Source organism: Miniopterus natalensis, chromosome 5 (genome assembly GCF_054644295.1).
Source record: "Miniopterus natalensis isolate mMinNat1 chromosome 5, mMinNat1.hap1, whole genome shotgun sequence".
Classification (NCBI taxonomy): domain Eukaryota; kingdom Metazoa; phylum Chordata; class Mammalia; order Chiroptera; family Miniopteridae; genus Miniopterus; species Miniopterus natalensis.
In genome coordinates, this window is record NC_142085.1 from 30872921 (window position 1) to 32026353 (window position 1153433).

Sequence of the window (1153433 nt, forward strand, 5' to 3'; positions counted from 1 at the left end):
TAATATCTAGCATTTATTGTGCTAACCGTTTAATATGCTATATCATTTAATCCCCATAACAACCCTATGGGGTAGATAAAATTAGTTCCTGAATTTTAAAGATGAAGAGATTGAGGGTTAGTGAGGCACATTAACTTTATCACAGTAAAAATCAGTGGAGACCAGGGCAAAATTCAAATTCATGCTCTCAACATTTATTGTAGAGCAGATATATATTTAATTTTATAGCAAATACTCTTAAATATTTGCATCAAATACAATGAAACAAACATATGTCAATCTTTCTTAATATTGTTTGACTTACTGTCTATTTGTTAATCCCCAAATTTTATTTTCTCTATCATGGTCATATGTTTTAAAGTAGTGGGGAAAAAGCAGACATACTATTAAAAGAACATCTTGCATTTTTGGCAAGGTAGGTATGGAAACTATTTTAAAGAACAGAATTAAAAGTATTTGCTTGTACAGTTTTAAAGCTTTGGCTATATTCCATTTAATTTGAGGGAAGGTAAAAGGTAAGCTTTCATTGCTTAAAAATAGCTTAATTTTTTAAGAAATTCAATTTAGCTCCAGGCTTGTCTTCTCTCCAAACAAAAAGTTGATCTCTCTTCACCATTGTACTGGTGTAAATAAACTGCTAGATGTTTAGATCAGCTTAATTATGAATTTTTTATATAATTACATGTGTTTGCTGTTAATGAACATGCCTTTTTCTTTCCTCAGTTAAAAGAATTTTAAAATGCCCCCTAAATGAATGAAGCAAGTTGATCAAGATTTGAGTGCATAGCAAGGCATTTTTAAAGAGAGCCTGCTTTATCTATTGGTATATAGAACACAGTTTAGGCCTCATGATCTTTGAGAAAATTTATTTACAGAATTATGTCTCAGAAATGTGATCATCAGGAAATTTTTTATAGGGAAAAAGAATTATGAAGTTTCTGCAGCTCTGCATTTGGTGATCTTTTATACTTAAACATTTTATTTTAGACTATTACATGTTTTATGAATAGATGGCCTGCTAATTAATGCCAATTTTATATTGCTTTTATATACAGTAATTTGGTATCTGGATAATTATGGATATTATGAACCAAATAATTTTGCTGTAAGAAGTTCAACCAAAGGTCAGTTATGTCAGTGGGATGTACAAGCCAGTTGGGTGGAATTGTGTAGATATAAACTGCACTTTCAGAAGGATGACATTAAGCCCTTCCTCTCCTGGCTGTATGCAAGGTTCTGGGGATATAGCAGAATTCAGTACAAACATAGAGATTACACTCTCCTTTGGTGGTGGGGGGGGGTCACATAATAAATAAGTTTTAAAGTAAATTAATTTCAAATATGTTAGGACAGTGAATAAAAGACAGTAATGTGTATAGAGAATGACTTAGCAGGTTTGGGATGGTAGGACTTAGTGTAGTTGGGTTGAAAATGTGATGAGTACACAAGTTAAATGTTTAAAGATTAGAAAGATAGGAAGTTCTCTGTATCACATAACAAATTGCTATGAATTTAATATACTAAAAACATATACACTTCTTATGGTTTCTGTAAATTGGGAGCTCTCAAAAGACTTATCTGGTTCTCTGTGACTGCAATAATGATTTTGACTAAGACCAAGTTCTCATCTGAAAGCTCATTTAGACAAGAATCTACTAAGGAGCTCACTCAGGTTGTGGGCAGAATTCATTTTCTTGTAGCTGTAGGATTCGTCGCAACTTGCCTCTTCAAAGCCAAGGGTTTTTAAAAAATACAACTTTATAGCGATTCTGCTAGCACAGTGGAGCCTTATTTAGCATACCATATTCAAAGGTGTGATACCCCATCACTCCTGTGAGTCATATTCTATTGGTTAGAAGTAAGTCACCAATCTGCCAGCACTCAAGGACAGGAAATTATATAAGGTAGGGACATGTATAATTATATAATTATATGGAGATTATGGGGGCCACCTGATGTCTGTCTGCCACAGGGGGGATACAAAATGTGATAATTTTGAGGAAATGATTAGAGGATGGATAGACATGGCGAGCTATGTTACCAATAGTAAAATGTTTTCTCTGTATTTTAAGATTTTAAAGCTTTGGGGCAGGCTATTGACATGATCTGATTGACCTTTTAAAAGATAACTTTTGAATATATAAAACTAATTGTTGGACAGCTAACTATATATCTCTTTTCCCCTGTGTGTCGAGAGATAGGTATTTCTATTTCAATTATTGGAGCACTTATATAAGGACAAGTATGAAGGAATCTCATGAGTTAATGCTTAATATGAGTCAGGCCCTATGCATAATCTTTTTTTATTTCATCCCCACAATAGCATTATAAACTAAATACAATCATATCCTATTAAATGTAGGTATTGGAGAAGAAAAATATTGTTTTGACTGGTATCATAGGGATAGTAACTAGCCACACCTAAATCTGAATACAAATTCATATTTTCCCCTCTTAAGTCATGCTATTTGCAGGAAATCAAGTTTATTTTTAAATAAACATTGTATATTGTTAAGGCATGTAACATAATGATTATATATATATATACTTTTTATATATAATGAATTTATATATATATAGAAAAATGACTATGACACTCAAGCTAATCAACATATCTTCTCACAGTTACCATTTTGTGTGATGAAAGCACCTGAAATCTATTCTTTTAGAAAATTCCTGGTGTTCAGTACAGATTTATTAACTATAGTCATCGTGCTATATATTACATCTCTAGACTCATTCTTCCTACATAACTGCAACTTTGTACCCTTTGACCAACATCTCCCCATTTCTTCCACCTCTCTGCCTCTGGTAATAACCATTCTTCTCTCTGATTCTATGTATTTGACTTTTTAATTTCCAAAAATGACATAATGTAGTTGTTTTCTTTCTTTTTCAGGCTTATTTAATAAGTATAATTCTTCCAGATTCATCCATGTTGTTGCAAACAGGAGGATCTTTTCAAGGCTGAATAATATCTGTGTGTGTGTGTAACATTTTGTTTATCTACTAAACCACCCACAGACACTTAGATTGTTTCCATACTTGGCTATTGTAAATACTTCTGCAATAAACATAAGAGTGCAGATATCTCTTTGAAGTACTGATTTTATTTTCTTTGGGCATCTACCCAGAAGGGAGATTGCTGTAGTTCTAGTTTTAGTTTTTTGATGAACCTCCGTACTGTTTTTCATACTGGCTGCACCAATTTACATTCCCACCAACAGTGTACAACAGCAACAAATAATATGAGTACTTTGAAAAAGCAAGCTGCAATAAACTCTACATGTATAATAGAGTCAAGTTTTATTCTTAATTCAATGCTTCTACCTCCCCAAAAGCTGAAAAATAGAGAGAAAACCTTTTTAAAAAATACCAGGCTGCTCTGCCGGGCGTGGCTCAGAGGTCGAGCATCAACCTAGGATCCAGGAAATCAGGGTTTGATTCCCAGTCAGGGCCCATGACTGTGTTGCAGGCTCGATCCCCTGTGAGGGGCTTGTGGGGGGCAGCCGATCAATGACAACTCTCTCATCATTGATGTTTCTTTCTGTCTCTCCCTCTCCCTCTCCCTTCTTCTCTCTGGAATCAATGGAGATATATTTAAAAGAAAAAATGCCAGACAATCTTAAGTTCATAATTATACACTTATATCCAAAGCTTTCTTCAAAACATATTGGAATAAATAAAAAGTTGACCATTAGTAAACACCTATGATCCTATTTCAGTTACAACAACTTGCTAACTGAAGATATTCAATAAATATTGAATAATAGAAACTTATTGAAATTCTATTTTTAATAATTTTAGCAATATTCAAGTACTTATTAAGTCACCTATCATATTGCACTATTTTTTAACAAAAAAACATGGATGAAAATATTATTTTATCCTCATTTTGTAACAATTAACTTAATGTAAAAATCACATAATCGTGAAAAAGACAGACTATTTAGGATATTTTTATGACACTCTTTAGGGGTAATGCCATTATACTAAATAATAATTTTTTAAAACATGAGAAACCTATGCATAGTTAGGCTCATTTTTATTACCATTCTATATATCTATATAATTTTAGGAGAATTATCAGAACAATTATCTTCTACACACAAAAATTGTTGGTATACAATCAGAATAATGAGAATTATAATTACTAATATTTATTGAGGCTTTATCACGTCTCATGTATTCTATTATTAAATTTTCATAACCACCACAGGATAAAGTTACTCTCATTATTTTATCGTTTAAGTAAATTAGCCTAGGACATTTAGCTAGTAAGGGGTTGAGTTAAAACGTCATTGCTGGGTTTCATGTGCGCTATGTATGCAGCATCTACATAGTATTTGAGATGCATCAGTAACAGTATAAACAAATAACTGCTTCTATAACCTTTGTTTGACTTAAGACTCCATCTTATTTAATAAAAGTATACTGGTATTTCTGAGGAATCTACATAGAAAAGACCAAGGATAGTCTGCTAGTGTCCCTTTCCATAGCTGCCCAGGGTAGATACCACTGATCAGTCAAAACCTATTTACACTAAGCCAGGATGGGGTCTTAAACTTCTTTTGAATATAGTGATAAAGAGTTTCAATCACCACATTAAGCCAGTGTTAGCAAATGTAAGAGATTACATTAGTCATCTTTGGGCTGAACTGTAACTAAGCATACTTTTCCCCCCATTAGAACAAAGCAACTGAAATCAGAGGCATTGTTGAAATTTATAGCAAAATCCTAGAATCTCTGAGAATGATAGATCTCAGTGGGTATTATCTTCTCAAGTTTCTCACTCTAATTTTCTCTGATAGATGTGAAAATTATTGGATATAGAAAATGTAACTGAGAGAAGGCAATCAGATTTGTTTTCTGCTTTAGGAAAGTAGCAAAGTGACTTAAACACTTTTGTAAAAGAATTTAAAACAACCTATAGCAATGTAATACACATTTTTATCCTTGGAAAAAGTGACATTTTAAATGTTCAATTAATAATTAAGCTATTTCTAGCTCCTCCCTATGCTTATATTTTGTGAAACAAAATGTATAGGAATCTCTTTTGTATGTGTACATCTTTTCACTTTTTTCAGGATTTCAATATTTTTAATGTAAAATCTGCTAGCAGTCATTCAACATGTTTATAAAAATTTACAGTTTATAACTTGGATATCACCCTTTATTTTTATTTTTAAAGTGAATATCATATCTTAAAATTTAAAAATTTAAGTGCCAAATAATTTTAAGTTAATGTAATTTAATTGTTTTTGATTCAGCAAATATTTATTGAACTTTTACTGCACTCAAAATCTCTGACACTAGACAGCTTGAAATGATAGAAATCAAGTGAGTCATTAAACTATGTTAATTAATCCTTCTACCTTTTATGTGAACCCAATAACTGAATTCTGTTTGTTTTTATCATCAATTAAGCAGCATGTCAGGAAGGCATAGGGTTTCTGTCTACTACTAAGCTATAACAACCTGAAAATACACAAATATCTGTATATATGAGAGGTCTGAAAATGTTTTTCTTCTATCCAACACAGTGATGCTAAATACCAATAAATTTTAATCAACATAAAAGATTTTTTTCTTTGGACTGCAATTTTTTATCTGAAGAAGTAATCTTATTTCCAGTATTTAACCTTTCAGCTCACAAAATCTGTCTAGTCAAAGAACTTGCCACAAAAGATTGCCATTGCTTAGTGCCATGTGCCCTCATGTGCCTGGCTTATGAAATGCATGGCTTCAAGACCTCCAATCAAACACATGTCATGAGGTCACATTCTAATAGAAAACACTAAAAGCCATGATTCAATTACATTTGCTATCATACTTTCAGTGGCCCAGATAACTTAAAGTCCAGCCAAAAATGAAAAATAATATTTGAATAATTTTGAAAGTTTTTATAACTGAGCACCACCAGCTAGATGGAGGTAGGTCACACCCCATTGGTTTCTGTTTGTGTGGAGATGTGCAATTAATATACTAAGCACAATGCAGAAATGGCTTATGGAAAATTTAAGAACACTTTTGGCTTTACTGAGTCAATCTTTTTAAACATGACTTTTACCATTATAAAGAGTTTGATAATGAAGTATAAAAATTACTATAAAGTCACTATAATTTGATCAATAACTCTTTACAATAGTTTATTATGTGTTGGTGATTTTTAATATCTGCCTTATATTCAAATTATACTAAGAATATAATAACTATGTTACATTTGTGTTTTCCACTTTGCTATTTATTTAGAACTAGAAAAATCTCTGAGTCACTTTCTGCAATCAAGCCAGCTTAAAGTGAGAAGCCTCTTAATAATTAGCCTGCACTGGTATATCAAACATACATAATACCTATCTGCCTGAAAAGGTGACTTTACACAATTCTAAACAATAAAAATTACAGTGATAATGATGATGATGACGATAATGAAGAGAATAGTTACATTTGTTGAGGGTGTGCTATATTCCAGTCACGTTATAAATCATTTCCCATGTATTATCTCACTGAATCTTCACAACAATGATGAGATATATAATATTATTCCCATTTTACAGACAAAAACTAAGGTTCAGAGAGGTTAACTGACCTGAAATACAATCCTGCTGAGAGCAGTCTTCCAGCTCTAATTCTAGAAGTTTAAAATTACTCTAAGCTGGCTTTTCATCATTAGTTCTACCACGTCTTGTGGACCAGAAAACGGCCATTATCAGAGAGTGCTTCTTTATGGCAAATATCTTCTTGTAATGGAAATATCCACAAGCAATTTGCGTGACTGTGGGCTGGAGCTTGTGTATGAGGATGTTTTTTACTTTTTTTTTTTTTTAATCTGAACCTCATAAAGTAAAAATGTTAGTATGTTGTTTTTAAGACTGTGTACCTAGCTGGATGCAAATCTTGTTTTGTAACTTTTTTTTAAATTTATCTTTACTGTTGAAAGTATTACAGATGTCCCCCTCCCCTCCCTCATTGATCCCCTTCACCCGGCATCCTCCCTCTTCCCTCCAGGCTTTTGTCTGTGTCCATAGGCATGCATATATGCATATAAATTCTCTTTAACTGTGAGGTCTTAGATCAGTTACTTACTGTGATTCTCAATATCCTAATCTGTAAATTACAGCAATTCATAAAACGTAGTTTATAACATGTCTTAATTACTAAGTAGAAAGTGCTTAGCAGAGAACTAGACATATTGTAAGTGTTCAAATGTTAGTTATTGTTGTTGTTGCTCTTGCTGGTGTGCTGTTTTTAGTAATTTTCCCATCAGTAGGCCTCAGATGGACATTTATTCGTAGTCAGCTTCCTGTTTTTCCCCTTCTACATCCAAAGATTTTGCTGACACCAATCAATAGTAGAGGCTAGCTTTAGAATAATGAAATAAAGAAACAAATCAATATTACTTGGTATCAAACAGAAAAAAAGACCCAACTGCTTGCCATGACTGGCACACATGAGAGGACAATGATTTAAGAGGATGGCTGATATCTGAATCAGTTACGTTTTCTATTTCATAAATTCTTAATGGTGACATTTAATGATTTGAAGAAAAAGACTGAGAATAGTTATTTGCTACACCTACTGTTTAGAAAATGCAAGCAATCGACCATTTCTATTCCAAAACGTAATGAAAAGAGGGCAAACTCAATCAAAGACTAATCACACAAGTATTCTAAATTAAAACTAATTATACTACTTCCTCAGTCATCTATTCTTTCAGCAGCTAAACTGCTAAATTTTCAATAAAAATAGGAGCCTTAATTTATTTTAATGAACAAAACAGATCTTAGAAATCCTCTCCCCCAAATTTCAGTGACATTCTCAAATAGACTTATTACTTACATCTTAGAATGACAAAAAAATTCTATTTCCCTATGACAATAATGTCATGTTTTACTATAACCGACTTACATTTCTCTACAGTTCTCTCTTAACTTCTCCAGATATTCTGTATTTCTTCAGCTTTTTTATTTCTTTTTAAGTTTTTGATAAAAATACATATATTTAAAATGTACATGGTGACATGATATATATGTACATTGTGAAATGATTCCCATAACCAAGTTAACTGATATATCTATTATCTTACATAATTACTTTTTGTGTGTGAGAGAATACTTATGATCTACTCGCAAATTCAAATATATAGTTCAGTATTATTAACTACAGTCATCAGACTGTACATTATATCCTCAGAAATTATTCATCTTCTAACTGGAAGTTTTTACACTGTAACCAACCTCTCACAGTTTTCCCACCACCTAGCCCTCAGCAATCATAATTCTACTCTCTGTTTAGAAGAGTTCCACTTTTTTTAAAAAAAAGATTCCACATATAAGTAATACTATATGATTTTCATCTTTGTATGGCTGTTTCGTGCAGCATAAGGCCCTGAATGTTCACACACACTGTTGCAAAAGGCAGGATTCCCTTCATTTTTAAGATTGAATAATATTTCATTCTATATATCTACAATGTTTTCATTATCCGTTCATCTATCCATGGACACATAGATTGTTTCAATGCCTTGGCTATTTAAATAATGCTGCTGTGAACATGGCAATGCAGATCTTTTTGTTATAGTGAGTTTGCTTCCTTTGGATATATATCTAGAAGTGGGATTGCTGGGTCAAATGTAGTTCTATTTTTAAATTTTTGACATTTTAATATCATATGTTTGAGATATTTTTTTAAATTTTTCAATGAGTGTTGACTTACAATACTATAGTACTTTCAGGTGTACAACCTCACAATTAAACATTTACATAATTTAGGAAGTGATCACCCCCATAAATCTAGTACCCGTCTGTCACCATAGTTATTACAATATTATTGACTATATTCCTTATGCTGTACTTTACATCTTCATGACTATACTGTAACTACCAATTCCTACTTCTTAATTGCTTCATCTTTGCACCCATCCCCCAGCTCCCCTCTCATCTGACAACTGTCAAAATATTCTCTGAATCTATGAGTCTGTTTCTGTTCTGCTTGTGTGTTTATTTTGCTTTTAGATTCAACATGTAAGTGAAATAATCTGGCATTTGTTTTTCTCTATCTGACTTATTTCACTCAGCACAGTACCTTCTAGGTCCATCCATGTTGTTGCAGATGGTAAGATTTCATTCTTTATTATGGCTGAGTCATATTCCATTGTATATATATACACCACTTCCTCTTTATCAATTAATCTATTGATGGACAATTAGGTTGCTTCCATATCTCGGCAATTGTAAGTAATGTTGCAATGAACATATGCATGTCTATGTCTTTCTAATTTAGTGTTTTAGGGTTCTTTAAATTAATAGCCAGAAGTGGAATTCCTGGGTCCTTCTCTGTCTCTTCGTATATAGACTTTGTTTCAAAGTCTATTTTATCTGGTATAAGTGTTGCTACCATAGCTTTTTTTCCCCATTTCCATTTTCATAAAATATCTTTTTCCATCCTTTTATATTCAGTGTGCCTGTGTCTTTCGAACTGAAGTGAGTCTCTTGTGGACAGCATGTGTAAGGGCCTTGTTTTGTTATGCATTCAGCCACCATGTGTCTTTTGATTAAAGCATTTAATTCATTTTCATTTAAAGTAAGTGTTGATGGCCCGGCCAGGCATGGCTCAGTGGTTGAGCGTCGACCTAGGATCCAGGCAATCAGGGTTCGATTCCTTGTCAGGGCACATGCCCAGGTTGTGGGCTCGATCAATAACTCTCTCATCATTGATGTTTCTATCTCTCTCTCTCCCTCATATTTCCTCTCTCTGAAATCAATAAAGATATATTTAAAAAAAAAAAAGTAATTGTTGATGAATATACATTTATTGCTATTTTATTATTCATATTTTTTATCTTTTCTTCTTCTTAAAAAGACCCTTTAACAATTCTTATAATACTAGTATGGTGGTGATGAACTCATTTAGTTTTTTCTTCTCTGAGAAGCTCTTTATCTGTCCTTCAATTTTATTTTTATTTTTAAAATATTTTTATTGATTTATGGAGATGGAGAAAGAGAAATATCAATGTGAGAGCAAAACATCGATTAGCTGCTTCCTACACACCCCTACTGGGGATTGAGCCTGCAACACAGGTATGTGCTCACACCAGGAATGGAGCCTGCAAATTTTGGTGCATGGGATGATGCCCAGTCAGCTGAGCCACACGGACCAGGGTTATCTGTCATTCAATTTTAAATGATAGCTTTTCATCACTTTGAATATTTTGTGACAATTCTTTCTGGTCTGCAAATTTTTTGTTGAGAAATCAGCTAATAGTCCAGAGGGAGCTCCCTGTAGGTGTCTAACATCTTTAAGATTTTTTACATTGTCTTTAACCTTTGGTATTTTAACTATAATGTGTCTTGGTGTGTACCTTTTTGTGTTCATCTTGTTTGGAACTCGGGTTCCTGGACTTTTATGTCTATTTTCTTTACCAGGTTAGGGAAGTTTTCCATCATTATTTTTTTCAAATAGGCTTTCAATTTCTTGGTCTCTCTCACCTCCTTCTGTTACTCCCATTATGCAAATGTTGGTATGCTTGAAGTTTTCCCAGAGGCTCCTTATACTATCTTCATTTTTTTAAATTATTTTTTTCTTTTTTGAGGTTCTGAATCGGTGTTTCTGCTTCCTTATCTTACAAATCACTGGTAGGATTCTCTGCTTCATCTTCTCTACTGTTGATTCCCTGTAAGTATTCTTCATTTCAGTAAGTGTATTCTTCATTTATGACTGGTTCTTTTTTATGTTTTTATCTCAGTTTTTGTTTCCTATCTCTTTGATGAAGTTCTCACTGACATCATTGAGCATGTTTATGACCAGTCTTTTGAACTCTGCATCTGGTGAGTTGCTGTTCTCCATTTTATTTAGTTATTTTCTGGAGTTTTGTTTTGTCTTTCCTTTAGAGACATATTTGTCTCTTCATTTTTATTGCCTTTCTGTGTTTGTTTCTATGTATTAGGTAGAGCTTCTCTGTCTATGGGTTTTGGTAGAGTAACCCTAAAGGAGCCAGTTTCACAGCCTTCCTAATCACCTGAGATGGGCACTCCAATTGTGCCCCCCTATGTGGGCTGGGTGTACCCTCCTGTTGTAGTTGAGTATTGATTGCTGTTGGTACATAAATGGGAGAGACTTTCTCCCAGTCTGATTAGCTGCATGTACTGGCTGTGACTACCATGGAGGACCTGCTGTGCAGGCCCAATCCCACAGAGCAGGACTGATTTCCAAGGAGCTCTGTCATCCCTTGAGTTTGCCCCTTGATTGCATACCTTGTGGAGATAGTTGGGTGGTGTTTCCTCATTTTCTGAAGCTGTCCTCTGGGTGCGCTGGCTCTGGCGCCTCCTGGGAGGTGCAGCTCAAGGTCAGCTGCCACCTGTGTTCTGCCCATGGGCACCTACAGATGGCTGTTATTTGCTATGGGCTTGGAGGTGCCTGGGAAAGGCCGAGCCTTGAGCCAAGGCTTTCTGATGCTGGTGCCAGATTTGGGCCCACTTAGCAAAAGGTACAGGGCACACTGAGCCCAGATGTTGACTATTTGAGATATTTTAGGAAAGTCCACAGCATGAGATAAGACAGACTGTTTGTGTAGAAAAGCCATTGGAAACAGCTTGGGTGGGCTGGCAAGTTGGATGGCGTGGAGTCTCAAGGAATCACCAAGGCAAAGCTAACAGTCTTAGGTTGATGGAAACTCAGATATGGCACCCGCCTGCCTGCTCAGTGTGAAGAGGACTCAGAAAAGGAACAGTGACCTCTGCCAGCACTTCTGTCTTAGAAAAAGCTGCCCTTCCAGCACTCACTGGACAATCCATTGCCTCCCAGTAACTTTCTGGTGCCTTTCTAGCTGCTGCCCAAGTGCTGGAGTTAAGAGTGAGTGAGTCTGAGTGAATTCAAGCAGGCCCTTTAAGAGGAAAGCCTAGGACTCTAGAGGCCCACTGTCTCATTCAGACATAATCCTTGCTAGTTTTCACCACCAGAAGTTATGGGCATTTCTTTTTCCAGCACTAGAACCTTAGACTGAGTGGCCTGCTTCCACAGCAAGATATCCCTCCTGATATTTAATGACCACATGGAGGGGTGGGACCAACTGGTTCCACGTCTCTGACCCTCCTACCTGTATAGCTGTGGCCTCTTCTTTATATTTTATATAGTAGGGCCTCTGTTCAGCTAGACTTCAAGTGGTTCTTAATAATAGTCATTCTATAGTTTAGTTGCAATTTTGATGTGGTCGAGGGAGAGAGTGAGTATAGCATTTACCTACTCTGCCTTGACCGGAATACCATTTATAATTTTTTAAGGGAACTCTATACTGTTTTCCATAAAGGCTGTACCAATTTACATTACCATCAATAGTGTACATGACTTCTTTTTTCTCCACATCCTAACCAACACTAGTTATCTCTTGCCATTTTGACATCTTAACAGTTGTGAGATGATATTTCATGGTTTTGATTTCTATTTTCTTGATGATTAGTGATGTTGAACATTTTATATATCTGTTGGCCATTTGTAGCTCTTCTTTGATGACAAAAAAAGTCTATTCTATTCAGGTTATTAAACCATTTTTAAATCAGGTTATTTATTTATTATCTATTTATTTTTGCTATTGAGGTATATAAATAATTTATATATTTTGGACATTAACCCTTTATCAGATAAATGACTTGCAAAGCTTTCCTCCTATTCCATAGGTTGCCTTTTTATTTTGTTGCTTGTTTTCTTTGCTGTACAGAATCTTTTTAGTTTGCTGTAGACCCACTTGGTTTGTTTGTTTTTTGTGGGGATTTTTTTGCTTTTGTTTCTTTTGCTTTTGGTGTCAAATGAAAAAATTCATCACCAAGACCAATGCCAGAAAGTTACCCCTTATGTTTTACTTTAGGAGTTTTATGCTCTTGGGTCTTAATTTTAAGTCTTTAGTCCATTTTGAGTTGATTTTTTGTGTATTGTGTAAGATAGAGGTAGAAATTCAGTTCTTTGCATGTTGCTATCCAGTTTTACCAACATCATTAAAGAGACTATCTTTCCCCTTTGTATACTCTTGGTGCCTTTGTCAAAAATTAGTTGACCATATAGACATGTGTTTATTTCTGGCCTCTCTAATTCTGTGCTATTAATCAATGTGTCTGTTTTTATGCCAATACCATACTATTTTAATTTCTATAGCCTTGCAATATGGTTTGAAATCAGAAAGTGTGATACCTTCAGCTTTGTTTTCTGTCTCATAATGTTTGACTATTCAGGGTCTTTTTTATTCCACCCCAATTTAGGTTTGTTCAGTTTTGAGGAAAATGCCACTGGAATTTTGACTATTTCATTCAATCTGTAGATTCCTTTGGGTAGTATAAATACATTAATAGTAATAATTCTTTCAATCTATGATGATGGGTTATCTTTCCATTTATTTGTGCCTTCTTCATTTTTTAAGTCAATGTCTTATATTTTTAAGATACTTTTAAGTTCATAGATCTTTTACCCCTTTGGTTAAAGTATTTCTAATTATTTTATACATATAATTTTTTTATGATATTGTAAATGGGATTGTTTTCTTAATTTCTTTTTCAGATAGGTCATTGTTAGAATACAGGAATACAACTGGTTTTTTTCATTAATTTTTGTAACCTGCAATTTTACTGAATTTGTTTCTCAGTTCTAATCTTTAAACTCATGAAATCCTTAGTAAAAGAACTTGCTACAAAAGAATTGCCATTGTGTAGTGAGCTTCTTTGGCTATTGTCTCACCTAGATTACAATCTAAATTTAATCAAAGAACTTAAACCAAATGGCAAGGAAAACCTATGTTTGGGTTGACTATTTCATAAATTACTTTATTACTATACATTTTATAATTAATCTGCCAAATGAAACTGTTCCTAAATCAAGAATTTTCATTTAATTTTAATTAATTTAATTTATTTTTAGGTAATGTGGATGTGTAATATGATAACTTGCTTCCTTATTAATCATATTTGTCAATTAAATGAGATACACTTCTGTTATATAAATGCTATGTGTTTCATTTATTATACAAGTTGTATGTAGATGTTCGTCCTTCTTCTTGGCTTTTGATCTTGATTTCTAAAATTACGCTGAGTAAACTTAGCCTATCAGATGTGAATTCCCTTAACCTATTATCCCTAAATCAAGAAATTATTTTTGTGTACTCATAACTTCTTCAGTTCTCCAAGAAATTTGTTTTGTTTGGCTTTGGTTTTTGTCATTCTTTCACCTGTACTCTGAACTTCTTTTAATGTCCTGAGAATTTTCTGCATCTTTTATCTTTAGGCTTGTACTTATTGTAACCTCTTCTTTTTGTTGCCTCTTTAAGGTTCTCTTATCTTTATTAATCCCCTGTTTTATCTTTCTTTCGATAGGAATTTATTCAGGATCCTATCTGTCAGTTGACTTATTAATGCTGACTCACTTAATTTTCATAAAGACTATAGCTTCACCAATACTATGGTGTCTTCTGTTAGTTACAGTGTTGTCCTCCAAAATCATTCCATACTACAATATTCTTTTACATTAATAATATATTATTAAGCTTTCTACAAGTAATCCCTTATTGAATGCACCACATCACCTCTACTTACCTATATTTAATAAACTCTCTCTTTTCCTAAACTGTGTCCCTTCATTGCTCCTTATATTATGGTAACATCACTTACATAATTGTAAGAGAATCTTAGAAATAAAACTAAATTAATCTTCTCCTTGTTATATTTAAGGACTATAATTGGATAAAATTTCTCTGAAACCATCACCACAATGAAAACAATAACTACATTCATCACCCAAAAAGTTTTCTTATGGCACTTTAAAAACCATTCTCTGCTGCTCCTGGCAGTCTTAACCCCACCATTGTGTCCCCAGGTGTCCACTGATGTTTGCACAATATCTTCTATATTTATGTCTTCCACGCCTCTGCTTAACATGCTCAATTTTTCTTCTAACTTCATAAACATATGGAATGCAGTTATAATGGTTGCTTTAATGTTCTTGTCTACCAATTATGTAATTTCTGTTAAATTTCAATGTCTCGATTGATTTTTCTCCTCATACTCAGTGGTATTTTTGTCTATTTGTATGTCTAGCAATTGTTTACTTGATGTCAGACATTTTATGTTTAACATGCTAGGTGCAGCATAAATTGTGTTTCTATAAATATTCTTGAGCTTTGCCCTGGAAATCATTGTTACTTATAGAAAAAGTATTATGCTTTCAGGTTTGTTTTTTTCTTCTTTTTTCTCAATCTAAGACAAAATGTGTAGTATACCAATACCCTATAAATTAAGAGATTTTCTACCCTAACTGGTAGGATCGGGAACTGTTCTTGGTTCTCTACTCCTTTCAGGTAGTTCTTTCCTCAGCCTTGGGTAATTTCTCATTGCAAGGATGAGTAGTCTGCTAAAATTTCTGCAGCTTTTCAAAACACACACCCGCTCTCTCTCCCTCTTTGTCTCTCCCCGTCTCTCTCCCTCTGCAGTTCTCTTCTTCTCAAACGTTCTTCCCTAAAGACTCTCCCAGTTCCATTTCTGCAAATCAGAGAGATCACCAGTCTCTATTTAGGTCCCCTAGCTCCCTGTGCCACAGACTGGAAATTGTTTCCAACTTGTAAGTTAGGCAATTGTAGGACTCACCTTATTATTTTCCTGTCAGTCAGAAATCACTGTAATTTTTTCCTGATGTCCAGTGTCTTAAAATCTGTTTCATATATGTTGTCTATTTTCATTAGTTTCTTCAATTCTGGCCAAAGCCCAAGCACTCCTTGATATCTTACATACTCTTTTTCTTTTTAATCTATGTAGACTAATATATTTTACTCAGGATTTTACTCTCTATAACTGGAGTCCTTGACAACATTTTCATGCTACCAATCAATTCTCCACCTAGGACTAAAATATTTCTTGTAAAACAAAAATAGGTAATATGTCTCTCCTTTTCAGTTATATGCTCTTTATAAACCTTCAGGGAAGGGGTTAGTGACTAGGACAAGTCATGGGAAGGTGAGTCTTATGATATGATGGTAATTCTGTTTTGTGATCTTGATGCCTTTTACACAGTTATGTAAAGTCTGTGAAATTCAATTGTGAATGTTAATTAAACTCATTTTATGTGTATGTATATGTGTATTATACTTTAAAAAAACTGAAGTCAATCATCAAAAGGTATCTTATTTTCTGGTATTATGTGTTCAATTTATATTTCCATTTGTAAGAAGGTTGGTAAAGTCAATGATTGTCTTCATTCCACATCATGATTATTTTCCCATATGTAACACAAAGAAAAGCAAATAACTTAGCATCTGATATTTCAGGAAGCGACATTCAAGAATAAAGAAAATCCAATGCAGTGGTACATGCCATCAAAATATGGCAAAAACATATACTTGGTATGTAAAAATACTGAAGCTGTGTTCACAATTCGGAAATGTAAAGTCTATTTGGACAATATAATTTATTTAATAGACAGTTGATACTGTAATTGTCTGCTAGACAAAAGCATGACACCAGTTGCAAAATTACATTATAATTAGTACAGTCCATTTTTTTCTCTCAGCAAATTATGAGGTCTCAAAATGACAGAAACTTAGAGTTGACAATTGTAACTTCACTAAAAATACACACCCTGTATTCTTGCCTGGTTGGTGTGGTTCAGTGGTTGAGTATCGACCTATGATCCGGGAGATCACGGTTTGATTCCCTGTCAGGGCACATGCCTGGGTTGTGGGCTTGATCCCCAGTAGGGGGCGTGCAGGAGGCAACTGATCAATGACTCATCATTGGTGTTTCTCTCTCTCTCCCTCTCCTTTCCTTTCTCTGAAATCAATAATGACATATTTAAAAAAAAACAAACACACACACAACCCTGTATTCTTAAAACTTATTTACAAATATTGTTCGTAGAGGTGTAATAATTCTTATATTCCTAATAACGAGTTAATGGGGGGGGGGGAAATGTGCCAACACTATGTATTTGTCTAACATATAATAGTGAGTCCAAAAGTTTTATTTTCTGAGGCACACTGACAAGATCTTGTAAGACAATCACAGTCTCAACCAATCTCGTGGCAGCAGGAGAACGAAAGATATATTTCACTTAACATTCAGCACATTTACTATTGCACAGAAAGATAGAACACGTGAAGTTTAATTCTACTTCAACAAATGTTATCGAATGTTACATGAGCCAGCCACAGTTTGTTGTTTGTTTTTTCTTCCTATGGAGTTTAGGTTTTGTGTTTGTTTTTACAATGCTAAATAAGAAATGCACGGTCTGTGTTTCTGTGTGTGTGTGTGTGCCCGCACAAGTGCGTGTTATGAGAGGAAAGAGAAAGAGCAAATGGGGGAAAACTAAGGCAGAGGTTTCTATTTAATCATTCCAGACGCAAAAGGGAAGAGATTACAGCTTCTTTCTGAGTCTAATTACTTTCTTCTTTGAGCTCATCCTCCAAGGTTGCACATCTTTACCACCACCTTCAATTTCCCTTCATCTTTTTTTCTGGATTTATTCCCTTTTCTGTCTTAATCTATCTGTAATCGTTTTCCTGGAGACTTATCAGAGACTGTAATTCACGATAACCTGCTTTTCTCCTGCAATTTGTTTATTTCTTTTTCAGTTCATTTTGTTTACTCTGCTTATTTCCAGAGAATCCCTGAAATGAAACAGATAAATCCTTTTATTTGCTGCCACCATCTGTTCAGTCTGCTTCCTACGGAGCCCCTGATGCTTGATACCTGAGCACCGCCATCAGTCCTCTCACCTCCCTCCCCTGCCCTGGCTTGGGAAATGCTCACCCTCTCTGGGATGTGCCATGGTCTGCAGACCCCGCACTCTTCAGATCTATCGGTTCACTCTGTTTCCAGCTGACTGCATGACTGGCAGATATAGAGGGGTGTATTAATCCTCTATCTTTCAGGAAGCCCCATCATTTGGGAAAGGAAATGAATGAAGAGAACTGTCACCTAGAGTATAGTCCCACCTAGATATAAACTGCAAATCTCATCTCTTGTCACTCGTAGGTGAGAGGACGGCATCACCGCAGAGGCTACCCCATCACTAGTCACTTATATGAATTCTGCACACTTATTACATTGCATCCCTTAAACTTCATTTTTTGTTTTGGTCTATGTTCTTACAGAGCTTTCAGTCTGGTAAAGACAAATAGACATTGCCGTTATGGCGTATTCCCATAAGCTCCAACACATGGGAATAGGGGAGCTGTCAGAGCACAGAGAAGAGGCACTTGAAAAGACCAGAGAGGCCAGCAACTTGGATCACTGTCCAGGGACTATAGAGTGACAATGTGAATAAACTGGAAAGAAGTTTAAGAAATGGAGTCTATAGGACACAATAATTAAATAGGTAATTGTGCCCTAAGGAAAGAGGCAAGGATTAAAATAAAGTTTCTCCAGAACTGGGCAGATGTGGATTATGTTCATCAGGATTGGGATCATAGAAGGACATGTACTTTGGCAGTGATGTTGGTAATGGAATGATCTTGGTTTGGGGATGGGTGAATTCAGAGATGCCCTAAAATATTCTAACATTCCACATGCTCAGGATTTCCTACCGAATCGCTCATAGATACGCAGATGTGAAATCATGAATTTAAAAGGAGTTTCTATCTTTTTTGGTGTCTCTTGAAGAATTATAGACAAGATGATTTATTCATTATAGAAGTGACATTACTCATAATCACCTTCCCGTGCCCCTCCAGTTTCATTTATCTGATGGCGGTCCTGAAGGGAACACTCCCTATATCCAACCTGCAAAGTTTTTCTCACTTTTTCCTTTCACTGTGCTTGCCTTCTAATTCATTATCTAGATAAATTCCTCTCTTTGTTTTCTTTTGCAATTTTCTTACCTCTTTATATTTTACATGATTCTTCACAAAAAGAAGAATGTGAGATTGACATTACTCTCTAGAAACCTTTTCACCAGTTTTCATTTTTTGCCAAGAGTCATCTGTGGCTCTAAGGATGAGTCTAGAGCAGAAGCCAGAACAACAGACACCAAGATAAAATGACTTAGTTGAAGACTCTTTTATTGCTTTTATGTAAGTTTCCATTCACATGAAACTTTGTAAGAAAAAAATGAATCTAAGTGAGCCTCACAGGCTGGAAATTCTGGTGACTTCTGTGTAACATCCAAGTCAGGCTTGTAATGTAGCTCACTGCATTGTGCCAAATCAACTTCCTGGTTTTGAAAATTTACTATAGTTACATGTTATCATTAGGGAAATCAGGGAGATGGATACAGAGAACCTCTCTATACTATTTTTAACTGCTTGTTTGTTGATATAATTTCAAAATAGTAAGTTAGAGAAAAAGAAAGAAAATGCAACTTCATCTATTGTAACAGAACCATCTCAGTTTAGTGTTTTAAATACACACACACACACATATAAATATAAATATATATATTATATATATATAATATATATAATATTGATTACATTGATGGTTTTAAATATCTATGCATATGTCAAAATGCATCAAATTTTGTAATTTTAATATGTGCAGTTTATTGTATGTCGATTTTACTTCAATAAAACTTTTGAAATCAGTGATATGAAGTATGTGTATAGGGTGATTTAAAGCATGGCCCAAAAGAACTGAAAATAGTTCTGAAATAAAAAGCTGAGAGAGAGAGAGAGAGAGAATCTAAGGTGTAATCTGCAGCCTGCAAACTTCAGGGATAACTCATATGGAAAGGAGAAGCAAAAAAGAATGTCAAAAGAGCATGAACAGCAAACAGGCTAAGCAAAAGACTGAGGCAGAAAAAGAGTTTGTTTTTCTTGTTAAAACTTAAAGAAACTGAAAAATTATCTTTGTGGAGAGTACGGTGAACTCAGAGATAAAGCAGGAATCCTGAGACTGAAAAAAAGTAGGCAGTAGCAATATTTAGTACATTTGGATTTTGTTCCAAAAGGAAATTAAAATTTAAAAAGTAAAGTTCTCTCAATCTCTGACATATCTAGTATTCTTTTTTCTTTCAATGAAATAAGACATCATCAAGATAACATGTCAAATCTCTAAAATGCCTGTCATATTTGTTATATATCAAATTATGGGCAAATCTCTAAAGGAAAGGGTTATAATTCTTCTCTAATTCTCTCCTTTCCATCTCTCCCTAATGGTTTCTCAGCACTCTCACTGACTTCCTTTTGAAATTAATGTAATCAACAAAGCCATAGCTATCCAGGGCTGTTTCATTTTTGAATAGGTAGACTCTGAAAGAACATTTGCCAAGAGCTACACCAGCAGAAGCTGAGGAGAGACAGAAGGGAGAACCTGGATATACTGTTTCTGCAAATATGCAAATGTTTCACAAAATAAGGCAGGTTTCCGGTTCCCAGACTCATGTCATGAGTCCAAGCTGTTCTTTTTGAGCAAGCCAAGCAGGGGTTATCTCCAACTTGATATACTTTGTTGCTGTAGTGGACACCTCTTTACTGTCCATGACCCATTCCCTCTCCTTCCTGACAATAGCATCCTGAATTTCTTTTGAGGAACCACTCCCCTCCACTCATAAACATGTAGATTGGATAGGATTGGGGCTCCCTTCTCACCAGGAACAACTTTGTATGGTTTAAGACTGTCTACAACAAACTCTCCCTGGGCCACTATAACTGGTTCAGAAATAGGCTTGTCCCACAATTTGTGCCAAGGATACTCATGATAGATACTCTTACAGAAAACTCAGGGAATGGTCAGTGATGATCCAGAAGAGTCCTTCCTCTATCTCCATTGCTAGGCACATGTGTAGGATGTTTGGAGGTAGGTTTAGACCAGACTGGCAGGTCAGTGGTAGCAGAAAGATAGACTGCACATAAAACTTGCAGATAGGAAACTGAACTTATAATTTAGTGGTTGTTCAAGTCAAATGAGTTTTGTTTTTAAGAAGAATATGTTAGAACCCAAACCTTCCTGAAATTTCCCATTTCTGCCAATGGCAGAGAAAGATACCTTGATGTTCCGTGAAAATCAATGACAGAGAAATTTAAAATCTACTACATTACATATTTCAGTCCCTTTGTGTTCCACTCTGCGCTGCCATATGAAGCAGACTGTCTGGGATTACTAAGAATCCGTGTGCTTTATATATCTGCTCCATGGGCTAATTAAAAACGCCAAAACCAGAGCTAGGGAGCCACGTAATTTAAAGACAGGGTTGCAATCTCATAAGAGGAATAAAGTGTAGGGCAAATATAAACTAATCAGCAGGTAGAAGAAAGGAAAAAGCAAGGAAGATACCTCATGGTTAGCAATAGCATCCATGACCACAATAAATAAATATGAAAGCTTAGGAAATCTATACATGTACATACACAAACATATATGCATGCATACATGCATATACATTTTTTTCACAAAGTGAGAATAGATTTGAGCTAGAAAGGAAACCCACTGATAATGCTGAAGCTCAGACTAGCTTGAGCTCACACGGTTTAAGTGACTGATGTCATGCTGGCCTCATGAGTGGTCTAGGGTTCACCTGCCCTATTTCCCCAAGGTCCAGAGACTGGAGTATGAAGGAAGTGGCAGTAGGAGGTAATAAGGGATATATATTATTAATTAAGGTGATATATTTTGAGCTATTTCAAAAATATGTTAGTTAAATAAAACATTCATTATTTTATATGAAGACAGTTTAAATGCTATGGAGACAATCACACAGCATAAGAGATGGTCTGACTGTATGATGCTACTTAGATGATTTCATCAACAAAGTGTGTTTGAGAAGCTGATATTTGAACTGAGACTTGAGTAATTTCAAAAAAAAAAAAAAAAAAAAAAGATATTCCAGCCAAGAGAAAATATGGAGAAAGCATTTCAGGCAGAGAAGATAGTAAAAATAGTTTTTTAAATGAGTAATTAGCCTGGCTAGTTGAATTGCACAAAAAAGCTTGTATACGTGCAATATTCTGAACTTGAGTGAGAATAATATAAGTTTGGAGACATAGGCAATATCAGATCATGGATGTATTTTACATGGGGATGAAGAAGTTCAGAGTAGGGACTATAGTCAGGCTAAACCATTGAGTGTGTCACACCCATGCTTATTAGTCTACATGCACACTTATTACTGCTTTAGTCCCTCCCCCCCCCCCCCCCCCCCCAGGTAAAATTCACTCTAGCTGCTGTGTGAAAAAATCTGGGATGGAGGAGTGAATTAGCTCCTAGGAAGCTATTAACTTAGCTGGGACTAAAATGTTAGAGATAATTTAAGGTGAGCACTTTTTGAATCTATAACCAACAGGCTGTGCCAATGGACTTGATGTTATGCTCTGAATATGCTCACTTTGGGATCCTCAAGGAAAGGTTAGGTAGCAACTATTTAGCTGAATCTGAAGCTCAGAGGATACACTCTCAGTAAAGATGGGGCTTCATCTAAATATTGATGGTTAAAAGGAGAGGGCCAAAAAAATGGCCTTGCTATCTTCCAATACTTAGAGGTCAATCAAAGGAGGAGGGGCCAGCAAAGAAAACTAAGAATAACAACCACTGAGGATAGATGAAACAATAAAAAAAAAGTTCATTAAGAAAAAAAAGATATTTACAAAAGTGAAAATCGCTCCTGAGAAACATTGAGTATTATGAGAACAAATGATGTATTAGTGTCAGGCACGACAAGGCAATGGTATATGAACACTTGCATTTATTTAAAAATATTTGCACAGGATTTGGTGAAACTTCCATTCCTAGAGACTATATTTGGGAAGTTTCCCTGGTTGAACAGCCTAGTTGAAAAACTGCTTAGCAGCTTTGTGGAGAGATTTAAGTGGGTAAATACTATTTAATCTTATCTTTTGGCCCCTTAGAAATTACTCTAAGAAAATAATCTGAAATGTGACAATTCTCTACACAAGTGTGATCATTATAACATCAGTTATGAGTGAAAAGCTATAAGTTATTTCAGTGTCAGTCATTATGGGAATAGATAAGCAAACTGTCACACCTACTTAATAGAACTTGAAACATATTACTGAAGAATTCATAATGACATGAAAAAATACATATAGTTATAGTCAAATAAAAACACAATTATATAAATAATGCATAGGATTGATTTTTTTCAGAGAGAAAATACACCAAAATGTAAAGAGTTGTTTCTTTAGGTACTTTAGGTAGTAAAATTATAGCCAGTTTTACTTTTTTTACGTATTCTATATTTTTTCAAAAATTCTTAACAGAGTGAGCATTACTTTATAATAGAAAAATAAACTGAAATAAAAAATTGGATATATTTAAATACATTGTATCGTGCTAATTTTTAAAATCAATTCTATTTTATTTTCTATAATTTTCCTGAAAGTTCCCACTGTTTACTGTATCAAATGCAAAGCAGATTTCTGTAAGTTTGGTTATGGTAGAATTAAAATTTTTATGATTTCTGGATACAGAGAACAAACATGTTTGCCAGATGGAAGGATGGCTAGAGTGCTGGGTGAAAAAGTTGAAGGTATTGAGAAGTACAGATTGTTAGTTATAAGATAGTCATGGGGATGTAAAGTACAGAAGAAAGGCTATAGTCAATAATATTGTAAAAACTATGTATGGTACCTGGCAGGTAGTGGAAATATCAGGAGGAACATTTTTTGAAGTATATAATTGTTTAACCACTATGTCATACTGCTGACACTAATACAAAATAATATTGAATGTTGACCGCAGCCGGTTTGGCGCAGTGGATAGAGCTTCAGCCCTTGGACTGGAGGGCCCAGGGTTGGATCCCAGCCAAGGGCACATACCTCAGTTACAGGCTGGACCCCTGGCTCTGGTCCAGGCCAGTGTGGGAGGCAACCAATCAGCGTGTCTCTCTCACATTGATGTTTTGCTCTCTTTCCCTTCTACTCTCTCTGAAAATATCCTCAGGTGAGGATTAAAAAAATAAATAATATTGACTTTAAATTATAATTGGAAAAAAATTATAAAAAGAGAAAAAAAGGAAAAGATGAAGTGATTAATACATACAAATTGGCAATTTAAAAATGGTTATGGGATATGAGTTACAGTATAGGGAATATAGTCAATATTATAATCAATATGTATGGTGCGAGGTGGGTACTAGACTTATGGAGGGAATCACTTAATAAGTTATATCAATGTCTAACCACCATACTGTACACCTGAAACTAAATACTGACTTTCAACTGTAATTGAAAAATAAAAAAAATAACTTTTATGATTTCAAGGGAAAATGACTTTTGAATATCTGAATTAAAAATCAACTCAGGAAATTTAGATGAACCTATTCTTTTTATAAACTACACCTTTATTTCAAAAAATGAATCTGAAAGAAATAATTATGCAAGTATGTAAAGCCATCTATATAAAAATCACCTTTCAGCACTTTTTATAGTAGGCTATTTGGAAATAAACTCAATGTTCATCAAAACAGGATTAGCTGAATACAATGGAATGTGATCTACTTATTAAACAAAGGAGAAGCTATATATACAGACAGAGCAGCAGTCAGTAATACATAGTTGATCTGAATAATGGCAGATCACATGTACATTTTCTCATTGAATATTATGTGGTAAGCATTTCCCAAGTAATTAGTGACCTTTGACAATATTTTAATAAGTAAATATTTTCTATTTTATCAAAGCACAGCAACTTATTTAACCATTCTCCAGTTGTAGGTGTTAGAAGAAAATAAACATGCAAAAAAAGGTCTCTATAAATATAATGTCCATTGACTCTAGTGTAGAGTTGAATGGATTAAAAATGTGCTATGTTACTTTTTATTACCAAAAGAAACCCTTAGATTTTTTTGGTACAGAAAAAAACAAACAAACAAACAAACAAAAAACAAGCACCAAATTGTCACTGGGAATATAAAAGGTCTGCAACATTATGCTTTAATGTAAGATGGTTTCTTAATTATGCAGAAGGCCCTAAAAACTAAAATTGTTTCTTCAGACAATTGACTGTCTTGGATACCAACTGTTTATCATGTATTAGCAGAATATTATGATATTGCTCAAATAAAGGAAAGTAGAATTAAGGTTTTTACAAAGCCACTTTAAATATTAAAAGAAGCCACAGGCATGCGTCTACAGAAGCTGAGCAGGGCTGTTAAGGATAAACATTGTGAACACTGCTCATTCATAGGGTCACAAAGAGTTAGAGCTGACTCAATGGCACTTAACACACACACAAACTTCCAGTTATAAGTTTTGAGCATATAATGTTCAGCATTTTAAGTATAGAAAAACAAATTTTATGAATTAATGAATTATATATATTATTTATTCATTATTCACTAAATATAGCATTCAGAAAAGTGATGTTTGAGGTGTGTAAAAATTTTGGTAAATAAATAGTCATACACCAAGTGTGAAATAATTATACAGTAACTTGAATTTTATTTAATTAATTATTTTGACATTGAAGCAAATGTATGGTTACATATCAGAGACTTTAGAGGTTTTATTTATTAGCTTAAAGTATCATTTAAAAGTATATTTTGTCACTACAAAGGAGAAGACTGAATCTGAAAATTGATATTTTTTAGAATATCAATTCTAAAGAATACTATAAAACCTTTTTCTTTTCTAATTAAATTATAAATAATACAATGTTTTAATTGTCAAATGAAAATTTGTTACATCTAAAAAACATAGTTCACCTTATTTGTAAATATTGCTTAGGAATGGGACCTTAAAATGGAAATAAAATAAGAATGTAATTAATATTTTAAGAATAAAGATTAGATTTTTTAAATCACTTTTCCTGCCAATTTCTTAATCCATTATGGGCTTTAAGTATTAGTAAGATTCAAGATGTAAATGAATAAATTTAAATATTGAAGAAACATCTAACAGTCTCAAATGCATGAAAAAATTTATAAACATGAGATTAAAATCACTGATGCAAAATATTCTAAATCCTTTCAGTTTTAAAGATGCATCTAAACAAATGTTATTTGATTCTGTCTCATAGCTTGTACTTTATTACCCAATAAATGTTTAATTTATTTTCTAATAGGGTTTAGAAATGAAGTGGGGGGAAAGGCAGTAAATAAAGAATGAAAACTCAATTTGCATATTTTCTGCCTAAAATCAACTATGATTTATTTATTGGATTCCCTATATGTACCTCAGGAACTTCCATTTCCTAACTGTGGTACACAAAGAATGTTGTAGGCATAACAGTTTCTATAAATTATCTCAATGAAGAGCACCATTGGCCTCAAAGTAAGCTTTATATTTTGAAACCTGACATAGCCTAGCAATGCCTCAATATTCATACGTGTTCTCTTGCATGTAGCCACTCAAAGCTATTTCAGAAATTAAAGTACAGATGAGGTAGGCTCCAAAGTTATCACAGAGATTGAATATTCATGCTGGCCTTGCCCCTTGGTGATCTAGAACCTGCTGCTAAAACAGAAGTACTCATTAGCTACCTTCATTACAAAAATGACCCATAGTCCAGGGGTTTGCAGACGCCCAAGAACACTCTATGAAGTGTCTATAGAACAGAAAGCCATTTCTTAAGCCCATCACAGTCTCATCTCAAAATATACCCAAAAGTGTCATTCTAGAAAAAGAAGGAGGCAACTCAGAGCTCAGAAAATAAAGACAATTCCAAGCCACAAGGAGCTCCTATTCTATTTATCAATCAAATCATTTAAACCAAGTCACCGATATTCTTTTTTTAATTTGTTTTTTCCTCTACAAATGTGAATGTTTGATTTCAGTATAAGATGTAGAAATAAATGGATTTTGATAATGTGCTTTGAATATTATCACCATAAAGAAATATGTAATATACAATACCAAAAAAAAACCTATGAAAATTAAAATAGGTTAAAATTCAGAATCAATAAAATACAATTTCTGCTAAGAGGAAGTTGTCAAATTTATTTAAAGATATTTTCAGAGTTGGGGGAAATCACACGATGCTTATATATGTATATCCTGACTCTTAGATGTAGTAGGCATGTCACAGGTTTGAAGTGAGATCAGGAATACACTAATTTAGTAATATTTTCATAGTTGATTCTACTAGTGAGAATTTGAAGCCTTTTAAAAGTGTGTGTCTTACCTTAAAAAAGAATCTGAAGGCATTGCATTAATTGTTACTGACACTTTCAATTTTTCTTACCAGTCTCTGCTAAAGTGGGAGGCAGCTGGTAGTCTTTGGAATTCAAAATTGAATATGTTCATGTCATGTGATTTTGTGGAAATTAACCTCCCTGAACCTTGGTTTTCTGAACTGTAAAAAGAAAATAGCAGTACCTACTCTGTTTGATTATAAAGATTAACATAATAGGGTTTTACCATGGTTATAGCCAGGCGTTTATTTCTTTGAATAAAAAATCAAAGACATTCTTAAATTAAGCCTTTTAAGTTAAACGTAATGGTTTACATTCCATTCTACACTCCTCTCTCAAAAACATTTATAGGGTAATGCACTCTTCATCTATTAGGTGACTATCTTTCAATATTCTCCAGTGACCCTAGAGATTTAAATGGCTTTACAAAACTGAAGGTTGCCTTTTAAAAGATGTATTTTTATATAATAGCATTCACTATATTATAATATTTGTACTATATCTTCTTATTGGTAGAATAAATGTGGGCCATTTTAATTTCAATTTTTGCCATTATGAAATAAATTTCTCGTAGTTTGTGGTGTATAAAGGAGCCAAGAGCTGGCTAATACCTTAATGTTTACAATGATATTTGTATTCTACTAACTGCAGCTTGATCCTAAAGGTCAAAAACTAATGTTCTAAGCATAAATTAAGGGTATGAACAGGTACTAGGGAATATAATTTGCTTTGGCTTTACTCTATTTTTGTATCCTGGACCTTAAGAAACTCAATCCTGGTTGATGTTTCCAAGCCCATGAGGGTTTAAGAATGAACTCTAGAAAATGAATGTGTATCGAAGAGATTGGAGTGCAGGGAGAGGGATTTTCTCCTCTGACAGGGTCTTCAGTCCACCTGTGTGTTCAGATACCAGAAGGCAGACTAAGACCAGAAGAAATAGTTTCTGTCCTTGCCAGACACAGCAAATGATTGCTCAGCAGGGCTTTTCAGGTTGTAGAAAAGTCTAGTGCATCCAAACTGCCTCCTCCATAAAGCAGCTACATCGTTTCAGTGTTCTATGAAAACATGAGAGGCATGATCTTTCTTTTCCAAAACACCCTTTTCTAGCAGCAGCCCTTCATATCCAAGGGAAAGAAAGCTGTATTTTCAATCCCAGGGGAAATGACAGCACATGTTAGAAGCATCAAATAGACTCTAGCTCTCAAATTGATAGCATATACTTCACCCTCCAAGCTTTGTATATTTAATAATATACAGAGAAAAAATCATATAAAAAACATTTACAATCTCATTTATCCTCATAAAGTTTACAATAGGTATGCAGCCTCCTGGGAGGAGTTAAGCCTAGATATCAGGGAAAGATGAAACAATATATTTCAAAAATTCTGCTTTGATATAGTAACTATAATCTGTCATTGCTATGAGATACTGGGATTTATTGAATTATCTACAGTGAAACAAAAACTTACTGACAATTAATATGTGAGATTTTTTTTCAGGTCTTATATACAAATAAAAACCTTTTTGATCTTTATGAATTACTAGTTACATTCAAAATATTATAACAATTTATTATAACAGTTTATATTGTCCTAGCCATATTAGATTTATTTTCTTTGACTATTATGTGGATACTTCTCTATTTACCTCTAGGTCAGGTTTTGTTGAAAGAAGACCAGAGAAACCATAAACAATGCTCTTAGGACTTGTCTGCATTGAAAAATTATTTATAATATGTTATATGTCTCTAGGTTCAGGAGTAAAAAGACTGGACATGAGGACTACATCTTATATTTAGGCATATGAATTTAAACTCATAAGACTAAAAATTGTGTTGTGAATATATTTAGTTTCACAAAGTCCTCAAATGCCAGCGTGCTTAATTCTTATAAAACAAAAAATTCCATCATTCTTCCACTGATAAAATATAGGACAGCAGAAATTGCAGAAATATTTCATCATTATCAGGTGAAAGTCACCATTTGTTGCCAAACATAAAAAATATCCCTGGCCAGAGCTCCTTCAGAGGGATGAAACTTGCTTAGGAAGGTTGTTATCCTTCTCACAGAATATATGATAAGGAACTCTAGTGTCCAGTGCAACTTTGCTAGCTCCTGCCATATTTATCTCTACAATATTTTTAAAAAACAAGCATAAGGTTGGCCATGTGCACTGTAACTCATTTCTCAAATGTGAAGCTTCAAAGATCAAATGAGGGACAGAGGTATCAGCAGTGAGTAGTAGCCTCGAAATAAGCCCTGCAGCTTATGAGGTTTCCAACACAGTTCTCTGTAACACTCTGCTGGTGCTTGCTGAGAAAGAGGGGGTACCAAGCATATGCCATTCTGATGAGTGACATTGAACCTTTACATGCCAGTGTATGTGGTAGCATTCACTCCATTAAACAAGAGGCCCCTCCACAGATCTTTCATGGATAATCCCATCTCCAATTTTGGCTTCTCCTGGTACTACTGAGAGGATCTGAGTCACACACTTATTGTTTTTGGAGACTTTTGTGTGAAAACACACTTGAAACTTTGGATCTTTCTAAGGTATTAGCAAAAGTTTTCCCAGTCACATGTTTGTTTATTTTTTCCCTAGTGTTCACTTTCCCAATAATGAGTCTCTTAATTTTAGAATCATTTACAATCTGCTAAAATTTTCCCAAATCATCCACTCTGGTTTCTTTTTGTTTGACAATTCTTCCCCAACTTATATTTTTTATTTTGTATTTTTCTATAAGCATCAAAAAGAAACTAAGATACACCTTCAGGACTTTACTTGGAAATCTCCTCAGTTAATGTTCAGTTTCATCATTTATAAATTCTGTTTTTCACATGACTGCAGGGCACAGTCGTGCTAAGAGTCTGCCACTATATAATAAGCAGCTCCTTTCCACCTTCAACATTATTTACCAACAGTCATTAATGACAATTTAGATGGTCCCTAAGGCAATAAATATTTTCTCTCCCATACTTTACACTTCCTTCTGAGTCCTCCCTTGCAGAATTATTAACATCCATATTTCTACTATCAGTCTACTCAGGAACATCTGGGCATTTTCTATCCTCTTCCCCCAAATTGTTCTAGCTTCTGTCCATTGCCCAATTGTAAAGCTACTTCCTCATTTTTTGGTATTTATTACAGCACCACCCCAATTTCAGGCACCTAAATATGTATAGTTTCAAATTACTGTCATACCAAATTGCCACAAATTTATTAATTTGCTTACCACAAATCGATTATTTTACAATTCTGAAGGTTAGAACTCTAACATGGTTTCACTAGGCTAATGAAGTATTCACATTGCTGTACTCTTTTCCATGGCCTCTGAGTAGGGACAGTTGTTCCTTTTCAAGCATCCAATGGCCACCACTTTTTTTAGCTGGCTTCCGTCTTTGAAGCCAACATCAGGCCAAATTGTTCTCATGCTACAATCTCTTTGGTTCTTCCAATGCTCCTTTCCACTTTCAAGGACTCATAATTATATTGCGTCCAACTAGAAAATCCAGGATAATTTCCCTATAACAAGATAAAATGGTTAACAACTTTAATTTCAACTGCAACCTGAATTCCATTTTTCCATGTAATAATATGTTTCAGGTTCTTTGGATTAGGATGTAGACATCTGTGTGGGAGGCAATTACTCTGTGTACCACATCTGGTGCCATTAATTCAAAAATATTCAAAATACAAGGAATTTCAGAATCCACCAATGCTCTCCCAGGCATGCCAGAGATTTTGTCCCACCCAGGGCTCTATGGGAAATTGATGGGCACATAGCACTTCTGTTATGACCCTTCAATGAGCTTGAGCTTGAGCAGCTTGTTTGAAGGACAGCCAATCATTTCTCTGGCTGTTTGTTAGGTTGCGAGTATTTAGCACATTCTGACCAAGTTCCCACCATTGTAGAATACCAGAGCAAGATATCAATCAGATAATTCGGACATGGTTTATAACTCTTCTTATAAATGGCTCTAGATCTAAAAATATTCTTTGAAATAGGAGTTATCATAAGAAATAGTTTTCAGTAGTCTATTTGTCTGGTATTTGTGACTAAAAATAACACAGACCCTTCTTAATTGAGAGAGTTCCAATTTGCATTATCTGCCAAGGGACCAAATATGTAGACATTAGCGCCCTGGATACTTAGCAAAGCCCTACCTGGGAATATATCAGTAAATTCCATAAGTAATACCATAATCCACACAATCACTTATGATTAATTTATTTTATTTAAACGTACCCACTAAAACTAACACATTTTCTTCTCCCAGCACTTCTGGGAATATCAGAAAAACAAGGCAAATTAATCACTACCTAGTTATAGTAAGAAGTTTAATGACCAGGGAGTACATTTCCTTCCTATAATATTAGAAACATGGAGCATGACTATGCCAATAATCTCTGAAGGGTTTAGAATAAAAAGCCTTTCCTCCTCGCTTTTATGAAAAATTTGCAATAATATTGTGCCTACAGTACAGCTTTGGTTTCCCTCACTCACTCTCACACAACTCTACTGAACTCAAATTTATTTCCCCTTCAGAAGTTTCTTCTGCACTGCATGTTTCACATGCCATTCCCCAATATACAGTATGGAACGATTCAGGGAGCTGGGCTGAAAACTTTCCTGAGAGTTGTAGATGATGGGGACCTGTACTTACAGACACTGGCCTTGAAAGTATTATAGCCCTCACAGTACCTGTAGCCCAACTGATCCTTAATTCAGTAGATGGAGTAGTAAGAAGAGGAGGTCTGTTGATTATTTCATTTTCTGTTTTACTTTGTTGAACTAAACAGAATGATTAAAGTATATTTCACAGGTAACTTCTACAGATTTTCTCCCACCTCAAATGAAAGGAATACACTTAAATCCTACAAAGTAGGAAGCTGACAAGAACAGTAGCAACATGGCAGGAATCAAAATGTTGTTTCTATTGTGTTAATGTCAATTATAACTGTCCAATTGAACAGATTTAACTAAAGCTCTTAAACATAATTAGTAAATTAATAATAGCAGTTTTAGTTTCTTTAGACAATAGAATTCCTCAGCATACAGTAAATCAATTTAATCCCTTCTTATCAGTGGATATTAGTTTTATTCCTGGATAATCTGTAGGTCAAGGAAAAGTAAAAGAACATGCATATATAAATAGATGGCTTTATAAATGTGGTACATGGAATATATTCATAGATGATAGTGATGTTTATTTGGAGAGAAAATGAGGTTCATGCAACTACTAAGAAACCCATAGGAAGAGATGAAATTTAACAGTATATTGACCTCTGAATGTATAAATTTTGCTCTTATCTGCTGTTTTCTATTGTATTTATGATGGCTGAAAAGCTTTAAAACCAATATCAATTTCTGTTGAGAGAGAAACAAATTAATGTTGCAATATAAAATATTTTAACAAAAATAAATAAGTTGAGATCAGGATTTTAGATGTCTTCTTCAGTGCCAAGTTTAAAAATTGAAGTTCTTTTAGATCAGCATTATAAATGGTCCGAAAATTAGTTTAAAACTTTCAAGCATAAAGAGAATCAAAATGAGAAGCAGATGGGCCCATGCTTCTTTAGAGAAAAGCTGTCTGTGTCTCCTTATGATCAACAGAAATGCAAGAAAGAAGAAATGGAATAGAACACTTGAGATTTCACACACATTGCTACACACTGCCTTGTATTCATTAGATAGCCAGATATATTCAAATTAGAACATTCATTCTCATTCAATATGTTCATACCATCATTTTTGAGTGCTTAATTTTTTTAACTGATTAAAGCTAGATATCTTACACTTAAATTATTTAGGGTAGATATTAATCTAAATTTTGCTTTAGTCTAAGGTTTATGATAGTCTTATAGTATTTGGGGAGATTGGGAATCTTAAATTTAATCTTAATCTTCTTAACATTTAATTTAATCTTCTTACATTATTTCAACTGTGACATAAAACCTCTTGCAGTCTGTATTGTAATAAATATAAAGATTGTTCAAAGGCATACTCACCATATCTAAATGGTTTGTTTTTCTTTATTATGTTCCTTATAAAAAATGTGAAACACTGTATTTTTAGCAGTAATCATTAATCCCCCAAATTCTAAGGTCATTAGTGTGATAGAAACATCTAGTTGTCAAGGTTGATGAAAAACATTTGGTAATGGCACCCAGACAGAGAATTTGATATTAAGAAATAAGTAAATGATAAAAGAAATGGGGAAAATAACCAAGAATAAACTTTTAAGATTTATGAATTCATTGTCCTTCAAATAAATACTTCAAGCTTAAGACTATAATCCATAAAGGTACCAAAAGTAGAGCTAACCAATAAAAATTTGCTTCTTCGCTCTCTATCACACATGCTGCAGAAATACATCGCACTATCATCTTCTGGCTCCCAGTACATCTCAGCATGTTATTTCTCAGATCACATTTCTGCTGTAACTTCTTTGTTCAGGCCGACGGTTTACATGATTTTCTCAATCTCATCCTGGTGTATTACCCCAATGACAAAATACATCTGTTCCTGAGACATTTATAAAACACATTTATGTGCAAAATTGTACTTTCCTTACTGAATTCTATTACCATCAAATGTCCTTATAATAGAAATAATTTTATTTTAAACTAAAATATTTGCTTTGCATTTTCACTGTTTCATGTCAGGAGATTTTGATCACTACTTACAAGCATTTGTCTTTCTCCATTTCAAAATAAAGCATCTTTCACAAGGCTGTTATTATTTCATTTGGATGTGTAAGTATCCCCGTGTAAATATCCTCCATTCCCTTCTACAGTAATCTGGACTTTATTGCCTGTACATGAATAAGTCCTATTTCATTATCCTTAAATCCTCTTATTCTGTCTTTTAAATATCTCTCAAATTCATTCTTTTCTCTTTTTCTCCAGGAACATCGCTTTGCTCAGGAACTCATGATTCCCTTTTCAGACTAGTACAATAGCCTAATAATTGCTTTCAGGCCTCCAGTCTTGCCAAGTTTTCAACTTAATATGACTACTAAAATGGACTTTTGAAATACACAGAGCTCATTGATTTGATGCCATAGTCAAAGCTTTCTACATAGCGCATAACAGTGTCTTCCATATTGTGTTCCATAGAATATCAATTGAAATCCAAAATGGGATGGGGGAGGGGTGGGGAACAGAAGTTCCTTGGAAAAATAATTTGAGGAAATTGTGGATGTAACTGTTCTTATTACTGTAGACTTCAAAGATTATTTTGATGTTATTAGCATTTTTAATATCCAAGAAGATTGATTGGCCTTCAGCATTTCCCAAACCTATTTGCTCATAAAATCTGTGGCAGAGAGGGGAGAGGCATAAATGCTTATGAACACAATTTGTAAATGCTATTTTATGGAATAATTTCAAACCCTCAGGTGTGGCAATATACGAGTGCTTTTAATCCTGCCCCCTTCTGAAATCTGCTCATATCAACTCTTTTCTGTGATTCCTCTTACAATAAAACACTTATATCACCTCCATTAATGATCACACCTGCTACTATATTTGCTAATTGACTCTCTTCGGGGTAAAACCCTGCCTCACTTTCAAAACTCAGCACAAATATCCTTTTCTTTAACCTAGTATCTCCCCCTACCTATCTCTTCTTTAGAATTATTTAAGAAATCTATAGGATTCCTGATATCTAATTTTTTTTTTTTATCCCTGAGTTTGATTCTGAGAAAGTGTGAGTATTTTGAACCATTGCTTTGATTTGTCCAAATAGAGATCATTCTGGCATTGCACAAGCGATTTAGCTAATGCCCTATTACAGCACTCATCATACTGTCTCAGACTTATTTGCTTACATGTTTTGTATTTAAATCAGGGCTGCCCTGGCTGTGTGGCTTAGTTAGCTGGGCATTATCCAGTGCACCGAGAGGTTGCAGGCTCGCTTCCCGGTCAGGGCACACTCCCAGGTTGTAGGCTAGATCCCCAGTAGGGAGTGTGCAGGAGGCAGCCCATCATTAATGTTTCTCTCTCTCTCTCCCTCTCCCTCCTTCTCTCTCTCTAAAATCAATAAAACATATGAAAAATAAATAAATCAGGAGTATTATTATTGATTTTTGAGTATTACTACTCTGACACAAAGTAAGTATTCAATAAGTATGTATTAGTCATTATTTTTAAAAGTTAGTCTAACATGCATTTTAAGTTTCTGTAGTGATGTGTATTTTTATAAATGTTTATTATTTGGCCTTAACATAATAGAAAAGCAGGGGGGGGAAATCCCCTAGAACTGCTATCATCATAAACATAAGACTATCTAAATCAGTAAAATTAGAAAGAAAATGTCATTTTGAAAATTCTGTAAGTAGAAATTTATCTTCTTATGTTTGTAAAAACATCATAAAGTAAACAAACCTGGGAGGGCCAAATTAATAATCATAAGTATTGAAATATTATAAATCACTTGAGTTTTGGAAAGATAGATTACACAAAAACTCAACAAATTTTTTGTAGTAATAGTCTTTAGCATAATGAGATGAAAATCACTTTATGGAAGACTGCATGTGAAATAAATGATTTATTTTGCCAAGAGCACAGTATAAGTTTAGGGGAATAGCTATTAACAGAATAGGCCTGGAAAAATAATTGTCAAAGCAATAATGAAGAGAATCAACTCTAAGTGTAAACAGTGTGTCTGACTATTACCCATCAATACTAGGAGCAACACTTAGGCATCTAAGTAAAGATAGCAACAGCAGAAACCAATCAGAAACATTTAAGTAAAAATAAACTCTCAAGCATAAAAAAAAAAAAAAAAAAATGAAGCAAAATTAAGGAATTTATAAACAGATTATCAGATTTCTAAAAAATAGTTAGCTTATAACCCAATCCTACCGTGAAAGAAAGTTTATTGTCCATCCCATATTCATTTTTTTTTTTCTTTCAGTATCAAAACCCTGATTTTTTATAAGGGTTGCAATGTGTCCATCTATAAAATCCTATATTTCCAGCTTTTTTAACAGAAACAATGAGATGTGAATGAAAGTTTTGGGTGAAGCTTTGGAGAGGCGAATTTGGCTGGCAGGATTCTAAGGTCCCTCTACCTTTCTTGGAGACATGGCTAGAGCTGCAGGACTACCTATGACAATGAGATCGCCTTGAGGGTAGCAGTCACTTGCAAAGATTGTATGTTGGAGCAAGAAGATAGATAGCCTGTGATGTGTTGGCTTCGTGGAGTCACATCGACCCCAAACAATATCCTTTTGGACTTTTTTACTTTATTTTGCAAAGCTCATGTCTGTAGCTGGTAAACAAATACTATGCTAAATTAACAGATGATGCTATTTCTTGGGTGACTATCATTTAAAAGGTGCCATTTAGTGCTTCCCCAAGAGCACATCTCTAAATATCTGCTGTACACATGCGAAAGGAGAGGCTAGAGAGATGGAAATGATCAGTCTCGGGCTTTTCTGAAGGTTCTGTTTCCTGAATGATTAACATCCACGATGGCCATACTTTTGAGGAAGAACTCGGCCACTACCCATGAATAGTATATGAGGTATATACGAAATTTCTCCAGTACTGCAGTAAAAGTTACCCTGTGATAAGTTAATTAGGAATCCTCGGGATGTAGAATAAGTGTTATCGTCACCACAGTTGTCTAAATCATTTATCATTTGATTTGAGACATTTTGTATGCACCTGCAATCTGATCAAAGTGACCTAAAAATGCTCTTAGGGGGGCATGACTGGGTCTGACTGTAACTAAGGAAACGTTTATTAAAATAATTACATTTAACTACGTTCAAAGGGCTTGAGGAATATATGAAGAGAGGGGAGATAAACTTTAAAAAAAGGAAGGGACTAAACGGCAAAATGTGGTAATGTTTCTAGCATTAGTCAGAAGAGAATGTGCCTAATTTAAATAAATAAATTTGTATTCTCTGTGAGCTTCTTTAGCACGAATTCAATTCTGACAGTTAAGTGGTAATAAATTCACCAAAGTTGTGGCACCCTGTTGGGATGTATTTGATTGGCCAGCTGGCATTTCTGCGGTGATTTCTCTCCGAGTCACTAGTATGCGGTTTCCTGAAAAACACCATCCCTGCAGGAGTGTGGCTTTGGCCCACACCCTCCATTAAAACCATTTCCCACTATAACCTGGTTATTCTGAAACCCCTGCATACGATAATACTATAGAGAAGAAACAGGGTTTGGGCAGTCTTCTTCTTGACTTCTGTACAACCTCCCTCTGATCGCTCCTTTGCTTGTCTCTAACTGTACGTGTTCTATCACATAAAATGCAGCTATCCCCGTTTTCCTTAGGGTTAGTTTGCCCCTCCCACTTCAATTCCCCCTTTAGTGGATGATGTCCTTCTGCGTGCAAACCCCTCCTGCAGAAGTCTCCGCGCCCGAGAGGTCAGCCTCGCTTCCCTGCGGCTGTGCAGCGGCATGCCTCCAGAGTTGCTCGCCATGCCCACTTCTATTCCTCTCCCTTCCCTGCTTCATCCACTCCAATCCCACTGTACACGCATCTCTCCACAAAACTGCTAACTAAATGTCACCGGTACCCTTCGTGGTGCTCAGTCCGAAGTTTAGTGTTCTGTCTTCATTTGACGTGATCCATCAGCAGAACTCTGCACATATGATCACTCTCTCGTCTTTTGCTTTCCAGAACCCAATGTACTTTGTCACTTATAATTAACTGATGGTTCTTTTTAGGCTCTTCAGCTTTTTTCTCCCTTTTTCAGCTCTTCACATCGCTGTGCCCAGGGCTTGATCCCCTTTTGTTCTGTATTGACACACATTCCCTTGGTATCCTCAGGGTTTTCAATATTATCTCTATGACAAAAACTCCCAAATTTTGTATCTCCCACTTAGACCTCTTTCTGTCACATCTCAGATGGCCTACTTGACATCTCCACTTGAAATTGTATCTAATGCAAACATTATCTATAAAAATTGAATTAGTAATCTTTCCTCAGAAGCATGTGCCATTGGAATTTCCTCTCTCTCTCTCTCTCTCTCTCTCTCTCTCTCTCTCTCTCTCTCTCTCAGTTGGTGACAAATCAATTATCCCAGATGCTCAAGACCATAAATAATAAATAAATAAATAAATAAATAAATAAATAAATAAATAAATAATAAATAAATAAATATTTGGATCCATCACTGGCTCCAGTCTTGTTCTCAGGCCCCATAACAAATTGGCCAGGTAAATTTTACTTACAATTTCAAAATACATTAAGTTTACCGCTGATGATTACTTGTACCGTTCCCATCCCAGGAGACATCAGTATGATCTCTCACTAGAATTGTTGCAATAGCCTCCCCTCCTGATCTCTCTCTTAGATTCTACCCTACCTTGCTACACTTTTCTCAATGCACAAATAAATCATAGTGACCTTTTTAAAAATGTAAATTGTAAATTGATCCACCTCACAACCTTTTTATGGCTCCCCTTTGACTTAGAACAGAGTTTTGCCTGCTTTGCCCCCTTGTTTCCTCTCTAATCTTATCTCCAGTCACACTGGGCTTCTCCACACACTATTCCGACCACATTGGGCTTCTTGTTGTACCTGGAACATACCAGACAACTCTTCCTTCATAAGGAGCTTTACACCTGTGCGCCCCTCTCTTACTGCAAATATCTACATCTCTGTCTTAAAGTTTTTACTCAAATGTCAGCTGTTCAAATGAATCTACTCTAACGACTCCATGTAAATTACAAATACAATTCTTCCTCAAATCCTCCCAAATCCCAATACCTCCTTTTTCTATTCAACAAAGAACTTATCACTTTGTACAATATATAAATTTACCTACTTGTTACCTTTTTTAAGTCTATGAGTGTCTTCTTCCACTATCACATAGGCTCCATCAATAGAAATAAACTTTGTCATTTTGTTCACTGCAGTAGCCTAATGCCTAGAGCTGATCATGGTGTAAAAGAGCTGCCAAGTAGCCCAGGCCAGTGTGGCTCAGTTGGTTGGAGTAGCATCCCATACACCAAAAGGTGGCGGGTTTGATTCCTGCTCAGGGCACATACCCAGTTTACGGGTTTCATGCCCTCGTTGGGGTGGTATGGGACGCAACAGATCGATGTTCCTTTCTCTCTTTCTCTCCCTTCCTCTCTCTAAAAATCAATTTGGAAAAAAAAAGAGCTGCCAAGTAAATATTTGCTGAATAAATGAATGAATGATATTGCCCATGCCTCTGATTTATTTGTCATTTCTGTGATTATGACTTCTGAATATTGTCTGTTATTTGTGACTTCTAAGTCTAGTCTATCCAAGGGAATCATAATCTCTTTTAAAAAATAGCGTCCATGGGACATACTTTTTTTGAGCCTCATTGCAAGTATATATTCCTGGACAAAGAAGGCCTTTAGTATTTTATTTTTCTGCACACATTGTACATTCTCTGAAAATGTTTTTTTGTTGTTGTTGTTGTTCTAGCCAAGACACAAGAATAATTCAGCAACATATATTAAGAGCCAAAGGATTTTTCAAAAAGGAAGCAAGTAGAGATGGTTGTGAAAATTAAATGTTAATGTATGTAAAGTAAATTTAGCTTGGCACATAGCGTCTCTATATGCTGGTATGTTAGCTCTTCAGGTATGGGCTAAAGTTTTTGCATCCATTTATCTGAGATTTTCATTTTTGCTGCTTCCCTAAACAATCTCTGTGACATTGAATGACTCACCTAAGTGCTCTGAGCTTGGTTTTCTTACCCATAAAATGAAGAGATTGACCTAGAAAACTTCCCAGGCCCCTAACATCCTAAAGATTTATGCTTCTCTGTATGTTCAGGAGTGAGACAAACTTTTCCACACCAAATTCAGCCCTTGGCCATGGGTCATAATAGCTCTGGGATGATATTTATTTTCATATTGATGTTAATGGTTATGTTTAGAGAAAGGATGAGATGAGTAGTTATACATTGATTAGGAGATTGAAATGTAGCTGATGTTTTCTCATCCCCTGGCATTGCCCTTTATGTTTCATCCAGAACTTTCTGGATGGTAAGAATTCTTGAAAATAAGTAAGAGGACCATCAATGAGGACCAACCATGGCCAATGTTAGTGACATAAGCAGGGATGTTAATCAACATAATTAACAGAAACGGCGTGGGCACCGACAATGAGACTATCTGTCAGGTATGCAGGTGCATTCATTCGTATTGATTGACATCCTTGAGTGGAGAAATTTTGGGAAGGTCAAGAAAGGTCAAAAGAGACCAGATGAAGGAAGAAATAAGGAAAAATTAATATTATATCACACTGAGAATAATTAAAAGTTAAAAACTAAATAAGGCCTAGAAAGGAGAAATACTAAAGTCCCTGGCTTATTAACCCTTTAAAAGACTTTGTGGTTCACAAAACAGCCCATCTTACTCTGTTCAGGCTCTAAAACAAAATACCAGAGACTGAGTAGCTTGTAAACAAAACTTTTCTCGAAGTTCTGGAGGCTGCAGGTCCCAGGTCAGGGTGCCAACATGACTGGGTAAGGACTCTCTTCTCATCATAGGTTCCTCAGTGTCCTCACTGAGGGGCAAGGGCTCTCTCTGGAGCTTCTTTTACGAGACACTAATTCTGTTCATGATGGTTCCACCCTCATGACTTAAGCACCCCCCAAAGGCCCCACCTACTAAAACAACCACATCTGACACTAGAATTTCAACACATGAATTTTGAGAAGACACACATTCAGACTGTAGCACAATCCAGCACATAGTCTACCACTCTGAGCCACCAAAATGGAGAGCTAACTTTTTTAAAGATGACTGTGACTTGAGAATATCCTCTAATGGGAAACAGTGGAGATACTTAAGTGTAAGGGTTTGTTTTTATTACTCACTATTAAAAACAAACCAAAACAAGAAATCCTGTTTTGATTTCAGTAGAAATAAATTTACTCTGGCAGCTTCATTAAATTCTGTGCCTTTATTTTTGGTAATATAACTCTAGTGAAGGAGAGGCCTCTTAGATCTGCCTCCTGGCTCTCACTCCCATTCCCTTGCACTGTACAGTAGTAGCAGCTTGAGTGCTCTGAGCCCCTCAACAGCTGATGCTCCCACACTCTTTCTGCCACTTGGCTACTGGTTTCTGGCAGGCCGCACTGGTGAGAATGGTCCCCACTGTTTCTAGGCTCAGAGAAGCAAATGCACATAGCACAGTGGTTAAGAACTCAGGTCCTACTGCCAGATTGCTGGGATTTAAATCCTTTCTCTGACACTTACTAGGTTTATGACGTTAGGCAAGATACTTAAATCTTTGTGCCTCAGTTTTCTTTTCTGTATAATCAGGATAATAATAGTACCTAACTTACAATTGCTGTGAGGATCAAATGAATTAAAACATGTAGTGTGTTGAGATCAGTCTGTGGCACTTAGCAGGTAGGTGCTCAACAAATGCACACTGTGATTTATTAAGGTTCAATTAATTTATTAATGCTAAGAATATTTCATAGAAATCTGAGTTTGCTTTTGAAGTCATATTGTTTATTCTGGAAAGGAAACCTTTTTAAAAATCACTAATATCCTATGAATAAAGATGAGAGCAGCATTCAAAAAATACATATGGTATAATTTATTATTAGCAAGGTACCACTCTTTTAGCTAGCAGCCTCCACATTTTAACAATTCTTATGATTTTGCAATACATTGGTTGCAAACACACACAATTGAAACTTCATTCCCAGTATTTCACCTTTAAAATTGTAAAACTATTCAGAACATAATACTATATTTTTCTATGTGCATTTTACAAATAAACGTGCTTTCAGTGATTGGCATTAATAATTTTCAACTGCACCCGTTGTGCTAATGTTTAAGAAGTACTTAAAAATGGGTTTCAGGCATGCATCAGTTACCATGGAAGTCTGCCAAAGTGACTCCAACTGATTTTGGGTTAGACAGAGGCAATTTTTGACCCTGGGCTTGGGATGAAATGAAAAAGAAGGACGACTGACTATGCCACTCTCTGTGGCATTCATCATCATTTCAGTAAGGGGGGAAGGACAAGGTGGTCACCCTAGAACTCATTATCTTCTTCTTGCATTATGCCCATCATTCCAGTGGCTGCCAATCCAAAGCCAGTTTAAAAGCATATACTCCTGAAAGCTATATAATTTTACTAACCAATGTCACCCCAATATATCCAATTAAAAATAAAATAAGAACATAGACAATATTTCTTAAAGTCCTGTGTTTTATAAGCCCCTCTTAGGAATTTCGATAATAAAGTAAAGAAGTGAGACATTTTTATGGTCAGAATATCAGTATAGTGGTTTTTTTCACTTTGAAAATTGAAGTGAAGTTTAGAATCAGACCTTGCATATGTCTAGCCCAAAATGTATTATGAAATTAAGCTTTCTTTATTCTGGTCAGGAAAGCTAAGAAGCAAGAGAAATATTCTCATCTAATATTTTAGGTAGATAGAGTTCTCTAAATCAGTTGAAGGAATACATTTAAAGTAGTGAATCTGTTAATTAGCCCTCTCCACCATCAACATATCTTTGGCAGAGGCTTAGGAGGAAAGAGACCAATGAAATGTAAGCTCTGCTTTGATACAGTTGCCTTTGGAAGTAAAATAAATGGTAAAAGTTGATCCTACTCTGATTGGTAGGGGCTGGGGAAATATTTTTAAAAGTCTGAGCCCTGATCACAACCAAGGATGACTGACGTTAGGTTATGCCTGCAATACGCTGGATGAAGATTCAGTCTTAAGCTCCCCAGTCTCCCTGACTGTAGAGAGGTAGGGGCCTGGGTAGGTAAGGCATCTCCCTGAAGGAGTCATTATTCCCTCTTTCACCAGAGGGCTTGATCCTACTGAAACTGAGGAGGGCAGGACAAATTCCTCCCACCCTAGAACCAGTGACAAGAATGAAGGGGAAGGCGCTGTACCATTCACGCCACATACATCCTTTCCTTTTTGTTCATGAGCCCAATAAATGGCTTTTACCCTTTAAGTACATGTTAAAATGTGCTTAGTTTATTTGACTATGAACATGTCAGGAAGATTTGGAATTCAATATTATAAACTGAGATAGTCCAAAAGTCAATCCATAAAATAATTACTTGGTTCCAGTACATAGACCTTCTTCAGGTATGGACAACTGAAGTAATAGAGACAAAAAATATGTATCTATTTTTTTTTTTGTAAATTGTATTATGTTTATTAAAATAACTTCAAGATTTCCACAGCTAGGGTCATAGTAAAGGTCTCATTACTTCTCACTAGATTATTTCAATACTGTTACAATTGGCTTGTTTTCTTTGCTGTGTCTCCAGTATTTGCATGTGCATTGCAGTGACTTTCATTAGAGATCCTCTGTGTTACCTCTAGAATCTGACATAGTGACTGGAACAGAGGAAACACTCAGAAAACAGATACTAAAATAATGAATGAACCCCAGATCAGAGTTTTGAAAATGACAATTCTCTTCTCAAATATTTTAGTGGATTCTTATAACCCACAACATGTAATTTATACTTCCTAGCATATTTATATTTTCTACAACCTAGCCCTCAATTTTTATTCAAAATCATCTAATGCAATACCTGAAAAAGTATGCATTTCAGTTAGACTCTCAATCCAGTTAAAGTGGATAATCCTCGCAGCACACCTTGCCCTTGGATGTCTTCATACAATACTGTTACCCAGGCTAGGATCCCTTTTTCTTCCTTTTCTATCCATTCAAATTATATACATACTTCAAATACCAGTTCAGGTTTCACCTAATCCATGAGTGATTCTCCAAGTGAAAGAAATTATTCTGAGTTTACAAACTCTTCCATTATAAGTTTTTCAGAAACCATTTACTATTTGATTTATAAAATAGTTTTTGCAAACTTTTATGTACACAGGATTGAGCTAAGTGTTGAAGAGCTGAGTCAGTGAAACATGGTAAGTGCCCATGAGACATTTAAGCTGGTAGGAAATCCAGCCAAGGAATGAGATCGCTGTGCTAGACATTCTTTATCTGTTATAAGTACAGGGTTCCAGGCAACTATAAGGAAGGCATTCAACCCAGGATCTTGGGGTGTTCAAAAAGAATGTCTGGAAGAAGCAAAGTCTATTATACCTGGGAGGCAGTAAGTCATTGTTTAAAATAACAAATGAGCTAGAAATTAGAAATGTGATTATACCAATTCCTTCCTCAAAAACTTGTAAAGTCTCCTTATTGTCTACAAAATAGAGCTTATGCTGCTAGGCATTTATAGCATAAAAGTTAGTCTAGTCAGTGGAGGCCCAAGAGTGGGGAAGAAAAGTATGTACAGCATGTAACAAGTCCTGAAGGAGAGAGAACATGGTACACACTTTCTCACCTTCCCGGTCTCCACGTTTTGACTCAATCAATGAATGGCAAAACAAGCCTTATTGTCCTTTGTGTAAAAATACTGGATCAACTTTTTATTTAATCTTCGCTACCAGATGTTAAGTCTTTTATTTGAGAGATTGTGTGTGTACACACAATCTAGGACTCTAATCAACTAATTGTGTTGAATGCAATTAAATATGATAGTAATATTCAAAGGAGAAAGGATCAGTGTAGAGGGAAATGAGGTGTTTTTTTTTCTTTTTATACTGTCCATTGCTATTTATTATTAATTAATATTGAACTTGACTTCTGTCTTCTCTCTAGAAATTACTTTAACTTACTCTCTACTCTGATGCTTCCAGTTTATTCACAGTCAACCACAAATGTGTCTCCTTCTGTCTATCAGGGTTCTGCACTTAGGATGTCAGATTTGATGTAAAGTTTTGTGCTTTGAGCATCAGAAATCTTTCATCTTTGACTAAACTGAGCAAGAGGTTTATCTCTTTTTTTTCTTAGGGTTCTGTTTTTTAATCTGCCTGGATATCTTTTATAGTTGGAGCAAGCATGTGACTCCATATGTATTAACTTGTCCTACAATTTGCAACATGAACTAAAACTAAAAAATCTTGTGATGGTCACTTAGTAAATGTTGCCACTACCTTACCTCTTTTTCTCAGAATGACACTGATGTCTCTTCCATAATGCCACTCAAAAGATAATCTTTCTTATTAGTTCTGCTTTTTTAAAAGAATATTATAAATAACTTTTTTCCCCCTGAACCAGTCTAGAATCAGCTAAGGACTTGATGTTTGGTCACTGCCAAATTCCTTAGTGTGTAGTTCCTAAAAACAAGGATATTCTCATAATTAACCATAATATAAGGATCAAAATTTGGAAATTAACACTGATTTGTTAATACCATTTGTTATGGGCTGAATTCTGTTTCCCCATAATTCATAAGTTGAAGTTCAAAACCCTAATACCTTGGAACATAGCTGTCTTTGGAGATAGGGCCTTTAAAGAGGTGATTAAGTTAAAACTAGGCTTGTAGGGGAGATTTCAATCTAATTTGGATGGTGTCCTTATAAGAAGAGATACTGTGGACACATAAAGAGACACCAGGAGCAGGCCATACACTGAGGGATAACCATGTGAAGAGGTAGCAACAGGGCAGGATTCTTCAAGCCAAGAGAGAGGCCTAGGGAAAAAAACAAACCTGCCAGCACCTTTATCTTGGATTTTGAACCTACAGAACTTTGAGAAAATAAATCTCCATTGTTTAAGCCGCTCGGTCTGTGAATTTTGATATGGCAGCTGTAGCAAACTAATTCTCTGTCTCATCCACAAACACCGCCCACATGTTTACAATTGCCTAATAATAAAATGTGTAGTGAAATATCCAAAGACTGTCCATTGTATTTAGTTGTCATGTTTCTTTATTCTTCTTAATCTGGAAGAGTTTCTTATTATTTCATTGACTTTCATGACCTTGATGCTTGAGCAAACAGTTCTGCAGAGCTATTTTATATAAAGACATTCCAGTTGTTCTATATTTCCTCATGATTAGATTTAGACAATGCATGTTGTGCATTATTTCATTGAATCCTATTTTGAACTTTGTTCCAGTGCTGGTGATGTTAATTTGACCACCTGACTATGGTTATATCTGATGTGATTTTCTACTTAAAAGATAGGCTTTTTTTAATTTGGAAATTCATTGTTGTTGTTTTATTTTTCATGGGGAGATAGTTTGAGATTATGTAATTGTCCTGGTTCTCACCAAAATTGTATCTAATATTTTTTGCATCCACAGATGATTCTTGCCTGTATCAATTCCTCTGAATTTACAAATGATGAGTTTTTAATTCCTTCTATATTACATGGTTTTCTATTGTAAGGAAAGATTTGTCTCTCTCCATTTATGTATTCATTTATATAATTCATACATTTATTTATTTGGATGCTTAAATCATCTCTAATTTCAATGGTGGGAGCCTCTTCAAGCTCACTTCTATGTTCTTTTGACATGTCCCCAGCATTCTTTGAGGCCAGTCTTCACAAGATGTTCCAAACTCATGTTATATATTTACTGCCCAATTCCTAGAATCAGTTACTTCTTCGAAAAGCTGTGGTTCCTTTTACTGACAGTGGCATTTAGAAGGCTAGATCTAGGCACTAAATGAGCTTATAGCTATTAAGGTATCACTGCTCCCAGACTCTTTCAGTGGACAGAGTTGGATGCTCACACACACACACACACATTTATTATAGTTTTCTTTATTTCTATAATTATACCTCCATTATCTGACAGGGAGAAATCTTGATCCTCAGTATATAGAGTATCCCCAAAAATGTACACACACACTTTGAATAATTATAGTCAGTGTTTATTAAAATACATTTCATTTTCAAAATTGAGCTATCAGCTATTAAAGTGTGTATACATTTTGGGGGGAACACCCTGTATTTATCAGTGTAAATAGACTCAGTCCTCATTTATTTCACAAGTCTACTGCTGACAGCACCCCAGTGCAGACACCTTCCTCAGCTTTCTCACTCTGATGCTCCTTGCTTGGCCACTACTATCAGTCCCCCTTAGTTACGCCCTTCCCCAGCTCAGGGCAGCAGCCCCACCCACCAGGGCAGTACTAAATTGCTCTCAGTCCCAGCTGAATTTTTCAGGAAGGAATGAGGCAAGTGAACTTTTTTTTTTTTCCAAGTTAAAAGTTTAATCCAACTAAAGAATTAAAAACCTAGATGTCCCAGGTCTCACAAAAATGTGAATAAAAATGATTCCCAAATTACAATTAGCCCCTTTTCCTGCAGTTGTTCAATTAAACAATGTTATCTATTTCAGAGTCTTCAAATGAGATTACAAAGAGGTATGCTGTTGGGCAAACACTTTAGTTCTTTCACTGTTTTCTGAAAGCACTGGTGTCTACCTAATTGAACAAAGAATCACCTGGGAGCATTTAAAAACTACTGAATACACTAGTCCTACTCCAAAACAATCATAAACTCTGGTAAGGCCCAGTCACATTCTAAAATTCTCCACGTGTTTCTCCCTTCCATTAACTACTGATTGAAAGTGTTTTTCAAAGAATTCATGCGCATATATGCACAACCCAAGGACACCGACAATAGGGTGGAGAGGGACTGGGGACGGGGGTGGGAAGGGGTGGAATGGGTCATTGGGGAGATAAAGGGACACTTGTAATATTTTAAACAAAAATAAACACACACACACAAAATTAATAAAGAAAAAAAGAAAGTGTTTTTCTCCTCCTTACAGATTTACTTGTCATTAAGATAGCATGTGATCTAAACGTATTGTGAGAGGCTGATACTGGGATGGAATCTCTGATCTCTACCCGCTGATGAGTCAGCCCCTATACTCTCCTCCCCTTGAGTGTGGGTGCTTCCAGCCAACATAAGGTGGCAGAGAGGAAAGGTTTTTGAAGGTGTAAAATAGGTTCCAAAACTGTTGATTTTTTTAATTAATTGAAAAGAAAATCATCTGGGTTAGGCCTGACTTAATTAGTTAAAAATCCTTAAAAGAAGAACTAGACCCTCACTAATGAGAAGGATTCTTTTTCTGGCTTTATGAAAGTAAGCTGCCGCGTGTGAGAAGGCCAGTGGAGAGGGTAATGGAGCAAGGAACTGAGCAGCTCTGGGAGGAGAGGGTGGCTCTGGCTAATAGCCAAGAAGAAAACTGTGACCTCAGCCTCACAGCCACAGGAAAATGAAATTTTCCAACTGCAGGGGTCTTGGAAGATGATCTTTCAAGATGATCTTTCCCCAATTTATCACCTAGATGGGAATGAAATCTGACCAACACCTAGACAGCAGCCTGGTGAGATCCTGAGCAGAGGGTGCAGGTAAGCTGTGTCCAGATTCCAGACCCACAGAAATCTGAAATAGTCTGTTGTTTTAAGTTGCTATGTGTATGATAATTTATTATGCAGAAATACAAAACTAATGCAGTTACCAACCTCCTTTTGGCTGCCAGGCAACATTTCCATTCGTTAGAAGTTATGGATCTTATTTTGAACTGAGGATGAAAAAAGAAGAGCTTTGGACACAGGTAAGTGACAAGCAAATATTTTTTATTATAATACCAGGAAAAAAATATCCTATGTATGATGATCATGTCTGTTCTATTTTATGTACCCAAAGAATATTTGCACTTTCAGGGATCACTTTTGATGTCACTTGCCCTCTTTCTCTATATGCTGGAAGTAAAAGCCAGCCATTTGGCATCATTTTTGTAAAGCAGGAGTGGGGAACATTTTTCTGCCAAGGACCATTTAGATATTTATAGCATCATTCTCGGGCCATACAAAATTATCAACTTGAAAATTAGCTATAAAAAAAGCTCCTAGCCTGGCCGGGTGTGGGTTGGCAGTTGAGTGTCAACCTATGATCTAGGAGATCGCAGTTCGATTCTCTGTCAGCGCACATGCCGGGGTTCCGGGCTCAGTCCCCAGTCGGGGGTGTGCCGGGGGCAGCGGATCCATGACTCTCATCATTGATGTTTCTCTCTCTCTCTCTCTCACTCTCCTTTCCTCTCTCTGAAATCAATAAAAAGATATATTTTTTTAAAAAAAGAAAAAAGCTCCAAGGTTTATTGAATTTCGAGTCCCACCTGCAGTTGCCTTGGCAGGGCCAGACCAAATGATTTCACGGGCCATATACGGCCTGCAGGCAGGACATTCCCCATCCCTGCCCTAATGGGTCTTATTTCCCTACATTGAGACATTGGTGGGTAAATGCTAAAATAAATTAGTGGGGATAGAATATAACACTAAGATAGTTTTGAAATTGATTGTGATTATCTCTAATGAAAATAACATGGATTAAATTCAGCTTGACATTACCCCACCTGTTCATACTTACTGCAACCTTCAATATATATGTACCTTCCCATCTGAAAACCTATAAAAGCTCTTTTTTTCTTTCAACTGACTTAATTATTTCTCTCTTACAATGTCTATTAAAAAAACTCCTTTATAAATATATTTCTAGGATAAAACAATGACTTTTCTCTTGAATGAAATCTGGCCTGTTAGGGGGGAAATGAGATGTAGCAGGCCAGAGCTGGACATTTGAACAAGTCTTGAACAACCTTGGAAGCTTTCTGAAAGTACTAGAGTGAACTTTGATAGGGTCGCACCATGACAATGCAAGGGTCTGATTTGCTCTGAGGTTTGCCACTCCATCTGTCCTGGATAACCCCATACTTAGGCCAAACTTGTGTCCTCGTGTCTTATGTTCTCTGAGCCTGGTTTTCTCATTTGAAATGTCCTACTTGCCTTCACATGCATTTCTAACTATTATGCTATTAAAAAAATAAGGAGTTCTGCCTTCTCTGGGAGGAAGACTGGTGCTCCCTTGGACTTGATATAATACAGCTGAATAGCCTCTTGGTAAAAGGAAGGAGAGAAAAAGAACATGAGCAATGCAGTTTCTCAAGACAGCCTGCTATGGGGTTTTCTAAGTCAAGTTGTAAGGAAGGAATTTTCTAAACTCTATTTTTGGAAATATCCAAGTAGTGTTAATTATCCATTACATAAAGGGTTTGGATCAAATAATATAGAGAAATACTAAGTAAAAGAAAATTAAACAAAAACAATGTTTTTCTTAACTTTAGGGCTTCTTAGAACCTCTGACATATATCTACAAGAAATAGGATCCTATAAGCTGCAGGATTTTTATAACTTTTTCAATTATTGAACACCTTTTAACCAAGGAAGACAATTGGGTAAACTAGTATTCAATAACAGTGCTTCTTAAAGTATGTCTCCCAAGCCAGCAACTTCAGCATCAGCATCTGCTGGGTACTTGTTAGAAATGCAGATTTTTGGACCCCACCCCAGACCTACAGAACCAGAAACTCTAGGGTGGGGTTCAGGTGTCTGTGCTTTTTCACTCCAGTTGATTCTGAGGCACAATGAAGTTGAAGATCTGTTACTTTATTCCACATATAACTTGAGTAATCCCAACCCACTCCTCGTTTCAGAACAGATATTTACTGTAAGAGATGTTTTTAAAGAGTAGGAGGATTAACACTGGGAACTGTGCAACCGCTGACATTGGGAGCACAATTTCTCCCTGTGGAGTTTTTAAATGCTTAGTGAGAGTAATTGAAGAGACATGAGCAATGTTTAACAGCTCTGAAAGGCCTCTCTAAAGACATTGACTCTAAAATCAAAGGTGTTTAATTGATAGGAAAAATGTAGGTATTTTTCCTCACTTCAGTCTGTCAGTCTGATAATTTACAGCCTAAGAGATTTCTTTTCAAATGCATATCCAAGAGGTAAATGTGTTAAACACTAACATCTGTTCTGAAGTAATTTGTCAGCATTGCCATACACAGATGAGGTGAAACTTTCTTAAATGCCCATTTAAGCTACTTAAGGTTGCATATGTTAGTAATGAATGTTAGGTATTTAATGGCTAAAATCCCAGAAAATATGGTATATATCACAGCTTTATAATTATTAATAAAAATAATTATGTAATACCAAAAAGCAGTAAATGTGGAGGGGGCAGGGATTAGTTTCTATTTGTACTACATGGAAAGAAACCTTGACAAAGTTTGGGCTGATGGATTGTAGCTTATTTATATGGCCTAAAGAGCAGAGTGGCTATATGCTGTCACTAAAGTTCTATGTCAAGAAAATAGGCCCCACTGAATTTATCTACAGGACCTATCAAAGATTTAGGTCAGAGCTAAATAAACCAAGACCAGTTCTCCAGTTAACTGGGTTACCAAGTTATGAACTGATTCTGGTGTGCTTGCTCTTTCATCTATATTGAAATCCGAACTCATTCTCATCTGAAAGATCTGCTACAAGGCATACCAGTCTTATATTTCTAGTAGGCTTTTACCAAAATTGTTTCCCACATAATTCAGTCAGATTACAGCAGATAAAACAGTGGGCCTGTGGAGTCAAGTCGCATGTAATTTCAGGAACCTCTCTCACCTTACAAAAATAATTCTGTCAGTGTCAAACCATTGGCAATTCTCTTTTAATTACTCTTATTTTAATATGGAAGTATACAAAAAATGAGCTAAATCTTTACTAACCGTTCACATATGGGCTTTTAATTGCTATTATATTTTCTTTAACATTTTCTACTTTTCAACTTCAGGCTAGCCATGTACAGAAATAGTAAGTTAGGTTTTTTGTTAATTGTTTGCTCATCTCCATAATATCAGGGCTCAGACACACTTTTGGGTGACAGATGTGATAAAATATTTTTAAACTCTCAGAAATGCCCAGCATAACTCTTTTCACTGGAGGGACTGATGCTTGGTGCTTCTACCTCCCCTCACCCCGCGGTCCCTCTGGCGATCACCATGCTGTCGTCTGTGTCTATGAGGTTTTGTTTGCTTGTTTTGCTTAATGCTTTCGCCTATTTCACCCAGCTGCCCATAGCCCCCGCTCCAGACAGCTGTCAGTCTGTTCTCTGTATATATGAGTCTGTTTCAATTTTGTTTATTTTGTTCATTAGATTCCACATTATAAGTGAGATTATGAAGTATTTGTCTTTCTCTGACTGGCTTAATTCACTCAGCATAATGCCCTCTAGGTCCGCCCCTGCTGCCCTGAAAGGTAAGATTCCCTTCTGTACCTCAGGTTTTTATCCACTCGCCTACTGATGGGCGCTTGGGCTGCTTCCAAGTCTTGGCTATTATAAATAGAGCTACAGTGAACATAGGGGAACATATATTCTTTTGCGTCATGTTTCAGGTTTCTTCAGACATATTTCCAGAAGTGGAATCAGTGGGTCTTAGGCAGTGCCATTTTTAAAATTTTGTGGAAACTTCATACTGTTTTCCACACTGGCTGCACCAATCTGCATTCCCACCAGTCTGCATTCTTGCCAACATTTGTTGTTTGTTGATTTACTGATGGTAGCCATTCTGACAGGTGTGAGGTAAGATCTCATTGTGGTTTTGATTTGCATTTCTCTGATTAGTGACGTTGAGCATCTTTTCATATGTCTGTTGGCCATCTTTATGTCCTCTTTGGAGAAGAGCCTATTCTATATTTCAATTATAATTCCATTATGGTCTTGGGAGGAGTTGAATGTAACTTCCACCTATTCTGCTGCCATCTTAGGTCCTCCATTCTTAAACTCTTTTAGCCTAAATTTCCCTTCACAATAAAATGAAAATAATGCTGCATACCTGAACAAGGTCTTTTTGAATTAAAATCAACAATATATGAAGCATTTAAATTAGTCCTTGACACATAGTTAAAACTTAATAAATTATGATTGTATAATAGTAATTATTATTTAGCTCATAGATTAAGCAGAGACATAATTTATTTCAGCTATTATACCATATATATTCCAGAGTTATATTTTTTTATTGGTTTATTTATTTTGAAAGCATGTAGGGGGAAAAAAACAACAGATCAATTGTCATGGGGCAGAGAAAAGATGATTTAATGGTTTAATTTAGTGGTCCCCACGGTAAATGACTTTTTATATCCAAGGCAAAAGCAACTTGAGCTTCTTGCTCTTCCCTGCCTTCTCACTCTCCCTGAGAGATTTCATCTCCTCCATAGTTTCACCAACCACCTAAGGGACCTAAGTCTTTATTTCTAATCTAACTATTCCTAAGATCCAGGCTCATATATCTTGATACCTAGTAGATATCATTTTTGTTTACTTCAAAGATGCTTCAAATTGAACATAACCAAACCAAATCCCCTGCCTCAGTTAAAAATAAATAATACCTCTCTTTCAGTGTTAAATGCTTGAATGAATACTATCAATGACCCAAGGGACCAGGCTTAAACTTGAAAATCATTCTTCATTCCTCTATTCACCAAAACCTTTATGTCAAGCACATGAACAGACTTTATGCCCTTGGCTTCCTCCCTGCCACCCACAGTCCCAGATTCCACTGCTCTCACTGCATAAAAACATGCCTCTTTCTTTTTGCCTTTGTCTCAGAGACTTTCCAAGTTCTGCCTCCTGATTTGGCCAGATCATCTCTACTATTGCCAAAACTTAGATGATTCATTAGGGACTATGGTTTACTCACTGGCTTCTGCTTCAGAGGTGGCATTTTTGAAACTTCCTATATATAATAATATAATTTGTATTTTTTTTGCTCACCATGAAGGCATTTTACCCTCTACTGTCTCAGGAGATTTGTCTTAGTTCTCATGTTAGAGCTCTTCCCCCAGGGTATTTAGATCAGATGGACATAGTGGGTGATAGTTAAGGTTTCTTAAAATTGTGATGGGTTGCAAGCAGAATTTTCAGACATCTAGAAGTTAACTTCGCCAAGATTTGTGCTGTGCAAAAAAGGGCTTACATGAAGAGAGGAAGAAGTGAGTCACTCAAGGAAGGCTGAGATTCCTCAATGTGGTGATTTCAGACAGTCTGCATGCATGATGGAGACAAAACCGCCATCAGCAAGCAATGCCTTATATTTGAATTTGCTGTGAAAAATCAGTGGATACTGTGCCCTATACTTTCCAGACAATAGAACTGATTGAAAGATCACTGTGGGCAACTTTGTGGGTAGTGGAGTGTGACAGGTATTTGTGATAAGCGTTATTTGCCAAATATATTTGTTTCTCTTTTTGAATATATGGTGGGATTTTATTTTGCTGTCCTTTGGGATTGGGATGAGGCCTTATGACTTGCTTTGGTGAATGTGAAATATGAAAGGAAGTAGCATGTCCCTTTCTGGTGGAAACTGTAAGAGTCAGTGAGAGACTCATGATGCTTCTTTCTCTCTGCCATGACACCTGGAAACATTCTATTATCCTGAGTCCCAGAGTGTTCACAATGCAGAGCAGAAGCCTCCAGCTGTCCTGAAATGAACATGTAGCAAGAGCAAGAAAAAAGTGATAGTTTCTGGACTTTGTTACTACCACAGCATAACCTGACCAATAAAATATTCTTGAGTTTACTGTGAGCAATGTACTGAACATGAATACCATTGAAGACCAGCTCTTGTTGTCATACTGGGGAGTAAAAGAATCCAAGGAAATAACAGCATCACTATGCATTAAGGGCCTGGCCCTTCCCTGAGATTTTTAGTAACCTCTGTGACCCTTTGAGAGAGAGGGAACCCCAGTGATACCTGAAGTTGAAATTCTTGTATCAGAAGAGGCCTTGATGCAGTTTTAGTATGAAATATGTCTCAGGTTTGTGCACTATGACTGCCATCTGTTACATATGCTTTGTGTCTAGAAATCTCTGCAGCCCAGTGTACTAGGCCTGATCCATCAACTGTAACATTTAATCCTGACTTCTAAGACCAAAGCTTGAGCTAATGCTTCATGTCTTGCTCCCCAAGAAGGCTGTTAGCATTGATTTTGCAAGTAAATATAGCATTAGTGATAATAACATCACTAATTTGTTGAATACTTAAAATGTGCCAAGTAATACGTTAAGCAGTTTACATGGATTATCACATTTAGTGTTTTCAATAAATCTTTAAAGGTGTTATTACCTTCATTTACCATTTTAGGAACTTGGAAATTAGAAAGGTTAAAAACTATCCCTGAGTCACACAGCTGGTAGGTGGCAGAACCGGGATGATAGCACAGGTCTGCTTGGTGCCAATGTCATTGCTCTGTAGAGCCCTCATTAATCACTTCTCACCTGGATTATTGGAACCATTGTCTAACTTCTGTCTCTGCTTCTTGTCTGTTTTTCTTCTTTAACCCTCTCCAATTCTAGGTAGAATGATGAATATGTGCATAATGTAACTATAACCTCTGAAGTTCTTTTATTTAAATTGTACTGGCTCTCAATTGCTTCTTACATATAATCTAAACACCTCATGGGTCATACGAGCCTCTCAAGGACAAGGTCCCAGCCTACTTCCCAGCATAATCTTTCACCACCCCTGTCTTCCAACTTTATGATCTTCTAATGCTAGGCTGCTTTTAAGCTATTGATAGTAGTCATAGCAAAATGACTACATGCAGACTCTCCTATATACAAAGTCCAGGGAAAAACCCATGTATTCCTTCATCTAAATCCAACTATCACTTATTAAGACAATTTGGGTATATAAAGTCCTCCATAGAGCTTTTAGCAATATTTCTGGGGTAGATATCCTTATTCTCCTATAGTACTTTATGCAGCTCATTTTCACTATATAAATAATATACTTTAATCAGAAAGTTAGGAGTTTGAATATCAATGTTGCCACTCTCCAATTAAATATGCTGCAAGGTATTTAACCCCTTAAAAACTCATTTTCATGGTTGGTAAAAATGATATAAGCATAGAACCTCTATGGACAGATTTTTTTATTTTATTCTTTTATTCCTCACCTGAGGATATTTTTCCATTGCTTTTCAGGGAGAGTAGAAGGGAAAGGGAGAGGGTGAGGGACAGGGACAGGGGCACGGACAGGGACAGGGACAGGGATAGGGAGGGAGAAAAACATTGATGAGAGAGAGATACATTAATTGGTTGCCTCCCACATGCTCCTCAACTGGGGCTGGAGATTGAGACTATAATCGAGGTACGTGCCTTGACTAGAATTGAACCTGAGACCCTTCAGTCCACAGGCCGAAGCTCTAACCACTTAGCCAAACCAGCTAGGGCAGATTTTTCTTTTATCATACTTTGTTTCAGAATTATATTACATATTGAGTTTAACACAATGTCATACTATAGTCAGAGTTCAATATAATATTTATTGATATTCTTATTTTAATCAACACATTTTAGAATAATTATCTAAATATCAGCTTGTAAACTCCTTAATGTCAACACTCTTCTTTTCCTCTTTAAACACAATGCCAAATATAGTAGGCCCTGAGTAAATATTTGCTAATTGAATGAACGGATGATTTAAAAAATTAGGATGCCATTTAAAATGCTTAACATCAAATGGATTAGCATCCATTTAGGATTCTCAGAATACCGAAATACTGGCAATCAAAAATACAGTTCTGCATTTTGGAAAATTCCACCCCACTTCATTCTACTGTATAGAAGAATAAAGAAAAATGAGAAATGCTGAGATAACAAAGAGACCCCTTCCGAATTCTGCATAAATGTCCAGTGAAGTAAGAGATCTGCTCTAACTGAGATTAAGGAGGAAAAATTGGAAGCTTATATGCTAAAGAGATTTGGAACATTTCTGAGAACAATGAGCCAAGGAGTCAATGAGGGAGAAATATCGGCATGCTGAGAAGTGGTCAGGGCCAGGTTGCAGCAGGTTGGTATAAACACTAAGAAGCCAGGTCTACTTGGCTATCGTTCTTTCTCCAGCATGAATGCGAGCATACAGAAGGAGTCTCCTCCATGGTGGGTGGCATGGAGGAGATCATCAAGGGCAGCACAAAGATTAAATAGGCAGAGTGCAGAACTTTACTATAAGCCTTTGCAGTGAACCAGTCAGGTCCAAAAGAGTTAGCACATATTCTCAGAACAAGATTAATGGAAATAAATAAATAACTCTACAAATAATTTCTAACAGCCTTTCTCTGCTTGATAATTAAATTTAGAGGGTAGAGTATGGTTTATGATAAAATGAATCATCACTTGATTTTTTTTTATTTTTTAGATTCACAATAACCACAATGGAGATAATGAATTCAAGTCAATTTAGAGAATTAACCTATATAAACATAATCTACTTTGATATAATTAAAAATGACAGGCCCTACAGTAAATTAAAATAGATGTAATTTTCCCCTGACTTCCCTTTTACTTGTGTATGCTTATAATGACATAATGGGAGAGATAGACAGAAAGGAGAAGGTAATAGAAAGGGATCAAGGGAGGGAAGCAGTGTAAGCAAAACCTTGAATTTGGGGCCTTTATTTTTTAGAGATAAAAGGGAAAAGTGAGCTTTTTCTTTTAGACAACTTATTTTGACTCTTCCAAGTCCATTAGTGCCTTTAGTAACCATTCACCTTTAGTGGTACCATCGGGTGGTATGGTGGAAACAGATCATAGGAAGAGCAGCAGGGTGAATGGATGGCCAGGCTTGAACACTTAAAAGTATTTTAATTCCTATACTTGAACTTTCACACACAAGAAAAGTAAATTTAATTCCCATACGCCTCCAAAAACTTCAGGTGCATTAAAAAATATATTAGAGCTCATTGTTTTCAATAACAGGGCTGTAAATATAAATGAAATCACACAATATGTGTTTTTTTGTGCCCATGAAATATATCTCTTTTCATATTCTTGCTGCAAATTATACATAAGTGAGACCTGATTTTCTCTTATAAGAAAAGTTCCCAGGGGCAGAGCTGTTGGCTCCACCCTCCTTGTCAGCCTCTCTAATGGATCAAGAAGCAAGTTCAACCACTTTTCTAAGTACTATTATACTTGCTTACCCCAGAGGAGAAAAGCATGAACACCATTGGAGGTTTCAGCATTTTTTAACCAAAAAGTCATCTCGCCTCCCAGAGGAATCAAAAGTAAGAAATCAAATGATCCCATCGAAGTCATTTATTTGTGTCCATTAAGGGACAGGTGGATCAAGCTTCTCCTATTAGGTCTGGAAGGATATCTCATATAGACCTTCCCTGCCTCCACAGCTCCACTCTTCTCTGTTCTTGCCTAACCCCTCTCACCCTGCCCATATGGTGCACCTTCACCACCCAGGTGAGAAACCACGTTCCACCACCAAAGCAGAATGCATGTGATTCCTTGTGGTTTGCACTCAGGTACCTATGGACTTGGGCAGATGTTAATAGAGGTTCTTCTTCTCCCAGGAAAAGGATTAGGTTGGACTCTGGCATAAAACCTATTTTACATTTTTCTGAAGGCAAAGGAGTGGCATTCACAGTATACATGAAAGAGACACATCTATTTCTAGGTGTCAGAGATACTTTAGTGAAGATTTTTTTTTTTTTTTTAGCTGAGATGTTAGAATAATGCTACAGCAGAAAATGGAGACAAAGAGGTAATAAGAAGGGAGAAAGGGGATACATTAAATAGAGCTTTGCCTTCATGATAGTGTTTAAATATTAATCTCTTTAATTAAGATATACAGGGAACATTACTAATTGTATTTGCTGAAATTAATGTGTATTGACAGCAAAAATGGATATCCTTATTTTATATCATAATTATCTGTCAACAAATATTGCACATTTTTAAAATCTATACTAAAATTTGGCTTTGTCTTTCTTCAAAACAAATCTGATAATAATTTAGGAAAAAAACCAGATATTAAAGAAATATGAAATGTTCTAAAGTAAAATAACAAAATTTTTCCCTATATATAGAATAACTAAATTAATAATAAAATAATAATAAAGTGGCATTGAATTATAACATATTTCCCAAATGGCATGATTATATAGTAGATGTAATTATGTTTGTATTTGATAATATAATGTATGTTATATTTGTATTTGGCTGAGATGATAGGATATGTTCTAAAATTTATGTAACCTGTACAAAATGAGAGAGGACGGTGCCGATGGCGGTCCTTTTTGGCCAGCTGGATTGTGACACACAATCACATTTCTCTCTTTTCATATTAAATTGGAACTGTGTCCATATGCTAGAGTAGCAGGAAGTACCTAAAGGGGAAGATTCATAGCTCCTTCACCTTAAATATCACACACACACACACACACAGAATTATTTAATAATTCTATGGTATTTCTCATTGAAAAGGAACTATTTATACATTAAATGCATGATGAAAAGAAAACTAGAAAATCCAATCGATAACATGCCCCTGCTTTGGACTGCCATTGTTTTTGGTTTGGTGACAGACTATTGTTTTTTATATTAATCTCTTGTGTGCAGCTGCAAACTCTACCCATTTCTGTGAACATGTACTTGATCATCCATGTGGTAGCCAGGCTGCAGTGTCTGTTCACAAAAGGTCAATCTTATTTTTCTTTCTCCTACTATAGTCACTGAGCTCTGCATAATACAGTCTATAGGGAAGGCAAGGTGAATTCAAGCTGCCAAAACAAGGTGTTTCATTATATTATCTACTTTTATATATCACAGGGTGTGTTTATTATATTATCTACTTCAGGTAATCAGTAAATTATAAACAAATGGGAAAAACATGATTTGTGTAAAACACACATGGCCTTAAAATAAAAGCAAAGAAGTCAGGTGGAAATAGATAGAACTTCATATGGGGCATGCGTGCTTAGTTTATCTGGAACATTTTCTGTTTAGCTAATTTCCATGTCAAAATTTTCAAACTGTTGGGTCCCATTTTCCCCATGTTTTCCCCACCCCTATCAACTGAAAATATGTATCACCATTAAAAATTAGTGCTTTAAACTGTTTCTCAGTAATTTATAAAAAACATTATGAGCATCACATTGCCAATAATATCAGTAATTATGTCTGTTTGAAATCAAGATGGAGGTGCGTATCTCCTTCTCCGGTAATGCTTCATTCATTCTTAATACTTCTAATAATACTCATTATGTGGTCATTGTATCAGTCAATTTTCTAGATCCTGGGGAGAAAAATGGTCAATATGATACAGATCTCATCTTGAAAAACACTTCATCTGGTAGGGCAGACAAGTATGTTAACTACATAAATTTTTTAGGTGTCATAAAAAGACAATGGTAAATTATCAAAGGAGCACAGAGACCAAATCAACTAATTCATAAGGCCTACCTGATGGCCTTCCACCAGAAGATACCATTTTGTATGTATAGTAAATCATAACAGTAACGAAGTAGGAGAAAAATTATTCTGAGGATTGGCCTACACTAACAAGACCTTAGTCTAGAATATAGGAAACATATAGAAGGTACTTTTGTAGTGGAAATGGATATTGATTAACTACATGGGAGGAGTCTGAAGGACAAATAAGACTGAGTATTCTCAGGAATTCTACATTGGAAACGTTGATATGTAAAGAGTAATGTTTTTAACACATCATGTAATGTTCTCATTTTACTTTCTCTAGTAAATGATTTTTGATCTAGTCCATCTATATCTAAACTTGAATTTGTTGCTGAAGGGGTACAACATGAATTATTGTTCAGATTATACATTGTGGGCTATTTTAGTAGGAGACGTTCCAAATTTGTTCCTAGCTCTATGCAATCTGACCATTTGAATAGTTCATTTAGGGTAACATTCAGTGTCATTTTGATAAAAAAATTTTTTTGCTACTGGATTTCTATCATCTGGTTAGTGTAGGGCACAGGGTGGGCATTTAATAATTTTGTACAACTAAATAAAGAAAGATGTGCCATGAAAAGAAAATATCAAGTCAAAGCCTCTAATGTGGGGACCAACCTTGGTAAGACATTTTGGCTAACACAGAATGAGTTCCAGGGAAGCATATGAAGTTGAGGATAAAAAGGTCATCAGTGGTCAGATCTTGAAGGTTCTTGCAGGACATGATTAAAAAAATTGAAGTATATTTTACGACGGATAGAATACTTATGTAGGATTTTGCATTGAGTGGTATACGGGTGTGTCACATGACCTAATTATGCTTTTTTAAAAGATCATTCTGTCTTTTGGGCAGATATTATACCATAATGTAAAGAAGTGGAAATAAGGAGAAGAATTAGGCCTTTAATTATCCTGGTTTGTTTGAAGGTGGTTATGGTAGAGGTAATAAGCAGTGGTTGCATTTTATTTTTTTAAAATATGTTTTTCTTGATTTCAGAGAGAAGAGAGAGGGAGAGAGAGAAACATCAATGATGAGAGTGTGTCATTGATTGGCTGCCTCCTGTATGCCCCCTACTGGGGATCAAACCTGAAACCCTGGCAGGTGCCCTGACTGGGAATTGAACAGTAATCTCCTGGTTCACGGGTGGACACTCAACCCCTGAGCCACACTGGCTGGGCAGTGGTTACATTTTAAAGGTAAACCAAATAGGAATTGTGGATGAATAGGTTGTGGCATGTCAAGGACAAATCAAGATTGGCTCTTAGGAAATAAATTACCATAAACCTAGTGGCTGAAAACAACACACATTTATCATCTCACAGTTCCTGTGGATGAAGTGTCAGGGCACAGCTTTCTGGGGCCCTTGTATAGCGTCTCCCACGGTTGTGATCAAGGTGTCAGACTGTGTCCTCATCTGGAGGCTCTGCTGGAGAAGAACTTGCTGCCAATGTTACTCAAGTTGTAGGCAGAGATCATTTCCTTGCGTTTGTGGTACTGAGGATCCCAGATCTTCCTGCCTGTTGGCTAGAGTTGCCCCTCAGCTCCTAGAGACCACCCTCAGCTTCTTGCCATGGGCTTCGAACGTGGATGCTTACTTCTTCTAAGCTGGCAAGGTGAGTTCCAAAAATAAGTCCACTAGCAAGATTGTATACCATAATTAAAGAAGTGACATCTTGTCCCCTTTGCCATATTCTATCGGTAGAATTAAGTTAATGTCCTACCTAGACCCCGGAAAAGAGGATTGTACTGAAAGTCGTGGATCATGAGGGTTCCTGTTTGAGTTTGTCCACCACAGATGGAAAGTGGCCGAGTCTCTAATGACATTATTATGCAGCTGAACTCACCACGGAATCACTTCCTAGCTACTGTTTTTAAGTGATAGAATAAAAGTTCTTACTCTTTAAAGCCACTTTTGGTAAGAAGTTGTGCTGCTTCCAGAGAAAAAAAGGCTTGTCTGACATAGGGACAAGAAATATTTAAGAACTTTTCAGTTGATGGCCTCTATTTTCTCTTTGAATTAGAGGCAGATAATGTATTTATCATGAATGAAGGTTCCACATAGTAGCTGTAGTGAGGAGGAAAGGGAGCTGATTTAGGATCACATATGAGGAATTTCAGGTAGTGTTTAGGGCCCAAATGAGATTAGAAACAGGCCAGAGGGGATTAATCACATCAATGTGCAAACTGAATTTTTTCCCACTCTGCTCAGTAGCCTAGATATAAGTGGAGAAAGTAGATAGTTAATTGGCTAAATTAGAGCTGGTGAGGAAAGGAGGCTTGGGAGAGGAATCTATTGGCAAGAGGATGGATAAATTGACAAGTAACGTGATCTAGCTTGATGGAGTAAGAAGCAAAGAGAATTGTCCTGGTGAGCTGGAGAGAAGAAAGTAGTCAAGGATATGCTCTATAAATAAAGTTAGAAAACAGATGTAAAAGGAATAAAGGAGTGTACAACTTGAAGAAATAGGGAAGGGAGTGCAAAGTAAGACTCCAGAAGTAAAAAAATATTGTCACAAAAAGAACTACTCTAAGACTGTGAAAAATGTGGGAGTGAGCAGTATGGGATGGGAAAAAGAGTCTTAGAAATTAAAGGCAAAGAAATGGGAAGCCAGAATGCTCTCAGGCAGCAATTTTTTACCTTATCTACCTCATGGCACAAATAAACTAATTACTAAAATTCTGGGGCTCACCAAAAGTATATACTTTTGCCAATCTGACAAAAAATGTAGGTATAATTCTGATTGATTTACACATCAAAAAACATAGTAATTGCCTACCATTTTTGTTCTAAAGTGACATTTTAAAAAATCAGGCTCCTATACTTGTATATTAGAATTTCTGGTACCAAAAATTAACCAATCACATACAACCTTATTCTGTGACGTGAGTGACCAGTAAGATGCAACTCTATTATATGACCTATCTGTTTATGGTTCAAGTCAGGGCATTCACACCAGACGGCTATTGTGTTGGCTGTTGTCATTTTTCTCTCTCACATTGATGTTAGAGAGAAAAGAGGTTAGTCCCCCTGACTAAATAGTCAGGTATTGCCTGTTTTAAAAACTCTTGTAGCACACTGGTTGACAGTCACTGCTCTAATGATTGTCCATGTCAACCCCAAAATAATGGCATAGGGTAAACCTGTTAACCAGGGTCAGACACTTCAAGGAGGGTGGTTATGGGAGTGCGATATTGACAAGTGATGGGTAGGTGGCAGAGATGAGAAAAGGTTCAAGGTGATAAAGCCAGATAGCATAGGTATCAATGCAGATTATGTCTATTTACATAAGCTTTGTGTCATAATGGTTTAGAAACACAGGATGAAGCAAGAGGCTGTCTAAGTAGCTTCTACACCCTTTGTTACATGAGCTTTGGGAAACTAAGAAAACTCCCTTTAAGAAACTAAAGTAAGCCATCCTCTTAGGAAAGAACCAGGTGTTAGTAAAAGCAAACAGAGAGAGAACATTCTGTTGCATGGAAAGGGCTTTAAGTACATGCTATTGGGGCTCCCGGATGGTGTGCAAAGGTCTGAGTGGGGTTGGAGGATGGGTCTGTGTGGGAAAAGGCTGAGACATTTGGGCATGACATTATTAAAGAGAACAAATTATCCAACACTATGGAAATGATCAGATTTTTTTGCTTTTAGCAAAACAAGACTTCCAGCAGATGCCTAGACATTTGAAGTCCCACGTCACTCCTCTGTCTTGCTTCTGTGACAGTTTCATGATCTGTACTAGGGAAGCAGCTGCTGGCCTGAGTAAGCTGTCATCTACTTCCACAGCAATATCCATGATGATTTTCTTTCCTTTTGTCTGTGCCCAAATGTCCTCTCCTGTGATCCACTCACAGATCCATGGATCCCCATTCAGTAGCACACCTCCTTCACACCTGGGGTTCTCCTCCCCCACTTCTGTTTTATGTATTTTTATATCTGCCTCTAAGGCCATTACTATGTTTATTAAATAGGTTTTCAATTACTTTCTATGACATAGTAGAATTTACCTCTTATATCATTGTTTCCTTCACTTCTCTTTCTATATCTTTCCTTTTATTTTCTATAATATTCCACTTTTCAGATCCTTTTTAAAAAGTAAAAACTGTTCAAAAAAATGTTTTAGCCTCAGCCAAGGATATATTTTTATTGACTTTAGGGAGAGAGGAGAGGAGAGAGAAACATCAATCAGTTGCCTCCCATATATGCCCCTACTGGGGAACAAACCAGCCACCTAGGTTTGTGCCCTGACCAGGAATTGAACCTGCAACCTTTTTTTTTCTTCTTTTTTCTTTTTTTTCTTTTTGGTGTACTGGATGGTGCTCCAACTGAGCCACCTGGCCAGGGCCTGTTCAAATTTTTTAAGTGACCTTTGTACAGATGGTTTTATCCCCTAACAAATTTATTTGTCCTTATTCTCAGGAAATGACTTTTTTACCCTTCTAACAACACTTACTATTATTAAAAATGTTTTTATTCAAATTTTCTTTAGCCTATCCTGGACAAGAGTTTATACATAAGATTGAAAAATGTATTTGATCATGAGAACTCTAATAGTCACCAAGTGTCATGGGTCTTCGGTAGCCAACAAACTTTCTGGATACGGCGCCAAAATACCTGAACCTCCCCTTTGCACATGACTGAGCCAAACCATCATGGGCTAGATTCAAAGTGAGTGAATCAGGTTCACTCCTTGCCTGATCATAAACAGAGAGATACAGACTGGAATCTCAGCAGAGATGAGGCAACTTGATGAAAATGCTTTGGTTATAACACCTAGAAATTCCTTGTCCCTGGAGCTCTTCTGGCACCTGCCCTTGCAGAAGTTTTGCTACTCTGCTCTTTCATTGCTTTTTGAGTACCATGCAAACTTATAATAAATCTCCTTCGCACTTGAGTGGGCCAAGGTCCATTGCTTTCCATTGCATGTACCCAAAATAACCTTAACGGATACAATAAACTTGTTAGTGCTATGTAGAGGACTGCACTATGTACAAGGACAGCACATTTAAACTTAGCCAGACATTTAAAAAAATAATCTGTGCCATAAAGAAAAGTAGAATGTGGGCCAAAAAATGTAAGTGAATCAGGAAGTTCATTATTTCTTCCTCCAAAAAAAAAAGCAAAGAACATGTACAGAGCATTCTAAAGGTAGATTACACACAAAAGCGTGCTTCAGGTGTGTTATATGTATGAGTTTTGATTATAAAGATTTATGCCTCACTTTTAAAATGTATTGTAGAAGTGATTTCAATGCTAGTTATATCATGTTTATCATTTATGAACAAAAATTTTATATGCTGCATTTCTATGACAATTCCTTTTTTGTGCAATTTACCAAGAAAAAAATTGAAGGAATGTAAGATTAATCCATCTCTTATATGTGCTCCGGTTCACTCTATGAAATAAAAGGAAGGTGGTTGAAGATGGCAATTATAAGATTCAGTTTTCTCTGTGAGAAGCTCAAAGTACTTATCGTCCTTATTCAATTGATTTTGTAGAATCCCCTTGAGAGTTGTGGGAAACAGCTATTTTATAACCAGAGAAATTAATGCAGAAAGTCCACAAGCTGTATTAACTATAAGAGCAGGATTAAGAATCACGACCTCTGAGTTTATGAAATGTTAGTCCATTAAATTATGCTGGGTCTCTCCCAGTGCTTATACAGTTCCCTCCTCCTGACTGAGCTAAATGGCTCAACATTTTATGAACCTTCTGGTTTAAGGTGAAAGAAATCATTTAGTAGTGTCAATTAACTTCATTCATGGATCAACCCCCGTCTTTATCATTCTCTACGAAAGCATGTGGATCACTGTTAAAATGTCACATGCATAATGATTAGGCAAACCACATTAGAAGTTGGTCACTTTTTTTTTTTTTTTAGTCTTCTATTAAGTGTTTTAGCCTGGTGTGTTATGTATATCTACCTTGTCTTTCAAAGTCGCCTGCCTTTGATTTTCTACATTTACCATTCACTTCAGCCAAATTGTTTTATTTTCCATGAGGTGAATAGACAACTATGAAATGGGAGAAAGTGTTTGCAAATTATATATATAATAAGAGTCTAGTATCCACAATATGTTAAGAACTCTTACCACTCACCAATATAAAGACAAATAACTCAATTTAAAAGTGGATAAAAAATTTCAATACACATTTTTCCAAAGAGATACAATTAGCAAATAAGCTAATGTAAATATTATCAATATCATTAATAATTAGGGAATGCAAATGAAAACCAAAATCAGATACCACTTTATACTCACTAGAATATAAACAAAAACTGGGAGGATCACACATGTTGTCGAGGACTTGAAGAAATTGAAGCCCTCATATATTGCTGATAGAATAATAAAATGACTTAAGCAGTTTTGGAAAATAGTTTGACAGTTCATCAAAAAATTTAAACGTAAAGTTACTACAAACAAGAAATCTACTCCTAGGTATACAAATAAGAGAAGTGAAAACCTATGTCCAGACAAAAACCTATGTACAAATATTTATAACGGCATTATTTATGATAGCCAGAAAGTGCAAATACCCTTCAACAGACAAGTGGGTAACACATATGGAAACTGATAAACCAAATGTGGTGCTTCCATACATTAGAATATTATTTGGCCATAAAAGGAATGAAATATTAATACATACTACATCATGGATGATTCTTTATTTTTAAATTTTTTTTTCCAGAACCATGGATTATTTTTTAAAACATTATTCAATCTAAGTAAAAGAAGCTAGGGGAAAAGACCATGTGTTGTATGCTTTCATTTATATGAAATGTCCAGAGTCGGCAATAGAGACAGAAAGTAGATTAATATTTGACAAGAGCTAAAGGATGTGGAAGAGTACATGCTAATGGGTGCAGGGCTTTGGGGCGGGGGGGGGCTGATGAAAATGTACCAGGATTAGATCATGGTGATGGTCACACAACCTTATGCAACATACTAAAATGAATATACTAAAAACCACTGAAGTGTACACTTTAAAATGGTGAATTTTATGGTGTGTGTATAATAGCTCAAATTTTTTATTGCAAAAAATAATAAAGAAAAGATGCTTTATGATCACAAATGAGAGTCACTGACCAGATTTCAGTGGCCTAGGAAAATTTCCAGAAGATTTATTAGCTAAGACCAGGAAGTACATTAGAACTAGCAGTAGGGGGGGGGTGTTTGTGTGTGTGGTGTGTGTGACAGAATTATGTAAGGGTTTTGTAAATCAAATTATTCTAGATTTTTCCAGTAGCCATTAAGTGGTATTAAGCCAATATTGATCTCATTAGATTTGGGAAAGAGTAAATCTAATGATAAGAATACTGAATCATTTAGAATGACAGTGCCCAAGTTCAGGTGGGAGGGCATAGACGTTTGTGCTAGGAAAACAGCACTGGCACTAGAGAAAAATATTTCAGAGAGTATTTAGAAGGCAGAATGTAAAGAATATTAATTACTAGAGAAAATTTCAATGTTTATGTCAGGCAGGAAAACTGTGTATTCTATTTCCAGACTTCAGATTTAATCATTATTCCCAAACATTCTTGTAATTGTCTCCAAATTCAATTATGAAAAATAATTTATACACATTTCTTCCTTGCTACCTCTTGCAAGTCTTTAAAATTCCTGAAATTCAGTTTTAAATGCTTTCAGTTTTCACTAATGAAAAAAGAATGTTATTTTTTTAAAACAAAATAAAGGAATTCACATACACACATGTATTTAAAAACATAGTGGTAAATGATATGGCAATTTTATTTTTAAAATAATGCAAACCAGCCCAATATACAAATAAGTAATTTAATCCTATTGATGATAAAATGTGAATGCCTTTTCCAGTGAAATTTTTTAAATATGTAAAAATGATTTCAGAAAGGAAATTTTAGTATCAAATGACCCTGAAATATTATTAATTAATTTTGAAGGTTGATCATATATGTGAATGACTGATTTTTGTCTCCCAAAATTTATATGTTGAAGTCTTAACTATTAGTACCTCAGAATGTGACTGTATTTAAAGATGGGAACAGTAAAGTGGTAATTAAATTAAAATGAGGTCATTCAGGTTGGCCCTATTCCAATATGACAGGTGTCTTTATAAGAAGAGGAAATTAGGACACAGACACACACATAGTGAAGATTACTTGAAGACACAGGGAGAAGTTGGCTAACTACAAGCCAGAGAGAAAGGTCACAGAGAAACCAACACTGCCAGCTGCTTGATCTCAGACTTCTAGCCTCTATAATTATAAGAAAATAAGTTTTTGCTTAAGCTACTTAGTCTATATTTTGTTATAGCAGTCCTAGAAAACTAATAAAATCGATTTTATGTTTTTGTATTTTTTGTTTTAAAATAATTTCACACATACAAAAGTTTGAGTAATACAAATAATTCCTATATGCCATTGGCTCAGATTCCCCAATTGTAAATATTTTAATACATTTGTTTTATCACTAATACCTCTACATATTTGTACATATTTTTATTATTTTCCTAAATCATTTGATAGTTAGTTGCAGACATGATGCCTTTAACCCTAGATACTTCATTGTTTATTTTCTAAGACAAGATACATTCTTTTACTCAAATACAGTACAATCATCAAAATCAATAAAGTTAATAAAAACTTTTAGCTGTTCTATAGATCTTAGTCATAGTTGCCTAAATAGTACAGTTTAAAGCAAAAAATCAAATATTTTTAAATTATATAAAACATACATGTTGTGGATTTGTTCCACTGTTGGTGATGTTAACTTTGCTCACTTAGTTAAGCTGACGTTAGCCAGACATTTTCATTGTAAAATTACTAGTTTTCCATTTTTAATAAGTATTTTTGAGAGGAGATACTTTAAGAATATCTAGGTATCCATTGGTGAGTCTTACCTAATCAAGTATTAATATATGTTTTTCAAATGGTAAGTATCTTAACTTCATCATTTTTTTCTTGACTGCCTTTTTGTTGTTGTTGTTGTTCAAAATATTACAGATGTCCCTTTTATCCCCATTGATTCTTTCCACCCCGCACCCATCCCCCTCCCCAATCCCTCACCACACCATTGTCTGTGTCCTTGGGTTGTGCATATATGCATATAAATTCTTTGGTTAATCTCTCCTCCCCACCCGCCCCACCTTCCCTCTGAGATCCCTCAGTCTGATCCATGCTTCCATGTCACTGAATCTATTCTACTCATCTGTTTATTAAGTCCTTTAGATTCCACATATAAGTGAGATCATGTGATGTTTGTCTTTCTCTGCCTGGCCTACTTCACTTAGCAGAATATTCTCCAGGTCCATCCAAACTGTCCATGACTGCCTTTTTATTTAGCATACTTGTTCAAGGTACATGTCCTTTGTAGCATGTATCATCAGCACTTTTTTTATTATTAAATTTATTGAGGTGACATTGGTTAATAAGATTATATAGGTTTCAAGTGCACAATTCTATGACACATAATCTGTATATTGCATTGTGTGCCCACCACCCAAGTCAAATCTTCTTCCCTCACCATATATTTCACCCCCTTTATTAATTCCCACCCCCTTTCCCTCTAGCAACTATTGTGCTGTTGCCTGTATCTATGAATCTTTTTGTTTGCTCATTTGTTGCTTTCAGTTTTATACCCCACATATGAGTGAAATCATTCTTTATCCAATGTTTGATAATTTTCCTTTAGAACTTACAGTCCTTTATTTACATGTATCACTACTAACTAGTAGATTCTTATTATTTAATAGGTCATAATCTGTTACTATCATTATATGTTTTAATGCTCAAATTTTCCTAGGTTAAACTAGTAGGGAACACTTTAAGCTGCTTATGTGTTTTATTTTGTTTTGTTTTTATGCACTCATTACTCTTTGAGTTTCTGATCCAATGAGATCTTAGGCTCACCTTTTACATTCCATTCCTAAACTGGAAATCTTATTTCTTATAATGGAGAAAAGGCAAAGACACAGCTGAAGGGAGATTGCGTGGCTCTAAAGCTACAGCAATGTGACACAAATTTCAGGTTTAAGAAGCACCCAAGGTTCTTGTCATTTACACCAGCAGTGCTAGGCTTAAGTCACAAGCTCCATCACTTATCAAAACCTGGTTAATATGTTGAAGGGAGTGGGTATGAAATTTTTAGTCACAGGTAAAATTTTAACTTGAAATGGAAGAAACCTGTTATGGGGAGTTGTACCTCTTTGAAAGTATAAGAAATCCTCCTTGGGTGAGGAAACCCCCAAACTTGTATTGTGAGTTTGATACTAAAGCCTTTAGTACATAAAATGAGAGTTTTTAATATTTAATATTGTTTTTAATGTAACTATCATTCACCACTCAAGAATATTTCACAAGAATTACCCTTTTTTTTTCCCCTTACAAGAACTATAAAGGGAGAAAAATTGTATAATTTTAACAAATGACACCTCAATTGTGATTCTGTAACTTTGGGAAATTAAGCTGTAGCTGGACTGTAAAAGATCTTGTGAGCCATGATAAAATGTTGACCAAGGATGATGATGACTTGAAAAATTTTTAAATTTTAGAAGTGTATAAAGGAATTCATAGATAGATAATAGATAGATGATAGATGATATAGATGATAGATGATTAGATAGATAGATGATAGATAGATGATAGATAGATGATAGATGATAGATAGATAGATAGATGATAGATAGATAGATAGATGATAGATAGATAGATAGATAGATAGATAGATAGATAGATAGATAGATGATAGATAGATGATAGATAGATAGATAGATAGATAGATAGATAGATAGATAGATAGATAGATGGATAGATAATAGATGATAGATAGATGATAGATAGATAGATGATAGATAGATAGATAGATGATAGATAGATAGATAGATAGATAGATAGATAGATAGATAGATAGATAGATAGATAGATGATAGATAGATAGATGATAGATAGATGATAGATAGATGATAGATAGATAGATAGATAGATAGATAGATAGATAGATAGATAGATAGATAGATAGATAGATAGATAGATAGATGATAGATAGATAGATGATAGATGATAGATAGATGATAGATAGATAGATGATAGATAGATGATAGATAGATAGATAGATAGATAGATAGATAGATAGATAGATAGATAGATGATAGATAGATAGATAGATAGATATAGATGATAGATAGATAGATAGATGATAGATGATAGATATAGATGATAGATAGATAGATAGATAGATAGATAGATAGATAGATAGATAGATGATAGATAGATAGATAGATGATAGATAGATGATAGATAGATAGATGATAGATATATAGATAGATGATAGATATAGATAGATAGATAGATAGATAGATAGATAGATAGATAGATAGATAGATAGATGATAGATAGATATAGATAGATAGATAGATAGATAGATAGATAGATAGATAGATGATAGATAGATTGATAGATGATAGATAGATTGATAGATGATAGATAGATGATAGATGATAGATAGATAGATAGATGATAGATAGATAGATAGATAGATAGATAGATAGATAGATAGATAGATGATAGATGATAGATAGATAGATAGATGATAGGTAGATAGATGATAGATAGATGATAGATAGATAGATAGATAGATAGATAGATAGATAGATAGATAGATGATAGATAGATAGATAGATAGATAGATAGATAGATAGATAGATAGATATAGAGATAGATGATAGATAGATATAAATAGATGATAGATTAGATAGATAGATAGATAGATAGATAGATAGATAGATAGATAGATAGATAGATAGATAGATGATAGATGATAGATAGATAGATAGATAGATAGATAGATAGATGATAGGTAGATAGATGATAGATAGATGATAGATAGATAGATAGATAGATAGATAGATAGATAGATGATAGATAGATAGATAGATAGATAGATAGATAGATAGATATAGAGATAGATGATAGATAGATATAAATAGATGATAGATTAGATAGATAGATAGATAGATAGATAGATAGATAGATAGATAGATAGATAGATAGATAGATAGATAGATGATAGATGATAGATAGATAGATAGATAGATAGATAGATAGATAGATAGATAGATAGATGATGATAGATAGATAGATAGATAGATAGATAGATAGATAGATAGATAGATAGATAGATGATAGATGATAGATAGATAGATAGATGATAGGTAGATAGATGATAGATAGATGATAGATAGATAGATAGATAGATAGATAGATAGATAGATAGATAGATAGATAGATAGATGATAGATAGATAGATAGATAGATAGATAGATAGATAGATAGATAGATAGATATAGAGATAGATGATAGATAGATATAAATAGATGATAGATTAGATAGATAGATAGATAGATAGATGATAGATGATAGGCAATCATATTGAAAGCATCAAGACAATAAACTTAGAAAGTTATCCCAATGTGATATATACTTTAAATACAAATTAGATTTATACTGAGCCAATGTTCCCATCTCCTCATCTACATGCACGTTGAGATCACGTGCTCTGAATCATAGAAGACTAAGGAAAGTTATGAACAGCACAGCTTTGAACTCAGGTAGGCCATCGTAAGAGAAATGATGATTCCTCTCTGAGACTGTGAACGATAAATGGTAATGCCTTACCCAGTCATCATCTGCTGCATTCTAGATGCTGTTTGGTGGCAGCCAAGGCTGATTGAGAGTAAAATAAAATAACTACCATGATCAAAACTTCAAATAACAAAATGTGCCAGGGAGATATGATGTTACAGTGGATCAAGTAAGCCAGATGCAGCCGATATGACATGGGCAGTGGGTTACGGCCTGAAGCCCTGGCACCAATAAAAGTAAAAGCTGCTAAGTCATTTATATTAGTCAGAATTCCAAAAAGAAACAGGTGACACATTTATATTAGGGTAATTTGAGGACAGTCTGAAAGCGAAAATGTGTGAAAGTGGGGACAGAGGTTTAGGAATCCATAAAGCACAGTGCAGCACTTACAGCTGGGAACAGAGAACTGTAAGGGAAGAAAATAGCTCCCCAAATCTGGAGGCAGAGTCTTGTGGAGAAGGTCACCTTTGGAGAAGTTAGGACTAACCTCAAGAAATGCAGCCTAACTGATTAACTATGCAAGATGGTATCTAGGAAGATACATAATCTGACTTGAACTCCTTTATTCCTGGAATCTCCTGAGGCTCCCCACTAGTGAAAGCCAAATGGAAGCCCAAGGTAATGGAAGCCTGTTAAGAGTCTATACAGAGCTACCAGCCCAGGCAGAGCAGGGTGCAGAAGGGTGAAGAGCAAATCTGAAAGGGAAAATGGGTAACTAAGAGAGCAGGTTTCACTACCCATCAACTACATTAAATAACCAGGGAAGCATCTACCGGTGTGCCAATGGAGTCCCCTCAAGTCTAGGCTCCAAACTATTGATTCAGTGAATCAATATTTTATCAATATAGTCATGGTACTTTTTCAGATATTAAAACTAAAAAAGAGCTTGTCTGTATTTTTTCTGTTCTTCTCATAACCAAAACATATTCCAAAAAGAATGTGATTCCCATTGCCTTCTTTATAAATAATTATAGATATCTTCTATGGTTTTATCTGTCATTTCAGCAAGACTATTTCATAACATAAAGGGCAAAGATATATGTTCACATAGTCATCTATATGTATATTAAAGTTGATTGCTCTTGCTATATGAATGTTAGCTATTTTTGTGCTTAGCAAATAAGACAATGAGGATTAATGAATATGTGTGCTTTGAGATTCATTAATATTCATAAGGATATACATTTATGTAATAATTCAATGTCTAAGTGCCTAAAACAATTATGTTTCTTTTTTTATATGCCTGAAATTGCTCTTAATGATACATTTCTGTGGATGGAAGCAAAACTATGTGTACATATCTTTAATAACTCAAGCTAGAGTTTCTGCTGAGAAGATGCCCAAGCTATTGGGGTTAACTTTAGCTTATTTATTAAGAATGTATATGCCATATACAGGAGTTGGCAAAAGTAGGTTTACAGTTGTGATGTCATTCTTTTGTGTTAATAAAACTATTATAGTAATTATAACCTGTATGTCTTTTTCCACAGAAACAACTGTAAACCTACTTTACCCACCTTTGTATTTCAAACAGAATGGAAGGGAACTTACAGTAAGAATAAACTTAATGCAAAATATGGCCATTTGGGATATACAACAAAATAAAAATTATGTAAATTGAGCAGAGAATGTAGATACTCTCAGGCACCTGAGCTGTTCTTATTGCACTCTAAATTTAATTCTAAACTTATGAAATAGATATTTAAAAATTTAATATATTTGATAAGTACACATTTATATTGCAAAACACATACACACGCACACACACACACATACACTGCCTAATGAGAGAAAAAAAGTTTTTCATAGAATTTTTACTAAAGCAGAAAATTTATCATATAGAGTAGCCCCACTTATTCATGGTTTTGATTTCTGTGGTTTGTTACCCTTGGTCAACTGCAGTCTGAAATTATTAAATGGAAAATTCCAGAAATAAACAATTCATAAGATTTAAATTTTGCACCATTCTGAATAGTGTGATGAGATCTTGCATCTTTCTGCTCTATCCAGCCTGGGATGTGAATCATACCCTTGTCCAGTGTGTCCACTCTATATAAGCTACCCACCCATTAATCACTTAGTAGTCCTCTCAGTTATCAGACTAACTGTCACAGTATCATGAAGTGCTTGTGTTTTAGTAACCCTTATCTCACTTAATAACAACCCAAATGTGCAAGAGTAATTTAAACTTTATCATAGGTATGTATGTATAGGAAAAAAAGTATGCATAGTTTCAGGCATCTTCATGGAGTCTTGGAACATAACCCCCATGGGTAAAGGGGGACTACTGTATGTCTTATTTGTGTTGTAATGATGAAGATTACAGGCAATATCTTTGGCATTATTTTCTCACAGATGCAAATATGTTATTCAAATAAGTAGTTATACAAAGGAGATTTGTGAGATTAATTTCATGCATGCAAAGATCTGTGATTTGTGCAAAGAACATGTTGAATATTCTTTAACAGTTAGTATATAATTATCATTATGAAAACTGACAAAATAACATTAATACCTTAATTGAAACATTGCTTTAGTGACTTGAGAAAATATATCTAATTACTTGATTTCTGGTGATCTATCTTAGTACTGGAATGGGACCTACAGACATAAGAGGAACAGATAGTTAATACATCTGTTGAATTTTCTTTCTGTTTGAAATTTCACAAGTCTTGAGCCAAACCTTGGAAGTTTTTAGATTTTAGTCAATTAGTACTGAAATTTTTAAAGATGAATACTAATGTAAAAATTCTCTGTTGTTAGTTAACTGAGACCCATATGCTTTAAATGCTAAATGTGAGAAGGGGAAAGTTATATCTGTTTGGAAATTATGAGTTGTCTTGAGTATTACTCATACAGCATGCTAATATATTTCAGTACAGTAATGATAATAGGGCTACCTGAAGACATAGTTCATATTATCGTAGAAAATGTTTGATTTTAATTTAATCAGATTATCACTTTTGTTATACCATTATATATGGACTAACTGGCTCCCAACCAAGTAGAATATCAAAATTTCCAAGTTAAGAATGACTTGATAAGAACATATCATTGAATAAAATGACTTGTGAAATAATCATTGGGAGTTTGAACATTTATAAACTTCATGCAAAGTGTGCAAACTCACCTATCCTCAGAAGCCTGGCCTGTTGGGAGTGCCTATCAAGAGATTCCTTGTCCTTTGACTTTCAGTTGTATTTAGCCAATAGGAACACTAGAAAATGCCTAAGGAAGGTAAGTGAATTTAGGGTATTAATTTTTCTTCTTCCTCCTCCATGGTTTGGAGTGGCTGGCTGCCTTTCTTAATTGAAGATCAACTCTACTGTCAAGCTAACCTCTGCACATAACTTTTTCTCACTGCAGGTTTGAATATTGCTCTTTTTCCTCATGTAGTCTCATCGCACTTGCTCAAATGACCATTCTACATAGCATGGGTTGGAATGCAAATAGAGGAGGATATTAGAAGATCTGTTAGATTTTGCATTTAGTCATTATGGCAACAAAAGTGACTGTAAGGTAATGGAAATAGCTCATTTGCTCCATAATCCTAGATAGCTTAGATAAGGAAAAGAAGTTGAAAGCTGTATGTAGCCAAATTAGAGTGTGAATGAACAATCAGACAGCCTTGATAGCAGCTATAAAAGTCTCCATCTCCTCTGCTTTCAGTGCAGAGATCTATGCCTAGCAGACAAAAAATTTACATAGTTGCAGTGCCAAATAAATATTAAAACTAATTGACCTCCAGCTGATTCAAGGGCCCTGGAGCACAGTATTAAAATACAAAAATGTGGATGGGACATTTAGAAGAAAGGCCACAAATCTGACAAATCTGAATTCAAATGTTCTTCAATTTCCCTTGCTGCAAGAGGTAAACCCCCTTTTTTCTTCATTTCTCCAAACACTAAAAGCTTTCCTCTAAAATAGCAATAAAAGATTTCACTTGGGAAAGCTGCTTTATAAGCAGTTTGTTGATGCTCCCCTCACCCTACACACATACACACCTTTATTGCCCCGTGGTTCTTAATGAGAATTAGAGCCCAACTTTCTCTCTCTTCTCCTTCTGGAACCCCTATGATGAGAATGTTGGTATGTTGATGTCCCATAGGTCTCTTAAACTATCCTCATTTTTAAATTCTTTTTTCTTTTCTACTCTGATTGAGTGTTTTCTGTTACCATGATGCAGTCCTCTTCTTCATCTAATATGTTATTTATTCCCTCTGATTTTTTTCATTTATGTTATTCTTTATTTCTGACTCATTCATTTTTATAATTTCCATCTCCTCTTTTACATTTTCTACTTCTTTGTTGAAGTTTTCACTAAGTTCATCTATTCTTCCCCTAAGTTCATTGAGCATCCTTACAACCAGTGTTTTGAACTCTGTATCTAGCAGATTGTTCATCTCCATTTCATTTACTTTGTATTTTGTTTTGTGCTGTTTTTTCATTTGGGACAAGTTCCTTTGTCTTCTCATTTTGGATAACTCCCGGTTTTTGTTACTATTTTTATTATCTAGATCTTCTATATCTCCTGAGCTTGTCAGAGTAGCCTTATGTAGAAGGTGTTCTGCGGGGCCCAGTGGTGCAGTCTCCCTGTTCACCTGAGCAGGATGCTCACTGGGTGTTCCCTGTGTGGGTTGTGTGTGTCTTCCTATTGTAGTTGAGCTTTAGTTGCTTGGCACATCAGTGGGTAAGGTTGATCCTCAGGCTGACTGGTTGTGAGGTTTGGCCGTGACAATAGTAGATGAGTTGTGTGGAGGCTGACCCCACATGGCAGGAGTAACTTTAGCAATGCTCTGGTGCCAGCTGAGTCTGCCCTTCAGGTATGTCATTTGTGAAGCTGGTTGGATGTTGCTCTGGTGTGGCCTGAAGCCAACAACTGGTGTGTTGGTTCTGAAGCCTCTTGGGCAGTGCTCTTGGAGGTGCCTCATAGAAGCTATACTGAAAATTGATGCCAGCTGCCACTTGTGCCAGGTCTGGGTGGTGGGTAGCACAATGTAAACTCAGGCCAGCTGCTACTTGTGCCAAGCTTATGTCAGCTTAGCTGAAGTTACATTCCTGGCCTAGACTAGTCACTGCTTATGCCAGGCTTGGAGTCACCTGACAGAAATTACAATACAAGTTGAGACAGTTTGCCCCTTATGCTGGGCTTGGGGCTGCTGCACAAGAGATACAAGGCATGCCAAAGTTGGCTGCTGCTTCTTTGCAGATTGTGGATTTTTGAGAGATCTGGGGAAAGTCAACAGCAAGAGCCAATATAGGCCACTTGTGTGGTGGAGTTCCTAAAAGAGGCATGGGCAGGTGGGCATGTTGGGTGAGTTGGAGTCTCAGGGAATCACTGAGGTGGAACAAATGGTGTTAGCCAGGTTAATGGAGGCACAGACTTGGCTTCTGCCTGCACAGTGCCATCTGGGTGGGAGGGGAGCTACACAAAGAAACAATGGCACCTGCCGTCAATTCTGTCCCTGGAGAGAGATGCTCCAGCCCCTGCCCCTCCAGTCCTTGCACTGAAATTAGTCAATTTAGTTTCTTCCTATATGCCCCTGGCACTTTTTGCACTGCTTCCCCTGAGCTGGAGCTTAGAGAATATCAGGTGGTTAGTGAGTGAATCTGTGCGTGGACCCCTAAGAGGCTTGCCTCATTCTCCAGCAGGACACAATTCCAACAGGTTTTCACAGCTAGATGTTGTGGGGACTCCTCTTTCTGGTACTGGTGCCCCAGGTTGGAGAGCCTGGTATGGGGCCAGGGCCTTTTGCTCCTCTGGGGAGACCTCCACAGCTGAGATAACCTTCTCAATTTTTAATTGCCATACCATGGATGTGTGATCTGCCTGATCAGCATTTCCACTCCTCCTTTCAGTCTCTATGTGGCTTTTTGTTTATATCCTTAGTTATAGGAATTCTGTTCAGCTGGATCTCAATGATGGTTGTTCTATAATTTAGTTATAATTTTGATGTGGTCATGGGAGGAGGCCAGTACAGAATTGGGCCAGCACTATTTGACCAGAAGTTCTCCACACACACTTATTTTTCACAGTCTGAAAAGGTGCTAATTCTTCCCAAGGTAAAGAAGAGGAACTGTATGTTTTAGAATTATTTAAACTGCTCAAATTTTCTATTATTTTAACCTATGACCTATAATTTCAGGACTAAAAAGTTAATATGCTTAAGAACAAAACTTCCTTCAGGACAGTTAAGTAAGTAGGTCACGTTGTACCTACTATAGAATGTATTTTATGATCAATATTTTAACAACATTATAATATCTTTGTCAAGGGATTTAACTGTAGTACCTAGGCTCCAAGACAGGAAGAAAATTAATTTCCACCAGTATTGCATTCAATCCAGGTAAATTTGTATGGGAAAGAATAGAAAGTAGTTCAAGGAAATTTAGAAGTTGGAGGCATTAGAAACTAATTTAACTGTTTGTGTCATACTTTTTAAAAGTACTTGATTATCTCTTCAGTATGAGGTTATCAATATATTATAAAGAAAGGAAGGGAAAGACTAATATATTTATTTTTAAAAGTAGAGGATCAAAGAAACATTAAAATTCTTATAGCAAATTAATTATAGACAAGAATTATTACCTCATAAATTTTTCCTAATTATATTTTATATTTGTGATTTGTGTGAGAGCTTCATTTCTTAAAATATAAATTTCTAAAATGCAATAATGTTAGTTTCCTTTGTTCTATTTAGGAGAAAATATTTTAACAGAAAATGGCACTACATTTAAAGAAGTATTTATATTAATGGAGGTACCATTTTAATTATTTATCATTTATTTCAGTCACTGCCCCTGCAACTTTCAGTGCCCCAAATTGTGTAGTTTTAGTATCTCATTAGGCAAGCATATATTAAGGATCAACAAATGCCATGCACTGTATTTGCAAAGTAATAAAACCTTTCTGATTGGTTATATTTGCCTTGCAATATTATCTGCCTATTTAGGCACACTCAAATGTTGCTGCCTTGGGAGTAACAATGTGATAAATATTCAGAGAACCTGTAAAAACTGACTGTTTTCTTAACTGACATATTAGAAATTAGGTGTTGTTTAAATAGACTAGCTTATGCAGAAAAGCTATATAGTATAAACGTGAATGAGTGCAAGAGACCTGGAATGTGGCTGCCTCAAAGTGAATAACACATAATAAGTTAGACTTCTTGTAAATAGATATTCCCCAAAGGTAGCTGGGCTGTTAGTGATCTGACTTTAACATTGTAGTAGGTAAAAACTGAGGGCAATAAAAGATGTTACCACAGTGGCAAGGAGCTATGGAGTCATGTGCCTGGTTTTCTAAAGCAGTATTAAAACACTTTCTATTTATTGTTTTTGTTGGAGAATTTCAACTATTATCCAAAAGTTTTGTTAATTTGCTATTGATAGATCCATTTAGTATTGAACTATCTGGTAAAATAATTTTTTTCACAAGTAAGTATATATAAATATATTTTTGTTTTACAAACTGGGAGGCTCTATTTTAGCTTTAGAATCAGTTTTAAAAATGAAATATTAGCCCTGTCTGGGATGGCTAAGTGGTTAGAGTGTTGGCCTGTGGACCAAAGGGCCCCAGGTTTGATTCTGGTCAAGGGCATGTACCTGAGTTTCGGGTTTGTTTCCACGGCCCCAGTCAGGGCACGTGTAGGAGGCAACCAATTAATGTGTCCTCACATCAATGTTTCTCTCTCTCCCCCTCCCTCTGCCCCTTCCACTCTCTCTGAAAAAAAAAAAAAGGAAAAGAAAAAGAAATATTAAACCACAAATTTAAATGTATACTTGTTTGTGAAAAAGTGAAATAATGAGGTATAATGTCAAGGAGAATTATGTTTAACTTATTTATATTCAAAATGGCTGTTAAAATATCTAATGGTTTATATAGTATATCTACAAATGATGTTATATATTAAAGAAAGCTATACCATGTTAAATTTTCCTTATAAATATCAGTATTTAAAGGTATAATTGTTATATATATGTTTTTTTCTATTTTAGAGAAATAAACAGAAAGAATAAAAAAGCATCTGTATATTTAGTATGATTAAATAGGTACTTTATAAATTAAAGTTAAAACAGAGGAAACCAAGATAGCTTACCTCTTAGAAGTTATTTTAAGCCTTTCACCTCACGCATGAGAATCACACTGAAATCTCACCATGTAACAAAACGTTTATAGGTTGATTCTCAGTTGTTTAGAAAATTGTTAATTATATAAGGTTAGGGAACTAATTGTATGAAACAATTAGCTTTGCATAAAAAAATCAACATCAACAACAGAAAAGCCATTCTACCAACACAATTTGCACCATTAAATGCGGTCAACCATCCCCAGAAAGGAAGCCAATGGTCCCAATGGGATGGGTGCAACATGTTTTCTCTCCTGGATGAACAATTAGATACACATTTCCAGCTGTTGGCAGTTCAGCAGTGGCATCTTAATTTAGGAAGACATCTTTGAAAGAGAGGTAGCTAAGGGGGAATTATGTGTGATGAAACAGCAGGCACAGAAGTCAGATCGAACATAACTCAGAAGTACAGGGTTATAACTGGACACCTCATAACTGCCCAAGATCTCATGCCCTGTGAAAGTTTTGTTGACACTCAGCAGCCTTTAGAATTTAGAAAGCATTGGATCAGGTGAGTCTTGCAGCTTATAGCAAAAAAACCCCAAACATAGCAGGAAGTGTCACTGTATTTATTTGTAATAGTTACACCAAAAGACTTAACAACAGGGTATTTCGCTGGTGTTCTAATTCCCCTCTGTGATTTTTTCATTTGTCCATCCAGATCTAGTCTCTGCCCTCGCTTTATACCTAAAAGACAGACCTTCCTAAGCACTGCATAATTCAGGCTCCTTTTCCAACTATCTTCCTATTGTGTATGGCAAATGGGTGACACGGAAGATCAGAAGGCAGAAAGAGAGCCAGGTCTTAGCATTTCTGTTCTTCCCTCTCTGCTGTGAACCACAAAATATGCATGAATAACATTGCTCCCTTTCTAGATAACTACTGCAAACATTTTTGCTGTGGTGTTCGGTGTAAATAACTAATGGTAGAGTATAGCTCTGGCTTTCTTGTTGAACTATCCATTCTTGGACTACACTACCCAGCGGCTCTGGTGCTGCTATTACAGTGTTAGTCATCTCATCTCTCTCCACCACCACTGCTTAAGTGAGGTTCAAGCCCATTGCTCTTCACCAGTTTAAGTACCACAGCAGTGCTTTCCTCGTTTAGAATAGTGATTTATATTGTTACAGGCAGACATGAGATGGCTGGTAAAAATCTCCACCCTGAAGTCTCCACTCCTCATGCAATCCTGGGTAGTATAAGGATATAGTTCCGTATAAGGAAGCAAGATTTGTCATTTGCACATAGGGACTACATACAGAGTGTTATAATAATCCAAAATATTAATCATCAAGTCAATTATGAAGCCATTCAAACCAGTATTTAGATTCTCCTTTATTTTTCCAGCATCCCCTCTTCTGTTCTCTTATCCCCACATAACCCCTGTATCTGGTATCTGTTCTGACCCTCAGTATTTCTCCCATGGTCCAAGATTTATATTGGTGCTACAATCAGTTCCTTCAGTTTCCATTTTCTTTCCATGAAAAGAATTACCAACTTCCTAATCCGATTGCTGAATAAGTTCCCTTAGAATCTTCAGAGAGAAAGATACCAAACCAAAAAAATCCCTTCTTTGTTAATTTCAACTGTCTCCTGTGTCATATAGCACTGTGGATTTATTATTCTAACAAAGCTTCTGTTTCTTTACTGAGTTCAACCAAAAAAAAAAAGGGGGGGGAGAAGTGAAATAGACATAAAGTGACATCCTGCCATATCTGTAAGCATGAAGTCAGACGAAATGCTTTAAAAAATGTGACATTAATCATTGCAATGCTTTATAAACCAAATTCTCATCATGTAAATTTTAAGATGATTTTCCCCTAATGTTTTCCATGTGCCAATTTGGAGGGCTAGTTATGAAACAACAGATGGTAAAATTAGATGAATCACTTAAGAGTTGATATGAGAATAAGTGCACTTAAGTGAACTATTAAAAATAGTCAACAAGCCAAAGGACTGACAAACAACACACTCTTACTCAGTAGTATTGTCAACCACATATTTGCTCTGCTCTCCATACAGACAAAGTAAGTAACAGAATTCAAAATAAGACCATACAGAATAAATTAAAATGTTACAAATAAGGTTATGTAATGTTTGTAGTATGTAAGTCATGAAGGAATTGTGGTCAAATAGTGAGGAGTCATGAGAAGCAGTTTATAGTCCAGTACAGGGAGGCATAGGAAGGACATACACAGAGTGAATGGAAAGAAGGTATAGAAACAGTAGCAATAAAAATAACAGTCAAATGCATTGTTGTGTTTGAAAAGGTGTTTGTGTTTATTTTAGTACTCATCTCTAAATATATGTAAAGGCATATGAACAATAATTTCCTAAAAATAACACGAAAATAGATCTGATATATTTTATAAGACATTTGCTTACAATAAAAACATTTATTATGAAACATTTTTTTAAAGATAAAATAACCCTGTGTATCATGAAGACATTGTTATGCGATTTGAAAATCTACCTAATAATTGCTAGGAAATTCCTGAATGTATTCCATTTTCTCTCAAGTAACAGTCTTTTATTCTTTTAAAATCTATTTTTCAAAATATATTGTTTAGAACTTTAAAAGGTTATGCAAATGCAGTTTGAAAAGTGCATGTGAAAGCTCAGGGAAAAACTTGTGGTTTTCTGTTTTAATTTGAGATTCCTAAAGAAATGTGGCTAAGTAAATTCCAAAAACATTTTTCCCCCTACTTTAATAAGGTTGTTGGAAGACATTCGGGCAGCAAGATAAAGGAGTATATACAAGACAGTTTTCCTATTCACACTAAAAAAATTATGCTATGACAACAGAGAATATAAGGAATTATAAATTATATTAAATTTTGTTAGCCAGCGTAATATTTTGGTTGGCCAAATCCTCCTTTTGAATTCCATTCTTACCTTCAAGGGGTATGATCATATGCAACAGTAGTCTAAAAATATCTGTATACATTTTCCAAAATACTATTGAGGGGGGAAAAAGTTAATCCCTTTTAAGATTAAGGGTATGAACACTGAAAGCAGCTCTTTTCAAAATCCAGTAAAACATAAAAATCAGGGAATGTTAGGACATCCACAAGGTCACAAAATGAGGCTGTATATGAGACCAACACATGAGGCAGCTTTTAGGCAGGCAGTAGAAGGGGTCAGCTATATTATTGTCATTTACACAATAGGAGTAAGAAGAGCCATTTTACAAGACACCAAAAAAACAAGCTCTAAGTCTGTGTCCAAAATAAAGTGCATATTCAGGTACCAGTCAGAGGCAGATTTTGCTTCACCTGATGGATTTCGGTGCACATTTCTGACTGGCCCTACCCAGGGCATCACTTGGATTCTGCCAGTGGTCAACAGAGGTAGTGACCATAAGTACAACATAATTTTCAGGATAGGACCTAAAATTTTCTCTAAGTACAGAGGAAAAAAAATAGCCACTTACTTAAAAAACATAAAAAATTAAGAACCTTATGATTTCACTCATTTCATTGAAAACAATAAATGTAAAAAGAACATGGCAAACAAACAAAAACTCATAGACACAGACAACAAGAGTATGGTGGTCACCAGAGGGGAAGGGAGGAAGTAGTAAACATATGGTGGTAGAAGGATATTTGACTTTGGGTGACAAACACAAAATGCAACTTATAGATAATGTATTATAGAATTGTATACTTGAAATCTATATGGTTTTATTAAGCAATGTTACTCCAATAAATTTATTAAAAATATATTTTTATTATATCTAGGTAATTCTGATCCTTCTTCAATTAGAAGTATTTTTTTAGTTTAAATACTTCTACAAAAATCATGACACCAAACTTAATCTCAAAAAGTATAGAAATAGCAGAAAAATGTCTTTCTTTGGAAAAATCCACAATGAGATCAATATATTGGAAGTTCAATATATGCCTATGCTTTTTTTGGTTTTACAGTGCTTCCATATGCTACACATTTCAACAACCATCAAAATATTTTTTTAAACTATTAAGGAAACCTCTTTACCAACTTTATAAAAATAACAATGCTTGTAAAGGAATACCATGAACAGATGTATAGCAATAAATTATATAACTTAGAAGCAATGAAAAAATTCCTAGCAAGACACAAATTATATCAAAACTAACTCATGTTGAAATGGAAAATCTAAATAGACCTATAACAAGTAAAGAAATTATATTAATTTTAAAAACCTCAATCAAGAAAATCTTAAGGTCAGATGCCTTCACTGGTGAGTTATACCAAAAACTTTTTAAAGAATTGATGCCAATTTTTCATAAACTCTTCCCCCCAAAAATAGAAGAGGAAAGAACACATTTTTACTCATTCTGTGAAGGCAGTATTATGATAATACTGAAACCAAACAAACATAACAAAAAAACTACAGACTGATATCTTCTTTGGCTATAGATACAAAAATTCTCAACAAAACACTAGCAGACTGAATCCAGCAACATATTGAAAGGATTACATACCAGGACCGAATGGAGTTTATCCCAGAAATGTAAGGTTGGCTTAACAAATGTTCATTAATGTATTAAGCCATATCAATGGAATAATAGCCAAAAACACACGATCACCTGAGTACAGACATAAAAATAAATTGGCAAAATCTCGAACACATTCATGATATAAGTACTAAACAAACTAGGAATAGAAAGAAGCATCACCCTGAAAAGGGCATCTATTAAAAACCTACAGCTAATATTATACTTATTGTACATAAGATTGAGCGCTTTCCCCCTACAATCAGAAAAAAAGAAAAAGACTCATGCTCTTATCACTTCTTTCAACATTTTGCTGAAGGCTCTCACCATAGTAATTAGACAAGAAAATCATCCAGATTAAAAGAAAGAAGTAAAGCCGTCTCTATTCAGACATGGCGGGAGTTTATACACAGAAAAGCCTAAGGAATCCACTAAAAACTCTTAGAACTAATAAGCTCATTTAGTAAGATTGTAGAGCACAATTTCAGTATGCAAAGTCAGTTATTTTCTACACACTACAAATGGAACTGAAAATAAAATTTAAAAAACAATTTCATTTATAATAGCATCCAAAGTAAAACATTTAGAAATAAATTTAGCAAACAAAATACAAAAATTATGCTCTGAAAACTATAAAATATTATTGAAATAAATTAAAGAAGAATTAAATAAATAAAAATATATCCCATGAATCAGAAGACTTAATATTGTTCATGACAGCAATACGCCTGAAGTTGATCAGCAGAATAAATAAAATTCCTATTTTTGCATAAATTAAAAATTAATGTTTTGTATAAATTGAAAAGCTGATACTAAAATTCTTATGGAAATGCAAGAAATTCATAAATGCCAAAACAATCTCATAAAGAAAAACAATATAGGGTCGGGCAAAAGTAGGTTTATGGTTGTGAGTACACGAAACAGTTTATTCCTGTATTTTAATGTATTAATTACTGTATTATTTTCCATACAAACAACTGTAAACCTATTTATGCTCCACCCTATACTTGGAGGACTTACACTTCCTGATATCAATATTTACTATAAAGCTGTAGTAATCAGGACAGTGTAATAAATATATAGATCGATGAAATAAAATTGAAGTTCCAGACATAAATCCTTACTTTATAGTCAATGAATTTTTAATAGTGCCAAATTATTAAATGGAAAGTGAATAGTCTTTTTAAAAAGTGGTGCCAGGACAATGGAATGTCCACATTCAAAAGAATGAAGTTCAACCCTTCCTCATACCATACACAATAGTTAAGTGAAAATGAATCATAGACCTAAATGCAACTGCTAAAGCTATGAAACCCTAGAAAGTAAGTGCCTTTTCATTGCCCATTGGATTAGCAAAGCTGTTATTGATATAACACCAAAAGCATGAGTAAAAAAAATAAATAAATAATTTAAACTTAATCAAAATTAAAACTAGTGTTTTAAAGGCATTTTGAAGGTATTTTCCAAATAAAAAGACAGCTCGTGTAATTGAGAAACTATTTGCAGATCATATATCTGTGAAGAGATTAGTATCTAAAACATATAAAAAGACTCCAAATAGAGAAATAACCCAAATTTGTGTCATGAGGAGTACCAGAATAAGTGAGAAAGTGGGAAAAAGTTAATATGCTTAAATTTGGATTTGAAGTCCTTATAGTCACCGATGGTGATAGGAAAGAAGAGACTAAGGAAAGGCTGTTAGAAAGGATGGTATTTTGATGGTTCCTCTAGGAGGGCCTAAACTAAGATAAAGGCAATAAGAATATAAAGAAACGGCCAAATATGAGACTTACTTTGAAAGAATCAATAAAACTCAGTGAATGATTGATTCTAGTTGGTGAAGGTGAATTCAAAGCTGACAGCAAACACATCTGTAATACTGACCAGAAACCTCTGATGGAAATAGAAGACTTGCTTGTGTGCATGTATTAGGGAGGCCTATGTGATGACAGTGAGGGAAGCAAATAATATATATATATATGTATATTTTTCTTTTAAATAAAATTTTCAAGAATTTCTATTGTAAGAAATGAAGAAAGATTATTCTTCATTATTTGTATTCATTTGTACTTCAAAAATATATAAAACAACCCTGCCCAGGTGGCTCACTTGGTTGGAGAGTGGTCCTGTTCACCAAAAGGCTGTAGGTTTGATCCCGGTCATAGTGCAAATAGGGGCAGCTGATCAGTGTTTCTCTGTCACATCAGTGTTCCTATCTCTCTCCCTTCCTCTCTCTCTCAAATCAATGGGAACATATCCTTGGTTGAGGATTGAATATATATTTAAATATATACAGGTAAAAGAAAGTATCAATAAATGAATAAATGTATGACAATATTTCTATTTCACTGAGAGACTTTACTATGATACATCAAGTGAATGTAATTCATAATTTGGGAAATGTCAGCTTAATGCAACAAAAATGTATTTGAACTAGAACTCACTCGTTCTCATGAGCAAGCTGCTACCTGCAAGCAAATTATTCACTTTCAACGTTGCATCAAACAATAATTTAAGACCATGGGAGTAATGTTTCTGATATTAACTATATTCTCACATTCTGTAAGAATTGATTTGGCCTTCAAAAGTATCTGACACCTTGAAAATGGTTTGCTTACTGTAAAAATCAGGTTCTGAGTGGATCTCTGTGCTTTTGGCATTCTGTGTAAGATTCCTAACTTATAGATATTCGCATTATCACTGTTTAGTAATCAGAGCTTTGTGAGGAAACTTTCCCTTTCCCTATTGAAACGCAGATATAGAAATTACTACATTTGGTCATTTCCTTTTGGGAAACCATATCTAAATGACCGCATACTGAGGCTCAAATAGAAGATTTTAACGTAATATATAAATCCTTTGTAATTATCTGTTTTTAGAATAATTTAACAAAAATAAATTTGTCGTATTAGTTGATAGTGTGTCCAATGAGCTGGAATCAGTGACTTGTGTCCAAGGAATAAAGTATAGACAGGGAAAAATAGGAACTATGCAGTGAGGAAACCTGGCAAACACCACTTTAGCCAAGATAAACACTATCAGAAGTAAGTTATGTTAATTTTTAATATAGTTTAAAAGTATTTTATATATCCCAATATAATTCAATGAGAAAGCACTTAACAGTGGCATTCTTTCTCAGAATCTATGATCCCAAATTGAAGCACCTTGTACAAAATACTTGACCAGTACTTTTTTTTCTTTTCTTTTTTAATCCTCACCTGAGGACGTGCTGAGAGGGGGAGGGGGAAGAAGAGGGAAAGGGGAAGGGAGAGGGAGAGGGAGAGGGAGAGGGAGAGGGAGAGGGAGAGGGGAAGGTTATATAATATGATAGCTTTGGGGATAAATGGATAATAGGCATATAGAGACTCTCCGTGCTATCTTTGCTTTCTTCTGTTAAGTTTAAAATTATTTAAAACTAAATTGTCTTTTTAAACATCAAAACAATTTAAATTTTATTTTTATATCCTAATTATGTCAGGTGAATGAATGAATGATTATATTCTGTGTATAGCCCCTTTCAACCCAATTTCTAAAATCTAAAATAAATAATTTATTTCAGGCAGAAGTTCATATAATTAATCCACACTAACTTTCTGATGTGTATCTCCAAACATACTATTGGACTATAAGCAATATCTTTACATTAAATGAACAATATGGCAATGTAATGTAATTATTCCTTATTTTACTGGATTAGTATTAGTTTGTCTCAGGGAAACAGGCATAAAGAGTCTGAGTATTTTAGCCTAATCAGTATATACAATATGCTTGATATGTGTGTGTGTGTGTGTGTATCACATCTTGTTTAACATCTCAAATATACCCCTGAATAAGAACAATATTGCCTGATTTTAATAGATTATTTTCTTAATGGAAGAAAATCAGTTTATATTTTTGTATTTTTATACTTCACCTATTAATTTCATGTATTGACTGTATTTTATACTAGAGTATTTTTATACTGCAGATTTCTTCTTTTTTCAGTCTTCCTTTGACTTCGTTGTTAATGTGTATACATAGAAAAGAGGTAAAAAATGGAATACATTCAGCAAGTTTCTACATGGGCATTTCTTTTCCAATTAAATCTCAAAGGGGAAATCTAAGGAAAATGTAAAATGTTCGTGTAAAATACAGTTTAGCTTTATCTTCTTCATCTTTAAATAATCACCTGGTTATACACAAATCATATGAAGGCTGGAAAGGAAGCTTCACTTAATGCATATTTTCAGTAACAGAATACAGACTTTCTCATTGCCCTTTGTCAGTAGAAAATTTTCATATGTTTAGAATTTTTAAATTCTGCACTTTTTCTGTTGATAAGAAAATTTATGTAGAGGATGTTAGCCTGTAATTGACATTTATTTTGAAAAAAATCTCTTTTAGTGTGATACAGTGTGCTAATTTATAAACTCCGACTAAATATCAGAACTAAAATATATGAATCTTTGGAGTAGTGTTAAAATACCTCCTGAGGTCATTTAGGTTCTCTAAAGCAAAAACTTCAAATTATTTTCATAATATGTCTTATATTGCTTTTATGGATTCTATAATAACCTGATGAACTATAATTATTAAAGTTTTCCTATTTTTAATATCATAATATCATAATTCAGTCAAATATAAATAGAAAAAGTTATATAGCAGCAATGTCTCATTATCTATTCAAGGTAGAAGAAAGAAAAAAACAACAGTAATCATAACAAAAATTATATACTACAGATTTCCAGGCAATTTAATTTGAAATTCTAACCGAATATGCTTCTGTGTTATATAGAAATATTGCAGAAATATTTGTCTTTAAAAATACATAACTCCAAACAGTAAAAGCACATAATAGTAGAGCTATAGAGGCTCATTTCAGACCCATCCCTGTGGGATTCTAGTTTAACAAGGGTGACCTGCATTGTAAAACAATCTGTCAACACACGTAATAAACCAGAAATTTGTGATAGAAGCAAGGTTACAAAGACTTGACTTTTAAAAGAATCTTTCTGAATGACCCTGCTCAACAAATTAAATATACTTTATTATATTTATATAAATTAGCAAATTATCAATATAAATATACTTTTATTATATAAGTATAATTATGAGTATGCTTTAGTTTTATACTTTCAGTAAATATAGGAAATATTGATTCCAAGAAATAATCAGACTGAAAATGATATAGGACTTTGATATAAAATGGATAAACAAGCACTGGCATTTACTGATTCTTCTTCCTACAATACCATTAAGAGCAAAAGATACTAGGCATAACTTCATAGCTATTCTAGAAAGCCCCACCCCTCCAAAAAGAAACACTATGAGTTTTAAAATTGTGAATAATTTCAGAAGCTATAAACTATGTGGGATCATAGTGAGGGCGAAATGAAATAGAGCTAAAGAATTCACAGCACTATTTATGAAAGAGAAGCTTCAAAATGTGAATATTCCTTTAAAAATTTTATAAACCTGAGGTTATAGGTATTAGTGGATGGAAAATGGAGGTCTAAGGCAGGTGGCCAGGTAATTAGAATATAATTTAAAGCTTTAGAGAAACTGGTATTTGCCTCCAGGATAAAACAACAAGTAAAGCTGTTAAGCCATAGTTAAATGAATGTTACACAACACCGAGCTGGATGCAGTGTAAACCGATAAACTCAGGCATTTCCCACCTACTTCTCTTTTTATCTCCCCATCAAATTATTTGAATCAGGGTACCTGGAATTAAAAGTGTCCCCACCAGAAGACACTTCAGCAGTGGCTTCAGGAAGGTAAAATTAACACCCTCAGGCCAGGCAAAATGAAAAACAAATCAGCATCCACCATTACCATATAGATAAATTTACATTGGGAGGAGAAACCCTGAAATAGAAGCTATTAATTCAAAGAAACTAAATTTACACTGGGATTTAAAAACAAACCACTACCAGCAATAACAACAAATTATTTGGAAACAGAGAGAATTACATTCCCCTCCATATCTCTGCTTAGGAAGAAATTGAGAGCTGTTGTATAGAGAGATATTTTCTGCCTTTGAAAATAAATACCCTTTTTGAACACTTGCACTTCTGTAGTAGACATTGCTGGTGCCCTGCCCATCCCTTTACCCGACTAATAAGCAGGTCTCCCAGCTGCTCCACAGGCTGCTAATAGTGTTATCGGAGAATCGCACGGATTGCCTTTCTCCATTGCTAGTGGGAATGGGGTACCGCTGGAATAAGAATTTCTGCAGGCCCCTGCAAGAGGATGAGATGTGGTGGAAAGCTTCAGTTATGTGGAATTATATCCCCCGGTTTGCAAAGTCCCATTTCCCCTAAACTGGTCCAGCAGAGCTAAAAGCACAGCCAGTGTCCAGAGTTTCCATTCCATGGTGGAGCTGAGTGCAGCAGAGCATCCAGCTAGTTCCAGTCCATCCGTCCATTTGGTGTGGGGTCCACATGGTTGTGGGTCCTGTGGGGGGTGCAGAGCCTAAGAGCCCCAAAGCCAGGCGTCAGGCACAAGCAACAAAAGAGAGAAGGGGAACTCCTTCATTCAGGAGCTTATGTGTGTCAGATTTCGCCCCCTTGCAGCGGCCAAGCCTATTCTGGCCATTGACTCGCTCCCAGGTGTGACTGACAAATCACCTTTCCTGTGTCATCCAGATTTTAATATTCCGCCTTCCCTTTGTTCCTTTCCAGTTAATTAATAACTGGGTTAATTACAATGATATCAGTAACTGGTAGCTCATCCTAGCCTCCACCTGCGTCCGTCACTTCCCTCCTCAGAACGTTTTCAATAAATAGCACAGACGCATATCTCTCACTTGAATTCTGTTTTTAGGAAACCCAACCTAAGAGAATGTCTATGTGTTTTTTTTACCCCCCTTCAACTGTATTCAGTCGAGGTTTTAAAGATCAGGTTTAGAGCAAACTAGGTTTACTTGGTATAAAATTATGTATTCGAAGGAAGGCAACATGACACGGTTTTATGACCAATGATTCCAATACTCAACCACAGATCCTAGGTGTTAGAATTTTAGACACTGAAAAGTAAAATGAGGGATTAGCTATGGTAAGAAATTATTTGCCTAATTTTATCCAGATACCTATGTAATACCCAGTTTTCACGAGATTAATTCATAGAGACCGACTTGAGAGTTTAGAATTTATTCAGCCGGCAGCTGCGAGGGGCTCATGCCCTAAACAGACTCGCAGCCCCGAGCAGCCTTTGCAGGGAGAATATAAAGGCAAAAACCACATTCTGTTTGGCTAAGGGGGCAGGTGGGGGGCTAGCAAGCGGCAGACAGAAGCTAAAATAAGTGTTAATTAACTTTCTTGGTTAACTAATCCCTGCAATTTACTCCCTGGAATTTTTACGGGCAGAAACCTTTTACAAAGTTTGCAAAGAGCCAGGAGAAGGGGAAGAGGTCATTGTTTCTACCAAATTTTGTTGCTCCTGCTTATCTTCAAAGTAGTGGTTGTCAAGGCTGAAATGGGAGTGCTATACTTCACCTAAGTCTTTCTTACTAACCCCTAAGTTCAAGCATAAGCAATGCCCATATTTGTGTAAGGTAATGTTTTTTGAAGTGAAAATGATAACTAAAATCTGTAGGACTCTGCAAGGAGTTCAAAATAGATAAGTTAGTGCCTGTTGTGACAGCATTACTTCCATTTGTTTTTATCCCAGTCCTAATAACATGCCCCATAGGAAACCAACTTTTCTATTAAAAATTTAGAATTATGCAAACTTATGTAGAAATAAAATCTCTATTATGGAAAGGTAAAAGGAGATGAGATATTTTTCATTTGCATTACTAAAGAAAATAATACTGCATTCCCTGTGCTTTAGCCTATGACTTGCTATTTTTAGACATCTCAGAAAAAATAGGACATGATTTTTGCTTGAATCTTCCTCTACATACATGGTACAGACATGCATCTCCCTGCTATAAGTCTTTGAAACCTTTATTTTTAAAAGTCTAAGTACATTAAAAAAATGGAAAGTGCTTAAGTTATTCAAATATATACAAAAAGAGGTTATAAAAAGAGGTTAAGTCAAAAGGTCTGATATTCTTGAGCTTTTTTTTAATGTTAAATCTTATAATGGGTGTGCAAAGGAGAAAAATTCATAAGCATTTTAAGTATAGAAAACTATTGAGTAAAATAAAAGGGAAAATAGGCATTCTGTGTATGAAGGAGCTGTTGCGAGGTATACATAAAAAGCTGAGCAAAGGACAATGACACAGCAAATAGCCATGTATTGAAGATAAATGAGCCACAGAGATGCCTAAGCATTCAGAAGTAGAAAATAATCTGCTATAGAATATTGGCAAGAGCCAAAGAAGAAAAGAAAATATCTTTTGGAGATCAAGGTAATAGTATTCTAAGTAATAGTAGACTGGGAAGAGAGTTAAAGTTCCTATTTTAAATTATTCTGTGGGTTTGTTACAATTTCCTACTTTAATATATAATCTATAATATTCTAGTACATTTTTTGTTCTTATGAAACACTGATTTGGAGTAATTATGTAAAATCAACCATTTTTTAAATGAATAATAGTTAAGCCTATTATTCTAAAGCTGTATAATCTCAAAATTACATATATATATTTATATGTTAATATTGCCCCTTGTTAATAATACTTGAAAATACGCTTCTTCTTCTCCTAAGCAGCAACACTAACTTTGTTAAAGAATAGGAGGGCTGTGTGTGTACTCATTTGTTTAGTAAACTTAGGAAATGGTTTAAAAAGTTTCTATTAGTTACGCTTTTTTAAAAATTCAGTGGTTATTTTTGAGAAGCAGAATTTTGCTAGAGAAATTACTGAAGATTTTAAAAGTCCATGAAATAAACAACCCTGAAAAAAGAGAAATATTATGACTAAATAGGGCATTTGAAGTGAGAATTTAAATAAATCAGGTTGGACAGGCAAGTTGTTTGTTATTAACATTAGGAAATAGAAAGATTAAGCTAGAAAGGTAGGAGAAATAACACTGGATTGAAGTACACAATACTATGCTCTTCCAACTTGAAAAAAAAATCTGAAATCAATTGCTTGTGGTGTCTAATCAGAGAAGGTTGGAGTAAGTGTCAATATAAACGGTCATTACACAATAGCTTTGCAGTGATGGGTGCTGTAAAGTGAAACCTGCAGCCAATTACCAGCGTGGCTCAAATAAGTGAAAACCAAAACCAAAACAAAGAACCTTTAAGACAATAATTTGAGATCAAATCAATGAATGTTGTTATGGTGGTGAACCTAGTGGAATATAAGTGAGGTCACAAAATTAGAGTGCATTTTAAGAACACTACAGGATTAAAATGATGGCAGATATCTGTACATTATCCTCACAATTGAGGTCAGCTAGAGTATTTCTGCTAATAATCCTTTTAAGATTAGAGAGAAGAGAGAAAGTGTATATTTCAGTTAAAAATATTAACTTCAATTATTCTCTGAGTGTAGAGTGTAAGAGTAATACCATTTGCTATGACTTTTCCAAACAATTGGCATTATTATAATATATAAATACGGAATTTGACATTTTGTGTGTATATATACTTCTAGGATAATTTTAGTCTAATGTCTTAAATGGAAGGATTAACAATTCTAAAATGCAAATGAAATGAAATAGAAATGTGCAAGTACTTTTCTTACACTTTTCAGAATGGAACTTCATTAAGTATTAAAAACCCATTGTTTTAACAGTTATTCTTTTCCTAATTTGAGGGTTCCAAAAAATGTAAAGACAGGCAGTCACTGCGCAGACCCTGGACATGGGACTGTAGCCACAGCAGTCATGTATGACATAAATTATAAGTAATTGATCATTAAAATTTGGATAACACAGTGGATCTAGAGGGGACAAGTTGAGATGATAATGTCACATGCTTTTGTACTTTTGTTCCCACCATTAAATTCTCCCACTGCATGCTCCTCTCCACCCTCTTGTCAGGTTCCCAAGAAAAGGAAAGAGACTACAATATATATAAAGATTTCTTTTTCATAAAGTTAATGGTAACCACACACACACAAAAATCAAAACTGAGACACATATCTTAAAAAAGAGGAAACAGAGGAAAGAAATATGGAACACCACCAAACAAAAACAGACAGGAGCACAAAGGAATAGAACCAGTGGAGGCACAGAGCTACCACAAAACAAAGGATAAAATGTCTACAGGAAATCCTCAGACATCAATTACCCTAAATGTAAATGGACTGAATTCACCAATAAAGAGGCACAGAGAAGCAGATCAGATCCAAAAACAAAAACCAACCATATGCTGCCTTCAGGAGACACATCTAAGCCGAAAAGACAAAGTTAGACTCAAAGTAAAAGGGTGGAAAATGACTCTCCAAGCAAATAACATACAAAGAAAAGCAGGTGTAGCCATACTTACATCTGACAAAACAGATTTTGAGATAACAAAAGTTAAAAAAGAGGCAAAGATGGAAATTCATTTTATAATAATAAATGGGACACTATGTCAAGAAGGCATAACAATCAGGGAGCACCAAAATATATAAAACAACTACTAACAGAACGAAAGGGAGAAACTGGCAAAATCACAACCACAAAATCATAGTTGGGGACTTTAATACTCCATTGACAGTGCTAGATATATCATTCAAATAGAAAATCAATAAAGAAATATCAGTCTTAAATGACACATTAGACCAGATGGACATAATTGACATTTGCAGAGCCTTTCATCCCAGGGCATCAGATTATACATTCTTCTCCAGTGCACGTGGAACAGTCTCAAGGATAGACCATATACATACGTTGGGTCACAAAACTAGCTTCAACAAATTCAAGAGGATTGAAATTATATCAAGCATATTTTCTCACCACAATGCTTTGAAATTAAAATTAACTGCAAAAAGGAAGGAAAGAAACCCACAAATATATGGAGATTAGACAGTATACCACCAAAAAAAATTATTGGATCAAAGAAAAGATAAAAGGTGAGATCAAAAGATACATAAAGACAAATGAGAATCACAATACAACATATAAAAATTGATGAATACAGATGCAAGTATCCTAAGCAAAATACTAGCAAATCAAATACAATAATGTATTAAAAAAATAACATGCTGACTGAGTAGGTTCATTCTAGGGACACAGGATAGTTCAACATACACACAATTGATCAATGTAATACACCAAGTTAACAAAACAAAGGATAAACATAATATGATCTTATCAATAGATGCAGAAAAAAGGATTTGATAAACTACAACATTAATTTATAATCAAAATGCTAAATAAAATGAGTATAGAAGGAAAATATCTCAACATAATAAAGGCCATATATGACAAATCCTCAGCCAATATTATATTAAATTGTGAAAAACTGTAATCTTTTCCTATAAAATCAGCAACAAAACAAGGATGCTCACTCTTACCCTCTTATTCAACACAGTTCTAGAAAGTATAAGCCAGAGCAATCAGGCGAGAAATAAAAGGAATCTAAATTAGGATGGAAGACATAAAAGTGTCATTTTTTGAAGATGGTATGATTCTGTATATAGAAAACCCTAAAGACTCCACCAAAAAACTATTAGAAACAACAAATACAGTAAATTTGCAAGATACAAAACCAAAGTACAAAAATCTGTTTTCTATATACTAACAATGAAAGTCCAGAAAAAGAAATGAAAAAAATGTTTTTGCAGTTGCAACAAAAGGAAAAAACACACCTAGGAACAAACTTTACACAAGATATGAAGGATCTATACACTGAAAACTGCAAAGCATTATTAGAAGAGATTGAAAAAGGCACAGTGAAATGAAAAGATATTCCATGTTCATGGCTTGGAAGAATCAACATAGTTAAAATGACCATATTACCCAAAGCAATGTACAGATTTAATGCAATCTCCATCAAAATCCCAATGTTATTTTTTAAAGTAATAGAACAAAAAATAATCAGATTTCTATGAAACTACAAAAGGCCCTGAATAGCCAAAGCAATCCTGAGAAAAAAGAACAAAGCCAGAGGTATCACACTACCTGACTACAAATTATATTATATAGCTACGATAATCAAAACAACATGGTATTGGCAGAAAAACAGACAGACCAATGAAACAGAACTGAGAGCCCAAATATAAAACTACATGTATATGGTCCAATAATTTTTGACAAAGGAGCCAAAAACACACAATGGAGAGAAAAAAAGCCTCTTCAATAAATGGTGCTGGGAAAATTGGAAAGCCACATGTGAAAGAATAAAACTAGATTACAGTTTTTCCCCTTTTACACATGTTAATTCCAAATGAATCAAAGACCTAAATGTAAGATCTGAAACAATAAATTACATAGAAGAAAACATAGTCACTAAACTCATGGAGCTCGGTCTTAGAGAAGATTTTATGACTTTGACCCCAAAGGCAAGGGAAGTAAAGGCAAAAATAAATGAATGTGACTATGTTAAACTAAAGAGCTTCTACACAGCAAAAGAAACTGCCAACAAAACAAAAAGGCAACCAATCAAATGGGATATTTGCAACCAACAGCTCTGACAAGGGGTTAATATCCAAATTATATAAAGAACTCAACACCAAACAAACAATCCAATTAAAAAATGGGCAGAGGACCTGAACAGACACCTCTCCCAAGAATACATACAAATGGTCAGTAGATATATGAGAGGGTATTCAACTTCGCTAGCTGTTAGGGAAATACAAATCAAAACTACAATGAGATACCATATCACAGCTATTAGAATGGCCATTATAAATAAGACAATAACAAGTGTCGGAGAGGTTGTGGAGAAAAAGGAGACCTCACTCACTGCTGGTAGGAATGTAAACTGGTACAGCCACTATAGAAAACTGTATAGCAGTTTTTCAAAAAATTAAGAACAGAGTTACTATATGACCCAGCAATTCTTCTTTTGGGTATCTAGCCCCAAAACTGGAAAACATTTATTCACAAAGATACATGCACCCCTATGTTCATTGCAGCATTATTCATGGTGGCCAAGATATGGAAACAACCAAAGTGTCCTTCTATAGGGGATTGGATAAAGAAGATGTGGTACATATACTATGGAATACTACTCAGCCATAAGAAAAGATGAAATACTGCCATTTACAATAGCATTGATGGACCTTGAGAATATTATGCTAAGTCAAATAAGTCAGTCAGATGAAGCTAAGAACCGCATGATTTCACTCTTATGTGGAGCATAGAACTGAAACTCATAGACACAGATAATAGTGTGGTGGTTACCAGAGGGAAGGGGTGAAGGGATAGTAAAGAGTAAAGGGGGCCAAATGCAATGGGAGATGATTTGACTTTGGGTTGTAGGTACACAATGCAAATAGAAATATACACTTGAAACCCATATAACCCTATTAATCAATGTCACCCCAATAAATTAAATTTAAAATAGTTTATTGCTTTTTATACATAATTCATTTAACAAAACATTTATTGACTACTTCATTGAGGCAGGCTTCCTTATAGGCATTGGGGTCCTATGGAGATAAAGACAAGATATCTACTGCTATAGAATCTAGTAGTCTAGCAAGAAACAGTAGGTTCTAACTAATAATTCACCCTATAATTTCAGAGAGTAATAACTAATGAAAACAAAACAAAATAAGAATAAGTTAATGGAGAAAAGTATATTAGAAGCCAATTTCAGGTGGCTGGTGGGCAGTCTTTTCTGAGGAGGTGACCCCTAAGACAAGGCCTAGAGAGAGTAGCCATATGCCAGAACATAGTACTCCAGGCAGAGAGTCAAGGCAAAGACCCAGATGCATGAATGACATAAGTGTGTTTTTGTAACAGATAGAAAAAGGCCAATATGTTTGCAGTGGGGTGATCTAATGGCGTATTGGTACCAATTAAAAAGAGAAAAGCCAGACTAGAACATGTTTTTCTGCTTCAAAATAATCTTTAAATGCCTAGTTGGTGTACTAGTAGATCTTATAAATGATTTATAATCTGTATCTCTGTGACTGTCAGCAGCTTAAACCTTGGACACAACTAAGTTATTTTACTTTAAAAAAAGAAAAAAATTAATATGTTTTTATTGATTTTAGAGAGGGGGGAAGCAGGGAAGAGAGAGAGAGAGACATAGACATCATGTGAGAAAGAAACATCAATTGGTTGACTCCGCACACATCTGGACCAGAGATAGAGCCCACAACCGGGACTGTGCCCTGACTGGTAATCGAAAGGCAACCTTTCAGTGCAGGGGACGACCCTCAACTGACTGACACACACTGTCCAGGGCCCACTAAGTCATTTTTAAAAATAACTTTCTTCCATTCTCTTTTCCATAAAACAATAATGTCATGTTCTGCCAAGGAACTTGCACCTCTCTAAAAGGCTCCACGTGGGCTAAGGATATGATATCACTGGTAAGGCAAGGTGAAGGAAAGCAGCACTGATGAAAGAGCACAGCACACGAATATAGAAATCATTAATGTAAATAATGTTTATAATCCTCACCACTTTTGAAAACAGTTTGTGTGAGTCTGTCTCATTTAGAATATGTATAATATTTGTTTTTTAATGTACTCATACTCTATCTAGATTCCATAGGCAAAAACAGACACATTGAATCATAGTGAATGTGCACATAAACTTTCCACTTGCATCATAATATGAATAACACTTTCAATGCACTGAGTGGATATATTAAGATCCATAAACTTCAGTCCAAACCTCTATCAGTCTATAAATTACATAAACTTGTGTGTGCCTTTGAATTTTTTAAATACTTCAAAGTAATTTAAATTATTGAAAATCCTGTATTTAATGTTTTTCATTGAATTGCATGACAATACAAGTAAAATACCTTCAATTAGAAAATACCATAGAGAGATAATTGATGGACAGTAAAGGCTATGTTTTTAAACATATGTATAGTACTTGATACTGTGTACTTTCTCATAGGTTTTTACTAAACTGTTAAGCTGAGAAAAAAATTAAGAAAAAGGAAAGTGAAACTGCAGTTTCCATAGGATATTGAAGCAAATACCTGGTGGCTTGCAAGGGGAACCTTAGTGTTTTATATTTTTCTGGAAGAAAAGAATAGGAACTAGTTTAAAATCATTGGAAATCCTGCTGGTGGCCTAGGAATTCACTAGAATTATTTTACTGAGCTAGATAAACCTAAAAAGGAATTCAGAATGGCAGGTCTAGGTTTAAGAACACCCAGCCTATAGAATCAAATCAGATTAGGTAAGCTACTCTGGCAAGAAAGCATCTTATGTGAACAACTCTCATTTTGAAAATGATATTTTTCACTTCTCATATGAATTGTTGATGGAATTTATATATTTATATATTTAATGTGAATAGACATATTAACCAGGAGTCAAAAAACTATTAATAAACAGCATTTTACAAGCAAGTTAGAGTAAATGCTGGTCATTAGATTATTTCTAATTTATAATGCACAGACATCTTCATTCTAATTCTTGAGGGACCATTAAAAATGCCACTTGGGGTGCATTAGTGTGAGATGCAAAAAATTAATCAAGTAAACAAAAAATTCCAAAAGGTATTTTAGAACATGCATTAATGTTGCACCTAATTTAATTGAGAATGAAAACTAGAGGGAACATGTGAACATAGGAAAGTCAGTCATTTGTGACACAAACATGTGAAGGCAAAGACTATAAATATAAGAAGTTTTTTTTAATGAAGTGATGTGTTTTCTGGAAAATGTATAAATCATGTTTTTCTTAATGGCTTTCACAGCAGTCCTGTCTTGTTTACAGTAAGCATATTTTTTTTTTTTTGTTTTGCAAAATAGTACATACCACTGCCCTTTAAAATGAACAGAAATAAAATTCTTTTTTTTTTTTTTTGCTGTATATAAATGGTTGAGATTGAACTCTACTTGAGAAAAAAAAAAAAATGGCTTGCTTGCATTTTTCTTTCTAGATATATAATTTCATAAGGCCATTCCACCTTTGAATGTAACTTATAACCTAACCTAACTTCTATATCAAATTGCCCAGGGTATTTTGATCCCAGCATCATTAAACTATGATAAATGGATATTATAATAAAAGAAGCAATCTAATTTTTTATTATAGTTCTGGTGGTATAATACTATTATGTTAAGATGAAAATTCTGTAGATCTTAGACCTTTATGCATAAGATCCAAGAATAAGGTAAGGTAATAAAACATAGTCTTTCAGCAATCCCTTTGCCATTAAGTTCAAAGTCCTGTGTGCTAAAAGCTTTAAAGTTATTTTATGTTTATTATAATAAAAGCCCACCCACAGGTAGCATTCTTATATACCTTAGATAAGAATTTAAAAAAAACAAGAAGTTTTAGCCAGACTTGAAATTGATTCTTTTTGAATAAAAATTAGTGCAAATATAGTTTCTTTTCCAACAAGTTTATTGTTTTGTAGATAATTAGTATATGAAAAGCATGTTCTTTTACCTTTAAAAAATTCCAGAGAATGGGTTGGGCATGGCCTTAGGTGACTTTTTTATTTCTAGAAACCCTAGTGGAATATTTTCCCTTCTCATTTATTACTGTAATTAATAACACTTCAAGTCTGTAAAGTATTTCTTCAGGGAAATTCAAATCCATGTTGATATTTTTCATAACTACTTTATAAAGCAGAAATATTTTCTTAATAGGTTAAGAAATTAATCATACACAACTTTGCCTTATTCAAGGTCACTAGGATAAATTGGTGTTAAAAACAAGGATTGTAATCAAGATGCGCTGTAAAGTGTCTATTCACTGTGCCCACAACTGCACCAGGTTTTCCTCTCCTTGAACCTTGCAAAGGAAAGGAAAGAATCCTTTGAATGCAAGAACTGGCACTATGATTTTCTGTCCTTGAAAGTATTATTATATCCTGTTGGAAAAGGAAAGTAAAATCAAACTCTTGTCATATATAGTAGGGTTATTATAAAGTATAGAAGTAAAATGAATTAAAAACCCTAAGTGTATTTATTGAAAATGTCAGTCAGGCTTTGAATAGAATGATAATGACCAGTCAGGCTTTGAATTGGAATCAATCTAGTAAAAGGGACTGGAAGCAGACATAAAGCACTACTTTCTTTCCATAAATTCCAGTTAAACCTGGCAATTCTGGTAAAACCAAAAAAATAAGAACAAGCAATACAGAGATTTTTCTCTGTTACCCTGTCACCTTTTTTACCGAAGATGAATTTGTGGGAAGACAAAGAGCATGTTGGTTCTTAAAAGTAATCATCCTGAGATAAAAGGCAGCTAGAGAACAGATCCTAAATTTTTAGGTTGATTAATCCAGGCTGAAAGAATGAACAATGGTTTGTGGATTACCAATCATGATCATCAGCAAAATTCACAAATGATATATTCAAGTTTTATATCTGGTTTTGGCCTTTAGCAATTTGGAATGCCTCATGTAACATTTTTCATTGAAACTTCTCAAGTTACTGGATCACACAATCTAGATTATTGTTAAAAATGGATTTTTTCAGACAAGCATTAATTTATTATAATGGTAACACCATCAAATAATTTAGAGCTAGAGAAAGAAATCTGAATTTGAAACAAGTTTAATTCAGAGGACTTTATATTAATTTTACATGTAAAAGTTACAATGTTTAAGTAACTTAATTAAATAAGCTAAAATACAGAGTTCATTTGCATCAAAGCAGTTGTTATCACAAATCTGGTAAAGGTATAGTTCTCAGAATTTTACAATTAAAACTCAAGGGGGTAATTATATTTTTATATTCAGCCCAATCTGCATGAGTTTAGACAAATAAGTGTAACAAGAGAATGGCTTCTGAAAAATAAAGTGCAGTGGAGCAGTGAAATAAATACATCACCCAAACAATTTAGACAACAATGAAACAAAGTAAATTTGAGTGTTCCTCTGGTGATCACAAAGTTTTCAAAGCACCATATTTTCAAAGTACTTTTGTCAGCTGAATAATATACGTCCCTTTTCATTGCTGAGTTAAACAATCCATGCTACCTCTTTGTCTCTTACCCCATTCTTATGTTTTCAGAGATCAGAATCTCCAGATGGTAACATTAGAATGGAATAAGCTTTTGTGTTTCTAAACTTCTACTCCCAGAGTTTACCCAGCTGATTACCATTTTACAAAGCATGCACTTTTTTTTTTTTTTAAGTTTTAAAATACTGATACATTCTTTTAGATTGAAACTGGAAATTTACAGACTGGCTTTTACTATCTATACCCATAACTGTTTCTTTTTTTAATTCTTTTTACTTTTTTCAGTTATAGCTTACATTCAATATTATTTTGTATTAGTTTCAGGTGCACAGCATAGTCGCTAGACAATCATATCCATTATAATGTGTTCTCTCCCCCATCCCCCATATTTCCAGTACCCATGTGGCTCCATACATAGTTATTACAATATTATTGGCTATATTTCTATGCTATATTTTACATCCCCATCACTGTTTTATAACTACCAATCTGTATTTCTCAATCCCTTCACCTTTTTCACCCAGCCCTCCAATCCCCTATATGCACCATTTTTTTCATCATAAATCTAATGCCAGACAAACATATGTATGAGGCTGCCTTGTCACTTAACCAAACACCCTTTTTATACAGAAAAGGTTACTGCATTGTTATGGCAGATGACCCACATGTACACTTTGGTTGATATTTAAGACTTGCCCAAACAGTGGCATTTACAATATTTGCTATGTACTTAAATCAACAAAAGAGGGAATGTTTAAAAGAAAGTTACCTAATATACTGAATGAATAAGCAAAAATATGTGGTGTGTGAAATTTTCTTTCAAAAAAATCTCAAAATAATTAATTGTCTGAGACCAATAAAATAAATATATAAATAAAAAATGAAGAGCAATAGCACTACTTAAATTCTTATAATACTTCAAAGCTTTTTTCACACGAAGCCACCTGTAAATACCACCTTCAATACAGTTTTAATGGAAGGTACGCACATTACCTTCAGTGTGTATATATCAAAAGGTGACAAAATTATATTTATTACTATTTTGTGTTTTAGTCTCTCTTTTCTACCTCCCAACTCCACTTTCCAGCAAGACACCTCAAGTTGGTCATTTGCCTATTTATATTTAATGTACATAGTAAACACTTATAAATTAAAACATACACATGCCCTCAGGGTTACAAGAAAGATGCTTAAAGTGCATCATTAAAAGAAAGAAGCAAATATATGTTATATTGAAGACAAATCTCAAGTTATTTTCCAATATAAATAATAATCTGTGTACTGAGATATTAAATCTATATATCTCAGAAGATTAAAGGCAATTAGATTGCATTATGACACATGATATTATAAGAAAATTAGTCTTGTCACTCTAATGAGGTTAGACAAAAATAATACTTAGTTTTTGTGTATTCCTAATAAAATTTGGAATGACAATTTTTTCCAGTGTTATTTCCACTGTTTTATCATAATGATGTAAAAAGCTAAGTATAATACACATTTTATAATTTAACTCTAATGGTATATAAATGGCAATAGACCAAAGGTTAATAGGCTTATAGAAATATAATTGCCACATAAAGAAAGAACCTCATGTTTACCCTTCTCATCTTATGATGCTATGAGAATGACTGGTACAAAATTTATTTGTGCGTCCATTGCATAGTAAATATTGTATATACATATATAGTTGAATATACATTATAATTCCAACAAATTAGGAGAATTGCATATTATTTGACAATGATCTATTTCCTCTGTATTTGTTACAAAAACTCTGTTCTTATATGCCTCTTCCTCAAATCAGGAATTAACTTGGGTGACTGACTTTCAAGTGTCTTCTATAAAAAGCCAAATGGAGGAGTCATAATAGCTTTGTGCTAATGGTTCCCTATAACACATTTTTCAAGTTTCACTTCAGGAAAAATTCTGCACTCAATATCCTCCTTGCAACCCAACGTTAATTAGTTAGGATTTGCTATTGTACAAGTTGGTGATTTACATCCCTTGTATTTTTAATGTTTGATTTAGATATTCAACCTTGGTGGCCCTTGTAGAGTCTTTAGTTTTGTATCTTCTATTTTATTTCATTTTTATTCTAACTGATTTCTTTTTGTCTTTTTTCTTGGTTTACTTTATTTTTAAGTACTCTTAGGCAGGAATATATGAAATACAGAATGTACTCATACTTTAATTGTGCATGCTGGGCAATTTTTCTTCCTTTTTAGAATTTCATAAGTCCTCCAAACAAGGCTGAAAGCCCCACACCTAAACAAAAGCTCTTGGTTTTCTGCCTAATTTTAAGTTAAAATGATTTACTTCAACTGCAATACCCCCATCTCTAAATATAGCTCAGGAGTGCTAAAGAAAAATAGCTATTTTTGTACATTCAGAACTACTATTTTAGTACTGAAAAACAGGGAATGACAATATCAATTTACACAATCATTTTATGCTACTAAATCTATCCAGTCACTTACAGCCCCCAGGACTTAAGTGCATAAGCATATCTACAGAAATCTAGGTAAATGCATATATTTCCTCTAACAAAGTATTCTTAAACTTGGTTTCCAATCACTAAAATGCTTAATGGATATGTGTGTGGACGCAAAAGCAAATTTAAAGTTACACATATAATAATTATGCTCTTTATATGGTATATTTACTATATAAAAAGGACCTGACTTGCTATTTTGATACTTATAAAACTATAGGTTTCTAATCTTTTAAGGAGAAAAATTCCTGAAATCTAGAATTTTCTCTTATTTATTGAGAATCTTAATGTATGGCAAGTTTCATATAAGTAAAAGGTGGAGAATGGTGAAATGCTCTGTGTAATTTAATATGGGCAGAATATTTTATTTTTAGTAGAAGAGTTAGATGTATTTTATTGTTTGCTTTTTTGGTTTGTGGAAGGCTTGGGCTGAAGTCATGTGTATCTACAACACATTTTTTAAATTTCCACATGAGAATTCTCTACTGTTTCATTTAAGAAATTTAGCTTTTAGCATCATATCTTCTATTGCAAATTTGATTGTTTACATCTTCAAGTTGTTAAAACATTTTGATTTATATGTTCTGCTTTCCTTGACCCACATTAAACTTTTTTATGTTGACTTCTACCATATTAATTTCATCTGATTTTTTTCTTAATTTAAAACAAATTTTAATGTTTATATTTTTATGTAAAATGCACAGCCAAATGCACCACTAATAAGGTCCCAACTGTATGAGTCTTAATACATAAACCAGTGTGATCAGCACCTCAACAAAGATATTAAACAATAACAACACTTCTGAAAGTTTTCTTTGGCAGTCAGCCCCACTCAGCGAAAGCAACCAACCACTGTTCTGAATTCTCTCTCTGTGCATTAATTTTGCTAACTTTAGAGCTTAATATAAATGGAATTATACAGTGTCTACTCTTTTGTTTCTCACCTATTTCTCTCAATATAGTGTGTTTAAGGCCTATCCATACTGGGGAGTGTATCTGTAGTTCATTCTTTTATAATTTGTGCAGAATTCCAGTGTACAAATATACGATAATTTGTTTATCCTTCTGTTCATCGATTTTGGGGTGTTTTTCAGTTTGGGCCATTTGTATGCCTTTTTTAGAGAAATGTTTGCTCAGGTCCGCTGCCCATTTTTTAAATTGGATTGCCTGTTGTTGAGTTGTATGAGTTCTTTATATATTTTGGATATTAACCCTTTTGTCAGAGCCATTGTTTGTAAATATCTTCCCCTGTTTGGTTGGTTGTTTTTTTTTGTTTTTTTGATGGTTTCTTTTATGTGCAGAAGCTTTTTAGTTTGATATAGTCCCATTCATTTATTTTTGCCTTTACTTCCCTTGCCTTTGGGGTCAAATTTAAAATATCTTCTCTAAGACAAGGGTCTATAAGTTTAGTACCTATGTTTTCTTCTATGTAACTTGTTTCAGGTCTTATATTTAGGTCTTTGATCCATTTTGAGTTAATTTTTATATATGGTGACAAGTTGCAGTCTAGTTTCATTCTTTTGCATGTGACTTTCCAATTTTCCAGCACCATTTATTGAAGAGGCTTTTTTTTCTCCATGATGTTTTTAACTCCTTTGCCAAAAATTATTTGCAACATACATGTGGGTTTTTTCTGGGCTCTCAGTTCTGTTCCATCGGTCTGTGTGTCTGTTTTTCTGCCAATATCATGCTATTTAGCTTGTTATCACTTTGTAGTCTAATTTGAAGTCAGGGAGTGTGATACCTCCAGCTTTGTTCTTTTTCTCAGGATTGATTTGGCTATTCGGGGTCTTTTGTGGTTCCATACAAATCTGATAATTTTTTTGGTTTTATTTCTTTAAAAAATGACATTGGGATTTTGAAGGAGATTGCATTAAATTTGTATATAGCTTTGGATAATATGGCCATTTTAACTATGCCATGTCTTCCCATCCATGAATATAGAACATCTTTCCATTTCATTATGTCTTCTTCAATTTCTATAATAATGTCTTGTAGTTTTCAGTGAAATAGGTCCTTCGCATCCTTCATTAAGTTTATTGCTAGGTGTTTTGTTCTTTTTGATGCAGTTGCAAAAGGGATTTTTTTTCATTTCTTTTTCTTAGATTTCATTGTTAGTATATAGGAATGCAGAGGATTTTTATACATTGATTTTTGTATTCTGCAATACTGTATTTGTTTATGATTTCTAATAGTTTTTCAGTGGAGTCGTTAGAATTTTCTACAGAAAGAATGACATCTGCAAAAGTGACAGTTTTACTTCCTTATTGCCAATTTGCCTTTTATTTCTTTCTCTTGCCTGATTGCTCTGGATACATAGGACTTCCAGTATTATGTTGAATAACTGGTAAGAGTGGGCATCCTTGTTTTGTTCCTGATCTTAGAGAAAAACACTTTTTCACCACTGATTATGATATTAGTTGAGGGTTTGTAATATATAGCCTTTATTGTGTTATTAAAGTTTTATAAATATTTGTGAAAAGTAATTTTGAGAATATTTCTTTTCTTGAGTTAATAACTAATCCAAACTTGGGTTAATAATACCTAAGAGTGGGATAGGTGTATGATTACCTTTATAAGAAACTGCCAAATTGTTCCAAAGGGGTTTATCCTCTTACCTTCTCACAGCATTGTGTGAAAGCCCCAAGTGATGCACATGTTCACCCATAGTTGGTACAGCCAGTCGTTTTAATTGCACTCAGTCTCATGAATCTATAGTTTTATGTCATCATGGTTTTAATTTGAATATCCTTTTTTAAAAAAATATATCTTTATTGATTTCAGAGAGAGGAAACGAGAGGAAGAGAGAGAGATAGAAACATCAATGATGAGAGAGTCATTGATCGGTTGCCTCCTGCACGCCCCCAACTGGGGATCAAGCCCGCAACCTGGGCATGTGCCCTGACCAGGAATCGAACCCTGATTGCCTGGATCCTAGGTTGACACTCAACCGCTGAGCCATGACCGGCTGGGCTTAATTTGAATATCCTTGATGACTAATGTTATCAAGCATCTTTTTATATGCTTATGGATCAGTTGAATATCTTCTCTTATAAAGTGTATACTTTTTTGACCATTATTTGTATCTTTAGGATAAAAAGTTGTTTGTCAAATATATATACTAGAAATGCATATATATATGTACATATATATAATATGCTGCTTTTTTTATTCTCATAACTATGTCTTTCAAAAATCAAAGAATATTCAGCATGAATAGATTGAATTTTATATCACTTTGCTTCTCTATTCTGTTATTGTGATAAGTTTATTTAGTTTGTCTTGAAATGTTACATAAACTGTGCATTCTTGGGATGAACTCCACTAAATTTGTACATAATTTGCAGTTGCTTTATCAATGTGTCTATTTGACTAGGCCCCATCTCTAATTTTTCAGTCAAACAATAACCTAGGAGTTGCTATGAATGTATTTTACAAATAAAATTAATTATCAGTTGATATTAAATGTAAGGAAGATTATGTTGGAAACAATGTTCTCTTGGTGGTCCTGACTGCCTCTATTAGAAGGCTTAAACTCAGAGCTGAGGTTTCCTCTGGTAAGAAAAGAAATTCTGAGCATGCAGCTTCAGCCTATGCCCATGGAGTTACATTCTGCTCATGATCTTCCCTTCCTGACTGCTGTATGAATTTCACACTTACTTAGCCAGCTACCACAAATCATGTAAGCCAATTATTTTAAATAGTATCTATCTATCATCCATCATTTATCATCTATCTATCATCTATCATCTATATCTGTCACCTATCTATCATCATCATCTATCATCTATCTATTATCTATCTATCTATCATCTATCTATCTATCTATCTATCTATCTATCTATCTATCTATCATCTATCTATCTATCTATCTATCATCTATCATCTACCTATCTACCTATCTATCTATCTATCTATCTATCTATCTATCTATCTATCTATCTATCTATCATCTATCTATCATCATCTATCTATCTATATCTATCATCCATCTATCTACCATCTATCATCTATCTAATCTGCTACTGGTTCTTTTTCTCTGGTTCAACTCTAATTGTTACAAATATATACTTTATATATTGCTAATTGAAAGTGCTAACATCTTGTACTGGATTTTTGCATCTATGTTCATGAGAGATTGATCCATAATTTGCTTTTTGTAGATTAACTTTGTCAAGATTTAGTATAAGGGTTATGCTGCCCTCATAATTTCTAAAGAGGTGTTATATAATTGGTCCTATTTATCCCTTAAACATTTCATAGTATTCACCAGTAAAATCATTTGATTTTGGAGTTTTCTTTATAGAAAATGGTTATGACAAATTTAAAGGCTTTATTAGATACAGACAAGGCTTTTCTAATTTTTTGTTTGTTTGTTCACCCTTGTATAACTTTTGATAAGTTGGTTGTTGCAGTGAATTTGTCTATCTTACCAAAATTGTTGCATGTATTGGCATAAAATTGTTCATATAACCTTATTATTGCTGTAATGTCTGTAGGATCTGTAGCAATGTGTGTCTTTTATTTCTGATTTAACTCAGTAATCAATTTGGCAATTTTTATAATTTTCAAAGAATCTCGTTTTAGCTTTAATAATTTTCTTTATTGTTTTTTTAATTGATTTCTTCTCTTATTTATATTATGTCATTTTTTAAATTTGTTCTTCTAATTTTTTTTGGTGTACTCTTGCATCACTTGACCTAGAACTTTTTTCTGATATAGTTAAAGCTACAGTGTTTTCTTAAGCACTGCTTTAGCCACCTTCACAAATTGTGATGTTTTTAGTTTAAAATATCTTATCATTTCCTATGATTTCTTCTTTAATCCACAAAATACATTTAAAAAAAAACAAAAAGGTATCCACAATTGCTAGATGGAGTAGTCTATAAATATTAATTAGGTAAAGTTTGAGAATATTGTCCAAATTTGTTCTATTATTACTGAGTTTTCTTCTTGTTGTTTTTTGAATTTCTCAGGGAGAAGTTTGAAACTTTGCCACTATAATTGTAGATTTCTTAATGTCTATTTCTATCAATATTTGTTTCATTAGGAAATTCTGTTACTAGCTTCATACAACCTTATAATTTTATAACTTTATGTATGATAAACTACCTTTTTTATTACCTTTATAGATGTCCCTCTTTATATCTGATAGTACTTCTTGCCTCAAAGGCTATTTTATTTGATATTAACATAGCTATCCAGCTATCTTATCCTTATTTATGTTTGCATAGTATACCTTGTTTATATTTTGGTTTTTTTGCTTTCAACCTATATTTGCCTTTATATTTAATGTGGATTTCTTGTGGATAGCATATAGTTTGGTCTTGCTTTTCTATCCTATCTGATAAAACACTTACTAATTAAAGTTTTTAGCCCATTTACTTTAATAATTTAACATGCTTGGCACAAATACAATAATTTATAATAATATATTTAATTTTCTCACTTTATGATTTAACTATATTTCTTTATATTCCCTTTTTTAGTTTGGTTGTTCAAACACAGGTCTCTCTATCCATTTTAATACTGGGCATTGAAGAATCTAATATTTTTGTTAAACATTAATTCTCATATCATTCAGAAAAATCAAATATTTTACAGAACATCTTTAATTACTATTTTTAATTACTATTTTTCTTCAACTAATTTATATTTGAAGATATAAGAACACAGGAGGCAAAGAAACAAAATATACACTCTAAAGACAAAGCAACAGGGAGTTTTATATGCAGCTCTCTATGGCTAATATCCAGGAGAAAACAAGAAATTCTGCTACTAACTTATAAATGATTAAACAAGAGTTAAATTAATCAAACTTCATGTTGGCCTTATTCAGAACAAAATAAGTATTCTACCATCTTTGTTCCAATTGGTTATTTTCATGTTGTTTCTACTGCTAAATCTGGATTCTTATGAAAAGAGTGAATATCTTTCTCCCCTGTGTCTCCCCTCAATAGGATACACAAAGCACCTTGTTGGTGCTCAACACATTATTTGTTGAATTAATAAAGTAGAAAATTCAGTTTTTTATGATCCACATCTCCAAGCTTAGGCAGGAAAATGAAAACAATTTTATTTTGCAGCTTTTCGCCCCTGAATAGTAAAGGATTTGTGGTTCCTCTTATCTTTTGTGCAAATAGTGACCCAGTTCACATAAATTCATTACCACCTTGCTATGGGGGCACCGATATCTCCAAAAACATTTTACATTTTATGAGGCTTTATGGTATAAAGCATTTTGCATATATTATTGTATTAAATATTCATAACATTGTAGAATCATTTCTGTTAAGAAGAAATGTTAAAAAGTTGAAAGCAAGATAGAAAGATTGCTAGATGTGCTTTCGATGTCACACTGGAGCATTGTTTAATAGTTTCACTCAAGAATTATTGAAATCTCTAGTATAATGAACCTTTTTTGATATGCTCTCTATTACTGATCAGACGCCAAACTCTCTGATGTTATATGTTACCTTGGAGATTTTGTCTGATAGAGATTCAAGTAATTTATGTCTCATTGAAATTATAACCAAAGATTATGGTTTTATTGCCCTTTAGGATGTTATCCAGGATTGTATATAATCTAGAAGTCCAACATTTTTTGTTCAGTGCATATCAATGCTCGGTTCCTCAAATGTCACTCTACTTTCCTAATTAAGTTCAATAAATCTATGACATATACTTATTATTCATTTGTATAATGCCCCTGTTTTCACTCTTCTTAAAAAGTTATTGTATATCACCATGCTTATTCTCTATTAACTTCTTTGAATTGATCACAAAGAATGTAATCCAGAACTATTATATACAAAAATAAAAAGGGATCATATAGTAGTCAGTTGAATCAGCCTGTCCTAATTGTTTCTTCTTGGAGGACAACTACTCACAGGTCACAGTGTCCTCTAAAAACTAAAAATGTGCCCGGCCGGGCGTGGCTCAGCAGTTGAGCCTTGACCTATTATCCAGGCGATGGGGGTTCGATTCCCGGTCAGGGCACATGCCCGGGTTGTGGGCTCGATCAATGACTCTCTTATCATTGATGTTTCTATCTATCTCTCTCCCTCTCCTTTTCTCTCTCTGAAATCAATAAAGATATATTTTTTAAAAATTTTAAAAAAACAAAAAACTAAAAATGTAACTCCCCAGCACTTTCCTATGGGAAATGCATAAACAGCACGAGATTCTAATAACCATAAGAGCAGTGGGGAGGGAAATGCACAATGCCAACCATACAGAGCCATCATTTTATCTTTCCTCTACAAATTTAAGATGGAACATAAATGATGCCTGCATTTGATGCCTCCATCTTTATCGTCAAGATAAAGATGAAGAAATGACTGTCTATTTATTAAATACAGACATGAATAATTTAATAATCATCAAATGAAAAACAATCCAACTATGGTGAGAACAAGGTGATCTCAAGTAGAAACTCGTTTGTGATTTCAGCTATTGTCTTTTTACATTGAGGTATAATTGACACATAACATTATATTAGGTTTGGATGTATAGCATAATGATTATATATTCATGTATATTTTAAAATGACCACTACAATAAGTCTAGTTAACACCCACTACCACACAGAGCTACAGAATATTTTTCTTGTGAAGAGAACTTTTAATTTTTGCTTCCTTAGCAAGTTTCAAATATGCAATACAGTATTATTTATAGTCACCATATAGTACATTACATCCCCATGACTTATTTATTTTGTAGCTAGAAGTTTGTACTGTTTGACCCCTTCCATCCATCTCACCTACCCCAAGCCCCTGCCTCTGGGCAACCACCAATCTGTTCTTTGTATCTATGAGCTTTTTTTTTTTAGACTACAAATATTACTATTATTACTTAGAGAAATCCACTGAAATCTGTGTCATTACTCTTCTGCAGGCAATGCATCATTGTTCTGGCGCTAGTTTCAAGAGTTACTCTTTACCTTTAGTTTTCAGCAAGCACTCTTTAATTTTAGTTTTACATTTTAGTTTTTCACTTTTTACTTATCCTTCTTTCAGTTTGTTCAGATTCCAGAAAATGTAAATTTATATATATTTTTTTACCAACTTTGGAAAAATTTTAACCATTATTTCTTCAAATAAATTTATCTTTCTCTTATACTTTTTGGATTCAAATTATATACATATTATACTATCTAATAGCATTCTACCCTTCGCAAAGGCTGTATTTATTTTTTTGTCAGTTTTTTAGGTTGGATAGCTTCAATTGACCTTCTTCCATTTTATTAACTCTTTTCTGTCATGTTCAATCCTAAATTAAGCCCTTGCCATTGGTTTTTTATTTTTTATTTTCCACTTAGTTCTACATTATAGTTTCTATTTCTTCACTGAAATACTCGTCCAATTAATAATTATGACCATGTTTCTCTTTAAATCCTTAAGCAAATGCATTATATATACCTGGTTAACTTCTCATCCTAACATTTGTCATCCCTTGATCTATTTCCTTAACTGTTTTCTGTTTGTTTTTGTTTTTAACAATGGATCACATTTTTCTGCTCCTTCATCTGTCTAGTAACTTTTTTTTTTTGATTGGCCCTTGGAAATTGTACATTATAGAGATCTGAGGCTCTGAAGTGTATTTTTTGTCTTTTAAGAGGGAGTTAAATTACTGTTTTTTCAACTTTAAAGTTTTCACATCATACTTTTTTTTAAGGTAGCCTGTAGAAAGCACAAAGTATTAATAAGTCTCTCTTACTCGGCAGGACTCAAACACCAAACTCTGTTTTCATTATAATAGGCAGCAGCAAAAAGCTCTCCTCAGTTTTTGAGCCTTCCAGGTACTATATTTTACAGGGTACCCTGTAGTCTCCTCTTTTCAGGTGAAGTTCCATAGTCCACCAAGATTAGAACATAGCTTATGTGCAGACATTGGGACTCTCCAAACTGCACATTTCCTTTTAAACTCCCTTCCCTTCTTAGTGTGTAGATACCTTACAGCCCTGTACTCTATCCTCTGATACCTTCATCCAACAGTAGTTTTCATTTCTATTTATGTTCTAGTATACCTCCACTTTTCCAGTAGACTTGAGAATATTCTCTAGGAAAAGACAATTAAGGTAATTCCTCACCTAGTGTGCAACCCTTCTTTCAAGAGTCGAATTGCTCAGTTTCTACCTGCTTTTGTTTATTCATCAGTGCCTTTGAACAATTAGAGGATTTTTACTTTCTCAAGTGTTTAAAGCTGTTTATTCTATGTTCTTGTTGTGTGAAGTACAACCTTTCTGTTTGGTTTGGTTCATTTTCATTTAATTCATGTAGTAATGGAAGAAAGTAGTAATGGAATGGGCTGAGTAGCAAAAAAGTTCTTATAGAGCAATAATAATTAATTCTTGGTTGTGGCATATAGGATGTGACCCTTTATTTTCAACCCCAATTTCCTTGGTATAGTCTATTATACTTCTAAGAATTCACACATGTGTAAATAAAGATTTTGAACTTTGTGCTTGGATCAATGCAATGCAGAGGCAAGTAAGCCCAGAAAGATGTTAGTTACCACCTCCACCCAAGTTTTTGCTGAAATCATTGAAAAGGATTTGGACTTGCATAAATGTTTGCAGTGAAGATTCAATGCAATTTTACATAATATTATAGGGCAGAAAGTGCAGGATGACATTTTAATTTTATATATTGCACAATACCCAGGTAGGCAGGCGGTCAGGTTACCCAGGTTAAATTTTTTTTACTATCATGACAACAGCCTGGGTGTCGAACTCTAATCTCTCAAATAAAAGCAAGACAAGCCCTCAGTATTATAGGAACTAACAAACTGCAACTTGTGTAATTGGGCTGCATGTGCCAATATTTATATTAATGATCACAAACCACCCGTCCAAAAGATTCATTTATTAGCTGCACGGCAGTATTATTTGCTACTAAAATATCCTAAAGAGACCTTGTGGATGTAACTCAGGTTTTCATAAATAAGACAATGCAAGCAATTGTGCAATGGTATTATGGACAAAACAATAAATTAACACTTGCTCTAAAAATTAGAGTCATAGAAGTCAACCTTTCCTTAATATTTGCTAGAGAATTACAGAAACTTCCCCAAGTGCTTTTGAATTGCTTCATAAGATGCAAAGCTTATATATGATGGAGATTATTAGCTCCACTTAAAGGTGTTTCTCCTGGAGTGAATTGTCTTTCTTCCTGAGTAGGAAAATAAGTTAGGCTTCTAAAAATGTAAAACAAACAACTTCTTGCTACTTCATGTCTAATAGCCTAAACATTTGCCTTTTTCTTACAGTACAATATGCAGAACAGAATAGCGATTAAGAGTATAGATTCAGGCCCAGCCAGGCATGGCTCAGAGGTTGAGCGTTGACTTAGGATCCAGGCGATCAGGGTTCGATTCCCGGTCAGGACACATGCCCAGGTTGCAGGCTCGCAGCCGATCAACGACTCTCTCATCATTGATGTTTCTCTCCCTCTCTCTACTCTCCTTTCCACTCTCTGAAATCAATAAAGATATATTTTAAAAAAAGAAAAAAGAGTATAGATTCAGGAGCTAGACTCCATGGGCTTAAACTGCTTCTTAGTAGTCTGAGTTTAGGCAAAACTTACTCTCTCTGTGCCTGAGTTTCCTATCTGTAAAATGGTAAATACATTAGTATCTATATCATAAGGTTGAAGTGAGGATTAAATGATTTAATAAATGCAAATTATTTGGAATGATCGCCAGCACATACAAAGTACTATGCAAGTAGAGGTCACCCTTGAACAACAGGGCTTTGAACTGTGTAGGTCCACTTACCCAGGCAGTACAAAGCCCTGCTGTGCAAGAGTCCACTGTATTTTCAACACACAGTTAGGAATCTGCAGATAAGGAGGGCCAACTGTAATTATACCCAGATTTTTTAATTTGCAAGAGTTGGTACACCTGCGCCATGTTGTTCAAATAGTAACTGATTTTACTTTACCGTCTTCTAAGGATTTAGAAAGTCATGAGACAACTGAAAGTGTCATGTCATTTTAAGTATTCATCCATCTAGAGTCTTTAAGCTCTATTTAATAGTAAATTAATAGTAAATATTTTCATGGTTTCTCAAAAGGTCATCTTTGCTGAGGAAATAGAGGTTTCATACATTTACTTTTTCAGTCAATATTTGTTGATTGCCTACTCTTAGGCAAAATGGACCCCAAATGTCTACCTCATAGAGTTGACAATCTAATAGGAATCCAGTAAATAAATACAAGTAACTTATACAGTGATGTGTACTAAGAAATGAAAAAAAGAGAGAGAGAGAAATGCTATAGGAAGTGTTAGGAATGAGAGTAATTGTCACTTTAAATAGCCAGGTTGATGAAGAAATATCTATTTTTCTAGTGATTTTATGTCATTTGTCCCCCATTCTGCTTTGTTATATGTGGATTAATGAGGTTACTTATTTTGTGGATAAGAGCACATTCCTTAAATTAAATCTGGGTGGTATTAGTTGCCAGGTCTACTAATTATTAAGTATATAACTTGTGTAATTACTTAATTTCTCTAGGTTTAGTTTCTTCATCCTTCAAAGCAGGACAAACCTACAATATACAGTTGTGACAATCAAATAAAATAGAGTTGGAAACATGTTTTGCAAATCCTAACTACACATATATCACTCCCTCTGGGAGAGCCCTAATCATTTTCCCTTGAGTAGGGCCTAGTTATTCATTTATTTTATTTAACAAGCCTTTATATTTCAATAACTCTGACAGGGATTATTCTAAGTACTTTAAAAATAATAACTCTCCTGGCCTGGTGTGGCTCAGTGATTGAACATCGATCTAGGATCCAGGAGATAGCTGTTCGATTCCCATTCAGGGGACATGCCCGGGTTGCAGGCTCGATCCCCAGTTGGGAGCATGCAGGAGGCAGCAGATCAGTGACGACTCTCTCATCATTGATGTTTCTATCTCTCTCTCCCCCTCTCCCTTCCTCTCTGAAATCAATAAAGATATATTTTAAAACCACACAAAACTCATTCAATTCTCATAACTACTATTCTAATTTTATTTTATTTTTTTTAATATGTTTTTATTGATTTTTAGAAAGAAGAAGGGAGAGGGAGAGAGAGATAGAAACATCAATGATGAGACAGAGTCATTAATCGGCTGCCTCCTACACACTCCCCACTGGGGATCAAGCCCGCAACCTGGGCATGTGACCTGACTGGGACTCTAACCATGACCTCCTGGTTCATAGGTCAACGCTCAACCACTGAGCCAAGCAGGCTGGGCTTATTTTCATTTTAGAAATGATGAAACTGAGGCACAAAACATTAGCTATCTAGTTTAAGGTAACAATACTTGTAAATGATAAGGAAGCTATTGTTAGTAAGTTTTCTTATCCAGTATGTTATTCTGCACAGTTAGGAAAAAAAGACCATCCCACTCCACCCCGTCGATCTTGGCAGGCCAATTAGGAAAAGTCTTACATAGCCCTGTGCCAGGGCACAGGATCTAATGAATGGAGCTTGAGCAGGATTTCAGTACCCAGTTAAGTTCCTCTTGCTTCGTATATTCCACTGATTTGTCTGCTTAAGAAACATCCAAACTTGGAGAGAATTTTTATAAGTTAATTTGAGCCAAACTGATGACATATGCTGGGGAGAAAGATCTCAAATGCTCCAGAGAATGGCAGTTTTTATGGCTTATTTTATACATTAGAGTCAAAGGAGGAGACTTAAGGGATTTGCATGAAATACATTGGTGGTAGATTAAGGAAGTGGGAGAAAGCAAAGTGGGCAAATCTCTAGAATTGAATAAAAGGCAAAATGGAGAAACACACTTTTTTTTACATTGGTGGATACAGGGTAGTTAATGATAAACATTTATAGTACATAATATGGTATTGGGGAGGGGAACACGATACTAATGAGGGGTTCTGTTGTCTCCTGCTCTGGTGGGCTTGTGATCTGCTTCCTGCGATTATGCCTTCAAGGAGTCTGAAAAAGAAAATTACTCTGACATTTTAAAGATATGTTGTCCTAAATGCACAAGAATAAAGGAAAGAGCTCACTTGAGGTAAAGATTGACCTTTGCTAAGGAAGCTATATGCCTATGACAGGACTACCTGCCATGGCCTGCCCAGTTAGGAATTTGTGATTAGGAAATTAGACTATCCCATGTGGTTATTTTTGTTCACTGAGCTTGTCAAGACTGCCATGGGGCCCACCTGTCAGGTTTATTGCATAGCCTGTTTTTTGTTCACAGATCCTTAGAAAAATTTTACATGGTCCTAAGTGACCCTCCCCAATCACCTGCCAGGTAGTGAACTTTTCCTTGTGAGAGACGTGAATAGTAATACACTTGATCCTAAACAAAGTATGCCAAATGTCAATGCATATTGCGATTTTTGTCATTCCCTATTTGGAGCAAGAGCTATATTTGCACTTGAGTGAGAATGAATAACAAATGGAAATTCTCTGCTTAAAGTGCCTTGTGTGTAAGCATTTTGCTGGTTTATCCTTTTGAATCTATATCGCCCCTATTTAGGAATAGGTTTGCTCTTGCATTTAAGGTCAAACAACATCAACAGGGTGAGAAGTAATACAGTATGTTTTTGCTTAAATAATATTTACTGGGAAAAAGCCTTGGGGAGCTTGAAGGAAGATTTGAACACCAGCTACTATCTCTGCCTTGTCTGCCAAGGAGAAAGTTGAAAAAAGGCTTCACTGCTCCTCATAAGCCGGCAGCTCTGAACTCTGCCTACACCCAGCATGACGAGGTGCTCTTCTGTGTGCCATGGCAAACACCATAGTGTTTAAGTAGAAATTCTGGGGATGGCGCCTGAGCATGAGTGTCTTTAAAAAGTTTCCCAGGTGGCCCCGGCTAAGTGGCTCAGTTGGTTGGAGAGTCGTCCCATACACCCAAAGGTTGCCGGTTCGATTCTCGGTCAGGGCACATACCTAGGTTGCAGGTTGGGCCCATAAAGAAAGTAACCAACCGATGATGTCTCTCTCTCCCTCTCAACTTCTCCCTTTCACTCTCTCTAAAATCAATATAAACATATCCTCAGGTGAGGATTAAAAAAAAAAAAAAGTTGCTGAGGTGATTCTTTAGTTAGATCAGACTGAGAATCACTGATTGACAATGAAAGGGCTGGAAATCTTGTCACCAATCCTGGACTGGGGCACTTGTTGAGTAAAGCCTCTCATCTTCAACCGCAGGACCATAAGAAGTGCAGGGACTATCAACATATTAGTTGAGAATTGCTTATTACAGAGTAAAATATTTGCTGAAACCCTTTGACCAGTCTATCCCCCTGGTGTTCTAAAGTTTTAATCTCTAGTCATTAAAATGGATCAAACAGCCATCTGGTCCAGTGAGAGGAGCCACCTCTGATTTCCTATAACAAAGCTCTTAGCACAATGCTTGGCACATTATATGCCTGCACTAAATGGTAGTAGTTAGTAGCAGTTTCACAGAAAATTTATCTCAAATTTGTATACTTTCTGCTATTAAGTAATTATGACTATGTACAGCATTTACAGCTCCTTTATGCTATATTTGCCAAGTAAATCAGAGGGAAATTTATGACAGCCAGTTACATCTATGTGCTTTGCTCATTGTAGGATGTTCTGTTCTTAGACATGATTTGCTTCCTTGTTCATATCATGATGGATTTTGAACTAAGATTATATAGCCTGGTATATGAATATATAAGTGGCACATTAAGTCATGTCATTAAATATTTATTGAAGTTAAAACCATGTAGGGCCAAAGGTTAGATAAGGATGACCTCTACAAAGTGGTTTCCTATGAGTGTATTTTTTTGGAGGGGGAGTTCTTCGCTACAGGAAGAGTTTTTGCCGTCTTTTCTACTTTTTTAAAACATATGTAAACAAAGGGTTTATTATCGATGTTATAACAGTTAATGATTATATCTGGTAGTCCGGAAAATAGCATTACTATAGATCATAAAGGCCAAAACAAATAAAAACATATCACATTTGACTTCCCATTTCATAATACAACCTAACACACACACACAAATGTTTTATGTATGTTACCATTATCATAATATCTTACAGAAATTAATATTGTATCTTCATTTTTATTGTTGACATTATTACAGATGTTCCTCATTCCCCCTCCTCCTCAATGCCCGCCTCCACCAGCCCCTGCCACCCCTTCCCGCTGGCCATCACCACACTGCTATCTGTGTCTATGGGTTATGTATATATGTTCTTTGGCTAATCCCTTCACCTTCTTTCATCCAGCCCCCACCTCTCCCCTCCCCTCTGACATGTCAGTTTGTTCCATGTATCCATGCCTCTGTTTCTATTTTGTTCTTCAGTTTATTTTGTTCATTAGATTCCACATATAATGAGGTCATATGGTATTTGCCTTTCTCTGACTGGCTTATTTTACTTGGCATAATCTCCTGGTCCATGTAAGCTGTCACAAGGGTCAGAGTTCCTTCTTTTTCACAGCTGCATAGTATTGCATTGTCCCACAGCTTCTTATCCACTCATTTACTGATGGGCAATTGGGCTGCTTCCAGATCTTGCCACCCTTTTCTGAATATTAATTTTATATCCTGCTACCTTGCCAAATTCATTTACTAGATCTAATGGGGTTTTTTTGTGGAGTCCTAATGTTTTTCTATGTATAGTATTATGTCATCTGTGAATAATGACAGTTTTACTTCCTCCTTTCCAATTTGGATGCTTTTTTTCTTAAGTTTTTTATTGTTGACACTATTGCAGATGTCCCTCATCACCCCTTCCCCCAGCCTTTGACAACTTATTTCTTCTTGTCTAATTGCTCTGGCTACTATGTTGAATAAGAGTAGTAAAAGTGGACATCCCTGTCTTGTTCCTGTTCTTAGGGGAAATGGTTTTAGTTTTTGCCCATTGAGTATGATGTTGGCTGTAGGTTTGTCATACATGGCCTTTATTATGCTGAAGTATGATCCCTCTATTCCCACTTTGTTGAGAGTTTTTTTTATCATAAATTGGTGATGGATTTTAACAAGTGCTTTTTCTACATCTATTGATATGATCATGAGATTTGTATCTTAAATTTTGTTTATGTGATGTATCATATTTATTGATTTGCAAGTATTTTACCAACTTTGCATCCCCTGGATAAATCCCACTTGATCATGGTGTATGATCTTTTTAATGTATCGCTGAATCTGTGTTACTAATCTTTTGTTGATTTTGACATCTATGTTTATTGGGGATATTGCCTGTAAATTTCTTTCTTTGTAATATATTTACCTGGTTTTGAAATTAGGATAATGCTTGGCCCTCATAAAAAGAGCTTGGAAGTCTTACCTCCTCTTGATTTTTTTTGAATATTTTGGGAAGGATAGGTATTATTTCTTCTTCGAATGTTTGGTAAAATTCACCTTTGAAGCCATCCAGAAGAGGACTTTTGTTTGCTGAGTGTGTTTTGATTGCTGCTTCAATTTCACTAGTTGTAATCGATCTATTCAGGTTTTTTGATTCTTCCTGATTCAGTTTGGGAACATTGTATGTTTCTAGGAATTTATCCATTTCACCCAGGTGGTCCAATTTGTTTGCATATAGTTGTTCATAGTATTTTCTTAAAATCCTTTATTTCTGTGGTGTCAGTTGTTACTTCTCCTCTTTCTTTTCTGATTTTATTTATTTGGGTGTGCTCTCTTTTTCACTTGATGAGTCTCATTAAAGGTTCATCAATATTGTTTATCTTTTCAAAGAACCAGCTCTTCTTAAATTAAAAATATAGACTATTCCCCCAAATCAGAGTAATAATGAAAATAAAACTCTGCATACTAAAAATAGTAAAATAAATTTAATTTATATTTGTATAAGTCAGGGTTCTTCAAAGAAAAAGAACCAAAAGAACATATATACATGTATAGATATAGTTATGGACATAGAGATATATGCACACACACACAAGTCCCAAGATTTCCAGGTGAAGGTGGCAGGTTAGAAACACAGAAGAGCCAATGGTATAAATTCCAGTTTAAAAGATGGCAAGCTGGTGACCCAGGAAGAGCCCATACTTAGGTCCCAAGGCAGGAAAAGGCCAGCATCTCAGATGGAAAGCAGTCAGGCGTAGGAATCCTCTCTTAAATGTGGGTTGATCAGACTTTTCTCTATTCAAACTTTCACCTGATTGGCTGAGGCATCAAATACTAGGGAAGGCAATCTTCTTTATTCAGTCTACCAATTTAAAGGTCAATCTTATCCAGAAACACCTTCAACAGTGTTTCAAATCTCTTGGCTTCTTGAAAAAACAGATATTAAATCTGTCACTAGTTTCAAAATCAAGTAGTCAGCCTTTGGCCCCATTCCAGTATATAATGGAACAAATTCTAGACCTCTCCCAGAGTAATTCTTATTTGTAGTCCACAGACATAAGGCTGCTATAGTTAGATGTCAATAAAATATCTTCATGCAGTGTAGCAAAGGACAGGAGGAGCAAGTCTTTGTGTGTAAGCCAAATGGGCCAGCTATCTGTTGTCTGGCAACTGTCACAAAGAAAAAGCAGAGAATAGAATTATAAAGCATGGTTACAGTTGCAGACTAAAGAAAATATCGTCATGTTTTTCAGAGGATTTTAAGAAAACCACAGAGTTATATTTATAAAGTACAAATGATGTAAAAATGAAAAAATTGAATTCAAAAATTTAGTGAAAACTCTTATCTCAATCCAATTAATCCAAAAATGTCCTTCTGTAATAAAATTGTAACTTTCATCATTTATCATTTACATTGAAAGAGGAGTCTGGTCTGATTAGCTCAACACGTAATTTAGAATTTAAGTCTCTAAATTGAATCCATATATTGTATGGTTACTCAGGCCAGGTGTATGTTGAAATGAGTGATAGCATGTAGAAAATAATAAGCATCATTACTTGAACTAATTTCTCCAGGGTATTTTATTCATGACTACATGGCTGACGTAATGTTTATGATTGGCTGTGGTCAATTAAATTAACTAAATTTAATTCTTTTCTAATTTGAACAATTTCATTCAGAATTAAAGTTTAAAACACTTTCACTATATTAACCTGTTGTATCAGGAAAATATGAATAAAATATCAACTTTCATTAACATAAAATAGAAATGCTAACCAGAAATCCCCAAATATATGTGCATTACCTTAGGGGATGTTTATTCATTCTATTCCCATAATCAGTTATACATAAATGCATTGTTCAAACTTATTTCTTCCAAAGCAGACTTCTGTTAAAATTTTAAAAGTGAGTATTATAAGAAAATTTCCTTACAGTCAACTCATGGTCACAAGACTGTGTCAATGCCACTCTCCATAGCTCTTGACTGTTTGTAGGTGACTAGAATTGGTATTGAGCCATTTCCAACAGTGTAGGTCATTGTGGAAGTAAATCAAACCTAGGAGCTCTATACCAAAATATTAAACCAAAATAGCAACAAAGAGAAATAAAACAAGTAATTGATTATGGAAAGCATAACAAATATGAAGGAATTTAGTGTCAAAAAGGCAAATAATATTTCATAAATGGAAAACACAAACATTTGTGCAAAAAGAAACAGAATAAGAATTAAATTTCTATTTAAGATCTAGAGTGCAATATATGTTGGTAAACATTAAACATAAACAATAAAGATATGTATAAGATAAGAATATTTCCTATAGGAGTGGCATCATGAAAAATGGCAGAGTAGGGCACTCAAAAAATTAGTCCTTCCACTGAAACCATTAAAATCTGGCAAAGACTTTCAGAATCCATTTTTTGGAGCCCAGAATCTAATACAAAACTCTCATCAACCAGAGGACTGCTGAAGAAAAGGACAGCTGATTTTTAGTAAGAGATTGTTGTGGCATTTTTACTTGCATGCCTACCATCTGCCATTCACCAACATCTGATGGTGGACATGGGGTGGTAGCTTGTGTTCTTGGTGCAGATTGCTGGTTCCAGAGGGCTAATAATGACCTTGTTCTTAAAACACTGTGGTTGTGCATTTTGATATGTTTGTGGTGCCTTCAGGAACCAGCACAGAGGCTGGCCTTTGTTTTGCCCTTTCCTCCTTACGTCCCTCAGACTGGAACAGTTCTCCAGGCAGCCATATCTGTTGAAAGATTCAGAGGTATATAGTTTGTGCTCACCTGGGGTAAGAACAGCAGACAAGGAAAGGAGCAGAAAGACACAAAAGCCTGATAGAGAGAAAATAGAAGAGGAATTCTCTTGAGGAAAAAAATAAGAACTCAAAAGCCTTCACATGCATTGTGCAAGAAGGAGTGAAATTCACATGCCTAGGTCCAAAAATATGCTCAGAAAAGACCAGAGAGAACCCTCAGGGTTGTACTTTTGGTGGATCTGTGGGCTTCATGCAAAGAGAAGGCGAAAAGAAAACTGCAAAGCCTTACAAAGAGGTAAAGAATAAGCCATAGGTGGCCTAACTTAGCATTGAAGGAGTGACTAGTTCACAGCCAAGCTAAAAAGACCCAGCTCATTTTTTAGGCTAAAAACATTGAAGGAAATCCCTATCAAGTTACTGTCTGACCCCTGAGATAATGAACAGAGGGGTCAGTGACCACACATGACAAGGAATACAAGCTTTGCAAAAACCTAAAAGAAACTTTGGACAAAGAACTAAAGGAAAATAATTTAGGAATAAAATGAGAATATCAGTATAAAGATATGAATTATGAAAAAGAACCAAATAGAAATTCTGGAGCTTAAAAGTACAGTAATGGAAGTAAAAAATTTACAAGAAAGTTTCAATAGATTTAAGCAGGTATAAAAAATAAATCATTGAACTTGAAGATCAGACCATTGAACATAAGAAGAAAAGGAAACATAAGCAAAGGACCTGTGGGAAACCATTAAGTGTACCAGCATATGTATTATGGCAGTCCCTAAAGGAGCTAGCAGTAGACAGAGATATTGTTCATTTTAAAATATTTAATTTAACGTTATGTGAATTTCACCTCAATAAAAATAAGAATATTTTTACAGCTTCTATTTTCCAGAATACTTGGCCAACGGAATCTAATTCTTAGAAAAATAAAGGCAAACCAGAACTGAGGAACTTTCTACAAAGTAATTGGCATATAATCTTTGAAAATGTGATGATTATGAAAGTCAAGGGAAAATAAAGCAAGTCATCCACATTGAAGGAGACTAAAGAGACATGACAAATAAATATAGTGTATCCTCTTGAACTGGAATCTATGCAATAAATAACATTATTGGAACAATAGGTTTTTTTTCTGAATGGAATCTGTGTATTTTAATTTTAGTGTGTCAATGTTAGTATCTTGATTATGATTGCGGTATTGGGGTCATGTATCTTTTCCGTTAAAGGCATACTAAAGTTTCCAAAGGTGATGGGACATAATGTCAGCAGTTGAGAGGGAGAGAGAGAGAGAATGTTTTAAAATGCTATCTACAATGAAGTCTAAATGAAGGAATAAAGGGTGTTTTTGTGTACTCTTTCCCTAGCCCTCACTGCATGTATTCCTGAATTCTAGCAATCTAAATCTACTGATCTCTATAAGCATGCTTGCCTTTGCAACTGTGTTCACTTTCTTGGTTTTAATTACTACCTTGATTTTAATGACTTACAAATCCATACACTCACTTTTAGGCATGTTCTTTAGCATCCCACATATCTAATTCTTTGAATTCAGAGTCACTTTGCATTTAACACTATTTATTCATTGATTGAACAAATATTTACTGAATATCTATAGGGCAGATGTAATGTCATATACAAGGGATAGATTACTGAACTAGATGGTGAGCTAAACTTTCACAAAGAGAACAGTCTTGTTATATTATTTTCAAGGCTGTATTTGCTAAAATCTACACCTTGTAATGTCATCGAGAAATATTGGTATCATCCTCTACAAGCATTTTATTACAAAGTTGTGTCAGTATTATTTCCTTAAGATTTCAGTATTTGCCTTGCCTTTCTTCCCACTGTTCTTTTCCTGTCCCTCTGATTTCTGCCATTAACTCTCCATCTGAACTTTCTCTGCAACCTATGATTGGCTTCTGTTACCTGGAATCTTACCTAACTTAAATCTCTTTTACATGCTACAGCCAAACTGATCCATTTTTACTAAAAGTTTAGTCATATTTATCTTCTAAAATGATGCCTTAGGTCCATTTTATATAAAATAATGTTTATAATATTAGTTTAAGCAGAGAATGTTTTAAGTTAACCTCTTTTATATTTTTCCATAAATATCAGCTTCATAATTATTCGGCTTCATAATTTCCTGACCACCCTTTCTAAATTTATGCACCCCACACACCTTCACTATCACCTCTATCACTTAATTACTCATCCTAGTTCTAATCACCTTATTAAATTCTTTATAATTTACTTATTTCCTTTTATTTGTGACAGTTTTTCTCTCCCTTTAGTATAAGCTCCATGAAGACAGAGATTTTTCTGTGTTTTGATCACTGTTGAATCCCCAGTGTTTAGAACAGTGCCTGGTAAATGACAAACAATAAATAGTTTTTAATTAAATGAATGAGTGAATTTCAAGAGAACTTTAAATATAAAGGACTTAAAGAAAGATTGTTTTGAAAAAGAGTGGGGGAAAAACAAGGCAGTGACTATTTTATCTCCAACCTGTAAACTCATCATAAATCTTTTCTCTAAGGAACCTTAAGAAAATAATATTTTAATAGCATTTATTTTCTAACTTAATTTCTAATTATGTAATTTATAAGTGTCCTTTTTATTGAATATAGACACAAGGAAAGCAGAGACTTTTGTCTGTTTTGTTCCCTGATATTTTCCAATAGTAAAGAATGCTGATGCCTGAAACATAGTAGACAATAAATAGTTTCTGATTGTATAATGATGGTAGTAGACATAGCAATGTAGCTAGAACTGAGTTAAAGTTTTATCCTTCTACCTATAATGCTACTTACATAAGAACTAGACTAAAGGGTAACCAGGAAAGGAATATTCCATATAAAAAGTGTTAGACCAAGGAAGAAACTTCAGGAAAGGTAAGAGGTCACCTAATAATCAGAAAAGCAAGAGCAGTCTTAGCTTTAACCTTGTAGCCTAGGCTTGAGAAATTGTGAAAATTATTTTGAGTAAAATGAACAAGCTTAAGGACACAGTTTACCCTATAATTTCTATGTTTATATGCATCTGAACATAAAACATTATATAAATGTGCATAATATAAATCATATAAAAATATCAGATATTATGTTAAATAAATTATGGATAAAATGAAAATATGTCAACCTAGAAAAGTTATCATTAAACATTAATTACCTATGAATATAGGTGCCAAAGGAACAACTATTATGAACAATCATATACCAACAAATAGGACAACCTAGAAGAAATGGATAAATTACTAAAAACATACAATCTACCAGGACTGAATATGAACAGACTGATTACTGGAAAGGAATAAGTACTAAAAAGCCTTCCCCAAAAATATATCTTAGCTGTTTAAATCACAATTACAGTTATTATATGTGGTCAAATGAAAATCCAAACTCAGAATTTGACAGATACACTGGTACTCAGGAGAGCTATCTAATAGACTATTTTAAGTAAAACTAAAATCAATTCATTTAATTCCACAAAAACCTTCTCTCTTAATTTGCTAAACTACAAGAAAACAAAGAAAGGCACCCAGCTTTAAAAGTTCTTAACATTTTTCATTGAGGAGTAAACAAAGGCTTATACAAGTCAGCCATTAATGATTCCCACAAAATATTTGCATGAATTTTCAACTTAACCATTACATTACATTAATATAATATAATGTCTTGCACAATGTTTCTACTAAACGATCTAAACAAGATATAATTTTTGTCAACCTACATAGGTTGTAACATAATTTGCTATATATTTACTATATAGTTTAATAAAATAACACAGATAAAACATTTTCAAGGTAACAATTCTATAGATTTTTATGAGTTCTCAATTATTGTAGATGTATTTCCTAGGAGTCCAGAATGCAGAACAGAGTCTACTATAAGATAATTACTCAAAATATGAAAAAATAGTAAATATGAATGTATATTTGTTGAATTGTTTCTCAGAAGAAAGCATTCACAGTTCCTCTTCACTCAATTATCTACCTACTATCCAAGAGAGAATATATACAAACTATTTTCATAGTTATAAAAGGACCCTACCAAAATCTGATTCTTTATATACAAAGAGCAATAAAATTGATAAGCCTCTGTCCATATTAGAACAAAGAGAAAATACAAATTATCATTCCAGGAATAGGAGAGGTGATATTACTACGTATTCTACTGATAATAAATGGGTGATAAGTAAAACTATGTCTATAAATTAAATTATATAATTAAATGAGTAGTTTTCCTGCAATATAAACATCAAAGATTACTCCAAAAAGCCTGTATTATGAAACTGTAAAATATTGCTGAAAAAATTAAAGATGACCATTGTAAATAAAGAGATATACCTTGATGGTGGATATGAAGACTCAGTATTGTTAAGATGTCATTTCTTCCCAATCAAACTGTTGATTCAATGCATTACCAACCAAAATACCAGTATACTTATTTATAGAATTTGACAAGCAGATTCCAAAGTCCATATGGAAATAAAAAGGACCTAGATTAGCCAAAACCAGCTTTGATAAAGAACAGCAAAGTTAGAGGGCTGACAGTTACCAAAACAGTGTTTGGTGTATTGTCATAAAGACTGACAATAAAGGAATGGAATATAAAAGATAATCCAGTAAAAGACCCTCATATTTATAGACAACTTATTTTTGACAATAATGCAAAGGCAATTCAGTGGAAAAGGACCATCTTTTCAACATAGCTTGCTGAAACAATTGGATATCCATGTTTAAAATGAATAAATAATTCACCATATACTAAAATTAACTCAAATTGAATCACAGACCTACTGTAAAACCTATAAAATTATCAAACTTCTAGAGGAAAACATGGAAGAAAATCTTTGCAAATTTTAGTTAGGCAAAGATTCCTTAGACATTACACCAAAAACACAACCACAAAAAAATGTATATAAATCTGACTTTACCAAAATTAAAAATTTCTCATCATAAGACACTATTAAGAGATTAAAATGACAACCCACAGACTGCAAGAGAATATCTTAAAATCATATATCTGATAAAGGACCTGTTTTCAGAATATAAAAAGAACTCTCCAACATAGTAAGAAATCAACCCAATTTTTAAAATGGTCAAAATATTTGAACAGACACTTCACCAAAGAAGATATATAAACAGCAAATAACCTCATGAAACGTAGATGCCCAACATCATTAGTCATTAGAGAGCTACAAATTAAAACAGCCTCGAGAAACTGTTACAGACTTATTGGAATGGCTAACATGAATATAACAGACTAGACCAGGCTTTGGCCAAAAGCTGGGGGAACTAGCACTCTCGTACACTTGAGGGAATGTAAAATATTACAACTAGGTTGGAATCTAGTTTCTTAAAATGTTAAACATACACCTGTTTCATAATCTCACCATTCATACTTGTAGGTATTTATTTAAGATAAATAAAAGTATATGTTCATACGAAGAGCCACGCATGAGTGTTCATAACAGCTTTCTGTGATATCCAAAAAACAAAATCTAACTGAAAAACAGGCAGCTCTTCTGCTATTCTCCTCTTATCTGTCTTCTATATACAATTCTTTGTCGCTTTTCTTTTTTAATCCTCACTCTAGGATACTTCTTCCATTGCTTTCAGAGAGAGTGGGAGAGACAGAAACATCGATGTGAGAGAGACGCAATTGGTTGCCTCCTGCAGGCACTCCGACCAGGGCAGGGGATCCAGGGCCTGGGATCCAGCCTGCAACCGAGGGACGTGCCCTTGGTGGACTCAAACCAGGACCCTTTAGCCCATGGGCTGACTCTCTAACCACTGAGCCAAACCATCTAGGGCTCCTTGTCGCTCTTGAAAGTAATACTAGAAGCCAGAGAATTTAGGATATGCCAGATTTTCCTTTTACATCTATGCTTTTACATGTTGATTACTCTACATTAATACAGCTTGAATTTTATGTTCTTTAATTTTTTTACAACTGGAAAAATATACTACTTTAGGAAATTGCCTTCAGTTTTACAAAATACAGTACAAATATATTTACACATAACTCTGTTTCCATTTTGCCGTTCTACTTAGTGCTCCTTTCCTCTCCTCCTCCAGTGTTTCCTGCATCCCAGGAGATACAGTTTGTGGAAAGTGAGTGAAATAGTTTTCTACTCTTTCTAGGTATTTTTTAACAAAAAGTAGCTTTTAAGCTTCTGTTCATATTTCTTTAGCAGTTGTTGAGTTTTCTGATCACTTTTTAGTATAGTGTAATTGCACACCATAATGTTAAAGGGCATTACTTATATTAAGGGTAAATGCTGAAATGCAATGTGTGACTGATAATATAACTTTGGAATAAGATCATGAATTTTACCATATAAGCAATTCCTGCACTCAACTTTCAAATGAATTGAAAGAAAAGAGAAATAGCAAAGATCTATTTTGATAGCTGTAGCTTCTCCCAATAATGTTGGTGTTTTTTATACAAAATCATATATCTAGCAAGTAAGATATCCATATTCATAGGTCCAAACAGTAATTTTTGGATTCATAACATGCCTTGTTCCGATTTCTGCTGATTATGAGCCTTCAGGGTGTTATAGAAAAGATAAAGGCAGCTGAGAAGTAGGGGTTGGGTAAAGAACTACATGTAACATTGTGTACCTCTGTACTGAATTTTTAAAAATTTTGTGCACGTGTGAATTTATTTTTAAGCAAAATTAATCACCATAAAATTACAGCTAGTGGGAAATTATTAAAATAAATTTACAGCTGATCCCAGACACTACTGATGAGTGCAGAAAAATAATTCTCCAAATTTTCCATTTCTCTTTGCTGTTTATTTCTATCACACACATAATAAAATTCCTGAACATATTTAGCAAATTTGTCTTTGATCACAAACTCAGATCACAAACTCTGAAAATCTATATCTGTTTTCTCTCTGAATTAAAACTAAATTTTGATTGATTCAAGCAAGCTGACCAAATGCTACCAAAATAATCTCTGTTATTCTGAATTCAATAATGGAATGGTACAAAATCACAACTTGGACATGATGCCAGAGTAATGGAGCTGCTATAAGAGTGCTGATTTAATGTGAATTTCAAAGCAGACTACCAAAGGGTGTCCTCATTCCAGTGTTTAATATTTTTATGGAAACTATCAAATAGAAAAACAGGCTTATTAGCCACCATATTTTGTATCCTGTTTTATGTGTTCTAGGCACTATATGGAACGAGGGCCACTATCATAAAATGCACTGATTTAACTTATGCATAATTTCTTCCAAAACCGTAATACTTGCAGTAGCCACTTTTTTCCCCCATTTCTCACAGGATGCATAAAATATAAACAAGTATATAGAAAATAAAATATCATTAATTTATTAATAGTGTGATATTATTGTCATTTACTGGTTATTGACTACAGCAGCATGCAGGGTAAATCACTTTTTCAGTTAAGAGAAATAAAAATAATAATCTAAAAATAAAGCAAATATTCCACTCATAGGTCCTATTCATTTTAAATAATTTGAAGAAAATTAGTTGTACTAATATCTGTTTCTTTCCAGTATGCAATATGTATATTTTCCCCCAATACCCTTGCCTGTGTATTTCAAAGACATATACTGAGTTCTTAGTATTCACCATATGCCATACTACGTATTTGGGAAAATTGAATATGTATTTTCTTTTGTTTTTTTGTTTTGTTTTATTTTATATATCTTTATTGATTTCAGAGAGAGGAAAGGAGAGGGAGAGAGAGAGATAGAAACATCAATGATGAGAGAGTCATTGACCGGCTGCAGCCTGCAACCCAGGCATGTGCCCTGACCAGGAATCGAACTCCGATCACCTGGATCTTAGGTCGATGCTCAACCACTGAGCCACGCCTGGCCAGGCCTGAATATGTATTTTCAACAATTTTTCTTTCAGTTGTGTTTTTACTTGAGCGAACTTCACTATGCATACATGTGTCAAAATTGCTTCACATGTATTATCAATGACAGGTCTCTAAAGATTTTGATAGTCCCTAAAGTGTACTGGCATATTAGTTAGGATTCTGGTGGCTAATATCAGAAATTCAAGAAGAATAATGTTGTCACAAAAGGGGAGAAGTAGCATAACTCACCCAGGTTAAAATATGGTCAAGTGGCTAAAGCTGAGGAAAGCTAAAATGCAATATGTAAATTCTCCTTAAACTATTTTCTTCTCTGTATATATTGTTCTCTGAGCTTTACATTCTCCAAATGCAAAGAGACTTTAGTCACCTAATGGGAAGAGGCCTGCCAATAATTCCAACTTTTTAATGTTAGACCTTCACCTACCACAGAAAGATTGAGATAAATTTGTTTGCCCGTAAGAATATTTCTGCAGAGAAATATACCTCTCAGTTCCTTCACTTTGGATGCTTTTATTGTAGGTAAGGATTTCTAGAATTAGTTAATTTGATGCCCAAAGTGAATTGTTTTCAGCTATTCTTATCCACTTTTACTCTGTTGGCTTGTCTACACAGTTTGATGTGGGCTTTTATCTGAAGATGTCTGCAGGTGTATTCACAAGGGTACACAGGTTTCAATTGATCCCAGTAGGTTCCATCTCATGCTTTTGAGTTTCAGCTTGTCCCTGATCTCCCCAATTTTATACCCATCTTTTTTTCTAGACTGCCTCTCCTGAGGATTTTAAGCTCTAACATCATATGCAAAGGCAAGGTCATATATATATACACACACACACACACACATATATATATGATTGCATACATATATATGTATATATATCCATCCTGTTCTGCTTTTCTAATTGAAACTTGCTGTGTATAGATAAATAGAAATATACACAATTGTAATTGTACTTGGAATATTTAATACCCTTCTACTCTTCTCAGTAATTTGTAGAATGAATAGAAAATCAGCTAAGAATAGAATATTTGAGCAGCACTATCAACCAACTTAACCAAACAATGATAGAATATATGGGGTTTTCAGCAGCACATGAACATTTATCAAGAAATAGACTGGGCCATAAAAGAAGTCTCAGTGCTATTTAAAATGAATGAAATCAGAGTGTCAAAAATCTCTCAATATTTGGAAACTAGTACCCATGCATAAAAGAAGTCACAAGAGAAATTATATATTTTTTGTAGATAATTCAAAGCTGATTCTAAGATTAACATGGAAATGCAAATAGCTTAAAATAGACAAAGAAAAATCTTGACAAAGAACAAATTTGATATACTCAAATGACAAAAATACACACAACCTAATGGCAAAAAAATAAAGGATGGGCAACACCAAATGTTGGTAAGGAACAAGACTCTCAACATTGTTGTTAGTCAAAAGAGTTGTTTCACAGCAACCACTATGAAAACAAACCTGCAGTTTGTTATAAAGCTATATATGAACCTACCCTATGGATCAGAAGTTTCAATTTTAGATAATTGCTCAATAGAGATAAAAAAAATATCTCCACAAAATGATATGTGCAATAATACTTATAATAGTCCAAACTGAATACAGGCCATGTGCCATTAGTAGACATGTGCCTGTGGTATATCCATACAATGTACTACTATTGTTCAGTAATGAAAAAGAATGAACTACTGATACATACAACATGGATAAATACCAAAGCATTATGCTGAGCAAATAAGTCTTATACATTAGTAATGTACGATTCCTCTCATTTAAATTGCTTAAGATAGTAGAATGAATCTGTGATGGGGAAAAAGGAGAAAAGCGGTTTCTTCTTGGTGGTAGGGACAGGGATTGACTGAAAAAGGGCATGAAAGAACTTTGTGTGTGATGGTAATATTCTAGATCTTGATAGAGATTTTGGTTACCAGACAAATTTGTCCAAGGCCACTAAATACTACACATAATATTTGTGCCTTTTACTTCATATAAATTTTACCTCAAAAGAAAAAGGAAAACTATAAATATTGAACTGAACTTGATGTACATGCTGAAATATTTAAGCTTAACATTTACTGATATTTGCAACTTACTTTGAAATTCATAAATGAATAAAGGGATGCTAGAGGGACAAGTAAGTGACAAATCAGTTGTAGTGAAAAGTTAGCAGTAGAGTCTAGTTAGTGGCTGTAAAGGAATTCACTGTAAAAATGTTTTCAACTTTTCTGCGTGTTTGAAAATTTTCATAACAGAATGTTGGAAAAATCATGTTTACAGACTTTCATTTTCTAATAATACTTGCAAAAGAATATTTATAGCAATTTTATTCTAATAGCCCCAAATCAGAAATGACACCACAGTCCACTAACGTGAATGGAGAAATAATCTGTGATGTTTTTTCAAAAAAAGCAAACTAATGCTAAAAGCAACATCATGGATGAATCTCAAAAAAGGGGAAACTGTGTAGAAGAAGCTGGACTTGATGTGTACCACATGATTCTAAAATTTGTGGAAAATTTTAGGACAGGCAAAACTAATTTGTAATGACATAAAGCAGATCAATTTTTTTTGCTAGGGGCTGGAGGTGAGGAGAGGTTAACTACAAAAGGACAGAGAGAACTTTTGGGGATAATGGAAATATTTTATTATTTTGATTGGTGTAGTGATGTGCATATCTGTCTAAACTCACTGAAATGCACATTTAAAATGGAAAGATTTATAATATGTAAATTTTACCTCGATAAAGTTTATTTGAAAGAAAAACCTATATACTTGAGCTGATGTTGTGTATAACTTTGCAGATAGTTTTGTAAGTTGTTTCAATCTTTTTACCCTTTGCTGGGGGCTACAATAACTCCCATGTGTTGATATTTTCTCTATTCAGTCTCCTAAAGCGAAGTATTTCTTGGAGTTCAAACCATGTGCTCAATATCCAATTTAACTAAATACTTTTCTCCTTTATAATAAGGACTGCTAACATTTCAGTCCAGCTAATAGGTATTCATTGCCTCCCCAAAACATGCATCACCCAGGTAGTTTCTCTCAGATGCAAGTGACAGATTAAACTCAAGTGAAAAGAGAAAGTGTTTTGATTCATGAGACAGTAAGAAGTTTAAATAATGAAGCCCTATGGGGGACGATATGTAACTGGCACTAGGGAATGCCTAGAACGAGGTAACATTTCCAGAACTCTTTCACCATCTCTCTCTTTCTCTTTTTTTACCCCCCTGAATTTGAACTTCATTCTTACACTGCAGACTGACTACCTTCACTTTTTAAGGCACATAGCTATTGAATTTGCCAAACTCTAAATCCTGCAGCTTCACTAACTGCTAAGAGTTAGTACTGATACTCTCTTTAGTCCTAATTGCAAAAGGCCCAAGGAAGGACCTCTTTGGCATAGCTTAGTTCAGATAACCACTTAGTTCAGATAATCCCCTTGACTATGGCCAGGAAACCAGGGGATGTGGGGTTGTGACATATATGACATCTCCAATGATAGCCTTGAGGATATCAGGGTGGAAAATTTGGCAAGTGAATGCTACAAAAGAAGTCAAAATCCTGAGAATACAATTTCATATAGGTTCATGGCAATAGGCATATTACCATATATTAAATATTTATCTAAGTACAGTATTAAGACACAAAGGTGAGCCCTTCATTCATTTTCCCCCCAAAATAATATGTAAAATATTTCTAACTCAATTCTGAAAAATTGACAAGCATAAAAATGGAATAATACTTAAATATATTTTACATATTCTACATAAAATTAATATTTTAAAATAAATTTTTGAAATGACATTCAGATTTTAATTATATTAGCAACAAAAAATAAGCAGGTTATAATAATATAAAACTAAATGTAAGTAAGTAGAAGTAATTGAAGGAAATATAGTATGAACATGAGGTTGGAAAAAATAAGAGAATTAGAATGCAATTTAGTTTAACAATTGATTATTGGTTCTTCCAAGCAATTAATCTCTAGCAATCAGTTTCATATTCTACAAATTAAAGAACTTGGAGTGGATGACCTTCTTTCTGGAATCTAAGAAGTTGCAGTAAATATATATTTAACTATATACAAGCCATATATTTTGGCATTTAGGGAAAAGCTACTTACTTTCTAATATATATGTAAGTTCAAAACATTTTCTGTTACTAATTTAAATTGAAGAACAGAAATCCCATAGTTTTAAATAAATGTCATATGGGACATTATTTCCACCATTCTTTTCAAACTTGATCTTTCGCAAGCTAAATTAAAGCTTTCAATAACATTATACAAACATATTAAAATGTAATGTTTCTAGGACTTTAAAATCTTGCATCAGTTTCAAGAATGGAATTCTGATTTTATATATCTAATTCTACATTAAATGTGAGTCAAGCAAGGAGATTATCAACTTTAAATTAATTAACTTACTCTCTTGTCACCAATAATTGTTTTTGTTTTTCATATCAATCTTTACCAAACATTTCAAACAGAATTCCTTGAGTTAAGCATTTTTACAAAATGAGTAACAGCAATTTTTTAAAAATAACAGGTATTGAAAATACTAGTGGTTGACCCTTAACAAATCACTATAATACATGTCAATTTTTCAGTGTTTCCTAAAAATTTACCTAGCATAACATAGTATTTTGAAAAATACTTCAGTAAAAAAAAACAATAAATTTATAGCTAAGCAAATTTGTCTATGAATAAGTCCCCATAAGAATTTATAATCAGGAAAACACAAAAGCCCTTAAATAAATGACTGAAAGCAGAATTTCTAACCTGTTTCAATACTGTTTGGGAAGCAGATTCCTCCAACTGCTATAAGTTAAGAAGTTTACTCTCAACTAATAACTCATTTCCTCACAGTTAGAAGGGAAACCCTTTGAATTGCAGAGCAAATTTCCTTGGCAGCATCTTTCAGCATTTATGGATGGTACTTTTAAATTTTAATTTTAAATACTCTGAATACTCAGAAATAACTACTACCTATAAAAGACAAAGTACATCAAAATTCATGTAAAGAATTAGCCACTTGGATCAATGTTCTACAAGCAAGGGTTTAGTGTATATCTCCCTAGAGATTAAGCATTAGTGTTGTAATCAGTGAAAATCCAGGACTCTTTGATCTTCCAGTAAGCAATAATTTGCATAAAAATTTACATAGCTAAATTATAAAAATGTTCCTTTGAGGTGGGTAACCAAATACCTGGACAAAATTATGTTTCTTTATTTATTATACTCAGTTGTAACAGTTAGAAATGATTGCATACAGTAAAAAAACCCAAAAAACAAAAAAGAATGAAAGTACAGTGATTTAAAAATAGTTTACTTCTCTCCTAGAAGAAGGCAGTCTAAGGAGGACTTTAGTAGGCCACCAGTGACTAAGGTTATCTTTCTCCTGTGTTGCCAAGAGCATGGTTTCCATTCTAAAGATCACCACATAACCCAAGGTGGATATTGAAGTTCCAGCCATCTAATGAAAAGTTTGTATGTCAGAGGAAAAAAGAAGGCACGAGAAGAGATCCTTCCAGTTGAGTTGGCTCCCTTAAGCACCTTTCCTGGAAATTTCCCTAATACTTCGTTAATCTCTGCTTTAAAATTGGCTGCTCGAGACTGCTTTTCTCTTGTGTAAGAAACAAAACTAGGTTGAAACCAGCAAAACATTGGCCATATGTCATCATGTAATGACCTACAACATCCCATCTGGAGATTTTTTCTTTGGACTGTTATAAAAATGACAACTTTTTAAGGTGTTAAATAGTTGAAACACAGCTTGACTCAGTACTTTCTAATGTTCTATATTTAGACTAAAATCTAAAGGCTTTTTCTTTTCTTTAAAGGTAGATTATGGTTATTTTGTGTGTGTTTTTCTGCCTGGTAATTTGTAAAATGGTGTTTTTCCCATTGTAAAACAAATTGTCATAATATAACGCATTCTTGGTTGGCATGGCATGAGTCATTTGATCTCTAAGACTTCCTTCAGTTCATAAAACTTGTCATATCTTTCATAAATTATAATATGTAGTTTATATTCTGTTTTGTGTGTTTATACTTGATCTTGGTAAACCAAAATTGTTGATTTTGAACTTTTCTTGTTCCAGTGAAGTTTATTTCAATTCCTGTAGCAGTGAGTACAGTTTAGCATACATTTCATATAAACCAAGAATGGATTTCTCTTTATTTATTATCCTAATATGTTTACTAGGATAATCTCATTATGTAAAAAAGCCAAACTACTTTATTTTTTTATTTTCTTATAGTATATGTGGCTCTACTTCTGGACTCTATACTAATCAATTAATCTATTTTTCTATTCTATACCAAAACCATACTTAAATTGACTATGATAGCTTTATAGTAAATCTTTACAAGTAGTATAAATACCTCATTATCTTTTATTTTTTCAAAATTGTTTTTGACTATTTTAGATTCTTTACTTTCTCATATAAATATTAGTTATCTTGTCATTTTTATCAAAAAATCTCATGGGTATTTTGATTGTGATAATTATATTAAGTATATAGATCCTTTTAGAGATAATTAGTATTGTAAAATATTGAACATTCCAATCTATAAGTGTGGAGTTTCTCTCCATTCATTTATGTCTTTAATTTCTCTTTGCAATATTTAATATATTTCGATGTAAGCATCTTGCATATCTGTAGTTTAATTTACCCCCATTTACATTGTATTCAATTGTAAAGATATGATATTATAATATTATTTTCCATTTGTTTATTCCTACCATAAGAATATAAATTTGATATTTACATTGAGTATGTATTTTTAAATGTGTTTAATTCATTTATTGATCATATTTTTAAATATATGGATCTTTATATAAATAAATCTTGTTTTCTATAAATAAAAATAGTTTTAAGATTTCTTTTTCAAAGTTTTAGCATTTTATTTAATTATATATAATGTTATTGCCTTTTTGCGCTGGCTAGTATCTGTAGGACAATATTGAGTAGAAAATGTGAAAGCATAGATCTTTGTCTTAGTCCTGATTGTGTGGAAAAGCAATCAATAGATTAACATTAAGTACATTGTTAGCTGTGGGATTTTAGTAACCTTTATCAGAATGCAAAAGTTGTCTTCTATAGCTTTCCTTTTAGAATTGTTTTCTGCCAATACTGGGTGTTAATTCTGCCAAATGGTTCCTTTTGTGTTTCTTTTGGTGGCCACATGATTTCCTTCTTTATTATTAGTATGGCAAATTATATCATTTGACTGTAGAATGTTGGACCAATCTCATACCTGGAATAAACCATACTTGGTTATGGGAATTTCTTTTATATATATATTGCTGAAATTAATTTGTTTATCTTATATTTTAAAATGTTTGTGTGTTTATTCTTGAGAGATATTTTTCTGCCATTTTCATTCTTTTGTAATCACCTTGTAATTTGAGGGTAGCAAGGACATACTGGCATCATAAAATAGACAGAAAATTTAATTTTACCCTCAACTTTTTAAAGTAAGATTGTTATTATATGGTTTTTATTTATTTTTTAAATGTTGGGCAGGGCTTACCAAGGAAGCAATCTAGTTCTGGAGTTTTCCTTATGGAGAGAGCTATTTAAAATTTTTTTGAAATAATTATAGATGTGTGGAAAATAGCAAAAATAGTAGAGAGGGTCCATGTCCCCTTTATCTAATTTTCCCTAATGGAGAGAGCTAGGTAACTATAGTACAACATAGAAACATGGAAACTGACATTGGTACAGTGTGGATGTATAGTTCTCTGCCATTTTATCACATCTGTATATTTATATAATGACTTTCACAGTCAAGATACAAAACTATTTCATTACCACAAAGATCTCCCTCATGTTACTCCTTTATTCTTACACTCACCCTATTGTGCCAACACCACCATTCCTAACCCCTAGAAACCCTAATCTTTCATCCACCTCTATCATTTTGTCATCTCAAGAAAGTTATATAAATAGAATCATATAGCATGTGAACTTTTGAGGTTGACTTTTTTGACTCAGTGTAATGTCCTCCAGATCCATCCAAGGTATTGCATGTTTCATTAATTTGCTCTTTTGTAGCTGAGTAGTATGCTATCAAAGAGAATCAAACAAGGTGAGCCCTGTGATTTCCCCACATACTTCCCAGAGTCAATTTTCAGGCTGCACCGAGAGATTAGGAAACCAAACAGATCTTGGAGTCTCACTAAATAGAGAACATAAATATTGGATTTCAGAGAGGCTGATGAGGCAAAATTTTGCAGCAGAGTACAAAATCTGCAGAGGAGTCATGTCTCCTCTTTGGACAAGTGATAAACTGTGCATGCATGGCTTAATATTCCCCATGCATGAAGAAATAAATAGACTAAAACATCCCCCAAACTCACCTACCTCTAAGAGTACTTTGTTACTATTAAACAGAATGAAGAAACATAATACAGAACATTGCATAAAGTTCTACAAAGAGCTACACATTGGTAATAAGGCTTCGTCAGAGCCTGAACCATAATTAATCTGGAATCAGATTAGCAAAAAGATCTAAACTCAAGTGTTAAAAAATTAAAATTGATTCTGAAATAATTTGCATGCCTGTCAAAATAAAATTCAAAACTCCTTAAAGGAATACAAAAATAATCCAGTTCTCAACCATACAAATATTAACAAGAGAAAGGACCCAAATAAGTAAAATCATAAATAAAAGAGATGTTACAACTGATACCACTACAATATAAAGGAGATAAGAGACTGCTGTTAGTACCAATAAATTTGAAAATGTGAAGAAATGGATTAATTCCTGGAAATAAAATCTACCAAGACTGAATCATGAAGAAACAGAAAATCTGTACTGGCTGGTTATTAGTATGGTGATTGAATCAGTAATCAAAAAATCTCCCAACAAACCAAAGTCCAAGACCAGACAGCTTCACTGATGAACTCTACCAAACATATAAAGAAGCATGAATACCAATTCTTCTCAAATAATTTCAAACTCATTTTGCAATGTTATCAATACCCTGATACAAAAAAGCAGACAGATGCCACAAGAAAATAAATACTGTCGAATATTATCAATGGTAAGGAGGAAGCTTTCATACTGATAAAATGGATATTTCATTAAGAAAATGTAATAATTATAAATGTGAGTGTATATAATAACAGAGTTTTAAGACATATACATAAAAATATAGAACTGAAAAGAGAAATCTAGAAATCCAGAATGATAGTTGGAGATTTTGACAATCATCTCTCAGGGATTGAGAGGACAACTTCACCAAAATAACCTGATTTTATTTAAAAACCTTATCAACCAACTTGACCTCAGCGATATTTATAAAAGAATATATATTCCTCTTTAATGCACATTTATAATTCACCAAGATAAACAGTTTTCTGAGTCATAAAGGATCACAATTATTTTAAAGAATTTAAATCATATGGAGTATTATACTATCTGATTGTAGTTAGTGGAATTAAACTAGAAATCAATACCAGATATATATATCATGTAATGCACAAATATTTGGAGTTTAAATAACACACCTCTAAATAACTTGCCTCAAAAAAAGAAATCATGGGAAAATTAGAAAATATTTTGAACTGAATTAATATAAAAATTGAACATAGCAAAATGGGTGTGAACAAATAAAGTCATGCTCAGAGGGAAATTTATAGCAGTCAATAGTTATATTAAAAAATAAGAAAGAGCTAGAAATCAATGATCTCTGCATCTACCTTTAGAAACTTGAAAAAGAAAAGCAAATTATGCAAAAAGTAAGCAGGTGGAAGGAAATAAAAGTGAACAGAAATTAGTAGAATAGAGAAAAATCAATAGAGAAAAAAATCAATGAACCCAGAAGCTATTTGTTTGAAAAGATTAGTAAAACTGATAAGCTCCTAGATAGCCTTTTCAAACATACAAAACAGTCTTCCCAGTTGTGTGACCTGAATGTAGTTTATTGAATGAAGGTCATATATGTTACTACTTGGTTTTACATAAATTGACATGGTGACTTAATAAGCCTGTTTTCATTCAGTACATCACATTTTGTGAGAGAAACGTAAGAACTGGTTTGAGTACATGTAAAATCATGCTATAACCAAATAGTTGCAGGGACTGGTGATTTTGAGCATTAAAAACCATAGGTGGTGGGTGGAAATGGTAATTCTCTTCAAATATATTCAAGCTGGTGGATTTGCAAAAGTATTAGGCTTGCTGCATGTCTCCTGTGAGAGTGAATACTAAAAATGCACAACAACTAAAAAGAACAAATATGGGCCCCCCAAAAATGGGGATTCATTGTTTTCTGAATTCTTATTGCACAGTATTTGATATTCATGTGGTGTTATTGCACTTAAGTTACAATAACTTGTGCACATACCATCACCCGAAGGGGAAAACAAATATATTACTTATATTTCCCACTGTAGCCACATCTGACACAGAACGTTGCATTATGGTTTCCTTCTTCTAGGTTGTGAGTAAAAGTGTATTGAATAATGGGTCATTATTGTTATCAGAGGGAAAGAAAGGAACCCAGGAAGAGAAGGGGGCAAAGGAGGGCAGGAGGGAAGGAGGGAGGCGGAAAAATGAGATAATGTGGTTGTTCCTCAGTTACCCTCAACAGAAAGTTTCAAGCAAAAGCGGAATGACATTTCCTTTTTTTCCCCATTTTTTAAATTCCATTTTTTAAATTAAATGTATTGGGGTGACATTGGTTAATATAATCATATAGGTTCCAAGTGTCCATTTCTATGATACCATACTGCTATCCATGTCTAAAGACTTACTGTTTGTTTTTCTTGTTTGTTCACATGTTCTTTTTAGTTTTATATCCCATATATGAGTGAAACGGTCAAGAGTTATCACTGACGTTTCCTTTGTCATTAAGGTCATAGAAGAAGTGAACGGTGTGTTACCAGAAGGCATATGCTGCATAATGTGTATTCTAGAAAGTGTTGCTGCTTAATATCTGATCTCTGCACTGTTGTTAGTCAAGACCTGTCTGTTTTTGGAACCTGATGAGAGGAAGTACAGAAAATGAGGGTAAACACGTAGGAATATTTATAACAATAAAATAGGTTAATTTTGTCTTTTGGATCTAATTATAAAAACTGGGACCTCATATTTAGTATGTGCTTATTTTATTTTTATGGTATCTTACAAAAATATCAGTTCATAGGAAAAAAGGTTTATTCCAATCCCTTTACTATAAATAGTTTGAAAGCACTGCTATAGCGCAAGAGTTGCCCCAAAATACTTTGTCCTGTAAGTGTTTCATTATAAAATGAGTTCAGGAAATGTTTGTGTTTCTCTTACAGATTATAGGGCACAAAGAAATGTCAAAACCTATGAAAATTAAAGCTGACTCTTTAGTTTTGTTAACCCATTATTTTTCAAGACTTTTAAAGTCAGAATTATTTTCATATACTACTATTAAGATCCTGGGGAAAGAGTGTTCAAAGGAACACAATATTTTTTATGTAATTTGAGAGTTATAAGTAATTATCCAAATTTGTGACATTTTAATAATTATGTCAAAATTTAAATTCTTTCAAATATCTAACCATATTGGAACGCTTTTTAGTTATGAGAACTCAGTTGATGTGTAATTAAAATGGTGATTTTATCAAATTTTCCATTGTCAGAAACAGATTGGTTCTCCTTTCAAATAATAAACAGGTATATTTTGTTAAGTGAAATACACTTTAATGACAAGTGTAAAGTGAAATAATACATTTAAATCATAAATAGCCACAAAATCTCAAGTAGAAAACAGTTTATTTTTAATGCATTGTAATCTGAATAATAAATTTAAAATATAAACTTTGTAACAATAAACTACGCATATATTTTTGTCATTTATATCTAATATAGTTTTAAATTGTCATCATTCAACTTTCATATGAAATCATTTTTTATAATTCTTTTGAACAAACCATTTTAATATCTTTGCCAGAAAAAATTATAATACCTCTCCCTGAGGACAGAACATAGTAATTGTTCTTTATTCAGTGTCCTTCATTCTGTATGATCAGGAGAGTATATCACTAAGAAATTATTTCAGTGTCTATTTTTCAAATATTGGTTAGGTATATAGTTAGAGAAAAAGTCAGTCATGGGTATAATACAATCTTCCATAATTTCAGAAATATTCAAAATGTAAACTATCAGAAACCTTGTTTGTCCTCACAGATTTATTTTCTTTTTGGACATAGTTAAACTTTAAAATAAGAACTACAAAGTCTTTTAGAAATTTGCAAAATACAATAATTAGCAATGGTAGATATTAGATAATTGGCTTTTTTGTTTTTTAAAAATATATCTTTATTGATTTCAGAGAGAGGAAGGGATGGGGAAGAGAGAGAGAGAGAAGCATCAATGATGACAGAGAATCATCAATCAGCTGCCTCCTGCACGCCCCCCATTGGGGATCGAGCCTGCAATCTGGGCATGTGCCCTGACCAGGAATCGAACCAGGATCTCCTGGATCATAGGTCGATGCTCAACCACTGAGCCATGCCAGCCAGGTTAGATAATTGTTTATAATCTGACTCACTAACCAAATAAAAATAGTCTCCACTCTTCTCATTTTTTTATATTAAATATAAAATATATAATTTCTGGAGTTATGTGATTTCCTTTAATAATTTCTTGTACTGGGAAAGGCTATGGAAATGTGAAACTCACTCTGCGCATAAAATGTGTTATGCTTATAAAATATTCTGTGGTCATTTGTGAATTTTAAGGTTCATTAAAATCATTTTGCCTATCTGTATAAAATACTTCAAATTTTAGAAATGCTGACCTATGTCTGAATAGGAATAACAATCCTGCACAAATTCTGGGACTTGCTCAAGGAAGGAAAATAGTTCACAAACTTGGAGTTCAAAATAACGTCAATGTTATTTATTTTTTACGAACACAAAAATAAGAATTATTCTTGTTACTTTCTGTGAACGACCTTTGAAGGGGATATTAACAAATAGGCAGCTATCTAATTAAAATCCAAGAGTTTAAGAACAAGAGAACAAGAGACATAATTGCAAATATTTGCAGGGGTCTTCTACACAGTTATACACAAGGAATCAATGACTATATACTACAGAGAGGGTGCTTAAATGTAAAATAAAGTCAAAACTAGCAGGAATTTAAATACTTCAGAAATTTTATATGGAGTAGTACATGGCTTAATTAGCATGCTAAAATAAAAAAGCTAGATGATACTCTATCCAGGACATTTTAGAAAAAATTCCTATGCTGAGAAGTTGAAGACTTCTGACATCTTTAAAAATTCTAAGATTCCATGATTGTATTAAATAACATCAAAACTATAGTAACTTTTTTAGTAGTATTTTAATACCTTTTCATGCCTTAAGAATAAATGAGAGCTCTAGGTAGATTGATTCCTACAGTTCTATCTCATAACAAATGACTCAGATGTACTTTTGGGGTGCCTAACATTAAAAGCAACATTTTCTTACCAGACTCAAAGTGAAAAAAATAAAACTTTTGTAACTATTACCACTTCCTATGGAGCTATTTATTTAAGTAATCATTCTTCTATTGGCCACCTGATTTGATGAGACATTCTACATAGTTATTCAGGGTATTGATTGAGTATGGTTTATACATTACTGTTTCATTGTTAAAGAAAAGGCATTCATTCTTTCCCTGGGACCCAAATACCAAAAGGAGCACATATTCATATATTTTTTTCTACCTCTGCAGTAGAAATATAGTTTTGCCCATGAATATGAATACATATTTTTTCTTTCTCAAGTCTCAGAAAATAAATTGCATTCTACATAATTATGCCATTCAACCGCAATTTGCATTAATGTGATATGTTTAGAAACTGTGTCATACTAGTTACATGTTGAGAATTTGAACCCAAGAATACTTAATCAAGTTCTAGTTATATGAGCTATTATTTGTGTAGCACGGCCAAAAGAATCACTCCAATTGTATTTAGGTTCTCATCATCTGAAAAATAGTCATTTTAATGGTGCATTTCTTAATGTGTGATGGCTGAACTGAAGGAGATTGTTCATGTAAAATGCTTAGAACAATTTAGATGGAATTATTTTTAAGGATGTGAGATGTATAGTTCTTAACTTTGCAGAAATATGAAAATCAATTTGTTTAGAAATAGTTTTTAAATTTTCTTCATATAAGACCATCAGTGGATATCATTCCTATGTAATATATTTTGATTATGTGTTTTCGTTCAATTATAAGTAATATTTAATGCCTATTTTAAGGCTATGAAGTCATAGTCTTAAACCTATACCCTTACTTCAATGTCTTATTTAAAAATCTTACAGGGTGGGGCAAAAGTAGGTTTACAGTTGTGAGTAGGCAAAACAGTTTATTCTTATAATATTATATTTTAATTGTATTATTTTCCATATGAATGACTGAAACCTACTTTGTCCCACCCTGTCTATTGATTTTTGCATAGAATTGTCAAAATTTAAGTTGTATTAGTCATTTTACACACTATAAACATGTTTTAAAATAAATATATTTTATAATTTAGTATAGCTCCTCTGAATCATTTAACAAATAATTAACTTAAAATTTTCTGAGTGCTCTCATAATAGCACTATTCTAGGATCTGGTTTTAAAATATCATAGCCTTTAACTTGATGGACAACCTACTAACATGAATTTAAGTAAATAAAAGGCATTTTCTCATTTATTTTGGAGGCAAAATATCTTCAAAGTTAAAGTGAAACAGTTTTTCATAGAAACCAAATCTGAAAAGCAGAAACATACAAGCTAAATACTGAGTCAAAGAAATTAGTTTCACTTTATGACCACATATCCCAAAAGCTAATTTTCCAGAGGAAGCAAAAGAGAAGTCTTAAATGAGAATACACAGTATTTGTTATTTTTTTCTGCCTTATTTCTCTTAGCATAATGTCCTCCAGTTTTAATGGAAGAGACAGGATTTCCTTATTTTTTAACACCATAATGTTTCATTTTATACATTTTCTTTATCCAGTCAGCTATCTGTGGGCACTTAGGTTGTTTCCCTATCTCGGTTGTTGTGAATAATGCTACAATAAACATGGTAGTGTAGATATCTTTTTGAGATAGTGATTTTATTTCCTATGTACTTATACTTAAAAGTTGATTGCTGGTTCATATGGGAGTTCTGTGTTTAATTTTTGACTAATCTTCCCATTGTTTTCCATAATAGTTCTACCAATTTTTACATTCCCACCAGCAGTGCACAAGAATTCCCTTTTATTCACATCTTCATTAGCATTTATCTCGTTTGTTTGTTTGTTTGTTTGTTTGTCTGTATAATAGCCATCCTGAGAGGGGCCGGAACTGAGTTCCAGAGCCATTTCAGGATCTGCTGTAAGACAGGACCAAGGTCAAAGGGCCTGTCCCAGGGCATGGGCAGACATGTCTCCAGACTGGCCTTGAGCTATCAGAACAAGGGATTAAGAGGGGCTGGATCTGGGTCATAGGCCACCTCAGGCCTCCATGGTCAAAAACCATGTCCATGGGCCTATGACTCCGGGCATGGGTGTGACTCTTGCTAGGTCCCTTGGTGAATGGTGCCAGTATCAGGACCAAGGCACATGGGGCTATAGCCTACTCCACAGGGTGACAGGGCTGTTTTAGGGTCTGTTGCTGGTCCAGAGTCAGTGAGTCTGCCACTTGGATGTGGGCCTGTCTTCTCACAATGGACCTCCTAAGTCTTGAGTTCTGCCAAGGTTTCACAGTCTCCTATGTGGATCCTAAAACTTCCACAAAGGTATTTTTTATTCCACATGGCTCCCAAATTATTGTTGCTAAGGTGGAAACACAAGCAAGAGCCTATTTCACCCTTTCTCTGATGTCACTCTCAAATGTTTACAAGTATTTGTTCTCAAGCTTATAAATAGAAACAGAGAAAAGTTACAGCATATTCCAAACCAATACATTATAAGTTCCAACATGTCTGCAGGTATAATTAATGAGGTTTTGAGTGAGTAAGGTCTTCGTGGAGAAAATGGGGCTTTTCTATCTGAATGAAATATTTAGTCTGTGTAATGAAATTCCTTTTCATTTTCATTTCTTCTCTTGTCTTCCTCCTCTGGTCTCTTTTGATAACTGAAAGTATCTGTCAGCAACAGTTATAAATTTTAGCCATAAAATTAGATTTTTTGCAAAAAGAAAAATAGACATTTCAACTGTGTGGCTTTTAGCAGCCACATGTATCATCAAAAAAATCTGTGTTCTCTAAACGTGAGTGAATAGATTCAAGCAAGCATGTGCTTTTCTGAATAGCCCTGCGAGGGAAGTCTGGTTGCCATTTAGAGCAGGTGGATCCTGCTATTGTTTTTATCCTACTTCTCTCCTTCCCCAACACCTTTCAGGAATAAGAAATATACTTTTCTTATTCAGGTGTCTCAATTCTTCTTTGAAGACCTTGACCAAGTAAGACAAGGCATCTCAAGTTATGATTATTTCTTAGAAGAAAGCTTCCTTCATCTGTGTATTCTTAAGGAACTGAAAATGTTTATTAAAATAACCAGCCACCACTGAAATAAAAACTAGAATAAAATGCTTCTTAGAGCACATCTTAAAAATCTATGTTTACTTTTAGAACAAATACTTGTTCTTTCTTTAAAGAGATGCAGGGGGTAGGTAACTGGGTAGATAATTTGGGGGGCTTTTTGTATAGTATTTGTCAGTGGCCCCTTTAATGGCCACTTTGGATTCATTCAGCCACATGGCTACAAACAACCACATTAACTTCAGGTATCCTATGCTATAATGAGGGTCAACCAGATAAAATTGTAAAATAGATAGTTTATCTTTAGCTCCCTTGCAGGGCCTCCCTCTTTTCCTCAGGGGCTCTTGATTCATTACTATATAGTGTTCCTCCGATAATTTTGGGCAACTGCCGAAACTAATTTCTGCTGAAGTGATTGCTGACAAAGCTTATGTTTCTATCCCGTTCAGAGTGTTCATTACTTTATAATATGTAAGTAAAATAATTTCTACGACTAAAGCCTTTTTCGTTCAAATTAATGTATAAAAGCACCATTTTCAATATCAAGTCCTGAGGTTGGAGGAAACAATTTGGGGCATCAGAACATTCTCAGTATGCACAAAATAAAGCCCCATGTTTCATCTGTTCTCATCAAGTGCTGTCTATAGATGATTCTCTAGATCTCCAAACAGGATGTTTACAGTTTTAGAAAAAACAAAGCTCCAAAATTCAAAGGATATAATATTCCTTAAATGGTAAGCTCATAGAAAATAGGTGTATTTTCGGACAACTTATTTTCCTGGCGAGGACCAGAGATTTATATTCAGTAAGAAAGATCTCACACAACTTGGGCTAAGAAGAGGAGATTAGGGAGACCGAGAGACTGAGATAACTAGGCACAGGAGCTAATGCTAGAAAAGACTGATGCCAGGAAAGTGGCAGATATTAGTGAAGTCTAAGAAGGCCTATTGTTTTGAGAGCATTCTGAAGTGGTTAGCAGAGACTCAGAGAACTGAAAAAATGTAACACAGGACCATTAGTAAATTCAAAAGCAGTGCTGCTATCTCTGAAATAGCTAGAGTGCCAATTAGGAACTGTGGCCTGAGGGAACATAAGTGGAAACCAGCTGAAAATGAAGGCAAGAAATAAGGTAAAAGCCAAAGAGTAAGAACTTCCTTCAGAATCGGTGTTCTGAATTTACACTCCTGGCCATGACGTAATAGTGAGGGACCAGATTTATAGTTCAGGCTTAAGCAATAATGAACTGGACAAACTATATGAAACAACAGCTTCCGCATATTAGACCAGAAGAACAGGAAAATGGTCCTTGAGAGAAGGGAAGCAAACATGGCTTATGGTTGCCCTGGCCTACTGCCCGGAGAGAATACACCAGCTGCAGTGCTGGATGTCTCGTGGTTCCCTGTTCATTTGTTTATGTCTGTTTTATATTTTTGTTTTTGGCAATAGTCTTTTACTATGTTTTTAAGTTCAGTAATCTCTTTTGTAGTGTACAGGCCGCTGTCAGTCCCAGTCAGTTAACTTTTTTTATCAAATAGAATGTATTGGCTGTCTCTAGAAGTTGGTTTTGAATCTTTCTTATATTTTTCATATCTATTTGTCATGCTTAAGATTCCCTCTACTTTCTTGATATAACGATGTTAATACATATTTTACATCCATGCATACTAATTCTACCATGTATGTGATTTCCAGGTCTTTTAATTTTTTTTCTCTGTATCGTGTGTCATATTTTCCTTCTTTCTTGAATGTCTGTAAATTTTTATTGTGTATCAAACTTATTGCAAATGTTATACTTTTAAGTGATGAAGTACTTAATTTTGAAAAAAAGTAAGTTGGAGGATTTTTATAATAACTAATTTCAAGATAATACAAAAGTATAATACTCTATTAAATAAAATGTTTGTATAAAAATAGACATAGGATCATGGAACAAAGTCCTGAGATAGGTCCACACACAGCTAGTACAACGATTTTCAACAAATAAATGATGTTCAAAAAAGACAATATTATAAGAAAGAAGAGGAAAATGGGACATCTAATGTAAAAATAGAACAACTCTTAGCTTACATATTATGTAATAATCTGTTATCTATCACAGAGTTAATATAAGTCCTAAAGCTATTAAGCTTCTACAAGAAAACATAAAAGAATTCTTAATAATCTTAGGCAAGGATTTCTATATTACAGTAACACATATATAAAGCACAAAAGGAGAATTTTATAAATCGGCTTTGATCAAAATTAATTTCTGCTCTTCAAATGACAGCTTTAAAAACATAAAAGTTAAGACAGTCTCTTCAATAAGTGGTGCTGCGAAAATTGGACAGTTACATACAAAAAAATGAAACTAGACCACCAACTTTCACCATACACAAAAATAAAACTCAAAATGGATAAAAGACTTAAACGTAAGTCATGAAACCATAAAAATCCTGGAAGAAAACATAGGCAGTAAAGTCACAGACATCCCACGTAGTGGACTTTTCACTGATACATCATCTAGGGCAATAGAAACAAAAGGAAAAATAAACATATGGGACTACATCAAACTAAAAAGCTTCTGCACAGCAAAAGAAAACAGCCTCAAAATACAAAGGAACCCCACGGACTGGGAAAACATTTGCCAACGATGTATCTGATAAGGGGCTAATTTCCAAAGTGTACAAGGAACTCATACTACTCAGCAAGAGGAAGACAAACAACCCAATTAAGAAATGGGCAAAGGACCTGAATAGACACTTCTCCAAAGAGGACATACGGATGGCCAAGACACACATGAGAAAATGCTCAACCTCGCTAATCATCAGAGAGACGCAAGTTAAAACCACAATGAGGTATCGCTTCACACCTGTCAGAATGGCTCCATCAACAAATCAACAAGCGACATGTGCTGGTGAGGGTGTGGAGAAAGTGGACCCTAGGACACTGCTGGTGGGAATGCAGACTGGTGCAGCCACTATGGAAAATGGTATGGAGGTTCCTCAAAAAATTAGAAATGGAGCTGCTGTTTGACCCAGTGATCCCACTCCTAGGAATGTATCCTAAGAATCCTGAAACACTAATTAGAAAGAATATATGCACCCCGATGTTCATAGCAGCACAGTTTACAATAGCTAAGATCTGGAAACAGCCCAAGTGCCCATCAGTAGATGAGTGGATAAAAAAGCTGAGGCACATTTACACCATGGAATACTACGCAGCTATAAAGAAGAAGGATCTCGTACCCTTTGGGACAGTATGGATGGACCTGGGGAAATTATGCTAAGAGAAATAAGCCAGGTAGGCAGAGAAAGACAAACATCACATGATCTCACTTATATGTGGAATCTAAAGAACTTAATAAACTGATGAACAGAATAGATTCAATGACATGGAAGCATAGATCAGACTGACAAATGTCAGAGGGATGGAGGAGGGCGGGTGGGTGGAGGGGGAGAGAGTAACCAAAGAATTTACATGCATATATGCACAACCCAAGGACATGGACAATGGTGGGGAGAGGGACTGGGGAGGGGAATGGGACGAGGTGGAACGGGTCATTGGGGAGAAAAAGGGACATTTGTAAAATTTTAAACAAAAATAAAATAAAATAAAAGTTAAGACACTGAATTGGAGAAGATATTCTAGAACATAAACATGATAGGGGCCATATCCAGGATATAATGAAAGCTTACAACTCAATTATAAGATGACAAACAATCTAATTTTAAAATGAACAAAAGATGTGAAAAACATGACTTCCCAGAGAAGATACACAGATGGCAAACAGGTACATGGGGAGAGGCTGGTCACCATTTGTCATTAGGAAAATATAAGTAAATGTCAATAGAGACCAAAATGAAAAACCACTGCATATGCACTAGAATGGCTAAAATTTTAAAGTTTGACTGTGCATAGTGTTGACAGGCAGTGGAGGACCTGTAACTGTCATAAAGAGTAAAGCTACAATCACTTTGCAAAAAGCGTAACAACGTCTTTAAAAGTTACATGAGGGAAAAAGTAACTTTACAGTGGGGGAACCTGACAAGAACTACCTCAGCCATGTGATCAAGCTTAACAGCATCAGTGAAAACCTGATAGCGTATATCCTTGATTTGACGTGATGACAGTGGCACTTCAGTGCAATGATCTTGCCCCCAAGAATACATAGCCCCTGTCTAATCATGAGTAAAACCCCAGACAAACCCAAGTTAAAAGACAGTCTGTAAAATACCTAACCAGTATGCCTCAAAACTGTCAAGATCATTTTAAAAGAAGGAAAAAAATGAGAAACTGTCAGAATGTAGAGGAGCCCAAGGGATAAAAAAGCTGACCAAATCATGACCAAAATGGAATGTGGTTTCCTGGATGGGATCCTGGAATACAATGGGGACCTTAGGCTAAAACAAAGTAAGAAAATTAGAATAAAGTATTTATGCTAGCAAACAATATATCAATATTCTTTCTTCTTTGTGACAAGTATGCTATAGTTATGCATTATATGAACAAAAGGGAACCAGAGTTCAGGGTACACAGGAGCCCACTCTATCATTTTAACATTTCCATAGAGAGATTTGACAGAGACAGAAGAGGCCGAGGCAAAGAGACCAGGGAGGCAGAAACTGAGGTTTGGAGGCCTCAAGCCAAGCACAAGAAACTGAAAGTAACAAGGAATGAAGTGCCCACTAGCCTCCCAAGGGCGAGCACCCCTGACCTTGGTTTAGGTTCCGAGACACTGATTTTGGACTTCTGGTCTCCGCAACTGTGAGAGAATATTTTTCTTATTTTTAAGCCGTCAAGTTTGTAATAATTTTGTGACAGCAGCCACAGGAAATTCATACGGTTACCTTACTCACTTCTAAGGATACAAATACTCTTTCTATTCGGAAATATTTTTGTTTGTTTCTTTTATTTTGGTTGTGGATTTTTAAAAGATAATCTTTCTACTCCTCTCTTCTGAACATAAACCGAAATTCAGCTGCCAAGGTGACATCTCCCCTTGGAAAATCTCTGCATTTTCAAAGTTGAACATCTACCCACAACCTGCTCCTCTCTCAGCTTTTCCATCTCAGTTGATACCGGATCCATCCCTCCAACCGCTTAATCCAGAATTCCTATTGGCATCCTAAACTCTTCTCTCACCACCAACACCCACTGTGTAGGGGAATCCTGTTAGCGCCACCTTCAAAGGATATCCAGAGTCGGGTCACATTTTACCGTAATTACCACCACTACTAATTTTGTTCCGAGACACCAGTCTCTCTGACTAGGGTTACTGAAATATCCTACAGCTCTCTTTTCTTCTATCTTTGCTCTTCTCTAGTCACCCAGAAAGAGTTAGCTCCCCTTTTAAAACCTGAGTGAGATCAAGTCACGCATCTGCTAAAAACGTGTCACTCTGAGTAAAAGCAATGTCTTTCCAACAGTTGACCCAGCAGGACCTACTTGATCTGGTTCTCCCATCACGTTTACAGTGTCCTCTCTGCTGTTCCGTCCCTCACTCACCACATCCGTCCTGCTGGCCTCCTGCTGACCTCAACTGCCCTGCCTCAGAACCTCTGCTCTGTTCCTTTTACCTGGAATGCTTTGCTTCTGGACACTTTTCCAAGGGTGTGCTCAAATTTTAAATTCTCAGTGCAGTCTACTTCGGACTGCTCTATTTAATAAAATAGAGCAAACACTCCTACAGTTGTTCTATCCAATTCTCCTACCCTATTCCAATTTTTCTTTTTCTATAACATGCAATATTTTTATAAATTTATAATTTTACTTATTATATTTATTATTAATTGTCTCACTATGCTGGAAGGTAAGTCCCTTAAACATAAGAATTTGTGTCTCTTTTGTACTCGTTTATCCTTAGTGTATGCTCAAATGCTGAGTGAATGATTAACAATAAATGAATTAATAATAAAGTTAAGTCCAGTTCCCTGAAATTAAGCTCACTTGAATTAAAGTAACATCACAAATACAGGATCTGGCAATATTTTCTTGGCTATGAAGGTGTAAGAAATTAATTTTTCTATTGTTCTGGTCAGTTTACATACAAAATAGACTATCTTATTACTTAACATGATGCCATTTGTATGGACATTACTTCAAATTGTGTAGAAAGGAGAAGAAAAAAATGCACCACTATTTTGTTCAATCAATTGAAATCCAATTCCCTTCAAAGTTTTCTAAAATATGTCAAATAAGCAAAGTGGTTAATTCTTTCAAGCCAAAGGACTGAAGCAGGAACTTGCTAAACAACAGTCCGAATACCTGAAATGACCAATAAACTCCAAAAGAGTTTTCACTAACTGAAAGAAGTAGCCTAAAATATTAGAAAAATCTGCTGACCTCTTAAACAATTATATGACTGCTTAGTCAATACAAATTCACTACTGAAATCTAAATTCCCTCAGTGAGAACTATTCAAATTAAATAATAAGTGTATTATTGTGACAGTGAGAAATTGAGCTCCATGTTCTGACAAGTATATTAGGCACAAAGAAAGAAAGACAGTACAATTCACTTTAAAATTCTATACTAATTCAATATGAAACTGTTAGATGTCTATACATATTGTTCTGCTTTTGAACTAAAATACATAATTAAAAGTTGTGAGATTGAATGGCATGCTGTTTTCCACTGGCTTTTCATATTGTAGGTTTTTATATGCAATTCTAAAAAAATGCTATGTAAGTCAAAGGACAATGGAGGCATGATAATCTTTTCATAATTCAAGTTACTTTCACTGGAGATTCTAGGATACAAAAGTTTCCTCAGTTTTGAACTGGAAATACAAAACGCATTTGTGCTTCTCTCTGAACTGTACAGTATCTGCATGGAGCTATACACATAGTTGATATTTAATAATGAATTAAATAATGTATTAAATAATGAATGAGTAATGGTAGCTACATTGACATACACCTGAATTTCTTAATAAGACCTTGCATAAATTCTTAAAAGTAATATATTTTTTAAATAGCTGCTTTTACGTGCTTATTTCTTTAAGGCAGTTCTACTTCAGTTACTAGTAAGACCAGTACACTGACTAATCCCATTAACACTTCATCTTTTTGCCCAAACTATATTTCTCTTTTATCAAATATACAAAGGCAGTTACATTAAATGGCTCTATCAATTTATATCAATGATTTTACACACTATGCATCCCATATTGAGTAAGGTACCATCTCAATATTAAATAATTTCAATAAATTTTAGGAAAAATAGACTTACTGTAACTTAAAGTAGAAGTTAAATCTCTTGATATTTAATCATATGGCCTTCAATTCGAGATCTCTTTCCTAAAAAGAGTTGGAAAATGCTGATAAACGTGGCTCAGTGCGCTGGGTTATCATGAGTAACACCCACCAAAACGTCATGTCCTTTTTGGAACCTCAGAAAAAGACCTTATTTGGAAACCATGTCATTGAATATGTAATTAATTCAGTCTGTGTGAATTTTGCTGTCCGCCTAAGAAGGAAAAAAGAAATGCAGAGACAGACAGACACGAAAGGAAGATGCCCACGTGAAGAGGAAGGCAGCTTGTGGAGCGATGGAGCTACAAGCCAAGCAAGAGGAAGAAGTGCCTGCAACCAGGAGAAACCAGGCCAAGGCAAGGCTCCACCCACCTCTAGAGCCTCAGAAAGAGCTCGGCCCTGCCATCACCTCCTTTTTGGATTTCCAGCCTCCCGAACCAAGAGAGCCTGCATTTCTGTTCTAAGCCACCCAGTTCATGGTACTTTGTTAGAGCAGCCACAGGAAACTAATGCACTTGGTTTTTGCTTAATGAATTTATGTGCAATATGAAAATATACAATTTATATGTCATCTCGCGCCTCTCCCAACCCCCACTTTACTAAGCTACTGAAGTAGAAACTGGATGTTTCTTTTTAAAGATTTTTTAAATTGATTTTTAGAGAGAGAGAAAGGGAGAGAGTGTGAGAGGGGAAAACATCAACGTGAGAGCAAAACTACCAGGGATCAAGCCCTGGAACCAGCATTCCCTGACCAGGAATCGAACCGGCAACCCTTCAGTGCACAGGATGATGCCCAGCCAGCTGAGCCACATTGCCCAGCGTAGAAACTGGATGTTTTTAATGCCTTTTATTTCAAGGAGGATAGCATACCTTTTGGATATGAATGGGACTACATTTCAAGATTATGTCTAGTCACTCCAAATCTGAGACAATGAGGAAATTCATTTTATTTCAAAGCAATATTTTTTTAAATGTTAAAAATAAGTGCTTTCATATATATTCACATTTATGTGAAAATAATTCAGATTCAATTTGAAAACCAAAGTACTTGAAAATGAATCCCTTTCGTTTGAGGATTTGTTACTGGCAGCCTTTGAGCCTCTCTGAAGTTGATCCACTGACAATGAAGTAGCTAAAAAAATAGAAAAACCCAAATTCTGGATCTAGGGTTTTAATGCAATATTTTGCACAACAGATTGGTTCTCAGATTAAGAAATAAACATATATCCGTACACTGTTTTTTATATTTTTCAAATATTAATTATTTCACCTCCCCCCAGATAATGCAGCCTCCCCACATGAGTCTCTTTCCATGCCCTCAAATACCACATTTTCAGCCTGGAAAACTAGCTTTAGAAAGGATGGGTAAAATATGTTGCCAGACATTATCTTGGCCATGAAAATGCCTTCTCTATCCAGTCACCCTATGAGAAATAGTAGAGGGAAAATGAACTCTACTCTAATAAGATATACCGGATATATGATTGTTGTTTTTGAGAAACATGGAACAAAAGAGTTTGTTCTGTGCTCTAAGCAGACCAGAATGATTGGATTTCTCATCACTCAGTCCAGAAGGGCACACAGCAGAACAATTTACATGCCATAGAAGGGAAACTGGATGATTACATCTATAACTACTATTTGCATTACTTTATTAACTGATAATTACAAATTTTCTACAGTTACCTCTAGTTATGCAGGAAATAGTGGGAGGTTTTTTGTTCTTTCTCATCTAACAACTAGATATTTTGAATTGTTCTTTGATTTGTATACTAAATGGCACTTGTGTGTACATGTATTTTCATCTTATCAAATTGCACAACTCTATTACTGCTCTGTAGTCTGAACAAAAGAAGTGCTGGAACCTAGCGAACAGTGGGCTGAGAAAGTGAACTGGCTGAGAGCCACTGGAGCTAAAACACCCAGTGGGCATAAGGAAGAAATACATCCAGGTTGTCATACTATAATCATTTTTCTTTGTTATTTTTCCACCAGTAGATAGCATTTATTGAATATTCCAAAATGGTTTTTAAAACTTTCAACACTATAACCCATTATTTATATGCACATCTTATATCCTTACTTTAATCAGCTCTTAAGCAATTTTACGACAGGTTGAATATCAAGGTGTATTTGGCCATGTCTTTGGCTGTCCATATTTGGCAGAATGACTGTAGACCATTAATGAAGAACTCATGGTCACATAATTCATGCTTGTCTGGTCTCCCTCTAATTGTTTATGGCTTTCTCTTTCCTGGTAGCTCTTTAAAAATAACCCTGAAATTAGACTAATGCTGGGTACAAGTCCTTCCCTCCGGATACTTTCTAAAGCCAGAACTAGAATGATTGCACTAAAGTAAGATTTTATTTCAGCTACAAATTTGAAAATAGGTATAAGTTAAGTAAAATAATATATGTGAAAGTGCTTCGTGTTTTATAAAGTGGTATTTAAAAAGCCAGTTGATTACAAGTATCTATAAAGTATATTAAACCAGGAAGTTATGAAAAAGAGAGCTTGAGACAGGTTGCTTAATCAGGGAATTTCAGTATTCTGATGTTTACAGCCATTAATTAATGAGTGGATTTGCATATGTTATTATTGTCAAGATAATAAAATACTGGTCAACTGAAATATGCATGGGCTTTTCTGAGCTTGATTTTAGTTGAGGCAAAGCATTTGATCGGATATACTCCCTTCGTAAAGCAAGCTAGAAGGTCTGAAGCAATTTTTTCTACAGAAATGTTTTCTTCTTTTGTTTGTTTCTAATTTTGAACAACTGTCTCTCTTGTGCAATAAAATGTTAGTCTTTAAGTATTAAGAAAGCTTAGAGAGGAAATTTGGAAAGTGTTGCATACAGTATTCTGTATTTTCAAACTCTTTTGTTATTTGTCACATACTTGCCTTAAATATGCTTTTCTTTTATGCTGGAGGCATAGAATAAATATCATAGATTGAAGTCTTTATCTAGTGAAAAATCACATTTCTCATAATACAGTTTTCTCTATATGGTGTATATATACATCAGTCTAGGACTTGTCAAAATCAGTGACTTCTTGTCAATAAATACACACATGGCAAATATATATCAAACCATTGCCAGCTGTCCACAACTTCAAAATATAAGAGGACAGTATATTATTAAAATATCCATCCATGTTGTATCTGGAGTCCCCAAGTACATTATTTACTTATCCATGTGATTTTTAAAATGTAAATATGCTTTAACTAGCTATGGTCAGTACTTGAGTATCCATGAGAAGTTTGAATCTTCTATTGTAAGTAAGGAATCACCAATGGATGTTACAGGAGATAAAGTCCATGTGTTAGAATTTTAGTCATTGAGGGAGATTTGATTCCTGTCCCTGGAAAGGATAACACATATAGCTTTGTAAAATGTGCAATAAAATTTCTTTCAATTAAGCAGTCCACTTTCTGCCTCAAACAGCCTTCTAGAACACTTGTCATGTTTATTTAGACAGGATCAAACTCAATAGTTTATTCTTTGACAATGACAAGCATATGGCAAGCAATTGTTATGAAGCGTAAACTTCCAGGATATAGCTTTACAATGTTGAGAGAATTATACTCATGTAAATTTCATTTCTGAAGAATGTACTTTAAGTGCATATTACATGTTTACTTCAATAACAGAATTTAGGGCTTAATTAGTACATGGTTACATTCACCTTGCATTGCAGACTTATTTGATGAAAACCTTCCTATTATAAAATTTATATTTTACACACTAAAAGAGATTTTACTATTTTGCAAGAAGTTGGGATTCTTCCAAGGGAAAAGTGGTACCTAGAACAAGCCCATTTTTATACATTAGGCCCCAGCCATTAATCTCCTACCAAGAGGACTTTAACAGTTCTCATTAGATTTCTTCTCTATCCCATGGACATGATGATTTGCAAAGGTTAAATTGAATCACAAGCCCTAACCCACAGAGTTTCATCAGATTCTGCTTTTTTACTGTCATAATATTGTTTTCCCCAACAAATTAGGTCTCTGCTATGCTTTCTATTTTTAATTTGTACATAATATCCAGCCTTGCCCTGGCAAGTTATATCTCTTTCCCATGATCAATACCTACTCTTCTCCTTATAGCTGGAGTTCTATTACCTCTACTGGCTGCCCCAGGCTCCTCCCTGGTTCTCTGACCTCCTAATGGCAATTCTATATCTAGTCATGGAGTTACTATATACATTTATACCTGATCTTACTACGTATTTTAAATATAAATGTTTACCTGTCAATCTGAACTTGCTTGCCATTGGGCCAGTGCCATTTCTACCCAATATCTATTTACCAGGGAATGTTCAACATAGGGCCACCATATGATCTTCAATATCCTAAATGAGAGGCTATTCCTAGGACTGACATATATAACTATAGCTTTAAATGTATTTGTTATTAAAGTGTTGATAATACACTAACTCTACACACTGTATCAGAAATGTTGCCAGGAGAACAACTTTTTAATAATATTGTGTTCTCAGAAATGCCTACTATAGGGATTACAAACACCCAAACCAAGAAACTATAGTGACTATTGTGTTGGCTGTCTGGGGAGTTGCCCTAGGGAGTGAAACTCCCATAGGTGGATAAGTGACTATTAAATTGCTAGGTTTATTTTTTTTTTATATCCTCACCTGAGGATATGTTTACTGATTTTTTTACAGGGAGAAAGAGAGAGAAGCATCAATATGAGAGAGAAAAGGTTGCCTCCCATACCTCCCCTGACAGGGGATCAAACCACAACCTAGATATGTGCCATGACAGGGAATCAAATGTCCAACTGTTTTTGTGTACAGGAACAATACTCCAAGCAACTGAGCCACCCAGCCATGACTAAATTGTTAAGCTTCTTAATCACACATTGACAGTAAGCAATAGGGAATTATGTACATTTTTAAACAGATGAATAACGTGGCAGAATTTATAATTTAAGAAGTTTCCATATACAAGGGAATGAAAATGGAGGAATGGAATGGGAAAAACTAATGAAAAGAGGCCTGGAAACACACAGGGAGACAGACAAAAATAAATGCCAAATTCCATGGACAAGATCAACAAAGGCAGTTCAACAGAGAATCTCAGGTAAATGGGTGACTGTGCCACCAGATCCCAGATTTGAGAGAGTAACTTGTTTTGAACTTCCTAAATATGTTCCTGAGGCTATTGATAGTTTCCTTTCCTTAATGAGAGTTAGTTTACAAAGAAGCCTATGTCAGAATCTGCAGGTGGGAGGAAAGAGTGGACCCATTTCTAAAAGAAGTGGACTGACTGGTAAGAGCAAAGAAACCAGGCAGAGGCTGACAATTTTATCATTACATACAGGAAGACATAAAAGGTGGAGCAGGCGCAAGAGTGAGGCATGAGAGCAGGTAATCATACAGATGTTTGGGGATTGTGTTGACTTTTAAATATTGTGTGGCTTTCAAGTAAAGGTCTAGGTGAAAATGGATACCTTGAATATGAAACCCTGGGGAAATTGTCGATTAGCAGCAAATAAAGAGGAGAATTTAAAGAAGAGAGAGGGAGCATTATCTCACGAGTTGGAAAGGTTAAATAAGATGAATGCTTAAAATATGTCACTGATTTGGCAATTAGAAGGTCATTGGTTATCTTAACAAATGCTGTTTCAATAATGTGATGGGGTAGATAGTAGACTGCATTGAGTAATGAGAAGTGAACTAAATGCAGTTAACGCATTCAGTAGTTTGGCACTGGACACATAGAAAACTGTTTTATATCTGGTTGCTAAAAGAAGGGGAGTTTACAGATTTTTTTTTTTTTTTTAACATTGTTTTAGACATGGGAAGCTCAAGAAATGTTCTATGCTAATTTTTCAAAAAATTAAAAGGCAATCCAGTTCTACATGTAAGGAGGTTGAAAGTTGCCACTCTATCCTAACAACAAATAAAAATCTGAACAGACTAAAATATCAACAATTCTTCTTACATCCATAAGACAAGGGAGAACACAGGGCAAACTGCCACCACCAAAGACTGGGGAGATAGCCAGCAAGCACAGGGAGTTGTGGCTTACCAGAGCAGGGACTCACCAGTGGAAAGTGGTGCTGGGGTGGGAAAACCTGAACTATAATTGACAAATTACTGGAGGCTCAGTGTGGACAACTCTAGGAGTTAAAAACTCCAGGGTGTCCCAGTCATAGGGGGCCCAACAATATTATAAGATTTACCTCCAGGAGCTCAACCAGGTTCTCTTAGTAATTATCAAAGAAAAATCTTCTTGTGCTTCTGGCAAAAGAATGGAAAAATAAATAAATTTTAAATATTCTATAGCACTATTCTTCTTAACAAAGCCTACTCTCAGGACAAACTAGTTATCAGAGCCTAATATGCAGGGATATTATCAGAAATTAAATAAACAGGGGAAGAGAAATACCAAAATTTCAACTAGCTCTATCTTCCTCAGATTTTCTTGTCTCAGAAAAATCTGAGAAGCACTTGTGAAATTTAAAGACCACAGACACAGGCTAACTTAAAGACTGAGACCATGTCATAGGACTAAAGAATGGTTTACCTCCCTCACATCTCACCACCACATTGGTAAAGCCTATTTGCAGCAAGTCTGGCTATCAAGAAATACTAAAGGGCAAAAAACAATCACCACAATTTGAAAAGACAGAGTGAGCATCCGAGTCAGACATGGCAGGGATGTTGGAATTATCCCAGGAATTTAAAAGGACTATGATTTTAATATATAAAGTAGACAGCATGTAAGCACAGATAGACAATGTAAGCAAAGAGATGGAAATCCAAAGAAAGAACCAAAAAGAAGTGCTAGAGATTAAAAGAAAACACTGTAACAAAAATTTTAAAAATGCTTTTGATGAACTTATTAGTAGACTATAGTAACTAGACATACCCGAGGAAAGAACCTCTGAGACAGGGGACATATCACTGGAATCCTTAAGAAGCAAAAAGCAAGGAGAACAAAGACTGCGCAAAAGAGAACAGAATATCCAAGGACTGTGGGACAACTATGATATGTGTAACATACACTTAATGGGAATACTAGAAGGATATGAAAGATAGGAAAAAAAGTCAAAAATAAATTTTACATTGCAACCAAGCATACACACATGTATTTATATATAATTGAAACCAAAGATTTTTGAAATATTTTTGTGAACTATATGCAGTGCTCACTGATATTTTGTCTTCTGTGCTATTTTATTTTATTTTTCAAAAATGAAGTTTTGGTCCCTCTAAATTTAGTCATTACCCACAAAAGGAGGTCTTTGCCCATGATTTGAAATCACTATGTGAGGTGTTCTTATCTACTACAATGATTTTAGTTTTGTCTATAAGCTGAATAAACACACGTTTGAATCCCTTGTAAAGATCTCTCTTCAAGTCCAAAATCATAAGTTCTTCTATTTTTAAGCTTCCATGTAAAAAGTTACTGACATTTCAAATTCAAAGTGACTGAAATTGAGCCTATGCTATTGCTTCCTCCCACCCCCCCCCCCAAAAAAAATCCTTATCTCTGCAAATGCAGTTTTATCAACATATTGTGCAAGCCATGATCTGAGATTCATTCTTATGATATTTTTCTCACTCTTATTTATGTTCAACCAATTTCTAGTTTCTATCTATATTATCTATTTTTTTATTTAAAAAATTTTAGTAGGCACATTAAACAGTAAAAAGAAACAGTTGAAATATATTTTAATGTGTTCAACCTAATATACCACAAATATTTCAATATGTGATCAGCATTAAAAATTATTGAGATATTTTCTATTTTCTCATATCAAGTCTTTGAAATCAATGTATAAGTTACATTTACAGTACATCTCAATTTGGACTAGCCACACTTAAAATGCCCAAATACCTACATTTGAGTGATGGCCATAATTTTGTATGGGACAGGTCTAGATCTAATATTTCTTGAACACATGTTCTCTTGATTGCCATTAATGGTATCTTTGAGCTCTCTAAAAGTTTTTCTGTATTACTGCTATAATTAACTTAGCTTCTAGACTAGACCAAAATAATATTTTTACCATATTGCAGCCAAATTGGATTTTTTGAAAAAGGAAGTATTTATAGTACTTTCTCATCTATAAAAGTCTTGAATAGTTCTGTGTTGCTAGCAGTAGAAGTTTTTAAAATGGGGATAATACCCTTCATGATCATATCCAGATTTGCCTCTCTTACCCCAAATATTGACACTTTCCCTTTGCTCTTAAATTATTGCTCAATCCATGCAGTATTTTTCATAGAATTTAATAACTCCCACTTGAAATGCTCTTCCTCCTCAATCATCAAATACTAATTCTTCAGGTTTAGGGTAAATGCCACTCCTTCAGGAAGACTTTCACATTCCCTATAGACTGGATGTTCCCCGTCTTGCACTGATTTCTAACCTAAAACTATTATATCAAGTTTTAATAGACTAGTTATTTAACCTCTTCTTCTTTTGTACATATGTTCCCAGAGGGAAGGGATATCTTCTTGTTTATCACTGGAACTTTCATATGGGGCAATGAATTATTGGGAGAGAGAAGAGAAAATGATCTTTAGAAGTAAGATGATAGAATGAGTTTTCAAAAATATGTGAAGTGAGGACATTCGAGTTCAAGATGCAGGTGGAATGTCACTACTTTTCCTTCAAACTTTCATTAAAATACTTATGAAGGATTAATGCTTATCAAAACCCCTAATTAAAATGCCTTTTCTATGCCCAATGACACAATCAAAGGATGAGAAAAACTGGGAAATATTCGGTAAAGAAAAAATACATACATTAGGTATGGGAATATATATATATGCATGTATACATATATATACACATGTATAATCAAGTTGACCAACTTATGTAAGATATATTACAAATGAAACCATTGCATTATATTTTTAAAATAGTACGAGTAAAGTAACTGGGGCCAACTCAAAAACATTACAAGAATATAAATAAAAACAGAATATACCATAACCCCAGAACATTACCCAATCTGAGAAGGCACATGTTGGGGGCAGGATCAAAGGTTCACATAAAATATATCATGTTTTTCCTTGTCTTAATTTCAGTTATTGTATTTTTCAGTTATGGAATTTCTATTTGGTTCTTATTATACTTTCCAATTATCTACTGGAAATCTCAATGTTACTCATATTTTATTGTGTGTATTAAACATGATTACTTTAATGTCTTTTTCTGACAACTCCATTATCTGGATCCCCTGTGGTTCTGTTTCAATTATCTATTGTTATGGTTTAGAATCACACTGTCTTGTTTCCTGATGTGTCTGGTTAGTTTTGATTGAGTGGTGGATATTGTGTATAAAAATTGTAGAAATAATTTCAGGCCCAGGCAATGTTGTTTTCCTCCACAGAGAGTTTACTTTGCATTTGCCAAATGCCTGGGGAGAATCATCTGAGAGAGTTAGAATCCAATTCAGGACTGATATGAAATAAAACTGAGCTAGAGTCTCTGTTAGATCATTTCTACTTCTGGTTCACTCTTATTCCTAGAGTGCAGTCTCTCTGTCTCAGTTCACAGAAAGCATGTTCATTAGCCTACACCACTTGGCAGGTCCTTGACTTCAACATCTGATCCTTAACAATATGGGATTGTCAAAATTGTTCACCAGCTTTTCAGATTATTGGTCCCCTTCACTATAGACAAGTACCTCCAGAGTAAAAGCAGACTCAAGTGCTGTGTTCATGTCCCTGAGCCACTAGCCTCTCCTAGATTTTGATTAAGTATTTCTTCACTATCTTGGTCATTCTCTATGCCTTCACGTAGATATCTACAACAATATCAGTCTAGGTCTGGGTCTAGATCTATATTTATCCCAATTTTTCATTGGTTCTTAGCTAGAGGATTAGTCTGGTTAGCACAGTTCACCACTACTGGAAGCAGATATCCCTAAGCTAGTCGTAAAAAAATTTTTTCTGTGGGAGTCCTATAAGAATTGAGTTGACTCTGATTTCTTTCAGAGCATCTTTACATTTGCTTTTATCAAGTGCTTCTTGACTTGGGATATATTTTCATCTTAAATTCTCAGCTTGTTGCTTTCTGGCCCCCACAGTATAAGCTTAAAATCCAAATATATTTGAGTTTTAGGTCCTTAGTTACAACTTAATAGGTAATATATTTCCTCTGACCTGGAGTCTACAGAGATATATGGAAAAGCCTTGCTCTACTGGAAGCCGTAGATTAATTCCTAGTGTTTCAGGTTTTGGTTTCTTCTTATTATGTCTATACATTCAAGCAAGGTCTTGTCTTGTCTCCATAGGATGCTGGTAAAAACCAAGCCCCTTGGTTCTCAAACTGGAAATACTCAAGAATGGCCTAAGAGTAAGTTCAGACTTTCAACCTCTGTGATTTTAGTTCCACCTTTACTTTTGACTCTCAGAGTTTTCCTTAGTTTCCCGAATGCTTAAGTAGTCCTTTAAAATATATTTTTGGTAAATGTTATTCAGAATTCATACATATTTTGTAATAGCAGATCTTTTCAGATTAATCTGTCCGATAAATTGCTGCTAGAATTACAGGTCTATTAAAATTTTTTATGTATGCTATTACTTTCAGAATAAAACAGCAATTAACTATTAATATGAACAGCCGTGAAGACTCACCAAAATCACAAAAATCATAACAGCCCTGAAATGCAAGAAGGCGTTATACCTTGAAGGAGGAATCATATTGAGAAATGATCACTGATCGATGAATGCTTTGGTTTATAAACTAGATTAACAGGGTCAAACACGAAGACTGTTAGAATTCGATTAAACCCAACTCTCTCAAGATTCACTATTACTGAATCTTAGAGTTTATCAATAAATAATATTCACTCTTTATTCTGTGGGAGCCTCTCTCTTAGAGCAGTCTACTCTTTGAAACACAAGGATTCTGCCACTGCTCACAACGTCCCAGTCATCATGGGTACCTTTATCCCTTCACCTACTTAGAGCTACGGCTCCCAGGGTTGGGCTAAAACAGTAACTAAGTAAGCCTAGAGGACAAGGAGAGCACCCTTTTCCTTCTGTTTCTGAGAATAAAAGTTAGTCTTAGAGGTGGAGTCTGAGAAGGTCCTGGATACAGTTTATTTTGTCAGTTGGGATTTTATGTATTCCTTTTGGCCTAAGTGGTAGTACAGATTGCATTTTATTATACAGGAATTCATTTGTTCTCCATGGAGATAACTGGTCAATGCAAGCAGGGAAACCTTTCTCCTTAGCCAATAAAGCTGTTTTCTACTAAGGCTGCAAGGCCATGGGAATTTGTTGAGGGTTTGTACACATCTAGAGGCTATAGTTTGAAACTGAGAAGAAGGATTCTGCCCATGCCCTGCTGGACATTGATGTTATAAAAAAAGAATTCGCATGTTCTCTGTTGGAAAACATCAATCCTACATATAGCTATCCTCATTTAAGATGAATAAATCCTTAGTTACAGCAGAGGAAAGGAGAAAACATTTTACAATCTAAGAGAAAGGAAGAATTTTCCTAAAGATTGACAAATTATACATTTTAAAAAGATTTTCCCCCCTAGGAAAATAAATGGAATAGTTGGAAAGCATCAACTTTGTACAACTATAAGACAAATACAAGCTGTGGTTATTGTGAAACATGAGGTTAAAGATGAGATTAAAAGACAGTGCACTGGGTGGCTCAGGGTACAGAAATGTAGTGGGACTCCAATAAAGATATGAAAAGAAGGACAAGTACCTGAAATGGAACATCAGAATTACGTTTTCCAGTAGGAAAGTCCAAAGAAAGGATTCTCGACAGTGCAGAGAAGTGAATGAGTGACAAAAAGGAAAAAGCTTCCAAGGAAAATGAAATACCAATGAAAGTAAAATAGATGATACATAAGGAGGGCAGAGAATGGAGACCCAGCTGATGAATTATAGGTACTACTGAGGAAGAAATGAGAACAAATGGGACAGATGTAATGTCCATAGGTATAATTGTCATTTTCTTTAAAAATGGTTCCTGTGGAAGAAAATCTGTCTGCAAATATTTCTGGTCATAATACTATGAGACAAATAAAATTAACCCATGCCTAGGTTTAAATTAAAAATAGATATGCTATTTTTAAAAAATAAACTTAAATACACCATTAGTAAATTTTAAATAGATGATAGAAAGATAAATAGAGACAGAAAGAAGGGAGAAAGGGTCTCCCTCTCACAGAAAAAATAAACAGTTTCTTAAGGAAAATTAAAAGGAAATGACAACATTAGTTAACATGTATATTCACTTATGTGCCTCACTATGTTCTAAGCACTTTATATATGATCTCAATTCTTATTAAAATTACATATACCATTAATTCTCACAAGAACTCTGTGATGTTGGTATTATTGATATTGTTGTATTTAACCCAGTTATTAATTAACTGGAAAGGAGCAAAGAGAAGAGACCGGTGAATATTATAGACATGCCCAGTAAAGCCTGGGGGACATGTAGGAAAGGCACTTGCCTGTCATTCACACTTGGGAGCAGCAGGTCATTGGCTAGGATGGGTATGGCCACTGCAAGGGTAAGAAATCTGAGATACATCAGCTGCTAAACGAAGGAGTTCCCTCCCTTGCTGCTCTTGCCTGACTCCTGCCTTGTGGGCCCTCAGGCTTTGCACACGCCCACGTGGCCCACAGCCCTGTGGACCCCACACACAATGGACTGATAGACTGGAACTAGTCTGATCTACACTGGACTCAACTCCACCATGGGATGGAAACTCTGGACACTAGCTTTGCTTTTAGCTCTGCTGAATCCCCAGCTGCACCTCTTCCAGGACTGGTTTAAGAGAAATGGGCCTTTTGAAACCCAGGGATGAAATTCTACCCACATGAAGCTTTCTACCACATCTTATCCCCCCATGGGGCCCTTCTGAAATGCTTATTCCAGTATCCCAGGAACCCCACTCCCACTAGCAAAGGAGAAGGGCAATGCACGCGATTCTCCGATAACGTTATCAATCCCCTACTGTACAGAAGTCGGTGAACAAGTTCCCCATCTTCACACAGCCAGAAAGTGGTGAAGCCAGAATTTGAAACCAAGCAAAATGTTTCGAGAAACTGTGCTCTTCACCACTGTGGCATATCATCTAAATTATTTTTAAATGTCTTGATAGATATTTAAAACAAATAAGGTGTGATGAAAAGATATTAAAAACAAATACATTTTGGTGAAAAAATAAACATAAAAATGGGTTTAACTTCCTAATTATAAAATGATTCTCAGATTGCGATAAAAATATATATAACTGTATATTGCTGTTTTCGTCAGGACTCCTGTCTTCTAGTAGCAGAAATCTAACTCGACATATGAAATGTATTGGCATGTGTCATTGCCATGTACAAGCGGTGTGACTGGTTTCAGCTGTGACAGGACCCGCTGGTTGAAAAGAAGCCTTGGGACTCTAGGGCTCTTCATCTTTCACCTAAGTTTTAGCACTGACTTCATCCACTGGAAAGCTCTCTTCATATGGTGACCAAGATATAAACAAACCACAGTTAGATTTAAAAATTCTTAATAGTGAAAGATTCACAGAGAAGAAATAACTCTGATTGGCCCAACTATGGCTACAAATCTTTTTCTAAATCATCACTGCAGCCAGGCGTGTGGGAATCACAGCGCCACTCCTCTGGCAGCCAAGGTGGGGGGTGAGACAGCCCCACGAGCAAAGGAGCAGGCTTTCACGAAAGGAAAAACCAGAAAACAAAAACAGTAATAGATGTCCACTGCAACAGCACCAAAATTATGGAAAAAATTTAAAGAAAAATGATGAGGAAAATTTATAACAAAAACATAAAATTGGAATACAAATATCAGAAAAGAATTTCTATAAAAAGCACAAATGTAACAAATATTTATTCCAATCAAGGTTAACTGCATGATATAAACATAACTGGTGTAAGCCTCTATTACTCGAATAATATAACAAGAAAATATAGATAGAAAATCTATTAAGAAAAACAATGACACATTGAGAGAAGCACAATTAGAATGTAAAATTTAAAATACAGTAATCATTCATTCTGTGTCAGATTAAGTAGAACTATGAAGACCAGGAAGTTCATACAACATAATCAGTAAGGAAAAATGATGTGTATTTTGACTTCTTAACGTAACATAGGAAATGTGACTTTAATTTTCTGTAAAATATTTTCAGGTATTGGTCATAAACTGAAACACACGAATAAAAACAATCTCCAAATTTCCAAAACATAAATTATACTAACTAGAAATAGATGTTCATAACAAATATTTACATGTTAATGGTTCCAAACACTCGAAAATTGAAAAATCCTTTTGAATTAATTATAGGGGCCAAATGAGATAAAAAGCTTATTTCTAATTCCAAGTTTTTAGGATTCAATGAATAGAAAATAATAACATGAATATATTGTCACTGAGCCCCATTATTTTTTATTTTATTTAATTAATTTATCTATTTTATTATTATTTTTTAAATATCTCTTTATTGATTTCAGAGAGCGGAAGGGAGAGGAAGAGAGAGAGATAGAAACATCAATGATGAGAGAGTCATTGATCGGTTGTCTCCTGCACACACACACACACACACACACACACACACACACTCCTACTGGGAATAGAACTGCTATCTCCTGGATCATAGGTCGATGCTCAACCACTGAGCCACGCCCGGCCAGGCACCCTCATTATTTTTAAATTAAGCAAAAGCATTGTTTATTCATATTTAAAATTAATGACTAATTCAATATTTAAAAATGTTAAACAATTGTTATGAACTTAAAATCTACTTTAACCAACTTAATTGTGTATTTCAAAGACCAACTATTTTTATTCCATACCTTGTCTTCCAATATGACCAAAAAAACAAAAAAAAAAACCTTCTTTCTTAATATTTAAACTCTTTCAAAAAATTGATTTTGATTAGAAAGTATCACGCATGTTGAAAAGAACAATAAAGCTTGATTAAAATGATGCATCTAATATGACTATTTTAATTGAATTTTATAGTAATGATTAACTAGCATGAAGATGATGGGAAAAAATTATTGAAAGTTATCTCCAACTTTGACACATGTAACTTAATCTTTATTCTTAGATACTGATGCTATTACTCTCTTAGATATCTCTAAATTCCTAAACAGAATTAATTTCCCAAATGAATTTGGCAAACCCTGTAACTACTAGAGGGCAGTAAAGTCTTGTTATATGCCCAGGAGATGGCCAGTACAATTAGCTCCTTGCAAACCACATGGAGTAATTGTATGATGCAACTTTAGCTTTATTTTCTGCCGAATAGTAAATAGCAGACAAGTGGATTTGGTTCTAATATTTGCACTTTAAAACAAAATCCAATCACTTGATCCATTCCAATCAATAAACAGTATATGCCAAGCAATTCATTGTAATTAGGTTACAAATCTATCAAAATGGTATATTCCTTTTTAAGTCTCAGATAGTAACACTCTTCCTGTAAAACTCTCTACTGAAACTGTTTTAGGACTTTCTTTAAAATGGTTGTTCAAAAGCTAAATAACTGCATCGTTCAAGATATCATGACACATATTTACTATAAAACCATGTATCTGGCAAACTTTTCAATATTATTCATGGTAAAGAAACACCCAAAGTAGAATTTTGGTTCTCTGAGGAATATATGTAAAAATGATTCTGTTGCCTAGCAACACCCCCCAAAAATAGAAAATGAGAAACTTTGTATACTCTTTAGCAATTTTTTTTAAATGTTATTCCTGTCGTGCAGCGTCGTAGATCAGCGTGCCTTGTGAACAGGATTTTAACAGTCAGGAGATGTGACTGTGTTTAAGATTCCTTTTCCCAGTCACTAGTTCATTGTCAGCGGCAGCTACAGAGCAGCTTTATGTGCATTCAGCGGCCGCCAGGAAATTAGTGCTGCATGGCTGAGTCGGCACTGAGGCGCAGGGAGGGCCCCTTCCTCGGGCAATTGTCCATTCCTTGTGCTGACAATGATATTAAATATTATAACGCCTGGGTGAAAAAACAGCCACGCCGTTATCATTCATGTCAAAATCAAGTCACCCCTAAAAGAGTGGCAACAATACAGACTTTCTCTGAGTTTCCCTGGAGTTTGCCGGGCTTTGCTTTTGGCTGATAGCTGTTTATGGCCTGGTGAGTGTCTTCCAACCTTCTAAACTCTGAGACGGTGAAGTAAAATGCCAGTGAATGAATACGGGGAAAATGAACACTGAAAAGTAGCAACAGCTAAAATGCAACCGGTCTTTAAAATTAAATCAAATGGGTTTGTTTCTATGGTTTTCAAGGAAAGAAAAAAAAGAGCATGGCATTAAGATTTTTCTATGGGAACTAATTAGTTAGGAGGCTACACCCAAAGCAAATCTGCGGCGTTCAGTGTGCTTCAGTACTGCCCCGCTCCTGTCCACGCGTGGCCCTCACGCGTCCATCCCCCAAATCACTCCTCATTTTTGTTCTTTCTGTAATAAGGCAATAAAGATATCCCTTTATCCAGTCCTATAGATTAGAGACTGTTTTCTAATTAAACTCTAGCTTGTTTATCTAAATATGCCTTTGCATATTAAGATTGAAATGAATTCTTTTCCCCGTTGCTACACACCATACAAGCAGATACAAGACTGCAAGTGATCTCTTAGTTTTATGGATACATTTCCTAATCATATATCAAAATGTGATATATATAATCCCAAAATATTACACATCCCCATGTGTTCACACACACACACACACACACACACACACACACACATACACATACACACATGCACATACCTTTCAGTTGGGAAAAATAATCCTTGCCTGAATCCAAAGCTATAACTCATTTAGATTTTAAGGCCTACGGGTTTTCTGGGGAAATGTGTAGGTATTTCAGGGCAGGATCCCTAATTTATGCTCCTCAGCATACACTCTGTAGTCCCGCTGTATCCACAGGGATACGTTCCAAGACCTCTGGTGGATGCCTGAAACCACGGGTAGTGCGAAACCCTATATATGCTGTTTTTTCCTATACATACATACACTTTATAGCTTCTCTATGGCGTATCCTAATTGCAGCATCACTATTCTTGCACTTTGGGCCACCATTAAATAAAATAATGGTTCCTTGAGCACAAGCACTGTACTATGGAGTCTGCCTGATAACCAGGACTGCCACTAAGTGACTAACAGCAGGGTAAGGTATGCAATGTGAATGTGCTGGACAGAGGGATGATTTATGTCCTGTGTGGACAGAGTGGGTGGCAAGAGATTTCATCACACTACTCAGAATAGTGCACAATTTAAAACTTGTGAATTGTTTCTTTCTGAAATTTCTGATTTAATCTTTTCAGTCCACACGTTAGTGCAGGCAACTGAAACTGTCCATGGAAAAACCACTGGTAAGGGGGCTACTGTATATATTTATATATTTATATTTGCATATTGCCTCTTTTTAGAATTTCAACAAAATTACTAGCTGTCACTTTTTAGACCTGGAAAGCTAGTAGGAAACCATAATCTCGAAAATGGCTAATAGATTTAATTTAAAAGGAATTTATGAAGCACTTACTCGGTGGCTCGAACTTGGCCCTGGTGAATGTAGACGTGTCTGGTACAGTTCTGACCTTGAACCTTGTCCTTGAACAACATGAAAGATACTATTTTCCCATCTGTCACAAATATATGAACATGTCAAACAAAATCAATTTGAAAAATTTTGTAATAGTGTGAAGAACAGAACAGAACTTCTGCATAACCATATTTTTCAAATTGATCAAATTCTCTTTTATGATGAAATGACAGGCCTCCTAACTCAGGAGAATCAAGAGGTGTAATGTATTGATTTTGCCGAGTCACAAATACCAGCAGAAATGGGGAATCTGGTCTACTGTGAACTGTTTGCACTGTTAGAAACGGAGTCATCTCAGAAGTAAATGTTAATTAATATAATTAGCCCAGGGAAGTCAGAAAATTTTTCCTCTGAAGTTCAGTTGTTTAATTTGAGCTTGATAAATGACAAAGTAGCATGAAGCTATGTGGTAGCGACCACAAGATAAGGTACAGCAAACACCAAACTGAGAGAGTGGGAGAGATGAATATGCAACAACTAAAGTCAGACAAGGAGATCAGGGTGCAATAAAAAAGTAAAATACAACTTGTGCTACTTTCTAAAAAAAGCTGAGTCCTAATTTTTGGCTCATGTCCTCAAAAGTCACTCCCCTGAATCTATCAGAAACAAGAAAAGTTAAATTTTGAAGAATTAAAGGGCATCACAGTTTTGCATAGTGAGAAATGTAAAACTTGTTCAAAAATACTAAAACTACTAGTCCACCAAAAAGGAATAATAATAATACTACAATTTGTTACAATACCTGATAAGTGAATTACCCTTGTGATGATAATGTTAGCCTGTGTAAAAAGAAATGACTGCCATCAATATCATTCTATGTTTTACCTAAAATATCTGCTTGTGAATATAAAGCTGGAATGTGAACATGGGGAGGGAGTATCATCAGCGATGTCTTCAAAGGGTATGCAGGTCATGTTTGGCACAAATGACACTTGTCTGAGGGGGTGATTGTGGGTTAAAATCTATCCTTCTCTGCTCTGAAATGTATAAGTCCTGGCATGGGGTTGTTTTGGCCTAAAAGAAAGAGGCACCTTTTAAAAATATATTTTGTTAAACTCTGATTAGTCAGTGGAGACACAAGCCTTTGCTCGCCCATGAAAAATTTTGTCTTTTCATTTGTGTTTTCTTGACTCTTCCTGCCTTTATGTAATAAAGAGATACCCACACTTTGTACTAAGATACATTTTTACGTCTTGCTGGCATTTATTTTAAGAAGAGGAGGCACTGATATGTAATTTTTATCTTTTTATAACTTGCTCAATTATTTTTCTTTTCATATTGAAATTATTTTTTTAATGTAAAACAAAATTTGTTTATTTAACCCAGCCCTAACAATAATTTATACATTTTTTAAAAAAGAATTGTATCTTTCTAACAATGAAGAACTGGTTCTGTTTTATATCCATTAATAGATACTAAAATAAACACTTTGATCTCTGCCTTATTTTAAAGTTAATATTTTTCCTAGTTAAAAAAAGTAACTAGTCAAATTTTAAGAAAGGAGATGTCCATATTAGCTACAATATAATGGTAGCTATTTCATATCACAATCCAGTGGATGCACTGAATTTGAGGCATTATGCTAAGAACTGTTGAAAATTTAAACTTTAAAATGTCTCTAAACTCATTAGAAGCTGAAAATATGTCATCATAAGTAATCTCTAAAGGACAACTATGTAACAAGACTTGCAAACATGTATTAACTTTCCAAAATCATAATCCTAATTATAAGATTTTAGAGCTCTGCTTTAGAGTGTAAAGATCCTAGGGATAAAATTGGAATTTTATTGAGAGAAAGGAGAAATAAATGGTGCAGGGGAGTCTGCAGTAGATGGAGGTAGATGATTAAGAGTTGGGATTCTTACAAAGAAAAGAGAAAAGTAAAAACAAAAATAGAGATGAGGCATCTTCAAGTACACACACACACATATACAAGTTCTCTTTCTCACTGGGCTGTCATTTTAACTTAATCGTGTTTCATACCTAGTGTTACCTCACACTCAACACCTGTTAGAGGAAGGCTGAGCAGGGAACACTGATTCACATTTCTGCTCTGATCCTATGCAGGGAGTTGCCTTTGCTTTGGTTGAATCTTTCACACAAACACTGCCCATCCTTATGAACTCCCTCTTGTCTCTCTAGGAGCAACAACTAACAGGACAATCTTCTGTTCACTGTTACTTTCTGATTCCTACATCGGTCATCCCAGCCTTCCAACGGCTTCCTTCAGAGGATGGGATCCAGAAGTCCCCAAAAGATTGTTCATGAAAGCAGTGAAAATTCACAGTGATCAAACTAGCCTGTGCTAAGACCTCCAGGAGACTGTTTGTTACAGCCTTGTGCTATGACCGAGAACCGTCCCTGTTGCCATTTGAGTTTATTACAATATCACACAATGCAGCATGCACAACATAGTAACATGATGTATATTTTGCAGCTTCATTTACAACAAGAAAAATACATAATACCTTGGGAAAACATATACTGTATAGCACATAGAAAATGAGCACAATGTTGAAATTATAAAATAAAATAAAAAGTGCCCCTTTGATACCTGCTAACTCAAAAAAAAAAAGGAAATAGGGAGTATATTGATTTTACTGTTTATTCATAAAAGGAATAACAAAATAGACAACAGTCATTTGAGGTATGTTGAACATGTATTTTGAATTTGGCGAAATAGGAATTAGTGGGTTCAGTGACAGAATTTAGGTATCTATAGGGTTATGCTTTAGGTAGATCAGCTCTGGAATGGAATGGGGTGTTTCATAGACAGATATTTACTTGCTTGATTTATATTTGTAAAGATCAATTGTTATTTCAAATTAGAGATTTTGTTTTATAGATCTATAACAGAAGTAGAAGCCAATAAAATGATATTAAAAATACAGGGAGACTTGAAATAGGCCTTCAAGTGCATAAGATTCTGAGAGGTTTTCGTAGTCATCTCCATCTTGACTGACCATAGAGTTTATTCACATTTTCTAGAACAACATAAGTTACCAGCTATTTTTTCCCCTCCTTTATGTTTCCAAATGCTCAAATCCAACCTTTTTCTTTCCCCTGCAGAACCTTGATTCTCTATCTGGGAAGTCCCCCGAGTTTTCATCCATTATCTGAATGAACCGTGGAAATAATTCCTTGTTTCGTCTTTGGTAAGTGCACTAATGGACATGGGATAGACTCATAACCCTTGGAGGTAATGTGATGCGGCTCTAAAACTGACCAGCAAAGCAGAGATCCCATTTCTGATTTCTTGATGGTTGCAAATCATACACTTTTTCTATTAGAGAGCAAAACAGTTCCCCAAAGACTTTTCCTTAGTCTTTACTCTAAACAAGATAAGAATTTTGAAATATTGTGTTTAAAAATAACCTTCTAACCAAATAAATACATTGCATGCAAAACTATTCAAATCTAAATGTCGGGGGATCATGAACAAATCAGAGTTTTTAGTCCAGTCATAAAACTTTCAGGTAATAATTATAATAACAATACCTTACCTTACAGGAAAAGAAAAATCTCACTAAGCACCATGCAATGTGCTTTATACGTATTTCCATATGCCCCAAACAAGTCAGTAGGGTTGGTGTCTCTATTGTATCTCTGTTTTAGATACATATAAAATTAGTATCTCACTAGGTATCTTGCTTCATACTGAGTCAGAATATATGCTCTATTCTGATGAAATATTTTTTGAATTGATTAATGACTTCATATCACATTTTTGCCTTCATTGTAGTTTTATTCCATGTGAAGCAAGTACTGTCATTAACATGGACTGATTCCTTATAAATAATAAGTTGCCATTTTAAATGACAATATTCTTCGACTTACGAGTATTCGAATCATTTTTTTCTTTGTGAGACGTTAGCTGAAGAGAACTTATAGAGCAAACTCCACAGTGTAGATTTTCTGCATATCCGGGGAAAATCTGATTTCTTTCTCACCCTAGCAATTATAATTTAATGTTTTATTCTCAAATTAGTGTATTCAAAACCTTCTATGTTTCTGCTCCTTTGCAAACAGTCACATTTTGTTTTTAATTATTTGTTTTCCAAGGGCTATGCAGGGAGTTATAATATCTGTAATCTAAGTACTATTTCACTCTCTCATGAGGTAGATTGAAGGAACACGTTGTATCCATCAAAAAGCTGCCAACTAGCAGACGAACACAATAGATAGTAATTCTTTATGAGCCAGAAAGATTCCAAGTGAGTGGAGATATTACAGTACATCTCTATTTCCACAGAGCCACCCTCATTTATCCTCATAACACTAACCTTTGCAGAGTTAAAAATATGAAGGCACTGAAAAACGATTGGAATAAATAATAAAAAGATGACCGGTTTTAAAAAAGCCCTTTGATGAAGCAAAATGTCGTGCTGTGACATAAGACACAGAAAGAAGAAAGAATGAATTAAAAATGGGAGAGGCAGTGACTATGTCTACAAAAAAAATGAGTGAAAGCGAAAAGATAAAGACTCTAGAGAGTGGAAAAATAATTAGGAGAATTCATAACACTTTCCCAACCCTATATCAAGATTTAAAAAAAAGGTAGAAAAAGTTATGAGAGGTTGTTTTGGTACCTAAGAAGCCTTTATGCGAAGCATATGTTTTACAGCTGTTAATTCCAGCTGTGTTAGAAGAGTAAGGACCTCAAATACTTGTATCAGAAGTACTCGGGGAGTGGATTATATAATAGCAAGGTGTTACTATGCACAATGTTACAATGGCATGTTTTTGAGTGAGACAATGTCTCTTAAATTACTTAAGCCTCTTCTTGTAAAGTGGAGGCAATAGCATTTCCCTTGTGAATGATGTTTGTCAATTAAATAAATAGAAAATGCAGAAATTATAGCCCAAAGGCTATCATTAAGAGCACCCCTCACCCTTGTTCCCTGTGGCACAGCCAATCCAGCCTTTTTTCATAGTTTTCTCTTTTGTTAACATCCCTGTAAGGTATCAACTCTGATTCAGTTTGGCCCCTTATGGTGATTTCATGGGCAGCCACTATCCATGGACCTGCAGAGAATAATTAAAAGTAGGCTGGGAAGAAACGTTCAAGCGAGTGAGCGAGTCTGTCGATAGGCTTGAGTCACGTACAGCTATTAAAATTCCAGGGACATTTACGAACCCGACTCGGCACACTACGTGGTGATGGTACAGGTGGGTGGGCGAGCAGGTGGCGATGCCAAGCGAGGGGTTTGAGAAAGTGCTCGGGGCATCTGGTGAAAAGCTGCGGAGGACAGTAGATTTGAAGGCAGGACGGGAAGAACGGCCGCAGATAGTCTGGGACTTTGGAAACCAAGTCAGGGATGCGTGTTTTAGTTTTATTGTTAAAATGTCCCAACGCGTATATTACAAAATCCTGTATAATACCACTCCCTCCAGAAACAGATCCTGTTTCCTGTGGAGACTTATTAGAAAAGAGCATTGCGGTGGCAAACATCCATCATCACTCCCAGGCCAAAAACGGAAGTGTGTGCGTGAATGACCTATTTCCACGCTGGAAACAAGGTCATCCATAGCTATAGTTAGCAGACACAGGAGAATAAAAAATGACAAGAAAAAGCAGATATGAAAAATGGATACAGGAGGGTTCATTTTAAATGATAATTTTATAAGGGCAAGAAAAAGTCAAAATATAGGAATACTTTAAATTCTTTAAATCACTTTATTTTTAAAAAGTTTTTATTGATTGATTTTCAAGCGTGAGAGAAACATTGATTTGTTGTTCCGCTTATTTATGTGCTCATTAGCTGTCCCTTATATCCTGACCACAGGGCCACACCTGCAGCCTTGCAGCCTTGGTTTATCAGGACAACGCTCTCGCCAGCTGAACTACCCAGCCTGGGCTAAATTGCTTTAACACTAAAGTGATCATTTGTGAGGCTGAGTGACCCATCATTTCTATAATATTTAATATAAAGGTTAATTTTCATTTCAGCAACACAACGTAGGGAACTCTTTATTAGGCTTTATTTAGCCTATGCAAAATTATAAAATAGACAAAGACTTTCCTCTCAAATTTTTAAACTTCACTTTCATCTGAGCAATCACTCCTTTTTTACGTCCTATTGGTCTTGTGATCAATAAATACGTTACTAAAAACCACCTAAGTTGTCACTCCTTAAGTAGCTTTGAATTACATAACAGGGAGCAGATCCCCGTTTAGGTCAAGTTTCTAGAAGAAGAGCCTGAGATTGAGATTCTTACACCCGTGATTTCTGAAGGGTGTGTTCTCAGAAGCCTGTGAGAGCGTGAATGGAGCTGCATTGGGAAAGGGGAGAAGGGAAGTAGGGATGGGGTTCAGGGGAAGTCTAGCATCAGCCTGAAGCCGGGTGGAACTCTAGAGCCGAAATTGCATTACAGAGTCCGTCTCCCACGAGGCAAGGGCCTTTGTTGCCCAGCACCAGTCAGTCATTTTCCGACCTAGTCAGTGACGCAGCTCCAACGGACAAAGGGAGTGCTACATGGAAGGGTACAGAAAGTGGAGCCCTTAGCAACGCATGCAGCTGCTGTTAAAAGGGATCCCAGAGATCTATGTGAAACACAGATAGTGTCAGCCTCAGCTATTGTCAAAATATTCTAAAAATTTATCAAAAGATGGTCTCATAAAAATCTCTAAAAATTTAGAGTGAAATAATTTTGGAACAGCTTGGAAAAGGGGAGGGCTTAGGGAAGGAAAAGGGAGCACCTTTCCAGTATCCAACCCTGATTTCTCAATAGCGTGACTTAGTGTTTGCTAACCAGTTAGTGTGGTCCAAAAAAGGGAAAGGGTCAAGTCTGTAGAACAGGTCTATGTGGCTCATTTTCATATGGAGTATTTTTCAGGTTTCTGCATGTAGATATAGATGTTGTATCTTATAATAATACAGGTATTATTCTTGAACCTTCTCATGATCTGGAGAAATAAGAGGGGCAAGTATTTATTATCATTTTCTAAATAGGCAAACCAAGACCTAGAAAGCCATACACTAATGCTATTCACGCAACTCTTAAATGGTACTTCCAAAACCTAGACCCAGATTCTTGACTTATAACTCAGTGTTCTTCCCATATTGCTACAACCTCCATTTAAAGAATGTTTCAACCTCCCAACCCATGCTTTTGTAAAAAAGAAAAAAAAAATCTGTTTTCTAAATGTGTCAAAACTTCATCCTTCCAAATAACACTTGGAGATAACTAGTGAAATAAATAGTCAAAGCACCTAGAATCAAATGAATGGTGTTCAAGATCTACATTTATCGCATATTATCTACATGGCCATAGACAGTTTGTGCTGAGCTTTAGTTTATTGCCATGCAGAAATTACAGGTAGAGCCCTGGCCAGTGTTGTTCAGTGGTCAGAGCATCGGCCCACACACCTAAGGGTTGCAGGTTTGATTCCCAGTCAAAAGCACATATCTGGGTTGCAGATTTGATCCCTGTTGAGGTGACTTCATGAGGCAACCTATTGATATGTGTCTCTCACATTGATGTTTCACCTCCCTCCCACCCTCCATCCCTTCCACTCTCTCTCAGAAAAGCAACAGAAAAAATATCCTCAGGTGAAGATTTAAAAAAAAGAAAGAAAAGAAAAATTATAGGTAGGAATAATACTTTTGCCTCAAAGTTGGTTGGGCTATAGCTATAAGAGATAACATATTTGCATATTGTAAAATACCTTAGCGTATTATTATTACCATCAACATCATATGGAAAAGACTAGATAATCTATTGTCAGCCACAATTATTTTCAGATGACTATTACACTAAACTTTTAGATCATCTGTTATTCAGGAGGTTTTAAGATTCAAAAATGATAGGACTCCAGGCCTAGGTTTATGATCAGACAATATCTTGTCTATGCTAATGACAATAAAACTGGACTCTTCTTTCATTGCCTGGGGCTTAATACCACTTTGATGCCAGGCATGTCACTGAGGCCCAAAGCATGCGCTCTACTTTCCTGATAAATTTTCTACTCTTTTTTTTTTTTTTTTTTTTTTTTTTAGATAAGTGCATCATTTGCTGCCTAAGTGGCATGGTTTGGTGATGTCGTTTAACTCTATTTTTCTGAAGAAAATCTTCACATTTTACTTTTTCACGTTTCCATGTGACCTCAATTAAAATTGCAATTCAAATTCATAACCATGGTTTTTGGTTATAAAACGGATTCCTATAAGAATTTTTTCAAAGGTAAAAAATAATAAATCCTGAAGTTTTAAAATGAATAGAACTGCCATCTTTATAATACATGCCTAGTATAAATTATTTTTCCCTCATGAGAGTGAGAGAGTTTAAAAACCAGATGAAATGGTGCAACATTTTCCTTCTTAATCCCTTCATCAGAAGCTCTGGAGATTGGTGAAAGTTTCCAGCATTCTATGCTGTGCTAATCATTACCAAAAACCATCATTGATTCTAAATTTTCTTGCATGTGCTAATGCATGTAAAATATGAAAATACATTTTGACAAACTATCGCATATAAGATATTTTAATTCAAACACAGTATTCTATTAAGAAGCAATCAAAAGCAACCATATCTCAAATTACTTTGTCAAAATAAAATGTATGTTTTGGCTTAAATAAAGTAAACAACAGTCAAGTATCTGAGTATAATGTAGTTGAAGAAATACAGTAGTAGAAGAAAATATTTCCTTTCACACATAGAGTGACTGGCACTTGAAATATACACAAGTTCCCCACAGTTTCCCCATTTGTCTGAATTGGACCCAGCAGTGAATGGCTGTGCTGATACTGCTAATGACTCAAGATATTCTTACTGCCTGCCGTCTTAAATTTTATGGTTGGTGATTCAAACTGCAGAACAACACATAACTCAGCTTTAATGAAAGAAAGAAAAATAAAGAAGGAAAGAAGAAGAAAGAAAGAAAGAAAGAAAGAAAGAAAGAAAGAAAGAAAGAAAGAAAGAAAGAAAGAAAGAAAGAAAGAAAGAAAGAAAAACTTTCAATGAGATCAAATAATCATTTTGACACCATATTTTAGCTGCTTGAATTCCCATAGGAATAATGCCAAATATTACAGCAAGGAGACTAATTCTGTGCAAGATGGTAATTCTACAATGACTTTAAAATATTTAAAGTTTGAAACTACTTGGTATTTTTTTAAAATAATTAGCTCTTCTAAATCAAGCATTTTGTTTTAACATGAAAATAGTCTTCAAAGTAAACAAACTCTTGTATCTAAGATGGGAAATACTGGTTTTACTAAGTCTAACTCTCAGAATTTAGCTTTTGTCTTCTCGTTTCATCCGTAGTTGAGAGGAAGAATTTAAAAGAAAAGTATATTCATTTGTTAAATCCTATGGACAACACAAAGCTATCCGGGTGATCTTAGAATCTCCTTTTCTGATAATGGCCTTTCAGTGAGCGGTGCCCCCGACCCCGTGCCCATCTTAGCTTGAGGGGTCAGCACTGCCGCACAGCCGAAACCAAGTCCTTTGGTTTAGTTTGAAATTAACAAGCATAATACAATAGGAATTTTATGTGAAATTGAGCTTATACTGGTGTAGTAGTATATTTTTGAAAGTTTTATGTCATACCACGAAATAGAAAAAAAGTACGTTAGGTCAAGTAGAAGATTTTCCTCTCTATCCAATTATTTTCAACACAAGCTCTTTTCTACCTCTGGTCACAGAATTGGATAATTATTCTTTTTGTTTTTCTAACATGTTACACCCACATAATTAAGTGTACTTTAGCTTTGCCAAAGTTCGAATTGACACTTAATAAGGACAGTATACTGGAACAACTATTTAATGATGCACTTTTTTCCATCACCAGGACACGCTTTAAACCTATAAAATTCCAAATGGACGTTGCTAATTGGTTTGCAGTTCTGAGGCGAATGTCATCATATATTTTGATTATTTCCATAAATTAGTAGGAAAAAATAGTTTCAAATGAGGTGACAACTATTAACTCCTCCAGTTGCCTGAAATGAAATAACAAAAATAGTAATCCTTCTAAACTAAAAGCTAAATGAATATAAGTAAAATAGCATCAAATATAGAGTACCTAGGCAGAAAGAGACAAGCTGATTGGTACTCTCGGATGAAAGCTCAATTATTTTTTATGTGTCCAAGATTATTACTAATAACATCCTCATCATGTTCTCTTTAAATCAGTGTTCATCTAATGAAGAATGCGAAATTGTCATACCTATCAGTGGACCATGTATGTTCATAGAGGTAGTCCCCCCTTTCTTAAATAATAATAATACCATTCATTCAAATGGACAATGAGAGTTAAAATATTTCACCTATAGGGTGCTCAACAAGGAGGGAACACTCCACATTCACCAGACTTCTTTCGGGGCAAATGCATTTTTATATCATTCACAAACCCATGCTTTATCTTCTAGTGAGAAACTAATTCAAATCCACACTCAGTAACTGTATCTCGATTGGCTTCTGGGCAGCATAAGATATACATTTTAGATATTTATGTCCTATATATGGGATTTTCAGTCACTTAAAAAAAACACAGATTATAAATATTTTGACAGATCGTGGCTTGGTTTACAATTCTACCAAGCAGAATCACTCTGAATCGCTCATATTTTTTAGTCCCTCACATTTAAGGCTGCTTTCTGTTTTATAACAGATATCACATAATTACCTATTCACAGTCATTTAATTTAAGGATTATGGTTAAGCCACATTTTATTATTGAAACATCTAAGGAGTCATTTATTATTTGGTCATTCTGGATTAATTATTAAGTTTCAATATGAACTACACAGTTAGTATGGGGGGCTTTGTTATTTTCCCATCTTATTTTATTTATATTCTTCTACCCTAGTCCCTTCATCATCCTCTCTGCATGAGCACCATTTATTCTTATGTCTGCACGTAGTTTTTCAAAATGTTTTTGTGTGCCTATATGTTTAATTTTTACAGAGGCTTATGTGTTACATAGCTAATTCTTCTTCTCAGCTTTTCCCCCAAGCACTATGTTTTTAAGATCTGCCTGTGTTGCCACGTGGACTTCAAGTCAGTTGCTTCTAACAGCAGTAGGACATGGCATATGCGTCAAGCACGTTTGACTTACTCAGTCCGTTAGCAGAAATGCAGGGTGCTTCCAGCTGCTCGCTTCCACGCATACCTGGCTGCAAGGAACACACACGCACAAAATCCCCCTGGGCTTGTAAAAAATTACTCTGGGACTGATATTAAGGGGGGTAATTGATGACTAAGGACTAGCACCCATTCTCCAGGAGAGCTGCACCACGCTTGGATCCCACCAGGGGGACCTGAGCGTTGCCAAATCCCACACAGCTACCGGTGCTTTCCACTTGGTCAGGCTAAGTGATGTAGCAAAATCACGGCGTTTTCATTTGCATTTATATGATTACAATAACTTTGAAATCTCTTCTTACGCGACTGAGATTGGGGTTTGCTTTTCTGATCATTGCTTTTTCATAATCATTTCTTCATTTTTCTGTTCTGGCTGATTTCTTCATTTTAGTCAGGAAATCACTTGCGTATTCAGGGTATAAAACAAAATGTTACTTATGACAATGTCTTCTCCCATTCTATCATCTGTGTTTTTTTTCTCTGCACAAAAATCCTCAATTTTTACATAATTCCAATGGTCAAATTTTTCCCTTATGATGTGTGCTTTTGAAGATTAATATTTTCCTATACATTGGTCATAAAAATATGGCTCATATGGGTCTTTAAAATGTTCATGGAGCCCTCCTGTCCATGAACATTTTTGTCTATAACATACAGTTGTCTCGATAGAGTAGATAGATATAAAAGCAAGAATGAAACATTAAGAAAGCAAGTTAAAAGAACTGACAAAAAAATGTATTTATGTTGGGACAAACTGGTCAGAGCATTATTTTTAACAATTTCACTGTAAGTTTATTTTCAGATTTTTATAGATGTATTCTAAAACTACACAGGATAAAAACACTTTACAAAGAACTACATACAAATTCAAACATATTTCAGTCAGTATGTGATGACAATATTATATAGAAAGCTGACTCTTCATTGCAGTAACATGTATATTTCTTCATATGAACAAGTAGCTAACTCTACGCTTTCCCCACTCAACTGTGCTACACCCCCACTCCTTTTAACTAATATATACATTTAGTGTGAATGAAAAACTATTAATACTATATGTAATTCTTCTATGAAAATTTGCTTTTAAAGAATTTCTCCTAATAATGAAAAAATTAGATTTTTAAATAATGTTAAGTATCATATCTAATTGACTATTTAAGCCTTGAAATAATGGGTGAATATAATTTTATTTTTGAAAAGTAAGAGATTACATATTCCATCAGATCAAACTTTCAATATTGATAGTTAACTGATAATGACAGAAAATTCTATAGCATCGATAAGACAAGGGTAAAGCCTTGAGTTGGCTCAGTATACAAAAATACTAAAGAAATACTGGTGATTATTAAAAACATCATCCCGATTATTAAATAGATCAATATAACTTTATTAAATATATTTGATTAAAAGCTAAATTTCTCGCCCTGGCCAGGTTGCTTAGTTGGTTGGAGCATCACCCTTTACACCAAAAGGTTGTGGGTTTGATTCCTGGTGAGGGCACATACTTAGGTCCTGGGTTCAAGGCCCAGTCAGGACGCATACGAGAAGGGACCAACTGATCGATTGATGTTTTAATGTTCTCTCTCACACTGATCCCTTTCTCTCTCTCCCCCCCTTCCTCTCTCTCTAAAATCACTAAAAACATTCTCAGGTAAAGAGTTAAAAAAAAAGAGCTAAACTAATATACCCAAATTTTCAGAGTTTAATTTAATTTTTTTCACATTTTTAAGGCATTGACTATATTTTTAAACTTTATTTTCATTATTGACCTATTTCAGGTGTCCCCACCACCCCTTTGACCAGCTCCCCCTTTCCCTCTGGCCGTCACCCCGCTGTCGTCTGTGTCTATGGGTTATGCGTACATGTCCTTTTATCCCTTCACCTTCTTTCATCCAGTCCCCACCTCCCCACTCCCCTCTGACAGCTGTCAGTCTGTTCCGTGCGTCCATGCTTCAGTCTAGTTTATTTTTATCTGTGCATGTAGGAAAGAAACATTGACAACAATTATGACTCTTCTAAGTTGCAAAACAGTATAAGTAATTTTAGAAGAAACTATTTCAAAGCTAAATTAAGTTTTAAAACAAACTGATCTTTATCACTGTTAAAAAGTATAAGGGCAAGTTATAATAACTGGGCATATAGTTTTCCATTATTATATTTATTTTCTATATAATTTAGGGGAAAATTAAGACAACTTAATAAACATAAGAAATATAAATAATCTACTTGAGGAATAAAGTATTTCTTTAGAATACTTGTGTCTGCGTTTTATTTTTTAAATTTCTAACTGCAAACTAAACATGTTAATTTAATAATTATTAATTTCCAATCACCAACTTATTCTTGTTTACCAGATATTTGGAAAAGGTTTTATGAATGTATGCTTCTTTCTCTATGTTGGAGAATTGCATTTTTATTAACCAGGGAAAATGCCAATTAAGTAAAATGATAATTTCTAGTTTTTGTGTTTGTGCTTTATAGTTTTCTGCAATCACAAGTATTCCATAGTTGTGTGTGGGGGGGGGGGGGTTGTTGGTTTGTATGTCTGTTTCTGTTACCTTTGAATGAAACTCCTGGTTGTCTATGGAATGAACAAAGAGGTATACTTCAAAGCAATCTCTGACTTTTTACAAACCAAAGACACAGCTAGCAGTATAGAAGAAAAGGCTCTTGCTGGAAGCTCCCTGTGACTAAGACAGGACTCCTACTAATTACCAGGCTTAGTTAGTTGACAACTTGTGAAAGGTTATCTCCTTCTGCCATCACAGCTGCACATGTTTTTCCTTTCCCTAAAACTAAGTATTTCATCAAAATAGTGGCCTTTAATTTAAAGGCAGACTTGCTTGCTGGTCAAGGGACTCACAGCAGCTGCAATTCCCTGATAGAATTTGCAAGCAAACTTAAGACAAGTTGCTTATGCCAGCAATCAGATAGTCAGCTGAACGGAATAGCTTGCTATATTAGTTGCCCATTGCTGCTTTAACAAGTTGCCATAAACTTGGTATAAGATACAAACACATTTATGGTCTTACAGTTCTGGAAGTCAGAAGTCTGACGCAGGTTTCACAGAGCTAAGATCAAGGCATAATCGCACCTGCCTCAGGGCTGCATTTCTTTATAGAGGCTCTCGGTCGATATGTTTCCTTACCTTTTCCAGTGTCTAGAGGATGCCTGCCTGCATTCCTTCATTGGTGGTTCCCCTTCCTCCATCCTCAAAGCTAGCAAAGGTGAACTGAGTCCTTCTCACACCACAACACTCTACCTTCTCTGCCTCCTTCCACTCTCAAGTAACCTTCTGATTCACTAGGCCTGAAACAGTTCAAACTCATCTTCCCGTTCAAAGGTCAGCTATGAGCACCCTTAATTTCATCTGCAGCCTTAATTCCATTCTGGTGTGTAACCTAACATATTCATGGGGCCTGGGGATTAGCACATGGACGTCTTTGGGGTGTCTTTATTCTGCCTCTCATACTTGCACCTGCTGAAAATATTATTGACCCTTATCCATATTCAATTATTTTATTTACTTATTCATTAATTCAGCAAATTTCATTTCAGACTATTAAGTGGTGAGTACTTGATATGCAATACAAAGCAAAATAAATACATTCTTTCCCCACCCTCTTGAGTCTATTGCCTACAACAATTCTCTGCCAAAACAAAATGAAACAAAACGAAAAGAAATTCTATAAAAGATTGATTGTTGACTGATTATTCTCTCTGGTATGTATCTTTGTATTTAATTTTAGAGAATTCCTGACATGAAGTTTATAATTGATAAATACTATTTAAATAGCAAAGCCTGTATCTCTCCATTTAACTAAGGACACAGAATACAAATAATAAAAGATTTTCTCTATCGCAACCAAAAAGATCAAAATCTACCTTACAGAATATAAATAGATAGTATATTTTCCTAGAAGAGCTACATCCTCTTGAGATTCCTAAAGTGTGCTTTGGATTCTTGAGATTTAGCACTTCTCTTAATAAACTGAAAACAAACTATAAAATGTAGTACTTGGAGACAAAATGTAATCTTGTTCCGAAGTTTAAGGGTAGATGGTGTCCATTTTTGTTCCACTAAGATTTTTCAGACACCTCTTTCCCCGTTACAATGCAAATAAATGAAAAACTCTTTCAGTGAAGGTTTTAAACTAAGAATTTGATTTAATAGGTGTAGGCCATTGGACTAGGTGGGGAGGAGAAGAAGAAATATTTAATAAAAATAATTTAAATTGCTTCAAAATGAAAGCATATATTATTAGCCAGCTATTGCTCTAGACACAAATACAAAATCTCAAAAGCATACAAATACAAGCATTTATTTCTCATAGATCTCAGGATCTATTTAAACTTTGATTCCAGAGGAGCCGGCTCCTCACTGCTTGTTCATCCCTGTTCTACTTAATATGTTTTTATTCAGAGGCCTGAGATGAAGGGACACCAACTACCCAGAGGGTGCTCTTTGCATGACAATGGTGGGAAAACAAGATGCAAGCCCTACTGTACCAGCACCTCTAAATTTTGCTTGCATCACCATTGCTATAATTCATTGGTCACAACAAGCCTCATGGCCAAACCCAAAGTGAAAAAGCAGATTCAGCCTACCTGGAGGCCAAAAGAACACATTGTCAAATCCAACATATATTGAGAAAAGAGGTACATTCCATGCAGAGAGGGAGAAGGAGGGGGGTAAATATTTTCTGAACAATAACCAAAACTATTACAAATACCTTTTAAAACAAGTACTCAAACACCTCATTCTTACATACTTTATTAGGCACAGAAAAATGAAAATACATACTTATCATTGGAAATATATAAGGTTTGTGACATGATTCTCTAACCTAAGGTAAGGAGCTTTTTAATTATGCAGAAGGTCCTTGTTTTAAATTGCCCAGGCTGTCATAATAAAGTATCAATAGACTGGGTGGCTTAAACAACAGAAATTCATTTTCTCACAGTTCTGGACGCTGGAAGTCTGAGAGTCTGAGATTACAACCCAACGTGGTCAGGTTCCAGTGAGTCTCTCTCCCTGTCTTTCAGGTAGCAGTTTTCTTGCTATGTCCTCACATAAGAGGAAAGCAAGCTTCAGTCTTTTTCTCTTCTTATAAAGACACCAATCCCATCACGAGGGTCCTGTAGTCATGACGTCATCTAAACCTAGTTACCTCTCAAAGGCCTTATCTCCAAATACCATTGCATTAGGAGTTACAGCTTCAACATAGGAGTTTCCGGGGCGGGGACACACACACACACAAACATTCAGCCCATAATGACCCCTAAGGAGAGGACTTTGGAAATATCAAACAAAACAAAACTACATGTGCATTGATCCTTTCGCCCAGCAATCCCACTTCTAAGAATTTATCCACGCAAATATACCTCCAACCATGTTTTAAAAAGTCCCAACACGAGATTATTTATTATGCCATTGTTTGTAATAGCAAAATATTGGAAACAATCTCACTGCCCACACATGGGTAACTTATTAAGTAAACGATGATATTCATGCAACTAGGTACTATGTAAATGCTTAAAAAAAAAAGAGGAAGAGCTTTATGAACTGGAGTCATGAGCTAACACTAAGACCATTGGGTGAATGATTGGAAATAGGATATTCACACAGTCTCGAAGATCTCATATTAATATATTATTAATTAAAAAGATAAAACTATACCTTAGCAAACAAAAAAATGTGTCAGACATCTTAATCGAGCCTTCGAAATTAAAAATTTCCAATAATGAAACACAGGGACACTGTGTGCCTCCTGCTGGAATACACTGAGAAGACATATTACCTGTTCAATATTATTTCCAAAGAATGTTTAATCCAAATATCATAATGAGTTACTAATCAGACAAATCCAATTTGAAGGGCATTCTATAAAACATCTGGTTTGAAAAAATTTTTAAATGCCAATATCATGAAAGGCAGAGAGGAAAGGAAATCGCTGTTCAATGTCAAAGGATACTTTGCGATTAAATTCAATGCTTTATATTTCATTGGATTCTGGATAGTTGGTGGGGTTTTTTTAATGCTCTCCCAAGGGTATGTTTTTATTGATTTTTTAGAGACAGAGGAGGAGATAGAGAGAGAGAAACATCCATATGAGAGAGAAACATCAATCAGTTGCCTCCCGTACGTGCCCAGACCAGGGCTCAAACCTGCAACCTGGGCATGTGCCCTGACCAGGATCCACCCCACCACCTTTTGGTGCACAGGATGATGCTCCAACCAACTGAACCGCCCAGCCAGGGCTGGAGAGTTTTTCTAAAACCTCAAAAGAACATTCTCTATTAGGAAAATAGAAATTTTTCAGTATCGATTGTGTGTTAGATTACTGTATCAATATTAAATATTTTCTTCTGCCAATGTAGTGGAGTTATGTGACCACATTTTCCATCATTACTAAGTATGTATATGAAATACAATGTTTGTGAATTATTAAAGTCTTGGTAGTGCCTGAATGTAATCAATAAACAAGCCTTTATTTAAGGCCTTTTATACCAAGTCAATAATTGCCACAAGGGGATTCAGAGGGATGCGACCACCTCTGTGCTTGGTAATGAAGAGGTTAACTAGTTTTTCAGGGAAACAGGTCATAATATAGATGATATACAAAAAAATGTCAAATTTTGTGGTATAAGCCTATGACCATTTTAAAAAAAATTATGCACCTATGAATCATCAAGGATCTTATTAAAAGGCAGGCTCTGATTAGGTGGGTCTAGAATGGGACCTAAAATTCTGCATTTGTAATAAATTCTGGCCCTTGGATCAGAAAAATACTTATAATAGCACTATTCATTTATTCACTCCTTACCTTGTATATCTTCTCAGCATCTAGCATATAAAAGAGACTGCAGTCCAAATACTGAAGGACAGTATTTGGATTCATTTTAGCATCTCTTATGGTGTCTTATATAAAGGAAGAGCTCAGTGAATATATTTATTAAACTCAACTTAATGTATGGCTAGGAAATAACCTAAAAACAGAATTGGAGAGTGAAATTATCATGGTGCTGATAAAATAAACAGTCCTGACTCAAGGGAAACATAGATGTGTTTGGGTAGATAGAGTGAAGTAGGATTATAGAACATCTTAAAAGACTAGCAGAGAAGTGTACTTTTGATACACAAAATTTCTGAATTGGGGAATGACATTCTGAAAATAATGTTTTAGAAAAATTAGTTTGAAACAAAAAGCAGTCTTGATTGGAGAGTGGCAAAGTGGAGGCCAGTTGGAAGCTGCTGCATAATCCAGAGCAATCATCTTTTCTTCTAATTCATCAATCTTCTCCTGGCTGCAATCATTTCCTTTGCCATTTTCTCTTGTGTCTGTATCAGAGGTTGGGGAAACTAAGTTATTCTAATTCCAGGACACTAGGTCATTGGTAAAGGTGAAACTCTGTTCATTTTTTCCTTTACTCATGTCAAAGTTCTTGTATTACAATGGATTTTTTTAACCTTTTACAAAGATTTCTTTTAAGTTGACTTTAAAGGAATTTAATGTCAAGGCTAAAGCACCATGTTAATCATTTAATCGGGTTCTTTCTTGAATCATTGATAAAGTTCAATTAGCTAGACAATTATTGATGTCATCTTGTTAAGTACAAACATTTATAAGCCTCTGTATGTTACCTTTAAAACTGTTAGTAAACATTCATATATATAGTAAATAAATTCTCCCTGTCCATGTTTGCATTTTTTAACACTACCTCTTGATAAACAAAATTTATTATTTTTATTTTTTAATTGAAGTTATTTGGGTGTCACTGCTTAATAAAATTATATAGGTTTCAGGTATACAGTTCTACAGTACATTAGCTGTATACTATGTATTATTGTCTGTTCACCACCCCAAGTCAAGTCTCCTCCCATCACTGTTTATTCCCCCTTTACCTTCTCCTGCCTCCCCCAACCCCTTTCAACTGGTAATTGCCAGTGTTGCCTGTGTCCATGAGCTTTTTTCCTTTGTTTAATCCCTTCACCCATTTCACTGAGCCCCCACCCACTCCCCCCTGACAGCTGTCAGTGTGCTCTCTGTATCCATGAATCTGTCTCCACTTTGTTAGTTTATTTAGTTCCTTAGATTCCACATGTAAGTGAAATCGTACAGTACTTTTCTTTCTCTGAAGGGCTTTATTCACTTAGCATAATAATTTTCAGTTCCACCCATGCTATTGCAAAAGGTAAAATGTCCTTCCTTTTTATGGCTGACTGGTATTTCATGGTATAAATATACCACAGAATTTTTTTGTCCACTCATCTACTCATGGACACTTGAGCTGCTTACAAATTTTGGCTATTATAAATAACACTGCACTGAACATAGGGCCGTATGTGTTCTTTCGAATTAGTGTTTTGAGTTTCTTAAGATAAATTCCCAGAAGTAAAATTTCTGGGTTGTAAGGCAGTTCCATTTTTAATATTTTGAGGAAACCCCATGCTATTTTCCACAGTGGCTACATGAATTTGCATTTCTAACAGTGTATAAGTGTTCTCTTTCTTCTACATCCTCGCCAACACTTGTTTGTTGATTTATTGATGGTAACCATTTTGACAGGTATGAGGTGATATCTCATTGTGGTTTTAATTTGCGTTTCTCTGATGATTAGTGACATTGAGCATCTTTTCATGTCTGTAGGCCATCTGTATGTTCTCTTTGGGAAAAGTGTCTATTCAAGTCCTCTGCCCATTTTTTAAATTGAATTTTTTTTATGTGTTGAGTTTTATAAGTTTTTTATAAATTTTGGATATTAACCCCTTATCAGGTATATCACTGGTAAATATGTTCTTGGATTTAGTGGGTTGTCTTTTCATTTTGCTGATGGCTTCCTTTGCTGTGCAAAAACTTTTTAGTTTCATGTTGTCCAATCTGTTTATTTTGTTTGTTTGTTTCTCTTGCCCAAGGAGATATATTAGAAAAAATATTGCTACAAAAAATGCCCGAGGTTTTTCTGCCTATGTTTTATCCTAGAATTTTTAAGGTTTTGAGTCTAACATTAAAGTCTCTAATCCATTTTGAGTTCATTCTTGTATATGGCATAAGAAGGTGATCTAGTTTCATTTTTTGCATGTATCTGTCCAATTTTCCCAACACGATTTATTGAATAGACTATCTTTACCCCATTGCATGTTCTTGTCTCCTTAGTCAAATATTAATTGACCATAAAGGCACGGGTTTATTTCTGTGCTCTCTATCCTGTTCCAGTTATCTCTGTATCTGTTTTTGTGGCAATATCATGCTGTTTTGATTACTATGGCTTTGCAGTATATTTTGGTATCAAGTAGCATGATTCCTCCAACTTTTTTCTTCTTTCTAAAGATTTATGTGGCTCTTTGGGGCCTTTTGTGGCTTCATATAAATTTTCAGAATATTTGTTCTAGTTCTGTGAAATATGGTATCAGTATCTTTATAGGAATTGCGTCGAATATATAGATGGTTTAGGGTAGTATGGACATTTTAATAATGTTATTTCTTCCTATCCATGAACATGATACATACTTCTACTTATTTTTATCTTCTTCAGATTCTTTCTTCAGTGTCTTATCATTTTCTGAATACACATCTTTTACATCCTTGGTTAAGTTTATTCCAAGGAATTTTTTTAATGTAATTCTAAATGGGATTGTTTTCTTAGTTTCTCTTTCTGATAGTTTATTATTGGTGTATAGAAACACAACTGATTTCAGATATTTACTTTGTATCCTGCTACTTTACTGAATTTATTTATCAATTCTAGTAGGTTTTTGGTGGAATCTTTAGGGTTCTCTATACACAGTACCATGTGATCCAGCAAATAATGACAGTTTTACTTCTTTCTTTTCAATTTAGGTGCCTTTTGTTTCTTCTCCTTTTCTGATTGCTGTGGCTAGGGCTCCTGTACTATGTTGAATAAGCATAGTGAAAGTGAGTATGCCTGTCTGGTAGAGAAAGCCACAAAGTGCGGATGACTTTGTAGCTCCAAACAGGTTGCCCAGGGCCAGTCACAGGCAGCATCTAAAACTAACCTGCAGCAGGGTCCTCCAAGGGGCCCTAGAACCAGCACCCCTAGAGGCCAGCTTCAGACAATATCAGAGCAGGATTCGATTTACTTCACAAGCGACATATCCAAAGAGAGAGATTGGCAGCCACCAGAACTGCAGAAGCAAATTCTGCTCTAAGTGGACAGCACCTGCACAGTAGCTCACTCGCTGTGGTTGGAGCTGATCCTCACAGTCAGCCAGCCTGAGGGTTGACTCCACACACAATGAGACTAATAGTAATCAAAACTCAACTACAACAGGAGGGTCCACATAACCCACACAAGGGACATTCCTGGAGCACCTAGCACAAGTGATCAAAGACAATATGCCACGGGGTCCCACAAGAAATCTACACCCTACCAAGACTGGGAATCGTAGCAGATCTATCTAACACATAGAAACAAACACAAAGAGGCAGTCAAAAGAAACATGCCCCAAATGAAAGAACAAGAGAGATCTCCAGGAAGAAAGCTAAATGAAATGGAGGCAAGCAATTTACCAGATATAGAGTTCAAAACAGTGGTTATGAGAATGCTCAAGGAACTTAGGGGAAGAAGAGATTAAATCAATGAGAACTTAACCAAAGAGATAGTAAACATAAAAAATTAAGGTACTGGAAAAAAACAGATTGACATATCTTATGCACTACATAACAGTGTTTCTGTCCATTAAGGAGCACATATACAATGGTGGTCCCATAAGATTATAATGGAGCTGAAATATTCCTATTGCCTAGTGACATCATAAATGTCATAAGGTCATGGTGCAACACAATACTTAGGGGTTTATAATAGTGCTGGTGTAAACAAACCTACTGCACTGCCAGTCATATGAAAGTATAGCACATACAATTATGCACAGTGCATAATACTTGATAGTGATAATAAATGAAAATGTTACTGGTTTATGTCTTTATTCTACATTTTTTTAAATTATTTCATTTATTTTTTTACCACCATTATTTTAGAGTGTATCCTTTCTACTTAAAAAATGTTTGCTCTGAAACACTATGCTATGTTACGCAGGCAGCAGACTCACATTTCCCATGTTTACCATGTCTCTTGATTGCATCGTTTTCTCTTGTGCTTATTTTAATCTTGTATTGTTTTGTGTATCATGGCCCCTAAGCATACAATGTCCACAGCTAGTGTTGCCAGTAAAAGGCCATGTCAAGTGATTGACCTGAAAATAAAATTAAAAGTGACTAAGGACTACAAAGGTGGAAAATAGCTGGTCAGGCATGTCCCATTCCCCTATAGCTATGATTTTGAAAAACAAGGACAAAGTGATGGAAGCTGTTAAAAGCATCTGCTTCCTTGAAGGCAATGGGTCTAATGAAATTTTGAAATGGGCCCATATCAGACATGGAGAAACTTCTAATGACCTAGAATGAAGACCAGACACAAAAACACATTCCCCAACACCATGACAACCACTGCCAAAGCAACAAGTTTGTTTGTGATGTTGAAAGAAAAGACTGACTCTAATGTTGAAAGACTGATGTTGACTTTACTGCTAGCTCTGGGCGGTTTCAATGATTCAAGAACCGTTATTTACTACATAATGTGAGAGAGAGTGGTGAGTGTGCAAGTGCTGATGTGAAGGCAGCTGAAGAATTTTTGAAAACTCTAGATGAGCTGATTGTGGAGAAAAATTACTTGGCAGAAAAAAATGTTCAATATGGATGAAACCTCCCAATTTTGGAAGCATATGCCTGCTCCCAAAAGGAGGCCAAGAAATCAAGACTTTTAGGAACAAGATAATAGTATTGCTTAGGGGCAATGTTGCAGGCTACAAATTGAAACTCTGATCTGGCACAGTGAAAATCTCAGGACCTTCAAGCATATCAATAAGCCACGCTGCTAATGTACTACAGGAGCAGTAAGATGTCATGGATGACCCACCTCCTCTTCCAAGATGCCCTCCTGAATTTCTATGCCAGTGAAATGGAGAAGCACTGTTTGGAGAATAAAGTACCTTTCAATAATTTACCTATTATTGATAATGCTCCTGGATATCATTCTATGGGTGAGCTTTATCTTACTATCAAAATGGTCTTTCTCCCTCTAAACATCACCTCCTTGATCCAACTGATCGAGTTAATCAGTTTTTAAGGTGTACTATCTGAGGAGAATCTTTGCCCAGGCTATTGCTGCAACTGAGAAAGACACTGATGCACTTCTAAAAAGATTACAAACATCTATGACTGCATTAAAAACCTTGTGTGGGCTTGGCATGATGTCACCAAAGAGAGTATGAAAGGTATCCTGGAAAAAGACACTCAGGAGGAGGTTTCCTCATGACTTCAAAGGATTTTCCAAGAATGAGAAGGTTGCAAAAATTAACAAAGCTGTGGTTGAGATGGCCAACAACTGTAACCTGGGTATGGATGAGGTTGACACTGAGAAGCTCCTAGAGGTGGTTCCAGAGGAACCTGATTGATGAGGAGATGATGGAACTAGGACAGGAAAGCATGGCTAAAGAAGAGGCAAGGGAAACAAAAATGACAGGAGAACAAAAAGAACCCCCCAAAAGTTTCACAGTGAAGGGTTTAACAGAAGCTATTGTAGACCTCAATAAGTTTCTTACAATGCTTGAAAGCATTGAGACCCCAACTCTGAAAGGTTTTCATTACTAAGAATGTTCATGGTGCATTGTCTGCTTATAAGCAAACTATGAAGAGAAAAACATAAACAAACCAAGCAAACCATCCTGAATATATGTCTGAAAAAACTGACATCTCCTCAAGAAGGTCCTTCAGGAGGTGTTCCAGAAGAAGACATCGTTATCTAGGAGATGACAGCTCTGTGCATCTTACTGCCCCTGAAGACCTCAGTGGGACAAGATATAGAGGTGGAAAATAGCAGTAGTGATGATCCTGACCCTGTGTAGGCCTAGGCTAATGTGTGTGTTTGTGCCTTAGTTTTTAACAAAAAAGTTTAAAAAGTAATAAAAATAGAAATAAATGTAAAAGTTTAAAAGCTTATAGAATAAGGACATAGAGAAAGAAAATATTTTTGTGCAGTTCTACAATGTGTTTGTGATTTAAGATGTTACTACAAAAGAGTCAAAAGGCTTAAAAAATTTTTATGTTTACAAAGTAAAAAGTTACAGTGAGATTAAATGATCCTGTTATTGAAGAAAGAACATATTTTTACATAAGTTTAGTGTAAACTAAACCTTCAGTGTTTATAAAGTCTACAGTAACGTCCTAGCCTTCAGACTTACTCACTCACTGACTCAATCAGAGCAGCTTTCAGTCCTGCAAGCTCTGTTCATGGAAAGTGACCTGTACAGGTGTAACATCTTTTATCTTTTATCCCTTATTGTTGCTGTATATTTTCTGTGTTTAGAAATATATAGATACACAAATACTTAGAATTGTGTCACAATTGCCTACAGTATTCAGTACAGCAACACGTTGTACAGGTTTGTAGCCTAGGAGCAATAGGCTAGATTATGTAGCCTAGGTGTGTAGTAGGCTAGACCATCTATGATGTTTGCACAGTGATAATATCCCCTAAAGGACACATTTCTGAGATTGTATTCTCATTGCTAAGTGACACATGACTGTAGGAAGATTTAACAAATGATGAATTTTTGCAATGAGTCCCAGATATTTTATAAACAAATAAAAAACACTCTTACCTCTATTCCTTCTTCTTTACTCCTTACCCACAGTTAACTCCTACCCTGACACTGTTATGTTTGCTTCCTGACTATACTGTTTACCCTTACTATTCTGTGTGAATATATAATATGATTTTGAAATTTTTAATTTAAATAAATGATTTCATATTGTAGTACCAGTGTTTCTATTTTATTGCCTTGAAATCTGAAAAATACAATATATCTTTTTACACAATTCACTTTATTGGGGTATTTCAAAATATATGTGTATGTATGTATATACATATATATTTTTTATTTTTCCTTTTTAGTGAATTGATTTGGTGATACTGGTTAACAAAATTATACAGGTTTCAGGTGCACAAATCTACAACACATCAGCTGTACACTGTATTGTGTGTTCTGTTTTTAAAAAATCTTGTTACCAATTATATACAGGATGACACAATTGTACATATGTACTTAAGTGTATTTTTGCACAGGCAATAATATGGATGATTATAAATACAAACTTTATCCTGTTTAGTTCTGAATATTTCTTCCTCAAATTGTTTGTATTTTTAATGTATATGTGTTTTTTATGACACTATATATATAAACTTGTATATGTGATTTTAAGAATCCAGAATCCCATCCATAAATAAGGGAATATATGCAAATTGAGGTACTTACTCGTCTATTAGTATTATGTAGGTGGGCATGGGGTTTATAACTTTTAATCTTTTACAAGAATGTGATTTATAAGCCAAAGTGATTTAAACATGTAAGAAATCTGCATCAACATATCTTAAGCCATAATTCATTTGGAGGGAAAAAAAACTGAGTATATTAGTCCACCAAAGAAATAGAGCTATAAATTGAAAGAAAACATTTGAATAAATACAAGTAATGTGCTAACCTAAAATGTAATTTATATTCAAGAAAAAATGACATTAAAAAACCTGACCTTTATGAATAAGGTAGTAAAATTCTTTGAAATTATCAGGCCATGCACAGAGACTGGAATAAGACAGTAAAATGTGTTTAATTATCATGTTGAAATAACATGATGAGTTCTATGATAAAAAACCAGACACCTATTATTAGTACAGTAAAACCTACCACAATGACCAGAGGAGCACTAAGGGCCAAACTTGTCCAGAGACAGCTGTTAGAGCAAAGGACACAGCAGTGTCCTGGAAGTACAGAATATTTTTGTTTGTTTGTTTATAACCTCAATATTTGCCCATGCAGTTCTCAGACTTTATCTTCCATTAACAACCCATCTCACCCGGCTTCCTTGTAGATCCAAGTAAACAGTAAGCACATGTCTATCTGATCCTTTGCACTGGGCCTTCCCACCATTTGAAACACCTTTGGCTGCAGGTATTTAACCGACTTACTTCTTTACTGCTTTTCAGTCTCTTCTCAAAGAGTACAGCGGCCTTCCCTGACCACCTGTGAAAACAGCTGACCCCGTTCCCCCTAACTTTTCACTCTCTGCTCTTCTATGGAGGTTTATTACTATTCACAGAACTTATCACCACATAACCCAAACATGTAGAAAGCAGGAAACATTTCTATTATGTTCGCTGCTGCATCTCCAGGACCTAGAATAATTCTGGGAATATACTGGGCACTCAACAAATGTTGCAAAAGGTAATGAATATATAAAGCACATTAAAGGAATGTGGAATCTTAAATTAGATTTCAGGCCTATTTGGATCCTATCCTTTTATCCCACACTAAAAATGGCTGTTTTCCAAAAATAATTATACTTTCTTATTAATGTACCTTATTTGGAATTTTTAATTATGTATTATAATTTATAGTATAATACAATGATTTAAAATATTTCCTTAATTTTGTGTCTACTATCCAGCTACTCTAAAACAATAAAAATTGCATTTTGCATTTTATATTTTTAACAGGATTTATAAATATAAAAAATCTGTCTAATGTTAAACTACAAATTTGTGACAATAAATGAACAGTAAGGTAGAGCCAATGTTGAAACACTTAGAATGTAGACAAGGATTATGAAAAGGGGCTGTAGTAACAGAAAAGGTTAAACAGCCTGGTTTACCTTCACAAAATACAAGTGCTCCTCTAATTCAGCCCAAGTGCCCATCAGTAGGTGAGTGGATAAAAAAGCTGTGGTACAGGAGGAGGGAAGATTGTGGCACTTTGACAATAAGCAGAGTGCCCTTGCTCCCAGCCATGGACTGGATTTACAGCTAAAGTACTGCATAGCCAGCTTGCGGGGGAAAAAGAGAAATATACTTGAGTGGACATATTCTGAGTAAGGAGCACTGAAGGAACATCATAGAGTCTGGTGGGGGGGGTATAGAAAGGGGAAGTCACCCCTGAAGCCAGTGCTTGGCTGAGGCCTAAGGGTTAGAGGCTGCAAAGCTCCCTCCCCTTGGGAGTGTGGACTGGCATCCAAAAACTGGGATCTCAAACCCAGAGCAGAGGAGAAGGGAAGGAGAGCCCCGTGCACGGTGGGCAGAGGGAGCCAGGGGTTCAGTGTGCCTGCGAGGCGGGGACCACGCCTTCCCAGTGAAACAGTGCACCTAATGGCAGCAGCTGGGGCAGGAGACTTTCACCCTGGATGCTGACTGCAGGAAAGTCTGTCCTACAGTGTGTGGCTTCTGAATAGAAAGGGGCCAGAGGGCTGTACTCAGCAGCAACCTACAAGGACCCTCTGCTTTTCTTTAAAGAACCCAGAAAGCATTTGAACTGTGTGCCATGGGAAAGGGGAAGAAAGCCCTCCCACCACCAGAGAGGAGCTGGAGCTGCCAGTGGAGTGGTTTGGAGATTTTTTACCTACTCTGAGGGGATCCGTGATAGCACACAAGGAGACGTCCCAGCTTTCCTGAGATCAGCTGTGCAGGAGACCTACATGGGGATGACTTTGTGACCCCCTCCTCCTTGGTTCCAAGGCATGGGGCACCAGGACCTCGCAGAGTGCGTTCTCTGCCTGTTTCTTGCTCTGTGAATTTTTTATTGTTGAATGGGCATCTGCCGACCTGGCTTGCATTGGGGAGACAGACCAGTGAAAGCTGGGATTTGTGCCTGCACTGTGGAAGGTTGAATTGAACACCCTGTGAGATCAGTCAACCAGAGCTGGGAAGGGAGGGGCAGAGCACGGCAACCTCTCCCGCAGGCTAAGAGCACTGCCCCCAACAGGAAAGGGGCTGGCCCTGCTCACTGAAGCCTCAGTTACCCCTGCAGGGCACAGTCCTGAGGGGGAGGGGAGAACAGTTCACAGGATGACCATGTAAGAGTAAGACTCTCAGGGACTATTTTTTGGGAACTGGAAGAAATGCTTAAAACCCTTTCTGGAGGCTGGGCAGACAAAGTGCTCACCAGAGTCTTCTTTAGTCAAACCCACTGAGCCCAGGTACTGAAACTGCCCACATAGAAAAAGCAACAGACTGAAGTCAATCTGAAGCTGCAGCAGACCATTGAATGGGGAACTAGAACTGGTGGATAGGGTAGGGACTAAGGAGTTGGCTTTGAAGCAGACTAACTTCCCCACAGTGAGTGCCTGACAGCAAAACCTATAAGTAAGGGGAACAATAGCCTAAGCTTCACTATCCGGCCTGCACCCTAAAGGCTCTACAAAAGACCGGAGAAAGACCAAGCAACCACAAGGAGGAGGCAAAATAGCTAACAGGTGGAGGTGGACCACAGGGAGCCTCAGACTAGCCAACTACCTAGGGACACCAGAGCCAAACCTAGACAGCTCCTGACAATGGCTGACACACAAGTACCTCCCAGGAGACCCCAAATCAGCATACAACACAGTGAGCCTCAGACAACATAAGCTGCCCAGAGGAAACTCACCTGGTTGTCTTTTCTTTTTTTGTCTTTTTTTTTTTTAGAGAAAAAAGGGAAAATAATTTTTTTTTAATTTTAAATTGGTTTTAATATTTTAATTAATTTGTTTAAGATTTGGTTTTTCTTGCTTTGTTTTTTGTCTTGTTTTGCCTTTCATTCTATTATCAAGATTTTCTTGATATTCTCTGTTTTATTGATGGGATATTATCATTATAACCAATACATTTATTACTTTTCTCTATTGTTTCCTCCATATATTTTATTGGCCTCCATTCCTGCCTTTGATTTACCTCTCTCTCTCTTCTTGTTCCATTGGCATAACTTTCTTTCTTTTTTTCTTTCTCTTTCTTTATCTTTTTCTTTCTTTTTCTCCCCTTTTATTCTTTGTCTTCCTGTCTTTTTGTTTGTTTGTTTGTGTTTGTGTTGGTCTTTTTATTTTTTTATTTTTATTTTTTATTTTTCAACTATTTTCCTATTCCTACTCTCTGCCCTTATTTTTTGGCTCACCTTTATTTTCTTTCAAAATCTTTTCTCTGCCAATTTTACCTCCCAATAGCTTTTCTTTTTTACTTTTTATTTTATTATAATCATAATAATTATTGTTTACTATTAGCAATAATATTCTTTTCTCTCTTTCTTATTTGCTTTAGCATTTGTATTCTCACTTCACTCTACTACTTCTACTTTCTTTTGAGTTGCTTTCATTGTGATTGTCAGGATATTTTGTAAGTTACTGTTTGTTTCCTGGCAGTCTGGTTGTGTTTTGGTTTGCCCTGTCAGCACCTGTACAACAGCTCACATGGCGTTTTTGTGGCCAAGTGTCACAGTTAGCCAGCCTGAGAGGAGAGCCCCCCCATGAACAAGCAACAATCTAGACCCAATCACAACAGGAGAGCCCATGACATGGGTGACATGCCTAGAGTGACATGCCTAGAGCAAATAGCTCAGAAGTATAAGGAAAATAGACCTCTGGGTCCCCTAGACATACACCACAAAATCCCACCCAACAAGACTGGGAGACAGCAAATATATCTAATATACAGATACAAACACTAAGTGTCACTAAAATAGGGAGACAAAGAAACAACCCCCAAAGTAAAGAAAAGGAAAAATCACCAGAAAAAGACCTTGATGAGGTGGAGTTAAGCACCTTGTCAGAAATAGAGTTCAGAGTAATGGTTATAAGATGCTCAAAGAAATTAATGAGAAACACAAGACATTTAATGGGAAGGTCCAGGAAGTTAGTGAAAACAGGAAAATATATATATATATATATATATATATATATATATATATATATATATATATATATATGTATGTATGTATATATATGAAAAATAAGAACCAGACAAAAATGAATACTATTTCTGATATCAAGAATATGCTGGAAGGAATTAAATGCAGGCTTAATAAAGCAGAGGATGGAATAAGTGAACTAGAAGATAAGGTGGAATAAAAACACTCAATCAGAGCAGCAAAAAAGAAAACACACTTGCCTGGCCCATGTGGCTCAGTGGTTGAGCATCAACCTATGATCCAGGCAATTGCAGTTCAATTCCTGGTGTGGGCACATGCCCAGGTTGTGGGCTCGATCCCAGGTGTGAGGCATGCAGGAGGTAGCCAATCAATGACTCGCTCATCATTGATGTTTCTATCTCTCTCTCCCTCTCCCATCGTCTCTCTGAAATCAATAAAGACATATTTCAAAAAAACACTTAAAAACCATGAGGACAGTTTAAGGGAACTTTGGGACAACATGAAATGAAACAACATTCACATCATAGGGGTACAAGAGGGGGAGGAATGTCAGCAAGGGATAGAGAACCTGGTGGAGGAAATAATGACAGAAGAATTTCCTAAGCTGGTGAAGGAGAAAGCCACACAGGTTCAGGAAGCACAGAGGGTTCCAAACAAGAGGAACCCGAAGAGACCCACTCCAAGACACATCATAATTAAACCAGCAAATGTTAAGGACAAATAGAGAATGTTAAGGGCTACAAGACAGAGACAAGTAGTGACCTACAAGGGAACCCCCATAAAGCTGACAGCAGATTTCTCAACAGAAAGACTTCAGGCCAGAAGGGAGTGGCATGAAGTTCTCAAAGTAATGAAAAGCAAGAACCAGCAACCAAGACTGCTTTATCCAGCAAGGCTATCATTTAAAATTGAAGGTGAAATAAAGAGCTTCCCATACAAAAGAAGGTTAAAGGAGTTCAGTGCCACCAAACTAGCATTGCAAGAAATGCTAAATGGACTGCTTTAAGGAGAAGAAATATTGAGAAAAAGGTACATCAGCATAAAGGGAAAAAGTGGCTTTAAATATGTATATATCACTAACCTTAAATGTAAATGGAATAAATGCTCTAATCAAAAGACATAGGGTAGCTGAATGGATAAGAAGACAGGACCCACATATATATATGCTGTCTACAAGAGACCCACCTAAGAACAAAAGATTCACACAGGCTGAAAGTGAAGGGATGGAAAAAAATATTCCATGCAAATGGAAACCAAAAAAAAGGTGGAGTAGCAATACTTATTTCTGACAAAATAGACTTCAAAATAAAGACCATAATACGAAACAAAGATGGTCACTACATAATACTAAAGGGATCAATCCAACAGGAGGAAATAACCCTTATAAATATATATGCACTCCATATAGGAGCAACTAAATATATAAAAAAATTTCTTGGTGGACTTAAAGGGGGAGATTGACAGCAACATAATCATAGTTGGGGACTATTATAGAACATTTCATAAAATGCAGCAGAATACACATTCTTCTCAAGTGCATATGGAACATTCTCAAAACTAGACCACATGTTAGGGCACAAAGCAAGTCTCTAGAAATTAAAGAAGACTGAAATCATATCAAGCATCTTCTTGGATCACAATGGCATGAAACTAGAAATCAACCACTATAAAAAAACAAAAATATTCAAACAGATGGAGGCTAAATGGCATGCTATTAAACAATGAATGGGTTACCAATGAGATCAAGGAAGAAATCAAACACTTCCTGGAAAGAAATGAAAATGAATGGACAACAACCTAAAATCAATGGGACGCAGCCAAAGCAGTCCTGAGAGGAAAGCTCATAGCATTACAGGTATACCTCAAGAAACAAGAAAAAGCACTACTAAATCATCTAACCAACAACTAAAAGAATTAGAAAAAGAACAGCAAGAAAAGCCCTGAGGAAGTAGAAGGAAGGAAATAATAAAGAGCAGAGCAGAAATGAATGACATAGAGACTGAAAAAACAATACAAGATATCAATGAAACCAGGAGCTGGCCCTTTGAAAAGATAAATAAGATTGATGAACCTTTAGCCAGACTCACCAAGAAGCAAAGAGACAGGGCCCAAATAAATAAAATCAGAAATGAAAGAGGTGCTATAACAACTGACTCAACAGAAATACAAAGGATTGTAAGAAAATACTATTAGCAACTAAATGCCAACAAATTGGACAACCTGGGTGAAATGGACAAATTCCTAGAAACATACAATCTTCCAAAATTGAATCAGGAAGAATAAAAAACCTGAACAGGCAGATAACATCTAATAAAATTGAAGCAGTAATCAAAAAATTTCCAGCAAAAGTCCGAGACGAGATGGACTTACAGGTGAGTTTTACCAAACATTCAAAGAAGAATTAACACCTATTCTCCTCAAACTATTCCAGAAAATTCAAGAGGAGGGAAAACTACCAAGCTCTTTTTATGAGGCCAGCATCATCCTAATCCCAAAACCAGATAAAGACACTACAAAGAAATAAAATTATAGGCCAATATCCCTGATGAACATAGATGTTAAAACTCTCAACAAAATACTAGCAAACCAGATCCAACAATATGTTAAAAAGATCATACACCACAACCAAGTGGGATTTATTCTGGGAATGCGAGGCTGTTATAATATTTGCAAATCAATAAATGTGCTACATCACATAAACAAAATGAAGGACAAAAATCATATAATTATATCAATAGATACAGAAAAAGCATTAGACAAAATCTAGCACCCATTTTTAATAAAAACTCTCAGCAAAGTGGGATTAGATGGAACATACCTCAACATAATAAAGGCCATATATGACAAACCTACAGCCAACATCATACTCAATGGTCAAAAACTAAAACCATTTCCTTTAAAAACAGGAACAAGACAGGGTTGTCCACTTTCACCACTCTTATTCAACATAGTACTGGAAGTCCTTGTCACAGCCATTAGGCAGGAAGAAAGCATAAAAGGTATCCAAATGGGAAAGGAGGAAGTAAAACTGTTATTATTTGCAGATGACATGATATTGTATGTAGAAAACCCTAAAGACTCCACCAAAGTACTACTAGATTTGATAAATGAATTCGGCAAAGTAGCTGGACATAAAATTAACATCCAAAAATCAATGATATTTTTATACATCATCAGTAAACTCTCAGAAAGAGAAACTAAATATATATATATATATATATACCATTTACCATTGCAACTAAAAAAATAAGATACCTAGGAATAAACTTAACCAAGGATGAAAAAGACCTATATTCAGAAAACTACAGGACACTGGATAAATAGAAGATATAAACAAGTGGAAGAATATAGCATGTTCATGTATTGGAAGAATTAATATCATTAAAATGTCCATACTACCCAAAGCAATCTATAGATTTAATGCAATTCCTATTAAAATACCAACAGCAGCCTGGCCAGGCATGGCTCAGTGGTTGAGCATCGAACTAGGATCTAGGAGATCATGGTTTGATTCTCAGTCAGGGCACGTGCCTGGGTTGAGGGCTCTATCCCTAGTCGAGGGCATGCGGGAGGCAGCCAATCAATGATGACTCTCTCATCACTGATGTTTCTATCTCTCTCTCTCCCTATTTCTTCCTCTCTCTGAAGTCAATAAAGATATATTTAAAATAACAACAACAATAATAATAATGATAATGAAATACCAACAGCATATTTCACAGATCTAGAACAAATGTTCCAAAAATTTATATGGAACCAAAAGACCCCAAATAGCCGCAGCAATCTTGGAAAAGAAGAACAGAATTGGAGGGATCACTTTACTGAATATCAAACTATACTAAAAATCCATTGTAATCAAAACAGCCTGGTATTGGTACAACAACAGGCATACAGATCAATGGAACAGAACAGAGACCCCAGAAATAGATCCACGCCATTATGGTCAGTTAATATTTGACAAAGGAGGCAAGAGCATACAATGGAGTAAAAGATAGTCTCTTCAATAAATGGTGTTGGGAAAATTGGACAAGTACATGCAAAAAAATGAAACTAAATCACCAACTTACTCCATACACAAGAATATATACAAAATGGATAAAAGATTTAAATGTAAGTTGCAAAACCATAAAAATCCTGGAAGAAAACATAGGCAGTAAAGTCACAGACATCTCATGTAGTGGAATTTTCACTGATACATCTCCTAAGGCAAGAGAAACAAAAGGAAAAATAAACAAATGGGACTACGTCAAACTAAAAGCTTCTGCACAGCAAAAGAAATCAGCCTCAAAATACAAAGGAACACCATGGTATGGGAGAACATATTTGCCAAGGATGCATCTGATAAGGGGCTAATTTCCAAGTATATAAAGAACTCATACAACTCAACAAGAGGAAGACAAACAATCCAATAAAAAATGGGCAAAGGACCCTAATAGACACTTCTCCAAAGAGGACATACAGATGGCTAAGAGACATATGAAAAATTGCTCAACGTCGCTTATCATCAGAGAGATGCAAATTAAAACCACAATGAGGTATCACTTCACAGTTGTCAGAATGGCTCCATCAACAAGTCAACAAGTGGCAAGGATGTGGAGAAAGGGGATGTGGTACCCTACTGGTGGGAATGCAGACTGGTGCAGCCACTATGGAAAACAGTATGGAGGTTCCTCGAAAAATTAAAAATGGAGCTGCCTTTTGACCCAGTGATCCCACTTTTAGGAATATATCCTAAGAATCCTGAAACACTAACCAGAAAGAATATATGCACCCCTATGTTCATAGCAGCACAATTTACAATAGCTAAGATCTGGAAAAAGTCCAAGTGCCCCTCAGTAGATGAGTGGATAAAAAAGCTATGGGACATTTACACCATGGAATACTATGCAGCTGTAAATAAGAAGGATCTTGTACCCTTTGGGACAGTATGGATGGACCTGGAGAATATTATGCTAAGTGAAATAAGCCAGGCAGAGAAAGACAAACATCACAGGATCTTGCTTATATGTGGAATCTAAAGAACATAGTAAACTGATGAACAAAATAGAATCAGTGACATGGAAGCACTGAACAGGCTGAGGAATCTCAGAGGGAAGGTGGGGGTGGGTTGGTGGGTGGGGAAAGAGGAACCAAAGGATTTATATGCATCACCCACGGACACAGACTTTAGGGTGGTGAAGGCCTGGGGCGGGGAGTGGGTGTGGGGTGGAAAGGGTCAATGGGGGAAAAAGGGGGCATTTGTAATATTTTGAACAATTAAAAAAAATAAAATTAAAATAAAGTATAAAATAAAAAGTTTTTTAAAGTGGTGGTATATTTACACAATGGAATGGTATGCGGCTGTAAAAAAGAAGGATCTCTTACCCTTTGAGACAGCATGGATAGACCTAAAGATCATTATGGTAAGTGAAGTAAGCCAGTCAGAGAGGGACAAGTATCATATTTCACTTACATGTGGAACAAAATAAATTGACAATCAAAATAGGTCCAGAGGCATGGAAGCATGGAACAGACTGACAGTTCTCAGAGGGGAAGGGGTTGGGGGGATACAAGAAGTGATTAACGGAAGAACTTACATGCATATGTGCATAGTCCATTGACACAGACAATAATGTGGTGAAGGCCTGAGGTGGAGTGGGTGCTGGGTGGAGGGGGGTGAAATGGGGGACATCTATAATACTGGAAACAATAAAAAATAAATTTAAAAAAAGACATTATCCCACATATTTGCAAATGTGGAATCAGGTCAAAAGACTTGTTTGGCAAGTGCAGCAATAATGAGTATTTCTCAAATTATAATGGAAGTATATCTAACAAACTTAGTATTTGAGGGATTAAGTAAATGTAAGTTGTCAGGAAAGGAAGGAAAGAAAATCCAACCCCCCTGAGATATGGCCAGTACTGTGCATCTCAGCTACGAAACATTGTAACCCAGGCATAGGTGGAACACTTGCTGGCTGATCAAGGTGCACTACAGTTTCCCAACAGTGTTGGACTCAGTGTACTGGTTCCCAGGCTATTTTCCCTTTAGTTCTAATCTGTGCTTCCTTACCTTTGAATACCTCGTTTTTGAGTTTTGACTTCCAAAAAGTTGCATACAACTATGACAAATGTTTCTTAACCTTGTACTGCTCTCTCCACAGGACCAATAAACTGGTTATGAAACTTGATGCCTGATGTCTCGGTTTTCCATCTCACATCCTTTCTATTCCTTGTAGATTTCAGATCATTAAGTAGTTTTACACTTAAGCAGCATCCATGGCCTATGCCATCATATCAAATAAAAATGTATTATAAGGCTTTCCACTGTTAAGACAGATGTTTCTTGCTAATATTCATATGATATAAAAAAGAAAATAACCCCGGACTAAGTGTTTTAGGTTTTGTGTGCTATACTTTTCTGGCATGACTACTTAACTCTGCCCTTAAAGCTTCACAGCAGCCATAAACAACATGTAAATAACTGGGCATGGCTGTGATCCAATACAATTTTACTTATACAAACAGGTGGCTGGCCAGATTTAGCCCACAGGCCATTGTTTGCCAAATCCTGATCTATAAAACAGAAATAATGATGCTAGTCCTAGCTCTTGCACAGGGTTGATGTAAGTGATCAAATACATGTGAATGGACTGCTTCATACACTATAAATTGCTGTACTCTTGCATGACGTTGATTATTATTAATGATTTTATAACCTTAAAACATTCCATGAGATACTTTTATACTGAAACATCATAATCTGATCCTTCAGTACCACAGCAAATAACTTTACTTCCATAAGCAGCCTGATTCTAAATTCTGTTTAGTGGTACTTGAAATACAAAATCCCGGATGCTTAAGTCTATCTTTAAGTATAAACTTTTGATGCTTCATCTATGAAGAGTGTATGTCATAAGCACACCACTGTATTTTGTTTGGTTAATAAACCAACAAAAGTGTAGGATTAAATTATAAAGGAAATAAGATTAAGGATGTATAATATGACACACTTTTTTTTTCCTAGTGTGCCTTTAAGAGAATGGTCTGAAATGGAATTCCATCAATACTAAGAGATGATGCTATCCATTTAAATAGATTTTAATTCATTCTAAATTATAATTGAAATACAAAGCACATGAGATGACCACATTAAAGAGTCATTGTTGAGCAAGATGGAGCTTGATGGCAGTTTTGCTGTCTGCTTGGGAATGCTGAGCAGAGACAATGGCACTTCTGCTAGGAAATCTGGGAGAGCACATTTTATAGACATCTCTGAGGAGCAATTAAACTAACTGAATTCAATTAAAAGTTGGCTTGAAATCAAGAGGATATGAACTTAGCCAGGAGAATAGAGCTATGTATTAAAAAAAAAAAAAAAATTAAACCCTAGACTTGGAGACGGGGGGGGGGGGGGGGGGGGTAGAGCATTGCACTGATTCTTTCAGATGCTATCTAGAATGAGATTGTGTTATTGCTATAATAGCAAATCATTTTAATAAGCAAGGACCTTTAGGAATTATTTCCAGGTCACTACCACAAAAGCTTTATTAAGGAACAGAGCATGAACCCAGCCAAAATATTTAGTTAGAAATCTCTTTTACACCACTTAAGTTATTCTCTGCTTTCTGATTACAATTTGTTTGATGAAGCGATATATGCCTTAATCTTCCTATGTAATACATTGAAAACCCCCTAGCCCTGGCCAGTGTGGCTCAGCTGCTTGGTTGTCCTCAGGGATAATGAAAGGTTGCTGGGTCAATTCCCAGTTAGGGTACATGCTCAGGTTAAGGGATCAATCCCCCATAGTGGGTGTGCAGGAAGCAGCTGATCCATGTTCCACTCTCCTATCCATGTTTCTTTCTCTCCCTCCTTTCTTCTGTCTCTAAAAATCAATAAAACCATTTTTTTAAAAAAGACCTTATACTTTTTAAAGCTAATCCTTTTGATTTAATTTAATAGCATGATATATGTATTCTATCTTCTAAATAGAAAAACACACACACATATATACATGTATATATGTATATATATTTTAGTAATATATGAAGACTATCCCAAGAAGATTGTCATTCTATTATAAACATTTGGATGAGTAGATAACAATGATCACAGATTATCTTTGTTTTCTTAATGTGAAACTTACTGCTAAGTAAGGGTTTGCACATCTAGAACCATGTAAGGGAGCGTGCATTTCTTCCTAGGCATTTTTATATTTATCTATGAAACACAAGCTGATGTTTTGGTTTGAATCTATGGACCCAGTAGAAAGGTTTGCATATAGGGTAGACAAAAGTAAAATATCTGATTTAATATTATACAGAAAATATTATTAAAATATAATTAAAATTATTATAATTACTGGATATATTCAATTGATAGTATGTATTGAAAAATGATGTTGACTTTCTACTAATAGTAGCAGCAAGAAATGTTTTGCTCACTACTGTGTGGCATTTGCTACTTTCTGTGCTAAGCATTTTTTTGCATTTGTTTCATTTATACTTCGCAATACCTTCATGAAGCAGGTACTATTACTATCTCTATTTTTTATGTGAGGAAACGTTAATGCACTAAGAATAGTGATCATTACTTAATACTCATTATTATTAATCCTACAACACCTCTATACGGTGAAAATTATTCTCCCCATTATACTGATGAAGAAACTGGGGTTGGGAAGAAGTTAAGAAACTCAAATAGGTGGTAATACTACCAATTAAACCCAGTACTCTGATTTCAATAGTCACTCTCTTGCCAATACAATATTTAAAATAAAATCATCAATATTAATATCAACATTGATATTGATTTAGCTATAGAATAAAATACTAACATTAATTATCTTTATAGATTGTACCAGAATATTGCTCAGGGAGGAAACATGTCTGTTTGGAAAAATACATTGTTGATCTGCTTGGAGATTAGACTTGAATACAGTGGTATGGGGACACAGAAGATACAATTTTGGTCATTGTGTCTGGAGAGGAAGGGAAGAAAGGCGAAAGGAAAGAATGTCTATGTAATTCAAGTAAAGGTAATTTTAGGAATATGAATGTCGAATGTATAATGTCAAATTGTGAATTGGGTAGTTTGTGGTATAACCACTCCACAGATGTGAAATTGGATTTTTAAAGCATTCTTATTAAGATTTCAGAAGACATGATAGGTCATCAGACTTATCTAGCTAGCTAGTTAGCTACCTATCCCATAGGGGCTGTGATAACAAAACTCCAGCTAACTTACTAACCAGATGACCTAAACCAGCTGGCTCATTCTCATTACTAAGGGATTCATTTAAATACTTCCTTCTCATGCATAGGTTTCAAATGTTCTTTTAATCTTATCTGTTAGCTACATCTCTCTTATAAATTTATAACTGCACAGGTTGAGAAAAGCTGGAAATGAAATACCTGTGTTAAAAAGTAAATTAAAATATCAAAAATGTCAAAAAAAGGATATAGGATTTTGATCAAATTTTAGGGTTGTTAAACCTAAAACCTGGCTTCATTCCATATTCTAAGAGACATGAGGAGAATATATAAAGAGAAATGAAATTTATTTTGATACATTATACTAGATCTGATATGCTATTCTGGTCTCACTATCAATTTTCTTTACCTAAAGGGGAGACTAACTGATTCTAAAATTCCTTTTGAATTTATATGTAAATCCAAATTTCGATGAACCCCATAGGCACTGATATGAGAATTTGATGTTTTGGTTACATAGTGATTATTTATGGGGACCTAGAATAGTAAGAATAATTTGTCTGCAGTTTGCATAATGTTCTCTTCAAAAGTTTCTGTGAGGTGTTTTTTTTTCTCTTTTGGCATTAAAGCAACTTATAAAATTTACAATTTTTAAAAGATGAAAACATTGGTTGGTGTATTAAATTAACTCTTACACCTTGTAATTGCTTGGGAAAAAATGTTTTGATTTATTAACATGTAATAATGACCAAAGAACACCATTTAACACCTTTTTAAAAATAGCAGCTAGAGTTTAATCTTAAACATTAATTCATATAAACTAAGTTTTCTATGATTATTACAATCTTTTTTTTCCTGTAAGCACATGACAGAAATTTAACTTTCTAATTACTTGGTTTTATTATGGAAGCACTCAATTATACTGCCAAAGTCATATTCTCTGAGTGTTTTTCAGAAGGTTATAAGTAGTTTGACATTAACTAAAAATGTTCATCTCAATAATACTTTGTGTTTAAAGCCTCTTCCAGAAAACTTTTTAATCACATGGGTTGAAAAATATGAAAATTGTTAGAGTTAACATGTCTGGAATCCATTCTTATGCAACCCTTGATCACTGTTAAATAATCAAAAACTAAAAGCTGGTTAAAGATTCCAGTATCATTTTCTTATATGTAGGAGAACTTTAACACAGTGGTGCCTCGGTTTTCGAATTTCTCCGTTGATGAACATTTTGGTTCACGAAGCCGTAAACCCGCAAGTAAATGCTCGGGGTTTCGAACCCGCCTCGGGGTGGAACATGCCCCACGGCTCCTGCTGAGGGCAAGACCCTGAGGCCTGGCTGTCGGCTGTGGATCCCTCAGTTTTTGAACATTTCAGAACTCGAAGGTCTTCGGAACAAATTACATTAGAAAACCGAGGTACCGCTGTAGGTATTTTGATAGTTTATCGTTTCTTCTATTTTCACAGAAATAAAAAATTATGCTTAAAATGACAACATTGTTCCTGAGTCATGGACTTATTATTCATTACCCAAGTCTGATTATATAAAATTATTCGAAATAATTAGAAATATATCTGAATGCTGGTTTTATATTTCACTAATAACTTAGTGCTATCTTCACGAGTGCGGGCAGATTTATATTTAGATATTTACTGCCTGAATAAAACATAATTCATATCCTATCATACAAGTAATTTTTTAAATCCTCGCCCAAGGATATGGTTATTGATTTGAGAGAGAGAAAGAAAGAGAGAGAGAAACATCAATGTGAGAAACATCAATCAGTTGCCTTCCTTACTCACTCCAACTGGGGATCAAACCCGCAATCTTTCAGCCATAGTGGCCAGGGTACAAGTAATGTTTTGTTTTTTTAGAATTTAAATGTGTTCAGAATTTATTGATAACCATTGAAACCCCAAAGTTTATTGAACTCTAGAAAAGGGTTTAATTCCAGTATTTTTCTTTATCTGAATTTTAGTTTTCTTTTCATAGAAAAATACATATTGCCCAATAAACTTAAATAATTATACTTAATAATTAAACCATAACACAGATTGGGTATGTATATTAGCTCTTTTTAACTTTTCTTTCCTGCATGCTTGGAATATTTGATGCAGCAAGTAGTCTCTGGTCTAAAGAACATATAAGTGGGTGATAGTTGCAATATTGGGTGTGGAGCCCCTTTTACTTCTCTGTGTTCAATGCTATTTCCAGTTTCCAAGCCAAATCTTTTCTTTGCCTGCAGACAGAAAACTTTTGTCTTCATCCATGAATTCCCAGTGCTTGACTCAAAGCCATATGATATGCTTGTAAACAGTGCTAATAGTTTACTGTATTAAGGGCCTTCTCATGTCCTTTACCCACGTTATCACTAATCTTCATGACAGTAATGTCAAGTGGTATTGTCTTAAGAAGGCCTGGGACGGGGGTGGATGTGGGGTATAAGGGGTCAATGGGGAACAAAAGAGGGCATCTGTAATTCTTTCAACAATAAAGATAAATTTTTTTAAAAAATTGAGACTCAGACATGCAGTGACTTGTCCATGCCTACAGTCATTAAGAGGCCAAGTCAAAATTCAAACTTTAGTGTGTCTTAAAGTCTGAACAGCAGCACTAATATGTTTTGGTTATATTTGTACTGTGGGCCAAAATAATGTCCTTTGGACTATTTCAAATATAGGCTATGTGTTTCTGGAACAAAAGCACAACAAACATTTGTCTTAAATGGGTGCATTAATAAAATTGTATTAGTTCTATGTATGGCCCTCTTTTATTTCTATGAATCTCATCCACAATTTTCATTACTTAATTTCAAAGTATACCCATGAAAGCTCTCAGAGGTTACAAGATGTTTAATCAGCTCTCTATCCAGGCCCAGATAAACAGGTCACCAGGATGGCTTCACATCATGTCACGATTTCTCACTCTCAGCAGCTATGATGCTGGTCACAGTGCAAAAAAGGTCAACGATGCCTATATCTTATCATGTAAGAGAAGATATGTAGTATATTTTTGTTCAAATAATCTAATGTGATGATAAAAACATCTACTCTGGAGAACTGGATGAATGATTATCTCTTTCAGGAATCAAGATTTTCAAATATCAAAAGAGAAGGGATTTCATAAACAGGAAAAAGTAACGGACCATAAAAACCTAGCATCTCAGCTCAGCTCTGCCATCACCTGGCTGGGTACCACTGGACTGGTCACTGTTGATGTTTGTGACTCAGTGTCCATATCTGTAAAGAGAGCTTGAACTACATAGAACTAGAGCATTATGTCCCAAACTTGTCTGATCATAAGGGTCACTAGGGGTCATAGTAAAAATACCAGTCTGGAAAGCATAGAGAATCTAAATGTTTGAGGATGGGTCCTGGAGGTCTGTATTTTAATGAACACCCCTGTTGACACTGATCCTGGGACAATTTTCAAAATAGAGCCATACGTGGAAGCAGGCAACAGACTGATGAATCTCGGGGTGTGGGGGGCAGGAAGAGATGTTAATCAAAGAACTTATATGCATATATGCATAACTCATGGGCAGGGACAATAGTGTGGTGAAACCTGGGGAGGGGGCGGGATCGGGGAGGAGGGGGTCAATGGGGGGAAAAAAGGTGACATCTGTAATACTTTTAACAATAAAGAAAAGTAAAAAAAAACAAAAACAAAACAGAGCCATAAGATGTTTCTAGTGTTGCTTAGTTACTCAATTATAATTCTATTTTATAACCCAATGACCAAGTTTTATGTAGAAAAATGGAGAGTGGCTAAACCAAATAATTTATCTTTGCCAATATTTATGCTTAATCTAGGTGTTTTCCCCCAGTTTATAAGTTACTTTCTTGAAGAAAATAAAATTTAGCCTCAGACTTTGATAACATGTTGTAAGGATATTAAAAAGAAAGAAATGTCCACATAAGGAAAGATAAAACAAACAAAAAAGTTCAAATGTGTAATAATAACAGTAAGTCTAAAGAAGATCTTCCTGCATTCATGGCACAGGATGTTTCACGATAATAGGAGACAGAGAGAAAGCAGCATTATTTGATTCCTACTTTGATTTCAACTTTTACTGAAAAGAGAATGATCTTTCACCTTGAAAGTACGGTCCAAAAATGTTGGAGTAAAATGATCCCTAAGAAATTAAGAAACTGTTAAAAGGACCCTTACGTACTTTATATTTATTCAAATGTCCTTGTCTAGAAAAATTACATCATTGTATATGTAAAGAAAGTATAAATGTTCTCATGAAACCATTTTCAATGATATTTGAAAAAGCCAGGAAAGGAAATGGGCACAGGAAAAAGTTAGTATTAGATAGTATATATTGACTCAATTTTATAAGGGAGAAAGAACTAATTTCTTGAATTCATAGTTTAATGAATTCAATATTGATCCCTGGAAAATCATGGAATAAATTATTGAATAGGTAGGTGGTTTGTGAATGTAAAGAAACCAAAATGGCGATAAATAGAAACTAGCTGAGATATATTAAGAAATAATATTGTTAACCTAATGGCTATTGCTAGGGATGTTACAAGAAAAGAATGTTGTGGGCATAAGGCATATGCTTCTGATTATAAGACATTTGGCATAATCTGGCATATTAAGAGAGGAAAGATAAGAGTGGATTGTTTGTTTAAACAGCCTTCTGTGACAACTGGAAGAATATCAAATTATTGGGCAAGCCAGTGAATATTTATCAGGTGCTGTCCTAAAGGCTAATATCATGGCTTAAGGCAGTATCCCTGCCCTCTAGAACTTTACATTCTAATAGAGAATGTGGTATGTTGCTGAACATTTTCTAACCTGACCTATTTAGCAGTGTCCACTGACTTGGATAAGTGCATTAGATATGCGGAAGTCATTGATTACGGAAAGTAAAGTTTTGAATGATATAATCCACCAAGAAGATGTCAATAAACAGGGTGTGCACCACTTATCACACATTCTTTAAATTTCCTGCCACTGAGAGACGCAATTACCCCAAGAACTAGAAACATTCCTCTTAATCACCTCCTCCTCTTCCATCGGCCCCTTAAATAGGAGCAAGCTTAGTGACCACTTTGACTAATAGAATAATGTGCCCAGCCGGTGTGGCTAAGTGGTTCAGTGTGAACCCATGAACCAAGAGGTTACTGGTTCAATCCTGGTCAGGGAACATGCCTGGGTTTCAGGCTTGATCCCCAGTAGGAGTGGGTGCAGGAGGCAGCTGATTGATGACTCTCATCATTGATGTTTCTCTATCTCTATCTCTCTCCCTTTCTCTCTCTGAAATCAATAAAAACATATTTAAAAAAAATAATGTCATATGTGATGCTGTGCCATTTCCAGACATAGGCCTTAAGAAGCTGGCAGATTTCTTCTTGTGTACATTGGAATACTGACTCATGGAAGACAGCTGCAGTGCTGTGTGGAAGACCAAGCAGCCTTATGGAGAGGATCATGTGAAGAGGTACTTACACCTTCTGCCAACAGCTTCTGCCAAGACCCTCCAGCCAGCAGCTAACACCAAATGCCAGTCATATGAGTAAACCATCTTGGAAGTAAGTTCTCCAGATGCAGTTGAACTGTATATACCAGCTGACATTCCAAGACTCAGAGACAGCCTTCCAATCAGCAAACACCTCTCAGATTGCTTATTCATGAGAAAACAAATACTTGTCATTATTTTAAGTCATGATGTTCATCTTCCACCCCACCCCCATGCTTAGGATCAAAAATTCAATTGAATCAATCAATCAAAATATTGTAATTTTATGTCACTTCAATGGGAACCAACAGTATGCAGATTCACTTAGATGCACTTATCTAAATCCAGTCATTCTTGCTCTATCTAACCACTGACAAATTTATTGATTATACCTCCAAATATCTTTTCAATACTTCTCTCCATCTCCACTAATGCCACCACTGTCACTTAAGTAATAGCCTCTTAACCTGTTTCCTCACATCCATTCCTACCTCTCTGAAATTGCTCCTTATACTTAAGTGAGACTGAACTGTTAAAAATGTAAATCTGAGTTAGTTATTTCCCTATTTTCAGTCCTTCAATCAATATTGCTATCTGGATAAAGACACACAGACTTGTATCCTAATCTTCATCAATTGCCACTGACACCTTTGTTCTTTGCACTCTTCTCACCTTTACTTTCTTTTTCTAGACTGTGTTCTTTTCCCTCCTGCCTCCATATCTTTGCACACTTTGTTCCTGGTGCCTGGAATGATTAGTAATCTCTTATTGTCCTTCAGCTCTCTGATCAAATGTTGCTTCTCTAGGTAAATGCTCTCTGATCTCTCACACCAATCTCATGCCGTCTCACCCACCACACATAATCCACACTTCTCATAATATCCTAGCTTTTGCCTCTGAGAAATTTACACATTTGCAATTTATGATTAAGCATTGGCTAGGTGTGTATTAGCTATCTCTACCAATAGGGACAATTACCACAAGGGAAGGGACTATACTTGTCACTTCTGGTTCCCAAACATCTTATAGCATGTCTTACATGGAGTATGTGCTTAATAATTGTGTTTCATATATCAATGCTAAGTTCAAAGCCTTGTTTTCCTCATATGGAAGACCCTGAGGTAGTCATCCTTGTAACTACAGAGTTTGGCTAAGTAGATGCCCAGTAAATGTTTATTCATTTGAATTAAACAAATAGATTTATTGTAGCTACACTGGAAAGTTAAAACCTAAAGTGTTTTTTTAAATTATAGCATCAAAGAACTGTGAAAAACTGAGATAATTTCAATGGAAAGTAGCCATAACGATGGAGACTCTGAAGACGATGTCACATGAGAAACAAATGAAGAAAGTAAAGTACTTGGTCCAAGGAAAAGAGAATTCTAGCTGAATTGTGGTACAAATATATGTTATATAGATTTAAAAGTAGATGTTATTTCAATGGGCATAATCAATTCCAACCTATGGAATTTATTATGTTGCAAATTTCAATGGGCCCATTCACTAAATATCTATTAAGCACTTACCATGTGCCTTGCACTATGTTAGACAAGAACATACAGGAAGGGGCAAAAGTAGGTTTACAGTTGTTCATATGGAAAATAATAAAATGATTAATAAATAACATGCAAGAATAAACTGTGTTTTGTGTACTCACAACTGTAAACCTACTTTTGCCCCACCCTGTATAATGATGGAGCTTATAGAGTAATGAGGAAAACAGATAAAGAACATTAAATAAGTAAAAATTAGCAAGTACTATAAAACAGACAAATGAGTACCTTGAACAAAAATATAAGGGGACACCATAGATTGGGTGGTTAAAAAGTAAAAAAGCTTCTCTGAAAAGAGGATTTTCAAGATGAAATCTGAGGGATGGGAAAAAGGCAGGTCGATAAGTTATCCTAACAGCAAGAGAAGGGAAGTTCACTCCTAATACAGGAAGGCTGTAAGGGAAAATTTTGGCTTCTTTGAGACACAGAAAGATTAATGTAGCTTAGGCATCATAAGTAAGCAGAAGTGTGGCTCAGGATGAAAGGGAAGCAGGAGTCAGATGATGTAGGGCACTGTGAGCCATGATTAAGGGTTTGGATTTATTAGATGTGCCATAAGAAGTAACTAGAGGTTTGTGTTTTGTTTTGTTTTTTAAGTTTTTTAGCATGTTTTCTTTTTTTTAAAGAACACATTTCAATTTTTTTTTTTTGTCTTGAGCATAATTGATTGGAGATAAATTAATGAAAAATATTTGACACCAGGTAAGAGTTTATTACAGTGGGCAAGGCAAAAACTACAAGATTTGGAAAAGAAAAATGGCAGTGAAAAGGAAAATAATGGCTTTGAATTAAAATAATTAGAAATATATACATTTGAGGTGTGTTATGGATTGAATTCTGTCCCCCACCCTGAATTCAGATGTTGAAGCTCTAACTGCCAACACCTCAAACTGTGACTGTCTTTGCAGATAAGGGTCTTTAAAGACGTATTTGAGTTAAAATGAGGTCACCAATCCAATCTGACTGCTGTCTTTATGAGAAAAATTAGGAAATATAGAAAGACATCAGAGGTATGTAGGCATGGAGGGACCACCAAGCAAAGAGACAGCAAGAACACTGATGTCTCAATACTGCTTTTGAAAGGTGGTCAGGAAACGTAAATGGAAATTAGTTTATACAATTGAGCTGGCAGTTTTGGAGTGAGAATATTTTACTTTTTTGAAGAGAAATATAAAACAACGCAGTGAAACCATTCTCCCAAACAGATATATGTTGTGTAACAATGGAAATACATGAGTATGTATTAAATATTTGTGTGTGTATGTATACACATATATGTGTATACAACTTGTGTATAAGAAAAATGTGTGTGCATATGGGTTTGTACATATACAGACATATAAAAAGATACACACAGGGACTTGTGAAGAGGCCAATGAAGGCTGACAATTATAATTTGAAATGGTGATTTTAAAATGTATTAAGGCATAAAACCATACCAAGCTCAATAGGGAGGAAAGGACACAGAGCCTACAGTGTGTAAATTACTGCTCTTTTTTGCTGTTGGGTCAATATGTCAGCAGTGCTTTCAGGTGGAACATACTGCAGATGTGAATCAGGGTGGTTCTTCCCTGTTTCGCCTTTGGATTGTGCTGTTGACAGGGTCCAGAGACCAGAATCTCCATATATGGCTCTTATTGTGATTCTTGATTATGACCCCCTGAGGAAGTCAGACCAGCCTGGGGTTACTGGAGACTATGTCCTGCTTGGCATATTTATCATCCACAAATCAGCAGCTATAAATATATCTCAGCAGGATCATCATCAGGCCGGCTCAGTAGTCTGCAATTTATGAAGGTTATGGGAAACAGTGTGAAGGGTGAAGCATTTTATTCAGGGTGGCTTTCTCCCTGACCCAGCCCTGCATTCTACTTGAATGTAAATAACCCTGGGAGTGAGTGTTCCTTTCCATTTAGGATTAAGGCTTTTTAAATTGTTCTTTTCGGCTATAATTCTTATGTCAGTGTCATGACTTTAAGATTTTCTAAGAAATCTCAGAATCACAGTGTTCACAGATAATGTGAGAAATCACTAGATGCAAAACAGAAGTATATCTAAACCTCACATGGTTTCCTCTCCTTTTTATGTACAGATCATGATGCAAAATATTTCTCTTTTCTCCATTTTTTACACCTTAATCTCTTTATTTTTGCTCTTGGCAAAATAACAGAAGTGACCAAAATGTCTTGCAAATATCATAATTACAATCTCCATGGGAATTGAAATAAATTAAATGTTTCTCTTTTGTATTGCTTAATGATGTTTGTTTTTAAAAGAAAATGTGTTTGCTTAAGACACGTTTTGGATGATGCCCGGACATAAATCTTATTTCCCTTTCACACTCTCTTAAATGAATAAAAAAATATTGTGATGAACTAAAAATGACACAAAACCAAAACGCCACCCAGGCTGCTCTCTTAGCAGTGAATTTTCCTGGAACAGGGTTAAAGTCTGCTAGATGGGGAATGATTAACTGTTTCCCTTACGGGGTGTTATTCTGAACACTTGTCCTAGAAGAGAAAGCCTTGAACGGGGTCACCCTATTAATATGTATTAAGAAGTAAAGGGCCAATTTTAATATTTCAGACCACTCCAGTGAATAAAAGATCATCGGCACCTTCCTGTTTTCGCTATAATCCTATCTTAAAATGATGTTCTTGGCTATCCAATCGCACCAGGAGAGGAAGAAAAATGCAGAGAAAGAGAGAAAAAGATGGAAAATTGTTTTATTCAACTTCACCTGCCACTCAAGCCACTCACCCTTAGGAAGACTCCAACACTTTATGTGAATTACCCATTATGGTCCTCCTACCACATCCCCGCACCATTTAGCACTTGTTTTACAAACCACCAACTGGGTTTACAAGTAGAGACATAATCAGGAGGCGAATGACCTTTTGCAGCATGTATCTGAAGCTAGCTCATCAAATACTTGCCAACCAACTAACTGTCCAGGAGGCAAATAAGAAATAAAGAAACAAATAAATAAATAAATAAAGGTGGGGAGCGGTGGGCATTTATCTTTTTTTTCCTCAGGCTAAATCGAGAATCTGGTAGCTTCTCCCCTCACCCCCTTGTTTCTTCCCACCGCCGTCCCCAAACCTGTTACTAGGGAAACTTAAAAAAAGAATTAGATACATTAAGAAAACAGAAGTTGAGACCCCACAACCGCGATCCCATTGCCATGCAGAAAGCGACGCAAGATGCCCAACCTCAGTCTCCGCACCGCGGTCCTGACAAAGCCTGTATCTAGCCAGAACAAATAAGATGTTAATTGCAGGCCCGCTGAGAAAACTAGCATTGTTCCACCCGGAGACGCGCGGCCGCTGGGGAGCTGAGAGGCGCCCCCTCCCCTGTGGACGATCCTGTCGTCTGGACGGCGGTGCTGAAGCGACAGCTCCTCGGCAGCGACAGGTCCCCGCTGAAAGAGAGAGAGAGACGATCAAGTCCCGTATTTACTTCCCAGCGCTCGGAGCCGCCTCCCGCCCCGCGCACCCCCTGGACTTGCCTCCCAGGGAGTTTCTCTGACAGTCGGTCGTCGCCAGCCCCAGCGGTGGGAACTGAGGCTGCAAAACCCTCCCAGACGCAGAAAACACCGCTTGCGGGACGTGCTGGGTTTTGAGCAGCCGTGACGTGCAAGCGCACCACGGCCCTGGCTGGAGCTCCGCGGAGACCTCCCTCCCGCCGGCGCCCCGTCCTCTCCCCCCTCCTCTCCCCCTCCCCTCCCCCCCGCCGCTCCGCTCGCTCGCTCGCTCGCTCGCTCACACACCCGCCCGCGCAGTCGCGAGGCACAACTCGCGAAGCCGCGGCCGCCGCTGGCCCGCCGCCGGGCGCACAGCCTCGGTGCCGGTGCGGGCGCGGGGCGCGCGCGCGCGCGCGCCGACGAGCGCGCGGGAGGCCGCCGCGCGCGCGTGCCCCGGGGACGCGCGCCCCCCTCCCCGGCGCGCGCCCCAGGGAGAGCAAGCGCCGCGCGCGGGTGCGCACACCCGAGACCGAGCTTTACTATCTCCCTCTCGCGCCTCCGTCCTCGCCGGGCATTCAAACAGCTTTCCGACATCACCAGCCAAGGATTTTTTTTCCACCCCCCTCTCCTCGGCCGCCGTCCGTCCATCAGTACCTGCGGGGCGGGGGGGAGGAGGAGGAGGGCGGAAAGCGGAAAGAGGAAAAGGCAAAAGCTAGAGCCTTCGGAGCCGACCGCGAACACTCCTGTAATAAACCCACCGCCCCCACGAACCTGCCTTAGCCGCCGCCGCCGCCGGCCACTTCTCGTCTCAGCGCTTTCTTTGCTTCTTGGCTTATCGATTTGTTGAGTGTGTCGGTTTGGTCAAACAAATCCTCGCTCTTAAGCCACTTGTATTTTTTTTTTATTGTTTGTTTTCTTAGAGTCTCTCTTCGGGGGGCCCCCCCGACCCCGGCCCTCGGTTGGATACGGCGTCAGGCTCCGGGGTCCTGGAGGGTTGTGTTTTTTTTTTGGTTTTTTTTTCTCCCACCCGTCCCCTGATTGATTTCCCCCCTGTCTTTTTGCTTTTCGTATGTGTGCATTGAAAGAAAAAAAAAATCCTAATTTTTAAAGCTGAGCCGGGGAAAATGGGCAACGGTGATTGGGACCGAAGGGGAGTCTCTCCGTCACTGTTGCTGGGACGCGTGCCTGTGCTGGTGTCTTAGAGCAAGAGCCTCCCTGAGCTTTCGGAGTGGAAGGTAAGGAGGGGTCCCGGGTCACCTTCCCTCTGCGGGGTCGCCGCCGAGGAGCTGGCGGCTGGGCGCTCGCGGAGGGAGGACGGGCGAGCGAAAGGCTGTTGCTGGCAGCTGGAGGGCTGTGGGCAAGCCCGACTGTCTGCGTTGACTTCAACGCCGCAGTTGAAAAGTTGGGGAAGTCTGTTTTTCAAGAGATGAGCTTGGTCTGAAGGCACAGGCAGGGAGACCTAGAAAACCGGACGGTTGTGTGTGATTGGGGTAATTTTACGAGGAGAAATTTTAGGTTAAAAAGGAAGTTAAGGGGAAGCAGTGGGTCTTCTTACTGGGGAAAAATTGAGTGGAGTGATGGCGCCGTCTATGTTCGAGTAAACTAAAGTGTCACCCAGAAAATCAGTTTTGAGAATAGCTAAACTAAACGCCGGTTTGCTTCTCAGCAGGAAATAAATAAATAAATAAATAAATAAATAAATAAATAAATAAATCCATCCTTGAGACCTCGGTGGCCAGCCCTTAGACACCCTCCACCCCTGTCTTTCATTTTTAGAAGAGGGAAATACAATTGTTTGAACATGCTCTGCAGTCCGGGGTTTTTTTTTTTGGGGGGGGGGTGGCAGTAGAGTACAGTGATTCATTTTTGATTATTTAGAATCAAACAAGACTTCTCAACCAAAGCTTAATCATGAAAATTATAATGGGAGGACTCTCTTGAGCAGGGTTGGAAGTGAAATCAGAGCTATTTCTTCGCTCTTTCTAATCCTTGATGAGCACACAGCAATGCAGACATGCACTGCCAGATAAATGGAAGAAAAAGTACTGGATTTCATTAGGGAAAAAAATACGACCTCATTTTGAGTTACCGATTATAAAATGAAGCCCCCTTTCATGGCTGGAATTCCTAATTTAGACACTTATTGTCAAATTGGCTCTCAACGCCTACACTCTATCCTGAAGAACACTGCGCAGACCTGCATTGCCTGCAAAGTGCTACAGCAAAAAAGCAGGAAATTATTTCCAGAATGTCCTACAACTTTCCCTATTTTTTTAACCTTTAAATGCTCATTAGCTTTATTTTCTCAAGAAGAAAATGCATTTTTCATTGAGCCGTATGCTTGAAACAGAGAACACTGTTTTGATAGTCCCAGCAGTTCTGATGTTATTTTCAAGGGCTGCTATATAGAGATTTAAAGTTGAGGCTGTTTTTGCTTATATCAAGACGTTGAATTTGAATTATGATCTGGACAATGCAGATCTACCTTCAGGGACTTTGGTCACTGGATTTTGTGTGCATGCGTTGGTGTGTGTTATGCAATGGGAAGGAAGAGGGTTTTATCCTTTGGTTCAGAGAGGACCCAGGCAAAGACGTGAAAACTCTTAACTATCTGTATGTCTGTATGTCTGTCTCTGTTTACAGAATAGTGGAAGAGACTGCAGCCTAAAGACTTTTAAAATTAACTTGGCATCACTTTTCTCAGCTCAAAGACTAAACAAAAAAAGCAGTGTCATTTATTCTAAGAAATATAACTTCTTAAAGGTTAAAGCTGAAAAAAATTCAAGTTATTTTTGGATAACAACTTACAGAGGTAAATATAACCAAGGATTACTTTATTATGCAAGGCCAAATTTTAAAAAATAAAGAAAAGAAGAGGAGGTTTGGAGCTGTTATTGGAAAGGGAGCAATTCTATAATTGAAATCTGCTAGGAAAGAAAATTCTAATGTCTTTTTATCTACCATGTGTAAATGTTAAATTATTGTAGATAACTCTAGATAAAATAGCCCTAATTGAAATAAATAAATAAATAAAAAATTGAAGCCAGCTTAGTTATTGTGGTTCTGGGATTTTTTTTCACTGACATCACCTTTTGATACAGATACTAATACAGTGATCCACTTTATGTATCCCAAGAGGGCATGTCACATTGAAATGACTGCCTTAAATTCTGGTTCTCAGTGGTGATGTTGAACAACAAGTCTTCCCCGTGTATGTACCCACCTATGCCCTTTCTCAGATGATGTTTTTAAAATTCTGTTAATCCACATGAATGCCGGTGTTTTTGCACAGGAATTTCTCATCATTTCCCACTGTGGCCCCTGCAAAGACAAGTAGGGACATTTAGGAGAATATGTTTCATCTGTAACAAATGATCATTTATGCTTTTAAAACAGTGGCTCTCAATTATGATAATTACTTTCACATGTAAGAGGGAAAAAATGTGATGACAGCTGTTCCCAGATTATCAGATTAGATTTTTGTGATGTTTACTGCAGGCAGAAGGCTGGGGGAGAGAAAAGGTTGTGTAGGTTGCTTAAAAATATTTCAAAAATTTACATTTAGGCTATAACATTTAAAAACTCATGTTTTTTTTCCTTTTTTAAATAGAATTATAATGCACTTGGAGTGAATCCTGGTAGATAAATTAGAGCATTCCTATTAATCTATTAAATATTTTTAAATTTAATGTAGAGAATTTGGCCATTGTGGATGACCACTTGAGGGCGCTGTTCACACAGCGACAGATAATTTCCTGACTATAAAATAAAAATTACCTGTCCTTCTTTTAAAAAGGGTTGTTTTTTTTTTCCCCCTTTCTTTCTTTTTTTAAAAACTGAAATCTTGAAAACAGCTGGCTGTAATATTGGAGGAGTTTCTTTTTTTCAATGCATGTAGACTCCTACTTGCATTTTACTTTCATTGCCATTTTTACAGGCCAAATGACATAGGATGAAGGCTGTTCGTAACCTGCTGATTTATATATTTTCCACCTATCTCCTGGTTATGTTTGGATTTAATGCTGCCCAAGACTTCTGGTGTTCAACTTTGGTGAAGGGAGTCATTTATGGATCGTATTCTGTAAGTGAAATGTTTCCCAAAAACTTTACAAACTGCACTTGGACACTGGAAAATCCAGATCCAACCAAATATAGCATTTACCTGAAATTTTCCAAAAAGGACCTTAGCTGCTCTAACTTTTCCCTCCTGGCTTACCAGTTTGATCATTTTTCTCATGAAAAAATAAAGGACCTTTTAAGAAAGAATCATTCTATAATGCAACTCTGCAATTCCAAGAATGCTTTTGTTTTTCTACAATATGATAAAAATTTTATTCAGATTCGTCGGGTATTTCCAACCGACTTCCCAGGATTACAGAAAAAAGGGGAAGAAGACCAGAAATCTTTTTTTGAGTTTTTGGTATTGAACAAGGTGAGCCCGAGCCAGTTTGGTTGCCATGTATTATGCACTTGGTTGGAGAGCTGCTTAAAATCAGAAAATGGGAGAACCGAAGCATGTGGGATCATGTATACAAAATGCACCTGCCCTCAGCATTTGGGAGAGTGGGGGATCGACGACCAGTCGCTGGTTTTGTTAAATAACGTGGTGTTACCCCTGAACGAGCAGACCGAGGGCTGCCTGACCCAGGAGCTGCAAACCACCCAGGTCTGCAACCTTACCAGGGAGGCCAAGCGACCGCCCAAAGAAGGTAAGTGTCCAGCAGAGAGGGGGAGATGGAAAGAAGGGGAGGGGTGTCTGGGGATGGAGTTAAAACCTGAGGCTTCAACTCGCGGGCCTAAGTGTTGCGCCTTTAAACTCTATCATCTTTGGATTCATTTGATTTGTGATCTTTAGTAATAAAGGTCTCTTAGGCTAGTCTTAGGTTTCCATTTTTTAGAGATGGGGCGGTGAGGATAGGATAGTTCTCAGCAACATGCCTCGGAAGTGCGGGTGGAATATTCATGAGAAAAGATGGAAAACCGTGGAGACGGCTGGCCCTGGAGGGTGGCGTGGAGAGCTAGGCTGCAGCCCCTCGGGGAAGGCTGCACACACGGGCTCGCGCCTGACACCTGTGACGTGGATTTGTAGCCATCCCCCCTATGCGCCAGCCCTGTAAAAAGTCCCCTTAACTTCCTCTCTCCTCTCTCTGTCCCGCTGCCTCATCCACGGCCCCTTTCCAGCCTCGGGGCTGCAGGACTAAAAGGTGACACCAAGTCAATACAGAGCAAGCCGGTTTGGACCAAATGCCTTCTTGGTCCACGTGACAAGGGTGCCCCTCTTCCCCCACGGGTCCGGGAGGTTGTGGTGCTTCGCACGCTGGATCCCGCACGCTCGCGCTCTCGGGGGTCAGGAGCACCCCCGGGAAGAGCGGGCTCTGCGGGCCCCAGGCTGGGAAGCCTCGGGCGGCCGGGGAGGGGCGGGACTGCACCCGCGCGGAGACCCGCGGCGCCCCCTGCGGGATCCGCGCCCCTCCCAGGCCCCGTCGGTCTGCAGGGGAGGGGGCGCGCGTCGGGGGCGAGCGAGACGACGCTCGGTGCAGCGGAAATGCGGGGGCAGGAGAAAGTACGCGAGTGATTTATAGCCTCGCCCGACCCCCAGCGGGGGGCGAGCGGGGATGTGCGGTTGTGGATTATGTTTAATAATGCCAGATAGCTGACACAGCTTGAGAAAATTAGTTTTCTGTTTGGGCGGTCCCCGTGCGTTCCGGGACGCGGCTGAGACGGATTCGTTCTTGCGCCCCAGCCCTGCAAAAAAAAGAGCGTGTTGATTTTTTATGCAGGAAATGTTTTCCGATCGCCACAAAGATCCCTGTCTGTGGACAGGGACAGCCAAGCTCCAGTCCTTCTTTCCTTACCCTCCCCCAACAGAAGTTGCCTTTGTGGCCAATATAAAATTGACACGTTGTTGAGAATTTTAAGGGTAGCCAAGGCTTTGTAAGGGGGGAGGGAAGGAGAGAAAGGCTTAACGAGCTAAAGGCGTTTTCTCTGCTGAAAGCCATTGGGGGGATGGGGAGCACGGGGGAGCGAGGGTACCAGGGGAGAAGATGGGTTAGAAGAGAGATGCAGACGAATGGCAACGAGAGGGGGTGGAAAACCTTTAAGATTTCTACAGGTCAGTGTTTCACTAACAGCTGTGACTGAAGAAAACAAAGTGGTTTTAAATTACAGGAGTTCTTTTCTCCAGTAAAAATCCCCGAGAAGCACTTGCAACTGCAGGGATGGTATTTAACACCATTTAAAACTAATTAGTGTCCCCTAGAATAAGAAGCTACAGTACACACAGAAAATGCGATGTTACAAGCTGGCTAATAAGACGATTAACGCCAGAAACTAGTTTTTATTTGTTTTATTATTGTTTGAGTAAAATTTAGCAAAATTTGTTTCTTCTGTGAGTTAAATTCTGTCATCAAACTGACAGCTGATGACAGTGGAAAGTAAATCCAGTTTCACAGCCCTTTTTGTGTGTGAATGGTAGCAGGTGACAAAAACAAAGTTTGTGCACATTAAGCATGATTTTCAAAGATTTTGCTGGTCATGATCATGAGATGTGGGTTAAGGGTGCTGGGATTTATAGAAGTTGGACTGGATAGTCATTTGTTTTGTAAATTACTAAGAATGAGTGATTTTAGACATTAGATGTATAAATCATGTGGGAGAATGTATATAACTTTTGGCTAAGTAGCTGGCAAAATGAGAAAGGATAGACAAATAGATGATTATATTAAAATTGTTAACGGATTAATGGAACTGAACTAGGAAAAGTTCATCTAATAGGGGAAGAATATATTTTGTATCAGTAAAATTGCACAGCCTATATTCTAAATTTGTGCTCTTTAATTGTTTAGTTATTCTGAGTCAGAAAGGTAAGGATAAGTAATTCCTGATGACATAATTGCAGCTGATGCATTTGTAAGTAATTCTTATAAAATATATAGAGCACTCCTTACCTCATTCAAAGAAGACCTTTTTGGCTATGCTGCACTGTAGGAAAGAAATGTGAAAATCTGCAGATTCTTAATTTAGTCAAATTTATGCAAAGTATATTAAATCTTAAATATTTGATATAAATAATATGTAAAATCTTATGAGGTAATTATTTATACCATTTCAAATAAACTACGATATATGATATTCACATGGCTTGAGGTGAAAATTTCATATAGTTGTGCTACTCACATCTAATATTATTCTAAAATGTCCTTTATATGCTAACATGTAAACCCATCTTTTAAAATTAGGTTTTAAAAATTCCATTATTATTTGATATTACTTTATGATTTCTATCTTCTATGGAAAACTAATCAAACTATCCTGTGTAATATCAAGGGAATAAATACAAGATTATTTTCCATAGTTTCCTATTCCCATTTTGTTCACCCGAATGAGTACTGACTCAGAAAACATTAAATAGTAATATTTTCCACATTTATTACATCATAGAAGTGGCACAAATTTGAAGGAAGTGTCTTACACTCAGTGGATCCAACTCCACATCGTTTTGTGTGATGCTGATGGCAAAGCTATACCAGAGGCTGAATATTTTCAATGTATCTATTGGAATTACAAAGTCATATTTAGTTAGTATTTGAGAAAACTGTGGGCTCCCAGAAATGAGATGTAAATTTTGAGATAGTATTTTTACTAAAATGTTAGTTAATATATTCATGTACTGAAGAACTTCATAGCCAGAAAACAAGAAGAAAACTATCACTTTATAGTGACAACACCAACAATTACAGATGTTATCTAGAATATGTTTTAAAAGTAAATTATGGAACTGATACTTTATTAAAGTGTTAAATTTTAGTACATTTAAATACCTTCTTATTTAAGATCACATTTGATACAGTTGAGGGTGGCATGTGATTAGAGAAACTTAGTTGTCATTCCCTAATTTTTATGTGAAATTTTGAAAATCAAGTACATCAGCAAAATGAAACCTTTTAAAATTAATAATGTCTTATTTCAGGCAGTTATTTAAAGAAACTTTATAAGGGTGTATAACTTTTTTATTTTTTTTAAAGGAAGCTCAATGCTGTGTATCTGGTTTTCAGATATAACCTTGGGGATAGATTGGCATTTATTCACAAGGTCTTTACTATGTTTCCTAGGACTCTTTTACCAAAGAGGATTTTGGAGTATCTAGCTAAAATATAAAAGGTGATATAAGATCTTATTTCTTATTACTTTCCTTTAAATAATTAAAACAGTTTTGGCAGAAAAATTCTACACCAGGGTATTTAAATCACATAATAAGCCTTAATGGAACCTTTGTTTCCTACTTACATCAATGGCGCTACTTATGTGAATGGAAATTGGGATCCCTGTATGGATTCCAGGAAATCTGAACACACTCACTCATTTGTTCTTCCACTCTGCTTCTGCTAATCTTTGACATTCTACCACCCATGGGATGTCTCACTATGTGCCTGTGTGAAACCTAGCCCATGTTTGTGTATGGGTTTGTAGTATTAGGCACATGTTTGTCATCTAGAGCAATTTGTATGTATATCCATTTAAGTGTGCCCATTTCTTTCTACTTTTGCTCTTTTTCCCTCATGACTATTTCAGCTAACCTTTCCATCTTCCTTTTACTCTCCTTTAATCTTAATTCCTTTATAAATGACTGCCGTGGTCCCACTCTCATCATCAGAATGTGGAACATTATACTCAGTCTATTGTTGCTTGAAGAAGCAGAGCCTGACAGTTTGCCCTGGCCCTTAGCTGGACCCCATAGCCCTTTGCACATTCTGTACTTTGGTTGTAGCATATAATATTGCAGTATATTTTTCATTTATATTTTCATCTCCTTCCACTAACTTGGGAGTTCTTCAAGTATGAAGACTGGGCCTTTGAATTGTTTAGGACAGCCTCAATAGAGCTCCAGTAAATATGGGTGAAATTAATATTAAATGAAGAAAACAAAGATCTTAATAGGAAAGATAACAATAAATTGATTATGATGAAAAGAATAAAAAGACATCATTTTGGGAAAGTAGCACCTTTTGCTTTTTTTAGAGGAAGATGGCTACCAATTTATCTCATTTCCAAATCCATTAATGTATTTATACCATCTCCTGATCACAAAGTATTATTTAATAACATTCAAAAAGAATGAAAAGAATGGAGCTACTGAGAAATAGTCTTAATTTCATATTTATTTTAAGATGTTAATGATAAATATAACTTTCTATACATGGCTGTCTACAAAAAACTTGGAAAGAAAATTTGCCAATATCCATTTAACTGTCTTCATTTCTCTCTACATTTCTCTCTTCTGGCTCTGGCATTACTTCCACAGTAATATGCCATTTCTCAAATCCTCTATTCCACAATTTGAAGTCGAACGTATACAAACTCTTTCCAAGAAAGAGGAAGGAATATTTGCATGTCATGTTCAGTACTTCTGTTACTCACTCATGGTTATGATCCATAAATATAGTAATAGTAGAATGTTACCAGAATTGTAGGCCTGGCCAAGGAATGCCATAATTTTTACTGTTTGCTATTTCAGAATTTTGTCAATTTAGGAAGCAGCTCATATATGTACTATTTAATGAAACAGAAGTCCTTTACATGGCAACATATTTTTTGTAGATGCTAAATTAAAATATTAACATGAAAATTGGTCTTTGTATGTATGTGTGGCGTGCATGCATACATGTGCCAAGATGTATGTTTCGGTAGGTTTTTATGATGGCCATACATAAGTGTGCTGCAGGTTAATTTCTTCCAAAATTGAGATGGGAATTTTACTTTACTTTGAATGTAGCTTCATGCATTTCTTTATTTAGTTCATTTCCTAATAGGAGAAATTCTATTCTTAATTGAATACTTTTATAAAACATAGTATTCTTTAGAATAAGTCTGGTATATATTACCTATAATAGTCATCTGGCCTTTGCATCTGAAATCAATGTTCATTCAAAACTGAACTTTTTTGATCAAAAAAGTAACTTTTCTTACTTTTAAAAAATGTCATGTGCTGGGCTTTAAGATCCTAACCAGAGAGAGCTGAGTTTGAATCTGCTCTTCTACATAACTGTGTTGTTCTGTATTACTGCTTTTCCCTACTCAGGCTAGGTTAGTAATGCTTATTCCTCAGGGTACAGGAGAGAACAGGAAATGACATCATGTATTTAAAAAAATGGTAAAATTAATGGCTTGGAATATCTTAGTTCTTTTCAGTCCTATGGAAGTGTTTTCCCAGTTCAGTTAACTAATAAAAATCAGAGAGGCATTTAGTTTTTCTAAGTGTATCACATCATTGAAATGAAAGGCTTGTTTTCCTGTAGGGTATATTTGGGTCCCCAAAGTGACTCAGCCACCTTGTAGTATCTTTGAGCTTGACTGAGCTTGACTCATCTTCATTCTTCAGTAATAGAGTGTTGTATAGTAAATGAGATTGCACATGAAGAATGCTTAGTCCTAGTTATATTAGGCCCTCAATTCAGTTTTTGAAACCTTTTTTTTAATCTTCTGATTATAAATGATAGAGAATTGATAATAAGTAATGAAGCAGATTGTCATTTAATTATTTGAACTTGTTTAGGGAAATTTAGGGGCAGTTAACAAAGGATCATTAAGCATTTGAATGTATGTCTATTTCGTATTAAAGAAAACATAGCATCTCAATACCTTTGTGTTGACGGAGGTATGACTAATACATCAAATAGATCAAGCTAGTGGTGTGTGAGTCATCCCAGGCTGGGGACACTGTCCTTTGAATATCATTGCTGAGAGCCTGCAAAGCCATTTAAATCATACAGTTTCCAAGTATTTTACTCTTTGCTGCATTATGCAAAATTAAGTCATGTTTTGATACCTGTTTTGAAAAGGCATTATCTTGAAATGCTAGTCTATATTAAAGCATTTGAAAAAACATAGGACTTTTGGGGATTTTTTTTTTTTTTTTTACTAACTTATGATCAGTTATTATAGACTAGTGAGCCCCAAGATTCCCCCAAAGCCTTACATAGTCAGATATTGAAAATAAAACAAACAATTTTTGTTAGTACTCATTTGAAGAGTCTTACACTTTTTAAAAAACAAAATTACAAAATGCCATTTTATAAGACTTCATAAAATGCCAAAAGGTATATGTGCAATTATTTTTCAGCACTCATTTAGGAATTTTCTTCACTTGCAAAGAATAACCTAGCTACATATCTGTTACAGTAATATATTTCTAGTTTGCACAGAAGGTGCAATAAGTAAATACATTAACATGGAGCTGTTTCAAAATTAATTGAGTGAATAGGAGTCTTTTTTGAAATCTGACATGTTTGCTGATGTTCATTTTCCCCATAACCAACCCCCATCACACATTCATATTGCTTGGAACATGCTGTTAAAAGTAAAATAATTACTCTTTGGTTTCTACCATGTTAAATGAAATAATTTACCTGCTAAGATAATTCTGGACATTATATTTTTAAATTATATCTTCTAAATAAAAAGCTTATTGGGGATTGGGAGTTATTTGGGAAAACAGAGCAAATATGTGTATGGAAAACTGATAGATCAAATTACAATATTTAGAATACAACTTAAATGCAGTTTGACATAACAAAAAGCATTAAAAGAGTTGTGGAGTCAACCAGGGAACACTACCTTGGTGAAATTACTTTTTAGAAATAAATATGGTAAGGTGGTAGAAATGTCACGAAATATTTGTTCTCAGAAATGAAATACCCAGTATGAATACTTACCTAATATGAATATAAACATAAGTATTCATACTGGGTGAGTATTATATAGTATTATTTCATGACATTTCTACTGGTTCTTCCCTTTTAAGAAAATTTTTAAAATTTGATAATTAAAAAACAATTTATACACTTGCATATCCACATAATAATAATTTATTCTCCAATAAACACATTTTTAAAGAGAAGCTCCATCTACTTATCACTACTAAGAAATAAAGTGAGGAGTTTTAATAAACATTTTATAAATTAAAAGAATACAATAAAACCTAACATTGAGGAAGTGCTTTCCAGTTTGCAAAGCTCTGTTGCACATATTGTTTTATTGGGCAATAACTGTGAGACTTGTAGTAGTTGCTCCATTGAAATATGCCAATTACATAGAATACCCTAAAGACCGTGGTTTTCCTTTCTCTAACAATTAGAATATGACTTAAATGCAGTTAGACATAGAAATTGGTTCAAATGAAAAACTGAAGAATTTCAGAATCATGGGTTTATGCTTTTTGTTTGTTTGTTTCTGGTGCACTCAAATCTGAATCACAAATTCTCAGATTTATAAGGGACGTTAGCATTATCTAGTCCAAAACTTACCTGATTGATGGAATCCCAATCTGCAAACATATGATAAGAACATTATTTCAGCTGAACATAAATCTTCTTGGAATTTATATTTAATACCATTGCTACAAAGTAAAAGAGATGCAGGCACTTAGATCTATTATTTGATAGATCTATATTTAAAAAAATTGTGGTATCCAGCCAGGACAATAATCAGAGTATACTATGCTATACTACTTAATAGGGACTAATCTCTACAAATTAAAACTTTCATTCACTAGATTTTTGTTCTGTTTGCTATATATTATTTAAACAAATGTGATGTACGTCTCTCAAAACTATTGATTTTTAGTCTAAGATCATTACATTTAAAGAGCAGTGCGTTTCAAGTTCACTGTCTAGATTTACTAAGATGGTTTAGCAAGATCTGTCTTGGATATTCATTTCATTATAAATTTCTAGTGAAACCTGTGTTTTGGAGAAATAACATGTCTTACATTTTTTAGTTTTCTTATGGTACATTGAGAAATACTGTTGAGGGTGGGAGAAGAGTGAGGGCAGGGTCCCCACTGTTGACAGTCACAGCTTCTGTCACTGGCAACTTGTAATAATTCTAATGTGGAAAAAGGGGCAACTTAGGAAGACAAAAATCTGTTTATATATAGTTTCCACATGAATCTGGCAAACTTCGAGCTCTGGCAGCCATTCTCTCCTTACTACTTTAGGCCTATGGGTAGTAATGGATCCCCAGTGTTTCTACCCCAAGTGCTGTACTTCCTCTCCTTGCTTTCTCTAAGGATATCTCTGCCTTACTCTCTTCTCAAATTACCTTAATTGAGGACATCATCTGTTTCTTACTGGGACCCTGACTAATACAGGGCTGTATAATTTTGGTGGTGGGATTACTTATGAGTAAGTCCAAAACCAACATTTTAAGTTTTCATCCTTTTATTATGCTAAAAGGTCTTATATAATAATTAACCCCTTTGCAGATTGGCATATAGCCTAGCCCAAGTAAGCAGATAAAGAAATAATAATAATAATTTAAAGAACTGAGTTAAGCAAAATTAAAATCAATTGGCATTATTTAAACTTAGCTGAAATGATATTTTTTTATACTTAATCCAAATTCATTATGTGTTCATCTTCATAACTTCATTGAATTTGAGGTTTCTAAGTGTTTTTCTATATTTACCTGTTGGTTTATTGATTGCTTAGCTTGTTTTTAAATTATGTACTATGTATACATTCATACATATCATATATATGTGTGTGTGTGTGTGTGTGTGTGTGTATATATATATATTTTTTTTTCCAATGTTGATATGGCCCCAGAACATTTTAACTGGCCTGGACAGTAGAAGAAAGTTTTAGGGGTTGATAATCAAAAACAAATAATGTTATGTTGTATGTTATATAAAACATAAAATAATTCTGACATACTAAGATTTAGTTCTAATTTTATATCATAATAATGGAAATATAAAATGAAAACTGAATTTCAGTTCCTAATCTGTTTCATTTTGCATATTGATTTCACTGTCTCTCTCAAAACAAACAGAAACAAAACACACACAAACCGTATTTTTCCTTCCTTTATTTAATTTCAAAAAGAAATTGAGGCAGCTAAGTTTGACCCTATAGTTTCATAAAGAAAATTACAATTTATTTTATTTTATTTTTTTTACTTTTTCTCTTAGTCTATTTCTCTTTCACATCAAGGAAGGATCCTAAGAGGAAAAAGAAATAACTTCCAAAAAAAAAAGTTAAATTTTCTCTTTTCTGAACTTCTATTATGATTTTTCGGAATACATAACAAATAACAAATATTTATTGTATACTGGATACCTTTGGAAATATTTCTTATATTGGCTACTCATAATAATTGTAATGTGGAAAAGAGGGCACCTAGGAAGACAAAAATCTGTTTATATAATTTTTCTACATAAATCTGGCAAACTGTCAAGGATCTGCTTCTCTACTGTAGACTGAGAAATTTTCGTTTATTTTGGCTTCCTAGAGAGGTCAGCTTCCTTTACAGATATGTCAGCCTGTGGTCAGCTCTCTTTGGCTGGCCTTGGTTTTATAATTTAGAGGGCAAACAGTGTCTATTTTTTAAGTGGTGCTTGAGAAATTCCCCAAGTACAATGGCCCTTTTATTCTTCAATGGTTTTACATTCAAATATGATGAAGTAAATGCTGTGGAGCCCCATTGTTCCATCTGCACCGCATAGAACATTTTAAAGCCATAGCTCAGCGCATAATATATGAAAAACCTGTTCTCTTTACAATGTATGGCTTCCTTCTGTTTAGTGGTTTCCCTGGAATTTACAGATGACCATGTTTTGGTGTTCAATTGATTACAAAGGGTATAAGTGAGTTTTACACGTAATAAATATTACATGTGCTTGCTTCTGGCCTCTGCATCCTGAGACCACAGAAACCACAGAAATAGAACAAGGAGAGTCTGGAAGCAGAATAGAAGTTAATCCACTAAGTGGTAAGAACTGATTACGGTGAAATAAATCAGTATGTGTAGGATGTGAATTAATACAACTGTTATGTCCCCTTAGCAGCAGAAGCTTTTTTCTAATAAAAGTCAATATATAAAAGAGATTTTAGAAAATGGAGCTGCTTTGGTTGTAGTGGGTGGTAGGCCTACAGCCCCACCTAATCAGTTCTCCTTTCTTCCTGTGTTCATCCCAGAGGCAACTCTGCGTGAAAAACCACTGCAGAACCATAAATCTTAGAACCTCCATGTGAAGCCACATGTGATTAATTAACGTTAGAAACTTTCTTCCGTTGAAAAATGAATATTTTCAGTGTTGAGAATGTGTAAGAACTGTCACATTGTTTTTACTGCATTTTACTTAGAACAAAATTCAGAATTTTGTTCTAGGATCCTCTAGTCCACATATATCTATGCTTAATTTTTCTCCATAACCTCTTCCTCCGTATCCAACACAGTAAATGCCAGCCCTGACACCCACCCTTTGTGCAAGCCCTCAGCCTCAGCTATCCTGCTTGTCAGGCATCTTTGATGCCTCTGGGCACTGTACTGTAAGCATTCTCTGTCACTTTTCTGTCATGTCTCATCCAGTCTGGTCGATATTTGCTATCTTCTTAGTGTAATGAAGCCATGCTGTGTTTAGACCAGAGATGGAACCCTACCCCTTCTCCTCTCTCTGTCACACTATGGAGTAAGAGACCTGATGATAACCCATCTCTAGCACCTGTCATGTAAAAGCTTCCTTCAGAGTCTTTCTGGAGTCAGGCAGCCCTGTGGCTCCATGTGACCTCCGGATGCTAATGTGCTTATTCCAGTCATACCTCTTGCTGACATACTAGTTTACCTAGAGAAATACGAATACAATTTTAGATTTTTAAAGGATTTTTAACTTTAATTGATGGATATTCAGAAGCTCTAAGTTTAAGTCTCTATAAATGTAATATATTTGGGTGATATTCATTCTGACTTTTTCCTTAATTGTTAATCTCCAAATTGTTCAATTGCAAACTGCCAAACTAATTGAAACAAACTAAAGTTATCAGAGCAATGAAAGTAATTTGAAGTCCTTTGATTGTTCACACATAATGAATATTTACTACTGAAGACAGTTTATTAAAACAACAACAAAAAGCTTATTAGCTTTGACATTCCATAGGTATGAGTGAATAATTGAAGCTTCACTAATGCTCTTCTCCAAATAGTTCAAGCCTTCTACCATTCTGGGCACATGTAGGAACTGTGTTCCTGGACCACTTGTAGTTGGGTGGGGTCATGTGACTGTCTCTATCCAAGGAGTTGTGAGCAAAAGAGACATTCCTCACTGCTGAGCTGGATCATTTCATTGCTTGAAATGAGACCATGAAGCGTTCTACCTTTGGCCTGGAGATCTGTACTTAGAGAGAAGGGGGGTTCTCTGTCAGCCTGAGTCCTTGAATGACTAAAATTAAGGGGACTCCCTGCCCCACACTCTTGCCAATCTGTGATGGTCCTGAAGCAGGAGCAAAGAACTTTTTCTGTGTTGAACCACTGGGCATTTTGGATTTGTTTTTGTCACTACCATGTAGCTTATTCTAAGTGACATAATGTCTAATTGGGGAGGACTGCGGAGTAGTTGTGTTGATTGATGGTGCCAAACGGTGCTAAAAGGCACATCTGTGATGTGTTCTGTCATTTGGCTCTAATGATGTGATAACCATTTCCATTTATGGTATTTTGGGGAGAGGAACTCACTTGCATATTCCACAATGTACTCTGGGGTGGCTGTATTTGAACTTATTACAAGCGATTCTCTGTAACTCCTTTTAGGTATTATGCATCAATATGTTATTGGTTTAGCCTAATTAAAAGTAGTTGATACTAAAATAACTACCACAATTGTATATTTATATTACAAGAGACCATTCTTTCAACTTTTATTCAAAAAAGTTGCCTAGGTTTTTCAATATTTTCGAAGTTACCGAGATTAGAAAGGGTTTTGTGGTCTTTCGTTGAGCCATACTTGTCACAGAACCAAGTAGAAAATTTGCATTTTAGCATGGAAGCTATTGCTGAAAGGTATGAACTTGTCCTACTCTGTCCTTTCTTGCTCTCTTTCATCTTTCCCTCCTTCCCTCTTTTGTTCCTTTTTTTCCAGGTATATAATCTCTGACTTATATGTGTTCATCTATAGATCGAGTGTTGCAATAATTTACATAGAGTATGCTATCAGTAGATGTGTAGGTGTGGGGGTTTTTTGTAAACAAATATTTCTATGATAGCTCGTGGGGAGCTTGTAACACTTAGTAAGCACTGCTTCATTAATCTTAACAACTTTCTTGTGAGGTTAATTATGTAGCAATAATTAACCTCCCCTTTGAGTAGGTGGGCTTTTGTCTCGTTGAGAAGTATTCTTACCTCCCATGAGAGGCGGGAGGAAAATGTAGCCTGCTTTGCACATTAAACAAGCCTCTGTGAGTTACTTAGCTGGAGTGAAGAGTCCTCCCAATGTTAGTGGTGCGCTGACAAGTTTTGTTCTGCTGGGCTGTGCCTGCCCATTATTCCCCTGGCTTTCCTTTTCTCAAGAAGTTTGGGTTCTGATAAGCTCATTAATTATAAGAGACACACTCCAGAATTCGAAAAGAAGTGCAGAGGCCATTGAGCAACTGAGAAATTAAAACAAAAGTGAAAACACTGAGTTTTGTGTTCTGAAGAAAACTCATAGATAGAATGAATTGTCAGTTCGCTGCCCACGTTTATATTTGATATGTAGGTCACACACGTATAATAAGTACTTATCCATGAACTTGTGGCATTAAATGCTTATAGGTATTATATGCATATTTAATTTGAAATGATTAACATTTTTAAATAGCTTGGGAATATATTCCCTGTTAAACTGCGTTTACTAAATATTTGCTAAATACAAGTTTAACTGGAGTTGCTTAAGAGAAGATCATAAGAATGATGGGTAAAAGTACTTTGTGCAATGGAAGTTCTAAACTTTAAGTTTCTTTGTGAAAATTTACGTGGAGTCTTTATGTGTGTGTGTGTGTTTATTGATTTTAGGGAGAGAGGCAGAGAGGGAGAAAGAGAATTACACTCATCAGTTGCCTCCTTATGCATCCTGATTGAACCGCACCCCAGCCTGGGTTCCAACAGCAACCTGGGTATGTGCCCTGACTGGGAATCGAACCTGTGACCTTTTGGTGCATGGGAGGATGCTTAACCAACTGAGCCACAACAGCCTGGCCGCTTGGAGTCTTTTTAATAAATATATTCGGAACAGTATTCTGTGGGTCATTTTAGATATCAGAAATTAAAGTTTTGTTTAGGATTAAAGAGTGAATCATTGCCAAACAGGTTTCAGAAAGTTGAAAACAAATGTAATTTTCAAATGTGAATAATTATATTTCTGAAAAAGACATGTATCATGTTATAACAAATTAATGGTCTTTTATAGTCTCCTTAATCATTGATTGTTTTCCTTGGAACTTTTCACTTATTAGATCCCACACTTCCCACAGCTATAAATTCAGGTTCAGATTTTAGTGGTTAAAAGTCAGGCTTCCTGAGTTTAAATCTAGTTTTTTCCATTTCTAATTCTGTGGCCCTGAGGACATGATATACCTTTCTAAACCTCAGTTTCTTTGTCCATGAAGAGGTGATTATTTTAGTGATGCAACACAGAGACTGAATGAGGTATTTAATGTAAAATAATTAACTTGAAACCCTGCACTGTGTAGTAGAGGCTCAATAAGTGTTATACCTTGCTGACCAGTCATGAGTGTACACGTGTTTCTGTGTCTGAACGTTGCTGACTGGCCAGGAGATAGCTCGTGTCTGTATTTACATTAATTTAAGTAATTTTAAACACCTGGTAACCAAAGTAGCCAGCCACACAGGTGAGTTCTGGCTTGAAATAGCTGATCAGCAAAGTGTTAACTTTCATTAACTGGGTGGATGATTCTGGAACCCTTTACTGTGTTAGATTTCTTTACTACAACAAATAGAATTTTGATTTATAATAAAAAGTCATCAGTTTATTTAATTGACCTTAGAGAAGTTAAAATGCCTGCTGGATCACGTAGTCTACACAAACACAGTATTTTTAATCCTTTATTCCCTCCAAATACTCCTGTTCCTGAGGAAAACAGTTGAGCTGCCGTATCTGTTTTCCTTTACTCCTCATTTGGAAAATGAACCACTCTGTTAACAACATCACCATTTGTTCTTTTAAAATGCACTAGTTGGTGATATTCACAGATCGTTTGACAAAGGGTAATTGCCCTAAATGATTTTCTCCTGAAAACTGGGTCCACTGTAATCAGAAAGCAGTGGCCTTTGCATTTTGTCCGCCAAAGCAACCTCGTCTTGGGTACTTTCCTGAAAATATTTATGTCCCTTTAGTCTAATCCTTTCTCCATAATATTATGGTTTAAACACATTCACATTTCATTGGTTAAGTCAAGTTAAAATCCGTATTCTGATTTCTTTGGAAGGATTGGTGGGCATATAAAAATAAAGCAAAACTAATTTACGTCTTTGCCTGTGCCTGAATCCCTTTTTCCTTCTGAGCAGAAACAGATCCCTTAGAAAAATATCCTACTTGCTGTCTGCTTTTTAACATTTGTTCTAAGGCTTAATGTAAGAAAATATCTATAAAATATAAATCCATATTTTTCAAAAGATTATACTTTTTTTAAACTTTTGATGTTATAAAACTTTTACTTCTGCCTTTACAAAAAAAGGAATTAGCAGTGTGACATTAAATTTTTCCCTCTATAGTCCTTTGTATTTGGAAGAGCCCTTAGAATAAGTAGAAGCCTGAACAACTGCTTTCTGGATGAGATTAGCCATTACTGTCTGAGTAACTTCAAGCAACACACATCATCTCTCAGAGAGAGCTTCAGTTTCCTCAGTTATAAAAATGGTCATCTGGAACTCACAGGATTGTATGGAAAGTAAAACTGTGCTGTATATGAACACCATTTAGAAAAAGGAAAGGGGCATCCAGAAATGCTATTGTTATTATTGCCAACATGATCATGTTAATTCAACTTAGTGTATTAAGTGTAGTAGTTCATTAGCTTGTGTGTATGTGGAATAATGGCCCTTTCCTATGACTATAATGTCACAAATTATTAGATGGATTTTAGGCTTGACAGTTTTAGGTAAGACTCTATCTTCTGTCCTTAGGAAAACACTATTCCCTTGGTTTCCCTTTTTATTTTCTATATCAGTGGAAGCAATAACAGTTTGGGCTTCACATCAAACATTTCAGATTGAATCCCAGTCCTGCCTTCCACTAGTTTCATGACCTTTGGCAGTTTGCTTGATATCTGTGAACCACATTTTCTATGTCTGTGAAAATAGAGATCATCGCTATGCCATTCCTTTTTTAAAAAATGTAATCTGTACAAAAAATTCTACAATTTTAAAATTAATCCACAAATAATGTGAAAGTTGTCAGCTCTCTTAATTTTTTAAGAAATGGAAAAACCTTAAGTTTTAGTCTGTCCACTGCAAATTAAAGTTTGACTTCAGTTTTATCCAGTTCTAGTTTCCCTCATCTATAGATGAATTTCAAAATACAGTGAGTCACTTCATCATCAGCTTCCATGCTTTATATTAGTCAGATAAACATCTTGAAAATAAACATATCTTTTCTTCCCTTTCGTTTCTTGAGAAAGTTAAGAGGTTAGCATTAGAGGAGAAGGGGTACAGATGAAGGTGAAGCTTGCTGAAAACTTGTCCCAAGTGCTATGGAAAAAACCCAAAACTATCCAGGAGTAATTATAATTTTACAGAACTATTTATTTTCTCTAGGAAACAAAGCTACATATAAATAAACAAGGGTCTCTGTGCATATCAGGTAATTAATCTTTAAGGAATACAAATTAGGTAAATTTTGTATCAGGGTAAATTTTGAAACACTAAAATGGGGACATATGGAATGAGCTTCATAATTTCAGAGTGCTTTTGTATCAGTCTTGAAAAGACTACAGATTGGAATCTGTCCTTTACAGGTTTTACATGAGAATATTGCAGAGGCCAGGTGTAACCTAGCAGCCAGCCAGGCCCTGTTCTGATGGGATTATTCATCAGGTTTAGTAGATAAAGAAAATGCCTGCTGGGTACTTTCTATTTAAAATAATCAACTTGTGTAGAGTTTTAGGCAAACTTAATACTTGGTAAACATTTCTTAAAAACACTCAGTTTTGTGCTTTTGAACAGTGTAGCAAAATTAATAGGTAGAACTATGTTCAGATTTTTAAAAACAAATCTTGCTTAATTCAGGTTTTATCAGCTGAAGTATTTATTTTGATTTATAGCTTGCTACAACTGGGAAGGCACGTTGTAACCCCTAAGGTCAGCACTTTTCTGTTAAGCTGACATCCGTGAGGCATGGCCACTTGAGAAATCCATCAGTAGAAATCTACCACATATTGTGGATATTCTGAAGAGAATCCAAATGGAACAAAATAGACCACTAAGCCTATACTTTTTATTATTTCTTTTTGGACTTATTTATTTGTGTATTTATTTTATAATCACAATACTTAGAAATACCTTACTTTGTGCTAGGTACAATTTTAGATAGTAACTCCTTTTAAAAAAATTGATTATTTTAGAGAGAGGGGAAGTGGGAGAGAGAGAGAGAGGGAAAGAGAGATCAGTGTGCAAGAGAAATATTGATTGATGTCCCCTGTCCATGCCCAAACTGAGGACCCACCCAAAACCTTTTGGTTCATGGGATGCCACTCCAGCCAACTGTGCCACACTGGCAAGGGCTAGACATTAACTTTCTTAATCTTCATAAGAATCCTATAAGATATCTATTACTATTACCTTTAATTTCCAGATGGGGACTCTGAGACACAGAGGGGCTAAAGTGACTCTCCCACTAACACGCTGAGAAAGGGGGGAGCTGAATTTGAGTCCTCTTAATCCTCACGATATGCTGCCACTGTGTAAAGATAAATGCAATCTAATATGTTTCCGTAATTCACAAGTTACTTAACTCATGCAATCTTTTGTAACTATGAGATGTTTAAAAATATGAAGTTTAAAGTATAAAGTTTTATTTTAAACCCTCCAAAGTACATTTCCTTGTCTATATGTAGTAGTCTCTGATCTATGAATGCTCCTTCCAACTCAGCCTTTTCCAAGCTGTAGCCTGAGTGTAGATCCTCACTAAGGAGCTTTCTTCTTTAACCAAGTTCATTATTCAAAGAACTCTTCAATCATCTCTCTCCCAGCTGACTTCCAAGTGATTAAAATGGCAGTATTGATTTTGACGTGGTATACGACATGCAATTCTTATGAAGTGCTTTTTACTCATAAATATACATTTAAAATTTTAAAAACAAATATTTGCTGTTAATTTAAATATTTATGTATAAGTATATTGTGTTTTTATTTTTTTCAATAAGAATATGATTTCTTAGGTTACAAGAGTCTAGATGGTAAAGACTACAGTTTAATTACCTTGAACTTCATTTAGCACCACATTAACACAATGGAGTGCTTAATTTTTTCTGTAATTATGATCATAGAAGATCAAAATAAAATTAGAATTACAGTGATCTTTTCTTGTATATCTTAATGATTTTAAGTTGGTAAGGTGTCATTTATGTTAGACGAAAATAGCTTATGGTTAGATTAAGCATCTGTGGTACTGGAAAATACAGGTTACTTATAAAAAGAAACAGGTAAAAAGTTCATCCTCCAGCTCAGGGAATATTTTACTTAATCTGTGTCTTTCATTTTAATAAGTTCTTTTTAAATTCTCAACTTTTATTTGCCTGGGCACTGAATATGAATTCTATCCTGTTGGGAAAAAGCATGAATTCTGACTAAAATCATTCATTGTGGAAATTTCTTAATTGTGATGACATTCAAATACTGAAAATCAAGCCTATGCCAACTTTTCTTTTTGAATGATAGTGATTCAATATTTTGGGAATAGGAATTTCTTGAGAGGATGTAATGAAACAAAATTAATTTTCTTCATAAAAAAGAACAGTTAATCTGTTTATTCTATAAAGGGGAATTTAGAAATTTAAGTAGGTCACTGTGAGTCATAAAACAAAAAGAAAAGAAAACTGAAGAATAGTCATCTGAATACATGTATCAGAACATTTAAGGTTATTTTCATTTATTTTATATTTTCTTAATTTTTTTTTTACATTTATGTGTGCTAGGGAAACATGTTCTGCAATAAATATGTTTTTAGTCTGTGTTTCTTATTGATTTTTTATACATATACACATTACAGTTTTATTAAAACACAAATATATCCCATTAGTCCCAATACTAATTATTTTTATACTTTATAATTTCCAGAGATATTGCATTTGAATTACTTACTCCAGGATTCTTATATCATGCTAATTTTGTAGCAGGACTTTAGGTAGATAATTAAAAATATTCTAGCATTTGCGTAATTTAATAGATTAAGAAGAAGAATTTAGAAAAACATTCCAGAGCAATATACTTGGTTTGAACATCTGGTTAACAGCTGGAGTAATAAAAGTTAACACAGCAGTAACCATCTTTTACACTGATTTCCCATGCACACACAAACACTAGGAAGGATTAACTGCTATTAATTCTTGCTTGCTTTGTTATAGGGATTTGCTTAAAAAGGGAAAAGAAGATTTGAAAATTCTTAACTAGAATGTCAGCTGAAATTTATATGCAAATGTGAATAACACATTAAAATCAGATTTCAACTTCACTAATCTAAATTTGGGGGGAGAAAGCTAACTCTTGACAGTTGAAACACATAGTCATGATAGAATTTCCTTGAAATTTATATAAACACATTTTAGGCAATAAATACTACTACAGTAAAAGCTAATGTCATAATATTTAGCAGAATCTTAATGTTGAATTGATTAGTAGATAAAGACTAAGCATACGCATTTTAAGATGTTTAATGTGTCTGCTAGATTATAATTTGTATGTAAAATATATAGGTATCTAAAGTATGTTTTAATACTTCAAGTTTTACCTCTTCAAATGAATCCATTTTTATGTATTCTTTTGTTTTTATTTACTATGTTGATTGATAACTTTGGGATGCTTTCAGTTAAAACTGGTAAATGAGCTTGCATGCTCAGATCCCAGTGAAAAAGAATGAGTTCTCTAATATAATTTTAAAAATAATCATTATCGTCCCAGTTATTAGAAAACACCAGAAGTTGGTGCAGTGAATTGTCCATTTAAGTTATTCAAAATTACTCAGATTGATACCCTTTACTTCAAAAATTTTGCTCCCACGTACAGTCCACCTTCTGAATTCATGGATATAACTTTATGTGGATCAAAAGTATTTGGAAAAAAGTTACATTGCTGCTGGCCTATACTGTGTAGTTTGCCTAAGATGGTTGTCTCCGTACAGACTTTATTTTTTATTGTCATTATTTCCTAAACAATATCGTATAACAATTATTGACAGTGTATTTACCTTTTATTAGTTATTATAAGTAATCTAAAGATGATTTAAGTATATGGGAGGACATGTGTAGGTTGCATGCAATTACTGTGCCGTTTTAGATAAGGGACTTGAGCATCCTCAGGTTCTGGTTTCTGTGGGAGTCCTGGATCCATCCCTTCATGGATACTGAGGGACAACTGTTGTATCTAAATTTCTAGGCATATGTAAGGCATACTTAATAGCATGAAAACAATTAAAGATAAAGTTAAAATTCTTATAAAGTAAACCGTAATGGACTTCTTTTAAAATGTCTCACTCCAACTAAATGCTTCAATAGCATAACAAGATATTTTGTTTTATACTTACTCATACAGTAATTCTTGTTTGTAAGCTCTTGTCAAGGAATAGGACTGAGTTTTGCCATGTGCTTCTGCTCTAGCAAGAAGTTAATTTAGTTCAGGTCATGTTACAGTGGCTGTAGATGGCTTATAGAGAACTTACGTAAGTTTGAATAATTGGCTATAAGAAAATCACGATTCTTTTTGTTTTAGTCTAAGATATTGCAAAAATAAAATTACAGATGAAGTTCATACATAATAGTTCACAGATATGTTATTAAGTGCATATACATAGCATCTCAGTGTGATAATAGTATACTGAGTTCTCTAATCTTATATACAAAATGTTTGTTTTAGAACTTTATTTTCTAAGAAGTATCTCTAGGTATGGTATTACATGAGCTAGTAGTGGCAAACAGGTATTTATTGCATATATTACATTCTTGGCTTTGAAATCAGAGCCATGTAATAGAAATAGGGAATATATTTAACATATACCCCAATGAGACGTTTATTTAATGTTGCCATTATTGGGGAGAAGCAAACACTGTAAGTGGTTAAACAGAAAAGCTCAGTGTGGCCCACAGCCATTAGGATTTAAATTGGACTTTCAAATATTGGAAAGAATATAATTTCGGTGAAGGAAACAGCTTTAGCAGATTATGTAAGGAAATGGTTTTGGACTCTTGAGTGGTGTAGAGATTGGTGTAGAGGCATGGGGGTATGGGTGCCCTGTAGACTGAAGTGGGATAAGTGAGAGAGTTCTTTTTTTAGACCAGGCACCTTGGATTTTAATCTGCAGAGAGTGAAGCATTTTAGATGGAATTTGATGGTGATCATGTTGGAAGGCAGGCAAGTGGTCATTATGAAAGTAGAACGAAGTTTAAGTTAACATAATTTGACTATCTGGGTAGGGATATAGGGTACCAGACACCTTGAGGGGTCCAGTGATGGGGCTTCTGCAGTAATCCACAGATAACTAAAACAGTAGTAATTGAACAGCAGTCATGAAAAGCAGTGTGATCAGTCTGAGATACTTAAAATGGCATAAGGGGATAAATGTTTGAAATGAAGTTCCAGAAAGAAAGGAAAGGCCTAGTTTTGATGATTATGGCATTGGCACAAGTGAGGAATTGGCATAGGGGAGCTGGTTCAAGTTGAGTCAAGCATGGTTCAGAAATTATGAGTTTGAGATTTTGGCAGATAATTAAATTGGCAGTGTCCTCTGAAAAAGCAAACAGACTTTCATATTGTAGATCTTTCACTTAATAACTTAATAGTTATGGGACTTGCCACATAAAGAATTAAATCTAAGGAGCTTAGAATAGTCCTTTTCATGTAAGGGTGCTTAATAATTTTGGAGGAACATAGTACATAATTGGAGAAAGTAATCTAAGTTAATTTTCAGAGGAATAAATTACTTTGTGTGATTAAAAATGACAGTAACCTAGGTTAGAGAACTGAGGTGGAGTTCCCAGGGTAGGGCAAGATCACTAGGAGTCGCTCAAGAGTAGTCATGGGGTAAGAGGAAAACACAAGATCCTCAGGCTTAATTAAAGAATTTTTGGTGAGGATTTAAAAGCTGTTGTCACAGGACATACATTTTCGAAGTTGTATTTTTTCAAAGCATGGTGAAATCTGATGTTTTAAAAAAATAGTGCTATGCAATGTAAAAGCAGCAAGAATAGTCAAAATACACAACTCTTTCTTCCTTCAGTATTTCTTAAATACTGCTTTTTGGGGTCATTGAGTTAAAGATCAGTGTTTTGTTCTAGTGTGTCTGTATACAGGAATGGCAAATGTGTGTTTTTAAAATGATGTTAGAATATGAGATCCACCCATTATAGAAAGTTTATCCTGTATAAAATATCATTTTTAGTCTTGTTAATCTATTATGCATACACATTAATATCATCATGATGGGTATGAAAATAGTGCTTGTCGCCTTTCTTTATTGACTTTATTTCACAAATTAACTGTAAAGTCGCTATTGTAGAACTACTCACTTATAGGGGAAAATGAAAAGAGGAAAAATATCAACACCCAAGATTTCAAGAATTGGTATTTATGTCATGAGAAAAAATTTCTCTATAAGTTTCTTTCCAGATATAATGTAAACTGTATATCCATCTCATCAACTTACATGAACTTATTCAAAACAATAAAAACTAAAATAGAAAAATTTAAACAACTTGTATTTTTTTTTAACTTACCTCAGTTATTCCAGTTCATTTTCCTCAAATTTCATAAACAGGAAAAAAACTATTCAGATTTTAAGAAAGAATTTAGATGGCATTTTATAAATAATACATTTTAGTTTGTGTCCATTATATTTCTATGTAGAACTGTAACTACCATTTCCCAAAGAGTTCTATTTTGAAAAGCTGTTGGAAGTAGTTCCTGATTTTGGAATCAACTCTTTTTTTTAGAATTTTAAAAATGTATAGTTTATACAAAACATTGCACAATAATTCATGCATAGACAAATTATATTTTAATATTTGAATAAATATATTTTATGAGTAATTTTAGAAATTTTCAACTTGAAATAATAGGATTAAAATTATCCATTCAAGTCCATGCTACCAGTTTCATGCCTTTTAAATCCCTGGGTTTGCTGAGATTGGCTGTTTGTATATGTTATGCCTATAGAGACGGTAGAAATTAAATTATTATGAAAGAAACATTTTGCCTTTAAAGAGGATAGGATTCAGAATTGCCTGCTTGAAATTTTTGCCTTTATTCTTTGGAAGTCATTAATAGCTTTGAATGGAAATAATTTTAAATAGAAATTCCACAACTGTCCAAGAGCAAATTGCCTTGTTCTGCATGTCAATTAAATAAGAAGAGCTGAACAGAGCATTTGGCCTTCCACTGCTTCATCTACATCTAGAAACTTCATTATTAAATATGTGAAAGCCAAAGGTGATTCCAGTATTTTAGTATATATATACTACAGATTGTGATCTCTAGAGTTTACATTATCTATAAATTACAAGTGGCGTAACCAAAACATCTGCAGTGTGGCAGTTTCTATGCAATTTAATTTTCACTAAAAGCATGAGAGTCATGAGGAAAATCACCCTGTCAGCAAAATTTGAACTTAGAAGTTTCATTCATGGGATAAAAGGATTATTTTTAAATGGAGCAAAACACAGTGAGTGATATTTGTCATTTTGTTAATGATCAGTGTTCTCATTTGTCCTAATTTATTTCATTTTTCATTGTATGTTCTACATTTGTAAAATAGAATAAATAATCATGTTTTTTTAATATCTTAAAATACCATCAATACATAAAGCAAATGGGTTGTCACCCTCAAACCTTTATTTTTAGAGTAATATGAAATGTTTGAAATGCGTTTGATATTTAGGATAAAATATCTGTCATCTAAAATACCTGCATTTTCATGCAGATCTGGCTCAAATGAGGAAGCTGAGGATAAGAGTTGTTAAGTGTTGCTCAAGGATTTACAGTCGCAGCAGACCCGTGACCTTCACCAAGGCAGTCTGTGTCCAGAGTGTGTGCCCTTAACCACCGCACTTTACTGCCTCCAGATACTTGCTGAAAAATTAGATTGGAGAAGGGAAAGTGAGGGAGTTTTGGGGGGTTGGGCAATGGACAGAGTATGGCTTCAGGTAAGTGTATCGGAGTAGCTTATAAAAATTTAGAATCTTACTAAACATTTTTCTTTTTTTCTTTTTTGTCATCGGTTGGGGCCTATTTCTCAGTTTTTTCTGTTTCCTGCCTAGTGTGTGGATCAGGTTAGATCTTTTTGGTCCCAGGTTCTCTTCCCCTTTCATCCTCACTGGGCACACCTTCAGCCCCCTCTACTGACTGGGATATTTTAGGGGGCTCTGTGCATCCTGCTGAGGAGTGAGGAGTGACGTATTTTTTATCAACTCTCCTAATTTCATGGTATTTGGTATTGATAGGTTCTCTGCTATTGGATTTTAGGAGGTTATGTGGTTTCATTTCTTTGCTAAAAATGGTCGGTTAGTCTTTCCCTTTATATTTGTTTTATTGTGCCTACTGGGTTTCAAAGATTGAGAAAAGCTTAGGAAAGATGCTGATTGTTAGATGGGCCAAGTACAGAAACCCAGGTACAGAAACTAGGGTACAGAAACTGACCAGGGCAGGAAGCCCTGGATGCCTAGCAAAGGGCGAAACTGGGGAAACAAGAACCTTGCCCCCGGGGTAACCTATCGTCCCCCAGCATATGGCTGGTGATGAGGTTTACACCCCCTGAGCATTTCCTCCCTAAAGATAACATCTAGGCCTCAGTTGTATTTCAGCTCCTGGCCCAGATAAGCAGTGAAACCAGACAAGTGGCACCATGGCTGCCTCAGAGCCAGCTACACTGACTAATGACCCCCTTCCCTGGCACCCACCAATCAGTGGAGACCACAACCCTGAAAGAGTGCACCTGGAAAGTTGATGAATACTCTGTTGAGACCCTCCCCTGAGATCTCCCCTAAGATTCCTGCCTGCAAGAAAGAGAGAAATACCCTCAGGACAAAGGACCCAGTTTCAAGCTTCCCATTAGGGGAGCATGCCAGTGCATTCTCCATCCCTCCAAGGGGACCCGACAAAACTTGCAAAAAGCCAAGCAACAGGCAACGGCAGCCCCTCCCTGAGCCTGTCTCCAAGGCCCCCTTCTCTCTCTCTGACTTCTGAATGAGCCAAAGCAGCCCAACCAAGTTCTCCTGTTGCTTCTGTGCTCTTTCTTGTTTCACTGCCCCAAGTATATTTTGCTGCTATCATGGACCCAATACCCTTTAGCTCAGTGCTGTGTAGCCGTTCCCTTTGGATAGCCCCACCCCCTTTTAATACATTTTTCTTTATTCGCCTGTCTGAGATGGCTATTTAGCCTGCCCACACACCACTGACTGTTAACCTTTCACTGATCTTCTGCAGTCTTTAACTAGTTCAAAATATCTTCTCAGAAAAAAATTATCTAAATTAAAATTATAAGATCTTAGTGTACCTTGTATACCCCTGGAGGAAAAAAACACATAAAAATATCTATTGCACAGAGCTATGTTGAGGTTTAATGAAACTGACAAACGTGCAAAGTGTTTAGCCAAGTACCGTGTACTCTAATAATCGCACAATAATGCTTAGCTGTCATCAGCATCACTTCATGTAGCTGGGCCTTTTATTTTTTGCTAATATTAAATGTATTTTTTGTTTGGATTTCATTTTAAATACTGAATTAATTCAGATTAATAACTCTATAAGTACTTAATTCTGAATGTTAATGTAAGAAATCATTCAAACCTGTGAAAAATTTTTGTGAGTTTATTTGAGCCAAACTGCTGACATTGCCAGGAAGCCAGAGCCTCAACAGACTGAGATAATGCTCGGTAGAATGGTAGTTTTGCACTTTGTTTGATACATTACAATCAAAAGAAGAGACATAAGTGGGTTGCATGAAATCGATTAGTAATCGATTAGGGAGGTGGGAGAAAGCAAAGCAGGGAAACCTCTGGGATTGGATACAAAGTAAAATGATAGACACACACTTCTTTTACTTCGGTGGGTGCAGGATAGTTAACAGTCAACAATTAATAACAATGAGGGGATTTGTGATCTCCGCAGAGCAGTGCCTGTACTTTGAGGGGGTCCGGAAAAAAGAAAATTACTTTGACATTCCAATGATATGTTATCGTAGATATAAAAAGACAATAGACAGGCTCAGTTTAGGTAAAGATTGACCTTTGTCAGGGTAAGATTCCAACCTAGGACATGACTACCTACCATAAACTGCTTTTTAGTTAAAAAGTTTAATTTCAGACCATCCTTTGTGGTTATTTTAGGTCTCAGTTTGCAAGGTCACCATGAAGGCCTCCCCTGAGCTAGTCAGGTTAGCATATGTGGCCCCTTTTTGTCCACATGAATCTAATAATTGGTGAAATAAAATAATTCCAATAATTTATATTCAGTCTTTGGAGTGGAATTTGGTATCAGTGTGTTCATACAGTGAGCTCTGACATTATTAATACCTGTAGCCATATTGATATAAATTTATATACACAAGCCTCAATATATTAGTGTCTGATGTCTATATTCTCGAATTTAGTAATGCAACATGGTCTCTTAAAAGTTTATCTAAAATCAAATGGTGAATGGATATATTCTGAGGTCTAATATAATGCTATTTCATTATTTATGTCCATCCCAGCTTGAATATATTCACGGGCTTTATTTACCCCTGGCCTCAGATGAGACATCTCCTATCTGTGAGTCTCATGTTCTTTTCATTATTAAAATATATTGTAGAGTAGTTCTGTAATCACAAACTAGCAACCCTGAATCTGCCTGGAGAAATATTTTGATATATCAGCCCACTGTTTAATTTTTTAATTTAAATGCCTTCAGTAAGGACACAGAATCACGAGTTCTCTTCAGACTCTACCTCTCAGTATTAGTTTATGTGTTGCCACTTCATACATTTATGTTAGGTGTGTGACCGTTGAAGGAATTTGATGTTTTTGACTCCTAGACCTATATCTCTGAGGTTGCTTTAAGGTTTTAGTGTATCTATGTGGCCATTCCTCTTTAGTAGACAGCAAACCAGTCTTTATTTACATGCCCCTGTCCCATCAATTACATTATTTATGGGTACCTGTAACTGTCCTATTCCTCTCTGGAGGAATGGCTATTTCCATTTGGATTACAGCTCCCAGAAAATGTCATATAATTTTTGTAAGTGCTCATTATTTTATAGTCTCTAACAATATTTCAAGAAAATAATGTATATTAATTAACTGTAAAAAAGTAGCAAATTCACATTCTTATCTTCTATCAGTTTGTCATTGCCTATTTTCATTTTGTCTTAGAATAATTTTTGAACACTTGCGAATATCAAAACTAGAACTTACTTTGAACTTCATAAGCATAATTGGATGACTAAAAATAATGATAAATGATTTTGATATAAAAGTAATGTAATTTTGGTGGCTAATGAGCAAGATAATGAAGTAATTTAAAGGAAAGTGGGTTTTATTCTTTGAGAAAGAGTATCATATCCAAATTAATGTGGCTAGTTTCAGTATTTTATAAATATGAAGTTGACCCACTGCTGTCAGTAGAACTGAAAATTAGAGTTGTCATTCTTATGGATCATCTTACAGCCAAACTGCTTTATAACCAATGATGGGCTTCTATATAGAATTGATGCATTTGCAGGGAGGGGGGTAATATGACTAAAATATGAGGATCAAACTTGGTCTCATTAGCTGGGATCAGTTTATAGTCATAAAAGGACTAAAAATATACTCATAACTAAAAAAGGGGGCTTTGATTAGGTTTCAGAGTGTTTGCTCATAGTGCAATAAAACTAAAAAGCATATTACAAATTTAAGCACAACATATCAGACTGCTTGGTGGTTTCACATTTCTACTAAAACTGGATTTGCTATTAAAATGCTAATTCAGAGTTCTTTCTCTGCTTAAAGTCAGCAGCTCTGTGTCCTCAGTTTAACACAAGATAACAGACTTGTAAAACAAACTTTAGGAACTCTGTCAATATGAATATATGTCTATAGAACCTGAGAGAGTCAGTCAAACAGTTCTTAGAATTAATACATGTTCTATGTAAATAACTTAAAGACAATATGATAAAGAGTTCATAATAGCAAAATTTCATAACTATAGCCACAGACAACCTTAATAAAAGTTTATTAAGGATATTTGAAAACAAATTAGTACAAAACTTTGGTAAAAAATTTAATTTTTAAAATGGAGAAATATGCTGTTTCCTTAGAGGAAAGTCTAAGAACTATAAAAATGTTAATTTTTCCAAAGTAAAATTATCATCCCAGTGGGCTTTTTTAATAGAAAAGTTTCAGAAGTTTATTCTAATAAATTTTTTCTGTAAGAGCCTTGAGGGATACTCAGTTATCAAATAATTATAAAGCTATAAGTAAAAAGTGTAAGTATTTAGTATTTACCCCAAAATTGACATATCAGTGAGACTTAATGTAAAGCCCTAGACCTAAATAAGGGAAGCATTGCAAACAAATACAGATTGAACCAATTAGTCAACCCACAGAAATCAGAGGACTGTTTGAAAAACTACAACTCATGTTTGAATTTTCCCCTCAAATCATATGCCAAAACGAAAATAAATCTGGTTGGGTTAAATGAGTCAATATGTTAAATGCAAATGTATAATTACAAAAATCGGAAGAAAATACTGATATTTAAATAATCTCAGTATATTTAACCTTAGGAAAAAGAGGGACAATAACACAGAATAATTTTTTGATAAAATTGATTAACAAACAATAAAAAGTGAAGTGAGTACATATCAGAAAATATTATAATCAAACATAAAAGCCAAATTTCCAAATGGGACAAATATTTACCAAAAAAATTCCAATAATAAACTGATGTTCTTGCTGAATAAAATGCTCTTATAAACCAAATCTCTGCCTTTCACTGTGCTTGGAAAGGAATGATATTTTAAATTAATGATTTAATCAGAAAAATACTATAATGAAAGAATAAAGGATTTGAATAGAAAACAGACCAAAAAATAAATTTAAAATGACCAGTAAATATATTAGGATACCAACAGTAGTAGTAATGAAAGATCACCCAAATAGCAATTATGATGCTATTTAGGATATCAGTTATTTAATGTATCAAAACAGAAATTTTAAAGAAGATAATAGTGATAAGAGTGACATCATAAGTGCCTTTTCTGATTCTATTGGTAAAAACAACAACAACATATAAAAAGGACTTTGGCAGTATGAGGTTTAGACCAGTAATTCTGCATCCTAATATAACTGAATTTTCAGATTTGAAATTCCTGAAAAATCTTGCATAATTTTCATATCTGTCAGTGTCTAGAAAGGGCACAGCAGCACATGCTGTCCTTTGATGTTCTGACTGGGGCTGGAGTTTCTAAGGTGGCTTTACATGCAATAGCTGGGACCTTGGCTCTCCTCCACATGTCCTCAGTCTCTGCTAGGTTAGATTGGATTTCTTCACAGCATGATGTCTCAGGGTTCCAAAAGAGCAATAGCAGAAATTGCAAGGTTTCTTCTGCCTAGGATTCCAAACTGCATTTGTTATTTTACCATGTTTTACTAATCAAAATAAATAACAAGACCAGCCCAGATACAAGAAGAAGGGAAATTTATGCTAGAAGGGAGGAGCTACAAAATATTGTTGCCATGTTTTTAATCAACTGTACTATATGATTTGCTTTGGCTAATGGGACTTTGAGAAATGCTTGCAATTAGAGCCAGCCTCCTAGAAAATGAGAGACCACTGGAGAGAGTGTAATTGGTGGAAGTGGAATTCTTGGGCTGCCTCCAGGAAATGAATTTCCTGAGGCCCCCACAGCAGCTTAGGGTTTCATTGAAAGTTTTATTGGTGTTGTATAATTAAGGGAGTTCCTATCCAAGGTCCCATTTCCCTCTGTCCAACCATAGAAAAAGTCCAATCGTGTCTTCAGCCGGGCCAGAATAAAGGCCACTGCCCATAGTTTCTGAGTGTGGAGTGAACCCAGCTGTGGGCCTTGGGGCTGCTAAGGCCACATGGCTCTGAAGACAGTGTATGAACACAGGGGCAAGTGCAGATCATGGAGCAAGAGAGGAGCAAGAGAGAGGGAACTCTGAGGAGTTTAACCAGGAGCTTCTTCGAACTAACCCATTAACTTTCCAAGATTTCACATACTTGCAGTGGCTCCACTCCCCTAGCCAATTATCTTTTTCCCGGGTTAGACTGACATGCAAGCACCTCCCCTATGCCATTTTCACCTTACTGCGAATATGTCTGCCTCCCGCTTTGTTCTTTCCTTTCCCCCAAACTCACAATCTGGTACTGGAGGAGGGAAGGAAAGGGTGTAACTGTCTGACTTCCCTTTGCTCTCTTCCCTTTATTAATATTAATAACTAGCTAATTACACCATTAACAAGAGGACTCAGTAATTCTAGCCATCCCAGATAAGCCCAGCAATTTTTGCCATCCCAGCCATACACCCAGATAGGTGACCATTTGACCATAGCTGAATTTCCTGAGGATCAGAGAAACCACCGAGACAATCCACATAATCTTGAGAAATTGTAAATGTTTGTGATTTTAAGTCACTGTGCAGCATAATCTAACTATGATCCTCTTTGCTACGAGTCAGAGAACAGGAAGTTACCAGGTCAAATGTTGGCTCAAAACCATGCAGCAACTGCTAGAGCCAAAAACTGAAGCCCCATTCAAAGTTTTACTATCTCTAATGGACCAGTGCCCTGAAAGACAAAATGCTTTAATTGGCATCCTTCTGGCAGAGAGCATCTCTCTTCCACACTTGTATAATGGTGTCTGATAAGCTGAAACTAAAGAGCCCTACTTACAGAAAAGTCTGAGAAATGTTGACTTTAGTTCTACAAAATCTGTAGTACAGGAACTCATATTAGGAAGGTGTGATATTGTGATTTATAATGAGAAATATATATTCGGTTTTCAACCCTGTTTCTGGCACAGAGCCCCTAAATCCCTTGGGATCTCCCGATATGAACCTTAAAAGTGGTTTTTTTTATGTTAATGAGTTTACTTTTAGAATGCCCTTAGGGAACCTAAAGAGGGGGCTGGTAGCCAGGTGAGCCAACTGTGTGTTTAGAGCTTTGGGACTTCAGTACCCATCGTGAGCTCATGTTAGGAGAGCTGGCTTGCTGAACAGCTGGAGTGCTGGGAGAGTAGTGCACCTGGCGAGGGCATGGAGCTCCTTGCCCTTTCCCCAGACCTACACTATGCATCTTCAGCCTGACTGTTCCTAAGTTATATCCTTTTATAATAAACCTGTAATCTAGTAAGTAAAATGTTCCTCTGAGTTTTGTGAGCCACTCTAGCAAATTAATGGAACCCAAGGAGGGGTCTTGGGAACCTCTGATTTATAGCCAGTTAGCACAGATAACAACCTGGGCTTGTATCTGGCATCGGAACTCGGGGGCAGGCAGTCTTGTAGAACTCAATCCTTAACCCCTGAAATCTAATGCTATCGCTCTGTAGGTAGTGTCAGAATTGAGTTGAATTGCAGGACACCCAGCTGCTTTCCCAAGAATTGCTTATTGGCATAGGGAACTCCTTCCCAACCACCACCACGTTGGAATTGGTAGTAGGACTTACTTAGAAGATATGGTGGATACTGCACTACAATTCACTGTATCTACTACAATCAGCATCAGTTCTTTTCTTTTGGTAATTGTTTTCACTTTTATGAATTTTGAGGCTATCGTGTCCTATAGAGTTTGATAAAGGAATGTATCAACACTCATATTAGTACTCTTTTGATATAGAAAGAATATAATCTGTCTTCAAATTGATAACTGATGAACTCATATACCAAGAAATAGAGTGCTTATTCTCTAGGACAGAAGTTACCCGTGATTTTCTTAGGTCTGGAATGGTGGGAAAGGCTCCTTTAAAAAAAAAATTATATATATATATATATCTTTATTGATTTCAGAGAGAGGAAGGGAGAGGGAGAGAGAGAGAAAGAAATATCAATGATGAGAGAGTCATTGACCGGCTGCCTCCTGCAAGCCCCCGGACTGGGGATGGAGCCTGCAACCCGGGCATGTGCCTTGACTAGGAATCGAACCTCGATCTCCTGGATCCTAGGTCGATGCTCAGCCACTGAGCCACGCCAGCCTCACAAGGTTCCTTTTTACTGTTTTTATTCCTATCTCCTTCCTATTTATAGTAAGTCCTTTATGTATCTCAGGGGCCACATGTAAGCTATTCCTTCTCCTAGGATCTCTGGTTTCCCTTCTCCCCACCTGCAAAGTATAATTAGCTTTTCATTGTGTAATTCATCCTTCACTTTCCAGCCTTCATAACACTTTCTGAGGGAGGCTTTCTCTGACTCCCTAGACTTTGTCAGGCTCTCGTGACATTGTATATTTCTTCCTTATGATCTGGTGAAAATGGGATGGGTGAATTAATTTTAGAAGAAAAATTATCTACCAGAGGGACTAGTACTAAGAAAATATTTACCCAAATGTAGCTAAATAAATGGATAAGGCCTGTCGGTATCCTGAGGAGTTTGAATCTTCCTGTCTTCCTCTGTCAGTGAAGGACACAAGCTGCCTGGTATACAAGAGGATTTCTGGGTTTAGTTTAGCTTGGAATGGGGTTACTGTTTGTCACATTGGAGAATGTGTTGATTAATACCATGAGTCAACTTGGCTAGGCTATGGTATCCAGTTTTTGGCCAAATCCCTGTCTAGGTGTTGTTGTTAAGATATTTTTAGATGTGATTAATATTTAAATTAGTAAATTTTTAGTTACGCAAATAGATTACTCTCCATAATGCAGGGGGTGGGTGGAGAGGGCTCATGCTCTCAGTTAAAGACCTTAAGAGAAGACTGAGGTCTCCTGAGGCTGGAGGAATTTTGCTTCCAGACTGCCTTCACAGCAGGGTGCCTACATCAATTCTTCCTGGGTTCTCCAGCCCACATGCATGTCCTGCAGATTTCAGACTTGCCAGTTCTGCAGTCACAGAACTAATTCCTTAAACTAAATCAATCAATCAATCAATCAATCTTTCTCTACACTTACGACACATACACACATCCTACCGGTTCTGTTTTTTGAAGAACCCTGATATTGAGTTAAAATGCAGACAAGTGAGGACATGAACTTTTGCTTGGATTTGTATTTAGCATTATCTCTTTTTATTCCCATAGAAACCCTGGATATAATCAGTATGTCCTGGGCCCCTGGGAAGTGAGTTTAATTGTTACTGCCATTTAATGAGAGAAACCCAGTCCCAAAGAAGGGAAGGTGTGCAGCAGTAGACAGCATGAAGCCACTCTGAGAACCCAGCTCTATCAGTCTTCAAATACCCTGCCCTTCTCAGACCTTGCTGCCTGCTCTCCCTGAGAGGAATTGGCTCTAGTCCCCTGATTAGGCAGACAGGGCAGTTTTCCGCAAATAAGGGAGGCTCTGGGGATAGTAGAGGGCAAAGGATAAACTTAAGTATTATTAGGAACCTAACAGGATTGTCACTCAGGTTGTACTAACAGTCTTTCTCCTGCCATTGCCCTGGCTCTCAGAGCTGACAAAACAATTCCCCGAGTTTTTTTTTTTAAAAGCAGTATTTTTCCAGACCTTTTTTTTTTTTTTTTTTTACCCTTTAGTGAACTTGGGAAGGTTTGTTTTTTCTCGTACTATCATATTTGTTGCCTAATTCCTCTGAAACAGTTTCCACATTCTGATGCTTCACTGAGGCTGGCACAGGACAAATCTTTACCCTCCAGACCTTGGGCAGCAGGAACTTTCTGCTGCTTATTCTGCTCCTAGTAGAAGCAATTGCTTCAAGAGTTGCTAAAAGTATAGCAGCCCGAGGAAAGGACGTTTAAAATCATCGCATGCTTTATGCTTTAAAATAACAGACACCCTTCAGAATCCAAAGCCACAGTTATTTATAAATATCTCCATTACTTAGAAGCTGCCTGGAAAGCATGTCACATCTATTTTTAGGACCATGGAGTATGACGACCTTAAGACACCATGCTAGAGGCAATTTCCCTGAGGATGTCTGAGGAGTTGGCATCTTATTTATGTAGAGAGAGGATTTCCTGGTATTAATAATGTGCTTTCTTTGATTAATTTTTATTTGGAATTCTGTCAGAATATTTTAGGTGCAAAATATGCATTAAGTGCAGCACAATGTGGTTATAAAAGTGAAAGAATTTTAGTAGATGTGACACATTATAAGACATAGGAGAAAGCAATGTTTTTTCACCACAAATAGCTATACCTAAGAATTAGATATGCATAAAAACAAATAGGTATAAATAAAAACTACTTTTATACAAATGTGTATAAAAACTACTTTTATACAAACTAATGGTGTCACGGGAAATTCAAATAAAAATCTTATTTTTCTAGTTTTGATAAGTTGACTATCTATTAGGGCTGACAAAGCAAATACAGAGGAAATGCTAAAAGAACTGTAATTTTAATGCACCTGGAGAGAGTAGTGATAATGAATGGTACAGCTCTTGGTTTATTATGCAGGGGAAAGATGATTTCAATTTTAGGTAATACATGAGCAGGACCTTGAGAACACCTGTGATTTCACCATGTGATAAGAGGGAACTCTTCTGGGCAGAGGCATAGCCTGCGCAAGAGAACAGAGGTACAAAGAACAGAAGAGAGAAGAGAACCACATTCAGTGGAGCCCAACGTGGAAATATTAGCTCAAGTGATAGCTTTCTTTTTCAGAGTGCCAGAACCAGTTAAGTAAAAGTGGCAACATCAAAAGCAAGGTGGTTTTAGTTTTTAATATTCTGTTTTTCCAAAACTGCATTGGAAGAGCAGAGGAATATGCTTAGGGTTCACAGGTGAGTTAGGTGTTGCCTGGGACACAGGGTGTAGATCAGAGTAAGAGATAGGATAGGTAAGTTCCTTTGAGGTTAAGGTTCGGGACTCCGTGTTAGAGGATGTCCTCACCTGCCTAATTTTGCAAATTTTTGAAATTTAATATGAACCAGTTCTAACTTTAATACAGTTTAGTTACAAACAATTTGTATGGTCAGGGTAAATTAATATTTTTTTCTGAACTCTAGTTAGAATTTGCAGGAGAAGCTGGGTTAAAATAACCTGTTGAGAAAGGGAGAATTCCCCCCTTCTACCTTTCTTTAGTTCTTACAGCTGGGCCAATAATAAAATAATAAAATTGACACAAGCCTAGAGTAAGAAGAGAAAAATAAAACAATTTAATACATGCACACAGAATAATCAAATATGATGCTCAGATCATAAAATGAGACCCAAGTTTGGGCTTGAGTAAGGCCTTGTAAAGTCTGTTTATGCCCTCCTTTTTGGCTCTGGATTTTATAACTCTTGTGATAAGGTTGTCTTTTTTGAGGGACAGAGGAGAGTCAGGGAGATCTTTGCTCCTGCTGTTTCTCAAGTGATTTTAGTTTGAAATAATATATATTGTGGAGTATCTTAAGGCAGCCTGTCCTGGGCCCTGACGCCTCCACCCTCCTGAAGCTGATAGATTGACATTCCCTCTCCTCTTGCTGGTTGTCATTTCAAAGAAGAAGAGAACATAAAGGAGGTAAATAATAAATTGATGAATTGTTGCTACAGATTTAAAGTTCAGGCTTAAAGTCATACTGCCCTTTGATGATTTTCTGTATTTTTTCCTGATTAGATATATCATCATTTTAAAGGTGTACAGAATTATGAAACGGTCCATTCTCTTTGCCAACTCACCATTTTTGTTTTCCACTCACCAAACAATGCTTTGTTGTCTTTGATCCATTTTAGCATTTGTATAAAAAATACATTATACATGTTTATTCAGAATGTTTTGACCTAAATAGTATCCTGTTTTAAAAGTGCCTTCCAGCATTTTGTTGTGTGTTTCCTAAATGCAAGTGTGCCATTTTATGAATGGTGTTATCTTTCTAGAATGCTAATGCAATAATGAAACTGTAATAAAGCTCACTCATAGCCAAAGAACTGCTGTTTAAGCACCCACCTATGTTGTGAATCTGTTTCAAGCTATATTATTATGCACTTGCTTTTGTTTTTTAATAATTCAATGGGTTTTCATTCTTAGCTACACTGTAAAATCCCCCAGGATGGTGACAGTATCGTACTACTTTTATGGCCTCCATAGATCTCGGTACAATATGCTTTTTAATGTACGCATGTTGAATTGATGATGCAATTATATGCATATTACTTGAGTCACGTGCCATCTCTAAGTTACCAAGGATTATGACTCTAGCAAACCTACACTTAAATGAGACTAGCTTCCTTAAGAGGATAAACTTATTCTAAATTCTGATAATCCCTAATTTAACCCCCCCCCCAAATATATAATGCAGTTACTCAGGAGCCAACTGTTTCAGAATACTGTTTATTCTAATCACATTTTGCTGTTTGTTTCCAGTAATCTTGAATAAATGCTTTTCTTTTTGGCAAAGCATACACATAAAGAGTAAGTACTTCCTACATTAATTTTTGGCAAGAGTACTTACTTTGTATTGGCAAGGTTCTGTTTCTTTTATTCAGATATTTGTACTACTGAAAAGCGTCAGAAAAATATGTGAATTAAGTAAAACTGAAAATTTATTTTTTTATGCTGCATATAGATTTTTTAAATAGTAAAATATTTGTTGTCCTTTCTAGTACCTTTCTACTAGTCCTGGTTGAGTACAAATCTTTGATAACTCTCAGTTTTTTAAGAATTATTTTCTTAAGTTATTTCCTTCTTTTCCTTCAGACTCTAGCTTAGACTCTTACTCATGGAATGTTACTACTTTGCCTTTTTACCTTTCTTTTCCCCACCTGACTGTTTCAAGGGAATATTTAGAATGTATTAGTGTAAATGGGCCCATAGGAATTTTTCAAGTAATTTCAAGTGATAATAAAGAGGACTACATAAAAAAAAAAATGCACCCAAATTTCTTTACTTTTTCTTTATCCACTTACATAAAAATAAAAAAAATGTGATGGCATGAGATATAATCCTGAAAAAAACTCCACCAAAATTGAGTATCTATCCATTAATAAAACCATCATAGAAAATGCCATCTTGTCTCTTTAAGTCATGCTGAATCAAAAGAGAGGCCAAAGAATCTTTGCTCCTGAATGACCTTTGCTTTTTATTTTCTTCACAAATTTGAAATGCATTCTCAGTTGCTTATATAGAGGTAGAAACTTTATTTTGGTTGCCTCTCAGTGTTTCAAAAGTTAATTTAATTTCATATGCAGTTTTGAATTTCTAATTTTTTTAAAAAAATTAGAAGATTCAAAAACACTAGACCAGCATTTCCACAGAACAATTTCCTGGAGCCTGGGGCATCTGCTCCCTTTACAGGGGGCACAGTCTCCTCTGTTTTATCACAGACCCACCATCCCTAGTGAATATAACCCGTAGATATGTACCACTCACTCCCTTGTTCCTGTGAGCTTTTGAATTTGTTATTTCTAATGTAGAACATATGAAAGACAGGTATATGGAATGAAAAACTGGTTTACAAAAGTTGAATTTATTCAGAATGTGAATGTGATCAGAGGAGGGTTGATCAGAGTAAAAGATCTGAATGTATCCAGGTTCAGGTCATTATTTTCAGGTTCCTGCCTGTTGGATCTAACAGCCAGTTTTGCATCTATTATTTTTATGAATTGCTTATACTCATTCATTTTATTATGCTTTTTAATATTCCAGACTATTTGTATTGTAAAAATTTTAACACTCCATTATTTTCAGGATTCAGTTAAAGGCTAGAATTTGCAAATTAAAATAATAATGCTAATAGCAACATCAAAGAAACAATAATAATAAACATTTTAAAAAGGATATTATTTCAATTTGTCCAGTGACTTACCTGGCAGATTTTTTGGGGTTATACACATGAACGCAGATGGCTTTTCTTAACTCCATTTCTTTCAAATTCTTATCTCAGTTTAATTGTTTAGATTTTTACATTTTCTATGATTTCTCTTTAAAATATGTCTAACTTTCAAATTGTATAGGAGGCACTTGCATAAAGTTAAATATTTGTTAGATTACTATGAAAATAGTCAAGTCTAAACAAAAAATCATTGGGATAGTGTATTAGTTTGGGTAATGTTTGCCTTTGTAACAGATTCTCAAGCTTGTGGCTGAACATAGTAGAATTTTATTTCTTCCTCATGCAACATTTCAATGAAAACATTTCTGGTTTGTAGGTGGTTTTCCTTCAGGAGGTGACACAAGAATTTAGATTCCTTCCTTGTGGCTCTGCACTCCTTAGGGATATGGAGCCTCTTACATCTAAGTAGGAAACAAAGCTGCTTATGAACTAGAAGTGTCACTTCCACTCACATTTTTATTGGCAAATATTAGCCAAGCCCATCTTCCAGATTAATGAACCTTTCCATTTGTAACCTCAATCTGTACTGATCACAGTGGCTCTGATAAACAGGAAAGTCAACATTATTTTCAGTAGAGAAATAAACAAACAAGAAACTTGAGAATATGTCGAAAAGAAATGTATCATCAAAATAAAAAAAACAACTGAATTCAGTTATTTTTTGAAAACAGGAAATGTAAACACTTAAAAAGTAATAAACCAATAATGGAAAAATATTCTTCATAGTTATATACTCTTGTCAGATAGTATAGGGGAAGGAAAAAAGGAGACAACAAACAGGAAAAATCTTTTCATATACCTGAAAAGATTTGTATGTCTTTTTTAAAGAAATGTATTTTCAAGTCCTTAGCCCATTTTAAAAATCAGATTGTTTTTCTTTCTAATGAGTAGTTGGATTTCCTTATATATTTTAGATACTCCTTATCAGATAAATAACTTGTAAATATTTTCTTCCATTCTGTAGTTTGCCTTTTTACTCTGTTGATTGTTTTCTTTGCTGTGCAGAAGCTTTTTAGTTTGATGCAGTCTCACTTGTTTATGTTTGCTTTTGTTGCCTGAGTTTTAGGTCATATGTAAAAACTCATTACCCAGACCAATTATAGGAATGATTTCCGGTACGTTTTCTTCTGTTAGTTATATGATTTCGGGTCTTACATGTAAGTCTTTAATCCATTTTGAGATGATTTCTGTATGTGGTGTGAGTTAAGTGTCCAGTTTCATTCTTCTTCATGTGGCTATCCACTCAACATTATTTATTGAAGAGACTATCCATTTCCTACTGTGTATTCTTGGCACCCACTCTTAAGATCAGTCCACAGTAGATGTATGCTATTGTTTCAGGGCTCTCCGTCTGCTCCATTGGTCTATGTGTCTTGTCTATATGCCAGTACGATACTGTTTTTATTACTGTAGCTTTACGATGTATTTTGAAATCAGGAAGTATTACGCTCCCATCTCTCTTCTTGTTCAATTGCTTTGGCTATTCTGGGTCTTTTGTGTTTCCGTATGAATTTAAAGGCTGTTTTTCCTGTTACTGTGAAGAATGCCATTGAGATTTTGATAGGGATTGCACTGAATCTGTAGAACGTATGGACATTTAAACAATATTAATTATTTCAACCAATGAACATGGGATATCTTTATATTTATGTGCCTTCTTTAATTTTCTTCACTAATGTTTTATAATTTTCATTGTACAAGTTTTTTGGCTCTTTGTTTAAATGTATTCCTAAGTATTTTATACTTTTTATTTGCTATTTTGAATGGAGTTGTTTTTGTAATTTTCTTTTTGGATAGTTTGTTGGTGAAGATGTAGAAAAAAGAGAGCCCTTGTTACTGTTGGTGGAAAGTAAATTGGTAGTCATAAGGAAAATAGTTTGGAGGTTCCTCAGAAAATTGAAAAAAAATCTACTCTGTGTTTCAGCAATCCCTCTTCAGGTAGATACGCAAAGGAAATAAAATAGAATCTCAAAGAGATATCTGCACTTTCATGTTCATTGCAACAACAAAAAAAGGAAATCTTCCCATTTGCAAAAACATGAACTGGAAGACATCATGCTGAAGGATATAAACTAGACACAGAAAGACAAATACTACATGTTCTCCCTTTAAATGTGGAATCGAGAAAAGTGGAACGCATAAAAGCAGAAACTAAAATTGTGGTAGCCAGGTTCTGGGCAGTGATGGAAATGGGGGAGATGTTAGTTAAAGGGAACAAAGTTTCAGTTACACAGTGAGACTAAGTTCTGGAGATCTAATGTACAGCACAGTAACTACAGTTAATAATTCTGTATTATATACTTGAAATTTGCTAAGAGAGTAATCAGAAAAAAATCATACCTATGTAAGGTGTGATGGGTATGTTAATTAGCTTGATTCTGGTAATTATTTCATAATATATACATATATCAAAACATCTATTGTATGCCTTAAATATATACAATTTTTATTTGTCAATTATACCTTAACAAAGCTGGAAAAAAGGAAAAATCAATAAACTAGAGAACAGATAAAATAAGGAATGGGGAAAGATGGAGGCAATTAAAATAGAGCCATACAAACGAAGCAGAGGAAGAATGAAAGAGACTAACTGTGGACAGAGTGTTTTGAAGTGTGTGCTGGAGGGCAGGCCCAGCTATACACTTTGGTAATGGGCTGCATAGCTTTCTGGACTCTCAGTGTATTTGAAATGTGGTACAACTGTTTAACCTTGGTAAGAGTTCTTCAGTTCCTTTAATCCCAAAGCCTTTGAGGCTCTACTCTAAATGGAATAACTAGAGCAACCCAACAGGGTAGAAATTAATTTCTAAGCCTAGGGATCAGGAACCGGAGGAACTAAATGAAATCAGTTGCAATTGGTCGCATAGTTCACCTCTCCTTTGAGGCATACATTCAGATACCTATTAGCAGGGGAGTCAGAACAACAACTGTGTGTGTGTGTGTGTGTGTGTAATTTGGAAATTCAAATATTGCTAAATTTATTTCCCATTTCAAAATTGTGGGACTATAGGGTTACCATCAGAGACTCAGATTTCATATCCCATAATTTAAGCAGAATATAAGAGATCCATTTATCAGTAATATGGGAAAATAGCATAGAGGCAAAGATTGATTTCAATAGGATGTTTTAAAGTCATCAAAAAAAAAATTCAAATGCACCTGCCTTCTTATTCATTACATTTGCAGTTCTTACTAACCTGTAATAGTTAAAATGAGTTATGTAGCCCTTGAAATCTCTAAATTAATATATGAAATAGTGCTGTTTCAGTCTTTATGACTTTCTTACTCTAGTATCTAATTAAACTTAAGTCTGCTTTATTTCTGTGACATTTATTTCTGTAACTTTATCTCAGTGATAAAGTTAAAAACATATTAGGACATTTTCAAAGCTATAGTTTTTGGTTTTTTGTATTGTTTTGTTTTTTGGGTTGTTTTTTTTCCAAGACAAAAATCTCTTCAGTGAATTGTGTCATTGTTCTAAAACATCAAACTTTTCCAAAATCTGTTGAAATGAAATGCATTTAAGATAATATGTTTCTTATAATGAGGTCAAATTTATAGCCATTCAACCACTTAACACCTTGATATTTGGATAAAGGGAAAAAGTTTGTGATCAGGGTGGAGCGGTAGTCCTAGTGGTTAGTCTTACAGACCCTCAGTTTATCAGAGGATGTTTTCAAGCTGGTTTTTTTTTTTGGTTGTTTGTTTAAAATATATCTTTATTGATTTCAGAGAGGGTATATTTTACTCCACAAAACTAAATTAATGATTCTTAAATAAAAATAGCCAGTGCTGGTGAGATTAAGGCTTAAGATACACACTGCTGGAATCATGTAAGTTTGATAGCCTATACATTTTTAAGTAATTTCGTTTATAACTCTTATTCCTGTAATCTGTTTTACTAAAGTAATCTAATATGTTAGTAAACATTTTTATAAAACTAAATACCTAAATACTTGGCCAATAATTATGATATATAATAAGGCAGTATGATACAGCCATAAAATAAAGATGATTTAAAAAAATTTTGATACTACGCAGCTGTAAAGAAGAATCTCGTACCCGTTGGGACAGTATGGATGGACCTGGAGAATATTATGCTAAGTGAAATAAGCCAGGCAGAGAAAGACAAACATCACATGATCTCGCTTATACGTGGAATCTAAAGAACTTAATAAACTGATGAACAGAATAGATTCAATGACATGGAAGCATAGATGAGACTAACGAATGTCAGAGGGATGGAGGAGGGTGGGTGGGTGGAGGGGGAGAGAGTAACTAAAGAATTTATATGCATATATGCACAACCCAAGGACACCGACAATGGTGGGGAGAGGGACTGGAGAGAGGGATAGGACGGGGGGGGTGGAACGGGTCATTGGAGAGAAAAAGGGACATCTGTAATATTTTAAATAAAAATTTAAAATTAAAAAAGTTTTTTGATATGGTAAATTTATTTGCATTATTGCTATTATTAAATTTTAAGAAGCAGATTAACAAGTAGGTGCCTGTATTAAAAACAACCAGCATAGATGGAGACTTTGCTCACAAAAGGCTTGGAGAGCCCTGGCGCTGGGTAGCTTGATTGGTTGTAGCATCATCCGGTGCAGGAAAAGGGTGTGGATTTGATTCCCAGTCAGGACAGGTGCCTGGTGATGCAACCAATTGATGTTCTCTCACGTTGAAGTTTCTGTCCCTCTCTTCCTTCCTCTCATTCTACAATCAATAAACATATCCTCCAGTGAGGATTAAAAACAAAAAAGACTTGGAGATGACGGGGAGTAGGATATGCTGTTGGATTTGTCTATTCCTTAACTAAAGTGCCTCTCTGTATATTCTTTTCTATTTATAGCAGGAGAAATTTAGTCTGCCTCGATTTTGTAACTGTATTTTGAAACTGGCTTTGTTTTGCAGTCAAAGGTATAGACAGGTGGATGGAAAATCATAAAGGTGCAAGCTTCTGTGTCATGTCCCTCTTTTCCTTTCTCATCATTGTCATTTTGAGATGCCATCCGGATAGTACTCAATGCCATTTCCAGTTTTGATTTCTTTCTCCAAAAGCTGCGTGTGGGTAATTTTATGTGCCATTGTTGAAAATTATCCACTTTTTAAAGATTGGGACTGGTGTAAGTAGTCTCTTTTCTCTCTTGGGTGTGTATTTTAAAGTTTTTTGTTTGTTTTTTAAATTCATGCCAAAAAGAGAAAGCATTATAATTTGTAAACTTAATTATATGCCTTGTATCTTATCAGCTTATTAGTTGGAATCACTTACTCTTTAGGCGCAAAACTATTGTTATAGTACCAAGAATAAAATGTTGTATGTGTTATGAGATTATACATTTTTAAACAGCAATATGCAGTAAAGAGTTGAATTCACTGGGTAACTTTAAAAAATAAATAAAAACAACCAACATAGTGATTATTTTAGACTGGGGATTGTGAAGGTTTTTTCATTTACATGTTTTATATTTTTAAATTTTTCTACTGGGAGTATGCGTTACTTTATATTTAGTAAATGTTTATATTAAGAATGTTGAGCAGGTCACTGGAACCAAGAATAATTTTGGGATCTGGCAGCTGGGGTTTTGTTGATATTTTGGTTTCTATCCCACCTGAGAAGTGGTTCCAATGGAAGGTTGTGAGCAGAGAAGTGATATCGTATCTGACTTACGTTTATAAATACCTTCTAACACTTTCCTGCATTTAACCTTTAAGGTGATGTTCTTCTGTCTGTGCAAATGCCTCACAGAAGGCATAGTAATGCAATGGCACATATGGACCAGGCAGGGACAAAATTGGGTAAAGAGTGCCAGGTGTAAGTGCATGGGGATGCCTACATTTTGAGTGGTGAGAACAACGATAAACTGGAGGGGACATGTGCTTCTAGCTATAGATGATTGCTGTCATTTGGAAATGGGGGCAAGTGTTGCCTTATCAATAAAAGCTGAAAATCTAGATTCTTATATGAATTTTAAATTTCACGACATGCAGCTACACAGCTGTGGAATAAATCTAGCTGTGGAATGTTAGTTTGCGGTCTTTGTTTTGTTATCATTCCTAGTGTCTTAGAATAATTTGTGATGTTCCAGGATAGTTTCTTGATAGCTCTCATGTCTGCCCTCCAGTTTTCTCTGTCACTCTGGATTTAATTTACTTCGTTTATCTACTTGTCTGTCTTATTTATTGATCTGCTGTGTTCCTGAGCCTACACAATGCATTTCCTGGTTCTTTACTTCTTAGTTTTAATTCCACTGGATGTTTTGTTACAGTTCCCACTTAGTTAAAAAAAAAAATAAAAGAAGCTCAATCAGCTTTTTGATAATAATCTTGTTAGTTTAGAGGCAAAAAAAAGTACACAAGATGTATTTTTCGGACACTCAACACTTAAATGCAGAATATAACCATTTCTTAAGATTTAATCTTAGGTTTTATAATGGGGTCAATGAAATCTGAATTGAGATGTCTGGCCTACTTTTAATTAGGCCCTCTCTTTTAATATAGCCTTTATTACCTCTCTTTTAATATAGCCCTTATTTAGAGGAACTTGATTTCCACTGGGAGAAAAATGAGTGCAATATGATATAAATTGCAATTATGAGAGATTCTAATAGGGGACATTTTTCAGAAAAAAATGTTAAGGATATGTTTACAATAGACTAGCTACACATGAACAGATTGATTTTTGGAGTGGGACAGATGCCATATACCATATAGCCATATAATTTAGTTTTAAGTTAATGCTACTTATTAAAATCACTATAAAATGCCCTGTTCTTATTTTTTATTTATTTATTATTTTATTTATTTATTTATTTTTAAATGTCTTTATTGATTTCAGAGAGAGGAAGGGAGAGGGAGAGAGAGATAGAAGCATCAATGATGAGAGAGTCATTGATCAGCTGCCTCCTGCACGCCCCCCAATGGGGATCGAGCCCAAAACCTGGGCATGTGCCCTGACCTGGAATCCAGCCGTGATCTCCTGGATCCTAGGTAGATGCTCAACTGCTGAGCCACCCTGGCTTGGCTAAAATGCCCTGTTTTTAATAACCAGTCTTTTAAAGTAGGTGCCTATACTTTTGTGTATTCTAAAAATATAGAAGTATGGAATCAAGGAGTGTTTGGACTTGGCTCCCACAGTCAAAGTAACGTGGAGTGACATGCTGGACAAAACAGAGGATGAAAATATGTGAAGAAAGGGACCATGCTTCACTCTCTTACTCCATTTGACCCCAAATATTGATACCACTTACAATCTTCAGGAAAAGACTAAACAGAAACTGCCAACTTAAGAAAAAAGACCTTAACATTCTTGAATGTCTAATATCTCAAATGGAAAAGATGGATTTGCATTTCTGTGAATCCGATTGATTAGAAACATAGTGCAGAGTCTCCAATCAACTTATTCACTCTAAACTTATTTACTCTAAATAAGTTAAGAAAAATCTCTAATGTTAAGAATCCCAATAAAAAGGGTGAAAAAGTAACTCAGGAAATGAAAGTTTTCAGAGAGTAAAATAACTTCTAAATAGCTATAAATTATGAGCCTGTGAGAAATAAAAGAATATACTGCATCTCTGAAAGAAAATAAAAAATTATTTTTAAAAATCAACAAACAAGAAAGAACTCTTAGAAATAAAATATGAGAAGCAAAATAAAAGTCTAATATATGAGGCTGAAATATAAGATTAAAGATAACAGAAAGTAGAAAAAGTACAAAGATAGAGAAGGAGAAAGGAAAAAGTTAAAAATGTATAGAACCATCTACAAGATGCAATGTCTCGTATAGGAGTTCCAATAATCAAAAATTATCATGGGCAGAAAAGAAATAAAGCAATTCATTATTAAATCTTTCAGATTAAGAGTTAAGGACATGAGTATACAGATTTTGACATAATTCCCCAGTACAGTAAATTGTAGGGCATGTGTATTAGGCGCATCATTACTAATTCCTAAATATTGGGAATAAAAGGAAGATCTTAAAAGTTTTCAGAAAAGCATATAGACAAAAGCAAAACATAAAAATAGCTAGGAAGTAAACAGTAAGGATAATAGGGAGTGAGGATGTCATTTCATGGCAACTTTGTAAGCTAAAACGTAAGACAAATCCTTCAAAATTTTTAGGTAGAATGATTTTCCAACAGAAAATTCTATACCCAACTGAATGTTGAATCCAACATGAAGGATGACTATAGACATCTTCAGACCAAAAAATGACCAAAATGTGCCTTCCAGTATTCTTTCTCAGGAAGCTTCTTGGTGGTCTACAGAAAATTAGTTGTAAGTCAAGAAAGAGGAAGATAGGGGATCCAGAAAATGAAATCCCAGGGGGAGGTGAAGGGATTTTTTGTACTAATGATAGAGGAAAGTTTTATATGGTAACCTGTACCACAAACCTAGCAATCAACCAGTCCGGAAGGAAACCTCTAGAAGGGATGATCCAAGAGAAAAAGAATGCCTCAGATGTTTGAACGTATCTAAAAATGCAGAGAAGCCCAACTCTAAATTTTAAGATCCAGCTCAAATGTGATTTCTCTCTGATTTTCTCTAATCCAGAATTAAATTCATAATCCTTCATTTCTTTTTCCATGTATTTACAGATTTATTATAGTTGCTTTTATAACATTGAATAGCTTTAAGGCTCATCTTTGTGTGCATACACTAGAGAATAGAGGCTGTATTTTATTCAGCCGTACATCTGCATTGCCTATGAGAGACATCCTGGCATGGTATTAAAATTTGGCTATGTGTTATGGAGCACGCATTTGGAAAGTCTTTGCCTGTTAGCTCAACTTCAGAAAATATTTTTCTCTAGATTATTTAAATAGAACTCATTTTATATTTATTAAATTAATTACAATATCAAACTCTTTAAGGCCAATATATATAGTATATGTGTATAAAACTTTCAAAAGAAAAATGATAAGTGATGTGAAGTTTAAATGCCTTTCTCCATAAAACTAATAATAGAATCTTGCTTTTCTATGACTGAAAGCTGATAGGAATATTTTCATATATTTAAACCATTATAAGTTTTGCCATTTGTATATGGATATTTTCCTGTTATACCATAAATGTTACTTTGTATATCCCAAAATACTAAAGGTTCTGTATGCACCTAATGTTTCAGAAAGCATATATATTTTTATATCACTTTTTGATTTATAGAGATAGCTTTTTAGATTATCAAGTTATATCTTCCCAAGAACTACAGCCTTTTTAATGAGAGGATATATTATCTATAGTTTTTCTGCAAGCTACAAATAATTCATGAAAATTGGAACTGAGTAAGTAAATGAAATTCCCGTGGCTTCCTAGAGTAGTAGACTCTGTAACTAACTGAAGATTGCATCAGGGACAGATGAAGATAAGCTTAAAGTTGTTATTCAGGTATGTGAGAATCCTTTCTGTGTCCCAAATTACCAACATAAATAATTTTAAAATTTTTTTGTGTGACATGGATTATTGTGAAATATTGTGGAATTTCTCTTTCCGCAAGTCTTTGAATATCACATACATTTTAAGCCATGTATGTTTGCTATAAATTGTGTCTAAACTGTGGAAGTGAGCTAGATGACTTCTCAAAGCAAAATTTGAGCAGCCATGCTTGTTTCTATATTGTTACTGGAATTCAGAAAGTTATTAGCTAGCATTCATGCATTGATTCATGAATAATCAATAAACACATACTGTGTATTTATTATATACCACTCACCATGAATCTTACCTTGCAGAAGAGAAAACTTTTGTAACTCACATGAATAAATATACAACTCGTAATTTTGATAAGTTCTGTGAGGGGGAAAAAGAGTGCTATTGAGGATGCTAATACACTGTAATATACTTAGTTTTTATGTGTTAAATATCTGAAGGCTTCCAAGCATATTTATCTTCTAAATACTAGCATTTCTGAAGTGACTTTTCTGAGGTACATTACTCACTAAGATACACTAAATTTTAGTTTAAGAATGATGTAATTTTCCAATGTAATTGTTGTAATTTTCCATTCCTGTTCAGATACATTCAGAAAGAGAAATATATTGTTATCTCTATTTGCTCTTAGGGAAATCCAGTTAAGGGGAGAGTGAGTAATTTGTCAAAGAAAATTAAGTCATGAAAGCTGAAGCTCTACATCCAGGAACTATTCATATGAGCAGGTTGTCAGGCTTGGCTTGTAGATAAAGAATGTAAAAAATCCAACACCAACCCCCCTCATTGTGCAGCTGATAACATTTAGGTCAAGGATGACCTTGCCCACTCTCACAAAAATACGAGCTTAACTAGTATGCATGCGACTTGATTCTAAGCCTTCTGTTCTCTTTACCCTCTGATTTTTTTCTCATGGTCGCTAATGTTAACTTTAGATTGTCTTATTTTTTCCATTATTATCAAAGACTATGATTTTCCCTCTATCCACCTATGCTTAATTGGGTTGAATATGTAGTATTTCCTCAAACATCAAAGGTCTAGAAAAGGTAAAATTTCTAAAATATCCAGTCTGAGGGATGATTTTATCTTTTTCCTTGCAATTTCTGGAAGGAGGGGGGGAGGGAGGAAGGAAGGGAGAGAGAGAGAGAAAGAGAAAAAGCATCAGCCTCTCTCCCTCCGGTTCATTCTTTCCAAAATGCCAAGATATTTCATACTCACTTAAGTTTATAGTTTACATTATCTATTACAATGATTTTTATGCATTTGCATGCTCCACTGTATGATTATAGAAATAAATCTTGTGTTACTGTCTTGATTTTCTTTGAAGGGCCTTTCTGTCCTAAGTTGAAGTCCCTTACAACTTTCAATTAAAAAGCAAACTGTATGGTGAGTGTTATATAGAAGGCATGCACTGAATATAAGTGTTCTATGTTTAACTTTTTAATTTTACTTTTCTCTCCCAGGTAGTATGGATTCATTCTTTAAATTTTTAAAAACAATCATTATTACTGATGAGCTTAATATTTCTTTATTAATGTACCATTGTTGGCTGTGGGTTATACACTAGTGCAAGGAAACACATACTTCTTAACAAAATTATATATCTTTTTAATAGTAGGGGTAATGTTAACGTAGTTGGTGATCTCTACTTGACTCTTAGCAGGAAAACACAGCAAGAAAAGCAAGGGTTCTGTGGGAAGAGATCCTTATTCAATTTTGAAGGCCATTTTAAAATGTGTTTTTCATTGCTTTCAGAGAGACAAAGGGAGAGGAAGAGAGGGGTAGAAACATAATGATGAGTCATTGACTGGCTGCCTCCTGCACGCCCCCTACTGGGGATCAAGCCCGCAACCCAGGCATGTGTCTTGCCTAGGAATTGAACTGTGATCTCCTGGTTCATAGGTTGATGCTCAACTACTGAATCACACCGGCCAGGCTTGAAGGCCATTTTAAAGAAAAAGAATAAAAAGTATAGGTATGAAAATGAATATTTATTTAAGACAAGGAAACAAATTCATAATGGGGGTGCATGAATGAAACAATCCTCATGAAATCCAGAATACTTTAGTAATTTTAGTAGTTAAAATGTGTGTTTTTTCCCCCTAAAATTTTAATTTCCTCTTTATAAGGCATCAATTATATATGTATTTTTTCTAAGGAACATAGAAAGTTAATTCAGTCTTTCCTGTAGCATGTATTTCATTATTGGTAGCTGAGATGAATAAAACGTGCAATTTTAGAGATGGACTTGCTGTGTGCATAACTACCATAAGTTTGTGCTCCAAAAACCCAAGTGTTCTAATAAATTCTGTTTCATGCAACCCCCATCCATAAGAGAGAGGAAAGAAATCATGGTATGTTTGCCATGTATATTGCTGGTAGCCGAGAACTTGTTTTGGCTAGGCATTGATGAGAGCCAAATTCTCCACTTAGAGTTTTGAGCTCCCAATCCTTGCATTTCAAAATTTCAAAATTCTTTTTTGGTCTCTGCTACCTGCATACTTCCACTGCTGGGCGTGGTAGGAGATATTCTTATTGTGATAAAACCTTCATGTCATGATGCCTAGAAAATGACCAGTAGGAATTAATATTCCAGGAATCCATAATACCTTGGAGAGAATTGCATAATAGATTATGTCCATATAGGGATGATTATAATTACGTTAGATCCCATAAAGTGTAAACTAAATGGATCTCTAACTCATCTTTACCGTAGGTGGATCTCAAATTGCTGATGGCCGGCCATTGTATAGGCAACGAATAAGAGGGGAAAATTTGGTAGAGAAAAAATTGTCTTAGAAGGAGACAGTGGTCTTAATTGATGTCAATTGAAATATCTTCTTATGAAAAGTCTACAAAAATATTATGAAAACAATGCTAGGTCCCCTTAGAAGGTCCCTGTGAGTGAGGGGCCTGAAGTTTAAGCTTCACTGACTTCACTACAAAAGAGCCTCTGGCCTCTGAAGGCTTACAATCAAATCTGCAACCCACCTTTATCAATAAACTAAAGTACCTGATTGGAATATATTTCTGAAGTCTAACCTTTTGTCTGGCATTAGTTAGTTCTTTTATTAATGATTTCCCATTGTCTTAATTGTTGCTTATTTTATATCACATAGTGTATATTTTTCCCCCAAAGAGGTTATTTTCGGGACCCATGGAAATACAAATGATATCCTCAAAGAGCTTTACCTGAGGGCAGTTTAAGGAAGAGCCTATTTACAGGGGTATGGTCAGAGTTCAGGTGAAGTACCCATGGACTAGCAACTGGGATGTTGTGAACTATCCCAAGCCTTTCAGGGCAAATGGAGGAAGTCATAGTTGGAGCCTGAGATAGTTTAGGTTCTTAAGACGGATGAAGGAGAGCAGCTGCAATTAGCATCAAGACCTTGAGGCCCCAAGGCTGGCTGAGGGCTGAGCAAGGCCCTCAACCCCACCTCCTCAAGTCTCCTGCTGGTACCTCCCAAGGGGCTGCTACAAGTAGTAAGCTGGAGGCTAAGGGATTCTCGATGTTGCTGTTCATCGGGTATAAAGCTGAACAGACAATGAACACAGTGGGTGAGCAAACCAAAATTAACCAGCACAGGCGCCAAATACCCTTAAAATAAGATCTGAAATAATGTTGATTATCTGGGTACATGTCTATGCCAGTTTCTAACGTTATGAGAAATCTTTTTACCACTAATTAAAACTCCATGAAGAAGAAAGCAAAGCTGCTGTAGGTTTTTGTTTGGTTGATTGATTTTGTGTTTGTTCTGTTTTTTTTGATGATGGTGGCTAAAAGAAACAAAACAACAGCAGCAAAAAATCCATAAGGCACTGTGAATTCATATAGTCATATAATAACACTTGGGGGTTCTTTGCTAAACAAGTTTGTGAAGAGTACATATTATTGAAGGCTGGTGAATTGTAGTTTAAGCTCAAAATATATTATTCTCCCAACAAAAGTTCAGAGCAATTTCCTCACCCCCAACATCTGCAAGCCCGCTGACCGCGTTTTGCCTGCCTCTTCTTGGCATATTTTGCCATTGCTGATTGTTATTCTTACAACTCCTGCATCAGTGACTTCCTCGAAACCCCCACCTCCTTAGACTTCTTGGCACAGTCCTTGTCCAGGGTGTGGTGACAGGTTTAAGAGGGAGTGACAGTGAAGCCCTTCTCAGCAAGCGCTGGGAGATCTTGACTTTCCTTCCCCATCTAAATTCATGGATCCTGTAATCCAGTATGAAGGGAGAGATTAATTTGGGTGCAAATCTTAGCCTTTATCAGCTATTGAGCTGCCAGGAGCAATTTGTGGGAGCAACTGCAACTCTGGTGTGTCTGTGGGAGGTCTGTCCCACAAAAGATTTGGAAATACAATGCTCCTTTGTTAGTTTGTGTTTCTGAGGCATGGAAGCACAGCTTCGTGTTTCCTTAGGGGAAACAAGTTTCCTCCTCTCAAAATTTAAGTCTTGAAAGGAATAACTCCTTTTCTGTGACATAATCATAGGCTTGCTGCTGTCAGAATGAATGTTTCTTGCCTACTGGTGTGCTCTCCATGAAAAGAATAGAATCTTTTATATTTGAAATATCTTGAAAAATCACTAAGGAGAAAAGTTTACATGTCTAATCCCTGAATAATTCTAACGTATCATTCCTTGTGGGGTTGTGGACAGAATACAGACTTTTGATTTAGAAAAGCTTGGGTTTGATTCACTCTCTAATTTTTGAAATTGAACTTAACCCTGAAGCCTAACTTTTCCCAATTCCTAATATGAGATTAGATAACAGCTACCTACTGTAAGGAATAAATGCAATCACAAGCTTAAATGAATTTGGAATCTAGCATATGGTTGGCTCCCCCAGACAGAGCAATTCTCTTCTTTCTTCTTTTCCCATGCTTTAGTATTTTATGTTTATTTTCCTGTTATTTCATAAAGTACCTGCTTAGCATTACACTTTTCTTGTGGAAAGAAAGAAATTATTCAAACAATTTTAAAAATACCAATAATTATTTCATAAAATAACTAGAATATTTTTTTCCAGATTACTAGGTATATTATCCAACAATGCCACCTGATTTTATACATTTTAGGAACTTGATAAATGTTTGCTAACAATACTTCTCGCTGGTTTGATTTCATTTGCTATTACTGTAGACTTTAGGACAAAGTAGATTAAAATACATATACGTTTAGGTATAATTGTGTATCTGTTTTAGTTCTGGGGATATCAACCCAGCATTTGAGTGGATCTTAACAAAACTGAATGTGTTTTCTAGAATATGTGTCTTTTTTTTCTTAATTAACTGCCTGAATTGTGGTAGACGTTGTGGTAGGTTTCTCATTGTTTTCTTTCTTCTCTCTGAAAATGTAAGGGTGCTAAGTCACAGCTGCATGAACATTTCAGAGCCTTGAAACAAGGACCTGGCATTTGGTCGATTGATAGATGAATGTGCTGGGCCTGAGCTTTATCCCTCTCAGGAAAATTTTAAAATTGATGTGGCTGTGGCTAGTAGCAACTTACACCTACTGTTTGAAGTTTTATTATTACCGAGTATCTCAGTTAGTAGACTCCCAGATTGAAGACAGTGTATTTAAATTTATAATTTATTATACCACCACCTACATGTAACTGATTTTAAATGCATTGTTTTAGGAATGATGGCAGTCATTGGAAAGACATTAATATAGTTTTATGCAATTTAATTCACACTTTTACATCATTAAAATGAATTTGTAAGTATACATATCAGATCACAGATTACTTTAGCACATAGCTAGCTACAATAGGTACTAATGTTGACAACTAATAATAATAATTAACAGTTATTAAAGTGCCAGTTTCTGCTTCTACTCTGTTTTGAAAGTACTAAGCCTTAATTAAAAGGACCATGACTTATAAATAGCTAAGTAGTTTAGCCTTTATTTAAAACATGCATATCTTGATTGCTTATAAATTTCAAATGCGTTATCTTTTTCTAATGATATTAAATGAATTCAGTGAAAGAACTTAGATCTTAATCCACATACTTATTGCTAGTATATAAAAGATTCACAAAACAATGGTCATATATACACAAATTATACAATTGTATACATGCATACCTATATATACAACATCTGTGATGGATGAATTGTAATATCTAGACCACATTATAATTATGAAAGGAGTATTTTCATATTGGTTCCTAAAAATAATTTCAAATATATTTCCTAGGAAACTTAAAATAGGATAAACATTTTCTAACTTTTGAAGTACCCATGCAAAATCCCTTGAAATCTATTTTTAAAGTCCATTAACTTTGATGTCACTTAAAAATGTTGTTTACATATGGAATAACTACTTTGATTATTCCCTGGGAAGTTAATTTGGAGTTTAAAGCAATGAAATCTGCTTTCTTTCACACTTAAAATTACAGAAGAAAGATAAAGAATAGCAGTAGAGCAAGCTTGGACACTGAACAAATAAATATAAGTCCTGCTGCTTAATATATATTTCACTCTATGTCTTTAAACTCCTGGTTTTCATATTTTCCTTTGTCATTTTAAGAAGTGAGATAATACATTTAAATATTTCATGTGTTACATCATTTCTGCATTTTGGTTAAGAGAAAACAAACAGTAAAATATACCAGGAGTTACTTAAACCTGTATTCTACCCAAAAGCCCGTGAAATACACATTCACCAGCAGTGGTCCTTAACTAATGCTAAAACCGAGCCAGCAAGGAAAGCCTTAGGGATATTTTGAAGTAGTTTGAGCTATTACTGTATTGTCTGCTGGAGGTGATTGAACACTTCATGGCTTTGTTGTGTTACCCGAATTTTGAAATTGTTAGAATTTTGAAACTCAATATTACTGTTTTAAAAGTTTGCCTTTTGACTCTCACTCCTACTCTGAGATGTGGGTAAATGACTTTTCCTACTGCAAAGGGAGTTGTAAAAAGAAATGATAGTGGTAACTACAAGTGTAGAGAGAGTTGCCTTCGTCAAAATGTCAGCAATAAAATAATGTTTCAAAAGGGCCCTTCACTTCACACACTTAAAAACAAATACAGTGATAAAAATAAGTTGTCTTTGGGGCTTCTAGGACTACTTGGCTCTCTAGAATCAATTGAAGGAAACTTAGAAACTGAAAACAGACGGCCTGTTCGGTTTTAAAGGTAACTGTGAGTTTAAGGAAGGAAATAATAAGAGAAAATGCTTGAAGTCAAATTTTTCCTAATAAAAATCACTACTCTTTGTGAGTTCAGTGGATGATATAGTTCATTGACCACATTTTTCTTCATATGTTACTATAATTCCAGCTATGGGTTTTAGGCTTATGAAAATTAAATGCACACAAAAGGGAGAATGAAATGAATTGTCAGGCTTATAGTCTAGAAATCTATTGAGACACACCCAAATGTATCATGAATCTAGTGAAGAGAACAGCGCATTGCTGTATATCTTAGGGATGATCTCCCACATTTAAGAATTTCAAATTACTGAAAATATATTGCTACAGCCTTTCATATTGTATAATATAAATCAATTAACCGGAACATGGCATATTACTTTCTCTGATTCCTTAGAAAATATTTTGAAGTTGCTGAAAACTAAGTAATGCATACTATCTTATACTCTTAGTGTTTCATTTTCAAGCATATTTATGCCTATGAATTACCAAATATTTCTTTCATTCTGCACTTATATCAGGACTGGATGTTCTGTACTAATTGACAAATTAGATGCATGTTAATCACCAGGAACACATGGCATTTACCCCCCCAATTTGGAAAGCACTCAGAAGTATCTTTTGCAAATTTGGAACTGTTGACAAAAAAGGGCAGATTTTCTTTGCACAAAGCAGTATGCAGGGGCATAGTGAATTGACATACTGAATTTTATTTATATGACTGTATAAAGGATATGAATATCATTTCCCAAGTTGGGTGGTAATAATACATATAGATCCATTTGGAATCACCATTTATTAGGGTGGCAGAAACGTAATCTCCATGAATCTCTGATATGACCCTTCTCCCTCAGTTCTCTGAGGTTTGTCCGAGTTCAAGGGTAACTAGTATAGAAGGCAGTGCCATGGAAATGGGGCTGGGGAAGATGTGTATGAGAGGGCTAATCCGTCTCATTTCAAGTCCTCTGACTACACACACAGATGTCTGCTGAGTTGTCCATTATCCCGGGTGGTCCTCTGTTAGTTTTCCTCTAGGTTATCTCAGAAATGTTCTGCGCCTGTCATACTGACCTCTTAAGGTCTGGTGCCCTCTTTCTTTTCATGGTTGGCAATCATTTGGTTGTTGCCAGGCTACACTGGGGCAAGGAAATGGGTACTTTGTACGTTTCAGAATCCCCAAAACTACCCACTCCCCCATTCTCTGCATTCTAGCCCCTAACCACTGTCTCCTTGCTCCCCAGGCCAGAGTTCCTATCTCTGGGGGAAGCTTTGGTCTCCTTAAACTCCATTCTCCTAAACATCATGGTTTTGTTTTTCACTCCTCTCTTTATCCCTATGGGTTTAGGCTTTTAGAAACCAAATTCAGGAATACTTGTTTTCTGGGTTGGGCTATTTTATACCTCCTGTTATGAGGCAGTGGACATAGTATAGTGTGTTGTCAGTGCTGTCCAATAAAACTTGCCTTGATGATGGAAATATTTTATGTCTCTGCTGATCGATATGGTAGCCATGAGTCATATGTAGCTGTGAGCACTTGAAATGTAGCTAGTGTGACTCAAAAACTGAGGTTTAATTTTACTCAGTTTAATTTAAATTCAAATTGCCACATGTGACTCATGGCTGCTGTATTAGACAGCGCAGGTAGCTGCTTGAATGTAGAGAAATGACACGGGAGAAATATGAAGCTTTTTAAAAAATGGCTATAATTGCAAAATACCATGCAGTCCTAAAATCATATCTGAGAAGCACTGTATGGTGCATCAAATTTGAAATTCACTCTCTGCAGCGCAGATTGCCTAAAAGAAAAAATTGTCCCTCTTGCTGAATGGAATTTCTTCTTGAGCCTCTTATCACTAATGGGCGGAGGTAAGCAGTGGGAGAGCAGAGGGGAACAAATCTGAACTCTCAGTGAAAAGTCTCTCCTGAGTAAATTCTCAGTCTGTTGTGAGAACTTTCTCTTCTTCTTGCCAAGATGGCATCAGATGTAAAGGAAGACCACGGATATGTCTTCCAGTGATGGGGAATGACCCTCCTCAGATTGCGTGGCATTCTCTGGGTCTCTCTTCTGGTCTCTTAAAGCCTGGGGACTGAAATTCTGTTATATTAAATTCCATGCGTTACATGTAAAATTTTGTATAGTTATTTTAATAGTGAGTAAATTGGTTGGTGTGTCAAATTTTAGTTTTCCGGTTTTACTGGAATGTGAATTCCCACATTTACAAATACTGAGGTAGTTTAAAGAACCTAAAATGAGACTTAAAGAATATTGAGCACTGTCTCATTACAGTTAGGTGTATCAAGATTATAGAAAAAATAAATGATAATGGAAGTTGGGGAAAAAAAGACTGGGACTAGACAAGAATGATGTCTGGGCAATGGCTTAACCCCTTCTGTTATAGTCCCTGGCCGGTAGGGAGGACCTTGATCTGTTCCTAATGGCTCTTGCTGTTGATGTCCACTCCCAGTCTGACCACAGTGTTCATGGGATCGAATTGCTGGTTGTATCAGATAGCACAGTTGAAGGTTTCTGAGAGTCCACATAGTTTCTGTCTAATTTCCCAGTGCTTTGGATCCTACAGAGGCAAAATAGCTGTCTGTGCCACATTAAATGTGGTGAGGAAGAGGAGTCACATGCTTAGATTCCCTTAATTCTCCATTTGTACATCTGGAATTTCTATTGTGGATTTTCTTAGCCCCTTACTGAATTTGGCTGAGGCCCAAAGTGGTATTCTCTTTTCAGGTTCTGTTTGTCTGAATCTCCCCTTCTTCCCCTCTGGAGTCTTTCCATTTCTCTTTTGCCTGGGTAGAACTTCTCTTAAATCCTGTTATCAGTGGTTTACAGTAAGCTTTTATGATCCAAAGTATCCAAGCTTGAATGTTAATATTTAAAGAGAACTTTAGAATTTTTCATTTTCTCTTGAAGCAAAGGCTGGCTTTCCTGATTATTGTGTCACTGTGGAGTCAGTTACCTATTTTTGAAATTAAAAAGTGAATATTGATTTTTTTTCTGCATTAAAAATACAAAGGACAGCCCAGCCGGGCATGGCTCAGCGGTTGAGCATCGCCCTAGGATCCAGGAGATCTCTGTTCGATTCCCAGTCAGGGCACATGCCTGGGTTGCGATCGATCCTCAGTCAGGGGTGTGCAGGAGGCAGCTTATCAGTCACTCATCATTGATGTTTCTATCTCTCTCTCTCCCTCTCCCTTCCTCTCTCTGAAATCAATAAAGACATATATTTTTAAAAAATACAAAGGAATATAAAGTAATGTTAACAATACCATGTATGAATTGGGGGTTTTAAATTTTTTATCCTTGGCTGTGTTTTTGAAAATTGACATTTGTTACATTTATATCCTAAAAAAATATCTAAAAGGGGAAATTATGCAATTCCATACAACCTCCTTTAAAAGTAAAATACAAAATCAAAACTAAATTAATGAAAGTGTTTGGATAAAGAAACTCCTGAATTTGATATATTATTGTTCTGACATAGAGGGAAAAAAAAAAAAATCACGTGCTTCTTTTAAAAATATTTAAATTTGAAATGAAATACTAATTTTAATTTTTTTGAATAGAACAGTTTTCAGTTGAATGCTGTTCATTTGATTGGTAGTGAACAAAAATGGGAAAGGTCAACAAAACATAGAAAAGCAAATCTTAGAGAAAGCTTAAATGAGAGTAATTTAAGAGTGTGAAAGGCTGGAACACAAAGAACAGGAACCAATGAGGAAAGTCCAAAAAATAAAGAGCTTAAATTATATCATGAATAGCTGAAATGAGTATTTCACAATAAATAGAAAACCTTGATTAATGGATGGATTGTCTATTAATTGATGTATTTTGTTAGTTTAATCATTTTAGATCATTTGTTTTCTTTATTTTCTTTATATTTTTTAACTTTATTTTTGTCTTAACTGATATCATGGAATGTCTTACCACATGATAGACATAAAGCATCATTCTTATCTTTTTGAGAGTTAGTGATGGGCATCGTGGCATTAAAAAACTGGTAATATAGAGAAAAATGGTTATTCCTAATGGGGTGAAAAGAGAGAGGATGCTAGGGAAGCAAACAGGTGAGGTATTTATTTCAACGTATGGATTCAGGGAAGGTCCACTGGGGAGATGATGTGATCTACCATTGTGACTTTCAGGTAAAACAAAACAAGGACACAGGTAACTGGCAAAGATAATAGCAGGATCAAAGACATTATCCTAAACTAGTTGAGTCAGAATCCAAACTAGGTAGATCTGGGCACATATATTACTTGTACAAAGCTTCCCAGCATCCCTAGGGTTCCTGCCCTGTGCCCAGCTGTAAGCAGTCTTTCCAGCTGTGGAGGCAGGGACATATAGGAGACATCTGTGTCCCCCTACCCAGGGGGCGGGGGGTTAGTGGTTCTAGTAGAGGACAACCTTCAACAGTTGTATGTGTATGCCAGATGCCTCCTGTTTTCAAAGGCATCTCCACTTTTATCCCTATAACTCAGATTGTTCCTTTGTCACTTAATAGTGAAGATGTCCCCTAGCCATTACTACTAAATCTGTAAAGCACAGAAATACAAACACAAACAAACCAGGGGCTAGAGGAGGTGAAGGGGTAAAGGAAAAGTAGATGAACAGGTATGATCTCTACCTTAATGCAGAGTCAGATATTAATACAAATAGTACAAAACTACATACCGGTGTGTAGGTCAGGGAGCAGGGAGAAAGCATGGTCCTGGGTGTGGACTTTACTGTGGTAACAGGCAAAAGCTCCAAATTTAAAATAGTTGTGTCCACGGCACATTTCCAAGTAGGCATTTCAAAAAATATATTACCAAGTATTTATACTCCTTAAAGACAAACAATACATTGTTGATTTTCTTCACGTAGATGTTTTATTTTCAAACAGTTTTTTTTTTTTTTTTACTTAATTGCAGTCAATATAAGAAAAGATTAAAGAGAAAAGTGAGTTGGATTCAATTTAGCATTTCCCAATCATAGAATATAAAAGAGAGCAGTTATAATTTTTTGTCTCTAATTCCCACCATTCAAACAAATACAAAATTATACTTAGTGTTAATTTATTTTTTTTAAATGTGGTCTTTTCTTGCTGTATCCAACATCTAAACAGTTTCAATATAAGAAAAACAAAACACCCTTTTACAAATCATTTTTAGTTATCATGGAATTGAGGTACGTTTGGATTTTTTCCTTTTTTGTAACGTAGCTAAATTCATTGTAACATTTTTGAGATTTAGTCCAGAAATAATACAGAACACGTGAAAGGCTCAGCAATCCTAATTGATATCTTGGATACTATACGGAAGTAGCATAAGAAGCACAGTGAAATGATTTCAGTAACCAGTGAAACTTGCCATATGGAACTGTCATTTGTTTTTGTCAGCAAGAATGTGGCCTGTGAATAAATCTTAGTGTTGAAAAGGGTATAATATTAAAACCAATAAATAGATTCTATTACCTGGATATTTTATAGCCAGTGACTATAAAGTAATTTAAGATTAATGCTTGGGCCAAGGCTGACAAACACGAATCTCTGCTAGTCCCCTCCATCCTTTCCAACATGAGCCATCAATCACCACTGAGGCATTCTTCCCCACCTGGCCCAAACGAGGACCCACATCACTCTCAGGAAAGGCTTCCAGGCTGTCTCTACCAATTGATTGAACAGAACTGGCACATACGATGAAACCTATACCTATTCACCTTCCCCATATTAGGATAAATACATATATATGCGTGTGTGTGTGTGTGTATATATATATATACATGTATATGTATGTATATATATGTATATATGTATATATGTATATATGTATATACATATATGTATACACATACATACACAGACACGCGCATATATATATAATATATAATAACAATCAGAGAAGGGAAAAGTTTTCTGTTTGCAAGGTGTTTTTGGCTGTGCTGTAGCTCTACCTCACCTCAAATTAACACAACATCTTGAAAAATTCTTTTATTTGGTAAGCTCATTTTTACCACATTTTGGGTCAGGGCTCTTGATGGACAGCTTATAAAACAACAGGTGCATTTTATTCCTCTGCTTTGAAAGCCGTTTAAATTGGATGTTCATTACTGTTATTCTGCCTCCAAAAAGGAGATCAGAAGTTTCCCTGATTAAATGCCACAGACACATGGCACCAGGAAAATCCTCTTTTTTCATATTTGCCCATTGTCACACTCAGTCTTTAAAGGTAGAAATGTGTTCATAAGCACAGAAGTGGTGTTATATCTATGTCAGTTGTTTTCCAAACTCGAGAGAGCAAGAGAGACTCTCGAGGGGCAATTGATTCTGATTTGGCAGGTTTGATAAATTGTCTTAGAGCCTGCAAAATTTAATTTTTAATGTAGTTTTTATTCAATTCATCATATTATTTTTAAACTTCTGATTACTTAAGTGCCAATGAGGCAGCCTGCAGGGGTCAGTCCTTTTGCCCCACAGGATAGAGCAGGACCAGCTAGGAAAGGATCAGTGGCCAAAAAAACCTCACCAATGAAACCCTTAATTCCAAATGTTAGGGCCTCTTAATATTTTAGTTCCATTAATAGGAAGGCAAATAAAGCTGAGCGAATCGATTATCAGCCACGACAAAAGACATAGCTCATGGTAATATTTTGGTCCTTTGGAACCATTCAGAATGGTTTCTCTTTTTCCAGTTGGACCCCGGCTGATGCATTTGACTGAAATATAAAATATATAGGATTTGCTTTTATTTTCTGGGTACTTTTATATGTCCTTAGAACTTACATATTATTAGCCTCACTTTTGGTCATTATTTCACAGAGCATTTATAAAGCTATGATTTTTAAAGATATTTTAAGCTTGGGAATTTAACAATATTATTGAAAATGTTATTTAGTAGCTAGCCATGAGGATTTTTTAAATAATTCAAATAATTGAATAAATGTAATTTACAGTTACATTTGTAATTCAGCTTTGTCAATTTATATTAGGTGCATCAAAAATCATATGGATTGCTGGTTGGTTTGAAAGATTAATAGTGGATAGATATTAATAAAATAAGTCTAGTAAAATGTTAATAGTAGAGCCAAGGTTGTGGATATACAGTTGCCTACCATAAGATTCTTTTAGTTTTGTTGTATGTTTGAAAATGTTCCAAGTAAAATTTTGGAAAAAAAATGAAATTTCATAGATTCCAAAACAATTTTTTTTTTCTTTCTTTTTTTCTGACACTCAGAATCAGTGATTTAGAGTTCTTAATCAATATTGTTGCTTCTCCTAATTGGATAAAACTTAATCACAAAATTAAGCTTAAATACAATTTAAACAATCTCTCCCATAAATTAACCACTATTTTCTGGGTCACCCAAGGACTATAACTTCAAAATTTTTGGAGCATTATCTTATAGTTGGAAAGGTCAGATTCAGACTTGAAATGTAAAATGTTATTATTCTTACTCACTTTGCAAATTTTCTAAAATAAATTATGACTATAATTGATGACCTTTCTTGTTTCAAAGATTTAATTAACAATTTTACAAAATGCCTAAAATATTCAATACAGGGAGCCACATTCATTGAAATTAGTATACTGCCCTTGATATACTCCATTTAAAGGAAGCCTTTGGATGAAACTCCTAAATGGAGTGTTGTCAATATATGTCCCTAACACCTGTTGATAACCTATTTAATTATTTATATTTTACCACTGAATAGCATTTCACCATTTTAAATGTAACTTTTTATGAAACACTGTCTGCATTTAATTTTTTTAATTGTGATATAATTGATGTATAACATTGTGAAAATTCAAGTTGTAAAACATTGCTTTGACACATTTATATTGCAGTATAATTGCCATCTTAGCATTAGCAAATACCTCCATGGTGTCACATAATTATCATTTCTTCTATTGGTGGGAACATAAGATATAGTCCCTTAGCATGTTTAATGTTTATAATACATTTTTGTTGTCTGTAATCACTGTATGAGATGTCTAGGACTTATTTATGTACTAATTGCAACTATGTACCCTTAAACATTCCTCCCATTCCGCTACACCCCAGCTCCTAGAAACCACCATTCCTTCAAGTTGAGGTTTTTTGGGAGGCTTTTTGTTTGTTTGTTTAGATCCCACATATAAGGGATATCACACAGTATTTGTCTTTGTCTGACTTTCCTCACTTAGCATAATGTCCTCAAGGTTTGTTCATGTTGTCACAAATGACAGGGTTTCTTTTTTTTTATGGCTGAATAGTATTCCTTTGTATGTACGTATCTGTAGATCACATCTTCTTTATCTATTCATCCATACATTCATAGAGGGACACCTCGGTCCTTTCCACGTCTTAGCTACTGTGAATAATGCTGCAGGAAACATGGGAGTGCAGATATCTCTTTGATAACCTATTTTCACTTCACCAAGAACTGTGATTGCTGGATTGGATGGTAGTTCTATTTTTAAGTTTTTTGAGTAACCTCCATACTGTTCTCCACATGTCTGTCTGCATTTAATTAAAAGGTATTCCAAGTTTGGCGTTGTTTGTTTGTTTGTTTTTTGCAAAATATAAGAAAGAGAGGCCCTGGAATACTGAGGTAAGCATGGGATTATTGGAACATCAAGGTTGTTAACCTCACATATTACCTATTTTTGTTGTTATAAAAGTTTTGCTCTGTTTTTAGACTTGGGGCATTTAGAGAATAATGCCAACCTGATTATCATTCTCAAGTGAGCTTTCAAGAGATCATTAAAAGTAAAGAAGAGAACAGCATGCTCCAGGAAGCAGCTATTTTTAACAACACCAAATTTGAATTCACCTACTTTAAAGCTCTCACTGTTTTTAGAAAGTATTTCTGTCAATAATTTTTAGACTACACGTCTTTTGAGGTTGCAGTTCATAGTCTCATAACACAATGATCTGACATTTTACCTTCTAACAGAATTCATGAGAACTAAATTATTTCACCCCAACAGCAGCCTGAATAGAGACACTGAGTGTACAGGTTTGCTCTAAACAAACAAACTGAAAACCAAAATGTTCAGTGTAATTGAGAGTCCACAAGTGCATATAAATATGCTCTAGTTTGATAAATGGCTGCTAAGTATTTGCCATATGAAAACGTTGCTTTATGGCAAAGGGCTGTTGTTAAAAGTGGAAGTCTAAATTTTCATTAAAAAATGAAATCCTATAACATAAGGTATAATTTTGTCTCACATTTAAGTGGAAAAAAACAACAAAACAGTCCTTGAAAGAGATAACATCTGCTTAATAATTTAGCAATATCATAAACTATATTTTTAATGTATTTACAACTAAAATTAGTAGAAATGTAGCATAATACTGGAAAAATATATTTTTATGATCACACATGCCTTTAATAACAGTCACCAGACAAAAGAATGCTACATTTTTACCATATCCCTTCTGAAACGGATCTCAGATCTTTTGTTTACTGTTGGCTTTATCTGGAACGTTCTTACTTTTCTTTTACTTGTCCAGCTTCTCTTCACTCTTTGGTACCAGCTTAGTTGTCACAACTGGCCCACCTGTGTAATTTTCCGCCTAAAATATAGCACCCAGTAGCACTTACTACAATGTTTACTTATGTATTTTCTCCACTAAAATCTCAAATTAGGTAATTAGGTTGGAATTGTTTTGTGTAATGCTTTTTCATTGCTGTTTGTAGCCCCCCCCTCCCCCCCTCGGGCACAGAATAAATGCTTAATGAATTGGCATAGAACCTAAGAACCTAAGGCCTTCCTCTCTCAGGGTCATTCTCATGTAAATCAGCGTGGCAGTGGTCCTGAAAGGGAGCAAACTAATTTCAAGGTCCCCCAGACCTGTATTTTTTTTCATAATATGCCTGTTTATGAAGAATCATGGCGCAGTCAGTCTAAGATAATTATTCTAGGTTTCTCTGTCAGTCAACAGCCCCTCCAGGAAGCAGATGGTCAGATGAAGGGTTCCACTGAAGAGAGTTTAATGAAAGGGCTACACGTCTTTTGAGGTTGTAGTTCACAGTCTCATAACACAATGATCTGACATTTTACCTCCTAACAGAATTCATGAGAACTAAATTATTTCACCCCAACAGCAGCCTGAATAGAGACAGTGTACAGGTTTGCTCTAAACAAACAAACCGAAAATCAAAATGTTCAGTTTAGAGGTGTGGGAAGCCTTAAGTTCAACAACCTGAGGTGGGAAGCATCCAAGGACTCTTGTTAAAGAAAAACAGAGCTGGACAGTAATTAAAGCAGCAAAAGCAGATTTTACTCAAGAACTATTGCAATAGAGGAGGAAGGAACTCAGTCTAGAACCAGGCCTAATTCTGACTACAGCATGGATAGGTTGGAATTGATAGCCAAGGAGCAGGGTGGACATCACTGGATAGAAAATTACTAAGGGAGGGAAGAAGGTACTTCTCTAAACTGACTCAACAGGATTCTTGAGGAAGGTAGGCTAGGGTGATCAGATACCACCTGGGGGATGGCAGGGTTGAGGAATTTGGTCAGATATCAAAGAGACCAAATAGAGGGTAGGAGATTTTCTGTAAACCGACTTAGCAGAAAGTTTGGGTAATGCAGAGTATGACACAGAAGTGCGGAGGTTGAGGCCCAGTTGAGAAAAGGGTGTAGAGAAGCCTGACTGGAGGAGCACTGGAGGAGCTGTGGCTTACAGAATGCAGCCGCTGCTAAGATTGTGACCCAACAAGGAGGGAGCCAGGCACTGGGGAATGAAGAGTAAATACCCTCATTAGCCAACCCAACAGGAGGCCAGCAAGCGAGGGAGCCCAAGTGAGGAGGTCAACCTTCTGGGCAAACTGCAAGGCCGAAGATAAAAGGAGACTGGCGGGGCCAATGGAGATTAATCAGCACACACTCTAGCTGGCAGGTACCTTTAGACGAATTATTTATTCCCTCTGAATTTATTTTCTCATCGATGAAATGTGAACAGTAAAACCTGTGTCAGTACAGGATTGAAAGAAAGAAAAGATGCAAGTCACTCAGCATATATTAGTCCCTATAATTTCCTTGTTCTTGGTGTTTTGAGCATAGACATAAAAATTCAAATCTCTCAGGTTCCTGAACTTTAAACTTCCTTCTGATTGGAGAGTGAATATTTAAGTTGAATGTATCAAGAATGGACTGAAGGAGTAAGAGATATGGCAGTGTAATTAAAGCAGAAAAATTTACTTTGGTGAATGTAAAATCTTGCTCTACCTAGCTGGCAAGGAAGAGAAGCTGGTTGTGAACAGTGGAGGAGACTGTGTGTGTGCAGCACTTTTGTGCGTCTGTGTGTGGGGGGGGCCGCGGTGTTTGAGCCTGTGCCCTGAGCTAGGCTGGCTACATTTTGAGCTATACTGGCTCTGACGCTTCCTAGCTTGTGACCTTGGGCGTTACTTATTATTACTGTGCGTTAATTTCCACATCTATATAATGGGGATGACAATGATATTTATTGTAGAATAATATGAGATATACAAGTTAAGTCCTGAGAACCATTCCTGGGACATAATAAACATGTATTAAATGTTAGTATTATTACAGGAATATGTAAGGATTTTAATGCATATATAATGTTATAGATCTACCCATAGTTATTCAATTGCAGTTAAGATTCTTTTGGCAAAAGGATTTGCTGACATTGACTATAACAGTGACAAAAAGTCATCTTTTTGTTTTTGTATAGCCTATTTGAATGGATCATCCAATGGATTATATTGAAATTGGCCTTGAAACAATGCTGAAACAGAGTTTAAATAATATCTTCTTGTCTTGATTGTGCTCTGTAAATATTCTTCCTAATACCACATCTGCATTATATATCTAAATACCTTAAGAAACACCTTCTGTTAAATATTTTCTGTTGGAGTGAGGCACAGTCATGTGCCACTTCACAATAGAGATACATCCTGAGTAATGCATCGTTAGGCAATTTTGTCCAACTTCATAGAGTATATTACCCAAACGTAAATGGTATAGCCTACTACACACCGACTCTGTGTGGTATAACCTATTGCTCCTAGGCCACAAGCCTATACAACATGTTACTGTACTGAATACTGTAGGTAATTGTAACACAGTGTTAAGTATTTGTGCATCTAAGCCTAGAAAAAGTACATAAAAATACAAAAATACGATATAAAAGATAAGAGGTGGTTCACCTCTATAGGGCACTTACCGTGAATGGAACTTGCAGGACTGGAAGTTGCTCTGGGTGAGTCAGTGAGTGAGTGGTGAGTGATCGTGAAGGCCTAGGACATTACTGTACACACTACAGATGTTATAAACACCATAAGCTTAGGCTACACTAAATTTATAAAGCAACACAAGATTAAATCAAGCACAAGAGAAAATTATACAATCAAGAGATTCAGTAAACGTAAGATGTGTGAGGCTGCTGCTGGCTTAGTATAGCATACTATTTTACAGCAAACTTTTTTTATAGGTAGAATAAAATAATGAAAAATATAGTATAGTAAATACATAAACCAGTAACATAGTTGTTTATTATCATTATCAAGTATTGGGCACTGCACATAATTGTGTGTGCTATATTTTAGTACAGCCAGCAGCACAGTGGTTTGTTTACACCAGCGTCAGTCACCACAGACACCTGAGTAAAGCATTGTGTTATGACGTTTCTATGACCACAACACTAGGCGATAGGAATTTTTCAGCTTCATTATAATCTTATGGGACCAAAAAGCTGTTTTGCAGAACATGACTGTAAAATCATTTGTGCATATCTGTGTTTATGTATATTTGTATGTACTTAGAAGAAAAACTATTTCAAATATGTACAATTTATTATTATAAAAATTATTCTTAGTGAGAAAAACAAATGAGTTTATTTTTACCAGGTATCAGTTGTTTCTAGTTTACATGTTCAGTCAACATCATCCAATCAAATGAGCTAGAGATTAAAGTAGAATTTCATGTGAGTATGAGATGAAGTGAATAATTACACTTGTAAATTATTGAGAAATAATCTTTGTTCGTACTCAAAGTCAATTCATCAAGTCATTATAATTACATTAACTATAAAATAGAAGAATAAAATTGGATGAATTATTTTCAGGAAGAACCCCAGCAGGGTAAGAAGTGTAGGATTTAGTGTTTCTGACTCATCTCCACGCCCACTGTGTTTAGAGACTGGGCTTGCTCAGGACCTCAAGAAAGATGGCCCAGGGTATGGAGCTGACACAGGGTGGGACAATCAGGTTAAGTCACTTAGCTTTGGAGGTCTGAACTGGGAGGTTAGAAAGCATCAGCAGCAAAGGTCCTGTGCAAGAGGAAAGCTGTGCAGAGATACAAGAAAGTGAAGTCGCAAAGAGAGGAATGGGTAGGAGCCCAGGCAGCCTTGGAGGCTAAGCAAGGGCCAAAGAGACAAAGAATGTCAGGAAATTCTCTGGTTACTCTGAGACCAAGTGGTACCTTTTATACTTAAGATCTATGAGATTTTCACATAACAAACTTTTTGTTCTTGAGCCAGGATCCAATTTATTACTTTCCTGGCCTAAGGCACTTTTGGCTTCCTGGTCTCCTTCCTTCTTTCATCAAAAAAAAAAAAAAAAAAAAAGGCGAGAGAAATACGACCTAGGCTAGATTATATTCAATTTTGTCCTTCTGATTTTATGAGAAATTAAAATATTTTCATAGGCCCCTAGGCCCTGTGCCCAGTGGCGAAGTCAGCCAGGACCTGAAGTTGTTTTGAGTGTGCTGTCCCTTGTCCTCATGTAATCCCTACCTAAGAAAATGACATTCTCCACTGAGATTTCTCAAGGGATCAGTTAATGGATACATACATTCTGTAAAATAAGCAGAACTTTGGATTATCTTCTATCATATTTTTTAAACAAAAACTAAAGATACTTTTAATTAAAGAGGTCTTTTAATTTAAAAGACCCTAACCACTGACATCTGTGCTCAACATTTAAAAAATATTTTGAATTATTTCATGAATAGCCAGCTAATTAACAAGATAAAGGCTTACTCTTGATACATATCAGATTTGAAGCTTCATTTGATTTCATGTTTTAAATAGTTTAATCTTACAGGATAATTAAGTGACTATTTCATAGTTGCAAATGGTATCTTAGGAACTTCTGAAAGTGAGCTTTTTTTTTAAAGAGCTTGATTAATGGAAGTGCCTATTATCAGTCTGCACCTAATGTCATTTTCCTATTTAATAACACCGAAATCAGAAAAAATCATTATACCTCACTTGTTGGCACGTACACTGGGGTTTTGATGAAAGGAAATGCATTTCGCATGCACTTCTTTAGTGAGGATTTGTTTAAAATGTAGGTTGTTCTACTTTAAAGCTCAATGTTCTGGACATTTTGAACCTCTTGCTTCATTAACTGCATTCATTCTAAAATACCTTTCAATTTAAAACAGGAGATAATTGTAATACCTTGAAGCAAATGAGATGTTATTGCAATAATTAAATCCAAAATGAGATGCAGAATGTACTTTAAACCTGCTGCAGTTTCAGCTAGTTAATAGGGAATCACATTTCCATTGGTCACACTTTCTTTCTCTCTTTTCTAGTTGAGATGGAGTACTGCATACTAATCGGATTCTAATGCATTTTACAAGAGGTAAAATGTGTATTAAGCTCTATCACACTATTTTAAATTAATTTAACTTTGCAAAAATTACAATAATTTTATGACATGATGCTTTCATCCCACACAAATATGCATCAGGTTTAAGAAAATAATTTTACATAACAATAAGATTGCTTGAATACTTAGTGGATGTTTTTCCACTAATGAATCTGTTGGTAGAATCAGGGGGCTTCTGATGAGCTCACAAGTTTCAGGAACTTTCCGTGTTTAAAGCGTGCCTCAACATTTACGCTGGAGGCGCGGAGCCTGTCAGCATGGTAGGATGTGTGGATGGCTGTGCTGAAAGGAGAAAGCAACTATTTTCTCTAAATACTTTGATTTTTTTTTAAGGGGGTAGATGGATATCATTTTTATCAAGGACACAGCTCCTATATTAAAGTATTAAACTGGGATACATTATTTGTGTCAGATTACATACGCAAAAGAAAGTTTCTGTTTATAGAAACGACCTAAATACACTATTTCTCTTGACGACCTACTTCAGGTCAGTGGGCTTCTGTTTCGGTGAAGATTATTATGCTCTTTAGTTTCTGAGAAGCTGAAAACCACTATGTTCTTCCTACCCCTCATTTTAGTTCTTACCCATGTTGTTCTTTACTGCTTTTCTCTTCGTTTTATCTTAAATTTTACTTTTAAATAATAATAGTATTAACAATAATAATAGCTGACTCATTGACATTTATTGAACACGCATTTGGGCATTGAACACTGTGCTTAATTCTTTGAAAGGCTATTGCACTTAATCCTTAACAATAAACATCTAAAATGGATGTTCTTATTATCTATATTTTATAAACAAAAAATCCAGAAACCCTGGTGGTGGAGGAACTCACCTGCTCCCTCCAGCTGCGTAGTGCACCTAGGTGGTCTGGCTCCAAAGCTCATGCTCTCAACTCTTCCCTCATCAGGAGGTGGCAGGGGCTGGCAGGTGGAAGCTGGGAGGAAAATATCGTCAAAGATGTAGGTAGTGTTTTTTAAAAGTGTTTTGAATATAACCTTTGACCTATACTCTTATCGGAAGAATTGGGCAAGCTTCATTCCTTGGAAACCCCTTTCTTCCCCTGATTCTCTTTGAATCTTATGAAATATGTCTGCTGCAAAGCTGGCGCTATGGGTTTCCATTTTCTCGCCCTCTGGCTCACCACGCTTCATCTGTTCTGTGGCAACTTTTATTCTGGGGTGTCTCAGTTTTTTGCTCCTGCCCTTACTAGTAACTAACTTTTGTATGGGCTATGATATTTCTCAATGACTAGTGCTATCTGTTATTTGAATGTATCCGGCCCCTCTCCTGGTTGCTGATGTGCTTGCTTTTGCTGAGTGTCTAAAGAAGAACCAACTTCCATTCCTACATCACTATTTTTATCATATTTTTGGTTTAAGGCAGAACCTTCTCTCTTCCTGCCACATGTAACTTGAGCAACGGTCTGGAAATAGTATCAGTGCACCTCCCTGGTCCCTGCAGGGTGCCTCTCTACTGCCCTTCTTGAAGGCCGTTCCTTTTCAGAAACCACTTATGATGAAGGGGTAATCCTGTCTCTGTCCTACCCTAGTTTCAGAGCTTTAAACTGAGGGATAACTATTAGTCCACCGTTTCCCATCATTTGCTTACCTTAGGCTAGGCTGTCTGGACTCCATGGAAATTGAACCCCTGGAAGTGTGCATGGATAGTTCTAACTCTTCCTAAGAGCTTGTCTTCCGCAACAGCTTTCTTTCAGGGGCCCATTTCCTTCCTCTTTCCCTTTCATTTCTTGAAATAAATAAAAGACGGGTGGGGGAAGTTTATAGTGGTTCCCATTAACTCCATTTTGCCCCTCAGACTGCCATGGATTTAACCCCAGCAAGTCTCCGTACGTGTGTGTACAGTCTTTTGTTTTTTTAACCCAGACCAGGTCTCTTCATCCTCATGGAATGAGGGCAGTTGATACTATCTTTATCCCTCCAGATCCCAGATCCACAACTCAAGACCTTATTTTGTTCCTCCTGCCAAAGGTGTGACCTGCTTATGTTCTCTCTCTCTCTCTCACCTGGTATGACATTTTCTATGTCTTTGACTCCTTTCCCTTCAGAACACTGGGAAAATGTTTGTAATTTCTAATCCCTTGTTTACAATGCAGTTCTCACAGACAGCATGTAAAATAATTTCTATTTTGAATGAGTTTTATGGTTAGGTCATAGGAAAATAAACAGAATTTAATAAAATTAGCAAATAATGAGAACTATGGAAAATACCAGTCCTCTGAAGGCTTAACTTAAAATGAGATGGGAGTTAAGTGTGCTTTCTAATATTCCCTGATACTGACCCTTTACTTTCTGCATGGGTATTCCCCTACCAGCCTCTGCATTTTTTGTTGTTTTCTTTTAATATATCTTTATTGATTTCAAAGAGAGAAAGGGAGAGGGAGAGAGAAACATCAATGAGGAGAGTCATTGATCGGCTGCCTCCTGCACACCCCCATGGGGGATCGAGCCTGCAACCTGGGCATGTGACCTGACCGGGAATTGAACCGTGATCTCCTGGATCATAGGCCAATGCTCAACCGCTGAGCCACGCTGGCTGGGCCAGCTGCTGGCTTTTATTTAGGGACTTAGTCCATCAAAGCAGATGAGACTTAAGTCTCCAGACATGTGGGGTTGACTTGACTGCTGGGTCACCTGTTAGCCGACCCCATTTAGAGGTCTAGAGACTGCTTGCTGGCCCATTTCTCTTTTCACTCTCTGTAGCCACTCTGATCAATTAATTCCCACTCATGGCTTCAATCACCATCAACATATATCTGCACAGTTACTTGTCACATGACCCAAACAAACAGGTTTCTCACCCCTTAGCAGGTTAAACCTAATTAGCATGAAATTTTTTGTGAACTAAGCACTGTGAAAATGCCTTACATATTAATGAAGTAGGTTTAGAAGGAGTGGCTTTTAGGGGAACATCTTTTGTTGGGAAGGCATAGTTTTAAATGTGACTGTATCTTAAAGATTCTGTCTGTTCTTGACTTGAAACATTATGCTATGGAAACAAAAGATAACTCCTGGTCAAATATTCTTTAAAAATAAGAATTAAAGCTCCAAAATTAATGACTGAGGCCAGAAATATTATTAATAAATTTACTGACTCCCAAAGTGTACTAAAATTTTTATGAAACCGAAGTTGAACAGAGGCTTAATTTATGTGTGGAACATCATTATTTTGCAACTTATATCTGACTTCAGCAGAGATAAAAACCCTTTAATAAATAAAGAGGCAGCAAGTTTTAGTGACTGTGAATAGAAAGGCAAAGGGCATAGCTATATTAGCAATTTTGGTCTTGATCTACACAGACATTTCAGTAGCTACCATTTCAAATTCGTTTTAAAGTCATTATTTTTCATTTTGATAGCTTTGCTTCTAACACTAGAATGCAAATATGAATTTTTGCCTCTAGCATATTTTAGTCCTACCCTGTCAAAATCACTGGGGATCCACATTCTTATAATAGTACCCTGCACTTTTCAGAAATCAGGAGAAAGAGAAAGAATATAGGAATAAAAGTGAGAGGGTATGAAAAAGAAGGGGTCTGTGAACATGAGGACGGAGACCTAGACAGAGATAAAAGTAAAGGAGGAAGGGCTAGGGAAGAAAGGACACACTGGAGAGAGATGGGAATAACAGAAGAGCTGGAGAGAGAAGTTAATTAAAGTATGACTTGGGATGTTTAAACCCTTTGAATGGATTGTGCTTCCTTCCATTTACTCATATAATAAACATTCTCTCGACTCCTGTCACTGTGACTTGAAACCCTCCGTTTGTAGCAGTTGAGAGCACTCCTTTCTTGGAAGTAGCTTGTCAGCTTTGATTTTCAGAGTTCAAAGTTTAGATGTTTTTAAAATAAATCTTATTGGATACTAATGGTTTAGCTAAAAGATGAAAGCTTTTTTTTTTTTTTTTTAAATATATCTTTATTGATTTCAGAGAGAGGAAAGGAGAGGGAGAGAGAGAGATAGAAACATCAATGACAAGAGTGTCGTTGATCGAGCCCGCAACCCGGGCATGTGGCCTGACCGGGAATCGAACCCCGATCGCCTGGATCCTAGGTGGACGCTCAACCGCTGAGCCACACCCGGCCTGGCGAAAGCTTTTTTTTTAATAAATTCATTTTGGAACTTCACAGATTTTGGTCATTTTAGTATAGGCACTTAAATTCCTCTGACATTCAAACTCTGGCAGAAAATCCTTTTTGTTTGTTTTTGTTTTTGGATTATTAAGTCTGCCTTGTACCAAAATAGCTGAAGGTTATACTTGGAATCAGCAGATATTTCCTACTTCTCAGCCTTTTCCTTCAGATCAAACTCAGGTTTATGGTCTAATTAGGGGTAACATATGGTGTGAACAACAATAACAAAATGACACCTCGATGGAAACAAAAGGCTCCGAGGTAAGTGCATCAGGCACTTTTCCATGTGTTTAATTTTTGTGAGCTAATCATTCAGAGAATGTAGATCTGAATCAAATAATCAGAGCCCTCACCATTTGCCTGCCTGCTCCCACTGCAAACACTCTGCCTGCCTCATGCCTGATAGATTCCAATTTCCTTTCTCATTGGTATCTTGAAATTTATGTTTTTAAAAAATTTTTAGGTGTCTTTTATATGATAATGTGTATGGACTCATTCCCAGATTGACTACTGGGGCCTTTTTGTCCAGTCGGCCTTGTCACTGCTCTGCCTCTGTCTTTCTGTGTATGTGTGTGTATGTGTGTGTGTCTCTGTCTGTCTGTCTGTCTCCCTTGCTCTGTGCCCCTTCTCTCTCTGTATATGTCTGTCTCTTTCTCTGTGTTCCTGTCCCTCTCACTCCCCGTCTCTCTCTGCCTATTGCGTTCTGAATCAAATGGAAATTGTTAAACTCTACCTTAACATTTTTATTTGCTTTGCCAACTTTACTTCAACTTTCATTTCCTATTGTGATTCTTCCATCCCCATTCTTCTTGTTAACAGATTGCCTTCTTTTTATCCCAGAGTTATAACCTCCCATCTAGTTTCTTTTCTATAGTCTGAACACTACAGGAGGAACAAAGGGCAACTCCTTTCCTTTCAGTTATTCATGTCTCTTTCCTTAAATCCAAGTTACAATTTTATTCTTATATCTACAGAGTTGAAGTTAATATCTCTTATCTCAGGATAGTTTATCTCTTTTATTTACATACATAGTTATTAATGTTAGTAATCATTATATAGATATTAATTTGTTATCAAACTTATATTATTAAAAGTTTTATATTATCAGTTATACTTTACATATGTTGTACATTTAAAATGTAAATAACATTTTATATGGAAGGAAATTTATGAATTAATTTCTATTAATTAGAAGAGCAGTAAATACTTGCTAACTGATGTTTTAAAACTCTTTTGGTTATATACAATCTAAACACTTTGTACATATGTTCTTACCTATAAAATATAAACAGTTGCTTGGCAATATCTATAAAATATTTTAGTGCATTGGTGATATTAAAACTACTAATTTCTATAAAACTCTAATTTCTGATACAGTCTTTTGACTTTTAGAAAATAAATTATTAATCATATATTATTTTCAAAATTTACTGAGCATTAGTGTAATCTGTTGAAAATTTAGGCAACAGTTTTAATTTCAAAAGACAACATGTAAGAGGAAACATACAAAACAATAAGTAGATTTTTAATTATGCTGAGATTTTTGTCAAAAGGTTTTGTACAAATGGTATTTTCCATTCTGCTCTAGTTATAAGGCACTATTGTCAGTGTTTGCAGAAGTTTTATCACCATGTGGTGGTAGTGGGATGGCTGGTGCACAGGCGTGCATTAACCATACCGAGGTTCATTTGTTTATTTTACCCAACAGGCAATCTGGAAAATAATAATGAAAAATACTGGCCAGTAGGAAAGTACAGTTTGATTGAATGCCCAGTGTACCACAATACAACTGACATGTTGAAAATTGTTTTGAAGGTATTGCAATTTAAAATGTACATGTAATGAGAATAAAGGGGAAAACACTCAAGAGTTTATAAAAATGAGAGACTTGTGGGAATACACATTTTATAGTTTGATATATAGCATGTCCAAGGAATAACAAAAACTTATTTCAAAAGATGGGAAAATATACAAACATTGGGCTTTGGGGTTTTTTTGTCTTAAAATGTCTTTTATTATAATGTAAGTATTTAAAAATATTTAGTCTTTGTAATTAGATCTGAATTCTGTTTTGGTTTTTCTTTCCTTGACACTTCCAGCTAAGTAATCCTGGGAAAGTAAGTTCTCAAAAATTGAGTATTCTTATCTGTAAAATAAGGTTAATGCGACCCATGTCATATGTGAAGTTGTAAGGAGAATCAAATGAGTTAATGCATACAAAGTGTATTAGCAAAGTGTACAACATGGTAGTAATCTTTATCATCATTACAATTTTGCATTAAATAATTGGTTTTTATTTATGACAAAATGTAAAGACCTTGAGGGTATTTCTTTCATGGCAGAGGGCCAGTGGTAGAGCATAACTATAGTCTGATAAGAAAATAATTAGAAAGTACTTTAATATTAATACCTATTACAGTTCTGTGCATAGAAATTGCACCGTAGGCTTGATTACCAGGGTCTATAATAGTTTCTATGAGCCTCTAGTTGGTAGTTCTGCAGATTCTTTAGCACACGTCTGCTTTATTTTATCCTGCTTCTAGGCCCCTTCTACGTAGGGGCTTGTGAAGAAAAGTAAGTTTATTGATGTTTATTACACACCAATTAACTGGAAGATCTTTTCATTTCATTTTTCTTGCTTAGTTCTGTCAATATATTCTAGTCTGTAATGTTAGATTCTTTTAAATAAATGAACAACTGAGGGATTGGAGAAGGTAGTGACTATCCCACAGTCATGGGGATACCATAGTCCATCTTCCCACTGATTTTCCATGCTATTTCAGAGATTACTATTTATTCATTCTTCCAAATTTCTGAAAAGAAGAGAGGAAACCTTTTGGTAAATGCGTGGACAGCTAGTGTTCTTTGTTTTAGACATTCCACTTGGTGCTTTACATATATCATATTAAATTTCACCAAGACTTTATATATTGGCCATTTTATTCCAGTTGGTATCTGATAGGATACTGTTGGCTACAATTAACAGAAAGAAAACAACTCAAATTGGTGTGATAACAAAGAAGCTATTCTACATCACAGTGTATCCAAAAGTAAGAAGAGGGCCTGGCCCAGTGGCTGAGCACCAACCCAGGAGCCAAGAGGTGACAGTTCGATTATTGGTCAGGGCTCATGCCCGGGTTGCAGGCTCGATCCCCCGTAGGGGGTGTACAGGAGGCAGCCAATGTCTCTCTCTCATTGATGTTTCTATCTCTCTATCCCTCTCCCTTCCTCTCTCTCTAAAAATCAATAAAAATGTATTTAAAAAAACAAAAGTAAGGAGGAATGACTAATGGGTAGACAATCTCCAAAGTTGGTAACTATTGTTTCATGGAATATGTGTGTTTATGCATATGTCTGAGAGGGATGTTGGCAGAGCTTGGGATGTAAACCTTTATGAGCTCCAACTAAGTGCCAAGCATTTTACTTATATAATCCCATCAGGATTCATATTATTTAGATTAAATAAAGACAGTGAGGTTCAGCTGGGCCAAATGAGTTGTTCAGGGCTACACAAATCATAACTGGTAATCTAGGCATTCAAATCCAAATTTTTGATTTTAAGATCAATTTTTTTCAGTGGCCACACCACCTACCTTCCATTAAGATGCCACGAGAATACTTGGAGTTGATCTATCCATCTGCTTCAATTATAGGGTCAATTTTCACTTGCTCATTTTGTGTGAATACCTATATGTTTATAGGGCCTATGTTTAAGTTCAATCTAGCTGAGTAGATTTGAAATAGTATTATCCTTCCTGGTTTGTTGCAACAGTATGTCCAAGCTCATTAAAGAAGCCTGAAGATACTAAAAATCTCAAATTGTGGGCCCGTGTTTTACGGGTCCTGTAATACAGACTGTATTTTCCATATTTATTTGTACATGCTAAAATCTGTATCGCAGCTTAGTTTTGATTTCTTTTTTAGAGGTTTTATGGAACCAGCTCATTCCAGCTCACAATCAGTGACATCACGTCCGTAGCTTGAACTCGCCCATGCTAAAGGCATTTATACCACAGAAATTGGAAAACACTGCAAGTTAGAGTTTCTTCCTTCCTCCCTTGCCTACCTCCCACCTTCTGCTGCTCCAGGAGAACCAGTTGTTAAATTTTTTCAAGCTCATCACTGCTTTTCACTTTTTCTTGCAAGGAAGTCTGCTGAAGTATTTGGCACGTTTGTGAAGAGTCTGCATCTAAGCAAAATAAATTACCCTCCTGTTCCCTAGAGATAAGCTCTGACTCTTGGAAATGATTTACTTTCTCAGAGCCTGTAAACTTAAGATTCGAATATTTTTTTTTATTGCAGGATTAATTTTCTCATGTTCTTTATTTCCAGGAAGAGACATTGTGATAGAGCCGGCTTTCTTCATTTCTCACTTAGGTGCTATTTTTCTACATAGGATATTCAGCAGTTTTCAAATTTTACCCAAGAATGTTTCCTTTGAAAGGTCTCTCTTTTTCAAAAAAGTGCCAGTATATTTTATAACATATTTATAAATAAATTGCTTCAATTTGCCTTGAACAACCTTTCAATAATGGACAATCTTTAAGGGAAATTTTTATTTCTGCCATATCAACAGTTTTAAACATTAAATATGCACAACTCTTTAAAAAGCCCTTATAGCAGTAGAGTTATATGAAATTCACAGCACTTGATAATAATTCCAAATTTAGAGCCCCAGGTATAGACGCTAATATATCCAATTCAAATTATACTCAATGGAAGTCTTGGCATTAAAAAATGATATATTTTATAAAGCTATATGGTAACAAGTTCTGATCTACAAATATGTCAGATATTCATAATGATGAAAATAAAAGTTATTTTATAAAAAGTCTTCCTGAGTGGATAAAATAAAAAAATGAATTTTATTGTGGATAAGAACAAGGTAGTGGTTTTAGGGAAAGCGATTCCATGTGTCAGTCACTTGGGCCTGAGAGAGCTTTTGTACAGGGGAAAGGCTGGAAACATTATTTTGTGTTTTTATTTGTAGAATTTGATGGTTTTCTATTGATTAGTGACTTCTTCATATAAATGGCCATATTTAATAAGGATATAAAAATTAACCTAAGTTTTCTTACGATTTTATGAATTAATGAAGCCTTCTGCCAATCTGCCATCTTACATAAACTTAATTGATATATCTCAAGAAAGAAATAGAAATTCCATTGGACAGATGATCTGATTAAGAGAGTGTGAGGCAAGGGATGTGAGAGTAATTATAAAGAATTTTATATTTTATTCCAGAAAACTGAGGCCTGGAAAAGGGAATAAGTATAAAAATTATTAATGTGATGAGCATGGGCTCATTCAGTGAACTGAAGTAAGTTAGAATGAGGGGAGATTTCTTTAAACCACTTTAAACAGTGAAGAGTCAACTTTTGGAAACTTTTACTTAAAGAGAAGATGAAGGCTGTAAACAAGCTCAATAATAATTCATATAATACTGCTCGACCTGTTTTAAATGTTAAATCTCTTCAGTCCGTCTTAAATGATTGAGGAAGTGTATTTACAAATGGTTTAGCCAGCCACGTATGCCAGTGGTTCTCAAAGGTTAATGTGCCTTGGAATCGCATCAATGCTTGTTCAAAATGGAGCTTTCTAAGCACCACCCCAAATCTACTAAATAGGAATTGTGGTGATTGGGGCCCGTGACTCTAAATTTTAACAAACACAGTACGATTCAGCTGAGCCATGGACCACTTAGAGAAATCCTGCTTTCTGTTTATGCTGGACAAAAAACATCTAGTATATTTTTAGAAAGCATGATTGTCTCCTACTAATAAACGTTCTGGTGCCTGTGTCAGCTGCAGTTATAATGACCTACCCACTGAACAAGTCCTATGCTGTTAAGCCTTTTGTCTTTTCTCTAGTTGTTGCCCCTTGCTGAAAATCCCTCCTCTTCGGATTTCCTTACTGAGGTCATACTCACTTTCAAGACCCATTTAGCATCTCCCCTCCTCTGGGATAATCTCCCTCAGTTCACTCAGTATTTCTCTCTCAACCCTGTGTTCCCATAAGACAGTGAACATATGATCGCATTTATCACACTGCGGATTGCATTGATATAGAGTTATTTACCTATTATGTAAGTGCTTATCTGTCTGCTAGAGCAGGGGTTGGCAAATTATGGTCTGTGGGCCAAACCTAGCCCACTGACTGTTTTATAAATAATGTCTTATGGGAACACAGCCACGTCCATTCGATCACACATTGTTTAAGACTGCAGTGTGCTGTAATGGTAGAGCTGAGTAGTGGCAACAGGGATGGATGGTCCTCTAAGCCTAAGATATTTACCATCTGGTTCTTTAAAGTTTGCCAAGCCCTGAACTAGAATGTGTGCTTTATCATATACTAATTAAGTATGAGCATTTAATAGAATGTTTTGTAGAGCTTTGTTACTCTGTAAGCTATATAAAATAATTGGTGAAAAAATGAAATGATAGTTGGGAAATATATGTTTATTGTGCCAATAAAGGAAGTAAAAACTCCCATTCTTGTCAGAGTTAGGCTTGGAGTCCCTGTCCTTGATGTTGCTGAGGGCTGCAGTGGAACTTTCTCTGATGATGGAAAGTGTTTATAGCTATGATGTTCAATACAGTAGCCACTAGGACCATGTGACTATTGAACACTTGACATGTGACTAGTGAGACTGAATAACTGAATTTTAACTTAGTTTTAATTAATATAAAATTAATTAAAATATTATAGCTAGTGGATACTATATTGGGCCATGTAAAAAGAGGAACAAATAGATTTATAGATAATTCTACCTAAAGACAAAACAGTGCAATGAGAGAGGGAGAGAAGAATTAATTTAATAAACTCTACAAGAGAGCTCTGATACCTCTGTTTTGTTAATAGTTATGCACTGGAAAGATATATGGCCCCTAACTGTATTTTGGCTATGTACTCTCTATAAGATTTGGATGTAAAAAATTAGAAACCTATTCCAAGAGATAGACTAATATTCTTACAGATAGACGCTCTTCTTTACATTTCGATTTTTTCTTATGGTCTTTCAGCATTTTCATTGATGAACTGGCATCTTTTCAAAGACTGAATGGTTACAAGATCAAAGTGAAAGAAGAAAGTTAGAAAGGTCTAAAGATTTACACATAAATTCTGTACCTGAGTTTGGGTGTGCTGAGGTTGGCGTGGAGTAACCATAATGGACAGAGAAAAGAAGGGGGGAGATACTGGCTGAGGGCTTTGGATGCATTATAATTGGTCATGAAGAAGTAGAAGGCTTTCCTGTTTTCCCAACTCATTTGTGTATTTATCATCACTTCACTTATTTTTACTGAACTTTAAACTTCCCTGTGCACATAAACATGTTTGATAAGAATCCTATGGCTGTGGAAGGGTACAAATTCAAGGAGTTGATTATAAAAATTGATATATTTAAACCTACACACATGCTTTAGGACAGAGAATGGAGAACAAGCTAACGTATGATGAGATATTGTTTCTGTTACCTCATAGAGTATGGAGAGCAATAAAACACTCATTGAATATTTTATTTCACCCAGTTCTTAAAATTGTCCTGTCAGCCAGTGCAGATAAAGCCCAGACTAGCAAGATGATAATGAATTTTTCTTTTGTAACCATCATTTTCATGTCTTAGTTATTTTAATATGGTGTTGAAGCTTTCTGAGAGTTTCCCACTCTTTAAAATGGGTGAGCCATCCACCTAAATTATCACCCAATTTTGAAATGATTTTCTTCATTCTTTTCAAATGCATTTTGTGCAGAGAAGTCTGTGTTGACATCATCACCAAGGCTATTTTTTTCTTTTAGTTATATAATACAGATTTACAGTATCACTTTCTATCACTAAATTATCTGAAATACAGTTCTTTTGAACCTATGTATGATTTTATTCCAAGCTACAAATATTTACATAGCATGAGGATTTAACACATGATATATATGTTCATAGGTGCCACAAAACATCATTTTTATTTAAAAGGTGAGGGTGTTCTGTCTTGAATAATGAGTGAATTTGCATTAAATTTTTTACTGTGTTTTTTTAACTGAATCTATTAGGTTACTTCTGTATCCCAAACTATCATGCTTGAGGTCATTTCAGGCTAATGTATTCCAAAAGCACTTTATTTTGAAAAATAAGTGATTAGAAATTGCCCTGTAATATGAGACAAAATATAAACACTCAAATATAAATCAACTCTTTTCTAAGGGATAATTTTAGGGAGTGATCCTATCTTTCTATATTTGATACCATTACATATGGTGATATTAATATACAAATGAGACCAAGAAAACAAATAGGTAAGGGGGAAAAATTAAGAAATTCCAGGGAGAAAATTGTGTGCAGTAAAAAATCCCAAGGCATGGTTATCTCTGGAGGGCTATCCTGTGGTCTTTCAAGGGCTTCATATGGTGGCATTTTTATGGTGAATCTTTACCTGTGGACAGGGCAGGGCTGTATTCAAAAAACAGTGTTTGCAGATATTAAACATTCTGACATATAACCAACTTATGTTCTGACTTTATGCTCCTCTAGCAAACTTCTGATAATTTGACTTCTCATGTAGTTTGCTTATGAAAAGATAATATGGAGATGTGACTTGGAAAAAGATAATCTGTTACATGGAAGCGGTTTTTAGATTTGCTAGACCCCATGTTTGCCTTCATGACTTTCTCTTTTGTCTGTTTTTCTGAGTGTGAGCAGCTCTGTTATAACCGGAGTCTTCCATCTTCATATGTGAATATTTTCAGTGAAGTTACAGACAGAGGCTATCAATCTGGGAGACATTTGACCCCTTTGAGATGACTTTTTTATAACTTCTGTCTTATCTTCTAGGTCAGTGATTTTCAACCTTTTTCATCTCATGGCACACATAAACTAATTACTAAAATTCCGTGGCACATCAAAAAATATATTTTCTGCGGATCTGACCAAAAAATAGGTATAATTTTGATTCACACTGGATGACTATTGTATTGGCTGTTGTCATTTTTTTAATTTGACAATCCAAGGGAAAAGAGGTCAGTGCCCCTGATTAAGTTAGTCAGGTATTGCATGTTTTAAAAATTCTTGCAGCACATGGGTTGAAAATCGCTGAGTTGGGTGATGGTTTGACAGTGTAACACCCAGAGGATAGTGTTATTTCCCACTTGTACTAGGAGTTTATTATCTCTGAAGAGGAATGATTATAAATTATGTCTCCCTCACATAAAAAATTGTACTATTTATCACATGAGAAAGTCCAATGCTGTTGATTTAGTAAGTTTTCCCGGTAGTGCGACGAGTTGATCATTTTCCATCAGTACTTATGGACTGGATATCCCTTGGGTCTAAAGCATGTAATGAAAAATTACTGAGAAAGAGTACAACATACAGTCTTAAATAACTAACACTATTTTTTTTTTAGGAAATATTTATTAAATACATACTATGTGCCAGATGAGGTACCATGTGATTACTATGTAAAGAAGTATAAGCTAAATAAATTACTTGCCATCTAAAGCAGTGGTTCTGAATTGGAGGTTATTTTGCCTTCCCTGGGGCACATTTGTCAATGTTTGGGGACATGTTTGAGTGTCACACCTGGGAGGAGATGTTGATGTCTGGTGTCATCTAATGCCCATTATTGATGTTGCTAAACATTCTACAGTGCACAGGGCAGCCCTTCACATCGAAGAAATATCCAGCCCAATAGCGCCATGGTTGAGAAACCTTGACCTGGATGTTAAAATGAATGTGAATAAATTTTCCATGACATTGTAGGGTCTCTTCCTATATGAAGCACTAAGGGAACAGCCTCAGTGAAAATGATCCTTTTATCCAGCTGATATTTATTTGATATGTTGCTAATCCTGTATTAGTCCAGGAAATGAAGTCTGGATAAATACTTTCAAGAATCATATAGATGCCATAAGGAAGTTCAGGTCCCATCATTAATTCCTTTTAGCCTTTGTTACACAGGTTCCAAATTCCTGACTACAAACAGATTTTAACTGCAACATGGGAAATATGAAATTAAATTAGAGGTTCAATGGACTTTCGGGAATGGTCAAAAAAGAGGTCAGCTGCAGGTCAGTTCTCTAAATCTCAGTACCTTATTGTCCTAGAAAGGAAGTATCTAATTTAATAAAGTCTAGCTTATGGCGAAACAAGCTTTTCTATTTCCTGGACACTCACATCTTTTAAACACACACACACACACACACACACACATTCCCACAAAACTTTATATTGGAAGTAAGCAAAAATAAATAACCATAAAATTATAATCTGAACTCTTATATGTCAAAATAAGAAAATCGATTACTAAATTTGTCCCTTTGTTTTCTAGATTTATGATCTGGGCAGATCCAGGCTAGTGCTTATAACAGGCACAAATAAACAAAGTGAATTGTTTGTAAAAACTGACATTTCTTGATGAATTCTTATGAAGAGCCTTTCCCATTCTCCACTATTTCTTTAACTTTTGTCGTGAAAATAAACATAAGAACCATTTGCTAATTTCATAAAGAAAATGCTTAAGAAGTTTGTTAGGCACTAGGAATATAAACATGTGGGAGACCTGGTCTGTGCCCTTGAGAGAAATATACTTAAAAACATTGTTACGAAGGAATGCACACAGCCACCATTTATAATGTCTTAATGTTTAATAATCTGACCTACACTTTCCATGAATGTATTTATATTTGTCAGACCTTAGGTCTGTGCTACTGGGAGCCATAGAACTGTGCTGTCAGTCATTATTGGGGTGTATTCTAAGCAGAATGGGTGTGACATTGAAGGGTATTATAATATAAACATGCATCACAAATTTCATAAAGAGTAAACCTGTGCCCCTCCACCAGTTTGTTGGAGGAACAGTGGGAGATGAAAATGGGGGTTCAATCTAGAATTTAAAGGATGTTATAGTATATATTGAGGATTTAAAAATGTATCCAATATGCAATTTAGATTCCTAAACTTTTAAGTCAGTGGGAATGAAAATGATCAGATTTTTGTTTTAGAACGGTAATTCAGTAGTTCAGTTGATGGATTAGATAGAAAGAAAACTAGAAGGGCAGAAATTATTAGAAGGCTATTTCAGGAGTCCACATGCCAAAAATATGAACCAAGCCATAGGATGCTATTACCCAGAAGGGGGTGTTTTTCAGCAATATTTTCACCACAGATGGAAAGGAATTGATGACCAATTAGATGTCAGAAGTAAGAAAAAACAACTGGAGAATGATGTGGTTTTAGCTTGGGTGACATGGAGAATGCAGACTAAAAAATTGTTCTGAGATTAAAGGTGGTTTTTATCTGCCTCTGCAGTGTTTAGGGAGCAGTTGAGAAGACTGATCTGATCTCAGGAGAGAGAATAAAGTGGGAGATTAGGATGGAAGAATCATTAGCCACTGCAGATGGGAGCCAGATTCTGAGCAGGGAGGAGAGTGCACCAGCACAGAGCACAGAGCGAAAAGCAGAGGGTTAAGGAAAAGGAGCCCAGAGTCTTAAGGTAAATTAAATTAATCAAGGAAATATAGATTCCAGGAGAGAGTTGTCATAGTAATCAAGATGGAAACAGAGGAAGGCAGGAAGATAAGCAGCAGTGTCAAATTCTGCAGAAAGTCTAACAAAAAGTCTTACGGATTTAGCAACTAGGAAGCTATTAATATTATTGAGTGTAATTTTTTAATAACATTTGTAGATAAAAGCCAGATTGTTGGGTTAGGGTAAGTGTTGGAGGGTTGCTGTTTATTTAGATTTATGTTAGTTCTGGTGAAGATTATTTATTAAACATATGCTGAAATATTTTCTTCCATGATTGTTGTTGTTTTCATCTGAGTTAATTTTTTTTTCCATTCAAATGTATATACACCCACATAGAAACGGAAGAGGGATACAGAAAAGGACTTTATAGATTATCTTATCTACCTTCTCAACATAGAAGGAGATTAGAATATAAAAGGTTAAGTGTCTTGCCCAATATGTACGCACAATCAGTCGCAAAACCAAATCTGGGATTGATCTTCCGATTCCTTGTCTGGTACATTATTCATTACTCCGTGAACAGAAAGATAGAGGTCATTTCTATGCAGAGCAAAACAAATGAGCTGTGTCATTGCAGAAATGTTCTGCATGGTTTGCTGCCATCTGTCTTAAAGCTCAATCTGGACTCTCAGGAATTGAGACTGTTGAGCTGCATTTAGATGGACCATGTGGACAGGGCAAGGATAATCTTTTATTAGGAGAGTTTGGTTATTTCCGTATATGGGTTATGGGAGATACAAAATATTTATGACAAAACCAAGAGCCTAGAGTTGTGGAATTTTTTAAATTTCTATTTTACATGTTGACACATATTACAGATGTCCCCATTTTGCCCTCATTTGCCCCCCTCTGCTCAGCCCCTGCCCCCCTTCCCTCTGGCCATCACCACACTCCTCTCTGTGTCTGTGGGTTATGCGTATATGTTCTTTGGCTAATCCCTTCACCATCCTTCATCCAGTCCTCCCCCCAGAAGTCAAGGAATTTTTGAGGACTAACTTTGATTTCTTGTTTTGTAAGGTTCTGGAGCTCTGTGTCTTCTTGGTAGACCTGCTATATTTTATATATACTAAAATGCAATTGGAGTAAAATAATACACATTGCCTTTAGAGGGAGAAAATGATAAAGCAGACAGAGCACTGGGGTGGAGGTCAGGTAACTTCACACTCTCTGGGCGTCAGTTTCCTTACTGGACTAGGTCATTGTTTGAAACTGGAGGTCTTTTGAAGTCCTTTGAAGACTTGTTTGAGCAAGCCCACCCAGCCTTTGGAATTGTAATGTCTCCAACTAGAAGTGTTTTCCCTGGGATACCTTAAGTCCTCTTGTCACACATGTTTCCACATCATGGCCCCGGAAGCATTTGGGCTTATGAGCCCTGATGTCCAGTTCCCTTTCAGTCTCGATAGCTAGTGATTCTGCGTTAGAAGGATTCAGAGTTAGTAGCTCTTTTAAAAGTATTTATTTACTGTGTTGAAACTGCAAAGCAAATGTGCTGAAACTATATCTATGCCACAAAAAACAAATATAAACCCAGAACTGTTTTCCAGGCTTATTATTTGTTGCCCATAATGACACGGTTGCAAAACTCCTGGAAAAATAATTTAAGATTAGATATCAAGAATTCTTTAGGTTCAATAAACATATATCATTGAATGTAATTAAGGTAATTTGAAGATTATCACAAGAATTGCACCAACGTGATCAATAGTTTGATCTTCCTCGGTCGATTGTTTTTAACAGACTTTCCAAATTACTTTCTTTTAAAAAAAATTTTTTTTTATTGATTTCAGAGAGAGGAAGTGAGAGGGAGAGAGAGATAGAAATATCAGTGATGAGAAAGTCATTGATTGGCTGCCTCCTGCACTCTCCCTGCTGGGGATTGAACCCAAAACCCAGGCATGTGCCCTGACCGGGAATCGAACCTCGATCTCCTGGTTCATAGGTCAGCACTCAACTGCGGAGCCACGCCGGCCAGTCTCCAAATTGCTTTCAATACTATTTTGTAGACTTAGGAGAAAAAGCAAAAGATATATACATAGAAGTCTGTGGTGGTATGTAATTTAACCCCCTTTGTCCTCAAAGTCATTTTTTACACTAAGACATGTTTGTCATTATAAAGATGTATTGCAATTCTATATTTTTGTTCATTGGGACTTTCTCAATTTAATGTTAAAGGGCTCATAAGATTTGTCTTACATATGGAACATTATTTTCTGTAGGAATTCCTTGGAAATCCAAATGTCACATGAAAAACTAGAAAATTGATGCTAGAAATTATTAGTGTGAATTCATTTAACTTGACAGCAAGCCTTTCTTGGTGTTAAAATGGTTGTCATCTCAATCAGACACCAAAAAACAATTCTTTCTAGTCCATTGGAACTCCTTCACCAAAGAGGACTCTTGAACTTTTAATAGTTTCCCAAAATGAAATAATCAGGCATTTATTTGTCAGAAGCTTAATATAAATTTCTTTTGTTTGATTTTATCTGGGCGTTTTTATTGAATTTTACTTGACTTGATTTTTCTGAGACTTCTATGAGGATGGCTTTTTGTTTGTAAATTTCACTCAAATTGACATTTTGATGGTTTAATACATTAATGAAATTCGTAGAAGATAGGCTCTGTTCTTTGAAAAATAAAATATTGACAGAGTACACTAAAGGGACATTTAAAAGTACATTTTTATTTCCTTTGCAGCTTGATAACATATTTGCTGCTGTTTGGTAGCTCCCTAGGACATACTTTCTACTACATGTCCAGATGATATTTGACAATATTGCAGCACATCTTTCTGAATCTAGATTTATGTATGCAAATTGAGTTCCTGGCAGTCTGTGAATACCACAAAACCCTCATCTCCCAGTCTGGCAATATGGGACTAAAAAAAAAAAAGTACTTTCTGAAACCATAAAGGAATCTTTTTCATAGCCACTGAATTTTCCAGACCCATGAAGAGTCTTATTTGCTTTTCATTTTATTTTATTTTACAAAAACAGAAATTCATAGATTTAAACACTTTGAATAACACTGTGTGCCAGGTACTCACCTGAATTATGTACATATTAATTTTATTTGTTTTAGATAGCATCCCTGTGACACGGGGGTTATTATTAGCCTGTTTTACAGGTGAGGAAATTGAGGAACAGGTCACACAGCCAGCATGAAGAGGCAGAGCTTGACCCCAGGGTCCCTAAACTTAGCTACTAAGCAGCCCTGTGCAGCTCTGACTGAAATGGTCAAACTACAATGTAGGAGTGTAATTCCCAGTCAGACAGTGTATTTATTAGAACTTCTTACTCAAGCCAGAATTCTGCAATGTACTGTTGTTGGGTTTTTTTACTAAGAGATATACATAAACCTTTTTTCCTTTCCATCTACCCAATAACAAGCTAAGCTAAGCCACTCTGATGTAGGCAAGGAATCTAGAGGCTGTAAGGATAGAATAATCCAAACATTAAACTAGTAAGTAAATTAAGGAAAGTTTTGCATTACGTGGGGGAGGTAGCATTAGCGAGGTCTATGCAAGGGAGCTCTTATCTGTCTGCCTGGTTGCCCTGCCCTGGGCCATGCCCTTTAATGGCTGAGCTGCCCTGAAAGCTCTCCTTAAGTTGGTGTTATTGATGCTAAATCTAGAGATCAATACCTGAGCATACTTGGATAAGTAACCAGGTAAATGTGAGGTCTCTTTGGAAAGAGTAATCTTGGAGTTAAAATCCTTTCTAAATGCTCAATTTGCCATAAAAATCAATATTTAGATATTGAAAAGCTTCTGTTATTTTTTGTAAGACTTTTTATCTTAATGCTTTTACTAACCTTGTTATACTAAGGAAATGATATGCCATCTGATATCTCATCCAACTAGACAAATTCAGAGCACTCTCTCTGGTGGTAGAGAGCACGGTGGATTCTGTGGATAAAAAACCAGAGCAGGAGGATTCCAAATAGCCAGAATGGAGCACAATTTGGAGGGATATGTCTGTGTCCTGTAGACCCATAGCCTGAATTTTGTATGGTGTTCTTGTGCTCCAGGGCAGGCAGTGAAGGGCACTGAGCCAGACAGGGGTCATATAAGAATCCCTGAGAATATCTTTCCCATGCTAACTACTTAGAGAACCAGAGCCAAAGTTTCAATTATTGTTATGTGGTTGTTGCAATTACTATTGCTATTACGGTGGCACTTTTCAGAACAGTTAACATCAGTGCTGTGCTGAGGGAAGTGTAGTCAGATAATGGCTTTTCTTCTTGCTTTATTGATTCTCCATTTACAAATACACATTTTTTTCTCTATATTCTTATAGTATGGATTCTATTTCCAGAAGACAGAAATCTATTATGCCAAGTATAGCGTGGTCAAGCGGTCTTCTCAGCTCTGGGAATACAATGACGAATAAGAAACTGCCTTTACCTTAGAGAAGTTTACAGCCTAGCAGCAAAATAAGGCAGCTGGTATTTGGAAATAAGGCTGCACTCTATTCCTGCTTGTCTGTTCCTATGATTAAATCGTGATATACTGGGAAATAGGGCCAGTGTCTTATTCATCTTTATATGTCCAGTGCCTGGCACAGTGCCTGGCACAGAAAAGACTTTCCAAAACAGAATTAGGTAAATATCGATTCTTATATTCAATTAAATTTGCAGTAAAATCATATTTAAAATTTTAGTAGATTTTTAGCCATAAATAATCATGTGACCTCTCGTAAGTCATTTCCTTTTTCCAAACTTTTGAACCAGCCATCAAAAGAGGTGAATGAAGCATCAAAGGAGAAAATGAAATTAAGAGGGGTAGCCTTTTATTCATGCGCAAATTTCTGCATTGCTATACAGAATCTGAACACCCTGGTGTGTCTTTCCTATAAAAATTTGCACTGTAAGATGGAATTATGACATGCATCCAGCACACATCAAATATAGATGACTCAGGCACCATGGAGCCAGGAGAGAACAGTAGAAAATATGGACACATAAATATTGAAACATGGAAGGAACACATACCTCCTTGACTCTTGGCTATTTAAGGATTGTGAATTATAGAGCCATCTTTCATGTTCCTGGGTTTACTCTTTGTTTTAGGTTATTATTGAGCTTACCCTTCTAGCGGGTGAGCAAGAGGGAAGGAGGTAAAACTTGAGAGCCAATCCCCAAATTCTCAACAACTCACTTATAAAGAGAAGTAGTTGTGGGAGATGCTAAAACTAATGGTTTAAACGAGGCTTAATTATAGGCAGCTTTCATTTATGCATGAGTTTCCTTATTTTCAATGAGTCATACGTCTGCATGTAGCTTTGATTTCATGTTAATCTGCAGATTGAGACAGTGCTTGCTCTCCAGAACTGTTGTTGCTTTGATAATGCTAAGAAAAGAAGAAAAAAAAAATCTTAATTATTCAGAATGGCAAGGAAAAACTTCTTTAGGGAGAAAAGAAAAAGGAATTAATGATTTTTCTGAACTACAGCCAAGCAATAAGTCAGTCAGATGTGTTGTTTGAACAAGTTTAAGAAATTACAGGAAAGAAATACAAAAGATATTTGCCCTTTTTTCCAGCTCTGCTGAAACTGAAAGAGACCTGAGAATACTAGTGGCAATAAGACAGATATATAAATGAATATTTGATCAATAATCACATATCAAATCTTCCTTTTCTCCCCAAAGTGTTTTCCAATAGATATCTTTTTTTTATTGATGGATTTAGAGAGAGAGAGAGAGAGAAGGAAACATTGATTTGTTCTACTTATTTATGCATTCATTTGTTGATTTTTTTTTTTTAATCCTCATGTGAGGATATGTTTTTATTGATTTGAGAGAAAAACATCAATGTGAGAAAGAACATTGATCGGTTGCCTCCCAGGGGTTTGACCAGGGATCGAACTAGCAAGCTAGTTTTATGCCCTCCCTGGGAATTAAACCCACAACCTTTTGGTGTATGCGACAGTGTTCCATACAACTGAGCACCCCAGCCATACCTCTGGTTGATTCTTGTATGTGCCTTGACCATAGATGGAACCCCAACCTTGGCCTATTGGGACGGTGCTCTAACCAACTGAGCTACCTGGCCAGGGCCTCCAATAGACATCTTAATCTTCATGTTATGTATTTACTATAGATCAGTTCTATATTGTAATTTCCCCCCCAAAAAACTTAATTCCACTTGGACTTGATTTAAATTATTCTATGATTCTTTTACAAGGAATATGCATTGAATTTTGATGCAATAATATATAATATGACATAGTCATACTTGAATGCCTAACTTAAGCTACATTTCAAGAAGTCTAGACAAGAACAGACCAAAAGAGCTACAAAAATAGCTTAAATTTTCCAATTATAACATTTAATCTACAATGCTGATACTTTTATTAAAAAGCCTCAAGTTTAGAACACACATGTTCTAAAAGATATCTTTCAAATATGTTTTATACTTTCTAATAATTATAATGTATCACTAATATTCAAACCCATAATTTTTATATGCCTTTTTTGGATTACTCAGTTTTAAGTCACAAGCATAGTTCATAACATATACTCACTTATGCTTAAACCAAATTATTTTTATTTATAGTAAAAGCAATGAGTCATATTGTTAATCACTTTTAAAATGTAAAATTATATTTAATTTTAACCATGAAATGGAAACAAGATATATTTGAATATTACTAATCTACAGACATATGGATCACATTATCACATATGTACAAAAATTGATCATGGTTTATAAAAGTATGGACTTGTGTAAATTAAATTACATTTTTAAACAACTTATATATACACACACAATGCTTTCAGGTTGTTTTTCTCAGACTTCATTGTTAATGGAGTGAAAATTATTCAGTGGTATCTTTGTGGGTATATTTATGTTTACCCTTAAATATAATGTATTTTATAAATCAATTTAATTTTGTTACTCCTTATAGTAGTGAAATAATTACTCATTAAATAATTGGTCATTTAGAAACAAAATTTGCTAGTCTTAAATTTTTGTTCAGTGTTATTATTGTAAAATATTTTAATATTGAACTCTTTTTTAAAGGAAGCTTGTTTCTAGTTATAAAAGCTGTAACAGTTTGAAACTCAGAAATGAAGAAGATAAAAACCCATGCTCTCATGTCATATGATGATAGCTAGAATTGTGGTGTGGTTCTGGAGAGGTGGTGAGGTTTGAAAGGAGGTCGAAGGAACTGGAAAGCATAAAGTTTAGGATTACCCTGCAGAGAATTGCCCTGCGGGAGCACAGGAATCAGGTTGAAGTGTTAGAGATCTCTCTGGGGGGTGAAGGAGATGGTGAGATGCCACTTTCACTGTGTATCAGAATCTTGGTGAAGCCTGGGCCTAACACCATATTTGGAATTACATGGTCTGTGGTGAGTCCTAGGCAAGGGTATTGTTTTAAAGCTCCCAAATTTTTGAATGTGGAGTCAGGATTAAGAGACATTATTCATAGTTTTCTAACTTTGGAGAGCATCAGAATCACCTGGAGGGCTTGTGAAAGCCCAGGCTTTTGGACCTTGATTCAGTTGGGCTAAGGCTGGACAAAATTTTGTATTTCTGATATCATCTCAGGTGATGATGATGCTGTTGGTCTGGGACCATACTCTGAGAACCACTACACACCATCCTTATGAGAATTTTGGGTTTAGGATGCAAGAGAGTGCTATTTGTTAATTAGGGTACTCTCTTAAATCCTTCATGGAAGTAGGTGGTATCATAAATAAATATATAATCACAGAAACTTGAAGATGCAGCAAGGTTCCTAGAAGTATTTTGTACTAGAAAATAGTTCAACAAAACCAGAGGACATGAAAACATTTCTCCTGGGGCTTGAGATGGAAGGAAGTATTGATGATGCCAGAAGAGGCATATGGAATACAGGGGAAGGAGCAAAGACATCTTTAGCTCTTCCCCCAGACAGGGTGATTTTGAACATTTCATTTTTGAACATTTCTGTACCATTTTTCCTTTCTGAGCACTGCAGACCTACAGATTATCTTTTGTCATGTCTGTACTACCTATTTATAGCTAGGCATTCACATTGAAACATCAGCATCCTTTCCTTTTTTCTTGACTGGAATTTACCCACATAGGGTATATCCTTTGGCAAAAGTCACACTTAATGGTATTTTCACTTATCAAGAAGGACAGTGAAGTTAAAGATAGGGAGTTCTTGCAGTTTTTGAAGACTCAGAGGCTCAAAATGTTGTGGTAAGTGATAGGAAGACCTGTCTTTTATCATAATGATGTGGTTTAAGTTTTGTGCGTGTGTAGCGTAAGAAAATACAAGAGAAAATACTGTATTCGATATCATGAAACTCTGAAAGGGCCATCCATGTGGATATTTAAAATATATCCAGGATGGTGCTCATGTAGAAGAAAAACATTGATTCTGTAAGAACATTGAGAAGTGTCTGAATACTGGAGGGTAGTAGTGTAAATGGGTAGAGGTGGATATAAACAGATCACAAGGACATTCAACGGGAAGGACCTGCTAGGCAGCCGAGGGCCTGGGCATCAACTGCAGATGACAGGGAAGAACGGTAAGAATACTGGACTTAATATTTCCAACAGTAAAGATGAATTAAAAATCAATCAATCAATAAATAAATAAATAAAACGATTCTTCTGTTGGCAACCCCCCCCCCAAAAAAAAAACAAAAAAACCAGTGTGGTAATAGCCAGAGGGAAAGGGGGGTGGGGGAGGGGGGAGGTAGGCAAAGCGGGGCTGGGGAAAGAGACTTTGCTTAGGCGATGGGCACACAACACAGTGTGTAGACAATGTTTTCTTGAGTTGTACACTTGAAACCTGTATGGTTTTGTAAACCAATGTCACTCCAATAAATTCAGTTAACAAAAGGAAAAAAACACACTTGGAAGAATGGTTAACTCTTCAACTTGAAAGATTTTGTAGGACTGAGGTGTGGAAAGAGAGAAAATCCAGATGTTGGTTCAGATTAGATTTTTTTAAGGAAATTCAGAGATCAGTTTATGAGGCCATCTGAATAGCTTCCTATGTTACTAATAGAGTCTAACCCGGGCTTCTGCTAGAAAGTTCAGTACTTGAATGAGTAAAGTCATAAAATAATATAGAGAGATCACACAGGTCAATACTACTTGTGAAGATGACTAACACTGATACAAAAATTCAAGAAAAATTTCAAACTCTGTGACAGGTTATGTCACTGGCCACATCATCCTAATTTAATATCCTTAGTTCACCGCTGCAAGTAAGAAGTAAAAATAAAAAGTAAATATATCTCCATCATCATCTCGTTCAGTTCCCAACCTCATTTGCTATTCTGTACTAAGCTATGCAGGACTCATTTCAGTTATTAAATGTTCACCTTGCTCTTCCCTGCGTCGTGGTCTTTGCTCTTCTACCTTCCTTGTATACCATCCACTTTGCTTCTCTCCAAGTCCTCTCTATCTAACTGGGGCCACTGGTTATGGGCTCCATTACCATCTCCTTTATACCACTCACCATACCCGTGGTTAGTCTTCAGTGCTTTTTTTTTTTCCTTTTAGCTTATTACCTCCAAGAAATAATCTAGTTTTTCTTATTCACTCCTATTCATGGCATGTTTAATATATACATAGCATGTGATTAAAAAATGTTAGTTGAAGGAATTAATAATCAAGTTCTAGAATCAAGGATATTAAATAAAATATAAGCTAGAGGTAGTTGAATCTAAGATATATCTGACATGAAAAATAGGTTTACTACATTTTCTGGATGCTTGTTCAGTGCTCAGAATATCTAACATATTTTTACTTTTCTACGAGGGAGAATAAAATGATGATTTGATAAAATGTGAGAAGAATTAAACTGCATTGCAATTATAGACTGTGTAAATGTATCAATAGAGAAGAAAATAGGAAAACAGTGTTAAAAATTAGAGATAGAAATACATTCATTACTGAGCAAATATTTGGAAAGTACTAAGGTTATAATGATTTAGCAATATGATTTTTTCAAGTAAAAATACCCCATTTAAAACTAAAGATTAATCTAATTAAATTGATTACAAATTTTGGAACTTTTAGGCATGCTCAGTTTTAAGGTCATAACTAAATAAGAAGGGATAGATCTTTAAATTTATTCTCCAGAAAGACTCTAACTGGGATACTAGGAGTAATCCGATCACCATGCCTTGTCTGAAATGGTTAGTTAATGGACACTTATAGCATTAGACTGAATTTATTTTATGGATAAAAAGAACTAGAGATTGCATAAGCTTATATTACGGACAAACTCTGGAAACCTATTTTTTCCTTTTGTCTTAAAAAAAGAGGAATGCTTCAATTTTGATGAAAGTTTTTGAGTGAAAAGAGTTTACAATCTCCACAATATAATCACCACTAAAGTCTCCTTTTCCCCTAAAAAATATTTTATTGCAATTATTTGCTTGAACTTTTGCATTATGGGTGGGGAATGATGCAACTTTAAATAGTTTATCAATGTTTTATGATGAAATGGATCTATTTAAATTTGAAACAATTATAATAATAATGATTACTAGAATCATTGTCCTTATGGAAGTAAACTTAATAGAACCCATATGATGTTTTCTGTTTCTACTGCTTTCTGCTAATCAATAAATAATTCTTTTCAGAACTAATCTCAGGGTATATTATAGTGAGTAGAAGTCTGTGCTACTAATAACCATACACTGTTTTTGGTATATGTTTCTCCAGGCTTTACAAAGGCTCTGGCTACATGAATCCATGAAATGATAAATTGAAAACAAATAGCAACAGAAAAACAAAAACATTTTTGTAGATAATTAAGACCCCTTAAAAAATCAGCTTGTATCATTAACCTCAGGTGGGAATATGACAGAAGGGTAGGTTTAGAATTAGATATGATCTTTTAAAAACATTCACATTGGCCAGGGAGAATGAATCAATATTTTATAGGAACCATAGCATTATATGAGCTACAATATCGGTGTTAATATTTACATGTGCTTTTATTTTTAAAATATTCATGCAATCATTGCAAAATCATACTCTTACAATATTATGTGTTAGTAAGACATAATGTTTACTTGTATCATATGCTTTGGAAAAATAGCTTCAATGTATTTTATAGAAGGCATCAGTAATTTTTGTAGAATTTAAATTAAGACACTGTTTCTTCTATTGTCACATTCTTCTATTGATGGACATATTTATTGTAAAAAGTGCTGCAGTGAACAACTCTGTAGAAAATTTCTTACAAAATACATCCCTGTAAATGGAATTCTCAATCACAGATTTGTATATTTACTTTTTTTTTCTATTTTTTAAAATGAGTCTTGCAAATTAACCTATAAAACTTGAGAATGTTCTTTCTGCTATAGCCTTGCTAACATTGGATAATATCAATTTAAATAATTTATCTAACAACAGTGTTTGCTAATGTATTTTTAATCTATCATGTTGTTTTAATTTAACTTTTTTGATTACTAGTGAGCAGAGAATCTTCTCCTGTGTTTATTAATGATTCGTATTTTTTCTAGATACCCCTTGTTCATGTCTTTAGCCAAGTTCTCTCTTTTTCTTGTAATTATTGCTTTGTTCTTGTTGATTTACAAGAACCCTTTCTGTAACTTTGCTTAGAATGGATGTCACTTTAGAAATGCTTATAATGTCAATATAATATAAATCGGAGTTTAATAGCACATATGAAAGTACATTATAGTCAGAGTCCTATTTTTCCTTCGGTCGTCATCGTGCTCATCCCATTGTGCCTTGTGGCACAAATGTCTTCTTATTGGCCTTCAGCACTTTTTCTTGGTTGTAAAACTGTTCTCTTTTTTCACTCCCCCTTTCTAGTAGAGCATTTTATTATTTATCCTTGGGCTTTCTCTCTTTTATATTATTTCTAATAGGGTTTTTTCCCCCCAGATTCTCCAAAAGAATTTATTTTATTTTTTATCAGTATTTTTTGACTAATTCTTTTAAACTAACATTTTAATTGTATTTAACACTCTTTGAAGATAACTTGATTTTTACATTCTCCAATATTTCACTCTATGTGCTTAATCCCATAGTCCATGTGTTTTCCCTTGCAGATTGTTGAATTTGGTCTTTTATTGGGTTGATGTGTCTTTTTGACAAAATATATTGGTCATAAAAGCAGCAGGCCCGGAGGCATCTTATAGTTTCCATAAGACTCTACCTTGTTGAGGCAGCATGTACTAGCTGTGGCTTACATAGGGTTCAGATGGGCATGACAAGAGGCAGTGAGCCCCTTGGGAAATAGGAAATGAAATTGCTTTCAGTGAATTAAATTATACATGACATGTAATGTGTGTGTTTATTTAAACATAAGTATATATTTATATACATGAACAAATTGTATGGATATGAAAATAGCCTATCTGAATGAAGAGTCTGGCTGTGTGACCAGAAAAATGGGCCCATGTGTATGTGACCATTTGTGTTACTTCTCAGGGAACAACGAATCATCCATACGTGCATGAGAGCAGGGAAAGCTGTGAAATCACTCAAAGGCAAACATTGATATAACATATTCATGGCAGAGTTGGTGGTAATGGACCAATTGATTAAGAGCCCTTTGTTGCAATCTTCAGTCAATGACATGCTCTTTAATTAATTATTTTTAATCTATTTGAACCTGTAGAATGCATTCTCAAGCAACGGAAGGAATCCCCTAGAATTAACTCAGAATGTACCGTTTCCATATACTTTAGCATAATTTATGTAAGTACTATAAATGGAACCATTGCAGCCAGGTGCATGTGCAAGTTTGGCACTAATCATGGAGCGGGGAAGAAGGTTGATAGGAAAGTGTGAACTGGAAGTGTCTTTGAATAATTTATGGAAGATTATGAAACCTAGAAATAGTCAGAATTGTCTAGTTGAGAATTTTTTTGGCAACAAAATTCCCATAGCCTTCATATTACCATTTGGCAAAAGTTGTCATTAGCAGTATCAGTATTACATTAGCAATATTGCATGTAAATTAGTTTCATATTGTAATGTTGAATAAAAGTGGTGTAAAATAAGTATATCATAATTAAGTTTTATATCAATGTGAATCCATCCAGTAACACTGGCTGTCAGGAAAAAGTGTTATTAAATTTTATGTCACCATATATAATCCCTATGATTATCTATTTTAACATTTTTGCCGCAATAATCGGGACACAGTTGCAGTATACCTGAGAGAAGACTGGCATTCTAATTCAAGGATAAGTCAGAATAACCAAGCCTAGAGGCAAGCCTTCTGTGCCTGGGTGATTAGGCAGTATTTCTACACAACTGCAAGGACATTGGTAGACATATATGACCCTACAGTAACACAATCTCCTGAAACACTGTCTGAATCAATGAAAAATTAAATTGTTTGTAATAATTGGGGAATTAACTATTAATTCTTGGATAATTGGTAACTCACATACAACAACTCTAGGCTAACCAGGCCGTTTCATTAATAATCATCCATTTTGTGACCATACTGGATAATTTAAAAAAGTAAAATTAAAATTTCAGCAGTTATATTATGCAACTGGACTTTTTGAAGTACAGCAGTTATCAGTGCTGCCATAAATATCAATATGCACATATCTTGGGGTAACAAAAATATTACTCTAAAGAGAAGTGGCAAGTTTTAGAATATTTTATATTTAAGTTGGTATTAAGTTAAAGGTCTGTCATTAAACATTGATTCTTCTTTTGACCTCTGAACTGTTATAAAAGCTTTTATGTTTAGGAACTATACAATATGGAGCACACGGTTTCATTCTGTGTGACCTGGGGGTAGGGTGAATTTGTGCAAGAGGGTCAATCAAAACAGGGCATATGCGTTATCTACTTCCACAAAAACAATGTTTTTGTATTCTCATTGTTTAGAGCCCTTGAGTAAATGAATTTATAAATTATAAATAGGTTAGGCCTTAATTTTTTCCATGTTAACTGTAGTTCTTCTATGTATTTGCACTGCATATTACAAAAATATTTTAATACAGAAATATTAATATAAAATAGTTGCACTGTTAATACAAAACTATGAACATGAAGCTTGTCAATTAATTTTTCCCTGTTTTTTTATTGTTCAAAATATTACCCATGTCCCTTTCCTCAATTAATTTTTAATTTTTTCTTTGCTTACAACTTTGTTCATAACATTTTTTTTTCTTTCTGGCACTTAAGACTATTTGTCCTGAAAGACGTCTGGTCACCTCTGCCTTATTTTTAACAACCTCTTTTGCTGTTTTTTTTTAAAACCTACCATGGACCAGCGCGGGGTGGGGGGGTGAGGGTAGAGGTGCAGGCTGAAGAGGGAGGTATGGGTTGGAAACAGATGTGTATATTTTTGGCCAGAAAACTACAGATCTTTAATGCACATAACTGAAATGTTGCAAAAGACTTCAGCCTTTAGTGCCCAAACAACTGTTGTCTAAGCCACATTATGCCTGGCTGCAGGGAGCGTGCCCTTTTCTAGGTTCCTTTTCCCCTCTATTTCTGGAAGCCCCAGTGACCTCTTACCATTCCCACCCTTCTGCCCTGGCTTCCTGAGACTGTTGTCTTCCTCAAGTACAGCTTCCCTTTTCCAGGATGGCTGTTTCTCTCCTGGACAGCTATTCCTTCAAGCCTGGCACTCAGGGCATAGCAAAGTCCAAGCTCTACTATCTCCCATCGCTTATTGAAAATGGCAGAGACAGGCTAGAATGACTACAACTCATTTCTAGATATAACTTTCAGGCTCCATCAGGGGACTTGTTCCCTCGCTGAACATTCATTGCTTTGTCTTCTGTGATGTTTAATAGGCCAGTTTATCTCTCCTCAATTAAACTATCCTTAACCAGGTCACTCCCAAACAGTTTATGCCTGTCCAGCTTCCTCCTCTGCCCCACTGCCCTAAGATTCCAAGGCTAAGCAGAGAAAAACAAGTTTTCCCCTTGGCCAGTCAGAGCCCAGCCTTCAGGTTAAATAAAAAAAACCCGCAGAGATACAAGTTCATGGAGAAAGGAAGAAACCTATTTAAAAATATGGTGTTATGCAAAATGGTTGTCTCCTCGGTATTATAACACATTTACATAACCAAAAAACTAATAAAAATTTCCCCCATATTAAGGAAGCATTTCACACTTAAGTAATTCAAAATCCAACCTGTAGAGAAATAAGAAAAGCTGATGGTTTAAAAAGAAAAGCACGAATATATTCTATCTGTATCTCCCCCGCAATCTGTTTGTAACCATTGTCAAAATTATTGTCTATTCACTGCTAGAAAATCCTGTTTTATATGTAGAAAGATCATAAATGTCTAGAAGACATAATGCAATTATTTTAATAATTAAGTATGTATGATTATTATTGAGTACAAACTTTGTTAAAACACTGTAAATCCTCAGTCTACATAATATAAAGTGCCCTGAGGATGTGATGTGGTGATATCAATAACTGGGTACTAATTTTATAGTTCCTGTAATTCTGTGTTCATTCAATTTAATTACAATTAGTTGACTGTTCATACCACATCAGTCTATGCCAGACACTGCAGAAAATACAAAGACATTTATAGCAAAGGTTCTAGCATTTTAGGAAACTGTGATTTAATTAGGTAAACATTTGTTCGTGAAAATTTGAGGTGATTTGTAAGTAATTTATAAACAAATAACAAGATAATGCATTGTAAGTATTATAAGAAATTAAAATTGAGATATGGAATTAATTAACTTGCTAAGTGATTATAGGAACTGGCTTAGCCCAAAAAAAGGTAATGGCTTTTCAGTTATGATAGAATATTCCTAAAATATAAAGGCATATATTAAAAAGTTTCAGAAATATGTAGATTAAATAAAGAGAAATATGTGAAACTAGAAGATGGATCCAGTTGATGGACACTCTTAAATGTCAAACTACGCTGTTGGTATTAACTTCAAAAGACAAAATTTAAGTTCATTCTCCAGAGAGTGCAGGCACACACATTATATGTTTAATTACTTTTAATTGATAAAAATCATATTTGATTGAGTAAATCTGGTATAAACTTGCAAAATATTTTAGTTATGGGACAAATTGGAAGTAAATTCACTTCAAAGAGTCAAGCAGGTCATAAGAGATTGGGGTTAGCTTTTGTCAACTGATGATTATTGGTGCCAATTCAAAGCCAACAGGAATCCCTAATTTGGGGTGTGGTGAAGAAGTAATATGCATTCAGTGCAGAACAGCCTCATTGTGATACCAGCCTCTTTGTGATAGCTGTGAACACAGCAGGGCTGTGAGGCAGCCCTGGGGCCAGGTGGCTCTGAGGCTGGGCAGACAGCTTGGCTCTGCTCCTTGGTCTGCTCTGGTCTGCTTTGCCCTGTGTTGCTCTGTTCTGCTCTCTTCTGTGCCAGCCTGCTCTGGTCTGCACTGGGCTGCCCCTCTCTGCTCTGGTGATACATCTTCTGTGTCAGCTCATCTGGGAAAACACAGCCTTCATTGGAAAGGGGAGGTGGGCTCTCTCAGTCACACAGGAGCTAGTTTATATAGACAGAAGTCCATGCTCCTGGCCCCTGATTGATCCATTCTCAGGCAAATAAGGGCTCCAAATCCATGGAGTTTGATTTCTCCAAAGGCACTGTCCTGATTGGTCAGAAGTTAGCTGCTCTGATTGGTTGGTGAAGCAGTTGATGGGGCTGTAGCCGTGCAGCTCTGATTGGACTGGGAAAGCAAGTCCTCCTATTGATTGAATTAGGATTCTAGGAACTCCTTTTTTAAATAAGGGCTGGCTCAAATGGCAGAAACTCAGTGCCTCATTACAGAGGAAGGTAGTTCAGTGCAGGCTTTTCCCTGAAGTCTGTACAGTTTGCATGAGAGGCTCCTGTATAGAAATGGCTGCTAGGCTCCATTTTTATATGTTTTTTAATTTGAGCCCATTTATCCACTAGGAACCCTAAGAAGTAGGTATCTTCTTTCTCAGGGTCTACACTTTGAAACTCATTAAAAAGTTTCTGATGGAATATGAGAGTTGTGTTCATATGGTGTTTGAGATAGGACACATGAAACAGGTACCTGTGGAAGATGTTAATGGCCTGAGCCTGAAGATATGACAACACATCATGAGCATTTTCATCAAAAGCAGGAAGAGTTTCTAAGGAAAAGCACCACCCTAGGTGACAAGGATAGAGCGTGATATAATACACTGTCTATGATTTACAGGGAGAACAGAATCCATACAGAACAATATCAATGACCATGTCAGACTACACCTGCCAAGTAATTGTCAAACTTGGGCACATGTTCAACATAGGAGATTGATTTGGAAACTTTTTTGGACACAAGTGGACTTGATATGGGTCTTTTAAGAAGAGTAGGAGAGGAAATGGAAAAAGGCAAGAGAGAATATTACCTGAATGTTCTTGGTTTCTGCAGGTAGATACCACAACAGGGCAGTGGTAGACATCAGATTGGCAAGGTAGGCCAAGTAATTTAGAACTTATCTTTTCAGCAAGGGATGCCTATGGGAAATTATTTTAAAACATCAGGGTCACTGAAAACAGTTGTTTTGGAGAGTTATAATTCAGGTTGCCTTATTTGATCTGAGGGTGGAAACTAAAGGCTACCAGAGCAGAAATATGACAGCCTTGGTGAATTCTTCAATAGAGAGGGGAGAAGATTGGGAACAGGACAGCTGAAGAGACATTATAAACATAATCTCAGTAACTGACTGGAAGAGGAGAGTGAAAGCGAAGAAAAGTGTTTTCTCTAACCTGATGGACTTTTAAGATGATGTGTCATGGACAGAAGGAAAGCAGCCTGCTGCTGGTTGGAGGGGCTAGCATATCCCTAAGACAACACTACAAATGTTGTTGGAGGCCTTGGAAGGGTACCAAGTGGCAAATTTTTGCTAGACTATTGGAGATACAAGTTTTAAAAGGCACAAAGTCATTTTAAAATGGAATTTAAAAATTAAATCACTCTATATAGAAGGATTTTTGGATCCATAGAGGCGATATTATTTGTCTGAGGCAACAGCTGATCACATGAAGTGAATATAAATCCAGAGAAAGTGCGAGGTCTGTAAGAGCACAGGTCCCTGGGGGAAGAGCTTGATGTCACATTGAGCTTGATGTCACATTGCCGTTTGGGTCACACATTTAGTTAGGAAATGCAATGAACTTTTCTCTACAAGTCAGAGATTAAAACTAAGGATAAAAAAATGTACAGACTGCTTCCAAGGGCAATGGGTATTTGATCCTCATGTTAATCATGAGTTAGGCAAGTTAGACAGTGTTCTGCCATGTTGGATTAGGAAAATTAGACTTTAGTTAGTCTCTGAACATTTGCCTTTCCTGCCAGCCCTTTGGTTAAAGGAGCAGAATCTTAAAGACTGAGAAGTCAGGGGGGCAGAGAGTTTGGATGGGGCAGTCATCAAGTGTAGCTGACCACCGGGGAGGCAGAAGGAGGGCTCCCCTCTCCTGTTCACTCTCAGGGCACGCTCCGCTCATATCGCTGTACCATGCACAGCTTTGCATCGATGCTGGGGGCTCTGAAAGCACACACTGCATGTTATTTGTATTCTCTTCTCAGGACTTAACGGAGCACCTGATAGGTAGTCAGCAAGTTTTTATTGAATGCTCACTGTCAGCAAAGTATTGTTCTAGGGGAACTGAGGAATAAAAAGTGTATAAAATAGGAAATATGGTTCCTGAGCTCAAATAACTCATAAACTACATCTAGATGAGACTCTCTTCATTTAATTAGTGCTTATATGTGAAATGTTACATGTTATGTAAGGCATAAGGAAACAGGGAAATTTGAAAAGCCACCATTTGAGAAACTGAAGATATGAACATGGACTCTCTCACTGAGGGCACAGAACAAGGGGACTGAGGACTGAGCCTTGAGGGTTATTCTTGAGTGGAAGTGGCATGGGGTCAGGAAGGGAGACATGGGTGGCATCACAAGCAAGAACAGCCAGTCAAAGAAGGTGTTGGAGGAAAACTAGAAAGTCAAATATAACAGTGTCAGACAGAAAAAGAATCTTGAGAACATGGGGGGTGTGCATGATGGTCTGTTTGAGTTTGTGCGCCTGTGTGTGACTCGTGCGCTTGTGGTTTTAGCGATTTAGAATCACGTTTGCATTTGACACAAAGGAATGGGAGCAGAAGCCAATTCAAAGGCACCAATGAGAGTGGAACTGAGAGTCCCAGAATGGTTACATGAATGAGCAGCAGTGTCAAGTACATTTTGGGGATTGGGGGATGACCTTTCCTCCAGGTTATTTGTTGATATGATTATATTTAAAGGTATAAAACAAGGAGCCAGACAAGTAAGACAGCAAATATGGTGTCATTGATGAGGAAAAATAAAAGACCACCTCAGGAGGAGAAGGTGTGGGGTCCAGTGTCTGGGCAGTTTTGACCAGACCAAGCTGAATGGGGTGTGTCTATTTTTTGACATTGGAGAGGAGCATAAGAGATAGTAGAGTTATTGATTGAAGTGGAGGGCAGCTCCAGGAGTGACCTCATCTTAGATTAGATGATCTGTCTGGATTTTTCTTGGAGAATTAGGAGGTAAGGCCACCTGCCAAGAATGAGGTTGATATAGACCCGAATGAAAGGTCAGTTAAGAATGTCCACTCTGTGGGAGGTGATCCATAAAAGATGAATAAAGATGATGGGAGTTTGAAGGGAGCACAGATCAACCCAGGGAAAACTGAACATTCAGTATTTGAAGGAAGGAGGTGAGAAACCACAAGGGGAGAAAGAGATTCAAAATATTTATGGAAGAAGAGAGAAGAGAGGAAGTGAATACCATGGTTGTCAGGACATGGAAAGGTCACCGACGCAGGACCTGAAGAATTTACTTAGGGCACTTGCTTTGTAACATTGCACCTAAGACTCCCAGTTTTCTGATAAATGGTGTTTTGTTATTTTGTGTCAACATTTTGATGTAGACATGGCCCATTTGTTTAACTCTACAACTAAAATACAATTCTTTTCAAAAATAAGCCCTTTATAGGAAGATAATTCTCAGAGTAAAAGCCCATCTGCTTTTTCCCAGGCCCTATTAGAAAGAGCTTTCATTAAATACTGATATATGTGTTCTCTAAATCCAGAGTTCTGATTAATGGGCATGTTGGCCTGTTTCCGTTTCCTTCACCTGCTGGCTAGCTCAGCTCTGGGCAATTTCTTCAGGTCAAATTAAAGGTAGAGGGCAGAGTACTAATGCCCCAGGAGACGGCTGTATATAACTTCCATTTAAATGCCACCAATGAAAAAATTGCCTTGGTATAATTTAAAGCATTTGGTTAAGGAGAGAGTTACTTTATAATTAAATAACACTGCTTCCTTCCTATCTAGCCCATGGGTATGAGAGTTAAGGACTCAAACAATTTAATAAGGTAATATTTCAAGTGCATACAGTACTTCCCTTTACATGCACAGTGTACTTTAAATCTGAAGGGAATAGTGTGTGCAGAGGCAATGTGGAAAGCCAGACTTGTGCAAGAAAGCTATTGCCTAAATACAAACACAGGGTAGCAAATAAAAGCACAGGCTCCTTGCTTCCAAAATGTGTTTGATAGAATGGCAATGGATCATTTTCCTGTAGTGCAGGTGCTCACTTTACTGCAGGCCAGATTCAATACCCAAAAAATCACTCAGGCTGTGCGCAGGCTCCCCATGCTACCCGGAGACCAGATGGGAGCTCGGGTTGTTTTGTTTCTCATATGGCCTCTGATGTTGGAAAAAGTTGCCGCAAGGAACAGAGACTGTTTAATTCCAGAACCCATGGTATTCTAATACTTGCGGATTTACTGCTTCTGCACAGAACACATTTTTACGTTCATGGAGTAATTGAAATGTTTTGGGTATTGTGTTTCTCGCAGTGTGATAATGGACATTTAATCACATAACATGTGCCTTCCACTTGTGAAATATCATGTAGCTTTCAGCTGAGTTCTAGTGTTACCAGCTCCATTTCTCATGTCTATGGCATGCTTTCCTTTCCCCAGAATGGCTGTTCCATATCTTCTGGCTCCTCTCACACCTTCACACTCTCTTCTCCACACACCTGGATTCCTACTTCTCTGCACAGTTAGAAACCTTTGGCTGAGAATTACTTCGGCTTCCCTTCAATTTGGTAATAAATTTTTGTATAGTCATCCCTCCCTTTCTTTCTGTTATTTATCAGAACCCCTTTCAGAGCATAATCTCTCTTGACCTGGACTCTGTCCTGAATTGAAGATCCTGTTTCTCTACTTGCCCCGATGTGGGGTCATCATCTCTCCAGATTTTTACATTGCTGTGTTTAATTCACCTCCCTCAGCCTTATATGGACCCCATCTGCGTGTACTTCTTAAAAAACACACATTGATCTCATTCTTGGAATGAATGAAATCTTGGAGGTTGCTTTTTGCTAAGCAGAACCTGAATTTTAGCACTTTAAAAAAATATATGTACCCCATTTGTCTAATTTTCAGTTAATTGATTTGAAAATAAAATACCTTTAGCTTCTAAATCTATGGCTTTGGCCAGTTTATCTACCAGTGCTTTTCCTCACACACAGTTTCGTTTCTCCAGTGCTATGTCCCTTCATTACCCCATATGCTCCTGAAATTTCTCTCTTACCATTTAATGCTTTAGGGCTCTGCAAGCCCTAAAGATGCTTGGGACTTTCCCACTGTAATAAACAAAACAGAAAAAAAAAATTAAAATAAGCTTTGAATTTTCTTTTCCTTCTTCTGTCTTTATCTCCCTAAAATCTCCTGGAGGCTTATCACCAACATTTCAGTACCTTACAGCCTGGCTTCTATGGTTACTACTGGAAACTGTTCTCCGTCATCATTGACCTCTAAAAGTACTGATTTTAGTATTTGTTTACAGTATTTATACTACTCGTTGCTTGCTTCCACTTGAAGCTTTGATCAGAAACTCTTTGTTGCATCCTCTTGTCTTTTTCAGTGCATGTCCCTTTCCTGTCACTAATGGGAACACCATGGTGAAAGTAAAATACATGCTTATGGAGCCTTACCTTTCCATTCTGCCCTCTGACACTCTGTGATCTTTGGAGAGCTATTTAATTCTTCTAAGCATCACTTATTTATCTGTAGAAGACAAGCTGTCCTTGAAGATTTGCTATTAAGATTAGAATGAATAGATATTAACTTTTATCAAGTTGTTGATACATATAGTAGTCACTGCTATAATGGTTGGTAATATCACTAACTTAAACATCACCATCCCACCATCATCACCACAACCATCACCATCGTTGATATAACCATCATCATCACCATCATTATTGTCATCATGTCATCTGCGTCCGTTAACAGTAACTTAGCAAGAACAAACATGGTACTGGAAAACAGTTTTGTTGGGTCTTTCTATAAAAACAGACTTTCAGTTGTAACCCATTTCCTCCTAATAGTCATTTATGTCATGTATGATTTTGTCCTGTCTTCTAATATATTCTTCTATTCATTTCATGTTTAAGCCACAGGATCTCACATACTTAAAACTTTCTGTACCTTAGTTTTTGTGTGTGTGTGTGTGTTTTAAACATACCTTAATTGATTTCAGAGAGAGGAAGGGAGAGGGAGAGAGAGAGATAGAAACATCAATGATGAGAGAGTCATTGATCGCCTGCAGCCCGCAACCCAGGCATGTGCCCTGACTGGGAATCAAACCCCGATCGCTTGGATCCTAGGTCGACGCTCAACCGCTGAGCCACGCCCGGCCGGGCTATACCTTAGTTTTTATTACCTAAAAAGTGAAAAGCGTTATTTACCTCTCCTTATCTACACATACAATCTAGCCAAATTTTTATCTCCTTCTCAAAGCAATTTTTACAGCCCCCAGTTGGAAATGAATGATTAAATATTCCTCCCATTATGCGTATTCAGAGCTTTTTACAGCTTTATAGCATATATGTTATTCTGCTTTGTTGTATAAGAAGTCAATTGTCTGTCTGACCACCCTTATCCCAACCCTGAAAGTAATAACTGCATTGTTTCATTTATTTTTGAATTACAGTCAGCTTTGTACCTCAAGTGCCTGATTTCTGAGACTGGCAATCTTACATATATATGTAAACACCAATAATTTCTATGGTATTTAAATATATCGGGTTCCCAGATATGAAATTCTGGACTGTGAACTCTTGTAGGCTTAAAAAACCTGAAAGATTATCCCATTGGATGAAGCTACTATTGATAAAATATCAGAAAACAAGTCTCCTGCCTTGCCAGTTTTCTTACCTGCTGAGGAAGTAATAGATACTGAATTATAGAAGATCTGGGTAACTTAAAGGTGTTGTTTGAATGGTTTGTGGCCTGTTTATTATTGTATAGATTGCATAGCTATTCACAGCCAATAAAAAAGCACCTATTTTCCATGTGTTTGAGGCAAAATGAAAAGAAAATGTAATCAATATATTCTAAAATATTCAAATTAACTTGCCATTCACTTAGGAGTAAAAAGACTTATATATTAGGTTTTTCTTATAGTTCTTTTATTCAATTATTGAAAGATAATTTACATATCCTTACCTAATGAAGTGTGTGCTTCTCATTAACTGTATAGCTTGGCAAATCCTTTATTTTTTTTTCAGCTGACTGTATTCCAATCCTTACTTCTTGGGTTTTCTTTGGGTGGGGGGTTGAGGGGGCTGTTGACTATAGGCATTATGTGTGAAGCATTGCTTTCCGTATTCTAGAACTACTCTTACATTCTGACATGGCCTAATTTTATATGGACGGCGCTCATGAATTCTTTTTATAAAATTGATTCTTTTGTGTCTGAGATATTTTCCAGAAGTATCTCCTTAATGTATGTATTCCTTAAACTCAAATAAAAATTAAATGTAGAATATTTCTTGGGTTAATGAAAATGCTCTTGATATGTAAAAAATAATTTTTGTTTCCAGAAAAGCCAAACTAGGTCAATTTAGAGGTGAAAAGTGAGGGCTATAGCCTTAGAAAATAGGTGTTAATAGCACAAATAATTTTATTATATTATCATCATATATCATAAAATTTAACCTAAGAAAATCTCATGAATTTTTGTTCACTAAATGAAGTATTATCTTAATTGTTTGAAATGATTTCTTTTACTTTAGTTTGGGTGCTGTAGTATACCTTTGGTTTCATTCTACTCAATGTAGCCCTAACTTGAAAAATTATATTTAATTACATAATTTGCTAGGTAGGTCCTTTATTTTCTACTAAATCTTGATTAAAAGCATAAGAGATAAGCAGAGGCAAGCAATTCAGTATGCCTGAGCAACATATGCATATACACACACACACACACACACACACACATATACATATACATATATATATATATATATATATTATGCTCAGCATTTCATAATAAAAGTCATTATTAGTTGCTCCTTATGCCTTCAAAGTTGAAGGGAAAACTTTGGTATTTGAGTTATTTCTGAGAATGGCAGTTATACATGCACACACACACACACACACACACACACACACACACACACACACATCCCTACCCCTCAAGGACATTTCTCCCCTACAGGAGGTTGTCATATGCTTCAGTAATGGAGATTAAATTCCTCGCAGTTTGTTGGATAGATCTTTTCCTAACAGAGAATCTAAAATTAATTAAAAACTAATTAGGAATGTATAGGAGGTTAATTTTTCATGTTAAGCCTTATTAAAATGAGATAAGTAATTCATAAAGTATCAAAGGGTTGCTTTGGACGGAACTAAATGAAATGACACTGCCAAGTATTGTTCCCTAAAAAGTAATAGAAGCCATGAAAGCAAACCAAGGCTCAAACTCAAATCCAACTCATCTTGCTTTTTGTCAGAAAGAAAACAACAAACATAATGTCCACACAACTCTATTAAATAGTGGCTGCTGGCAAAGAATCTGTGAAGTAGCAGCTGTCCATGCAGGTGGACCAAGTCCCTTTTAGTATTCTAGCTAGAAAAAAATCATGCATTTGCCAGGATTAATTTTCCCTCAGCAAAACGTAACTGGGTATGAATTCTAGCTACATGCAGTGTCCAATTACTGAGCCTACCATAGGACACCATAATAGCAGCATGTCCAGTCTTCTGAATAAATTTGTCAGCTGCATTCAATGTTCAATTTAGATATGTGGCATATAGTGGAAAGCAAGAGAAAATAGATCAAATGCTATAATTTTTCTTTTCCCCCAACTTATAATTTCTTACGTATATTTGCGTTCTTTTTAATCTTGCTTTCTAGCTAAATAGCTTGGGTTTTCCGTGCTGGAAAAATAAAGCTGATTTCGTTGACACCCCTTCCAGCTACCTCCTACAGTGGGTGTTCTTGCTCCTTTTTGGTGGTCCTAAGGGACAGGACAGCTGCTCACAGCAAAGAAAGCAGTACAATTTCTGCAGCCCCAATTTAGCTCAGGCACTCTGTTGAGGCAGTGAACTCCCCACCTCCCAGTCTCCAGGTGGGAGTCAGCAGGGAGGAAGGAGAAATAAGAGGCAGACAATGCCCTAAATGTTTCAAAACAAGCATGTTTGGACTTACATATTCATACAAATGCCCTAAACCTTCTCATTGGGTCCCCTCTTTTGCCTCTACCCAGGTTTTCTGCTAGTAACTCCTTGTGGGCAGTCTCTGCCACACCCGGTCAGTGGCTTCCTTGGGCCTAAGTCAGGCTTGTACATCCACTGGTATTTCTAAATATGTATGCCAGTGTCGCATGGGTTGTATTCTGGAATCCTTGGCAGCCTCCTTCAATGCCGGTGTGGTCCTTGCTTGGTTTCCTTCAATGAATAGACATGCATTATGCACTGTGATCCACATTTGGTAGGAGCCAGCCATTTATTTTCTGTTTTCTCATATAGACTGTAGTTGGTATTAAACTGACCTATTTTCTCATTACCCCTTTTTTTAAGTTCTGTGTGGGGTTTTTTGGCGGAGGAAGATGTACAAACTGCTTTTTCTTCAGATTAAGTTGTTTAAAGATGAAAATGCTAATATATCTTACCATCAGATTTTCTCATTCTGAGTCTTGCCTACACTCAATTCTTATACTGTCTTCCAAAATGATAATTAAACATGGAAACTGTTAATACGTAACCAATTAGATAATACTAATGCTATGTTAGGTGCCCATTTACCTGAAAGGTAGTGTATGTGAAAATTATATTGCTAAAGTTTTTTTATATGAGAATGAGAGATTTTCATTCTTACCATTCGTATAATGATTTAAACCGTGATACCGCATTTCAAAGTCTACATTAATGGAAAATGTCCACCTGGTAAATATATGAAATATTTAAATGTTGTAAAGATTTACCATGTTCCCAGATGGTCAGACTGAGGAGTGTGCATGTATCGCTGTGCTCCAGACGAGCTGAGTCGTGTACGGCAGCCTTCCCGGGGCTGCCCCTTCCCCTTCTCCTCGACCTTCTCATCTGTCACCTCCAGTCCCTTCTCTTCTCTCCGCCTTTTTCTTCTTGACCTTCTTTCCCCTTTTCCTCCTCCTCCTTTGCCTGTTCACTTTTTAAGAGCTTATAAAAGTAATACTGCCCAGTCAGCGTTGCTCAGCAGGTGGGCATCAACCTAGAATCCAGGAGATCCTGGTTCGATTCCCGGTCAGGGCACATGCCCAGGTTGCGGGCTCGATCCCCAGTCGGGGGGCGTGCAGGAGGCAGCCGATCAATGACTCTGTCATCACTGATGTTTCTCTCTCTCCCTCCCTCTCCCTTCCTCTCTCTGAATTTAATAAAGACATATTTAAAAGAATAAAATAACAGTAATACTGGAGTTTATATGTAAGAGCGAACAGGTGAGAAATAACATATGTTTTGTAAAAAAAAAAAAAAAGAAAAGTGAGTAATAATGAGCAGCTCAACCTGTAAGTGCTGTACTATGAACTAACAATAATTACTGCTGTACAGATAAAACATCAAAATAAGGCAAAATAAATCTACTCCCCTATAAGCTCAAGGTATGAATAAAAATATAGTGAGTGATAGATGTGGCCAAAGAAACTGATGAATCAAGGTTCAATAAACAGGACTGGTAAAATGATTACTTGAAAAGTAAAAGAAAGTGAAAAGAAAAGATTGCATTCTTACTTTCTATCTAAACATGAAAGCAATGAAATAAATCATAAACATATTTGCATAAATTTTAAATGCTATATTATACTTACAATTAAATAATATTATTATATGATAACTGATCATTGAAACCCAAGTAAAATTGTCAGAGATTTAGACTCATAGTTATAAATGAAATAAGAATTATAACAATAATTATAACAGAACCTGTTATTTACTAAAAACTTATGCTGTATCAGGGACTCTTCTAAGTGGCTTATTTAAAAGATCACATTTAATGCTCCATGAATCACACATTGTAATCTCTATAATCTTTAGGAAAGGGCCATAGGGTTTAGATTTCAAGTAACTCACTAAAATCTGAGTCACAATTTAAACCTTAGCCTGGATGCTTAAATTTATTTAGAACATTCTTGTATATATAGTCATTTAGATTGTTTTTCTTTATTAATATTATGGCATTGAGATGAGCTTTATCATACACACACAGGTTTATTTAAGAGAAAAATCTAATTTTAACTGTTCTGTTTCAGCCATTCAAAAGAATGGACTGCTCTCATTTTAGTCATTTAATGTCATATTGGTAGACATTTATATTACTTGTTTATTTTCCTTATTAGCAATAAATTAGCTTGAACATTTTCGTATACCTATCTTTATGCACATGTTGAAGGATTTCTTCCTTCTAGTAAAATTACCGTATAATGGGGGGGTGCACATTTTAAATGATAATATGTTATTGGAAGTGATAGCAGGTATCCTTGTTTTGCCTCTGACTAATGCATGTGCATACGAAGATTGACTATTAAGGATAATCTCACTTTAGATATTTTTTGGGGGAAGAGGAGTTACTTTTCCTTAGTTGAGTAAGTTGTTTGCTTCCTTTTTTAAAAAATAATATTTTTAGACATTAACAGTTATTGGGTTTTATAAAATGTTTTGTGCACAATTATTTTCTCATGAGTCTTACAATCCCTATTTAATGTTCTTGCAAAAGCTTTCTTGAAAAAAATATCATCTCTATTGAGTAGAGTCTGGAGCAAGTACAAGATAGAACATGTCAGAGTTAGGGAGAGAATCAAGATTTAGTTAGAAAAAAGAAATAAAGAATATGATGAATGAGCTGTAACATCACAGGGTGCCAAATAGACTATAACTATTATTCAAAATGAGGATGAGAAGAACGAAGAAGTATATATGGTAGCTCTATTTTTAATTTCTTGAGGAACCTCCATAATGTTTTCTATAGTGGCTGCACCAATTTACAGCCTCACCAACAGTGCACGAGGGTTCCCTTCTCTCCACATCCTCACTAACACTGTTGCTTGTTGACTTTTTGATAATAGTCATTCTGACAGGTGTGAGGTGATATTTCATTGTGGTTTTGATTTGCATTTCTCTGATGCTTAGTGATGATGAACATTTTTTTTATATCTGTTGGCCATCTGTATGTCTTCTTTAGAGAAATGTACATTCAGGTCCTTTGCCCATTTTTTAATCCAATTGTTTTTTTTAATGTGGAGTTGTATGAGTTTCTTATATACAGGGCGGGGCCAAAGTAGGTTTACAGTTGCTCATATGGAAAATAATACAATAATAAATAATAATACAAGAATAAACTCTGTTTCATGTACTCACAACTGTAAACCTGTCTTTTATCTCACCCTGTATTTTAGATCTTAACCCCTTCTAGAATCAGCAATTCCACTCACTTCTGGATATCTATCAAAAGAAAACGAAAATACTGATTTGAAAAGATATGAATCCCTGTGTTCACTGCGGCATTATTTACAATAGCAAAGATATGGAAGCAAACTATGTGTTCATCAAATAGATGAATGGGTAACACACACACACTCAGACATATACATATACACACACACATAAATATACATATAAATATATAATGGGATATTCCTCAGCCATAAAAAAGAATGAAATCTTTCTATTTGCAACAACATGTATGAACCTAGAGGGTATTGTGCTAAGTAAAATAACTCAGAGAGACAAATACTGTATGATTTTACTTACATGCAAAAATCTCAAAAAAATGAACAAAGAAAACAAAACAGAAACATACTTGTAGATACAGAGAGCAAATTGATGGTTGCCAGAGGGGAAAAAGGTCGAGAGGCTGGGTAACAAAGGTGAAGGTGGATAAGAGATACAAATTTCAGTTATAAAATAAATAAGCCATGGGGATGTAAAGTACAGCACAGGGAATGTAGTCAATAATATCATAACTTTGGTTACCAGACTTACTGTGATGATCATAAGATATATAAATTGTGAACACTCTGTTGTACACTTGAAACTAATATATATTGCATGCCTACTATACTTTAATGATAAAAAAGTATATATAACTGTTTTCAGGAATATAAAAGCAACTTGAAGGTCAAACTTCACCCAGCAAATGACTAATAAAAGACAGAAGAGAGTGACTTTTGACAGCTTCAGCTAGGGTCAGCAGGACATCAGACAGTTGAGGCTGAATCTGAAATGATTACAAAATTCTAGAAACAGAATCAGAAATAAAGATGAGGTTACCAAGAGAAGCCAAAACAGCAGCGCTAGAAAAAGTAAATGTAATCTTGCACACTTTTTCAATGAAGATGTAAGAGGCAAGATAATGGTGATGGAGTTCTTTTAAAAATGTCCTTTAAAATTAGGTTGCATTATTTGCTTTAATAACATTATCTTGTGTCATAAAAATATATAATGATATCCTGTATCATTATCCTATATCATAAAAAATATTCTCCAAATAATTCCTATAATTCAATTCTAATAAAGTCAATTAACATCTTTAAATATTTCAACATGTTGCATTGCCTTATTTATTCATGTATACTTTTATGTTCTTCAATAAAAATGTGTAATTTCATTTGCAAAATGTTTCACATTTTGGTAAACTTTATTCCATTATATTTTATACAATTTTATTCCTCAATATTTCTCTACTAAAATTTCTATTTGATTACTGCTGGTTTAATGGGATATTATTAAATTTACCATGTTGGCCTTATATCCAGCAACTTTTTGAACTCTTATTAATTCAAAGAGTTTGTCTATATCATAAATGTCTGTTTTCTGCAGAATGCTTTCATTTGACTCTGCTTTATGATTCTTACACCCTTTCTTTCCTTTTATTATCTTTTTGCCCTGGTTGTACCTCTAGTGTAATGTTGAATGTCAGAAGTAAAGCAGATATCCATGCATTGACTCGTGGAATGCTTGTAAAGTCATACCAATTAAAAATAATATTTACTTTGTTTTGGAAAAAGGGAAAACTATTTTCAATATATTAAAAAGTTATTTTCTACACCTGATTTTTCATAATTATTTTAGTCATGAATAGACATTGAAGTTTATGAAATATGTTTTCTTCATCTGTTAACATTGATCATATTTTCTGTCCTGTATATGGTGAAATTACTTTGGTAGATTTTCTAGGTCTGACTATCATATATATATATGTGTGTGTGTGTGTATATATACACACATATATACATATATATAAAACCTTGTCTGTGATATATAAATATTTTAAATATACAACTAGAGCAGAAGGTTGTGTTAATTATGCTGCATCATTCACAATGTCTTATTGTTGATTCCTGCAAGGTTCAGGTCTTATTTAATTCTTCTTTATTTATTTACTTGACAAGCTTATGATTTTCTTTCCATGATGCCTTATATAATTCTAAAATCAAGATTATACTAGTTTCATAAAATTGGATATCTTCTGATTTTTTCTATACTATGGAACAGTGTTTTTCTACACTATGTATAAGAATTATCTATTTGTTGAAATTATGGAAAAAATATCCTACAAAAACTCCTGGACTAGGCACTTACTTTTATTCTTTGGTAAATTTTCATAATTTGTATATTACTGTATATTCACAGATTTCGTCCATAATGTTTCATTTAAGTTTTAGTGATACTTTAATGATAACATATTTTAAATCAAGTTTAATCTGTAGTTATATTATGTGAGTTTTTATTTTACTTTTGTGTAGTCTTGACAGAATTTTTTGTTTCCAAAAAACAGCAAATCATTTTTATTGGTCATATTAATTGTGTTTTTGTTCATTTCTATTTCATTTATTTGCTTGCTTTTTTCCTTAATCTTTTCTTTCCCCTACATTTCTTGTATTTATTTTCTTTCTATTTTAACTTATGCCGCTGAATGCTCAGATTATTTGTTTTTAATTTTTCATGTTTCTGTTTGATGGTTTTTGGCTAAACATTTTCCTGGAGGTACTGTACTAGCTGTTTCCTATGTATTATAAACTTTTAAAAGGATCATACACATATTGACCATTGTGTTACAGAAGCTATGCCAACTTATACACACAACTGCTCGATCTATGACAGTGCATGGCTTTTGGTACCACACCATGTCCACGTCTGAAATTATAGATCTTATAAGCAATCTGCAATTTAATAAACAAAACCACTATATTATTTTTGCTTTAATGCAATTGTCAAGATAAGGCAATAAGAAGTATTTTGAATATACTTCTATATTTACTTGATTTATATTTTCTTGATTGTTTTAATAAAACTATTCCTTTATAGACTTTTGTTAAGTACATGAAATGATACAATCAGTAGTCATTTAAAAAAATTCTTTTTTGTCCCACCCCTTTTTAGATACATCACATCACAATCACTAGTCTCACTTGAATAATCTCCAAAAAAGATATGTCCATAGAAAATTTATATTTATAGAAAAATGTAGTTTATTCATGATGCAAATATATAGTATTTGTTAATCATAAATACACAAATCAACTACTGATGTAGAGATCAACTCAATGAAATCTAATTAAGGAATGGTAACCCATTTGTAATGTACTGGTTTATAATTCATGGTTCCCAAGATAAATTTATATCCACACACGCTTCTTTGAGTTTTTCATATACATTTGAGTGCACATGGTCAAATTTTCTAAAGCCAGGTAACGTAAATTCTCTATGCATTGTCTATATTTTCTATAACTCTAGACTTTCCTTGAAGTAAAAGATCTTTTTTAAAGACTATTGTAGCTCCTTAATTGTTTGTTTCAGAGGCATAAATTATTTGCTTTTGTATCTACGCGTCACTGATGTACAAATAATCAGAGTAGGTCAGCTTATTTTTTAAGTTTTATCAATTAGAATAAATAATACTAATTTAGCTACAGTTTAATCAGAAATCTGCAATCTTAGAGATTCCAGGGACAAAATTGTATGTAGTTTCTTTCTTTAAAATAATAGTGTAGTATAACTGTTGGGAAAAAAATCAAATTCTTTATATCAAATTTTTTAATCTTAAGTATTGATACTATCAACATATATAATAAATTATGGCTTTGATATTTTATGTCAATATATTCTGTGTGTTGACAATAAAGGAAATGACATTAGAAAGTATTAGTAAATATAGCAGTTTCATCATGAAGCACATAACATTGAGCAAAAGAATCTGTATTAAAATGTCTCACTCGTTATATTTTAGAATGTCTTATTCACGCTAAAGTTCTTTTTCTAGAGATACAGCTGAATTTAGTCTACAGCATTTCAAATTATTTTTAGTTACTTTGTGTAAATATTCTTTTATATAATCCTCACCAGAGGATATTTTTTTATTGATTTTTAGAGAGAGGAAGGGAGAAGGAAAGGGAGAGGGAGAGGGAGAGAGAGAGAAAGAGAGAACATCAATGTAAGAGAAAAACATCCATTGGATTGGTTGCCTCCCGTATACACCTGAACTGGAATCTAACCTGCAATCCGGTTGTGTGCCCTGATGAGGAATCGAGACTCTTCGGTGCATCGGATGAAGCTCCAACCAACAGAGCTACACCTGCTGGGGCTTTGTAAATATTCTTAAAATGGAGAAAGAGTGTAATTTCTTGTCAAAATATCAAAAGCATTTATCTAGTGTAACTAAAAAGGAGTATGCAAAGCACACATGCCATTTCCCCCCATTCTAACTGCAAGCCTTTGATGTAAAAATAAAAGTAAATTCATGTAATATAGGACAGAAATAAATTTATGGGAGATATTTCAGTCTATAGCAAGTACTGTAGAATAAAGTTTCATAATACATTTGATTTACCTTGATATGAATTTTTGATCCAGGCTAATCACAAAATTATTGTTCTTGAAAATTTTAAATATTCATGATGAAGTTTCTCTAAATTTTATGAAAACTAGTGAGGCATTTAACACTATTTTCCCTTGCTGTATTTAGGAAATGAAGTTCTGATAAAGTTCAAATTATTTTTCTTAAAAAAAGTCTTAAAAAATGTGTAACTATCAAGTAATGATCCTCTAACTCAAGATGGGGAAGCTGAGAATTCACCATTGAGAGAATGTCCCAAAGCTTTAATGACCTCCCACTGAAACAAACGCTCAGTCATTAAGAACATGGCATACTTTTATGCTTTTAATATTTTGAATTACTCTGGCTGTCTTCATTTTCAAATGACAGCCCCTGTTATTATCATCCTAATAGAATGAGAAAAAGAAATCTTCATACTTTGTTTTCTGCTGTTTTATACGCAAACCTCAGTAATTGGATTCTGAGACTCCATTCTCATTTTTGTCCCAGGGCTCTTATTGATTGTTTGGCCAGTGAGACAGGCATTCTGGAAGGAACACATTAAGGGAACAACACTGATAAGTGGTTGCCAAAACCACTGATGTCATAATTTTGGTATTGTACATTTCTGTCTTGAATTATAAGGTAGGGAATATGTAGACCCTCTTCTCATCACTTTATACATTATCTGTTGCCTTTTTTCTCTCTCATTAGCTCCTGCAATCAATGTGTGGGGTGAAAAAAAAGAAGTAAAACTTCTGATAGAACAGTTGGAAGATTTTTTTTTTTTTTTTACTGGATCCATAACTTCTAACACCATACCCACCAGCAATCTAAATAAAATAATTTTCTCTCTATAAAAGAACTTGTTACTCAAATGGGGTGGTGGATGTTCTGTTCTTCCTCTCATTCAGACATGCCCTCGTTGTGTTTCTAAAAGAATGGGTAAAGGTTTATGCTCACAGTGTTGAGAATATAACATAGCATTATTCTTTCTATCTCATTTTATTATGCCTAGAAGAGTGCTTACCAAATTTCACCAACCTGTTGATTTTTGGGGAGCCGAGGTTAGACATTGGCCCAGAGCTAGAACTCATATGTTGTGATCTCTGAGAATGGGTTTGGGACAGTGGCTTCTTGGGAAGACCTGAGTCTTTCCTGCAGTCCGATGCACCTGGCTTCATATCCTGATTCATTGCTTTGTGACACTGGGGAATTTATTCAGCAAATGTTTATTTATGTAAGAATTCTATATTAGGCACTAAAAGTTAACTACTCCTTTTGAGGTCCCTCTTAGCATTGCTATAAATTTAGGGAGGTTAATACGTGCAATGTGACTGGCATATACTGGGCAGTAAGGAAATGCAGTTTCTTTCTCTTAGACCATGTATGCTAAGTAAAGGTGTTTTCACATGGATCAAGTGAAGAGTGTGGGCATTAGTGGACCGTAGTGAATTATGTTAATATTTAATTTACACTTCTCCTATGTAAACTCTAACTATGGAAATATTTCAGTTTCCGCATGTCAGACTTTGGTGACTTCAAAAGCAAAATATTTGAATGTAGAAAGTGTGCGTTTTTTTCTCAAAGGTTTGAACAGTGAGCAGCAGTAATGTGTGCACATAATTCAATTTGAGTCACCATTTATTGAGCATCTATACTGTGCTAGAGACTATGCTGGGTGTTAAAGGGACTATAAACTAGATATGTGCCTACACTCACATGCAGATTAGCTTCTAACTGAAGTGATTTAAATGTATGTAAGCTGATTGTATTTTATAGCCTAATGTAGCAATATTCATTCATTCATTCATTCAATAAATATTATTTTAATACAGTGGTACGTTGGTTTTCGAATGTAATCCGTTCCAGACGATGGTGCGAGTTCTGAAACATTTAAAAACCGAGGGATCCGCAGCCGACAGCTGGGCCTCAGGATCTTGCACTTAGTGGAAGCTGTGTGTCATGTTCGACTTCTGAGACGTGTTCAAAAACTGAAGCATTGACTTCCAGGTTTACTGCATTAGTAAACCGAAATGGTCCTCAAACGAGATGTTTGGAACCGAGGTACCTCTGTACTTACTGTGAGCCTAGGTTCTGAGACTACAACAGTGAATGAAATAAAGTCCTTGTGCTCAGCGAACTTGCATTCTAATGAGACAGATAATTAGCAAGTAAACAAGCAAGTTATTAATACCATGTAGTTTCAAGTGCCACGAAGAAAAATATAGCCGTATAAGGAGATAGAGGATGGCATGCCCTGGGTGTGCTAGGCTAGATAGGTTGGGTAGGAAAGGAGTTCTCCTATTACCTTGGCATCTAACTGGCAAGAGGAGGGAGTGGTTGCAGCCTCAAAAAACAAGTAGAACGTTAGGACAAGCAGTGGTTTTCTAGGCACAGTCGATGAGACCACATGGGGTTTTGAGTGCTTGATAAAGGAGGGTGGCCTTCTGAGGGAGTGGGAAGCCATTAAAGAGCTCTGTTTATTGCTTGCTTCTATTTATAAGCAGAGGACTACTGTGAGGAGAGTTGTACTTAGGAACGGAAATTGTTCCACTGGCACTTTGTGGGAGGAATTGGAGTAGCAAAGAACCTGACTCAGGTAAATCAGGTAGGAAGTTTTAGCGACTCCCTAGCAAGTGAGGAGTAAGATTGTGATGGAGAAGACTAATGAGAAACATTGCAGAATCAGAATTAGAAAGGCTTGCCACTTAAAGTGGTACAGGGGGCGGTAGGTTGTAGGGATGAAGGACAGGAGGACCAGAGATGCATCTGAAGTGTTGAACGTGTGGAAATGAAGGGGTGGTGAAGCCATCAAGGGAGAGTATGGGAAACGGATAGAGAGGAGTATGTTTCTGGAGTTGAGACAGGTATTTACAGATTTGGACTTTGAGGTAATGATGGGGGACCTTTATTTTAGATTTCCAGCAGTCTCATGCAGGTGTGGGCTGGATTTTGAAAGAAAGTGTGACATTCAAGATGTAGATTTGGGCACAGCCGGGCGTGGCTCAGCGGTTGAGCATCGACCTAGGATCCAGGCGATCAGGGTTCAATTCCCTGTCAAGGCACATGCCCGGGTTGCGGGATGCAGCTGATCAATGACTGTCTCATCATTGATGTTTCTATCTCTCTCTCTCCCCCTCTCCTTTCCTCTCTCTGAAATGAATAAAGATATATTTTTTAAAAAGAAAAAGATGTAGATTTGGTGGTGAAGATGTTCAGCATAATGCCATATGCAGATCATGTATCTTAGAAATGAACCCTTGAAACATATATAATCTTATTAACCAATTTCACCTCAAGTAATTTAATAAAAAGTAAATTAAATAAAGAAAATTATAAAATATAAGAGAGTTCAAAATATAATAAAATAATGCCAATATTTTTCAATGTTAAAAAAAAAATTAAAGCATAACAAAAAAAAGGCATATCCAGAATATGTCATTAAAAAGAAAAAGAAAAAAACTGCTAGTAATAAAGTATCATACCTGATATCTCAGAGTGATCAACTCTGAGATGTCTGTTACCCTGTCAGTTAACCTAATGGGAAAAATAATTTGAAACAGAGTAACACTAACGCAGCTCAGTAGTGTTGGCAAAAAAAGCCCTATGCCAGTTAGTAATAGTGATTACAAACAGTGCTTAAGTAGCTCTTTATAGTTTGTTAAAAAAAGCTTTGCATTCATTGTCTCATTTGTTTCTCAGCAACAACCTGTAGGTTCATGTGACTCTTATTCTCATTTAACAGAGAAAGAAGCTGAGGTTTAAAGAAGCTAAGTAAATTTTCCAAAGTTGCTGAATCTCTATGAGGCAGAGTTAGGACTCAAGTCCAGATCTTCTTACAACTGTTTAACAGAAAGAATACAGATTTTGCTTAGCTGGCGTGGCTCAGCAGTTGAACATCGACCTATGATCCAGGAGATCAGGGTTCGATTCCCCGTCGGGCACATGCCTGGTTGTTGTCTTGATCCCCAGTAGGGGGCATGCAGGAGGCAGCCGATCAATGACTTTCTCATCATTGATGTTTCTATCGCTCTCTCTCCCCTCTACCTTTGTCTCTCTGAAATCAATAAAGACATAAAAAAAAAAAAAAAAAAAAAAAAGCTTGGGGGTCAGTGCTACCAAACTTAAAAAAACTAACAAACTTGCTTTTTTCTTCTACCCTGTGCTATGTTCACAGAGTTGATATCGTCCTAAACACTTTCTGGATGGAGACATTAGTGAAACTAATACCAATTTGTAGTGCTGCTCAGTTCAGGAACCTACAGTGCGCCCAGTATTAGTGCACATGAGGGTATTTATGTTCATTCCCTCAACAAACATTTATTGACCATCTATGAGTTGGGTACTGTACTAACTCTAGAGATTCCAAAATGAGTGATATAGAAATTAATCTTTTCCTCATTGCTTGTTGTTCAGTGAAAGGTTCAGACAAGTAATCAGGCAATTAAAAATGCCCTGTGAAAAGTTACATTATCAGAAATCTGTGATGCTGTGAGAACTCAGGAACCCATTGTCCAGATTTGGAGGGTCAGGGAAGACTCCCGATGGGAAGCGATGTCCAAGCTAAAACCAGCAGTGTGACTGGGATGAGAATGAGCTGGGTTCATTAAAAAGGCAGTGAGGCGTGAAGACCTAGGTGTGAGAGAGAGGAAGGAAGGCTGATAGAAAGGCCTGAAGAAGGGCACGGTGAAGGGTGGTGTCCACACATAAACTCCAGGTAAGATGGGGAAGATGGTGTAAGACCTTGCTGTCTAAATCACACATAAAATTGTAAGACTGCATCTAAAGGATTATCTGTAAAGAAAGTAGAGTGGTGTCTAATACATTTCAGGTTTCTATCAAACTTTTTTAAGTGTATAAAGTTTATTGTATAAATTTTTATTTTTCAGGGAAAATATCCTCTTGTAAACTAAAGTATTCCTGAATAAGGGAGGTATCCCTGTGATATTACAGTCTGTTAAGTCACTGGTCCTCAGAAATTAGCAGATGCAGCATAGGTAAGAATTGAATAGAATAATTCTAATCTCTTCTGTGCAGGTTAGTGTCTTTTTAGGCAGAATAATACTGGATCTTCCCTTTTGATCAAACTTTCTTAGTATTGGTCTCTCAGGATCACTTCTGGGAACATATGAATTTAGCTCTAACAACCGCAAAATGAAACTAGATTAATTTCTCCCCGATTTTACTTTTCTAGTTACACACATTTTTAGATACTTTCAATAACAGGAGAAATGAAGTGGCATGCGGCCCTTTTGTGTTTATTGCTGTTTATTTTTTGGTGATACTTCTGTTCAGAAAAAGGTAATGCCTTGGTGATCCATTTGTTTCTAAGAAGTATTTCTGAAGACATGAAATACAATGGGAGGCCTAGGAATCTCTCCCAGTCCGCCTCCAAAATATGTTATATAAAACATTGATTTTTTACCCAAATGGAAGTTAAAACAGTAACATTTTATCAACAAGTCTATTTATCACAGCAGTAAACACATTTCTAGCAAAAACATTCTCTTCAGGATTGAACAAATATATTCAGGCCACTAAGCATAATTTTGCTTTATGAATATGCCCTCACCTTTGAAGTTTTGGGAGGAGGAGTTCTGAAAGAGAACATTTAGTTTTGTTTTGTTTTTTAAGGCAAGAAGTGTTTCAGTTGTTTAATTGGGCGGGAGACATGGAGGTCTAGGAAATGGGGAGAGGCTCATGACTACAGATTCACCTATAAAGTGGGAGTGAGACCCTTCCTTCTTTCCTTTTGAGAATTAAATGAGATAAATTTCAGAACCCTAACTCTCATATGTCTCACAAAGTTATTGCTTAGAAAAAAAGAGAAAGAGTTAGTTTTCTTCCCCTATACGCTTCAACTCCAGTCTGCTTTCCCCAGTGGCTCCTGGCATGGGCTGGGGTGGAAGGTGGGGTGATCATCAGGAGTGAAAATGAATGAGGACCTAGGGGGGCAGTTAGTGCTTTCTTGCGTTTCTTTGCTGGGAGAACACTACCTGCTGGCCCAGGAGCAAAGCATGTGGCTGCCTCTGTGCGTCTGGTACCATGTATGGGCTCCAGGCCTCTGCAGTTCCCTGGAGATGGCCTGGGGTGTGAGAGTCAGTGCTGCTTTCAGAGCGAAGATGAGAAGAAGAAGGCAGGACCTTGGACTCCTTTGTGCCGATGGCCTCCAGGCAGCAGCCGGTCAGAAAACATTTGATGCCACACTCCTTAACAGTGTCCCATACTGTTACTTATCAGTCTCATACGTATCCTTGATGTTCAGAATTAAATGAGTTGATGTTTATAAAACACTCAGAACAGTGGCTGGCACAGAGTAGGAACTATGTAACTGTTTCAAATAAAAAGTAATCCAAGAATTCTCTGAGCGTTCAATAATAACAAAAACAGCTATACATTTTGTGCGTTACATCTCCTTTTTTTTCAAATTCTCACCTGAGGATATTTTTTCCATTGCTTTTCAGAGAGTGGAAGGGAGGGGGAGAGAGGGAGAGAGAGAAAGAGAGAGAAACAGCGATGTGAGAGAGAGACATAGGTTGGTTGCCTTCCAGCTGGGGCCAGGGATCAAGCTTGCAACCTAGGTGCGTGCCCTTGGCCAAAATTGAACCGGGGACCCTTCATTCTGCAGGCCGATGCTCTAGCCACCGAGCCAAACCGGCTAGGGCTACATCTCCATTTATATGCCTTCATCGCCAACTTCTCTACTTCAGCCACTGCCATTTATGACCTAACTGTGAGATGCTTTCTCTCTTCTTTTCCTCAATTCATTTGAAATTCAGGCTGCCTGGCTGAGAAAAGAATTTTTTTTTTTCTTTTTGTCCTTTCCTTGGAATGAAATACCTAGCTGATGTATTATAAAAAACATTGCATTCATGTATTTATTAAATGGTATTGCACTCTTGTTGTGTCTAGTGGTAGTAAGAATAAGGGGCCAGAGGTCAGTGTGGAATTGTGCTGTGTCACTGCACATGAATTGATGTGGCCAACTATTTTCCTTATGTGCTTAGTCACAGAGGGTGCATGCTCAGTTACGATCCAGAGGTCGGGATGAACACAGACTGTTACTGTGATAGCTGCTGCTTATCCTACTTCCCCCACTTATTGGCCTTTTCATTGCTTAATAGTACCTCGATTTTAATTGGATATAAAAAATAAAGAGGTAAAGTACCAAGTCTTTCCACTGTATTCCTGGCCAGAAACTCTAGTAAGGGCCTTTGTGCAAAAGAGGTAATGATATTTAAGAAATTGCTTGCAAAATTAGGTCAACGATGCTCTTTTTAATGCTCTACCATAGAGACAGCTGAGGGATTGCATGTAATGATCTTTAAAAGTAGTGTATTATTTCACCTGCCCAGAGTGGCTGACAAATAGACTAGGGCCTTGTGGACTGGGCATGGATGGAGACATTGACCTCTCTGGCTTCTTTTCAAGTCCCTTGATTCCATAATTTGAATGTATAATTTCACATGCATTTATTCAGAAATGTGTGCACCCAGACTACTTTTCTGCTAAATGCAGACTCCCACTCTTAAACGTTGGAGAGAGAAGCCTGTTAACTGACATTTGCGATTTAAGGATGGCACCGTGTGGGAGAGAGAACTGCCAATCATTTCTGCCAACATCACCCCCAAGGGGAGTCTTAACTAAGCTAGCTTAGTCCAATTAAAACAGGCAATTATGAGTAATGGAAAGTAAACAAATCTAAGAAAAATTATATTGCCGATTGTAGTGGGTACTCACAATGAATGGCTGTAGTCTTTGTTTCTAAAGCTATTAACCTACTTTCATTTTATTGAAGATTTTTATATGAAATAATAAAAAAGAAATTGTTAACCTTCATTTCATAACAGGAAAATTAACATGAGTGGAAAAAGGAAAAAGCTCTTTACAGAGCTTTAATTAGGTCAAATATCTACATAGCCTCTGGGTTAGGAAAAATATATAACATATTATACTGTGACCCATTTAGCTAGTTGGTTGTAGAAACATTGCAAAACAGCCTAGCAGACCTACGTTGTTGTTTTTTTGCTGAGGTTGAATATATAATATGTGAAATTTGCTTTTGTGCTATAATACAATCCCAATGTCACAAACTGCAAACTCTGATAAGCTCCATCTGTATGCTTTCCCCTATGTGCAGGAGAAATTAAACCACTCACTGTAATGGCACATAAGTGTGTGTTATTACCTCTGAAAGCATAGTGGCAGAGTATTTTTACCATGGCCAACAAACTTTGCCTTAAATTAATTGATCTTAGTTCACTTGCACAATGATGCAGTTAACAAATATATGTGGATGTCAACATTTCAGTTCTATTTCCTGAATTGGAAAATATGTCTGACCCAGAGTTCTGGGAGTAATGTTTAAACATTATTTTTTCCAAATCGTTTTTCTTCTCTGAATATCTCTATGCTTGGGTCATGCAAGATAAATGTATTTTAGAGAGCCAAAGTATAAACCCACATTACTTACCAGTGATAACCAGAATGATCAAGGATAAAAAGGCACTAGAGCAAGTGGAAAATGTTTTTGGGCACATGGAAAATGGTGGCAAATGGCTTAAAAGGAAACACAAGCTTTTTTAATACTGGAAAATTGATCATGGGACTGAGGGGAATAGGGAACAATTAATTGATCTCTCTGGGAAACACAAACAGTACTAAAGATGCCCATGATATGCTGGCATATCTATGAAAAGATTTTGAACCGTCTCTCAAAGGTGTTTATAGGTGGTTACAGTTACTGACGATTTCCAGCTGAGAGGAGTTGAAGGTTCAGGGTATCCATGCACAGAAATCCACACAGTTTCATTCAAAAATGCTCAATTGAAATCTGAAGCTAGATTTTGATTTAGCTGATGCCTGAAGCATGATGAAAAATGCTATCTTGGTAAGCAAGACAAAGTAAAACCATCCTAATCTAGTAAGCTAGCATATCCTTAAAGCAGTGAGCCAACAAAGCCTGTTGATTGCCAATGGCACAAGAAGTTTCAGTAGATAAAACGCTACAAATGTGAGTCTACCCATTCTTGTCTATGGAGGTGGCCCTTTAGCCTGCCACAGACATCCCATCAGGCATCCTGAAGTAGATGCTATTTCATTAGCATCACTTTCTGCCGGCAAATGACATGGTCTTGGAGGAGAGCCAAGCTACTGGCATGAGAGATGTGTTTGAGATTCTAGACTGGATTTCCCCAGAGAATGAATGGGTGAGAGCTATGTAGTCTAGGACTTGGGGAGGGCTGCTATGAGAGACAGGTGGAAAACTTCATACATACCATGATGTTGGGCAAAACTAGATTTTTAAAAAAATACCCATTATCACCACAGAAAGACAATTCCTTGCAGCCTGTTCATGCACCTGCACACATTCTAACTACAGCATTCTGCCAGCAATGTGTTGTGTGCCCACTTTCCAAATGAAAAAATTGAGGCCCTCTTTAGCTACGATGCAGAGGTATATTTAGAACACTAACCAAATGCGCATAGTGACATTAACCACAAACTTGAACACATTCTATGATGTGTAGGTTTATTTTCAATTCTTGCAGTGCCATGTAGCAGAAGCTTAAGTTAGTCATCAAAATATTTTTAATTCAGGCACTTCCAATTGTTTGCTTTTTTATTTTTGCAGAACACTCGTATGAGTTTGTACAGAACACCTACTGCATTTTTTACCAAACCAACCTGCATATTTGTCAGTTTTTTTATTGCAGAAAATACCAGAATTGCATACTTCCATATCCAAAATACTATCACCACCCCCCTATTTTTTTTTCTGTCCTGATGCAGGACTGCCACCTGGTGGAACAGAGGAGACATTTCTGGTTTGGACAACCAAAATTGTATGATCATGGTTTCTCAGGATTCCTAAGGATCAGTATAACAAATGGGAATGTGTTTCTGGTGTCCAATGGAGAAGAGCCTATAGTGTAGAAAGAAGACAGTGTTAATGATTCTAGCAGCTGGTAGTCAATGGGAGCTGCTGTGATTATGATAGGTGATAAGTTGGCAAGAAGAGATCACTCATTATTTTTAGTCAAGATTAAGCATTTACTCACAGACTATATATATGTACATAAATTATGCATATGTACATACATTATGTGTACGTGTATGTGTGTGTGTACTAGATAAACTAAATAAAATGATAATGGAATCAAAGTAGGATTTAAAGCAAGAGCAGATAGAGTAGAGCTAGCTTTTCCCCTTACCTCTCCAAACATGCCTCTGCCATGCCCACTCCGTAAAGTCCTTACCAGGGTCTCGCACATTGCTGCCTGGGCAAGGTGGGGTCCCTGAAGACATTCTTGCCACACCACAGCCTGTTACCCTCAGGGTTAATATCACTGCTGTAGAAGACTTAGACTGACATACCAGGAAGGGAGGGAATACTTGGTCTACCTGATCTTGAACTAAAATCAGTATCATCAGTGGAAAGAAGGTGGAGTCAATGCCCAAGGACTTTATGAATAATTATGTCTGCCTCTGGCTTCCTAGTTTTTAGGAAGAAAAGGGCTTCTTGTGTGCCATACACTGTGCCAAATTCATCTAAACTAATTGCAGACATTAATCTTAAGTTACTTTATTTTTTTGTATGCGACAGAGAGGCTAAGCACTTCCTCAAACAGCATTTATTTCTGCTACAGAGATGCACCCCAGGCAACCTTCTGCATATGTTGGAGGGAATGAGAGGGAGAATCTACTGACAAAGTAATATTCTGGAAGGAGATAAAGCCCCAGAACAGATACTTTCATATCCTATAGAGCAATTGCCCTAAGAGTATGTTTGTTTCTTTGAAAGTAATGTCTTTGCCGGGCTGGGAGCAGCTCAGCGGTTGAGCACCGACCTAGGATCCAGGAGACCATGGTTCCATTCCCAGTCAGGGCACCTGCCCAGGTTTCAGGCTCGATCCCCAGTTGGGGGCATGAAGGAGGCAGCTGATCAATGACATGACTGTTGTCCATCATTGATGTTTCAACTCTCTTCCTCTCTCTCCCTTCCTCTCTCTGAAATCAATAAAAATAAGTAATGTCTTTGAGGTTGAAGAATTACATTGTACCAAAGAAAGGTATGCCTGTCTGTTTTTCACCTGGAGGAAGGTCACAGTGGCTGTGCAAAATGATACAGCCTTAATCATTGTTACAGCGGGCGCTGAGGTGTCATCCAGAGTAACTGCAGGGGTGGGATCCATCCCGGATATGTCTACACGTCCATGTGCAAACATCTGCATAATTAAGAATGGAACTGTGCTATTTGTCCAAATGTTTTCTAGCCCTCAAACAAGCTGTACATGTAAACCAAGAGGTAAACACTATGGCGAAGTGATCAGAGCCTCGTGATTGACTGACAGATACATGATCTGTGTGTCATTTTGAAAAGTGAGCTGAGGAGGATTTGGTGATGAGTTGTCCTTGGACTTCATGGGGGATGACTAAACCTCAAGCACAGGAGTTTAAATCACCTGAAACCCATGGAGAAATGAGGGATGGATCAGAAAAGAAGATAGAACATCTCCCAACTGGTGAAAGATGTCAGGAGGGAAAAGTGGCAACACATCCTGTGCACAGTAGCTTGACAGTCCCTGTGTGTGGAGTGATTAAAATATAATCCGGTCAGAGAAAGACGAGTACCACATGATGTCACTCATATGTGGAATATAATAAACAAAATAAACTGATGAACAAAGTGGATCCAGAGACATAGAAGCATGGAACAGACTGAGGGATCTCAGAGGGAAGGTGGAGGTGGAGGAGTGAGTGGGAAGAGATTAATCAAAGAACTTACATGTTTATGGGCATAACCCATGGACACCGACATTGGTATGGGGAAGGCCTGGGGGTGGGGTGGATGTGGGGTGGAGGGGACCAATGGGGATAAAAGAGGGACATCTGTATTATTCTCAGCAATAAAGATAAAGATACAAACAAAATTTTAAAATACACAAATTATCTTAGTTCTGGAACAGAGTACGAGCTGTATTTCTAATTGCATGCAGGCAGTTCTTGTAAGGCTGTCAATTTTACAGTTCAATTTTAAAATTTTCTTTTCTGGTATATTATGCATCCACTTGACTACTAAGCAGTTTTTTAAATATGTCTTTATTGATTTCAGAGAGAGGAAGTGAGAGGGAGAGAGAGAGAGATAGAAACATCAATGATGAGAGAATCATTGATCGGCTGCCTCCTGCACACCCCCATTAAGGATCAAGCCTGCAACCTGGGCATGTGCCCTGACCAGGAATCGAACCACAATCTTCTGGATCCTAGGTTGACACTCAACTGCTGATCCACACTGACTGGGCTAAGCAGTAATTATTTATTTTTATTTTTTTGAAATAAAATATTTTATAACTTCACAAAAAGTTGTAAAAATACAGAGTTCCTAGCTTCCCCTAATTGTAACATCATACATAACCAGAGTATATTATCCAAACAAGGAAATTGATATTAGTACACTACTATTAACTACAGACCTTATTTGCATTTTACAATTAAGTAGTTTTTAAAAAAATACATTATTTAACCTGGCTTAATTATCGTCTTGATTAATTATTTTATTGTGTTTCAAGTAGTTGCTCTGCAATATGTCTTAATTTAGACCTCAGAAATGTACTTGAACGTGAGATTTCTTAGGCAAAGCCTGCTCTCTGCATTTATGTTTCCTTTTGTTTTGATTTGAGTTGCTTTCTAATAAGAGGGTAACCTAACCTGCCATTGCATGAATTCTTGTGGAGTTTAATGTGATTGCTCATCTGCAAAATCAAGACTTGGAGCAAAATCTAAGGTGGCTGTCTTCCAAGTGGTTACTTGTCTTTAGTAAGATCATAATTTTCACTGTTTCTATCAGTGTCTTCTGACTTATGAGCTCATAAAAATTCTGCAATGCCAAACTCGGTTATCTCTTAAACTTTGTTCTCTTTATTTAACCATGCACGTCACAGGCATGGTGTCGCTGGAAGCAGCAGCATGTAGAACGTTGCTGCTACAGATCACTGAAGCTGAGTTGTTCTTTTGCAATTGAAAATATTAAAAGCAAAATGTTACATTTGTGGAACAACTTTAGTTTCAGAATACTTTCATGTGCAGAATTTTCCTTGATCGCACACAACCACCCTGTGAAATCGGCCAAGCAAATATTTTTTCTCCAACTAAGCTTTGTGGGTCCCTAAGATTAAAGTTCTTTGGAAAAAAACTGGGTTCAGCCAGGAAGACATAGTTGTGCCAGATAAATCAATAGTGGAAATTTAATATGGAAAATATAATATAATGATTAGAGCTGGATAAAAGAACTAAAAGAACAACCGGAGGATGGTGACGCAACCCTCAGGTTAATAACCACCAGAAGCTGTCTCCATGCCCAGGGCTGGAGGGACAGAGAAAGAGCTGGGCTACTGGATCTCAGGAGCAGAGGTACCTTATTAGACCCGTGCCACCCTCTGGTCAAACCTTACCTGGAAGGCCAATCGCAAGGAAGCCAGGGAAACCAGTGTTTTAAGCAAAAGAAAGGACTTATGTGGACAATTGATCTCAATGTACGAAATAGTGTTGTGTAGGAATACCATTTTTAACAGAAATGCCACCCCACATGATGGCATGTTGCTGAGCATGAAGGATAGAGATGAAATGGACATTATCTCTACTGTGAAGAAATTTCCAGTTTTATATGCAGAAAACCACTATCATTGTTACTTCTTTTATATTTACTACCAGCTAACATTTATTGAGTATACTACTTATATGCCAGAAATAATAAAAAATTATTTAAATATATTTCCTCATTTAACCCTTTGAATTTAGTTTCTTATTATTCCCATTTTATAGATAATAAAGTTGAGGCTTTAGAGGCCAGGTATATTGCCAATGGTTGTGAAGCGGGATAGCCATGATTCTGATATAGACCATCTGACTTTAAAGCTCATGTTCCTAACCCTACCCAATATTGCCTTCCTAAGTGTATTAAAGCATGCAGAGTTCTGGGATTGTTTCTGTGTCCAGGATATAGTATAGCTACTGAAGAAGTGACCAATTTATCCCAAGGGTAGGGGTAGGGGAGACTTGAGAGGAGGCGGTGCGTTCGGGTTGACCTTGGAGCCGAAGCAAGGCTTTCTCCAGGTGAACTAAAGGGCAAGGACAGCCAGAGCAGAGAAGCAGCATCAGTATTGCATAACATTTTTTAAGGGCCTGGAAGACTGGGCTACTGGCAGGTAACACAGAACTGCTGGAGCACAGTGTGGGAGGAGGAATTTTGATGAGAAAAGCAACGGAGATGGGAGCCGTGTCATGCTCAGGAGATACTTCGTAAGAAATTGGGCAGCTATTGGTGATTGTGTGCTGTGGAGAGTCCTAGCCAGTTTTGCTTGGGAAATGCTGCTCTGCCTAAAGAGTTAGTCAGCTATTATGACCTGTTGGTATAGTACATGGCCATCGTTGTGATCTCCAGGTGAATGTCAGACAGTGCTTGAAAAAATGGACTTGAGTTTCAATGTTATGGGGGTAAATTAGTAGTGCCACCAGCTCCATCTGACCATTTACCATTCTTTCTCAACTTCTTCATTGAAAATAGAGGTCTTATAAGGGTGTGGTATATTTGAACTGTCTTTAACTATAAATGTTTAATTGGGCCCTTTGTTAATTTGGTTCAAAACTAAAACAATGATACCTAAATAAATGTAGCTATATAATTTTATACTTTATCATAAAACTTTCACATATCTTTTCACATATATTCCTCCAATAATCCTATGACTTTAGTAGTATAGCTGCATTTACTACAGTTTGAAAATGAGGAAAGTGAACAGCAGAAAGCTGAAACTTAAGCCATAGACCTACTAAATAGCAGAGTCAAGACCATCAACTGGCCTTTTTGTTCAATCCAGTGTTGTTAAAGTCACCTTGATCTGAATCAAATTATCTCTCATTATTCTATTATAACAATTCCATGTATTTATCTCCAGAAATTAAATTTCTAAATAATTCCCAAAACATTTCTATATACAGGGTGTCCCAAAAAATGTATACAGACTTTGAACAATTATTAATTCCAATGGGATAAATCTGAAAAGAAAGAAACATTGGAATTGATAATTATTCAGTGTGTATACATGTTTGGGGACACCTTATATTGTGTTTTCCTTTTGTATCTACATACACATTTATAACTTCTCAGTAATACACTTTTTGATGGATTCAATATTTTCCACTGGCAATAGTCTACATCTCAGAAATGTCACCTGTCAGGTATATCAATTTCTTCCGTAAATAGGAAGCTATCTAATTCTTTTATATGAGCTATAGACTTAACTTCACCTGGTTTCCATTATGTTGGAAGGTACTTTAGAGGTAGAAATGCATTTTTGGTCTGCTCAATAACAGGTGCAATATTATTTTTCTGCCTTCTTTACCTTCTTGGTGGCACTCATTTGTGTTATAAATCATCTGTGCTAAAATGGAGGTAGCTTTGTATCAACAAAGCAGAAAGAATTTTTAATGTTAAAATAGTCTATCTTCCTTTTCTTGTTTTATTTTCCTTCACAGAGATTAATTGTGTTCATTTTATTTATTTGAATGTCAAAATTCTCTAGATTACTGCCACATTTTGTGATTAAAGCAGTTTGGGTGAATGGAGAAGAGTAGAGAAGGGGCTGAATTTAATTATGGTTAATAACCACATAAGGAAGGGATGAAAGACTCTGATTCTCTTAGAGCTTCATCACCACTACTTACTTAGCAAAATAACTTAGTATTTTAAAAAATTTTTAAAGATTATTATTTTTTTTTGAGAGAGAGAGAGGAAGGTAGAGGGAGAGAGAGAGAAATACTGATGTGATAATTGATTGGCTGCCTCCCAGGATTGAACTTGCAACCCAGGCCCATGTGCCCTGACCAGGAATCGAACTGACCTTTCCATGCATGGAATGATACCCCACCAACTGAGCCACACTGGCCAGGGCAGAATCATTTAGTATTAATGAGCTTATAGCGGAATTGATTTGTCTATGCCTTATAAAAGAAAAAAGAAAATCTTAGGTCCTTAAATGACAACATCTATGCCTACTTTCTGAGTTTCTTTAGTAATATCTTCTAATTTGTCATTAGTCTTTACTCAGCATTGTGATTCTAAAGTGAATATTCATTTATGTCTTTCCATGTATTGCTCACATGTACATATATTCAGTCTGACATATAATCATGTGCAGGTGATGATTAGAAAGTGTTGTTTTAAAAAAGTTAAAAAATTGTGTGTGTTTTATGTGTGTCTGTGCACGCACACACGCATTCACTCATGAATTATAAGTACAGGATGGGGCAAAGGTAGGATTACAATTGTGAGTATGAGAAACAGAGTTTATTCTTGTATTATTTATTAATTATATTATTTTTTCATATGAACAACTGTAAACCTATTTTTGTCCCACCCTGTATATGCAATATAAATATGATGAGTATAGTGATTATTTACAATAAAAATATGAAGGAAATTAGTTGATTTTTATTCCGTTATTTTTACTCCTTTGTTTGCTGTTGTTTCTATAGAAATTGACTAGTTAGAAAAATTCAATTTCATACTGGGAAATTTGAATTCTGGGTAGTATATAGACATTGCAGATTCTCTGAGTTAGAAAACTTGAGCTTCACTTCTTGTTCTGTGATTAGCTAGCTGGCTGACTTTGAATGAGGAAACTGCGCCTCATTTTCCACATATGTAAGAGTGTGATCACATCTTTCCAATCTAAAATGGTTTTCTTGAAGATAAATTAAAATATAACCCTCAAGAGACTTTGATGAACAAGGTAAAGATATTATTCAAATTACATGTTGGAAATGATTTTTTTTATATTTAAATCAGGTCAATTAGAAGTCAGTTCAATGTGAAGATATAGATCCTCTTAGGCAAGCCAAGGATATTATAATATCTGTACACAAATCTAAGTTGTGGTTTGGAAAGCCCGGAAAGACAAGCTCTAGGAATGAAAGCAGAGTCCAAAATTTGAAAACTCAGTGCAGAGTTGGATGACTGGTCAACCAGAGCAGTGTTAGTATAACCCATAGCTTAGCCAGATAAATAATCTTTCTTAAGAAAGAATTTGGTAGAAAGATGAATATTGCTTTCTTCCTTTTGTACCCCTGGGCCCTAGAATCTTGGCTAGAAGAGTTATATTGGGTGTTCCTGAAACAAGTATCTCTAAAGATTATATAATACAAAATAATTTTAAGGTAAATGTATTTGTGAGAACCACTGACTTAGTTTCACACTCAGTAATGATGGCTGAGTACAATTACTTGGTCGTGAATCTGCCTGTGAGTCCTCTTTACTGAGGAGCTAAAATAGACACCAACCTACCAGGAGGAGAGTTGAGTTCTGGTTTACTCAAGGTCCATATGAGGCCAGTGTTGCTCCTGCCCTGATAGCTGGACTGACAAGTCTTGTTTCAGGGCCCTTATTGCTAAGTTACAGTAGGTGCTTAGTATCTTGTTTAGTTCTTTAAATTCTGAGTAAGGCCTTGCTTTTGTTTCTCTGTGATCTGCAAAGTGATGGTTGCCCTGTGGTTCTGAAGCCTTCTATCCCTCCCTCCCGAATTCTTTCACATTTGTACCTGTGCTGTCCTGGCAGCTTCAGTTGCTCTAAACAATTGACATTCCCTCTCGTTGTAGAGAGCCCTGACATTTTAAAACCCTTTTGGCAGAAAGTTTACTGTTTGGAGTCTGAGCTGTAAATATCTCTTGTTGTGCAGAAACAAGGATAGTCTGATGATGCTTATTTCCCATGAACCATAAACAATACTCCCATGCTCCCACCTGTAACCCTTGCGATAGCTCAGACGCATCACAGTTGAAGCATGTTTTATTTTCTGTTCTACTCTTATGCCTCTTGCCATTCAGGAAGACAGGTTGGATTGCCAAATGGTCTACAAAAAGCTCCAAAAACACTAGTAAGGGAGCAACACAAAGCTCCAAGAACATTAGTGAAGGAGGAGTGAAGCAAAAGTGAAAATATCTCACCATATAGTCCATTATAAGGGTCCCCATATGCTCTCACCTTGGTCTGTGCCTGCCATCCTGTTCCTGGTGTATGTCTTTCTCTTATTTTCTCCCTCCATTTAGGTCCATGGCTTCCAAAAAGGCCTGTTTCTGATTTTAAAATGCTCATACAAAAGTACTGTATAGAACACATTTTTACATTAATACATAGAATACTTAACACCCTACACAAAAATGTTTGCATTCAGATACCTGAACAAATGCCTGGACTTACCCCATGGTCAGTTGTAATACCTACATGTCCACACAGATCCAGCAAAGTAACCCTTCGCCAAGTACAGTTATTTTCTTCCAGGGAGTATATTTCTGTCCATTTTAGAGCACTGCTCCTTTCCATTTGTCTGTTTGTCTTCCCCATGATTTCTTGTTAACAAGCATTGGTAATTATTTTTGGTTATTTTTTCCACTTTCTTTAAAATATTTGGCGTTATGATTCAGCTGAGAATCATTAATAAATCTAAAACAAGACCTCATGGGCACATAACTGTAACTTAGTAGAAGGAAACAGTACAATTGCTTGCACAGTAGGTCTTCTAGGCTATTAGCATGTTTTGGAGTTATACTGCTATAGGCATTCCTTGTATGTTGATAACTGAATTTTGATCTTTAAAATTTGCTTCTGGCCCAGCTGGGCGCGGCTCAGTGGTTGAGCATTGACCTAGGATCCAGGCGATCGGGGTTCGATTCCCGGTCAGGGCACATGCCCGGGTTGCGGGCTGCAGCCCATCAGTGATTCTCTCATCATTGATGTTTCTATCTCTCTCTCTCCCTCTCCCTTCCTCTCTCTGAAATCAATAAAGATATGTTTTAAAAAAAAGAAACATCTTTCTAGATATTAAAAAAAGAATTTGCTTCTGATTATCATTCCAACAACCCATAGGTGTTATACATCTTGTCTACATAGTTCATGTATTACCAAGTAGAACATGTCTGTATTTTTTATATGTGCTTTGTGTGTGTGTCTATATTATATAGTCTACTACTTATATCTATATATTTTCCCTTTGTATACTTGCTCCAGTTGAATTACTTTCTCAGCTCTGTGCATGAATTTGTTCTTAGGGCATTCATCATTTTCTTCAATGTTATGCTCGTGTCTTTTAACATTTTAATTGGATAAAGTTATCACCCTATTTACAAATTCATTTATGTTAGTTACATAAACTACTGAAAAAAATCCTTCCTAAGTCTGGAATCTACATAGTACAGTTAGTGTGTTATTTACTGCCCTTATATCCAAGACAGAGTGAGCTTTTCCACTGCCGCTTTCTCAAGATGCATGTAAAATTGTCTCATTAGAACTCGAAGTGTTAAAAAGCACCTGTGCAGTTTGGGACTTGTGTGTGTGAAGCAGTATTTGAGCTCAAGTATCCTGGTTCTTACTTTCTGCAGTATAACCAAACCAACACTGGGCTTCTAGGTGGTAAAACTGCTTATATCTATTTGAAAATTTTATGTATCCTTTAAATTTGGAAACGACTCAAAGCTGTACCCAGAGCAAATATGTGAGTCAAAATATAATCCCTTAAGGGAGATCCATGTGATGGTAACCCACCTTAATGTTTTGATAGTGTGTATGTGTGTGCGTATACACTCATATATACCTATGTATATTTCATTTTCATACTAATGTATAAATATAGATCAATAAAATATAAGAATTGTTAGAGCTATGGAATCAGTTTGAAATGCAAGCCAGTTTATTTCACTGTTCTGCAAAATGAGATGCAACCTGGGAAGATATTTATGCTGTAGTAATAGCTGCAGCATATTGAGCTCATATCATGTACCACATTGTATGCTCATCTCTTTAATATTCACAACAACCGTATAAAGCAAGTACTATTATTATTCCCACTTTACATATAAGGTGAGGCCTAAAGAAATTAAGTAGTTTACCAAAGATGTGGCAATTAGCACATCTACAATCGGCAGTCTATTTTAGTGGCTTTATTTCCTTTTTAGTTGCAAAGGAAATGAGCGCTACAGTGATGAACCATATGCCTATTAGGAATATAGCTTCATAAGAGGCTGAATCAGGGATTGGAAGCTCTTATCCAACAGTTAATTCTCCTTGAGAGGTCTGTGTGCAGAAAGGATCACAGAGGTACTGGAGTTCCATTGCCTAAATCCAGCTTTATCTTATCTTGAATATGACTATTAGCTGCGCTCAGATAATTTAAAAGTTTTAATACCAGGCACTGTTGGAATCTTAAGATGTCAGAATATTATATTTCCTCTTCAATTCACATGAATCAATTAAAATGTTCTTGATTGATTTCCAAGGGACGTTCTATGAAAAATTGCATAAAGTTTATTATTCTTAACCATAATTATTTTTTGCCAGCTTTGAGGTTATGTAAAATATTGACTAAAGCTATAGGTGCACAATTGGAACCCAGTGATGGGGCTTTTAAATAACATTTCTGTGAACCTGAAACATTTAGAAATCCAGGCCTGGGTGTTCAGTGATATTAGCTGTTAGCTAGTCTTTCATGCATGTTTCATTAGAGACACATTGCTTTAACAATCACATATTTTAAGTCTTGTAATCAGTCAATGGCATTTCAAAAGAAGGCAGATAAAAATAGGAAGTTAAAGTTATATTTTCTAAACTACAGGTAAATGAATTTATCCTGGAGGAAAAAATACCTTAAAATATAAGTGTAGAAAGGCACAGAAGACAAGGCAAATTAGACATTTAAAAAAAGAAAAGATTGGCAAGGCATTTAAGAAGCTGCAAGTAGCCAGGAGAAACAGGAGCAGTTAGATATTTTTTCTTCAAATAATCAGATGCAAAGATACAGTGCTCTTAACTAGCTAGAGGTCAAATCAATGTTTTTCATCAAATCAAAACATTAGAATTTTTCCTCAGCCAAGTTTTAATTTTTAAAGGTTGAATATTTATAGGGAGTCAAAACGATGAAATTGTCAGAAGTCCTTGGAAAAAGGTTAAGCTAAATAATAAGTGAACACAAAACGTCCATGAGTGAGCAGGAAGGTGTCCATGAACACCTTGAATTATAATGCAGATCATTCTCTTGGAGAAAGTTTGTACCTTTCACCAGATTTCTAACAGAGTCCAAAAACTCTCAATAATTATTTCCTTCGAACAGTATTTTGCTTTCTTTTTTAACCTGTCCGTGAACCAGACTCTCTTGCAGACACCATACTTAATGTGTGTTAATGGCTTTATAGAAAGTCGTAGAATCATAGACTCATAGAAGCTCAGCTTTCATCCTTGTGAATCTTTCCTGTTTTCTCTGCCAAGTAAATAATAAGCCTGTGCTTAAGAATTACTGGTGTGAAAGGAGAAAAGAGAAGCTTTGGAGCCGGGTGGATTTGAGTTCAAAGCTTTCTCTGCTGTTGGGTTAGTTTTCATACGCTTTTTGAATCACATTATTTCTTACATGTAATAATGCTGATTATATATCATAGGATCATAGTGGATTAAATGAGAATGTATGTATATATATGAGAGTATATACATATATATGTGTAAATATATTAATACCACTTGGATCTACTAGGTAGAGCTTTGTATTAGTCCAAGGTATTTCATTCTGTGTTTTACTACTTTATAAGAATATTCTTTTATAGCGACTGAAATCTGCCTAGATGTAATTTTCCTCCAGTTATTTTGAATCCTTGTTTTTCATATATTACAGTCTAAACCCTCTTCAGCCTAACAACTCCTCCACTCTTTTCTAATATTCTAGGGTTACAAGTATTCTCATTGTCTTTGCCATTCTTTGAAGTGATCATATATTTTATGCCAGAGTGTCTATAGTCATTCTGTCACAAGTGTTTCCAAATGATTTCTGAGAATTTCTTATTTTTTTCCAAAAGCTTCAGTTAAGCATTCTCTGAGTGTGGATCTTCTGGGAATATATTTGCCCCCTCTTTGAGGTTCACTACATAGGTCTCTGTTGTCTTGGTGATGATCCTACTATTATGAACCAAATTCAGAAAACTGTGAAATGAAATATTTGCTTCTATAGCTTCTGATACAATCTGTCCAGGGAATACCTTTACTTATTCATAACAACTTGGGCACAGTTCTTTTTAGAAATAAAATAAATAGAATGGATTTGCCAGACTGTAGGGTGAAATTTTATAGGCACCTATTTATAGGTAGCCTTTGTGGAGGAAAAATGGTATAGGAGAAAAAAAACCCGTAAGACTGTATACTTGTATCTGTTCTATACGTAATCCTTTGTAAAATCAAGAGAAAAGAATCTCACAGGTGATGATAAAAGCTATTTGAAAAATATTTCCAGAGACATGAGGAGTATTTGTTTCCCTGTTCCTAGGATTTGGCAGGGGGCGGGCGCATTCTATGAATAGAATGTCCACTTTTCATCTCAAGGCCTGTCTAGCAACTGAAGTGAGCCATTGCTCTGAAATGAATAAGTCATGATAATAATTCCCTATATTTGTAATTTCTGTGTTTGTTTATTCCACACTCAAGCACTGAGTGTCCAGCATCAGTCAAACACCGTGGTAGAAGCTCCTGGTATACAGAGGGGACAAAGATGACTCCTATCCTCCAGCAGCTCACTGTCTAATGAGGGCAGATAGATGTATGAACAAATGAGTTATGGAAAACAAACCATGTACAGAATGTTCACTCCTTCCTGGGCTATAAGGGAAAGATTTCTGGGAACAATTTTTATTAGAGACTTAGCAGGAGAAGAACAGGGCCAGGATAAGGCTTTTCAGCAGAACAGCAGAGTTGAAGAGATGGGAAGATGCCTGTGAATACTGAAACCTATAAGCCATCTGGCCCCACTGGAGAGCAGGCACATGGTCCTCACCTCAACATCCTTAGGAGTCATTTCCCTCTGTTACAGAAGTGAGAGTGGACATTCAAGTATTTAGGGGTTTGGCCTTGGGAGCTCTTATTTAATAAGTTAAATCACTGACCTTGAACTGAAGTCCTTGAACTGACCTGGAGCTTCTGGTGTAGTGATCTAGCCACCTTGCCAAATACTTCTGCTTATTGCTTTATTAGTAAACCATTTCAGTGCATTTCAATTTCACTGGCCCTAACCAGTCGCCAGTGAATGTACCTACCTGCCTTTCCAATCCTTATCATGCTTTCCTTCCTCCCACTTGTACTTTCTTGTTGTGACATTTGCACTGTTCCAATTTCTGGTTTGAAGCAATTCTTTACAGGACGCATTTTAAAATTAGAGAACATCTTCCTGCTACCTCCTCCTCGGTGATAGACTTCTTTTGAAAGTCAAGGGATGAAAGGTTTAAATAAAAATTAAAATAAATTCATTAGAATGGATGGTGTATGGAACACTAACCTATACATGACATAAGCTTATGGAAGCATATGTCTTTTTAAATATATCTTTATTGATTTCAGAGAGAGGAAGGGAGAGGGAGGGAGAGAGATAGAAACATCAATGATTAGAGAGAGTCATTGATTGGCTGCCTCCTGCACGCCCCCTACCGGGGATTGAGCCCGCAACCCGGGCATGTGCCCTGACCAGGAATCGAACCTTGATCTTCTGGATCCTAGGTCGATGCTCAACCACTGAGCCACGTCCTGCTGGGCAATGGAAGCATATTTTTTAGTTTGGCAAATACGTATTCACAAGCCTTCTGTGCTTCAAGTCTGTTTGAGGTCTTCACATGTAGTATTAGAAGATAAATAAAACATTGTCCCCACCCTTAAAGGGTTCTCAGATTAGTAGGGGACACACACACGTAAGGTAATGAATTGGAACACTAAATACAGAGTACATCAGTAGAAGCACATTTAAAATACAGAGATGATACTGAAGAGAGAGTGACTCAGCCTGGAGAGTGAGGAAAAGTCTCCTGGAGAAAGAAACCTCTGCAAAAGAGTTTTCTAGGAGGAGCAAGTTAGTGGGCCCAGGATATTCACCATAGAAAGAATGTTCTGTGTAAAAATGTTGATGGGTGGAATGCCATGTGTTGCTCAGGATTGTGAAGTCCTGTGAAAGGACAATGAGTGGAGGGAAGGCCCTGGCAAGGCTGTGGGTGAGTCTTAGATACTGACCTGGTTGCTTAGACTTCACTAGCTGCACTGTGGGAAGCCAGTGGCCAGTTTAAGACTAGAAAGACAATTGAACAGACTTCCATAACAGAAAAAATTAAATACTTTTTCAGTGTAAAGAATATGTCGGTGTTAGAGGGAGGGGGAAGGAGTGCAAACGTAGATAAGGGAGACTAGTTAAGAAATTGTTACAAAATAAAAAAAAAATCCAGATAATAAAATATTAAGACACAGATACACATAAACCCACAGCATAGATACCATTACCTAAGACAGAGCCATAGAGAAGGGAGAAGAAAGTTATTTAGGAGGGAGAGTCACTAGAAGGTTGTGTTGGCTTTGAGTAGAGAAAGACAGAGCCAATATTACCTCCACATTTCATGCACTGTTGGAAGAATAAGAAATGATACCACCTACGAGACAGGGGAATATAGAAGAAAGAGATTTGGCAGAGGGGATAGCCATTCATTAACTAATATCAGCAAGTACTTACTATATGCCAACATTGCTCTAAATTTTCTATATACAAAAAAATAATACAGACACATTTCTGTTCTTAGGTAGTTTACATTCCACAGAGAAAACAGATAATGTACAAAAAGTTATATAATATAATTCTTGGTGGTGGTAAGGGCTATAGAGAAAAATAAAGCAGATAAAGAAATAGAGCAAGCAACCAACTTCAGAGCCAGAAGTGCCCTTGACTTAGCAGGCCTGCTTTTACTCCACAACTGTTTACCAAACAAACCTTATTCTGAAACAGAGGCGAAAAGGATTCTGAGATCATGACCAAATTTAATTTCAGTTTTCTCCAGTTCCATTGGCCTGTGTGTATAGGCTGAATTAATATGTATAACATTAATTCAATTACTAGCTTGCTGTCATGTGTATAATGGAGACATTTAGTCATCTTCTTGGCCCTGTATTATTTCTGGGAGTTTCCAGAACATGGGGTCATGAAATGTTCTAGTCTTGTCTTTTTTTTTTTTTTTTTTTTTAATATATCTTACTGCTTTTTAGAGAGAGAGGAAGGGAGAGGGAGAGAGAGATAGAAGCATCGATGTGAGAGAGAAACATCAATCTGCTTCCTCCTGCACTCCCCACCCTCAACCCAGGCATGAATCCTGACCAGGAATCAAACCAGTGACCTCTTGGTGCATAGGTCCATGCTCAGCCACTGAGCAACACCGGCCTGGCACATATTCTCTTCTTAACACAAATATTTCTCTTCCCTGTTAAGCTTTGTTCTTAGAGGCTGTATGCATCGCCCTCCTTCAGTTTGGACTTCAAACTCAGCAGAAAGAATGTCTCAATCTTGTCCTTTCCGTTTTTGATTCCCCCACCATGTATTAACCAAGAGCACAATGCTCACCCTATTCATGTTAAGCCAAAGAAAGAAAGTCATGTGAAATGCATAAACCGCTCTTCTTCAGCCTGTCCCAGTAGCTTGACAAATATGTCTGGACACATCTGAGCTACAGCAGTGGACACAGCCTGAACCCTTTGCCACATAGATTATGGGATTTACGAGAGACTAGAAGCACTCATAATAGAGCAGACAAAAAAGAAAAAAAGAGAATAGTGTCTTAGAGACTTAGGGCAGTAATCCAACTTTTTTATTTTTCACTTGAAGAAGTTGAAATTAAATAAATTTAACTGATACACTGAAGGACACAAAGCTTAATTTTGTAGAACTCAGACATGTACCCAAGTCTCCAAATCTCAGGCTATTTCCTTTCCCAATAAAGTAACACACACTCACACACACACCTCAGTAAGTGAATGTTGAATACAGTCTAACAGTCTAATTCCTTCTATTGAGTAGGTGGACTAATTTATCCTGCACTCTTGGAAATAAGAGAACAATTTAAGATGGGAAGCAAGCACAGTAATATGTGGATATGTCATATTATCGGTGCAGAAAAAAGATACAATGTTTAGCTAATTTCTCTTTGTATTTTAAACTTCAAATTGTGCTCACTTGTAATGTAGAAGTAATAGTTTTAACTGCATCTGCTCAGAGTAGTGGTTTTTACCCTTTCCATCTCCTGGCACACATAAACTAATTACTAAAATTCTGTGGCACACCAAAAAATGTGTTTTTTGCTGATATGACAAAACAGTAGGTATAATTTTGATTCATTCACACCAGACGGCTATTGATGTGTTGGCTGTTGTCATTTTTTAAAATTTGACAATCTAAAGGAAAAGGGGTCAGTGCCCCTGACTTCAGGTATTTCATGTTTTAAAAATTCTTTCAGCACACTGGTTGAAAATTGCTGGCTTAGAGGATGGGGAATTTAATAAATGTTGACAAGGAATGTAAAATCTCAATATTTAATTTCTGAATGTTCATGAGTCTAACAGAGAATACATAGTGCAGCAACATATTCATAGTGATGTGGATTTACTGAAACAACTGGCCAGATGAAATACGAATCTAATTGAAGTAAGTATTTGATTCATGGATCAACTTAATCAGTTAAACTGACGACCTGATAGAGTGAAGTGTGTTAGAGGTTTTAGAATTTATTTGTGTAAATGGCTGGGAATTAGATTTTCCAGGTAGGTGGTTAGATAAATACAGCCTTCATCAATCCGATCCATGTTTAAAAAGGTAACTGATACATTTTTATCAGTTACCTTTTTAAAACCCTCTGTTTAATTCAACCCCATTATTAAAAATAGTTTTCTCTATTTCCCACTGAAGGAATTTGAAACCCCTTTATAGGGCAATCAGGATCCTGTCCATTTAACCTTACTTTATCTTTCCAGTTGTGTTGCTGGCCCCTGTTCTCATTTTCTTTTCAGGCCACTCTCTTTTTTTACCCCTTCTTTTAAATATTCTACTATATGCCTTTTATTGAACAACTGCACTTCGCCCGCATATATTGCACACTTACTTACCTTGCCTTTTATATTATCTCTCTTATTTGAATGCCTTGCTTCCTTTTTTTACTGATTGAAAGTCGAGGATTTCTTCAGAGGTTCATATCAAATATCAACCTGTCTGAGAATCCAGTCACTGCTTATTGACTCTATTACAATTCATAATCCCTGTGTGCACAGGACCATCCAGGCTACTCAGGTCTCCCTTTTCCTAAACCAAGTTACATCCTTTCTTTTTCTTTTTTCAAACATATCTTTATTGATTTCAGAGAGAGGAAAGGAGGGGGAGAGAGAGAGAAAGAAACATCAATGATGAGAGAGTCATTGATCGGCTGCCTAGCCCGCAACCCGGGCATGTGCCCTGACTGGGAATCGAACCCCGATCGCCTGGATCCTAGATCGATGCTCAACTGCTGAGCGAAAAGCAGCCAGTTTAAATCTTATCACTTTTTTCAACTCTCCAATCCTACTACTGTTACTGCTCATTCTACCGACGCACCGAGAACCGAGCTTTATATCCATGCCCACCCTCCAGCTTTCGCCTCTGCCACGAAGCAGTGTCACCTTCCGAACCTTTCGCCTGTGCTCTCGGTTGCGTACCTTTCCCCTCTGGGGATTTTGCCATATCTCTCTCATACCTTTGATATCTTCTTTTCCATTATCTCCTTTCTATCAACCTCCAATATACTTGTTTTTGTTTGTTTTTGACATCAGTGTTTTCCAGTATCTCTGCTGTTTTCTCAAACAATTGCCATATTGCGTATTGCTTGTTCTTTATCTGATGAGTAAATGTGTGGAAAAGTTAGTTGTTACACATGACCTGTTTCTGTTTGTTTTTCAGTCCCATGCACTCAGGAGTTAACTTCCACTGCAGGGCTGAAGTGGCTCTGAGGTCCAAATCAGTGGTCTTTCCATCTTCATTCTCATTCTCTGCAGTTTTCTCTACATTCACTGCCATTGAACACCTCTTCTTTCATGAAGTACTGGTCACTTTTGACTTTAAGGTTATGGCTCTTCCAGTGTCCTTCCCAACTTTTCTGACTTTTGTCCTGCCTGTTAGGAGCTCAAGGTCTAGTTGGACAGATCTGATCATTCCTGTCCTTCATGAAATATTATCAGTGGCTCCCCATTACCTGCACAGGAAGCTTCGTGGCCTTTTACAGTCTTAATGCAATCTAACTTTTGCGCAGACTTTTTCACAGCAACGCCAGAAGGCCTCCAAAATAGCACACACATTCATACCTTCAGGCCTTGGATTACACTACTTCTCTGTCTAGATGCTGCTTCACACTTTTCAACTTGAGAAAGTTGTGCTTATCTTGCAAATCATCTCCCAAATGTCACTCCCACTGTGCCTCTTGCTTTTCCTGATTATTACATGGAGAATCAGTAACAGCCTCTGTGTGGCCTTAGCACTTTTTATGTAATAGCACATGTCATATATTGAAAGTATTTTTAAAGCTTTCTCTTTTACCTATTACATTATTTCCTCAATTAGGTTGGGCTCTGTATTAATCTTTACATTTATAGTGCTTAGCACAATTTAGTGACCACTAAATACTGATTTATTTTATGATAGTCTCTCTATCAAAGCTTTTCGGGGAGGGAAATTCTAAAATATCCCTGCATATCTCTATAAAAGAAATTAATAAGAAAATTTGAATTAAAAATAATTCTTTTGCAATTTAAATGGTGGATATGCAGTAATGGTGGGGAGTGTTTATTCTCATAATTACTACAGTAGAATTAAATTTTTTAAATCAGTATTTTAAAGTATAATTTTTAAATATTTATTTTACATGTCAGATCATTCAAAGTCAATAATACTAATTGCAGCTCTTATTTTTCTTTTTCATTTTCCATTTCTCACTTCTGATCTTTCTCTGATTTTTTATTTTCTATTAAAATATGTAGATCATGGAAAAATAAAAAATAATAAAAATTTTAAAAAAAGATAAAATGATTTTATCTATGGACAAAAATAAAATAAAATAGTCCCTTCACTTTATTCTTTATGAAAAAAAGTGTAGACCATGGTTCTTTAAAAATGCCATCTTAAAATTAGTCTATACTCGGAATGCACACTCTTCGAAATAGAATATGAACATTTTACCAATTTTTAATCTCAAAATATTAGTCATCTGATAGTCTATTTCTTTTCTCAGTCTAATCTTACTTCACTTACTGATTAAACTCCATCTTGTTCATGAATGCAACTGAATGGGTAAGAAAGCCTGATATGAGGCAAATTCCATCCTATTTTATCTTAACCCATGAAGGAAACTCCTATCTCTCAAGGGACATTCTGGAATTCTGCTCATCTACTTAAGGCCTTGAGACCAGATTACCTATAGCCATTGAACTGTGGATCCAGCCCTCACCAGCCAGATGAAGCCCTTCAGTGAGCAAGGGCTTCATGTGTTATGTTTCTGCATATGGCACTTATATGCTGGAGCCTAGTGCAGTAGCTGTATTTATAGATATTTGTAAGTGAATGAAGGATGGCCATGGTAATTATTTTATACACTTAATGCTCATTACATTAAAATTTCTGTATAGCTTTAGAATTATAAAAATATTTGCAAAATCAATGTTTATGATGATACAGTTAAAGTATTAAAGTTAAGAGGAATTATTTTTTAACTCCTGAAGATTTGCACTTTTTCCTTTAAAAAAATACAGACATCATGACATTGCCTAGAAGCATAATATAAATAAAATATCCATATGATTGCACTGGTAACTTTTAATCTGAACACTCTGGTTTATATAATCACAGCCATCATTCTTTTTTTATAGTCAATAAGGACCTTATCCATTTACCAGGTGTTTGGAAATAAATAAGCAGTGTGAACTCCAGGATAGGCTTTTCATATTTTAGAGTGACTTCCGATGTATACACCTGAGTTAAGATTTTTTTTGAACAACTTTTTGACAGTATTAACATTAAAAAAGAAAAGAGAAAAAGCGCTCATAATTCCAGAACTTAGTGAATCGCTGGTATTAATTTTCTATGTTCCATTCCTGATAACTTTTATAACACTAGCTAGAATCTTAGTAAATATACAACTTTGTGTTCTGTATATTCACATATGTAACATAATTATCCATGTTGATAAAATCTTTTAAATTATTATTTTAATGGTTGCATAATAGTTTTGAGATTTGTTATTCTAAAATTCACTTGATACTCTCATTATTATTTGTTTTTAAATATATCTTTATTGATTTCAGAAAGAAGAAGGGAGAGGGAGAGAGAGATAGAAACATCAATGATGAGAGAGTCATTGATCGGCTGCCTCCTGCACGCCCCCCACTGGGGATCGAGCCCGCAACCCGGGCATGTGCCCTGACCGGGAATCGAACCACGATCTCCTGGATCACAGGTCAATGCTCAACCTCTGAGCCACGCCAGCCAGGCATCTCATTATTTACTTACAAAATACCCAAGTTTATTGTGGAGATATAAATCAGTATACATCCTGAATTAAAAAGAAAAAGTACTTATAATTTCCTATCCAAGAGACAGATAATGATGGTTGATCATTGTTAATAGTGATTTTCCTTAAATTAAAAAAAAAAAGACATTTGGAGACACATTTTAATTATGACTTCTGAGAGTATAAGTGTATTTCTGTACTTATATAATTTATAGACTTTTTCATCTAAGAAAAAATTAGCATAAAAAACATAATAAAAGCAAGAGATGAATTCATAGTCCCAAAAGTCAAATGCTAATTTTGTATTCCCTACATTAAAAAAAATGACCAATATCAATGTCAAAACTATCGATTATTAATGAAAAAATATATTTACTATGGAACTCTCTTTGACATGTACATTTTAATTTGTGTTAAAAACATATTAATCTCTGCTTCTTTCCTTTTCACCGTTTGAAGTTGAATCACACTTAAAGATACTATGCAATTTAAGATAATTCTTTCCAAAGCCCTGAAAATTAAATGTCAAAAAATACATATTTTAGCATACATTACTTAGTGAAAAGTTCATTTTCATTTTTTCTGCAAAAGGTCTCTAAGCTTTGGTGTAAGGAAATATTGTGGGTCCCTAGTTATGCCATATATTTTAGAAGTTTTAATTTCCTCATGGGTATCCAAAGATGTTGATATCTGACTTTTTTCTGGTATTACACCAATTTCTTTTTCATTCTATTGTTGTTATTGTTATTATCTAATGTAAGAGCATAAATGGAAAATTACTTGAAGAATTAGTGAACGATGACCATCTTATTCCTGGTTAATAACTTAGGCTGATGTAGGAGACTGATTCCTGCAACAAGTGAGAGTCCCTAGGGTGGAATGGAATAACATAGTCTGTGATTTAAAATGTCCCTTAAATACTTCTGAAAATACTTACCATCACCATCAGCAACCCCAGCCCAGTGGGAATCATTGCTCTGGACACTACCAGCAATAATAAGACCTTTCTCATTACTTCCCATGCACATGGCTTGGCATGAGTAGGGTGCTTATCAAAAAATGACTGGCTGTTGACTTTTGAGACTGAGTGGGCACATGAGAGAGTAGAAATACCATTGCAGTGAAAGTCAAGAGACTGATTTGCAGTTAGCACTGTCACCAACTCTTCCATTGCTAGATGATGCACACATGTGATAAGAAAAATACAAAATGTGTGGTGCTGGGATAGGCAATGTTCAGATCACAGTCAGATAGAAAGTGAAGAAGAGTTTACAAAACATAATTAGAAAATGTGAAAAATCCAAACATAAAACATGTTTGGTTCAGAAAGAAAATAGGTAGAGTAAGTATAATGGGAAAAGGAACTTATGAAAGTATCTTTAAAAGTATAAGGAAATAGACACTTTGGTAGAGGGATCAGGTGAAAAAAAAAGAATAGCAATACTTTTCTCTAAGCTTGTATGTGAGTAGTTAGAAAGCAAATTAATAAAATATTTTAAAATGTGCTTTTCAACACATCTGCTTTAGGGATTTTTAACCATGCTTTTAAAATTGTTGGACAAAAATAACAAAGTAGAGTCATTTTGTAGTATTGTATTCTTTGATTTTTATGAAAGGCTATTTTAAATATAATCTTCCAAATTTGATTAAAAAGAAACAACTCCATTCAGCCCCACATGATCAATAGATTTTTAATGTCTGAATATACTACTAAACCCTCTCTTAATGTCAACTTAACACCCATTTCTACTTCAATTGATTTGAACTACACTCTTTTATTTATATAGTAGTAATTAGGGATAAGAACTTTTTAATTGCTAGGCATTTGCATTTTCCGTATGTTGGAAACCTGTTGAGTTTTGTACCTCTATATATAAACAAAGAGAAGTTCCTAAGTTTATATGTGGAATAAACCATATGGATCTGACTAGGATTTGTATTTCCTTTTTTGTTTTTGATTACTTACTGTTGTATATTTTTATCATGCCAGTCAATTAATTTAACAGTTGCTTATGGAACATCAGAATGAACAATGCCCTTTTCTAGATGCTATGGGAGAAATGGGATATGATGTAGATATAGAGATGATAGATGATAGATGATAGATGATAGATAGATAGATAGATAGATAGATAGATAGATAGATAGATGATAGATAGATAGATGATAGATAGATAGATAGATAGATAGATAGATAGATAGATAGATAGATAGATAGATGATAGATAGATAGATAGATAGATAGATAGATAGATGATAGATAGATAGATAGATAGATGATAATAGATAGATAGTCACATACACAAAACTGATATATCATTAAACATTTATTTTGTAGTGATTGAATTGATGAATACTTTAAGAATTTAGTGAGAAAGATCACTTTTTAGTTGTAGTAGGTAAAAATATTATAATGGTGAAACTTGAATTATTTAACCAGCACTTTTATGGATCATGGCGTTTGAACCAGTGCCAAGAGTTACAGAGGGAAAGGCATAAATAAAAGTATGAGTTTTAAATCTGTAGTGTTTTCAGTAGACATTGAATAGGTTAGTAGATTAGCATGGCTGTTACAGAGACCTCTTATGAGTAGTGATGTATGTGGGTTGGGGCCCAATTATAAAGAACCCTAAATGCCAAGCTAGTAGACTTTGAAATTTATCCTGTGGATGGCAGAAAGCTTATGGATAATAGAAATACTTACTTTTAAAAGTATCTCAATTTATCTTGTGTCTGATTTAAGTTTTGAAAAGAATATCTACTTTCTTTTCTTTTGAAAAGAATATGTGTATTTCCTAGAGCTTTAATACTTTTGTATATTAGATAATTCTATCAATTGCCAATGATAATAGAAGAATTTTAAGTACTTTACAGAGAATAGTAACATTGTCAAGGTTATTTATCTTTTGTGCCTTGCAGAATGTGACCAATTCCTTTGGGAACGACTGTACAAGTCAGTGGCCTGTATAACAATTAAGGCTTATTCTCGTCACAAAGACTCATTTATTAGGTACTTAACTGTGAATGTTGCTCCCACAAGGCAATGTAGGAAGATTTCTACTTAGGGGTTCTTTAAGAATTGTGTCCAGGTAATCTAAATGCTCTTAGCGTCCTTGATATGGCACACTACTTTTGTACCCACTGGGCTAAATTGTGCTTGGTAGTGTCAGCTAAATATGTTAAGTAGTCAGAGCTACAAACAGGCTTCCAAAAATAACAGATACTTAACCTAATATTATCTTGGAGCAGATATGTAGGCTCCCATTAACTCAGAGCATGCAGGAACCAAATGGAGAAAATAATTTTGCCAGGAATAATAGAATGCTTTGTTTCACACCTCTTAGCCAATCTTTCACTAACCTTTGCTCAGATGCTTTGAGGATTCCATGCAGAGTTTAAGTTAGAACTTAGTTCTTAGTCTCTGCCTTTATTTATGGTATTCACAAACTAAATACTGAATCTTAAAAAAAAGGGGGGGTGTCTTATTTAGTTTTGAATCTTCTAGAAGGTAATTATAGCATTGGTATAATTAGTCAACACGATAAATTTGTCAAAGTAAACTGAAATTGTCTAATATTTATGGAAGAAGTAAAACAGCTTTCTGTATAATTTTATTGAGTTAGGGGATCCTCCTTATCAACTTCCCAAAGGGAATATATATTTATTTTCTTAGTATTATTTTCCTTAATGCAGAAATGCTTTTAGTACTGAACATTCAACTTTCAAGATACCCAGGTATGACTGATTTTATTATCAAGAATACTTATACATGCATAAGTGTATGTGTATGTGTATGTGTGAATATATAATAGTTCCATGAAAATTCTTCCAAAATTGTGAAACTCAGCCAAAGGAAAACACAAATCACTGGCCTTAAATATATTTTGCATATAGAATTGCATAAATTATAAAATTATACATATGTAAAGATACACAGCCAAAAATATTCCACAAAATTTTAATATTTGCATTGCTTTACATATTTCCTAAAAGAATATAATAATTTGATTGATATATGTTATGCAATATTTTGACACTTTAAAAAGTCATAATAATGCATGTATTTATCCTACTCAAATTGATAGATTTATTCACCAGACTCTTAAAATCATTTTATATATTGTCTTTTAGAGCCATATTAAGCTTTTCAGCTGCAAATATTAAACTATGCTACCTGGTACTATCCTCCTCAGAATGAAGAACTTCCAAAATCTTTTGAAGTTTCTCAGAAATAATAATGGCCTAATACGTCACAATTTTATAGACTATAAAAATACTTTGGAACAAAGTATTTAAGAAAAAGAATATGATAACAGGACACAATTGCCTTTTGACATGACAGTTTATTTAATAAAGTGGAGACGTTTATGAAATAGGTTCTATTCATGGTATTTCAGCTTTCTTTCCTATTTGCTGGAGCACATGCCCTCTTAGTTTTAAACTGGTAGTGATAAAACTCTATCTCTTGAAAGAAAATCCTCAGTTGTGTAGGCAGGTATGGGGAAGGTATCTTCCAACATCTTTTCTTCTGTTTTCAGCTTTGAAAAGTCCCAAAGAAATCAAACAAGGATCCATCCCAGGAAGTAGAATGGAATCAAGTTAAAGATGAAATAAAATTAAATACTGTGCACAAAAGCGTCTATTTGAAAGTACACAAATGAGGTCATATTATATGAGAAGAAAATGATGTTATTTTATGGATTTAAATTAGCAAACTAAGTTAAATTGACTTTGACTAATTAATTTAAGAACTCTATAATATACCAAGATGTATTAAGTCTGAAATAAATGTAGAAATACTTAGTTTGGAACAAGTAGCCATGGCTTACTGGAATAAAAGTTATGATTATTTATTATCATGAAAATGATTGAGAATCTGCAGTGAGTTATGACACAGTTAAATGGAGAGTTGTTAGAAAACATAACAGAGAGTATTAATATCTAATTATATAAAATTGATTTCTAATTAGCTCTACAGGAGTGCAAAAGTAATTCCTGCAATATTAATGGCAACCAGATTAAGGAGGGAAGCTTTTTTCTCCTTGCTCTAATTAGTTTGGTTTACAAATTTTTATTTATGAAACAAATTATTATTTATTTTCCTGTAAATGCTTCTGGCTCCCAAGCTACCCCTTCTACTGCATTAAAGGTTCAGTTGTCTTCTCACTTTGCCCTAAAGTTGTTAATGTAATCACACAAAGATTACAACTAATGAGAAAAAGAAAAGAAAAACATTGGCTGAACCCTAAACAACTATGTGAATTTGTAAACATGTGCTCCTTTGATTCCCTTTCATGATGTATCACAACCCCCTTCTGATGTCAGAGCCTTCAGAGGCCCGGGCTCCGTCGGCACCATCTGGCTCCCCAGCTGCCCTCTCAGCCCAGGCTGGGCCTTTGCTTCCCTTGACTCCCGTTGCCCCATCAAAGCCGAACTCTGTCGGATATCATACCGTTAAGTCTCTAAATTTCCTGTTGTCAACTCATTAATCCAGTATGAATCTGCTAAATGCTCTCCTCCAAAATGTTATTTGGGAAATATGTAGAGAAAATTTTCTAATCCAAACAGACTCGTTAACCCCTGGCTTTAATCTTCACAACATCCAGTATCTTTTACAATATATAGTTGTATTCTATACCCTTCTTCCCCATTAGATTAAAATTTCTGAGTGTAGAACATGTTTCACTCACCTCTGTTTCCCTTGGAGGCTAACCCAGCAGCAGCAACACATGCTTGACCACTGTGGGCATTTCATAAATATTTGTTGAATAAATGAGTAAAAGAAAAAGTAGCTAGCATGATATAAATTCCAATAAGGACGGGTTTATTTAATCAATTTTGAGATAATTAATGGTGAAAAGTTACTTATTTTTTATTTTTCTTTGTATGTATAAAATCTGTGATTCAGTATTTCACTTTTGTTCCCTTTAAGGCACCATTTTTATTTCTCTAGCTAGTTTTCCTCTACATCTGTATACCTCTTTAATGTAGTATGGAACTAAAGTGCTTAAAAGAATACTTTTAAGTTAAAGTATTACAAGCACTATGTGTAGAAAATATATAGTGATACACCCAGCAGCACCCAGAATGGCTCTGTAAAATGGGTCTTCTACTGATTCTTAAGATGCTTGTAGGTTTTAGTAAAAATGTGAACTATCTGGGACAGTGCCTAGCATGTGTGGTAAGCCCTCAATAAATTGTAGCTATGATTGCATTTCATGCTCGTTTTCAAGTCCAGTGCATTTGGTGAGTAGCAGATAGACAATTTAAAAGACTGGTCATGAAACATAGGAAAGCTGTATCTTAGAACTTTGAGAAACAAATAATGACCTGATTTTCTCTAGTTTTATTGTCATCTACCTGCTCATTACTATAAAATAACTGTCATGCTTTTTAGGTTAAATGTTTAGGGTCAGGATTTGTATCTTTGGCTGGAGGAGAAAGGCAGAAAAGAAAATGTTGAACCAAGTTATTCTTTTGGGGGTTTTTTGTTTGTTTTTTAAGCAGCCAAAGCTTAGGGAATACAATAGTCCTTTGTTTTAGTAACTGCTGGGTCCAATTCCTTCTCCTTTGCTATGTTAACTGAGAAGGGAAAGAATGCAAATCACATGCATGGCTTTCTGTCCCTCAGCCTTCTCCATCTGCACACTGTCCTCGCAACAAGAGTGAAAACCAGCACAGAGCTACATATAGCTTATTCGTTCACACCTTTAATGTCACGGCACCTTCATGTAAAATTGGAAGCTTGGTTGCCACCTCCGTTACTGAGGGTTGAAGGAGCCAGGACTGATGGCATCCAGCAGCAGGCATGGCAAACAACCCTCCGTCCCAGCTGTCGTGGGGTGTGAAGACACTATCGGGGAAATGAAACGGCTCAGTTTGGTGGGGAATACTAACAAGGGGAAATTTTGATTTAGAGTAGGTGGCCTAACTAAGCATGAAACCTTTATTTAAAAAAAAGGAAGAAGTTCAGGTCTTGCTTAGTGGTCCCACTGGTTTGTGTAGTCTTCGTTGCTTGAAACTTTTATGGACCTCATTTCTCTCCCATAAAATGTAGGTTTATTTGTCACTTGCAGCTCTAATTATCTATTGATTCATAATGAGCTATCAAGTCTTCTTATCTTCAGGGAGATTAATCCAAAGAAATGTTATGATATTTTGCCAATACAAAAGTTGGAAATAGGGAAAATTCAAGGACAAGGACACTCACCATTCTGTGCTAAATCTTCTAGATGTTCTTTCTTTCAAATTCTTAAAGAAAACCAACTCTCTAAGAAAAAAAAGAAATTTCAAAAATATCTATAGCGTTTCCATAAAAGATTGATAAGTACGTGTTTCAGTGTATATAACATTTGACTTAAAAGGAACAATGCACATGGCAGATGCTTCTTTATCTTGAAATTTCACAGCTGTCATCTGTTAAAACAATGATGGTTGAGTGAGCGGAATATTGTTTATTCCACTAAGGAAATTATCCAACCTTCAGCATATAAAGACTTTTGTGTTTTTCTCACCTTAATTTTGAAGGCAATGGAACGAGACTATCTTCATTTGTAACTAGCTGCGTATTGCCAGTTAGATGTGCTTTCCATGACACTCACGTACCCCTCTAAAATCTGTCTTTCACATGTTTCACTCCGTTAAAACTGCTTATCCCCACTGCAATGACCATTTAACTGCCTGACCATGTTTCATATCTCTCCTCAATTTCTCTGCACTGTTTAGTGCTTCCTATGGCCGGCTGTTCCAGGCTTTCTTCAAATGCCACCTTCTTCAGGAATCCCTTTCCAGTCACTTGGCCAGGCAGTAGATTTTGTGCAATACAATAAAAATACAAACTTCATGAAGATTGTCTTCATGAAGAAAGGGATTTTTACATTTTTAAATTTAACTGATGTATACCAAGCACTTTAAAAACTGGCCATAGTGAATGCTCTAGAAATATTAATCAAATGAATGAATGATTGAAACTCCTGGTTCTTTGATTTTGCCTTGTCTATAACACATATTATTGTGCTTCATGCTATGTTTATTTGTATATTATTTTATCCTAACTTTGGTCTGTAAGCATCAAAAAATCAGGGACTAAATTCTACTTAATTTTTCTAAACTTGCAACAGTTAACCCAGTGTATAATACTTTAAAATATGTATTGAATTGAATAAGCAGTATTCATTCAATATTCCTATAACGCTATCTTAAATAATATATGTATTGCTTAGATACAAATATTAGTCACATACTGTTTCATGTATTGTCAATAGTCTCATTTTGCCAGTGGATATATTTTTCAATGGCATGACTTAATGGCCTCACCTGTTTATTATTTATTTCTACACAAATATTAGGTATTAAGTGAAATGGACTACAATGTAATCTGCCTCTTAGTTTTTAAATCTTTACAAAATTCAGCAGAGTGTCATAAAAATTGAAAGAACTTAGAACAGAATTGCTAATTTTAATAAACTCAATTGATAGCAGAGCTGCATTATTTTATTTAAACATTTGTTGCATTAATGAAGTTATTTATAAATTTTGACATGTATTTTATTAAGAAACAAAAGAATTTAGTTTCATGGTGCAATTGGATATTTGAAAAGCTACAGATAATACTGGTTAAGATGTGAATTGTATATAGTATGTATCTGACACTGTTTTTAAGACAGATATTAACCTATTTAGTATTTTACAACAGCCACAGGAAGTCGGCACTATTTGCATTCACATTTACCTATGGAGAACCTGAAGCATCTGGAGTTTATGTATATTGTCCAGCATCAGAGAGCTAGTGAATTCATTACATTTGAGTCCAGATTCTGTGCCCTTGAGAATGTTGCTCTTCTGGCTCTCCTAGATATGTATGTGCCTGTGAGATGAGATGGAATTTAGGAAATAAAGAGAAGAGAGACTAATTTCGAGTATCTTCCTGAATATATTAAGCACAATTTAATAGTCAGCTTTTTATGTAACCATTTCTGTCATCCCCAAAATGATGAATAAGAAAATTAAGGAGAGGCATAAAAAGAGGAAATTAGGGGGAAAATGAAATAATTATTTATAATTTTATACATAGAATTCTAGAATTCTTCATAACATAGTGATCAAAAGCAGCCTGGTGTGATCTTTTTGATGTTAGAGAATCTGGTTCTTTTTTTTACTGCTTCTTCCTTTTCTCATATTTTGTTCCATTTGAAATACCTATTTAACTTATTGGAGATGCATTGTCATAATAAGAGTATTTTAAAATCTTTCTTCAAATAGAGCTTGTGTGTCCTCTGAAAGCCAATATTCTTATTGTTTAGCAGTTTTTCTTATTAAAATCCCAAAGATGCCATTCAAGGTCCATCTGATGTCAATTTGAATGACCAGATCTCACACCAAAGAAATAGCTCATCATGCAGACACTTTTTTTTTTAAGTTTTCTGTATAAAGTTTTAATTTCAGAGCCTTGGACTATAACAAGAAACTGTGTAGTGATCTTGGGAAATGGGAATTGCCATTCAAGCATTTTGTGAGGCACTTCATTTTAGACTCTGGATTAAAAGACTCCTTGGTCATTCAAGTTAGCAATTTGAAGAGGTTGTGTTGCCACTAAGTTAAGAATCTTTGGAAGCATTGTTTCCTTTTACCTCCTACAAGAAAGCTGTATGGGTTTCCAAGCTAAAGAATATGTCATTCCACTTTTAGGAATCTAACTGGAAGAAAAAAACAAAAGTACCCAATGTTTTAGGCACAAAGATGATTGCTACTGTCAAATAACGAATGTAACCGCAGAGGTCCTCCACAGGGGCTGGGGAATGCAGGTTTTACTCATCCCCGCTGTGGAATATTATGTCCCCACTAAGGGGTGTTTGGTAATGGTGCTATTAATTTTAACTGAAGGGTTTAGAACACAAAATTCTAGAGTCAGTATGATCATGATTCTGAAAAATTGGGCACAGGAGGAAAAAACAGAACAAGTTAAGAATGGATACTTTTCATACTTTAGAAATTTTTACATTTTGAAGGAGAAAGTGTTGTTTTTATGATAGAAAAAATGAATTTACTCAAGAAAAAAATCATAGCAAGTTTTCCTATATTCTTTAGGAGGTTACAGATTAGATAAACAGAGGGAGAGAGAGGAAGAGAGAGAGGGAGAGAGACAGTAAATAGATACTAACATTCTATGATTTATTTAAACAGTGGAAATGTTTATTAAGGTAATGCAGAAGCAAATATATTTTCCTTTTTTATATTATTGTTTTTAGTTTTCTAAAATGTTCATGATAAATAATGGTGAACATTATTTTTCTGTTGTGGATATTATTTCCAGTTGTTCGTGGAAAGACTTTTCTTGGAAGTGCTCATATTTTGGTTAATAATCAAGTCAGTGACTAGCAATCTTGATGCAAAATCATTTATGCTTGATGTGCTCTGTTAGATGATTTGAGTAGAAGACTGAAAATATATTTGGAATAGGGGGGTCATGTTATAAAACAGGAAAGGGGAATTCAGTTGCTTTATTAAAATAATCATTATTTTTGTATAACAATCAGGTTAGAATTTCCTTAGGTGAGTTTCTGTTTGTGGTAAACTTTCTCAGGTTTTGTATAAAAATGTCATAGTAATCCTCTTATTCTTGTATGATAATTTAGTTAGGCATTCAATTCTATGTTATTTTCTCTAAAAACTGAAAATTGTATTACAGTATCTTCTGATTTCTGTTGTTTCTGTCTTGTCTAATAGCTATTCCTTTACAGTATTTTTTTCTTTGACAGCTCTTAATATTTTTCTCCTTGCCCTGGTGTGAGAAGTTTTACTGCTATGTGCTTAGCTGTAGAATTCTTTATATATGTTTAATTTGCTATAGGTTGTGCTTCCTACATCTGAGATTTTGTGTCTTTCATCAATTATGAGAAATTTTTATACGTTTTCACTTTGGATATGTTCCATCTTAAAATGTATCAGTTTTCTAATTTTGAAACTCATGTTAGAGCTAGGTGGGGATTTATCCTGTTCTTCATGTGCCCTAATCAGTCTTTTTTAATATTTCCATTTCTTTATAATTCTATGAAGGATTTTGAGCCATTTTTTGGCTTTATTTTCTAAGTCACTATTTTTCATATCATGATTAACCTACTGTTTACACCATTCCTTAGATCTTTATTTTTAATGACTATATGTCTCTTCTCTATAATTCCCTTTAAAATCACCTTCACTGAGGTATCATTTATATAAAATAAACTACTGATTTCAAGTGTACAATTCATTCATTATGTTTTGATATAAATACTCATGCAACCACCACCAGAGTCATCATAGAAAATATTTCTATCAGTTATTTTAGTTTTTTTCTAATATTTTTATTTTTTGATAGTCTTATTGTTTTCACATATTTTCATTCATTATTTGAGTCTTTAGTTATTTAAATGTGTTTATGATATACATTCAGTTCTATAATCTGAACTCCTTGTGTTCTATTTATGGTTTAATTTTTGGCTTGTTTTGTTTTTGATGAATTATGCTCATGGTAACAATACTCCTTGTGTGTTTTGTAAATATTCACTGTGAGAACCTATTTTTGCGCATTTCACCTGACATTTTTGAATGACCTTTATTGTGGGTCTGTTCTTCAAGGAGGAATTTTCATTCACTTTTTCTGGTGCTCCACAGGTATCCAAGACACTTAAACATTTTTATTATATAATACTTCATACATAAACAATTTCCATATGTATAAGGGAAAATATACATATATACATCTATATGTCATATGTTAATGAAATTATAGCTCTTTTCACTCCCCAAAGATTAGGAAACAACTTTACGTGATCACTTTTTACAGTAACCTCTCAGGACCTAACTGTCTGTACTTCTGGCAGAAGGTTTTTCTTATGAAGAAAACACTCATTTATTTATATAATTGGCAGATATTTACCAAATGCCCACTCTGCACCAGGTATAATTCTAAGTGCTAGCAACACTTAGAATCATATCCTCTGCCCTTAGAGAGTTTGCTTGCTAGTAGGGACAAGACAATGAGTAAACGGAGTAAGTAACACACACAGTATGCTATCTGCTATGGAGAAAAAAATAGGAAAAAGTACAGAGCTGGTTAGTGGGGGCAGGAATTACGCTTTGAAAAAGGGAGTCATGGAAGGCCTCACTCACAAGAAAGACCTGAAGAAGTGAGGAACTGAGCAGGGAAGTTATGTGGAAGAAAAACAGTCCATCCAGGTCGAAGGAAGAGTAAAAACAAAAGCCCCAAAGTGGTAGGATATGCACAAGAAAAAGCCAGGGAGCCAGCTTGACTGGAGCAGAGCGATTATGGAGGGATTCAGTAGCAGATTACTGAGAGCTGGAACAGGGGCCAGACTGTGCAGACATTGGAAGAAATTTGATTTCAACCCAAGTGGAACTGGGAGCTCTTGTAGGGTTTTGAAAAGAGAAATGATGTCATCTGATATGTTTTAAAGGGATCTACCTGACTGCCTGCATTTGTCAAAGGTATGGCAGGAGGCCTTTGAGCAACCCAGATGACAAATGGTGTGGTTTTGATGAGAGTGATAGTGGTGGAGGTAGTGAGAAATGGTCAGTCAGATCCTGGAGGAATTTTAAAGGTACAACTAAAGGATTTGCTGGTGGCTTGGCCGTGGAGTATAAAAGAGAAGAGCCAAGAGCGACTATATGTTTCTCAGTCTGAACAGGTGCAAGGATCAATTTACCACTAGCTGAGAGGGGGAAAGAAATAGGATGACCAGAATTTGGAGAGGAAGGTCATATTTAGATATGTTCACTTAGAGATGCCTAGTAGACGTCCTAGTGAAGATTTCAAATAGAACAATATTTTAGGAGAGAGATCAGGACTGCAGGTATGAATTGGGTTGTCACCAATATATGAATTTTATTTAAAGCCCCAACACTGAATGAGCTCCCCAAAGTAGTAAAGAAGTGAATTCTAGGGATTGAGTTTTGGGGACTCTATGTTGTGAGTTCTGGGAGATGAAGAAAAAGCAAAAAAGAGGATTGAGGTTCAGCAGGCCACTTAGTAGCAGGAAAATCATGGGAGTATAGTGGCCTAGAAGTGAGGACAGTGATGGGTGGTCAAGTGTGCCCAGTGGTTCTGACAGCATCAAGATGAGGGCTATGATTTAACAATAGCATTTGTAATGCGGAGGGCTGGCTTAGAATCAGAGGAAAGGAAGTGATTTTTTTTTTTTTTTAACTGTATGAGAAAACAGGATCATAGCTAGAGAGGAAAGTGGGGATAAAAGAGGGAATTTTTCAGATGGTGAAAATATTACATTTGTAGAGCACATCTAATGCAGCATAAGTGAATGAGTTGAACTTTGCTAAGGGCCCGGAGAGCTTTGCATTTAAAAAGATGTTTGTTTTAAGGTGTTTCATGGGTTGGGGTGTTTTTGCTTTCTGGTCTACAAGTTTGTCAGAAATGGCCATATGTTTTCACAAACGTAAGGCATCATCTTGGTTAGTGCAGCATAAAGCGCCCTGAATTCTCCAGCCCCTTTCTCTGTGGCCCAGCCACAGTGGTCTATCAGTTTCTAAAAGCCTCGTGCTCCGACTTGCCACACGCGCTGTTACACCCGACTCTGAGGGCACCCACCCTGTGATTTCATGCAGACCTTCACAGCACTCTCCAGGGATGTAGCGTTCCATTCACTTGCGTGCTTATTTGAATAATGTCAATCTTTACGATTTGACTTTAACTGCATGAGACCGGCACCACCTCTCTTTTGGATATTGCCATTTTCCTCCCACTTTGCCCCCATCCACCCAGCCCCTCCCCCAACCAGGCCTTCACCACACTGTTGTGTATGTCCATGGGCTATGGGTATGTGGTCTCCGTTGATCTCTTCCAGTCCCTCCTCCTCTCCCCTCTGTGATCTATCAGTCTATTGCATGTATCCATGCCTCCGGCCCTATTTTGTTTGTCAAGGACCTCTCAAAATGTGTGAAAAGCACATTATATGCTGAGTAGCGAACAATGATATTTACTGTTTATTTATGAATTGACTCGCATACTATGAATTAAATATTTTTAAGTTAAAATCTATTTAATTTATACTTATATGATCCGAAGGAAATAATGCAGGTGTTTCTTGTTTAGTTTGGCTGCCTAGGTGGCGTATAGATTAAGTAAATTATTGTCAGAACTACACTTAATTCTCTGTTTTCTGAGTAACATATTTTAGTGAGTAAAATGTAATCTCAATAAGACAGCAAGTAGTTTTACACTGGAAAGTGTTCTGGCACTTTGTTCAAAAGAACAAAATGGATTCATGCAAAAATGTTATTTAGACACTCAAAAGTAAGTTTACATTTAAGAGCCTTTAGGTGTACTTTTACAGCTTACAAACAGCACTACCTCAAATATGTGTATTATTTACCCAGTAAAATAAAACCTTCACTAGCCTCTAAAAGCACGTCTTTAGTGGAGCATGATGTTGAAGCGGAAGTTTTGGCAGGACTTGTGGGAGCAGAGGGTTGGAAACCAAAAATTAAACAAAATAACTTTGAACCAGTGGCTCCATGTAGACTTAAATGCATATACACACAACGGAACAGGGGTTAAAACAGTATGGCTGACTCATCCTTGATGCTCGAATATCAAGCGATGTTCAACACTAATTAAAACCTAGTATGTAAGCTATTGCATCAAACTAGAAATCACTTTAAATGGGTGTTTGGTCCTGATTCTTGCTGCTAGTGTGATTTTCAACAGGGTTTTAGATAATTCAGACCTGAATTCCGTAATTGAGGGAAGGAGGCCACAGTGTTCTCCAGGTGCCTGCTGTATGACTGAAGTTTTTGAGAGAGAAATGTAAATGAGACATCTAGATTTCCACAGAAGGAGATTGCCTACTATTACCTTAAAAACTATACATTCTGTGAGTAAGTGTTCTACCTCAAGGTTCATGTTAACTTTTTAGTTGATGTCCCAAGTATCCCATACCCCAGATAGAACAAAGTTTTATAAATGTGCCTTTCAAATAACTGTTACAGGGTCATTGTTTCAGTGTCAAAGCAAAACTCACTTCTAATAGTTTTTGGCATTAAATAAGTGGAGAATTGTATAACACAAAGTCAAGCAAATGAAGGAATTAAGGTGAGGTGAGATGTTTCATAAAACTACTTGGGTTTTTAATGTAATACTCTACATTATTTTAGCATTAATGGAGGGATGGAAGGAAGAGTTGGAGCAATGTAAAATTAATATTTGAGAAGAATTCATATTTTCTCAAAAATGTGTTAATTTGGGAGAGTAGAATGCTGTGGTGGACCAGGTGCCAGGTTGGATTCTTTGACCTGTCAACTCAATTGAAAGAATCAAAATTCCAAAATTATGGGGAGTAGTGACTCCTTGTTAGAAAAGAATAAGTTGTGAGGAAGAGAAAATATTAATTATTCAGCATGCTTTTAATAGAACTGCATTAGTATCCACTGCACTAATTTTTATTAAAACCAGAAACATTTTTATTGACAAATATATTTAGTAGCTTCAAGTACTTCTCTTACTTGGGATCTTGCTTTTCAAGTGAAGTGTAATCAAAAGAGCTCCCTTAAAAGTCAAATTATTCAGGTCAGTTGTTATTAATTTTCCTACATTCACATTTAAATGACTATCACATAACAAAAGTCCTATTTTGCACATTAACTAAAATAGAAAATAATGTTCTGAATGGAACTTACTATTAGAAATGAAGTAAAATAATCTGATATGAGATAGAACATAATGATATGGACAAATATTTGAAATAGCTACATCTCCTCTTCAGATATACTGAGTTTACAAAATTATCAGTGAGTAGACTTATACCTTGTCTAAGAAGAACAATAAATAGCTAAGATCTTACTGTCACAGCAGCCGTAGTGAGAGCTGTCTAAACTTTCACCTTTGAATAGAATAGTGGTATATGAGGCTCATTTTTTAAGTGTTGATTTTTTGTGAATCATAAGTATTTCCACAATCAGAGCCAGTTTACAGTTTCCATTAGCAAGTATTATTTTTGACATTGTCAGATCTATGATGATATCATAACTGGAAATACCTTGTCCTTTACTGTGAGATGGACAATAAAATCATAGCTAAAGGGGTAAAAAAATGAGAAAATTTCAAAGTAAGCAAACATGCATATTCAGAATTAGAATTTATAACATGAACTTTTTCAATAACCTAGATCTTTCCATTTCAACTACAAATTCGATGTCAAAAAGCAATATATAGAACTTGGAACTTCTGTCCTAGTTCTCTCATCTATATGCTATTTGTTTTAGGAGGCTTTACAATTATGTCTTTCAGTTTAAATTAAAACAACTGGTATATTATAATTTAGAAAAGTGAGTTCCTTTTCTGAATTGTTCTTAATTTTGTTGACAGTGTTTGTGCCTAGGTGGCCAGAAATTATTTAGTGAAAAATACTATAGAACAGAAGATGTCAGGAATTGACTACTCAACAGAAAAGGAAGACAAAGAAGAGGCATATTTGAGAAAGTTGTAGAGACACAATAGGGACATGGTGATGAGCTAGAGATGAATATAAATGAGAGCAAAAATGTCAAAGACGACCCCCAACACTTCTTTCTCATGTAGGCAATGGGCAAATAGTGAATGTTAAAGTAGAGAAGACAGGGAGACTTGTTTTAATGATTTGTACGTGTTGAATTTGAAGCATTCCAGATTTTATGGACTATTTATGTAGAAGGTTATTTCACAGTTGAGAAAGTGACTGTAGAATCCAAGAGAGAAGACTGGATTGTATTTATCGAGTTACTCAAAACTGATTTTTCTGCTTATGGGACATGCAGCTCTATCTTGTTAAGATTTCAGAGTCCTTGAATTTAGATAGTATTGAATAGGGTAGTTAATGAGATCTAGAGAGAACCTGTGGGCTGAGGAAAGAAGAAGGTCACGTGTGGAACGTTGGGAAAACCGTTGGCTGAAGATGTCATCATGGGTGGAAAGAGAATCAGGGAAGAAAGTAGACTTGGAAGTCAAGGGGAAAATAATTTTAAGAAGAAAATAGAAGGGATCATATTCTTCAGGAAGTCTGATGAAATGAGAAATAAGATGGAGAAAAGATTTATCCTAATTATATCCTACATTACAGCCCCTGCCTCAAATAGTATTTCCATCCATCCATCACTAGAGTGTCAAACTCTCTCTTAGGTCACTCAAAAGTTTTCACTTCTACCATTTGTAACTCTTTTGACTTACCTACAATGCTCTGAGCCCAAATGGATGGAAAGAGTAGGTGAAGACATTGCTAACAGGATCATGGACAATGACTAAGTGTGAACTTAGCAGCTACCTGTTTTTAAAGTTCCAATATTAAGGAGTCTAAATCAGAGAATTTCATTTCATTTATACACAATTTAAAGCATATATTCTGAATTGGACTTTGTATCCAAAGTATACTGAGCCTAATAGAATTGAACAAAATCAACATAAAAATCCTTAAGGTTGTTTGATTTAAATATGTTTGTAAAAAAAACAAACAAGAAACATTCATAAAGTATTTTAAAATAGTATTTGAAGTACTATTTTGACATAACTACTTCTGTTTCTATAAACGTGTGTAAAGTATAATGCTGATTGTGTTTCCATTTATTTAAAAGTGTATATCATTATAGTCTCAGTAAAGATACCTTTTTTTTTTTTTTTACCTCTTTGTATAATTACTAGCCATTTTACCTCTTCAACTAAACTTAATTTCCCTAGCAGGAGGTCTCATGTCTGGCTCATTGTTTTTCCTCCAGACCCAAAGTCCAAAATTAGAGAAATAGTGAAGTATTTTCTTAATATATCATATCAACAAAATGACACACCACATATCTGCTTTGATGAGATTAATTTTGCTGTCTCAATGATAACAGCTCATATTGTGCTATTTTATAATTTTTCAAATTATTTTGTTTAATTTTCTCATTACATGCTGACCAGTGATTAAATTGGTTAGAGTATTAATACGATCAACTAAGGGTTTGAATTCTGTGTAGGATTTTTACCTCAGAGTCACAAATTCACTCTTAACCTTGGCCACATTTGCAACTGTGCAATATTGGTTAAAAAGAAAGGGACGGTAGGTGAACAAAAGTGGAAAAATTGCTACAAATCCATTTAAATCCTAGGAAAATGAGCACAAAGAACATTTATCTAGTCTCTCTAGATCAGTAGCATGTTTGTTCTTAAGCAACAGCCCAACATTTTCTTTGCCCTGGGCCTGCCTTACAATCTGAATCTCCTGTATTTATGATCCTACAATATTGACCTGTTAGCATCTTCCCATTGTGTACCTTCCTGTGTGCTGTTACCAGTAGAGTGCTCAGAAATAGCCCATACTTAAGTAAGGAGTGTCAACCTGCCTCCAGAGGACTTTTAAAAAGATATGTTTATTTCTAAGGCTTATTATTTCATACCAAAACAGCCATTTCCATTCTGTAAAGGAAAGAGCATAGGGAGGCAATTTAAAATCTGATACCCTAATGTTTCTTGATTCAGTTTTATACAGGTAATTTTTTATGCTGAATTAGTTCAAAAATATATTTTATAAATAAAACAAATTACTAGTTAGAATGCAAAATTTTGTCATTCAAAATCATTTTAATGTAATGTATATAAACTAAAGCATTGACTGAGTATGGTAGAGCAGAGCTTAAAAATATTATAGTTATTTACTTTATAATTTTATTGGTGCTTTAAAGGCCTTAAAGTGTCAAAGGAATGTAATATATAAAGCCATTCAATTTGGGGCTTTGATCAAGTCTAAAAGTTAAAAAATCTAATATTCAAACTAAACTTTTATTACACTGTTCTTATTTTCAAGTAGTTAAAAGAAAAAATTTACCTTGTTTTAACTAGGTTAGTATTCTTACCGTAAAGGATGAAAAAGTACTTGAACTCATAATCTTCCTTACCTTCCTATATCAGTTAGCTAAATGTTATTTAACTTACTAAAACAATAGGAATTCATTAATATTGCCAATTTATTTAAAATAGAAAAAACTATTTTCTCAACAATCACTGTACTAGAAGTAATTCACAGCTTTCAAATGATTTAACTCTAGTATTACCATAAAAAATTTTGTAGTCATTGCTTCAAAAAAATTAAAGCAGCCTGGCCAGATGTGGCTCAGGGGTTGAGCATCGGCCTAGGATCCAAGAGACTGAGGTTCAAATCCCAGTCGGGGCACATGCCCGGGTTGTGGGCTCGATCCCCAGTCGGGGGCGTGCAGGAGGCAGCCGATCAGTGACACTCTCAGCATTGATGTTTCTCTCTCTCTCTCTCCCTCTCCCTTCCTCTCTCTGAAATCAATAAAGATATATTTAAAAAATAATAATAATTAAAGCAAATATATATGCATATATATTTTTTGTTTATTCTAAAGGTTAGATGGTTTATGGTAGTTTGATGGCTTCTTCTGTAACTAGCTGAGCTGAATTCAATCTCATAGAACAAAACAACTTAAAAAACAACAACTACTTCATGTGAAGAACCAGAAACCTAGAAGATTACAGCCAAGTTGCAATCCTTTGGGAGACTACTTCAACCCGATATTCCTTAGTCTTTTATATTTTGAGTTAGTTTTGCTGAATTTATTCATGGAAACTCCATCTGTTCAGAGCAGAGAGAGCCTGGAGGAAAAAAAAAAAAATCTATGTGTGGGTGACCTCTAACTGCAACCTGATGAGTCACTAAAGCAAAAAACTACTAAGACCATTCTCGATTTCAGAAGAGCAGGTGAAATACTGTTTATAAAATAACGTTCAGATTTTGTTTTGAAGAATCTGGGTCAGAAGCCAAGCCCTTAAGTTTTAGACAAACCAGGCATAAATATTTTTTTCTCAAACTAAAAATGACTACTTAGTCAAATTGAATGCATATATATATTGAGAAAACTAATATCTAGGTCACCTTAAAACTATTTAAGTTATTTACTTATATCATTTCAACCCTTAACATATTTGACACAGCCCTAATAAAGGAGAATTTTAGAAGAAAGTTAAAACATTTTTGTCAACATCACAACACTCTAAACTCTGACCTTATACCAATGGGACTTCAAGATAAGGTGTTTGATATTAGGCCTGCTAATATTCGGAGACATTATTTTAAACACTTTCTATGTATCCTGCTGCTTTCTGGCCGGGAGGTCATGCCAAGCTGCACAGAGAAGATAGGCAATTTGAGTGACCATCATGGACTGGCCTGATTTTCCTGATTCAGCTTGAATTTATATCACTGGAAGTTAGAAGTGGTTGACCTCCTGTGATTTGAAGTGCCTGATCTTTCTGTGGAATTTATATTTAGACAAAATACATGCAAATGGTGTGTGGTGCTTCCTTGCTCTTCTATTTTTATAAGAAGGAAGTATGTGATGTTTCTTTTTCCATGATGTTAGAAAAAATAAGTATCCTAAATGTAAATGAAAACAGTCTAGATGACTTATTAAGGAACCAAATTATATCTCAAACACATCTCTCATAAGCATGAAGTATGAGCCTATTATCTTTTCTTTTTCATTTTTACCCTGGCTCTTCCAGCTCAAATTTCATCTCTGTTGTTTTTTTTTTTTTTGTTCTTTTGGAGTACGTGTCTGCATTTTTAGACTTGTATTATTAAGAGGCCTGAACTTCTGCAATTTCTTATATTTCAAGGAGTCTGTGTAGTTTTTCTCTGCTTCACAGCATAATTTTTCTGCTGTAAATTCTTTCATCTGCCTTTGGTTTTTCATGCTCTTTTCTCTTTTTTTCCTCACAGAATTTTTGTTTTGATTTTGGTTTAAGTCAGTTTTCTTCCTGAATACTACTCATCTTTTAGGGGAGGTTTTTATTTTTTGTTTCTTTGTTTTTTGTTTTTCCCCCTGGCGCAGCCATTTTGTAACTGCAATGTAGGGAGATGAGCCGGTGGGGTATTAGCTGTTAGATGCTAAATGTAAAATGAATTTATTTTATAAAAATTAATTGTAGTACAAAAATATAATAGTTGTTAGTGACTTTCACATTTTTGTGTTCATCATCACAGTTTGAATTATTAGCATCTTTATTCTTATATTCTCACTTATTTGAGGGTGTAGGAAATATCACAAGGACCAGCCTTATGAATCAAGACTGTTAAGAAGTAAAACATTAAAATTTTATAATAAGAATTAAAGGGATCAAAGCATTGGGGACCTCAAGACACTGTCATGATGGTGCATGGCTTGGGAAATGATGTCAACTGGAAAATTGACCAGAGTTTTACAGAATAATATCAATGAATTTACCCGTTAGTTTCAATTTCTATATTATTTTCTTTGTATAGCCCTCCTGCAAGAAGACAGCCTCTGCTCTTGGCTAGCGGCTCTGCTGGGCTAACACTGAAACATTCGCGTCCCTAATCCTGGGCATTGCATTTTTCTCTAGTGCACCAGGAACACAGCTGCAGAGGTAATTTAGCTCCTCCGTGTGACAAACCAAGCTCGAGTTGTATTGGAGATGCCATGAATGTACCTTTTCTCACCTGGCTTGCTCTCCCTGCTGTCCTTTGATGAGCAGCTCAGGGATCTCATGCACACCCATCCTCACACCTTGGTCTTGTCTTTTCAGACAAGGGATGCTGGCTTGGCACTGAAGATTGTATGCTCAGAGCTGCAGTGGAATGGGCTTGCTCTTTACTTCTTCCCTGGACCAGGTCCAGTTTTCACTTCTTTGGGCAGCCCATCATTTTATTTCATGCTTCAGAATTGTGACCATTTTCTAGATTCACCCAAAATGTGTTTTTATTTCCTGTGTTTGTATTCTTGGTGGTCAGTTTCAGAAAGAAGAATCAGGTAGAGACAGCCTTACTGCGATATCTTTAACTAGAAGTCCCAGATTACAGGCAAGTATGGTCAGTGTCCTTTGAAATTCTGATGAGTTTCTTGCTGCAGGTTCTGATAGATGTTTTATCTGCTATGGAAAAAATGATTTTTCCCAATTTGTTGTAAAGAACAATAATGCATAAATCTCTTACCTCACCTCCAGGTCCCTTATTTTAAGAGTCAAATGTCTGCTAAAGAAGATGTGTGGAGTGAGGGTGAAAAGAAGGTTATACATTAAAATATGGTGCACAGACTTCAAAATTCATTTTATTTCATTGCAAATTCAGGTTATTAAAAGTCCATATGTCTTCAGAAAAATAACCTCCCTTTTGAGGATCATAATTTAGCAAAATTGAAAATCCATTTAGCTTTCCCCCTTGTGCAGCACTCCACTCACCAGCCCAACTGCTGACCCTCCCCACCAGCTCTTTCCTGCGCAAGCCCCTTGATAGAAAGAAATGCATTATTTCACAGCCTCACACACACCCAAACCCAGCAACTGGATGGAAAACAAAACAACTACAGAGCTCTTTTCTGTAGCTAAATAACTTACTGGTATTAGGCTTTCCTGGGGTATAAGAATTAACTAACAGTCTTGATTCATAAAGCCAGTCCTTTTGATTGTTGCTACACCATGAGATGAGTGAGAATATAAGATTCAATAAAGCTGCTAATAATTCAAACTATGATGATAAGCATAAAAATCTGTAAAAGACAGTAATAGTTTATATATTTTTACATTAAAATAATTTTTATAATATCAATATACTTTATATTTAGCATAACTATGAAATATGTGTTATTCGTCCAACTATTCAAGTAGTCGTATAAATAATGGGGTAAAATTAATCTGTAATGTGTATGGTAAAAGTAGATAAATGCAAGAATTTGTGTAAAGTGCAGATCCTTTAGAGAAGAAAAGGGTTATAAATAAAAAAGTTTTATTTGCTCTTTTTGAAGACTTGAAATAGGACAGAAATTGAGTGATATTATCCCAGGATAGTTTATGGCCCTAGCCTGAAAAAAATAGATACATACATAAAGGTAGCCTTTTTAAGATGCAATTATAGTCTTTCTCACTTGAAAAACTGATTTGGTGACCAAGGGTCTACTGTATGACTTAAGAGGACCAAATTTCCCTCTGAGTAGATTTATCTTTTAGAGCCTCCTCTGTACTTGGACTCCCACTCCTGCTCAAGGAGGACGCTGTTGTCTGAGGAGTTAACCATGTTTATCCGTGGTAGCGACTCTCAAACAGTATCTCTAGCTAAGTCGTAGGAGAGCCCATCAAATTTAACTTTCAAGCCTTTTCTGATATCCATTCCTGTGATTACAGATCTGGAATTTTCAATGCTTATGTTTCATTCTCATGTAGAAAAAAAATAATCAGAGGGAAAAAGCAATATTCAGAAAGAGAAATATGTACAAAGAAATACGAGCCTGGAAAACGATAGGTCAAGTGATGCCAGGAGTTCCTGGAGACTGGCACCAGGATGCCAGAATCTGACTTCAGAAATCAGTTGGCAGATGCTTGCAGCAAAAAGGGGCTTTACAGAACCTTCCTGCATTACCAGGGCTCATCTCCCAGGCTCCTCAAAACAGAGGAATTCACAATAGCTCTGACTGTGATTATCTTTTGTCAGAACAGATGACAGGGACACCCTAAACTGACTAGACCAGACGGCTCTAACCCGCGCCCCGCGCTCACGTGTTCACCGCGGCACTTGCAGAAATGCAGCTGCTGGGGCACTGGCAGCATTTGCCTCACTCTCTTCTCTCACGCTTTTTTTTTTTTTAAGACCTGCTTTTGGATTTTTAAAGAAACTGCATACATCATCAGAGACACACAATAACTTAAATACCATGCAGTTTCTGTATGTACAAACCTAGGCCGTCGAGATCCAGCTTCACTTGTATTCCGTTTACTGGCCTTCCCCCAGCCGCCTTCTCTCGCTCTTAACACGGCATTGGAGGGAACAGCAGAGGCAAACTTCTGTTCCCGAACGGAACTAATTTACTAACTTCCCCCTCTCTCTTCTCATCCACAATTACCTCCTTTTTCAGATACCACCAATTCAGATTACATGTAACAGTAAGTAATACTATATTCCTTTTATATCGTGAGCTGGATCCTTCGTAAAATTTAAATTATGAAAGGATGGCCAAATGGGATAATAGAAAGCCGTTGCTTTCGGTGGGCTTCAGGCTCCTAAGTTTGGAGCTCTGTACCTGTTACTTAGGCACTGATTTGGTGTCTCTAGGTGGCTTCACCTCTCCATGCCTTGATATGCTAATATGTACAGTGGACATGCTGTTTCAGCTCATTTGAATGGCTATTTTGGTGGTTATTTCATGTGTCTGCATGTGTTTGGTTTTTTCACCCTGCTTTGTTACAAAATCTGTTTGAAGTGGCTCACAAGGCATATAAAATATGAATAGATTAAACAAAATCGAGTCAAGGCAAAGACTAGACTAAAAGTGGGACTTAATTGGCTTCCAGTTCCTAGAAGTCAATACAAAAAGAACTGAAATGGATGCAGGATCTGAAAGTCTCTCTCTCTGCCCCTCAGTATGACTAATCTTGGACAGAGTGGTCCAAATTACAAATATGGTCTTCCTTTGCATGTTGCTACAGAAATGCAAGTACTCTGCCATTATTTTGATTTAGGAATTTCAGTACCATCTAGCTTCTCAGGAAAGTCAGGTTAAGTTACCCTACCGTCCTTCTGCTCCCGTGTTGTAGCACATTAAGGTGAAAGCTTATCTGAAACCTTGAACTTCAAAATGTATAGCTTCTTATATGACTTGATTATGTAGAATGTCAAAAGGCAGCACCATTCTAAAAGGTCAAGTTTACAATTTCTATGTGAACGGCACTTACTGTCCGAGGGAGTTTTTGTCTGTAGTTTTTCCAAGTATCCAGGAGTAAGTCTTTCTGATGAACTAACTTTAGATGGATGCTACCTTCTAAGGAGAAAGCTTCCATCTCGGTTGGTGGTGAGGATTTTCTCTATTAGTAGCTTTACAGTCCTGAACTCCACTAGCCACTGTTTAAAGCATATGAAATCAAAAAGTGTAACTGAAGTCTAAAATCCAAGTTCAAAAGGAGCTAGTTGAGGATTATATTTGCAAAAGAAAAGAAGAAAAAAATTGATGTTAATGAAGTAAAAATTTAAGAACTTGAATCAGAACTACGGAATTAAGTTCCCAAAGAAGATAGTAACAAAAAATTGTTTTTAAAAAAAATCTGAGACTTAAATGAGGAAGATCTAAAATTAATTAACCATATTATAAAATTAAATAGCAAGTCATTAAATAATAATGAAAAAAGTTGATAAATTAAAAAGGGTTGGAATATTTAAAACATAAAAAATGACAGAATGGTAATTATTTAAAAGAACATTTTTAAAAAGCAATAAAGAGAAGAATAAAGACATAAATCTTCCTCATTGGATATTCAGTCCAGGGCTTTCTTCACTTTATCTTGCACTTTGCTAAATACTATATAAATAAAAGGTATTTTATTATTGCCGTTAACAACAGTAACAGTAAAAACTTGCATCTGAAAAGCAGAGGGAAAAATGCTAAAATCTTCAGGGTAGGTTTACAGTTATTCTTAAGGAAAATAATACAATTATTAAAAAATAATAATATAAGAATAAACTCTGTTTCACATACTCACACCTGTAAACCCACTTTTTCTCCACCCTGTATATTGACTCATGGAGTAAAAAGTCAAATAAATAAAATAGTGGCTATTCTTTTGCATTGATGCAAAAAAACTAGCTGCCAGATATTCCATTTATATTTGTAAAGGGTCTTTTTTTTTCTCAGACTTATACAACATTTTTTAATCATGTTCTATATAATTCCACTAAAATATGTTTAGGTTTTTCTATGTGGTTTAATAAATCTCAATTTCAAAATCAACAGGAAAAATTCCAACTGAGGAATAAAATAACGTAAGCATGCTTTGTTTGTTTTGCCAAAATTGGTTTTGCCTACAAAGTTATTATTCTCTCAGTGATCAATCTGCTCAAAATTTAATAAAATGTAATACCATTTCATATATACTAACACTGAAAACATTTTCTGAGAAGGCATTAGCGTTCTGTGAATTGTCCAATGGTTTTTGAGCACTGACAGTTCAGAGACTAACCCAATTTTGATGTGTTTTCCCATTAAAGAAAAAGGCCATACCTTAAATTTGTTAGAATGAAACAGAAGATTGACCTCCAAGGTAGTTTAATTTTTTTAAAAAGGTTAATGCTCACTCAGATTTGTGTTGAGTGAAATGTTCGAGTTTTTTTTTTATCTGGAAGGCTTTGAAAAGGAATAATCTTTGCTTTGATCTTTAGGTGAGAAATGCTTCTTGAATCATGAAAAAGGGGCCATTGGAAAACATCAGTGTTCTTAAATTAAATCTTTCCCAGTGGAAATTCTTCATGGTGCAATTTTATTAATATCATTTTAAAATCTGTGCCTGGGGATTTTTCAGGAGAGCTGAAGTAAGGAATGAACAGAACTCCAAGACTGGCATCTAAATTACACATTTAGGTTAAACTCAAACTTACAATTTATAAAAAGATTCAATGAAAATTAAAATGATTTTTAAAATGTTCTCTCCTTTTAGGAGAGGAAATATCAAGGATGAATAACTAAGCTCTAAACACATAAGTGTTAAACACTCAAGTTAGCCAAATCAAACCTGTGAATAATCTTCAATTAGAATTTAGCTACTGAAAATTAGAATATTAAACCTTCTTACACATTAGCTTCCAGCTTTAAAAAAAAAAAAAAAAAAAGTTTTTCATTGTTTTTGGCAAAATTATATATGCTTAAAGAATATAAGCAATACTGAAACTTAAAGAAGAAAAATTAAATTCTACCAGTATAAAATTATCATTTTTAACATTAATTGAACATGATCTCCTACATCTTCTCAATGCACCAATTCCTTTCTCTCTGTGCAGAAATACAGCTAGAAATTTGATGCATAGGTGGATGGATAGATAACTACATGGAAATAATTTATAATATGGGAATCATTGTGTAGATGTGTTTTAAAATAAAAAAAATCAACTTTAGTTTTGTTTGAATTTCATAGAACAAAACTAAATGAAATGAAAATGAAGAAAAATGTTAACGTCAAGTAAATGATTCTTCACTAAAATATAGTACTTCTTAAAATACACCTTTTTAATTTTAATAAGGTATCTTAATACTTTTACATTGCTTGTTTATAACATTCATATTTTGCTCTCAGATCCCATGGTATTTTAATAATAGTTCTGTGTGTGCTGGAATCACTGCTTCACTAGTCTTTTTACCATGGATTTTCAGTGCCTCGATGGTTATCTCTTAATTGGACATATTAATGTTCTAACTTTTTGTTTGTTTCTTTCTTCCCCCCCTCAAGTTGGGATTCTGAGAATTGTTAGTTTATTCCTGTTTGAGAATACTTGCCAGTTGCCTTTATACATAAATATTTTGACTGGTTGTGGGATTCTTGGTGTACACTTTTGTTACCCTAGAATATTGTAGATATTGCTTTATTATGTCTTACATTGAATGTTGTAAATATCTGTTGCTCTCCTAATGTTTTTCTTCTTATTAAGTGATTTTTGAGGGAAGATAGGAGAGTCTGAAGAGTCCATAGGTTTACTAGGCCATGTCTTGGCATTAACTATCCTGTATTAAGTTTGTTTAAAATATAGTGTATTCTTTAATGTTTAGAATTCTTTATCTGGGGGAATTATCTTATATTACAGATTTAAAATGCATCTTCTCTTGCATTTGCTAGGCTCTCAACTTCATGGACATAAATTCTCTTTATGCTGGATTCCCTTTGTCTTGCTTCTGTATTTGTTTTCCTCTAATCATTTTAACCCCTTACATTTCAAAAAAAAAAATCAGCATTCACTATATAAACCTAAATGTCACCCATTTGTTTTTTTAGTTAAGTCAATTTTGTTCCTACTATTTCTAAGTTATGTATTATTATATAGTGGTGGCATTTTCATCCTCAATTTGTATTTTTAAGTTTGCAATGGCCATTTTAATCTCACGTAGTTTCATCTCACCTTTGAGTTCATTTTTGCAGAATTCACATTCTCAGTGATATTTTATATCATGAAATAATTTTGAGGAATTTGATTCTGTTCGATATTTTCCTTCCATGTTAGACACTTGGTCTTTCTCTCTTTCTTTGCTCATATTGGGAATTCTATAGTGATGTTAAATCTGCTCCTATAAAATATGGTTCACAAGTTTACTCTCTTACCACTATGTCTGAGGCCAGTTAGTTTTTTGTTCAAAGCTACAAATTGAAGGCATTTCATTTGCTTTTCTATCTACTTTTTTCTTTTTCCCCCTTAATTAGATTATTTTATTTTTATTGAATTTATTGGAGTTACAATGGTTAATAAAATGATATGGGTTTCAAGTGTAAAATCCTATAATACATCATCTGTATATTGTATTATGTGTTCACCACCCAAAGTCGTCTCCTTTTGTCACCATTTGTCCCCCCTTTGTCTTCTTCTACTTACCCCACGCCCCTGTCTCTCTGGTAATCACCATAGTGTTGTCTGTGTCTATGAGTTGCTTTTTTTAATTTTTCTTAATCCCTTCACCTATTTCACCCAGTCCTCTCCTCTGACGGCTCTCAGTCTATTCTCTGTATCTATGAGTCTGTTTCTGTTTTGTTTGTTTGTTTTCTGTAGCTTGAGGTAATGGCAGATGGAGTGGAAGGGGAAAGTCAGGCCGAGGTGGTAGACAGTCTCCGTTAGGTTGTTCTCTCCATCTGAAATGTTGTCAAATGTTCAATTCTTTATCTAATGTTGGGGCTGTGGGTAGGTATGATTTCCAAATGGCCAACCCTTTGACTTTGGATTAGTCTTCATTTCAATCTTCAGGACCTTCACTTCTATTCCATTTTTAAAATATGGATGCTCATTCAATTTACTTCCATAAAAATTAAGCTGAATTAGTGAGGATTACCAAGATTTGTGACTCAGTAGTATAGTTTGTAGAGGCAGAATTAGGTGCAAGTAAATGTTGTTCTCAGCAACTAACAACTTCTCCCTCTTTCCCTCCCTCCGTCTCTCTACCCCCTTCCTCTTATTTTCTCCTCCTGTTCATCTAAATCTAAGTCTTAAGCTAAGTCTTTGTCTACATTTTCTTGCTGGCTACTTTTGAATATTATTGTATTATATTAGCCTATTTCCTTGTCTGGATACTGTTGGTATTTTTTTTTTTTTGTACTACCATTTCTTACTCATTTTATTAGTTATCAGTGGAAAAATTCTAATATTATGAAGATATTTTAGCCATGTTAACCCAGAAGTCCCTATTTAATCTTTAAAATTCTGCCCATACATGGTCAAATGATTTCCCAACAATTACATGTAATTTTTAATTATCATTGTATTTCTGAAACAATTTTGCTACATGGACTGTAGCATTTTAAAAATATCATTTAAAAAAGATTCATTCAGTAATGACAAAAAGCTTATCATAATATATTAGGATGGTCCTTAAATGTAACCTTGAATTTTTTCCCCTCTGATTATTTTAATAAGTAAGAGTACCTTGGGAAAACTTTAGCATAGTAAATAGGAGTTTCATTAAACTTGATTTTTATGGAGTTTATCTTCTTTCTGATGTTGTTGACTGATTCATAAAAACATCAGCTATTTATTTGCACTGTGCAATGAGCCAAGTTGTCTTTTCTTATATGAACAAGACACAAGCACATGTTTAAAACCTATTTATGAATTATTCATTTCAACTTTGATTATTATAATGTTCTAGTAGGTTTTCAAGCCCTTTTACTTTAATCCAGTGGTTACTCTGCCACGTAAATTGGAAATTTATGTCTTCTTTTTTTACGAAAACAAGAGATTTAAAACTTATATATAAAATACCAAGTACTTACAAATATGTTCTAATCATGAGTGTCCAGGGTTATCTACTTATTTTGTTGTAGCCTTGAACTCCATTTTAGAAAATCATGTTTGTACTTCATGTTCTTTATTTTTAATTAGTAAGGGCTCTACATATAAAAGCATTTTGTAAAGAGGTTTAGGAGTCTTAAAGTAGCTAAATTAGTATACACTGAGTACATTAAGTTAACCTAACATAGAAAAATAAAGGAATATAGTAATGTATCTCTGATAAGAATGATCCAATTATTTTATATTGTATGAAAAACTGTATTAGTATATACCCAATAATCTGTGTATCTCTAAAGATTATAGATAAATATTTTAGTTGTCAAGAAGTTCATAAAGGCCATCTGAAATTGTTTTCTTTCAGAGATAAATTAATGCATCTTTATTTCATTAAATATTTTGATATAAAAAAGATACATATTTTTGGGTTTATACCAATGCCATCAGTGGGATCATTTTAATAGAGTCCTTCTGCAAAAAAAAATTGCTGCATAAGGGTAATCTGGTGTGTTTTTAAGTTCTAAACATTTTTTTTTCTTAAAATATAACCCCATAGTTTTCAATGCTGTACACTATAACAACGCAAGCTGTCAAAACTGGAGAACTAATTTAGCTGAAAATGAATTAATGCTTTCCTCAGCTCACATTAATTTTGTTAGAATTGTGTCTCAAGTAGAAAATGTTGGCTCTGAGTATGAAATAATGAGTTACTTCTTTGGGCTCAATGGAGTAAAATGCCAGGAATGGAAACCATGTCACCTTTGTGACTGGAATATTAAATGATGAGCTTCGTGCATCACTCAGTAGCAAAAATGTCCTCAGTGCAGATCTGATCAGTTTGGCCAAGTCAAGATTTTAAATTCATCCCTGAAAGAATGTATAGTTTGTATTGTGTACATTCTAGAGCCCAGAATTTTTTTTCTATTAAAATTCTTATTAATGTATATAATTTATTTTTACTCATGGGTAAACTTTTAATCTTTTATGCAATCATGACCAGTCAAAGCAGAACAAATTATGATATATCTTTGTACAATAATATCTGACAGAAATTGCTCAGAGCCAATATAAAGAAAATGCATTTGGGGGAAAAGCAATTAACTTATGTTATAATTGAGTGGAAGTTTCATAACCTGTATTGTTTTCAGAAGATTTTAAAGCCTTGTATTTCATAACCATAAGTTTAAAATAAACATGTGTTTTCACTCATTTTATTGGGAAAACATTTAATAATGTTTTTCATTCTGTAGTGATTCTTATTTTCTATGTAAAAATCCCAACAGAGTTCATTGGAGAAAATAGGAAATCTAAAGTGTTATTACACAGAGAAAAGACCTGTGGGCAACAGGGAAAACAACTAAAATCTTAAATTGCCCTTATAATTTTGAGTAAAAATGGAATATAAAGGACATGCTTTGTTAAGCGTAATCCTGTGAGGGGTGCAGCGCTCCGTCTTCTCAGCCTGGGAATCGGCTCAGTGTTTGTCAACTTGGGGCCTGTTTGTTTCAAATATCTTCATATGACACAGACTGAAGAGCTTCTGACCTGGACTTGCCAGATGTCTGGAGGCTGTGGGAATGACTGAAATCGTGCATGGAGTATACTGTTTGGAATGTAATAGAGAGCTCAGTGAGACAGGAAGAGAACAGGTCCCAAGTCCTGTGGCTGCGATGTCCGCCCCAGCCTCTGGGCCGCAGAGGTGCTGAAGTCGCGAACCAGGCGCGGGAGGGACTTTCCTTTGGCCGTCCCCTGCAGACGGTTTACCTCCTTAATTCTGCACCCCCTGCTCATTGCTCTCTGCGTCTGTTTTGCAGTGAGCTATGTAAGCATGGCTACCTCCTCCTACCAAGACATAGTCTAAAGGTTTTCTGCTTTTGCCTTGAGCAGAGGCTGTGTGCAGGGACCCCGTGAGCTGTCCCTCTGCGGCTCTTCTTGTTTCCTTCCCTTGGACAGTCTCTGCAGAGCCCTGCCAGTGGCTGCCAGTTTGCTGGAAATAGCTTTTCTGTATTTAGTTTGCATCCTTGCAAGCTGAAAGGCTCAGCTTTTGGAGCTGTGCGGGGTGGTGCCGAGGTGAGCCGCCTGTGCAGACCTGTGCTCATCCTGGCGGAGGGCTTGGCTCTGAAGACAAGAAACGCCCTGCCTGTGCCAGCGTCTCAGACTGGGAGCCTCAACTGCCTCCTCTTATTCATTGCATATGAAACGCCATTCTCTCCAGCTCTGAAGCTGGGACACACTCCTCTCTGTGCTTTTGTGGCTTCGCCTCTCTGCTTTGAACCTGACCCAGTTTCTGCCCTCCACGGCGCCCCGCTCCCCCACCCGAGCGCAGACCGCAGGGCGCCCCCCGGCTCTGTCTTCATCTGTCCGCCGGGGCGGTGGTGGTCCAGGTCCTGCTGGACCCTGCCCAGGACCCTGCTTCCCGTTCCCAGCTCTCACCTCACCTCTCCTGGTCTCTGCCTCGGGAGCTAGGACCCAGGCAGGACAACTTTGCTGAAGAAAGAATCTGCTTCCAAACTTATTTTGACATAAAAGAGCATTCCCAGTGCCCCAGATCTTTTGCTGTGTGTTGCATTATTAAATATTCCCTTTATAAAACTTCAAGTTTTCTGTTTAACTCTTTTGTTCCTGCCTCTTACTAGATATAAACTCTGTCTTCTAATCTCTACAACCAAGATGATTATGGACTAGGCTTTTTAAAAATAACTCTAATTTTAAATACTTGTAAATATCAAATAAAGCTTTAATTTATAATGCCTTCCAGTAGTTTCATGTCCACTGATAAAGCATGAGTTTTAGGACCCATAAAATTAATTTAAATACTCTAGGTAAACAAAAAAGCATTTCTAATTTCTAGTTAAAAGTCTTTATATTAGTGATCTCTTGAAATAAATGTGTCATGGCAAAGATGTATTTGTAATTCCTCAGACATTATAGATTACTTTTCTATTTAAGATGATTAAGACATTTTTATTTTCTAATATGCACCATTATTCAACAAAATCATTTGGTAACAGCGTGTTAGAGGATGACAGGATTTACCCTGCAAAGAACAATAGAAAAATGATAAAATGATAACCTATAATCTTCATTGTATTGCCTAACATTAAGAATGTACTGGAGCCCGGCAGACGCGGCTAAGCGCTTGAGCATCAACCTAGTACCCAGGAGATCACGGTTTGATTCCCTATCAGGGCACATGCCCACCCCTGTTGCGGGCTCCATCCCCAGTCGGGGGCCTGCAGGAGGCAGCCGATCAAGGATGACTCTCTCATCATTGACGTTTCTCTCTCTCTCTCCCTCTCCCTTCCTCTCTCTGAAATCTATAAAGATATATTTTTTAAAAAACAGAAGAATGTACTAGATTAATAACAATTCCACAATATTTATGCAATTGAAAAACACATTTAGAACCATTACCTTACATAGCAGCATGACTTTTTTTTTTTAATGTCTATTGATTTCAGAGAGTGGAAGGGAGAGGGAGAGAGAGAGAGAAATATCAATTGACCCGCTGCCTGCTGCACGCCCCCTGCTGGGGATCAAACCCGCAACCTGGGCATGTGTCCTGACCGGGAATTGAACCTCTGTCTCCTGGATCATAGGTTGATGCTCAACTGCTGAGCCACGCAAGCCAGGCAGAATGACTTTTTTTGTTTTGTTAGAATGTGAAATAAAATTTAAAATAATAAAAAAAACCCAAAGTAACTATAAATAACAAAGTTAAGGGAGAAGGTATTAATAGTTATTGAGTAGCTATTATGAGCCCATTATTCTCAAACATTTTGGACTCAGAACTACTTAACATTTAAAAATTATTGAGGGAAAAGCAGAATACTAAGATCCTGGGTGCTTATTGTACAGCAAGTGGTAAACCTTTTACAAACATAATCTCCTTTAACCTTCACAGTAGTTCTGTGAAGAAAGTATTATCCCATTTTACAGAGGTGAGTTAGGGGCACCAGGGCTCAAAGAGATTAACTAACTTGTTGCAAATCACAGAAAGTATCAAAATGTGATACTGTCTACCCAACCTACCCTAGCTAGGTTTGCCCAAAATTCATGTATTAAGTTTTTCTCTTTCTTTACTTTTTTTTTCTTCTAGTTTTAAAGATAAAGTATATATATAAAACATTGTTCATAAAATGACGATCTCTGTCTTCCTTTGCTTGCCAGTAAGCCCACCACTACTACTTCTTTAGGATGATTCATACAGCATTTACCTTTGTGTTTTTCTATCACATGTTTCTATTGCTTCCTCTTAATTTTCAGGTTTAGAAAAGATTTTTTAACTTTTCACTACAGAAGACCAGTATTTGTGCCTCTTTTCTTTCCCTGCGTCTATCACACACACCGACTCTTCAAAAATTAGTCAACAGAACGGGGTCATAATTTTGGTTTAGATAAGTATTTACATTATGATGAATATGTTAACGCTGTTCACATCTATGATTACTGTTCCTTTTATGCACTGTTTTTGTCTTCCTTGAAGTTGATAATTATTATATTTTTCATTTCATAATGACCTTCATATTGTAAATTTTGTGCATACTTACCACCATTTCAGTCCCAAAATGTTTTCCACATACCGACATTTTCCCAACAGACATTCTGCAAGGGATGCACAAATAAAAGAGTCATTTTATTTTCATTAATTATGACATAATATTTGCCACCTATTTGGATTTTCAGAGATTTTTAGCTACTCACAAATCCAACTTCATCAGTACAGATGAAAGAAATGGTCAGAAATATTCATTTTGAAATATACTAATGACATTTTTCATTCTAAGTTAATATTAAAAGTTACTTCTTATTAAAGTTACCTTATGTTAAAAAAGAATGTAGTCTGTAGTGTTTCTCATTGTATATTGACTACAACAAGTTAAAGGTAATTTAGAAGATGCTAGCGATGAAGACAAATTATAATGTCACTTCTGGGTAAAATGAGAACATATCTATTAAAATGATTATGAATCATAGTTACTGATATTCAATAAAATTTATAGTCCTCTTTAAGCAAAATCAATTTTGCAATCTCACACATTTTAAAAATCTATACTTCCAAGTACACAAAAATTGTTTATTGATGAACATACTTAAAAATATACAACAGACACATTAACATTAAACTCTCAGCTGTCTGGGTTAAATACAGAATGGATTTTTCTAGATAGCTGAGTATTCCAAATGCCTTATGAATATTGCTTACTGGCACAGAAATTAACTTAATTTAGCCACTGTAAAACTGCCTTACATTCAACCCTGTCTTCCTTAAAAGAGCACAGACTTTTAGAAAGCTCTTAATGAACTCTAATTATTATTCCAGTGATATTTGTAGTATAAAGTGATGAGTGAATGGTATATGTCTTATACTAAATATTTTTTTTTTATCTCTGCTGTTTGAGTTGTGTCTTTTTCTTAATTAGATTTCCTTTCAGGCTTCCAAAGCTCATAATTTAGTATGTCTTCCTTTATCATGACTTCTCTTTTCTTATAATTGGTTACTTCTCTTCAGCTGGGCTTTATACCATATAATTGAAATCATTTGACCAGAGTAAAAACTAATAGTGCAGATATGAAAGGCTCTTGGGTGAAGAAAGTTCACCAAGCTTAGTGCATGGATTTGTAATATTTATTTGGACTGCCCAGAATCTATTTATTACTTAATTCCTAGATACGGCTGTATTTATATATAGTTAAGTTTGCCACATAAGTGACGTGACAACTGCTAGTTGCTGGCTGTCCCTTAAATATATATTCTCTCCTTCTACAGTAATAGACCTTTGACTTTCAGCTGGGGCTATGGCAGCCAGGAAGGAGCAGCCATGTGACTAAACTCTGAGCCGTTCATTTGTTCTGGGAGCCCTTGGGTTCAGTTAAAACCTTGGTAGATTTTATTAAGCCCCACCTATTCAGGCTATGAGGCTTGAAGCTTTAGCCTTCTATAGACGGTTGTGTTTAGGTTATTAATTTGTAAGACAATAAATAATCAGGTAGTGCCTGAATGAGGTATTGATTAGAGCAGGACTATTTTTCTCAGTCTTCTTAGACTCTGACTTCAACTGAAAATATAAACAGTATACCCTAAATTCTCATTATTTTGGTCAACTGAAGGATTTGAAGGAATGATGAACTTGTCTGTGTTCTAAACTGGAGGCTCAATCTTGGTCTGCAAAGTTTTTTTGTACCTCTGGTTTTAACTACCTCTCCTCCAGATATATATTCAAAAAATAAAACGAAATAAAAATTCCAACACCAGCCTGGTATAACCTTAGTTTATTGAAGAGTTTCAACTCAATTAGCGGCTTACATATAAAATAGGTTGTTTTTCTTTAATCTTCCAATTGTCCTCAAACCGTTTCCTGACCTCTTAGGATATTTGGGTATGTTAGTAAACTTTCCTGTGAATTTGGTTATTAAAAGCCCTGTTTGGGTAAAAATTTTATCTCAAACCTGGTCAGAATTTTATTTTCTTTCCTTTTTCCAGCACAGATTTGACCATGGCTGAGGGAACTGAGTGGTAAGGAAAGGGAAGATAGGCCTTTTCATGCCTCATCTCCTCAGGGTCCACCTTCTCTATGAGGACCAAATGCTGATTCTCCTGTGAGATACATAGTGCGTGCTTCAGAGGGTCCTGCGGGACCTTCCTGATGCTCAGTTTCTTGGTGTGAGAGTAGAAGCTCACTTGAGAACATGACCCTGCAGCCCTCGTAACCCTGGCCATGATTGCAGGGATCCCTTCACATAGTGGGCAGCTCTCCTGGGTGGATTACTAGCACAAAGACTCAAGCCCCCACCCTCCTCAGTATCCCCATGGCTCATGGAAGCTCACATGGCTTCCCAGACCAAAGGCTGGGCATGTAGGTGGTCCAGTCCTGCCCCTCCATCTATCCTCTCTGCTGTCTCTTTATAATTCTCTTTTGCTCAAAGAGGCCTGGGTCAGGTGAGTAGATCTATTACCAAGGGTATATCCAGCCAGCCAACAACAGCATGGTAGTCTTCCCCCTCCTTTCCCCCTGGCATGGAGAGGGGATTGCCTCTTACCAGTAATGCAAAATGTTTTACAAGACAGTGACTCTCATTTTACTTCTATTCTTTTTGCTTTTATTTAGGAGGGGTTCTGTAATCTCTTGTTTCTTAGAGATTGGTGGGGTACAGTTGTGGCCCCAATTATAGGCAACTCTCTTTAGAAGGTGTGTTACTTATAAATTCCTTGTGTCCATGTATGGCATTAGTCCCACTCAACATGCTGTGACCTTTAGGAAGATGTTTGCAGTGGAGACCCCATATCATTTTGAACAGAATAATATAATTTTTAAACCAAAACACAAATGGGCTTAAGCATTATGCAGTAGTTTCACAACAAGCATTTAAAACAAACATAGTATTTATTTTCCCGTGCTCCCAAAATGACTATTTTTAAGAGAATAAAAATAATGCTGCTATTTTTAGGTTTTATTTTGGAAAATCTAGTTAAGGGAATTGTCATAACCTTGATAACTATTATCTTTCTGTGAGATGTTTAGAATAAATATTATGGTACACATTTGTGCAGTGTTTCTGTGTAGGCATATGCCAGATGTGTGATGGCATGGAGCCTTGTAATACAATAACACAAACTCCTGGAAGGGTAGTAACTGAGAGGTATTTTATATACCAAATATAACTCTGGAGACAAGCCTTGCAGATAGTGTGTGTGTGTGTGTGCGCGCGTGCACACGCACACGCACACACACACGTGTGTTTTAACTTCATGTAGCATCCCATCCGGCTGTAATAGTCTGTGCTTTGGTTTTGCTGATGCCCTCTCAAAGCAAAATGTGTCTTTTCCAGAAAATCCCAGTGAAACTAATGAGTTTAACCTCAAAGATTTTATCCTCAGCAGTCAACTGGAAGCTAAAGTACATCAGAGAGAAACTAATTACAAGATGCTTGCATTTCAGTTATTCTGCATTTAGTAGTGCAATTACTAATTCCATCTATCTCCTACTTGCTAAGTGCAGGAAAATGGAAAAACAAAGACCTCCCCCCAATTCATGAGCCCTTCTTTAGAAATATAAATAGTCTATAGGTAATATGCACAGTTTTTTATATATTTATAAATTTAATTATGACTAAAATCATAGTTAATATTATTTAGAGAGTTTTTTTGCAATAGAAAATTTAGGAAATATCTTGATTTGCTTTGAGTATGCCGAATGCATGGTTTGAATTTAGAATAGTCTAAATTCTATCTATAGAAGCTTATATTTTCAAGTGTGGAAAAGCTAGGAGAGAAATCATGCAAGAAAATCAAAGATCAGTTTGAGCATTTATGATGCAAAGAATAAAAACTGATAGTAAAACCTAGTAAACAATATCTCTATATGAAGCTAATTTGATCATTCAACTCATAACACAAAATCAAAAGTGATATCCCCAAGATAAAGAAAATAAGAACAACAATTCATGTTTTCAATTTAGTTAGAATTCTGAAGTCATTCTTACTATGGAAAAATCAGAGGTTTTTTTTAAATATACTACTTTATTTGAGGTGCACATACACATAGCTTTAAATAAGAGGCAACATTCTTGTGCTGTGGAAGACAAACTCATCTTTCTTAAACAGAGTTTAGCCCCATGATTTTCACTGTATGTCCTGTCTAAAACCATTGGCATCATTTCCTAATTTCCCATCAGAAATGGGAAAATGAAATATCCTGCCACTTGAGTATTATAGATGAGTTCTAAGGCATTGGCTCTGGAAGAAACCTTAGAACCTATGTAGTGGAGGACTCATCAACTGGTAACTCACAGGCAGCATTCAAAGACGGTGGACATTGGCCTATTTAGTATCTTAGACATTTGGAAATTTCACAAAGAAATCTCTACTCTTTCATCTTGTTTTGAAAAATCAAGATCAGCTTGAAAATACATTAGCCTTGCCAGGGCAGGTGTGGCTTAGTGGCTGAACATCGACCTAGGATCCAGGAGACCGTGGTTCCATTCTGGGTCAGGGCACATCCCCACCTGGGTTGCGAGCTCGATCCCCAGTCAGGGGCCTGCAGGAGGCAGCCGATCAGTGATTCTCTCATCATTGATGTTTCAACTCTCTCTCTCCCTCTCCCTTTCTCTCTCTGAAATCAATAAAGATATGTTTAAAAAAAAACAAAGAAAAGAAACTACCCTGGGCTTGCCTACCCATCAGTTGAAGTTGAGTTAACAACTGATCCCTTTAGGGTTTCAGTCAAACCCCTCCAGGTTTCCACAGCCCCCATCATCCCTATTGTCTTGCAAACAGTATGCTCCATAATTTGGTACTGCCAGTGGCATGTGACTTTTTTGACTCCTGATGTAGTACGCCTTTTACTGGTGAAAACATTGATGTATTATTGATCCTTGAGCTTCTAAACAATAAATTATAATGGTTAAGAGTATGGGATCTCCTGTTAGTGTGTGTGGGTTCAAATCCCAGCTCAGCAAATTTTCACCTCTGTGACCTAGAGCAAGTTATTGAACATATCTGGTGAGCCTTAGGTTCCTCGTCTCCAAAGTAAGAAGTAGCTCAGCTGGCGGAAACATGGGTTATTTTTCTATTCATATAGATTTCATACTCAATAAAGAATAATTCCATGTGCCCGGCCGGGTGTGGCTCAGCGGTTGAGTGTCGACCTAGGATCCAGGCGATCGGGGTTCGATTCCTGGTCAGGGCACACGCCCAGGTTGTGGACTCGATCAATGACTCTCTCATCATTGATGTTTCTCTCTCTCTCTCTCCTTCTCCTTTCCTCTCTCTGAAATCAATAAAGATACGTTAAAAAAAAAAAAGAAAAGAATTCCATGTGATTTTGAACAAGCATTATGTAGTTTATTAAATTAGATATGAATGAAAATATTTCAAATATAAAAGTTTTTAGATTTATTTCTAAAATAACTTTCACTAAGCTTATGCTTTAGCATTGAATAGACAATATCATCAAATTAATTTCAACTTTCAGCAAATAGACAGTAAGCCCTTGTAGTTTTGTTGGGTAAATTGGTACATAGTAAGAAGCTGGCTGCTTCTCATTTTTACCATTTGAATTTTTAAAAAATTAGAACTGCTTGTGTAATAAAATATTCTCAGAAAAATTTTCACATCCTCACACCAAAATTATTTACTCGAAATGAGATTTGCTTGTTTTTAATTTCAATGTGATTAAAATAGTATTAACATACTTTAAAACTTTGGAACCCAGAAAGCATGGACTCAAATCCCACCTTCTTATAGACTTTTTTTTTTTAGTAAGACATCCAGTTTCCTTAATCCTTAAAATGGCAATAATAATAGAGTATCCTAAGCATTTTTCTTGCTGAAAAGCTTCTTTGTGACAGTTTTATAATACATGTTCCCAAATGCCCTTTTCCATTTTATGTACTTGGGGTTGACTTGACTCCCTGGACACCGACCTGGAGGCTCTGTTCCTCTAAAACAATTCTTCCTCTTCTAAATAAAAGATAAAAGGATTTAAAAAGCCGTTCACTTGCATTAGTCTATTCTCTGACAAAAAAAAGGGCTTAAGAGAATTTCATGTAAAAAGAAAAATTTTGTATTCAACAGATATGTATTGAACAGGTGGGACTCTCATTACCCTCCGGTCAAATTAAATTTGTTTTATCGCCTTAACATCTACCTAGAAGCTAGACAGAAGTTTTTCCTGGACTGACTAATATTTTATTGGAGTTGTCTATTAATTCTTTTGACTAATCTCTTTCTTCATAAGATCATCTCTGATGTTTAAACTTGTGCTCAGGTTTTATATAACAAATTAAATTATTTTATTCTGATTAGAAATGATTTTTATGATTATTGATTAAATCTATAAATTAATTTTCTCTTACTGTAACTTTCATATAAGTAAAATGCATAAATATCCATATGTGCGAGGCTCTGACATTTGAATAGAGTCAGAAAGCTTACTATAATTCAGTTAAGGCACTATTTCCAGAATTTGGAGCAGCTGATGAATCTTGTCAGGCACAGGAAACAACGACTCTTTGAAGATGTCTGTGCCAGTTTGTAGCATTTGTTTACTTGTGAAAAACTGTGTAATGTCTTGGCCAACTGTTATTTATTTTACATAATGCAATAGCTGAGTTGTTACTGGTAGGAAAAAAGGAAAGGCAGGGGGAAAGCGAAAACAATGTCAGGAACATATGATTTAAACAGAACGAACAAGGAAGAAAATAATGTTGTAAAAGGAGATGTATGAGAAGATAAAGCAAGAAGTAGAAGAGCAAGCAGTTTGTTGGATTGAAAGTCTCATAACCATATTTTTAATTAAGCTTCATCTTTCTTTAATTCCCCTAAGTAATAGCATTATTATAGTCTCCAGATTAGGCTTTGCCAGTGTTTACTGTTTGGCACATACTATACACCACAAAGATTGGTCGAATGCCTTTGAAAATGAGTTCTTGATTAAACCTTCAATTTATTTTACCTAATCATTTGAATTAAAATTATGATTTTTAAAATAATATGCTCATGAAAACTGTAGTGCAAGCTAGGTTTTTGTTTATGTGCTTATATTTGCTCTTAAGTGTAACTCAAAATATGACTTTAAATGAACTTCCTAGTGCTTAGCGGCTCTGAACAGGAAAGACACAGTGGTTCTGTGTCCGTGGCCCATTTGGAGACATCTTGACAAATTCTAGGGCCTTATTTGGAATTTTAATGTATTTTGTTGTTGTTTGAGCAATCTCAAACATTCTAGTATCATTTTATTTCAAAAAGATAAGAAAAGAAAGAAGTAGAGAGAAATGTGTTGAACATTTGCTTGTTTACACTCATAAAATGTGCTTATTCAAGGGCTACAGGCACCCTTTTCCAGTTTCTACAAACCCAAAACATGTTCCTCTACGTAAGGGGTGGGGAGCCTCTTTTCTGCCAAGGGCCATTGGGATATTTGTAACATCATTTGCAGGCCATACAAAATTATTATCTTAAAAATTAGCTATAAGAAAAGCTCCTAGATTTATTGAATTTTGAGTCCCACCCACGGTTGCCTTGGCTACTGGAAGACATGCCGACTTTGGAAAACAGCATTGCTGAAAATCCAAAGAACTGAGCTAGCTGTTTATAAATTAAGAGTTTACAATCATCAAAATTGTGACAAATCTTTCAAGATGTCTTAAATATATGGTATTAATATGGTATTAATATGATAAATGCATTCACTTTGTATAATTCTTAGCTACTCTCAGCAAAGAAAGTGGGTGAAAATAATTTCTAAACAGGTGAACATATTCTAGTTTTAGGTTAGGCTACTTTCTGTAAAATTATAGTTTGGATTACAGCAATATTTTATGTGTGTGTTTGTTTTCTCTCTGAAATCTAATGAAAATCCCCTGGATAGAATGCCCATTAATCCCTGGAGAAAGAATAAGTGGGGCAGCATTTAGGATAACAGATGTGATTGCTGTGCCAGTGAAAAGATAGGCGGAGCACATTAGCAATAGGATTAAATAAAGACGGATGAGAAATGGCGAGGAAAGTTTCTGCTTGCTCGGAGGGAAATTACGTGACAAACATGCCTTCAATTGTTATTTTCAATAACGTGGAAAAGTACGTAAGATTCAACGGTAAATTATTGACTATGAATTCCAACAGTGAAAAGTATAAGATACAATACAAGATCTAAGGTTCTTCACCAAAGAAACAATATTAATAAAATATTCACTCTTGGGGGGAAATGAGAAGGAAAGTAAAATTATGATAATTTGGTTATACTAGGAATTTGTATTAAATATTCAAAATGCTTATATTACATTTCTCTGAAGGTAATTCAGTGTGTTTTGAAGGACATTTTCATTTTATAAAAATTTAGCATATATTCTCCCTTCATTCCAAATTAGTAGCATAACTCAGAAAATCCTAAATATGAAATGAAAACTCTAAAGTTATATTGGTTGTGGAATAGAATACTTATAATGACACAATACTGAAGAAGTCTGGATGCCTATATTCCATGCATCACCATGTGTACCGACTCTGAAATTTGACTTTCAGGAATGCTGGCTTTGTATATTTCTTATACCATGTGACATTGTTGGTCGTATTAAGATTTTCTAATGTGATGGGATAACAATCCTTATAATAAATCCTGCCATTTATAACTGTAATTTTGGTAACCATAAAAATGCATGATTTCATATAAATATTACTACTACTGTAGTTGTTTTCTTAAAGCATGATCTTCTGGGAAATAACATGTTATTCCCTCATGATTTATTATTGCATTGCCAGGTAACACCTCCAGTTTGTAGCTTAACTTTTATGATTATAAATTCTTTAAAACTATAAACTATGAAGTATAGATTATGAATTATGAACTGTAGAATCTTAAATATAGCTTTTAAAATGCCTACCTCAGGAGCACTTGGCCAGGATAACACCCTGGCCTTTTAGAACATCAATAATGAATAAAATCTTCTCTGTCTCCTGAATTAGCTAAGCTTCATATTTAGGCAAACTTGAAAATGTTATTTATATACCTTAAACTAAAATCATATAATTTTAGGAAGATTGAGAAGGCCAATACTAATATTTTAGTGACTCAAATGTATAGATAGCGCTAGATCCTAGTAGACTTCCATTTGTGAAATTCAAATAAATACATCATTAATTCATTATTAACATTGATGACTGTGTATTAAATATCTATTAGTGACTTTCATGAAATTTTCAACTAAATTCTTTAATTAATCAGTTCGTCTATGAATATGTCTTCATAACTTTGTGATCGTGATTCACATAGTACATTTTTCTGGTGTTTGCTCTTCAGAAATCAGAATTTAAAGAGTCATGAGCAATTATGATGATGATTGAACATTATACTACATAGAGCAAAAGTATAAGCTAAAAGCGAGCTTGGTCCCACAGTGCCTGATGTTGCAAGTGAAAACCTGTGTGTTAAGATAAATGTCCCTGATGCAGATAGCAGGATTTCTCATTCCTTCAGAGCCTTGATGACAACCTACAAGTATCCGTGTGGGTCGAAATGGTTTTCATACTTTCTTTTTTTCTCGAAAACAAAATGGTAAAAAGAACATTGAGTCATAGCTCTGATTCTTACCAATACTTGCCTAAGTCAGCTGATACATTTAGAGTAACTGGGATGCTTGAAAGTGAGCCACTGCACATAAAACAAGTGGTTTCCCCAAGCTAATGACATGATCCTAAGATCACATCTAGCAACAAAGGAGCATGTCCACTTAGCCCAGTAAGAAATAGCTCAATTCAATTACCAGATATGAAGTCTTCCTTTTCCTGGCCTACACCTATCATTTATTGCAATTTTATTTTGTTTCAATCCTTGTGTTGACACAACATTCCTATGAGAATACAGTATTATTATTGCCATTTAAGGATTAAGGAAACTACGAGTCTTACTGAAGCCTGTAGGAATGTAGGATTTGAGTCCATGCTTTCTGGGTCCCAAAGTATTAGAGTATTTTAAATATTAACTATGTTGATACTATTTTAATCACATTAAAAATAAAAACAAATAAACCACCTCATTTTATGTAAGTGGTTTTGGTGTTAAGATGTGGAAATGTTTTTTCTGAGAATATTTTACTAGACAGGCACTTTTAATTTTTTAAAAATTCAAATGGGAAGAATGAGACGAGGCAAGCCTCTTGCTTTGTACCAATTTACCTAACAAAATTACAGGTGCTGTTATTTTGCATGCACTGTATGTTGCAATTAATTTGATAATGTTTCCTATGCAACACTAAAGAATAAGCTAGATTGAAGCATGGTGGAAATTATTCTAGGTACAAATTTTTGAAATTTTTATATTTGAGGCATTTCTATTCATATTATATTAATGAACACTTACATACTCTTAATTTTAGAATATAAACAATTCATCTATTCGTTCAATCAGTAAATATGCATTGAATGTACCAGGCATTGAGCTTAGATGTTGAATGAACCAGATAGACAGTCTCTGCCTTCAAGGAGCTTCCTGTCTAGTGATTACTATACACATACACAAGAAGAATTCCAACTAAAAAGATACTAAACAGAAAGATGAACTGTTTTGGGAAGGAGCCCCTGCTTAAACAGTGTCTCGGTGGGCTCTGTGGAACCTTCCTTGTGAGTTCTGAAACTGAACGTCATCGATCTATCAAGAGATGATCAGGCTTTGATAAGTAGACTCATTTCAACTCAAGAAAAGAATATAAAAACTCAAAGTAATATTTTATTTATTTCTGAAAGGTGACAATAGGTAATGTTTTCATAGAAAGTACCTGGGACTTGAAATTTTTACTGAAAGATTTTGGTGAATATATAATCATAGCAAAAGGATTTAGATGGTGTTGATAGAGGGATAATTAGTTTTTCTCCTAGGGAATTAGCTCCAATCTCTTCCTAGAATATCTTTTCGTTGCCCAAAATATTTCTATTTTACAGATATTTTTAGTCTTTATGGACAGCGATAAACAGAGACTGAACAAATGCTTATGCATTCTTTTTTTCACTTTCATGTTTAATATAATATTTAATATAAGTTTATATAATTTATTTTTTCAAGCTCTATTGAAATATAATTGACATATTGTGTAAGGTTAAGAATATTGTATTTTACTGTGCATACTTCTTATGGGTCGCTAAAAGCACCATTACAAAAACATTACATTGGTTAACAGTACATTTAAGTATTGTCTTTCTCTGTCTTACTCTAATCATCTGAATTAGACCTGAACATTTGCCTTCTGCAAAATATTTGAAGACTGAGTGTGTTAAGTATCTTTGCATATGGCCACGTTTTCTCTTTATTTGTGGTTTTAACTAGTTTGCATGAATGACTTTTATAGACCATTTATCAAAATTAGAAATAATCAGTTGTACCTAGCTCATATAGCCCATAGGTCTCATGTAGCTATTTCTTAATATTAAATGTTCAATCAACAAATAAATATTTCAAACCTTTTAATTTCTAAAATGACCTATAAAACATCTTTTAAATTTGTACTGTTAGTATTAATATTAGTAATTTTTCCATGCACATTTAAGTCACTCCTGATTATATTTACTTTGTTTGCTAAGGTCATTGATAAAATATTCATTAATAATTTAATAGTTTACCACAATGTTTCTCTCCAGAAACATTCAGATAGATAAATGCATATGTCAATTTATATTTGGTTATAATGAGATGATTGGATGTTTGTAAATCTTTAGTTGCTGTACTTTTGTTTCTAGATGTTATTATTAGGTTCTACCCAACTTTAACCTTTAGGTGGCAGCATTTGAGAACAGTTATATATTGAAAGTTGCCACCATTTAGAAAAATATGATGAATAATACATATGTTCAAAAGAAAGGATTTAAGATTTATCATGCTTTTTACTGAGATTCAAGACAATCTCTTATCAAGCCACAGCATTCTCATACTTTGGAACTTTTAAAAGTACTTTCCTATGCACATCAGGCTAATTTATTCCCATAAAAAGCCTTTTTTACTTCATCGTTTTTTACTGCTTATGCTTTCATTGAAGGCAGGAGATCTTCCAAATGGATATTCCTTAAGGGGCCTTTGTCCCAGAATATCCCCAATTTTAATGAATCTTGGTTAATTAGGCATAACTGAAAATTCCTTCTGAAGTATTGAAGATAAAAAGACATTTTCCTCCTTGCAATTCATTGGTTCAAAAGTATTTTATATTGATGCATAGTAAGAAATGAAAGGGGAAAATACAGTTTAAAACTGATTTACGTTAAGGACTCTGGTTAATAGTCCATCTCAGTTGCTGACTAGAGAGTCATCACAAAGGTACATTTTGTTGGGTAATTGACACCTCAGTTCATCTGATCTCTCACTCCAGTCTTGTTTTCTTTTGCAAAAATTGGGGTCAAGTAATTTTATTTTACTATTCAAGTACCTAATGGAGCTCAGGCCATACATGAATAACTTTATTAAGAGATAAAGTAAGAAGTAGACTCTATGATATTTAATTCAATTTCAACATTTAATTTTTACATAGAAGCATGCCAGCTTTTCCACAGTGACTATAATTCTTGCTGCTGTATAAATTCTTATTATATAAAAATTCCAAATTTCTATTTTTCTCTATTTAGATTTTAATATATTCAAGAAAATCTTTTATGGTAACTCTTTTAATAATGCATTTCTCTTTGATGTTTGTTCTTTATTGGAAAATGTTCCAGTATTTTTTATTCTCATTTAAGTTCAAAAGATTTTATTAAGCACTTATTTCATTATTATAAGAGAGACCTAAAATTTCAAGTAATTAATTAAACCCAAGTTTATGTATAGTTAATCCAGAAGATTAAAGCACGGATACCTCTTTATTTTGCCTGTCTTAAAAATCAAATCAATTTGCTGAGGGTGAGTAAGTATGCTCAGACAGTAATGTAGGAAATCTGACTCTCCATCACTCTTCTCTGCTTTCCTTTCAGTTGGCTTCATTCTCAGTAAATCTGTTCCAAGGGGTGGCAGAGAAGGTTTTCACCACTCCTGACCAGCATCCCTGGCAGAAAAATGAATGACGTGCATCTGTCCAGTGGTCTCAGTGAAAGTTCTAGGCAGGTTCTCACTGTTTCAGCAGGAGTCACAGGCTCATCCCTAAGCTTGTCATGAGGATGTGGATTCTGATGGGGTGGGCCTGGGGTCCATCAAGAGGACAGAGTTAGCATTAGCCTGAGCCTCATCCAAACCACATGGATTAAAAGCAAGAGTAAATGTGGCTCTCCAGAGGACTTATGAGAATCTGCTAGAAAATGTGTACATATCTGCCACAGTACCTATAAAAGTTAAATAGACTATTTTATACCAAGAGAGAATGAAGACCAGAGAGAGAGGAGTGATGGAAATAGGAAGATAGGTGGATTAACCGTTCCTGAATCACATTATGATCACATAGTCAGTACATAAATCAAATATTGATGACTAACGCCACTTAAAGATGCAAGCAAATTAACTGAAACCAAACACGATTAGGATACAATGGACATCCTTAGATATAATACTATGTTAGTATAAATTCTAAAGTTATTCTGCTATCTTTAAAATAGTTTATGTTGAAACCTTTATAACAGTTGTCTATTCTGAATACTGGCATAAGAAAAGGTGCAGCTCAGATTATTAAAAGGTGTATCATAGAAGAATTCTATGTAAATATAATTGTAAAGGGGAATGATGGGAAAGGCAAGCAGCCTCTAAATCTGGGTGGTTTAGGGTAGAATATTCAAATTTGCCCTCAATCTTCTTTAATTATAATTAATATAAAGCTATAATGTTTGATACAAAACTCAGTTTTCTATTCAGCAAAATGGAGATAAAATAATACACTGCCTTTTATAAAGATTAAATGAAATGTCTCAGCACAGAAACTCACCCATTGAACCATTTCACTTAATGGTTGTGAAATAAATGATACTTTTGTCATAAGTATTACTGAAATTATAAATTAACTTATAAAAGTTTTAGTGACAGGAATACTAAATGTTTTATATATATATTTAAGAGCAAAGTAAAATTAGGATTCAGTATATTCTTTAAAATATAAACCTATCAGGACTTTTTTGGACACATCTAAATTAAACCCCTTAGTTTTCTTCTTGTAATTGACTTGTTTAGAATACAGTTAAGATTAAAGGGTAGCAGGGGATGGGGTGGAAGAGTGGGGAGAGAGGGAAAAAGAGTGAGGGATTAAGAGAGAAGGAGGGAGGGAGGGAAGAAAGGAAGGAAGGAGGGAAAGAGTGAGGGAGAAAACGAGCCTGTGAACACAGCCCAGTGGATGTTCCTCTTTCTCAATGACCTAGTTATTCCCTTACTTGCTTCCCTGTCATCAAGATATTTTTTTATTTCTGTGAATCTGCTGTTTCCAAATTTTAAAAGATCTTTGTATTAAAAAACCTTTAATATCCTGAAGTCCTTTATGTATATTGGTACTGAAAAATACATTAGCAGAATGAGAGAATTAAAAATTTCAGCGTGTATCTTTTCTGAGTTCACATTTTGATGAGGTCTTGACACCACATTTTAGCTCACGCACTGTCCAAGTCATTTAAGATTATCGGTTGATCTTGGCTCACTAAAATTCAGGTCAAATGAGCCAAAGCAGATATTGAGGCTTTCACTCTCTCTACTGACACTTTGACCCAGGTCATTGCATTTAAAGCACGTCTACAGGGCCGCCTAAGGAATTGTGAGTGCAAACCAATTTCAATAAGATGGGACTGTGCGTGTCCTAACACCTTTAAAATAGTAGCGATGTTTGATCAAACCTCTTGGAACTGTATAAAGCGGAGCAGTTTCTGAATCAGGGGCGTCCTAGTATTATCAGAAGGCTCGGTATGCCAGGTCCGGCAGCCACTGCCCCGGGGCGAGGGGTCTGCTGTGCCGCCGCGGGTGACAGCGCGGCGGCCAGTGTCCTGCGTGGGGAGGACGGGCTGCCCGGCTGGTGAACTCCGCAGCTGTAAGGTCAGAGACGGCCGGTGTCGCCTGTGACACATGAACTGCGTCCTGTTTCCTACAGGATCACATCATGTTCTCAGTTTCACAGAGGGCACATAAGTCAGTTTTTTTCCCTTAAATGGAAAAACCCTCCCAGTGGGAGCTTTCGTTGCATTCTGGTCATTGCCGCTGCCCCGCCCTCCCGAAGCATCCCCTCGCGTTTCCTCCCACAGCCCTCCAGGCTTGCCAAGTCTCCTGTGAATCCCGAGGCAGCCTGGAGCTTGCCTAATTCACAGGACAGGGGAAGTAAATACCAGTAAATACAAAGGGTTTGTACTGTCTAAGGAAGACGTTTCAAAAAGAGGCCAGAAGGGACTTTGCAATTCAAATGTAAGGCGGGGTATTTTTTCATAGAACCCTTATAAGAAAAAGAAAATTTAAAAAGCCATCATCCCCCCCGAAAAGAAATTACAGTGGCACCTCGGTTTTCTAACGTCTCTGTTGCTGAACATTTCGGTTTACGAAGCCATAAACCCCGAAGGAAATGCTTCGGTGTCCGAACCCGCCTCGGGAGTGGAACATGCCCGCGGCTCCTGCTCAGGGCAAGACCCTGAGGCCCGGCTGTCGCTGTGGGTCCCTCGGTTTGCCAGCGTTTCAGAGCTCGGACGGGCTTCCCGAGCAGATCACATTCGGAAACCCCGGAACAACTGCACTATAGTTCATGCATATATTTATTAGATAGATATTGCCTGTCTATGATATTCTAGGCACTGGTATTGATATTTTTATCATGAAAATACATTTATTAACTTTAAAAAAGACCAAGGAATATAAAGCTAATGGAAAGTTCAACACTATCAGTTTTGTGGGGCATTGAAAGGTTAGTGAGGGGGATAAAAAGGATACCTTTTGTATTTTTTAATTGGATTTTTATTGGTTGGAAAATATAAGCAGAAACAGTTTTTCCCTCTTCATCAGGGAAGTGCCATGCACCGGGAGGGCTAACAGGATGGCATTCCATTGCGTGGTGAATGGATCTGGGGCAAGTCGATTAACTGCTACAGCACCAGTTAAAAAACTACCATTCTTCCTAAAGTCATCTAAAAGCCATTTGAAAATACACTTCGATTTTTTTTTACATTTTTATTGTTAAATTCATAGTTTTGCGATTGATAAAACACAGATCTTTTCCTCCTTGGCATCTTCCCTCTATGTTGCAGGGTGATCTCTCTTAAAAGCCAATTTATTATGTCCCTCTTCTGCTTTTCAGTCTTAAATGCCTGCCCTTTGTTTGTAGGACAGGTTGATTAGTGTTTGCTACAAGCCTCTGTGATTTCATCCAGGCCCATACTTCCAGCCTCCTCTGAGATCTTTCTTCTCCATGATATCCTATTACTTTGCATTTCTTTTAGTTCCACCAGTACAGCGTGGTACTTTTTTTTTTTATTAAGCACCCCACCTTTACCTGCTTAATTCCTTCTCATTCATTAGGGCTGCTTTTACGGTAATGTCTTCCTTTAGAATGGCTTCCCTGACTGCCTAAGGGTGCGGCCCCAACATTGCATTGTAGCTCTGTCCATGGATCAGAGCACCTAGCCCTTCGTATTGGCAGTTGCTTTATCACTTGCTCTAAAGCATTTAGCTCCATGAGGGCAAGGATGGAGTTTGCTTTGTTTAGCTTAGCGCAAAGCTGGCACATAGTAGGTGCTTAGTATATGTTGAATGGGTGAACTATGTTCAATTCAGTATATTAATTTCCAGAGTGAGCACTGGTGTGCCAAGCACTATTCTATGCAACACAAAGATGACTAAAACACATTCCTTCTCTTCATGTAGCTTTCCATGTAGTGTGTGTAGGCAAGTGGGATGTCATGACACAAATGTTGTTTACAGGGGCCAAAGGAGTCAGCCATGAAGTGGTGGTTAATGGGGTTTTACTCTCAGATATCAGAGATCAGATAGATACATTGGAGTTCATTGTGGAACATTTTGATTAGTGCTTTGGAAGGTAGTTCTCGTTTAATAGCTAGATGGAATTAGTTTTTTTTTGGTAAATGAATAAAATTTGGTTTTGTTTCCTTAGGCTTCTGTTTCAATTTGAAATAGTAAAAATGATTAACATATCCATCTGTTCCATACTGGATTCAACAAAATATTTGATGTATATTTTAGTGTTATCATAATTGTAGTTTTCATTGTTAGGCAAATTCATCCAGATTTTGTGTACACAGTCTGTGATTATAATAATCCATTCTTAATTGCTTGTGTGAAGTCTGTGAATCCTTTTTGGTACATAATTGTATCCTTCTAGGTGTTGATAAACCAAATCTATTAGTGATCTTTAATGTTCTCTTAAAGGTTATTTGACTTTGACTTAGAAATGTTACATTCTCATTCATTTCATAAATATATCTCGAATGGTTTTCTAAACCTGAGACATAATATGGATCTTTTTTCCACAGAAAATTACGGATGTTATCAGTAATTGCTCTATTACTACAAGGAAGATATATGTATTTAGATTGTAGAGTCCTGAGGTATTTTAAAAAAATCTTTTGAAGTAATGATTCAATATTGGCAATGAATGCAGTTTGCATGCAAATAATAGTTATTATACTTTCATGTATAACATTTCAGCCACAGGATACTGAAGTCCTCATTTCCTTTTGGGAGTATTCCATGTAAATGCAGTACTATTCTTCTATCCAAAGAGTTACAGATTTCCATTTTATTGTGTTAAACATATAGTGGAATGGTAATGCTTTAGTGTGATTTTTAAAAAGTTATTATTTCAAAGGACTTGAAAGAATTTTAAGTTTCCTTCTCATTGCACCATCTCATTCTATCCTGTATAATTCTCTTTCTAAATTAAAGTTTACTCTGTGGATGGGCTCACCCTCTTTCTTTTCAGTGGCCCATAAACTCCTCCCTTATCCTGTGACATAGGAAACCTCAACTATGGTAGTTTGTACAGATTATTTCAGGTATTACCTGTGGTAATGTAGATTTCTTCCTCTTCCGTGCTTTTACTATAGACAAGTTTATAGAACACCTAAAACGGGTTTTGAAATACTGTGATGCTAAAGAAGCCCCTAATGTTTATTTTCCTGGGAGATGAATTCAGGAAGTGCCCAGCCCCATGAACTGACACTTCTATTACTGATTTTTTAAGTCAGATGTGAGGAACCAGCCTGCAGAGCAAGAAAATGTTCATGATGGCAATTAGTCTTTCCTGGGTGCGCTCTGAAACTGCTCATATATAAAAAGGCACATAAGAGGAATTAATTTTCTTAAGAACTTCATTATCCTTAATTCTTAATTGACCATGTTATAATTTTTATCTTTCTTTTAGGTAAATGATTAAAAGAAAGATCAAGCCTCTTCTTCAAGTACTAAAATTAAGAATAAATTAGAGATTTTATCACCTATTCTTCTGATATACTTACTAAGCTGCTTTTCTGAAGAAACATCATATTATACAGATGGAAATACTAGGACAAGGTTTTAAAACTGTAGACATCTCATTTACTTAATTAAAATTAGAATTAATGAGGCTTGAACTCAAACAAGAAGTTAAGCATACTGCCTAGATTGGTGTTCTGTCAATAGATATTTACTGAATGATATATTAAGAGTGGCAGAATTAAAACAGAATTTGACTGGAACTCAAAGTGCTTGGTTTTCAGTCCCTGCTTTGTCCCTCACTGAATGTGGGACCCAAGACCCTCCCCCTCCATCTCTAAAATGAGTTCACCACTTTGGTTCCTCAAATCTCCAAGTCCATCTAAGTCTAAAATAGATTTAACTTTTGGAATCAATATAGACTTTTCTATACTCTTTCACTTATTCAGCAGGTACTTTCTGAGCACTTCCTTCATGCCAGGCTCCTAGCTAGGCACAGGGATAGAGCAGTGGACCAAACACACACAATTCCTGTGCTGTGGGCCTCAGGTCTAAGAGGAGACAAACATTACAGAGTCACACAAATAAGTAGCCAAATAGAAATTGTGGTAAGTGCTTCAAAGGTGTCACAGAGGTGTCAGGGGAGACAAAGAATAGGGTAAATGAAGCTAAATTAGATTGAGATTTGGGACTTGCTCCCTGAGGGATAAGAGCTTCCGCTGAACCATGAAGCGTGAGGGAGCAGTAGCCCGGTGAAGAGGGCAGCAGGGCCAGGAGTCCAGGCGGGCAGAGCTCAGAGGAGAGCCCTGAGGTGTGAAATCGCCCCTGCGTCCAGGACGTCTGGATGTGGTCTGAGAAGAGGTTGGAGAAAGAAGGCAGAAAGTATATCTTCAGCACATCAGGGAAGCCTGAAGCCAGTTTAGGGCTTTTATTTTAAATACAATGAGTCTGAGTGACAGAGATTGAGAGAGGGAGGGAGGGATGGAGGGAGAGAGAGAAAAAGAGAGAGGGAGGTAGGTGGGTTTGAATGGGTGAGAAGTTTGGCTTTTATTCATTTCTCTTGTAAAGATTTACCTTTTAAAAAAAGGCTGGGTCTCAAGGAGACGATTCAGGCAAGACTACACATAGAATTTGAGCATCTGAAAATGTTTCTTAGAAGGCTTCCTGTACCTCCTTATGAGTACTCATGCCCCAGCTTGAAGATCACAGATATAAACACAGTGCTTAGTCTCAGAGAGTTTGTGATCTAACTAGATAGAAAAAGCATGAACATATGAAAAGTTAATCATAAAAGATTTAAATAACAGTTCAGAACAATAACAGAGGAACTGCAATAAGCAAGCCATGTATAATTGCTTAATCAATTGAGCAGGCAGTGCTTTATCAGAGGCCCCTAATGCTCAGGGAATTTTGTTGGCACCTTGAAAAATGGGAATTTGAATGGTCTGAAAAAAGAATTTATGACATTTCAGGACTAACACAGTAGTGGAAATTATAGAAGGAAACTTGGAAGGTGTTTTGGAGTGACTTTGATTTGATGAAATAATCAGAAGGCAGGTAATTTGATTGCCTGCCTTCAGAGTTTGTACTTCATTCTGCAGGTCATTGAGACCCACTGTAGGCTTTGGAGTGGGGAAATACTGCAATCAAACTGACATGTCAAAAGTATATAGTGAGAGCTTTAACAAAGGGATTCGAAAGAAGAAATGGTCATCATATCTAGACGCCAACAGTAAGAATCCCTGCCTGAGTCAGTCAAGGGATATAGTATGGATATGAAAATGGAAATGAAGGAGTATTTTTGAGATCAAATGGAAGAAAACAGAAAAGACAGGATAATTGTTTGAATAGGGAACTCAAGAAAAAGTGAGGAGTCCAAGAGAACAGAAATGTGTACCTATAAATTTGGGGAATGGATTCTGTGATTATTTAATCAATTGAAATTGATGAACTATAATTCAGTAAATTAATTGATGAACTATAATTTCAGTAAATATAGTTTGATGAATTGTGATTCAGTAAATTATAACAACAATATTTTCCAAAAAGATATAGCTTACGCATCAACTAGAAATGTCTCTACTTTAGCTTACATTTTCACTCACTTGTTCTGATAGTGGGTGCGAACACCAATATCCCCACTGTTGTCAAATACTGGTATTTTAGACTCGCTAGCATAGGGGGTTAGCAATGACCTGTTTCGACATTATTTTCTTATCTCTCGCTAATATTTTTCAGAAACCTGAAGTGCAATACTCGTTACCTAGTGGCTATACATCTTTAATATAACTCTCCATGAGGCTCTCTTCTAAAGGGTGTGACTGGGGCAGTGATTACCCTTTTTAATGCTAAAACTTTTCTATTCCCAGAAAGTAAAAGTGGAGCACTTGTCAGAAATGTGGACTGTTTCACATATACACCCTCTTTCTCTTTATTCAATAGTAGTTTTCCAAAGTCATAGTTAGACCTAACCACAGTTTATTTCCACACAATGAGTTATGCTTTAACAAACTGTCTACAACCAAAACATCTTGTTTATTGTTAGGCAATATTTCAAAGTGACTTTTTAAAATAAATATAGTAACAAAATTAACACAGATTAAACAAACCCCCAAAATTATAATTAAAATCAGTTATAATCCTATCATCCAGAGATGACCATTATTAATATGTTAGCATCAATTCCCCAGCTTATTTCCTTTGCATATACATAAAATATAAATTTTGTCCCAGAAATGTGATTATATTTTATGTACTAAAAATGTGATCTTTCTATATATACTGTTGTATGGCCTGTTTTTCTCAATTCGTAATTAGTTGTGAATATCTTTTCAATGAATTTTTGTAAACAGCATTATTCCTATAACCTCTATGAAATTTTACTTCAATAAACTTATAGTTCTGTATATTTAGATGGTTCTCTCAATATTTTCTACTACAAATACTGTTGTTATAAAAATACATGCATACTCACACATATAAATATATATAGATGTATTTTATTACAACACTGTTTTAATAATACATATGCACAAATACATCCATATATATGCATGTGGATTTGGATGTTCACACATTTGTCTAATATTTTTTAGAGTAAATTTCTAAAAACAGCATTATTGGGTCAGAGTTGTACAATTTTAAGTCTTGTCAAACATATTTTCAAACTGCCTTGTAGAAGTCAGTTTTTATCCCCAAGAGAATATGTAAATAGCCATTTCCTCACTTTTTTAACAATAAAACAATGAGCCGTCTGTTAGCTAGAAGAGGGGTTTAATTTTCATTTTGCAGGTTACTTGTAAGTGAACATTATATTGTTCTGTTTATTGGTCATTTACATTTTTCCTTTTTGAACTTCCTATGCATATTTTGTGCCCATTTTCCCCAAGTGTTTAAACCAATTTCATAAATATTTTTTATGATCATCAACCTACCTCAGTAGTTTTAAATGATTATTAAAATAATTAATTTGTTATATCTATTCTTATGTTAAGCCAAACAATCTTCTTTGTCATAGCACAAAATCCAGATACTAAACACCTGCTGTTCAACATTAATAGTGCAAATTTTACTATCTGTTTTAATTAAAATGAATAACTATGACATTTATCAACATTATATAATTTATTTTACTATTCTTTTATGGGAATAACCTTCATGAAAAATACCTAAAATATATCAAAAGAGATACTTCTTGTAAAAGCTGAAAAAGTTAAGTGGTAGCCCTACACTACCACTAAAGGGAGGCTTATTTTCACTAATGTCTGAACAGGCAGCATAATTTGGAAAAATTCAAAATTAGTTATCATGAATAATCGCAAAAATTGAAATATCCACTCACACACTTGTTGAGTGAAAGGAGTTGAGTTTCCATTCTTCTCATATTGGCACTACTTTCCAAGTGCTGTGCTTACTGCATGCCAAAGCAATGCCTTTCAGTTTCTGACACAAATATTAGTTACTGAAGGAGTAAGGAGATTGTTCTTCTCATAACTGGACATGTAGGTGGAAATGTGGGTACAGGGGAACACTTTGATATTGACAGTGAGAGATCACATTACGTTGGTGTTTGCTGACCAATTAACTGGGAACAGAGGAGACCAGAAAAGGTAAAAAGAAAATACTTGTGCAACATGTATAAACCCACTTCTCACGTTTTTACAGGAGATCAATTGCAAAAGTGGCTTGTTAACAGTTCAGTCATTTTTCGTGTATTAATAAGAGATATGACAATGGTCTGAAATGATTTATTCAGTAATTAACAGTTGAAGTTGAATTCACTCATGAACATACATTTTCTGTATGATTATGGAAGAGATAAATATCGAGTGTCCATGCAGTTGAGCATGCACACTTGAATTGTCCAATAGGATAAATTATTTTGGTCTCATTATTTACTCAACTGATGTTTACTTGTCAGATGTCAGATACACATTTGAGTGTCGAATACATGACAAGAACAAAGCTCCTGCCTTCCATTTGCACTGTAATTGGGAAACTGATGGGGCGGGGGGGGGAAGCAATAAGCAGTTATAAAATATGAGAAAGGATGATAAATGCTATGAAGAAAAATAAAGCATGATAAGGATATAGAGAGAAATGGATGCTCTAATTATTGTGATGATCACTGTTGGAAATGACATTTAAGTGGTGATCACTGTTGGAAATGACATTTAAGCATGGTCCTGGGAGAATGCTGCAGATATTAGGCTTGCTGAGCTTTAATGCTGAGGCAAGAGCAAATGGGGAGGCCCTGAAACAGGGATGTGCTTAGTTCTTAACAAGTTCAAGGATTATTCGGAATCTATGTTACTTCTTCATGTTCTTATTGAATTAATGTTTCACAGGTAACATCAAATTTATTAATTGGCCCAAATAGATAGAAAGTAGGAAACATAAAAAATATGTTCATTAAAGTATTTGCTTTCAGGCATACTGATTTTTTTTTAATGTTAGAAAGAACCTAAAGTTAAAGGCCAGTAGAGGTAGATGTCAGTTGAAAGATAGGGTCATTTAGGATAGGTGGGATAGTGGGATAAAAGTATTATTTGTTAGTGTATACATTTTAAAAATATTTTAGTGTTGTGACTAATGAATCATCTGTATAGTCTAAATAAATTAGCATTATTCTGTTTATCCAAACACTGAAATTGAGACTTCATTTCATCTCAGCTCTTCCAATGGCTGTATTCACATTTGGTTCCTGGATTTTTATTGATAGCTAATCATCCTGAGACTATGAGCATATGTGGTGGTACCATATGGAAGCCGTTGTATATGATATCCCTGCTTTAGACTATATGCTGTTTGCTGCTCCAGACTGATATCAAAGAACTGTTCTTAACATCTACATGAGTAGCAGTGACCTTGTCATGGGGCATGGAGTTTGTCATTAGAGTTTGCAGATTAACCCCAAATTATAAAGTACAATTTATATATTACCTTGTATCTACATATATGTTTTAGATATGTAATTATACATAAGTAGTATTAAATTGATATATAGATATAAATAGTAAGTATTGTGTAAAACTCTATACATAATCATCCACCAATTATGAATTTCAACATACTTCAAGCAATTTCTCCAAAGAATATGCAAATAATAAAACTTCAGTGATATTTTCTGTACATTTTATGATTTAAATGATGAAGGTATTTTCTTCTTGAAATGTCTTCTTCCAATAAAGTTCTAAGGAAACAATAAGGCACTTAAATATATCAGCCTGTTTTTCATTGTATGTGCCGTCCATCAAGAGAACCATGCTGTGTATCCAAGAGCAAATCATGACTTTTACATTCTCAGGCATTCATCTTGGGCTAAAGAATTTGAAAATTGAAATCTTAGCAGAGGTTGACTTATCGGTAAGTACAGTCACTTGAGAATTTCACATATGATGTTCAATTTATCCTTAGTAAATACTTTTGCCCTGACAAAACAGGAAATTTTATGCTTCTTTTCACAGGTAAGAACAGTCCATCCGAGTAACCCCAAGTGACTGAAGACTTCTGTTCTCACTTCCAAACTTTTTAAAAGGGAATTGTTATACTATCCTTGCTAACTTTTAAAAAGACATTAGCCTTAACTTTGATACCTAGATAAATCAAAGCGGTATTTTTCTTTATAGCTGCAATAAAATCTGTAATAAATTTGAGGGTATTTGTATGTTCTACTTAATTCAATTAAATAAATATGCTTTGGATATGAGTATGTATACACTATTCTTGTTTGTAGAGATTACAAGGTATAATACATTAATAAACTATAATATGGGATGAAAAATTATAAACTCAAGAAATAAAAGACATTAAAAAATTGTACCAGGAATTGGAGAAAATATCGTTTTGAATCTAAAGAATGACTTAAAAGAGCAAGTAACATTTATGATAGCTCTTGAGTAAAGGAGGTTAGATAATCATAAATTCCATAAAAATTCACCAAGTGGAAGTGAGATGTTTAGCAGCTGGAAAGGGAATAGCGTAAGCGGAGTCTGAGGATGAAATGCATGGGACAGATTCCCGGAACAGCGAACAAGCTACAAAAAAGAGTATAGGCTACAGTAAAACTGGAAATCCCACGTTATTTTTTATAGCCTGGGTAAACAGCATATACCTTGGAGCAACATGTATCTTTGAAGACCTTCCTTGGACCTTTAGTATGAGAAGATCAATCTACTAATGCTGATTTGGAATGAATTCATCTGGGAAATTATAACAATAACCTAGGTAAAAATCAATTAGGCAATATTGGAAGTTAGAGTAGGTAAGAGAGATTATGAAGGTAGATTATCCGTGATTAAGCAGCGATGGCGTGCCTGCCTGAGTGGGAAAGAGGGAGTGCAGGTAACTTCGAGCTGGCGGCTAAGAGACTCGCAGTGCTCCTAATAAAAAAGTAGGCGGGTCAGGGTAAGGAAGTGGTCATGAAGACACAGCGCATCTGTGGACCCCTGGACTTTAAGCTGCCATCGCAACAGCTCCAAGGAGTTGGCAACAGGCTGCTGGAAAGCTGTGTGTGGGGCAGAGCAAGAGAAAAGGGAAGGGGAAGGGCCGCTGGGAGGAGAGCTAAGAGCGTGAGGATGAGAGAGGAAGCCAGAGCCACGCACAGCCGGCCCGTCTGCGGGAAGGCCGCGGACCTGAAGGCCAGGGAGGCCTTGGATGTTGCGCCCAGCGCGCCCGGGAGCACATCCCTGCTCGGCGGAAAGCTGCTCTCTCCGCCGTCCCCTATGCAGGCCGGCAGCCACGTGGGAATTTGCGAAACGGAGTTTTAAATCTCATTTAATTTTAATTAGTAGTTTAAGTAGCCACATGTGGCTAGTGGCTACTGACTTGATAAGTAGCAGTATAGAGACTTTTCAAACACTCGTGGCTCACTGTAACCACTTTTTTATTCAGCTACCAAGGGACATTCCTAAAATACAGATCGCAACATGTCCTTCCCCTGATTGAAATTCTCCAGCGGCTCCTCAGTGCCTGGGAGTGAGGTCCGAACTACTGGATCCAAAGCTTCAGCCCGTCAGCCACGTGCCTTCAACAGGCAGGCCCTCTTCCAGGCCAGGGCCTCTGTTTCCTCCTATTCTTTACATGCTCACTTTTATTTATTTTTTTGTCTTTCGGGTCTCTGTGTACATGTCATTCCTCAGAGAGGCCTTCCTCAAGCCCCTTACCTAAGTCAGCCAGATTTCCCTGTTACTGTTCAACTCAACACTATTTTCTTTGTTGCTGATCATAATTTGCACCATTCATTTATGTCCCCCAGCCTCCCTTACTGAGCTATGAATCCCTGGAGGGCAGGATCATGTGCGTCTCTTATTTATCAGACCCGAGTACCTGGCATATGGTATGTGTGCAATAATTGTTGGTTGAGTGTTGCTCAAATACCAAAAACACTGCCTGCAGAAAGATGTAACTACTAAACAGAGGTTTTCATAAATAATTTTTGTTGTCGTTAAATGACTGCATTTCAGCAAATAAACACTCAAAGAAACTTATACAAACAGATTGGTATACTATATACCTTGAATAGTCCATTTAACCAGAAGAAATTAAAATAACATCAGTTGAAGGACAGTTTGGAGTACTCAAAGAGGAAGGAAGTTGCGTGACGTCTATACTTTGTAAAGCCTCGGGTCTAGAATTCTCAGCTTGTCCAGTTCCTCCCCATTTCTTCCTACACTAGAGGAAGATTTTGTTTCTTAGCTGTTCTTCTAAGACTGCCTCTGATTGTTTTCTTTGAAGTTCTAAGACCCTTGAAAGCACTGGAAAATTTTCGCTCAGGGTTTTTTCTTAGAATTGTCATTAATAATGGAGGGTAGACACTACTATTATCACCATGTAGAAAAAAAAGTAAAACCTGTGGTTGTCAGATTGTCAGCTTAATAGAGAACTGGAAAGGATTTGTTACTGCTTGGAGATGCATGGGAAATAAGAACAATTCATCACCCAGATAAATAGCTGTTTACTTTCATTGTAGGAGTGAAATAAAGCAGTGGCCTGTTCAACTGCTTCCATTACTTAAGTAACCAAAAAATGACATTTTTCATAAAATTTTATTTCTCTAGGAATGAAACTGATAGTGCAACATTAAAATTTTTAAAATAAAAGAACTTTGTCTAAGATACATCTTTAAAAATTAAACATAAAAAGAATTACATTTATGAAAATCAGTATTTTTCATTAGTATTTAAAATAAGGGTTTATATATACTGATAAAGAAAAAGAGAAAACCTGTCTCCAAGACAACCAGCTGTTTGGGTTTTCTTCCATTTCTTCTGTGTTATGCTTCCTGTTCCATTCCTCTCAGTGTTTTAAAAGTAAAAAAAGAAAGAAGGAAAGGGAAAGAAGGAGGAAAGAAAGGGAAAGGAAACACTATAACTGACTATGCTATATAGAGTGACTTTTATGTCCAAAGTATGAGTTTGATTAATGCTGTTTATTTTCAAATGTAAGTTAAAAATTAAATTCCATGTATTTAATTTTTTATGCCATTTCATAGTCTTTATAAATTCCAAGGGAAATTAAGTTGGATTTTGAAAACAGATTCTAATTCTAAATTTAACTTTATTCAAATACTTATATATCTTCTTCCTTCTTTCAAGAATTAGTCCCATATCTTAATGGTGACTACAAAAGTCAGTTTGAAAAGCTTAAAATTTCTTAAATGGGGATAGATAATATAAGTATAGATAAGTATGTGATTTATTTTTAATATTTTAATAATACAAAAATTAAGCTTTTAATAAAAAATTAGTACAGCTAAAATTGTCGCCAAATTATAGATAATCTTATGAATAATACTATAAAACAACTTTTTATTTGAAGTTTTTTTCTAATTCTTTCACCTTCCCATTGAATTAACCATATCACTTCATGACCCATTACTTAGTAGGCACTTCCTATTAAATTAGATAATCATAAAACCTCCCCACACAGGAATACTATATTTTCTGGCTAATGTCCCACATTAAAAATGAAAGCAAATGGGTCTTTTTTTTTAGCATTTCTGAATGATAACGTGGGACATAAAAAGGAGACATATTGTGTTTGAGCTGTGTAAGGGTTTCTGATATAATTGTTGAACTTCCGTAGAGTCTCTTCTGAGGAATGATTCCTGTACTATGTGAGTTACAAAGTTTATATTATTAATTTGTTGCTAGACTATGCCTACTTGGGAAGAGAATTTGAGAAAATAAAAGGCAGATGACTCTCAAGTGGTGAAAATTAAAGCATGAGTCTGCAAAAGACTGTTTCCTTTATCTGTCTCCCTTGCCAAAAGGGGCATGTTAGAAAGTAGATAATTACCTGGTGAACTCATGTCGTATACACAGATGGATTGGTTAGTATGAAAAAAATTACATTAATGGCCTGTGAAATGCAGATGAAGTAATTATTTAGATAGCTCCGTCAAAACACTAACTCATCCTGATCTCAAAAATTTAAATAAACCTAAGGAACATGTGGTACGCCTCAGTAATTTTGTCATAAACATTTCATTTTTTAGATATGAGTTCAGATACAAGTTTAAATTGTTACTTCAAATAACTATTAATCCACTTTCTATGTGAATTTACATTTTTATTTCAGTGTTCAATGTATATAATCAGACAAAATTCCATTTATCATTTGGTAATCTGCTTATTTTAGGTCATTGAAAGCATCATTTTGGGGGGAAAAACAATGTTGTCAGAATTAAATGGTGATGGAAGGAGACTTGACTTGGAGTGATGAACCCACAGTGCAATATGCAGATTATGTATTATAGAATTATATACCTGAAACCTATATAATTTTATTAACCAATGTCACCTCACTAAGATCAATAAAAAAATTAAGATCTCATAGGTAAAGGGAGTAAATGAAAGAAAAATAATTGCTGTGGTAGTATTAAACATATTTATTAAACACAGGAAAAAAATTTAGAAGGCATTTCCTTCTGAAACAAATCATATTCATTAGCGTAATAATTCTAGTCCAGACACTTGACTACTTGTTCCCTAGTTTGGAAAATATTCCATTGCCTTCACAAGCTCCCGAATCTGCTGACACAGATTTTTTTCTAAGTTCAACTTTGTGCAGACAACACTTCCTGTTGAAGATTTGAAGCAAGTCACACTACTTGAAATACAGTGTCTTTTGCACTTGCCTTTTCCTTTGTTTTATTTTTTCAAGTGTTGTGGAATACGTATTGAGTGGCCAGGATTTTGCATATTTTTGTGATGCTTAAGAGGATGGACATCTTTTGAGGTCTGGGGCTCTAGAATTCAGGAGGGTAGAATTGAGCAGATCTGTCTGTGAGCTACCCCATAGAGCTGTGTGGGTCCTGTCAGGTAGATCTGCATGGGTCCTAGAAGATGGGAAAAGTAGTTGTCATATGTTTCTTCTTAAGGGAATAAGCTGAACTCATGAATTAAAATATTTCATATCTTAAAACATGAGTATTGAATGTAAAGTCCTGCTCTCTTGATATTGGTAAAGGATTAATATGTTCCATAATATGCTTCCTAGTGTTTCCTGATGAGTAGTCACCAAGCAACTTGATTTTGTTACGTAAAAATACAAAATATCAAGACCCGCAGCAGATAAATGAAATCTATTGCCTAGAGTTGGGGTGCTGGGAATTTAAGTCATGTCATTTTTCTGCTGAATGTATATTTTCTTAAAGAAGCAGTATATGTTATTATCCAAATTGATCTGCACTAGCAGACAAAAAAACATAAAGAATCAAAGTAATAGTTTTTATAAATAAAACACATAGTTATTTGTTATTAAAATAAAGTGTGGAACTGAAGGCAAAAGGCAAAACAAATAGAAGTGGTATATCTTTGTGTGGGCAACAATTTCATATGGGGAACTTACAGTTCTGATGTAAGGACAAGAGCCAAAAACAATGTTAGCATGGCCTTTCTGTGGATGTAAAGATTATTGGAACTAGAAGCTTCTCTTGAAAGGAATATGTACACTTAATAATGAACAGGGAAGGATAGGGATTCAGGTACAAGCAATGATTGAAAGCTACACTTCTCTTAGAACTTGTTGACCTGGCAACCAATAATCAGATAGAGTTTAGAAAAAATATGTAAAAGAAGTTGAGAATTTAGAATAGTTTCTGAATGTCTTCTATGCTCCGGTAAATACTAAACAGAGGGAAGACCAGATAAAAAATCCAAATTACCTTGGGACTGTGGTCAGAAATTGTCATGAAGGGAATCAAAAGTTTCTCTTTTCCTTTCTCATCCTGATTTTTCTTAGCTATTGAAGAGGGGGAGAGGGATAATTAATTGGGGAAAAAAAATTATCAACAATATTAAAGTTATGGAGCAAACAAAAAAAATGCTGAGTATAATTTGGTTTAATCCAGAACAAGTTTTTTCTGTGTGTGTTTTTTTGTTTTGTTTTTTTTATTGACTGTAAGTTCTCCAAACTGTTACCTTCCTGTCTTAATTAATCATACTTGCAAAGGTAAAATTCCCAGGCGCGTAACTTTAACAGACACACAGCTGTTTCTTGCTTGGGAAACTCAAAGTGTGAAGGAAAGGACACAATCATGAGGAGTGAGGATGGAGATGGGGACTCAGCATCTGATGTTTCATTAAGAATCTTAAATAAAAGTAACATCCAGCATCAGCACCTGATCCAATCTTGTCATCAAAGATAAAAATGCCTGTCTGCTGGGCTAGGCACCTTAGTTCAGTTGTCACCTCTAACACTGATTTGTGGAATCAGAGCCTATAATATTAAAAAACAAATGAAAAGGAAAAGTCTGATTTTTGTATCTGAAAATTAGTATATCTCTTGACCCTCTGACCACACCCAACAGTCATTCAAGGTAGCTCTTCTGCTGCAAGAGCAACCTTAGTTTTAGTTTTCCTCAGCTTTATTAACGTATTAGACTTTCATCTCAGCCCTGCTTTACCCATGCTAAGATACTTAGCAATAAATCAGCCAATTGATGTGTGTGCAGCTGGTGGGAGAGTGGTTAGATACTGGAAAAATAATTGCGGAAAGGAGTGGGATGAAAATAATTTTATTGTGAAACAACACCTCAGATTTAATATGTCTACTATAAGAAATACGGAGAAACACATTAGAGCAGAATCCCAGAGTATTTGCTTTGAGAGAAAAGTTATTTCTGGTACTACTTAAAACAGTTTGGAGGTGGAGCATAATTCCTTACCCCTTAGATGTGGACTACACGTAGAGTATGGAAAGGGGGAAAATATCTTTACAGTGGAGAAACCAGTTAAACACTCCCGCAGACAAGTGATCACGAAGTCATGTTGATAGCATGTTCCCTTGATTTGAAGTGATGAGATGGAACTTTACTTCTGTGACTTTTCCAACCCCAATCACATAACCCCAGTCTAATCATAAGAAAAACATCAGGCAAACTTAACTCGAGTGACATTCTACAAAATGCCTGACCAGCACTCCTCAAAACTGTTAACATCATCAAAAACGAGAAAGACTATTACAACCAAGAGGAGCTTTAGGAGGCAGGACAACTAAATCTAATGTAGTGTCCTGGCTGGAATCTTGGAACAGAAAAGTGACATTAAGATGTAAGGAAATCTGAAAAATCTGAATTTTAGTTACTAATGATATAACTGTATTGGCTCATTAGTTGTGACACTGTACCACAGTAATGGAAGATTTTAACAATACAAGAAACTAGGTGTGGGATATTTGGGTCCTCTATGTACTATCTTCCCAAATTTTCTGTAACTCTAACACTAATCTAAAAGAATTTATTTTAACAAATTCTAACAACATAAATACCAAGCAGTAGGGAAACAAATTCATACTTATGTACACTACATAGTATAATAGAAAATTCTTATAAAATAATCTTAAACAGAAAAGCAGAAACAGAAATATCCAAATATGTGAGGACAAGCTTGGAAAGGAAGTCACAAAATGCAAAACAATGGTCTGAGTTAGATTGATTGATAGTATTATGTTGTTTTTTTCAAAAATATTTAATATTATTAAAAATATTTTTACAGCCCGGCCGGGCGTGGCTCAGCGGTTGAGCGTCGACCTAAGATCCAGGCGATCGGGGTTCGATTCCCGGTCAGGGCACATGCCCGGGTTGTGGGCTCGATCAATGACTCTCTCACTATTGATGTTTCTATCTCTCTCTCTCTCCCTCTCCTTTCCTCTCTCTGAAATCAATAAAGATATATTTTAAAAATAAAAATAAAAATATTTTTACATATTTAAAAATGAAAGAAATGGCACATCATTGATACTATTTAATGTTAATTTCTTTTTTAGTTAGAAGAAACATAGTCAATATGAATTCAGAGTTCATATATTATTATATAATTTATATATTATTATAATATATTGTTATACTAGGACATGACTAAAAGTATGGATGGATGGCTCCCTGCAAACCTTCATCACTCATGGCGCTGGGTTTTCAGTCACATCGTACTGGTGTCTTCTAGAATCCACAGTCTTGTACCATGTGTTTTCTTAATCTATATTCTGAAACCAGTCTACAAGTAATTAGACATTATTCATATTGCTACCTCTGTTTCAGAATTGCAGGTATAGCTATACATATTCAATTATTTTACTCACTGAAGATTGTGTCTATTATCGCACCAAAAATGTACTAACAGAAACAGGTTTTGTTACCTGCAACCTTTATAGGAAACTAAATCAAACTGTCTGTAGTAATGTTTTTGTTGTTGTTTTATGCTTAGGGAATGATTGTTAACAGATGGCAGTGTCAAACGATTTTCATTTTATCTTTCATTAAGCAAGAAACATCATGCCACGTCTTAAGTAGCCTGGAGGTTGCTTGCTTTTTTCATTATGAATCACTAAAGTGTATTCTCTACTGCCTTGCATTATACTGCCTTGCATTATATCGGAAAAATTCATAAATGTCCCTAAATTTATGTGTAGAATAAGGTGATTTAAATAAAGCTTAGATAAGGTACTATTAGTTCAGATTTCAAAACCAAAATTGTGATTAATATACTTAGCTGTCTGGTAGCCTTGAAAGAAGCCATGGAAACCCTACGGTCTTGTTCAGATAAGGCTTTGGAGGACTAACCAGATTATTTTCTATGAAAGTGGAAAAAATTGCATTTTACCAAATATAATCATATGAGACTTCTTCCATTTGGCTAATAAACTAAAAAATAGCTCTACCTATTGATCTTGGCATTAGCATTGTCAATTTAAACTCTGTGTGGTTTAATAGACTAAGGGGTTGGACGATGTGATCTCCAAGTTTCTCTGAGCTCACATTATATGCTTTTGACATATTTTTTTAATTGTTTAATAGGGAGTACCTCATTGTAAGATGTCTGGTTTCTGAGGGTCTCTGAATATGGAATATACTAACAAATGTTAATCCATGTGTTCTAATATATATTAGAACCCATATGCATTTATGAGTACAGAATATTTAAATTGGGACTCCTCTAGAAATCTAGGGCATATAATTTGGGACAAAAATTTAAAAATCGAATTGGCCCATAATTTCCACTTCTAATGAGCTCACTAGCAGGAGGCACAGTGATCTAGCCATGAAAGAAGTCTTTTGTGAAAAGAAGGTAAATTATCTGGGGAGGCAAGGAGCGACTTTTTAAGTAACAGTCGATAATAAATGATGATAGTACATAACAGATATGACAGCCCAAAGTTAAACAGTTTAAGATTTAAAAATAATAATAATGTTTAACATTAATGTATTTCTAAGTCTAATTACTTAAAATCAAGAAATCGCCCAAATGTCCTGTTTTTAATTAAAACCCACCATGAAAGTACTGAGCACATACTTAAAGAATGGAACAATATTACATATTTTATGACAATGTTTCAAAAACGTTATAGCCTTTCCAATACATTTATTTGCTTTAGTGTATATTTATTATTCTATAGATAAGACTTGACTTAAAAGAGTTAATAACCCAATATCTTATTAGAATTTTTTAAGATAGACAGCTCTACTTAATTAGGATGCCTGCAGCTGAATTATTTGAAACTCGAAAATATGAGAATACTGCCTCTAATAGGAGTAGCACTTGTAATACCTCTAACACCCTAAGCGCAGTAGCTAAAGGTCTCTTACTTATTCAGCCTGAAGAAATTATCGTAAACTTCAATGACCTTTTGCTGAATCAAACTAAATAATTAACTTAGAGAATTTAGCACATAGTGGCAGTCTAAATTCAGACATTAGATTTGAGTTATGAAATGGAATAACCCAGTGTTATATAGGTGTGGGAAATTCCAAAATCTAGAGATGCTAACAGGTAAAATAAACTAGTGAAACAGGTAAGAGAGGCATTTAGGAGCTGACGGACACCATGGATTGGAGAGTATACCTAGTCTAAAGAATTTGTTTTTTCATAGAAGACTGGCCTTAATTGATCTTCAGATATTTAAATAGAAGTCAGAAATTCAGATTTTATGTGAAATTTCATGATTGTTAAGACATGTCATAAGCCAGACCAAATACTTCCGTGGACAGTTGGTGAAGGATGATAAATGTTTTTGAGGAGGGGTGATTATTAGAAAGTAGAGCTCTGCTGTGGAATCACCTGTTGCTTGTCTAAAAATACATGCTTCTGGGTCTCTCTATCCTAAAATCTGATTCGGTAGGTCTGAATTAGACGCTGATACACATTTCTTAAAAGTACATCTGATTCTTAGGTACACTAATGTTTCCTAAACATGGTACATGCTATTTCTTCTAAACATTTGAAAATGAAAAGAGAGAGAGCAAAAGTTAAGTGGCATCCCTAATAAATTAGAGTATCACATTCTTCTCTGTAAACATCAGGATTTTAGTTTAGTAATTTCAACATCACACCTGGTCCCCAACAAAGCACATCTCAGCCATGACCTGTGGTCCATTCCTGTGACTAATGTTCTCATCTTCGGCACAACCATATATGACATTTTCAATCATTAATATTAAGAAAAATATGGTGTTTAGTCATGAAAGTATTTATTTGAAAATAGTATTTCGAAAAGACTTGTGTGAGAGCATCCCTGTAAGTACAAATATTATGTTAGAAACAAAATAATGCAAGTGATGGTGCCTGTAGGAGTAACACAGAACTCCGTGGGACCAGCATTTCATTGTATTTTACTGCAGATTTCCCTTAGTTGTGATTGAAAGAAATATCCACATGGTCCCCAAAGCCAGGGCCATGTTGTGGAGATGAACAGTGGATTTGTAAGATCCTCTGTCTTTAGTCCCAATGCCCTAATGCCCATCTTTTATAACATTAGCTCCCTGTATGTACCAGAAAGTCCAGAGCCACCTCCAGTTTACAATTGCCTGTAAGGTATAGTCTTCTATTACATTTATTTAGGCTTATAAGGATTAGGACTTTTCTGAGTTTTTATGTACTGATTTTTTTTGTAAATCATAGGCTTTTAAAACAACTGTTCAGTGATGATTTTTAAAATTTTATTACCCTAGCTAATACGTGCATACATGTTCATTATAAAACCCCCAAACAGTACAAGAGTATATAGACTACATGGTTTGCTATTTCCCCCATCCAATTTCACTACAAAGAGATAGCCAATGTTAACTAAAAATTTATGTGATTCTCCTGTGACATTTTTGTATACACACTTTCACACACATTTTAGTGAAGGTCTGAATAAATGGAATTGGGTGCATATCTGATACTTCTTTATTCACTTGGCAATGTACCTGGGAGGTTCGTCCAAATCAATACACATAAATCCGTTGCTTCATACTTTATTGCTTGCAAAATATTCTATATTTTGGCTGTATTCTAATTTATATAATTCTTGCCAGTGATAGACATTGAGTACTCCCCTGGACATGCCGCCAACCGTGGACATGTAGGAACCCTGTGTTTGGACTTTCTGCTTTCACTTCTCTCTTGTGATTCTGCGTCAAACACTGAACCTAATCGCCAACGCCATTCCTTCCCCAAATACCAAACCTAGTGAACTTCTATTGCGATAGCTATCACTTCAGTGGTGTTAGGACTATTAAGAATGTCGATCTTTCCTCTTAATTTAAAGTGAGGCATGTTTATACAATTGATGTTACATGGGAATTGAGTTTTACTCCGTTTACAAGATGGACATGGCCACTGTGTGTTTAGACTGACAACTTTGGCTCATACTGGATGACATGATCATGAAGAAAATGTAGGTTTAGGTTGTTGGGGCTGTCTCCTGTATCTTATATTATCTGGCCAATGTATAGCATCATTATGTAAGAATTATATATTTATTAATATTCCCAAATAGTCGGTCCAAAACCATGTTGTAGTTTGTTAGTGCTCTACTCCGCAAGACGAAATCCCATTTAGGATACCTGGATGAGGGTCTTCTAACTAGTCCTTGGGTTTGCTCTAATGTTATTCCTATCCTTTCTCCAGCTGCCATAAACTGCACAAGCCTCTCACTAAGACTGACATTAAGAATAATTAATAAAAAGTTAATTTGGTGCCTTACTATATCTCTTAATGTCCTGTTTATAAAGATTGAGCAAAACGCTTCCTTTATTGTGGACTACAACTATAAGGCATCTTGAAAATAAATGCATTTTGCAGCAAAATATGCTGTGATCTTTTTTAACAGCAGGGACAACTCTTTCAGGCTTCCCTTTCTGCTTGGCTGGCAAGCAGACAATGACAGGTGTCCCCTTCAAGGACTGCCTGCAGCAGGCGGGCCGTGACCGCCATCCTCAGCCTCAGTCTCCAGCGCCACGCGGGAATGTGACCCTCCCTGTGTCTCCTTGCTTCACAGCAGTTCGATTGTCTTCAAAATGTAGATGAGTTTTGAAAATTAGGTTAAAAAGTTTCCCAAATATTTAACCTCTAGTCTTGCCTCTAGCTGTTGTCCCAATTTTCTCCTTTTTGTCCCCACAGTTACAAAATGAATTAACTTGACCACTGTCTGTTTTTTTTGCCACTTACTCTCCTTAAATGCATGACTTTACTTAGAGAAACAAAATTTTTTAAAATATTCTCTTTTTTTGAAATAATATTATGCTCATTATGGATAATCTGCAAAAAATGAATATAAAGGCATAAGAATTGTTAACAATCTCACAGAGATCAACACTATGGGCTTTTTAAAAATGTGCTTATTATAAATGTAACAAGAAAGCTTTCCATTGCCATTAAAACTTTTTTCAAAATGGTTTTCAAATGCTGCATTAATTTTATTATTTACTTGTTGTTCCTTCGTTTGTAATTGTTGCTCTTACAGCTAGCTGATTCTGCAATAAACATTTGTTCATAAATGTTTGACCATATCGCTACTAGGTTTAATCAGATATGTTCATGAGAATAAAAATTGCCAAATTGCTAAAGACAGCATTCTTTGAGTACTCATTCTATGATGGTCTTGAAAGTGTCGTCTAACTTTTAACCTTTGCCAATCTAATAGATTAAAGTAGTTAATGTAATTTATCTTATTTGGGTTGGTAGTGGAATGAGCATGTTCATTAGTTATTATCACTATTTTGTCTGAATTATGTATTCAAGTAACATTGCAGCAAGTATCTTTCCTGGTTTGTTGTTAAACCTTAGATTATATTTATGATGCTTCTGATAAAGAAAACATTTTATTATGTACAGGAATCTTCCACAGTCAAATCTATGGCATCTGTAAGTATTTGTGTGTGTAATTACCACTTTCTCTTTACCTCAGTTTCTTTTCTCTTTTCCTTCACCCTTTCCCTCTTCCTCCTGCCACTTAACTGTGGGATATTTATCTTTCTGAACCTCAAAGGAGCATTATACATATGCAATAGGATAATTGTAAGGCGTAAATAAGATTTTATTGTGAAACACAGTGCCTGACATACTCTATAATTCTGATTAACATTTGTAGTTCTAGCTTTTGCAAATTTATTGTTAAATTTGTTGCTTGTTTTACACTTTGCTTTAGTTGTTTTAAGAAATTATTTATAATTTACTATTGTTAATATAGCAAAGTTATTAATATGAGTATTTTCATGACATATTCAGACATAATGGTCTCATTAATTCTACCAGTTTTAAAACTGGTTTTTCTAGGTAGATAATTCTGTGGTCTGCAAATAGAGATTTTTTTTTTCTTTTTCCATTGTTCGTTTTATAAATGCTCTGAGTCTCACTGCATTGGTTCTACTTCCTAATCAGTGTGAAATAATCATTGAGTGTCCTTGTTTTCACTTTTCACTTATGAGGATATCTCTAGAGTCTCATTACTATGTAGGATACGACTATTGATTTGAGACTTTTGCTACTGTTTTTTTCTAATCATATTAAGGTTTCCTAGTTTTAAAATAATTTTAATTCATAAAAGTTGATGAAATTCAGGCTTTTTCAGAAACATTTAAATTATATTTTTATCAAAGATTTCCCAATACTTATACTTATTTATTCTTGTGAATGGGCCCTACTTAGTTGTGAAGGATTTTTCCTCACATGCACTATTAATTTCATCCTAGTATTTTGTTTAGGATTTTTCACATACGTTATCTTGGTTTTCATTTTAATTATTTTTGTCATATTTTGCTATGCATGTTACCCTAATTTTATAAAACAAATTTGGTACCTTTTCATCTTTTTCAAGTTCTGTAACATTTTGTATGTATCAGAAAATAACTTTGTTGTAAAAGTTTAAAAATCAACCCCTCCTCAGTGTATATAAATCTGATCCTTACTAGCAACATCCAGTCATCTTTACCAACACTTTCTGTATCTTCTTTGTTTATTGGACAATTAAATATGCTCTGGCTTCTTGAATTATTATTGCTAATTTTTCTGAATGTTAGTGAGTTCAATGAAATATTAGTATTTTAAATATAGCAATATTCTCTTTAACATTAAAATCAATAAGTTATGTTTTCATATGTTGGCCTTTTAATTTTTACGTGTATTTTTCTGTCTTCATTGGTTTTGTTAGAATCTCCACACACTATTGGCTATATCAGTGATCGATTGTAAGGTTTTTCTGTTCCTGATCAACTTATTCCTTCTTTCATATTTTTGGAAATTTTTTTACTCTTGAGGGTCACCAATGATACCTATTTTCCAAATCCAGTAACCTTCTAAGATCCCAAGAGATTTCTTTTCATTAATTGAATGTGTCTGTTGTGACTTTTCTGCTGAAACACTCTTCTGAAATACTCTTAGTTTTTTTTTGTCTACTTTCTCTATTTCTTTTCATCTTACTTCAAAGTTCTGCTTCTCTCTTCCTTTTTAAAAGGCGCAGATGTGGGCCTTTCCCCAAAGCAGTCTATGGTCCTTATTTGCTTTGCAGACCTCACCCAACCTCCATCACAGTAAAAACCTGTATCCCCTTATTGACATTCTTTGTCCATCTGCTAGCATTACCATTGAGAAGCTTCACTCTCACCTTAAACTCAAAGTCATAAACTTCTCCTAAGTGAGTCCATGTTGTGATTTCCTGATCACTGATAGAATGAATCATTTCTATCCTAAATCTTTTTATTCTCAAATCCTTAAGATATCCAAATCCTCATCTCTTTCCCTCACCTGCAGAAATAATCCTCTCCTGTATTTGTAGCTGACATGGTCTGATGGAAGGAGTTCCCCCAGGTTCTTTTTTCTCTTCATCTGACAGCACCCAAGCTGGGAAACAAACCTAGTGATTTAAGTAAATGTCCAATTATGAAATGTTTCAGTCTCCTCTGAATTTATCAGTGATTCTCTGGAGACCTCTTCTTTTACTTCTTTTGGAAGAAAACCTATCAATACTCTTACCTTGGGATGACTTTTGATTGTAAAAGCTGCTCTTATGTCCTTAGGAGACAATGGAAATTTTAATTCAGTAAATTTGTTCTCAACAGTGAAATATTTTCATTATTAGGTAACCCCTCATACAAGTTCTCAAAAAAACCTCATGACATTTTATTATATATGCCTCCCCCAAAAAGAGAGTTCAGAACTTGGAAGCTAATGTTAGTAAGACTATTTTAGTACGGGAGTAGGGAAACACATATTTTTTCTGAAATCTTTATGTTCTGGAATGAGCTTGAATTACTTTTATATAGGGAAAGAGTACCCTGCCTTTGTGAGTTACTTTTAGTATTGTAGAACAAAGAATATGGGCCTTGAAAGCCGACATACCTAATTTTGAAGCTCTGCTCTTTAATTTATAGTGTAACTGGACAATATTATAGTATCCTTTACTTCCTCATCTCTACATTTGGTGAGGGAGCAAGAATTTTTATTTCATAGAAATATAAATAAAGTGGAAAATTCCATCTTTCTACCAAAGGGTTGTGACGTAGGTGCTAAAGAAATGTCAGTATCCTCACTTATGTGCAAAAAAAAAATTAAACAAAAATAAGACTGAGTTTAATTTCATATGTTTACTTCATGGTAACTTTGTTAATGTATCTGTTGATATTGCTCATTTTTTTGTATCAGGGTGGGACTTAAATGGTTTTAACCACCCTTTTCTACACAATCTGCTGCTTAAATCCTAGAGATTGCTTTTTATAAATCAGTGTGATCTTTGGAGGGCAAAACCTGAGGTCAGGACAGCAAACCAAGAACCTACTTTAAATGTCTAAGTCACTGAATTTAGTGAGACACTCTGGATTCCAGCATTAGATTCTCTCCATCTTTAGAGGAGGCTGCAAGAAGGAGAGTTAGCAATTAAAAAGAAAATGTTCTTTCAGTAGAGTTATCAAAACTGAGTCATTAGTGCTGTAAAAGTGATGTAAGGATTGATGGAGCAATTCTACTTAATCTGGGCATTTAACTTCACTAATTTTAGTGGTTTTCAAAAAAAAAAATGTTTATGGCTAGTACTTTTTTAACTGGTGATGTCTTTTCATTTGCAAATGTGTTTCTGGGAAAGTTTGAATGTTGGCTTTTTGGAAAATGACTTTATTTGCTCTACAAAGGTCATTCTTAAATGTCAAACATCATTTGGTAGTTGTTAAAGTTTCATTTTTTTAAATGTCTGGCAGGCTGTTTTTTCCAGACTTGTTTTTGAGGTCAATCTAGTGTTTTGAGGTAGTGGGAAATTCTGGTTCTCAGAAACCATTGGGTTTGAGAAGAACATAGAGAGCTGTTATATAGAAGAGTTAAGCTCTTGTGTGATTCAGTTATGACCTTTAGGAGTAATTAACAGATTGCTTGTCTGGTAAATGAGTTCAGTTCTTTCTCAGCCATTTACTAAGGAGAATTGAGCACTGTTGTGAGAGTTTTGTTCTTTTATTACAGTTGGAGTCAGGAGCATTTACTGTCTATAGAGGACACCAAAATCAATGCCTTTTCAGTCTCAGTCACTTAAGAATTTAATGTATAAATTTATCTGATTTTTTTAATGGGACTCTTCGAGAATGAATCAAATGTGGCCAGAGCTCACGCTTTTAAATGCTTCACTGAAAATATAAATGCATTTTTCAATTTATGCTCAATAAAGGGAATTTTGGTAGAAGGAATAATTTTAAAAGGCATCTGTTGCCAGGGGTGAAAACATTAGGGGAGAAGCAGTGTGATACCTTACTCACCATTAAAATATTTCCATTATCTCCAGCCTTGTGTAAATAACACTGTAAGACTACACTGTTTTGTAGGGCAACTTAATATCAATTCACATTGTGTGGCACTTAATTTAGCATATTTTCCATGCTATGTAGTATCAAAGAAAACCTACAGAACAGTTGGAAGCTACCTGCAGCTGAGATTATAAAAACTGAGCAAACATTAGACTGATTCTATATTCCACCATGATTAACATCATAGGACCATGTATTCCAATTTAGGGCAGTAAACCATGCAAAGTTCAGGAATATAATATCAGTTTTAAAGTTGAAAGGGCCCCTAGTGGTCCAGTTAACTATATGGCCTTATACTTGAGCGCATCGCTTGAGCATCAATTAGATGTGACTTTTTTGTCCCAGACCCAACATATCTTAGCTTATAATGATGGGCAAATCACATAACCTCCTGAAACCTCATTGTCTCCATATCTAAAGTGGGACTAGTAATAGATCCTAACTCATGAGGAGAATAGCACTTAAATATAGTGCCTCACTCTTTGAAAAGAATTCTGACACATGGCAGAATGAGCTGATGTGGATGGGCCTCGTACCTGCTATAGAAAGGCTGGATAAAATGTAAAGTCAGCAAAAATGAGCCAACCTGAAAAGAAAGAGAAATGTATAGGTGTCCGTAAAATACAACAGTAACATTAGAAAGACAAAATATTAAGGGTAAGCTGGTAGCTTTTAAATGTTTCGCATAGTTAAAAACACTAAATGGCTAAGAATTAGGATTTTAGTGCTGCTTTGTGGAGAGGAGAATGTCCACAGCCTATGTAGGTTGGGGAACTAAAATTAATCCAATTACATAAAACCCGGGGTATCAAAGAATTGCCCTTTCTGTCAAAGGGGGATCTAGAGAAATTTCATTCAATGGCCCTGGGAAACAGTGAGAAGGAATCTTGCCTTTCAGGAGCTTTGGTTGGAGAGGAAAAGGCACCCCTCACCAAAAAATAATAAATACTATCACATACCATGAGGAGGGTGTATGGTGTGAATTTATAATTTTGTGACGTAGCAACTTAAAGCCAAGAAATGTACTGCTGTGGAAGGACACTTTTATACTGAGAAATATAGGAGTTGCATAGGAGGAAAATACTATGTAAGATGAACCTTTAATAGAAATAAGGCAAAGATAAAATAAATTATGCGAGAAAACAAAGACCATGCAGGAGAATCAGCGAACATAACACAAGGAACACAGTGAGAACTAGAAAAAATTATCCTTAAATAAACCATAAAAAATAGACGTTTAAAGTGATTTTTTAAAGAAAGGAGTAGAAATAATAAAGAATAAATATAGAACAGTATGGAAGAAAAATAGGTTTGAAAAAAAATAGAACTACCAAAAAACATAGTCACTGGAATTAAAAATTCATTAAGTGGGTTAAGCACTAATTTGTATACTATCAAGAGATATTTTTGTGAATTGGAAGACAGATCTGAGGAAATCACCATGATGCAGTAAGATTAAGATCATGATATTATTCAATAATAATAATGACTTTTTCCTGTTCGTCTCTCTTTTTCCTCTCTCTCTGTTTCAAGATACTTTACAGTCATTTACGAGGCCCAAGATACAGTGACGGAAAAGATAGACAAGACTCTTATTCTTATGACACTCACAATTTAGTAGGTTGATAGATATAGTTATTAAACAAATAAAGAAACAAAACAGATACTGATAAGTTTTGCACAGAGAATTAAAATCAGGCCTAGAGAATGCCTGTGTAGGTACTTTGTATTTGGTGTTCAGGAAGAACCTCAACAGAGGTGAAATTTAACTTAAAATCACAAGAACGGATCAGCCATGCAAAGATCAGAAAAGCTTCCAGTTAAAGAAATCAGTTAGTGCAAAGGAGAAATGCACTATGTACATGTAAGGAACTAAAAGAAGGCCAGCATGGCTGGCACACAGTGAGTACTGGAGGGAAGGGTATGAGATGACCTTGGAGATGCAGGCTGGGGCAGATTATATAGGGCTCCTCACAAGAGCCAAGATAAGGAGTCTGGATCTTATTCTAAGAGTTGGAAGACCTAAAAGGACTTTAAGAAGGGTATTCACATCACCTCTTTTACCATTTGTATTATTTGGCTGTCTGCTATGTGGATAATAGATTATAAGCAGGAGAAATGGTGGCAGGGCGGGAGGGGGGGGAGTAATGTGGACAGTTAGGAAGCTATTGCAACGGTCCAAGTGCTGGAGGCTAGTGGGGTTTGCACTAGAATGGTAGTGGTAGAGATGAGAGACGTTGAGAGATTTGGGACATGTTTTGGATCGCGATATGCTAAGAGTAGGCAATTGATAGAAGGTGAGGTTTAGGGAAAGAGAAGAATCACCGATTCTAGGAATCAGAGATAAGTCCCTGTAGGAATTATTTCTTAAGTATTCATTGTTCACATAGCACTTCCAGTGATCAAAAGCTTGGCATTGCCTATGAGTACCCATTCCTTTTAATGTACCTCAAATTGTTAGAAAGTCCTTCCTATGGATTTGACCCCTTCCCCTTAATTCTTTCTTAATTAATAACATAGTTAATTTATTTATAATCCTTCTGCCACATAACAAGATTTCAGATAGTCATTTCTTCCTGGTGTTTTTCTTGTTCATTTGTTTGTTTGTTTGTTTTCCTAAGCTAAATATTCTCAATTTTTTATTCTAATAACAATCTATTTGTGTGACACTTATAGCACTTATAATTCAATACTGAATTTTGATGATTTAAATTTGCTTGAGCTTTCCTCCTAAAATTTATTCTCTAAAGTGCCTTATCCATTAAGCACTCAAAATTTTATCTCCAAAATAAGCCTGACACTAAACTAATTTTTGACACAATTCTCACTGCAGTTCTTGCTATTTTATCATCCTGAGCACTCTTCTGTCCATGTATCTTACTTTATGAATATTTCTCTTTAAAAAGAAAAAGATGACCACAACTAAATGCTAAGTAGTCCAAAAGTCCTGAATTCTATACTTTAAAAAACTCAAAGTTAACAATGAGTTTCGGTATAGCTAGTACACAGTGTGGACTCATCAAACTTTAGCCATTAAAAGACCCCAGTATATTCATTTTAAAATAACTTATTAAGGCAGGTGTACTTCATCTGGGAAGATACACTCTAAGACAAACTTCTGGCAAAAATATAATAATATATGGAATACACTGATTTGAAGAGAGGTTATAATTAATTGGAAAGTACCAGGTGAAACATTAAAAAAAATAAAAACTACAACACAAAAGAAGACATTTTCCCTTCAAAGAAACAAAATCTTAATTGCTTCTGCAACTTAAGTCTTGGTGAAAATTTTCACTATAATTGGGTAATCAGAGCTAGTGTCTCTGTAAAGGTTGGGGTGAGGGAGGAAGGAAAATCCTAAACTGAAATAGGGAAGGACTTAGCATGTAAGAGACGCCATCCTTAATCCCCCTTGCCCATTCTTCACCAAATGGTCATCAGCCCAGTAGACACCCAGTCCTATGGTGATGACTAAGTAACTCTGGACTCCATGCTATATAATGTTAGGACTCACACATGGTTAAGAAAGTACAAAATCAGGTAAATGACTGCGTCTAACCAACATTGCCAATTGTAAGCTACCCAGGTACTAGTATGAGAATGTCAGTTTGTAATCCTAGAGTTGTCACCAATGTGCTCCTGAGTTCTACAGCCTTCTGAGGGCTACCTTTCCTTTAGAATAATTTTTAAACAAACACTTGGCTTGAGCTGCCACATAATTTATAACTAGAAATTTAATGTCTCCCTGATATTCCTAAAGATTCTTTGAGAGAGGGGTTACACCTATTTTTTACATATTTTCCTGTCCACTCATATATATTTTAGCTCTATTATCAATCATTGCTTTGTATATTGCTTCTGGGGCTATTCTCTTTATTCTGACACTTGCCAATTTCAACATGAAATGAATGTTCCTTTACTTCTCTCACCTTCTTTTAATATCTCTAAAACAGGACAAATTGGCTTTTAATGAAAGTTGGCTCTAGTGGAGAAGAATTATATGTCACCCCAGCATAGTACATACATTTATACTTAAATATCACTGTTATTAAAATTGCTTCTGATACTCCTCCCACAAGAATTTCTTAGTTTTCTCATCTGCTCTCATCCTCCTGCCATTTTTATGGACACCTCTCTCTTTATTTCTTCCCCAAGATCTTTTAACCTCACCCCCTTTCTCTGTTTGTCCCCAGTAGCCTCAGTTTCTCTCCCTGGCAGCCTCAATAAGTTTCAAATTATGAGCCTGCGATTATGTTATTCGTTTTTCCAGATCAAGCTGTAAGGCCTATCTTTACATAACCAAACTGTACCGTCAAGATAATTTGGTAAGCCCGGCCCTTGTGGCTGAGCAATTAAGCATGGACCTAGGATCCAGGAGATCGAGGCTCGATCCCCCCAGGGCACATGCCCAGGTTGCAGGCTCGATCCCCAGTCGGGGGTGTGCAGGAGGCATCCTATCAATGACTCACTCATCATTGATGTTTCTCTCTCTCTCCCTCTCTCTTCCTCTCCCTCTGAAATCAATAAAAATACATTAAAAGAAAAAAAGATAATTTAGTAAACCTAAGACAGTTTTCTGCCTTATTCCTGGTGAACTTATATTTTTCTATTTATTTACTCACGTACTATTTATTTTGAGCACCATATATTTATTAAAAATAAATTTGAAATGCATAGCTAGGAGCACCTCTAATAAGGGAAATGATTAACTTGTTTTCAAAAATAAGTTTGCCATCAAAATATCCAGGTTGACTCCACAGGGTCTGTGTTTGGAAGGTATAGATCAGACTGTGGGAGTGAGAAACTGATAGCTCTTTGCATAAAAGCGACACAAGTCTGTAGGAATGGGTGAGATTTCTGAGGGAGAAAATGTTGGATCAGAACCTAAGGCAAAACTCACATTTAGAGGATGGGAAGTCTAAGGCAATGAAGGAGACAGAAGAGCAGTCTGGGGGAGGAGGGAAAGCTCATCAACAGCTTTGGAAGCCAAGGGAGGTGAGCATTTCAGCAAAAGCTGTGGGATGAGGGAGGGTGTGCGAGGGTGTCAAATGCTGAAGGACTCGAGATGAATGTGACAGTTTCTAAGAGGCAAATTACTTTCAAGAGAGCAGTTTCATTCAAGCAAGGAGGCTTGAAGTCAGGCTGCCCGATATTATTGGGTGAGTGGGAAGAGAGGAATTCGAGGATAGTCTTTTGAAAGGTTTCTATAAACAGGAAGGAGAATTGTCCAGAGACTGAAATGGAAAGTAATAGATTTAGCACTTACCCTTTAATAATCAGAAATCAAGAGTTCAGTTTTCCCAGAGATAGTTCTTAGTGATTATGTAGGAGGCTGAAATGAAAGCGGAGTACAGCTTGCAGTAACTCAGAACCCCCACAACAGACAAGACAAGGCAGTGTTGGCTCAGGGGAAAACTCATTCCGTGTGCTCAGCTGAGATTCTGGTCCCTGTACTGAAAAGTGGAAGGGAAAAGACCAATGCCCAGGCAACATGCTGGTAAAATTTCAGAACTCCGAGGATAAAAAGGAAAATCCTAAAAAAAGTTGCCAGATAGAAAGGCAGACTCTCTTACAAGAAAACATCATATAGGCAATACTAGATTCCAGGATTCAGTGTAAAAGTTATCTTCAAAGTTCAGTGAGGAAAAACAATGCTTGATCTTAAATCTCTAAGCCTACCCAAGCTAACATTCAAGTGTGAGGGCAAAATAAATTAATTGTAGACCCCTTCTCTATTAAAGCATATACTTGACCAAAAATTAAAACAATTCCAAGAAAAAGATCAACAAAGAATTTAATAGAATTATTAGTTAAGTCTAAATTATTGAAGCACAGTGTACTGAGCAGTTTGGAAGTAAATGACATATGAGTGTCAAGGCAAAGGACAAATGATAGCACACCCAAATCCTTATCTTGCTTTGGGAAAGAGTGCTGATTCTGATTCACTAAAAAGAATGACAGATTAAAGAATGCATTTAAGTATGTGTAATAAAATTAGTGTATAACACTTGAATAATTGAAGTAAGATATCTAGAAAATAAAAAGGTAACTGAAAATTCCTACCAATCCCAAAAAATTAGGAAAGGGGGAAAACAAAGAAACAAAGCAAGAAACCATGTTGAAGAGAAACCTTAATATAAGATGGAAGAAATATGTTTAATATTTTAATAAATACAATAAATGTCAATGGATTTAATTTCCAATCAACAGAAAGAAGATCAGATGAGATTTTTAAAATCCAGCTGTATATGTTGATATGTGAGGCATGCATAAAATAAAAGAACCCTGATGGGCTGAAAATAATATATGAAAAAGGTGTAGCCAACAAATGTGATAATTAAGCAAGAATAGCATTAATATCAGATAAAGTCAAATAGGAAAATATTGAATATGGGAATATGGAAAAACACTAATCAGGATAAAGAGGGATGTTGTATATTGATAAAAATTAAATAGACCAAAAAGATCAAACATTTTCTCTCCTTATACTACCTGTTGTGAAGTATATTAGAATAAACATTTCAGAGACAATATGACAATATCTATCAAAGTTTAAATTGTGCTCCCTCACAGCAAAACCATTTCTAGGGATCTCTTCTTTGGGAGGCAACATAAATATCTAGCTTCTTGGGGAGTTTTCAAAAATAAAAACATTTAAAAAGACATAGTATAACATAAGAGAATGGAATGAGAAATAAATATTCTAAGGTATATAGAGAATAGACCAGTATATAACAAAAGCAATTAAAATTTAAAAGAAAGAAAAATTTAAAAATAATACAAAAGAAACCAATGAGACCACAATATTTTGGGGCCATGGTGCTATGGCTTTTGTGTCGACAGTTTTAATTTAAATGGTTCTCTTTACCAGTTCTGCAGAATGATATGGGTGAGATATGAACTTAAATTAGATTTATCTGAACCAGTGTATGAATAAAAGAATAAAATTAAAAGTTATTAACCTCACTAATGTGTACATGACTGTTTACATTTAACCTTTATAAAGGGCTAGCTAGTAAATTTAATATTCATATAATATTATAAAAGCCTTGTATATCAGACCAGGAATAACTTTAAAATTTTCTCTTACAAAAACAAACATTTTCCTGCTTTGTTCACTGCTCTATCTCCGGTGGCTAGAATCTCGTCTGGAATGTAATAAAATGCTCATTTAATGTTTGTTGAATTGATATTTGTTCATTACCAAATGCCTATGAAAGCATATTGTCTTTTAAAAATATTCCTTTCCAGTGTGGATGTTAGCTATAGCGTAGATGCATAGGTTTAAATCAGTGTCAGGCCATCTGAGACCTCACATGCAAAGTAAACTATGATTTAGTGCTAGATATGAATCAAGATAACTGCTCAAAATTGATTGAGTTCAGAATCAATCAATACAACCCTTTGTCTTACATGGACTGTAGTGCATATGTGTCCGTGTACAGACCCATTAATCAAGCTTGGTCAGGTCCTCTAGGCCTTTTGGTTTGTTTACAGATAACCCATGTGTTCAGGGGCTGACTTCTGACCTGAGGAAACAATTTTAGAGCTTAAAAAGACCTTAGATCATATTCCCAGAATCTCCTTTGCAAAAAGCTCCAAAATATGAGCTGAAATATGAGCTGCATCTGTGGTTGCCTACCTTCCACATTCAGCTTTAGACTACATACTTAAAATGGTTTTAAATATCTTTAGGTACATAAAACACTGCTTTGAAAAGGTTTATCATTGTTAGTTCTCTCTATGGAATGTCACTTGGGCCCTAATACTAATAATGATAATGTATGGAAAGAAATGTGAATATATGCTATTTGATTATAAGGATATTTTATATCTTAGAAAAATGATGAAAATGTTTTCCATGAACAGTCCCTGAGAAATAAGCAAAAAATTTAAAGGAATGATTGAGATAGTATTATTTTTATTTTTACAAATCATTATAGGTATTATGTGTATGCCTTAGTAGAATCGTTTTCATTAAGGAAGTCATTTTAGCCACTTCCCTCAGTAAATATGTATACAACAACACTGCTTTGAGCTAAAAATTATGTAATAAACTGTAGAAATGTAGCAGTAGATAAATGAGAAAACATGACTAGGACTATTTACTTTGATATTTCTAGATTCTCTATACATTTATCTGTATGAACATAATAAGTGAGTTAAAATGTATAAAAGACAGAATAAATCTTCTCTTACCTACAGGTACAAAGGAAAACCTTGAGGCCGTGCTACTAAATTGAATATAATTTAAGCACAATAAAGATGTGTCAGAAAGATCCACATACCAGTATCTTATGGAAAAAAGCAGGCATTTCATGCATTACTCATTCTTTATATATTGACATATTTTGATCAAGCAACCATTTATCTAATTTTTAAACCTTCGATTGGAGTGTAGAATGTACTAATTATTTTTATATAATTTATAATTAAATTATTTTAGTAAATATGCATGCATTGATATTTCTTTAAGTTAAATTATTATTTACTGTTGTAATAAATGAAAATGAGTTTGGCAAGTTTAATAGTACCATATAGATATGAACCTTAATTTAAAAATCATAGAGGAATAATTTTTCTTAAAAATTCTAAATAAATACATTATATAATACAATATAAATAATATAGATGTACAAATGTAATATATATTAAAAATATCAGACCAAAAAGTGTCACTTTTTTAAAAGCATAGATTTATTTATAAAACTCTTTTGTTGTAAACTTTTGGGGCACTAAGTTGTTCTAGTTGCCAATAATTTGGACCCGGTGGTCCAAAGATGTACTCAACCTGTAAGCAGCCAAGCTTTATTCTTGTTAGGAAAATATAAAAATATTTCATTCAGGGACAATACAGTTCACTTTTTTATATTTAAGATTTCCTGTTTTTCGCCATTTTAGCAATATTATTCAAACCTCAGTGTTAAGAGTTTTTAGTCTTCTGCAAAAGTTCTTAGAGCTCACAGTAAAGCATCTTATTTGGCCATTTATGTGCTAATGTCCTAAATTCTGATAATAGGTCAACAAGAAAAGAGAGTCAGTTACTAGTTTACTATTAGAAGTAGAATTGCATTTTTCATTTATGTGTTTCTACATTTATTTTCTTCATCACTAACAAAGAAAATATTTTTTCAAACTACTGATAGTTTATTAATGGTCAATAATTATCTCAAAACAGATGAGATAATAAAATGCAAGTGGATATTATATAAGAAATATTAACAAATAATTCTCACATGATTACACACATTGATGGTTTTTTACATAGAGAAATGCATCCAATTTACTAACATTTCCCAGAAGGAAGACAGAAAATAAGCATAAAAATGATGATTTAAAGATTTATACCCCAAATTTCCTAGATTCATTCTAGATAGGATGTTTTATAATTTTCAAACACATGTATGAAGATATCTTTAAAAAAATCTATTAAGTGTAATTATTTCAAAGTTCCTATTTGGAATAAAGAGAAGTTAAAATACAGCATCATTGTTTAAGAGTATGTACACAAAATATATTTGATAATCATTTTTATAAACTATTTTGTATTTTATAATTTAACAACTCAATTGAAAACTCCTGAAGATTTTTAATTTTTCTATATACATACTAGCAGTATGCCTTTGACATTTCTATGTTTTGTTCATTTTGGGAAGTGGCATAAAATTACCCATCTACTTAACAGAATCATGGCCAACTATTTAATAAAATTATTTCTGTGGAGGAATTTTGAAAAGAAAGATTCTGTTTTGTTATGGTAAGAAATAGTAACATCTTGGTTCCTATAACCAGGTATCTAACTATGGCAGTACAACCAAAAAGTAATTTGAAGGAAAGGATATCAGTTAACCTCTTAAATTTTAATGATGGATTTCTCAGATCCTTAATAACACAATATGTATTTATTTTATTTTAAATATTTCTTAATATAATTTTTCATTTTTTTAATTTTATTTAAGTATTTCTTGATGTTCTTTGGGAAAATATAATCAGTAGGTTTATAATCAATAGCACAAAGGACTTTTTAACCAGTGTCCTTCAGAATTTCAACTAATGTCTATTTTAAAATTCCATGTTTCTAATAACAGTTCATGCCAGTTCTAGAAATGTCTTTGATAATACAGACTCTATTCTTTTCCCCTATAAGCTCTATCTTTTGATCCAGCACCTGGCTATTTTAGGCATTCAAAAAAATAGTTGTTGAGTGAGAGAATGCAATTTTTAAGTATTAGCACATTTCAAGAAATATTTTCCAAGTCTCAGAAAACAGAAGGATATCAGTAGTTGATAATCAGAGCTGCTCTTCACTCTCTAAAATCTCTCAGCTATTTGCATGCAAAATAATTATACCAGCTCCATTTCCAATAAGTGTAAAAATAAATGAATAAATCCAATAATACTCCTGACTAATTATGAATCTAGAATGCATTAAGTATAATAATCTTATTTCAGAAAATTTCTGGTTGCTTCTTAACAAAATTTGACTACACTACTGTAATCCAGCCAGATGTTAGGATATTTATTCTGTCAACAAGTTATGAATTTTATGTTATTACTTATTAGGCTATGACAAATGAAATGTCACTTCAAATGTCCATTTGCATGCCTAAAATATATATTTTCTCTTTGGAGACCTATTAGCAAGTCATTATTGTTAAGAGTAATATATTACCTAGGAAATTAATGTAAAAAATGGGCCTCAAGTATAGCTTAATATTTTGATTAAAATAAATAACTTTGCCTAATTCAGAAGATTAAGCCATGATTAGTGGATTTCCTTGAGCTATGAGATTTGGAATATCAGATTTGTTTTTTATATATCTTTATAACTTTAGCACCTCACACATTAAGTGATTAATAAATGTTTATTGACAAAATTAAGCTTTGTTTTAGGGCAGTGAAATTTAAGTTCTAAGTAAAGTAATATTGCATATATTTTAATAATAACCAGAATATATTTATGGATAACAAACCTTGTTGACAGAGGAAATATTGACCATCATCATCACACATAACTAACTTTCAAGTACTTTGCTAAGAATTTTTTACCCATCAAACTGTTCTCCAAGAGAGTTAAAGGCATGGTCTAAATAACTATAAAGTTGCATTTTGGAAAACAATTCTTAACATGAAATTTATTTATATAATAAATAAATACTGAACCCCAGCTATGTGCAAAGCAGGAGGTGATTTCAAAACCCATAAGCCATATTTTCTTCCCATAGAAGTTTATAATATAGAGGGAGGAATAAAACAATCTAATAGTCAAAATGAAAATCCATTGTTAGTATAAAACAAAATATAAGTTAAGGAAGACAGAGGCTGATTATGATTGGTTGATTGGGAAATAGTTAATGGAGATGATACCTTTGGAGTTGGACTTGCAGAGGAGCTTTATTGCAGGCCTGTCTAGAAGAGCTGGTGTTTCAAGTGAAGAAAACTGAGAGAAAGGGTGCAAGGTTTATTTCTATGACAAAATGTGGTGCAGTTTGACCATAGAATGTAACTAGGACATAACTTTGAAAGTTTGTTGAGAAGCAATAATGGCCTATGGTTATGAAAATAGGATGGTTTCTGCGGAAATGCAAAGGTTAGCTAACCATGTAAAGTTAGTGTTTACAGTGCAAGATAGATTGCAGTAATAACCAACATCAACTAATCTGATGTTCTGGTTGTCCATACATTAAAAAATAAACACATGGTAAAATAGCAGATGGATTTGTGTTTTAACTTTTTGATGGCTTCAATTTCATATTATTATAACTCTTGATTTCTGGACAAAGACTTCATAACTGACAGTTGACTATCAAGTGTAAGTTTTCAGGACTATTTGTTTCTTAATGATGTACTTAGATATTCTTGGATGGGGGAAGAAAAAACATAAAACTATACTTAAAGCAATAGATTTCAAAACCTTTCTTTCATATAACTTTATTTGTATTCTACTTCCAGAAACTAGTGCTTTTTATCAAGAAACACAGTGAATGAGTCTATGAGAAAATCTACCTAAATAAGGAAGTCAGCTCCAATCATTTGATTTTAAACATAAATGCAGTTATTTACCCACCACTTAATTGATACCATCAACATCAAGACATAGGAAATAACCCTGTACTTTCATAAGCCATGTACCATATGTACATATACAATATTATGCTATACATTACTTCATTTGATTTCATAACTTGCTTTTCTTTGCTTTCACTAAAGCAAATCATGTTTTTATTTGGCTGTGCTACTTTTCTCGTGTAACTAATGTAGTATATTATCTTTGCCAACTCAGAATCATTTGAGTATGAATCAACAACCCACGAAGAACATGCTAAAGGTTTACCTCAACCGCATTCACCACAAAAGAATGATAGCAAAAAAAACACCTTGTTTCTTTCTGTTTGGATGATCCAATTGGCTTTTCTTTTCATTAGAAGCAAAGAAGATAATAGCACTTGTAAGAGAACACAAATATTTTGAAAGTATCCCATTGGGAGATATAGATGGAAACGTAACATTTGTTGTTAAATCTTATCATTGATAACAACCCTAACACAAAGAAGTTATTTTTTTCAAACACATTTCACATAAACATTGGCAAAAGAAACTCACTTGATTAGATACTAGCTTATATCTTTTACTTACAAATTCAGATTGTTTTAGGTCTGAAACTATAGGTTTAGCACATTCAGAAAATACCACCATAGTGTTGTTTTTCCACCTGATAAAAAGAAATAAATTGTTAGCATGTTTTCTTTTATGGGGACTTTAGTTATATCAAAGCCTCATATTTGTTCTTACTTTTTTTTTTATTCCCTCCTGAGTATATGTTTGTATTGATTTTAGAGAGAGAGGAAGTACGGGGGAGAGAGAGAGAGGCATCCATGTGAGAGAGAAACATCGATCAGTTGCCTCCCATACTCACCCTGACCAGCGATGGAACCCACGACCTTGTGGTGTATGGGATGATGCTCCAACCAACTGAACCGCTTAACCAGGGCAGTTCTCAATTTTTAAAAGTAATTTTTCAGAAAAATTATATTGGCAGCAATAATCAAACATTTTACTTTAAACTTTTGGTTATGTTAAAAATATGTAATCAAGTCCATAGTTGAATGAAGAATTACTTAAGTACCGTGACCTCCTGATAAACTATTAGCACTAATGCTAACATAACATTGACTATTGATAGTTAAGTAGAAGTGACTAGAGTGAAGAATATTGAAATTAAATGGTGTTATACATATGTTTGAAAGATATAAATCACATTCCAGCTAATAATATGAAATCATTCACTTAAATACTAATGCCTGATTTAAAAAACAAGTACTTGTGTTTAAACTTCAGCAATAATTAAAAATGAAATATGCCACTTTTTAAATCATCTCAGCATTGTTCACCAACATACTCTGACCACTAAATTTTAGGATCATAGTCCCTGTACAAATAAACTATTTTTCCTTAGAAAATAGATTGTAAGCTATTATCAGGCTGCCACTGAGTTGAAGAATTTCCTACTAGAACAGGTAAGATTACTTACTAAATAGTTAAGAAGTTGTGGGCATGAATAATTTCTTTTGGTATCCTTGGCCTTCCCAATGCCATAACTACCTTAGTGTGAGCATCAGAGCCCCAATTTATTTATGTAAACATGCACTCTGACTCAAACACCCTAAGTGATAGACACATAAACAGACACACAATTTAAATGATAAATATGGAGGACAGAAAGTAAAGCATACTGTTAGTAAATATTACTACAAAACTTATTTTTTTATATCAGATCTAGAAAAAATTCAATTATATTTTAAAATATTGGACAGTGCATGAGAGTATAGATATGAACATTTTAAGTAGTCAGTTTTCAAAATCATTAAATGATATGTGATTAAATATGTCTTATGAGCATAATGAAACATGGTTTAGGCAGCACATACTGTACACACAAAAGAGTGGAATAAAAGGATGTTGGAAGTAATGGAAAATAGTGATGGATTTCACAAGATCTAAACAGCTGATATTTGATGAAAATTTCCATTTTCTGCTTTGGATTTTATCTAAACTGACAATAACAAGCACACATTTAGACTTCTCAAATTTCTCATATTATGTTCTCTTGGGTAGACTATCTGGAAAAACTATCTGACAAATCAGCCTGTCAGGTGCCATACTTTAATATTTATGTGGGGATTTGCCAGGATGGACAAAAACATGCGCTAATCTTTCTCCTTACATAAAAGAGAAGAGTTGGTAGAATGAATGCTTACAAAATTCACTGTTTAATTGCACAAAGTAAGTTTTGTGCCATATTTTAGCAGAAGATTATTTAAAGATTGATGGTAAAAGGCAAAATAATGAGCTGGTGAAATTATTCATTCCTCAATTTTGACACTATTAGTTCTGGCAGTATATCTGCACTATCATTAGAATCTGTTTTACCCAATCTTTTTTTTAATCCTCACGCAAGGATATGTTTATTGACTTTTAGAGAGAGGAAGGGGGAGAGAGAGACAGAGAGAGAGAGAAAAGGAGAGAAGCATCGCCTCCCATAGGAACCCCGACCCGGGGTGGAACCTGCAGCCTAGGTGTGTGCCCTGACTGGACTCGAACCTGCAACCTTTTGGTGCACAGAATGACACTCCAACCAACTGAGCCACCCAGCCAGGGCTACTCAGTCATTTTTGTTATGTATAAAATTCCTGGTCTTAAGGGCTTAAGGATCTTCGTGATGTGACAGAAAGCACCATGATTTCCTGCTGCTAAGAAATTCCCTTTCCCTACTTACACTCCTATGAGCCAGCACAGACAACTGTTCCATACATTAGGCTTTGATTTTATTAAAATTATTTTACAGTAACAGTGCAATAAACATGAAGTTCTTGCAGATTTGTAAGCATATGAATTTCTAAAAATATGTTGCATGGAACCTATTATTTTTTTCAACTTATTTTTTCTCTCCCCCATTTGTCTCTGAGTTAGGCCCAGATTTTTCACCTGTCCTAGGAGGTTAGACCACTAAAGGATTAAGTAGCAGAACCTGGAATCATTCCCTTTTTTAACCATAACTCTTACATGAGGTTAGAAAAGAAATGAGGAATTATTTAGAGGCAGGGCAAGAGAGAGTGAGAATTACTTCAGCCACCATTTTCTATGAGCTTTTGAGGACACCAAGGGCAGCCTCATCTTTGGAAAAACAATCCATCAGGTGAATGTTTACCTCAGAAACACAGGATTACTCATCCCTTAAAAAAAGGGCTGAAAAATTTGTGGGGGGCATTGCTATTCAGCTAAGCAGCAGCTGTTACGCAGTCAGGCTTCTGTCTCTGAAAAACAACAGTTAACACTGTGGTTGTATTTTTCGGATGTATTGCTTCAAGACGTTATCAGAAAAGAGTACACTATTTCCGTTAATTCAGCTGAGTTAAAACCTGGTGTTGTCATTTCATTGACTGTTTTTATTGCTTCTTGAAACCTTGTTCTTGTTTATAGATTTTTTGACTTGAGTTTAGAAATATTCCAAGCATTTCAGTCTAGCAAATTTAGAATTGTGAATTTAATCAGTAACTTCTAGGTATATGTAGGAACATATTGCATGAGACAGTGATGTAATTTGTAAGAAATGTCTACACACAAGCTTTCATATACCTTTATTCTGTCTTTAGAATTTGGAATGATGGGAGATCATACAATTAAAAGTCAGCGACCTCGATCTGTTCATGAAAAAAGGGTCCCTCAGGAGCAAGCTGATGCTGCTAAATTTATGGCACAAACTGGTAATACGTTAGTTACATTTTTCTATTTATTGTTGTTAATTTAATGGAACCACTGCATGTTTTCATAATCTTTTGCTGCACATTTGTCAGTTTTTGGAGCTGATATTTTTTTGAACCATTTTTTTTTTTTCTCACCAGTTAAAGTCCATAAATGAAGTAGCTGTGAATTGAAAGTACAAAAAATAATGTGTGAAGATTTATTTTGCTTTCAGTATGGGGCATTTAGGATTTACATATTATTGTTTACTTATGTTAATTAACTACTTAAAATATATCATTAAACTTTTAAAGAAAGTCAACAAAGTTATTTCATCAATAATTGATTATTATAGGACTTTCAGAATCAAAAATTTAAGTAGGACATTAGATGATAAAATTTAATTTAACAATATTTAATATGTTGAATATTTTTTCAAATGTTATATATCTCATAAATATTAATTGATTGTTAAATGTATAGAAATGTTAGAAATAGTATTTACTTAGAATTTAGTACTTTTGATTTGAAAACAGGTTTGTTATCTAAGCTAAATAATAAAAAGTTGACAGTCTTAATTTGTAAGCTGCAATATACTCCAAATAGTTAAATATCAACAAAAATGACTTTCCAGTTTATGAAATTTTAATTCTAAATTAATTAGATTACTTTTAAATACCTCCCTCCAAAGATACATATATGTATATATAAACAAATAAAAACATTTATGTTTTGGCTCGTCATAATAAATGGGCTATAATTTCATCTGGATACATTGCATGTGGTACATTCTTGGATGAAACATGTTTAAACTGTGTTACGAATATTTCTGGCTGTCAATTTTATTTTGGGAAATTGCAAAGTAACAGTTTTATCTATGTCTTTGTAAAGTTTTATGCATTTTGATCTAATGATCTGTTTACCATTAATGTAGAAGTTTCTAGCACCTGGCCAGCCTTTGACATGACATTCAGAATGATTTTGATGAAACTCCCTTGAATATTTCCTTTAGTTCATATGTTCTTAGGATAACATTTGTTCAGAACAATAGATTTGAATCTGCAACTTAAAGCTGTAAATTCTTAATGAATTGTGCTCTTGGTAATAGGTGAGTAGTAGATTTTAATACATTAGTTGCAAGTAGGTCAAAGAATTCTCAGAACAGGAAATTGTACAATGAGGACATATTTTAGCTTTTTTATCTATATGTTGCAGCCAAATCCAGAAATGAAGAAAACTTGCTTATCTGAATTGCTTTTGGTGTATCTTCTTATTTTTAAATAAAGGTGATTTATATTTTTACTGTTTGCTTGAACAAGTCCAAAAGTACATTACCAGGTTCAGGCAAATTTTAAATTTCTAAATGCATTTTTCTTCTTTAAGAAAGCAAAATGTCTCAGCCACTTAACAAAGATTAGAAGCCGTTTGACTCTAAGGAGAGGCATTAGGGCATGGGCTGGCTCTTCAGCCTCCTGTAGGTGCCATCTCACGGGGGCAAAGTTAAGGGCGGCCTAACTTTTTGCCAAAGACATGGCAGCCATTGGTTTACTGAAATAACTTAAAATTGGGGTCAGTTAAGAGTGATATGGTAAACCATGGTTTTAAATTTTCAATAATGCGCTAAAATTAGTTTATGCTTAACATTATGTAGTTTGGCCAGGAGCTTTACAAAAATTCAGTTTTGGAATTTGCCTGCAACAAATACCAAAAAAATTCAAGTTTTCAGCCAAAACCCTGTTTGCAAATTCAAATCATAAGGAACAATAAGTTTCCTTACTGAGAAATTACTAATGTATTTTCCAGGAATTGTTTTGTATCTAATATAGAGTATGCTATATAATATTACATCTTTTGGTAAAATAGTTGAAGCACTTATTGAATAGACCATATCCCCAAAATGTTAACAGTAATTCAGAAAAAGCGATGAATTTCAAAATTATGGCTTGAAAATAATTTTGGTGCTCTAATTGATAAATAATAAATATTTATTATTTCACTTTAATCCAAAAATAATATAGGAAAATATAAATACATGTATAATACTTGTTTTAAATTTAAATTACTATGATAATGATAATAGACTGAAAAACTGTATTATTTTAAATAGTTTTTTAAATATATAAAAACTTCTGACAGTAGAAAATTATAAAGATAAGAAGAGAGGGTTTTTTTTTTCCCCCTTAAGTGTTTTCTGACATACTTTCTTTAGGTGTTAAGGAGGGGGGATAATGGGGGGAAAACTGGGGACATCTGTAATACTTATAACAATAAAGATAAATTTAAAAAATAATTAAATTGATAAATTTTGTCCAATTGCAAAATCAAAAAAATAAGGTAGTTAGTGTGAATAAATACAGCTAAGTGTCATACAAAATTTTAAAAAATTAAGTTTTATTTATAAAACTTTTCTATTTGTTTTTCAAACCAAGAAATGGGTGTTATATATAAATAGTGATAATATTGCTAACATTAATTTGAGAACAAAGATTAATACAATAGTGGTAAAATCTAAGAAGAAAAGATAATGTAATTTTTTATATTAGTCATGAGGAAAAACAAAAGCTATCAAACTTTATAGTTTAAGAATTACTTATCAAAATGAGTAACCTGGCCTGTTTGATCAAATTGATACAGCTAGTTTGAACAAAAATGGACAGTGCTCCAATAACCGAGTACACTCTTTGTATTTATGGTCAAGGAAAATTAAATGAAGTGATAAGATATAGATATTTAATAAAGATATAAATTAAATGCCAGTAAGATGGCTTAAGAGTGACTTGTTTAGAAAAGTAATCTTTCATTCCAGTAGGGAAAAATCCTATTTTAGTAACATAGAGTATGTTATCTAAAACAGAAAAATAAAAATATGTTTCTAATTTCATGATTTTAACATACTAGCACCACTTAATATTAATATTTTGTTGATAATTTAAAATGTTTTGTCATACATTATCTCACCAAATCCTCACAAATACATTTTTAGGTAGATGTATTACTCATTTTATTGAGAGGTTCTGAGTAATAGAGTGGCTTTCTCAGTCACAGAGCTAACATTCAGTAGCTTTCATCGAACACAGGTCTTCTAACTTTAATGGCAGTGCTTTCCCAGTTCCCTTTCATGTTTTGTGCCAGGATAAAGAGCCTCAATAGTGTCTTAGATACAGGAGCCTTCTCCATGATGCTGAATGTGTCTTCTCAATTGCAAGTTGAGGAACCACAATAGTTTGTGCTGTGTCCAGAGACACATATATTAAAAATTGAATACTTCATATTATACTTTACTATTTTCATGTCAGTGAGTTTTTAAAAACATATATTTTTCTTATAAAATATATTAGCTATTTCTCACAATGACCCAAAATACTTGACTAGAATAATCTTCCCAGCTTTTGGAGTGAGGAAGGGGCAGCGTGAAAATCATAACTATTTAGTGGAAAGGTCACTTGAAACTATAGCATTCGAGACATAGCACAGGCATCTGGGTAGGTAAGTCGGTACTTGAGTGGCAATATAATTTGGAAGCCAATATATATTGTATTTATTTATTTTGATTTTGATCAACAAAATGAACCATTAGTTTGAAGAGAGTGAAGGAGGCCAATTCTAAGCACTAATTATCAAACTCTCATCTTCCAGGCATCATTGCTTAGCTTGTTCAACATCAATATCATACATTAAGAAGTAACCCAAATTTGTACATATTTGTACAGAAATACATTTAAAAGTAGATCTTGATTCTGATTCATTGCTCAGTATAATTAAAATATTCTTTCTACCATTATAACAATGCAAGGGTAAGAGAAGGACTGCTTGTATGGAAAAAATATAACCAATTTTATTTATAACCTTTATTATTTACTTACTATAGAATTCACATTTTTCAAGGTTTTCTGGTTTTAAATAACATACAATGATATTTCTACTTCATTTAATCTTATTACAAATACAGGTTGAAATATCAAATGAAAAATAATTGCATTATATTTTCCCTAACTTTAAGCTCAAATTTTCATTGCTAAAAAATATGTGTATATATATGTATTCGTGTGGGTATTTTTAACCATTGTCATATTATTTGGTTTATAGAATAATGATTTTTAATCTTCATAGAGTATCCTTTAATATAAAACAACAAATGATGAGGCATGGCTTTACATATTATTCAAATGGTCTTCCAATTACACTTCATGAATTAGTTATATATCAATCGGTGAAGGCAAAGATACTGAAATAATCGTGGGTGACCCATATAGCACTAGAACAAACATCACAATACTGAAAAGAAGCCCTATTTAATGTAATTTTGTCATCTCAATGACCCCTTTCTTTTTTCTGATGGTATATATTCAGTTATAAATGCACTGTAATCTGTGCCTCTGGGTAAATAATGCAGACCAATATAAAAGCAAATGCTTCCTAATGGCTACCCAAAGTGTAGTCTGCAGACCCATGCCTGTTTGTGAACTAATTGCTAAGAGCCTTCCAAGAGAAAAGGAGCTTACACCAGAATGTAGATTCAACTACTGTTTCAAGCACATGTTTTATTTCAGTTGACATTATTATTATTTTTGAAAAAGAAATCTCAGCGAAGAAATCAGCAAATTGAGTTGCATTCTGGTCTAGCTCCTTCTGTCTCGGAGTTCCAGTCTGTGGACTGGCTGCCTTGAGTAGCACTGCAAGTAATTTCTAAGTCATTTACCAACCTTTCAAAAAAGATGGACAAATGGGTGATCAAATTCTATTTATTCTTTGAATTCTATTCCAAAGGCAAATTCTAAACAGAGTATAAAATATAAATTGCTCTTTGATTTATATAGTCAGTATTATAAAGTTTCCAGAAACACTTCTCCTATAAACTTTTTCAACAACAAATGGTTAATTTAAGTAGCTCCTGCCAGCAAGTAAATGATCCAATTTTATAATTGGGGTAAAGCAACTACAAGTTTTCAAATCAGTGTTAAAAAATCTATCCTGAACACAATGCCAGGATAGAAACAGAAGCACACTGCTGTGGTCTGAGAAATTATTGACTCTAAGTCTTCTTGGGACATGACTTCTGATAATTATAGAAGTTAGACATAGTTTTCAGTGTGATGCTTACACCAAGAAAATTAATGAAGTCGGACATTCATTGACTTTTTAGGGCTCTATTTTTTGAGTAAAATTTAGTTCCATATTAAATGACTAGAAATCATAGCAGCATTTCCTATCATTTCAAGAAAAAAAATCACTACTTTAGATCAGAGGGAGAATTGTGGCAGAAGGTTTTCAATAAATTCTCACAAAATAAATAGCTGTCATAGGATGAAAAAGTAGGAATTGCACCAGAAATAAATAATAAATGTCAGTATTCAACACCATAAAAATTAGATAAGCCCAAATCCCAGGGCTCCACCTCATCCAGCATTAGAAAAGAGGTAAAGCAATAAAGGATTTAGGAAGAATACATCGATATATTTCCATTCAGCAAAGCCAGAGTGAGTTACCAACACATTTTCCTTCCTCTTCCACCAGAGCACGGAGCCCGAAGAGAATCACTTCAACATTAATTCTTGTTGAAAAATCCTGTCTGGCCCTTGTGATAGTGTCCATGGCACAGTGGAATTTGTGAAGAGTAGTTTTGCTAACAAGGGTATAGCAAACTTGGACCTTGCAATAGTTTATATGTATCTCCTTTTAAATTTCTTTTTCTCTTAAATGTTTTCTTGTACTTTTTGCTGTGCTGTCGTATCATTATGTTTAAATTATTCTTGCATGTCATAATGTCAATTTGATATAATGCTTTCCAGGTGAATATTCAAGACGGTATTTCATGTTTCTTTGTTGTCTTGCACGCAGGTGAATCTGGTGTGGAAGAGTGGTCCCAGTGGAGCTCATGCTCAGTTACTTGTGGTCAAGGGTCGCAGGTGCGAACCAGAACTTGTGTATCACCTTACGGGACACACTGCAGCGGCCCATTAAGAGAATCAAGGGTTTGCAATAACACTGCCCTCTGTCCAGGTAGTGTTAGCAGCAACTACAACTGTGGATGTTATTGAATTGTGTCATGCTACGCATTTGGAACGATTGATTTGTTATTTTGATATGAACTGGGTATAGACATTTTCATTAGAGTGGATAAGTGTAATTCTAATTCAACTGTGAAATTTTATTATGTATGTGATTATTTCTGCTTTCAGAGCAGTCAAGAAATTACATAAGTGACTCCCCTACCCACTGCAACTATAAGCCTGAAGTTTCTATATCTGCTTCTAATAATATTTAAGGTTCAATATATTTTCTTATTTTAGATGGTGAAAATGTCCAATTAAATGTTTGAAGAATAACGTAATTTGCCAGCATGCTGGAAATACGATCTCTACCCATTGTCTAAGGCAGTGGTTGATACAGTCATTCAGGCGGTAGCTATTTTCCTACCATTTATTTGACCCTATCAGGGAAAATAGCGTCCCTGACCAAAGGACTTTCTGTTAATGTATTTCACTCAAGTGACTGCCTTCATCAGAGCTTTCCACTGCTTTGTAAACTTAAAGTCATTATAAAATATATGTACCTTGTGTGTTAAATGGAGCACAGCACAATAGTTTGCTCACTTGGGGTCAGATTTTCCATGTTATATAAAAATTTTGTTCTCAGTTAATGCATTGCATAATATAGGTGTTTCTCTCAAACCACGGACTTTCATGTAAACATAAGTACTAAAAGGAATCTGGACTTTCTTTTAAGTCCAAAGCACATGATATAGTGAATCTTCAGACTTTTTTATTTTTCAACCATTTGGTGGATGGCTGTTGCAAACTTACTGACCACTGCACTTGCATTCGCAGCTTTTCCAGAGGCCTCCAAAAGGGGGTGGGCATAAAGAAAGGGACTGGCACTGCATCAGCATTTCATCTGCTAAATTGTGCTTTAAAGTCTTCTGCTGAGTTTGATTTCCAGAAACAGCTGGTTCTGCAGTTTCTAAAAGCAAGAATAGAGAGTGGGTGGCATGGGGGAAGCACAGCAATGATTCCAATTTCCCAGAAGAAAGGGTAAGGGCAACCCATCGAAAGAGTTTAGAGGAGTTGTTGTTTAATGGGTACAGAGTTTCTGGTTTGCAAGTTGAAAAAGTTCTGGAGATCTGTTATAAAACAATGTAAATATACTTAACACTACTAAATTGTACACTTAAAAATAGTTAAATGCTAAATTTTACATTGTGTTTTGTTTTTTTAATCCTCACCTGAGGATATTTTTCCATTGCCCTTCAGAGAGAGTAGAAAGGGGGGAGAGAGAGAGAGAGAGAAATAGAGAGAGGTAGGTTGCCTTTCCCAAGTGCCCTGAGGTACATGCCCTTGACTGGTAATCGAACCCAGGACCCTTCAGTCCAAGGGTTGACGCTCTAACCACTGAGCCAAACCGGCCAGGGCTACATTATGTGTTTTTTATCACAATAAAAGAAAAGATGATCTGAAAGAACTAAAAGTTAAAGGAAGTGGAGGAAGAATGATGCCATGAGGTGGGAGATGCCTTCCTAACAGAAATGGGAGATACAAAGCAGTAGGTGAAGGGAGAATTAAAAGCTAACAGGGCAGAAAGCTAGAAGGAAGGGAAGACAGAATAAAGAATTTCCATGGAAGACAAGAAAAATAAATCAGAGTCAGGAGGAATTAGACTACATGAGAAAAAAACATTAAGTGAAAAACAAAAAGATCCAGAAGGAAAACAATTCTTAAATTAGTCATGGAAAGAGGAAGGTGATGAAAAATGATGACAAAAACCAGGGGCCATAGAGCAAACAGATTCTAGGTATGTTAGTCAAGATGAGGGAAACAAGGAGCAGTAAGGAGATCGGGATTTTAGGAATTATAAAATTTCTAAATTTTATAGGTGAAACAACCTCATAAGTCCTTATGGATTTTCAGTTGGGTGTGGGTAGAGTATATTGTCTAGACTGGTACTTAAACTGGCCCCTATTTACAGTATTTATGTTAAGGGTTCCAGGATCAAGTTTCCTCCCCTTGACAATGAGAAAAGTGTCAATAGAAAATTAACTTGTACTTCATATATAAATTTATCTTGTCAGCATCCTTTTAAATACTCAGGATCCTTTGGACATACAAGGGTAAAGTCTAATGGCAGGCAAATGCCCAGATGAAAGTCTGGGTGGGTGCTGAAGTGTGCTCTGCAATTCTCTATTCAGAGATTGCTTTCCAGCCACTGTTCACACAGTTATGCACATTCATACTGTTGACAGATATTTGGAAGTCTCCATCCCTCTGCCAGACACCGTGGATTAGTCCCGTCACTGGGCACAGAGAGCATCTACAGTGGGACCAGAGAGTTCTCCTTTTCACACTGGGTCTGATGTCCAGAAAACCAATAATATTCTATGATTATAAAGTTTTTCCTCAAATTTTTAAACGTTCTACCATTGTATCTACTAAAGAAGTGTATACTAATTAATAGTTTCTCTCCACCATTATATACATGTAGGTTTGCCTTTCCAAATTTGGTTAAATAGTACTGGTTAAATAAATAAGAAATATGTATCTTTTAATCATTGTTATAGTTCAGATGTTGAATTAAAGAGAATGAAGAGAGATTGGTAATTTCTTTTTTATTTTTCAAACAAGAAGAATAATTTAGAAACTTCATTATTTTAAAAATGTAGAATAATTATTCCACTATAGGACATTCTGATATCTTTTAGATGGTTATTGTATTTGTTATGAAATATTTGTGTTCAATATTTTGTTCAGTTATTTGCCATACTGGTAAATATGTGTTTCTTTTCAATACAATATATCATGAAAGCAGTGACACAAAAAAGTGAATTTAAATGCTTTAAACAGTTTAAATGTTTTTTCTAAAATAATACTTAAAATTCCTAAAATTCCCAGGGAAGAAAATTAGCACAGAAATCAATTACCTACTTGTCACACTGTGGATACTCAAGTGTATTTGTCATCTAATTAATAAAAATGACACAAGGACAAACAGTATAAAAGTCACTTTCCACAAAATATGTGAGTGATAGAATTAGAGCTTATATTTATTTGCACTATTAAAGGCTAATCAATAGTGTTATAAATTAGTTTTACCTTTTACTCATTCAAATTTCAAAAGAAAGATTTTCTTAGTTAAATTGCATAATAATGTCTTACTTTCAATAAAGATGCTAAAATAACCATTCTGTTGCAAAATTGTTGCTTTGACATTATAGTGTCTTCAAAAACTCTAATTATTAGGGAAGAAAATGATAGGGGTTAACAGAAAGTAATTTAAGAAAAGTAGGGAGCTACATTAAATTGTTTATTTACTGTCCCAGTTTCTAAGTTATAGTTATAGTTATGGTCTGTTCCAGGTTTCCTCAACCTTGGTACTATTGACATTTTGACATAAATAAATCTTTGTTCTGGAGGGCTGGCCTGAGCATTTTGGGATATTTAGCAGCATCCCTGGCCTCACCCTTTAGATGCCAGCATCTCTCCTCCTTCCCCTGAACTGTAACAGCTAAAATCTCTCTGTATTTGCCAAATATCCCCTAGTGGGCAAATTTCCCCCTGGTTGAAGCCACTGGTCTACTCTATACGTTTTCTAAATTTTTGGACGTTTATTTAGGTTAAGGAATTGTTTTGAATTTTTTTTGGTAAATATCAGTTTTCAAACCCATTTATTCTTAAGGAAAAAACCCTTTTAGTTAAAGGAGTTATTTTATGTATTCCAATATAAATCATAAGATAATTTGTATGCTTATTTAAAAATCTAGTAGTAATATAATTTGTATATTGTATATTTCTCATTTCATCTCCAGGTAGCACAGAGATAAGATAATATAATTAATGTCTATGTGAAGATGAAGAAGAAAACCATAAAAACTGATTCATTTGACTTAAGTTTCATGGTTTTATTAGATAGATTTTGCAAACCGACTAGATCATTTACAGATTTTCATACGTTACTGAAAAATAAAAGAATTTATGTAATATTTGCCATTAAAATAAAATGTCTAATTTATGCTATATGTCTTATTATTCAAATAGCATCTATAAAACTTAAGCTATGTGCCCCAGTTTCCTACTAATTCAACAATCTCTAAAATAACAAATTATTAATAATTTTGTGTTCTTTTCAAATAAAAAGGTATTTTTGCTTTTTTAAAATGATATAGAAGAGTCACAAAATTTCACCTAGAACAATAATGACTATTAAGAAGTAGTTAAGTATTATTACTTTTCAGAGGATGACAGTTTTATAACTTAACTAGGCCATCAAGATTAATCAACATTTCTTTGAGATTAATAGAGAAAAATCTGCCAGTTTAGCAGGTTTTTTTCTGGGATTATTCAGTACATATTGAGCAGTGTAATATGATCAAGAGAAAATGAACAGAACCAGCAATATGAACCATATAGTCTATTAACACTTTATATAGAAAATAGGAAGAAAAAAGGTGGTTTTTTAAATGGAGAGATCTTGGTAATTAGAAATCAATACAAAAATTAATTCAAGGTATACACTTAACATAAAATATATTCATATAAATTACTTAAAAAAATCTTGCTATAATTTGTCATATATACCTATATGTAAATATATGTATATGTGTATTTTTTCCTTAGATTAAGTACTATGCATTCTTATTCCAAAGAATACAAATTTAAATGGGAAAACCATAAACATCATAATTTATCTCACTCTTTTATTCTTTTTGTATATATTTTTAAAATATATTTTCCAGCAAGTTTTATAGAATATTAAAGAATTTGTCATTGAATATTACTGAAATTTGGCTAATTTTTTCAATATTTCCACATATTTTAATAAGCAGTTGGAGCAACTCAATAGTGTAAACAGAAGAGAATGGGTGCCTCATAATTACTATATCATATATGTGTTTTTACAGTAACAACTTGCTTAGCATTTACATGCAGAAAGTTATAGATATGCTATACATACTCACATAACTCCTCTGACACTTTATATGGGCTTCTGCTTACCCCTACCAGTGCTGAGGAGAAATGAATATCTCTTTACGGTCATCTTCTGTTATATATTTCTACTTACCCAATTCATTTCAGTGGGTGTCATATCAAACATCTGCCCATGAACTTCAAAAAGATCATGATAAGACTAGAGGTAACCAGGAGCTTTTGAACCAAAGAGCACATTTTGCCCAGCTTTTTGAAATATTTGTATTTTCCATGGAGGGCTATTACTTATTGTCCCAAATATTAAGAATTGGGATGAGATTGATGATTTGAAAGCACAAGCAAAGGATCTAATCTTTGAACCCTAATGGACTTTTTGCAATAAATGTCAATAATTATTGATGGTAGTTATTATGGAGGAATTCAAATTGTGTTAGTATTTCTGATCAGGTTTGAATTTATTGCCGTGGCATACTTGAAGTATTGCTGTATCGATAAATTATGTTAGACATAATCTTAATTTGATCATTTGTTTTCTGTAGAAATTTTTATAATTAGAAGGATACCCAGTGCCATCTTCTGGTTTCATGGCTATTAGAAAGAGATCTTCATATTTGCCACTCCTTTTAAAACAGGGTAAAAGGAGGCTCTTATGTAAGTAGATACAGTTATTGAAATTTCCCTCTTATTCAAAAAACAGGTTAAACAACATTTTTAAATGGCAGAAATACATTCAGTTTTTAAAATTTGAGGTTAAAAAGCTGTTTAAAATATGTACCATCAATTTTCAGATTTGTTTTCCCCTGACACCATAAAAGTAATTAATCCTGAAATTTTGTTGGAAGAACTTTGCCCCTTATCTATTTAAATGCAAATTTAACTCCAGAGGATTTTCTCAATTATCAGAAATTTACTTTTCTAATACTACCTTAGCTGATACTACTTTTAGTTAAAAATAACTCACGACTATTTTACCATGGAGGAGAGAGGTACATTTCTGTTAAGAAAAGAAACCATTTAAACTTTATAACACGAATAACTTCAAATATAGAAAAAGTACATGCAACTTTCCTAATTACTAATTTTCTAATTACTTTTTACATTTTGTGGCAAATGATGTTAACTGAATTTTTTAAATATCTCCATACTTGTCTGTTTGATGAGGTTTTTTTCCTTAATTAAAAGGAGGAAAAAAAATCTTCGACTTTCCCTCTCTGCTCTTGTTGTTGAAGCTTCTTTGCTTTGTTACAGTACATGGAGTTTGGGAGGAGTGGTCACCGTGGAGTTTATGTTCCTTTACATGTGGTCGAGGCCAAAGAACAAGAACGAGGTCGTGCACACCCCCCCAGTATGGGGGGCGGCCGTGCGAGGGACCCGAGACGCATCATAAGCCTTGTAACATTGCTCTCTGCCCGGGTGAGTGCTTTCTGTATTTGCTAAACTTGGCATTTGCGTACTTTGTGTATGGTCCCCCGTATGTGTTAAGGAATATTAAGAACACGACCTTCATTTTGTCATATTGGGAAATGTGGTTTTTTGGGTTATTGTTTCTTGCTTAAAACCGGGTAGCCTTCTTGATTTTGTCATATGCAGTGGGGTATAATATGTCCTTGACTGGGTATCAATCGTTGCTCACTTTATTGAATTTCTATAAATATGTGTATTAATGCTTTCCACTAATATTTAGGAGTCCCAAAGACTTGAGGTTGACTCTTGCCTTCATAATACTACTAGACAGACTAGTGTAGAGGCAGTCCTTTCATGTTACTCTCTCACACACACAATCAATTAAGGAGTGGAGATATGCAAATGGCCATGCATGAAAATGATAGATACTTACTGGGAAATAAAATCTTCTAGATTCACTGCTAAATGCATCAAATGGTTAGGTCATAAATGACAATCATTGCAATTATGAAGGCTATATAATCTGGTTTTACAGTGTATTTATGTTCTCTTATGTTTTTCTTTCTATTTTACCAGTCTTTAATAACGACACCCACTATTACACAGATAAGTCTTTAAATGCTATTATTTAGGTTATTGAAACATTCAAACATAAAACAAAACTTACAAAATGAGAAAGACTGACCTCCAGTTTTAAGGGGCTTGCAATTTTGGGGAGAAAGTAAACACACAGAAATGATAGAATTTTCCAGAATAAGCAAAGGCACAACTTAGAGGAAGAGACAGACACGAGTGGCAAATGGCAAAGGCTGTTTTCACAAAGGCTATAGTCACATATTCTGCATGCAAACAACATAGCTGGGATGCCAGTAATGTGCTCACACATTATCCAGCTCACACTCAGTTTCATTTGCACTCTAAATTCTCCCAAGTTAATATCCTATATTATGAAATAGTAATTCAAAGTTCTTCTGGAAATTTTAAGTATCTAAAACATCTTAAGATTGTGAAAAACTATCCAAAATGTAGATCTGCAACATTCACCTAGCAAGTTTAATTGTTCCCTTTAAGTTCAGAGAAAGACTAGTAGGTTCCTATACTTAGGAACATACATTTAAGTATGTAAAAATTATATTTAGTAACATAGAATTTTATAAATTCTATGAATTATGAATAATACAACTCATACAATTCAATGTTCATGTACTTATGACTATTTGGAGAGTCAAAAGTCATGATTACTTATATCAAGTTATCCCAGAAATTTTATTTAGGAAATCAGTTATCATCTATCTTATTTCTGTCTCTCTCTATAAATGTACAGATAGGCAGACACACAGACACATAAATTATATTTATGTCCTGCCTTTTTTACCAAAGATTTCGGCAAGCTTATACAAATTTTAGAATCTTTTTTTAAGTGCTGAGCTGTGACATTTATAGAGTGTCAAATATAGTTCTCTCTTACTTGTTCATGGAGTGTGAAAAAGTAGATAACATGGGGAAATAAAAAATAATAACTAACTGTAGAATTTCTTTTAATATATTTGTATTACTTCTTTTACCTCAATTGATCCCCAGTACAAAGACAAAATGGCACTGATCAGTTAAAATATTATCAACCAGGTTTCTCATAGTCTGTTTCCCATGATCTTTTCTAGGAATAAAATGCTTGGATATCAGGTAGGGATGTTAAGTTGTTAAAGTTCACATAAGAAAACTCATTTTCCTAAGTTGATATGGCTGTTGCTTTATCATGCAAGTAGGAACCACATGTGTTTTCAAGCTACTTATGTTTCAACAGTATTATACCATCACTTGGAATCACTCTAAGACCATAAAAACTGGATGGCTTTTTTTGTGTAGGTCCTTAATTTTGGAAGGTATGTTTATATTATCTGTAAATCTGGCCTAGCTCATATTCTCTCATAAGTGATTATTATGGGGTCATCTTTAGTACGTAATGAATTTATCATATGTCATTTATGACTCCTATTATTTCCATTCTTGAATTTAGTTACATTACAAAAGATGTAAAATTCTTACCATGTTGTATCCCAATTTCCTTGCTGTGTGCCAAAAATGTTGGCATTGTGCTTTTGAAATATGTAAGATTTATTTAGTGTAAACATTTGGAATCCTCCTTAGAACTAATTGTCTTGTCACTAAACTCCGGCATCTTCACTAAATATAAAAAGCACCAGCAAGTATCGACAAGATGTAAGATACTACTGAGAAGAGTATATAGTCCCTGATCTCAAGAAGTTTACAATTTCTTTATAGGATTCAGACATAAGCGTGTGACAATCTGAATGTAGTTCTGAAAAATACATAAAAATAGTCTACTTGAATGAAACATGAAATGTAGTGATTTGAGAATTCAGTGGGTTCTACATTTCTTATAGCCACCTTACCTGAGATTCCTAAGGCATCATCTTAAGGAGTAAAACTGTGATAGGAAATTCATCAGTAATGAAAACACTGGGCCAAGGCCTACACTGGTTCTCCTTGGTTAGGCCAGTTGTGACTGAAGACTAGAAGATGACAGAAGAAACATTTGAAACAACTGTGGATTTGACCATGTGTGCTTCAGTAATGGGCAGTAATATTTTCATGGGGGATCATGTCAGAACAGCATTCGAGCATCCTGTTTAAGAAACACATATAACCACTATAATGAAGTGGATGCTATGTAGAGGTGATGTGTATTGTTTGCATCAAATAATGAAAAAGTTTCATATATGCAAATTTTGATATCAGCTTATAAATAAATGACATCCTATTTTGATCAGGTACTTTTCTTAGTCAATGTTCAACTTACTCCCACTTCTTTTGAGGTTAGGGTAAACCATTTACCTGGGATCTATATAGGGAGAAAAGATAGAAAAGTAAAGTGTAGATATAGTATTAACCTAGTTTGAGTTATTCCTAATTTGTGTACCATGTCTGAGAACAGAGACTAGTGTTGATTGGGGGAGGTGTTGAAGGTGGGCCAGAGATATAGAGCAACAGAGGAAGTCACTATGATTCATTCACTGACTCTTAAAAATAATGTAATCTCATTTGCCACCTTTTCTCATGTATACTAATAATTAAGTTTGATATTATGGGAGGGTGCATGTATGTGTGTATATGTTCGATGGTCTTTGTGCTCTGTTTTCTTTTATCTCACCAAACTTAGAACTTCTGGCAGTCCAATCTACTTTTCTGTTTCCTCTGAATTTTCATTGCAGTCATTAACTGAGCATCAAGTTTATAGTCGGATTAATTGATGTATTTGAGGTTGATGATATTCTCTTCCATTTCCTGTTTATCTCTCCATGCAATTTTGTAACTGATAGTATCCAATAAGTTACTATTGAATGGATTTTCTTGACATGTACATATCCAAATTTCTAGCACTCGCCCCCAAAATTTTGTAGGATATTTTTCTGAATATATTTAATAATACATTGATGTGGTGTCATGAAAGGAACTTGGACTTTTACATTTAGACCTCACCTTTCAATATCTGTGTTGCTTCTCTGATCCCTAGTTTCTCCACCTGTAACACAGGGACAGTAGTAATACCACTTCACAGGACTATGAGAGAACTGACTGTGTGAAATGATAAGGGAGAGAACTTGGTAAATAGCAAAAAATGTATAAGTATTATCATTATCATAGCAATGCACTCCATAGTCCATCAGGATGACATCTGTGGAACAAGTTGGGTTTGCTACTCTTGGCAGTGAGGGAATATCAACATAGGAATTCAGCAGGACCCAAATATCTCTGTTATCTAGAGTAAGTGGCTTCAGTCTCCTGTGGACCTAAAATTTTGATTCCTCAGCAGCTATGAGAGGGTGACCTGGCCAAGGTCCCTCTGCAGGTAGCCCTTCTGGTGAGGACACTGAGTGGGAAGATGCTAAACATTTGCCAGACCTTGGTTCACAGGTCCCTGGTTGTCTCTTCATGAAGATGTTACAATTTGAAACGCAAATGCTACCTCATTAACCTGTTCTTTAATTGATTTGCGTTTTATCTTTTTTAACTTCTAGTCTTTTGTATGGCAGTTGTAGCCATTCTGCCTCATTTTATATATTTAGTATTATTCCAGTGATCTTTGTATTTAGCTTATAGGAGTTTAAGAAATTGTGTCTATTATTCCTGGCTTTCTTTCTTTTATCATTTAATTTTTTCTCATTTAAACTTTGTCTTAAAGTACTAACTTTTAAAAAATCCTCCTTAGCCTTATCATAACTTGCTTCCATTTTTAATTCTAGTTTTTCAATGATATTTCATTTTTATTTTTTATTTTTGTAATTTATTTTAAAATGGCAAGTGGGAACATAGGTTTATACTCTTCAGCATATATCCAAAGCAAGAGAATGACAGTTTTACATTTCAATCTTGTATCCCCAAAGGGTCTTTATAGTTTCCTGGGTAACCTCCAACTCAATAAAAATCTGAACTCTTGAATTTTGCCATCACTGAATTAGATAGCCTCAAACCCGGACCATAATTCTTCTTCCCCCAACTCCTTCCTACAGGTAGCAATAATCAATCCTGAACAATTGCCGAAATGACAATTTTATTATCCAAACATCCATGACTTTGTGAATGAGTGCATAATCATACTTGTGGTTATTGTTTTTCATCCTATCCTATACTGTCCCCAGTTATTGATCAAGATATGAAAAGATTGAAGTGATATTTCATTAAAATGTATCACAGGATTTAATTTGGTCTCATACCTGAGAGACAGGTTTTTCTTCCAGCTGAACACAGTTGCAACACTGTGTGTGTGGCAAGAGGAAGTTCATAGAACAAAGATTTAGCCTTTGCAATTTTAATTCTTCTGGGTCCAGAAAATCTGGTAAAGTGTCACATTGCTGAAGCGAAACTTCAACTGTCCCCAGAGTGATGTTGTTGTATAAGGAAGCACATTAGCTGACGGTGAGGCAGGCTGATCTCTCCCCACTCTCCTGGCTTCAGAGCACAGCCTGATTGTGTTCTCTTCTTACTCCCCTTTGTAAGATGGTTCATAAAGTAATCATCATTGGGAGGTTTTACATTGAAAAGTAGGACTAAAAAAATCCAACTGCAAATGCTTATGACTGACATGAAGAGAAATGGAAAAACCCTAAGAAAGTGTTGATTCTTAACCTGATGTCGATTCTTAACCTTATGTAACTGATGTTTACCAAATGATGTTTCATGAAAAGAGAAAAAGAAAAAGAAAAGAGGGATGATTACATTTCAAATACGTTTGGAAGGCACATTTATGTAATTCAGGACTCCCTGCATTGTGTCTATAATGGCATTACAAATTCAGCGTGTTTAAAATGGACATTTTGATTTCAGGGCTGTATACCCTGGCCTGTTTGGATGCTAGTCTAACCATTGCAAATGTTCCAGCGTTTATCTGTTTCAGTAAGCCAAAACCCTAAAAGTCAATGTGGATTCTCTGTTTTTCCGTACCCCACCACCAACCTGTCAGCTCTACATCCATAAAATATCTCAAATTTATTTACCTTTTTCTGTCTCCAGTGATGTCACTATAATCTAAGCCACAATCACCTCTGCCGGCCACAATATAGTCTCTAAACATCTCCCAATACCAGTTCTCGCCCTTGTACAGTTCATTTTACACACAACTGCAAACATAAGTGTTAAAATTAAATCAAATCACTTCCCTACTTTAAAATCCTCTCGTTCTTCTCATCTTACTTTGTCACATGACCCACAGGGCCCTAAGGGATCTGGCTTCCACACCCCATTTGAACCGTCTCCTGCTCCTTCCCCTCTTCGCGATCCCCACAAGCCCTTTCTCGGCTCTGGAACACACAGAGCCTTCTTCAACTCAAGAATTTGTATTTGCAAAGAGATTTCTAAGGATCTTTCAATTTCTGGCTCCTTACGATGATTCAGGAGTCAACTCACAGTTGGTCTCTTCTGAGAAGCACGGCTAGGTAGTCCTTGTCACATTGCCCTCTTTTATCACACTGTCTCCATAACACTTCTAGCTGAAACTTTGCTCTTCACTCATTTGTTTACTTGTTTTTCATCGGCTTCCTCCGCAGCTCCCCAGACTATGTGTTCCCTGAGAGCAGAGCTTGGTTGGTCTTTAACATCAGAGTTTTCCCAGAATCTAGTAGAACGGTGGCAGTCATAGTCTAGAGCCTGTGAATCTTGACTCATGAGTGCATTAGGAGACTCCACAGGGAGTTGTGGAGTGTTTACATTTCCCCAAATTATCCCGGAACACTTTTCTGACAGAATGACAAGACATTAATCCACTTTCAATAGGAACATGGTTTTATAAAGAAAGTAGTGAGATCTTTCCAAATTTGTGGGTTTGTAATGACTCTGGGAGTTATCTCTTACAGTTGTCAGAAATCAGCTACACGCAGGGGCGTGGGCTGTGGGGAGAGGCCTGGATTGTCACTGTTGCCCTGATACTCAGTGCAGGTGAAACACAAGGTGGATTCGTCTCCACTTTGGATTCCCAGAAGAGCATCAGATAAAAAGAAAAAAAGCAGCCCTTTCACTTTTTATCAAATGATAAATATTTTCGTTTTTAAATATCTCAGCATTTATCCCTGAAATGTAATGCACATAATCTACTTGAAAATACTTAAATGTCCAAAACAGAACTCTTATTTTCCACCTCTCAAAAAACTCCTACGCCTCCATTCAGAAAAAAATGACAAGACATTTCCTGTAAGGTCTTGGAGCTGATGTCCCTAAAAAGAGTACAATTAATGATTTTTCTTAATTCTAGGATATCAAACTGAAAAAAAATACCTGAAATAAAACAATGTCCTGTACTTGGCACTAAAAAATTTTTTCATGTCTTTTATATAATGTCTTTTGTCTAATCTTTTAAATCAAATTCATTTGTTCCTCTTTTCTTAACTTCTCAGTTTTCCATTTTCCCAGTAACTTGGACTTATCACACTAAAGGAATATTGGGTTTTTCCTCTTTTTTTTTTTTTAATATCCAATCAGTTGCTTTCTCAGGTCAATTCTTTCATAATATTGCAGTTAATAGTCAATAAAAGGAACTTCTACTTCTCAGTGTAAAATAATACATAAAAAAAGTCCCCTTGATACATCTTCAGTTTCATTTATATTTCTTTTCTGTAACTGACTTTATAAACAAAACTGCCCCTATCTAAAACATGGTGCCCTGGCCAGGTTGGCTCAGTGGTTAGAGTGTCGGCCCTCGGACCGAAGGGTCCCGGGCTCGATTCCAGGCCAAGGGCATGTGCCTCGGTTGTGGGCTCGATCCCCAGCCCCGGTCAGTGCTCGAGTGGGAGGCAACTAACCGATGTGTCTCTCTCATGTCGATGTTTCTCTCTCTCTGTCTCTCTCCTTCCCCCTCTCTCTGAAAAGTAATGGAAAAAATATCCTTTGGCAAGGATTAAAAAAAAAAAAAATTAAAAATAAACATGTTTTGTTTTATTATTATGGTCGTGTTGAACCTCAAAAGTTCCCTCAAATGTCTTATATTAACTCCTTCCTGAACTTTAATCAAAACATAAAATGTATATATTAGCTGAAAGGACTGAACAACTAATATTGCAAATGCGTGAATTTAAAATTAAAAAATAAATTACTAATGGTGATGTAATGGCTTGTTACAGAAAGAGCCTACGGGACAAAATACCTCACAAACATTCTCATCCTTTCTGGTCTCTTTTCAGTGAGGCCTTTTCTCATGCCTCACCCATAACACAGCCCCTGGCCGAGCATCTTCTCTTTCCACTTTTGACGTGCTCATTCCTGACTCCACATCTCCTTAGCTGGAAAGACCTACCCTGTTTGCTTTGCCAATGAGCGTGTAACTATTACAATCATTAAAAAAATACTGAAAAATTTCCTAAAGCCAGAATTAGTAAGGGCATCACATACTCCTTTACCCTAGTCACGCAGCACTAAATAAGGTTGGTGTCACCTAATTCATCTTTGTTATGTGTTGCTTTCTGAATGTTCTCAATAATTTGAATACCCATGCATTCTTTTGCCAAATAGATGTCAAGGTGCAGGAATGAATCTTATTTTTTAACCCATCTCAGAAGGCTTAGGACAGTGAGGGCTCATCATGCAAGCTCCATAAATGTTATCTTTGAGAAGCAAGATTCTGAAGTGAAACTGCACTCATCTTTAAAGCCAAAATAGAAAGGAAATGGATAATTTATGAAGTCCTATTTATTCACTGACTTTTCCTTTTTTGCCTGCCAAATGGACTGCATAGCCAATAAGATTATATCAGGTACTTTTAATAAAGTGAGATGCTAAAATTACATGAATAGCATGATTAACTTGGCAATTTGTGATTTTTAATCTCACAAAGGATTTATTAAGTACAGCTAGATACTTATTAACCAACCATCTTTTTAATAGCTACCTACAAAGCCTGAAATTAGTTTGAAAATACTTGCTCATAATCTGCCAGGCTTTCTATTTGTTTGGATGTGTTTTCACAGCAATACTAACTTATATTGGAACTTTGGATTTATGGTGAATTCTCTTTCACTGTAAGGAAACTGACCAAGAACCAAGGAATGATATTGGAAAAAGTAGACAGTCATCTATTAGTACATTTATAACTCTTATATGCTAGTTAATGCCTTCTAAAGTAGGTAAATATTTTTGCCCAAATTCTTTGCTCACTTGTGTTTTGTGATTATGCCTTTGTGAATGCTGTTGCCTTTTTCTAAATTATTCAGATTTCACCATACTAGTCTAACATAATTATCCCCAAATAGATGTGAAATGTCCTCTGAAAGTCTTCATGTGCCATGTTAATACATTTTTGCTTTTACCTGTTATTTGCTTGTGTTCATAATATAATTCTACTAAGTAATAAGGTTTTTGAGGTTGGGATTTATATTTTATTTTTCTATCTCTCATAACACTATCATAATATCTGATAATTAATAAACTCTCAAAAATAACTTTAATGAATAAATAAATAAATCTCAATTTGAATCTCCCAAAGACAAGTTCAACAGTCGCCAGGCACCTGGGAGTCATCTTGACCCTCTCTCCACTTCAGTTCCCATGGCCAGTTCTTCAGGAGTCCCTCTTGGCATACTTTCCCAGCATCTCTGTAGTCTTTCTAGGGCACTCCATACAAGCTGTGTTATCATCCCAGCTCAGACCCTCCTTACCCTCTCCCATAATTCTTTCTCAACCCTGCATTAGATCAGATCATAGAGTCCTATTTAAATCCTTCACTGGCTTCTTAATAGTCTGAGAATAATAGTTCAAATCCTTAACATATTGAAAAATGCCTATAAAATCTGGCACTTGCCTTTTTGCCCACCTCCTCTGGTAGAAGGCTTCACCTGGCTCTCTTGAGTCCATTCACAATGACCTTCATTTAGGTCCTGGAAGTGCCCATGTTTCTTCTTCCAAGAACCTTTGTGTATCTTCATGGAACTTACCCTCACCTTAGGTATTTTCTCATTTCCTTCAGGGCTTGCCTGAAACCTCATGTCAAGGAAAATTCCCCAGACCCTCCCAACTCGTATAGTATCTTGAAAGTATCCTTTGCAGCAATGCAATATAATTAATCTATTTTACTATGTAGCACATTGTTTAACTCATTCTAGGAGCTTCTCTAAAATATGAGCTCTTTGAGTTATTGGTCAGTATTTATTTTGTTCACCGTTCCCTGTACCCATCAAGGTCTTGCATTTTTGAGAGATCTATAGATATTTTTGAGAAATAAATGAATCAAAAGAGATACTGGATACATAAAAGGAAATAGAAATAAAAAATAAGGTAACAGCAGCTTTACGTGTAGAAATAAAACCTAATGCCATTGTGACCTTCCATTATATGTATCTCTTTAGAGTCCCTTGACTGAGACTCATCTTTAAGGTTAGTTTTATCTTGTCCTTTCTGTACAGCCTCTCTACTAAAAGGCCTCCTTACGTTTCTCTCTCTCTCTGCATTGGCAGTCGATGGACAGTGGCAGGAGTGGAGTCCGTGGAGCCAGTGCTCGGTGACCTGCTCCAACGGGACCCAGCAGAGAAGCCGGCAGTGTTCTGCAGCCGCTCATGGGGGCTCTGAATGCAGAGGGCCCTGGGCAGAAAGCAGGGAGTGCCACAATCCCGAGTGCACAGGTAAGACCTCAGTACTGACTTAAGGGATGCCTGCCATTTAAAAACTGCGACAGAACCATGCCGGACAGTCGTGGTATAGTTAGATGATTATACATTTCTATTAAGTGAAGCCAGTTATACCCAAACTCATTCTAGTGTATGTCACATCAATAAGGCATCAGAATTCAGGAGAGTCTTAATTTAAATATTAAGTTTTTTGTTTGTTTTTTAACCCTCACCGGAGGATATTTTTACCATTGCTATTCAGAGAGAGTGGAAGGGGGAGAGAGAGAAACATCGATTGGTTGCCTCCCACACATGCCCTGACCGGGGCTGGGGACTGAGCCTACAGCCAAGGGACGTGCCCTTGGCCAGAATAGAACCCTGGACCCTTCAGTCCCCAGGCCAGTCTAGCCACTGAGCCTAAACGGCTAGGGCTGAACTTGTACTTCTTACGAGTATGGTTCAATGTCCACTTGAAGATCCTGACAAACATACCCATTTCTGTTCATCACAGTGCTCTTTAGTTGACCAGCAAGTCAAATACATGAACGACGTTTATGCACGGTGATAGATTCATACACATTTAACAGACTAAGTAATGGCCCTTCGATTTTAAAATGGCTAAAGCAGTGCGTATTAGACCACTGACACTGACCGCGACGCATTTCTTTCAGCCAATGGTCAGTGGAACCTGTGGGGTCATTGGAGCGGATGTTCCAAGTCATGCGACGGTGGCTGGGAACGGAGAATAAGGACCTGCCAGGGTGCGGCGGTGACGGGGCAGCAATGTGAAGGCACCGGCGAAGAAGTGAGAAGATGCAGTGAGCAGCGATGTCCTGGTGAGGCTCAACCGAGGTTTTCCCAGTGGCAACATTTTGTTACCTTAAAAAAAAGCATTAAAAATATTGTCGTTGGTTAAGAGCGGTACTTCCTCCATTGAAGGATTGCTAATGATAAGTGACAATTTACTTGTTTCCATAATGTAGAGTTTCCTCTGTGTATGTGCCGTAGACTAGTCTATAGGTTTTTAAATCATTTGCTACAAAATAACATTGAAAATGTGATAATGCAAAGGTAGCCATAATGAACAATAATATGGCTAGATATGATTTTAACTAGTTTGGATTATTGCATTTTCACAACTTTTAAAAAATTGATTTAAAAAGAGAGAGGAAGAGAAGCATAGAGAGAAACGTTAATGTGAGAGAGAAATATCGATTGATTGCTTCCTGTACATGCCCCAATTGGGGATCGAACCTGAAGCCTTTTGGTGTATGGGATAGTGCTCCAACCAACTGAGCTACCCAGCCAGGGCTTTCGCTGTTTTTACAAAATATTTGTTTACTGAGAACACAAAACAAATTGCATTAGATTATTTATAGTAGAAATATAAAGACATAAGTATTAGATAGCTAAGTGAGAAAATAAAGAGATGATGTTGAAATTCAGACGCTGGTAAATGCTGCTGTTAATTCATCCTGATACATGACCTTGGACATCCCTGTTTACTTGCCTTTGCCCCATTTTCCATTGTAAAAGGAAATTCCTATGAGGAACATATTTTAAAATGAAAGTATAAGGTCTTAATTCATAGTGAAATAATGGAAGTGTTGCTACATTAAAGGATTTGACATGTAAACATAAAAAAAAGAAAGGTCAGAAATTGCCCAAATTATACATCATGTGCAGGGTTGGGCAAAAGTAGGTTTACTGTTGCGAGTATGTGAAATATAGTTTATTTTAAAACACTATTGAGAACAAAGACTACTTCTTAATTGTGTGTACTTTTCATAAAATATTATTGACATACTGAGTGAGGTTTTAATAAGTGAAAATTAGGATTTTAGAATGATATCATAGGCAACATTGTTATAAACATGCTAGAAAAGATGATAGGATGGAACTTTAAAATATCACAGCTATGCAGGAAGGAAAGTGCTGAATTTAGAGAACTCTGAAGACCCAGCTGAAGTCCTATTGCTGCTAGTGACTGTAGGGAAGCTCGCTGATCTCACTGGCTCCCTGGTTCCTAGTGAGGATCGTGAGAGCAGCTGTTCTAGGTTCCTTTTTCAGTTCAGAAAATTATGAATTTATGTCTCTGTCTAATATGACTATTTCAATTTAGAAAAACCAAGGAATTCTTAGAGATATCTAGAGTTCAAAACTTGGTATTTCTCCCTACGTAGAATTTTAATGACCTCTAGTTCAACTCTAATACCGACAGAAACTGGCCTCTAAGAGCAACAATGTCAGTAGATGTTTTTAGAGCTTACCAAAGACCTAAAATTAGTTTTGTTAATTTTTAAGGCCATAGGAATTTGGAATGATAAGAAGTAGCCAGCATGCAGGGTTTGGTTGAGAAGGATACCTATGCAGATTAGCGCTGTGAAATTGCTCCTGTGCTGTGTAAGAATTAAGAAGCATTATACAAAACCATTTGTTTTGCTCAGGGAGAAATGCCGTTAGAACAGTAGGCATGGTTAAATAGGTCCCTTTTAATATTTGAAGTTACCTAAACTAGTCTGAGCATGCCAGGGTTCTTAACTGGGCTTGTAAAACTGTCTTTTACCTGCATAGTTAGAGGTAAGATGGTGCTGCTGAAATCAAATTTAAAAGATTGCCACCTGCTGTTTAGAGAACATTTTACATACCTATTTACAAAGAAGATACTATACCTTATTTGCTAGGTTTGTTTGCTGGCTTTTATGATTTAAGGAAGGTTGAAAAATTATCAAAAATGGTAAAAACTTTTTATAGTATATGTATTATGTTATATCACAGGGGTTGACAAAAGTAGGTTTACAGTTGTTCATATGGAAAAAGATATGCAGGTTATGATTATTACAATAGCTTTATTCACTCTTGTGTTTCATGCACTCACACCTGCAAACCTACTTTTGCAAACCCCTGCATATTTGATACTAACTCACATTTTTATTTTACTCTTTTCAATAATATGATTTGAAATCACATTATATATGGAGCAATATAATGGCTCCAAATTCACACATTGACAATATAAACTGAAAAAAACTCTTGAATTATTTTAACAGTTACTAAGACATTTTTCTCCTTTTATCAATGACAAAACTGCAACAAATGTTTCTTTTTAAATAATATATTTTTTAAGTACTATTTTTAGTGCTATGTATTCTTAATTTTTCTTCAGGTTGCTGAGAACAACTACTATTTATTTTATACTTCACTTAGTTTGGATGCAAAACAATCAAGTTTGCTAAGAAACCCTCAGTTGTCAGGAAAAAGAAATATACTCAAATCTTTGGATAATTAATGAAAATAATGATTAATCACCTGGATTTAATCAAAAGCTGTTATGGTGTCTACTAAAAAATGGAAAATAAATTTTCCATTAAGATTAGGATATTCCTTCACTGGTAAATAGATAAAATAAAAGTAACAAAAAGAGCAGTACAGCATAGGATATTTAAGTCAGTAATATTATACTATGTATGTGCCAGGTGGGTACTGGGCATATCAGGGGAACACTTTGTAAAGAATATGATTGTCTAAGCACTATGTTACACACCTGAAACTAATATAAAATAATATTGAATGTAAACTGTAATTGAAAAAAAAATTGAAACATTTTAAGTAAAGTAAAAAAAGAAGAGCATCGCTGACCAAAAATAAGTTATTGCTTTTGTTTTCATAGGAAAAGAGAATTAGCCCTAGCTGGTTTAGCTCAGTGGTTAGAGCATCGGCCCACGAAATGAAGGGTTGTGAGTTCGATTCTGATCAAGGGCACATAACTTTGTTTCAGGCTTGATCCCTGGGCCTGGTAGGAGTGCGTGTGGGAGGCAACCAATCCATGTGTCTCTCTCACAGCAATGTTTCTTTCTCTGTCTCTGCCCCCGCTTCAACTCTCTAAAAAAATCAATCGAAAAAAGATCCTCAGGTGAGGATTGCCCCTCCCAAAAAACAGAAAAGAAAATAAAATGATCTCAATCTCATGCTACACCCCAGATGAGGTTGAAATAGTAGAAAAGTAAAGAATAGCTCCTATGATTTTGTTACATTGCCACACTGTGAAACATACTAAGTTTAGTCCTCTGTCTGGTTCTTTGTTTTCCAACATTTCCCGGGTTAGTATCAGTGAGAAAGCAGATGCCCTGCTGGATTGGCTTTTGATAACTTTCAGGCTTGGGGAGCTCCTTGCTTTGTTCACGGGGAAGGGGCTTGCTATTCCTATAGTTCCGATTCCAAGATCCGTGACTCCTCAGTCATTATTGCTAAGTGGTTCGGAACCTACCTTTCACAGGGGTGTGTTAAACTTACTTTATACGTGAAATGTCCGTCTTGGCGTCGCAGTTGCTTTATTTGCAAATGGTGAGTGAACCTGCAGACTGAGTGTTCTGAGAAGTTGTGAAGTAAGATAGGCGTGTCGCACACAGGTATGTGACGTTGGGACGTGGTGTCAGGGGTGAGGAAGATGCCTTGGCTCATGTTGACTTACTTTCTCCTCAGCTTCCAGTTGGTGAATTAATCACTATTGATAGAGTATTTTGTCATTGTTAGAGACAAGTTTAACAAGTTAATAAGCCAAACTTCTAAATTGTGTGGACCACTGCATTTTTAAGGCTAAACATAATCATTATTAGAAAACCAGACATGTGGTGTAAAATTTACATTTCCTTTTTTAAATTATGTTTTAATTTTTTCAATTAGAGTTCACAGTCAACACTATTTTGTATTAGTTTCAGATGTGCAACATAATGATTAGGCAATCATATACTTGACAAAGTGTTTCTACGTTTCTAAAGAGAAAAACAAATACTACTCTACTATTTTATACTGAAATATTCACATACAAGTTGACACCTGCTTTATTTTTTTTTTCATTTAAACTACAAGGTTATCACTAATAGTAATTTTTAAAAGCTTCTAATCCATTAGAATTTCTATTATATTTTCTGCTATCAGATGTTATGTGTATACCCTATTAGGAATTATATTATTTCATGTTTCGTTTCAAAGGTTCAGGCAAGTGTTTGCACTGAATATTTTTGGGCAGAGCAAATAATCTCACACTGGAACGTACATAGCAATTGTTCACCTAAAGCCAACCACTGAGTTCAGTGTTGACAGTAGGTGACACTAGGTATTGACTTCTTTCATCTTAAATGTTCTATTTGTTCTTCCTGCGTAATCGCAGATGCATTCTGAAAAGTAGGGAAATAAATTAGAACTTGAAGATACCTCATAGGAGAGAGGCATCACCTAGCGCTTAATAAATGCCTAAGGAAGCAGCCTCTCCTTCTGGAAAGCATGGGTTATATTACCTACTCCAGTCTACAAGTTCTGCAACAAATCAGCTAAATTTCTCAGGTAGAACTAAGGACGAATCACTGAGGCCTAAAATAATGAATGAGTATCCCAGATAGTACTATATGTACGTTATTTAAACCTGTTGCTATGGAGATAATTATTACCATAATTTGTCTTATCAGATTGCTCATCAGATGAGACTGAGAAAACTCTCACAGCTTCTGCCACTGCAGAAACTTAAAAAGCAATTTCTTGTAATCTTATATTATCCTGCCTTGTCCAATTTAGAATATTTGACAACACGCTGATCATTCTCAAATTGAAATAGAAAACGTAAGCAGCACTTTCCACATTTTTTTCCTTTCATCCCACATTGTTTTTAGAGTAAAAATAAACATATTTTAGAAACCATTTAATTATTTTTAAAATAATGAAAATAATGCAATTAGTAAAACTCCTTTTTGGTGTGTGTGTTTTTTTGGGTTTTTTTAATACTCACCTGAGGATACGTTTTTATTGATTTGAGAAAGAGAGAGATTGATGGGTTGCCTCCAGTATGTTCTCTGACCAGAGATCGAACCCACAACCTAGGTATGTGCCCTGGCCAGGAATCAAACCTGCAACCTTTTGGTGTATGAGAAAACATTCCAATCAACTGAGCCACCAGGCTAGGGTGTAAAACTCCTTTTTGGATTCAATATTTAACAGTATAAGACCTTGACATTTCTCTTCCTGCTTATCCTGTGAATGACCCTAATATCTTGCCCCTGGTACTCTTTGGTCTCCCCCCCCCCATTAGCTATCACCTGTGTGAGAAGCACCCACAGATCTGCATCTTTATGCCTAATCTCTTCCAAATGCCTGGTAGACCTTTCCAGCTGGGGTATCAAATCCGACCCCGAGTCACCAGGAGAGCTTTTCTCTCTGATCACCAGTCGTCTGTCATCTGAAGTAATTTCTCCTTCTTACCAGTTCCTGGGCTGGCACGGGATTCCACCTCCATCAAGTCGCCCTCAGTGGCCCTGCTTTCTCTCCCCCATCCCACCTCCTACTGGGGGGGGGGGGGCAGTGCAGCAAAGAGCCCAGGGCATGGAGTCAAAGAAGGCTTGGCTTTGGGCCTCCACGTCCTCACATATAAAGCGGAGACAATAATATGTACCTGGGGGGATTGTTTCATGGATGAAGTGGTAAAATACTGTAACTAATTAGAACTTTTAAATGGCAGCCCAGGTCCTCTTTGTCCATTTACCCATATAATCCGAACAACCACCTTTTCTAATCTCTTCCACACACAGGGTCATCTGAGCATTCTTCCCATTCATGGCCTTAGTCATGTGACTCACTTGCTCAAAATAACCTCCAGAGCTTCTTATTAATTGCCCAAGTTAATGCATACTGGGACCCCTGGGACTCTAGAATTCCCACCTATCAGCTCATTAGCTTTCCAAGGTCATCATATATGTATGATTTCTCTCCTTACACTGTTGCGTGCACTCTGCTCACCTGGACTCACTCGACTCTCACACTCTACTCTCACCTTCGCCTGCTGGAGTGGGAGCAGGTGAAGCTCAGTCCGTTAAAAGACGTCCCCTGCCTTAACCATCCCTCTTTCTCCCACACTCACAGGAGTGCTCTGTCTCCTCCGAGCCCCTATAAACTTTGCTTTGTGCTTCTCTTTTGATATATCGTTGTTATATTGCATTATTATATGGATTATTATACCTCTTAGCTAGATTTCCGGCTCGTTGCAAATGACTTATGTGTACCACCCCCTAATCCGCTACCCTGCACTGAACCTAGCTGCATATTGTAGGCCATTAGATACCTGCACTTTGGAATGTTTTATTCTATTTCGTAAATGCTGTGACTGGACTAATGAAATCATTTGTACGAAGGCATATGACTTAAAGTTTCGAAATGACTGATAGTAACACCTTACTTTTTATAATCTTTTACGCTTTCAAAATGCTGTTAGTTTACTGAATTAGCATTTCAGTGACATTTTTAACACATATATTATTTTTATTTTGTTGTTACAATTAGAAATTAATCATTGAGATGTTGGAAGTAAGAAAAATACGTAAAGTTTTTGTGGAAAGTTTCTCCATTTCCTCAAATCTTAGCCCAGTTCATTCTTTTAGGCCAGAGCTCCTCAAAGCACTCTTGTAGCCACGTGTCGGGTGTGCCCAAATAGAGGCTCCTAAGTCTCAGGGCAGTTGGCAAGACCGGGCTGTGGCCAGTGCCCCCAGATAGGAGGAGCCTTGCCAGTTACTGTAGTATGCCTCCAAATGTCATTTTCTACATGTGCCATAACCTGGAGGAGGTATGAAGCACCACTATTCTATACAGTTCCTAAGATAACATAAAAAGGCAAGTTAACACAATTCTCCAGCAAAGACCTCACCAACGTAAAATTTGGCCTCACTGAAAGTGATGGTTAGAGTATTCTTCGCAGTTAAAGGTAGATGTCTATTTTTATTATTATTAACAGGTTAGAACTAGAGAACCTTGTGTGCTGAGTTGAAATACAGAATTTAAAAAATAATAGTTCAGAACTTTGGAGGGGGAATGTATATATATAAAACACTGCCTGGACCAAGTACTCAAACAGGCAACCTGCAGTGCACATTGTTTGCTAATGAATTTGAAGTTCATGCTGACTTCCAGACTAGAAACAAATGTCTCCAAAATATATAAATACCCTGTTTAATATACAGCAAATACTCAGAGACCATGTAACAGTCTCTGAGATTGGACTGAGAGAGGTGTTTGACATAGGCCCACGACCTACTCACTGAGTGATTTCTCTCTGCCTTGGTTTCCTCATATTCAAAATGAGGATAATAATTTCACCCACTTTATCAGGTTATTATGAGGAATTAGATGAATTAAAATATGTAATTACATACTTTTTATTTTTAGTTAGAAGAGCCCTTAAGTCATAGTGATAAGTAAATATTGCTGTTATAATTGTATGTCCTTTCAACTTGAGACTGATAAAAAGCATTTTCTCTATGAGGAAGGCTGTTATGAAATACACTCAATAAATACCCTTCTTTTTCCCTCAGACCTTAGCAGCAGCACCATGAATTCTTCACATGAGTAGGTTCAACCGCTGAAATCAGAGCTGTAGGCTGTGTGAGCACGGAGACTGGATCTATCTCGTTTACCTCTGCATCCCCCGGCTCAGGGAATTCCCAAAACATAAGATTTAATGAATGACCAGCAGGTGAAATTTGAAATGTGGGGTCATGCATAGTGCTTTTTAATTTTTTTGCATGCCAGCTCTACACTTTAGAATCAATTTCTCTTTAATGCTGAAATTCTAGCATCAGGGGTGAAAACTAATTTTCCACATCAAATTGATTTAGGCCCTGTATAATTTTTGCTATTTTTAAGAGACAGAAAATCAGTTTGAATAGACAGATTAACAGCAAATCACTAGGTAATTGCTACCTTGTTTTAAGGGAGCATACTAACTACATACTTGTGGCTTCAAGTACAGTTGTATCTTACAAATGGGTTTTTTATGTCTTTTGCACTCGTGGTAGCAAGCGCTGGGATCTTTCAGCTGATTACCAGAGTTGCTGTTCCATTTTCCTAAAGTGTAAAAAACAAGAGCCCTACATACTGCTGCACAATAATATGTTTTTATTTTGAGCCCAGAGAGTCGCCTGAGCTAATTATGTATTTTCTAATTTACAAAATACACATAGGTAGCATTAAACAGAAAAAAAAATAACCCAAATATCTACCTCTAGCTTATGTTTCCCTCCTGAGCTTTAGTTCCACACACAAGCTGACTTCTTGGTAATACCGAGATGTGTTCAAATATCTCAGACTCAAAAGTATTTTCAGAGTGTTCTTTCCCAAGTCAGAGCCTCATCGCGTGCTGTAACTCAGAGTGTAGCACTCCAGACATGCTCCCTGGGAGCCTTTCATCTTTTTTTCTCTCTCCTCACCTCCTACATGCAGTTATGGAGCAGAGCCGATACCACCCACTAACTAGATCTTGAATCCCAGCACTTTACATTGCCAGTTCCCATGACTGCACGCCCTTTCCCCAGTCACACCATTCAGATTGTCACAGGCCTCCCTGCCTTCTGTCTCACTTTGCTTCAATCCATTCTCCAAACTGCAAGGCTACCATTCAAAATATTATAATAAATTTCCCTTGCCCTTAAATTCGGACACCCAGTTTATCTCATCACTTATCACCCCTCTCTCTCCCACCTCTACGCATCCCCAACTCTGTGCTCCAGCCGTTCTGGAATGTTCCCAGTTTCTTGGATCTCCCGTGTGCTCCTTGCCCCCTGGGGCTTCCCACCTGTGATCCCCAAGGCACACTTTCCTCTTGCTTAACCGCTAACTGCTGCTTGTCCTTCACACCTCAGCCTGGACGTCTGCTGCCATGCTCTCCAAGGACATGCTGTCCCCTGAAGGACTCCTCCCGGCAGCCAGGGCGCCTCAGGTCACAGTGGGCATTCAGTATTGTGTTTTCTTCACTGTCTATCTCTCTTACCATCTTGGGAGTTGAGAGACTCCAACTCTTCTCGTTCATTCTTTTTATGTGTAGTATTTAACAAGGTGACTAGAACATTATGGGAGCTCAGTAAGTATCTGTAGAATGAATGAATTCCATAAGTGGCCCTAAGGAGAGACGCCGCTGGGGACGTCAGAAATGTAGGATGGGAGAAAATAATTTTTTATTTTGATATCTAAGCTGATTTGCTTTTGGTATGAGCATAAATAGACCTATTTTCCCAAGTAACTTTTAAAGATAATAGTCTTCAAAGTATGCCAAATCACCTTTGATGAAATATTTAAAGCAGCTATGGGATTTCACATGCCTACTAAAAAGCTGAAAATCCTGAACCAGCTTGCAAGTGTGAATCTATGATTCCCTGTCATCTTTTTTATCCTTTGTTTACTAAGTTTCTGTCAATAAGAGCCAAAATAAATCCAAGGCTTCCTGAATTTACAGTGAAGAAAAAAAGTTTGTTGACCTCCCTAGGTTTAAAAAATTATTGTGATTTTTTTTTTTTTTGGTGGGAGTGGTTTGTTTCAGGTAGACCGTACTGATTGTCACTAGGTAAGTGGGAATTGATAACTGAGTGTTGTGGTCAGAAAAAGAACTACTATTGGTTTTGTGAGTTCTGTGAGGTCCATGAACTATATTTAGTGCCGTGGTTGGAAAATGAACTATTTAATCAGCTTCCACCTTACTTAGGATGTATGCCGATCACATGAGGGGATTCTAAACAGGGTCCCACGGAGTTTTACCAAATCAGACACACCCAATAAGGTCAACTTTTGTCAACACCCAGTACCCTAGAAGCCTAGATGGACTAATTTTTAGGAAAACTGTAGTCACTAACCTCTGTCTCTTATGGCTCCTAAGTGGCCATCACTACCTACAGCAGGCCTATTAAACACACACACTGCACATACCGGCCTCATTACCGAGTTATCCTCATTCCCTGTCATCTTCCATAGTGGGGGTGATTAAAAAATAGATCTTTTGAAAGTATTTGGTAATTTTGGGCTAAAACTATTTGATAATTTTTGGTTTAAAAGTATATGTATATAATGAATGCTAGACTTGTAAGTGTTATATGCTCTAGAAGTGAAACAAAACAGAAGATCACTATCTTCTTGGTGCTCATATTCTAACAGGAGAAGGCAAGTTAATAATAATAATAAATATGCTAGAAAAATGTGTGGGAGTTATAAGGTGGCAAGTGTTTGGAAGAATAATAAAGCAGAGGAAGATGTGGGAGAGTTTGAGGGGCAATCAGAAAATCCCTAAGATGGTGCCCGGCCGGTCGTGGCTCAGCAGTTGAGCGTCGACCTAGGATCCAGGTGATCGGGGTTCAATTCCCGGTCAGGGCACATGCCCAGGTTGTGGGCTTGATCAGTGACTCTCTCATCATTGATGTTTCTATCTCTCTCTCTCCCTCTCCTTTCCTCTCTCTGAAATCAATAAAAATATGTTAAAAAAAAGAAAGAAAGAAAGAAAATCTCTAAGATGGTGAAATTAAATAAAATGTAAGGCAGTAAAGAAATGAGGCATGCACAGGTTCGAGGAGAAGGAGAGATCCTGGGTGGAAAGAACAGGCGCACAAGCTCTGAGGTGAGAGCCTAGTTAGAGAAGCACCAAGGGGCCAGTGCGGCTGAGGAGGGGGCAGCGAGAGTGGAGATGGTGGGAACTGAGGCAAGGGGCCAGAGTGAAGGGCCCTGTAACTGGGGCTAGTTTAATCACTAAACGTTGTACTTACATGAAAACATTTTATTTTTTCCCGAGTGGTATACCTTTAAAAAAATTCTAGCACTGACACGTATTTCTAAGACACAGTTAAGTCACTGCTAAAGCCCTCCTTGATTTTGAACCTTACAGCTTCAGCTGCAGACCTAGTCAACATTTCACCCTGTTGGCCCACCCGTGCCATCTAGTGGTGAAAGCTCGCAATTACCGGATTTTCTGACCACACAGTCCACCGTGGGGGCGGGGCGTTGCCAAGAGTAGTGTTTTCAGAACAACAATAGGTGCGGAAAGCTTTCTGAAACCACTACTGGGAAATAAGCCTGGGGTGCAGATTGCTTCTTCATTGGTTTATGTGAAGACTAAATCAGAAAAAAAAACAAAAACCTGAAAGCTATAGTAAGAAGTTTATGAAATGTATTTCATATTTTATCAACTGAACTAAGGAAAATTTGAGTTTAAACATTGAAAACTGAAAAAAAAAGTGAAACGATCCTGAAAAATTACAAATTAAGAGATAATTAAGAAGATATTGAACAGACGTTTGGATGTATATATGAAAAAAATAATTTAGTATTACAGTAATATTAGATTAATAATTGCTATAGATTTTAAAACAAGCTAGTTGTTTTATATAGAATTCAATTATGTAATAAATTGTGCATAATGTATTTTGTGAGTTTTAACATGTTTTCTAATTTTCCTTTTTTAAATATTTTATAGTAGTTTTGGTTGACTTTTACACAATTATCTATTACAGTGTTTTTCAACACTGTAGCTATTAAGATTTAAATTTATATTAGTTAAATGAAATTTAAAATTCAATTCTAAGTCTTACTAGCCACATCTCAAGTGCCCAATAGCCACATTTGGCTAGTGGCTACATTATTAGACAGTGAAAGTAGAGCATTCTCATCATTAAAGATGCAGAAAGTTCCAGTGCTGGTCTGTTGTGTTGTTTCCTCCTAGGTAAAAGTGATTTGCGCAGCAGTGTGTCTTGAACACCTAATATATGCTAGGTTCCATGGAAGTTCATTACAGCAGTTTAAAAAGAAATAAAGTAAAACATGATGTCTTCTAAAGGGCAAAATTTGGGATTTGGGGAGTTTCGCACACATAACCAGAGCACTTAACCAAATATTTTCAATCAATTGTGAAGAGACCTGTAATACTTGTATATTCAGTGACTAAGGCATTAAGGTAGGCTTCCCAGAGAATATTACCATTTAAGATGTGTTTTAAAGATAAATAAGAGAGAGTATTTTAAGGAGAGAATATAGCTTTTGCAAAATCAGGGAAGTATAAATTGTGGAATATTTGGAAGATGACAATTCTATGTGGCTGATGCATAGGAGAATAAATATGAACTGTAATTGGAAAGCTAGGTTAGGGCTGATGAGAGGGGCCTTTTTCATCACACTGAGCCTAGTTATCTTAATCCTGTCAGTACTAGGGAACCATGGAAAGGATTTAAGTAGCTAAAGCACTGCATTGACCTCCTCAGTGGCCTTTCCCTACCTACTGCTCTCCCATCTCTCTTACCTACGGAAGGAAAACTGATCTTAAAGTTAAAATCAACTCTTGTCAGTCGCTGTTTAGAACCATTCCTTCAGTGGCTACCTATGAGGTGCTCTGTGTGCTAATTTTGACCTGTTTCTCCAGCCCATTCATTATTCCACACTCTTTTCCCTCCAGATCCACTGCCCTGGGTGCCCCCAAGCTCCTTTTTGCTTCCAGGCCTTTGCATATACTATTCCCTCCTCCTGGAGAGCTTACTGCACCTCACACAGCCAGTCTGAATTAAGCATCATTTCCTCCAGGAAGCTTTCTTTGGTTCTTCAGCTTTGATATTGAAAAAGCACCCTGTTCTGTTTGCAGTGTTTATCATAACTGTACACAAGTAATGGTATGTTTGTTTGGCCTCTGCCTCCTCCCAGTAATAGTTCTGGGAGGCAGAGAGTGCTTCTTGAAGACACCATTGGTTCCCCTGGAACAGAGCACATGACAGGTAAATCCTGAATGAACCAGTGAGGTTGCTCCCCTAATTCAAATGGGATAGGGTGAATGCCTGGGGGGGCAGTGGAGGTAGAAGCTTGGTAGTTAAGAAGATGAGAAGGGTGAGATGAAGATCACCCCAGTGGTTCTAGCTATGGTACAGGGTTGGAGGTGTCACTAACAGCATTAGGGAATACAAGGAGAGGAAGCAAGCAGCATGACGGAGAAAAACGGTGGGAGTTAAATTGCATGTAGATTCACTGAGATTTCTTTGAGACAGCCAGTAAAAATTTCCACTCAGTTGTTGGATATGCCAGTCTCAAGCCCAAGGAAGACATCTGAACCAGAGAAACACATGTGTTACCACTACATAACGTGAATTGACTAGCATATTATCTGCAAAGGAAGACATTTCTCCTAGGAAGTCACACTCATGTATATATTAGGTACTTACTATTTTTCGGTCCTTATTTATTTATTGGATATATCTGTATAACCATATATTAATTTATTCATTTTTTCCATTTTGAGCAGCTTTTGTGTGCCAGACATGCTGTTAGGTGCAAGATACAGAGAGAAACAAACAAGATCTCAGGCTAGCAGTGGGAACAAACATGAACATATAAATGGCAGTGCTGTGTGAAAAGCACCACAGGTCTGTCTAGAGACGGGACTAATGTGTTCTTTTTTTTTCAATCCTCACTGGAGGATATTTTTTCCATTGCTTTTTAGAGAGAGTGGAAGGAAGAGAGAGAGAGAGAGAGAGAGAAGCATCGATGTGAGAGAAACGCATTGATTGGTTGCCTCCAATTGGTTGCCTCCCCCCATCACCTGGGCTGGGGATTGAGCCTGCAACTGAGGTGGGAGCCCTTTGAGACCCTTCAGCCTGAGGGCTGATGCTCTAACCACGTAGTAGCAACCGGGTAGGGCAGGACTCATGTGCTCTTTCATCTGGGAGAACGGTGTCAGGTTTAACACTATATAGATAGAGCTTGTTCTTTTATGAATTCTTTGGCTTTCCACTAAAATATTTCTGGTACACATCTGTTATTGATATTCCCTCTAACTTTCTTGCCTCGATAATTAACTTGAGCTTTTGAAAATAACAAGGCCAAAAAATTAAATCAGTTTATTTTTATATGATGTAGTATGATTGTCATTATTGCCCTCGTGTGATGAAGAATTAAAATGTTAATGTATTTTTGCCCTTTCGGTTTTACTCTGAATGCTTACAGTTTGTAATTATAATATGATTTTCAGTTTATTGGAAATTATTTTATTGTATAACATTCCAAAACATTGTGAATATCAGGAAGGCTTTTTTCATTTTTATGCTTGAATGTAATCTTCAATTTATAGACACATCCAAATGACTTTTTTTAAAAACCCATAGAGTAAACACTTTCCAAAGAAAGTACATTTCTGTGAAGATTTTGAAGATAATGAAATGAAAGCTGGTGGGGGGGGGGTGTTTTGTTTGTTTATGGAGACATTTCTAACATTTCAGTAAACAATATACTTTGCATAAAATTAAAAATCTTTACAGTTAGAGCGATACATTTGAGTGATGCCAATATTTTATTTAAAAAAAAAAAAAAAGCTGAATGGAAGTCCCTCTGTTTTAAATTGCAGCACCTTATGAAATATGCCCAGAGGACTATCTGATGTCCATGGTGTGGAGAAGGACTGCAGCGGGAGACCTGGCCTTCAATCAGTGCCCCCTGAATGCCACAGGTAAAGCAGGATGACCCACCCAAACCCCAATAATGATCACCAACCAAGGACAGCATGCTGTGTTTGCTTATGATGTCATGCTTTTGCCCTACATTTATAAATAAACCTGTCCAATGAGCAGTTAATGAGACAGTTTCAGTGAAGTGCTTCATAAATGGAGCCCACGAAGAGACCTAGAAAATGCTGCTGATGAGATGATTTCCTGGTGTGACCGGTACCCATTACAAAAATAATCCAAATCACAATTTCGTATGCATGCTTTTTTAAAGCCAGAAAATGTACAAACCCCGTTTTTTCGTCTGTCTCCCCATGATGCGATGCCTTCTAGCATCCCCGTTATAAAGCTTCTCTCTGTTCTTTGTGACGCGCAGGCACCACTAGCAGACGCTGCTCTCTCAGTCTTCATGGAGTGGCCTTCTGGGAACAGCCGAGCTTTGCAAGATGCATATCAAATGAGTACAGACACTTGCAGCATTCAGTAGGTGCAAAGCCAGCTTTAGTACTTGCTCTGTTTATTTTTGCTAATGATCACTGTGTGAGAATTTAACCTTCTGTTGTACAATCAAATCAGAAAAAGAAAAAAAGAAATTGAAAAAATGCCTAAAGGGAAAAGGGATGTGCTAGAAAGCTAATTTTTGTACGTCAGTGCTAAACTATTTGATTCCCAGGGTTTGGGTTTTTATGGATCCTGCTATTTAAATAAAAGAATTCCTTGTCTAATGGCTGAAAGGCCCAGGAAAAATCTGTTACTCAGTTTTATCTATAGGAGTAAAACTGTTTATCACAATTGGCCAATTATGTGTTAAATAGTATACAAAACATATTTCAAAATACTGTGCATTTTTAAAATTAAATTCTTTAGCATTTAGTAGTTAGGAATTGATAAAGCTGTGTCACTTAGGTATCAAATTTCTCACTGCATTTGATGTTAAGACATGAACAAAATCACAGTGTTACTGCACCAGAGAAAATTAATTCCTCACACAAGATTACGTGGGCCAGATTTTCTAAAAATAGCCCCTTTTCCCCCACAGAGTATAATGTATGAATATTTGGAGCCTGGTTAAACTTTGCTTGGTATTTTACAAGTGCAAGTCATTGTCTTTATCAGAGAATGTCGTCATTTTATCCTGTCAAGAGGCGCCCTGTACATGAATAAACATTGTGGGGTTTAGAATGAACTATGAGCATGAGACCACAGGAAAGTTGAACATAGACAGGAATGAGGTTTAGTTAAGAGCCTTTAAGTTTTGTTGTGCTTTTGTTTTGTTTTATTACTGTTGCTCACAAATACGTATAATTAAAAAAAAAAAAACCTAAGTAACATTCTTGCTTATGGATGCAGAATTGCCGTAAACAATAATAACCCTTATCAATGAAGTAAATGTATTTGATTATTGGAAAAAAAGAGAATTTTTAAAAATCTGAAAAACAAATGCTGGCTAATATATTTACTTACCAAATCAGCAGTTGAATTGATGATTATTTGGCTGCATCGAGCCTTGTTTCTGTTATTGTGTACATATCTCTTCATTTATATTTATATGTATATTTATATAGATGTATGCATATAAATAGTAAATACTGATATACACATCACTACTGATTACACATAAATTCAAATATGATAATATGTAGATTTAAGTGCATATCAGTAATCAGTGATATTTGGCTTCACTGAGTCTTATTTCTGTCAAAATCAGAATAATAGAAATAAGGTTGTATGTTCTCAATTCAATTACTGATTTGGTATGTAAACATATCAGACAGTATTTGGTTGTCAGATCTTTTTAAATGCACTTTTCTTGGGGGATACACACATTTAATGACAGAATATAATATATAGCTTCATTTCATAATATAAAATGTAGAATATGAAATGTGAAGGTTCTTTTATTAATAGATGTCTGAATATTGCTAGCTATTTTTGATTGTCAGACATTGTATAAAAAAATTGTCAGGTCTTCAGACAATATTTATGTCCATGAAAAAGCATTCCATTTCTTGTTTCCTTGGTTGTCCAAATACAGTGAGGAACTGATACTTCAATGCAGTCAGGAATTGGCCCAGGTCAAGGCTGTTTTGCAGTTTTAATAAGACTACATTTGCTTAATCCCCCTTTGTCCATCTTGTCTTTTGGATGGAGAGCCTATGTGCACCCATCCCACAGACCCTGAGAAACTCTAGAAGAATTCAGCTTTGCCCTTCAAAAGGTCCCAGCTCAGTGCCCCAGCTTTCTGCCCAGGGAAATTCAAATGCATCACAAATCTTGAGAAGAAGATATTTAAGCTGGTTGCTTAAAGCTGGACTCTTCTCACTAGGCATTTGAAAACAAATGCCTACTTAAAAGGATGGAGAAAATTACATTCTGCACTTTAGAAGTTTTCATCCTAACTCCTCAGCTTCCTACGCAGTTCAAAAACCCAACAAATATCTTAGGGAGAAAAGTCCCAGCAAGATTTTTAGGGACCCTTATATTTATCCAGCCCCCGCCAACCAAAAAACATTAGTTCCTCTCTGTTCCAGAGGCCCTCTGCCTGGGCCTCACCTTCTCCTCACTTCTCGCCCGGATTTAGCAAACATTCCCAGGGGGAAAAAAGAAACTGGTTGAAATTGTTGGCTTACCTCAGAAAGGATCTCCTCTTTCTAGACATTATTTTTCCTTATTCATCGCTTTCTGATTCTCTAAAGAGTATGATTTATTTTTTGTAATTTATATAAATTTTCTAATTGTATTGGCAAAAGCATTGGCCTCACATAAATTACTACATTCTACTAAAGCAATACATTTCAACTTCATTTTAAAAAAGAAAAAATCTTTAGATACATATAATAGTGTCTCCTAGGGAATTTTAAGGGTGTCTATTATATAGATGTATAATGAAATAGTTTTAACAGTTGTGTTTATTTTTCCTCTTTTTCAAAAAGAAACTCACAACACATTACTGATTATAATACAAGCCCAGGAGATTTTTAAGCTTCTCTGAGATGTGTATTTAGTGTGACTAAATAGAAGACTAGAAGACATGTTAGAGTTAGTTTTAGCCATTAAAATTCACTGACTTGGAACTTATTCATTGGATGATTTAATAGAATATTCTTGTACAGAGAATTATATTTTGGCAAATGCCAAAGGAAAAAAATATTATAAGGGAAAGTGTATAATATTCAATCCTTCATCCATCCATTCCTATACACATTAATCTATTATACAAATATTCACTGAGCTTTAACTCTGTGCAGCACAGGGCAGTAACCCAGGCGTGTAGCTCGAATGTGACACACACAACAAATACAAAACCAAGTAGACAAGAAAAGAGATAAAATAATTACAAATTGTGCTATTTTTGTTGAGGGAGATTTACAAGGTGCCAACATAAAGAATAATGTTTGGGGACTGCTTTAGATAAAAAAGTCAGTGAGGTCTCCATGAGGAAGTGACCTTTAAAATTGTGACCCAAAAGATGCATTTAGAGGTGCATTTAGATATGCAAGGAGTGGAGAGAATGAGTTTGTCAGGGATGAGAGTACATTCCATTTGGAGAGAATAGCATATGGAAAAACCTTGAGGTCTTTAAGAAGGTGAAAGATAATCCAATGACCAGAGTAGAGAGCAAAAAAGAGATTGTCATGAGATTAGTTTGGAAAATTAGGTAGGAGAAAACGTATTCTGTGCCTTAAAATCCTTTGCTAGGAGTTTAGATTGTATTCTTAGTGCAAAGGGAAACAATTGACAGTAGAGAGTTGACAGTATGTGGTTTGATCCAATTAAAGAGAGTCTTATGGCTGTTCTGTGGAGAATAGACCGTAGGGTAGCAGGACAGGAACCTGTGAAGCCTGCTACAGTGATCCAGATGTGAGGTGATGGTACCTTTCATAAGGTTGAATGAGCACCTTTGGCTGATGGTGACATCATTTTCTGAAATGAGGAATAGCTTGAGGTAGGTGGGGTTGGGGGTAGCCAAAGGTTATATTGTACTGAGGTTTGAAATAAAGAACTTAGAGTACATCTAGTCAGTTTAGTTGTGATTTTTCTCCAGCAAAGTTAAGCTACTTGGATACAGGAACAACAACAATAAAAAGGTGTTTGGTAGAGCCAGAATGTTTTCTGAAGACCAGAAGTGTCAGTAGCACCTGGGAGCTTGTTAGAAACATAGAAAGCCAAACCCTGTCTCAGACCTACCTAGTAGAATCTTCATTTCAAAATGTCCTGTTCCCTATGCTATTCAAATGCACATTAAAGTTTAAGAAGCATGTGGCAGATTTTATACATGGTTCAAGTTTCGGTGGATGAATGCAAAGAAGTAAAATGTAAAAAAAAAAAAAAAAGCAAAATTTTTAAAAAGTAAACTTTGGTGGATGCAAAGAAGTTAAATGAACACTAGTCAGCTCCATACCATCACAAGACATACTATTATTATTAGGCGATATTTCATTTTCCTCGCCTGGGCACATGGGTGGATTGTGTTTCTTCACCCCTTGAGGGCAGGTGTCCATATGTGACTGGTGTCCACATGTGCTCGTTGGCTGTGTATGGAAGTGAGCTTCGTGGTGTCAGGCCTGAGCCTGTCGTTGACGGTGCAAAATCTTTCATCCTTTATCGTCCTGAACCCCTGAATGACTGTGATGAGCAGAGCCTCCTCGATGACCTTGGCTGAGTATGTACTGTGAGTGAGAAATGAATCTTTGTTAGTTTTAGGTACTGAGATTTTGGAGTTGCTTGTTATCACAGCATAACCTGTCTGCTTCTGACTGATACACTATCCCTAGAACTAGAGTGATGGAAATAGAATTGAAAAAGTCTTAGAGAAATACTGGGTTACTTAATGTTCTGCCTCCTATTGAGAAGGTTCCTGAAAGTTTGGGTCCTGGTCCATGCCCACTCTGCTGCTTTGAGCTCCTGGAGGATGCTCCAACTCTATCCCCTGGCTCAGAATATCAATAACAACTTCCAGATTTCTTCGATGTTAGGAAAAGAAGCCCCACCTACTTATGTGCTTTGCTCAGGAATTGTACTCTTGACTAATTCTAGCCAAAAACTCTGAAATTAAAGCTTCTTCTAGATTTTACTGGGTAGATAAGTTTACTGTGCTCTCTCATTTGCAAATCTGGGAAATTTAGTTTGGAAATTTCTAGGTTTTCCAGGGACATAAGCACAGTATACCTGGCTCAGGGTTTTTTTTTTGTTTTTTTAAATCAGTTTTCTTTATGACTCAGTTTATTCTCATAGCAATAATTTGCAATCCTTACTTCAGGAATTCCTGGGACAAAAAACTAGGGTACCCAATACCCTATGGCCAAATGCTATTTATCCTGGGCTTTGTACAGTACACATATAATTTATGCAGGGGGATTATGGACTAAATCTGCCCTATAGTGTTGACTCTAGACAAAAATTGTCCATCAAATTTGAACTCCTAGCCCTAGGACAGCTCTAAGATACATAAGCTCTGTATGCCAATATAGGGAAAATTAAGAACCATTTATGTTTTAGAACAAAGAGTACACTTTCTTTTCCATAAAGAGTGATATCTTTCTTTTTCCTGGTGACACCAGATAGATCTGTAAATAATTTAATACCATCATTTAGTGAGTGAGTTTAGTCTTAGAAAATGACAGTTTTGAACTGAAGCAAAAGATTTATATTTAGATTATTGCTTTAAGAAAAGTTTCTTGTATAATTATCTTTTAATTGAAGCTATTAAGACCTATGAGAGCCTTTAATATACCTTGCAGATGGACTGTAGGAGTTTATGCTGAAAATAATACATGAATATATGATATTACTGTCATTTTCACAGAGTGACTACGATAAACTTTTTTTTAGGATTCGCACAATAGAGGTGACTGTAACTGGCAGTAGGAGGCATGAAGTGAAAAGAGTAAGGTTATTTCAGAAACACACCTACACTTTAACCAGGACCCTCACTATATCTTTCTATATAACAAGCAAGGATGCTTAATCCAGAACTATAAAAAGCCACTATTTTTAGACATCGGTTTTCTTCTTTCACTGGTGATCTTGTCAACATTATTAAATGTGAATGACACAGAAACTTTAAGACTTGTCCTTTGGAGCAAAAATGCTCACTGAGTACTGCAAGCTGAGCAGACATAATCACTGACAATTATAATTTTAAAGGAAATATTTAAATTATTAGACCTTTCTCAGCTATTCCAGTGACTAAATTAAGAGAATTACCAAATATAGCCCAAGGGAAATAGAATCCTGCATCAAGGGACCTATTCTGGAGGATTTTTCTGTCTACCTGAAGAAAACTAACTACAAAAATTTATATATAGATATTGGTAAATGGCTTTAGGAACATTTACACATTGTATTCCAAAGAAATGACCACTACTCAAATAATTGGCAGTCTCTCGACCACCTGGCAAGTGGTTTCAAGTCTCTTGCTTTTCATATTTTTTCTTCATGTGAGAAAGATTTAGTGTCTCCTTGAAACAAATGGGATTGAAAATTATTTTAAAATAGTTAAGCATCTTGACAGTTTCTCACAAAAGCACTGTATAAAACCTGAGCTAAGCAGGTGGTAGTTAAGAGCATGGATTCTGGAATCAAATCTCTTGAGCTCAAACCTTGGTGCAAGTTAGGGCTGTACAATTGTGGAGAGCGAGGCTCACCAAACTGTCTCTACTTCATCTGCAAAATATTGGTGATTATGACACCTCCAGTGGTGTTTAAAACTGAAACAATGTAACTCACGTAAAACAGTCCTGTGATTACCATATAATAGGTACTCTGTAAATACTATATCATCAGGGTGATTGTTATTATTTTTTAAAAATAATATATATAGCAATTATATAACTATAGATGCTTAAAATTTCTGAAATAATTTGAATAGGACATCTTTTAAAAGGCAGTTTTTTCAGGGAATGTAAAATCTCTTCAATTGTTACATATATCTTTGTTTTGAATAGACATGGACTGCTGTGCTTTAACTTGTCAACTTTTGAGGATGATAGATACAGAAGGAAAAAAAATCCTTCTGTAGTTTAAGGTTCATTTAGCAAGTATTTTGAGAAGACACCATTGTATGTCAGAAAATGTGCTAGAAATTACAGGGGAAACAAAGTTGAGTAAGAAACTACAGGCCCTTTAGGAGTTTAAGGTCTAGTAGAATGGGTAAGAAAAGAACACAAACACTATAATATAAGAGAAGCAAGATTTACTTCTGTGAGGTTTGAAGGTAGAGATCATGCCGTGCTTTTCAGTTATTTGAAAAGAATTCAGGAAGGAGAAAGGAAAAATAACTTACCAAAAGGTCTAGGGAGAACATTTAAAATTATAGAACAGTATGAGTCAGGGAGCAAAAGCAGGATCCTTGGGCTTTCTTTGGGAAATGGTGAGTAGTTCATTCGGGTTAGTATTGAGAACCTACAGCAATAGGGGAATAGTTGGCTGGATCAAGCTGACACTTCACAGACCATACTGACTTCCTCATAAACTATAGCAAGAATATATTTTCAAATATTGTATTATATCTGAGCTCAAAACAAAGACAGGGAAGTCCTTGGGTACCAAAAAATGAAGAGAAAAGAAACCAAAGCCAGAACTACAGGCAGAAGCTGTCTAACAGCCTGTGAATATTTCAGGCTATATGTGAGTCCTAGGTGGCGGAGGCTGAGATTCTAAAGCCTTCTTGGGGTGCTGACAAGACGCCCTCACACAAAATCAATGATGCTATACCAAGCCCTCTGCAATGGTCCAGCACTATCTTGGTTACTGTGCCATCATAGACTAGAAAAACCCTACAGGTCTAGGATGTATCTAAGAAATTTTCAGTTTATATATGATTTTTGGAGGAAGAGGGGGGGAAAAATTCTCTTTCAGAAATGGAAACTCTTAGACTGAGTCATAAAGAGAAGAAATTAACATGAAAATTAGCATAAAATGATCTAGTATCATTGAACCTGAGGGTCCCCACCCTCAGAGAAACACATTCAGAACTGGTCTCTAGCAACTCTTTCATGAACCAGCAACTTGTGACCTCCAAAAGATAAATACATCCCACTGAATATGAGTTCACAATAATCACAAATATCATGAGGGAGAATCATCAAATGCAGAAACCAGGAGAATTAGCAATGCAACAAGTAAAAATAATAGAAAGTATGAAATAAACTGTAACCTTTGTTTAAAATAATTTAAGAGGTAAGAGAAAATACAGTTAAGGAATGGGAGACAGTTAAGGAATACAGAAAATACAGTTAAGGAATCTGTGAAAAAGAATAAATAGAACTTTTATAAGTGGAAAATATTTTCATTGAAATTAATGAATAGAATAAATGTCTAATTAAACATAATTGAAGAAAGTATTAGTGATCTGGAAGTTAGGCCTGGAAAAAGATCACTCAGAAGCTAGAATAGATAGATACAGAAATGAAAAGTATGAAAGAGAACGGAGAAATGAAAAAAAGAATGAGAAAATTTAGTATACATTTAATTACAATGTATATAATTCAAGAAACAGACCACAAAGATGCATAACAATTTTCCAGTGTTGAAGACAGATAAGATATTCAGATTGAAAAATAATTTTAATAAATAAAAGCAAATCCTCATAAACTTAATCTATATTATACTAAAGACAAAAAGGAAAATCTATAAACAATGACAAAGAAAAGTCTAGTAAACTGCAAAGATCAGCTGTTTAACTGATAGGAGACTTCACACTTGGGACAAAAAGAGGCACTAAAATTATATTATGAAAATGCTAAAGGGTAAATATAAACATCCCTTTCTAAAGGATCAATTGAATGTGAGTATAACTTAAAAAGAAGTAAGTCAGAGATTTGAAAGAGTTACCATTTACAAAACTTTACTAAAATAATTGCTAAAAGATTACAAAGAAAGGATAATACACTGAAAGTAGAAGAAAATTCAAGAAAAAGTGGTTAAGAAGCAATAGTGGAATAAATAGGTTGATCAAAAAGTATTACTAGTTTAAAAACCATTAATAAAATATAGTAAAGAATAATTTGAGGAATTTAAGAGTAAGATGGATTAAATGACTAAGGAGCAACAAGGATGGAAGAGTGAGACTGAAATAATCACTAACTGGATAGAAATAGTGGGAGAACAGTAGCGAGATCAAGGATGGATTTATAGATTAGGATTTTATTTGGATGGTCTATACATCAAACAATGAAGAGATGTATTTGGTTTAATATGAAAATGGATGGATTTTTATTTATTTTTTAGCAGAGAAATGACATGTTCAGAGATATGAAATGTAGGACAGTTTAGCAGTAAAGACCATTTAGGAGATTGCTGTAATGAGTGTCATGAGAAGTGTTGCAGACCTGCATTAGGATCTATCTCTTGCCCATAGGTAGAAAGGATGGATATGAAAGCACTTCATACCTAGTATTCAGAAATGAGAACTTGGAAATAAGAAGAGAAGGAAAACCGTCGCTGAATGTTCCCTTTTAACCTCTATCTTTGCAGTAACCCATTATAACAGCCATGTGATGACATTTGTTTCTTTTTACAGACAACTCAAAGGATCCTAGGAAAGAGGCAAATGGTTTGCCCAGTGGTGCTGTGTTGTAAACAGTAGAACCACAACCTTAATCCAGATTTTAAAACCCCATTTGCTCTGTAAACATAACTATACTAGTAAGATGCCCAGAGAGAAGGCTTAGTAGATAATTTGCAAGCTTAATTTGCAACTTAACTAGTTGTGGGATTCAAATAAGATTTCATACTTCTGATTTTTATTTTGAAGAGAATCAGAAAGAAGACAATAGTTGAAAGGCTGTAGCAATATGAAAAGTTGGTATTGAAATAAGGTATACAATATCAGTCCATACTTTTGGGAGAGGGAAGGATTGTAGAAGAAAGATTGGATGGGGTTCAGATCATAGAGATAACCATGGAGTTAAATCATAGAGATAGAAACAAAGGAAGAGAGGTGGAAGGCAAATAAAGGACAATTTGAAATAGAGAAAAAATAAGTTGAACAAACTCAAACTGAACTCTACTTCTTCATGATCCAGAAAAGATAAAAAGAGACCTGCAGATAAACCTGAATTTGTCATTCTAGGAAAAAAGTATGCATATTGTAAGAAAAGAACATTTTACAGGACACTTATATTGTGTAAGGGAGATCAAGAAAGTAGAATTTTTAATTAACTAAGTATGTTCTGGATGGATAGCTGTCTCATCCGAACGCTCTTGATATACTTTATAGTTGCTACCAATAGTCTACACTAGTGGATAAAGCTATTTCAAGGTATTTGTTCTGGGTGATTTCCACCAACAATGCCAGGAAAGATGCTAATTAATGCCATTTGTGAGAGCTGGTGTTGTGATTTGTGCACCTGTTTGCAAAGAACTAGACTGAGAACAGCTCATTCCACATAAGCCTGCTAGGCAGCTGTCAGATGGCAATGACGTTAATTTACTACTGACGGAGGCCACATTTGATGTCGACCCAGAAGTGAAAGACTGGCTTTCCTATCTCTGATTAGCTGAGCCATCCAGTGCCTTTGCTACTATTTTTATTACAAACAGAAAACAGTCTAAATGTTTTATTCCTCAAGATTCAAGTTAGAATTGTGATGCTTTTGTTTGATCTGAGCAAATTAGGTCCCTCACGGGCATGTGTTGCCAAAATAGATACAGAGCTGATTTGAAGTAGTCAGAGGATGTTTACCTTGGCAGCCATTGCTATTCTCTTCCTAATGGTGAGCCATTTAAGTCCTCTGTGGCTTTGAGCATCACAGCTGGGATCTGCATTGCTAGCACGAAACTGAGGACTGAATTTGATGACTTTTTTTTTAGGTTAGACCCAATTAACTTCATTTCACTTTAAAACTTTCTTCACTGAACCAGACACTTTCAAGCCAAGAAGCTGCACTATCTCTTTGAGCCAGGTATTTCTCATGCTATTTGATATCAGTGTTTGCTATGGGCTATGTTGGTGAGCGAGTTAAGGCAGCTTTCAAGTACCTAACTTAATTCTGTGACCTGATGTGAGCATAGAAATTCATTCATTCAGTCTGTTCAATATATTGAGTATATCCTCTAGGTGCTGGGAATATAAGAGTAAACAATATAGACAATACATTTCTTCTCAAGACCTGTATTCTAGTGGTGGAGTGGGGAAGGGAGATGCAAAAATAAATAAATAAGCCAAGAAGTAGATAGCACAATGTAGGTTCAGCACAGTGACCAAGGGTAAGATGAATGACAATGATACCGTATTAGATAGGGAGGGAAGAACTCTCAAAGGAGGTGACAAAGAAGCACATGGGCCTCTGTAGGAAGACTATTCCAGGCAAAAGGAAAAGCAAGTGCAAAGGCCCTGAGACAGGCATGCGCTTAATGTTGTTAATGAAGATAAAACAAACAAACAAACAAAAACCCCTGAGAAACTAGAGCACAGTGAATGAGGGGAAAGGTGTTCTATGTGCCCAGGAACTGGATCACGTAGGGCACACAGACCATGGGTGAGGCAGGAAGGTTCCCTGTTATGCAGTAGCTTGTGCTAATTACCTTAGGCTTGTGATTTCATTTGAATTAAGAAAATGATGTTTTAAATGTTTTAACCAGATAAGCATATTTTTCAGATCTTAGAGGAGACATGCTGAGTCTCCTTTGGATTCAGTTATATAAATGATAAATTACAAAGTTTAAATAAAAACTTGGGCACTACTGCCTCCAAACACCATCCATTGTATTATATCATAAAGGTATAGTTAAGACATAAAAATTTAATGAACTCTCACAGATTTTACTGTGCTATATTCTAAGGCTGTGAGTAAGGCAGGGAACCTACCCTCAGGTTCAGAAGGACTACTGGGGCAGAAAGACATATGAGCAAACGATTATGTTTCAGTGTGGTACAGTGATATGTAAGAGAAGAGGTAGCACAGAGAAGGGAGTTGATTAACTGGCTTTCTACATATTTAGAAGAACCAGGACTAAATCTGAGGGGTGCATAAACATGCGATGATGTAAGGGAGGGGCTGGGATAGCCAGTGTGGACACATGAAGTTATCAAACCCATGACCTGAACAGAAAATTGCAAATATTTATCAGAAACTTAGAGAAGAGATAGGCAAAGGCTGATCACGGATGGCATACCAATCCTTTGGGCTTTAGTCAGTGGTTGATGGCTGTCGCTGAGGAGAGACAGGGACAGAAATGAAAGAAGAAAATGGGAAGAAATAAGCTACCTAAATAGGTTGTCTTTTAGCATAATAATGGAAATAGAGTATGTCTGAAGATTTTTACTTTACCAAAATATTTTTAAACAGAGTTTTAGAGACTAAAGAAAAGTAAAATATCTGAAGCCGCAAGATATTTTGAAAAATACATTTTCTTGAAAACTCCTAACTTTTGGGATTAGTTTAGATTTATTGCCATTCTTTACAGGATTTGTTGGCACAGTTCCTAATGGGAAATTGATCATTACAATCATTACCCGTTACCCTTTCTATTTCAGTATTTCTCTGGTGTGTTCTTGATTATTTCATGATCTTTTGATTTGTTAATTTTATCACAAACTTAGCAATGGGGTGACAAGGATTAGCCTTTAATAAACAAAGACCCTTGCTATCACTTTACCCTTCCTGACTTTACCATTCTTTCACACTATAAGATGCTTTACTTTCCTTGAACTGTAAGATAAACAAATATGAAAGTTGACAAACAAGCCTATTCCTCTGGCCATCAAACTAATTAAGCCTTGCATCTTAATAGTTTGTTCTGCTAAAGACCTAGCTGAGAGTTTTTTTGTGGGTTTGTTTTTTTGGGGGGAGTTGTCTTATTTTTGTTATTAGTTTATTTCTTTTTAAAATAAAGCTAAAGTAATCTAGCTTTCAGTCATGTCATAGTAGACCTCTAAAGTTAGAGATATTTTCTAAAGCTAAAATGTTCTGGTGACAACTTAATTTTTCTGTTATAGAAAGATGTGTTTAAGAGGTAAGGCAAAAATTAAGCTAGACTGCTTAATAAAAATGGAAATTTTGAAGTGTTTATAATCTCCCGTCTCTGACCACACCTTACTAAACAATCTCCCTGTTTACCACATGCAAAAGTATTTTTTATTTTTACTTCACTTAAAAACCTAAGTTAATACCCTTCTCCAATGTGTTGAATTGTGTGCTCTGAGAACGAGATAAAGGCAAGTCTGTCAAGCCTGCCCAAGTATAAAGTATATATACTCATTAGTTTCTGCATGCTGGATAGTCACCCGAGTGTGGAATACACACAATTTACAGTTTTAAAATCTTCCCAAGTGTTGCAAAGCTATGTTAAAGTTGACTCTCCAGTTTTAAATACATTTGTTTGATGAAGATCTGTAGAGAAATAGTAATGAAGATTCTGATGTTCATTCTGTTCTTTTGACCATCCAGATTAAAGAACACCTTGCTAAGGGACAGCGAATGCTGGCAGGTGACGGAATGTCCCAGGTGACCAAGACACTGTTGGATTTAACTCAGCGGAAAAATTTCTATGCAGGAGATCTTCTGATGTCTGTGGAAATCCTCAGAAATGTGACAGACACGTTTAAAAGGGCGAGTTACATCCCTGCCTCTGATGGTGTACAGGTAAGGGAGGCGATCCCATGAAGGAAAAGACTGGTGAAAAAGCAATCAGTTTTTGGCCCCAAGAAGCCAGTGCAGCCAGGAGGGAAAGAGCGCTCACTCCTGCTTGGGGAAACTTCCAGGTTGTGCTTAGTGTGAGCTCTGGAAATGACCTCGATTCCCTTAGTCTTTTTACACCCCAGTGTGCTCAACCATAAAATGCTCATAATACACTTCCAGGAGATCCTGAATGAGGATGTGTGGGAAGTGTTTTGAGCCATTAGATAAAAGGCGCTATAGAGAATTCAAGGTTGCATCATGGATATTCTATTTCCACATTTAATATCACCATCTTGCCATAAGAGACTAGTGAAAGCATATTAAGCCTGGCCAGTGTGGCTCAGTGGTTGGCTTCGACCTACGAACCCGGAGGTCACAGTTTGATTCCCGGTCAGGGCACATGCCCGGGTTGCGGGCTCGATTCCCAGTACGGGGCGTGCAGGAGGCAGCCGATCAATGACTCTCATCATTGATGTTTCTCTCTCTCCCTCTCCTTTCCTCTCTCTGAAATCAATAAAAATATTAAAAGAAAAAGTACATTAAGCATAATGAAAGCACATTAACTATAACACGCAAAGAAGACATACTTTAAGTTTGGTTTGGGGTGTTGCTATTAGAAGGGGGAAGGCCATAGTTAATTTTGTGGAACGATTACCTGAAAATATCAGGCAAATAGAGAATTGTTCTGGATAAGAAAATCAGAAATTCAGTAACTCCTCACAGCGTATTTTTCTTATCATGGAAGACTTCTAGAGCAGCCTAATTACCTCCACAGTAAAGTTTAAGTACTCACCCAATTTCAGGATTGCCTTTGTCATTAAAACAAAGCTTGTTGAATGGCAAACAAAGCATTTCATGCAATCCTAGTTTGCATTTCAGATTAACTCTTTTTGTGCTATAGGCTAAAATGTACTCCTGCCAAGAGAGCTGAGTTGATTTCAGCATTTCCAGCATAATGTCCTTTCTGTATCTCTGCATAAAGTTCATTAAAGTAAAAGTTTGGCAAAACTCCCAGGTCAGGCGGTTTTCTTCCAGCCGACTCTTCATTTGGGAGTTTTATCTGCATTTCACTTGGAGAATGCAGGTTTTGTTTTGTGTGTTTTATGCTATTGTTGTTTTGTTTTAATCAGCTATTGAGAGAAAGAAGAAATGAAAGCTTTTTGGAATTATGGAATCATTCATAAATAATATTGATACTCTGATTTGTATAGAGGCATATACATTAATTAAATATCTCCTGAAAGTAACTGCTATGAGAATTATTGGAGCTGCATTCTATGTCATATCACCAGTGTCCTGTAATACTTTTTTAAAATATATTTTTTATTGATTTTTAGAGAGAGAGGGAGAGGGAGCAAGAGAGAGAGAAATATATTCATGTGAGAGTGAAACATGGATTGGCTGCCTCCTGCATGCCCCTTACTGGGGATCGAGCCTGAAACCTGGGCAAGTGCCCTAACCAGGAATCGAACTGGCAACCTTTCAGTGAACTGGACGACATCCAACTCAACCACACTGGCCACGGCCTGGAATACATTTTTAATTGTAAAAATACATTGAGAGGTAGGGTGGGAAGATTACCATCATTTTAGTATTTTAAAGTTGCTTTTTTTCCTTCACAAAGAATGTTTCCTAATTTTCAAACTAAGTAAAGTAAGCCAAGTACAGCTTTTCCCTGTAGTTCTGAAATACTTCTATTCATTAGCATTTACATTAAAAAATGCCATTTGAAGCCCTTGCCACAAAAGTTGTAATTTCAAAACTCCTCAGACACGCATTCACGGCTGAAACATCACACCAAATGGTGCTCTAAATAACCTCTAGGACCTCTTCTAACTCTCGAGAGTGTAGGGCTTTAAGATTTTAGGTGCTAAAACTCAAGCAATTGAGATTACCAGGTTTTGGGGGGAAGATAGTTTGATTAAACTGCTCATTAGAGTGCATGGACTGGATGAGCAATTAGTTTGCCCAAAGGCTTGGCCATGGGCATTAGCTGGTCTGACTGAAGAACTTGGCCGGCTATTATGTTGTCATCTTGGCACCAGCAGAAAAGGCCCCTCCACTTTCATATTCTCTCGTCAGCCCTCCGCATACACCCGAAGTTCTGAGCACGTTGGTGTCCGGGTCACGCTCACAGCAGGAGCTGCATTTTTCTTCCCATTGTCTTTTACTGGTGCCTCTCAGGCACCTGCGATGTCTTCCTCTTCTAGGGTGTTTTTCTTCCATCTCCACCTATCAAAATCCCGGCCCAACTCTAGCAAGTCTTTCTGAATGCCGGGCCAGCAAGCCCTGAACTCCATCTGAAAATGATCTTTCTCTTTTCTGAAATTCCGGAGAACTTTTTGACTCCTTTATTCTACTTTTCACAAATATTTTATACAAGTGATATATATATATATATTTATTGTCTTTGCTTGAACTGCAGTGTACAGCCTTCCTTAATACCTCCTCTATCTTAACTTCAGTTTCCTATTTTCCAAGGGTTCTGGGCATTTCTGATTGGCTCAGTTAATATGGCATAAACTAAACTCATCTTGAATTCCAAATTTGCTTGCATTTGCTTCCCTTTATAGAATTAGCAGTCTTTAGGCTGGAAGGGTAATGCCGTCTGACATAGCCGGGGAGGTAAGGAAGGCAGTGCAGTGTGCTGATGAAGTGCTCTTGTCCTGTAGTCAGAATCCTGACCTTCAGGTCATGACTTTGACTCTTGTTAGAGAGGTGATGCTGGACAAGTTACTCGACATCGCTGTGACTCAATTTTCTCTTCCATTATATGGAATAAAATTACCTACTTTATAGTGCCAGTGTGAGGATTAAGTGATCTAAGTAAAAATTACACAGTGTGTTGTATAAAGTAAGTTCTCAAAAATTGTAGCTCTTAGTATCCAGAAGGCGAGCAGTTAGTTCTCTGATGGAACAAGAGCCCGAAGCAGCTCTAGATCGCAGGTGTCTGCGGCTGATGCAGGTGTGGATATTGGTAGCTCTCCTGCCAAGAAAGGAAGGTCAAATGCTTCTCATGTCATCAACTAAGAAAGTATGGCACTGCTGTTTCCCTTTTCACTTCTTACAGAGGAGAAGGGCGGGGGAGAGTATCCAGGAGAATGGGAGTCGGAAAAGAAGCATCAGTCCTTGAGGCCGACACTGCAGAGAGTTGGAGAGTTCGTGGCTGGGGAGAATGGCTTAAATCAATAACTGGATTCCTGGCTCAGTGGGAGCCAGGCTCTGAACAGAGCCACAACACCCAGCTGACAATGGCTCCAAGTCTTAAATGGCTGCTGTTTGCAGTGTTTAACAGCCTGAGAGGATCCCCTGTTGTTTCTCTGTGGTAGAGAGAGCCTTGTACAAACAACACCTCTTTCTTGGCAGTATTTAAACCTTGCCCTCACTATAAAGGTGAAAATGAGAAATTCAATGCCAAATAACATCCTTAAATGGGTGAGATATTAAGCAACAAATCTTGTTTCACAAATCAACATGAGTACCCTACCATGAACAGAATTTAGCAGATGTCTCCATGGGAGAGTACAAAGTATGCACAGCAGTCAGGTGGGAAGAGGGAGAATGGCAAAGATGTTTTAAAAATATATATAGTGCAGCCTATCAACTAGGAAATGCCATGGGATATGAAGAAATGGTTGTGGTTTTATTTTTCAAAAACACTATAAAATATCTGGTAGGTAGTTTTGTCCTTTTAGAAATCCCCATTATTTCCTTCAGAGTCAAGAAAGTATTGAGATTTGGATTAGCACAATGCACAGGTAGTTTAGTTTTCTCCTGTGATTCAATTTATTATCAAAGATTTCTCTTTTAAAAAAATTATTGGGGGAGACCTTGCCAGGTGGCTCAGTTGGCTAAAGCATTGTCTCATACACCAAAAGGTTGTGGATTAGATTCCCAGTCAAGACGCATATGGGAGACAATTTATTTCTCTCACATCAGTGTTTCTCTCTCAGTCTCTCTCTCTCCTTTACCCTCTCTCTAAAGTTAGTGCAAACATATCCTCAGGTGAAGATTAAAACAAAATTAATGTGGGATGTATTAGTTTGCTAGGGCTGCCATAACAAATAGCACAGACTAGGTGGCTTAAATAACAGAAGTTTACTTTCTCACAGTTCTAGAGCCTGGAAGTCCAAGATGGTTTCTCCTGGGCCTCTCTCCTTAGCCTTGCATGTGGCTGCCCTTCCCTTTTGTTCCCAGGTGGCCTTTTTTCTCTGTGAGCCTGCCCCTGGTAACTATGTGTCCTAATATCATCTTCTTATAAGGACACCCATCAGATTGGATCAGGGCCCACCCTTGCAGCATCGTTTTAACTTAATTGTCTCTTCAAAGGCCCTACCTCCAAATACAGACACGTTCTGAGGTCCCAGAGTTTAGGGCTTCAACTGAATGGATTTGGTGGCTCAGAATAGGGAATCTTGAAGGACTATAAGGATTTCCCTTTAGCAAAGAGGAAAGCACATGCTATGGCTTCTGCCCATAGTGTTGCCATGGGTAAAGTTGTAATGCACACATGCTTCTTGCATATGCTGACTCTTTGATGTATCAGCCAGGCCTGCCCAGACTTGGGTGATGGGTCACTACTTCATTCCTGACTTAAGAAGCATCCCCTGTCTGAATTTGAGGATGATTTTGCTACCCTGAGTTATGATGTTTGTATAACTTTGCCAGGCCCCTGGGGGGAAATCATTTAGCATATTTAATTATATTAATTTCACTAATTTTTTGGCTTTTTATTTTCAAATGAGGACCCCCCAGAGCAAGACCAAGTTCATGCCCCAAAGCATTGAACACTGGCTGCTGCTACTTTCCACGCAGCCTTCCATGTCCTCTGCACCTCAAAGCAGACCCCAGTCTGCTGCCCCTAGCTAAAGCCCTTGATCCTCAATTTAGCCTGGAGAGACTGGCAGCATTGTGTAAAAGTTGTCCATCCAAGCTATTCAGAAATCCCACAGATCAATGAGATTAGTGTGAAAGATTCCTGGATCAATTGATGTTCTCAGGTCGTTTTCAAAATGAGTCAGATTCTGTCAGATTTGTGACTGAGAGAAGAAGAATAGATGTCCTTAAAGACTGGCTTTTTGCCCCTAAACTAAGAAATGTTAGGGAATATTTACTTCCATAATTTGCTCTCACTTTCTTCTAGATCTGGCAGGCTGCAGTGGACAAGCTTGGACAGTTAGCCCTGCTGGCAGAGCTCTCTGATCAGTTCAGGTCATCAGCCTGCTGTGGATCCCACTGCTAACCTATCCAGCCTCCATACCCCAATCCTCTTGTCCCCTCGGGTTATCCTCTGCTTTTCCAGTGGCTCAGTTTCTTGTCTCTGAGTCATATTCTTTATATATCTTGGGCTCTGACACCTGTTAGGGGTGTCCTGGATTATAATCTCCTGTCTCCCTGAATCATTGATAGTTTCTAATTACCCATGTCCAATTGATATGCTGCTTGGGCAGGTATTCTGGATAAAAGATCTAAACCATAGTATAGTGACTCTTTGTCCTGGTTAATTGTGAGTTATTTTCTCTATTCACCTGTTACCAAAAAAATTTAAAGCATTCTTTAGGGATTGGTTAGCTTTATAAAAAAAAAAAAAAAAAAAAAAATTAGAGCAAACTCAGGATTATTTCTGTAATAATGTTACTCTTGCTCCATTTCATGTCTGTATGCTGTTATGAATAGGAGACTATGAGGCAGTCACCGCCAGATCACAGGGAATTGGTCATCTGTTAGCCATGCCTTAATCTGTAACCTGGATGTGTTTATGATTTCCTATGGTTCCCTGGCCTCAAAGAAACAAAACAGACTACTTTCTGATCTCCTTGTTTTTACTCTCCCTCTTCTGCACTTTGTTTTCCACTCAGCAGCCAAAGTTAGATTTTTATTTTTAATGAAACTCATGTCATATAACCATTATGGGATCAAGGCCCCACTTTATCTGACCCTTGCCTGTCTTTTCATCTTGTATTACTATTCTCCCTTCCCCCATCCTATCCAGCCCTCTATTCAAGACAACTCCAAATTGGTTTTCTTTCTCTTTCTTAAACTTGTCCAGACTATCGCCTTCTCCCAGGGAATTTGGACTCTCTCCTCCCATTTTTTTTGGATCTCTCTTCCTCAGGTCTTCCCATGGCTGCCTCCTTCCCATTTCTCTGTTCTCAGCTCAGATGCACTTCCTTAGAAATGTCTTTCCTGCTGGCCAAAACAGTTTCTCTCACACACACACACACACGCACACACACACATTTCCCTGACCACTCTCTATCCCCACAAATTATTTCATTTTTGTATCACCCTCTGAAATCATCTTATCGTTAGCACTTACTAACTTATGTATTGCCTTTCTTTACCCACTAGAGGGTAAGCTCCCTGAGGGAAGGGACTCTCGTGTGTCTCTCTCACAGTTGTATCCGAGCACTTAGAACAGGACAGATAGGTGCTGGATTTTCGGTAAACACTCCTCAAAGGAGTAGATCCATTCTTGCTTCCCACACTCACTGCTGTCCGTTAGGCCTTCAGAATCACTACATTGGGCTCTCAGTAAACTTTCCTAACCACGTTTCCTTCTCCAGTCTTCTTTTTTGCCAACACCTCCTTCCCTTCGGCAACCAGGGTTGTATTTCTAAAACTCGCCTTATGCCATTCTTTTGCTGAGCAAAGCAGCACTTATACTATCAAATGCATCCTTTCAGGGATGGGCTGCTAGTAGCGATGCACAGGGAAGGTTCACCGTGTTTGTCAAAGAATGAGCTGTGTTTATGAAAGAGAAGGCCCTTTCCTTGGTTGCTGCTGGGTCTAAACCTGAGGACCAGGGTCAGACATCCACAGCTGCTTTCTCTTCATTAATTAAAACCTACAACTTCTGAAAATTATGTATCTGTGCATCCTGAGCCATCAGAATTCTATTTTAAATAAGAAGTGTTTGATCCTGTATTTACTCAAGATAACTAATATTCTTAGCTGTAAAAATAAGTGTGATGGCTCCTTTCTTAGGCATCGTGAGAACCCTGGTGGCATTGGGAGGGTGTTGAGAGGAGGCAGCAAATGAGGTGGAGACTGGTAACCGGTGTTTTTCAGATCCCTTCAATGCCTAGCCCCTGGCCACATGGAGACGTGCAATCCAATTGAAATATTGTGTGTATGTTGTGCTGTTTTTTATGCTGTGCACTAGGGGCAAAATACAGGCAACCCCAACTAGATGATAGCCTGATGGAGGAAAAAAGCCCTCAACCGGTCATCATACTAACGCATCATAATTAAAAATTGTGATATACTTTAGAAGAACTCTACGCAGTGCGGCTGCAAGTCGGCACGTTCGTCCCGTCGCCCTGTAAGCGGGCGCTGCACAGTCGCTGGCTGCCTGCACCGCTCCCCCCCTTTCGCTTCCGAGGGAAGGGGCAGTTCATCGGTGGGTAGACGCGGTGGCTTTGCTGCGGCGCCTGGGCGCGGTGTCCAGGTGGAGTGGAGTCAGAGGCTGTCCCGCAACCCAGCCCGCCTCTGGGGAAGCCGCTGTCAGAACAGAGGACAAGGCCCCTTGTGCTGGACAGAACCCGTCTCTTCACGTCCTGTTTTCATGGCTCGTTACTTCTATGCTCTGGCTGTTGCCTTTTTCTGTGGGTTGTTTGCCAAGCCTGAATGACAAGGATACTGGGAAATGAAAAATTAAAATCTCCACTGATTAAAATCAGGAAAAAAGTATGCAGACCCAGGATACTTGGGGATAGCGGGGTGGCGATCTGATAAGGCCTTTTTGAGGAAATTGCATATAAATCTAGGCCTGAAAAACAGGAAGGGGTTATTTGAGTAAAAAATGGGAAGTAGAGCGGTCCGAGGAAGGGAACATCAGATAGGTCCCGAGGCTGGGCAGAAAGGGGTTTGGGGTGCAGATGGATCTGGAGCAGAGAGAGCAGGGCACGGGGTAGGGGATAGGGTAGTTCCTTAGGCTGGGAGAGGTAGGAAGGGGCTGGATCCTGCATGGCCATCAGCCATCACCCGCTCTGGAGAGGAATCAACGACCTATCTGCACCACTCATCCTTGGCCTAGTGGCTTGTCCCTGCTTCCTTGTTCAGTCTTTAAGCTTTTCTTGTCTTCCTCTCTATGTCTAGTCAGGGTTACCGCTATTTCTTATAACATTTAGTTCTACATTATTAAATCTATTCCTTAGGGCTTGCCTTTGTCTCTCAGTGCCCAAGGATTTTGCTGGTGGGCTAAGAGGAGGAGAGCACATCTGGGGGCCTCAGATATCTTCAATCACTAGCCTAATCTACAGCTCTGTTTCCACAAAGAGTTTGGAAAAAGCTAAACGCTATGACGTGCTTTGGTATATTTATAGAAAATTATATATAGTTCATGAGAAATTTGTCAAGTGGAAGCAATCAGACATTGTACAAAGAATTATTTACCGCTTCTCATGTAAGAGAGTGTCCTTTTAGTCTCATCATCCAATTCAGGAATTACACTTTGAATGTGACAGAAACACCCATACTTCTCTTTATAACATACATTTACTACACCGATTTTCATAATACTTCCTGCAAAGAAAAAGCAAAGAGTCATACCTCCTGACCTTTGTGCCCGATCATTGTTGGGCCCAGTACCTCTCACGTAGTAGGTATTTTATGATAACGACACTGAAAACCCCTTTCAGCAGAATACATTCTTAGGAGGGGCAGTTTTCTGCTGAACAAATTATAGGCCCTGAAGTTAAAGGTGAGTCATCTCTGTGCTTTACATATTGCCCAAAGAGGACTTGGCTATAAAAGAGGATTGGAGAGAGCCTCTGGCTGTGAAAGTCTATAGCAACCTTACAGGTGCATATTTGCCATAATGTGACTATAAAGACAAATCATGCAGCCAGTCATAAAAAAGGTAAGAGAGAGGGCATAAAATCATGAAGCTGCCATATATCGAGCACTTAGTATGTGTCAGATACTGTGCTAAGAATTAGCACCAAGCTTCACAACAGCTATTATCATCTCTTACAGGTTAGAGAAGTAAGACATAGGTGGGCAACATTAGCCCAGGACCACTCAGTTCATAAATGTTGGGGAAACTTTAAACCAGGGCTGCCTAGTTCAAGCTCTAAACTTAGACTCTGCCAAGGACACTCCATTTTTTAAATCAGTCTAGTCCATAGAGATCAGGCCTGACCAAAACAAAGCAAAACAAAAATCTGCCGTCACAGGCAACTCAAGAGCTGACAAAAGTGACCTGATGTATGAGTTATCAAAAGGAGACATCACCACAATTAGTGAAGCTCTTAAACAATTTTAGCAAGTAGTGGATCTGTTGCCATGGAAGCTGCTACATTCTTTCCTCAAAAATTCAGTCAAATGGCTGAGTCCCCTGTTCAAAATACTGCGTTTGACTCTGCTCTGTTTATCTACCAGTCTGACCTTTGAGCAAATGTCAAAGTGAATTGCTATTCACATATATAGTTTTTCCAATGTGCATGAGACAGATTAGGAGCAGGGTCAGCTCGAAGGAATGGTGCTTGAGTCTTGTCAGCGAACCTGAGGTGTACTGACCTTGTAACTTCATTATAATTATGTGTCACCTAAGGCTGGAGATACGTTCTGAAAAATGCGTTATTAGATGGTTTCACTGTTGTGTGAATGCTCAGGGGTCACGGTGAACAGAACAGCATGATATTAAATTAAGTAAAAAGAAAATGATGCAATCAAGAGACGTGAGATGTATGAGGCTGCTGTCGGCCCAACGTGGCACACTGTTTTACAGCAAACTTATTTTTTTATAAGTAGAAAGAGTACACTCTAAAATAACAGTAAAAAGTATAGTATAGTAAATATGTAAACCAATAACATAGTTTTTATTATCATTATCAAGTGTTATGTACTCTACATAATTGCATGTGCTACACTGTTATGTGACTGCAAGAGCAGTAGGCTTGTTTACACCAGTGTCAGCACAAACATGTGAATAATGTGTTGCCCTATGACTTTAGGATTGCTATGACGTCACTAGGCAACAGGAATTTTTCAGCTCCATTATAATCTTATGGAACGATGGTCATATATGTGGTCCGTTGTTGGCCAAAGTGTCGTTATGTGGCACATGACTGCATTTCTTTTAAGTTAGGACCTTATTAAACACCTGCTATGGACAAGGCATTGTATGTGCTGAGAATACAATGATGAAAAAGAAATACTGTCTCCCCTAAATGCCTCCCAACCCCCTCCTCCCAGCTCACAGTGCCCCTGCATCGCCCCACAACTGATCGTCCCCACATCTGACAAACAGGGAGGTAGAAGGAGAAGTGTATTCTGTACTATTTTCTCACGCTGACACGGTAGTCTAATTTATCGGCCTTAGAAAATGATACAAAAAAAATTTCTTACACTCTTTTGGTTAGTTGAATGTAATTTTAATCACTTGTGTGTGTTTTGTATGCCCTTTGTTGATTTAAAAATAATGAACTCTGAATTTCTCATTCTGATCAGAAATTGTATGTGAGCTCACTGGCCTCCATGCGCAGCGCAGTCGCTGACCCGCTGTCGGCAAACCGTTTTTTGTGAAGTGTTTTCCCAGAAACGGAGATGCATTGACACAAATAGCTCCCCACTCTCGTGCTGTCTCTTGTTAGCAGCAGCACATATTTTGTATGAAAGCTGGCAGGGGTTAGGACACGGCTCACGGTCGTGGACCTCAGCACAGCTGATGCATGTACAGGTACGAAATCTGCAACTTCTGCCTCATTAGCACCAGGTCCCCTCCTGAGTTAACCAGCCTTAGGCAGTTGGAGAACTCTGAAGGTTAATTCTTTCTGCCCATAGGTAAAGTTACAGCTCAATGGACTAAGCCCTTAAAATGTTATCACTCCAACCAGGAAATTTTAAGTGAGAAAAAAATGGCTAGTAGCACAAAAAGGTTAAATGAATTGAAAATGGGTCTAAAAGACTTGCAGTTTTTTTCAAGAGTTGTATAAAATATTCTGTAACTTTTATAGAGGTTATGACTCAAAACATGTTTCAACCATGTGGTTGCCAGAAACTATTAAAATAAATAGTACAAATAGGGCAATTAAACATAGATACTAACAGCTTCAAACCTCAAGAGAAGAGAAATGAAGCAGCTTTGTTTTTCCTCTAAAAACGCCCAGCTGAATTTACTTGGGATTAGAATAAAAGCCTGTTTTGAAAAGCTAGATAGAGAGGAAGACTGGAGAGGCTAAAAAATGGTAATTATTTCCCCCCTCGAGGGAGTCCTTTTCTGAGCTAATGTATCAGCATGAGGCAGTGCTCCTGCTCAATTACATATAGACCAGTAGGAAGAGCCTCTGAGGACCCAACCAAGGGGCTACTGTTTATGTAGTTTAAGACAAACGTCATGCATTCACTTAATACTTCCTAGGTCTCCTGTGACCCCAAGTCACTGCTCACCTTCCACAGGCACCCTGGTTTTCCTGTCCTGGCTCCTGTGCCCTGGAGACACTGTGAGTGTGAGAGGACAGAGGGGCCTCTCTGGTGGACACTCCCCATGTGTGAGCTCAGTCCTAACAGCTGAACTGAACTGAGCCCCACTCCCTGGCAGTGTGGACACTGGGAATGAAAAGCGAATGCCAAGCGTGCCTGTCTGCACATAAAGAGAAAAAAAAAACTCATCTGGGTGCTGCCAGACCAAGGTCAAGCCAGTGGGTCTTCAACAGTTAGTTAAGGACAAGGGTGATACGAGGATTTGGACTCCAGTACGAACATGTTACCGCATCTGTTCCTTCCTCCGCTGTGGCTTCCTGGCAGAAGCAGAGACTTAAAGAAGGCAATTTGAAAATAGCCAAGGTTTATCGAGCAGGTACCATGTGCTAAGTGCCAGGTACTTGGGAAATTACACGTAATCTTTGAAACAGGTAGTTGTAAACCTTAGGGAAGACTAACCAGGAAGGGCAGAGCCAGGATCCAACTGAGGAAACCTCCTTGCCTCAGCTATGCCCTTGGGTGTCGCCTTCACTATAATGCTCACTGAGGCAGCAATGCAAGTCGCAAGCACAGTTCACAATTAACCAGTTAACTTGTCATAACACAAACGCAAGACTTTTATTAGAGAAGCAATAAAACTTATTTCTAAGGAATAATTATACAATGGTATGGCAGGATGGAATAAAGCCTATAATAGACCACATTATTGTGTGTGAAAATAAGTGTTTTACCTACTCTGATGTCTTCAGGGTGTATATGTAAAGTTATGCAGAAATTCTAGAATTATGGTGCTGAGAAAGCGTCCTCAGAGATCTTCTAGAATAATGTGTTAGGGTCATACAACAATATTGCAAAGTGTTTATACCCTCATCAGAAAATCAGACCAGATGGATATTGTTGAAAGTATATTCTCTCATGTAACATTAAACCTTTATCTAATTTAATTTTCAGAACTTCTTTCAAATAGTTAGCAACCTCCTAGATGAAGAAAACAAAGAAAAATGGGAAGATGCACAGCAGGTAAGGTTGGAGTTATTTCACAGCTTAAAGTGAAGTTGGCTAAATAGAGTTTAAACATATGTGAAGAAATTAATGGCTTGCTATTCCAAGAACGTAAAAGTCATAGTAGATTATATTATACTAATTTTACAGAAAACAAGTGATTTATCATAACAATCAATGGAACGAATGATCTTTCTAAATGTGAGAAAACCAATCAGTTTTAAGTAATTTATAACTTTAAGGTATTAATACTTAATAACTATATGCCTTTTCAATCAGTTTCTTTCCTATCTACAGACTGGTAAAAATAACAAATGTAAAAGCACATATTACAAACAAATCGTGGTGCACTAACAAGTAACATCATTTGCATTTACTACAACACTACATATAATCTGCATCACATATACAGATGTGCATTTTGATTCAAAGCCAAGAGTTGTAAATATGAATTCTCATTTAAAACACTTAAATGAAAAATTTGGCTATTTTTTCTCTTTCTATGCATGGCCAGTGTAGCCAGTGGCCTTATTGGTTCAGCTATTCTTTTAAAATGCTTTGCACTGCCCCTTGTGCAATACTGACATATGGTTGGTTAATGACATTTTTTTTCTAGATTATAGGAAAAGTGGGTTAGAGGTTAAGACTGTTTTTTACAATCCTGTAAAAATTTCATTTACCTGAATGTTAACCTTTTTGTAAGTTTTCTATTTGACCCTTGTTAAAAATTCAAGGGAACAATGCATTTTTGAAAATAAGAATATTTTCTGAGATTCAGGTGAGCCGTCTCTCCCCTTCTGCCTTTATAATCACATTCTGGGCTCCAGGAGTAAAGCATGCCCTTTATTCCTATTATGATAGGAGCTCTAAAAATAGTCCAGTGTGGGTCCACCTCATTATCAGGTACCAATTCTATGCTTCTGGCCATAACAAGAAAAAAATCTCCCCTTAGTTTAAGACCCTGAATCCTTTCCTACTAGTTTGAATTATATATATGTCCTTGGCATTTTTAAAGAGGAGGGCCTCATCCACTCACTATAATAAAATGGTGTCTTTCCTCAGAATATTGCTGCAGAGGCTAAGCACATCTTTCGAGAATGCTGGAGACTATTAAGCATGGATATATTTAGAACAAGTGTATAATACCCTATTGAGAATAAGACTGCAGTTCATCAGATGACGGTATTTATTGTGAGGTCCCAACTTGAGCAAATGATGAATGGTGACAGAACTCAGCAATGGAAAATCCTGAATCCATAATCCTTCCATTTACTTATGATTTTAAGTTAGCTATAAAATATGTTTATTGATTTTAGAGAGAGAGGAAGGGGGGGAGAGAGAGAGAGAGAGAAACATAGGTGTGAGAGAGAAACATCAATTGGTTGCACCCTGATCAGGGATCGAACCCAAAACCTATGTATGTGCCCTGACCAGGAATCAAACCAGCGACCCTTCGGTGCATGGATCGACGCTCAACCAACTGAGCCACACTGACCAGGGCATATAGTTTTATCTTTTACTTATTTTCCATTTGTGATGATCCTTAATGCTTTTTTAAAATAACCATTTGAAATTAAAAAAACAACTATTTTTGTAGCTTTTACTAAAAGGTGTTTTCATAAATGCAGCCACATGGCAAATGAGTCTCCAGCTTTGCGGCACAAAGGGTGAACTCCTCGGAAACAAGCACTGTTTAAAATCCACCAAAGATAGTCCCTCTTCCCTTGTGGGTCCCCTTATCTTATGTTAGAGTAAAATAAAATATAAAACATAACTATACAGGCATTTGGAAACTAGCTGAGCAACAGTGAACATTGACAACAGAAGGTTTTTGCCAATAAGTATTACACTTTAGAACAACAAAAAAATTCAGAGTCATTTCAGGACTTGTTTGCTGCACATCAGCCACAGTTGTAGAGAATTAAAGTATATTTAGTTACAGCATTCTACTCAAAACACAGTATACTAAAGTGGAGAAACAGACTGCACTTTACATTGTCCTATTCTGTGCACTATCACTGTGATTGGCACAGACAAGTCCATGACAGTCAAGACAAGCCATTTTAATTTCAGTCGCGATACGATGTTCTGTATTTTTGTTACACTGAAAATCCACGTGTCTATAGCAGGAGCGGGCAAGCCTCGGCCAGTAAGCCTGGCAGATGTTTTGTAAATAAACTTTGGGAATATAGCCCCATTCATTCCTTTATGTAATGTCTATGGCTGCTTCGGTGAGACAGGGGCAAAGTTGAGTTGTTTCAGCAGGGACCCCCTGACCCGCAAAGCTTAAAATGTTCACTTGTCTGGCCCTTTACACAGAAAGGTTACCAACCTCTGCTCTGCGACATTGGACTGCTGCTGGGAAAGCATAACTAAAAACAAAATCTTATGCCAACCTAGGAAACCTCTCCACAGAGGCAGGAGAGGAAGGAAGCAGTTTTATTTTTTTATTGAATGAGCACTACACCAGACCTGCATGTGATGGGTCACAGGCAACCTGCTAAGGGAATGCAAAGACAGAAAGAAATCTCACCCTCTTATACAGCCCGGCAAACACAGCACGTTGCAGGCGTGTCCTCAAGGTGAACAGTAACTAGTCTTCGAGTAAGAGGACTTGATAGCACAATTTGTCACATACCTTTCATCCAAAATTCACGTGCTAATTGAGGTGACCACTTGTTAGTTAATTGGCTTTCTCCAAAGTAAAAAAAAAAAAAAATTAAAAGCCTCATATATCTTAATGACCGAAGGTAGTTTTGCAACTTAGAGCAAGGCGCCTGCTGCAGTTTGGCTCCTACCCTCCCACAGAAACTGAGAGGTGGAGGCTCTGTCTTCCTTTATAATTACTTTTCAAAGAGAGACATGCCTGGGCCTTGAAGCTGGTAAGAGGCTATTTCACTTCTTAAAAGATTGACCTATATTTCAAAGAGAGAAAGAACTTAACAATTACTAGTTTTCTAAAGGAAGCGCTCTAAGAAAAGGGAAGGGGGAGCGGGCTTGGGGAAGGGTGTCTCTTATTTTCAGCAAGGAAAATTAAGCCTCTTATTTTTAATTTGTATTTGCCCTTACACTAACATACTCGTATACACATACACCTACACAAACACGGAAGGAAAAATGCCGTAGTAGCAGGAGGCTTGGAGTGGATGGAAACTTTATGCACATGTTTGGAATGAGAATGATGAGATTTCAGAACTCATATTTCATGATTGGAAATGTAGGTAAGAAACAGAATTTCTCCCTAAATCTTTCTGAAATTATTTTAAAAAACAACAGTGTATGCCAGAGATTTGTAAGTGGAGTATTTATTGCTGACATCTTCAAGCCTGTGTGAGTAAATATATATCCTCAGTGTCTGAGTGTTAGATCAGTGCAGCCGCAGGCCCTGTAAAGTACGCTCGCCGGGCCTGCTACTCTCACTGCCCCACAAGTCCTCCTCCCTCCCCCCCTTTTGGTCTTCCTGTACCCTTTCCTGCCTATCAGCATCCCTCCCCCTCTGCACTAGCCTTCGCAAATACAAAGCCACTGAAACTCTTTAATCCACTTCATTTTATCATGGCTAGAAGCTGCCGTGGTGCTAAATGGATAAAAGAAATGAATTAACTTCCAAAGACGTTTTTGTTCTTATATGTTATATAATGCAGGCTGACATTAGAAGGGTTATGGGTTATACGTGCTAAAATTCGTGTTGCCTTTTAAATGGCTTTCACGTTCCACACACTGTGAGCTCTTGGCAGAATCAGGTCGCCTTTAAGAAAACACTCATCCGTTTGTAGTGTGTGAGGTGGCCTTGTTTGAGGTTTGTTCTGTATATGGATATGTGAAGCACCTACTCCAGAGCTATTATTGTGACTCTAAAATTATTCCTAAAGTTTTTCATACAGTGGCTATTATAGTTATTAGAAATAAATATCTCTTCCAAGATATTTAGTTATTATGCAGTAGACTTAATAGTTTGTAAATATCTTCATGATGGCAATAATAATTATCTTCCAGTGTCCATCATATAGATACTAATTGAAAAATGTAAAAAGCCCCCAAATTTCAGTGTTTGTTCTATGTTGTATTTAAGTGAGGGAAGGAGCCCATCAAAAATAAAGACACTCTCATTCTAAGTAGACCATCTGTTAGACATTTTGAGTTTCCATACATTTATAAAGGATTAATCACTGCATCATATCACTTCCAAAGTTCTTGCTGTGTGGCACCTGCTGTTGTTCTCAACTATCAGTTAAAAAATATGATTGTTGCCAGTTGCAGAAATGTCTTTAAATAAGTTAGAATTTGTTTGTGACTTTATTAGGTTGTATTTTCTGTGTTTTTAAAATCCAGTTATATATTCCATTACACAGACTTTTTATTTCATTCTAATCTTTTATTTTTGTAGATTTATCCGGGCTCAATAGAGTTAATGCAGGTGATTGAAGACTTTATACACATTGTTGGAATGGGCATGATGGACTTTCAGAATTCATACTTAATGACTGGAAATGTAGGTAAGAAATAGGATTTTTTCCAAAATCTTACTGAAATTAAAAAAAAAATTGCAAGTATCTGCGCCATCCATTTCTAAGTGTAATATCCACTGTTCCTATCTTTACGTATCTGAGAGTAATGTATTTTGGATACTTGGTGTCTGGTTTTTAAATCAGCCCAACCACATATACATCTCTCTCACACACACACACACACACACACATACACACACACACACGTACACACGCGCATGCATCTGCATTCATTTGTATGAATGCATATAGACCCACTTGTGATTATCTGCACATGTATATTTAAAGAAGAATATGTGCTTCTTTTTCCATTTGCCAAATGTTCATGTTGCTATCCAATCTAGTGTTGAAAATATATAATGTATACTTGAGTGTGATTTTGTTTTTTTTAGATGTCTTTATGATCCTCGATGCATTGTTCATGAGGGTGCTGAGTTCCTTTCTTGCTAGTTGTCCCAAGGAAGTGCTGGATCTGCATGGATTGTAGAATACTCCAGAATACCTTTAAGGGTCATGATCTTGGTGCTGTTTTTTCCTGAGTGGCTCCCAAGACACAGTGGATCTCTCAGATTCCTCTGTAATGGACTCTGTAATGTACATACATTGGAGACGTATTTCTTCCTTTAATTGCCTTTAACATTGCCTCTTATAGAGAGAAGTTACACAGCAAAACCTACACACACTTTGAGGCTGCCACAGTTATATTGAGCCAACAATAATTAGGTTAACCAAATGGCACATTTCTCTTTGTGGTTAAAAAAAATGACAGGAGCAAAAAAACAATAGTCTTATATATTGAATGCATTGAGTTGATATAGTTTATAGTTTTCTCATTTCTTAAAGCTTACTGTCATGATGTTACTGGAATTCAGTAAGATTTTCTTTCATCTGCATGCTACTGTAGTCTTCACATAAAGACCCCTGAACCACAGAGAGTGGTGTGTTTAAATAAATGTCTTACCTCACATTTATTCTTATTCACTGGATGTGTAAGGTTTAATTTCTGGGTCAGGAAGAGACCTACCTTAGTGGGGGAATTGACTAGGGAAGTTTAACTGGTACAGAACATACTTCTTTTTATAATTAAGGCTTTCGGTGGTTCATTTTATATTTGATTTCTTCTGAAGGTCCTTTAGTCCTGCAGAGACTCATTTGGTCCTGAGATATCTTTCACAGTGGTGACCTCAAATTGTAATGGGTAATAGCTAACTGCTGGCAATATTATTCAGTTGAGGAAAGCCTATGTAATGGAGTTTTCAAGGGTCTAGAGACATTTCCTTGCCCATATACCATCTTCATGCAGCATAAAGTTTTACCAGATAAATTTATATCTTACTCCACCTTCTGAATCAGTTTGAAGGCCCAGATTTTTCCCTTGAGAGGGTGTTCAGCAGCTTATGCTGGTTCAAGCTGTCTGTTGCTAGGGGCAATGAGGAGAAAAAGGGAACAAAGAATAGAATCTTTGTGGATGAGTCCATAAATCCAAGAATATCCTAATTATATGTCCATTCCCTAAGTGACTGGGCAAAGAAAAGAAAGGTAGTCTATAGGATAAGGGATAGCAGGTTCAGCTATGACTTGGGGGGCACATGGAAGGAACCTAGAAGATTCTAGGGATGCTGGTCATTCACACTGAGACTCTCCTAGGGCCTTAGTTATGATTTCTTTGGTGGGGAAAGACTATGAAGGCTGCTCTGCCACATTAGACGATTCCCTAAGTAATTTACAAGAAAAACTGAGGAGAAAAAACAAAAAGCTTTAGTTATTTTTTCTTTCTTTTTGTAAATATTAACATCTAACTCTAAAAGGCATTGCTCATTAAAAGTATTATCAGATCAGTGCATGGCGTTTGTTCAGAATGCATTTGGAAAAAATTCTAAAAAACAAAGCCAATCTCAGAGTCTAACTTAACCTCAGAGTAAACTTAAATTTGAACTTGAAGCAGGTGATTTGAATAAATCATATCAAATGCTTTTTAGTACTGGTGTTATTTGCTGGGAAAATTCCATAAATATCCGTAAATTACAAACACTTCTTTCTCTTTACCTTTCTTTGGACTTCCAAGAATTGTATATTTGAAAAATGTGTGTATTATTTTTTGCATTTTGATTAGGTTCTCTAGGTTTGCCTACTTTCTTTATCATCACTAAACTTTAAGAAATATACCGAACGGAAAGAGCAAATTCAGGCATCCTCTGCCCGTTTGTTCTCTCCAGGCCCTCAGTAGACTGGGTGATGCCCACTCACATTGGTGAGGGAGATCTTCTTTACTCAGCCTACTGACTCATGTGCTAATCTCTCCAAAAAAAAAAAAAAAATGTACAGACACAACTAGAAATAATGTTTACCAGCTCTCTGGGACCCCCCTTAGCTCAGTCAAATTGCACACAAAATTAATCAAAATCCACTTGTATCAAATTGGCTAATGTGAATAATAATTACTATTAATATTCTTTATGTTATCCATTTGATACTAATATATGATTATACAATTTGATATTTCCTATATATTTGGATCAGGACACACTTAGAGAATATTTTATAGTAGAAATCTTGAAATGTGAGTTGGCCCTCATTTGTCTTACATTCCAAGTCCAAATATTAATTATCTGGCATCAAGTTCATTATATAGAGCACACACACACAACACACATGCTTACATGCACACATACACACTGTATGTGTGATAAACAGAGACCAGGTAACTGAGAATGGTTAGTAATTCCTGATGGCCCATTTCTTCACAGTGTGTTGGATTAAGACTAAAGAACTCCAAATGACCATCATGTCTTTTCAAGAGATTACAATATTTTTTCTTTTTTTCACAAAGTCTGTAAGCATAAAGCCACCTCACTTTTCTGGAATATAGACAATATGTCCCTGATGAAAAAGACAGAGTTGAGCAGCCAAAAATAGATGTCATAAAGACCATACAATTCAATAAGAGAGTCTCAGAGCCACGCTGATACTCCAACTTTAAATATAGATTCGGCATTTCTGGTTTCTGGTTTAGAAAACATGAGCTGGAAGCAGAGACAGTGCTGTTAGAAGCATATACATAGCAAATGAAATAGATGAAATGCTCAAAGGGGAAGGACAATGAAGCACTAAAGGAAGGCAGCAGAGTCGAGTCCACACTGGGAGCAAACAGCTCCTCATGCCTCAGACTTGAGGGTAGTAGTTCTAAGACAAAGGACAATTATGTATTTATTTTATTTATTCTTTTAAATCCGCACCTGAGGATATGTTTTTATTGATTTGAGAGAGCGAGGAAGGCGGGGGGGCAGGGGCTGTTGGATATCAGTGTGAGAGAGAAACATCAATTGGTTGCCTCCCATATGCACACCAACTGGGGATCAAACCTGCAATCTTGGTGTATGGGACTACACTCCAACCAACGGAGCCACCCAACCAGGGCCAAAGGATAATGATTTCCTTAAATCATGGCCTTTATTCATCAAGGTAAAAGTTCTAAAATCTAATTAAGATGGCAGGAAAATGAGTGACGTATTTTGGGAAGATTTTCTTCTAAATGGTTCAAATGAAAAGTTTCGAAGTTTTTTAATCTTAAAAAATGTCTCACCCTGGCTGGTGTGGCTCAATTAGTTGAGCATTGTCTCATGCACCAAAAGGTCATCAATTTGATTCCCAGTCAGGGCACATACCCAGGTTTTGGGTTCATCCCTGGTCGGAGTAGGTACAGGAGGTAACTAATCAATGTTTCTCTCACATCAATGTTTCTCTCTCTCTCTCTCTCTCTCCTCTCCCTTCCTCTCTCTCTAAAAATCAATAAAAACATATATATATATATATATATATATATATATATATATACACATATATATATTTAAATGTCCCTACGTGTATCAGCTTTTCATAAATGAAATACTCTTATATGCTAACAGTCTTTGAACATTTTGGTATATGTGCATACCTGTTCATTTTTGGAGGGAGAAGGCCCATAGCTTTGATCAGTTTTTCCGAAGACTTATGATCTCAAAATGTTTAATATAAGGTTTGCAAGAAATACTTTTATGAACAAAGAGGTTAAACAAGCTAATATATTTAAGATAATTTATTTTAAATAGAATACTTATTTTTCATATTCACATATGAATATGACATTCGAAATAGATGTAATGATTATAATAAATGAAAGTTAATGAGCACTTATTAGAGACTAATCACTCTACTAATAGCTAATATAATTACCAATTAAGTGAATTAATGAATGAGTATGAAAAACTGATATGCTACAGAGAGATTTCAATTTTAAATGTGCCTCAGTTTATTATAAAATTGTATTCTAAATGTTCTAAATATTCTGTATAGGTAAGTGGTTTTTATTTCAGTAAAATAATGTGAATGTTTCAGTGTATTTTTTAAAATGTATTATGAATTCCACATGTAGGAGTAGCAAAGAGATGGTTATACCCTAGAACACTCTTTTAGCAAAAAGTAACAACAGTATAGAGATGTGAAAGTTGAGGTTGCATGTAGGGGAGAAGTGGGCTATTTTGATAAAAGCATATATGTATGGAAGTAAAGGAAGTCAAATAAACTTGAGGAGGCATCTACGAAAGGAAGTCAGGGAGGCGAGATGAAATTGAAGAGGCGCACTGAGACATGGTATAAGACGGCTCTGGAGACAGCAGGGAGCTACTGAAGCTCAGCTTGACAAGGCTTGTGCTGTGGTGAGAAATTTGTTATAGCAGAAAGAGAATTTATTGAAATTGAGACAGACTATAAACATGAATACTGGAAGGCTTTTTACAATAATCTGTGCAGGAGAAAATGAAGACCTGAATGGTAGGTAGTAAAAATAGTAACCAAAATGTGGTTATGAATTCGAGATTGTCTGAGGTAGAGATGGCAGGAGTCCATGACTGGCGGAGGTATAAGACAGAAGCGAGGAATCGAGATTATATTTATTTGACAAACACTTGAGCATGTCTTTTACATATTAATATTTAGGTACAAGTGTAACGCTCGAGTGAAAAAATAAAATGAGGTCTTGAGCTTTAGTGGAAAAGTGAAATTTATGATATAGACTTGGTAATTAACTGCGTAAATTGATAGTTGAAGCCACAAATGTGTTTTGTTTTGTTTTTTTTTCTTACTATTAGAACAATAACAAGTGAGAAAAGATGTAAGGTGTTGTCTATATTAAAAACGAAGTCATAGCAGGTGTCAGAGTAAGACTAATTAGAGATTATGTATAAAGAGTTTCAGAACAAGACAGCTTAAAACCATTGTCGTGTAATTAATAGGAGGGAGAGAACATTTCAGAATGATTATGCTACTTAACATTAATTGCTAATAAAGTTCAGAGTATTAGAATTAAGAAAAATCTTATGTGATTGCTGGTGATAGAACAAAACTCCAGGAAAAGTGCAGACACAGCTCTTTAGGTGGTTTCAATGGATCACATCGGTAACATTTTGATACAATTGTCTCCAAGCATTTACTTTGTACAGACGAATGCTGCAGATCCACTTACTGCTATCTTACAACTAACTGTTCCTTAGGAACTATTAAACTAACAATATCAGATTAAAAGGGAACGCTTTTAGGCTAATAATATCTCAAGTACGGAGTGTTATAATTGTTAGCTGTAGAGAATTTCAAAAGCGGTGCCTATATGTAAACCCTACAAGAGAAAAGATTCTGCAAAGCAGAGCTCCAGTTATTCCCCAGTAACCCAATAAGGCAGTGCCCTAAAAGCATTAAAGTTAAGACATTTTTCTTTGCCAAGCTAAATATCATTGCCTATTCTTGGTTTATAAATAGGAAATACTGGGCTTTTCAGAATGAACATTCATACTTGATTTTCTTTTCTGAAACTGAATCAAAATTTAATCTGAAGAATGGCATAATACAATTTAGCATCTCCTTTCTCTCTGCAACACTGTCTCATAAATATCAAATCTTTGTTATTTCTTATACTCACTGGTAAATTGAATAATTTCTTTGGTAGAATCTCTTGTTCTTCAATTGAGAAACAAAACTTCAATCTGATGATGTAATTATAAAAATAAAGTGGCTTCTCTTTCTTGGCTTATTTAACTTTCTGTCACTGCTGAGTTTTATCGCTCGTACATCTTCACTTCCTTAACTTCCTTTCTTTAACGATAAAACACTTACAGTCAGTTCACACTGAGCCTGAGAAATACGCAATTCAATATCTATTTTTGTTTGTTTTTTTCATCTGTAGCACTTGACTTTGGCTCAGTCAGCTAGACTTGAGTCTGGAAGTGTCTGATTCTACCCTCACCCTCTGGCTTTCTACCACTCTTTCTTGCTAGACACCTGAAGCAAGTGGTGTGTTTTACTGTGGATCAGAAAGAAAGAAAAAAAAAACTAAAACTACCTGGGTTTTCTGTTTGGTTGGTTGGTTGTGGTTTTGTTTGTTTTTTAATCATACTAACATACTGGCTCCCTTGAGAAAATAAAGAGCTCAAACATAGTTTTAAACTATGAGGTGGAACGATATGCCACACTATGAGTTCTTTATTGCTCATTTAATAGGAATTAGCTCACTGTATTTTCTGTGACCCACTTTTTCCAAATGGCTGGGGGTGGCAGCACTGGAGAGGTTGCTGTGAAAGGCCATCTCAGGCCCTTCTAGCGGCAAACAAGACATGCCACTCAGGGGGTGTGGACGGGCTCTCTTCCCCCCAACTGACGACCCCCGTTTTCATTGCTCCCTAGCATCCGTTTAATAGATCTGTAATGATTTATGGATCTAATTGGCTTTAGGAGGTATTAGACATTCACTCAATAACTATGTCAGGTTTTGTTCTAGGTTCTGAGAATTTTCAGTGGACAAACTAGATGACACTCTTGCTCTTACGAAACTTGTTCCATAGCAGAGACAGATGTCAAACAAGTGCTGTATATCGTGCCCAGTGGTTGTAAGCGACATGAAGAGAAATACCTTGTGAAGCAAACCCCCAGCGTGAGGGAACAGAGTGAAGAGAGGAGAGTCTTTTTAGGTTCATGTCAGGGAAGGCCGTCGTCAGAGAAGTGATATTTGAGTACATACTGAATGCCTGGAGAGCGTGAGACGTGGTGATGTGTGGGGACAGAGCGTTGGAAGCGGAAGGAACGGTAAATACAAGGGCCATGCCCTAGCTGGTTTGGCTCGGTGGTTAGAGCGTTGGCCCTAGCGCTCTAACTGAAGGGTCCCTGGTTCGATTCCAGCCATGGGCACGTACCTCGGTGGCAGGCTCAATCCTCGGCACTCGAGCAGGAAGCCCCCAATCCATGTGTCTCTCTCACATCGATGTTTCTCTCTCTCTCTCTCCTCTCTCTCTCTCTCCTTCCTCCCTTCCACTTTCTCTGAGAAGCAATGGAAAAAAAGATCCTCTGGTAAGGATTAAAAAAACACACACAAAAAATAAGAGTCATGATGCACCCATGTACTTGATATATTGGAGGCCCTAAAGAAGGCCGTGGGTTCGGGTGGCTGAGGGAGGGGCTGTGGAGGGGGTGAGGCCGGAAAGGGGGCGGGTGCCGGACTGTGGAAGGCATCCGACTAGGTCTGAGTGAGATGAGAAACTACTGAAGGGTTTGAGCAGAAAAATGACCTGACCTGATTTATATCCTACAGTGACCATTATGACTGTGAAGCGGAAACTGAGAAGCTCTCAGGGGTATGGCTGGGCATAGGGACACGGGTAGGGCATTAGTTGCCACACACCAGATGAGGAGCTCGGCGGTTTGGACCAGATGCCCGCGGAAACAGTGAGAAGTGGCCAGATGCTGGCGGTATTTTAATGGTTGTCCTGACAGGGCTTGCTAATGGTTAGAAGTGGGGTGTGAAAGAGAGAAAGTTCAAGGATTTCTCCAGGACATCACCCAGAACCCAAATACAAAAATAAGACAGATTTCTTTCCAAATCTGTGTACTATAAACAAGTGTCAAAAACCTACTTTGGCGATCATTTAGATGTCTCTAAAGTTTAGGATCCAAAGCAAGCTGTTTGGTTTATTTTTTCTTTTTAAAATTTTTTTATTTTGCTATGTAATTGACATGCAACATTGTATGAGTTTTAGGTGTGCAACGTAATGACTTGATATGTATATTTTTAAATGATCATCACCATAAGTTTAGTTAACATTCGTGACCAAATGTAGTTACAATTTGTTTTTCTTCTGAAAACTTTTAAGGTCTACTTTCTTGACAACTTTCAAATATGCAATTCAGTATTTTTGTTTGTTTAAAATATTACAAATGTCTCTTTTTCTCCCCAATGACTCACTCCACCCCGTCCCTCTCCCCACAATCGGTATCATTAACTATAGTCATCACACTGTTTTTTATATATTCCTGTTCCTGAGTCCAACACAAATCCCTGCATTTGCAGTTAAGCAGTTTTATCTTTTGAAGCCATCAGCATTCTGTCATCATTCCACCATCTGAATCCTCGGACAAAAGCTAGAATAAAAGTGTTCATTAAAATGACTATTTAAAGCTGTAACTAAGATTGAGCTGCCAGTTAACAAGTGAAATAAATCCTACTTTCCCTACCATTTTTGCATTTCTTCTTCTATCTGTAAAGCCACAGAACCTAAAGAATGGAAGAATGCTTAGGGGTCAACCAAGGTTAGCCATAAACTGGTCAGCTTCATTCTACTTAAACTGTTATGTATATATTTTTTTAAAAAAATTTAAAAAATAAATAAAAGTTTATTATCCAAGTTGGAAAGGTCTTTGCAAAGCACCTTTAAAAAAAAATGTGGTTTGTGGTAGTACTACTAGCATAGTTACAACCCTGGACCTTCAAGTAGGAAACACTCATGATGTTACAGTGCTTTCAAGTTATCAGTAGGCCTGTGCTCTTTCAGAAAGTAACTGGAGTGAAAATAGTTACGTAATATTTCCAGGTTTATCTAATATTTTTAAACAGCCATACTCAAGGACACAGTGTTTCATGGAGTCATTATTAAATAATACTTCTTGTCCCTAAGAAACTTGCACTGGTAAACGTCCTTAATAGCTGTTCTTTCTCGTTTTGAGTAACCCGGGGGGCGTAGGCTTTCCCTCTGTATCCCTGTACTACGCTCTTCGCGAGCTCTAATTCTGACTACTGCTCTGCTCTGCTCCCACGTCCCAGATCTTAACAGCTCTGCTCCTTTATCCTGGTTTAATTCAACATTAAGAAAGAATGGAGTCTGCACTCACTACTTTGGAATGCCTGCTCCCTTGCAGCACCTTCTGTATACATTATTTGAGTCTACATTGTAATGAAAATGCCCTCGTGTCAGAGGGTGGTTATTATTCTAAGGGGCTCTTTTCAGAAGTGAGTACAGTGTGTAGGAACACGTTTTCACTTGTCTTTTGTTCTTTCATCCCTTAGGCTTCCCAGGAAAAGGTTTGGTGAAGCGTCCCATATATTATATAGCATTTGCCAAATTAACGCTTTCATAAATAGTCATGATATGCCTACTCCTAACCACCTTGCTGCCGGAGTGTTAAGGGCACCCCCACAATTGGCCCTACATCAGTGCTTCCCATTCAGAGTGGATGCATTTTTATCCATTTCTCATCTTAATAATTGAAAATTAAAGGTGTTTTATTATCTTGCTCAGCCAACCACACTCTAACCTACTTCTGTTATATTTTAAAAAAACAACAACACACGCCTCACTGCCGTTTTTCATACGATCCTAAGAAATCTTATTAATATATTTTGTATTTTTACACCAAGGGAGAGTGACTTCTGACCTTTATTTTTATTTATTTATGTTTTTCATACATATCTACTTTATTACAAATTTTTAAATTGTTTTTCTGGATAATTACACATTTTTCAAGGGTGCTTGGATTAGTCCTTTAACACAGCTTTATAACATATCCAGCCACTGAAAATTCTGTGAACTTATGTTACTCAATTTGTCTCCACCCCTTTAGCCACTCACTGTCTCATGAATATCTAAAGGTCAAATCTTTGACTCTGAGGTGTGTTATTTCTTTTGGATTTTATATTTACTGGGAAAATAGTCATGGTCTAAAGAAACCAAATGAGGTCTCACAAAACTCATTCGGATGTGGGCAGCATCTACACTGCCCAGTGATGCCCGGCCGCGTCGGGACGTGAACGGAAATGTGGGTCTGCCACGGCTATGTACAAGGCGTGTCTTTGAGAAAAGCGCTGAAAGGCTAACGGGTGGACTGTTTATAACAGAGGTAGTGGTTCATCTTGGTATAAGGGGCATGGGCTGTGGAAGCTGTCTGGAGAAAGGAAAACCATAATTTCAAAACACAGACCAAGAATTCCTGGGTCTCTCTCACGCTGACACATAGGCCTAAGCAGCGCCATCTGGGGCCGGAGTTTCCTTTACTCTCCATAAGGAGCATGCGTCTCTGCAAAGAAGCTGCCCCTGACTTCTGCTCCCTAGGGGAGCTGTGAGGAGGGGCTTTGCCCGAAGGGACCCGCGCTCTGCCTCAGTTCAAGGCATCTGGAAGAGGCCTGCACCCCGGGAAAGGCTTTCAGAGGTGGAATTAGCGCAGGGGCCCTATGGGAATGCACGTGACCCCCCAGTTCCCTGGAGGCACTGCAGCTGAGAGATGTGGGAAGGATTGGTCTTCCCAGCATGATTCGATTCTTTTGTTTGAGATTAATTCCCTCAGAATCTGGTAGACTCACACTTGTGGAACAGAAAAGAGATATAAAATCTAAAGCCTACTAAAAAGGAAATTTGAATGTTGTCAAGGAATATCGCCGGTCTCTATTGGTTTATGCAATAAGGGTTTGAAATTACTGAAACAGGCATAGTGCATGCCTTCTTTTCTATTTTGCTGTTCAACTAAATTGGAAGGATATTGCCGTGAGCGTGTATAAATATGAAAAACAATTTTGTTTTAACTGCCTCTATGGCAATACTTGCTTATCTCTGTGACAGTAGTGGCCTGCCTCTGTCACAATAACCAGCAAAGAGAAAAAAAGGTATGGATTCCCTTTCAATATTTTTCCCCTTTTTTTTTTAATTTGGTAATAGCAAGAATTCTGTGCTAAATTATCCCTCTTCTCCATTGCTTCCTTCACTGAATTCCAAATACATAGATTCTCATCAGCATGTAACAACTGAAAAATATGACTCAGATTAAAGATTGGTGCCCTTTGTGTTGATGCAAGCAGGGATGCTGTTTTGTATCTAGGAAAACATGCTGGTTTTAGAGCTAGATTTAGCCTCAAACCTTGGCTGTACTGCAACTAACTGACCTACTGCAAGATATTTCATCTCTAAATCCCCCAGTTTGCTCCTTTCTAAAGTAGAGATAATAATATCTTCCCTGAGGAGTTATTGTAGAGATTAAAGATAATATATATTTAGCACCTGGCTTGTAATAGGGCCTCAGTAATTGGCAGTGGACAAATGTCGGGCCAAATATGGGTTCTGCTACTGGTTAGGCGTGTGACACTGGTCAGGTCACTCACTGCCCCACAGCCACAGTCTGCCCCTCTAAGGAACTTCTAAAGTTCCTATCTAAATTTAATATCCTAAGTTGTTTTTATTTGTCTCAAATCTCAATAGTATACTTGTGTCACAAAGCAGACCACAGACAGTGTAACTAAATCTAAAAAAAACATTTGCGATGTGTCCCTGTGTTTTAAAATGAGTTTGTTACACAGTTGTCTTCTGTAGTGCAATGACACTAAAATCCTACAAACGTTTCAAATTTATTTGCATTTTGCTATCTTAAGAAGCTACTCCATGTATTTGTCATTAATCAGACCCTAGATCCCTTGAATAATTCATACGAGGGAATCTTTTCTACTTTTATAACTTCTGCTCCTTAACATGTAATCTATCGGTTGTAGTCTGCAATATTGTAGCAATTATGTCTATAGATGCATCAAATAATTCTGTACCATTACTGTATCTCCTGAATTCATAAATGAATTACTTCTCTTTCGTCCTTAAATAATGTCTTTTGAGCAGGCAGAAATATTTTTCCGCTTTTATTGCCTACTAAAATTTTTCGTATGAAGAGTTTTAACTTAAGAAATACAAGTAATTACTTATGTGACTAATTTAATGTGTTTTCTTTCATTTGATCTGTTTCAGTCTGTGGCATATGAATATGAGGAAGCAGATGTGAGTGAGTGTGTTTGTGTGTGTATGTTCTAAATATTTATCAGTGTTCAAACCTGAAATGCAGTTATTTTAGATGGATGAAGTTGTTTTAAAATTCATGCTATGGCCTTAGGGGAAAATTAGTGGGGTGTTTCTTTTATGTTACATCAAAGAATAAAGATACTTTTTAATAAAAGTTAAACTATATTGAAAATCCAATAATAACAAGATTTAGAGGACTTATGATTTATATACTGAACAGTATTTTATTCAAGGTTTAGCTGATAACTACAAAATAGAATGTTATAGATATAGGGATTGAACAGTTCATGAGGGAATGATTCATATTGGATAATAGGTTATATATTCAATATACATATTCTGAAATCAAATAAAGCCTGATACATTGAAATTATTAGTAGGGTTCAAATGTAGTTGAGACTAAGATTCTGAAACATTTTCTTTACCACTGCAAAATTTCTTAATAATCAACTTCAGTGTTCATTTGGACTACTTTATTACTTTTTGAAATATAAACCTTTCTTCTTTTGAAGAATCTATTTATGTTATTTGAGAGCATTAATTCCCCTCTCCTTTTTTCCCTAAGTAGTCTCCTTTTTCTTTCCCTGAACTCATTGCCTGATTAACCCTCTTTTAGTTTTTTCTAACTCCTTCATTTTTTTTTCTTTACTTTCCCTAAAATGTATTAATAATCTCACTACAGAGTATAACTTCTATCATCTTTAAAATTTATTCTAAAAATTCATGCTATTTCAAAAATGTCATAGTGTGTTGGAAATATGGAATATTTATTTTTTAAATACCAATTCCTTATCAGAAAAATAAATATAGTATAATATAACTTAGACTATATAGATGACACAAAGTTGTAATGGTTGGTACACTCTTTTTAACTCCATATAAATTATTGCAGTGAAGTAAGACACTCAATTTAAGCTCAGAGTGTTTTTATGTGTTTGTGTGTACCTGTGTGGGGAGAGGAAGAGTAAAATATTGTTTGTTTGCAGATATTTGTTGGTTTATTTGGTTTGATGATCCAGATACTAAACTCTTCTAAACTTGATGATAAGGAAATGAAATTCACAAATATCTTTGTATCAATTAGTAATTGTTGTCAACACTCATTCTATATACTGTGTTTATATTCCAGCCATAGAGCCGTGAGTCTCTACTATAATGCCATTAGGATCTAAAGATTACGTTTGCAGCAGAGTGATCCCGCACTGGTCTGTGATGGATTAATTATACTTGCTTCCGAGTGTGTTGTGGAATTAAGTGAGGGAAGGCACCAATGCTGGCACCCGGGTGCTCAGGAAATAGTGTCCATATTACTACTATCTCCTCCTTTTTCCTCAAAAAATGACATTTGTTAGGCACAACTGTCTAACTTTAATTCTGTTTTGAAGAGGGCACAGGGCCCCTGATTCCTTTTTGATAAGATTAAGTGGCTAAAGTTCTACAACTTGAAATCACCTGCTGCTTCTTATGACATTATCTTAGAATCATGTTCTTAACCTTGCCCAGTCCCCCCTGTCAAGTTAAAATTAGTCTCTTCTTCAGTTCTTCCTTCCTTAAGTATATTAAATCAATATTTATCAAGTGTTTGCCAGGTACCAAAGTAGCCTTTGGTCACAAAGAGATGAGCCAGACTTGCCTGGCTTGGCTCCGCCCTCATGGAGGTTACACTCTGGTATAGGAAAGATACTAAGTCTTAAAAAATGAAACCTAAGTAAGTGAGTGAACATGGACTTTGTATTATATGAAATGTAAGAAAAGAGCACTTTAAAAACAAAAATACACATAGATAGATAAATAGATATATACCTATAATTTAAACTGTGGTAAATGATACGAAAAAGAGAGAAACCAGGATTCCTGACTTAGCTCTGGGGGCAGTGGTGGGCTCGATGCCGGAAAGTTCTCCTCGGCGTTTAAGCCGAGGTCTGATGGTCGAGTAAGAATTTGCCGAGGGAGCAGTTGGTATGAAATGAGAGAGAGAGAGTGTGACGAGGGCAGTTGTTAGTGGGAAAAGTCCTGAGCTCACATCTAAGAAGAGAAGTCAAGGAAAGGTCATGGAGACCCTGGGAAGGGTTTCGTATCTTACACAAATGTAACCGAATCACGGGGAGGGGCGCAGTTCAACTCCGCTTGAGCAGGAGCCCGCTGCCCGGCAGCCAGTGACTAGGAAAGGGCGAGGGGGAAGCAGCCAGCACAGCGAGTGGCTTTAATGCAGGCAAGGAGTGATGGGCTGTTGCGCGGCCGCCAGGGTGGAGGGAGGGGACACCCTCCGGCTGGTTCTGGGAGGGAGGCCACAAGCGCAGCGAGGCTGGATCCGGGCGAGCATGGGCGGAGGCCGCCTGCAGAGGGGAAGCTGCCTCAGGAAAGGACGTTTTGGTGAGGGCTGGGTGGAATCAGGAGTAGGCTTCGAACATGCTACCCTGGGACGCCCGAGGACACCCAATGGAACGGCTCCAGGAGGCAGTTTCGGAGTTGGGAGGAAACGCTCTCATACTCATTCTGCCCATACTTAAGGGATTTGTGTGAAACGGGCATCTCGCCTGGTTGTAATCTTTTTCTATGTAAGGACCTTTTTTAAAATTTTGGATCTTCCGCAGTATTTTACACCAGGCAGAGAACGGTCGAGGTGAAGAATGAAAGGAAACAGACATATATTGTGTCTGTCTTACTGTGTATAGGGAATGAACTAACTGCCTTTGGCTTAATCACCCTGAAAGGCTATTGATTTTTACAGATGGTCAAACTGAAGAGCAATTAAACGACCTGCCAAAGATCACAAACTAGTTGGAAAACTAATTCTGTCTCTGGGGCCCAAATATATCACGTTAAACCCCAATGCCTCCTACTAAGCCCTTGGTAAACTCCATTCATTTAAAAAAAACGGGGCGTTCTGTCCAACACTACTACATGTTAGGATTCTATCATACAACAGTAAATAGGGAAAATCCCTCTCCTTTTGGCGTTTATAGTCTAGTGTGGGAGCCAGTCCACATAAACTAGACAATTTTTAACTGTAAATAGGGCCATAAAGAAAATAAACAGTATGACATAATAGACAGGAATGGGTGGGAGTTGAATTTCTTTAGATGGGCCAGTGGAGACAGACTAAGCTCAGGAAAAAATAATTTAGCAGAAACTCTAGAATAAGAATAAAAAATAATGTTCTAGTTAGAGAGGAAAAGCTCTGTGGTGGAAAACAAAACAAAACAAAAAACTTGCTCCTCTTGACCAGGGTCTGCAAACAAGACAGTCATGTATAATGTGACTGCAGAAACAATACTGGTTACATAAGATAATATTTATTATGTGATTAAATACCGTATATTCATGCATGATCATTCCTTTATGAGTGCTTTCACATCCCACTAGCAGAGTCGAAGAGTTGCAACAGACCTGAGGGCCCACAAACATGAAAATATTTACCTTTTGATCTTTTATAGAAAAACTTTGCCAACAATTTTAGAATATGGCTTTCATATTTTTAGACCAATGGCCCTTCTCCGTAACTTATAAAGCCTTTGATTCCTTATAAAGCCAATCTGCCATTATTAAAATACCCCTCTGTTCCTGAGTTAGTTTACTATTGTAGTCTCTCTCTCTGTATGTATGTGTGTGTGTGTATATGTGTGTGTGTGTGTGTGTGTGTGTGTGTGTATATATATATATATATATATATATATATATATATATATATCCTCCTCCATTTATTTTTGGTGGCTTTCTCTGTTTATTTCTCTTTACCCTCTAAAAGTGAGCCTTTCCTATACTACATTTTGCAGCTTTCTTTCTGTCATCTCCTTGTTATCTGCAGAGCACACCATCTCACTTTGTTCAGGTGTCTGCACAAATGCCAGCTTACCAAAGAAGCTTTCCCTAAGCTTCCCAACTCCAATCGTCATTCTCTATCGTATCATTTATCATTACTGGCATCCTATCTGGTTGCACTTATTTATTCCTTGCCTGCCTCTCCCCAGAGTCCATGCCAGTCCCCTGAGGGCAGACACTTTCACTGTTTTGTGCACTGGTGTATCTATAGTGCCCGGAACTGTGCCCAGCATGGAATAGGTGCTTAATACTTGTTGAACGAATGAATCTGTCCACTGTATTCTCTTTTTAGGAGAACTATCCATGTCTACACATCCACTGTTACTTCTGATTAGAAGGCATCCAGTTTACACCTCCAAGTTCTAAATTCGATCATGCTCCAGCTCTCCAGACCCCTTAGCCTACACTACCGTTTTCAGTCCCCTCTCCTACTCTAACTGAGCCTTTTATCCTGCTAAGAATGTTACCACTTCTCTGGGACATGTTGTTTCCTCCCTTCATGCTTTGCTCATGTCATCCCTCCTCCCCGGAGACTACTATTCTGACACTTCTGGAGCCATGCTCCCCTTTCCCAGGCCCTAAGGCCACCAAGGCAGTTTCCTCTTCTCTTAGCTCATAGGCAGCCATCCAACCACAGCCCAGTTGTGCCTCTTCAGAAAGGCTTTCCTTATGCTCCCTCTCATAACTTATTTCTTTCATGCCACCTGTCACAATCTAGAACCATCTGAATTGTGTGCTCACTTAGCAGTTGTGTGTGTTCCCCCCTGGAGTATGAGCTCTTTCAGGGTGAAGAATTTGTGTCTCTTTTTCACTTGCTAAATCCTCAGTGAAGAACAGTGCTTGGAACACTCTTAGGGCTCAATAGAGGTTTGTAGGATGAATGAATTTCCAGAATGAATCTTCAGTCTGCAGTGATGTATTTTCTCCTTGCTGTTTTCACTTTCCATTGCTATTGCTCCTCTGGAAATGGATGATTCACTATCTTGGGAAGCCCTTGAATTGTTGACGTTAGTTGTTTCCTGCCTGATTGGTGTCTAACGCCTCATAATTTCCAGAATTATTTCTCTAGGAAGGTTTAAACGCCCGTAAATATCAAAACAATAACACACACACATACACACACACACACGGAGTCAATCATACTGCGTATACAAAAACTCTCATATATATTCTTTTATTTTGTTAAGTTTATTGAGGTGATATTGGTTAATGAAATCATATAGGTTTCAGGTTTATAACTTGGTTAATTATCATCTAGTGCTCCTTCCTCTGCAGCAACTCTGTTCTTGATTTCACTGGTTGGGAGAAGAGGAAGAGTTTATTTCCTAAAGCATTTTTTTATATTGATTTGTTTTTACTATTCAGGTATACATGCAAAAATGATTCTCACTTTACATTTTATTTTATATTTGTGCTAGGAGTAAAATCTTGAAGTATCAGGATAAAGAAGAATGTTTATCAGTGCCTGCTTTTAAAAGTTCACTAAACAGCCTTTGAGGATTGACCCATGATGCAGGGGATCACAGTTCAATTCCCAGTCAGGGCACATGCCTGGGTTGTGGGATCGATCCCCAGTAGTGGGCGTGCAGGAGGCAACTGATCAATGACACATCATTGATATTTCTCTGTCTCTCTCCTTCTCCCTTCCTCTTGCTGAAATCAATAAAGATATATTTTTTTAAAAGTCCACTAAACATACTCTTTAAAAACTGAAAGAAAATTGGTATAATCAGTTTAAATTTCCCTCACTATATTCTGTATAGCATAGAAAAGGAAAGGTAGTCAGGAAAAACATGCACTAGATAATAGAAAAAGTACACAAAGATGTTTTTTGAATGTAATTATCTTTAAAGGGAAAGTGTAATATTTCAAAATAGCTTCTCTAACATATTTCTAAAACAAAGGTAGGCCCACTTTTTCTGTAAAGGGCAAGTCAGTAACTACTTTAGGATTTGTGTGCCAGACAGTCTGTGCTGTAATTATCCAACTTGGCCACTGTTACATGAAAGCAGCCCTAGAGGACATATAAATGAATGGGTGTGTCTGTGTTCCAATAAAACTTTATTTGTAGACACTGGGGGTTGGATTTCATTAAATTTTTACATGCCAAGACATAATAATCTTAAAAAATATTTTTCCAACATTTAATAATATGAAAACCACTTTTAACTACAAACCAAACAAAATAGCTGATAGGACAGATTTGGCCTATGGGTTGTAGTTGGCCAGTCCCTAGATGAGACAGTTCAGCTTGAACGAAACCGTGTGTATGGAGTACATGTACCACCTGTGTCAGCATAACTGCTTGTCGGGAAGTGGGAGGACCCAAGAAAAAGTAGATGATGTCCCCCACAGAGAGCACTAAAGTCTGGCAAAAAGAGCATGAGCAGGAAAAAGAATCAGCTGTGCAGAGGCTCCCAGGCTTTGAAATGACGAAACAGAATCTAAACCTGATGAATCACAAACACTTTACAGATTTTTTTAAATTGTTTTTTTTAAATGTTTTTGTTGATTTCAGAGAGAGGAAGGGAGAGTGAGAGGTAGAAACATCAATGATGGGAGAGAATTAGCTGTCAGCCGCCTCCTGCACGCCCCCTACTGGGGATTGAGCCCGCAACCCAGGAGTGTGCCCGGACCAGGAATCGAACTGTGACCTCCAGGTTCATGGGTTGACGCTCAACCACTGAGGCACACCAGCCAGGCAATTTACAAGTATTTTTTAAAAAATTTGATGCTGGAAAGGAACATGCAAAATGGTAATTAATTTAAAGTTTTAATACTTATAACATGTCAGTGAAACCAAAATGTTGAAAAAACTATCTTTGATATGCCATGCAGTTACTTTATTACTGCCTATTTAATTTGTCTACTTTTAAAAATAAGATGATCCCACTTTCCCTCTTTGGAAAAAAAAACCTGTAAACTCCTAATGGGAAGAACATTTCTAAGTGTAAGCATTTACGTCACTGTGTGCCGCACCCAGGACGTGGGGCTCCTGCGCTGTGTCATGGTGACCGTGGAGATGGAACTGAGGACGCGCTGTCCGAGCGCCGGGTCCTTGCAGAGGCCCCTGCACAGTTGCTTTGTTTCCCCGGGAAGTGATGGCTACACGCTGCTCTCTTTCTCTGTGGCCTTCACATTTCTCATTCCAGCCTTTTGGGAAGGTAGACAGAGTAAATGGGGCAACCAGGGTGAAGAAGAGAGGAAATAAAAGTCTTCCTGTGTGAATGTCGAAATACTTACTATAAACCGCTGTTTTAGAATTCTAAAATGTGATTTTTTCATAGAGATGTGAGAAAATAAAGATTATGCTGAACATATTTTTTATACATATATGTGTATATATATATGTGTGTGTGTGTGTGTATATATATACATATATATATATATATATATCTATATATGATCTCAATATCCCCTTTCGATAACCACCGTTCAGTGGTATCTAGTTTTGATCTCCTCTTGGACTACTAAAATAGCTTTATTTCCTCTACTTGAATCATTATGTCTGTCTTTTATAGTCAGTGCAAAAAATATTACAGTGAGGCAAAGTAAATTTGCTGTTAATTTGTTAGGTAAAATCAAACTGCACCACAGAGTGCAAAATCATATTCAGGCAAATGAGATTTGAATATAATGTCACCATTTTACAGAGTCTGCTTCCTCATTTGTAAGGTGATGGTAGCGGTAACAATGAGGATACTGATAATAACAATATCTCCCAGGGTTGTCTTAAATAGTAATTAAAATACCATGTGTAAAGTGCTTGGCCAAATGTGTGGTGAGAGCAGTGCCTAGCACAGAGGAGGCATTTGATAAGTATTAATTGAATTATTGCACAATAAGTGTCAGCTGTTCTTCCCTCCCAAATGCCCTCAGTACTTTACAAGGCACTCAACGTTGTTGTATAAATATAAAAACCACAGCTTTTTAAGCTGCTAAGTGCCAGGGGGTTACACTACATGTAGACTCTGCTCAATCCCTATGTGCTTGTTATGTGTACATGAAAAAAACTAGTTTTTTTATCTTATTTTCATCCATCAACATCCTCATGCAGTAGGTAATATTATTGCCATGTTACAAAAGAGGAAATTGAGGCACAGAGAGGTTAGGCTAGTTGCCCAGTGTCACACACCACATAAGATGAACATGGAATTTATCTTCCAAAATGAGACACTTGAGAGTGATAGGGGATGCTATTCATAATTATACAAAACAGGGATAAACTGAGACTGCCCCCCCCAAAAAACTAGAACATTATAGTTACTCTAAAATACCAGGGATTTGAATCCAGGGCCCAGGTCCAGAGCCCACACTTAAGCCATTCTGGTAAACTGCCATTTCCCTGTCTTGGCCTTCCTTTGCCCATTTTGCGTCTTCCTGCAGCATCCATTCATGCACTTTGGCTCCACAGTGTTTTCCTTCCACACGCCTTCCATTTTTATCCATGATGCAACTGGTGTACAAATCAATTAACTCTAACTTGTTTGTGTATCATTTACATTATAAGGATGAATAAAACTTAATCCCTATCCTTCAGGATCTCGGTAAAAGCAAAGAGGTAAAACCTCATGATTTTCCTCAGGAACAAGGTTAGAAGCGCCACCCTGCATCGATGAAGCAAAGGAGGGCTCAGTGGTTGCCAAAAAGAAACAAAAAATGATAAAAACAGCTCATGTGCTTTTAGATCCATCTGTAAATATTCCCTATTCTTTCTGATGAGCAAAAATCTATACTGAACGTGAATCCTTTAAGAACTTGGCCCCTAACAGACACGATGCTCTCAAAGGAATTCTGTGCTGCATACCCAATTCAAAATAGAAGACAAAATAGATCCAGAGACATAGAAGCATGGAACAGACTGAGGGATCTCAGAGGGAAGGAGGGAGTGGGGGAGTGGCTGGGGAGAGATTAATCAAAGAACTTATATGCTTATAAGTATAACCTTTGGACACAGATATTGGTCTGGGGAAGGCCTGGGGGTGGGGTGGATGCGGGGTGGAGGGGATCAGTGGGGAAAAGGGGGACATCTGTAATACTTTCAACAATATAGATAAATTAAAAAAATAGAAAATAAAATAATTTAAAAATAAAAATAAAAGTATTAAAATTGCAAAATGAAAATGCAGCTGGTTTTGCACTGAAGTTTGTCAGTGATGAGCCACCTATTTTTATTGCATAAGAAATCAAATCTAGTGTTGTAATGGAAACACAATACAGTGAATTTAGAGTAATTCTTGGAGCATTCAAAAGATGTTCCTATTTGTTCAGGGACACTGTGTCCTTTGAGTTTTCTTCTAAGTACTTTAACTTCTATAAGAAAAGCATTTTCTCTGCTCAACTTCACTAACCATCAGAGAGATGCAAATTAAAACCACTATGCGATATCACCTCACACCTGTCAGAATGGCTCCATCAATAAATCAACAAACAAGTGCTGGCGAGGGTGTGGAGAAAGGGGACCCTAGTGCACTGCTGGTGGGAATGCAGACTGGCACAGCCACTATGGAAAACAGTATGGAGTTACCTCAAAAAATTAAAAATGGAGCTGCCTTTTGGCCCAGTGATCCCACTTCTGGGAATATATCCTAAGGAACCCGAAACACTAATCAGAAAGAATATATGTACCCTGATGTTCATAACAGCACAATTTACAATAGCTAAGATCTAGAAATGGCCCAAATGGCCATCAGTAGATGAGTGGATAAAAAAAGCTGTGTGACATTTACACTGTGGAGTACTATTGGACTGTTAAAAAAAGAAATTGTACCTTTTATGGCAACATGGATGGACCAGGAGATGATTATGCCAAGTGAAATAAGCCAGTAGGGGAAAGACAAATACCATGTGATCCTACTTATATGTGGCATCTAATGGACAAAATAAACTGATGAACAAAATAGAGCTAGAGGCATGGATACATGGAAGAAACTGACAGCTGTCATAGGGGAGGGAGGCGGGGAGGACAGGATGAAAGAAGGTGAAGGGATTAAGCAAAAACACAGGCACACACATATGTGTGTATATATATATATATAAAACACATAGACACAGACAACAGTGTGGTGATAGCCAGAGGGAAAGGGGGGTGGAGGGTAGGTGGAGGTGGGCAAAAGTGGGGGAAGGGGGCAGAGAAAGAGACTTGACTTCGGGCAATGGGCACACGATGCAGTGTGCAGATGATGTTTTATTGCGTTGTACACTTGAAATCTGTATGGTTTTGTGAACCAATATTAAACCAATAAATTTAATAAAGTTTTAAAATGGCATTTTCTCAACTTTTGAGGAAAGTTGCTCTATCATTGAAACACCCACAATGACTGGTTTTAATGCAGAAATTGTTACAGAGCCAAAGTATATAGATTTGTGCCTGTGCTTTGCATTTAGATCCCTTTGTCAGCCCAGGAGGCATATTTACACTTTACATAGTTTAAGATGTTCATTTTTAATTTTACCTCTTTAGTGTTCACTTAACATATGAGCTTCCGAGTTCTCTAAGGACTGTAAATGCATCTAAATTTTACGTAAGGGTTTTGGACAGTGAAGCTGGGTCAAGAAGGGAAAGAATTGATGTTTAGTTTGGTCCAAGTGTCTGGTACAGGGACTGAAAGAAGCAGGACATAAAAGTCATCTTTAAATTATTTTTGCTATGTGGAAATAGGTTTTCTGGTTAATCAGTGCAGGGTCCTGAACAACCACAAAATCTTCTTAAGTATCTTCCTAGGCATATTTAAGGTAAAGATGTATAATTTTAAATATTTCATATTTTAAGGAACATGTATGTTGATAATTTGAAGGCTACCATTTGAATCTATGAAGTAATATCCTTTTTATAACGTATTTATTGAAAATACCATCTTTAAAACATCATTCCTACTAAAATTAGTGAATAAATATTTGCTTTTATGTATTCTTTATGCTCAGGACTATTCAATTCAAAGGACTTTTGCACAAATTAGTGATCCTAATTTATTTTTATATTCCTTTAATCTAGACTGTGTTCAAAAGTACAGTCTAATCTATATAGTCATAATTGAAAAGCCAGTGTACCTCTAATTAAAGAATGAATGCATTTTATAAAGTGAGATAGTTACACTATAAATATAACACTTTTATATATTTAATAATATGGTATTAGACTAGTATTTATTTGGGATGAAGTGATATATAGTTGATAGAAAATATGTCTTCTCCATTTGCTATTTCTTCTTTCTGTTTGTTTATTTTTTTCTATTCAATATATATAGAAACAGGAATTATTAGACTTCAAGGCCCAACAATTTGTCTCTTATTTTCCTTTATCATAGGGACCAGTTGTGTGATAGTAAAAAAATCTTGATTTCTCTTCACCAGTTTTTAGAGCAGAGAGGTGAAATAAATCTCCTTTAACACCAAGACAACTAAAGTTAGAATGAAGGAATTTGAAGTGGATGAACTTAGCTTTGCATGTTGAATAGAGCTGACTTTACAGTAGGACCCTTAGACAGAATGTGCCACAATGTGCTGACCCGTCCACCTATATTCAGTGGAGGATTTGGACCGTAAGGACACTTGACCTAGGTTATTTATGGACAACAAAGACTATATGGTTTGAAAAATTAAAGAAATTAAAATAATTAGAGATGTTATCCCAAAACAGAATTTAATATCCGTAACTAATTTATGTACCCTTTTTCCTTCACCATTTAGTTAAAAAATCCCTTTTTAGGCTTATTATATTAAATTACAGGCCAAATGAAACTCCATCCGATGCTGGTAATGGATGTGTAGAATAGCCTGAAAGTACTTTAATAAAATACAATAATACATAACCAATTTAATTTCGAACTCAGCCAGTAGTGCAGTAATATATTTACACAACTAATATTGTTACCTTCGTCATTTTCACCCTCTCTTGATTTAAAATTACAAGTTTTTTTACAATGAAATCCACTTATGAGGAGCCTAATGGTTTCTTACTTTAGCTTTCCTATTGTGATAGCTTTTAGAGATTCCCTATCATCTTTCCATTTAAATACTGCATAGGGCACCTAAAACTTTAATCTAGAACAACTATGGACCTATGTAATAGTTATAAAAATTACATTGCTTAATTGAAAATATGTATAATCAATAAGTGCTTAATTAATTATCATCATAGTTTTATATGTATTTATATGTATATTTATGTATGTACATTTAATGAATATTTAATAATATTGAAATATATATATATATATGTGTATATATATATAAAACAATATATATCCAGGCATTATCAAACATATTCATTGTTTTTTCAATATATTAAAATATTTATTGCAAGTAAGACAGTTCTTTATTCATATATATATACATTTATTACTTTCAATTGTGGGGTTACATTTTAAGAATTGTTCCTTAGTGCTGTATTTATTTACTGTTTCTGCATATTATGTTGGTCCTGTGGTTATAGCATTCATGGTGCTTAATTATTTATACTCTGACAGTTCTGATCCCCAGAGCAATATGGCTTTGTTTTCCATGTCTTTGTGGTATCCCATCTAGTCCATAAATGATTTGTCCCAAAGACAGTTGTCAGATGTAAATACAGAATATTTGTTGTGAAGATAAAGCTCAGATTTAAATGCAAATTCTAGTCTATGAATCAAGTGTGTTAATCAGAATATTTAACAAAAAATAAGCATGGGCATTGAACAATTGAAATGGAGGCCTACGGTGAATAACTAGCATGGTGGTACCTGCTGGTACTATTGGAATATCCACTGAACCATTGACCGTCATTGTATGATTCCTGCTGAGAGCAACAAAAACCTAGATTGATAAGTTAAAGAACCAGCAACCTTAATGAATATTTTCTAATAAGAAGAAATAAGTCTGTTTTATAACTCTGATAAATATAATTTTCACTTGAAATTTTATTTTGAATATACTGCAAGGTTTAATGTGAACAATTTTGCTTACACTGGGACATTTTAGTTGATATTATTACTATTTTTTAATAGTGGCTAGCATTCAGAAGCTCCCTGCAGCCTCTGTTCTGACGGACATCAACTTCCCAATGAAAGGACGGAAGGGAATGGTTGACTGGGCAAGAAACTCAGAAGATCGGGTAGTCATTCCTAAAAGCATTTTCACGCCTTTGTCATCAAAAGGTATGTATGTGAGATAATTTGGGTTTTGAACAACACATTTCTCATAAGATCATTTAATAAAAGTCTATAGAGTTGTATGCTTGAAACCTGTATAGTTTTATTAACCAATGTCATCCTAATAAATTCAATAAAAATTTATTAAAAAAATATATTCTTAAACAGGACTCCAAGTATAGTATTCCATAGAACCTAAGGAAAATTAATGAAAAGGTAAATATTAAAAAAAATAAAAGTTTACAAAATAAAAGCCTAGACATAAACCTCCATATATTTAGAAACAGTCTCTAAACTAAAATAAACTAATTTTGTATATATAGGAAACATATTTATTTGGTCTTTAAATCTATGAATTTACTGAAGCAAAGGATCTATTAAAATGGAAAAAAACACAAATACAGATTATAGAACTACTCTTGACATGATCAAATTTCAGTATCAACAGTCTTCTCCCAGGGTAAAGCCTGTGGCCTAATGTTTTAACTTTAGGTAATGAAAACGTGTTGCATTTTCCATGCAAAGTAATTTTTATTTCTTCCTCCTCACATTTGCTTTGGTTTGAAGATATTGTTTTGGTATATAAAAACAAATGTAAGAAAACGTTAAATTTTAAGAACATCTTCATTAGTCTTTAAAATTAATGTCTATTTTCAACAGTGACATTGTGATCTTAACTTTTACCTCGGAAATTTTGATCACATGACTTAGAGCTGCAAAAGGAGAATTGGCTGTCTTTCCCCATAGCTTTGGGTGTTTAAACTCACTAGCTGCAACTGAAGGAGCTTCTTATCTTAACCTGATGGACGGTTACTTTCTGACACAAACCACTGACAACACATCTTTTAGAGCTTCGGTTAATGTGTAGAGTGGGGGGGATCGCCTGCCCATTCATGGTTGGGAAGGCATCTCTTCTAGCCTTGCATCAGCAAGTCATGGAATCCCCTTGTAATCAGTAGATTTAAGTTCTGTAAGACATAGTGTTTTTCTTGCTGTTTTGCTAATATTTTCAAATCTCATTCTTCCTAGAATTAGATGAATCATCGGTATTTGTTCTCGGAGCGGTCCTGTACAAAAACTTAGATCTAATTTTGCCCACTCTGAGGTAAGCTGCAAAGTTATAAGCTGTTGTAACCTTTGTAAATTATTCAAAAATTATATGGTTGTAGCTCAATCTGTGAAAATAGTGAAACAAGCTTTGGTAATACAAAGGACTGTTTCTTAAATGAAATAGAAAATACCAACTTAATGAACAGCTTATTAGCATATTATGCACTTCAGAACAACTAGAAAAGACTGTTTTGGTCTTTAATGTAGCCCTACAATTATTTTGTAACTAATCATGACTTGCCTTAAGCCTGAGAGAAAAAAAAAGGAAAAACCTCAAGTCCCTATAACAGAATGGGTTGTTTTAAAATTAATGTCTTTTCTATTTATTTTTACTTAATGGTACTGTTCATCAACATTGCATGAAATTAAAAGAGTGTCATGATGACTGGGAATACATGTTTTTACCTTCATTTGCACAAGATCTCAATTTGTTTCTAAATAAATACTCAATTACAGTTACATTAAGAAAAAGTGCTATTGTTTAATTAAAGCACTATTTTTGGAAGAAATCTGTTCATTTCTTCCAGTCATTAAAAGAAGCAATTACAAATAGTAACTCTACCAACATTCATTTGTTCTACCGTCTTAACTACTTTACCTGATCTCACAGACATCATTCACTTCTATTTGGATGGTGATGTTGCCACTCATGATCACCCGTCTCCTCCACGCCTCTTTTTGGCGGACTGAGGCAAAGTTATATTTCCGTTCAACACAGCCCCATTTGCAGCAAGCTCTTACACCTTCATGAATAAAGCTTCACGTTTTTAGGAAGGAGAGGTTGTGAATGATGTGTACAGTTGTACCAGGGGCATAACAAATGGTCTAATAAATAAAACCAATTAGAGTTCAGTCCAGCAGAAAAAAGCCTCCCAAGGAAGCAACTAAGTTTTTGTAGCTGCAATGAGTAGTCGCAATTCTTTGGAGAAAGTCTACGTACAGCGAATTATTAACATAGTTGGTGAGTCATCAAGAGTCCCACTCGAGACAGTGCAGGTCCTCTTTCACCCACAGAGACAGTTATGGGAAATTCAGCCTTCTTTACCTCTCTTTTCTGGACGGAATTTGGGCTTTCTGAATTTGAAAGGTTTATGTGTGATTTTGTTCTACTCATAACAGATTTTCAAAACTAATAGGTTCACTCTCAACTTTTTCACTGGCTTTATTAAAACACATGTACAACTACTCACAGATAAAACTGATTTATAACGGTGCCGCCTCTGTCTTTGTGTGTTGTTCATTTGAGGGGAAATGAGCTGAAGTTAAAAGTACGCAGGAACTCAACGTTAGACACTTACTTCCACAGAGTTCATTTGTGTGAAGCTCATCTTTCAAGATATCTAGACAATACTTAGAATCAGATGACTTGGGCTTTAATTTCAACTTAACATAACAAAAAATTTATAAACTTGTCCTCTCACTGAGTAATCATCTGCCTTCAGTTCAACTTTAAAAATAGAAGCACTCTATGTGCCATTTCCCCCTATTTACTGCTGAGGGGTATAGTGAATGCAAATAAAATAGTCACCATAAAATGCTTTAGATTGTGAATTCATTTCCTTACTTCACTAACAAAGTTGAGTTATGATGAATCTTGTTTTGTGTTACACAATAGAGCTCAATCACCTACACAAATGAAATCAGGTCATTCCAAGTTTCATAAATTTATACAACCAAGGGAATTGGAAATTTATCTAGGGATATCAGCCTTTTGTAAAAAGAAAACAACACATTTATTTAGTGTTTCAACATTTTTAAAAACCGTGACAGAGGCAGTGGTCATTACAGCTGGTGGGTAGATTAATGGATGCATTGTGGGTGATTCCATGGATAGAGCAGGGAATCATTTGGATCCTTGAATATCCTCTAATATCACCTGTGATACAAAGGGATTCAGATTAGCCTTTGGGCAAGTCACTTACTTTTTTAATAAAGAAATTGCAGGGTTGAACTCAAAGGTTTTTTTCAATCTCAAAAATTCCCTGTCTTTATTACAGTAAAATTCTGACATTTTGGACTTCTACCATACTCTTTAGCTTAAGTCTGTAATAACCTTTGAATAAGAATTATAGATATGTATACCTACTCATACTTTCTATGTACAAAATAATTAAGTCAATGACTATGGGAAAACAATATTCACATTTAGATTCATTGACCAGATATATGGCAATAGAATGCTCAAAATGAAAGGTTTAAGTACTATTTGAAAAATGAAATACTAGCATTTATTTCTCATTTTCTTTTATTTTGTGCAGTAGAATAATATAAGGGAGCATTTTTAGGCTTGTTATTTCTCCTTTTCAGAATATTGTTTCAGAAAGTTTCGTGAATAATCATACCAAATATAGACCTACTAAATAAAATTAAGTCTTTTCACAGACAAGGGTGATGTCTTGTTTTATAGTCACTTAACAAACATTTCCTAAGCAGCAAACCTGCTAACCTTAATATCTTAATTCTTTTAAATCTCCTGTAAGGTCTAAACCCCCAGAACAATGCTTAATAAATAATAAAGGTCCAAGAAATGTTTACTGGGATAATTATCTTACATGATAGGATATCCCATATGAGCCATTTTTAAAAATAAGATACTTAGAAATTTGGTGTTTAAGCTATAAAAATATATTAGGAACACGGGACTAAAATACATATATCTTGTTGCTTATTGTATAAATTTGACTGAGTTGGCCTGGCCAGCATGGCTCAGTGGATGAGCATTGACCTATGAACCAAGAGGTCACCTTTCAATTCCCTCTCAGGGCACAGGCCGGGTTTGCAGGCTCCATCCCCAATAGGGGCGTGCAGGAGACTATCAATCAATTATTCTCATCACTGATGTTTCTATCTCTCTCCCCCTCTCCCTTCCTCTCTCTGAAATCAATAAAAAGATTAAAATGAATGAATGAATGAATGAATAAATTTGACTGAGTTGAACCCAATAGGAAATATCTTCTCATTCAAATTTTTAAAATATATACAAATTTGCTCTATGTTTACTTATTATTTACCAAATTTTCATAACATGTCTTCCACAGTGATCATTTTCCTAATTATCTGTTGAAGCTTTTGCAGCCAACTTTCCCATCCACAGAATAATGTTAGGGTTGCTGTTAAGTTTCCAGAGATTTTATATTTTGATATTCTCATTTTCAAAACAATACTTTGCATAATTTTCCTCGTGGGGACTAGGAAGAAGAACTTCACATAATGTTTTGAAAAGATATAATTTAGAAAGTTTTCTTCATACAAAGACAGAAATAACTGTATGTTGACTCTTTTATTTAAATATTTCTTTTCTTCTCTTGCCCTAATACGCATTTAGCTATTCTTCCAGAGCTGCAATTTTTATTTTACTGTTTCACTGTCTTCCCTTTTATAATAAAGCACATTCAAATTATCTCTTCCAATGTATGAAATATGTTCTACTTGAGTCCAAACTAAATATGCGCTATTCTTAGCCTCCCACTTTTATTCTTCAGAATAATTTCTTAGAGTTATAAGGCATAGAACCAATGGATGTTAATGCTGAAAGGCCCTCTAAAGGTTAATACCCTCCAGAACTCTAATTTTACAGATGAGATAACTGAGCTCCTTATTGCTTCAGTGACCTGCCCAAGCTTATATGTCTGGTAGGTGACTGAATTCTAATCCAACTCAAGGCTTCTGTCTGCCAAACCCAAGACTCTCCCACTGTTTTGCTTCTTCTATGTGGCTAATATCCATTCCTTTTAGGCAGTACGGCCATGAACCTCTATATTTGTTTGAACACCCATGTATCTCCTGCAGAAAATCTTGTAAGGCCCACAAGAAGGTAGATATGCATTGGCAGGCTCAAGGAGACTTGGGGTCCCCTTGGTGGCCCCAACTCAGGCTATTGACGCTAAGGCCAGAGGCTGTCACTCTTCCCACTCCCTCTGTATCACTTTTGGGCCTGACAGATGAAGGCTAGCCAGCCTCGGTCAGAGAGTGCTTAGGGGGAGGCGAGGCCACCTACACACAGGCCCCACTCATGTCAAGGAACTATCAACCATTCATAACCTGGTGAATACTTCAACTGCTGCTGAGGATTTTAAACTGTAATAAACTTTTAATAGGACAATTTGACAATATCAAGATTCTTTAAAAGTCCATTGTCATTGATACAGAAATACCTCTTCTAAAAATTGATTTTATGGAAATTTTCTCTAAGGAAAAAAAGGTGCATCCAAGCATACACTCAGGTCAAAGAGTTCAAGAAACAATTGTAAACAGTCCACTTTCTGACTCATTTAATAAAGTCAGGTTTCAGTTTTGTAGGAAAATTGCAATACTTTTGAGTATAGGACCAATGTGTAGTTCTCCTTGTAGGATGACATATAAAAGATATAATCCTGTTAAAAAATAATAAGCACTTTAATATAGCTATTAACGTTCAGGATATTATGAAGGATCTAATTAAAATTATATGCAAATTCCGCTATTATTAAAATGCCAGGAAAAATAGAGCTGAACAAAAAACAACAACATTCTCATAAGCCAGTGGTTGTTTGAAAATTATCTTTTAAAAAGGAACAAATTTCGATAATGCAAAATCACATGAATTTGCTGTCAAGTGCGCCAACCTAATGAAGATAAATCATGCTGCTTTTTTTTTATATTTAGGAAATAGAATTCATTTGAGTTTCCAATATTATAGGAATTAAAAGCAATCAGGAAAGCAATGGAACTAAATAATATTGGAAATAATAAAGAAATGAAAACCTAATCACTTTCATACCAGTAAGTTCTGAAGGCAATCAGCCTAAAGTAGTCAATTCTCTCAAGAGCACCTGCTCTTCAGTTTTAGGCTCTAACATTTGATCCTTCGGTCTTCATTCTGAGCTTGCCATGAAATACTGTAGTTTCATGATGTTCTGTATCTTTTTATAATGTCCTATAATGAGGAAATTAAAATCATCCACGGAGATAACACATTTGCATGACCAATGCTTTGAAATATTGTGATATCACATAGCAGTATATCATTTACAAAAATCTGAGTTTAATTTAGTCATACCTTTTTTAAAAGAATAGTTTATTGATTTTTAGAGAGAGGGGAAAGGAGAGAGAGAGAGAAACATCAATGTGAGAGTGTAGCATCCATCAGGTGCCTCCTGCATGGCCACCACTGGGGATCAAGCTGAGGACAGAACCAGTGACCTCCTGGTGCATAGGACAACTCTCAGCCAATTGAGCCACACCAGGCAGTCTAGTGATACATTGTAAAAGTGAATTTAAATCCGATTACTTAGCTTCTTTGTGGTTTTAAATGTTAACATTTAGCAAATCTAACTTGAAATTCTATTTAGTTTTCAATGCTCTGTTAGCCCAACCCTACGCTTTAGCAGCTATGAGCCCATTTTAGTTTTAAAGACAAATGTATATAACTTAATAATTTTGATGAAGTCCCCAGTTCCTAGAATATATATGAAATCATCTGTTTTATTTTGTTTTAATTAAAATTGGATAGGGGCTTGTTTAAAACAATTAGGAAAATTCTCCGTTTAGAAGTTACATGAACTATATAGTCTAAAAATGGAAAGAAGCTACACTAATTTGAATAATTTTCATTAAACAATATCTTTTTACAGTATCTTATCTGGCTATACTTTATTTGAACAATTAGTTCCATAATCCCCTCCATGGATGTATCTTCTGTAATGCTGCATTGCATTTTTTTAATGTGGTAAAAAACATGAAATTTACCCTCTTAACTACTTTTAAATGTACAGAATGGTAGTATTCACTATATGCACCTTTTTGTGCAACAGATCTCTAGAAATATTTCATTTTGCAAAATTGAAACTCTGTACTCCTTTGAGGAGAAATTCTCTTTGGGATATCTTTGCATTTATTTGTGCTTTGTTTGATTTTTTTGTCAGCAATATTTTTTTGTTTTCAGTGTATGGGTTTTTCACTTCTTTGCTTAAGTTCACTGCTAAGTAGTGTATTGCGTTTGATGCTATTGTAAATGGGAGTTTTAAAATTTCCTTTTTGGATTACTCATTGTTAGTGTATAGAATTCCAATTTATTTTTGTGTGTTGATGTTGTATCCTGTAATTTTGCCAAATTTATTAGTTTTAACATTTTTTTGTGTGAAATCTTTAGGGTTTTCTACATATAAGTTCATTCCATTTGCAAAGAGATAATTTTCTTCTTTCTGTCCAATTTGTTTGCTCTTCATATCTCTTTCTTGCCTAATTGCTTTTGTTAGGAATCTCAGTACTGTATTGAATAGAAGTAGCAATTGATGACATCCTTGCCTTGTTCCTGATCTTGCAGTGAACACTTGGTTTTTCACCATTGAGTACGATGATAGCTGTGGATTTTTCATATGTGGTCTTTATTATGTTTTGGTACTTTCCTTCTATACCTAATTTGTTGAGAGATTTTTATCATAAGAATATTAATTCTTACAGCTTTTTCTGCATCAATTGAGGTGATCATGTAGTTTTTGTTCTTCATTCTGTTAATGTAGTATATTACATTGACTGATTTTTATATGTTGAACCATCCTTGCATCTCAGTGATACATCACTTGGTCATGGTATGTGATCTTTTTAATGTGTTGTTGAATTTGATATTATGTTTGGAATTTTTGCATCAATATACACTAGGAATATAGGCCTATAGTGTTCATTTCTTGTGATATCTTTATCTGATTATCGTATCAGGGTAAAATGCTGGTCTCATAAAATGAGTTTTTAATTCTTCCCTCCCCTTCAATGTCTTGGAAGACTTTGAGGAGAAATTATCTTTTTACATGTTTGGTGGAATTCTTCAGTGAATTTGTTTGATCCTGGCCTCTTTTGGTTGTTACTGGGTGGTTTTGATTACTGATTCAATGGTACTCTTTATGTCTGTTAGATACTGTTTATTTCTTCATGAATCAGTCTTGGTAGATTTCATGTTTACAGGAATTTATCCACTTTTTTTAAGTTATTCCGTTTCTTGTCATATAGTTGTTCATAGTAGTCCCTTATAATCCTGTTTATTTCTGTAGCATCAGTTGTAATGTCTCCTCTTTGTTTCTGATTTTTGTTATTTGAGTTTTCTCCCTTTTTTTATTAGTCTAGCTAAGAGATTATTAAATTCGCTGATTTTCTTTAAACAGCCAGTTCTTAAGTTTGAAGTTTTCTATTGTTTTTCTCTTCTCTATTTCATTTATTTATGCTCTAATCTTTATTATTTCCTTCTTTCTGTTAACTCTGTGTTTAGTTTGTTCTTTTTCTAGTTCCTCGCAATATAAAGTTAGATTGATAATTTGAGCTCTTTTTTTCTTATCAAGTGGAGGCATTTAATCCTATATATTTCAGTCTTCACACTGTTATTGTTGCATTCCATATGTTTTGGTATGTTGTGTCTTTATTTTCATTTGTTAATTTTTTTAAAATTTCCTTTGTGATTTGTTTTTTGGCCCATTGACTGTTCAAGAGTGTATTGTTTAATATCCACATATCTGTGAATTTTACAGTTTTACTTTGATTTCCAGTTTCATTCCACTGTGGTCAGAAAAGAAACTTGATATGGTTTCAATCATCTTATATTTATTAAGACCTTTTAATGGCCTCACCTGTGATCTACCCTGGAGAATGCTCTATTCTGAAAAAAACGTATATTCTGCTGCTGTTGGATGGAATATTATGTATAAGTCTGTTATTCCAAGTGGCCTATAGGGTTGTTCAAGTTTCTGTTCCCTTATTTCTACTATCTGGTTAATCTAGTCATTATTAAGTGGGATATGGTATTGAAATATTCTACTATTATTGTGTTACTGTCTCTCTCTTAAGTTTGTCAGTGTTTACCTTATATATCTGGGTCCTCTACTGTTAGGTACATATATGTTTATAATTGTTATATCTACCTGGAGAATTGACCCTTTTATTATTTTATAATGTTCTTAATAGTCTCTTATTATAGTTTTTTACTTAACATCTATTTTGTCTGCTATAATATGGCCATCCTTGCTCTATTTTGGTCACCATTTGCATAGAATATTGTTTTCCATCTTTCATTTTCAGCCTGTGTATGTCCTTATACCTAATGTGAATCTCTTGTAAACAGCTGTATTGCATTTTATAATCACATTTTTACTTTCTTTGAGACAGGCTTCATAGGTCCCTAAGTACCGAAAGCCTTTTTTAAAAATATGAACAGTAACTTAGGTCTTCTTTGAGTGAATAACTCTACCCATTTTTAAATGTCATAGATACCAAGAAACACAAATTTTAAGGACAGGAAAGACCTTTTATTACTCTAGTCATGAAATCTATTTGGCTGTAAGATCTGCTTTCCTAGCAATGAATACAAATGTGGACCCAGCCAGGAAGCATTAGTAGATCACAAAGCCTGACATAAGGAGCCAGCTATTCACTTATGCAAATTACACTAAATTGATGGAATAAATTAAAGCTAATTTTGAACACTGTACACTTTTTAAAAAGGGAGCCATTGCACAATGTACATTTGCTTAGTTTTCTTTCATTAAGCATTTTAATACCATGGTAGTGTAATTATATTTTAAATCAATTGGATCAAAAGTTTGATTTTTAGTATGTGTTTATTTAATAAGACATTCAAAAATATGTTAGTACTAAAATGTGCCAACCATAATGCAAATGAGGGTATATACATGCTAGATACAAATTTTGTCCTCTTGTGGAAGGGGGTATACCATAGCATTAATGGATGCATGGCAGAAATAAGTATGTGCTGGTAGCACAGGGTGAGTGGGTGCTCACATAAATATGATGAGAACATCTACTTCCATAAATATGTTGGCATGCATCCTTTAGCCATTGTATTCTAAATAAGTTAACACACACAAAACACACATGCACCTATACACACACTCATACACACAGGCAAAACAAAAGCCATAGGCAGGCTCCATCCTCTAGGGACCATCTCCCTCAGGCCAGGCGAGTAGCTGATGAACCTGACGCAGGGTAACATGTCCTGTTATCTTAGCTACTTATCTTTATCTTGCTTTCTTCAACCCAGTTTCCCAGGGTCAAAATCCCTACCTGTTTACACACACAGTGAGAACTTCATAACTATCTTGACAAATGTATAAATTTCTGGGTTGTTGTTTTTTGGTAAATGATCAACTGATGCAACCTTTTAAATAATACAAAATATCTGCCCGGCCGGGCGTGGCTCAGCGGTTGAGCATCGACCTAGGATCCAGGCGATCAGGGTTCGATTCCCAGTCAGGGCACATGCCCGGGTTGCGGGCTCGATCAATGACTCTCTCATCATTGATGTTTCTATCTCTCTCTCTCCCTTTCCTTTCCTCTCTTTGAAATCAATAAAGATATATTTAAAAATAAAAATAAAAAAATAAAAATAAATAATACAAAATATCTGTATACTATCATATCCTTCTCAGTGAACCTTACCACTGATTGACTCATTTAGTATTAAATGAAATACTGGAACCATGGAGTGGGGGGGGGATCAAGTGCTGAGGCTCAAGGAAACAGATGAGGGTGAAGGAGCCGTTGTCTGTCTTGATTTGGCGGTGCCTACATGGTAATGTACAATTACCAAAAGCATTACACTGCCCACTTAAAATTGATGAATTATATTATCTGTAAATAATGCCCTAAACAACAAAAAAGAGGAAAAAAAGTAAATGACTTTGTCTTTGAAGACTGTTTTGAATTCCCCAGTATAGTACATGCTCTATAGAAAAGCAGGTGTTTTATATCAAGTAGAAAAGGAGGGATGAAAAAAAATTATATATTATATATATATTATATATATATCCTATATATTTATATATATTCATTCAATATATACATTTCTTCATAAAAAATAATACTTCTTCAAAAGCTAAAAGTACAGTGAATTCTTTAAATTCCTAAATAATAGTGGATGTATATTATTTTTTAAATGTTGGATGAAAATCTGCATGTGTAAGAAAGAATTGGTTCAGCTTTATATGTTTATATTTATATATAATTTTTGTAGCCTATAAATACAATTATCTTTAAAACTTCCTTGTGAGTGAACTGTACTTAGTAAGATACCTTGAAAGGCAAATATGCTCCTTACTTTGAACATATTGAGATGAAGTAGTGGCCTGTAAATCTCCGTTGCTCAAGTGAATGATGGTCAGTAATTATCAACAGCATTTATTTATATTTAAACTCTTTGCTTTTATGCTATTCCACAAATTCATCTTAATGAATTTTGAGATAATCTTAAATGCCAAGACAGCATTTTGCAAGAAGAAAATTTGGTCTCATGGAGAAAAAAACTGTTTGGTGCACCTTGAGATCAATTGATTATATTCATTTAAAGATTTCCTGAAAGTTTAAATTCACAATCCATCTCCCTCATGGGTGAATCAGATTTAAGTAATCGAAGGCTTGTCAGTGCTATTGCTTTCTCATCTTTCCTGCATCTAAAATGGTAGCAGTCAGCAATAGCTTCCAATTACAAAAATGTTCTAGTGTTTGTTTATAACAAAAAATGAACTGTCCTTTCCATGAATAGTACTTTACTATCATGTTTTAAATCTATGTGCCTTATTTTTTTCCCCTTAGGATACATTTATTTAACGTGCTACTCCAACATGTACTGAGCAGTAGTAATTTATATTTGTCATCAATTCTTTCTCCTTTTAATCATTATTGCTCTGTTTCAGAAATTATACTGTCGTTAATTCCAAAATCATCGTGGTTACAATAAGGCCTGAACCCAAAACAACTGATTCGTTCCTGGAAATAGAACTAGCTCATCTGTCTAATGTAAGTATTATTCACTTGCTTGTATAATTTATATTTTAAAGAATATTAACAGCCATACTTTGACCAATAAGACCAGAACACATTTTTCTAGGCTTTCCAGAGCTGCAATTTATGATAAAGATATGTATTTGTAGAAATTAAATGCCCTATTATTTTACACTTTTGTTCATGGTAAAATTTTCTTCTGTTTATCTGAGATAATAGTAAATTGTTTATCAGTGTACACATTTTTTTTGGACTCTGATCTAGGCAATGGGGGAGATTGTGATGAATAAGTACCTGTCTCACTATGAGGTATAGGAGACTGCAGTGTAAGTACCTAGATTTAATACAGGGTGGGCCAAAAGTAGGTTTACAGTTGTTCATATGGAAAATAATGCAATAATTATTAAGTAATAATACAAGAATAAACTCTGTGTTTCACATATTCACAACTGTAAACCTACTTTTGCCCCGCCCTGTATTTTAGAGCTTGACCATATGACTATCAAGTTCTTTTTAAGGAATGACTAATAAAAAGAGAAGAAATGCTGAAAAAGAATAACACTAAGGGAACCTGTCCAGCCAGATATTAATATATATTCCTGACTCAAGAATAAATAAATCAATGGACAAAATAGAAAGTTCAGAAACCAAGTTAGTATATGATGCAGAAATCGTATCGATGGTGAAAATAATTATTTAATTTTTGCATTTGGACAACTGCTTAATTACTTGAAAAAATTAAGTAACCCAAATACTTACTATACATTAATGTAACTTCTAGAGACAGTAATATTTGGAAGCAATAATATGGCATGATGTAAGAACAGTGCCCTACAAACTTTTGTAGTGTGGCAGCCTGGGGATAAGAATTACAAGAATGCAGCCGGCCGGAGACCTGTGATCTAGGAGATCGTGGCTGGATTCCTGGTTGGGGCACATTCCTGGCTCGATCCCCAGTGCAGGGCATGCAGGAGGCAGTTGATCAATGCCTCTCTCATCACTGATGTTTCCCTCTCTTTCTCTCTCTCTCTCTCTCTGCCCCCCCTCCTTTCCTCTCTCTGAAGTCAATAAAGATATATTTTTTTAAAAAAAGAATGCTAGGAAAATACATGGGCAAATAATCATACATTTTTCAGGATTCCACACCAAAAGCAAAGATTATGACGTAAAAAGAACACCTTTACTACATACAATTTTAAGACTAATAAAATATAATGACAAAACAAAAAAATTATAACATTTAAAGATAAATGAAAAACTGAGAAAATTAATTTTCAACATTTTGGCAAACAAAATATTTTATACCATGTTAAACGTTTTTATAAAATCTCAAGTAAAAAAGGTATACACCTTTCCAAGAGTAAAAGAAGCAAAGAACAAGAATAAACTTGCAAATAAATAATATAAACAATAGTCCGGATGGAGTGGCTCAGTTGGTTGAACATCAGCCTGTGTACCGAAGAGTTGCGGGTTTGATTCCCTGTGAGGGCACATACCCGGGTTGGGGTTTGATCCCGGGCTCCAGGCATATACAGATGGTGAGCCAGTTGCCATTTCTCTCTCTCCCCCTCCCCCGCCCTCCTTTCCTTCCATTCCCTCTGAAAAAACAATGGAAAAAATATCCCCAGGTGAGAGTTAACAAAAAGTATCTCCTACTCTTTTCTTAGATCAGAAAAGGGTGACTTGCAAAATATATCTGTTTCATATATCATGTGAGAAAAAATGAAGAATGGGAATTAATAGTTATAATGAGTCTAGGGAAAAACCTGTTAAAATTTTCCAAATGAAATACGTTCTTTTAAAAAGCTTTTTAACAAATACCATTTAAAGTATTTAAATATATTAAATATTTAAATATATTAAGTCCCTTGAGAACTGGTAGAAATAGGTACTAGCATGTGCAATTTTGAAATTCCAAATTGTATTTGGCCAAGCCAATTGAAGTTTTAACCAGCTCATAAATCATTAACAAGCCGTATACTATTATTAATTCTTTTTTTTTTTTTTGGCTTATGGCTTTATTATTGTGACCTAGAGATCAGGGTTTGTGGCCTTAGTTCTTAGGTATAGCAACTGATTGCTTTGAAGAAATAACAATTTTGCTTTGCCCAGAAAAAGCATTTTGTTTTTCTTATTACTTAAGGTTTCTTCAGTGTGACATTTATACTATTTGATATTGTTAGACTCTCTAATGCATAAGGAAATTTAATAATTTTATTGAAAGTAATTATTGAGACCTAAATATGTATACTAGAATGGACCTATATGTACACACACATACATATACACATGCACATGTACACATACCCACCATTAGGATTCCTTGGGTTTGACAGGTCTGAGCCTGCTGTGACTTTTTAAGGTGGATAGCATCCATATCTTTAAAAAGAGTTCGAATAATAAGAAAATACATGCATTTTAGGAATCTTATGCTTTATTAACTTTGCAAGCCGTAATATCATTATTTTTCCAAATAAAAAGTCTTTCTATAGTTCCATTTCTTCTTTTTTTTTTTTAAATAAATCTTTATTGATTTCAGAGAGAGGCAAGGAGAGGGAGAGAGAGAGAGAAACATCAATGATGAGAGAGTCATTGATCGGCCGCCTCCTGCACGCCCCCGACTGGGGACCGAGCCAGCAACCCGGGCACGTGCCCTGGCGGGGAATCGAACCCCGATCGCCTGGATCCTAGGTTGATGCTCAACCGCTGAGCCATGCCCGGCTGGGCTGTAGTTCCATTTCTAGTGGAAGGATAGATCAGACTGTGCCAGCCTGCATTCTCTGCAATGTAATCTTGCCATTCTTTTTATTTCTTCCTCTGAGCAACAACTTGCATGGTCTAGGTAGGGTGATACTGCTATCTTTCAAGACTGAAAAAATGCACCAGGTCTATTTGTAGTCCTCAAATTGGTCATATTCATAAAATATCTCATGGGAATTTCGACTTGTAGGTGTTGTTGTTGCTTTGCCATATTTGCTTGCATACTAATAGTATCAATCTAACAAAATAAGGACTCTGTTTTATATGCATAAACTAAAATTAATCATGAGTCATGGCCTTTGTAAATAATAGTGGAAAACACAATGGAAAACTGTAATGAACAGGCTTGTTAACATTAGATAAGCATGAGAAACAATGAAAAGAGATTCCAACATCCATCAGTGAATATTTTCTTGAATGTCAAAGGCTGATAACAACCTAAGAAATTAAAAATCACTTGGTAAAGCTTAAAGTCCAGTATATGCATCTATAATTTCTACAAAGGATATTTGTGTCCCTTTACTTTTTAAATTACTTTTCAACCCTTGATTTTGTCCATGTGGAAGAGATTTCTGATACTTTGCCTGCACAAAGCTCTTGATCATTTTTATAGCCGAGTCATGAAATGCTAACTAGACAAGCAGGTTGATGGCTCTGCCAACAGCTGAAACTGAGATAGAATTGTTTTCTACACAGTTCTGGGGGAGGTGTACCCTAAATTCTGAATTTCAGTAAGCATTCTTCTCAATTACATTTCAAATTCAATTTCTTTTCATTCATGATATATAGCTAATATTCTTCAAAAAGACCTTAGAACAACTGTGCTATTGTTGAAGCAAGGCTCAGCAAATATTTTCAGTTAAAAGTCAGATAGGAGGTATTTTAGGTCTGTGCAAGCCATAGTCATCTCTGTCCCATCTCTTCTTCTATGCTGTTGTAGTGTGAAAGCAGCCATAGACAATATGAAAACAAATAGGTGCGACTCTGCAATAAATTTTATTTACAACAATAGGTAGCAGACCAGGTTGGTCTCCTGGTCCATACAGGTTGTCAGTCCCTGTATGGTAAACAGAATAATGGCCCCCAAAGATGTTTACATCCTAATCCCCAGAACCTGTTAATATGTTATGTTACACATCAAAAGGGACTTTGCAGATGTGATTAAAAGTAAGGACATTGAGTCTTTAGGGTTTTCTATAGATAGTATCATGTCATTTGCAAATAATGACAGTTTTACTTCCTCCTTTCCAATTTGGATACTTTGTAGTTCTTCTTGTCTGATTGTTGTGGCCTGAACTTCCAGTGCTATGGTCAATGAGAGTGGTGAAAGTGGACATCCCTATCTTGTTCCCAGTTTTAAGGGAAATGCTTTTAGTTTTTGCCCGTTGAGTATGTTGTTGACTATGGGTTTGTCATATATGGCCCTTTTTATGGTATGTTTCCTCTATTTCCATTTTGCTGAGATTTTTTATCATATGGGTGCTGGATTTTCTCGAATGCTTTTTCTGCCACTATTGATATGGTCATATGATTATTGTCCTTCATTTTGTTTGTGTGTTGTATCATATTTATTGATTTGTGAATATTGTACCAACCTTACATCCCCGGAAGAAATCTGGTTTGACCATTGTGTATGATCTTTTCGATATACTCTTGCATCTGGCTTGCTGATATTTTGTTGCTGGTTGTTGCATCTATGTTCACCAAGGACATTGGCGTATATAATTTTTTCTTTGTAGTGCCTTTATCTCGTTTTGGAATTAGGATAATGCTGCTCTTTTAAAATCAGCTTGGAAGTCTTCTCTCCTCTTGCATTTTTTGGAATACTGTGAGAAGAATAGGTGTTAGTTCTTCTTTGAATGTTTGATAAAATTCACCTGTGAAACCACCTGGTCCAGGACTTTTGTTCGCTGGGAGTTTATTTTTATCACTGCTTTCGTTACACTAGTTGTATTCCGTCTGTCCAGAGTCTCTGATTCTTCCTGATTCAGTTTTGAAAGATTGTATGTATATTCCTAGGAATTTATACATTTAGTCCAGAGTGTTCTATTTGTTGGCTTATAGTTGTTCATAAAATTTTCTTACAACTCTTTGTATTTCTTTGGTATCAGTTCTTCTCCTCTTTCATTTCTAAATTTATTTATTTGGGTCCTCTTTTTTTCTTGATGAGTGTGGTTAAAGGTTTGTCAATATTGTTTATCTTTTCAGAGAACCAGCTTTTGGTTTTATTGACCTTTGGTATTGTTTTTTTAGCTTCTATGTCATTTATTTCTGCTCTAATCTTTATTATTTCCTTCCTTCTGCTTACTCTGGGCTTTGTTTGTTGTTCTTTTTTTAGTTTTTTTAGGTGTAAGATTAGATTGTTTATTTGAGATTTTTCACACTTCTTGAGGTAGGCCTGTATTGCTATGAATTTCCCCCTTAGGACAGCCTATTCAATAAATGGAGTTGGGAAAACTGGATAGATACATGCAACAACAAAAAAATGAAACTAGACTACCTCCTTACACCATACATAAGAATAAACTCAAATGGATTAAATAATTAAATGTTAGACTTGAAACCGTAAAAATCCTAGAAAAAAACATAGGCAGTAAAATCTCAAGACGTTTCTCATAGCAATTTTTTTCTGATATATCTCCTTGGGCAAGGGAAACAAAAGAAAAGATAAACAAATGGAACTATATCAAACTAAAAAGTTTTTTCATAACAAAGGAAACCAACAACAAAATGAAAAGATAGCCCACTAAATGGGAGAACATATTTTCCAGTTAGACATCTGATAACGGGTTAATATAAAAAATTTATAAAGAACTCAAACAACTCAACACCATAAAACAAACAATCCAATTGAAAAAATGGACAAAGGACCTGAATAGACACTTCTACAAAAAAGACATACAGATCGCCAATAGACTTATGAAAAGATTCTCAACGTCATTAGTCATCAGAGAAATGCAAATTAAAATCACAATGAGGTATCACCTCAGACCTGTCAAAATGACTATCATCAATAAATCAACAAACAAGTGCTGGCGAGGGTGTGGAGAAAAGGGGACCCTAGTGCACTGTTGGTGGGAATGCAGACTGGGGCAGCCACTGTGCAAAACAGTAGGGAGGTTCCTCAGAATGTTAAAAATGGAGCTGCTTTATGACCTAGGGATTCCACTTCTGGGAATATAACTAAAGAATCCTGAAACACTAATGCAAAACAATATATGTACCCCTATGTTCATTGCAGTGCTATTTACAATAGCCAAGGAAGAGCAGCCCAAGGGCCCATCAGTAGATAAGTGGATAAAAAAGCTGTGGTACATATATACAACAGAATACTACTCAGCCATAAAAAGGAAGGAAATCTTACTTTTCATGACAGCATGAATGAACCTAGAGGGTATATGCTAAGTGAAATAAACCAGTCAGAGAAAGATCAATACCATGATTTCACTTGTATGTGGTATCTAATGAACAAAATAAACAAACAAACAAAATAGAAATGGACTCAGAGATACAGAGAACAGCCTGACAGCTGTTGAAGGGGCTGGTTGGAAGGCTGGGTGAAATAGGGGAAGGTATTAAGCAAAAAAGTAAAACTTATAGGCACAGACATTAATATGAGGATTACCAGATGGAAGAGAGTTGGGAGCAGGTTGAAGAGGGTAAAGGGCAGATAAGTGGTGAAAAGAAGGGGATTAGACTATGGATGGTGAACACATAATACCTTATACAAATGATGTATTATATAATTGTGCACTTGAAACATTTAATTAGCCAATGTAACACCAATAACTTTAATAAAACATATATATTTAAAAAGTAAGGACATTAAGATGGGAAATTATCCTCTATGATCTGAGTAGGTCCAATTTAATCACATGAGCCATTAAATATGGATAACCTTTCCCTATGGCTATGGTCAGACAGAAACAATGTAAGGACTCAACTGCCTTTGCTGACATAGAAGATAAAGGAAGGGGGTTACAAGCCAAGGGATATGGGTCGCCTCTAAAAGCGTAAGTCAACCCCTGGTTGCCAACCAGGAAGGAAATGTGGACTCAGTCCTACAACTGCAAAGAAATGAATTCTGCTGAAAGCTGAATGAGCCTGAACATGAGTTTATTCTCAGATCCTCTAGAAAGGAGTTCAGTTCTGCCAATGCTTTGATTTCAACCTCATTAATCTCTTCAACAGAGACCCAGGTTTCTGACCTACAAAAACTGCAAGATAATAAATTTGTGTTGTTCTATGTTGCTAACTTTGTGGTAATTCGTAATAGCAGCAATAGAAAACTAATAATCCTGCATTGGAACATTGCGAAATTAATTTTTAGATTATGAAGATAATATATATGTATACATTAATAGTGCCATTTTGAATCAGATATACTACCATACTAATGATACATAATTCAATAAAAATCAGTTAGCAACTAGAGATTACATTTTGTCCTGCTGGTTATTATGCCAGCATTTTAGGAACCTGGTTAAAGGAATCACCAGACAGTGAGAATGGCCATGTAAAGTGGAGGGGGATGTTAGGGAATATTACAGGAAGCCACAAGATAGTGCCACCTGGGCAGCCACAGGAAGGGTTTTGTGGGACCAGGGGTTGTGGGTCAGGAACAACTCTGACATTTACAGATATGTTGTACTCTTGGAGCTAAACTTCTCTGCTTGCAGCCCCTAGATGGGAGCAGTGAAAAGCACTACCAGCCCTTGTCTCCGCAACAACCCCATAAAAGTATCATTAGGACACATTCTATCCTCTTGGCTATAAAAGGAAAAGACTTAGAATGTATGTTATATACATAAAGAATAGAGTTATTGCTAGGCTGACGTGGCTTAGCGGTTGAGTGTTGACCTATGAACCAGGAGGTCACGGTTTGATTCCCAGTCAGGGCACATGCCCAGGTTCTGGGCTTGATCCCCACTGAGGGATACGCAGAAGGCAGCTGACAATGACTCGCTGTCATCATTGATGTTTCTATCTCTCTCTCTCCCTCTCCCTTTCTCTGAAATCAATAAAAACATATTTTTTTTAAAAGAATGTAGTTATTTAGGTATTTCTTAAAGTTATTTTGCACTTCAACTCAGAAAATACTTGGAGAGTTTTTGCCCCATTTGTCTGTTGAGAGGTGCACCAGACTCCTGTGCAACTGTTAAGAATGGTGTCATTATATATGGGTGAGACACTCTAAGACATATCTGTAGAGGCAACGATTTTCTTTGCGGGACACACATATAAATAATCACTGATGGTAGTTCTACTTTTTATTGTTTCCCATATGTCAAATAGATAGTATTCATTGAGAAATAACATATATTCAGGTTAGCGATATATCTCAGAAATTAGAAAAGCAAGCTGTTATCCATCCACAAAAATAGTGTCATCTGGTTAATGTGAGCTACTGAGTAACCATATAGCAGAAGCTGGATTAAATATATGTCCTCTCCTTGTGTTCCAATTAAACAGCTGCCAACTCCTTGAGAAGAGCCGTGTAACATGAATGGGACTCATCCTGATAAAACAATAGTCTGCATTTCTCACTTCAATGGCTTTTGTATCATTCTGCCTTAGTTAAAGCCAGCTCTTTCTTTCCCACCTCCTTGGTTTGACTGGTTCCCAATGTGATACTTTCTGTAGAATTCTTGTAAATCTATTCAAAAATTTCATATCTCCATATTTCTATAAAGTAAGAACACAGTATTGCATTTTCAAGGAAGTTCTCTATACTTCATATACCTATTAGCAGTCCCCTCAAAAAAAGAGAGACCCAGATTTAGTTTTTTCAAAAAAATTATTTTAAAATACTAAAATGTGAAACCATATTTACCATAACCTTGAAAAGAGGTTTGAAGAACATTTAATAGACTATTTCCTGTTGTCGAGTTTCATATCGTATCTTTTTTCAACTGTATCATCTCCTTGGGAGGTGTATCACACTTGTTAGGGACTATGAAGCTGTTTATAGTTTGGGACATAACCCGAGAAGGATTCCCTCTCATTGATCAGCTTTTAGTGACCTGTGATAGATATGACTAGAGAAAAACGTACATCTACTAAGATCTTACTTCCCTGAGATTTTCTAAACTGTGTTTTCTCAAGTAATATGAGAATTATAAGCAGTATATAAATTAGTCTTTTTGCCGATCATGTTAGTCATGTTGGACCTGTTCTCGAAGAATTTCTAAAATCTATCTGTGCAGTTATATAATAATGACAATTAAACTTTAGTGGAGAAATAAAGGAAGAATAAGCTTAGCAAAATCCAGGTCATTTTAATGTAATTCCTTTATGTCTAAAATTTAGAAAATTAAAGAGATAGTATAGTGAACAGCCTTTCTTCCGTCCACATTCAGAATGTCAATGTGCAATTCACTGGACATGACAGAAAAAAGTGATCCTGGAATATCTGAGCCAGAGCACTGGACATGATGAAATAGTTATGGTGAAGTCATTGCCCTTCTTCATGTGCTTAGATGCTTTGTCTGTTTGTTTGCTTGACCATTGTGGACAAGCAGGTATTTTTGTTTCAAAAGGACTGTGAAAAGTACAAGAAAGTGAAGAGGTTTCCAGATTCAGAATTTACTATGGCATATGAGCACTAGGCATTTGAAAGTTTAAAGAAAAATGAAGTAAATGAATCATGTGTTTCTGTTATGTGTGTTTTGAGCAGTGCTTCTTAAAATTTCATGTGGATAAAAATTTGGGGATGGGAGGGAGTTAGAAGGCATGTTCCTCGTTTAGCTCTAATCTCACAATTCATGGAACCAAGGAATCTACATTTTTAATAAGCATCTCAGTTGATTCCAGAGTAGGTCCAGAGAAAACACTTTTAAAACATTAAGATATGAAGAGTGTAATTAAGATAGCATGTGAATTGAATTTATTCAGAACTTAAGAACACCAAGGATAATTAGAGAAACTTGGCCTTCATTCATTTTTATGACTTTACCCTTACCTTTTCTATAACTACCTTCCTTTAGACCTCTGCTCAAATATCATCTTCCTGGTGAACCCTTCCCAGGATACAAAATTGCAGTCATCCACTTCCCATTCTTTCCTGTTGACTGTGATTTACTTTTCACCATAGCACAGATTACAATACAGCATATTATATATTTACTTGCTTATGTTTGTCTCTCTCTCTTTGTCCCCTTTATTATACCGAAGTTTATATAGTGAAGGTAGGATTTTATTTTGTTCAATATTGTATTACCAGTGCCTCCAAGGGCACCTGGAATGTAAGAGGTGTCTACTAAGTGATTTTTGCATGAATGAGTAAAATGAATGAAAGAACTTGTCTAGATCATCTTCCAGGCTCCCCTTTCTGACTTCATTGATTTGTGAGAGTAATTTATCATTGTGAGATATATTTTAAGTATTCCATAGGAAAAAGATAAAAAGAATTTGAAGAGAGTTTTGAAGAAAGGAAAGGAATTCACTTATGAATGCCCCTCTAGCATCACTGCCATTGAACTAGAAAGGATGCCAATTTCTCTATTATAAATAAGAAAAGGTGTGCAGACCAAAGGTAAAGAGAGAGCCACCCATAGAAATATACTGACAAACTTAGTGATATATTCTATTGTTAAATAGATATATTGGTTTGGTTGATGTTGAAACAGAGAAGTAAAAGAAAATAGCAAAGACTATTAAAGACACTTAAAAGTAGTATGTAGAACATTTATGGTAATTGGGAAATTTGGGTCGTGGTACATTTTTTAAATGCTTAAAAGCTGGTGAGTAGAAATGTTTAACAGTAGTTTGACTATGCTATTTTGGATTAACTCAAGAAAAAAAAAAAAGCACTTTTTTTCCCTCTGAAAATGGGTTTTTCAGGAATAGCATATTCTTTCCAAAAGTTTTCAATAACATGCAGTTTTAATATTTTGTGTCAATTACATTGACAGCTTTGTAAATTAATCTTCTTTAGCCCACTTCTCTCATTTACCTGGAGATTTTTTTCCTTAGGTTAATGCATTTCTTAAATGGTGCTGGCCTATTTGCCTGTTTTTGTATCATTACATTTTGTTACTGCTCTCTATTGAGCTTACCACTTCCTGTTATTGATTTCCTGTAAATTCCTCATAACAGGTCTTGTCTAGAGTACCATTGAGAAAAGTACCTGAAAATTATAACAAATATTCTACAAGTGGTTTCCCAGAAGAACCATTTAGCTAGTTTTTTAATGTTTATAATTAATTCATCATTGGTGTAGTGTGTGTTTTATGTCCCATCTCACATTTTTATATTCCTTAAGTGAGTGCTCTATCTAGATACTAAGATTTCTCTAATTTGTTTGTTCTACTTATTTTTCTAAACTCCAAACGTTTAAATAATTGATTCAGCTTGCAGGCCTGCGTATTGGTGACTGTACTAGAATGAATATTCACAGAGCAGTGACTGCCTGTTGTGTAGGTCCCAGGTGCATAGAGAAACACAAGATTGAGTTTTGCATCATGGAGACTATAATTTTCTCACATGGATGTTTTTAAAATTTTCACAGACAGAAAGAGAGAGAAGCATCTAAGAGGTGAGGATTGAGGAAGGTACAGGGTAAAACTGAGGTCTGGCAAAGGCATGGGACAAGAGTAGAAGTATTTCTCATCTTTATTCTTTCATCTGAAAGTGGAAATCACTTTCTTTAGAGGAGAGAAAAATAAAGGGATATCCAAACAATTAAGTTTATATAATATTTCTTTTCTAAATTATTTTCTTTTATTGTAACATGTTATGAACTCTAATTTTGTAATGTTAATCCTATAATCAGAATCCGGGATTGGTTTATATAGAGATTCACATTAATCTAACTCAGACGTTACTGAAATAAGTGAACTAAATTTACAGTACTTGTTATCTCAGGTTCCTCACCTACACTTAGCTTCCATCTCCATGAAATGTATACGTCCATACCCTTCATTGTGATATCCCAAGGACAATTTATTTTCTATAATGTGTTCTGAGCTCTTTTGAACAAGTTTCTAGATAACTATAGCATAACTTTGATACAACATTGTATCTATGCTGAGAATTTCTTAAGGAGCCATAATTGTATGATAATTTCAGGTAAAACCAGACAGGGTCTCATAGGACAGAGGAAGAGACCAGTTTGAAACACTGCCCCCTCCCCCCATCCCTTGAACATCCATATCTGTGCCTCCTGTAAGATTCAGATAGGGACCCACTTCTTCCATGAAACTCTCTCTAACTAACACAAGCCATGATGCTCTCTGTGGCTTACACAGTAAATTATGATTAGTGACATCTAATATAAGCATGTCTTCTGTACTGTTACATCAGCATTCCATGTGTGTGCTCCTCATCAACATCTATATGACTACAACCTTTTTCAGAGGAGTGTGTTTATGCTCTACGAAAATAGTTAAGGGATATGAGCATCTGGTACAAAGTAGGACACTCACCTTGGATGCATGGTCTTTGGAAGATCTTGGAAAATGGTAATGGTGCTAAAACATTGGAGTTAGTCAAGTGCTCCAATTAAAATGAATAATAAATAAAATGGGGATGGGTACCCCAAATTTTAGAATAGTGAGCTTAGTTTTTATTTCCAGTGGAATCCTAGAATTTACTCAGAAAATGGCTCTTAGAAGTAGCATTTTACAAAAATCCTGCCTAGATTTTTAAAATGTTGCTTTGCCACATATACCCCATTGACCATCTACAGGTGAACAAGACTGAGGGATGGGGCTGCCTCACAGTGGCCAGCACTCAGGGAGCATATCCACTGATGGAAAGGAGCCAATAGCCTGTTTCAGGACTGTAACTTTTACTTGCCTTGGGCTATTCATCATTTTATCAATGACTTGGTTGACTGAGGACATATATGTTTGTTTGTTTGTTTCTTAATCCTATAGTGAAGGAAAGTTTGGAAGCAATAGTGAGTGTGTGTGATGCCCAAATCAGGATTTGAAAAGCTCTTAAGAGATGTTAAACATGGGTAATACCAGTTGGGCTCAGGAAAGGACTGCCAAAATATCTGACACAATCTTCTCTTGCATTATTCAGAACATGGCACCTAAATTGGAGAGGCAATAGTCCTGCTTTGTTCTGTACAGGTAGGACACAATTGGATGGTTTCTATAAACACATGTTTAATGTGTGTGCTCCAAGAAATGAGTGACGTGGAACATGAGAGAACTTGAAACCAACGGAGTAAGTTTAATAGGCAAGAGAAGACTTATCAGGGGTATGATTGGATCTGTCAATATCTAAAGATATCACATAAAGGAAGAATTAAGTTAGTTCCAAATGAATGTGGACAGGCAGACAGAAAGAAAAAAACTTTCCAACAATTAGTTCTTTTCAAAACAGAAAGTACTACCCTGGCCGGTGTGACTCAGTTGGCTGGATGTCATCCCATGTACCAGAAGGTTGCTGGTTCGATTCTCTGTCAAGGCACATGCCTGGGTTTCTGACTCAGTCCCCAGTAGGGGGACAGCCGAGTGATGTTCCACTCTCACGCCGATGTTTCTCTCTCTCTCCCTTCCTCTCTATCTAAAAAAATCTATAAAAATATATTTTAAGAAAAAAGAAAGCACTTCCCTGGCTAACCCAGTGTAGAAAACTCATTTTGTCATCCTGAAGGTCATGGTGGCTATTAAATACATAATTATTAAACCAAATAAAAGTTTATCACTTTTATCTCATAGTTTCATTAGACATGATTCTATACAAATGTGATCTGTTGATTAAGAAGATGTTGCAAGTCAACAAACTCTCTGAAAATGGACAAATAGTGCAACCATCTCTTGCCTGTAGGAAACTGACCGACTAGAGACTGCAGAGGAAGTAGCTGTGGTGATAGTTGTGTAATACTGAATGTTTCGCTGTGATTGACATATTGTAAATACTTTGGTTTTCTTAAGGGAAACAATTCAGCAATTAATATTTTAGAGAAAAAGAAATAGAAACCATCAAAATATGGACATTGTGGTATATGAGAGCATCACTTTCAATTTTTTTAAAAAAAACTAAATACTGTATAGGTTATGATATTTAGAATAAATGAGTTGTCTTCATGAATAGAAGTTCATAAAATGGGTCACCGAATCTATGAGAAAGGGCATGCAATGCAGAAAAATACACATGGAATCTTTAAAGTATTTTGCTGTGAGATAAGAAATCTGCCGTTCTGTTTGCATTTCATACAACCCTATAATATTTGATGAATGTACTCTAGATACATTTATTCTTCCTCTGTTTATTTTTAGGGTACTTTGAATCCCTATTGTGTCTTATGGGATGACTCAAAAACGTAAGTGACAGATGTTTTCTTAAATTTCTTTGGTCTAAATATTCAAAGCACACTGAGCTATTTCGGCTGCCTGCTCGTCAACAGGAATATGATAGCATAGTGGGAGGCGTGCTAACTCAGAGAGGAAACATTCTCGTTTCTGAATCTGCAGGGCAGCGTGATGAATGTGTTTGTGTGTGACAATGCCATCAGGTTACGTCCCGAGATGGAATTGCATTACCTAATGTGTAAGGCGTGTTGTGATGCGAATTCCGTGAGGATTTTTTAAAAGCTCTAATCTTTTAAAATTATAGAAGCTCAAATGCTATTTTAACATTTCGCCCTGGTAATTCGGTTTAGCACTGCAGAATAAAAGAGCAATCTCTGTGGTCATTTAGGCAATACATTACTTGCATGACCTTGAATCTATTATCAGAGCAATGCAATATTTATACATCCCTTCCACATTGTTTCGTTATAAAAACATTGAGTGACATTTAATTTCTTTCTTCATATATTTTGTGAATTCATGAAGACAAAAGAAAATAATTGTGATAAATAAGGATGAATAATTCTTCGGTGTATTCCTTTGTTTGTACAAGTAATTGCAATATAACTGCTCAAAATAATTTAATCTCATTGGTAATTCTATAAATTTTAATGTCTCAAAGGGAAGAAAAATCTGTGATTAAGTTTTCATTAGACTCCTATACTTTAAATACTTATGTAGCTTTATGTCAGTGTAGTAGCCGGGTTTTATTTTGTTTTGTGTGGAGGGTAGATAAATATCAACAAATCCCAAAAGTTAATACGACTGCGCAATATGCTGTCAGATAGGGCACCATGTTGTTGGCTTCTATGTATCCTAAGATTTTCTCCAGTGTTCTTTATCTTAAATCTAATCTACATCTGAGTTGTTATGATATTACTTGCCTCTCACCATTAGTTACTGGAGAGTCTAGAAGAGGGGCATTCTTAGAATTTCTAGATAACAAACGAACGTACTGGCAATGTATTCATCCCTCGGATACTGATATAGTTTAAACTACAGTATTTCTGTGGATGAGAAATCAATGCTATTAAGCATAGTTTTTGCTATAGATTCTGATATTCTAGGAATCCTCTTCTGTGAAACTTAGTGCCTCAAGGAGAATCCCAATTACCCTGGTGATAATATGAGCTGGATGTCCTCTTTGATGTCAGTATTTTTTCTTTTTGAAATTCCATAGAGAATCCCATGGTAGTCAACTTTCTGCAAGCTTTCTTCTTTACCATAAGACTGGGTAGTGTATTATAAGGCACTGCTGAGAATGCTGTTCAGTCAAGAGAAGAATAAAGTGCTACACAAATCGAATCGAATGTTTTCTACTCAAGAAAAATATGCCATCTTAAACTCCTGATTATAGCTACTTGCACATCTCCATGAATAACAACCAACTTTGATTTAGTTTTACTATTTTTTTAGTGGGTAGAGTGTGATTCCCAACAGGAAAAAGTGTTAGTTATTCCAAAAGACCTTTAGGACTATTAAAGATATACTGCGACAAGAAGCAGCATGCCCCGATTTGAACCTCTTTTGATTCCTTTCACAGATTGTCTAAGGTGTTAAGTTTAATTTATTAAACAATTGGTGTTTGAAGTCAGCGTTAATGTAAGAATCAATCACACACCAGTTTCTCTAACATCTGCTGATAACATGACTCCTATCCATTGCACAGGACATGTCTTAGCTTTATAAAATTTAACTTTTAAGTTTGTCCTTGAAGGAAACTCTTCAGTGAGAGGAGGTGTGTTCAGCTGCCTTTCAAAGCAGATTATCTCAAGAGATCAGTGTAGTCCAAGTTTCCTTGATGTATCTGAAAAGTGATCAAAAAGCTTTCCACTGAGACAGGACTTCTTTCCTATCACACTTTTTACCAGACTGTTTCATCATTAAATTGTTTTTCTGGGTGAGTTTTAAACAATTAAGGTTAAAACTACTTTATCTCCTTTCTTCACATCTGTTCTTTTACTTTGATCATGTTCATATACACAGTAGTTTCATCGATGCAATGATTTTTAACTTGTTAGTGATATTGAGGTGGTTTTCAATTTATTTTATTCTATAAAATGTGCTTCTGTGAACCCCGTTGTGTATCCCTCCTTGAGGTTGTCTCTGACCATCCAGTCCAAACTATTGTCCTGTTGTTCTCTTTTTATCACTCTATTTTATATTCACAGTGTCCATTCCTACTTTCTTATTTATTTTTGTTTGCTTATTTTCTGTCTCCCTCATTAGAAAGGAAGCACCATGAGAGAGATGCTTTATCTTATCCACTGCTGCACTCCCAATGCCGAGTACACCTGCACATAGTACACATTCAACAAGTATTTATTGGTTAGTTTTGTACAAGAATGAGTGTTTAAATATTTCTACTTTTATTAAGTTCATATAAATAATAGTTTTATCAGTGCAATGGTTTCAACATCTTTCTATTTAAGAATTATTTCTGTTTATGTTTTATTAGTGACATTTTGAGCAATTAAAAGACAACATTGGAAGTTTTAAGGGAGAATGCATGGGCTTGTTACAGTGCTAAAGTCCCATTATAAGCAATTAATTTTATTTCTAATAAACCTACCACTGAAAATCCCAAATAAAGACATGTTATTTTGCTCTGATTAGACACAACAGTTTTAGAAAATTTAAAAACGTTTTTATCCTGCTTTCACTAACCAACTAATAGGATTTAGAAAATGCTTTATCATAGACGACTCATGAAATAAATTGAAAGTACTTTGTTCACTTCAGAAATAAGCTTATTTTAGTTAGGAGAAGTGTTTCTTTTTAAATGTTTTCTTTTAATGTGGCTTAAAAAGTTATCATTTGGGTGACTGATAATTTGCGCATTTTTTGGATTACTCTAAATTGGGATTTTGAGTATTGGATCATCTGTGGTGACTACATTCCCTGGAAGGCCCATGATTCTTTCTTCAAATTAACCCATGGCCTTTCTCCATGGGTTTTAGAAGCACCATCTGATGTCGTTCGATCTGTGAAGGATCATATTTGTTTTAAGAAAATGTTTCAGTTTATATTGCGTAAGCTTCTTTTATAAACCTTTTAACTATTGCTAAACCATTTTATCAATCCACTTATAACTTATTTGCCTACTTGTAGTTGAAAACAAAACTTTAGGGCTGGACTTTCCATTTCTATACATTTCAAATTGATTTATTGGTGTTGGAAGTAGCAACAGTTTCATCTTGACTGAGATTGACACTGGCTTGTTCTATGTGAAAGTTCAGTAATTAAATTAAAGTGATTCTTCTCCTTTGGTCCTATTATCTGTTTTCCTTCATACCCAGAATTTCTTCTATTTTATCATTCATATTGGAATTCACCATTTTCTTTACCTCACAGCAGGATTCCTAGAAAATATAAAATTAGCACTCTAGCCTCATCCCATCCCTCCAAAAGGTTCCTCATCATTTTCTTTGCTCTTCAGATGACTGGCGTACCTGTGCCACTAGGGAGACGTGGAGTGTTACACCTTTGCAAACATATATGTTAAGAAAAATCTGTTAGCTCTTAGAAGCCCAAAGCAAAATGTTTCTAAGTTTGGATGACCACCTTTTCCCCATTAAATAATAACCAAAAGATAAAGCTCCTTTTTAAAGTTCTGTTCAGACTGTGCTAGATTGGAGGCAAACTAATAGGGATTTCACTTAATATTGTTACAATTATTATAAAGGAGCAGAAAGAGCAAGGAAGAAATCTTGCTGGAGACTTAATTTATGTAATAGTTAAGATATAAATTGGACCAAGAACAGATCTGTAAAACAGTAGTATGATGGTCTTATTGTTTTAGGGGACTGCAGACTTTTAGTTACCTAACACCTTTCCTTGAGCAGAAATGAAAAATAAAATCTATATTTCAAATATCCAGCATATTATGGGCACGATTCTAGTAGATAACTATTTATGCAGTTTCTTGATGATCCTGTTGATCAGAGACAGGATTTTAAAACTAAGTTGAAGAAGTGTTGTTATATTTATTGCACAGATTGGTCTGTTTAAAACATGTTAAAGTGTAACTGAAGGCATCATGGTAGTCAATATTTAGGAAAGAAGTTACAGTATTATATGACAAACATGTGCCATTCCGTCCTCCCAATTAGTATTGTTATGTGCAACTTCTAATATGTCCTAGATGTTACCATGTTTAATATTACTGGATAGTCCCTAAGGTCATGTTTGCTTTTATGTAATCAGAGTGGTAAGTAAGAACTATTTCTGACTGCCATGTGATATAATTCTGCCTCAGTGGATATATTCAGAGTCTATATAAGTCCAGCTGCAGAAGCAGTTAAAATTAGCATTTGCATCTAAAATACCAGGATTCCATGGAACTTCCCATTATCTATTTAAACCAAATGATCAATTCTTTAATAACATAAAACTTTGTTATGTTTTTCCCCTTGATTATGGTCTCATTAACAGAAATGAGAATATTAGACCTTTACATGATCAAAACACTAGTTCTTGTAAATTAAAATTTACCCAGTCTCCAAAGAATTGAACATTGTATCATGGTTAATAATAATCATGTCCAAATTCATAACACTCAGATTTGCCATTGATAAAATTTTTGCTTCTGTTGGCAAAACCATCATGACCCTTTGAAAGTACTGCAAAAAGCAGAGCAAAACCTTAATTTTCTGCAAAAATAGCAAATAATTCAAGATGTATTGATAGGAAACTAAAGGGAGCTTTGTTTACTTTTGTTTTTCTGCCTTAGACTGTATATTACTTTTTGAAGTTTTCTAATATACACAAATGTGCATTTTCTTATGAAGCCAATGTAATTTAAAATGACTTGTTTTTGCTTTTTTCATGGAAATTTTCTTTTTTCTCTTTTAAAATGTTTTAAATTTTCTTGAGATTGTTTTAAATTATATCATAGATTTTGTAATATTGAATCTAACTTTCTGAAGGTATAGTCTTGCCATTGTTGGTATGTAAACAATCCCTTTCTGATAAAGTTTATACAGGTGCCACTAATGTTATTACAAACCCATTGTGTCCATTAGCATGAGCTGTCAAGTTCAAGAAACATGGCGTTATGACTTGTAGGTGCACTCTAGGGCTTATAGTGGGAGTAAAATGGTACCACATGTGTTTTATTGGAGCGCTCATCTTGATCTTCAGAAGTAAGGGTGGCAAACTATAGCCTACAACTTGTGGGACAAATCCAGACTTACCCATGTTTTTGTAAATAAAGTTTTATTAGAACACAGTTAAGCCCATTTATTTGCATATTATTTATGGCTGCTTTTGTCCTGCAACTGTAACATTGAGTCATTGCAACAGAAGCCATATGGCCCACAAATGCTAAAATATTTACTATCTGGTCTTTTACAGAAAACAAAATAGGCAACTTCTGCCTAAAACAGCATTTTCCAGCATTTTTCATGTCTTCACTCACATAGAAAATAATTATAGAGCACAATGATTAGTGAACAGGCAAAAATCCCAGCCTTATGGAGCTTAGATGGGGCAGGTGTGAAGGGAGGGTGATAAGAACATAAATATATTATAAATATTGTGTTAAATAGTAAAATTTTCATGGGGAGGCTGATAAAGATAGGAAAATAAAGAATGCCATTTAATTCAATTGATTTATTTCTGTTTCTTTGATTGACTTATTCCAAGATGCTACCATTTATTGTACAATTAATATTTACTTACTAGGTGCCCAAAATGTGCTAGGTATCACTTTAGGATCTATTTCTGAATTTTCAGGTTTGACCAAGTGCTTCCCTAAGCCACCTAACTAGCTGTTTCATTTGTTGGTAGAGCTCTCTGTTTGTTCCAAATAGTTTTCCTAAAGTGTTTGGCCCTCCATGTTTGTCTATATTCTTTCTGCCGTTTAAAAGTCTATCCCTATGGCCCCAGAGTAGTTGTTATACCAACTGTCCAATTAAGTTGTATAATGCCTGAGAAGTAGTAGCCATTAACTATGAAAGTTAAATATTTTTGAAGTTGAAACATCTAAATATTCTGGATTAAAGATACCCATATTTCATAAAAGGAAATGTCTTTTACATAGAGAATCCATGCCTGCTTATTAAAAAAATTAATTATAAAACTAAAAGGGCAGGGTCTATTCTTTAGCATTTATTTTTTACATGCTATGAAAATTCAAACATGAAAATTCCATAACCTTATTCATAGATATTCCTAAATCAAAATATTACCAGTGATACCTAGATTTAGAATTTCCTGTAGATAATTATTAACCATATGAATAGTAATCTAGAAAGCCACAATTTTAAAGAATAATAATATTCTACAATATTTCTCTTCATAGTTCAATGGGAACACTATAGGAAGTAGGCTGTACTATAAAAAGTAAACCTGTTTGCCTATTTAAGTATGTGAAATTGAAAATTAGTTTCAACTTTTTAATCAGTAATATAGAAAAAATTATGATAATAAAAATAACTACAACATATCTAATCACTTTAAACTTCAGATTCCTTAATAGTCAAAATGGGCAAAACTGTGCTCTACCAGTGTTTGTCCCAGTGGTTCATACATGGCAGGTGCTCAGTAAAGGTTTGGGAGGTGGATAAGTTTATCCACTAGTTGATTGGTTCATTGGTTAATTAGTGGGAGATTCTAGCAGGGAAGGATAGCTATTTATGTTACCTTAACTAAACAATGGGCCCCATATATCTGGAAAAGTAATTTTTAAGGTGTCAGATATCTTGAGAAGGATTATTAAAGGGGAAAGTAAAAAAAAACAAAAACCCATAACCAGGATAAAGTAAAGCCAAGAGATGCCAGCCACCCTTATTGGTGTTCATATATGCTCTGCGTCTTACCCTGTCTACCCTCCTTCTTTCTCTCACCTTCACAAAGTCTTTGAATTCCGTTTTCAAAGTATTTACTTAAACTAAATGTTTTAAAAATCAATAACAGTAAAACTGGGATTTCATCCAACATTTCTCACCAATTTATACTATTCTTAGAGGCCTTGGGGTGATCCCAAGAGACCCTTCTGACAGGGTTTTTTTTAATTACTTTAAAATATTAATGGATATAGTATGAATAGGAGCAACCTAGAGCTGGCTGGTGACAGGCCCCAGTGAACCTCTCTTACTTTGCTAATGTCTGTGATTCTATTTCTGAAAAGACCCAGGTTTAAATTGCTGAGTATTCATTTTAGATAATTTTAGAACTGCAGTTTTGAGTTGTTTTAATGACTCAGGCTAAAAGATTTTTTCCTACTCATATATCCTATAAACAACAGACTGGACATTTATCTTAATATTTAATTGGCTATTTCCTTTTCTTATGTTAAGCCTTAGAACTGCCCTCTTGTATCATAGTTAATAACTATTTTACAGTTTTGATGTTAAAGACACTCAATAAATAAAGGTAGCTACTGTCATCTCTCCTTAGACACCATTAACCAGGCACGGCACTATATATTTGTAAATATATCTTAAAATTCTTAATATTCTTTCCCAAATTATTTAAGTTACAGATGTGAATGAACACTAATAAATTTAAAATTAATACAAAGGAAATTATTTTAAAGTTTGGTAATAAATAGATAGTTTATAGATTTAACTTTGGGGGCCACTGAGGAAAAGCAATGGGATGTGAATGTATGTAGTTGTAAGGATTTGATTTTAAAAATTGAACTTTTTTAAAAATCATTTTATTTGTTTGATTTAATGGACAAAAGTAATTATACCTTGAGGAGTGTAAATCAAGTAGCAACTACAACCACAATAGCTTACAAATCACATGTGGTGTCAAACTGAGTTCTTATTGCAGACAACATTTTATAAAATATGTACAACTATGGCCTATAAAAAGAAAAGTACAGGCACACCTCAGAGATATTGTCAGTTTTGTTCTGGACCACTGCAATAAAGTGAATATTGCAATAAAGCTGGTCACGCAAATTTTTTGGTTTCCCAGTGCATATAGAAGTTATGTTTATACTATACTATAGTCTACTACATGTACAATGCCATTATGTCTAAGAAAACAGTGTACATAGCTTAATTTAAAGGTGTTTTGTTCCTAAGATAGGTTAACAATCTTCTGAGCCTTTAGCAAGTCATAATCTTTTTGCCAGTAAGGATCTTGCCTCCACGCAGATGGCTGTTGACTGATCAGGGTGGAGATTGATCAAGGTTGGAGTGGCTGTGGCAATTTCTTAAAATAAGACAAAGGTGAAGTTTGCTTCACTAATTGAATTTTCCTTTTACAAACAATTTCTCAGTCTTCTCAAACCCTGCTGCTACTTTATCAACTAAGTTTGTGTTGTATTCTAAGTCCTTTGTTGTCATTTCAACAAACTTCACAGCATCTTCACTAGGAGCAGATTCCATCTCAAGTAACCATTTTCTCTGCTCATCCATGAAAAGCAGCTCCTTGTCCCTTAGAATATTATCATGAGGTTGCAGCAATTCAATCACATCTTTAGGCTCCCTTTTAATTCTAGTTCTTGTGCCATTTTCACCACATTCGTGGTTGCTTCCTCCACTGAAGTCTTGAACCCCTCAAAGTTATCCATGAAGGTTGAAATCAACTTCTTCCAAACTTCTGTTAATGTTGATATTTTGACCTCTTTCCATGAGTTGCGAATGTTCTAAATGGCATCTAGAATGATGAATCCTTTCCAGGTTTTCAATTTACTTTGCCCAGATCCATCAGAGAAATCACTATCTATGGCAGCAATAGCTTATGAAATATATTTCTTAAATAATAAGACTTGAAAATTGAAATTACTTCTTGATCCATGGGCTGCAGGATGGATGTTGTGTTCGCAAGCATGAAAATAACATTAATCTCATTGTTCATCTCCATCAGAGCTCTTGGGTGACCAGGTGCATTTTCAGTGAATGGTAATATTTTGAAAGGAGTCTTTTTCTGAGCAGTAGGTCTCAACAGTGAGCTTAAAATATTCAGTAAATCATGTTGTAATCAGATGTGCTGTCATCCAGGCTTTGTTGTTCCATTTATAGAGCACAGGCAGAGTAGCATTAGCATCATTATAAAGAGCCCTAAATTTTTCGAAATGGTAAATGGACATTGGCTTTCATTTAAAGCCATCAGCTACATTAGCCCCTAACAAGACAGTGAGCCTGTTCTTTGAAGGCCAGCACTCACTTCTCCTCTTCAGCTATGAAAGTTCTAGATGGCATCTTCTTTCAATGTAAGGCTATTTTAGATGAGCAGCTATCCTTTAAATAATCACAGTAATTAAAAGATATTTATGCCTCAGCTCAATGTAGGTCTTTTGTTTTCAGCCTGATTTGAGTTCAGATCGTAAGTTGCTGAAATGTAAAATCCACTTCAGAAACTAAGGACAAAAAAATATACCTTCTACAGTTTCAGGCACTCAAAACTTAATAGATTGTGTTGAATGCCATTGGCTTTCTCAAGGGGCCTCCCCTCACTCCTGAATATCTTTGAATGCACTGACTATAAAACTCTATTTCTATTTTGCCAGCACCTAGCACAGTTCCTGGAGCAGAGTAGGTATTTCATAAATATTAGGTAAATTGAAATGCAATAATGTGGTCAATTTAGTAATAATATATATAGGTTAATCCCTTGTCTATATAGATACATGTATTACACCAAAAACTGGCAAGTGTGATGGATATAGATGAAAAAAAAATACTATTTCAGGGTTCATAGGTTATCTAGTTCAATATATATTGTATAGCAATCTTTGTGTTCCTGAAAATTCAAATGTTCTTTTTCTTTCAAGAGAAATAAGTTGTGTGTTTTTTGCCACGAAAAATACAAAGTGATCCAGTGTTTATGAGAGGAATTAATAATTCAGGTTCTTATTTTCACACTGCCTTTCAACAACACCTACGCTACCCAGAATAATAATGTGCTAAGCTGCAGAGGCTGCAAAGATTTCAATAAAAGAAGGAAATTATTTTCATAATTACTGATAAGTTCTTAATTTGTTCTGCTAAATGGTGAATCAACCACAGTTGGTGAAAGAAGAGATTCTTATGTGTTGATATTATAAATTTAGGAAAGGAGGCTTGCAGTTGTCTTGAAATGCTAACAAGTGATAATTTCATTTTGAGGAGTCAAAGGGTTAATTAGTGCAAATTATTTGATGCTCTAAAGTTCAAGTATCACATTGCTTTCTCATATTTAAGATGCTCAATAAAGTGATTTACAGAGTTTTATTATTGAGAGTAAACAATAGTATTTTTAATGAATACTGTTGTCAGATGTCAGCAGGACAGAAATCAGTTTAACTTGTAATTAAATTGTCAAAAATATTAACATGAGCTTTTTAGTGAGACCTACCTTAAACATAAGCATGCTCATTCAGTTTTTATTTATTTATTTAGTTAGTTAGTTAGTTATTTTAATTCTCAGCCAAGGATATTTTTTCCATTGCCTTTCAGAGAGAATGGAAGAGAGAGAGAGGGAGGGAAAGAAACATCAGTGTGAGAGATGCACATCTGTTGGTTGCCCCCTGCATGCGCCCTGACCAGGGCTGGGGTTCGAACCTGCAACCCGGGTATGTGTCTTTGACTAGGAATGGAACCAGGACCGTTTAGTCTGAGGGCAGATGCTCTAACCACTGAGCCAAACCAGCTAGGGCCTCATTCACTTTTTAAAGAAAGTGTACTATTTCATATTTTTTCTGGTGTATGTCAATTGGTACTCAATAACTTTTTATTAAAAGGAATATCTGTTGAATGAACAAATTAATTAATTAATTGACATTTACATCATTTTTTTTAAGCCATTCTCTTCCTTGCAGCATGCCTGGGAATATTAGGGACTCTTCTGAGCCTCTATTTTTAGGGTTAAGTAAATTAGTGATTTAACACCTCATCTATCCAGCATCATTGGGGTATGAAGTGCTCCTGATAAAGGAATTTATAGTTAAGTAATGAACCATTTTACAGTCCTACTCATTTACTCTAAATGTTTCTAGTACGTACTTCACCTTCTCATGATTGTGCCATGGGTGTGGTTCAAGCTGAGATAGTGTTGCTGTCCTAGAGCACTCTCTGTCTCCACCAAGTTGCGGTGTCTCTCAGCCTTGCCATTTATAGGATGTTTAAAAGCATCCTAGGCCTCTACCCACTAGACACCTGTAGCACTCCACTCCTCCTTAGTTGTGACAACCAAAGATGTCTCCAGATATTGCCAAATATCTGAGGATGGGGAGGGACAAAACCATTTCTGTTTGAGAATCATTGATATATATATAGGTGTAGCTGTTAAAAATGCAGATTTTTGCCCCAAGTCAGTTCTACTGAATGAATCACAAGTTCTGGGGGTTATGTAAGTTCTGTGTGCTTTCTTAGCAGATTAAAATTCCCAAATAAGTCTAATAAACACTAGATTTTAGAATCGTTATTCAAGTAGCCCTTGCTGCTTTCATTTTCTGAACTGTTACAGGTGCAAGATTGAACAGCCAAACAGAGAGTGTATAAACTTAATTTTATATTTATTTCTAAATCCTTGTTGGTCCTTTGCTCCAAGTAAGTTCATGAACAACGAAATTATAAACTTTCTCAGTACCTCTGGACTCTGAGCCTGTTTGGAAGCCTGAGCTCAGTGAAATTTGACTGTAATGTGATGTAATGTACTTACTACGATGGTGAGTGATGTCACTGGACAGGCCATCCTTAAGCTGGAAATGCCCAGCGGCCTTGTCTTCCAGTATGTGGGACAAATTTTCCAAAACTAATCAAATAAATAGTGAGCATGGTAGATGTAGCATAACATCCACCCACTCATTCATTCATTCACTCACTCACTCAATTTTTCAGTTATTAATTTAATACATTTATGCATTCATTTATTCAAGAACTAATCATTGGGTACCTATGATATGTTGGGAACTTGTTGGCTACGAGGGACTCAAATAGTGAACTTGTCATCCATAGTGGAAACATTGAAGATGTAGCCACAAAGTCAAATAAAGCCTATTCAACCACTTGAATATTGAGACCATGCTCTTCATTAGCAAGAGGCTATAACTGAGCTAAGTAGGTATAGAAGGTTAATTAGCAGCCTATCTATTCAGCATAGGAAATAATACCCTAATTGTCTGGAAAAGGTGATTTAGTACCTAATGTTTGCCCGAATCACAACTAATACCATAGGGGAAATGAGCTTAACAGTGTTATAGACATATTTCCTGTATTCTTACTATCGGGGAGAGGACATTTTTCCTGAAATTTAATTAAATTAACTAATTGTTTAATTTTAAGCATAAAAGGATGTTTAAAAATAGCCTTCTGAATCTTCTATTAATTTTAAGTAAAAAATCATTAAGTTAAAAGTTTAGAGTGCCTGGCCGGGCGTGGCTCAGCGGTTGAGCACTGACCTAGGATCCAGGAGATTGTGGTTCGATTCCCGGTCAGAGGCATGCGAGAGGCAGCTGATCAATGACTCTCCCATCATTGATGCGTCTGTGTCTTTCTCTCCCTCTTCCTTCTACTCTCTGAAATCAATGAAGATATATTTAAAAAAAAAAAAAAAAAAAAAGTTCAGATTATTTTTGGACAAGATTAGAAAAATGTTTAAAGAATAACTTTTAATTATGAGCTTGGAAAATAATCATTAAAGGAACCTTTGTTTAAGTTCCTGTCTGAAGTCTGTTTCCCTTTGCAAGCAAAGATCTTCAAGTCCCATTCACATTAAAAATAAACAAACTCCTTTTAACCTATTTGATTTTTATAGCCTTCCTCACAAGTTTCAGTCATCTGTCTGATTCTCTCCACCCTCTTCAAGATCAATGAATTGTTTTAATGAGCATCAGAAAGATCCAGCACGTTTTATCAGTTCCGATGTTTATTCTGGAGACAGATGGAAACAGTAGAGCCGACAGCATATCTTATACATTTATCAAATGGTTTATTTGAAGTAACATTTCTAATGAACTTTTCACGAGTTTACTTCTTTCACCAACTAGATTTGTAAATTCCTTAGGGATAGAGCCTCAATTTTATTTTCCTCTGCATCCACCTCTAGTCCCCCCCCCCCCAAAACTGCTATCTGTATTTGCACACAGTGAGTGATCAAAAGAGACTTTGGAGATTTGATTTGTTGATGATGCTTGTGACCAACATGTATGAAATATGTTTGGTGTGCAAGTCACTGAGGACACAAATTAGTAAACACAGGCCCTTCCCTCAAGAAGTTTTCATTAGTGGTGAAAAGAGAAAAGTGAACATAATGGGTACAGTTTATAAGCAAAAGAGTACATATAGAGCGGAACCCGTCAGATTAGGGGATGCAGGGAAGATCTCTCAGAAGAGAGGGTGCCTAAATGGATTCCTGAAGGTGTTAGCCTGTTAAATAGACAAGAGCACATGGGGGGTGGGGGGACCGAAGAAGGAAGTTTTCAAAACGGAATAGCAGCATGTGTAAAGGTATGGAGGGTGTGTTAGGGTGCCTAGCTTGTTGAGAATGCTTGGAGCCTAAGTTTAGGGGGTGGTCAGCCCCAGGAATTAAAGGCAGGGCGAAAGAGGGAAGAGTTGTGTTTGCCTTGCTGCAGAGTTTGAACTTTTTCTTAAAGGTTATGGAAAACCATGACAATGTCTTAAACCAGAGAACTGTATAAGGAAACGTATTTTTTTGAAAATCAGACAGTGATAAAGAAAAAAACTAAACCAGAGGGGTCAAGGCTGTAGGCAGGAGACTTCTTCAGAGGCTCCTGTAGGAATCCATGCCATACGGGAAGAAGTTTGGACGGTGAAAGTGGAATGCAGAGATGTGGACAGATCAGTTATCTATGACTTAGTAATACCGAAACTTGGCAACTAGCTTAAAAATGGGGCAGAAGAAAGCAGGGTCAAGATGACTGTCAGGTAGGCCCAAGCAAAGGGTCAGTGTAATACCTGATCTATGTGGACTCCTTTTTTGGAAGGAAATGTAATTAATGTCTTTTAATTAGACATCAACGTTGATGACTCCCTCATGCGATGACCTAATAATTGCTGAAATGATTAAAGATGAAGAAAATTCTTTCAAAGCTGTTCACTCACTGGTTCTACTGTGTTTGCTAGCAAAGGTACTGGTAGTGATGTTTATTAGGCAAAACTACTTTCTTATTGAGGACAAATAGTAGACTAATCCACAAATACTAATTAATAATTTGTGTTTGGCACCCAGAATAAGAAAGATTGACTTATTCAAGTGATATTGAAAGCTATATATCAACCTATGTTTAAAATTGTTATTATCAGATGTTTGTTTTCTTTGTTCCATTGAATATATTTTTTCTCATGTATTACTGAAATGTTCTTATGTTCATCTGTACAGAACATAAGATTAATCTTTTTTTTTAATTGAATGGCTTATATAAAATAAATAATACCTAAATCTTTAGTGTAAGGGGGCCTAAGGGCCATACTTGGATACCTTTCCATTTGCAGAGAAACCACCAAATGTCTGGATTGACCCCATCTGAGGCAGAAAACTTATTTAGAGCAATTCAAGATGCAAGTGTCAGCACACTTTCAAGAGGGCTTAAAAGAGTGCAAATCACAGGCTAACCCTGGCTTAAGCTACATGAAGAGAACTGAAGGCATGGACCTATTAGATGGCATTGGTGTGGCCTTTATGTTTTAGGACTTTGTTAAGTACAGAAATGCTTCATAACTGATGCCCTCTTGGGTGTATATTCCTTTGTTCTAATTAGCCCAAGTCAGAATTAATAAATCTATGAATGGACTTAATGATCTTTGCAGGCTACTTTTCACATATGGCACTTACTATGTCTACAGGCCATTCTAACATTCAAAAAGACGCTGGGTGAAATGGCACAAATAAGTAGAAGAGCAATAGAGGTACTGAATTGCTTTTGAAATTTTTAATTGCTTTAAAACAGCAATATAGTCAGAATGAGCAAATTTGATCATGGGAGGCTTTCAGCAAAGAGTTCTGAGCTAGATTTGTGAAGGTAGAGTGCTCTGCACAGGCACAGATGGAGAGGACCCAGGAGGCACAGATGACCACAGTTTATACATTGAGGACGGGATAGTAAATTTGTTCAAAGCTACAACCAACATAGTCAGTACAAGTAATGATAATTATGCTGGGAAGGAAGAGAAGACTAGTGAATGAGTAATTTTAAAGTCCAGGCTAAGGCACTCTTGTCTGTACTGTTATTGTGCATATTGGTATTCTTTTTATATGTCCTACATAACACATTAGTTTGTACAATTTCTTCGTTAACATTGCATAGGCACAGAGCAGATATAAATAATGAATAATAATCTAATATAAAGGATAGCGTATCTAGAATAGCTTTTTTAAAGACAATTAAAAATCAGAACTTGTGTTCATTGTTCTGTCTCAGACTTTTCTGTGACCCACATTGCATTTTCAGTGCAGTTTTCCATTTCTTTCTTGAACTTTTTAAAAATATATTTTATTGATTTCAGAGAGAGGAAGAGAGAGATAGAAACGTCAATGACCAGAGAGTCATTGATCAGCTGCCTCCAGCACACCCCCGACTGGGGATCGAGCCCAGAAACCCAGGCAAGTGCCCTGACCAGAAATCGAACTGCAATCTCTTCCTGGTTCATGGGTCAACGTTCGACCACTAAGGCTCTTTCTTGGACTTTTTAAATATTCCAGTTCACATGTTTCTAATATGGAAAATTGTGGGTGTCATTTTAGGTCATAAATGAATTTTATAGATTTCCTAATTTTTCACTACAAACTGTTATAGTCAAAACTTTTCATTTTAATTTACCATTTTTATGTGACGTTGCCTGGCATCAGGATGTAAAGCCAACCCAAGTCCCGAAATTATATGAGCTGCTTTAACTGAAAACAACTCTATTCTGTTCAAGAAAAAGATTTCTTTCCCCTCCTTGCTCATCACTATCAAATGCATCATCTATTGTTTGTATCTCTTTTGCACATCCAGATTTGCCCTGAGAATAAAACAAGCATTAGCTATTATATTAACTATTTTTTGCCTCTAAAACTCATAAATAAAAAGAAAACCTCTCAGAGTATTAGCTTCCCTCCTACCTTCTGTGAAAAAGTACCTAAGCTCTTAGCTTCTTAACTTAAAATCTGATATTCTCTTTAGCCCAAGTCATATAATTTTGCTTAGAATTTGTGCCTAACTTTTTTCTTTATAAAAGCTTAGCTCTGTTCATCACTACTCATTTAACCCTACCCTCATAGCTGCTACCCAAATTTAAAAGTCGCTGGGACACCCTGTCCAAATACATTAAGTCTCAACTTCACCATAGAAGACAGCAATACCTTTCTGACCTCTTTAAGTGCCTCATTTAATCTCAGGGAACACTTCAGGCACCGAGAGGTTTTGTTCTCTTGTGTTCTGACCATGCTACACACTGCATTTCAAGTGAAATGTGAAGTGAATTGCAGGGTCTCTCAGGAATCCAAATGGAATTTGCATTGAGTCTTTGAAAGAAAGTTAAATCACATTCTCCCTGTGAGTTAGCTATTTGAGTTCTTGCCCAATGTAAATACTAGAAGCTGACCCTAATGTCCTCTAACAGAGTAAAAGGGAACACAAAGAAAGCAATTTCCCTTGCAGACTCATGTATTTCAGAGGGAAGGGGTGGGGAGGGGCATGGCGGGAAGAGATTAACCCATGAACTTACACACATACATGCATAGCCCATGGACAGACAAGAGTGCCGGGAGGGCCTGAAGAGGGGGCGGGAATGGGGCGTAGGGGGTCGATGGGTGGGGAAAAGGGGACATCTATAATTCTTTCAACAATAAAGATAAATTTAAAAAGGAAAAAATATATAACTAGTAATGAGAGTTAAACACTATATCCTGTTTCATTTCATCTTGGGAATGTTAAATAATTTTTAAAGATAGGTCACATCACTTACCACATCAGGAGGTTAGAAATCTATGCTTCAGATTAAGCTATACACAATGAGCTGCTTAATAATAATACAAATGTACCTATGGATTTAAACATTTTAAATGAATGACACTATTACTAAATGAACAACTTTAAGCCAAATGATTTCACTCACAGTATTGTTTAAAAATAATTGCTAGATCATGAATGAATTAATCTTTTGTTGAAAGCACATACATGTTTAGTGATCGCCGTAATTGTTGCATAAAAATCATTTTCTTCACAGCCAAATGCAATATACCTAACTAATCATGTCTGTGTGTTTGAGACCATTTGTCTCTACAGATTCCACTTTTCCCTGCAGTAGCACGAATAACCCTAAGTTCCAAAGCCACCTCTAATGCTAACATTACCACATGCTTTTCTTAAGGCTACATATTGGAGCTATTGCATTACAAAATGATTACACACACACAGAAGACTGCTGCAGATGTTGGAAAAAACCTGGATATACCAAGCACTTTGGAAGTGTTTCCTAGAATTCTTTTAGCACACAAATATATTCACCATAACTAGAAAATTATAACCTTCCCTCAAAAGGCCCTAGGAAACAGATAAAAATATTTACTCTAAGTAATTATGAGTTATTTTAAATGAGACAGTAGTAGTAATCCAAGTGAACAGAAAAAGTAAAAATACAATTATGTCAGCATTAAAACCAGATATTCTGTGGCCTCACTTAACACAGTTGGATTTAGGTCATTTAAGTAAAATAGGTTATATTCTCTTGAATTACCCTGTGAATGATTTCTGACTTGAATAAACTGCCTCAACTTTATCAGTTACTTTCCAGTCCTTTATTTTACTCTGTGCACTTCACACACATACACACACTTTAAAAAAAAAAACAAAAACAAAAACAAAAAATATATACATATGTCTTTATTGATTTCAGAGAGAGGAAGGGAAAGCAAGAAAGAGAAATAGAAACATCAATGATGAGAGTCATTGATCAGCTGCCTTCTGCACGCCCCCTACTGCGGATCGATCTCATAACCTGGGCATGTGCCCTGTCGGGGAATTGAACCTTGATCTCCTGGACCCTAGGCTGATGCTCAACTGCTGAGCCACGCCAGCTGGGAACATGCATTTTTATTAAAGTAGGAGTGCAGCTTACCTGAACTTCATTGCTTTGAGTACCAGAATCATGACTGAAATAAACTACCCAGTTCAAGTGTTATTGACTTGGGATTCTAAGAAGATAGCAAAGGAATTGTTTAATAATGAATAAAGCCACACTGTGTGATGTAGACTCTATTTACCCTGTATGTATTTGAAATGTTATGGGCTCCCAGCAAATAGCTATCAACTTTTCTTTTACTAAAAAAAAATTCAAATAAAATGGTATATTATCACCATAAGGACATCAAGGAAAGGACACTTTTCAAATGATATGATTACTTTTAAAAATTCAGTTGAGAAAATATATAATATAAAATACCTTTACTTATGACCAAAAATTACTATATTGTCATTATTTTTCTCATTTTATCTCATTTCAGTGAAAACTTCATCAGTGCCAATGCCCTGTTTGAGAACTAGTATTAGAGGATCTAATGTTAATTTTTCATAGCTACATCCATAAAATTATGGTGTGTACAGTTCTGATACAACATCAAGTTCCTTCCAGTGATTCACAATTGAGGGTGACTTTGTTCCTCAGGGAACATTCAGCAATGTCTGGAAACATTTTTGGTTGTCCCAACAGGGGTGGGGATGTCACTGGCGTCTAGTGGGTAGAAGATAGGAATGCTAATAAACGATCTACAATTTACAAGATGGTCCCCACAACAAAGAATTATCCAGTCCAAAATGTCAATAGTGAGGAGTCTGTGAATCCTTTTTAAGTTTAACCTAAGGAACTGGTGAGCCCAAATCGTGAAATTGCCTAAGAGAGTAACAGCTCTTGTTCTAATTGAGCCTAAATTTCTCCACTTTCAGATTCTACTGAACCCTACATCTAGTGCTGATTTCCTTATGAAGGCCAAGACATGTTTCAGGGACTCCACCTATGTTATTATCAGCAGACAGTCCCTTTGTCTTGCTTATACATTAATGCAGAGTTCCTTTTAAGTGAAACATTTATCTATAGTGTCCTTTGCTTCTTTCCAGTATGTTCCACAAAAGGGTGACCTTCGCTTTTCATTATGCTGTATTTGCTACTACTAGGTGTTTGTTCATTAATTCTCTCCAAAATATATACACTGCATACATTTGTGCTTACAAAATAGAGGTCCAAGATGACAACAGATTCTCCTCCTTCCCACAAGGCAGAAACGTGGTCTTCACCACCAGTTCAATGAAATGTCAGACACCAGGGTGAGATGGTCCATTCCTTGACCATTCCTTGCCCAGTCTCCTGTAAGTTGAGCTAAGTAAATCAGGCTTAATGACATAAACCACAGAGATTGACATATGGAATGAGCAATATTTTTCAGTCCCTTTTTATGTGAATATTGTGGCTCTTGTGTAAATATCCATAAAAAATAAGGTAAGACAAAGTGGACACATTCTAAAGATAGAAAATACTTTCAAAGTCAAATTTGTAAACCTTATTACTAGAGTTAGACACATCAGTCATTTACACCTGAACAAATTAAGTAATAGTGTTTCCTATTTAAAACAAAAAACTCCTACTGGTCTTCCTCTTTATGTTATTCAACTTCTATTAGAAATACCCTTTTGCAGAGGAAAATGTGCTTCCCTCCACTGCAGTGCAGAATTCCCTGTACACCATTCCATGTACACCTATAATTTTTAAATGCATCCCCTATATTAACTTTTTCTCTTAATTTTGCTTCCTTTCTGGTTTTGCTTGCTTTTGTCCTTTACATTCAGTGAAACACATATCACTCATTACTCACCTGCAGGGCTATAACTGGATGCAGCATAACTCAAAAATAAAAACCAAAAAACATTTGTTCCAATCCATAAAGTGTTCACCGAGAACATAGTGTCTTCCAAATGAATCCCAAAGAGTTATTTATATGCTGAGGCACCAATAACCTCCAACAAATGCCGCGTGTTTTATGCTTCTGTTTATTCTGTTGTACAGTTGAGAGGTGCGTCCAATTTAGTGCCGTGCGTATTAGGTTCTTTACACCCAGTGTGGTAACCAGAGAGACAGTGGGATTCACAGTATGAATTTCAGCAGCTGGAAAAAAGATGAAAAATGCATGCTTCTCTAGACTAATATTTCTTTCAACTTCAATCCCTAAGAAAAATGGGTTTGGAGAGGGGATGGCAAAATCTAAATTCTCCCTTTTTAAAATTAGTAACTTGGAAGATTTTATTCAAGGAAAAGAGTTGACTTTTTCACATACTAAATGCTTTGGGGCGTGTGGGCCGATGAGAACATAAACAGACCCATCCACTGCCACACGTTAGCTCCTAATTTTAAGTAAGATGAGGCTCTGACACTATTTCCATTGCTAGAGCTTTTTGAAAATAGACCTTCAAAATTTGTATAATAATTCCAGAAAGATAATTATTGTTAAATGTTTGGCGTTTAAAGGACTTTAAATTCAATTTCCTTTTTATTAAAAGTGTAGAGTTAATAAAAGGAAAGAATGAGGGAGGGAGGGAAGGAGGAAAGCAGGAAGGACAAGACAGGCTTATTAAACTCCAGCTGCAGGCCTGGACAGGTATTCCCAGACACACGGAGACCACTGATACGCTGTTATGATCCTGGAAACGGGAGTTGGGGCATATCCTATATTTCAGAGTAAAATTTCATTTCCTACATTGTTTCCCAGATTAAGGGCAGCTTGGACCTGACTCCTTCAGGTCTATGAAGGACTAACAACTCCCCACAAGTGGTGAGTTGTGGTGTCTATGAAGACTAACAACTCCCCACAAGTAATCTAAAATACCTGTAGAGTGAAAAACTACTTAAATGAATAATTTGGTCGCTGGGGGCTAATGCATATGGCATGTATAGATTGTTGCTCTTTAAAGCTCTGTAATACAGTAAAATGAAATTTTGCCTAAAAGTTTTCTTAAAACGATTTAATTTCTTTGTTTTGACTTAGAAGGGTTTTGTTAGAACTGAAGATCATTAGGCTGTAAATGTAAATATCAGATACAGTCCAGTATCCTTTATGTGTACTACAGAAAATAGGCAAATTAGGGAAATACAGGAGTCTGAGTTGAACTGACACGAAACTATTGTGGTTTTCATTTGTCATTCACATCTTCTTATAAAAGCAGACTATGAAAGAAATAGATTTAAACTTCTGTTTACCATACTGTGCAAGAAACATTCACGTGATACTTCCCATGTGCCTGGTACTGTTCTAAATAATTTGTATGTATATATGTATTTAATCCCATAAAACCTTATAAGATAGTATCATTCCGATTTTACACAATAGAAAATGAAGCACAGAGAATTAAAAACTTGTTCAATATCACTAAGCCTATGAGGGCAGGATGGAATTTGAACCCAGACAATCTACTCCAGCATGAAAACTGTACTACCTCCGAATATAGGAATCTATATATCAAAAATATTTAAACATTTTTAATACTTAAAACCTTCACATGAGACTCATTTTAATTTGCTGTAGTAAACTTGGTAAAGTGATCCCAAACAGCAAAAACACGCCTTTCCTGGAATTCTTATAAATAGGGTTAAATAAGTCAGTATGGTGACTTATTTCCTTAGAGTAAGCCTGCAAAGATATTTCAGGTATGTGTATTTCTGTACGTGTTTAAAGTTTTTAATGCACATCTGAAACTTCTTTTAAGAAACACCAACTTGTGTCTGGAATGAATGGCATTAGAGATCAGAGGCACCTGGCTTTGTGACTGAGGCCCTGTTCCCGGGGGTAGCCGGGAGCCCAGGCGTTCATGCCGCCATGAGTACAAGGCGAGGTTAAGGCGTGGGTCAGTGAACAGTGGGGCTACAAAGGTAGGCTGGTGGAGCCCAAATGGGAAATAGAGCTTCAGTAATTCTGTACTGATTACTTGGTAGAAAAGCGTCTACCTGGTGCCACATCTGATTTATGGAACAGATTGGACTTATAATGAGAGTCCAGATATAACTGACCTCTTTCAAAGGAAGTTGTAACCTTTTTTGATACACTTTATGTGTGGGCTCATGAATAAATTATCACTGCTAGGCAGTTTTTCCGCATAGTGAGCTCATTCTTATGTTCAGATTTATTCAAATTTCTCCATAAAAATAGACAACTATACAATCCAAGTACAATTCATTTCATTCTTTTATTGTTTTTTTCCCCACTGTATTTTTTGTTTTTAAAAAAGGCATTGTGTTCTATTCTATATTCGTTCTCATGACAGCAGTTCCAATAGGAAAAATATGCTCTGAATGAACTCATTTCCATGGTATTCTCAAAATGAAAATTTCAATGAGCTCAGATGTTTTCCTCAAAAAAAAAAAAAAAAAACCTAACAAATGAAAAAGCTGCTGACCTCTGTGAGGAAAACAGCGTAACCCACACTAGGGCATGTACATATGAAATTCAGCTATATTGAACTTTAGAAAGCCCAAAAGTTTCTGAAATTCTGTCTTACTCAGTTGAAAGAAATGGGTCATAACTATGAAATTGTTATACTATTTGCTGAAATGAAATTTAGATCATGCCAGTGTATCAAGAGAAGCTAATTTTCGTAGAGCAAAGTAGATATTGAAAAAACTATTTTATATAGCTCTGCTTAGATGACTGCATTAAACAAGTTATTTTTATAGTTGCATTATAACTAGAGTGTGCTAGTTGTCAATCAAGAAAATGTCTCTACCTTCTGTCTCCATAATCATATTTTCTCAATATATTGGTTAAGGAGTAAAAAAATAAGTCTCTTTTGTCAATGAACTTTTGGATATTTATTACTTATGACAAATCTGTGGCTTTTATCCAATTTTTAAAAAATCTTTTATCATCTCTTAAAATGGCCTAAAGATTTTGAAAAGTCTTTCCTGTAGCTGCCATCCTTTAGTTCCATCCTGTAGTGAACTGTAAAAGCAATATGACAAATAATTGCATCGCTCCTCTTGCATCTGCACTCAGAAAAGCTCCCTTTGCCATCTATATATTCAAGTGTTTCTGCAAAATATATTTATAAGATGGCATATAAAGTGCGTAATTCTTAAGCATTTGTGTTTAAGAATTATTAAGTGGTGACAAGTGGGAGAACTTATAGGCAAACTAATTAACAGTTAGGACCTATCTCTCAAGGGTTTCGTGGGTGCTATCATTAATATTTAAATTATGCATGGATATGCCAGGCACTGAATAATAATGTTATGCAGTTGAAATTTTTGTTTGTATCCTAGACTCCCTGAAACTTTATATTTTAATTTGTTAAAGGTCTAGGACAAAGCATAAATTCTGCGTGTTGTTAAATTTTAGTTTGGGATTTTTGTTTGTTTTTATTAGATTTCGTGCAGCCTTTTGATAAAAGTGTATAAACATAATAGAATTATTGTGTAAAGAATATCCTGCCCTTTTCTGTAATATAATAAAGATAACATGTGGAAACTCCTAACTAACTACATTTGTATTAAAAAAAACAAAGAATAACAGTGAAGCATAATATTTGTTTCAGTAAGAACTTCCCCAGTTGCTTAATAATTCAATATTTTAGTTTTTTAATCCTCCTACTTTCTAGTAATTCACTTTTCTGGAAATTTCCAGGAAAAACAATTTTATATTTAAACAACATTTTGTGTGGCTGCTTCAAAAAAGTTGAAGCAAATACATACATTCTGTTTTACTGTTTCATCACCTGTCTATTTTCATCTAAACGACATATTTCTTTTAAAATACCTTCTTAATGGAAGATGCCAAATATCACAATCAACATCCACATTTTTTATGGTTCTGATGACATTTGGAAAGTGAGCTCGCTTTAACGTTGTGGTTTATATCAAATGACTTCAGAATTGATCCTCAAATAAGAGAAGTAGTCCGTCAATACTAACAGCAATGGTAAGTGATAAAGGCGTGGATATAATTTGTGCACCACCAACTCTGGGTTGCTAGGAATGTCTCATCATTTATTTTTCTCAAAATCGAATTTACTCTGATTCCAGACCTCTCTCCTACTGAGTCGCCTGGGAATTCAGACTTCCATCATTATTCTACTCTTCTCTTTTTCCCACCCTGCCCTCCTGCTCATCCCAGTCTCTAAAGGTCCCAGAGATCTTCTAAAGACATTCGGGGCCTTGCACTGGTGTTGCCTTCACTTTGGCCGCCCTGGGCAAGCAGCAGTGTCCCTGCTCGCCGGGCATGGAAACCCTCCCCAGCGCGTGATGCGGCAGGGCGCTGCCCTCCTGCCCGGCCTGGCTTGTTGGGAGCAGCGTTCCTCGGGCCTGCACAGCCCTCGCCTCCTTCCTTCTCTGAGAAGTCTCTCTCACTCTGTAGTTCCAGCTCATAGTTTCTTTCTTTCTCATACCCCTGTCCTCACACCCAGGCTCCTTTCTGCCAAACCTACTATTATTCCTCAATGAGTTTAGACTTATACAAATCATTTTATACTCAAAATAACCTTATGATGAAGATCTTATATGGATGAGAAAATAAAGGGCAGAGCAGGTAGCATAACTTGCCCAAGGTCACACCTCTAGGAAGTGGCAGAACCTAGATTTGAACAGTCTAGCACTAGGGAGATCGAGTAACCTTGTTAATAGGGTAATAAAAAATATTACAAGAACAAGAGACAAATAATATCTCAGCAAATTATTCTGCTATATCAAGGTTTCTCAGCCTTGACACTGCAAACATTTTAGGTTGGGTACTTCTTTCCTATGGGAGGCTGTCCTGTGGTGCCGTAGGATATGTATCAGTATCCCTGGGCTATACCCACTAGATGCCACTAGCACCTTCTCAACTGGGACAATCAAAAATATTTCCAGTCCTTGTAAAATATCTCCTGGCAGGCAAAATCACCTCCAGTTGAGAACCACTGCTCTACAGTTATTTGTATAACCAGGGTACGCTTTTATTTGTTGAATATGATCAGTTTAGTATATGGCAAGTTCTCGAATAACATGGTTTACTGCAACATCATTTTGTTACAATATTGATCGGGAAAAAATATCAATCCCCTCATCGAGGCCACTGTCTGTGTGGAGTTTGCATGTTCTCTCTATGTGTGCATGGGTTTTCTCTGGGACTCTAGTTTCCTCCCACGTCCCAAAGATGTGCACATAGGATGAACTGGGGTGTCTACATTGCCTCCATCTGAGTGCCTGTGGATGTGAGTGTGAGTGCACCTTGTGATGGAAGGGTGCTCCATCCAGGGTGGTACCGCCTGATGCCCTGAGCTGCCGGGATAGACTCTGGCCACCCACCACCCTGAACTAGAATAAGCAGGCTTGGAAATCCTTACCTTAGTTGTTTTTATTAATCTTTCTTAAATGTATGTATAGCTCACATTTGTTTCGATATTTAATATTCAAAGTGTTTGGGGTCTTTATTTAGAAGTTTGCTGACGTGTTTGTGTCCAGAAACATGCTGTAGGAACTTAACTCTTGTTTGTATCACTTAGACTATGGTAAAACTGGTTTCGTTGTATGACGTTTCACTTACAGTCACAGTTTCCAAGAACTTATCAATGACATTAACTGAGGACTTAACTGTATCTCATTTCAGTCTCTTATTGAAAGCCTCGCATGATGAGGCGTTGTTAGGTTAACACAGCCCTGTCACCCTGAAATGCTAGTTTGTTGGATGGCTGTGAATTGTCTGTTCTCTCAGATCTGTGTGTATTTTCCACATCACAGCTGGTAAATAATCTAAAGGCAGCTTTACCACCCATCGGCCTCTCCACAGGCTCTACTTCTTGCAACACTGCAGATTAGTTTGCAGAAAATCATGTACTTCCTATACTTTTTTTTTTCTTGAATAAAAGTTGATGTTTTCTAGTTGCTAAATATACTATGAAGCTAACTAATGAATACAGAATGAAATAATCTTCAGCTAGAGAACATGGAGACAGTCATTAAAAAAATAAGTGACCATGATCCAATTAAGAAATAGACTTCCAGAAAAGCTTTTTTCTTCACCTTTTTTGCCAGGCTATCTGAACCAAACACATCTGCAAAACTTGATCATTGTGTCAAAAATAATGATAACCTAAGGATATTATTTTAAAACAAGACCAGACTTGAGAATAATTTTGTTACTTTTTTGACATCTGTTAACATTTTTCACATTTCTCACTTTTACATTTTTTGCATTATTTTGCCATTGTTGATATTACTTGATTGAAGTGTGCCTGTGTGGCCAGGCACTTTAAGGCACATGGTTGTAAAGAGCTGTGAGCTGCATTTAAGTGAATGGCAGTGTGGGCATAGCCTGACAGGCCTAGGGTGTAAGTCACACCTCTGCTACCTACTACTTTTATTGGGCATTAGTTTTCCTGTTCTAAAAATGTGAGAAAATGCATTCGTGTTTCCTCCTCCTTCCCAAGAGAAAGTAAATCACCTTTTGAAGAGTATCTAAGTAAGTAAAAGCTTTTCTTTCTCTTCCAGCTTATTTCAATTTTCATCACTGGTCATAGCCATTTGTTCGCCCAAAGAAGTCAAAGGACTTGGTCAGTCCAGAGGCCCTACTAATATCCCATATATAAAGCTGGACAAGGCACTTTCTTCAAGGCACTTCTGTTGTAAGGGACTGTGCTTCGGGAAAATGTTCATCATGAATCACTTGTTCACATCTACACTCTTTGGCAGAGCAGAAATGACCAGTGCTCTAGTTGGCCATTTAAAGACAAACAGAATGTCCAAAGAGCTGAAGGCAAACCTCATCAGGATTTAAATGTGTTTAGAGTCTTTTTTATTTATTTATCTTTATTGCTGAGAGTATTACAGGTGTCCCGTTTTTCCCCTAATTGACCCCCTCCACTTTGCTCCCACCCCCCCTCCCCAGGCCTTCACCCCATTATTGACTGTGTCCATGGGTTATGCATATATGCATATAACTTCTTTGGTTAATCTCTTCCCACCCTCCACCCCCCTTCCCTCTTTCCTCTGAAATATGATCGTCTGTTGCATGCATCAATGTCTCTGGATCTATTCAGTTTGTCAGGTTCTTTTGTTCATTAGCTTCTTCTTAAAGAAACCCTTCAACTTTTCCTGTAGTGCTGGTCTGGGGGTGATGAACTCCTTTAGCTTTCTCTTATCTGAGAAGCTCTTTATCTGACCTTCAATTCTAAATGATAGCTTTGCTGGGTAGAGCAATCGTGTTGTAGTTCCATGTTTTTCATCACTTTGAATATTTCTTGCCACTCCCTTCTGGCCTGCAAAGTTTCTATTGAGAAATCAGCTGACAGTCCTATGGGTGCTCCCTTATAGGTAACTAATTGCTTTTCTCTTGCTTCTTTTAAGATTCTCTCTTTGTCTTTAACCTTTGGCATTTTAATTATGATGTGTCTTGGTGCGGGCCTCTTTGGGTTCCTCTTGTTTGGGACTCCCTGTGCTTCCTGGACTTGTAAGTCTATTTCTTTCTCCAGGTAGGGGAAATTTTCTGTCATTATTTTTTCAAATAGGTTTTCAATTTCTTGCTCTTTCTTCCCCTTCTGGCACCCCAATAATATGAATGTTGGGCCTCTGGAAGTTGTCCCAGAGGCTCCTTAAACTATCTTCATATTTCTGGATTCTTTTTTCTTTTTGCTCTTCTGGTTGGGTGTTTTTTGTCTCCTCATGTTCCAAACTGCTGATTTGATTCTCGGCGTCCTCTACTCTACTGTTGATTCCCTGTAAATTATTCTTCATTGCAGTTTGTGTAGCATTCATTTCATATTGGTACTTTGTTATGTCATCAATTTTCTCAGTTATTTCCCTAATAGTCTGTTTAAACATCCTTATAAACAAAATTCTGAACTCTGTATCCGTTAGCTTGCTTGGATCTATTTCACTTAGTTCCTCTTCTAGATATTTCTTCTGTTCTTTCCTTTGTGACATGTTTCTTTGCCTCCACATTTTGGCTGCTTCCAGGTGTTTGTTCCTATGTATTAGGTAGAGCTGCTATGTCTCCTGGAATTTGTAGAGTGGCTTTGTGTAGTAGGTGTCATGTAGGGCCCAGTGGCTCAGCCTCCCCAGTCACCTGAGCTGGGCCTTCTAAGTGCTCCCCTGTGTGGGCTGTGTGCTCTGACTTGTTGTAGTTGAGCCTTGGTTGCTGTTGGCGTCACTGGGAGGAATTGACCCCCAGGCCAATCAGCTGTGAGGACCAGCTGCAACTAGAGCCAAAGAGCTGCTGTGCTGGAGACACCCCTATGGAGGAGCATTTACTTCAGTGGAGCTTTGGTGTTCACCAAGTGCGCTCCTTGAGTGTCACTCATAGATGTGGTAGGGTTATAATCCAGCATGGCCGGGTCTGACCACCAGGTGCACTGTCTCTGAGGCCTCCTGGGAGGTGCAAAGTCAGCCTGTGCTAGTGCCTTGCCCAGGGCCACCCAGCATGAGCCACACAGCAAACCGTAGTTGGCTGCTACTCGTGCTGGGCTTGGCATTACCCAGGAGAGGCCAAGCTATGAGCCAATGCAGGCTGCCGCTAGTGCCGGGCCTGGGGCTGCGTAATAAGCCATATGGGACCTGCTGCTGCTTGTTTGAGAGATTTAGGAAAGTCCTAAGCATGAGGCTCGAGAGGCCACTTGCATAGAAAAGCCCCTGGAAATGGCCTGGATGAGCCTGCAGGTGGGGAGGAGCGGGGCCTCCGGGAATCACGGGGCGGGGCCAAAGGTGAGAGTCAGGTGCTGGGGATTCAAATATGGCGCCTGCCTGCCGGCTGTGTGTGGGGAGGACTCGACAAAGGAGCAGTGGCCTCTGCCAGCCCTTCTGCCTGGGAGGAAGCCGCCCCTCCACCCGTTGCCCGAATCTCAGGCAGGTTAGTTCCTCCCCGAGTGTCCCAGGTCCTTTCAGCTGCTGCCCGGCGCTGGGCTCCGAGGGAGCGCCCGAGTGAGTCCGTGCGCAGGCCCTTTAGGAGGAGCTCCTGGGCTCCCGCAGCCTCCGCGACCCTCAGGGACAGTCCCTGCTGGTTTTCACAGCCCAGAGTTGTGGAGACCTCTCTGCCTGACCCTGGAGCCCTGGGCTGGGGGCCTGATGTGGGGCTGGGCCCCTCACTCCTCCGGGAAACCTTCACCCCAAGATTCCCTCCGGGGTTTAAGCCACGGCACGGGGTGTGAGCCCACGGCCACATCTCCTGATCCAGCCCCAATCCGCCCGCATCTCCCCCCCTCCTCCCGGTCTCAGTGCTTCTTCAGCTCCCTGGTTGTGGGGCTTCTGTGCAGCCGGATCTCAGGAGGCTCTGAGTGCTGGTGGCTCTGTGTTTTAGTCGTAGTTTTGATGTGGTGGTGGGAGGCGGCGGGCGCAGCTGTTACCTACGCTGCTTGTTTCTCCCCTGGAGTCTTCAACTAGGGGAGGACCACAGTGAAACTGTGGACCCCACACATGTCTGGTAGGAAAACCTCCTATCAGAAAAACAAAAAGCAAAATGGAAGGAATCTCTGATCCAATCCTATTAGTTCACTTGAACATAAATTTGGCCCAATTATGCAGTCTCTCAAAACTTGTGTTACTTCATCGAGGATCTCCATGTCACTATTGTACATCAGTCTGTTCAGTAATTATCTTCATGGAAGAATGTCTAAATAAATCTGTGATGTTCTTTCTAAATGGCAAAATGATAGACTCTATGACTAATCTTTTGTAACCTGCTGTAAGAAAATTACACGGTGTGTGCAAGTGTGCTTTTGTATTAATTAGGCTTTTTTTTAATGGCAAAAACCTTAAATATATTCCTGCTTAGGTATATAAGCAAGAAATTTTAAAATCCGGGCTTCCTAAAATTGATGTTTCTTTTTTTTTAATACACTGAATGTACACATAAAGATCACTTTCAAACATATGTTATTTTAATATAGCATATTAAATATACATTATCATCATAAAAAACATTTATTTAACAAATATTAGTGTGCCTAATATGTGCCAAGTATTATGCACTATTCTGGGAATAAAAGAGTTTTGCTTCTTATATCGTTCTTGGATTGTAGCTTTCTCATTGTGAGAAATAAACCAAGAATGTGTGTATTAGTAGCAGTCACAAAAGACGATATTTATTTTTAAAATAAATATCATTGGGCAAAAATTGGCAGCGAATGAAGACAAACAGTCTCAGTTATGTGGGTCCTATAGACTAAGTCACTGGGAACTACTGGGAATCTTAGCCCCGGGACACAGAGGCCATGAGGTCTTCTTCTTTAAGGAGGGACGGTAACTGCTAAACTTGACTGAGACTTTTTTTTTTTTAATTTTTAAATTTTATTTTTGTTTAAAATATTACAGATGTCCCTTTTTCTCCCCAATGACCCATTCCACCCTGTCCCATCCCCCTCCCCAACCCCTCTCCCCACCATTGTCCGTGTCCTTGGGTTGTGCATATTTGCATATAAATTCTTTGGTTACTCTCTCCCCCTCCACCCACCTGCCCTCCTCCATCCCTCTGACATTTGTCAGTCTGATCTGTGCTTCCATGTCATTAAATCTATTCTGTTCATCAGTTTCTTGTTATTATTTAGACTTTTTAACATTACAAATCCTTGACCCTTTGAGACTGAGTACAGTGAAATGGCTGAGTGTTTCCCTAAGCTATGAGATCATCGTACAGGTAAATGTGTGAGATACGGTGTCAAATGAGTTTGAGTTCTAATATCAGCTTCATCTGTAACTGTCCAGCTTCTTGTTTATCTTGACTCTCGTCTCTGAAATGTGGGTAAGAATGCCTATACAACAGATATTTGGGAGATAGAATTCAAATATCATATGCAAAACAGCTGACCTCTTCAATTCTACAATGCAGTAATAAGAGAGACAAATCCTAAATGCCTGATTGTGTGTGTGTGTGGGGGGGGGGGTGTATAATTGCAAATTGTGGTAAGGGCTAGGATGGTAAAGAGCAAGATGCTATGAGAGAGTAGACTGCAGTAGAGCTCAAAATTTAGTTTGAGGAAATCCAAGAAGGCCTTTTGGAGGAAGTCAAGTCAAACTGAGGTCTGGATGATGGGGAGGAATTATGTTTGGAATGATTTGGAGGAATGCTGGGAGGCCTTACGGCAGGAAAGAGTCTGGTGCCCTCAAGGATCTGAAATGCTGGTGATGTGGTGGGGATTGGGGTGGATGGAAAATAAATTGGGCCTTATTTGTAGGGTGACTACATAATATATTCTGAGCTGGCAAACTCAGTAAAGGGTAAAGGTGATGGGGAGAGGGCACTATTGATCGTTATGGAGGAACAGTAAGCTAAACGGGGGCAGTCTCGAGCACACAGGGCTGCAAGGGCAGGCACCCTGCTATTTGTCAAAGACTCATATTTTGTTTTGAGTGCAGTGGGAAGCCACTGGAGGTTATTCATTTTGAGAGTGACATTATCTGATCTATGTTTCAACAAAAATGACTCATAACTGGCCTATTAGATCGTGGGATTATAGATGTCTCTTAGTATAAGTAAAGAAAGCCAGTTTGGTCACATGTTTTAGCCAAAGTTGGATTTCTTTTGAAATTATATCTCATTAATGAAATAAATGGGGAAGAAGGAGAAGTGTCTTTTGTACTTTAAAGAGGGATGTAGAAGTCCTTTCACTGTTGTCTACTGTGGCCCTGGGGTTGTGAGAAGATTAAAATCAATATTGTCTGCCAGCCCTACCCATCCCAGCCCCTCATTTCCCTTGTTCCTTTGTGCTTCAGTAGGTGGTTCTACTAGTCCCTCTGTAACTCAATAAAAGTAAATAATAAAAATAGTAATAATAGCAGCATATTTTCCATGTTCCCATAACATTTTTACCAGAATTTTTTTTCCTTATATATATTCCTTATATATATGTGTGTGTGTATATTATATATATTATACACAGAATATACATATGTGCGCACACACACACACATAATCTCCTGCAGTTATTTCCCAGAGAAATATTTCTTCTAATTTTTATGTGACTTTACAAATTAATGGAAAGTCAAGTTCTAAATAAAATAGAAGTTATAATTAGTAACCACAATAAAATGCACAATTCCATTTTCTTTATAATTCTAAGTAAATTAAGGGAGAAAGCAAATTTTCATTTTAATAGATTGTAAATATTTATATGAAATGACTAAATATATAACATATTACCTAAGTTCAGAAATTTATATTGTCACATTTCCTGGCATGAAAATGTAAGAAGTATAAATTTACATGATTGAAGTTATTAGTCAATTATTTTGCTTCTGGGAAGTGATTTACTCAAAGCCTTTTTGTGAGCAGCTGTGGACATAATTTTTATCTTTATGACTTTTCCTAACAATGTTTTGCAGTATCAAATAATTGAATGACTCTTACTTTAGGTCTGATTTAGACAGACATTAATAGCATCACCTGAGCCAGCCTGGGTGGTGGTTCTGTGGCTTGGGCGCCCTCTGTAGTGCATATTAAAACAGAGATTTACATTGCTTGACTCTTGTGTTCCCAGTGTAATACCAGCAGATGAGCCCTGCAGAATTGGTGGGGCCTAGGACAGTGAAGGGCCCAACAACAACATTTGGGGAGGAAATAAAGAGAGCACTCCAGTAGCATCTCAACATGGCTTTAGTCTTTTTTTTTTTTTTTTTAACCCACCGTGCCTTTGAGTACTCACCCTGTCCCAGGCACTATCCTAAGTGCTTCACTTTTAATCTTTACAACAGCCCTTAGGTACCCGATATTGTCACCATTTTATAGACAGGAAACTTGAGGGTTGGGACACATGGAGTGGTTCAAGACAAGACCAAAGTTTCCCCTCCTTTCTCTGATTCCAAAACCCTTGAAAATTACACAACTCTTATTCACATCTAGGTCACAGTGAGTGAAAAAGCCAGGGTTCTTCAGAGAAAGAACGAACAGGAGAGAGGGGAAGAGAGAGAGGAGCTTTGTTTTTTTCTGCAGCGTGGCTTCAGGTGAGTGTAGGGAGTAAAACCGGGAGGGGCACGGAAAGGATGGGCTGGGAATTGCTGAGCTTCAGGTGCAGCCCCAGCAATGGCAGAATCAGGTGAAAGCGCTGCTGCCAGAGCAAAACCTCTCTTCCCAGAGAAAGCCCAATCTCAGGGATCTCGGGAATTCTACCTGGCTGGGGGCGGAGTCCTGGGATGAGAAGCACCCGGGGCCCACCCTTGTAGGGCATATAAAGAGCGTGCCTCAGGCCCCTTCGCTGGGGAACCTTAGTCCACGGAGTCCGGGGGTACAGGTAAGAGCTGATGTTGCAGCCTTTTACTTTTTCCCTAGCAACTTTCAAATATACAATATAGTATTATAAATTGTAGTCACCATGCTGTACATTATTACATACCCATGACTTATTTATTTTATAACTGGAAGTTTGAACCCTTTAACCACTTCGCTCAATTTGCCTGCCACTCACTGCCTGCCTCTGGCAACCACCAATTAGTTCTCTATAGTTATGAGCAGGAGGTTTGGGGTTTGTTTGTTGTTTGATTAGGTACCACATATATGCGAGCTCTTACGGTATTTGTCTTTCTCTGACTTATTTCACTTAGCATAATGCTCTCATAGTTCATCCATGTTGTCACAAAAGGCAAGATTTCATTCTTTTTTATGGCTGAATAATATATATATATAGCACATATCACATTTTGTCATTTCACTCATGGAGGACACTGAGCTTATTTTCGTATTTTGGCTATTATAAATAATGCTGCAATGAACATGAGGGTGCAATTATCTTTTCAAGTTAGTGTTTTGTTTTCTTTGGATAAAATATTTGGAAGCAGAATTGCTGAATCATGTAATAGTTCTATTTAATATTTTGAGGAACCTCCACTGTTTTCTGCAGTGGCTGGGCCAATTTACGTTCCCAACAATAGAGCATACGGCGTCCCTTTATCTCCGCATCCTCGCTAATATTTGTTACAGTATTTCTTTTTGGTAATGGCCATTCTAACAGGTATGAGGTGATAGATCATTGTGGCTTTGCTTTGCAATTCCCTGATGACTAGTGATGTTAAATATCTTCATATGTCTGTTGGGCGTCTGTATGTCTTCTTTGGGAAAATGTCTGTTCAGAGCCCCTGCCCATTTTTTAAATGTAACTGGGTTTGTTTGGTTTGTTTTTGGTGTTCTTTTGGGGGGGGGGGGCGGTCATTATGTTGTATGATTTCTTTATATATTTTGGATATTAACGTTTTATCAGATAAATGATTTGCAAATATTTTTCTCCCGTTTCATAGATTGGTTGTCTTTTTATTTTGTTGATAGTTACCTTTGCTGTGCAGAAGTTTTTTTGTTTGATGTAGGCCCACTTGTTTATTTGCGCTTTTGTTGCCTTTGCATTTGGTGTCAGATCCAAAATATCGCCAAGACATATGTCAAGAAGTTTACCACCTTGCTTCTAGAAATTTTATGGTTTCTGTACTGTAGAAGCTCCAACCCCAGGAGTACCACACTATTCTTTGCTAGTCCAAAAAGGCCATGCTGGGGACCAGAGGGGAAAGACAGCCTTTATTACTTACATCTGCAGAAACTCCAGACTAGCTGACATCAGCTCATTGGAGCTCCTACATTACAGTTTCAGTTCTTAAATTCAAGTCTTGAATCCATTTTGAGTAATTTTTGTGTATGGTATAAGAGAGTGGTCTAATGACATTCTTTTGCATATGACTGCCCAGTTTAACCAACACCATTTACTGAAGAGATTGTCCTTTCCCCACTGTATGTTCCTGGCTCCTTTGTCATAAATTAACTGACCATATATGCTTGGGCTTGACCATAATTCTGGACTCTGTTCTGTTCCATTGACCTATGAGTCCGTTTTTATGCTGATTCCATACTATCTTGGATTTGGATAAGAGGGGAATTCTGAGAATTCAGGCAAATGTTGATGTTGCAGCCTTGAGTCTGAAATCCATAGGGCAAGCCAGCAGATTCTATGTCATGATCTTGAGGCAGGAAACCTGTTTTCTTTTTCAAGGCCTTTAACCTATTAAATGAGGCCCACCCACATTATGGAAAGTAATCTACTTAAAGCCAACTGATCATAATAGTAATCACATCTTCCAAACACCTTCCCAAGAAGCATCTAGGCATGTTTGGCAAAACAACTGGGCATCATAGCCTAGCCAAACAGACCCATAAAATTAACCCCCATCACAGTGGGTTTTCAAATAATTTACACATACCTGCGTACATCTGCTTGCTTTTACCCTTAAATCTTTTTTTATGCATCAAGGACAGAAAACTAGAACTAAATTAGAGAAACCATACTTAAGTTTTCTGAAACTTGGATAGGGCTGTGGGGAAATTGAGCATGAAAGTTATTTTTCAAGGCACAGTGAGGTTCTGTTATGAGAAATAAAATTTTGTTTGATGATACCCATATAGGCTGTAGGAGGGATTGTGGTTTCTTATTTCCACTGATAACAGTGAAAATTGAAGGCAATTTCTTGCCCCAGGTGGTATTAAGAAGGTGGAGTTCCTGAGAGCTATCGTGTTAAACAACAGCTGTGCCTTGTTTAAGGTTAACACTGCTAGAGTGAGATGAAGGTATATGGTTTTTAGAAGAACATTTTCATTAGCAAAGGACTGTCCTTGGGCAGGTGGCTCATTGCCTGAGGCAGAACTTCAGGCGAGAGCACATTAGGACAGTGGGCATGCTGGGCTTGTTAATGTGCCTCCTTGATATGCCTGCTTCATTAATGCTGCCCCAGAGGGACTCAGCATTGCAAGTGTGGCCTTTGGCTGGTGGCCCTTCTGCAGCCTGCTTCCTAGCTGCCCCTCTCTATCTGAGCCATGCTGAATTCAGAAGTCAAAACCCTGGGGAACTTCCTCTACCTCCAACTATTTTTTTTCTTATTACAAAAACAATATATATTTCCTGCACAAAATTTAGAGAAAAATTATAGACAAAAAAGTATCTGTAATCTCACCATTTATGTTCATGCATATTCTTAAACTTTTTAATTTAGCCTGGATATTAATTTGGATCTTTTTATGGGTATAGGTAGAATATAGTTACAAAGGTGGGTTTATGCTTTATACACTGTTTATGCCCTGCTTTTTCATTTACTGTATCATTACTGTTGTTCTGTATCAATAGATACATTTCTACAAGTGTTGGTAGATCTACATAGAATTCTATTATACTTATATTCTCTACTACTGTATATAAGTGTTATATAACCCACTGATAAAATGGAAAATATGATATTCCACCAGAACACACATTTTTGAGATTTTTGGCTCTTAGTACCAGGCATACATTATTTTCTGTCTTTAAGCAGGAGCAATAGAAAAAGATACACTATTGTATTCTAAGTCATCACCCTCTAATAAGTAATATCACAGCTATTGCACAGTAAGCCAAACTTCTGTAGGCAATAGGTAATACTTCAGGAGTAACCATTAGTTTAAATTATCTAGAAATTTAATTGTCTCAACAACTTCAAAAATAGGAGTGATGAATCAATGACAGCTTGTTTTGGAATTTTTCACTATCTTGAGCTTTAAGGCAGCAGGCTGTAAGCCAAGACATGCTTAGTGCCTTCTAACTATTGTCTTATCTTCTCATGTCTGAGTATGATATGTTTGATTGAATTAGATTAAAATTAAGTTTGCAAGCTTATTTATGCAGCGGTCTCCAAAGAGCATACCTTCTCATTACTACCTGTTTTAGGAATTGCTGATAGCCACAGTGCAAAGCTACATCATTCATATCTAGAATGACTGTCTCAAAACACAAAGCATGTGAAGATAATAGCATCATCTGATTGCATCATTCAAGTTTTCCCTTTCTGTTTTTCTGACTCTTCTACAAATATGTATTTTACAAAGTCATAAAAGTAACCATGTAATTATCACTTGTAGGCCCTAGTCTATGTGATATAGCAAGAATTACTTTGAACAGATAAGTCAGGGTTACCTGGAGTCTAGGTATGGATGGATCATCAATCAAATGGAGAAAGTAGCTGGCTCCCATCTCTGTCACCTATAAAATAAGGTAGTTGAACTAAATGAGCATTGAAATTCTTCCAGATATGGTATAATAATGAGGTATAGTACCCTTTTGGAGACCAGAAGCTTCTTCTAGCTCATTTATTGATCACTGAGTGCAGATCCTGGGATTATGACCTAGTCAGAGACCAACTGCAAAGGAACAATTCACTTTTGCAAGGTTCCCTTGTTATATTAAGTGGCTTGCTGCATGGACTGGGATGAGTTTTTTAGAAGAGACCCCCCAAAGCCTCAACACAGAACTTGGCCAGCCACCTGGATAAGTGATGCTCCGGCTATGATCAAGAATCTGCTTACAAGAGATAAAAATCTCAGATTACCCATCTGCACCAAAAAATAGATGCCTGGCACCCTGGTGCTCTTCTATATTCAAACTTCAGTGAGTGCATGTTACTGGTGAAACGTAAGTCACACTCAGTGACTTAGCTGCAAGGGCTCTGGACATGTCATGTTTCAGATTTCCAGCCTCTATAGTAGAAGGCGACACACTAGACTGAAGTTTGCATTAGATGTTGAGGGAATCAGATCACAGCCTAGATGTTCTTAATATCTAATTGGTACCAGAAACCCATAAATATGCCATTGCTTTATCAAGAAAAAAAAGTCCTCTGTGTCTTAGTAAGTATATATACAGGGTATTCCCCAAAAATGTGTACATACTTAACAGCTGATCAATTGATGTTTCTTTCTTTTCAGATTTAACCCATTGGAATTAATAATTATTCAAAGTATGTATAGATTTTGGGGGACACCCTGTACTTATTTTGGATAGGAATACATTACTGTGTAAACTCTTGAAAGTGATTATTTAATAATTAACAATAAAGTTTATATTTGGTGTATCTATAATAAAATTGCTTTTTTGGTAACAATATTCTAAACATTGTTTTTTTCCATTGAAATAAAGCATATATAATAACTGTGCCGTAAAGAATATAATTTGAATTAAGCTATAATTTTGATAACATTTTATTCTATTCTAAAAGAACTAGAGCTGTCATTGTAATGAACGTATACTGATACTTTGCAGATTTCTCAAAGCTAACATTTATTATTAATAGTATTTTGAGTCTACATGCCACCATATAAATACCATTCTGCCAGTTAATCACTGTCACAGAAAATTTCTGATTTATATGAAGTCAGAAATTATTGATAATTATATTTTTTGTGCCTAGTTGAGCTTAAAAGTTATTTCAGAGAGAGTGTTGCTGAGTGGCTGATTCTAAAAGCAAATTGTTAGGGATTTGGAGTACATCAGTGAGCTAAACAAAGATTCCTGTCATCTTGAGGCATATATTCTAACATGGGTAGAGAGACAAAAAACAAGAAACGTAATACATAAGCAGATTATGTTATAGAAGGTAATAAATGCTATGAAAAAATAAAAAGAAGGTCATGTAGATGGGAATTGTGGTGGGATGTGGTCAGCACAGCTCTCATTGACATGGGAGACTTGAGCAAAGACAAAGGTAATAAGAAAGTTTATTCTCGTGACCATCTGGAGAAAAATCATTGCAGCCAGAAGAGACAGCTGGGGTAAAAGACATTGGGTAGGACAGTGCCAGGTTTTCCCAAGGAAGAGCAAGGAGACTGGTTTTGGCTGCAGTGGAGTGAGGCAGGAGCTTGGGGAGCACCAAAGGCCATGTCATATAAGACCTCATAGGCCATTACAAGGACTAGAATGTGTCTCTGAGGAAATGAGTCATGTTACGGTTTTGAGCAGAAGAGTGATATAAATTTACATTTTGAAAGTCTCTTGTGATAGCACCTGTGTTGACAACAGGCTGTGGATGGGGAAGGGTATGAGTCTTGCAGTGATCTGGGAGAGAGTCAGTGGGGTCTCTACCAGGATGGTACCAGTAGAAGTAAGAAGTGGTCCCATTCAGGATATGTGGAGAAATGCAATAGAATTTGCATCTGTTTTCTCAAATATCCTCTTGTTTTCAAGAAGAAATACTATGATTACATGGAAGATTGGAGTTTTTCTTGAAATTATGCTAGACTTTTAAAACACAAGTAATGGCAATGGTTGCTTAGCAACTAGCAGATTGATGATGTTACTTGTGTGATTCAGTAGAAAAAAATGGCTACTTGAATTTAATATTTTTTTCTTCACTTGGATACAGAGGGTGTCCCCCAAAAATATATACTCACTTTAAAAGCTGATTTCTATAAGATTTTGAAAATGAAATGTATTTTAATAAACACTACCTTTATAGTTATTCAAAGTGTGTATACTTACTTTTGGGACACCCTGTAGAAAGAAAAGAGAAATGTGTATTTTTACTACAAATTAAAAAAAAAAAAGTTTCAGTTCGAATTTGCTTCTCTAAGTGTATGTAGTTACCTTTTTACATCTGCTTAAATTTGGTTTGCAGTCTTTAGGTTTGGTGTTCTTCTTTTCTACAAAGTGGAGTATAACATCTGCAGGTAAGTTAAAAATAAGGGGATATGTAGTCTTGGAACATTTTTCCAGGAAAACTCCTTATTCTTTCATTTTGTTACAAGAAAAGCTACTCAAGCTATTTGCTAAGGCCAAGTCTATGTGGTGGTAAAGCAGTGTTTTAAGGTTTAAAGGAATTGTTATATGGCATGAGTTTTTACATTTGAGGTCACTAACTTTAATTAATTAATTAATTAATTAATTTTCTAAAACACAAAGTTTGAAACCAGCGTGGTTCTGCCATACCGATTTGCAGACAAAAGTGTCACCTAGTAGTCATGCTAATCATTATTTTCACCTGGCCAGGCGTGGCTCGGCGGTTGAGCGTCGACCTGGGGTCCAGGTGATGGGGGTTTGATTCCCGGTCAGGGCACATGCCCGGGTTGCGGGCTTGACCCCCAGTCGGGGGCGTGCAGGAGGCAGCCGATCCATGACTCTCTCTCATCATTGATGTTTCTCTCTCTCTCTCTCCCTCTCCTTTCCTCTCTCTGAAATCAATAAAGATTTTTTTTTTTTTTAAATCATTATTTTAGGTTTCTGATTGAAGGGTCATTGTGGCCTAGATAGAATGATTAAGATTTCAGAACATGACCTAAATCACTGGGCTGGAAAATTACAAATTAACCACCATTTTGTATTTTTGTATATTCAGTAGAGAATGAAGGCCATACGTGTGTGTGTGTGTGTGTGTGTGTGTGTGTGTGTGTGTGAATTAAGTTATAAAGTTTAAAAGGCTTGTTTTATATAAGGACAACTTAAGTCAATCCTCATTCTGCTGTTTTGGAAATCTTTACTTCCTGCCTCTGAAATTCTTTAATGGTAATCTTGCCGATTGTTCAACATTCATTCAGCAAATATTTGCTGAGCATTTACTATGTGCCTGGAACTGTTCTGGATACTTGGGATACAACAGTGACCTAAATAAACATCTGCACCCTCCTGTAAATTATATTCCAGTCGATGAGGCAGATAGTAACCAAGATCAGCAATTTAAATAATATGCTACGTATGCTAGGTAATAAATGCTATGGAGAAAGATAAAAGAGTAGAGAAGGGTATAACTAATGGAGAGGTGAAAGAAAGACAATTTTACATAGAGGGCCTGGGGGAGGAATTACTGATAAGGTGACAGTGGAATGTAGACCTCACGGGTGTGAGCCAGTGAGCCGTGTAGATATTTGGGGAAGAAAGTTGTCAAAAGAGGGACTGCAAAGGCTTGTAATTGGAGTACATATGGGAGCAGCAAAGTGGCCAATATGAACAGAAAGGAGTGGCAGAGAGAGATTTAAGAAATGAAGACAATGTGGTACAAAATATAGAGCCTTGTGGGCCTTTGTAAAGAATGAATTATTTGGACTGAAATAGAAACCATTGGAGAGTTTTGGCAAAGGGGTTACATGATCTGGCTTCCACCCAATGGCTTCCTCCTCTTATATTTTTATATGACTGAGAACATAGCTAGAAATGAGCTTCTTAGAATTAAATCATCCCCTCTATAAACTTTGGAGTCACCATTAACCCCAGGCATGCAGCACACATGTGACTCTGGTTTTTATTCTTTTGTAGATGACAGTCTCTGCTCTCTGAAAATGTTTAGCATTTCTCATCTTTATATTTTACGTAGAGTTTGTGTCTAGGTAGGTGTTTTATTTCTTTTTTCCAAAGTTCTCATGTAGCTAAAAATGCTTTTTAAATTTATTTTTTTATTTTTATTGAATGTATTGGGGTGACATTGGTTAATAAAATTGTTTCAGGTGTACAATTTGATAATATATCATGTGTATACTGTATTGTGTGCTCACCAGCCAAAGTCAAGTCTCCTTCCATCACCATTTACTCCCCCTTTACCCTCTCCTACCTACCTCCACCCCCCTTTTCCTCTGGTAATCACCATACTGTTTTCTGTATGTATGAGTCTTGTTGGTTTTTTTGTTTTGGGGGCTTTGGGGGGTTCCTTGCTTCATCCCTTCACCTTTTTCACCCAGCCCCCTAACCCCTCTCTACTCTAACAGTTGTCAGTGTGTTTTCTATATCTACGAGTCTGTTTCTATCTTTCTTCAACCCAATGGAAATTTCTTCTATTATTTCTTCAGATATTTCCTCCTCTTTATTGTCTCATCCTCTCTAACATTCCCGTAAGATAAATGATGGGCTTTCTGCATCTTCCCGTGTTTCTTAACTTTTCTCTCTATAATTTCCACTTTTTTATCTTTTCTACATTACAGACTTCCAGAGTTAGAATTCTTTATCTGCCACTTACTCTTTGACCTGGGGCAAGTTACATAATCTCTGTGTCGCCTGTGATTCTTCAGCTATAAAATGCAGATGATGATAATAATGTCTGCATTACAGAGATGCTGTGTGGTGTAAATGAGGTTTTAGGGAATGAATTAATATTAGCTATTAATTTTCCAGCTCACTAATTTAGTGTTCAGTATCTTCAGTCTATTATTGAGCAGATCTTTTGATTTTTTTTTTTTTAATTTAAGGAAATTATCATTTTCATTTTCAAGGATGTTTTCTCAGTTTTTGACTCACTCATTCTTTTGACTCATTCTCAGTTCATAGCAGGCTATTCTTGTTTCCACGTCTCCAGCATGCTATCCACCTTCCCTGAGGAGAACAATTAGGAAAATGTGAAGTGACTTTGTTCCTCATATTAAATTTGTTTCCTCTAGAGTCTGCCCTTCTATTTCTATTTCCTGGTATTTTTCTCTCATCATTGGTTTCCTCCAAATGCCTTGAGATGCTTTGTTGTCCATCTCTGTTAATGGATGAAAGATGGAGGAATACTATGTATAGTGCCCATCTTTTTCTCCAGATCCCTCCTTTGAATAGGAAGGCTCGCTGCAGGAGCTGCGTCACCACGCAGAGAGACAGACATGCAGGCTTCCTTTTAGGGTGCAGGGGCAAGGGAACAAGCAGGTGGGTCAGAGAGTTGCCAATTTAATGCCCCTCATGGGCAGTACTTCCTTTCCTTGTGTGTGCCCATCTTCCATATCATGTGTGGAAGTCCAGATTCCCCTTAGCACCCATTCTGATTATTTCTTCAGCTCCCAAACCCATACTTGGATCAGGCACTTTCTTTGGAGACTTCTCAGGCTTTAACTCGAGTATTCTGTATGTATCTACAGAGCAACTGGGGACCTCACTAGGTCAACAATGCTTACCTCGCACTTTGAAGGCACTCTTCTCTGCTCCCATTTCTCTTTCAGTCTAATTCCATCTACATCCATGTTTTCAGAATTTCTCCTGGCCCTTGGGACTTTCTCAAGAATATATTTTTTGTCATTTGAGTAAACTGGAAAGCAGCAGTGGTTGAAGAAACTTGTTCTCTCATATTTTGGGCTGAAGTTGAGTGCACATTTTTTAACTTGTACTCCCTGTGTTTTTTGTGCTAGCTACTGTTCCTGAATATGGACTAGGAGTGGTTGGGGTCAAGGCCTAACATAATTGTTAGTACACAAGGGGTGCATATCATCAAGAAACCCCCTTCCTCCTCTTCCTATAGAGTTTAACCCTTTCAACTCTGAGACGCATGTGCCAGATTACTACAGTGGGATCTCCAAGCTAAGAACAATAGGGGTTAAACCATTCCACTCCTACATTATAGAACCTTAGTCCCCTCGGTTCAGACTGTCTTCTTCCCCAATAGAACATGAGACAGAATAGATTTGCTGGAGTCCGCCCTCAGGAAGATATAGTAAGAGTTTAGGGAAGCGGGATTGGGTTGGAAGCTAGAGAGAAAAGAGAAAACTTTTGAGAACAGTATTCAGGGTGTAAAAGTGAGATAAGTTAGTCTTCCGTATTTCCACCCTTGCCTCAGTTTCCTGCAAAGTCAAATTGAAAATGATAAGAATTCTGTAATTTTTTTAATTTGCCTAGAGATGACCAAGGAAGGTAGCTTAGACTTCCAGGTGCTACCCAAATGGCCCCATAAAGACAGTGGAATAGACTGCCCATTGGAAGTGGCCAGTTTCCAAGAAGATGCATGAAGTCTGGAGGCTGGGGATGGGCACTTAACTGGATGCCCCAAAGACATCGATCAGGCTATGTAATAGTCAGCAGCTAGATGTGCTCATTGGACAGATGAGGGTGAGAATCGAGCAACAGATAATTGGGCAAAACCAGACTCACAGCCTATCACATAGCCAGGCTCCTTTTGTGCAAATATGCTTCGGCCTGTTCTGAGATAGATTTTAATCAGGTTCAAGAGTAGGAGGAGAGGGAGTTTGGAATAAGTATTGAATGGAAAAGAGATTATGAAAATGTTTGAATATGCTATACTCACCCAAAAGACACACAGTTTCAACCTGGAAGTGACTGAGAAAACTGTAGGACTGCAGTATATATCTACGATTGAGATGGATTTCATTATCCCTCTGGAAACACTACTGATCGAGACTGAGACCATGTCAAAGAAAACGATCATCTTAAATACATAAAGGACTTTCACAGTCACCCATAGCTTAGTGTTTGTATAATTTTGAGTCTTAATATCCAGTAATGTATGGGTGCTTTAAAATATTGTCTAATAAACATACCTAATTTATCATTGATTAAATAGTAATTGTGTTTCAGTACTAAGGGATCCACTATTCAAATTTGCCTCCCTCTTAGGTTGGGTTTGGACACTGTCATAGCAGTTTATTAATGTTCTAGCTATCTTTAAAGCCCAATACAGTTATCACACAGACTATTCAAAAGTCACTCATGGTATGTCCTAAACCATGTGCTTCATACTTTTAAAACTAAACAGGAGGTTAGAAACTGAGACTCCTTTTCCCATTCCCAGTCCTAAAAATTGAAGCCCAGAATTGGTATTAAAACATTCACTACAGGACCACCAAGACACACTTATTTCTATTATAGTAGTCCCCCTTTCTCCCTAGGGTATATACATTTCAAGACCCGCAGTGGGTGCCTGAAGCCATGGGGAGCACTGATATATACTGTGCTTTTCCCTGTATGTACAGACCTGTGATAAAGTTTATTTATAAGTTAGGCACAGTAAGAGATTCACAACAATAACTAGTAATAAAATAGAACAATTATAGTCATGTGCCACTTAGTGATGATATGTTCTGGGAAATGTGTCATTAGGTGATTTTATGGTTCAGACCATGGTTGACCTCCGATGACTGAAACCACCATGGAATGCAAAACCATGGATAAGGGAGGCTAGTGTGTTACTTTTATTTAGACTTTCTCACCAGGTTCTGCCTTAATGTATTTTAGACAATTAGTAAATTTTAATTGACTCAGCACTGAAGGGAAAAGAATATCACAACATTTATGGGATTATGTCCTGCTCAACATCCTTATATTAAATACTATATACATGGTTGTACATGGGTTGAGTGACATGAATTTGAAACAAATCAGACTTTATATTTTTTGCTTTTGTATTTGAGTATTTGTTGTTGAAGATGGTATTCCTAAATTTTAATTTCCAAACTAGATTTTTCACCATCTGTTGTATGAAAAAAAAAAAAAGTGCATAGCACTTTATGCAAATCTTTTTGGTTCAAAATTACATGTTTTTTTCTCTATCATGACAATTCCTGAGCTGTGTCGTGTCCTTTTATGTCTATTTCTGATCTCTGACTCCTGTTAAATTGATCCTGTATGGGTTAGTCTGACCCATAAACTATACAGAATTGTTCTTTGATGTTTGAAGTTTGAAGCTTTAATGTCAGATGATATCTAAATCTGATAAAAAATGTTGCCTTGTGCTTGGTGTTCCATGGATAGTAATTACCAGCATTATAATCACATCCAAGTCTCAGTATGCTATTTTGCTTTAAAAATACTAAGATAAAAAACTATATATTTTTAATCACATAGTGTTTTTCTTTTGGAAATTAATACTGATAGTTTTCTTTTGGAAATTAATACTGATAGTTCTAAATGTAGACTTCCATAATTTTTATTTTCTTCTTTATCCTAAAAACAAAAATCGGCTGCTGTTGCAAATTTGTGTCACTTGTGTGTGATTTCCTGGTTCCTGATTCTTAAACATGAGTAGAGTCTGCCATACTAGAAAAATTTCCCCAGTGTATTAAAAGATATGCAGATAGTCAGTGTGACCCTTTGTAGAAAGGTCACCACTAGGTGAGGGTGTGATGGCCTGGCTATTTCTAGTTTGAAACGATAAACAAACAAACGTAGCTTCTAACCCAGTTTCCACTGTCTCACTTTCCTCTGTTACAAAATAAAGATACAATACTAACCACTCAAAGTGTATTAAGTTCGAGGTACAAAAAAAACACACCAGCTGGCTCATGGTTGGTATTCCAAAAACGTAACCTTCTTTCTTTGCATTACAGAAATCCAGCTGTATTCCAGAATATACCAACCTCTTATTTAGGTGTGATTTCTTCTTCCAAAAATTCTTGATACTGAAATCACCTTGGTACCAGCTTTTCCCCAGCATCTAAATGTTAATATTTTGCTACAGGAGAGCTGCAGTGCCTGGGAATATGCGCAAGGCAGAGCCCATAGAGCAAACCCACAGCCGGGACGCTGGTGTTCCTCCTCGCAGGGCATTTGGACACAGAGGCCTTTGACTGTCTCCTTCATACGCACGCCCTAGAGACACTAGAGCTCTCTCCCTATAGAAAAGGAAACTGAATGAATGCAAAGAGTCAGCATAGTGTGTTCCCATATGGACAGATTCTCCATTGTTAAGAATTCACTTACCCTGTTTCTGCTGAGAAAATGCAGATATTCTGTACCCAGCCTTTGAAAGGTTCAGGCTGTGAACTGTGAGCTTATTATCAGTATGTAAAACATGTCTGCTGTGCTCACTGTCACCTGTCTGTTCATAAGAAAATGTATCTAAGAGCTATCCCTTTATTTGAAAGTCAGATGTATTCTGTACCTTTGCCATGTCAATTTTACTGAAAGACTTAATCCCCCAAAGGCAAAATGACAAAACCCACAGCTTAGAGTCATTTATTAAAATTAAATGAAGGGAGCTGTTGGAGGATCCCATGGTCTGTGATGTAAAGACAATTATTTATTCTGCAGGAATAATACTGATAATTTAAAATATTCCTTTTTTGCCTTTAATATATAGTAACTGTAATCATAGAATTTCTCCTGAAGTCTTTTTCGGCCACTTGGTGACTCACATTGTAGACAAAAACCCTAACTCCAAAGGAAAAAGCTTCAGGAATCATCGATTCAGGCTTGGAGCCAAGCAATCTATTTTTAGTACTTTCTCAACAAGCCACACAATAAAAATGTAAATGGATGGTGCTACTTTCTCCTCACACCCTTTTTTTCAATGTGTAACTTTGATGCTGTTTAAATTGTTCATTTCAGACTATCTTCAAGGAACTTAGTTAATCCAGTATGGGGGCCTTTCCATCCCAATTTCACATGAATTATAATTTCGTATTTCTTGTCCCTTTAAAATACCTGACTCATAAAAACCTAAGGATCAATTTGAGATAGCTTTCTATTCCAGGTTGCCGAAATTGCAGTTCGCTCCTGTGGAATGAAATAGGTGCCTATGGAACCCCATCTAAGTTTTCTCCCTAACTTTATTGAGGTATAATTGACATATGATATTGTTTAAGTTTAAGGTATATGGCTTGTTGATCTAATACACTTATATATTGCAATGCAGTTGACATAGTAGCATTTGCTAACACCTCCATCATGTCACGTAATTACCATTTCTTTCTGTGGTGAGAACATTTAAGATCTAGTCTCTTAGCAACTTTCAAGTATATAGTACAGTATTGTTATCTATAATTACAATTTTATGCATAGATCCCCCAAACTTATTCATCTTCTAAGTGGCAGTTTGTACTCTTCAACCAGCATCACCCCATTTCCTCAACCCGCTAGCCCCTAGTAAGCACCATCCTGTTTCTATGAGTTGTGATAGTATATAGTATTTGCCTTTTTTTTGCCTGACTTAATTTGCTTACCACTATGCACCAAAAGACCATATTGTTACAAATGATAGGATTTCAGTCTTTCTTATGGCTGAATAGTATTCCATATATTCCAATATATGCCACATCTTTTTTATTCATTCTTCTGTTGATGGGAGACTTGGGCTGTTTTCCATACCTTGATTATTGCAAATATTGCTGAAATAAACATAGGAGAGCAGTTCTTTACAGGTTATGAGTCCTTTTTCCATGTGGTACTTGTCTCAGTCATCCTCTTCATGGTAGATGATTTACCTTTCTGGAATACCACTAGATTATAAATTTCCTTTGAACATGGACCCGTGTTTAAACCTTCGAGACTAACCCAGTGCTTCAAGCATATAATAGATAGCACTTACAAAGTGCTGAATGTATGTCAGGCACTGTTCTATACTCTTTAGATATGTTAATTCATTTAATATTCACAACTTAATGAAATAGTTACTATTATCCCTTTACAGTTGAGTTCATCTGAAACTAATCTGAAATGCAGAAGGTGCTTTGGCTAAACCCACATGACTAGTATGTGAGGTAGCAAAAATTTGAGCCCAGGCAACTCATAAGTTCTACCTTATACAGTTGACCCTTGAACAACATAGGTTTGAACTGCACAGATCCACTTATATGTGGATTTTTTTTTTCAATAAATACTGTAAATATATTTTCTCTTATGATTTTAATATTTTATTTTCTCTAGATTACTTTATTGTAAGAATACAGTATATGATATAACATGCAAGTTCAGCCAGCATCGCTCAGCAGTTGAGCATCAACCTATGATCCAGGAGATCTCAGTTCGATTCCCGGTCAGGGAACATGTCAGGGTTTCAGGCTCAATCCCCAGTGGGGGGCGGGCAGGAGGCAGCCGATCAATGACTCTCATCATTGATGTTTCTCTGTCTCTCTCTCTCTCTCCCTCCCTCCCTCTCCCTTTCTCTGAAATCAATAAAGACATCTTTTTAAAAATAACACATTTTGCATTATATATATATATAATGATTATATATATATATATATATATATATATATATATATATATATATATATATATAAAATCAACTGTTTATATTATCAATAAGGCTTCCGGTCAACAATAGGCTATTAGTAGTTAACTTTTGGAGGTGTAAAAAGTTATACATGGAATTTCTACCACATGGCAGGGGACGGGGTCAGTGTTTTTAACCCCCGCATTGCTCAAGGCTCAACTGTAGAGTCTACTAGTGAAGGATACAAATTCAGTGTGTATGTGTCTGTGTGTGTAGAATTAAGTTCCTGTGGAACCTAATTGAACTTTAAAAAATTATGGATGAGGCCGATGAGATGAAGACAGAAAAGTGAAAGAGAAAATGGCTAGAATAAGTTGGAGAGTAGCACCAAAGAAAGAATAGGCAATGAGAACTGTGGGTGAAGGAAATTAGCCCAAGTGAAGGAGTTCATGGTGAAAAGAGGAGAGAAGAGTTAAGAGGCTGTTTGAAAAAATGGGAACATTGGAAGAAGAGGGTATTACATAGAAAAAGTCTGAGAAAACATTATTGGGGTGCTGAAAAGAGTACCACAAACTGAAAATGTAAAATCAAAAAAGTTTGATTCTTAAATTACTACAGACTTGCTGCTAGGCTGTTGCTTCCCAGGTTATATTCGCTTTAACCTCTTAGCCTCCCAGTCGTGGCCCCATGTGAAATCAGTATCAGACACCAGTTCAGGTCAGATGCTAGGAAAACCATCTCACTGAATTTCAGCCGTTGATGGCTTTTTACTTTCACTGAGTCTTTACATTGTACAGAATCAGAAAAAAAGGTATATTCCGAGGATTCTTTTTGGTGCAGAAATATACTGTCAATCCTTGCCTTGAATATCTTTCTAGGACTGTGTCTCATTACCAGTTTTCCCTTCCCAGTGAATAATCTGCTCTAATTATTTGTAACCAGTTTTGGTAGAGACTGGTTGGTCCGAATTGGCTATCATTCTTGTCATTCATTGTCTGGGCTTCCTTGTTATACGTCCAATTCACAACTCATTTCCCCCCGAAACATGGTAGTCCCCTTAACATGCATGCCCATACCACTCGTTGACACCAACGTCCTTCAAGGAGGGAGGGCGCTCTTCTGAATTGTGTAAAGTAGTTTGGGAAGTGTTTTCTTTCCCAGGCTTCTCTTTCTTCCAGCCTCTTTCTTTTAGATTGTGTGAGGATTTGATTCCCCTTCCCCCACCCCCCTTCTCTGGTTTTAGAGGTTATATTCTGTTTCATTTTTTAATGGTTATCCATTGTTTTTAAATAGTAAACTTGATTTAACAAAATCGAAAGTGGATCAGCATCTCAGCCCTTTTCCTGAACAGTACAAAGATTTGGGGCTCTTATCCTGCCCTCCTCATTACTGTTTTCCAGACTGTTATACCTCGCTAGTGTTCATACCTCCCACATCTCACCATTGCTGTTTTTGTTTTAAAAGTCTGTGCTTGTGAAATTTTACCTGCATATGATTAGCAAATTCTTTGCCCATCATTTCTTTCTGCATTTCACTCCTTCCTATTGTATCAGTTTTCTTCTGCTTAAGATACATTCTTTAGTAGTTCTTTCACCCAGCAAAGCCCAAGACCTGAGACCTCTCTGTCTGTTTTTGAGCATGTTTTCATTCTTTGTTCAATATTAAATGACATAGGACATAGTTTTTCCTTGCTAATTTTCCCCAATTTTAATTATATTTTTTTGTAAAAGAATAAAATCTACAGATGAGAATTAAGAACTTAAAATAGAATGATGTTCTGAAAAGAAGCCATGAATTTCAAGTGTTGGAAGATAGCCATTAATTATCTCAAGATTAAAACCTAATATAAAGTAGCTCAAAATTAGAAAAAAGAGTGTTTAACTCAATAGCCTTTCAGTATAAGACATTTAATTAGAAATCAAGAAATTATCACCGAGGTCAAACAGAGCACTGAAAGCTAATATTGGAAATTATCTTTGACTAAAATAGAGTAGAGACACGACACTGAAAATTCTCATTTTTCTAGCACCAAACAGTATTGAAGAAAGTAATTTTAAGTTTGAGGACAAGTCCATAGTGTGTAATCACAAGCACAGTTTCCATGTATGTCTTCACAGTTGAAGCACAAGGATTTAAATGGGACTATTTGAAAATTGTCACTCATGTGTGTACTTTCTCCCAACAAACCACCCCCTCCGGTCTCCCTTCCTCTGTCACCATTTATGCTCTCTGCTCATCAATTCAAATGTTACCCTTCACTGAGGGCTCGGATCAAGCCTCATTTCCTTCTGAAAGCTTTCCCTCATCGCCATAATGCCCTGTACTGTTTTAGAGCGCCGACATTGTCGTCAGATAACTCTCTGTCTTACTGTGCCAGTTGAACTGGAAGAACATACTTGAGATGGGGACCGTGCCTTTTGCTTCTCTCTAACTACGGCGGCACTTTGTGTGCTGTGTTGCACAATGATTCCTACTGCATCTTTTAGCACAGTAATGAAATATCTAGCCAATTTGGAAAGAGGAGGGCAGGAGGGCACAATTAAATCAAAAGGACAGTTTCTGCACTCGTGAACTGAGTAAAGTAAGGTAAGGGGACATACGCAGAGGTAGACAAAGGTCGGTTTACAAATGCAAATAAATAATACAATAGTTAATAAATCAATAATCACACAAGAATAAACTGTTTCATGTACCCACAACTGTAAACCCGCTTTTGCCCACACTTGTATACATGCCTACCTAAAATAATTGGAGGACACTTTATGATCACACCTGAGCATGAGGACAGTAAGTACAAACTAGGTTCCAAAAGAATTTGAAGAGCAACATCTCCAAAGAATACATTTAATCTGAGAGGTAGACTTCATAGGTTTTAATGTACATGTTTTCTAAATGTAAACTTCACCTTTGGCATATAAGTAAATCCTATTGATAGTGTTCTTTTTTGTTTTCTGGAAAGAGCATCTCTCTTCACAGTATGTTCTGAGGGGTGCAAATTTCAACGCATTGAGAGTTTCATCTAAGAGGAACCCTGGGATACTCCCTAGAGACATGAGGGACCAAATTCCAAATAAGTATCAGAGCTGGTAACCTAAGTAGTAACCTTTGTTGTTGATTATTGACTTTTTTCCTTTCAGGAGTAACCTAACAGATGCAAATACTATTCAGCAACAGTTACAAATATATATAATGGTTTTTATTTTTATTATTTTCAATTATAGTTTACATTCAGTGTTCTGTATTAGTTTCAGGTGTACAGCATAGTGGTTAGACAATCATATACTTTACAAAGGGGTCCTCCTGATATTTCAAGTACCCACCTGGCCCCATACATAGTTATTACAATATTACTGACTATATTCCCTATGCTGTAATTTACATCCCTGCAACTACTCTGTCACTACCAATTTGTAACTTCTTAGTCCCTTCACCTTGTTCACCCAGCCCCCCAAAGCCCTCTCCCCTCTGGCAACTGTCAGTCTGTTCTCTGTATCTACAACTGCGTTGTTCTGTGGTAAGGATTTTGATGCATTATATATCAGGCCTCTTTAGAGTGTTTTCAGACTTTCACCTGGTGACACTGATTTCAATAGAGTTCATAAAAATGCCCTCTATAAACTAATTTAATGTCAGCAAGGGTAGTTATCTTTTTATTTTTAAAAAATGTTCTCAGTTCAACTGAATAAATGCACTGTCATATTAGGCATGGAGATGCTAACCATGAATTAATTTCTATATATAAATTTTGCAAGTACAGACAGCATGGCACTTATACTTTCTATGTCATTATTTTTAAAAGTTCTTGCCTTGGCTCAAAAACAAATCAGCAAGTTAAAACATATTAATCACTAGGAATTTGCAGTCTCTTGTGCCTAAGTGATACCAAAGGGCCAATTTTGACTCTAGCTTGGAAAATTCAGCAAGTCATATTTTTGACTTAAGATTATCAAATATCTGCCTGAGGATAAAAAGGGTCCATAATAACCAGGAAAAGAGACTAGAGGCACAATTAAGAGAAGAAGAAAAAATGCCAAGTGTTGAATTTGGAAAAGTCATAACAGGTTCTTCTGAGGCAATAAACAGAACGTAAAACAGAAAATGTTCCCTCTACAAGAGATTCCCTGTGTAATTGAAATGAAATACAAGGAAATGTACCAAGCTGTAACTTCGATTTAGTCTTCGCTGAGGAAAGAGGAAAATCACAGGGACCAAAATTAAATAATAACTTGCTATCTCTTCACATATTCTTTAATGAAAAGAAATACCTTCAGAAATATGCTTTTAGTTAGCATTAATATGCATGTATAAGTACATATATATATTTAAATTTGTATGTGTGTATATATACGTGTGTGCGTATATACAAATATGTTACAACATTATAAATAAAGTACAAACTACCGGGGCTATAAAAAATATTAGAACATATGTCATACTGAGTAAAACATTGATTTTCCCCTCCCATATTCTCTAACACTGATACCATAAAATAACTTCTGGAAAAAAGTTATAATTTATGATAACCTCAAAAAATTTAGGAATATATACCTAACGCCTATTTTTTTCTCTGAATATGTCACTTGTAAATAAGCCTTCCTCTATGAATTCTTTGGCCAGACTACAGAAATATGCATCCTACTAGACTGAAAAGAAATTGCTCTCTTTTATTTATATTAAACTTCTTGTCCACTTCTGTAGGTCTATACATTGGGAATTCCACAAACAAGTCCATCTTCTTCCAAAAATCCCCGTTGTGATTATATTCCTTCTGGTTATTCTCTACCTACTATCTTCTTTCTTTTTTTAAAAAAATCATTTTCAAAATGAAGAGCTCTCCTTTTCTTCAGTCTTTAAGGTTTTCTTTGATCATTTTGGTTTATTTTTTTTAATCCTCACCTGAGGATATGTTTTATTGATTTTTGGAGAGACACAGACAGAGACAGAGACATTGATGTGAGAGGGAAACATCCATCGGTCACCTCCCGCATGCGCCCGGGGCTCTAGCTCCACACCCGGGCATGTGCGCGACCGGGAGCTGAACCCGCAGCCTTTTGGTGTGCGTGCGGGATGGGGCCAACCAAGTGAGCCGCCCAGCCCGGGCCATCATTTCAGTTCTTCCTTGAACCACCTTCACTTCCTTTTGTAACCAGGCCCCATTTAGAGCAGCAGCCTGTTTTGTTTATATGTATATCTAGAAGACATATACGTATATCTCTAGATATACATATTTCTTTCTACATTGAATATTGCCCAGCTCTCTGTGGCACTTTCTGGTTGTGTCAACACATTATTTGCTATGAATAAATAATATCTTTAAGACCAATGATTTCATGAGTGAAAAGAGAGATTTCAATCCCTCACTGTTAATTTTCTTCTTTTTAAAAGTAATACATTTTTCCAATAAGAAATATTTTCTTTCCCCACCTCACTAATGCATTAGTGTTTCTTTTTTTGAAATATCTTTTTGAGCCTCAAGTGTGGAATTAAAATGGATGAACCATGTGGTTCCTTATAACGCCTGCATTCTGGGAGCGTCAGGTGTGGAATCTTAATGCAGAAGTTTATAAATGTCTAAAGTCCTTTCCCCCTGTCTCTATACAGACTTGCTTTTCACTCAAACAGCTATGTTACCCTTTTCCCAGTAGGTTATATTCAGTGACTGCATCCTTTGCTAAAAGACCTCAGTAATTCATAAAATGATACAGTACACCTACAAAAATACACTCCCTGTGGTTAGTGGGTTAGTCTAGATGACCGAGCTTATGTTATGGTTAAATTAAAAACAAACGCACACACAAACAAATCTCAGGGGTTTCAAACAGCAGTTTCTCGTATTATTAGTTACAATATGCTAGTGGCTGTAAGAAATAATAGTTCCTAAATGGACAATGGCTCACACACAACAGATACCTTTCTCTTCCTCATGCTAACAGAATAAATAAGCAGAGAGATCATCAGGGTAGCCTTCCCTCCAGCTGTCATTCAGCGACTCAGCTGACACACATGTTTCCATCTTCAGCGCATCTTCAGACGTTGCTTCGGAGTCAGGTCCATTTCAGGGACCTGTAAGTAGAGAATAGTGTGGAAGAGCAGGTTGGGAGCATTTAATGACCCAGGCCGAGAAACGGCACCTACCTCTTCCCTGCACCTTCACTTGGCTAAAACGGTGTCACTTGTCCCTGCCTAACTACAGGAGAGGCCTGGAGTAAGTAGGCGGGCAACTGCGTTCCCGGGAAGAAGAATGCTTTCTGGAGAATACCTGGCGGTCGCTGCCACATCTACTTTACCCAGCACTATTGCTCCAGCATCAGGAGAGGTGTATGTAGTAAGGTACTAGCTAGCTACCGTCAGTTTATTGTTAACTATCATTTCAACGTCTCCAGTGTGCCTGGAGTGTATATACATTCAGCTGCCAAGGTATCGGGGACCCAAGCACAGCTAGGTAATTGTTCTGACGGGGTACCTTCCTTTTGTCATCACCGGTTACTGATAAACTCACTTGGCGGCAGCCCGTGTTCAAGAGTTCACAATATAAATGGTCCAAAATGACAGTAAGATTTAAAACAAACTTGAATGACCCCCAACGTCCACACAGCCGTTTGATTTTTTTCATCAATCCTTTTCTTAGAGGAGGCTGGCTCAGTGTCAGATACAGTGAATTCTTTTTTACTGTGGGTTGCCTTTTTTTTTTTTTTTTTTTCTTGAATTTCAAATTAATGAGATTTACAACATTAAGTTTATGAAATGCTAAGTTAATGAATTATAATGAGGAATAAGAATATCCTATTGTAAAGCTGACATTTAGACTAAAAGGAAGAGCTATATGATGAAATTCAAATCATAATTCAAGTGACTAAAGAAAGCAAAGGTTATAAGAGAAGAATTTCTGTATGCCCATCAGAAGACTCTAGAGGAAAATATTATTTTACTTTAAAATTAACTAGTGTATGACTCTATTCAGAATAAGCAGATCTTGATTGGTGAGTTTACTCTCAGCCCAAGAATTTCTATGTGAAACTGATTAATACTGAGAAAAAAGGCTCAACGTGAGATAACCACTACTCAATCTATGTGTGGTTATGAAAGCAGGTGCTTTACCAAGTCCTGTCACTCAGCATACAGTCTACCTGGTATTTTGGGAGCTGTTCAACCCTCTTTTCATGGCTCTTCACCTCACCCGCTCACCACACCAGACACTGGGTAACACCTGACAGTCCAGGGTTTCCCAAGCTAGAGCTTTCCAGGTCTTACCCTTCTAGCTTGGGCCCATATTGCTCACCGGTATCCAGGCATCCAGCTCACCTGCTGTCAACACTTTTCTGGCCAGTTAGCAGTCCCACAAGGACTTGTTTCTGCAGTCGGTCAAATGCCAATGAACGCCTGTGTGCTCACTGACGTTAGGACGGGCTGGTTCTTCAGTGCCCTATTATATAAAAAATAACTGCAGATACAGGAATTTCAGGCATTCTGCACTCAGTGAGAGATTTTATTGTGGGTGTCACGTCATCATCCCTCAAATTATGACATATCTATTGGATAAGGTTGCATTTTATGTGAAGAACTGTTTTTATTTATACATTATTAATGTAATGAAAGTATTTACTTATATAAACCATATGTAGAAATGTGTAGAGAAAAAGATAACAGCTACCATTTTTTACTATTAAGTACTGTCCATTTATCTAAGTATGTTATCTAAGTTAATCCTTCCCAAAATTATTTCTGGACTTTTATCCTGGTTTTACAAGTGATAAACTTTTAAAGCGATGGAAATTGCACAAGCTCATCTAACTATTAAGTGGGAGACAAGCTTAGAACACAGGTCTGTCTTAAGCCAACACCCAGTATGTTAATAACAACTAGTTTATCTTAACTTCAAATACATATTTTCACTCACTCTCAATAGGAAATGAACAAACTAGAAACATTTTATGTTTTGAAAGAAATGTACAGATCATGTTAGCTAAAGCAGCTATTCTACCGACCCCCCTAGAAATGAACTGCCCCTATTTCAAGGTCACTTAATAGGTTAGCATCATAGCACAGAATAGAAGCAGAGTCAGTATTCTTGCCTCTATAACATGTTTCCTCCTGCACTGTAGCCCAGACGATTTATTGAATATGCCATTTTAGAAACTAATCTCTTTCAAAGCATGTTCTTTCAGCATCTTAGCATCTTAGGTGCCAGCATAGCATCTTGGAAAATGTGGAAAGACTAAGCTTCATAGCATCATGATAATTGGCAATATTATATCATTAAGTTTATGCTCTGAATTCAAGAGCCTCCAATGCCTGATATATAAAATTAGAGTAAATAGGACAATTGATGAGAAGTGTAGCTGGTTTTCAAGAAGAACACAGAGGAAAACAAAGTGCGATCTTATTTGATGACATCTCAGATTAGACCATGTACATACTGCCACATGGAGAAGTCCCACTGAGAGAAGCCCAGCAGAGGCCCCTGCAGACAAGAGACATTCACACCCAGACACAGAATTGCTTCTCATCTGCCTTTGTTGTCATGAGCCAGAGAGGTAACCAGCTTTACTCCAACTCGACTAATCAGTGGGTTGCCTGTGAGTATTAAGAGGTTGCTCTGACCCACTATCAATATGACATGTACTCTGAGCAATCATTTTTCCATCCACAGTGACTTGTGTGGATTTGTCCATCTTCTGACCAAAGGCATGTATTTTCAAGACAGCTGGTCAGGGTTTGGGATGCAGTCTGCAGCTGTGATGCAGCCAAGGTGCAAGCCCAGTTAGAGAAGAACTCATGCTCTCGACTTAATTAGCTTCAAGCCTAAAAAACTAAGCTAAATGGCCATAGAGCACTTTCCCATGAAGTGCTGCCCTTCTATGCACAAGTCATATACAACTGCAGATGGTTTACCTATGCAGATCACAGAGGGCCATTGTGTGTCCCCTAAACCAGTTTTGAGACCACTCCAAGTTCACCCCCAAAGAGAAAATGTAGGAACAGATCGATTTAACCACTTGAAATCTTTCTCATGGAACACGCTCTGATTAAAGACATTCGATAAGTGAAATACTTGCCAAAAGCAAGATCAAAGCATAATGTTAGAGAATTCCATTTCCCCACCACTTTGTTAATGTGATTGTTCAGCCTAAGGTCACTGATTCAGAACTCATCAATACCAATCTCCGGTCTCCTTGAAGCGAAGACACACTCCTTCCTGATCCTGTCTGCAAAACTTTTGAGACAGCCTATGTGATTGTGTTAGGATTTAGCTTCACGCCCCAACCCTGCTTCTTACTAGCTACACAAGGGCGAATCCCAGCTTACTTTTCATTTCCTCATCTTAAAACGGAGTACTTAGGCTTCATCATAACTCAGGGACCCCAATTTATCAATTTCTAAAATTTTACAACCTATGTTTTCCTTTTCCCATCCTATCAGTTAAAGTTCCTGCCAGACTATTCACCCAAAATAAAAACCTCTGTCTTTACTGTTACCTTCAAGGTTCTACGTGAACTTCCCCCTCCCCAATTACCTCTCTACTTGGTTTCCTACTGCTCTGCTCCCTGTTTTCCATCTCTCTTTGCCCAACTTGGTTTTCTTCCTGCACACCAGACACCTTACAGAACATCATCTGCACTGACTGGGATGCTTTCTCTCTAGATACCTGCAGGACTTAGGTTCTCATTTCTGTTAGCTGTTTACTCAAGTACCATCCTGTGAGGAAGGCATTCTCTGGCCACCCATCTGAAATAATCAACCCCTGCCCCCACTTCATTTCTACTTATCATTTACTGTTCAAATACTCTTTTACTTATTATGCGTATTACTTGCTCCTGCCCCCATAAAAGCTCCATTAGGGGTGGGATTTGTGTCTGTTTTATTTACTGCTACATCAAAAACTGGACTTGGCATAGAGCAAGTGCTCTTTAAATGTTTGGATGAAGGAATGAGTGAAACGAATCTCCTTAAAAATCCTAAGTAGGGATTCCTGTCCATCTACTTCTGATGCATGGTTTGGCTAGTTGGTTATATTATTTGAAAGAGCCCAACCAAAGCTCACTAATGCATTTTACTTTTGTTTTTTAAAGCAGATCTTTTGGGGATGAGAAAAGAATCATCTTATTTCTTTTCAAGTTCTAAATCTGATTTTTATGTGTTGAAAATGCATGCATTATTTCATACTTATTCTCTCAAAATGGATTTATCTCATGGAGCCACCGCTTCTTGTAGCTTCCATAGCATCCAGAGAGAAATCTTAAAAAGATAGCGTTTAAATCCACTTCCCAAATGTGACTCTTTAATGCAAATTGACTGTGAATGTATTAGAAACCATTAGTGGGATAAATGTTCTCCTATTATGTAAATCTGTGCCTTTAATCTGAAATGTGGAGCATGAATTGCTTTCCAGCATATCTAATCTGTGATTCTGTAATTGGACGAGCAGGTGGTTAATTACAGGTGCTGTTAGTGACTTGCCCCTCATCACAAGAACACAGATAGCTAATTCTGTGTATCCCAAGTCACTCATAGGGGCAGTTGTGTTGGCTACACAGTTTTTAAATCCACAAGTGTGTTAAGTGCCTGAGTCCATAAGCAGAACTGGATATGTGTTTTTGTTTCATAAATATTGAACTCGACCTTTCACAACTAATAAACATTTAAGAAAATTTTAGAGACATATTTATATTGATTTTTATATAGTATTTTATAACAGTGTTTGGTTTTATGTCCAATAAGCTGGTGGAGCAGGTAGAGAAATTGCACTTACCTACTTTTTTTTATACTATACTATAATAGCATGTGAAAAGTCTAAATAAGTTGTAAAAGGGACCATTTATAGCTCCCTGGCTCAATTGAGGGATATGGAGCTGTACTGAGGCACTCAATTTATGATCCCACTTATTTTCTAATAAATATTTAAGTTGTAGTGTTAAGGAGATGATTATAAAACATATTTAGGTGCTGAGCTTGAGTCATAACCAAAAACATGTAGCCATAGAAGTGAATTCCGCATGAAGTGTCCTCCTAGATAGTAAAAGGACTATATGATGTAGGAAACCCAAGACACTCACATAAAGAGGTGAAATTTTAATTTTATACTCTCAAAAGGCAGAAATGTTTATGAGAGAGAGAATGAGAGTGCACTCTCATAGCATGTGGACAGAGCTTGACCCATGTTAGGAGACAGAACATTATAAAGTTGTCATGAAACACTCACCCTCCTGCTTGTAAACACATCGCTTTGAGGTCCAGGGAGTTGTATTGCAATCGTTTTTCAAGTTTGATAACCCCAAAGACTTAAAGACACACAAACAGATGGAATAAAACAAGGGAAAACAGGTTGGGGAGGAAGGGGAGGGAATGCCTGAGAAGCACTGTAGAAGAAAGAAGGTATAACACTATAGCCTTGTTCTAAAGAGGAGTAATTTAAGGTTAATGTCATGCCTATGTAAAAATGGAGGGATGAAAAACAAGATGGTATGTAGGTAACAGTGGTACCCACCACCTCCCACACCCACATCAAAATTACAACCTAAAATACGGAAAAACCATCATTCAGAACCTCCTGAAATCTAGCTGAGCAGAAGTCCTACAACAAGGGAGCTGAAGAAGCATTGAGAGTGGTAGGAGAGGCAGAGATGATGGGGCAGAACCTGGATGTGGCCTCGGTCCCACATCCAGGAGCCACAGTTTAAAAACAGGAGGGATATCTCGGCAGTGGAAGTTTCCCAGAGGAGCAAGGGGTCCCAGCCCCACATCAGGTACCCAGCCCAGGGTTCCAGGGCTGGGAAGAGAAGTCCCCACAGCTTCGGGCTGTGAAAATCAGCAGGGATTGTGCCTGAGAGACAGAGAGGCTGCTGGAGTCCCAGGCAGCTCCTCTTAAAGGCACGGTTCATGGACATACTCAGACTCACTCCCTCTGAGCCCCAGAGCTGGGCAGCAGCTTGAAAGGAACCTGGGACATTAGGGGAGGAACTAACTTGCCTTTAATCAGGGAAAGAGCTGGAGGGGCAGCTTTCTCCCAGACAGAGGAGTTGGCAGAGCCCATTGCTCCTTTGATGAGCCCTCCCACCACAGAGCTGACAGGCAGGAACCTTTTCTGAATCTCCATCAACCTGACACACACCTTTTGCCCCTCCCTGATGATTCCCAGAGACTCTGACCCTCCCTACCTGCAAGCTCATCCATGCCATTCCCAGTGGCTTTTCTATGCAAGTGGCCCCTCTAGCCTCATACTTAGGACTTTCCTAAAGTCTCTTAAGCAGCAGCTGGCCTTAGTGTTCGATAAGTGGCCCCAGGCCTGGCACTAGTGGCAGCCTGCATTGGTTCATAGCTTGGCCTCTGCTGGACATCTCCAAACCCAGCCCAAGTAGCAGCCATCTACCAATTGCTGTGTAGCTCATGCTGGGTGGCCCTTAGCAAGGCACAGGCAGAGACTGACTTTGCACCTCCCAGGAGGCCCCAGATACAGTGCACCCAGCGGTCAGCTTTGACCGCGCTGGATTACAACCCTACCACATCCACGAGTGTCACACTCAAGGGGCGCACTTGGTGAACACCAAAGCTCCACTGAAGTAAATCCTGCTCTATGGGGTGTCTCCAGCACAGCAGCTTTTTAGCTGTAGTTGCAGCTGGTCCTCACAGCTGATTGACCTGGGGGTCAGTTCCTCCCAGGGATGCCAACAGCAACCAAGGCTCACTACAACAGGGCAGTGCACATAGCCAACACGGGAGCACCTAGAAGGCCCAGCTCAGGTGACCAGGGAGGCTGAGCCACTGGACCCTACAGGACACTTACTACACAAAGCCACTCTATAAATTCCAGGAGACATAGCACCTCTACCTAATACATAGAAACAAACACCTGGAAGCTGCCAAAATGCGGAGGCAAAGAAACTTGTCATAAAGGAAAAAAGAGAAAAAATATCCAAAAAAAAGAAATAAAATGGAGCCAAGCAAGCTACTAGATACAGAATTCAGAATAATGGTTATAAGGATGCTCAAGGATCTTAGTAAGACTTAAGGAAACTAGTGAGATCATAAATGACATAATAAAGTACCTATCAGAAATGAAGTCTACACCAACTTAAATGAAGAATAATTTACAGGGAATTGACAGTAGAGTAGAGGATGCGGAGAATCAAATTAGAAATCGAAATGTGAGAAAGCAAAAAACACCCAGTCAGAAGAGCAAAAAGAAAAAAGAATCCAGAAATATGAAGATACTGTAAGGAGTCTCTGGGACAACTTCAACCAGCCTAACATTTGCATTATGGGGATGACAGAAGGAGAAGAAACAGATCAAGAAATTGAAAACCTATTTAAAAAATAATGACACAAAACTTCCCCTACCTGGGGAAAGAAATAGACTTACAAGTCCAGGAAGCACAGAGGGTCCCAAACAAGAGGAACCCAAAAAGCCCCACAGAAAGACACATAATTAAAATGCCAAAGGTTAAAGACAAAGAGAATCTTAAAAGCAGCAAGAGAAAAGCAGTTAGTTACCTACAAGGGAGCACCCATACAACTGTCAGCTGACTTCTCAACAGAAACTGTGCAGGCCAGAAGGGAATGGCAAGAAATAGTCAAAGTGATGAAAAGCAAGGACCTTCAACCAAGATTACTGTACCCAGTAAAGATATCATTTAGAATCAAAGGTCAGATAAAGAGCTTTACAGATAAGAAAAAGCTAAAGGAGTTTATCACCACTAGACCTGTACTACATGAAATGTTGAAGGGTCTCCTATAGGAAGAAGCTAATGAACAAAAGAATCTGACAAACAAAATAGACCCAGAGACACTGATGCATGCAACAAACAGTATGTCAGGGAAGAGGGAAGGGGTTTGGGGGTGGGAAGAGATTAACCAAAGAAGTTATATGCATATATGCATAACTCATGGACATAGACAATAAAGATAAATTTAAAAATAAAAAATGGAGGAAACTTCAAGTGAGATCTATCAGATAACAGTCATTTGATTTCTCTTGGACCTTCAGCCTCCCCCTAAAGAAAGTTCAATATTAGAATTTGATAAGAATAACTTAAATTACAGTAGAGACAGAATAGTGGAAGTGGGTCTTGCATAATTTTAATAAAACAAAGTGAGGTGTAATGATGTAATAATGAACCTGACTCCTGCAGCCACACATCAAAACTGATCTCCGGTGACTTTATAGTCACCTTTTATATGTGCACTTCCTTTGCCCACAGTTCTTTGCTTATTCATTGTCTCTATAATAGATCAGTTTCAGAGACAGCTCCTACTTTTCATGTGATGATGAGAGACCTGCATTTATAATCAGTAACTTCAGTAAGAGACATGATCTGATCCCTGTCTGTGGCTCCTGGATCTGTCTTCCATTTTTCTACCAGAATATTTTCTTTTGATACTTCCCCACCACCTCATTAGATAAAGTGCAAACTCCCTAGCATGATTTATGAGGCCTTCCAAGATCCAGCCCCATTTCCAGTCATTCTGTTTTCCCCTCCTGCACCTCTGACTTGTCATTCCAAGCAGTCAGCCATTTGTCGTTACTTCAACACGCCTTACTGACTCGCCCCTTTCTTTATGCTGTTCCATCTGCCTAGAGCTCTCTCCGCACACTTCGTCTCTGCCTGGCACATTCAGGTCACAACTTTAGTTCCTATCTACTGTTTTCCCAATGCACCCTTTACCTACATCTACATTATCAAACAGCACATGGTAATGAGCTTCTATGTTAGTGGCAGTCTTGGTCCTAGAATACAGGTCTAAAGGTCGAAGACCTGCCTCTTTAATTGGATTTCCAAGCACAGTGCCTAGCTCATATTAGCTGCTCCTTATCTGTTGAGCTGAACTGAACAGTATATGCAAGTCTGCCTCAATAAAGTCATCTATCCATCCATTCATTCAAACAACAGCTATTAGATTTCATTTTGTTTACCATGGCCCTTGCTACTTGCTGAGATAGCATATATTCTTATAAGTTAAAAATGATCAGCTTAAAAGTTTTAAACTTGCAATAGCTTAGACAGTTTAAAAATAATAAACTGAACAGAAAATGTTGAAAATGCATTTTGCCTGCATCTGGGTATTTAAGTAGCACTGAAACTCATTTCAGTAATCTTTACAAGTATTTTAAAATCTAAGACCTGATTTATTAAGTTGGATTTGAGAGCTAATTCTCATAGAGCTAATAACCTAATGTGACAAATTGCCTCATGTGAAAGGATATGTCCAATATATCTAAGAAGAAGAGACAAAGAAATAAATTGAATACTCCCTGCCTTGGCAGTGTTGCTCTTCCCAGCCAAATCTCCCCCAATACTACCTCCATTAACTTTAAGACAAATTCAACACCTACATTTTGGTAGAGGCCACCAAGCAGGTTTTGTGTGCTTATTTCCATCTGCCAAAATAGAAGTAACAATTTACGATGTTTTGTTTGCTTCCAAGAAAACCAAAGAAAGGAAAGTCCAAAAAGTATATATTTGATATTATGCCATCATGTACCACAGTGAATACCTTTTGTTCATTATCGAGGTGTATTATAAATTCTAGATGATTTCAAAATTTAAGCCAATCGTATTTTTTAAAGGATTATTAGATGCAGAAATAGCGTTGTCACTGGGGAGGGAATTAAGAGCAGCCAGCTCCCACTGTCAGTCCCAATCAGTCAGTCTACTGCTGGGCTGTTTCTAAAGCAAACGCTAAGTACTAATAACCTCTACTGTTTGAAAATTTTTCATAGGCCAACCTCTTTCTAAAAAAAACACACATAAATTTCAACTGCTTCTAAGAAGAGGAAGACATAGTTAAGTAAAACGGAGAAAGATTTATTTCTTTATTTGAAAGCTGCAAATGAGAGAAACCACGTAACAGCAAATACTTGAGTACTGGTATTTGCACAAAATCCCAGGGCAAATTAGTACTTTTCACCAATAGGATAATCTGGAAGTGTCTATATTTGTCATTATGTTTCTTCCACACATTTAATGAAAGTCAAAAAATAAACACAAAATATAATTAGAAGACATATTAATTTCATTTTATATATGCTCGTTCATCTAATTTAAAGATGTTTCATTGAGAACCTATTGTCAATTAAGCCCCAAGATATTGTAATTGTCTTTTACAGACAAGGAAACTCCTTTTCAACAAGGTGTCATTGCTCTAGGTGTTGGTTAAAAAATGGGCATAGTCTCGGTCCTCAAATTAATGAGCAAGATGACTTCAGAAAATTTTTTAAATGCTGTGAAGTAAACAAAGCCAGACAGTGTGATGAAGAATGACTGGGTTAGCAGAGAGGCTGAGAGGGCCTTAGCTTAGACAGGAGTCAGACAAAGCCACTGTGAGGAGGTGATATTTGAGTGGAGAGCCGAATGATAAGGAGCTCTGTGAAGAACTGGGGCAAGTGTGTCCCTGCAAGGACACAGCAAGACAGTGGTCCTAAGGCATGAAACAGCTGGATGTGGCAAAGAGCAGAAGGAAGCTCTAAGAGACTGGGTCATATTAGATGAGAAAATAGAATTAATCTCAGGTCAGATCATATGGGGTCTCTAAGACATTGTACGGAATTTGGGTATCTTTAAAAAGCCATGAGAAGTCATATGGGGCTCTGTAACTAAGGGAACAGTATAACTGGTTTAATTTTTTAGAAGATCCCCGAGGTTGCTGTGTGGACAACGGATTGTAAAGAGACAAAAATGGAAACAGGAAGATCAGTGTTGCTAAGAAACTAAGGCTGACTTTCAACTTTGTCAGAGCTACTCCAGTTAATTGTCAATTCTGTCATTGAATGTTTAAGATGAAAATGACCTTTGAGGGTCACTGTCAAGCTGTGTTCTAGCAATGTCTATTAATATTCCCAAGATAAAGAGTCTTTCTTCCAGGAGGCCCAAGCTTGCAGGTCAGAGCAGATGCCAGGTTCCTCAAGCCATTGAGAAAGTAGCACAGCAGAGGGGTTAAGACACCCACTCTGGATCCAAATGGCCTGTTTTTCAGATCCTGCCCAGCATTTAACAAGCTGTATTACTGCAGGCAAGTTATTTAACTTCATCGGGACTGTTTTTCTCACCTATAAGAAGAGACAATAATAATAATTACCCTATTTCATAGGATTGGTGTGAGATTTGCATGATTTAGTATTCATCAAGTGCTAAGAAAGGTACCTGATAAGTACTATAAAAGGATTATGAAAAATACAAAAGCAGCGCAGAGGAATCAAATATTGCAAGTACCAGATACCAAGGACATGAGGGCCACAGATGGTGGGGAGCTTTTGCTCTCCAGTGCAGTGCTTAGGGGGTCATGTGCAGTAGGAGGAATGATGGATAGCATAGAAATTGCTTAAAGAAATTACTCGAGGGTGATGCTCCTGAGAGCATCCACTGTTGGATTCCGACCCAACAGCCATTTCCTTCCCTTTCCTTTTTTGTTTTTTTTTTTTTTTTTTTTGGTAGGTTCATGTCTCACAACAAAAGCTCAGATACCACACATCTTTCCCAGTCTGGGCTTGGCCCTCTGATTCTGGCAAAGGACCCCAGAGTAACACGGGTAACCTGTATGTAGGGGAGGGAGAGGTTTCTGACAACAAATTACCTCTCTGATAAAACAAATTCTACTGAGAAGATTCCCTTTTTTCTTCCATGATTTTGGATATTTCTAAATGAGGAATTGATGTTTGGAATGGTAACAACTTGTGACCATGAGGAAGAGTCCACGTGTATTATTGTGCTGCTGAATTCTCCAAACAGGGAACCACCTATATCTGGAGTTCTTTATTTTTTAACTAACAAATTCCTCTTGTCTAGGTGTCTTTGGACTGGTGTTTCGTTCCTTGGAGCAGAATCATACAGTCTATAAACTCTCCCAAATCATTTTTTTTTCAATGAATAGTAATTAGATCCCTTTAATGCCAATCTTAGTATAGAAGTAAAACATATATGAATCCTAATAGCATTTATAATGATTTACTTCTGTGATTTCACCTGCATAATTCAAAGTCATGGATTGTTTTTTATTTCTTTGTCCCCTCATGCCTCCACAACATAATGAAGTTCCTTAGATGCCAAATGAACCTGATTAATGTTTATTGAGTTGTATTGAATAGCTTTGGATAATTGAATCTTTCTTCCCCCATTTCTTATAGTTCTAATTCCATATAACCTAAGATGATTAAACTTACATTGAAAAACACATATTACATTAAGTATTAATTTTCTCACCCTCAGGTAAAGTTCAGTCAAAGAAAGCAGCACAAAACAAAGCTCGAGCAGTCTCTCAGAATCAATGTGAATAGATGAGAATTGCTCTAATTGAAAAACATTCTGGCTAAGAATTATGCTTCGCTCAAATTAAATACAGCCTCATACAAGTAGGGAAAGAAAAATAAAATTTCCTTTGAGTGTACATTATTAATCAACTTTCTTTCTTGATACCACTCATTGGAGGATATTATGGGGGAAGACACGTCCCTATCTGATAATGCTTTAACAACGAACCCTGAAAGACTTATGGCAGCTTTTTCTAAAAATTGCTTGAAGACATTATTTTTTTCATATGCTTCCACTCGGGTTTTTCTCATGTACTTCAAAGAGAATGTAAGAGCACTTTCCAGAGTGAGCTGGTCTTCTCCTAACTCCAAAGTAGAGAATACAGTAATATAGAATAGAATATAATTTTCTCAATCTTTTTGAAGATCTGAATAAGGCAGAATTGAACTCCCAATTCCAGTTTTGTCCCAGCATTACTCTTCTTCTCTTATTTCTCTCAGGTTCCAAAAACCCTCCTCTCTGCTATATCTTGTGAAATTATTCTCAGGTTTCATCAGGTGCGGGACACTGAGAAAGTAGGGCTTTAGTCTAACATCTGAAGTTTCAGCGTGTCCTTGGGCATTCTACATAGAATCTGACATGTAGACACTCATAACTAGATCTCAGTTCCCTCTAATGCATCCCCTTTCATTGTTCCTGAAATTCTCTCCATAACTACTGCCTTAACTTTCTTACCCACTTCTGAGTTTTATGTCCTAATAAAAATCTTTTATGAGTAAGTAGAATTTAGAGGTTTCAAACTAAAATGAGCATTTTATATCCCTTATATTTTATATCCCTTATACTCTATGGGCATTTTAACCATAGTCGTATTATGGATGGATCATGATTTTTTTTAATTTTTGGTTTATTTTCTTACCTCAAACCTTAGTAGAGTTGATTATAGTTAGATGGTTCAAAAAACATAGATTACAAATCTGTTATATGCCAGATACCTGGAATGGAAAGGTGAATATAAAAGGGTCCTAGCTTAATGGGGTCTTGCTCTAGTTTGGGGGAGAGGTGAGCAGGCAAACCAAGTCTAAGGTCTAGCTGGTTGCCAAGCATATAGTAGACATTTACTAAATGTTTAAGAATGAAAGGAAGGAGCGAGGAAGGGCTATATTTGAGTATACACATTTGTTCACAGAGTCCCAGGGATTTTATCTATATTCATTCTCTTCATAATCTAATTCATTCTCATGGTTCATAGTATTGTGCATTAACTGATGACTCCAGATTTACATCTCTAGCACCAACTGCACCTCTGAATGTCTGTATACCTGATTTTCACTTGAACACCTCCACTTGCACAGCCAATATGCTTCACACACTCAACATTCCAAACCCCAATTATTGAATTTTCTCCCCATACCTACAATTTAGACCTTCTTTCCTATTTCAATAAAAGACAACTCCATCCTTTTAGTTACTCAGACCAAAAAAATTAACTCCTTTTCTTTTACACCCCATTTCAAATTCTTTAGTGAATGCTGTCAGTTCTGTCTTTAAAATGTATCCAGAATTTAATCACACACCACCCCCACTGCTGTCATAATGGCTCAGGCTTCCAGGGTCATGATCAGTGGTCTCGACCCTAGGTTATTGACATAAGTTTCTAATTACTTTAACTGGTCTTCCTGCTTCCACCCTTGGCCATAGAATCTATATTCTCAACATACCAGCCAAAGTGATCTGCTGAATTATAAATTAAACCATGCCATTACCTCATTTCAACACCCAGGCAGAGAAAATCCCAAATTCCTTACAATGGGTCATCAGGCCCTTCTTGATCTCTCTCCTTCTTTCTCTCTGTTCTTATTTCCTGTTATGTGCTCCTTAATTCAATCCACCCCAGCTGCACAGGTCTCCTTGGTGTTCTCCCAATATGACGGACACCTTGCTACCTCAGGACCTGTGCACTTGCTCGTATCTACTCATGACATTCTCCCACCCATGCCACAAACTGCCTTCCTTGCCTACATCAGGAATTTACTCAAATGTCATCTTTCCGTGTGAGCCTCCCTAACTGTTATTGTATTTAATATCAGAGCACCTTCCTTCTACCATCACCAGATGCTCTCTATGCTTCCCCTGCTTGATCTTATGCTATTTTATTATGTATTAGAATAACTATTTGTTTTCAAGTGTTTTTTTAGCCTGTCTCCCCCAACCCTCAACTAGAATGTAAGCTCCAAAGCAATAATTTTTTTTCTGTTGGTTTATTTTTCTTCTAGTGCTAAATGTATAATAGTTGGAATGTTTCCAGGCACATAATAAACTTTCAATAAACACAAATGAATGAGCATGTATCCCAGCCAGAGAGAGTCAGGGAAAGTGTCATAAAGGCAGTTATGACTGCCTCTGCACTTAGTTTGATGGAAGAGGCCTTGAGACATGAGAGGGCATAGGGATCTTAAGGAACGGTAGCCTGTGGGATATGGGAGGCAGCGTGACCCATTGGCTCAGTGTGCTAATTCTGTATTGAGATTCATGCCAAATCTTGGCTCTAACAGGTAGCCATGTGATCTCAAGCAACTCACTTTATCTCTCTGAGACTTATTTTCTTCAGTTTTAAAATGGGGATAATAATACTATAGATTTCATAGTTTGGTTAGGAAATTCTCATGTGACACTACATACAGAGTGGCCTGAGCTCAGCAAATGGTATCTCATAATTATTAGTAAATTTAAAATGCCATGGAAAAGGCTCAGCTAAGCATCTTAGACTTTCTCCTATAAGGTAGTGGTCCTCAAATTTGAACATGCATCAGAATCACATGGAGGACTTGTTAAAATACTGGTTATTGGACCCTACCCCAAAGTTTCTGGTTCAGTAGCTCTAGAATAGATCCTCAGAATTTGCATTTCTAACAAGTTTCCAGGTATATTCATTACCAATGGCTGCATAGCAAATCATCCCAAAACTGACTGGCTTAAAACAACAAACATTTATTATTCCACAGTTTTTGTGAGTCAAGAGTCCAGGTGAAGGTTACAGCCAGGTGTCAGCTAGGGCAGTGGCCTCATTTGAAAGCTTGACAAAGAGGATCTGCCTCTAAGATCACACATGTGGTGATCTTATTGGCAGAATTCAGTGATTCTCAGACTGTTGGACTGAGGGCTGTTAGCCAAAGACCTCCCTCAGTTCTTGGCCATGTACTAGACTCCACAGGGCAACTCATCACATGGCAGTTAGCTTCCTCAAAGGCAGCAAGCAGGAGAGGAAGGGAGCGCCCCAAGATAAAAACCACAGTCTTATTATAACCTAATCTTGGAAGTGACATCCCATTATTTCTACCACATTCTATTTGGAAGATTTGGGTTGCTAAATCCAGCCCACACTCAATGGGAGGGAATTACACCAGGAGGCAAAAATCATTGATAGCCAAGGTGACGATGAAGATGCTGGTTTGAGTACCATTATCTGAGAATCATTGCTGTTAAGAATTTTAGAAAGTGAGTGACATGGATGGGTCCAGCATTGAGAGGTCCTGAAAATGGAGGTAAGACTAGTTAGGAAGCTATGTCAGTAATCCACATGATGACCTTTATGTTTACATAATTAAAATGCTTTCATGTTTTAAAAATTAATATTTTTCATCATCATCATATTTAACAATATACTTCCCGTATTTGGCCTAAACTTTATAAATGAGATATTTGAAAATAATTTTCAAGGTGATATAAAAAGATCTGTGTGGAGTAAAATTCCATTAAGAGTTTCAGTACCGTCTTGTCCCTTATTTTACATTAGTGTGCATTTAAATCAAGAGAGGCATCAACCTGGACTATCAGAAAAGATAATTTGGATTTGGTCACTAACAGCATTCCAAGATAAAAGCAATTGATGGTCCTAAATGTATAAGTATAGACACTCAAACACCTCTCTCTCTCTCTCTCTCTGAAAGCTTAGACTAGACCACAATTAATAATATAATCAAAAACACAGTAACTGTTAAAGATGCTAGGAGAATGGACATAAAAAATGGAGAAGCATTTCATAAAATGAATGGAAAATGATTTTAATTTAAAAGTAGAAGTAAATGGCTTTAAAAGTGTGGGAAATTCTGTAACATCAGTAGACATGAATGTTAATTTTAACAGAATTATTTTTGCATGAAAACACATGATGCTCTAATTATATTTTTTCTAAAACTTGACAGTCCCTTTACGCCAAGAAGCTGTCCCGTTAGCCGAGGCAGGCAGCCTGTTTGACCCCATCAGCCATTCCCACTCCAAGTCTGGGAGTCCTTGATAACAAGTTTCAATAGCAGGTTTCATATTCTTTTGATGCTGCAGCGGGGGGCATCTTAGCCTCCCTGGCTGGGGGGTTGTGTTCCATTGGCCTGCTTATTTGTCTGAAGTCAATTCCCTTGCCTGCTCTCACCTCCTGGTTATTGATTTTTAGCTGACATTTAGTTCAACACGTTATCAATTCTCTTAATCATCTCAAAAAAGAGAGAAGGGAGCAGAGATGCCCTATTTCCCATCACATTAGCCCAAGACAGCTTCAGGTCATCCATTTCATAGACAGCAGCCCAAGGGTAGATACGTGTTCTCCTTAGCACTTTTTCAGACACAGCACCAGTAATGGAAAAGCTAGCTCACGCCTCTAGAAGTATATTAAACTCCTGATTATTTTAATCAAGCAATTTTTTTTCTACCTCTGTTGCTTCTAGGTGCCCCCACACACAGTATTATTATGAGATAAATAATGAATGCTTAGCAAAGTACAAATGAACAAGATTTTGTAAAGGTTAAATGTTACTCAGAAAATCAACAAGTGAAACCTTGCAAACCATATGAAAAAAATTAAGAGGCAGAGACAAGCTGTGTTTTTTTATTTGGCCTTACAAATGCTAAGCAGTTCAGTTAGGAATCGTAGCTATAACAGAGTGCCATGAACCAGAGCCCAGGTAAAACAGGATGGTAGGCAGATGCCTGTCTTCGAGGCCATCCGAGGATACATAAGGAGCTGGTTGAACTGTAAATAGTGCATAACCCTTTCAGTAAGTGCATAGAGTAAGAAAGTATTGCATCATTTGAATAAGTAAATAAGTAAACTGAAGAGGATGTATTGCATTATTTGAACTATTTCTAGTTTCAACCATAGTTGAAACCATGACTCTCCTCATTTCTCCTAAATTCTAGATCGTATTTCAAATTGTTGAATGAGACAACTTGCAGGTATGACTGTTCCTCCTTCAGCATTATTCCCTACCTCTCTTAAAGGCAACATCGTCCTTCCTGTCGTGAGATCTTTGAAGGTAGAGGTAATGTCTGATTCAGCTTTGTATCCCTAGTGGGGTTTTTTTCCCAAACTGGAAAGGAGGCAAAAAGCTGTAATCACATATCCAGATATTGAAATGATTTCACACAAAAAACCTGAAGAAATGAATTTATTATTTTGTAACCTGCAGTTAGGTTAGAACAAGATCTGTCTCTCAAAGCAAGGGTTGTCATTAAAGGGTGAGAAGACAAGCCTTAGCACAGCCCGGAAGCCTGTATAGATGTGTTCATTGTCAGGTCAGGCGATCACTCGGGACAGCTCACCAGGCAACGAGTAACTAAGATATTCATTCCATTAGATAGCGTTAATCTAATCGAGCACTTCTTGTGGGCAAGTCGCTGTTAGAACAGAAGAGAGATGACTAAGAAACAGACCCTGAAGTCTGGGAATTTCTATTTAAAAAGGAGCCGTAGCTTTTATCAAAATTATAATTAGAGAACATTCCATTGTCTGTTGTCTCTCTCAGTTTCAAAGCTCTGTAAGAGCTAGAATATTCTATTTCTGGAAGTTAGCACAGTGCTTGTTGAACTGTAAATGCTTGTAGAACGAATGAGTCATTGTAATACCAAGTGGAGGCTGGAGAGACAGGTCTCTCCATGGCCACTGTCCCTTCTCTCCCTGGACTATTAAAAGGCTCCTCACAGATCTCTTCCAGCCAGCCTTCTTCCACACTGCCACTAGAGGGACCTTTCTAAAACCAAACCCGATCCTGCTTAAAATCCTTCATGTCATCTCCAATAACAGCGGCCCTTCATTTTGAGGATAGAGATCTTTGAAATTCTGATAAATGTGCTAGAACATTTTTCCATTTGCAATGCATCTATAACACAGGGTTTTGTACCCATTTCTCACTGTTTATGGTCTTCCTGAAGCCCATAAGTTTGATAGAGGACTAGGAGCTCTAAGTATTTCCAGATAAAATATAAATTGCTCCATAGAGCGCAAATTATCTGTCACTTCTGTGCCATCTTCTGGCACTATCCTCTCCCCCGGCAGCCATACCCCAACCTCATTTTACACACGAGCCGTACCAGTTGTCTGGTATTACTTCCCCAAATACACTGTGCTCTTCTGGACTCGGTGCATCTTCCTGGGGTTAATGTTCTCATCTTGCAGCCCTGTCCCTTGACTGCTTGGTGAATCTTAATAACCCTGCAAAAAACAAGCTCACGTCGTCTCCAACTCCAGGAAGTCTAGTACGAGTCATCTCTTATTTCCTTGAAGAGTTACCTCTGTTCCTTTCACACACCTCTGGGGTTGCTTATCTAACTATATTACCGTTATCTTCACTTGCATGTCTTTGCTCTAAACTCTAGTAATATTACTAACAGTAATGGATAGTATTCATTCTGAGGTTACAAATGCATGAGGCACTGTTCTAACCATTTTATATGTATAAAATAATTCCAGATCTCACAAAACGGGTAGATATTATTTCTGTCTATATTGTATAGATGAAAAAAACCAAGAGGTTTAATTTTTAATTCCGTCTCAAGTCAAAAAGCTTATCTGAAAGCATGCTTATTAGAATGAATTGAATCAAAATGCAGAATAAGAAATATTAGCAAATTGCCGAGCCAGTACTTATCATAGCTGCCATTTGCAATTTGCTTATAATAAAGAGCACCAACTACTCTCACTGTACCCTTGGAATTTTACCATATTTTATCACTAATATTCACTATCCTTCAGCAAGCAGGTATTAGCTCCCACCCTTAAGAAGAGACTCTATTTAATTCCTTGACTAATTGCTTTCTATGAAATCTGAGTACAGAAGAGGGGAGCCTTGGGAAGGCTTCTTGGAGGGGTTGGTCTGTGGGTGTCGATGATGAAAACAAAAGTTCTCAGCAGGTTCTGTAGCTTGGAAAAAGGGTGTAATGCGATAGAGGTATGTCAAATAGGGAAGACTGCTTGACCCCTTGGGAAGATCCCAACAGCGAGGAGAACCATGGTTTGGCACATGGTCTCACTCTGAGCTTTGTAGATTTGCAAATGAATATTCATGCTTCCAGGGGTCATTAGTTTTTAGAAGGTTGATTCAATTTAAACCTATTAACCAGAAACTAATACATAAAAATTAAAATGATACTTTATTAATTCATAATCCATTCACTGATAAGTACATTCACTTCTTGTTTCATGTGTATGAGAAGCTACATCATAATTAAAAAGATTGCCAGGGGCACACAGATCAGAGTTGTGAGAGCTGGTGAGAATTAATTTTTCAGCAAATACTGAGTTCATCTATATGCCACTCACTGCACTGAGGAATGCAATAGTGATCAAAAAAGACAAAGATTTTATGCTCACAGATATTAAATACTAGGGTTGTGTATCATTCCTATGTACCCGGACTTCCATCTGCATTATAGAGACGGCCCTGTTATGTGCTAACAGCAATTGCAAGGAACTCCCTTTTGAGAAGTATCCTCAACGCTCAGTTTGTCAGTTTGCTCCCTGACTTTCCCTTCTCTATCAGTGCTCTATTATTGCCAATAAATCCACTTTAGATTTAAGAAAATCCTTCTTCAGTGATGTTTATTCTAACAATTAGATTGTATTCAAGTCTTGGTCTGATAACATTCTGTTCCTTTAAGGAGATTTTTCATACCTTCCCTGTTCTGTTGCATGTTCAGAGTTTAACTCTGAGAGCAGGGTGCCTGCCTTCTCTCTTCCCAAGTTCTTGGCACTCCATTGCTGGTCCTGAGCATCGCCCACAGAGAAGTGTGCTTCTGGCATGTTTGCAAATAGGCAAGTAGACCACTGTGTCTGTAGCTTATAATACAGAGAGAGAATGGGTTGAAAATGTAGCTTGGAGCCAAATCAGGATTCTGAGGACCAGCATGAGGAATAGGAACTTTATTCTGTGTTTGGTACAAGGTCATTGCAGGTTTTAGAACAAGAAGTGATATAATTGGATATGTATTTTTAGAAGGCACAAATTTCAGGAAAAAATTCAGATATCTAAGAAACAAACTTTCTAGAGCTGATTCTCATTTCGGTTTCATGCCTCAATTCCCCTCCTTTATACAGCTTCATCCCAATTGGTTTAGGATCTTCCACTGCTGTGTCTCGAATTTCCTTGCCAAACATCTAAAACCTCTGATTAGAGATTTTCTGGAGGTTTTTCTCACACCAAATCTGAGTAACGTCATCTTAGCTAGGAGGATAATACATTTTCCCAGATATGTTTGTGGATATTAAAGTAAAAGGGACATGTGCCACTATTCTGAAAAGAACCCAGAACAGTCACCAGACCCCAGAGTTCTGCTTCCCAGCAGGTTGCTGAAGCTGCATCACAGAAATGACTGGCCACCTGTATTGGAGCTGGGCAGGGGTCCTAAATAAGGTTTCACAGAGGTCACAGTTATCAGTGCAAGGGGCAGCACTGGGTCTAGCATTGAGTTGGTTAGTGTTTTAAGCAACCTAGGTGAGTTTCCCACAGCAATGGAACCTTTCCTGGGTGCCCAAGAAAGCTGGGAAATAGCCGAAAGGGAGTTGGATTTAAAGTGACCTTACAGTCCAGAGTGAGGGACAATGCATGATCTGCTCATACTAAGAGATTATTTAAGTCCCTGAAACTTGGATGCAGAACCAAGGCTCAGATTAAAAAGTAAATTTTAGAAAATTAAAGACATTTAGCCCGGCCGGGCGTGGCTCAGCGGTTGAGCATCGACCTAGGATCCAGGCGATCAGGGTTCGATTCCCAGTCAGGGCACATGCCCGGGTTGCGGGCTCGATCAATGACTCTCTCATCATTGATGTTTCTATCTCTCTCTCTCCCTCTCCTTTCCTCTCTCTGAAATCAATAAAGATATATTTTTAAAAAAAGAAAAAGAAAAAGACATTTGTACGTTGTCTATACCTAGCATGGCCTGAAATTCTAACCTTCTGCATAGTTTAGAATCCAATAGATTGAATCATTAACTCTCAACGGAAGTTGTTGAATCAACAAAAAGGTTTAGTATGCCACCAAGCAGGTGAGAACAGGGAAGATGCTGAGTTCAGTTTCACCAGTTAAAAAGCAGTTTCAGGCTAACATGAATGTAGTTATCTGAGAAATTAAATGTGGAACTAAAAGCAAAATTCTAACATGGGACAACAAAATCTAAGGAGAAGCAACAAATAAAGTTAATTAGATAGTCAATGTAGGGGCATACGAATCACCCAAATAGTCACTATGTGAGTATCCAAATTATGATGTTGATGGAGAACCAAAGGCTGCTTAAAAGAAAAAAGTCTCCAAAAAGTAATATTTTATAAAACTTTTCCCCATCAAAACACTCAACCCAATTCACAGTAACATTTATTCCCACCAGTTCAATCAAAGCCTTTTATTAGTCAGTCTCTCACTGATTGTGACTCACATTAAATATCCAACTTAATGCAAATCAATTGCAAAATTTCAAAGTTTGCAAGATGGGATTTCATGAAGTTTCTGTAGGTAACGTAGAATTACTCATATCACATCAGAATTATTGACAGAATGTCATTTTGTCCTATCTTAATTTTTTGTTGGAAAAATCAGCATTTGATTTACTGGACAGTTGTTATAAGGATTGGTGCATAGTTGAATTATAAACTTAATTCATTAAAGGAAAATTAAACATATTATAAATTTAATTTCTTACTTGAAGATAAAATCCAAATTAAACTTCTTATTATTGTTGTTTTGTTATATTTACCATGAAAACGTGATGTGTTTTAAAGGGATTCACTCGAAGTGACTTTTTCAACAATGTAATGAGTGTCTGCTATACTAAATAAAACAGATGGAAGCTTATGCAGGCAAAACCACGGTTCCTCTGTAGCCATTCTGTCTAGAGGACAAATACACCTTAAACGGGAGTGAAAGTGATGAGGGAGAAACAAGATTAGATTGATGGATGGATTAGAAAACAAATGCCCATTTATCATAAATCCTCATTATGCAGTTTTACAACTGACTACTGGAAATGCAGCTTGTTTAAAATATGTAGCCTCATTCAGCAAGTATATAGGTTTTTATGACATGCATGCTGTGTTTAATGTAATGTCATACTAGAGAATACTTCCCTAGCCTTATTTTCTTTGCCTATTTCTTTACTTATTTTAAATTTATGTTCAGCACTGTAGGCCATCTCAAAACACTTTAGTTGCAAAGTGTAGTTATAAACTAAATAAATCAAAAAAATAGGTATTGATGATCTTGCAAAAAGTCTACAGGTTGAATCTACTGCAGATGATAGTTTTAACCTTAAATGTAAATAAGATCTTCTGGCGGGGAAGGGAGGGGTGGAATACTAAAGAAAGATAATATTCTCTGACTATTGGTTTGTAATTCAAGTGTTTTGGAAGATTCAACCTTGTCTAATATAGCAGCTCATAAATTTTTTCCTGGCAACTGTGGCCTGGTTAGACAAGAATTTACCCTTTGACCTTGAGTTCTAGATGATCATGCACAGCCTCTGTTGTGTCTTAGCAGACTTGGAGTCCTTGGCCCACTAAAGTGCCGAAAAACTTAGAATTGGCTAGAAGGCTCTCTGGTGCACTCCTGAAAACTAATCATTCTGCCAGGAAGTCAGCTCCAGGAGACCATTCAGGCTTCAGAAAGCACGGCAATTTCTAAGCATCATTAATGGGGGAAGTTGACTCTAAGTAGAAGCTTTGGATGGATTTTCTTTACCCCTGCTCTTAAGGGACCCCAGAATACTGAAATGTCATGAACATTTTACTAGTGTTTTAGACTGAATTGCTTTGAGACACTCAAAAGTAATTTTCCAAATTTTTATAATAAGTTCAAGTTTAAGACTTTTTCCCTTGAACCATTTTCAGTTCAAGTATATAAGGGAAATAAAGCATTTTGCTAAAAAGCCCCTAGATCTAGGCTCTGAATGATGTGGGATTCTCAGCTGCATACTTTTAGCTTTCACAGGAAGTGTTCTTTTTCTTTATTTCACACAGCTACTATTTCATCACTTTCAAAAGTCCCCTGTGCCCTTGCTTTCCTCCAGCACTCAACTCTCTAATTTCTCAGCCTTTCTTTCAGAATAGGCTTCTAGTCCCATTTGTTTCTCACAGCAGCACTATTTATTCTCTCATCCACAGATATTTTGTTAAACTTCTATCACAGCCAAGGGATTAAGGAAAGATATAAAGATTCAGAAGCAAAACCTCTGCCTAGAAAAGAGAGCATGAATTCTATAGAGGTCCTAAAACACTTAAACAATTCACTATAATCTAAAGCAAAGGGTGTTTGTTCTCTGCCATGAAACTGCACAGGTAAAGTTGTATGGTAGTCAGAGAAGGGGAAGATGTGACTTCCAGTTGGGAAGGAATCAGGCGAACGCTTTATGGAAGAGATGGCATTGGAGCAAGAGCTTGAAAAGTAAGTAGGGAGTGAGATTGGGGTTTGGAATTAGAGTGTGTTGACCGCAAGTAGTTCAGGTTTTCTTTAAGACAGAGGAAGCTGAGGTGGAGAGCTCATATAAGGTAATGTCTTAGGAGACAATCAAACATTTATAATCAATGCTGTCTAGATGAAATATAATGTGAACCACATATGCCATTTGTAACTTTCTAGTAGCCACATTCAGAAGTAAGTAAAAAAAGTGAAATTAATTATATTTTATTTAACCCAATGTATCTAAAATATTAACATTTAATATGTCATCAATATAAAATGTATTAAGGAGATATTTACATTCTCTTATTCATAGTCTTTGAAATCCAATGTGTATTTTATACTTACATACCAAGTTATACTAGCTGTCTTTCAAATGCTTACTAGCCACAGGTGAGTCGTGACTCCCCATGGGACAGTGCAGTGACTTTAGTTAACGAGGAAAAGAAATGAAGTAAATAGATTGAAGAAAACTCGGTGACAGCACTCTTTTTGCTCAACATGTATATGTTATATGATGTGAGTTGAGAAACGTGCAGCCCCAAAAATGACCTGCCCAACTTTCACTGCTGCCCTTGGTAATTATTTTGATTGTTAATCAGATGCTCATAGCTCCTAATCACAGTCCATGTGCTGAGGGGTAAGGCCACTCAATTGCTGGCTCTATAAAAGTGCATGTGACACAGCCCCAAGCTCACTAGTTTAACCCCTTCCCCTGGACATAGTTGTTGATTGAGTTGAGATTGGAGGACATTTTCGGAGGTGTTGAGGAAAGACGATTCCTCTTTCTATTGAGAAAGCAACCTGAGGTGCCTCTCTCTCATTCTCTCACTCTCTCACTCTCATTCTCACTCTCTCTTTTCCTCTCTCTTTTCCTCTCTCTTTCACCCTCTCTCTCCCTCTCTCTTTCCCTGAATGTGAACAAAGGAATTTTAGGCAGTCACTTTGCAACTACTCAAGGAGTAAGCCTGAAAAAAGAGTAGAGAGACAACAAAAACGAACTCTTGATTATACCAATAAACCTTAGAGTTGGCCTAACCCTGTAAGCAGAGGGAGGGTTTGCTATCCAGTATCCACTTGCTCCCTCCTCCTCAGTCGTGGGCCTTACTGTTTGATTCTGGCGCATGGCTGTGCTGAATAAACACTACGTTTCCCAGACCCCTTTGAAGTGAAGTACAGTCATACGACTGATTCTGGCCTGTCAGATGCAAGCAGAAGTATAATGTAAGACTTCCTAGAAGTCTTATACTTCATGGCTTGAGCTACAGCAGTTTCCTTGACCATTGTGTGACCTTGGAGTTGGAGGTTGTATGTTGAGGATAGTGGAGCAGAAAGACTGGAGTCTGAGTTCCTACTAAGATCATGGGGCCTTCATATCACCTTTAAATGCCTATACCCGTGTTTCTTTTACATGAGAGAGGGATAAACATATATTTTTCTACAACCCCTGTGATTTTTATTCTTCTATAGTGTAAAGCAGCTAAGCCTCTGTGTAATTGCACCCTACCTCTGGTGGTGCAGCAGTGACCTACTGCACCACCATGCCGTCAGGGAATCGATTTCTTAGTGGAGGAGAGAAAAAATAAGTGAACAAGCAGAAGAGAATTTTTCCAGTAGAGGCAGGACAATGAGAGAGGTTGTTTCGTGCAGTCAGGGAGGTGGCCTTGAGGAGCTGACATTGGAGCCCACCACAGATGATCTGTTCTAAGCACGCTAGGCTGAGAGAGCAGACGGAGCAAAAAGGCCTGAGAAAGAAAGAAGTGTGCCTAAAATGCACTGAGCGAGGGCAGGCTGGTAAATAGAGACAGAAGTTATCATTAGGACCCAGGTCAGTGGAGCGCTGTAGGCCATCAGAGTTATTTGAATTATTTTATAAATAAAATGGAAAGCCACTGATTTTTTTCTTTTCTTAAATAAGAGAATAAATGGTCTGGTTTTTAAATTAATTTTTACTTACTTGCTAATTTATATTTTCATGGGTCACTTAGTGGATAAGACAGGCTAAAGAAAACTATTTGCAGTAGAAAATGAGGAATAGAAACTTGGATTAAGATGGTAGCAATGAAGATGAAGGCTGGCATGTATTTTTATGCAATGAAAGCATTGAGTAAATGGGAGAGATATTCCAATAGTTAATTAATTTTGTAACATTGATTTTTTTTTTTTTTCCCCTGTCCCAGTGTAAGTCATTACTACTCTTTGGCCTTACCTAGCAAAGAGCGGGACCTAGAAGGATTAGTACAAGTGCTGGATAAATAATGGCAAGTGGATTTAAAATGGTCAAAGAATGGAATAGTGTGTATCAGTGCAGCTAGAAGAGGGCCTGAGGATTCAAAGCAAGTAAAATAATGTTGAGGGCACCCCCATAGGGCTTCATGACCCAGTGGGGAAAAGTAGACAAGGTAGAAACTAAGGGAGGACATGGGAGAAAGGAATCTGATCACTTCATAGCCTTGTCTAAGCTCTTTTTACAGAAAATACTTTAGCTGATAGGGTGAAGGGGTCAGAGAACTGGACAAAGGAATTTTCTATCAACTACTGGTAAATAATAAAACTCTCATTATTTTAAATTGAATGGCTCATTTAGTTTTATGATGTTTTATTTATGATATATATCATTCATATTTACTCTTTATAGTATTTCTTATATCATAAAATTTTAATTTTATTATTTTTGAAAGACAATACATTTTCCCAGTCACACAGGCTAAATTCATAAACTCATTTTTTGTTTAAATAAACGTTATTTTTTGAAACTTATAAAGTATTTTTATATATGCATTCTAAAAATATCTAAGCTGTAAATATTTGTAGAGTTGAAAATATTCATAATTCCATTATCTAGTGACTATATTTCCCTTGGATATTTTGAAGATGTGTATATAATTGAGATTGACCATTTTTAAAAGTTTGATTTTTTCTTTATTTCATATACATCAAATAAACATAGTCTTATATTTTAAACCTGTTTTCATCATTTGCCTGGCTGGGCGTGGCTCAGCAGCTGAGCATCAACCTAGGATCCAGGAGCTCAAGGTTCGATTCCCAGTCAGGGCACATGCCCGGGTTGCGGGCTCCATCCCCAGGTGGGGGGCGTGCAGGAGGCAGCTGATCAATGACTCATCATTGATGTTTCTGTCTCTCTCTCCCTCTCCCTTCTCTCTGAAATCAATAAAGATATATTTAAAATATATATATATTTTCATTAAAGTATTAAAATATATTTCATTAAATAATTTAATTTGAATATTTAATAAATATTTTAATTGCCTGTTACATAGTTGTCTTAACAGTTCCTAAATCTTGACTATTTAAATTATTTTCAATTTAATAATAAATTGCTGAATGTTATAGCTATAAATATATTCTTCCTTCTTAGAATGTCCATATCACTGTATTTATACATCTTATATTTTCCTTATACCATTTATTTTATAGTCCTTTAGTCAACTCAATTTTTTATAATCCAATAGAGGGATAATTTCTTGAGTTTAGAGATACTTTTACTTTGTGTTTTCATTAATACCTAGAGAGGGCATAGAGTAAGCAATTAAATTCTACAAAAGTTAATGGTTACATTAAAAGAACTATCATGGTAGATGTTCACCACAGAAATTAGCCACTTCCCAACCTTAGTTATTTTGACTTAGAAATATGGAAAGAATAAACGATTTGACTGCAAGCAAGGACTGAAAATGAAAAGATGCATGCACACAGATGCACAAATGAGGCGGGAGGGATCTTAAACAGACATATGTCAACTAGAGTTGTAATTCAGAATCACAAGCAAGCACAAGCGGTGACGCCGGGAGAACTTGGCGGGTGGCGGGAGCTGAGCGCAGAGCGGCCGCGGAGCCCTCGGCCGAGGGCCTGCGGCTGCGGAGCCCGCGCCGCCCGAGCTGAACCGCTGCGCCCTCAGGTGTCACTCCAGGGACTCTTGGTCTTCACTAGGGGCCCTGCTCTGCCCACTTAGCCTGGGACTCTGCTCATGGCGGAGCCATTTCCCCTGTTCTTCCCGTAACCACCAATACTTTGCTCATTATTTGAGGCGAACCGAGTGAGCCACTGCTCCCTTGCAACGGAGAGAGCCTGGCATAGAGAAGAACTGGATATAATGTGCCCGTGGCAGACTGGTAAATATTGAACAACTGACTCTCGTAATTTGTAGCACTGGTTAATTCCCACGGTGTAGATACTCCGGCCGTGACTGATGTCCAGCTACCAGGACAATGTTACAGAACAATAGGGTGTTGGGAGGACGTGTGCGCGGTGGACTCTTGCGAGCCTATATGAGGCGACTGCAGCGCACCACTGGGCAAAACATTAAATCTTAGCGTGCAAATCTTGCTCTTTTTTTCTTTAAATCCATCCCTTCCTTACCCCCTCCCCCACAATCCCACAATTTTATGCCAATTAATTTATAAGACAGTTTAACTTCCTTTGATATTTTGGCAGATACACATTATGTTTCTATTTTTCTCTAGCCATATGCACTCTGATTTTTGGTTAAATTTGAAACCACTTAGTGCATTTTGAATTGTTACATTATAGCTGCTTGACTTCAAATGAAAAAGGAAAACCTGTAAGTACTTCAGAGCCTTAAATGTGCCCTACACTATACACAGTGATTTGAAATTATTGTGGTACTTTCCTCTTTGTTACAAGTGCCTCTCTTTATAAGGAGACGGGACTCTGAACTTACAAAGTAGAAACAATTTAAAATTATTGGAGTGCTTCAGGTTTTTAGGAGACCTTCATTCTTTCAAATTGGAATTCCAATTTGCGAAGTGCTCCAGTAACTTTAAATTGCTGAGAGCTGTAGCCTAAGGATTCTGGTACAGAGCTTCTCACCAAAGGATTTATTATACATTACAGATCCGTCAGCTAATTCTCAGAGGACATGGCCAGATTATTATTTCTTTCCTTATCCATATTTTAATATTAAATATTAACTCATATCTTTAAATTTTTATTCCTCTAAGATATAGAGGTTTGTATTAGACGTCCTGCAACACTACAGACTTCAAAAAATATGAATGAAAATAAATTTCATAGGTACGGACAAACTCATTTTTATAAAAGAAAAACCTTCTAATATTATTCCTTGTGCCATATGGGGGTAGACAATGTAAATAAACTGTGTTCTCTTCATCTTTCATGTATTATGGTAGCAGTTAATATGAAAAATTAATTAACACATGGTTTTATTCCAGTTGAAGTAAAACTATGTTCACAAAAGCTAGTGTAATAACTCTAGAAAGTGTTAGGGTACATAGCAAAAGACAGTAAAATCTTTTTAATCTTCATAAATCAAAGAACAACTGAGGCTGGTGGCCATGACAGTTTGTCCATAAAGAAAAGAACTGAACAGTGTCAAGGCAGTTGTACCTCCTTTATAGCCTTAGCAAGTCATGATTGAAACCAGTGACTCTTTTGGTCCATCTATAGCAAAGAAATGGTCCCCATTCTCTGGCTCCTGATGCCATTTCCATCACTTGATACACATGTTTCCTAAGTGTGGTAAGAAACAGATAAGTGAATGGGACAGTTTGCCTTTTCTCATGTGACTTGGGTGGGGGGGGGGCGAAGTAAATATAATTTACTTTCCTCCAACCCAAGTAAAAAACAATTATTACAATCATAGCTGTCACCACCAACAAAAATTGTAGGAAGGTAAAAATAATTTAGAAGAAAAAACTTAGAATACATCACTAATCCATGCAAATGTGTTAGTTGTGCATGTAGTTTTGTAATTTTCTATCACATATGAAATATATCATCCTAAAACATGCATAAAATCCACAAGTAGCATTATTATTCTTTAATTATAAACTGGTTTGTCATTATTGCCTTACTGGAGGAAGTTGACCTTTTAAAATATATTTTATTTTGTTGTGTATTTTTAAAGTGCATATGGATCTGGGGGTCGGGGGAGGGGCCAGGGAGATACATTCATATGAACCCAGAAGGGAAATTCTAATGGAAGGGAAAATAATGTAAATTAAAATATCCTTGAAAAATATCCTTGTTATCCTAAATTCATAATTTTCATGTGGCATATTTGTTGGATTAGAAAATATGCCTTAAAACTTACTTGCTTGTTTGAGAATTCATTTTTTAAGTGTCTGATTTTGAAGTTTTAAATTTTCTTCAAATGCAGTTTTTAAAAATTAAGCACTAAGAAGCCATCTAGGCATCATATACACATAGAATTAGACTTGTGTAAGAGTTCACATCCTTAATTCATTTCTAATTTTTTTATATTATATAAATTCTGTTATGATTTTCTTAGCTGGGGTTAGCCCTCAAATGCTTCGTTACAGGAAAATAACATATATGGAAAAAATAAGGGCAATTGTATTCCTTCATCGGTATAGCCATTGTGGAAGTTAGGTTAATGAAAATTCAAAAACCTATATTGGTAGTGGACAGGTAACTTGCCTCATCTAACTAATATTGATAAAAAGCAGGTGACCCAGCAAGAACAGAGACCAATATAGCATGAAAACTCTCCTTACAGATTTACAGGCTTCTATTCACTGATACACCATTTAAAAGTTTTGACTCTCCTTGGCCACAGGATGCTAGGAGAAAGGATAAGCCTTCCTGCATCTTTCATGAAAGGAAAACTACTGTACAACTGAAGCTCCAGATGAGACAAGATCTGGAAACATTTCCAGCACAGAACAGAACGTGGCATATTGGTCCAAGTCCGAGGGCACTTGCTCTTAAAATTTCTGCTTTCATTTTACCTCCCACTACTCGGTCCATAGGCCCTGTGAATAGTAAACTCCTAGAGGACCTCCCTCATTCTTATCACTTCTTTTGCAAGGAGCATACTCTGATCTTATTCTGCGAGGCTCTATTTAGGTCTCTATTCATGTAATTGAAGGAAATAAAATGTGTGTATGTGCCTTATCTTTCAAAGGCAGAACCTACTTATCATGGACTTTTAAGTTGCAGGGAATACAGGTGACTTCTGTATGCTCCGAGAAGCAATTAGCATGGTGTGAATTCCCACGTGGGGAATGATAGCTGTGTATACAAGAATCTGGCATCTGGTGCACTTTGAATGTATATTTCCAATAAAACATCTGTATTAAGTAGCAAACACATCAAATCAGAATAGGCTAAAAGGACCAAAGTGATCAAACAGAGTTAAGAGGCAGGAAGTCAGAATTCTAGATGTAAAAATACACAGGGCAGGAGTGTGTGTGCATGTGTGTGTGTGTCTGTCTCATCTGCCTCAGGCGCGGGGAGTGGGTAAGCAATTAGCCTTGCTGGAAATTGGCTCTGACAGAGAGAGTTGGACAAAGCCTGCTCAGAGGGGTGAAAGAAGCGGGCTATCCAAGGTGCCACCAAACTAAACAGCAACAAAACAATTGTCAGCTGGGCCTCAATCCTTTACTAATCAGGTGGAACTTCTTATGTCATCTTTGTCCTTGGCCACATTTTAGTCATCTCTTCATAGACGCACCATTGCAGTATTGGCGTTATTGCCACTTAGAAATTGGCATTCACTGTGAGAACGGGACACAAGCTTACTTCAGTAGAAGCTCCCTTTTTCCCACCATCGCCAAGCTCATTTATTCCCTACCTAGTGCAGAACAAGAATACAGGGACCACAGGAGCAGCGTATCTGTCCATCTTCTGATTATTACATCCCCAGCATTTTAAAAAACTTGCCCAGCACATAGTCAAAGGTCAGTCACTATCTTTTAATACAGATTTGAGTAAATGATTAAACAGAATAAACTAGAATCTCCAAGTTCCTATATTAAATACTCAGAAACCTAAGCATATACGTTCTTTTTTACAGGCAAAAGGAAAGAAACCATTATTTGTACAGTTGATCCTGGAAAATATATGGAGTTTGTATGATGCTGTCTTTTAAATGCCGTCTTTTAAAGGTTAACCTTCAACCAAACTTCTGTTTCCTCAAATCTGCCCAGCAGGTCTATACCAGAACCAAACTGAATTTCACTCTGTAAAAGTATGAAAAACCAGAGCCAGTGCTCAGTATATGTCTGAGTTTGTGTACGTGTGTATATGTGTACACACATAGGTTTTTAACCAAGTCGTGCTGTTACCAATCGCTTGAACCTCTAATTGCGTGCATACCCATAGTTAAATTTTTTTAAGGTATGCAGATGAATGAATTTTTCAATATCCAGGTTTCTCTATGAGATAATTAGGATGGTAAAAATAACATCTGAAATGTGTTTTTCTTTTCTGATTTTTCCTGTTTTCTGAAACTATAAAGGAAGAGTCAGGAACAATATTCTTCATGGTATTTACATTGCTCTGTGTTTTGCAAAGTGAGCATGTACTGAGGGCAGGGGGTGAGGGAGAGAGGTTGAGAGAGGCAACATTTTTCTTTTAAAAATCTTCTAGATAATTCATTTAAATAACAATTTTAAAACTAAAAAAAAAAATTAGGAATGTTTACGCATATTGTTAGATCTGAAGAGTTAGAGATAATATTTTTATCTGATATGAGGCTTCAGGCAATAACAGCTGCTCCCATTTGTATGAGGCTGCCTGGTGACCTACTAAAATTCCAAGAGGACATCTGTATAATGATGGCTTCTGACAGTACTAATGGGCAGTAACCTGCATTAGATCAGGTCATTACTGAATGATGTTTTTATCTTTAAAGTGAAACTTGGTGACTCATGTAATATTCAGATTCAGGCACCCATGTACCATCGGTAATAATTCCAGGTAGCGCTATTCATATTTTCAAGTATCCCTTTTGAAATTGCTACTTGGTGAGTCTTGTTTCCTGGAGCTTCACCAGTTTAAAAGCAGAATGGAAATCAGTTACTTTAGTTTCAACACAAATCAAAGAAAGATGTTGTCTAGGTAGATGTTCTACATATAGGCACGTTCAAGAGCCCGCCTTTCTATGAAGCTTCCAGGGACAGCTTTTAACAAAGCTGGCTCTTGGAAGGAGATTAGAGCACCGTGGCTGTGAAGAGGAAAAGCTGTTAGATGCACAGAGTGAGCCAGCATTGGCCGGTCACCAAGCTCCGCTCGCCCAGAGAGTCCTGGAATCAGCAAAAGTGAGAAGGACACGGAGGTTGTCAAGGCTGTTTAATTTGGGGTCATTCTGAAAATAAATTATTCCATGGCTTGTACAAGTGATGGCTAAACTGCTGGTAAACTGAGGACACTGGTTCTTTGAAGAAATCATGTTGGGATGTGATGTCTTCTGTAAGAGGACTCTCTTTCTCAACTTTCTATTTCCAAATAGCTCTTATATAATCAATTCGCCTTGTTCTCAATGTGGATGGGGAATGGAGTGAGGTTCAGACTGAGGGAATTATTATCTTAATAAAACTACAGGTTGTCTTCTTGGCTTTTGCCTTTTTACTCCAATAGAAAAAGAATTATTCCCCCATGAAATGACTTTTTCTTTAGGAATTATCATCCATGAAATATTTTAAGGCAATTTTCACTTACGTCTTTATCCTGGAGTCTTTTTATTTTTATTAGGTTTATGATTCATGACTTTTCACAACAGATACATTTCTTTTTGAGTCCAAGGCCTTCATAGAAAAAACAAACAAAAAATATATAACATTTTAGAATATCTTTGTAGCTTGGATTAATTTTTTTTTAATTTTAAAATTATAACAATTTTGGGATATGTGTATATGGATAAATCATTTGCCTTCATTTATCTTTATTGGTCTGCACGATTGACTAACACTTTATTATAAACACCTTTTCATATATAGGAAAATTATAAATAGACACACACACAAACACACACATTAAGATAGATAAAAATGTCACAAATACTTTGCTATTTTACAGTAAAAGGTAAAGATTTCAATTTAATGTAACAGGGAGTATTTCTAGATTATTCCTCCACATAGTAACTCTTTGAAATAATATCCATTGAATTCAACATCAGTTCTTTAAAACACTGTATATAATTTAGAAACACAAATAGAAGCAAAACTACAGCTCCACAGTTTGGGGATAGCACATGAATGTCAAGCTGTCAAATTAAGTTTATCAGTAGCATCTTTCCTCTGGTGGAGTCAGCATTGAGACTGCAGTGGTTCAGCAGTATTTGATCCAGTACTTCTGGGTTAGTTCTTTTGGGAACTATTCACCTAAAAAAATTATCAGTTCAACTCTGTTTTGATGTTTGCATTTACACCAGCACGTTCCATGCTTAGAATTCTTACTACTATTTGTCCACAGTGCTGCTATTTCATATTAAAGATTTTGCACCAGCAGTAAATGATTTCAGGATTTACTATTGACTCAGCACATGAAAAGGCATAAACATCTTTTATTACTTTCTTTGTTAGGAATGTTATGGAATTATTAATGTGACTATAACTAGAGTTAACACATATTAATATTCACATTCATTTCTGTGGAAAATAATTCTGTCTGGTAAAGATACCATTTACTTCAATATGATTCTCCTTTGGGAAGCTCTCAGAATTATAAATAAGCTCATCTGTTATAATTTAGGCCAATTTCTGCTACAGTGAGTCATCAGTTGACCTTAGATTGATCATCAATAAAATTCTAGTCTTTTTACATTGTAAGATACATACAGCATATTGATTCTTATTTACTAACAGCATCTAATCTTGTTTTACGATAGAGAGATCCTTTGCAGAATATAACCATAATAATGTCCTATATTTGTATGGCGCTATTGAGTTTGCAAAGTACTTTCATATACTTAATTTCATGTGATTCTTTCAACAAGTATTACTACTCCCTTGGAAGTGAAGTAGCCTCCAAATATTAAGACTCTTATTTGAATTAGTAGTGGTGAATCTAAGACTGGAACCCATGGCTTCTCACTCCTATTTCACTGTTTTTTCCACTCTTCCTTGCAGCTTGGAAAGCAGGCTACATGCACTTCTGGGACAATAGTGAGGGAATGTTTTTTATCTAAGTCTAGAGTAGGGAATTAAAAACTAGGTTGGGGGCGAGCGAGGAAAGGACAACTTGGCAGGCAATGTCCTGGTGGTCTAATAATCCTTAGCTTTAATCTTAGCCTTGTGAATTTTGGCCTATAAATTCTCTCAACAGTATAAAGTGGTAAAATGATGCTAAAACTTGGAGTCTTTCAATGTTTTGTTTTTCTTATTTTGAAGTAGACCAAGCTGGGTTATCAATTTCTTTGTGTAAAAGGTGCTGATCTCTTCTTTTGAGATCTTGCTTATATTTTGAAAATTATAAAACTTATCTATATTCTACTTCATAGTCTTTCATTCATTAAACAGAAGGTGGTTAGGACCTATTATATTCTACACTAAAGTAGCTAAAGGGGATACAACAGAGAACAAGACAAACACATCCCCAGCCCACCTGGAGCTTTTATGTACACACATTTATCATAAATTTTCACCGCTGAGTGCAACATTTTGTTAACAAATTCCTTTAGTTTATGAAGGAAACAAATGCTTGGCTAAGTTATTATTCTCCTGGAACTTATATGGGGGAAACTAATGTTGATGATCTTTATTTTTCTCTCTTTTCAAGATCATGAATTCAGACCATGTCTAAGTTACCTTAAACTAGATTTCTTTTTGCTTTTAAGAAAACTTGAACTTACTCTCGGAGATTCTTGCGCGAATTACTCTCTGCCAGTTCTCCGTCAGGACTGCCTGCTCCTGCCTTCCCCCTGCACCCCACCCCGGCCCACCCCGGCCCGCAGCCAGTCTCACCCCCCAGGTCCTGCCAGGGCTTCCTCCCGACTCAGCACCCGCCTCTGCGGCTGCTGTCTTCTCAGGTTAGGCGGGCGCGCTGGGAGCGAACCTCATGGCCAGATGGCAGGTACTTGCCAGCAGGAAAAATTACCTGAAACAAAAACTATGTTCTGTTTTGTTTTTGTGGGTTTTGTTTTTTTTTTGAGCCTTGTTTGCACTCATCTTTATGAGAAAGAATTCCAGGAAGGAAAATAACATCTGTTAGTGGGTGCAGATGCGCTTCAGTGTCTACTTTTTTCAGGCCTCTCTTCACACCTCAATCTCACAGAAAATCAGAGGAGGAGGGGAGGGGAGGGAGAAAATCAGAGAAAGAGAGTTGGAGTCATCAAGACGCCGAGGGCTAAGAGAAGCAGACTTATGTCCCCCTTCCTGGCCCTGACACCCTATTCGAGGGCACACAGCAGGGGAGGCAGCGGCAAGCAGAGGGCAGAGCTGAGTGCGGCTTGGACACCGAGCCCCGCCCCTGACTGGCTGTGTGGCCTTTGGAAAACAGCGTAACCCTCTGAATCTCAATTTTTCTCACCTAAAAAGTAAAATAACAACCTACTTTGACTATATCGCAGAGTTGTTCTATGAATTAAGGAACGAGGAGTGCTATATGTACTATGACATACAATATAAATTGAGATGACATTATTTCAGGACTTGAACGGTGGGAAACCTAGGACCAGTCTGGCAGAAGAAAAATAGAGCCAGGAAAAGAGAGACAGCTTTTGTTTGCTCTGCCCCTGATACGTAGTGCTCAGTTTTCTTTCTCCAGCTACCATTTTATCACTCCTCTCTCCTTTTCCTCTCTTCATTTTCGCTTCCAGGATGTGTTTTCTCTTCCTGTCTCTCTCCTCTCTCACCTCTCTTTGTAAATCTTCAAACTAGTGAGTTCCATTTTGAAATTTCTCTCTCTCTCTCTCATTTCTCCGTTTACCTCGGGATTTCCCGTAAACTTCTAAAATAAAATAAGTTTGGATTCACTTTCGTTCTACTTTAAATATAAGTCATATGACAAACGGTGAGGGAAATGAGCAGGACGCTCACAAAGAGGAGTGGGATACAGCACCCCAGACAGGCGGGCCCTGCGGGGGGCGCGGCCTTGCTCGCCTGCGCCTGGCGCAGCAGTTAGTGCGGCGCTGGGCGCCCGCGGGGGACTCGCACCTATTGGGCCCGGTGATGCCGGCCAGGCCGTGGCACGGCTGGGAGGGCTTTATCTCCTCGGGGGGCCTGCATCCTATACACAGATCCTCTTCAGGTTTTCCAGAAGACTGGCAGACTTTCTTAATAATCTCTTTGCTTCCTTCTTGATAAGAGCGGGTTTGGCAGAATAAGGCGAAGAAGGTGAATTGGTGCTGAGTTCCATTCTCTGTTGCCAAAAACAGTGTTTGCTGTGTGAGAATGAACCTGAAAGTGAGATATATTGGTTTCTAGACTTGATTCCAGTATTTATGAGTTACATCATGGTGATCAAATCACTTCACCTCTAGTTAGGTTAATCTGTTCATCTAACTAGAGGGATTTGGGTGCTCAAAAGTAGAGTATTATTAGTAATAGAACCCATAGAGCTTAAAGTTTAAAAGTAGAGCCTCTGGAGCTATACTGCCTGATTTGAGACCAACTCTGTGCTTTCTGTACTGTGACTTTGGGTATTTTGTATCTTCTCTAAAACAGAATAATAGCACGAGATATGAGACTTTAATGTGCTATTACATGTAAAGTACTGAGAGCAGTGCCTGGTACATCCATGTACTCAACAAATGTTAACTTAGCTGGTACTGTTTTTTTAGTTATGTGGACCGTTGGCTGGATTTCAGGGACATAGACGGATGTGTGTTTATAGAGGAGAAATGGGAGTTGGCAGATAGATACATTGGTCCCACTGTTTGAGCAGTAGTGGAATTGGAGAGAAAGACATCCCAGATGTTCTAGAAATTAAGGGACGAGCCTCCCTACTCATACCTACTTTCCACTAGATCTTTGTTGTAAACGTCATACTTGAAGCTTTGAGTATTCAGAGTTTCATTAGTGGAAATATATCAAAGCTGTACAAATTGCAGATACTACTGTCCGAAGCTTAAGAGACTGGCTGGATCTTCACAGAGCATGACGCTATTGAAAACCCCGATTTCACCCATTATTCTCAAGCTCTTCTTTCCACATTTTCTTGCTTCCTGTCAGGGAGGTCAGGTTTTCATTTATTGGTTTTACATAAGAGGAACTAATACACATAAAGATTTTACATGCACAAGGCCAGACTAAACAGAGTCCTAGCAGTACTCAGAGTCTCTGTTTCTCTCTCTCAGGCCTACACCACCTTCCTAAACATCAATTAAAATAAACTCCTTTTTGCTTTATGCTTCACTAAAGCACAGATATGTCACAGCAAGGCCTAATGTATTGTTTGAAATTTGGAGTTGAGGAAACAACTATTGATTTTGAAGGAAAAATGAATATGCTACTGATATAAGTTGTATGCTGCCCAGAAAATCTCAAATTACTTCTAAACAGGAGTTTTCATTGATCTTATGATGTGTATAATGTAATGCACAGGTGCATAAACTCATAAACTTTTGCATGACAAAAATCTTCTCCCCTGCCAATTTAATGTGAATTAAAGTCCTAAATGGAGTTTCATATAATAGATCTATCATGTCAGACTTCATAAAATATAGAACAGGTCAACCTTACTGCATTCATTTGCTAGGGATGCCATAACAGAACACCATAGGCTGGGTGGCTTAAACAACAGACATTTCTCTCATTTCTGAAAGCTGGAAGTCTAAGGTCAAGGTGTAGGCAGGTTTTGTTTCTCCTGAGGCCACTCTCCTTGGCTAGTAGATGGCTGCCTTCTCACTGTTGTGCTCATGTGATCTTTTCTCTATGTGTGCAGTATCTCTCTTATAAGTATCTCTCTCTTATATGTGACTACTACCCTTCTAGTTGTATTGACTAGACCCCCACCTTAATGGCCTCACACCTTTAAAGGCTTTATCTCCAAATAGGGTTACCATCTGAGGTACCGGAGGTTGGAACTTCAGCATATGAATTTGGGGAGAACAAGATTCAACCTAAAACATTTGCATAATGGAAGAGAAATTAGAAGTATCTGTTGTTAATTTATTTAAAGAGGGAGTTTTATTTAAAGAGAATTTTTTTTTAAACAATTCCTTGGTTTATCACAAAGGATTATTTTTCACCTAATGAAAGGCAATGAGGCATAGTGAGAGAACCACAGACTTTAGGGTGAGAGGGATCTGAATTTGAACGCATCACTGCAGTCTGGCTGGCGTGGCTCAGTGGTTGAGTGTCGATCTATAAACCAGGAGATTGAGGTTTGATTCCCGGTGAGGGCACATGCCCAGGTTTCGGGCTCCATCCCCAGTAGGAGCCGTGCAGGAGGGAGCCAATCAATGACTCTCCATCATTGATGTTTCTATCTCTCCCTCTCTCTTCCTCTCCCTCTCTCTGAAATCAATAAAAACATATTTTTTAAAAAAAGCATCACTGCAGGCAAACTACTTTACCTCTGAGTGCCAATATCTCTTCTGAAACATGAGATTGTACTATTACCCTTCTAGGTTGTTGTGAGAACTAGAAATGATTGCACATTGTACTCTGCCAGCCATATTATACATATATATGTGTGTGTCTCTTAGCTCTTATTATATTGTTAATATTAATACTGTATCCATTGGTGTCTTTTGAGTGCACATCAGACGATGAGAGATAGAAATTCTGCTAGTAAATTTTAATCTAAATAGAACTTTTACTGATCCACTTAATATTCCATCTTCATATTTAGTAGTGCTAGTGTTCAGCTAATTTATTTGTCATTTTCTCAAATCAAAAATATTTTAGCATTTTTATGTTTTTAAATGTATGTATTTTACATATCATAATTGTTTAGAATATTGCATATATACGTACATTAAGTAACTAGATTTATATTTGATCTAAATTTTGGAAGCAAAGTGCTTTATTTTTCTCAACCACTTTATTGAGGTATGACTAACAGACAAAAAGCTGTATATATTCACTATTTCCAACTGGGTGAGTTTGGAGATAATTATAAACCTGTAACACCATTACCACAATCTATGCCATAAACATATCCGTCATCTCTAAAGGTTTAACCCTGCCCTCTTTATTATTTTGTGTCTGTGTGAGGTAAGAACACTAAACATAAGATCTATCTCCTTATGATCATTATTCTAAAGACTGTTTTTCATACTGTTAGATTTTTCAGTTACCACTTAACATATATAAGTGAAAAACTCATAAAATATTGACTCATTTCAGGAGTTCCAAATAAGAAAATATACACAAACACATATATCCTTGAGTATGCTATTTTATGGAAAAGGAATCAATACAGTATGTCAGGTACTCAAGTTAAATCTCCACTGATTTTTTTACAAATTTACATTTCTACTGTTCTAAGTGTGGAACTCCTGATCCCCTATGTCATCCAATTCATGTTTGACAACTGAGGCAGAGAAAAAATATGGAATCAGGTGTAAATTAAACCTTCATATAGGTGTTTTATTGATGTGGGTATAATGTCAACGAAAGGTAAGAGGCTAAGCAATTTAAAGGCTGGAAGGAAATAAAACAATCTGAAATCAGGGTTCATAAAGTACTTTGAAAAGATTTACTCTCATGTTTTTTTCTCCCTTTGTAGTCATCCACCCACCCCATGTTCCTTTACTCAATTCAGAACTCACTTCCTTTGATTTCCTAACACCCTTACTGCTGCTTAATTATTGCTTTGTCTTTTCATGCCATTTTATTCTTTTGTATTTCTGTGAATAATTGTAAGTTTGTCGCGTAGGATAATATTTTCTACTTCTATGTTTCTGAACCTCTAAGAGCAATATGTATTGTAGGTATTCAGTTTAGCAATCCATTACCCACTGACATAATAAATAATTTTGTAAAATCAGTCTTCCCCACCAAAAGGTAAGCTCCGTGAGAGCAGGACTTTGTCAGTCTTGTTCATAATTGTATCCCAGAATCTAGAGAAGTGCCTGGAAAAAACCAGGCACTCAAGCACCTGCAGCAAGCCAAGTATATACTCTAGTGTAAAAAAAGGGAGGAGGAATGAACACACAGTCTCTCTGTGTCATCAGGATAAGTAGCGTAAAGGAAAAGCAGTGTGAAGGGATGAAGAGCGGGATGGGGGGATGATGTTTTAGATAAGGGGATGAGGAAGGACTGTGGGGATAAGTCACTTTTGGGCAGATACCTGAATGAGGTGACTGTCGGAGGACTGGGGGGTCAAGTCATTCTGACAAAGGTAGCAGCAACTATAAAGGCTCTGAAACAGGAATAAATTAGGCATGTTGAACAGGAAAAAAAAAAAAGCAAGTAAGGGAGCACAGAGAAAAGTTTTAAGAGACAAGTCTGGAGTGATTAAGAGTTTGGATTTTATTTTGGCTGTGCTTTGAATGAATGAATGAATGAGAGTCATTGATGCCCAAATGTGGTGGAATCAAGTACATTTACTTAGGAGCAGTTAACTGATTAATTGCTGTAATAGCCTGTTATATATACTGATCACATCATTTATCAAAATCCAGATTGAACCTCATAATTTAATATGAATCTAGCTCAAGGGCTTGACTCATTGGAGCAAGTGATGGGAACCATAGAGCAACTGAGTATGTGACCATATGCAGATCTGTTCCCTGGTCCTGTCAAAGCAAGCAAGGGTTCTAGTAGAGGCGGACCAGAAATGTGCCCCCGCATAATACACTTACCAGCAATTGTGGTATAACAGTGAGTATGTCCAAAGTGGATAGACTTTGAAAAATTTATTTCCCCACACTTTATCATTTCTCAGCACATCTCTGCCAGCACCTCCTTAGGTGCTACACTATTCTGGAGGAAAAGCTTTCTCAATAAACTAATTGCATTCCAAGTATTTTAGCTGAAAGGGAATACGTACAGAGGTTAACCACACAGGCTCTGAAGTCAGACTTCTTGTTAAGCCAGCTGGATGATCTTGAGCAATTTAAATTTTCCTTGCCACGATTTCCACATTGGTAAAATGGAGATAATCATAGTCTTTATAATATTGGTGTGATGAGTAATGAGATAATCCACTTAACACACTTAATAGAGTTTCTACTATGTGATAATTGTTCAAGGAACATTAACATTTTTTTTATTATAGCCATGAAAAAATAGAATTTTTTCTGACATTCAGCCATATCAAGATTAGTCACAAAAGTTTCTAAAGCTAAGTTTGGGTTAACCTCTCTTTAAGAGAAGAAAGGTACATCCCATTCTCACTTTCAGTGATTTGGGACAAAGCGTTGCTATGATAGGAACCATAAATATTCTTGGAACAGTGCACATGACTTGGAGGTGATATGGAATTATAGGAAAATCTTGAAGCCTGAACCCAAAAGACCAGAACTTGGTCCTTGGCTCAGCTACCTGCTTTACAGATGATCTTGTGGAGGTTACTTGAGCTCTCTGGCCTCTAAGACCTTGGCTGAAAATGAAGGTGGTGATAATATCTCTCTGGCAAGGTTTTTATATGAATTAAATGTGGTCATGTACATAAATGTTCTTTGAGGCTTTTATAGCCCTATTCAAATGCTAGCTTTTTGGCATTAAAGTTTTTGAACCTTTAAGTATTGATCAAGAGAGTTTCTTAAGATGAAAAGGCGCATAGTTCAAGCTGTTACTTTCTAAATTAGAAGTTGTTTCTCTATTTGGATTGCTAGAACTTGATGTCATTGGTTTTCTGGTTTATATATACTTCTCTTTTTTTAACCAGAAATTATTTTTTTTAATTAGAAAAATAGAGAACACTCTATTGGGCCTGGTATTCTTATGTTTAAAGTGTTGGCTTACCATATGAAATTCAAAGAAACTGAGAGGGATAAACCATAGAGTAAGAATGATACCTGTATTTCATAAACACATCTATTTTGGGAGCAATAACTGGAAGGAAATCTCTAGATACCCTATCCTTGACATTAGTTTGGCAAGCTTATAGCACAGATGTGGCAGAGAGAACATTAAGGCTAATTTTGTAACATCAATCTGTTGTCATCAGTATACAAATGAAATTAAACCCACATTGACAGATCTAATTACTGAAGAGAGACATGTGTGGATTAGAAAGGAGCAGAGGCCTGAGAACATAAACCTGAGACAAAATGTTGAATGTCAGTCAGTGTCGGAGCCTCCAACAAGGCGTTGTCCGCATGCAGTTTTTATTCAACTGATTCTGACCAAATATAGAGTGTTTCTGTTCCAAATGGGAATCTGTGGAAAAGCAAGTGGCTGTTATGACCTGAGGAAAGCAGCTCTGAGGTCTCTGAGGCTCTCTGCAAGGCTCTGCTCCTGCATTTCCCTGGGACTCACACAGCTTTAAAAAGTGACCCACACCAACCTTGCAAGAGGAATCTGCAAGCAGGTGGCTTTTGGAGAACTAGAAGAAGCCACTTCCTAGGTTCCTAAAGTAGAATTTTCAAAGCAGTCAGAAATAAAAGAAGAAATGGAAGAGAAGCTTTTCTAAGCCAAAGCTAGAACCCATTATCTCTGCAGATTCAAATGGACTTAGCATGTTTTTCCATGGTTTTTATTTGTTAAAGAAAACAGGTCAATGTTTCTCTCTCTCCCTTCCTCCCCCCCCAATCAGTCAATAAGTAAAAATTTAAAGAAACACAAAAAATGCATTTATTTAATTGACATAAGATGACAAAAATGTTTCACAAAGCATATGACTTCATAGCTGTACCACAGCGATCACTGCTCATTGCCTTCTCTTTCCTCATAGGACCTTGCCCCATAAATCCCGCTCTACTTTCTCTATTTCTTCAGGCACTTTCATCCAGATTCTTTTCTTGCAAATAAACAACAAAAACATAACACAACAAGTAACATTATCATTTCTCTTTTTTCCTTAATTGTGTCCCTGGTCCTTCTTGAGCTAACCCCCCATCTTTAGAAGCGCTTTACTGAACCGTCTTCGCAGGATGGCCGACATTTGCTGCCCCTCCCTCCGCCGCCCTGGATCCGACTGGTCCTCTGACTTCCACTTCCCAGTTCGTTGCCTCAGCTCTTTGCTTCTGGACCCCTCTCAGTGACATTTGGCACTATTGACAGCCTCCGTGAGCTGGAAGTTCTCTAGTTCTTTGCAATCTCCGTGTGTGTGTGTGTGTGTATATCTTGCTTCATTATTTTCCCTCGGGCTCCTCTGTCCTTCTCATTTTTTAATTTTTTCCAATGTGTTGTTTCCTAACTTCCGAAAGTGATCATTTTCTAGAGGCCTGTTTTTGGCTCCATTCCCTTCTATACATTTATCCTTTATTGACTTAAAATATCAAAAGTAAACACTTTCATATTCTGCATGTGTCACTATCGCCACTCTCTGCTATTCCAGATTTATAGCTACCCAGGTATCATTGCCATAAGGTCCATCCTACACACTCTCTCCATCCAGGAGACTTCTCATATACCAGACTTCCTGCTTGGACCCTGCTCTTTCCCTGGATAGACTACGTCAACCACCTTCAGAATGTTCCCACTACTCTCCAGCCCAACCTGTCATTTCATCAATAGCCAGTATATCTTCTCTTGTCTACCCTTGTGATTTAAAATTATACAAATGAGGTGTCCAGAAATATGGCAGAACCATCACTACTAAGAAAAAATCTTATCCAGGTGAAAAGCTGAGCTCTACTCTATAGCTCTTTGTATATGGAAGTCTATTCAATGTGTGCCAGTGAGACATGACTCCTACATGCCAACTTAGTCTGCCAGGGTGATGTGCAGTTCTTCATGAGTGTGCCACACACCAGAAGTTGAACTTCAGGATATATTGCTTCTGTTAACTCACAAATGTTTAACCTAGTGAGGCTGTGTTTAGTTATAAATCCATAAATGTTGATAGGCAAGTAGTCTCATGAAATTGATGTTTAAAGTTCCCATTCTGCTTTTCAATAGTAAGAATAATTTTGAGATTGAACTAGTGTGTAATTGAGAAGTTTTCTTTATCTATGACAGATTCCAAAAACCTCTATACTTTTTCTGTATGCTGAAATGGATCCTGATTCTCTTTTCTCTTGCATCTAGGGCATGGGCACTTGACCAGTTGCATTATTCCACTTACCTTAAATTCTACAACATTTCAATCCATATTTTCTGCTCCCTTTATTTACCTAAATAGACAGACTCTTCCTCTGCTTGTCTTGAAGTTATTCTATGAGCCACAATTTGCACCTGCAATATAATAGACCTTGTTTTAGGTAGAATTGAAAGTATCCTTCTATGTACCTGAAATTATACAGTGAAGTTTTCTAGTTGAAATTTCAAGTAATATTTGAAACTTAAGTTATTCTCTAGCAGATATTTGAAGGTTGAGTGTATAGGAAGCTGAATGTTTATAAACACCATGTCTTACAACTACTGAATTCAGAAAAGCTGGGTATGAGAACAGAGGGTGTTTGAGAAATCAGATACTTTATTGGCAGCCACTAGAAATAAGTAGCTACTTGCTTCAACTTTGCTGTTTGAAAAAGTGATAAATTCCACAGAAGCCTGAGGAGTTGCCAGAAGAAAGCCTCTCTCTGCAGAGTGTGCAGAATGTGATCAAATGCTTGAACAGGACGTTGGAGTTATATGACCTTCAACGATAATAGCCAAGTAATAAATTAGTCTTCCCAGCTGCTAGTGCATAATCATAACAGCAAATATTACGTGAAAATTAACATCGTGACAGATAGTAATCATGGTAACGGAACATATTGATCACAACCACTTAAGGCTAGAGTACTGAGGACTGAGAGGAGCTCAGTTAAGAATACAGATATTCAATAAAAAGCCTCTTGTGAAATTAGCACAGCATTATGCAAAGAGGTGGCGAAACAGTTTTAAATCTCCCCTTAATCCTGGGAAGTTCAAGAGCATAGACTGGCACATCAGGTTGCCATTGCCACGGTTTTATTATCATTACCACTGAGTACGTTTTGAGCAGCCACACTTTGTTATATATATTTCTCAGCAAAAGGGAAATTGTCAGGATTGAGTAGAAACCTCAACTTTAGGGTCAAGAACTGCCCGGCCGGGCGTGGCTCAGCGGTTGAGCATCGACCTAGGATCCAGGTGATCGGGGTTCGATTCCCGGTCGGGGCACATGCCCGGGTTGTGGGCTCGATCAGTGACTCTCTCATCATTGATGTTTCTCTCTCTCCCTCTCCTTTCCTCTCTCTGAAATCAATAAAGATATATTTAAAAAAAAAAAAATAGGGTCAAAAACTGACAGAGCCCATGCTCTTATCCTTACCGCCTTTATTCCTTGTACTTTTCTCTCTTTATTCTTCCCTTTCTCTTACTTAATTATACTAAGCTTCCACACATTAGGAATCATTGGAGTTGGTAGAATTCAGGTCATCTTCCTCTAAAATCTCTTAGTGTTGTCCCATGGTCTGCAAGATAAAGGCTCCTCTTGGAAATGGCCGTAAACTTCTCCAGCCACATGCCTCCTTCCTGCCTCACACATTATTCTCTGCAGCACCTACTGCACTCATCTCAGTGCGTCTGTCTTTCAGCCTAACAAACCCATCAGTATTGTCATGCTAACTCGCACAAACTGAGCATCAAGCGCCACTTGGAAAACCTGGAAACCCCTTTTCATGGAATGCAGCTTTCACAGCTCATGGTTTGAGTTTTTTCTGTTCACCACCAGAATTTTGTCTGAGTAATGCCAGTGATTTCTCTGTTCTCATGAATGGAGGCCAAGAGGGTTGCACTCGTTTTGTATAAATCTCACCTCCAATTTTTCATATGAGGATTTTTGCAGTTGTCCTTAAGATTATTAACTGTTCTGATAAAAGAAACAGAGCTACCATTTATTTCTTAACATTCCAATTCTGTGCCCTGAACACACTCAGTTTTCAATAAATGGTATTGACCAACTGGCTGGCTTATTCTTAGTGATGCACTGAGAATACACTAACCTTTATTCTGGGCTCATTAATTTTAACTTTCAAAGCGTCCTGAGATTTGGCATGGTTTTCAAGCCTAAATATTCTGTGTGAAATATAAAACCCCAGAGCCCTCAAAATAATTTTTCTCTTTTCCATAAAGCAAAAGTGTTTTTATTGGACATTATGTTTTTAAATTGACAGTTAAACCACACTCTCTTTTTTCCTGTAACAATAAAGAAAAGTATTAAATTCTTATTTTAAAAAATTTCAAAGTATTTAAAGACCCAAACAAACTGCTCATCCAAAATTGAGGCATATATATACATACCAGTATGGTAACTGGATATCTTATGTGTTCTTTGCTCTTGAATTCAGTTTTGTAAGGATGGTGATAAGAGCTTGGTTTATGAAACTCATTTCCTTGGCTGCTTTCTTTTCTAGTTCATGTATGGTTTTTTTTGTTTTTCACAAAGCAACTCATCTAGGAATTAGAAGTCTCATCTTCCACCTGCCACCCATAGTTGTTTGTTTCTTGAGCAAGCCTTTTAGCCTCCCTGGCCCTTGGTTTTCCAATACTGTAAAATTATGGAATTGTAAATTATCACCAATTCTTTTATAACTGCAGTACTAACTGACAAAGTTAAGGACACCTAAAAGCAGATACTAGGTTTTGTGTACTTTGCAGAATTTTTAATTTCTAAAAATCATAGTGTGGTTTGTAAACAAGTTTCTGATGCAATATTCAGGAAAACCTAGTATAATAAAGCTGAATTCACTTTATATCAAGTTAAAGATATTTTCATATTGTATACTCATATTTTCTTCATTTAAAACGTCACCCAACTAAATGCCAATTTGTACTATTTTTTAACATATAGCAAACCCAGCCAGAAATAAGCCTCATTAAAAAGTATTGTGTAGGTGAAATGGAATATTGCCTTGCCCTCTTACTATCAAAATATTGATTCAAACAGTCAACTAATGTCTGCTCAATACAAGAAAATCCTTTTTAACTCAGGTCATCTGGGATCTTCATTATTGCAGCATTTCTCTGCCCTCTACGGTGTTAGGGGAGTTTCAAAGCTACTCTAGAGCAAAAGACTCTTCTGCTTGGATTCTTACGGAAAGTAAACCTCAATAATACTGGCCCCGGTTATCTGAGACTGCCATCATGATTTTCCCCCTTTTTTATAATAAAAGAACCACTTTTTTTTTTTAGCTGGAAGGTAGCCTCCTGGTTTAAAAACAAACCCAACATGTCCCACCCTACCTTTCATTAAATCTGGACAAGTTCTAGTCAATGAAACACAAGCAGAAGTGATACATGTGTGACTTTTAGGAAGTGTCTGTGATGAAAGAGGAAGTTCTCTCTCCATTTATTTTTTTCATGCTGGCTGCAATAGAGATTGTCTGATTGTAGCTAGGTCAGTCATATTGGTGCTTGAACTGGAGGCCATGCATGGTAGGCCTGGTCCTGACAGAACATCATACCAGCCCTGAATTTTATGTGAGAGAGTATTATCTGGGGTTTTCTGCTGAGCCTAATTTTGTAAATCCTTAATATTGTTTTAGTGCATCTAAGTGCCAGGCATTTTACCTACATTATTTAATGTGTCACAACAACTCTATGAGAAAGGCAGTATCAAAAAAGATGTAAAAACTGAGATAAAAAGGACAGCTTGCCCAAGTAAAAGTCCTGGACCCTCTCTGTTCCTGACTGTGTTCTTACCTTGCTCTGATTTATATTAATTAGATATTTATTGGTTTATATTATCACCTGCTTCGCAATCGAATGTATGGGCAGGAACGTTGCTTTGTTGACTGTTATATCTCCAGGACTTACAGCTGGGCCTGAAACAGAACTTTAAGTACATGAGTACATGACTCAAGATTCTATAGTCTTACCCACCAAATTATATTGCTATACAATGCTAATCTTTTAGGAAAAATTTGGTATGGGTTACAACTAGGCTACATGTATTTTGCCTATTTCATCATTTTTATTATAGTATAAACATTTAGAAATTGCATAATCCAGAGAAATGTATCAAGAGGAGAGATAAACTCAAGAATATATTTATTATTCTACTTAGTGTAATTATTTTTATTCTTAAATATAAAAAGTTTGTTTTCTGGCCTCTATAAGTTCTCACGTAGGAATACAATTAATTCCCAGTATTGACATAGTGAACTTGCAGGAAATCAAATAAGGTTGCAGGACTCACACTTAGAAAAATGCATCTGAGGAAGAACCAAAACTCATTGTGCTTGTTGCTTATTTGCCTGTGAAATGTGCTTGATGATGGCCTTTTCCGATATTGCCCTCTAATTAACTGTGCTGAATTAGTGACAACATAAATCACATGCAGATGCATTTTAAAAATTAAAGTGGGCACACATTCGTTCAGCCCAAAACAGGAAAAGCAAAAGACTTTTTATTTAAGAGTAATTCAGACCACACTATTTTGAGTTCTCATTTTATGTGGAGCATTGAATTTTTCACATAATGACATAACAAGGGAGCTAATTTACAACATTTTCAAAATGAAGTTAAAGCTAAAGGTAATTATCTGTTGCATTTTTTTCTTTAGCAGTTTTATCTGAAAATGGAAGAAAAGGAGACTCCCTCATAGACACTGACATATGCCCTTTCATTTTATTCCTCCAGACTAATGAACTGTACTGTTTCTTCCTTGATTTGGTAGGCAGAATATCTGAAAATTTTAATTGGCTAGTTATTCCTGTTTCAAATCCCATTGAAGGCAATGAAACTACTGGTTTGTTAAGAAAACTTAATGTGTTAGAATAGAAGAATGGGTAGTGTTTGATGAAGGGATTCTGCATGTAACCTTTATCAGCAAGTCAGAACTGGTTTTTCATCTTCCTGATTTTAGCAATTTCTCGTTGATCTGTGGGTCTGAGGTGCCTCTCTGCAGCAGTAAATGGGTAATGGGAAGTAACAAACTTTATTTTAGTTTTAAATTTATAAAGGAGTGGGAGGAAAAATATGATCTTGTGTAACAAAGCTAATGCATAGCTTGACAAAAGTGTTCCTGTAATATGATTAAATTATGTTTCAGTTTAACCCACTAATCTAATGAGGTACAAGCTATAGATAAGGTATTCATTTCACAGAGAAGTCACTTTAATTTTGATGAATGCAGTTGCTTAGCACAAAATTAAGGTGCATGCACATGAACAAATCCAGCTATTTGTTCATATCTCACTTCTCTGCCCCCCTCAAAGGAACTTTCACATGGACTAATTTTCTTCTCAATATATTAGATCTAGAAATGAGAAGAATCCAACAAACAGGAGAATTGATTTGCTCTTAACAATCATTTTGCATTTACCTTATGGATAACACACCTATGCCCTGGTCCCCAGGCATAGTTATATTGCTGAGTTTTGTTTTTAGAAATTACTATTTACCATATATTGGCTTTTGAATTTAAAAAAAAATCATCACACAGAATATTTTCTGGCTACGCAGCATGGTCCCTTAGGTTTCGCGACTTTTTTCGAACTTTTTTTTTATATTTATCGTAAGATTTAATTTAGACTCCCATTCCTATCAAAATTTCAGAACATTGTAACAGGTATTTTGTTTGATACTTTTGTGGCTTTTCCCTTCCACTCCTACTTTTTCATTTCTATTTTTGTTTAATATTATTTTTATCTTTCATTGTATATATTTCAGTTTCACCTACCTTAAATCTTCCTGTAATCAAAAGGGTAAAGCTAGATTAGAGAGATAGAAGGATCAATAAATAGATCAATGGAGAAACTAGGAGATGGCATTTACTGTTGTAATATTTTTGAAGTTTGCAGTTCATTTGCTCAATATTTACTACCCGGTGTGTTCAAAACCATATATTGTGGTTCCAAGCAGAATAATATGGTCTGGAAGTTGAGGGCCTGAAAATTGAGCAGAGGTGAAAAAGTCCTCCATAAGCAACCATTGTGCAATATGCTATTTGCTATAAACAACTTATAAAAATGCTGTCAGAACATTTTTTATGTTCTGACATAAAAGAGGCCCAGCAGCCCTGAGGTTTCACCTGAGCTCAAGGAAGGAAGGGTATCCCATGTAGGGGGAGAAGAGGGTAAGAAAGAACCATATAAGCAAAGGTACAGAGACATGAATGTGCTTTATGGATCTGAATATCTGTAATTCCACTTTTATTCCCCTTGTCATTGGGGGTGGTATTGCACTGCGTGTCACATACTATATACAGTACCTGAAATGGGTTTTCTGCAGCCCTTGAATGCTGCAGGCAGTGTTGCTTGACTGGGTGCTGAGTTAGAGCATCCTTGTGACTGCTGATTCAGATCTCTCTCATTTTTTTGCTAGCCAAGAGACTACTTTTATATCATTGGGCCAACCATCATATTCAAGAGCTACACTATATTTGTGGAAGGAAATTCTGGTAAAGATCAACCTAAAAAGTGACTAAAACGATAGCCAGTGTGGTGACATTAGCTTTCCAGGCTTGACTCCCCGAATCTGCTAAGGTTTAAAATTAAGATGAGCACTCTCCAGTGGAGCAGTGGGGAGATGCCTTAAAATATGCTGAGTGCAGCCCTAGCTGGTTTGTCTCAGTGGTTAGAGCATCCGCCTGCAGACTGAAGGGTCCTGGGTTTGATTCTGGCCAAGGGCTTGTACCTCAGTTGCAGGCTCGATCCCCACCCCAGTCCAGGTGCGTGCAAGAGGCAACCAATCAGTGTGTCTCTCTCACATCTCTCTCTCTCTTCCTTTCTCTCTCCATTCCACTCTCTCTGAAAAGTAATGGAAAACATATCTTCCTCTGAGGATTAAATAAAATAAATAAAAAATATGCTGAATGTTAAGAAAGAAAAAAGCTTCCTACCCCCATAAGAGTTCCTCAGAATCATCCATGTCTAAATTTCTAAAAGTGCACATATCCTCCAAAGAAAGTACCTTCTCAAAAGATACTTAATTACAAATGGAAAAAGTGGGGAAAACTAGTACATGTGGCCTTAACCAAGTGATCTGAGAATCACCAGAAATAAGGCCTATGTATATCATCTACTTCCAAGAAAGGCAGAGCATAATGTCTGTGACACTCCTGTCAAAAATGCATAACCTCAATCCAGTATTAAGAAAATGCACACACCTCTAAATTGAGGGACGTTCCGTAAAATAAGTGGTTAGTACTCTTCATGGTTGTCAAGATCCTTAAAGATAGTGAATGAGAAATGTCCCAGGTTGGAGACTGAGGAGATACAACTAATGCAATCCAGCGGGTACAATTGGTGGATTTTGAGTAAGGTTTGTAGATTAGTTCATCTCTGTGCTGTTAAATAGCAAAAAGTCAACTGACTAGATTTTAAAGATCTAATGGGCTTTATTGAAGGGTTCATGAATTCTGCTACATCTTATCTAGTAAATAGAGAGGTGCTCCAAGAAGTACCTAGAAACTGGGCAGGATAAGAAAGTTATTAGCAAAAGAAAAAAAAGGATTGTTTCAGGCAAAGTCACTTTTCTTTGGAGTAAGGGTGACGGGGTCTTCTAAGGCAAATTACCTCACTACTGTTGATCAGAAAATTCCAGACTGTTTGGTTTAAGGTCATGTTTCTGGGAAGGGCTGAAAATGCAATCAGGTGGCCCTGGGAGGGAGCTGTTCCACCTTGGGCCTGTTATTTCTTTATGTTAATACTAATTTCATGATTTAGATTAATTGAGCTATGGTTGTATCAGATTAACATATTAGGGAAAGCTGGGCGAAGGATATACAGGAATTCTGTGTACTATTTTTGCAACTTTTTATGTCTAAAAATTACTTTAAAATAAAATGTTAAAAAATAACATATAAATTATAATTCTTCTATTCCCTTTCTTTCTTCAAAAAAAGTGACAAAAATTTTTTTATTTTTTTATTATTTTTGAAAGATTATCATTGGTGGTACCCAGGCAGGCTAAATAGCCATCTCAGACACCGAATAAAGAAAAATTGAATTTATTTAAGGAAAAGGGGTGGGGGATGGGAATATGCCAAGGGAAGAGCTACACAACTTTGAGCTAAAGGGTTTCGGGTCCATGATGGCAGCAAAAATATACTTAGGACAGTGAAACAAGGAAGGGCATAGAAGTAACAGGAGAGCCTAGGCTGGGCTGCTTTGGCTCACTGAAGTCAGAGAAAAGAGGGCCTTGGAGACAGGGTCGGGGGATAAGTACAGGACAAGCTGCCACTGCCCATTGTCCTCATGGTTGCCAAGTCTCCCGGGGTCCCCTAGGAGGGAAGAAGAGGGAAGGAGATGGTGCTGGCCTGCTCTGCTCCCCTAGTGGGGAGCTCACACTGTGCCCTTTGTCCTGAGGGTGGAAATCTTTCTTGCAAGTGAAAAGCTTAGGGGAGGTCTCAGGGGAGGGTCTCAGTAGAATATCCATCAGCTTCCCAGGGGTGCTCTTTCAGAGTCATGGTCTCCACTGATTGGTGGGTGCCAGGGCAGGGGGTCATTAGTCAGTGTGTCTGGTCCTGAGGCAGTCAAGGTGCCACTTGTCTGGTTTTGCTGCTTTTATGGGCCTGGAGCTGAAATACAACTGAGGCCTACATGTTATCTTTCCAGAGGAAAATCTCAGGGGGTTTAAATAGCATGACCAGCGATATGTTAGGGGAGGATAGGTTACCCTGGGAACAAGGTTCTTGTTTTCCCAGCTTTGCCCCTTGTTAGGCATCCAGGGCTTCCTGACCTGGTGAGTTTCTGTACCTGGCCTGTGGTCCTTGCTCTGATCATGTCTGTCTAACATATTTCATTCAACCTTTTCATCTTATGTCTATTTCTTTCAAAAGTTAGGTGCTTTCTTTATAGGAAAACTATTAACTAAACTGAAGGTTTTTTTGTTTGAATAAAGAGTTATAAGACCTAGAAGATCCCTAATGTAGTCTGTCTACTCAATTCTCATTAGAGACATTTTAAAGACAAGAGGAAAAAATTCCAGAACATGTTAGCGGTGGCCTTGTCCATTCTCTCATAATATTTTTATGGCTGATTTAAAGGCCTCCTCCCACAGTTAAAGTGAAATTTCTCCCATTTCTTATTAGAGGAGGAGAAGTATGGCTGGCTGTCTTTCACATAATGGAATCAATTTCTTAGGTCTTGATGGTCATCAGGACAATGTTCCTAAACCTTTCATTCTTTTTCACAGTTGACCTACATTGCTAAAGTGAATTTGTACTTCCTGAACTGATGTATCTGCCTTGCCTACTTTCTAGAATGCAAAGATTATTTTCAAAATCCACTACTGGCATAGGAGATATAATCTAAATAAATGTGTATTCTGCCCAAAATATTTTTAGGCTGCTTCTAAATACTGGCCTTATTTTAAAAATTATAATGGTTTCCTTTAACAATATCTTTTTCACCTCCTCAAGAGTCTAGTAAATTCTGATAATAGTTTATACTTTATTTATGAAGTGGATGGATGGATGAAAGGCCCTAGGCTAAAGAATTTACTTGATTGAGAGGCCCTAATGGGTCTTAAACAGAACTACTTCCCATCTCTGAAGGCTAAAGCCTGTGGTCATTTGCATTTGAATACCTAGAAGTAGTGAGAAAATTTGCTTAAAACTGATTCAAGATCAAGGTTCCTATGGAGAAGCTAAGTAATTTGAAGGGCTTTTAACACCTTGTTAAGGGAAGTGTCACCCACAGAGCCTTGTTGGGGTGATCAGATGCCACCACCCAGACAAAGGAGGGCACAAATATACGTAAGGCAGAGCCAGCACACTGCAATGCCTGTGGGTGAGAATAGGACTTCGGGAAAGTCCATAGCCATGGAGTCCACTGTGAGAAACCAGGGGAAAGAGAAAACATTGGGATCTAGAGCCCCCTGAGCAAGGCCATACCAAGAACACATAAAATGAAGCTCTCATGGGTGTTTGTTCTGCAGAATCAGAAAAATAGTCTAGAGAGCCCTAGAAGGGTCCCATGGAGTCCCAAGGCAGAAAGAATCTGCTTGAACAGAATAACTACAAAGAGCCTGCCTATTGGTTATAGAAAGACAGTGATCAGGTTTTAGAGAGGAAATCCCAGAGGCTTTGATCTTTACAGAGTGGTCTTCAGAGGGATGATGTTATCAGCTGTCAATCAACAGAGGAACTACAGGCCTTTGGGTTGGGAGATGAGGAGGGTACGGAGTTGCCCGCCACCCCCTCACTTCTACCTGCAGCCTGTCTTATCCTGAAACCAAGGAGGGGCTTCGTGAAGGAAAAAGAAAAGGACACCCAAGGGGCATTGTTCTTATTCCTGAAACAATAGGGGTGTATAAATCACCACAGCTCTGGATTCAGTCCAGCCGGATGACTGAGAAGAGGGAATCTTTAGCTGTTCCGAGTCTTGAGTGGGGGGTGCAGATGTCTCATCCCAGAGGGGCCTCCCTAAAGACCACTTTAGACCCCTTTGGAGACAGCAGCAGTGTGGTCCCCCTTGCACAGACCAGCCCTCCGGAGGCCCAGTGGGAGTCCTGGCAGCAGTCACTAAGAAGGGAGGGTGGCTTATCAGTACTGTACTGAAGGCGAGGTCTGAGATAATGACTGGCCTCTTTACCTCCCTCAAGTCTCTAAGACACATCTGCACAGTGCTTGCAATAAAATGTATACAGGGGAGGAAAAGATTTGCATGAAGAAATAGGCAGTGCACAAAATAAAACTGGCAAACCTGGTCTTGAGATCTGCTTTTCCTGTCCCTTACTCCTGATTGTTACAGTCGTAAATTATCTATAGTTCAGGAACATGGCTGGTAAGCAAGGCCTCCTGATACAGCAGGAATGCGCTGTTCTGTGCAGGGTGGCCGGGCTGCAAAGGAAAGGAAGCGTGTCGCCCACTTTCCCCAAGGCTGCAGCACATCTCAGCTCCCGTCCCGCAGGACCTAGGATTTGGCTGAAAGATGCAGTGGGAGATGGATGGTTTGGTGTTAGAGTGTTTTCTCCTTTGTGCTGGAAGGATGATTAAAAGCCCTGGTTTGCGTCTCTTCGAAGCCCACTTGGCTGTCAGGTGGAAGAGTTCTCTGTCGAGTTCCTCCTGAGGTGCATCTAAGAGTAAGATTTGAATCTGGCAGAATTAAGAATAATATAACTGTAGCCCTTTTCTCCCTCTTATCCCTTTGAAGCTAGATAGTCTTTTAAAAAAATACATTTGATGGGGAATTTGGCTCCAAGTATCTAACTCTCACGTACTGATGCAAGGCCCTCTGATGTCCAGCAGATGGTCTCAAGATGCTTCTTTTTGGCAATCAACATAAATATGTTTGGGTGGACACATGAAAACGTTATCTCCATCTGAAAAAAGAAAGATCAAGGTCTTTCAAGACGTACATTGCAAGGCAAAGCAGTCCTTGTTACATTAATATGAAAACATATGTCCAAAGTGGTCCGTAGTACTTACAATTGAATATTTGAACCCATTAATGTCAGGACTGAGTCTGGTACCAAAAGGAGCTCCTCATATTTTAAATAACAGTCCGATCTGAGAATCCATCCATGGTGTTTTTCCATCTTGGAAGCCCCATTCGTGCCCGGATGCGGCATGAACTGCAGCCCTGGGCAGGTGACGTCCTGATGCAGCTGTACAGACGGGAACCGCGTCAGTCTCCACGCTGGCAGCCTGGGCAGAGGAGGAGAGAAGCCGGGTACCAGTGAGCAATAGTCTTTCCTATCTTATCATGTAAGATTTGAAAGAAAACCTAGTTCAGAAGGATATGAACAAATAAATTACCATAAGGACATCTGTAACCTAAAAGAAATTACATGAACCACTGGAATCTAGACAGGGGACCCCAAAAGCAATTTCTTCCTCTTTCCTGTGCTTTCGTGCTTGACTTTCCATAGAAAATTAATTGCCTTTATGGGAGGTTTTGTTCGGCAGGCCTGGTAGCAAAAAAGGAGCCTAATTAGATGAAGATAGCTCAGGAAGGGGCGGGGAGTGGTGATCATTACACAGTGTTGGAGCCAGTGAGAATCTGGGGGGTCACCCACAATGGATTTTCTGTAGCTCTATTCAGTTCTTGGATTTTTCCCCCAAAGCTGCACTTAGTTTATGGAATACCATCACTCTCACTGGGGGGTGCCATGGATTTCGATCAGCATTTGTCTCACGTGATGAAGGTCCAGAAACCACATTAATCATCTAAAACTACTGCTCCAGAATGTGCTTATGATACTTCTGTGGCTGAATTTGAACCTGTGTCTCTACCTGGGAATGGCCACAGTTAAATCCTAGGACATCGAAGATACAGTTAATACAGAAGTTGGGACATAAGTCATTTGTTTCTTTGTCGTAAAACTGCAAAGTTGGAAATTGTGCAAAATAAATTTAACGCGCTGCCCTGAGAATAAACAATTTTCATACCAGTCTTCCCAACTGTATTCTCAATAGGAAAATTTCTGATTTCCTGGGGGTTTTCTGTGTATCCTAGGATAGCTGGCAGCAAAAATCAGTTGTTTGTATTGTGGAACATTATGTTGATGTCTGGTTCTCTTTGGAGAACTCGGAGTCCTCTTCTTCAGATGAAATTGACTTCAGTGGCAGACACCATGTGACAACTATTCTCTATAAAATCAATTAGCTAAATATGGAAGCCATTTTCATACTTTAAATTAAAAAAATAGCCTTGTCTATGATTAAGAAAAAAGAAAACCACAGGAAAACTGCAGGACACAGTGACACAAGTGGAGTCTGCAACTTGGCTAAAAGATTATGTAACTCGTGGGTAAATGTGCATGGTGTCCTCAGTTTTGTGACCGAATCAGTAGGCAAAATTTAAAGTAGTGGTTGAACCACTTCATTATCCATGTGGATTATTAATGTTCACATCTTGAGAGATAACTTGAGCTGTACTTTCTTGTCACCGAGAAATAAATGTCAAAATTCCCTGAGATCCTGCAGCCTTTACCTAATAAAAATAAGAGTACAGCATATATTGTGCTATACGTTTAATGTGCATTATAGTAATGGGTCCACAGCAGTCAGGAATGAGATATGAAGATGGGAGAGGAAACCCAGGTTTTATATTAGCGATGCTATATTAATTATGACAGATAAGGTTTTCCTATTATGAGCCTCATTTTTAAGATGCTTGAAACTTTCCCACAGGAATTTTTCTTGTGACAGGTTTTTTTGGGTTTTTTCCCCTTTTTTGCCTTATAATGAAAATAAGGAGATTGGTTTTTAATGTTTTTGAAAGACTTTATCTGGGAATAAAACTGGTTTTCTATCCATTAGAACATTTTTTTATGTACTTTTACTTTCTGAAGCCTCAAAACAAATAGCTTTTTAATGACCTTCAATCTTGTCTTCAGTGAAGAAGTTTAGTGCCTTTGGTGTATCACGGAAAGTTTGATTTGCAAATAATTAAATTACAAGCATTATCCAGAGCTTCCTCTGCAAATGATCGTGTCCCCAATTAGCAGTTAGCCCACTGCACCTTGCAAATGAGGGGAACTTGCAATTAGTGAGTCGGTTCCTGAAAATTGGCCACTGTTGGAATGTGCATGTTGCAGATACAGTGTTTGTACATGCTGACAAGGAAGCCAGAGCTGAAAACTGTTGGACTCTGGCATGGCACAGTCCACTGGAGGTGAGCTCTGCTAACAAAGAAGGGAGCAGTATCAAGCTGAAACAGTAGTCAATGGGATCTCCTTTCCTTTCAGATCTCACTCAGACACAATCACCTCATTCTCCGAGCACAACAGATTGAGATCCACTCAGGAGACACAGGGTTGAGATCCAAAACACAAAGGCCTTGACTGCTCATTAACATGTTAATTAAGCCATGGAGGGTTCAGAGCTGTCCTTCAACCGTGCATTTTCACCGCTTGCTTTATTAATGTTTTAAGAACCCATAGTGCCAGAGAGGCAGCAGCAAGATAGGGAGATAAAAGGCACATTTATTTAAATACATGGCAACATATGTTTCTTTAAATGCCAAGCTTTTAAAAAGTGGACTCGGGCAGCTCCCCTTTGTCACTGGAACAGTAGGCATGCCTCGGCAGATTCTAACTGTATAGTTTTGGGCATTTTCTTAACTGGAGGTGAGGATGAATGAGCTGTATGTAAATCTCCACACTATACATGAGGAAAGCGACTATGTTTAGCTTCTCATCTTTGAAATCCCTATGCCTAGTACTGTCCGAAGCACCAAAAAAGCCTCTAAAATATGTTACATAAACTTACAGTGTATGAGGTTAAAGCAAAATTTTGTATTCTCCAAATTCTGAAAGTCAGTGTTGTAGGGTGTCTAAATCAGAACCTAAAAAGCCTTCATTTTACCTACCCTTAAATTCATAGAGTACTGTCTTTTCAGTTTTTCAATCAGAATTTAAACATCAACTTAAGCATTAAGCACCATTAAGCAATGAACTTAAAAAAGCCACGTTATGTGGTTCATTCAAAGATACTCCTGTCTCTCTCTGATCCATTCTGTGTGTGTGTGTCATTGAGGAATTAAGCCCAGGCTTCCATTGCTACTTCTGGTCGAGTTGCCTTGTGTCAGGAGTGTAATCTGGTAAATGACTGGCCAGGTGGGTGGTACAAAGGAGCCTTAGAACAGTGTTTTCTCTGTGAACACTTGTCAGAAGTAGCAGCTACTTACCTAACCTCTTTCTGCTTTGTAGGATGTGAGTAATTTATGGACTCCCACAAAAGAGACTTAACTTCCACTGCCCTCAAAGCTGAAAGTTTGTAGAAATCACTACATTTTTGTAATTTTACATGTTGTTACTATTGGCCATACTTCTCAGGGCATTTATTTTAAATACTCATGATTTCCAAAGAATGTACTTTGAATGGGAGGTTTTCATTGATAATTTCTTGGTAATGATGGTGTTTAGGAGATAGAAAGATTACCTCCTTTACATTTCATGTCATGGGTATGCCATGGATTCCTTCCCTGGTCATGTATACTTTTTCTTCTGATGTTTCACTAACCACCAGTGCCTTAAAAACAATATGCGATTTAGCTGTTGGTTGTGTGGCTGTGTGACCCCAGAGAGATTCGCTAATCCAGGGTCTGTTTCCAGTTCTTAAACTCTTTATAGTAACAACAACGGCAACAATTAATGATGAAGATCAATTTGTATCATTTTTTTCTTCTTCATGTAGGATATTGATGACCTTATTTCTTTAAACCTTGGATCTTCCAAACCTCGACTCTGGTGTTTCCTCTTAAGCCTGGAAAGTTGTGGTGTCGCCATAAGAGAGATAGTCTTTAATGGATGACCTTATTCATGTCACTGAACTTCTCTGACATAGTTTTTATATATGATCATCATAGTATATTGCATTTATATAGAAATTTTAACTTTTAGGGAAATTATTTTCATTCCCATTAATAACGCCTGGCCCCTATAACTACTAAATAAATAGTGAGGATATCCATTTTCTTGAGTTTTATCAGCATAATAATCCTATAAGATAGAATATGCAACATTTTATCAGTGAGGACACTAAGTCACAGGTTAGGCTAGGGATTTCCCCTAGATAACAGCACTCTGGTGGTGATGCAGCTGAAACCGTGAGCCACGTTTCCCAGTTCCAGATCTGTGACTTAAGAAAAGAAAATCAAAAAAAAAACCACTATATGCAGGATAAAGATTCTTGTTTTCTCATGGATGCTATAGATGATGTAATGGGAAGAAAATTGGCAAGCTCTTTTGAAACTAGTCACAAGCAAATGTAAGTGTAATTTAAATAAGACAAAAAAGAGATGGAAGGCATTTTATTTAGTGTTTACTGAAGCCATTATAAAGTTTGATTCGGTGCATGTGCATATCTCTGTCATCAAGTAGGTACAAAATGTTTGCACCATGGCTTTTATTGAGTGAACCTTTTCACTTTAAGCACTGCAATGCTGGGATATTGATTAGTTTTAAAGAATTCAATAGTTGCAAATGAGTGATATTGGGGCTGATACAAGATTAGTTAGTTGATAAATATATGACTATGAACCACTTGATTGATGTGAACAGATTTTCTTAGTTTATATTTTAATTGAATCCAGTTTTTCATGTATAGGCCACTTCATCTAATTTCTGTTTATAGACAGCAATACTCTGTTCTACCACTCCAATCATGTTTATTATCTTTCTCCTAATGTCCAGTTTCCCAAATAATGCATAATACACTGAGGAAGTGAGCAGAGATACATTTCCCAATATTCCAGGCTCCCGTTTGCAGAGTTTCGAGCATATCATATCATCCAAATAATCATTGAAGATACGTAATGTCCAGTTATTTCTCATTTTTGCATTTTATATGTAAGCAGTAGTGAATCATATTTTTTGAAATATGATTAGCTCAGGATTTAAAATTTCTATTTCTTGAAACTAACTTGGATATCTAAATTGCATATTCTTACCTTTATCCCAGAAATAAAGCATCAGAATTTTGAGTGAATTAAATTTTCAACCTCTCATTGATGTCTCAGTTTCGCATCTCAACAGTACATTGTGGAGAACTGTTCTCAGTTTGGGTTAAGACTGCAGCCATGTGCTCACATTTTTAACTTAGGAAATAGCTAACCTGTGACCCAGTGCCAAAAACTTGACTGGGTCATTCTACAGCCAGGCCACATCATAATTATAATTTTGAATGGAATGCGAAAAAATAAAGTTGAATAATACAAACAGCTCTCCAAGGTGCTTACTCAGTGATTCTACTGTTGAAAGTTTTTGTGCCAGGGTTTTAGTCTATAGAAAACTGTTGGGAATCATAAGGGTATCTTTTTTACAATATTTTACAAAACATTTTTGGTAGATAATGTTTAGCACTGTAGTGATTTGACTCAGAGGTGTTAGGAACTATGGAAGAAATCACAATTGTCATCATATCTTCCCAAGATACACAGTTTAAACTTTTAGGGAAAACAGTAGACCTTCCATCTGTAGGCTTATGATGATATGCTTTCATATAAATCGTCTTTCTACTGGGTCTTCTACAAAATAATGATGACCATTGTAAGTCAGTGGTTAAATATCAATTTGCAAAGTCTGTCTTAACACTACAAATCTTCTGGGTTGATTACTTATATAACTTCAGCAAAAGATTACATAAAATTACCTCCTTGCTAAAACATGGAAAATAATAAAAATGAGCGTCAGTCTATGAGTCCAATGATTATTAATTCAGTGCACCATAATGCTGCTGAAGTGTAAGAGAAACTATTTATATGCTACAAAATGACTTCTGATATCCAAGAATAAAAGGCTCAGAATCCATCTGAAATTAGAACTCTCCTATATCCCTAAATCACATATAAATACATATACATTTTAAAAGCTATATACAGGTTTTCTTAAATGTTATCTTCTTTAGTTTTCTTATAAGGGGACTATATTGGTTTAAGTTATAAAAGCACTTAAGAAATATCCATTTCCTACAAATAAAGGTTATAAAAGAATTAATCTTCTGGTAATCATATGTTAGCTTGATATTATTTCATACAATTTTTTTTTCTGACTCTCAAAACTTTTTCTGATTATAGAGGTAATGTAGTCATATGGGGGGAAAAACCTCAGATGTACAAAAACTATAAGGGAGCAAAAAATAACACCCATCATTCAATATCCTGAGACAGTACTGTTAATTATTTTATCACATATATTTCCAATATTTTTTCTATGTGTATTCTACACATTTGGAATCCTCACAAAAGGAATATGAAACTAAAGCATTAGGATCAGGAAATTAATTTTAAAGTGAGTTAATTTTAAATTGGTGAAATCTTGGGTGCATGTTGTTTTATAAATTTTATAATGATCTAGCCATATCCCAGGACTGGCTTTGAGTCCAGATTATCTGAGAACTAGTGTGGAAAATAACATACAAAAGTAGGTTTACAGTTGTGAGTACATGAAACACAGAATTTATTCTTGTATTATTATTTATTATTATATTATTTTCCATACAAACAACTGTAAGCCTGCTTTTGCCCCACCTTGTATGTTTTAATTTGCTCTATTTTATTTTGGTAATCCCTTTTTTCAGGGTTGTGCATCTCAGCTGTTGTACATTATATCAAACTAAAGATTGGTTACCAGTCCAGATAAACAACTTTTTAAAGGGGGAAATATCCAAATAGAATGAATTATTTTGTGATTTTGAGAACACTCAGTGTTGACAGCATTTTAAAGTCTTTTTAAAAGAAATAAGTGGGGGGGGGGGCAGGGGACGAAGGCTTGTCCTTACCTACACTCACAAATGACTACAGAAGTCTTTCTTAACCTTGTTATATACAGAACCAAAGTGTGTTTTGTATTTTGTGATTTTTATTAGTCACACCATAAAAATTTTGGAAAATTTCTGAGGAAAAAGGACTAACATGATATAAATGAAACTTTATTCTTGGATTTTCTTCTATTTTAGTGAAAGGAATAATGTTTTGCCCTTAGAGTTTCAGTACAAGATTTTTGGTCTCTCCATCTTCTAATATCACCATCCTTATCAGTTCTCTGAATCATTTTGTGGAACTTCTGTCTCATCATTGCTACATCCTGTATAATCTCTCTTCATAGACTCATTAGGGCTGCATTGGAAAGTATTAGGAGATTCATTCCTATCTGAAAGCAAAAACATAACTGACAAAATTTTGCTTTTCTGTACTATCTGACTTACATGCAATCTTTTTCCTTCCGTTGTTAAATTCTTTGCTATTACAAGGTTCCTTTTTTAACTTTTAGAAATCTAGTTTCAGTCTGAGCCCTTTTCTGAAATCGTTCTCTTGAAGGTTCTCAATGCCCACAATGACCATTCTCAAACTACATTTTTTATTATTCTTCTCGTTATTACTATTTTTTATTTCTTTGATGAATCACTTTTCTTTTATGAGCTCCTCCCCACTTGTTTTCTGTGAGGTTTTAATTCCCCAAATACTGTCACCCTCACAGAGAACAGAGGAAAGGGAATCTGCTTTGAAGTCGCTCAGACTTGGGCTCAGTTCCTGGCAGAGCTTCTATCAGCTGAATGGCCTTAGGAAAATCACAGTCTCTTGTTTCCATTTATTTCTTTTAAGCATATAATAATAAAGCCAAAGGTAGGCAGTCCAGGGCTTGCATGGATGTTACACAGATTGAGATATCCAGGCAACTTCCAACTCCAGGCTCTTTCATCTCTAGGGTCCTCATGATTCTGCATGGAGGTAGGAATTAGCTCTTTGGCTCAATTTTCTTATCTGTGAAAATGACAATAATACCTACCTTGATATTTTGTTTTAGGATTTTAAAAAATTGTATTTAAAGTATCTACCACAGTACCTAATATTGAGTAGACACTCAATGAATGTTAGCTGTTATTTTCATTAGTGTGATTATTATTTGCCTATTGACTAATTAATGATGGCAGCTTGCATATTTTAACCTTTAATTATTAATAAATCATGGTGCAGATATTTATACATATTTATAACCCAGTAAATTGGCTTCCTTAATGTCAGTCCTTCCCATAGTTCTTCCTACTTTATTTCCAATTTAAATACAACAAAAAACATACTTTGCTCACTTTCTTATCTGTTTTTTATTTTTATTTTTTTGCCATTGAATTGTAGGAGTTTCTTATATACTTATGATATTCACCTTTTATGAGACACATGATTTGCAAGTATTTCTTCTGTTTTATAGCTTGCCTTTTCATTCTGATCATTGCTTCCTTTGCTGTGCAGAAGCTTTTCCTTTTGATATAGTCCACTTGTCTGTTTTTGCTTTTGTGACCTGTACTTTTGGAATGTCATTGTCAGGAGCTAGGGGGAGGGGGAAATGGAGAGTTTCTCTTCAACAGGTATGACATTTCAGTTGTGCAGGATGAATGGGTTCTAGAGATGTGCTGTACAAATTGTGCTTTTAGTCTGTACTTTACATATAAAAGTGGTTAAGAGGATAGATCTCATTTTAAGTGTTCTTACCACAATTTAAAAAGTAAATAAATAAATAAAAATATAACTGGCAATAAAACAGGTGCTACCTTTCTTGCAAATGATGTTTAATGCCCCTTAAGAGTAATGTATTTTTGGTTTTAATGTCTTTTATGACAGAGAGGCAGTGACACTACACCTGCAAGATAATTTCCATGGAAGCTCTTAAGTTCCAAATGGCAAAGTGGAAACATAATGCGTCCACAAAACAACCTAGCACAGTGCTTGGTTGTTTATTCAGCATCATATTAGATGCTGAATAAATATGTTATAGAAATAAATTAATTAATGATGTATGGAAATTTGACTGTATCTGGTCAAAATCTATATTTGGCACTTGTTCAACAGACACTTATTAAGCACTTACTGTGTGTCAAGCACTGTTTTAGGATCTGAGAATTCTGAAGTGAGCACAAATAACATCCCTGTCCTCATAAAGCTTACATTGTAGTAAGCAAAGATAAGCTGAAAGTTAATTTAAAACTACATATATAATATATCAGATGTGATAAGTGTTATCAACAGATCAAGGTAAAGGTAAAGGGCATGTGGCAAATTCTTGGAAAATGTACTAGTCATTATATAACAAACAACCTCAAAGCTTAGTGGTTTAAAACAACCATTTTATTTGCTCACAATTCTATGGTTTAGCTTTTTGGTTGAGTTCTCATCTGGAGTCATTTATGAGGCTGTGGTCATCTGACCATTCAACCTGGGACTGGATGATCTAATATGACTTCGCCTGCATGGCTCGTAGTTGGTGCCAGCCTCTCATCCTCAATGAGGCTCATCTCGGCTACCTCCTATGATAGCAGAATTTCATGATGAGAGTGGAAATTCTTGAGGCCTAGTCTCAGAAGTCACATAGAACTTCCACTGCATTCTGCTGACCAGATCAAATCACAAGGCTTACTAAAGTTCAGAGGAAGGGAAAATGAACTCCACTTCTTGGTGAAAAGAGTTTTAGAGAATTTGTGCCCATTTGTAACCTACTACAGATGGAGAGTTACTATCTTATAGTGGATAATCAGTGACATCTCTGGTAGGATGACATAAGGGCAGAAACTTCCATGATGTGAGGGGCATACTCCATGTGATTATCTTTGAGGAGTGCATCCTGGGCCAAGGTCATTGCCAGCACAGAATGCCAAGACAAAAAACAAGAAGCTCAGTGTGGTTGGCAATGATGGACAAAGGCAAGTGTGTTAAGAGATCAAGGTAGAGAGGAAAGATAGGCCAAGTTGTATAGGTCCTTATATGCCATTATAGGGGCTTTGTTTTTCACTCCAAGCGAGATTGGAAGAACCATTGGTAGAGTTTTGAGCAAAGTGACATGATTTAATATATGTGTCAACAGGATCTCTCTGGCTGCTGTGTTGAAACTGAACATCGGGGTAAGATGGCAAGAATAGAGCCTAGTAAAGAGATTTATCCAGACGAGAGATACTGATGACTTGGAATATAAGGATAGAACTGACAGCATTTTTCTGGAATAATTTTTAGGCAGAAAATAGTTTTGGATTATGTAAAGTTTTCTCAACCAGATTGTTAGCTTCTCTAAGAAAGAATTTATGTTAAATTTTTTTAATGTGCATCTTCTACTTTGGCATTTGAAAAACACTCTCCAAATACTTATTGACTGGTAAGTGAAGACTCAGGCCTTGCTTCTAGGTTGAACATAATCACTACAGGATGCTTCAGAGTTCAGCTTCAAATGATTTTTGAAGACCAAAAGCAATTAGATGAGCCTATTAAGACCCATTGATGCTCTTCAGATTGCATTTCTGCTATATGCTCGAGGACAGCAAATGAATTAGGGCTGAGACTATCTGGATCCAGCAGTATTAAAAGTCATCCCTTGAAATGTAAATAATCATTAAATTAATTGAATACACATTTATCATTAAGTTCCCACTAAGTGAAAAGCAGTATTATCAGAGATTCAAAGTCAAACGATACAGTTCTCAAAAGCATTAATTTAGTGTGGCATGGGAGTGCTCATTTTGTAAAAATGAGGAAAGTGAGGTGAATTTATCAACCAATATTCTAGTTTTTGGATGAGTCTTAGGCACAAAGGTGTTTGGGGAAGATCTAAGTGTGGTGTGTTCCTGAATCTAGTTCATTTCTAGGTAACAAATTGGAGATTAGTGTTATGGGATGGACGGGCCACTATTAATTCCAGGCCCAGCATAGTGGACAATGAGGAAGGGTTCTTCCTGGTGATAGCAAAGTACCTGTTTCTGAATTTCATCCCAATGAATGAAGTATATGTGCTTTACATTGGTGTTACTTTGTTATAGTTATATACAGGGATTGACAAAAGTAGGTTTATAGTTGTAAGTACACAAAAGTTTATTTTGTATTATTATTTATTTATTTGTATTTTTCTATATGAACAACTGTAAACCCACCTCTCTATGTATGTCCGTATGTGTATACACACACACACACACACACGCATACACTAGTATGTAATACTATGTACATGCACTAGTATGTAATACTGTATAGGCATGGTAATTGATATAATATTAACTTTGAATCTCACAATTGTCCATTGAATTAAAATACAAAGGATATCATTTTTAGAAGGAAAAGAGAACTTTAACTCTTACCTAGTTTCTTGTTTTCATAATTTGGAATTTAAACTTTTGTATCACATTAAACAGTAAAGGATCTCACAAGAGAGGTGGAAGATGCTTGATGTCATTAAAAATTGGCATAAAATCAATGTTTTCCTTTAACGTGGCATAGGGTATATCACTTTAACCAAATAAAATGTAAATCTGGAGTCTATCTTTTTTATTTTACTGTGTTTCATTTTTTCCATCACCACTTATCCCCTCTATACCGTCCCCCCCCACCCACGCCCCTCTTCCCTGCAGTCACCACACTATTGTCCATGCTCATGAGTTCTCTCTCTTTTTTTTCTTTTTTTGCTCAATCCCTCCACTCCCCCCAATACTTCCCCAACCACCACAGCTGTCTGCCTGCTCTCTATCCATGAGCCTGTCTCTATCTTGCTTGGTTCAGCTTGTTTATTAAATTTCACATGTGAGTGAGATCATGTGCTACGTGTCTTTCTCTGACTGGCTTATTTCACTTAGCACAGTACTCTCCAGGTCCATCCATACTGTCGCAAAGGGTACAAATTTCTTCCTTTTTACAGCAAAGTAGTATTCCGTTATGTAAATGTACCTTTTTTTACCCACTCATCTACTAATGGACACTTGGGCTGCTTCCAAATCTAGGCTATTGTAAATAATGCTGCAGTGAACATAGGGCTGCATACATTCTTTCAAATTACTGTTTCATGTTTCTTCTGAAAAATTCCCAGAAGTGGAATCACTGGGTCCTAAGGCAGTTCTATTTTTAATATTTTGAGGTAACTCTATACTGTTTTCCACAGTGAACTGCATCAGTCTGCATTCCCACCAACAGTGCAGAAGGGCTCCCTTTTCTCTGCATCATCACCCACACTTGTTGTTTGTTGATTTATTGATGATAGCCATTCTGGCAGGTGTGAGGTGATATTTCTTTAGCTAACTTTATCTATGGTTAATTCATACTTTGTTAAAACTATGACACCAGTGCCACAATGTTTGCAAGTGTGAATAGGCACAATGTTCAGATCTTATAGCTTCATAGGACATATTCATTGCATTCTGTTTTAAAACAAGCGACGATTAAAATTTAGCATTAAAAAATCTCTAATTTGAAAATGAGAAGCCCAGCTTTCTTTCTCACTCTGTGACTTAAAAATGTTTCCTAAATTCATGGTACTTCACTTTCCTCATCTGTAAAATTAAGTGGTTGGGATAGATCAGTGGTTCTCAACCCTGGCTGCGCACTAGAATCATCTGGGGAGCATTAGAAAAGTAATAATTCCCAGGCCCCATTCAAGGTTTAATATTTAAAGGTCTCCACGTAACTTTAATGTACAGCAAGTGTTGAAAACCAGTGGGCTAGATGATCACTAAGGTTACTTCCAGCAAAACTTTCTAATCTTATGATTCATTATGTTTAGATATAGTAACAGTTGCTAGAGATAACAATGTTTTCAGTATTTGCAGTGTCCTTTTAGTTTTTGAAATTACCCTCAAAGACTATTTCTACTCAAAACTGAGAATGCCTTATCTGTACTCCAAAAATATCTATATTTTGAGAATAATTTGAAACAAGAGCCATATATATGTCATTTTTGGGGGGTGTAACATGCATTAAAATAGCATAGATTTAACTAATTCTTAGAATTAACACTGATATGGTTGGGAAACAATTACTTTCAGTATGCATATGTTGTAAGGATAGTATACTAAGAATTGTGTGTGAAATTTTTAAAATTGCTGTTGTAGGTATTTTGATTTTGAATAAATGAGAGATGATAAACCTCCAAAGAGATAATAAACCTCCTAAAGTGTACATGTTAATCATAACAAGTACTTTACACATTGATTTATTATGAAGCAGAATAGACAGTTTTTAAAAAGACTGATTCAAGTGGAATATTAGTTGTGTTTGTGTTTCAAATGATGTTTGATTTTTTGAAACACTTGAAATGTGTCAGAATAGGATTTGCTCTCAGTTTTTTACTAAACAACTTTTCATTGGAGTTAACAGATAATTTTTCCTTTAAGCTTAAATACTAGAAAATATAGTCACATGCTATATTATTTAAAGTTCCTATAAAATCAATAACCCAACTGTGTACTCAGATCCACACAAAAAACTATGTAGATTCTTAGGAAGTTGGGGAAAGACCTCAAGTAAACACTAAGTTGAGAAATAATGGATTTTGTGTCTCATATTTTTACACAGTTTTGTGCTTGTGGGTATGTACTTTTGAACACTTGGGACAGGCAGACTCTCTTCTTCTTTTAGCCAGTCTAATAATAGGTAGACAGAGAAGTCAGATGACAGCTAACAAGGGGGAATGTAGGTGTAACCAACAAAGAATATGCTGGTTGTATGGAATTTCTGCAGGCCTAGTTATTTTGGAAAAAAAGTTTAATGCCCAGAAAAGACACTATGGAAAAGAAATATGTGATTTTCAGTATAATTTGTATGTATCATTTATTCTGTGTTTGACATAGTCTGTTATGCTTATTATCTTTAATGTTCATACTTATTTCATTGTATTTTTTTGCCCTATTGATGACAACCTAAACTTAATAACTAAGAATACTTTACAATCATTAATTACAGCACACAAAACTATGACATTGGGAGAATAATAGTCCACGTGTTTAAAAAACCTTGTTGTGTACAGACTGGGGAAGCTGTTTTGCTTTACGTTAGCCCTACAACATCTCAGTTTGCTTCACAAGGTCTCACTGAAATCAATCGGACACATGTACCATGCTTGCAAAGAATTTTATATAGTAGGAATAAGCTATGAAATGTTTGAAAATGCAGGTGGCGGGTACTCTAGGTTTTGTGATGATAGTGACATGTATGCTAGTGATTTAAAAACTACTTTATAAGAGTGTTATATAGTTTAAAAGTATCAAGAGGTTATATGAAACAATATTAAATTTAGCATCAGAATGGCACCACATTTCTTATTACTCAACTCTCAGGAGTGACCAAATGTAGAAATTGGTAGTTAACACCTTACCATTTAAGAACTTCTCTCCTACTCATCTGCTCCAAATTCTGGGGCCCTTATCAGATGCATTTATCTGTTGCATTATTTTGTGTGTGGTTGTTTTTTTTGGGGTTTTTTTTGGGAAAGAGCACATGGAGCTGTACTCAGTCATTTATATTATTATCCATTAGTTTAATCAGATAAAGTCAACAAAGCTAATAATTCTAAAGAAAGGTGTAGACAGAGGTTATGTAGCCTCAGGAAGGTACACATGCATGGGGGATGAGTGGCATTAGAAGTATTTCATGCTGCAGGGAGTGAAAAACTAAAACATGGAGCCCAGTGGCACTTCCCAACTTTGCCTAGGGATTGGCCAGCTCAGCAAAGCAACCATCATACAAAGTAAAGTAAATTGACCTACTTTTCTAAGGATGTCATATAAAATGTACATGATCTTTAGAGTCTAGCAATTTTTTATCGAACGTAGACTTTATGTCAGACAGCCAAAGTTTAGTGATGCTAACATTTTTTTGAGGAAACCAACTTTTTACCTGGGTATAAATATATAACTTTGTCTTATAAGAGGTCTTATTTTCAGTGGAGTTTTCTCCTTGTTAAGACTTTGAATTGGTTTATTGGTTATAACCACATAATGTGAAACTTGTAAGCACTGGACTCCATCTTGAAAGCACAGATACTGCATTAAAGCAAAGCTGTCATCCAGGATGAATTATGCAGAACTTATGTTTTAAAATGTGTCAGATTCTCTCAAATGTACTTTTCTTCTTTATACTCTAATCACTTAAGATAAATGTTTTTTCATTTGGCCTTAACTGTTTGTCACAAGAAGAGAAGAGACAGACAGCTAATGAAATAAATTAAAGTGCTGCTAAGGGTAGGTAGAAGTGGAATTTAATACTGTTGTATTTGGTTGAAGAGATAACTTATTTTTTTTAATTTGGCATAGTGGTATGACATAATGAGAAAGAAAAAGAGACCAAATTTTGAATTGGCTAATACTTAGGAATAGTTAGATGAATTTAGGTATAATTTTTATGTAACTCTCCCCAAATACAGTGTATTCTTAAAATAAGTTATAATTAAGAGTATTTGAGTCATGAATATTAATACCTTAAATCATGAATATTAAAAAGATATTGCTTCTAGACACCAGAAAGAGATTATGTGAATTATATCCCATAGCTCGACTTGGGAGCCCAACTGTCACAGAGCCGCCTCTCTCATTCAGATCTCTCAGAAATAGACCGTGTGCATATTTAGCCCAATAGCTTTAGGCATTCAGAGATGAAGTAGGTGAAATCAAAAGTACCATATCAAAATTAACGTCAAGCCATGTGTTATCCTCTTTGAGTTTTAGAGCAATTTTAATGCACACAGCAACTTGGTTTGAAATTTAAACGCACACAGGTTTGCTAGTTGGAGAGTTTCCATGCCTGGGGGCGGGGAGCTGACAATTGGTGCAGTCAGTATATTACACGTGGAACGAAAATGAAGTGGATTGGTTAAACTCAGTAACTTTTTTTTTTCTTTTCTGCCTCTTCCTGTGGAGTAGCTTAGCTAGGGGAGGGCAGGTTCTTCCCCCACTCCCCCCCCCCCCCCCCCACTAAGAAGGTGTAGGTCGATACCATTTTTATTGTTCTGCTGGGGTGGGAAATAAACCACATGCTTTAAAATTTTGAATGGCTACACCAAAGAGAAAACTGAAGCAGGCCCTCTTTCCCCATCCTACCAGACTTTGGGGGTGGGGGTATTGTCTAAATGTTCTAGCCTACTCGGGGTTAGCTTCATGCTTCTACCCCAAGGCAAAGAGGGCGGGACAGGGGAAGGAATGTTAAGGGCTTCCGAGATGCTTCGGGCTGCGTGAAGCGTGGAGCAGAAAGCTTATATCAGAAACCCACCCTTCCCCTGGATACCAGGCATAAGCAATGAGAATCTGAACCAGCTGATGCCGCTGCTGCTGTTTCCCCGTTTCCAGGGTGAATTTCTCACAGCAGCTAATTCTAAAGGAAGGAAAAAATCCCTAACCAGCAGCGGAGAAGATCCTATCACCCACCCCAAGCTATATAACCTTTTAGGCAGGCTTTTCAGAGAAATCCGCATTTTAAAAGCAAGCATTCACGATCCAAAAATACGGGACGGGAAGCAGAGCTGCTATGAAAAGCCTCCTTACACTCGGAGTGTTTGAAATGATCCGAGGAGCATAGGAAGCGGCCGCCGCCGCCGCTCGCAGCGGCTGGACGGAGCTAGTCCCGGTTTCAGCACCCTCGGCGCTGGACAGCTCCCTGCACGCGCCGCGCCGCTGCCTGCTTTTTGCAAACGCTCCGCTTTGCCTCACTGGAGATGCATCTAAATTACGTCCTGTTCAACAACAAGTAGATTTTTTTTTTTTTTCCTGTACGGGAATTACAGTAGACGATTCTCTTAATTAAACTGCATTTTCTTCCTTACGGATTTGGCCGTCAGGCGTATTTATCCCGATTTTCCCCCCCACCCCCCTTTGCAGGAACGAGTCTTTGGGAACGTGGTCCACCCAGGGATGTAAAACTGTGCTTACCGATGCATCCCATACGAAATGCTTATGTGATCGTCTCTCTACCTTCGCCATTTTGGCTCAGCAACCTAGAGAAATAGTAAGTAACAAAGGGAAAACACGGCTTTAATGCAAAGGCAGGGACATTGTGGCAAGTGTTTCTCCAGGGAACTGCATTTTAATGGGGACATGGAAAATGTTGCAGGGTGGCAAAATTGGGTTCGTCTCCTCCTTAGCTACAGGAGCTTGGTGAAATGAATTGTAGTTGGTGTGCTGTAACTAAATTCTACTCAATTTTATGTCTTCTAACTTGAAATTTCTGCAGTTTAGTTTTAAGAATGTACTCCAATCATATTACTAATATGCTGCAAACTTTCAGATAAAAATAATTGCCAAGTTAACCTTTATTTTAGAACTGGAAAGCTGTTCTGGGGGAATTTGTGAGGATACTGTTGGTAGCAGAATGAAGACCCCAGACACTACAGCCAAACACATTGCATATCTGCATTGAATATTTTCAGTAAGGGTTTTCTGGGGGTGTCCTTGGGTATTTATATTTTTTAAATCAAATGAAGTTTTCCTGAAAGCATGGACTGTCAAAAACTGTAAGATCATTTCTTAAAAGTATACAGGTTTATAAAGCTAGTTTCTGAAACTGACAGCTGTATAAACTGTCTGAAAGAAAAATATCCTCATCTAATGTATTTTGAAAATTATTAAAATACTGAAAATAAAATAAGTGTGACTTTCTGTTTAAATTTGGCCTAAATATGCACCACTCTTCTTACTTATTTTGATGCCAAAAAAATACCTAATATAATTTAATGTGCATGTCTAAGGTTTGGAACACACTTGATCTTAAAGTGCATTTCTTCAAACTTCCAATATTAAAAATATGAAAAACAACAGATTTCATCAGTTAGTATCATGTTAGTGTCTATGAAAGAAACCTCTCATATTGTGACTGCTTATAATCTTTATATATGTTTTAAAGATATAAGGCTTCTTTTTCAAGGTCATGTATTTAGAGACTGATACAGGCACTGTGAATTATCTCTGAATATTTTGTCCATAGAAAAAAATCACAGAATATATTCTAAGGTCTTGCATTTGAAATTTGATTTTCTACCCTATCCTTAGAGACCAAGGAAGTAAAATGAAATGAGAGAATACTTGACTTAGAACAAAGTTGTCAAAAGTCAGAAAGTTTGAAAAATTTTCAATATCTAGATACCAGATTCAAGTCACATAATGAGTTGTAAATAGGAGAATCAAAGTAAATTTTACCAAAAAACAACATATTGTGAAATATCTGAACTCTAGTTAGCTGAAGAAAAATGAATGCTGATTCCAATTTTAGCTGGAGAAAATTTAATATGTGAATGTTGACCAAGTTACAGTTATTTATGTTAGAAAGCCATAGTGGATAAAATGTCATTATCAAGCATTTAAAACTCTTAAAGCCTTTATTTCTTCACATTAGGGTGGGTGAGCTAGAATTAGTCATTTTAGAGATTGAGAATATGTGAACAGAGTGGTTACTGGGTAATTATCTGGTAACTATAACAACTATCTTGGCTATTTTTGAGTGTTAGGATAGTTTTGCTGAGTTTGAAGTTATTTTAATTTATTTAAAAAATTCTTTTTTTGTTTTCTTTTGTTGAATTTGCAGACCATGGAGTCCTCTGGTACACCTTCAGTTACCCTAATAGTTGGCAGTGGCCTTTCTTGCTTGGCCTTGATCACCCTAGCAGTAGTCTATGCAGCATTATGGAGGTATGTAATCAGTTGATACACTTGAAATGCAATGTCCTGTTTTTCCAAGTTAAATCAGTGAATATAATAACCATTATCATGTCTCCTTTTCTTGATTTACTGGAAAAAGTATCTTTTCTATAGTTATAATTGCTGTCATTGAGCTATAATAAATGAGCGCAATAATAATAAATGTTTACCTAATTTTCTTGTCTGTATTTGCCTATGGTAAGAAGATAAACAAAACACACACACACACACATATACTTTTCTTCCCAATTCAAATGATGGTAGCCTTCAACAAGTTGCTTACCCCCAAGTATGGTATTCTTATACACCAAGTTCAGTCTACGTGTGGTTTCTATCCCAATTGCTGTTCAGCTTGAGAGTTTGATACAGTCAAATTAATTTCTCTGTTATAGAAATATGGTTTCTAAATTCTTATGTTTTAAACACATGCTTTCAGTATGTCCCAGACAATAAGTGAAATCTTCTATAATATTAATGCACAAACATAATACCTCAATGCACTAAAAATGTCTTTGGTTCAATGTTTTGAGTAAGTCAGATTTTGACAAATTGATTAAAAGAAGTCAGAAAAACATATAAACAAGGGTATGCAATTGAAAAAAAATGTGTACAATTTTTGAAATTGCATCTGCTTGCTAGGAAAATTTAGTATTTCTCAGAGATTTGTTTTTCTATTAAAATTAGACCTGTCAAATTTATGTCTACTCACATAATAAACCAGTACATAACCAGTACATAACCAAATGGCCAAACTTCCTAAAGGATTTTAAATTTTTTAATGTTAAACATTTTTATATCCATTTTGATTATTTTTTTAAATGTTCTAAAAAGTTATATTAATAAATAGATAACTCTGTATTATTTCCTGAAAAATTAAAATATTAAAATTCCAAAAGTAGTGAGTCTAGGATTTTGCTTTTCTTTCACTTAAGGTAAAAAATAATTGAATTGAAAAATTAATTACAGTTTAATAAGAAAAGATCATTTTCTTTAACATCCTTTAGAAAAAATCATTGTTCCACATTATATTTTTCACTCCTTTGCAGACAAGAATTGTCCAGGATATTAAATTGTCAAAGATATTAAAATTTTCATTCTTTATATAAAAATAAAATATGTAGACACTCTTGGTCCATTGGCACAGATACGTAACAGAGGTTTTGCTTTCCTGTGAAGTAGTTGTCTGGTAGAGTGTGACAATCTGATAAAGTATTGCCAGTCCCACAAAATGAAGGAAACGCTTGGTCCGGGCATGCATGTCATTGTAGACAACAAAATCCAGAGTTTGGGGCTCAGTCAAATAGGCATTGTTCTGGCAAAAAAAAAAAAAAAAGATAAAACAAGATGGACAGAGGCCATAAAGAAGATAGTTTTCTCTCCCATAGTTGTCTGAATCGCACCTGTAGGAAAATGAAGCAGGGTTTAAGGGTCAGGATACCAGGTAATCATAATAGCAGCATAATTTATACTCATTGAAGTATTTAGAACTAAGTTTCTACTTCGCAGCACTTAGAGTTCAGGCATCAATTCCACCTACTCTTCACCCTCAATACATATAACTAACACTAGCACGAACAGTGCCGATATAAGTGATATGTAAAATCTGTCAAAGAAACACAGGACTAATTAATGCATAGTAAAGTTTTCTTTAATCTAGAAAATCCAGGAAAATCACCTATTACAATAGTTACCTAAGAATTACCAGGATACCTGAAAGGATCTATCAAAACTGGACATGAAACTGAGAAGTATGGAAGAAAGGGCCTAGAAACAACATAAATTTGGATTCCTAGCAGTTAGCGACCATCAACTCACTGTTCACAAGTAGAAGAATTGAAGTAATATTAATAATTTGATAGAAGTTTTAAGACTCATAAATGATCATGTGAATCCGGTAGTATGATGAATTCAATGCATTTTACAAACACAAAATTTGCCTTGTAACATTATGATATGGTAATACTCGTGTTAAGATCCTACTTCCTTTTTTTTCTAATTAAAAAGTTTATTTTCTAAGGATTTGTAATAGACTATTTTGAAATTTGTTGCTTTCCCATGTAGTTCATTAGAAATGTTCATCAAAAAGTTAATACACTAAGTTATGGTCTTTCCATCTACAGATACGTCCTTTTAATCCATGTACATATTGAAATGATGCATTCACAAATTTTGTTTAAAATATCAAACACATTTATAAAGAGTGTTGAAAGTTGAGACATTTTATAGTAGTTTTTAAAGCAATCGTGTGCCTCAGTAATAATGAAAATGGAAACATCTAAAGACTCTTCAGGGCGGTCAGTCTTTGTCTTTTATTACCATGATTTTCCTATTTATGGGGCAAATGATATCACTGAACCCTTTTCGTAATGTCAGCTGTGTGCTTCTGCTGTCATGGAAGCCATTAACATCTGCAGCCCTTAAACTTCCTATGTTACATCTCCCACACACACACACAAAAAAAACTCTCAAAAAATACTCTTAATATTTGATGATGTTTTTTCAGCCTCTCAGCATGTGGGTTATTATATTTTTTAATACTGGTGATGCAGGGACAAGGTTAAGCAACTCGCGAGACCATTACAGTATTGACCCAGGTTAGCCCTATTTGGGTTTGTTTTGCGAAGAAAGGAAATTTTTTTTTAAATAAAAAAAAATTATACTTGTATTTTATTGTTATTCCTGTTTTTGCTTTGCTTTCTCCTCTGAAATGTGTGATGGAATGTGGGACTTCTGCCTAAATATCCCTCAAAGACAGAGAGAAAGAACTTTGATAGGTTTTATCTTCCAAAGAGTGCCTCCAGATCTCTGGCACCCATCTAACATCACACAGGAAAGTCCATACCTGCTGTGGAAAGTGATTTTGTGGGCTGTTAATACAAATTGAACAGTTTCAAACACATAGCAACTACAAGTGTGTCTTTTTGTTACTGTCACTCAGTGATTTACTACGGGGTACAGTAAAGCAAAATAGCTGTTACCCTTTCATGGTAAACAGCTGGTCGAACATTTGATTCTAAGCAGTTTTCTCCATGGCTTACAATCTTGATGCACTTACAAATAATATGACAGACTGTCTACAAGCACTTCCTCATAAGGGTAAAACATGGCAGATGTCAAGTAATTTTCCAGCCTAATGTGAATTATTATTCGTAGATTGAATTAGTTTTTAGAGATAAAGCTTTAGTGGTTTGTTGTTGTTGTTTTAACAGTTATTCAGGGAAAATAAAATATAAGAAGTAGCAGCCTGACTACATAAAAATACTTGAGTTGATGAAATGGGAGATGAAAGTGTTCATGGTTTCAGGAGAGTAATGGCATCTTTCTAGTAAACAAAAAAGACTTCAGAATTTGTGGTTTTTCTTTTGGTTCTTAGAGTTCCTATTGGTTGATTTATATGATAATACTTCACATATTATATACATACATATATCTAAAGGTAGTTATACTAATTAATATATTTGCAAGAAATTTTATATTTCTAGTAAAAATTATACTGATAACAGTTGTGCAACATAGGTCTTATCAGAAATGTCATGTTGTCCACATTGATGTCTAAAGAAAAAAAAAGTCCTAAAGGAACCTAGGACATGCCATGCCAGTATAAAATTTAAGAATAATCTTTGTTATTTTAAAAACTGTTTGGTTTTTTCCTCTCGTAAAGGCTGTATTTTCATGTTTCTTTTTCTGGATGAATTTGCATAATATGGAATTTTTTTATTTTTCTGTTGGATTTTAAAGTTGAATATTCTTTCTCTCTCTGGCTAGGTACATACGCTCAGAGAGGTCCATAATTCTAATTAACTTCTGCCTGTCTATCATCTCATCCAACATCCTCATACTGGTTGGACAGACTCAGACTCATAATAAGGTATGACTAGTAATTATTCTGATTCTTTTTGTGTGTTTATGGTTTGACATAAAGTTGGTCATTTATAGTCTAAATATTCTAGATAAAGTGGGGAACATCTGACAAAATTATTTTTTTATTTTCTGAATAAAAGTATTGCCTATTACATTGCCTTGGCTTAATTTCCTGGGAATTGCAAGGCTGTTTATAATAGTAAAAATAAGTGTTTGTTAAACATTACATCAAAGCTCTGAGTTCAAAATCTTAGAACATCAAAAGCACAAATTTAGATTCATTATCCTAATTGTAATAGATCGTCTATATTTTGATCTAATTTATTCACATACTGATTCCTAAAAGTCAGCTATAAATTGCTTACAAGTGTAACATAGATCTTGAAAATCTACCCCAAAATTGTCTGTAGGCAATAATTGAAGCCAGTATCAGGAAAAAGTGACTCTAGGTTTCAAAAGTTTTACTTAACCAAAAGTATTTCAATACTTAACCAGCATTGCAGTTCTTGAACTGCGTTGTCCCTTTCAGCAGAATGTAAAGGTACAGGTCCTGTTTATAAGAATTGACTTGAGTTGAATGAGCATGTTTGTTCCAGAAAAAGCTGTCAGCTCTCTTTACTGAACTACTCTGAAAAACATTCTAAGAAAGCCATAATAGCAATCTTAAATTAACTTGTCCCTACCTCAAAGGAATTCTGTTAAACACTGTTTTAATAACCTGTGTCCATCAATTTGGGCCTGTTGTGTGTTTTTTTCCAAATGCTAAAGCAAATAATTGAACTTTTCCCCTATAAGCCATCATTTTTAAAAAATCAAATGTACTTTCCAGGAAGTTGTTTTGATATAGTACATATTTGTAGGCCATGTATAGTTTTTCCCACCAAACCCCCCCTTCCTGTCATTGTTTACCATCCGAAGAGTTATGCCCTTCACTAGAACATGGAAAGCTGCATGATCTTCAGCAGGAAATAGACGTTTAAAACTCTTTCATGTTCCTTGGCAAAGTTTTTACAAGTTCTGAGCCAAATGGTAAAATAGAATTTCCCACAAGGTTTGCTACAGATTACAGTGTTTATTGTCTGAATCATTGTTGTCCAATAGAAATATAACGTAAGCCACAAATGCCACCCACATGTGTGATTATAATGTGTTAGTAGCAACATTAATAAAATAAAAAACAAATGAAATTAATTTTAATAATACAATAGGTCCTCAATACCGTTCTGTTCAGTGTCGTTTCTATATAACATTGATGAGATACCGTAGGAACTTAACTCTTGTTTATATCAATTAGCCCGTGGTAAAATCGGTTTCCTTATATGTCATTTTGTTCAGTCGAAGAACCAATCGATGATGTTAAATGAGGACTGACTGTATATTATATTTAACTCAACATATCCAAAAGATGACCTTTTAACACATGATTACTATTTTTTAAATGTTAGTACAATATTTTACAATATTTTTATTAAGTATTAAGAATCTGGGTGTAATTTATACTTACAATACGTTTCGATTCAGGCTAGCGCAATTCCACGTGCTCAATGAATACCATATTGTGTAGGTCTAAATGCTAATGATATTTGCAAACTAAAATAGTCTCAAGAAATTACATTCTTCTTGCCCATTTTGGCTCTCCCAGGTTTCCAATGTCCCTGTTTTATATGAAAATGTCTGCAAATATTAGGAACATGAAAGACAAGATAAGACAAGACTGGTTTTACTTTTCATTTCTGATTATTAAAAAAAATGATTGATATGACACCAAACTTTTTAAAGATAAAAGGTTTGGTGTCATTTGGGTACTCCCCAGGTAATCAACTGCAGAATAGATCTTCACCTGGTAGGGGGAGCATAGTGGTTCTGTACCAGATAGACTGTGCTAATTTTTGCTGCTCCAGTTATTGGTGCTTGTTGGGAAGGAGCAGGTGGTAGGTGGTAGTGGTGATGAACAAAATGAGAAATTATTGGTTTTCTCTTATGCCATGTTAATTTTGCTTTACTAGCTCTGAATAGATCTTGCAAGCCTAGGACAATTCACTATAGAGTGACCAGGAGGGGAGAAATGTAAAACACTGGGATTTTATTCTTAGTTATTCTAAAAAACATCAAGTTTTCAGAGGGAATAATCATATAGCTTACTATGGAAGACGTGCTGGGTTGAATTAAATTGACCCTACTTTATTTTATATGTGAAATAGCAGTATGTTAAAAGCTGTACCTGCTTTACTGTATTTGGGATTAATGATTTCTAAAAAAAGAAAAACTTCAAAATGTACCATCTCTACTTTTCTGTAGAAACTTCAGGAAAGTGTTTTAAAAATGTAAAATATTGATTGGTAGCTACAGTATTTTGTCTAGATTGTGAGTTAGGACTCTGCTGCGGGCATTTTATAATTGATCAGATTCCTATACTTGACTTCCCTGGTAAGTTTTGATGGATGCTTTAGTATTGCCCACCTGGAAAAACAGAAACATCTGAGAGAGCTTTCTAATGAACAAGTTATTTGAAGTTATTTGGTACTGCCTCGGAGAGTTTCATGGCTAGTATGTGTGAAAACTGGTATTTGATGCTGATGTCCAGAGTAGTTTTGAAGTTTCATACTGGGATCTTTCTCTGAATTGCTTTTTTTTTGTTATTCAAAATATTACGGATGTCCCCCTTTTTTCCCCATTGACCCCTTCCACCCCCACCCACTCCCCACCCCAGGCTTTACCACACTATTGTCTGTGTCCAAGGGTGATGCATATATGCATATAAATTCTTTGTTTAATCTCTCCCCACCCCCACCCCCACCCCCACCTTCCCTCTGAGATTCCTCAGGCTGAATTGCGTTTTGAAATGTAATTATGTAATTGGCTTGATTATCTCACTAAGGAGTATCTCTGCTTTCTTTTGAGTTGGGATAGAAATAAACTGAAATAATCCATTGTTAAAAAAGATGATGTATTCAAAATTCTAAGTTATAGAGTCATTTGCTGGCAGCAAAGTAAAGGATCAAATGCAATTTTTTATATCTCTTTTTAAAATGCAGTTATAAAATTTAATTATAACTCACTTCATTGTACTTCAAGCTTGCTCATGAAGTATCGTTGCCCTTTGATCTTTGTGCATTTATAATTTCAACCAAAAGTTCATGTACCACTCAAATGTTGTTTGTCAAGAGTTTCTTTTGTACCTTAAAAGTAGGAATGTTTTTTGTTGAGCCTGGTAGTACTGTTTTGCAGAAAGCAAAGAATATTTTGGAAGCAGATACATTCAAAGAATAGTTTTCTTAATCACAAAAATATATATCTGCTTCTTTCTAAAATACTTTAAGGTGATTTATTATATTAAAGATTTCATAGTATTCTTTTTAACTGATGGAAGCCAAATTTGCAACACTCGGAGTTTGTTGTTTTTGTTGGCTTTTTGAAGGGTTAGATAATGGTGGCCATTCAACAGCTTTGAAATGCTCAGTAGACAGCCTCACTACCAGGTTATAATGAAAGCAAGTCAAGTCCAGGTTCTATCAGACAGCCAGATATTTATTAGATTAACACTTATTAGCAAATCAGGGACAAAACCTGTTCTGTAAGCACAGTGAAATTCAGATCTTTCACATTTTAGGTACTTTGACCACACCTTGTATGCAACATTCATTTTAGGTGGACATACTCTGGAAGCAGAATTCTGTGCCCTTCAGTCAGCAAGATTCCATCAGAAATCCCTCTAGTCCGATAAAGCTGTAGACCCCATCTCTAGGAGGTGCAGGATATAGGCCTCAATGGAATCTTTCATACAGTCAATTCAGGATTAAGAAGTGTTTCACTGTATTAGCTAATTTACATAGCCTCAAAGCCTTTATTTTTACCAAAGGGAACCCATTAATACATCCACCATAATGATTAATCAGACACTAGTTCATCACCTTTTGCATTCAGTTTGATGCCGAGTACAGTGTTGATTGTGAATAGATTTACCTACAGCCAAAGGATTTGTAGTTGCCACCTGGAGTATGGTCCTTTCAAATATAAGACTAGCTGACCACCCTGTTCAGGGCATTCCAGGACAGGTAGAATTAAGGTTTAAACTAATCAGCATAGATATAGTATCATAATAAGAATACCCAAGTACTATACAATAAATTACAAACAACCTAAAAATGTTAAACGTTTTGAAAAATAATATTCAAATTTAAGAGGACAAAGTTATAAACCCTAACTTCAGTCCTAAGAGACCTAGCGCGGTCCTCATTGACAGATCAAGGGAAGCTTTCCAAATTATTTTGGTTGGGCAAACATTTTCTTAGCATGATTTAGGAGGAATTTATCTCATGATTCTTTTTGTATGGGTCATTGAATTACATACTGGGGTGTGTTTTTTAGTCTTACAAAAAATAAAAAAGGTCTCTGTGTTGGAGCACTTCTTAAAAGTCACATAGTCTACAAAGTTTTTTACTTAATCTTGTGCTTATTTACCCTTTCTAAAATGTTATGTTTTTGTTCTGTAGTTTGTATAGTTAGTAAAGATGGGTCAAACTACAAGGCCATGGTCATTGTAATGGGAGATGTTTCTGTGTTGTCAGAATTGTGTTCTTTAAAAATAAAATCTTGAATTTAGATACCTTGAATTGGGTGAAGTACTTTCTATCTAATGCACCCATTTTCCCCATGACTTCCTTATGCAGGAGACCCAAATTTTTCACATATGACTTACATACCTGGCCTATGAATGTGTATGTGTTCAAGCTCTGAGAAGAAATATGGAATGTGTTTTCAGCTATCCATACTGTTTCTTCTGTTATGACACAGTCTGCCCCTCCTCTTGGAATTCAGTGGTCTCCATGCTTCCCTGGAAGCATCTCTCTCTCAGGTGGTGATGGTTAAGGGATGGCACTTTAAGCCAGATTGACCTAAACACCTACATCTACCACTTGCTTCCTAGTTATATGATTTGGAGCATGATACTCAGCCTCTAGAGACCTTAGCTTCTTAGTGTCTCTCTTACAGTGTTGTTGTCAAGGGTACATGAGCAAGAAGTGTTTGGGAAGCTGTGATTATGGCAATGATGATAATGATGACCCCCAGATGTACACCTGACCCTATACTTCTCTTCTGAACTTCAGATTTCCTCATATCCTGTTTTCTGCTCATCACTAAATTTACCATTCATGTCCCTGCCCCACACTCCAACATATTCTATATAAATTGAATGTGTTTTCTGTAGCATCCAACTCAGTTGCAGAAGCTGGAACTCTGGGTGCTCTCCTTGATTCCTCCTCCCTCACATAGTAAATCTAATAACACATCCCCTGTGCCAGTTGTACGCTCACTTATTTCTCAGATTCGCTGTTTGGCCTTTATCAGATACTAATAATAATGTTCACTAGTCTACCACTTCCAGCACCATTAAGCCCACTCTCTACCTTGTTGCCCAAGTGATGGAGCTAAAATTCACATCTCACCACTCCGCTTCCCTGTGCAAACGTCTATCGTCGCCTCACTTCCTGCAGAAGTGATTTTCAGACCATGCTCAGGCACGAGCTGTGCAAAATGTCTTATTTATCTATCAGAGTTTCTGTTCACTGGTTCTTGCTTGCATTAATGTATTGGGGCTCAAGAATAAATTTTATGGAGAAAGAGGTCTCCAGCTTATAAAACGTGAGAAGCCTTGGACGTGACATGGGCTGACCTCTCCACCCTCAGTTTACGAAGTTGTTCACCAGCAACACCAGGCTGCCTGTAGTGCGTCAAAATCATCCAGTGGCTTCTTGTTTCTTGCTCCCCTTCAGCCGAGAGGGAGCACTGCTACTCTGCTCCACCCTACCTGATTTCCCAAATGTTTTCATCTGTCTTGTGCTCATTTCCTGACACTCTGCTCCATCCCTTCCCCCGCTTTTAGGTACCCCAGCTCTGGGGATCCATGATTGCCACTGCATACCTCCAATCTTGTATTATGTCAGCTGTTTTCAACCAGACTATCCATTTCTCAGGTGGGGGGAGGTTATACTTATTAAATTTATTGCCAACATACAATCTGAGTACAGTAAGTATATAATAAATACTTGTTGAATGAATAAGTGTATGTATTTAAAGTCGCCATTTGGGGCTTATACCTACAGAGCTAATAGCTGTAGTTAGTTTTACAAGGATTAGGGTCCCCTACTCTGACACAGTGGCATATTCTAAAGGTGATCTGGCTCCTGGGTTTTAAATAAGGAGACTTTGAAACCAAACAAATGCTCATCTTTGCACTTGATATATCTACGTCATGAACGTTCATAACCTTCAAAAGAAATGCGCTTATTCCTTATTCTCTCATAGACGTCATTTCCTGCTCATTGTGTCCCAAGTGCATGTTTATTATATCTCAGATGTGTGCATGATCCTAATGGCTGAAGCTATAGCCTACTTATTTAGATTTATTAAAATCTAATTTATTGACTTGCTATGCTGTTTGTAAAAGGATTTGGATGTAGTAAGCTTACGTGTGACTCATTTGAGTCCATTTTGAGATAGCTTGCTAGCTCTGCAAGGTTCTTCTGGATTTCTGAAAGCCTTTCTCAAACCAAGGAACAGAATGGTTACTTAGTTTCTTCATTTACCCAGGCTCCCAGCAATGAAGGATTATTTTGACCTGTTGTTATAGGGTTCACCATGCGAGAGACAGTGGGATTAGAGAGATGTTTGGCCTACTTTAACCTTCTTGTCCCGTGATTATACATTTTCAGTTTGTATGGTAGGAGCCAAAGATCACATTATCAAAGTCAACTTCAAAATAGGACAAGGGATCAATATTAAGGATGGGTTTGAAACAAGCCAAGAAGATGAAAGTGGAATTATTTGACAATAAGGAGTGACTGAAATAGTTTAAGATATCAGTAGCCAAATCACTTTGAGGGACAAGGAATCCAGTTTGGACATTGAGTGTGTGCCCTTAGGTCAAACTCCAAGGCTGAGCAAAACACCCAAAGAGTGAGCATTCTTTCAAAGATAAGAAGTAGAACACAAGTCTCAGGCTTATGTATGCCATAGTTGCTTGGAGAGTGAAAGTATCGGGCCTGTTTTGATTACCTTCTGGTTCATTTTTCCTGGCAGTTGTACAAGTGTCTGCTAGGCAGTGTAAAGGGACTCCTTGATTTGGCCAATTCCCAGTCTCCACGCCCACCCACTTTAGACCTAGCCTTCATGATTTCTCAGTTGGACTGCCATACCATCCTTCTAACTTTGGTCTGCTCATTTAGCCTTTCTTGTGTTAGTCTATCCTTCATATTAATGTGCAAAAGATCTTAAATGTAAAGAAAGCACACACCTGATGACAACATTTCCTGCTTCCAACTCTACAATGAGTTTATAGGGCTCATAAGATCATTTTCTGACCATCACCCACATTCACTCAAGCTGTGTCTATTACATAAGTTGACTTTGTGAAAAATAAAAAGGGCGCTCCTGGGTAGATGAGTTATAAAAATACTCCTCTCTCTCCAGGCTGAGATAGCCCCTAGCAGGGCTTCTGACCTCCCATTTCTGCTCGCTGATGGAGGCCCTGTCACTGTGCTTCCCTGGGTATCCCATGTCCACCAGAGCCAGCCTTGCCTCTGTGCCTTTGTACTTGTTTTTACTTTGCCTCATAAACTCCTACCACCTTTTAGGAGTTGGCTTATGCAAATCATCTTAGTGAAGTCCTTCAACACTCTTCTGCTTCCATAGCTCTTGGTATATACCTCTGTTATTAGCACCAATCACATTATTCTATAACTATTAATTTACTCATCAACCTTGCCCACTGTACTCTGATTCTTCAGGGTGGTATTTTTCTTGTTTGTAGGCTTTAAAACTACTAATGTTAGTACTTGTTTTATACATGGTATGAGTTTGATAAATGTGGAATGAATAAATGAATGAATGAAGAGTGAATGAAGCCGTGGCTTTATTAAATGAGGGATAATATGAGTACAGCCATTCTACTTTGGGGGCTGTACTTTGAATAATTGAAATATACGTCAATTTTTGTTTTATGATATTTTCATACAGGTGTTCAGAAAAACACTAAAGACTTACAGAATACTTTTAAGACCTTGCTTTGATGAGAGATGTTTGAGTTAAATCAGATTGTATCTTGATCCAGAAATATCTGAAGGAGAATTTAAGAAGTTGAACAATTCTTAAGGGGTCTTACAAAAAGACTGAAGATTAACTGTTTTGCATCCTGGGAATCAAACCAGTAGAGAAATTAGAAATGTATCCCTATGTATGATTTTTCACTTTCTCTGTTCTCAATACATAATATGAACTAGATGGAAGTTTGGCTAATGTCAACAAGGGAGCCATGTTGTATAATTATAGCTGATAATGTCTATGAGAATTCTGAATATGCTTTAAAGTACTGAAATGCTAAATAAACAACACATAGATGTGGTGAATTATTTTAAGTCACAGATACCGTCACAAAACAAAACACCCCTGGAGTAAGATTATAATAGAGTTTTTAATGGCCCATGATACTATCTTTGAGGCTATACCTCTCTGGGAGCAAGTATGGGACAAAGAGAGTAGAATTTAGGTTATCACTAAAGATCATTTGAGCAAGGTAGAGTCTGTCTCAGTATGAGATTGGAATGTGGTGGAGAGTATAGAAGAGAACTCCTTTCACAAACACCTCAGAATGTAATTCAGAGGTTGGTAAGCTTTTTGGGTAAAGGGCCATATAGTAAATATTTTAGGCTTTAACTACTTAACTGATATTACAGCTCCAAAGCAGCCATAGGCAAAAAGAAATGGATGTGGTTGGATTTGGCGTGAAGTCATTGCTTGCCAAACCTGGGCAATCTTGAGTTTTCTAGAAGCATCTAGCGTACATGCAAACAGAAGAAATACAATGTAAGGTTTAGTCTGTGTCACCTGCAGAACTGGAACAGGGATTCTTTGACAGTTTCTGAAAAGGCTTCTGCAGAGAGAGAAAAGAGTGAAAGCACTTTGAATTCCTTCTTTGGAGCAAGAACTAACACAATTTCTTCACATTGGCTATGGCTACCAATATATAAAAACTTAAAACCTGAATCAAATCACTCTCGACCAAGCGGACATTTTATGAATAGAAGCTAAAAGCAGCTAAGAAACGCCCAGTGCATGATAAAACAAAGTTAGCTGTCTTTATAGAAAAAAACTTCTTAAAGTACAGTAATAAGTGTTAAAGCTCCTATTAAAGTTTGTGTAGCCTCATTTGATGGTCTTGGGCAGAAAAGTAACATCTAACACAGACACTAAGAATGGCAGAATCCAGCTAATCCCCCACTAAATTCACCCATAGAGTCCTTTTTTAAAAAAAACCTGGAAGCCTCTGGTCCTAACTCCATCCTAAAAGTTGGATTATTGTTACGCATATTATATCATAAGCCTTGCTATAGCAAACCTTAGAACTAAAGCACGACCGCTAATACCTATTACTAGAAAAAAATAAGCATGTTAGAAGATTAAACTCTGTTTTTCACTTCTTTTGTGATGCTAGTCAGTTAATTTTAAATCTTAAGCTTTAAAGAAAGAAGTGGGCATATGATTGAGTCTAGGTCTTAACTATAAAATTTAAGATGTATGAAATTCAAAGTGAGGAAATTAAAATATTAATAGTCATCCTAGGCTGCTAGTGTACTGAATCAAAGATTTAGATTACAATTGTAATGAAAGGTGAAAATGATTAGCTTTATAGTAGAAATATAATGATAACTTTTAATTCATAAACTTTAATTTATTCATATTCATAATAAGGGCCTGTATACATGGTCTGTGTTAAACTATAATGCACATGGTTTTTATATATCTCTATAGATATGTCTTTGGTAGGTGATAAATCAGTCTGTGCACATAACTAGGATGACAGAGGATTTTGAATGAACCTTATCTCTGTTTATTTTGCATTCTTATTGTTAATTAAATTCTATTTGTATTTCAAAGTGATTTTTCCTAATCAATAGGAATATATATTGCTTTTACAAAAATATAAATTAGGGTTTTTTTCTGTTTTTTTTCCTCTCATATAAATACTTATTTTTGTTTCTTTTTGCTAGAAATAAGAGCACCTTATTTCTCTGTTTGGAAACATTTGTTATATATTTTTCTAACATCCAAAATAAAGTTACAAAGTGCATCCTATATACCTAAGGAAGAATACCTTTGATAAAAATGAAAATGATCATCTTTATTAGTTATCTATTGCTGCATAACAAATTACCTTAAACTTCCTGGCTTAAGAAAGTATATATTTATAAACCTCTTAGTTTCTGTGAGTCAGAAGTGATTCAGCTGGGCAATTCCGGCTCAGAGCCTCTCATGAGGCTGCAGTCAGCCCTGTGAGAGCCACAGTCATCTGAAGGCTTGACTGGGGCTGGAGGATCTTCTGTAAGACAGCTTACCATTCCAAGTGTGCTGAAAGCTTATTCTAAATGAAGGGTTTTTAAGCTTTACCATTTACTGGCCATGTGCCATTTGTCAAGTTTACGTAACCATTCTCCCCAAACCAGCCTAGTGATCTATATAAATTATAAATCAGATCATGACACTTGTCTGCTTAAAACCCTTCGGTTAGAATAAGTAAAGCTTTTATTATACCTGGGATGGTATCCAAACCCCATAACAGGGCCCACGGCTCCTGCGTGACCTGGCCTCCAGGTACTTCTCCCACCTAACCACCTGAGTCATTATATTTCTTCTCTCAGTATATTCCTGTCATGCTGGTCTCCCACTAGAAACACTGTAGGATTAGCCAGTAAGCCATCAGCCAGGTGACCAGGTGCCTGGTTTATGCCTAGTCTTTATGTAGTTATTAACACGGTGTAACGCCAATTGTAATGGTGACGATCACGGCCAGGTTGGTTCACCCTGGATCCAGACGGTCCAAAGGAAAACTGTGGAGCCGGTGGCAGGGCTAAACAGTACACGGGGGGCAATCCGCCTCTTCTTCCCAGTGGTGGCCAGCCCGGCATGCAGCGGGGACAAATTGCACCCCGGGAGACAAACCGAACCCCAGGGGAGAAAACCGCACCTCTGAAAGTCCCAGGCCAGTCTTATAGGTGCCAGGACAGTAGTGGCTCTCAGCCAAAGATGGGTCAGACATCAGTCAGCTAACGTGGCTCTGTTATGGCTTTGCTACATCGTGTTTACATAACTGGGGCCTTCTCAGGGAGAAAGTGGCGAGAAAGCCTGAGTGTTTTCACTTCCCACACATGGCCACTTCCAAAAGTATCTCACGAATTACATGCTTTGCCTAGCTCTTCGCCGGCCTCAGGGCTTTCTAACAAATTTCTCCCTCTGCCACAGGTATTCTTTCATTCTTGGGCTGGCCTTGGTAACTTAGACATGTTCTGCACCTCAAATATGATCTCCGAGATGACTTCCCAAAACATCCCACCCCCAAAACCAAAACACTGTAATAGTTTTCTCACTGATCTTTCTCAAGGAATCCATTTTTTTCCTTTATAACTAACCATATGTTCATTTGTAATCTTTTTTAAATAGTTTTTACTTTGCAATTACAGCTGACATAGAATATTATATTAGTTTCAGGTGTACAACACAGTGATTAAACATTTCTATAACTAACCAAGTGATTGCCCAAGAAGTCTAGCATCCATTTGAAACCATACATAGTTATTACAATATTATTGACTATATTCCCTATGTTGTACTTTACATCCTCATGACTTTTTTTTATATGTGGCAATTTGTACTTCTTCATCCCATCCCCTCTTTCACCTGTCCCCCTAACCCCCTTCCATCTGGCAACCGTCAGTTCTCTATATTTATGAGCTGTTTCTGTTTTGATTGTTCATTTTGTTTTTTAGATTCTACATATAAGTGAAATCATATGGTGTTTGTCTTTCTCTGTCTGACTTATTTCACTTAGTATAATACCCTGTAGGTCCAACCATATTGTTGCAAATGATAAGATTTCGTTCTTTTTTATAGCTAAGCAAAATTCCATTGTATATATGTACAATATCTTCTCTACCCATCTATCAATGGATACGTATGTTGCTTCCATATCTTGGCTGTTGTAAATAATGCTGCAGTGAACTTAGGGGCGATCTCATTCTTACCTGAGCTGAGAAGGGAAGGGAAATGTTCTGCTTGATTTACACTGTATGCCTGGCACTTAGCAGCAGGCACTCATTAAATATTTTTAAATGAATGAAGGAAATGCCTAACCCTCAGTTGTTGTTTTCTAATCTAACAGTGGGGAGGGGATGTTATGAGGATCAAGAAAGATTACACCTAGGACAGTATCTGGCACCAAATAAACTTTTGATGGAGGTGAAATTTACGTACAGTGATAGGCACAGTGAGTAACTGCTGAGTTTGACCCACTTATCCCTATGGTTGCACGACCATCACCCTAGGAAGTTATCTCTGTCCCCTTCCCGTGAACCCCATCCCTTTTGGCAGCCATTGCTCTGATTTCTCTCATCCTATGTTAGTTTTGTCTGTTTGGAAATTTCAAATAAATGGAATCATATATGAGTAGCTTTTCATTCTGGCCTTTTTCACTCTACAAACTGTTTCCAAAATGCAACCATATTGTTGTATATATTGGTAGTTAATTCTTTGATATTGCTGAATAGTCTTCTACTGTAGGAATTACCATTTTGTTTATCTGTTCTTCAATTGATAGATATTTCCATTTTGTTTGTTTTTTTTGTTGTTCTGGTTGTTATGAATGAAGCTGCTTTAAATTTCTTGTAAAGTTTTTGTATGGACGTGTATTTTCATTTCTCTCAAGTAAATACCTAGGAGTAGAATTGCTATGTTAAAGACAAGTTAGAATATTTTTAACTTAAAACCAACCAAACAAAACTGCTGAACAGTTTTGTAAAATTGTTGTACCATTTTATACTCTTATCAGGAATCTATAACTGTTCCAGTACTTCATATCCTTGCTAACATTTAAATTTATATTTTTCTAGTAACAAATAAGGTTTAGCACCTTTTCAGGTACTTATAGCCATTGTATAGCTACTGTGGTGAAGCCTCTGTTCAAATAGTTTCTCCCTTTTTAAATTGGATTATCTTTTTATTATTGCTTTGTAAGGGGTTTTTAAATTAATATATTCTGGATAAAAGCCTTTTGTTTTATATATTATGATATGTATTTTTTCATATATTCATGCATATTATTTTCTCTTAGTCTGTGGCTTGCCTTTACATTTTATTAATTGCATCTTTTGCTGAGTAAATGTTTTTAATTTTTGTTGTCTAGTTTATTATACTATCTTTTTTCATGGTTTGTATTTTGTGAGTCCTCTCTCTATAAGAGATCTTTGCTTATTCCTCAAGGTCATAAAGATATTATTCTATATTATCTTCTATAAGCCTTATATTTTAGCTTTCATTAATTTAAAAAAAAAATTGTTAATCCTCACCTGAGGATATTTTTTTCCATTGCTTTTTCAGAGAGAGTTTTGGAAGGGTGGGAGAGAGAGAGAGAGAGAGAGAGAGATGGATTGGTTGCCTTCTGCATGTGCCCCAACTGGGCCAAGCCTGCAACCAAAGTACATGCCCTTGGCTGCAGTCAAACCCGGGCGGGACCCTTCAGTCCACGGGCCGATGCTGTAACCACTGAGCCAAACCAGCTAGGGCATCAAATTAATTTTGTGTGCAATATTACTTAGGCATTGGGGCTCACTTTCTTTCAGGTGAATATCCAAGTGTTCTGGCACCATTTGTTGATAAGACTTTCCTTTTCCCATTAAGTTGCTTTGGTATCTTTGTAAAAAAATATATATATATATATATCAGAGTAAGTCTGTAAATCAGAGAATTTGAGTTCTCTAACTTTATTCCTTTTCAAGATTATTTTGTCTAATCTAGATCCTTTTGTCTAGATTTGCCTAATCTGGATCCTTTGAATATCCTTATTTATTTATTTATTTATTTATTTAATTTATTTATTTATTTATTTATTTATTTATTTATTTAAAATATATCTTTATTGATTCCAGAGAGAGGGAAGGAAAGGGAGAAAGAGATAGAAACATCAATGATGAGAGAGTCAATGATTGAGCCCGCAACCCGGGCATGTGCCCTGACCGGGAATCGAACCCCGATTGCCTGGATCCCAGGTCGACGCTCAACCGCTGAGCCACACCCGGTCGGACCCAAATAAATTTTAGAATCAACTTGTAATTTCCTAAAAAAAAAAAAACACAAAAAAAACAACCTTGCAATTTTGTTGGCATTGTACTGAATCTCCAGGTTAATACAAGGAAGAACTGATATCTATTTTTAATAACTGTTATTATTAACTTAGTGGCAGTGGACATGATTTGACTTCAGGAAAGAATCATAAAGCACCCAGCCAGGCGTGGTTCAGCAGTTGAGCATCGATCTAGGATCCAGGAGATCGTGGTTCGATTCCCAGTCAGGGCACATGCCCGGGTTGCGGGCTCGATCCCCAGTTGGGGGTGTGCAGGAGGCAGCTGATCAATGACTCGCTCATCATTGATGTTTCTCTCTCTCTCTCTCTCCCTTCCTCTCTCTGAAATCAATAAAGATATATATTTTTTTTAAAAATCATAAAGGTTTTGTGACCAACTGAGTAGGGATAGTGAGAAAGAAGGGCTCATTCCGATGACAGCGTTCCTTCGGGCTGTGACACAGTGTTCGTGTTTAAACTGAGGGCCTCGTTGCAGAGAACCAGTGGCCCGTGGGGGGAATTTTTGCCCTGCTCCAGGGAAAATATTCTGCTCCAAGCCACTTTTTCCCTTTCTCTCATTCTTCAGCCCTTCACTCTTTTTGGACTTTTCACTTGATCATGTCCTAAATAGGTTTTCTCTAACAAATAAAGCATTTTCCTTCCAAAGTGATATATATTTCCATCAAAACATTTGTAATAGACTAAACGCATTTTCTTTAAATTTCTTGAGTTGTTAATTAGTATATGAGGGCAAAGTTGTGTCTAAGATCAAAAGTTCTTGCACCACTTTCTCTTTAGGCCTGTAGGCATGACTCCTTATGTCCTTTACGACCAGACACAAAAAGTATCTGTAGAAAGTTAGCAAGTGAGCAGCTAGTCAGAGGCTTGTGGCACACTTTTAACATGGGAGCAAAGTATTTTTCAAATTAAGGGAGACAGGAGCACAAAGAACAGAATTTCTGCCAGGTAAAACCACCTCTGTCTAGTGAACAAGAACAGGTTTTAAAACCTATTAGTAAAAAATAAAAATAAAACCTGTTAGTAAATATTCTGTCTAGAAACCATTTATGTTTTAAATTTCACTAACTAGGTGTTTTTTTTTTAAGTATAGGCTCAGCATCCAAATATCTGAAAATAGCTGCTCTTTCCCCTACTAATGAAAACATAATGAATGCTGTTATTCAAAAATAACGTAAGACATTTACCCATGTGTCACTAATTGAGCCTAGTTATTTTCACTAATAAAGTAATAGCATGAGTGTTCCTTAACCCCCCCCCAAATATTAGACAGGACCCTGCTGTGTATAAATTGTGTTTTACTACTAGAGAGCCTTTCTGTTTTTCCCTGTGAGGCTATTTCAGCAGTACAGAAATAGGAGTATGTAGCATAACTAATTCTATATTATCTTATTTACTTTTACTTTTCATACTGTCAAGAAAAAGTGATACATTTTCTTTGCTTATTAAATTCTGAAGCTATAAATCTTATCATTATTTCCAAGATCTGCCTTGTTGTGTGTTTTACCTTGTTCTATAAGGGCTCATTCCCCTCCCCCTGAAATGTGTGTGACATCCTGCATCCACTTGCTTCCCTGGAAAGCCTGCATCCTGCAGCCCCCTCATTTGGCTTCGTTAGCTATTGGTTGTAAATGAAAAGGAAATGCCATCTGAAGTAAACAACATACTGTTTACCTATTTCCACTGCTAGCAAGTGGTGATAAACTCCATTAAAAACAAGCGGCAAAAAATGTATTACACGGATGGGGGAAAGTTTATTATTTTTCATTTTGTCTGATGATCGTGTTCAGGATTTAGTGGACTGGTCTGCGTTAGTGTCTCAAAGGGAGAGAGTGTGAATTTCGTGAGAGAAGTGCATTTTCAGTGTACATTCTGCCCTGGACACCCACTCGCAGTTTCTTTTGGTTATGATGGAGCTTAGCTATCTATGTACATCAAGGGAAAGCTAGATTCTTCAGGGTATCATGCAGGGTAGCTCATCACAGTGTTCCTAATGCATGTTGGCAGACCTGTCTGTGTAGCGATGTGGTTGTTACTCCGTAGTGGAGAGAGCTGGAGTGTATTTATGCAGCCTCCCCAGTGTCATGTCCAGCTATGAAGAGGATCCTTGTTAAGAGCTTCCAGAGCCCATTTGTTGAAAAAGAGAGGAATCTGAATGAAATCTCTGCCGCGAGCAATATAAAGAAAATGCTTAAGCTTCATTTTCAGAAATGGGATTGTATCCACGGAGAAGGATTTTTTAAAAAGACAATTATTTCTGCTGGTAGGGGGAATTCTAAGATCAGTAAAGGAATTCTTGGGGATTAGAGGAAAACAAGCAAGTTTTAGAGTTGAAAATGATGCTGATGGAGAGGAGCTGATTTTTATATTTTTGAAAATCTCATCCTGTCATTCTTTCTCTCTCTCTCTCTCTTGTGGGGGGGGGGGGCTTGAAGGGGGCATGAATAATGTATAATATTGGTGTTCTTTTCATAGAATAGTGGTAAAAAGGATAACTTGTCAACATAAGAAATTCTGCATATTGAATCCACATGCATAAAGAAGTCAAAAAACAGTTGAGAATTGTGCTGAGTATGAAAATATTAAAGTTAATGCATTCAACAAAGTGAAAACTACAAAGTCATTGAGGAAATAAACTACTTTTATGTGTCAAAAATGTTAGATTTCACCACCATTATTCTAAAGACTAGATAGCATATATTCCAGGACCCCAAAGTAGGAATTATTAAATTGTTATAATGGGATAAACATTTAAAAGAGATGGCTTATCAAGGGAAATATATCTAAGAACCAAAGTGCATATATTGGGAAACTGTACTAATAGTGGTTCTCAACTAGGGTCAAGGAGACAGGGCATTTAGACCCACATGGAGAGTTTTCAATCCACCTTTCTCCACACCCTCTCCAAATTTGGCACCCTTAGGAATTATATAAATAGATTGAAAATGCTCCATAGGTGACTCAGATAGGCATCCGGGTTCAGAATCACTGATATTGGAGCTTGCACAAGAGCAAATGGAAAGATGGATGAGAAATCGAAGGCTGAAGTTGCCTGTCAGTACTTCTTCTGTATCAGTACATGGATCTATCCCATGTAATCTACTTACCTCAGCTGTACTGCATGTCAAGTAAGGATAAGAATATACCACAGCAATGTTTTGAAAGTTAATATTAAACTTTTTGACCTTCCTGGAGAAAAGCACAAGATGTTAAAAGAAAGGAATCAACAGAGCCAAAAGTACCATATCACATTAAATTTGCTTAATAAGAAAATGAGTCAGTACAATGTACATTAATGCAAGTTTTCAGCTCCAAGCCAATGAAATCCAACAAAAGCTGGGCCTACACAGGGAACAATTTTGAGTAATAAATATCTTATTAGTTATCTTATAAGACTTCAATGACTAACCTTGTTTTAGCCAATTTGTCAGCCCTCCCACTGCATTTCTTCTGTGTTTTCTCCTGCACTTGTGTCCAAGACATATGGTTAGTTTTAACCTTGAAAAGCTTAAACAAGAACATGTTTATTCCCCCTCCTCCACTTCTCTGTTTATAATAGCATCATGGGGTGTAATCCAGCAAATATTATATAGAGATGTAATATTTAATGGATATATAAAGAAGTCATTGCGTATATCAGAGAATAAAAATAAATAATGAAATTCTTTCAGTGTGGTTTTTCCTTTTAGATTATAACAAGCCATATTTTCCTAACTGTAAAATTACCATTAGCAACCCAAAAAAGTTAACTAGAAGTTTAAAAATAATCTTCTTTAACTCAACTTCACATGATCAAAAACCATCTCTTCAGTAGAGTTGCCTTGTATTAAGTCTTTTTTAAAAAATACATAAAGTCACATGTGCGTGCATTTGTGTGTGTGATGTGGTTTGTGCTCTGACAGACTTTTTGTTTTCATAATTCTCTATCTTGTGGTGGGAGAAAGGGTGTGAGGAAGGGACATATTGAAAGTCAAACTTAAGCATCTTTTATGTGTCCTGTCCTTTTAATGCTCAGTAAACGGGAACGAGGAGTACAACTTTTGGGAAGATATTTTGCGTCTGTCCTTAGGTACTTCCATATGCCTCACCACGCTTTAATGTCCTACCTCCAGAATCAGTAATTCAGATACACATAGGTAATAGGGTCTAGGTTACAAATGCATTTACTTTTCTTTAAGGAGTGCAAGGGGGGAAGAATAGCTTTCCTCATTGGGAGCAGAAATATTAATTTGGCATTAGTACTGTGACTTCCTTTTAGAAACTGTTTCAGAGTCAGCTCACCATAGCATAAGGACTCTTGTCTCAAATCCTAACCCTGTCACTAATCAGATGATCTTAAGCAGCTCATCTTCTAGCATGTCTCAACACCAATTTTCTTTAATAGAAAAATGGAAATATTTCTGTATATGTTTGGTAGAGGTTGGATGGCTGAAGTAGAATAAGGGGAGGCGAGGTCTCTGCTCACAGGGGTTAAATGGAAACCTTCTTTAATTTCTTTATAGCTCTAAGAGTCTAGGATTCTTACCTAGGGGGAAAAAAAGGATTTTCTTTTCTTTCCCAGTATTTTTGTTGTGATTTCCATAAACTCCATCTTATACTAGCGTCTGTTTTATTCGTATATTCCAATTTCTCTGCTTCCTGGTATTAAAATGTGGGCACTAGCAGTTGCTATTGTATTTTCCCCCAACAACTCAGTATACCGAAAATGTGAGCTATTTTATTATACATCTGAAGCAATCTAAAATGTACTTAGGAACATTATCTCCCTGCAAATGGACCAAATCTGCCCTCAGTCTTTTACACAGAAACCCTTCCTAATGCTAATTATGAATAAATACAGTGAAGAACAAAATTGTGTCTAAAGTCATAGCAGTTCATTTGCTTTGTGGTGTTTTCTGCCATCATCGCCACATTCTTTTACAACAGGCTTTTGTATTTGAATAATTATACGCAGTTGCACTACTGAATAGAAAATTGTCACCAAAAAAAAATACTTTACAAGGAAAACAGTAGCAGCAAGGCTAATCTATAGCTGTGGCCTTTCTTAATGAACGTTGCTGGGAAACTTTTCAAAACCCTGCAGGGAAATGCATGTTTTGTAAGAATAAGCTCTCGAGCAATTAGAACTGGTAGGATTTCAGAAAAGCCATAAGTTCAGCTTGCAATAGATTTGTCAGTTTTATGAGCAGAGTGAAAAAACTTCTTTAAGATAGTCCTTTAGAATCAAAATTCTTCTAGAAGGACTGTCAGTCGTAGGGATCTGAAAGTGGGTTTGACCCCAAATGCGGATTTAGTGGCTGCTGAATGTAATAGAATTGTAGAACCTCAGTAAAATCATTTAGATGTTTTATTCAAGAGTCCTTTTTATACTATTATTCAAGTGCCACATAAAATGAGAAAGCCCTAAATGGGGGGGGGGGGGCGGGGGGGGGGACAGGGGAAGAGCATATATGAATCCATATTTCGTGAGATAAAATTACCTGCCAAGTCATTATGTAAAATAACATCTAATAATTTGATCATTCGTTGTAAATCCTTGGTTTAGGTTAGGGAGCATTTATTTCAACCAACCAAACTGAAAATTTTCAGTGAGGCCAAAGCATTTTTACACTTTTGAGTAAAGGAAATTCTACAGTATATATTCAAATACAACCATATGACCAGAATTGGAAGATCCTAAGGTTAGTTAGGATTTTCATATGAACATTAGTATTTATTTGTTAATCGTAGAATAAATAGAGCATTACAGAATGTTTTATGAAACAAATTAGGTCAAATTATAGGGTCTATCTTAATTGACTAATCATAAACATCTATAATTAGTGTTGGCATGACTTGCCTTTAATGTACTCTGTATCTATGAATACATGGGGGGGAAAGTAATTTGTTTAAGGAAAATAAGTAATATACAGTAGTATACCATGAAGGATCAAGAATAGTTAACCCTATTTCTTGTCATTAAGTCAGCACACTTTGGATGGGGGTCCAAGATACACTGGCCTTAAATCAAATTCTGGTTTACGCTGTAGAAAGTGTACGTAGAATATCGCTGTGGTTCATAGAGAACCTCCCATAAAGAAACAAGGGTAATTTTATTGGCCTTTTTCTTGACTCTTCATTTTATTTCACTTTTTTTCTAGACATAAATTTTGGCATCTTAGAAACTGGTGTCCTCCAGCAGAAAAGATAAGCAGACTTGAAAGCATATGAAAGACGAATGCTTATGAGGAGGTTTTATTTGTCTTTTTCATCTTTTCCCCCCTTGGTCATATTAATATCAGTTCTTCATTTACACAGTTTTCTCAGGCCCATGGGCATAATATGTTATTTTCTATTGTTTCTGTGTTTCAGGAAAAAAAAAAATCTATCATTTATTGACAGTTCCTCGGTTTTTCTTATCAACCTCATTTGAAAATTCCAACAATTGAGTTTTAAATATAATGGTGTATTTGAGACTTTACACACAGCATTTTCTAAATACAGATGTCAAATTTCCACAAAAGGGAGCCATTATGAATTTGGTTAACTAGAAAGTTTTCAGGAAGTATTATGAATCTGTTTGTTGAAAAATAAAGGCAAAAAATAAGACTAAATGTAGGTATTGTTTATCTGTAGTGAAAAATAGCTCACGGGAGGTATCAAAGGAGGCAGCAGACATCACTTTGCTCTGACTTTCTCTGTTCACTGGATGTAAGGCAAGGGAGTGAAGCCACTTTTCGTTCTATACTAGAACGTGCAGAATCATCCCTACCATCAGTGAGTGTTCTTCATGCTAGAACTGATGCCCATAGAGGATACAAGTTCTCATTCTCATTCTCCCACTAGGTTTAAGATATATAATTGGTTATGCTTCAGAAAAATTTCTCTCAAGATTTTCCTCCAAAGATCATGATGGTGAGGAGGGAGATTTGTGCATGGTAGCATCTAAATGACTTTTGCATTTTGACACAAGGAAGTTGGGTGACTGCTGAAGGGAATCGCTGTTTCTCTTGAGCAGTGTTTACACTTCCAAAGAGCACGGTGTTGGACTGGTGCGCTCTGGAAGCCACAGAGACGTAGCAAAAACGTGTCATAGTTGCCTCCTGTGTAGGTCTTGTTTATGTTAACTTTATGTTGAGAAGTCAAAGTTAAATTCAGAAGCTGCAGCTCTTGAATTCCAAAATCTCTCTTAAAATGTGCACAGGTCAGTACCTTTTTTTTAATTAATTAATTTGGAGAGACTTCATAGAGAAGTGAAATTTCAGGCAGATTAAAGGCTAAGGGAGATGAATGTGATGTCTCCTAGGACTTCATAGAATGTCTTCAATGATTCATTTCTTTCAAACCCTTCACTTTACAAATTAGAAATTGAGATGTAGATAGTTGATCAAAGAAGATAATTAGCTGGAAGACAAGAACAAATACTCATCCTGTTTCGATTATTTGATGCTTAGGTGAACCTCATTTAGCTATCTCCTCGGTAAATAATATATTCTTTCCACTATATATATATATATAGTGGAAAGAATATATATATGTATATATATATATACACCTCCTTACCTTTTGTGGCAGGCAGGTTAACTCCAGAGTCAAACTGTGAAAGGCTTTTATAAGAGCAATGTCCTCAGACACAGAAATACGCTCATTGGTGGATGGGGGATATATATCACTACCCTTATTCACTGCTTTTCCCCATTTTCTTTTTCTTTTTTTTTTTTTTAACCAAATCAAAGACAAAGACTATGCAAAAACTAGACCCAATTAAAATGTCTTGGAAAAGCCAATTTACAAAGTGAGGAGGAATCTCTCTGGGGAAATTTATTTTTCTTGAAGTACAAAAGTGAGATACAAGTATGGTATCAGTGGGCCATAGACTAAGGAGATTTATCCTAGAAACCATCGTGGCCATTTCAAGCCCAGCAGGGCTGCACTTTCATGTGCTAAAAGCTCTCTGCGTGATCAGTCTTCTACTGAAAAGTCTGTTCTTTCTCAACCCTCTTCTGGTTTTATTAATGTATTATTATCTTCCTAACTATATCTTTCATCCTTCTTGGTTTCTGTTCCTCTTTGTTCCTAAGGCCATCTTTCTCCCACACCAGCAAGCCTCCCCCCTCTCCCTTTCCTTTGGGATTTGTGCAGTAACCTGAGTATTTTACTACAACAGCCGTTTTCGTGCTATCCTGCTTGAGCTTTCTCTTGCCCCCTTACGCTGGGCCTCCCCACGGACGCCTGTTAATGGCACTCCTCTGAGCTCACCGCACGCACTCACCGCGCATTCTGAGAGGGCACAAAAGGACAGCAAAGAGTTGAAATGAGAGTTCTTTTCAACATTAAAAATATATATATTTTTTCATAGTTGCCAAGAAAACATCTACTTGTTTCCAAACCAGTTGTCCTACGGTATTCTCAGGGTCTTATTTTTTTTTGTATTTTACTGATGCATTAAATTACTGTGAAGCCTGAATCCCTGTTCAAAAGACATGATTCCATTGGTTTCTCTCAGTAAAATCACATCCAAATTCAAAATATAATTAGTTCCCTCTCTCTCTCCCCCCTCCCTCCCCATCCTTTCCCTTTTCCTCTCCCCCACTCTCCCCTCCCCCACTCTCTCCTCCTTTCCTCCCCTTTCTCTCTCTTACTGAAGTCCATACAACAGCCCTGGAACATTGCCTTATACTGTGGTTCTGAACCCTGGCTACTCATGAGAATCACCAGAATGCTTTTTAAAGCTGGAAGTCCCGAGACTTAACTGTGAAATTGACTGAATTAAAACCTCTGAGTGTTAAGCTCAGGGAGCTAGAGTTGTAAGAAAGTGTCACAAGTGACACTGATATGCAGCTAGGATTGAGTCACACAGTTTATAATATACCATCTAAGGTGACAGGGGTGATTGACACAGGCGGAATAGTGAGCTGTCCGTAGAGCTGGATGTAAATCTATTTACACAGCATCACCCATCACCCACTTCCAGAATAAAACTCTTTATTAGCATGACCGAAATTTTTCTCACTTTGATTCTTCCAGTAACCTTGTGGAACCTGTTATTTCCCTCATTTTCCTGATGGAGAAACTGCCTAACGTTATATGTTGTTCATAAAAAGCAAATCTCTAAGTTTGATTAAAATTTAACTTAATTATAAGAACATCTCTAAATTTAATCCAATTTAGATGAATGTTACCAAATTACATGTTTTAAAAATTAAATAATTTTAGCCCAGCTTTTCAAAAACTTCAGAATATGACCTCTCTATTTGAATACCTAAGAAACCTGAGGTTACTGGTTCCCTTTAAAAATAGAAATTACTCCTGCTCCCTTTATTTCTTTGTTTTTCCTGAATGCTGCCTCCACATGTATCCTGAAACACATTTTAATTAGCTGAACCCAAATCCATGATGGACTGAGGTAAGTAAACCACCCTCCCCTTTGGAAATAACCTGCTCATCTACCAAAGACAAATGACTCCTTCAAGGCAAATGTCATTTGTTCACCTCAGTCCCTACTTCATTTCACGGCCCATTATTTACATGCTTAATAACCAAAAAAAATTACAAAAATGCTTTAAATTATTTGAATCCTCTGAGAAAATACATTAAGATAAAGATGAGTTTACAAGAGTGTTCTTACTGTGTTTTGTTGTGTGTTTTTGAAAGGGCAGTGCTTTCATGTCAGTAAGTTTTATGTTTACTGACATGAAATGTTTACTGAATAGTTAAAAGTAATAGTTAGATATTTGTGTACATATTACTAAAGGACTGTGTAGGGTGTTAATGTTTCTTGTTAACAGAATCTAAGGTGTTTGCATGTTTGTGTTTTTCATTGAAGGATACCTATTTTAGTTTTTTCCGTGCTTATGTGCACTTTGCAACAGTGAGGGGAATGGCCCAACATCTCTAGAAGCATTAGTTAAATATAGATAGGAAATTCCCCCTTGAGGCCCAATGCACATTGTTTTCTTTCTCTAGAGATCTTGGCACAAAAGGTTAATCTCAGCCTACAAAAGATTCATCGTGATAGAACATAAGTGTCATTTGTACTTGTCAGCCATTCATCCGTTCACCAGCTTCGATGTTGCCTTTTAGCAATATACCCAATAACCTTTACCTACTAGACTATTATACAAAGCAACATTTATGTGTGTGTATTATATGTATAAATATGATTAATATGGTTTGCTATATCAAATGAAATATTTAGGTAGAAGCCACTTAAGGCTTAAAAATATTGCTATAATAAAAGAATTGCTATTTAAAACAATTGAAAATTGATTTTAGTTCCATTAAATTTTCAATGAGATTTAAATTGAGCAGTTTTTAACTAGGTTTGGGACTCATGTCATCCTGCCATAAACATCTGATGTTTACTGTCTCGCTGCTGGGCAGTGAATATATTAACAGTGTTGCCATTAGTCACTTCTACAACTGTAAAATCTTAAGTGTGATTCTGAAAATCATGGCATGGGAGTAAAAATGTTACTCCATTTTTATTAAAGAATAATTGACATATAATATCAGTCCTAGGTGTACAACATAGTTATTTAACATGTATATATATTACAAAGTAATCGCCACAATAAACAATCATATTTTATACAAAGTGCTCCCCCTGATATTTCCAGTACCCAACTGGCACCATACATAGTTAGTACAATTATTGACTATATTCCTGTGCTGTACTTTACATCCCCATGACTATTTTGTAACTACCAATCTGTACTTCTTAATCCCTTCACCTTTTTCACCCAGTCCCCAAATCCCATCCCCTCTGGCAACCACCAGTCATAATCCTTTTAATGTATTGTTGAATTTGATTTGATTATATTTTGTTGAGAATTTTTGCATCTATGTTCATTAGGGATTTTGGCCTGTAATTTCCTTTTTTTTTTTTTCTTTTCTGTAATTTCCTTGTCTAGTTTTGGTATCAGGGCAATGCTGGCCTCATAGAATTAGTTTGACCCCATTGATTGTTTAGTAGCATGTTGTGTAGACTTCACGTGTTTGTGTTTTTTCTAGTTTTCTTCTGGTTGATTTCTAGTTTCCTACCACGTGCTTGGAAAAGATGCTTGATAGGATTTCAGTCTTCTTAAACTTTTTGGTATTTATTTTGTGGCCTAACATGTGATCTATCCTGGAGAATGTTCCATGTGCACTTGAAAAATTGTGTATTCTGCTGTTTTCTGGTTTAATGTGTATTTTAGGGTCAGTGCCTCCTTGTTGATTTTCTTTCTGGACAATCTATTCATTGATGGAAGTGAGTTTTAAAGTCCCTTACTAATATTGTATTACTATCAATATCTCCCTTGATGTCAGTTAATATTTGCTTTATATATTTAGGTGGTCCTATATTGGGGGGTAGATGTTTACAAGTGTTAAATTATATTGTTGGATTGATCCTTTTATCAGTATGTAATGCCCTTCAGTGTTTCTTCTTACAGTCTTTGCTTTAAAGTTTATTTTGTCTGATATAAGTATTGCTGCCAGCTTCTTTTGTTTCCATTTGCACGATGTATATTTTCCATCCCTTCACTTTCAGCTTGTGTGTGTCTTTAGAGCTGAAGTTTCTCTTGTTGGCAACATATTTATGGGTCTTGATTTTGTATCCACTCCGTACCCTATGTCTTTTGATTGGAGCACCTAATCTGCTTACAGTTAAAGGAATTATTGATCGGTGTGGACTTTTGCCATTTTGTTGATTGTTTTCTGGTTGTTTTTAGAGTCCTTCTCAGTTTCTTTCTTCTTCTCTTGCTGTCTTCCTTTGTGATTTCATGAGATTTTTTGCAGTGTTATATTTGGATTTCTTTATTTTTTGTATCTGTTGTAAGTTTTTGGTTTGTGGTTAACATGAGATTTATATATAATGACCTATGTATATAAGACTATTTTAAGTTGATAGTCGCTTAACTTTGAAAGCTCTACGTCTTTCTTCCCCACCCCCACATGTCATGTTTTTGACATTGTATTCTACATACTGGTGTGTGTGTGTCCGTCCCTGAACTAATTATTGTTTATATATATAGGAATGTACTACTTTTTCTTTCACCCTTTATACTAGCTTTATAAGTGATTAATTCACTGCACTTTTACTATATATTTGCCTTACCAATGAGAATTTTTATTTTTTATATTTTCTTATTTCTAGTTTTGGCCTATTTCTGCTTAGAGAAGTCCCTTTAACATTTCTTTTTTTTTTTTAAATATATCTTTATTGATTTCAGAGAGGAAAGGAGAGGGAGAGACAGAGATAGAAACATCAATGATGAGGGAGTCATTGATCGAGCCCACAACCCGGGCATGTGCCCTGATCGGGAATCGAACCCCGATCGCCTGGATCCTAGGTCGATGCTCAACTGCTGAGCCACATCCAGCTGGGCAACATTTCTTATAATGCTGTTCTTGCAGTCATTAACTGTTTTAGCTTTTGCTTGTCTGAGAAAATCCTTATCTCTCCTTCAATTCTGAATATTAACCTTGCTGGGTAGAGTATTCTTGGTTGTAGTTTTTCTACTCATCACTTCAAATATATTATGTCACCCCCTTCTGGCCTGCAAACTTTCTACAAAAAGATCAACTGATAATCTTATATGTGTTCCTTTGTACGTAAATTGTTTTGTTTGTTTTTTCTCTTGCTGCTTTTAAGAGTCTCTCTTTGCCTTTAATTTTTGCCATTTCAGTAATGTGTTTTGTTGTGGATCTCTTTAGGTTCATCTTTTTTGGGACTCTCTGTGCTTCTTAGACTTGTATGTCTATTTCTTTTGTCAGGTTAGGGAATTTTTCAGCTACTATTTCTTTGAATAAACTTTCTATCTCTTTCTCTTTTCTTCTTCTGGAACTCCCATAATGCAAATGTTAGTATGTTTGGTATTGTCCCCAAAGTCCCTTATACTCTCCTCATTTTTTATTATTATTATATTTTTGCCATTCTGATTGGGAGATTTCCCCTACCCTGTCTTCTAAATTTGTTGATCTATCCTTCTGCATCACCTAATCTGGTGTTGATTCACTTTAGTGTATTTTTCATTTCAGCTATTACATTCTTCATTTCTGATTGGTTCTTTTTATATTTTCTATTTCTTTGTTGAAGTTCTGTGTTCATCCATACTTCTCTTGAATTCAGTGAACATCCTGAGGACCATTACTTTGAACTGTTTATCTGGTTGATTATTTATTTCCATTTTGTTTAGTTTTGTATCTGGAGTTTTGTCTTGTTCTTTCATTAAAACTTATTCCTTGATGGCCAGTTTTGCTCAGTGGTTAGAGCATCAGCCAGCAGACTGAAGGGCTGTGGGTTTAATTACCAGTCAAGGGCATGTAGCTGGGTTGCAGGCTCAATCCCTGCCCTAATCAGGGCACACGCTGGAGACAGCCAATGGATGGGTCTCTCTCACATTGATGTTTCTCTCTCTCTCTCGGTCTCTCTCTCCTCTTCCCTCCCTTTCACATTCTATAAAAATTAATGGAAAAAATATCCTCAGTTGAGGATTAACAAAAAAATAACCCAAAACTAAAAAGACATATTTCTTTGTCTCCTCATTTTGCCTAAGTCTCTGTGTTTGTTTCTATATATTAGGTAAATCACCTGCATCTTATAGTATTGAAAGTGTGGCCTTATGTGAAAGGTGTCCTTTGGGGCCCAGTGGCCCAATCCCCCCTGGTCACCAAAGTCAGGTGCTCCAGGAGTCCCCTGTATAGCCTGCATAAACTCTCCTGTTGTTATACCAGAACTATTTTAGCTGTGCCACTGGATGGGCTCTCTGTTCAAGCTATCTGGGCAGCCTGGCTGCTAATGCTCCTGGCTCATTGAAATGCATGGCTTGCACCTGACATCCTGACATGGCTGTCTGCAAGGCCCAAGCACAACTTCTGTGGGTATGCTGATGGGTTAGGCTGGCCTTCAGCCTGGCTGGAAGCAAGGCTTGGCATATCTGCTGTGGACATGCTGGTGTGTGGTCCAGGCCTCTAGCGCAGGTGGCAGCAATGCCAGCCTCTACTGTTCTGGGCCTGCTGATATGTGGGGGCTTGCTACCCTAGAGTGAGGAGCCACTTTGGAGGGGCTCCACGGCTGCCCAGAGCCTCCTGCTTTGCCCTCGGGGGCAAGGCATTGCCTTGATGTGGCTCTCAGACCACCAGTTGGGGAGGCGCTCCTGTGTGCTGGCTAGAATGGGCAGGTTGGGCTGGGTGAGTCCTCAGAGCAACTGGCACCCACTAGTGTGAAGCCAGCTAAGTGGAAAGAGCAAATCAAACCAAACCAAGAGAAAATAATACCCACCAGCCCCTCCTTCCTCAGAGAAAGCTCCGCCACATCCCTGCATCTCTGATACTCCAAAATCAGTTAGCATGTCTGCCTTGTGTATGACCCATGCTTTTCAAAGTGTTGCCTCTGCACTAAGAGTCAGAGTGAGTTTATGGGCTCCTTAAGAGTGGAGGCTCAGTTTCCCATAGACACCAGCTCCCCTGGATGTAGGCATCACTGACCCTCAAAACCAGGTGTAGTATGGGCTCTTCTTCTTGGTATTAGTACCAGCCCCCTGGGCTGGGAAACCTGATGTGCTTCTTGGATCCTTCATTCATGAGAGAGGATCCACTGCTGTAATATTTTTCTTGCCTGTGAGATCAAGGGTGTGGGTCCTGACAAGACTGTGTCTCTGCCCCTCCTACCTGTCTTGATGTGGCTTTTCTTTGTATCCTCAGCTGCAAAGAATATACTCCCTAGTCCCCAGATTGTTCTCAGAGATAGTTGCTTTGTATACACAGTTGACCCTTGAACAATACAGTTTAGATCTAGATCTTCATAGGTGCACTTACACACGGTTTTTTCTCAACTAACACATTTTCAACCTGAGTTGTTCAAGGGTCAGCTGGGGGTTGGGAATCTGCATATGTGAAATGCTTAGTTATATGCAGATTTTTTACTGTGCTCCTAGCCCCTCTCTTGTTCCCTAGTCCATGCCCCTAGCCCCTCTGTTGTTCCAGGGTCAACTGTATTTGTAGTTTTGGTGTGTTGTGGGAACAAGTGAGTCCAGGATCTCCCTACTCCACCATCTTGACCAGAAGTCCATAATGTTACTTTTATATAATGTTGAATAATCAATAAATACTCACTTACTATAGATGTGTTTCTGATTTATAGTAAAATACTCATGAATATAGAATACATTTATTTGCAAACCAGAAATCATACTCAATTCAAAAATATTTTTATTCACATTTGTAAAATATGAAGGTTCTTTTTTTAACTGACCTTGGAAAGCATTTAGAAATTTTTTTAGAGTTATGTGTGATTATATTATTTTTTCAAATTTGCAAATATTATTAAAAGTCATAGGCAATAAGGATTTGAATGGTATAGTAATTTTTGGATATGTAACTATGGAGATTTGTCATATAATTTTTCCAATGTTTTTTAAAATGTGCAATTACAATTTTATAAGTTTTTATAATGTGCAATTATAACTTTCAAATCCACGTTTATAATAGAATTATTTGAAAGCCACAAATGACCATATCATTTTTTCCTGACCCTTATTATTCAACTGAGCACTGTCAAAGAACCTTCTTTTTGGATATGTAGGAAGTCAAAGTCAGATCTAATGTATTATATTAAACAGTTATGACATTACACCTAGTTGAATTTATTGCTTTTCCTGTTAGACTTCTGTCTAAGCAGTCACTGTTTTGACAAGATGACCTCACTAACATTTTAAGGTAGCCAGAGGGCTGATTTGCTTTCATCCTTCCAGAGCATTGTGAGCATCCACACATAAGTATTGACACATCCTGTCCTGGGGGCTCCTGCCCTTTATTCCTCCAGCTTCAAGACAGTGGTTTTTTTAATAGAAAACTGCATGTTGATTTTTAAGCGATCAATAAAATGATTTAACTTTGCTCTTCTGTCATGCATGATTGTTCTCTGTTCATTAGAGAAAAGCCTCTTTTTGCCTTAACTTTAGCACTGCTTTTCCTGTGTTACTCACTCCTAAGACAATGGCAAGGGGGACTAGGGCAGGCTAGTTGATAGAGCACTTTGCAAAGATTTAAAGGGCACTTAGCAAAGATTTAATGGGGGAATCACTGAAGCTCTCTCTGGGCCTGATGTTTTCCTCCCTAATATGAGATGAGCAGATAATCATGAAGGTTCTTTGTGGTTCAGATATTTCACATGTACATTTTGTTTACTACTCCTGCTACTCCTACTACTTAGAGTCATCATCATAAATATTGTTATTATACCCAATACTTATTGAGCATTTACTGTCTGGAACACATTATACTAACCATTTTATATATAACTCCTCACATCTACTCCTCAAACAACCCATTAAAATATATTCTTTTATTTCCCCCACTTTAAAAATGAGGTGGCTGAAACCTACAAATGTTAACTGTCTTGCCCAAGGTGACAATGCTAGTACATACTAGGGCCAAGTACTGACCTTAGGTTTGTCTAATTCCAGAAGCAACATCCTTAGCTACAACAGAATAGAGGTGTTTGTTAGAATATAAAGAAAAATGAAGTATTAATAACTGTTCTTTGAATATAGGTATTCCTTGAGATTTCATTTCAAAAAGATAAAATATTTAAAATCTTGACCATTCAAAAATGTTTTAGATGTAAAAAAATCATATTACAGTGATGCTCCTGTAATTTGAACCAAGCTGATATGTACATCTTGACAAAGTAGTTTATACTTATAATCATGCATTCAAAATTAGTTATATTTCAAGTGGCTTTTCTTAATCAGAGTTTGAATTGCATGAAATGTATATCTACCAAGTAATTTTTGTATTTTTTTTTTTAAATATATCTTTATTGATTTCAGAGAGAAGAAGGGAGAGAGAGAGGGAGAGAGAGAGATAGAAACATCAATGATGAGAGAGTCATTGATCGGCTGCCTCCTGCACGCCCCCAACTGGGGATCAAGCCTGCAACCTGGGTATGTGCCCTGACCGGGAATCGAACCACCATCTCTTGGACTCCAGGTCTGTGCTCAACTGCTGAGCCATGCCAGGCGGGGCAATTTTTGTATTTCTTTAGTTGGTATTAGCCTTGGTAGTTCTAATAGAGTTACGACTAGCACTGAGTCATTCGCATCTCAGACCAAATCCAGGAATATTAGGACTGATGTACCCATAGAAATAATGCATCTATAGCATCATGATTTTACAGCTAAGGACTAAGAAGTCGTCCAAGAAGCAAAATTCATTTACTGTAATGTTTTATTTAGTTAGTGTATCATATCCTCCACACTTCAGTTTTATTAAACAGGATTGCCTGTATAATAACTTCCTTTTGAAATTTAAAAATAAATGAAGTGTTGTAAAAGCTACATTACACCTCACTGTCCTGCAGAATCCTCCTTTCACCAAATATGAGAAACAGCATGTGTAGTACTAACATACCCGTAAAGTGTAAAATTTAGGATCTGAGAAAAATGTTGTTAACGATGAGACAGTTTTCTATAACACCGAGGTTTAAAATGCACTGTGTCTCGGTTTATGCCTCAGTTCATCAGAGCTGCGTGCCTGGCTGTGGTGGTTTGGGGAGTGTGGGATGGGTTTGCCACACTTAGTGAGCTTGGTTCCTCCGCTGTGGCTGACATTTTGATATTAGACTTCCAGCAGTGAGTTCTTGTCAAAGATGGATTTTAGATCACCAGGCTTTCCACGATTAGAGCTTTTGGTAGATAATGTCAAGTACATTCATCAGGTAAATGAATTAGCTGTAAATGAGCCTAGTGTTGGTAAACAGGGCAACGAGAAATAAGGCTGTCAGGGAGCTGAGCCTTGGGATTCGGAATTCCTCCTCTGTGCTTTGTAAACATCAGCTCTTATTTGGCCAGTGTGTTTCATGTGAACTTTGGAGAGTTTAGTTTCAAGAGTAGGCACGTGGGCATGATTAAAATAAAATTATAAATATTTTTGAGAGTAAGATGTGACAATCTATAAGAGTTCAATACTGAGAAGAGCAAATAAGGCTGCGTACGATTTCGAAAGAATCTTTAAGTGCAATCAAATTATTTTTTTAAGGGAAATAGAGCTGATTAAATACATTTCACTGAGGAGGAAATAAAGCATGTAGAGACTAAGGAAAACCCAAATCCATTAGTTGAATTAATTGACTCAATTAAATTTTAGTAACAGTTTGAACGATAAGCCCAATTACATTGCAAACCACATACAGAAAATGGGCCAAGGTCTCAAATTCTACCCACTGGCCCACTGGTTAATAATGACACTTTCCTCAGGTTCTTTTGAAACAGTACACAGATTAAGTCAGCAAAGTGTATAAATTTATGTTGATTTTTCTAATTTTTTTGGTTTTTATACTGTCTTTATAGTATATGCAACTAATAAAGTGAAAAAATTTACATGAAGTAGGCATTTTTCAGGCAATCCAGTGGATTGGTGGAATGACAGCATTTTCTTCACTGGTTTTAGATTAGTTGGCAGTGTTCTCCTTGGAGAGATCAGTGACCATGGAGGTATACTTAATTTGCATTAAATCAGGGAAGCTACTAATTGTGTCACCAGTAGAATTCTCCTGTATTCTAGTAAAAACTAGAAGAGCATCCTTTACCTGTAAGAGGGATTCACTGTGAGGCTATGTAAATATGAAATAAAACTGAACAAGGAAAAGAGAAGCACAGTTACAATGGTGCTTAGGATGGTGGTTGCCACAGGTGAAGGGAGTCCAGGGGACTGGTTGGCAGAGGACCAGATGGCTATATATAAAGTACAGTGGTGCCTCGGTTTTCCAACATCTCTGTTGACGATCATTTTGGGTTACAAACGCCGTAAACCCGGGAGGAAATGCTTCGGAAGGAAATGCTTCGGTTCTCGAACATGCCTCGGAAGTTGAACATGCCACACGGCTTCCGCTGAGGGCAAGATCCTGAGGCCCAGCTGTCGCTGTGGATCCCTCGGTTTTCCAACGTTTCTGAACTCGGTCTTCCGGAATGGAGTATATTTGAAAACCGAGGTACCACTGTATTTTCAAGGTTCTGTCTTTGGTGTTGGGTACTGAGTCATGGGTACATGTCACATTATTAATACACCAGTAAATGAATGAATCAATGAATGAGAAAATGAGATGCATAGATCAGTGATGAGACTGTTTCATAGATCAGAGATTAAGATTAATCCAATATTATACACTTGCAGTCCAAAAATATATAATTAAATTTTAAAAATACATTCATCTAGATTATTTATTGTTTACAAATAATATTTTGGGTAAAGGACAAATCAGTAAGAAAAAATCAAACTTCCCTTGATTATTATGTAGAATTTTCCCCTGAATTTAGTTTTCTATTTAAAGCCAAAACATCATGTAAAACATTATCTAACTTGTTTCAAGTCAAAAATGTAAACATCTCCTCCTGCGCCACCCTCAGTTTCTGGCCAGTGCTCTTGCTCTCTCCATTTCTTGTACTTGGAAGCCCAAGCAAAGGCACACACACAAACACACATCCTTTCCATAACTGGAAGAAATTTTGTAATTTCAGATTAATCAGAAAGACTTTTCATTTCAGTCTGGGTTTTGGGGTTTTGCTTTCTTAAATATAAGAGTTTATTCTTGACTTAGTAAGTATAGCATATTAAGAAAAGCTGAGTCTTTCCTTGCTTATTAGCAAAATTGCAGTGCAAAAGGTATCATTTCCTATTGTTGCATGTACCAGACATTTCTACCTATATGAAAGGTAAAAGAGGAGCTCACACATACAAAAGAATCTGAACAAATTAAGAACAGATATAAGTAAGAATAGAAAAGAAGTAAAGAAAAAAATGATTTTAGGAAAAGCAAACATGCATGCATGCACATGTGCGTGCGCACGCACACGCACACATATACACACACACACACACACAGATCCCGGCCAATAGATAGGTATAGGAAAATTTGGTCCAAATAGTTGTAGGAATTCCTAGCTGAACTTGGAGTATGTCCTGAGATTTATAGTTGTAGCTCTCCTTTCTTTCAGGTGTTAGGGATAGAGAGACAAAGGGCTTTCCTCCCTGCCCTGGAGGAGAGGCAGGTGAGCAGACAGCTAGGACCCAGTGTGGTTATTGGATAGCTCAAGAGAAGAGATAGGAAATAATTCTGCACAGCAAGAGTGAGAGTGAGAAGGAGATGTTAGACAAACTCCACAGTGGACACAGAATTGGAAAAGGAGTTGATGTATAAACAGGAATGTGCTCAACAAGAAAGGCAATTGGGTAGACAGTCACTAGCATTGCAGTGCCATTAGAACACAGGACATATTGAAAGGAAGGAGGAAAGCTGGAAGTTGGTTGAGATGAACCTCAAATTGCATGAAACGATGTTGAAAGAAACTATATTTTAGAAAAACAAGAGTCGGCTACAGTGTGCGTGGTGAATTAGAATAAAGAGGTCTGTTCAACAGACAAGTAAGAGATGAGCCCCAGGCAGAACACCCATAAGGGATTGATGACTATAGGGAGCAGAGGAAGGGGAAAGATGTTGGACCAGGCCAGGACTCTCACCGGCTTCCTGGGGTCTGGCATGATCTGAGGGCACAATAAGTGATCTTTGAGTCACTCCGTGAGTCTGAGCTTTCTCATCTGCTTTATATTCCTGATAACTATTTGCTTTATTGCCTTTTTAAAAATAATTATTTTCCATAAAAACCCACCTCTACAAGTGTTAAGTCCAGTTGGGTCTGCTAATGGATGTTTATGTTTGCATGTGGGAATGTCTGTAAATTCAGTTCTTCCCTCAGGGCTGGGGGTGGGGAGAAAGGCCACTTAGCATAGCAATTTTATTAACTACATACAGCATGGCAAAAAATTAAAAAAATAAAAAATAAAAATAAATGCATACAGTCTAGAAAAATGGAAAGTTTAGTTCCAAGTGGGTTGTATTATAAACCTGGAAATCTTTTGTGAGGCCTCTCTGTAGCTCAAGATTTGGAAAACTCGTGTCAGAAGTCAGAGCTTGCATGTAGAAGGGAGACTCAAGCTGTGAACTGGGGTTAGGAAGCTTAAGAATGAAAAGCACTTTATTCCCTTGGTTTTCGGTCATTTTCTTTGTAGGTTTCTGTTAGGAATGTTGACATGCTAAACACTTATACATAATGTGACAGCTTTCAAGTTTCTTCAGGTGACTTTACAAAGCCATGAATGCTGAGGGGAAAACAAGACAAGCTGAGTGTTTGAGGAAAGTTTACAAAGGCTTCAGATGCCCTGTGTTTCTGCTGCTGCCGGAGGGAGGGTCTGTGGTCTACTGAACCTTATCTGCATATGAACTGGGACTGGGAAAACAAGGTGACTCTGCGGTAGATTCTCATTAGCCACCAGCTACCTAAAATACAAATTTGCATTGAACTGGGATAAAAGGGATGGCCCTGTAAGCTAATTTGTATCTACAGGAATTGGTGTGGGCATGGTGGTGGAGGGTGTCTTCAGGAGAGTGAGGTATAAAAATGCAAATGGAGACATCCCAAGTCAACATATCTCTTTTTAAACCTAGCAGGAACTGGAACGGGCCCTTTGAGCAAAACAAGGTCAAAGAGATGAAAAGGTTATCCATACATTAAAGTATTATTCATTGTTCCAAGTTCACTTTAAAATATCTGAGAAGGAAAAATCAAAAATCTGTGTTTGCTTTGCTGGTACACAAACCTTTCACCTCTGGGAAATCTCTTCAGGTTCTAAACCAAACCAATTTTGTGAGCTTTACCCTTCAACCTCCAGGTCAAATACAGCTAAACATTTTTACCTGACTTGCAGCATTTATGCCAAAAAGCAAAGAACTTGAGAGTTCATTCGAGAAGTGGCGTGCAGCAGTGTGGGAGATGCGACATGTGCCAAGAAAGAGACTGCTTATTTCCCCCATCCCACCTCATCTCCATTCAGCATTCTTCATTTGGCAGACTCCATTAACGATTACCCAGTCCTCACTGGCATGAAGGAGAATCATTTTTCTTGATGGGGAAGATAGAGGAAAAATGTTTAAAGCAAACACTTTGGGATTCCATGGGTTGATTTACTGAGAGTGAGCCTCCTACGCTTCTCATGTGCTTCCCGGTTCTGTGATGTAGGCCTGGGATGCCAAGGGCATTGAGATCTGGCCAATATTGCCTCTTTCTAGAATCTACATTGAACAGGTTGAATTTCTGGTGTAAAATCTCAAAAGTTTCACACTTTGAGTTGCTATTACTTTATAGTTTCCTCTTCCATCTTTAACTGAAATTCTTTGGGAAGAAATGCTCACAAGTCTAAGATTTGTGTGTTTTTGTTTTTTTAATGAAAAGAAAAAAGATAGGGAAGGAGAAAGAGATGAAGAAATATTACTGTATTAGTAATTATTTTACATTGGCCTAGAAATCCCAACTCTAGCCTCTGTGTAAGGCATTCTTTTTACTTCACTTTACAAGAAAGGACAGTAACTGAGATTATGTTATGTATATCCAGACACCACTGTGAAATATCTTCAGAAAATCTTTTTCTATAAAATTCATGAAATGATTGATTCCTGCATTAGATTTCAGTATATTTTGGTTAAAAAGACCCTTAAGATAAAAATGATAATTATTTGTCAAATAATGCCCTGGACCAGATGCAATATTTCTCAGTACATGCAATTATAGGAAAGTATTTATGGTGACCCTCTGAGTATTGTGAGGTTAATGGAATGATTTCTCTTGAGTTTCAAAAGCCAAGACTTTCTGGAGGAAAGGAGACTCCATCAAAAAATAAGAAAAACATCACACTCAAACATATACACTGTAAGCTTTCTCTTAGTGTCATTGCACCAAGTCCAAGTAAGTCCTAGCCATTCCCCCTTTAAGTGTAATTGCAGCATCCCCCATGGTAATGAAGCATTAATTGTGGCTCTTTGCATGTTGTTCAATAGTCTTAAATAATAAAATTTTTACTTCATTCAAATTTGGCATAAACACTGGGCTTTCCTGTGAGGTAAAAAAAAAAAAAAAAAATGCAGACAGGACTAAAAAACAAAAAGAAAAAACAAACCAGAATGATAAATTACCGGGAAGAGTCTCCTGGATTTCTATAGCATCTGGTATTTACCCTATTTCTGTGAAATATCTTCATTAATGCCTAGGAAAAGGAAGTAGACACCATTAGGAAGAAGAAAATTGAAATCATTTTAATTACATTCACAAATGACACTAAATATCTAGATATTAACAAAGAGCCATCTGGAGGAGAAGAAATTAAGATAAGCAGTTTATGAATTCAGGTTGTGGTCAGGGGACATGCAAATGAGTTTTGAAATCAAGCGACCTCGCAAGCATAAGTCATTTCAAATCTGAATCGGTATAAAATAAAAAACACCCCAGGGTAGGTGGAGAGGAAAGAAGTCCCTGTAAGGGAAGGATGCTAAAATTAATTCCTGTTAATGTTTTTGCTTTTTAAATAAACACATATATTATTATCTGAAGGGCTTCTAGTTTTAACCCTTCTTTTTCTGGGGCCCAGGAGAGGGCTTTCCAAGGTCTTTTTATGAGGCAGTAGTGAAGGATCTAGGGGCTTTTCTGAGGATGAATAAATTGACAGATACAGATGGTTTGACTTACTTGCCTAGCTGCTTTTCCCCCACTGCTTGTCAGCCAAAGGACCTTTGGGCTTTATGGAGCCTACTAATTTATAGGGTGCTTTATGAACACAGAATTATTACTATGGTCTTAAACCCCTGTTCCGTCCATTTACCTAAAAATGGATTTTTGCAACACTGTTCTACACCAGTCCCCACCATTCCTTGCGTGGGCAGAGTGGCCCATTGTCCTGCATTTTGTATGCGTCCAGCATAAGCGCATTAGGTACACTGTAAAGACAGGGCACCAGATTGTGCTATGTAGTCCCGGAGTTGGCACTGCTCACGGAGGGGCTGTGGATCTGCGGAGTAAGCATTTCCAAAGGACTTCAAAGGGTTTCGCAGCTGTCATCTTACGAATTGCCACAATATCAGCTTTCAGGTACCATCCCTAGCTATATATTAGACCTGTGATTTGCTACTAATGATTTCTATAGAGCGATTGCCCCTCTCACCCCCAGTTATTATCACCATCATCACCATCGTTAGGAAACAGAAGAAAAGGCGGTTAAGAACCCAGGCCAGGAGCCTGGCTTCCTGGCTGTACCGCTTGCTTAGGAAAGTTATTTAGTCACTCTTGCTTTAGTTTCAGAATCTGTAAATTGCAGGCAATAACAGCAGCCCTCTAATGTTGTTGTAAGTATTCCATGAGATAATACAAGGGAGGTGCTGAGAACAATATCCAGCACATGTCAAGAACTTGATGGTTACTATTACTGTTGTTGTTTCATTGTTGTTTTATATCGTATACCAAAAACAATGTTTTATCCTTAAAGACTTTTGTGCTGCTTTATGCTAGTATACGTCTTTGCTCATAGGGTGTCTTTTTTTCTTATTGAATTTTTATAAACAGGTTTTTGAGGGAAAATAAGATGTTTTTTCAAAGAGTAGAGGTGTTAGATTCGTAACCACTTTTGCAGAATTTCAATATCAATGCACCATAGAGACACAGTGAGAAAAAAAAAGGCTGGTATTTAGTATTTTCTATGCAGTGTGGCATCCTGGAAAAAGTTTTAATCTATTCATACAATAAAAGTATTCAGACATTATAATCAGTTGATTTTATGAGTAAACACTTTGCTATAACTTTTTCCTCATTTCATCAAGGCATTTAAAATGGTTAATCTCCATAGGCTTTAATTTAATGAAATTGATGAATTCCTTATGATCCGCAGCAGTAATATATTAGTGATGAATTAATATGATATAACAATTGAGATAGTAGAATTCTTCTATTATCACTTAAATTACTTTCCGTTTATCATTTATGATTCCTTGTACCTCTCTCTTCACCTTGCCCAACCTGTTTTTTGATGAACAACATTGATAGCAAATTATAAGCATAAATTCGGCAATTCTGTATTAACTTTCCTGCATCTATAACTCTTTTGGACTTAAGACATGACAACCAACTTGACTAAAAAATTAGTAAGCATTTATTCATTGTATGCTGTAAAAACCACGTCAGTATCCTAGTGAAGAGCATGGATTCCAGGTTCAGTCTCCTGTGCCTTTGATTTCTTATGGGATCTGATTTGGCCTTAGTTTCCTCTTCTGTAAAATGGGAGTAATAATGCTGTTTGTCTTCAAGGGTTACTTGAGGATTAAAGATAATAAAAAAGACATATAAAAAACTTAGGAATCCTTGGCATAGAGAGAAGTGCTTGTGATTTTTAAACTATCATGAATATCACATTTAAATAATGATCCAAAAATAAGGAAATTCATGGAATTCTTGGAAAAGAAAATGAAAGTAATGTCTCATCTCCACATTCCTGTAATAAGAATTCTATTCCAAGAAGTCACTTCTCACTTCCTTTCCGTTTATCCTCAATACCTCACATGGCATTTAAAATAATATGTATTTATCTAGTTGTTTCTTAAATAATGTTTCGGGCACATTTAAAAATGGACTCTAGCTGATTCTGATTTATCAGATATTAATTATATATATTTTTGTGCTCCTCAGAAAGACTGATTTTGCAGTTTTTGATAAGTGTGCTTTATTCTGACATTACCAATTTCAAGGTTAATACCTGCTGGCTTAACCATTCAGTTAAAATGTGAACCTCTTTGGGCCTAATAGTAAAATCTCGATGGCTATAGAACCCAGCCCTCTTAAGAAGAAATTCGAAGTTCTCCTTCACCTAGAAATTAAGGAGGGAGCCAGTGAGAGAATGGGAAGAACCTGTTCACTTGAATTAGACTGAAACTACCTTCTCATTTCATCTTTTCACACCAGGCAGCCAGTCCTCCCTCTTTGAATCTTGTCTCTCCAACAAAGCCTCTAAGGAGGAAAAAAAATGTATTAGAGAAAAGCCTCCCACTGCTTTAAGCTGCTGTAGTTATTGGCTTCCCATGGTTGTGGGGCGTCTGTGCTCCTGGTTCCCGGCCGGGCTCCCCACGGATAGGTGAGACTCACTCCTGGGAGGGGAGCTGACAGCCAGAGCAGGGAGGAAGGGCAAGGCAGTGGGGCTAGTTTTCAGTTTTACTCTTTATTCTGATGTATACAGAAAAATAGTCTTCGTTATCACAGAAGGCTGAAGGCAGGTTGCCTGTGGATCTTAATGGACAGAGTCACAAAGCATTGCACATTTGTGGCTCACAGCTCTCAATCTCCCCCTGTTCTCACCAGTAGATCAGAACATCTCCCTTGTGTAGCCTCATGGGAACCCATGTAGAACCCACGTTGGTGCTGTACAGATATTTGTGTCTAGTCTGTGCCCTCCTGCAAGGCTGTATTATGTGGTGGTTGTAACCAAGGCCTCTGGGCTCAGACAGCCTAGTTTTGAAGCTCAGCTCCATCACTTCGTAGTTATGTGACCTTGGGCAAGTGTTTTAACCTGTGTCCCAGTGTCCTTATCTCTATAATGAGAATAATAATATCTACCTCGTGTTAATGTCGTGAAAATTAAATGAGTTAATGTGTGGCAAACACTTGGAAGAATGCCTGGCTCACAGTAGGTGCCAACCAAGGGTTTGCTTTACTTCCATGGGGGTAGAGAGCAGGTTTTAGTCAATTTAATTCCAAGAACCCAGCATAATGACTGGCACATAATATGAGCATCTAACCTAGTTCTCAAAGACAAAGCTATCCATTGGCTCCAAAAGGCAGTTATCCGAGGCAGTAGCAAAAGAAAATTGTATGTTTCTGTAACTATACAACACCAACACCACCACCACCAAAAAGGCCAACCAAAATGTATAAGAAATATGCGGGGGGGCGGGGGTGTCAAGGAAAGAAACCAAGTTCTCTGTAACAGGAAACAGAATCTCAGCGGGATCTCCCTTCTATCAAACTGAAATGGCCAGTCTTTCAGAATCCCCCCCTGAAATGCAGCAGCAGGCCAGTTAATTAGCATGAAGGCTTAGTCAAAGGACAATTCTACCTGGAGAACTAAGCAATCCAGTCAGCCTCACAGCATTTAATTAAGCCGCGGACCAAGGAACAACTTTGTTTGGTAATTTAGAGCTTACATTTCCATGGGAGCGTGTTTTCTGACTCAGGTGTCCTATGTGGCAGCTTTCCTGCTGGTCGCATGTGCTCTGAAATAAAGGGGGAAACGGCGTGCTCTGCCCACGCCGTGGGTCCAGCAGAGTATGCTCCCGAGCTCTTGCACATATTTATTAGGGAATTTGAGCCGACTTTTAGACGCAAATGCTGATTCATGGAACATTAGGACTTTTATGCACTTCCCAGGAAACATTCAATGAAAGAAGTGGAAACTAGAGGAAGGGAGCCTTCAGTGGTGTGAGAGAGCTTTACACAGTTTGGCACCCAGTGTGAATGCTTTGCTGCTTGTGGAAACCTAGCAGAGAAGAGCTGCACCCAGTGTAGAGCAGAGGCCCCTTGCTCTGAAAACCCTAGAGGCCTGGCTCAGGTGGCTGGGAGGGTCTGAGCCCCTAGAGAGTGCTTTCCCCTGCTGCACCTCTCACTTCACTGCTCAGGGTTCCCCCAAACGTGAAGGTGCTGCCAGGACTGCTCTGGATGAGAGCACAGCCCGTCCTGCAGGTGCAGGAAGGGTTAGATAAGTGGGGTCATTCAAAAGTACTCACTTTGTGAGAATCCAGTCTTTGGGGCAAATACAAAAGCCTTCCTCTGTGTTGGGCACCAACTGAACTACATAATGGAAAACTATAACAAAGAGCAGAGTTTATTAACTTGAGCATGGCACATCATATCCCTGGAGAGAAAAGTGAATTCCCTGGTGGCCAGGCTAAGCTGCCTTTCTTAGGAATGTATTGGCCTCCTGTCTCAGATGCGTTCGTGGGAAGGGTAAAGAGCAAAGCGTCAGTAGTGGGATCTCTCACAGTCGCTGACTAGCGTGCAAGTCTCACAGAGAGAAAAATGTGGCTGGCGCCGTGCTCCCACCGAAAGGCCTCCCTGTGTAACTGGGGCTTAGGCTGGAAATCTGTTCTCTCCCAGGCCTTCAAGGGGTCTTGCTTCTGCCTCCCCCCCACCCCCCGCCAGTTTTCTCAAGAGAAAGGGCACCGAAAAGGGCATGCATATCAGGGTGGGAGCATCTGATTTTAAAAAGCTGCTAATGTGGAAACCCACCCACTGTCTTGCGAAGTCATAAAATGCTTGGTGTTTATTCCCAGAACCAAACGACGAGAAGGGCTTTGTGAGACTAGAAAGATAATTGACATCACAATAAAAGCACTAAAAAACGCCCCAACCAATATATAGCCGCAAGTTCACAAAACTAAATTTAAAAAAACACACACACACACAGAAATTGAATTACTTTGTAAAAAGTGAGTTGAAATGCATTTACAGTCAGTTCATATAAATAATGTGATTCTTCAGAATTTGATGTTTTTAAATCTGTTTCAAAAAGGGTTTAGGTCAGAGTTGTGATAAAGGGTTTGTTGTTTTTCTCATAGAGTATAGGTGGGAAAATATGTAAAAGGATTAATAATGGGATCATTGAGGTTTAAAGTGACCAATATTTTTTGGATGATCATAGGTGCATAGAACTAAATCTGACTCTATAGGGTAAGGAGAGTTTAGCAAGTAAGATTATTATACTTCTGTTTCTCAACCACTAGGTTAGGTTCTATGTAAAAGAGAGAAAAATAAGCTTAGCACAATTCCTGCCCTTAAGTAGCTTAAAATATAGAAGCAAAGTGATCTTACCATTCAAAGCACTGTAAGATACATGAAAGCTATGAGGTTCAGGTTAAATTCTATGAGAATACAGGGCAGGAGGTAAGTGTAGATCCAAGACATTTGAACTAGCAAAGAAAGGACAGATAGAAAATAAATAGAGCTGGATTAATGAGGAGGCAAATATGCAAAGGAAACAATCAAGGCAAGAACAGAGCGATTATTATCAATCGGGTGGCTGCCCCAAACACAAGATGTCAGAAGTGGAATAAAGGGAGATGAGCCTGCGAAAATAATTGAAACTTTATTCTCTAGGACATTGCCAGGGGGGCTGAGGGATATATTAAAAGATATTTGTTTTTACTTCTGTTTTGTAACAAGGTAGTGACACAATTAGAAAATGCTTTGAGCAAGAGATTAGATTGTAATGAAAATCAAGTAAGACTGCTACTCCAATGATACCCCGGAGAGAAACCAACCCCAGGGGCCTGCAGACGATTTCACGCTTGACCCTTTTTCTCAGGGGTTGGAGAGAGCATCCTGTTACCCAGCTGACTGGCAAACAGTTGCCTTGCTTTCGGGAGAGTTCCTCCCATTTTTGGTCAAGTGGGAGGCTGAGCTTCATCCCACGAGGGAAGCCCTCTCAGAGAAGTCAGACGTTGTTTTGGTTTCTTGTGGTGGAACCTATATTCATATTGCGGCTGTGTGAGCTTGAGCAGGTTACCTGACCTCTGCACACCTCGGTTTTCTTGTGAAGAAAGTTGAACACATCAGTTGTCATGTGAGAGCAAGGGACTAGCTAGTAGCTATGGTTACATATAGGAATTATAAAGAGGACATTTACTTTGGGCCTATGAATATTCTTTCCAGTAAACCAACGTGCACTCCACTCCACTCGATACACAACCAAAGCGATCTGCGGTTATTCTCACGAGCTCTCAGCACAAGTGGGTAAGGCATTCACATTTTGACCTGTGACACCATTAGATCAACTAAGCACATTCAGGCAGCGTGGTGTCCCCTAAAACACTGAGCACTGCACATATTCCCTCACTCCAATGCAGCAGCAGGAGGCACTTACTATAGTCGGTAAGCCCTTCCCTGAAAAGGAAAAGAAAAAAAAGGTGACTCATGGGCTGCTGGTTAATTCCACAAAAGGGGCTCTGGAACTCTGCCTCTTTCTTTTACTGAAAATTACTTTTGCTACTGTTATACGTAGGTGATGAAGAAGCTCCAGTCCCCGTTGTTCTTAAGATTTATCTTTGGAGGCTTGTCAAAGGCAGAGTAGAGCCCAACATGAATCACCATTCATCACACCTGGCAGCGCTGGCCGGAAGCAGAATCCTGAGTCTCTCTGTTACCCCCCCTCCTGCCCACCTGGCATCTCTCCTCTCTGACACTTGCCGCCTGTATGCGTATACTTTGTACATATTCTTCATGCATTTCCACCACATGTGTAGTCCAGCTTTCCTCTGGACTCTCCGGCAGTGAGAACAGTGGATCCCTGTTGTGTTCTTGGTAAAGGTTGGAGAATAGAATCATACCGGCCAACTTGATCTGCTTGGCCTCTACGCTGTGATTCCCGCACAGGCACCGTGAGAGGGCTGCAAACTGGCACAATTAAGACTGTAAGCTTGGCCGGGCGCTCCACAGAGGCCGGAGCGGCGTCACGTAAAATTTGGGCAAGGAGCCCTGGTTACTGCTTTTCAATATCTGGCCCATTCTCTAAATCTTTCTAACAGGAATAGAAATGCAGATTGAAGCAGGACTTTCTTTCTCTGGACATTGTGTATCTTGCTCTCAAAAATAAGCTGAGTTTATTTAGATTTATATGAACATTGCAGATGACTTAACCTGGCAGTTGACTAACCCAGTCCCTGGTATGTCACCAGCTTTTGGTGTGCTCCGATTTAACCCTCTGCATTAAAAACATGGAGTGAAGGAGAAAAAATATCATTAGAATGGCTTTACGGTGCAGAAAACCAGCAGGGAAGATTGATAACTGTAAGAAAAGCACTAAGGAAATAAAATAAAGGTTGGATTTAACAAATGAAATTGGTAAGAAATCGCAAAGAAAAAAACTAAGTTATGTGTTGACAATGAAAACATGATTAAAGCTGAGAGTAAAGCACACACACAAAACACATTTGGGGAGTAATAAGATGCTCAAAGAACGCTGTAGAATTTGTGGGCGCTTAGTTTGGGTTTGTTTGCCTAAGAGACATAAATGTTTAAATAACCCATAGGGACTGAGAAAGTTAGTGGTACTAGTTATCAGTATTAAGGAGCCTAAAGAGAGAAATTCTGCCAAAGGAAGCAGACATGGCTTTGCTTGTATACCCTGTGGTTAGGAAAGAACATGAGCTAGCCTTTGGGCCTCCCCTTGATAAGGTCATTTGTAGCCTCGCCCCCCCCCCCCCCCCCCCCGAGCTCTGTCTCCACAAGCCTGCCTTTCTGCAGCAGCTTCACAGTTGCCTCCACTTCCAAACCATCCTCCACCAGGTCCACATACTAATCCTCTTAAAATGGTGCCTTCAGTGTGACAGCCTCAAGAGCTACTTGCAGCATGTTCAAGCCTCTTTTTGTACAGGCACACCCCTTTTCATCGCACCTCTCTTTATTGCACTTCACAGATGTTGCATTCTTCACGAGTCTAAAGCAGGACCCTCACCAGCAAAAACATCATGACTCGCTTTATTGCAGTACTCGATTTATTGCGGTGGTCTGGAACCCAGCCCGCAATATCTTTGAGGTGTGCCTGTACTTTGAGGTTCTGCATCATCTCTCCATGTCCTACCCCTATCCAGCTTTCTCTCAGACTCTTCCCCACACCGACCTTCTGTTGCATCTCGAGTCTATCGAGTCTGGCCTTTCTTCCTAGCTGTTACCTCGAGGCAGATGCCAGCCTAGTTTACCACCACCCTAGGTCTCCCAGCTTAGGTAAAACAAGAGCTTTGCTTTAATTAAACGCTCTCTGATTAAAAGAGGTAAAGGAATCATGCCTCTGTTTCCCTATACGGCTGCTGCCCAAACTTGGTTTCTCACTTCTGAAGCTTGGGCCTCCCTGTTACCTTGTTCCACTCCCGCTTCTACAAAAGAAGCTGTGAAAAAAACAAACAAATAAGGATTGATAAAAAAGAAATGATTTGCGTCGGGAAAGGCTGCCATGAGCTAATTTTTCCTGACCGTCTTCATTCTTAACATTTTCTCTTTCTTTTCTGGTTCTAGACACCTTTCAGAAATCTAGCCTTCATTTCTCAGCTTTGTGTTTTACCATCTGGTTAATCTCTCTCCCTTACCTGATGGGCCCCTTTCTTCCTTTCTCTTAATCCTTTGCTTTATTTTTCTCCTCTCGCACTTAGCCGTCCGACCTCCTCCTCCATGAATCCTGGAGCCTCTTGCTTCCTCCTTTCGAGTGCTCATTCCTGACAGCATTGTGGGAGCCCCAGTTACAAGCTATTTACCTGTCCCTTTTTCATTGTCGTATCGCCAAAGGCTACCTGTGCCAGACACCCCAGGTGCAGGGGGACCAGCCTGTCAGGTGAGGCTGGAATGAGCAGCACATCCGCAGATCCAGGAGAGGCCTGCCAACAAACAGCTCCGGATCCAAGCAGAGATGCAGCTGTTGCCATCACAAATATTAGACCAGGGAGAAACTGTGTTGGAGGCTTTTCAAAACTAGAAACTTGCATAGATATTCTGTTTAAAAAGCTCCGGGTTTAAATCTACCATGGAACCCATCTAACTCTTGGTTTGGGGGCAACCTACTGTAAGAATCAAAATTGTAGCTCTTGAAAAACAAAAACAACAAGAGGTAGAATCAAGTTCTTGTAAAACCTTTACATTTGATTTTTGGGAATTAAATTACTATGTAATACCTGTGCTATCAAGTACGTAGTATGTTAGTGACCTATGTTAACCTCCCTGATGAGAATCAGGGTAGCGTGACTAACACACTACTGATTTTCTGTAACCTAATATTTATCAAGCCCCTATAATGTGCAAAGTTGTGTAGAGTGTATTCCACCATTTCATGCAAACAGTCGTTTCAAAGTTTGCAGCTCTGGACAGCCTATACTCACATCATATACTTTGTTCATTATACAAGGTGCTCTAAAGGAAAAACGAAAACAGTTTGAAGGCTGTGGTTTTTAGAGCGTGCATGTGTGCACTACAGTGTGTGTGCACGTGACGTGTTGTTTGACCCTGCCCTTCAAGCTTATGCTGCTGGTTTGCATTGTCTGTGGGCACTCTGAGCCTGTTTGATAACACTTACCTGCCAAATGAGAAGGGGCGGAAAAACCCCTTCAGTTCCCAGGTAAAGGCTCTTTCTGGATTAAGAAGTAATGGGAAAACTTTTAATATGTGGAATTCTGTTTAAAAAATGAAATAACTCACTCCAGTGTTCAACACCATTTCTCATGGAAGAAACTATTGCAGTAAGGAAAGAAAAATAGCCTATTATATAGCAGGCATCAAGCCAGGTCACAAATGTTGATTTATTGAAACTTCACAACAACCCAGTGACAGTGTGATTGTCCCTGTTTTTTCACTCCTGAGGAGACAGAGGCTCATGAAAGTCAAGGTCACAGAGATAATATATGGCAGAGTGAAGACACAAACCCAGCTGCCCTGGACGTCAAACCCCGTCCTCATTTTCATTATACATACCTCTTTGAATATGAACTTGTCTCAGTTTCTTTTCTAAAAAGCCAAATTGGTCTTGTGGATGAAAGTGATTTGTATGAAGGCCTGAATTTCTATTTGAATCTTTTCTATAGTTAAGAAATTCCAGTTAACATATGTTATCTCCAGGAGCCTCAGTGCAGTCACTCTTGTTTTCTATTGTTCAGAGAAGGTTGCTTTAAAATATATAGGAACTTCAGAAACCTGCTTTTTTTTTAAAGGTGGAGGTTTGGATTCTCAGTGTGTTCTGTTATTTGGGGAGCTGAAACTTGTTGAACCAATAAAAACTTGGTTTCTGACAGTACCTTTTATATTGCAGTTGAAACAGGTTTTTTCCTCCTGTCCATTGTTCACCATTCTGTAGCAACTGACATGAAATTTCACTCAGGTCTTTTACATTGTTAACATCTTGATAGATTGGTTTAAGGTTCAACAGTCCATTGGCAATGATTGCAGCTATGTCTCCCCAAGGGAGTCATTAGCTTAAACATGGGTGTATTTTCTAGGCAAGTGTTTAGCTTCCTCAGTATAGCTGTTTGTTTATTTGTTTTTAATTAAAGACCTTACCTTCAGGTCTGCTGCACAGATTCTGTTTCTAATAATGGCATGTCTATACATGGAATGATCGAAAAAAAAATTTTTTTTATCAAGCTAGTTTTCTTTATATGCCCAGGTGGCCTTGGTGCGAGCAGAACCAACTCTCACTCCCAGGAGCACAGTCCCTCATCCTCACACTTCCTCTCCATTCCACCCCACTTGTATGCACACCCCCTACCCTCCAAAGGGAAATGTCTCCATCTTGCGTTTGTTCCCTTTCTGGTCTATGTGCATTGTCCCATTTCCCTTCCTACCCAAGAAAGAGGAAAAAAAATGCTGAAGAAAAAATAAGAAAAAAATTAGCTTATCAAATAGTAAAACAACTAGGAGGAGGGCCCTGTCCTGAGGTTCCCTGAGTAACAAGAGCATTTCAGACTTGACCTCCTGAGGAGCTCCGTTTCCCACCCAAAGGGCTAGCACTAACTGTGAATTTTAAACCAATAGCGAAGGGGGTAGGCAGCACAGCACGGAATAAAGAGGGGATTTGGACGCGTTAGAGCCTTGAGCTGCCTCACACTTCATACCTCTGAGAAGCCACCTAACTAATCCCTCCACATACTACACTCCCACTCACTGGAAAAGATGTGGACCTCGGTAAATGCCCAGCTTGTCAAAACAACCAAGGTCCCATTTTAGCACTTTAATAGAACTCTGAACAAAACAAAAAATTGAGGGAGGCACAGTTTTTCATCGCCTCTCCCCTTCTTAATTCAATAAGAATGGTTTTATTTCAGGTTTCAGTTCTGCCCAAGACTTTTCTTTGCCCCCACATCTCTTTCCCTTCCAGCTCACTCCATTATAGGGCCCTGGTCCTGTTTTATGTGTCACTGACACTTGCATGGATATGGCACCAAAGACAGCTTTAGCTAGGTGTGCATGGAGATGACAAGCCAGGTCCAGGGCATTTGATCCATGACCAAGGGAGGTGTGGCTTTCTGTCTCCATAAGCATCCGTGGGCATACAGTTTCACCTCCACTACACATAGGAGCCTAACCAGGCTGAGCCCAAGAGCAGCCTCTCTGGCTTCCAGATGTGGTTTGCCATTGTGTCCATCACTGACTAATGGCACTGAGTCCTGCCACATCGTTTGCTGCTGTGTCACACAGTCGGCCAGTGTGGTGTGCAGTTGTGTGTGTGGCATAGCCATTTGAGATTCACCTTGTCTTCTTGGGAGTGCACACAGCCTCTAAGTCACAGGGAAAGAAGCCTGCTAACCCCCCATGGTAAAGCTTTAAAGCTGGAGTTTCTTAGTGGACGCTTTAATTTTCACTGGTTACTGATGGGCATGTGCCTCAGGACCAGAACTGTGGCGAGTCTGGCTGAGAGGTAACTATTTCAGTTCCAGTTGCTAAACTCAGAGGATTAATTGCACTGAATCTTAAGAGAGTGAAAGGGGAGTGGTGGGGAAGGATTGAGTCATCCTCATCATTAATATAACTGAGTGATTATAGACCTTTCCCAGGAGAAAATCAGACAGGAGCTGGCCATTGAAATATAAAATAGAATCCTGAAGAAGCCTGGCACAAGATGTGTGCTTTGTAGCTAAGAATAGCAAGGTTAATTACAGAAGGCAGTGACAGAAACAGGAAAGCAGCAATCTCTGCAAGCAGAAGTTGCTACAGCATAGTTTTAAAATAATTAGTAACAAGGGCTGCTCCTGGAGTTGTCAAAACATTAACCCTTGAGGGATGGAGATGGGCAAGGATGAGAGAGGGAAGAGAGAGGTGCACAAATAATGCCCGAGGCGAAGGTCACTTGCCTTTTCAATTTAATATCTCCTTGTGCTGCTGTAATGAAGGAAAACTGCTTGTTAACCTGAGTTAGATTCTAGTCTTTAATTACAGTTGTCAGTATATGGCTACAGCTCCTTAAATTCAAAATGTGTGATATTCAAACATCTTCATGCAATTCTATCCCAGTGTTGTTCTCTGACAAGAGTTAAACGCTATAATAAAAGCAGAGTCTTTACTTCAAACAAACAGTAAACTTCATAGTAAAAGTCTAAACAAACCGTAGTTAATGCATTTTCTAGCCATATGAATCTACCATATATAACAGTGTCCCAGGCAAAACCTTGTCAAACTACTTAAGGAAATAATATAGTAATAATTTTTTAAAGATACATTCATAGTTTAAGATGAAAATATCGAAAACAAGCACATAATGAGGTTCACTTTTACTCAAAATACATTTTTTAAACGTATTTTTTCCGTATAATTCTAAGCCAAAGCTTACCTTTACCAGAATAATACCTGATACGTTTATGTTCAGCTTTTACTTTTTGTCATATCTGATTGTATAGACAGAACAATCTGGGCCCAAGCATCAAGATTAGCAGCAAGGAATAAAATATTTAACACTGGAAATGGGTTTCTACAGGAAGCTTTGTCATCTTCTTAATGTTTCTTGCATTAATTTTTGTGAAAATGTCTTCATTTGCTTCTCTGGAAAATAGAAATGAGGGTTATTTTAGCCCTGTGGCTACGTGCCCTCCTTCAGATAGTCCTCAGAGAATCAGCGCTCACTTTATTATAACCGTGGTTATCGCCATCCTAGTTGTTGTAAAGCGTAGCTGGAACACTTGCTAGATGACAGATATGCTAGAGTATTTATGTACATGACTTATAACTTGAAACTACATAGGCTGATGTTATTATTCCTTTTTGAAAGAGAAAACTAACTCTGAACGAGCTTTAGTATTTCACTGTAAGATACATGGTAACCTTTAATAAGCAGCAGAACTAGGAGTCAAATATAGAAAGCGTAGTTAAGTAATGCTGCTTATTTTCGAATCCCAACTTCCTTAATACCAAGAGCATTAGGTAGCTGAAGTTATATTTACCATTCAGAATGGAGTTATCCATAACAATAATCTCTGTTTTCCTTAATTGGATGCCTAGTTTACAGAAGCTGCCCGAATTTTATAGATTTTGGTGTAAGCCTGTAGCAGCCCCTGACTCCATGGCAAACATTTTCTAGAGATAGTTGGATGGATGATGATTATTAAGAAGTATAGTGAGGTGTTGCAAATGTCCCCCAGGTCACCCCAATTCTCCTTTCCTTACTTAGAAAAAAAATAGACAAATAAGACAAAGAAAAGGGCATAATATGTATTGTTTGCTGTCAGTTTCTAAACCAGATCAAGGAGTCCACAATCGAATGCATTGGTTCACTTAGTTTTTGTGACATCCTTTGTCTGTCTGTTCTTACCTCCATTCCCAGCCCCTTTTTTTGCTGCTCTACTCTAGAGCCTAGGAAACTATATTTGTCAGACTTCGTTGTCATCTGGCTTCTGAGCAGCCTCCACCAGTGGGATGCTCTGGGGGAAGTTTGGAGAGAGGAGGTGGTGAGAAGTCAGGCTATTTCTCTGCTTGCAGTGGCTGTGCCACCTCTGTGATTCTGGTTTCTGTTGGACTGTCCCATTTCCCACCAGGCAGCCCCCACCAGGAGTCCAGACCCCACTGGATGGCTCCAGCAGTTGGGCTTTGGCCACCCTGTCCCAACATTTTCTTGCAGGACTCAGGGTCAGGGTACAAAAGGATATTTAGAAGTTGTAAATTAAATACAAACTGTTAAAAGTGTTTTCCATTTTTCTATTTTGACAAATACACATTCATAATGATATTTAAAAACAAACAAAGAAAAACTCTTGCTTGGGAATCCACAGGATAAATACTCTCTTTCTCTTACTTATGAGGGTGGGTGCTCTTACTTCCCACCCCAAGGCTTGGCTACTCATTTACTTATCAGTCCTTCCTCTTCCTCACTGTCAGGAACTGTGAGAATCCTACGGATGTGATGCCAAAACATTTCCCCTTACTCCAGCCAGTCCAAGCCAAGAATTCTCTGCCCACAGGTGCCCTAACACCCCAACACCCCAGTCTAGGTAGTGCTAACCAATTAAATTCCTCAAAGGAACCTGAAGCTGGAAGGCTAGGTTCACATTTAGAACTCTCAGTCCACAGGCTTGCAGACTACCCCTGTTCTCCTGTCTTAGCTCTTTCCCACCCTGTAAGGAGCTTTGTGTGCACTCACTTAGCCACTAAACGATACACAGCTCTATCCACCCTTACCACCCACCTCCCTCTTGCAAATAATGGCCTCTTCTTGGCCCTCTTGTCTCTAGGGATCTGTGCTGTCCAAGGGTGGACAGCCCAGGAAAATGCCCATTCAGGCCCTGGAGACAGGCTTCATCATTTAAGTAGGGGAGGCCAAGGACATATACCTGGAGCAAGGGATGGACAAGAGCAGAGCATGGGGTCCAGGTTTGTACGTCCTTTGACTCAAAGGTTTCTTCTCTCTGGAAGGAAAATTCATCCCAACCAGTAAGAAACATGGATGGGAGGAGCACAGTGAGGCCTTCTAAAGAGGAGAGCCCAGAGCAGGGTTTCCACCTTGCCTGAAGCTAAGGGTGCCACTAAGTTTGAGGATCCCCCAAGGATGGTGGTGGTGGCATCTCCTTACTGTTGTTAATCTCTGGGTTATATCACTGTCCCCTGTTGTCTCAGCTCTTCTCTCCCCTGTTGAACCCATTCTCTGTAAAATTTTCTCTGCTTGCAATACCTAGAAAGGTTTCTGTTTCCCTGACAGCACCCTGATTGATACAGCTCATTTAAAAACTTTTTAACAAAGCGTTAGATTGCAGTGATATCATCTGTGTATAGTTGGTCATTCTGTGCATTCATCTGAACTAAAGAGAATAAGCCCCATTATAGAGATAGATTAAGAGGTATAAAATATTTTCTGACAATCTAAGCCTTTTCCTAGCACATGCACAGTTCATAAGTAATATTTCAAGAGGCACTGTATATTTAGCTGCACCTAAATCTGCATGTGGAGTTACAAGGTAAATAGGACAGGAGGAGGAAAATAGAAGTGGGGTATTTCAGCATGCCAGGCAGAGGGGCAGGAAAGTGACAGTGATTCAACGGAATGCTGTCTCTTCCCTAATATAGAGTCTTTGATGCAGGCTGCAGCCTTTGGGTTCTCTACAACCCGCTCCGACACTTCCCACATCGGATCCTTCTCACGTGTCATTCTACTAGGCCAGTGGCACTGCTAGATCTTAAAATAAGGCTCACACATATGGTACTTATATAATGAAGATGAAACCCGTGCAGCGGGGCTGGAAATGTTCACATTTGGTCTCTCGATAACACTTCAGGAGAGCTACTGCCTGGGTTATATAACAATTTAGTTCCTGGGTTAGTTGGGGGGATGTGCGTGTGTGCCTGTGTGCGTGTGCATTTCCTGGAAGGCATAAGAATCTCACGTCTGACTTCTGATCTTTGCCCCCTTTTACTGGCAAGATTTTTTGCTTTTTAAACATCCTGATTTTGGTGCTAAAACTCATATTCTCTATCACCTTTCCAATTCATCGCTGAAAGCATAATTACTGAGAAATATCAAGGATCTGTTCGGTGATATTCCATTACCCCTGCCTCTGTGCCTTTGCTTAACACTCTCACACCAGCAAGCCTGCTCGGCCTGACCCGCAGACACCTCCAGGACTTGGCGATAGAGGAAAAAGGAAAGTAATCAGCTTTACTGCCTGACGTAACTAAAAACTGCAGCCAATTTTCAATTATCCGAGTCAGGAGATGCAAGGATCTTTGAAATCAAGATCTAATCTATAAATAACAGAGCAACAGCAGAAACAAAACAACGGGCCTTCATTTCATCCTACTGCCTCCCACCGAGAAGCAGAGTAAGCCTTAGGTCAGCACTGTGGCTGGTGGAGCTGGCTTGAGGAACGCGGCCTTCACTTTTAGGTAAATGGGCATCCTGCTCCCCCCTACTGCCTCCCAACTGAACTTTCTCTCCAGGACAAAGCAGGAAGAGCAGCTGGAGAACATGAGGCTTCAACCAGAGAGCCAGGCAATCTACAGTATCAAGGGAAGGGAGGGCAGGCTGCTCCATAGGCTGAGAAAAAGGTCATATTACCTGGGGAAATGATATTTAACCCCTTAAACCTACGCAATAAAGAGAGGAGAGAGTAAGGGGCGACGGCTGGTGTTACTGTGGTATACTCCTCCCTCCTGAGAGCGGGTGCTCCCTCATTCAAACCCCAGGGCAGGGAAAACAGTTCCCTCGGACACTGTGCCCGAACTGTTCAAGCTGTGGAATAGTCTACCTTTACTTTTGGCAGTAGCTGGACCGTTCTTAATGGAGTCAAAGAAGGAAAGTCAATAACCTGCAAACTGTAATTAACCACAACCCCATGAAGGGTTGATTGTTTATATTTATTGTCTCCAATTGTTTGTTTTGTTACAAATGTTGGCATAGCCCCCTCATTCACATGTGGGGGCCAGACTAGAATACGTCTACGAGTCAGGAAATTTTGTTGACATCTTGGGGGGAAATCTGAGAATGTATTTCTTACGTAATGGAGTACTGTCATTGTGCTTGTATATGTAGACTGGTTTATGATGGCTTCAGACTGGTCTGAGTACTTGCGTTACCCTCACTGCTTCTGTTGACGTTTAAGCCAAAAAAGAAACTGCTTTGTTGGTGACTCCCACCAAACATGGGATCTTTTGTCGTAATATCCATATTAACTAAGCCGATGCATGTCCATTGTGAGGTAGTGTTGTTATTGTTAATAGCTGTAATAAGTGCAATCAACAGAATTGTGCTACAACGTTAATCACGGTAAATAAATAATCAGTATGGATGATTATTTTCTGTAATAACAAGTTTACAGACAAGAGACTCAGCAGTGTTTCCAATCTCGTCATTATTTACTCACTTATTTTATCTTTGCATGCTTATATGTTACTTTTCCCATTTCTCAAATGCACATTTTAGGACATGGCAATATTTTTCAGCCATTAATATGAATTGATGTCTTCCTTAGAAATAATTAGAGACAGTGTTGGTCCCCAGCCTCCTAGGGAGCTTCCAGGTGCAATCTGAAACCAACCTCAGTACTCATGAGGAGGGCAGGAAGAAAGAGGCAGACCACTCCAGATTGGTAGGGGCCAGGTTTCATAAGCGAGAGAACTTACAAGGCTTTTTTTGGGCAGTTGTAAGATGAGTAGATCTCCTCATCTGCCTGCCAGAATCTTAAAAGTTTATATAGCCCAGCCAGCGGGGCTCAGCTATTGAGCATTGACCTATGACCCAGGAGATGGTGATTCAATTCCTAGTCAGGGCACATGCTTGGGTTGTGGGCTCAATCCCCAGTAGGGGGCGTGCAGGAGGCATCAATGTCTCATCATTGATGTTTCTCTGTCTCTCCCTCTCCTTTCCTGTCTTGGAAATTAATATATATATATATATATATATATATATTTTTTTTTAAGTTTATATAGAGAGTTTAACAGGGTTCAGTTACATATGCTGTTCAGATGGTCTCAACACCACAAGGCTATATCCTTGGGGCAGCTTCTGGGAACAGGGAAGACAAGCAGAACACACATTCCAAGGGGAGGGGGTGGGGAGCCTCCAATTGCCCTAGTACAACTCCTGGTTCAACCAGTGGTCACATCTTCTTGATGACCTCCCCCGCACAGAGTATCTTTCAGCTCTAATAATGTTGCAGCACAGGAGGCAATGAAAATGTATTATCTGAAAATTACTCCATATAAAGTGAATAGTCATGTTCTCACTCAGGTTCTTCAGAAACAGATGGCCCCTCTCTCAGTAATAAAAATAATTCTCCTTACTTACCAGGCTTTTATTTCAAAATTGAATTGTGTCATATTGTTCTTATACCATTTCTGTGAGGGAGATAGAGACCAGGACATGACACTTTATGGCTCCCTCAGCAGAAGAGTCTGAACCCAGCCTCTGAACTTGTCATCACCTGCAAGGGATCTCATGCCTCATTAGACCCCATGCTAGGATTACAATGGATCCATTTACAGACATTGTTCTTCTGTGTGAAAATGTGCTATTGCCTTTTACAGAGGTGTTCGGAGGATATCAAATGCTTGTCAACAGGGTAAAATCAGAGTTTAGTTATGTCATAGGCTTGTGAAAGGTTAAAGCCAGTGGCGTGCAGGCAGGCGAAATAGTCATCTCAGACAGTGAATAAAGAAAAATTGAATTTATTTAAGGAAAAGGGGATGGGGCATGGGGATAACCAAAGGGAAGGTCTACACAGCACTGAGCCAAAGGGTATCAGGTCCATGATGGCAGCAAAAATATACTTGGGACAGTGAGACAAGGAAGGGCATAGAAAAGGAAACAGGAGAGCCTCACTGAGAGGTTAGAGAAAAGGGGGCCTTGGAGACAGGCTCAGGGGTTAGCCCAGGACGAGCTGCCACCCATTGCTCCCCTGGTTGCAAGCCTCATGGGGTCCCCTTGGAGGGAAGAAGGGAGATGGAGATGGTGCTGGGGTGTTCCCCTGGCTGGGAGCTCACACTGTGTCCTTTGTCCTGAGCGTGTTTATCTCTTTCTTGCAGGCGAATCTTAGGGGATGTCTCAGGGGAGGGTCTCAGTAGAATATCCATCAGCTTCCAGGTGCACTCTTTCAGGGTTGTGGTCACTGATTGCTGGGTGCCAGGGCAGGGGGTCATTAGTTAATGTAGCTGGTCCTGAGGCAGCCTTGGCGCCACTTGTCTGGTTTTGCTGCTTTTCTGGGCCTGGACCTGAAATACAGCTGATGCCAAGGTGTTATCTTTAGGGAGGAAAAGCTCAGGGGGTTTAAATAGCACAACCAGTGATATGCTGGGGGAGGATAGGTTACCTGGGGGACGGGCAAGGTTCTTGTTTTCCCAGTTTTGCCCCTTGCTAGGCATCCAGGGCTTCCTGCCCTGGTGAGTTTCTATACCTGGCCCATGTTCCTTGCTCTGTTCATGTCTATCTAACAGCTTATATTTTAGTCTTGCCACATTAAAGCAGCATTTGGCCCAATTCCCATGTGGGAGCTAAAAAAATAACACTTTTCTTCTCACCTTCTACATTCTTCTATCTGGGCTAATCAAATTAACAGAGATAGATTAACAGGAGAAAAGTCAAAATTTAATATGTGTGCAGGGGGAATTCACATAAGCATGAAAATTCCCAAAGACCGTGAGGCTAAATTGGGTGTATATGATGTTTTGCACAAAGGAGAAAAGCAGGGAATGGGGTCTTAGATTTTAAAAGTGATTTTCAAGTAATTAAGAAAGGGCAGAAAACATGTGGCAGGTAAAGTTTTGCCAGGCAACACAGAAAACAATGGAACACAGGGTGGAGGGAGGAAGAGTGGTCGAGAGGCTCCTGTGTGGAGTCTTGCTGTCTAATGCTGAAGTGACTGTACTAAGGTTCCCTTCCTGAATCAGATTTTCCATCTGAATTTCTCAGGCAGGAAAGGGGGGAGGGTGAAAAGCTCTCTCTGAGTCTTTTGTTTCTTAATATTCAGCTTAACATCATTATCCCAGCTCCCTTCACACCAGCGTCAGCAACCTGAAGAAAGTTTTACCCTTTGTGACAACATGGATAGACCTGGAGAACATTATGCTAAGTGAAATAAGCCAAACAGAGATGTACAAGTATCCTATGGTTTCATTAACATGTGGAAATTAAAGAACAAGCTAAACTAACAAGCAAAATAGAGACAGACTCATAGATAGCAGGCAGGCAGCTCTGGTTGGGGGTGGGGGAGGTGGAGTGATTAAGCAAAAAGAAAAAACTCACAGACAACAGTGTGGTGATTGTGGTGGGGAGGGGAGTTGGTAGAGGTGATGGGGAAAAAATGCATTGGTGGTAGATTAAGGGTGTGGGAGAAAGCAAAGCGGGGAGTTCTCTGGGATATTGGATAAAAAGCAAAGTGGAGAGAAACATATTCCTTTTACATTGGTGGGTACAGGATAGTCGACATTCACAGCACGTAGAGGTGGTATATGCAGGCAATGTGATGGCAGTGAGGGGTTCCCTGGTCTCATGGTCTGATGCCAGCCATTGTGCCTTGGGATTACTCTTACCTTTCCAAGTTATGTTATCTAAGATGCAAAAAGACAATAGACAGGCTCACTTAAAATAAAGATTGACTTTTGTCAAGGAAGCTACAGGCCTAGGAAGGGACTACCCACCATAACCCCCTTTTATTTAGAAATGTTTATGTTCAGACCATCCTACGTGGTACTTTCAGTCTATGAGTTTGCCCGGTTTAGTATGTGGCCCCTTTTCATTCACAATGGTTTACACTCATACAAGACGAACTCAGAAAAGACATCCATTGGGAATGCTGGTCTAATAATCAAATTAACATAAGACATTAACAGGAGAAAAACTAATTACGTATGCGGGCCCCTTAAGAATCTGAGAGCCAAGGACAAGTCAGGCAGTTGAGGCTTATATGCCATCCTGAGCTAAGGGTGGGATAGGGGGCCTGGGGCTGCTGAGGGGCAGAGAGTAATTCACAGGGAGATAAGAGCAGATGTTTAGTAATTAGATGTTTGCCCTGCCACACAGATAGGTCATTTGGAGAAAAAGTTATCTCTGGTAATAGCTCTCTTCCTGGGCTTTCTATCTAAATTCTTTTCAGTAGTGAAGGGAGTGGTAAGTTTTTCTTTAATCTTCTGGGTCTTGATTGCTTTCTACTCAAAATAGGTCATATGCCAAAGTGGCACATTGTGGGGAGGCTCATTCTTAACCCTTTCAACACATAAGTTCCTTCAGTTTCTTGGTCCAATTAAGATTAGTATGGCAAAATTTGTGACTGGGGGAGAAAAAACAGTGCACCAAGTAGCTCAGGGAAGGCCCAGACCTAGAGCCATGGTCACATTAGTAGAACTCTAGCTGAAGAGGCCAGCTGGCCTCAGGCTTATGTAAATAATCAACATCCTGCTGTCATCTTGACCACAGGGCTTTCACTTATTCTTTAAGCCCTTCTGGAGTTTGTTACCATTGATTCTACATATGTGTTGATGTTGGGATGGCGATTAGAAAATTATGAATTTTCATTTACACCATAGAAATTGCAAGTGTATCAATGAATAACTCCACACCATTATAATATTATCTGCATAAGCCCAGTGATGTCTTGATATTTTGCCCTCCAACACATAATTTCTTTTTTAAAGCAAAACCACTAACATCTTTTATTTGCTGTTATCCAGAGTCTTCCGTCTCTATCACATATGGAGCAACATGTTACCTCTCCTCATTCGTGGAAAAAACAAGAGCATTTTATTCACAGATTCATTAAGCAGAGAATCTGTGTGCTGGGCACAGTAATATAGAGAGAAATGAACTGGAAATAGAGCTTCTTCCGGAAGCTTACACTAAGGGAGATAAGCCAGGCACATCAATAACTATAAATACAGCAATGCGAAGACAGAAAGTGCTCATTCCTTCAGCAATTCACTCATTCAGTCAGCAGTGAGTGTTTTCATTTCCTTACCCAGATCAGGATGCGTGCTCAATTCTGGGGTTGTAATGATGAACAGCAACAAAATAATTACAAATGGAAGCTCCCTCTCTGTTGCTATCACCATAGTGTATGTGGTGGAGGGACGAGGGTGGTGTAAACAGATGATTAAACAAGCTGTGAAAATACAGACTTTGGAGATCAAGATTTCCAGAGTATTCTAACTATTCACCTTAGGTCATAGCTGCTGCTTATAGCCTCTATCAAATGCATTGCACTTCATAGTTTACAAGCCTGCTACCCCCTCCTTCTCCTCTGTTTGGTTCTCAAGACATTGTAGTAGTTATAGCTGTAAAAATAACTTTTTTTAAACCACCACCAATTTTCATTTCCCAGTTATCTTCATACTCCAGTTTCAAACTTGACTATTAAGTACAGCTGCAATGCATTCTCAGTAATTACATCTTTTCATTAACTTGTATTCGATCCTAAAAATCTATCTTAATTTCATTGTCTTCTATAAAGTTGTGATATTAAAGAACCCGTTATATTGCAAATGATTAAAAATGTAGTGTCGTTAAATTTCTTATGGATTTTAGAATCACACTTGTGCAGAATGCTATGTTTTAAACAAATCTAAGCAATTTTTCCATGCTTGAGTGGTCTGCAATAAAAATAAGTTGAGCTAAAAAAATGACGTGAAGGATCATGTCTGGTTTTCGAATAATTTGAATAGCAGTACATTTTGAGTTTCTGCAACATCCTGTTTGAAATAACAATAAATTGGGGGTTACATTATAACCGTATGTCCTATATTGCTCTCCTTCCCCTTTCTCCGACACTTTTGAAAGTTCTCTGTTTGACCTACGTCTGCCTTGAATCACCTGTTTCTCCATATTTCTCTCAAATGTCTCCTCTTGTGTTCTTGTCCGTTTATGTTACTACAAGGCTAAGATTTTTTTCTTCATGAGTCCTCCCAAGTTCTAGGTCCAGGATCTTGCGGTAAAGATACCAGAGGGGTCATGCAGGTAGTTGTTCTGATTCATTATGATAGCCCAACTGGGCATCCCAGTGGAAGAACTGGGGAATAGGTCCTGCTGATGGAGGGTGGGCAGAGTATGTGGCTGACACAAAGGCTACTCTCTCTTTGCCACTCGAGCTCCCAGTAGCAAACAAGTGGTCTGGTGGCTCAATCCAAGCTGAAAATTAAACTTAAAACTTGTGTAAATTCTGGTGGCAGTATCACACTTAAGGACAATATGAAGCACAGGAGTCTTAACATAAATATGTAGAAAGTCAGGGAGGAACAAAGTGAGAATTTTGTTTGGCTAGAAGTTTTAGATGTCTAGGATCTGCTCCAGTATAATAATTTTAGATGACATAGGTCATTTCCAATTCAAACAGATCCACTAAGACCACTTGGTGTGAAGGAAAGTGAGCAAGACCTGGAATAAATGAAAGGGCATGACTTTGGGTCCTTGCTCTGCCCCTCCTGTGTGACTTTGGTAAAGTCACTCAGTTCCACTGGGCATGTCTTATTCATTCATAAAATGAAAATTATAGTAATTACACCTACCTTTTCTATTGAGCCTAAGGATCAAATGCAATAGTGGCTATTAAAGTACTATGTAAAACCTACCACACTTCACAAATATCATTTATTGCTAATTGAAAGTGGATTTAGTGGAATTGAGGAAAATGTGTCTCAGAGACTATTTAATGAAGTGTAAATATTTGGATTGATTTCAGAGGTTGGAAAACTTGTATCATTTATTCCTGTTGGTTTACAGATTGCACTTACTCAAGCACAATATTTTATCAATTTTAATTTAATTTTTAATTTAATATTTTATCAATTAAGAGCATGATAATTCAAGTCTGTCTTGCCCTTTCCCGGTAGCTCAGTTGGTTGGAGTGTCATGCTGATATGCCAAGGTTACGGGTTCGATCTTCTCTCAGGACACATACAAGAAGCAAGTCTGTCTTTTATATATTACCAAATGAAACATTTAGTCTTAACTTAGGCTCTGAGTTATGGGAAAACCCAAAACTATAGTGATGTAAAAAAGATAAAAGTTTATTTCATTCTCATGCAAGTGTAGGCAGCTCCATGGTCATTAGGTATCCATTTCCTTCAAACAAAATTTTTCTGCCATACTAAACTTGCGATTGTCACTTCCATGTCTAGTACTACTGCTCCAGTTCCAGTCATCGTGGAAACATTTTATCTGACAATAAAGAAGAAAGGGGAGAGAGAAGAATACTTTCCAACATTTCCTATACAATTCTTTCTTTTATTTCACTGGAAAGAATCTAATCATATGACCTTAAAAGAATCGGAAATTCTGTTTTTATTCTGGATCCCTATGTGTCCAGGTAATATTTTTAAAGATTCTGTTATGAGGGCAAGGAATGAACAAGTATTGGGGGAAGCTAATCATCTCCCCAATAGCAATGATGGAGAACTCTGAGCATTTAATCACCAATGAACAATAGCATGTATAATCAAACCAAAATCTCCTTTGAGATTACTGATAACAGAGCTAATTTCTTACTTTTTTCAAAGGACAAATATTTCCTCCATAAAATCCATGTGCAGGTATTCCACTGGAAATAAAAAAGGGAAACAAACTTCTGACCCTTAAAAGCTATAATCTATGAAATAAGCATAAAAATTAGAGTTTCCATCACATAATGTGATAATGCAAGAGAAAGTGATTTTGAATTCATGGAAGGAAAAAAAATTATTGCATTATTTGGAGATGCAATCATTATTTGCCATAGTCATGCATTAAATGGCATCCAAGAAACCTGAACAAATGCATGTTCCTTTGAAAGTGCTTCATTTACTACAAGGGAATATTTCATGCATTGAAAGACTGTGATTGACAACAGCTTATGAATCATGATTTGATTCCTCTTAGAAATATATACTTGGAATATTCATGTTGAATTGAGTAAGATAAATAAGTAGATACTCAGAAAAGATAGGTAGTATTTATAAAGCTTGGTTTGAAATGATTCCCATAGTATTGGGTTCATTCGAATCTAGTAGATTCTGCAGCAGCTTTCTTCCTTGTGGAATCCTGGAATGAAGACATTGTGGTCAAAGGAGGAAGACAGGTTGCTAGATGTAACTGGATTCTTTGTCTTCTCTCTTTCCTGCTCTAATATTAACTTTGACTACTGCCAGGCCCCTTCTCAGAAGGCAAAAATGTATGGAGACTAGAAGGAAGCCAGGTTGGAGGTGAACAGTGAAAACAGTAAAAAGAGCAGAATGAAATTACAGCTCTCTTGAGAAGACGGGGAACACATTTCAACTCTGCTCCACCCCTCTTCACCCTTTCCTTCTCCACCTTGGGCCCAGATCTCCCTGTCTCTCTCTACACTGCGGTTATGCTTGGGGTTAAAAATGGAGGGAGTTTCTCAGCTCATCCACATTACTCTAAACTGTATAATTTAGAGCCATGATATAAGAAAAAAAAGACTATACTTAAAATATTTTGTAAGATCTATTTTTGACTTAATGCTCTTTTGAATTTAGCTTCTCTTTTCCTGTTGACATGTTTTGCTGTTGTTTTAAATTAAAATGTTAAGTATGATAAGAAGAAATAGTAGAAAGCATGACATACCATATTGAAACCAAAGGAGACTAATAATAAAGCTTTGGCTCAACCCAGAAACATTGTGATCTAGTTGTCACCATTTCTAGACAAAATTAGAGGCTAATATATTATATACTGCTTGTTTTTTAAAGTTCTAAAAATAAAGTAAAATAATGTGTTACAGTTGACCCTTTGCAGGGAAAGCGAAAACACTTAGGCTTTCTCACCACCTTCTCACAGCAGAAGGTCACAGGTATGTAAACATGACATAGCATAGTCATAACAGATGCCCTGTTAGCTGACTAATGTCTGACCCATGTTGGCTGACAGCCACTATTGTCCTGGCTCCTGTAGGACTGGCCCAGGACTTTCAGAGGTGCAGGTTTGTGGTTTGTGTCCCCCGTGTGCTATTTAGCCCTGAAGCCAGCTGAATATACAGAGCATGTCTCATTCTGCTTCAGCTGCATGGCTCTTGTTTGGATTGTCAGGATTTAGAGTGAACCTCCCTGGTCCTGAGTGGCCACTACAGTTGGCGTAGTCCTTGGCACGACACTAGGCCTGATCCCCCGGCCTTCATCCTCTGCATTACACCCTTGAACAACACAGTTCTGAACTGCACAGGTCCACCTATAGTTAGATTTTTTTTTTTTTTTTTCAGTAAATTCTGTAAATGTCTTTTCTCTTTCATGTGATTTTCTTAACATTTTCTTTTCTCTAGCTTACTTTATTATATGACTATAACATATACTACATATAACATACAAAATATGTGTTAATTGCTTATGTTATGAGTAGGGTATTAGTAATCAAGTTTTGGGGGAATCAAAAGTTTTATGTGGACTTTCAACTGCACGAGGCAGAGGGTTTGGGGGGGCATGTCGTTGCCCCAACCCCATTGTTCAAAGGACAGCTGTACTTCCTTCCTCTTTTCAGTCAGCTTCTTCACTAGTCTCACTTAGGTTCCAGATTTTAAAGTGAATTATGCTAATAATTTAGCTATATTCTGTATTGATAAAAGAAATTAAGCAACTTGAAGAATCAGACCTTTTTATACCAAAGAAAAAAATGTAAATTCAGAATTTGGAGTGTCCTTACCTTTTTGACCTTACTCCTTCCAGTGATGCATTCTAAACACATGCATATGTCATAATTACTTGCTGATGTGTTTTTGTACTTACATAATTTGTATGTTTTTAAGTTCTTGTTTAAAATATTTCTAACTTACCTAAATGCAGGTTTTTCTACACATTGGATACACAATAAATATTTTGTCCTTGAATTCCTCAATGACAAAGCCCGTTAAGACATGGGAAAGGAAAAAAGATCACCTAGGGTTTGTCTGAGCTGAGCTATTCTTTCCCAGTAAATAAATGTCTTCCAAAAGGTATTTATAGTCATTACTTATAAAAGTAATGGTACTAGAAATAGCTTATTTTGCTACATGTTATTTTTGTCCAATCTGGACTGCAGTACTCTGGCCATAGTTGTCTCTTCCACATGCTGAGAAACTGAGAACCTAGCTTGGTAGGGTTCCAAACTTTCAAAGGTAATTGTTTATTAAAAGATAAGCCATTTGAGACACCTTCAATCTTGCTTCAGAATAAGGGATTTGCTACGTGATTTCAGCATTTCCCAAAGCATGGACTGAAATCTTGATTTTACTTGGCAATGGTTTGAATTGTTTCCATAGAGCTGGTTTATGTCTCCTTATGGTGCACAGTAGAAAGGAGTGTGCCATGAGAAGTCAAAGGTTAAACAACATGGAACTGTGTCCTGGAGAATCATTAAAAAAGGAACCCAGAGAAAACCCCAGACAGGAAAACAGAAAAACCAGTAGTTCCCTACTTTTGCAGGGTACTGGAATCCATGGTTTCAGAGCTGGACGGGGTCTATGCAGTGGGTCTTCAGTTTTCCAGTGGTAATGAGCTCATCAATGCCCGATCACACAGAAGCGTAGGTGCTTCCTGGCAATTTCATGTTATCTGGCTTTCTAGTTCTCAACAAAGAGAATTTCCAATCTGTTAGTGTGTACTCAAACTTCAGATCTCCCTCCTACATCTTTAGCTTTAGCAACAGACTCAACTCCTACTCCCAAAAGAATTTGGTAACTGTCACAGACAGGATTATCTTACCTTCCCACCAGAAAGTATGCTAACTTTTCCACATTTACACCCAATCTTTCTTCCTACCTGTTTTAAATCAAGAGAGGCCAGTTCTTCTCATGTGTTTTAGATTTCACTTCTCTCACACTCCGCCAGAGGTTGATTCAATTAGTCCTCTTACTCCTGACTCAGTTTTTCTTTGTTTCTATACTTAACATTTAAACATATTTTTTAGTACCTCTCATTGTAAAAATATATCTCATATCCACATTCCTTTCTAATAATTATAGAAGTACTGGTAACTACAATGCATATATATTTATCACTTTGTATATGCCAGATGTATTCTAAGACCTTTCGATTATTAACTTGTTCAGGGAGGGAGCAGGGGGATCTTGCCATACCCAGCTCTGGAGCTGCTATTTCATTCTTGCCAAGGGAAGTAGAGCTGACAGCAGGGTGGTCTCTCCACAGAAATGTCACTCTCTCACTACTGGTTCAGTAGAGTTGGCCTCATCTAGGGTCATGCAAATAGAGAGGTAAGAGATATATTATTATTAAATATAATTGAGTAGGAATTGGTAATTGATTACATGAGGAGGAATGGCAAGGATGACATCTAGGTTCTTGGTTGAGAATGATGATGTTCTTTCACAAAAGGAGGAGCTGCCTCAGGGGAAGTGTGAAGAATTCATTTTTAGACATGTTGGGCTTGAAATATCGGGTTGGGTGGCTCAGGTATAAGTAGACAGGGGTTTGAAAGGTAGGCACAATTGGGAGCCTTCTATCTCAGGGTTAAATTGGTACTTTGGAGTAGAAGTTCTTTGAGATCTCCACAAAACATCATGCCCAGAGTTTCGTAACTGACCCACTGAGGGCCTTTAGCACAATTCACCTGTGGTGGTGGTTCAACAGCAGGATTTTCCCTCAGGTTGCTGGAGAAATCCAGAGGACCCAGTCAAACGATAGTCTGCCTCCCACCTGCACACCACTAAGGATGGCATTCTTGTTTTTGCCTTTTCATTTTTTACACCTTTAATTGTTAGTGACTTAATTCTGTTTTCAGAGCAGGCTTTATAAAGAAGACTATCATTCTGATGGCATCAAAATTAAAATATGAATGTGTAGCAGAGAGCTCCATTTTCGTTACTCCTAGAACTTTAGGAACTGGCTAAATCTAGATAAGTTACTGTAATAGGTTGAGATTTTGCATAAATTGTCATTATTGTTAATACTTTGTAGAACCCACTGAGAACTATGCACTTTACATTTAGTGTATGTAATTGTTAGGTGACCGTATATAGTAATATTTTCACTCCCATCTGACAGGTGAGAGATTAAAGCTGTAAGAAGTGGAATAATCTGTGCAACGTCATGCATTTGGTAGCTTAAATTTCCAAGAAGCCATCCATGACTGTCTAAGTTGCCAATTGTGAACCCTGGAAGCACATTAGAATCACCAGAGGAGCCTTAACAATTGTAATAGTCAGTCTGCACCTTGACCAATTACATCAGACTCTTAGGGAGTAACACTAATAGACCTATTTTTTAGAGCTCTGCAGGTGACTCCGCTTTGCAGCCAAGGTTGGGAAATACTAGCCTGCTTCTAAAACCTAGGACCATTCCATACTTTGCCTCCTCTGAATCCAAAATTGTTTTCATTCCACGTTGAAATAGTCTTGTGACACCAAGTAGACTATTGATTAAACTTGATAAACAGAATACAAAAATGTCATCTTGATAGAAAGGCAATATCTTCCTCTGCCTTCCAAGTCATCAAAGAAATACTTTCAAAGCCTAGGCACCCCAGCAACAGGGTGACAGAGTTTTGGTTGCTCTGCTTGTTATAAGTTGAAGGCAGCTTTATGTATGAGTTACTGTTATCCCTGGTTTTGAGTGACCCTTTATGGTGTTTGCTTACACCAGAGGATATAAACCCACTGACAAATGATTCCCTCTACAGATATAGAACACAGTGCTAATCAATTGGTAGAGATATCTTCAAGCTTATAACACATTTTGAAGTCTTTAAATTATTAGTAAAGCTTTCATTGAATTCTTGGCCTTATTTAGCAGATGACTTTAAGTGGGATTCATTTTGAATAAAGTTGTTATCTCCTAAGCCTGGAGATAACCGTGTATAATGAAGCATCTGCTGTGCACAGTGTACAAATGTTTGGATTCCCAAAGGATACATTTCCAAGAATCAGATTTTCCAAGGTTTTCAAATTATGAACATCTTTTTTGCAAGACACACATTTTTGACATGAAAGCTTTACTAATAATTTAAAAGACTTCAAAATTTGTTATAAGCTCGAAGATACCTCTATGAATTGATTAACAATGTGTTCACTGTGGAACAGATTTTTATCTCTATTGACATCTCTCTAGCATTTTTCTTGTTTAATAATGCCACTTTATTTGAATATGAAATTATAAAAATCTAGCCAATAAGAGTTAGTGCTGTCTGAGGCACTTATATTTATAAACTGCTTGAATTGATCATTCATTAACTATTTTGTATCATAAATGACATTATATTAGCAATTTATTTTCTTTATATGGGTAATTCTTATGACAGAGATTTTGATTATGCAGAAAATAACAGTCAAATTTTTTCACAAATATTGGATTATAGAGATTATAGTTTCTCATCATAGCTTTGTGCCATAGCTTTAAAGCAAGAATTGCAACTTCTGTTTAATAGTAAGCCAAGAGAGTTTTTAAGAAAGAACTAAAGCCCATCAGATACCTTCCATTGATATTTTCCAATACATACAAGCTAAATATTTGGGTGGATGAGGCATTTGTCAGTTGTCTACAAATGACATAGCTGTTGATGAAGCATTTCACAGCAGCTGTGGAATAAGGGAGGTTGAATAAAGTGGCATTAACAAAAAGCTTCTGATTGAATCCTTAATATCACGGAACACATAATTTTATTTTATGAAGTGGTGAAGCTTATGGTCACAATGCCCACTGGTTTTAAAGATTTCTCTCATTTGGATGGAGGTGTTAATAACCTCAAAGTATGTTTGCACATGCATTGATGGAGTCTACATACCAAAACTCTACTTTTTTAAATGTTGCAATTTTTTTTTTTTTAGTTAATGGTGATTTGGATAATAAGGATCCATCTTGTAATATCATTTGTTTGTTTATCATAACGTCTATTTACTAGCTACACACTTTTATTTCAAAAAGTATTTGAGGTAGCTTAAAGAATGTAGTTAAACCATATAAAAATTAATATTGGCAAAATCAAGATACTTCACAACACAAGGCAACATAATGTAGTGAAAAGAGCACAAGCTCTTTCATTTGCTAGCAGTGTAACTTCACATAGATTTTTTAACCTGTCTGAGCTTTATTTTCTTAGTCATAAAATATTTACCTTTCAGCTTTGCTGCAAAATTGATGCTTAAGGCAGAATAGATGCTTGATAAGTTAGTTTTCTCACCTTTTAAAATGCAGTCAAATATCTTCAAATGTTTGTTTTGCCAAATAAAAATCATTTCATATATTTGATTAAGCTTTTAACTATGATATTATTAACAGCTATTATTTTTGAGCACCTATTATTTGTGGTTATAGATTACCTTTTTGCAAAGCCCCTTTATCCATTATCTTATTTCACTCTCACAATAATTCATATTTTGTGAGAACTAGTGTTTTCTGAATAATGTAAACAGACAGTTATAGGGTAGCCTTTAAAGGACCATCATGGAAATAACTATAGTAATGAACCAGAATTTTTTCTCAGAATATCATTCATATGTAAACAGTTACAAGTGAATCCTGGAATTATATGTGTCTTGGACATGTTTTATTCCATGTGAATAGCAAGATATGCATATTTCTAATTTATTTATTACAGACAAATCAGGGTATGAGTGAAGGAAATTATCTAAATAGTTCAAATAAGAATTGCTTCTTATGGAGGAATTATTTCAGTTTGTTTAAAATCATTGAAATGTTGCAATAACTGCAAATAATTTCTGATTTCTCCATAAGTATTGCAGTTAAATTACACAGATATTGATACTGTTGGAGAGCTTCAAAATATTCTCCTAACGTGATTTATCTCAATATTCTGGTTATTATAGTTGTAGCAAAAGCAAGTGTCTCTACCTTTTGTATTCCATGGAGGATTTTTTTAGTATGATGTGTCTCTCTCTCATAAAAAGCATTTCCTATTTTGCTTTTTGAAATAGTTATAAAGTAGGTGTCTAAGATTGCTTATTTTCAAATGCTAACACCATTTTTCTGATTTATTTAAATGTTGTAAATGAGGTAAACATAGTATTTTGATCTTAGAATTTTTGGAAATCTGGCAGATGAAAATAGTAAATAATTATATTTCCCACTTTAAAAAATTTATCACTGTATTAATGTAATAATTTTTCAAGTTGGAATTAAAGTAACATTAATATTTGAAATAAATTAGTAAAACAGACATCTCTGATAAATCTAATAAGAAATAGGAAACAGATAAGCAGCCTTAGAAATATGAAATATAGTATTTCTTAAAATCCATGAGATTATTACATACAATTGTATTCTTTGGAAAATATAAATGAAGATAATTTCCTGGGAAAACATAAATTGTTAAAATTAATTCAAGAAATTAATAGCTTGATGAAATCTTTAATTAGAGAATATTCATGATATAGTAGAATTTTAGAGCTAAGAAAGCCTTTGAAGATCATACAGTAGAAATCTCATAATTTGTAAGTGAGAAGGTCGAGGTCCAGATTTTATGGCAAATTTTTTTAAAAACCCACATTCATTAGCTTTGAAAATTAGGAAGGCATGGGTAATTCCTGAGGAAGGGCAATTTTGAGGAGATGCTAGATTCCAAGGAGAATATGTGTGAGCAGGCATTAAAGGGGTTGATGTACATAGTTGAACTTTTCAAGAAATTTGACCGCAGTTGGAAAGAGAGAGAACCATCTATTGAGAACCAGTGAGAATAAACCAATACAGAGGAAGTTGGATGGTTGGCTGGTTGGTTGAAGACAGAGATTTCGACAGATTCATAGGCTAAGAGATTATGTATTTGAGAATATAGGCAGGTACTAACAAGGGGAGTACAGAGTTATCCAAATATGGGATCAAGAGTCATCACTATGGATCAAGCTCTTAAATGCATCATGCCATTTAATCTTTGCAACAATCCTGTGAGGTAGGTGTTATTATGATACCCATTTTTACACTGAGGAAAGAGAGGCACAGAGATTTTAAGTAACCACCAGTAAATGAAGCAGCTAAGGGACCTGCCTCTTAGCTCTGTTATACCATCTCCTGGAAGGGGAAGGGCCTGCTTTGGAAAGAAGGAACAGGAAATATGAAGGGCAAGGGAAATGTAAAGATACCAATAATATGGACGGTCTGTACCTCATCAGTAATGTAGAAGTAAAGAACAGCTGGGGCTTGAGCAGGATAAAAAAAGATTGTAAGATTTAGGCTATGAATGAGCAAAATATTAATACTGTGAAAAGGCACTGTGAAGAGGTTAAGAAAGTGCACAAGCTCTGGGATCAGAGGCAATGGTTTCACCCCCTGCTTCTCTGTCATTAACCACAAATGTTGGCCCGGTGACTTCATCTCTTTAAACTGTCATGTGCAGACTGGGGATGGTGATCATCTGCCTACATATTATTCGGGTTTTGGGGGTTTTTTTAGTCTCTCTGGACTAATCTTTGTATTTGTTTTTTTGTATGACTTAGAATTGTCTTGTCAAACTAAAGGTAAAAACTGATTAAGATTTGATGGGAGTTGTATTGAATATATTTATCTATTTGGAGAAGACTTACATTTATATGCTGTAAGTGGCAAGTCTCCCAATTCATGTACATAATACATTTTCTACCAATTCATGGACAATATATATTTTCTACTTAGTCATAGCTTATTTTGTGTTCTTCAATTAAAAGTTATAATTTTTTACACGAAGCTCTTACTCATTTTTGTTCAAATTCGAGGTGTTTTATAGTTTTTGTTGTTATTATTAATAGGACCTTTTCTTTCATCTGATAATCTTTCCCTACTAATTTTGTTCTATAGGTACAATTTCTTTTCTCAGTTTCTAAAGAACTTAGTCTTTTTTTGAAGTTTTTATTTTTTGTGACCTCTGTTGTCTCTCCCCACTCCCCACGTTTTCTTTTTCTTTGCTTGACTTCTTTTTTTCATGTTGGAAGATCTTATCAATTATCTGATTATCCTTGGCTGTGTATTTGTATATAAAAGCAAAGCCATAAAAAAAATGACTTGAAGCTCTACATGGGTAGATGGACTTATTGAAAGGTAGATTTGACAGTATGTTAATCAGGGATGAGCCAGAGTACGAAGACTTTTCCCTCTCTAGGGAAGAATTTTAGTCGCTGATCTGCCGACATTCTGGGAGTAGAAGCGAGGGGAGGGCCCTGTGATTTAATACATACACTTGTATCTGCTTGTACATCAGCTCACTCATGAGACTGTGCTTAAGTTTAGAACCCAGTCCATTCTGTTTTCCAGAGATGAAACATCCCCGTTACAGTGCAAGGCTGCACTGAGTTCAGGAAGGAACACAGTTTCAACTATCATGTACATAAAATTTTCAAACCACCTCTCTCTTTTCCAGCCCCATGTAAATCTGTGTCCCCTTTCTGGCCCCTACTCTTTCCAAGTGCTCAACCCTTCAGAAGGTCTGCAGGGTCGTGGGTCCATTACAATCAGCATTTCCATCATCACCCCGCACCCCACACCCCACGGGCCCTTAGCCCATACTTGCTCTGCCACTGTCAGTCAGTCACACTCTCTTCCTTCAACATCTTCTGAATCTGTCTGCACCTTTAGTTTGCTGGATCTACTGCTTGTTCTCTTTTTCCTGTGGCTGAATAACTTGGCCATTTTAACATGGTTTGGGAGGGAGGAGAGGGAGAAATCTGTTACGATTAACTAGAAATCTTGTGTTACATTTTCCAATAGATATTTTGGTGTACAGGAAAAATTAATTTTGTATATTGATCTTTGTACAGGAAATATAATTTTTGTATGTTGATTTTATATCCAGCTACCTTGTGGATTCTTCATATTTCTAATAGTTTAAAATTTGATCCTCTTGGATTTTCTAATGAGGATATATCTGCAATGATGACAATATTATCTGTTTTTCCGTATTGGTTTTTTTTTTTTCTTTCTTGTATTGTTTGGTGAGGCTCTCCTATACAATTCAGAATAGCAGAGGTAATGATGGACATGCCTCTCTAATTCAAGTTTGAGGGGAATGCTTTAAATATTTCACTATTAGATATGATTTTCATCATGGGTTTTGAGGAGATAAATTTTATTAAGTAAAACTGTTCTCTATTCATAATTTGCAATGAAGACTTTTAAAAATAATTGGGTTTTGAATTCTATCAAATGTTTTCATATTTATTGAAGTGATCACATGATTTCTTTAATCTGTTAATATAGTAAATATGTGGAGGTCATTTTTAATGTTGAATCATCTTGTATTATTGGACACACTTATTTGATAGTGATTTATTATCCTTTTACTGTACTTCTGGGTTTGATCTTTTTTTAACACTTTAGAAAATGGCTTGTTTCATTTGGTGATAAACATTTTTTCACCCCAGTCCTGTTTCTCTTTATTTTTATGTTTCAATTACAATATTTTAATATTCATTATTATTTTGTACTAGTTTCAAGTGGACAGCACAGTGGTCAGGCAATCATACAATTCACAAAGTGCTCCCCATGATATTTCCAATACCTACCTGGCATTTATTGGCCTTGGATTTTATAGATCACTTTTACTGTTTTTTTGAATTTTCTATTTTGTTAATTCCTACTTTACCTTTATTAAGTATCTTCTTCTGATTTCTTTAGCCTGTTTGATTTCCTATTGTTTTCAATGTAAGGCTATAACTATCCTGAGTACTGTCATAAAATTTTTATGTTTCGATATGTATATTGCCTTATTCTTCTAGCTCTTAATCACTTATAAATTAGATTTTAATTTATCTTTAATTCATTAATTATTTAAGTCCACCCCCTAAGGGATGCAGAATTTTAATTTTGATTTCTCATTTCATTGCATTATAGTTTATGAAAATGTCCTATATATTAAACTTTCATGAAGTTATTTAATTTTACTTTCTGTCCTAGGATTAGTTAACTTTTATAAATATTACATTTGTATTTTAAAGAACTATGTATGCTATATTTCATATGTATAATATTGTAAAGAAAGGTCAATCACTTGTATTATTATATTTCATGTTATTTTTCCCACTGTTTGTATGACTTTCTGAGAGCCGTATGTTTTTTATTCTAAACTTAATTGACAGTTTATCCTTCTATTTTTCTCAATTGTTTCATATACTTTGAAAAGCTGTTAGTAGTTTCATAGAGATGTGTTACTTTGGAAACTTCTCTATTGCCTGCTCCTTGTATCAGTGTGGAAAATCCTTTATCTTTTTACATGTTTTTTTCCAATGTTAGCATCATGACATCTGATTTTGCATATGACCATTTTCTTAATTTCCTTCTTTGATCTCTTTATTCTCAATCTTCCTATGTCATTAGGTTTGAGATATGTCTCATAAACATAGTACTGGATTCTGATTTTTTATCCAATATAAAAGTCGGATAAAACTTCGAACTTGTGAATTTAAAGCATTCCCATTTATTGTGATTTCTCGTATGTGTGTAATTACTTACTGTCTTGTTTGGTTTTTCTGTTTATCATATTTACTAGTTTGTTGTCCCTGCCCACCTTTAACTAGATGGATAATTTTTTCCTTAGTTCTGTTTTTCCTCTACTATTTTACAAATATATTATTTGTTTCTACCTCCTTTTTCTTTTTTTTTTTTTCTTTTTTTAAAATATATCTTTATTGACTTCAGAGAGAGGAAAGGAGAGAGAGAGAGAGAAACATCAATGATGAGAGAGTCATTGATCAAGCCCGCAACCCGGGCATGTGCCCTGACCGGGAATCGAACCCCGATCGCCTGGATCCCAGGTCGACGCTCAACCGCTGAGCCACGCCCGGCCGGGCTATTTGTTTCTACCTTCTGCGGTTACCTTAACATTGTCAACATAAACGCTCCAACATTGTTTTCTAACATCTGGAGTTAATCAGTATTTCTAATATTCTTGAGAACATAAAAAGAGGCTCAGCATACATTCCTTTTCCCCTGCTCCCTTGTAACTCTCACCTCTCTCACCTTCTAACCCTCATTAATATTACTTTGGTATTTATGTCTATTTGGTTATATTTTTTAAACTGTAAATATGTGTATCTACTTAAATATTTATTTATATTTAATGTATTTTATTACTTTCTTTGCTATCATACTTTTATCTCATATTCCCTCCTCCTGACTTCCTCTGATTATTATTGGTTTATATTGCCTAGCAGTTCTTTCAGAATCTTGAGGTAGTGAGTAGTGAACTTCAAAGTTCCTTTGGATTCTAAAATGTCTTTATTTCTGCCTCTCACCTGAATAATAGTTTGGCTGGGTGTGGAATCCTATCTTCAAAGTTATTTTTTCCTTAGAATGTTGAAGATATTATTCTACTGTCTTGTATCCTGGGCTGCTCACATGGAGTCTGATGTCTTATTTCTTTGTAAGTAATCTTTCTATTGACTCAGACAGCTTTTAAGATTTTCTCTTTATTCTCGATGTTCACCAATTTTATCGCAGTATATCTAGGGGGGTGTTTGTATATGTGCATTTCATCTTTATCCTGTAGCCGAGGGAATCTTTAAAGTTCTAAGAAAATTTCCCATAATACTTCTTTAAAATGCTGCCCCAGTTTCCTCTATGTTACCCTTCTGGAAATACTTTTAAACCAATTTTAGGACTTCTGTGTCATCTATGTATCTTAAATCTACTACTTTCCATGTCTTAATCTGTGCTCCCAATATCTAGCTCTGAGCTGTGGTATCCTCCAGTGGGGCTCATCTGCTTTCTGTTTTTCAGACATTTCTCAGTGTCTAGTCTACCACAGTTTATACTTCTTTTCTTTTTAGTTATTTTATGAAATCTTTTTGATTGTTTCTAAGGATTTGGGGTGAAGGGTATACATGAGGGTGATAGCTGTATCAGTGCTCAGTTTTCCAATTTAAATACCTTTTCAAGTTTTGCAGTATTTGTTAACCACACTCATCAACTGTAAAGCAGGACTAGATTGGGATTTGGCAAGGCGGGTGGAGCAGAAGAGGTGCTCATGAGTCTCATGTCTGGTGTGGCAAGCTGTGAAGACCTGGCTGTGGTAGGAGTCAAGAACAGACACATGGAGGCTGAGAAGCTGTTAAGACTGTAGGTCATGACAGTAGGGCCAGTGGTAGCAAGAATTGGACAGGTGACAAGATATGAAACCTGTTTATAGGAAAGGAGAATTGGAGTTTGAGATTTGTAAGTGGGAAAAGTCCCGGTATTAAGATCTAAGGGATGGTTGGTTTTGGGGGTTGCTGATGTGGGAGAAGAGATTAGAGAATGCTGAGCCTCAAACATTGGAATGACTACCCTTGTGGAAACTGATGTGTCAAATGTGTAAAATAGCAGAGTTCATTTGAAAATTGCTTTTTATAAAAGTTGTATTTTTAAAAACCTAGCTTGGCAAATATAACATATCAGTTGACAAATCAGTGTGCATTTCTTTATGTGAAGTATCTGATTTTATACTGATTCTTCACATAATGATGGGGCAAAATATAGCTCTCTTTCTTTCTTAGGATCCTAGATTTTGCTACACTCTTCCTGTAAGATTAGTTTTGTGATTTTAGACATTTATAGTCTACATACATGCATCCCTTAGGTTGAGATAGCCTACCTCCATACTTGGAGCACTTTCAAGACATATATAAATATTCATCTGACCATAGTAGAATGGGCCTTATCTAGTTACTATATATTTTCCCACACATGTTGTGGCAATGTTGTTGTACAAAGAGACATGAATTATTGAAATAAATGTCAGAAGCTGACAATTAACATGTATTTCAATTTGTATTAGAATTAAAATATCAGGAATTCCCAAAGTAGCAAACATAACATAGAGCAAATTAAAATTCTCTGTATTGAGACTTTGAGCATTTTATTTCTTATAAAATTTCAGTGCATCCAGCACTTTAGGATTTAACATTTCAACATTTTTATACTGTTTTGTATAACCCTATATTGATAGTTTAAAAATAGTGAAGAAATAGCTTTGCTAGCCCACACAGTTGAGATAAACTGGTAGAAGGAAATGATATGTGAATTAGAAAGTGGAGCTACCCTTCAGGTATTGAATGGAAGAGTTCTTTGAAATTAAAATTGGGATCAAGAATAAGCAAAGTATTCAACCTGAAGACACTTAAATCTTAACTTGGAAAGTATCAATGTCTCATGTATAGCAGGAATCTCAGGTGGTTAAAGCTACTATATTATGCCTGAAACAAGAGCAAAGGTGTGAGGAAGAGGGTGCTAGGAATCCATGACGTTATCATACTGAAAGTTATCTTTGTAAGAGTAAACACAAGTACTAAATAGATTTACGTACTACACGAAATAAGAAACCACATACTGAAAAAATGGTAACCCATTTGTTAGTACTGTTTAAAATGATGATAATTATAATCATGATCAGTTGAGCACTTGCTAAATGCTTAGCACAGGGCCTCTTGGCTTCTATACATTATCCCTCATCATTAAAACAATCTGGTGAGATAAACATGGTAAATTTCTTTTTATAAGATTAAAAGAACTGGAAAGCTAAATTAACATCTGGTGAATAAACAAATAATATGAATAACTCGGGCCTAAATTTTAAAAAGATACCTGCTTTAGCAGTGGGTTGGAGTAGAGGTGGGAAGGATGAAGGCTGTATTTTTATTTATTATGAGTTTTTATGATTTTTTTTCTTGTTCTACTATATTTGGCTCTTTTCAGTTTTTGGAAAAAGCAAGGCTGAGGCTGACAAAGGGAGAAATTAGTTTGGTTACTGGTTCTGGTTTGTAAAGGACTGGCTTTTCAACAAGAGTTACACAAAGAAATTATACCAATAGTGAAATCAGTAGCCAACTTTACCAAAAATGAAGTTGCTGATCCTAGTAACTAACGGTTTATGCATTCAGAGTGATTAAGTTACATAAAGAAAAATATCTGTAAAATCATGGCTGTGTACTGCCAGTGACTTGATTAGCTTTTCGAAATGATTCAATTAGGACACACATTGTCATGTAAATGAAAGAACATAGAGTAATGTTTTAAGTGCTTTAAAATACATGTTATTTTTGTACTAGGCTATTAGCCAAACCATTTTATGCTTGGTTCTTGAATATCACACTTGTATAAAAGCAAAGTCATTTTTCCTTTTCAAGACTGTTGCTATGTAATCTTAACATCGACACAGATAAAACAACAAAGAATTATCGGTTAGAAAGGATAAAGAATGTAGCCAAAAGAATTAAACAAGATGTCTGTAACTTAAATTAAACCAAAGAAAGGACCATTCCCATAATTATATTTCAAGAAAACATTCAAGTAAAGCAGTAATTTTAATTTCCCTTTAGTTTAAATGTACATTTAAGCTTTTTCTCATAAAAAATTGAACACACGAATGGAATTAGGACATTTTTTTTTTAATCATAGATATTGTATAGAGCATAAAGACTACAGGGTTTCTAATTTCTGCAAATAATTACTCTGTCACAGAGGGGAGGTAGATATTTGAAATAAAAGAAATGCCTTGGAATGATTAACAAGCCTCTGAAGGACACATGACTCCCCCCCATAATCAGTGTGAGTTCTTTTTTGTTCCCACAGAGCATCTGTACAACCACCACTGCATTTTTGCACTTTTTCTTCTTGGCTTCATTCTGTTGGGTTTTGACTGAGGCGTGGCAGTCATATATGGCTGTCACTGGAAAAATCAGGACACGGCTTATAAGGAAACGCTTTTTGTGCCTTGGATGGGGTAAGCATGTTAATAAACCCTTTTGTGCTCTTGTGAAGATGACTTGAATACTTATACTCTACTGCTTTATTATATGATTATCCTAAGGCTACTTTAATTTGTGTTTAATTTGATATATGGAAGTGGAAATAGATGAAGCTGGTCATTTTTTAACATTCTTTAGGCATTTGGAACTTTAACAAGGAGTAAATATTGGATGACCACATAGGCAACCAGTTAGCAATCAACAGTGAGTGGTGTAAGGTGAGACCTAAGGTATCTACAGGCAGAAAAGCAAAATGTTCTGTGCTAATATGTTCTGAAAATGCAAAGTCTTTTCATATGTTCAGGGCTCAAGGTCATGTACACTAGTCAGGTACCTCCCACAAGAAAACTTTGAGGAATTCATTCCAAGAGTGCTCAGAACAATTAAAGACTATAGTTCTTCATGTCACAGGGAAAAACTCACTTAGAGATTAAATGAAACCTCGTGGATAGTCAGTTGGGTCCTCAAAGGAAAAACAATTATTGACAGACTGAAAATTAATTCTTTGCCTATCTTCAATAGGAGAATTTTCTCTTAAATTGCCTTATGAAATAGACATCTTGAAAGTCTATGCATTTCATAGGGCCAATTCTAATATTTAATTAGAATTAATTAATTAGTTTAATCTAAGAAACTAGTTTTAGAAAAACCACAGGATTTTGGCATGTTTGCCTTTGAGTTTCAAAAGGCTTACATGAAAAACAATGGGAAATTTTGGACCAAATATACAACAAATACCTAATGTACCAGACGAGTGGAGAACAGGATGCTTGAAGGAGCCTGAAAAACTACAAATAAGTGGATTTATTAGAATACCAGAATAATTCATGCTGGAAAAAATAGGATCAAGAACACTTAAAGATTACCCATCAGGTTTCAGCAAGGGTCTGTCAGTTTTGACAAATGTATTCGGCTCTTTGCCCTAATAAAATAAATGAGAAAGCCATTAAGAAATTAGAGAATGTATTCTACTTACACTTTCATAAATTTTTTGTCCAGATTTCATGTCAAAGACCTTCTAAAGTTGGACTGGTATTGCATTTTGTCATCAGTTAGTACCAATAGACCTAAGTAAGACATGTAGGTTGCAGGTAGAGAAGATACTCCTTGAAGTGTAAAGAGTGGCAATTTTTAGGATTGGCAGCCACCTTGCTTCATATCATTACCAGAGATCTTGAGGAGAGGTTTCAGCTGGTCTCCAAGTTTACAGCTAATATTAAATGACTCTGGGTAGCAAAAATGCTACGTCGATGGTGCTGGACTAGCAGGAATCTGTGAATGGACAGAATAGTGGCATATGAGTTTTACTGTGGCAAAGTGCAACAGAGTAAATTTAGAAAATCTTTAAAAATCTAAATTGTCTAGAATGAAGACTATTAATTCTTCAGGTATGCAGGCAGGTGAATTCCAAGAGGGCCGAGCAGGGCATGGAGTGATGCCTATCTAGAGGACCGCGAGGAGACACTGGCACATATTTTCTGACCTTCATTCAGGATTATTAAAGGAGAATAATCAGAAAGCACCAAAATTAATTCTTTAGGGCCCTTAACCCTGTTCCTACATTGTTGTTGTTGTAAGTAAACCATAAGGAATTAAGCGATAAGATTCACTTTGGATGTGGATCAGTATGTGCCAACTGAATGGCCCACTTCTGTGATATTCCACCACACCAGGACATCTTTTTGTGTGTCTCTGATTTTATAACTATAAATTTCCTTTATAACAGTGTAAACCCCTAGGGAAAAAAATAACTTAAAAGATACAGTAAATCTCTGTTATTAGTTTCCTTTAAACCCATGTCAAATGCAGTGGTAACCTAGCAACATCAGAGAAGTGCACTGAGTTAAAAACCCAGCTATCGCTCTCATATTTTTGCACTTGAAAGAAATTTTGTGATGGAAACATACTTCATGAAGTGATTCATCCAAAGGTATTCCTCTGATTTAAGCATTTCGAGTTTGTCCTACCTTTTCTTGAGCCAGGGTGCACAGTGGTTATAGCTGAGTGCGAAGTGTGACGATGTGATGTTTTTCTTACAGGTTTACCAGCATTAGTAGTGGCCACATCAGTAGGCTTCACCAGGACGAAAGGATATGGCACTGATCACTAGTAAGTCCATCCACAGGGGTAATTCACCTTCATAGTTAAGTAAATCATCAGTGTGCTTCATTAGTCTTGGTGGGCACTGCTGATGGCTTGCATTTTGTCATTGAGTCAGCAGCAGTGGTAGAAACAGCATTAGTGAGGAATGATGTAAGGTGGTTTAAATGCTGCAGCACTGTTCAGAATCCTCCTTTCAATTTCCCATTTCTTCATGAGTCCTTGCAAAGCCCCCAGTGCGGAGCCCATGCCCTCCTCGTGTCCTGGTGCTGTGAGAGAATGAATGTTCTTACATAAATGGGTTACCACGTCCCTACCAGGGCAAACCCACATCTCTTGGTGAATTTAGTAACCAGAGTTTATCTTTAGTGAGTTTTCTTAGTAGTTTGGGGAAAAAGGAAAACTAGGAGAGAAAAAGATACGAACTGTAGATTATCCATTCGCGGCAATGATGGCTTTTAAATCTGTTTCTCCAGTATCTCTTTGGCCTCAAGGAAGAGAGGGTAAATGGCATGTCTAAGACTAAAAACACTGTTCTTGCTGAAAAGTATATTTGAAAGATTCTATAATGGATAAAAAGCAGCATTTTACAAAACTTAATAGTCACCTTTGTGCTAAAAGTCAATATAAAAATCTCACTGCAAGAGTAATTTGTCCAAAATGTTTTACCTGCCTCAAAGTCAGGCTTTATAATAAAAGTTTATTTTCCATGAGAGGGATGTAGTATTTCTCACTCATGAGTTGTTCTAATTTTAGCTTCTTCCACATCTTCTATGCATTTTTTCATATTAGAAAGCTTTGAAACTTGACAGAATTCCAAGGCTGAGTGTGTAATTCAAGTTATTCGTGTGACACTTCCTGGTTTAACACTTATCACTGATTTTTGTTAGTTTTTATCTGATGTTATTTTCAGCTGCTGGCTCTCTCTTGAAGGAGGACTGCTGTACGCTTTCGTTGGACCTGCAGCCGCCGTTGTCCTGGTAAATGCCTAAACCAACTTACTTTGTTTTCTTAGCAATAAAAAACTACTTTGTTTCAATGAGAGTCATAGTTTTGTATTTGTTGTGTAGAAAATTTAAAGTTCAGTGTATTATAGAAATATTCAGTTCTTTATTAGTCCAAAATATTCTTATTTTGGAGACTGAAGAATATAAACTGTAGGAATGTGGGATTTCTCTTACAGTCATTTTACATTTGTGAATAAGTTTAAGTGAGTTTTTAATAAATTCTTCTTTAATGTGTAGAATTTCATCATCTATGATCATTTCACCTTTATACTATTCTGTTTGATCTACATAGCTATTAAGATCTCTTAATCTTAATAACTACTGTTGCTACCAAGTATCAATGAGAAAACATATATCCCTGTGTCAAAGTTTCCCAACCTCAGTCTGCAGACATTTTGGATGGGCTATTTCTTTGTTGTGGGGGCTGTCCTGTGTATTTTAGGATGTTCAGCAGCATCCCTGGCTTCTACCTACTAGATACCAGTAGGACCCTCCAGTTGTAACAATCAGAAATATACCCAGGCATTTCCCAATGTTTCCTGGGGGTAAAAAAATCACCCCGTGTTAAGAACCCCTGCCATGTGTTGTGCATAAGGACTTAAAATTTTTCTTTTTGGAATTACAAAATAATTCCTATATGTGTTTACTTATAGGAACATGCAAATCTCCTACCAATTTTTCTTTCTCTGAACTTATTGATTACAAATCTTTCTTGTCCAGTAGATCTTTGGAAAAATGTAAGGGAGTGAATTAAATGTAAGGGTCTGAATTAAATACAAAGATCCATATCACTATGCAATTAGATTTCTAATTGGAAAAGTGCCCTTTGGTTTCTTGAACAACTCATTCAATAAATTGGAAGCTAGCAACATCTTTCGTGACTTTTTCTTTAAAGTTTGCTCTCCTCTAAATTATAACAGCAGAAACTATTAATGTTTCACAAGTGAAATAAAATCAAGGCATGAGTGTTAGAGTGCGCATAAGGAAACTGAAACTATTAGACACATTTTTGTCTGCTGCATTGAATTTTTATTTAATCACCTATTTCCCTAAGTTACTAGGTTAATATACATATAACCCTAAAATGAAGACACAAAGAGTATGTGTATAATTGGAAGACCAGAGTATGGTTTTTGGAGTGGTGATGAATCTCCTCATTAAGTTGGAGATTAATAGGATCCATGAAATACACTCTTCTCTTAGTTCAAATAATGAGAAGTAGGTCAGGCTCTTGGTTAAATGGTATCTTGTCAGGAAGCTATGAAGAGTGACACCTCCTAAGTCCCTACCTAACAGGTGCTTTGGATCTTCCCTACACTAGCAATAAACAGATTTCAACTTTCTATTTCATCTGGCCGAGGTGTATTGAAGGAAGTGGAATTTTGGGGTTTTTTTTCTTAACCAGTCATCTTGTTTGTGAAAAACTAGTTTCAATGTAGTCTTCGCCTGTTTGCATTGGGAGAGCACCAAGATTGTGCTGATCGTGGAGGGTGAGGGGTAGGAAGGCAAAGAGAAGAAATATTTTTCCTTGATTAGCGTTGGACTGGATCCCTTTATCAGGAAGTGTGAGTAGGTTAGAGCCTTGGATGCTGGTCGGAACGAGCTGCTACAAGGAGACCACAGCTGTCTCCGCAGCTCTTTATAATGTTGCTTGAGAGAGAGAAATATGTGTGATTTCATTTCACCTGTATTTAAATCCTTTTAAGTGAGAGTGTTTTAGAAAATGCTGAGAAGTGTTCAGTAGTGCACACTACCATAAGTGGTATTAGTGTCCACCTTTTAAAGGATCGTGGTGAGTTGAACAGGCTTTCCCCTTTGTCTGGAAAAGCATGGTGCGTCAAAATGCTGCCCAGCCCCCAGAAGTAGGAATTTAGTAGGAGTTCTGTTCTCCCTGCTGGGGGCAATGGCAAGTCCTTAGCAAAGTGGCAGTCAGGGCTCACTCTAGCCTCACACTGTGAGACTCAAAATCTTTTGACTCTCAGGCATAGGGTAAAACTCATTTAGCCAATTGATTTTCTTCGGGGTGACTCAGAAGAATGCCAGATTGGCATAGCATGGCACCATTTAAAAGTTAGGCAATCGAATGTTCGTTTTCTCAGTGTTAACTGCAAAACATGGAAAACAAATGTACCTAATATACTTTAAAACTTGAAAGTAACACACCACTGTTGCATTGTTCCATATCCCTTTATGCACTTATAAATATTTGAGAAGGGCTTCCGAGTGTGAGTCTTTAATTCTGAGGTGGTTGTAAATTAATAAAAGAGTGTTTTCAGGAGAAACAGGGCCCCGATTCCCTTCAGTATCATTGAAAGGTCAACCTTTGTTTCTGTTTGACAGGTCAACATGGTGATTGGCATTTTGGTATTTAATAAACTTGTTTCCAGAGATGGGATCCTAGATAAAAAGCTCAAACACAGAGCCGGGTAAGCTGCCATTGGTGGGTTTTGAAGGTTCTTTACCAGTGAATCCCACACCCCGATTCCAGAGCATCATGAGTGCATTTGACTGTGTCTTGAATTTTGTTCTTGATGAACAAATGTGTCCAGTAGATTCTGCCATTCAGGTTTCCAATGTGCTGTTCTTAAGTAATGTAGCCAAAATCTGAGTTTGTGTATATAGCCTGTTTGTAAGATAAGAAAATTAAATGTGAAGGCTAGACTTAAAATATTTGTCCCTAGGTGAGGTTTTTCAAAGCCACCTAGTTTTATTCACAAAGGACAGGAGGGTAGATTGAACATAATGTCAGGATGAGACAACTGAATTGGGACAAGCAAACCTTAGTAGGGCAAAAATATTTTCTTTGATTATTTGTACATATCAGAAAAAATTTTTGAAAAAATCATTTATGAAACACTATTCTTGTCATATATTCTCATTTTATATGACATATATGACATTTTGACTATAACTTCCTAGAAAGAATTATTCATAATTTTCACTTGCACATTTTAACCATTTAGAAAATCATTTTACTGTTTTTATAATATCGCCATATCTAATAAGTTAACATTTCCTAAACAGATTGCTAGCAGCTTTTTAAGGTTATATTGTCACTTCATCATGAAAATTTGTAAAAGCATGAATGAAATAGGAATGCCTTTGAATTTTCCTTTGTATCTTTCATAAAGCTTATAGCTTCCCTTTTCTGATTTATCAGGTCATTCAGGGTTTTCCCGTAGTAAAAGAATAGGCTCAATGGTTTTCAATATAAAAATTAGGTATCGTTCATATCCAACATCAGAACCGCAGTTGGGTAATAACACACCATTGGAGGTTCCTTTCTGAGGGGAGGGTAACTTCCCTTTTAGAGGCTTTTTGTTCCCTTCAGATGAACTTGTGCAGACTCTGAGCTCTCTCCCATTTGAACTTGAAGCTCTCACATTATTGCTCCTGTTAGTCTGCCGCATCGTTAGAATTGGAGCATTTGCTTCTCCAGTTATTTCTGTCTAGATGAATGATGTAAGAATGAATCGATCATACTGAGCATGGGGTACAGGAACTCAGTTCTGCCACTACTGGTATAAATTTGTATAATTTTTTTTAATTGGGAGGATAGGGAAGTTAGTAGTTAGGATAAAAGCTTTGAAATAAAAAAATTTTAAAAAAAGCCATGCTCCGTATCTAGCCCTGTAATTTCCTACCTGTGTGTCTTTGGGCATGTTCCTTAATCTTTCTGCAGCTGAGTCTTCTCCCCGATAAAATGGGGATAATGACTGTTGCCTCATATTATTAGAGCATATGAAATACAATGTGTGTAAAGCATTCATCAGAGTATCCAGCAAATAGTAAGCACTCTCTCAACAAATGGTAGCTATTGTTTAGATGAGCAAATTGAGAAAGATAAGCTGGACAGGCTCTTTTCAAAGGACCCTGACTTCTATCAATCACGCTTTCACTATTCCACCGTTCATGATATTGAGGTCAGAAAAAGGGGTGAGATCATCAGGGTGGATATAACGCTAAGAGTATATTAAATTTGCAGTCTGTACTTTTCTCATTTAATTCTTTTATATGTAATATCCAGTTTGATTCGCATTGCTCTTTGTCAGAGATAACATAGGTTTGGAAGAAAAGGCAACATTGTCACATCAAGAATTTAGAAATTAGCCTTTCAATCTACATATTAATCTTAAAACCTCTACCTCTAAAAATATGATAAGAATTACACCTGCTTCTCTGATAGAACTGAGTCAAGCAGTGCTTTTCTGGTGCAAAGGCCGCTGCTGGAGGAAGAAAAATGGTATTAAAAGCAGAATACTAGTTACTGTCCAAAGCAGAAAAAAACTATTAACAAATCAATGACTCTAGGTTTAAAAAAAATTACCTGTAATAGAAAACACTGTTTTAGCTTAAGTATACATAGATTGAAACTTGCTCTCTGTTCCAAAGGGTGATGGAAAGAAGTTTTTTAGAAAATAGGGGTAGTTGAAGCTAATTTGACTTCACATCGAAAGCACTGAGGGCAGTAATAAAAACTTCAGTGAAGAACAAATAATCAAAATTAACTAAGGAAACATTGAGCAGAAAGCAAATTGATTAACTTAACAGTTGATCTTCCTAATTGTAAATATTGACCATTTCTGGTAGTTTGAACATATGTATATATTGTTTCTTTTGTAACATTATTTTTAAGAATCAAATATGGTACCAATACATTCCTCCTCCCATTTTTCTATTTCTTTTCCCCTTTTTTCTTTTTATGATCAATTATGAGAAACTTCCAAGAATATGGTTTATGTTCAGTAAATATTTAAAACAAATGAGTGAATGACTATTTAATAAATAATACAATAGCTTGACAAGGTTTATAATACCCAAACTATATTAAATTTTTCTGATACATAAAGTATATTTACCAATGGGGATTTATTACAAATATCAACACATCTTATATAAAATAATAATTGGAAAAAATGAAAACAAGATAAAATGGCATGTGTCTTTTTAGAACCCCTCAAACAGAATATTTCGTTTTCTCTTTTGCTACAATGCAGCTTTCTTATCTACTACGCATTTTAAACTGCTTTACCTTATCTACCTGAAATTAAGAGGACTACTGTACTGGGACCTTGTACAAATCTCATGAGTTTTTTTCCCAAAAGGAGGAAGCATATTTTCTTTCCAAGGAAATTTTTATAGTATTAATAATCTAATCAGACAAAAAAAATTTTTCTAAGGAAAAAAAGAAAATTGGATAGGAAACTAGAACTTGTAGACTTCAAGACCTCTCAGGACTAGCCAGAACAACCTGGAGAGAGTAATTACCCGTATTCAGACTCTGGTGCTTGAGTGGATTCTAGTTCCATCTGAACTTATGGGAAATTCAATTTTTCTTTTAACTGTTAGCACTTTTTGTTTTTAAAATGCATTATTTCCCTTATAACAAAGAAACAAGATTTTATTTTTCTTTGAAGCAACTCAATTTAGCACCTTGACTATGCTTCATAATACATTAATTTCCACAGTGGCCATGCAAACTAGGAAAAATTATTAGCACTCTCTCTCTCCTCTGCTCCATTCACATCTAATAAGTGTTCCAAAGGTGTCCAACCAGTTAATGTGAAGCATAGTTTTCAACAGTTAGCTCTGACTAAGGAGAAGTATGTGGAGGCCTTTTCACCAAATAAACCTGAAATAAAGAGAAATGAGCATTTCAAATACTGCCTTAAAATACATTTTTAGAAAAGCCCATTCTTATTCAAATTACTTTTTCTTTTCAGCGCTAAAATACTTATATTGTGTGCTAAACTTATTTTTAGTGATCTTGGTTTTTTCAATCTTATTTTAGAGCCTAGAGGCATGGTGTCCTTCAAGTTAAGAGAGCCACATCTGTGTTTGAAGCACAAACACCAGATAGCCTATCTTCTGTGATAAAGCAAACAATAAATGACTAAGGCGTACCTTTTAATATTAATCTAGTGAGACGTAACAAGATGGAAGACCCTCAAATGAATAGTTAGGGCACTGGTGTTTATTCATCAGAATAATCTATAGAACTTTAAAAAATATTGATGCCACCCTGGTCGGGTGGCTCAGTTGGTTGGAGCATTGTCCCATACACCAAAAGTTTCGTGTTTAATTCCCACTCAGGGCATGCATTGGAGGCAACTGATTGATGTTTTTCTCACCCTCTCTCCCTTCCTCTATAAAATCAATAAGCATCCTTGGGTGAGAATTAAGAAAAAAAATGTTTTTAATTTAAAAAATACTTATGCCTGGGTCCCATTAAATTAGAGTTTTGGAGTTGGGTATATACATATGATGTTCAGCCACTGTGGAGAATACTGGTCTAGGTACTCACTTGGGAGTAATTTCAAACACATTGGCATCCCCATTGAGACATTCATGAACCACACTATTGGTTACCTAATATTTTGAAAACTTTAGACAGATATGGCTAGTACGTATGTCCTCGGTTGAATCAGTAAAAAGAATGATTTAGTATTATATTCTCCACCCCAACATCTAACTTTGAAAGCTTTGATTTTTCTCATGAGGTCTACAGATCAATCTACTTACTTAATAGCTTTCAGATTTATTACCCCATCCAAGCACTACTCACAAATGACTGAACTTCTTTAAAAGATACCATTCTGAATTATGAGCCTCTTATGATTTTTCTGTTCTGCCACTTCTATCATACACATAGTAAGTCCACTATAACGTTAAGGAAAAAAACCTACTGAGCAAACTTATATTTTAGACATAAACACCACATGGGAATGGACGAGAGATGTACACCACAGAAAATTATTTCAAGGTGTTTTGAATTTTGAATCAAGTAATTTCTTTTTGTTATTTCGTGAGAGAATTGTGTTCTAAGAAACTAGTCATTTTTCAAGGACTCTTTCCTAAAGCAAAATATGTATAAAGTTTTTCTATGTAGTGAGACTTTGCCTCTAATGAACTTAAATTATCTGAATCCAAATTTTCCTGTGAAATTCTCTAGACTAGAAGAAACTATATAAATGCTATTAGGTGGTATCTATGACAAAATGTTTAGAAAGAATATTTTGAACTTAATGATTATGTTAAATGTGTTATTAGAGCAGAATATTATCGAGTAATATTTCATCAAGTTTCATCAGTCCCTATATTCAGATCATCCTAAAATATAGACTATACATTGATGCTCTAAGAAATTTCAAAATATAAATATTTTGAGACAAAGGCTATATCTTTCACAAATGACTAAAGACCTAAAATAGATATCTTCCTATATTGGACTACTGAGATACTCCTTTACATTTCAAAAGGTTTTAATTGATATTATGTGCCCTTTTGCAAATGACAATCTTTGAAGCTGGGAGTCTTTGTTCATCAGGGGTCTGAATAAAGGGTTATCACTGTATGTCTACACAAACACATGCTTATGTTTAACTCAGTGTATTGGGCAACTTTGGTCTGTAGACACAAGGGCCATTTATGGTGTAAATGATGGAAATGTGCTTCATATGCAACAAAGGCCCGAATTATTAAAAGGTAAATGTTACAAAGATAATGTGTAGTGTAAATGCATCTTTGAAACAACCTAGAACATTCATCTTTGAAAGTATACTTTTCTGCATGAAATCGTATTTAAAAGCTAACTTGCAGCAGCAACATTTTTTTGGTGACAATTCAATATTTTGTTCTTTTTGTGGGTGTTCTGTTTGTTTGCAGTCAGATGAGTGAGCCTCATAGCGGTTTGACGCTCAAATGTGCCAAGTGTGGAGTAGTTTCAACAACAGCTTTGTCAGCCACCACCGCCAGTAACGCCATGTTAGTCCCAATCATTTACATCTTCTTGTTACAAATCTTTTACAGTGCATGTGAGAAAATGCTATGATGGAAAAAATATATATCTTTGCTAATATTAGAGCTAAGAGCATACTTAAATATTTATAATTGGCAACTGCCTTTATAACTATTGTGGGATTGTTTATAAAAAAAATAAACTATCAAATGTTTATCTGCTTTGTGGTTTCCAAGTTAATGGTCTCGGTGCCACATAAAAGAATGCTTTGTTGAGCGGGGGTGTGGCTGTTGCCTGGGACGTGGCATGCAGCCGTGTGATGTGGCTTTGTCTGTCTCAACAGGGCGTCTCTTTGGAGCTCCTGTGTGGTGTTGCCCCTTCTGGCTCTGACGTGGATGTCTGCGGTTCTGGCCATGACGGACAAACGTTCCATATTGTTTCAGATACTTTTTGCCGTGTTTGATTCATTGCAAGGCTTTGTGATCGTCATGGTCCACTGCATTCTTCGGAGAGAGGTGAGAAATGTAATTCTTGTGAGAGAAACAAATGGTGGTTAGAAGGATGTTTTCCTTGTTAACAAACATCTTTTATTTTAGTATCTTGATCTTCAGATTAAAGCTAGTCTTCTCTAAAGACAACCATTTGGGAGTCAGAGCTAAAATGAAGTGTTAGGGTGAAGTTCAAGAGGGCTCCTTGGACTCTGAGAACGATGGGTGGGAACAGATGGGACTATGCAAGGGAAAACACAGCCAGAGCTGCCAAGAACCAGGGAGAGTAGTTGCAACAGCAGCTCTGATGGAGTCGTAGGTATAGATAAGTCTGGTGGAAAGGAGAGTAAGGTGCCATCTTTGTAAAGGTATAGTTTGTAAACATAATGCATTCATGTTTCTTATTAAACCCATTCCCTAACTTGTGCATCTACACACAGCGTATCCCATCCTCATACTTATTTATTGTTAGATAGAAATATGGAAGGTTAATGAACAGTTCTTTGGTTTCTATACCAAGTTGAGAATAAGGTTGCTAAAGGTGAATGATTTTGACATGGATGTTTATGCTCAGAAAATACAGGCCAAAATGTGCACAGTAGAGAATAGGCAGTAATTGTCCCCAAGAATTGTAGATCTATAATTATAGCATTTCTCCAGGACATGATTGAGGTTATTGTCACCAGTGAGGCAAATAAGTGATCCTTCAAAGTTGAGACACTAACTTGCACCAAAACCATCCAGAACAGTGATAGATTTCAGCCTTGAGTTGTTGAGGGATAAAATGCTATTTTCCAACCAGTGCAAAAAATTATTCTGAGTGCTTGCAAGCACTGACACAGTATTTACAAGGTTTATGAGTCATTGTAGTATTTACTCTGGGGATGATGGTAACTAACACACACAGTGACACAGTGCCATGCTAATAATTTTGAGAAAACGGTCTATGCTGTCATGTCGCATTATCTATCTTGTTTGAAAATTTTATTATAATGTGCACATTGCCAAAAGGCACATGTGTAGTTGAGTAAATAAACCACATAGTTTTTACCTCATTTACCAGATGGAAGAACAGTGTTTCTGAGCTACTTTAGTATGATACAGATGTCAGCAATAAGCCCACGTGTGTATTCTAAGAACATTATATGGTCAAAAACAATGAAAACAGAAGAATGGTGACTTCACATTGCAAAAGGAGGGTATTTCATCACTTTAAAAAAGTTTGAGTTCACAGTTGCCAAGCTTTACTATTCCCTCATCACAGATTTCTACCTAGAACATCAGCATTAAAAATCTTCCAAGTATCAAATTCTTTATAGACCAAAGTTAAGTCAAATTTAAAAGGAAACTGAATAATTTAGGGCTCTGTTAGTCTCTGAGTATAACTGTCATACAGGTCTTTTGTATTTATATTCTTTCTGGTATGTTCGTCACAAAATTGTACTGAGTAGACACCTGATATGCATGTTTGATTGGCGATTAAGGATGGGTTTTAAGTAAGATACATGATAAATCTGCATGCAATTTTCAGAAGATAGTAATACTTTTAGATGTTAAAGAGGAGAAAAGTGTCCCATCTCCCAGCCAGTCTTTTTCTTCAGAAATAAGCTTTCTAGATAGCCTGAGGCTATGATAAAAATATTTAGGTTTTAAAGTGACAGATATTTTGATGACTTATTATCAATTTTTTGCTGCTTACACATAGAAAAATATTTAGCACAAAAATTCATTTCCATTGGACTGTCAAAACATGATTTGAGGATAATTAAATCATAGAATAATTGTTTCTGTTAAAAGTAGCTGTCTGTAAATACATTTTCTGTATTAACAGGGAATAAAAATATGGTTATTGGTCCTATTATTGTTGCATTTGCAATTATTAGTTCAAATTGGATAATTTTATAGCTGATATATAAATAGCGGAGTGTTATAACTTGCTTTCATTCCAACACAAATAAAAAATTGCATATCCAATATTCTCGAATCTACCCTAAAAATACCCTGTAACCTTCCTGTAAATACACACGGTACATTTCAGTTATAGGGCAAGTCTTTTTCAGAATTCCTCAGAGGAAGTTGTTACTGAAAAACCAAATGAATCTTTAGATTTTGTAATTCCAGGGACCTCATCATAAGGCAGCCTCACTGGGTTCACAGAAATCTTTTTGACCTTCTGAATGTATATTGCCCGACACTAGCAATGGGTCTATCTCATATCACCTCTGATTATGCTCCCTAACACTAACCAAAGCCCAGGAGAAATGAAGCATCTTTCCACACCCTCAGGGTCTCCTGTGAACAAAACATTCCACTTTAAAATATTTTCTTCACAGTAATTCAAGATAATCCATATGGATTTTTTTTTTCTTAAAAATGTATAAGCAATATAAGAAATATTTCCTTCAATTTAGAAACTGTATAACAGATACACATATTTCTATGTATTTTTTATACAGTCTAACGTAATTTGGTTGGTTTTAGTCTTTATGAATTCAAAAGGCTTTACCCATATTTACTTTTGCAATCTTCCTGTGAAAGAGGTGGTTGTACACAGAGGAGGAATATAGCCTTGCAGTTTAAGGAAAGAAATGAAATACTGTAACTGTGCCATTTGAAATGTGATGTGTATGGGGCTTAATTTATTTTAAAAGTGCCTTTGCTTTTAGTGGGTCCATGTTTATAACCAAAATTATTTCAAGTCAGGAGAGAAGGCAGGGATCACTCTGGTATGAGAACTTAATTATATTCCACTTTAAAAAAAAAGCAAATTGAGTATTTGCATAACAATTTGTTGTGACCTCCAGAGCTGACATCTTAACAACTAAATTTCAGAAAATTTGCATATTTGAAAATACAGTTTCTTTTTCTGGAGCACTTTTATTTATTTTTAAGAATTATTTATTTTTAATCTTCACCCAAGGATATGTATTACTGATTTCAGAGAGAGGAGTAGGGAGGGAGGGAGAGAGAGAAACATTGATCTGTTGCCTCCCTTACACACCCCTCCCTGGGACTGAACCCACAACCTAGGGATGTACCCTGACCGGAATCAAACAGGCAAACTTTTGGTGCATGGGACAGTGCGCCAACCAACCGAGCCACACCAGCCAGGGCTGTGCCTCTCTCTCTCACATTGCTTTCGTAGATGCCTCTGCCAAAAGAGAAAACAAAAAGAGGCAATAAGAATTTTTTTAAAAATTAAACCATCTAATTTATCACAATACATTACTTTCAGTAATGAAATCTACATCTCAAGGTATTATGTATAATACCTAGTAAGACAGAATCTAGTAGAACAAGTATAGATGCTTTCCTCCATTGGTCGGTCTTGATTAGAGCTCATTTGCAGTAAGCATGTAAGGACATTTACTATTTACTATTCTCCACATTGCTATGGAAATTGAAGCTACACAACAGTCAGGAAATCTTTGAACTAGTTACTGTTGCTAGGAAACCACTTCCTAGGTGCCTGTACATTCTGCTCCTATCTCGGGCTGGGCCTGGCTTTAAGACAGTCTTACGGCTTGATGGCAGGGGGTGAAAATACAAGATTCTGATACAAAATAAACTACAATAAACCCTTTCACTAAAAGGAAGGAAAAAAGTAAGGTGTTTAAATGGATAATTTTGTTGTATCAGGCTTTGAGGATCCTGTGGCTGTTGTGTGGCATCAGCAGCAGGGCCAAGCTCCTCTTTTTTCCTTCCCCAGCACTGGCAGGTGGTCCAGGCTGCACAAGATGAGGTCCCAGAATCTTCATCTAAACCCATGAAGCAATTTTATAGCAAAATACTTAAAATAAATGAACAGATTTTTCTTTCTCTCTTTCTCCCACTTGCCTCCCCCCCCACCCACCCCAAATTCCCATTTGGTCTTTTATTTCCATATAGGTAAGATAATTTGCAATGAATTACAAAACAGATAGGCATCCTTGCCTATTTTATCTAAATAAATATTCCCCCCAAATAAAGCATTTTTAAAAAATAAATGCCTGCCCAGGTGGGGCTCAGTGGTTGAGTGTCGGCCTAGGATCCAGGAGATTGTGGTTCGATTCCTGGTGAGGGCACATGCCCAGGTTGTGGGCTCGATCCCCATTCGGGGGCATGCAGGAGGCAGCCGATCAGTGACTCCCTTATCATTGTTTCTATTTCTCTCTCTTCCTCTCAAATCAATAAAGATATACTTTTAAGACAATAAATAATAAATAAATGAAGCCAGTAGTGGTAAAATAACTAGATAGCAATTTGTAAAGAGATCAGATTGCAAAAAATATAGTTCAGATGGAGAACTGCATGAATGTCCAAGCTTGACTTTTTACATAGGTGTGACTCTGCAATGGAAGGGTTATCCCTTAATGAAGGTGGTCAGGGTTTTCCACTGGTCTTTGAAGATGAGGGAGCAGGGGATAGGAGGCTTCCAAATGTAACGTAATGCGTCGTGTGGGGCTGAGGTGAGGGCAGATGCTGTTGGAGGAACAAGGAAGTGGAAGTTTCAAGTAGAGTAAGATGAAGAGTGGTTTTCGGGTATATGGTTCCCATAGAGTGGAGTTTATGGAGAGGAGTAGAGAGGTGATTCTTCTCTGGGACCACCTGGGGCACCTGAAGGCATAAAGCAGGGAGTGATCCTAGACATGGAGTGATTTTTTTTTTTAATGGCTATGACTACAGCACTCAGAGAAAAATAATACTGATGACATCTGAGCATTGATTAAATGATGTTTCAGAGTTTTCTTGTTTGGGGTGCTTAGTTGCCACGATGAGAGGCCACTGTGAGTAATGTCATGAAGAAAGTTCAGCAGGTTTTAAAGAGTGAGTGGGCCAGGGTGGGAGGGTTATGGTACTCACCTGAACACTTCTAGCTTGCTCAGAAGAAAGTTGTGTATGGACAAGGCTTTAAAGGGGAATGGACTAGGTTGCTAAGAGCCGTAGCTTTTTCAGGCTGAATTGAAGGGCAAGAAGAAATACAAGTTTAAAGATTTTTTAGTTTGTTTTGTTTTTAGTAAAATAGGATGTGTATATGGAAATGGGAGAATGATTAAAGTTACCACAATAAAGCTGGATTGTACTGGAACAGTAAGGAATACAAAGACTGCCTTGAATTAGGAACACAGACATGACACAAGCAAGGCTGCTATGCTTGTTCCTGTATGCTTGTTCCAAGAAATCACCAACCTCCTTCATGCCATAGCCATCCCATTTCTTAGGGGAATATAAATCCTTCCTCTTGTTCCATTTTGGGTTTTCCTGACTTGAGCATAATGGCAATTATATCATGAATATTTGCATCAGTCTTAATCTGCACATGTGGTTTCCCTAAATCCATACAGAGGTTTAAGAGCATGTAATCAGATAAGTAAGATGGTGTCTGAGCAAACAGACAGAGTTCATGGCAGAGATTGGCAAACTCTGGCATGTCTACCAGGTAGTGTCCAACCGTGTCTTGCTCTCTCCCACAATTCTGAGCCCCTGGCCATGTGGACAGGCAAATCCCACCTCCCTTTCCTCTTGGGCCCCGAGGTCCTGCCTTGCAACATTGTCAAACTAATGGCAGGAGTTGAATGTGTCTGGAATAAAGGTTTAAAATAAATATAAGAAATAAGAGGTCGTCAATTAAGTTTTTATTTTTTGCGTCAAAGTGAATGGCATGAGGCTAAAATGAGACATCTGTGAAGGCGCGGGTGGTGGTGTCTGACAGGCAGGTCCCCCTTTCCTCTTTTCTCACTTACATGCTACACTAATTGTTAGATCTTTCAGATCATTTATATGAAATGTCATCTAAGGAAGCTTATTTGACCCCCAAAACTGATACAAAAAAAGGAAAGAGCTACAACAATTTTGAGATTAAGTGGAAGATCCTTTGGGTGTTAGAAGATCCCAATAAAAAGTAATAGGACTGAAATTTGGGACTGAAGTCCATATTTTTCTTTCAATCTATAGCAAATGGCAAACCATTTGTGTTTATTTCCTTTGCTGTCAGAGAAGTCAGGTAATATTTTAATAATGTGAAGTCATTCGTGTTGCTTATGTCAATTGACATAATACACATGAAATTGAGAACAATCTTACTTGTTCGTTTATTGATTAAGTGAAATGGAATTTAATGTGATTTAAAAGAACCAATAGAAACAATAGTCGAAATTAGATTCAGGAAACAAAAGAAAATACACAACACATAGGAAACCCCCTTTACCTCCAGTAACTATCTTAAATTATTTCAAGAATGTAACTTTCTTTCTTTCCTTGACTTAAAATGATCCTCAGAATAACTGGAGGTAAAACTGTCTTCTTAAAAGGTGGAGATTTAGGGTCTGAGCTACACGGTGCTAAATACGGAGCCATTTCAAACAGTGCAGCTCTTTCCTGTGATGTTTCTCTAAACTGCAAGGCTGCCAAACAGCACACCATGCCCTTCCCCAGCAATCTCTAAATCTGGCACCGACTGGCGCAGTGACACTCTGCCAAGCTGCCTTCAGAGCAAGGACCAGCCGGGAAGCCCGCAGCTTGCTGCTGCGGAGCTGAACCGAATACTCTCCCAGTGGGAGAGAGACAAGAGCGAGACACACCCTGCAAACCTCTTTGAACTCACGTCTCATCCAGGAATCCAGGCACTATAAAAGGATGTAGAGCTTTTTCAGGAATTTTTAGAGCAGCCCCAGCAGGAGGAGTCGGGATAACTTTGGTGGTATTCTGGTTGGATACCTGCAGAAGACAACCTTGATAGCTTACTCTTTTTACCTCACCTTATTTTTGATGTTTCTGGCTTTTTTTTTTTTTTTTTCACGACATGACATCAGAGTTCCTTAAAACCCCCTAAATATTTTAAGGCTATTTACATATTTGCTCTTTACTACTCCCCCAATACTTCACCCTCTATCTGGCTGTCAGTTAAGGTGAAGGACCTATTGCAGAGTTCTATAAAGAGAGGAAATCTTGAACTCTAGATTTTACCTGTGCCATAATTTATGTCAAATATTTCATTATTCTAGACAGGGATAGACTAGACTAGTCTAACATAAGTTTGAAAAAACAATGCTATTGCAAGAACTCAGAGTTTAATGAATTTAATATCTAAAAATAAATTTTTAAATTGTTACCTGAAATAAGTGATTTGTTCTCCACAAATACTAAGTCAGCTTAAAGAGCTTAAATAATACATATTTGAATCTTCTAGCAATTATTTTTCTTTAATCTTAATCACAAGGCAAGAAAGACATCAAGAGTATTATTGTCCAGCATTATAAATATGACCTTTGGCATAGAAGATTTTAATTTCAGGATGGGGTAGCCAGGTCTAGATGCTGCATTTGCTTGTTTGTGTTCTGTGCTTTCTCATTGTCTGGAAGTAAGGACCTTTTAGACTTGCTGTTCAAAAGAATTCCAGCTCTCCATTAGTACAATTCACATTGATTCACCAAAGATGTCTCTGTTTATCTGATAGAAAAGGCAATTATCAAAATGTTTCCAAATAACTGCAGATGTACATTCCAGGTGTTATCTTGCCTGAAACACCCTTTTCTGTGATAAGGAAACACCCGTGTGACATCTAGTCAAATGATTCTTCCCTGACCTGTTGGACAAATATTTAAGGACAAATATTCTAGATTGCCTGAATGTATTTTTAAGATTTAAAAACTCAAATGGAGCATTTGGAATAAGTGGAATTTCTCCTGCAAATCTTTCTGAATTAGAAATGAGAGACGCACTAAAAGGGTCAGAGAATCTAACACTTAAATTTTGGCATATACATGACCATTAAGATGACCTTGAATTTACTAGAGGATTTTTATGCTTTGCTGTTTTATATTTCTTCTGAATAACATTGACTGGTCCATGAAATTCATATCATTCTCCAGTATAGAAATGCCCTTAATCCATTGTCATATTTGGGAACTTGGGAGTTTTAGGTACTGATTTTATGTTTGTGTGTGTGAGTGTATTATGAAAAAAGAGTTAGATTTTTATATTTCTTTCAAGCTATCAGATAGTTGATTCTGAAGAGAAACTTACACAAGGTGCTTTTGCATATTTCATTGTGAGACAAAAATATCCTTGACAGCTACACTCCGAAGCTCTGAAAATAGAACAGTTAGTGAGCACCAGTTAATGTTTGGTATTACCAAGTGCCACCTTTATATTTTATATATGCTAGTATTCAGAAATAGATTTGAAACAAATCTTCATGTGGCAACTCTTAGAAGGCAACATTTTCTAACATATTTATCTTCCTTTATAAATCTGCTTTAACAGTTGTCTCAGGGCACAAACAAAAAATTAGCAAGTACTTATTTTTTTACGTTGGTTCTTAGGAATTTTTTTTCTAAAAATACATACATTCTTAGTGGTTTCCCCAATGCAAATTTCTGCATAACAGAAACAGTGATTATTGGATAAACACAAGACTCAATACCAGTTTTTGATTGTTAATATATGTGTTATATCAGACAACTCCTTATTCTTTTTTCCCAGAAAAACCCAAATTTAGAAATATTAGAATCAAAGAATGGAAAAGAGGTCAGACAGCACTGCATCCATCCCCCACTCCCTTAATTCACCCCTATCACGGTCTCATCACTAGGATGAGAACCTGAGGTGGAGAAATACAAGTGGACAAAGGTCTCATCATTGAGCTGGTTAGCCAAGACTCTGGTGGTGGTGGCGGTGATGAAACTCCATGTCACTTTTCAAATCTTGCAATTTGGAAAAGAGACTGCCGGTGACTTACGATACGGGCAAAAGGAGCTATAAAACAATAGGCTCCGATTTTTTCTGCCCAACACATTTCACAACAACAGTGGCAGGATATTTTATATCAGTGCTTTTCAAAAGTAAAGATCATTATGTGTTTTACCTTGGCAGTCTCTACAACGGTGCTTCAGCAAAATAGGGGCAATGCCACTGCATCCATGCTTTGTTTCATAATCCAATAAAACATTATAATAAACTAGAAGGAGAAGTGAAGTCAGGAAAATGACTTTGTCATTGACTGGGATAAGAAGGCACTTGCAGTGATGTCTTTGAAGAGCTTGTTAGGAGCCTAATGAGCCACAGGAAGTGGAAAGGACAGGCTGATGCAAAGGCATCATGTGATCAGAATAACTATGGATCCTGTGTTATTCATGCTTATTCATGTGTTTAATAAAAGGTATAATGTTCTTCAAATGTCCTTGTGATATGTATGTTCTTTACTCATCATGGTCCAATTGTGAATGGATATATGGAAGTTTGGCTTTACCAAGTGACCTTTTTGTTCCCCCAAGACACTCAACCAGAAACAGCTGTTCTTGTCATCTTTTTGTTTTACTGAGTTTTGTTTTTACATCAGGGCATATACTTGAAGGGAGACAAGAAACAGTCTCACTAGTAGAATCCCTTACATGACACATACACGGAAAATCCCAGGTCAATTTCAGTCAAGGGATCATTGGGTAATCTCATTTTTCACAATATTGAAAGCTAGTTTAGTGATTATGCCATATCAAATACAGTGGTACCTTGGTTTTGGAACGTTTCCGTTGATGAACATTTTGGGTTACGAACGCCGTAAACCCAGAAGGAAATGCTTCAGTTTTCAAACACACCTCTGAAGTCGGGCCTGCTGAGGGCAAGATCCTGAGGCCTGGCTGTGGATCCCTCAGTTTTCCAGCATTTCAGAACTCGGTATGTCTTCCGAAACGGATTACATTAGAAAACTGAGGTACCACTGTAGTAAATCCCCTTTGAAAGACACATATATTGTTTGTAACAGTGGAAATAAATCTGCCCTCTCATGAGACTTATTAGTGGTGAGCCAGACATAGCCATTTTGATAGCTGAGGAATTCCCAACACTTCTCTCTATAGATTATGGCAAGTGATAAATGTCCTTGGCAATTGCAAAGTCGAGGTACACCAATATTTGTACTAGGAAGTAAACAAAGTGGGTATTAGATTATAAAACCAATGATAACTGCTTTCTCAGTCGATTGCCATGTAGACATTATCTGGTCATTTCTAAGAGAAAGTTAATGTTTGCCCTTTTTTTTCACAGGTTCAGGATGCATTTAGATGCCGATTGAGAAACTGTCAGGATCCAATCAATGCTGATTCTTCAAGTTCTTTTCCTAATGGGCATGCTCAAATCATGGTGAGCGTTTATTTTCCCTCTGACTGTTGACTGAGTCATGACTTCTCAAGGGAATAAACATTCTTATTAGTAAAATAGCATCAGTGTTCCATTCTGAGTGACTTTGGCTTTAGTTCATGAACAGACTTAGAACTCTAATACCAGGTAACTATTCTATCCGGATAGTTTAGGAGTCCAGGATCTGTTATTGGCCCCATGGTATATTGAGTATAGGGCTCCTATGTAACACTAGACAGGACTTTCATCTTTGCATGGAATTAGGGATAACAGTTTGTCCAAAGGATCATGTTTGTTTACAGATCACTGCCTTGGTCCCGCACTTCTAGTCTTTAAGCTGTGGCCCTCAGCCTTGGCTGCACATTAGAATCCCTTAGAATCTACTCTCCAGACCAATGGGATCAGAATCTCTGGGTTGGGACCCAGGCACTGGTGGGTCCAATGTGCAGTCTCACATGAGAACTACTGCCCTAAACTATAAAAGGCAGCCATGTTTCCAGTAAAAGTCTGAACTTGAGCTCCGACTATTGTTGGGATTAAGAAGTACTTTAGACATAACCACTTTGGTAGATGTTAGAAATGAGATCATTTTTAAACTATGTCATTAAAATCAACAGTTGTTTTATAATACATGTTTTAAAATTAAATTTATTGGGTTAACATTGGTTAATAATATTATGTAAGTTTCAGGTGTACAATTTTGTAATACAACGTGTATATATACGTGTGTGTGTGTATATTCCATTATGTATTCACCACCCGAAGTCTAGTCTTTTTCCATCACCATCTACTTGTCCCCCTTTATACTCTGGTAACAATGTTGTTTATGTCTATTAATTTGTTGCTTTTTTATATGAGTGAAAGCGTATAGTTCTTGAATTAGATTTATTAATGTTTTTGATTAGGCAATACAAAAATAGTCCAATTGATATACTAGTAACATTTAAGTAAGACTTGGGAGGGATAATTAAATTCCTTATTAAAAACAAGATACATACTAATACCTTGAATTTAAAATATTAAGATCATCTATTTTAAATAAATAAATTTTTGTAATGGTGAAATTAAAAGTTTGGGGAAAATATGAGGATGGAACTAAACTCTAGCAGCTTCTAGGCCAGATTAGTATTGCTGTCTCTTCGATTTTAATCCTAAACCTGAAAACCCTTTTGTCACATTGGAGTGAAAATGGATCAGTAGAAGAGACTGGTTTGACAGCGCTGTATTATAAGATACTACATTGCAAACAATATATACAAAGTGAATACTTTAAAAAACACAAACAACGAAGATATTAAAGTGTATTCATAATAATGCACATTTTAATCTTTTTATTTATTATGGTTTAAGGAATTTCCTTAAAGTTCTGTCCTTGAAGATGACAATGGGTATTTGTATTGCTTTATCAAAATTGTATGTGTTTCCATTGATTTTATTCAACATTTGGTCTCTAGGAAATACTCTTGGAAACAATTTATTCCTTTAGAAAATTTCTTTGTACAAAACAATAACCTGGTACTGCCTAGTCAGATATCTATAAGCCTCCGATAATCTGGTTAGTAAGAGTTACTTGAGGTCTTTATTAAATGATGATTCTGTGCCTCGTTATTTCTTGTTACAGACAGACTTCGAGAAGGATGTAGACATTGCTTGTCGGTCAGGTAAGAATATTTGGGTTTTGAAACTATAATCGTTAGAGATGTTAAACCATTTTCATGGATTTTGATTTTAAAGAAAATGCTGTGGGTGGTTTGTGCATCACATATTTGTGTGGTAAATAGAACAGAATATTCAAAATTCTATTCATAAATAGAATCTTTCAGACAGAAATATTGTATTGTAATAGCACACTGGGGGTGGGGAGGGAATGAGAGAAACTAAGAGTGATTAGCTGGGAGCATGGTGACAGCAGAAAAGCATGGACTTGAGGACATAAGCCTTCCCACTCCACTGATTACTGGTTGTCAGGTATGATACCCATCAGTCTGGTCTCTCTGTGTCTCGGTTTATCGTGTGTGGAATATGGGTGGTTGTAAGGATGAAATGACACCATGTGTATGTGTAGTTAGAACAAGAGAAATCATCAGCATACCCTGCCTTACAGTACTAGTGTCCTGTTGACATTGTCCCTGGCCTGTGGCTAAGCTCTCATCAACTTCATCAAAATATCCCAATATTTGAGAGCAAATATCATTTAGTCCAATCCAAGTCTCTTTTCTCCAGGCTAACCAAACCATGCTTCCTCATTCATTCCTCATAGCATCTTTCTCAGGCAGGCAGGTATGGTGTCCCAGGTAACCTCCAATTTGTTAATAATTTTAAATTATGGTACCCAAACAAATACATATGTACCCAGCACTTATCACAGTTAGCTCTTTACTTAGACTAATGCTGTCTGCATTTGCATCTGAGTACATAGCAGCTGGTACTTTACTAGTGTCAAGTAGTTGTCACCTAAAAGCCTTAAAATTTTTGAGTAGTTGTCAGGGCTTTCCAAGTCCAAGACTATGAAAAGGTTCCGTTTGTTTTATTGCTGTTGTTTTGCTTTTCCCCCCTTGAAGAAAAATCTGTCCTTTGCATTTACCTCTATTTGCTATTATCTTACCAGTTACAGATTAACATTCTATTCATTTGAAATTGTTTGGCCATTGAAAGTTTGATTAGAATACCTTCTAAATCTTCATCTAAACTGTCAATAAAGGAATTGAATGGGATGAGACTGAGTATGGAACCCTGCTATGTTCTGCAAGGCACCCCCCACCCACCACATGCAAACTCCTTCTAAGTGTAGTTTTCAGATTCAACTCATAACCTTTAAACATCTATGCAGAGTCTGAGATCATGGAGTTGTCATAATCACAAGAACATGGGAGAATAATCTCAGTCTCATTCCTGAATTCGATCAAAGTACTCTATGGTAGAGGATCGTCACAGCAGAGCATAGAATAACTGTCATTATTTGGTGGCGCATAGGGGATTTGTGTAGGCTATTAGGAGTTACCCTGTCCTGTTCCATATCTAAGTCACAGTGCTTGGTTTCCAAAGTTTACCTTTTCTCTCGCTTCATCCACTTTCCGTAATTTCTCAAAGATCACTAGCCATGGTGCCAAACTTCATATCTGAGTTCCAAATTTGTCTGGGTCTGGAAGCCAGAATTTATTTAATTCCTATTTACCTACCTTCAGTTTAGTTTCCTTTCTACTTCTTTTGGTGTGTTCTTTATCATTCTTGGTAGAGAAGCAAAATAGAAGCAGTTTAGTCTTCCTTTACCAGCTATTAACATTAAACCAGTGGTTGTCAAAGTGTGGTCTGCAGACCAACAGTGTTGGTGTCACCTGGGAACTTATTAGGAATAAAACTTCCAAGCCCTACCCCAGACCTACTGTGGGGATGGGTTAAGTAATCAGTGTTTTTACCTGCCAGCCAGGTAATTCTGATGCATTCTAACTAACATTGGAGAACCACTGTAATAACCTAGCCTAACCCAAGCTGTGGTCTCATCTCTTAAGTATTCATTTAAATAAAGAGCTATTTAAATATTTACATAGCCTTAGACTTGGAAAGCCCTAAATAACTCTTTATTTAAATGACCTATTTTTTCCAGAATTTACTGCATTCCAAGATTTAGTATTCCTAGTACAGACCAGTATCATTATTTTATTAGAAAATATTGTTTTGAATGTTTTCATTTTCTGCCTGTGCCAATTTTAGCTGAGCTCATCAGTAACTTGCCTGAGTATTTCTAGAGATTTCTGTCCCTGCTGAGGTATATTTGGTTTTAAAGTCTAAATAATCTTTCTCTAAGTTTTGTTGAAATTCACTTTCCCAAAGGGTGTTTTATGTATCTGATTGTGCAAGATATTCAGGTGTGTTTTGGTTTGTTTGCATTTTGCCTTTTGCAATTTGAATAATTTCTCTCAAAATCATTTTTGTTGGTGGTGTGGATTTTTTCTGCTTGTATATTCAAATTTTGGATATCCAGCTTAAGCAAGTCCAAGAGGCTGACATTTATTTCATATAGAGTAGACACTACTTTATGAAAAGTTATCATTCCCGAAAATTTGTGTATCTTAGGTATTTGAATAAAGATGGCTATGCCATTTGATAAAAATGTGCTGACTATAACTATAAGTCATATTACATTTATACAAAACTAAATGAAACTTGTACAAATTCACATTATGAAATCAATATTCAGCTCTAAGAGTTCCTTTATAGTTTATAATATATTCATGAAAGTATAAAATTGTGCGTCCTTAATACAACATGATAGGTTCTTATGACTAGCCTTTAAATTTTACTGCTACAAATTTTGGGTTAATTCTTACATACAGCTAAGGATTAAGTATTCTTCCCTGAATATGGAGATCTTTAAAAGTATTTTATTTAAAATATCATTAAGTCTATGAATTTAATATACTTTGCCCTTTAATATTTTCATGTAAATTGTTCCTGGCAACCACAATTTATTACCAATCTATTATTTTAAGAGGTTTGGAAATAACTCTTTTAAACTAAATTATTCTAATACAAAAGTCACAACCGAATTGTGGATTAATAAAAAACATGTAGATGTCACATGATTTTTCATGTCTAAAAGAGACCTAATACAATAAATACAGTATCTTTAAAGATAAAAGACACTACATGAATGATGCATGTTTTGAAGGCTTCTCTTCCTTGTAGTAGAAATACACATTCATAGTCTATTTCTCAACCTCTACTTTAATGCACAATAATTATGATGCTATTTGGTAATTGGATAATAATGGGTACAATTCAGTATATCTGAAACTTCTCTAGCAGACATTAAATATTTATCTATGCCTAATGAAATTTTCAATGGCGATTGCTCTGCTTTGTAGATGGCTCAACATGCACACCCAGCGTTGCCCTAACTTGCACAGGGTGCTGTTCTGTGTGCTTTCAGTACCAAAATCAATTCCATTGTTATACCTCAAAACTGAAAGTTGTTCATAGATAATCATGCTTTGAGTCATTCTGTCTCTATTATCCATATAATATGGATTTATTTTTATAGAGAGGCAGAACATATGAAAATTTATTTTAATAAAGAATTCTGAACTCTTTTGTTAAGTGTTTTTTGTTTGGTTTGCTGTATGTTTTCATTTTGTTCCCTCTCTTACTATAAGTTATTTTTAATTTTTTTCTAAGTCATTATTTTTCAGGTTTAAAATGGAATGGAGGTTTCAGAAGCTCAGAGTGAGTTAGTTTGCCTATACTCAGTTGGCAATTTTAGAACCCCCTGAAGGGCGTTCGAGCATATGGATTGATCTGGTGAAAAAGAATTTTTCCTACATGGAACTGAAGATAATAAATACTTTTGAACCCTGCATCTACCTTAACCATATGGACTTAATAGATAAAAATGCTCATTAATTTTCAACATGCATAATTATTGGAGGGATTTCTGATGCAGCAGGATGAATACTTTTGATTACCTCTTTCAAGAAGTATTTTAATGATTACAACATATATAGAACACTCTAAGGGTAAGGCCTTTACAAAAAAGTCAGATTCATTGACATATACCCATAATGTTACAAAAGCCTATGCAGTAGATTGATGGAGGAAACATCTCTGGCAATCTGCCTTTCCCCTGAAAAGTTATGCAGAGCTGTTTAAGGGACTGAGGTTTTTGAAAGCCCATTAACCTTCAGATATGCTTTAGCTGTGTGCTACCTGAGATCTGTGAGTATATCAGAATCAATGAAGTGCAATTGAGTCATTTGCACCATGTACAAACAGTAGATATGTAATTTTTATAATACTTTTTATTTCATTAAGAAAATTGATTAGTAGAAAGAACAGAATAATGAAAAATGGACATGCGTTAACTTTCTGTTATGAACTTTCATATTTGAATTCACAGTTCTTCATAAGGATATTGGTCCTTGCCGAGCAGCAACAATAACGGGGACACTCTCTAGGATTTCTTTAAATGATGATGAAGAAGAAAAGGGAACAAACCCTGAAGAGCTAAGCTATTCAACATTGCCTGGAAATGTCATTTCTAAAGTCATCATCCAGCAACCCACGGGCCTGCACATGCCCATGAGTATGAATGAGCTGGGCAATCAGTGTTTGAAAAAAGAGAACAGTGAATTACGGAGAACTGTGTACTTATGTACAGATGATAATTTGAGAGGGGCTGATATGGACATAGTCCATCCTCAAGAAAGAATGATGGAAAGTGACTATATCGTGATGCCCAGAAGTTCTGTAAATACCCAGCAGTCAATGAAAGACGAAAGCAAAATGAATATTGGCATGGAAACCCTGCCACATGAAAGGCTATTGCACTACAAAGTAAATCCTGAATTCAACATGAATCCCCCCGTTATGGACCAGTTCAATATGAACTTAGATCAACATCTCGCACCCCAGGAACATATGCAGAATTTACCCTTTGAGCCCCGCACAGCTGTGAAGAATTTCATGGCCACTGAGTTGGATGATAATGCAGGACTATCAAGAAGTGAAACTGGATCGACCATATCAATGAGTTCTTTAGAGGTAAGCAATTGAATAATTTTTTGACATTTGAAACGTATATAGAGAATGACAGTGATTGATTCATGTGGCACTGGACTGAGGGAGAAGAGTCGCATTAGCTTTTGCAGTTATGTATCAATAAGAATTGTTGGCACGTTGGGATTAGAATATTCTGGGTGTATGTTTTTCCCAGTAGTGCATCAGAATCCTCTTTCTCAAGATCATGTTTTTAAAAAGGTACTGAGAAGTCACAGTTCTTCATAAACCAAGTAGAGCACTTATAAAGAAAAACCCCCAGAAGATCCTCCTGACATTTCTCAGGTACTGAAGGTCATTTGGTGGTTAAAGAAGTTTCTGGATGTCACAACGAACTTAAACCAATATCTGGATTTTTCTGTGTGAGGGCAGCTGTTAAAAATAATGAAATTGGAATGTGACTATAAGGTCTACCATTACACTGATTATAAACTATTATTATTAAGTCAGTATATCTCAGAGTACATGTTTTGCTCTTAGCTCTTAAAGAATGACTACTAAAATTTTTGGTCTTTAATTATGACCTCTCAGGAGGAATATAAATTTAACAGGCTGTCAGGACTCTGAGGTCCAACCACATGGCTTTTGTAAAAAAACAAACTCCTCTGTTTGCTTTCTATACCCATAAAGTAAGTAGAAAATAGTCAACAGTTATCAAAATCATTCATATTGTATTATAATTAAGATCTAAGGAATATAATGTCCTATTTTCTTTTGACATACATGTAACTTTATATCCTTTACCTTGAAGTTTTGCTACAAAGTCACTGCTGATGTATTTGTGTGTTCAGTATACAATGCATTACATGCATTCTTTTATATGTATTACATCATAAGACACTATTTAGAGAAAGATACTATAATTAGTTGCCTACCCTTTCCATTAGAAGTATGCTGATGATCCTATGTTCTGGTGTTGTCAAGTGCTCAGAGGGGATAGTCTCTTCCTTCGCCCCCCAGCCATGTCTTCTAGGTCAAAACAGAGATCCTGAAAGGCCAGGGTAACTTGGCAAATGGTGTTATTTTGAGGTTTTTCCAAACTGGATCAAGGAAATTCTAGACCAAAATGAAAATGTAGACGGGATTTAAAATGAATCCCTAAATTCTGTATCGGTCTTAAATGGAATAGGATTTCTGAGGAGAATCATCCTTCAGAACCAAAAGCATAGGGGCTGTGAGGCCAAGTTCACTCCAGAGTGGCTGGCTGGACACCCTCCAACAAAAGCATCCCGTCACTCTGAACTAGCAGAATAGCTACTGTTTCTCTAGTTCTAATTTGCATATCCCAGAGCCTAGCAGGTCTACTCTAATATGACCCTATAAGCATAAACTACATAATGTTTATACAAAATCACAAAATGATTTATAAGGGTTTTCACTGAGTATGCATATAATGATCATAATTCGGATGTACTACTGGAAAAATCGTGACCACGTGGAGTCTTCTATATAGAAGGGCTCTTAAGATGTGCTAAAGGGGTTAGAATAGAATTGCATTAAGTATTTTGTGTGTTATAAAAATACTTTCCATCTAAAAGCGTAAAAATCTTCCTGGGTTTGATATTGTACAGGTTGTGTGTACTTGAACAATAGGCTATTTCCAAGTGCTATTTGTTCAGTTTGTAATTTTTCCAAATCTCTCTACCCTTATTACTAAATATAAGCATCATATAGAGCTGTGATTCAGCCAAAAGGCCTGCATTTACATGACTTAGAGATCACAAGGCTTGTATCTTGAAAAGAAACTCAGTTCCTCATTTTCATTCTTTCAAAGAGTTGAACAGTAATTGCTTACAGTGGCCCTTTTAGGAGACAGCTAGCTAAAAGAGAGTATATAGATGTGGGAATGAATAATAAAAATGAGCATTTATATAGCATCTTTCATTAGAAGAGCCTCAAATCACCTTAAAAACATGAATTAATCTCCACAACACTTGCATGCAATGGATAAATTGTTATAATCCTTACAGTCCTTTGTTCAAGGTTACAGAGCAAGTGCATAGCTAATCTGGGAATAGAATCTTTCAGTCCTGATCAATTTTATGCTGTCTAAAGAGACAATAACATGCCTGAAAATTAGCCTGAGAGTAACTTTAAAGTTCATTTTAACCCTTGATAGACACTTGCTCTTAGAGTAAAGACATGAAATGAATCAAGGGCAGGTGTATGTACCTAGCAGTCTGGAGACAGGATGGTGACCGTGATAATAAAGCCAGTGGTATGGCTTTCTCACTGAGCAGAGATGCACTGTCAATAGCTGTCAACTCCGCTAGGCTGTATCTGCAGGACCAACCAGTGGAAAAAGATGATATTCTGACAATAGAGAAAAAGCAGAAAGAGGCGTGGAGAGTGGGGATTAACGGTAGCTAGGAGGTGACTTGAGAGTCTCAGAAGACGGTGTGAAGATGGAAGTGGGTAAATACGTGGATGGCATGAGGCCTAGGCCATAGAACAGTTTTTCTTCTCCCCCCCTGAGTGAGAAGGGGGATTATAGCCACAGGGATATTTTCAAAGATATTATAGAAAGATGTTCTCATTCATTCAGGACTTTTCCTCTAGAGGACTGAGTGTTCACAAATTACCCCGGTGGAAGAAAGAGCAGGGTAAAAGTTACCAGTTGTAGCACAGAATGTGGTATTAGTGAGGAAAAGAAGAGTTGAGGGGGTAAAAAAGGAAAGCCAAAGAGTGGGTGAGTGGGTGGAAGTATTTATTCAAATAAGCAGGAGGCAACAGAGAAAGAGGGAGGTTCCCCAATCCCCAAGGCAGTGCCAGCAGAAAAGGCTCCAACCTCCCGGGGAGTTTGTTCAGCTAACCCCCAATTATTGAGTGTAGAAAGTTTAATATATGCATGAAGTTTCTTGGCATGAAAGAGATTTTCTCTCTGCCGCATAGCACCTTGTTTTTCTTTCTTGTACTGTGCCATCTTCCAAACTGTATCTGTTCCCAGAATGGACTTGTTAAGCAATTCTGAAAATTTTAGATTTCATTTCCACAATTACGGAATAATTGCAATATTAATATGGTAGAATTTCTCACAATGGCTCTAATGGCTTTGCTTAAGGTTAAGGAAAATGAAATTATCGCCAGCACTTAAGTCATTCACTTTCAATTAATTAACAATGTGTTGAGTGTGTGGTATGTATATAAAGCAAAAAGACTCTAGTTGCTATGGAACAAGTAATGGGAAACAGAAGTATCATAGTTCTCAAGCCACTGAGGATTAAGAAATATAGTTTAAATCTTAGATTGTGGTTTATTTATTTACTTTTTGAAGAATGAAGGTATATCACTGTAAGAAGATAAGTATTTCACAGCTTGTAGCTGTTAGATCTCGATAGTAAACCTTTCCTCACTCAGATGTCTTCCCAACTTGTGTGCATGTCCTGAGCCTGTTTGGCACATGATTAATTCTCCATCATTTTCTCCTATATCGCTCAGGGTTTATTTAGGTTTCTGTGTCTTTGGCTTCTGGCTGGTGAGAAGATCGCCAATTGGAAAGATTGGGGAGAAGAGCCATATGTCTCCCTGCTCACTCTTTCTTCTTTTGGCAGCGCCCTGTGCCTCTTTAGCTGCAGTTCCAGAGTCCTCCCAGCTTCTGCCGGGTGCCTCGGTCCCTGGGCTCAGGTCACCTATGCCATTTCCCTCTCTCCATCCAGCCTTGCAGGGGACAGTGGCTCCTCCTCTTGCTACTCTCTAGGTTTGCCTCCTTATATGGCGTCTTGGCTCCTTTATCACTTGAATTCTTATGAAACACATTAAGTGGCTTCTGCTATTCTTCTGACAAATCTTGCCTTAAGTTCTGTTATTAATAAAGAAACCATTAGTAGCTAATCAGAGTTAGCTAGATTACAAAATTATTTTATCAAAAGCAAAGCTCCAGTTTTGTCCATTTAGGTATATATCTGAAAACATGCTCAGATACTCTCTCAATTTAAATAGGTGGAAAGGGCCACCATTCCAAGCTACATTTTTATGCCCCCGTTTACCTCGGGACATGAATTATAGAGCTCTCAGCATAATGGTTTTTAGAGGTAAAACATTTTAGCTATAATGTCGCATCACAGGTGCCTCCCTTATGGCTCTTGTAAGGATCAAATTAGATAATGCATGTGCAAACCCTTTGAAAATTGTAAGCAGTGCTTCAGATGGAAGGTTGTGTTATTTCATTACCATTATGTCTTCAATGTCTATGAAGAGGCTTGAATGCTGTTCTAAATCGATATTCAGGATATTAGACAAAATATGGCCTCACTTGAGAAGTGGGAGACTGTCATTAACAGAACCCATCAGAACAGACCATTGCGCCAAAGCACCTTTATTCAATTCTTTTCTCATATAGCTGTGGGGAAAGAAGACCTTACTCTTTTGGTTTTACTCGGAAATTTTGTCTTTTGTGCAGGCACACAAACAAAATTAGCTTAAATAAAAGTCATTTTTCAAAATTAATTACTCTCAGGTTTTATTTTCAGGTATTATAAATGGATTATCAAAGCTTTCTCCTTGAGGATTCACTGCTCACTGTGTAATAGAAACTTTTAATGGCAGTCATATCGCATTTACTAGTCAGTGGAATGTATTCCTCACTGTGAATCTTCTAGTGTCCTATCCAGTTTAATGTGCAGAGCTACAAACAATAAAGTATTCCCTTTGAGAAAGCATTCATTATTCTGTAAGAACTGGATATGGAGCAATGCGTCTTTGCATATACTCACTAAGTATTCCTCAGAGTAGCCTCATACCATTGTGCATATTTTTTGCTTTTCAGTCATCCTAAGGAATTTTTCTTTTATTAGTAATAAGCCTTCTCTGCTTCCCTATAAATTATCTTGATTCTCTCGGCTGTCATTTGTTCCATCCGTAATGGTTTTGTGTCATCTGCCTGCTTCTCCAAATTCTCCCGTTTTGGACTTGTGCAGCTCCTTCAGTCGCTCATCAAGAATTTCGTGAATCTCTGCTTTTGTGCCAGGCCCTCTGCTAGATGCTTGGGATATAACAGTGATGAAAACAGATGGGGATCCTGCCCCTGTGGTGAACAAGCCTTATGGAAGAGATAGGTAGTTAATCTTTAACAAATGAATAATCTAAAACAGCGGACTGTTCTGAGAAGTAACTGGAATGTGAGAGAGAGACTTCTTTAGCTAAGGTGGTCTGGGGAGCCTTCCGAAGTGCAAAGGGTGAGGGGATGTTTCAGGCAAAAGAAACGGCAAGTGCAGAGGTACTGAGGTAGGAAAGGGCGTGGGATATTCTCATAGGATTAGAAGACCTTGGTAGCAGGGGGGTGAGCTGCTTAAAATGAAGCTGGCCTAGGAAGAAGAGCGCAGACTGTGCAGGCCTTCTCAAACAACGGAGGAAAATAAGGACTGTTAAGCCAAAGATTGTCTTTATCATTCCTCTGTCCATTGGGCCTTTCGATGGCCTGGAATTGGAAGAATTCGGATCCTGTGGTTTGTAGGAAAGGAATTGGAGCAGAAAGCTGGAGGACAGTTAGGAGGCGACGGAAGTAACCCGTGCACGAGATAAGGCTGCCTTTCTCTCTAGGGAGGTGCAAGTGGAGATGGAGAGAGTGGGCGGATCAAGATGTATTTGGGAGGTAGAACAGATGGCACTTGCTGATGGATGCGATATGCAGGATGAGGGACAGAAGGGGTGGAAGGATGATTCCTCAGTTTCTAACTTGACCAATTAGGTATCCAACTTTTTCAGTGATGGGAGAGAAAAAAAAAAACAGGAAGAAAGAGGGTGTTTGAAACGGAAATGATGGTATTTAAAAACAGGGAATGAATTATATTATCTGGGAGAGAACATGAGAAAAAAGAGAAGGCAGGGAGATGAGAAAGAGCCAGCAGAGGAGATGTGGGAAGGAGCCACAGCGAGCAAGAGGGGAATAGAAGGGAAGGGCCCGTAGCTGTCGAGTATTGTAATGAGGAAATGATGAACTTTCAGAAGCTTCTGAGAGTCCAGTAAGACAAGCACAGAAAACTGACCTTGGAAACTGACCGGCTCAAGTTCAACAGAGACACAGACAAGGAGAATTTTAATGGAATGTTTTGGAGAGAATACAAATTGGGATGGAGTGTAGGTGGGAGATTAGGAAAAGGAAACAGTGTAAAGGAACTAAAGAAATTTTTCTTGGTTACCTACTTTGACAAAAAGATTATTTGTATCAAGTTCATTTGGTAAATTGGGGATATGTAGACAGAGGGATTTATATCTTCATAAACTATTTCAACATGACCCTGCTTTATTTTAAATTTATCAGTAGCATTTCTTCAGTTATCAGTTTAGCAGAAAAATCGCTATGACTTGATCACTTTTCTTAGTTGGGTCTCATATTTTAAACATATAACCGTCATTTCAAAGCACCATCATTCCTTACAGTAACACTGCAGAGAGCTCAGAGGGACATTTGAATAACAAGTCAGTCAGTCATGGTTTCCACAGCTCAGTGATTGGAAAGACTTTCCCACATACTACAGGGTGAAAACAGACTGAAACTGAGCAGAACTGAGCATTCTGGTTCTTGCATCATATCACCAACTTTCCAGTGCCAGATATTTCTTTAAGGTAAATTATATTCTGCAATAGGAGGCAGAGAAGTCAGCTAATCTTTGTCATGGTATCATTGCTCATAAACTATCCTGTATTAGAACGGTTTTTAAGTTATTTTACTCAAACTAATTATCTTGACATCAGATTTTCTCTTTAACATTTACTCGTCAATTATATTTTAATCTGGTTACCTTGCTTTATGCTTAGAGAGCATCTCTGTCCACGGCTGCCAGTCTTGGATTGACTGGGTCCTCTAATGTTACTCTTCATGAGTTCTAGTAACAATCAGCAAAATATCACAGGCATCTTGGCTACAAAATATTCCCACTTGTATGACTGAGCAGATAGCGAGAGAGAGTGGAGAAAACGCAAGGTTTAGAGTTAGAAGACTCGAGTGTGAATCCCGATTCATTTGCTAACTATCCAGGTGAAGTGGACAAGTTATTTTAACTTTTCTAGTCCTCAATTTCTCTCATTCATAAAATGGGGATAATAAATAATACTTTCCCAACCATCTCACAGGGCAATTAGCATGTTCATATGTGAAAACACTTTATACGCTATAAAAGGCTGCAGTACTTGGTCAGTATTGTGGGGATATGAATAAATATTACACCTTGGGCTCAGGAAATTTGCCACATTTTTTCCCCAGGCTCTCATTTTTCAGTCTTCACTGCTTTATTTCCCATCTTTGCTGCATTTCTTCATTTCTTAGTCTATCCGTCAAGGCTACCAGTTCTGCTATATACCTTTATGTTAGAATTTAATTTTAATAAATTTAAATGGAAGACAAATCTATTTGTAGGAGTAAATCCATTTTCTTTTCCGTATTTCATATAGGCTTAGGTGACATGTGTTCTAGGAAGCAGATTCTCTGGTGTTCTTCTAGGTTCCCATCTTTTGTTCTTGCCCCTAAGACATGGAGCCTTTAGCAGCATGCATCCATCGGGATTTCCAGTTCTTAGGCAATACAACTTTGCATTCAGAAACAAACAGGGCACCAGAGAATTCCTCAATACAGGCAGAAGGGCCTCTTACTCTCTAGCTAGCTGAACCTTTTTCATGAGATTTCGCAGTTCAGTTTTTAAATAGAACACAAAGCTCATGACTAATGTTCTATAATAATTGCTTAAAACGAAGTGTTTCCCCGCTTGGATCTGTTGTATTAGGAAAGAATTTTGCTTAACGTGTACTTACAAAAAAGGTCCCTCTGAATCACAGTGCCAAGAAGACACGGCATCCAAGAGCAGAATGGAAACACTGACATTTAGTCTAGCGTCGTGCAGCGAAGCGTGAGGCAGAGCAGCCAGAGCCTGACTTTTACTCAAAGCAGTTAGATAACAGCGGTGGCGGGGAGATGGCAAAGGAGGTCTGGGTTCAACGCCCGCCCCCTCACTCTCCTCCTTCCGAGGTGTCACCAGGGCTAGGCTAACGCCGGAGGCATGGAGCAGAGTGACATCAACAGGCTGAGCCCCGTTTAACAAAGCAGCCTCCTCGGCACTCTCCTTGGTGGTACGTGAGACAGGTTTCTCAATCCAGCTCCTCCAAAATCAAATTATCTCAGAGCTTTTCAACTTTAGAAAACAAAGCCTATTCTTTTGGTATGTTATCTTCTGTCGACTGCAACAAGCTTTGGGGAGTTGGTTACAGAGGGAGGCTCTGGTGACCATTTTAACGCTAGTAGGTGAAGGTTAGTTAGGTTTTTCAGTAAACCACACGAGTGCCTTTCTGTCTCTGCAATGTTAACAGTTACAGGAGCCTCCCGCCTGACTGGGATATGGTTAAGTCCCTGAACTTAAGATTGTAGATATTGGGAGAGAAGAGGGAAAAGTAAAACAGAAGAAGTTTGTTCAAAGGTTTAAATATTTCTTCAACTGCCTGAATATTACTTATTAATTTTTCCTGTTTCATCCCCATTGCCTCTAAAAAATAATGACACCCCCCCCCCCAAAATAAACACACACATACCTATATTGGAAACTTGGAGGACCCTTTCTACACTTATCTGCCATCACCTTCTGTATCTCAGAATCCAGTGACTTCCCGGAGCAGATGCTAACAATACCCTCCCTTCCCTCTGCCAATATAATAGCATCACATTAGTTTCATTTCAATTATGTTTACTGATTTTTATTAGGCCTGCTGCCTAATTACTTTATTAATGCATATTTATATTATAGGGACTGTTTAACAGCTGGAGCCAAAGAGTAGCTCTGTGGACTATTTTTTATTTGTTTGACCAAAGTAAGATAAACACTTGACATCCTAAGAGAGGACTAGCAATTAGAAGGACTTCCTCCCATGGAGGAGTATCAAAAACCAAGGAATTTGTTGGTGAGACTTACATAGATCTCTGGGACAAGATAGAATTTGGTAGAAATGAAGACTGGAGGTTGGTTGGTGGGAGGTCTTGAGATGGCTGCATGATTTTTTTTCCTGTCCTAGACCTAAAGTCTCCTTCAATACTGAAATTTTTGTGTGAATTTTCACCTTAGAGAGGTCAAGATGAGAAATATTTTTATATTCCATGTAATATATTTTGTAAAATGTGTATAAAATAGTTTTAAATCATAAAAATTTTCATATGTTTCTGTGAAGGCAATACTTATAACACCAAAAAAGCAGGATGATTTTATTGAAAATAATTATTTTCATTTTATTTCAATGACTAAACACAAATTTATTGGTTTTTCTTCCTTTTAAAAATATCTAACAGAGAAGAAAATCACGATATTCAGACCTTGACTTTGAGGTAAGTTTCTAAGATTTTTTAATTACTTGAATTCAAAATTGTTATATAATTAATTAAACACATCTGTGCAGCTATCTAGAGTTGTTTTTTTTAAAATTAGGAGTGAAACATTTTTAATTAAAATCTGTACTGTATAAATAGTTTAACATTTTTTTCTGTAAGTTCTAATTACCTAAAATATAGGCGAAGCTGAGGTTTTTCCACACAAGTGAGAAATCTGTTTTATAAATGCTAAGATAAGTGGGCATTTTATGGTAAGGGCTGAACTTGGTCAATTTAGTTTGCTAGAAGGTGGGAATGTTGGTTTCTTGATTTTTTTATATTTAAAACAATTGTAATGGTTTTACCTCAGTGATACCTGGAGAGAGCCTGCGAGGATGCTCTGGCTGGTTAGCTGTGGGACTGACTTGCCTCGTGTCTTGACTCCTATTATTTATTTAGGTTCTCTGAGGCACATTCCAGATTCTGTTTTCCAATAGCAAGTGTTGGTTCCATGTGCTCCTGGGTTTAGTACGCCTTTTCACAGATATAAACAAGATGAAGATGTTCATTTTCCAGTTTACATGGAGTTAATATCGACGCTAGAAATTACTGAAATCATATCATTTGAGCAGCTTATGCTAAGCATAAAATTAACGATGTTTGAGCGTCACGTAAAATGCACTTATGCATCTTGATAATTGGAGATGATTCATAGCCTGCTGACATAATTGGATAAAATACATTATAAATTCCTCCAGCATATTTGTGTTGTGATGCTCACATAAAACTTAATACTCTTAGCTGATATTCCTAAAATTACAGGGGCCTCCTAAAACATGGCAACTCAAAATTTAATCATTTCATTTATGTAAATGAAAGTGGTTGCTCAGTAATATATATCAGGTATTAAAAGTGAGACTTAATTGTTTTTATTTACTGTAATGCTGAACAAAGGAGTCTAAGAAATATAGGTCTTTCTCAGTAATAGTTCAGTAGTATTTGTAGAGGATGCAAAGTAGTGATAAAGAATGTGGCCTCCATGATCATGTGGCGGTTAGTCCTGATGCGAGTGGCTCAATTGTAACCACCTGGCATGGGATAAATATTTTATTATATCCTAAGTTTTTAGGGCAAAAGGATCAAGACTATAAATTCAAAGAGAATATATTCAGCAATCTGCACGTTTAGGTTCTTCAGTGCTTTTAAAAGGATAGATATTTTAGTGGTGCCCCCCCCCCCCCATTCTTCAGATAGCCAAAAATAGAAGATCATACTATATGTGCATTTTGGTAAAAGCAGTAAGTTGTTAGGTTAGTACAAAGGCAAGGAGGTGGGAATTAGCCCGTTGGCATCAGTGACAAAATATAGTAAAAACCTAGATCAAAAATTAAGCCTCACTGCAACCAGCCAAACACTGAAAAGAGATATAATCATCCTGTGTCATTTGGAGCATTAGAAAAACTGTTCCTCTTTTTGTATATTCTCTATGGCAACTGGTAGCCGATTCCTTAAGCTGATACTGTGTTCTGTGCTTAGTATTCCAACATAGCCATGGTATTTTCAAAACATATTGATAATTGAAAAATGTTACAACACAATAACCCTGGGTATCATTTTTAGCTCTTACAGTTATTGCATGATTGCAATAGGCATCAAAATTTGGGGGGAAATAACTTTGAGCTATTGCTTTACAAATCATTCAGTACTATGTCCCTTAGTCAGTATTGCAACTGCAGTTCTGTGGCAGGTCTCTCAAAAATTGTAATTGCTGATGAATTTTGATATAATCTATTTATACTTTGTGGACGGTCCTGAGGAAGACTCCAGGTTACCCTCTTCCCCTTTTATTGCAGGCCACATAAATCAAATTTATGTAAGCTTCCTGATAGCTCCCCACCACCACCCCATAAGCTTTACCACACAATGGCCAGCTTAGGCATTTTGTCACTGACAAACACACTTTGCCTCCTGGACTCCTGAAACCATTTTCCCTTCAGACTCTAAGCCTCACACATTCCCCAGAGTCTACATAGGATAATACAACTCATATGCCAATAAAACTCGGTGGCTAGTAAGCGCTATACCTGAGAAAAGGCCCTTCCATGCATCCATCTCTAAGACAACAGTGCATTCTTGGAATAAACAGAGCAAAGTATTGACTAGTCATAAAACGGTAGAACACTGATTCTTGCTACCTGGAAAGTATACAAAAAATACTACAGTGATATTCCTGTATTCTGTGACCAAACCGCTTACTGGATGTGTATTCCCAGCTCCAAGCAGAGATCTGGTATATAGTAAACATTCAATCTTTTTTTGTTGTTGAATGAATGATGAAAAATTTGAATTTTAAAATCCAGTTTGCTTTAATAGAAAGTTCTCAAAAACTGTATCTAAACTCTGGTAGAAACTAGTATATGGATTGACAGCTGTGGAGGTGACACCTCAAAGATATCCACATATGTAACTCGAGGAGGTGAATGGCAGATAGAAAGTCCAGGAGGAGGGCAAGGCATGGAGGTTGGCTAAGGCCTGATGGCATGTTGAAGTCAAACTGCACTGAAACATGGGACCTATGCAAGAAAAGACTAGACAGAAGAGGTAATTTAGAAACCATACAGTAAAGAGTTGTTACCCCAAGGGAGGAAATTTTACCTGATTTGTTACTAAAAGCCGCTAGGGCTTCTCTGCTGTACTTTTGTTTCTCAGTGAGGAGTGATTTGCTATGATCTGGACTTTGGGAGGATGGATATGGCAGTAAAGGAAGGAGAGGTTGGAATAGGGGGCATGTGGAAGCTGAAATACAAATTAGAAAGTGACTAGTCCAGGGAAGAAATAATGAGGGTCCACGTCCTAGAAGTGACAGGATAAGAAGGGGATGAAGGGACACTGAAGGGTCAGGATCTGTGGAATTTGGTCCTTGACTCTGCAGGCCTGAGCCGGGGTTTCTACTAGTACCATCCACAGATCCAGGGAAATTAAGGAGACACCTCATTAGCATGAGGGGCATTTTAATACTATAGGGATTAGGATGCCTAATGGTGTTAAATCAGAAATATTAGGCAGTTTAAATTTTCTATCAAGGCTGAAGGCAAAGCTCGGGGAATTCTTAGCAATGTAATTACAAACATCCATTCTGAAGCTGTAATGGACATTATTTTCCATTCCATGGACAGAGAAGTATTTATTGTCTATCTTCTCTTGCAAAGACATGTTGATAAATATTGTCATATTCTTCCATGGGAACCATGTAGCCTCTTATAAACACCTTAGAATGTATTTGTGAAGTTCCTAGTGAGCCCCACATATCTTGTACCCATTTCACTCCTCAAACTAGGGAGAGATGAAAGTGAACAGAGGAGGGCACAAGGCGGCACAGATCCAGGATAATCTTTGTGAGGACTTGACTATATTTCCCAAAATCGTTCAGTAAAAATTCAAGTAAGATAAAATATATTTTGTTATTTTATATCACTATGAACACAGCTAAACTATGACGTAGGGCAGGTTTTCAACCTTTTTCATCTCATGGCGCACGTAAACTAATTACTAAAATTCTGGGGCACACCGAAAAATATAAAAATATATTTTTTGCCAATCTGAAAAAAAAGATAGGTATAATTTTGATTCAGTCACACCAGATGGCTATTGTTGTGTTGGCTGTTATTGTTTTTATTTGACAGTCTAAGGGATAGCACACGGGTTGAAAATTGCTGACACAGAAGGTAAAATGTATGTTAATTTCTAAATATAAAGCGTGAGTCCTAAGAAACATCTTCATAACAGACTCCTTCCTGCTTTGTCCCTGACCCCCAGCAGTAAATGCACTGTTAGGCAATCAGCGCACTTTCTGAAGGAAAGGTTTAAGCAATGCAGTCCTGTGCTACATTGGTCTCTTCTATATTACTAAATTTAAAAAACTGCAAAATTATTTGTAGCCAAGTATACTACTGAGTGACAGTGACTATACACACACATATGTGTATATATATTCATTCCTTATTCAGTTTTTTTCAGATCCTTTGTCTAGTTTCTTTTAAGCCCTGGGTACTATATATTTACTCAAGTAGAAACATATTTGAAACAAATGATCCCATAATGTCAGGCAGTTCAAGTGACTACAGGCTCTGTCTTATGGATACATTGGGACTCTGACCAAGGAAAGGTACATAAAACATTCTGTTCCCATTCTCAGCTTTAAAAATCAAGCTAAATTTCTGCAATGTGTGTTGCTTCCTTAACATGAGTTTTGACATTCATTTCAGCCTAGTATTCAACTGCCCCCTCTGGAGGGAAGCCTTGTATGTAAAGCAGTCAAGAATAAAAATAACCACAGGTTTAGAATAGTAAACATGGACAGCGGCAATAGAGGCATATAAACAACTAAGGCTGGAAAAGGTAATTCAGGCAAAGTGGTTTCTAATTCCTATTAGCACATGACTTCCAGGCCCCATAATCTCGAGTTTACAGTCAGAAGATTCTCCAACTTCTTCTAACAGTTTCTGTGTATAGTAATGCCTATCTTATTTGTAATTCAGACTTAAAAGAAATCCCAACTCTTGATTCACATTTTTGAATTTAGAAGAGAGAACTTCTAAACCATTTGTATCAAACTACAGGCCCTTTAGGGGCCACTGGTATGGACAAGGGAGTACGATAGGATCAGAAGGGGAAGAAGGCAGGGTTCCCGCCGGGGGCCAACTAAAGGAGCCTTCCTTCCCGTGGGGAGGCCTCTTCAGTGATGATGTCCTTCCGTGTGACAGGCATCTTCCCTGGTCTATGTGCCTGTCCAATCTCGTTCATTTAATTTATTCCATACACACTTATCCGTCACCTGCTGAATGCCAAACTGTGCTAGGTGTCAGGGACACAGAGTCACTGCCCAGGAAGTGTTCAGAGAAAAGACGGGGAGACCGGCCTTTCGAAAGATAAATGCAGACCTTTGGGACAGTTGCAGGGTGATCAAGACCCACAGAGTTTACGGGCTCACTGCAAAGGGCACCTAACCCACCCTAGACTGTTTCATCTGCTTTTCCACCTGAATAGGCATCATCACAAACTTGAAGAGTCTAAAGGGGGGTGCTCCCCGAATCTACAGGACGCATCGAAGAGAGCAGCATGCAAGGAGAGCTGGCAGTGGATTCAGAATGGATTTTAGCTCTCTCACCACCTGTGTGAGCCTGGGAGCTTTGCTTAGCCCCTTGAGCTCCAGTGTCCTAATGAGTAAAATGAGACAATACCTGCTATCTCCCAGGGTCCTTGTGAGGATTAAGAAAGATTGATAATGGCTACCATTTCTTAAGTGGCTCTTATCTGTGCGCTCCACCGATAAGTGACGTGTATCCCTTTTTAAATCTTCAAAACAGCCCTGCAAGGTTATTCTGACAACTGAAACTGGGACAGAAGGAAGATAGGACTTGAAGGTGACGGAATGAGACCTAAAGCCAAGCTTGTCCAGACCTAGAGCTCTTAGATGTGGTGTGTCCCAAGTATTTACTCTAGGAGATTGGCTGCGATATAGTAGGTGCTAGAGACGTACAGGTTGTTTACATCCTAATTTTTCCTTCAAACAACTAAAATTCCATGAAAATACATTATAATTTATCATTTTTCTCTAAAATCAGTAATCAGAAGGCTACAAAGAAGCAAGCTATTCATGAGACAATATTTTCGTGCAGTTAGGATGTGGGTTTATACACAGCTTCAAAAAAAGTTGAGTGACAATAATCTGAGTGGAAGGGAGCATTACCAAGCCTTTATCTCTATGACAAAAGATGCCTATAACATTTGACAGGCATTGTAACTAAAGGAAAATGAAATAAAATCCATATGAGTTACAATTTTATCATTACAAAGTTTTAGAAAACTGAGTTCAAAATTGAGTTTTTCGCAGAAGTCAATTTCTTTGGGACACAGGATGTTTAAGTCACGGAAGAAAGAAAAAGTTAAACAGATAAACCCAAAAGCAGCCATTAAAATGGACCAGTAAGATTCATAAGCATGTGGACTTCTGATTAGGTGGTCAAGACCATCAAAAGCATGAGTGCTACAAACAGCTAATTATTCAGAGAAGCAAATAAGGGAAAACCCTTGTTAAAACTAAAGCCACAGCCAAGTTTTTACCCTCCAGTATTTGTTGTGTTGTTGCTAGCTTTCTTGTCACTGGAAACTTCCCCACTAAAAAAGCTGAAAGATGCACTTGAGTTTGTGCACAGAAAGGAGTCATGCTTGGAAAATCAAACCGCCCCGGACAGATACATGAGCTGTTGATGGGCAGCTCCAATGTGGTACTTCTGTCAGAACCACCAGGCCATCATTGCTATGGTGATTTCTGGCTGCACCAAAGTGGAGATTTCAAGTTAAAATGATCTGGCACGAGAGGATGTATTAGCAATTAGTGTTTTTTAGGTAGGAAAGGCCCCAGATTTCAGCATCCATGTTTTTTATTTGTTTCTACATTAATTTCAGGGTGCTTGAGCTTTATTATTCAGAGTAGCTTTCATGAACCCATGTAGAATACTGCAAAATACTTTATGGTTATCTAACATCCGTGTCTGCCACATACAGCAGACCAATCCTAGCAATCCAATTTCTCAAATCCCTTCAATCAGAATACGGTCATAAAAACTCCAGACTGTTAATGTATCTCATTTCTATGAGACATATTTGAGCCTTTAATTCATTAAACATGCTTTATCCAACAGAGATATTTGGTTGCAAGAGACAGAGAGTATATTTAACTAACATACAAAAGAGAACTTTGTTGGAAGAATATGAAAAAAAAAATTCACCTCTTGGCCAAGGGATGGTACAGGTATTTATTCACATTTTCAACACCATGGGAAGGGATAGCTCCTCAGTGCAAAGTGAGGATCCTCTCATATGATGAAAGATAAAAGGAGACTGCACAGACAAAATCGCATGCCCACCTTAACACGGGGGAGCTGTGCTAATAATATCAACTCTCTTAGAAGACAATGAGCTCTTTGAGGGAAGGGAATTCAGTCATAAGATAAAAATTGTACCAGAAATTCACTGAATTTCAGAAAATAGAAGAAAGAAAACAGACAAAATGCAGGGAGAACTTGAAAACATTAAATGTAGGAATCTGTCTCACTTGAATTGCCCTCAGCAAATTCCCCTATCATTTACTCTCCTAACACCGCCATTTGTTTGCCTTATCACAGTTCTAATTTTATGTGTATTTGAGTTGTTATGGGATTAATGCCTATGTTCTCCATTACACCTCAAGCTATAAGAGGGCAGGAACTCTGCCAGGTTTTGCACAGCATGTGGTGTATTATCTGACAGAATGAAATACCTATAGAGAAATGTCAGTTGTGTGGCATCACTCCTACTGCACCCTAGCAGAAAATAACTACATAGTAAGAGTCATTGTCATGAAAAATACTATTTGTAAAGCAGAGCCAGTCATAAGTATCCTGACTACTCTATTGTTTTCAGAAAAGGTATTCCTTGCCCACAAATCCATATTTTAATCAGTGTCTTGGGACCTGATAATGAATGGGGTTATCTGCCTCCCCAAGGATAGAAAGTACTACAATATATTTGCCAGCTATGTGGTCCTCAAAATCCCTGCATTGAGTTGCTTATGCAAATCTTTCCTCTCATAAATCTCTATCAGCTATCACTAGTCAAATTATGTTTGCCTGGTGTTTCCCTGTAAATCCTGCAAATCTGTTTCCTGTACTCTCCCCAAAACTGATGGGAAGTTAATCACTCTGTAATTGCTTCCTATGTTTCATGTCCCCATCATGAGTAATGTTGCCACGTTGCATCCTCAACCACCGGATTTGTCAACACCAGTTCCTAGAGCTAAGAGGAGTAGAGATGAAACTAATTTAGTTGCAGCAAGACTTAAAATGGCAGAATTGTCTCAAATGAAAGTAAACTAATAAAAAGAAGAAATTGGCTAAAGCAAAGTGTTATCTAGACACAGATCCAATAAATATAGGAAATTTAAATTGACATAAAAGAGAATAAGGCTTTTTTTTAAAAAAAAAATCTTCATCCAGAGATACGCTTTTATTGATTTTAGAGGGAGGGTTAGGGAGAGGGAGAGAGAAATATCAATCAGTTGCCTCTCCTATACGCCCTGGCCGGGAATGGAACGACACTCCGACCAGCTGGGCATTATAGATCTTCCCCCACAGATATATTTCTTTTTCGAAACAAATTCTTACTTTTGAAAATATTTGGTAATTAAAACAGACAAAAGTTCAAATTTTAGCATAGTCATGAACATAATATACCTATGCAATATACATGAGGAAATAGTAAGTTATGAAGCACATGTTTAAAAATACTATAAAATCTTACACAAACATGAAGATAGTCTTAGAGGATCACCAAAATACTGTATTTTTCTCTTTATTTTTAACTTGTGAAAATTGAGGAAAGTATTTTCTCCTTTAAAATAACAGTGGTAAATATAGGGAATTTATTATCTTACTTTTCTTTGTGTGTGCTCTTTTAAATCCTACATAATGGAAAAAGATTCAGCCCATGTTACCCCAAGGTCATTTTTGTTGAGCTAATGTGAAGTAAGGAAAGGCTATAAGCAGAGATGAGTATGAATATACGGGGGTGGGCAAAAGTAAGTTTATAGTTGTGAGTACATGAAGCAGAGTTTAGTCTTTGTTTTATTTACCCTCACCCAAGGATATTTTTTCCATTGCTTTTCAGAGATAGTGGAAGGGGGAGAGAGAGAGAGGAACATCAATGTAAGAGACACACACAGACTGGTTGCCTGCTGCATGTGCCCCAACCCAGGCCGGGGATCTAGCCTGCAACCGAGATACGGGCCCTTGGCTGGAGTCGAACCTGGGACCCTTCCAGTCTGCGGGCCGACTCTAACCACTGAGCCAAACCAGCCAGGGCCAGAGTTTACTCTTGTATTATTTACTTGTATTACAACTGTAATCCTACTTTTGCCCACCCCTGTATTTGTGTCTGTGATTTTAGGAACTCTTCAACCACACAATTTATGCTCTGAATCCTAATTGTTAAGATTCAGTACCATCTCATGAGCAAATATATGAAACCTATGGGTCAGATTTTCTTTGTGCGAAGCTCAATCAGTATTCACACAGAAAGTATAAGATTTTAGATCTTGCCTATATTTCAGACACTTCAGTGCTTTGAGTCAGCCTTAAATGGCAGGGCCTGGGATTCTTTTCCCCCTTTAGTACAGTCAGCTAGGATTTTAGTGTTTATAGAAATAAAACATAAAAAAGTAATATTTCCCATGGCAAACATTGAGGGACTCGTGTGCTTTACAAGTCCAAATTTTAAAACATTTTTTTCATATTGTAACGATTTTTTGTAAAACAGTTTTAACTCTAAATGATGAAAATCTTACACAGGAATGACTGCTACATTTTTAATGCCCCCACAAGAGAAACCTATTTTTGGTAATCTTGTAAGAAGAAGAAAAAGCCAATTTTTCATGTTTAAGGAGTGCTGACTATAAGACAAGGATCTGGTGCAACTCATTTGTAATTGTAGCACCTTTTGGGACTTCCTGGTTTCTGCCAAACTTAATGTCCCTTATTAGTGAGGCAAATATATTAAATTTCTTTTTTAATGCATAAATCAAAATAGAAATGAGAACCATCCTCTTCTCTTTTGCAGAAGGTCATGCATACAAGGAAGAGGCATATGGAACTGTTTCAGGAACTAAATCAGAAATTTCAAACTTTGGACAGATTTCGGGATATACCAAATACAAGCAGTATGGTGAGTACGCTTTGCTTCATCAGTGCCTGATGCCATGCTAATAATGTGTCACATTAGCGGTTATCCCTGCCCTCCAGGAGCTCCCATTTGTCTTGGGAACAAGACTAGCATATGTAGGAAAAAATAACCCCCCCAAAATGTACTTTGAAATGTGCTAATAGGCAAATTAGGAATGACCGAATCTTGGAACATTTTTATTCATATTTCAAATGTTCTCATTTATAAGCTTGAATTGAAATTAGTTACATATCAAAAATGTGTGTTGGCTTCACCTAGCCTTTTTATCAGAGTTAAAAATTAATTCAAATGTCCAAATAACTAAGAAAATGGAAAACTTTTCAGGGGCTGGCATTTTAAGGTTATAAAATGTAAATTTTATATATACAACTCAATACATGTCACCTGAAATCAGAGTGGTAGATTTTATCTCCGGGAGATTTGGGATACACATCAACACTGAGGGCTTTGACTGTTGATGTGACCATTCGCTTCTCATTCATTCACACTGCTGCCATCCTAGCATCTGCCCTCACCAATAAGATGATATTGTGTGGTTAATATGCGCATGGCATAGTCAGAGCTCCAGAGAAGGCTGCATATTTGCGAAGGCACTGGACCAGAAGTCTAGAAATCAGTCTACTAGTAAGAAGCTCAACCAAGAACTACCTGATCTTGAGCAAGTTACCCAGATCAGTTTCTAAAGTTCAATTTTCTCTTAAGTTGAGCACAGAAAACAGTAATTAATATATGCTTCTTTTGTGCCTCACAGCACTTTCCAAAGCTGTGAGGGCACTTGAGAGGGTAAGAAGCTAAAATTGCCACTTAACACCAGTCTTCACTCCAAATGCGGTGCTCTTTCTTTTCCTGAACCTCTGCCATCCTTGGATGGACCTCCTCCCAACATCTGGGGTTCTGAGATAAATCCCTCTATCGCTCTAAGATCCATGGTGTTTGATCACCTTGTATATGTGTATTATGAGTCTTAGTCTCAGCTTCCTAATTAGTAACCTTAACTTATCAAGAGCAAGAATTTATGTATCTTTATGTTTTTCTTGTGTTCCTCTCAGTACTAGTACAGTGCTGGTCTTAGTAAGTTATCAGTAGAGGGCTGTTCTTAATTTATTACATGTCTATGATAGTTGAATCTGTGTTTGTTAAATGATGGTTATAAGAAATACTATACACTTTGGCACTTAATTGGTCTGTAAGTAGTTAAGGTATATATCTATTTTCCTCCTTACAGCAGGAATCCTGCATTATATGTGATCACCAACACAGAGCTAGGCATATAGAAGGCACTTAATGTTTGGAGATGAGAAAGAACCACTCCCTACACTTAAGTTGTCAATTTTTCATTAGCAGGCAAATGAGAATTGCATCATTGAGATTAGACCCAAGCACATTAGCTACTCATTTTGGAATATTGAAAGCTAACATTGAAATAAATGGAAGAAACTCTGTTTAAAATAAAGGAGACGGTTATGTTTACAAATCTGAAAGGGTTATGCAATGGATACAGCTGGCTGGCTGCTATAATATGATTGTAATTCCCCCTTGTTGTATGGTCTGGCTATTAAATCATTAATGGCACAAATATCTGTATCGCAGTTTCCTGACAACCAAAACACTCTACTAATTACACCACACTTCTGTAGCAGTAAGTCGTTTCTAGAAAAGATTTATAAGTATCGTCTGGGAGGTAGAAGTTGTCACTGCTGCTTGACTGTTATCCTAAATATCTGAGAGCAGAAAAAAAGTTTCTTATTCAGTTTTGATTAATAATGCACATGTATGTGAGTCCATTATCATTAATTCAGTCATATAATTCATAGTGGTGTACTGCTAATGAGAAATTGCATAATTAGGCAGAGAAAGACATTTTCCCAAAAAAATCTCAAATTATTTTTCCTTTTTTTTTTTTTTGGAGACTACCTCACAACACCTGCCTAGCACTGCAAATGATGGTAATTATGTAGAATTTGGGGACTCAAAGGCAAACCAAAAAACCATTTAGGCCATTTCTCTGCTTTGAGGCACAACAACATTGAAATCACACTACGAAGAAAAGGTGTTAAAAGAACCCTTTTACTTTGAGCGTGTCTCTCACACTATTCTCCACCAAGATCTCTTTTCCCCAAGGAGCGTCTCTAAGTTTTTTTTTTTAGAATATAGAATAAACATATCCCTTTTCACTTTGTCCCCAATATTCAATATTGGTAGGTTGGTAGAAGAAAGGAAAAGAGTAGAGGGTAGAGGCTGCAGGTGACAGCCAGCCTGCCCCTGGGCCCATGAGTTTAGGGAAACGCTCAGACAGCTCTGCTGTTTTCAGTGGCTCTGAGTTCTCAAGTTCAGCTAACATTCTGTGTCTTCTATACAGCCCTAAGACCACATTAGCCTTTTCTGAGCTTCATGCATGTAGACTTATATTGAATTTATAATGCATTAGGCCTTTTTCGCACACGTTTTCAGTTTGACTGCATCTTCTCTAGTCTGTACTTGATCTCAAAAAAATAAAAAAACAGCTGCATAAATTCAAGAAGTTCTACTAACGGATTGAATTTTATAAGATTGTGGCCTCCATTGAAGCCTTCCTGCCCCTATGGCTCTCAGATTCAGTGATCTCTTTGGGCTCTTCCACAGTTTATCACTCGTTCACTTGAACCATTGCAAATGTTACACCTTTCCATAAGAGCCTGTAAGCTCCACTCTTGGCACACCCAACCATTCAGGAAGATCGGTAGCTTGCGGCCACCGTCCCAACGCCGACCCGCTCAGATTGCTGCTGGGTGCAGTAGCTCTTCAGCACTAAAGCATGGGCCTCTCACCTAAGGGTGTCCACACATTTGTCAACAGTAGTGAGGACCACAGTTCAGCTGGGAGTGCCATGAGATGCCAGAGGAGATGAACATGAAAGCCAACCTTAATTTATTACCCACTAATAGAACCTCTCAGAAATTCTGTCAGTCATGTACTGGCAATAATACTCTTTGAAATTAGAATCCAGACGTTCTGACGAAGTTTAAAATTGGCCATTTAGTTCACGTACCCACGGTGCTTGATCTTCAAACTATAAAAGGAAAATCATTCCTGTTCCTAACATAATGAAACCCCTACTTTTAAAGCAAATGAACTAACAGTTTACATATCAGGAACCCTTTTAGGATTGAACTTTGTCAAACTAAGGATTCTCAGAAAGCTTGTTTAGACACAGCTCTTGCCTAAGAGAGAGAGAAATCCAGTCTGTGGCTTGATTGGCACAGTTCACACTAGTGAACGTTTCAATTGATGATGGATGATTCAGGTCACTGTAGTGCCCCCAAACATTTGACCATTTTCCATTGCCTACAAAATAAATCCCAAATTTACTGGCCTGGTATATGAAGCCCCTCATTCACTTTCTGCCTGTTTTCTTCTGCCGTTCTTTTTTACTTCAACTAAAATAAATTGGTCACTGTTCTCAGAGTTGTCCCATCTTCACGCTCTGGATTTTTACTCCTCATATGCATGACTATTCAGCCATCCAGCCCCGCATATGTCTTCATGACCGAGCCCATCCTTAAGGCAGCCTAATTTCACCCTTCTCAGAAAGGTTTATGTGCTTTCCACAAAAAGACGCCATCTCCCCACCCTCCTCTAAACTCCCACAGCACATTTCCTGGGCCATAGCTATAGATATATCTGTATTTTTATACCTCCATTTAACTATAAACACCTTCATAATAAGTGATTGCAATATTGTGAGCATTATTAAATACCAGGCGTTTTGCTAGGCGGTTGCACTTTTTTTATGTAACCCCACAAACTAGGTAATGAGATCTGCACATTTTGCCAGCTCCCCTGGCCCGCAATACAAAGCTTATCTCTGTTTTATAAATGTTAAAGTTGAGATTCAGAGAAAGTGAGTAAATTGCTCAAGGTCACATTCATCTGAAATGGAGCGACCGGGACTTGGATCTCCATGTGTCATGCTGCTTTCCATACTTGATTTTTCACCTTATTTTCCCTGATGCCTAATATGATGCCCAGCAGAGCAGCTGATAAATATTGGTGGGAGGGAGGCAAGGAGGGAGAAAAAAAGCAAGAGTTCATGAGACTTTAGGATATGAGACGAAATCAGAATCCCCTGTACATATCGTACAGGTGAACTCTTTATTAAAGATTTACTATTAGCTATTTTTTCTTATCTGTTGTCATGACTAAGGCTAATAAATGCTGAAAGCATCTATTGTACTGAGGATTTTTAATTTATTTTCTAGTTATGATGAGTATTTCTACAGGTTGTCTCTTTTCTTACCCATACTTTAGGATGATTTTTAATATACTGAGTGGAATGCAGATAATAATTTAAAGTACCTGTTTGATTCCCCCTCTGCTAATTGATTATATTTAGTCAAAGGCGAGAATTTGGGGTGGAGGGGGGTAAAGGACACATTCAGCAACTATAGTTGTTTTAGTTTAATTTTCTCTAAGGAGCTTTCAGTCACGGTTGCCGCCTTGTTCTTTGATGTTTCTCACCTTAGTCCATCCCATTCAAATTCTACAGAAATCTTTAAACAATGCTTATTTAAAATAAAGCAAGTTCACCACTAAATCTTAGCAAAATATTAAGGCTATAGAGACCTCAAATGATGTCTACTCATATATTCATTGAGCACCTATATCCTACAACATGGAAGGTTTGGGTAGAGTCATAATTAGGCAGATCTGAAATCTTAGGTAATAAGAGTGTAAACTATGAAACATAAGGAGCAATAGTAGCTAGTAGACAGTTGTTTTTTTAACCCTTATGTTGCTGGATATATTTTCTAAAAAGCTGTGCTCTTTGAACAGAAAAATAATTTTTATGAAATTAATGTGCCACCCAATTATGTAGACAATTGTGGGGAATGCACAGCAGGAAAAAACTAACACCAAAAAAACATAGCAGCATTTTAATATACTAAAAAAGAATTTCTTGAAAAACTAAGCAAAGATAGTGATAAAAACTCAGTTTTTTAAAATATGGCCAATTTGGGTAACTGTTTTTATTATTACATAACATGCCCCATTACATATCCTCAAATTTTGTTTACCCTACCAAAGATTCTGGCAAATACTTTAATTTTCTGCATGTAACCTCAGCAGTAATTGAGTGCTCCTTCCCACCTGAATGTATAGCCACACTGGCATTTCACAAGGTACCTAAAACAAAACATCTACTGTGCCTCCCATAATACTCACTTCCTTGGATTGCTAGAAAATTTTAGGGCAACTCAAAAAAAGTGTTCATCAGTTTGCTCAATGAAAGAAAACTGAAATCAAAACCACTTCCTGCAGCTGGCCACAATTTGAAATCATCTCTGAAGCATATAAACTGGATTAAGGTTACAAACACGCCGTCCTCCTGGAAACTTCAACAAGCAGCAATCCTAGGCGTCAAATAAATGACTCTCTCCTCCTCTCTTCTCAACAGGAAAACCCAGCACCAAACAAGAGCCCGTGGGACACTTTCAAAAACCCCAGCGAATACCAACATTACACCACAATCAATGTCTTAGATACAGAGGCAAAGGACGCTTTGGAACTGAGGCCAGCAGAGTGGGAGAAGTGTCTGAACTTGCCTCTGGATGTGCAAGAGGGTGACTTTCAAACAGAAGTTTAACAAAATCAAAATGGACTGAGATGGAGACAAAATTTATTGCACTGACACTAAGACTTGGGAAGCCTGACATTTCGACCTGGACTGCGTGACCATCCTGTGTCAGGACCTTCATGTGCCAAATGTCAGTGGTGTTTGCATATGGTAACTTCTCCCCAGTCAGGCTAGTGGAGAGAGGACCAGGTGTACAGTTCTGACCATCCTGTGTTGTAAGTACCCGTGGAATGGATTTGTAAGGTAATCTTTATAGATAAACCTCAAGCAACGATTCATGTTGTAACCGCTTCATATGGTTTAGTTTTCAAAAAACTTCACCATGAAGCACAATGTATATATTTATGCAGTTTTTAAAGTTTATAACAGTCTGTTTGGCCATTACTACACTTTTTACTTTATAATATAAAAGCAAAGTTTTTGTCATTAAATGAATGTTTGTTGAGCTACATTCTTCATTGCTTTAAATGCAATAAAGTAATAATCTCACTTTTATATGAATAATATATTTCACATCTTTATTATTGCAGTTTTCTCTAGAAAGCTCTGAGTAGCTTTCTCTGCTGCAGCTGTGTATAAAATATTTAAAATGTTGTATGGTGTAAATAAACTTTTGTCTACATATCAGTTTTTTAGTGCATTTTATTTTAGATTTGTTGAATGGAAATTTACATATTTATAAGCTTTTTTTTGAATACAGATACTGAAAATGTATTCATGGTTTTAATAGCATACCGTTATTACTCCTTTGGGGCTAATGCTTTCTCAAATGTAACAGTAGGTTTGTATAGTGTTTCTGTACTTTCTACTCAAACACCCTGTGGAAAAAATGTACCATGTAAATGAGGCTTGTCAGAGAGCCGCTGCCATCCCACTCTTACGTAAATGTGTTTTGTTCTATCTTGTGGCAAAAAAGACAACTAGTAGAAAACAGTAAGTGACCATACAAAAAATAGTACAGGGAAAATGTTTATTATGCATAATGAAGTTCACTGCATGTTTCACAAAAGAAACTACTTGTACTACAGTTCTTCATAGCATACAGAAATGAGAACTTATTCAGGGTTTTAAGGAGCCTGCATCTTCTCCAGAAGGGAAGGGGGAGTGGGTGTACTTGGGATGATCTCTCTCTGGTTTGAAAAGTGGGGAGTCTGAGGTGAGCTGACTGCAAGACAGTCGCTAGCATCCTCTCTCTCATGTCAAGCCCCCCCCCCCCCATAATAGGGCCGCTCCCTCAGAAGAAACTCCAGGGAAGGATTTCAACAATTTCCTTGTTTTTTCAGCCTGAGAGAAGTAAAGGGAGTGGAGAGGAGATGGGGGTCTTCAGAATTCCTAGAGTGCTTATTTAGATTAATTTATTAAACCTAAGATGCATGGTTTTCTGTGGTCTGTCAGAAACTCAAGTGAGCTGCTCCTGCCACCCAGGACCTTGGGGACCCCCACCCTCAGGCCATGAGGCGGGAGGCAAAGGTGCTTCAACACTCAAGTGCGCCGCTAAGATAGAGCCTTAAAAACAGCCCAGCTCAGGCTGAACAACTCTCAGATACTTATAATGTTCTCAATGTAAAGATGTTAAAACTATATTTTTAATCAGATTTTTTAAATCAAAGGGACATCATTATGCAAAAAAAAAAAAGAGTATACCATAACTAAGGACTGATTTTTCAATAAAATAAACTTCATGTTAATTATAATATAATTGTAATATCAAATGCCTATTAAATTTATAAGATACTTTCTACTGATAGGAATAATATTTAGTATATTGCTCTTTATCTAACCATCTATGTCATCTATCTATCTGTAGATCTATATCTTTATAGATAGATATACAAATATATGTATGTCTGTTTATATACATACTATACATATATAGAGATTCATAATGCTCAGCTCCACCTCAATAACCTGTAGAATGAACAAAAGCTATGTATGCAGTTCCCCATCCCAAACTGTAAAATCATGATGAAAACCCCACAATCAGCATATGTTTAAAAAACATAAATTTAATATATTAGACTACGATTTCTTGTAAAACTGTAATATTTACTACCATAAAACAAAATCTTACATTTTTTTCACTTCTATTTTTCTTTTTTCTAGTAACTCAATATTAGATTAATATATGAAAACTAACCAGAAATTACATACTTAAAAATGTTAGGGTGAATTTTTTGGTTACTCTAAGAAGGATGCCAACTTGTAGTGGAATTTTTTGTTATTTAATCTATAAGAAAAAATACAGGTCAATTATTATGAAAATTATGATCATTAAGGACGCTCCCTTCTAGCCCACTCCTTTCAGTTTCCACTGCCCTTTCACACATACTCTACCAAAGGTGAGTCGCAGCTGAACCCTTACAGTCCTGGGCAGTTTCCTCCGAGCCCCCTGCACTTATGACCTGCCAGGATCTTGGTGCCCTTGAACTAACTGGACAGTCTTCCCCTTCCTCCACATCCAAATTTTACTTATGCTTTAAGGTACACCTCATTATTTCATCTTCACAAAGTTTTATGTAATTTTTCCAAGCTAGAAATAATTTCTGCTGTGAACTCTTATGACACTGATCTGTAATTCTCTTAGGACCTTTAAAATCATTTATCTTGTTATTTATACACATTTCTGATACCCTCTGGTGGACTGTAAGTGCCTGGAGGGCAGGATTCATGTCTGGTTCATTTTTGTATCTTAAGGGACCAAGCCCAGTAATGTTCACACAATAAATGTTTGCTGAATTATTGGTGGAATTTTTTTAGTATTGCTCACAGTCATACATTCATAACAAGTCACACATTTAAAAGTGTTTATGGAACAACTATTATGTGTTTACTTATACGTTAGGGAACTACAGGGCCTCTATTTTAAGTAGCTCACAATTTATTAAAAATACAAGATAGATATGTGAAATGAGTAACAATATTATTTAAATATTAATAAGCTTTTATTACCCTTTATTGTCTTTTTCTCCCCATGAAGCAGGAATTAATTATCCTAAAGAAATGGGGGCTTGACATACAGATGGTCAACAGGCATATGAAAAGATGCTCAACATTGCTAATCATCAGAGAAATGCAAATCAAAACCACAGTGAGATACCTGTTAGAAAGGCTATCATCAAAAAGTCAACAAATGACAAGTGCTGGCAAGGATGTGGAGAAAAGGGAACCCTTGTGCAGCCACTATGAGAAACAGTATGGAGATTCCTCAATAAATTAAAAATAGAGTTGCCATATGAGCCAGCAATTCCGCCTCTGGGTATTTAGCCAAACACACTAACTCAAAGATATATGCACCCCTAGGTTCATTGCAGCATTTCTAGTAGTATCCACCTATATGGCCATCAACAGATGAATGGATAAAGATGTGAGATAGATACACACACACTGGAATATTCAGCAATAAAAAACAATGAAATCTTGCCATTGTGACAGACAACATGGAAGGACCTAGAGGGTATTAAGCTCAGAGAAATGTCAGCCAGAGAAAGCTAAATACCATATGACTTCATGTATAATGTGGAATTTAAACACAAAACAAATGAATAAAACAGAAAGAGACCCATAGGTATATCAATAACAAGCTAGTCATTGCCAAAAGGGAGGGGGGTGAGGGTGGGAAGATAAATACATAGTTAAATAAATTTTAAAAATTTAAAAAGAAATCACTAAAGATATTGGGGGGGCTCAGAAGAGGTTAACTGACTCACTTAACTAAGATCATCATAAATAAATGACGGACCCACTATTAGAGCCCAGGCCTTCTGACTTCTACTCTGAGGCCATTACCAGGACACAATAGTGTTTCTATCTATTCCTCTGAGATGACAAAGTCCCCAAATAAAGACAAGTTCCATGGAGATGTTTTTCAGGCAAGTAGTAGAAGCATAAAACTGAAAATATGCATCAGCTGTCATAGGGCTGGTGAGGCCCACAGCTAGTTGTAGCAGAAAAGCACGGCTGATGCGAAGTAACAGGCGAGTGCCATGTTGGTAGCGTAATGGTGAGGATAGCCGCCTTCCAGCGTAACAGGTGATCTTAAGTAGATTTGGTTCTATAGTGCTTTGTGCGCTTCTATTTTCACCTACTAAACCTTTCAAATCCTCCTAAAATGTAGTTACCATTTCATTAATTTTGAAATTACCTGCACATATGCCACAGGACACAAAAGAAAAACCAACCTGAATTTTAGATTGGCTCCAGATGTTCTGTAAAAACAGCCACAATTTTAAAAAGTTGCAGTCAGTAAACTTCTGAAATTGCTGCTTCGGAAAATTTAGTTTGTAAATTCTAAATCATTCCCAGCTTCTTAGAAAACTTTTAGTTTCCGTTTTCCAGAGTTATCTATATCAAAATCAATTAAGTTTTACAAATGTGTAGTACTTCATCAAAGAATATGAATTAAATGTGTTTAGCATGTCGATCTACACAAAATTTTCCTTGATGACAAAAATCATCTTGTCCCCTGAGATACTTCTGTAGTTAAATTTGTAACTGGGGTAGCACAACAGTTTTTCAGAGTCAAAACACTGTGCTACAAGTACAAAGCTCTCCTATGATCTGGCTGAATACAAAAAAAAGAATATCCATTCTACTTCAGAAAATCGCCCATGCATATGATTTTTGAAAACAGATGTTTGGGTAGTAATTTTAAGGCCTTTCTGAGTGCATACGAAACCTTAGGTATAAATATTCATTTAATTCTTAAAGTAATCCTATAAAGCAAGTTCTATTATTTTCATTTTACAAATAAACTGAAATCCATAATTTCAATATCACACAAGGCAAAGTCAGTAAGAGGCAGAGCCAGGATTTAGCCTCACAGTTTTGTACTAGAGTCTAAGTTCCCAATTTTTATGCTGAAAAATGAATAGTTTTTGACAGTAAAAAGTTCAAGGGTAAAGTCACCAGCAAGTATTTGGGCTGAATTAAGGGCAGATCTGCAGAATCCGACAGAGAAACATGGGTATCCAGAAGACCACAGAAGAGTGCTGAGAACCACCACCAAGAACTTCCTCAGAATGCAAATTTGGGTTTGGTTCAACATGGGGGCACACGAGAGACTGTGACCCCAAAGTTCTATATCACAGAACCATTGAAATGATAACTTTTGCTTAGAGGATTTTATCATCAGGTTACTAAACCATGTTGCTTTCATTAAAGTATTCTTTTTAAATTCAGTATTCACAGGACATCTAACTTTTAAGTGATTTCATTTTCCAGTGAACCTTCTAGGATAAACTGGCAGCAAAACATAATTCAAGGCGACAAATTAATATAAGTCAATTAGATATTTACTAAAAATTGTAATTAGGGCTCTGAAGTCATGCATTTAAAGTCATGCTTGCAGATAATGGTCATGTCAAAGGATGAGATATCTCTTATGGCCATATGATTATAAAGTCACCATTGGGAGTAAAAGGGGAGATTGCTTATATCTTTCTGTTCTGTAAGTTGGGGAGGAGGTAGGGAAACATACCCAGTTCATTAAATGGTTCCAAGACAGTAATGTGAAGAGCAGCTTAGTCTATCCCACTGTGAATTCTTGACCCCTGGAGGGATCATTGCCACAAACTTTGACCCTCAAGGTAAAATTAAGACATAGATTATAAATATGCATCAATAGGGAATTGTAAAGGTAAATAAAAAAACTACCTAGTTTTATTTTTTTCCTCACAAAATTCCCATGAAAGTGAGAAAATACAACAATCAAAGGGAGATTGGTTGTGTGTCCAGAGCTCACTAGCATTGAGTCAAATATTGGCCCGAGAAGACCAGACTTGTAATTTTTTTTTTCCATGTAGGAAACTGCCATGTACTTTGGACAAAATGTCTACCAAGTAATAGTTGTAATTTTGGGAGAAATTAAGCACATTGTTTTTAAATATATATATATATTATATATTATATATATATATATGTCAATAAATGTCTTCAGCACTAGGATGGCAGGATTAATAATAACTATCGAGTTTGCCAGGTATATTTACAGATAAAGTTTTATATCTTATACAGATTTTAATGCATAGTTGTCATTTGAGTTGGTAACCAAACTAAATGGAATGGCCTTAGATATATTTCTGTATGAGCTCTGACCATCTGATGCCTTCAATAAGAACTATGAAGTACATGCCCAGTGATTCTGTCTGATCCTGAGAAGGTAGGGAATGGGGATGGCTCAGGGGTTTCACATGGCCACTACCTGCTGATCTTCCCTTTCATGGAAGCAGAGGGCAATCATGCACTGGAAGAAATTCGTAGGCCCTTCTCTTGCTACCTAACCTTCCCAGTGACCCAAGTCTCTGAAAAGCAGAATAAAGAATGGAGGAAAATCATGGCATGGCCTCCCCCTCCCTCAGAGTCCAGCCATCTCATTACCTCAGCAGACGGACTCAGCTGCCACGCTTTCCTAAAATGAGGGATATTTCCACAGGTCACCCTGAGCAAAGAGTTCCACCATGAGACCATTGTGCTGAGGTCTCCTCCTTACTCGTATTTTAGGATCTTGGAGTACAGCCAACTTTCAGGCAACTATTTTCTTTTCACTTCCAGAGTTCCTTAGACCCAACTTCCAGACAGATAAGCCATGTCAAATGGTCCATTTGATAGGAAATTTTGGATAAAGCACTTTATTTGCACAATTTCACATTTGGTCATTCATCAGACAGCTAATTTTTTCTTCACAGAGATGTGTGAATATAAAGCAATGCCACACATCATGCTTTGAAAGGAAGCTCTCCAATCATGGCCTTCCAATTGTGCCAATATGTGTTGTCCTCCTTTGCTTGGGAAGCTCATTTGTAAGCCATGTTTGAGGAAACATGAGGATGCACAGGAAGCTGTACTGGGGATGGTTGGCGTAGCTGGAGCCATGCTTGGGAGGAAGCACCACCCTCACGTGGGCCAAATGCTTTTCTCTTGCTACGGAAAAGCACAGAAGCAGCCAAAATAACCATACCCCCGCCAACTTTGGCAGAGAATTAGAGCATTTCATAGAATACAATCTGTGGCCTCCTGAACAAACACCAGGCATTTGGCATCAGCATAGTTTCTTTGAGCAGCAGACCATTGATCTGATGAAAAAACTTTATTAGGCTCTTAAAAATATTTGAATTATAAGAAGGGTTGTGGTTTTTTATTTTAATCATTTTTATGAAGATAATAAAAGAGCATCATAGTCTAGAGATTGTTTTGTATATTTTTTAAAAGGTAATTCTATAAATACTATTGGGGAGTAACCCAGAATTTGCTAATATCACACTGCATGCATATTTCTCAGGAACCCAAGCAGAGACCCTTTGCTTGAGTGTTCACCCAACATGTCTTCTGGGACTTCTCAGAGCTGAAGTTGCGCTTCTGTTGACATCGACGTTATGACAACCATGTGTTTATATAACAGAACACTAGCCTTTGTCCACAACTTCAAATGCTCCACTTCACCGCAGCTGTGCAGAGACCTTCCTGACCCTTATTTTAATTAGTATAATTAACTTCCAATATTATAGTTCTAGAACAGAACGCTAGATTTTTTTTTTTCAGAATTCATCCTACACTCTAAGAGAAAAATCTGAAAACTTCCATCATTAAAAGAAATCATCTTGCTTCTTTTATGCCTCCAAGAAAAGCTGGTAGGTATTCACAGGCATCCTCCTAGTTGTACGCCACATTCCTGAAAAATGGGATATGTTTCTACACTCTCTGGCCAAGCAAGGGCTGCCCCAGAAATAGTGGCTATGTTGAAAGTAAGGAGATGGAGCAAACCTTTCGACTTCTTGGTCACAGCCATATATGCAGAAATAATGGTTACTTAGAAATTACTCCCTTTCTCCTAAGTTTCCAGTTATACATATATGTGTCTAGGAATTTCAAATTTCTACATATCAAAGGTTTTTCTGCTGTTAAAAAATTTATGAAAAGTCAAATGGAAAGGGCGGCTTCAAAAATATAAATCAGAGAATGAATATTGATTTACCACCCTGCAGGGCCATCGGTGTGTTTCAGCAACATATGGATTAAAAGCATGGTCATTATTTTTAGGGGCTGGTGGGAGAGAAGGGGGAGAGAGAAAAAGGAGGGGGAGAGAAAGGGAGAAAGGGAGAAAGGAAGATTATGAGACTAAGCATTGACAGCTAAGAAAAATATAAAAGGCATATGTAGAAAGTAATCTGGGGGCAAAAAAAAAACCCACCACCACAAAAACAAATGTGTGCTTCTTGGCTAGCCAAAAGCATGTTCAGCTCATGGGGATTACAAAGCATCTAGTGGTGAAAACACTGTGCCTAAAGAAAGACCAGGAAGCATATTAAGGGTATTAAGTGGCGAAGCATGACAGACATTGAAAGGGAAAGAAAAGTATATAGATGATGGAGATACAGATGAGATATTGGGATACTGACAGGGATATTCAGCTATAAAATCCTTTGTACAGATTAATTTCTTGGGGTTATCCAGCTGTGTGCCAGATGTTGCTGTGAGCAATGAATACAGCTTCTTAATTTCTTTTCCAGTACAGATTTTTGCCTGTGTCTAGGGAAAATTGGTTCTCCGGTAAATGGTATCAAATCATTGGGGAAACGTATTTACGGTGCCATAAAAATATTGTATCTATTGAAACTAATGCTGTTTTTAACCTGCTTGAAGTCCATTTTTATATTTTCCGTAAGTACTGATCAAGATTAAGATTTTTACCTTTAGTGGCTCATTCAGCCTCAACTATTTACTAATTATAACCAAAACCACTAAAAAACACTCATAAAGATAAATGTACCCCTATGCTCATTACACCATTATTTACAATAGCCAAGACAAGGAAACAACCTAAGTGTTATCCGGCTGGTGACTGGATTAAGATGTGCTCCATATATACAACAGAATATTACTCAGCCATAAAAAGATGAAATATTGCCATTTGCAACAAAACGGATGTATGTTGAGAGTATTGTGCTAAGTGAAATAAGTCTGACAGAGGACAAGAGCCATAGGATCTCACTCATATGTAGGATATAAAACAAAAAACATCTAATAAACAAAAAAGCACACACATAGATACAGGCAACAGACTAGTGGTTACCAGAGGGAAAGGGCAATAGGGGGAGAAGGGAGGGAGTAAGTGGGGTCAAACACATGCTGATGAAAGGAGACTAGACTTTGGAGGGTGAGCACTCAATAGAGCATACAGATGTCATAAAGTTGTACACCTGAAATTAACCATGTTACCCAAATAAATTCAATGATTTTTAAAAAATACACTCTATTTCCAGTGACCCAAAGAAACAACTGTTCTCATTACCTATGCATGAGAGAGGAAAACAATCTGATAAGAAAATGTGCGGCAGAGGAAAATCGAAATGGGGAGGGAAGACGACATTTGTTCATGGAAATAATTCTTTGCTAGTTGTACAGGAAGTGGGAGAGCCAAGCAGGACTAACAGTAACCTTGCTACCTGAAGGACAGTGTGTTGAATCTGATGATGTCTTGAGCTCTACCTTAACTTAAAGGGTCTGTGATTCCAATGAAGGATTTTAACCCAGAAACTTTATAAACACTGTATTAGTCATAGCAGGAAAATATATAAAGACCACATTAGGAAAACGTGTGTCAGTGAAGAGCCCATGGCAGAGTTTTCTGTAACATAAACCTTCTCCGTGAACAGCCATCTCATCACCAGCCCAGGGTTTGTCAGTGATGCGAAAGTGTTCCGTGCTTCTGTCCTGAGGGAAGTTCATGGTGTGTATCTCATTTTATTATTTGACAAAGCCTTTGAAAGTTTACAGCATTTTTTTTCTTATAGTAAAGTTTTGTTTCTAAAGAAAGTGACACCATGAGTGCTTCCAAAACTATTAACAGAAAAGTACGTTAGCCCTTTACGACCACCATCGCATCGCATCCCATCCCAGGAAACAGCTTGCGGTCCATTGCCGCCCTGGTTAACAGCCTGGTCACCTAACCTGATAGGTGACGTCCTGGGAAAATGCTCGCTTTCTCCAGGGAGAGGCAGGGGCTGCTGAAGCGCACAGCAAGGTTGCCCTGGCCCCGTCTAAATACCGAGTAGCTGCAATGACTTACTCTTTTCTCTGAGAATAAGGAAATCTTTTCTGACTAGGGTAACAGAAGCAGTAAGTTATTAAAATGCAGATTGTCAGCTAGCAGGCTCATTTTCCGACGTAATCAGCAAAACTCAAAGGGTACTTTGGGATGTCAGCGAGAAGAGTTTCAAGTGAAAGAAAGCCAAGGATTGCTAATACTGGTTGGAAACAGGGAGCCAAGCCCTTGAGAGGTGTGGTTATTTATTTACTCTGCCTACCCTATAAAAGGCCTTTCCTCCCTATGATTCCAAGCGGGAGCCTGGCTTTTCAAGTCAATTATCTAATATGAAGTGATATTCAGGGAAGTAAACCATTTTACACCTAAAGTCAGCTCCTGGTGAGATGAGCCCTGCTTAGCCTGACTCTCTCCTCCTCTGCACACCTCCAAGGCTCAGCAGGGCCAGGGCAGCAACCTTCACCCCTTTCCCGACACTCACCCTGTCTTCCTTACCAAGTTGAGAACATTCTAGCAAAGCTTCCCCAGTGCGGTGACTAACCCCAAGTCCCCCCCACACAATAGAACATTTGCTAATTATGCAGTAATCATGCCTGTTTCCTTGGCCTCAGAGCGTGATCTATTATTTCTATAAGAAACACAAGGATCTCTTAATCCATAGAAAAAATAACATTGTACAAAAAGAAAAAGTTGCCTATTTTTATTTGAGCGTCCATCTGTAGGTAGGCTTATTGAACCTTGAACTGTTAAACTAATGCAGAGATTCCCTTCCGTTGCTTACTGTCCCACAGTGAAAGCTAGTGATAACCTTTAAAAATGTTCTCTCACCACATAATAAAAATTATTGAAATAGCTTCAATCTTTCTCTTTCTCTTTCCATTAAAAAAAAATACCCCTTTCCCTGCAATCTATACCTTCCCAGAATACTTCAAAAGACTTCCAAATAATAGATATTTTTACCCTAAATTATGTTTTAAGTCTAATAGAAGGCAGGCATTTATATTATTTAGATGATTAAGATAGTTAGAGGGGATTAAGCAGGGGAAATGGAGAAAGAAGAGCCAGGTTACGATTGTGGAGAAGGCCTAAGTGTTTAAATGAGAAATCTGAATACTGTTCTCTAGGCAACGGAGACCCTAAATCTATTTGTGTGGAGTGAAGTAATGACTCACTTATGTGAACAAATGAAAGACTAATTACAATAATCAGGCAACTAAGTGGGCATGTGGACAGTGTGCTGCCAGGAATCTCTAAAGTCATCCCCCATTCCTTGCCTCGTCCCACAACTACATCAAAATTACAACTAAATTATAGAACCACCACCCTTGAGAACCACCTGAAGACTAGCTAAGCAGAACTTTTATAACTAAGGATATAAAGACGACAGGTCAAGACTGGTAAAAGGTAAACTGGCTAGTCCCACACCTGTGTGTGGCAGTTAGGAACTGGGAAGGATATCTCAGCTGTGGAGGTCCCCCTGAGGAGTGAGGGGTCCCAGCCCACACCGGGCTCCCCAGCCCAGAGCACCAGTGCCTGGGGGAGGAGTCCCCATAATATCTAGCTGTGAAAATCAGCGGGGATTCCACCTGGTGAGATGGAGGACTGCTGCAGACCGAGCACAGGCTCACTCACAAACACTTTCCCTAAATTCCAGTGAAGGGACAGCAACTCAGAAAGCACCAGGGCCATATGAGGAGAAACTGAATTGCCTGGCTCCATGGCAAGGGCTGGAGGGGCAGCTCCCTCCAGAGCAAAGGCTTTCAGGCACCACTGTCCCTTTGTTGAGCCCTCCCCCGACTCAGCCAGCAGGCTCCAGATCAGAGTGTCCATTAACCTGGCTAACAGCACTTGCCCAACCCAGGTGATTCCCTGAGACCCCATCCCACCTGTCAACAGAAAAAAAGGGGCTCTTTGGAAAGTAACCTCATAGGGAGGTCTGATTAATTCTTAACTGGGTAGGTCTTGGTGGTAGTCATGCCCCAGGCATATAACGTTTTAAGGTTTATCTTTGCCTTAAGCAAGCCCTGTCCATTATTTCTGTGCATCTAGGTTAATACACCTTTGAAAGAAACTGTAACCACCCTCAAGAGAATACATAATCTTGTTAACTATTCTGGAATCCAACCCCCACCTGCTTTCTCCCACCTCCATGTGAGTGTCTGCATCTTGCTCCCCGCAATATGTAGTTAGTATGGATCAAATAAATTCTCATAAAAATTTTCTACAGGGTTGGACATCGACACATACTTGGTATGGTTGGCAAAATTCTTACGTACACCCAGGACCACCCTGCAGACCTGGCCCCAGTGCGAGGTACAGCAGGGGCCCACTGTGTTCTACCAGCTCCCCACTTCATATCCAGTAAACATGGGGAGTTTCTCTTGGGGTTCTGGGCCTCCTTGCTTTACGTATCAGGCCATGACTTTAGTTGAACTGATTTTAGAAAATCCTCGAGATAGGTCAAGGTTGAGATAACCCAGGGAAAGCAAAAAAAAAAAAAAAAAAAAAAAAAAAAAGAGGGGGCTTCTGTTTAATTTTGGCTTTATAACTAAATTGCTTACTGAGAGCCTGAACAAAATCTTTGCTGGTCAAATGAGAGACTGAATTCTCTAGCTCCAAAAGAGAAAGGATACTTGCTTCCCCAACTCGAATAGCCAGTGGAGTGACAATAGTTGTTTCCAATCCCTGAAACCGTAGATGCAGACATGGTGCCATGAGGGGTCCTGTGCAGTAACTCAACCAATCTGGAAATAGCTGACGGGAGCCTCGGGAGAAGGGCAGGGTATCCTGGAATGGGTTCACCCCAGGAGACAGGCCTAAGAGAGGGACCTGCGCCTCTAAAAGAATCGTGGTTCTGGTGGCATCTAGTAAGCTCTCACCAGCCCTTGCTCAAGTATTCTTAGATGACTAAGAACCTTTGTGGGGCTGCCTGAGGAAAAATTTCCTCCAGGGTGTAAAGCAGTCCTATAGGGATACACACGGCATTGGCTCATCTAGAGATGTGAATGTAAAGGCTGGTGTTCCCTGGAAAGACTCTATAGATCTCAAAATTAACATGGGAATTTGTGCCTCCCAGGCCAACAAGGACCCCCGAGTCAACCTCCCATTTATAACTAAGATGGTCAAGGTGAGGATCCCTTGATACTTCTAAATTAATTTTTACATGCACAATTTTAAAAAGCTGGCTATAATATTACACAGAATAAATGGAAACAAAGTTATTAGAGACTTTCAGAACTTAAAAATGAAACTGTGCAAAAGGATTTTTACAAAGAAAGAGCAATAAAGTATTTAGACAAATGGATCAAGCTATGATATCATTTAAGTGTCAACCCAGTTCTTCGAGGTATGAAAAATGGCTATCCTTATTTTAAAAGGGGGAAAGGTCAGCTAGAATTTGACTTGTCAAGGCAGATATAAATTGTAAAATGCTTCCAAAACAAAATTTGGATCCAACTGTTCTCTGTGTCTGTCTGTGTATGTCTATATATGTAGGGTGTAAATGTGAGATAATTTTCTACCTCAGGATGATATTGTTAAAATTAAAGAATTAAATTACCTTGTAAGGATTAGATATTCTAAATTTCTTAGAAATATAGAAACTAACTCAAATGTTTTTCGAGTTCATGTGATCTAAGACTAATACTTAGTAAATAAAATCTAGCTTAAGGTTTTGGTGTAAATAAAACAGACATGTCTTTATTTTACCTGGGTTTTACAAAAATAAGTCCACGTTAATAATTGACTTTTATGTGTATGAAAATGTTTCTAGAGGTTATAAAATGTCCAAGCTAAATAATGCTAATTGATTAATTCTTAATTTTTATTAGACATTGAAATTTTAAGGGTTACAATCTCAGTCTGCTTAGAAATAGCTTTGGGGTGTTTCAGAATCGCTCCTGGAACACCTCAAAAGATTTGAAATTGCATGGAAAGCATTGTAAAAACAAGTGATGAAAATTTCTAGGGTAAATTGTATAGGTAAACAATGGTTGTAAATTAAACAAATAGTTTGGACTATGGGAAACCAAAGATAGCCACTTGGTTCTTCCTGCTCCATGGCTCCCCATTTATTTTTATTCTTATTTTTTGTATTCCTTCATGCATCACAGGGAATTTAAACTGGACTTGATGAAGGAACTTATAAGCTGACATTATTGGAAGAAGACATCTTACACTACTGCCAAGGTTTGATAGAGTCACTTCAAGAAAACAACAAGTTGGTAACTTTCTTTTCACAGCCAGCTCCAAGGAGACAAAGATTTTAAAGATCATTTGACTGCCACCTGCATATTTGAAAATACATCAAATAAAAGACAATATCCAATCTCATTGGAAGGGACCTTATCAGGCACCTAACTGCAAGTAGATACCTACCTCATCTTTGGACATTAAAAGCTCCTCTAGGATGAGAAGCTGCTGAAACCAGAGGCTGACAGCTATCCCAAGACCTTCACAAGGCCTGCAAACTTGTACATTGATACTGAATTCAGGATCCACTCATCTTTACCTGTCTAATTATATTAGACACAAGAGCTACATTTGTTCTTTGGGTTTTCCTATATAGTCCAACTGTTTATGATTACTGAACACGTATAACTGTGTTAATATTGTTTTCATGATTTATGTAAATGTTATACTAGATGCCAAATACAGAAAAATGAAATAGGAGGCAAAACTTGGATCCTGATAGCTCACAAGATAGAAATGATTCAGAGTGTTTTCTCCCAATAAAGGCCATAAGACCTTACTGTCTTCCATTTACCTGCCCTTCCTGTTTGGGGAAGGTTTGGCCTACATTCAGATCTCATGGTTACAGTTCTGCCCCATTCCCAAGGATCAAAAAGATGATGTTGATACTGAAATTTCCTAGGAATGAGCCTTCCTAGTGCTGTGAGAACACACTATCCAAACAAAAGGTTGGTCATCAATGCATCCTTCAGATTAATTTATAACTGAGAGGGGAAACTGGGGGGGAAAAAAGGAGTTCCATGGAAGTAACCTTGCAGGATGATCTGATCATAAATTCCTAACTGGGCAGGTCATTCCTAACTGGTGGGTAGTATTACCTCAGGTACATAACTTTTAAGGAAAAGGTTTATCTTTGTCTTAGGCAAATACTTCCCATGTTCTCCTCCTCATCTAGGTTAACACACCCTTGAAAGAAGCCATAAGCACCTTGAGAACACAGAAGCTTGTTATGCCACTCTGCCTTGCTTTCTCCTACCACCACGTAACCTTCCTTACATCCCCTCATTAATCTCAAATGGATAAAAGAAATTGCAAAACTGTTATTCTCTGGAGCATTTGAGATCTTGCTTCAGAGCATATGTCATTAGCTTAGCTACAATAAACGCTTATAAAACTTCTCTACAGTATTGTATGTCTCTTACGTTGACACACCCAACTCACACACCATCCTAAATATTTTTCAGTGGCTGTTCCACACCCGCGGCCAATCTCAGCCCACAATGCGGACTTTCCAAAAATTTCTCAAAGGTTCACAAACCCCAAACAACTAGCAGCCGGCCTTGGCATGCCCTGTACCCCTTGCTAAGCAGCACCAAGCCCAGCACTAGTGGCAGCTGGCCTCGTTCACGACACAGACTCTCCCAGGCAGCTCCAAGCCAGCACTGGCAGCTACCCATTGCAGATCACTCTGCAGTTCCCATCAGGAGGCCTCAGGCCAGCCGCAGGCAGCAGCTATCCTTGGCCTATACCAAAGCCCCTCCCAGAACCAACTCACCCAGTGGCCAGCTTCAGAACACACCTGAGTACCACCCGATTATCCCCACAAACAACACACCCACAGGGTAGATTCAGCGGGCAACAAAGCCCCATCTAAAGCGAATCCAGTTCTGTAGGGTGAGCCCCTGCACAACAGCTCCTCTGCTGTAGTCCTGGCCAGTCCTCATAAATCCCACCCATTTATGTGCCAGCAGCTATCAGGCAGGGCACACACAAATCACATAAGGGACACCCCTGGAGCATCCAGCTCAGGTGACCAGGGAGACTGTGCCACTGGGCCCCCACAGGACACATACTACATAAAGCCACTCTGCCAAGGCTAAAAGATATAGCAGGTCTACCTAATACACAGAAACACTAGGAGGCAGCCAAAATGAGACCAAAAAAAACACATCTCAAATTAAAGATAAGGCCAAAACTCCGGAAAAACAAGTTAACAGAATGGAGGCAAGCATTCTACCAGATACAGAGCTCGAAACACTGGTTATAAGAATGCTCAATGACCTTGGGGAGAAAGTAGATGAATTTAGTGAAAACTTATATAAAGAGAGAGAAAAAATAAAGAAGAGCCTGTCAGAATAAAGAATACATTAGATGTAATCAACAGCAGATTAGGTGAAGCAGAGGATCGAATCAGCAATTTGGGGAACAAGGTAGCAGAAAACACCCAATCAGAACAGAAAAAAATAAAGGATACAAAAAAGTGAGCACATGGGGTGGAGGAGGGCAATGGGGGGAGGGGGGGAAGGGATCACCTGTAACAGTTTCAACAATAAAGATTAATTTTTTTAAAATGTAAGGATAGTTTAAGGGACCTCTGAGGCAACATGAAGCACATTATTCGAATCAGGGGAGTACCAGACTGGATGGCTTCATGGGTGAATTTTACCAAACCTTAAAAGAAGAATTAACATCTATCCTTCTCAAACTATTTTCAAGAGGAGGAAAGGCTCTCAAGCTCATTTTATGAGGCAAGTATTACCCTGATTCCAAAATCAAACAACATTAGAAATAAAATTATCAGCCAATATTCCTGATGAACATAGATGCAAAAATTCTCAACAAAATATTAGCAAAGTTAAGTCAGCAATACATTAAAATGATCATGTACCATGACCCAGTGGAATTTTTTCCAGATAAGCAAAGTTGGTTCAATATCTGCAAGTCAATTACTATGATATACCACATAAATGAAGAATAAAAATCATATGAGCACATCAATAAATAGATGCAGAAAAGGCATCTGAAGAATCCAGCATCCATTTATGATGAAAACACTCATCAAAATGGGAACAGAGGGAACGTACCTCAAATAATAAAGGCCACATGTAGCAAACCCGCAGCCAGCATCACACTCAGTGTTGAATACCTCAAAGGGCTCTCCTTCAGAACAGGAACAAGACAGGGATGTCCACTTTCACTACTTTTATTCAACATAGTATTGGAGTTTCTAGCCAGAACAATCAAACAAAAAATAGAAATAATAGGCATCCAAAATGGAAAGGAGGAAGTAAAACTCATTATTTGCTGATGGTATAACACTATACATAGAGAACCCTAAGCATTCCACCACAAATTATTAGAACTGATAAATGAATTCAGTAAAGTAGCAAGATACAAAATTAACATTCAGAAATCAATTGCATTTTTATATACCAAAACAAACGATCGGAAATAGAAACTAAGCCCTAGCCATTCTGACTCAGTGGTTAGAGCGTCGGCCTGTGGACTGAAGGGTCCTGAGTTCGATTTTGGCCAAGGACACATACCTTGGTTGCAGGCTTGATCCCCGGCCAGGGTTGGGACGCACGCAGGAGGCAACCAATTGATGTGGCTCTCTCACGTTGATGTTTGTTTCTGTTTCTCTCTCTCTCCCTCCCTTCCTCTCTCTGAAAAGCAATGGAAAAAATATCCTCAGGTGAAGATTAAAAAGAAAAGAAATATAAATTAAGAAAACAATTCCATTTATAATTGCATCAAAAAATAAAATAAAAAGTAGAATAAATTTAACCAAGGAGGTAAAAGACCTATACTTGAAAAATTATAAAGCACTGAAAAGAGAAACTGAAGAACATACAAATTAATGGAAGCATATACTGTGCTCATGGATGGATAGAATTAACATCACTAAAATGTCCATATTACCCAAAGCAACCTACAGATTCAGTGCCATCTCTATCAAAATACAAATGGCATTTTCACAAAACTAGAACAAATAATCCTAAAATTTGAATGGAACCACTAAAGACCCCAAATAGCTACAACAATCCTGAAAAAGAAGAACAAAGTTGGACGTTTCACACTTCCTGATATCAAACTACAAGGCTCTAAGAATCAAAACAGCACAGTACTGACATAAAAACAGCTAGATCAATGGAAAAGATTATATAGCTCAGAAATAAATCCACTCCTGTGTGGTTAATTAATATATGACAAAGGAAGCAATAGTTTACAATGGGGTAAAGACAGTCTATTTAATAAATAGTGATGGGAAAATTGGATAAATACATGCAAAAAAATGAAACTGGACCACCTTCTTACACCAAATATAAGAATAAACTCACAACTGATCAAAGACTTAAATGTAAGAACCCCAAGCCATAAAAATCCTAGGAACAAGACATAGGCAGTCAAGTCTTTGACACTGTTCTCAGTAATCTTTTTATTATTATTTTTATATGTCTCCTCCAGCAAGGGAAACAAAAGAAAAAAATTAACAAATGCGACTTTACCAAACTAAAAAATTTTTGCACAGCAAAGGAAACCATCAACAAAATGAAAAGTCAGCCTACTGAATGGAAGAAGATATTGGCCAATGATACATCCAAAAATGGGTTAGTATCCAAAATATATAAAAATGTCATACAACACCAAAAGAAACAATCTGACTTAAATATGGGCAGAGGACCTGAACAGACATTTCTCCAAAGAGGACATACAGATGGACAAAAGACATATCAAAAGATGCTCAACTTCATTAATGAGAGAAATGCAAATCAAAACCACACTGAGGTATCCCTCACACCTGATATCATCAATAAATGGCTATCACCAATAAATCAACAAACATTCCTTTTCTCAATGCTGGTGGGATTGCAAATTTGTGCAGCCACCATGGAAAAACAGTATGGGAGGTTCCTCAAAAAAAATTTAAAAATTTAAAATTTAACAAAAAAACCCAAAACACTAATTTGAAAAGATGTACGCATCCCTATGTTCATTGCAGTGTTATCTGCAATAGCCAAGATATTGAAGCAGCTTAAGAGTCCATCAATAGATGATCGGATAAAGAATAGGTGGTACATATACACAAGGGAATATTACTCGGCCATAAAAAAGAATGAAATCTTACCATTTGCAATAACAAGAATGGGCCTAAAGGGTTTTATGCTAAGTGAAATAAATCAGATAGAGAAAGACAAATACCATATGATTTCACTTATATGTGGAGTAAAAAAAATAAAATATACAAAAAAACAAAACAGAAACAAACTCACATAGAGAACAAAATAATGGTTGCCAGATGGGAAAAATATCGCCAGGCTCAATGAAAAGGTGAAGGGATTAAGAAGTACAAATTGGTAATTACAAAATAATCATGGGGTTGTAAACGCAGATAGGGATAGAGTCTATAATAGTGTAATAACTATGTATGGTGTTAGGTGGCTACTAGACTTAATGGGGGGCTCACTTTGTAAGTTATATGTATAATCACTATGCTCTAAACCCGAAACTAACAGAAGTTAGAGCTTCCTAGAGAAGGTTTCACCACAATTTTATGATCGTGTAACCCCACATATATTTCCAAAAGAAAACAAATATTTTAATCAAAACTCAAAGTGCTAGCTTCACAACTTTTTGTAGAGCAAACTTTCCATAGCACATACCCCACCTTCTCTTATCATCACTCAAGTATTTGAAAACATACAATAAGAAAAACATGCTGATAAGAAAATTGCTCTGAATTCTCATGTAATTCAGTTTCTGGCAAATTGGTTCCAAGCCCTGCTTTGCTGTAGCTGGGTGGTCAGCACACGCCTGCGGTCTGGGTGTTGATTTATAGGAAGCCACACAGAACACCCAGAGCTGTCGTTGCCAGGAGGGATGTGGACTTGCGTCATGACTCTGCCCAATACACAAACCATTTTCAGGTTTAAATAATCAGAAAGTTCCACTTCTGCCTAAAGGACCTTAAAGTACACCTTCCTTTGTGCATCATCAAACGAGAAATGATGTGTTTTGCACAGTGTTTGGGGTGTGGAGGGAGTGTGCTGCACGGCAGTGAAGAGGGGACAGTTGGCCCCAGGTGCCCTGCACGACAGTGGTTCCCCAATTTTTCTTGTGTGCAAAACCTCTATACGTTCTTTAAAATTACTGATTACCCCCCAAATCTTTTTTATTCAAATATTTGAAATATGCATATTGAAATTTAAAGTGCTATTTTTAAATTTTATTTATTTAGTTTAAAATAACAATAAACCTATAAGCTGTTAATATAAGTAACATATTTGAGGAATAATCCATTTTCCAAAACCAAATAAAATTTAGTGAGAAAAATAGGATTGTTTCACATTTTTTGCAGATCTCTTGAATGCCTGGCTGAACAGGAGAGAGCTTGATTCTCATATTTGCTTCTGCATTCAATGTTTTCTGATACGTTGTTTTGGTAGAAGCATATGAAGAAAATCATGTTCTACATGTATGTGATTGGAAAAGGGAAAAGTGTTTTAATAATCTCTTTAGATGCCTGGGTGGTGTTGCTCAGTGGTCAGAGGGTCGTCCTGCACACTGAAGGGTCACGGGTTCAATTCCCGGTCAAAGGCACGTACCAACCAATTGATGTGTCTTTCTCACATCCATGTTTCTCTCTCTCTCCCTCCCCTCCATTCTCCTCTAAAATCAGTGGGAAAATATCCTTGGGTAAGGATTTTTAAAAATAAATAAAAAACAATCTTTTTAGATAGCTCTGTAAATTCCTTTTTGATACCATACTAAAATTCAGCATTAAAAGTACCTTAAAATTAGTTGTAATGTCAAATCTGAAACCATATCAATAAACTTTTCATATTCTCTTACATTAAAAATCCATTGGTCTATCTTGTACTTTAATAGACTTTGTTCTCTGCACAATTTTGTAATATATATCTATCATTTGGAAAAGATTGGTTGAGTTGTGCAGATCCTCCAAATGTTAAAACATTTTATTTATAAAATAGCAAATAATCACATTCATTTATATACCATCAATCTTATCAGAAAAGTCTTTAAGTGTCGGGACTCTATAAGCTTATGGTGGCAGACTCAAGTTTTTCCAGATTTGAATTTTCACTAGAAAACTCACGTTTTATCACTGACAACGAATACTGTCAGTTTTATTAAAGTGGTAGGCTCACTTTGTTCAGTTTCAAGAAATGCCTCCCAAATACTCAAGGAGTGCTTATTTGTACTGTGTTCTTCCAAGTAAACAAGTAGCTCCTTCAGCTGAGAACTCAACTGTAAAGTGGGTTTTCTGGAGACAACCACAGTACTTCAGCAGGCAGAAGTGCTTTATGTGTACTTCTCATCTCATCACTCACAGTACTAAAAGAACATGTACTCACAAGCTGAGATTTAACACAATTTGCAATTTTTACTGATTCATTAATGTCATTTTACATGAAATTAGCCTTGGGCTGTTTTGCTTTGTTTTTGTTGGTTTTTTCTACTAATACCTTGCAGTGAGGAATGACACAAAGACGACTGGTACCACTGTTTTTATTTGCACTAAAAATCACCAGAAGTTTTACTACTGCTGCTTTAATGTATAACTATCACCCCAGTTTTGACTTTGTACACCCCCTGAATGGATCTTGGGGACCCTCAGGGTCTAGGCACCACACATTGAGAGCCTCTGGGGCAGCAAACCTCCATAGAAATCAAATGATAAAGAGAAAGTATACTACACAAATCAACTGTGAATAGCAGTGTGCATGGTTATAATGGAATTATTGTCACGTATTGTAATTTTATTTAGATCCAACTATATTGGGAGTTGGGGAGGGGGTGAAATGTATGTTGACAGTGGGCATGGGCAGGTGAAAAAATTAAACATCGTCTAAAGTGGGAAGTAAATAATCACTTAAAACCTAAAAATTAAAATTAACAATATTATTTTATAATATGTGCTAAATAACAAAAGAAACTACTCTCAGACCTATACCTATTCTAATATAAGATGACAGATACTAAAAATGAGAAGACCTAAAAGTGAGCAGGTAAAGGAACAATGCCTAGGGGAGAAAATGGCACAGAAAGTGGAGACTCATGATGAAAATAAGTATAAATACCTGGTGCCAGATGTTTTCCTGCTTCAAAGAAGGGAAAGAGTTTGAGAGCAGGAGCAAAAGCGGACAGAAACAGAGGCAGTTAAAGGACACAAAACGGGCACAAAAGCTTCACAATTTCGCTTACAGTGAGCTCTGTTTACCATCAACTGCCTGTGGACAAGTAGAAGGCACAACACAAGTGCTGTTGCTCATTGCTCACAGGTGCACACACTGCGAATGCAGCCTTACGAGGTTTAGGAGATTTGCTTTAATCTCACGCATGTCATCCGAAAAAGAGCAACAGTCCTAGAGGACTATTAGAGTTGTCCGTTCAACGCACAGATAGTTATTGAATGTCTCCTGTGTGCCAGGAGCTGTTCTGACGGCTGGGGACACAATGATGAAAACAAATGTGGCCCCAGACCTGTGGAGCTTGTAGTCTTGTGGTGGAGACTGCCGCTAATCAGGAATTCCTAAAATAAACGTTACGAAGGAGAGGTGCTAGGACACATGCCACGAGAGTGCCTAAGAGGATCTGACCTGGTTGAAATTTCAGAAGCATGTCCTTAAATAGCGGTGACTGAGCAGCAATCTGAGGCAGGTGCCAGCTGGGTGAAACACAGCGTAGACACATCAGCACGTGCAAAGGCCGTGTGGCGAGAGGGCGCAGTGGAGCATGAAGCGCCCAAAGGGGCCTGTGCTAAGAAGTACATGAAAGTGTGGGAGGAGTTGGAGTCTTAGCAATGGCTACACCAAACGGAGCCGTGCAAGCAACGCTGCAGAACTCTGTCTCTTTCCCACGAGAAAGTGGGGAAGCTCTGAGATATTTTAAACAGGAGTGTGATGTGTACTGACCTGTCTTTTGAAAACATTACTCTGGGAGGCCCGGTGGCCGAGGAGGATGCCAAACCTGCCACCTCCACTGAGCAAACTCAAGGAACACATATGTAGGTTAACAATTCCTCTTGCAAGACAACTGAGGGCTGAGTGAACAGCTTATGACAATAAACAAGCGAAAAAGATGGACTAGAAAATTCTGGGGAGCTGCACAAGCCCTCTGAGAGCTGCAGGAAGCCTCCAGGGCCGAGGAGCTTGTGAGCAACATTGTTACATCCCCCACTTTGATAGGCCAGCTGGGGCTTTTGGGGGGGGAAAGGGTGGCTTTTGCCTACCTGCAAGGACCTTCACAGCTGCACTGTACACTGCTTGGAAGCTTTGGCCTCCAGCGAAGAGAGCAAGCTGGAACAACAGGGCGTGGGCATGCCCCGCAGCCTCCCGCAGGGAAGGCTCCTCCCAGCAGGCAGTGTGCCAGGCGCCTTGTGTGCGTGCTCCGCTCCACTGCTTCCCAACCACCTGGCACTTAGAGCGACGCTACATGGGCAGTCTAAGTGGGACCGCTTTCTGTGACTATGGAGAGAAGGCTAGAGAGCCATGGGAACTCTCTGGGATCTGAGGAATTCTCCACGATCAGAGGAGCTGTTGGCATCATGGTTTCTGTCTCTTCCCCTCTATGGGGCAGGCAGAGCTGCAGTCAGGTGCTCTAGCCTGCCTGCAAGGTTCCTGCGGCGGGTTCACAGACGCATGGCCTGAGCCTATCTCAGCCCAGACAAGGGGAGCAGGCAGGATCAATAGGGCATTACTACAGGTAGCTGGCCTCCCCGTCTCTAGTCACTCCAGCTGGGTGGGCCTGTGCCCCAGATGCCTTAGGCACCTGCTCGGCTCCCACCTGCCCAAACTACCCAGCACACAGTCTACACAAAGCCCACATCTACATCAGGCCATTTTTCCAAGACTGTTTTGTCTAATTCATATATACAAACATAGAGAGTCAAACAAAATGTAAAGACAATCTCTCTCAAATGAAGGAACAAGAAAAATCTCCAGATAAAAACCCTAAAGAAACAGCGATATTTTGCCTGATAAAGAATTCAAATAAAGGGTCGTAAGGACGCTCACCAGACCTGAGAGTGGAATAGAGGAACTTAGGAGAACTTCAAGGAAGAGTTAGAAAGTATGAGAAAAAACTATGCAAACATGCAGAATATAATAACACATGAAAACAGCATTAGAAGGAATCAAAAGATTCGCTAATACAGAAGACTGGACCAGAGACCTAGAGATAGACTAGTGGAAATCAACCAAACAGGACAGCAGGAAGAAAAAAAAAAATTTAAAAAAAATTAGGCTGGTTCAAGGGACCTCTGGGATAATATCACGCACACACTCAAATATTTAAATTATAGGAATCCCAGAAAAAGGAGAAAGGATCAGAAACTCTAAAGAAATAATGACTGAAAACTTTCCTAAGCTGGGAAAGGAAACAGACATCCAGGTCCAGGAAGCAGGGAGAGTTCCAAACAGGACATACAGGGTGGAGTAAAAGGAGGTTTACAGTTGTGAGTATGCAAAACACAGTTTACTCTTGTATTATTATTTATTCATTATTGTATCATTTTCCATATGAACAACTATAAACCTACTTTTGCCCCACCCTGTATTGTAGTTAAAATGGCAAAAGTTAAAGAGAGAATCTTGAAGGAAGCAAGCAAAAAACAAGTTACATACAAATAAAAGCCTCTAAGGCTATCATCTAATTTCTCAGCAGCAACTTTGTAGACCAGAAAGGAATGGCAGGATACCAACAGCCTAGAATAATTTGCCCAACAAGGTTTATCATTCAGAAGTGAAGGAGAGATAATAGTTTCCCAGACCAGAAAACTCTGAAGAACTTCATCACCATTAAACCAGCTTTATAATAAATATTAAAGGGTCTTTTTTAAGCAGAAAAGGAAAGACCATAACCAGAAATAAGAAAACATGAGTAAGAAAAAAAAACCTCACAGGTAGAGCCAAATATTCAATAAACACAGCAACCTGATATTTAAAAAGCTACTACAACAGTTTTTAAAAAAAGAATCAAGCTCAACTATAATAAGTAGTTAGGAGAGGGGAGAAAAAAATGTAGTTCTTACAAAATATATTTGAACTTAAATGCCTATCAGCTAAAAAATAGACTGCGATAGATAAAAAATGATATACTTAAATCTTATGGCAATCACATAACCAAAACCTACAAAAGATGTATAGAACAGAGCAAAGAACCTAAATAAAATACTAAAGCAAAACAGCAAACCACAAGGGAAGAGATCAAGAGAAGGAAGAGTACAACTATAAAAACAACCTGAAAACAATTAAGAAAATGGCAATAAATACATACCTACCACGAATTACCTTAAATGTAAATGGATTAAATGCTCCACTAAAAAAACATATGTTGGCTGAGAAAACAAGAAAACATTACTCTGGAAATAATGGAGAGAATGGGCTGGGTGGCGGTAGGAGGGAAAGACAAATTAGGATGTGACAGAGTAGGCAAAAGGTGACAATCACCTGAGATAAGATGGTGACTGAAAAGATGGAGAAAAGTGACTAAATTTAAGTTTTAGGTGGGAGAAAAAAAACTAAAAACCTTAGGATGGGCTGGATGCATGGAGGGAGGCAAGGAAGGTGTCAAAGATGGCTAGCTGGTGTCTAGATTCTGCAACTAGATGGAAGGAGGTCGCAATCATTGACTAGACACCTGAAAGTCTTGAGGTAGAGAGAAATGAGGGACTGGAGATCATGAGTTTAATTTGGTGCTTGTTAAATTTGAGATGACTTTGGGATACTCAACGAAGATGTCAGGTAGGGAGATGAGTCCTCAGTTTACAACTTCGAGGAGAAGCTTGCATGGGAGAAATACAGGTGTGAACCATGGGTGGTTACTGAACCTGTAGAGTAGATGTCATCTACTAGACAATAGAGGAAACAGGAGGACCTAGGGACTGTGACCTCTACAATGATAATGAGGAGGTAGAGGAAGGAGAGCCCTAACAGTGTCAGAGACAAAACCGCTAGAGAAGAAGAAAATAGTAGGATGTTGGGGAGTGCCATATATCAATTTTATATGAAAAGATGAAAAAACACCCAGAATAATTTTTCATGTAAAATGGTCTAGAGTTTATGGGCGATACGATAGAGCCTATAAGTGAGATTTTAAAATTGCTCTTCTCTAATAACTTGTTCTCCAGTGTTGACCAAATCCAAACAGGAATTTCTTACCTCTCAGACATAGCAAACTACATTTAACTTAATATAAAAATCAAGTAATCTTAGCCACCTCCAATGTCCCTGACTCCTATGAAAGACTGATGAACTGTGCTGAGAAAAGTTGAGACTGACATATCCAAAAACATTCTGTGATGAGCTAAGAAGCAATTATGAAGCTAAGCATTGTATGGAAAGAAATATAAGACTGTAAAAAAAAATTACACTCAAGTCTAAGAGAGCAAGGCTACTTAAAATCAATCATATATAAATAAATATGATATCTGATGAGTATAATATGAATTCAAGAAAGACAAGATGGCAACGATAGCTGGTTGGCTGCCCAAAATCCATTCTCCTTCTCTTTTTAAAACAAAATCTGAATTTTTAATTTAAAGACGACATCCATTCTTTCTTAAGCAAAGCCTGGTCCCAGGGTTATCCAATTAAAGGACTACATGCCCCAGCCTCTCTTGCAGGGATGTGTGGCCACGTAATGTGAGTAGAATGACCGCATGGAGTGGGGACTTCTAGAAAGTCTCCTTAAAGGGAAAGGTTGCTCAGCTTTGCTCCTTCCTGTTGGCTGTAATGCAGATGTTAAGGTTGTCACTGAAACAGCCATCATGTCTATGAAACCAGATACTAAGCACAAACACTAATAAGAAAGAAGGTATCTGGTTCCCTGACAACTCTTGAGCCACCATAAAAGTCCTTGCTGTCTCTGGACCTCTTTCATTTGGAGAAATATAAATGTCCAGATAATTGAAGCATTGTTTTGATGGGCTCCTAGTATATCCATTTGAACCTAGTCCTAAACAGCTTAAGGTTATCACCTAAGGAGGAATTACAGCAGACGTAAAAATTCAGGTGAGATTTTAAGGCTGAGGAGGGGTAATAGAAATCAGTATAACAGAATAATGTTCTCAAAGAACATTAGGTGAAATGAGATTCAAAGGACTCCATTCTCTGTAAAATTAATGAACTTTGGAGTGTTAAATTTCATTTAGGTGGATCAAGTAACTTTTATGTTACATGCCCTTTATTTGTTTTCCATAAAGTTGTCGAACTTCTCATTTCCCCCTAACATTTCCTGTTTAATAGCATAGAGTTGAGATAGTTTCTAAGATAAGAAGAAGATTCAGAATTTAGATTTCAGACTAGGGGAGGCAAGAAGATGATAATATAGCACCTGGCCCTTTACGTGGACACAAGCCTCAGGGAATGGATGAATGGTGCGTAGAAAATGCTGAAGAACCTGCAGCGGTGAACTCAGAGCTTCTCAGTATTCACTGAGGGTTATTGTAGCCTGGGAGATGTGCCAGGGCTCAAATGGGTAAATGTCCCACATATTCCAAAAACTATAGATCAGTGACCTCATCACCTTCAGCAGCATCGATTATTAAATGAATGGTTTAGGCCCTGGCTGAGTAGCTCAGTTGGTTGGAGCCTCATTCCACGTACCGAAAGGTCATGGGTTCGGCTGTAGGTTTGGTCCCCAGTTGGGGAGCATGCAGAAGGCAGACAGAGGCCGATCAATGTTTCTCTCTCTCATTGACGCTTCCCTCATGCTCTCTCAAAGAATCAACCAATGAATGCATACATAAGTGGAACAACAAATTGGTGTTTCTCTCCCCCCTCCTTCCTCCCTCGAAGAAAAAAAAAAAAAATCAAATAAAAATTTACAAAAATTTAAAATAAAAAAATAAGTGGTTTACGAGCATTTTAGAAGAAAAGAGGGACTGGAACTGCCGATCCCCAAGTACCAGAATAGAATGTTGTATATTCCCTCTTACTCTCACCTGCCAGTGCTTCTTTTCCTTACATTTGCCATTTACCAGGATTCTGTCGAGTTTCTCTCTGCTGGCTCCACTTTCTTCTCACCAGGATCTCTCATATACATTCACGGCTTTTAACTGCTACACTCCAAGGGGAGCCAACAAGACCATGAAATCCCAAAAGTACAAAAGATAGTGAAACATTTTCATACAGTTAGGCTGGGAGCTTTATAGTGTGCAAATATCAGGCCAGTGGGGGTATGCATTTCCAATTTGGACACAATTGGGAAGTTAAGCTGCCTGTGGAAAAAAAGAGGAAATGCTTTCTTAATTCTCTACTCAATATTGCTCAGCTTTTCTGTCTTTCTTCCTCCCCTTTGGAACTGAATACAAAGTGGCATCCAAAGGCAAGAGAGAGAGAAAGTAGTCAAGCGGAAGGTGGGGGAGCAGACCAGTCACATGGGGAAAGAAGTAATTCCAGGATTAAGTAATAGCTGAGAGCATATACTTAATATTAAGCATAAAATAAAGGACCTCTGAATACCATAATAATAGCTGTGTTCTAAAACTGAACTTCAAGTAATTATAAGCAAATTTATGGGCAGCACTTTCTGGGATGGGACAAAACCAGCGTGGAGTATAGACGAGGGCCAGAGGACCAGAAGGAAAATAAATAATTAGCTTCACCACATCTGACTGAAGATTTTCACCAGTGTCGTAATGAAAAAGATCTAGACTTGGATGTGGCTGAGAGCACTGTTTATTATTTAGAGATTTCTCATGATTGCATTGAACTTAACCGTATTTTGTGCTAATTTCCTAGTGTCGACTGTTATTTTCAACTCATTCTTCAGTTATCTCCTTATAATCCTGACGAGGGACCACCGGTAAGTATTTTTACAGGTGGTGACATCTGGGTAAGGTAGACGTCCCCTGGTACCTGCAGGTAAGATTCTGCTGCCAAGAACGCACGAGCCAGGTCAACAGCACAGGTTCCAGAGCCCTGCCTTCAGGGCCCGTTCGCTTCCATGCCAGTAACTATGAAATTCAAGGAGAGAGCCCCCCTTCCCCCTCTGAACCCCTGACTGCTTTTCTATCTGTCCACTGTGCTTTGCTGTCACGGCACACGAGGGAGCAGGGCGGAAGGCTTTGTCTCCTGGCACCATCCCCCACCGCACTCGGTGGGATCCTCATCTTCACCCTTCCCTCCTAGCCAAGCGGATGCCTCGGAGCCAGCCAGCATCCTCTGCCCGCTGCCCCTCCGCACTGCCATCAGCCCCCGAGTCATATCGCCACCACCTCCACGGTTCTCCGTATCAGTCAGCCCCATTACCCCTTCCCTCTGCCGCCGCCCTAGTTCAGCCCCCTCTCCATCTCTGTCTGCAGTTATCTTCCCGAAACAAAAATCTATTCCATAGCTGTACTTCAGAAAGCCTTCTCTGGTTCCTTTCTGCCTGCTGACAAAGGCCGGCCCTTGAACAAAGCTTTTCAAAGCCCTTCAGAATCCAGTTCCACTTCTCCAGTCTTATCCCCCAACCTCTCTTTCACTCCCTCCTTCTCTCCTTCCCACCCTCCTTTGCAGAGAAAGCCCCTCCTCCCGCCATAATCACCAAGGGCTAAATTTTCTAAAAACAACAAACATTTACACCCTCAGAGCCTAGCACAGGGCTATCAAATTAATAGTGTTTCCACACCAATTTGATTACAATGTTGGCTTGCTGCTTTTTTATTTTTAATCCTTACCTGAGGCTATTTTTTCCATTGCTTTTTAGAGAGAGTGGGAGGGAGGGAGAGAAAGAGAGAAACATCCATGTGAGAGAGACAATCAATTGGTTGCTTCCTGTGGGAGCCCCAGCCTGGGCCAGGGATCAAACCTGCCACCCGGGCGCATTCCCTTGACTGGGCGTCAGACCGAGACTCCTCCGAGCGCAGGCCAATGCTCCCACGGCTGCGGGCTGCTCCTGTGAGTGCCCGCAGTGCACCAGGACTGTTCGGAGCCCAGGGTGTTCAGCAGGAGAAGAAATCATGCAGGTCTGAGCCAGCCCATTTGGAGAGGGCACTGGTATCTGGACAAAACTCACCAGAAGTATCATTCAGAGGGGGAGGAGTAGCAGGGGGGAGGGAGGGAGGACAGGAAGAGAAAAAGGATTTCCAGTGGTTTATTTCTTTGGCCTGTGTTTCATATTTATTATTTTATCAGTAGCTTTGATAAAGACAGAGAAGACACATCAAACAACTCAGCAGATGACACAAAACAGGGAAAATGCCCAAGATAGTAAAGCACAGAATAAGAATAAAATATGTATCAGTACAGTCGAATTCCAAGCTAACACAATGGAATATATAAGGATAATTTGAAGGTATACACTTCATGTTCTAAACATTATATAACTTCAGGTGTTGTGGGAGGAGAGTAGGCTGATCTAATAGCAATTTGTGTGAAATTTAGTTGAATAAAGTAAGCAATACTTGCTGCCTATAGATTTTGTTCCAAGTATGATGCTAAATATTTTATATGCAATTTCATTTTTTTTTAATTCTCAAAACCATACTATTTGCACCTTCATTTTACAGATGAAGAAACTGAGGCACAGAGTGTGCAGTCTAAGGTTATATATGTAGAGATGATGGAACCAAGGTTTGAAACCAAGTCACCTGACTCTGAGGCCTCACAATCAATCACTAGGCAAGGCTGTCTAGCATGAGTAATGCTAAGCCAGTTGTAGAATATAACTGATTTAAATAGCAAATGCAATATTGGGTTGCATTAATAGAAATATATCGTCCAGCCTGACCAGCATGGCTCAGTGGTTGATCATTGACCTATGATCCAGGAGATTGCTGTTCGATTCTCGATCAGGGCACATGACCAGGTTGCAGGCTCGAACCCCAGTAGGGGGCATGCAGGAGGCAGCCGATCAATGCCTCTCTCATCATTGATGTTTCTCTCTCTCTCCCTCTCCCTTCCTCTCTCTGAAATCAGTAAAGACATATAAAAAAGAAAAAGAAATATATTGTCCAGATCGAGGGAGTTTATTTTCAGCTGTAGTACTCACTAACCAACTCAAATGCAAATGTTAAATTTGGTCTAGGAGCTACATTTTAAAAATTACAGGGACAAACCAGGGAGTACCCAGAGAAAGGCAGCTAGGAACATAAAAGGTCCTGAAATTCAGATTTTTGGCTGAAACTTTAAAGCTCTGAAGATCATTAGCCTAGAGAAAACTCTCAAGAAATATATTAGCTTTCTTCAGCCATTTAAAAAAAGAGTCAAGTAGGAGGGTATTATATTTATTCTATGTTGCTATAGCAAGCAAAATTAGGACCAAAGCTTAAAAGAAATAAATATCTTTTGACACTCAATATAATAAAAAACAAATACAGTGTTTGAGTTGTGAACAAATATAATAGTTCTCACAAATGAGTAAGTTCCCTATGGCGGAAGTATTTAAGGGGAACCTAGCTGATCAGAGTCAGTGTAGTGTAGATAGTGTCTGTATCAGGGCAAAGGTTAACCTAAATGGACTCTACTTTCCAATCTACTCTCCCTTCTCTACAGTTAGTTTTTCTATGAGTCTAATTTGAAAATACCATAGTTAATATGCATGGTGCCTGGTGGGTACTTGAAATATCAGGGAATTACTTTGTAAAGTATATGATTGTCTAATCACTATGCTGTACACCTGAAACTAATATAAAATAATATTGAATATCAACTATAATTGAAAAATTAAAAAAAGAAAATACTGTGGCTAAGTAGAGATAATGTATGGCAGGTCTTTATATAGGACTGGGCAAAGAGCAGATGCTCAATAATTATGTCATCAGTGGTCTGGTTATGAATGATATTTGTTTATGTTTCGAGGCTTTCCAAGGCGAACATGACATGTTAATGTGTTTCTATAAATGAGAATGTGGTAACTTTTTAAAAAAGTCTCAAAATTCTTTGAAACTCTTGAGAGGGGGAGTCCCTACCCCTGGAATCTGTGTAGGTTTGTGTGTGCTTCAATAGTGCCTCTATACACTGTCAATAGGGTCAGTGGAAGCAGCACTGTGTGACATCTAAGGCAGGGTCATGAAAGGTAATGTAAGCTTCTCTTCTTTGCCAGAATTTCTATCCTTAAAGCCTGAACCACTACATGAGCTGGACTACCCTGAAGCTACCATGTTATGAAGAAGCCAAGCCATATGGAGGGGTCATATTATCGGCACACGGGTTGCCAGTTTTGGTCTTTGAGTCACCCATACAGACATGCAAGTGAAGGAGCCCCCAGATGAGTCAATCCTTGGCCATCAAGTCATCCCCAACCTTTGAGTCCTCCCAACTGAGGTTCCAGGCATCATGTAGCAGAGACAAGACACCCCTGCTCTGCCCCGTCCAAATCTCTGAGCCACAGGACCTCTGACCATAACTGAATGATGGTTGTTTCAAACCACTAAGTTTGAGTTTGTTTTGTTACACACCATTAATTACCAAAACAAACATTTCATGTTTATATGCAAAATTTCTAGATCTATGTGGAAGAAAACAATCAGTTACTATGTAAAGCATGTATAAAAGGAAGGTCATAGCTACTGGTAGTCAGGAAGTGCTGATATCTTTCGAGCAAGGAGTCTACAACGGCACTTGGTTTATGCTCAAGAAAATCCACTTTAGGGTAGGTCCCAGTAGCAAGACTCTACTGAAATATTTAAACTACACGATGCACTCACTCATTTCACGTTGATTGACATGGTGATTTTACACAGGGCAACCTGGATACTGCAAAGGAATGTGAGTTTGTTTGTGAGGTAAGCCCCTATCCTATATAAAAAGTGCCTAAAACCATTCCAAAACCAGTACTAGATGTTAGGATATATTTTTATTCTCTCATAGATTTTCAATTAGGCAATAACTTTGACTACTTTTGGAAAATCACACATTATGTGCAATTCTTAAAAAGACGTGGTAAATAGCTTGCAATTTCTAAGTAGCCTTTACCCTTTTATATTCAGATATATTATTTTATTTACTTGTTAAAGTATATTGAACCACAGACCAAGGCTTGCTTTCTTTACATCAACAACTTAAAGCAAAAATGTGATTGCAAAGAAACTAAAAAAGCCAGGCCCCTCAATGCTGCTACCTCTTATGGGCCAAGGCACAGGGATAATGTAGCCAAAGACAAAACGTCCCCTCCAGAGTCTTCTGTCCTGTGCATTTAAATGAAGACCAACAAGTAATTATTGATTACCTTCTATGCACACCCAGCACTAGATGACAGTAACTGATAGCACACGAACAAGTGTTTATTGACCACCTACTGTGTGCTGGGTGCTATAGTGGTTATGAAAGTCTAGGACTTAAGGATTGTTCAGAGAGATGAGTTGGGTACATAACACAATCAGAGAATCTTGACAGACAAATCATTTACTCCACCCTTACAGAGCACAGTCTAAATTTCAAGACCCAGGGATAAAAAGATGAATGAGACATGGCCCCTGCCCACGAAGGGCTTACATTACAGTCCAAGAGACAGATGTACAGTCAGATAAAATGTCATGTTATAATGAGGCAAGTGCCATATGAGAGATATGAACAAAGTGTCATGGGACAGTGAGAACACAGGAGAACCAGGCTTGGGGGAGTGAAAAAGCACTCACAGAGAAGTTGTCATTGAAATCTTGAACAAGTTTTTCAGATAGACTAGATATAAGGGGCAAAGACATGGAATTATAGAACAGAGGCCGGGCGGTTTCTGGGCATAGTGGTTTCTGTGCGGCTCAAGTGAGGAGGTTATGCCAAGCCATCTCTAGCAGTACTGTGGCAAATGAAGCTGAACGAGGGGCAAAGTTCAGTGCTGCTCTTTTCCACTGTAGAATCCTAAGAAATGGAGACTTTGATGTCAGCTGTAGTCATCAAAGGCATCTTTATGGAAGAGGTGGAACCTGACCTGGACCTTTAAAAGTGAACCGTTTGATTCAAAAGGAGATTGAAAAGGAGACGGTCATTCTGGGAGGAAAATGATATAAACAAAAGCATAGGAGGTTAGAAGTGGCACCTGCTCAGAGGAGTGGGAATTAGGAGGCCTTGTCTGGACTGGAAAAGGCGGCAAGAAATTTATAGAAATAGGAGCCAACACTGGCTATTTAGGGAACTGGTCATAGGGAGCCAATTATAAACATGGTAGAATACCAACATCTGTATTTTAAAAATAGTCAAGATGATGCAAAATACCTTTGCTTAGCCTGTGTTTCTTTCTTTGGAAAATAAAAATAATTTTTTTTTTCAAGGAAAGAGGAGACAATATAGTTGACTAATGTCTACCAATGACTTTGCTGAGACACAGTACCAAGGATTATTGAATCCTCAAAGCTGTTCAACAGTGTTGTAAGTAGCATCCTCATACCAATGATGTGAAATTTGAGGAAATGTGGAGGTTAGCCAATCAGTCACAGGTCAAGGTTTTGGTCCAAATCTGTTTGGCTTCAAAACCTGCATTTTCAGCAAGAGCAAGGTGAAAGCCAAGAACAAAGGAACCAGAACCCAGTCTCTGTGATTTAGCCGAATCTAGGCCCAAGTGCCTTAGATCACTACTATTTTGAAGTTCAGTTCTTAAGAGCAAGCACAGAAATGAAACAAACCATGTACAAATAGTTCACCCTCTTTCCTCGCCTAATGTTACGAAGACGAGCTGCACTGCTCAGCCGCGTGGTGAGGCAAGAGGGCAGAGGAGGAGCCCACGATGAGTGACAAGTCACTTGAGTTTAGCTCTGTGCTCAGTGAGCTGCCCGGCTTGAGACACCCAGTGTTACTTGGTGTGGGCAATGTGGCAAAAAGGTTTGCCTTGGGGTGAGTATATCTGGAAATATCAAACCTGAGATGGCGAAGGCAAATCAAACAAAACAAAACAGATCATTTGAGTAGGAAACCAGAAGGCCGGATTGAATCCATTTCTCAAAGGCGGTATGCTTGTCCAGTATTATTCATGTACAAGTTCTTAATTAGCACGTTTCTCCTTCAGCCCTCCCCACAATTGTCTGTTATATTTACTCTAGGGGCCTCTGCATTTTAACCTTCCTTTCAGAAAACTTGGTAACCAGAAGCCAGACCCTCTTGCTGTCATTAAAAACCCAAAATGATTGTATTTGAACGGTCTCATTTCAGACCAGGGTTAGATACCCATCATAAAGTCGGTCTATTCTCTTAAACTGCCACCTGCCCTGCAACTAAGTCAGGCTTCGCTTTCCTCTGATAAGCACGTAAGCTCTGTTTCCAGGAGGAGTGGCCAGATGGAAGACATCATCCAAGGCAGACACATATTTCCTCCCCCAAATAGAATATTTGTTCTACAAATTCTTGCATAAATATTCTTTGCATAAGAAATGATACAAGGCCTACAGTTCTACTGGAATGATATTTGCTTCATTATTTTACTGGAGAATGAAACACTTAATAGAAGATAATTATATTATTGGCTTTGGGGCTCTGAAAAAAGAGATAATTGTTACACTTGCTCCTTAATCCCCTGACTCTTCTAAATACTTTTCAAAAGATAACTGCTTGTAATTCAGAAAGTTCATGAGTTAATTTACTTAAGACCTTAGAAACAGACATAGGACCCAAGGAAGACCTAGGGACACTATAATCTTTTCCCTAACAGGATTATTAAAGACAGATGATCCTAAAGATGCCATGATAAAATGACATGAACATTTTTTTTTTTTTTTTTAGTTTGCACATATCTGCATGAAGTAGACATGAAACATTATATTTCATAGCATTGGTACTAAGTAACATGTGTTTTAGCATTTCTTATAAAAGTAATATATGTTTGTGATTTTTTTTTAAAGCAAAAATATTCCTCCCTACCTTACTTCCCAGTGTGCCCTAAACATTTTCTCCAAAAGGAACTGCTGTAAAAGCTTTTATCCACATGTAAATACGTGTTCTGGATTTTTCTTTATATAATCTTCAAATTTTGTCTACTTAACAATATATCTTGGATATAATTCCTGCAAAAAATAACATCCATATCCTTATTTATAACAGTCCCTAGTCTTCCATTTTATGGCTATACAACAATTTATGTCACTAGTACCCTATTAACGGCATTTAAGTTTGAGGTTTTGCTTTTAATAATCAACATTGTATTGAGAGTCCTGGAACCTATATGTTTCCACATAGCAGGAGACTATTCTAAGATAAATTCCTACTAGTGGAATTGCTGGGTCAGGAGGTATATCTACTCACACTAGCAGGGCCACATGCTTTATATCAATGAGAATAAAAGTATTCATTTCTGGATGAAATTTATAGATAAATATAAATTTGCTTTTATTTGAAATGAGACAGGGGTTTTAATTAATGATTTTCCTTCAAAATATGAGGGATCTTAAAATGGGTCCTTTCTTTCCCCCAAAACAAGAGGTTTCAATTCCTTGTTTGACTATTTCACAAAGAATTGCCACTCACAACAGGACCTGGGATTTGTTTTAAAGAGATACATTTTGAATGGCATTTCATGTTTACATATTTCACCCACTCCAGAAAATGAATTGCTGTCTGTTAAGCAGTGTAGAATAGGAATACTTCATAGGAGTTAGTTATTTGGGCCATAACAAAGAATAAAATCTTGTTCCCAGTGGATGAAAACTGGCACTGCTAAATCAGACTGACAGCATGGAGCAACAATTTGAGCACAACACGTGCTGAGCGCGACTGCATGTAGAACAGTGCACAGAACCATGTAGCTCCGCCTGCTTAGGTATTTAAAAGCCATTCCAGGGTTGTTATAATCTAAGATAAATTTTCTGGGACATGCCAAGTCATGCATGTATTAGACATGCTTCTCAGCCAAAATCAGCTGCACTTCAATATAAAAGGGAAAGCCAAAGCCCGAAGTAGGTCCATATTCTTTGTTTTTCAGATCCTCCATTCTCTAAGCACACACTTTCTCTCTCTCCCCCTTCTCCCTCTCTCCACCTCTCTCCCTCCCTCCTTCCCTCCCTCTAGTAATGTAGAAATTTCTCTAAGTTTCTAACTATATTATATATAGGATATTATATATAAACATATATAGATACATTTTCTCTTTAAATGTTAATATTTAATCACCCCCTGGTGCCCCCAGGGCCTTTGGTCTCACTGTCAGACTGCTAAATAGAAAGGTACAGGCCGCCTGTGATGGCTCCCCTGTCACTCTCAGTGGGCATGAGCAGTCGTTGGAGCTTGCAGGATCGGTTGCTAGGCAACATGTTCATCTGCTGAGCCTGATATTTCAATTCGGCAGCAGTAAATGTCGGTTATGTTATGGCCTTTCAGAACCACCTTCATTACATAACATCTAGCATTATAATAAAGGGGTTTCAAATGTTGAGGGGTGTTTGGGTAGCAAGGAAAATCTGTACAGCTGTGGCACTGAGTGCACGTCAAATTAGACTTTCTGCATACAAAAAGTATAAAATGATGACATATTTAACACCCGGTCCTTCCTGGCAGAGCACTGACAAAGCATCATGTCAAGGCTGTTTACTTGATGATATCAAATCAAGTTGTCTTTTCATTCTAGAAAAGTTTCTAATTGGCACTATAGTGAAGGTAAAACAGCAATGACCTGGGGAAATGAGAATATTAATGTTCTGGATAAGATAAATGAGGCTAGTCTATCTAGGCAGGTATTTGTACAAATGACAATTCATTTAAGTTTGAAAAGCAGCAGCTGTGTAAATATTTTAAGTTGCCAATCTTGCTAAAACATTTTCCTAAACAAATGTCTGAGATTCTATGACATTCACTCAAAATTATTTCAATTATTATTATAATAAGATGGCTCAAAGCAGTTCTGTTCACTTATCCACTGTGTCCAAGGTTTCCCTATTTAGAAACTATTAGTGACCTCATCAGAATACAGGTTTGGATACAACCCAAATCCCCAAGTAACGGTGTCTTATGGTAGATAGTTATTTTTCTTTTACCCACCAGTTTGGTACAAAAGTCTGGGGCTGGTAGGGTCCTTTGTTGCATTTGCCACCTTTAACTTTCTTTCTCAAAATCTAAGATGCATTCCAACCAGTCAGAGGCTAAAAGGGAAGCGTGTATACATTACTTTCCTTCAGGAGAACAGCAGGAGGTCGCATTCGTTACTCTGCTTGTATCGGTACTGGACAGAACCTGGTCACATCTTACTGCCAGGGAAACTGGGAAACGTGGTTGTTAATGGAGAGGACATGTGTCTGTCCAGCTAAAACTCAGGGTACTTATTACCAAGGAAAAGTGAAGGCATGGATATTGAGGGACAACTAGCTGACCCTGCCATGAAAAGAAAGAAAAGCAATCCTCAGCAGCGTTGTACAAGAAAGTAATACAATTATCTTAAGCTGTAAAAATAAAATTCCTTTATAAGTTACAATAAAACAAAAATGAGTTAACTTCTCCACTTCTTTCAGATGGTCTAGGACCCTGAAGACAATGGGCCTAGAGGTCCAACAACAACCTAGAGTGACAGATATGTTATTCTCTCAATCATGGCAATGGTCTCACCTGTAGATACATGTCGAAACTTAACCAAATCTACACTTTAAATACGTGCAGTCTGTTGTATGCCAATTATCCCACAATAAAGTTGTAAAACAAAAAAGCCTGAAATGTGATCAAAAAGGCTTTAAAATAAATGTCATGGCTGTCATTAGAGAAATAGCTGTTTGCAGGATTAAACTCAAGGAATTCAAGCTGATGCTGTTATCCATAAAGTTCTCCAATGAAACAGAGAAACCAAAAATGTGATCCTTTGTTAATACAACAGTACAAAGCATATAGAAGAAGCAAAAGAAAAAAAAACAAGACAAACAGGTGGAAGACTTTAGCTGGAAAATGGATCACTGAGAACGCTTGAGCAAAATTGGATTTGTTCGGCAATTGTACATATTCATGATCTCTCCTGAGCCGTCAACACAAGAACATACCACATTCATTCAGATCAGGGTCAAGGTAATTGTGATGAAACATAGGAAGAAGAGTCCTCATGGGGGAAAAAACTAAAAAAAACACAACAGGAGAATATGCTTTCTTTTGGAACAGGAGCCAGAACCTCCAGGCAGCTGGCAATTGGCAAAAACAAGAGTGAAGCAAATGTGCTTTATTTTTCTACGAAGCTGAATGGTAGAAGGATCCAAACCTTCCTGTTGACAGCAACTCCCATTGAGAAGCTTTGTTACTAATGGGTTGCAAATTTACTGATCCCCTTGCCTGTCATCTACACTTTTCCTAGTCTCAGTCATTCTTACTAACTCTCATATTTTCACATATTTATTCAGTCAAATATTTTGAGTACTTTTATGTGCCAAACACTTTTCTAAGTGCTGAGGATAAAAAAATAAATAAATTCAACCCTAACAAAGCTCATAATATGGAAAAAGAGACAGGTAGAAATAAAATCTCTCCCACTCAGTTTATCCATTTATTTCTGAATTTTTGCCATGTCCTTGTAAAACTATATATTTACTGTATACTTTAAGCAAGCACAGAAGAAATAAGTGGTAGAAAAGTGGCAGAAGGCTGTCTTTTTGTTTTGTGAGGGAGGGGGTTAGGGGAGAGGGTTGCCCTAGAACCAAAATTCCTTTCTTCTGTACATTATTGGGACTTTTTAAAAAAACTGTATTTTAGAATCTCAGATTGGGTGGGTTTGGCCTCTGCATATATTTGGCCTTCTCATTCTCCATGCTATGGTAACATAAATAGAAGAAGACAGATTGAAGAGTAGTGAGGCATGCATAAATTTCACAAGTAAAATAAAATAAGAGCTAAAACCTTTATATTAGAGCCAGGAGAACAGTGAGATTTTATGTTAAGGGAAGATTCTTAACAAGTGTTTTATTTTACATTTCCCATTGTTTCCTGTTATTTGTCATCTTATAATAATAATAAAAAGAGCTGAAATATGAGTTATTATATTGAATGATTTGTCCATAACAGCACCACATCTTTGCAAATATAAACCTATTTTTCTTTCAGAGGGGGTAAGAAATTTGTCCCTAGAACGGGATGAGCTCAGAGTTGACATTCTTCGCTTCTTAGTCTGGTGATACATTTGGATCTATTACACTTGGATGGAAGATAAACATGTGGGCTTCTGGAATGTAACAAGCTGAATACAAGAATGTTTTAATGGCAATGCTAACAGTCTAGTTGCAAATAGTCTTACATCACCCAGTCAATCTATAATGAGCCCAAGATTTCATAATGTTAATTAGCTAAATTAATTTATATAGAAAAGGTGATTCATAACTTTATTTTTGTGTATCTCCTTACCCCTGGTACATTTTCCAAGTCATCGAAATGTTTCTTATCTTTTTATAAACCATCACCTACTTGAAGTTTTCCAACACCTTTGCAACCTGTCAGTTGCAAATTTCCTATCATTTAATACTTCCATTGAATCAACAGTACATATTTAAAACAGTTTGGCTGTGCAGAGCATTCACCTAGATGGAGAAGAGTCTCAGACCCGAACAGCACTTTCCAGATTAAGTAAGATAACTGAATTATACAGTAAAGTACTGATTGTGCTTCCATAATTAGATGGGAACTCTGATGTTGACAGGTGCTACCTTCTGCTCTTCACAACTGAAAACATAACTGGAGTGCTCGCAACTTCCTCCAAATTATCCATGTTGTCATGAGAAATGTAAGTGCCCGAGGAACAACCACATTTTGCAAATGGAAAAACAAGTCTTCGCCCCATCTATCAAAACCCCATCTTCACTGCTGAAATCAAGTTTTCGAGGAAGTTAAATATCAAGAAAAGCTAATAACACAGAACATCAAGGCAGCACTGATACTGTCTCCTGTAATTTTTCTAAAACCAGGTGATCATTGTTTTGATTTGAAATAAGAGCTAATTCCCCTCCCCTTGATCCAAGGTTATCATCCCCCCAAACAGCTGTGGACTCATAAAAGAAAAAAATGCCTACAATGCTATTTTGCAAATTCTATCATCTTGAGCATGTTACATATTGAATAATATAATCTCTGTCTACAAAGTTGCAGGAATTCAAGAGTTTTGGATCCTCTGTGAAAGTGTTACTGTGGACCACTATGGGGCAAACTGAAGGCAACGGTTCAGGTGATGCCTCACCCCTGCATCCCTGGCTCCCTTGGAAGCTATTCTCAGCCATGGGGAGGGTGAACAGTCAAGAGTTTATTTGCATTTTAATAGAGGAGTCCTTTAAAGAAAGTCCTTCAATTCGAAAGACATCAATTAAAACTATAGATTTGGGTTTGTGTTTTAGAAATGTTTGCTAGATATACCTCAATTAAACCAGAGATGCTTGTTTACTCTCTAAAGTATAGAATATGTTAGCTGAAATTATATACGCCTATGGAAAAACAGTGTGGTCAAATAATTGCCAAGAGTATAGATCATACTTTGGCAACTTCTGTGTTTCAGTGTTGTTAATATCCTGTCTGTTGTTGATCCGCATAAATCACTAAATAATTGTACTGCTTTATTCAACAGATAACCACTGTGTCGTGAGCTGGGCAGGTATTGGGACTTCAACAGAGAACCAGGCAGATATGGTCTTTGAGGCCATTCTAGAATGGTCCAAAGACTAGGGGGAAAGAGCATAGATTTTTCTTGGGAAAATTGGTCAGAAAGAGGCCTGAACAAGTGAGGTCAAAAGGAAATGTAGGTTGATTCATCAAATAAAGTTGGTAATTACTGAATGGTTATTACCCCAGATAAGGAAATTTCTCCCTAAATCTTCCACACCCTGTCCCTGCCCCCAAATTTTCACACATGTAAGTATGAGTTTTAAATTACATAGCAGATGTTTCTTAAAACACACAGAATGTGTCTTATTAATAGCAACACTATTGGAGTGCAATCAAGGTTAAATAACAATAAATAACAACATATCCAGAGCCAGTAACCTACAGCACCAACATTTATCAAGCAAAACAATTCCATGTTTTATTACTGGGATAATAAAAGAGCCACTTTTATGAAGCATTAAATATTATATCATAAAGATTAAAAATCGAAAGGCCTTTATAAGTCATTGTCATGTGCCATTCAATCGGGGGCATCAGCCTAGTGAATTTTGCAATGTGTTCAGTTACCCAGCAGAGGTGCTGTACAGAGCTCTCACACAATTCACTCTTAACTTACAGGCCCCAAGAACCCAAAATTCAAATGAATCTTTTAGCATTCTTTGAAGCTGATAAAGCAAGAAAGATCAGTCTTTTTATCTCCTTCCTTGTGGAACTGGGCATGAGGCTCTCAAAATATCAAGGGCTCCCTGCTGACTTTTTTTTTCTAGCTCTACAAACTGGGAAAGTTAAAATTGGAGACTCCTTTCTATCCCCATGGTCAACTAGCTTTTTCTGAAGCTCAAGGACCTTGCTAGGTGGCACAGGGTGACTGTTTAAAGATTCAGACCATCCTAGCAGAATGGCTGCTGATCAGCAGTGAGCTGACTGAGATAAAGGATCTAGAGAAGGCTGGTGTGGTAGCCAGGCAAAGGGGCTGGTTTGATGCTTTCTGACCTTCCTACCATAATCATTGCTAACACCTCCTTTCACTTTTGAAGGTTTCCTAGTTTTGAACATAAATTATATAGTTCCCTTATACATAGAAGAAAGAAGGCTGTTACCCTCATCCCATATGACTAGGACTCAATATATCTGTAAAACAAGTATTCAGGTGCAAAAGCATACCCAAAAGATCTTGTTTCCACCGTAAAATTTGCAGAGTGAAGCCTGCTTTTCACTTCCTTGTGGCAATGCAACTTTCTTGTGCTCATGCAGAAATGTCGGTCACTTTCATAAGCACCATTTATAAGCATGAAGACCAGGCATACCTTGGATTCTCAATATATTATTGTCTGCTAGAGAATGCAAGCTCCTTGAGGGCAGGGACTTCATGGTTGTGTTTATTACTGTATCTCTACTACCTAGAATAGCCCATGGCATAGGGAAGGTGCTCAATAAATACTTCTTGAATAAAAAATTCAAGAAGTCAATGCTGTCCTTCGTGACTTTTCAAGGGACAATGTTATATGTGTATATAACATCAAAGGAAAGTACACTTCTTTTTCATGGTTCTTACTCTTTCATTGTAATAACCAATTGACCGCGTGGCCATTTGAACTTCAAGAAATCAAGCATTCCCTCTTCTGATCCTTTTTTTTCTGTCTCTTTGGTAGGTAGAAACCATGAGATTTCCAAATAGCTAATTTACTGCAACAATATCATTTTTCTCATCACAGAAAGAAGTTGTCTAGAACTAAATATGAAGACCGTAGATTGTCTTTCTCCCTGCACTTAATTACTTGTTAGAACCAACACCAACTATATTTTTCCAGATGGGGGATAAATTTGGTAATAAAATAAAATATATTAGTTCATTTATTTTTATTTACTAAGACTCATGTTTATTACCTCCTCAAATTGCAAAGCTGCAACCTTAAATACCAAATGTAAATGTGTTTCTTAAAAAAAAAAAAGGAAATTCAAATCAGAACACAATTTATCTAGATGTTGGTGTCTTCTTTTCCTTTTTAAAAGTTTACATGCCATTCACTTTCTCACTGTGTTCACCCATTCAATTCCTCTAAGGATAGTCTTTCTCAACAAAGGCACTTTTTCATTTTTAATGTTTCCCAAGTTAAAAAATAATATCTGTATCTGTCTTCACTACACATAACAATGGATATTTAACAAAACCACAGATCATGGTCAAGGTCAGCAGGGTCCACTTTTAATTGCATCCCTCCTCTACAATTCTCCAGCCAGAAATATAGTTTATTTACTTTTAGGGGTCTGGCCCCAAAACACTGGGATGGAGACCAGTAGAATGTAAGTATTTCAGTTTGTAATATTTAGTTTCCATGGACGGGAAACCTAGCTAGAGCTAAGAAAATAAGATAAACTAGTAAATTCTTAGAATCTAGGAAACAGCTGAACAGCCAAACTCAGGCAAGATTAGAGCTACATGAGGCCTCGGGAACACCTGAGACCAGGGAATCCCAGTGGAGACCTCAGGACGCTGACTCCATTTCTAATCCTGCTTTTCTGCTTACTGGTTTCATTTTTCTTTCTCACTAACATGAGGCTATCTCTACCTAGAAAGAACTATGTCATCGTTGTCAGGGAAACAGGTTCCTCTAACTGGACCCATGTCATTCACACACACACCCCTATGATTTGGCATCTTAATAAGTCTTATCTCTATGGATAGCAGACTAGAGTGATAGCAACAAAGCTGTAGTTGATAAAGAGGGGATAGTCACTCAGTTGAGAAAGGAGGGTGTTTGTAGGTTGCACAGTGACCATGCTTTCGTCCCCACTTTAAAACCACTTATCATGGCTTTACAGTGACTTTGTCTTATGTTGATGTTCTCTGAGATGGTTTATGTCCAACAAGAGAACGATAAGGCCTGGCTTGTAATAAGCAAAGCCTAGTTGTAAGCATTTTTGTATAAAAATATGGTTGGAACTGGAGGAGAACAGAAAAGTACCAAGATACCACGTGCAATGTGTCCAGTGATTGAAACTGAAGAAAGGGTTACTGGCTGCATTGTGGGTGCGGCCGTATGAACTGGTGGTAGACTCTAGGCAATCATGTGGCCTGACTCTTAAAGCAATGATAATGTACGACATTATCTTGACACCATGCTGGATAACAGTAATTTATTCATAGGTTTAAAATTAAAAGAAAATATTGATATTCTAATATCTTTCACATTTAGACAAGGTTGATCCCTTTTACTGTTTCTTCTGAAACTATACCCAAAGCATTATATTTTAAGAACAAATCCTTTTTTTGTGTGCCAAAAATCCTATGTTTTAATCTATAAGATTACCTCCTGATTTTACAGATTTAATGAGATTCGTAGAATTATAGAAATGTTGAAATACGTTAGTACCCAAATTCCAAATAATTTCATCTTAATCCATCCTATGAGTTTACATGATTGTTGTTCATTGCCCTCAAACATGAACTCTGAGCTAGGAAAGAATATATGAAGATTGTAATAACATGACTTGACATGGATCCATTTAATTGACATTAAGTTTGACTTCCTATATCCTTTATCAAATTACCATTATGCTTATGCTAATATGCAATAGGAGATGTTAAATCAAGCACATTTTGTGCTTTGCTAGTGGCTAGAGAAATGTATCAGGTCTTAAATCATATATTCATTAAGTTGATTTGTTTCATTTCTACCTCTAAACCAGAGTATAGATGTTCTATAGTAATTGACATTATTCAAATCTAAAAATCTAGTTTGTTACTGAGAAATCATGCTCGACTCTATAAATTTAAAACATGCTCAACTCTACAAATTCTAAGCTCCGAGTCCTGTTTTGCCTTTTAAATCTCTAAATCTGGTAAAGCAGACTTTCCTGGGTAGAAATGGAGCTTTAAAAATTCGAACAAAATATTTAGACTTTGAAAGGTAAGGTCTAAATTTTCTCAATAATCCAAAGAGTTTTATTCATTTATGTTTTGAAAAACTGACGCTATCTAACATCAAAGAATACAGTCCTCTTTATAATTTTAGGGTGATATTTTCTATTTGTGTCTCATAGTAGTTTATCATTAAATAAAGCAATAATGACCAATTACCAGGGGGGAATGATAAAATGCTTTGGTTTATGAAGAGAAAGTATTAAAAATCAGGTAGAATTTCAAATTGTCCTCATCAGAAATCCACAGTCTCAAACGAAAATGTAGTATGACTAATATTTCCTAGAGAAGGTTATAAGACCTCATCTGAAGACCATAGATTTAGTGAGTTTTGCCTTATTTCATATGGATCCCAGGGCACAACCAAATCAAAGGATTAAGATGTCCCTTATCCTGACTTACCCTCAAAATAGAGTTTTGCCACATTCCTGACATCTATGACAATCTTGTAAATTTAAGACTGTTGTGCCCTTTCTTTACAGTTTTATTCCTTAAAATTCTTTCTTACTTTAATTTTAGTTCAGTGTTAATTTAAGCTAACCACATTAAATTCATTGGAGTCTGAGAGGGGTAGTTTTAATTAACTGTTCCAAGGAAAGGGACTATGACTGTGTAGAGATTTCTGCATGACTCACTTGGGTCATTGCCTCTGTGCAGAGCAGCCCGAGATGTAGAAATAATTGTTCTGCTTTCGGAGCAATGGTTTAAAAAATTACTCACATTAGTTGAACAGAATTTTGCCTTGAAGGGCACAGACGTATAAAGAAAAACTGGGACTTAGCAAAGGAGTGAATTTGTTTGAAAGGATTATTGCAATCGGGAGGATGCTCTAAGATCTGCAAGCCTCTCAAAGGTAGGCAGAAAGGGGTTTTTCTTTTACAGGACAAGTAAACACAGCTGGAAAGAGCCCGATGTAGGGAAGTAGGGCAAGGTGAAGAAGAGGTGGAGGTGACAGTGATAGGATAGTAGATCAGAGACTGTTTTACTCCACGGCCAGCCTATTCTCAGGAGGGTTGTTAAGGAGGAGGTATCTACTGACTCAAGCTGAGGGTAGACCAAGTTCAGGGGTCTTAGGGAAAGAGAGAAGCTTAATTAAAGTTTGATCAAGTCAGATTAATGAACATTTTGCTCCAATTGATTAATGGGGAACAACCAGTTTAGCTAATCATTTATGAGGCAGTCGTGGGAATTTGGAGTGAACTGGGGAGGTATCCCCGAGTCTTATCTAAGTCATATAGGAAAGGGTGCTTCTTTGCAATAGCTGCTTTGCTGACTATTAGAGTGAGAGGGCTTCTTAGCCATAGCTGTTTTTCAGGATCCCCGGGTTTCGGTGAGGTTCAACATTGTCAGTGCACAGATGCAACAATCAAGGTGTTTGTTTTTCCTCTGTTACACATGAAGCAACAAAAGTTTCACAGAAGCTTCTCCTGCTCTGTGATGGGCAGAATTCTACGAGGGCCCTCAAGATCCCTGCCTGTAGGTGTACACACTCTGGATAAACTCCCCTTGAGAATGGGCAGGGTCGTGATTATGATGGGATATCTGCTACTTTGCAAGGCAAGAGAGATTTTGCAGATGTATGTAATCTCCATAATCAACTTCTCTCCAGCAGAAAGAATGCTTGACACCTTTTCATCCGTTATATTTTAACTCGAACCTGCCCCAAAGCAGATCCCTATCCATTAGTCTGCTCTGCAGAGCCCAGGCAACACAAGACAAATACTCCTTCAGCACTATAGGAGGTTAAATTGCAACTAGAAGGCTGAAATCTGAATGAACTCCTTACTTTCACCCAGCAGTGAAGAGTCCTACTGTGAACTGCCACTCGGCCTCTTGTATCACTGAAATTCATTTAAAAGATGAGTGAGATATGTTTAAGTTCTTGAGCATGGAATCACCAAAATAAAGGGGAAATAAAAGGAGCCTGCTGAGTGCAGCGCTGCTGATTGAGTGTGGGTTCAAAACTTTTTCTCAAGCTGTGTGTCTCTAGGTAAGTTCTGAACTTCTCTGTGCCTCCCTTTCCCTGGCAACTAAGTAGGAACAACAATACCATCCCCTTATGAGGTTATAAGAAATAAATGAGATACTGTATTTCCACATATGTCTATTGCTTAACTAGCACTATAAAGAAGTGATAAAGGATTTCAGTCTTGTTTTTGTGGTTTATATTAAATATTTTCCCTTCATTTGAAATGTGCCCTTAGTTTAAAATTTTGATGCATTGTTACTGTTTTTACTGGTAGTAGTGTTGGCTGTTTTGATTGGTTACTTTTGGATTTTGTTTTGTTTTACTTATTTGCTAATGTTTTATTTTTTAATTCCAGGAGGGGTGAGGCAGGACAGTGAGATATTAGACTTTTTTTTTTTTTTACAAGTGGGAAAAAGGGAAACTGAGGCAAATGGTTAGACAAATAGGGCCAAACAAGTCAAGCAATTTATAGGGAGCTAGTAAATGGCAAGAGCTTATCTTCCCTAACCAAGGACACGAGAGCTAATATTTCACACCTCTCCTCCCTAACCAGAAAGTAAATAGTTTAAATCAGGGAGATAGATAATAGAGACCCAATTAGGGCCATTAGTGCCAGCCAAGCCCAAGGACAAATGAAGTCAGGGGAAAATAGCAACAACAACAAAAAAAAAAACAATTAGAGTCAAACAAATCCAAGATAGAGACAAAGCTTACCAGAAAATGACCCTGGTCCCTCTATGCACTCATTTTGGTACATCAACATATTAAAAAAACACACCTACACAACTGATGAATAAATAGTCTGCTGAAACCCTCCTGAGACCTCCCCTAGGGTTTCTGCCTGCAAGAGAGAGATAAAAGCCCTCCAGACAAAGGCTGCCAGCACAGGGCTTTCTCCAGAGCACCCCACAGCTTATCTCAGGCGTGAACTTTTTATTTGCTTTCTCCTAAACTCTCACTGTCCCCAGCTTTAATAAATACACTCTTAGACACACCTAGACTTGCATTGTGAATCTTTCCTGCAGGAAGTCAAGAATGCACACGCTCCTGGCTGTCCCGAGGCAGCTGGCCCTGGTCCTCATCAGGTAACAAGAGATATAAAGAAAAAGATGTGAGAGAGTTAGAGATTTACTTTTCCAACCCTTTCACTCACTCACAAAGGGCTAAGTTTTATTCAAGAAAAAAGAGGGCACCCTTTGTTTAGAGGCAATAATGAGACAACAAAAGAATTTGTCAGGTTGCTGAGGGGACTTATATTCTGAGGTAAAAAAACAAAACAAAAACAAGTCTTACATTAGAGCAGAATAGATTTGAGTGGACTTGAAGGCCTTGTCTGTTAGGGCAAATTGCGCAAAATTCCACTTTTGATTGACTCAAGAATACAAAGGTTAAAAAAAAAAAAAAAAAAAGAAAAAAAAGAAAAGAAAATTTGCTTTTCTCCCTCATAAAGACTAGAAAAACACTCACTTTTAATTTCTACTCACTGCTAATAAAGCTGCTTTTTTTTCCCTTGGGGGAAGTAACCCAGGGAAGCCTTTCTCAGGTAAATAGGTGGTTTCTAATTTGGTTTTCATTGGTTAGAGCTTTGCTGGTCGATTAGAAAAGTTATCTATCTGTTCAATTTTCCAAACGAACATAGGAACAATTAATTGCATAAATGTTAAATTCTAGAAAAAATTTTGGATTTCTGTATCTGGTATTAAATAACCAGCTGCTTCTTGCTTGGCTACCAAACACCTAGGAAACCCCTCTTATTCAAAGATAGGTCTCAAAATAAGCACTGAAATTCATTTGTCACTGTAGGATTCTTCCTTAATTCATCAGAGAATGAAACAAACCTCCAAACTCCCAATTTGATGCAAAAGGGAGTTTGGAGATTAAGAATGGCCAGCATCCTGTATGTTCTTTGATACCTAAATATATGAGGAAAAACAAACAAACAAATCAGATGGACAAAAAATGAAGATGGAAAGAAGGAACTATTCCCTGGGAAGTTTCCTGTTTTAGCTATGCAGCACCCTTGTTCCTCCGAATGAAAAAAACCCAAAAACCCTATTAACCTGAGAGAGTACTCATGACATCAGATTCTCCATCTGCACTCATGATGAATCTACAGTTAGGTACTACAGCTGCAATTAGGAAAAGGGAGGCCAACATTACTTCATACCCGACGGAAATATTTATGGCCCTGTTCTCAAAATCCCTTTGCATGTGTGCGTGACATTGTGTAAGAGATTCTGGCCACAGAGGCTCCAGTTCAGGCATTTCATTCCAGCATATTCTTGCTACAGATGAGATATGGGTGTAGACAGGCAGAATAATTTATTGAGGATGACAAAACCCTGGTCACAACTTATAATTCCTAAGTTTATTGTCTATGCAGGCACCTTCAGTCATTATTATCCAATTTCAGAGCACTTTATAATTGAGTTTCAGATTAAAATCCTTGTGGAAATGATTCATCATTTTCCTGAACCAGATTTCTATTTTGTTTTTCTTTTCTTTCCCTGTCCTCACTGCAGTTCTTTAGCTTCTACCTACCTACACTTTATTACATTCCCACTGCTATAAACCAAGGCTCCTAGTTCATTTTTCAGCCATTCCATTAATTTGATGTTTACTCACTCAGATTCCCTAATAAAAATGCTAATTATGATCATATCTAATAGTGACTGCTGTGGCACCCCACCAGCTCCTTCCTACCTCCAACTGGACCTACTCACATTTATCATCAGGGTTTGATTTCCCAGACAGATTGCAATTTTCCCAACTGCTCTTCTTCAAGCCTGCTAACCCCAGTGTGGGAAATAAATCCAATTCACAAGATATTCTATCAATTATTCTATCAAACCTCAGATGCAGAGGCACATTCTGTTTTTTTACTAATGTAACACCATTGGGAAAAAAAATAAAAGCTGAAAATGAAATCGAATTTATTCTTACCTGTTTCCATAATCACTTTACTTACTGTTCTCTCCATACAAATTTTTCTATAATCATTTCTCCTAATACTAAATTTACATGTGTACCTGTCTTTCATAAAGCTGCAAATAACAATTCTATGCTACATGGAATTCTTCCATTTTTCAATTCCAGAATTGGTTCATAAAATGTGTTAAAACAGCCCTAGCCAGTTTGGGTCAGTGGTAACAGTGTCAGCCTGTGGACTGAAGCATCCCGGGTTTGATTCCAGCCAAGGGCACGTATCTCGGTTGCAAGCTTGATCCCTGACCCTGGTCAGGGCACTTGTGGGAAGCAACCAATCGATGTGTCTCTCTCACATTGATGTTTCTCTCTCTCTCTCTCCCCCTGTCTCCTTCCACTCTCTCTGAAAAGCAAGAAAAAAAAAAATCTATCAGGTGAGGATTTAAAAATAATGTGTTAAAACATGGATCTGCTCTTTTGACTCAATTTTAATATTGAGCTTTCTTGTTATTTTCCTAAAAGTTATTTTGACAAATTCCTTCATACCACAAAATAATTTTTTTTTAAATATATCTTTACTGATTTCAGAGAAAGGAAAGGAGGGGGGAGAGAGAGACAGAAACATCAATGATGAGAGAGTGATTGATCAAGCCCGCAACTTGGGCATGTGCCCTGACCAGGAATCGAACCCCGATCGCCTGGATCCCAGGTTGATGCTCAACCGCTAAGCCACGCCCGGCAGGGCATCCAAAATAATTTAATAATGTTTTTGCTAATTAATTTAATTAGCACAGCCCACATTCTTCTACAACAACTGCATGCACACTACATAATCAGCCTTATTTATAACTTTCCTTCTTTCAAATTTTACTTTGGTTATCCAGATATTGTTACTTATTTAATTTTTTAAAAAATATGTTCTCTTTGCATAGTTAAATCCTGATAAAGAATTCACTGTGCCACAAAGAAAAGATAAGCTGCAGAAGGAAATTTTAATGTAATTAGATAACTTAAATAATGAGGGGGGTCTCTGTGGAAAACTCTTGCCTTACTGAAATCAGAGTATCTCTACTTATAAGGTTCAGAAACACTCTACCATTTTTTCCAACTTTCCCTATTTCCTTCTCATTACCCAGAGAAAAACAACTATTTTCTACCCTTACACATCTGCCAATAAGTTTGTTCACTCTGAGTGTCAGTTTGGGACCATATCAGCTATACTCCACATGGGCATCAGCTCTATTACTACAACAGAGTCTCTTAGACTGGGCTGCCATCACAATGATTTGTTCAACCGCAACAATAAATAAAATAGTTCAAAAGAGTTATGCAGCTGGAAGTTCAGAAGCAGCTCTGCTTTTCCCCACAAAACTTTGTCTCCTTTCCCTTAAATTTTGAGGAACTAATTCTGATCCTGTACAAGCCACTCTCAATTTGCAAGAATTCTCATTACCACGGCTTGGTTGAATAACAGCAGTCCCCCAACACCACAGTTCAAATTTTAGTTATAATCACTGTGAATAACTGCACGAAGTACAAACCTGCTGCTAGCAATTTGGTCCACATATCAGCAGGTAAATAAATTTGCTTCATGATCGGTGCCCAATCATATCTCTTCTTCCCGAGTCTGTGAGTGGTTGGTCACTGATATCTCCACTCAGTTCACCCTTAGGAAAGCATGTGCCTATCCTGCCTCCTTGTCACTCAGTTTTCAATCCACGTGACTTATTAGAAAAATGGGTAGTTGAAGGGGGAATTGGCCACCAGAGATAAACAAAAAACAAAACAAAACAAAACAAAAGGCCAAAAGTGGTAACACTGGGAAAGATGCTTGAACGGAACTCAAATAGAGTAACAGTTGACTGCGGGAATGTTGACACCGCCAACCATGGGGGAGGCTCCAGATATGCAGCCAGAGAACATCGTGAAGATGAAGCTGTGGAGATACGTGATGAAAGCAGTCATAGGCAAATAGATGGCTATGTCCCAAAGGCAGTGATGCTGGCCAAAACATCTTACCAAAGAAATTCCTGGAGATATTTCACAACATTGAAAGAGAAACAGATAAAATGCAACCTAAACTTTAGGGGTATGACAACTGGCCAAGGCATGGAAAGATGTTCAGTTCATATCATAAGTTATATGACCGCAACGAGGTCATCACTGCTCAAATTACCCTTGAATGTTTCTTTACAAAGAGATGAAACACTTCAAATATCAATGTTTTTAGTATTTTAAACAGCAGTGTGTTAAATATTAGCTTTAGTGTTTAAAAACATCGCCCTGTGTACTTAAAACCAAAAGTGAGTGTTTATTGTTTTGACAACAATTTCAAATGGTGGCAAAACAATTATACTTTTCCTATTATGATCACTGTGCATGGCTTCAGCCTGCACAGCCATCTACTGTGCAATGCAAGGCCTACCTGTAATAACAAAAAATTTTTTAACTCAATAGCTAAAAGGAACCTATGACTTTCCACTAGAGGTTTTTTTTTAAGCTGGGGAGTGAAGAAAGGTTTACTCACTCACTGGGCTTTGATTATACTGTCCCTATGGCTATTTGATTTTAATATTTCAGCCTAGTACATTCCCAGTTTAATCCCCCACTTCCCCCTCACCCCCTCGGAAGCTTAATCTAAATGCTGTGCAGGTTCTGATGGTCTTCCTTTCTGTACAGAACTTGAGTAGCTTACACTTCTGGTAACAAAGTTGTGTATTGTTCTCACACAAGTGCAGATGTCTACATCACCCAGGAAACCAAAGACACGATTCTCAAAGGGGCTCTCGAGGGCTTACAGTTGATTGAGTTCCTTTGGATGCTGGTGCAGAGTTGTGCCGAGAAAGCCCTGTGTACACAGGTTTGAGTCTAACAACGGTGGAAAGACTGGAAGAGCTTTAGCTGACCTGAGGGAAAAAAGAGCTCAGAGGGAGTTGATGGAATCTTTTTCTCAAATTTGCAGATTGTCTAAATTAAACTTGCCACTCAAAGTATGAACACAGATTGTCTCCTGTTTGTTCAGAGACTCATAATGGCCCCAAAGAACTGACTGCCAAAGGGACAGAGGGACTAGAACAGAACAAGAGGTTCCTATCTTACAATACCTTTTACTCCAAAGAATGCTATTTGGAACCCCAAACTCTTTTCCCCTGACTGTCAGCTTTATATGTGGTGGACGTGCCAGCCCACAGAAACCTATTTCACCCAAAGCATAGCTCAACAGAAGTGCTAACTGTTACATGGCATTAACCCTTTGATTTTCTAAAGATTTATTCAACAAGCTCACCACAGGGAATCAAGACAGAACACAGGAAAGGAATAAAAAATCCACAGGAAATGTCTTAAACTTGCATTATTTTGATCAGAAAACCAAGATACACAAAAAAATATCACTTGTAATTCGACTGCCCTTCAATAACTATATTCACTATTCTGATGCATGTTCCCTGAGACTTATTTCTGTACATACACATGTGTATGAATGTGTGAATGTTAATTTTTAACAAAAGCATAATTTTATTATTCATTTTGCTTTGAAACCCACTTTTTTCACAACGTATTAGATATTACAGCAAGAAATATATATATAGATAACATATATACATATACACGCACACGTTATAATTGTTCATGGTTTTACTCATAAGTGAAGAACTACTTGGCACCAAACTTTAGACTATTTCCTTTTTGTATTATCATTGGATATCTATCTTCACATATTTGTTTCCTGTGGACAAATTTCTAGAATTAAAATGTTAAGTCAAAGAGAATGTCATATTCAATGGTTTTCATATATAGATTCACAAATTACCTTCTAGAAAAGTTGTATTATCTTGCATCCCAACTATCTGGTATGTTTGTCCAGTTCCTCACGTTCCGGTCAAACTATTCTGTAAACTTTATAAACTTGCCAACCTGACAGGAAAGAATGGTAGCTCGTTTTCAGTTCTCTCACTGCTGCTGAGACCGAATATTTTCCATGTTTCCTGTCCTTTGCCCATTTTGCTATTGGAACTTGGACGTATTTTTATCAATTGATATCTTTATAATAAAAACAGTAACACCTATATAATGCAAATGTTTTTCCTGTTTGTGTTTTAATTTGGGGAGTTATTTTTATAAAATTATTTATTTCATGAAATCTTTCACTCTTTTTAAAAAATAGTTTGCACATTTGGTGCCATGTTGAGAATGGCCCTTCACCTCAAGGTAATAAACAAATAACTTACATATTTATGTAAAATTATATGCTTTTACTTTAATATTTTATGTTTCTACATCAAATTAAATACCTTTTCATTGAAATTTTACTACCTATTAATACTACACAATTAACTTTTTATTTTAGATATTGTATTTTTTTAGTTCTAAGATTTCCATTTGGTTCTTTTTAGACTTTCTGTAATTCTGAAATTTTCTAAGCTCTTCCCATTACTTTTATCATTTTTCTGTAGATTTATTAGCATATTAATCATAGCTCTTTTAATGTCCTTGTCTGCTAATTTTGCCTGGGTGATCTATTGTTCTGTTTCCATTAACCATATTTTCCTCTTAACTGAATTATATTTTTTGTTTCTCCTTATGTCTAGAAAGTTTTTACTGTATACTAAACATTGTAGATAATACATTGTAGGTTTTTTGTTATCTAATATTTAGTAAACAGTTTATTTTTAAATGTATCTTTATTGTTGAAAGTATTACAGATGTCCCCTTTCTTCCCTCATTGGTCCCCTCCACCCCACCCCCAAGCCTTCCCCACACCTATGTCTGTGTCCATAGGTTATGCATATAAGTATGTAAGTTCTTTAATTAATCTCTCCCCACCCACTCCCCCACCCCCACCTTCCCTCTGAGATTCCTCAGTCTGTTCCATGATTCAACGTCTCTGGATCTATTTTGTTCATCAGTTTATTTTATTAAATTCCATGTATGAGTGAGATCATGTGGTACTTGTCTGTCTCTGCCTGGCTTATTTCGTTTAGCATAATACTCTCCAGTTCCCTCCATGCTGTCCCAAAGGGTACGAGATCCTTCTTTTTAACAACTGCATAGTATTCCATGGTGTAAATGTCCCACAGCTTTTTTATCCACTCATCTACTGATGGGCACTAGGGCTGTTTCCAGATCTTAGCTGTTGTAAATTGTGCTTCTATGAACATAGGGGTGCATAAGTTCTTTGTGATTGGTGTTTCGGGTTTCTTAGGATATAGTCTTAGAAGTGGGATCACTGGGTCAAATGGCAGGTCAATTTTTAACTTTTTGAGGAAACTCCATACCTATTTTCCATACTGGCTGCACCAGTCTGCATTCCCACAAATCAACAAACAAGTACTGGCAAGGATGTGGAGAAAAGGGAACACTGTAGAGTTTTTAAGTTCCTGTTATCTTGAGGGTTTTTTGTTTTGTTTTGTTTTTGTTTTTAATTCCAGTGCAATGCAACTGACCTAGTACAGTTAAGTCCTCAACATCATAACTAGGTTCTTGGAAACTTACCTTAAATGAAATGAGGTGTAACAAAACCAGTTTTACTATAGGCTAACTGACTTAAACAAGTTAAGTTCCTATGGTATATTTCTGGTCACAAAAACATCACCAAACTTCTAAGTAAAGACCCAAAACACTTCTAACAGTAAACATTTAAATAAATGTGAGCTATATACACATTTTTAAAAGATTAATAAACATAAGTAAGATTGTTTTGCACCCCACTTATTCAAGTTCATGGTCATGAGTAGCCAGACCCCATCCGGGCAGCTCGGGGCACTAGGTTGAACTCAACCCCGGAATGAATATTTTTCCATTGAAGGGGGAACTCACACCCAACCCACACTCACTCAGACTGGACAATTTACACACCTCAGCCAATTCACTACACGTGCACATTTTGGGATGCAAGAGAAAACTGGAATCCTGGAGGAAACCCAGGGAGGCACAGAGATAACGTGTGAACTCCATAGACAATGACCCAGTGGGGAATCAATTTTTGCTTTTGTTTTATCTCATCAATGTTATAATGAAACAGTAATGAACAAAATGTTACTCCAGGACCTGTTGTACTATCTTATACAATATATTTGGGTATCTTTCTGAACTATTCCATCCTGTTAATCTAGTTGCCCTTGAAACAAAACTGTTTCTTCCTCTGAAGAGTATTGAGTTTTATTCCAGCAAACAAATTAGTGAGGATGACCTTGACAGTGTGGGAAGTGCTTTCAGGCTTTATTCAAGCAGATCCATTTCAGTTTTGCCTTTACTCCTGAGACATGGTTCTTTCTAAACTATGGCTCTCTGGGTTCCATGGAAAGCTTGAGGTATTTTCACGGTGGAAAGTTTTAGGTGTTTAGGTGTTTTCTTAATACCATTAAGTTGGTGGGAATCAAATTCCAAACTTTTATCTCCCCATCTACCCAGGATCCAGGGAGCTGCTAAAATCTATGCAGTTTTTTTTTGGTTTTTTGTTTGTTTGTTTTTTCAGTTTTCTAGCTGCTCTTTTTTTCCTGAGGGGCTCCTCCTTGTGTTTCTGCTTTCTGGGAGATCCTTCCCTCAATATCTAACAACATGGCCACACCTACCTGCAAGTAAGCAAGAGAGATGTAGTCTTAAGGAAGGCTACACCCCAGATAGCTTAGGGATGCTCAACAAATATTACCAATAAAAAGATTTTCTTCAATTAACCCATTTTAGGAATGGAAGGAAACAGAGGTAGGAGCAAAACACCTCATTATATGCCTCTTTATATTATTTTGATTTTTGAAACATAAAGTATTATTTTAAAAATTAATAAAGTTAATATAAAATAGTATTAAAAATTCTAAAGGAATGAGGTAGGAGTGGTGGGGCACCCCCAGGGAAAGTATTTGATTTTTTTAAGCAAGCATTGGAACAGGGTAACTCTAGTTTTAGATATTTGAACTGAAAATCTTTCAGATACGGGTTTCTGAAAATTCCTTTGGGATTTTTCTCTAATGTGTTAGCTCTTTATTGAGGTAACTGTGCCCATTGGTGCTTGCGCTTCTCTATTAACAAGCCATTCAGGTTTCATAAAAGCAGTAAGGTTAGTCAAAGGAAATTCAGAGAATGTGATCGATACACTGAGAACGTAACAAGTGCACCAATTTCTGGCCTCATCTGTTCAAAAGAAAGACCTTTAATATATATCTTTTATTGCCACCCATGCCAAGTTTCATGCATCATGATAGAATTTTCAAATAGTCATATACATCCGTGATAAATAGCTTTGCTCAGATGATAGAGTGAAATACTGAGACATAAAGTCCTATCTTGGTTCCAAACCATATAAATTAAAGGAGTATTGATCTTAAAATAGTACAGTAAAAAACTGAAGCCACTAGCATTGTTGGATGTTTTGTCTTCATAATGCTCTCCCAAGCAAGCACTTAAAACAGTCAAGTCTATTAGGTCTTTATAGAGAAAAGCATTGCCAACTTATTGACAGACTTCTTTAAGCACAGATCTCTTTCTTGCTTCTGATTCCTCGCTCTGGCATAGCGATGACAAAATGCACCATATTATCTGAACACTCATTTAATGTAGCTCTAAACACCTGCCTTCAAAATGAATGCAGGTGCAAAAATGGCACAGTTTTCTTACCGCCTTTTATTTTTCTGCTACACACACTAGTCTGAAGTCAAACACAGAGTGCCCATTGGAGAAATGGCAGGGCACAAATTCACTGGTATTCACTGCCTTATTACCAAGAACACCAACACTTTTCCTCATTGACAAATTGAAAATACTCATTTTATAAAAGACTCTTTCAGAGGATGATATTTTAAACAACAAAAAAATGGAACACAGGCATTAGAAAACTCTGAAGGAAAAGTAGTTATAGCTCCTATTGTGAAAATATTTGCAAATTTAAGTTGAAATCACTTATAGTGAAAATAATAGGAATATATTTATGAATACAAAGTGTGAGCATAATTTCACATGATCATAACACGAAAATGGTTCTTTTGGTGATGAAAGTTTTCTTGAGATGATCTTTTATTTGTTTTTCCTAAAGAACATAGGGCTGGAAATAAGGAGACCAAACCAAACTGGCTGACAGGGTACCTGGCACACAGCAACTTAATAAGTGTTCATCGAATCCGAAGCAGGATAATTGAGTTCTGAATCTGTACTCACCATTTGGGATCTTGGATATTTCGCTTCTCTTTCACACAGCTTTCTCGGCCGAGGTAATGGTACACGCCTCACAGAATAACATGTTACAGTGTGTACAGACATTTGAATTGTTTAAAAGGAACACATTATCACAGTTTACTATTTTTCACTTAGAAATTACTGTCCTATTTTAAAATGTCAGAACCATGTTGGAACAAGCCCAGTATTCAGCTATTTGCCTAAATTTACGATTGTGTAGACAAAACATTACCACAATTGATAGGATTCCACCATTTGGCATTGTATAAGCTAAAAACAAGCTGAATTCTGCAATTTTCTGCTTATCCCAACAATATCAATCTCCAAGCAACAAAGGTCTTTCACGTGTCAGTTCAGCTTCCTCTGGCTGAGGAGAATATTAGAAGTAGGATGGGAGCTAGTGTTTCTGCTGGATTCAGCTGTCCCTGGGATGGGTCATCTGCATCCCACACACAAAGCTGAGTCTCCCCTCTTTATTAGTGCTCCCTCATCCTTTGCCTTCATTTTCTGAGTATTTTCCAGATCACGCACACTTCTACAATCAGTATCTACCCTGAGCCCCAGTTTTCTTGATCAGGGCTCTAGTTCTTACTAGTATCCTCCTTGCAAAATTTAGATTCAATTTTCTCTGCCTCCTCCTACTCTCCATTCTGGACCAGGCACTGACTGGAGACCTGATTCAGCCTAACCCTCTGAGAGCTGTATCACCACCACCTGCCAGACTACTCATTAATTGATCCAATAATCACCCCAAACTCACTGTCAGCTGTTGGCCTTGAGTCCTAGCTCACTGATAACATTGACACAATTAGAAGAGAATTTTCAGATCCCTACCAGCACCTGTACCCTACATGCTCCGCTTTCTTGCATGTTACTAAAGATGTGAGCTATACCATACCTACATTTATCTAAAACCAGGCCATCTCTGTGAACACTGGACTTCATTCCTTTCTAATTGAAGGACATCATCCTAGCAAATCTGTTTCTCCTACATCAGCATATTTGCTCTGCATTTATATGCTAATAAACTAGCAATTATTTCTCCCATACTAAAACAAAAACAAAGTCTTCCCTTTATCTGCTGCCAAGTAGCACTAGACTACTTTGTTTTCCTAGAACAAAATCCCTTGAAAGCGTGGTCTATACTGTTTCTATTGCCCTCTTTTCATTCTCTCTTAAACACACTCCAACACAGCCTGAAGTCCAGCTTCACCAAAGCTGCTCATATCTGGGTCACCCATAACATCCACATTGCCAATTATCATTTTTCAATCTGTACCCTTCTTGGCATATGGGCCATATACAACATGGGTGAGCACTCTTCCTCCTCGATGCACTTGGCAAGTCTACTCTTCCAGTGGAAGAGTCATCAGTCATCTAGGATGAGAAAATCCAGGAAATCTCTTGACATCGCCTTTGAAATACATCCAGGATCTGGCCATACCCACCATGTCCAGCGCTAATACCCAAATGGAGCCACCATTCCTTCTTTTTGGAACACTGTGACTATCTCCTCACTGGTCTTCTTCCTGTTTCCACCCCTGCCACATTGCAATTTCAACATTTCTTTTCAACATATTAGCCAAAGCAATCTTTTAAAAATGTAAATCAGATGATACCTCTCTGTTCAAAATCTTCCACTTGCTTCCAATCTCACTCAGAATAAAATCAAAGACTTTAAAATTACTTACGAGGACCTGCAGAATGTGACCACCAATTCTCTCCCGAGATGCTCTCCTAGTTTGTTCTGCTCCAGTACGTAGGCCTGTTTTTCTCAAACATACTGCCATTGGGGAGAAAGGTAGTGGAAATTAATCAGCATTTACTCTGCAGCAATGCTGCTTCAGGGTACAAATATCAATAAAATAGTACCCATAACAAAAACAATAACATTAATTATACATGATCATTTGAATTGTATTCCAGATATGTCTTATGTGAACTATGTAAGCAGAATGCTAGACTTAATAGGTCCTTTATAAATATACACTGTCTCACTCTTATCATTTACAGAAGTGATATATAACATTTCTATCTCAAAAATCTCACAGAATTTTAAGAACTTTATCTGGTGAAATTTTTCAATGCACTTATTGCCTGGTGTGAAACAAAGAATCGTAATGACCAGCTCAATGCCACATACACAGCTAAAGATAAATTCCAAGAACTTGCTATCTGTATTCATGAGACTATTTCAACTCTACTCTAAAAGATTGTGTTTGTTCCAAATAAAGTACATGAGAGCATTTTAAATGAAAACAGGCAACCTATATTAGTCATTTCCTCATAAGTTTTATAGTTTAATAATTCTAGCATCCAACAGTAGCATCCGAGTGCTGATCTGATATTACTCTCTGCTATTGCCGCACTTCTCCCTCACCACCACACCATCCTCTTGGATCTCCTCAGTCACTATGGAACTGACAACCAAGCTCAAAAATGTTTTACTACCAGAGATTTCCAGGATTTTTGTAGCCCTTTCTTTGGAAGTAGGTTTGCTGATCTGTCTAATATTTCCTACACATTCCAGACCATCATCATTCACAATGCTCGACCTCAAATTTATTTTAAACATCTCTTTTCCAGGGACCAGCAAAATAATATAAATAATTTCTTTATTGTTTTCCATGGGATAGGATGGCAGCCCTTTTGCTCCTTTATTTTTAGTTTCCTAACTATAGTTAATTTAATGAATACATATTGATTTTGATAATGGAGAAACTGAAGATTGCTTTGATGGCTTCATTAAAGAAGAAAGCACCCAAATAAAAATGATAAATTATTAATTTCAAGATTGACTGCAGTCTAATAAGTAGTACTCCAAGGAGCTTTCTCTACCTTTTCACCTGGTGACAACAGCTGCTGCCGGTTGTTAAGGCAAGCAATGAACAAATATTTATTATGCATTTACTAAATAAGAATATTTTTAATAAGAGATGCAAATTATAGTAATAGTTTTTGTTATGAATTATAAATATATAAAACACAGCATTGCACCTTAATGTTTTAATGTTAATGATCAGTACAGCAACTGGGAGATCAAGATCAAGCCTGTTGAGGCGGTGATTTGGAATATAGGAAACGTTTCTGCCTTTGAAGGATCTGAAAGGTGTAGATCTGGAAGAAGAGTCTTCTAAGTCAAGGAAATGTGGAGCCAAAGACTTAGGTGATATATAACATTTCCAGCCTGAAAATTAAGGTGAAAGTAATCAGTTGTTCAGGAGTTAGTAACCAAGAGGCTATTTTTGACTGAACCTCTGCTTGAAATAGCAGCTAAACCCAGTTAGAACTGGAAATTCCAGTTAATTCCAGATCTAAGAATGGCCTGAGTACAAAACTAAGGAATATACACATCTTATTTAGATATGTTATAACTTAGGGTCACAAACAGGTGGACTATGGGTTTGTGTTTTTTAATCTATGCTTATTGTTGGAAGTGTTACAGATGTCCCCCTTTTCCTCTCCTTGATCCCCGCCCACCCCGCACACCACCACCCCAGGCCTTCCCCATACCAATGTTTTGTCCACAGGTTACAGCAGCAAATGTTTACCACTTCTACCGCACCTGAGGGCATTTGGGTTGCAAATCCTGCTCCAGAATAGTGGAGAGCTACTTAAAGCGTTTTAGTGAAATAATAACATGTGCCATATAGTAGTTTCAGAACAGGAGCCTGGCTGTGCCGTTTAATAAGAACTGGAAGGTAGATAAACTGGAATGGAGAAAACCTACTAGGAGATGGCAATAGAAATTTAAGGATGAAACGAAGATGTCTTGAACCAGCATGGGGATGTGACAACGAGGAAAGGAAAATTCCTGAGGGCATTCAGCACTTTATTTGCTTACGAAGTATTAATGGAGCATCTAAAATGGTGGTCAAAAAGTATTTGCCCTCATGCAGCTTATAGTTTATTGTGGGAGACAGACTGTAATCAAATACTAAATGAACACAAAACTGTAAGTGCTGTATTTCAAAGGGTCACACATGCTGATAACAGTGAGGGAAATTTCAGGTAATACTTGAGCTTGGTCTGAAGGACCAGTTGGAATTAATCAGTAGAGGGAAGGTGAGAGCGTTCTAGGCAGAAGACAGGGCAAATTAAAACTACCTGTGGTGAGAAGATCTCGTGCTATTGTACTTTGCTTTACTGCACCTCACACATGTTGCGCTTTCTACAAATTAAAGCAAGACCCTCCATCAGCAAAAAAATTACTACTCGCTTTGTTCTGGTGTCTGGAACAAACCGCAATAACGTATCCCAGGTATGCCTGCAGTGGACACTGAGAGCAGGTCAGCGCGGCTAATGCAGAGAGAGGGGAAAGGGGCACAGGAACATGCCAGGCCATGCAAGGTTTTATTAAGAAGATGACCTTTATGTTAAGAAAAACTGGAAGATTATTTGAAGATCGTACGCAGCTGGGTAATAGGATGAGCTTTGCATTTTAAAAGACCATGATGGCTGTAACAAGGTGAAATGATCTGCAGGAAGGCATGCAAGGCGTGGAGAGGGGTACAAACTTTAACACTGCTGGTCACACTCAACTTGAAACAGACATGACATGTGGGTGAAATAAGATACTTAGCACTTTCTCAAATATATTTTGTGAAACACCAGACACAAAATGTCCTAAGGGCAAAGTGTTCCATGATTCAATAACACTGGGAAATGCTGCATATTATATCCTCTCTTAGAAATTTGCAATGAATGCAGTATATTAAAGACACGTGCTATGAAAGAATACAGCTAGAAGACAAAGCAAAGCAGGTTTAACTTTGTGAAACCCAGAATTATCGTGACTGTATCTAACCTTGAAATTTATTGCACATATAATACCTCTTGGGAAATACAAGTATAGACTGTCTTCTTAAAGCACAGAGCTGGATTTTAGTGGATGGCCCTGCCTAACTTTTTGTACGGCTAGTACGGAGAAATATTTTTCACTTACATATTTTAAAGTAATATTGGAGAGAACAAAACAAGACTAGAATTTAACCCATGAGGTTATTTCAACTATATAAAAATGAAATAACTTTAGAAGCGTAAAAAGCAGTGAATAATAGAGATTGGGTTTCCTTCTAAGTAACTGTTGCAGAGGAAAAGTAATTTTAAAAAATACACATTTCAAAAATGATATAAATGATTACATATCTCCAAGAATAGGGAATGTACCTGTGAGCAGCAGCCAGCCTCCTAAGTTCTTAATGAGCCATGCCTCGTGCTATTTATGCCCTTGCTCTGCACCCTCCCATGCTGAATCACCCTACTGGTAACCAATAGGAGGTAGTGGGAGTGACTCTGAATTTCAAAATTAGATTGTAAAAGACTCTACAACTTCCACCTTTGGTGATTGGGCTCTTGGATTGCTTCCTCTGAGGGAAGCCAGCCACTGGGCCATGAAGACGCTAAAGCTACCCATTGGGAAGACCAAGGTAGAAGGAGCTGAGGTTTTCGTGACCAATCGCCAGCATCAGATTGCCAGCTACCTGAGTGAGCCACCTTAGGCAGATCTCCTAGCCCAGGCATGACCACAGCTCCTGCTGACATATGACTGCAACAGCCTGATGGAGTCCTTCCCAAATCCTTGATCTACAGAAACCATGCAAGATAATGAAAGATCATTAGTGGATTTTAAGCCACTAAGTATTCGTTTGTTTTGGGTTTTTTTTAAAGCAGTAATACCTAACTAACATACAGAGTTCTTCTAGAAAAAAAATTGTTTGGAATGATACTTTCTTGTTGATATAAGTCAGAGATATACTTTGCCAATTAAGCATTAATGTTTGTAAAGTGTTTTAGTTGCCTTCCAAATTAGCATATTCTATGATTTTCAAAAAGAAAACTCCAGGGATGTCATCTGGAAATCTGCAGAGAGAAAAAATATATAACTCGTAGGAACTGACGGACAACATCCCAGGTGCTAATGTACAACCCATCTTCTTTAGAGGAAGCGAACTGTCACAGAAGCGGGTCTTCATAAGACTGTCCACTTTCGAAGAGATAAGCCTTCTGCGATGACGAGCGGACATAAGGCTTTGGAAACTCTGCTCGCCGCTGTAAATGAAGCTGGAAATGTTCACAAGGTGAAGAGTATGGATCTCACACTTTGCAAGGTCTTTTCCTTAATAACATCCACCAAGCTCTTTTCACTCCTATCTTCTAGATAGCCTACCTGCTCGGAGATAATAATGGAGGCCTGGCACAGAACAGAATTCATTTCCATGATCCCAACACTTCATTTTATCTATTAACTTCAGCCTTGTTCCTCACTTCTTACCCTTACGCTTCGAACAGAGAAAAAAGAGGTTTTGTTTCTTCGTGGGTGTTTTGCCTACTCCCAATCACTTTAGCAATTCTTATTTGAATAAGAGCATTGCTCTAAATCAGGCTCTTGGGGAGAAATGTGAGCAGGCATAGCTACAGACAATTTATAAGTAAAATGAGCCTTTGGATACCTAAGAGTTGATGGATTTAATTCTAAGCATGTCAGTTTTATTTATTTTTAAATCGTCTAGACTAAGAAACTCTGAAAATTTTATATTAGTCATAATGTTGAAGGAAATACAAAGTTTCAGATATTTTTATTTATGAAAAATACATTCAACTTGCAGCTCCAGCTCTTACATATAAAGAGCTGAGAAGTCATTTCTCTGGTCCTTACAACAAGAAAAAAGCCAAACAAATTGAAAATCAATAACTTTTCTTGGACTCGTTAGAGGACTGAGGTCACAGGGCAAAATACCACCTCAAAACCTGGATGGGAAAGTGAATATGTAGAATCACAGATGAGATCAATTTACTTGGAGCAGAAGCTGCTGGAGCCAAAAACTGGTAGAAGCAGTAAGTGGTAATTTTGATTAATTGCTGGGGGCTGTGTGTGGATTAAATTGAGAGGGCAGAGCACCTGAGGGCCCAGTTCCACACATTTTCATTTGTTTGTTTGACGTCCAAGAACCTCACCAGGTGCTCACAGTAAAGATTTAAGTAAAATTCCCTCATGTTTCTGGCAGGGGGAGGAGACCAGTAACTATTTTGAAATATATCCTGAGTTTTTCTCCATAACAATGGACTACTCTCCAAGGAAAGATAATTTATAAGATCCTTACCCTACTTGGGAAAAGAGCAATTATTCAAACTGTAACCCCAACTCTTAAAACTCAGCAATAATAATACAGAAATCCAATTGGAAAATGGGTAAAGATTTGGATACCTCACCAAAGTAGATATACAGATGACAAATAGGTGTATAAAAATAAGAATTTCTGTCCATCAAAAACACTAATAAGAGCCCAGACGGTGTGGCTCAGTGGTTGAGTGTGGACTCATGAACCAAGTGGTCACCAGTTCCGTTCTCAGTCAGGGCACATGCCGGGGCTGCGGGCTCGATCCCTAGCAGGGGGCGTGCAGGAGACAGCCCATCGATGTCTCCCTGTCATCGGTATTTCTCTCTCTCTATCCCTCTCCCTTCCTCCTAAAAAGTCAATAAAAAGATATTTAAACACAGACAATGGTGGGGAGAGGGATTGGGGAGGGGGATGGGATGGGGTGGAACAGGTCATTGGAGAAAAAGGGACATCTGTAATATTTTAAACAAAAATAAAATTTAAAAATAAAATAATATAAAAATAAAAGAAATACTAATAACAGAGCATAAAGGCAGCACATATAGCAGAGAAAGATATTCATAATACACATATATATTCTTAAAAATCTATTCTGAATATATAGAGAACTCCTACAGATCAATAGAAAAAGGGCACAAAAACCCAGCAGCAAATGGGGAAAAGTTTCTGAACAAATATTTTCAAAAGAGGCTATCCAAAAGACCAAGGAAACCACGAAAAGGTGCTCAACTTCATCAGGCATCACAGAAATGCAAATTAAAGCCACAGAGATTTCACGACATACCTGCCACAATGTGAAAAGGAAAACAAATAAATAATAAAAAACAACAAACAGATAAGCAAGTGCTGGGGGGGGGGGGTGTAGAGCCCCCGGGATGTGAGCACCTCGCTCTGCGAAGTCTCCTGCAGCCTCTATTCAGCTGCCCGCGGGGGGGGGGGGGGGGGAGGCCAAGCTGCTGGGTTTTGATGCGCACACTGCCCCCACCCAGGGGTGGCTCTTGGGAGAAAGGCCCGTGGGCTCATCCAGTCTAATCTCCTTCAAAACTAGACCTCCAAATAGACTAATGATATCTGCTAGGAAGAAGGGACCTTCACTCTGACTGCCCTTGGCAGGATGTTCTGGCTAAGACCGCCTTCAGAAAAAGAGCCCAGGACATATGAGAAACGGCTTCGGGTAAGCCACACAGCTCTCTGGCTTCGCATTTAAAGGCCCCTGCTGTGCGAAGGGGCCCTGCAAAGGTAACATGGAGATCTCATCTATTACTTGTCCGACGTGACCCACTGGCCCAGAGTAATGGATGAGATCTCCATGTTACCTGTGCAGGGTCACTTCGCACAAGAAGACAGGATCTGGGAAACCACCCTTGGTGCCCTAAACCTCTCCTCTTTCTGAAATTTTCAGTTGCCTTCCAATGGAAATGATTTAGTGAAGTTTACTAAGGGTTCAAGTTTGTGCTGTGATTCTTGCGAGTCTGGTTGGGTCATTCCATCCTGTGTATTTAGTTTATACAATCAGACCCAATAAATTCCACTCATAGATAAATGCCAAACAAGTCATGCATATCTAAGACCCAGAACTGTTATAATCTTAGCCGCACTCTTCTTAATGGATGCAAATATCCAAATGCCTTAAAGAGAAATGGATAAGCTGTGGTATGTTCACACGATGGAAGGTTTTTCAGCAGCTAATAACTTCAACGACATGAATTATCATGGACGTACTTCAGAAACATGATGTCGATTGAATTAAGCCACGCTCAAAGAATACTGTATGTTTCTAAAAGCACAGAACAGGCAAAATTAATCTAAGCTGTTAAAAGTTAGGTAGTATTAACCTTGTTGGAGGCAGATAGTACTGAAGGATAGTATTGAGGGGACTTCAGGGTATTGTTCTGTTTCTTAATCTAGGTGCTGGTAAATTCCTTTTGTACAAATTTATTGAACTGTACACTTCTGATAAGTGAACTAGAGGAAGAAAGGTCTCCCTGTGGGAAAAAGTGCCCATAAATGGGTCTTTGATCTCCCATCACTGTCTCTTCCAGAGGCTTCTGAAGAGATTTATATAACTTTCAGCGGTCTTTAAAGCTAAAGTATTTATGTATTCAATGTGACAAAATGTGGAGATGAGTGAACAGCAACATACTAGAATTATAAATGAAAAGAAAAAAAACCTCATCATGCAAATATAAATTTTAAAACTTTAGAGATAACAGATTATCTAATTGTTGCTATTTCTAAGCCTTTATATTTTGTTTTATTTTGTTTTTTAACAGGTTTTTATTGATTTCAGAGAGAGAAAGGGAGAAGGAGAGAGATAAAAACATCAGTGATGAGAGAGAATCATTGATCAGCTGCCTCCTGCATGCCCCTTACTGGGGATCGAGCCCAAATGTGCCCTGACCTAGAATTGAACAGTGACCTCCTGGTTCATGGGTGGATGCTCAACCACTGAGCCACACCAGCCAGGCTATATTTTGGTTTTAAGAAAATATTCTTATATAGAGTTTTAATTAAATATTGATACTGTCATATTTTATTCCATAAGAATATTCAACTTAATTATTTTTAGTACCTCTAAGAACCTTAAAATATTATTGCTAACTTGATAATTCCAAATATATATTCCTACTTTCTGAAATTATGACAATGACGATGATGATAATGATGATGATAATTATAACAACAACAAATTCACCTTAAACCTCTAACCTATAACGATACTGTGATAAACACTCAAATACTGGGATTCTTCATTCAGAGTCTAATAAAATTCAGAGATCCATAAATTTAAATGGGAAAAATTACATCTTTATTTTCACGAACCATTAGAATTTAGCACTTCTTTCAGACATCACTAATACTTTCATCATATGTATATCTTGAAATACTTGTTTATGCTCATTACTACACTGAAATTATGAGTTACCTGACTCTCCATCAGATCTTATTTAATATGTAAGAATCATGAATATTACTATGTCACATGATCCTTAAAATGTTAATAAGTGTATTTCAAAATTATTTTTAATAACTCTATGTATTTTATTTTATGAACTGAAAAATGTTATTTTCAATTGTATCAAAGGGTTTCATGGCACCAAAAAGGTTAAGAACCCCCAAAATATTTCATTTAATCCTTACAACCTATGATATTGATAGCACTGTCCTCATTTTATATTTTATCTTCATCTGAAGATACGTTTCACTGATTTAGAGACAGGGGAAGGGAGAGAGAGAGGAAAAAAAAAATCGATGCTTGAACCAGCAACCCAGGTACATGCCCTGACTGAAAATCAAACCCAGCGACCTTTGGTGTATGGGACAAGGCCCCAACACACTAAGCCACACCAGCCAGGGCATATCACCCTCATCTTAGAACTAAGTAAAATGAAGCATGGAAAGTTGAATGACTTTCCCAAGTTTATAAGACAAATAAAGCCCAAGGCTAGAATTTGAACCTAAAGTCATCTGACTTCAAAGCCTGTCCTCTTGTTTACTGGTCCATGTAGCCTAACAGAAATTAAAATCCTAGCACAGCGGCTTTCCAACTCTTGTCTACAGGGCCCTGGGGTTCTTTGTATGTGCCCTAGGGTGTGCCAGGGGGAGCAGTAGAGACCAAACTTCAGGCAGAGAAGCCCTTTGTTGATAACTTTGAGTTCCATTTAAAATTTTGCTTTAAGAACTTATATCTGCTAGTATTAAAACAATAAGTTCTCTCTTATTTCTGTATTGTTCCCCAATAAAAATAGTCTGTATATTAAAAAAAATAAGTTCCTAGCAATTGCCCTAAAAGAACACAAAAATATACAAATCTTAGTCATGAATCAAACTGTAAAACATCAGTTGTCAGACAGATATTTCTGTTATCAGCCTATTCGGCCAGCTAAGGCCCCAAATAAATCATTTCACTGAGTAACTTAATCCTTCAAAATTTTAATCTTATGGGACATCTCCAGTAATGACTCCTCAAAGTCAACTATAGAACAAGGGAAGAATCCCAGGACTTCCCAAGATCACACCCACCCACTCCTACTCCAATTCCCAAACCCTAAATTTATTCCATAATTTTTTGTAAGACTTTCAGTGAGCTGGTAGACTTGGCCATGCTGAAATATCTGATGACGGGCAACATGCTAGACTTGGCTGTAGTAAATGTTTAATAATATACAGTCACTCAACCTCCCTTTTATATTATTTTTGTTGTTAAATTAAGCTTCTTGGCTTGATTATCCCCTATGGGATTTCTGTGAGTTCCATGGAATGCTTTTAAGATTATAGATGGGCAGAGTTTCCAATTTACAAAGATATGTTGTTTGTTTGCAAATGCTACCATATTCAATTAGGAGAGTTTAAACTGAGGCAAGAAAGATGCACACAAAACACACACACACTACATTGCATTTTTTCCTTTTAGGGATGTGATTCAGGTTCAGAAGGGGTAGAGATGAGTTAGGAAAAAAGAGAAGCCTTTATATGATTCATCCCTATTGTGATGGGTCAGGAGGAAGCACAGGAGCTCACTATACTACACTTGGGGAAAGCAGCTGATCCAATATTTCTATTTCTGCCATTAAACACATCAGAGTGACCACTTCAGATGCCAATCGGCACTATTAACTTTCCCAGCAAGTATTAAATGGATCTTTGAACATCAGATCCCAGTGCCCAGGAATATAAAGAAAGGGTGAAAAATAACTTGGGAAACATATGCTGCGAGATGAGGGAAAGACTATGGTAAAATCAGAGGAAGATAAAATCGTATCTGTGGAACGTATTTTCCCAAAAGTCTTGCTCTAAAACAGAGTATCTCAGTGAAGACCACTGATCCTGGATTTCTCATAACCCCAACAAGAAGAGAAGCCTTTTTCATCCCTGACTCACCAGAAGTTTATGTATCTGCTTTCAGAGAAGGTATCATTACCTTGAAATCTATCCTCTCCACCCCCATTCCCTACAAAACAACATCAAGTGAATATAGATGATCTACATCTAAAGTACTATGCACTTTATTTGGCACTTAAAGTACAGATTAATCTCCCTAAGCGATTCAGATGGTTATTATATAAACAAAACCAACATATGCAGTGCGTTTTTTATTATCCTAGCCTCCCCTTTCTTTTATAGATTACTTCTGATCAACAGTTACCAAATTTAAGAATGGATAAACTGTTTCTGTGTGTGTGTGTGTGTGTGTGTGTGTGTGTGTCATGAAAATATCAGACAAATATTAAAGGAAATACACAATTTAAGCAAACATCTGAGTCACAGTGAGAAGTCCAATAAGTGCCATAGGCATGAGTGATGGAAAAAGGAGACCGGCAGGGTGAGGGGCAGAATTGCAGCAATGAGACTTGGAAGCAAAAACTGAGCTGCTGGGGGGTGGGGGTGGGGCATGAAGAACAATTCCTCAGGCCTCCCTGTAGCATAATCAACATCTGGACCTCACATATGATCTAGTTCATCATTCCCACACCAAAAATTTTTCAGGCACATCTTTCCACTTTCACTTTTCACCAGCATATTCTCAACCCCAAATTGCCACAGAGTGAAATACAAGAAACCTTCATCTTTGAAATGGAATCTCTTTATTTGTTTTGATGGAGCCAGAGCCTAAAACAGGGCCAGATACACAGTGGGTTTTCAGTATGTGTGTGAAATGAATGACTGATTTACTACTCACTCAACATAACTTGTTGATCTCCCTGAGCATTTATATAATATATGCACCCTGCAGTCAATCATATGCAAACATATATAAAGTGGAAACATGTGTGGGACAGTTTACGTGAGTGACAGTGTTTACACCAACCCTTTCATGCAGGGACTTACAACCTATGTGGGGTGAAGGACATTTTTATAACAAGATAACTCATGCAACTCCGTATGTGCTATTTGCTAAAGTAAATGTTATACTCTTTATATATTTACAAGAGAAAAGCATTACAGATAGGTAGATCCAGGAAGAAAAGCTGCATGATAACAATAACAATAAAATAATAGCAATAGTTATTTAGGTTTTAAAAAGTGTTTTATGTATATTATCTAATTCAAATCATTTTCCACTACTTTACTATCTCCATGATATAGATGAGAAAGCTAAGGGCCAGGAGGTTAGCTAAGGGTCACACAGTTAGCAAATGTGGGCCTAGCTTTGGATCCCACACTCTTAACTACTATGCTTTACATCAAGGCATATGGGAACATATTTATTATTAATCATAATAATGATAGCTTCTAATATATATACTGAGTACTTCCCATGTGCCACTTCAGGCTTTACATACTTTATTTAACCTATTCAATTTTATGAGGTAGGTGCAATCATGATCCCCACTTTATAGAGGGAAAAACAGACTTAGAGAGGTTCAGTATCCTGCCCAAGTTTCCTAGGTAGTGAGAAAGCCAAGTACAGGCTGAACCAGCCGAGCTCAACAGCCTGCACACTTAACCAGAGAACAAAGACCAGTCCTTCATGGCAGGCAGCTTTAGAGATTAAACCAGGCAGTGGCAAAGAGTACAGTACTGTGCGAGCATTTAAACCCAACTATATTTTTCACCCCTTTTAAAGCAATGTGAACTCTCTGAAACTTCTGCTTGAATGGAGACTGTCCCCTGAAATTGAAAGAAAGTGATTTTTGGCTTTTACACAGAGATCCATTTGATACAGAATCCATTGTTGTAAAGAGATTGTCACTGTAGAGGTCTGAAATCTGCACCAGGGTAGTGACCAGAAGTCTCTTTACAGAGCAATATGGATGGCCCTTGAAGCAAAGAAATGAATGTTCCTCTCATGATATGTACCAGTGTGGTCATGTTAAAAGTAAGATATGACAGCCCTGGCTGGGTGGCTCAGCTGGTTGGAGCATTGTTCTTTACACCAAAGGGTTACGGGTTTGAGTCCCAGGCAGGGCACATACCTAGACTGCGGGTTCGATCTCCAGTCAGGACATGCGTAGGAGGCAACCAATCGCAGTTTCCCTCTCACATCACTGTTTCTGTCTCTCTCTCTAGAATTAATAAATACATCCTCAGGTAAGGATAATAAAAAGATATTACAAATGAGTACTGTCTGGTCAAATGAGTGTCATATTACAAATGACACCGTCTGGTCAGCATAAAAAGCAGTGTATAAAAGGATTTTGCTCTTGTGAATTATATCTTTTAATGTTAAAATCACTAACTTTTACAAAGCCTCTCTTTGCCTTGGTTGCCTCATTTTTCAATAGAGGTCATACCTACTCCTCAGGGTTGATGTAACGATTGAAATGAGATAACATTTCTTAGGTGCTTTGACAGTGCCTGCCACAGAGCAAGCATATTTATTTGTAAATGGTATGTACAAATATATACAATCAATATTACTATAATCCAGCACAGTAATTAGGAATGATAATCACATCATCAATTACCATGTGCATCACACAAACAAGAGGTCCTACTGATTGAAGGGAGGAAACCAAGGAAGAAAATGATCCTGAGAGAGTGGAGGGGATCAAAGGTAGTGTAAAGAAGTTGGAAAGTAAACTAATGTGATTCAGAAGAAAACAATCACAAGTTAAAAACAAGTATGAAGCTTGGCCCACGGAGGGTAAACACGCACCTTCTAAAATTAATAGGATACAGTATTTAATGAAACACCCAGGCACTAGCTGGAGATTCTCATTGCCACTCCTGAAAGGAAGAGCTAAATCATGGTGGTTAGTAAACTCTCAGTTGAGGCACAGTTATGAAGTGTGCCATTTTCCTGAGGCATCATCTTGAGGGAAGCTAAGTGATTCCTTTTTACCTCAAATGGCTTGGGAATGGGCCAATATCTTGACTACTCTAAATATAAAACCTATTTGAAGAAAGAAAAAAAAAGGTGTGTGGAAACTTATAACAAAAGGTCTAAGGGTTCAGATGTTATCAAACTTACTGGAGTATACACACAGATTTTTTTTTTAAATTAATCAAGGGTGTCAGGGGTTTTCAAAAAATTCAGGGTGGGTGAAGAACAAAACATGAGCAAATATTTCCTATTGTGCTTTTTTCTACCCACAATATAGTCTAACAAACAATTTGTGATTTTAATGGATCTGTGTATTTTACGGAACCTTATGCCTTTAAGATTTTGCAGGTGTCCTTGTAGGCCTTCCCACCCACCCTGGCAAACTTTCACACACTGATGCCCCAACCTCTCAAGACAATATCAACAAAGGGTTATATATTATACCACAGTGGTCTCAGGTCTCTGAGCCCCTCCCATTATTTACACGGTTTTATACAAATGGTGGTCTGAGCTCCTAGAAAAGTTTCTCCCAGATGCCTCTTCCTCCTATTATAAGAATGAACCCAAAATTTCCCAGAGAGATTGACAAAACTTATAAAAACCAGACCTGAATTCATCAGCCTCATCTCCTTTCGTATCTATGTATCATCAAAGAATTCTTGGTTCCTTGAGATAATAAAATTGCATATTCTATGTGAATCCGTAGGAACAGTGCAAGATGTGGGTTTCACGAGTCTTGTCAAACTCTCTTGAGCAGCTTGAGTTCATTCCCACGATGAGAGAACTGGAAAATCTTGGAATGTGAACCATAGTTCTGAAGTCATCAGAGTTTTGAGTAGCAAACACCAGTTGGGGGCACAAATAAGATTTTTCAAGTCTTTCAGTTGATGAACATGATAGTAAATGTGATGGTTAATTTTATATGTCAACTTGGCTGGGCCACAATGCACAGAAATTTGGTCAAGTATATTGGATGTTTCTGTAAGGCTGTTTTTTAGATAACATTAACATAAGGTGAACTTTGAGCAAAGTGGATCACCTTTCATAATGTGGGTGGATCTCATCCAATCAGTTGAAGGGCTTAATATAACAAAACTGACCTCCCCTGAGCAAAGAATTCTGCCAGCAGACAACCTTTGGACTTGAATTGCAGCATCAGCTCTTCCCTGGGTCTTCAACCTTCCAACCTACTCTGCAGATTTTGGACTTGTCAGCCTCCATAATCAAGTGAGCCAATTCCTTAAATCAATCTCTCTCTCTCATATATATATATATATATATATATATATATATATATATATATATATATATATATATATGATCTTATTGATTCTGTTTCTCTGAAGAGCCCTGACTAATACAGTAAAAGAAATAATTATAATTAATTAAAAATAGAATGTGTATATTTTTGACAAATATGTATGGTATTGGAATGATGGACTTTTGACAAGGGATAAATTGCATTGCATAAAATATAGTTAATACATGTATAATAGGAAATTTGTTGACCTCAATAAGAGAACTCTAAATGAATAAAAGAGAAGAGGGAAATTTATATATATAAATGTGCATATATAAGGTATCCCCAAAAAGATATACACACACTTTGAATAATTATAAAGGCAGCATTTATTAAACTACATTTCATTTTCAAATTTGAGCTATAAGTTGTTACACTGTGTATACATTTTTGGGGGACACCCTGTATGTATACTTATACACACATACACATATATACATATTTCTATTGGTTTTCTTAATTAGCACCTACATAATGAATTTTCTAATGGCCTTGGTTGTGATTTTTACTCATAATCTGGAAAATATAGGATGGACAGTGTGTTAATCTTGCTTTAACTGCCCATTTCACTCAGGCTCTGGATTTTAGCTGTAGTTAACTTTTTTCAATCCTCTTTACCCATATTATTTTTCTTCTTCCTGTGCTACCATTCTAAAGCTACCTTTTTTTTATAACTATATTGGACTTCCCTTTGTATGACACTTCAACTTCTCAATTATTCATATATCATATCCCAAGTTCAGCAGCAGAATTACTATGAAACGAATGATGCTTAACTTTCAGGACCCCTCACTCCTATAGGTCACTTTCAAAGCCTTTGGAAGAGCTCTAGCAATAATCTTTGAAATTTGGTAAACTAAAGTATTATGGCCTTCTTTTTCTTATAGAGAATTGCTAGAATTATATTAAGCTTCAGGCCCCAAACAAATGCTTGCTTAATATACCCAGAGATAAATTGAAACTGGGTGGGATATTTTCTTTATAGCATAATGGATTCGGGCATTTTAAAATCTTCAGTTTCTAAAAGAATGAGTCATTATAACAAGATTGATTTATCAGAATTAATGTAAATTCCTAATATTAACTTCAAATAATCAATGGCTTAGATGTAGAAGGAAAAAAATTGTTTGACAGTTGCTTATATGAAAAGCTCTAGAATGGAGGCACAAACACACTAGGAGCCAACAAGAATGACATGACTATAAATGGAATGCAAACTTAGATTATAGAATGAGTCTGGGCTTAATTGGTTTCATGTGTCTTTATAAATCTAGATTCTAGGTCATTCTTGTACCAACCATCCATAAACCATAGCTTGAACAGGTTAATGTGTTCTAATAATCAGTAAATTAGTAAAATGCTGGGGTTGATTAATACTTCCCTCTCAGTTTCCATATCCTGGTGATGGATCTGTACATCTGAAGGCCTCTTAGCAACTCACACTTAGAAAAATGTGCTTGGATGGATAGCAATAATAAAGCCTAATTTACCAACAACACTGTGGGAAGGGCCTTAGGGAAAGATGGCTGATGTTTGGTTAGAAAGCAATGCACTCTCTCATCATTGAGTAACACATTATGCCAGTAAGTAAGGTTTAAGATGAGAGATATTCATGTGTAACCCAAAGAGAAGGAAGGTAACAATGGGGACTTCAGGTCAAAAGTGAGAAGTTCCCTGTCCTGTGGCAAAATCGTGAACTGTTCATTGTTCTGAGGCCCTAGGTTTTAGATAAACAATGCACGTATGAGGTTGAGATGGTAACTATGGAACTTTACTGGGCCCAAGACGGTTAGAAGTAATTGACTTGAGCAAACAGGAAAACTGCCTGAACTAAAGAAAAGTACACCTTCCCCAAGGAAGCTTGAAAAGAAAACTCCCCACATTCAGCTTTTCTAAGCCAGCTGACAGACACTCATGAGATTAAGACTTTGGCAGCACAGAGGAAGAGGTATTGCCAACTTCATAGTCAAGCTATTGAATTAATGTTGTTTTATCTTAATTAAACTTATTATTATAGCCATGCATTAAGTGTAGCTATCTTGTATTCCAATATTCCCAGGAGGAACTGCTAGAAGAGAAAATATGCCAGCCCAGCAATATTCCATGAAATTAATTACATAGAGAAATTTGCTAAATTGTGCTCCAGCATGGATGCTTTTCTTGTACTTTACTCCTTGGATTTTATGGTTAGGTTCTAAATTGGCTGGAACAATAGTAATACCTTTTTAAGAAAAATTCCTGAATAAAGCCTCACAAAATCTACTAATATTTAATATATTAATAATCAAGTCATCTGGTACATGAACTTTAGTAGGTGATCACCATTTACGAGAGCCTTGTGACATCTCCCATTGCCAACCAAAAACATATTGTTAATATTTACTTTGTCCTATATTGCCAACTCTAGAGTTTTGCAACAGATTTATTACATATCTGGCTAAGTAGCAATATTGCTGAGTGACTATTGCCCATATATCATAGAAACTAAATAAAGATTTTTCCTTTCATCCTGAAATATAACAATCTACATTTTTAATGCTACAGAAGACCATATCTTTCAAGTGTTTATGTAAACTCTTAAACTTTCATATTAAGAATGGTTTTCATATTACTGTGAACATAACCACATGCATGCTTTTAATGAGTGATTCATTTACATCAGTAGATGCATTACCTGTTTCATCATCTGAAATGCACTTTATATTTCTAGAGCAAGTTTCTGTCCCAGACCTAAAGATATTTTCTATGTCTCATGTCAAGACATAAACTGAGAATGTCTATGACATACTCAGCCGTAATCATCATCATCAAACTGTACTCAGAAATCAATAGAGTTATAGGATAATGGTGGTTAAACTAGATGAATGCCTATTAGTAACTAAAAGGCCTCAATTCCAAAATTAATGTTATAGTTAGTTCTAGATTTTATTCATCTTTCTGTTTCTTTGTTTCTTTGATTTTTGTTGGCCTGTTTTCTTAATTAGCACTTAGAGACTTCACTGTGCCAGAGCCTTTTCAAGGGACTAGTAAGGCGAAGCCTGAGTTTGAGCTACAGTGTACACCAACATAGTCCTCTACTTGGCCAAGAATATGGCTCCACAGGAAAAATAATACTTATTTACTTCTCTAGAGAGCTACAACTTTTAATTAATGTTCCTAGACAGCTTTTGACCTCTTTGTGTGCTAGCCTTTGTATAATGATCTCTATTTTTGGTTTGGTCATATTTTTTAAATTACCTTTAAAATGAACTCACTGGCAAATATTACAATAAAATGTTAGGTAAGTTAAAATGAAAAGAAGACTGCTCATTTTTAATGTTAAACTCATTACATTACATATAAGCAAAGGATGCCCTGTGACCTTTAACAAAGAAACAGAAAGAAACCTAAGAATGCCAACCATTTGAGAAAGGGCTATGACTATGTCAAGCACTGCTCTGTGTGACGTAAATTTTATCATTACCAAACCAATAACAGCAACAACTATATTCCAAGGTCTTTCTAAATGCAGACAGCAACCACTGTTAAATGAAATGTCATGATTTTTGTTCTGTAACTCAAATATTACTGCTTCCGATAAGAATTTAAGAACGGGAACAAATTTCTTATCCCCCAATCCATGTTATGGGCCTTGTTTATGAAGCTAATGCCTCAGTATTTAAATCCATCATTTTAAAAGGTTGGTTTCCCTGATATTATGCCTTCCTCATGCTTTTTTTTATTATTAAAAAGACAGCATCTGCCTCAATTTTCTTTTATCTCCAGACCTCACTCTTATCAACTTCATGTTTTGTTTTCTTAGTGTTTCCCTTGCCTCTTCCTAAACAGTACAGAAAACAACTATAAACTAATATTATAAATGAGGCATAATAGCTTTAATTCTAAATATAGGTATGACTAATATTAATATTAATTCTAAATATAGGTATAACTAATATTAATATTAATATTTTAATATGACTGATATTAAAAAATTAACAGAAAAACAATTCTCACCTATTCCAACTAGATCATACTTGCAATTTACTAATCCAGTCTGCCCATAGTTTTCATTATACTTTTCTGAAGTTATATTTAATTACAAAACATTAAATATACAATGAATACAGAAGACAGTAAGGGAAACATATACGTACTCTTCCCAAAGCCAGATAATATTAGCATTCTATCAGAATCTCCCAATTTGATTGTATTGCTCCCCTCTGAGAAGCAGCCACCGTTGTGCGCTTGACATAGAGCCTTCCCATCCCTGTTTTCACACACATATGTTTTCATAAACAACATAGAGCTGAGAGTAGTTTATGTTTTTTCCATATAGATAGAGATTTTTGTCTCAGCACCATATATTTTCTCCTCTAATTTATAGTGTAAACTCCTCCTTTAACAAGTTATAAACATAGGCCTATTCCTAGATTTTTTTTTTTTTTATTCTATTCAATTTGGCCTGTTCATGTAACCCAGTAACAATACCCATTGTTTTCATTATGAGAGTTTCATACATTTGAAAGCTGGTAGGATAAATAAGCCCCCCTCCATCTCCTCTCCCTGCTCCTCCTTTAAAAACTAATAAATGACTTCAGTAAAGTTGCAGGATGCAGAATCGGCATACAGAAATCTGCCGTGTTTCTATACACCGATAATGAACAATTAGAAGAAGAAATTAGGAAAATTTACAGGTGCATCCAAAAGTATAAAATACCTAGGAATGAATTTAACAAAAGAAATAAAGGACTTACACCCTGAAAACTATGACACTAAAGAAAGGAACTGAACAAGATACAAGTAAATGGATGAATATGCCTTGCTTGTGAAGTGGAAGGATTAATATTTTAAAATGTCCTTACTATCTAAAGAAATACACAAATTCAATGCAATCCCTATTAAAATACCAATGGCATTCTTCTCAGAATTAGAAGAACTAATCCTAAAATTTATATGGAACCACAAGACTCCAAATAGTCAAAGAAATGTTGACTATTTGAGAAAGAACAAGGTGGGAAGTATCACTCTCCCTGATATCAAACTATACTATAGAGCTACCATAATCAAAACAGTACGGTACTTGCATAAAAACAGACATATAGGTCAATGGAATAGAACAGAGAGTCCAGAAATACATCCTAGTTTATAAGGTCAATTAATCTACAACAAAGGAGGCAAGGAAGACAGTCTCTTCAATAAATGGTGCTGGGAAAACTGGACAAGTATATGCATACACACATAAAAAGAAACTGGACCACTTTCTTACACCATATTAAAAAAACACACATGCACAACCCAAGGACACGGACAATGGTGGGGAGAGGGCCTGGAGAGAGGGATGAGACGGGGTGGAACAGGTCATTGGGGAGAAAAGGGGACATCTCTAATATTTTAAACAAAAATTAAATTAAAAAAAATATATATGCACTAAGAAAAAATAAAAAAACACACACAAACAAAATGTTTTAAGACTTAAATGTAAGACCTCACACCATTAAAATTCTAGAAGAACACATAAGCAGTAAACTTTTGGATTTAACTAAATTTTTTTAAGGACATGTTTCCCAGAGAAAGACAACAAAAGCAAAAAAAAAAAAGAAAAAAACCCCAAAAAACAAATTAAAATTAAAATATTGTTTTTACCCACATGAAATTGTTACAGGTTTTTGGTTTGGGTATTTTTGTCTTTTAAGGAGTGAGGAAGGTAAGACAATTTTTAAAAATACTGTTTGGGTTCAGGGAAAAGGAACTCTGTATTTCCCATGGGGGGTATAAGGTGGTGAGCAACATTTACAAAAAGTCTTTAAAATGTAAATGCCACTTGATACAAGAATTCCCCCTTTATATCTTTATTTTATAGAAAGTGTCAGATGTGGTAAAGATGGAGATAAAGGAGGTTGACTGTGGCATTATATATAAGGGCAAAACAACGCATTCGACAAGAAGAAATTTGCTACATAACTTGGGACATTCAGATGACAACATATTATGTAGCCATTTAAAATCATATCATAAAAAACTTCAAAAAATTCAACCAATTTTCCTAAGATACTGTTAAGGTTTTAAAAGTCACATGTATACTGTAATTGCAATTTGAATCAAACTATATACTGGATGGGGCAAAAGTAAGTTGACAGTTGTGAATATGTGAAACACAGTTTATTCCTGTATTATTATTTATTAATTATTGTATTATTTTCCATACAAACAGCTGTAAACCTACTTTTGCCCCACCCTGTAAACATAAGAATAGTAACGTTTACTTGTCATGTGCCAGATATATTTGTGTATAAATTTATTTAATATTCACAACAATCCAATGAAAATATTATTATCATTTTAAAGATGGAGATGCTGAAGCACAGGAAAATTCAATAATTTTCTTAAGATTAGACTGTAAGTGGCACAGCTGGACACACACACATTTATACCAGAAAATAGCACAGTAGTTGTTATTTTCCCACTAAGCGTGGGAGTATGGGTCATTTTTTTTTTCATATTTGTGCATGTTTTATATTCCCTCAATTTCCCCAAATGACCAGTTATTAATAAACCCAATAAATTATATAACTACAAAGATGAATATTAATGTTTCTTGTGAGAGCTGAAAGGAAAAAAAGCCTACTTAATTATACATAATACAAAGGCATATTAATCCCCTTCATATATATTTTTTTTACCAAATTCTAGAAACTTAGCTCAGCCTTTGCACTGATTTATATTTTGCTGTGCATACTGTTTTCATGAAAACAAAAACAAAAAATAGTAAGCCATTCCAATGCAGCAGCTTTATTCTCACTATCAGTTTCATTCGATATTAGGGTGATATTTCCCACCCCTTACACCCTGAAAATAACTGATGCCAGGCTACAGCTCTGCCTGCGTTCACTCGTTACCCTTAGCCAGAAAGCAATAGGTTCTGTATGGAAAAATATTGCCCCATTAAACAAAGTGTCATCATTGAGAGCAATCATTCTTTTTTATTTTTCCTGTGAGGTTATCTTAATAACTCACTCATAACAGTTATCTCCTAGGAAACATCTAGTTTCATAGAGTGAGACTGTTAAACAATATGAATCTGGTACAGAGAGCAGAGGATGAACGTTTCCAACGATGAAGGGCCCATATTTATTAAAAATCTATACAAGGCAAAGACCACTGCACGCGACTACCTACTGTTGGTAGAAAACTAATTTATTCTCGCTTTTTCAGGGATTTTCACGTCCTGTACAGCTTGTCACATTTGAAGCTACCTTTCGTCACGCCAAAGGCAGCTAAGTGAAACCTAACTGGCAAACCCCCATCTGATTTGTGAGACCCAAGATTTGTGAGAAATAACGACTAATTGGCATCTTAGATCACCATCATTTTAGCATCACTGGACTATAATGCTTTAATGAGATGAGGGAATTCATTTTATTGCCTTTCCTCCAACATGGGATTGGTGGGAAATTTTCCAAAAAGAATTAAAATAAAATCTTTGCAAAATATAGATGTTTGTTGCTACAGGGACTCCACATTCATACACATGCATAGGTGCCCACAGGATGAATCTCTAGCTCAAATGACTTAGGTCCAAATCTATGTTCTTGTTGCTCTATTTATTGCTTTCTCTTCAACTGGCATTTATTTATAATACAGACTTACTGACAGAGTTATCATCGAGGTCAAACATAAACTCAAATTGTTCAGTGCAAAGCAAAAAGAAAATGCTATTGGGAACATTTACCCAAACTTGGCATGTGACAAACCCTGAGCATAGGGCTCAATGCATCAAGTTTAAAATAATTCATACTGGAAATCAGTACTTTCGAACTTACCATATTTTCTTTTTTCAATCCAATGCTAGTTTTTCATTGATTAATGCTTTTTCAAGAAATAAATGAAGGTCATGCAAAGGAAAATAAATGTCTCGTTGCTTAGCAATCACCTAATTTGAGGAGGTAACTATTATTTTCCAAAGTAGAATTACAATTCATTTTCTTATAGATGTTAGAATTAAGATTTTCTTTATTTATCACAGTGTATTAGTTATTTATTTCTGTGTATCTAATTGCCCCAAAATTTAGTGGCTTAAAACAAAATTTATTACCATATAATTTCTGTAGGTACTTTTGCTACCTTTTCTGCTTTAGGGTCTCTCACAGGCTGTAATCAGGGTGCTACCAGGCTGCAGTCATCTCAGTGCCCACCTGGGGAAGAGTCCATTTCCAAACTCAATTATGTGGTTGATGACAGGAATTAATTCCTTGATGGCTGTTGGCCAGAGGCCCTCCTCAGTTTCTTAACACATAAGCCTTTTCTACATGGTAGCTTCCTGCATCACAGTGAGAAAGTCAAGAATGAAAGAGGTCTTCTTTTAACAAGACAGAGCATCCTACCAAGATGGAAGTCAGAGCCTTTGGTAACTTAATCATGGAAATGACATCCCATTACTTTCCATGTGCTCTCTGTTTTAAAAACTAGTTTCTTGGTCCAACCCAGACTGACATGGAAGGGATTCCACAAAGGCATGAGTTCTATCTTAGAAGTCTGCCCACCACACATAATTAAAATTGTGAATTAAAACATGCTCAAATTGAGTAATATTACAAACTAAATTCTTATTTTTATTTATATTTGAAAGTAATTATAATCAAAAGTATATAATAATTCCAATGTATTAAACACACATACACAGAGGGGGCAGAGACGGGGAAGAGTGAGATCAACTTGGAATATAGAGTTCCAAGGTAAAGAGCAAAATAAGGATGGCACTCCTTTAAAAAAAAATGTTTAAGCAACACTTAAGACAGAGATAAAAGGCACATGACCTTCGTAACTGCTTCCCTCTCTCAGCAAGGTGGATTCATCAACTGGTCCAGGGCGCACAGCCACGTTGGACTGATCCCTCTGTTTCTCCACCGTAACTGCTCCCCGGATCCTGAGACAATCCCCATGCCCCAGGACAGGGGCAACACCGTGACGGACGTGCGGTGAGAGTGTGCGAGCCAGTCTCTGCGGTCGGTCCGAGGGCCTCCACCCCTTCTCCAGGCGGGAGGAACAGGCTGCTTGTCTATTTGTTTTCCGATCTATTGCTTACAGTCAAATTGGATAACCTTTCTTTCAACAGATATTGATCCTAATATTGCCAGTCAAGGCTTACGGTTCGTTCAGTTTGGCTTTGGAAACTGTCTGTTTTTCTGATTACTGTTCTGCTTTGAATTAAAATAATCTGTGGAGGACTTTCACTGGCTTCTTTGTCCTGGGATCTATGGGCCCTCGCCACATGCAAAGGCAAGGAAATAAGAAAAAAGAGTAAAGCCAGAAAATTCTTTGGTTATTAGTTCAAAATGCTAATCTAACACATAGGTGTGGGTTTGCGATGCGAAGATCATTTTTAAACTTCCCAAGTGATTCTCACAGTCATCTTTGAGAGCCCTGATTTTCAGCATCTATTTTGTGGTCAGTGTGGCGGGAAGCCATTTGGGTTCAGAGCAGTGCCACTATCTGAATGACGCTAGGCAAGCTATTGCTTTAATTCTTAATTTACCCATCTATAAAATGAAAATATTTTATGTAAGTTATACATTTATTATTAAGAGAGAATAAGATAATACATATAAAGCTCTCTCTCAGTGCCTAGAATACTATAAACACATGATAAAGGAGAGCAGTGATAATAATTGTAACCATAAATTAGACTATTATAGACATTAAGTATTTTGTTATTGGTGATTCTATTTGGGGTACATATACATGACAGTCCCCTGGGATTATTTTGAGGATATATATTATAGAATTTTTAAAAAAAATTTAAGTGCTATCTAAATATAAGGGCACATTGTAATTTTATTCATTCATGCATTTTTAACAGTGTTCTGTGTACTGGGCATACAGCAGGCAGCAAGGCACACAAGGCCCCTGACCCCAGAGAGTTTGTACTCTAACAAGGAAGACAGACAATAAACAAAAAGCAATGACAATATGATGTCAGTTAGTGGTTGTTTTCATGAAGAACAGTAAAGCTGGGCAGAGGGACAGACAATGGTAAAGTTGTGAGGGAGTGTTGAGTATCTATCAGAAATAAGATGAAGAAGAAAGGTCTCCCAGTGAAGGTAACAGTTGAACAGAGATCTGAAGGAAATAAGGAGTCATAGAAAATTCTGCGAGGGGGTGGGGGTGGGCGGGGGTGTGTGGAAGCATTCCAGATGAGGGCATAGCAGGGGAAATAGCTCTTGGGAATCCTGTGAACTTATTCCAAGAACATGGAGGCCTTGTAGCCAGAGCCTCTCCCAGCAAAGGCAAAGTGTGGTGAGTGAAGAAGCCAGAGGGTGAGTGGCCAGGAATCTTATGATATTTGTCCTGTTGGGTCTGGCTTCTTTTATTTAGCATAATGTTTTCAAGGTTCATCCATTATGCATTATGAATCAGGATCCTGATTTACATTTTTAAAAGACCATGCTTGTTGCTATGGTATAAATTCATAGTAAGGATACAAGAGTGGAAACAGAAAGAACAGTAATTCAGAGAATGCTGGACCCTGGTGGCAGATGATGGAGGTTCAGGATGACAGAAGTGTAAGTGCAGAGAAGAGGCCAGATTCATGATCAATCCATCATGTGACTTGTGAGACAAAGTCCTAAAAAGCCACATATGTTTGCCTTCTTTTCTTGGGATGTCTGCTCTTGGAAACCAGCTATCATCTGTGAGAAAGGCCAAGCAGCCACGGAGAAGCCCACATGGAAAGGAACTGAGGCCTCTATCTCCCACCTCTCGCTAAGCTTCTAGCTGGCAGCCAACACCAATTTGCCAGCCATGTGAGTCAGCTGTCTTGGAAACGGGCCCTCCAGTGCCCCACTGAACCAGCCCTTCTGACGCTGAGTGGACCTGTTCCACCAAGCCCTGTCCAAATTGCAGGTGTGAGAGCAAACTTAATACTGCTGTTTTAAGCCACTAAATTTGTCTGGACTGTTTCAGCAATAGAGATAAATGGACTACCCTATAGCACCAAGCTTAACTTCCACTCGTATTCAGCTAGGTTTTCTTAAATAGGGGAAAAGGGGGATAGAATTACATTAAAACCCTGAAAAATGACCATCTCCCACCATCTGTCTTAATTAGTGCTCAAGGTAATTGTTATCAGTGTATCATTTATAGTTATTCAATACAAATAAAATGATTTTAAAAGTACTCTTACGCAACAAAATGAGCTTGTAGATCAAGAAAATACTTCTCTGTGGTTTTGTCAAGATCTGTCTATGCCCAGTGGGAGTAGGTCTTCAATGTTACAACAACCATCTTGTGGAAAAAGGGAATCGATTTTTCATGCTATAAGACTTTGGAGAGGGGGAAAATGAATGAGAGCTGGGTAGTCGGAGAAGATATCTTAAAGAAGGTGGAACTTGGGCTGCATGTTAAGGAAAGGGTTGCATATGGACAGGCATGTAGTAAGTACCAAGAAAGGAAAAATACTGTGAACAGATGCCACGTGGCAGAAAATACTGAGATGCAGACCCCGTGTTTTTTCTAGACCAACGTGTCCAGAAGAGAGGAGAAACCTTAAGAGTGAATGAAAAGAACAGGCCAGATTGCTTACAAAGCTAAGATGCAAAACCCTGTAGGACTGGTTTAAATCTGGATGGCCGTTCCAGTAATTGCTGTCAATTTCCTGTTGTATTAATATGCATCAATTACAGATCCAAATAAATCTATTCTTCATGGATTTTCTCTGCTTCTGAGATGTGCAACAGCATACTTTGTACTAAAAGGAAGCTAACTATGTTTTTCTCAAACAGCTCCTCAAAATTTAAAAAACATGTATTAGTTATGTTTATCTCTCTCAAGTAAATTCCATATTTATGTAATAGGAAGAGTCTAGTGGTTTAAATTCTCAGTCGTCTCAGTCTTTCTTATTAATCCTAATAGTTTTAGTAAAAACCATTGATGGCTGTATGCATCAGCTGATTGGCAGTTTCAAAGCTGCTGGAGCACAGCACCCTTTTTTGTATGGTCAACCTACCTCTGCCCTCCGCCCCCATTTCAGAATCCTATCCCTAGTATCAAGGTAGCCCTTCCCACATTTTAGTATTTAAACGTATTCACTCATTTACCCATTATAATATGTTCTAGGCACTCTTCCAGTCACTAATGTTTGTGACCAAGTCTAAAAGAATGAATTGTTGGTCTCTGGGAACAGATATCCATTTCCAGGTCTCTGAGGTAGCCTGATAAATAGCTCTCCTCTTACTGTTCCAGTTCTGAACCCAGTAAGATAAATACGTTGCAGGCCCTTATGTCGCTCAGATAAATCTGGATTGGAGCACGTAGTTTAATTTGTGGACAAGTGAATTTCTCCATAAGGAATCTGAAGAATTCAACAGATATAACCTGTATGGGATCAGAGAAGGTTTTTTTAAGTACACACTGTGGTACATCCCGAATTTGGCAGAGCCTCTCTCTGGAGGAGCAGAATGGAATGTGCTCCTAACTCCTCACAGCAAAGGGAACAGAAGAACTAGAGCTACAGACGCCCAGTTTCTCTCTCCAGGCTCCCAAACAGAGTGAGACCGTCGGGAGAGATCAGAAATCTCATCACGAGAGAACTGCTGCACGTGGAACAGGAGCAGGCATTGGCCCAGGGAACCAAATCTGGCCCATCACACGCTTTCGTACAGACTGCAAGCTAAAAGGAGTTTTTATCTTTTTCAGTGGTGGTTGAAAAAATTCAAAAGAAGAAGACTATTTTGTGACGCATGAATGTTATATAAAGGTTAAATTTCAGTGTCCGTAAATAAAGCCTTATTGGAACTCAGCCATGCCCATTTGTTTACTTGTTGTCTATGACTGCCGTCGGGCTAAAGTATTTGCGATTTAGCCCTTTACAGACAAATAACAACCAAAATCTGCTGATCCCTAACAGAGAAGGAAAAATCTGGCTTGGGAAAGAAGCATTCTCCCTGGGGTTTTTGGATTTTTACTGGAAATAGAACTCCCCTCTGTGTTCCTATCTTTGATATGTGACCAACATTCTCTCACCTCACCCCCACCTCCATCCCCCCACGCCCACTCAAAACCTGGCAGGCGTGTTGTGACTTTCCTTAACTCCCATACCTAATTAATCACCATTTATTTTCTGTTTATTTTTCTTTTAAAATGTCTCAAATTTTCTTTCCTGCTATCGCCCTAGTATCACCATTTCACACCAGGATCCCTGCAACAATTTTCCAGTTAGGCATCTTAATTCCAGTATCGCCACAGTCTTTTAGAATTGAAAGTAACTTTAGAGAGTTTCTGTTCAATCCCCTCATTAGCAAAATGAGGAAACTGTTGCTCTGCGAGGCCAGACGACTTGCTCAAACTTGCAAATCTAATTTGTGAAAGACTAGAACAGGACCCCAGATCTCCCAAATCATAGCTTAGTGATCCTTCTACCGTGGCATGCTCTCTTCACATTGCCCTTTGCACAAAATTTTCAAAGAATCTTTTTGAGCAAGTCAAATTTAGAATCTCAACCAGGGGTCAGAAAACAATAGTCCATAACCAATTTTGCTCCCTAGTTGTTTTCTTCTTTTTTAATCTTCACCTGAGGATATATTTGTGTGTGTGTGTGTTGTTGTTTTTTAATCCTCTGTGGAGGATATTTTTTCCATTGCTTTTCAGAGGGAGTGGAAGGGGGAGAGAGAGAGAGAGAGAGAGAGAGAAACATTGATGTGAGAGAGACACATTGATTAGTTGCCTCCGGCTCAGACACTGACCAGGGCCAAGGTACATGCGCGTGGCTGGAATGGAACACAGGACCCTTCAGTCTGTGGGCCAACACTAACCACTGAGCCAAACCGGCCAGGGCTGTTTCTTTTTAATTGATTTTAGAGAAAGAGGAAAGGAGGGAGAGTTAGAAAGAGAAACATCAATGTGAGAAAGAAACATTGAACATTGATCATTTGTGCCCTGAGGATCGAACCTGCAACCGAGGTATGTGCCCTGACTGGGAATCCAACCAGCGACCTTTCCGCGCATGGGAGGAGACTCCAACCAACAGAGCCACGCCAGCCAGGGCTTCCTATTTGCTGGTTGTAAATTAGGTTTTATTGGAAGAGAGTCAAGATCGTTTGCGTACTTAGAGCCTGTGGCTGCTTTTGCACTAGCGTCTAGGCAGAGCTGAGTAGTTACATCAGAGACTGTACGCCTCACAAAGCCTAAAATATTTACCATCTAGTCCCTCAGAGGCAAAGATCGCAGAGCAGTGGCCTAGACTCACTCAAGTACTCTACCTCGTCTAGTTGGGGGTTTTTAGCTGAGCACGTGACAGCCTGAAATGAAGCTTGCATTTCTCAGCTTCCCTTGAACCTTGGTGCGGCCAGTGGAATTCGTACAAGTCCAGTGGACCTGTGTTTACATCTTCTAGGGAGTGTCCTTCAAGGAAGGAAGTGTCTGTAAGGAAAGAATTGTGCCTTTCTCTGCCCTTTACACTAAGGCCAAGGCAACTACAAAACCCAACGTGCACAACAAGGTGATTTTGGATTCCGAGTTAACATGCGATGGAGCAACACAGTGGAAAGTTCCTGGGTTTTGACATAGAAGTGTTTCCACCTTCCCCAGACCACATACCTCTGGGTTTTTACACGAGTAAGACACACAACTTTATGTTTAAAAAGACCCTCTGTTGACTAGGATTTTTCTGGCACTTGTAATGCATCCTAAGTGCTCCACTTCCCAATAGGAAATCTGTCCTGCAGACAGCCGGTAGCCTTAGAGCTTGCTGGACTGACCGCGCTGACCCGCTCAGCTCCGCTCTCGCCCTCTCTGCCGGCTCCCGCTGGGCGGCCCGCCAGGCTCTCCTCCGTTTCAACGCATTTTACAAAGTACTAGACGCAGGTGAAGTTCTGTGCGCACCCTGAAGCATTTTTATCCTTTCCCCATTTACAATGCAGTGCGATGTATTTGGACTATTGAGACTGCCTGTTGTACTACATTCTTTCTTTGAGCCACGTGTTTTGGCCGCTTACGCTCAGTGAGAATGTAGACTTTTAAAGGACTGGGATCATTTCTTTGTTTTATCTTTATTTCCAGGGCCACCGTACTCTGGGTTACCACAAAATATTTGGTGAATTTATTTGAATAAATTTGGGCTAAAATGAGCCATACTTACTCCTGAGCTCACGGGTTCTCATTCTTTACACTCAGAATGCCCGCCAGTGCCTGAACCGTAACGCGAGAACCAGCTGTGAGACCTGTCCCACGACAGGTCATTTGAAACCCCGTATGACGGACATTTAGGCAAAGGGCTCCGTGCTGCCTGGTAAAGTCGCCACGAGACAACGCAAGTGGCCATCATGTACGATAAATTGGACAGAGGTGCCACGCTCTCGGCAAAGGGGGTCCAACTCCTCATGATTTATGAGATGTTTTGAGGTCCTAGGAGCTACATAGCCCTACCTTCTAGCTAAGTGATAGCACATTAGACAGATATATTGAAACTAAGGAACAAAAAGCGAATCGTACACTGTTTATATTTGTCCCAGTTCACGAAGCAAACAGAAATGTACTGGCTTGTCAAGGGCTCAGATGTCAGAGCTCAGAAGTTTCTTCCATCAGCATCCAGGCAGTTTGCTCCCCGAGGAACAGTGGAAGGCAGGCTAAACTTGTTTACTTACGAGGTGTGGGGCCGTTTAAGTAAACCCAGCCCGCAGTTCTTAAAGGGTGATATGTGGTCTGTCTATTCACATGAGCCTCCAGCAGAGCTCTCAGGACATTCTTACAAATGAATCGATTCCAGTGTCAGCCAAAGGCTACCTACAGATAAGTGTCAGGAGCTGCTGCGGGGGAAATTGAGAGCTGGCTGAGCACTGAGAGCACTGAAGGCCGCTTGCTCTGGATTCTCTGCCTTAGCTTATGAGCTAGCTCTGCGGCCACCTTCCCCCGGGGAGGCAGGCAGTTGCCCATGTGCGGGAGGGAGAAACCCGTCAGATGGCACAGGAACAGAGTGGCTCTCGAGTCTTTTGTTTGTTTTAGTTAAATGATTGCTGTCCGTATCCCCAAAGGCTTACTGAACATTTAATTCAAGTCTTCTTGATTTCTCTGTCAGTTGTTGCTTTTTTGAAGAAAAGAGACATAGAGGGAGGAAAAAATACATGGTTTCTGGACGCAGTTCAGAAACACTAGATTGTCACTCAGGGGTGAAAGATCATTCCGGTAAGTTTTGGGAACTGAAGTTTATGGTCCAGAGCATATAATTAAAAACAAACAAACAAAAAAACTTTCTGAAATGATTTGAATGTGCAGCAGATGTAGGAATCACTGACTTGGTGTATAAATGATGTGAGCATTTGTCTCTGTTTCCTGGGAGTCAGCCCTACAGGGCTAGCACTAAGATCTTGGCAAAAAGGAGATAGAAAGAAATAAAATCTGTAATACTGGTAGTTTACTGACAAATAAATAAGCAATGGCCATTCCACTTGGAAAAAAAAAAATTTAGAGATTTAAAAAATCTTCTCCCACTGTAGAAGAGAGAGCTGCTTTTTTTAGATTCCACATATAAGTGATATCACACAGTGTTTGTAGAAGGAGAGCAGAATGGTGGTTTCCAGGGCGCGGAGGTGGGGGAGTTGGAGAGATGTGGTCAAACGGCACAAACGTGCAGTTGTGCAGTTAGAAGACGAATCCGTTCTGGAGACCCAGTGCACAGCTTTGTAATTATAGTTAACACTGCTGAATTATATACTTCAAAGTTACTAAGAAGCTTGATGTTACATGTTCTCACCACACACACAGAAAAGATAATTACAGGACATGATGGAGGTTTTAGCTAATGCTACAATGGCAATCATATTGCAACATATAAGTGTATCAAATCAACACACTGTACACCGTAAATTTATACACTGCTATATGTCAGTTTTAGCTTGACAACGGCAATAAAAACAACAGAAAAGAGACCTGCTGCTGTAGACAGTTCCTCCCTCCCCCCCACCTATGTCATGAGGTTTGAGAGCCGGACATCAGGCAGGACTCCAGGGCTCAGGGGAGGCAGGCGGAGAGGAGAACCACAGGGTCTGTAAGAGTCACAAGGACACTTCTGAAACGGGAAAGATTCAAGTGGGAAGGGGACACCCAAGGATCTCTGAGTGGGAGACCCAGATAAGCCTGCCATTATTCTTGCCCTCATTCTCTTGTCTTCATCCAGGCGCTTAGGTTTATAGATGAAAAGCCAAAGGTGGGTACACCGTTTCTGCTCACAGGTGACTGACAGCAATAATTAAGCGCAAAGCTTGGTTAAGGCTGGGGTTTTCTGAATAGCATTTGGACTCTTGGGGTTGATAAAATATAAATTTCTCAGCACCTGCAGATAAACTGGAAAGGCTACAAAAGGTGTTTTCAAGATTTCCTGGTAGGGAGGCAGCAAAGTTGGGCAGCAGCGTTCTGTGTAAACAACAGATGGTCTAAAAGTAGCGTCTTGAGCACAATGGGGATGGGTGGAGAGCTGGGAGGCCCAGATAAAAGTACGTGGGGATACTTTTATAAAGTAATAGAATTGAATAAACAGCAAAGGGAGAAATCAAAGACAAGCGATGTCTAATGAAAGGATTTCAGATGCAAGATGGACAGTGATCAGAGATAAAATTAAACATTGATGCTTTTGGAGCATACTGCAGGTAATATGAATTTTTTAAACCCTATCTGCCAAGTAGAAATTTATCCATCCATAACTGCAAAATTGGACTAAATACCAGCTCTCATCACTGTAGTAATGAAAATAAAAAGAATTGTAGTGACATCTATTCTCAAATGAAATTCAGCCTCATCTGATAATTACAAGGATATCATTCCTCAATGACATTACACTGAGAAAATGGGGCACTGAAAACATACTGTGAAAAATGTCATAAGAAAAACTGTCATTTATTGAGCACCTACTGTGTGCCAGTAAGGAGGCTAAGTATCCCACACACATTATCTCAGACATGCTCAGAGTAATCCTATATATTAGGTATTATTTACATGTTATGTATATGGAGCCTAAGTTTCTGTGAAATAGGTTGTCCAAATTACACAACACCGGAGTGGTGGAAACAAGATTGAAACTCGGGACTGTTACACAAGGCACCCTTTGCATTTGCGCTCTGGTTTCCAGTATAGATTCTTTGGATTATGTTTCCCATTGGTTTCTATCAATAATTCGATTCTAAGTGGTCATAAGACAGAGGGGCTCTCTGATTTCTCCCTTGCTAATTCAACATGTGATTGCCAGATGATTGTAACCACCCAATTATCTTCTAAAGGGCAATCCCTCATTCTAATTTCTAACTTTCTACTCAATCAGTAGTCTCCAAGCTTTTTCTACAATGTTCCCCTATTAGTACAAAATTTTTTTGGTCATGCAGTACCAATATATGTATATTTATTTTTTATAATTTTATACTACTATATTAACATATATATATTATAACACCCAAAGAATAATTTTTAAATGAAATTTAAAAATAATTACAATATGATACTTTCAGTACTAAGGTTTATTTATCCACTTGCCCAAACATAATGTGGTTGATTTCTCTGCCTTATTTTTGTAGGTCTTGGTTTAACATTTTGTTATACACTAATGAGATTCAAGGTCAGTTTCTAAGTTCAGTTGGTTTTGATACCTATGTGAGGCATCTTTCATTTGGCTGTGGCAGTCATTAAAAGCAAATATTCAACGAGTAAATATGCATTTTCCCTGATTTCAATAAGCTGTCCTTGAAAACATTAACTGGTGATGATTGTTCATATTTTTAACAAATGGCTTCAAATAGTGAATAAAACATAAAAGATTTTAAAATGGTTTAGAAAATTCTGCTTCTAAGTTTCTTAAATGTGTGTGTGTGGTGCCTGTATGTGATTATGTGTGTATGTGAGTATGTATGTATAAACATGACTCTTGATCAATGGCACACATATTGCTAAAATGATGAAAAGGTTTCCAAATGCCCATTTTCAATATACAGGGGTGGGCAAAAGTAAATTAAGTTACTAGCCATCATTGCCTAAAAGATAAATCATAAGGATAAAAAATAACAATAACAATAAGGCAAATAATACAATAATAAATAAATAATAATACAAGAAAAAACCCTGTGTGTCACATATTCACAACTGTAATCCTACTTTTGTCCATCCCTGTATTTTCCTATGGTACAAAAAGACAGTAATTTTCTCACTTACTGTTAATACAGGATGTCCCCCAAAAATGTATACACACTTCAACAGCTGACAGCTCAATATCGAAAATGAAATGTGTTTTAATAAACACTGCCTTTCTAATTATTCAAAGTGTGTGTATACATTTTTGGGGACAACCTGTATAAAACTCACATGCAGATAACTGTGATTATATTTGTTGGACCCTGTCAGATCTGAGCAGATCATCATTGCTTTTAACCATGAAATGGGCTGACAAAGAGCTCCTACTAAGAGAAGTGGCAGCCCTAATCCTTTCTTGTGCTCATATAACTGATATCATTTTTAAACTACAATCTTTATATTAATATTTGTCTCTCTCCCATTCCTGAGGTGTATTTGTTTAAAACTCAATAACAAGTTTTGTAAATCCATTCATCCAGTAATGTTCCTGGGTGGCAGAACCCTGATTAGACACGAGGGGATGCCACTATCAGCCCATTCTCAGTGCAGAAATAAGTTCTTTGTGCAGGAAACCTCCCTTACTGTTACATAATACATGCTGGTGCAAAACACATGTGGCAGTCAGTGCTCAGGATGACACAGTAAATCTTATTCATTTTTTAATAATTAAAAAAATCAATACAAATAGAAGTTCTAATATTTTCTTTGTACACCATATGAATACCCACTGAATACCCCTCTCTGTAGGCTGCTCTAGTGGACAACTCCAACTAGATGCCAACACCCAAAAACAACTTATGCAAAACACAACAGCTCTCTTTCTTCTTTACTTTCTACCACAACCCAAAATGTATCCCTTTCCTATATTCCTATAACTAAATATTTTTTTTAAATGCCAACAATCAAGAAACATTTATTGAGCACTTAGTAGGTGCCAGCACTGTGCCAGGCAATGTAAATTCAACCCTCCCTAAGTGTCAATGTCCTTAATATACAGGTACTTTTAGAAATTCATAAGAAAAAAGCAATGATTTGCTATAAATCATTTGATTTATAAAAGATTTGATTTTGTTAGTAATCGAATAAGCACAGCACACTTTTTAAAAAAGAGAGACCACTTTTTATCAATCAAGTTACACAATGCCCTCTGCATAGCAGTATTTTATATTAGTGATGAAGAGAATGTCCTGTTTTGAAGACCATTTGACAAAATTTACCAAGAATTTCAGAAATGTTTGTGCTACTTTAAATTATGGTTAACAATGTCATCTCCATAAATTTGTTCTAAAGAAATAGTAATAGAGAGAGAAAAATGATTAAAAAATTAGTCTAGGTGAAAGTTGGAGACAATATGAATATCTGACAATTGGGGATTACATAAATCAATGACAGTGGAGCCAAAAGACTGACAACTACGTGATTATTAAAATCAGATTCTGGAAGAATATTTAATGATATGGTAAAATGTTCATGATAGAATTGTAAGTGGGAGAAAAAGGCAGCATATAACAATATAAAAGATTATCTCAATTTTGTAAAAAAAAATGTTCATAAAAACTAAGAATGGAAGGAAACACATTTTTAACAATGTCTGTCTCAAGGTGATGGCATTATGAATAATCACTACTTAACTTTTCATATTCTGCCATACTTTTAAAAATTTTTACAGAGAATATATGTACCCATATGTATATACACACATATGCACATACATGTGTATATATACCTTGCTCACTACAGACATTCTTTTAAATATAAAATGTATTTGAATTATCTGTGATATGCAGCCAAAAAAAATCCTGTATATTTGTGTCTACGGGGTTGATTTGGCTTCATATCATAGCAAATCCAAACACATGCCCTCTCACTTAACAGAGGTCTAGAGAAAGGGAGCCTGGAACAGGAAGGACAGGTCCAGAGCCATCTATGGCCTTGGCTCCTCAAGCCTTCCTGCTCCACCGGCAGAGCATGGCTCCCTTCCTCGGGGACCTCCAGGCCGTCTGTCTGCTTCCCAGCAGGAGGAAGAATGAAAGGGGGTAGGCAAAGGGCACAGCACCTACCGGGCGAGACCCCTTTGAGAAGCCTTCCTGGGAGCCCCACCCAACGTCTCATCGCACCCTACCTGCGGGCTGGCGATTGCGGCCTTTCCCCGGCATACACTGCTGCTTGGGGGAAACCCCAGGCCTCCTTGTCAGGCGGTAGGAATGGCATTCGAACAGGCAATTAGCAGGCTCTGCTACACTTACAATGACCAAACTAAAACGTCTCTTTAAAGCATGACGGTGCAGAACAACAAGAAGAGGACTGTCCGAGAGAAATAGAATGGACAAAAATAGATGCAGAAAGAAGTTAAGAATCACAGAAATCAAAGATTATTCTGAAACCCCTAAGAAGGGAAGAGAGGACTCAGCAATGGATTCAACTATCGCAATACAAAGTTTCAAATGTACCCTATACCACTTTCCAAAAATAAATTCACAGAAAAATGAGTGAGAGAGAGAAAAATATGAAGGACTATAAATCCTGATGTGTCATTCACTGGCTGTATCTCTTTCCAGGATTCCTAAGCGTTAAAGCTAATCTTGAGAGGAGAGGAGGTATTGGGAATTGGAGTCTGGTTGTTCTGTTTCTCCCCAACTAAAACAGAGATGGCTAGAATCGCCATAATGTGTAATTCGCATCTCAAATTACCAGGGCTGTCTGTTCCCCTACTCCATGGGGTTGCTATTTCTATATAATACTTGCCATTTAATAAACTCCTTGGTTTTTATATGGATTTGCTACATAAATATGACTATTAATAATATTTTAATGTATACATAATTTTAAAAGAAATTAATATAAATATATAGTTATATAGAGACATGGAAAAAGACATGCAGGTTGTGATCTTTATAATAGCTTTATTAACTCAATAGAATGTCACTCACAACTGTAAGCCTAGTTTTGCCCACCCCTGTATGTATTATCTGTTTTCAAGCCATAATAAGTCATTCTTCAGACTGTCAAGGGTATACTATAATGTTGTCAAAGAAAAATGATTTTAAATTCATTTTTAAGTTAGTTAAACTTTAAGTCAGGCACATGATTTTGGGAAAGTTGGAGCACAGGGAACAACAGAAGACCTTAAAACTAAATAAGCACAAAGGATTTATCCTATCTTATCCAGTTATATAGCTAAAGAGGTCAGAAGAAAATACAAGAACTTTCTCTGTAAACTATAGATTAACTAATTGTAAGACTAGCACTTCTGAGTAAGCAGGATGGTCAAAAACTGGAAGAGAGTTTGATGTGTGTGTTTAAATGGACCCACAATGTTTATTCTAAAGAGAGCAATTAGGAAATGCTCAAAATTAAAGCATGAACGTATTCTATCTCTTCCAAGCCAAAGTGCAACACAGGTACAAGTTGTTTGGGCTTCACTTTATTGCACTTCACAGATGCTGTGTTTTTTGTTTCTTTGTTTTTTTTTATAAATTGAAGGTTAGTGGCATCTCTACATCAAGTAAGTCTATCAGAGCCACTTTTCCAACAGCTTTTGCTTACTTTGTGTCTGTCATGTTTTGGTAATTCTTATAATATTTCAAACTTTATTATTATTATTATGTTTGTTATAGTGATCTGTGATTAATCATCTTTGATGTTACCATTTTAGTTGTTTTGGGGTGCCACAAAATCCACCTATGTAAGATGGCAAAGTTAATCAACAAATGTTTTGTGTGTTCCGACTGGTCCACCGACTGGCCATTCCCCCATCTCTCTCTCCTCAGACCTCCCTATTCCCTGAGACACAGCAATATTGAAATTAGGACAATTAATAACCTTACATTGGCCTTTAAGTGTTCAAATGAAAGGAAGAGTCCCACGTCTCTCCCTTTAAATCAAAGCTAGAAATGATTAAGCTTAGTGAGGAAGGCGTGTCAAAAGGTATGACAGGCAGAAAGCGAAGCCTCTTGGGGTTAGTCAAGTTGTGAATGGAAAGGAAAAGTTCTTGAAGGAAATGAAAAGTGCTACTCCAGGGAACAAAAGATGAAAGCAAAACGGCCTTAATTGCTCATTGGAATAAAGTTTCAGTTGTCTGGATAGAAGATTGAACCAGCCACAACATTCCCCTAAGACAAGGCCTCATCCAGATCAAGACACTAACTCTTCAATTACATGAAGGCTGAGAGAGGTGAGAAGCTGCAGAAGAAATGTTGGAAACTAGGAGAAGTTGGTTCATGAAGTTTAAAGGAAGAAGCAGGCTCCAAAATATAAAAGTGCAAAGTGAAGCAGTAAATGCTGATGTGGAAGCTGCAGCCAGGTATCCAGAAGATCTGGTGAAGATAATTAATGATGGTGGCTACACTAACCAATGGAGATGAAACAGCCTTGTATTGGAAGGAGATGCTACTTAGGACTTTAATAACTAGAGAGGAGAAGTCAATGTTTGGCTTCAAGCTTTAAAAGACAGGCTGACTCTAGTTAAAGTCTAATACAGCTGGTGACTTTAAGTGGAAGCCAATGCTCATTTACCATTCTGAGAATCCTAGGGCCCTTTAGAATGATGCTAACTCTACTCTGCCTGTGCTCCTAAGTGGAACAACAAAGCTTGTAAACATCTGTTTACAACATGGTTTACTGAATATTTTAAGCCCTACTATTTTGAGACGCACTGCTCAGAAAAAAAGATTCCTTTCAAAATATTACTGCTCATTGACAATGCACCTGGTCCCCCAAGAGCTCTGACGGAGATGTACAATGAGGTCAATGTTGTTTTCATTCCCGCTAACAGAACATTCATTCTGCAGCCCATGGATCAAGGAGTACTTTCTAATTTGAAGTCTTATTATTGAAGAAATACTTTTTGTAAGGCTATAGCTGCCAAAGATAGTGATTCCTCTGATGGATCTGGGCAAAGTAAATTGAAAACCTTTAGAGAAGGATTCACCATTATAGATGCCATTAATAACATCTGTGACTCACAGGAGTTTGGAAGAAGTTAATTCCAACCCTCATGGGTGTCTTTGAGGGGTGCAAGATTTCAGTGGATGAAGTAATGCAGATGTGGTACAAAAAGCAAGAGAACTAGAAATAGTAGTGGAGCCTGAAGACGCGACTGAATTGCTGCAACCTCATGATAAAACTTGAATGGTTAAGGAGCTGCTTCTTATGGATGAGCCAAGAAAGAGGTTTCTTAAGATGGAATCTGCTCCTGGTGAAGATGCTGGGAAGAGTGTTGAAATGACAACAAGGGACTTAGAATATGACACAAACTTAGTTGATAGAGCAGCAACAGGGTTTGAGAGGATTGACTCTAGTTTTTAAAGAAATTCTACTGTGGGTGAAACGCTATTAAACAGCATTTCATGCTACAGAGAAATCTTTTGTAAGAGTCAGTTGATGTAGTAAACTTCACTACTGTCTTATTCTAAGAAGTTGCCACGGCCACCACAGCCTTCAGCAACCATCACCCCATCAGTCAGCAGTCATGGAGGTAAGACCCTCCACCAGAAAAAGATTGTGACTCAATGAAGGCTCAGATGATGGTTAACATTTTTTAGCAATAAAGTATTTGTTTTATATTTTTTCTTTTTATTGAAATTATTGGAGTGTCATTGTTTAACAAAATTATACAGGTTTCAAGTGCACAATTCCACAACACATCAGCTGCACATGGTATTGTGTGTTCACCACCCCAAGTCAAGACTCCGTCCATCACCATTTATCCCACCTATCCCCTCCTCCAATTCACCCCATCTCCCCTACCCCCAACAATCACTACACTGTTTCCTGTGTCCATGAGTTTTTTCTTTTTATTTTTTTTGCTCAATCCTTCCACCCCACCATCCAGCCCCCCAACACCCCTCATGGCTATCAGACTGCTCTCTATGTCAGAGAAAGACAAGTACAATATGATTTCACTCATATGTGGAAACTAATAAACAAAATGAACTAACAAGCAAAATAGAAACAGACTCATAGACAGACAACAATGAAGTATTTTAAATTAAGATATGTAAATTATTTTTTAGACATAATGCTATTGTACACTTAATAGGCTCCAGTAAAGTGTAAACATAACAATTATATGCACTAGGAAACTAAAAATTTTGTATGACTCACTTTATTGTGATAGTTGTTTTATTGCCAGGATCTGGAACCAAACCCTCACTATCTCTGAGCCATGCTGTATACTATCGGGACATTCCCTTCCATGCTATCCTGATGATCTGGGTTTTTTCTTTTCTTATTTGAGAAGTGTTTATTGTGTATATATTTGTAAAGAGTAGATGTTGCAAAGGAAACATAGGAGTAAAAATATCTGTGAATAGTGCTGACATATTCCATGATCAATAGAGGGTCTCTGTTGTTTCCATGAAAGTGACAGTTCCTACCTGTGCTAAGCTATCCGGTCTCTTATGAGAAACCCACTCCTACCAAACACAAAGTGCCCTTTTGACACTAAGCAATAGGATGTTGATAATCACAGGAACTTAATTTCCCACTTAAATTTGGTTAAGGTAACACAACACCATCATCATAGCAATTAGCAGATCATTGAAAGGCCACTAAATTATGCCATTGAATCTTTGAATTTATTACCACTTTATATTCTACTGACTTATTTATCTGCAGTAGCAGAAAGCACCTAAATTCTGAATCCTTCTCACCTAATCATTTATAATCATGCGATCGAACAGCATTTATCAGAAGCCTTCAGACACATTGTGCAATATTGGGAATTTTTCCAAGATATTCTCTATAAATATGGCCCCCAACCTCTGGAAACTGAAAATAAAACCTTGCTAACCTTTTAAAAATAAGAAGAATTTTAGCAGCTGCCTATTGCTGAGTATTATTCCTTGTAATGCACTTACTAAGTGTGTCACAACAACCCAACAGAGTAGGCCCAATCATTATCATTATTCTGTGAATGAAGATATTGAGGCTCAGAGAAGTAGTGAGCGGCCCAAGATTACAAAACTAATAGTAAGTGACACCAGTTTCGAACATAACACTGCCCTGGCCTGCACTGGAGCAGAAAGACCAAATTACCTACATTGTGCATCAATGTAGCACAAGTACTGCACGTTTTTTAAAGACATGATTTTATATGAACTTGCAACATAAATATAAATGTTTTATAGTTTTATAAATATATGCAAAAACAAAACAAACAAACCAACAAAAACAACTGCAACTGAAACAAGTCCACAATGATTAACTTCATTTAATCACCTAGGCTAAGACAGTTTCCCAACACTCAGCAAATAATAGCTGTTGTTATTATTACAAAGCAGTGTGCTTTCAGGGGTAGTTGCACAATGCGGGCAGTGAGGATAGAAGGGCTCCTGATCGGGTATCACTCTCGGTCTGAAAACCAAGTCTTAGATCCAAAACACATACCCTTTCCTGCCCAACAGATAGTTATCCAACCTTGACTGTGCTCCCAAAATGTATAAAAATTAAAATTAATCCTCTTTTTGTTATTATGAGACAGCCAGATATGACAATGTCAACTATTAATTCAAGAAGGACTTTGCTTCCTTCCATCTAATACAGGACTAATTTTCCCAGCCCCAGGAATAAAATTCTTTAGGAATACATCCAGCTTAGGAAACTCCTGCCTTCTGAGTCTCCCTGGGTGAATCCTGGCTGTCTCTACTGTAATGTACCACAGTTGGCCTTGCTGAGCAGTTAACATAAATCATAAACAAAGTGTCAAGGAAGAAATATAATGGCATAGGTGTCAGCTCTCATCAGATTAACTGTATTGTTCTGGATCTGAGAGTAGCTTTACCCACCCAACACAACAATCTTCAGGATACAAAATAAAGCAACTAAACCATGCTCTATATTTTCAAATCATAAAATGTGTCACTAATGTAAAAAATTCATCTAGCTTAAATATTCTTCATAAATCTCCCTCAGTAACAATTTCCAAACAAAAAGGCAAAATACAGTCTCTAGTCTGAATTTATGGTTTGTCGGCACCATAAGACAGAAATCCATCCTGACAAGTTCTTTGAATTGTCAGATATTATCCTGCTGAGCCTTTCAAGTGATTTATTTTCTGGGTATAAGGCCAATATTTGCATCTTGACTCATTTTTATAGCTACTTTACTGGACTGTTATGGCCCAAAATGCAGCCTCCAGCACACTGGTGTAAAAACAATAAGCTCTTAGAATCTTGTAAACATTTTATTTCAGTTCCTTCAGAACAACTAAATGGTGCTAACTCCACAACCTTTCTTTGTACGGCTCAGGTTACACCTATTCACACCTACTGCATTAGAACACTGAAATAGGTGACATATTTTGGAGTGTAGGTATCAGAAGTGGAAAAATGCTGTTATTGACCATGTTTATAGCTTTTGTCCGTTATATTATTATTTTATTTTTTGTGGGAAAAGATTAATATTTGTTTCAACTGACAGAATTATAAAATCAACTTGCAGTTGTCAGCCTGCACCAAAAGGTTATGGCTTAAGAAAAAAAGAAGTCCGGCCGGGCGTGGCTCAGTGGTTGAGCTTCGACCTGGGATCCAGGCAATCGGGGTTCGATTCCCGGTCAGGGCACATGCCCGGGTTGCGGGCTTGATCAATGACCCTCTCATCATTGATGTTTCTATCTCTCTCTCTCCCTCTCCGTTCCTCTCTCTGAACTCAATAAAGATTAAAAAAAAGAAAGAAAAAAAGAAGCTAATTTTATAATTTTCAGGCTCTATTTCTATTTTTAAATATTCAGTGGTCTTGTTTCATTAGTTTGCATCATGGCCAATACTAAGATACCTTGACACATAATGTCTACAGAAATATTTGCACTTTATGGATTCTTTTGATTTTATAAGCTACATTGTATTATATGATAATATAAGTAAAGAATTTTAAAAATGAATATAAAGTGGCCCAGGCAGGGTAGCTCAGTTAGTTAGAGCATTGTCCCAATACTCCAATGTTGTGGGTTCAAACCCAGGTCAGGGCGCATACAAGAATCAACTAATAAAGGCAAAAAATGTGGAACAACAAATTGATAATGTTGAGCTCGCTCACTCTCTCTCATCAATAAAAAAAAGATTATAAGCAAAATACACTTTTTTTAGACTTAATAACAAATACTCAGCATTCTAATCTATATTTACTAATTCTTTCACTAAAATCTAACTCTAAATACTTCAATAGGAAAATAGGAATTGAAATAACTTCTTTAATCTGTTTAATGGTTTATGTAGGCAATTTAGTGGGATGAAGGAACAAAACAGAGTTTAGGTTTCAATAGACCTTAAGGAGGGGAGGAAGGGAAAGAGGTAGATAGATGACAGATGATGATAGATGATAGGTAGGTAGGTAGGTAGGTAGATAGATAGATAGATAGATAGATAGATAGATAGATAGATAGATAGATAGATGATAGATGATAGACACAAACATACATACATAAAACATTTTATCATGGTTTATGTATTCTATTCCTTCATTTATCTCTTTGATACATCTTTAATCAATCGTTTTGATTTTAAACAGTTATTTTAACATTATTTTCATATTGATCTATTATTTCCTGTTCTTTGGAAGCACATTCTTCATCTTCTGATGGTGGATTACAGCTGCATGCTCTATAATTTTGTCTGTGAGCTCCTCTTTCACAGAATCCACGTTCCAGATTATAGAGGCTTCCCAAAGACCAATTTGATTCTATTTTCAAATTGAGATATAGTTTATATACATGAAAATAGCCAAATGTTAAGTGTTTAGCTTGATTAATTTTTGTATGTATATACCTATGTAACTATCACAGAGATAAAAATATATAGTTGACCCTTGAACAAAGTGAGGCTTAGGGGCACTTACCCCCATGCGGTCAAAAATCCACATACAACTTTTTTTTTTTTAAGATTTTTTTATTGAGCTTGAGAGAGAGAGGAAGGGAAAGGGAGAGAGGGAGAGAAACTGCTGTGAGAGCAAACATCAATCAGCTGCCTACTGGGGGTTGAGCTGGAAACCTCGGCATGTGCCCTGAAAGGGAATGGAACTGGCAACCTTTCAGTGCATGGGCAGATGCCCAACCAAATAAGCCACACCGGCCAGGGCCCACTTGTAACTTTTGACTCCCCCAAAACTTAACTACTAATAGCCTACTGTTGACTGGAAGCCTTACTGATAAAATAAACAGTTAACACTTATTTTGTGTATTATAGGTATTATATACTATATTTTTAAAATACAGTTAGCTAGAGAAAGGAAAATGTTATTAAGCAAATTATAAGAAAGAGAAAATATATTTTACAACACTGTATGTTTTGTTTTTTTTTTCCATTGCTTTTCAGAAAGAATGGAAGGGAGAGAGAGAGAGAGAGAGAGAAACATGGGCACAAGAGAGGCACATGGATTGGTTGCCTCCCACACAAGCCCCAACCAGGGCCAGGGCCGAGCCTGCAACCCAGGTACCTTCCTTTGGCTGGAATTGAACCCAGACCTTTCAGTCCAAGGACTGACACTCTAACCACTGAGCAAAACCAGCTGGGGCAGCACTGTATTTTTTTGAAAAAATTTTGAAGATAAGTGAACCCACATAGTTCAAACCCATGTTGTTCAAGGGTAAACTGTACTATGTTTCCCACATCTTTGTGGCCCCTATCAGTCAATATCACCTGAAAGGTAACTACTATAAGTCTTGATATAGTAGTTACCTACAGTTAATTACCTTGATATAGATAACTAATATATTAGTGTTAGTATGTTTCCAGTTTTGTTTCTTCTGGACAAAGAAAATATGTTAGTGTGTTTTCTACTTTTATTCCTTGGAAAGAGTGGCCATCCTATTCTAGGTCCTTTAAATTTCCACTTTAATTTTAGAATCAGCTTTTCAGTTTTTATGAAAAAATTCATTAGGATTGTGATTGAATTGGATATACAGATCAGTTAATGAAGAGCCGACATTTACCAATATTAACTTCTCCAATCCATGAACATGGTAAATCATTACATTTATTTGGCCTTTCTTAATTACTCTCAGGAATATTCTCCAGTGTTTGGTGCACTTATGCTAGATTTATTTTTATCTATATAATTTTTAGTGCTGTTACAAATGACATTGCTTTTCATTTTTAATTGTTTCTTGTAAATGCAAATACAATTGTTTTTGTATATTGACCTTTTATCCAGCAACCTTATCTATTTCATTATTTTTAATATACTTTGCAGTTGTTTTTAGATTTTCTATGAATGTAATCATTTCACTGTAAATAATGACACTTTTTCTTCTTCCTTTTCTAATCATTATGCCTTTTTTTTTTATTTATTTACTGCACTTCTAACACAAATATTAAGTAGCAGTGATGAGAGTGGACATCTTTGTCTTGTTTCCAATGTCAGGCTTTAAGTAGATAGCCTTTATAATATTTAGAAAATTGTCCTTTAGGCCTAGTTTTCTGAGAATTTTAATCATGAATATGTATTGAAATTTAGGAAGTATTTATCTGCAGCTATTGAGATGATCATAAGAATTTATCCTTTAATGTAGTAATGTGATGAGATCTATTTATTGATTTTTAAAAAAACCACAAAACTATTACATCAGATTTGCATTGCTGGAATAAATCCATATGGCAAAATTTTAAATTAGCTGTATCAATGGATCTATGGAATTCATTATTTCCAGACAGTTTTTTATATTACTATTTCAGCTTGAGGTTGTGGTACCATGAGGACAGTCCAACTGGGAATCTACATAGAGGAATCTAGAGTCATTCTATAGAGGAAAAGTGAGTAATACGATGAATTCATATTATTCTGATTATAACACACTTCTCTAAACAGAGCTAAGGAGATTAATAAACCGCAAATAAATTTTAAAAGTAGCAAAACACACACTTACATGTCTTTAAAATTTGTGGATTTTTACCCAATATAAAGTTCCTTAGGCATTGGATTAGTCTGATGACACTTATGAGAAATAAGTAAATGAAGGAGAAATTAGTAAGAGTTAGTAAGGCAGGAGCAGGGAGCAAGAAGCATTGAAAGCAGATAAAGACGAATACAGCTGTCTGTGGCCCTCTTGTGGAGACATCAGGAGACAAACCTTCCATTGCTTCTGTACGTGGGTCTCACATTATTGTGGGGCAGTACATGAATGTTTATAATAATGTTTATAATAATGTTTATAATAATGATCCTAAATCTTCTAGAAAATATTTAAATTATATTAACTTTGTTCTGATTAAAAATATGAGAAGAATTTTTCAAAATATTTTATGTAAAATGATTGACATTCCAAGTCTGATAAAGAGGCAAACCTTTAGTTTTACATATAAAATTATATATAATAGATATATAGTTATATGTAGTTATAGACATAATATAAAGTTTAAATGTTTATATTTATTATCTACAAAGCTATATGAGTGTGACTTTATATATAAAAGGTTTGTATGTACATAGATGTATGCCTATATAGTTGTACAGTCTGTAGTTCAGCTATCCAGAATTCAGTCTCTCAGCCTCTAGGATAACTGAAGTTAAACTTTCCTGGGACCATCAACTCATTCTTTGTCACTTTGTTTTTTAAAAAGCAAAGGCAATGTGCTCACCTGCTAGGAAATTTCCCTAGCAAACAATTTCAGAGATTTGTTTGAATAAACAACAGCTGTCATCATGGTATCAATTTACCTGCACTTCCATTCTTACATCCATAAAATAATTTCCTTTTACACAGGAGTGTACTTAGGAATAATTAGTGTTTTAAAAACAATTTGAAGATATAAAAGATTACTCCAAAATGCTAATTGTGATTATTATTATTATAGCCAAAGGCAAGAAGAAGAATGCTGTGATCCTAATTGGTGACTCAATACAGATGTCCTCAACCATCTGTGAAAGGGGTAAAAAACAAATCCTTTGGGCCCAACTGCAGAGGCAAGGTAGCCAATGCAAAACTGCTGAGGGATAAAGTGTTGCACTGGAGAATTCTAAATGGCTTCTTTCACCTTTTGTCTGGCAGAACGTCATCTTCAAAACCCGTTAAGCCAGCTGCCTTCAAGTATATCCTGAAATTTACACAAAACTCTTAAGTGAAATGGAGCTCGGTACTAAAGCCCATTCTGAGTAAAATCTAAAGTTTATATGCTCTGAGATGTCAAAGATGGCAAATTTAATGTTATGGTAAAACATATTTGCTTTTGTATCCTGGATATTTTACATCTACAGAATAGGTGTGTACTATATTATGTATGTCTATATAAATATTTCATATACTATGTGTATGTTGATAACTTCTAAATGTGTACCTGTAATTCAGACATTTCCTCTGAACTCCAGACTCACAGATTAAGCAGCTATTTGAAATTTCCAATTGAACACCTTATGGGCATCTCAAATTTCATACATCTAAAACACAGTGCTTCTCAGTTACAAAATAGTCACGGGGATGTGAGGGAAAGCATAGGGAATATAGTCAATAATAGTATAATAACTATGTATGGTGTCAAGGGGATATTAGTCTTAGCGGGCTGATCGCTTCATAAGTTATAGAAATGTCTAACTATTATACTGTACACCTGAAACTAATATAATATTGTATGCCAACTTTAATTGAAAAAAATAAAGAGGAGTGCCTCTAATTCTCAGCCTCCCAACTTTATTCCTGTGTGTCTTTCACATCTTCACAGATGGGATGAAACCCGCAGCCTGGGTATGCGTCCTGACTGGGAATCAAACCCACTACCTTCTGGTGTACAGACAATGCTGCAGCCAGCCGGGTCACCGGGCCAGGGCAAACCTCAGGATTGTTTTCTATTCCTCCTTTTTTCTCATCGCTCACCTAATCTACTTCCAAGTCCTATCAACTCAACTACAAAATTACCTTGATTGCATTCACTTCTCTTTATCTCAGCTGCCGCAGCTATAATGAAATTCACCATCACCTCTTGCCTCAATTAGTATATCTAATTATAATCCTGCCTATTTGGCTCCATACATTTTCAATACAAAAGCCAAAACAATCTTATAAAAATACAAATCTCACCTTGTGACACTGTGCACTGTGTTAAAAAACCCTCAATGATTTCTCATTTCACATAGAATAAAATGAAATAAATGAATACAGCCTACGAAACCCAGTCTCAACTCCCACTGCTTTTCTCCTTGTGACTCACACTTCAGTTGCACTGGCCTTTAACTTCTCAGACACACAAAGCTTTCTACCATAAGATCATCACAAACATCACTCCTTCTACCTGAAAAGTTCTTTCCCCTGACTGCCGATTTCTCTGATTTCATGTCTAACCTCCAATATCACCTGTTCGGGGAAGCTTCCACTAACATGATGCCATCTGAAGTACTTTTCTCTCCCCCCTTACCTTTCCCAGTGGTCTCTCTGGCTGAACATTGCTATTTCCCCTTCCTAGCATCTCGAACAACTTGTAAGATACTCACTTGTTTGCTTACTTTTTGTTGTTCTTCCTCAAACTACAAGCTCCACGGGACTGAGACCATCGCTATTCTGTTCCTCATTGTAAGTGGCACAGTACTGTGTAGTTGTAGCATGCGTGTGTTGGAATGCTGATGGGTGTGTGTGTTTTGAAAAAGTAGAGATTCTTCAGTTAAACTCGCTTCTGGTTACCCTTAGTCAGAGGCCTGCTCTCAGGTGGGGAAACTGACAATGAAAAGTTAGACAGGGTCGCTGGCGTGCTTTCTAATTGGGTTAAATGTTCACCATACGCTAAGCCTTCTCTTTACTATCTGTAGTCTATCTTTTCTCACTTAGCAAATAGCTAGTTCTTCTTCCTTTGCTGCTGCAAAAAAACAGCTTCCTTTTCAAAGGCTTTCAGTGGTGCTCCATCCTGCATTGCCAAAAAGTCTGGGCGTCCATGTCACTCTCCCCAGCCCGCCTACCTCCATCATCTCCAGCATTTTCCCCACCTGTTAGCAGCACACTGCTCGAGCAATACCACCCATTCCCCCTTCTGTCTCTCTCCTTCTATAGACGCTTTATAGGACAGTTTATGCTATTTCAAAAACGTAGAACAAGTTTCCATCTGCCATCTGTTAAACCATCATTTCTCCTTCATTAAAAATCTTTCTTAAACTCTGGCTCATTGCAGAAAAGTATGAGTCTGCAAAGACTGTCTCACATTTAGATATATGTGTCTGACAATGTTCTGCCTACCTGGGTTTACTTAAAAAGAAAAAAAGAAGAAGAAAAAATACCAGAATAGAGAAGGAGAATTATAGTATTTACATATTATAATACATGTGACCATATTTATACAAACACATGTTCTACTTATGACATGCTGCAATGTTGCAAAGTGATAGGAGACCAGAGCTATGCTTCCCTTCTACACACTGCCTAGCACACTGAGGATACACAAGAAACATATGTATGTTGCCATAAATGTGCTAATGTACAAATTATTGATAAATATCTGAAGTGTGATAAGTTTCAGATCAGAATTTTTCATAAATGTAACCACTGACTTCTATAGATTGAGAAGATATCTATATAGAAATGTCAAGTTGCTGACAAAAAGCTCTCCTGTTCCTGAAGTATTTAAACATTTCATGTTCTTAACAAGGCTAGTGCCATCAAAACAGAATAAAGAGATTTGGCAGTTCCCCGATTGGGGTGCAAACTATCATTAATGTCAGGCCAGAAAAGAGGTTGATTTTACCGTGTATCCCCAATCCTTTGAGTTCTAAACTAAGTACTACCCGAACTGTGGAAATTGAAGGCTAGACATCAGGATCACAATTTTTAAAAGTGGAAACTAATAAAAGACCATGAGTTTATTATGAGTCACCTCTCGGTTCTTTAAAAACTCATCCTTAGAGGAGCTGTCCAGATGAGAACAGGCAACCATTTCCCTGTACTTGTGGAGGCTTGCTGTTGATCTCTGTAACTTAAGAGGAATATGGAGAACTTGAAAAGACCCTGAAAAAGGCAGGCCAAAATTATAGATGGGATGGTAATAAAGCCTATTAAGAACAGATAAATCATTTGGGGTTATTTAGTCTGCAGAAATGAAGGTAATGGGATGACAACTACTTTAAAAAGTAGAAAGTTTTTATATAAAGGGTACTTTCCAGCTTTTCCTTACTGTGAGGGCTTTATAAGGTGGGAAATGCATCTAAACTGTGTTTGAAAGATATTTACACCAGAAATAATGGAGCTCTGTTCATAACCATTATAACATTTAAAAAGGAGCTTCTGCAGAAATTAACACAATCTCTCTCCTCCGAGAGCCTTAGAACAGTCCACGTGGTAATCTATCTGGGGTTGCTTGCTATCAGAGAAAATTGTCCAAGCAGTTTGGGTTCCTTAACAATTAGGATTCTTTGATTCTATTTACAGTGATTCTGGGAAACTTTTTCCTTAATAATAACAACTTTGTATTTTAATAGTATATGAAATACTATTTTAGGACACACTGTTTATTATTCGAAATCTCTATGATATGAAGAGAGCAATATGGAAAACTGAGGAGATGAAAAAGAGAAGTACCTTTTCTATGATTATAGGTTAATTTGAAAAAAGCACATCAATTTCGCATCTTTCTTTCCTCCAGAATTCTGAAGGTCAGTTCAGACACAGTACTTCATCCTGATCGTGAGAAGGTAGAAGCAGCTATCACTAAATTTAAACTCAACTCTGGGAAGGTTAACGTCATAAATTGAACATGTCACACATGGTGTATGCTGAGAAATTGGCATTAATTAATTAGATATAGCGGTGTCCTCATTATCAATTTGTAGTACCATTCAAGAGTGATGGGGTCACCCCGACAACACGGGCATAAATTCCACTGTCCTGTCTGGCTCTGACATTTTCCTTCTGCATAAAGTGCATGCCGGCTCAGTTCCAGCCTGACCTTTCTCTTTCCCTGTAATGGCCCCCCCCAAATAACGTCCATGATAGCAACAGAAAGTGCCTGCGCTTGACCTTTATCTATCACAGGAAGGAGACTGTTATAACACAAAGTATTCTTTGCAAAAATGTTATCCTTGTGAAGTGATAAACTCCTCATTCACAAAGAAAATGTTGTTTCAGGAAGAGTCATTAAGAATTATAAAGAGCTCATAAAATCTAAATAAAGACACTGTCAGCAGTAAACATGTGCAATTATGCAAGTTACCAAAAATTACACCCTATTTATGGCAGATATTTTACAATTATAATCAGGATGGATAAAACAATCACCAGTGCATTTATCTAGTTAAGTTTTTCAATTTTGCTGATCTTTAGTTTTTCCATTTGAGAATTTGTTATGGCTGATTTCTGAGACCTTTCCAATTAAAAAAAGTTTGTCTCAATTCAGTGACTTCCTTTTGATTAACGTGATGAGCCCAGAGATCACAAAATGTCTTCTATTTTAATGCTCCTCTAAGTATTATTTCCACTTGATTTGGCCAGAAAAGTTTATTCAGGAAACTGATGTGTAGTACTAACATAGTAACAATCCCAAAACACATGTCCCATGGGCCCATCACTATCACCATCTCTCAGAACCATGGGGCTCATCCTGGAGAAAGAGGAGAGGGAGAAAAATACTGGAAGCAACCAAGAGATTTTCTCCAGTTGGCTTAACATTTCTAGCAGTGATAGAACAAAGGAAAGGATGACTGAGAAGGAAAATGTTTGAAAAATATACTTATACATATTATGTGTGACATAGCTCTGATTTTTAAAAAGAAAAAATCAGTTTTTTACTATTTACAAATTTCTAGACATATGGTTTTGTTTCTTAAAAAAATACAAATGATTGACTGAATTGAGCTGTGTTTCGAATGCAACCATGAGGTCAATGGCTTAGAGGTAACCTCAGCTTTTGCTAACTTATTTCAAAGAAAGAATTAAAACATACTTCTTTCTTTTATACACAGTTTCAAAAAATTGCAATTTAAAAGGCAAAGCTTGACTAATTATCAGCTAGGCTTCCAGATAGTTAAAGTATCCAAAGGATAGCTATTTAAATAAATAATAAATAAATAAATAATAAAAGCAGGTGTTGGTGAGGATGCGCACTGTTGCTGGGAATGTAAACTGGTGCAGCCTCTATGGAAAACAATATGGGGGTTCCTCAAACTAAAAATATGGTCCAGCTATCCCTCTTCCGGGTAGATGCCCAAAGGAAATGAAATCAGTGTCTTGCAGAGACATCTGCACTATCATGCTCTGTGCTGCATTATTAGTAATAACCAAGCTAAAGAAACAACCTAAGTGTCCATCAATGGATAAATGGATAAAGAAATTGTGATTATATATATTTGTGGGGTATATAAATGATGGAATATTATTCAGCTTTTAAAACAGAGATTCTGCCATTTGCAACAACATGGATGAACCTGGAGGACATTATGCTGAATGAAATAATCAAGACATAGAAGGACAAATACTACATATCTCATGTGTGAAAACTAAAAAAGCCAGATGCTTTTGGTTACTGGGGCAGGGAGGTGGGGAAAGGGGGAGATGTTGGCAAAGTTGCATTTATGTAGGATGACTGATGTACAGCGTGATGACTATACTTAATAATGTATTGAATCCTGGAAATTTACTAAGAGAGATTTCCTCTCCCTCCGTCCTGCCTTCCTCCTTTCCTTCTTCCCTCCTTCCTTCCTCAAAATCATGCTGTATATATTTTAAAACTCAAATACTACTGTAAGGTTTACAACAAAAAACAGTGCCCTGTCCTATCCCATCTCACCAATTATTTCCATGTCCAAAAGACAATCATTTTAAACTATATTATTATTTTTTCACTTCCCATTTCTAAATAGCAGGCTTATGTGGTTATATCATAAATTTTATTAAGTCAGTGTCCATTTTTTAAAAAATTCTGGTTATATATATATATATATATATATATATATATATATATATGGTTATAGCTAATCCATATAGTGTACATGATTATATTTCCTTTATTTTCTAACATTTACTTTTTTCTAGAGTTTATACTTGATTTCAGTTTTTGGTTGCTTGCTTAGTTTTCTATGTTTTCATCACTAATTTGTTTTTTTGTTTTTTGTTTTTTAATCTTCTAACAAACTTTCAAATTCATCTCAGTGCAAACACATCAGATAGTCCACCAGTTCATTCTGGTCTTTCGTAGAGACTTCTCTCAGGTAGCCCTGGGCCCTCCTGCTCTGACCTCGACTTGTCCAGCTGCAGAATCGGCATTCCCCTTCACCTTCGTGCTTGGAATTCCCTTTCCCATTTCCTTTGTCAGATTTCTCTGTCCTCTGGATCCCAAGTCTTTCTCTTGTATTGTTTACTCTCATTTTGGTGGAGTACTTCCTCCAGAAACTTCCTAAAAATATATATATAGAAGGTAACTTTTTGAAACCCTGCATGTATAAAAAAATCTTTGTTCTATTTTCACATTTGACTGACAGTTTGAGTATGAGTTAGGTAGACCCTTCAATCAGAAAGTTATATTATAGACCTGGAAAACTTGCAAGTATTGTTTGATCTCTCCTCTCCAATTTACATTGATTTCCCTGTCTGGAGCCTCTACCTATCAAGTATTAGACATCCTGGATTGATCCTCTGATTTTTAAAAATATATTCACTTCTATTTTCCATCTCTTTTGTTCCTACTTTTTCCATTGTTCCTACTTTCTGAAAAATGTCTTCAATGTTCTCTATTAATTTTGTTGTATTTTTGCTACCATATTTTTTAATTTCTGAGACCTCTTTCTTATTCCATATGTCCTTTTTTTTTACAGCTTTTTAAAAAAAAATTGATCATGGAGAGAGGACTAGAGGCAGAGAGAGAGAGAGAGAGAAATATCAATCAGCTGGCCTCCCGCTCACGCCCTAATTGGGGATTAAACCCGAAACCTGGATGTGTGCCCCAACCGTAATCAAACTGGCCACATTTTGGTGTACAGGACAAAGCTCCAACCAGCTGAACCACATGGGCCAGATCATGATCTTAACTTGATTATCTGCAAGATCTGCAAGGACCCTGTTTCCAAATAAGGTCACATTCTGAGGTGCTGAGGATCAGGACTTCAGCATATGAATGCGGGGGGGAGGGGAGACACAGTTCAGCCCTTAACACCCTGAATGACATCTGATGAGAGATAAAATCTGGTGATAACCAAGGAGGCAGAGTTGGTCTAGAAGCTTCCTGTTAAAGGCAGGTCTAAAGGACAGCATCTCGCCCAGCCGGGCGTGGCTCAGCGGTTGAGCTTCGACCAGGGATCCAGGCGATCGGGGTTCGATTCCCAGTCAGGGCACATGCCCGGGTTGGGCTTGATCAATGACTCTCTCATCATTGATGTTTCTGACTCTCCCTCCCTCTCCTTTCCTCTCTCTGAAATCAATAAAGATATATTAAAAAATAAATAAATAAAATAAAGGATGGCACCTCAGTGAGGGATTCCCGCTCTGGGCCACAGAAGAAAGGATGCCTCGCCAGGAACGAGAAGGGTGCTAAGAAATGCTCACGTCTAACTCTAAATACGAAGGGATTTTATAGAAATAAACCTTACTGTTATATATAATTGGCTTCTTTTTTCAGGCTTCACTGTTTTTGTTGTTTTGTTTTTGTTTTTAGAGTTGGCTAAGTCGCATTATCCTCTCCCCAGTCGGACACCATTGAATTCTACCTCTCACTGAATAAAAAAATAGAACTCGAGTGTTACCTGGTCCTTTCAACGACTTTCTTACTTGAGGGCTAATAAGCAGTGTTCTCCAGTGAAGGAGCTGTCACAAGCACTAAATTTCTAGTTCCAGACCTGCATCAAAGTACAAGCATCAATTTCACCTGAGAATTGTCATCCTACCTTTCCCTAAAGCAATCATTAGATTGAACAATTGCCTTCCTTAAACACACAGGTAATAGTTTATTATCATGCTGATCCCAGCACAGAATCAGTGTGAACGGCAATAACCGACCTAGAACTTTAAATCCTTTGTCACATTCAACTGTTGACTTCAAAGCATATTAAAGGAGTCTCGTTATCTGCACCCTGTATTTGAAATTTTCCTTCACCAGAATTGTGGTATTTTATTTATCTAGGTGGCTGAATCCTGTATACTTTTGCTACTGTTGTAAGTTAATAGTACATATATACAAATAAAAACAGCACAAATAATAATAATAACAGCAATAGCTCAAGATGAAAGTTAAGTTAGAATTTTGAGACTGAGTAAATTTAAAGGAGAGTAGCAAAGATGATTACTTATGACTATTGATAAGCAAGAAAATGAGTTTAAAAAGTAGCTGCATGTAATAGTAAGAGTGGAGAATACTTGTGAACTGCATTATTCAAATTCACTCGATTTAGGTGATGCCTTTCATTGCCTCTCTACATAGCTTATTGCTTTTGTCAAACTCACATATCTTAACTGGGAGCCAACCTTCAACTTCCCTGAGAAAAATGAAGCCATTGAATGTGACTTCTGTTCCCACTCCCTTTGACTACTAAGCAGGAGGGAGTGGCACAGTGCGGTGATCTGGCTGGAAGGCAGGACTAAGGACCAAGTCTTGAAACTGCCTTTCCAAGCAAGCACATTAGTTTTATTATGTCACATTGTTCTGGACCAATAAACATAAAATTTTCTAAACATCATTTATTCTCATTTTACATAATATTTATAAAAGGCAATTCCTCATTTTAAAGATGATGATGATGATGATGATTGGTGGTGGTTTTGGTGATAATTCTAAAGGCTAAGGAACAGGCCTAAAACTACTCCAATCCATCATTGCTATTATCCTAACATTTCTGCAGACTGACCCCTTTGTCATATTCATTTCTTCTGCCAAAGAACTATGTCCTGTCTCCTTGTCAGAGTTGTGTTCTTAACATCCTAGCCTATCTCTATCAAGAACTTGATCCATGAATTATCCCTTCTTTCATACTACATATATATATATTTAAAATATAGTCTACCATATATATATATATTTATATATATATTTAAAATATATTCTACCACCTTCTCTGGTGAATCTACAAAAATGGTCTTCCTGAAGTTTCTGTAGGGCAAATGCAGTTAGTGGAGATGTCAGGAGGAAACTGGGGGGTTAGGGCTCCATCTAACCCCTGTCCATTACCACTGTCCACAACAGCAGACAGGCTTTACACGTCTTGGGTGTGAGGTTTCCAGGGCATTTTTTTCTGAAAAGAACCCTTCGCTACTAGAAAGGATCCTTATGACAACCCTGGCCTACAAATATGCTCACATCTCCCATATATTCTTCCCTATTTAGCAAGATTTTCCCCATTAGAACCATCCTTTGTCTTGCTTTTACCTCCAAATGAGCTTCAGCCCTTACTGATTGCACCTTAGTATTACTCTTACTACTTTGTCTTCCTCTCTCTTCTCTCTTCCTCTTACTCATTTTTCCTTCTCCCCTTTTTTTTTCTACTTTATATTTTTTTGGTATGACTCCTCTAATAAGAATATAAGCTCCGTGGCGACAGGAATATTGCTCTATTTTGTTCCCTACATATTACCTAATGCCTAGGACAATAACTGCCAAAAATACGTACTTGCTGAAAAATGACAAAATACTAGGAAAAAAATAAAAAATGTAAATAAAAATAATTTTTTTAAAAGATCACAAATAATCTCATTAAACCAAGCTAATCATGGTTAACATTTTTTGTGGGGCCCTTTTGTTTGAAGATGTATACCATATATTCTTCTAGAAGCTCATGGTTCTTTTGAGGAGACAGAAATATAAAGTATAATAAACACACTAAGAACTATAAACAATTCTGTGGAGCAGAAAAGATAAGTGATTAATTCTGCCTGGTAGACTTAGCGAGCATAATAAAAGCTGAACTTAAAATATGAGTAGAACTTGCCAGATTGCTTTGGGAAATTTTAAAGAAAATCCCAAGCCACCCAGCCATATAATTATTTTATTCTTATTAGAATAAATATTAATAATTAATGGCCATTATTTTAAAACAGTGCATGTCAACTATTACTACACCCATTTTTCCCCCATGAGATGTTTGCATGCTTGCACTGAGGAAGGAAGACTAATACAACTAAATTTTCCTGCCTAAAGTTTCATTTTCCAGGCCCTCCTTGGCTAATCTCCCTCTCTTAGTTTAAGGATTCACTTAAAACATTGCCTCCAGGTAGGAATTAATGGGATTAGCCTTCAAGGAAGATAATTTCATCCATAGCTACAACCCCTGCCCTTTTAGTCCCTAAAATAAGAATCCAGGACACTATCTCCCATTGATGAATTTGAGAGCCTGTAATTCTCTATTTCACAGTATACACTCCATTCTATGACACAGACATAAGCTAAATCGGATCTAGATCTACAATTGTTCCATTTTATACCCCTAGACGGAAGACCAAGAACATGGGGGTAATAGCTAAGTATGGTTCGAGCAGTTATTTAATGAGGAATAAAAAGATATTAAAACTCTTCACCAGTATCTGACCTTGAAGACATGAAATTTTTAAATCACTGAAATTAAATGAATCATAATCATGTATGATTTGAACCATACAGTGATGTTTCCTCAAATATCGAGTAGATTCAAAACAGAGGTCATAATGGTGAGTGAGAAGGTTCAGGTAGAGCAAATAAATGGAAATTAGGCAAGGCACATTACAGAAGAAGGAGAGGTTTCCTGTGGCAAAAGTAAAGGGTACATAAACAGGAGGTGAGATAGGCTGGGGCAAGATTGTGAAAGGCATTGCAGGCTAATGTAAGGCGTATGGAATTTACGTTCTACATCACCATAAATGATGTTTATAATTGCTAGACAGCAAGTTGGCAATTCAGGTAGATTCTATCAGGTGATGGTGAGGCTCAATAAGAGAGTATTGAGAATTGCTGGAGAGTATTTCCTAAGGCCAATCTCAGTTGGCACTTTGCTGAAGGCTGGGTGTAGCTTCAAGATTTTTTCTGCAAAAATATAGTCAGAAATAGGGATAAGGGACTTGACTTAAAGTTAAGACAAGACTGAAAAAAAGTTTTTGCAGAGCAAATATATGTAGATTAATGATTTGTTGGAAAAAACTGCTAGTTGAACCAGAAGAGTGAGTTGGCAATCCAAAAAATACATTGATTTTTCTAGATTCAGAATAAAATATTATAGTAAGAAACTATTACTGTAATTTAGAGGTCAGTAAGCCTTTTTTTTTAAAAGGGCCAGATAGTAAATATTTTAGACTTAGCCATATGGTTACTTTTGCAACTACTGAACTCAGTCATTATAACATGATAGCAGCCATAGACTACACGTAAATCCAATAAAACTTCATGGATACTGCAACTTAAATTTTATATATTTTTTACATATCACAAAATATTCTTTTTGGGGGGTTTTCTAACTATTTAAAAACTGTAAAAAATCATTCTTAGCTCATGGCAAATCATCATTTGGCTATTTGCAGAGTCCTGTAGATGATAATAGGCAAGGCTACTTCAACAACTTTCTGTTTTACTTTGCCCCCAAATCTTTTCCTTTGGCCTTAAAAGTATTTTTTTTTTTTTTTAAGTCAAGTATAAATGGAAAGTTTAGAAAATACAGAAAATGCATTTTTAATTATATATCTGGTTGCTTAGCATTGTATATGAGTCAAAGGGATCTTATAAAAATTGAGGGGCAAGGTTTATTAACTACAAAAAGAATAAATTCTCAATCATGATCTCTTTTAGAAAATTATAATGCAACATCAGTTATATCTTAGAGGAATTCCATAAATATACAAATTTTAAACACTGGCAATTGTTTAGATTTCACTCCCTGTCATTATGCAACTCATCACAGGAGCACTCGAACACCAGACTACAAATGGGGTCAGCTGAATTCATTCTATTTCAGTGCAACAGGAAGAGGCAGACATGTCCCAGTTTAGTCAATCTCATTTTTGGTTTTGCAGGTCACACACCAGCCCTTCCGTTCATGAAGTTTTTCTCTATTTCTAGAATAAAAGCATCCCTTAGCCTGTAGAGCATTTCAACCCTGTCAACTCGGAGAGAACTGATGGGACTGATTTCTCTGCTGGATGTTGTGAGCAAGATGGTGTAAAACTGACAAGCTTAAGGATTCAAGTGAAAATATCCCAATTAAAGTGCAGTTGAAATGTGAAGACTGGCACCATCAACTATATAAATATATATGTGTGTGGGTATGTATATATGTATATATGTGTATATGTATATATATGCAAAAAATTAAAAAGGAAAGAGCATAAGTGTGACCGCTGTCACACAAGAAAGAGCTTGGGAAATGAATCTCAAACCAGGAGTTTTCAAATTCTAAAAGGGGGTTATGGACAGGACAACAGGATGGAGATGAGAGATAACATAACCCTGTAACAACATAATGCACTTCACTAACGAGACAGAGCACTGCGGTATGTAGGTTCACAGAACCTCTAAAGAGCATAAGAGGCAAGGAATGGCTTCTTTATAAGATTGCCTGATTCATCTCAGAACTATTTTCATTTTCCTGAACTCATCTTCAAAAGTCTTTCTATTTCAGTGTACTTAAATGGCCCACAGCACTACTCTCTCTCCCCCCTCTCCCTCACTCTCTCTCTCTCTCTCTCTCTCTCTCCAGATGTACCTATTGATCCTTTTAAATTACTTGCAAAAATGTGAGAATGACTGAGCTAGCCCAAGTTAATGTAGGTACCAGAGTATAACAAATGGCCCCTAGAACGACCCAGAAAAGGCAGCAGTGGTGAGGAAATCCAAGAGTCCCTGAAATACGTAAATGAACAAGGAATCCTATAAGTCTGAAGTCACCAAAGGTAGCCAAGGGCTGCATTCAATGTGCAGATATTTGGTCATTGGCCTGCATTTTGTTGACTCACACAATATTTAAAATGTATTTGAGTTAGTTGCCAACATTAACAAGCCTGGAGATTTTACATAAAAATACAATTTTTTGGATTCACTTTGGTTACCCCCTCTGTGCCTGAGTTCCCTGATTTATAAAGGGGGTAAATAATATGACTCACTTTGCAGAGTTTTGTGAGGATGAAAAGACAACCTACTGAAAGTACCTGGAGCACTACCTGGCACAGTGTAGGTTATAATACACGTTACGTATTGGTAGTAATAGCACTTCCTGTTGTATTTGACAACCTGACCCCTAGAATCTTGCAGCAAACATCAAAAAGAACCCAGGGAAATTACTGAAAATTGATCAAGGGATATTTTGTGAAACAGATACACAATTCCGTGTTATAGACTTCTAACACGATGATCTGCTTTAAGAGAGCATTGCATCCCCTCACTGACATGAAGAATTCCTTTCAAAGCATCTTCCAGCTTCAAAATTCTATATAAATTGAAGTAATTGAGCGGGCATGAGGTGGCAGAGATTTCATCTTGAAAGTAACTAAAGAAGCAGACTTCAAAATAAGACAGTCTCGTTTCAGTGAGTTCTTAATAAAGGCAAGCACCTGAAGCAACACTACAGAGGCTGTGTCCTTAACCCACAATACAGGTTTTGAAGGATAGAATTTCTAAAACATCCATAAAAACTGTAACAAAGAGACTTGTAATGACACTATTTTTTAAAACAAATTTCAAGACAATCTGCCACAGTCAATTAATGTCATTTTGAGTTATATTGTTATCTAAAAGCTAAAAGGAAGTAATACATATTTATATAGGCATTGGCATGTAAGGAAGCAAAATAGTAAAATGATATGTAAAAATTCAGTATCAGTATATTATATACCATATATTAACAAAATCCAGGAGAACTCTTGGATGGTTGAATATTCAGTGGACTAGATGACAATTAAAGAATAACCGTACTCTATAATGAACACTTATAAATCAATAATAAGCTCCCATAAAATAAAAAATGATTTAAGTACACATCATTCTGTTAAGTACAACAAACAAAACATTTTAACCTCACTAGCAACCAAATAAATACAAATTATACCAGAAATAGAATTATGTATTTCACCTACAAATTGGAAGAGGTTGAACATTTTCATAAGAGCTCTAGGAAAGGGGACTCTCATAAATTGTTGGGACCAATTTCTACAAATCACGGACAGTATATGAATAGGTGTCAAAGGCCTTAAAAATGCAACTATTCTTGAATTCCAAATTCCACTTTATGTAATTTGCCCAAAGAAAAGACACCACCAAGAAGAAGGAAGTGAGGCCCAGCCTGGCGTGGCTTAGCAGTTGATCATTGACCTGGGATCCAGACGATTGGGGTTCAATTCCTAGTCAGGGCACATCCCTGGGTTGTGGGTTTGATCGATGGTTCTCTCATCATTGATGTTTCTATCTCTCTCACTCCCTCTCCTTTCCTCTCTCTGAAATCAATAAAGATATATTTAAAAAAATAAAATAACGAAGTGAGGTATTGAATTTCATGGCCTATGGCTTGGCCAGTCCCAGCAAGCAGCCCTTCTCCAGAGAGGAGAACACGGACTTCATTTCCATGGCAGATGTACATGACGATTCCCTTTCTCTGACTCTATTACTTTTATCTCCTGGTGGCAAGCCCTAAAAACCTATTAAATTGGGCTGGGTCACCATAAGAACTCAAATATCTTCCTAACCCTTGATTCTCTTCAGCTCATTTCTGAACAGCAAAGAGATCTAGAGAACAGCAGATGTGACCTTCTACCAAGCCCATGATCCAAAAGAGAGGTTAGAAGACAGTAATAAAACCCAGAAGTTGCATATTGATTAACTTGACCACATAACAACTTTAGATTTCTACACCACAAAAAATTAACAAACTATATAAGAAGTCAAGAGATGGGAAAAATAGGGAGAGAAACAAGCTGGCGGCGTAGGTAACAGCTGCACCCCCCGCCTCCCGCAACCACATCAAAATTACAACTGAAATACAGAACCACCAGCACTCAGAGCCTCCTGGAATCTGGCTGAACCGAAGCCCCACAACCAGGGAGCTGAAGAAGCACTGAGATGGCAGGAGGGGTGGAGACGCGGGTGGATCGGGGCTGAATCCTGGAGACGTGGCCATGGGCCCACATCCAGTGTCATAGTGGAAACCGGGAGGGAATCTCGGGGGCAGAGGTTTCCCAGAGTAGGGAGGGGTCCCAGCCCCATAGCAGGCCCCCCGCCCAGGGCTCCAGGGCCGGGAAGAGAGGTCCCCACAACTCCGGGCTGTGAAACCAGCGGGGACTGTGGCTGAGGGTCTCGGAGGCTGCGGGAGCCCCTGGCTCTCCTCTTAAAGGGCCCGCGCACGGACTCACTCAGACGCCGCGCTCCCTCTGAGCCCAGAGCCGGGCAGCAGACTAAAAGGACCTGGGGAGGAACTAACCTGCCTGGAATCCAGGAGAGAGGTGGAGGGGCAGCTTCCTCCCAGGCAGAAGGGCTGGCGGAGGCCATGGCTCCTTTGGCGAGTCCTCCCCGCACACAGCCGGCAGGCAGGCGCCATATTTGAATCCCCAGCGCCTGACTCACACCTTTGGCCCCGCCCCGTGATTCCCGGAGGCCCCGCCCCTCCCCACCTGCAGCTCATCCAGGCCATTTCCAGTGGCTTTTCTGTGCAAGTGGCCTCTCGAGCCTCATGCTCAGGACTTTCCTGAAATCTCTCAAACAAGCAGCAGCGGGTCCCATACAGCTTGATAAGCGGCCCCAGGCCTGGCCCTAGTTGCAGCCTGCATTGGCTCATAGCTTGGACTGTCCTGGACACCACCAAGCCCAGCAGAAGTAGCAGCCAACTACGGTTTGCTGAGTAGCTCATGCTGGGTGGCCCTGAGCAAGGCATTGGCAGAGGCTGACTTTGCACCTCCCAGTAGGCCCCAGAGACAGTGCACCTGGTGCTCAGACTCGACCACGCTGGATTACAACCCTACCACATCCACGAGTGACACTCAAGGGGCCATTTGGTGAACACCAAATCTCCACTGAAGTAAATCCTGATCCATAAGGGGTGTCTCCAGCACAGCAGCTCTTTGGTTGTAGTTGCAGCTGGTCCTCACAGCTGATTGGCCTGGGGATCAGTTCCTCCCAGGGACGCCAACAGCAACCAAGGCTCAACTACAACAGGACAGTGCACACAGCCCACACAGGGGAGCACCTAGAAGGCCCAGCTCAGGTGACCGGGGAGGCTGAGCCACTGGACCCCACAAGACACCTACTACACAAAGCCACTCTAAAAATTCCAGAAGACATAGCAGCTCTACCTAATACATAGAAACAAACACCTGGAAGCAGCCAAAATTTGGAGGCAAAGAAACATGTTTCATAGAAAAGAACAGAAGAAATCTCTAGAAGAGGAACTAAATGAAATAGATCCAAGCAAGTTCAGAATAATGGTTATAAGGATGTTTAAGCAGACTGTTAAGAAAATAACTGAGAAAATCGATAACATAATAAAGTACCAATTTGAAATGAACGCTACACAAACTGAAGTGAAGAATAATTTACATGTAATCAACAGTAGAGTAGAGGACGCTGAGAATCAAATCAGCAATTTGGAACATGAGGAAACAAAAAACATCCAACCAGAAGAGCAAAAAGAAAAAAGAATCCAGAAATATGAAGATAGCATAAGGAACCTCTGGGACAACTTCAAGAGGCCCAATATTCATATTAATGGGGTGCCAGAAGGGGAAGAAACAGACCAAGGAATTGAAAACCTATTTGAAAAAATAATTAGAGAAAACTTCCCCTACCTGGGGAAAGAAATAGATGTACAAGTCCAGGAAGCACAGAGGGTCCCAAACAAGAGGAACCCAAAGAGGCCCACAGCAAGACACGTCATAATTAAAATGTCAAAGGTTAAAGACAAAGAGAGAATCTTAAAAGCAACAAAAGAAAAGCAATTAGTTACCTACAAGGGAGCACCCATATGACTGATTTCTCAACAGAAACTTTGCAAGCCAGAAGGGAGTGGCAAGAAATATTCAAAGTGACGAAAAACATGGAACTACAACCAAGATTGCTCTACCCAGCAAAGCTATCATTTAGAATTGAAGGTCAGATAAAGAGCTTCTCAGACAAGGAAAAGCTAAAGGAGTTCATCACTACCAGACCAGCACTACTGCAAAAGTTGAAGGGTCTTCTTTAAGAAGCAGCTAATGATCAAAAGAATCTGATGAACAAAATAGATCCAGAGACACTGACGCATGCAACAGACAATCATAATTCAGAGGAAAGAGGGAAGGGGGGTGGAGGGTGGGAAGAGATTAACCAAAGAAGTTATATGCATAACCCATGGACACAGTTAATAATGGGGTGAAGGCCTGGGAAGGGGGTGGGAGGGAAGTGGAGGGGATCAATTGGGGGGGAAAATGGGACACCTGCAATACTCTCAACAATAAAGATAAATTTAAAAAGTTAAAAAAAAAAAAAAGATGGGAAAAATATAATTGCCACACAGATATAAAAGATCACATATTCTTAATATTCAAAAAGCTATTACAGATCAGTACAAAAACACCAAAACATCAATAAAAAATGAGCAAAAGACAATCATTGATTGTTCAAATAAAAATGAATATAATTTTTAAAGCATATAAAAATAAATTAACCTTAATCATAGTTAAACAAATGCAAATTCAAACTGTGAGAAACCATTTTGCACCTCTGAATTAGCAAAGACCAAGCTTGACACTCCTTTGTGTTAATAATAGTGTGTTGACACAGAATCCATCACACATCATTGATGGCTGTACAAGTTGATACACTCTCAAGGAATATCAAGTCAAAAAGATTTATTACTATTTAACATGAACATATGCTTTGATCCAGCAATTCCACCTCTAGGAATTGCTTAACAAATACACCTGTACATCTACATAAAGACTGAAATCATTCACTGCAAGGTTGTTTGTTGTAGCAAAAGACTGGAAACAATAAAAATAATTATTAGCAATAGGCTGTTTAAATAAACAATATATACTATGATATATTATAAAATAAGTAAAAATAAAAGATACATATATATATGATAAAGAATGATCTCCGTTATCTTAATTATTTAAAAAAGAGATGCAGAAGAATGTACACATTTTGCTTCCATTTGTTTGTGTAAAGCAGGTGTTTTAATGTGCATAGACTATCTCTAGAAGGGTTTACAAGAAACTTTTGCTGCTAATAGCGAGAGTTTTACACAGCATTTAAAATGGACCTGGTATTGCTCTCATTGGTTTACTTATATTATTTAATCATCAAAACAGTTGTATATGTTTAGGTACAATTATTATCTCCATTTTTCAGATGAGGAAACTAAGGCACAGGAAGGTTAAGCAATCTTCCTAAGGTTACACAGCTAGCAATTGCAAGCTGTGATTTGAACCCAGACAGTCTCCAGAACCAATGTTTTGAACCTCAGGGTAATCTGCCTCTAGCTAGGAAAACCTGGGGGTCAGCGTTGGAAGAATTATTTACCTGCCACTTTATTGTTTGTCTTTTTACAATGGGCATGCACTATATTTAAAAACATTCAAAAATATTCAAAATACCACACAAATTCTAAAGCATATCTAAAAAAATCAGGAGAGAAAAAAACTCCCAAAACTCTGATACTATCTAATGAAGGAGGACTGGCTCTACCAGATGGCAATGCCTGCTATAAACATGGAAAAATTTAAATAGTGAAGAACTGACAGAAGAATTAACAGAAATCAGTGTAACAGAAAAAATAGCTTAGAAGCCAATCCTAGCGAAATAAGACCTTAATATATTATTTTGAAAAATATGAAAAAGTGGGAGGATTATTTAATTAATGCCATTAGATAAACTGACTAATTATTTGGAAGAACATTCATTTAAGATGTCATTTTTTACATGCTAAATATATTGCGGATGCATTGAAGAAATAAATGTAAAACTGAAGCTTAACTGTGAGAACCTGCTCCCTGGGTAAGGAAGAACTTCCCAACAAAAAGCACATAATCAAAAAGGATGAGGCAATTTTTCCAGCATCAAAGTTCTAAAACTGCACATTTAAAATATAAACAAAATGCAAGACTATGAATAGGACATAATCACTCACAACAAATAAAATAGGAGTTATTAGTATTATGTACAAGACATGATTACAGTCAATAAGTAAAACACCAAGATGTTAGAAGATAAATGAGCAAATCAGCTGACCACAGAAGAAAAATACAAATCACACATACCTCATTTAATTCTATCTTTCATGCAGATATAATCATTTTTCGCATTTTACACATGAAAACTGATACTGAGAGATTAAGTAGCTTGCCCAAGCTCATATAGCCAATAACTAGTAAGTGGATATCTGAACTAAAAACTTAATTTACTCCGAAGCCCATGCTTTTAATCCTAAGGTTTCACTCTCTAGTTATTGGCCCGTATCTGTGTACAGATACACTATCAAAACTGAAACTGAAGAAAATACTGTTTCATGCATGTAACTGAGGAATCGGTGCAGTGTTTTTCTAAGTCTAGTCTCAAATTAAGGTCACTGTACCTAATCAATTCAAGGACATATCCTTACTACTCTTTCTAATGAAATAGTCCACTGGTATCCATGTGGGAGTTTATGTTTTGGGAGCACATATGAAAAAACAAATGCAGACAGCTCAATTGGAAAGGACTCAATGTATTCCTGGCTAAGTACTGCTCTTATATAGCTGTTTTTTAGGAAGCCAAGGGCCAGGTAACAATAACTACCTAAAGAATTTAAAACCAGCAAAAAGCACCACGAGGCATGTATTATTATTATGAAGAAATTGAAACTATAACAACATTCGCAATATCTAATTTAAATTTTTCATTTGTTTGCATTATTTAAAATAATTTTGTGTCCAGATAAAACCTAAAGGTGTTTCTGTTTAAAAGTTAATATCTATATTCTGAGTTAAATCAGCTTTCTTGCCAAATTCCTGGCCCAAACTGCTGGTATTGCTGAAGTCAGCCAACTGCTAGACTGGGGAAGATAATGTCAACTTTGGTAGCAGGGGTTATCTCTGAGGCTTTTACAAATTCTTGCCAAATCCAAGATCTATTTCAGTGTTAAGACATGGTAATTTGCAAATGGCCTCTCCCTTTTTTCCTCTCTCATCTTCTCCAGAGACGGGGGTTTCCTTCACCTGGAATTCTCATCATTCCTGATGCCACCGCTTTATGCTGCCTATTGCTTTCTCTGGAGCCTCACTCCAAAGTGAGATGGGGAGGGAGGGCGGATGGGAGGGAGAGGGGGAGAAAGGGAGGGGAGAAGAGGGGGAGAAGGGGGCAGGGGGAGAGGGGGAGGAGAGGGGGAGGGAGAGAAGGAGGGGAGGGGTGGAGACATGGGGAGAGAGGCAGAGAGAAAGAATCATTTTCTACTCTGAAATTCATAGGCAGCGATGGGAGAGGTAATCATCATTACTCTAACCTCTACCATGATCACTATCTATGAGAGAGAGAGAGAGAGAGAGACTCTCTGTGGGTGGCTGAGCTGTTTAACTCTATCCACTAGAGGTCAGGTACATTTATTGGTGGATGAATGTATAAGTGGCAGGGATAGAGAAGAGGAGGGCATTAAGTGCCAAAGGGTATTAAGCTTCAACAATAACTATTGGTGCCAACTGGCATGATCCAACTATCCCCTCACCAGACAGATGGCATGCAAGTTGTATTAGTGGAAAATATGACACCTTTTAAAATGCATACAATGAATTAGAGATTATGGAGTTGAGCCTGGAAGTTTAAATTAATTTTATCTTCCAAATATGTCTCTACTAACAAAATTCTGCAAATATAGGACATTGTTAATGCAACCAAGTAGCCAATATATTTCAAGAACTTTAGCTCAAGTTCTTGAAATATACTATAATATGGCAATAGATATTTTATACATTAAATATGCTAATATCATCAGTATATATTTTTATAGGTTAAATACACTAATATAATCTAAATTACAGCTCAGAGAGAAATAGCAACATTGGATTTACTTTATTTTGAGTACTTGAAAAAGTCAAAGAAAACGGACAAATAGAAATTATGGGGAGCATAGGTGTTTTACCTATTAAACTATTAAACGAATTCACAAATATGCATCCTATTAAAAGTTATCTTTTTTCTTTTCTCTTAGGTTCTTTAAAAGATTATGGTCCAAGTGTGTTCTTGTTGCCTGTAGATTACAGTGCCTTTGAAAAAACTAGTACATTGTACCAAACCTTTTCATCTGTTTCCTAAATATAAAATACAATTTTTGTTCATTATATATGTTCAGAGCAACGCCTTGATAAGAGATAGATCCTACCAAGGTTTAATTTTACCAAATGATATCCTGGGTGTCACAAAACCATCAATTTGAGAAGCACCAATGAGTTATGACAGCAACTGCGTGCTCATCACTGAGGATTTTTTATTTGCGCACAATTGGTGTTATGTTGGAAATACCTGCCATTTGTAGAAACACATATAAGTGGTCATGTTCTATCCAAAAATAATGAAACAGATGTTGTTGCTCGCTTACAATACGCCAAAACACACTTTGTCCAAGTAACATGAGCCAAATTTCACCCTGGGAAGTCACAAGCTGCAGGGTCCAGAGTCTTTCAGGATTCATCAGGCTAATTACCTCAATTCCACATTAGCTCAAATGGGGAGTTTCAGCAATCTATAATTTTCATCATTGGGTAAACCAACCAAAATGAAGTAAAAATCCAGGTAGCTGGATTTAAAGATCAGCATGTAAAAAGATGTTTTTCATTTTAATTCACTGAGTTTTTTTACATGCAAAATTAAAAATGTCCAAAAGGTTATAGGAAAAATAGCTTCCCCTGTCCCCAGGTTCCATTGTGAACACATAGCTTCTTGTGGTTCTTTCCATAAATATTTCTATACCTAAGCAAATAAATATGTCATTTTCTCCTTTTATTTTAACCAAATGGGGCTTACTATATGCATCATTCTGTACCTTGCATTTTTCACTTAATTTTTTCAGAGATTGTTTTATGTCAGTACATAAGGAAATTTTATTTCATTACATAACAATCAATTGTATAAATATCCAATAGGTTGCTAAAATTCCCTGTTGATGAATATTTAGATTGAATCCCAATTGTATCATTATAAACAAATCAAGCAACATATGTATACAAAATACTTCTAGCCTAGGATTCTGCTCGATACCAAACCCAATAAGTATTTAATATATTGGTTGAAATATTAGCAGAAACACACTGTCATGCTTGGAACCATCCAATCTGGTAATTTTACCCTTTAAATTCTTTTCAGCTCTAATTGCCAAGTCTAACAGTAGGCTCTTGGTGAACATTAATTAAGAGTGATGTGGCATCTTAAATTTCATTAAAATTCTAAATGATGTTACCAGCCATCAGACTATTGCTTCATTGGAGGTTCTGTTTGACCCTAATTAGTGAACTCAACTTGGCTTTCTTTGTACTTCCTTGGGGGGAAAAAAGGAAGGGAGTAAACCACATTAATCTTGGATTTGTGACACCGGTTACAACAGACCTTCCCCATTTGAGAACTCTTGTAGCATCAGTATCAGGTGGATTAACATTTAACTCTTCTACTTTACTGCATAATTCAGAGACCTTTGCAAACTATGATGGTTTAACTATGGTTCACAAAGGCAGCATAATAATTTACTGGAAGGAAATTGGGAGCTTATAAAACTGTCTAAAGGACAAGGCCTGGAAAACAAACAGAAACTAATGCAACTCCAAGAGGGCCAGGACTCAGAAGAACAACATCTGAACAGGATGCCTCCTCCGCTAATCCAGAGAGCACGTCTGCAGGTCACTGTGACCCCTGACCCTGAGGACTCCCACAGAAGCCACCAATGAATGCACACCATCCCTCGGCAGTGTTTTTCAATCTTTCTTATCCATGCCCCACATTAAGGAACATATTTTATATAGTATGCTAGTACACCCATACACACATAATTAAACCAATGTCATTAAAACAAGACTCTTCCAATGTACAATGCATTCTAATATCACATATTCTCTTCTAATTCATTTAAATGCTGGTTGCAACCCACTAAATTGATTTCAAGACCCACTAATAGGTCAGGACCTGCAGTTTCAAAAACACTGCTCTAGAGAGATTGATTTAGACAACAGTGTAGCTGTTGATAAGTAAAGTGAACAAGCTTGCGGAGGAGGTGAAATGTACAGAAAATAGAAGACCATACCGCATTTGGAAGGAGCCTGGGTAGAAAGAATGGTAAATGAAGCTTGTAGACACATCCTTTATCAGCAAATGAAACCAGCATGACCCTAATTTAATACTGAACCAAAGATCAACCCACACACACAACCACTTACCACTGCAACAAATCATGACTTTTCTGACAAGGAATGAAGGAAGAGAGGAAGGAAGGGCAATGGTTTAAGTGCTATCCTTACATGTAATCCAGCAGCTCAAATTCAATATAACTGCTGTGAAAAATCTTCATTTATTTCAGAGACAACACTTGCTTTCCCCCTGCCCTTTTCAGCAGTGCTTTATAAACTCTTATACCTCCCCATTACTTAGGCTGGAGTCTGGTTGCTTGGTGTGACCTATCAACACACTGAGTCATAAAATTAAAAAGAGTCATCTTGGAGGATCCAGCTGCTTCCATCCACATTCCCCTAAATCCTGGACTAAATTCTGACTACCCTGCATCCCAATAAATGTCTCAACTCAACATTGAAGTTATGTGTTCAGGTGCACACCATACCCAAACTTGGCATCGGTTTCGTGATGTCTGTGGCTAGATGACATTTTCCTCAGGCTCTCTCTCTTATTCCCATCAAGTGCCAACTACCTCTCTTCTGGGACATTCATTCTTCCTGCAAGGCTTCAGCCTTGGCATCTAACCCCTCTACAGTTCTAAAGTTAGTAGAGAAAGAGAAATATTTCATCTCCTTGATTATGCCTCCACTCTCAAATTACTCCCAGGAAATGTCAATGCCAGAAGAAATACCTTGGAAACTGTGGCTAATTAAAATTGTGCAGAATAGTGGCCTGGCTTAGTGAAACTACCTACAGCACCCATGTTGGCTGGTAAGTCCTCTGAGCTAAAGGAAAGCATTTCCCTACTGGCTTTCCTGCTCAGAGGATAATCTAACCCACCCTGGCTGTCTGGGTGCCCTCAACAGTCTAGGAAAAGCCAGCTGGAATCTCCAAGCCGATCACCATGCTCTGTGTGGCAGGCGTTGCTCACTATTTCTTTTTTAACTTGGGAGCAAAAACCCTGCGTTCTACTATCTTTAGTCACATTTGTAATAATGGAACGAAAAATAAGTGACTTCTTGAACTCCTCTCACATGTCAGTCAGGGAGAGCAAATATAGCTCATGCTGACAGTTCCCAAGTTAGAACTAAAGCATCTCTCAGCAGTTCAGGGGTGTGAATTGGCACATTCTTTAAGCTGGCTGTTTCCTGGGTGCCCTGTCTCTGCAGAGAAAATGTGAAACACGGTGTGGAAGCCTACTTGGCATTCACAGGTGACAATCAGATTCTTGTAGGCCTAATTATAGCATAAACAATGATCAGCAAAGGGTTGCATTCCTAAAAGGGATGGGTGGTGAGGCCGTGCCATCACCACGAGTTTCCTCTCACTTCACCTCAGCCCCAGCTCCAAAAATCTCAACCCCACAATGAAGGCTGAGGGATGGTATGTCACAAAATGCAAAATAGATCAGACTTTGGGATCACAAAGAAAGCACGAAACATAGAAAAAGTGTGTTTTCCTTAAAAAAATTTTTTTAAAGTAAATAAATGCAAGTTGCTTCTAAATGTTACTTCTGACTCTTCTTTAAATCTATAAAATAAAATGTTAAACCAGTTGTTCCCTGATTTGATGGTTTTCTCTATTTTTCTTTCATTTTGTCAGCATAATCTGATTTCACTAAATATTGGTTCTCCCATTTTACGTTAGCAAATTATTTTGAATGAAATAATTCAACAGGCAGCATTTTAAAAGAATAATTAATAGAGCATAATAAAGGTTTCTGTTTTATGTTAAGGAATGTCTATTTTGTAAAGACAATTTCAAGTTACTTCTCTTATACTGGCTTAACGCTCAGTGTTCAACAGTGTACAAGATATTTATATACGTATATGACTTTTGTCCATAAATATGTAATGTCAACATTTTTCCCATGTTATCAAAATTCAGGTTCATTTTTAAGTTCTCACCTGTATTTATCACTATCTCTCTTTATGCCCAGCAAGTTAAATCCATGATTTTATAAGTTTAAGGACTTTCAGGTGCAAAGGTAAGCTTTGTTTAGTCACTACCCCCACCAAAAAAACCCACATCGGAACTAATCCCATGCTTCACATCCTTGTTTACCTCAGTCCAAGCCTTTCAGATTACTTTTCATCACCTGTAATCATCATGCACAGCTCTGCAGACCCCCTAATCTTATCCTACCCCTCCCAGACCTAAGCTGCGCCACTGAGACTTTGGCAACTTGAAGCTTATTATCAGCAATATACTGATAACTCATTGTGAGTTATCATCCCCACTCAAAACTGAGCATTTGCTTCACTTTTTGCTGAAACTGAAGCCTGGCACTACCTGGAGGATTATATCTGTAACCTTCTTTCTTCAATGCTGCACATACTTCAGGATCTGGAGGTAAGGTAGGTGTCCTTGCTCCTTGTAGACATCTTCAGATAAATGTCCTGCCTCTTTTGTCATAAATCTCAGCTTCCTTGCCACCTATTCATATTGTCTACTGAACCTCTAGTCAACCCTCCTCGAGTTGTTAGCACTTGTTTGTGAATTTCCTCTTTACTCCTTCTATCATGGTTCTTTCTTATTTCAATATCCGCATGGATGGTCTACTCCATACCCTGGCCTTTCAATTTCTCTACCTTTTCTCCTCCACCCAGTCCACTCAACCATGCACTCCCACGGTCAAACTTTAGCATTGCCAACATCAGCAGCAGTTCCTGTCTGTCTCAAAAATGGACATCTCTGATCACCACCATTAATCATTCCAGCCAACTTCCTTTGATCTTGCACCGTCCAATCCATTTACCCTGACACTTTTCACTGCTCATCTCCCCACCCACCTGCCCACTTATCTAGCTTAGATTCCATAATCATATGAATCCCTATCTTGCATTCTCCCCCAACTACCTTGACCCACTTCTTTATATATGTCGGCAAAATTCGAACTTGGTTAAACTCAATTCTCTCTTTACTGCAGGATTGTTCTGGAGCTGTAGACCTTGGCTTACAAAACACACAAATGTGCAGACTAGATCCACTTTATACTTATTCCTCTAAACCTTAAGTGAGCCCTTAGGCATACTTCACAATCCTATTATACTCCTGTAAACAGTTTATTCCTTCACTCTGAGGTTACATTTCACATTTCCTTTTCCTCAAAACTCCAACTATTCCTTTCACCTTGATCTCAGCTAAACTGGACTGGATTTTTTTAATTTTATTGACAAATAAAGCAATCAAAAGAAAAATACAAAAATGCACATCACAGTGCCTGACTCCCTTGCTTCCTCTACTCCAGCACACTGGCTTTCTTTCAGCTCTATAAACACTCCAAGTTTCCTTCCATTCATTTCTTCCCAACAAGGAATCCAAAAACCTAAATTTACTGCAACGACACAAGCATGTGACAGATTCTGCCATCAACACACCCACATGAGGCTCAGTGTGAGAAAGTAGTTAAAGGAAGTGATCAAAGAGGACAGGACCTCTCTTTTGCTGGGGTGAGTAGAGAGAGAAGCAGCATTGTTTGGGGGCAGTCACAGCAATTGTTCTACTGTTCTATGGTCAGTAGCAATGGTGGCATCTTGACAGAGATGTAGTGGCAGTTCCCTTTCCAGGCCAGTTCTGTGGTATGCTTGCGAAGGTGTTTCCAAAAATTAGCCTGCGGTCTGTTTAATCAGCCCTTCCAGTGATTGATTTTTCCAGCCCACCTAAGCCTTTCTACTTAAAATAATTGAAGTGCATGTTATATGGTTTGCAAGAAAGATTCTATGATTCTTGTTTCAAGGCTTTGTTTGAATTTTTGGGCATCATTCATAAGAGATTTGGGGAAATACTGGTAAGTTTTCAAGGCTAAGACAGGTACAGCAGAAAAGCCCATTACAAAATCCCAGTGACCCATCATAAAATGATGTGTCATGGAGGCCCATCAATTGCAACAAATATACTGCTCTGGTGGAGGATGTTGATAATGGGGGAGGCTATGCATTTGTGGGGATGAGGCCACATAGGAACTCTCTGTACTTTCTACTCAATTTACTGAACCTAAAACTGTTCTTTAAAAACTTTTGCTGTGGTCCTAAAACTGCTCTTAAAAATTACTCTTAAAAAAGTCTCTTAAAAAGCCCCAGTGACCTCTCATTCATCCTGCTGTGTGTCCAACACTAACTTGCCCACTGCCAAATCAAGGTGCATTGGTCTAGATTCTGAAGACGTAAATACGAATAAAGATGCTCCCTGTAATTATAGGTCAAAAACACACACAAAAAATACAAAAATCATAAGGATAGTCATACATCAGATGAATTATTTCTGTCTTCAACTAACCCTATAGGTGCATGGTGCTACCTTCACATTACAGATAAGGCTTACAGAGATTGAGGGACTTGCCTGCAATCACAAAGTTAGTAAGTAGCCAAGATAGAGTTCAAATACAAACCTGACCACAGAGCCTGAGCTCTTACACACTACACAACAGCACATTGTGAAAAGTTCATTCACTGATTCAGTGTATAGTTATTGACACTGACTCTACCAGGCCTTGTGCTAGGGACCTTGATAACAGTTTAACTCCTAAAAAATAGGAAGTCAGAGAAATAAAGGCACAAGTGACTAGAGGCAGAATGTGGAGCTTGAGCTGAAGACAGGCACAAGTCAATGTTCACACAAAAAGAAGGGATTCAATGGAATCAAATATGTTCATCAACCACCTCTAAGCTCTAGACATTCTGCTTGGAGTGAGGAAAGATGAAGATCCAGCCCTGCCAGGGTCTCAGTTACTGCTGTGGCCTCAGCACCAAAATTATTTGTGTGAGGAAAGGAGAAAGCAATTTCTGAGCAAATACCATATGATAAGTTTATTGTAGTGTAATGAATAAATTCTGCGCAGGGAGCATCAGAGAGGGGCCATGGGAGGTAGGAGGTTAAAAAAATAACTAGGCTTTTGAAGGATGAGTAAGATTTTATAATGAGCTTTTTTTAGATCAATTGCCCCAGTTATCCTACTTGACTTTCTCACCACAACCCTGGTTGGTGGGGGTTTCTTAAGACTCTGAATCTCTGAATACAACTTAATCAATGTAAGGGCAAATATTGCTAGATAAATATTCAAAAGTAGACATTCTTACGTATGTTTTTCCCATATTGTTTCAGTCTCTATATAAAGTACTTGTTATATATGGCCTTATTCTGTAAAGCTTCAAAGTATTTGTGTGTGTGCATATATACACATACACACACATATAATACATATTTGTGTGTATACATATATACATGTGTATCCACTTCCATATATATACATACATATATATGAATACACATACATAAGATCACTCCAACCTCAGCATGTTTGTAAAATGTTGTCACATGGCATTGATAATATCAAAATTAGTATTACATATAGAACCTCATCGTAGTCAAATTGCACCCCCCACACACTTTCCTTCCAGGCTTGGTGCCTTGTTGAAGGCCTGGCCCATTGCTACTTCCATCATCTCCAGGCTCCATGTCCTGCTCACTTTCCTTTCTCTTCAACCAAATCGTGATAGGAAATGATTCCAATAAGCTGGAGACTTGGAAACCACAGTAACAGATGAGTTTTCACACACACCACATATACAGAAATTGTGTTCATATTTCCTTGGGAAAATATATCTTGAATATATTTTTCAAAGAACTTAAAGAATTTCCACAGCTAGTATATACTAATATTCCAGGGAAAAATATAATGGTAGCTCATCCACTCCCACCTTACAGATGAAGAGCCAGGCAGAAGAGGGTTCCCACAGTGGCTCAAAATGATGAGTAATGTCCAGAAGCTAGATGGGGAACCCATGTTTCCCGAATCTTAAATTGTTCCTTTTTCCCCTCTGTTGTTAAACATTAACTCTTAAGATGCTAAATACATAGATAAAATAAACAGCATTTTATTGCTAAATTCATGCTCTAGTTGGCAGACAAGTGTTATTAAACATACCCTGCAATTTGGGGCTTTTGATACAAGATAGTAAAAGCTTAGTCAAGAAGTTTTTTCTGTTCTAAACTTTTATAATGATGTAAAGGACCAGTGAGTTGACCTTGTTAACTTCAGAAAACTTATAGGCTTGCTTATTCCTGAGACTATGGTAATCCTTTGAAAATATTTTTTGTGGTCTTACTTAACATTTTTTTTGACAAGCAATAAAATGTTTCTCAGATATTTATCCCATCTCACATCAATGAGTCATATGCTTATCCTAGGTTCTGTCAGCTGATGTTTCTTCATGTGGAACCTCAGGGTATCTGATGAATATATGATTGTAGAGAAAGACTTGATCTGTAAAAAGTACAAAGATGACACCATATTGTACAACAACTTGATAGTGCCAAAAGAATTTTGCCACCAAGGTCAAAATTACCATATTGACACAAGCATATGGGACAAGTTACCCATGTCACTCTTCAGCTACAACAAGGGCCCACTGGGAATGGTTCCCATACCACCTGATATATTAGTTTGCTACGGCTGCCATAACAAAGTACCTGGCTTACACAACAGAAATTTACTAGGTGGCTCACACAATCGAAATTTATAGTCTCACAGTTCTGGAGGCTAGATGTCCAAGATCAAGGTATTGGCAGGGTTGTTTCCTTCTAAGGGATAGATCTGTTCCAGGCCTCTCTCTCAGGTTTGGTTGGTTTCCTTACAGTATCTGGCATTCCTTGGCTTCTGTTGCATCAACCCAATCTCTGCTTTCATTTCCACACGACTTTCTCACCGTGTGTGCATTTGTGTGTCTAAATTTTCCCTTTCATATGGATGTCAGTAAAATTGCACTAGGAGGGTCCACCCTACTCCAATATTATCTAATTTTAATTAACTACATCTCTAATCACCCTAATTCAAATACGGTCACATTCTAACATAATGGAGGTTACAGTTTTAACATGAATTTTTGAAGGACATGATTCAGACCATAATACTTACGAACCGAACTCAGGGTCTAAACAAAATGCCCAATAAATGGGACTTACATGATGGTTGTATTTTTTCTACAAAGGAGGTAGGGATATTTGGTCCAGTGCCAGGGGTCAATTAAAATCACACAAAATAACAACAAAACAAAACACAAAAAACATTGCTTTGAGACCACAGAGTCCCCGTGGTGAGATATGTGTGGCCCTAACTAGTGTAGGTAGATGAAAAAGCATGTAGTCAGTTTGGCAGACAACATCATTATTATTGGAATTACCTAGAATATGATTAAGCGGTTCAGACTCTTTTTATTTATAAGATAGAGCAAGGTTATTGTTCCTTAGGGAGTAGTAAAAGTTTCTTGAGAAGATGTGACGAAGCTATTTAGAATCCCACGTAGTCATGTGCTTTTGACAATGATAAATGGAGATTGTTGCCATTCTCTCATCTCAGTGTTCAGGAAAAGGTTCACATAAATTCGACCAAAAATGTGGTACATAAAAATACCATGTATTCTCCTTTGGATTTTATAGACTTTAAATGTACAGATTTGTATTAGTTTTCTACTGCTGCATAACAAATTATTGCATATTTAACAGTTTAAAGCAATACTCATTTATTATCTCACAGTTCTATAGGCCAGAAGTTTAGCACAGTGTGGATGGATTCTCTGCCCAGGGTATCAGTAAGGACTACAGTTCTCATCTTGGTCTCAGGGTCCTATTCCAAACTCACTGGTTGTCGAAAGAATTTCTCTCAGGCTTCCTGCATGGCCTCCACCACTTTAATCCAGCAACAGCATAGTGAGTCGTCACTATGCTTTGATTTCTTCTGGTTTTCTCTTCTTTTTGGCTTTTAAAGGACTCATGTGATTACATTGGGCCCACTCTGAAAAGCCAAGATAATCTCCCTACTTTAAAATCAACCGATTAGGGCTTCCAGTCAAGATGGCATGTAGGTAAATGTGGTACTCACATCCTCTCACAACCACATCAAAAATTCAACTAAACCAGAGAAAAAAACCATCATTCAGAACCACCTGAAATCTGGCTGAGTGGAAGTCCTACAACTGAGAATATTAAAAAGAAGCCACATTGAGACTGGCAGGAGGAGTGGAGATGTGGACTGGGCTGGTCCCACACCCACGTGTGGCAGATAAAAATCGAGAGGGATATCTTGGTTGTGGGAGGTCTTCCCTGAGGAGTGAGGGATCGATCCCAGCCCCATACCAGGCCCCCCAGTCCATGTTTCCAGTGCTGGGAAGAGAAGTTCCCATAACTTCTGGCTGTAAAAACCAGCAGAAATTGAGGCTGAGGGAAACAAAGCTGCTGGAGTCCCAGGCAGTTCCTTTTAAAGGGCCCCCACGCGGACTCACTCATTCTGAGGCAGCAGCTCAAAAGGCACCAGAGACATATGGGGAGGAACTGAAGTGTCTCGCATCAGGGGCAGAGAATTTGAGATGCAGCTTTCTGCCAGACAAAAGTGCTGGCAGAGGCCATTGTTCCTTCTCTGAGCCCTCCCGCTACAGAGCCAGCAGGTGGGCACCATATTTGAATCTCCATCAACCTGGCTCACACTGTTTACCCTGCCCTGGTAATTTCCTAAGGCCCCGCCTCACCCATCTTACAAGCACACCCATGCTGTTTCCAGTGGCTTTTTCCCGCTAATGGCCCATCTTGGATCATGTTTCAACTTTACTAAAATCTCTCAAACAAGCAACGTCCACCCTCAGCATCCCCCACACCTCTCACTAAGTGGCCCCAGGCCCAGCACTAGGGCCAGCCAGCCTTAGTTCTCAGCTTGGCCTCTCCTGGGTACCTCCAAGCCCAGCAGAGGTAGCAGCCATCTGCAGATCGCTTTGTAGTTCATGCTGGGTGGCCCCAGACAGCACACAGGTGGTGGCTTACCTTCGCCTGCACCACCTAGGAAGCCCAGAGCCAGCACATGCAGTGGACAGCTTCAGACTATGTCGAAGCACCACCCAGCCACCTCCACAAGCAACACACTCAAGGGGTGAACTCAATGGGCAACAGAGCCCTGCTGAACTAAATGGTGTGGGTCAGCTTCCTTTCATAAGAAACAAGCATAAATCATCACACAAATAAGTGTTTAGGTGCCTGCTTCTTTCCTATTGCAGCCCTGGTCACCTATCTCATGGCATGTTATTATTAATGTTTCTTTCTATCCTAAATGATTTCACCCTAAGAATTATTTTATTTATGAACTTAACTAGCTCTTATATAACATGCATTATTAGACATTGTTGTAAATTCCTTATTAATATTAGCTCATAATGATAACTCATCTTGATAACAGCCCCATGAAGTTGAAAGTACTATTATCTCTATTTATAGCAAAACAAAATACAGCAATTTGTTTCAAAATCTTTTTCTTCTTACAAAAAGGGGAATTTTTTTTCTAAATGGTTTCCCCTCTTTTTTCCATCACTCCTACAATTTACATCAAAAAAGTTTTGAAATGTAGTTGCTGCTAAAGGCTTTATCCTACCAAAAATGACAAAACATAGACCGATTTCAGTAAAATCTTTGAAGTGACCAGGTTAGCCCCACACAAATGTACCAAGATCAAAGGTAATACTGTGATTTTCCCAATAGTGTCAGTTTTAATGAAGGAAAAGTTTCCTTCTCACACAACAGAAGGCACCAAATTGTCTTTCTTTGGATTCACTACGTTTCTTGAGCCTTGTAGCTCTTCTCTATATTTTAAAAGTACATACAGTTCAAAGTGTGTTGAATTTATTCCTTCTACCTTCTAATACACATGATAAAAATCTGCTCTTTCCTATTCTAAGCAGTAAAGACGTGCTCTTGGTATATGTCCTTTCATTTTATTTCTCCAGCAAAATTTTCTAAAATTTCTCCCCATTTATTGTGCTATTTCAAGGTTAGGCTGAAAAAAATTAGAAAACAATATTCCAAAGTAGTAAATTGGTCTGCCTTACTCTCACTTTGTCAGACACACAATTAACCCAAGCCTAGGAAACTATGCCTGGGTATCTCAGTCAACTCAGACTTTCTAATAAAATATCATAAACTGGGTGGCTTATCAACAACAGAAATTTATTTTACTTCCGGAGGCTGGGAATCCGAGATCAGGGTGCCAGCATAGTCTGGTTCTGGCGAGGACCCTCTTCCAGGATGCAGATACCTGACTTCTCTTGTCTTCACATGGCAGAGAGCAGAGCTGAGGATGTCAGCTCTCTAGTCTGACTCTGATCCCTTTCAATGAGGGCTCCACACTTATGACCTCATCTAACACTGATTACCTCCCAAAGGCCCCACCTCCTAATACCATCACATTGAGGGGGGGATAAATTTTCAACATGAATTTAGTGGGTGAGGGACACAAACATTTAGTGCATATCACTGGATTTATTCTAAAAGCTCACGGGTGCAAGTAACAGGGACAGCAAACGACCAGCATCAGGACTGATACTTTTCATTTAAACAGAAAGGGAGTTTTGAGATGAGTTTCTGTAAATTTAATTTCATTTTGCATTTTTATATTTCAAGTTCCAGATTTGTAGCAAAGGCTTGAAATTCATATAAAATCATCATCAACATTAAGTGAAATTTTATTATGGGCAAGGGCACATGATATTTGAGATCAAATTTCTTTCTTTGGGGAGTTAAACTACCTGGTACTAAAATTAGATATATTTTCTTTAAGAGTTCAGGGGAAAGAAAACTCGCTAAGAGCTAAGCTGTCAAAAACTATGAACACTTTATAAATATGCCTCTCACACAAACGTACTCGAGGTGTTCTTATAGCAGTATTTAACAGGCAACCACCATCACGGTCCTAAAACAATTGGCCTGAAATGCTGCAGTCTCAAGACCAGCCCCAGAGCATCGAGCTACAAGGAACCTTAATGCTTGTTTTGAGAATTAACTCACGGGCCCCAGTCCAACCCAGGCTCTGTGCTGTCTGATAATGTATGCAGAGTGTTTAGTAAAGTTAAATCAACATCTGAATGTAAGGTGTTATACCTACAGAAATAATATTAATCACCTTGTTGACTGGCTATTTCGAGGCAGAACTCAGCAAGGTGTTTAAAATTACTTAATGTAAGTGCAGACCCGAGTTATCTCCTGACAGGTCAGCAACGTTCGGGCATGGAAACACGTGTGTACACGAGGGGTCAGCAAGGTGTTTAACAACTAATGTTTATTTCATGTTTACTATGCTCCAAACACTCTAGTAAGAACTTAAACTATTAACTACTCTCTTTGTTTTTAACATGAGGAGACCGAAGCCAAGAGGCTGAGTAAATTGCTCAGGGTCATAAATGTAGTGAGCGTCAGCATTGGAGCCCTGGCTGTCTAGGTCAGGAGCCCAGGTTCTTAACCACACAATTCTCAAAATCCTGTCTTATAAATGTTAAGCACCCTTTTCTCAAAAGCAACACTCAGATCTCATGTACACTATCTAAAACAGTCCTTAATAAATAATTCATTACTGAATATTGCTATGTGTTAGTTATATATTGTTGCTTAATGAATTATCTCAAAATTTCCCAGCTTAAAACAACAAGCCTGTATTATCACACAGTGTCTGAGGATCAGGAATTTGAGAGCAACTCAGCTGGGGGTTGTGGCTCAGGGTCTCTCAAGTTGCTCTCAAGCATCTTCTGAATGTTTGGGGACAAGAACCTGCTTTAAGAAGGTACACTCAAATGGCTGTTGTCCTCAGTTTCTTGCCACACACACCTCTTCATGAGACTACTCTGCAAGACAGTTGGCTTCCCCTAGAGCAAGTAATCCAAAAGAGAGAGCAAAGCAGAAACAATGTGTTTTCTAGAGCTAACACACCATTACGTCTGCCCATCATTAGAAGTCAGTCACTAAGTCCAACTCAGACTGAAAAGGAAGGGAATTAGGCTCATTTGAAGAAAATGTCAAAGAATTGTGGACATACTTTAAGGCCACCACGTGCATCTATCTCATTGTAACTATTTCAAGTAATTTTGGCCCCGTGTCATCCTTTCTTCCTACTATTTTTACTCCATTGCAATGTGCCCACAAATGCTGAGCTCATCAGGGCTGGACAGTCCCTCAACCTATCCCAAGTCACCATTCATACCTATTGGGTGGGTCTCCATAAGAAACATAAAAGCAGTAATTTACCTAAGCCCTGCCCTGCTGACATGTGATCCCCTGTATATCCTGTTTGTACACTGCAACCAAATTGACAAATAAGCAAAGTTTGTTTCAGACTCTGATTGCCAACAATTCTCCCTGGATCACGGGACCCTCCTCCTACCCGGAACCCCTCCTCCAGAACCCCCCCACTCAGTTATGCCTGGTGGTCAGCTTACCTTTCCATCTGCTCAACCTCAGAGCCATCTCCTCAGAGTTCGCTATAAATGCTGGCTTCTGTTGAATCAGTTACCCATTAGTGACAGCTGAGAGTGAGGTTCTCAGTGTAAGCTAGAGTTTCTTAACCTCAGCACTATTAATATTTAATGCTGGATAAATTTTGTTGTGGAGCCATCCCGTTCGTTGTAGGATATTTAGCAGGCTCTGACCTCTACCCATGAGATGCCAGTAGTGCTCCCCAACTGCAATAAACAAAAATGCCTGTGGGCACTGTGAAATATTCCCTGAGGGGCAAAATTACCCTTGATTGAGAACCACTGATTTTAGTTAAAGTTGGCTGAATAAAATACGTAAGCCTTGTCAGGTAAAATATATGCAGAGATATCCCATTGCTTCATCTATAAGAAGTAATCAATGCTATTTGGAGTTAAACAAGAAGTAGTTCAGTACAATTCAATTTTTTAATGTAGGTGGTCTCTCTTCAGAGCTGCCACCTGCCCTTTCTACCAGCTGATCCCTGGGAGAGAGGAGCCCTACACAACAGGCTATGGTGTGTTTTCTCAAGGCTGTAAATACTTAAGAAGCCTGGAGTAAGATGGGAGGAAGAAAATGAGTGGAAGCAGAAAAAGGGTAAGTAGGAGAGCAGGCAAAACCTGTTCTCTCCATGTTAACATCATTTTAGGGTATCTATCAGATGTCAGTCTGCTGTTTCTTAGGAAACCTTTACTGAGTGGTAACCAAGTACAAGCCACTTTGCTAAGGCCTTCTATAATCTGACCCCATCCTACCTTCTCAGCCCAGTCTTTGCTCTGATGCACAGCATTGAGCTACTTGCATTTCCCTGAAATTCCTTTCTTACCTCTAAACTCAGTTTCCTCTGCTTAAAGTGCTCCTTTCCCAGTATCTGCACTATTCAAATGCTACCGTCCTTCAGGGCCTAAACCAAATGTCCCCTCCTCTATGACTCAGCCTCCATTTCCAGTTGGAAGCACCCTCTCAATCTGACATCTACAGTGCCCAGTTTGTACTTCTTTAAGGAATCTTGGAGTTCCTGTACTATAAAGAGCAGTGTATCTGTCTATCCAGCCACTAAAAAGGAACAAATTGTAGTCATCTTTGTCTACAATCCTGTACTCAATAAATACTTGCTGAATTTAATTGAAATTTGAGTGTTTGACACCATTTTTAAAGCTGAAAAAATTTAAGCCAGCATAAAAATTTCAGTTTACAGAAACATGCTGCCAAATGCCTTAATAACCTTGGTATTTGTAGAACATTTTTCATTTCTGAAGTGCTTTATAAATAATCTCTCATTAACCCTTCGGTGGCCTTGGCCTTGCTGTATCAGGTAATAGGGTAATGAGTCTGTTCCCCTTGGCATAACACTGGGGAGACTTTCCATGAGGGGGTGAAGTTGGATGTTTTCCAGAACACACAGAAGCAAGAAACCAGCAGGTTTCAAGTGAAATAGCCTGCCACTCACCACAGAGGGGCTAAGCTCATGAAACAAACGTAATGAAAACCAAAGCTTTCTTTTTTGTTTCTCTTTTTTCCTTCTTACTATAGATGACATTACATTCTTATAAATTCCAGAAAATAACTCAAGTTTTTTCTAGTCTAACAATCTATTTTTATAGGAGTTATATGTCCCAAATCCAAAAAAAATAATGAGGGTCTATGGTTGAGTTAGAAAGGGAGGAAAAAATAAACTTTGCTAAATTTTTAATTTTATTGAAGAGCATAATATCACAGGTGTAGTTCACTTTAAGCTAAACCATTAAGTAAACATCCAGATTTTTGAAACAAACATTTTAGAAGACCAGTCCTTCCTTTTAACACAAGGAATTACCATGCTTGTTCTCTCTACAATAAGCACTAATTCACACAAAAATTAGATTCCACATTATTTTTTTAGGAGCATATCTACTAACTAAATTAGAACACACATGTACATAGATTTTAAGAAAGATTTCACCTACCTGAAAAGAATCCTTCATGTGCTCACAGTATGTTGCAGTGCTCATGTTATGGCACAGTCCACAGCTGCAGCAGGTCCTTGTCCTCCAGAGTCCCCACGCCTGAGCCCCAGGTCACGCTGTGGCCCAGGGCAGGCCTCCTGCAGCAGAGTTTCAAGGCCACCTCCTGCGTGAAGCCTTCTGCAGGCTTCTCCCTGACAGATTACTCACTCTTCTGGGATACCATGGGATTATATCTAATATAATTTATGTCAACATATTATTTGAACACCTAATATGTAAGCACCATACTTTTATTAAATATTTATAACACCCTGCCTTGTAATATAGTTAAAAGTGTACATAGATGTGTCTAAGATAATGTAGGCATCCTGACCACAGAGTTGATGGTCAAGACATATTATTATCAACACATATCTTAAAGAGCTCCCAGCACTTATTATTTAAATTGGATAATACTTAAACACATTTTCCCTTGGAAGCAATGCTATAGCCTGTACATATAGTCCCAGGTGAGAACATAAAAGCGTATTAAATTGGCTGAAAGAAGAAATCAAGTTCTCCCTTCAAATTTGTTTTTGATTTTCAAATTAATTTTTAAAAAACATTTGAAGGTTAATTTGATGATATATACATCATTCCTATAAAATAAATTACAGATAAGTTTGTATAGTGATTACTCATGTACAGTAGTAAAAATTAGACACAACTTACATATCCAACAATATAAATTATTAAATGTCACAATAAGTTTTGTTCATAGAAAACTAGGTACCCATTAAAAATTGTGTCATAAAAATTAGTATATTGTGAAAAATATTTACAGTATAGTGAAAAAATGAGAAGATTCCATGAATTATATAACTCATTTAATTGTGATTTTTAGCCTCCTGATTGTTGTCTCCAATGCCATTTTCTACTAAAAGGAACCAGGACTCCTCAGCCTATTCTAGATCTGGAGCAGGAAATATATTAGAATGATCCCCAGAGCATCCTAATCCCAGAAAACAAAACAAAACAGAGTTACCAAAGACTGTTAGGATCATGTCAAAAGGGCTCAGGAGTCAACTTGAACAGGTTCCCACTGGAAAAATTTGAGCATCAAAAGAATACTAACTGACCCTGGCCGGGTGTGGCTCAGCAGTTGAGCATTGACCTAGGATCCAGGAGATCCAGGTTCAGTTCCTGGTTGTGGGCTCCATCCCCAGTCAGGGGCATGTAGGAGGCAGCTGATCAATGACTCTCTCATCATTGATGTTTCTCTCTCTCTCTCCCTCTCCCTCCCCCTCCCTCTCTCTGAAATCAATAAAGATATTTTTTAAAAAAAGAATACTAACTGAAATAAATTAAAATGTATGAAATATGTTTAAGTCTATGGGTACATAAAGATAATTATTTTTTAAAATGCATAGATCATCTTTGGAGTATACTTAAGAGACCAAACATAATTTTGAGAACTAGTAAATAAAGTGAAAGAATCTAGCATTTTTCTGCATTCTCTATGTGTTATGCCTCACCAAAGAGTTAATGAGGAAAATTTCCTTTTCATATAACTATTCCAGCTATTAAATGAATTTTCATGTCACTATTTTACAGCAATCATGACACAAACATAAACAATCAGACTTTATGTTCCTCCTGGTAGAAGTACACACCACCACCTATGAGTTAACTTTGCCAAAATAAATCAATCTAACTCTGATAAAGGATCCAGATCTAACGACCAATTTATAGAAAATAAAGAATAGAAGAACATGGAAAATGATAATATAGGAATACAATCAGCAAGTTTTATAGAGAAAATCCTGGTTTATTAATAACAAAAAATAAGCAAGGGGGTAAAAAAGGACGGGACACCAACAGATTAAATGAGACCTTGTTTTGATATCAATCCAAATAAATTACAAAAATAAAATTAATATTTATAGGATGATTATAGAATGATAGGGAAATAGGATATTAAAGGATTATTGTTTATCTGGGGGAAAGTGTGATAATAATATGATGGCTATATTTTCAAAGGGAAGTCCTTGCCTTTCAGATACATTCTGAAATATATACAGGTGAAAGATGCTGTCTGAGATTGACCTTAAAGTCATCCCAGAAGAAGAAATAAAGAGACCAAACATTGTGATAGCAGGCTATGGATACCTGGGCGTTTCTCATAATATTCTCTACTTTTGTGATTGTTTGATATTTTCCATACTAAAGAGTTTTAAAAACAGAAATTTTTTCAGTGAAAATAATGATGGCAAAATAACCAACTGAAAAGAATTAGACCTATCGGGGTGATCACTTCGTAAGTCATATAAATGTCTAATCACTGTGTTCTACCCCTACCTGTGTGTCAACTGTAATTGGGAAAAAAACAAACAAACAAAAAAAACGAGCTTAAAAAAAAAGAATTCTTAAGGAACACTGAAGTATGGATTTCTCAGTTGAGTGTTCCACTCTGCCATCTACCATAGACAAAACTTCCCTGTCTTTAGATGATACAAAATATGGTGCGCTCAAATGAATTAGTCTCTTTAACAGCTTGCTTGCAGCATTTAATTTTATTTAAAAAAAAAAAAAAAAATCTGCTGATGCAAAGCACTGCTCTGGCATTCACTTTACAATTACCCAGGAGCACTTCATAGCCCAAGCTAGTCTGAATTCATAGAAATCCGTTACCCAAGGAATTAATTACCATCCACTTTATTACTTCTTCATATCATCAAACTGCCGAAGAAACTGGTTACCTGGAAAATCATTTATTTTTGGAATGCTTGTCAAATTTAATTTAGGTTGAGTTGCAAAGCAGAATTAACAAGCATTTCCCTCTTCCTTGTGCCTAAAGAGCCACAGGTGTGTCTTCTCCAGGACAAGTGATTGTAATGTGCTGGAATAATCCTACACGTGGCGGCTGTACAGTCAAGGCTACCGAATCTAACTTCTCAAAGGACAGAGCTGCAGAACTCTCTGCCGAATTTAGCATCTGTCAACAGCTAATTCCCTGGTAGCTTACCTGGTTTTCTCACATCATAGTGTTTGATTTGAGGTTTGGACTGGTGCTTGATGTATTACATCAAGGCTACATACATTCTAAAAGCAAGACCTGTATTAATGCAAAATCAAAGTCTCTTCCATTTACTTCCTTCACCAATTTGGGAGGAATAAATTTAGCTGTCCTGACACCAGGAAAGGGATCTCAGGAGGCTCAAAGGCTGCCTTTATAATTTATGTGAAAATATAAACATTGATCTTCAAAGACTATCTTCTGATTTCCCGTTAATTTACCTCATTTAAGTTTTGCCCTCCCTAAGGCTCCCAGACTTGGCAAATCAAAATATATGACACCCAGTTAAATTTGAACTTAGAGAAGTAATGAGTAACTTTTTAGTGTAAGCATGTCCCATGAATATTTAAGCATGTTTCATGAAACATTTGGGACACACTTATATATTCTGTATTTTATCTGGCAACCTTAGCCCTCTCCATCATCAGCATTAAACATAAGTCTTCTGAAATTGACAAAGGAGTTGGGGTTTTTAACATCATTTCAGTTAGTTCTATTTTTGCTGAATGGAAAACTGCAATATTCTGGTACGAAATCTCAAGGGGGTCTTTGTTAAGAGATAGCCAACTACAAACATTCTCCCAAAATCAATCTCAAGAACAAATTTTCACCTGAGAAGCAAAACCATCTGACAGAGCAGCTTAGTTATTTGGAAAAAGAGTTCAATCTGATATTGGGAAACTTGGCATCCTTTACAAAGTGTTGCTAACGTTCCTCTGTAACCTGGGACCATCACAGTCTTGATGAAGAAATCAATCTTTACTAGAGAATTGCTTCTCAAATGTGAAGAGTGTGCAGATCACCTGGAGATTTTGTTAAATGCAGGTTCTGGTTCAATAGGAATAAATTCTATCAAAATCCCAGGCGACTTCCATATCACTGATCCAGACACCACTATTTGAGAAGCGAGAGACTAGAGTAGAGCAGTCTACATAAGAGATGTTGTGCAAGGTCTGATACCAAGATAAGCTGCTGAATGTCAAGAACTCAAGTCTCAGAAGGGCTTTGAGAATCAGGGTAAGCACATTATGCTTAAAGCTGGGAATATAGCCAAAATTTGATTAAATAGTGGTTGAGAATGCACTGAAGCCATCCCTAGTTGTATATAACCCTTGCCTGAGATAAGTGATAGAAATAAGTAATAGAAACCTCAGTCAGACTACTGATATTTATGGAAAATGGTTTGAAAGATAAGCAGTTCACACATATCTGAATCAGGGACTCTTAACTTGAAGTCCATAGTATCTGAGTGGTCCTGGAATTTACTCGAAGGAAACTCAGGAACTCCAGGGGAAGCCTGAGTCTTCAAGTTTGGGAAATGAGCATCTGCAAAACAAGCTATCTTTTTTCTTGCTGACGTTGATAATCTTCTCAATGCATAACTATTGAACCACTTTATACACAAAGTTTTCATCTCTATTTTCAATCATATAAAAGGCTCCTCTATAAATGAAATAAAAAGAAGGAAGAAATGACCACCCCATTCTACCACATGTATCAAAAAGGGAATTTATTAGATATACTCTGGACTATTCCATGTAATCTAAAAAAGTTCAACAATCAGGCCCTTGGAAGTAAGGGAACTTGAGCATACAGTGTGTGTGTGTGTGTGTGTGTGTGTGTGTGTGTGTGTGTGTGTTTATATTTAAAATGTAACCTTAACCTGACCACTTCTTGGCACCTTATCCATAACCACCCTAATCTGAGCCACTTATCAACTCTAGACCAAAAGCCTGATGTCCCTGCTTCCATTGCTCTACCCACCTTCACCTCATGATTAGTTCTTCATAAGAGAAACCAGAGTGGTTCTTTATAACATAAACTTGATTATGTTAAAAAATTCACAAAGATTTGACTTCTACATCTGGAAAGATGGAATAAGCAAACTTTTCTCTATTCCGCCTCTAAGTGCAACTAAAATCCCTGCATGTTATGTATAAAACAAACATAAGACTAGAAAGGTAGAGAGAATAAGGCAGACTGGTTAGGAACCTTGACCTGAGAAGTGATGGTAGTAAGTTCCCTTTTGCCATGTATGTTTCAGATTTGATGCTGAAGTAGCTACTAAACCAAAAATGTCAACAGGTACAAACAAAGTTCCAAAAGAGCCTGCTCTCTCTAGTCGAAAGGTGCAGCCTGGGAAAACAGAATACTTTTAGAAAATAATGATTTATTCCAGACAAACACCACAGAAAAAACTGTGGTCTTTCCTCCATGTATCCAGCAAGAACTAAGTGGGAGCCTAGACTTCTATCCCCCACAAGACTGTAAGACTGCATCTCAACACTCCTATTGGGGTTTTGTCAGAGAAGTCCAAACAGATAACCAAGGACTCTCATCCCTACCATCTGGTAACACCCGCCCCTTACAGTGTCAGTGGCAATCACATAGCAGCTTGGACTTCACTCCCACCAGCAGAAATGTGGTGCCCCTCTCCCTCCTTGCTGTAGTGCTATCAGAGTAGCCCTAGTGGAGAGTCAGAACTTTCCATGTTGCCCAATATAGTGCAGCCAATCTCAACATGATGCCACTGGGAACCACATGGGAAGCTGGAACTCTCACCCTTGCCTAACAGTCACAAAGAGCTTTCACTCAAGTGTCAACAAAGGCTGAGTGGGATGCCTTTACTTGTAATTCCATTTGGTGACTACCCCACACCCTGTTCCCCCTGACAGACCAATTTCAGAAAAAGTCAGCTAAAATAAGTTTGATTTATAACTTAAAATGAACATGTCCAGGTTCCAATTAAAAATCAACTATAACAACCAGGAAGATAAAATGAATGAAAAAAGACAATAGATGACAATATCAAGATGGCAGATAAATAGGAATTATCTGAAAAAAATTTTTAAACAGCTATGATTAAAATGCTTGATCAAGCAATTATGAAACACTTGAAATAAATAAAAAATAGAAAGTCTTAGCAAAAAAGAAGTCATAAAGATAAACCAAATGGTAATATTTAAAAAATAACCAAAATTAAAACCTCAGAGCATGAGCTCGGCAACAGAAAAGAAGAGACAGAGGAAAGAATTAATGAATTGGAACATAGGGCAATATAATTTACCCAATCTGAACACAAGAGAGAAGACAGACTCAGGAGAGGATCCACAGGGAGCTGTGAGGCTATAATGAAAAATCTAACATTCTTGTTATTGGAGTCTTGGAAAGAGTAGAGAAAAAGGGTGGGGCTGAAAAAGTACTTGAAGAAATAATAGCTGAAAACCTTTAGAATTGGCAAGGGACATAAAGTTACACATCCAAGAAACTGAGAAAAATCCCAAATAAGATTTCTAAAGAAATCCACACCAAGACATATCAAAATAAAAGTCCTGAAAACTAAAGACAGAAAAAATTCTTGAAAGCAGAAACATAACACCTTACATATAGGGAGAGAAAAAAAACAAACCCCACATTCAAATGAATAAGAGAAGATTTCTCATCAGATACCATGGGAACCAGAAGAAATAACAGTATTTTTCAAGTGCTAAAAGAAGTTTCAACCCAGAATTCTATACCCAGTGAAAACCAGTTAGAAATAGACCCAAAGTTCTACCCTGGCCTAAATAAATTTACTGAATAAAGAGAAACATATCTCTGTTAACACAGTTCCTGGCACATAATAGGGCATATCTTTAAATCTGATGCCAAATTAGCTTTCCTAGGCCATCATAACTTTTTATAATTTTATCCTTAAAATCATTTAAATAAGATGTGTACATTCATTAATAGGTCGGTAACATATGCATGACCTGCTGGAGGTAGAGTGACATGGTATAGGTTAGAATCTTGTAGAGACATGTGGTGATTTGTTATACTTAAAAACTGTTGCTGCTCATAATTAAATAGCATGCTTGGCCCTCTTAACAAAGAACACAGTCAAGTTTCAGTGCATATAATAGGTTCATGACCTTGTTTCTGCAACATTTTAATGACCAGAAGTTGGAGCCCAAATAACTTGGGTATAAGCCATTAAGCTAAGATGATCAAAAGACAGGGATGGCAACATATACAATCTAAATAATCTCCAGATTTTATCCAACCTTTAAGAAGTTGTCTAATTGCAGAACTATGACAACTCCCACCTACATACCTATACTTTTGGGTTACAGACAGGGTTCCTCTTATATGTTAAATAGGCTAGTGGTTCACCCAACTCATTTTTTTCCCCCTAGGCACTAAGTTGGACTGCATCTCCCAAACTCCTGTAACCTTAGGCATGCCACATGACTGAGTTCTAGCCAATGGAACGTGAAAGAATGAGATGTGTGACACTGTGAGGCCTGGACCATAAAAGCCATCACACTGTATCCTCCAGGTTCTCATCTCCTCCTCTGGCTTGACGTAGGTGAGCTAAGAAGCCACACATTGAAGATGGTAGAGCCACAAAATGAAAGGGATCTAGGTCTTGAGTCATAGATTAGGAAACAGCTGCTTGCTCGTCAGAAGCACTTGTTTTGGGCTTTCTGTGAGCAAGAAATAAATTGCTCTTAGATTAAGCAACTGAAATGTTTACTTGTTACATGGTTTACTTGTTACAGCAGCTAGCACTATGCTAATTGATGCAGTAGGTTTACCTTCCATACCTGCTTCCCAAAGCCCCACTCCTCGCCCATCTACAACATTGTTCATGGTTCCCTCTCTTCAGTTTTCTTCTTTCCCTTATTCTCACACACATTTCACCACATAGTCTCCAGTTCCTGGGCCAGGGCAGACTAGAGGGCAATGCCCCTTCAATTCCTACAGAGAGCTCTCAGTTTTCAACACTGCAAAGGCAGTGAGAATCGACTGGGTCCCTGATGAGGGAGAATTTACGCCTATCCTGAGCTCTCACAAAGTCGAGCAGAAAAGGGAAGGGGGTTGGGCTAGGTTCCCATATGCTCACTGAGGGCTGGAGGCCAATCTGCAGACATCTGTGACTGCATGTAGTACAAGTGCTGTGGGAAGAGGCTTCCCAAATCATCCAAGTTAAGGAAAAACCTAACTCCTGTGGCTCAGGTCAGGTCTTCTTGTTAAGGCAAGATTTTGTTATAATTTGTGCCCAGAGCTTATGATTGCGGCAATTTTCTTGTCTTTTTCTTTTCAGAAACCACCTTGTCCACCTCTTTTCTGTGAACCTATGAAAAGAAAAACATGAAACAAGCAAACAAAAAACACACCTGTCTGCTACAGGGTAACCTAGTCAACCTTTAAATTAAAACGCCACGAATTTTCAATGGTCTGCCTCTGACTATTCTGCAGGCAGCCTGACTCCCTGCTGATAGGACTGATTCAGAAACTTTACCTTAAGAAATAAGGGTCTGGAACAAAAAGAAGCAAGGGATACAGAGAAAACAAAGTGGACTGTGACAAGAAACTGGGATGAGAAAAGAAGGAAGAGGAAGGCTTACTTATGTCACCTACGGAGACACAAGGAAGAGAAACCAGCATTGAAATGACATGACTGTTTTTAGTTGTTTGTTCATAGATGACAAATGTCAGGTCGAATGCAGTTTTTCAGCAACAGTTTTGAGTAAGAAGGCGATGTGTGCTCTTTGAGAGAGTAGCTGATACATAATAGGTGCTTGATAAATTATAAATGAAGGACTATCAGAAAGAAAGCAGGACAATTTTATAACAAACAAAAAACAGAAGATGGAAACTGCTCATATTCAAGATAGTCTTTAAACTTTTGGAAGAATGATGCCAATAATATCATTTTATATAAAGAAATCTCATTAAGCCAAGTTTGATACGGGCAAATTTATTTTAGTACCATTTAGTTCATAAATCAGAGGTTGGACTGTCCCAGAAGGTGATTCAAAATCCATAATTAAAGCAGACCTGGCGAGTTACCGTGTAGACTGAATAATCTCCCTTTCTTTATGCAGCTAAAATAAAATCCATTTGGTCTAGTTTCTCTAATTTTTCTTTGGTGCTTTGAATGGAACCTATTATTATTTCTTTTGTTCTTGTGCCTTATAGTTCTTTTGTTTTTTGTTTTTAACCTGTATTCAGCCCCTTGGAACAGAAACCAATTTCAATTTAAAAGGAAAAGAAGGAATAGAACTTTGCCCAGTCAAGAGGCAGAGGAAACTTAACTTGTACTAAAATAGCACATCATTCCAGTCCATACTCTATATTGTGCACAGCAGATGCCCTAGTGGTAGGATTAGGATTGCAGACTCAGGAGGAGATGGCTTCAGACATCTTCACCCACCAAGGACTACTGAAATACAAGTCCTTAGCCCCAGATACTAGCATTAAATCTAATGATAATTAAATAGCTGGGTGGCCCTGGACTAGTTAGCTCTCTGGGCCTTGATTCCTCATCTGTAACATGAGGAGGTTTGTTAGGTTTAAAGCTCCCTCCAGTGAAGAGTTAACTCAACCCAATGGGGACCTTCAGGAACTTGGTCTAAAACAGAAATATTGCTTGAAGCATTCACATATGAAGTATTTCAGGTGCTTGCTCAAGACACCCACAACCAAGTCTGGGGCCTCCAGAGAATAAGGAGTCATTGGAGAAAGATTTGTGAAAAACCATGAAACGGAAGAGGCAAAGCCTGCATTTTCTCTGCACTGACTGTCTAAACTGACTGCACTGGAAAAGTGATGTTAAATACTTTTATATCAACATAATGTTGATATGTAATACATATTAAGTCATGTAGCACTCTGCTTGCTTTCTCCCTTATTGACCATTTTCCCTTCCTCCCTTATAAAATAATTATTGTGACCAGATGCTCTATTATCCACTGTGGAGGAGACCAAGAATGACTTAGACAAAGGTTCTCCTTTAAAATGCTTATAGTTGATAAATATATTATTCATCTATATATATAACTATATTTTTTACTTATCAAGTAATATATTTATATTATCTCCAGATAAAGATAACATGCTTATGGCAGAAGAAAGGTATTCTTTCAGGTGAGGGGAGGTAGGAGAGGGTAAAGGGGAGATAAATGGTGATGGAAGGAGACTTGACTTGGGGTGGTGAACACACAATACAATATACAGACAATGTATTATAGAATTGTATACCTAAAACCTATATAATTTAATTAACCAATGGCACCCCAATAAATTCAATAAAAAATAAAAGGAAGGAAGGAAGGAAGGAAGGAAGGAAGGAAGGAAGGAAGGAAGGAAGGAAGGAAGGAAGGGGGAAGGATTCTTTCTAGCTGTGTACATGAGAGGAGAAGAGAATCAGAGTAGTTTCCATGGACAAAATGGCTTTTAGTGAGATACTGAGGGTTGAACTCAATCTGAGGGGTCAAAGGAGAAACAATATTTATGATGAAGTAATGGGAACTTATGCTGATTTAAAAGGTTTTATTTTGTAGTGAGTAGGGAACTATAGATGGTTTTTAAGCAGGGCAAGTAACAAGGTCAGAGCTATGTTTTCAGATCTTAATCTGGCAGCACTGTAGAGGGAAAGAATAAAAAGAGATTAGAGATGAGGAAAGTGGGTAGAAAAGATATTTCTGGGTCACAGGAAAACTTGACCTTAAATTAGCCTGATGACTATAGCAATAGGAGTGGGTCAGCAGATAACAGAACAGAAAGGATTCTACAGCATTTGACGACTGATTAAATCTTAAGGACAGAGATGAATAAAAAGTGGGGGAAAGAATCATGATTTGATCCCCTAGTGCTGAAGAGGATGATGGAATCCCCATGGGCCCTACAGAGGAGGGTTATGTTTAGAAGGGAACGTGACGAGGTCAGGTCAGGATGCAGCATGCTTGAGGCCCATACACCATCAGTAGGAGGCAAAGACAGAGCCACTTAGAGACCTGAGCATTTCCATTCTCTCCTCCCATCTTACAGTATATCACAAAATGGAAAAACATCGAAATAGAATATACATATAAAAGTTTTTTATGGCTAATTAATGTTTTTAATAAACATTAATTACATAAAATCACAATGACTATTCGTATGACCTTGGAGATAATGTCAAAAAGTCTAAATTTGTGGTGGAAGAAGGAACCCTTAGTCAATTCTATAAGTCGCCAAGAATGAAAGCCAGTCTGTGACAGAGACTGGGACTGTGAGAAGAGAGAAGGAATGTCTTCTGATAAATTGACAAAGCAATATTAACATATTTAATTGGTTGTATTTTAAGTATTTAAAACAATTGGGAATTAGCTTGAGAGAAAGTTGACATTATTGTTAAATTTTTATTACTTGTTTTTAATTAGTTTTAATTTTATTTATGTGAAATTACTTTTTTATTATAATGCATATTTATAATGTTGTATATAAAACACTGTCCCTGAGAAGTATCTCCTAAAGATGTTTTCACAACATGATAATCTCTCAGATGACCAATGAAAATTAAAGTCAAGAAATATTGAAAATTATGTCATCCATAAAAAGTTCACAGTGCACATTAGAAAACAAAGGGTCCTGAAAACCCTACTATTTATCAAGTTTACACTGTGTGAGGCCCATACTAAACCCTTTCAATTATCTTACCTGATCCTCAAAAACAATCTAATGCTATAAGTGACATGATCATCTCTATTTTATAGAGAAGAAACTGAAGCTTAGAGAAGTCCAGCAAATTGGCCAGACCTCAAGGTCGGTCATTAAACTGACGTGAAACCGTCTTTGCCTCTGAACATCAATTAACCCAACAGACAAACATACTTTGGGAAATGCTGCCCAAGGGTGAACTGGTTTTCTACTCCCAAAGCTATTCACTCCTGCTTCTCTGTACTCGGCCCCCACTCCAACAGGGGGTGGTGTTAATTGTGGTGTGTGTGTGTGTGTGTGTGTGTGTGTGTGTGTGTGGCAGGCATTAGGAAGGCCCTAATACAGGAAGGCACTAACAAATCAAACCTCTAAAGCCTCAAAAGGTGATCTAAATGTCAACTTGAATTTTCCCTTCTCTAGCAACACATTTTATTTATTTATTTATTTAAATATCTTTATTGATTTCAGAGAGAGGAAAGGAGAGGGAGAGAGAGATAGAAACATGAATGATGAGAGAGTCACTGATCAAGCCCACAACCGGGGCATGTGCCCCAACCGGGAATCAAACCCCGATCACCTGGATCCTAGGTCGATGCTCAACCGCTGAGCCACCCCTGGCTGGGCGCAACACATTTTAGGTTTAGAGTATTTCTGACTAATTTTGTGGTGTCTCACCACTTTAGATGCTCCCCCAGTCTAGCAATTACAATAAAAGATAGAGTGAATGGGCTCACACTTGCATCTTTCTAGCAAACAACACACAAAAAGAATTGCCTCTGCAAAATGAGGAGGCCCTATGTTCAAAGAGAAAAATTAATAATTTTTTTCTTTATAGGCAAAGTATTGAAAGTCCAAGTGATACTACCCAAATCCACACTTTAATTTGCAGCTGAGTAATTCGATAACAATAAAATGTGTCCTGTGTCACAACTCCAAACCCCAGCTGAAGCTATCAGCTAGCAAATGACTCTAATTATTGCAGAGGAAAGGGTGAATGTGTGTGCATGCGCTAATAACACAACAGGTATAAAGCTCCGTTCAAAAAAGAAAATGCTAACAACTCAGGAAAGCATGTAAGATCCTTATAATGAAAAGAGATTTAAGGAAAAATGCAGTTTGCTCAAAATTGTTGTCAATATCAGAGAGCAGATGTTCAGCAAATGGTAAAACCTGGGAACAGAAAAATATTGTGATATTCAGCCTTTGATCTCTAGCTCCCTTTCTGTTCAGAATATATCAAAATAATACTTTGTTTCATATTATGGAAGAGTAACTTCTTGAAGCTTTAAGAAAAGTATTATAACTTGGATGTCAAACAGTTCATAAAATGGGGAAATTTTACTTTCAGGCAACAGAATAACTTTTCAAATTGGAACCTGATATTTTTATTAAGGAATTGTGGTCTCATATTATAAATAAAAGGAATAAATGTGTCCTATGTAACAAAAATAAATTTTATATTTTTCTGGAAGTATATTTACACTGTAATTATATAGAATTAAATGTACTTACTCTTTGCATAATTGTGAATTTAGAAAGAAAATTGAGTCAAATTGTAGGCTGACTTTTTTTTTTTTAAATATATCTTTATTGATTTCAGAGAGAGGAAAGGAGAGGGAGAGACAGAGACAGAAACATCAATGATGAGAGAGTCATTGATCGGCTGCAGCCCGCAACCCGGGCATGTGCCCTGACCGGGAATCGAACCCTGATCACTTGGATCCTAGGTTGACGCTTAACCGCTGAGCCACGCCCGGTCGGGCTGTAGGCTGACATTTTAAAATATGTATTATATATAAATTGCAACTGGAGTAACATGCATTTTTGCATTTATTGAGCTATGGTCTTTTGTATTTGGGACAGGATATATATTTGTATGCTGTTAAAAAAAAATACCATGAACATTGTCAGTTCTGTAGATATAATAAGTACTGAGTACATTTATACGTAAGTTTCATTTATATTTCACTTTTTTTTTTGGTTTCCTAAAATGTCCCAATCTATTCACTTTATATTCTGCTTAACACCTTGACAACATTTGATCTTATTTTTTTGAATTCAAGGGGTTTTAAATATTGATAACTAATTCCATTTGTAGATTAATTGTCTTGGTTTCTCTTTTTATATTCTCTGACTTCAAGGCTTGTTTAACTCTCTTTCCTCCACTCCACCTCCCACTTTAATCTCATGCGGCACCACATCTTGGTAAACAGACATGATTCTTGGCCTCTGTGGTTATTGCCCTAATAGCCATCAATTTATGCAGGGTGGTTTCTTGTGTTTATCCAGCACAAGTACGGTAGTCTTAGTCCCCGAATAGATTCCTGAAAACACCTAACTTAGAAGACAGAGAAGCTTAAGGTATTAGAGTTCAGGAGACTGATGTTAGAAGCAAATTCAAGAAAGCTCTACACATATTTATATCAACTATAAAGCTAAAAGAGTCCCTTTACACAAATTAACAATAGTTCTGTACAACTGATATTCAATTTACCACCTAATACTGGATCTTTTTAAAAAAACTTTATTTATGATCTTAGAGAGAGAGAGAGAAAAGGAGAGAGAGAGAAAGAGGTAGATTTATTTGTTGCTCCACTTATTTATGCATTCATTGGTTGATTCTTATATGTGCCATGACCAGAGATCAAACTGACAAACTTGGCTTATTGGGGTGACTCTCTAATCAACTGAGTTCCCCAGCCAGGGCTGGGATTTTAATCTTCTATTTTTCAATGAGATGCTAACTAAAAAGGTATTTTTGGTAGCTGCTGCTGTATAGATTTAAACACACACCCACACATATCAGAATCTGTTGGTGGTTTTTAAATTGATATGCACAGGGGCTTTTATTTTATAATTGAGAAAAATTGGACAAAACTCAGGTATGTGTGCATTATTGATCTCTGCAATAACATTCTACAATGTCCCCTAGACTGCTAGAAAGTTAATGGATTTAGTGTTAGACTTGATGAGTGAGCACTTGCAAATACCTAAGTAGAGGAGGCAAAGAAAATATTTTCATCTCCCTATGGAGAATATGAAAAAAAAAAAAAAAAAATGCTCCAAAGGATCTTAGAAGACTCTCCTCCTTCTAGCTGTTAATGGAAAAAAAGCCATGGACAAAGATATCTAGGAGTACTATTTAATTTAGATGACAGCATTGTCCTCACCAGAACCCTAGAAGAGCCTGAAAATCCTCGCCTCAAAGCACTGGATTTCCTCAAATTCCTGTAACAACTGTCCATTGTGTTAGGCCTGAAGCAAAATCTACAGAGTATTAGAAAGTTGCAACAAGAAATGAGCTTCACCTCTGAAAAGACAAAGCCCAATCAATTAACTACAGATCATTAAAGGCAGTCCTGGGTCCAGAGCTTCACAGGAGAGCATGAATAAGAAAGGGGAAACCTCAAACCAGGATCCAAAATCAAGAATATGTTCAGTTTAAGATTCTTTAACTGCAGCCACTGACCCAGCCAAACACTATTTCACATAATTTTGTGCCAGTTCTGAAAGCTTAGAGACTATACCATATCAAGACACTGAAATCAAGAGGAATCCTCTTGTAAGAGCTAATGCTAATTAAATGCCAGCATAACCAGGATAGATTAAGGTCCTGTTCTGATGAAGCTCACCGTTTAGAGAACAGAGACAAAAAAATAATCATGTAAACCTAGTAATTCTGATAACTGCTCTAAAGAAAATAAATAATATAGCGATATATAGAAAGCAACTGCTGGTTGAGGGGATGCTACTTTCAATAGGGTGGGGTCAGGCAAGGCTCTTTGAATCCTAATTGTGTAAAGAACTGGAGACAGCATTCTGAGCAAAAGGAATAGCAAGTACATTTAGATGTACTTTTTCAAGGGAATGACATTTTCAAGGGAAGGAAAGAGGCGCACGCGGCCCTAGTACAGTAAGGAAGGAGGTAAGGTACATAGGTAGGAGCAAAATCATCTAGGGCCTCTAATTCCATATTAACTATTAAGCCTTTGGCTCTAAGAAAAATTTGAGATCCCCTGCCATCAACTGTAGACACAGGGTGTGTGGAAGAAACTTCCTTGGAAAGAACCCAGCTAAGGGGAGTGATCTGAGGAAAAACCTGAGGATTCCAGGCAGAAAGAATCAACACTTTCCCCACAGGCAGAAAATATCTTGTTTACAGCTTGTTATAGACTGATGATGGGGATTTGGAGACAAGAGCAATGGTTTTCCAAGAGTACACTGAGTTTTTTCCAAGAGATAAAACCAAGAGTACATGGTTTTCCATGGTATTGAAAGTTTAATATATGGCTCATGTGTTTTCCATCTTTTTTTTTTCTTTTCATTTTGGAAATGCATTCTAAGAGATATTCTTCTGATCCTACATCCATATTTGCCGTTCCTTTCTGATACGATGTCTCAGTTGTGAAATCACTTCTCCTGTACCCCAACTTATTACCCAAGATGCAGAAATGCAGAATGACTTGCACAGCAACCAGAAAGAAAGAGGATTTCAGGCTAAAACTCTAGTATAAAGGAATAAAGATGTTGCCAAACCTGAAAATAGTTGAACAAATCCTAATGAGCTCAGAAACTAGAAAAGGTCATTTAAAAGTGAAAGAAAAGTGGTTAAGGGTTGCAAGGGCCTGTGGAAAGAAATTCCACTGCCTGCACTGATTTTTATTCATTTACTGACATATTCAGAGGTGGAGAGGGCTTGTCCCAATGGTCAAATGCTGGGTACCTCTGAGCAAGGGACAAATAGTGAATGATTGGAGTAGCTTTTTAGGCATTTGGGATATTTTAAGAGTGATTTCTCAAGGGTCTTCTCCAAACCACATAGATAGGTTGCTTAGCTGGTCTCCATGATAATGTCCTAGCAGCGCTGCTCAATCTCAACTCAGTTCCAGGACCTTCAGTTCCCTTCATCTTGTCAAGACCTTGTTAGAGGAATAATTCTTCCTCTCCACCATTGGCTTTACTTCCATGGTCTAGTCACAAATTTTTCACTTCTCCTTTTCAATTTATCCCTGAAGAGTGATAAACAATAGCCAATACTGGTAAAGAAAAGGCATAATTTAGTGAAGCTGCACACACTAGAACTGTGTACACAGAAATTCACTGCTGTGGGGAAGGTGATTTAACTCCTTATAAGGTTAAATTTCCTAAAGCAGACATTCTTCCTCATTAATTCCATGTTTAAGAATTCCTCAATTTTGTGTAGTCTTTTCATCTCATATAAGCTGCCCTCATCAATTGCTTAAGTACCAGAGCTTTCTGAATAACTTACTGATACTTGATGTCTTTCATATGCATCCAGTTTTATGGGACCTGTTTGCTTGTGTCCAGTGCAGTGACTTGCAAGGCAAGTTCACCCCAGGTTAAGATAGGAGCAGCCTCTTGTAGACACTGTTATTAATGAACACGTTATCAATTATTTGTTCCCATTCTGGGGTTTGTTACTCTTTACCTCTGTCTTTGTGACTCTTTTGTTATTTTTTTTCCCTTTAATTTTCATCATATCTTTTAACAGATCTACTTAAGATCTCTGTCCTGCCTGCCCAACCAGTTGACATTTCTGGGTGAACTGCTTCATGCATTTAGCAGATAATGCAACTTAGTAGATTTGTCAAGCCTACATTTCACTGCTCCAGGTCTCTGGAAGGAAGGAGAGAGAAATCAAATATCAAACTTTGGACCTTGTTTAAAGACATATTTAAATGAATTACTGGAATATTGTTTGAAAGTACAACCATAATTAGAAAAGATTGATAATTTTGAATTACTTTGTTGAAAATTACTCACCCCTAAAATTTATCCCCTCTACACACCAATGAAATAAATCTAACAGATTATGAATGTGAACAGCAAAGATGTCATTTGGAACTATTTTGAACTACTTTTAGTTAGAACAGATTGGCAGCAGAAGTTGGGGCCATCTTACAAACCAACCATGTTTGGGAACAACAGATAATGTTTTCCCTCCCTTATATATTTCCATAAATTTGAATTTTTACATGTGGACTTTATTTCCATAGCATGAACCATCTGTATAATATAAGACCAGGCCATCAATTTTGTTTCACTAAGTCACTGGACAGAGACATGCAACTCTGATTAATTTAGTTTCTTTCTTGCTCTAAGCTAAACACTTCAAAACAAAGTAGTTTAAATGAACAAATGGAATATTCCTCAGGTATTATCATATAAGCAGGGAATTTAATAAAATAATCCATATCCATTTTGAAGAGATGTCAGGTAAGTGGTTATTTTGCTGAGCAGTTTTTATTCCTGGTTACTTGAGAACATCTACTGAGAATAAATCTAGTTTGCAAAACAAGATTGAAATGTAGAATTAAAATAGTAACAATAAAAGGACTTGTTAGAAATCACAGGAGGTTAATTATGATGTAGGAAAGTGACTACTTTACATGGAGTTGGGTGATTTGAGGGATAGGCAACAAAAAACAATACTGTTTCTTCAAAGTTTATCTTCCTTTTTAAAACAATGAAATATTAATATAAGCTAGTGGATTTTTTCATGTTATGACATATGGGTTTCTCAAAAGTAGGTAAGTAGGTAAACAAGCAAAAACTGTAAATAGCTACATCTCAGTTCCATGTACTGTATATATGTGACTGTGAAATCAGCCCACACCACGATCATTTTCAGCAGAAACACAAAGCTCCACGTATAATTCAAGAACTCAAGATAGTGTGAGTAAACAGAAAAAAGTAATCTGGATCACTGAAAATCTTTTGAACACTAAAGTAGAATATATAAAATAGTGAGAGCTCAGAGATAAACATAACCCCCAAATAGATTTGCTGCAAGAAGGTTTTAGAAAAGGGATAAAATCTATTCTCAAAGAGACAAAAAGGGGCAGGACACCTACGAACCCATAATAGTCCAGGGTGAAATAAAAAGTAAAATGAAATCTGCAATAGACTCAGTAAAATCACTGTTGGAAGTAGCCACAGGCTGGTTACTATAGAAAGCTGTTGTATGCTAGAGCGGACAGAGTGTAAAAGCTGGCATCTGAAGACCTGGGATTAAACTGGTTTGGTTATTTACTCACTTTGTGATCATGAGAAAATCACTCAGCCCCTCCGAGTATAAGGTCCTTCATATGTAAAATGAGGTTAACGGTATTTCTAGGTTAGTCAGAAACATCCCCGTGTACAACCCTGGGGAACATAAAGTAAATGGTGCCCTGGAGTAGTATAACACAATATGCTAAAGTTCTGCTATGAAAAATAATACATCATTGTACCTATTCCTAGCACATAGTAGGCACTTCAAACCTTTCACCGAAAACCATTAAAAAATCAGGCCTCATGACTAAAATGCCGAATCAGCAAGACAGAAGACAAAAGCAACAACTGTATCCTGGTCACTGGGAAACAAAGATAAATATTAAAAATTTCCAAAAATGATGACAATCAGAGAGACTACAGCATAGAAATCTAACCTACAAATGACAATGTTTTCCAAAGAACATAGGATAAATGGATGTTAGCATCACTAATAAAAAAATGTAAGTTAAGAAAAAGTTGCCAACCTAAGTAAAATAGTCATTAAGCTAAGAAAAAGTCATCACTATGCTTCAGGTGTTAAACAATAATTGACTACAAACTTTGCAAACACAGTTTGAAAAGAATGTTATAGTCAAGGGATGGAAAAATGAAAATTCAGAAAGACATTTTTCTCCTCTGGGTCAATCAAGGTCAGAACAAAGGAGTTATATCTGAAGAAATAGCTTACAGCCAAAAAGAATGGATTGAAATGTTGCATATATGCAGTCACCAAAATGGCATTCCCAGTTATGCAGGTTACCTGCAAACATATTAACCTTTTCAGAGGAGCTGAGTGAAGATACACAGTACTCCAGAATACTGGATATGAAGATAAATGTCTGAATTTACCACTAAAACACTTACCATTAGTGCTGATATAAATTAAATGTAATGGGAAAATGGGACACATGATAATTATTAAAAAGGATTTTAAAAATCCAGGGCCTGGGGGTTCCAGGAAGATCATGATGTGAATGATCCTCCCTTTTAAGCACCAGTTTCAATCCTTTTGCCTCACTTGAGTTAAATGCCTGCTGGCAAACAAATCCAGTAAGGCCTGGGGTCAGTGGGCATCCTGGGTGAAAGAAATGGTGTGAGGCTAACCCCTAGGGCTGGGTTAGCACCTGGAGACCAGCAGCAGAAAGCCTTAGGTTGAAGATCATAACCAGGTCACTATGAAGCCCAGATGGAAAAGTCAACAGCAACACCGAGAGAGCATGTGGAAACCACCTCTGGCCCTGAGGAGACCAAGAAGGAGTTGAAATGGTGTCGTGGGTGCTCTTTGGCCTGCAGCCTGAACGAGCACAGACCAGGAAGCAGGAAGCCTCCTCCTGGGGTCTTGGTTTGGAGACTGACCTGCTTCTGCACGGTTGCCTCCGGGGAGAGACAGATTATGTGCCGCCACCTGTGGGATTCCCAGTGAGGTTGCCAAGGAAAATAATAACACACCACATAGGGCCCTGAAGGAAAAATGTATCAGTCAGGACAGAATACTTCACAGTAAAGGAGGCACACATGACAGTGTGAATAAAACAATAATAAGCACACTTAAAGAGACTCAAGAGTGCACATAAAAGGATTTCTGGAGTTACAAAAAACCACATTTTTTTGAACTAAGTATTTTAATAGGAGAAGTGAAAGAGAGACTAATATTTTTGATAATTCATGGACAACGAGTGCATAAAAGATCTCAAACCACAGTTTAAAATATAAAAAGGTGGTGTACTAATTTCCTATTGCTGCTGTAATAAATTACCACAGACCTGGTGACTTAAAACAAAACAAATTCATTATCTTATAGTTCTGGGGGTCACAAGTCTACAACAGGTCCCCATGGCTGCATTCCTTCTGGAGGCTCCAGGGGAGAACATGTTTCCTGGCCTTTTCCAGCTTCTACAGTCACTTGCACTCCTTGGCTCGTGGCTTCTTCCCCCACCATCAAAGCAGGAAACATAGCATCTTCTCTCCTCTTTGACATCCTGCTTCCATTATAAAAAGGAAGATCCTATAAAAGGACCCTTGTAATTACTTTGGCTCACCAAGATAATCTTCCCATGTCAAGATCCTTAACTTAATTATACCTGCCAGGTAACATATTCACAGGTTCCAGGGACTGGGACATGGACATCTTTGAGGGGAGGCATTGTTTAGTCTACCCTAGAAAGAATGATAAAAAGATAAGAGTTGAATGATAAAGTCAGAAAATATAACATGAAAATCATAGTGGTTTCAAGTAGGAGACAAAAGAACACATGGAGGGTAAGAAATTGTTTAAACTTATAATCAGAAAATAATTACCTAAACTGAAGAAATCTTGAACCTGTAGATCAAGTGACTTGAGCTCAGACAAGATTAGTGGGAAAAGGGACATCTAGGCATATTCTGGTATAATTTTCATGTTATTATGACAAAGACAAAAAAATCAAGACTTTGAATAAAATAGCAAGTTATTTAGATGAAAGAAGACTCATGTTAGCATTGGACTTCTCTGCATAACACTGATGGTGGGAGAAGGAAGTGGAATAAACCTAGACCCTGGCCTGGCTGGGCGTGGCTCAGCCTTTGAGCGTCGACCTAGGATCCAGGCGATCGGGGTTCAATTCCCGGTCAGGGCACATGCCCGGGTTGTGGGCTCGATCAATGACTCTCTCATCATCGATGTTTCTATCTCTCTCTCCCTCTCCTTTCCTCTCTCTGAAATCAATAAAGATATATTTTTTAAAAAATTAAAAAATTTAAAAAATTAAAAAATAAACCTAGACTCTGGAATTCACATCTTTCCTGTCACCAGTGTTGCTTATGAAAATCCAATAATAAACTGAGACTTTTCCCCCCAAATAAACTATGAGAGACTAATGGGAAAAAGTATTGTAATCCAAGAATTCCATACTCAGCCAAATAATTATTCACCAGAGAGCCTAAAAGGTGTTAACGTATATGCAAGAGTTTAGAGATCATCTCACATACCCCAACTGAGAAAAATACTCTAGAAAGAACTTTATTCAAACTAAAAAAAAAAAAAGAAGAAGCAAAACAGAGACCTCAAGATGGGTGTCTATGTGGAAGAAAGAAACAATAGAGAATGTGGATAAATCTGAATGGATTATTCTCTTAGACCTTCTGAGAAAAATGTTATTTAAAGATATGCCATGTTAGTATATTGTATATTGCACATATGACACTAAATCATGATATTATAATATTAGTGCTGTTTAAATATAAAACAAGAACCCTAAAACAAAGCAAGTTTTGCAAAAGAAATTCAATAGATATTCTAATAATGATCTACAACTAAATTTTAAATTAACTTAGCAAAACCTAAGACTTGATACAGTTGAAAATATGCAAATGTCTCATGAAGTTGAGAGTGAATTAGACAGAGAAGACTGAAGGAAAGTTGAGATATTATAAAGGTCTCATTTAGTAAGAGTTGGGAGCAGGGAAAAACAGAACTAAGTGGGGAAATAGAACATCTTGTAGATAAAATAATTGGCAATGTGTTTTTAAATAACAGCGGAGAAATATATTGTCAGATTATGAGTGAAATGTCAGGTAATGATTCACGGAATGGAGAAGTGTGGCTGAGCTTCCAAATTAACAACAAAATGAACAACAAATTGATCCAAACTACAAAAACAGAGGGGAAAAACAATGTAAAATAAATCATCAAATAAAAATGTATCAGTCCTTAGAGAGAGAAAAAGATAGAATAAACTCTGCCTTTAAATGCAAAAGTATTAGATTTGTGTAAGAAATAAACCCAAGCGAAGTGCTATTTATAAAAACACAGTAAAAAACGAAATGATACAGGTATATTACAAATAAAGAGCAAGTAAGGAGATTCTAGTCAGATGCAACAACAGCAAAAACAGCTACAATGTTAATTTCAGACTAGGTAAAACTAAACTTGAAAGGCCCAAGCACAATTCCATAACAGTATATAAAGTAAAAGACACAATGCCTAAAGGTGATGCAATAGTTACAGACTTATGCATGCTATTTATATATTAAAAATACAAGGAGAAGAAAGCCTTTGCATGATGAGGGCTCTGCATTCCTTTCTGCCTTCATTAAAGGGCAATCTTCCTTTTTCACTGTCCACTTAGTTATTAGAGCACATCTTCTGGCAGGATTAGAAGACATCAAACACCTTTCTATCCAAACCTTTTCATTTGCTCTACCCTCTGCTTGCTATTAAAGGCAGGTTACATGTTATCCTGCAGGTCACATCTGCTTCTAACCAACTTCTAGTAACAGGGACCAGATCTGCCTTATTACTAAAATAACTAAAAATCAGAAAATAAAGGGTAGTGATCCGAGAGCCAGAAAACAAATTCTAGCTCTAGAATTGCCCCATCTCACCACCTTAAGAGAGTTTTCAGTAATGAAACAAAATTTACACAACTGAAATTAAAACTCAGTGTATAGGTTAAACAACAGATTAGATCTGGATGAACAGAAATTAATAAATTAAATTATGAATCTGAACAAGTTACCTAGAATGAAGCCCAGAGAAACAAAGAGATTAAAAATGTAAACAAAGATGTAAAGCCATGGAGAATAGTGAGAAGGATCTAAAATACCTTTTATGGCTGTTCCAGAAAGAGGAAATAAAAAGAGACCATCCCCAAATGTGTTTACAACACTAATCCAAATTTGGAAGAAGTCCAACGAATTCCAAGGGACAAAGGGACACTGATTCTAACCCATCCTCTGACTGACTACTCTGATAGATCCTCAATTCTTCTCTTTTTCGCACACTCCTCATCTAACTAATAGAAATCCTGTTGGTCCTACCTTCAAAATATATTCAGAATCTGAACATCTTCTGACTGCCACTGGGGCAAACTGTGATCCAAGCCACTATCATCTCTCACCTGAATTACTGCAATATATTGATACAGTTCTCTCCGCTGGCACCCTCACCCCTAAAACCTATTCTCAGCACAGCGGCTACAGCGATCCTTTTAAAACTGGTCACATCACGTCATTCCTTCGCTCCAAACCTTGAATAAATATCAAACCTTTTACAATGACCCTACATGATCTGCTCTCTGCACTTCTCTAAGCCAGTCTTCTATTGCTCTATCCCATACCTGGACCTCCCTGTCCTTACTCCAACAGAGTAAGAGTGTTTTGGCCTGAGGCCAATCTAGTTGTTTCTTTGGCCTAGAATGCTTTTCCCTGCACGTCCATTTAGCCGATGACCTTGCTCATGCCTCCCCTGGCTATTACATTCTCAATGAAGCACACTCCGCCTTGTGTTCTGCTGCGATCTGACCCATCCTCCCAGAAACCCTGATCTTTTCTCCCTACTTTTCCTCATGGTACTTGCTATTCATGATGCTTATTTTTTATTTTTATGTCTCCTCTACTCCCAAAGAATGTAAGCTTCCTTGAAGGTCTTTGTGTTCACTCTTCCCTAATTTATCCCAAATTTCCTGAAGTGGATACTCAACATATTTGTTAAATAAATGGATTCCACAACAAGACACATCATAGTGAAACTACCAAAGACATTTTAAGCAGCTAGAGAGAAAGGGCACCAATGGACAGCTGAGCTCTCAGCAGCAACAGAAGCCAGAAGACAATGGAGGAACTTTTCATCTTAACCTAGATATTCATGCACAGTGAAACTGTTTTCCCAGAATGAGAGTAAAGTAAAAACACCTTCAGATAAAATGAGTTTTCAACAAAAGTTATTCACTAAAATAAAATCTAAAGGCATAATTTAAGACAAAGAATCCCGAAAGTAAGATCTGGGAAATGAAAAATAGTGAGTAAAAGAAATGGTAAACATACAGATAAATCTAAACCCATTAATATAAAACAATAAATAATCCAATAATAAATAAAACAATAAAATAATGTCCAATTTGTAAAAATTTTTTTAAAAAGATAGGCGTTGGTTGCCTGGCAACATTTGAATGTTAGGTGCGAACTGGTGGGACCACTAGAATTGAAGCAGTCTGATACACTTCATATTTATGACAGAGACTGGCAAGCTACAGCCCTTGGGCTAAACTGTGCTTGTCTTCAATTTTCTTTCATATTTAGAAAGTTGAAATTCATTTTCTCACAGTTTCGGAGGCTAGAAATTTAGAAAGGAGGACTTGGCAGGGCTCTGCTAATCTCTGAAGGTCCTAGGGAAGAATTCTTTCCTGCCTCGGATACTGGTGGTCGCCAGCAGTTCTCCGTGCTCTTGGTTTTAGTTGCATCACTCCAATTTCAGTCTCTGTCTTCACATGGCTGTCTTGCCTCTGTGAGTCTGTTGGTTTCTCTGTGAGTCTGGCTTTCTAAAATAGACACTAGTTATTATATTTAGGGTCTATCCTAATCCAACATGACTTCATTTTAAATTGATCACTTCTGTAAAGATACTATTTTCAAATAAAGTCATATTCACAGATACTGGGAGTTGGGACTTCAGCATGTCTGAATTCAACTCATAAGAGTCTGTGGCTTGATATTCCACTCTCTGGGCTCTTGGTGGCAGCTCAGCATCTATTTGTATAAATAAAGTTTTATTAGAACACTGTTACATCTATTTGTTTATGTAGTGTTTATGGCTGCTTTCGTGCTACAATGGTAGAGTTGTAACTGTAAAAAGACGCCATGGCCTGAACATCCTAAAATATTTATTATCTGGCTCTTATAGAAAAAGTATAACAATCCCTGCTTTAAGGGAACCATAAACATATGAACTATCTTTAGACTTTAAATTCCCAGAGTATAAACTAAAATAGTAGGAATAGAGATTATAATTCCCAATGCAACAGAGCCTGATCAGTTCAAAAGAAGGGAAAAACAGAGAGAAGGAAAGGACGAAGGAAGGAAGAAAATTAACAACAAAATAAAGAGAAATAAAAACCTCAATAAGATATACAGGAAAAATCCATATATATGAATAATCATGCCATATTTAAATGAACTTAAATTTTCAATTAGAAGAGACATATTGTCAGACCAAAAAAATAAACTAAAAATCCAGCCATATGCAGATTAAAAGGCTCAGAGAAAGTGTAAAGTAAATGGATAACAAGCATATATTAGAAAATTGCCAATCAAAAGAAAGTTTATATATTCAAATTAATATTAGATGAAATAAATTTTAAAATGAAAAACAGTTTAACAATGTTAATATGCTATTTTCATACAAATTGAACTTCATACATTGTAAACCCATCGACTAAAGTAATCTAGAAAAATACCCTAAAATTAGTAAGAACTTAATTTAAAATTTTGAACACTAGATAAATATTAAAAATATCAATAACTTTTATACATTTCTAAACATAAGTATCTAGATATAAATAGAGAAATGTTAATTGTCACATCTAACTCTAAAGCTGCCACAATAATGCAATATGGAACAGGCAGAGGTATTTAAAAATTAATCAGTTTTGAAGACTGAACAAGCTGGCAGCGCAGGTAACAGCTGCACCCGCCGCCTCCCGCAGCCACATCAGAGTTACAACTAAAATACAGAACCACCGTCCCTCAGAGCCTCCTGGAATCTGACTGAGCAGAAGCCCTACAACCAGGGACCTGCAGGAGCATCGAGACCCAGAGGAGGGGCGGAGACGCGGGCGGATCGGGGCTGGATCCCGGAGACGCGGCCGCGGGCCCACACCGGGTGCCACGGGGTAAACCGGGAGGGAATCTTGGTGGTGGAGGTTTCCCAGAGGAGTAAGGGGTCCCAGCCCCACAGCAGGCCCCCAGCCCAGGGCTCCAGGGCCGGGAAGAGACGTCCCCATATCTTCGGGCTGTGAAACCAGCGGGGACTGTCCCTGAGGGTGGCGGAGGCTGCGGGAGCCCCAGCAGCTCCTCTAAAGGGCCCGTACACGGACTCACTCGGACGCTCCCTCTGAGCCCAGCGCCGGGCAGCAGCCGGAAAGGACCTGGGACACTCGGGGAGGAACTAACCTGCCTGGAATCTGGGCGAGAGGCGGAGGGGCGGCTTCCTCTCAGGCAGAAGGGCTGGCGGAGGCCATGGCTCCCTTGGCGAGTCCTCCCCGCACACAGCTGGCAGGCAGGCGCCATGTTTGAATCGCCAGCACCTGACTCACACCCTTGGCCCCGCCCCGTGATTCCCGGAGGCCCCGCCCCTGCAGCTCATCCAGGCCATTTCCAGTGGCTTTTCTATGCAAGTGGCCTCTCCAGCCTCATGCTTAGGACTTTCCTACATCTCTCAAACAAGCAACAGCGGGCCCCATACAGCTTGATAAGCGGCCCCAAGCCTGGCACTAGCGGCAGCTGCATTGGCTCATAGCTTGGCCTCTCCTGGGCTCCTCCAAGCCCAGCACAAGGAGCAGCCAACTACGGTTTGCTGTGTGGCTCATGCTGGGTGGCCCTGGGCAAGGCACTGGCACAGGCTGACTTTGCACCTCCCAGGAGGCCTCAGAGACAGTGCACCTGGTGGTCAGACCCGGCCACACTGGATTACAACCTACCACATCCACGAGTGACACACTCAAGGGGCCACTTGGTGAACACCAAAGCTCCACTGAAGTAAATCCTGCTCCATAGGGGTGTCTCCAGCACAGCAGCTCTTTGGTTGTAGTTGCAGCTGGTCCTCACAGCCAATTGGGATGGGGGTCAGTTCCTCCCAGGGACGCCAACAGCAACCAAGGCTCAACTACAACAGGACAGTGCACACAACCCACACAGGGGAGCACCTAGAAGGCCCAGCTCAGGTGACCGGGGAGGCTGAGCCACTGGACCCTACAGGACACCTACTACACAAAGCCACTCTACAAATTCCAGGAGACATAGCAGCTCTACCTAATACATAGAAACAAACACCTGGAAGCAGCCAAAATGTGGGGCAAAGAAACATGTCACAAAGGAAAGAACATAAGAAATCTCCAGAAAAGGGACTTAGTGAAATGGAGCCAAGCAAGCTACTAGATACAGAGTTCAGAATAATGGTTATAAGGATGGTCAAGGGTCTCAGTAACACTATTAAGGAAACTAGTGAGATCATCAATGACATAATAAAGTACCTATCAGAAATGAAGGCTACATGAACTGAAATGAAGAATAATTTATAGGGAATCAACAGTAGAGCAGAGGACACTGAGAATCAAATCAGCAATTTGGAACATAAGGAAGCAAAAGACACCCAAATAGAAGAGCAAAAAGAAAAAGAAATCCAGAAATGTGAAGATAGTGTAAGGAGCCTCTGGGGCAACTTCAAGTGGCTCACCATTCACATTATGGGTATAACAGGAGAAAAAAGAGAGCAGGAAATTGAAAACCTATTTGAAAAAATAATGACAGAAAGCTTCCCCTACCTGGGGAAAGAAATAGACTTACAAGTCCAGGAAGCACAGAGGGTCCCAAACAAGAGGAACCCAAAGAGGCCCACAGCAAGACACATCATAATTAAAATGCCAAAGGTTAAAGACAAAGAGAGAATCTTAAAAGCAGCAAGAGAAAAGCAATTAGTTACCTACAAGGGAGCACCCATACAACTGTCAGCTGATTTCTCAACAGAAACTTTGCAGGCCAGAAGGGAGTGGCAAGAAATATTCAAAGTGATGAAATGCAAGAACCTACAACCAAGATTGCTCTACCCAGCAAAGCTGTCATTTAGAATTGAAGGTCAGATAAAGAGCTTCACAGATAAGAAAAAGCTGAGGGAGTTCATCACCACCAGACCTGTACTGCATGAAACGTTGAGGGGCCTTCTTTAAGAAGTAGCTAATGAACAAAAGAATGTGACAAACAAAATAGATCCAAAGACATTGAAGCATGCAACAGACAGTCATATCTCAGGGAGAAGAGGGAAGGGGGGGTGGAAGGTGGGAAGAAATTAACCAAAGTTATATGCATATGCGCATAACCCATGGACACAGACAGTAATGGGGTGAAGGCCTGGGGAGGCGGTGGGAGTGAGGTGAAAGGAGTCAGTAGGAGGAAAAATGGGATACCTGTAATACTTTCAACAATAAAGAGTATTTTTATAAAAATAAAATAAATAAATAAAAGTCAGTTTCTAAAAACATATCTGAGTGTACATGATCATTAACATGATAATTTTATAACTCAGTGCAAAAAAAGATAAATTAATAAATGGCTGTTATTCCAACTGAGTATTTGTCTCAAATAAAATTAAAATTTGATCTTTCTCTAACACAATAATCCAAAACGAATTTCAGGTATAAATAGAGAAATACATCCAAGCATGTAAGGACAATTGAATCTCTGCGAAGGTGCAAAGGCAAGTTAGTGGCTAAAGGATAGACTTTTCAACAAATGGTGTTGGAACAATTGAATATCCATTGGCAAAATAATAGACCTTAATGTATATCTTGTACCATATCTAACAGTTAACTGCAAATGGATCATAAATTTGAATATAAAATCTAAACTTACAAAACTTCCATAAGGATGAAATACTGCCATTTGCAACAACATGGATGGACCTTGAGAATGTTAAGCTAAGAATCTGAACTAGTGGACACAAGCAACAGTGTGGTGGTTGCCGGAGGGCAGGGGGTGGGGAGTGGAGGGGGTCTTAATATATGGCGACGGAGAGAAGATATGACCATGGGTGGTGGGCACACAGAGCAATATACAGATCTTATAACATAGAAACCCACACCTGAAATCTATTACGTTCATATTAACCATTGTCAGCCCAATAAATTTTATTTTAAAAAGTAAATAAAAATAAAACTTTCATAAGGAAATGGAAAATCTTTGTGAAAAATATTTAGGCAAATATTTCTTAGGTATGACACTTAAGACATAAAAGAACAGACTTATAAATGAGATTTCAACAAAATTAAGTACTGCTGTTTAAAAGACAAGGTTAAGAAAATGATGCTTATACGATCAACTAATTTATAACAAAGGAGACAAGGATATACCATGTTGAGTAAAAACAGTCTCTTCAATAACTGGTGTTGGGAAAACTGAACAGATACATGCAAAAAATAAAAATAAAATTGGACCACTTTCTTACACCACATACAAAAATAAACAAAATGAATTAAAGACCTAAATGTAGGACCTGAAACCATAAAAATCCTTTTAGAAAACATAGGTAATAAACTCTTTGACATCCTTAGTAGCAATATCTTTTTGGACATGTCTCCTTGGGAAAGGGCAATTAAAAAAAAAATAGGACTACATCAAACTAAAAAGTTTTGTGAAAAAAGCAGACACACAAAACAAAAAAACAACCCATTGAATGGGAGAAGATATTTGCAAATTATATATCCAATAAAGGATGAATATCCAAAATATATAAGGAACTTATACAACTTAACACCAAAAAACAACCACAAATGAAAAATAGGCAGAGGACCTGAATAGACATTTTCCCAAAGAAGACATACAGATGGCCGATAGACATATAAAAAGATGTTCAACATCACTAATCATCAGGGAAATGCAAATTAAAACCCAATAAAAAATACCACCTCAAACCTGTCAGAATGACTACTATCAGTAAATTAACAAATAGCCGGTGCTGGCGAGGACGTGGAGGAAAGGGAGCCCTCCTGCACTGTTGGTGGGACTGTATATCTGTGCGGCTGCTACAGAACACAGTAGGAAGATTCCTAAAAAAAAAAAAAAGTAAAAAATAGAGCTATCATATGAGCCAGCAATTCCACTTCAGGGTGTTTATCTGAAGAAAACAAAAGGGAATATTTTTTAGCAATAAAAAAGAATGAAACTTTGCTTTTTGCAACAACATGGATGGATATAGAGGATATTATGCTGAGTGAAATTAATCAGAATGACAAATACTGTATGATTTCACTTATATGTGGAATCTAAAAACCTCTCAAAATTAATAAACAAACTGGAAACAGACCCATAGATATAGAGAACAAGCTGATGGTTGCCAAAGGGGAGGGGTGGGGAGATGGAAATTAAATAAATAACCCTAATAAGGCAATGAAGTCAAGCTACAGACTGGGGGAAACTGTTAGCCAATCACATAAAGAACTTGTATTCAGAATAAATAGAGATCTCTCAAATGGCTAATAAACATAGGAAAAGTTGCTTGCCATTGTTAGTCATTAGGGAGATGCAAATGAAAATCACCACATAAGTATTAAAAATGACTTAAACTAAAAAACTGACCATACCAAGTATTGGTGAAAATATAGAAGCAACTGGAACTCTCATGTGGGAATGAAAACTGCTGCCGCTTTGGAAAACAGATTGACTGCTTCTTAAAGAGTTAAACAGACACTACCATGTGACTTGCCATTCTACTGCTGGGTGGAGTTGTATAAATGGATACGCATGTCCAAGACAAATGAATTCATTTACCCACACAAAGACTTATATATAAATGCTCATAGCAGCCTTATTAGTAATAGCCAAAAACTGGACTTGAAGGCACCACTCACAAACTTTCCAGGACAATGGAACTATCATACCTTGATTGAGGTGCTAGTTACAGATTGTGTAGATTTATCAAGTCATCAAATTACACATTCAAGATCTGTCCATTTCAGAGATGAAAGTTTTATTTTAAAAATGATTAAAAGTTTATTTTGTAAGTATTTTTATTAAATTTATTGGGATGACATTGGTTAATAGGGTCATATAGTTTCAAAACTTTAGAACAAACAAAAATGTTTTTAAAAGAGAAAATAAATAAGAGATATGCCGGATGATTTGTTGAATTTTTACAACAAATAAGGAAATAAGAAAAGCAAGACGCAGAAACAGATGTATAATATCTCCTATAAAACAAAGGTATAAAAAAGAGATACTATAAATTACATATAATTATTTAAATGTGGTATAAACATATGATTATGTAAGCACGGAAAAATATACCAGCTTACCAGGTTTTTAACATGGTAGGTCATTATGTGGTTTATGGTTTAAGAGGTAGGGAAAGGTATAAAAAAAAAGAGATGAAGGGGGAAAGAAAATCCAGCTGAGAGAGAGAGAGAGCAAGAGACTCAGAGAGAATTCACTGAGTTGTAGTCAGTATGTATGTGTGATCACATGTGTGCATTTATATAAAGTTATATATAGGCAGGGCTAGCACAGTGCACAACCCCAAGGAGGAACATTTCATATGAGTGGTTATGCAACGCAGTAGTACTTCATATGGTTGTGTATATATAAAAAAATAACATTTTTAAAAGATTATAAAATGAAATAAAATAAAGATCTATCACTTCTGTTATAAACCAACCCAATCATTTCTTAGTAGGGAGAGACTCCTAGTGACAAGCACTTATTTCTTGCCTAACGGTGAGGTGTTTAAAATTTTATTTACGGCTTCTGAATTGGATCTGAATATCCTAAAATATTTTCTTACTCTTAGGCCTAATGTGACCCCTACATAGAAATACAATGAAAAATCTCCATTTTCTTCATAATGTAATGACCTGGTTAAGTTGGATCCAAAGCTTGGGCTCAAGTTAAATTACATAGGACCAACAGCCACACTTGTTTTGGAAAAGTAATAAAATGAATGACTCAGACCTTGTTCATAAAAGGAACAAAATATTACTACATATAGATTATATTTTTGCATAATAAGAAATAGGAAGTAATCTGCTAACATCATCAATCAAAGTCCAGCATTCGTATTTCCTAATCCTTTACTTTTGACAGGGTGTTTGCCTAACGTTTTTTATATTTAAAGGGATCCTAAACTTTAATTTATTTGTAAAAATCCCAAATTATTTCTTGCTTGATTACCAGTGAGGTGGAATAAACAATCACAGTTGGTATTCAGTCCAGAAATAAATAAATCAATAAAATAAATCAGAAGTGCCGACGACTGGCTTGTTGGGTACAGTTGAGTGTAAACAGAGGTGGCTTCCAGAATGCTTGCTAATTGCAGGAAAACACTGTTACAGATCAGGTGACTCACAGTCAGATAAAAAAAATTTGGAGCATAAGTCATAAATTATTTATGGAGAAGATGCTGAAAGATTTTAGAAACTGTGTCTATAACCAACAACCAAAGGTGGGCAGGAGTCTTGGCCATGGGGCTGTTGATATCACCGGCCTCACACACTGTCACCTGCAGTCAGGCAATCTGCTCTCCTGGGAGCTTGTGAGGAAGCCCAGTTAGGAAAGCTGACTTCCTCGAAGGTGTGAGAGGATCCTGTCTTGCCGGTAGCATTTGTCTTTGTAATCTCAGCATCACCTGGAGTCTGGCACAGAGTGAAAGTTCACGTTTCTGATTGAGAGAGCTTTGCATTTGGTGAGTCACCACGACTCCTTGTAATAATTGCTGCTCTCAGGCAAATAATGTCACAGGAACGCTGCTGTAAATGTAAAGAAAGATTTATCCCGAAATGTTAACATAGCCACAGATCGATCACCTCCTCAGTGTCCATTAATTGAAGGTTGAACAAGAGACTGCCTAAGTAAGGTCCCTACACTCTTAACAATTATGTAACTCTTGAAACAACTGCATAAGATTCTTTTCACAAGAAACATCCGCTGTGCCTAAATGCCAAAACATTTCCCACAGTCATGCTTTTTATCCAGGGGGTAGGGGGAACATAGATGGATGAAATCAATTAGCAAGCCCTATTCCAACTACTGAGGCAGAGAAATGGTTGGGTAGATTTAGTCGTTTGCAGAAACACCAGTGTGTAAAATAATAGCAGCTACTTTTTACGGGATGCCTACCAAAAGCCAGGTGTCACACTAGGTACTGTGCATATACTCTTGCTATTCTCACAGCAAGCTTCCCAGATCACAGAGTTGATAAGCCACTGAGCAGAATGCAAGCCCCGCGGCCTGCCAGCCTCCCAGCTCCATGCTTGCAGGTTGGTGGACTTCTGGGGGGCTGCTCCAGTAAAGCCAAGGTGCAGAGAGGGGTCAAGCAAGGTTGCTGAACAGCAGGAAGCTAACGGTGGGGTAGGATGCTGAGAGTGGGTGGAAATGGGAGAGGCGGAGACCGAGATGGAGGCCTAAGCAAACCCGGGTCCGAGGAGAATGAGAAGGTAGTTCTTCTTACTGAAAACTAATCAAGTTCCAGACTGACGAATCTCAGAGGGAAGGTGGGGGTGGGCAGCGGGAAGAGATTAAACAAAGAATTGATATGCATATCAGCATAACCCATGGACACAAGCAACGGTGCGGGGAAGGCCTGGGAGGGATGGGGGCTTGGGGGGAGGGGGTCAATGGGGAAAAAGGGGAACCTCTGTAATATTTTCAACACTAAATATAAATTTCTAAAAAATTAGTCCTGTTCCTGGGACAGTGGTGTAAATGGCTATGGCAGAACCGGAAAGCCCTCTGGTGGGGCTCCTGAGGCTACAGGCAGGGCATCCCTCTTGGCCCCATTCCCTCTTTTATGGAGCCTCCTGGAAATTTCTATAGGTTCTAATTGTTTTCCTTTTCTTTAATGATTGTGAAAGTGTTTAATCTTATAAATATATTATATTTCTATTTCAAAAGGACAGCAGAACAGAGTGTAACTTTGGAGTTGCTGTGATTTTTTGTAGTGAGCAAACCCAGTTTTTCGTTTGGTTTTGATTACTTCATTTAAAGATGTATGGTGAGGGGACAAATTCACACATAGGTTTTAGACGTATTAAGCTGTTTAGATGCATTTTTCATTATTGTTTTAATATATACTGGGGAAACCATGGCCCTTTTCCATATGAATAAACTTGTATCGAGGCAAAAATTTGCAGTGAGTATAAAGAAATTCAGAAGATAGAGTAGATTGTGGCTTAGAAACGGTGAGAAATCACTTTTCCTGAATAGAAAAGTAGTCATGCTGGGAAATGTGGAGCCCCAATCGTTGAAATTTCTTCTCTTTCTGTCAAACCAAAGGGAAAAGAAAAATAGTTTTGAAAGAGAGAAGCACAAAATCCTCTGAGGAAATTACTTCGACAACCAGATAGGGAGAGGCTGAGAGAACAGACAGCTACCAGGCTGAGATGGGCTCCCAGGGGCCATTCATCTTTGGTAGCGTGAAACTATTTTTTACACAGAAAATTGACACCTGAAGTGACATAGATCAAAAAGTAGAGGTTCAGTGTTGAAAGCTTTAGGAGAAAGAGGAAAACGTTAAGACTGAGTAGAGTTAAAGGTAACAGAGAAAACTAATTCATCATAGGTAGGTATTTACATGGCTTTAAATTTTTTCACACTTATTTGCCCTGGTCATAATATGCTATGTAACTTTAATTCCAACATTCAGAAAAAAATATCATTGAATGGAAAAGCTCTCTGGACAGGGGCTATGCTGTATATATCTTTGTAGCTCTCTGCTTCTAACCAGTCAACCCAGAGGGAATGTGCTAAATGAACAGGGAAATAAATCTGGTTTCAGTTTAACCACTCCTCTGGGAAGCTTATCCATTTGAACTCTAGAGACAAAACCCAGGGCCCAGGGCCAAACTCAAAAGCCTTCCAGGAGCACATATTTGCCAATGGGTTGTGCTCTTGGGTTGTAAGTGTGGCCATCTGGAGATTACATGTCCCCCAAAAGCATTCGTATTCCTTTTAGGTTTAAACTCTGTGCTTTCCTAAGGCAGTAGATATGTATAGTGGTCCTCGGTGATAACTGGCTAAGTGCCTACTATAAATCCTTTTGATAACTCAACAAGGTAGGTAATGTGCACCCATTTTACAGATGAAGAAGCAGGCTTATAGAAGTAAAATAGCTTGCCTAAATTCACTCAGCTACTAAGCAACTCAGGTTGGATTTTGACCCAATCTGCCTTCTCTTCCTACCGTTACCACACTGTTGACAGAAGCAAGCTTGCAGAAGTGTGAGTGTGAGGAAACAGAAGCTAGGTAATAAATTGCAAATTCCAGCCTCCAAAGTGACAGCAAATGTTTCATTTTACTTTACTTTGGTTTGGTACTCTGTAGTGATGGTGTGTATAAACATTTTAATCCACTCCTAAAGAAAAAAAAGTTTTACAAATATTATTTTTGGAATTCATAATGTTTCCATGAGGAACTGAAGAGAAATTCTTCACTCTGTACATTTAAGTAAACAGAAAAACAAAAACTAAAAGACAAAGATTATACTGTAGTCTTTTCAAAGAGACCCGGCAAGGAGCAATGTGAAGGTAGAACACAGTGGCTTGTGCTTCATAATTAGTGTTCTAACTACAACTCACTGCTCTATGGTTGAGATTACTGGGATTTTATTCTTGCATTTCACTGTTTGGAGCTTTGAAATACAATTTGAAGAAAATAAGATCTCTAAACAGAAAAACTGGAGACATTAATGGTGATGATTTATGTTACAAAAGTTTTTTTAAATCTCAAAAATATTTACTCTCTAGGGTTTCTTACACTCTCAGTTCTCCTGGTATAATTAAATACTTGTTTTGAATCTAGTAGTTACTTAGCCTAGACATTGACGTACACGAATATTTCTTAAATGTAAAGTGTTTGGAGCCCTGATGATTAAAGAACACTATGAAATAAAGGAAAGGACTTAGAAATAACAATAATGAGTAATAAATATTTAGAGTTTACCACCTAAGAGGCACTATACTAAGTACTTTATACTAATTTAATGCCTTCAATAATCCCATGAAGATGATAGTATTATTATCACAATTTTACAAATGAGGAAACTGACACAGCGAGAAAAATTACTAGTACTCACAATTTTCAACCCTGGAGTCACATTTATAATTCTCTTTGACCAAAAGGGAGAAACAGGAGACAAACGTTGTAAGTGGAAGTTACATTAGAGATCATCTTGTCCATCATTTCTCCAACTGTGTTCCTATGAAAAGATAAGGGACGACAAACACCTAGGCAAACAAACTCGGCGATCACTGCGGAGTCTCACTGTCTCTCTTGGTCATTCTCAACTTCTGAACTGTTTGAATTCTTTTACAAGTTCATATCACCTTTAAACGCAAAATAAAAGTTAAGTTTAATCACTAAAAAAATATGAAACAACATGCTAAAAAGCATTTGAGAAAGTTTTATTTTTTTTCCATATAAGTTAAAAATCTCCCTTCTATAAGTTCATATTTTTTATGTTGTTAGCCAAGCTTTGTTTAGTAAAACTACCTTAAACAAAATGATTAATGGAGTAATTCAGGGGTTGGCAAACTACTGGCCAAATCCAGGCAAAGAATGACTTTTAATTATGCAAGGGCTGTAAAAAGAAATTTAAAAAAGAATGTATGACAGTGTCCTTTATACGGCCCTGCAAAGCCTAAAATATTTACTATCTGGCCCTTGGGAGCAAAAGTTTGTCAACCCCTGAAATAATCAAACATTGAAATGGCAGGTACAATTTAAGGGTTTACTTACACAACATCAATAGAGATTTTCTTCATTTCACTTAGGAAGTAACTAATTTACAGAACAATTAAGAATAATTAAATGGCAATGGAATCAGAATGCTTACTGGTGTAACTAAGTGTACTTAGCTTTGGCAGGTGAAAATACCATTTTGTGAACTCAGATAAAAGAAATCGAATTTATTCCTATAACAATTTAATTTCTAGCTCTCATTCTCCTTGGGAGCTGAAAGTTAATGTCAATTTGGGGTTCCCTTCTTTTTCCCAGCACTGAGTCTCATTTGGAGGGGGCAGTTTAGATCCAGAGCGCATGCTGGTAGTGCTGAGGCCCGCCCTCCCCGCTCTGCTGCGGGGCTCCTGGCCGGCTCGGCCCTTTCGCAGCCCTGCTCCCCACCCCGCAGCCCCTGGGGACTGCCCCCACCATGGCTTCCTTCCTACTGTCCAAGGCCATCACAGACTCGCTAGCAGAAGCCTGTTTCTTTCCGCTTGGACAATTTATTGCCTGTAATTGGGTTAACATTTGCTTATCTCAAGTCTTAATCCTTCCCTAAGCCTAAGAACACATCAATCTTAGCTTCACCGCATTCTGTAATACTTTTTTTATAGCATTTGTTACATTATAATTTATAATTTTTTAATTTATTTGCCCCATGGTTTCTAAACATTGAGAGTAGGTGCCTTTTGTTTTTTCATTTATGTGTCTCCAGTTCATAGCCGTTTCTGCTATACACTATTCAAATATTTGTTCAAGTTAATGAATCACTAAATCATTGCATTAGAGAAGGCTTTTCAGATTTACAGCTGTCGGCATCTGAGTTACCATATACATCAGGAACTTATTGTTTCACTGGGCAGACTTGTCTTCTTATATCAGTGAAGAGTTTGTGTGTATATAAATATTTACACATACAAGCTTGTGATCTTTAAAAAACTTCAGATAAATATAATAGAGTGGAACTGGAACTGAAGAGGCCATCGGATATTATCAAATTTGATAGAACTTTTCACTAAGTACTAAATTATGGTCCAAAATAGTTTCTGGCACATGGTAGCCACTAGTTGGATAGTCACTGAGTGAACTTTTTACAAGTAAAACAGCGATTTATTTTAGATATACTTTCTATCTTGGCCTACAAATGCCCTAGCTCTTGATGGGACAACGAGGCAGCTCTAAGTGCCCCCAATCATCTCTCCAAGTTTTAACTTTGTTGTCTGCTCATCTGTTATCAAAAATGTACTCTGCCCTGACTGTCTAGCTCAGCTGCTTAGGGCGCGGTCCCGATGTGCCAAGGTTGTGGGTTCTGTCTCCGGTTAGGGCACATACAGGAGTCAGCCGATGAGTGCATGAGTGGGTGGTACAGTGGGTCGGTGTCTCTCTCTCTCTAAAATGAATAAATAAACGGTTTTTAAAATGTCCATCTTCTACAGACAAGAGAAGACAGAAGACATTGATTTACACGCATTCTTGTCAGAGCTCAGCCTGCATTTGGTACCGTACAGCAGTGTGAGTGTAGAGCTGAAGCAGCTGTGGATCTGTGGGGTGCAGAGAGGTTTGTGCCTGGCGGTCCCAGCTTAGTTCTCCACAGAATGTGATACCGAAGTTATGCCTTAGGATTTATTTGCTTTGTTCTGAGAAGGTGGTTTTCACATTCCCTGTGAAATCAGTTGAAGATTATGGGTAGTTCTAGAAGTGCTTCCCAAGAACTTGCTAATGAGGGAAATAAGGTATTTCTCAATAAAACTTATTAAATCAAAATGTGTTTGTGGGGAAGAAAGGGAGGGAGGGAGAGAGAGATAGATGATAAACAGACAGACAGATAGACAATAGATAGGGGGAGGGGGAAGTACTAGAACCAGAATGTAGTGTAATCTGTATGTACAAATCAAGTAAAATAATGTGTCAATTGGGACAATTCAGTTAAATACAGTCAATGTGTATCTAGGAAACACAATTCAACCTGGGGAACTTGGGCAATCTGGTCACATGGGAGGTGATCTCTGCTAAAGAAAGGTGGGTGCTTATTCAAGCATCAGCAAATGACTAAAATGTCCCTCCCAACTACGTATCTCACATCAATTCCATGGTCAATATCGAGAGGACGTGTTGTTCATATGTAAGAATTCCAGTTACTGGAATATTCTAACTCCAACTTGATAAAGTGATTTTTTATGTATTCATGATGTCAGACACTTACAGTCTTAGTAGATATTGATAAGGTCCAGTTACTGCCAAGGGCCACTCAGCTACAAATTCCAAGACCAAGTTCTGAAAGGATAGGGACTACCTTCTTCAAACCTAGGAAATCAGAAGCTGCTGTCTAATGCCTGGAATATGTAGGAGCTCTGATGCTTGAGTAGAATGAATAAATGATGTTCACATAAAGCTAATTCACTCTGAGACTTCTCAGAAACCGACCAGATTTCCCCTGGAGATCCCAGATTCTGTCTCCTTGCATATATGCCTTCCTATTTAAATTTTAGCAGACATTTGTTCATTGTTAACATTCTTTTCATAAGAATTCACAGTGTAACTTCCTTCTAAATTCTAATGCCAGAAAAAAATTATCTCTGAGCAAACTTGAGTGCTTCCTTTTGTTAACGTAAAAACTTTATCATCTCTCAGTTTCCTTTTTGTCTCGGCTGCCAGGAAATTCAGACATGTTTATGTATAATTGCAATGACTATTTTACCTTCTGACAAAATTTCCCCTTTAAATTATACCTGATCTTTTTATCTTTAATGTTTTTGTTACATTTTAATATATTGCTATTTCAAAGTTTATCCATTTTTTAATAACTACTGACTTATGATAAAAGAATTTTGACAGTTTCCCCTTGGCTCTCCCTTTCCATCTCCCAACACTGTTATGTTACTGTTTTTGGTGCTTTGTTACCTTTACAACTTTAATGTGCTCATACCTTTCTTCTTTGCTTCCTCTACTAGAGACAGTAACTCATGATTTCTCTCTACGTGACACCCCTCACCTGTCCCACATAGAAGGGACATTAATACCCTTTCCCCTTTTCTTCCACCCACCCCTTCAGTCATCCAACTTGTATCAGCTATCTTTTTACATTGTCAAGGCTGATATTTACATTCAGTGCTATAATCAATGTGTACTGTGCTCTATGGATTAATTCTAAAATAATGTTATGTAACTATGTACGCACCATTAACTGAACAACTCAGCAGTACACCTTTTCTTGTATTGCTAGTTTCCCGGAGCTCCTGCTTTGCTTGTCCTCCCCTCCCTCCCTCCCTCCCTCCCTCAATACAATATGCATTTTCATTTCCTTTGGTGCAGTGGCACTAAAATAGAAGTCAGTTCCAGGGTCCTCCTTTTGCCAGTGCCTTGCTGCATAGCTGATTAAATCACTGAAGTTTGCATGGGACACAAGGACCTTGGTCTTTTAGAGAAGTGTCACTCTGAATGATCTCTAAATTAGGCATATTCAAAGGACTTCAAAGGAAGTGTGTTCATTAGTGGAAGTCACACTTAAATCCGCTTCATGAAAATAAAAAGTTAAAGCCATTCCATAGGACCATGAGTGGGGGGGGGGAAACTTGGTTAAAATAAAAGTAACCTTCTAAATAGGCAGGATGCCAATGTTTAAATCTAAGAAGAAAAAAGTATGTTAAAAAAAAAATAGAAGTAGCAAAATAAAAGCCTAAGAGGTTGGTCTGACAAAAACAAAATCATTCCTAGAAGTAATGAAATGTACATGTAGTATTCAAGAACGATATGGTAATACATCTAAACCTCTGGGTAGCAAAATAAATCTTAAAACACTCTAAATATACACATTTTTTGTCTAAATGCAGTTTATATAGGCTTAAGCCATGCATTCAGACTTAAAGCTTCTAACTAGCAAATTCACCTGTCAACTGAGGGTCTTCCATGTACAAGGAGCTACTCTAGGCACCAGGGATGAAGGTGAAGAAACAGAGGTGTTCAGGAGACAGAAAAGAAGGCAATAAATCAGCACACACTGTACAGGGTACCCTATGTCTATGTGTAGGATAAAGCACCTAACTTTGCCTGGGAGATTTAGAGGCGAGGTATGTGAGGAGATGTTAAGGTTGAGATCTGAAGAATAAAGATTTTCTTAGGAGACAAAAGGAAGGGCAGAGTGTCATAGGCAGAAGCAACGGTGCAACAGAGTGAGGATGTGAGAAATCGGAGCCATTTGGATAATGGTGAAACATCTGTTAGTTTGGCTCATGTGAGGATGGCAGAGAAAGCTGGGTATTCAGGTAAGAAACACGCCAGAAAGTCCCTATACACGATGTGATAGCTTATAGATCGCATTCTAAAGTAAACGAATAATCTGATTTGTATTTTCATCACTGAGGAAAGAGTGAAAGGGGTTGGCAGAAAGTCCAGTGAGAAAGTTTAAGAACCAGTGTGTATTAGTCTGCTTGAGCTACCATAACAAAATGCCACAGACTGGATGGCTTAACAGGAATCTATTTTCTCACAGTTTTGGAGGCTAGAAGTCCCAGGTCAAGTGGTCGGCAGAGGTGGATTCTCTAGAGGGCTACCTTCTCCTTGTGTCCTCACGTGGCCTTTTTCTATCCACACACATCCCTGGTGTCTCTTCATATAACAGCAACAGTCACATTGGATTAAGGACCCACCTAATGGCCTCATTTTACCTTAATTACCTCTTTAAAGGCCTGATCTCCAAGTATAGTCATATTCTCAGGTGCTGGGAGTTAAGAACGGAGACGAGGGGACAAGTAGAAGGATAGTTAAGCAGTAGAAATTGTCATGACTTGATAGATGAGTCAGGCACACACAGGACATAAAGAGGGCTCCCTGATTTCTGGTTTAGGCAATCAGGTATGTGCTGGTACACTTGTCAAACAACAAGAGGAGGAGGCTCGGCATGGTCAGAAAAGTGAAAGATTCAACTTTCAACGTGCTGCAAATGAAGTACTAACTTCTAGTTAACAGGAAAAGTTTGGAGCTTAGGAAAGAACACAGATGGAAAACAAGGGTATTATGAGATTGTCCAGAAAGAAAATGTAAAATAAGGGCAGAAGGGAATGTAATCTTGTAGAGTAACATTAAAGGGCACACGAACAAACCCAACCTGAAGGCTGTGACCCTGTATCTAGAGAGAGAGAATCAGAGCAGAGCGATGGGCCATGAAACTGAGGGAGAGAAGACTTAAGTGGGAGATGGTTGTTAATTCCTAAGTTTTATTCAGAAACTTAATGGTATTTTATTTCAAGGATCATATGTGCTTTTCATGAGTTCTAATTTGCTTAAATTAGTAAACTCAGCTATCATTTGTGATGATTTCTCACTATCTAGAATGTATTCAAAATACTTTATCAATATTATATAGCTTTCCTTATACTTTTTACAAATTCTAAATCTTTAGATACTTTCAACAATAAAGATAAATTAAAAAAATACATCTTTAAAGCCAAAATATGATGCCATATCTTAAACTAATCAGTAAACTGATTTTTTTCCTAGGATTATTTATTCTGGACAATACTCCTGATTATGTTGTGATATAATTTTGAGGGCAGCTACCTACAACAATGTATATGCCTTAAATACTGTAGAGGTGGTAATAAGATATTTAAAGGATTGATACCTGAACAGTAACAATATAACACACTTTGGAATGCCATGGTCTTAGAGCACCAAGTAGCTTGAAATCTGTTCGTGAAATCTATTTGAATGGCACTCATGATTTAATGTGGAAAATAGAAAACAAGATGCATAGAGGAGTAACATTTATTTATCAGCTGTATCATGAATATTATTTTTAGGCAATCAGATATGACACTTTAAAATTCCACATTGCTCTAGAGATCCAAAGGCACAGACACAGTGATTTATTATGTTTTTAAAAAGTGACAATAGGAATATTGATTCTGGATGATTTTTAATCAATTTAACACTATTATACACTAGAGAAAAAAATTCCACAAACATTCCCTCACAAAGCCAGTAGTTTTATATTTACAGTATTATAGCAATTTTAAATGTTAATCTATGATACAATAATGTTACTTGAGAAAACATAAAAAATATAGTTTTTTAAATAGTCATGCTCCCATTTTTGATGAAAGCTATACAGTTCATCTTAATGCAGTTTAACACTTTAAAAATGCATGAGATATTGCAGTCAGCTTTGGAAAATCTTTAAGGCTGAAGGCTGTCAGATGGAATAGGGCTCATCATCACTTATGTCCGAATCATCTTCATCAACTCCTTCAATCACTGATTTCTTCCCTTTACAACAGGACACAATTAATCCAATCAAGAATACCTGTAAATTTAAGTAAACTATGTTACTTCTCTACTCTTGTCATTCAGATAATAATAAAATGTGATGGCATTACTGTGATACAAATGGATCATGAAGGATCAAGCCTCCCTGGGATACCCATACTTACCCCAAGGAAGGCCCAGTTACCAAAATAGTAGGCAGCACTGAAGAACCAGAACTTGTGAAGGAATAGATACGTCTGGGTGACAGTACACTGATCTATAAAAGCAAATAGAAAACTATCATGAGATAATTTGTCTCTTGAAATGGACTATTAATACTGTATCTAAAAAGTTACTAAACAAAACTAATCCCAAAGTCAGTCAGTAAATAAATATTAGAGAGAGGACTGAAATCTAGGTTTGTCACCAAAGCCACTCTTTCAATTCCCTACTATAGTTTAAATTACCAACTAATATGATGTATTTTTAAAAATGAATGCCACCAGTGTAATCCTAGCTCTTAAGTATAAAAAAAAAAAATTATATTGGCTAGTTCAATTTATTTTAGATAGAAAAAAACATTTTAACCAGGAGTGTTAGGCACGTTCTAAAACAAAACAGATAGAAGTTTTCCTGATGAACATTAAAAAAAAATGAACAAAGTAATCAGATGTGGTTGGTATTAAGCTCCACTTTTCTAAGAATCCAATTTTCAGGACATCCCAAACTTAAGAGATTCTTTGAGCTGTTTTTTTTTTGTGTGTGTTTTCCCCCCTAAGAATGCTATTGAAAAGATGGCTGTGCCTGGCTGGCATGGCTCAGCGGTTGAGCATCGACCAAGGATCCAGGAGATCCTGGTTCGATTCCCAGTCAGGGCACATGCACAGGTTTCGGGCTTGATCCCGGGCAGGGGGTGTGCAGGAGGCAGCTGATTGATGACTCTCTCATCATTGATGTTTCTATCTCTCTCTCCTTCTCCCTTCCTATTAAAAAAAAAAAAAAAAAAAAAAAAAAGATGGCTGCTGCTTCTAAAAAAAATAATAAAATCATTATATACTGATATGCTTACTATTTGAACTTTAGATACCATTATAGCTTGAATTAAAAATAAATTATATTCTTTTCTCTTTCCAAAAAATTGACCTCTTAAAAGGAAAGTGGCAGACTGGTTATTTGATATTTGATACAGTGGTTTTATCTAAATACATTATTTCTACTAGGTTACAAAGTCCTCTATATTTCTTGACATATATCCAGTAAATAATGTCTAAGAAAATACTTGTTTATTAAAACCATAATGTAACTGAGTGAAAATTATATATGCTGCAGTTAATATAGAAGTCCAACCTCACTAATTTCAGAGGGCCTTTATTCATTACAGAAGAAAATCTTATCTTACAAGACAACTTCTTTTCAGTCTATTAAGTACAAAAGAGATTATGATTTCTGCATATTTTTATCCAAAATGGACAGTGACAAAAAATTGTACATGCTATTAGGAGACCAATGTCACATCCTGTTGCTGATTAAGAAAATGTACTATGGATTTCTAATTTTATGAACTCGCTTCTCAGCTTCAATAAATAAGTGCTATTTTCTCTTAAAATATAACATTGCGCTGGGGATTCTGTAGTCCAGTTTATTACACAAGGGTTCTAAAACACTTTATTTTTTGGCTGTCTCATGGTTTTCTGAAAAGTAGCATTTAGTTTATATTTTATCAAAATACAAGACCTGTTTTGTCAAGTTTTAGATGTTATGTAAATATTTAGATACCCTAACTCTTATCTATTCTAATCCCTTCCACTGTACTTCAACATGTACTTCCATTGCTCACTCTAAGCTATACAAAGCAGTCTCTTTCTGGCAGGAAAACGAGCAGTTTCTTAGAGAAGCAACCTCCTCCTTTCACAAGCAAGGATCAAGGATCCAATGCTGACCCACTGATGCCCCAAGAACCTCCTTGGTATTCTTCTCTTTTCAACAGAAAAGTGCAGAATGAATATTCGAAGCTCCCTAAGGAAAACCAAAAAGACTTCATGCAGCAGTAGCTGAACAAATGTTTCCCTCCACTCTATAGTTACAGCACCCAGGATGATCACTTTACACTTGGCACTGGGAGTTCAGTCCAGTGGTGGAGACTCCCAGACAGGGCATTCCTGAGTCACTTACCACTCTCACAATGTTCTATTCTCACCTCTAGTATAGAACTTTCTTCACAGTAGTATGTCACTTCAAGTTTTTCAATTATAAACCCCTGAGTATCCAAAGAACTTATCGGGGTACCTAGCATTTGTATTCAATGATTATTGAAGTAAACCAAATTTTTAAAAAGGGATATTTTATTTAAAAATCATATTGCTAGCCCAGCTAGTGTTGCTCAGTGGTTGAGTGTTGAACCATGAACCTGGAGGTCACTTTGTTCATTTTTTTTTTAATGGTCAGAGCACATGCTCGGGTTGGGGGTCTGATCCCCAGTAGGGGGTGTGCAGGAGGCAGATGATTGATGATTTTCTCTCACCATTAATGTTTCTATCTCTCTCTCCCCCTCTCTCTGAAATCAATAAAAACATATTTAAAAAATAAAAATAAAAAATATATATTGCTAACTAATACATTTTCTAATTTTTCTGACTAAAATCTGACAAGATTCCAAGGGTATCAAAACAAGACACTTGAATACGTTTTGAAAATGAAAGTATAAAGTGTCCAGCACGGTAAAGGAAGAGCCCAGACTCTGGTCTCTGACAAACTTGGTGTCAAACATCATTTGGCCACTTCTCTGCAATGTGATGTTTGTGGCAAACCTAAACCATTGAAACTGTGCTTGTAAAATGGGGATATCACCATATTTCCTTGCAGTCATTCTAAAGACCAAATGAGGTAGTTATCCTTTGGTAAACACAGAGGATTGGTTCCAGGATCCCCATGGACACCAAAATCTGGAATGCTCAAGACCCTCATATAAAGTGACATAGTATTTGCATATGCCCTATATTTGCACACAGCTACGGCAAGGTGCCTACATATCATGTCATTCATATGGATTCAGCATAGTGCTCAGTGTGTGGCAAATTCAAGTTTTGATTTTCAGAGCTTTCTGAGATTTTTTTTTCAAATATTTTTGATCTGCAGATGGTTGAATCCATGGATGTTAAACCGCAAATAAGGAAGGCTTACTATATATCAAAATCCCCATGTAAGCGACAGTTAACATTAATTTTCTTCTTTTTTCCTTTCAAGGTATAACTGAAACTGAACCCATGATAAAGAACAGAGTTCTCAAGAGCTGCTCAATTGGTAGCAAGAAAAACAGCTAATCTTGAGATTTTAAAAGTATATGTCCAATAGTAGTACAAAAAATAATTGCTTAGGTACCAGTATCATGACTATTCTGTACATGTTCATTATTTTTCTTTCTCTATAGTCAAAACAGATACAAATGTGTATAATTTAGTAACAGATGACCTGCTAAATAGTTATATGCCTTTGAATAAAAATAACCAATGTTTCAAGAATGAAGATAGGCTGGGGCTTATGCAAAAATGCCCGCTCGCAATTATTCTAAAATCAAGAACAGCATCTTCCATTGCTTAAGTATTAGATGAGCTCTACTATATAAGTATAAACTTGTTTGAAAAAAGTCCCTCAGCTTTCTCAACATTGCTAACACTCTAAACTTTAAAAACAGAAGTTTTATTACTCATTTCCATACTTAAAGATATTTTGCGAGTCAGAGCTTAACTGAATTAGAAATTTCAGGGCCAGAAAGGGATTACAAGACAGAGACTTGGCAGAAGCAAGTAAAATCAAATCATTTCCCCAGAGGTCTAATAAACCATTCAGTGACATTTTAAATTGGCTTATAGCCATCAATTATTTTGCCCACCACAAAAAAAAAAATCTTAAAGATTTTTTCTATCATGTTGTTTTTCTATCACGTTTACCATTTTTAAAGGTTGCAGATTTGATACAAGCCTTCTAAAATGAGATTAAAAGGGGAAATCATTGTTTGTATTCTGCTTTGAGTTGGAAAAAATGACACTAGACCACAAATCCACACACACAATGTGTATGTAACAGCTCTTTACAGTTATCTTTATATGTACATATATTTATATTTATATTTAGTGGCACATGTTTATAGAAGAATTTGGTTAATATGCCCCATGCATATATTTTATATTCCATGGATAATTCCACACTGAATAAATAAAAGGCGTCCCTCTTTACCATCTGCTTTCTTCCAGCTGCTCACCTGAATCACACATATCTAGAAGTTCTATAGATGTCTTTCTATAATTATCTAAACAAAATTATAAATGAATATTTTGAACTTTGATGTTCAAAGTAAATTTAAGTTGCTGGATGTTTCATCTAGTGATTGTATTCTAAAATCAGAAGCGTTCAGCAGACTTCTGACTGCTGTTCCACAAAAGAACATATAAAAGCTCCAATTAAACTGAAGAGTACATGTTAACAATGAAAAACTAAAAATGGGGCCCAGCTAAAAATTTTCTAATGACAAGGGGCCATTACCCCTCCCCCGCAAAAATTTAAGAGCCTAAAAAGTGCATCCTGAGTATATGAATAAAATCAAGAGTTTGAATCCTGCTACTACCACATTTCCTCCACTCTTCTCACTTATCACCAAACCAGATAAGTAAGTAACAGTGCAATTAAACCATTATTTTTCAGGTAATAGTAGCCTTTATAAGCACACATGATAAATTTTATATTATATATTTCATTTTTATTTTTAAACTACTTGTATGTCTTTGCTGATGTATGCTGACTGACACTGAGATAATTTTAGTTATTAAGTAGGATAAATACACCTTCTACTTTAAATATATATTTTTAAAACAGTATTTAGTGTTGATTTAAGTCACAATTAAGTCATCATCATATTATATCTTCACCTGAAATCAACTTAGAATTAATTACACTCTGCATTTGTGCTTTATTTATAAAAGGAATCCTTATATTGCATATGCGCATACAGAGCGCGCACATTTTCGAAAACTCATGTACCATGGCAAATAGATTTTAAAGCCTATATTTTGTTTGACTAGTGACAAACTGGCAGAAGAGATTACGCTATTTAGAATGCCAATTTATTTCTCATGGTTGTCCATGATTATGCTAACTTTGGTTTCTGATTAGGGTATTGCTAATATTGAGTATTTATAATGACATATAAATCTTAACTGTATACTGGCTAAACAACTTGGACTTTATTGTGACATGATTAGAAATGATTTATCAATTTGTTTTAAGAAAAGGAATTACATGAGTGGAGTATAGAGTGACAGTGAGAATTGAGTGTAAGAGGTTCACCAAGTCAGGAGACAAAGTGAAAACATGAGCTGTCGGAATAAAAAGGAAGGTTGGGTCTGAGAGGTATTTGGAAGTAAAATCCCAGTTAATCACTGTTCTACTGCCAAATGAATTTATAGCATATGAAATATAAACACATAAAAAAATTTGAGAAACTAGCAACATACATCCGAATAAGGAGGGTAAGAAAAAATTAAAATATGTAATAAAAATCAAAGTTGTATATTTATCTTAAAATTTAACAAATGGCATACAATTAAATCAATGTTTTGTTAAATCTCACTGGAGAAGCTGGGTAAAAGGAAATAATTGGTGAACATCAAAAATCATAGAAATTCTAAAGGAACTATATATTGTATAAATACAGAAACTGTATCAGGCCAATAAAGAGCACATGCCAAATTTTTTTGCACTCAAGAATGAGTTTTATAGTGATTATGTTTAAGACATAGTATAATTTGTGGTAAGCTCTGAATACATTTAAATTTAAGATGTTTCTAAGGTGCTAAAATATGTATTGCTCTTTTAAGAAAGAATGCTCCTGATTACATTTATATTATTAATTGGCCATATAAAACTTATAAAAGGGGGTTAACAAAGGTACGCATTAGCACCTAACCTTTAGAAACAATCACAAAGTGGACAACACTCTAAAGCCAAGACTGCGAGTTCAATCTCAAGTCAGGGCACACACAAGAAGCAAACAATAAATGTATAAATAAGTGGAACAACAAATCACTGTTTTGATCTGTTTCTCTCTCTCTCTAAAAATCAATAAATTGAGTTAAAAAAAGAAACAATCACAAACTGAATCAGTGAACTCTAAATTAATGAGATTATTTATTAGTCTGAATTGTCCCAGGATAGTCAAATTAACAAACAATTGTTTCCTGCTACTTTATCGTTTTTATAAAACAACAGTAGTTTAAGGGGTATAGTAGAAAATATTAAAGTTAGAGACAGAAAATTGAGATTTAGTTCTTGAGTCCGCCACTTACATACTGTGAGCTTCTGGCATGAGTCATTTAATTTCTAAGTATCAGTGTCTTTGTAAGTGACATTGAAATAATACCTGCTTGTGGTGGACAATGACAGGATAGACCAGCCTTCTGAGAATTAAATTTAGGGGCAAATCTACATGTGATTTTAAAAAAGGAAAGATGGATGTTTTAAGAGTTAGCAACCTTAAGCAAGGCTATAAATAAGTGGCTGAGAAATTTCACAAAATTACCTAGGTTGACTTTGGTGTGGCCTCCACAGAACTTAGAAATCTTACACCTAATTAACTTTACTATATTGTCTTAGTTGAACTTTTATCAACACAATCAAAATGTAACCTAGCAAAAGAACTTTGACACCAAGTGACTTTCTAGATCTCAAGGAAAAATCAGGAAAAATGATGCTCTGATTAATTCTCAATTTTCCAGTTTGCATGGCAACCTCACTGAAAAACAGAAACAATATATCAGCTATCTCAGCTGAGGATTCCAGCCAGTATCAATGAGGCCCTCTTTCTGACTCCATCCTACCTAGAAACTACGTGACTATAAAATTGGCTTTCCATATATATTTTTTTCACTAACACTGAGCCTCTAGTTTCTTTAATAGCTATATTTCCTATGGTAAATTAATAAACAACCATCTGGCTAATATATTAGTCTCTTCTCTGTTCAGTTATCTGAAGCCAAATACAGATGCTGGAGACAGGTATGGTAGCATTCTTAGATAATAATTATATGTCTTCACTCTAACTTCAATATGCCTCTACCCATTTGATGGACAGAATTAAATCAAATGAGGCTATCCACACAAACTTTTTATTTGTCTAGTAACATACTATAAATTTATAGTACTTAATCATGAAAAAAGTATTTTAACCCGTTGAAAACAAAGCTTTCTGGTTCAAGATGACAGAATGATCACAGGCATTTATTTCTTATCCTTCCCAGGACTCATTAAAATTATAAAATTTATTTATAGAAATAAAGCCAGCAGCAACCTTTAAACACCAAAGAGAATGGGAGGAAGGCCATCAGGTGATGAAAGATTTCAACATCAACCTGGAAGATGGAAAGCCACATTTAAAAGGTCTCCTGTAAAACAGCTGGCTTCCCTCCCATTTATTTTAAAATATACTTTAAACATCAAAAAAAATCCCAGTCACAAAGTTCCCAATGATAAATCTTCCTAGTTCCTAATACTTAAATACAAATTAACATAAATACGAATCATTAGCTCTATACAGAAAACCATCAGCATGAGGGGGAAAGAACATGATAAACAGAACTGTTCCAAGATAAACAGAATTGTAATGTTGCTTATAGAAAACCATCAAGAGTGTTTAGTATCTTCAGGTATTGAAGAAGATATTACATCCATAAAATGAAGATGCTTGAAGAACAATCAGAACAATAAAGTACTTGAGGAAAGTAAGGTGTTATAGGAAATTTTAAAAAAACAGGCTATAGTTTGAAGATAAAGCTTCATACATAACCAAGAATCTAGAACAAAATGGTAGGTGGAAAATGTGAATATGAGAGGAGACAGATGATCAGCTGAAGATATCCAGCAACTAATCACCAACAGCTCCCCAAAAGGAAAATGGAGAAAAGAGAAACTGTAAGATAACTTCAAAAGCAGAAATAAGACTGGCATTAGATTTCTCACCAGTTAAAAATGAAAGACAGATGAAGCAATGCCTTTAAAGTTTTAAAAGAAAGGATTTCTTAGGCAGAATTCTAGGCACAAACTATCCATCAATTTTAAGGACAAACTACTCTTCAGATACACAAGGATTTTCCGATATATATTTCATGCAAGCATTTGTTTTTATTTTTAACTCTAGCCAAACTAGGGGCTTGGTAGAAGAAATCAAGAAAGAAGATATGGTTTATAATGTATCAGAAGCCCAATGAACAGAAATTATAACATAAGAAAGCAGAATTAGAAAGCAATTGATCCAAACAAAAAATGAAGTCACTAGGTACTTAAAAGGAAGTGCAATGAGTTTCGTGCAATAGATAAAGTGAGCAAAAAGCTACAAACTATTACATATATTAATATCTTATGATATTTTAAAAACATTTTTTCAAAAAGAGAAAGCCACAAACGAAAAAAGCATGGTTCAATTCTACGAATGTGGATGGAGACAGAAAAATATATTTATTTTCTTACCTGAAAAAGCTTACATTCCTATAAAAGAGTAGGGGAGAGGTAAGCTATATAACTATAAGTTAACACAGAGTAAGGTAACATCATAAGAAGTATAAAAAAGAGACTGCAAACCTGTTTGGAGGTTCAGGTTTGAAATAAACCTTGTAAGATGATCAGGATTCTGATTGATGAAAATGGGAGAAATGGAGTAGAAATTGGCTGTGACATTTTGAGAACAAATAGTTCAAAAGCAAAGGTTCAGAAAATGTATGACAAAAAGCTAGAAATTTGTAGGATGGATTAAACAGCGGCAATCCTTCAATCCTAGATTGAATTAATCAGATGATTACTTAAGAGGAGCACTTAAGGTTTCTATTGGAGAAATGGCATTATCAGAGTACTTTAGAACAGTGGTTTCGACACTGTGCTTCCCAGCCCAGAACCATCAGGAAATTCGAGAGTCCCAACTCGGATAAAAAATTTGGCAATCTATGCCTTCCAAGTGACTCTGATGCATTAGACAGTTTGATAACCACTGTTTCATAACTATTAAGCTAAAAGCACCACGTAGTATGGATTAGGGTGGAGCACTAGTTAAAAGGTACAGCAATTCATGTGAGTTGTAATTCATATGAGATGTGAGGGTCACTGTGGCAACAGACTGTCTGCATCCCTTAGACAATCATTAGGTGTGAAGAAAGAGTGAAGAAAGACAAAGGTGCTTTGAAGAAAACTATTAGTAAGAGAAGCGAAGTCAGTAAGATATTCCAAAGCCATTATCTAATAGTTCGTGCTGTCTTCCCCAAGAACTATGCATTTTAAACATTTTTATATACACATTACCAAAATAAGGCAAGGCACTGTATATTACTTTCACGGGACAGGTTAGCCATAGAAGGCTAACAGGCTAACACCTTTATTTTGCTTTGGTCCTAACACTACATACCACATATTACAACTACACATGCGCTTTCGGCCATAATGGAAACCTAATGAGAAAATGTGCAAGGACCAATGGTGGGGCTGAGAAGTTATTAGGTTACCTTATTAGTTCTCAATTTATGAAGAAATACCAAGAACAAACAGGCTCAAAGTATTTAAAAAAAAAAAAAAGTATAACCTTAATAGCTGCAAATGCCACAAACAGATTTTAAAGACAATTATTCTAGATATTATCAAAAGTTGAATATAAAATATTAAGCAACATTTTCTAATTAAGACTCCAAAACACACAGACATCACCCTTAATCTCTCTTACATCCTATTCTAGACTCCTCAGTGCATCCTACTGGCTCTACTTTCAAAATATATCCAGAATCTGACCACTTCTTGCCATTTCCACCCCTACCTTAAGCTCTCCCTTGTATTACTGCAAAAGCCTCTGGTCAACTTGCTTTTGCCCTTGGTTTATTATGGTCTGTCTCAGGGATTGGCAAGCTATAACCCAAAAGGGTAAATTTAGCCCAATACTTGTTTTTTCTAAGTTTTACTGGACCACCGCCACAGCCACCCACAACGTATTGTCTGTGGCAGCTTTTGTGTTGCAATGGCGAAGTGCAACAGGGAGGGAGACTACTGTATGCTCCACAAAAAAGAAAATATTTACTATCTTGTCTTTCAGTAAAAGTTTGCCACCCTCTGGTCTCTATACAACACAGTAGTCAAAGGGATCCCATGAGAACACAAGTCACTTCATGACCACAAATTTCCAGACACTTTCCACCTGAAAGTAAGAGCTGAAGTTCTTAAACCTGATTGCTTACTGTTCCTTCACCTCCTCCAGCACGCTCCCACTCTGCACTCGCTGTTCCTTCAATCGGGAATGCTTTTCTCTAGATATTTGCCCTTCCTCCTTACTTCCTTCAGGTCGTTTTGCTCAAATATAGCCTCTCAGTAAGAATTTCCTCTCTATATTACTTAAAATTTCAAACCATCCCTCCTCTGGGTAACACTTACCCTCCTTTGGCACTTTGTTTTTCTCCCTAACACCACCTGACATATTTATTTGTCTCCTACTACATAAACTCCATGGGGAAAGGAATATTTGTTTTGTTCACTGTTGTATCACTAGTACCTAGAATAGTGCCTGACACAGAGTAGACATCAAAAAACATTTGTTAAATGAGAAAGCACAGGAATAATAGATAAGTGAATGATCATATGAACTCCTAGAAATTAAAGACATTTATAAGTTAATCTCAGGCTGTCAAAACTATAATTCTTAGTATTACTAAAAAAGATGTCAATATCTTCTAAAAGTGCTTGACTGCAATAGCCATTAATGTATTCCTCAAATAAACAGAGTAACTTTCTAAATGAGACTATCAAAATGATCACAATTCTAACGGAGTTGATCTATCCCCATCTTATGGACTAAATCTAACTATCCTTAACTTTCCCATCCCTACCCCCAAATCTGCATCCTGTAAAACAAAAAGGCCATACAGTACTTTTTAAAGGCCACTGCCCCATGTTCTTGAGTTTGAAGGAAAGGATGATGTATATTCTCCTGAACTGGATCTTCTTGTTTCAAAATTCTAGAAAGCTAAAATTAATTATTAGCTTCACTTACTATGGGATAGGAGGTGTTAAATTGATAGTCCATATTTAATCTGACTTGTAAACAAACACAGTCAGAGTCCAGCACCATTTTCATTTCGAATTATATTTATGGACCATCCACTTGGGCCACAGCACAAGTGGATGAACAAATACTGTCACCACAAAGTACCAGTGTCCCTTTTCAACTTCAACCCTGAAGGCTTAGTTTCTAATGAAATCCCTTGACCAGCTTCATTTTCAGCCTGTTAAAACTGGCTTTCATTTTATTTTATTTATTTATTTTTTTGGCTTTTATTTTAGAAAGCTGTTGGGTTGGGGGTAGGGGGCTGGGTGAGGGTATAGAGGGGTTGAGCAAAAACAAAAAAGAGAAAAATTTATGGACACAGACAACAGTGTGGTGATTGCCAGGGTGGGGTAGGGGTAAGGGGAGGTAGAGGAGGGTATGGGGGGAATACATGTGATGGATGGAGACCTGACTTGGGGTGGTGAACACACAATGCAGTGTTCAGATGATGTGTTATAGAACTGTGCACCTGAAACCTTTATAATTTTGTTAACCAGTGTCACCTCAATAAATTCAATAAAAAGTAAAAAAGTAAAAAAATTGAAAAGTACAAGTAACCTGAACAAAAGGGAACATTTTATTTATTTATGTATAAATCAAACATCAAGTGTCAACTATTATATTAACTCTTTTAATAGCACTGGTTTTAAACAGAAGTAAGCCTCTCCTACAAAACATGTTTCTCTTTTTTTTTTCTTTTGTCCTTTCTGCTTAGAGGCCAAAGTATGGGTGGGAGAGTAAAAAATTAACCTGAATCCATGGATAGTAATATTGTAAGTGCTTGATTGGTATTGCTTATTTACATAGACTTCAAAATAAAATTTCCTTGGAAGCTCAGAAATTCAGGTAGAAACATTCCATATTCTAGGAAAAAGATAGTGTCAAGAATTTAAGAATTAATTTTTTTCAAAGTCTCAGTAACTACCTCCCACTCCTACTTTTCAACAAACTGAAAGGAAAAACATTCTCTCTAAAATCAGTATCTACTTAGCAGATGCATGCTACCATCTTGTCTCTCATTGTTTTCTTTTTTTTTAAAAATAATACTTTATTAAATTTATTAGGGTGACAGTGGTTAATATGAACATATAGGTTTCAGGTGTGGGTTTCTATGTTATAAGACCTGTATATCGCTCTGTGTGCTCACCACCCAAGGTTATATCCCCTCCTGTCACCATATATTAAGACACCCTTCACCCCCCACCATGCTGCTGTCTGTGTCTACAAGTTTCATATATCCCACATATGAGTAAAATCCTTTAAAAGGATTAACAGTGTTTTTTCTTTAATTATAAAATAAAAGCTATTAACAACAACAAAAAATAGAGTAATTATTTATCTTTACTCCAAATTTCATTTCTCTGACGTATAGTCAGATTTTCAGACTGTTTATGCACAAAAGCATAAAAAGATAATAAACCCACTCTTCTACCTACCATCATATGGCATATGAATATATATTTTTTTATGTTAAAAAATATAAAGCTATATCCTTACATTGTATGTAGTGTTATTTCAAATATCCTCAATGATTGATAAATGCCCAGTTGTTTCTTTGGGTTTCCTATTTCTAACCTAACCATGGTGGGACTTGGACACTGGTTAGCTATTAAAGGAGCAAGAAAATGTGACCGTGACTTCAAGATTTCCATCTGAGTAAGGAGGTGAGGGCACTGACAAAGAACAGAGCAACTCCTCCTGCCCCATAGCATGAGAATAAGTGGAAGAGGAAAATCAATCTTGGTTTTCAGAAGCTGGCAGGACATACATTTCCATATAGATAAACTAGCAGGCAGCTAGAAAATAAGACAAAGGGTTGCAAGCTCTATCCCCTTGGGGACGTGCAGGAGGCAGCCGATCAATGAGGACTCCCTCATCACTGATGTTTCTCTCTCTCCCTCTCCTTCTCCTTCTCCTTTCCTCTCTCTGAAATCAATAAAGATATATAAAAAAAGATATTAAGACAGAAATTTAAGATTTTGATTTCTTGATTAAATCATTAAATCTCCCTTACTCAGCAGCACGATTAGGCTTATTTATTGTCAACTATCAGTTCTGCAAAGCACCACTAGAAATTCTCACTGATCTAGCAAAGCTAAGCTTATTAGACTAGCTACAGTGAAGGAGTATAAGAAAGAGAAAAACAGGGAATATTTATAAGTTTTATGAGGCTGCAGTGAAGTGGACCACTTTAATCAAGGTCTTGCAAGGTGGGGAACTGGTTAGAACTGCCCTAAATTTATGATACAAGTTTTGGACTGATGGGCACAATGAAATGAGACGTTTTGAAACAAGTCTTATTGAGCAAGTAATCTTGATAAGTAATCTAATTTAGTTGTTTCACAGTCAGGAGTAAGTTATTTCCTGAAGCAAGTAGATAAATTATTTTTGTTTGTTCTCAGTATTATTTAACCTATGGACAGGGAAATGTGTCTATGTCCAGAAATGTTGAACATTAGCAACACTATGTTGGTGTCAGTTCCTCATATTTTATGGAGTTAAAACACTTAAAATTTATTGATCAGTATTTGGGGATGGTTTAAGACTTTAGATAGCCTATTATAAATTGTTAAAATATGCTACCCTGGAATGGACAATATACTGGAGTTAACAGAGTAAATATGGAAAAGCCCCAGAAAGAAGAAATCTAGGTTGCTGACACTATCCTAAGAAACTACTGTGATCAGAAAATCCACCTGTTTTAGTTCACAGCTTTCAAAGCCAAAGCTTCACACAAAATGTAAAAACTGTTCTATTTTTTTTTTTTTAAATAGGTGAAAATTTATAGAAAAATCTTAAATTGTTTAAGAAAGTTGGATTCTATCACCAAATACAGAACACCATCTTTGCACTTAAATTGGTGGGTTATTTATTTTAGTATTTTTAAAATTCTTCAGTAAGTTTTAAAGTACTAAGTGCCTTTAGAGAAGAGTTTAATTTCTGAAGAGTTTTTAATATTCTTTGTAGATTTAAACTGTTCTGCAGAGCCTCAAAAGGAATAGATTCTGTAAACCTAGTCAAAGAGTGACTCATTTTACATGACTGAATATGTCTATAATTAAATCAAGATTTATTTGATGCTAGAAACTTATACCAGAAGTGACAGGAAAATACGAGGTAAATTATTTTGTAGCAGATTCAAAATTAAAAATAAACATGAAATATTAACTCAATGTCATAAAAATGTATACATTTTAAACTAAATTGCTCAGAGAATTACCAAATTATCACTGTATTCGCTAACTTTTATGTTCAAAATATGCTATCATTTTGTAGGGCAAAATACATCATGTTAGGCCACTGAGGATATAAAGTTAAATTTGTAGAATTTAAGAAAAATAACATATGTAAGTGTAAATTTTTAAAGTATATACGTAATGTATAATTATACAATGTATAATACCCCTAAAATGGTAATTAGAAATATCTTTAGTAGGTCTATATCTTGGCCTATCAGTTTTTAAAATAGTAGTCATCAGCCAAAGAGTACCATTTGGTAGTGTACAGTGTCTTTTTTCCCCCTTTTAAAATTCTCTCAATGTGTACACATTTATGTTTTCTGAACCACATATTAAGTGACTTAACTTCTTAACATTTCTCTTACATAATGCATAAAATTATTAAATTTAGAAAACTTAACATACTTTTAAAAATTTACTCTACAGCCATACTCCAACTCTGCCCTTCACTCCAGTATCGTCTTACACCCCAGTATCTTCTTACACCAGTGTCCTCTTATACCCCAGTATCCTTACACCCCAGTATCCTCTTACACCCCACTATACTTACACCCCAGTATCCTTACACCCCAGTGTACTCTTACACCCCAGTGTACTCTTATACCCCAGTATCCTCTTACACCCCAGTGTACTCTTACACCCCAGTATCCTCTTACACCCCAGTATCCTCTTATACCCCAGTGTACTCTTATATCCTAGTATCCTCTTACACTCCAGTGTACTCTTACATCCCAGTATCCTCTTACACCCGTGTACTCTTACACTCCAGTATCCTCTTATACCCCAGTGTCCACTTACACCTCAGTATCCTCTTACATCCCAGTATCCTCTTACACCCCAGTGTCCTTACACCCCAGTGTCCTCTTACACCCCAGTGTCCTCTTACATCCCAGTGTCCTCTTTACAGTACTTTTATCCTCTGGTGCAGGATCCAATTCAGGATCAAATATTCCATTTGGATATCATGTCTCTCTAATACCTTTACTCTGTAACAGTTTCTCAGCCTCCTTGTCTTCTATGACTGACTTTTTTGAGCATACAGGCCATTTACTTTATACTTGTCAATCGTCAGTTTGGGTTTGTCTGATATTTCTTCATGATTTGTTTTTTCCATTTTTCTCAGGATGCCATATGCACTGCCCCTCAGTGATGTTAATTTTGTTCACCTGATGCAGATATCATCCCGATTCCCTGTAGTTTGCTAAACTGAGTTTAATTTTAATTACTGAATCTTCATTTCTAAATATTGTGTTTGGTTCATTTACAAATCTGCTAGAATTTATTCATTCATTAATAGTTGTTGTTCCCTGCCAATGTTCTGATCTTTTCATATTCCTTTTATCAGAGCTGTTCTATAATCCATGTTGATAATTCCCATATCAGATCTTTGCAAGACTCTTTCTGCTGTCTGCTATTTTTTCTAGTTCTGTTTCATGATTCTTTGTTTCCTTGTGTGCTTGAATATTTGACTCTGACATCTTGGTTTGTGCTCCTTTGTGGAAATTCCTTGAAGTCTAGAATTAAGCCTAACCTATTTTTCCTCCTGTCTCACTGGTTGTACCTAAATGCATTGAGGTAATGCATTTCTCTAGTGAGGATTTATATTTACCTGTGCCATGTGCCTACAGCACTGCCAGTCTGAGATCCCAACGAAACAATTCACTCTGGTGATGTGTATTTGGAAGGCTGATCTGCAAAACGCCAGTCTTGTAGTTATAATTTTTGGGGGATGTGATTCTTCCCTTTCTTTTCTTCTTGACACTAAGGCAAACTTTGCTGGAAGCAATATAACTTTACTTCTGCTACACCCTCACATGATTGTACAATCCTTGGGGCAGGGGGGACTCAGCTTTGAAAAAGGGTACATTTCCTGTGACAAGCCACCACTCAGAAGGGCTCTAGATCTGTGCTGTCCACTATGATAGCCACTAGTAACATGTGGCTCTGAAGTACCTGACATGGAACTACTGAGACTAAAGGAACTGGATTTCTAATTTTATTTAATTTTAATTAATTTAAGTTTAAATAAAAAACTGAAGCAGTGTAAAATATTTTCATTATACACAACTTTACTGGTTTGGTAGAGCTATAATTCGCTTTAACCAATAAATAGTTTCATTCAGACGATAAAAATTTAGTATTTGAATTAAGATGTTACTTAAGTGTAAAATACACAGTATCCTAAAAACATGTATACACACTTTTCTGATAGCTCAATTGATGTTTCTTTCTTTTCAGATTTAACCTTTGGAATTAATAATTATTCAAAATGTGTATACATTTTTGGGGGACACCTCGTATATTCCAGGTTTTAAAGTCTTAGTATTTAAAAGTATAGAATGTATCTCAGTAAAATTTTGTTAGTTACATGTTGAAATATTTCAAACATACTGGGTTAAATATAATGCTATTTAATAAAATTAAAGTCATCTGTTTCTTTCTCTTTTAACATGACTACTAAAAAACTTTAAATCACATATGTGACTTACATATTTCCATTGGACAGTACTGCTCTAGGCTTTATTTTCTGTTCCTTTTGCCTCAAAAGGCTGTGAAAATTGGATCTTAAATCACTGAATTTAGTAAATGCACTCAGAACAAAGCACTTTAGCACTCTACTAACTTCTCTGCTTTGAAGTTCTTTCTTTCACTCAGGCCAAAGCAGCTTCAGAATCACCTGGAGTGCTTATTAAAATACAGGTTGCTGGGTTCCATCCCTAGAGTTTCTAATTAGTAGCCTTAGGGTGGGGCCTAATAATTTACATTTCTTACAACTTCCCAGATGCTGCTGATCCAATGATGTTGACTAAGAACAAATGACTTATATTTTTGTCTTAATATCCTATAAGCACTTTGATACTTTTAAGAAATTTGACATTTTACTCAACTTTTTTAAAGGGGGAGAGGGGATATTTTTGCCATGATGATCATTTAAATAACTTCTTAGTTATTCAAATACCCATTCCCTCTTGAACCTGCTCCAATTAGCACTTTGCAAAAAGACTGCAGGACTTAGCCAAAAAAAGCTCCTGAATGCATTTTAGTATGATCTCATACTAAAAATTAGATTTATATGCAATTTTCAGTGATATCTATATGCTCTTAGCTTATGTGCCATTTAATATGTGGAATTTTTAAAGGCCATTTAGAAAGCATGGTAAAAATCGCAGACAAAAACCACATTAAGAAAAGGAATTTCCCTCATTGTTAAATCTTTTCACATAATCCTCTACTAGTACAGCCACACTTCCCTACTAAACCTTCATTCTCAAAGGTTTAAGATTTGCTAGTTGCTAAATCTCTCTCTGAAGCCCTGACTTTCTTTACCTCTGGCCACAACACTCTCTTAGATACTACAATGTTATAGTATTTTGGTTTATCTCTCATTTTCTAGACTCTTATGTTTCTTCAATAACCTAGCTCTTAGACCTCTAGTTCGTCTTTATACTGTTGGTGACTTTCATCCCCTCATGGCTTCAAATGATTATCTCTATTACATTAAAAAAGCATTAATATCATTTTATTAAAAATATTTTTACTGTTGACACTATTAAAGATGCCCCTCCACCCAGCCTACCTTCCCACCTCAGCCTTAAAATTTAAAGGACAGATGATGCAAACAAAACACAAAACACTAAATTATTAAATGAAGAAAAGAGACACTTGGAATCCAGACACTTGCATTAAAGTCCTAATCCTATCTGTGCAACTTTTAACTCATCTGGTAGACCTAAGTTTCTGCATTTAAAAAAAGGGGGGAGAGTAATTTAGATGGCCTCTCTATAGTTTTTGTTTTCTTTTTTTCATATTCTAGTTTATATTTTTTAACTATTCACAAATTATGTGTCTCTTTATGGCCTTTACTTCCATTGTTATAATGTTTATACAGAAAATTGGGGGGGATTATCTCTTACTGATATTATATCTTAGATAAATGTTTTCAGAAGGATAGGTTCTAGAGGTTCTGTGAAAACCGGTCAATCTGTTTACTTGTTGGCAAAAGCAAAACAATTTGGCAAGTAAGTTTCATTTATAGAGAATGGTCTTGTTTACTCCAGAACTTAGTGTTCAACTACTTTCTAAAGTAAGGTGTTGATGCACATTTTACTTTATTAATTTTTCACGAACACTGTATTTAGTTATTTAAAATAATTCTCACTTTCCCCCTTTGACCTTCCTATATATGATTACATAACACCCCCCCCCCTTTAGATTAATTTTCAGTCTGCTTGAATTTTTGTAACTCATGTACTTTAGTTTAACACATCAGTTTTTATTTAAGCATCATTTGCTAACTTGAGTCACCTTAGCCATTTGTCTTCATAAAATTATATCCTAAAGCTAAAATCTAAAGCTGTCGATCATTTGATTATTGTTAAGGCTATCTACACGTATTACGTTAACGAATACACTTGATCAGAATAACTCCCCAAAATTAAATTTTATATATACAGATCATTTCATTTCCAGTTGCTTTAATGTCCAAATAAGACAACACACATTTCTTATTGGGGTGATTACTTCGTAAGTTATATGAATGTCTAGTCACTATGTTGTACACCTGAAACTAATATAAACTGTATGTCAATTATAATTGAAAAATTAAAAAAAAAATAAAGACAACACAAGTTTACTTCAAGAAAAAATAAAAGAATTAAATAGGACAGCAGAAGTAACACTGGGTTCATGGATTTTTAAGTGATCATTCAGAAACATATTATCTTGCTTTGTCCTTTATTGTATCCCCAATGCTCCTGTCACAATTTATTGTTACGATAACTTGCCAAATATATTTATATCTTTATGCTTTGTTAACAAAGGTTCCTTTTCTGCTTGGAATATCCTCCAGTTTTTTCAGTTTGTTTATTTAGATTTAACTTATGCTTTTGGGCTCAGCTAAAATGTTCTGGGCAGAATAAATCATTATTCTCTTTTTATTTCCTACAACAATTTGTTTATAATTTCAGTATACCTTGCTATTTACTTTTCCTTCTATTATGATTATTTATTTTCATATCCATTAGGCTGTACGCGTTTCGAAGTAGGGACTGTATATATGTTTCCTCTGACACTTTCTCTTTCCAAAAATCTACCCCAGTACTAAGAATGGTTATTGTGTTTATCCAGTAAGAAACAATGACCTTTCATCTTATCTGACTCAAATAATTATGTCTATTTATGTTACTTTTAATAACACTATTTTAAAAACTATTATTATTCACATTAACACATAAATTGTATATTAATGCAAATTAGATTAAATAGCAATTAAAGAATATAAAATTAAGATGTAAAGGTCCTTTTGCTGTAATGAGATATAAAGTTTTAAATAATTTCTAATTTTCTCAGTTGACTCACTTTTAACATATAAACTATGGATTACCTGTCAAAATAAATTAAATAATGTTGTCGTTTTAAGAGAACTTTGTAAACATAGTATAACAAGCATTCTTTATAAATTTTCTAAATTGTTCTGTTCTTTAAGATATTATTTTAAACACAAAGAACTTAAAATATTTTTAAATGAATAACTCTGAATGATAAACATCACAAACACTTAAAACTAGGGTTTCAGTAATATTTTCTATGTTTAATATATATGCCAGACCACCCCAAGTATAAACACAGTATTACTGTAAAAGTCTCTAAAATGTATTTAAAATTAATGAGATCAATATATGTAGTTTTAGAAATCACTGCTTCAATATTTTTCAGAAATAATTTTAAGTATAACACTGTAAATTATAACATTTGTTTCTAAATCTAAAATTATTCTCCAATATTCTGCTATTTGCAATAGACACATAGCAAAGATGCCATTAAGTGCCTGAGGTACTTATATTATGGCATCATCTACTCTAATCAAATGTTCTCACCATAATGTCACAAGTAACAGTGCTGATATTTTTTCTCTGCATGTTGCGATTCCCTAGTTCGTGTCTAAATAACTATTGCCACGCCAGTACATCAGCACACATTCCACCCCATCTCCACCCTACCTGCCAAATCTCAGCCTTTAATTTGCTTCTTCAGTTTCTTAATTTGCTTCTCCATCATTATTTCTATTTAAAGTATTCTCTTAAAAAAACTACCCTGCCACCCCAAATTCAATGATCATATTCTATCATTCTCTTCCAAGTATGCACAGGTAAAATTAAATTTGGAGATTAGAGAACAGAAAAAGGTTGGAAACATAAATCAAAATCCACAAACCTAAAGGGTATGTTTTTGTACTGCAACGCAACATTTCAAAGGATAAGTCAGCTGAAATGTTTAAGAAAAATATTAAACAGTTCAAAGGGAGTATTTTTAGCACTGTAAATTAGATTAGACTGAAAAATAATAACTGATTCATAAAAACATTATGGTCAAGTGTATCGCTTGACTAATGCTTACTGATCTATAATATACAAATTCACTCAGCTCAGCAGTATAAAGGCATTTTTAAAGCCCCATTTACTAAATGCAATGTAATTCTGGAATCTTGATTTGTTTTTGTTTTGTTATTTTTGCTTAAGGTTTCAATAGTACTATAAGAATTTAAGATCAGATTCTATTTTAGATCTGCAAGATCACTGCCCTCTTATTTAAAAAAATTACAAATCAACAACAGTAATTTTGCATTCTATTTGCACTTAGCTAAAAGTGACAACCCAAAACATTTCAACGATTAACCCCATTTGTAATATTTGTGTATGCAAATTTTATTTTATTTTATTTTTTTATTTAAATATATCTTTATTGATTTCAGAGAGAGGAAGGGAGAGGGGGAGAGACAGACAGAAACATCAGTGATGAGAGAGAGACATTGACTGGCTGCCTTCTGTAAGCCCCCGACTGGCGATCGAGCCCACAACCTGGGCATGTGCCCCGACCAGGAATTGAACCCTGATCTCCTGAATCCTAGGTCGATGCTCAACCGCTGAGCCATGCCTGGCAGGGTGTTGCAAATTTTAAAGTAAAAAATCCGGGACTAAAGTCATTAAAAAGTAGAACTGGAAAATCAAGTATACTTATTTATACCAGAAATACTTTACTATTATTTCTTTAGGTAAAAAGAGGTATCCCTACCATATCTGTTTCCCCACCTCTGGTTTTCTCCTCTGGGTTTAGCCTCTTCTGTTTCCCTATGCACCACGACTGTGGTTGGTCACCTTATTCTCCACCTCAGCTTGTCCAGTGCTTTCCATCCTACTTCAATCCTTCAACCACCTTCCCCAGACACCCTAAGCACTGATGAAAAATAATCATGCCAGTTTACAGATTTGTTAAACAAAAATACAAATTGATAATTTCATCTCTGTCCCTTGACATATTTACCTGTCACTAACTTATCTTCAGTCAGATCCACCTTCTATTCATTTCACGGCCTATCAAAAACTTTTGCCACTATTTTACATTTTGTGCCCAATTTTCAGATGACCTAAGATTAACACTTCATAGCAAACTGACACAATCATACAGAAATGCCAACTTCTTGCCCACCCTCCCTGAATCCATATCACTGCTTCCTTCTTTGCAATCTAGAGAAAGCATTCTGTCTTGATGTTCTTAATATCATCTTCTCCAGAAATGGATGATATTAGTCCATCATTCATCCATTGATATTTTTCTTCAGACACACCCACTCCGTTAGTTTTACCCCAGGATCACTAAGTCTCTCCTAATCTTAAAAAAAAAGTCCTCGACCCTAAATGCCTTCTATAGTTTCCATCTAATCTCTCTCAATCTCTATTAAGAATTTCTATGAAGACTACTGTAAACTTAGTTGCTGCTAGATATCCCTTTTTATTCAATGCAGTTAAGTTTTTATCTCCATCATTAACATTTCTCAGACTTCTTTTCTCTATACCTTTGTCTGCTTTGCCCTTAGATTTTCCTCAGACTTCCATTCTCCATGTTCTTCTCACTCTCTACCCTCAGAATTCCTCACATATATATTCAACTGCCTATAAAAGCGCCATCTGAATGTTCCTGAGACACTCAAGTCAACTAATCATTTACATTTTTCTCTAGTCTTGGTATGAATTTTTATCTTAGTTTGGTGATAACAAAATTTATCAAACTACACAGTAACAAGAGGGCCATTCTAGAACCCTCTATTTCTCTTGTCTGTGCTCTAGATCCAAGCAATAAGGAATTCTTTAAATTAACCCCATAAATTTTTTCCTTCATTTCACACGCTCATGACCACCGTTTCTAGTTCAGGCTTTCACCATCTCTTTTGGATGACTATAAACAGCTCTCCCTGGCAACACCTCCCAACTAATTTCTATGTTCTGGTCTCAATTTCTCAAATCTACTCTCTCTATATCTGTTATAATTAAGTTACTGAAAATAAATCATATCATAATGTCTGCTTTATTGTTGAAAACCATTGGCTCTTTAGTTACTTTCCAAGACCTTTTGTGATTTGACACCTAACTATGCAATCTCATTTCCTCCCTCTGTAACCCTCTACCCCCATAATTTAAAAAACAAAACAATAATGTTTTAAATTCTCTTGAACACATACCCATACAGTTTAAGATCATTTTACCTATGCATTTTGTCCCTCTGCCTACAACAGCTTTCTCTAGGTGCACATACCGGGTAAATTCTTTAACCTTGAAATGCAGCTCTGGTATCCCTTTTCTGAAGCCTTTCTTTTTTGCTACCATTCCACAGTGATCCCCTCCAGGTAGTGTTAGTTACTTCTTCCTCTGTGCTATCCCCATATTCTATACCTATTCCTGTTATTATACCTATTCCATCACATTCTATAGGTGACCCTGCTAAAAAACTCAGAATTTATCTTTTTCATAATGATGCCCATGGATGATTTATGAAGAAATATACTATATTTGACATTACTTTACCCTGAAATAAAAGCATTCTGAAGGCACAGTAAGAAAGAACTGCAAATTCTGAAAGAATATATCTGGAATCCTTAATCAGGACAAAATATTATAATATTTAAGGGGGAAAAACCACCTTGACATACAGAAAATAAGGGGAAAAATGATTCCCTAAAAATTATGAGGTTAAGAGCACAGTATTGGTGTTTTTCTCAGAATACACGTGAAATACTTAACATAGTGACTGGAACACAATTATGTGTTCTTAAAAGTTACTGCTATTATTGCTAACATTATTGTCACCTAAAGTGTCTAGACTTGGACAAATTAAAAGTTGTTCTAGGTCACAGGTACTTTTGATCTTGGTCCTAAAAATTACAGATTCCCTCAAAACTCTCTTCAGTTTTTCAAGAAAAAAACAAGTCATTTAAAAGTGACTTCTTATACTAGTAAATGTGATAAACAGTACCTCCTTTATTACTTCATAAGTAACTAATTTATAATGGTCCTTTCCCTAATTAAAATCATTATATTATCAGGAAATTTTATTGAAGAGACTTATCAATTTCTTCTTGCTAAAAGTTCCTTTGTCACCACATATTAAAACAAGTGCATCAAATGATTAACACAGCAAAGTGCAAGGCAATTCTTTTCTTATAGAGTTATAAAGTCTAAAACAGTTGTAAGAGTTGCTTTACCTTCGGGGGCATCTGCGTCACATCTCTTTGGCACAGAAAGAGTTGAATTGCCTTTATGGTCATCATAAGTTATATTGCTCTGAAAGATAAAAATATGGTAAAATGTAATTATAAATTTATTTTGAATCAAAAGTAATCACATTAACTTTATACTGTGTTTTCTATTAAACTACATCTACCTAATACTCTAAAAGGTAAATTTTAAGATAAATCTAATATGAGGACTTCTTTGCAACAATCTTTAGGTCCTGCGCTGAACAGAGGTCCTTCCTAGAGAAAGGGCGTACTTATTTTTCTACAGTGGAACAAGAAAAGAATATATTTGGTCCATACAAAAGCACAATCTTCATTCATTCATAGAAGAATGTTTAAAAAGCATGACCCAGTGAGCTAGGCGCAGGGAATGAGGCAAAAAGAGAATTAAGAGGGTGTAAGAAGTGAGATACAGGACTCAGGTAACTTGACACTGCGATTCCCAAACTCAGGTCATTTGTGCACCCCATTGCGACTGCTCCGCCGACACTGTTGCTGGGCATTTCCCAATGACCTAACCTTTCAGCACTTGGCGGTCTATGGACGGTGCTGACCGGGCTCGCCCTGCAAGTTCGGTGTTTCTGTCCCTAAGGGCACGTCAGCCTAAGAAGCAGGGGATAAAGGCAGGCTGGAAGGCGGCGCACGGGGCCGGCGCGCGGGGGGATCCAGCCACGCAGGGCCACAGCGAGCCCCACATGCGGATTTGATCTGAGTTGTGAGGAAGTAGAACGGGAGGTATTTTAGGAAAAGGGAACTAAACTAAGGTTGAACCGGTTACGGCCAAAGTATTTTAAATCGTCAAAACACCCAAACTAGCTACCCAATTATAACGGGGAACCACAGCTGGCTTTGAAAGAGCACCATCAAGGAACCAGAGTTCCAGGTAAGAGAATACCCAGCTACCCACAAACAGAACATTGATAAAGCATCTCCGTGGGGTTCAGAGCACTGATGAGCAGACAGTTTTCTTATCAACACTTTTTTGGGGAGCTATATTAATAAATTTACTTAAAATGCTATTTTCAAGGAAATGTTATGGGTTTTATTAAAGTTCTGAGATAAAGCTCAGTAGCTTAGCACCATGGGATCCATTTAAACAACTATTTTAATGAAACTCTGTGTTATTTTAAAAAAGAACTTGTATGAAACAAATATAAATATGCTAAAAGTGGAATAACCAGTTTTAGCAAAATTAAATTTAATCTGATGAGCTCATCTTATGCCAGCCTTCACAAATTAAAATTTGCTTTAAAATATCAAAATAATGCATTTTTAAGTTTAGCACTTACCTCTATTACATAATTTTGGCTTCCATACATAACATACTGGGGAGCAAGACTATAAATCATATAGCTAGTGTGAAGGACAATAAGCAGAAGTATCATGCAGAGAAATAAGAGTGCCTGGGGCCTGGTTCTACCTCTTCTGATTTTATATAACTGGAAAGAAAAAAGACAGTAACAATATTTCAGCAATATGTTTTATTTGTAAGACACTAAGTCCTGCTCATGTGTTAGGGGTAATGAACACAGTTCAATCAACCATTTCTTTTTTTCAAAATAAATACTAAGAGTTCTTAATCATCCCAAATAATTATAAGAATGGTAAAGACAACTTTCTCCCTGCACAGCTTTCAGGTTTAGATTTGTTTATTTTTAAATCATGGCAAAGAATCTATATCCAAAGGAACCTATAAAAACTAAGGACCTAGAGAGTACATCAGTATTTACAACGGTCTGTTTCCAGACAAATATTCTAAACTTATTATGCAATAACATCTGCTAGAAGCTCATAGAGCTAAGAATTGTGAACTACCTCTAATGCTATCTAAAAATTAGAAGAATTAGTTTAAACTATAAGTATTAGTAATATATTTGTGGTTTTATATAACTGCACAAGAACAGACACATCACATGTTTGTACTCATTTTTATGAAATACTCATAACATCCTCATACTGTCATAAAATCTAGTTTATGATAACAGGACTACGTATTTGCATATGTACCTATACTAGAGCAAAACTAAAACATATGCTAACAAATACAAGGAACTGGGTAGCTTGCTTCATTTCAATGGAACAGCACACTTTTATTTTAGCAACTAGGATACCACCTACCTCTTTTATTACTAGTTTGTAGTACAATACAGAGTAACAGAATTCCAGCTCTAAATGGGAGGATGATATGATCACCTAAATTTTTACCTTTCCCAGATTCCCTTGCACCTAGTAGAGTCTAGCAGTGATAAAATACTAAACATCAAAGAAAAGTCAAAGTCTACTGGAGATTTCTGGGAATTCTTGCTTTACATAGGAGTCACTCCTTCTTCCTAAGTACCTTTTCCTCATGTAACATGGACAGGATAAATGGAGCTGCAGCTGCAGCTGCCAAGTTACAATAATGAGGGAGAAGCCAAGAGGATTACAGAGATATTGGACTTGACATTTTTGAGATACTAAAGCAATGCTAGATTTTGTTTTCCATAGCAAGAAGTCATTCATTAGTTCAAGCCACTATTTAAATGGTTTTTCTTTTACTCACAGCTGGAAGTAGTCTCTATCTGATACAGCTTCATTTTAAAATTCTTAATTTATCTCAAAATAAACATAAGAAGAAAATAACCCTTTTTCTAATCATATAGTGATCTTTAACTCCTAGTAGGAAGGACCATCTTTTGAGCTACAGTGTATCCATTTGTGCTTCAATGTGTTTCCATGCAGCCAAACACTAAGGAAAAATAATATAAATTCTAGACCAGTTTCTCAACCTTGGCGCTATTGACATATGGGCTGGATAAGTCCTTGTTGTAGGAGGCTGTCCTGTGCACTGTAGGATGTTTATCAGAAACTCTGGCCTCTACCAAATAGGTGCTAGTAGCACCCCCTAGTTGTAGCAACTGGTAATGTCTCCAACATTGTCAAAGTATCCAGGGGGGCAAAATCACTCATTTAATAACCACTGCTCTAGACAAAAACACTTTTATGCTAGAAAAAGTACAAAAGCTAATTTTCCATCACTTTTAGTATCAAAATATTTGTAACTTCTGTATTATAAATATAAAATAACTTTCAATAATAAAGATGCACAAAATGATGAAAGTAATAATACTGTAATATATACTCACTCTAATCCAAAAGAACCATATGCCAATATTTCTAATCCCCGCCATTGAAGTAAAAATAAAGTACATAATAATAATTGTTATAAGAATATAATCAAGAGGAAAAACCTGAAAAAGAAAGATAAAATTAAATATACAAACAGGGCTCTAGAAGTCACATAAAATTAACCAAAACTTCATTATTCATATTTGGCAAATATTTAAAATACCAAACCTGATTTAGATTAGGCTACTATAAAATACAAAACACAAAACAAAAAAATGAACAATTACCAAATTGTTTAGCACTATGATTCTAAGAAAAATTCTAGGACACATTAAGCTAAAAATTATAATTAAATATACAATAAAAACCTTCATCAAAAACTAAAAACAGGAATTGCTTAGAAAAGTATATCTTAAGGTTTATATTGTATAAAGTCAAATTATGTATAATTAAAGAGTTCAGAAATACATCAATATAATAATTCTTAAAGCAACACATCAATGGAAAAGTTATGCATAAATAAAAAGCCAAATCAGCAACTAACAAGCATATAATGTCAAGCAGTAATAGGTTTTTCAACATAATAACTTGACAGTTTGTGAGAATGTGTGGAGTATAAAATGACTGTTTTTTTACTTACTGTTTGTAGTAAAGGCAAAAGCATATTCAGTGGATTACTCAGATTAGCTCCAAAAATTATGAAACCAGAATTGATTCCAGCTGAATGAAGAGCTTTATCCAAACTAAAAAAAAAAGACAAAAGAAAAAAATTATAGTGATTTTACATATTATATGACATTTTCACTTAATTTAACTTAAGCATGTAAATTCAACTGAGTCAAAGAAAACCTCGAATAACAAACCTCACTTAAATATCTTACAGATATTGTTCAATTAACAGAGAACAAAGAAATACTATCTCGTATTGAAACTTTTTATCATTCTTTGAGTCAATGCTGTAGAACACTTCAAGTAAAATAGCTACTGAAGATGAATAGACTACACTAATGGAATTCAGCGTGAAAATGTGTAACATCATAGGATTTATATAAGTGCTTTAGAAAATGTGTCTAGTGTACTTACTTTGACAAGAAGAGAGAAATTACAAACAGCAATGCAACTAAGATGAAAAATATTCCCCAAATGATCTAAAAGCAAAAAAAAAAAAAAAATCATTAAAATATAGTTTTAAAAGTTGATATTAAAAGTGTAAAACCATTATGTTCAATATGAGTTGTTAGTATATGACCATGATCTAACTAAAATGATCCAAGATACATTTTAATTTAATATATAACCTTAGGCATTTGTCATCTAAATTTCCATTATGAGATTGTTTGAAAACATACATAAAACAGACAAAGCATTTGAAAGACTTCATTTGTAAGTAAATAAATGAGATTCTTTGCTAGGTCACATAAAAGATTTATGTTCAGTTACACTCACATATAAACTTCAAAATTAACTGAAAAGTTAAGACTAATAAAACTACATTAAGAATAATATACACATACACAAAAACCAAAACCAAGAAACTCATCAGGTTATATTTAACTTGTTAAAATATGGAATTTGGAACATTTTCCCACAGAAATAATGATGTATATATAGTATATATTATATATACCATGTATATACTGTATATGCCAATTATATATTTAAAAATTATATCACAGCCCAGAAAAGACTATATAACTGATAATATTTCTGAAATAGAGTACTAGCAGCACTAAAGAAACTGTCATATAAAACCATGTTTTTGTGGAGAAATGTGTTAAACATTATAATTGTGATATCTCCTTTTAATGTATAAACTTTGTATTAGGGAAGGTAGAAAACAAGCAAAAAAATTTATTTGAACTGGGTCCTTGAGAAATAAAGTTTCAGGCCCGGCCGGGCGTGGCTCAGCGGTTAAGCATCGACCTAGGATTCGGGCGACCAGGGTTCGATTCCCGGTCAGGGCACATGCCCAGGTTCTGGGCCGCAGCCGATCAATGACTCTCTCATCATTGATGTTTCTAGCTCTCTCTCTCCCCTCTCCTTTCCTCTCTCTGAAATTAATAAAGATATATTAAAAAAAAAAAAAAAAAAGAAATAAAGTTTCAGAATGCAAAAGAGGTAAAACTGATGTTTCTAATAACCTAGGTTTTTTTTTTTCTTGACATCTTCCCAAGTTCCAGGGACAACTAGGTTGAAGAGTCCACAAAACCAAAGCCATGATTACTGAGAAAATGCATGTGTTAGGTAAGCTTTGTTCAGGCACGAACCCTTCTGCATTGCTGGTAGAAATGTAAAATGTGCAGCTGCTGTGAGAAAGTTTGTAGATTCCACAAAAAGTTTAACACAGAATTGCCATATGATCCAACAATTTCATTTCTAGATACTCAAAAGAACTAAAAGCAGGGAATCAAACAGATACTTGTATGCCAATTATCATGGCAGCATTATTCACAATAGCCAAAACTTGAAAACAACCAAATTTCCACCACTAGATGGATGAATAAACAAAATGCGGTATATACATACAGTGGAACATTATTCAGTCTTAAAAAGGAATGAAATTTTTATAACTCTACAAACAGATGAACCTTGAAGACATAATGCAAAGTGAAATAAGCCAAACACAAAAGAACAAGTACAGTATAGTTCCAGTTATATGCGGTTCCTAAATTGGCAAGTTCAGAGAGGAAGAAAGCAGACTAGAGGTCATTAGGGGATATGTGGCAGGGTAGGGGGAGAAATGAGGGGTTATTGTTTAATGGGTTCAGTGTTTTTGTTCAGGATGGCAGAAATGTTCTGGAAATGAATAGTGGTGGCAGTTGCACAATATTGTGAATATACTTAATGCCACTGAATATACAACTACAAAAAGTTAAAATGATAAATTTTATGTTATGTATATTTTACCACTATAAAAAAGTCTGAAAAATATGTGATATAATTATGGACATGAATTTATAACTTTCTATGTAAGTACCAGAGGTTTGTGTGTGTATAAAATAAGAGGTGTATATATAGTAAAATCTCAAGTTACATTTAAAACCTAATGAATCTATAGGTTATCAAGGTCAATTATTGCATAAGCTCAAACTATGCCCTTCTGCCAGGGGAGAGTTAAGTAAAATATTTAACGAACATTTTAGACTGTATGATTAGAAACACATTCAGTAGTAATATGTAAATGCTGTTTTAAGAAGCCATTAACTTATTCTAATTAGATGCTTACTTTTTATAAGTGTCTTCAACACAAAACTAATTTTCTCTCTAGAGTTCCATGACAGTATCTTTAAGAAGTTGAAAAATCCTAACTATAGAACTTTAACGCTAGCAGTTGCAATTCTCTGAACTGTTTATAGCAAAAGACAATGCACAGCATACATTATTTCATTTAATACCTATAACAAAAATAAAATTAAGGATATAACTCAATTTTAAGGATGAGAAAATTGAGGTTTAGAAAGGTGAAGTTAAAAGAGGTTACATAGTTTGGTAAGGATCACAGCAAGGACTCAAAACCAGATGGATGCATATGATGGCAAAGTCGACGCACTGAACTCTCACACTACTGAGAGCAGATGTGTACATTCTAGGGAGTGCAGGACCATGTAAAATCACAAGATCAATAGGCATCTCATCGAGATCTACTACTCTTACGGGGAAAACATAGCACTCAACTTTTGCAAAATTTTAAATTTAATACATCTTATAATAAAACAAACATGGATTACAACACACAGTAAAAGGCAATACTACTACAAAATTCTGAGGTAGAAGATAACTTCAAAGAAATTTTGTATCAGGAGCTTCTCACCAGTCTTAAATCACCTTCATCATATACTGACCACTAGGACTACTTGGATGCTAATGTTTAAGAAACACTAATAGCACATGGCTTCCTATTTCTGAATTATATCAACTGTGGACAAACACAGTAGTAATGAACAATAAATAATTTTCATATTTCATGTGAGCAAAAAGCAATGTTTATCTCTTGGCATTCATGTTAATCTCTCAAATACATAACAGTAATTTTGTATACCCAGATATTTCCTTCAGGCATCCCTATTACTAATTATTCCTAAGTTAGGACTAGATAATAGACAGGTAAGAATTTAGATCGATATTCAGGAATGACACATTTATACAGCAAAAGGAATAAATAATAAACTGTATTGGAGATTTCAGCCAGTGCAGAAGTAAAAAACAAGAAACTAAAAATCTTATATTTGAAGGGAAAAAGTAAAACTATCTTTTAGCAGCTGACATGATCATGTACTTAAAAATCCCTTAGGAATCTATAAAGCTACTAGAACTAATAATTAAGCCAGGTTGCATGATACAAGTACAATATACAAAAGCAAATTTCTAATTACTAGCAACAAATAAATGAGAATTAAAAGTAAACAAAACCACTTGTAATAATATAAATAAAAACATACTTATAGATCAATTTAACAAAACATCTGCAAGGCCTTATCACTTAACACTACAAATGACTGCTGAGAGAAATTTAAGATAACAAATAAATGAAAAGATATGTTCATGGATTGAAAGATTCAATATTAAGATATCAATTCTCCCCCAAGTTTACCTATAGATTCAAACTAATCTCAATAAAAATTCTCATGGGTGTTTTGTGAAATTATGAGTTGATTCTAAAATTTATATGAAATGCAAAGTTTCTAGCACAGCTACAACAATTCTGAAAAAGGAAAACAAAACTGATGAACTTAAACAATACTTGATTTCATGACTGATTTGAAAGCTCCAGTAATCAAGTTTAGCATAAGGACATATAGATCAATGAAGCAGAAGACAGAGTCCAAAACAGACCCTCACACATATATATGATCAACTGATTTGACAAAATTGCCAAGGAAATTCAATGAGCAAAAGATAGTCTTGAGAAAAAGTGGTGCTGACATCCATATGGAAAATAAAATAAGCTTTGACCCCTGGGTCATACCATCCCATAAAACTAGCTTAAAATGGGCCACAAACCTAAATACAAGAGCTAAAACTATAAAATTTCTAGAAGAAAACACAGGAGAAAGTGTTTGCTATAAAAGCTTTAAAAACATCTCATGGAATGACAGTGTTAAGAAAACATAAAAGCAAGCCATCAACATTCACAATACATATATTTGAAAAAGTATTTGATCCAGAATACATAAAAATTCTTGTAACTCACGCATAAAACAAAAACCTAATTTTTAAAACGGCCAAACAAGCATTTTAGAGAAGATAGACAAATAGCCAGTAAGAATTAAAAGATGATGTTCAATGTTGTTAGTCATCAGGGAAATGCAAATTACAACCATAATGAGATACTATTACACACCCATTAGGAAAACTATTACAGTTACAATAGAAGAGTTGACAAGAATATGAAGAAATTAGACATCTTACATTGCTGTAGGAATGCAAAATGGTACCACCACTTTGGAAAATATTTTGGCAGTTTCTTGTAAACTTAGACATATATTAAACATTAGACCCAGCAATTCTACTCCTAGGTATTTACGCCCCCCCCCAATGAATGAAATGAAAACACATATCTACACAGATATATGCACAATATTTATAATAGCATTGTTCATAATAGTCTCAAAGTGGAAACAACTCGAATCCACTAACAGATAAGTGGATAAGCAAATTGTGACAAAAGATAAACATTGGAATGCTACTCAGCAATAAAAGAATGAACCAGGTAAAAAATGCAACATGGATGAATCTCAAAAACATTGTGCTGAGCCAAAGAAGCCAGGCAAAAGACAGTACAATCCCCAATAAATTTTAAAATGATTATACATATGATTACATTTACACAAAATTACAGAACACATAAAATTAAAACATAGTTACAGAAGTCAACACTAATAACACATGGTTGACTGGGATCTGAGCTCAAAAGTAGCTTTTTGGGGTAAGGTGGATGTTCTACATACATACCTATATTTGGTAAGATCAATCTGCACACTTAATAAAGTTCATTTAAAACTACCTCTAAACATATGTTCAGTGAAATGGAACAGAGCATGTTTAAAACAAGGCAGTTAATATTACAGACTGGTTATAAATATTTATAAGAAGCTGCAAACAATTTAGAATTAAGATAAGGTTGGGGAAGGCTTCATCATACCTTTGGTACTATGAAGACAAATCTCTTCGGGAAAAAGGATTAGGGTGAGTCTTTAAAAAACTTACCCTAACAGAAGGTTAAAATAATGATACATATAACTGATTATGGTGTATTTTTGAAAAACCCTTTAAAAGAGGAACTTTTGGGGGTTAGCAGACACTGCATTTCCTCTCTTCCTTTCTAATTATAAGAGGAAGACAAAACAGCACTAGAATTCAACCTGACTGACTTTGGATGGGGTTCTATAAAGCACTTTTTAAAAAATTTAACCAAAACCCACTTTCTAGCTTCATTTTGCCTAACTTTACTCACACCAGCCTATTCACTGCACTTTCTGAATCACAACTGGCATTGTATACTTATAGTATACAAAGCTCTGGTGTTTGGAATGTCAGATACAGAATGGGCACATATGGAAATTTTTGGCCAGCAGTCCTAGTTACTTTTTAGATTCATTCATATTATGATGACCTTAATTCAATTTATTTTATTTAAAATACTCATAGCTTTATTTTTTTAAAAATTGATCTTAGAGAGAGAAAGGAAAGGAGAGAGGAAAACAGTGATTTGTTGTTCTACATATTTATGCATTCATTGGTTGTTTCTTGTATCTGCCCCGATGGGGGATATAATCCACAACCTTGGCTTATCAGGATGACGCCCTACGCAACTGGGCTATGTGGCCAGGGCCTCAATTTAGATACTTATGTTTAGGTACCACAGTTCCAAAAATTCAAGGCCAGCATATGATGCCCCCCCAACCCCAAAAAAGTAATCGTTTTCCATCTCAAATACTACTTTTTACATAGTTTTAGCCACATATCACCTAACAATAAAAAAAATTCTATTACTTTTCAGTTGGGGCTCCTAAGTTTTATTATGAGTCCCAGATCTCCGATTTACAGAAAAGTACAACTTACAAAATATGCTAGCAGCAAACTACAACTCTGTTGATAAAACACTTGCATTACACATGAGTAAACGAAGTTCAGAAAGGTTACATACCATGCCCAAACTACCAAATGACAGAGCTGTGATTCAAAACCAGATTATTTTTAACTCCCAAATCCATGTTCTTAAGCACCATTCTGTAATGCCTCAAAAGGAGAACTCAACCTCTCTGAGAGATACTATATAAACTTAGAAGAGTGACAGCATAATTTTTTAAAATCTATTTACCTTCAGGGGCCGAAGAGCGCCACAAAATTTTGTCCAGCAGCTGTTTTCAATGAATTCTAAGCGCCTCTCTCTTTTCCTAAGTGTGCGTAACCTTTCTTCAAGTTGTTTTAAGGTGCGTTTATCTCTTGCTGGCAAAGGTCGACCATCTTTGCTCTGCAAACAACAGAACAGAAGAAAAAACCAGGTTTTACCATTAAGGTCTCAATAAAGTAACCCATCAGATTTAGCAGATCAAGCAATGAAACTTTTTTAGGTTGGATTTTACTCCTTAGGCAAATTTACAAATTGAAAATAAATGACAATTTTGATGTGACAACACACATATATGAAACCAAGGTCAGCACCAAAATGTGGATGTGTATACATTTAATACTAAAATTCCTCTTGATCCCTGTTTTCCAAATACATGGTAAAGTAAAATGGGGAGAAATATTTTTAAAAGCATCTTTCATAGGATACTTCATGTAACGCATTCAGTTGTCGCTTGCCTCCAAATTCCTTCCATCCCATATCTTAGCATATTTGGCCCCTCTTCTTCTCTACTTTTGCTCAAGTAACTGTATTACAGTGTACCTGAACTGATGCTGCTCAGCCCTTATTCAAATATCAGCACAGAGATGCAATATTAGTATGTGGTATACAGAGGTTTTTATAACAACTGCTAAGAACTGGCACTTCCTTGTTTTCCAAGTACATTTGCAAATGAGTCATGTTTTCATTGGTCAACCTAAGCTAATTCCTATCTATTTCTGTGGTGCTCACTGTAACCACAAGCATACCTTTCTCATAGTGTCTCACAGATACACTTTCCACTTAAGTCCCTGCCTCTAAGTATCTTCAACTAAGTACAATAAACAATAATAATAATACAACTGCTAAGTATAAAAAAGGTGAAATGTAAATTTGTTTGTTTTATTGGAAGGAACAAGGAAAATATTTACATTGGACTGCATTTTTAAAATGTAAAGACATAAGATATGAGAATGTTAAGAGCCCTATTAAGGTTAAATAGGTTCTTAGCAGATACACAATATATTGCTACCCAGCATATCCTAATGCAGCCTCAATCTAAAATCATAGATATGATGAAGATAATACCCAAATACCCTTTAATAAAGAGGTTTACCCAGCTATGATCTCTTGACACTATAGCACTGCCATGCTATTATGGCACCATCCATCCTCTCCCATACCTTACCTTATTGCTTCTCAAATTCTACCATGCATAACAATCACCTGAACAATTTATTAAACACAGATTTCTAAACCCTACCCCCAAGAAAATATGATTTAGTAGGTCTTGGGTGGGGCCTAAATTTGCATTTCTACCAAATTCCCAGGAGATGCTAATGCTACTGGTCCAGAGATCATACTTTGCATACACTTAATCTTCACTCTTTAAGTCAAGTACATTAAATATGACCAATTTGTATCCCAAAAAAGGGAACCTTACGGAAAGGTATTTTCTGAAGGACAGAGAAATAAAACACTCCCTTTTAGAAGACAGATCCAGGCAATAATACTTCAGTGGTGTGGCATGAAAAGGGGTGAGTACTTTAGATGTCAACCATAACCGTCATTCTAGTATCAAAAGGAAACTAATGATGAGGTAGTTTTATTTCACTGCTGGCTTTCAGTATATCAGGAAGAAAAACTGGTAAACTGATTTAAGGGTCCACTAAAAACACTCAAGTCATCTGCCTACTTGGTGAATGCTTCAGTGGAGTGAAGGATGGATACCCAGTCTGCTTTGCCTAAACCAGTATAAATGATTTTGGTCAGAGAAACAAACACTAGGATAGAAAAACAGCAGTCAACCACCTATCTAATTTGGGGGGGAAATAATGTAGTTATAAAGTATATAAAACACCATTTTTTTTTTTGTTTTTTTATTTTATTTAAATATATCTTTATTGATTTCAGAGAGAGAGAAGGAGAGGGAGAGAGAGAGATAGAAACATCAATGATGAGAGGCATTGATCGAGCCCGCAACCCAGGCATGTGCCCTGACCGGGAATCGAACCCCGATCGCCTGGATCCTAGGTCGACGCTCAACCACTGAGCCATGCCCAGCTGGGCACACACACCATTTGTTTAAAAAAAAAGTGAAATGTGAAAGTTTCCCTTTAACACTGTTCCCAATTACCACTCCCTTCCCTATGGTTGTTACTGTGAAGCAGATCAATATCCTTCTACACATTTTCCATGTGTTTACACACATGCATATATACAAATATATACAAATACAGTTTTTATTATACATAACAGCTAACATTTCTTGAGCACAATTCTTGTGCCTAAAACTGATCTGTTACATTTATTCTCCTTGAATTTTCAGAATAAAATATTGAGGTGGGTAAGAATATCATAATGATTTACTAGATAAGGAAAATAAGGCCCACGGGTCTTATAAGCATAATCTGCAGAGCCAGAACTTGAACTGAGATAGCCTGATTTTGTAAGTCATATTCTTCAAGCTATACAAATCTACCTCATTCCTTTTTATCACTGTACAGCATATTAGACTACGGCATCCTAATTTAACAAAATATCTTATTTTTTAACATTTAGGTCTTTTTCTTTTGGGCAGGTGGGGGGTATTAACAATGTGCATGAATTTCCTTATTCACGTGGGTCCAAGTGTACACATACCATTTAGTAGGATTGATTCCTACATGAGCTCTTAAACTTTAATTATTCAAAAGTATGTGTTTGTGTATATAGGCAATGTCACAATGTTCAATTTTTTTTAAAGCCATGTATTTTATATTGTTACAGTATACCTATCCCCAAATTCTCATTAACATCTGACAAAGGTAAACATTTAAGGCTTCTAAAGGATTAAAAAATGTACTGAGTTATTCTATTTTAGCACATCTCTGATTATGAGGATAACCAACCAACCTGATTTTAGCCCAGAAAGTCCCATGTTCTCAAAAATCCCTCAGGTCCCAATACTGTACAGAATAAAAGTGGCAAGAAAAAGCTTTCAGTTTTTCACCACTGAGGTATGATGTTAGCTGTGGGTTTGTCATAAATGGTCTTTATTATGTTGAGGTACTTTCCCTCTATTCCCATTTTTCTTTAATTTTTATTTTATTGTATATTTTTTATTAGGGAGAAACATCGTTCAGATGCCTCCCACACACGTCCCTGAACCCAAAACCTGGGGATGTGCCCTGACTGGAAATCGAACCTGCCACCTTCTGGTGTATGAGACAACATTCTAACCAATGGAGCCACACCAGCCAGAGCCCTTTTATACCCATTTTATTGAGGTTTTAATTACAAATGGATGTTGAATCTTATCAAATGCTTTTTCTACATATATGAAAACAAACATAAATTTTATTTTTCACTTTGTTAATGTGGTATATCACACTGATTGATTTACAGATGTTGAGCCATCCTGGCATCCCTGGAATAAATCCCATTTGATCATGGTGTTTGATCTCTTTAATGTATTGTTGTATTTGGTTTGCTGATATTTTGCTGAGGATTTCTGCATCAATTTTCATTAGAGATACTGGCCTATAATATTCTTTTTTTGTGTTGTGTTTGTCTGGTTTTGATTCAGGGTAATGATGGCCTCGTAAAGTGAGTTAGGAAAAGTACCCTCCTCTTCAATTTTTAGGAAGATTGAGAAAAACAGATATTAAATCTTCTTTGAATGTTTGGTAGAATTCACCAGTGAAGCCATTTAGTCCTGAACTTTTTTTGGGGGGGGGGGGAATAGTGATTACTGCTTCAATTTCCTTACTAGGGATGTCTGTTCAGAATTTCTATTTCTTCATGATTCAGCCTAGGAAGGTTGTATGATTCTAAGGATTTATCCATTTCTTCTAGGTTGTCCAATTTGGTGGTATATAGCCTTTCAAAGTACTGTCTCATATTCCTTTGTATTTCTGTAGTATTCATTGTAACTTCTGTTTTGTTTCTGAGTTTATATAGAGTCTTCTTTTTATCTTGGTGAGTCTAGTTAGGGGTGTGTCAATTTTGTATACCGTATCTTTTAAAAAATCACCTCTTAGTGTCATTGTCTTTTTAGTTTCTATTTCACTTATTTCTGTTTTGATTTTTACAATTTCTTTTATTATTACTTTGGGCTTCATTTGTTCCTCTTTATCTAGTTCCTTAAGGTGTAAGGTTTAACTGAGGTTTTTCTTCTTTTTGAGGTAGGCCTGTATTGTTATAAACTTCTCTTTTAGTTCCACTTTTGCTGCATCCCAAAGATTTTGGCATGCCATATTTTCATGTCTCCATGTATTTTTTTAAAAATATATCTTTATTGATTTCAGAGAGAGGAAGGGAGAAGGAGAGATAGAAACATCAGTGATGACAGAGTAGTAATTGACTGGCTGCTTCCTGCATGCTCCATGTATTTTTTGATTCTTCTTTTGATCCAATAATGTTTAATCTCCATATATTTGTGATTTTTCTAGCTTTCTTCTTGTAGTTGATTGATAGCTTCATATTGTTGTGGTCCAAAAAGATAACTGATATTATTTCAATATTCTTAAACACTAAAACTTGCTTTATGTCCCAACATATACCCTTGAGAGTGTTCCATGTACACTTGAGAAAAATGTGTATTGTGTTGCTTTTGGATGGAATGTTCTGTACATATCTAGTAAGTCCCTATGGTCTCATGTATCATTTAAGGCCTATGTTTCCTTGTCTACTTTTTGTCTATATGACCCATCCATTGGTGTAAGTGGAGTGTTAAAGTCTTGTACTATTATTGTTACTGTCATTTTCTCCATTTAGGTCTATAACAATTGTTTTATATGTTACAGTGCTCCTAGTTTGGTGCAATATTAATAAATGTTATTTCTTCTTCATGAATTTTTTCCCTTGACTATTACATCCTGTCCATCTTTGTCTCTTACTTTTTTTGACTTTAGGTCTACTTTGTCTGGTATAAGCATAGCAATACCTGCTTTCTTCTGGACATCGTTTGTTTGGAGTATTGTCTTCCACCCCTTCACTTTGAGCCTATGTTTGTCTTTGGAGCTGAGATGAGTTGCCTGAAGGCAGCAATAGTTGGGTCTTGTTTTTTAACCTATCTAGCTACTCTGTAACTTTTGATCAGTGAGTTCAATCTGTTTACACTTACAGTGATTAGTGATATTTGAGGACTTACTACTAATATATTATCTTTTGTTTCCTGATTGCTGTATATCTCCATTGTTGCTTTTCATTTGTGTCTCTATTTTAGTTTGGTGGTTTTCTGTTTTCTCTGCCTCCTTTTTTATGTTTCATGTCTGTGCTCTAGATATTTGTTTTGTGGTTACCTTGAGAAAAAAAAAAAAAAAATATATATATATATATATATATATATATATAAAAATATAAACATCTCATAGATAAGTAGTCCTTTTTCTTCTGAGAGTATCTAATCTTCATTTGCCTATAGAAGGTCCATCCTTTTCCTCCTTTGAGATAATTTTGTTACAAATTATCTTTTTTATGTTGTGTTTATTACCAATTTAAGTAGCTATTATTATTTTGAATGCCTTTTCCCCCTTTAACCTTATGCTATAACTGCTGAACACTCAATTCTGTAACAAAACTGCAGTTTCCTGATTCTGGGTTTATGGCCTTACTCAAAGCTGTGTGCACTTTTCCTCTTTCATTTCCGGTAGAAGAGCTCCTTTTAATATTTCTTGGAAGGCAGGTTTTATGGTGGTGAACTCCCTCATCTTTTGTGTGTCTGGGAAACCCTCCATTTCTCCTTCAGATCTGAAGGATAACTCTGCTGGATAGATTATTCCTGGCTGGCAACTTTAATCTTTCAATATTTTGAATGTCATTCTACCCTCTCGTGGCCTACAGCATCTCTGCTAAGATATCTGGTGATAGCCTGATTAATTTCCCTTGTAGGTTACTGCCTTCTTCTCCTGGCTGCCTTTAGAATTCTTTTTTTATATATTAACTTTTGGCAGTTTTAATATAACGTGTCTTGGAGTTCTCTTTTCATTAAGATAATTAGGTATTCTATTAGCTTCTTGTCCTTGTGTAAGTACAAGTCCCGTTCCTTCCCAGGTTTGGAAATTTCTCACCTATTATTTCTTTATATAGACTCTCTGTCCCCCCCTCCTCCCTCTGTTCTCCTTCTGGAATACCCATTATGTTGCTCTTTCTAATGAAGTTGGATAATACTCACAGACTTCTTTTGTTTTTTTTTAATTTGTTTTTTTATCCTCACTTGAGGATATGTTTATTGATTTGAGAGAGGAAGGGAGGGAGGGAGGGAGGGAGGGAGGAACATTGATTGGTTGCCTCCTATACACACCCTGACCAGAGATCAAACCCACAACCTAGGTATGTGCCCTGACACGGAAGCTAACCCACAACCAAATGAGCGCCCCACCAGGACTCTCGTTTTCTTTTTTAAATCTTTGCTCTCTCTCCTCTTTCACCTGAATATTTTTTTATTTCTATCTTATAGCTAGTTAATTCTGTCTTTCGTATGTTCTGCTGCTCTATTTCCACTGCTTTCTAATGTATTCTTCATCTCATTTATTCAGTTCTTCATGTCCAGAATTTCTGTTTGGTTCTTTTTTTTGGTAAAGTATTTATGTTCATTAATTTTACTCTTGAGCTCATGAACTGCCTTTCTGACTTTTCTTGTATCTCACTGAGTTTCTTCATGACAGCTATTTTGAATTTTCTATCATTTAGATAACAGTCTTTTGTGACTTTCAGTTTGGTTCCTGGAAAATTGTTATTTTCTTTTTGTGATACCATGTTACCATGGTTATTCACTGTTCTTGATGGATTGTCCCTCTGCCAGTACATCTGAAATAGCAAACGCCTTTCTTATTTAGGTACAGCTTTATTTACTTTAACAATTCAACAGGTTGATTATTTAGAAACCTTTCTTTTGTTTTCCAGTAGGGGCAATATAGCACGAGGTTTTGGTTTCTCTTACCTGAGCTGGCTCTAGTTATATCTGAGAATCAGCAATTTCCACCCTTCACTGCATCTGCCAGGGGTGTTGCAAGTGCCTTCTTCATCGCTGCTTGTGCCTCTGGGGTCACTGGTGCCTTGATGCTGCCAGTGTCACTGCAATTATGGGTTTTGCTACAATCAGGAGCATCACCGCTATAGTCACCAGGATGGCATGTGCCCCTGCCGCATCAAGTCTGAGTCTCCGGAACCACCCCCATGGCGAGAGGATAAGGTGGGTTGGGGGAGCCAGGGTTGCAAGCCCTACCACTGCTGCTGCCTAGTTCCCTGTGGCTGCTGGCACCACTGTGGCCAGGAAGCTGAAGTCCCATGCACTGCCTCCACTGCTGCTACCAAGCTCTCTGGTGGCACCAGCACTGCCATAGCAGGGTAAGAGAGCCAAAGTCACAGGCACCTATGCAGCTTCTGCCTTTCTTTTTCTTTGCTGGGGCTGTGGTGAGGAGCTGCCATGGCTGGGAACCAAGGTCACACACACAGTCCCTGCTACTTCCCTAGTTCCATCTCCTCTATGCATTCCAATCTAATCATATGTACAGATGTGTGGATCTCTCAGGCATCCTAGTGTGCTAAATAAAAGAATTTTTGTTTTGTTTTATATGTCCCACTAGTTGTAGATTGATGCCGATGTCACAGCTTTCTTTACCTTGTGCTCTTATTGTTTGGTTTCTGTATCAGGATTATGCTATTTTAGTAGAATTACTTAGAACATTTTCCATTTTCCTTATGTTCTATAAATAAGATTTATCTGTTACTTGAAGGTGAAGGAGAAAGAAAAACTTTTATTGTATTTTTAGAAGCACACTTAATTAGTAAGTGGTCAGATAGAATCTTTAGCTTATTCAACTAGTACATAAAACTTGAAATGACACCATAAAATCTGATGTTACATGTGGAATCAGCACACCTAGGAACTAGCAAAGTTTTGGTCATATGTAAGCAGAACTTTTGTTTATCAGTTGTTAGAACACTAATAGGAATTCTCAAACTGAGAGTGTCTTATATTTCGAAGAAGACACATTTTTAAAAATATGGGCATGGTTTTTGAAGGATATGTTGTAAAACAATTCAAGCAATGTCAAAAATATGTTTGCCAATGTCTAAGTCACATCAGAAAGCAGCTCAAAGACAGTAATTTTATGCTTCCCAAACAATAAAATACCAACTCACTTTTGATTTAATTGATTGAATTTGTTGTTCCACTTCTTCAATGTCTTCAGTGTTCTCTAAACGTTCATAAGCAGCACTTCTGGTGCCTTTTATCAGATTTAAAGGTAATGCAGACATGCCATAGGCCTAAAAGAAACAAAATTAAAATGTGATTTAGTATTATTATTTTAAATACAGGTAGTCTCAAAAAATGTATATACGCTTTAACAGCTGATAACTCAATTTTGAAGATGAAATGTATTTTAATAAACACTGCCTTTATAATTATTCAAAGTGTGTGTATACATTTTTTGGAACACCCTATATATTACACACAATTTTCGGGTAAAAATGTCATTTAATGACAAAAAGAGTAAGCAATTGTAAAGGGGTGTAGTCACTGAAGAATAAGGTATATGGGAGTGAATCACAATTATATTGTCTCATAATTCTCTTGTTTACTTCACACTTATAGAGTTATGTCTGCCATATTAACTATTCCCAGAATAGGTAACATTTATTCCTCAAAGGGCAAGTTGCAAAATTAATGTAAATATAATACTTTATCAAAGAAATAAATTACAACTTCAGGCTAATCAGAGGTAAAGATAGTCTGAATGAGTAAAATAATTTACAAAATTATTTTCTATGGAAAAACCCCCAAATGTTTCCAAGTATATATAGTAAATCCTTAGTAAAATGTAAGTATTTTAATATATATGTTATTTTATTAACATATCAATTATCTGTATATATAGCTTATTTATAAGTTCTAAATATTTATAATCAATCTTTTTGCTATTTAAAATTTTTTCCCACAAGTATTTTTTAACTATTAATCAGCACTAAGAACAAACATATTTTATATTACCCAAATCTATATTAGCAAGTCCCAAATGATAACTTTTTATTGTACCAATTAAACACATTAATGGCAATTGCCAAGTGACCATTATTCAAATCATTATTGACCTTAAATCCTTAGAAGCAAAACTGACAACTATTACCACCTCTTGCTGCAGCAATAGGCTCTGAAGCAGATACAACATTATGTATTTAAATATTTTTTCATTTTCCTCCAGGGCACACAGTCAAACTATTTAGTCAGTCTTCCCTGCTGATAGGGAGGGCCATGAGATTGAGTCCAGGACAATGAATGTGGGCAGAGAGATAAATGATACTTCTTAGGCTTTACCCCAAACTCCAAAGTATCCTGGGTGATCCTGCATGTTTTCTCTAATGCTCTTCTCTACCTGGTTGTCAACTCCCAGGATGACCTCAAATATCTTCAAAACATGAAAATGTAAATTAAAAAGTCTATGGGAACCAAAGAATCCCATAGCTCCTCTGACCTTTCCTTATAGACTTTCTGATCCTTATTATCATTTTGTCCTATTTGGTTTTTCTAGTAGTTCTATATCTTTTAAACATTTTTTTTAAAGTAACACAACAATTTAAAAGTCTGAAATGTACATGATATTATATAATGATATTACCAATTCTCCATATTATTTGAACACAAGGTCAACACAATGTTGTTTTTACAACCAGATGCCAAGGCAAAAATATATTGCTAAACTTAGCTTATGCCCAAATATAACTCCCTGTCCTCCCAACCACCTCCAAACTAGGCTTATTTTACCTGCTTGCATGTTATTCTGTGTTGCTAAGTATACTAACCTGAGTACTCAATACTATTTCCCAAGAAATCTGTTGCTCTAGTCAATATTCACAAAGTGGTCCTTATTTTTAAAATCTTTTGTATTTTTAAATATTTATTTTAATATTTATTTACTTAAAATGAGTTTCAATTATCGTTGACATGCAATATTATATGTACAACATAGTGATTAAACATATAACTTATGAAGTGAACGTGTCGATAGCTAGTACCCATCTGACACCATACATAGTTATTACAATATTATTGATTATATTCCTTGTGCTGTACCTTACATCCCCATGACTGTTTTTATAACTGGCAATTTATACATCTTAATCCCTTCTTCTCTTTTACCCATCCCATGTGGCAAGCATCAAAATGTTTTCTGTATCTATGAGTTTGTTTCTGTCTAGTTTGTTTATAGTTTTCTAGATTCCACATATAAGTGAAATCATATGGCATCTGCCTTTCTCTTTCTAACTTATTTACTTGGCATAATACCCTATAGGTCTATCCATGTTGTCTCAAATGGCAAGACTTCATTCTTTTTTATGGCTGAGTAATATTGCATTCTATATATGTACCACATCTTGATGGATACTTATGTTGCGTCCATATCTTGGCTATTGTAAATAATGGTTCAATAAACATAGGGGTGCATATGTCTTTTCAAATTAGTGTTTTGGAATTTTTGGATAAATACAAAAAATTGGGATTGCTGGGTAATAGGGTAGTTCTATTTTTATTTTTTTAAGGAAGCTCCATTCTGTTTTCCATAATGGCTGTACCAATTTACAATCCCACCACAGTGCACAAGGTTTTGGTTACCTAGCTTTTAGCTTGCTTTCAGAATGCATGTTTAATTTCAATGATTATCAGGAAATTCAACTATAATATTTAGACTATAATAAACTTGACATAGGCATTATAAAAAACATTTCATCAATACAACTTTAAGATCTTTAAACAATAATCTTTTCAATTTAACCTCAGACTTCTTTGGAAAAATGTGTGAAAAGATTAGCCTGTTCAGAAACAAAACTTTCATTGCTTACTACTGCCCTCTAGTGAATCACAAGAAAAATCAGCAATGCTAAAGAGATTACATTACTTAAAATGCTTTTAGGTCATCCACAATTGCCTCCAATTTTATTTGTTTCCACTCCCAAAAATAAATCACTATCTGTATTTTAAAATAAGAAATATTTTGAAGGAATATATACAAACTACAAACACTTGTAATACTACCTTCTTACACTGTCTAGTTTAGAACAGCAACTTTTCCATGCATCTCTCTCCTCTATCTAGGATGATAGTTTCCAACCTGTGAGCCTTGGATTACTGCAAAGAATCAACACCAACCACTGTTCTTAAACTGAATAAATGTCTTGCATATATTTGTAACACCTATCATTCAAATACATATATACTAATATAAACAAAAGAAACAATTCATATAACGTGTACTCACTCAGTAAGATTTCCCTTCTAAATATTCACTGTTTCTAAGACATATATATTTCCTCACATCTAACATTAGTGAAATTTGGATGTATCTTATAATCATCAGCTAGGCAGAAGTCATAACATAATTGTCATTACCTGCACATTCACAAATTTGGTCATAGGTGGTTACAATATAGTTGTTTCTTTAGTTGAATTACATGTCTTCTTGGTACAACTATTGCCACTTAAATTGTCTTTTAAGATAGTACTATGATTTGACATTGAAACAAAAAGTTAATGTGTAAGGAAAAATGAACAAAGGAGCAAATAATGAAGCAAATATTCACTAGAACAATGAGCACAATTCTGTATTTTCTTGCAAAGCAAGAGTCAAGAATTTTATAAGCTTAGGAAAGGAAGATACTCAAAGTAGAAACCATTTTGCTACTTAGGTAAAGGCAAAAAGATAGCCTTTCACATGGCAAAATAAGAAACTGCAAAACAACAATGAAAAAAGCTTCAACTTATGCAACGCTTATGTTAGCAGCTTCAAAGAAAATCCCACTGACAAGAGTGGAGTCAAGAAAAACTGTATCATCAATTCTCTTGATAGCATAAAGGACAATCTTGTATAATCATGGACATAAATGACCAATTCAAAGAAATGAGTCAAAAGATTCACTTTACAAATGTCAAGTTTTAGGAATACATTTCCAATTTATTTCAATTATATCTTTGTTTTATAAGCAGAAGAGAGGTATGATTTTTACAGTATTTATATAAGTCTAAAATTTTTTTCTTACTAAATATAAAACAAAAATTATAAATAATAAAGCATGGGCAGGAACCTTTTCTTTATAGTGGCACATAAAATACAGGTGCATCTTATAATCAGTATCAAAGACTCAATGAAACATAGTATATCACCTGGAAGGCTGAGAAAGTTGACTTTTAAAAGGGGTTTCTGTCTTCAAAGATTATTGAGAACCACTGCTCTACTTATTTCTATTTTTGAATCTTTAATCACTTTAATTTTTTAATCCATTAGTTTATATTTTATATAAAATGCATATAGATTAACATATACACATACACAAATAAAATTCATAAATATCCTAGAGCACATGTTCAATTTTTTACTGACAAGTGTATATAATAAAAGTTCAGTAGTCACTGCTTCTATAGGCACCACTTCAGTGGTCCACATATTACATTTTTATAAAAATATCATTATTCAATATTTCCCCACTTGATGGCACCAAAAAATTAAAGTATCGACATAAATATCTGTGCCTAGAGGTTTCTTTTCTTTTTTTTAATTTAAAAAATAAAAGAGTCTCTTTCAATTTAAGCTGAAAACAATAGGAGGGTTAATATGTTTAATAATGTTCTTCTAAAATTGAGTGGCCAATTATTTGGCTATTCCTTAAGACATGGTATAGTGGATATAATCTTGGTAAAATTTAAATAATCGACTAGTTTATAAACTAAACAATAATGAATATCTAAGAAATTCACACTTAACTGACATATACATTACAAAAGTGTATCTAATTTCAATACTAACAGTTACAGATTCTATAACAGACATGATTTTACTTTTAATAATTAATTCTTTGTACACAGGGATAAAGTATGCTAAGTATTAACTTCCCACTTTGGGCACCTTAATTAAAATGAAACCTCTTCTACTTCCCATGAATATGTACCCTCTTCTATGTCCCACCATGAAAAGTTCAATTCTCAAGGTTTTAGATAACAAGTTAGGACATAACTGATAACTAGTACTATCTATCTATAATAAAACCATTTATCTATAAACAGTTGATTTCGACTAGTTTTTAATAAAGTTTGTGTATTATTGGCCCATCTTTACAGTTGGAGAAGCCAGAGTTCAGATGTTAGATTTTACATAAAGACACTCATGACTAGTGCTCAGCTATGCACACCATGTTGCCCTCTTAAACAGTCTCCTCTAGCCTTCCCTTCTTTCTCTCTTTACACACAAGGTAGTCAAGCTGGCCAGACTGGTTTGGTAAAAAAACATTCTCCCACTGAGTTTTGAGCATAACTAGTAGTGTTATTTAAATAATGTTTTATCTCTCTAGCCACACATACCCAAGTAACTACCATCCAACTGTGAATGCCTCTTTGACTTATCTTTTCCTAATAAACAGTTTCACTGATCATGACACAATTGCTGTTAGCATCTGGTTTACACGCAAGAAGAAAGAGTTGAGAACTATACTTTGAACCATATGAAAAGTGAGTTACGATAAGATCTGGAAATAGCCCAAATGCCCATCAGTAAATAAATGGATTAAAAAACTGTGGGATATTTACATGCAGCTGTAAAAAAGGAAAGATATCTTATCCTTTGAGATGGCGTGGAGGGACCTGGATATTATGCTAAGTGAAATAAGGAGTCAGAGACAGACAAGTATCACATGATCTCACTTATATGTGGAATCTAAAGAACAAAATAAACTGACGAATAAAAAAGATCCAGAGACACTGAAACATGCAACAAACTGACGTATTTTGGAGGGGGGGGGAGGACGTGGGTGGGAAGAGATTAACCAATGAACTTATATGCATATATGCACAGCCCATGGACAAACAAAAGTGCGGGGAAGGCCTGGGAAGTGGGGCGGGGGGGGGGGTCAATGGGAGGGTAAGGGAACATCTGTAATACTTTCAACAATAAAGATAAATTTAAAATAATAATAACAAAGTGAACATTCAACAGTTTGAGTTACTAGTGACTACTGAGTGGCTAATAGATTCTAAGATTTGGTGAATTGTTTAATTAAATCTTCACAACCTTATAAAATTATCCTCAATTTAGCGATGAGTAAATTTAAATGGTAAAGTAGTTCAAGGGACCCATGGACTTAAGAGGGATCCATATTTAAGCTTCTCCACCAAAAAAAGATCATAATTTTATGCCTTATTAAATATAAAATTCCTGAGTACTTTGGTCTTGATATGCTGTTACACTGCACCCTCTCCCTTGGCTTTAGGCCTTAAATGGCACATACCTACCTATTCAGCATGCCTTTCTAGTTCCCTACCTCAGCCCCATCATAAGGTTCTCTGATTGGTTTATCAATATCCTTCAGCCCAGCCCTCTGCATTCTAGAAAAGTAAAGCTCTTGACTAAGTCAGTATAATTATTTGGTTTAATTTATTGCTTAAATGATAATTTTCACAGTTTCAATTTGAATATAAAATATGGTATTAGTTTGAAATATATATCTTTATAATAATATCATTCCTATAAGATCTTTCAAAGATTTTTAATAATTTCACTTTTTTCCAGTCCCACTTATCACTCCTTATTTATTCAGAGTCTATCGCTTTTTTACTGAAAACCTTCCAGTGGTTTCTAATCTCAATCAAAGTAAAATTCAAAATCCTAACCATAGTCTATAAGGCTCTGCATAACACATCCTCTGGCTATTTCTCATCTAAACTTCAGTCATTCTTCTGAATGTACTGAGTACAGCACACTGGCTCTACCTCCTTGCTATAATCTAAACACAACATTCGTGCACTTACCTCAGGGTTTTGCACTTACTCTTCCCTCATGGCTGCCTCTTTCATTTTACTCAGCCCTCTGAGTAATGTTAGAGAAGCCACTCCTGACCTTTACAGCAGAACGGGCCTCTGCTACTGCCTATCCCCTTATTTTTCTGCCCACATCTACCACTTGACTGCAGGGGGCAATTCTCCATGGGTCTCTCATTTCTGCACATCTTGCAAGCCAGGCACCAACTGCCTTTTTTTTTTTTTTCTCTGTACTATCTTTTCAAAGATGTTTATATAACAAATAGCCTTGGAAGACAAAGATAGCACCTTCCTTTGAAGCAAACAGCAGGCATGTTTACTGTCCATTATAAAAGATTCAGCTTCCCTAAACTCAAGGTTCCTCTATTCTATGTGAAAGTCTCATGTGGTGCTCTTCATGTTGCCCCATGGAAATTGGGGCTCAGGCAACCAGCACAAGAAAACGTTTATTTCATGGCTACTGCTGTTGCTATAAGTAATAGAAAGTTCTTTGTCTCTTGCATCTCTGGCCAGCATCAATGAATCTGAAGAAGCTGCAAGTAGGGTAAAACTTCAGACCACTCATACTTCTTGATATTGACTTTACATATTGGTTTCCTCTTTTCCATTTTTTCACCCTAATCTTTTATTGACTGCTACATATTCAGTTCCCTTATAGTTTTCAATGCACTTTTACAAACAGTATCATCTGACCTTCAAAAATCCTAAGAGGCATTGTCTATTCCCATTTAATGGGGAAGACACTGACCTGGAAAGTTAAAAGACAAATCCAAGGTTAGCATAACAACTCTATCATAGAACAACATTTAGAGTCCAGGTCTAACTCCTAATTTGTTATTAACTGTTGATTGCTTAAAAGACTACTCATGCTATGCACATATTCTGTGACATGGGAGGATAATAACCCACTGATATCTGATGGCAAATTCCCTGTATAGTAATACATGGCAAAATCAAAACTGACAATGAATAATAAAACTTGAGTACCCAAATCAGCACTGAAAATAAATTAAAATGCATGTATGTTAGACTTCATTATACATTATGACACTTAAATGACTATGTAAAAAACTAGATTCTTACACTATAGTCCATTTCTTATATGTTTAAAGAAAAACATATTTAAAAATATCAAAAAGGTTTTCTTTATAACTAGTTATTTCCCATCTTTGCAAGAATCAAGATGTCCTAAACATAAACTCCATTAATCTGAAAAGGTTCCAGGTAATTTAAAGCTTCCTGCATAATTCTCTTTTGCGAGATGGGTAAAGAAGCATTTATTATTGGTTTTCCTCTATAATTTGAGCAAAAACCTAGAAGAGCAGTCTATACACAAGTTTGTCAGGCTACTATAATTTTTACGTTACCATTTCCAGAAAGACTGAAAAAAAAAGTCTCTGAGAGCTTGGATTCCATATACTAAAGAAATATCAAGCTATGTAAAATACCTGATTTTAAAAAATAATAATAACTCTTTATTGATTTCAGAGACAGGAAGGGAGAGGGAGAGAGAAATAGAAACATCAATGATGAGAGGTCTCCTACATGCCTCCCATTGGGGATTGAGCCTGCAACCCAGGAATGTGCCCTGACCGGGAATCAAAGCTTGATCTCCTGAAGGACAGGTCGATGTTCAACCGCTGGGCCACACCGGTCAGGCTAAAAATATCCCCAAGTAGGATAAATCTACTGAATCAGTAACAGGTACTGATCTATGGTTCAGAGTTCTAATATGCTTATAAATCACTAAATCTATTATTGCATGGTATATAAGCTTCAAGGTTCACAAGTTATAATATTTGTTTCTGAATATTAAATTTCAAAAATAGATAAAATTATTATGACTAAGTAGTTAAAAATTAACCCTCTTCTTAAGTAAACTCAAGAAAAATGAAGAAGGAAACATTAAGATATTAAAGAAAAGAACAAGAATTGAACTCAATACAGGGAGGGCCAAAAGTAGGTTTACAGTTGTTCATATGGAAAATATAATAAAAAATAACAATATAAGAGTAAACTGTTTCACATACTCACAACTGTAAACCTACTTTTGCCCCACCCTGTATATGACTAAGGTAAAAATAATTGCTTCATAGAGTGATTCTCTAATTTTAACTCAATTATCACCATAATACTTACTGTGTATGTTATAGCTGCCAACATTCCAATCAGGGTCAGAGAACTAATGGAAAATGACAAGGCAGCTAAACCATCTGCAAAGGAAGAAAAACACTGTTAAAAAAGTACAGATACACTATTCAAATGTTTATATTCAACAAACCAATATAAAAATATAAAAGGTGGGTCTGTTACACATTCTGAAATAATAAACCCAATATGTATATTCTCATTCTTGAAGTGCTAAAACTCCAAGTGAAGGAAAGTGTTTCTGGTCTTTCTCAAGGGCAGATCTTGAGAGAAACAGCACTACACAGGAAATCCATTGACCTTGACTCTTCCCTCTCCCGTCAATCTTGATATTCCCAGTTTCTTTATCCTTAATTTTCAAATAAATTTTTAATATACAGCCTAAAACTAGTATCTTAAAGAGTTTATTTCACCTTGTAACTGAAAGGAGCTAGCCTGCCTATCTGGAAGGGGGAGGGAGGGAAGCAAACAGAAAATAGAAAAACATAACACCAAAACAGAAAAATTATGTTAACAAGTTAGATTGCAGAAATGATTTAAACAAAAGCCAATGAGTGAGGAGCAGGGGTGACATTTTCAAATAAACATACCAGATTATGCAATAAAATACTATGCAAATTTGAATATTCTTAAATGGGAGTAATACTAATTTTTTGAATATGCAGACCCTGTGAAAGTAAATATGATTTTGATTAACTTAATGAATCAGTATTAACCTTTTCATAATGAATGATAAAATTAGAATAGTATCTTCTTAAAACCTGCACCTCAGTTTTTATGTAACACTTCAAGAGAGCATATTAACAAATGCACAAATCATGCAAGGCAAATTTTTAAGCCTTAATTTTTTAAAACTACAAATACTACATTTTATCAAATCAGACACTGATGCTGGTTTTTTCTTGACCACTTACAAAATACATCCACAAATCAAAGATTTAAAAATGTGAAAAAATATGCATCTTAGAATTGATAAAATGGAGTATTATACTAACATATTTGGCCAATCAAAAAAGTTAATACTACTAATAGTGGTAAGCAAAATGTACTCTAGGATATGGTGTCAGATTTGAGATTTTAAAAAATAATGTTAAGACTAAAGGGAATGAGATTACAGAAATTATAACAACGCTACTTATATAATCAGTGATTCAAATTATACTAATATTTAAAAACTAGCATAACTTATAGAAAAATGTTTAGGGCGGAAGAGTAGTTATTCAAGAGACCTAAAAGAGTTAACTGCAAGAAAAGCAGCAATTTATTTCTCAGCAATAGGATCAGATGCATAAATCCTGACAATTCAGTATTAGTAAATGCCAGGCCTGCTATCCTTATTCCTGCTGGTATCAGCAAGATATTAATGGACCACAATTTACAAGATGAAATCTTAAGTGGAAAGCAAGAAAATTAAGAAGTTATACAACAGAGATTACAAGACTTAATTTAATAAATGTTTAATATTGTATTTGGATAAAGAGAAAGAACTGTACATCAAAGGATGTACAGTAATTATTAAAGAATATACAAAAGCAGCCCTGGTCAGGTAGCTCAGTTGGTTGGAGCATTGTCCCATACATCAAAAAGGTTGTGGGTTCTAGGTGAGGGCACATACCTGGGTTTCGGGTTCAATTCCCGTCCAGGGTGCGTTAAGAGGCAACTAATCGATGTTTCTCTCTCAATCAATGCTTCTCTCTCTCTCCCTTCCTCTCTCTTTAAAATCGATAAACATATCCTCAGGTGAGGATTAAAAAATAAAAATAAATAAAATACAAAAGCAATAAAAATTCTGAGCATGTTTATAAAATATTCTAGTTTTCTTTGAAAATAAGTTACTATGTTCAAATGCACATAAAATTCTGAGTAATAACATTCTTATTTGATATCAGTTTTTAACACCATCTGTATTTTTCAATGAATAAAAAACTTTCTTAACCTAACCTCCTGAGCCTATTTTGTTTTCCTCTAAAAACCTACGTCATGTTGACTAAGTTAAAGAAAGCTTCTAGAAAAACAATTTCAAAATGTTTTGGCGAGGTAAATTGGTAATAAAATATTATTTCATTCACATGAAAGTTCAGCATTTTATATTCTACAATTCATAAAAGACTACTTAATCATGATCAAACAGCCATATAGGGTTCTTTCATTAGTTAAAAATTTTAAAAACCAATATATCTAGCAAATTTCTTTAACATATTTTTCTAAATTATCCAAAGTGAATTACAGATCACATAGAAATTATAATACCTTCACTGCTAAAATACTTTGAAGATGATGTTTTCAACAAAGTAATTTTATGAAGAAGTCATGAGACTAGTTACATAATAGCTACAGAACTAAAAGTGAGTCTTAACAACACAAACCTAATTTGCCCAGCATACTTTTAAGCACAAGTTAAAAAAATTCTTAACAGTGCAGTAACAGGCTGCTCAAAAAGTCCAAAGGGTCGTGAAATATAAATTATTATGGATGGTTGTTTTTTTAAAGAATACTTACGATTACTTCCAAGTTCTTCAAACAAGAACTTCACTTTTTCCCATTCTGTAGAATTTTTGTTATGGGGAACATTCAATGGAATAAAAGCACTACAAAGGAGAAAACAGCTCTGTTTAATGGTTTTAAAGATAAAAGGTAAAATGAAAACAAACAGTCTGAAACTCAATTTTTAGTAATTTTTTAAAACAAAGATCAGCTTTCCCAAAAAGAGAACTAGCAAATCAAATCTGCACCATGTACAGAGGGTCTGAGGAGTTTCTTACCTATGTGTTTAGTATATCACAAATTTGTTTTAATAGTTTTATTACTGAATTCAGTGTTTTCTTTGTAATCCTATTTACTTTATTTTTATTTATTTTTTAATAATATCTTTATTGATTTCAGAGAGAAGAAAGGAGAGGGAGAGAGAGAGAGATAGAAACATCAATGATGAGACAGTCACTGATCAAGCCCATAACCGGGACATGTGTCCTGACCGGGAATTGAACCCCAATCGCCTGGATCCTAGGTCGACACTCAACCACTGAGCCACGCCCGGCCGGGCAATTTTCTGCATTAAAAAAAATAATATTTTGAGAAGGAGCCACAGACTAAAGATGGTCAAAATGGTCCATGGCATAAAAAAGGTTAAGAATCTCTGTATTAAATCAGAATATAAATATATGTAATGATTTTAATATATTTATATGCATAGAAAGGAAGTATGTAATTGTAGGATTAGGAATGATTTTTACTTTTTTTTTTTTAAATCGTCACCCGAGAACATGTGTTATTTTAATTGACTTTAAAGAGAGAGGAAGGTGAGGGAGAGGGAGAAAGAGAAGCATTGATGTGAGAGAGAAACACGCATCAGTTGCCTCCCATATGCACCCTGACAGGGGATGGAACCTGGGTATGTGCCCTGATTGGGAATCAAATCAAAGACCTCTCTGTGTACATGATGAAACTCCAACCAAGCTATACCAGCCAGGGTTGACTTTTACTTTCTTCTTAGCATTTTTTTGTATCTTCAAAGATTCTACCAATACACACACATAATGAGTTTTAGAGGCAATGATATGTGAAAAAGCGAAGATGCTGCATGCTGACCTCCTGAAAGACACCCCTGGAACAAGTGCTGAAAGTGATTTAGTTAAGGCTAGTAGGGGGTGGTTCGATAACTTTAAGAAGTGTTTGTTTATAGACTAAACATTAGACATGTACTGTATATAAGAAAGATTAAAAGAAAATAATTTGGGGGTCTGTACAGGATTAACTCAATTAACATTATTTCTAATGAGAAAAAATGATATGGTTTTGGAACAAATCACCTCTTGCAGTCTTCTGGAATGAATGAAGTTAGAGAACCGAGGTTCCATTGTATTCATGGCTCCCTCTCTTCCTTCAAGTATCTTTCTAATACTACACTCTTACTAAAATTTCACACCCCCAACACAATCTATTTTTTGTTTATTTTCTTTTCTCTGCTCCCCCCACCCCCCTCCTAAATGTATGCTCCATGAGAGGAGGAGTTGTCTTTTCTGTTAAATGCTGTTTCATCAGTACCTTGTACAGTATCTAGAACATAACAAGCACACAATAAATATTTTGGAAAATAAGTGAATGTAATGTTCAAAATGGCTAGACAAACTGTTGCTTCTTATTAGCGTATTTGCAAGGAACCATTTGCTTCACTTTTAATATACTACTTCTAAATAAATAAATATCATCCAGAGAATCATTTAAAACTTATTAGAATTGTGCAAAATGTAAACTGTATAAATGAGGACTGAAGGTGACTTTCCATAAAAAAGACCAGTAAATTTTATAATAAGCTTCAGCATTCCTTTTGTTTGGGACAGATATTCTGGTAGCTGTAAAGATTTGTGGTTTTATTGATGGTTCTCAGTCATGTTTTAAATCAGGAGCTGGCAAACTACTGATTGCCTATGTTTGCAAATAAAGCTTTATTGGCACTCAATTATGTCCTTTTGTTTATGTATTTTCCATAACTACTTTAGAGCTACAAGAGCTGAGTGAGCAGCCACAGAGACCACATGGAATTCTAACCTAAAATACTATCAACCCTTTAAGAAAAGTTTGCTAATCTCTGTTATAGATAATTTAGGTTTACAGATAGGGACCCCCACATTAACTAAACAAATCCACATAACTAGATTTACCTTTCTTTAAAAGGCCAAAAATGAAAAGTATGTTCAATAGCTAAAATGTCCTTTCAACAAGTACTATTTTTCATGTCACACCAAGGCACACAAAGGGAACTGGAAATATGCCTTGACTACAGGGCATCTGCATTCTAAGAACAACTACTACTATAAAAAGTTACTGACCAGTTTTATTCCCTTCACAAACTATATTCAATAAATGAAAATTTTCATGTATTGAAATTTTTGAGACCAAATTTTAAAATTTAAAAACTTTAAAAAACTTATTAGCACCTCATATTATTTGCTAACATGAAAAAAAAATCAAAACTTATTTTAAAAAGAATAAATGTCTCTCATTAAAAAGGACAGATGTTTTCCAAAGAGAAAAATATTTTAAAGTATAAAAAATGTGCGGCCCTGGCCAGTGTTGCTTGGTGGTTAGAGCATTGCCCTGGGCACTGAAAGGTGGATTTGATTTCCGGTTAAGGGCACGTACCTGGGTTGCAGGTTTACTCCCCATCCCCAGTCGGGGTGTGTGCAGGAGGCAACCAGTCACTATGTCTCTCTTGCATTGAAGTTTCTTTCTCTCTCTCTCCTTTCCCTCCCTCTCTTCCACTCTCTCAGAAAAGCAATGGAAAAAATATCCAAAAAAAAGAAATTGTGCAAAACTTTATTAATATTAGTATAAAATTAAGGAAGAAGGCATTAAAAAGGTTGATTCAACAATTTAAAGACTAAGATGTCAAATCTAAAAAGATGCATGGAAAAGAATGTTTATCAATGTTATTCATAAGAATGGGAAAACTATAAACATAAATGTCCAAGTAGTCACCACTTTAAGATCAGATGAATTGTTATATCTTAAGGAAATGCAATACAGACTAAAGTGATGGATCTGCATTATTATTCTGAAGACATGCCTACAATATTTCAACAAGTAGATTATCAAGAATTACATAAAATATAATCACATTTACGTAAAATAACAACATGGAGGGAGTAAATATGAGGGAGGGGCACTCTGCATGTATCTGAGCACATACAAAATATCGAGATAAAACAACATTTAAAAAAAAGGTTGTTCGGCCAAGTGTGGCTCAGCGATTGAGCACTGACCTAGGATCCAGGCGATCGGGGTTTGATTCCCAGTCAGGGCACATGCCCCAGTTGTGGGCTCCATCCCCAGTCTGGGGCGTGCAGGAGGCAGTCGATCAATGATTCTCTCACCATTAATGTTTCTATCTCTCTCTCCCCCTCTCCTTTCCTCTCTCTGAAATCAATAAAGATATAGTTTAAAATAAATAAAATTAAAATTAAAAAAGGTTGCCCTGGCCGGTTTTCTCAGTGGTTAGAGTAAGGACCGTGAACTGAAGGGTCCTGGTTCGATTCTGGTCAAGTGAACGTACTTATCTCAGTTGCAGGCTTGATCCCCAGACCTGGTCAGGGTGTGTGCAGGAGGCAACCAATCAATGTGTCTCTTTCACATCGATGTTTCCCTCTCTCTCCCTCCCTTCCACTCTCTCTGAAAAGCAATGGAAAAAGATTTCTCTGGTGAGGATTACAAAAAGGTTAATTGTGGTTATTGCTTTGTGGTGATATAAAAAGTGGCTTGTTAGTTTTCTTCACATTTTGTTTTTTCTTTTGTTAATATTAAAATAATGCCATTTTTATTCTCCAGGGGGAAAAAATCAAGACTTACCCAATTAAAAGAAGAAGAGCACAAATCACAGCAAATCCCAATGTATATGTAAGTGCCCTTTTAATTTGCTAGATGTCAAAGGGGAAAAAGCATAGCATTTAGTAAGATCTTTGAAATATAATAGTCTTACTACACTATAACAGTATTTTCACATCAAATGTACATTTATATTAACTCTGTAAAGTTTCCCTTGTTAAAAAAATCTTAACAATTAAAGAAAACCAATGTATATGCCACATCTTAAGCATCTACATTAGATTTTAAAATCTTTTCAATAATTAGAACTTGTGAAAGCAGTACACTTAAAGCATAATTAATTCTCCAATGGGCGTCTTTAGTAAATTATTAGAATATTTAATAAACTAGTCCCCCAAATAGGGAGCAATAAGAATCTACAATGTCCCTACTCCAACTCACCAAATAAATATAATATTTAATATATATGCATGTATGTATGTACACATGTTATGTGTATATGTTATATATAAAACATGTAAGATATTTATTTATATTAAAAACATACATAAATATATAAAACATGTATCATACTAGGACTGTTCTAAACACTTTACATATATTGACTCATTTCATTCTCACAACCACCCTGAGACAGATATGCTCATGCCTGCTTTAGAGATAAAGAAGCTGAGGGCCAGAGAGGTTAAATAATTTGCCCTAAGTCACATAGGCAGCAAGTGATTAAATAAGAACCTGAAACCAGGAACTCAGGTCTTTAAAGTTTGTGTTGTGCTTGGTGCCCACAATGTCATCCAAATATAAAGAAAAACACAAAGCTGAACATTCTAAATATGGAAAAGTTCATCTCAAAGAAAAAGTTAAATCAGTGAGAAAAAACTGTCTCTTAGCCTACTGAACTCTCTAAAAATGACCTTTTAAAAGTTAAATTCATGCTTCATACGATAAATTCTTGTTCTCAAAGGAGTTAAGATAGTCTTTAGGAGGGAAACATAAAGGTAAGGTGGATCTTAAGATCACGCAAAGGAGTAGAGAAGATGCACTTTAGAAAAGTGAATTGAGAAAGCTTGTATTTCATTAATTTTTAACATTAAATGTGTATCCAGCCATTTTACCTTACATACATTGGGTTTTCAAATACAGAGTTACAGAGTATCTGCAAATAATAATTTTGACTTTCTTTATAAATATTTAAACATCTTATTTTTTCCTCTCACAAATTACACTGACTACCACTCTGGGAATCATATAAAATATTATTGATATACTTGCTCCTGATCTTAATGCAAATGCTTTAAGGTTTTAGCAAGTATGATTAAGCATAATGCTGGCTTTTGAGTCAATATATATTTGTTTTTGCACTTAAATATAAAACATAAACAAGGTATAAAACAAATTCCTGTAACTCAATAAAAAGACAAAAGGCATTTATTCTTTTTATGCTTCCCCTCCCCTTAATCAGAAATAAAATGTTCAATTTTGGCAAATACCTTTCCACATACAATTTCTTCTTTGACCTTTTAAATTACTACATGTTAACAGATGTGCTGATTCAAAAGCACCCATGCAAACTAGAGATAGGTCCAACTCAGTTGTACTTTATTAATGTATTTTTAAGATACCCTTGCATTTGATTTGCTAATATCTAGTTAAGATGTTTATACCAATACTTAAGTGATACTGGTCTGCAGTTTGGGACATGCATATGTGCTATATTTATCAGGGTTTTGTACCCGTGTTATCCTGGATTAGTAAGAATAGTCTGCTAGTGTTCCTTTGTGCCCTAGAACAGGGGTCAAGCAAACTTTATCTTGTCGGCTACAAGTAGCCCACCTCCTATTTTACTGGATCACATGATGTTCATTAAGTACCACCTCTGGCTACTTTCATACTACAACAGCAGAGCTGAGTAGCTGAAACAAAGACTACATGGCCCTCAAAGCCTGAAATACTTACTACCTGGCCTTTTATAGAAAAGTTTGCTGATTCCTGCTCTAGAATGGGTCTAAAACAACAGTCAAAAGTCACATGCAGCTATTAAGCACCTGAAATATGGCTAATTCAAACTGGGATGCACTCAAGTATAAAATACACTCTAAATTTAAAATAGTGTGAAGAAATTTAGTATCTCATTAATAATATGTTATGACTCTATCTGAAATGGTTAATACTTAGAACATATGACATTTAATACAATGTATCATTAAAATAATTTCAACTGTTCCTTTGTACTTATTTTAATGTGGCCACTAGAAAATTTAAAATTTCACATGTGGCTCACAATATATTTCTATTAAACAACAGTGCTCTAGAATAAATTCAAACAGTCGTGTCATTTTTTGAAAAAGGAAGAAATAATCATTCCCGCTCCCCTTAAAGTGAGACCTCTAAAATAATGATGCTTACAGTGCATTTACTAGTATCATCATCATCCTTTTCTTCATAGTAGAAGTAGACAAAAGGGATCCAGAGGAACACACAGAATAATATAACAGAATATAAGGCTGTGGAGAAAAATAATAAACTGAGTTCTACATATGAACTTTATGAACTTTAAAACTGTTATATAAATATATATGTATATATAAGTATTTTATATTTATATGTATATATTCACATAGCAAATTCACTGCCCCCTCTGACCCCTATACTGATAACTCTATGTGTATATGTAATATCCAAATTAGCCTTTTCTGACTCCAGTCCCAAGAAATCAATAGCACTATTAGATAGCAAAACATAATTCAAGTAAACTATGGAGCATTTTTTTAACAACAATCACAATAATTCTGCCAATAACACCTGTGGCAGCTAACATCTGAGCTTTTACTATGTACTCAACAACACAGTGCTAAGAACTTCTTGTGAACCATCTATCTGATTTAAATGAACTTCAACTTTCATATTCCTTCCAACTTAAAATCCAGTACAGCTGATATGACTGTTACAGCTGCCAGTCACTCAAGTTAAAGAAATAGCTATAATTATACTGTCTTTTTGTTGTTGTTGTTTTAAATATATCTTTATTGATTTCAGAGAGAGGAAGGGGGAGGGAGAGAGAGAAACATTGATGTGAGAGAGAAACATCAGTCAGCTGCCTCCTGCAAGCCCCCAACTGGGAATCAAGCCCGCAACCTGGGCATGTGCCCTGACTGGGAATCCAACCACAATCTCCTGGGTACTAGGTTGATGCTCAACTACTGAGCCACGCCCGGCCAGGCTATACTGTCATTTTAATACAAATAATTTCCCTAATCTAAATTTAAAATATGCAGTGTTATGAAAATGATCTTATTCAAATCAAGGTAGAGAAAAGTTAAGAAGTACAATAGAGCCCTCGTTGGGTGTCGCTAAGTTGGTTTGGTCTCTCTTGCACCAAAAGGTTGAGGGTTCATTTCCCAGTCAGGGCACGTGCCAGGTTTAGGGCTTGATCCCCAGTTGGGGGTGTGCAGGAGGAAGCCGATCGATGTTTCTCTCTCACATCAATGTTTCTCTCCACCACCCCCAAAATCAATAAAAACATATTTTAAAAAAAGAAGTACAATAGAACAGTAAAATTAGTTTCGAAGTTAACTACTATGAATTACTATTTATCTGCTTTAAAGTAATGTTGGATTTGAGATACTTTCAACCAGTAGCAAATCAAAATATTTCTTTTAATTCATATAGAACTTAAAATGTGAATGGCCAAACAGAGTGTATTTAACAATAAAAACAGCACAAACAACTTTTTGAGACCTAACAAGCCTAAGAAATCTGCTTTCCAAATCATCTGTGTTTTTAAATTTACCTGCCCATACATAAGTTCATGGAAAATAAGAGCAACAATATAATTACATAAAGCAAACACAGGATGATAATCATTAAGCTCCTTTGTAAAAGAAAGCATTTGTTAAAAATGTTTAGTAAAACCTCAATTACTTCTTCTGTTGGAAGGAATAATTGTATGAGCTACAGAGTTTTTAAACATGACTTAATACTTGCTGGCACTACCTCATTTATCTGGAGGCCACTTATGAAACAGCCCCCACTAAATGCAATGTAACTAAAAAATTCATAGCAAATAGAGCCCTAAATAACGAACAGAAAGGTCAGAGTTAATTTATACTGAGCAATCGGAAAATGACTGTCAGCATACTGAATTTTGGCACTACAGTTATTTAGTGAAATTTATGCAGCCTTTAAATGTTATGAGAAACTAATAAAGATAGTAAATCATTAAGGGTAATGAATACTGTTGTTTCTACTACAGATCAGGGAGTAGCTAGAATTAACATTTCTATTACAAATCTAAGAGTCAATGGAAATAAAAAGTATTCTAAAAGCTTTAAAAAATTGAAAAAAGCCTGGCTGGGCATGGCTCAGCGGTTGAGCATTGACCTATGATACAGAAGATGACGATTCGATTCTTGGTCAGGGCACATGCCTGGGTTACGGACTTGATCCCCAGTCAGGCTAGTGCAGGAGGCAGCCGATCAATGACTCTCTCATCATTGATGTTTCTATCTCTCCCTCCCTCTCCCTTCCTCTCTGAAATCAATAAAGATATTTAAAAAAAAATTAAACATAAAAGGTACAGGGCAATAAGTCATCCTAAATATCATACCACTATTATGATTAATCAAGTTATATAAAATAGGAAAAAACCTGAAATAGCATAACAGAGTTTGTGAGCTGAAAGCCACATACCAAAAACTTTGATAAACAGATGCAGTAAGGTTAGGGTTCAAGATCAGTATGCCACTTGTCTCTACTACTCTGTGGTCTCGCCCTTCAGCTAGCCAGAGCGCCTAATGAATATTTCATAAACATTCCTAGTATTCCTGAACTTGTGTGATAAATTATCTTATAACTGCATAAGTTACCATCATATTCAACTAACATAACAAGGTATAAAATTCCTATAATGTAATAAAATACAAATAACTCATTTATTAAAATGGGCAAAAGACACATACTTCACCAGAGAAGATAAACAAAATGGCCAAAAATCATGTTTTAAAAGGTGCTCATCACTGTTAGTCATAAGGAAGATGCAAACTAAACCCACAATGATATACTACAGACTCCAAAGGTGGCTAAAATTAAACTGATAATACTAAGTGTTAACAAGAACACAGAACAACTGATATTCCCACACTTTGCTGGAGAGTATAAAATGATACACTATTGTAGAAAACTGTTTAGTAGTTTCTTACCAAGTTAAACATACCTTATGACCCAACAATTCTAATCCTCTAGCATTCAAATTGTTTCCGCCCAGAGAAGCCTACCTCAGTTGCATAGTCCAAGGCTTTTATTATGGACTTGTAATGCAGGTGTACAGTTGCCTGGATAACAATCTATGATTACCAAAACTACAGATCTTGCCAAGAGGCAAAACAAGTATTCACCATAAATCATGTTATACACAATCCAGACAACCTGGTAATGCTCATATTCAGCTGTACAAAACCAACTTATCAGTTAGTAACATACGGAACATCCCAAGGGCTAGGTTCCCAGGAGTTGGTCAAGGGTCAACCACACAAGCAGGCCCTCCAGAAGATATGCAAGAGTTGAACAGTATCAGGTAGCTGCATTAACATTTTCACAAGAATGTTCACAGAATATTATTCACAGTGACAAAAGTTAGAAGTGATCCAAATGTCCATCAACAGGTGAACAGATAAGCAAACTGAGTGTTATAGTCCTACAAAAGACTACTTATCCAGCAATAAAAAGAAGTTACAGATACATGAGACAAGGAAGAATCTTACAGACCTTATACTAAATAAAACAAGCCTAGACACCAGAGTACGTTTTCTGTGATTGAACTTAACGAAGTTCTAAAACTGGGGAAACTAATCTGTCATGACACAAGTCAAAAAAGTGGTTGGGCAGCTGCTGGCTATAAAGAGACATGAGAATGTACAGCAAGCAAAATTCCTATATAGTGCTGGTAGAACAGTCAGAAAAGACGGTTTCTAGAAATCAACACCTGCGGGAAGAGGGGAACACACACTATTCTTAGAGACTCTATATTACCCCCTCAGCAGTCTGTGGCTCAAAGTAGACATGAAACAATTGTTCTAAGTCTTTGTTTCCCTGACACCACGTTCTAAGCTATCTTCTGGTTATCTTTGTTAGAATTTCTGCCTTTAACCCATAAATGTTATACTATAAAGACAGAATTAAGTTAACATTTTTGTATGTTTCAGATCAGTTCTAATGTCAAGTTAGGCTTATACATCTGTAAAGGAAAAAAGTGTTTCTATCACTATCATGAAACAGAGAAAGTGCTTCTTTTCAAGTTCTACTTCAAACTAATAGCTATTTTCAAAGGAAACTTATTCTTAACTTCAACAGTGATGACACTCTAATATTCTGACATCTTTATAAAGTATGCTTACTTATAAATGTTTTTTGTTAAAATATTACTACTACCAAGTAAAAGATAAACAGACTATTTGGTTTAATAGTTCCACTAACATAAAAGAAAACATATAAAAAAAAACTTTTAAAATCTCATGTCCACAGACACTGGCAAAAATTAAACTCATGGGAGCATTTGAGATCTGGCTCCCAGCATACGTGGTCAGTTTGGCTTAAATAAACTCATAAAAATTCTTTTAAAAAAACAAAAACAAATTAAACTCATAAAACAAGTTCACTTTCTAAACAACTTTTCAAGAACTAGCATAAACAAGTGAACAGAGAGCCATGGACAAAAAGGCCATGGACAAAAACTGTGGCAAAGAATGCATGATAATTCTTATGACTTCTGAAAATGTACACAAAGCAAACAATCTACCTTTTAAGAACTGTTTATCATTAAATTATAATTCACATGAAAACTAACTTGGATAAATTAGGCTTTTGAATTTTTACACACTCTTTATTCCTTCCAACTACCAATGAAAACAGAGACAAAGAATATTGTCAATATTGTGATAGTATAATTAATTACAAAGCCTTTTTGTTTTAAAGGGTCAAAGTATAAAGATATTTTGGGAACTCTAAAAGCCTTCTAAAATTATACCATTTACTCAGCTGAAGAAATTTGGCGTCAAGACTGCTAAATGGCATATCCAATACCCATTTTCCTTTCAGTTGGCATTCCCCTTTAGTACTTCCCCCTTCTTCCTGCTTCCTTCCTGAAATGAATACATGACAGCTTAAATTCAGGCCACCTTTTTGGATTCTGTGGTGACCTTAAGATGGAAATCATGTACTAAGGATAGAAAGCTGAGGAGAAATGAGCTGAGGATCCTCATGATGCCATGATGTTGCCATACCAGCCCTAGACAGCCTATCTCCAGGCTTATTTTGAGAGAGGAAAACCACTACACTATTAAAACCACTACACCATGTATTTCCAAACTATTAATAGCAGCCAGGTGTAATTTCTGAAATAGAATTTGTACGAGATGGGGGAACCCAGACATTCACTCCTAAGCTATCCTGAGCCCTTGGTGGTCCTGCCTGTGAGGAGTGTAACAGATCTCAATTAACTTTTGCCACTGAACATGGGAATCATGAGGTGCCAAAGGATCCCCTGGTTTCAAGATATACCTCCCCTTTTCTTTACTGTGTGGCAGTCACCCTGCTTCCCTTAATTAGCAGCATAATCACTCCAGCCAATATTGCCTGCTCATTCAATGAAAGAAAGGAGACAAAAATGGTCAGGTAGAAATCATACCTCCTCATTCAATGAAATTATTATTTCCTCCTTGCAAGAAGTACTTCCACACAGCTATTAAGAATTCTAAACCTGCAGAGTTCAGCTGCACAGTAAGAAGCAAAAGATATGTGCATAGTTCCCTGGGAATAACAGTACGAACTGCCATGCTTAGTTATCAGTAGCATGTACACAGGTTAGGGGAGGAAGAGAACTATACAGTGGCCACTGGCCTACAGTATTCTCTAAAATAGAGAGAGCACTTCTCATTTTGTTGTATGAAGCTAGTAGAGTCTTGATAGTCAAACCTGACAAGAATAAGATAAAGGAAAATTATAGAACAGTCTCAACTATGAACTGTTTTTTAAACGAATCCAAAGCAAGACAGCAAGTGAAATACAGCAAAAGATTTAAAAACAAACCCAAAACGCCAATGACCAATCTGGGTTTATCCTAGGAATGCAAAGTTGGTTTAGGAATAACCTATCCATGTAATACATCAGTTGAAAGAATTTTAAAAACAAAAAACCCTCACATAATTGTCTCCCCTGGTAAAATGTATTCAACTCAACAAATACCTACTAAGTATGTTGCAGGTATCATTCTAGGGGTCATGAATATGGCTAAGTCCCTACTCTCATAAGGCCTACTTCTAGAGGGGGACAGGAGGCAGCCTTCTGCAAGCCAAGAGGTCTCACGCCGGGAACTAACTCTGCTGGCACCCTGATCTTGTACTTCCCAGTCTCCAGAACTGTGAGAAATAAATGTCTGTTGCTTAAGACACCTAGTCTATGCTATTTTGTTGTAGCAGCCTGAGCTAAAACAGCCATTCTAGTGGATGTGTAGTAGTATCCCGCTGAGGAATTAATTTGAATTTCCCTAATGATTAACAATGTTGAACATCTTTTTATATGCTTATAAGCAAATTATATATCTTATTGGTGAAATATCTATTCAAATCTCTTGCTCATTTTTAAATTGTTTGTGGACTTAATGGTTGGTAAGAATTGTTTATATATTCTGACTATAAACCCTTTATGAGATATATGATTTGCAAATTTCTGTCTGTGGCTTATATTCATTTTTTTAATTGTATCTTTTTAAAAGACAAAGTTTTTAATTTTGGTAAAGTAAAATTTATCAAAGGTTTTCTTATCAATAATGCTTTTGATGTCATATCTAAGAACTCTTTCTCTATGTTAACATCATGAAGCTATGTCCTTTAATTTCTTCTACAAATTTTATCTTTTTATAGTTTAGGTCTATGATTGATTTTTGAGTAAATTTTGTGTATGATGTGAGGTAAGGCTCAATGTTGTTGGGGTGGTGGTGGTGATTATCCAACTTTCCCAACAATTTTTGGTGAAAATGAATTGAATTAAATTGAATTGCCACAGCTGCTGAAAAATCAATTGACCATTAATGTAAAGAACTATTTTTGGTCTCTGAATTGTGGCTCAGTATACCCATATCCATCTGCAATATTAGTGTCTGATTAACTGTGTTGCCTAGTAAGTTTTAAAATCCAATAGTGTAATTCTCTAATGTTATTCTTTTTCAAAATTGTTTTCAGCTACTCTAGATCCTTTGCATTTCTACAAAAGTTTTAGGATCCACTTGTTAATTTCTTTAAAAAAATTAATAAATGGCTGTGGGTCAATCTGATGGAAAATTGCCATAATATCCATCTTTACAATATAATGTCTTCTAATACATTAACATGAAATAGCTATTTATTTAGATCTTTAATTTTTATCAATAATTTTTTGTAGTTTTCAGTCTGTCTTTCAGTTCTTTTGTTAAATGTAATCTCAGGTATTTGTGAATGGAATTTTTATTCATTTTATTTGAATTGTCAGTTTCTAATTTTCATATTGATCTTGCATCCTGTGACCCTGCTAAACTTGCTAATTGGTTCTATTTGTCTTTATATAATCCCTTAAGATCTTCTACATATCAGATCTCATGTCAGCTGAGAAAATAAGTCTTAATTCTTCCTCTTAATTCTTACATGTAAAGGGTTTGCAAAGGATTAATATAATTTGTTTGAATATGTGATCGCATTCAGTAGTGAAGAAATCTGGGTATGGAGTTATCTCTGTGAGAAGATTTTAAACAATTCATTCCATTTATTTACTTGCTATAGGGCTATTTCTTCAGTTCTGGTAATTTATGTCTTTCTAGGAATTTGTCCACTTAATTTAACAATTTAACACTGATTTTTTGGTATGAAGTTCTTCATAATATTCCATTATAATCCTTTTAATTTCTGTAAGGTTGACAGTAACGTCCCCACTTTCATTCCTTATTTTCAAAATTTGTATTTTCCCTCTCTCCCACATGGATCCCCTTCTACCCTCTCTCCCTTCCCCCTGCCTTTCTTTCCCCTCTCTTCCCAGGTCCTCCTCCCCCCCTTCTCTCTCCTTCTCCCTCCTTTTCCCCCTGCCCATTCCTCCCCCACTACTCTCCCTTTCAATCAAGCTAGAGAATTTACTAATTTTATTATTTTTCAAAGACTCTGTTTTTCATTTAATTGATTTCTTGCTATTGTTTTTCTGTATTCTATTTCACTGATTTCTGCTCTAACCACTACTTTCTTTCTTCTGCTTGCTTAGACTTCAGTTTCTTTTCTTTTTCTAATTTCCTAATGTAGACGTTTACAAATGTAGACTTCTTTTCTAACAGAGGAATTTAAGCACTGCTTTAGCTCCAGCTCATATATTTTGAGGTGTTGCATTTTAATTTTTCTTTAGTTCAAAACATAACCAAGCTGCAGAGGGCAGTGGTGGAAACAGGGGAGGTAACAGACCAAGTCTAAAATTCTAGACTACCACTGTCCTTACCGGTTTTCAAGTATAAACACTCCTCAGACTGTACACCTTTGGTTGATTTCCAAAACACTAAGTTGTTCTTTTATCAATTTTGTCATGCTTTTGAAGAGATCTACCAACCTTCTTACTTGGCCATGTATAAAATCATCCCCAGATCATTCAATCTTAATAACATGTAAGTAGTGCTTGTAAGAAGAGACATGAGAGAGCTTGCAGAATTTCTCTCTTTCTGGTCTCTGCCATGTAAGGACAGAACAAGAAGGCTGCCATCTGAACACCAAGAAACACGTCCTTACCAGACATTGGATCTCTCGGTACCTTGATCGTAGAGTCTCCAGCCTCCAGAACTGACAGAAACTGACTAAGACAGTAGTGAGAAGTGGTCAGATTCTGGCTAAATTTTGAAAATCAAACACAAGAAAATTTCCTGCCATATTACATACAAAATGTGAAATAATAAAGACTCATGATGACTCCAACGTTTTTGGCCTGAGCAATTCTATCCTTCTAGTTGCTATTCACGGAAACAAGGAAATGTATACCGTATAACAGACTGAGGGTCAGTAGTTTAAGAAATGTTAAATTTGTAATGTCTTTAACTTCTTCACAGAAGTTGTCAAATTGACAATGAACATAGTAATATGATGTTCAAGAGAGGTCTGCACAAAGATTTCAATCTGGGAGTTTAGCCTATAAATAGTATTTAGAATCAAGCAGCTATATAAGATCACCAAGGAGTTAACAGAGATAGAAGAAAGCTCCAAAGGTTGAACCCTGGGGCATATAAACATCAAAGAGGTCAGGAAAACCTGGCTGAGTGGCTCAGTTGGTTGAAGCATCATATTGTACACCAAAAGGTTGCAGTTTTGATTCCCAGTCAGGGCACATACCTAGGTTGCAGGTTCGATTCCCGGTTGGGGCTTGTACAGGAGGCAACCGATTGATGTTTCTCTCTTATAAAGATGGATGTTTCTCTCTCTCTCTTTCTCTCTCTCTCCCCCCGCCCAAAAAATTCAGTGAAAATATATCCTCAGATAAGGATTTAAAGGCATTCAAAAAGCACAACCAGGAATGTAAAAAAGAAGATCAAGAGCATGTGTCCCTCTCTCCTGGAGTGTTAAGGAAGGTTTACAATATGCATTTGACAAATTAGTAGTTTGTTTAGAGAGAGAATGTACAAGTCACACTAGCTACAAGAAAGCACTTGTTTTCTTAATATTTCCCTTTCGAAAAAAAAATTCTTAGGCCACTAAATCTCAAGGAGTCATTTTCTAGAGAATCGTTGAGTTCATCTAAGCAGAAACCACTTAGAAAATTCCACCTATGATAAAGAACATTCTTTTAAAATGGGGTAGAGGGTGGGTGGGAGATTTATCATGATGATCACTTAGTATGTTATGTAATGTATAATTACTGGGGTGTACACTTGAAACTAATATAATAATGTATGTCAATTGTAATTGAAAAATTAAAAATTATTTATTAAAAAAAGGGTGGTAGGGAAAGCAGGAAATAGGAGGACACAACTATTACCTCATCGAAAAGAACTTTACAAACTTGAATCAAAAAACAGTCCCCAAAATTAGTCCCGATCTCTCTATCTTGTCTGGATAAGCAATGAAATATATTAGAGACATATTCAAGACAATAAAGCCTCAAAAAGATATGAATTTAATGAGATGCCAGGTCAATTCTTTCAGTACTTTAATTTTCCCATGTCATTGCACTGAAAAGTTTCTCTTGCTCTCTTAGCTGGCTTGAATTAAAACAGCAACAGATGACACCTAGTTGGCGCTATCCACATATCTCACACTCTCAATACACTATGAAGTAGTATCTCACACTCATCATGATACATTATGAAGTAAGTACTATTCATTGTCATTTCACAGGTGGAGAAATCACAGAGAAGTTAAATGATTTCCGGTCCCATGGTACTCTTCTCAAATTAAATGCTAGAAGGTTGTAAACCTTTAGTTCAAAATACTTAGTAAAGACTTCAGGTACAATTTTTGCAATAGGGAATAAGGAGAAACTTAGGTGCTTAAAAGGCCTGGCATGGAATAAATATGAGTAGACTGATACACTCTCCTATTTTCACTACAGAATTATTTAATAAAAAAAAGAACTTAAACACAATAATCTGGAACTGTTTGAATAAAGGCATCCATACAATGAAAAATAATGCAGTAGAGTTTTTTACTATTCAAGATCCGCATAGCAGCAGTATTTGAAATAGCCAAAAAGTGAAAACCCAAATGATCATCAATATTAGAATGGATAAATGAACTATGGTATGTTATTATAATGGGATATTATATAGCAATGAGAATCAACATAGTACTCTGACCTCCAACAATACTGAGGAATTTCAGATATAATGCTGAGCACTAAAGAAGCCAAAAAGAAAACAATACATACTATATGATTCAATTTATATCTACACAAAAAAATAATAGCTTTAGAATTGGTGTCAAGAGGAGAAAGAACACCTAGGAGAAAGTGGTAGGACAATTACAGAAGAGCTGAACACAACAGCCTTGAATATTTCCCGCTTATGGTTTGGGCCCTCCCCATTTCTACAACCACTGCATTCAAGCAAAATCAAAACAAGCAGTTAGGAAAAAATACTAGCTAAAAGAAAATTTCACTCAAAAGCAATTAAAAGCAGGTAGTGAAAAAAATTAAAACTAAAAATTTCAAGAAGTTACAGAAAACATTAAAATAAAGTAAACATTTATAATAAATTACAATAAAAGGAAAGATTCTAAAGGTTAAAATAATTCTGAAACAAAAATAGAACTCAGATAAAAGGTTAAACACATAAATGATAAAAAATGCATAAGAGGCTCAAACATGAGATTAAAACAGAAACAAGAACAAAAGAAGTCAGACAAAAGCAGTGAGAAGTTTAAAGACATAGATGAAGAAATAAATTAAAATATTCAAAAAGAAAAAAGGAATGAGTTGTTAATGTTTCTGGGGTGGACACAACATCCTCAAATGAGGGAGTCTCCTTCTGAGAATGAGTATAGGGCAAAGGGACAGAAATTAAAAAAAAACTTTACCCTCTCTTTCTTCAACAAGCTCCAAGAAACTATTTCCTTTGTAAGCAGCTTCAGTAAACTGAGGACTGTTATCCAATCAACAGCTGGGAAGTTTACAGTGGGTAGAAGCAGCTGCCAGACTTCTGCAAACTTCCCAGAAAAAAATCATACCAAAGCTCCATTAATGTAACAGAAGGTTCTCAAAAATGTAGCTTTCAGACCTAGGATTAACAGAGATTCCTTCATGGTATTCACAACATGAAAATTATTTTCGTAATAATACGAAGATGTTGTTTGCCTTTCCACTAGCAGCTACTGTATTCTTCACCACCAAGCACTCACCAGCAGCAGCATTTTTTTCAGGAAAAGTCCCTCTGAAGCAGTAATAATTCTCTTAGATGTCCACCCCTGAGTACACAACTTTTTAATATTCTGTGTGAAGGGAAGTACACATAAAGCATACTTGTGAGAAGCACTTGTGCTGTTTCAGTTGTGAGTTACACTATTCACTTTTTGTTTCAAACACCATTTGTACTGGAAAAAAGAACTGACAGACAAGCAATGGTTTATCCAGACTTGAATTCTGGACTGACTTTCTGAAAAATGAGTAACGTCAGTCTGTCACTTCAAAGGAAATAAGTGAGAATACTTTTTGCCAATAATAAAACCTGAGCTTTCAAGAGAAAACTAGAGTTTTTGAAAAACTTGAATCCACCACCTTGAGCCCCACATCTTTCCAAAATACAAACATTTAAAAAAAAAAAAAAAAAAAAGAACAGTGGGGATATTAACAAAATGCAAGAGTAAATCAGAATCTCTCTGGATGTAACCTAGCTATTGTTTAAAAGGTCCCCAGATGATGCCAGGCGAGTGTGGCTCAGTGGATTGAGCATTGTTCCATGTACCACAAGGTCGCTGGTTCAATTCCTAGTCAGAGCACAGGCCCAGGTTGTGGGCTCAATCCCCATAGTATGCAAGCAGGAGGCAGCCAATCTATGTTTCTCTTTTATGGATGCTTCTCTCTCTCTCAAAAAAAAAAAAAAAAAAAAAAGGTTCCCAAGATGATTTTTGAAACTGCCCTGGGGGTTCAGAGCTGCTAAGCATTCCCATAGGTAACATTACCAAAACTATGTATTAAAATGCAGCTCATTTTATGACAAGCAGCTCCAGCTTAAGCAGTAATATCCACTTTGGACTATGCTACCCACTAATAAGGTGACCTTTAACATCTCAAAATATCAAATTAAGCCTTTCTGCTTTGATTCCATGGTCATCAAGAAATCTTCTATTCATAATTTGGCTTTTCACACAAATTTCTTCCCTAGATCAGTGTCTCAACTATCCCATCCCAAGATAGTTATATTTCCCACTACACCTCAAGTTCTACAGAGAATCAAAACCAAGTCCCTAAGTAATCTACTGTTTATAAAGATTAACTTAGCTCCCATGCACTTAAAATGTTACTAGGGGCACACTATTCTTAGAAGGACTGAGAGAAAAAAAATGACTAAAATAATTTTCTGTAGGCTTAATTCTCTCCATAAAATCAACTGAAAAAGCTGCATGAATTAGCATTCTACTTTAGAAGACTTAATTAGAAGTCTTTGTAACCTTGGTTATAATACATTAATACAATAGCCTCTAGGTTCAATGACAAGATATGCTGTATGAACCTGGGCCGCCCTAAGATAAAAGTTGGCTTATCTTTGTTCTACAGCATAAATACACTTTAATGTCACACAGGAGACAGACCCCTTGCCACAAAATTGTTTTTGAAGATCCAATTTATAGCCTTCCAATAAATTTGTATTGAAAAGGCAAGATTTCATTTAATATAGCACCATTTCAAAAGTTTTAATTTAACAGGTCAAATTTAAATTTTATCATATAGTCAATGTATTCATCAGAAATATAAATTCTATATTAAAATATCATAAAAACATTTCTAAAATCTATACCAAAAGGAGAGAATTTCAAGTCCCATAGATTTTCGATCAAGGGAAAAGGCAAAGGTTAGAGCCAAAGCAGCTAAATTTATATCTAATAAAACCTTTTAAAAAATTATCCCATCAATAGAAACTTCTGCAGATGTTTTTTTAGTTTCCAACTTAGTGTCCTACTGAAATCTTATTCAACATCTTGATTTAGTGCTTAAAAAAAAAAAAAAAAAAAATAGCATCCCTTTCCTAACTCAGCACTGACACATTTTTATAAAAACTCAAGTCTTGGGAGATCCAAGATGGTGGCAGACTGAGTGGAAGCTATGCTGACACTCTCCCGGGACCAATCTGGACTTACAACTAAAACACAGAAAACCCACTCTGAAAACCAACTGAAGATGAGCTGGGGAGCACCCTCATAACCAAGGAGGAAAAGTGAAGGCCACACAGAGACTGGTAGGAAGTGCAGATGCGAGAGGGCTGGCTGGGCTCCCACAGGCAGCAGCTGAAGGTCCAGAGGGAGAGCTCAGCTGGGGGGGTTCCCACTGAGGACTCCGGGGCTAAACCCCAGGCTGGGCTTCCCAGCCCAGAGAACCAGGACCGAGAAAGGTGCCCACATAACATCTGGCTGCGAAAAGCAGCTGGGTTTCTGTCTGCCAGGGAGAGGTGGCTGGAACTGCAGGCACCCTCGTAGAGAACCAACAAGTTGCATGTGCAGACACTCACCTTGAGCTCCAGAGGAGAGGGGCAGAGTGGACTGGAGCTGTGTGAGGGGAGTCTGGAGTTGTGGGCTCTGGAGACAGAGATCAGAGGGCACCCCTCTGGATTCCTGTGCTGTCATTCCCCCAGACTGCAGAGGACATCTTTCACAGGCACACATTTTTCTTCTAAGCAACTTTTGCCTGAGGGGAAGCAATTGCCCCATCCTGCTGGAAAACCTCTTGCCCTACCCAGAGAAGTTTCTACAGCCTGAGGCTCATTAAGAGACTGATAACAATCAACAAAATGAAAAAGGAGCCCACTGTATGGGAGAACATATCTGCCAATGACACATCTGACAAAGGGTTAATATCCAAAATATACAAGGAACTCAAACAACTTAACAAAAGGAAGACAAACAATCCAATTAAAAAATGGACAAAGCACCTAAATAGACACTTCTCCAAAGAGGACATACAGATGGCTAAGAGACATATGAAAAAGTGTTCAAAGTCACTAATCATCAGAGAGATGCAAATTAACAACAATGAGGTATCACTTCACACCTGTAAGAATGGCTCCATCAACAAATGAACATACAGCAAATGCTAGCGAAGGTGTGGAGAAAAGGGAACCCTAGGACACTGCTGGTGGGAATGCAGACTGGTGCAGTCACTATAGAAAACAGTATGGAGTTTCCTCAAAAAATTAAAAATTGAACTGCCATTTGACCCAGTGATCCCACTTCCAGGAATATGTTCTAAGAAACCTGAAATACCAATCACAAAGAACTTATGCACCCCTATGTTCACAGCAGCACAATTTACAATAGCTAAGATCTGGAAACAGCCCAAGTGTCCATCAGTAGATGAGTGGATAAAAAAGCTGTGGGACATTTACACTATGGAATACTATGCAGCTTTGAAAAAGGATCTTTTATCCTTTGGCACAGCATAAAGGGAACTAGAAAGTATTATGCTAAGTGAAATAAGCCAGTCAGAGAAAGACAAGTAGCACATGATCTCACTTATATGTGGAATGTAATAAAATAAATTGATGAACAAAATGGATCCAGAGACACAGAAGCATGGAACAGACTGAGGGATCTCAGAGGGAAGGTGGGGGTGGGGGAGTGGGCAGGGAGAGATTAATCAAAGAACTTATATGTTTATAAGCATAACCCAAGGACACAGACATTGCTATGGGGAAGGCCTGGAGGTGGGGTGGATGCGGGGTGGAGGGGACCAATGAGGGAATAAAGGGGACATCTGTAATATATTCAACAAGAAAAACAAAACAAAACTCGAGTCTTATGTTAAGTTAAAAAATTGGAGACATTTAGGTGGTTATTATGAAGCTTTTAAAATCCAACATTAGGGAAGGAAGAGAAAGGAAATGAGGAAGAGAAGGAACAACCAACCATAATCCCCTGGATTAAATGGGCTCTGTACAGTACAGTAAAGTTTATGCTACAAATTCCCCAGAGAGAACACTCTACTAGTATCAATATTTTAAAAAATTGCTAGGAAACAGAATTTTTAAATCAAGAGTGCAAGTGGGAAACTGGTACTGATAACAAAGGAAGAGACCTGAAATTTAAAGTAACTGGACTGAATCTCCACAAAGAAGTGCTACAAGTAAACCTATATAAAGCAAAGTAGGTAAAAGAAGTTTCAGGATTATGAGAATGAATGCTATGTTACTTATTTCTGGTGTTGAACAGTAATCTCAAATGTAATATCAAAATTAAAAGTTTATATTTAGCTTTATTCTATACTTTGGTTAGCAGCCCAGATAAAAAATGAAACTGAAAGATACTTACTATAGTAACCATATAATACAGTGTCCTCAATCTGTTTGCTGACATTAGCATTAGCCCAGTCCTAGGACAAAAAGGAAACAATAGAAATATTAATGAAACATACATTTGCTTAACAATTATAATTAAGTATTAATATGACTGAATATCACTTACAAATCTATCAACTCAAACAGGTATGGTCTATGCCTTTAAGAAGTGACAGACAAGTAAATGCTGAGATAAAGTGATAACATAGATCTAATCTAAGGAAACACATAAAAACAGGAGGCACCTAACTCAGACTGAATATCATGGGTGGTGTCCCAAAATAACTCTAAACTGAGGGCTGAAGGAAGAGAGGTCATTCTCAAAGAAAAAAATATAAAGGAGGGAAGAAAGGAACATACATGGGAGAGTTTGAAAACAACTGTAAAAAGCTAAACAGATTCACCAGAGCTTTTGGAAAGGGAAGAGAAAGCAGGTAGAGTGAAGGAGGAGGGGAAGGCAATAGGTTTGAAGGACTAGTAAGTCATGCTAAGTATTTTGGACTTTGTCTTAAGTGATGAATTTTTATTCAGAGTGAATGACAAATATGATTTGTATTTTAGAAAGAAGATATTTGAGCATAAAATAGATATACTTTTTAAATTACCTAAAAGATGCCCTGGCCAGAAAGCTCAGTTGGTTAGTGTGTGTTCCCAATACACCAAGGTTGTACATTCAATCCCCATTCAGGGCACAAACAAGAATCAACTAATGAATGCCTAAATCAGTGGAACAACAAACCAATGTCTCTCTCTTTCTCTTTCTCTCTCTCTCTCAAAAAACAAAAAACCAATTTAAAAATACCTAAAAGATAAATGGTGATAGATGGAGACTTGACTTGGGGTGGTGAACACACAATACAGTATACAGATGATAGTGTTGTAGAATTGTGCAGCTGAAACCTGTACAATTTTGTTAACTAGTACCACCCCCAATAAATTTAATAAAAAGGAAAAAACACCTAAAAGAATAGTCAATCTAAGCTCCTTCAAATTCATTCCACATAAGTGTTCTTTAAATTAGTAACTTAACTTAGAAAATTCATTCAAATTAATCCTTTCAAATAAAAAATATGTACATTAATAAATCAGAAGTGAGGTATAATGGCAAGTCTTTTTGTTGAATATCCTAAATTTTATGCATATGAAAAATTAAACCTAAAGAGTCTAAGTGACTGCTGTTAAGTAAAAAGGATCAAATTAAGTATATGTAGGTCAATTTTTTTCCATATACTTTCAAAGTTCAAGTCAGTATCAACATCCCACTTCACTACAAGGACTCTTAAGAAAGAGTATCCACATTTAATTCTCCTAAAATAATTTAGATTTCTTTTCTTTTTCTTTACTTTTTAACCTATGAAGACCTCTAACAGTGAATATCTATGAATTTCATACTGATAAATACCTAAAAGAAAAATGTAGAAAATCCAAATTTAGCACCACAAATGCAAAACCTTGACATACAACGCACAATAAAAAATAGTGTTTTTGGCTTGGCCAGTGTGGCTCAATGGTTGAGCTTCAACCTTGGAACCAAGCAGTCACAGTTCAATTCCAGGTCAGGACACATGCCCAGGCTGAGGGCTTGACCCCCAGTAGGGGGTATGCAGGACGCAACAGAGCAATGATGTTTCTCTCTCATTGATGTTTCTCTCTCTCTATTCCTTTCCCTTCCTCTCTCTCTAAAAATCAATAAAAACAAAAACCATATAAAAATAGTATTTTTCCAATAGCAATTAAGACTGTAAGAAAACTTAATAGGGTAAATGAAAAATTCGTTAACTATGTAATGAAAACTATCAATTATAGACTATTAAAAAGATCTAAATAAATGGAAAGTCACATGCTCCCACATGAAAAGACTGCAAATACCAAATCCCTCCTAATTAATCCATAAATACTATATATTGCCAATCAAAATACCAATTACTAGGGTTTTTTTGACATGATGATTCTAAAAGTCATCTGAAAAACACAAGACATAGAAAATGTTTAAAATAAGACCGATGATGAAGAATTTACCCAATTACTAAACTTTATTAAGAAAACATAAAAATCTATTATTATAGTAATAGATTACCTATGTGGCAAAATTTAAAACAATAATATCCAGTAGTGGAAAGTGTGGAAGAGAAGCTATCTCCTACACAGTAATAGTAAGAAAGATAGTCTATAACCTAGACTTGTTTGTTGGAATCTATCCTAAAAAAGATTCACATAAATCAGGACAGCTATATGTACATAGATATGTTTTAAGACGAGTAGTACTATCCATTGAATGACCTCAAGATCTGTTACTGGGTTGCCTGGCAAGAAGCTAGCTCAAATGGGGCATCCCCTTCCCACACAGTAGGAGGAGCTGCACCCAATCTCAATTACATACTCATGAGAAAAAAAAGCCCAAAGTTTCTAGGTGTTCAGCAACTGGAATGTCCTAGTGCCCCATAACAACTTGTATCTAAGCTCACACTTCTTGAAACCCAAGTATATAGTGTTTTATCTACCCACAAGGTCACTCTTCTGCTTGTCCCATAAGAGAAGGAGGTAGAGGTACCTCTGCTGAGGTACATGCACCTTAAGAAAGCTCACATCTTTGCAGAATGTCAAGTATGTAAGCACTTGTGTGCTTGCTAATCATTATCCCCATAAATTCCAGCCCCAACAAAGTAATGTTTATTGACCTTTTCACCATGAGCCCTTTACCCAACATTACTCAGGGTAGGATTGTTTAAAATATTAAAAAAAACAAAAACTGAAGACAATCTACATGCCTAGGGAGAAATGGTGAAATGTATTACTGTAGATTCATAACATGGAATATCATAGACATTAAAAACAATGAAATCTATATAAACTGGCATAAATGAACATCCATGAAGTAATTTTGAGTGTGGGGAAACAGAACAAGTTGCAACCAACAGTTTTGACAGTCTGTCTAAAAAATGTACTAAAAGAGACACCCATACATATACAGAAAAATGGAAAGAAAGTGTTAGTGCTCAGTACATAAGAATGGAAAAGCACTGGGGAGAATTCTATGCAATGATCGGACATTTTTTCATCCATGATTCAAGTAGCTAAATGAATACGTACATAAACAAAGCTTCAGCTCCTAACAGCTGTGTTTCTTTAGTGATTGTTTATACATCGAAACAGAAGTTTAAAAAGATTTCTGAAACTTGAAGGTTTTTTCAAACAGCATAATTACATCTATCCTACACAAACTCCCTACCAATTTCCAAGAGAACCCCAAGAGGTATTAACATATCCACTGAGAATCTCCTAAAAGTTAAACTTTAAAATTGAACAAGACCCCAACTTCAGAAAAAATATTAAATGTAGAGAGACTGAAGGTAATTTAAAGCCAATGATTCACTGAAATTTAGTATCTTTACTCCGCCATGTTCTTTTGTTTTAACCAAATCTTGTGCCAAAAAGAAAGTATTACTGTTACTATTTTAAAGCTAAAACTATGTGTAAAATATACAACATCACTCAAGAACTATTAGTGTATTTGGCTTTTATACACTGTCTTGCCTCCAAGGTATCTGATGTACTGTCAAAAGAGCTTAGTTTATGAAACCTTCCTTCTTCCACATTCTGAGAACTACTATGCCCTTGATACATTTTATAAACCACCCCTCCCAGAGTAGAGACCAAAAGGAACTTTAGAGTCATTTAAGACCCGAAGGAATGTGAAACAACCAAGAACTAATACTAAATAGAGAATAAAAAACATTTCAAAAGAAAGGAAAAGGGTATAAATTCCATAGGAAAAAAGATGTAATGGGTCACATATATAAAATTCCCTTTCCCATTCTTCAGGTGACATTTTGAAATAGTCCAACCCCAAAATACATTTGCCTCTCCTCAATTTTACCTGATAACCTCACCTTACACCAGTGTTCTCACTCAGGGGTGATTTTGTCCCCCACAGAACATTTGACAATGTCTGCAGACATGGGGTTGGGGGAGGTCAGTATGCTACTGGCATGTAGTGGGTAGAGGCAAGGATCTGCTAAACATCTACAACCTGCAGAAGAATCCCCCACAACAAAGAATTATCCAGCACAAAATGTCAATGGTTGAAAAACACTAACTTAGAGGTCTCTAAAATAATTTGAAGCCAAAAGAACAGAGCTCACTCAACTTACTACCGAATCTAAAACCTAAATTCCACCTGTATTCAATTGTTAGGTCTTCCTTCTTCTAGGTGCCCATACCAATCCTTTCACTGAGACACTCCCACCTCAACCCCTTTGCCTTCTCAAGGATACCATACCTGCAATAATAACCTCTCTCTGCTCTCAAAAATTTCTCCAACTCTACTGAATGCTTAAGTACACAAACCCTAGTAATTTCCATTAAACAACAAAGAGATCCACATTTCACCACCACAAATAAAAATACCTCCCCTGACCCAACTCTCTACTCTCCTAGAGGACAAAACTCACCAAAAAATTGTCAGCATTCCCTCCCAGTCCACATTTAACCCACTCCAACCTGACAACCCCACTGCCTCACTGAAATTACTCCTCATGCTCTCTGGTTACCACTGACCAAAGCCCACAGTCACTTTTCTACCTCTCTCATTTCTCTTTGAAAAAGCTATCATTCTCTCTTCCTGAAACACATTCTTCTGATTGTCATAGCCTCCCTCTTCTGTCTTTCTTCCTAACTCTTAGGTTACAGCCTTTCCCCTTCAACTGGCCTCTACATAATGAGCACTCTAATCCATGGTCCAATGCCTTCTCTGACTACTCAGTCTCCCCAATTACTGGTCAGTCCATAGCTCTAAACAACATCCATATGCTGATGACGTCCAAATACTTCACTCCAACTCTAAAGTCTCCCTGAAGCTTCAACTCTCTAGTTGACACTTCCACTTGAAAACATATAACAGGAACTTTGATGGTAACTTACCCTAATTACAACTCTTTCTAATATATTCCCTCTCCTGTTCATGTGCATGCATATACCGTTATTCCTCCAAGCTTCCCTATTTCTTCAAGGTGTACAAAAACCTAGGCATCTATGCTTCAGTTTTGTTTTTCCTTCACCCTCCATATCTAATCCTTTAGCAAATTCAAGCAGTTCTACCTCCAAAATATAAATATATATCAATTTTAATCATTTTTTCTCTACTAGCACCACTCAAATCCAACCCACCTTTATCTTTTTCTTTTCTTTTTTTTAAATATGTCTTTATTGATTCCAGAGAAAGGGAGGCGGGGAGAGAGGTAGAAACATTAGTTACGAGTCATTGATCGGATGCCTCCTGCACGCCCCCTACTGGGGATTGAGCCAGTAACCCGGGCTGGGACTCAAACCACAATCTCCTGGATCATAGGTCAATGCTCAACTGCTGGGCTTCCCACTGGCAGGGCCACCTTTATCTTTTACCTTCATTAATTTCATATTGCAGTTAGAAAAAAATCTAAACTCATCAACATGACTTAAAAGTCATGAACAATCTTGATCTCAGCTAGTATCAAAGCACAAGTTCCAACACCCTACTTCAGCCAAACAGGCCAAACTCATCCCTGCCAAAGGGCCTCTATATTTGTTGATTCTTTCTCCCTAAAGGCACTCCCTCTGGCTCTTCACCTGACTGACTTCTCCTCATTCAGGTCTCAAGTAACCTCAGCAGTCTGGCCTACCTCAGCAATTTGGCCTTCAAATCCTCCTATCTAAATTACCCACAACTAATTACACTCTCACATCAATCTAGCATATTTCTTCATAGAATTTATCACTATGAAGTTAGCTTGTTTTGTTGTTTACTGTTGGTCTGGTTTTACAGTAGGTAAGCTCCATGAGAGCACAGCCTCATTTGTTTTAATCGTTAATCTCCAGCACTCAAATTCATCAGGTACATATTACATGGTTAATAAATATTAAGTGAATGAAAATATTTAGGTGCAATAAAAAGTACAAAGTTCTCAAGATACAACTACCTCAATTTGAGAGTAGGATTGAAGCACTAGGAGAGAGTTCAATCCTGATTTTTCAAAATAGGCCATAAAGGGATTAATCATTGGGAGAAGGGAGTAAGATATGAATATTTTAGCTGTCAAAACATTAAGTGGCCCTGGCTGGTGTGGCTCAGTTGGTTGGGTGTCACTGGGTGCACCAAAGAGTTGCCGGTTACATTCTAGGTCAGGGTGTATACAGGAGGCAACAGGATTGATCTATCTCTCTTTCTCTCTTCCTCTCTCTCTAAAATCAATAAAAACACTTTTTTTAATTTAATGTTTTGATGCCATACCTTATCTACTAATTTTATTTTAATTTTACACACTGTATAAAATAAAGAATATTTGTTCACATTACTATCAATTTCTGATTTTCTTCGATTAGTACATTTTGTGTATATAGCTACTGGCCAACTACACAAGACAATGCAATAAAATACTTCTAGCTATTCTTTTTTTTTTTTTTTTTTTAAAGAATAGTTTGACTTTTAGAGAGAGAGGAAGGGAGAAGAGAGAAACATCGCTGTGAGAGCACATTTATCAACTGCCTCCTGTAGGACCCCTTACCAGGGATCAGGGATCGAGCCCGAAACCTTCCGATGCAGGGGACAACACCCAACCAACTAAGTGACACAGGCTAAAGTTGTTTTTTTTAATTCTATAAAGTTAACTGTTTCACAAACGAAAAAACTAAAAATAAAAAATTTTCTGGCTAAAATTATTCATAGTGCCATGTGTTGAACAAAAGTCAGAGGGAACAACTTGAACATTATTACAACATGGCCTTGACAAAAGAAGGCAGAGATAGCTAGGAAGGTAGGTAACTAAGACAAAATCAAGAAAGTATTGTGGACTGCCTACTGATCGAAAAGCCTGAGCACTCTCTGTTCCTCAGCCAAATGATAGCCATCATTGACACCTGGAGTTTACCTTATAAGCAAGGCCATAATCACTTTAGAGGCTTCAATATTTGAGGTGGACATCGAGAAAGTTAGAGAGTACATGTATTTATTTAGGAGTAAGAAATGCACATTGTAAAACTTAGGATACAATATAATTCATCATGAAAAACAATATATCTTACACATTTATCCTAACTAATAAGGGTCAGATATATTACAGCCACTGTTGCATATTTTCTCTCTAAATTTACGATTGTGGCACAAAGTCTGAAGAACTAATTCTTAAGTACTTGCACTTATCTTTCACTAATCACTTCACATGAATTCTTCAATAACGTTAGAGAAAATACATTCTACAACCTACTGGCAAAAAGTTTTTCAAAAATCTTTTCAGTTCTACTTTTGAATTAGCATAAGCCAGCTTCAAATGAAAACCCTTGTGAATTTAACCCCTTCCCCTCAAAAAAAGGAAAGAAACAGAAAGGGAAACAAAGGATATTTTAAAATATACATTAAAAAAGAAAAAGTATAAAATATTGGGGGAAAAGACTGATACATTATCTAAGCACTAAGCTGGCTAAAAACAAACAAAACTAAATAGAGACAACTAGGTAAATGAAGAGTAGGAATAAAAGAGAACACACAATTGCTGAAAAAAAATAACCCCTTAATAATGGAAGAAGAAAGTTTTTAAAAATGGAGGAAATACATTACCATGGAATTTTTCCCTTCTAACTAATGGTGCCACGTTTAGATTTAACAAATACAAAATAAGCACTCTGACTACAGTTACACATTTTTTCTCTTAGGGAACATTTAATAAAACAAGTGCCCTAAATTTTTATAGGTAATACTTTTGCTTCTTTAAGTGGGTGAATTCTTAAAGTCTTGGTCAAAGAAGTATAATATAATCTCAGGATTTAAAAAACAAAAACAAAACAAAAGAAAAACTAGTACCCAGAAAGTGAATACTACTAAATTAAGCATGGTCCCAGAACTAGTACATAATCTAAATGGAAGTTCATACTTTCATGAAAACACTTACTTGAGAAATTTCAAGATGAAAACATATTCCCACAAAATCTAAACAAATCAAATATTCTAAATTCAAAACTAAAAATATCCTACTCAAATAATAATTATACAAGAGATAATGAATACTAAGATATAGATAGAGATAAAGATCCTAGTGAACAGAGAGCTCTGGAGCCAGACTGCAGAGCTTCAAATCCTAGTTACAGCACTTATGAGCTATAGACAGGCTATGTCTATACCAAACCTTGGTTTCTTGTCCATAAAAACATGGATAATACTATCTACCCTCATAGGGTTGTTTGGGAGATTAAAGGCAGTTAATACATGTAAGCCATTAGGACAGGGTCTGATACATAGTAAATATTCAACAGGTATAAGTTCATACAGTCTTTGGCACATATTGTTTTTAGTTTGGATCAATTAAAAACTTGCTAAATGAAGACCTGCAGAAAATAACTATAGTTTTCACAGAAATCAAAATATATCTAAATCTAACCACAAAAACAGTTTCAAATTATTTAAACCCAGTTGGCTGAATTTAGGAACTTATTTTGGAACCATGCATTATTGAGATAATTAAAATAATATTTCATTCAAATACTTAAGTATCTACATGTATGTTAGACACTGGGCATACAACAATAAATAAGACACAGTTCCTGCCTCATAGAAGCTTATACTTAAAGCTTATACTTAATAAGAAACTTAAAATAATCTGCATAATAGAAAAGGAACTCAGAAATCCTCCAGTCCAAAACCCTTCATTTAAAAATGAGACTTCTGCCTGGCCGGGTGTGGCTCAGCGGTTGAGCATCGACCTAGGATCCAGGCGATCTGGGTTCGATTCCCTGTCAGGGCACATGCCCGGGTTGCGGGCTCCATCCCCAATGATTCTCTCATCATTGGTGTTTCTATCTCTCTCTCCCTCTGCTGCCCTCTCTCTGAAATCAAGAAAGATATATAAAAAAGTTTTTTAAATAAATAAAAATGAGAATTCTGCCCGGCCGGGCATGGTTCAGAGGTTGAGAGTCGACCTAGGATCCAGGAGATCAGAGTTCGATTTCCGGTCAGGGCACATGCCTGGGTTGCAGGCTGCAGCCTATCAATGAATCTCTCATCATTGATGTTTCTATCTCTCTCTCTCCCTCTCCCTTCCTCTCTCTGAAATCAATAAAGATATATTTTAAAAAACAATAAAAAAATTTAAAAAAATTAAAATGACAATTCCCCCCACCCCCCAGAAAAAGGAGAAATGTGAAGACTAGAAAAGTTAACTGATTTTGCCAAAGTTACATGCCAAACAGTTAAGAGCCAAGACTAGAACTCAGCTCTTATAATTCCCAGCCTAGTGGTCTTTTCACTATACCATACTGACTCAAAGTACTCATTATGAAATAAAGATTAAGATTCTGACCTGCCACTAACAAAAGTCCTTCTAAATTATTTAGTGAATTAATGTAAATCAAGTCACATAAACTTCAAGCTATGAGAAACACAAAAATATAACCTACTACAATAAACAAAAGGCATTCTTCAAATCTGGAGGGTTGTCAAATAGTTCTATGTCACTCAATAGTCTGTTTCTAGTCTTTCATGTCAGTTGTCACGTTCTCAGGCCCTCTGCTGCATTTCTACTCTCATTTATTCCGAGACAACAATAAAGCACAATATATACTAGACTGCTAAACTTAAGCACTTAATTGCCAAGAATATGAGGGAATAAAATTGCATAGTATAATAATTACCTTAAATGTACCATTTTGATTTTTCATATAGGAAACCAAAAATATATCCACTGGTAGAAGTGCCGATGTGATAAGTGCAATTGCCAGAGAAAAAATTGCTGTTATGGTGGAAACAACTTCACTTTCCCGCCGACTTTGGTATTTACGAACATATATCCAGCAGAATGCCAAAATAGCCTGAAATAGAACAAAAAGAAATGTTGTTATTGCTCTATGTATTCTCTAAAACAGATTTTTAGCATGTGTTTGAAAGTTCCAATGGGAAACTTGATGTGTAAAAGAGGTCCACTATCCCTTACTAAAAACTTAAGATTGATAATTTCAAAGTGTATTTTATGAATGCAGAACCACCTCACTTAGGTGCAAAGACAAAAAAACTAGTAAAAGTTAACAACAGCAGTGCTGTTACATATATCCTCACAAAACACAATTCAACTATTAATGGTTCCACATAATGTGATAGTTAAAACAAGTTTTGAATACTTTTCCTCTATAGAGCTCTCCAACCTAAAGGAGCTATAACTGGATGTTCTATTCTACTGAAACATCACAGAATATAACTTGAATTGCAATTAACTTCTGCCCCATTATGACAGTTCAAGAGTACCATTCAGCTAAAGACTAACTGCCAATAATCACTATGACACACTACACTATAATTCAAATTTTAAAGATAATTAAACCAAAAAAAGAAGTGCACACTGAAAATGGATACATGTGCATTGCAAGGAACTTTCCAGTGAAAAAAGTACACTCAGAGAGGTACTGAGGTTGACACCTCTAATCAAGCAGGAACTCTTAATAGTTACCAATGCCTTTCTACTGGTTAACACAGAGTATAGGACTTCAGCCTCCTGATTCTCTAAGTGTAGGTAACATCAGAATCACCTGGAATACTTATTAAAGCACAGACTGCTGGACCCCATTCCCAGAGTTTCAGATTCAGGTCTGAAGTGGGGCCAGAAAATCTGCATTCGTAACAACTTCCCAGGTGAGGCTGCTGCTGGTCCAGGGATTACATTTTGAGAACCTCTGCTGTGCTCAATTATAGGAGATTGCAGATATATACTAAATCAGTTGTTCTCAACCTTGGCTATGTGTTAGAATCACCTGGGCAGTTTTTAAACACCCTTATGCCCTCCCCCCAAGTCAGTTCAATCAGAAAGTGAGGCTCCTCCACGTATCCACACTCTAAATGCCTGAGGATTCCAATCTGAGCCAAACTCGAGAACCCCTATTTTAAATAAGGTCTGTAAGACCTCTAGGACAAAGGCATTATTTTATCCTTTCACTCTTTTCAACAGATTCAACTGTTGTTTCCTTTCTGAGTATCCTAGTTATCCACCTAACTAGTATATACTTCACTACTTTCACAGCTTCCAAATTTTCCTCCCCCACCAAGATATAAGAACAGCTCCATCAATGCAGAAAAATCCCCTTTGCAGCTTAGTGGTTGGCCCTTCTCTTCACTCTCTGTCCCTTGACAACCACTATCTGTTATCTGTTCCTGTATCTTCTGCTTTTTCTAGAATGCCATAATGTACTACATAGTATGTCATTTTCGAGCCTGGCTTTTTTCACTAAACATAATGCATGTGAAATACATCCAAGTTGTTGCATATAAATTCCTAACATATTACTAACATTTCAATTGGGTCTGAACATCAGGAAAAAATAAAGTGAGAAGGGAATGTAGACTTTGAAATCTGAATACTGAAGCAAAAACAGACAAACAATACAAAAAACACCCTACGCCCAAACGATTTTAACTGTTTACTCATTTTTCAGGGGGGGATTATTTTTCTTTTCTTTTTAGAAAAAAAAAAAAAAAAATATATATATATATATATATATTGATTTCAGAGAGAGGAAGAGAGAGAGATAGAAACATCAATGATGAGAGTCGTCATTGATCTGCTGCCTCCTGCACAACTCCTGCTAAGGATCGAGCCCGCAACCCAGGCATGTGCCCTGACCGGGAATCAAACCTCGATCTCCTGGATCCTCGACTGCTGCTCTACTGCTGAGCCACACCAGGCAGGGCGGGGGGGAGGAATTATGCTTCAAAAAATGTTTTATATTAATATTTCAATGGTTTGTTTTTAAATACATTCACACGTTTTAAACATTCCTCAAGTTATTTTGAAGTCATTAGAAGCTATCTTTCTAATCTTCCTATCCTTAGCAGTACCTAGCACAAAGTGTTCAATAAACTTTTTGTAGGGTTTCAATAAGATCCACACTTTTACAAAATTTAAAGTGAGTTATTACTACTGCATAGGCAATAGTTTGCCAATACCACATACACCTTCATGGAAGAGCAACCCAGGCAAAAATTGTTAAGCCAGAGGTTCCAGAACTTTTTGGTCTCAGGATCCCTCTACAGTTTTAAAACCGAGAACCCCAAAGAGCTTTTTTGTTTATGTGGGGTAAATCTATCAGTAGTTATATTATAAAATAAACCAAAATCCTCATCTATAAAATAGGAATAAGAATACTCTTATAGCAGGTTAAATGGATTAAATGAGATGCAAAGAGTTTAGCACAGTGCCTGGCCATAGTAACTGATTAACAAATATCAACAATTATTATTAAATGTCATATAAAATAATGTCTTAGAGCAGTTCATAAAAAAAAACTAACATATAATTTGCTAACAATTATAAGGAAAGGTTTAGAGCAGTCCCCAACCTCTCCCAAGGGATTCTGATTAAAACAGTGTGGGCTTTAGGGTTTTTTAAAACTCCCAAGTTGTTTTTAATGAGCAGTAACGGTTGAGAGCCACTGGGACAGAGGTAGGAATGAGAATAGATGAATGTTTGTTAAACTAATTAGCACACATACTGTCTGGGATCTTGTTAAACTGCAGATTATGATTCAGTAGGACTGGGGTCTTATGCTTTTTTACTTCTAGCAAGTTCCCAGGCGATGCCCTCACTTTTGAGTAACAAGAGTAAACTTGCTTTACAGAAATGGAGACAGTGTTGTATAGTAATGGGGAACGCAATTTGAAAGGTGGTGTAAGGCAAATTGAGGATCTTGGGGAGACTAGGAAGAAGGGTCTGAATGTGATATAGTAAACACAGATAATCAGCTTGGAGGAACTAGATCTAAAAATTCCTTATGTGGCAGAAGAAATCCACTCCACTTGCCCAAGATTACAGAAGTTGTCAATTTTAGTGTTCTGATTCTTTAGATGACTGGCAGCAGTTCTCAAAGTGTTAAGTCCCCAAGACCCCAGGCAGTCCCAAAACCCTTTCTGAGGATTTGCAATTCGAAAATTATTCTCATAACGATACTAAAATATCATTTGCCTTTTCCCCAATGTTGGTATCCGCACTCATGGTGCATAAGACATGGTGAGTAAAACTTCTGGCAAATTAAGCATGAGTCCAGACAATGGCACCAAACTGCACCAGTAGTTATATTCTTCACCGTCACATACTCACAGAAGAGGAAAATAACAAAGACAACTTAACTGACTGTGCTCAAAAAAGCAATACAAACTAACTTTATTAAACTTCAACTCAAGTCTTTTTAATATTCTGTGTGGGAAAATGTGAGGTATGCATTTAAGTTCTGCTGCTGTGAACCAAGGTGTGATGGCTGTCTCCAGGAAAGGTGGGTACCTCAATAGTTAAATGTACAAGTTAGAAGCTAAACTAGGCACTCTTTGCAAGAAACATCATTTTTACTTGAAAGCACAACTGAACGACTATGGTTATTCAGACTTGGCTATCTGGCAGATTTTGTTGAAATGAATAAAGGGAGCCTATCACTTCAAGGAAAGCAACTGACCACATCTGTTGCCAAAGATAAAATTCAAGCTTTCAAATAAAAATTAGAATATTAGAAAACTAGTACCTAAAACTAAGAGTGACTGTTTCTCAATAGTTATTTCTGGGATTACTTCTGACAAGATCAGTAATATTAATGAATGTGAAATTTTGGTATTATCTAATGAAACATATCCATATTTGGAAGATCTGCATAATTCAGTGAACCAGTGTTTTTTCTAAGTGACCAAATGCATCATGTTAAACCATGCATGGTGAAAAGATCCATTCAGTGTACAACATGAACCAATGTACCTTAATGAAACAGAACAAAAAGTTCATTGATAGGGTTTCAGATTCCATATTGCAAGTAACCTTTAAGAAGCTTCTGTTACTGAGTTTTGGTGTAGTATTAAAGAACAACATCCACAATTATCTAAAAAATACTCCTCTGCTTCTAACTATCACTACAACTGGACTGTCTTCATATACTTCAACCAAAATAATGTATCTCAAAAGACTAAATGCAGAAGCAGACATGAAAATCCAGCTCTCTTCTAATAAACCAGGAATTAAAGAGATCTGCAGAAAAATAAACAATTATCCTGATTCCTATTTTTTTTCTACTTTAACATCCAGTTGCAAACTCCTTAATTCTTCTCATTTTAGTTTGTTCCTACAGTAAAATCATCAACTTAAGTGCCTTCCCATCTTCATCTATCCAAAGTCTATCTCAATTACACTTTCTTCCAAAATTATTTTCTATTCCCTAGAGTCCTATTTCATAAAATCATACTTTGGTTTTCAGTACTTAAAGTAGCTGTTTCAATAATTTTTGTTTTCCTACCTATCTCCAGGTCTTCTTAAAGGCCACATTTTCTTTTGTTTGCATCCTCCTACAGTTTACAGCACAACTGCTATATGCAAAATGTTTATTAATTGATAACTGCCAAGATACTCCCACTAGACTTTGATACTGGTTACATGCTTGTTTTTCTTCTAAACCAAATGAATATGACGGTCTAGAAAAGCCAGTGAACTCTCAAAGTACAGGACTGGACCGGCACTGCAGGCCACAGCCAAGCTTTAGGGTTTCCATTTCCCATCTTCGTCACCCTATAAAGGCAGTACTATTTTCTGCGAAAGCAAAAGTAGCAAGAGAATCCTTTTCTTAAGTGTTCCCTTTTTTTCTTATTTTGGTAGTTTCTGGTGGAGCTGCAACATTTACTAGCAAAACATATTACATGGGTTGTAGACACCGTGTGGCATCTAATAAGTAAAATTAAACAAGGCTTGATTTCCAGAAGTGAAGATAAAAAAAATGTTTGATTTTTGTTTGTACTTGTTTTCAAAATGCAAAGTGGCTATAACACTTCGGGACTGAAGCAACAACAGGGTTGAACGAAGACCAATGAGCTGTGAATGGGGAAGAGTGGGAAGAGAAACAAATCGAAATCCCACACAAAATAGCCCAAGGGTTTTAATACAGGGAAAGAATTAAAAACTAGGTCATCAGGGCCCTTAGTGTCCACGTTGTGCTCATGGGATGAGCAGGGATAAGACGGCTGGGAAAGAAGGCGCCTGAGGTCGGATAGGTGGTAATACACCCCCGACACTGGCAGGCAGGAGGGCCACAGCCTGCCCCACACAGGGTTCTTTCTACACCTACCAACAGACTGGAAACGAATGTGAAACCTGGAAGTAAGAACGAACAAGTCGTGTCACCAAGACAATCGCACAATGAGAAGGCTGAGAAGGCTGGGGACTCAGTGCCCCCAAGGTGGGGAACCGGGCAAAGAGGAGCGGAGAGGCCGCGTTCTGAGCGAGCGCCAGCGCCCACAGAGCTCGCGAAGACCAGGGGCCGCTGCCCCACCCCACGGGCCCCGTCCCACAGGGTCCCAGGGCGGCCTGCCCTTCCCGTTCAACCCCCCGCCCTCCGTCGCCAACTCCACCCGCCCCAGGGCCCAGGGCCCCCGTCAGGGATGCGGGCAAGGGTTTCGAGAAAGGAAACCTGCGACAGCAGACGTCACCTGGAAAAACAGCAAAAGCGGCCGGGAGCCAGCACCCAGACCCCAGCCCCAGCGCCGCCCCCTCCCGGCGCGGAGGAGTCGCCCCTCGGCCCCCAACTGTCCAAGCTAAAGGCGGGGCGGGAGGGTCCACGGCGCCCGGAGAGCCGCGGCGGGGCCGGCCCCTCCCTCTCTCCCGGTCGTCCAAACACCGGAAAACTCCGAGCGCCTCTCCTACCAGAAGTAAGAGGCCGAATATGCACCAGCCGATCACCAGCTCCGCGGAAGCCGCGCTGGCAGCCTCCGCCGCCATCTTCGCTTCCGGCCCGGACGGCTCCGAGCCCAGCGGGTGAGGAAAGGGGGGGGGAGCAGAGAGTGCGCGGGACGCGGCGCCCGCGCGCCCTAAAGGTTAAAGGGATGAAGAAGGCGGGGCAAGTGGTTGCCAAGGAGACCCTGCCCTCGAGCGTCCCCTGGCGTTGGGCCTGGCGGGAGGCGGAGCGGCGGGCACCGCTGGGGGCCAGGGCGCGCCGGGACGCTTTGACGTCACCGTGACGTCACCGCGCTGCAGGCTTCCGAGGTGATGCGACAGCCTAAGCGAGGATGTCTCACAGCAACGCCGCCTTTTGAAATCCTGGTTAATGCGGCCTAAGCTGATTTACAGGAAAAGCCGGAGATCCCACTAGGGCGGGACTGAGTGTATCTGAGATCCACGCCAACTTTAGGTGGCCCCGCTGCCTCCCTGGAGGAACTTTGTCCCTAGTGCCCGAGGCACAGTGGTGTGGTTAGTAGGCCTCACCAGGTTCCAGGAATGGCTGACTCGGGACAAAGGTGACCAGTTACCCAACTGACTTTTTTAAAAAAAATATATCTTTATTGATTTCAGAGAGAGGAAGGGAGAAGGAGCGAGAGAGAGAGAGAAACATGAAGGAGGAGAGAGTGGTCGTTGACGGGCTGCTCCTGGGCACCGGGACTGGGGATGGAGCCCGCAGCCCGCAGCCCGCGCATGCGCCCTGACGGGGAATCAACCGCGATCTCCTAGATCCCAGGCTGACGCTCCAAGGGGGGGAGGGGCTCTCGCGGGGGCCCAACTGACTTTCTAATTTGCTGGCATTGAGGCCTAGTCTGAAAAACAGCTTTGCTGGACACTGGTACCCTGTGACAGTGTTTCCATTTGAATCTATACATGTCCGTGAATTTCCATGATGACTTCACATCCCAAAGGTATTTGAGCTTATAAACATATAATGAAATGGCAGGGTTTTGTGATATCCATAGGAGAACAAAACAGATACTGCCACAGGCCCATAAGGAAGCGGAGGGAAGCAGTGCCCCGGGAACGCACGCCTGCTTGGGTCCACCGGAGTGTGGGTACGTATTTAATCCCTGAATTCAACAAAGGTAACTGTAAGGTAATCAAGACACAACTTGAGTGAGCCCCACCATCTCTTCATAACTTACATGGTGCTAAGTTTTGCCCTACCTAGGCCCTCTTTCAGGCTGGCATCCTGTAGCAGGGAAGGCGTGGGACAAAATGAAGAGGGAAGAAAGCGGAGAAGACAGCTTTACCACGAATTGGTACTATCAGATGCTGGCCTGCAGGTGCACCTGACTCTTCTGTGGAATATTCACTTCTCTCCTACAGTTGCCTTAAAGTGAACAGACACATCTCTATTCCAAGTAGTCATCTGGAATTCCTTCTCCAGCTGCAGAGCCACTGTGGTACTTCTGCCTCTACCGGCTAAGGTCCCCTAACCCTCTCCTGGAGGCCCACTTGGCTGGGAGGAGAGGTCTCACCCCGGGCCAGTTTCCCCCTGTTCCCCCACATATCCTAAAGCCCTTCTGTGGGAAATGATCACACATAGCCTCACACACAATCAACCTTGGGAACACAGGCCAATCCCAGTGTAACTGCATTTTCCTAGTTCTGCTATCAAAGCAATCAGCCCTCTTCGGTATTCCTGAGGGAGTCAGCCTGCCTTTCACAGTCAGCTGTAGTTCTTGCAGGCCTGAGTTGGGCACCAACCCCCTGTATCTTTCAGTTGCAAGGACCATATTTCAAATTTTCCAAGTAGCTCCTTTGAGGCCTCCTCTACTAAGGGGTTAGATGGTAACATCTCACCCCAATCTTCCCCCCTGTACACACATCACTCCTTAGGGTTAGAGGTGGGAATCCACAGACCAACAACAATTCTCTGGAAAAAAGTCTCTCCAATTTTTCTTTTACTCCAATCCATTTATTAATAGTTTATTTCACTGAGGGGTCTAAGCATTGTAGAATAAATTTCTCTTACATCCATTTTTAATTCTGCACATAAAGGAGAATTTATGGTTAAGGGTGAGACAAAGAATTAAAGATCATAATCTTCCCTGGCACTTTAAATTTTATAAAAATTGGAGCTTTTACCACAACTGAACTGAACCTTCTTGATATCTGATGTACTCTACATTTAATTAACCCCATTTAATAAACTAGGTTCACCCTTTTGCTGATTCTGAACACCTAAGTACTGGAGTAATATTAGGCAGTTGCCTGATTAGCAGGCTGGAAAAGCCTTACAAACCTATGTTGCTGATGAGAGTGACTAGTTACAAGGATAGTGGGAGTTCGAATCAGGAAATTGGGAGAGGGGAAAAGAGAAAGCGAGGCACCGGGCAGATAGAGATGTGCATATGAATCATTTCTTCATTCTGCCACCTAGTCAGGATGTATTATTCATTCATACAAAAGACCACAAAGACTGAATACATTTCTCCTAATGATGTTCTTAAGTCTAGGAAGGTTTCAATTACAACCAAAGTTCTTTAAAAAGAATAATAATCTTTGTTGGTTGTTTATGATTGCAAAAATAATACATGCTTATTTATAAAATTTCCAAGTATGAATAATTTAGAAACTGAAACAGTCCTAATAAGTTGACACATTCCTCCTCACCCTAAGATTCTTTAGGAGCCTCAAGGTTTTTTTGTGTGCACATTACAATGTGTCCCATGAGGATGTAGAAAACCAATAAATAGTTCTTTCCTGTTTCTTTGATGCTATAGACTAAATATTTGCATGTGCCCCACAACCACCAACAACTTTATATATTAAGGCCCAAGGTGATGGTAGTTGAAGGTAAGACCTCTGAGAGGTGCTTAGGTCATGAGGGTGGGGTCCTCATGAACAGTTAATGCTCTTATAGAAAGACACCCCCAAAGAGCTCCCTGACCTCTTACCATACGTGAAGTTACCGCAAGAGCACAGCCAGCTATAAACCAAGAAGCAGGCCCTAACTGGACAGCAAATCTCTCAGCACCTTGATCTTGGACTCCCTAGACTCCAGAATTTTAGAAATAAATTTATGGTGCTTATAAGCCACTCATTACTGATATTTTTGTTATAGCAGCCCAAACGGATTAAGACACCTGGAGGTACTGTAGAATGCCCTTGTCCTATGCCCCATCCAACAAATCATGGGAAGGTACCAAGGTTTCTGTGGACTCTGTTCCATTTTAAGTTCAGAGAAGTGGTCATGTAAACCCCTTCATTCCCAAGGGACTTCATAAGAGGAGACATTGCAGAAAATCTTCTATCAAAACATAACCCCTTTGAATATATTAAGAGGGCTAGAAGCCTTCAGAGAAAATTAATGTTTGTAAGGGAGCAACTATCCTCCCCTCATTCCTCTGCCCCTCAGCTTTTGAATAGTCCTCCCTAAGGCCAGTGGGAAGAGCGTACACAAGAGATCACCCATAAGGTTGGAGGTTGTGACCTAAATTTTGGGAGTGGTTCAGCATCTTGCTGCAAATGCCGAGGGCAGCTGACTCACAGAAGTACCTGGTGCTGAGCTGACATATAAACCTGTGCTGAGGAGGATCTTGGTACAAAAAGACTTGGATTAGCTCCTCCCCATCTTCCTCCTCTCTCTCCCCCAAACTAGCCCATTAAACTCACCCTGAAGGCTTTGGTGAACTGCCCCTGAGAACCACCCTACCCATGTGCTTATGTTCCTGTGGGGGGCTAAGAAGAGATGCAACCACCTCTACTGGAGGAGGCCTTCCTGAGAATTCTCTTGGCCTAGACCAGGAACACACAGACCACAAAATGCTGGGGGAGCAATCCTAAGTGGGAAACAGACCAGGCAGTGATGACCTACAGAAAGGTCACCTTATCACCCAAACAAGAAAAAGATAAAACAAAAACTGCAATGAACATGATGCCAAAATTCTCAGCAAAGAATTTATGAATCAAGGACAATCACCTCTCTCACTCCCACCCCCAGTTGCGCTCAAGAGGTTATACTCCATGAGCTTGGAGATGGGGGCAGGTTGGGGGGGCAAGGGGGGCAGAAGGCCTGAAAGTGGGTTCTCATTTTCTCATACGAGGTGCTGTTGGAAAACCAAAGGTAGAAGTATGATCAAATAACATATGCTGGGAGGTTAAATTTTTAAAAATAATCTTACATAGGAATTGATAGGAATATCAAAAAGAAAATTGATAGGAATATCCCCTTAATTAAGGGGAAAGAGTAGGCTGGAAGAAAAATGTATGTTAATGGGACACAAAGGAGGTAAAGAGAATAAAAAAAGGAAGTAGAACTGAAGAGTAGAAGGGTGGATGAGCCAGGAGTACATAAGGGTCAGGGCCTAGTGGAGGGGTCACCAATCTAAAAGAACCCCATAGAAATTACTTCAAAACTTAGTCCCAGAAAACAGAGTCAAACTAACATATAATGGGAACTGTACTAGTTGATATTGCTTACACCCTGAAATTACATTTAGACCATACCAAAACATAGTTATGCATTCAAGTTAACTGTGTATATTACACCACTGGATATTAACGTGTAGATTTTAGAAAACAGCTGATTTTTATCTATCAATTTTTCTTATCTTTTACCTGTTGAAATTTTAAAATATTAGACTGTCCATCCAAATAAGACAAAATTTCTCTTTCTGTCATTTTGTCTGTGCTTCTATTGCTAACAGATAATCCTTTTGACTGACAAATTCTGTCTTTAGCTATTTTAATACCTTCTGTCAGGTTACAGTTAAGCCTTGCTGGCCTCAGATCCTGGTGACTTTGCACTTGTCTGTCCTGATCCATTGTGTGTTGATTTAAAATTTAGCTCTCTGTTGTGCTTCATGTCCCACCTACACTTAATCTTCTGTCAAAAGGATTTAGCTGTGATCGGGGTGAAAATTACTGTGGGCCAGAGGAAGTTTGAGCATGCTCGATCCTGCCAACGCTACATTATCTCCTTTTCCACCCTAATCCTTCCACTGTCATTCAACTGAATTGGTCATCACAGCCCTAAGAAGTTTCTTCTTTTCTTTGTGAAAGGACTTAAAGTGTGTTCATAAGGTAATTGGCACGTACGGTTGAGAGGCATATTTGGTTCTGCTTGAACATTTGCTCATTTGTATATAACTCAGTGGGGAGCCAAAGGTTTTTGCAAAAGAGCCAATCCATGAAAAATTAAATGGTTATGGTCTACATTTTTCATTTTAAATGAAAATAGCATTGGGGGAGGGGCGAAATATAACGTATATTTTAAAATGTAGTTTATTTCATTGTATAGAAAACTGTGTGTTTTTGATTTGTGGACACAGAGGCAACTTTCTAATTTCTTATCCTAAAATTAGATTGCACACAGTATCATAATGTGAATTATGAAATTCACATTTCCATATTTCTGCAATTATAAACTCTTAATGGGCACTGTTCATATACTTCTCCTAATGGAACAAACATTTACATGTGAACTTATGGTACATATTAATTTTCTTAAGATTTTTCTTTTGGCTATGAAAGAAATGATTTAGTTATAGTCTAGACATGTTAAAAATCTTTTAGGACCTCCAAGTGCTCTTCATTGTGTCAATTCCTAAACCTGTTGTTTATGCACTTTAAGGTACAAAAAATTAATTTGTTTATATAACTCAAACATAATGTCAAAGTCTGTTTATAATATCAGTAGAAATTACAATAAAAACATTTTGAATTTATGCTATTTAGAAATGATCCATAACACACTCACTAATTTTAACAAAGGATGCATTTTTTTTAATTTGTAGCATATGTTGCTCTTTTTTTTCTAACAACAGGGTTCCTCTCCTGACTCCAACATTTATTCTTTCTCATAGCGATGTGCCATTTGCCTCATTTCTGGGCAGTTTCTCAGCTTATATTTGAAATCAAAGTGTAGTGCAGCTTTTAGTGTTCAATTCCCACATATTAATGAGTTATTGGTCATAAAGTTTGTAAAACCAATCAGTCCCATTAGAATTTATGGGGATAAAGTAGCTCAGGTGCAGATAGCCATAGCCGTAGCACAATGTGAAAGAATTTAAAATTGATCTTTAAGTTTTTCAACAATTGATAGACTCAAAAAGTTTTTATGTTTTCATCGTTGCCAAATATATACTGTGAATAGTTGCATTGTTTTCTAATGACATAAATTAGAGAAGCTCAAACATATAAAATTCTGATTTTTTAATATTTTAATTAAACTATGAAATATATCCATTGAGGTTTAGAAACAATTCCAGGAGGATGTAACATTGGGCTAGGTTTTTCTGTTTTTTGGGTTTTTAAAAAATTTTTATGAGTTTATTTGAGTCAAACTGAAGAAATATGCCAGGGAGCAGGATCTCAAATGCTCCTGAGCTAGGTTTTAAAGGGTGAAAAAGAGTTTATCAAGCAGACCAGGAGAAAAACGAGCAAACATCATCCCACCAAGGACCCAGCATGTATAAAGGCGTAGAGAAGGTATCATGTTCTGTGTTGCTTCAGCAATCAGTGTGTGAGTGGGAGGAACCAGCCAATTAAGAGACTAGGTCATGAATGGGTTTATATTTCGCACTAAGAAACTTTGCACTTCATGCTGTGGGTGATGAGAACCAATGAAGTGTTCTAAGTAGGGAAGAGATATAATAAGACTTGCACTTTACAATGGTTGGAGATGAGGAAAACTTAAAACAGGGATGTATTTTTGGTAATATGCTGTTGCTACAGTCAAGGTAAGGGCTGAAGCTAAACTGAGGCTGTCAACACGAAAGGAGTTGATAAATTTATGAAGCATTAATAAAGATTCATTTTCAAGACATGGTGTCTAAGTGTGGAGGGGAGAGATAGGCAATGCTGAAGTCCATAGAGCAGACCCTCAGAGGAGCAGTCAGGGAGCTCTCAGGCAGGAACTCACACTGACAGTCCACAGGCAGAATTTCTTTTTTTCTCAGGGAACCTCAATTCCACTTTTAAGGGCCTTTCAATTGATTGGATCAGATTCATCCAGATTATCTAAAATAATGTCCTTTACTTAAGCAACTGATTGTAGATGTTAATCACATCTACAAAAACCCTTCCCGGAAAACCTAGTTAGTGTTTGATTGAATAATTACATACTCTAGCCCAGCCATGTTGATACAAAAAAAAACAAAACCGGTTACAAACTCTTTTTAGGATTCTGAATTAAGAGATGTGGAGAGTGACAGGGCCACTAATTCATATAGGAAATACACAAGGAAGAGCAGATTGGAAGTGAGGAATGACAGAGAAATCTACAATGTTTTAGACCCTAAAACAACTTGAACTCTGAAGAAATGAAGTAATCAGGTGCAAGGGAGCAGATGAGTCAGTCAATCAGCCAGGATTCTGGAAGGAAACAGAGAGTACAGTGAACCTCAGTTTTCAAACTTAATTTGTCCTGGAAGTGATTTATTCTAGAAGTGATTTGTTCAAAAACCGAATCATGTTTTCCCGTTAGAAATATTGCAAATTGCATTAATTCATTCCAGACCCCCAAATGATTCCGTTTTAACCTTTCTTATATACAGTACATGTCTAATGTACTGTTTAATCTATAAACGAACACTTTTTTTCTTAAATTTATCAAACCACCCTCTACCAGCCTTAAACAAATCACTTTCAGCTTTCATTCCAAGGGTGTCTTTCAGAAGGTCAGCATATGGCATCTTTGCTCTTTCACACATCACTGCCTCTGAAATGCTGTCACCTGCTAACAGCTTTTCCTTTATCCAGATCAAGTTTTTTTTACCTCTGTAATTGCCTGTGATAGTTGTGTTGTTTTTTTTTCATACCTTTAGCAGCACTAGCACTCTTGATGGCCTCCTTCTGTTTTTAAATTCTGCTAATCGTTCATTTTGCCAGCAACAAAAGAAAAAAAAACAAAAACCCACAAAAATATTCACAGCCCAATTTCCTGAGATGTTAACAACACGAGGCGTAAGGGTAAACTGACTTGAATTATCTTCTTTGTTTGTGGCCTGAGCGATGGTTATTGTCTTGCTGATGTATCAGCATGAAAGGGTTGTCAGGTCTAGAACTGAAGTTTTGTTCAAATGCCTAGACATTTTTTTTCTGTGAACATCTTTAGGTAGAGAACCTAGTTGTCTGAGATGGAAGACATTTGAGAAATGAAGTTTGACTGTACACCCAAAGGGGTGATTCCAGATAGTTTAACTACTGGGCTATTTACATGGGTGTGAGCAGGATCAAGGGAAACCAGCCCTAGCGTTGGCAACAGCAGGAAGCCACAAACACTCCTAAAAGAACAATGACAAGAAGTTACTGAAATCTAGAAAGACCTATAAGCTTAGGAAAGAGCTTATAGTAACAGCCATTGTGAAACCAGACTCCTTGGAGAAAGCCATAGGAATGAGTACACTGACCTCTCTCTCCTTCCACCCCCTTATCTCCTCTAGTGCTTCCTTTTGGCTGAACTTAACAGGAAGCGAAAGCGCAAGGAAATCTGTTTGAAGCAAAGCATAATAATCAGCCTCATGGGGGACAGATTGGGGTGGAAAAGGGTAGGGAATGGATCTTGAGGAGCAAATGAAAGCCATTCAGCAGCAGAAGTATTTGTCCAAATGGGAGTAAGATCTGGGACAAAGGTAGCCCTGGTGGAAACAGGGGGCATTTCCTACAAATCCTATTGTATATTTTGGTAGTAGTGATAAAAAAAAGACTATTCTAATTTTTGCCTAGTTAATGAGAAACTGATATATCTAAATAAGAAAAGGTGCAATATCCTTTTCTTAATTAAATTTCATTGTTCATTTTATATTGTATATGATGAAAACAACCACTAATATCTATGGTTTTAAAAAAGATTCTAATCTTTGCAAAATAACTACACTACTCACATAATATTTCATCTTTGTATTAAATACAGCTTTCCATTAAGAGGATGCTTCTTGTTTCAAAAATTTAAATCAATTGTTGTTTTAAAAAATAAATTCCAGTTAGACTTAGCCCTGAAAAAAGTAAACATTGTTAAAACTTTCCGTATGTCTTATAGACCAAGTGATTTGGTATGGTTGATTATATATCTTTCTCATTTTTAAAGCATCAATTATAGATAATCTTTAGGTAGCAGACAACTTCAAGATTGTATCAAATAAAAAGTCAATGCTATTTTTACAAATATGAGACCTTAGAGAAAAAGGATCTATAATCAATAGAGATCAGATAATTTTTTTACTTGTTTTAAAAAAATTCTCACCTGAGGACATTTTCTCCACCAATTTCTAGAGAGAGTGGAAGGGAGGGAGGATGGTGGAGAGAGAAACATCGTTATGAGAGAGACTTACAATTGGTTCACACACACACACACACACACACACACACACACACACACACACACACAAGCCAGAACCAGGGAATGCACCTGTAACTGAGGTACATGCCCTTGACCGGGAATCAACTGGAGACCCTTCTAACCACTGAGCCAAAGCGGCCAGGGAGAGATCAGATAATTTTGAATTTTTAAATTACTCTCATTAATACATAAACGTGTCCATATGCACACTTTCTGGATTGATGGCATATTTTCATTCAAAGAAGCCCTTTCTTATATTAAAGTGGAAGGTAGTTTTGGTAATAAATTTGATAGAAAATTCTCAAAAACAGTTTTATAACTTTTAACAAACTCATAAAACACTACATTTTCTTTTCTAAGCCATTTAGCATTTGAATAATTAATATCTGACCAATTCTAACATATGCTTAATTTTAAAGGGAACATGAACGCTTGTAGAAGATAAGAAATTGTCCCATTTCTGATGTTTACCACTCATTTTTTCTCAGGCCAAATTTGTTTTCTGGTAAACATGCAAATTTAAGTTTTTACATTGTTAACCTGAGGATATTTTTTCCCCTTGCTTTTCTGAGAGAGTGGGAGGGAGGGGGAAAGAGAAAGAAAGAGAGAGAAACATCAATGTGAGAGAGCCACATCAATTGGTTGCCTCTTGCATGGGACCTAGCCAGGGCCAGGATAGAGTCTGCAACCAAGGTATGTGCCCTTGGCCAGAGTTGAACCTGGGGTCCTTTAGTCTACAGGCTGATGCTCTAACCACTGTGCCAAATTGGCTAGGGCCAAGTTTTTACTTTTTTAAAAAACTGTTCAGTCTTCACCTTTACTTATCTACCCACAGCAACTATCTGTTTACTATTATCTAATTATCTTGTAACCTATATGATTCTTGGGCTACTCATAACCCAGCCTCATGGACTCACATTCAAGGAAACCAGCTGGGTATTAAAATATAATTAGAAGCAAGTAAAACCTTTACTCAGTCTCTAGAGAAATCACCAAAGGATAATTAGGGTAATTAAACTTCTTTAAAGAACTCTTTAGACCTTACTCCCATTTTCTCTCACATGTCTGCAGGGGCAGATTTACAATGATGCCAGTGAAGCTTAAACTTAAATGACCCACTAGCACAGGCACTTCCCTGAAAGAGGCCTTAGCAATGTGTTCATGAAATCTTATGCTTTTTGTAAAACTTTTTAAAGTAATATATGTTCACTTTGATTTTTTTGACAGCAGTGTCTCTTTCTGGTTAGACTATCTCTCCATTACACTTTCCATTGCATAAGTGTGTCGGGGAGGAAAAATCTGTCTCTGCCCCTCAACGTTCTCTTGGCTGGCTCACCAAAACTGTCCGGGGGAAAAAATTATCCTCTACCCTTCAAGTTCTTCTGACTGTACTAATAATCAAACTGCTGGTGTGAGTAAATACCCCACATCTTAAGGAGCACTGTTGATGTAAGAAATAGCCAAACTTATAGAGAATTTTTATGAGTTTATTTGAGCCACAGTGATGATATCCTGAAGAGCAAGATCTCAAATATTCTGGGGAATGACAGCTTTGCCATTCTTTTTTTATACACTTGGAATTAAGAAGGGAATAGAGGGAGATTAAAAATGGTGGTGGACTGAGTGGAAGCTACACTGATACTCTGCCAGGACCAAACTGGAATTACAACTAAAATATAGAAAACCCATCCTGAATAATCAACTGCAACTGAAGACGAGCTGGGGAGCACCCTCATAACCAAGGAGGAAAAGTGGAGGCCACACAGAGACTGGTAGGAAGTGCAGATGCGAGAGGGCTGGCTGGGCTCCCACAGGCAGCAGCTGAAGGTCCAGAGGGAGAGCTCAGCTGGGGGGGGTTCCCACTGAGGACTCCGGGGCTAAACCCCAGGCTGGGCTTCCCAGCCCAGAGAACCAGGACCGAGAAAGGTGCCCACATAACATCTGGCTGCGAAAAGCAGCTGGGTTTCTGTCTGCCAGGGAGAGGTGGCTGGAACTGCAGGCACCCTCTTAGAGAACCAACAAGTTGCATGTGCAGACACTCACCTTGAGCTCCAGAGGAGAGGGGCAGAGTGGACTGGAGCTGTGTGAGGGGAGTCTGGAGTTGTGGGCTCTGGAGACAGAGATCAGAGGGCACCCCTCTGGATTCCTGTGCTGTCATTCCCCCAGACTGCAGAGGACACCTTTCACAGGCACACATTTTTCTTCTAAGCAACTTTTGCCTGAGGGGAAGCAATTGCCCCATCCTGCTGGAAAACCTCTTGCCCTACCCAGAGAAGTTTCTACAGCCTGAGGCTCATTAAGAGACTGATAACAATCAACAAAATGAAAAGGGAGCCCACTGTATGGGAGAACATATCTGCCAATGACACATCTGACAAAGGGTTAATATCCAAAATATACAAGGAACTCAAACAACTTAACAAAAGGAAGACAAACAATCCAATTAAAAAATGGACAAAGCACCTAAATAGACACTTCTCCAAAGAGGACATACAGATGGCTAAGAGACATATGAAAAAGTGTTCAAAGTCACTAATCATCAGAGAGATGCAAATTAACAACAATGAGGTATCACTTCACACCTGTAAGAATGGCTCCATCAACAAATGAACATACAGCAAGTGCTGGCGAAGGTGTGGAGAAAAGGGAACCCTAGGACACTGCTGGTGGGAATGCAGACTGGTGGAGCCACTATGGAAAACAGTATGGAGTTTCCTCAAAAAATTAAATATTGAACTGCCATTTGACCCAGTGATCCCACTTCTAGGAATATGTTCTAAGAAACCTGAAATACCAATCACAAAGAACTTACGCACCCTTATGTTCATAGCAGCACAATTTACAATAGCTAAGATCTGGAAACAGCCCAAGTGCCCATCAGTAGATGAGTGGATAAAAAAGCTGTGGCACATTTACATCATGGAATACTATACAGCTATAAAAAAGAAGGATCTTGTACCCTTTGGGACAGCATGGATAGACCTGGAGTGTATTATGCTAAGTGAAATAAACCAGTCAGAGAAAGACAAACATCACATGATCTCACTCATATGTGGAACATAATAAACAAAATAAACTGCTGAACAAAATAGATCCAGAGACACAGAAGCAGGAAACAGACTGTGAGATCTCAGAGGGAAGGTGAGCACGGGGGAGTTGGTGGGGAGAGATTTATCAGAGAATTTATATGTTTATAAGCATAACCAATGGACACAGTTGTATGGGGAAGGCCTGGGGGTAGGGTGGATGCAATGGGGGGAAAAAGGGGACATCTGTAATACTTTCAACAATAAAGATAAATTTTAAAAAATGGAATATAAGGAAGATTACCTGAAGGTGGAGAAAGCAAGAAGGGGAAATCTCTATAATTGGATTACAGGACATTCAATAAGATTATGTGCCTCTGATGAGTCTGGAAAAGAGTATAACTTCTGGCACATAAAGGAATCAACCAACGAATGCATAAATAAGTGGAACAACAAATTAATGTTTCTATATATCTCAAAACAACAGCAACAACAACAACAAAACACCTCACACACAAAAAAGGGTCCCCTCCTTCAAAGCTAAAAGTTTCAGTCTCTTGGCTCTGCCTTGCAGGTGAGAAAAAATATCTCATCTATCTTTCACCTCTCTCTCTCTCTCCCTCCCTCTCTCTCTCTCTCTCTCTCTCTCTCTCTCTCTCTCTCTCTCTCTCACACACACACACACACTTTTTCAGAAAACTTTGCTGACTGTCAGGCTGGCTTTTTCTGCTAAGCACCAGCTCCTCCTTAATAGTGCCCCTCTCTTACCTTTCCCATTTCCTATTTCATTTTTATATACACTTCTCCCACCTCACAAAATTCTTGCTAAGTATCTAGGTTTGATCTCTTCCCCCTTTTTTGACTGCTCATCTCTTGAGAAGTAGATCTCTGCTTTGGAATTAAATGTGAATAAAATTCTCCATCTTTTACACTATTATCTAGTGTTTCCTCAAACTTGAATAATATATGGATGGGTCCCTTTCAAAGAGGGAAAACATCTTGGGGAAATCCAATGTCAGCCTAAGTTATTGTCTTTCTTTTGTTTCTCTTTTTATTGAATTTATTGGAGTGACAATGGTTAGCAAAATTATACAGGTTTCAAATGCACAATTCTACAACATTCATCTGCACACTGTATTGTGTGTTCACCACCCCAGTCTCCTTTATTTTCTTTTTTTTTAAAATATATCTTTATTGATTTCAGAGAGAGGAAAGGAGAGGGACAGAGAGAGATAGAAACATCAATGATGAGAGAGTCATTGATCGAGCCCACAACCTGGGCATGTGCCCTGACCAGGAATCGAACCCTGATCGCCTGGATCCTAGGTCGACGCTCAACCGCTGAGCCACGCCCGGGCGGGCTCCTTTATTTTCATAATGCTATTTGAATAAGTAAAAATATAAAACTATGTATAAATGTCTTGAATTTTTAGACCGTATATAACTTCAAAACAAATAAAAATAAATTTCAAGTAAATCTTAAAAAGAAGATAAAATCTATGTAATAACATTGTTTCAATGTGAGGCATGATGGTGTTTTGCTGAAACAAAATCATCTAGTCCTGAGCTTAATAGTAAGGAGATGCAGGCTCTTGCCAAGTTATAAAGTTAATCTATTTTTGGATTTTGATTTCAATAACATAAATCTAGAAAATGTCTGTTCCCGCCTGGCCGGCGTGGGTCAGCAATTGAGCATTGACCTATGATCCAGGAGAGCGAGGTTCGATTCCCAGTCAGGGCACATGCCCGGGGTGCGGGCTCCATCCCCAGTGGGGGGGGCCTGCAGGAGGCAGCCGATCAACGACTCTCTCTCATCATTAATGTTTCTATCTCTCTCCCTTTCTCTGAAATGAATAAAGACATACTAAAAAAAAAATAAAAATGAAAATGTCTGTTCTCATAAGTTTGTGGTACAAAATAGTATTAATAACTTCAAGTCTTTGTTTGCTAATTAAGGATAGCCAGACTTTAGCTTAACTAAATCCCTGAGTAATCCTTTTGTGCCAATTCAAAGCAGAGCCACTTTGATAACTATACATTTTCTTTTTTGCTTGCAAATAATGTATCAGCACTACTGAAGTATGCATCAAATGGTTTTGTAATCCAGTTCTTGCTGGAATTGGGAATGGAATATTTTATCATTGATATCTTCTGCTAATGAAGTATTACAAAGTGAAATGTACACAGATAAGATTCTTAAAATCATTTGTTCATACTGTGAATATAACATCAACTAACAAAAGAGGTTATTGTATCTGGTAAGTCTGAATTGTCATATATCGTGGGATCATTCAATTCTATCATCACATTTTTTTATTCCAACCAATAAATTACTTCTATACATTCAGTTTGATGTGCCATTTGATCTTCACTGGGTACAAATGGGACAAGAAATATAAACTGCAAGATAGTTTCAAGTAGTTTCAAGTTGAGGGCTTAGAACTGGCAAGATAGAAGCCTCAGAGCTTTTAGGCATCACCTCCTAAGGCTATCTTGACACCCCTAATACAACTACTATATTTCAAACAGAATTTTGTGATTATTGTATAAATATAAACTTCATGAGTTCATAAATTATTACAAATATTGAAATTGTTCTTTGTCTTGGGCAAACCTAGCCTTGCTTGCCCATTGTCCCTTTGAAGATGAACATGCCCATAACTCTTTGTTGCAGGGACTATGAGAACACATTAGTTGCCATATTAAACCCTGTATGATCTGCAAGTATGAAACCGCAAGATAGTATTCACTTATCAGGTGCTTCAAATGAGTCAGATGATCCAATATATGTGCAAATTAATTTTGTAAGATGTTTGTGAAAATAAAAATACAATGAAAAAACTGGCTTAGAAAACTCTCAATCAATAGTCATTATTTTACTTTATTAATAAGGTAGCTATAAAAACACTTCTTATAAATTGACTACTATATTGTCGAGTTGACACTGAAGAAAAGGAGGGCAGCTCGTCTATAGATTAGACAGAAGGAAATAAGGTGGGCAGGCTGAACAACGTTGCCCAACAGTGACAATGCAAGTAGACAGAATGTAAACTCAGGATGTTTTGAATCCAGAAAGAAAGAGAGTTGGCCAATTAGCAAATAGAGCAAGGAGAAAGATACAGAAAGAAGGCGGTAGCCATTACCTGGCAATCAAAGTTATAAGGCAGAAGCAGTGAATTATCAAAAACTCAGAAAAGGTAGAAAGAAGAAGCACCAGCTATGACTCAGAAAGGAAGTGAGTGAAATTTAATCAGCAGTGGCACGTAAGGTAAACTGGGATTAAAAAATTTCTTTGGTGGATGAATTAATGATGATATTGACTGGATCCTGAATGACTTTCTACATTCCCAAAGTCCATGAAACCCAGCCCTACCAATGAAGATTCCAGTTCTTGCAGGGCCTGGTTTGGAGGCATTTCCTGGATTCCCAGGAGGCCTGGACATATGATCGAGATTTCTCCTTTTCTTATTTCCACTTGGAGCCTTTTAATAAACACCAGATGACATAAGACATTCTGAGAGACCTTCTGTCTTTGCAACAACAAAGAAGGTCTGATTAATACAAACTTTTTATAATTGTACAATACTCATTAGCTAGCATATGCTCTCACTATGTTGTATTAAAATGGTCTGTTTACTCCTTGATTTCCTCCTCTTGAGTCTCTAGGCTTGAGACTGTTTGTTATCTATATCCTTAGTGTTGGCACATAGGAAGTTATCCAGAAATGCTTACCAAATGAATGAAACAGCCACTCTAAAAAACTACAAACACACACATGTCTTTAATCACCTCTATGTATTGTACATTTCATTTGTACAAAATATGGTTCCTGGTATAGCAGAAACATTAGACATGCACACATAAACAAGCAAATTTTAATAAGAGAAGTTGCTGCTGCTTCTGGCAACTTCAAAAAGTCAAGACAGAATGTCACTGTCAAGCAGATATTTGCTCTATGAAGGATCACTGAGAACCTCCCTTACTTATATAGCATCAGGGACAGTAGACTCACTAGAGACGGGCATGGGAAAGGTGCAATAGAACCTTTTATTATTTGATCAATGCTGTCCCTCTCTAAAGGTCCTACTATGCAAAAGTTGATTACTGAGGAGGAGAATCCAAGGCTTTCTGGAAGGAAAGTAAAGCAATTCCAAAACCTGAGATAGGACATTGGGAAACTCAGCTGTGTGCATATATTTCTTTATAGTTTTTGCTTATTTATGAATATATTTGGCTTATTCTTTTCCCCATAGTCTCTTCTGCTTATACTTTTTGCTTTCTGAATAAGTTTGTAAAAGGGACTATTATCTCTCTTGCTTGTGATTTGCTATCCAGCTTGTTACTCCCACATGTCCTGGGCCTGGGCCTGGGCCTGGGCCTGGGCCAGCGGCCTTGCTTCCCATTTTCCACCACACTCTCTTTCTCTTGTTACATGCCCATCTGCTCCAGTTTTCCCAGCTGCCACCTTTTTATATTCTCTGAGCCATATGGTATCTTCCAGACACACTTGCCTGACCTCCCTGCTTTATCTAAAGCCCATAAAGGACAGGTTGGAAGTCTCCAAATTCCAAACTCCAAGGCATTTCAATCACTACCTTTTATTTGGAGTTATGTCCATCTATTCCATTATTCCACCTCTGACCATGACACAGGTGATGTTTGCCTTCAAGCATGTCCAAAGGTTAGTGCTCCACATTCTATACCCAGGTTTTCCTTAATAATACATCACAGATGTATTACTATTCTATAGTTCAATTCTGTAAACAAACCCATTTTCTTAAATGAAAAGTACTTACTACTTTATGACAGCAAGGCCTTTGTACTATTGGCTCTTCACTATTGATATTAGTGAAGATATTAGTTACCACATACTTCAACTATCTATTTCATTTATTTGGAGATGGTTCGTTTCATGTTAAGACTGTACTCTGGACTGGTTGCATAACTTGCAGGACCCAGGGGAAAAAATGAGGGACCCTTTGTCCTAAAACCAGGAAAAAAGTGCTACTAAAGTTACTGAAATATAAAGCTTTTTTGTTTCTTTCATGTACCTCCTTTGTTCACACACATGCTCTCTTTTCCCTCTGAACTTCACTTACAAAATTCAAAATACAATTTTTGAGTTTAAATGCAAACAAGTTAAATATAATTATGAAGAATTTCAAGACAATGATAGTAGAGAATTAAACTACACATGGGGTCCATCTGAATATGGGCCCCATGTGACCACATTCCCATAAAGCTGACTCTGACTACACCCTTTCATAGCATTTTGTCTGTCCATTCACCTGCTTTTCAGAAGTATTCATTTCCAAAACAGATATAAGTCTCTACATCAAAGCAGATTAATAGATAAAAAATGTTGTTTTCATCTGGACTCCTGTCCATCCAAACACTAAAGTAGGTAGCTCTGTGAATGGCTTCTCTGAGCCAGAATGTTTAGAGATCATTCTACTATATGCCTGCTAAAATCTGAAGATTTATGTCACTCCTAAAGGCACATGTTGGAATCCTAATACCCAATGTAATAGTATTAGAAGGTGGAGACATTGGTGATTAGGAGGTGATTAGGTCATGATGGTAGAGCCCTCAAGAAACGGATAAATGATCTTATAAAAGAGATCCACTCCCCTGCCTCCCAAAAAGAGACATCTAGCCCCTTTCACCATGTGAGGGTACAACAAGAAATCTTCAGCCCAGAAGGGGGCCAACACCAGACCATGTTAGTGCCCTGATTTTGGGCATCCGGCCTTCAGAACTATGAGAAATAAGTGTTTATTGTTTGTAAGCCACTCAGTCTGTTGAAATTTGTTATTGCAACTGAAATAAACCAAGACAATGCTTCACCTTCATATCTCAATGGTGGCTCCAGGAACAAAGAGCAAAAATGGCACCAGATTTTTCTCCTGTTAGAGTAGCAGCTAGCTCTTCAGCATTCTCATGGGCAGCATTTCCAACTACATAGCTCATTTATTTTGCTAAGTGTTTATCTATACAAGTGTCAAGGAAACATGAGCAATATATGCATTCTATGTATATGCATGGTTGTACACAAAGAAAGTGCCTCCATTTACAGCCCCCCAGTCTTGGGTAAAAATTTGAATGTAATATACCAGAAAGAACACCAGCTGTAAAATCAAAGAACACATAGCCCACTTGCAGTGGGCCCTTGCATTACTAACTAAAACCTTCTGAGGCCCAGTTTACCATCTCTGATCTTGTACTGTGTTGACTTTGCTACACTGGAATTACATCTCCTAGAATTCCCTAACCTTTGTAGTTCCAGGTTAGTATCATCCACAAAAGAAATTTTGCATAAGATTTGGAAGGCAGAAGTGAAATAGCAGCCATGTTTATCGCACTCTGAAGTTCAGTGCAGGGCACCAGCACAGTAATTGGCACCAGCACTGCGGCAGCTGGTGCCAGTCTCCTCGAGAGTTTCTATGACCTTCTAGACATATACTGTGAATATTCTCTTTGGAGCACCTCAAGATGACATATTTGAATCTGAACTCATAATTTTTTTCTCATAAATCTGCTCCTTAATAATCAATGAGTTAATGGCATTATTATTCACTCATTCACAAATAATGCTATGATGAATAACCTTGTACATATGCTGTTATATGTTTGTAGGATTTAATTAATCTTCACAATAAATTCCAAAAATAGGACTTTCAGGGTCAAAAAATAAATCCATATGCATTTTCCTTAAATAATAATAAATTCTCCTTCAGCAATAAATGAGAGCTTCGTTAACAAAATGAGTAATTGGGCTTTGGAATGTTTGCCAGTCTGATACATAAGATATATATCAATATAATTTTTATTAACATTACTCTTAATATGATTGAGATTGAGCCTTCCTTTCATGTTTAGAGCCATCCTAATTTTTTCTGAGATCTGTTTGGGTTTGGCTTTGTTTGTTTGGTACCCATTTTCTATTGGATTAGGTCTTTTTTCCCCATTGATTTGTTAAAATTGAGCTATAACTGACATTTAATATTGTATTGGTTTCAGGTGTACAACAGACTGATTTCATATATGTATACATTGTAAAATGATTACTGCAGTAAGTTTAGTTAACACCCATTGATTTTTATTTATTTTTATTTTTTAAATATATCTTTATTGATTTCAGAGAGAGGGAGGGAGAGGGAGAGAGAGACACAGAAACATCAATGATGAGAGAGTCACTGATCAGCTGCAGCCCACAACCCAGGCATGTGCCCTGACCGGGAATCGAACCCTGATCGCCTGGATCCTAGGTCGATGCTTTAACCACTGAGCCACGCCCGGCCGGGCCACCCATTGATTTTTAAAAGCTGTTTATATACTTAGGAAATTAGCCAAACTATAATATATGTGTAATAATTTTCACTGTCTGTTGCTTGCCTTTTGGCCTTGTTTATTGTTTTTTTGCCAAGTAAATTTTTAAAAATTTTATGTAGTTGAATTAATCAGTCAGAGAAAGATAAATACCATATGATTTCACTTATATGTGGAATCTAGTTATCAATAAACAAAATAGAAAGAGACTCATAGATACAGAAAACAGACCGACAGCTGTTAGAAGGGAGAGGGTTTTGTGGGCTGGGTGAAAAAGGCGAAGGGATTAAGCAAAAAAAACCCAACAGCAAACAAACTCATAGACACAGACAATAGTATGGTGATTATCAGGGAATGGGGGTGGAGGGAGGTAGAAGAGGGTAAAGGGCGGGATATATGGTGATGAAAGGAGACTTGACTTTGGATGGTAAACACAAAATACAATCTACAAATGATGTATTATAGAATTGTGCACCTGAAACCTATATAATTTTTTAAACCAATGTTACCCAAATAAATTCAATAAAAATTTAAAAAAAAATTGAAAAATAAAAAATAAATACCTGTACTGTTTTTGGTCTGTGGTTGGGAGGAGTGCGCAGATGCAGAGGACTAAGTGTATGCATTGACATGCCATTTTATATAGAAGACTTGAGCATCCTCAAATTTTAGTATCTGCAGAGGTTCCTAGAACCAATCTATCACACATACCAAAGGAATAATTAAGTTTTTTGGGGGGGGTTCAAATGTTATATGTGAATTTTTTACTGTGTGGGGTCAGTGCTCTTAACCCTCCTCCCACCATTGTTCAAGGGTCAACTGTAAAGCTTTTTCTTTGATAACATTGCATTGCAGTTGATTTATTATGCATATTAAGGAATCACTACCATAACACTTCTAAAGGGAACTTAAAAATGTCACCTTTCCTAATGGAATATTGATTCCCATGTCTCACACTTCATATTCTTTTTTGTTGATACAACAATAAATGCCATTAACACCGTAACATTTAATTAACAAATACTAAATAATTTAATTTTTAGAAAGAATCTCATAGTCATTCTTAATATAAATCAGGTGTATCTGCCTAAATTGTTAAAGTCAAGGCAGGAAAACCAGGTTGAAAAAACAGTAAATTTTAAATATCTGTTTAACTCCTTGAAGTCAATTTAATGAATCAGTTATTTATTGAATATTACTTGTAGGGCAAGCATGTTGCAAAGCAGTAGAGAGCATAGATAGAACAGATGTAATTTCTATTCTTAAGGTTCTTATAGTATAAAGGTGAAAAGACAAAGTATACAAATAATAAGATTAGGCAGATTGTAATAAGCACCAAAAGAAACATAAAAATAAGAATCCCAATTTAGAAGATAAACATTACTTTAGGGATCATTTAGTTCAAAACAATCTTTTTGACATTGAAGGAATTATGACACAGAAGTTGAGGAACTTGCCAAGAAAGAGAGTCATTTATTTATTGGGGACACCTACATTGAGCGTGGCATGTGATACATGTTGTTCTCAAAGGATGGGTTAGATTTAAATAGGTAGATATTGAAAGGAAGAGGGCATTCTGGAAAGGGGGGTATGAACAAATGAAAAGAGGCAAGAATGCATAGGACATATTTTACAATCAGCAAATAGTCAATTTAGTCTGAATTTTGGACAATGGTCCTAAAACTTTAAAGTGTATAAGAAAGCTTTTAAACCTGACAATTTCAAGCCTCCACTCCTAGAGATTTTGCTTCATTAGGTAGAGTAAGACTCAGAATTACACATTTTTAACAAGTGCCCAGGGATTTGGCGCTAGTGATTCAAAGACCACTCTTATTCATCTCCGGTGTGAATGGTGGAAGATGAAGTCAAAAGGTGGTTGAGGGATGCTGTCAAGAAGTCGGACAAGGATTTCATATTGAAGTAGGTAAATTATTTATTTATTTATTTATTTATTTATTTATTTATTTATTTATTTATTGAATAGGTGAATTATTTAAACTATTTGGATTATAAGCAGTAAAGTAACATGATTAGCCCTACACTTTCAGTAGAGAAGCAAGATTTCTTTTTCATTTCTGAGACTTGAGAATAGGAGAGTAAAATATAATTTCTGAAAAATGTTAGGTTGGATGCTCTGTCAACCTCCCCAGGCAATTCCAACTGTATATTTGGAGATTAGGAAAGAGGTCAGTGCTAAAAATGGGAATTGGGACTCATTCTCAGAGGAGGTGCTAGGCGACATGAGATTAGAGAAGGCTGTCAAAGCAGAAGGTTGGTCAGTAGGAAAAAGGAGACCAAATGACAGTTCTTTGGGGGAAGACCCTCTTTTTAAGGGATTGTGAAACAATAGTAACAAATGAACACATAGAAATATAGTCACAGGGGCAACTAGAAAAATGAAAACCTAAGAGAAGAGCTGCACATTTCAAGTTGTCTTTATCCTGAAAGCCCAGAGTTGAAGAAAGTACAGATCAACATGACTCACAGAGACTTAGAAACTTCATAGCTACATGACGCTCCCCAACAGGTACAAGCTTAAAACCTTAATCTAAAATTAGCTAAATCCCTGTTACACAATATGTTCTCCAGTTCCACTTCAACTTGGGCTCCCACTGGATATTCCCTAATAAGCATGTAGGCTCTTATCAGAAAGACAAGTGGGAAACTTTTGGAGTTCCATTCAATATTTATGACTTTTACTTGAACTATATCATTAACCAATAAAAGTTTCAGAATGCTTCATGCACCAAAGATTCTGCATTGCAAGTGTGCTACTCTAGATGAATGTACACACATCAAAGCAAAAGGAGAAAGAGGTCACAAAAAACATCCACAGAAATAGAGATGGTGGCATTAAAGTTCATTCTTATCAGAACTGTAAAAAGAGAAAGCAGATGTCCTCCAGGCGGTCCTGTTTTCAGAGGAGAAATTTCAGTATGTTGAAAAAAGTGTTATCTATTATAACACATCTAACAAAGAGAACACAGGATGCTATGAAATGCAGGTCAAGGCAAGATAAAAATTTCAATTCCATTTGATTCTCCCCCATCAAAGCTTACTTGACAGAAATAACTGTGATGAAGATGTGAAAATTATGAAAAAGTGGGAAAATATGAAGTTGTTTGATGATTATATGCTTTTAAATTCATTGCATTAACTCCCTCTTAGACCTCCTGGCTGAAGTTGTATTTATTTATTTTTTTAAATATGTCTTTACTGATTTCAGAGAGAGGAAGGGAGAGAGAGAGAGATAGAAACATCAATGATGAGAGTCATTGATTGGCTGCCCCCTGCACCCCCCCCCCCCCACTGGGGATCGAGCCTGCAACCTGGACATGTGCCCTGACCAGGACTTGAACCTTGATTTCCTGCATCATAGGTCAATGCTCAACAGCTGAGCAATGCTGGCTGGGCCTGAAGTTATATTTCTATAAAAATGAAATAATATCCTTAATATTTGAGGACATTTATAGTCAGAAAAAAATAGGTTTCAACTTCATATCCAATGTGTAACATCTTTCCAAACAATTTATACTGTTAATATCTACACTATTACTTAATTAACATTTCATTATCTTTTCTATGGGACTAGCAAGAAAGGTTTGAATCAAACACTTTGACTCAATTCAAGGTACACTACATATTTGATTTTTACTTTACCTACCACCACTCTAGAAACCCTATTTTTATAAAAAGGAAATGATATAATCTTGGCATATCTTATCTAAAGGAATCAATTCATCTAGTATTTACTAAATTATTTTCCCAAAGTTGACAATTCTTCTACTTAATGATCCAAATGAACTTTTTTCCATGAAGCAAGGTCTACCTCTCTTTTTTCAAGATTTATTTTTAAAAAATTTTATTAAAACTTTTTTTGGGGAGCAATTTTAGCTTCTCGGCAAAATTGAGGGGAAAGCACAGAGATTTCCCACACATTCCCTCATCCCATGCGTATATGGTTTATCCCATTATCATCCCCCACCAGAGTGGGTATATTTGTTGCAACTGATGAACCTATACTGACACATCATTATCACCCAAAGTCCATAGTTTACGTTAGGGTGTTCAGTCTTGGTGGTGTACATTCCATGGGTTTGGATAAATGTATAATGACATGTACCCTCACTATCAGACCATACAAAGTATTTCTACTGCCCTAAAAGTTGTCTATGCTCCACCTATTCATCCCTTATCCCACCCCCAGCTCCTGATCTTTTTACTGTTTCCATAGTTTTACCTTTAGAAGAATGTCAGAGAGTTGGAATCATGCAGTATGTAGCCTTTTCAGATTGGCTTCTTTCACCTAGCAATATGCATTTAAGGTTCTTCCTTGTCTCTTTATGGCATCATAGATCATTTCTCTTTCTAGGGCAGGATAGTATTCCATTGTCTTTACGTACTACAGTTTTTCCATTCACCTTCTGAAGGACATCTTGGTTGCTGCCTTGTTTTGACAATTATGAATATAAACTGGTTCTTGTGTGGACAAAAGTTTGCAGCTCTTTTGGCTAAATACACAATTCTTCAATAATATGGTAAGAGACTGTTTAGTTTTGTAAGAAACTGCCAAAATATCTTCCAAAGGGGCTGTACCATTTTGTACTCCCACCAGTAATGAATGAGAGTTCCTGGTGTCCCATATTCTTGTTAGCATTTGGTGTTGTCAGTGTTTTGGACTTTCGCCATTCTAACAGGCATAGAGTAATATCTCATAATTGTTTTCATTTGCATTTCCCTGATGACATATGATGTAAAACGTATTCTTACATATCTGTGTATCTTCTTTGGTAAGGTATCTGTTTAGGACTTTGGCCCATTTTTAAATTGGGTTGTTTTCTTTTTAATTTGTTTTAAGAGGTGTGTTTTTTTCATATTTTAGATAACATTTTTTTTTTTTTATCAGATGAGTCTTTTAAAATATTTTCTCCCAGTCTGTGACTTATCTTTTCATTCTCTTGATACCTCCATTTTTAATATACTTTTTAATTTATCTATTTTCTTTTTTGAAAATTGAGGGTGCATTTACTCATCTTTGTTCTTCTGTGGTACTCCCATTTCCTCTGATAGTGAAAATGTGATAAAAAAACGTTCAAGATTTATTTCTGAAGTAGTTTTTCAATGTTTGCCTTGTTTTGTTGTCTTCAATCACTTGATGCCGCATAATTTTTAAAATCAATATCAATGACAGTTATTACAGTTGAGGCAGGAAATTTTATTATCTGGGGCTTTGGAAATAGCCTTGTTTCCTATATCAAGGATCTGATTGCACTACCATAATGCCTGTGCTGTTTTGAGACTGCTGTGCTATCAGTTACCTATGATAATATGAAATCCTGTATTCCATACTTAGTTTCTGTATAGGTCTGGATTATCAGGTTGGGTTCCTACCTTTATATTT

At 36.6% G+C, this 1153433-nt stretch overlaps 2 protein-coding genes across 2 annotated transcripts; one reads left to right on the plus strand and one right to left on the minus strand.

The window, feature by feature from the left end:
- Window positions 1-223911: 223911 nt before the first annotated feature.
- Window positions 223912-850446, plus strand: ADGRB3 (adhesion G protein-coupled receptor B3). The gene is made up of 32 exons (XM_016195549.2): window positions 223912-224652; window positions 226061-226229; window positions 227355-228126; window positions 467068-467178; window positions 472994-473155; window positions 479320-479484; window positions 489432-489596; window positions 490253-490417; window positions 504754-504855; window positions 505227-505333; window positions 518245-518439; window positions 530854-530922; window positions 535292-535400; window positions 560344-560493; window positions 561517-561592; window positions 572274-572376; window positions 586356-586399; window positions 713361-713487; window positions 715060-715163; window positions 718938-719040; window positions 796980-797130; window positions 799195-799264; window positions 800169-800235; window positions 802603-802688; window positions 807928-808026; window positions 808344-808515; window positions 818512-818607; window positions 820226-820265; window positions 824498-825141; window positions 834422-834457; window positions 844094-844198; window positions 849651-850446. Exons 3-32 carry the CDS (start codon window positions 227370-227372, stop codon window positions 849837-849839), a joined length of 4569 nt encoding a protein of 1522 aa, XP_016051035.1. The 5' UTR covers window positions 223912-224652; window positions 226061-226229; window positions 227355-227369; the 3' UTR covers window positions 849840-850446.
- Window positions 850447-1036499: 186053 nt separating this feature from the next.
- LMBRD1 (LMBR1 domain containing 1) lies at window positions 1036500-1128459 on the minus strand. Its single transcript, XM_016195551.2, has 16 exons — window positions 1128314-1128459; window positions 1122294-1122470; window positions 1112614-1112674; window positions 1097021-1097118; window positions 1094639-1094706; window positions 1090793-1090881; window positions 1088285-1088358; window positions 1079488-1079613; window positions 1071349-1071501; window positions 1065111-1065175; window positions 1064668-1064770; window positions 1064045-1064149; window positions 1062209-1062358; window positions 1060887-1060965; window positions 1037179-1037270; window positions 1036500-1037051 (listed from the first exon to the last, which is right to left on the minus strand). The coding sequence occupies exons 1-16, from the start codon at window positions 1128386-1128388 to the stop codon at window positions 1036941-1036943; spliced, it is 1626 nt and encodes a 541-aa protein (XP_016051037.1). The 5' UTR covers window positions 1128389-1128459; the 3' UTR covers window positions 1036500-1036940.
- Window positions 1128460-1153433: the final 24974 nt, after the last annotated feature.

What these genes read in the sequence shown, in the direction of transcription:
- LMBRD1 (XM_016195551.2), bottom strand. Translation starts at nt 1,128,388, where the DNA reads ATGGCGGCGGAGGCTGCCAGCGCGGCTTCCGCGGAGCTGGTGATCGGC. An exon ending in ATGATACTAGTAAATGCACT is followed by an intron (nt 1,094,707 to 1,097,020) that starts GTAAGCATCATT and finishes TTTGACATCTAG; the next exon opens with CAAATTAAAAGGGCACTTAC. An exon ending in TTTTGCCTTTACTACAAACA is followed by an intron (nt 1,064,150 to 1,064,667) that starts GTAAGTAAAAAA and finishes TTTCTTTTTCAG; the next exon opens with GTTTTTCCTCTTGATTATAT.
- ADGRB3 (XM_016195549.2), top strand. Translation starts at nt 227,370, where the DNA reads ATGAAGGCTGTTCGTAACCTGCTGATTTATATATTTTCCACCTATCTC. An exon ending in ACAGACACTTGCAGCATTCA is followed by an intron (nt 505,334 to 518,244) that starts GTAGGTGCAAAG and finishes TTGACCATCCAG; the next exon opens with ATTAAAGAACACCTTGCTAA. An exon ending in TACCAAATACAAGCAGTATG is followed by an intron (nt 844,199 to 849,650) that starts GTGAGTACGCTT and finishes TCTTCTCAACAG; the next exon opens with GAAAACCCAGCACCAAACAA.